This window comes from Topomyia yanbarensis, chromosome 3, assembly GCF_030247195.1.
Source record: "Topomyia yanbarensis strain Yona2022 chromosome 3, ASM3024719v1, whole genome shotgun sequence".
Taxonomy (NCBI): domain Eukaryota; kingdom Metazoa; phylum Arthropoda; class Insecta; order Diptera; family Culicidae; genus Topomyia; species Topomyia yanbarensis.
In genome coordinates, this window is record NC_080672.1 from 147,214,501 (window position 1) to 148,367,933 (window position 1,153,433).

At 37.6% G+C, this 1,153,433-nt stretch overlaps 11 protein-coding genes and 1 long non-coding RNA gene across 20 annotated transcripts in view; 6 read left to right on the forward strand and 6 right to left on the reverse strand.

The window, feature by feature from the left end:
* Positions 1 to 2,843: 2,843 nt before the first annotated feature.
* On the forward strand, positions 2,844 to 6,426 carry LOC131692309 (CCAAT/enhancer-binding protein-like). The gene has a single exon (XM_058979294.1). The coding sequence runs from the start codon at positions 3,759 to 3,761 to the stop codon at positions 4,944 to 4,946; it is 1,188 nt and encodes a 395-aa protein (XP_058835277.1). The 5' UTR covers positions 2,844 to 3,758; the 3' UTR covers positions 4,947 to 6,426.
* A 102,080-nt stretch (positions 6,427 to 108,506) lies between these two features.
* LOC131687306 (uncharacterized) lies at positions 108,507 to 110,000 on the reverse strand. Its single transcript, XM_058971384.1, has 2 exons — positions 109,968 to 110,000; positions 108,507 to 109,892 (listed from the first exon to the last, which is right to left on the reverse strand). Exons 1-2 carry the CDS (start codon positions 109,998 to 110,000, stop codon positions 108,507 to 108,509), a joined length of 1,419 nt encoding a protein of 472 aa, XP_058827367.1.
* An 82,807-nt stretch (positions 110,001 to 192,807) lies between these two features.
* LOC131692311 (uncharacterized) lies at positions 192,808 to 214,928 on the forward strand. The gene is made up of 4 exons (XR_009305956.1): positions 192,808 to 192,853; positions 192,918 to 192,950; positions 212,560 to 212,773; positions 212,833 to 214,928. It is a non-coding gene; the product is annotated as an uncharacterized LOC131692311 (long non-coding RNA).
* Positions 214,929 to 455,848: 240,920 nt separating this feature from the next.
* Positions 455,849 to 918,857, forward strand: LOC131688935 (uncharacterized). The gene is made up of 10 exons (XM_058973570.1): positions 455,849 to 456,010; positions 554,152 to 555,918; positions 576,730 to 576,956; positions 604,916 to 605,069; positions 605,172 to 605,441; positions 605,506 to 605,676; positions 607,109 to 607,309; positions 621,168 to 621,346; positions 638,373 to 638,820; positions 918,745 to 918,857. Exons 1-10 carry the CDS (start codon positions 455,950 to 455,952, stop codon positions 918,828 to 918,830), a joined length of 3,564 nt encoding a protein of 1,187 aa, XP_058829553.1. The 5' UTR covers positions 455,849 to 455,949; the 3' UTR covers positions 918,831 to 918,857.
* Positions 806,668 to 815,211, reverse strand: LOC131688936 (V-type proton ATPase 116 kDa subunit a 1-like). Its single transcript, XM_058973571.1, has 7 exons — positions 814,942 to 815,211; positions 814,592 to 814,885; positions 814,324 to 814,530; positions 808,670 to 808,752; positions 807,147 to 808,594; positions 806,908 to 807,079; positions 806,668 to 806,849 (listed from the first exon to the last, which is right to left on the reverse strand). Exons 1-7 carry the CDS (start codon positions 815,056 to 815,058, stop codon positions 806,753 to 806,755), a joined length of 2,418 nt encoding a protein of 805 aa, XP_058829554.1. The 5' UTR covers positions 815,059 to 815,211; the 3' UTR covers positions 806,668 to 806,752.
* Positions 918,858 to 929,731: 10,874 nt separating the features above from the next.
* Positions 929,732 to 930,655, forward strand: LOC131687307 (general odorant-binding protein 45-like). Its single transcript, XM_058971386.1, has one exon. The coding sequence runs from the start codon at positions 929,732 to 929,734 to the stop codon at positions 930,653 to 930,655; it is 924 nt and encodes a 307-aa protein (XP_058827369.1).
* Positions 930,656 to 953,510: 22,855 nt separating this feature from the next.
* Positions 953,511 to 954,925, forward strand: LOC131692597 (large ribosomal subunit protein mL39). Its single transcript, XM_058979747.1, has 5 exons — positions 953,511 to 953,724; positions 953,777 to 953,959; positions 954,016 to 954,258; positions 954,313 to 954,758; positions 954,811 to 954,925. Exons 1-5 carry the CDS (start codon positions 953,670 to 953,672, stop codon positions 954,868 to 954,870), a joined length of 987 nt encoding a protein of 328 aa, XP_058835730.1. The 5' UTR covers positions 953,511 to 953,669; the 3' UTR covers positions 954,871 to 954,925.
* Positions 954,926 to 976,847: 21,922 nt separating this feature from the next.
* LOC131690948 (digestive cysteine proteinase 1) lies at positions 976,848 to 984,907 on the forward strand. The gene is made up of 4 exons (XM_058977042.1): positions 976,848 to 977,024; positions 983,097 to 983,417; positions 983,473 to 983,730; positions 983,786 to 984,907. The coding sequence occupies exons 1-4, from the start codon at positions 976,982 to 976,984 to the stop codon at positions 984,805 to 984,807; spliced, it is 1,644 nt and encodes a 547-aa protein (XP_058833025.1). The 5' UTR covers positions 976,848 to 976,981; the 3' UTR covers positions 984,808 to 984,907.
* LOC131690946 (reversion-inducing cysteine-rich protein with Kazal motifs) lies at positions 984,889 to 1,035,350 on the reverse strand. 4 transcript variants are annotated; one of them, XM_058977040.1, is made up of 8 exons: positions 1,035,070 to 1,035,350; positions 1,023,560 to 1,023,885; positions 995,285 to 995,340; positions 987,575 to 988,055; positions 987,127 to 987,519; positions 986,379 to 987,074; positions 985,989 to 986,318; positions 984,889 to 985,807 (listed from the first exon to the last, which is right to left on the reverse strand). In XM_058977040.1, exons 2-8 carry the CDS (start codon positions 1,023,675 to 1,023,677, stop codon positions 985,017 to 985,019), a joined length of 2,865 nt encoding a protein of 954 aa, XP_058833023.1. In that variant the 5' UTR covers positions 1,023,678 to 1,023,885; positions 1,035,070 to 1,035,350; the 3' UTR covers positions 984,889 to 985,016. The 4 variants fall into 4 exon arrangements, with proteins under 4 accessions (XP_058833023.1, XP_058833021.1, XP_058833022.1 ...); XM_058977038.1 differs by having other exon boundaries at positions 985,989 to 987,074; XM_058977039.1 differs by having other exon boundaries at positions 985,989 to 987,074; positions 1,035,061 to 1,035,350.
* A 31,950-nt stretch (positions 1,035,351 to 1,067,300) lies between these two features.
* On the reverse strand, positions 1,067,301 to 1,068,296 carry LOC131687308 (general odorant-binding protein 45-like). The gene has a single exon (XM_058971387.1). It carries the CDS (start codon positions 1,068,294 to 1,068,296, stop codon positions 1,067,301 to 1,067,303), a length of 996 nt encoding a protein of 331 aa, XP_058827370.1.
* A 5,643-nt stretch (positions 1,068,297 to 1,073,939) lies between these two features.
* LOC131690949 (synaptotagmin-5) lies at positions 1,073,940 to 1,093,026 on the reverse strand. 2 transcript variants are annotated; one of them, XM_058977045.1, is made up of 8 exons: positions 1,092,996 to 1,093,026; positions 1,084,376 to 1,084,562; positions 1,084,103 to 1,084,321; positions 1,083,960 to 1,084,043; positions 1,083,555 to 1,083,897; positions 1,083,308 to 1,083,498; positions 1,075,641 to 1,075,874; positions 1,073,940 to 1,075,580 (listed from the first exon to the last, which is right to left on the reverse strand). In XM_058977045.1, the coding sequence occupies exons 2-8, from the start codon at positions 1,084,547 to 1,084,549 to the stop codon at positions 1,075,296 to 1,075,298; spliced, it is 1,530 nt and encodes a 509-aa protein (XP_058833028.1). In that variant the 5' UTR covers positions 1,084,550 to 1,084,562; positions 1,092,996 to 1,093,026; the 3' UTR covers positions 1,073,940 to 1,075,295. The 2 variants fall into 2 exon arrangements, with proteins under 2 accessions (XP_058833028.1, XP_058833027.1); XM_058977044.1 differs by lacking the exon at positions 1,092,996 to 1,093,026 and adding an exon at positions 1,092,859 to 1,092,906.
* A 9,877-nt stretch (positions 1,093,027 to 1,102,903) lies between these two features.
* The window catches only part of LOC131690945 (pericentrin), a 141,117-nt gene continuing 90,587 nt past the window's right edge, over positions 1,102,904 to 1,153,433 (reverse strand). For 3 of the 5 annotated variants that reach the window (XM_058977033.1, XM_058977037.1, XM_058977036.1), the window contains 5 exons: positions 1,146,301 to 1,146,360; positions 1,137,233 to 1,137,427; positions 1,136,688 to 1,137,176; positions 1,124,247 to 1,124,888; positions 1,102,904 to 1,107,215 (listed from right to left, as the gene is read on the reverse strand). In XM_058977033.1, the coding sequence (XP_058833016.1) occupies positions 1,103,985 to 1,107,215; positions 1,124,247 to 1,124,888; positions 1,136,688 to 1,137,176; positions 1,137,233 to 1,137,427; positions 1,146,301 to 1,146,360 (4,617 nt within the window). In that variant the 3' untranslated portion in view covers positions 1,102,904 to 1,103,984. The remainder of the gene's footprint in view (positions 1,107,216 to 1,124,246; positions 1,124,889 to 1,136,687; positions 1,137,177 to 1,137,232; positions 1,137,428 to 1,146,300; positions 1,146,361 to 1,153,433) is intronic. The other 2 variants (XM_058977035.1, XM_058977034.1) reach the window with 1 other exon arrangement.

The window sequence follows — 1,153,433 nt, forward strand, 5'->3', positions numbered from 1 at the left end:
TGATATAGCTTAAGGGTCTGCGATATTAACGAAATAATATAAGACCATCTTTAAATGAACTATATACGCTAAAAAAAGGTTTTTTTAATTTAAAATATGAAATAAGTAATCTAAGTAACTTAAAACACACCTGCGAAAAAAATCGTTAACCATCTTGTGGATTAGTGAATGTAATTAAACATTCGACTAAGATGCTCAAAATATTTGTTTTGAAAATGAAAGAATATCTAGTTTTCATATATGAAATATATCATATCAAGTAACCCACTAATGAATTAAACGTTCCAAAATGATTCGAACACATCCTATTTGATCCGTAAAATCAAAATAGTCATTTCTGAAGCCTCATAATGAGATGTCAATCAATTCGTTTCAATATGGAAAATAAATTACAAAATTACTATCGAAAAAAATATTATAAAAGAGAAAATACTTTTGAGCCACTCTAATAAGTAGTAAAGTTAATTTCTATTTTTATAACTAAAATAAAATTCTTTAAAATAATTTTTGAACAACAAAATAATTATTTTTGAGCCACCCATGTATTATGAAAATTAATATTAAAAACGATTTAGCACACGAAAATTAGTATACACAAATTTTATTGTACTGGTTTATATGAGAAATTCCTATGTGACTGTAATAACCATTTTCAACTCCTTAATATAAAATCAGAACTGAATGAAATTATGTAAAATTAGTAGTATTGTATCGCTTTATTGAAATTAATTTTGTAAAAAAAGGGTCAAGAAATCGTTGAGAAATATTCACATTAACTTAGGAACTTGTCGAGTTTCCCGGGGCACCAAAACCGCCATAGATTATCAATGTAGTCATGGCTACTTTGATGGGTCATTTGAGAACCAAGTAATGTTGTACCTATTTTAATATGTATTGCATCATTTGAAAATCATGGTGGCGCCAGTTTGTAGGTGGGGTTGCTGTATGACCGCAATCTTCAACTCGTAACTCCAAAACTGAAAATCGGGTAAAAAAAACTTCAATATCAAGTTATAGGAGTGTTATACCGTTCATTTGAAACTAAGTTTGTGCAAATCGGTTCATCTCTCAGAGCTCTGAGATATTTTAGTGACATTATTTGACTCAACCATCGTCGCTGTTGTGCTGTCTTATGACAAGCGCCATTTAGCAGTTTTCGAGAAAAACGATTTTTAAAGTTTGAGATTGAATATCTTGGATTCTATAAATGTTAGAAGCTTTTCGAGAAAGACAATAGATGCTTTTATGTTTACTGTAGTAACCTCTATATTTATGCGACGATCGGTTTACTAGATTGACAGTTTTAAATGTATACCAAAGTCGCTCGCATATGTTAAATGTGTAAGGATAATAATATATGTATGACATGTCACAAATTGGCACAGAAATTTTCATATAAAAGAGTCATTCACAAGATAGCACAACTCGTTCAATCGAGAAATTGGCGCTTGTCACAATCGTGTTTCACTATATCTCATTAACCCAGCAGAATATCAGAATTCTGAAAACGCAACTTTCTAGAGATTTTAAAATTTAGTAACATAGCATATCCAACTTAGTTCATCCCAAAATGGCGTTTGTCATAAGATAGCACAACAGTGACGACACCCTCACTTACACAGATGCACACACAGAAAGTCTATTTTTTGAGTGATTGCGAGGAATAACTTCCTCAGTCTATTTATTTGAAACCAATTAAATTGCTGAGTTACAAGTTATATATAATTGTAAGAAAAATGCAATCCGCCAATCAAAAATATATTTCCAATGCTTTTCCCAAAAATCTTGGGGTTAAATCTGCATTGAATTAATTTAAAATTATGTAAAAGGATGCAATAAAGTATGAATTGTCATTATAATAACAAAACTAGGATAATTTAAAACACAAACATTCACTAAAGAGCTGCAATATCAGCTTATCATATTTGGCCATTTAGCCTATATTGGCACAACTCACAATCCACGGATGTTCAGAATGGAAATTTAGAGTGCAAAACAGCATCCATATTTATTTTGGCATAAAATGCCTAAGATCACTTTCTGGGCTAAGTGCACAATTCACAAAATTTGAATATACCTTTAATTTTCACCTTTTATTTCCGGTTTAATTGTATATATTAAAAACACTTGCTTACATATCGCGTTTTCCTACGAATGCCAAACGAGCTTATTTTGGGTAAAATTTTACATTGTCAGCCGTCGTTGTCAGAAACAAAACATTTTCAGCTCCTATAACAGGAAACATTAAGATGCCTAATGAAATAATTTTATTAGTATTTTGAAGCATAAATCTCACATTTTTCTATGCAAAAATACACTTAACCTACATAGCTGGCGGCACTGTACTACGAATAGTTTTGATCAACAAGTAGTTGTATTCCATATTAGCAGCAGCTGTCTGGTAAACTAGACGTCATCGTATTATACCATAACAGCAGAGCGCGTAAAGTCACGCGCGACTGGCAACGAGAGTGAGAGTCGATTTAGATGCTCCCCAGTTGGAGTAACGGAGATCAAACTTTGCGCATCAAAGCTTATGTTGGATGTCTGCGTTGCTTATGCTACGCTCTGGTATGAGGAAACTCTCACTCTCAAAGTCGAACTGTCACCATATCGTACCATCATCGTGGGGCAGTTGATGGGGCCGCGCGAGCTCTCGATCCACTAACCCAGCCCCGCGCAGTAATATACGTGGGTTGGTGGTGCTGCTGCTGTTCTATGCCGAAAGTAACAGACAGCGGAGAGAATATTCGCTCGTGAGAAAAAAAAACACGACGGCGCCTTTTATTTCGATTGATACCGGGTTGCTTAATACTGCTTTGCCTCACTTAAGTCTAGGCCATTCGACTGTCAACAGTGAAAACGCGCTCGCGTGCTCTCTTTCTTCGAGTTGAGTTTTATCGGGAAAAACAAAACCGAAAGTGGTTCTATTCCCAGCAGTGGGTTGGATAATCGACTGTCGTGAAGCGGGGGTAGAAGTTTGGAGTAGCGTTTGATTCGGACGGTTAGAAATGATCGTGACGTGACGTCGGCCGAGTGAGTGAAACAGAACCACTCTTGGTTTTAAACCGTGTTGAGTCCGTTGGAGTTAGGAACGGTGTCCTACGACACATACTGAAAAGTGGTTTGTGAGAAAGTGCAAACTTCTCTGAGACGCTGCCCCCCCTTATTCATCGAAAGGGATAGATAGAAAATCCGGGGGAGAGAGCAAGACAATCTACTGTTGGATTCGAAAGAAGAAGTTTTTAATATATAACAAGTTGCATCATAGTCTTAAGACTTCAGTCTTAAGAAAGTGAACCGCCAATAAACATCTTTCGCAAAAAAAAGAAACAAAGCAAAACAGTACTGTGCGATGCGATGCGGGTTAGTGATACATTCCGCGCGCTTTCTCGAGTTATTGCTGAATTTTTGAAATCCTGTTAGGGATTTTCCGGGATCGAGCAGCAGCAAGGAAGTTGAGTCATTTTACCTGAATTGGATATTTTGGATTACGATGGATTATTTTTATTTATGGATATATAACCGGAAGAAATGTGAATGTATTATGCAAAATCTGTGATATGTGGTGATGTTTCAAATGGACTGTTGACCGTGATGAGGACTTCTAAGGACTAAGAGTGAAATTGTGCAATAAATGAAGAAATAAAAGGTGCAAATTTAGGAATTGTGAGGTTTTTGTGCAATAAACCAACAATACGAATTTTGAGATAATCACTTGGAAGAAGCGTTTCTGGAGTGATATTTGTTATCAAAATATGGAATCGCCTCAAATGTACGATACAAATCAAATTCAAGTGCGCAGTGATATTAAAAAACTAACGATGGCAGCCAACAACAATAATGCATCAACACCTAACAACAATAACTCACCAACGGCGGTCAACCAGAATACGTTGGCTCTTAAGCAACAGCAACATCAGCAGCAACAACAAGCCCAGTTAAATCCAATTGTGCACCCTAACGGCAACGTGTTGACCAACGGGAACCTTCTATCGAAGCAGATGCTCCAGCAAATCCAGTACTCCCAGAGTGAATTGGATGAGCTTACATCTCAGGAAATTTCACTGGACCTCCAGCATCTGATCGATGATCAGTTTCGTGACCCGGAGGCTCTCGGTATATTCACCGAAATGGTTACCGTTGGCAGTACAAACGGTAATGTTACGAATCCCTTGGTACAGACAGCGGCTGCTAAAGCTCTCCAACTACAGCAGGCTCGATTGTCTCAGCATACCAATGGAAATACCAACTATCAACGATCTCTGGCCTACATGCCACAGCCAGTTCACACTGGCGCTACCTATACAAACAACTCCAGCGATGAGAACAGCAGCGTCGGTTCTTCGGATTCAGCTAACATCAAAGAGGAACCGGTCGATCCGAATGAGTATCGTCGCCAACTTCAGCAAGCCACGGGGGCCCAGTTCATGGGGAACACAACATACCAGCTTGCTGGCGGCGGTGCTGGTGGTGGAGGTGGTAGTGTTGGAACGGGAAACTACGTGACCAACGGAAATGGTAATACCTTCTCGAACCTTACTCCAGCTACAGTGTTACATCACCAAGCCTTGCCACACCTCGCCGGAGCTGCCCATCTGGCGAATCTTACCAAGCACAATAAGTTACTTCCGCACGTGTCCCGTAAGTCCCAGCAAAAACACGTCGATAAGGGTACCGACGAGTACCGGAGGCGACGTGAGCGAAACAACATAGCCGTCCGAAAGTCCCGCGAAAAAGCCAAAGTGCGATCCCGTGAGGTGGAGGAAAAGGTTAAAGCACTTCTCAAGGAGAAGGACGTCCTACTACGAAAAATCGAGGAAAAGAACAACGAGATCCAGCTATACAAGCAGCTCTACATGCATCTGATGAACCACAGCAATCCGGAGATCAATCAGATCTGTCGCAGCGCGCTGAATCTTTCAAACATGGGTGATCATATGTAGGGTTAGTAATTTTGTGCAATCGACTCTCCTCCCGCTTTTTTCTAGTTCTTCCTCTACATTCAAACTCACACTACTGTACAAGAAGTAGTCTGTCTAGCTTGTAGTAAATTAAATCGCATGAAACGCATTATTTAGTGAAATTTAGTGAAGCGAAAAGTTTGTAAATATCAATCAAAAATTGGAGAATAAGTGTGAGCTCATACAAATCGACCTTACTTTTTTGATGAACGTTTTAGTACCAAAGACAGTATGTATAAAAATGTGTAACCGGTCGGACCACCACCTTAGGGTGGTCACAAAAGTAGTAAAGATTATATAAAAATGTGCGAGGCAGTGTAAAGCTTGACTTGGAAAATATTTGTACATAGACTTAAATTTTTATTTACCATGCATACAGCTGCTGAAGTGCGAGAAAGTTATATTTTCTACCTAACAGGACAGCTTCGACAAGACTTGTTTTTACTCCTATTACCACCTTGTTTACCATATATTTTATTCGTTTGTGAATGTTGAATAAATGTATAAAAATGGCTTGAAAACCAAGTGTTATGTTTGATCGACAGAAAGAAAAAGTCTATTTGTGTTGAACCCTCTTGATCGTACATAATTGTGTAAAGTAATATTTTTCGCAGCATTAACCCAAGGTCAGTTTTGAAATGCCTCATATTGGCTTCCGTTTCCCATCGACCAACTATAAACTTATGTATTTTAATGTATTTTATCCTTTATCCTTCTAGAAACTGAAAATAGAAATGAAACGTGATTGCTTGAAACAAAGTTACCAATCTCAGTCCATTAAACTACTTTTATTTATGTAATAAATCGTGTAAAAATCTCATCTTGTATCAAATTGAACTAGTATCAAATTGAAATCGAAAAGACATTTGTTATACTGTATAAATTAAAGCAAAATCGAACAACACGCGGAAATCGTCGCAATAATAAGTAATTTCAGTATCTGGAGCGGCTATCGAAGCAAGCTAGGTTAATTTTGCATAGAGAAAGTGATCTAGAATTACAATAATAGTTACAGTAGCAAGAGGAGCGAAACCGAAAGTGAACTGAAAATTACACACACATACAAAACCTTTGACTTACAACTCAAGACTCGATGGCCTAAGGTGAAATATATATTTTTCGATTAATTTTATTGAGCGCAAAATGTAAATGATAGTTCTATATCTTGATTATGTCATTGACTAATCGGGAAACTGGAAACCGGTTTGTTACCGTTTAGGCAACTGTCACACAAGTGTAGTGCATTAGATAAGTTAGTGGAAATCTGGATGTTTATTACTTTTCTTTAACGTCGTTCGGTAGTTATTCGATTTACAAACAAAAACTGGGATGCGAGTTAAACTAGTTCTTGAAGCAAGACTCTCATATTTCTATAATTATAAAAACAAACTTACACATGAAAAGAACCAACACAAACACAAGTATCGTATTTTTCTCAGCTTGAAAAGTCTGTTTTGAAAATAAGAAAAAAATAAAGAATGTATTAAAAAAATGATAAAAGCAACAGCATGTTTTCTTTGTCGGTTTTTGCTTCCCGTTGCCAAGATACACTGAGCGGTAGTGGTCGATTGAGATACCCACTTTATTCTTCCCTAATTATGTGCAACGTCATTGTCGCTGGCTGCCAGATGATGATTAATATTTGATTTCTTGGCAGGCGCTTCGGGTATATCGTGGCTGCTAAATTTTCGGTATCCGTAATTTTAGCTCAAGTTCAGGAATGCTTTCACTTTGAGGGACGTGGATCACATCTCCCGTGCATTCGCCGTTGATGGCAATTGGTGTGATTTTATAGCTGATTTCGCAACTGAGAGTAACTTAATGAGTAAATCACCTAGTTGGAAGCAAAAATCTACCATATTGTTGTTAATGTGTGTCTTGTCAAAGGAGATATAGGTTTGGTACGATGATGAACATAGGCGTGCGCAGCCTTTTCCATTAGGGGGGGGGGGGGGCTAACGGCTTAAAAACATTCAGTTATATGTTAAACATTCATTATCATGTTTCATTTATTTTTCAAATGTAGAAACTGGTTTCTCAAAAAAGGTAATCAAAGTATTTCTGTATCTAATTATCATCCCATTTTAAGTAGGCTTAAAAATTAACATTAAACATTTTAAACTTCCTCGAAAAAAATTTCTCGTGGTCTTTGACGCAAAACAATTCTCACGTTTTTTTGCAATATGATTTTTTTGAAGTTAGTGAAAATGACTATTTTTCAGTTCCATATACCTCGTAAACTATTGATGCATGGATTTTTTAAAGAATATTTAAAGAATATTGTGGTTTCGTATGAGTTGAATGGATTCTTTTTACATTTGATTTATGTATCCTGCAATAAGCAAAGCCAATTTGATGCTTTCAATTGGAAGTATGCTTTAGCATAAAACGTTATTAGAAGAAAATGATGCGTATTTATTGTAGTTTAAAGATACATTGTACAGTGGTCCCCCCATAGTCCAATAATATAAAAAATATATCGGCAAGAACGTGTTTTTATCTTGTGATTATATGGTTATGGATATATATTTTATTGTTTCAAACTTGATTTTGACAATAATGAACTGATTTTTTAGTATATAGATGAATTCTTACGGTGGTTCGTTAAATAATATTGATAATTGATTGCTCATCAGAATTTGTTGTCGAACTGTAGTTATCAATATTAGTGTTTGTATCAGACAACGTTACAAATAACTGTGTATTGAACGATAAATATCGGGTTTAGGTGGATATGGAGTGCAGAAAGAAGAGTATGTTTGTATATGTATTCGAAGAATTTTACTAAAAATTTTGAATTTGGCTTTAACTAACTTTTTCCTTCGATATCCCTAGAAAAATTTTCTTTAAAATGATCTTCAGACTATTCAGTTCCTTTTAAACTAGGCTTAAGCTGCGCATGTCTGCGCCCAGAAGGCCTGGAGAATCTAAGATGTTGTATATGTTTGACGAGTTAGTACAAGACGAAAAAATTCATTTCGCATTTTAAAACTATATTATTTATCAATACTTCAGATCATGAAATTATATAGCTTAATTATTATTTTCACAAAATTTCTTTTCGATCGGATCATTACAACTTGAGTTATATTAATTTATTGGATGCTACTTTTTGAAACACATGTCAGAATGGAATATTCGATGTACTCTAATTCGTACCACAACGATGTTCTCGAATGCGGATTTTTTGAGAAAGTCAGTTGCGATTCATACCATATCCGTAATTCCAATTCACAAATAAATTTGAAATGATCAACTGTTGTTCTGTTTTAAAATTATTGGTACCGTAATGAGGTTTTTTTTTATTTATGCGAAAAGCTTTATTTTTACGGTGGCTAAAACACGTTGTATTCTTAAAAATTATTAGGGAAACATTCACAATAAATTTGAAATTTTGTTGTGAGCTTGCTATTAACATTCTAAAATTGTAGATTGGTCTGTGATTTGGTTCACGACTACGAGATATCATGTTCACTGGAAAAGATATCAAAATATTGGCGTTCAAGCATAAAAGCTGCAGTTTCAATAATTTTCAATAAAAAATCATGTTTGTTTGCAAGCACATCAAAAAATGCACTATTTGATACTCTAAAATAATGTTAATTAAATTTGAATGATTAGTGCAATAAGAAAGACTACTGTTAGGTGGATTCAATTAATTCTTTAATGTGAAATTCGGATTCAGCGACTCAAAATTTACTAAAGAAATATAGTTTAGTAGCGATATTTGCATTGCACATATTCATGACCCTCTCTCTTATGGAATGGAAACACTGTGCGTTGTGGGTTTTTTCGTTTTACATTTCTTATAAAAGAAATGTATAGAATTTGCTCAAACTTTCAAGATTTTTTCCGAGGCCCGGAGGGCCGAGTCTTATATACCAATCGACTCAGCTCGACGATTTTGGGCAATGTCTGTGTGTGTGTATGTAACGGACAAACTCTCATTCGTGATTCTCAGCAATGGCTGAACCGATCTTATCCAAACGTATCAAACAGTAAGAACGCTATTAATTTGTTTTTGATTCTGATGTTTAGTTTCCAAGATATGAATATTTGAATGTGTAAAAATGGCGTTTTTTACAGCTTTTTTTTAAAATTACCTACCGAAAATTGTTAACATAGATTAACACTTTATATATTTTTAGGCAGCTTATACGAATACCTTTCGAACAAGCTATAGATTGTTAAAATCGGACTATTATCAAAAGAGATATTTAACGTTAAATGCGGACGAAAGATTTTTATCATTTCCCTTTGCCAGAAATATGACTAGAACATGTGCCAAAACGGCTAATTTTAGGTCAATAGTATCTTCAGAGAATTTAATGGAGGTAATATGCCCTTTCTTTTGGTATTATGCTTTTGCTGATTAATCCCCCTACGAGTGAGATATTTTCATAAATTTTCTTGGAAGTGATTGTATTGAAATGATGTCTTCGGCAAATTTGTAGCTCTTACTTTTGCGAATAACTTTACTGAAGACATGAAATGTCCATTTTGAATATTTTAAAAGTTATGGCTTGTTGTTTGTGAATTACCCCTTGTCGCCTATTTATTGTTCAATATAGTAATAATCTATTTAAATAAGCCAAACATTATTTCGATAAAACAAATTTTGTATTTCATTCTTCTATCTACAACTGCTAGAAATAATCACCGAGCAATTCCAAGTTGTCTGGAAGGAACTTGATAACTTCTCAGTGCAAAAATGTTCATTTGCGCGAACCCTTTGACTGAAATTTTTCCAGCTTATAACCATCGGATCGATCTGAAACATATCGGAAAATGAAAAGCGATATAAATATCTGCAATCAACGTCGTAGCCAAGAGAAGGCTTTGTGGTTTAACACCATACACCCCACTCATTCTGATGCTTAGTTCCTAAGATATGGATGTTTGAATGTCCAAAAATGGCACATTTTGCAGTTTTTTTTTAATTGCTTTCAAAATTAACAACATAGATAAACACTTTATACATCTTCGGACAGCTTATACGAATACCTTTCGAACGAACTGTAGTTTGTTGAAATTGGACTATTAGCGAAGAAGATATTTAACATTAAATATAGATGACGGATTCTTACCGTTTCTCAATATCTAGAAATAAGACCAAAAACCTATTTTAATCCACCTAGCGGTGCAATTGTGCCTTTCTCAATCATGAATCACGAGAATGTGTGCGTTGTTTATATTCATTAAAAGCTTTTAAATGCATATATTACATTTTATTATTATACATCACATGACAACTATATACAGGAAAATAAATCATTATTCGAGTTCTAAAATTTTGAAAAAGAAAAAATAGCCACGGTAATATTGAACTAAAAAAAGGTGCAAAATCGGCAAAGTCCCAAAAAGTCGATTTTTATAAAAAAATTTTTCGAGATAACATAAAATCTCGACGTTTCATGCATTTTAAAGATGTTTGGCATCAAAAATACGAATTCGATTTCTGAAATTTCATGAGGTCCCCCCTTTGAAAAAAAAAATTTGAGTTCCGGCTTATATGGGAATTTCATATGTGACCGGACGGTTTAGTCTATATTTCCGGAACCATATAAGCGATCCGTACGAAATTTTATAGACATCTAGGGGGATATTATAGCTATCATTTGGGACTAAGTTTGTGAAAATCGGCCCAACCATTTCCGGGAAACTGATGTGAGTTCGTAAATTTTGAAAGATGGCCGCTTTTCCCGGGCACTTCCGGAATCGTTTATGGTGGTCAATGTAGTCAACGAAAGTTTGGTTGGCCGTCGGTGACCTAGAACAGCAAATTTAAGTTGTTTGAGAGACATTTTAGCGAAATTTTTACCTTTTTTGCTTTCATCGGAGTATCGGTTTGAATCACAATTTGCTATGTGATCGCACGCCACAACCTGTAACTCCGGAACCGGAAGTCGTATTGGGATGAAATTAAATAGCCATTTACGGGGACGCAATACCTTTCATTTGAGGCCAAGTTTAGTCGAATCGGTCTAGCCATCTCCGAGAAACCGATGTGACTGTTATTCTGAATTTAGATACTTCCGCCGGGGCTTCCGGAACCGAGGATGGTGGCCAATGTGGCCAAATAGACTTTGAATGGATGTTAGTGACCTAATACTACAAATCGAAGCAATTGTGGTCGTATTTTGGAAAAATTTTCACCTTTATACATTCATTGCAGAATTTATTAAAATCGACATTTTCTGCGTGTTCGTACTTATCACCCTGTAAATCCGGAACCGGAAGTCGGATCCATTAGAAATTCAATAGCAGCCTACGGGAACGTTGCACCTTTCATTTGAGACTAAGTTTGTCAAAATCGGTTCAGCCATCTCTGAGAAAAATGAGTGACATTTTTGGTCACATACACACACACATACACACACATACATACATACACACATACATACACACACACACAGACATTTGCCGAACTCGACGAACTGAATCGAATGGTATATGTCACTCGGCCCTCCGGGCCTCCGTTAAAAAGTCGGTTTTCAGAGCAATTGATTGCAATTTCTATTGAGAAAGGCAAAACATGAAATTGACTATTACCGCCAAAACGGTTAAGTTGAGGTCAACAGCGGCTTCGGAAAAGTGTATTATATGATGTCTTCAGCAAATTTATAGCTCTATCTTTTGCGAACAACTTTGCTGAAGACACCAAATGTCTATCTTGTATGCTTTAAAAGTTATAGCATGTTATTTATTGTTCAATATAGTAATGATCCGTTTTAATATAGGGGAACATGGGGAGACTTGGCCAGGTTTTCAGCTAAACCTGCATAAAAAGCCTCTCTAAAAAGCCTTCAATCCCTCAAAAGTCAATGAGATATAATGTGCAAAGTTATTGTGCATGTTCATGATTTTTTGCAGAATTTTTAATTTAATTTTTGAAAAGTTACAAAAGTTTTTCTGTGATCGTTTGTTTTGGTCAAGTCTTTGACTGTGGGGAGACTTGACCAAGACAATTTTGCAAAATCATAACAAAAAAAATGACATAAAACATACTGTAATTATTTTTTTCCATAATCTCGAGTTCCTTAGGTAGCAGTAAAAAATATAAAAGGGTTGCATTTAATAAATTTCGATTTTTTTACTGCATTTCTTTTTAAGGATTAACTGTACTGCTTACATTGCATGTTCACACGTCACAAAATCAGTCCTACCACTGGTAACTCTATTTACTAATACTAAAATATATAGACTTATGTTTGAGGTGGGAAGGATTTTTCATTCCAAACTTTTAAAATTACCTTAAGGGTTCGAAACAAGTATAAAAATATTTTTGAAAAAAATTTAAGAACCAAATAGAAGACGCCATAGCCAAAAAATTAAAGGGTTGTGTACAGGACACGACCACGGTGACATTAAAAATGTAGCTTTTTTCAAGAGCGTGCAAATGAATTTTATCTATCACACATATCGACTCACGTTCTTGTTCACTCGTCTGTTTTCATATGTTACAATTTGCTATATACCCTCCCCATCAAAACATAATTTATTGACGGTCTTTTAACGGTAATCTATTAATTAATCAAGTATCTCACTAGGTGATTGGCATTATTTGGCTGATCCATCTAGTAAAAATAGGCTGGTCTATCCAGAAAATATATTCAAAAGAAAAGTTCCATATTGAGAGCTGTGATGAGGAAGCCCACGCCCGCCAACGGAAATATACAGATTCTCCATGAAATATGAAATTTCATTTTCCATTTAAATTTTCAATAATGTACTAATAAACTTAATTAAACAATCTTAAGTTTAAGTATTTCTTGATCGATTAGTGGTGGAAAAAATGAAATTATTTGATAAATTATATTGTTATGCAACGTTCGCACTACCAGTTAAAACGGGTTTTTATGCTATCTTGGTGACATTTTCCTTGTTGCTAATTATTAAAACGTGTTATAACTCTGTAGTGTAAACATTGTATTATTAAACCAATTCTGCAGCGTTTTATGTTATATAGGTGTTTTATGTGGTAATAGGACTGCCATAATTATATCTTCAGTACAGCGGTTTGTTTCATAATTTAAAACAGATTTATTTTAAAATTTAAATTAGTATACCCAACCGTTCTATTTGTTGTATACTTTAAAACGCAATTAAAACTGTGTTTTAAATACATAGAGTAGGACAGATATTCTGACTGGATAAACTGGGAAAACAATTTTAAGTCCAGTAACGCTTAAGACATGGCTTGAATTTGAATCGTAAAAGAACACCCGCTTAAACTGCTGCTGGGACGGTAAGGTCTGTTTTAAAATTTTTCGTTGTGTGCAGTGCGAAACAAAAGTGTTTGAAATTAGAAAACAAAAAGTTCTGCTGGGAATGTGATTGTTTCCGATGCAATTACAGTCAGATTTTTCACGCAGGGGATACAGGCCGTGTAAATGAAAACCGCGTAAATTTAAAAAAAAAAACGCGTTAATGAAAACCGCGTAAATTTCAAAATCCGCGTAAAAAAACCTGAGTGTACTCTCCTATATAAAATACTATGCTGCTGAACAGTGCAATAACTACAGAAGCACGTTGTCAGATGCCTTACTGATAAAAAACATATAACCGAAATATGAAACAGGCTCTTTACCCTACGCAGTTACAAAGCTCCGTAAACATGGATTAACAAGTTACAACGCACACGCATGCATAAAAATAAAGATATTTTTTTCAAACACAACACTCTTAAGCAGCACACACCGTATTGAATTAAATCCAAACCACCCCGCCCACCCACTTTGCAAATCATTCTGTGACACCGTGCTGGTACCCGAAAAATCCGCACACGGCCACCGCTGCCGAAAATGCATAGCGTCTACCGCTTATTGTAGTGCCCAGACGCTGCAGCCATGATCTTACCAGTTCGACATAAGAACAAAAACTGATTTAAACGGGTACGCGTCACCTCTATTTATAAACTAACCGTATATGGTTTAGTCACTTAGGTGCGAGTGTGTGCAAATGCCAACGTTACCGAAAATCGATAGCGCTTATTGCATCGCCCGGAGACGATGTTGCTCGTATGGGATAAGAGCAACAACTGATTTAAACGGACATGCGTTGCTTCTATTTATGACTTTTCGTGTTTCATTGAGCAACTAAGCTGCCCTCTTTTGACGGCTGTGTCTGAGAAATCTGCCTCACGAATGGTATTTTTCCCGTTTTTCGTGAACTTTTTAATTTTACCAATTTCCAAAAGTGTACTTTTATTGGGGAGATATTAAATTATTACCAATATTTAAGTTAGGTGTTTCTGAATCGGTTGGTGTATGAATGATTAAAATCCATCTAGTAATATCGGAGTTATAAGCGTGCAAACCTTACATAGTTTCGTTACATGGGAGATAGTTTAGATTTTAGAATGACACCTAGCCCCAGATAGTGGAGTAAGACATTTTTAATGTCAAAATAGAATTTAGCGCTTGGTCAAGTCTCCCCATGTTCCCCTACCAGCCGACTTTTTTTTCGATAAAACGAAAAAGGATGATATCAGGACATATTTGTACTTCATTTTCTACCTACCACTGCTAGGATTAAGCACCAAACAATTTCAAATTGTCTGATTGTGTCTTGATCACTTGTCAATGTGCAATCTTTTATTTGCAAGTATCTTCTGGCAGCTAATTTTCTAATCTCTGACCCTCAGATCAATCTGGATCATATTTCGGAAAACAAGAGACAAAATAAATGACTCCAAGTATGTGGAAACAAAGTCATTATAAACTCGTCCACAAGAAACTTCTTCGAATACTGACTACTTGAGGATTATTTTTGAGGATATCTTTTGTCTATTGTATCGATCCACACCATTTTTGTTAGTTAAAAGAATAATTTCACGGTTTCTTCCAAAATTTGGCGAAGCTTCATCCAAAAAAGTGCCCTAAATTAATAAACAGAATTGCTTTGGGAGACAAAAAAGAGGCTTGCTCTCGAGATGTTTTGAAAGGGGAAGAAACACATACACAAACATATAAAATAAAAATTTTACTTGAAAAGCTTCACAAAATGGTGGTGTAAAGGAATATTTCGTTACTGGAAAAGTGCAGCTGGTAGTTACGGTTGATATCAGTGAAACAACAAAATTTCCAATTTACATAAGTAAGTATACCTTTTGTTTACCGTACCGTACTCGTTTTTCCGCAGTCTTCTACAAATTACATTTTTGACATGAATTTTTGATATTAACGTGACACAGAAATGGTTAAAATGTTTGTTAGAATCTTAAGAAATCTACATATATTGTTGTGATTTATCTATCGCCATAAGTAAAAAAACACGATTCTTTCGATCTTGTATAGCAGGACACCTCATCAAAGGTTTATATATGTAGCGAATCGACAAAGATTAGAAAATTGCATTATTTTCTGTAACACTTAAAAAGGCAAGCTAAAATTGTGACCTGAAGAAACTTCGCTCCTAAGACTCATTGAAATCAAAAGCCTCTTTTTTGGCGTTTTACCAGCGAGAAAATCGAAAACCCGAAAACGCTCGATCATTTGTATTTCAATTTACAAGCCCATCGAAACTAGAAAACTGTAAATAGCTGGGCCTGTGAGATCCTTGCCTTTTTGAGGGCTAAACAAGATTTTGTTAAGGGGTTACACCACTGTAGAGCACGAGAACATATGCATATTTCGGAAATTTTACTTAATGGAATGTAAAGATAACTCGAGATCCCGTAAAATGCGATTTATAATACTAGTTTTGATGTACAAAAACTAAAAGTGACAAGTCTTTTTAACACAATATTGTGGCTGGACAACATTTTCACACAGACTAGTTCTTTTGGAAAAGGTCCACGAATCTATCTTCCGTAATTTTTGACCTAGAAGTCAAAAACAAAAGTTTTTTCGATTCCCTAGAACAATAGAAAGACGATATTTTGATTTTTCGCGAAATGGCATTTTAATAGAAAACGCTGAATATTTCATAAAAATTGATACAAAATTGCTTATTTTTAAAAAATGCAACAAAAAATGAAATCCCACGTATGTCAATGGAGAATGCAATTTCGAATACATTGTAAAAATTTCAGAAAGATAAAAAAATATTTATTTGAGTTATATTTTCGGCCACTGCAAAAAATGTGGTCTAGAGAAAAACACATTTAAAGTTTTTAGTGTACTCAGTTAGGTCTGAATGTTACTAAGTACTTGTGTGAATATTATCAAAGGCTTATCACAGGGAACAGACATCCATGATGGAACAAATATATTAATAAAATATGTGTAAACATTTGAATTTATATACGATAAAACACTAGCACCCCCACACCAACCTATCCCAACTATCCGTCAAATCCATTCCTGAACCGGTTCAGAATCCTGAATGGATTCTGGCTTCAAAGAAACAACCGATTCCGACTCAATCGGTTGATGCATTTGAGCTGGATTCCATAATGAATCCACTCAGAAGTCCGAACCGGTTGCGGAATGGTTTGACTGGGTAGAGGTATAACCGCTGTCAATTCAGCCGAACTCAGCCACTAAAAAACATGATGACAGTAGCGCACCTGGTTTAGATTTCCCAACTACCTTCGAAACCGTTAGAGATTTTTACACAAGTTGAATTCGAAAGATGGACATCTGTTCTCTGTGGCTTAACCATTATGATTAGTGAGGATGGTTCAAATCAAAATCCTTTTTTCAACCACTGCCTATTGTGAGTCGAAATATGTTGATCACTATGAGGTCACTTTCAGAAAAATTCGATATCGAAAAAATCTCGTTGAGGTAGCGTGTTTTCAAGATCTGCAATTTCAGTTCAAGTTCTCAAATCGCCATGAAAATTTTAATAAACGCTATTAATGATATGTACTTCAAGTATACGCAATATTTTTTTCGTGTTTTGGGCCAGCACACATACCTACACTCAAAAAAAGTAAACGTTATGCCTATTGATTTCAAACACAGATTTTTGCAATTAACGGAAGCATATAGACACTATTTGCTGGCACATAAAACTAATGTGTGTAATTACAAGAAATATTAATCTTACATTCACATTTCATAACTATTAGGCACATAAAACCCCATTCTATAACAATATACACACACTTAGAAAAAATAGTGTAAATTTACGTCTCCTGACCATGACATATACGAGCATCAAAAATGACTTAGTTTTACGTTTGATTTTAATTTTACATGACGTTTAATTTCGTAAATCATGTAAAATTACTCCACATATAGCGTTTGTTCTGAATTGTAGGAAGTGTAATTTTATGTCATTGGGCATGTAAAGTATGTGTAGCATGTAAAATTAAACGGAACAAGGTAATGTTTCGTCATTTCGTGAATTACTACCCACTGAGACGCCCAAAAAATTGTTTCAAAATCGTTCAACACGGGTCCAACGATGGACGTTTGTTGAACGGTTATTTGGACGTTGTCCAGATTGGTCCAACGAACGTCCGTCATTGGACAATTTTGAAACCAACCGTTCTTAGAGGGTAGTTGTTGAATTGAGTCATGTTTGCAATTACGTCAACGATAAAATTCAGATTTTTTTGGTGTGCACATATAACTTATGTGTGTGCATACATAGTTTATACAGTTGACACATAGAAGGTATGTGTGCGCGTGATAACAATAGCATTTCTTCTTCCTATGAATTTTAAGCGGTTTGAAGCAAATAGAATTAACGTTTGGATTTTTTTCAGTGTAGTTCCTAAAAGGAACTTCAGTTTTTCCTAAATTATTTTATTCACAAAGCATTAGTATTAAGTGGACAGTTGGCCTATTTTAAAGGTTTTTTCGTTTTACCTTTATTTTGATTTGACTTTCGACATTACTCGCAAAGATGGTGTCCCATGCTAATTTGATCGACATAATATCCGAAGATGTTCATTTGAACGTTTCTCTGAGGCCTACCACTGTCCTATGTTATCAAAAACATCGCAAAATATCATGTTGTAAATGTTCTAAATCGTTATAAAATCCGAAGAGAGGGATAAGTGTTATAAGAAATGTTTCATCACACTGTTAGGTGGATTAAACTCGTTTTTTGTTCGTCTCGAATGAAAATTTGAGCTTTGGGCTTGATACCTGCATTTAATTTCTGCACAAGCTACTGGTTAACACCTCTGGCTGCTTTTTCCAGTATCTGGTCATTGAATTAGCATCCTTAGCCATGTTTCAATTTTGTATATTTATAGAGTGTATAGATTTGGATTGGGTGGTATTCCGGGACGTATGGGGAGTTCATCCTATTCTCAAAGACGTTGACGTCATTATCCCGGTACTGCTATTGCGCATTCTAACTGTAGTAGCTACACGCCCAATCTGGCAAAAACTTGGGACGGACCTAAATAATCACTAGATGTTTTTAAGACTATCGTAGATGTATAACTCGGTTCATATTGTAGGTTGTGATGAAAACCGGAGTCATACGGCCATAACTGCAAATTTACTGCCAGATCATACACTTTTTCCGGCAAACTTGTCTGAAACTACAATTTTATATTTCTTGGGAATTTGTGATCTTTGGCAACATAAAAATTCTGTCCCGGAAGCTGTTTAAAGTCAAATTTTCAATACCCTTTCAGATGCATTTATTGAATTTGTTCAGATCCTGACCATACATCCTTCAGACCCGCGATTTTGACCACAATGTTTTGCTTTACGGTCCAGCTCGATTGCTTAATAGCCCTATACGAAAACGATGACATCGCTTCGACAACACAATGGCACCTTCAGGACAGCAGACAATAACATTACATGAAATCTGTTTGTACTGCACATATAAAGGCTTGGCCATTGTGATCATCATACTCGGGTTTTCATTTCTTTTGTGCAGAAATAATTCTCTATTTTTCCATTGCGCGACAATTTATGAAAACATTAGCTTTTTTCAAAAATTTTGAATTTTTATTGCAAGCAAATTGCAGTCAAAAATTTACAGAACCGGTCACAAAGAGCACTATACCGGAAAAGAAGACTCATAACGATTCTACATTCGCAGAGTTTCAAATGTTTCTAATTTGAATTTTTTTTCTAAATTTTTAGAATTATGTTGGGAAAATTTTGTTAAAAAAGCTATTTCAATTTTAATAGGCCACCTTGTTTTAATACAAATTAAATTTTTCCTGAACATCAAAAACTCAAGAATGTTTTAATGAAAAGTTTTACAACTGAACAAAAAGCAAAACATAAATTAAATCAATAAAAAGTACTATGAACCGATCTCGAAAGGTGGAAAAATCCATAAAAATTCATTATGAGATATAAAAAACAAAAATATAAAAAAAAAAACAAAAAAATATATAAAAAAAGATGGGTGGGTGATGTCTAGGACATAACCGGAGTGTCGTGACTACTCGTTTGACTTGTAATTTAAATCGAATGATACTCAATGAAATATGTGGGAATGTTTCAAGTTATTCTTTATAATAATTATGGTGGTTCTGAAAAGAACCTGTTGTTGGCGTCTGTGTTGATAGGGGATGCGCTGGATTCTAAGCTCATTGAGACATTTATTCATGAAATGAAAAAAAATCATTTTTTCTTGCTTTGAAATATCAATGTTAAAATCTCTCAGAACAACCATCGGAATCTTTTTCCTAGCGTACAGAAATGAATCGCGCTTAGCGAAAAACTAGGGGCGGGTAATGTCCGGGACATAACCGCGATGATCATATTCCTAAAACTCTGCTTGTATCTATTTAAAATGGCATTGAGTTCGATTCACCGGGCTCAGCGAAAGCAGCAGAGGGTTAAGTTGTTTGGAAGAGATGACAGTTATTATATGATAACTAAAAATATAAAATTGTTCTATAAATTGCAAAGTTATTGCCGTGTTAACCTGAAAATTTGTCATTTCATTCATGTAGGAACAATCATTTAAATTATGTCAAATTATGCTTTGTAAGATTTGAAATAACTTCGAAGTGTGGTCACGACAGCCCTGTTATGTCATATACATTACCAACCCATCTTTTTGCATTATGCATTCGTCCTAATAAGGACAATTTGTAGATAACTATGGTGATACAAGACGAGAATCTTTTGCAACGATTCAAACCTTGCCGACGATTTGTTTCTACTGCGTACGCACATACAAACATTCCCCTTTCGCAGCTCATACCGAATGTGCACGCTTTGCATCAAGGCGATCCCTTTTATTAACTTTTTGGTACAGATGGAAGGCCATCCTTTTATGCGATAAATTAAAATATTTTCATCATTTATTTTGGTGTAGCTTTCGCTTAGTGGCAGAGTTGCCACATTCACTGATTTTCTTGAAGGATTTGCAAAAACCATCGGGTTTGTAGATTAATTTGAAAAATATTTTCTAATATGATAATTATTTTTATTTATACAAATTAATAAAAGGAACTTCCTAATAAAATTCTTTTTCCATTATATATTCATCCTAAGGACGGTTTGAACATAACTATGACACAAATCCATCCATAATTAACAGCGCTAACGGAAAATAAGCACCACTAATTTGCTTACAAGTATTTTGTTAGTCCTGAAAAGGACTGTTGGCTACATTAGAGACGCGTGAATTTACTTGTCTTCTTCGGGCAGCTTTCTTTGCAGGTTTGGCGGCCTTCGTTGGCTTTGGGGTCTTCGGCTTGTTCGCTGCAGCTTTAGTAACAGTTGCTACCGCCTTTTCAGTGACTGCGTTTCTTAGCAGCAGCTTTTGGCTTTTTGGCCTTCTCACCACCACCACCTCCACCAACGTTTTTTGTCTTCTCGCCGGTGGTAACAGATTTGATTGGTCGTCCGATGCAGCTTCTCAATGGATGACCTAACACCTAGCACGCACGTCCGTTATGCACTGCGTCTTACACACGTCTGGCTTTGAGAAAAGCTGCGAGACCCCTATTTAAAGGTTATATCATTAATTCGTGATTCTCATTTTATGTAGTCTTGGAACTATTTTAACAAGTTTTATATAGCAAACAACATATCGGTAGCAAGCGTTGAACGTTTTCCTTCCGATTTATGAAGATTAGCAATCCGTTTAGTAGAAGGAAAGTTATTAAGCTTCAGAGTGTACGTAACGCTTTCGCTAATATGCACTACTATCGCTTTCTCGCTCGTTCTCGTGCCGTGCATGAGCCTTTCCTTTCCACCCGGCTTCAAATGGTATAACCAAAACAAATATGCCGTCTTTCCCGCACCAACTGCTCTCGTCAAGCAACCCAAAAGGAATAATCATAGGAACAAACTTGTAGTAGGACTATATTTAAAACTTTTCGTCATTTCATTGTTCGGTTGGTGCACCATATTGTCGGCTTTGTGTGGGATGAGCTAAAAATTTTCACTTTTCCGAGTCGTTTTCGAAAGATTTTTCAAAACACTATTTTTCCGTTGATAATGAATGTCCTACATATTCCAAAATTTAATATAACATTGCTACAAATATTTTCGACAAAATTCCGAAGAAATTGATTAAATCCATTCAGTACAACAAAAGATACAAGCGTCCAAAACCTTACATCATTTTTTCCGAAATTTTGAAAAGGGGCCCCTTATATTGAAAGGTAAGTCGTTAGTCACGACAAAAAATCTCTGTTTAAGGTATTGGGTGAATTTTCAATGGAAGATTTATAAGATAAACGGTGACAAACAAAAACTTCTGAACAACTTCTGAAATAAAAGAAAATAGATAATTTTCTTTCTGCAGGAAAACATTTAATAACACTTTTCAAGGTTTTTTGAGTGGTTCAAAATGCATTTAGAAAACATAGTTAGGAAAGAAATCTTTTTTAAACCTATGCTATTTATAGCGACTGGGTATTTGATGCGAACCATGCTTGAATGCATTAGACATTTCCAAGGAGCCACTTTCCAGTCACGCTCCACACACATATTTTCCTCGATTGCATACCTCCAGTGACAGCAACGCTTTCCCCAAAAGTCAACAACGCCTTATAGGTTGTCTACTGATCACCTTAACGAGTGTCCTACGCTCTACATGCCCAAAATTGAATATCATTTCAAACTGTCTTCAACATGCTAGTCCATAATTATCAAGCCTTATGCGCCCCTGTTGTGATCGTCCTTTTCAGCGACTCACTACACTGTTCTAACATATAACCAGTGCGCTCCTAGTCTGATTTTTCTCATCTGTTACTCGTTGGCACTCCACATCGAATCAGTTTCCTCGTGTGTTATTCGATAGTCATTATGAACTTGCTGCTACGTTGTGATCAGGCAATCTCTTGTTGATCGTTCCCCAAAACCTTTTGTCCTAAAGGGGGAATTATATATCTCATGCTTTCCATGAAATAAGACATTAAAACATATATTTTTTGGTATTCACTATTAAACTAAGATTGCACTTGTAGCGTGCTATAAAACTTCAATTGTTGCTTGGGTAGAAACCGGCTTAGAAGCTTCCGGACTATTTTTTTTATCTTTTGTTGGTGGGAGTCGTGCTTAGGCAGAGTTACTACGAATTGCTTAAATCTACCATGTTTAACGGCAACAGCAGAGTCGTCGTTACCATGAGAACCGACAGCTATTCCGAATACTTTCATAACTAATTTTTTTAAACTTTTCCTACTTAGTAATTTCTAACTAATTTAATGTCGTTAAAATGAAAAGAAGATAGAAGTAGAATAAGTTGTTATCCAAATAAATAACATCTATTTAGTTCTTCTAAGATTATATTACAGTTAAGTTTTAAAAGAAAGTTGAAATATGCCTTTACCGACTGCATTAATTATTTGCAATAAAAAGTTTCTAATTTTTAGTCAAAGCAAAAAATGAAATTGATCACCAACACTCTTGTAACCGAATCTTTGCTGCAGTTACCGCTTCCTCTCAGCAACCTTATCTTGTTATCGATAGAGATTCCTGATTTCAACGAACTTGCGCTAACTAAGATAACATGGCTTGCTTAAACAAAATGAGATATGCAGTAAGTTTGGCATGTCTTTTCAACATTATAATAATACTATTTTTTTTTAAATTTCAAAGCATTAGGGGGGGCTATAGCCAAAACCCCCCTAGCCCCCCCCCCCCCTTGCGCACGCCAATGATGATGAACCAGACCGATCTATACACTAGGCAGATAAATTGCTGGTACAGGGAATGGCTTAAGATATTGTCAGGGGGGGGGGGTAAGATGTTTTCGGTGAAAATAAATATGGTTCACAAAAAAATCTTTTCTGACTATAAAGAAAGTGTAAATGTATTCAGTCAATGCCCATACAATAATATAACATTTCAACAATATTCTCCCAAATTTTTATTGCATAATACTGGAAATTGGGTGAGTGACAGTGAATCTTCAGGAGGCACCTCGAAAAGATGTGGTGAACACCACAACTCAAAATCTCCTGGACCATTCGCTTTGAAATTTCGCACAGCTTTCATTGCCCAGGCAACTATAGGAGCGTTTTACAAAATTATTATTATGATTATTTTGACAATGCAATGTTTCCCGTTTTTTAGCGAAAATCGGATTATTGGCTTGAAAGTGCTACGCAAAATGCAAAAATCGAGATAAAAAATAATGATTTCTTCATTACTTAGGGAATTATGTGAAGAAGAACTGTGCAAAATTTGATAACAATTGGTCCAGTATATTTGATGTACGCCGTAAAACAAATTTTCGATGAATTCACTGTCACTCGCTCAATTTTTAGGATTGTGCTGTGAAAATTTGAGGTAATATCGTTCAATTGTTGCATTATTGTGTAAAAAATTTGAATGAATATACTAATACTCTCCATATCGCCATAATACTTTTTAAATGTGCATTATTTCCGAATTAACTTCACCCTACCCTTAAGGGGTTACACCACTGTAGAACATGAAAAATTACGGCTAGTTGTGAAAAATAAAGAAATATTTTTGCCTTTCTCATATAGAAAGATTATGCAATCACTCTAAAAATCGTCAACGTCAAGGTCACAGTCATATACCATTCGACTCAACTCGTCGAGATCGGAAAATGTCTGTATGTGTATGTATGTATGTGTGTATGTGAATATGTGGAAAAAAATTTCACCTCTGTTTCTCAGAGATAGCCACCGATTTGCACAAACTTAGTCTCAAATGAAACGTTCCCATCGGCTGCTATTGAATTTTTATTGACTGGACTTCTGGTTCCGGAGTTACGGGTTGAAGAGTGCGGCCACACAACCAATTCCCACATAAACTGAACTGAGAAATGCTCAAGGGGGGAGTAAAGGGAAATTTCTAAATCGAATTTGTATTTTTGATGCCAAATGTCTTTAAAATTCATGAAACGTCGAGATTTGATGTAAACTTGAAAAAATTTTTTGGCAAAGATTGACTTTTTTTGGACTTTGGCACCTTTTTGCCTTTCTCATACAGAAAGGTTATGCAATCACTCTAAAAATCGTCAACCTAACCCCTGCGATTTTTTTTGACTTTTTAGGGGTAGGTAGGAGTATCCAGTGAAGGGTTGCTACTTCAAAATTGAAACTAGTTTAAATCCTCTTCCTTGATCCTTGATCCGCCGCTCGTTTTAAGCAATGTTTCAGTGTCGACACATAGCATCTCAATTGTATGTATGTGCAAATCGTACTGAATATGTAATTTACATTTCCACCGTTGCACACCTTCCATACAAAAGTCGGACAAAACCTCAAAAGTGGCCCGAATTTGATGAAAACTTCACATTAGGGTAATTTAGTGACGCTGAATCCATATTTGATGTTTATTTTTTTTTGTTTTTAAAATCCTCAAAATTTTGGCACTTAGGGTGGTTCGAAATATCAAACTTTTACGAATATAAAGTGCACTATTTCCGAAAATTCATATTCAAAAATTTGGATGCGGTGAATTTTTTAGCAGAATACACATTTTTTGAATTGTTGATAATGACATGACACTTCTATAAATTATATTGCGAACCCTGGGTAGTCAAAGGCTACCATGCGTCTCTTTCAGACGTATCATGAAAAATCACCTTTTATCATACCTCGGGGCAGAAAGGGGCAAAACAAGATATTCATTTTCGGAAAGCACACTAATTTTCAAGTATACTGAACAACAAGCGATCTTTCCGAACCGTTTCAAAAAAAAGTACAGCCACTTTGAATATTATAACTTTAAACTATTGCTCGATTTATTATTTGTTGTTCATGTCTGAGCAAGAAGAAAGGCTTGTATCGACTAAATCGAATGGCAGCTATAAGTCCTAAGTCCAGCGAATAACCTTTCAAATGAAATCAGTTTGTCCCCAATCGGAATCTTAACTAAAAAGATATATTCATTTGAACAATTTAGGTTTGAAAAGAGTTTTCCTCAGAATTCATCCTCTATTTCACCTTTGAAGTTCTGTAAAAAAATGAACTCTCGTCTTCGGGACTTAATATTTTGAGAAGACTCTATTCAACCTGTTAAGAAATAGAGAAAAATGTTAAATCACGAAAAATCTGAAATAAAATTTCGAGGTTTTGTCCGGCTAGGCTACACTGTGTGTTGTATTGAACATAACCAGCCATGGAATCGTAGTTTGGACAAATGAGAAAGGCAAAATTGCACCACTAGGTGGATTAAAACAGGTTTTTTAAGTAATTTTGTCACAAGGCGGTGCAGCCTTGTCCCGTAAAACCTCTTTTTGGAAAATGTCCACGGCCGGAACCTTTCTCCCGTTATTTTTACCTTAGAGCTTAAAATTAAAGTTTTTTCGATTTCCTGTAGCAAGCGACGTACGAAGATTTTTTTCGAAAATTGGATTTTTCGCGAAATGGCAATCATTTTAGTAAATAAACATTGTAATTGGTATAAAAATCGACACGAAATTGTTGATTGAAAAAATTAACCAATAAAAAAACAAAATCCTATGTGCGTCGCTAGAGAAATTAATTTTGGATATACTGTAAAAATTTCAAAACTATCAAAAAACATTTGTTCGAGTTACGTTTTCGGCCATATCAAAAAATGTGGTGTTGAGAAAAACGCGGTTAAAGTTTTCAGTACGCTTTGGATATACATTAGGGGCGTTGCCGCAAAATTGAAAATTGGAACATCTAGCAATCAGTGTCGCCTGTGATTTTTTGGTATATCTTTTCAAGACCTTAACTTACATTTTAGACCATTAAAAAAATTCGATTTGGCTTTCTCATATAAAGAATGGCTATGCAATCACTGTAAAAATCGACTTTTCAATCGAGGCCCGGAGGGCCGATTGTCATATACCATTCGACTCAGTTCGTCTAAATCGGAAAATGTCTGTGTGTATGTATGGGTGTGTATGTGCGTGTGTGTATGTGTGTATGTGTGTGTCATTTAAACTCACACAATTTTCTCAGAGATGGCTGAACCGGTTTACACAAACTTTGTTTCAAATGAAAGGTATAACGTTCCCATAAGCTGCTATTGAATTTTTAGTTGATCCAACATCCGGTTCCGGAGTTACGGGTTGAAGAGTGTGATCAGACACCGACTTTCCATATAAACTGGTAACACCACGATGTCTAAATGATGTAATACTTATTAAAATAAGTGAAACATTACTTGGATTTGTAAATCTAAATCACTTATGACCAATCAAAGTAGCTTTGTCCTCATTGGCCACCTATGACGGTTCTTGATGCCCCCGGGGAACTTACCAAGTTCCTAAGCTAATATCACGCCTATTTCCCAGCGAATTCTCTACCGATTTTTACAAACTTGATTTCACAAGAAAGATACAGTGGTACCATTGACTGCTGCTTTTATTTGGTTCTGACTCTTGGTTCCGGAGTTACAGGTTGGTTAGTAAGGTCACAGTGGAATTTCCCATATAAACCGTTACAATCGCAATACCTCATAGGATAAAAATCTATTGAAATGGTCACCAAATTACTTCGACTCGCAGGTCTAGATCACTGTTAGCCAGCCAAATATACTTTAAATATATGTTCCACTATCGACAATGCTGGAAGTTCCGGGCGTATTCCACAATTAAAGTCACATCGATTCTTAGATGATGACTGAGCCGATTTTCTCAAACCAAGTCTTAAATAGAAGATATAAAAAGCAGTTGGATGTAGCATCGTCCCCTTCTTGAGTCTGCGGCATGCCCAGACAAGCGTAAAGTCACTTAATGACTTATGCTGCCAGAACCGGGAAACTCTAAGCTTGCTCATATGGTCGGTGTTAAGTCAGACCGGACCAAGTCGCAAAACATCAAAAAATGAGTTAATGATAGCACTGGATAAAGAGTTTCTTCATCTACATTCCACTTTTACCAAATTTGAAATATGAAACAATAAACAAGAATTATGGTAAAAAATATTTTCCAATTATAATGTAAAGGATGCTGCGATTCAAACTTTAAACGCGTTTTTCTCGAAATCAATGCACTGTCACTTAGTCCGGTCTGACCTAACACCGACCATATGACCCTAATCCACGCTTTTTTAAAGTTTCTTCCATCAAATCCTCGCTCTTTCTTGAGTACTATGGCTCTTAATATTGAAAAATATTTCACATATATTTTTATTTTTATTTTTAAAACAGTTTTTTTTAAATTCTACAGGTGCTAGCAAAACGTATGAATTTTACGAATATGAAACCAAAGTTCACCTTTATTTTTATATTTATCTTTTGACAAATCAAATGCTGCATAATTAATAAATTTCAACTGTAACTCAACTTTGTTAAAAAGTCATAAAAGAGACGCCTAAAAATTATCCGTACAGCTCCGTTCAAATCCAAAACACTAAGATCAGGATCGTGTATGACCTCCCTCTGCAGCAAGGACATATTACAGTCTGTTCTTTATTACTTCATTAGGACCAACTTCCGAATTGTCTCTGGTGGAATTTTCCCCACTTCCTCGACGGTGACTATTTAGTTGTTCCTTGCAATTAATTGTATGCCACTGATTTTTTCGCTCGAAATACTTGTTAAAATGTTCCGCATATTCCCACAAATACCTAATTGGGTTGAAATCCGGAGACTGGAAAAATATTAGTGTAGATTTAACCCATTCATACCCAACTTTTTTTCTAGTGCATGTAGGGTTTCGAAACTATTTTTCCTTGAAAACGGTGAGATCAAGATACACGAAAGGTATTTTTTCATAAAGATAGGGGCTTCCCTTGCAGTGCTAGAAGTTACTCAATTTTTACTTTCCTATGCTCAATACAATTCTCCAAGAATATTTACAATAGTTCAATTGCATGGAAAACGTAGCCAAAGACAGTCTAAATTGATGTTATATCAGTTTTCAAAATTATTGAACCATAACGAAGATATACGAAAAATTCATTTTCTGTTGTCAACGTAAACTGTTCCTGGCAGCGCTGCTCGATCGGAATCCAATCAGACTAATTGCAATAACTTCAGTTCTAAGGCTGATCCTTGTAACTGTTAATGCTCAAATGGAAGGGATTTATTAGCCTTACTTGTTTTTATGAAAAAATCTTGCTTCAATCAAAAATTATAGCTGTTATATGTTGTACGATAACCATTTACCACCATCGAATTTTGCTTCGGATCGTTATCATGGCCAAAACAAAACTTCTTTTAATAGCCCATTTAACTAACGATTTTTTTTAATAATTATGTACGTCTAGTTGTATTACGAAGTGCCAAAAAATTTTCAGTACTACATTAAAATTTCGTTTTTTTAAATCGTTCGATTTTTTTTTTGGTAAATCATGTATCGGTTGAATAGATGGAACCTTTTAGAGGGCATTCTGCTCATGAGCACGGTCATCCATAATTTCAGAGGAAAATGTCGTCGTGCGGCATCTCTCCCCTACAATTGGGACAGATGCAGCATAAAAATGCGGGTGAGATGCCGCACTCGATGGCACAGAATACGTAGCTAAAATATAATTTTTCACCTCAGAATGCCATTAAATGATCATTTGCGTCAGGTATCACGGTGTTCCTAAAACCGTTATTAACAAAAAATGACCATAAATTTGGCATACGGCATTCGAAAGATACAGTATCCAAGCATCTTCTCAGTGAATTTCAAAATGATCCATCGAGAGATTCGAGAGATATGGTGATTTGAAGTTTTATGATACGTTTCATAAGGCTACCAGCAAACACCCACGGGTTTGGTTCTATATTTATAAACAAAAAATAGTTGTCTACTTATTTGGTACTTGGCATTCGAAAGATATTGTAATCAAGTATATCCCCTGCAAGTTTGAAAATATTTCATTGACGGAATCGAAAGTTACAACGGTTTCGATGTGGTATGCGGTCATAGATGGGTTTTCTACCAGACTTCAAGCGTGAATCCATGTTTGTCCATTGACTATTTAGATCGTTTATACGTGTCGCGGTGTTTAAAGGAAAACATTACCATTTAGTTGGTTCATTGTCAAACTAAAAACATCTGAATGTCAAATTCTCATGTTGAATTCAATTCGACAATAAAACTGACAATAGTTAGACTTAGAGATATGAGTAGATGAACTTGTACTAATAACATCCCCTTTGACCAGTTTTAATATCAGTCAACCCAACCAGCGAATCATGATTGTACAAAATTTCCAACAAAAACCGTATAATAACTTAAATTGATCTGAGTCAGCAAATACCTTCATATTTTTGAATTTATGTATTGAATTTATGGTTTTATTTTTCCATGATTTGTAGTTTGCGTTTGTTGCATTCAACAAATGTGTAGAATTTGTAGGTCGTCGTTTTGAATACAAAAATATTCACTAAATAATGATAATACATATAGTTGAGATCAATTATATTGTTTATTTATTGATGTAGACAACTCTATTTTATATTCTTCTGTACCTGTTCAATAATGAAAAAAATGTTATAATCGGTCAACAAACCATTTTCAATGCCCGTTGTACCCCACATCTCCTGAAAGTAGGATTCTAATATTTGACCAAAGTCCATCCCAAATATGCACAAACAAACGCTGAAATTTTCATCAAAATTAGAAAACATCAATACGACCTACAACCTCTCGAACAAATGGGTGCCACCTTTCGAAAAACTGGATTTTAAATTAGATAATAGCAGAAGTGTTGTTATATAATACGCCTACGTCAATCCAACGGATATGTTCTCTACACTTTTATTTATTTTAATATGCATAAGTTTTTGTTTCGGTTCATCTTATTTACAGTTACATTGTCACATTACCGGATGATTACTAGCGAATCATTCGCTCTATGTGCATGGAGACACATACTATGCATAAATCATCGCATAGACTGTGTTTATGCTAATGATAACTTTCGCCGTGGCCAACCAAGTGATTTTGATGTTTGAATTATATTCGGGTAAAGCTTTTTTCAACGGCCATGAATTCCTAAATTTGACTGAGACCACAGAACTACATCATATGTCAGTAGCTTACCAGTGACAGTTTTGGTTGGATCAATTTACATATTACGATAGATAGAATATGCTTGTCGTAGAAAACAACCACATCATATAGTTTTTCAGGGTCCCAATCACACACGCACTGTCAACGGGTTGTCGGCACTTTTATACTCTCGTAGTGAGTTCGACCGTGCAATGCTCGGAAGTACAACAATGCGTTAGTTTCGGCCCTAGCGCGTACAATTTGAATAGAGGCGTGAATTGTGCGTCGCTTCAGTCGCAAAGCGTTGAAAGAAAGGAAAAGTGCAACTTTCACCCACAAGCTGGCAGTTAAAATTTTGACAATGAGTGACATTCATCTCTACCATAAAATGGAAACAGGAAATAAATAACGACACCCGTATTTCGTACAACAACTGGACGCTCACAGAATACCGCTAAAAGGTAAAGCGTTTATCTATTTGCATTCGTGTAAATAGTGACCTTCCTCAGCCCTTCAGCAGATGAAATTTCCTATTTCACTCAACGTAGCATCACGAACCGGGCCGGAGAGGCTTGTTCACAGGAAACGGTAAAAAGCTGTCTTCGGACACTCACGCATTTTCCGCACCTTTTCATGAGCTGCCAAAAATGAATGCTTCATGCTACCACTGACCTACTGGCGATCCGGACGGCCGGATGCATTTGAAAAAGGGACCTAAATTCTAAATATAAATACTATTTATTTTTTGCTTTCTCCGACTGCAGTTTTTATTTTCCCAGATTATTCTAACGGTAACATCATCAGCATCGTCCCAAGCGCACACAGCACTATTGACTGTCTGGGCAGGTTATTCTGTTTTGATGCTTCTACATTCTACACTGAACGTCATGCGTTCTGTAATTCGTAGTACATACTCGCTGATCGTGGATGCCTGAAGGAATACCTCGAATAATCTGTTTTTGCTCATGGTTACGGTAAAAACTCTCTCTTCGAACATTCCATTGACTATCAATTCAATCGCATGCAATACTTTTGTTTAGTGAAGTAGTTGAAAATATTGGGTGAGAGATTTTGTTCAGATTATCATTAGCGCTATCGCACATGGTACTGTATTTGAAAAAACAACTTAATCCACCTAGCAGTGAGATGAGACATTTTTTACACATATCACTGTTGGATCATTTATTAGTTTGCAGAAATCATGTGACATAGGCACTAGAGTGGGACATGGTTATATGAAAAAAAGATGGGTGGGTAATGTCTGCGACATAACCGGAGAGATGTAGAATACATAAGGAACACGTTCTTCAAATATGTTGATACTCATTGGAATTTTCGGACAAAAGGTGATTTGGGCGAGGAATATTTCAAATTATTCTTTACAAAAATGATGGTGGTCCTGAAAAGGTACCAGTTTTGTTGGCGTTGTTGGCCTTGGTGAGGGAGATGGCTAACGATGAAATTAATTGTTAGCATGAGGAAGTCGCGTAGTACTGGCCAATGGAACAACAGATAATAATTGATTCCTGAAAATCAATTTTTCTTTATTCATGTAAATTATACATACTTACAAATCTAACAGAAGATTCCTGATCATATTTCTGAATCATTAGTGCGAACATTGTGTAATTTGGTTAAGTACAATGAAAGTTACAAACTTTCCAAACTCGACCTTCTGTTCCTTCAGAAATATTGAAATGGGGTGTCTATATTAAACCGTTAGTCGTGGTCACAATAAAAAATGAAATGGGTAATGTCTGTCACATAACCAGAGCGTCGTGATTTCAATTCGAGACGTTAATTTAAATCTAATAATATTCAACAGAATCACGTTTGAATGGGAAATTTTCAAATAATTCTCTATGGTAATAATGGTGGTTCTGAAAAGAACCTTTGGTATCGGCGTTGGTGTTGATGGTGATGCGCTGGATCGTTGGATATTTTTGGCATGATAGTTACGTGCCTAGCGAACTGTTTTGTAGCCTCGAACAAAACGACAAGACTGGCTTCTTCGGGTACCATTACGGCTGAACTTTATAAACTTAGCTCGACTTTGAAATCCTGCACAATCTCACGAATCAGACACTAGTAGAGCCATTTTGTTTGCTACTAGCACGGAGCTGCACAAAAAAATCATATGCAGTTAGTTCACGGGGGCTGCCAAAAAGCTTGAATAGAAGCATGCGACTTCAACGTTTCTCTTAAACACATGCAACAACACATTCGTTTTGGTAATACTGATAATAACAGTAGAAAGGAATGGAAAAGCAGTGCACGAAACGAGCGAGAGGATAATTTAATTTTTTTTTCCATGTGCAAGCTACTTCTTTCCACACAACGTATTATGTTGCTTGTTGAAAATTTGCTACACACCTTAAAATGAAAGTTTCAGTTTAACTCTCGCTAGAACACAATTGATTGGTCCTGAAAAGAACCGTTGCTTTTATTGTAATTTACGCCCACTCCCACAAACCGACCAAGTAGGCATCACTGGCTTCATTACGGCTGAGTTTTGTAAGCGTAGCTCGACTTTGAAGTAATACACAACCTTACGAACCAGACGCTGGAATGTTAGCCAGCGGATTAGTTGCTCCGTTGCCCTTTAGTTGGGGCGAAATACTAGCATGGCGATAGTTCCTGATCGGTAGTTGGTTGCGATGGGCCACCAGTAGCTGGGGCACTTTTGCGGACCGTAATCATCGCCAACTGCTTTCCTCCGGTGGACTGGCTGCTTGCTAGTGCTTGAACGAATACGAATGATGAGAAAAACCAACCGACCAATATTCATATATGAAAACACGAGAAAGCACTACTATCGCTCTCCCGCTCGTTTTCGTGCCATTCCTGTGCCTTTCCTTTCCGTTCGGCTACCAATACTAGCATAACCAAAACGAATATTCTGTCTTTCCATCGCCTTCAATCTAGTGGCCAGTGCTAGCAAACTTGCATGTTCAGTTTTTCAATAACAACATTCCAACAATATTTTCAAAGAATGTTGCAGATTTGAAAAGAAGGAAGGAGAAGATTTTCGCAAATTTAAATTCTTTTGTCTTATTTGTTAGCGCTGATAAAGGCTATTTAGTTTTCTACTAGCATGGAGCTGCACAAACAAATCGATTTATGCAGTTAATCAATGGAGGCTGCCAAAAAGTTCGAATAAAAGCATGCGACTAGTGTACTTTGCATGTTCTATATTTTATCAATACTAGAGAGGATCAATAAAATAATTCAAATTGTAATAGCGACATGCAATTGTGGCAACACTGGCCAAGAGATTGTGGGGGAACACGCACATTCGTTTTAGTTATGATGGTAGTAGCAGCAGAAAGGAATGGAAAAGCAGTGCACGAAAACGAGCGAGAGAGGATAATTTAAATTCTCTTTCTTTCTTTCCACACATCATATTTCTTATATAGCTTTCTGAAAATTATTTGTTATGCACCATAAAATGTAAATTTCAGTTTAACTCTTATTACAACACAATTAATTGGTCCTGTAAAGAACCGTTTATTGTTTTATTGCGGGAGCATAATTCAGACGCACTCCCCGCGGACACGATGAGCCCGTTTAACTCTTATTAGAACACAGATTAGTTTCTCTGTTGCCCTTTAGTTGGGGCGAAATTCTTGCAGGGCGACAGTTCCTGATCGGGTTGCGATGAGTCACCAGTAGCTGGGGCACTTTTTCCGACCGTCGTCATCGCCAACTTCTTTCCTTCGGTGGACTGGCTGCTTGCTAGTGCTTGAACGAATACGAATGATGAGAAAAACCGACCGACCAATATTCATATATGAACACACGAGAAAGCACTACTATCGCTCTCTCGCTCGTTTTCGTGCCATTCCTGTGTCTTTCCTTTCCGTTCGGCTACCAATACTAGCATAACCAAAACGAATATTCTGTCTTTCCATCGCCTTCAATCAGTGGCCAGTGCTAGCAAACTTGCATGTTCAGTTTTTCAATAACAACATTCCAACAATATTTTCAAAGAATGTTGCAGATTTGAAAAGAAGGAAGGAGAAGATTTTCACAAATTTAAATTCTTTTGTCTTATTTGTTAGCGCTGATAAAGGCTATTTAGTTTGCTACTAGCAAGGAGCTGCACAAACAAATCGATTTATGCAGTTAATCAATGGAGGCTGCCAAAAAGTTCGAATAAAAGCATGCGACTAGTGTACTTTGCACGTTCTATATTTTATCAATACTAGAGAGGATCAATAAAATAATTCAAATTGTAATAGCGACATGCAATTGTGGCAACACTGGCCAAGAGATTGTGGGGGAACACGCACATTCGTTTTAGTTATGATGGTAGTAGCAGCAGAAAGGAATGGAAAAGCAGTGCACGAAAACGAGCGAGAGAGGATAATTTAAATTCTCTTTCTTTCTTTCCACACATCATATTTCTTATATAGCTTTCTGAAAATTATTTGTTATGCACCATAAAATGTAAATTTCAGTTTAACTCTTATTACAACACAATTAATTGGTCCTGTAAAGAACCGTTTATTGTTTTATTGCGGGAGCATAATTCAGACGCACTCCCCGCGGACACGATGAGCCCGTTTAACTCTTATTAGAACACAGATTAGTTTCTCTGTTGCCCTTTAGTTGGGGCGAAATTCTTGCAGGGCGACAGTTCCTGATCGGGTTGCGATGAGTCACCAGTAGCTGGGGCACTTTTTCCGCCGTCGTCATCGCCAACTGCTTTCCTTCGGTGGACTGGCTGCTTGCTAGTGCTTGAACGAATACGAATGATGAGAAAAACCGACCGACAGATATTTATATAATCGCGCTAATATGCACTACTATCGCTTTCTCGCTCGTTCTCGTGCCGTGCATGAGCCTTTCCTTTCCGTCCGGCTTCTAATGGCCTAACCAAAGGAATATGCCGTCTTTCCCCCACCAACTGCTCTCGTCAAGCAACCCAATGCGAATAATCATAAAACAAACATGTAGTGGACCTATATATAAACTTTTCATTATTTTATTGCTCGGTTGGTCCACGATTTTGACGGCTCTGTGCGGAATGGGCTGAAAAATTTCACTTTTCCGAGTCGTTTTCGAAAGATTTTTCAAAACACATTTTTTTGTTATTAGTGCATGTTATACATACTTCAAATTTTAATACAGCATAGAGGAACATATTTGCAACAAATTGGCCTAAAAATCAAATCATTCTGTTTAGTATGATAAAAGTTATTAACGTTCAAAATCTGACGCGGCGCCGCAGCCGATATTTTGAAACGGGACCCCTATATTGAAACCTTAAATGTATTCTACATTAAAATAAAATTTGCCTCCGAGTAACTTTTTGGGTCCCATTTAGCTCCCAGAACAACTCTGCAAATTTTTAGCTCGATCGGTGAAACTATATTTTTGCGCCCACGGTTTAATGTTTATCCCATCGCATGGGAAAATTGTCTTTTGCAAATTAATTCTCCCAAGAGTCGCCCGTTATCTACTAAAAATAAACAGATGTCTGATTTTTATAGGAAATTTGCCAAGAAAACAAAGTCTAGAAGACTGCAAAACGATCTGATGCTTGTGGAAAAAGTTATTAAGCAAAAACCGATTGATGCCCTGAAGATTGGTGAAAATTTCATTTGTCATAGCATCACTGCTTTTGACGGTTTTATTATATACAAAATTTTTAACTTTCTCTTATTATGTACAAAAGAAGCCTCAATTTATCCCTCAAAACCTCGCGAAGTGACCAAATAGTATAGATAAACGATTTAGATACGTTAAGAGAGGATTAAAACAAAATTGCGTATAATTGGACAACCAACAGCAGTGGTGCTAGAAAAAATGAATATTTTATCAATCGTCGGAGCATCAATCGGTTTCTGCTTGATAACTTTTTTCTCAAGCATCAGATCGTTTCGTGGTTTTCGAGACTTTTTTTCTTTGTTAAATTTCCTATACAAGCCACATAACGATTTATTTTTAGGAAGTAATGGGTGACTCCTGGAGGAATTATTATGTAAAAATTAACTTTCCCATACAAAATCCCATGTAAACTTTAAACAGTGGGCGCAAAAATACAGTTTCACCGATCGAGCTAAGACTTTGCACAGTTGTTCTAGGACCCAAATGGTACCTAAAAAGTTGCTCGGAGCTGGAATCTATTTTTTGTCCCACCCTAATAGGCACCCGACAGTTTCTAGCCCTGCACGAATAAAACTTCGAAAAAAAACTCGAACTTTTTTGAATCAATTATAGAAAATTAATAAAACGAACGAAATAAAAAATAAAGTAGATGATGAAAAACAGGCTTTCAAATTTACAAAATGATTAGAATGATTAATATAAATCAAATTAATAAAATACATAAATCAAATTAGATTAGCTCATTAAATAAAAAATTAGGGAATATTTAAAAATAGTTATACAATTAATAGAACACTTGAAATACCTATATATGTGAAATGGACTGATCATGAAATGAATCAAATGAATCGAATGAATGTTCCTAAGTTAATATCGTACATATTCTCTAGCAAACTCTTTACCGATTTTTACAAACTTGAGTTCACATGAAAGGTATAATACTCCCATTCACTGCTATAGAATTTCATTTGGTTCCGACTTACAGGTTGGTTATCGCGGTCACATAGGAATTTCTCATAAAAACCGGTACAATCGTAATAGCTCCTAGGTGAAAAATCTATTGAAATGCACATCTAATTACTTCAATTCGCAGGCCTACATCACTGATGGCGATTTTTGAAACACATTGTCCACTATGGATAATTTCGGAAGTCCCGGCTTCCGGACATATTCCAGAACTAAAGCCGCTTCGATGATAACTGAACCAATTTTGACTATCCTAGTCTCAAATGGAAGGTATAATATGCAGTTGGGTGTTCGACCCCCCCCCCCCCCCCTACCCCACCTCCTTCTTGCTCACAACTTCACCCCCTCTTTCACCCCCCTCTCAGACCAACCTCCACCGTATACCAAAATAAGTTTTAAGTGGTTCCCAGCGCATCGTCTTCCTCCAATTAATCATGCCCCTTGCCTTCCCCATTTCAAAATATATTAACATGAACGCAACATTGAACTCACGCTGAATAAGCTAATAAAATATAGGTTTGCTTGTTTCAAGTGTGTCAGCGTCAACGTGTTCGTCAAATTCGTGATAGTCGTGCATTTATATATGCTTATCAAGTGTAATAAGAATATAATAAACATTTCCACAATGTTATATTGAACGTAACCAGGCATTAAATCATAATTGAATAAATGAGAAAGGCACCATTGCACCACTAGGTGGATTAAAACAGGTTTTTATGTGGGATCTACTGGACCATGATGATGGTGTTCTCATAGGTTGAACCCATTTCAAACACCCATGTCCAACCCCATGAGTATGGAAGTATAATGGGTATTGCGTTTACTGGGTATGCCCGTCTCCTCTTTTTGGATATTTTTGGACTTTCAACCGTTTTTTTCATAATGGTTCATACCAATACAATAAATATGTATTTTCAATAATATCATCACAAAAAGATATTTTTCCTTTTCCCATGACATTTCACATTTTCAATAAATATGTATTTTCAATAATATCATCACAAAAAGATATTTTTCCTTTTCACATGACATATATAATCATGTTTCATTCCAAATTCAATAGAGATACCAAGCGTTTAAACCACGCACGTTAAATGTCTCTTTCTAAAATTTTCATCTTCAAACCTCTATATTACCCAGTTTGGTGAAATATTTTTTCTGAGATAGCCAATAATTTCCTTAATTATAGTGTATATAAAATCTCTAGAACAGAATTGAATTGGAGTTGAAGTAGTTTTCGATTCTTGATCACCCATAGTGCAACGTGTCGAACGGATACTCCTTTCATCTTGAGGGTGTGAACATCTGAAAATAGTTAAAGTTTTCTCATAATACAAACATTTTGCAAATTTTCTCAGGACTACAAATATTTTATTTGCCAAGCAGGATGCAATATTTAACTTGTTTTCACGAGGTGCTCTCTTCTACATTAAAATGCAAAAAGACTATTTATAGGGTGACAGTAGACAAAAATAGTTTTGTCTTCTCAAACTTCCACAATTACATCGCACGCATAAAATTAGCTTGGGCATTAATATATATTTCAGATTAGTAGAAGATCTTATTACACAACTTAGAAATGGATAGAGAAGCAGCAGGATAGATGTGAGTCGTGACAGTTGCCACAAAAAAGAAAAAAAAAGAGAGAGAGAGAGAAAATAAGAGTGAGAGCATGAGAGAGAGGGGGGCGTGTAAGAAATGGCAAATGATGGTTAGTGCCGTGACCTTGTTTTTATAGGTATATTATGCGTTTTTTTTAATTTTTTCCCCCTATATTATAAATAACGCAACTAGTAATTTTTGCACCATGACCAGTATAACCTAAATCTTGCAAAAGAAGCCAAATTTTCGCTAGAATTTTGGGATTCAAAAATACAGTTGCTCTCGGTGATGCTACTAGTATAATTAAAGGAGAAATTTGCTGATCTGTGTATTAATATAGAGGAACCCGGGGCTATTCGGACCTACCTAAGCAAATCGCCCTTTCAGGTGGATAGGTGCGAAAGAATTGATCGTATTTTTTTACAATGGAATTATGTTTACCTATGAAATATTTATTGGAGAAACTCCTTAAGAAGCAGAAAAAATGCGTTATAAAAACTTAATCTGGGTAGTCACAGCTGTCGATGGAAGCATCGTGCGTTTTCTTTGCTGTGGCATGTGAAATCGTGTGCGTAACCGCAAGTCGCTGAACGGTAGATGATGGAATAGGGGGTCCGAATAACCCTGTACGATCATTCCGCACAAAGGTGGTGCGCGTCTTGAAAAAATCGCCTAAACTAAAATCATTTCATAAAGTAGACGCCTCATGCTTTCCAAAACACTAACCTGTTATTTTAATTATTCTTTTTGTTTTGAGGGTGGCAAAAAAATTAAACACGTTGTACTCCTTTCTAAAAATCCAAAGAATTAGATTCAACTGTCAAAATTAATGTTTAATAATAGCGGATTCGTGGAACCACTATCGTGTACGACAGTCAGAAAGTCTTTCGATTTTCTGAGAAATCGAGGGGGTCTGAATTACCGCCACTGTCTTAATAACCCCTGGTCCTCCTATTCTCCATCATCTATCTCACGGTTGAGCGCAACACCTGATCGAAGAAATATATAAACTCTAGAAAAAAAAATTCACTATGAAATCAACTCACACATTATTTTGTCCTTGAAGTGATCTTACATATTGATTTTTGAGAAATAGCTTATTTAGTATAAAGGTAATTTACAAAATGTTTTCAGAATCGAGTTCCTTGAATCACGTAGATGTGTTTCTATACTCCGATATTCAATACCGGTTTAGTTAAGCCCCTAAAACTCCAGTAAATACTCTGTATGTAACGGTCTCATTTTTAGTTAGTGGAAATTGGTAAGTTAGGAATAAAAATACAAAATGTCAGCAACCGCAAAAAGTCGCTGCGAGCAGAAATCACTGTCGGGGAGCATGTCATAGTCTCTAAATGGACACTGAAACAGCTGGGCGTAATGATCGATGATCGACTGAACTTCAACATGTCTGCCGATTTTTGTAGAAATATTGGAAGAATGTTATCAGGACCGGGCGATTTGTAGGGTTCGAAGGTGTTGATAGCCCATTTAATTAGAGATGGTGTGAAAATCTGACTGGCCATATTTTGTGATGCCTCACAAGTCCTGTTAGGACGGAGTTCATCACAATCCTGACCTGTCGAATTCTCGTCTTTCGCAACTGACCCAGGAAAGTGGGTGTTCATTAGAACATCTAATGTTTCACTATTGCCAATTGTGAGAGAACCATCGCCGTTTTTCACTTGCCCTAGGTCATTCGTGTGATCCTTTGATAAGGCTTTTGAAGGCGAACTGCCTCTGGAAAGTTTTCGATGTTTTTACAAAACTCGCGCATTGATAATTTTTTAGCCTTTCTCAACTCAGTGTTGTATTTGGTAAGAGCGGTCCTGTAGTTTGACCAGTTGCCAGTAATATTCGCTTTATTGAACAGGCGCCTAGCTTCCTTCTTAAGTGTTGCTAAATTTTCGTTCCACCAAGGAACATCATGACATAAAGACCTCGTTACAAGAGGGCAACTGTCATAGGCGGTTATGATCCTCTTTTGTAGTTCATTTGCCGCATTATCCAGATCTGCCGGAGATTGGATCTTACTCCCCGTTCTTTTCGACTGTTCCAGGTGTGAGCGGAATACACACCAATTTGTTTTCCTTATTTCCCTGTGTTTTTGCACTGTGAGTTTATTGGCTTCTATGGCGAACATTATGTGTCTGAGATCCGACAGACTAGGCTCGTCGGAAACGTGCCAACTCTTTATCTTTTCCGTTATTTGAGCGCTGCATAACGTGAGGTCTAGTACTTCGCTCCTAACTGCGGTCATAAATGTAGGTACAACTCTCTTGTTACATATATTGACATCGTTTGACAACAGGTATTATAGTAGGTACTCACCTCTAGTATTTATATCCGTTCTACCCCATATTGTGTGATGTGCATTGGCATCACATCCAATGATAAAGGGCTTGTTTATGCTTCTGCAGTACTTTATGAGTTTTTTCGGTGTTTCTTTGCCGTCGATTTTTGGGGCCAATGCTCGGCACAATAAATGGGACGTATTGTGCCGACGGCTAGTCACAGGCTGTGTGCTGTTCAACGTTCCAGTGGCCTTTTTTGGCCCAGTATTTGCTTCGGCTCTTGCCGTTTGCGCACCTTCGTCTGCAGGGGGTTTTCGATCTTCTTCTTGCGTATCAGTTCGTGAGCCGCATACAGTAGGGTGCTTTTGTGTTTTGCTCGTAAAACGGGCTGCCACCGATGCACTCGTTACCGTCGCTGCAGGCTTGCTATGGTCAGAAGTCGGTTGTGAGGTGCTCCGTATTGGGTCACCCACAGGAGTTTTTACAGACCATGCTTGCCTTGAACTTCCACGTTCGGCGAAGGCCGGCCCCCCTTCAGCTGGCGCATTCTAGCCTTTCCGAATGCGTAGTTCAGCTGGTTGTGTTGGGAGGTTATCAGTTTCACTGAAGTCTCATCTACCGCCAATAGGAGCTCTACCATTTTGAGGACCGTAGTTCTCTTCACGACCTCCAGCGTTCTGTGCAGAAATTGTTGTTCTGATTCTGCACCAGGCGGAGGATGTTCCCATCGGACCTGGCGATGCTGTCGTGGAAATACCCGATGTAAAGCGCTTGTTTTGGAATCTGCGACGCTTCAACAGCTTCCAATGAAGCACCTTCTCAGGGCTTGATTGCAGCTGTGGCATCCTTCAGCCACTTAGCTGTATCTTTGTCTACACAGGCGATTTCGAGATACCTTTGTTTGTAGGTGCACTTCCTAAACTTGGGTCTCGTATTGCTTGAGCTCTGCTCCATGACGCTATCGATCAGCGCGCATCGCGTAGCCTTCAGTTGTTCATGGCTGAGGGTATTTGCAGGGTACTCAACCGGAATGATGGCCATCGAGTACGACTTGGCCATTTCGTTGAAAGTTGGGCGCTGCTCAGTTTACAGTGTCTGTCTAGGATCCAGCCTTCTGATCTTTTTCGGTTGCGGTTCCTTCCTGCATCGACTGTTGGCCGGCGACTCCGTGTCCGTCGAACGCTGTCGCTTCGATGGTGCCTTTCTATAGGGATTTTTGCCAACTCTAGCGCTTCAGTGTGTTTGTGGCCGTTTCTCAGCAGCCACCCATAGCGTTTCTTCGCCGCTCCGCTTAAGTGATGCGTTCTTCCTGTTCCTCCTGTTTTATTCTCGGAGCCCTTCAACCCTCCGGTTGCTCCGCCGGATTTGTCTGTGTCCACCTTGGCCACTGTCCGATCCACGTCTCTATCTGGAGTGTTGAGAATAGACGAAGCGCAGAACACAACATCCTCCAGCGAACCACTATTCAGCAGCTCTACAAGTTTGCTTTCCGCGCAATCCTTCTCCTCTTCCATCTCCATCGCCGCAATCTCCTCCGAACTCATGTTTACAGTGTTCTTAGCGTTTTCCGTTTTGTTCCCACGAAAAGCTAGGGAAAGAAAGTCAACCCTGTCAGAGCCCCGCTTGACAGGGTAAGTGCAAAAATACTGTGGGGTGCGCCCTGGTGCCCCACAGGCTCCGTGTGCAGCTTGGTATTTATCATCACTTCAGATCCCAGTCCTAGTTTTAAGTAGGGCTGGTGTTCGAAGTATTGATGCCCCCCCCCGGCCATTCATCCCTCGGCACGGGTCGCGTTACACCTTGGATTGGGGCATAAATTCTACGGTACGGGTTTTGAGGCCCGCCCGTTGGCACCCTCTCATTTCGATGCTACAGCAGAAGACTGATAGCACCCAGCCGACGCCGGTCTAACGATCACATGTCATCGATAGACTCACGTGGAGGCATGAGATAGGAAACTTGTGAGTACTATGTTATCTCACCATTTGACGGCACAGCTGTTATTAGTCGCCTCTTACGACATGGGGAACAGAAACACAGTGGGTCAATTCTTCGCTGAAATACTGCGAGAGATTTCAGCCACCACCGGATACCGGCTCATCATCTTCTTCGATACTTGGGAGGCCCTGCCTAGGTTGCCGCGCTGGGGACACACTGGAATCCAGTAAAACTGAGTAGTATATTCAGGTTCATGGCTATGCGGGTCACAAGCGCGTACTATCTCATCAGAGGCAGTCAGTGTTATCGCTAGAATTATTCCTATCGGCATCATCCTAGGAGAAGATAACGAATGCCATTAGCGGATTAGGAGACCAGAAGAATACGGAAAACACTAAGAGCTGACTCGATGGCCAAATGACAGGAAGATTGGGACTCGTCGTAAAAAGGAAGGTGGGCTAACAGACGCATACAGGCTCTCTCGACCTTAGTAAATAAGAGATATGTTGAAGTAACCTTCTATTTGACGCAGTTCCATAATTTTTTTCGAACAGTGCCTAAATCCGTTTGAACACGCGGTGTCATCCTTTTATCCGAAGTGCATAAACGTAGAGGAAACACCGGAGCATGTGGTCGACGAATGCTGGCGATAGGTACTCAACGTGGAAAATAAATTTAAATAATAATACTTGTTATTATGTCCACCATTCAAAATAACGAATGTCTCCAACTACATACGGGATCCGTCCGAGAAAGTATCGAGTCTTTTTGAGATCTTAAGAAGTCCAGAAGTCACTTTTTAAGGCTTCTATGTAAATTTGTCCGTTCTCGGTCCTAGACGTGGTGAAGAACTGAATATATGCCACATCCACGAATCGCTTGCCAACTAAGGATTTTGTAGCGAATTTTAACATCATCTTTTAGTTTCTGTATAGCTTCTAGTGCAAGTTTTGCCACCGTGTTCTGTTTGCTGCCCCTGATCGGTGCCTTTCGTACTTTGTATACGTGTTGTTGAAAACATTTCTTTGCTTTGCTCAAAATAAATTGAATTTTGAATCGAAATATTTAATTATCGTTCAAACTAATCTTTAATCACAAGTTGCAATATGCGATTCCGCGAATCCTACTGATCCATTATTACCCACACACTAGAGAGTTATAAACAGTTGAGTGCGACTATTTTTGGAATTTAGCTTTTAGAATGATTTTAATGCAACCTAATTTGGGGGTCCCCAAAATCGCACGCCCCCTGGCTCAGTGTACCCATGCGTGAAGGCGGTACTGCACCACGTAAATTAAACTGGAACCGAGGAACAGACGACCCCCAACGTACTTATTTTATTTTTTTCTACGAATAATCAAATAACTTACCTCGAAAAATCAAAGCCGAGACATGCAAAAGACATACCCTATTAAAAAGGTTGGCCTAGAATTTTTGCAGAAATATCGACATGGAACCGATTTAACAAACTCGTTACTAATATAAATAGAAGAATAAAACCAACTGAAAATAAAAATCACACTTTGTAATTCTGAAGCTTAAGTTCATAAAATATCACCCCTTGATCCCTGGATAATCAAGTCTGACCTGTATTGGTTAAAGCGGAATTGCCGCAATACCGCGCAGATCCCATCCCAAATCGGCACTGCTAATCACCTACCAAAATCGTTTTATCTCAAATGTTGGATAGTATTCAGAAATGAAAATTTAAGCGAAACATGAAAGTACACTGAAGTCTTTTTTATGCGGTTTTTATGCGGTTTTTTATGTGACTTTTTTATGCGAATTTTCAAAGTTATGCGGTTTTTTTATGCGGATTTTCAAAGTAATGCGGTTTTTTTATGCGGATTTTCAAAAGTTATGCGGTTTTTTAAGCGGATTTTTTTATGCGGTACGTATCCCCCGCATAAAAAAAACTTCAGTGTAGTACGTACAACATCAATACAATATAAATTTTTAGTTGTTATCAAATAATCATTTGTATGCTGTATCCAATTCAAAGCCATATTTTTGCTGTTATTTTTGTCGTTTAAAATATAACTACACCCAAAACAAAAAACTCTTGCAATAATTGCAAGCGACAATCACTTGCAAATAATGTTAGCATCGCTTGCAATTTTTCAGTTAAAGCCGCTTGCAATTGTTGCAAGCATATAAAATATAAATCAGCTATTCAAGGTAACAGGATAGCGGAGGGCCGTGTGTCATATCCCATTCGACTCAGATCGTCGAGATCGGAAAAAGTCTGTATGTGTGTGTATGTGTGTGTGTATGTATGTGCGTATTTGTCAAATAATGTCACTCATTTTTCTCAGAGATGGCTGGACCACTTCCCATCGGCTGCTATTGAATTTTGGATCGATCGGAATTCTGGTTCCGGAATTACGGGTTTCAGAGTGCGGCCACACAGAAATTTCTCATATAAACTATAGGAAAAATTAAAAATAGAATTTTTATTTTTGATGCTAAATGTATTCAAGGTGCATGAAACGTCGAGATTTGATGTAAACTCGAAATATTTTTTGACGACGATTCACTTTTTTGGATTTTGGCACATTTTTGCCTTTCTCATATAGAAAGGTTATGCAATCACTCTGAAAAACGTCAACCTAATCCCGGCGAATTTTTTTTTGACTCACATAAGGTTTCTGGATTTTAACAGGGGCGTAGTTGATGGTTTACGGAGAGGGGTTACACCCCCTCCCCTCTACTGTTCAATCCCCTCCCTTAAAAATCTCCTTAAATCACCCCTCAGACCACCACCCCATCCAGCCATCATATCTCTCCTTTTCAACCCCATCATCTTTAAACCACCACTATATCACAAAGCATACCAATTTAAGCTGGGGAGTCGTTCGTTCATGGGACTTTCGCCCTCCTCAAATACCCACCCCTCATGACAAAATGAGTTAGCAAGCAGATAACATTGATCTAATGCTGATTAGGCTAATAAAGTATGATATTTTTTTGTTTCAAGTGTTTCACCGTCGACACGTAGCTCATAAAGTTCGTGGCTGGCATGCTATTGTGTATAAGTGCAAAGTGTACTAAGAATGTAATGGACATTTCCACAATTATGTTGAACATAAAAAGCCTCCGTGCCATAGTTTAGAGAAATGAGAAAGGCACAATTGCACCGCTAGGTGGATTAAAACAGGTTTTTTTCTTAGTAGTTGATTCAATATTCAATAGTTCAAAACGAAGATCAAATTGAAATATCTTTTATTATTATGTTTAACGACTATGGTCGGTTTTTATATCTCGCTAGTTAAACTGATTTAGCGAAATATCAGATCGCCTAGCTGGGAGTGATTGAAAATAGAGTATGCGTTTTCAATTTGTGATTGATACATTGAAAAACATTCATATTTTGCCTTGAAAAATGTTGATATAGCTTAAAAGTGCGATCCAGTTTAGAATCTTCCTCCCGTTTAATTAACTTTTCTTATATTGGAGCACTTCAGAAGATAGTGCACTCGTATTGAGTTCACAAATACTAAGGCAGTAAAACGCAGTCACAAAACAAAATTGAGATTAACAACCAGATTCTCGGCAGCTTCTAACCCAGTGCTCTAATTCTTAGGACGGAAAAATGCGATCACATGGTTGGGACTGCTTATGTTTTGCTGTGGCCCTTGGCTCTTTTAAATGAGCATAGCGCTATTATCGTTCGCCCGGCGAATACGCTATCTCCGTTTCAATGCTGTTTCTTAGACGATTGCTAGAAGGAGAACCAACATGATGCGTGAAGGCGTTATGTGAGCACCGAAAAAAACAAACACGCATCCGAAAAAAATTAGGTCAAACCTATTTAAAAACTGAAGAAGACTGCGCTGCATTTTCTGGCAAACCAAAACGAAAACTACAACTCACTAGCTGTGACCAGAGCAGGGCTCCCACTATCAAGGAAAAAGAGGAAGAAGAAAGGCCCTTCAAACCACACATCACTGTGCATTAGATTGGAGCAACCAGCAGTGGGGTAGTGGGGGATCAGAGGGAGCATATTCAAGTTGATAAAACTAAAAGTCGTATAAATTTTATTCTGTTTATCGCGTTTTTTCGGACCGATCGCGCTGCTCCGGATGGCGAAGAAAGCGAAAGTGAATGTTTTAAGCCCTTTACGGACAGTGCGAGGATCTGAACATAGTTTTGTCGTTACATGTGTTGATGTTGCGCGCTTTTGGGGCTGAATTTTCGGCAATTTATTCTGATGCGTATGATACTATAAGAGAGATATATGCTTGTTTTGATGATGTGATTCGAATCGGATGCAGACGAAACGTGCACAGATGTAGTAGTATTCCCCATTTGACTTATGTTCATTGACCATAAGTAAGCTGACCAACTTTGACGAGAAAATCCGTACACTATGCGAACCGTGTTCCTAAGCTTGGTGAAAGATTACGCTTCGTTGCTGAATGGTATACGGATTTTTTCGTCAAAGTTGGTCAGCTTAAAATTTGTCAGTTGATGTTACGAGTGTGATCAGGTGGATCTTTTCTTGTAATTAATGGCGAAATTCCGGGTGAAAAGAAACTCCAGAGGAATTGTTATTTTTAGGTAAATTATTTTGTGAAGTCATTGATTAGGTTTCCACATCGACGCATCAGTATCTGGTACCGACTTAATAACAGGTAGGCACATAATCCAAAAGCATAAAACCTGCAACGAAGCAAAATGGAATCTTCTGCTCACCGAGAGAAAAGTCGTGACATTTTCCACAAAAACAAAAAAATTGTTCAATAAATTTAACGCAAAAAAATATCTGTTGTCAACAAAAGTCTAAAAAGAAAGGAAACATTTTACACGTCATTACATTAAGTTAAGTAAAAGAGTTCTTATAACGATAACTTTTTATATGTTTTTAAATTTCATATAATATGGCAGACAAAACTGAAATTTTACGTACTACGAAATCCCTGCCGGCTCGAGGAAGACCGCCCGGCCTCCCAATACATGATGCTTCCTGATGAAGACCGGCCGTGTCTGTAATCCTTATCGATAACTTCTCGAAGCCTGAAAATGAAAGTTAATATCTTTCTTCGCCCTGACAGCTTTGTCCACCCAGTCTCTCCCGTCTCTGATACCGAGATGTAGGAATTCACCCCCTCCCCCGCTTCCTGAATATCTTCCCAAAACCTATTTGCCCCCCTCTCGCTATCTTTTCCAATTTTTGTTGTTCAATCTATAATCTCGTTAAGAAATTTCTTACAGTACTACTACTACTCATAAAATAGCTCTAATTAACCGCTCCTAATCTTAATATAATTGAATCACTCCATCTAATTATTCCTAGTTTTAATATGGTTGTAAAATGTTCCGCTTAGTGAATTATTCATTGCTTCAATAATCTCTAAAGTGAATTACTATACATTGTTCATTACTATACAAACACACAGTCAATGATCCCCCCTAATCTTACGAATATTATATTATCCTCTCTTGTATATGTATAAGTTGTCTGTAGAATTTTATTATACTAAAATATTTTAATGTGTAATCCCCTAGTTTTAAGACATTCATAATGTAAAACGAAGAAAAAAATTGACATCTTTAAATTAACGCGAACGTTCCTTATCAAGTGAGTGGTAGTGATCTTTTAGTTATAATAAGGTTTATCGTACAATCTTTTTGAAAAAAATGCTAAGCTAAACTGCTTTCTTGGAGATTCTTTCAAATAAAGAGACAACCTCTCGCTGGCAACAAAACCGCACCACCTACGAATGCCAAAAACAGAAACTAAGTCGCACCGTGCCTACCGTGCTTCACTGACCCACTTAGCCAGACGCAAATAAATAATATTAAACGGAGACGATTTAAATTTTAATTCCTGTCCTGGTGTTATTGTTGTTGATGTTGTTGTACTAGATGCACATCAACACGTCTTAAGCCAAATTTACACCGATACGATACGTTTGAGTGACGGTTCAGTACCGTGCACGTACACCATTCTATCATTCACTTCTCGACAAACTTATGATTACGGCGTATAAGCCAACTGTCGAAATTATATTTGTGCCGGACATGTGTGAATGCTCGCATATAAAATGGATAAAATGTAAGCAAGAATATAGTACACGGTACTGAACCGTCACTGAATCCGATCGGAAAAGTGTGAAATTGGCTTTATACTGGCATCGACTGCCCGTACTGAAATCATTCAGCCAACTTTTACCAGGTAGTAAGTTATCTGGAGAGTAGCAGCTTCATAGTGTGTCCACGAGTTTGTCATATTGTGTCTGGGAAGTCATCAAACATGCACGATTTTTGGATTGTGCGTAACCCCTGCATGTAGTAGGTTGGTATATTCGGATTTTCTGCATGAGATCAGTGCGATCGAACTGGAAAGGCTCGGCCAAAACCATATACATATTTACATCTTGGGAGGGTGATCTTTTAAGCAGATATTGCTTCCAATACCGATATCGGTTACTAGAGCTGTTAGTGGTGTTCAGTGCTTGACTCAGTCAAATTCTAAATATAAAAATATTTTAAACCATTTTTTTATTTAATTTTATTTATTTATTTCTTATCTTCGGTATACACCATACAGTCTCATTTTAAAACTATATATTTCTTATTAATAACTCATTTCTATGCTTGGAAACGTTAAAATCATACACTGAAGAAGCTTCGTTAAATCTGCGGCAACATCTTTCCAGTGGATTATTTTGTCCATATGAAGTACGGTGTCTAGGGATCTACAACAGAGTTGGGTTATGAAGAACTCGAGGAGGCGCATACAAATTAACGCCCGAGAGAAGATCGGGACTGTCGATATTACCTGACAGCAAGTCGAAAACAAAAACTCTGAAGATACGGCGAGTCGCCAGAGTCTGCAGACCGAGTAGCATACATCTATCGGCATAAGGAGGCAACACAACTGGATCATTCCATGGAAGTTTCCTGAGGGCGAATGGCACAAAACATCTTTGTATACGTTCTAGTCGGTCAGTTTGAACGGTATGGTATGATGCCTACACTTGCACAGCATACTCCAGAACACTTCTGATCAGGGCACAGTAAAGTGCTTTTAGTGCGTAGAAATCATCGAAGTCCGCCGTGTTCCGCTTTAAGAAGCCCAGCATTCCGGATTTTTTCTCTACTATGTGATTCAAGAAGGTAAAAATCAAACAATTCTATGGGACCAATAAAGTTTTAGCAAATGGTATTTGAAGTGTTTATCAACTATAGAGTTCTTTTTAACACTATCATTTTTTTCTTAAGAGTTTAACTAAAAAAGTTGCAGCATTATTTAGTGGAGGGGGACTTTTGTATTTAGTGACAATATGAGATGACAGTGATTTGGGGATCATATCATGCTACGTAGCTTTTTTGTGATATTCAATAAAACCTAGACGCATTTGCGCTCATTTATTCAATAAACAACAGAGAAGAGCAAAATAGTAAAGAAAATCATCTGTTATGAATACCGACTTATAGCGGGAACGGTAGGGGGAGAGGTTCTAGTAAAAGTTTATGTTTGTCTACGAACGTGGGGGGGGGGGGGTGTTATCACAAACGTCTACGTAGACATTTTTTGGATTGATTACTCTTTTTATACTACCCGGAAGCCATTGAAATGGGTGTAATTCGGATACCCTCGATTTCTCAGAAAATCGTAAGACTTTCTGACTGTCGTACATATTCGTGCAACCGCTATTCCAAAACATTAATGTTGACAGCTTAATCTAATTCTTTGGTGTTTTTAGAAAGGAGATACAACGTGTTTCATGTTTTTGCCATCCTCAAAACAAAAATCACTATAATGGTAAAACCGTGATTAATGCAACAAATCAAAGTGAAAAAAAAACAAGTAAGTATTTTCGAAAGTTCCTATTCTATGAAATGATTTTTATTTGGGTGAAATCAAGGATATTTTCAAGAGGCTCACCACTTTTGTGCGAAATAAGCGTACGGAGCTCTTCGAATCCCCTATTCCATCACACACCATTCAGCGGCTTGCGGCTACGTAGACACGCACCACAGCATGAAAATACATGATGCTCCAATCGACAGCTGTGACTAACGAGATTAAATTTTCATAACTCAATTTATTTTTTTGCTTCTAAAGGAGATTCTCTAATAGATATTTCATAGGTATACCTAATTCTACTGTAAAAAAATTGACGGTCTGAATAGCCCGCTAGGGAGGCCCGAATTGCCCATACATTGTAAAAGGATGGAAAAACGTAGTGTTTTGTAAATCTTTGCCTAGCGCTGTCGTGGAGTGATGCAAATGAATTTTTATGACGCCAAAATGTAGCTGAGGTTTCAAACTAACAATTAGGACAAATTGACTGATAATTTTTTCGCATCTTTACTCCTAAAAGAGCGATCAACAGAGCCGGATCGGCGCTCGTCAGGAGCCTTCAACTAAGCCTACTTCCACTGGTTAAGGTGCCGGGTTTCGAACGTACTTGAAGATCTACCAAAGTTTTATTGGGACGGAGGGCAACCAATACCATTAGCCCACTCGCCGTTTCGGGGAAGTTATCACTCATCCTTACTAGGGTAGTGGAATGGCGTGGCTGTCGGTCCGTGGATAAATTTCGATGAAATCCTTATTCACAACCGTGTTCTGCCGCCAGTATGCCGTAATTAGGATCTTACTGGTATCGATCCTAATGTACCGGTTGGCACTCTAGTTGGGTGAGGGTGCTTTATGCTAAGATCTTGGATAAAACCTTAGCGGAAGCGGCACCGACTCGCTTTAACGGAGCTGCTTTCGGATTTATATGGCTTTTTCTAGGTGTTTAGCAGAGCCCAACATTGCCTTGCCCCACCATATCCTGGCAAGACCACAACTCGCTATAGGTCCGGCAGTGGGGGGGGGGGGTTGGTGGGATCGCTAAGCCCCTGAACTTCTGTACTCCAGTCCCTGCTGCCCCTTGTGTGTGTATGTAAGGGACAAACTCTCATTTGTGTTTCTCAGCAAAGGCTGAACTGATCTTATCCAAATCTAATTTCAAATGAAAGGCCTATCACTCAGACAGAACTCTATTAATTTGTTTTTGATTCTGATGTTTTGTTTCTAAGATATGGATGTTTGAATGTGTAAAAAACGGGTTTTTGTATTTTTTTGGGAATTACTGTCCAATTTGACAACATAGATAAACTCGTTAGAGATGTTTAGATACCTTCTACGAATACCTTTTGAACGAGATATAGTTTGTTGAAATCGGACTATTGTCAAAAGAGATATTTAACATTAAATACGGATGACGGATTATTACCGTTTTCCAGTATCTAGAAATAATACCAAAAACAAGCAGATATTGAGATGATGTCTTAAGCAAATTTGCTCTTTCTTTTTTATAAAACTGCTGAAGACACCAAGTATATATTGTAGGCCTAAAAAGTTATAGCATGTTATTTATTGTTCAATATAGTAATGATCCGTTCTAATATACCAGCCGAATTTTATTTCGATTAAACGGAAAAGGATATCAGTTAATTTTTTGTTATTCATTCTTCTATCTACTACCGTTAGAAATGACCGGGATGTACCTTGATCACTTATTAGTGTGCAAACTTTCATTTACAAGAACCTCCTGACGGCTCATTTTTCACCTTATGAGTCTTAGATCGATCAGGATCATATCTCGGATAACGAGAAGCACAATAAATCACTGCAAGTAAGTGAAAACAAAGTCACTACAAACTCGTCCACAAGAAACAACTTCAAAAATATTATATTTTTTTCTATTGCATCGAACTACACCAAGTTTTTGGTAGCTTGTGAAAAGATTAATTTAACGGTTTCTTTAAAAATTTGGCGAACCTTCTCTCATTCGTTCGTTTGTTTGGGTAGTTTATGTTACAAATGTTTCCTAAGTTAATAGGTACAATTAAGGGGGTGGACTGATTTATTGCCCATGATCGCAAATCAATCTCATAAAGATAGGAAATGCCATAGAAAACGGGACTATTATGCGATCATGGGCAGTTTATGAGACTTGTTTTCGTGATTTTTGGAAAGGGAAGGAAAAATTCTAGATATTTGAAAATATAATAATATTTAGAAACACATTCGAAAAGCCAAAATAAAAATTTTCCTTGAAAAACAGCACAAAATGGCGGAGTCAAGGACTATTTACCTAATAGGCAGAAAAAGTGCAGTAATTCTGGTTGAAATTAATGAAACAATACGTTTAATTTTCAGTGGTTTTCTAAAAAATTACGCATTTTTGGTATGAATTTTTGTTTTTAACGTGCTGCAAAAATAGGTTAAACCGGTTTTCTGGTAAATTTGTTTGTTAGAATCTTAAAAAGGCTATATGAAAGATTATTGTGATATATTCTTCGATTTATCTAGTGATATAAGCAAAAAAAAATCGATTTTTTTCGATCGTGTTGGCAGGGGCGGATCCAGAAAAAAATTCGGGAAGAGTTCGAAGTTTTGGTTCGAAATCATTGTATAATACGTAAAAACCTCATTTAATGAAATACCAATTGCTGGTCAAATTTGGTTTCAAAAGATTTTGAGTTTGAAACTAATATAAAATTCAAGCTAAGTTTTTTTTTTTTTTTTTTTTTTTTTGTTTCGATTATAGAGGTTTTAACCTTAAGGTCATTCGCCTCTTCGGGTTAGAAAAATCTCTTATGAAAAATTTCTAACCCTATGTGCGGGGTCGGGACTCGAACCCAGGTGCGCTGCGTACAAGGCAATCGATTTACCAACTACGCTACGCCCACCCCTACAAGCTAAGTTCTTTTGGAAGGGTCCATCCCGTAATCTTTGACCTAGACTGCCCTTGTATGCAAAAGTGACGCAAGCGCCACTTTGGTCAAATTTCATTTTTTCGTATTTCTGAGTTCTCCACAAAAATCCACGTCTTTCAGTGTAATTGTCTTTAAAAAAAATGCAAAATGGCCTTTTTTACCAAAGTGACGTACCGGTGCAATATAGTACTGAAGGTATATTTAACAAGGTAGAATAATTTATTCTTAAGGTTGGACAGAGAATGCGCAAAATTCGCAAACGAAAGAAGCAGTTTTTTCCACACCGTATGTCAGATCTTCATAAAAATCAATCAGCGTATGTAGAATGTTGTTACAGTACTGCTGATTGATTTTTATGAAGATCTGACATACGGTGTAGAAAAAAACTGCTTTTTTGTTTGCGAATTTTATCCTTTCTCTGTCCAACCTTAAGCTGTTATATCATAAGTAATGTTGGGAGCTAGATAAGCACCATTTTGTGATGTAAATAGCTAGGGTGGTGTTATAATTAGGCTAGGATGGTATTCAAATTAGTTTTTTAGCACGATAATTTTTTTAACCATTTATATTTTATAAAAAAGTCTTCTGTGCAAGTTAGGATGCTTCTTTAAAGCAGCAAGCTCAGTCTTTTTCAATATGGATTTTTCATACCACAAAAAGGTACGAATGTATCTTGGTGAAAACTTTTGTTCAAAACCGCTGTTGTTCTACATTTCATCATTTTAGTGCGCAATTGGTACCCAACCAATTAATTTCAAAACAAATTCCAACCAAAACATCTGCAAATGAAATGGAATTTATTCAAGTCTCATAAACCGTGATTGAACTATTCACATATCCGGCTCCAAATTTATACGAAAATTTCATGGGGTCAGTCCGAGGCAATGTTAAGCCAGTTTCATTAATTTTTAAAAGTATATCATGAAAACTGGTATTAATATAATTTAAACATTAATAAATTGTGTATATAAAGGCTCTAAATTAATTTTGAAATCATCTGAGAGACTTTGTGGATTCAAAATGAGTAACCCTGTGAAATGTTTGTACCTGAATACACCTGTTATTCGACACGCTTGATCTACTAAAAATGCAATCACATTAAGACCAACTCCAGAATAACCGTATCTAGGAAGACTTCAAATGTGCTTGAATAGTTTATAGACAACCTATATGATGCATTTTGATGTGCCGTGCAACAGAAATATTCACTAAAAAATTACCAAAGAAGCGGGAAACCGGAATTACCGGGACTAGTCGTTACATGGAACACTGTATCCAAATGTCTTCAAATATGATAGTATTTTTCACAGATCACAGAATTTGATGTGCCGCATGACAAAAATGTTTAACAAAAACGTTTCATCCCGGATGCCTTTAAATGTGATAGCATTGTTCGTAGAAAACCGAGCTGGTGCACCTTGATGTGCCGCGTGACAGGAATATTCACTTAACAATTCGTCCGTTGAAAAGGAATCCGGAATCACCGAATGGGTTGTAAAGTTTCTCCGTGTTTCCGGATTACTTTACATGTCTGCAGATCATCGTTAATGTGCCGCATGGCAGGTATCTTCAAGTATAAATGTTTCACAAACATGGGTAGCGTATTCCGCATTCACGACTTCCAGCCCAGAACCGCTTCCACGTTGTCTGAAAAAGCCTACATAATACCAAAATGAAGTCATAGTGTTCAAATGTAGGATAAAATATACAATACATTTTATAGTAATGCCTGACTTGCAGTTAAACTTTGGAAAATTAATGAAAATGTACTGAATGGCCCTAGGACATAACCCACGGAACATCCGTATATATATAGCCATCATATAGCCTCGGAAACTTGAATGAATTCAATTTGCAGATAATTCAGTTGATTCGGTTGATAATATACCGCACGTTTTATCCGGTACTATTGGTCTGTATGCGTACGTCAGAATTGCATAAAAACAGTGAAATGAAATCGCTATTTTTTGCAAAAGTTACGTTAGCTAAAATTTACAAAGTTTTTGCAAAAAAAATGAAAATTTAAGCAATTGGCTATTATCTACGATGGATTGTACACATTTTGTACAGAACAGATAGTTGAAACATTATTCGTGTTTTTGAAAACATCACGAAACGTAAAAATTGGTTTCCTGAAAAATATTCCTTTTGGCGCTAACGTTACAAATGCATAAAAGGGCAGTAGAGCCCATAATTAAAAGTTTTTTCGATTCCTTAGAATGATAGAAAGCTACGTACGTAGGAATATTTAGATAATTTGATTTTCCGCGAAATGGCACACTTCTTAATAGAAAAACGCTTTTAATCCACCTAACAGTGTGATGAGCCATTTCTTATAACTCTTATCACTCTCTTCGGATATTATATCGTTTGAGAACATTTAGAACTTGATGCTTCGCGATGTTTTTGATAACACATACTACATGGGATAGTGGCAGGACTCAGAGAATCGCTCAAATCAGCATAGGACAACATCAGTGCTAGAAATCTCAAACCAAATCAATGGGAAAGCTAAAAAATGGCCCATAAAATAGACATACCAACGAATTATTGCTAATGCTATGTTAATAAAATATCTAAATTACTCAATAAATGCATTGTGGTGAGAAAACTGAATTTTCCTATAGGGGTTATGTATATTGTACTGAGCCAAAAAATCGAATTTTTTTTTTGAATCGATTTGAAGTTTATACTTTACTCAAATTTCCAACGCGACTGAGAACTAAGAAATCAACGCTTTTTCTTGAAAAAAATACTAGCGATACTAGCAGTGACACCATTCAAAGAAAATCAACAGTGAATATTTCCAGACTTGGTTTTATTTCCTATTTAAGAACTATTGTGTTTTTTACATCCTAGATTGCATGATTCAGTGATCGAAACCCAAAACTTCATGAAGTATTTGAAATTATTAAATTTGTATTTGCTATTGAAATTGACAAAATGATAGGTTCGCCCCTTTGGCGATTGTTTACTTTTTCGGTTCCACCTATCAGCATTGAAGTATCGCCCATACGTTTTTTTACAATACCAATTTTACAATTGTTGGGGGTTTGGTGAAAATCGATCTTACTGTCCAAACGGCATAATTTCGAAACCGTAATTTTTGAAGTTTTAAAATTATGCAGAATTAATTTTTCAGAAAATAGAAACAGAGTTCGTGTCTTTAGTGAATTTGTTGAGACTTTATTGTAGTCATGAATATTAACCTAAGAAAATTCACCATAAATACTTCTTGGACGATATACCGTCAAAATTATTTTATCAAATGATGCGCTGTTTAATGTTTGTAAAATTCATCGAAGATACTAAACCTTCGAAATTGGCGGTTTCAAAATGATGTTATCTTGACCTTAAATTACTGTTTTTGAACATTTGACCTATACATATAATTGGTCATACAACAAAAATCAAATTCTCATCAAAATCGATCAGGACCTGCTAGATTCGAATGGAAATCGTCATTTTTCATAAATTTCTCTCTACATTCGGAAAGAGCCTCGTTATTAATCATATTACATTTTCGTCTCAACTCGACGCATTCCCAAAATAAAAACCTGTTTTAATCCACCCAGTGGTGCAATTGTGTTTTTCTCATTTGTCCAGACTACGATTCCATGGCTGGTTATGTTCAATACAATGGTGGAAATGAATATTACATGTTCAGTACGATTTGCACATACGTACAATGGATCGACAGCCACGATTTTGAGATACTATGTGATACTGAAAAATCGATGGAAACCAGCGGCGGATCATGGAGAAAGATCCGGGAGGTCCGGGTCCTGCCGAAAATTTTCAACTTGTTAAGAAATTTTAAACTAGTTATAATTTAGCAACCCCTCACTGCATACTCGCTCCGGGCCGGTATGATTGACGATTTTTAGAGTGATTGCATAACCTTTCTATATGAGAAAGGCAAAAATGTACCAAAGTCCAAAAAAATCAATTTTTGTCAAACATTATTTTTTTCGAGTTTACATCAAATCTCAATGTTTCATGCATTTTAAAGTCGTTTAGCATCAAAAATACAAATTTGATTTTGAAAATTTTTCACTTCAGTTTATATGAGAATTTGCTGTGTGATTGCACTCTTTAACTCATAACTCCGGAACCGGAAGTCCAATCAATAAAAAATTCAATTGCAGCCAATGGGAAATTTGTACCTTTCATTTGAGACTAACTTTGTGCAAATCGATCCAGCCATCTCTGATTAACAGAGGTCACATTTTTTTTCCACATACACACATACATACACACAGACATTTTCCGATCTCGACGAACTGAGTCGATTGGCATATGACACTCGGCCCTCCGGGTCGGGATTTGATTGACGAATTTTAGAGTGAATGAGAAAGGCAAAAACATTTTTAGCAAATGTTGAAAGTTATGCATTTTTTGGTGAGCAGTTCTATGTTTCATAGACATTAAATCAATTTTAACTTCGCTTCCTATTAAATAAAGACCCTTATTACAGTACATCTCTACAAAAACGAGACCAATTTGAAAATAAATCTAAGGATTATGATTGATTACAGAACTCTGGAATTTTCTATTGGAATGCTTTCAGGCAGGAATTCGATATTGATGCTATTGGACAACTGTGAAATCAAGACCAATAGATCAGTTACATATCAGGACCCCATTCCGACAATTTATCAAAAGTCCTCATGATGTTTACAACAACAGGTTATCAATCTACGGATCAGATAATTGTTATTGTAATATTGAATTAAATCAGTCTGCATCAATAAATTTTCAACTTCAATCCAATTTTTTTTTGTGTGGTGGGGGGGGGGGGTGTTGTATTGTGTTAAACCCCAAAATATTCTCTTGGCTATGCGGTTGCTTGGAGTTATTTATTTCGCTTTTCATTTTCCGATATGTTTCAGATCGATCCGATGGTTATAAGTTAGAAAAATTGCAGTCAGAAGGTTCGCACAAATGAACATTTTTGTACTGATAAGTTATCAAGTTCCTTCCAGAGAACTTGGAAGTGTTTCGGTGATTTTTTCTAGCGGTTGTAGATAGTAAAATGAAATACAAAATTCGTTTTATCGAAATAATGTTTGGCTTATTTCAATGGATTATTACTATATTGAAGAATAAATAGGCGACAAAGAGTAATCAACAAACAACAAGCCATAACTTTTAAAGTATTCAAAATAGATATTTAAAATCTTTAGTAAAGTTATTCGCAAAAGTAAGAGCTACAAATTTGCTGAAGACATCATTTCGATATAATATGTTTTTGGTCATATTTCTGGCAATGGGAAATGATAAAAATCTGTCGCCGCATTTAATGTTGAATATCTCTTTTGATAATAGTTCGATTTCAACAATCTATAGCTTGTTCGAAAGGTATTCGTTGAAGCTGTCTAAATACATATAATTTGTTAATCTATATTGTCAATTTCGGCAGATAATTTAAAAAAACTGCAAAAAACGCCATTTTTACGCATTCAAACATTCATATCTTGGAAATTAAACATTAGAATCAAAAACAAATTAATAGCGTTCATACTGTTTTTTAGTTCTTTCATTTAAAATTGGTTTGGATAAGATCGGTTCAGCCATTGCTGAGAAACACGAATGAGAATTTGTCCGTTACATACACACACACACAGACACACACACAGACATTGTCCCAAATCGTCGAGCTGAGTCGATTGGTATATACGACTCGGCCCTCCGGGCCTCGGAATAAATCTTGAAAGTTTGAGCGAATTCTATACATTTCTTTTATAAGAAATGTAAAACGCTGAAATGTTATAAAAATCGGCACAAAATTGCTCATTTAAGAAAAATCGCTAGAGAAAGCAATTTTGAATACGTTGTGAAAATTTTAGAGTGGTATAAAATTATTCGAGTTATATTTCCAGTTATCGCAAACAATATGGTTTCGAGTTGATTTAAGTGAAAAAATTGAGATTTTGGTTAAAAAATCAGACATTGAGAGCTTTCTAATTTGTTTTTGGTATTAGAATTAGTAATAATGATGCAAATCAATATTTTTTGTTCAATCACTAGTTATTGTGAGTTCAAGGGTATCCGAAATATGTTGTCACTTTTAGAAAAAGTCGATATCGAGACTATTCTTTTCGCTTTACCTTTGATTTGATTTGACTTTCGAAATTTGTTGCAATGATGTCGTCCCATGCCAATTTGATCGCTATAATATCTGTAGAGGGGGTTCTAAGAGTTGTACGAAATGTCCAAACCCACTGTTAGGTGGATTAAAAACGTTTTGCCTTTCTCATATAAAGAAAGGCTATGCAATCACTGTAAAAATCGACTTTTTAACCGAGGCCCGGAGGGCCGAGTGTCATACACCATTCGATTCAGTTCGTCGAGATCGGCAAATGTCTGTGTGTGTATGTATGTGTGTATGTGTCTGTCATTTAAACTCACACAATTTTCTCAGAGATGGCTGAACCGATTTTCGCAGTTTCATCTGAAAGGTATAACGCTCCCATAAGCTGCTATTGAATTTTTAGTTGATCCGACTTCCGGTTCCGGAGTTACGGGTTGAAGAGTGCGGTCACACAGAAAATTCCCATATAAACTGGTACCACCATGATGTTCAAATGATGTAAAACATATTAAAATTGATGTAACATTACTCTAGTTTGCGGGTCTGGATCACCAATGATCAATCAAAGCAGCTTTGACCACATTGGCCACCTATGACGGTTCATGACGCCCCCGGGGAACCCGCCAAGTTCCTAAGCTAATATCACACCCATTCCCCAACGAATTCTCTACCAATTTTTCAAACTTGACTTCAAATGAAAGATACAGTAATACCATTGACTGCTGCTGAATTTCATTCGGTTCTGACTTTTGCTTCCGGAGTTACAGGGGTGTTAGTAAGGATACACTGGAATTTCTCATATAAATCAGTACAATCGTAATACCTCAGAGGCTAAAAACTATTGAAATGGTCACCAAATTACTTCTAATCGCAGATCTAGATAACTGGTTGTCAATCAAACATTCTTTGAATATATTGTCCACTATCGACGATTCCGGAAGTCCGGAACTCCGGGCTTATTCCATAATTAAAGTCAAATCGGTTCTTCGGTGATGACTGAACCGATTTTCTCAAACCAAGTCTCAAATGGAAGGCAAAATATGCAGTTGAGTATTGCGTCGCCGCCCCTCGCCCCCCTTGCCTTGCCCTTACACCTCCCTCCTTCATCATTCCCCTCCCCTTGGACCACCCTCACGCCCGCATTTCCTTCATCCAACATGTATACCGAAATAAGATGAAGGATTTCTGACGCATCCTCCACTCCCACTCTACTAACCCCCCATTCCCTCCACTTTCAAACCCATTCCACCAACATTTCAAAATATAATCACATGAAGATAACATTGAACTCATGCTGATTAAGCTAATTAAATATTATTCTTTTGCCTTTCTCATATAGAAAGTTTATGCAATTGCTCCAAAAACCGACTTTCTAACCGAGACCCGGAGGGCCGAGTCTCATATAACATTCGACTCAGTTCGCCGAAATCGCAAAATATCTGTGTGTATGTATGTGTGTATGTATGTGTGTATGTATGTGTGTATGTATGCATATATGTATGTATGAGTGTATGTGCAGATTTGTTAACAAAATGTCCACATCGGTTTCTCGGAGATGGCTGAACGGATTTTTACAAACTAAGATTCAGATGAAAGGTATAATATTCCCATAGGTTGCTATTGAATTTCATTTTCAACCGACATCTTGTTCCGGATTACGAGTTGAAGAGTATGGTTACAAAACAAAATTTGTTGATTTGTCCACATCGGTTTCTCGGAATTTTCTGAACCGATTTGGCAAACTTGATTTTAAATGAAAGGTCCATCAGCTGCTGTTGAATTTTGTGTGGATCCGAGTTCTGGTTCCTGAATTACAGGGTGATACGTACGATCACGCAGCAAATCCCGATTCTAACGAATTCTGCGATGAATGTAAAAAGGTGAATTTTTTTCCAAAATGTAAACACAACTGTTGAATTTGTAGATCTAGGTCACCAACAGTCATTCAAAGTCTCTTTGGCCACACTGGCCACCATCGACGGATACGGAAGCATCCAAATTCAGAATAACGGTTATATTAGTTTCTCGAAAATGGCTAGACCGATTTGATCAACTCAGTCTCAAATGAAAGGTGTTGCGTCCCCGGAAACTGATATTAAATTCCATCTCCATCCGACTTCCGGCTCAGGAGTTACGGGTTGTGGAGTGCGATCACATAGAAAACTCCTATTCAAACCGATACCGCGATGAATGCAAAAAGGTGCTCTTATATATACTTACCAAGTGTAATAAGAATGAAAGACATTTCCATAATGTTATATTGTACGAACCAGCTATTAAATCATAGTTCGGAGAAATGAGAAAGGCACAATTGCACCTCTAGGTGGATTAAAACAGGTTTTTAATTTAGTTTCGATTCCTTGAAGTATAGAATAACTAAACCCATTTTAATGATAAATGCAGCTCTCGATGTATCTCGATCTTCGCCAGATGAAACGTAACAGTCTTTTAGTGTAACGTAGCAGTCCAAACATTTTTAATTTTATACAATTCAAAACAAAATATGTCACCATAATGAAAATAGAGTTTTCAACTCTTATACCGAAAACTAAGAAAATATACACTATTAGTTGAAAATAACTCACTAGAAGAGCAGACTTTTTTGACAGCTTTGAAAGTTGCTTCAAAATTATATAACGCGTCAGTCCATGTGTAGACGTTCTTAACGCGCAAATAACAAAACACACCAAAAATGTGTTTGACAAAATCATACTAAATGAGCATACTTTCAAGTGGTTGTATAATAAATATCAAAAGTGTGCATCTTCACCAAGCTTTACGTTGAATTGTTTGTTTGATTCTATGGTTGTTACGGGTTGGTCAGGGATTGGGTCCATATACGCTCAATTTTGAAATGACATGTTTACATGTACATGTTTATTTCATATCCGGGTATTATTACTTCTTTATTAGAAATATTCGGATTAATTGGGAAGGTCCTACCTCACTGCGAAAGGTATCTTCCAAATTACCGTGAAAAAAATTCACACCAGATCCACACACACACACTCATCAATATAGTCCCACACTTGAACCGTGCACTATAAAGTGACCGGAATCGAAGAAGAGTAAGTGACGTCTTGCATCTAAATCAGAGTTCGAGTATGTGGCTACAAACAGTCGACGGCAGCAGCAGAAGACCCCACCACGTAACCATCTTCGGTCGCGCTACCACGTGCTAACCAACACGAACAACTTCGTTGTTTACTATGGCACCATATCTGTAGAAACCAGTTGGAGTAGGAATGAAACTAAAAGTGGTCTGTAGTGTACGAGCTGCACGAAAAATAGGGAAAAACACATGCCGCCACTGTGAGTGGATGGGGAGAAAACGAGATGCAGATAGGTCGAGCCAAAAAGTGGGTCAATTCGTGTTTATTATACCAATACCATTATTGTAGAACCGGCTGACTGACTTACTGACTTACTGAATGACTTGGGTCGTAGCTAAGTGGGGTCTCTCTTGGTTGCAGCAGTAGGGTGGCCTAACTATGAGCTTTTCGCTTGATTCAGGTAAACATTGGATTTTTACAAACATCAAAACGGGATCTTCAATAATGAGCTTCCGAAACATGCTCAACATTTTTGTCACAGAAAGCCTCATTCTCTTGAGGCACGCTACTGGAACAGTATTACATCTTATACTGCATAATCCCCTCCCTTGCGTCATCTATCGAATGAGCTGTGTGGATATTGTGGAACGGTAAAAGCGACGCTGAGGTGAACTGCAAGAAGTGTTGAGGTAAAACTTGTTTTCGTTTTCTTTTCAGCTGTTTCTCGAAGTCTTTTTAGTAAATGCATAGAAAGTGAAAACGAGCTTTTTTGACTAATAATGCTAATAACGATTTTAAATTGGTTAAACCAATATCTGACACCGAACGTAGGATGGAATTATTGTTTAGCTGTGTGTATCGTTTGATCGCTAAATTCTACGAATGCTATGGAATTTACGAAGAAACCGATCAAACGTCGTAATTTGCTGGTTGGGCCACAGTCTGTGGCTTATACTTTAAACCCTAAAAGCGATTATCTCGAAATCATGTTTTCCCAAAAACGTCTTTGCGGTGACTACGAAAAGTGTTCAAACCATCTCAAAACTTTTTTTAGCTTGTTCGTAATTCAACTGCCGTGTCCTTGAACGATTCCATTTTTTCGTAAAAAAATTTATATCAATGTTGATTTTTTTTAATAATTTTTGTCGGGTGAAAATAGTGGATTTTTTTTTGCAAAAATCATCCTCGTCCTAATTTTTTTTCAATGAATCGTATACAAATGATATTTTTTAGTTTTATGCTTTCAGTTAAGCTGTTGGACTGGAATCGTAGTCACGGCAAGCCTCTTTGAAAAAAACGCGTTTTGCGGAAATTGCTATAACTTCGGCAATTATTAATATTTTTTGTGCACTCAGGTGGATTTTTCAAATTGAACATTGTACTATACTAGACGTATAACAAGTATTTTATAAAAATATGGCTAAATACCTTTACAACAATATAGTTTTATAGCTTTTTAGCACTGAAAATGCTTTACTCGATTATATAGGAATCGGGCTATGCGTGAAATCAAAATTTTAAACGATTATGGCGTTTTTTTCTTTAGGTTTATTTGACACTGTTCCCTTCGTTAGTACAACTGAGCCGTGGATCTTGTAAGTTTTTACAATAAGTAAAAATATAAAAACACTACGAATAGCTGTCTGCTAGATCTTGTTGACGCAGTTTGCTGCTGCGTGTTGAGAATCTTTTACTTGGCGGTTCCGACTTATCCGTCGCAGCTTGGGGGTCATTTAGTCAGCCTTCTCACGCGTTATCATTCACGCCCATTGCATCATCGGTACTGATTTCTTGTTGCTCACGGTCAGAGGTTCTTATTTGTTTCTTGTTATTATGGGTCGTTGTGATAAATCCGTCTTCATCGGTATTTGCTTCTTTATTGGTGATGCTAGTTGTTGAGTTGGGATCGGTTTTCGTGGTCGTTGTGCCTTCATTATTGATGGATTAGGTCGTTGTTTTTGGTTTATCTGTATTAGCAGCCGGTACACCGGTAACGTTCCGGATCTTGAAAGCCCCATATCTTCGGTCACAAGGGCGTACGGTGAACTAATTTGATTGCATCTTGGTCCTTAGAGTTTTCCGTAACTTTGAGGGTATAATTCTTTGTACTTTTTCAGCGGATTCTGAATTAGGACTCTGATTTGATGAAAACCGGTAATGTACCGGATCTTCAAAGCCCCATATATCCGGTCACAAAAGCATGCGGTAGACAAATTGAATGCATCTTGATCGCTGGAGCTTTACGCAACTTTAAGGGTATAATTCTTTCTACTTTTTCAGCAGTTTGTGGATTAGGCCTCAGATTTGATGAAAACCGGTAATGTTCCGGATCATCAAAGTCCCATATCTCCGGCTACAGTTGCATCCGGTGAACAAATTTGATTGCATTATATTTCCCAAAAAAAAAATTCCGCTACTTTTAGTGTATATATTGTCATACTTTTTCAGCGGCTTTCAATTACTTGCCTTTTTGGTCGAATTTCTTCCACTGTGCGGTGGTTAGAGCTGGCTGTAATAGACGAGTGTCGATGAGTTTCTTCGGCACATGGGGGACATGGGTTTGGGTCTACCCGCGCTATGTGATCAGCGTGTTTTGCTTGTAGATTACGCCATCTTTCGGTGATATGCATTCGATAGTCATGTACTATTGGTTTAGTCACTCACATCCTCACAATATGAACACCGTTGGAAACATCGGTTAAAAAGATGGGTGGGTAATGTCAGAGACATAACCGGAGTGAAGTAGAATACACTTTAGACCGGTAAATTCTGCTCTGGAATAAGCAATTTCTATGCGATTTTGTCGACTTTAGCACATTCATAGTTTATTTGGAGTATTTTTGGAATTATCAATTATCGTAAGTCCACCGGAGGAAAGGCTCCCCGCAAGCAGTTGGCAACAACCCCCTGGCAACCCTATACCATCATATGGAGTTTGACAGCGACCGACATATATGGGGCGTTATAGCTATAAAGCCCCAAACAAAGAATTATGTTCGGCGCTATGCTCGATATTCAAGCATTCCACACGACGTTTTGCATCTTGTGGGATGATTTAATAATTTAATCGACATTTTGTAACTAAATACAGCTTCTAATCATTCGGTTCAAAATCAATGTTTTGCCTTTCATGGCAGTGATGCTGGCTGTACAGAGACGTCGTCCTTGACAGGGGACTGGTTGGCAACGAAGGCCGTGTAAAAGTGCCCCAGTCACCGTTGGCGTTAAGAGCCTCATCGCTACCGAACAGAAACAGTCGCCCTGCGAAAAATTCACAGCTATCAGAAATCGAGCGGGCCTAAATTGTGACCCAAAATAAACCACAAACCAACAAGTTGTTTTCAGAACCAGCCAATTATAAAGTATTATTATTATAAATGAAATTTTCCATTGCCTTACAACCTCCCTCTCCCTTTCCTCCCGGCTTGAATAACTATCAATCTTGATGATGCTGTGCGGCGGGGGCACTAGTTTTTATTATGGTGGAAAATTTAGGTTTGCTCGTTTTTCCCAAAAGTTTTTTAGCTGTGCTGTTTTCAAAGAAGTTGTAGTTGAATTCAAAATAAAATGGTTTATTTCTATTGTCAGAGATGGACCTTCCAACGAAAACGTCTGGCTCGCTTGGAATCGAATTGTATGGACCAACCACTGCTTTCACAAAATCTGTTATTTTCAGTAATTGAACATTCTACATTTTTGTAAATTGAATCATTACACTAACCTGTCTACAAATCACACAAATAACTTTTTTATTTTGTGCCATTCTACTTGAAAGCGACGATATTGTTCACAAGTGGCTCACTTACCATCCAACGCTCTTGGCAAGCAACTTTCTGATGCTTGTAATAAAATTTCAATTCGATTCTTTGTCGATAAATTGATGGCCCTGAAAAGGGCCTTTTCTTTGGGCAGTGTTTGAAATTTACTTGGTGCTGGTGTATATGGTAACAGTTTTGGTGCCATCGAAGACGGCGTGCTTGGCCAACTCTTCTGACAGCAGCAAACGGACTGCGGTTTGAATTTTGCAGGAGATGCTGCAAACGAACTGATCGTGAACAACAGCATGCTGAGTTTTTATACCTGACTACAGCACAATGTAAGCTCGTCCTTTTTTGTGTTGTCCTCAATATGTGTTATTCGTAGCTCCACCTCTTTGTTGGTCGACCACATATTTTTGATAAAGAACAAAATTGAAATTGTGTTTCCAATACGGAGGTTATCGAACACTCAGGGTAAAAAGAGTAATGTAATACGGCACTTTGGTAAAATGTTTGAGAATTGAAACCGTTTTTGAATGCGCCTAGTAAACACGAAACTGTAGACAAACAAACAAATGATAACTTTTTATTTTGTGTCATTCTACGTGAAATCTACGATATTGTTCACAAGTAGCTCACTTGCCATCGAACGCTCTTGGCAAGCTACTTTCGGATGCTTGTAATAACAAAATTTCAATTCGATTCTTTGTTGATAAATGGCCCGTACCAAACATACCGCTCGTAAGTCCACCGGAGGAAAGCCTCCCCGCAAGCAGTAAGCAACGAAGGCCGCGTAAAAGTGCCCCAGTCACGGTTGGCGTTAGGAAGCCTCATCACTACTGAACAGAAACTGTCACCCTGCGAGAAATTCACAGCTATCAGCAATCGAGCAGGCCTAAATTGTGACCCAATATAAACCAACAAGTTCTTTTCAGGACCAGCCAATTATATTCCAGTAAGATATAAATGAAATTTTCGTTTTCCATTGCCTTACAACCTCTTTCCTCCCGGCTTGAATTACTATCAATCTTGATGATGCAGTGCGGCTGGGCACAGGCAGTTTCCATTATAGTAGAAAATTTAGGTTTGCGCGTTTTTCCCAAAAGTTTTTTAGCTGTGCTGTTTTCAAGGAAGTTGTACTTGAATTCAATATAAAATAGTTTACTTCTATTGTCAGAGGTGGACCTTCCAACGAAAACTAGTCTGGCTCGCTTGGAATCGAATCGTACGGACCAACCACTGCTTTCACAAAATCCGTTATTTCAGTAAATGTACATTCTACAGAATTAGTCACAACTATTTCCAATCAGCGCAAAAATCGAAGGTTTTCATTCAATACAACAGCAGATTTTCACGTTTGAAAAAACAGGCAGCATTCTGGCCGAAAATTTTGAAACGGAGCACCTATATCGAAACGTTAGAAAACGTTCGATTTTTGTAAATTGAATCATTACACTAAAATGTCTATAAATCACAAATAACTTTTGATTTTGTGCCATTCTCGTGAAAGCGACGGTATTGTTCACAAGTGGCTCACTTACCATCCAACGCTCTTGACAAGCTGATGCTTGTAATAACAAAACTTCAATTTCATTCTTTGTCGATAAATTGATGGCCCTGAAAAGGGCCTTTTCTTTGGGCAGTGTTCGAAATTTACTTGGAGCTGGTGTATATGGTAACAGTTTTGGTGCCATCGAAGACAGCGTGTTTGGCCAACGCTTCTGACAGCAGCACGCGGACTGCGGTTTAAATTTTGCGGGAGATGCTGCAAACGAACTGCTGTATGCTGATGCTGGAAACGAACTGATCGTGAGCAACAGCATGCTGAGTTTTTATACCTGACTACAGCACAATGTAAGCTCGTCCTTTTTTGTGTTGTCCTCAATATGTGTTCGTCGTAGCTCCACCCCTTTGTTGGTCGACGACATATTTTTGATAAAGAACAAAATTGAAATTGTGTTTCCACTACGGAGATTATCGAACACTCAGGGTAAAGAGAGTAATGTAATACGGCACCTTGGTAAAATGTTTGAGAATTGGAACCTTTTTTGAATGCGCCTAGTAAAAATGTTTTCCACTTCACTCCAGTTTGTTTCTGACCATATTTGCAATTTACGTACTGAAATAAATCACAATTTAGGGTTTAACCCAAATTGCTCTCCAGGGAGAAACAGTCCATGAAACAGAAAATGCAAACTTATTCTTTGAAATGGTTTTGGTGGCCATGAAAAGGGCCTTTTTTATAATGATACAAGTGAGTTCTACCTTTTCAACTTCCAAATCCATACAAAGTGCGTCCCTGCCGCTTCAGAGTATAGACGACGTTCATTGCGGTTTTGCGCTTGGCGTGTTCAGTGTAGGTCAAGGCATCTCGGATGACATTTTTCTGCACACCATCAGCATTCGTAGATTAAATTGGAGATGCATTTTACACCACCACGACGAGCCAGACGCCGAATTTGGTGATTCCCTGGATTTTATCACGAAGAACCTTGCGATGACGCTTGGTACGGGAACGCAAATATGATACCGCTCATTGTACCGTCCGGACGAGCATGTTGCTCGTGTGGTAAGCGAGCACCCACTGATACAAAACAAGCTCGCGTGTCCTGTATATATAACATTCCCGTATGTAATGAAACGCTTACATGCTCCTTTTTGACGGCTCTGCGTGGGATATGCTGGCAAATTGCGCATTTTCCTCGCTGTTTCCGAAGGATTTTCTGAAAATCCTTGTTTTGGTTTATTTATAGTAGTCGCAGTAATTCCGAAATTTAATACGAAATACGTGCACAAATTTCCGACCAGATAGTGCAAAAATATTGCGATTTTGTCCAGTAGAACGGAAGATATTCGCATTTCAAACCTGGGAAAATTTCTCAACTGAAATTTTTGAAACGGGACCCCATATTGAAACGTTAGAAGTATTCTACTTCAAAATTTTCTGCAAGTGGCATTCGTTCCACTTCTCCGTATTGCGACATAATTCGTTTGATGGAATTTTCTTTAGTGCGCGGTTCCAAATCATGAATACGAACGTTCACCATATCGTTTTCCATATACACGGGGATCTTCATTATGGTGTTATTAAATTTGACATCGTGTTGCATGTTATTCTTTGCAATGAAGTTTTCTGCCTGTGCTAATCAAAACACAGTTTTTTACGTGGTGTAGCGGAACGTACGTAACTTCAGCGAGATTAAGCTTCATTTTCATTTTAACTAGTTGTTCCATCCCCTGAACTGTGGTTCTAACACGAGTTTTATTAAATGTGGTCGAAATTGTGTTATCTCGTAGCACGGGTAATTTTGTTTCTTTTGGCAGACTAATTTCATATTGAAACGATCAAACGATTCAGAAAATTACTCAAAAATTGTTGCCAAATTTATATGTGTGTTTCACAAATGTTACACTGATTCGTACAATGTTCTCAATTTCGCACTGTTTCTCATATGATGCAACTGAAAAAAGTTAATTGCCAGCTTTAAAAAAGTCACATTTTTTTCAATCATAATTCAGCTACATTTACAGATGACAATATTGAATATTGCAGCCATTGAAATCTATCGATGTTATGTCGAATCTAAGTATGCGATTCGAGGTTCATTCATTCTATATATTCGCATTTTTCGCTGCAAGAATAGAACGCTTCTTTGATATAGTGTCTCTTTATGCACAAATTGATGGTGAGGTAGATTTTCATTATATATTCTGACAGAAGTTTTGTGCTTCCTGTTATAGTAAAAAGTTCGGAGGAGCGAAGATAGCAAACAAGAGCATTATAAGTAACATTTATATTTTTACATTTCTTATAAAAGAAATGTATAGAATTCGCTCAAACTTTCAAGATTTTTTCCGAGGCCCGGAGGGCCGAGTCTTATATACCAATCGACTTAGCTCGACGATTTGGGACAATGTCTGTGTGTGTGTGTGTGTGTGTGTGTGTGTATGTAACGGACAAATTCTCATTCGTGTTTCTCAGCAATGGCTGAACCGATCTTATCCAAACCAATTTTAAATGAAAGAACTAAAAAACAGTATGAACGCTATTAATTTGTTTTTGATTCTGATGTTTAGTTTCCAAGATTTGAATGCTTGAATGCGTAAAAATGGCGTTTTTTGCAGTTTTTTGAAATTATCTGCCGAAATTGACAATATAGATTAACAATTTATATGTTTTTAGACAGCTTTAACGAATACCTTTCGAACAAGCTATAGATTGTAGAAATCGGACTATTATCAAAAGAGATATTCAACATTAAATGCGGACGAAAGATTTTTATCATTTCCCATTGCCAGAAATATGACCAAAAACATATAATCTATTATTAACGCCAAAACGGCTTATTTTAGGTATATAGTATCTTCGGAGAATTTAATGGAGGTAATATGGCCCTTCTTCTGGAATTGTGCTTTTGCTGATTAATCCCCCTATGAGTGAGATATTTTCACAAATTTTCTTGGAAGTGATTATATCGAAATGATGTCTTCAGCAAATTTGTAGCTCTTACTTTTGCGAATAACTTTACTAAAGACTTTAAATATCTATTTTGAATACTTTAAAAGTTATGGCTTGTTGTTTGTTGATTACTCTTTGTCGCCCATTTATTGTTCAATATAGTAATAATCCAATAAAATAAGCTAAACATTATTTCGATAAAACGACTTTTGTATTTCATTTTACTATCTACAACCGCTAGAAATAATCACCGAACACTTCCAAGTTGTCTGGAAGGAACTTGATACCTTATCAGTACAAAAATGTTCATTTGTACGAACCTTCTCACTGCAATTTTTCTAACTTATAACCATCTGATCGATCTGAAACATCGGAAAATGAAAAGCGAAAAAAATAACTCCAAGCAACGGCGTAGCCAAGAGAAGGTTTTGGGGTTTAACACCGTACAGCACCCCCCCCCCCAACACCCAAAAAAAATATTGGATTGAAGTTGAAAATTTATTGATGCAGACTGATTTAATTCAATATTATAATAACAATTATCTGATCCGTGGATTGATAACCTGTTGTTGTTAACATCATTAGGACTTTTGATAAATTGTTGGAATGGGGTCCTGATATGTAACTGATCTATTGGTCTTGATTTCACAGTTGTCTAATAGCATCAACATCAAATTCCTGCCTGAAAACATTCCAATAGAAAATTCCAGAGTTCTGTAATCAATCATAATCCTCAGATTTATTTTCAAATTGATCTCGTTTTTGTAAAAATGTATTGTAATAAGGGTCTTTATTTAATAGGAAGCGAAGTTAAAATTGATTTAATGTCTATGAAACATAGAACTGCTCACCAAAAAAATGCATAACTTTCAACATTTGCTAAAAATGTTTTTGCCTTTCTCATTCACTCTAAAATTCGTCAATCTAATCCCGACCCGGAGGACCGAGTGTCATATGCCAATCGACTGAGTTCGTCGAGATCGGAAAATGTCTGTGTGTGTATGTATGTGTGTATGTGGAAAAAAATGTGACCTCAGTTTCTCAGAGATGGCTGGACCGATTTACACAAAGTTAGTCTCAAATGAAAGGTACAACCTTCCCATCGGCTGCTATTGATTTTTTTATTGATTGGACTTCCGGTTCCGGAGTTACGAGTTAAAGAGTGCAATCACACAGCAAATTCTCATATAAACTGAAATGAAAAATTTTCAAAATCAAATTTGTATTTTTGATGCCAAATGACTTTAAAATGCATGAAACATTAAGATGCTTGACAAAAATTGACTTTTTTGGACTTTGGTACATTTTTGCCTTTCTCGTATAGCAAGGTTATGCAATCACTCTAAAAATCGTCAATCATACCGGCCCGGAGGGAGTATGCAGTGAGGTGTTGCTACTTTAAAATTAAAACTAATTTAAAATTTCTTAACAAGTTGAAAATTTTCGGCAGGACCTGGACCTCTCGGATCTTTCTCCATGATCCGCCGCTGGTTTCAAGCGATGTTTCAGTATCACATAGTATCTCAAGATCGTGGCTGTCGATCCATTGTATGTATGTGCAAATCGTACTGAACATGTAATATTCATTTCCACCATTGTATTGAACATAACCAGCCCTGCAATCGTAGTCTGGACAAATGAGAAAAGCACAATTGCACCATTAGGTGGATTAAAACAGGTTTTTATTTTGGGAATGCGTCGAGTTGAGACGAAAACGTAAAATGATTAATAACGAGGATAACACTTTCCGAATGTAGAGCGAAATTTATGAAAAATGACGATTTCCATTTGATTCTAGCAGGTTCTGATCGATTTTGATGAGAATTTGATTTTTGTTGTATGACCAATTGTATGTATAGGTCAAATGTTTAAAAACAGTAATTTAAGGTCAAGATAACATCATTTTGAAACCGCCAATTTCGGAGGTTTAGTATCTTCGATGAGTTTTACAAACGTTAAACAGCGCATCATTTGATAAAACAATTTTGACGGTATATCGTCCAAGAAGTATTTATGGTGAATTTTCTCAGGTTAATATTCATGACTACAATAAAGTCTCAACAAATTCGCTAAAGACACGAACCTTGTTACTATTTTCTGGAAAATAATTCTGCATAATTTTAAAACTTCAAAAATTATGGTTTCGGAATTATGCCGTTTAGACAGTAAGATCGATTTTCACCAAACCCCCGCCGAACCGAATTTCTGGCTACGCCGCTGACTTCAAGTAAGTAGAAACAAAGTCGTTCTACACTCGTTCACAAGAAACTTCTTCGAATGCTGAATATCTATTATAATACATTGACACCCCAATTGTATCAGCCAAATATGAATTGCCAAATATGATTTTTTATTGCATCGAACTACAACAATTTTTAGGTAGCTTTCAAGAGGTTATTTTATAGACTTCTTCCAAAATTTGGCGAACCTATTCCAATTCGTATACCAATTAATTGGTATACTTAAGGGTTTATATGTTGCAGATAGAGAAAATACTGAAATTTTCAGCTTTTTTCCTACACAATATTACGAAAGCTTATTAAACAATTTTTCCTAATAAGTTTGTGAAAATTATAAACTATTTGAAATTTTTTAATAGTTTAATTTTTTATTTAACCGTGATTTTTTAATAAATAGTGACCATCGCTTCACAACGTAGTCTATTTTTCATGGCTTGCGGTGATCTCTCGAATTGCTGAACTGAAAATTATGGAATGGAAAATAATTTTTAGTGTTCTTTACAGATTTAACTCGCCGCGCCGCGCAGATATCTCTGAATTAGACCCGCTGGTGCCCTAAGACGATTTCGCTAGATTTTCGGAGCACTGTGCACCCAGTGCATTAACGCATGTGACGGAAGGCTATCGAAAAGTTTCGTGAAAATGAAAATTCCAGTAATGATGATGATTTCCCCAAACGGTTCGTTTTCGAGAGGTTTTTATTTGTTCTTTGGCATTAGGATTAGCGGTAACAATTCAAATCAAGGATACTACTGGGAAGTCACCTTTAGAAAAAGTCGATGTCGAAGTAAAATTTGGAACTATGCACGCATGCACTTCAGAGATAACGTGATATCAGGAGCTGCAATTTCATTTCAACGCTTTTTTTGTGAAAAGGGCGATACTCACAAATGTAAACATAAGGCTTTTTTCATACATGCTAATGATAAATAAATAACCCCTTTAGGAAAATTCAGTTTTCCCACCACAATTTGGATATTTTATTAACAGAGCATTAACAATAATTTGTTGGAATGTCTATTTTATGGGCCATTTTTTCGCTTTCCCATTGATTTGGTTTGAGATTTCTAGCACTGATGTTGTCCTATGCTGATTTGAGCGATTCTCTGAGTCCTGCCACTATCCCATGTAGTATGTGTTATCAAAAACATCGCGAAGCATCAAGTTCTAAATGTTCTCAAACGATATAATATCCGAAGAGAGTGATAAGAGTTATAAGAAATGTCTCATCACACTGTTAGGTGGATTAAAAGCGTTTTATAATCAAAGAATTAGTATCTTAAACACGGCGCCAGAAGGGGCAAGTCTAGGGTTTTGATGGTGGAGTCGCCTCTCTGGTGTCGGTGATAGGTACTCAGTGCAGAAAGAGACCGAAGGAAACAAAATAAAATAATAACAATAATTAGTTTTTTTACCTTTCGAAATTACAAATGTTCAAACCATCATTGTTACATAAACAAATAAACATAGTGAAATATCGAAATTACTTCAACCTATTAATATGAGCAAAACAATTTATTTCTACAATTCACTACCACAACTATTAGAAGATCATTCAGAATCTGCCACAAACAGAAATTTAACCATCTACCAACGACGGTATGTACAATATGTATTATACAAAATGTAACCCCAAACCAAAATGAATGAAAATGTAAGTTATAAATATATTCTGATTCCCGATTCTGACGGCTTAAAACAGTTTTGATAAGGCGGATTGTCGCACAAAATAACATAATTGGTTCTGTACCAGACCATGACAACGTAATGGAAAATGTCTAATCTGGGCGCAAAAGTATCATGAGACCTCAAGAAGTCCAGGAGTTATTTTTGGATGTTTTCATGTAGATTTGCCCATTCACAATCCCTGATGTGATAAAAAAAACTACTAGGGCTGCCCTATGGGATTGCACGAGCTGTAGACGTAGGACTGTACTACTTAATGTAAAATATTTATTTTCTTAGTACATTTATAGTAATAATAAATCAAATATATTTCTTACGCATAGTTTAATCACAACCAAACGACATCGAATATTACATATAGAACCAAACCTTCTTAGTTATCAGGTCATTTCATTTGTAGTAGGTGATCGAATCCGATTAAACTTATTTGAGAAGATCTGATGAAAGAAGACAGAAAACTGTGACCGAACTAATATCTGTAACTAAATCTTTATAGCATAAGATTAGCTTGTGAACACTTTTCGATTGTGTGTGGTAAAAACCCGGAGCAGCGAAGAAAAATCAAATTTTAGGCAATATAATCACATTTCATGTATAGATCAAGCTTTCTAGTTATATTTTGCCATTATCGTAACTTTCCTAAAGTACGCATACAAATGTAGCGAATGCAGTGGTCTTAATCATATATCTAGCTATATTTTCTATGTATATGATTAAGAACACTGCATCCGCTACATTTATAGATATATTTGGGAGTAAGTGGGCCAATTCTGACCGATGGACAATTCGGACCTCTAGCTGTTTCGCAGCTATGGCAATATTATAAAAAGCGTATATATTACTGCAATGGTTGTCATGTAGCTCAGTTCTATCGCACAAAACTTATGGGGAAACCTACCTTTTTGCATTTTCAATTCTACAGACTATAATTCTACCTGCAGTAGGACAACAATTAGATAGAAGTGTAGTCCAGGATATGCTGAACAACTTTGCTGAAGGATGTATTGTGTTAGAATGTCTCAAAAACAAGTTATAGCTGAGGAATTCCATGAGAAACCGACCGACCACAAAATATGACCATAGTCGATTCGAACGGAACTTTGAAGTTGCGTTCGGTTTATGAAACTCCTTGATTATCTCTGACAATTGCAATATTTTGATACAAGAGCAATTTTTTAAAAGGGCGTAGATATTTCTACGTGCATTAATTTCAAAAAAAAATTGTTCAATTACTGTATCTTATACAGCAAAACTTTCTGAGAACGAGTTACAGGGAATAAATATTTCTGCTCGATACACTGAAAAAAATGTGTCATTTTCATAAAAACAAAAATTTGTGTTGAAAATTAAAATTGCAACAAAAAACATTTTTTTCTAATTTTTTATATTTTGTCAACAAAAACCTAAAGAAAAAAGAGACATTCTGAATGTGATTGTATGATGGGGAATTTATCGGCAAAAAAGTTTTTCTAGCAATAACTTTATACGTGTTTTTAAATTCCATATAAACAAAATGCATCTAAAAAAATCTTCCAAACTGAGATAGTTTTCGAGATATTTGGAATTTTGTTCCAACATAAAAAGTTAATTCGTGTGACGGCGCCGGTGGTTGAGTAGTAAGCGTGACCGCCACTCATTCCAGTTGGCCTGGGTTCAATTCCAACCGAGCTCGTTGAGATTTTTCTGAGGTGAAAAAATATGTGGTCACGTCTTCCTTCGGAAGGGAAGTAAAGCCGTTGGTCCCCGGTCCATGAGTTGATGGATCGATATCTCGTCCAGATAGTAGAGTCACCCCTCTGGCGTCGGTAAAGAAGAAGTAGAATCTAACTTCTATACTTACTAACAAATATCCTCCTCCCCTGACACTTGTGGAGTGCGCAGTAATATATACGGCCTCTAGCAAAAGCAAGTATCGAACTAACAATTCCTTCCCTTTACTTCCGCGATCTTCGTCCGGGCCTGGCCGGCGCCGGTATTGATCAATAAACACTTTAGGATTACCAGGAGTTGCACATTGAAAGATGTTTCGCTACTCCCAAGCATAATTATCTACTGATTCCCTGTGCAGCTAGTCCAGATCGATAACGGAGTAGTAGCCAGGGGTGGGTCGCACAAGCTCAAGCTCAGTTAATTCGTGTGATTATGCTCTTTTTAAAAGTTATTCGTATTACTACATCATAAAATATCAAAAATCTAATGTTTATCGTTTTAAAGACGCAAAAGAAACTTTTCCAGTGTATTTGGATCATAGAGAAGCTTTCAATAAAAAAGTTTTCCTAACAACAACTTCTGACATATTTTTATAATTCATACTATTTGCAGTTAAAAGTAGAATTTTATTTTTGAATATGTTTCTAAACGTCATTTTAAATGAAAATGCTTATAACAAAAATTTTCTGAAATTTAGTAGTTCTCGAGATATTTTAAATTTCGTTTTAACAACACAATTATTTTGTTTTATTACGACCATTTCAAAAGTTATTCGCATTTCTCCATCAACAACAATTAGTTTTTCGTAAGGCCCATAACATTTCCTGTAACTTTCTCTTTGACATCAAGGCGATATTGTAAACCATTTGAAAGCATGTCTTCAGCAAACTTTTCCAAAATTTATCGTTCTACAACTTCGCTGAAGGTCGTTGGGCTCTAACTAGAATGATTAAAAAGTGATTTTTTTAATCTCGATAAAATTAGAACCACCTTAACTGTTGTTTTAACAAAAATAAAGGGCTCACAAACTACGAAATCTTCTCCAAAGACTTAATAAGGTTAAGTTGTTTAGTTTTAGTAAAATCTCAAAAACTCGCTAAAATTTCATTCTGGACCACTGTGCAATGATATTTCATATAGCATTTATTACATTGGTATGTTTGGATGATTTATTCAAAAGCCTTAGCTCAATTTAATGGGCGTAGGTAGTTGATGAATAGAGCGTAGTGAGGGGGGGTTGGTCTCCAACACATTGAAATTCGAACTAAAATATTGTCGAGTTGGAATGTTCAGATGAATTATGTTAACGCATTTGAAAAATGTCCTATGCATGATAGTAAGGATGAAACGAAACATACTGTATCCCTCTGCATTGACTTATATCAATATATATCAATAGAAGCATAGTTACAGACTGAATCAACTGATATCGAGTTGATATGTCAGACGATTGCATTGATAATATTTCAGTTTAATATACACTATGATTTGATAGGATGCTCTTTTCGATACTATTCGATCACCTGAAGCAAAAATTGCTATTGAACTGGGGCTCTGATGGATTGTGCGTATGTTTTAAAATAATTCATCAGAACATTCCTATTCGACAATATTTCAATTATTTCAGTGCTAATTTCTATATGTTGAAGCCCCCCCCCCCTCTTTACACCCTATTGTTCGACTATCTACGCCCAAGAAATTGAGCTAAGGCTTTTAAATAATCCAAACATACCAATGTAGGTAGTTGTAAAGTAAGGTATATCTAAAATATATGATGTTATTTTTGTATGTTATACGAAACATCATTGGTACACCTGCAGTGCTGGCAAAAAAAATGATTTTTGGCATTTAGTTCGATCTATCGAACTTTGAACATCTATAACTTGTTTTAGAGACATTCTAACACCATATATCTTTCGGCGAAGTTATTCAACATATTCTGAACTACAGTTCTATCTAATTGTTATAATACTGCAGGAAGAATTGTAGTCTGTAGGATGGAAACAGCAAATAGTAATACTTACCCATACTAATTTCCATACAAATTTCAAACGCAATGCGCAACGCCGGGTCAAAACCAATCGACTCCAAAATTTACAGTGAAAAAACGATCAAATTGCCCCACCCTAGTGCATACTTTAATAAATCGGTACATGAGGAATAATTCTTAAACAGCTATGGAATCCTTGAAATCATTTTTTTATCATGAAATTCACGTTGTGTTAATATCTACATCTATCTATCTACTTTATAAACTACATCATTTTCTATTCAGCAAATTTCAATAAATCAAAAGCACCCTGGTTTAATAGTAACTAAGGAATACCCTAAGTAATCAAATTATTTCTGTTCATAAACAAAGTATGTGCGTTGAAAAGTTTGTTAAATTCACTTTATCGAAATAAAGAAATAAATTTTTAGAACAACCCTAGGTCGTCCAAATTTAAAATTTGGTTCATAATTCAATCAAAATCGAATTCAGCGTAATAAAGTTACCCTTATATGATATTTTCAGTCATCTTAAACCACTTTTGAGGTTTTGTCCAGCCAGGAGCGGATCCTGAAAAATAAAAATTCGGGAGGGGTCCTAAATTTTGATTTTGGAATGAATATTGTACAATACGTTATGCGTCAAAACCTCATTTAATGAAAGTCAGATTTTGTGGTCAAATTTGCTTTGAAATGATTTTTAGTTTGAAACCAATATAAAATTGAAACTTATTCAAAATTTTTCAACATGTTGAAAATTTTCGGAGGGGGTCCGGACCCCCAAGATCCTCCCCAGGATTCACCACTGTGTCCAGCTTTTGTATGGAGTGGATCCACTGTGCTTTGCTGCGGTACGTGTAATAAATCCACTCGTTGGATGGTCAATTTTCTCGCGAGCGCCTACACCGAATGACATAACGGCGAATATGTATCGAGGAAAGCTCAGTTCTTGTTACAGACAAACTTGATGTAACGAGATCTGAGGATAAGGGATTCTGCTGATGTATATTATAGATGTATATGCGATATTATGAAGACTCCAGTTTACTCATAAAAGTTTAACGTACCAACCCAAAAAATAGAAAACCCTTCGATTAGAGCGAAATACAAACACTTCTACTAAAACATCTATCGTTTGAATAAGGACTCGTTCCCCCGTGCCCCTGTTTGGGGCCGCCAGTATGTACGACTTGGGTCCTCCATATTTGGTTTAAATTGTCTGGTCCGACGAAAAAAGCTTCCATTTGGGGGGTCCAGATGAACTACGATATTATTGGCGCGATCTCCGACAGAACTACGTTTTTCAACACACAAAACTTGGGTAGTGGATCCGTGAAGGTAGTGGCAACGGCAATTTTTTTTTATTTATAACACTTTACACCGAAGAGCGGTGCATTCGTGTCGAGTCAATCAAAGTGGGTGGGGGTCTAAAATTGCCCAAATGAAGTGAAATTAGGTACTTTGACTTTTGTCACTACCTAAAGAGTGTTAAGTGTTATTGGAATGCCCCAATACCTATCTGCACTCCAGTTACCCTTATTCCGAACCAGTGAAGGTACCGATTGTTCTTTCCAATACCGATGCAATATTCTTTGAAAAACACCTTGCCACACAGGTTCCCAGACCTAAATTTGCGATCTAATTGATGCGGTAGTCATCACCAGAGTTAAGGAGGGAATAGAAATTGCTGCAGCAGCAGCATAATAAAAATAGGAATACATTGAAATCGAGTTTTTTTCGCGAACAGTCGCACGTTTCATACCACGTTATACTCTGGTGTATCGTGTTCCACGTTACGTGGGTTCGTATTTCATTTCAACTTAGTTCTTCCATCAGAGGCCATTGTCTTTTGTGAGCTCGCGAGAATGATTTCAATGACCGCGGAAAACGACTGACAACTTTAGCGCCTCATCGTACCGACAGAGAGATCGTTGACTCCCGGCGATGGGAACGAAAAACAACTCTTGCACTTTAACATTATGGCAAATAAGCAGGTTCTTGGACTGACGAAAGGCGAATTTCAAGAATTTTCTGTTTCCGGAAACGAGAAAATGATTACTTTCATTTTAGTGTACCAGCAGTTTAAGTCTCTTGATGAGCTATTTGAAAATGATCTACAGGAACGCATAACTGCAAATAAATTTCCTTGATCTGATTTAAAGTTGTACTAGCAGGTTATCGTGATCATGAAAATTACAAATTACGAAATACATAAAAATGGAGTTGTATGGTATGTTGGTCTTAAAAGAGATTCAGCCTTTTTGTCTCTTAACGATAGGACCACTAATACAATCTACGAATGTCGGCATGATGATATGATACTCGAGCTTGAATTTATCCTCGATAATCGTAAACGTAACGAAACATGCTGTTCGCAAATTGAGGCCATTGAAGAAGGAAAGAATGCAGACCCATTCAATAATAGTGCAGGTATATATGTTGCGTCTGACACTTTCCAGATCTCGCTACACCTGGTCACTAGAGTGGGATATGGTTATACAAAAAAAGATGGGTGGGTAATGTCAGAGACATAACCGGAGTGAAGTAGAATACACTTTAGACCGGTAAATTCTGCTCTGGAATAAGCAATTTCTATGCGATTTTGTCGACTTTAGCACATTCATAGTTTATTTGGAGTATTTTTGGAATTATCAATTATCGTAAGTCCACCGGAGGAAAGGCTCCCCGCAAGCAGTTGGCAACAACCCCCTGGCAACCCTATACCATCATATGGAGTTTGACAGCGACCGACATATATGGGGCGTTATAGCTATAAAGCCCCAAACAAAGAATTATGTTCGGCGCTATGCTCGATATTCAAGCATTCCACACGACGTTTTGCATCTTGTGGGATGATTTAATAATTTAATCGACATTTTGTAACTAAATACAGCTTCTAATCATTCGGTTCAAAATCAATGTTTTGCCTTTCATGGCAGTGATGCTGGCTGTACAGAGACGTCGTCCTTGACAGGGGACTGGTTGGCAACGAAGGCCGTGTAAAAGTGCCCCAGTCACCGTTGGCGTTAAGAGCCTCATCGCTACCGAACAGAAACAGTCGCCCTGCGAAAAATTCACAGCTATCAGAAATCGAGCGGGCCTAAATTGTGACCCAAAATAAACCACAAACCAACAAGTTGTTTTCAGAACCAGCCAATTATAAAGTATTATTATTATAAATGAAATTTTCCATTGCCTTACAACCTCCCTCTCCCTTTCCTCCCGGCTTGAATAACTATCAATCTTGATGATGCTGTGCGGCGGGGGCACTAGTTTTTATTATGGTGGAAAATTTAGGTTTGCTCGTTTTTCCCAAAAGTTTTTTAGCTGTGCTGTTTTCAAAGAAGTTGTAGTTGAATTCAAAATAAAATGGTTTATTTCTATTGTCAGAGATGGACCTTCCAACGAAAACGTCTGGCTCGCTTGGAATCGAATTGTATGGACCAACCACTGCTTTCACAAAATCTGTTATTTTCAGTAATTGAACATTCTACATTTTTGTAAATTGAATCATTACACTAACCTGTCTACAAATCACACAAATAACTTTTTTATTTTGTGCCATTCTACTTGAAAGCGACGATATTGTTCACAAGTGGCTCACTTACCATCCAACGCTCTTGGCAAGCAACTTTCTGATGCTTGTAATAAAATTTCAATTCGATTCTTTGTCGATAAATTGATGGCCCTGAAAAGGGCCTTTTCTTTGGGCAGTGTTTGAAATTTACTTGGTGCTGGTGTATATGGTAACAGTTTTGGTGCCATCGAAGACGGCGTGCTTGGCCAACTCTTCTGACAGCAGCAAACGGACTGCGGTTTGAATTTTGCAGGAGATGCTGCAAACGAACTGATCGTGAACAACAGCATGCTGAGTTTTTATACCTGACTACAGCACAATGTAAGCTCGTCCTTTTTTGTGTTGTCCTCAATATGTGTTATTCGTAGCTCCACCTCTTTGTTGGTCGACCACATATTTTTGATAAAGAACAAAATTGAAATTGTGTTTCCAATACGGAGGTTATCGAACACTCAGGGTAAAAAGAGTAATGTAATACGGCACTTTGGTAAAATGTTTGAGAATTGAAACCGTTTTTGAATGCGCCTAGTAAACACGAAACTGTAGACAAACAAACAAATGATAACTTTTTATTTTGTGTCATTCTACGTGAAATCTACGATATTGTTCACAAGTAGCTCACTTGCCATCGAACGCTCTTGGCAAGCTACTTTCGGATGCTTGTAATAACAAAATTTCAATTCGATTCTTTGTTGATAAATGGCCCGTACCAAACATACCGCTCGTAAGTCCACCGGAGGAAAGCCTCCCCGCAAGCAGTAAGCAACGAAGGCCGCGTAAAAGTGCCCCAGTCACGGTTGGCGTTAGGAAGCCTCATCACTACTGAACAGAAACTGTCACCCTGCGAGAAATTCACAGCTATCAGCAATCGAGCAGGCCTAAATTGTGACCCAATATAAACCAACAAGTTCTTTTCAGGACCAGCCAATTATATTCCAGTAAGATATAAATGAAATTTTCGTTTTCCATTGCCTTACAACCTCTTTCCTCCCGGCTTGAATTACTATCAATCTTGATGATGCAGTGCGGCTGGGCACAGGCAGTTTCCATTATAGTAGAAAATTTAGGTTTGCGCGTTTTTCCCAAAAGTTTTTTAGCTGTGCTGTTTTCAAGGAAGTTGTACTTGAATTCAATATAAAATAGTTTACTTCTATTGTCAGAGGTGGACCTTCCAACGAAAACTAGTCTGGCTCGCTTGGAATCGAATCGTACGGACCAACCACTGCTTTCACAAAATCCGTTATTTCAGTAAATGTACATTCTACAGAATTAGTCACAACTATTTCCAATCAGCGCAAAAATCGAAGGTTTTCATTCAATACAACAGCAGATTTTCACGTTTGAAAAAACAGGCAGCATTCTGGCCGAAAATTTTGAAACGGAGCACCTATATCGAAACGTTAGAAAACGTTCGATTTTTGTAAATTGAATCATTACACTAAAATGTCTATAAATCACAAATAACTTTTGATTTTGTGCCATTCTCGTGAAAGCGACGGTATTGTTCACAAGTGGCTCACTTACCATCCAACGCTCTTGACAAGCTGATGCTTGTAATAACAAAACTTCAATTTCATTCTTTGTCGATAAATTGATGGCCCTGAAAAGGGCCTTTTCTTTGGGCAGTGTTCGAAATTTACTTGGAGCTGGTGTATATGGTAACAGTTTTGGTGCCATCGAAGACAGCGTGTTTGGCCAACGCTTCTGACAGCAGCACGCGGACTGCGGTTTAAATTTTGCGGGAGATGCTGCAAACGAACTGCTGTATGCTGATGCTGGAAACGAACTGATCGTGAGCAACAGCATGCTGAGTTTTTATACCTGACTACAGCACAATGTAAGCTCGTCCTTTTTTGTGTTGTCCTCAATATGTGTTCGTCGTAGCTCCACCCCTTTGTTGGTCGACGACATATTTTTGATAAAGAACAAAATTGAAATTGTGTTTCCACTACGGAGATTATCGAACACTCAGGGTAAAGAGAGTAATGTAATACGGCACCTTGGTAAAATGTTTGAGAATTGGAACCTTTTTTGAATGCGCCTAGTAAAAATGTTTTCCACTTCACTCCAGTTTGTTTCTGACCATATTTGCAATTTACGTACTGAAATAAATCACAATTTAGGGTTTAACCCAAATTGCTCTCCAGGGAGAAACAGTCCATGAAACAGAAAATGCAAACTTATTCTTTGAAATGGTTTTGGTGGCCATGAAAAGGGCCTTTTTTATAATGATACAAGTGAGTTCTACCTTTTCAACTTCCAAATCCATACAAAGTGCGTCCCTGCCGCTTCAGAGTATAGACGACGTTCATTGCGGTTTTGCGCTTGGCGTGTTCAGTGTAGGTCAAGGCATCTCGGATGACATTTTTCTGCACACCATCAGCATTCGTAGATTAAATTGGAGATGCATTTTACACCACCACGACGAGCCAGACGCCGAATTTGGTGATTCCCTGGATTTTATCACGAAGAACCTTGCGATGACGCTTGGTACGGGAACGCAAATATGATACCGCTCATTGTACCGTCCGGACGAGCATGTTGCTCGTGTGGTAAGCGAGCACCCACTGATACAAAACAAGCTCGCGTGTCCTGTATATATAACATTCCCGTATGTAATGAAACGCTTACATGCTCCTTTTTGACGGCTCTGCGTGGGATATGCTGGCAAATTGCGCATTTTCCTCGCTGTTTCCGAAGGATTTTCTGAAAATCCTTGTTTTGGTTTATTTATAGTAGTCGCAGTAATTCCGAAATTTAATACGAAATACGTGCACAAATTTCCGACCAGATAGTGCAAAAATATTGCGATTTTGTCCAGTAGAACGGAAGATATTCGCATTTCAAACCTGGGAAAATTTCTCAACTGAAATTTTTGAAACGGGACCCCATATTGAAACGTTAGAAGTATTCTACTTCAAAAAAAAAAAATAAAATTTCGCTCCGAGTAACTTTTTGGGTCTCATTTACCTCCCAGAACAACTCTGCAAATTTTTAGTTCTATCGGTGAAACTATATTTTTGCGCCCACGGTTTAAAGTTTACATAGGATTTCGTATGGTGAAATAGTCTTTTACAAAATAATTCTTCCAATAGTCGCCCTTTACCTCCTGAAAATAACTAGATGTTTGATTTTTATAGGAAATTTGGCAAGGAAATAAAATCTCTAGGACTACGAAACGATCTGATGCTTGTGGAAAAAGTTATTAAGCAAAAACCGTTTGATGCCTTGAAGATTGATGAAAATTTCACTTTTCATAGCATCACTGCTGCTGACGGTCGAATTATATACAAAATCTTTAACTTTCTCCTATAAGGTACAAAAGAAGTCTCAATTTATCCCTCAAAACTCTTGCGAAGAGAAGATCAAAACAAAATTGCATATAATTGGATAACCAACAGCAGTGGTGCTAGAAAAAATGAATATTTTATCAATCGTCAGAGCATCAATTGGTTTCAGCTTAATAACATTTTTCTCAAGCGTCAGATCGTTTCGTAGTTTTCGCGACTTTGTTTCTTTGTTAAATTTTCTACTAACGCCAGATAACCGTTTATTTTTAGGGAGCAATGGGCGACTCCTGGAGGAATTATTTTGTGAAAGTTAGTTTTCTTATATAAAATCCCATGTAAACTTTAAACAGTGGGCGCTAAAATATAGTTTCAGGGATCAAGCCAAGAATTTGCACAGATTTCTAGGGCCCAAATGGTGCCCACATAAAGTTTGTCTGGGGTACAAATGTACCCCAAAAACCGTTTATGTTAATGTTTTGTCTTGTGTACAGAATTCGGAAAATTTATCATATCTTTTTTAAAACAATATATCAATACATAGTTAGCAAGAAACTTAGGTAAAATTGTGTAAGCTTCAACATTGCTGAACAATTGGATATGTTATTTGGAATAATAAAGGTACTATAGCAAAGTAATTCGAAAAGGTGTTTGGATCGCTATCGTAATTTTTGCTTTTGCGGATGAAAAAGGCAAAATACATTCGTGAATGTTATTTGTATCGAAGTGTTTGTGTATTTCCTAGCTTATGTTTGAATAAGCTAGGAAATAAATAAATATGAAACATGAAACTGTATATGTTATCGCTTTAAATTCAAACGTATTGGCTTATTTATTGAAATTGTCGAGCTTCCACGTAATTCTTCGATTTTTATAAAGTGACAAAACTTTCTTTCATAATTTGTAGCCTACATTAATTGGTCGGTGTTAAGTCAGATCGGACTAAGTCGCAAAACATCAAGAAATGAAATAATGATAGCACTGGATGAAGAATTTCTGCAGTTTCGATTTTAAACTCGTTTTTCTCGAAATCAATATATTGTCACTTAGTCCGGTCTGGCTTAACACCGACCAATTGCAATCGATTCATGGATAAGAATAATCACTGATTACACACTGTATTACACATATATATGGGTCAACCAAAATTTCAATTCCTTTCAAATTTTTTCCTTGCATTCTTTAGTTTACCAAAAATGCTGATTTTATTCCAAAACAATCCTATTGTACAAAATACTCATAAAAGTTTTGATACGCGAAGCAGCATCGAACTTCGTGGGGAATGCTCATTTTGAGCAAATTTATTCGAGTTGTCATGATCTAATATGAACTAGTTTATGAATCCTTACGAAAAGTTCCATGCAGATTTAATTTCAGGAAGATCCGTATAATTTTAATTATTCATATATTTTATCTAAAAAGATGGGTGGGTAATGTCTAGGACATAACCGGAGTGTCGTGACTACACGTTTGACGTGTAATTCAAATCGAATGTTATTCAATGAAATAAATGTGTGAGAATGTTTCAAATTATTCTTTATAATAATTATTATTGTTCTGAAAAGAACCTATATGTTGGCGTTGCTAGGTGAAGCACTGGATTCGAAGCTTGTTGGATGCTGTTGACTTCTGTCCTTTATGTTCAAGCTGCTCTGTTGTTTCGCTATAGCGATTCGGATATGGTTGGTATAACTGTAGATCGTCATCCGGCTATAATTTTATGATGTGTTGTGTATTGTAGATTTCAAATTAAACCACTGGATCAATCAAACAAAGTGTTGATCTGTGATATGAAAATTATGAAATACATCTTCGGGTTTCTACATTAACGTTTCTGGTTCAGTTTTTAGTTACAAGCGTTTTGTTAAACAAAAAACCTTCAAAACAATTTTGATCAGGTTTAGTGTATTGAATGCTCCGTTTTGGGCCGTTAGTAGCCTTTGCAGTTAATGCAAGATGCTTGGCTCTTATTTTAGCAAAAAAAAACCTTTTTGCTTTCATCGAGGTATCAGTTTGAATAGGAGTTTTCTCTATGACTCCACAACCCTTAACTCCGCAACCGGAACTCAGATCGAAATAAAATTTAATAACAGTTTTTGGGAACGCAACACTGTTCATTTTGGTCAAATCGGTCCAGTTATCACAGAGAAATCGAAGTAACTGTTATTGTGAATTTAGATAGGGGCTTTCGGAACCGTCGATGGTGATCAATGTGGCCAAAGAGACTTTGAATGGCTGTTAGTGACCTAGAAATACAAATTAAAGCAGTTGTGGTCACATTTAGAAAAAAAATCACCTTTTGCCTTTCTCATATAGAAAGATTATGCCATCACTCTACAAATCGCCAACCTAATCCCGATCTCGAGGGACTCAGTTCGTCGAGATCGAAAAGTGTCTGTGTGTATGTATGTGTGTATGTGTGCATGTGGATAAAAATGTAACCTGTCTCTCTCAGAGATCAGGGTGGACCGATTTGCACAAACTTAGTCTAAAATGAAAGGTACAACCTTCTTATCGGCTGCTATTGATTTTTTTTTATTGATTGGTCTTCCGGTTCCAGAGTTACGGGTTGAAGAGTGCGGCCACGCAGCAAACTTTTATATAAACTGGTACCACCATGATATTAAAATGATGCAATACTCATTAAAATAGGCACAAAGTTACTTTGATTTGGCAGTCCAGATCAATAATGACTAACCAAAGTCGAGATGAAACGTCGAGATTTGATGTAATCTCGAAAACATTATTTTGACGAAAATGGACTTTTTGGACTTTGGCACATGTTTGCCTTTCTCGTATAAAAAGGTTGGGAATCTATCGGCAGCGGTGGGTAGCCGCTGTAGACACAGCCATTACCTTACACAATGTAGCAAACCCGCCACGACTGTAAAACAGGGACAATAGTCTAATAAAAATCTATCCCGGCATTCAAAAGGCAAACAGAGATGAACAGCAGCAATCATCATTAAGATTGATGCTAATCGTCGACAGATTTTCAGTGGTGATCTTGCGTGGCTTAATTTTTGCCGGTTGTCACGGTAAAGATAGATACGTCTACCTTTATCAGGACACATGTTAGTGAACTCGGGTGATTCGTAGTTATTCTGCCTAAGCTCGACCCTCATTAACAGAAGGCAAAGATTAAGCCCGTACGATATTTAGCCTGTTCTAATGACCCTGCCACTTCTAGTTTTCCGATCTGTTTACTTCACATCCTTGCTCTCACTTGAGTACTATGGCTCTAAGTTTCATAACTTTTCCTACCCAGTAATCTCTAGCTAATTTAATGTCGTTAAAACGTGAAAAATAAAAAGTTTATACACTCTAAAAAACGCCAACCTGATTTTTTGTGGCCTTCTGTGGTTTGGTGGTTTTCTGTATTTTAACAGGGGCGTAACTAGAAGCATGCGATGAGAGGTTGCCCCCCATCTCTCGCACATTACACACCATCCTTCCCTAACCCCCTCCCTTTCAAGTCCCCCATCAAGCCACCTCCCTTCAAAGCCCCTCAACTGATCCCCCTCAAACGACCACCTCGTGCAGCCTCGTCAGACTTACCCCTTTTTCATCCCAATCACCTCCATCCAGTAGGCATATCAAGATAGGCTGGGAGATGGTTCGATTGTGGGTTATTCATCTCCTTCACACACACCCCCACATGATAAAATAAGTTAGCAGAAAGACAACACTGAGCTTATGTGAATTAAGCTAATTAAATATTATATATTTTTGTTTCATTCAGGGGCGGATCCTTAATATTTAAACAAATTGAACATTTGAACATTAATTGCATTTTTTTACAAGTGAAAACATTTTCGACGGGGTCCGTACCCCACGAACCCTCACCCTCGATCCGCCGCCAGATTCAAGTGTTTCATTGTCGACACATAGCATCTCAAGGTTGTGGCTGTCGATCAATTGTATGTATTTGCAAATCGTACTACTTATGTAATAGACATTTCCACCATTATATTGAATATAACCAGCCATAGAATGGTAGTTTAGACAAATGAGAAAGGCACAATTACATCACTAGGTGGATTAAAACAAATTTTTACATTCATCACCGTATACGTTGAAATCGGGATTTGCTGAGTGTTCGTACTCATCACACTGTAATTCCGGAACTGGAAGGAGTATCCATTAGAAAATCTATAGCAGGGAGCGCTGTGCCTTTCATTCGAGACCAAGTTTGTAAAAATTGGTAAAGAATTCGTTGAAAAACGGGTATGCCATTAACATAAGGGACTTGGCAAGTTCTCCGGGAGTATCAAGAACGGTCATAGGTGGAAAATGTGATCATAGCGAGTTCGATGGGTCATTAATGATCTAGACATGCAAATCCAAGTAATGTTGCACACATTTTTATATGTAGCTCCAAACCGGAAGTCGGGACAGTAAAAATCAATAACGACCGATGGTCCTTTCATTTGAGACTAAACTTGTGCAAATCGGTCCACTTTGAGGAAAATCGGTGAGATTGTTTGACTCATACATATACACACACATACACACTTTTTGCAATTTCGTCGAACTTAGTCGAATGGTGTAAGAGATTAATTCTGATTTTTTCTGACCAAACCCTTAGTCCTGCGTGATGTTTCGTGAGAAGAAGCGTTCTGAATGGGCTGATAAGAATTAATGAAATCGAACTTGATTTGGCTTAGCAAGCCAATACAATATGCACCATGCTATATTTTTAGAGAAAATTTTCAATAGGACGTAAGTAACATTGAGAGCCTCTCTTTGTTTACTTTCTCTTTCGTTTATTACGACGTCATTACAACACTTTGTACTAATTTTCCAGTACATATCGAAAGCCGACGGTTTTTACTACAATATTATGCAAAGAGTAGAGTAGTAAATGTTCAAATGGCCGAGTAATGAACAGAAGAGAAAGACCTCAAAGAAAATCTCTCATTGTTACTTACGTCCTATTGAAAATTTTCTCTAGATTTCTCCATTTCTGCATGTTTTTTGGAGCTAGTGTCAATCGGGCGTTAGCTTAGTCCTGTCACTAAGTTATTGACGTATTTTGATGAGACGGAGTCGAAATGCAAATTCCGCAACTAATTTGGTCACTTGTTTTGTGCTCTTCGCGCGCAAAAATGTTTTTAACTATAGTGGAGAAAAAAATAGCTTTCACTAAAATTTTTCTTCACCAAGGAGAAATATATTAGCTAGTCAAGAAAGTTTTAAGAGCTTTCTCATACTAAATTACCACAGGCGTTTCAATTTCTCAATAATTTCATTCGACATGGTGATCACCGTTTCATTCGGCTACTTTTTCCTTCTTTTAGATCAAAAATATGTCCTAACCATAAAACTCAACGTTTTTCTGAGCAATATACGATTTAATTGTTCATTTTGCTACCGTCTATGGGCATTCGTTTTTTTCAATCACTACCCAAAACCAATTGAAGGTTAGGAAAAGCTGTTGTTTGCAGAATGTAGCGCAGATAGGGGAGAGTGGGTACGCTTGATCCCACTTTTGTTTTTTACTTATAACTTTTCAATGAAGTAAAAATTTCAATTGCAAAATTCGCCATCTTGTAGTTAATTCGTATTGTAAGAGCAGTGAATAATGAGTAAATAGGAAAACTATGTCCTGTCAGTAATATGAACAGTTTTGAAAATCATGCCAAAATGAGGTTTTTGTAAAATCGTGAGGTAACTTGATCCCCCGCCTACTAGGGCTAAAGAAACAAAGCCCACTATGACCAACAGATACGAAAGTTCAGCTGCGAGCAATCTGTCCTGAGAAATTAAATAATAAGATTACCTTTTTAGATGCACGACAAACTTTAACCACAGTAGAAAGTCGAGACAAGTATTTGCGGTAAATTAATGGTATTTACCTGGCTTTTTCAATAACTTCAATAACTTATACTATCATTTGTTCACGGAAAAACATTTTAGATCATTTAATAGTGTTTTGCTATTTCTATACATTTCGGAAGTGTTTGAGAGAACTAATGATAGGGATCAAGAATACCCAGTGTTACAGGGATCAAAGATACCTGTTGTATAAGGCAAACAAAATTTAATTGTTTTGTATGTGTAGTGAAACTTTTTATCCGAAAAACGTGTTTTTCTATGGCAAAAGCCCTTAGAAAGTAATCGTACTTGAAAATATTAATAAATAATTAGTTCTACGATCTCATACAACCGTTCAAAAAAATTGTGAAAAGATCTTCGAGATGGACTTAAACATATATTTTCTAAAATATTATACAACTTTTCCAAACCAAATGTAATACACCAGATTTGTTTTAAACATCATAAACGACCAAATACTTCATTTTCTTTTTATATTGTGATACATTTATGCGTATAGATTAGGAGATATGGCCAGAAAATCAAATATCCCCAAGGATCAAATGTCCTCACTCTCCTATATAGTGCCATCAGTATATCGTTCGATTCGTTCACTACAATACTGTCGGCGGAAAGAAATCTCTGCTTAACCGATTTCAAAACTCACTTAAATCAATACTTTGATCAAAAAATTTATGATTTATGTAGTGGTTAATTTATTTTTTACCAAAGGAATAAGGAAAGGTAGTCAATTAGAACGGCGAATTCATGGTTGAAAACAATTTTACAGGGCATGGTAAAATCTGTGTTCATGTATAAACGTTTTGAACTATCTAGTAGAATAGTTCTTCTACTGGTTACCCGTCTAATTTCATCTTCGAATTACGGTACAAATCAGTATTTCTAAACTTTTTTCATATGAAATTTACCGAAAACTTTTATTAATTGCAGTTTAGATTATTTTTCGTGGAAAATTTGATAACAAAATTACATACAACAGTTAACAACATCAAGTCGCTTGTTCGGGATGACGTTCCAACAACAACCAAACTGTTAAATTGTTACGGTATTCTTACGAAATTACTTATGCAAACCCAGCTCAACCACACATCACCGAATCGGACCTAGAAAACGTTGAAAACAATAACAATTTTAAACACTTCGGTCTTTTAGTGAATAAATAATCATGAAACAGGATAGTGGCTGGACATTCAGATTCACTAACTGTTGAATCGCAGAGTACTTCTGATCTTGCATTTTTCTTTTAACACCCGGCACCGTTGATGGTGAATGTGTCATCTAGTCGGCGATTCGCTTGATTTGCATTTCATGCATTTTCGATTACGAAATAAATTGTTTCTTTTTCATTTACCACAACGAACTGACTAACGTGGCGCGGTACTGCTAGTTAGTAGGTAATGACAGTGAACGGATTTTTCTACTTAATTTGCTTCTTCATTGCTGTACTGTATTTCTTGTAGACCATTATGATTATAAGACAGGTTTGGCTTTTCATCAGTGCTAGTAGTAGGGTACAGTGGCTGAGCTTCGTGTCTTGGTAGCCTACTGCGCTGTTGGTTGTCCAGTTAACCCTACAATCGGCAATCCACAAACCCCACGGAATAGCATAGTCTACCAGAATTGTGAGAGTGAAAGAAAGAACTAGCCGAGAAAAGCAAATTATTAACCTAAATTATATCGCTGCACTTTCAAATTTCCTAGAATTTTACGGTAGGTATTAACTGGACAGTAAATTGACGAATAGCTTAGAAATTGGTGCGGTGGATGTTGTTGACAGGGCAATGTTTGTGTATTAAGTTTGTATTAATTTTATCCATGTATCGTGCCTGTCACTATACAAAACTGGCGCGCGAACAGTCTTTTGCACGACTTTTTTTCTGTTTCGCACCTGATGATGACGTTGTGTGAAGTAGGAGTAATTCTTTAACTGGAATAAACAAGAAACCTGGAAGAGTTTGGTGGACATTTAAAGGTCTCCTCGACAGCCTTAGTTAGCTTTGAAGTATAACAAATTCAAATCGTTTGGGCATTGATTTGATATTTTGTGGTTGTTTCGTTTGAAGTACCTATCATAAATATTAGACCCGATCCGGCAGACGTTGTCCTGCCTAGAATTGGTTACTGGAAAATAAAACGAAAACAAAAATGTCAATGTTTGTGGACCAAATTTCTATTTATTTCAAGTCCAGTGAGGTTGTGATGTGATAATGATTCCAACTGTAAAACATGTTGCAAAAAGTTCTGTAATATTTTTGATAAACAACGTTTTTCTTTGTGCCTATCTCTACACTAAGGCAAAATGCATAGCGAATTTCATAAGATTCATCTTATGATGACTAGAAAAGTACACTCAGGCAAAAAATATAGCGAATTTCATAGGAATATCGTATAATTTTTAGCCACAAGTAGCACGTATTTAAATCATAAGATTATCTTATGAAACGGCATTTATTTGGTCAAATCGGTTTGCTATGATTTCATGTTCCATAAGGCATCTTTGAATTATCATAAGACAATATGATACGAGAAATGTATAATTTCTCTTATGTTTATGAGAATCATAAGATGCTCGCATGAAATTCGAACGACTGGCATATGCAATAACTTATTAAATGTTAAGGTAATCATACAAGTCGTATGTTTTTCATATTAATCTTATGAAAACATAGTTTTGTTACTTTTCTATTCATCATAAGATAAATCTTATGAATATCGCTATGAGTTTTGCCTTAGTATACTTTTCTAGTCATCATAAGATGAATCTTATGAAATTCGCTATGCATTTTGCCTTAGTGTAACAAAACTATGTTTTCATAAGATTAATATAATAAACATACGACTTGTATAATTACCTTAACATTTTATAAGTTATTGCATATGCCAGTCGTTCGAGTTTCATACAAGCATCTTATGATTCTCATAAACATAAGAGAAATGTATAATATTGTCTTATGATAATTCAAAGATGCCTTATGGAACATGAAATCATAGCAAACCGATTCGACCAAATAAATGCTGTTTCATAAGATGATATTATGATTTACATACGTGCTACTTGTGGCTAAAATTATACAATATTCCTATGAAATTCGCTGTATTTTTGCCTGAGTGTATGTACAGTAACAATACTGTTGCTTTACCAATATATTTACCGCGTGATAATCAACGGCATTCCAAATTTATTTCGAAGCTTTTCATTATCAAAGGCAAGTCGAATCAGAAATTGAATCCGTTGAAATGATGGGAATTCGTTTACTCACCACAGGCTATGTAGATTAATATTGACACATTCCGTGGGCTTGTACACCAGAATAACGTTTTTGTTTTGTCTTATTTTGGTATCACAATATTTTTTCCTAGATTCGGTAGTGTTTAAACCATTGAAAAGTTATATAATCCAACCATTGACATTTCGACAAATATTTGAAAAATATATAGAAAAGTAAGTTGAATTTCGCGGAAAATGGCTCCTGACATATTGACTTCTAAGAAAAGTTCTATTTCATGAAACTATTATTGAAATTTTTATCTGTTTAAAGGAATTTGTTCGTTATTGAGTGTAGAATAGTAAAACTAGAAAGATTTTTTTCTTGATTTGACCACTAATACTTTTTGAACTAATAGAAGTTTTGATTGTTTCTGCGTTGTAACGACACAAAAAATGCCCATTTTTTAATTTTATTAAAAAACTAAAATTTTGTTCAAATTTATATTCCAGATTCCCTTTGTATTCAAAAATACTTTTCTAAAAAGCCTACAATTTCTTTTATTGGATATGCGGAACTAAAGTTAGAACAGGCTACACTTTGCGTTGTACCGTCACGCAATTTAACTTTTATCAGACGCTTGAATGATTTATCAGATATAGTGTCAAATTTTCCTTCGTATGGTTTATTTAAACGCTTTCAAGTTGTTTCGTAAACAGGAAATTATACTAGCGTGATATTCATAAATTCAGAAAGTATATCCTTAAGTGCTTAAGGGGTTATATACTATCGACACATTCTTTCGTGACGTTACAACGATTTGACCAACCTTCATTCTATAAATCTGTTATAACTTTTTCAAATGAATCAGGAATCAGGAATCAGTAGCGTCTGGCTCAAATGGCACGTTCCCCATATTGATCGGAGATTTGTGCCTTGCCAAGAATCGTCTTTTCATCATTTTCCTGATGGGAAGGATTGGGGAAGTGGTAAGGTTAGGGGTAAGGAAAACAACGACACAGAACAATTAAAACAGAGCATTCTGCACCCCCGGAGTGATGCTGAACGATCTGCAGGTGTTACAACAGCAGGAATAAAACTTCCAACCCCCGGAGGGATTTAGAACCTCTACCCAAACAGTGAGCGGATATATCAACACCCCCGAGGGGATATTGAGATAACAGAACGACAACACCCCCGAAGAGATATTGTCATTCAAATACGGCTAAAAAAACTATAGCCCTTTACCACACTGGGTTAGGAACAAAAGCATATCCTTAAATTTCAGCTCTCTGTACATAGGTTCATCTATGTATGGAGAACCAAAAAACCGGATGCGCAATTGCATTAATACAGGGCAATTGCATATCAAATGATATGATGTTCCGTAATCGGATTCACAAAAATCACATGAATAATACTCAGCGCGCTGAATAGTAGCCATGTGATAATTGAGTTTGCAATGTCCAGTCAGTGCCCTGACCAGAATACTGCAGTTGTGCTTGGAAAAATGCAACAAATTTCTTGACATTTTCGGACTCACATCCGGCAGAAAAGCCTTTGTTTGAACGCAAGTTTGCAAGCTACGCCAATGTTTGGCATGTTCGAATGCAGCCCAAGAGCGAATCTTGTGCTTTATCTAACTTATTGACGATGGTAGAACTGGTTCTGGACCAACGAAATCAGTCGCAGCGCTAGCTCTAGCCAATTAGTCCGCCCATTCATTTGCAGTAAAAACCGGAATGACCGGGTACCCATAGAAGGTAGATAGCATTTGAAATGCTAAGTTCTTCGATTTGAGTTCGACATGCGATTACTAATTTCGATCTCGAATCTGCCGAACTAAGTGCTTTCAGGGCAGCCTGACTGTCAGAGCAAAAATAGATTCTTTTACCGCAAATTCCCTGTTGAAGTGCGGATTGTACGCCACACAGAATCGCAAAGATTTCTGCTTGGAATACGGTACAGTATCTACCAAGCGAATAAGATTGGTTTAATCTCATCCCATGACAATAGACACCAGCACCGGCTCGGCTCCCCAACAAAGAACCGTCCGTATAACAAACTACGTATTATTCAAGTTGTCGCTCCATCCAGCCAGACCGCCATTCCTCACGAAGAGGAATTCTCACATTGAAAGTTTTAAAAGGAAAACTACATGTGAGTGTAAGGTCACTGGGAGCAAGTGTATATTCATCCCAAGTAACCATTTGGGGCCACAGTCTTGTGTGGCTAGTTACACCACCTTGAGGACATCCGCAGACACTCAGTTTCCTCATCTCTACTTGTCTTAACGATGAGCACAGATGTCGGTTGCTAAGCGTTGCGTGTATCCAGTTCGTGATATATGAAGGTACTCCATGATCTCGTGCTGTTTCCAAAATGGATTCGAAAGACACGTTGTCAAAAGCACCTTCAATATCGAGAAAAACTCCCAAACTTGATTGCTTTTGTGAAAAAGCTTTATCAACGTTGTAGACAACATTGGGTAACAGGGTGGTAATAGACTTCCCCCGCTGATATGCATGTTGCATTGCATGCAGCGGGTGCTCGCCCAAGCTACCATCCCGAATGTAGTGGTCGATTAAACGTTCCACTGATTTGAGAAGGAAGGAGGTCAGACTGATCGGTCTTAAGCTCTTTGCCTCCTCATAAGTGACGCGGCCACCTTTGCGAATGAATTTGACTGTTATTTCCATAACTGACATACTTCAAACCCACCGGATGCCACGCGGCCTCTAGGCTGGTTTTGTCCGGAGAAAGATAATAGAGTTATCAACCTCCTGGTGGACCACAGCCAGTTACTGGGGACTTCGCCAGGCTCTTCCCAGGCTCCGTTCGCCATTGAGAATATTTTAAACCCCCTCAACAATTTTACCCATAGCACGGGTCGCATGACACTATGGAATTGGGGTTCCCTGTTTGGTGTTACCACCGGAACAGGTAGTCCGTAGTGTAATTCTTAGCCGGTTGAAACAACCACTACCGACACTACACGGCTTATCTAGGCTGTTCGGAGAAAGAAGCTGACATTTATGGACAGCTCCCATAGATGGCCGAACAGCCGCAATTTAACTTTTATCAGACGCTTGAATGATTTATCAGATATAGTGTCAAACTTTCCTACGTATGGTTTATTTAAACGCTTTCAAGTTGTTTCGTAAACAGGAAATTATACTAGCGTGATATTCATAAATTCAGAAAGTATATCCTTAAGTGCTTAAGGGGTTATATACTATCGACACATTCTTTCGTGACGTTACAACGATTTGACCAACCTTCATTCTATAAATCTGTTATAACTTTTTCAAATGAACTCCTTCATCAAACCTAATTATAGATTTAGAAAATGAACAAAATTTTATATAAGATTTGATGAACACTTGAATGCACTGGAGGAGTTATTTTTAATAAACGATTGAACAACGTCACATAATATTTCTTTAAAAGTCCACCTACGCTGTACTCTCCTAGACGCTGGTTACGTGATACGTTCCAATGCAATCACGCTAACAGCAACGTAGTCCAGGACATGTGATGGAAGGTTGTGAGAAAATTTCCGAACTTTGTTCTCGGATTAGTATTTATCCATGAATAATAATGCGTTCCCTGAATATTTCTTTTCCCCCAGTAATCAACCATTCCACACTTCGCCATCATCGACGAGACGCCTGTTTTAAGATTCTCCACAACCTCCGGTACAGCCGCACGTGCCGTCAGTTAGTAACTAACCAATTCTTCCGTTACAAGCCCAAATACATCATCGAATCAGCTACGTTGTCGAAATGCCTGAGGTATTGAATCTAATATTGACGGGTATCTATTCGAATTTACGGGATGTTTTTTTTAATTTTGATTATAGAGGTTTTAACCTTAGGGTCATTCGTCTCTTTACGGGTTAGATAAATTTCTTCTGGAAAAATCTCTAACTCTATGTTCGGGGTTGGGACTCGAACCCAGATGAGCTGCGTACAAGGCAATCGATTTACCAACTACGCTATGCCCGTCCCCTACGGGATGTTGTAAAAACATAATTGGGTCTACAGAGACCTATCTGAGTGACCGCACTAAATCGTCTCAATTGCTTGGAGTCGGATAAAAAGGCTTTAGCTCTCAAATGAACCCAAAAAAGATAGATGAGGGAGTGTTTATTGGTGTTTGCAGACTTTTAAAACCCGTCGAATTGACGATTGGATGTAACACATTCTTTCGCAACATCACGGCGATGTGACGTGTTCTTTTTCTCTGAATCTTTGCAGCTATAATTTATACAATATTTCAGTATACTTGGCACTGTCGATTGCCTGGTGCTTAAATTGTGCTTTGTCATATAAATCCACTTGCTTAAGCCCAACAATACAAATATCATACTATAAACTCGGATCGGGAACTTGATTCCTTACCAAATTAAACAAAGCAACACTGCCAGTTTATTTTTGTTTGTGAAATTTGTGAGAAAAGCTGCTATTCTAGCTCCGTTAAACTACCATATTGAGCCGTGTCAAATAAATAAATATGTTAAATGACTCAAATTTATCCACGACAGATATGAAAAAAAAAATTCTTGGTTTGATCAATTATTTCTGCTACAAATAAAAAAGTAAACTGTAGCGTGATTTTTCGACAACCCCATATTGTTATTCGAGTACATTTTTATTAAAATGGCTAAATGTGATAAATATATAAAATTTTACTCAAAACAATAGCACCAGATTTGTTCTTGTTAAAAACCTTATAGAGCAGATATTTTGACTTTTATAGAAATACGTTGAAAGTTCTAATTTGTGACGCGTTATAACGTCACGTTACATTATCAGCTATAAAACAATCCTCTTCCAGTATATTCAGTTTATGTTTATTGAATCTGTAGTGAAATTTTGTCTACTTTCCGAATCTGTAATAAGTTTCGATGTAGGCGTTCATTTGATAAAGTTATAACATATTTATGGAATGAAGAATCGTCAAATCGTTGTACCGTCACGAAAGAATGTGTAACATGGCTTCTAGGCAGGTCTGAAAATAATAAAGATTTTTAAATATTTTAAGTTAGTGGTTATTAGTGATGTATATTTGAGTTGTGAATAGAATGGTGTAATAACATTTCGTATAAAGGACTCGTTCTGGAGTTATAAGCTATCATAGTGAAGAAAACAAAATGATTGCTCGAAAACATTTTTTTCGGTCGTGATCACATTTTTTCGAAACAGTTTACTTTGGATTTTTAGTATTTTTGAAGAATATTACAACGTTAAGCAGCACCTCTTCTAATAAAATAATTATGATGGTTAATCCTCTTATAAGTACTATATAAAATATTCATTCTTCAAACAAATTTAGTTCGAGATTTAATGGGTTCAGCAATGTTTTCGGATATACAATTTCGACAAACTTTGTTGAATGGGGCGGGAAAAGCGTAGTGGTAAGTCAACCAGGTGTATAGAGCTGACCAAGGCTCGTTTCTCAACCTCCGCAATAGAATTCTATTTTTTTTAACCTGAAAAAAGAACCGAAATACCGTAACTAAAAACTAATTTTAAGTTAGGCATTGTGCCCTCCTGCGCAAAAAAAACTATTTTTGCATAGCTTTAAAACAAGCTTTTCTGATATTGCAGTAAGTGATAAATGTTTGTTTATTTATTGTTTATTTAATTAAAGGCTTTAACCTCATGGGTCATTCGCCTGGAGTGATAAATGTTTTCTGCGTTGTATAAACAATAAAATTCACTTTCTATTCAAGGTAGTCTCCGAAGCTTACAATAAAAAGTTTCATTGAAAAGAACTGGTTTGAGGAATTTCTTAAATATCGTTTTATATTTCGATATATAAGGTTTGTGTAGCGTTCACCATTATCAACAACTTTGCCGAAGACACCAATTCCCTTACTATTTTTGAAGAAATATTTCTCTATAATTAATCTATATTACTACTATATATCAATCACCGACATTATTGTATCAAAGAAGCGCTGTTTGTTATATGATCTTGACCGTTAGAAATGTTTTTGAACAATTATTGCACTTTAAAAGTGCACTTTGTATTTGCATTCTTTGACTTCATTGACATATTATAAAAGATTATAATTATAAAAGGTATCTGTTAGACTTATTTTGTTTCTGAACTTTCACTGTTTTATCAAACTTACACATTATATTTATGCATTTTCGAAAAATCAACGATTTTCATCAAACCCCCCAACCAAATTTCTTGCTACGCCAGTGGTACTGTGAATTGGTTTTTTTATGTAAAAAATCATAAAATTTCCAAGAACATTTAAAAAAAGGCCATTACGGGAGAGCTGCCGCATGTGCGGGTGAGGCGCCGCACCGTGGTCACAAACTGAAAAATGATGAACAAAAGTATTTTATAGCTCTCGTTAATGTTTTTGTGATTAGGGGTTTTCAACTGAGTTTAATTAAGTTTGATGACACCTATCACTTTTACTTTTCTTAAGGGGGGTACCACCATTTCTAGAAACATTTTTTATTCAACATTTCAAAAATATTTTTCTTTCACAACCCTGTGTAATGGTTAAGTTGGAGTAACTTAATAAGGGTACTATTTATCTATATGTTTGTACGAGCGATATATATCTAGTTGCTAGTAGGGGTTCCTTAAAAACAGTTTTTGGCTATTTCTCCAAACAATGAATTTATATAACTTGGGTTTGTTCTTGAAAGATTCAGTTTGAAAAAGCATCAGTTCGTTGAAATTTTCGTTTTTATCCCAATATTGACATATTTACAAATCAATGCGTTGACGAAAATTAGTGCCTGAAGCTTTAAAGAATAAACCGAAGTAACTAATACTTAGATACATAATGCCCGTTTAAACATATAGACAAATAGACTCATAATTCTATATGTCACTGTGTTAGGTCCGCTAATTTGTGGATTTACCTTATTAAGAATCTATACCTGACACAAATGATCATTTAATGACATTCTGAGGAGAAAAAAGATGGGTGGGTAATGTCAGAGACATAACCGGAGTGAAGTAGAATACACTTTAGACCGGTAAATTCTGCTCTGGAATAAGCAATTTCTATGCGATTTTGTCGACTTTAGCACATTCATAGTTTATTTGGAGTATTTTTGGAATTATCAATTATCGTAAGTCCACCGGAGGAAAGGCTCCCCGCAAGCAGTTGGCAACAACCCCCTGGCAACCCTATACCATCATATGGAGTTTGACAGCGACCGACATATATGGGGCGTTATAGCTATAAAGCCCCAAACAAAGAATTATGTTCGGCGCTATGCTCGATATTCAAGCATTCCACACGACGTTTTGCATCTTGTGGGATGATTTAATAATTTAATCGACATTTTGTAACTAAATACAGCTTCTAATCATTCGGTTCAAAATCAATGTTTTGCCTTTCATGGCAGTGATGCTGGCTGTACAGAGACGTCGTCCTTGACAGGGGACTGGTTGGCAACGAAGGCCGTGTAAAAGTGCCCCAGTCACCGTTGGCGTTAAGAGCCTCATCGCTACCGAACAGAAACAGTCGCCCTGCGAAAAATTCACAGCTATCAGAAATCGAGCGGGCCTAAATTGTGACCCAAAATAAACCACAAACCAACAAGTTGTTTTCAGAACCAGCCAATTATAAAGTATTATTATTATAAATGAAATTTTCCATTGCCTTACAACCTCCCTCTCCCTTTCCTCCCGGCTTGAATAACTATCAATCTTGATGATGCTGTGCGGCGGGGGCACTAGTTTTTATTATGGTGGAAAATTTAGGTTTGCTCGTTTTTCCCAAAAGTTTTTTAGCTGTGCTGTTTTCAAAGAAGTTGTAGTTGAATTCAAAATAAAATGGTTTATTTCTATTGTCAGAGATGGACCTTCCAACGAAAACGTCTGGCTCGCTTGGAATCGAATTGTATGGACCAACCACTGCTTTCACAAAATCTGTTATTTTCAGTAATTGAACATTCTACATTTTTGTAAATTGAATCATTACACTAACCTGTCTACAAATCACACAAATAACTTTTTTATTTTGTGCCATTCTACTTGAAAGCGACGATATTGTTCACAAGTGGCTCACTTACCATCCAACGCTCTTGGCAAGCAACTTTCTGATGCTTGTAATAAAATTTCAATTCGATTCTTTGTCGATAAATTGATGGCCCTGAAAAGGGCCTTTTCTTTGGGCAGTGTTTGAAATTTACTTGGTGCTGGTGTATATGGTAACAGTTTTGGTGCCATCGAAGACGGCGTGCTTGGCCAACTCTTCTGACAGCAGCAAACGGACTGCGGTTTGAATTTTGCAGGAGATGCTGCAAACGAACTGATCGTGAACAACAGCATGCTGAGTTTTTATACCTGACTACAGCACAATGTAAGCTCGTCCTTTTTTGTGTTGTCCTCAATATGTGTTATTCGTAGCTCCACCTCTTTGTTGGTCGACCACATATTTTTGATAAAGAACAAAATTGAAATTGTGTTTCCAATACGGAGGTTATCGAACACTCAGGGTAAAAAGAGTAATGTAATACGGCACTTTGGTAAAATGTTTGAGAATTGAAACCGTTTTTGAATGCGCCTAGTAAACACGAAACTGTAGACAAACAAACAAATGATAACTTTTTATTTTGTGTCATTCTACGTGAAATCTACGATATTGTTCACAAGTAGCTCACTTGCCATCGAACGCTCTTGGCAAGCTACTTTCGGATGCTTGTAATAACAAAATTTCAATTCGATTCTTTGTTGATAAATGGCCCGTACCAAACATACCGCTCGTAAGTCCACCGGAGGAAAGCCTCCCCGCAAGCAGTAAGCAACGAAGGCCGCGTAAAAGTGCCCCAGTCACGGTTGGCGTTAGGAAGCCTCATCACTACTGAACAGAAACTGTCACCCTGCGAGAAATTCACAGCTATCAGCAATCGAGCAGGCCTAAATTGTGACCCAATATAAACCAACAAGTTCTTTTCAGGACCAGCCAATTATATTCCAGTAAGATATAAATGAAATTTTCGTTTTCCATTGCCTTACAACCTCTTTCCTCCCGGCTTGAATTACTATCAATCTTGATGATGCAGTGCGGCTGGGCACAGGCAGTTTCCATTATAGTAGAAAATTTAGGTTTGCGCGTTTTTCCCAAAAGTTTTTTAGCTGTGCTGTTTTCAAGGAAGTTGTACTTGAATTCAATATAAAATAGTTTACTTCTATTGTCAGAGGTGGACCTTCCAACGAAAACTAGTCTGGCTCGCTTGGAATCGAATCGTACGGACCAACCACTGCTTTCACAAAATCCGTTATTTCAGTAAATGTACATTCTACAGAATTAGTCACAACTATTTCCAATCAGCGCAAAAATCGAAGGTTTTCATTCAATACAACAGCAGATTTTCACGTTTGAAAAAACAGGCAGCATTCTGGCCGAAAATTTTGAAACGGAGCACCTATATCGAAACGTTAGAAAACGTTCGATTTTTGTAAATTGAATCATTACACTAAAATGTCTATAAATCACAAATAACTTTTGATTTTGTGCCATTCTCGTGAAAGCGACGGTATTGTTCACAAGTGGCTCACTTACCATCCAACGCTCTTGACAAGCTGATGCTTGTAATAACAAAACTTCAATTTCATTCTTTGTCGATAAATTGATGGCCCTGAAAAGGGCCTTTTCTTTGGGCAGTGTTCGAAATTTACTTGGAGCTGGTGTATATGGTAACAGTTTTGGTGCCATCGAAGACAGCGTGTTTGGCCAACGCTTCTGACAGCAGCACGCGGACTGCGGTTTAAATTTTGCGGGAGATGCTGCAAACGAACTGCTGTATGCTGATGCTGGAAACGAACTGATCGTGAGCAACAGCATGCTGAGTTTTTATACCTGACTACAGCACAATGTAAGCTCGTCCTTTTTTGTGTTGTCCTCAATATGTGTTCGTCGTAGCTCCACCCCTTTGTTGGTCGACGACATATTTTTGATAAAGAACAAAATTGAAATTGTGTTTCCACTACGGAGATTATCGAACACTCAGGGTAAAGAGAGTAATGTAATACGGCACCTTGGTAAAATGTTTGAGAATTGGAACCTTTTTTGAATGCGCCTAGTAAAAATGTTTTCCACTTCACTCCAGTTTGTTTCTGACCATATTTGCAATTTACGTACTGAAATAAATCACAATTTAGGGTTTAACCCAAATTGCTCTCCAGGGAGAAACAGTCCATGAAACAGAAAATGCAAACTTATTCTTTGAAATGGTTTTGGTGGCCATGAAAAGGGCCTTTTTTATAATGATACAAGTGAGTTCTACCTTTTCAACTTCCAAATCCATACAAAGTGCGTCCCTGCCGCTTCAGAGTATAGACGACGTTCATTGCGGTTTTGCGCTTGGCGTGTTCAGTGTAGGTCAAGGCATCTCGGATGACATTTTTCTGCACACCATCAGCATTCGTAGATTAAATTGGAGATGCATTTTACACCACCACGACGAGCCAGACGCCGAATTTGGTGATTCCCTGGATTTTATCACGAAGAACCTTGCGATGACGCTTGGTACGGGAACGCAAATATGATACCGCTCATTGTACCGTCCGGACGAGCATGTTGCTCGTGTGGTAAGCGAGCACCCACTGATACAAAACAAGCTCGCGTGTCCTGTATATATAACATTCCCGTATGTAATGAAACGCTTACATGCTCCTTTTTGACGGCTCTGCGTGGGATATGCTGGCAAATTGCGCATTTTCCTCGCTGTTTCCGAAGGATTTTCTGAAAATCCTTGTTTTGGTTTATTTATAGTAGTCGCAGTAATTCCGAAATTTAATACGAAATACGTGCACAAATTTCCGACCAGATAGTGCAAAAATATTGCGATTTTGTCCAGTAGAACGGAAGATATTCGCATTTCAAACCTGGGAAAATTTCTCAACTGAAATTTTTGAAACGGGACCCCATATTGAAACGTTAGAAGTATTCTACTTCAAAACAGGCAGCATTCTGGCCGAAAATTTTGAAACGGAGCACCTATATCGAAACGTTAGAAAACGTTCGATTTTTGTAAATTGAATCATTACACTAAAATGTCTATAAATCACAAATAACTTTTGATTTTGTGCCATTCTCGTGAAAGCGACGGTATTGTTCACAAGTGGCTCACTTACCATCCAACGCTCTTGACAAGCTGATGCTTGTAATAACAAAACTTCAATTTCATTCTTTGTCGATAAATTGATGGCCCTGAAAAGGGCCTTTTCTTTGGGCAGTGTTCGAAATTTACTTGGAGCTGGTGTATATGGTAACAGTTTTGGTGCCATCGAAGACAGCGTGTTTGGCCAACGCTTCTGACAGCAGCACGCGGACTGCGGTTTAAATTTTGCGGGAGATGCTGCAAACGAACTGCTGTATGCTGATGCTGGAAACGAACTGATCGTGAGCAGTTAACAGTTTTTTTTTTAACAGTTAAATTGACTTTATTTCTTTAAATTTGTTTTCTTGTAGTACATGTAATTTATCTCTTAAGTGATACAGAATTTTCTCTTCAACTTTGTGCATATCTTCTTGTTTTTTTTTTTGTGTTTCTCATTCGTAGTATAAATTTGGTACTTTTATTTACCGGATGTAACGGAATTTGTTTCTTTGTTTTAATTTTATAACCTAACCTTAACCTACTATGTACACTATTTACAACTTAACCTAGAAGAGAGTGCTTATAAGCATATATTCGGAGTTCCGGCATTTTGCCTGAAATTTGCTAGTGTTTGTGGTTATTCTTTGTGCTACGGTATTTACATTTGCCAAGCTATGGACAAGGGTGGTCCGGGAATCGAACGGAAGGTTCAGTATCATTTTCAGAGTCTTGTTTTGGAGCACTTGTAGTTTTTTCTTGTGGGTAGGAGCACATGTTTGCCATACTGGGCTAGCGTAGTCCATGACGGGAGCGATGATCTGCTTGAATACTGCCAACTTGTTTCGTTCGGAGAGCTTGGAGCGTCGATTGATGAGTGGATAAAGGCATTTAACTAGTAGGGAACACTTAGCTTGAACTTTTTCTACGTGCTGACGAAAGAGGATTTTAGAGTCTATTAGGAGACCTAGATAGATTACTTCTGAGGACCAGTCGATTGGCGTGCCTCCAAGCGTCACTTTGCAGTTACTAGGGGGATCCAGTTTGGTAGTTTGCCGGTGCTTGAAGATGATCGTTTGAGTCTTGGGCAGGTTTAGTTGTATTTTCCAGTTGCTCGTGTATTCGACAAAGATATCCAAACACCGCTGTAGCTTGCTCCTGAGCTCGTTCACTTTTCTGCCCTTCACCAGTATGGCGGTATCGTCCGCAAACAATGACAGCCAGCAGCCATCGGGGAGGGGAGGGATATCCGACGTGTATATGCTGTACAGGATAGGCCCGAGGAGACTGCCTTGGGGCACTCCAGCTGGGATTTGGAACGTTTCCGATACTGCTCCCTGGAGTGAAACCTTGAACGATCTATCTCGTAGGTAGTTGCGGATGGTTTGCGTTAAGTATACTGGGACGTTGAACTCGCTGAGCTTGTAGATTAACCCGTCGTGCCACACGTTATCGAACGCCTTCTCGACGTCGAGCAGTGCCATTGCAGTGGATTTGGAGACGACTTTGTTCTTCTTAATTATGTTGACAACTCTCATCAGTTGGTGAGTCGTCGAGTGGCCCCTCCTGAAGCCAAATTGTTCGGGTAGAAGTATGTTGTTACTGCTCACGTATTCCAGGATGCGATCAAGAAGAAGCTTTTCATAAATCTTGCTCAGAGACGACAGCAGGCTGATAGGTCGGTAGCTCGAAGATATTGTGGGATCTTTCCCAGGTTTGAGGATCGGTGTGATTTTAGCCAGCTTCCAAATGGAAGGAAAGTAGCGAAGCTCCAGACACTTGTTGAATATGCTGGTCAAGAGAGTGAGCGTTCTGATACTCAGATTTTTTAGGGTCAGATTGAATATTCCATCGAACCCGGGAGCTTTCATATTTTTGGTGTTCTTGATTGCCGAGCGAACTTGTTCAACTGTCACTATTTGATTCTGGGGAACACCACCTACTGACTGATCTAGGGCGCGAACTTTATTCAATACCCGCGTTTCGAATGGACTTTGGATGCTATTGCCGAGTTCATGTGAGCGCACGAAATGATTACCGATGGCATTGGCTTTTTCGAGAGGAGAGACAAGCTGTTTGCCATCCGCCTTCAGCGGTGGTATTGGTTTGGGGCGGGACTTTAGTACCTTGGAGACTTTCCAGAATGGTTTTGAGTGGTCTGGTAGCTTCTGAACTACCTTGCCAAAGTTTTTGTTTTTTAGGTGATCCATTCTGGCCTTAATGATGGTGTTGAGATCTGTTATAAGTAGCCTTTTGTGCAGATCACCTGTTCTTTGGAACTGTCGTCTAAGTACATTCCTTAGTCGAATGTAGTATTTGGTGTTACGATCGATTGGAACAGTCTTGTCTTTAACTGGTACTTTCCGAATACATGCTTCGTCCGCCGCTTCCACCGCTTGGTGAAATTGGTCCAGCCACCTATCGATGCCTTCTGGGCTGATAAGGACGGGATTATCATCCAGTCGCGAGTCGATGATTCTTTGGTAGACCACCCAGTTCACTCTACGATAGTCCTTCCTCTGTTGAATAGGGGACGCTGGGACTTCACCACCAAACTCACACACAACCGGGAAGTGATCAGAGCTGAGTTCAGAGAAGGTTTTGGGCTTGGAGATATCGGTGTTGGACAGGAAGATGTCCAGGGTGGAGGATGCACCAGCAGGCGAGAGATAGGTTGGTTCATCGGGAAAGTGAATACAGTAATAGCCAAGTTGGGAATCGTCGAACAATAAGGAGCCATTTTGATTTTTGCGGTTATTCCTCCAGAAATCGTGTCGAGCGTTCAGATCGCCACCAATGATAAATTTAGCATTTGATCGCGTAAGTTTTGACAGGTCATTTTTGAACTGGCTTGCTGACCCATTGCTCGCAAAACATTGACGAGGGCAATATACAGCGAAGACTTTGATTTTGCCTGTGGATGTTTCAATCTCTACGCCGACCGTTTCTATTATGGTGGTGTTAGTTTGAGGAAGTACGAGGAATTTAATGCCTTTTTTGACGATAATGGCAACGCCTCCACCGCGAGAATGAATACGATCCAACCGCACCGTGGAGTAGTTAGGTATGGAGAAGGAGATATCGGGAGTAAGATTGGTTTCAGTCACGATACTTACATCGATGTCGTTTGTGTCGATGAAATCCACCAGTTCTATCTTTTTCACTCGGATTGAGTGAGCATTCCAGTTCATCAAGCGTAATGGCTTAGCAGCCATAACTAATGACCAATAATCCCAGAACGTAGATCTGGTCTTGGCGAGTGCGGCACTGTTGTAGCTTGCCACACATTTCGGTGAAGATGCCCATCAGTTGCTCAGCCGTAAATAATGGCGAGGAGTGCTGATCAGGAGAACTTGTTGGATGGCCACCATCCTGGCTAAAATGAGGAGGAAGAGCCCACGGGCTGCTGGTTGGAGCCATCGGACGAGAAGCAGATGGGCCCGGATGCGTGGTATTAGGCCCGAGACAAGCGGAAGTAGGCTCGCGGCGATTTGTAGGAGGCCCGATTGGAGGGGTCTCGGATCCTGGTCTTCTTGGGACCAGTTCGGGAAAGTTGCTGGCTGAGAACACTGGCACTTCCTGACGCGTCTTTCCTGCTTGTCCTTGGGTGGAGGCTTTCTTACGAATGTTTTTATATTCCTCCCGCTTCGGGCAGGATCGGTCCGAACCTCGATGCTTTCCATCGCAATTTGCACAGCGGTATTCGATGGCACCTTCCACCAAACAGTCGATAGAGGCATGCCGCTGACCACAATAACCACAGCGAGGTTTCACGTTGCAATTCCGGGTACCATGTCCGAAATTCAAACATCTCTGACACTGGGTAACATCGCGGTTGAGAGCGCGATATGGCTCCCAGCGGACGACGATCGATCCGATTGATCTCACTGCCTGGAGTGCGTTTAGCGTAACTGAACCTTTAGCGAAATGCACTAGATACAGGCAGTCGCGAAAAGTTTTAGTCTTGTCACGTCGGGACATCCGGAATACACCTACCGTTGCTAGTTTGTAGTGTACACGCAGTTCCTCTTCTATTTCCTCGATTGTCATTTCAGGCAGCCCGCGAATCACAGCCTTGAACGGTTTTTCACTGGCGAAGTCGTGAGTGAAAAACTCTGTTTTGCTACTTTTCAGATATGTAGTAGCTTTTCCAAAATCATCTTTGGACTTCACCATGATCTTTGTGCCAATCCGGCAGATTTTATATTCGGCCGAAACACCAAGCGCCTTCATGGTTTTCATTAACTTCTCGAGAGGGACCGATTTCACCATGATGGGTGGAAGCTTAACTTTCACTTGCAACTGCATATCTTCAGCACGCAACTCCTGCGTAGATCCGCCAAAGTCACCGACGTCGCTATTGTTTGTTGCAGTTTTCACTGCGCTCGCAATACTCGCGGGGTGAGCGGAAAAAACAGACATTCGGTCTATTTCCGACCGCAATCGTTTGCTGTCCGGTTCCTTCGGACTTTTCAGCGCCTTTGCGCTCTTATTTTGTTTGGGGCTGGCCTTCGAGCCACCACCCGACCGCCGTTTCCGTTTCGACATACGACCGGATTGTCGAACGGACACCTCTACCGAACCAACTAACTACCGAACGAAAAACTAAACACGCGGCGAAAAAAAAAAAAAAAACACGTCTGAACACGTCAAGACACGACGAACCTTGTGATGATTCCTGATCGTGAGCAACAGCATGCTGAGTTTTTATACCTGACTACAGCACAATGTAAGCTCGTCCTTTTTTGTGTTGTCCTCAATATGTGTTCGTCGTAGCTCCACCCCTTTGTTGGTCGACGACATATTTTTGATAAAGAACAAAATTGAAATTGTGTTTCCACTACGGAGATTATCGAACACTCAGGGTAAAGAGAGTAATGTAATACGGCACCTTGGTAAAATGTTTGAGAATTGGAACCTTTTTTGAATGCGCCTAGTAAAAATGTTTTCCACTTCACTCCAGTTTGTTTCTGACCATATTTGCAATTTACGTACTGAAATAAATCACAATTTAGGGTTTAACCCAAATTGCTCTCCAGGGAGAAACAGTCCATGAAACAGAAAATGCAAACTTATTCTTTGAAATGGTTTTGGTGGCCATGAAAAGGGCCTTTTTTATAATGATACAAGTGAGTTCTACCTTTTCAACTTCCAAATCCATACAAAGTGCGTCCCTGCCGCTTCAGAGTATAGACGACGTTCATTGCGGTTTTGCGCTTGGCGTGTTCAGTGTAGGTCAAGGCATCTCGGATGACATTTTTCTGCACACCATCAGCATTCGTAGATTAAATTGGAGATGCATTTTACACCACCACGACGAGCCAGACGCCGAATTTGGTGATTCCCTGGATTTTATCACGAAGAACCTTGCGATGACGCTTGGTACGGGAACGCAAATATGATACCGCTCATTGTACCGTCCGGACGAGCATGTTGCTCGTGTGGTAAGCGAGCACCCACTGATACAAAACAAGCTCGCGTGTCCTGTATATATAACATTCCCGTATGTAATGAAACGCTTACATGCTCCTTTTTGACGGCTCTGCGTGGGATATGCTGGCAAATTGCGCATTTTCCTCGCTGTTTCCGAAGGATTTTCTGAAAATCCTTGTTTTGGTTTATTTATAGTAGTCGCAGTAATTCCGAAATTTAATACGAAATACGTGCACAAATTTCCGACCAGATAGTGCAAAAATATTGCGATTTTGTCCAGTAGAACGGAAGATATTCGCATTTCAAACCTGGGAAAATTTCTCAACTGAAATTTTTGAAACGGGACCCCATATTGAAACGTTAGAAGTATTCTACTTCAAAAAACACATTTTAATTACGTATCCATCGAGTGCGGAATCTCACCCGCAATATCGATGCGGCATCTATCTCAATTGTAGGGGAGAGATGCAGCACGACGACATTTTCCTCTGAAATTATGGATGACCATGCTCATGATCAGAATGCCTTCTAAACGGTCCCATGCATTCAACCGATACATGGTTTACCAAAAAAATGAGCGATTTAAAAAAATATATGGTACTGAAAAATTTTCGGCACTATGTGATGCAACTGGATGCACATAATACAATTTTCGTGAGTTAATAATAAGGATTATTTTACATCTCCAGTGTTGTAATTCTTCGAAAGACAAAGTAACAATACAGTGAAGACCCGATTTTATCAGCATCCGGTTATATCATTGATCGAACATTGATAGTTGGTAGTTTGATGGGCTCTAGCAGACAAACCAAGTTGATTTCAAGTAAATCCTTCCTTAAGCATATTTTTCTTATCTTAGAGATCCGAAATATGCAAAAATAAAAATTTTGATTTTTTTTAATTTTGCAGTCAGAAATTTAAACTAAATAAACAGAAAAGGTTATGAGGCTATATCTAGGGACTAAAAAGAACATTTTTTTTATTTCTATTATAGAGGTTTTAACCTTAAGGTCATTCGCCTCTTCGGGTTAGAAAAATCTCTTAGGAAATTTTTTTAACCCTATGTGCGGTGTCGGGACTCGAACCCAGGTGCGCTGCGTACAAGGCAATCGATTTACCAATACGCTACGCCCACTCCCCTAAAGAGAGAGCTTCGGTTTATTAGAAAGAAAGAAAAACATATGTCCCGATTTTGTCAATGTCCCCGTTTTATCAGTCTAAAATTTACGAAGAGGCTGATAAAAACGGGTCTTTACTGTATCATTTTACCGTATAAAATGACCCTATATACGAGATACATAGTGCGGAATCTCAACTGACGCGGTATCTCTCCCGAAATTACTCTAAGTGAATTAATTTAGAATTTTAAAATTTCTAAAAAAATTCTAAAGAATCCTTATTTTTCGCAGGCAAATCCTCTAGTCGTGAAGTGGTAATAATTACCAGCGACAAGCGTCATCCGTATCCAATTTTGATTCTCTGGTCGGGCGATTCGAAGCGTGCAGTTTTACTAGTTCGGCTCAAATCAACTAGCTCCGTAAATTCCACCGGCTGAAGTACAGTCGGGTCTCCTACTACGCGGATTCCTACAACGCGGCTTCCTACTGCGCGGATTCCTACTGCGCGGTACCCGCGTTGTAGGATACCGATAGCTTATGGGATTTCGACTAATTGGGTCTGTGGCCGATTATTTCGTCTGTGTCAACATGTAGCGCCATACTTTCTTTGGCAAAGTTGTTGTACTCACTTGGGCCTATAACTTAGAGTAATTGGGTATCCAATTAGTTGAGAACTATGCCGCCAGGGGTGCTATGAAGAAAGAGTAAATAAATCGAAATTCTCGTCGTAAATTCGACTATCATCAAATGGATTCAATGTCAAATATATTAAGACCCTGATTATTTTGCAAGGTGGCGTCTTCGGGGAATTTATAAAAGAAGTCCAGAGCTTCTGGATGGTACAAAGTATAAATCGCAATTACCTCACCATGCGGCGCTAGTGCTAATGCAAATATTCAACACATGTTAAAATAATTCTATATCTCAACATCTTGATTAGATAGAGTAGTACTGACTTCAGCAAAGTTACTCGAGAGGTCGAGGACTACCCAACGGTAAGATTAGTTTGGAATACTCTCACTATGCGGCGCTAGTGAGCGTAGAAGCTTTCAACATATGGTGTAGTTCGTTAACCTGTATGGAATTTATTCCAAATTATTGTGCCAAAAGTTTAAAATCACCCACGTTTTGGATCAGGACAAATAATATTTCTCAGAATCAGATTGATTGCGTATTAACTGTAGTCAAATAAATGGAAAACCGCCGATTAACAGTAAACAGCCCGCTTTATCTTGCACAGTCCTTATCGTATTGTGTGATTGTAATCGCTCCAAACATGAACATTTCGAAGTGTCCGACTACGGTCGAAAGGAGGAATGATATCGTTAAGGTAATAGTCCGTGAAGTGAACCGCGGAAAAGTAAAACAAATACTACTCTAAAACATTCAGGTAGAGGACATTCCAGTGCTTGACGTGGACAAAGGAACACACTGCATTGTAATGATGGAGAAATTCACCATGGCTTGGACATCCGATTTCATGTGTTGAGAGTTGTCGCCGGAGAAATTCCGTTGTTGCTGTAAAACCATTGCGATATGGGTCATCAACAAGGATTCATGGAGAAGCCAGCCAAAAGCGGACTGTGGATGTTGTATTTAGACCAAATTACATGAATAATTAGTTTCGATTGTTAAATAAGGTTCCGATTTGGATCTAGTGCGCTTGATACTTTCATTCTGAATAATAAACATGGTGCTTGTTTTTGTGGGCTTTGAAATATGCGAATTTTGGAAAGATTTAGTAGGTACATTTGTCATGTCTTGATTTTTTAACAGTGTTGTTATTATTTTAAAGAATACGAATGATTCGAAATACTCCACATTTCTATGACATCTTAATTTTCTTAAAAATGCAAACGATTCGAGTTCATCTCGCTCATCGAAGCCTTTTGAAGCGTTTCCTCGAATAAATCTTGATAGCGGTCATCCAACCATTGTTCCGGATAAGAATAGCCACCGAGTTGCTGCTTTGTGAATTCCCAAGACAGCTAGAATAGCACCGATATCGACTGAAAGCAGTATTTAAAATAGTTTTCGTAACTTCTAGTAGTATTATTTTAGGGATTGCTGCACAGTAGTTCGGATTCTTAAGAAACGCGGTCTTAATTATGGGCCTTATTCTCAGAGTCACGTCACCTAGTTCGCATTTGACAGTACGAGCTACAAAATTTTGCGTTAACTCTCTAATAATTGACAAAACTGCTGTTTAGAGTTCCTACAGTAAAAGTCTAGTAAAAAAAATTGACAGGAAATGTGGCTCAAAAAAGTTGGACTAAACTTGAAATTATTGAAGCGCGCAATAATCTTAGAAATGTATGTTCGGGTTATGTTGAACAGTTGACAATTATCGAATATTTTGTAAAATTAGAACGATATTTGACAAAAATATCGGGGAATATGCTAAATTCAGAATAAATTACATACATTGCCGAGGGGCAAGCACTAAATCTTCAATACGACGCAGTGCCAAAAGTCGTACTTAATTAGTTACTTTAAGTACCATTAAGTACCATGAAGTACATTAATTACCGCTAATATTTTAAAAGTATGTGTTAAAATCATTGTGATTTAGAGATTTTAAGTATATCTCATCTCATTCGTACGTTCCAAAAAAAGCTTCATCACCGGGTCGCTTGTGGATATTTTTGCATGAAAAAGTTACAGAATGTTATTGAAATGATACATATACATTATATTAATGTTATTGAAATGATACATTATACATTATAACACACAAAAGCTTTGGTCAATTCGCTTTACCCAAAGTTCTAAAAAAATTACAAAAAAGTTTTTTTTTCTTGCTGAAATCTTTATCCCTCCACCCTCCCCCCTCCTAAAGCAAATTAGGCACTTTTTGCTAGCAATTGTTGAATCACTGGTCTTGGACCATTTTCATTAAGTATCTGGGGATATCATGTTGTATATTTATAGACAGGAAATCTTAAATGCTACAGAATGGCGTTGAGTTCTTCTATTTTTTGTTCTTTTCATTAAAAGTTAGGTCTAAGTTTGTGAATTCATTTAAGAAAATTATGTCCATTTTGCTTTCAATTTTGGAATCAGGGTGGCTAAGACAAATACTTCATTGTGTATCTAGGGACAGCATCATGTTATATATTTTTGGAAAGGGATTCCGGTTCTATTTACTTTAGAATCAAACCGCTAGATGATTTTTTGAAGAAAATTGTTCCACGAGTCTGGTAAAAATTATTATTTTTTGACGGCAGTACTGCCAACTATGCGATTTTTCCAGTTAAATATTAAAAGTTAATTTTTTTCTCAAAATATTTTAATTTCAAAAATTCTAATGCCATCGTGTTCCGCAGACATTTTTACATAAAAAACTCTAATAATCTCAATATAATTTGAGCACACCCTGAGATACACCGTTTTGAAGGGAAAAACTTGCATTTTCTCATTTTCTCTTGCACTTATTGTAAACCCTAATGTTTCATATTCACGGCAAATTTACAAACGTTTTTCCCAATGTACTGTTCAAACTTTTCTTTCATTTGACTATGAATATATTGCGACTACTGTGAGATTTTTTCTGCATTCCGCATTTATTCAGCTTAACCATAAATTGAAACTCAAACCACCTAGCAAACCGAAAACGAAAGCACCGTACTCAGTAAACTAACAAAATTGTTTAGCCGGTTAAATACGGAATACAGGAAAAATCTCAAAAAAAGTCTCAATTTATTCTTAGTCACCTCTAGGTGGAATAAAAAGTTCCAACAGTACATTGGCAAAAACGTTTGTTAGTTTGTCGTGAATATGAAACATTCAGGCTCACATTAAGTGCACCAAAGCATATATGTTGTATATATTTATATATTGTACACTTTACAACTATAAAACCTCATTTATGATAATAATTTTAATTAACGCATGTTAAATTAAATTTTAACAATAGAACTGACGACGTTTTAAACAATAGAAGTTACGATTTGCTATACAACAGAATTTACCGCGTGCTATATGATAGATTCCGCAATATGCTGAACGCAAGTTTAAACATTCCCGTTGGTCAAGTTCGCGTGGGCTGTGGATAGTGTGTTATCGTGGGCATCATCGAAATGCGAATGTTGAAAAACTTCATATCTCATATGCGGCGCGTGATATAAAACTTCATATCTCTGGACAAGAACAAAAGGACAAAAATATCTTTACAGATTATTGAAGGTGAATGTTTTCCGCGTCATTTGACACTTTTGTTGATTTTTTGTAGCGCCGAGAACATATAAATATTTTAAATTTATTAAAAATAAATTGTTTATTAAAATGTATGTAAAATACTACTATTAAAACAAATATTCTATAAAAATATATTTGTGTGATAGTTTAAGTATCATTCTATAAGCGTACAAAATTTCATGCAATCTTGAGTAGTTGAGTTGAGAAATAAGAAATTGAAAAAAGTTCAATTTTATTGTTTTCAAAAGTTTAAAAGCCTATAATTCAAACAACAAAAGCAATTTTAACCAAATATTTATACCGAAAGTTATACACAAAAATACTTTTCATGAAAATAGGTGATTTTGTGAAAAATTCGAAGCCCACTTGCTGTGGTTGGACGCAAATATTACTAAGAAACTATATGTACCGTATTATTTTGAAAAGAATTCGAATTAACACAATAACGAAGACTGCATATTAGGGCATTGCAAAAAAAAATTTTTTTTGAATTCTCAAAGGCCCCCCCTCTCATGTTGTGACAAATGTCAAAGTAAGCTCAGATGCCAAATTTCACATCATTTGGACAATTTTAGACCCCCGCCCACATCGCTTGAAATTTTTTGAAATTGGTACTATGGGAAAATGTGGAGGAAAAATACATTAAATGCTATAACTTTTGAAGTAGCAATCAGAAAATTACAATTTATACCTCTTTTGAAAGGAAATAATCTAAGTATTTGAATGGAGATATTTTTGTTTCTTGAAAAATACGGGAAAGTGGGGTACCGGGTCATTTTGGACCCAAAATCCCCTATTTTTAATGATTTTTCTGCACCGTGAGGCAAATCATACATATTTTGTAGTTTTTCTAATGTGAAAAAATCTCAGAAATCGAACGGAACCCTTTTGACCTTAGTTCGAATACGAGAAATTGGGGTTATAGGGCTTTTTGTCAGTCATATTAAATTTTATCATTTTCTCATGCATATATCTCTATTATTCTTCAATCAATTTTCATAAAATGTAACTTACTGAACGTATAAAATTCTGAGGAATAAAACAAAAATAAAAACGTTAAAGGTAAAATTCAGAAACATCAAACTTTTTGATATTTACTCTACAAATCTCATTTTTTTCATTATTTGTCCTAATACCTCAACTTCCCCTATTTTTCCAGGAATGAAACTTTTCTCATGTGATCCCTAAGCATATTTTACACTAAAAGTAGTAAATTAAATAAGAATTTTGTTGTTAAATAGAGTTAATATGTGCGATTTTATGATAAAAATGTGAAATCGACACTATATGTCAGATAATTTGATGTTCCTGAATTTTACCGGTAACGAATCTATTTTTGTTATAATCCTAAGGATTTTCCACGTTCAACAAGGTATAGTTTATGAAAATTGAGTGAAGAATAATGGAGATATATTCACGAGAAAATGATGAAGTTTAATATGAATGTCAAAAGGCCATTTAACCCCAACTTCTTGTATTCGGACAAAGGTCAAAAGGGTTCCGTTCGATTTCTGAGATTTTTTTACATTAGAAAAACTACAAAATATGTATGATTTGCATCACGGAGCAGAAAAATCATTAAAAATAGGGGATTTTGGGGCCAAAATGGCCCAGTACCCCACTTTCCCGTATTTTTCTAGAAACAAATAAATCTCCATTCAAATACTTAGATTATTTCCTTCCAAAAGAAGTATAAATTTCAATTTTCTGATTGCTACTTCAAAAGTTATAGCATTTAATGTATTTTCCTCCATATTTTCCCATAGTACCAATTTCAAAAAAATTCAAGCGAAGTGGGCGGGGGTCTAAAATTGTCCAAATGATGTGAAATTTGGCATCTGAGCTTACTTTGACATTTGTCACAATATGAGAGGGGGGGCCTTTGAGAATTCAAAAAAAAATTTTTTTTGCAATGCCCTACTGCATATCAACAAGACTGGTAACTCTGTCCGGAATCTGGAGACAATAACAGCAACGCCACTTGCGGGTATAGGTGGTACTTTCCATAGTGATGCACACATATAAATATTTTTACATTAAGCTTCCTATCTTCCCCCAATAGAGGCGCTGTAACCTCTGTCGCTTCTCGTTTGAATGGGGGAAGGAAAGAGATATTAGTCTTTTTAATATGTAGTCCATTCTTAATATTAAATCCAGCAATAATTCTTAGTGGAATTTCGCCTGCGTAGTCTATTCACGCATGTTCACGGTGAATCACTAAATATATGAGTTTACGGTTATAATATAAATAATTAAGTCTATTTATTATTGAATTCCATTATTTGTTATGCTATGTTTCTTGACGGTGCCAAGAGAATCACAATTTTAAATCATTTACATTTAAATTTACATTTTACAGCTATTTTTGAACTAAGAATACACTGTGATATGAAATATGGAGTAATTTAGCCGGACCATATACGACCGCAAGTAATCCCCAATATATTCTATAACAAATTCTGAGAAGTCAACTGTGGCAAAATGTTCTACACTGACGGATCAAATCTCGGTGGGTACACTGGCTTCGGTATCTTCAATAGTACTATCACCGCTTCATTCAAGCTCAATGATCCCGCTTCAGTTTACGTCGCAATGTTAGCTGCTATTCAGTAAACGGTGGGATCATCGACACTCTGCCCACAGATCACTACTTCATCATTTCAGACAGCCTCAGGTCTATCGAAGCTCTTCGTGCGATGAAGCCCAAAAAGCAATTCTCATATTTCCTGGGGAAGACACGGGAGTCCTTGTGTACGTTATCTGAAAAATCTTACCAGATTAAATTTGTTTGGGTCCCCTCTCATTGTCTATCCCGGGCAATGGAAAGGCCGATTCTTTAGCAAAGGTGGGCGCATTAGAAGGTGACATATAAGAAAGACCAATCTGCTTCAACGATTTTTTTAGTATTTGTCGTCAGAGGACACTCAACGACGATGGCTACATTCCATTATCCCAAAGGTATCAAAAAAGCCTTGGTTCAGGGGGATGGATGTGAGTCGGGATTTAAATAGTGTAATGTCCCGTCTTATGTCCAACCACTACACCTTTGCGGCGTATTGGGCTTGCAAAGAGTAGTCTATGCACTTGTGAGTAGGGCTATCACAACATCGAGCACGTTGTTTGGGTAGGGGAGAGAGGGTAACAATGAAACACATTTTTTCTACAATTTAATTTTGATGATAATACTTGTTATTTGTGTAACCAAAAGTGATACATAGTGCTACTCTGTTGTTAACTAATACATATATTTTTCCAGCTGGTAAAATTCACGGGAAATAACATTTTTTTGGATAATAAACAGTCGGTGGTAAAATGTATCAGTGTGCCCCATGGGTAGGAATTATGAAACACGATGTCGTCTATAGTGAAATATTCTACTTATAAATTTTATTCTTTTGTTTTGACGAAGAATGATCCTAACGCTTTAAATTAAAGTTATATTGAGGCGAAAATCGTTTGTTTATGAAAGAATCCACTATATCATCTCGTAACATCGAACCACCATATATGCATATTAGCTGCAATCCTGAAATAAGAGACAATTTCTACAAAACTTGTCCAAATTTACTTATTTTGCACTATATGAGTAGTATTTACTGTGGAAAATCGGAACCCATTCACATTTTGAGACAGACCACAAAAACAAAACAAAATCACTGTTCCCCATTGCATTTTCATTGCAAATTTACTCTGGCTATCACAAAACAAACAAATATCCATTAAAAGAGATAGAGTTATCAGATCTCTTCCAAAATATAGCAACACGTGTAAATAATTAGAAATCGTGAAATATGAGGGAATGAGATGATTTTGATCATGCATTATGATTTTATTGCGAATGTTTCATAGTTCCTGCTGATCCACTGTTACCCTCTCTCCCCTATGCGCCGGGTATTGTGATGCTAGGTCTCAGTTAAAAGATTCCCTTCGGGTCCGAGGTAGACCACCCAATGTCCCAATTGGGGATATGCGGGCAAATCGCGATATATGTCCCTTATCTATATTTTCATAAAAACGATAAATATCCCAATTTAGTCCCTCTCTTTTATTTCTCGTTTTTAGAAGTTCCCTGTCCTGCCTTGTGGAGCCATCTTGACATCTGAGACATCTGGGTAGTCTGACGCTCTAAGTCATGTAGCTGATCTCCCGTTTGCCTGAAAGTGGCAAGTTTGGTCTTCTTACCTGTCGCCATATCCGTCCACTCTCTTCTGTTCCTGATATAACAGCTACAACACCGACGTTGGAAATAAACCACGATTGCATTCTGTATTCCTAGTTTTAAGATAGTTGTACTTTGTCATAAAAAACATTCTTTCGACCTTGTATATCGAACTGCATTCCTAATTTTAAGATAACTGTTAAATTTCTCATAAAACTTTTCCCTTTTCAAACTGTATTCTTAGTTGTAAGATAGCTGTCATTTTTTTCATAAAAAAAATATATGTTCCCCCTTTTGTATATCAAACTCGATTCCTAGTTTTGAGATAGCCGCAAAAAAAATTTCTCAGAAACTATTTTATCTCACTGTTGTATATGGCATTGCATTTTTAGTTTTAAGATAGCTGAAAAAATACCGCTTGTTGTAAAAAATATTTCAAAATTGTAACCTCCTAGTTTTAAGATATCCAAAATGTAAAAAAAAATGAATTTGGCGCTGCCAAATTACCGCATTTGTGACTTTTAAATAAACGAACTGAATAAAAAATGGAGTAATTTAATTAAAATAAGAAAAGCCGGGGGAGATCAACATTTTCACTATTACTTTTCTTAAAACTAGGAAAACAGTTCTATATAAAAAGGGGAAAAATGTGATTAATTCGCGGGGAGTCAATTAGAGATTTCTGTTAAGACTAGTAATACAGTCTGGCATTTTTTACAGGAAATATAATTGAATTGAGCAATTAAATCTTGACAAAAACATTTTATTTTGCGTTTTGCAAGGGAGTATATGCTTGGGAAAGACATTCAGAAGAAGGCTAATTCCAAAGACAAACATTATGCGCAATAAGATAGTGGCTATTTTATTCCTTTATCTTTAATATTTTTCTGGCAATAATGTAATCGTCACCGTCTTTTAAATTTTTATCAATATTTAACTCTTTGAATATATATAGGGACGAAATGAATTACTACTTTTGTGTTATTCAATTGATTGACCGGATCTACCTACCGGCATACAATTACCAAAATGTGTTTCTCAACTTTCCATTATTGATAATAATTTAAGAATCGATGGCAATGATCTTTTAAAATGTAAAATAGCCTTCTGGTGTTTACTTTCATTAACACTAGTAGTAAACATCTTAACACAATCCGTTATACACTTTTAATACCTCGCCAACAAAAAACCATTTCACAAAAACTAAACTAGCTCAAGTGTTATATCATAATCGGCCAAAAAGTGGCAAAAACTCATGTAACTATGGTTTGGATTACGCGTTTACGAGCGATACAGAAAAAAACAGCTCAGCAGCAATTTTTCTGGCTACGCTCTGAATACGCTCCGTGGGCAGTTAGAAGCCCGGCGAGAGGTTCGATTGTACGGCTGCTATTAGGGGGCAGCGGCGCCCTGCCGAGTGACCGCACTTGGAACCAACAAATGCACCGGCCGGTTCACTGGGCGTACGAGTTGGACGATTTAATTTTCCTCAAACTGATAATTTTCTCCGAACAAAACGGTACCAGACTTTGGGTTTTTTCGGGGTTTGCGAATTTTTAACTATTATATAACTTACTCCCATATTTCGTCAAGATACAATATGACGGATTTTATGAATAAAATTTATAGTAATGCATAGAATTTTTATATAATAACAGTCTGAACAAATAAAACAACACGCTCGGTTAATGTTAATTTTATGTTAATCGTATAATGACCGGTCACATAAGGACCTGTATGTACTTAGACATTGTGACACCCCTTTAGAAATGTTGGTATAACAACAAGGTGACAATTAAACTTCAGAAAAACAAAAACCACATGCCCTTGCATTTGCATTGAGGTAGTCAAATCAGCCAACAAACAAACATCTTCGCTGAAACCAGAATACTCGCCTATCCAAAACGATCGTTGCCGCTCTTGCACTACCACTCAAGATACATTGCATTTCCTATACGTACCACTCAATTATGAACCAATCGTTCCAACACAGTCGAATTATTTGAAAACTTATTAAAACTAAAAGAGAATGGGTGGCCAATCCGTATGTATGTTAACCGACGATGAATGTGGAGGAGTTTTGGTGGGAAGCAGTTATTCATCTTGGTAGAATAGCTTTTTAGGGTTTAGTGGGTGTGGGATAGCATTTGAAGAGGAGTTTCTACTGCCGGATTGTCTGATATCCGGTTGCCATCTTTACAGAGACGTGTTATAGAAGAGAATAATACCATAACCGTTCTTTGATCTAGCATTGTTTCAAGCATATTCAACCCATGTCTCACTCATTTTAGATTAGTTAAAGAGACACACCAGCTTTATCCTCCTAGCAGTGAGATGAGACATTTCCTACAGATATAATTGTTGTATCATCAATTAACGTCAAACGGGGTAACTTGCAACAGTGCGATAACTAGCCACACTTCAACATTTATCTGTTCAGATGAATTCAACAACGCTAATAATAATGTTTGCAGTTTAGTACTATAGCTGTCAAATGTTTAAGGATGATAGATTTAAAGATAACCATGTACTGCCAGTCATTATTTTCTGGTTCTTTAGCGCGACAGGGTAATCTTCTGTATTTCGAAAGTTTTCAAGAGAAAAGAAGCTGGAATGTCGTGATTTGCTCCATTTCAATGGTAAGAGCGTATCTCCTGTATCTCTTACGTACAGATCGGGTATACAATAGCAAACGTTACTGTTTGATACGTGTTTGCTTACCCTCTCAAATATACGCAAGATAACTATTTAACAATGTTAACTATCCATGTGGGGAAACATGCAGCAGTATTATGTCGTATTACTATTATGCCTTGAGTCAGTTGGCTGATTGAGCGTTTCAAATAACAGTCGGTATAGCATTTTAAATCATATTTTAAAGGTTTACCGTACAACTTGAACATGAAAATGCTCTTTATTTACAGAAATGTACCAGGAAGCCGTCTTTAAGCGAACTTGCTTCTCTAGCAGAACTAGAAAATGCTCAATTTATATCTACCTATACTCAACTGGATTTCTCTAGCATTTATAATAGTCCGATTGCATGGAAAATATAGTCGACGACAGCGTAAATTAATAGGTTTCATCTGTTTTCAATAATAATTTTAGACAACAAAGATATAGTATAATTTATTTTTCGCTGTTCACTGAAGCTATTCCTGGCAGAACTGTTCCAGTGGATCTAATCACGTTAATTGCGAAAACCTCTATGGATAATACTTGCAAATATTAGTTCTAAAATGAAGGGTTAAAGCCCCAATAGTTAGCTTTTCCTGCGAATTGCTGGAATAAATCGAATGTTACAGCTTTTGGAAAACGTTGTTGTTTGTAAACAATATGGGCATGAATTTTAAATAAAATAAAATAAACAAAATTCAATTAAATTAAATTAAATTAAACGTCCAAATTATAGTACATTTGGTCAATGTACTAGAGGCAAAGAAAAATATACTGCATTAGGCTTCAATGAAGTTTATGTGTTGCCATTACCTCATATGCGGGGTTACTTGCAACAGGCATAAATTTTGGCCATCCTGAAATTTGATTCGATAAGTACCATTTAGTATTCTTCATACTCCCGTTAGCGCTTGTACATGCTGAAATTATTTCAGTATTTTTAGTTATACCGCTTTGAAGTTGAAAAGTCTTGCAAGTAACCTCGTTTGACGGTAGTTTGTAGGGCTCAGGCGAAATAGGCACCCAACTAGAGGTGTGATGAATAGAATTTCGAGTCATCCATGAATAAAGCCTCGGATAAATTGAATGAATTATAGAAAATCAATAAAACAAATGAAAATAAAAATAATATTGCAAACAAATGACAGAAAGTCGTCAAAAGAGTAGAATGATTAATGTAAATAAAATAAAATAAATCAATCAGATTAGTTCAGCTCTTTAAATAAAAAATAAGGCAAAATTCAATGAAACGCTCTTAGTCCACCTAACAGTGTTTTGAGGCATTTCCAGAATTCTTAGAACTCCCCCTTCGGATATTATATCGATCAAATTAGCATGGGACAACATCATTGCGAGAAATTTCGAAAGTCAAATCAAATCAAAGGTAAAGCAAAAAACGACCTTCAGTGCATTATTTATGGAAAAACTGATTTTTTTCTGGGCCAAAAAATCAATAATATATATTGCGTATATTTGATGTACATACCCTTATAGTGTTTAATAGTGTGGTACTTTAAAGTGATTATTTCGACATCGACTTTTTCTAAAAGGGCCCTGCCAACTTATTTCGAATACCGATAGACTCACAATAGCTAGTGATTGAACAAAGCATTTTGATTTACTCCATTATTACTAGTGCCAATCAAAAAAATCTCGATGCCTGATTTTTGAGGGAAAATCGTCGCCGTTATTGAACAACTTTTTGTGAAACTTTTCGTTAAATCACCATTGGAAATCTAAAATAAACTTTTGTTTTAGCTCCATATTTTTCAGTTAAGAGATTCGCGTTCACCGCCAGCGACGAAAAAGAAACAGCGTTGTGGAGCCAAGGTGATTCCCTCCGGAAGTCGCGCAAATGGCCCACTGAACGAGCAGCCGCTGGTACGCTAAGACGATTTCGCTAGATTTACAGAGCAGCGTGCACTCAGTGCACTAGCGCGACTTCCGGAAGGTTAAGATTGTTATAGGTAGGCGAAAGTAGTCGGTTATCGGCACCCCTACGTAGACCTGGTCATTCAGATAATTATTATTTGTGTGTAATATTATCACGTTCTTTTTGTACCGATTGCTGAAGCCAACAGACTCGTATGTTCTATTCTACAACCAACATATTTATGGAACGAAAATCTTCTCAAAAGGTTTTTTTTATCATCTGGTTGGTTTTATAGAAAGAAGAAAATCGATCGAAAAAGTATGAAAATAAATAAATACGACTTGAACTAATTCTTTTTCGTGATTAAAAAATTGAATGCCATCTAAATGTTGGCCACATTTTTTTGTTCAGTTTTCAAAAAGAATACTAAAATCGGTTGTCGGCACCCCATTTTTTGTTACAAATGCTGAATTCTCTATAACCTACTCAATATGGGTATTCTCGCAACGGAACATTTTTGACACCATTGTGAAAACCAAGATGGCGACTTCCGGTGTAGCGTTTTTGACAAGCATATCTGGTAGGCAACTTTGTCGAATACTGCAAAGTGATCCGACTTAAATAGGAAAAGACATTGAATTTTTAACGAAGTGGTGTCTAAGTTTGTTTCGCACGACACCTAGCCTCGCATGGTGGAGTTTGTTCAGAAGTCGATAACCACGAATTTATGGTTAGGTTTAGCTAAATAGTGTGCATGTTTCAAAAAATGTTAATGCATAAAAATATTAGCTCCCAATTTCATCAGAAAGAGGACGCCATCACTAACTTTTCAATGAAGTTAGTTGAGCTATTTCACTATCTCAATTTATTTACAGCAACAACATGTGTCATTTCATTCAACATGATAATGTTGTCCCAGTTTTTATGGAGGACAATGCAGTCAACAAACTACACGATTTGCCTCCTGGTACACCTGATAGTGTAATTCGCAGATTCATGTCGCAATATGGAGAAGTGGTTTCCATTAAATATGATGTTTGGAGAAATTTCTTCCCCGGCATTTCCAACGGTATTCGGGTGGTAAGAATGCGACTAAAACGCCCTATATCATCTTTTGTGACCCTGGAACCTGACACCCTCTATGCACAGACCACACTGTGCGCATAGGACCAACAAACTGCCACATGTCAGTTCTGTGAACTATCTGCACGTTATGGTAAACCGTAGCGAAGTTAAAATTGATTTAATGTCTATGAAACATAGAACTGCTCACCAAAAAAATGCATAACTTTCAACACTTGCTAAAAATGTTTTTGCCTTTCTCATTCACTCTAAAATTCGTCAATCTAATCCCGACCCGGAGGGCCGAGTGTCATATGCCAATCGACTGAGTTCGTCGAGATCGGAAAATGTCTGTGTGTGTAAGTATGTGTGTGTATGTGTAAAAAAATGTGACCTCTGTTTCTCAAAGATGGCTGGACCGATTTGCACAAAGTTAAATGAAAGGTACAACCTTCCCATCGGCTGCTATTGAATTTTTTATTGATTGGACTTCCGGTTCCGGAGTTACGAGTTGAAGAGTGCAATTACACAGCAAATTCCCACATAAACTGAAATGAAAAATTTTCAAAATCAAATTTGTATTTTTGATGCCAAATGACTTTAAAATGCATGAAACATTGAGATGTTTGACAAAAATTGACTTTTTGGATTTTGGTACATTTTTGCCTTTCTCATATAGAAAGGTTATGCAATCACTCTAAAAATCGTCAATCATACCGGCCCGGAGGGAGTATGCAGTGAGGGGTTGCTACTTTAAAATTAAAACTAGTTTAAAATTTCTTATCAAGTTGAAAATTTTCGGCAGGACCCGGATCTCCCGGATTTTTCTCCTTGATCCGCCGCTGGTTTCAAGCGATGTTTCAGTATCACATAGTATCTCAAATTCGTGGCTGTTGATCCGTTGTATGTATGTGCAAATCGTACTGAACATGTAATATTCATTTCCACCATTGTATTGAACATAACCAGCCATGGAATCGTAGTCTGGACAAATGAGACAAGCACAATTGCACCACTAGGTGGATTAAAACAGGTTTTTATTTTGGGAATGCGTCCAGTTGAGACGAAAACGTAATATGATTAATAACGAGGATAACACTTTCCGAATGTAGAGAGAAATTTATGAAAAATGACGATTTACATTCGACTCTAGCAGGTTCTGATCGATTTTGATGAGCATTTGATTTTTGTTATATGACCAATTATATGTATAGGTCAAATGTTTAAAAACAGTAATTTAAGGTCAAGATAGCATCATTTTGAAACCGCCAATTTCGGAGGTTTAGTATCTTCGATGAGTTTTACAAACGTTAAACAGCGCATCATTTGATAAAATAATTTTGACGGTATATCGTCCAAGAAGTATTTATGGTGAATTTTCTCAGGTTAATATTCATGACTACAATAAAGCCTCAACAAATTCGCTAAATACACGAACTCTGTTACTATTTTCTGAAAAATACATTCTGCATAATTTTAAAACTTCAAATATTACGGTTTCGGAATTATGCCGTTTGGACAGTACGATCGATTTTCACCAAACCCCCACCAAACCGAATTTCTGGCTACGCCGCTGATTTAAAGTAGGTAGAAACAAAGTCGTTCTACACTCGTTCACAAGAAATGCTGAATATTTATTATAATACATTATCAGCCAAATATGGACATATCTTTGATGGGGTCTAGCAGACGAACAAGACTGAATTCGAGCAAATCCTTTCTTGAGCATGTTTTTCTTATCATGAAGATATGCGAAATATGCAAAAATAAAAAGTTCATCATAATCAGAAATAGTTATCATACTACATCAAGGGACGGGAAGAATATTTTAACAGTTTCAGTTTATTATAAAGAAAAAAAAATGCCCGATTTAGTCAATGTCCCCATTTTGTCAGCCTAAAATACGCCATGAGACTGATAAAAATTGGTATGTATTATTCACTGTGTTTCACATTAATAGGTACATATTTTCATTTACTGCATCGAACTACAACAATTTTTAGATAGTTTTCAAGGAGTTATTTTATAGACTTCTTCCAAAATTTGGCGAACCTATTCCAATTCGTATACCAATTAATTGGTATACTTAAGGGTTTATATGTTGCAGATGGAGAAAATATTGAAATTTTTAGCTTTTTTCCTACACAATATTACGATAGCTTATTAAACAATTTTTCCTATTAAGTTTGTGAAAATTATAAACTATTTGAAATTTTTTAATAGTTTAATTTTTTATTTAACCGTGATTTTTTAATAAATAGTGACCATCGCTTCACAACGTAGTCTATTTTTCATGGCTTGCGGTGAGCACGATTTCTCGAATTGCTGAACTGAAAATTATGGAATAGAAATTAATTTTTAGTATTCTTTACAGATTTAACTCGCCGCGCAGATAGCTCTGAATTAGACCCACTGGTGCCCTAAGACGATTTCGCTAGATTTTCAGAGCACTGTGCACCCAGTGCATTAACGCAAGTGACGGAAGGTTATCGAAAAGTTTCGTGAAAATGAAAATTTCAGTAATGATCATGATTTTCCCAAACGGTTCGTTTTCGTGAGGTTTTTATTTGTTCTTTGGCATTAGGATTAGTGATAATAATTCAAATCAAGGATACTACTGGGAATTCACCTTTAGAAAAAGTCGATGTCGAAGTAAAATTTGAATCTATGCACGCATGCACTTCAGAGATAGCGTGATATCAGAAGCTGCGATTTCATTTCAACGCTTTTTTGTGAAAAGGGCGATACTTACAAATGTAAACATAGGGCTTTTTTCATACATGCGAATGAGGGCTTTGAAACGCAACAAATTAACCTAAAAATTTGGATTCTACGATATTGCTTTCTTAAACTACAGCAAAAAATACAACGGGCGAAACTGTATTTTTGTTTGTTTATTTAAAGTTTCGCCCTCCACGCTCCATGCAAATAAACAGGGCGATACTTTTTTTGCTAGCAGTTTAGAGGCGAAACTGTTATTTTCGTATTTTTTTAGGATTATCAAGCTGATATCAGCTGTAAATAGTAACAATGATCTCTATTGAAAAAACACGGACGAAATCGGTGGTGTAGAACGGTAGTTATTGTAAAAAAACGTAAGGGCGATACTTGAATGCTGACAGGTGGGACCGAAAAAGTAAACAATCGCCAAAGGGGCGATACTATCATTTTGTCAATTTCAATAGCAAATTTTAATTTAATAATTTCAAATACTTTATGAAGTTTTGGGTTTCGATCACTGAATCATGCAATCAAGGATGTAAAAAACACAATAGTTCTTAAATAGCAAATAAAACCAAGTCTGGAAATATTCACTGTTGATTTTCTCTGAATGGTAACACTGCTAGTATCGCCCTTTTCAAGAAAAAGCGTTGATTTATTAGTTCTCAGTCGCGTGGGAAATTTGAGTAAAGTATAAACTTCAAATCGATTCAAAAAAAATTTCGATTTTTTTGGCTCAGTACAATATATAACCCCTTTAGGAAAATTCAGTTTTCTCACCACAATTTAGATATTTTATTAACACAGCATTAACAATAATTCATTGGTATGTCTATTTTATGGGCCATTTTTTCGCTTTCCCATTGATTTGGTTTGAGATTTCTAGCACTGATGTTGTCCTATGCTGATTTGAGCGATTCTCTGAGTCCTGCCACTATCCCATGTAGTATGTGTTATCAAAAACATCGCGAAGCATCAAGTTCTAAATGTTCTCAAACGATATAATAATTGAAGAGAGTGATAAGAGTTATAAGAAATGTCTCATCACACTGTTAGGTGGATTAAAAACGTTTTTTGAAAGTTTAAGTAAATTCTTTCGGGGATCCCGGGGCTATCAAAACCATGGGGGTTATTCAGACCCCCTCGATTTCTCAGGAAATCGTAAGACTTTCTGACTGTCGTACATATTCGTGGATGCGCCATTCTGAAACATTAATTTTGACAGATGAATCTCATTTTGCAGTTTTTTTAGAATGGAGATACAATGTGTTTATTTTGTTTTCTCGCCATCCTCAAAACAAAAATAATTATAATGATAAAATCGTGAACAAAAAAATAACAGGTTAAAAAGCTTGAGGCACCCATTTTGTGAAATGATTTTTGTTTGGGCGAAAACACAGATATTTTCAAGACGCTCACCACTTTTGTGCGAAATGAGCGTACGGGGCTATCCGGACCCCCTATTCTATAAATCACCATTCAGCGGCTTGTGGCTGCCCACATGATTGCACACTTCACAGCAAAGAAACAACAACGCCAATCGCAGCGGTGACTACCCATATTAATTTATTAAATTCAATTTTTTTGCTTCTTAAGAAGTTTCTCCAATAAAGATTTCATAGGTAAACATAATTCCAACGTAAAACAGCAAAGAAAACTGACGGCCTGAATTACCCTATAGGGAGGTTCGAATTACCTAAAACCTTGCAAAAAAGGATGAAAAAACGTAGAGTTTTGCAAATCGTCGCCTAGCGCTGCCATGGAGTGGTGGAAATGATTTTTTATGACTCCGAAATGTAGCTGAGGTTTCAAACTAACAATTAGGATCTTTGATCGATAAATTCTTCTATATCTATTCAGCTAAAGGTTGGTTTGTTTAAGTAGGTCCGAATGGCCCCAGGTTCCCCTACATTTATTTTATAAGAAATGTAACAGATCAAAAAATAACGCAATTTAATAAGTTAGTAATATTAATTAAATTATTTAACAATTAAATTAATGAAATGAAAAAAAAAATTGCAGAATTAACAAAACTAATGAAATTAATAAAATAATTATAATGAATCTACTGAATATAAAGAATAAAATGAACAAATTTGATAGAAATGATAGAATCGGTAAAAAGTAGAAAAGTGAAATGAAATGAATGAAAGACTGGTAAAGGTAGTTTTACTAAGAAGTGTGTGTCACTTATAAGTGAATGAATCCAATTAGCAGAATGTAGAACACTTGCAAATCTTCTCTTACGAAATAAAATGACACTGAAAGGTTGCAATAATGTGCATTAGGATTGTTTGAAAATACCCTTATCAAGAAATAATCCTATAGCATAAAATACACATGTTTATAGCACTACACTTTCGAACTCTCTTCTCCTCACTACATAATGAAGCTACGAAACGCACATATTTGTATCTCACACACTCACACTTCATTACTCAGACATACATCACATTTTTAAAAAATGCAAACATTTTAATAAAGTGGAAAGAAAATAAATTAAAGGGGTGTCGATCTTATTTCTATGGGGTGTCGGTTTTACCTGCAGTGCCTACAAAAAGTCACTTTGTTGTCCAAGTTTTGACACCAATAATTTTTAATGAAATTAATTTTTTGAAGCGCTGACAAAATCAAGCCTTGTTAAGAATTTTCTGAAGAAGAATTCTGTGTAGAAATTATAATTTTATGGATTTTTTGGAAACCCAGAAAAAGTGTTAAGCTTAAGGTGTCGGTTTTAACCACAATTCCCCTAATGTCAAAAAGCACCTGAGTATCACATCTTCAATAGCATTTTTGTGTTCTGGACATTAGATCCAAAAAGCGAAAAATTATTGTAAACTAGAAAAAATCTTTTTTGCTCCGAAAGTTTCAGAGCAAGTGCATCCAATAGATTCATTCATCAAAACTTTTTATAGAGTTAAGGGCCCGTTTGTAAGGTTTGGCCCGTTTAGGAAGGATGCCGAACTATTTCGTTGATTACTCAGTGAGTAATACTCACCTTACTATTTGAGCCAATGCGTCGAACAAAGATGGCACACGCTGCTATAACCAAAATGGGAAGGATGATGATATGAATAGGATGAAAACAGGCTACCACAGCAAAGAGTCTCTTGATCTAAGCAGTCAATCTGAACAAGATGCACATTTCAGTAGCGATGATGAGGTAACAGCTAGAAACTGAATAGTTTTACGATCTCATTGGACAGCATCGCTATGGCTGTGAATTTATAGGCTTCTGTGCTTTTGCTATCTCATCTAACCCTTGCACCAGTTCTACGCCGTGCTACGACGTTGATCTGATTTCCATGTTTTTCTTCTGGCAGTTTAATTTCCATGCATTTTGAGCCGCTCGCTCGCTCGCTTTTCCAATCACTTGGGTTTGTTGGCTTACCGCTTACTGATGGTGAAGAGGTGCTTTTATTTGTTCGTGACATAAGTTGAAAGCTCTCGGTTTGTCTGATCCGGGCACCAAGAAGTGCATGCCAGAGCGACGCTCTTTGCTAATGTAACCCTTCCAACGAATTGCTCTTAGTTATGCAACACCTGAATAGAATACTGTTGTGCATTGCTAGGCGTGCGACGCTTGGGTACTCGGAGAAGATCGTTTGAAGTTTCGCAATTCTTTCAGGCTTTTCTAAAAGGGAAGCACAGCTTTTGCTTTTGCTGTTCTTCATGGCTATCTGTGTTGCTATAATTTATATTAATTTGCATTCTGATTTGGTGAAAACAAATCTACAAATCTAAATTTTTCTTGAAAACTCCAATCTCTAGCGTAGTACTAGTTACAACGTTAAATTCTTGTGGTGAGAAAAAAAATCTCGTTTTCATTAGTTGCAGCACTAGCGCCCGACCTTTCCCATGATCTCGACGGGTAGCTCTAAGAACAGTTATTCTTCCTTTTCGTGTAAACGACCTGCCGGTGATCTCTCGTAAATACGAATATACGAAAATGTAACCACAGCAGATCTCACGATGGAAACATAACGATAACAGTACATAATGTTATTTACGACCGCGTTTGCGCTACAGAGTCAGCTTGTTAATAATTTTATTTTCCATTTTTCGGAACTTCAGTTCAAGTAAGCTCAGAACGAAACTGTGAACAACCTACGGAAAGGGCATGCGTAATTGGAATTTTTCGGGCACCGCAAAGATGATAAAGGTTAATAAAAGGGTCCAGAGAACATGAACATTGAAACGAAACTACATGTCCGAACAAGTTGCTGTTATGTTATGTTTTATCAGAGCCGTTTTATTCTGTTTATTTCTGTTTCTGCGCGTTTTAATTGTATTCTCCTTCATTTTACTGTGATCTTCTATGCGTCTCTAAGGCATCGAGACTTCATCCACACCTCTTTATCTTATTTAGATTGCAAGCGGTGGATAGTGATTTCAATTGATAATTTACTTGCATTCAGTGGAGTAGCTAAAACTTAGCTAAGGAGAGGGTGTTATTCAAATTGTTATTAAATATAAACTATATGTAGTGAGATATTGAATGTATATCCCAACAAACATCACCCAGATTCCGTAAACACTACACAATAAAAGTATGGGATTTTGTGTTAATTATCAATAAATCGACCGGAAATACATCCAGTGTGAAGTAGAATACATTTAAGGTGGTTAATTCTGCATTTTTATAAACATCGGACTTTAATATAGTTTTCGACAATCGAAATGTCTAAGGTCGAAATCTCAAATCTCTCCCATCCTCATATTTAGACAAATGTCGAAATAGACACAGATGATAAATTTCACATCATTTCGACAATTTTAGTCCCGTCCACATATCTATATATATATATATATATATATATATATATATATATATATATATATATATATATATATATATATATATATATATATATATATATATATATATATATATATATATATATATATATATATATATATATATATATATATATATATATATATATATATATATATATATATATATATATATATATATATATATATATATATATATATATATATATATATATATATATATATATATATATATATATATATATATATATATATATATATATATATATATATATATATATATATATATATATATATATATATATATATATATATATATATATATATATATATATATATATATATATATATATATATATATATATATATATATAAAAGTCAAAGTTTGTATGTATATGATTTATAGACTTCCAAACGGCTTAACCGATTGCCTTAAAAAATTGTACATAGTAGGTGTTTGTTATGGAGCGTGTTTGTGTGCTATTGGTTGGGGATTATCTGCCCGCCAGATGGCGCTTCGGAACACATTTTGTTTTCCTCCTATTTAGATGAAAGTCGCAGCAACGCACGATGGGTGCTAGCTAGTCTCTAATATTATTCAATCAAATATTATTAAATGTACCTTGTTGAATATGGAAAATCTTAAGGAACAGATTAGAATTATATTAGCCATCGGCAAAATTTATTGGCATTAGATTTTTTAACATTTAGTTTAAATTATTAAATGGCACATATCGACTCCATTTAACAATAAATGGTTATTTAATTTACTATTTCTAGTGAGCAAAATGTTCAGGAATGGTAGATGCTTCATTTCAGGAAAAATGTGCAAAGGTGGTATATTAAGTCATTTGATGAAAAAAAAATGTGGGTTCTAGACTAAATGTCAAAAAATCGAATGTTTCTGAATCTTACCCATAACACATCTATTTCTGTTTTATTTATTTATATTTGGAGAATTGTCGACGTTTGACAATGTACATTTAATGAAAATTGATTGAAGCATAATAAAGACATATCCACGAGAAAAGGATGAAATTTGATGTTAGTGACAAAATGCTCCAGTACACCAACTTCTCGTATTCTGACAATGATTGCGGTTCCGTTCGATTCCTGAGATTTTGTTACTTTATAAAGTCCGCAAAATATGTCTGGTTTGCAGCATTGGGCAGAATGGTTGTAAGGATAGCGATTTTAGGAAAAGTCCCAAAGTCTAAATTCCACTATCATGAAATGAAAGTATTTCTATAGACATGCTACACATGCTTTCTATAAACAAAAAAGAATAAACTACTTTTTCGAGGGCTAGGGTTACTGTGTCCTAATTCATCTTAGCTCCTGTATTCATCCCACCCATTTGAATACATTAGTAACAGCAGTGCGTGTTCTCTCTATTCAAAGCATTACTTCAAATGTATTCAAATATTTTTAACGCAGTTTTTAACGCGGATTTTAAAATTTACGCGGATTTTGAAATTCGCGCGGTTTTCATTTACGCGGTTTTTGAAATTTACGCGGTTTTCATTTACACTGATTTTTAAGGGGTTTTATATGTTGAGGTCGGTCAAAAAATCGATATTTTTTATTCTTCTATCGTAAAGCTCAGGTTCTTAAGAAAGTTACCTCAAATTTTTATAGAGATCGGAGCAGTGGACGTAAAGTTATAGCGTTTTTCATCTTGCTCCCTTATGGAGGTGTTGCTTATACTTGAAACTTTAAACGCGATTATCTCGAAATCACGTTTCCCAAAAGCGTCTTTTCGGTGACTACGATTGCCGGAAAAGTTTTCAACCGATCTCAAAACTTTTTTTTTTACTTGTTCGTAATTTAACTGCCGTGTCCACGAAAGATTCCATTTTATCGTCAAAATTGCCATATTATTGAATGATTTTTTAATATTTTTTTCATGTGAAAATAGTGATTTTTTTTGGAAAAAGCGTCCCCGTTTCCAAAAAGAAGATTTTTTTTTAAATCGATCGTTCAAGGACGGTTTCTGTTGAGCTGTTGGACTGGAATCCTAGTCACGGCAAACATCTTTGAAAAAAACGCGTTTTGCGGAAATTGCTATAGCATCGACGATTATTAATATTTTTTTTTTCTCAAGTGGATTTTGCAAATTGGACATTGTACTACGCTAAACGTATAACAAGTATTTCATAAAAATATGGCATACCTTTATAAAAATTCAAACTTTTCCCTTTTTCCCGCATCGCAACATATATAACCACTTAATCTACGCGGTATCCATTAACGAGGTTCCCATTAACATGGATTCTTAAATTTACACGGTCTTAATTTACGCGGATTTTGAAATTTACGCGGTTTTCATTTACGCGGATTTTGAAATTTACGCGGTTTTTTTGAAATATACTCGGTTTTCATCTACGCGGTTTTTGAAATTTACGCGGTTTGCATTTACGCGGATTTTTTAATTTACGCGGTATCCATTAACGAGGTTCCCATTAACGCGGATTCTTAAATTTACACGGTCTTCATTTACGCGGATTTTGAAATTCACGCGGTTTTCATCTATGCGGATTCTTAAATTTACACTGTCTTCATTTACGCGGATTTTGAAATTTACGCGGTTTTCATTGACGCGGTTTTTGAAATTTACGCGGTTTTCATTTACGCGGATTTTGAAATTTACGCGGTTTTCATTCACGCGGTTTTTGAAATTCACGCGGTTTTTATTCACGCGGATTTTTTTTTAATTTACGCGGTATCCATTAACGAGGTTCCCATTAACGCGGATTCTGAAATTTACACGGTCTTCATTTACACGGATTTTGAAATTTTCGCGGTTTTCATTTACGCAGCCTGTATCTCCCGCGTAAAAAACGTAAAAAGTGTACTCGACTTTTAACTTCGCTCAAACGCGAGTGTTTTGCATTTTCCAAGCGAGTTTTTTTATGTCACTGCTCAGTGGCGTAGCCAGAAATTTAGTTTGGAGTGGGGGAGGGTTGATGAAAATCGTTGTAGTTTTTGCCAAAACAAAGTGCAATTTTAAATGTTCAAAAACTTTTCTTAAGGTCAAGATCATATAATTTCGAAATTATCAGCTTTGAAGGTTTAATAACTTCGAAGAAGCTTTTCAACATAAAATCTCATATTTTGATATAATAATATTGGTGAGTTTTAATCAAGCTTTTTAGAAGGAATTATAGATAAATAACTCTCCAAAAATAGTAAGAGATTTGTTGTCTTCAGCAAAGTTGTTGATAACAGATTTAAAAAAAATCCTTTTTTATTTAGACTATGTTAGTCACATTTTCTTTTTTACGTTTTAACGACATTCAATTAGCTAGGGATTACTGGGCAGGGAAAGTTATGAAACTTAGAGCCATAGTACTCAAGTGAGAGCAAGGATGTGAAGTAAACAGATCGGAAAACTAGAAGTGGCAGGGTCATTAGAACAGGTTTAATATCGTACGGGCTTAATCTTAAGCCCGTACGATATTAAGCCTGCATTATGAAAAAAAGTTTTCTGCATATGGTCTAATGACCCCATGCAAACAACTTAATCTCGGGATAGTAGGTGCTACCTCTACCGATTTTCCAATGGCCCATTTCAGATTGACAACCATGGAATCGTTTTTTTTTTTAACAAATGAGAAAGGCAGAACTACACTACTAGGTGGATCAAAACAGATGTTTCCCTATATTTTCCCATAGTGCTATTGTCAAGAACTTCAAGCGAAGTGGGCGGGAGTCTAAAATTGTTCAAATGATGTGAAATTTGGCATCTGAGCTTACTTTGAAAATGGACACAATATAAAGAGGGGATAGAAGGTGTACTTTGAGATTTCATTTTTGTCACAATGCCCTTGTGGACCCACTGCAGGAAAAAAAAGTAAAACAAAATCACCGATTCGAACAAAACTTTGTAAAAGTCGGTAAAGACGGACACTGTTGTAAAGATTGATTTTGCATTTCCCATAAACTGCAAAATTCAGTAAAAATGTAATGATACAGTAACATTTCTGAAAGATTTCAAATGCTCCTGAAAAATTCTGCAATAATCAAATATGCGAAATAACAGATATTTGAGCAAAACAATTTGTTTTGTCGAGAGCATAGTATAATATATGGATATAATTTTTGATAAAAGAAAATAGCGATTAAAACCTGAAAATCGTTGATGTCGAAAAATATTTCTAAATGGAGATGAGGTGTTGAGTATTTAACACTTGATTGGCGAAACAACGGAAGCTTTGCGTCGTGAAGGTAGACACATTTTTGCCTCTCTCATATAAAGAAAGACTACGCAATCACTGTAAAAATCGATTTGTTTACGGAGGCCCGTAGGGTAGAGTGTCATATATCATTCGATTCAGTTCGTCGAGATCGGAAAATGTCTGTGTGTATTTATGTATGTGTGTCTACGTGTGTATGTGTATGTGCGAGTCATTTAAACTCACACAATTTTCTCAGAGATGGCTGAACCGATTTACACAAACTTAGTTTCGTCTGAAAGGTATAACAGTCCCACAAGCTGAAATTGAATTTTTAGTTGATCCGACTTCCGGTACAGGAGTTACGGGTACCACCATGATGTCCAAATGATGTGGAACATATTAAAATGGGTGCAACATTACTTGATTTTGCGGGTCTATATCACTAATGATCGATCAGAGTCGCTTTGGCCACATTGGCCACCTATTACGGTTCATAAGGCCGCGAGGAACTCGCCAAGTTTCTAAGCTAATATCACACCTATTCCCCAGCGAATTCTTGACCATTTTTTTTACAAACTAGATTTCAAATGAAAGATACAGTAATACCATTGACTGATGATGAATTTCATTTGGTTCTGACTATTGGTTCCGGACTTACAGGTTGGTTACAAGGTTACACTGGAATTTTCCATAAAAACCGTTACAATTGTAATACCTCAGAGACTAAAAACTATTGAAATGATCACCAAACTACATATAATCGCAGATTAGGATCACTTATTTCCAATCAAATATTCTTTGAATATATTGTCCACTATCGACGATTCCGGAAGTCTAGGATTCCGGGCATATTCCACAATTAAAGTCACATCGGTTCTTCGGTGATGACTGAACCGATTTTCTCAAACCAAGTTTCAAATGGAAGGCAAAATATGCAGTTTTGCATTGCACATTCCAAAAAATATATTGCGTTATTTTGCTCAATGAAGTAAAACGTCAAAATACAAAATAGAAGGTATATTTCGTACTTTTCATACCTTCGACCAGTGATTCTCAGGTCCGCGGACCCCTAGGGGGCCGTGAAGCAGTTACCAGGGGTCCGCGAAGAAGATTATTTATCTTGGAAGGAGCTTTTTTAACCATTTGAAAATAATATGTTTGAATAATACAATGAATGTTAAGCCGTGGGAGTCCGCAACAACCCTGGGTGATTACGAAGGGATCCGCTAGACGAAAAATTTGAAATCTGCAATACACAACACATGATAAACATATAATGATCTACACCTACACAAATCATGCCATCCTGATACAAGTTGGCAGCATCAATGGATCTTTGAATTCAGCACAAACATCAAAAGTTCTTTTCCGAACCACCATAACTATCATAAAGAATAATTTGGAAATTGCCCATTCCAACCAGTTATGTCAATTATAATGATTCCGTTGAGGGACCCGGGCTATTATTCGGACCACTTGATTTCTCAGAAAATCGTAAGATTTTCGTACTGTCGTACATATTCATGGAACCACTATTCTAAAACATTAATTTTGACATCTGAATCTAATTCTTTGATATTTTTTTCGAAAGGAGCCATGCCATGTTTCATTTTTAGCCATCCACAAAAATCATTATAATATTAAAACCGCGATTAAAGCAACAAATAAAAGTGAAAAAATAACAGGTAAGCATTTTGGAGAGCTTAAGGCTTCTAACTATTGTTACGGAATTTATTTAGCAAGGGACTGTACTCTAGGGAGAGCAAGGAGTTGAAGGAAGAAAGTTTAGAAAAGCATGGAAATGGTCATATGAGAGTAAAGCCATGTCAAGTGATCCTCGATTTTTTCGCAAAATCACCGATCTTCTTAAGGTATATTTTATTGTATAGGGATTATGGTGAATAGCTTTTGGTATTAATATTTCGTTACAATTCCTTTTTTTCTTTAAGATATTAACCCTTAAACTTTATTGCATGATAAAATTGAAAATTTTATATCTCAAAAACTACTGAAGATAATTCAATGAATTTTTGCACACTTATGGCATGATATTTGCACTATCTTATAAAAATATTTTTACTTTATAATTGCGTGAATAACGGTACTTTGCATCTATTTAAAATTTTCAATTGTATTTTTTCTTGTGTTCTTCACGCTAAAAATTTTCAAAACGTATGTTAAGTTATGCGGCAATCTTTCACCTTCAATAATCTGTATTTATAATTTTTCATTTTTGTTCCTATCGAGAGTTATGGAGGATTTTGTAACAGTGCGCTGTTTCAACGCACGGCCCACTTTGATGCAGCCCGCGAGAACGTTCATATTGGCAACGTCGCACGTCACTACGTCAGAAAGCGCATCGTGTAGGAAGTGCGCATCGCATGACTAAAAGAAACCATATCTCTCGATTAGCGCAAAAGGGCAAACTTTTCAATACGAATTATCGAAGGTAATTTTTTTCCGGATATTTTGAGATGCGTTAAATTTTTTTGACTGAAGTGCACAACGAAAATTATAGTTGTTAAATATATTTTTTATTATTATAATTTAACGCTACTAACGATTAACATCTTTAAAAACACTTTTGTTAGTCAAAATACATCTACGTTATATCCAAATTCTTTTTTAGTCTACAATATTACTATATGAAAGTGGAAAATCTTATGCCAACAGCATTTTATTTCACGTTTTTATTTTCACCCAGTGAACAACGATGTGTCTTTTGAAAAAAGTTTACGTAAAATCTGTTGTTCAATCGCAATGTTGGGGTTTTTTATCACTATTGCTTCTGTTAATTCTGTTGATTGGTGGTTCTCCAAGTTCTGGTACGATATTATTTATTTTTGTCGAATTTCAATTATTCATCAACGATCTTTATTTCAAAATCCTCGTTACAGTTTTCCGCATGTACCTGTTGAGTCATCGAATATTCCAGTTCCATTACTTTGGCAAACACTATAAGAAGAAAAATTAAACGCGTAAATTTTCCTATATTTTAAACGCGTTATAGAGGAACCCATTACTATAAACATTGGATGTAAAATCGAAAATTTAAGGAAAATTGTGTTTTGTTCATGTCCATATTTATTTTCGTTGTATTTTTTGCGCCCATTACGACATATGCTACACATGTGTTGACCAATATAATTTTTAAATTTATCACTCCACATGGATGCCATAAAAACAAGATACGACGAACATATTTATGAATTTTTTTTAACGGAATACATCATTCGTGTGATCGACCCATATTTATAACATAAATCAATTGAATGTTTTTTTGAGCAAATATTGTATATCTTGAGATAATATAGCATTTCGTCCAGTTCTCTCTATATGGGAAACACCCAAGTGCGATCGAAACAAAAACAAACGTCAAAACGTTTTCTCACTCGCACTGATGCAAATTAAATGAGCGCGTAATTTAACGCACGACCCGATGACGCATGGCTGAAAAGGCGCTATGTGGATTTAAGAAAAGATTCACAATCTACCTCTTAGACAGAACCAAGTGAAAATAAAACGTGGTGAAGTATGTCAATTTGTGAAAAATATGCTAACGCAGATTAAAACATGCCCACTGCTCAACTTTGCTCATCGGCATGCAATAACCGAGCGCACTTGTCCGAGGTACTGAGTGACAGAAAATTAAATAACTCTTGAACAATATAACAACGCTAAAGAGCATGCAAATTACTCAGAAAAAATTCACTTTCAATTATCCATAAAGAAAAGCTTGTCTTTTTGCTTTAATCTCAGAGATGCCATTTTTGAACATGAGATACGCTCCTTCAAAGCGATGCGCATTAGGACGTTGCGACGTGCGGCATTGCCAATAGGTACGTTCTCGCGGGTTGCATCAAAATGAGCCATGCGTTGAAACAGCGCACAGTTACAAAATCCTCTATAACTCTCGATAGGAACAAAAATGAAAAATTATAAATACAGATTATTGAAGGTAAAAGATTTTCGCATAATTTGACATAAGTTTTGAAATTTTTTAGCGTGAAGAACACAAGAAGAAATGCAACTGAAAACTTTAAATAGATGCAAAGTACCGTTATTTTCACAATTATAAACCAAAAACATTTTTATTAGATAGTGCAAATATCATTCCATAAGTGTGCAAAAATTCATTGAATTATCTTCAGTAGTTTTTGAGATACAAAATTTTCAATTTTATCATGCAATAAAGTTTAAGGGTTAATATCTTAAAGAAAAAAAGGAATTGTAACGAAATATTTATACCAAAAGCTAATCACCATAATCCCTATACAATAAATTATACCTCATGAAGATCGGTGATTTTGCGAAAAATTCGAGGATCACTTGACATGGCTTCACTCATGAGCAAGCTTAGAGTTTCCCGGCGACTTAACCCTTTGTCCGCTAACGCAGGTGTCAGGATCATTTGGCATTAGAAATGCGAATCACTTGAGTCTGCGGCATGTCCGGACGAGAGTAAAGTAGCTTTGTACTTCCTGCTGTTGGAATCGGCATCCTTGCTCTCCCTTGAGTACTATGGCTCTTAATAATGAAAAAATATACTTCACCTTCCAGTCCCTTGCTAATTAAATGCCGTAACAATAGTTGACAAATTGACTCAATAGGTCGTTAACAAAAAAAAAATGGGGAAAAAGAATTAAGGCTTCTATTTTATGGAATGATTTTTGTTAGGAAGAAAACACAGATATTCTCAAGACGCTCACCACTTTTGTGCAAAATGAGCGTACGGGGCTATTCGGACCCCCTATTCCATCAACCACCTTTCAGCGGTTCGCGGCTACGCACAGATGCATAACTATCGATTGCACACACCACACCAAATAGAATACATGGTGCGCCAATCGACAGCTGTGACTAACGAGATTAAGTTTTTGTTACGGAATATATTTTTTTTTTACTTCTTTAGGAGTTTCTCCAATAAATATAAATAAATAGGTAAACATAGTTCCAATAAAAAAAAGAAAAAATGTACGGTTTGAAGTGCCCCTTAGGGAGGTCCAAATAACTTCTATATTGTAAAAGGATGGAAAAAAGCGTAGAGTTTTGCAAATCGTCGCCTAGCGCTACCATGGAGTGGTGCAAATGAACTTTTATGGCACCAAAATTTAGTTGAGATCTCAAACTACCAGTTAGGACCTTTGACCGACAAATTCTTTCACATCTATCAACACAAAAGGGCGATTTGTTTAGGTAAGTCCGAATAGCCCCGGGCCTATTTTTGCTAGATGGATTAGTCGAATAATGCCATTTTTTCAATTGAATTGCCAAAAAATAACTGATTAATTGAAATAATCGATAATTTTAAAAGTATACCAGTGATCATGGTATTGTATTCAACTTTAGAATTTTGTTACATTTAAAGGACCATCAATGAAAATATGAAAATACATTTAAAGGACCATCAAGAAATTAAGAGTGAATGTATAGAAAATTGTAACATAATGTGAGCAGTGTTGATAGATTAAAATTCATTCGCGAATTGTATTCGACGCTATTCAAAACATACATTTTTAATATCACCGTGATTGTGTCCTGTACACAAACCTTTATTTTTTCTCAAATCCCTGCCTTTCCCCTTCCTGTTACCCACGGTGATCTCGAATGTTTCCTTCCGGCGGATCAGACTTTCATTGAAAAGTGGAACTTTATTGCCAACATATACTGCGCATCTAATAGTGAAACGATTGTTATATAAGAGAAGGACTTAAAACTTCAGGCGCAAAATTTGAGTGACTTATTTCCTAGATTATCCATAGACAGCAGTAACATTTCACCAACCTGGATCTCCATAGACAGCAGTAACAGTACCAGCAGGCAGCATTTTAAGCGAACGTGTGAATGACGTCGCATCGAAGAAATCGAAAGTTTTCGGCGTAAGCCATTCATAGCTATGCATGTTGTGTAGACAGTCAGCACGACCCACACGTCGTCGATAGATCAACGGTTTTTGTTTGTAGATGCTGTTGTTTTTGGCTGTCGTTGTGTGTCTCCAAGTCGTGTTCAATACGATAGTAGGCTCAAAATCAAACTATCCACGAATCACACCACACTGTGCAGAGCAGCACGGCGCGCAGCAATAACTGGCTCCACGTGGGGATCACCCGGAGTTGATTTTGAAGTTGTATTCGTGACAAGCGGTTTAACGAAAGTGAGAGTGAGACATAGCTCAGTCACTGGAAACTAGGTCAAACTTTTTGCTTCTATGTTTTTGTTTGGTTTTCTTGTATACTTGCTTCCTTCTCCTCTTCTAAGGTGTTGTTTTTTGTTCGATGCCGTTAGCTATTGGCTATGGTTTAGGGTGGGTATGGTGTTCATAATCTATTACAATCCGGTCGTAGTTTTGATGTTTTGATCTAGTCAGGTATTTTCTGTAATCAAACTATATTCTTAGAGGAGGAGGGGGAGAGGGTTATTTGTCCATTTTGCCACTACTATCAGGATGACATATATCGTTTCGTTTCTGAAAAGAAACGATATTATAGATATCGTTGGTTTCGTGCCCCTAATGCACAACTCAAATTTTGTGAATATTCATAATAAGTGTTTGAAAATGTTTCCCCCAAAACAATAAAATGTTTTCATTGCCAAAATCATTTAGATGGTTGCAAGTAACTTCTGAAGTGAAGAAAAGTTTCAGTTAAATTTTATTCTATGAGTCAAAGCGATAAGAGGGTTTCTTAATGAATAATAAAACAGATAATTAATTTCCATCGCATTAGTTTAATTATCAGCAATCATAAAAGAACGTAAAACATTTTAAATTTTGGACTTATTGCTTTATTATCAATAATCTTTTGTCTCTTTCCAACAACTAAATTCGGCCCTCCCATAATTTTTCAATTAATTTTATTGACTAGTCAAATAGGTACCGTTGACTGCGGTTTTGTTTGCCAAACCTAGAATCCGGTGACTCAATTGAAAATACCCAACGACTCGGTATGCTACCATGGGCACATAGAGATTTCGGTATTATTTGGAGTCTAAGCGCGCAAATCGTCACGTGATTTGTTTATTTTGTTCGTATTGCTTTCTGCCGGAATAGAAATAACGGTTCGTTGCAATATGTAATATCTCTTTTTGCACGAGTTGTTGGTGACGTAGATTTTTGATATATCTTACGACAGACGTTTTGTGATTCGATTATTATGGCCGGTTTGGGAAGGCATAGAAAGCGAATAATAACACTATCCCTTTTCAATAAATTGTTTTTTTTTCGAAGACAACCATTAACATGATCACTATTCGATATAAGAAATGTTCAATACATTAGTTACCGCGTAAAGTTTATTTAAAATTGCTTTCAAAACGACACAAAAAATTACTCGAATCTATCAAAATGATCGGTACTATTTTTTTCAATAGCAGGAATGTAAAACAGTTGCCGAGTGCACGTTGCATTTACCATTTTTCCAAAAATTGAGTTTTTTTGAACTGCCTGTGTGAAGCCCCATACGAACATTTATAAAAATATTTATACTACAAAATGCTCGAGGTCCTTCAAATATCCTCAAACGCATGTAAATTGGCCGTAACTTATTTAATCAAATCAAGAGTAAAGCAAGGGTCGATATGTGTAATTACTTTCAAAAGGGTATTTTCAAACTTTTTTTGAGCTCTTCATGATGGATTGTATTTTTGGATAGGGCGGATGCACTACGAAAAACCATTTTTGGGTTTGTGCAGGATATGACTGACCAGACCGAAAGAAACATGCCAAATCCGGCCAAAAATTGTCGAGTCTTCATAAGACCTCAAGAAGTCACTTTTGGGCGCGTTCATAAGGATTTGTCCATTTACAGACTCAGATATGACTAATATAAAGAAAAAAATATTTTCCACATCCGCAGATCGCTCGCCATACAAGGTTTTATTGTTGGTTGGCTAAAGTTCGATGCCTTCCAAACATTGTATACGTAATGAATAAAAATGTTGGATTGACGATTAAAGTGGTCCATTAGTCATGCAGTGCCTCCTCTTCTGCCGATCTGATGCCCTTTAAACATCTTGATCACATGGGATACGATGCAATGTGCGATTCCGAGCTTCTACAGATCTATTGTTATACCCATGCACAAATGTTACGAACAAATATTTTTTGAAGTTTAGTTTATTTAATGATTTTGTATTCATCCTAAGTGCGGGGCCCCAAAATCCCGGGTGCCCCTGGCCCAGTGTGCCCATGCGTAAAGACGGTACTGCCATGTGTATATATTTAGAAAACCTTTAAAAACACTTAGATTGTCATTATCTGTTCAATACGGCGTAGATTTTGATCAATTAGTATGTTTATACCTCACCCACCAGTGACACATAATGAGAAAACCCTCGATTTCAAGGAAATAGCAATTTGCGCTTTTCTTGACGTCGAGGGTGCTTTTTATAATACGTCCTACATATCAATTCACAAGGCTCTTGAAAACAGAGGAGTGGAAAAATCCATAGGAGACTGGATTCTTGCAATGCTCATGAGTCGAGAGATGACAGCAACGTTGGGAGACACGAAAGCAACTATCACAGCCAATAGAGGCTATCACCCCTGCTCTGGTCGCTAGTGGAGGACAATCTTCTCAATGATCTGATTGAAATGTGTCTCAAGATAGTTGGATATGCAGATGACATCGTCCTTATTGTGAGGAGAAAACATGAATCTGTACTAAGCGATCGGGTTCAATTAGTCCTGAACTTCATAATGACATGGTGTTTCAAAGAGGGACTCAACGTGAACCCTGCAAAAATGGTCATTGTACTGTTTTCCTATAGGAAAAAACTGAAGTTGGTTCCCACAACTCTCAGTTAAACTACAATCAACTACGTAGAGGAAGCGAAACACCTAGGTGTTATCCTAGACAAAAAGCTGGATTGGAACTCGCACCTGACATACGCCGTTAATAAAGTAACAACAGCACTGTGGGCGTGCAGAAAACTCTTCGGAAAAACTTGAGGTCTCAAACCGAGTTTGGCTTATTGGTCCATCGCCAGACCACGACTAACTTATCCCTCCATTGTGTGGTGGCACAAAGTTAGGCAAAAGACCACCCAAACTAAACTATCTAAAGTTCAGAGTCTAGCCTGCATCTCTATCACAGTCGCTATGAAATCAACACCCACTACAGCTATGGAAGCCATGCTTCATCTACCTTCAGTGCACAAACATGTTATGAGGGAGACGAGACGTGGCTCTCTGATAGTGCTAAAGGGTAAACCACTATTTGATTTTGTCATGCAACTTTGGGCCACTCTACTGTGCAATCGCGCGGTATTTACTGCAACCGCACCGCAAAATCAATGGTGCGGTGGAACATTTTTCCCGGCGATGTGGAGCGGGAAATGAACATTTACCGCGCGGTTTTACCACGACCGCACTAAAAAAATTGATAAAACCTGCATTCAAAAGTGGATTAAAACTAGGACTTTTACCATTTGAGAAGGACGCAAATAGATTTATTTCCATAGGGAATACTTAGCAATGGTATTGCACAGTGGTCCAGGAAGCGAAATTTGCAGTAACAGTAACAAAGTAACAATTGATTAAGCTTTCATCTTTGGATTAAGAGATTTTATTGTGCGTGACAAACTGCATCTTTTGGCTAAAATTGTTCTAGGGTGGTTTTTAAAATGTCAAAATTGCAGACATTATTTCAAATTCTAGTTAAGATAAGATGATACTTTCTTTTGCAATATTCTAGAGCTATCAATTCTGAGAAACTTTGTTGTAGATGATAACTTTGTATCTCTAACCGTTTTCATTTCATAGTGAGTCCCATATCATAACTTAGGGTGTCTCTAAAAGAAGCAGTTTTCTCCGCACAGTTTTTAGTGTGATTTTTCTCGTAAAAGTGCCCGGGCCCCGTGGTGGTGGAGGAACGCTACGTGGGAAGCTGAGCTGCAAGCAACCGGGCGGGTCATAGGTGGTGGATAATGCTTAATCGCGATAGCAACTAGTTGTGATTCGCGACCCGAACCAGCATCGGGGGCTGACTGCGGGTGTGGTAGGACGAGGTAGTGGGCCCTATACGTTCTAGGCCTAAATACCACATGCCCTAAAGCTGCCCTGACAAGGCGAGCCAGCGCCGCCTTTAAATAAGCGCTTAGCCCAAATCCCTCTCCTCCCGTTATCCTTCCTTCCTTCTGCGGCTGTTCGCCCATCTAAATACCCGTGCTATGGGTAAAATTGTTGAGGGGGTTTAAAACATTCTCAATGGCGAACGGAGCCTGGGAAGAGTTGGGCGAACTCCCCAGTATGCTGCATTACGCAGCGGAACGTTCACTCTACACACCGATTTTTTTTCACCGATGATCCACTTAATTTTGCCGAATTTTTGTTGGCTGGGGGTTTGCTGAGACTCTCGGCTGATGGTAGTTCGGTGAAGTTTTGTTGAGTTTCGATTATCAAATTTCGATGTGCACAGATGAACCTGCCAAGAGGCCGTGTGGTATCCGGCCTAGAATTGAGCCACCGGAGTCCTGCTCCCATGTCGTAGGAGGTGACTGAAAGTAGGAGACCCTAAGTCAAGGTGTAGTTCCGTGCCGAGGACTTAATGACTGGAGGGTCTAAAATATGCCAGTCGCGCACGGAGCATTTTGGGTTTTGCCCTTACTGTGTTATGCGAATCTCTGACACAGTGGACCATTATTTTCTTCGCAAATTGTGGGAATCAAATGATCATGTCCCATTTAAACCTGATATAGCTCGCTATATGCGTTAACATCCCAACTCGCTTGGTGTCCTCTAGTTGTTGTGCAATTTGTGTTGGAGATGAAATGTACAGTTCTCTAATCAACAATGGTTAGAATAGCACAAATCAATCTCCAACATAAACGTACAGCAACTATGAATTTATCTCGACTCATGCAGGAAGGTAAAGCTTCCATAGCATTGGTTCCATAAAGGAAACTTCTATTTTGGATTTCCATAAAGGAAACTTCTATTTTGGAAAGTTACTTAACACTGCCTTCATTGCTTACAACAAGACAGGCATGACTAACCCACGTGAAATGCCTCGTGCTTGCATTCTTGCCAATAAGGCTGTTGACGCGTGTCTCATATCGGAGCTCACAACTCGCGATATCTGTGTTGTCACAGTTACACTGACTGTCGGAAACGTAGACAAAAAATATATATATTGTTCAGCATACCTACCGCATAACGAATCATCTCCTTCTGATGATTTCAAAAGCGTTGTATCATATTGTAGCAGAAATGGGCTTCCGCTCATTATCGGCAGTGATGCGAATGCTCATCACATCTTTTGGGGCAGCTCAGACATCAATCTGAGAGGCTCTGAACTGATGGAGTACATAAGTAGTACAAATCTCCATATTCTGAATGTGGGAAACCGACCAACTTTTGCGAGGTCTGGGAGGGAGGAAGTGTTAGACATAACACTTTGCTTTGATAGAATTTTGCATGAACTGGGAAATTGGCAGGTTCCAAATGAAACTGAACCGTCTCTATCCGATCATAAATATATATTTTTCGATCATTTTGATGTCACCTTCAATGTGGTGACATATCGTAATCCTAAATCTACAAACTGGGACCTCTTTTTGGAAAACTTGGCGACTAAATTTCATGGATATTTTCCAACAATTAGTCAACTAGACGACTTAGATGACGTCGTGGATACGACAAACTCATTCATATTAGCATCCTACGAAGAAGCTTGTCCACTTCGTACTGTTAAATCGACTAGGGGAACCGCTTGGTGGAGGTCTGAGCTTGAAAGAATGAATAAAGTTATGAGAAGAGCTTGGAACCGGCGTCAGCGTGATGACTCCAGGGCTTTCAGGTCAGCTCGTAGTGCATATAAGAAATGTCTTAGATCTGCAGAACGGGCTGGCTGGCAAAGCCTATGAACTAATGTCTCTAGTCTGAACGAGGCTAGCAGATTAAATAAAATTCTCTCCAAATCGAATGATTTTCAGATGAACTCCTTAAAAACCAGAGATGGTGTTTATGTGACGGACGAAAAAGATGTTCTTAATTGTCTCTTCGACACACACTTTCCAGGTTGTATCGATCCGGAGTTGAACAATGTTCACAGATCTCATTCTGGTGATTCGGACTCGTGGGCGTTAGCACGCACATTGGTCTCCACTGAAACGGTCAAGTGGGCAGTTGACAGCTTTGCTCCATACAAATCACCCGGAAAAGATGGAATACTTCCCGTGCTACTGCAGAAGGGATTTGATATTCTTAAACATGTCTTGAAAAAGATTTTGCTTTCCACTCTTGCTACCGGGTATATCCCGAAAGCATGGCGAGAAATAACTGTTAGATTTATTCCCAAAGGGGGGCTCTCAAGCTATGAAGAAGCCAAGAGTTTTAGGCCTATCAGCTTAAGTTCTTTTCTTCTGAAAGCTTTGGAACGGATAATCGATCATCACATCAGGAACGTTAGTTTAGTTGAATATCCACTGCACAAAATGCAACATGCATATCAGTGTGGGAAATCCACGATCACTCTGCTTCACGATGTTGTTTACAACATTGAGAAAGCCTTCTCGCTCAAGCAATTTAGCTTGGGTGTATTCCTAGATATTGAGGGTGCTTTTGACAATGTGTCCTTCCAGTCTATTCTGGAAGCGACGCGTGGTCATGGGATACCTGCATGTATCTCAGGTTGGATAAACGCAATGCTTAGTAACCGCATGCTTTGCTCGTCACTGCGACAGGCTGAGATACGGAAGTTGAGTATTTGCGGTTGTCCTCAGGGCGGCGTTCTGTCACCTTTGTTATGGAACTTAGTAGCTGACGGCTTGTTGAAGAAACTCAATGAGCTTGGATTTCCAACCTACGGGTTTGCTCACGATTACCAAATACTAATTACTGGATTTTGCATCGGAACAATCTTTGTCTTAATGCAACAGGCATTAAGAGCTGTCGAACAGTGGTGTCGACAAGTTAAACTATCAGTTAACCCAAGCAAAACTTCAATGGTTCTTTTCACGAAGAAGCGAATAACAACCGGGGTTCGTCCCTTGCAGTTCTTTGATTCTGAGCTACTGTGTGCAGATCAAGTCAAATACGTTGGAGTCATATTGGATTCCAAACTGAATTGGTCTGCTCACATTGAGTTCAGAGTCAAGAAAGCGTGCATGGCCTTCAGGCAGTGCAGACGAACTTTTGGAAAGACCTGGGGTCTCAAACCTAAATACATCTATTGGATTTACACGACAATTGTACGTCCAATACTGTCATACGGATGCCTTGTGTGGTGGCAGAGGGGAGAGGTGGTGACAGTCCAGTCAAAGCTAAACCATCTGCAAAGAATGGCGCTCATGACGCTGACTGGTGCTTTCACCACGACTCCGACTGCTTCTCTTGAGGCACTTCTAAATATCAAACCATTACACATACACTTAAAACAAGAAGCACTATCATGTGCATACAGACTGCAGGTTACTGGGCTTTGGAACAGTAATCATGTTGATCTTGCTACCAGTCATATACGATTGTGGTCACAAATGGTTACATGGGGTGAAGATATTCTTGCTCCCAGCGATATTACACTAACTTGTAGTTTTCCTTACAGGACATTCCATGTGAAGATTCCATCTCGAGAGGAGTGGTTGTCTGGCTTTATGGAAAGACAACAACAAACGGAAGTAGTCTGTTACACTGACGGTTCTCTGATGGAGGGACGTGCTGGTGCTGGTATCTACTGTCGTGAAATGAGATTGGAACAATCTCACTCACTAGGTAGATACTGTACTGTATTCCAAGCAGAAATCTTTGCGATTATATGCGGGGTGCAATCGGCCCTTCAACTGAGTTTGTCCGACAGAGTTATAAACTTCTGCTCCGATAGTCAGGCTGCAATCAAGGCCCTTAGCTCAGACAAATCCCGGTCCAAGCTAGTGATCGCGTGCCGAACCGAAATCGAACAACTAAGCATTGTCAACACTATCTACCTTGTCTGGGTGCCCGGACATTGCGGTATTACTGGAAATGAATGGGCTGACGAATTGGCCAGGGCAGGTTCAGCGATTGACTTCGTTGGTCCTGAGCTGCCAATTTCGACAAGTTGGATACGGGAAAAAATACGGTCCTGGGCTTCGTCCGAGCACCGCAATTATTGGAGAAATCTACAAACGTGTCGCCAAACAAAGGCGTTTCTAGAACAACCATGCCCAGTGGTTTCGAAAAATCTCTTACATTTTTCGAAGCTCCACTGCGGCATGCTGACCAGGGCTTTAACCGGCCACTGCAAACTCAATTATCACATGGCAACTATTCAGCGCGCTGAGTCTTTTTCATGTGATCTTTGTGAATCCGACTACGGGACCTCATATCATCTGATATGCAACTGTCCAGCGGTAGCGCAATTGCGATTTCGAGTCTTCAGCCGTCCTTATATAGACGAAACCATGTTTGGTCGACTGAAACTCAGAGACATACTAAAGTTTCTTATCCAATGTGGTAAAGAGCTTTAGGCTCATTCGCAGGCAAGTTGAACTACTTGTGAGTTTAACTTACCTGTTGTTTATTTTTGTTTTGTGCTGTTAATTTTCCCACCCTTCCAATTCTACTTCCCCACACCTCCTTGTCCTTTCCTTCCGCTCAGGAAATGATGAAAACACACGGCAAGGCACAAATCCCCGACTATGTACGGGGAACGTGCCATTTGAGCCAATATATTCTGATTCCTGATTCCCATATCATAACTTAGGGTGTCTCTAAAAGAAGCAGTTTTCTCCGCACAGTTTTTAGTGTGATTTTTCTCATAAAAGTGCTTTTGTGTGTACTTTTGGAGCATAATCAGTGGCGACTTTTGCTGATGGAAGAAAAATTTTATTTTATCTGGTTCAAAAGTTATACATAATTTTCGCTGATAAATACGCCTTTTTCAAATGTCGATATCTCAAAAGGGGCACACGAAAATAAATATTTTGATTGCATTTGAAAGGTTGTATTTTTGTACTTTTGAAAGGTTGTACTTTTGTTACAATTTTGATATTTTAAGGAACACCTCAAAACAGTTTCAGCCAAAAGATACAGTTTGTCACGCACAATAAATGTCAATGATATCAAATTTCTAAATCCAAAGATGAAGGGAAATCCCGTTCAAGTTTTACTTTTCACCCTGCAATAGACAATCTTAAATGATATTGTATTGTCAAAATTTCCATTGACTTTCTAATGATTTGAGAAGAAATTCGAATATAATCTTCATTGGACCTATCGCTATTTGATTTTTTAAGTTTTGTTGCTCTAACGAAATATACAGACTGCTATTAAGAAAAAAAAATCAGCTGTGTCCAAAATAATTTGGCGCTATTATTTGTACAACATATTTTGGACACTATTTTGTGCTTCTAAGTAAATCTTTACAAACGAACCGTTTCGAATACATAAAATGATTTACGAGGAATTTTGAATCATATGAAAATTCCGTGTAACTGCATCAAATCAATGTTTTATTATGATAATCCAAACGATTTCAAGTAATTATTATGTGAAGAAATCGTATGAATATTAGTAAATCGAAAAAACTTCTTCTACACAGAATATTTAACTTATCGACTGTAAACACAAGCCAGAAACCCAAGGCAAAAGAAATTTCAACCCAAGAAACACGCCACTTTGCCGGCTATAGCGTGACCTGAAAACGGTCCGTTAGAAAAGAAACTTACCACCGAGCCAACTCGAGTTACATAATCTCTTCGGCCTAGCAGTTAACGTTCTGCTTTTTTCTGCCATTTCTGCAATAGCCGACTGCAGCGGTTTTGGTTCGGTGAGTTGATCGGATCGGAGCATACAACAACAATAATAAGAACAGCAGCAACGACACAACAATAACACCAGTGCGGTGAACCATGAGAGATGCCGTCGCACAATTTCAATCTGTCAGTTGTCTTCTGTGCTGCGGTCATGTTGCTCCAGGTGTCAATAAGAATGTTTGCTGGTACCGCGATATTTTTACTATTGGTAGGGTGATGTGCCTATTATGGCAGTAGAGCCTATTGTGACCCTATTTCGTATCCCTTGGTTTTGAACCAAGCATATGAGATAATGACAATATCGATTTGGCTAAAACAGGTGTGCAAAAAAAGCTCAAGTTATATTCTTTATTTGTTGTGCACATACGTATTCAGAACTATCCACTAAATCCAACTTTTAATTAAAACAAAATCACCTTATTGAAATATCTGCTGATCCGCCTCACTCGCGTAGTGAACCGAAACAGGACGCAACGGCGCTTAGCAAAATAAACACTTTCGAGCCAGCATTTACCGCCTCATATCTCGTTATTCCGGCACAAATATATTAAATATTGCACTGATACATACCTTTATTTTAGCTGGAGAACCTTTTTACGATTATTTCACTTTAAAAGCACTCGTCAAACACTAGAATAGGCCTAGTGTTATAATAGGATAAAACTAAATACGGGGGTTCCTATTATTGGCATGTTTTGCTGATACACTACCACAATCAAAACCAACTTTTTGCATCCATCATACAGAAAAGAATCACCAGTGCGGCCAAACCAAAACATGAACTTGAAAACATAATGTTATGCAATTTCAGGTATAAGTAATCAATTATTTCAAGTTATTCAACTAATTGTTGATTGCAGATATTTTATTTTCATCTGCACATACAATTTGGATCGGGAGGAAGTAATGTGTGATGTGAACTTTATATTCCAGTTGTTAACTTTCGCATGGTTATTTCCTGCATGCGCAGTTCTGGGCGCTCTTCTATTAACAGCTGATGAGTTTCTTTCGTGTGCGTAATGTTTACGTTTGTTTTGATCGGCTGAAAAAAGCAGAATAATTCGTTTTACAAATCACGCGTTGGCGTCCATGATCTGGATACCTAGTTAGAATCGACGCAAATGAAATATGAGGCATTGCGTTTCAACTAGATTGTTTTTCGATGAGGTGGAAATCGGCACACACATGATGCGATAATTGGAACGTTCAGGTGGGAATAGATGCACAGAATAGAACATTTATTTTCATTTATGCTGAAAATTGAGACAATTCTGCCAAATAAGCATTATACAGATGTTTAAGAAACAGTGCACTGATACTTTATTCTGAAAAAGGTTATAGGTAATATGGCTTCTTTTTAAGTTGTTCAAAAAATAGTGCGACCCTCTCCATAATGGTGCCAAAATAGGCTCATCACCCTACATATTGATTCATGTTGATGGGCTGAACTTTCTCCCTAAAAAACGTGAACGCTCTTGGTAGAGTAGCGTTAGAAAACAAGCATGCCTTGCTAGTAAGTTCATTCTGATGATCCCACACTCATGAATCAGCGAATGTGCTACATAACGCACATACTCGTCGAGGTGAGTCGAGTACCCAATGTGATTGAACCATTGCCCAAACAACTTCAATTTGTTGCCAAGAACACCAATAATAAATCCAAACTTCAATTTAGAATTCATGATATTCAAATAGGTCACGATTCTCGAATTCCTTCGCTTCGATCCAGATTCAACACTAACCTATACGAGAAACGAGCGCTTATCCCACTCACACTCACTTTCTATTGTTATGTCGATTAAACCGACAGTTTCCCTCTCTATGAATATAAGAGGGAAAATCTCCGCAGCATTCTGCATTCGGCGATTGCATCAAAGCAGAAATCTGGGGACCAGCAAAGATCTGTCATGAAGTGGGTGGAATGGAGTTGACACGACTGCCATTTGTTTGAGCTTAGTGAACCATTCCCCGGTCAGAATGGGCTAGTGCTGCTTCGGCTTTGTGAAGAATTTGGTTAACCCCACTGGATAGTGTAGAAAAAAAAATGCAGCGCACCATACCCTGCGGGCAGCTTCAAGCGTGGGACGAATTCAGTTATTTATGGTTTTATTGAGCCAAAATAGAAAGAAGCGAAATAAAATGAAAATGCCGAGTCGGTTAAAGATAGAGCTCAATAGATAACCGGGACCGGTTCTTCAGTAGGTACAAGTTGACCCTCTGGGGTTTCCTGAAAATATTTCTTTCAGCATAGGGTAGATCTCTTGGCTCACTATTTCATTTTATTTGCTTTGTTGATAAGGAGCAATATAGTAAGAAAATTGAAGTGAAAATTGTAAGATACTCGTGTTTAAGCAAAGCAAAAATTCGAGTTCAAAGTTCCATTCTACAGCTTACCATTTGAGTAATGTGTTCACTAGAGATTGCCGACGCTACTCATCATAATCAGTTCAAATGGAAACGATGAATAGAGGGGCTAAGATGAATTAGGGATAGTTTACCTTAGCAGGAGTAGAATTAAACTGACAAGAAAAAATTTCCGAATGGTATTTGCTTGGCTTTGTCGGTTAGATTAACAGGGAAATTGCACAACTCGAGCGGTGGTCCGCTCTGATCGGTCGACGAGCCTCAATTAGGATCAATTTCACAACAGTCTATTTGCCGAAGGGACGTTGCTGGTCTATTTGTAAAGTAGTTGATATTTGCAAAACAATTGTTTTGAAATCCTCAATTTGATCAGAGGCGATGATGGTCGTATCGGTATCGATTTGTCAATAAATGAAGTAGTTGAAAAGCGAATTTAGATTATTTCTACCGTTTTTACTAAGTAATACCATGCCAGTGCATTGCATTGATTTGCACTGTGGAAGTCGATGTGGGAATGCAACATCAGCCTGCCAGTATCCTGTTCTTCTACTCAGAGCCGTAGCAACCAAGGGGGCAAGGGATTTTCTGCCGCACACACATTTTTCTCATGCACTCTGGTTTTTTACGCGAAGGATAAGTGCGCGTCAGTGGCGGATCCAGGGGAAGGGTCCTGGGGGTCCGGACCCCCCCGAAATTTTTTAACCTTTTGAGAATTTTTAAATTAGTTTTAATTTTATACTAGTTTCAAACATAAAATCATTTGAAACCAAATTTTCATTAAATTAGCTTTGGACGTATATTGAACAATGTTCGTTCCAAAATCAAAATTTCGGACCCCCATTTCTGGATCCGCTCCTGGTGCGCGTACAACTGCGCAAAAAAAAATTAAAAGGGCAGCCCTATGGGGTTGCACGAGCTGTAGACGTAGGACTATACTACTTAATGAAGAATATTTATTTTCTTAGTACATTTATAGTAATAATAAATCAAATATATTTCTCACGCATAGTTCAATCACAACCAATCAACACCGAATATTTATCTTCTATATATCTTCTATATATATATATATATATATATATATATATATATATATATATATATATATATATATATATATATATATATATATATATATATATATATATATATATATATATATATATATATATATATATATATATATATATATATATATATATATATATATATATATATATATATATATATATATATATATATATATATATATATATATATATATATATATATATATCTTATATTATATTATTTATTATATATATATATAAAAGTCAAAGTTTGTATGTATATGATTTATAGACTCCCAAACGGCTTAACCGATTGCCGTAAAAATTTGTACATAGTAGGCATTTGTTATGGAGCATGTTTGTGTGCTATTGGTTGGGGATTATCTGCCCGCCAGATGGAGCTTCGGAACAAATTGTGTTTTCTTCCTATTTCGTTGAAAGTCGCAGCAACACGCGATGGGTATTAGCTAGTTACATATAGAACCAAACCTTTCTGGTTATCAGGTCATTTCATTTGCAGTTGGTGATCGAGTCCGATTAAACTTATTTGAGAAGATCTGAAGAAAGAAGACAGAAAATCGTGACCGAACTAGTATCTGGAACTAAATCTTTATAGCATAAGATTAGCTTGTAAAAACTTTTCGATTGTGTGTGGTGAAAAACACAAAAATCAAATTTTAGACAATATAATCACATTTCATATAATAGACCAAGCATTCTAGTTATATTTTGCCATTATTGTAACTTTCCTAAAGTATGCATACAAATGTAGCGAATGCTGTGGTCTTAATCATATATCGAAACTATAAATATACAAGAATCGAAAACAATTTTATATATTTAGACGCGTTTTTGCAACGATTTTTCAAGTGGCAGTGTATTAATTCATAAATGGGCTTTATAGTATGTACCTATTAGTAGTATCAAAATAGGATAGGCTGAGTGGAATTCACGTGAAGTGCAGATGATTCAATGAATTGGTCGCACGTAAATAATAAACTTTCTTTGCGCAACGAAAGCACAGATTTCTATCATTGAGATATCTGTCGTTTAAAATACGCACACTGAAATCTCGCATTTTTATGCTACCGCCCTCCCCTCAGGCCCAGAAGCGGTTTGTTTGCCTCCCAATTCACCGTGTAAAAGTTTTGAGTTCCTCCCAATTTTAACGTCAAAGCAGCACAATACCAACCCAGCTGGATAAGTCTATGCAACCGTTAACAATTTAGTAACAAATTAGATATATTGTCCGTGCTTTTCAAAAGGAGACGCGACGATTATTTTTCGTCGCGGCACGATTCGTAGAGCTATTCGGCGAACGAACCGCCGCAATGTATTTCTTATGGGAGGAATGACACTAATAAAAGGTGGTGCAATTTTGAGTAGAAACCTTATTGTAAATAAAACATACGAAAACCTGAAACTTTAGAAGCACAGTTTGCAGTTAGTTTTATTGACAAATTCGGCTAAAGTAAATAATTAGCACACATTAAACTTGGGTAATACATATTTTTCGACGTTTATCAGCATTTATTATCAAATGCGCCAAATGCGTTTCCAATGAAACGCACAATACCTACCTACACATTCGTCTCAAACATTGAACCCAAGCGCAGAAAGCAAAATGAATCAACGTTGATGATGATGGGTAGAGCGAAAGAGAGAACTAATACAACGACACAATGTTAAACGTGTTTGCAAATGAAGCTTGCACGTACAAACGATTTTGTGTACGTATAATGGTACATAAAAGTGTGCTGGAAACGAGCACAGCACAAATAAAGCATAGTATTTGAACGGACAAGCTCAGTCGCGTGTTGGGCAGCACTGGGTAGCGTAACGAACTTCTAACTCAGCTACAGCTCCGCCTGTCGTTGAACAGGCAACTGAGCTTGTCCGACCAAATCCGTTCTTTAAATAGTCGATGATAACGTCATTGATAGAAGCGTATCGCACTAAGTACACAAATCTGTCGTACCGGACTTGGGAAGCGCAATCTTCTATGTGTAAATTTTGACTAGATTGTACATTATTTGAGTTTTTAATGCCATGACATCAAAAATCTTTGGATTTATCTATTGGAATCTTTTCTTAGAAGTTTTTTGGGGCGATATGCGCAAAAAATTTGAAAATTCATCGTGAAATGGCTGAATTATATGCGTTTAAAATTGGACCACTTTTCGTTACATACCATTTTTGTAGAATTAGAAACGTGCACCCCCATATCGAAAACAAAGACGTAGTCCTACACCAAAAAACGCGATGATTAAAAAACCGCGTAAAACCGCGTTAACGTTAATCCACATTTCATTGAATTTATAAAATTTCAAAATAATGGTTCTCAGCCGCGATTTAATCAAATTTTATGCGGTATTTTGGAAATTATCACAAAATTTGTCCAGTTTTAGGAAAGAGGTCATTTTTCTGGCACTGACTGTAGTTCCGGATATATTGATGGGAGTACTGGGGTTACCTCCTTTTCCGAAAGGCGAAAAACTTTCATAGCGATTTTCAAACCCGTCTTGCGACGCATAAAGGTTTATGATTTTGTGAAACAAATTGTATTGGTCAACATTCTGAGGATTTTTTGTTGAATTAGACACGCCCCGGGATATTCCGAAAACCTGGTTCCTTCGGACACTTTGCGACCGGTTACAACCCTGGGTATTCCGGGAATCTGGTTCCTTCGCCAAAGAGGACACTTTTCAATTGTTTATAAAACCTATCTCTGCGGCAGTTCAAACTTCATGACTTTGCGAAATAAGCACACTAATGGAATTTTGAAGGTTTTTGGTCTAATTGGCCACACTCCGGGGTATTGCAGAAACCTGGTCCCTCCATCGAAGAGGACAATTTTCGACCTGTTGGCTTGCGGCATGTCAACCTTCATGAATTTGCAGAACAAGTGTGCTGGTGTATGTTTGAGCGTCTTGGTCAAATCGGACACACCCCGAGATATTCTGGGAACCTTGTTCCACCGGAAAAGAGGACACTTTTCAACTAGTTGCAAAACCAGTCTTTCGGCAGGTCAAACGTCATGATTATGCTAAACAAGAACACTAAAGGATATTCTGAGTGCTTCTTGTCTAATGTTTTTACGTTCTTTTAGATTTTCTTTCGACAATTAAGTTATATTTCAAACTCTTTTTTGATTTCCAAGCTTCAACTTGAAACTGTGTTTACGCAAATTTAGGGGCTAACAGAACAGACTTTTTCAATTTACTCGAGCAACCTTCAAGCTAGCTGCGAAAATTGTGACAGATGTATCAAAATGACAATAAAGCGAAAACCGTTTATGATAGAAAATATCTGTCTGTAGAAAAAATGTGCGGCTTAGTTACTTTAATAATGTGCAATTGTAATAGAATCTGATTTTATCGTTTTTGCAGACTTATCTTATGAAATATGCGTAAACTTGTAACGTGACAGACAGAAGCCTTAACCATATGAAGTCGCATAAATAAAAATAAACAAAACATAAAAAACCTGTTTTAATCCACCTAGAGGTGCAATTGTGCCTTTCTCATTTCTCCAAACTATGATTTAATAGCTGGTTCGTACACCTTTTTTCATCGCGGTATCGGTTTGAATCGGAGTTTTCTATGTGATCGCACTCCACAACCCGTAACTCCGGAGCCGGAAGTAGGATTTAATATCAGTTTCAGGGGACGCACAGAGGAGTAACTAGAACAAATTCTTGGCCAATAACCAAAAAAAAATTTTTTTTTGATTTTTTATTTAATTATATTTTTACTTAATTTTTTACTTAATAGCATACTTATATTTTTTACTTAAAAGCATACTGCATTTTGCATATGCAAAATGGTGATATTTTAAGGGTTTTTAATCATTTTTTATTATATATCCAGCAAAATCGCTTTCAAATGATGATGGCTGTATTAAATAAGACAATATTATAACAAACGTAATGGAACACAACTATTTGTATAACGTCCGCTTGAAAATAACCGAAAATAGTAGTGTTGCTGTTTATTGGACCAGCTTTAAAAACACCTTTTTTAAACAAGTTATTCCAAATTTGAATGATAAAAAAGTTACATTATACGGCAAGATCCGGCAAAGTTGCTGAAACAACATTACAAAACAAGATTCCGGCTATTCAAAAAACATTCAATCTTTTCCGATCCACAAATTCCAAGCGATTTGAAAATATTGATATTTTTACTAATTTGAGGCACGCCAAAATGCTGTAGGGTCAAAAACTATGTTTGGCAAAATGAATCTTTATGAATATATGCACAGGTATCCCATTTCTTCTTCCTTTTCCACTGACCAACTGTTCATGCAGCGGAAAAAACAAATGTATTCACAAAGATCACCTCGAAAATACTAGTATTCGGGAGGATCTAGAAAATTGATCCCTGCACTGGTAAATGGATAGATGCCAAATAGTCCCAAAAACCAGTTATTTTCTATTTGTAGTTCATATTAAGGCATAATAACAGTAATAACCGCAATAAATAGTTTTGGTACATACATACATACATACATACATACATACATACATACATACATACATACATACATACACACATACATACATACATACATACATACATACATACATACATACATACATACATACATACATACATACACACATACATATACACATACATACACACATACATACACACATACATACACACATACATACACACAGACATTTTGCGATCTCGGCGAACTGAGTCGAATGTTATGAGACTCGGCTCTCCGGGCATCGGTTAGAAAGTCAGTTTTTGGAGCAATTGCATAACCTTTCTATATGAGAAAGGCAAAAGAATAATATTTAATTAGCTTAATCAGCATGAGTTCAATGTTATCTTCATGTGATTATATTTTGAAATGTTGGTGGAATGGGTTTGAAAGTGGAGGGAATGGGGGGTTAGTAGAGTGGGAGTGGAGGATGCGTCAGAAATCCTTCATCTTATTGCGGTATACGGGGTGGATGAAGGAAATGCGGGCGTGAGGGTGGTCCAAGAGGAGGGGAGTGATGAAGAAAGGAGGTGTAAGGACAAGGCGGGGGGGGGGGGGGGGGTGGGCGGCGACGCAATACTCAACTGCATATTTTGCCTTCCATTTGAGACTTGGTTTGAGAAAATCGGTTCAGTCATCACCGAAGAACCGATGTGACTTTAATTGTGGAATATGCCCGGAATACCGGACTTCCGGAATCGTTGATAGTGGACAATATATTCAAAGAATGTTTGATTGGCAATCAGTGATCTAGATCTGCGATTAGAAGTAATTTGGTGACCATTTCAATAGTTTTTAGCCTCTGAGGTATTACGATTGTACCGATTTATATGGGAAATTCCAGTGTATCCTTATTAACACCCCTGTAACTCCGGAAGCAAGAGTCAGAACCGAATGAAATTCAGCAGCAGTCAATAGTATTACTGTATCTTTCTATTTGAAATCAAGTTTGTAAAAATCGGTGGAGAACTCGTTGGGGAATGGGTGTGATATTAGCTTAGGAACTTGGCGGGTTCCCCGGGGGCGTCATGAACCGTCATAGGTGGCCAATGTGGGCAAAGCTTCTTTGATTGATCATAAGTGATCCAGAACCGCAAACTAGAGTAATGTTATATCAATTTTAATATGTTTTACATCATTTGAACATTATGGTGGTACCAGTTTATATGGGAATTTGCTGTGTGACCGCACTCTTCAACCCGTAACTCCGGAACCGGAAGTCGGATCAACTAAAAATTCAATAGCAGCTTATGGGAGCGTTATACCTTTCAGATGAAACTAAGTTTGCGAAAATCGGTTCAGCCATCTCTGAGAAAATTGTGTGAGTTTAAATGACACACACACATACACACACATACACACACACATACATACATACACACACAGACATTTGCCGATCTCGACGAACTGAATCGAATGGTGTATCACACTCGGCCCTTCGGGCCTCGGTTAAAAAGTCAATTTTTACAGTGATTGCATAGCCTTTCTTTACATGAGAAAGGCAAAAACGAAGAAAATTATGTATTATACATTTATTTATTTATTTATCTGCGAAAATTGCGATCAAACGCGTGGGGTACATTTGGTGCAACGTTCTAGGGTGTAAAACACAAGTGCAACGATCTAGACTTAAGAAAATTCTATAAATTGGGAATTTGTGAATATACTGCTGGCTTCAGGGGAGCTGCAAATTTTAGGAAAATCTAGCGAACCTTAAATCAAATAGGGCATATTTTATCTGAAGTTTCAAGAGCTTAGCTCAAGATAGTTAAAGCACCGACAAACCGACATGACAGAGGCATTCGAAAAGTGTCCCATGCAAAATAACGATTGTTTTGAAATGAAGCGATCACTACTGTCAAACTACGACAGATCGCTCCACCATGTTTGAATTTGGGCAGGCTTCTCGTTGAGTATATTGATATTACAGAAGGTGTGCAATTCCCTAAACTGCGTATGTGGTGGTAATATGCATCAAAATAGTATTCAAAACACATAAAAAATGCATGTATTCCACAGTGTCTCTAGTAGAACATATTTATACAAAAAATCAGTATCGCCAAAATACTCACTAATCGAAAGCTTAGATGCTCCTCTTTCATCTGAGCATAACTTTGAAATGTTCTATCGGGGGGTCTAGTACATTTTTTTCAACATTTTGATGAATTTTTAGGTAATTATTCAATGAGTAGCTCAAAACAGACAACCCTCAAACCCTTTTAGGAGGTTAAATCAATGAGCACACACTGTCAGACGAACGGCTTGTAATGTTAAGTAAATGCTTCGAAAACACCATTTAGCCAGCCTCGCATTGGTATTAAGGGGTCTTGAAATTTGCAAAACAAATCGTTTCTTTTATTTTATTTTTCTTCGGAATATATTTTTGCTCGGAGTTTTTTGTAACTAATGTTACAATTGGGTCATTAATCTATGTATAGTTCTCCGTTCCATTCGATAAATTTTAGGTTCAATATACATAATATAACATTATTTAAAAAAAATTCGTTGTAATACGTAAAAACGATTTTTTTGTTTTTTAAAATAAATCTTATGTAAACTTGGCAACCATACATAGGAAAACTGCGGTTGTTTACATTTGGCCTATCAAGACAACACCCAAAATGAAAAAAAAAACTATTCATTGGATGGTGTTTATTAGAAAAACTCTAGAAAGAGAACTGCGGAGACTCCATTTTGGATCGATTGGATTCGCGTTTAGCTGTCAAAAAACGAATCCAATCGAACATTGCCTATCCTTATAACATTGGACGTGTTGCCCTGCAATGCCGGGGCATACGTTGCCAAAAATGCTGTTTTTCTCTCCGCAGTTCTCTTACTAGCGTTTTTCTAGTGTTTATATCAAATAAAAATAACCCTGCGGGAAAACCGGGAAAGGATGTATTAATTATTTCCTGACAGGGCATCATTTGTCGTGAAATTCGATATGTCAGATGCTTCTGATAGTGTCAAATCCAGACGGCCAACATATTTCTTTATTTTAAATTTTAATATTATTTTCACGTTCCATGAGATGGAAAAAAACATTGTTGCAATCACGAAAATCAGCTTTATCGATGTATGTAATAAAAAAACCTGTTTTAATCCACCTAGAGGTGCAATTGTGCCTTTCTCATTTCTCCAAACTATGATTTAATAGCTGGTTCGTACAATATAACTTTATGGAAATGTCATTCATTCTTATTACACTTGGTAAGTATATATAAGAGCACCTTTTTGCATTCATCGCGGTATCGGTTTGAATCGGAGTTTTCTATGTGATCGACCTCCACAACCCGTAACTCCGGTGCTGGAAGTCGGATGGAGATGGAATTTAATATTAGTTTCTGGGGACGCAACACCTTTCATTTGGAACTAAGTTGAGCAAATCTAGCCATTTTCGAGAAACCAATATAACCGTTATTCTGACTTTGGATGCTTCCGGATCTGTCGATGGTGGCCAGTGTGGCCAAAGAGACTTTGAATGACTGTTGGGGACCTAGATCTACAAATTCAACAGTTGTGTTTACATTTTGGAAAAAAAATCACCTTTTTACATTCATCGCAGAATTCGTTAGAATCGGGATTTGCTGCGTGATCGTACGTATCACCCTGTAATTCAGGAACCAGAACTCGGATCCACACAAAATTCAACAGCAGCTGATGGACCTTTCATTTAAAATTAAGTTTGTCAAAATCGGTTCAGAAAATTCCGAGAAACCGATTTGGAAAAATCAACAAATTTTGTTTTGTAACCATACTCTTCAACTCGTAATTCGGAACAAGATGTCGGTTGAAAATGAAATACCTTTCATTTGAATCTTAGTTTGTAAAAATCGGTTCAGCCATCTCCGAGTAACCGATGTGGACATTTTGTTAACAAATCCGCACATACACACATACATACACACATACACATACACACATACATACACACAGATATTTTGCGATCTCGGCGAACTAAGTCGAATGTTATATGAGACTCGGCCCTCCGGGCCTCGGTTAGAAAGTCGGTTTTTAGAGCAATTGCATGACCTTTCTATATAAGAAAGGCAAAAGAATAATATTTAATTAGCTTAATAAGCATGAGTTCAATGTTATCTTCATGTGATTATAATTTGCAAAGGTTGGTGGAATGCGTTTGAACGTGTAGGGAATGGGGGTTTAGTAGAGTAGGTGTGGAGGATGCGTCAGAAATCATTCATCTTATTTCGGTATACGGGGTGGATGAAGGAAATCTGGGCGTGAGGGTGATCCAAGAAGAGGGGAATGATGAAGGAGGGAGGTGTAAGGGCAAGGTGGGGAGGGGGGGGGGGGTAAGGGGCGGCTACGCAATACTAAACTGCATATTTTGCCTTCCATTTGAGACTTGGTTTGAGAAAATCGGTTCAGTCATCACCGATGAACCGATGTGACTTTAATTGTGGAATATGCCCGGAATTCCGGACTTCCGGAATCGTCGATAGTGGACAATATATTCAAAGAATGTTTGATTGGCAATCAGTGATGTAGATCTACGATTAGAAGTAATTTGGTGACCATTTCAATAGTTTTTAGCCTCTGAGGTATTACGATTGTACCGATTTATATGGGAAATTCCAGTGTATCCTTACTAACACCCCTGTAACTCCGGAAGCAAGAGTCAGAACCGAATGAAATTCAGCAGCAGTCAATGGCATTACTGTATCTTTCATTTGAAATTAAGTTCGTAAAAATCGGTAGAGAATTCGTTGTGGAATGGGTGTGATATTAGCTTAGGAACTTGGCGGGTTCCCCGAGGGCGTCATGAACCGTCATAGGTGGCCAATGTGGTCAAAGCTGCTTTGATTGATCATTAGTGATCCAGACCCGCAAACTAGAGTAATGTTACATCAATTTTAATATGTTTTACATCATTTGAACATTATGGTGGTACCAGTTTATATGGGAATTTGCTGTGTGACCGCACTCTTCAACCCGTAACTCCGGAACCGGAAGTCGGATCAACTAAAAATTCAATAGCAGCTTATGGGAGCGTTATACCTTTCAGATGAAACTAAGTTTGCGAAAATCGGTTCTGCCATCTCTGAGAAAATTGTGTGAGTTTAAATGACACACACACATACACACACACACATACACACACACATACATACACACACAGACATTTGCCGATCTCGACGAACTGAATCGAATGGTGTATGATACTCGGCCCTCCGGGCCTCGGTTAAAAAGTCGATTTTTACAGTGATTGCATAGCCTTTCTTTATATGAGAAAGGCAAAAAGGTGCGAAATCGGCAGTCCCAAAAAGTCGATTTTTACAAAAAAAATTTTTTTTCGAGATAACACAAAATCTCGACGTTTCATGCATTTTAAAGATGTTTGGCATCAAAAATACGAATTCGATTTCTGAAATTTCATGGGGTCCCCCCTTTGAAAAAAAAAATTGAGTTCTGGCTTATATGGGAATTTCATATGTGACCGGACGATTTAGTCTATATCTCCGGACCCATATAAGCGATCCGTACGAAATTTTATAGACATCTGTGGGGATATTATAGCTATCATTTGGAACTAAGTTTGTGAAAATCGGCCGAACCATTTCAGGGAAACTGATGTGAGTTCGTAAATTTTGAAAGATGGCCGCTTTTCCCGGGCACTTCCGGAACCGTCTATGGTGGTCAATGTAGTCAACGAAAGTTTGGTTGGCCGTCGGTGACCTAGAACAGCAAATTTAAGTTGTTTGAGAGACATTTTAGCGAAATTTTTACCTTTTTTGCTTTCATCGGAGTATCGGTTTGAATCACAATTTGCTATGTGATCGCACGCCACAACCTGTAACTCCGGAACCGGAAGTCGGATCGGGATGAAATTAAATAGCCATTTACGGGGACGCAACATCTTTCATTTGAGGCCAAGTTTAGTCGAATCGGTCTAGCCATCTCCGAGAAACCGATGTGACTGTTATTCTGAATTTAGATACTTCCGCCGGGGCTTCCGGAACCGAGGATGGTGGCCGATGTGGCCAAATAGACTTTGAATGGATGTTAGTGACCTAATACTACAAATCGAAGCAGTTGTGGTCATATTTTGGAAAATTTTTCACCTTTATACATTCATTGCAGAATTTATTAAAATCGACATTTTCTGCGTGTTCGTACTTATCACCCTGTAATTCCGAAACCGGAAGTCGGATCCATTAGAAATTCAATAGCAGCCTATGGGAACGTTGCACCTTTCATTTGAGACTAAGTTTGTCAAAATCGGTTCAGCCATCTCTGAGAAAAATGAGTGACATTTTTGGTCACATACACACACACATACACACACACATACATACATACACACATATATACACACACACACAGACATTTGCCGAACTCGACGAACTGAATCGAATGGTATATGTCACTCGGCCCTCCGGGCCTCCGTTAAAAAGTCGGTTTTCAGAGCAATTGCAATACCTTTCTATTGAGAAAGGCAAAACATTTTACATCGTCTCGAATTACATTTTAATCACTTTTATTTCAGATGCACAGCGGCGTAGCCAGAAATTTGGTTTAAGGGGGGGGGGGAGGGTTTGAAGAAAATCGTAAATTTTTCGAAAAATGCTAAAATTTAGCATGATTTTGATAAATTATTTAAAACTCAGAAGTATCTAACAGATGTCGTTGCAGTCTACAAACAAGAAGAATCAGCATGAAACAGTTTTCAAACCTCTATAGATTATTTTCTTGTATAATATGTCAATGAAGTCAAATCAAGATCACCTACTTTAATAATACTTGTCTTTGAAGGTTTGACAACTTCAAGAAATTTTCCAATATAGAACAGTGCATACTCTGATATAATAATTTTAGTGAATAATTCTCATAGAGGTAATTATGGAAAGTGAACTCTTCAAAAATAGTAAGAGACTTGGGGCGTTCAGTAAAGTTGTTGATAATGTCATTAATGAATGCAGTATATCGAGATATAAATGAGTATTTCTCCTTAGTGGAGAAAAATTTTGATAAAAACTATTTTTTCTGCACTACGGAGAAAATTGTTTAAAATTGCGAGTTGAGAACACAAAACCTATAACTAAATTAGTTATGGAATTTGCGTTTCGACTTCATCTCATCAGAATCTGACACTAACCTAGTGACAGGACCAAGCTAGCGCTGAATTGATGCCAGCTCCAAAAAACGGATACACTCTTTGTGTCTGGGAAAATTCCTAGTTCGTTAAATAATTGGGAATTTTTTTAAAACTAGTTTTTTTTTTAAATGCATCTTTTTTGTAAACTTCGGATACTCATACCTTGAATGCAATGTGAATTTAATGTTTATTGACCGCAGAAGAGGTTTATCATATACAGTAATATTAGAATAACTTGCTGTAAAGGTTGTCTACTACTACATTTCGATACTCTGAATAGTCGACAAAGTTGTTTGAAATAGCATTTTCGAAAACTTAGCTTGAGACATTAAGTCTCGACTCAAATTTGCTTGAAGAGTAAATTCTCTATAATTACTTCTAGGAAGATTAACCGCCAAAATAATTTTATGAGAAGATGAAGAATTTTATGTTTTGAAATTCTCAATGTTACTTAACATTGAAATTTGGCATTTTCGAATGAATGTGATCGTGACCGTTAAAAATTTATCGAGCATTGATTTTACTTTTCTTTATTATTCAAGCTCACAACTTGACAACGAGTCCTAGTATCTAGTACACGAAATTTTAGTACGCCATTCAATTCAGCACTTAAATATACACAATTAATAGCCACTAACTTGACATATCGGTCATTCAACGAAAGTGATCGAGGCACGTGTAGTCGACCTTCACGGATTTGAGCCAAATTTGGAGGAATTGTTTATCTAGGGTCAATATATAAACTCTTTTTTTTGTGTCAATTGAACCACCTCTCGGGTCATGGGAGCACCCCCCCCCCCCATTTTGACAAATTTCCAAAACTCTTGATTTTCTTTTGATCATATCTCCGGTTCTATTAACTCTAAAATCAAACCGTAAGATGGATTTTGAAGAAAATTATTCAAGGAGTCTAGAAAAAATATTATTTTTTTGGCAGCAGTACTGCCAACTACATATGCTATTTTTTCAGTTAAATATTAAAAGTTAATTTTCCTCTCAATATATATATATATATATATATATATATATATATATATATATATATATATATATATATATATATATATATATATATATATATATATATATATATATATATATATATATATATATATATATATATATATATATATATATATATATATATATATATATATATATATATATATATATATATATATATATATATATATATATATATATATATATATATATATATATATATATATATATATATATATATATATATATATATATATATATATATATATATATATATATATATATATATATATATATATATATATATATATATATATATATATATATATGTACATTTGAAAATTCTAATGCCATCGTGTTCATGATACATTTTTACATAAAAAACGCTTTTAATCCACCTAACAGTGTGATAATACATTTCTTATAACTCTTATCGCTTTCTTCGGGTGATGTTTTTTGATAAAACATACTACATGGGATAGTGGCAGGACTCAGAGAATCGCTCAAATTAGCATAGGACAACATCAGTGCAAGAAATCTGAAAATTTAATGGAAAAGCGGAAAAATGGCCCATGAAATAGAAATACAAACGAATTATTGCTAATGCTCCGTTAATAACATATATAAATTCTTCAATCAATGCATTGTGTAGGGTAAACTGAATTTTCCCAAAGGGGTTATATATGTTGTGCTGAGTCAAAAAATTCGAAAAAGAAATTTTCGAATGGATTTGAAGTTCATACTCAATAGTGTTTACTCGAATTCCCAACGCGGCTGAGAACTAAGCACTGAAATTTCAGCTCTTGATATCTCGCTACCTCTGAAGTGCATACGTACATAGTTCAAACTTTACTTCGATATTGACTTTTTCTAAAAAATGACTTCCCAGTAGTATCTTTGACCTGAATTATTATCCCTAATCCTAATGCCAAAGAACAAATATAAAACTTTCGAAACCCGTTTGGGAAAATCATTATCATTACTGGAATTTTCTTTTTCACGCAATTTTTCGATAACCTTTTATCAGTTCTATTAAAAATTTTCAAATACTTTATAATTCACATAATCTTATTAGGAACAGTTGTTTAAGAAGCTTTTGTAATATTGTGTAGGAAAATCTGAAAATTTATGAATTTTCTCTATCTGCAACATATAAACCCTTGGGTATACCAATTAATTTATCCTTTTAACATAAACTATCGCACGACTGGAGATAGGTTCGCCGAATTTTGAAAGAAGTCGATAAAATAACCCTTTGAAAACTACCTAAAAATTGGTGTAGTTTGATGCAATTGAAAGAAAATATCCTCAGAAAATGGGATGTACCTATTACTGTGAATCATAAATACAGTAAAGACCCGTTTTTATCATTTCCATGGTGTATGGTAGGCTGACAAAATGGGGACATTGACTAAATCGCGACATTTTTTTTCTTCATAATAAACTGAAGCTGTTAAAATATTCTTCCCTTTTCTTGATATAGTCTAATAACTTTTTCTGATTCTTTAATATAGTCTTCTAACGCAAAAATTAAAAAAAATGATATTTTTTATTATTTTTGCATATTTGCATCTCTACCCATTCATGCCCATGTTGTTTGTGGACAACAACGTTTTTAAACAGCTATAACTTTTTATTAAGGCAAGATTTGGTCACAAAAACAAGTAAGGCTAATAAATGTGACTATTGGCTTTCATTTGAGTATTAACGTTTACAAGGATCAGCTCTAGAACTGAAGTTATTGCAGTTAGTCTGATTGAACTTCGATGGAGCAGTGCTGCCAGGGACCGTTTACGTTGACGACGGAAAATGAATTTTTCATATAACTTCGTTTTGTTGCAATATTTGTGAAAACTGATAAAACTTATCAATTTAGACTATTTTTGGCTACGTTTTCAACGCAGTTGAACTATTGTAAATATTCTAGGAGAATTATAGTGAGCATTGGAAGGTAAAAATTGAGCAGCTTCTAGCACTGCAAGGAAAGCACCTACCTTTATGAAAAAAGGTTTTTCGAGTTTCTTGACCCCACCGTTTTAAAGGAAAAATAGTTTTGAAACCCTACATGCACTAGAAAAAAGTTGGACATGAAAGGGTTCAGATAAGGAAAACATGGTCAAGAAAGGATTAACTCAAATTCAGCCTTGTTTGTCTGCTAGAACCCATCAAACATATTTTCATATGAGGCTGATAAAATTGGGGGCTGATGAAATCGGGTCTTCAATGTATTATAATAGATAGGCAGAATTCAAAGAAGTTTCTTGTAGACGAGTGTAGAACGACTTTATTTCTACTTACTTAGAGTCAGCGGCGTAGTCAGAAATTCGGTTTGGTGGGGATTTGGTGAGAATCTAACGTACTGTCCAAATGGCAGAATTACGAAACCGCCATCTTTGAAGTTTTAAAATTATGGAGCATCTGTTTTTCAAAAAATTGTAATAGAGTTCCTGTATTTAGCGAATTTGTTGAGACTTTCATTTAAAACAACTTTATTGTTGTGTCCCGACCCTGCACATAGGGTTGGAAATTTTTCATGAGAGATTTTTCTCACCCGAAGAGGCGAATGACCTTAAGGTTAAAACCTCTATAATAGAAATAAAAAAATAACTTTATTGTTGGCATGAATACTACGTATATGGAGTATATCGAGTTATAAAATGAGATTTACGAAGTGTTCTTTAACCTAGTTTTGCCTTTCTCACATAAAGAAAGGCTATGCAATCACTGTATTTTTTAATCGAGGCCCGGAGGGCCGAGTGTCATACACCATTCGATTCAGTTCGTCGAGATCGGCAAATGTCTGTGTGTGTATGTATGTGTGTGTATGTGTGTGTATGTGTATGTGTGTCATTTAAACTCACACAATTTTGTCAGAGATGGCTGAACCGATTTTCGCAAACTTAGTTTCATCTGAAAGGTATAACGCTCCCATAAGCTGCTATTAAATTTTCAGTTGATCCGACTTCCGGTTCCGGAGTTAGGGGTTGAAGAGTACGGTCACACAGCAAATTCCCATATAAACTGGTACCACCATGATGTTCAAATGATGTAAAACATATTAAAATAGATGTAACATTACTCTAGTTTGCGGGTCTGGATCACTAATGATCAATCAAAGCAGCTTTGACCATATTGGCCACCTATGACGGTTCATGACGCCCCCGGGGAACCCACCAAGTTCCTAAGCTAATATCACACCCATTCCTCAACGAATTCTCTATCGATTTTTACAAACTTGATTTCAAATGAAAGATACAGTAATACCATTGACTGTTGCTGAATTTCATTCGGTTCTGACGCTTGCTTCCGAAGTTACAGGGGTGTTAGTAAGGATACACTGGAATTTCCCATATAAATCGGTACAATCGTAATACCTCAGAGGCTAAAAACTATTGAAATTACTTCTAATCGCAGATCTAGATCACTGGTTGCCAATAAAACATTCTTTGAATGTATTGTCCACTATCGACTATTCCGGAATTCCGGGCATATTCCACAATTAAAGTTACATCGGTTCTTCGGTGATGACTGAACCGATTTTCTCAAACCAAGTCTCAAATGGAAGGCAAAATATGCAGTTGAGTATTGCGTCGCCGACCCTCCCCCGCCTTGCCCTTATACCTCCCTCCTTCATCACTCCCCTCCCCTTGGACCACCCTCACGCCCGCATTTCCTTCATCCACCCCGTATACCGAAATAAGATGAAGGATTTCTGACGCATCCTCCACTCCCACTCTACTAACCCCCCATTCCCTCCACTTTCAAACCCATTCCACCAACATTTCAAAATATAATCACATGAAGATAACATTGAACTCATGCTGATTAAGCTAATTAAATATTATTCTTATGTGTATGTGCGGATTTGTTAACAAAATGTCCCCATCGGTTTCTCGGAGATGGCTGAACCGATTTTCACAAACTAAGATTCAAATGAAAGGTATAATATTCCCATAGGTTGCTTTTGAATTTCATTTTCAGCCGACATCTTGTTCCGGATTACGAGTTGAAGAGTATGGTTACAAAACAAAATTTATTGATTTGTCCGCATCGGTTTCTCGGAATTTTCTGAACCGATTTTGACAAACTTGATTTTAAATGAAAGGTCCATCAGCTGCTGTTGAATTTTGTGTGGATCCGAGTTCTGGTTCCTGAATTACAGGGTCATACATACGATCACGCAGCAAATCCCGATTCTAACGAATTCTGTGATGAATGTAAAAAGGTGAAATTTTTTTCCAAAATGTAAACACAACTGTTGAATTTGTAGATCTAGGTCACCAACAGTCATTCAAAGTCTCTTTGGCACACTGGCCACCATCGACAGATCCGGAAGCATCCAAATTCAGAATAACGGTTATATTGGTTTCTCGAAAATGGTTAGATCGATTTGATCAACTTAGTCTCAAATGAAAGGTGTTGCGTCCCCGGAAACTGATATTAAATTCCATCTCCATCCGACTTCCGGCTCCGGAGTTACGGGTTGTAAAGTGCGATCACATAGAAAACTCCGATTCAAACCGATACCGCGATGAATGCAAAAAGGTGATCTTATATATACTTACCATGCGTAATAAGAATGAAAGACATTTCCATAATGTTATATTGTACGAACCAGCTATTAAATCATAGTTTGGAGAAATGAGAAAGGCACAATTGCACCTCTAGGTGGATTAAAACAGTTTTTTTTTTCTAAAATAACTTTCTATTGTGAGCCTCACAAACTCAAGCTTTGGATAAAATGTAAATTTTATCGTTTGTAAACAATAGAAGAGATTTATCATAAACAGCAAAATCATAATAATTTAATATAAAATTAAATAGAAATAGCCTGAAATATGTTAATACCTAGAACACATGGAGCCTTCATGTCTTCAACAAAATGGTTTGTAATAGCACTCCAAAAATTTTTGCTGAAGACATTAAGTCTGGAACTATACTTCTTGAAGGATATAACGCCAAAATTATTTTATCAAATAATATGATGTTTAACTTTTGTAAAATTCATCGATGAGACGAAACCAGCGAAATTGGCGGAACGGAAAATGCCATTTTTCATAAATTCCCCTACTTTTAGAAGGTGGGTTTCTCGTTATTATTCTATATTCTATAACGTTTTCGTCTCAACTCGACTCATTCACAAAAGAAAAACATTTTCAGCAGTTGGAAGTTATGCAATTTTTCGGTGAGGAGTTCTAAGTTTTGTAGACATTAAAGCAATTCCAGTTTCGTTCCTTATTAAAATAAGGCCCTAATCCATATTACAGTACACCCCTTCAAAATTGAACTCAATATGATAGGAAATTATTATGATTGATTTCAGAACTCCGGAATCAGTTCCTATTGGAATGTTTTTAGGCAGGTATTTGATATTGATGTTATTAGACAACTGTGAAATCAAGACCAATAGATCAGTTACAGATCAGGATCGCATTCTCACAATTTTTCAAAGGTCCTCATGATGTTTCAAACAATAGGTTATCAATGTACTGATCAGATAATTATGATTGTAATATTGAATTAAATCAGTCAGCATCAATAAATTTTTAATATCGATCCAATTTTTTTTTGGGTGAGGGGGGAGGTGTGATTAATCCCCACCACTTCTTGGAGTTATTGATTTCTCTTTTCATTTTCCGAGATATGTTTCAGATCGATTCGATGGTTATAAGTCAGAAGGTTCGCGCAAATGACAATTTTTGCACCGATAAGGGATCAAGCTCTATCTAGACAGCTTGAAATTGTTCGGTGGTTATTCTAGCGGTTGTAGATAGAAAAATGAAATACGAAATTCGTTTTATCGAAATAATATTTGGCTTATTTAAATGGATTATTACTATGTTGAACAATAAATAGGCGACAAAGGGTAATCCACAAACAACAAGCTATACGTTTAAATATATTCGAAATATGTATTTGATGTCTTTAGTAAAGTTATTCGCAAAAGTAAGAGCTACAAATTTGCTGAAGGCATTATTTCAATACAATCACTTACAAAATTTACGAAAATATCTCACTCTTAGGGGGATTAATCAGTAAACTCACAATACCAAAAGAAAGGGCATATTGCATGCTTTAAATTCTCTGAAGATATCATTGACCTAAAATTATCCGTTTTGGCGCTAATAATGCATTGAATGTTTTTGGTCTTATTTCTGGCTATGGAAAATTATAAAAAATCTTTCGACCGCATTAATGTAAAATATCTCTTTTGATAATTGTCCGATTTCAACAATCTATAGTCAATTCGAATAAGCTTTCTAAAAATATATAAATTGCTTAGTTACGTTGTCAGTTCCGGCAGCAAATTTAAAAAAAAACTGCGAAGAACGCGATTTTTGCACCTTTAAACATTCATATCTTGGAAACTAAACAAAAGAATCAAAAACCATTTAATAGAGTTCTGTCTGGCTGATAGGCCTTTCATTTAAAATTAGTTTGGAAAAGATCAGTTCAGCCATTGCTGAGAAACACGAATGAGAGTTTGTCCGTTACATATACACACATACATTGTCCCAAATCGTCGAGCTGTGTCGATTGGTATATAAGACTCGGCCCTCCGGGCCTCGGAAAAAATCTTGAATGTTTGAGCGGATTCTATACATTTCTTTTATAAGAAATGTAAAAACACTTATAATCTCAATATAATTTTAGCGGATCCTGAGATACACCGGTTTGAAGAGAAAAAATCGCAATATCCCATGTAAAATCACAAGCGCACAACACTAAAAAACCAACTTGAGTATTCTGAGTTCAAACATAATTTTTCGTGAAGTAGACGAGAAATGATGAAAAACTAAGTTTTTGGTTTGCTTCTAGCCGATCAGGGTCGATTTTTATGACCGTTTCAAGATTTTCTCAATTTTGACCAATAAAAATGGATATTTATATGAGAAAATGCGAGTTTTTCCCTTCAAAACGGTGCGCTCAAATTATATTGAGATTATAAGTGTTTTTATATGAAAATGTCTGAGGAATACGATGGCATTAGAATTTTCAAAATTAAAATATATGTATTGAGAGAAAAAATCGCATAGTTGGCACTGCTGCCAAAAAATAATATTATGTCTAGACTTCTTGAATAATTTTCTTCAAAAGCCATCTTGAGGTTTGCTCCTACAGTTAATAGAGCCGGAGATATGATCAAAAGTAGATCAACGGTTTTGACAATTTGTCAAAACGGGGGGTGCTCCCATGAACCGAGGGATGGTTCAATTGACCCAAAAATTTGGGTTTTTACACATTCGGCCTAGATGAACTATTCCTCCAAATTTGGTTCAAATACGTGAAGATCGATTTCAAGTTTGCACCTTATTTGATCACTTCGTGTGGAATAACCCATATATTGAAATATTTATTAATTCCAATCCTGCTTAGAGGCTATTCATATAGTTTATAATACATCAAAAATCAAATGCTCATAAAAACCGATGCTGACCTGCTAGAGACAAACTGTAAACGTCTTTTATCATCAACTTCCAAATAGTTTCCAAAATGTCATTTTTGTTATTAACCATATTGAATTTTTGTCTAAACTTTACGCAATCTAAAAAAATACATTTTCAGCAAATGTTGAAATGTATGCAAGTTTTCGATGAGTAAGTTTTTTATAGACAATCAACCTATTCAAACTTAGCTTCCCATTCGAAAAATTATCTCTAATCCATATTTTGGAGCATCTTTTCAAAAATGAGCTCATAATAATTCAGACAGTTATTATATTTTAAATTGAAGTAATTTGACAACTATGGGATTTCGGCTAAGAGATAAGTTACAAGATCCCCTCCTACAATTTTCCAAAAGTCCTGATGACGCTTTAAATACTATTCTCAATGTAGTGATCGGAGAATATTTTTTCAAAAATATTTTGCGGAATATTTAATTAAATTCGTCAGTATCAATTAATGTTTTCAATTCAATTTATTTTTGTGGGGGGAGGGGGGTGGTTAACCCCCAACGCCCCCCTCTTGGCTACGCCACTGTATATGTATGTAATGTTTAAGACTAATGAAAAAGTCTGGGAGTAAATTGAAGGAGAGTGGTCAATAGTTAACGAAATTTGTAATTTGAAAAGGAGTGGTTGTCAAGCACTGGCGGCCACAGAGGGTGGCACAGGGGGCACGTGCCCCCCCCCCTCCCTCCTATTCAATCGGAAAGTGTTTCAGTAGAAAAACATGTATATACAACCCTTCCGTGAATACTAGTTTGTGTTCATCATTATGAAATGCATAGGTTTTTATTTGGTACTAGCTAATACCCATCGCGCGTTACTGCGACATTCTACAAAATAGGAAGCAAACACAATTTGTTCTGAAGCGCCATCTGGCGGGCAGATAATCTAATAGCACACTAACAAATGCCTACTATGCATAAATTAAAGTTCTACAGCCGTCAAATAGCTTAAGGAGTATAGTTTGTGCAGAGAAGTTTCTGCCTTTCTGATTTCGCATGTACAGGAATATGGTGTTCAGTGAACAATTCACCGATAAGTGTATACGGAATTTATTTCCTAAGCTAATTAAGATAGAAACTTTGTATCTTCGGCAAAGTTGTAGAAAATATTACTTTAAAAGAAATTGTTTTTTCATGACAACCTTTTTAGTCATTCTCCTATGTTCTTGGAATCTTCCACAAAGTTAGTCGTGGTGTCGAATTGCAATCTGTGGTATTTTATTTCACATTTAGCGTTATTTTTAGGGTAGCTTCCACTTTAAGATGCTGAAAGTACTAGCTTTTTAGTTTCATATTGTGGCTGACTTGTTTGTCGACTCGATTCTCCCCATGTTCAAAACAAAATATCGTTTCAATATCCTTCGAATTCTTGAAAGGTCAGGTTACTGTGATGTTTGTTCTGATTTTAATAAATATTAACCCGGTTTGGCTTACTGTTCATTTTATCCATTTTATCATTTTGGGGATGCTCGAGCAAAATTTTGATTTGTTACGCCCGTTGTTTGTAAGCCTTTTTTAATAACTGAATAGTAAATGCCAAAATCAGAATAGGGATATCATTGTACACACGTACAACCTCCTTATTACTCATGTAGCAAGTATTCTTCGATTCTTTGCATTTAATTTTCCAATATTGAGCAATACCTATATCTACCATGATTCTTCTAAGACCGAGTACTCTCAAACTTGAAGTATTTGTCGCATTATCACACTCTCTGTTTCTGTGTCAATTTATTTCTCATTCGACCATCTCGATTCAGTTCAAATTCAGTTCATTACCAAACAATACGTAACACTTCAAACTCAAGCCGAAAGCGATTAAAAATGAATTGGTAGAAAAATTAGTTACATTATGAGAAAAAATTGAATAATAACCGCTCAAAGATGAACAGGGCGCGACGGTTCGGTACGTTATCTACTGTACCGCAAAGCTCGACAAGAGCAAAAAAGTCGAAGAAGCGGAGCAAAAAAAAACAAAATTAGGTCAAAAAGCTGATTAGTTTCATTTTTTTATCTTTCTCGGTCGCACAAATACATTCAGTCTAGTGCAGCTACAATTAATATTTTTTGTTTTGGTCGTAATTTTCTCTACAAACGCCTGCTACCTCTGGCTGGTTGGTGGTACCGGTGGGTGACTAACTGAGGCGTGGTGCAGTTGATCTCCCAAGCCAACAGGGGTCTCTTATATACGATTGTATGCACTGACTGGCCAGACTGAGTGCCGCGCGGCTGCTCTGTTTTTCCATGGTGCGAACAAAGTACGCTTTTGTTTCGTTTTTCGAACAATTTTCCACCGTTTCACGTAGGTACCGGCGAGTTCAGCGTGCTGGTGCCTAATATGAGCGTTATATAACAACCCACCGCATCACATCATGCTCTACAAATTGTACAACAATCATAATCACCATAATAGAGCTCAATCCTGGCGGCTTCTCTTCGTTGCATCCATCGTGTTCGCAGTAGCAAGAAGCCGATCTTGTAAACTTAATTAACTGCGCCCTGCTGCCGCTTGCCGGTTAATAATATGGGCCGTTAATCTAGAAATTGTGCATAATTTGAGAATGTTTTGATGGTTAGGTTCAGTGAAGTCAATGGCCATTTTTGGACCTAATTTAATAATACATGGTTGGATTAAAATTGGTTAGCCCGAAGTTGAAGGAACTAAATTCAAAGGTGTATTCGATTGGTCAAACATAGATTACTGGTGTAGATGATAACTTCTCTTCATCTTCTTCAGACATGTGCGACGTTCTAAACATACATGGACAGCAGTAATATTTGTTTACCTAAATTTTTAATTGGTGTAGTTTTATATGCTGTGCAGTGCAAATAACTTTCCCTATCTGGATATTTTTCTCTATTTCGATGATTCTGCAGGTAACTTCAGTATGGCCGTGAAAAATCCACAGTCTCTCAATATTTTCTCTGTCCTAATATCACCAACCTGGGTGGGAAGAAGCGAATATAATTTCGTACGTTGATAATTGATGTTTTATGACATGTGTGAGCTCGACTTTTGTTTGCATTTTTAGTAAAAACTCGCAATATAGTCAACCGATCTTCGAAATATTTGAGAGAATATTACAGGATAGATATAAGCATCCATTGTCTTCTCTGAATTGTTTCTACCGTTTATTAGTGTCAAGATATTCAATCTTAAATTTTTTTAAATCTTTTCTCGAAATGTTCTAAATGGCGCCGCTTGTGCACAACAGCGACAATATATAAAACAATATTGTCGACTGGCGACAAGTCGAAAAAAATATTCTACTTGCATAATCCAACGTTACATTTCGGCATTCTTGCCAAAACTAGTGGAAATCTCAAAAGGAAATTTGTTCAATAATCTTAAGAACACAACCTACCACGCCAACCATGCACAGAAAAAAAATATGATAGGAAAAGTTTTCCTTCCAAGACAAGAACCTAGCTGATGTTTATGGTAGATCTACATAGGAATTACGTATGTCATCAGCGTTATCTGTTGGCTTTTTGGCTTCAATGAGCACTTGATGTTAGGATTGTTGCCTGGTTTTTTGCTGTCACAAGATACCACAATTGGCGGTTGTCATAATCGTGTTTCGCTATGGTGTTTGTCATAATCTTAATTCGGAGTGATGCTGAATCAACTGTGCCGAAAACGGATTCGAAATATTACGTTTTTTCATTTGATCGTACACTATAATGGAGCAGCTGAAGAATCATTTCATCCAAGGTAGCCAAAGATTCTTTGCATTAAAATGATCCCATCCCGTCAAAGTGTTCTGCAACGAATAACTTCAGTAGCTGCGTTCAGAATATCGTCACAATTGCAACCGTGATTACCAGAATTTAGCTTATCCAAGGTTGATCTAAGAAAAATCATTCAAAAGTAATTGATATTGTATAAGCTGAGTGACGAGTTATTAAATGATCTTCTGACAACTGTTTTAGGACAGATATACATGCAATCAATCAGGTTTGAATACTTTTAAATTTATTCTTTTATTTTCAAGGAAACTAGTTGACTTTTTAACCGAGGCCCGGAGGGCTGAGTTTCTTATACCATGCAAGTCAGTTCGTCGAGTTCGGCAAATGGCTGTGTGTGCGTATGTGTGTACGTATGTATGTATGTGACCAAAAAAGATGGGTGGGTAATGTCTAGGACATAACCGGAGTGTCGTGACTACTCGTTTGACTTGTAATTCAAATCGAATGATACTCAATGAAATATGTGGGAATGTTTCAAGTTATTCTTTATAATAATTATGGTGGTTCTGAAAAGAACCTTTGTTGTTGGCGTCTGCGTTGATCGGGGATGCGCTGGATTCTAAGCTCGTTGAGACATTCATTCATGAAATGAACAAATTTCATATTTTCTTGCTTTGAACTATCAATGTTAAAATCTCTCGAAACAACCATCGGAATCTTTTCCGTACAGAAATGAACACGCTTAGCGAAAAACTAGGGGCGGGTAATGTCCGGGACATAACCGCGATGCTCATATTCTTAAAATTCTGCTTGTATCTCCTTCAAATGGCTAAATTTAGCGCATTAAGTTCGATTCACCGGGCTCAGCGAAATTTTCCTGGGGATCCCGTTCGTTAGTATATTCAGCAAAACAATTTTATTACCGAGTTCTCCGCGTTGAATACAGGTCAATAATTTCATATAATGATTTCAACATGCAGACAATGTACATGTATGACAGGTGGGAGTGTTCTGAAGTGGTTTTAGTGGAGGTAACAACATAAAATCATGTATTGGACATTTTACAATGATTCTCCTTAACCCTGCAAAACCACGTGGTTGGCAGCAGAGGGTTAAGTTGTTTGGAAGAGATGACAGTTAATATATGATAACTAAAAATATAAAATTGTTCTATAAATTGCAAAGTTATTGCCGCGTTGACCTGAAAATTTGTTATTTCATTCATAAAGGAACAATCATTGAAATTATGTCAATTTATGCTTTGCAAGATTTGAAATAACTTCGAAGTGTGGTCACGACACCCCTGTTATGTCATATACATTACCAACCCATCTCTTTCCATTTTGCCTTTGTCCTAATAAGGACGGTTTGTGGATAACTATGTTGATACAAGACGGGAATCTTTTAAAACAATTCAAACCTTGCAGACGATTGTTTTTACTGCGTACATCCATACGATCTTTCCCCTTTCGCAGCTCACGCCGAATGAGCACACTTTTCATCAAGCTGTTCCTATTTATTTACTTTACAATGCAGATGGAAGGACGTCCTTTTGTTCGATAAATGAAAATATTTTCATCATTCGTTTTGGTGTAGCTTTCGCTTAGTGGCAGAGTTGCCACATTCACTGATTTTCTTGGAAGGATTTGCAAAAACCTTCGGGTTTGTAGATTGGAAAAACATTTTCTTATGATTCACTGGTAAAAGTACAGAATTACCAAGTGCAAACTTAATACTAGTTAATAAAAGAAACTTTCTAATTAAATTCTTTTTCCATTTTGCCTTCGTCCTAATAAGGACGGTTTGTGGATAACTATGTTGATACAAGACGGGAATCTTTTAAAACAATTCAAACCTTGCCGACGATTGTTTTTACTGCGTACTTCCGTACGATCTTTCCCCTTTCGCAGCTCACACCGAATGAGCACGGTTTTCATCATGGTGTTCCTATTTATTGACTTTACAATGCAGATGGAAGGACGTCCTTTTGTTCGATAAATGAAAATATTTTCATCATTCGTTTTGGTGTAGCTTTCGCTTAGTGGTAGAGTTGCCACATTCACTGATTTTTTTGGAAGGATTTGCAAAAACCTTCGGGTTTGTAGATAAGAAAAACATTTTCTGATTCACTGGTAAAAGTACAGAATTACCAAGCGCAAACTTAATACTAGTTAATAAAAGAAACTTTCTAATTAAATTCTTTTTCCATTTTGCCTTCGTCCTAATAAGGACGGTTTGTTGATAACTATGTTGATACAAGACGGGAATCTTTTAAAACAATTCAAACCTTGCCGACGATTGTTTTTACTGCGTACATCCGTACGATCTTTCCCCTTTCGCAGCTCACACCGAATGAGCACGGTTTTCATCATGGTGTTCCTATTTATTGGCTTTACAATGCAGATGGAAGGACGTCCTTTTGTTCGATAAATGAAAATATTTTCATCATTCGTTTTGGTGTAGCTTTCGCTTAGTGGCAGAGTTGCCACATTCACTGATTTTTTCAGAAGGATTTGCAAAAACCTTCGGGTTTGTAGATAAGAAAAACATTTTCTGATTCACTGGTAAAAGTGCAGAATTACCAAGTGCAAACTTAATACTAGTTAATAAAAGAAACTTTCTAATTAAATTCTTTTTCCATTTTGCCTTCGTCCTAATAAGGACGGTTTGTGGATAACTATGTTGATACAAGACGGGAATCTTTTAAAACAATTCAAACCTTGCCGACGATTGTTTTTACTGCGTACATCCGTACGATCTTTCCCCTTTCGCAGCTCACACCGAATGAGCACGGTTTTCATCATGGTGTTCCTATTTATTGACTTTACAATGCAGATGGAAGGACGTCCTTTTGTTCGATAAATGAAAATATTTTCATCATTCGTTTTGGTGTAGCTTTCGCTTAGTGGTAGAGTTGCCACATTCACTGATTTTTTTGGAAGGATTTGCAAAAACCTTCGGGTTTGTAGATAAGAAAAACATTTTCTGATTCACTGGTAAAAGTACAGAATTACCAAGCGCAAACTTAATACTAGTTAATAAAAGAAACTTTCTAATTAAATTCTTTTTCCATTTTGCCTTCGTCCTAATAAGGACGGTTTGTTGATAACTATGTTGATACAAGACGGGAATCTTTTAAAACAATTCAAACCTTGCCGACGATTGTTTTTACTGCGTACATCCGTACGATCTTTCCCCTTTCGCAGCTCACACCGAATGAGCACGGTTTTCATCATGGTGTTCCTATTTATTGGCTTTACAATGCAGATGGAAGGACGTCCTTTTGTTCGATAAATGAAAATATTTTCATCATTCGTTTTGGTGTAGCTTTCGCTTAGTGGCAGAGTTGGCACATTCACTGATTTTCTTGGAAGGATTTGCAAAAACCTTCGGGTTTGTAAATTAGAAAAACATTTTCTTATGATTCACTGGTAAAAGTACAGAATTACCAAGCGCAAACTTAATACCAGTTAATAAAAGAAACTTTCTAATTAAATTCTTTTTCCATTTTGTATTCGTCCTAATAAGGACGGTTTGTAGATAACTATGTTGATACAAGACGGGAATCTTTTAAAACAATTCAAACCTTGCCGACGATTGTTTTTACTGCGTACATCCGTACGATCTTTCCCCTTTCGCAGCTCACACCGAATGAGTACGCTTTGCAGCCTTCGATGTTTTGGTGGCATTTTTAGTGGCAGTTACTACCGCCTTTTCAGTGACTGCGTTTCTTAGCCTTTGGCTTTTTGGACTTCTCACCGCCACCACCTCCACCAACGTTTTTCTTCTTCTCTCCGATGGTAGCTGATTTGATTGGTCGTCCGATGCAGCTTCTCACGACCACGCACGTCTGTTATGCACTGCGTCTTACACACGTCTGGCTTAGAGAAAAGCTGCGACACCCCTATTTATAGGTTTTATCATTAATGTTGATTTCATTTAAAGTAGTTTTCGAACTATTTAAACAAATTTTATATAGCAAAGAACGCATCGGTAGCAAGCATTGAACGTTTTCCTTCCGATTTATGAAACAAGATTGGCAATCCGTTTTGTAGAAGAAAAGTTATTAAGGTTCAAAATGTACGTAACGCTTTCGCTAATATGCACTACTATCGCTTTCTCGCTCGTTCTCGTGGCGTGCATGAGCCTTTCCTTTCCGTCCGACTTCTAATGGCTTAACCAAAATTAATATCCCGGCTTTCCCCCACCAACTGCTCTCGTCAAGCAACCCAATACGAATAATCATAGGAACAAACATGTAGTGGACCTTTATATAAACTTTTCATTATTTTATTGTTCATTTGCTGCACCATTTTGACGGCTCTGTGCGGGATGGGCTGAAAATTTTCACTTTTCCGAGTCGTTTTCGAAAGATTTTTCAAAACACTATTTTTCCGTTGATAATGAATATCCTACATATTCCAAAATTTAATACAACATTGGTACAAATATTTTCGACAAAATGCCGAATAAATTGATTAAATCCATTCAGTACAACAAAAGATATAAGCGTTCAAAATCTTACATCATTTTTCTTCCGAAATTTTGAAAAGGGGCCCCTATATTGAAAGGTAAGTCGTTAGTCACGACAAAAATGCACATCGGTTACTCGGAGTTGGCTGAACCGATTTTATCAAACTTAGTCTCAAATGAAAGGTACAACGTACCCATTGGCTGCTATTGAATTTCATCCAATTCCGATTTCCAGAGTTAGGGGCTAAAGAGTTTGGTCACGCATGAAATTCCCATATAAATCGGAATCATCATGTTATCTAAAAGATGCAAAACTTCATAAAATGTGTTCTAAATTGCTTGGAGACTTCAGCTCACTGAAGCCCAAAAAAACCCACATTGACCATTTTGGACACCTTCGGCGAAACCGGAAGCTTCGGGAAGGTAGCTAAGTTCCTGAATGGAACTCATATCTGCTTCTCAGAAATATCTGACTCGATGTTCTCAAATGAAAGCTACAGCATCCAAATTGACTACTACTAAATTCCATTGGAATCGGAATTCTGGTTTCTGTGTAACGGGTAAAGTGTTTAAAATTTAAAAATTTACTTGGTCTGCTCAAAAACACAATATCGCCCAAAATTTTTACGAAACAAAATGTGTTTTTAACAAAAATACTTTGGATAATGGGTTTTACATAATTTGAGGTACACAATGAGAGGCAGCGCTATATGTCTAATAGAAACGAAGACAAAGGGATTCCGTCAACTTACCCCAACCCACAGTGGATCCACTCCATACAAAAGCTGGACAAAACCTCAAAAGTTGTTTGAAATGACTGAAAATATCATCTAAGGGTAATTTTGGTACCTTAAACTCGATTTTGATTAGATTAGAGTGCTTAAATGAAAATTAGACAGCCTAGAGTGGTTCTAAAAGTTTTTTTTTAAATTTCGCGAAAGCGAATTTTATTAACTTTTCAAAACAGATGCTTCGTAAGCGAACAGAAACATTTTGATTTCCTAGGGTAGTCATTAGTAACGGTTTAACTAGAGTGGCTCCACTTTATCGAAATCTGGTGAATATAAAAAGATTCTATTTAATACGTTTTTTGTAGATATTCAGTCCAATCTCTTTAAGAAATAATATTCATATACTAATTTCTAAGCGCATGCGCTTAGAATAGTGATAAAAGATAACATACCTTAAGGTGTTTGATGGAATGCCTTCAATTCTTGTTTTATTGGTTTATTTATTTATAGTTATCGCCAAATCTATTAAAAGATGACAGGTTTATTTGATTTTGATTAAGATCTCAAATCATGCCCTACTATACTCTAGTCACAGTTTCTCACACGATGCATACAGCAGCTAAGCCGCTCAATACTTTTCCATTCATTTTCAAATCCAATGATGATATGAATATCTCTCCTTATGGGTACTGACTTGGTTTTTCGTACAAAAATATCCTGAGCATACTTTGCACTGTTTGTGTATGCTTTGAAATAGATGCGTGGGCGTTTTTGCATAAAACTCTCATCAATTTGGAAGTGAATTTTTGAGGGAGGTTTTGAATTTAATTGTTCATTTTGATAGATTCAATAGAGAGTTTACACTTGACAATAAATGTTGCATCACTGGCCATTAACTATTAAAATTTAAAATCGGGTAGAAAAGAATACTTCACACACTCACGCGTTTACCTTAGATCGGTCACCAGTAAAGCTAACGACCAATACCAACTAAAGAGATAGGATTCATGGAAAGATATAATAATAGTTGCAGTTAGTTTGCATCGTTGGCTTCTATTTATTTGAATTTTTCTATACTGCAGATAACTGTGAAAATGTGGAAACACGAGCAATAGTTGCAAGACGAACAAGACATACTTATATTTGTATCAAGAAAATCGCCCCAAACCTTGAACTTACAAGCAGCGTTCAGAAAAAGAAATCCAACGGTGAATAATAATGCAAAACTTCATGAAATCAAAAAATATCATGCGTCTTCATTAAAAAACTAGTTTCACAAATGATCAAGTATCAACCTTCGGCGCAACATGATACTATGATTTTTGAAAACTCGATGAAATTCTACGTCAGTTGTACTAGATGAGATCCTTCAACACGCTTTTACCGATAAAGAGATGACACTCTGAATGTAAATAAGTCCGTATTAAACAACATAGTTATATCGATTTCATCGGTAACTTATTAAATATTTATTTCTCAAATTTAATTCATTTCTCAAATCGAAATACACCATTGCATGAAAGTAAAAAGCTACTACTTTCAGTATGTTATGATGTTGTTTGCTCCTTTTTGCTCCTTAACGAATTATTTAAGGTGGAAGTTACCCCCAAAATATCGTAAAATTTGGAATATCTTTTTTAAATTCAACAGATAAGAAGTAACTATGTTAAGCAAAAATATGTGTTTAGATACCGCAAACAACTTTGTGGAAGATTCCAAAAAGATACAAGAATGTCTAAAAAAGTTATCATGAAAAAACTAATTTTAAGGGGTCTTCCATATAATATGTTCCGTAACTCGTAAACTATTGAAGCTAGATATATAGTGTCTTCAGCAATTTCTTTTGTAGTAACATTTTCTACAACTTTGTCCAAGACACAAAGTCTCTATCTCAATTATTTCGGAAAATAAATTTCGTATATCACTTATAGGTGAATTAATCACAGAACGGTAACCTTCAGTGGATGCGCAATCATAAGAACAACAACTTCTCCGAACAAACTATACCTCTAAAGTCAACGGTTTAGACGCTATTAATTTTGAGCACGAAAACGACGTTTTAAAACACTGTGCATTGAATTCCTGAGAAGATTTTCTATTAGAAACGTATATATGTGTTGTTTAAATATCATTGCAGTAGTTATTAAAGCGAGATGAATTAGGATGAACAAAAACTTTTTGTCACTCAAACTGTTGCAGATTTCCAAGACCTTGTGCGGCTCAAAAAAAATGTAGCACTTATATTTTTCAATCGATTTACTCAAAAATTTGGCGAGTACAGCTTTATGTATGGTACAGTAAGGAAAAAATATAAAAGGTATGAAAATCGACAATAAATTTTGGGGGCTTTGTCCGGCCCGGCCCCACTGTGTAACCACCAACTAGCCCCGGGCTCCCCTAATATTCAATTAACTTAATCAACATGAGTTCAATGTTATCTTTATGTGATTATATTTTGAAATGTTTGTGGAATGGGTTTGGAAGTGGAGGGGGTGGGCGTTTTGTAGAGTGGGCGTGGAGGATGTGTCAGAAATCCTACATCTTATTTCGCTATACAGGGTGGATGGAGGAAATGCGGTTGTGAGGGTGGTCTAAAGGGAGATGAGCGATGAAGGAGCGTGGTGTGAGGGCAAGGGAGGAAGGGGTGCTGAGTGGCAACAAAATACTCAATGGCGACACAATACTCAATGGGTGTGACCGCGCTCTTCAACCCGTAACTCCGGAACCGGAAGTCGGAGCAACTAAAACTTCAATGGCAGCTTATGGGACCGTTATACCTTTTAGATGAAACTAATTTTGTGAAAATCGGTTCAGCCATCTTTGAGAAAATTGTGTGAGCTTAAATTACACACACAGACATTTTCCGATCTCGACAAACTGAATCGAATGGTAAATGACACTCAGCCCTCCAGGCCTCCGCTGAAAAGTCGATTTTGTCAGTGATTGCATAGTCTTTCTATATAAGAAAGGCAAAAACGCATGGGCTCAAAAGTATGAAGATGGCAAAAACCGACAACAAACACACTCGGAGGAAGATAGTCGTAATCCAAGCTGTGATCCGACATTTCCTTCCTATATTATTCGACTTCTAGATCGTGAGTATTATGAAGATTTTGTCAATGTCAAAACATCAATTTTTATACTATTATTTTTTTCAGGTCAATATCCTCCATCAATCGAAAAAGGGTTTCCTTCCGCAACGGCGACAACTGGAGTTGACCGAGATAATCGTAAGCTGGCATTTGGCACACGACACGAAACTCCATGAGTGAAATTTGTGATTATCGTCTGTACAGATATAAAATATAAATATAAATGAACATTTTAAGCTACTCTGTTAAACCAAAATGAAATCCCAAGATAAGCCCTTTACACTGAATGCGATAATTCGGAAATATACGTATGGAAATCATTCAGAGTTCAATGAACTATACATGAGTTGTGATGTGCAAGCCAACAACAATTGAAGTGATTTTCTGGTGATTCCTTCGTGCTTCATTTAAATTGAATGTTATAATTCATTAACATACTTATGAAAAACAAACAAGAGTTCAATACACTGCACATCAACAGTGATGTGCAAATCTATCGCAATTGAAGTGATTTTCTTTTGATTCGATAATTGTTTCATATGGATTCCAATAGATTTGCACTTTACACATTCTTCACTGCAGGAAGAATTGTAGTCTGTAGCATTGAAAAATAAATTAAAAGTAGACTTTCCCATACTAATTTCAAACGCAACGCGCTATGCCGGGTCATAATCAATCGATCCAAAATTTTGTACAGTTATTTGGGACCCCAAATGGAACCAAAAAAGTGCTATGCTGAAAAAACGATCATTTTGCACCACCCAAATACAGCATATATGCTTTAGTGCACTTATTGTAAGCTTGAATGTTTCATATTCGCAACAAACTGACAAAAGTCTTTACCAATGTTTTGTTCGAACTTTTCATTCCACCTAGAAGAGACTAAAAATAAATTGCGACAATCGTGAGATTTTTTTTGCTGCATGCCGCACTTTTTTATTTTGTTTATTTGACACGGCTCATAGCGGTAGCTTAACGGAGCCGTGGATTTTTCATGTGTTCACAATATGTAAAAATAAAAATAAAGACAAATATTATTCACTATTCTTTGGATCTCGTGCGCGCAACTTTTTATTGCGAGCGGAGACCTTCTTTCGCGGCTCACTTGCTGCGTCATGGGTATCATTTAATTCTCTCCTGTCCTTCGCATCAAGGTCATCATCGTTAAAAGTGTCTTGGTGCTCGCGATCAGGTGTTCTTTCCTGCTTCTTACATTTACGGGTGACCAATGTTAATCAGTCGTCATTGTTATTATCTTCTTCACCGATGTTGCTTACAGTGGTTTTTGGGGTGCTGGATGCTGCATTTGCAGTTGTCAATATGGACTGAACAGCTGCCACAAATTTGGCAACCGTTTGTGGTTCAGGTGTTGGTATTGAAAACTCTTTTTTGGTTGGTTTGCCGTGGATGCGTTGGCAATCGGTAGAGATGCATTTTCCTCTGTATCTTCCGCGCAAGGTTGTCCGTGCTGTGCTGTCTGATTACAATACTTGCATATAAGAGTTTGCCCCTCATGGGTGCATAACGTAGTTTGGTTAATAGTAGCTTTATGGGTTTTTAATTTTAAAGTCAAATGGGAGGGGGTAGGTCTTTCGATCCGCATCGTCACCACAAGAACACCGTTAGGTGTACCTGGGAAGAAATTTCTACACGTATCACGTGTAACGGATTCTACTTCTCCGTATTGCGACATGTATTTTGCAATTAGATCAGGAGGGGTACGTGGTGATAGGTCATGTAGCTTTACATTAACGTAGTCTTTTTCTATATACACGGGAATCATAATTCAAACTGTATCACTTTCAGCCACGTGCTTCAAGTTGTTCTGCAAAACGAAACGTTCGGCTTGGGCTAACGTATTGAATGATATGAGTACTACATTGCGAAGATGATGATACTGAAGATACATAACCTCCTTAAACCTAAGCTGCATCTTCACTTTCAGCAGGTATTCCACTTCAACTCAATCGTATTGAACAGAATTTAAAGTCAACGACCGCTGTGTTGGGTCGGAGCAGAGGTTTTTCGTCAATTTTACTCATGATGGAAAGAATAAATTAAATTTTTCCTTTGTTCTCGAGACAATGCACACTAGATCGAGAGATTGCTAGTTGTTGTTCACTTGGTTCAATTGTACGTCTGACTTGGGCAGAAGTAGAAAGTAGACTGCATTCCGCACTTATTTAGCTTAACCATAAATTGAAACTCAAACCATCTCGCCAACCGAAAACGAGAACACCGTACCCAAGGTAGATTAACAAAATTGTTTAGCCGATTAGATGCGGAATCAAGAAAAAATCTCACAAAAGTAGCAATTTATTGTTAATCATATCTGGAATGAAAAGTTCGAACAGTACTTTGCTCAATAGGGCGTATTGAGAGGAGAGGGGAGGGGGGTCCTTAATATATAGACCTGAAATAACTGAAATATTGTCGAGTTGGAATGTTCAGATGAATTATTTCAAAACATTTGCACAAACAACTGATGTCGAGTTGATATGTCAGAAGATTGTATTGATTATATTTCGGTTTAACACGCATTATGATTTGATAGCATGCTCTTTTCGATATATAATTTCACAAAAATGGCAAAAATCGATTAAGGGGTTACACCACTGTAGAGCACGAAAAAATAGGTATATTTCGAGAATTATTTTTGACCTAATAAAGAAATGAATCGACATCTTGTTAAATAGGATTTTTAACATAAGTATAGAATCAAACAAAATATTTTTTCAAGCGATTTCATCACAAGATGGCGGCTGTGCAGAATTTTCCCCATGCGCGATTTTTTGAAGGGGGTCCACAGCCGGCAATCTATCTCTCGTAGTTTTGGCCCAAGAGCCAAAAACAATAGTTTTTTTTGCTGATTCCTTATATCAATAGGCAAGCGACGTACGTAGGATTTATTTGCTATTTTGATTTTACGAAAAATGGCGCACTATTGAGTGAAAAAGTGCCAAAAATGTCATGAAAATCGACCCAAAAATGTTAATAAAAAAATAACTAACCAATAAAAAAATAAAATCCTGCGTACGTAGCTGGGGAAATCAATTTTGAATATGCTGTAAACATTTCAAAGCGATCAAAAATCATTTGTTCGAGTTACATTTCCGGCCAACTCAAGAAAAGTAGTTTCGGAAAAAATGCGGTTAAAGTTTTCAGTACACATTTTAGACTAATAATTAGAAAATCGATTTTTTTTAAATTCTACGGTGGTGTAACCCCTTAATGCACGTTATGTGAAGATTGAAATAAAAATTTTGATGAGTTTGTGAACGCTTTCAAGCGACAGATTTTGCCAGACATTTTTTGTTGAACTGCCAGATTTTTTTTGAAAAATTGTGGCAACCCAGGGCCTATCTTAATTGTATATGTACACCACTTTCACCCCAACGAGTTGTGGTCACTCTGTTTGAATCGTGAAGCAAAGAGTTATGGTTCGTGTCTCTGCAATCACAAACCACGGAAACTGGCAAATGTCGAAACGGGTATAACGTTTACTGGTGTGATTACTTGCATACGATTTTGCATTGAAGATGTGTTAGCGTGATGTGCCTATTTAAAACTTATTCAAAAATCATTTTAACATACTGATAATGCTACCACAATATACAAAAAGATTTTAGAACAATAAAAAATTCAATTAAATGAAAAATCAAAATAAAAAATATTATGGGTTTTGGCCATGAATTCGTTTTTTACTCCTCTGTGTTTCGGTCCAGCCGTTATTTCGATTACCTCGCCCCAAAAATAGAAAATAGGGTAGGTCGTTTTATATATCTCGTGTACTAGTCATTGGCAATAATTAAAAAAGCATATAGACGTTGTACTGTGATAATCCAATTAAGTTAAGTGATGTTAGTTACCACATGCTTGCTGAATAGCGTTTCCCTGGTTTTCTTTTTTTCTTTCACATTTGCCTGTTCGTTTCTAATCTTGCGTGCAACCGCTGTTCAAAGCTTTCGGGTAAGATGTTTTGAAAATTGGTCGCTGGCGTTACTTTTTCATAAAGCTACCTTCAGTACGATTGGAGCGCTTTTTTGTGATTGTGTGAGTGCCAATATATGCCGCTGCGCTGCTCAAACGTCAAAAAGTGGAGGGTAACTGGTCACTGTGTTTATAGCTGCAGTAGCTGAAAGTAGGTTTTTTATTATATATTTCTTACTTAATCTTTAATCTATTAATTTTTTTAACGATTGTAGGTTTTTAAAGTGCGCAAATTCTGCGGAAGATGGGTAATAATAGATCCATTTTTAATGGGTTGTCACTTCTAGTGCGGTTTTCACCCGAAGATTTTTACTGACCTAGGATATGTTGCAAAAACATGAGTATAGGCTGAACCCAGACAGAATTATGAATCAAAGTTATGTTTGACACTACCTACTGAGATGAAAAGAAACAAGTATATACTTCTTCATTTCGTCAGTAACTCGCTGGGATATGAGATTAGAAAAATTCATATAAACTCACACGTTAGTCAACAGTTTTGTTGGTTCAGATGGGTGTAGAATTTCTTTTCCCCGGATAACAGCAAAGAAACCTCCGCCACAGTGGAAGAGAAGAGTGAAGCACACTGCAGCGTCTTCCGGAATTCAGAGAATTCCGGGTTCTTCGTCGCAAGGGAGGTCCCAACAAAGAATTAAATCATTTCTTAATGATCAAAAGTTAAGACCGCTGCAGGAGCAGGCAGAGTAACACCAGAAGAATTCGTTTAAAACAAATAAATCCAGTACCGTAAAAGTTTAAAAATCCGTTGTCTCACCTGACCCGCAGGAATTGAGGCAAAACCCGGAGATCGCCTCCAATAACCTGAGTTTCCGGGTCAAACCCGGAGGGGTGGCAACCCCATTCCGCCAAATTAATGTTTTTTCGCGGAATCTGAGAACGGAAATTTATTTCCTTTTGCCAAAATTGGCGAAACTGAATAAAGTATGCTAAATATGCAAAGCAAGTGATGTTATGTAGCAAAGCTAATGTGATCCGGCTTGGCCGATGCCAAGGAGACGAAGCAGTGCAAAGTCGCTACGGATAAGTTTTAGTCGCATCCGCGTCGGAAGCGCAAGCAAACCTGTAACTCTTTCGTTTGCCCGGTTTACTCAAACATAGGGACTATGTGCAGTACCCAGTACAAAATGTTACTATGTTTTTAATTGCCACAAAGTTCTACTGTATCGATTTTGTGGGCTATTTTTCGGAAAATTTATGACTGAGAGAAACGAAAGCAATGAAATTGAAAGACGGATAGGTATTCTAAAGCGAATCAGTTATAAACTTTGAACGGAATACTAGGACAAAGCAGGCTCATATGGACATGATCGAAAGGAAATGTGAAGAGTCCTTTGACTTCTGCTAAGTAGGAGTTGGACGTTGCACCCAAGTCTACCGCACGGTCTTTGATAGAACATAACTCATCATCATGTCTTTTTTAGCCGGCGTCGGCAGTAAAACATGATTCGCTTTAGAATACCTATCCGTCTTTCAATTTCATTGCTTTCCACGGTGTTACTAAAACCGTTATTAACAAAAAAATGACCCTAAATTTGTCATACGGCATTCGAAAGATACAGTATCCAAGCATCTTCTCAGTGAATCTCAAAATGATCCATCGCGAGATTCGAGAGAAATTGCGATTTGAAGTTTTATGACACGTTTCATAGGGCTACCAGCAAACACCCACGGGTTTGGTGCTATCTCTATAAACAGAAAAATATTTGTCTACTTATTTAGTACATGGTATTCGAAAGATATAGTAATCAAGTATATCCCCTGCAAGTTTGAAAATATTTCATTGACGGAATCGAAATTTATAACGGTTTGGATGTGGTATGCGGTCATAGATGGGTTTTCTACCAGACTTCAAGCGTGAATCCATGTTTGTCCATTGACTATTTCAGTGGCGTAGCCAAGGGGGGGTTTTGGGGGTTAAAACCCCCTCCAAACCAAAATATTTGTATTGAAGAAAAAAAAGTTTGAGGTTGACTAGTTTATTAAATATTCAAATAATAATTTTGGAAGTTTATTATCTGTTCAGTACATTGAGAACCTAATGTTTTAAACGTTATGGGGACTTTTTGTAAATTGTGAGAATGGGATCTTGTAAATAATATTTTAGTGAGATCCTATAGTTGATAAATCATGTAAATATCAAGAAAAATAGCTCAATGAAAACGCCTACATACGAAAAGCAAAGTGGCAGAAGCATGCTCTTACCCGCACCATGCAAGATTTGAAAATTGATTTCCTGAAAAATATACTCGATGGCATTTACATCACCATCGGTAATTAGTTGCAAAAATCCCGCTTAACACCATTTTTATAGATAATACATACTTCTCCCTACATCCTATACTTCGGTAAAATCTCCTCCTTCCAGATATTCAAAAGCACCCAGTGGAGTGCTCTAGCCAATTTCTCTACTCTGTGTTTGAGTAGCTCACATGACAGTTGATCATTGCCAGCGCTTCAACCGTCCTATTTTTTATGAATCCGGTCGACGACAGATTCCGGTAGATCCGGAATCTGTCGTCGACTGCGCGCGTCTCCAAGCTGATTCTTGCAATACTCTTGTCGTCTACTGCTTCGCTATTTAGGTGTTCGTTATAATATACTTCTCAATCGTGAGAATTTCTGCGCATTATTTATAAGGTGTACAGACTATCCTGTGCGATAACCGGTTTATACAATGCTCTGGCCTATCAGGATGTTTATGTCACCGATGACGAGTTTAACATTCCGCCATATCATAGACATGCTCCAGCCGCGCATAAAATGAATATTTCATGGCTTCGTGAGGTCAGTGCAGATTGATAATGCTCTAGTCGAAGAAATGGCCTTTGATCCACACTACACACATCCTTTCGCTGATAGCCTGCCACTTGATCACGCGTTGGCGCGTCTATCAAAGCTCTTCAAATGTTACGGTTTCGAAGTTTCGAGTTTTCAGCTCACCCTTTTCTGCTTGATTGTTAGTAAAGTCTTGTTTTTGGGCCACTCGTTAAACTTGACCTAACCTGTCTCGTAGTACACCACCCAACATAACTGACACCTGCGACAGGTATCTAGTTCTGCCTACGGTAAGGGTTATAGCGCCCATGCCCGCTCACACCATCCCATTTCTCTATTACTGCAGAACATGGTAGTATCTGGTAGTATGGTATTAAATGTCATCAATAGACCCGCCAACATTTTTGAAAAATCTAAAATTTTCGTCAAAGCCCACTCCAAACCAAATTTCTGGCTACGCCACTGGACTATTTAGATTGTTTATACGTGTCGCGGTTTTTAAAAGAAAACCTTACAATTTTATTACATAAATATAATGTACAAAAGGTGTTATTTATATGGTGCACTGAAAAAATATGAAAATAGGGTTGTGTACCAAACGTTAAATATAATGTGTAAATAAAAAAAAATGGATAAAAATTGGAATGTATACTTCAAAAGGCCATATCTCAATGGATTGTTTACCGATTCTAATTATTTTTTCATTATTGAACAGGTAGACGTTTCATCGTTAATTTTCATTAAGAATAATATAAAATAGAGTCATCTACATAATTGATCTCAACTATATGTATAATCATTATTTAGTGAATATTTTTGTATTAAAAATAGCGGCCTATCCATTTTTATATACTAGTTGATTGCAATTTCTGTATAAACATCTGAATGTCAAATTCTCATGATAAGTTCAATTCGACAATAAAACTGACAATAGTTAGAGATATGAGCAGATGAACTTGTACTAATAACATCCCCTTTGACCAGTTTTAATATCTGTCAACCCAACCAGCGAATCACGATTGTACAAAATTTCCAACAAAAACCGTATCATAACATAAATTGATCTGAATCAGCAAATACCTTCATATTTTTTAAATTTATGGTTTTATTTTTCCATGATTTGTAGTTCACGTTCGTTGCATTCAACTAATGTAAAGAAATTGATAGGTCGTCGTTTTGAATATAAAGATATTCACTAAATAGTGGTAATACATATAGTTGAGGATAATTATGTTGTCTATTGTTTGAAGTAGGCAACTCTATTTTATATTCTTCTTAATGAAAATTAACGATAAAACGTCTACTTGTTCAATAATGAAAAAATAATTAGAATCGGTCAACAAACCATTGAGATATGGCCTTTTGAAGTAAACATTCCAACTTTTATCCATTTTTGGCCTTTCTCATATAAAGAAAGGCTATGCAATCACTGTAAAAATCGACTTTTGAACAGAGGCCCGGAGGGCCGAGTGTCATACACCATTCGATTCAGTTCGTCGAGATCGGCAAATGTCTGTGTGTATGTATGTATGTGTGTGTGTGTGTATGTGTGTGTGTCATTTAAACTCACACAATTTTCTCAGAGATGGCTGAACCGATTTTCGCAAACTTAGTTTCATCTGAAAGGTATAACGCTCCCATAAGCTGCTATTGAATTTTTAGTTGATCCGACTTCCGGTTCCGGAGTTACGGGTTGAAGAGTGCGGTCACACAGCAAATACCCATATAAACTGGTACCACCATGATGCTCAAATGATGTAAAACATATTAAAATTGATGTAACATTACTCTAGTTTGCGGGTCTGGATCACTAATGATCAATCAAAGCAGCTTTGACCACATTGGCCACCTATGACGGTTCATGACGCCCCCGGGGAACCCGTCAAGTTCCTAAGCTAATATCACACCCATTCCCCAACGAATTCTCTACCGATTTTTACAAATTTGATTTCAAATGAAAGATACAGTAATACCGTTGACTGCTGCTGAATTTCATTCGGTTCTGACTCGGAGTTACAGGGGTGTTAGTAAGGATACACTGGAATTTCCCATATAAATCGGTACAATCGTAATACCTCAGAGGCTAAAAACTATTGAAATGGTCACCAAATTACTTCTAATCGCAGATCTAGATCACTGATTGCCAATCAAACATTCTTTGAATATATTGTCCACTATCGACGATTCCGGAAGTCCGGAATTCCGGGCATATTCTACAATTAAAGTCACATCGGTTCTTCGGTGATGACTGAACCGATTTTCTCAAACCAGGTCTCAAATGGAAGGCAAAATATGCAGTTGAGTATTGCGTCGCCGCCCTCCCCCCCCCCCCCCCCCGCCTTGCCCTTACACCTCCCTCCTTCATCACTCCCCTCCTCTTGGACCACCATCACGACCGCATTTCCTTCATCCACCCTGTATACCGAAATAAGATGAAGGATTTCTGACGCATTCTCCACTCCCACTCTACCCATTCCCTCCACTTTCAAACCCATTCCACCAACATTTCAAAATATAATCACATGAAGATAACATTTAACTCATGCTGATTAAGCTAATTAAATATTATTCTTTTGCCTTTCTCATATAGAAAGGTTATGCAATTGCTCCAAAAACCGACTTTCTAACCGAGACCCGGAGGGCCGAGTCTCATATAACATTCGACTCAGTTCGCCGAGATCGCAAAATATCTGTGTGTATGTATGTATGTATGTATGTGTGTATGTGCAGATTTGTTAACAAAATGTCCACATCGGTTTCTCGGAAATGGCTGAACGGATTTTTACAAACTAAGATTCAGATGAAAGGTATAATATTCCCATAGGTTGCTATTGAATTTCATTTTCAACCGACATCTTGTTCCGGATTACGAGTTGAAGAGTATGGTTACAAAACAAAATTTGTTGATTCATACGTCTCCCAACCTTTGAACGGAACGGATCGTTATATTTCACAGTGGTGTTCGGTGTGTAAATTTCAGTGATTCAAGGTCATCCTTTTTTCGTTCGTTAGCTGCCATTCTGCTGGTGCCGGCAGTAAATCCAGTACATTGTTTTCGCTGGTGCGGAACAATCGACGTTGTTTGCAGATAAGTTTTGCTTTATTTTTTTTCCTCGTTTGCTTTCTTTCCTTTTCCCTACTTTTACTCTACCTTGTAATCAAATAATAAGACACATTCCCGTTTATATAACGCTCTGCCCTCGTGCTTAAATGGCCGAGGGCGAAATACCATCTGATGTAATCATGGAAGTCCCTGATCCCCCTAATACTCGCATTGCTCCCCGTATAAAGCAGTACCCAGAAGGTTCCTCTGGGCCATGGGTGGTATATTTTCGGACCGGAGAGAAACCGGTTAATATATTAAAACTTTCTCGAGATTTGACTGCTAATTACCCGGCCGTAACTCAGATAACACGTGTTCGGGCAAACAAGATACGTGTTCTAGTGAGTGATCTCGGCCAGGCAAACGCGATTGCTTACTGTGAGCGCTTTACGCGGGAATTTAAAGCGTACGTGCCTTGTGTGGCCTGTGAAATCGATGGGGTAGTGTCCGAACCGGGCCTGAAATGCGAAGAACTGTTGGAGCACGGGGTTGGCTGCTTTAAGGACCCCTCACTTGAACAGATTAAGATCTTGGAATGCAAACAATTGTATACCGCAAACACCGAGGGAGGTAAGACTACCTACTCTCTATCAGGCTCGATTCGGGTGACATTCGCCGGGTCCTCTCTTCCCAACTACATCCTCCTTGACAAGGTTCGCCTACCAGTTCGCCTGTTCGTACCGCGGGTCATGAACTGCAGCAATTGCAAGCAGTTGGGCCACACAGCCACATATTGTGGAAATAAGAAACGATGCGGCAAATGCGAAGGAGAGCATGAGGATGACTCTTGCGACAAAGAAACTGAAAAGTGTATTTGCTGCGGGGGCCCTTCACATGCTCTTAAATCATGTCCTGCGTACAAGCAGCGCGGGGATAAAATTAAGCGCTCCCTTAAGGAACGCTCAAGGCGTTCTTATGCAGAAATGCTAAAGAATGCTTCGCCATCTGTCCTGTCCGAAAATCCCTATGCTGGTTTGGCTAACGTTGAGCAAGAATCTGACGACCCACGAGAGGGAACATCTTTGGTTAACCCAGGGGAATCCAGGAAGAGGAGAAATCCAGCCTCCCTTACATTGCCTCGTAAGGGTGCCAAGGTGTCGTCCACTCAGAGTGCGCCATCTACAACCAATAAATCCAACGGAAGTAATGCACAAAAGCCGAAGCAATTTGCTCCAGGACTTGGAAATATTAATTCTAACAAGGAGTACCCACCACTTCCAGGGACATCCAAAACCCCAAGTGTCCCCTTTTTTCAAACAGATACTCAGTCCAGTAGCGGACTAATGAAATTTTCTGACATAGTGGACTTAATTTTCACAGCTTTCAATGTTACTGATCCTCTTAAAAGCCTTCTGATACGTTTTCTCCCTATAGTGCAAACATTTTTGAAGCAGTTGACTACTAAATGGCCCCTCCTTGCAGCGATCGTATCTTTCGATGGCTAAGTCATCGAACGAGGTCACCGATTCGATCACTGTTCTACCGTGAAACAGCAGAAGTATCCTCCCGAAAATCGATTCCTTTAAATCTTTACTAAATAGTTTAAAATGTGATGCTTTCGCATTATGTGAAACTTGGTTAACTTCCGATATAAATCTCAACTTCCACGACTTTAATATAATTCGTCTGGATCGAGAAAACCCCTATGGAGGAGTACTTTTGGGGATCAAAAAGTGCTATTCTTTCAACCGAATTAACCTTTTTATTCTTTCAACCGAATCAACCTTCGACACCAGGCATTGAAATTGTCGCTTGTCAAGTTTTAATCAAAGGTAAAGACCTTTGCATTGCTTCCATCTACATTCCTCCTAGAGCCTCGGTAGGGCACCGAACGCTTTGTAATATCACGGAATCCTTACCGGCACCGCGGCTAGTTCTGGGAGACTTTAACTCGCACGGTACGGTATGGGGCTGTCTTCATGATGATAATAGATCAACATCAATCCAAGATCTTTGCGATAATTTCAACATGACCATCTTAAACACAGGAGAAATGACGCGGATTCCTACACCACCAGCACGCGCAAGCGCGTTGGATTTGTCGCTTTGCTCGACATCGCTACAGTTAGATTGCATGTGGAAGGTGATCCCTTATCCCCACGGTAGCGATCATTTGCCTATCGTGATTTCAATTGCTAACGGTTCAAGACCATCGGAAACAATCAATGTCTCATATGACCTCACACGGAACATTGATTGGAAGAGTTACGCGACCGCGATATCCGTTAAAATCGAATCCACTCAAGAACTTCCTCCGGAGGAAGAGTACAGGTTTTTGGCTGGCTTGATTCTCGACAGTGCGAATCAAGCTCAGACTAAACCAGTACCCAGCGCGAATACCCATGGACGGTCTCCCACCCTGTGGTGGGATAAAGAGTGCTCAGAGCTGTACGCGGAAAAGTCCACTGCATATAAGGCCTTCCGGGAAGACGGGTTACCCGCTAGCTATCAACAGTACGCGTCGTTAGAAAGGCGAATGAAGATTCTAATGAAAGCCAAAAAACGCAGTTATTGGCGCTGGTTCGTCGACGGGTTAACGAGAGAAACAGCGATGAGCACTCTTTGGGGTACGGCTCGACGTATGCGTAACCGTAATAGTACCAACGAGAACGTGGAATATTCAAACCGTTGGATATTCGCTTTCACCTAGAAGATCTGTCCGGACTCTGTCCCGGTACAGAAAACGTGCCGCGCCGCGTCTCCTCACGATACCGCGAACGAAACACCGTTTTCGATGGTGGAGTTCTCACTTGCTCTCTTATCGTGCAACAATAACGCCCCAGGGTTAGACAGAATCAAATTCAACTTGCTGAAGAATCTGCCTGACACTGCAAAAAGGCGCTTGTTGAATTTATTTAACAAGTTTCTTCAGGGTAACATTGTCCCTTATGAATGGAGGCAAGTGAAGGTCATCGCCATCCAAAAACCAGGAAAACCAGCCTCCGACCACAACTCGTATCGGCCGATTGCAATGCTGTCCTGTATTCGGAAGTTATTCGAGAAAATGATCTTGTTTCGCCTCGACAATTGGGTTGAAGCAAATGGCTTACTGTCAGATACACAATTTGGCTTCCGCAAAGGCAAAGGGACGAACGATTGCCTTGCGTTGCTTTCTACAGAAATCCAAATGGCCTATGCTAACAAAGAGCAGATGGCATCAGTCTTCTTGGATATTAAGGGGGCTTTTGACTCAGTTTCTATCAACATTCTGTCAGAGAAGCTGCACCAGCATGGTCTTTCGCCAATTTTAAATAACTTTTTGCTAAACCTGTTGTCTGAAAAGCACATGCACTTTTCGCATGGCGATTTAACAACATCGCGATTTAGCTACATGGGTCTTCCCCAGGGCTCATGTCTAAGTCCCCTGCTCTACAATTTCTACGTGAATGACATTGACGATTGTCTTGCCAATTCATGCACGCTAAGGCAACTTGCAGACGACGGGGTGGTCTCTGTTACAGGGCCCAAAGCTGCCGACTTGCAAGGACCATTACAAAATACCTTGGACAATTTGTCTGCTTGGGCTCTTCAGCTGGGTATTGAGTTCTCCACGGAGAAAACTGAGTTGGTTGTTTTTTCTAGGAAGCGTGAGCCGGCGCAACTCCAGCTTTTATTAATGGGTGCAACGATCAACCAGGTTTTCACATTTAAATATCTCGGGGTCTGGTTCGACTCTAAAGGTACCTGGGGATGTCACATTAGGTATCTGAAACAGAAATGCCAACAAAGGATCAATTTTCTCCGAACAATAACTGGAACATGGTGGGGTGCTCACCCAGGAGACCTGATCAGGTTGTACCAAACAACGATATTGTCGGTGATGGAGTACGGGTGTTTCTGTTTCCGCTCCGCTGCGAACATACACTTCATCAAACTGGAGAGAATCCAGTATCGTTGCTTGCGCATTGCCTTGGGTTGCATGCACTCGACCCACACGATGAGTCTCGAAGTGCTGGCGGGCGTTCTTCCGCTAAAAAATCGATTTTGGTAACTCTCATATCGATTGCTCATCCGATGCAACATTCTGAACCCGTTGGTGATTGAAAACTTCGAGAGGCTCGTCGAGCTTAATTCTCAAACCCGATTTATGGCCTTGTACTTCGACTACATGGCACAGAGCATTAATCCTTCTTCGTACAATCCCAACCGTGTCCGTTTCCTAGATACTTCTGATTCTACTGTATTCTTTGACACATCCATGAAGGAAGAGATTCGTGGAATCCCGGACCATATACGCCCGCAGGTGATCCCCAATATATTTTATAATAAATTCCGAGAAGTCGACTGCGACAAAATGTTTTACACTGACGGATCAAATCTCGATGGGTCCACTGGCTTCGGTATCTTCAACAATACTATCACCGCTTCATTCAAGCTCAATGATCCCGCTTCAGTTTACGTCGCAGAGTTAGCTGCAATTCAGTACACCCTTGGGATCATCGACACTCTGCCCACAGATCACTACTTCATCGTTTCGGACAGCCTGAGCTCTATCGAGGCTTTTCGTGCGGTGAAGCCTAAAAAGCAATTCCCGTATTTTCTGGGGAAGATACAGGAGTCCTTGTGTACGTTATCTGAAAAATCTTACCAGATTACCTTTGTTTGGGTCCCCTCTCATTGTTCTATCCCGGGCAATGAAAAGGCCGACTCATTAGCAAAGGCGGGCGCATTAAATGGTGACATATACGAAAGACCAATCTGCTTCAACGAATTTTTTAGTATTTGTCGTCAGAGGACGCTCAACAGTTGGCAAACCTCGTGGAGCAACGGGGAACTTGGACGATGGCTACATTCGATTATCCCAAAGGTATCAACGAAGCCTTGGTTCGGGGGGATGGATGTGGGTCGGGATTGTCGCGTAATGTCCCGACTTATGTCCAATCACTACACCATGGATGCGCATTTGCGGCGTATTGGGCTTGCGGAGAGTAGTCTGTGCGCTTGTGACGAGGGCTATCACGACATCGAACACGTTGTCTGGGTATGCGCCGGGTATTGTGACGCCAGGTCTCAGTTAAAGGAATCCCTTCGGGCCCGAGGTAGACCACCCAATGTACCAGTCCGAGATATGCTGGCAACTCGTGATTTCCCCTATATGTCCCTTATTTATACCTTCATAAAAACGATAAATATCCCAATTTAGCCCCTCTCTTTTATTTCTCGTTTTTAGAGTTTCCTCCTGCCTTGTGGAACCGATCAGCTCCAGTGTGCCACTATGTAACCGCCGTCGCCCTTACCACTACGCCTGCATAGAAGGAAACTGAAGCGAGAGCGACTCGAGGTCCGATGACTTTTGAAGGATTCCCCGCGGGTCCGAAGAATACCATCTGCCAATCCGGTACTCGACGACTTACTAGACTGAGGCGCAAATTTATTTCGCTGATCCCCCTCCCCCCCCCCCCCCCCCTTCGAGCGAAAGTTGCAAGTTTTGCTCTTCTTTCCCTGTCTCTCCCCTGTCCTTGATACAACTGCTGCTACACTGATGCGGAAATAAGCCACCCTCTGAATATCTTGACCAAGCATAAGTTTTAGTTAAAAAATTCAAATTAGTATTCTGTATTCCTAGTTTTAAGATAGCTATAATTTTTACTCTTTATTGAAACTCTTGTCCTCCATTTTGTAAATAGAATTGAATCCCTAGTTTTAAAATTTCTGTGAAACTTCTCATAAATATTTGTTCCTCCTTTTGTGTACTAAACTATATTGTTAGTTTTAAGATAACCGTAAAATATTTCGTAAAATACTATTACTCCCTCTCTTGTATATCAAAGTGAATCCCTTGTTTTAAATTTTTTCATAAAAAAATCTTTTGGCCCTCTCTTGTATATTGAATCTTATTTCTAGTCTTAAGATAGCTGTAAACTTTTTTTTTCCTTTGTAAAAAAAATATTTCAACATTGTAACCTCCTAGTTTTAAGATATCCAAAATGTAAAAACATAAGCATTTGGCACCGCCAAGCTAACGCATTTGTGCCTATCAAATAAACGAAATGAATAAAAAAAAATTGTTGATTTGTCCACATCGGTTTCTCGGAATTTTATGAACCGATGTGGCAAACTTGATTTTAAATGAAAGGTCCATCAGCTGCTGTTGAATTTTGTGTGGATCCGAGTTCTGGTTCATGAATTACAGGGTGATACGTACGATCACGCAGCAAATCCCGATTCTAACGAATTCTGCGATGAATGTAAAAAGGTGAATTTTTTTTCCAAAATGTGAACACAACTGTTGAATTTGTAGATCTAGGTCACCAACAGTCATTCAAAGTGTTTTTGGCCACCATCGACGGATCCGGAAGCATCCAAATTCAGAATAACGGTTATATTGGTTTCTCGAAAATGGCAGAACCGATTTGATCAACTTAGTCTCAAATGAAAGGTGTTGCGTCCCCGGAAACTGATATTAAATTCCATCTTCGTCCGACTTCCGGCTCCGGAGTTACGGGTTGTGGAGTGCGATCACATAGAAAACTCCGATTCAAACCGATACCGCGATGAATGCAAAAAGGTGCTCTTATATATACTTACCAAGTGTAATAAGAATGAAAGACATTTCCATAATGTTATATTGTACGAACCAGCTATTAAATCATAGTTTGGAGAAATGAGAAAGGCACAATTGCACCTTTAGTTGGATTAAAACAGGTTTTTTTTTTTTTAATTTTCACATTATATTTAACGTTTGGTAGACAACACTATTTTCATATTTTTTCAGTGAACTATATAAATAACACCTTTTGTACATTATATTTATGTAATTAAATGGTAAGGTTTTCCTTTTAAAACCGCGACACGTACAAACGATCTAAATAGTCAATGGACAAACATGGATTCACGCTTGAAGTCTGGTAGAAAACCCATCTATGACCGCATACCACATCCAAACCGTTATAAATTTCGATTCCGTCAATGAAATATTTTCAAACTTGCAGGGGATATACTTGATTACTATATCTTTCGAATACCATGTACTAAATAAGTAGACAAATATTTTTTTGTTTATAGAGATAGGACCAAACCCGTGGGTGTTTGCTGGTAGCCTCATGAAACGTGTCATAAAACTTCAAATCGCAATTTCTCTCGAAGCCCTCGATGGATCATTTTGAAATTCACTGAGAAGGTGCTTGGATACTGTATCTTTCGAATGCCGTATGACAAATTTATGGTCATTTTTTGTTAATAACGGTTTTAGTAACACCGTGTTTCGTTTCTTTCAGTCGTAAATTTTCCGAAAATAGCCAACAAAATCGATACAACAGAACGAAATAGCGAATTGGCATATACACATCTGGCTGTAAGACTGTACAAGTCAGTTGAATAAGTAAATACAAATGCAAATATTTTACATAATAAATAATTGAACTGCAGTAACTTAGCATTCACAATACGCACTGTGATTGTGATTAATCATAATCTCACATTTAAAGTTAATAACAAAATGCTATAACCGATCAGTAGACTTAAAACTAGCCATAGCCCCTATGTTGGAGTAAATCTGGCAAACGAGTGGATCACAGCTTTGTTTATATCTCAGATGGCAGGTTTGACTGCAACTCGGCCGGCGGATCTTTAGCAGCTTTGCTCTGTTTCGGCTATGCGGCAAAGCCGCATTATATCAGCTTTACTGCATAACATTTCTTGGCAGAGCTCTATGTCGCTGTTACTTTTTAAGTTCAACTTCTTTTGGTCAGACCAACTTCGGTAAAAAAAGGTGGGGGGGGGGGGGGGGGGTAACGTCAGAGGTATCCGGAGTGAGATAGATTTTTCGGAAAAATAATCAACATTCAATTAAATTATTGCTGATCCTGAAAAGGGACGTTTATATTCGCTTTGGCGAATGATGCGTTGGATTCGATGGTTGTTGGATGCTGCTGACTTGTCCTCCCTACTTCCAGATTGTCCTGTTGCGTATGGGTGCGATACTAACATGATTGGTGTAACTGTAGCATCATAATCCGTTTATGATTTCATTATGCATTGCATATTGAAAATGTTAAACTTCTAGATAAATTAATGAAATTAATGGCCTATGATGTTGAAGCCCCCCTTCCCCTCACTATGCCCTATTGCTCATCTATCTAGGCTCATGAAATTGAGCTAAGGCTTTTGAATAATTCATAAAAAAAAACCAATGTGTTGAATCTAAAATATATGATGTTATTTTGGTATGCTGTATGATGAATTTCGCGCCAAATCGTATTCAGAGTTGGCAGCACCCTCTCAGATTCTAATGAATCTTTCTATACATGAAGACTTTGTCACAAAAATCCACTTTGCATATTTTGTTTTTCCAAAAATGATCTAGACTGTCTTTAGAAAAGGGCCAAACTTTTTTTACCATTTTTTTTTTCAAATGGCCATAGTCTAAAAATGACAAATCCTACAAAAAAAATGTTGTAAGAGTGGTTTTCACTAAATTAGTCAAATTTTCGAATAAAAATATTGAAAAAATTCTCCATTAACTCTTACACTGAAAAAATCGATTTGGATGAAATTTTGTTTCAAGATAGATAATTATCTTCCCTACCAACCGTCAAAAATTCAAGTTAAGCACTTTTAAGGAAACATTTTTTTTTGAAAAAAACTTCCTTGTCCAAACTGAATTTATTTCTTCAGTGTATTTTTATCGAAACCAATGAAAGTCATAATCATCTTAGAATCCAATGAAACTCAGTTTGTGAGAAGAATTGTCTAATTTAGCAACTATGCTTATTTTTATTAATTATTATTTATTATTTTATTATTATTATTACTTTTTAATTTTTCATGAAATCTAAATTTTTTAATACTTTATCTGAAAGTACAACTCCTTGACAATGTTTTCCCAAATTTTTATAAAGATCCGAGAAATAGATAAAAAGTTACAGCGCTTCGTCTACCAAGAGCAGTGGCAATTTAAAATTTTAAACTCGATTATCTCGAAATATCGTCTTACTAAAAATGGTTTTTTCCGTGGTCACGATTGCCGAAAAACTACTCAATCAATATTATTAATTTTTTTTCAATTGATCGTAATTAATTTTTCTCGTACTTTAACGATTCATTTTTTATTCATAAATTTTTGTTTCATGGATAAGATTTTCTAATACAATTTTTAGAGCTTAAAAAGCAGCGATTTTTTACTAAAAACATTCTCGAACGCAGCAAAAAAAAATTATTTATTCAACTAATCGTTAATACTCACGTTGTCGAGCAATACTCATATACTAATGGAATTTTTCGAGTTTTGGGAGTGTTTCGGGGAAAAAGCCATAACTCCGCCAATTGTCAATTTATTTTTATGAACTTATGTTTGTTTCTTTTACTGAAAAATGTACTACCAAAATATTATAAGCTTGATGTAATAAAATCATTGCTTTATTCCTTTACGTAAATTCAAACTTTCTTGACATTTTTATAACTAAAGGGTATATAACCCCTTAATCAAAAATCCCATTGAAAAAAGTTTATGTCGTTATACAAATATTCCATTATTACCTACTTTTTTATTTTCATTTTTAGTGTTGAGGAAGAATCAGAGAAAGAAATAACCACCACAACATTATGAATTGAATTTTACATAATTGTTATTTATTTTTATATATTGAATTTGTCTTAAAACTATCTTCATGCATGCTATTTTGCATTATTTCCATACAAGGAAAATATTTTTGATTCATCTTCTGAATTAGAATACCATTTCGTCTCTACTTTGCCCCCGGGAATAGACACAAAACTGTGGATTTTTTGAGTTCCAGATATTGTTTTGACGTTATTATACAGTTCTTAGAGTTCTTCTGACATTTTCTTGTACTGTTCAGTGAATATGTAGCAGAAATTAATTTTATGATATTTTTATCAGTTTGTTCAACTGCCCAGTTATAAAGCTCTCGGGGACTTGTTATGGTGTTTCCATAGTCGCGAGCAAGACTAGCTTTTTTGCCATTCGCTTGAGAGCATCACAGGGTCCTTTTCCATGGGACGCTGCAACAAAATGCTATTCTGCGCTTAACTCATAATTTGACTGGAATCTACACAAGCTTGCAAAGTTTTTCTTATTTTTGCATTGTGCTGCTGCTCCATCAGACATAAAATAAATTTTAGAAAAGTTTGTCAATTGATTCATAAAATTTATCAGTTTTGAGAGGAACAAATGAGCTGCAGTCTTCCAGTCTTATAGTCTTCCAATCTTCCAATCTTCCAGTCTTCCAGTCTTTCAGTCTTCATTCAAGTTTGTTATGAATATATACCAGATTCGTCACTGATACTTTTTGCATGTATCAGGCAACTAACAGCAGGGAAAATGGATTCTGAGATGTTTATGGCTTTCATTGGTTTAGTTTTCGATAAAAATATACTGAAAAAAATTCACTTTGAACAAGGAAAAGTTTTTTTCAAATATTTTTTTTTTTTTCTTGAAAGTGCCCAGCTTGAATTTTTTGACGGGAGGTGGGAACATAATTACCTATCGTGCAACAAAATTTTATTCAAATCAAAAATGTTTTTTTTGGAAATCGACTTTAAATTTTTAAAATCGATTTTTTTCAGTGTAGGAGTCAATGAAGAATTTTTTCAATATTTTTATTCAAAAATTTGACTACTTTTGTGAAAATCACTCCTGTAACATTTTTTGTAGGATTTTTCATTTTTAGACTATGGCCATTTGAAAAAAATTGGTAAACAAAAGTTTGACCCTTTTCAAAAGGCAGTCTAGATCATTTTTGGAAAAACAAAGTATGCAACGTGGCTTTTTGTGACAAAATTCTCATATACAGAAAGTTTCGTTAAAATCTGACAGGGTGCTGCCAGCATTTGTTCGAGTTGGCGCGAAATTCGTCGCATGAAATATCATTGGTACACCCGCAGTGTTGGCAAAAAAATGATTTTTGGCATTTAATTCGATCTATCGACCTTTGAATAGCTATAACTTGTTTTAAAGACATTCTAAAGCCATACATCCTTCGGCAAAGTTGTTCAGCATATCCTGGACTACACTTCTATTTAATTGTTGGTATGCTGCAGGAAGAATTGTAATCTGTACAATCGAAAATACAAAAAATAGATTTTCCCATGCTAATTTCCATACAAACTTCATACGCAGTGCGCTACGCCGGGTGAAAACCAATCGACCCCGAATTTTGCACAGGTATTTGGGACCCCAAACAGCACCTAAAAAGTACTGTGCTCGGTTGATGTGGTTATGATTTGTGGGAATGTGTTCGGTTGTCGGCACACTTTTGTTTTTGGCTCACAAAATTACTCCAATTGCACAATATATGGGAATACGCATACCAATGGAAAGCCAGAGGCCTTAGCTAATAACTGATGAAAGAATTTAATTTATTCTGTCGAACTGAAAACATTTATTAACAATTTAGTATAATGGTAATTTTATATCATTTTGAAAAATGTGGTCGGTTGTCGGCACCCTAAGAACTTTTACTAAAAATTGCAAAATATGTATGAGTATCATCAAGATTCAAAGAGAAAAGGATATTTATTCATTTCAACAACCATCAAAAGCAATTTGGACATCATTCTTCTTCAGAAACACAATATGTGTGTGCGAAAAATTGGTGCGAATATTACGCACTGCTAACGAAGTGACGAATCGCCTTTACTGCAATTGATTGACTTTCAGGCAGTCCATTTTTTCCCAAAGCTTCAGAAAAATCAGATAGAAGTTCACGCAGGCACCTGGCCAAAGAGGGAGAGGGGTTACAGGGTAACCGCCCTCCCCCACCAAAATTTTCTGGTCATGACAATCTCATATATACAGTGCTACCTAGCGGTGAACAGACGATGAGGTGGGCATTCTTCATGTAAATGTAAAACGCCAAATCGGAAGTCGCCGTCCTGGTTTTCAGAATGGTGCCTATGATCGATCTGTGGTTTCTATTCGTAAAGCTTGTTTCAAAAATGCCCATATTCATAAGGTTATTGAGAACCCAGTATTTTACACAAAAACGGAGTGCCGGTAACCGACCATGCTTGGGTGCCGACAACCGAATTTAGTAACCTTTTCGAAAACTGGGCATAAAAAATTTTCACGAGCATTTCGGTGCCATTCAATGTTGAATCACAAAATAGAATAAATTCACATCGTAAATATTCAATGCGCGTACTTTTTCGATCGATTTACTTCTTTCTATAACATTAAGCAAATAATCAAAAAAACTTTGAAGTAGAGTTTCACTTGTTCAAAAAATATATTGGTTGTAGAACAAAAGCGGTGCCGGCAACCGACCACTTTCCCCTACGTTTCTCCATATAACAATGCCTCACCCTATTATGTACGTCCAGTTACAGCACGGAGTGCGTCCAGTACCACATTAGATTTTCGTTTTTTTAAATTGTTCGATTTTTTGGTAAATCATATATCGGTTGAATAGCTGAGACCTTTTAGAAGGCATTTCAGATAAAAATGTCGTCGTGCGGCTCTCTCCCCCACAATTGGAGTAAATAAATGCCGCATCAAAATTGCAGGTGATATACCGCACTCGATGGCAGATGATGCTTAGCTAAAATATATTTTTTCACCTCGGAATATCATTAAATGATCATTTGCGACAGGTATAGGTTCTTAATAAGATATATCCTCAAACCAACGGGCTCAACATAGTGACATATAGGATTTTGAGTGCATTTATGTATACATTTAAACATTATTAGTATTAGTTACTGCGGTTTATTCTTTGAAGTTACTAATCTCTCCCGCAATGACCTTTTTATTAAATGGTCGTGAAAATTTGACGATTTTTTCATGGTAAAAACCATTCTACAGTATTTTAGAAACTTGTCGCAATAATAAAATGATTTCATCAAATATTGAATGGTTCACTTTGAGGCAGGATCGATGTTTAGAAATGTGCGGCATATCTCCCCAAACTATAATTCCGAGTCCAACGATATTTTGATCATAAAAATTGGTCGAAAAATAAAAATTTCGGTTTTTGCTATCTAGCTGATTTTCCTAGTTTTTTAGCTTTAAAAGAGAAATCTCTACAATAGAAATTTTGAAAAAAGGTTCCCTTAAAGAAACTAGAGCAAAATAATTATTCTTATTTTCGCATATTTAAAATGAGAAAAATACGCTCAAGAAAGGATTTACTCAAATTTTCTACTAGAACCCACCAACACCAAAACAAAACCGAGGAAAGAAAAAATCGGGGTCTTATAAAATCGGATCTACTCTGTATTTTATCAGAAACCAGAAAGTGTCTAATTTAAATACTGCAGCCAATATGCTCTTATTCCTGATTTCACAGACTGTTCGAGCGCAATCTGCTAGAACTTGGCCTAAAGCACACTTTAGATTAAGAAAAAGAATTTTTTTAAAATCCACAGTGATGTAACTCCTTAAGGTTCAAGTTACCTTTTTTAAGCATGTGTTAGAATTGAACGCTTGGTAGTGTGCGTAGGAAAATTTGTGTTCAGCTTTCCCACCGGATTATCCATTTAAACCTTTTTAAAACTCTAAAAGAAGAATATCAGTCGATTTATTAGATCATCACGATTCAATTCATGCAAAATACCAGCTGGAAAAACCATCGGCTTAGCTAAATGGTGCTTTTGAAAAAGTGGCTGTGGTTTTTTCATTGCGCAGTTGTGTTGCGTACCCCAGCTCGGTGTGGTAGTGTGATAAAAAATCACAGCCACTTTTTCAAAAGCACCATCCAGCTAAGCCGATGGTTTTTCCAGCAGGTATTTTGCATGAATTGAATCGTGATGACCTAATAAATCGACTGATATTCTTCTTTTAGAGTTTTGAAAAGGTTTAAATGGATAATCTGGTGGCAAAGCTGAACACAATTTTTCTTACGCATACTACCAAGCCTTGAGGTAACTTGAGCCTTAAAACGAAAAGTTTAAGCAGCTCTCTTACGAACTTTTTGCTTCTTGTGAATGCACTTATTAGCACTAGAATTTTATTTTATTCACATAGTTTCTTTCTGCTTCATTTTGGGACTCTTCAACAGAAAACCGATGGATAATCCTCAGAGACTGATACAAAAACTTCCTTGTCACCATCAAAAACTCTGGTGGCCTCGAAATCCGTTGAACCGACTCGTCTCGGGGTGTTCACACTGGAGCAGCGGAAGTTTGCAGTAACAGACGAGTATCAATAAAGTGACGCAACCAAGTAGTTTGGATGAGTTGTCGGAAACTCTTAAGAAATCGCCGATGAATCTGGTATTTAAAACCTTGGCTCATTGAGATAATTTTTCTCATTTATATTAATCTATTTTTAGATCCACATGAAATGTGAAATTACTACAAGCCCGTTACTTTCTGCTACAACAATGAAGACCCGTTTTTATCAGCCCCTTGGTGAATTTTAGTTTGATAAAACAGGTACATTGACACAATCCGGACATACATTTTTCTTTCTTTTTAATGAAACAAAAGCCTATTTCGGATCTCTAAGATAAGAAAAATGAGTTTAAGAAAGGATTTACTCGAAATCAACTTGGTTCGTCTGCTAGAGCCCATATAACTACCAACTGTCACTTTTCATATCAGGCTGACAAAAACGGGTCAAAAAGCTGTTAAAATCGGGGATAGACAAATTCGGGTCTTCACTGTATTCGAAAAGATTGTCGTAAAACTTATACCGCTTTTGACGCCGAAGAGCTTGGGGTACCTTAACAAAGACGCCGAATTCAATACGAGCGCACGAGAACAAACAATGTGCAACAGTCGGTGACTAATCCTCAAAGACCGATTTAACTTCCACATCACCATCGAAAACCCCAGTGACCCAGATATTCGTGCAACCGACTCGCATGAACAAAAACTACAAGGGACAGCCCTATGGGGTTGCACGAACTGTAGACGTAGGATAGGGCATTGCAAAAAAATTTTTTTTTGAATTCTCAAAGACCCCTCTTATATTGTGACAAATATCAAAGTAAGCTCAAATGCCAAATTTCACATCATTTGGACAATTTTAGACCCCCGCCCACTTCGCTTGAAGTTTTTTGAAATTGGTAGTATGAGAAAATATGGAGGAAAAATACATTAAATGATATAACTTTTGAAGTAGCAATCAGAAAATTACAATTTACAATACCTCTTTTGAAAGGAAATAAACTTAGTATTTTAAGTTTCTAGGAAAATACTGGGTCATTTTGGCCCCAAAATCCCATAATCTTAATGATTTTTCTGCTCCGTGATGCAAATCATACATATTTTGTAGTTTTTCTAATGTGAAAAAATCTCAAAAATCGATCGGAGCCTTTTTGACCTTTGTCCAAATACGATAAGTTGGGGTTAAATGGCCTTTTGTCATTCATATTAAACTTCATAATTTTCTCGTGCATATATCTCTATTATTCTTCACTCAATTTTCATAAACTATACCTTGTTGAACGTAGAAAATCCTTAAGATTATAACAAAAATAGATTCGTTACCGGTAAAATTCAGGAACATCAAATTATCTGACATATAGTGTCGATTTCACATTCTCATAAATATTAACTCAATTTAACAACAAAATTCTTATTTGATTTACTACTTTTAGTGTAAAATATGCTTAGGGATCACATGAGAAAACTTTCATTCCTGGAAAAATAGGGGAAGTTGAGGTATTAGGACAAATAATGAAAAAATAAGATTTGTAGAGTAAATATAAAAAAGTTTGATGTTTCTGAATTTTAGCTCTAACGTTTTTATTTTTGTTTTATTCCTCAGAATTTTACACGTTCAACAAGTTACATTTTATGAAAATTGATTGAAGAATAATAGAGATATATGTATGAGAAAATGATAAAATTTAATATGAATGACGAAAAGCCATTTAACCGCAACTTCTCGTTTTCGGACTAAGGTCAAAAGGGTTCCGTTTGATTTCTGAGATTTTTTCACATTAGAAAAATTACAAAACATGTATGATTTGCGTCACGGAGCAGAAAAATCATTAAAAATATGGGATTTTGGGGCCAAAATGACCCAGTTCCCCATTTTCCCATATTTTCCTAGAAAGAAGAATATCTCCATTCAAATACTAAGATTATTTCCTTTCAAACGAGGTACAAATTGTAATTTTCTGATTGCTAGTTCAAAAGTTATAGCATTTAATGTATTTTACCTCTATATTTTCCCATACTACCAATTTCACAAAATTTCAAGCGAAGTGGGCGGGGGTCTAAAATTGTCCAAATGATGCGAAATTTGGCATCTGAGCTTACTTTGACATTTGTCACAATATAAGAGGGGGGCCTTTGAGAATTCAAAAAAAAATTTTTTTTGCAATGCCCTAACGTAGGACTAAAATATGTAATGTGAAATATTTCCTTATTTAATACATTTTGATTAATAATGAATAAAATATATTTCATTCATACAGTTCATGTATAATTAATCAATATCGAATGTTACTTATTGAACCAAACCGTTTCAGGTAATTTTATTTGTAGTAGGTGTTCGAATCCGATTAAACTTATTTGCGATGATCTGAAGGAAGAAGTCAGAAATTTGCAATCGAAAACCGAACTAATAACTGAAACTATTGTAAATCTTTATGGGACAATCTCGACTTTTCTAAAAATATTCGATTGTGTGCGGTAAAAACCCGGACCATTCAAGTTTAAGACAATATACATTTTATGTATAGAACAGGCTGTGCAGTTCTATTTTACCAAAATTACACATATAAGTGTAGCGATTGCTGTGTTTTAATCATATATCGAAGCAATAAATAGGTATACAAGAATTGAAAATGATTTTATATTTAGACTTAGATGCGTTTTTTTGAGCACCAGTGTATTGATTCATAAATAGGCTTTGTAGTATGTATTAGCAGAATAGGATAAGCTGAATGGAAATGAATCACGCGGAATCAATGAATTGATCGAACGTAAATAATTAACCTTTGTTGCGCTTTCCATTGATTCGCATAAGTATGTTGCTATGAAAGTTTTAGTCTGCGCAACAAATGTTCACATTTCTATCAAGCACGCATGCAACCGCAAACAAATTGGATATATAGGATACCTAGACATTCGCCTCAAATATTGCACCCAAGCGAACGATGTACAACTGTACAATGCTCAAATCAAATAGCTGTGTGAGTACATTGTAACCGTACACTAATGAAAGATACGTACCAAGCAAAATGAGCCGGCGCTATTGATGATGGGTGGAGCGAAAGAGACAACTAGTATCACGACCGCTATGTTTACCGTTTCGCACATGTAGCTCGACTGTACAATCGATTTTGTGCATGTGTTTAACACGAATTATTGCTTTCGAGATTGTATATAAAATGTGTGCTTGAAATGAGCACACCACAGGATAAAGATCTGATAAAATCATTCAGCTACCGCCCGATAAGTTTATTGTCACCGCTTAGCAAGATACTGGAAAAGTGCATCCATACGCGCATCCTAGCCTATGTCGAGGAGGGCAACATACAACAGCTCATCAGCCTCATCGTGTCACAAACAACATCAATGTGAACAAATCAGTCTCCAAATCAACGATAATGGCTTTCTTAGACATTAAACAAACCTTTGACGACGTGTGGCATAACGGCCTTCTGCACAAACTGATCACCTTCAATTTTCCAACCTACCTGGTCGAAACCATCAGCAGGTATTTGATCCGACGTAACTCAATAGTGTTCCCCCATGGTACCGTTTCCGATGCGTATGATGTTCCAGTTGGAGTTCCCCAGGGCAGTATCTTGGGTCCTATTTTGTACAATATATTCATCGCCGATATACCAGCTCTTCCGGCCAGCGGAAAGCTATCGTTCTTCGCAGATGACTCATCGATATCATACATCGTTACACTAATCAGCCATCTTATTGGTAACCTCCAGAAATGTCTCGAATGCTACCTCAGTTACCTCACGGACTGGAAAATCTGCGTGAACACAACGAAAACACAATTAATCGTCTTCCCCGATTGTAATACCCAACGGATGCGCAACCCGACCAAACACGTGCATATACAAAAAGTGAACATACCATGGTCTTCCGTTGTCCTCTACCAGGGACTAAAAATGGATTCTTTATCGACAGCACATTGACGGATTAGTGAATAGCAGTTTGCGCATGCTGAATAAGTTGTACCTACTGATTAACTCCAAATCAAAATTATCCACCAGACCGCCTTGCCGTCTACCAACAAATAGTTCAACCTGTTGTTGCTGTTGTACGCCTCTCCAATTCGGATAAACAGTACTGTAACACATAAGCGCAAGCTCCAGGTGCTCCACAGTAGATGATTCTCAAGCTACAAATCTCGACGAGATCCACGGAGGTTCACAATCTGGCGAACATTGGTGAAATCAGCAACAAGATTGTTGAAATCGAACATCGATACCGCCAAGCAGCTCATGCATCAGAATACCATCTCATACGTGAGCTCTATCGTTAGGTTTATTTTTTTAAATTGTTAGGTTATCAAATTAAAAATACAAAACTTCATAGTTTTCCCTGTTATTTATACTATATGTGACATCCAACTGCAACTGATGCCCAAGCTACCAAAGAACACCAGAGCTGAAAAAGTTTTTGTTGAATCTCTCAATATGTAGGGTAGACGTGCCCTTATTCATCTCATTAGTCAGTATGTCACATTATTTAGTTGATAACTCGACTTAAAGCCAATTTCTTCACCCTCGCTTAGCGCTTAAGCCATTTTTAAACGCACTGGTAAACCTGGTTTAAAAGTTAAGTGAGGGTGAAGAAATTGGCCCTTAGACTGACTGAATTGCGCTTAAATAGGCTTAAAGATGATGACTACGTTCCTAAGAAGTAGTACAGTTGAAATTTTTGCCTGGAAAATGTGAAATGCTTCCGTTTGAGCGAAGCGAAAAGTCGAGTACAACGTATCCTTATTCATCCTACCATTTGAGCTAATGCGTTGATAAGAGATTGCAGATACTACTCTAACTAACGTGTTCAAATGGGTGAGATGAATAGAGAAGCTAAGATGAATTAGGGAACAGTAACCCTAAATATAAGCGATGTACAGAAAAGCAAAATGGAATAAAGTTTCATTTAAAAAATAAGGACAGCACATAGAAAAGTATGGTGTTTGATCGGACAAGCTCAGTCCTCTGTTGAACGGAACTGCGTACCGTTCCTCCATCCATAGCCAGTGTAACGGTCTATTTGTCTGCTGCACTGGATGTGGAGACACGCAGCGCAGTGACCTGCTCTGCCTGCCGCTCAGCAGACAACTGAGTTTGCCCGATTTTTTAACATGATTGCTTTATTGACTTAGTATTACATAGAATTTGTTTACATTTCTAGGGTTTCAACTTATGTTTTTCAGCTATGGTTTTTGCTATTTTCATTGACATGAGTTATTTTCTTAATATTTGCATACATTTAAAATTCAAACGTGTCGTTTTGTTTGTAATTTGTTAATTAGATCATGCTACATCTAATCTAGTGGAAAAGCTTTCTAATGAGCCTGGCATATGATTGCAATGCGCTGTTATCAAATTTATCGGAATATTGGAGGAATCTGTGGACTTCGGTAGTGCTGGTCCTGGTAGGGAGGTTGAGAATCATTTTCAGAAACTTGTTTTGGACTCTCTGTAGTTTCAAGTGATGTACTCTGACGCAGGACTTCCAGACAAGATAAGCATAAAGTAGGGTTGGCAGTATCCCTTGTTTGTATATGGTCAGTTTATTGGTGGTAGACCGTTTGGAATGACTATTTATCAATGGATGTAGTCTGTAGAGTAGGATGGCGCTCTTGGTCTCTGATCCACGCGAGAGCGAAAGATCATTTTTTTGTCGAATGTTAGTTCGAGGCATCGAATTACCGGAGTCCACTCAATGTCCACTCCGTTTAGTTGTATTTTGGTTGTTGGCTCAAGTCTTTGTGTGTTCCTATGTGGGAATACAATGATCTGCGTTTTTTGCAGCATTCATGCAAATCTTCCATGTAGTTAGGTAGTCGTTGAAGGTGTCGAGTGTGGTTTGGAGCTTTTTCGTCATGATCTTCCTTTTCACCAGGTAAGTCGGAAAATTGAACTGGATCAACTTGTGGATGAGGCCGTCATGCCAGACATTATCGAAAGTTTTCGAGGCATGCCATGACTGTCGATTTAGAAACCTCCTTGTTTCTGGTGATGAAGTTTGTCACTCTTTGCAACTGGTGGGTAGTTGAATGGCCTCTACGAAAGTCGAACAGGATTTTAAGTAGAGTGTTGTTCGTTGATGCATGTTCTAGCATACACACCAAAAAAATCTGAATTTTATCGTTGACGTAATTGCAAACATGACACAATTCAACAAACCGTAATTTACGAAATGACGGAACATTGCCGTGATCCGTTTAATTTTACATGAAACATATACTTTACATGCGCAATAACATAAAATTACACTTCCTACCATTCAGAACAAACGCTGTATGTGGAGTAAAATTACATGATTTACGACATTAAACGTCATGTAAAATTAAAATCAAACGTAAAACTAAGTCATTTTTGATGCTCGTATATGTCAGGGTCAGGAGACGTAAATTTACACTATTTTTTCTAGGTGTGTAGGCTCTTTGAAAAGCCTTACTCATTGCAGAAAGCAAGCTGACCGAACGATAGCTACTGGAAGAGGTTGGATCTTTCCCCGTTGGGTTTTGGTTTTGTTTTCAGAATTTTTGTTACTCACCAGAAGGGCCGGGAGTAGTTAGGTATAATGCGCATCTCGGAGGCAAACTGCTCGTTCCTAGCTATTTCTAGTCGTGACTTAATGATAATAGTCATTTGTTTCGCATGGTGTTTTAGGCTGGGAATGAACGTGCGTGATGTTGTCGGCGCATAGCGTTACGTATGGAAATGTTTGGTTTGAAAATCAATTTAGGTGTACTTACTTCTGACAGGCGCTGTTGGGACGCCCCCTCGATCGCACTCACCATGAGCTGAAGCGCTTGGTCAATATCGTCGGTGGTATCCAGGTTGACATTTTCTACGAGTTGTTTTTCCACATGTTGCTGGAGTTGAGTCCAGTCCGCCGATTTTGTACGGTCAATTGCACAGTAGCTCGGCTGAGTTCTACGATGACAGGTAGATGGTCCGACGACAGTTCCGTGATGGTTTTCGGTATCAAGCATAGACCCAACTTCGTTGCGAGAGAGGAACGTTGGTCAATCCGGATTGATCAGCACGTAATACCCATTGATAGAATCGTCCGCCAAAATGTTTCCGTTGGAATTATTTCTGCAATCTCCACGGGCAGAGTTCCGAGCGTTGAAAACACCGGCAACGATTAATTTTCCACCGCGTCTGGTTAATCGGTGCTGGCGGGGGATTTTTTTTCTGTCGGAGTGGAAGGAAGGCAAGTTCATCCAACATCGGTAATTTTGGTCCATGCCCGTAGCTGAGACAGTTGGTGTACTGCGTTACTGCTCGGTGAAAAGGTTTGTAGCGTTCCCATTCTACAATTATATGGAAGAGCGCTTTGGTTCTCTTCAGTTCGTTCATTGGAGCCTCTCTCCAGGTACAGCTGGTCTCGAAATTTGATGTTTTCCTTGTTTTCTTTTTGGTGCCTGATTTTATATACTGCCTGTGGTTTTAGTGTACATTCCTCAAGCGCCTGCTTGAGTTCGTCAGTTAGCATATCCGGTAACCCTCGCAGTACCACAGTCAGCAGTTTACTCGATGCTATGTTATGAGTAAAGTACTCAAACTTAAGTTAGTTTAAGTAATTCTCAATGGCGTTGTAATGCGATCGGGTTGGGACGACAATATTGTATCCATTGGAACACAGCCGAATGGTGGCCTTGACTCCGAAGTTGATGAGGTTGTTTATATCTGTCCGTAGAGTTGGTGGAAATCCCTGCACGTAGAAGGGTGGCAATTTCTCTTTTTTTATTTCCTGGCTAACAAGAGCAGCGAATTTGTTGTTGGCCAGCTGCCATTTCGTAACAGCCGTCTCGTCTCCGTCGGCATCTGGTTCTAGCTGCCTTTTAGATGCAGCGGATTGCCCTTCAGGAGGGTGTGGTTTTCCCATCTATTGGGAGGACACTAAAGTCGCAAACAGCTCGGTGATTCGAAACACATAGGTATCCTTGTATACCAAATAATATGAGTAATTTTTTGGATCTTTGTTGTACATTGTTCTGTTCGGGAACTGGAGTCGCAATATGCCTTACATGTTAAGATGTGTTGATACCCTGCGTACAACAGTGGAAGTCCCGGAGCGAGCTGAACACAAGCTGAGCTTGTCCGACCAATTCCGTTCTTTAACTAGTCGATGATAACGTTATTCACAGAAGTGGTGCGCGCTAGGAACATAAATCTGTCGTGCCAGGCATGGGAAGCACTACTTTCTTTGTGCAAGTGCGCGGAATTTTGACTATGCTATACATTATTTAAATTTTTAATGACATGATATCAAAAATCTATGGGTTTATCTATTGGAATCTTTTTTAGAAGTATTTCTGAGCGATGCTTGTAAAAATTTTGAAAAAATATCGTGAGATGGCTAAATTATAAGCGTTTTAAACCTATCCACTTTTCGTTGCATTCCAATTATGTTGAATTTGCAAAGTGCACCCCAATATCGAAAACAAAGACGTAGTCCTACGTCAACATTTAATAAAATGAATGAAATAAATAAAATGAAACATATGAATAAAACAAAAAATAAACGAAATTAATAAAATTAATAAAGCAAATAAACTGAATATGGGTAAAATGAACACTTCTAATTTCTAGCGCTCCTAGTTGCTTCTTTAGCAGATGCTTAGAATAGAACATTTGGACAAATTCTGATCTTCACAGTTAACTTTGGTCACTAACCTCCAATCGTTATGCAACTATAAACAAAGTTGTTCGTTAATAAAAAGTTTGTATCACCTGAAGTTTTGAGGTATACAGAGTAACTGCGGGAGTTTTTATTGAATTTTGATTTTTTATTTCCAATTTTAATATATTTCAGCATAGAAACTTCTAAACTCTTATGAGTGAACTAGAGCTATAGGAAAAAGTTCATATTTTGCATATGGTTTGCAGGCGGAGGCGGCAATAATGCATAAATGTTCAAATTCTCAATTTTACCATAATTCTCGAAGCACATGCTTTGGGGTGGCCGGAAATATGACTCGAACAAATGATTATAAAAGAATTGTATTGAATTTGCTCAAACTTTAAAGATTTTTCCCGAGGCCCGGAAGGCTGAGCCTTATATACCATTCGACTCAGCTCGACGGTTTGGGACAATGTATGTATGTGTGTGTCTGTGTGTATGTAACAGACAACTCATTCGTGCTTCTCAGCACTGGCTGAACCGATGATATTTTCAAATGAAAGGCCCAAGACTCATACAGAACGCTATTAATTTGTTTTTGATTCTGATATTTAGTTTCCAAGATATGGATGTTCGAATACACTCAGGTTTTTTCAAAAACCGCGTAAATTCAAAAATTCGCGGAAAACAATACCGTGTAGAAAAACCGCGCTAAAAATCGGAGTGTATGTAACAAATGTTTTTCTCAGTTTTTTTATTTTTTTAAGTGTCTAAATTGACAATATCCATGAATACTTTATACATCTCCAGACAGCTAAAGCTTGTTGAAATCGAACTGCTAGTAAAAGAGATATTTAACATTAAATACGGACGACGGAATATTACCGTTTTCCAATATCTAGAAAAAAAAACAAAAACAAGCAATTAACTATTATCGCCAAAAGAGCTAAGTTGGGGTCAACAGACTCTTAGGAGAATTTATTGGATGAAATATGTTCTTTCTTTTGATATTGTGTTTTCACAGATTAATCCCCCTATAAGTAAGATATTGTTATTATTTTTTTGATTATTTAGATGATGTCTTTAGCAAATTTGTAGTCCTTTCTTTTGCGAACAACTTTGCTGAAGACACTAAGTTTCTATCTTGTATACTTTGAATGTTATAGCATGTTATTTATTGTTTAATATTGTATTGATCCATTTAAATATACCAGCCAAAGTTTATTTCTATAATATGGAAAAGGATGATATCCGCAAATATTTTGTATTTCGTTCTTATATCTACCACCGCTAGAAATAACTACCGAACAATTTAAAGTTGTCTGGATATGCCTTGATCACTTATCAGTGTGCAAACATTTATTTTCAAGGACCATTAACTCGTTACCAGTACTTATAATAAATGAAAACAAACTGAAAACACAAATCATACCTTTAACTTCTGAAAGATCGACTTGGGCCAAAATATTTTCCATAATAAGAAAATTTTCCCTGATCATTTTACTTCCAATTTCTTCGCGAATGAAGCTTAAATTCAGAAAATAACACAAGAAAAAGTTTGACTCGATTATCGGGGCTGATATTTTTTTGAAATCCCCGGATGATCGAATCCGACTTGTCAACTGGAGTAAATAGGACATTATCTTAAGAACTTGGCAAGCTCCTCAGGGCTTTCAAGAACGGGTATAGATGACCAAGCTACTTTTATTGGTCTGTAGTGATTTAGGCCCGCATCCGTTTTAATATGTAATATAAATGTATTTTAATATGTATTGCGCATCCGTTTTAATATGTATTGCATAATTTGGATAACTTGCTGGTGCAAGTTTATATGTGAATTTTCTGTGTTACCGCACTCTTCAATCCGTCACGTCGGAATCGGAAGTAGGATCAACTAAAATTTCAATACCAGCTTAGAAGCATTAGAACCCTTTATTTGGAATTAAATTAGAGCAAATCGGTTCAGCTATCACTGAGAAAATTGAGTGGTATTCTTTGCCACACATTCATACATAGAGACATCTTGCGATATCGACGAATTGAATCGATTGGTATATGACACATGGCCCTCCGGGTCTCGGTTGGAAAGGCAATTTTTGGATTGATTGCATAATATTTATATGAGAAAGGCAAAGATCATTTTTATTTCCAAGCCAAACTAATTTCATGTCGGCATTGCAGCGTAAATTTGATTCGTGATGACGTATTTGATAGGTCGATTGAATTGAGAATGAAGAGCATATCAGCTAATGAAAGTAGGGTAAACAGGTCTAATACGGGGGGCCAAAATATATATTGTTCACCATTCGACACAATGATCTCCGCACCAACTATTCTAATTTATTGTTATATTAGTTAGAAATTAGCACCCGTTTCATTTTTTATTAAAAACATCCAGATACAAGTATTATTAAACATTTTTCCAAGATGACTAAATTCTAGTTTTTTCTTTCACCTAGGGCAAAATGCCCCCGGTTACAGTGTAATATGCCCCACAGCAATGTGTGTGTGCCTCACAACAATGGGTGGGGCGTTTTAGCCGGTGATGAGCTGTTGTGAATGCATGAATAATTCTACATCCACACATAGTTTTAAGCCAAGCTAGAAACTAAGATAGTCGCTATAACATTCTAGTAAGCTACTTGAAATAGTTCTATCAAATCCGACTTTTTCTAATTGGTTTTAATGCTATTGGAAAAAGTGGGAGCTTACATCAAAGTAGCTCTTTTGAAACTTTTGTGTATATTGTTGTTTTGCAACATATTAAAACTACCAAACTAACTGAGTACTTTGATTTCATGAAACGATACTGTTATAAGTCATTTTTACATTTTAGATAATTCAGGAATTCTGAGAATTGAAGAGGGGCATTTTGCCCCGGTGGGGTGTATTATACCCTTTTACCCTAGTACTGTTCGAGAAATATATTTTCTTCGTCAAACGGTTACTTGCTCATCTTTTTTTCTAAATCTGGGCGGATATGATTTTGTTAGATCAGGACGAATCTGAAGCTGACAGGTCAATAAAAGTAACAAATAATGTGCATTAGAAAGATATTTGAGATTGAAAATCACTTATTTGTTACATTTATAAACTTGCTGTCCAAAGGCGGAAGAAAGCAAACAGAACAAAATGGAATATGATTTTGAATTATTCGAGTTGTTTAAAACACATAAATCACCTCAATTTGAAGAAACAAGGTATACAAATGGTGAAAGGTCTGTGCGTAAGAGAAGGGCTTTGGGGGTTCAAACCCCTCCCATGAGAGTTTTGGAATCACTTTTAAAAATTTGTTAACTTCCAGATCAGGATTATACTGCGAACCGTCTCGCCACACTATATCGTTTGAGTTCGGTCATCTAGAAACAAGTCTTTGCAGAAACTCTGCGAGGATGATTGTAAAAGGGTGTAAGTCAAGTTGGTTGGCATCGCTGGATCGGTTCACGTCTCGACAAGTTTTGATATTAACAACAGTTTTGAGTTCAAAAGTTACATAGCAAAGGTCGGTGACGGATTAAGGGAATGCAAGTCAGAGGGGCGCACAGTGGTATGACGAGTGACAAAACCCCTAAATCGATGTCTTGTAATTCTTTTGAAAAGATTTATTCTATTTCACTATAATCGGATGAAAAATGAATTTTTGACGTAGGACTACGTCTTTGTTTTCGATACAGGGGTGCATGTTGCAAATTCTACAAAAATGGCATGTAACGAAAAGAGGTCTAATTTTAAACGCATATAATTCAGCCATCTCACGATAAATTTTCACATGTTTTGCGCATATCGCCCCGAAATACTTCTAAGAATAGATTCCAATAGATAAACCCAAAGATTTTTTATATCATTGCATTAAAAATTTAAATAATGAGCAACCTAGTCAAAATATCGCGCATTTACACACAGAAGATAGCGGTTCCCTAGTCCAGCACGACAGATTTGTGTACCTAGCGCGCTGCGCTTCTATGAATGACGTCATCATCGATTATTTAAACGGACGGATTTCGCCAAAGCAGCTCAGATGCCTGTTGAGCGGCAGACGAAGCAGGTCACTGCGTTGTGTGTTTTCACAGCCAGTGCAGCTGAGTTAGAAGTCCGTTACACTGCCTATGGAGGTACGCTACCCAGTGAATGCGACTGTGCTTGCCGTTCAAACACTATGCTATCTTTTGTGTTGTGCTCGCTTCCAGCACACTTTTATGTATACTTATTATTACACAAAATAGTTTGTGCATGCGAGTAGAGGTGTGCGCCGCGCCGCCGATTTCAGGTAAAAATCGTTGGCGCGCCGGCGTCACGCCGATGTGCCTACTATTTTTACATGCAATCGTCGGCGTGGCGCACACCTCTACATGCGAGCTCCATTTGCAAACACGGTTAACATAGTATCGTGGTATTACTTGTCTCTTTCATCAGCGTTGATTCATTTTGCTTTGTGCGCTTGGGTTTAAGGTTGAACAGAGAGAGCGCAAAAATCGAAAACGAAAAAAGCAGTTTTTTCCCACACCGTGTGTTAGATCTTCATAAAAATAAATCAGCAGTACTGTAACAACATTCTACACAAGCTGATTGATTTTTATGAAGATCTAACACACGGTGTGGAAAAAAAACTGTTTTTTTCGTTTTCGATTTTTGCGCTTTCTCTGTCCAACCTTAATGTTTGAGGCGAATGTGTAGGTAGGTCGATCTAATTTGTTACTAAATTGCACAATGAAAGTTTATTATTTACGTTTGATCATTTCATTGACTCATTTCCTCTTCACCTGATTCATTTCCACTCATACTACAAAGCCTATTTATGAATGAATACACTGTCACTTGAAAAACCGTTGCAAAAACGCATCTTGTTCATATGATTAAGACCACTGCATTTAGGAAAGTTACAATAATGGCAAAATATAACTAGAATGTCTAAAATTTGATTTTTCTTCACTGGTCCGAGTTTTTTATCACACACAATTGAAAAGTTTTTACAAGCTAATCTTATGCTATAAAGATTTGGTTTCAGATATTAGTTCGGTCACAGTTTTCTGTCTTCAGTCAAATCTTCTTAAATAAGTTCAATCGGATTCGATCACCTACTACAAATGAAATGACCTGATAACCAAGAAGGTTTGGTTCAATGTGTAATACTCGATGTTGATTGGTTGTGATTAAACCATACGTAAGAAATATATTTGATTTATTATTACTATAAATTTACTAAGAAAATAAATATTTTACATTAAGTAATATAGTCCTACGTCTATAGCTCGTGCAACCCCATAGGGCTGCCCCTTGTAGTTTTTAAGGTTGCACAGAGAATGCGCAAAATTCGCAAACGAAAAAAGCAGTTTTTTTCCACACCGTATGTCAGATCTTCATAAAAATCAATCAGCGTATGTAGAATGTTGTTACAGTACTGCTGATTAATTTTTATGAAGATCTGACGTACGGTGTGGAAAAAAACTGCTTTTTTCGTTTGCGAATTTTGCGCATTATCTGTGCAACCTTAACATGTCATTGAAGCAAGTGATGTCGAGAATTTCTGTTCAATTCAAGTCATGAGAATTGATCGTACCTTGGAACTTCAAATGGCTTAAGAACTACATGACCGATTGGAGTAGTGTTTAGTTCTTTGGAAAGAAGAGTGAATATGCTAAGCAATAGATGTGAGCTCTTGTGCAGATTTATTTTACGTTTGTTCTGTATCAAGAAGAAAGCAGTTGAGCATGTGTCATATCAGTAATTTACCTTTATACGTTTTGCATTTTGAAATGGTTTCTCATGAGTCATTTATCATAAATCTGACTCAAAATTAGTAAAGTTTTGAGAAACATAGGCTGCATCTTGCGCATTTTTAGCTTAAGTTTTTATATCTATGTTTTTGAAAATACACATGTGGAGACACCCTGTAGCTCATAAATTTACTTACAAATTTGTTGCCTAAATAACATCATATTACTGAAAAATTTGTGATTTTTACTAGTTTCGTCAACCATTTCTGCTATCCGATGTGATTGTATACTTTTATTAACGTGTATGTTAACCCTTTAACGACCAACTCCTTCAAATGGGTTAACATAAAAGTAGTCGAAAAAACTTAACCCAATTTTTAGCCACATAAACCAATTTTTATAATTTTGTCTCAACTTTGTAGGGAGTGGTGCCACTGTGTGTCCGGCGAATCTTGGAGTCAGCTATGCGGCCAAGCCGCATCACACTGCCTTCACCGTAAACGTCAATTTCTCATGTGCAATACTACTGTTAGTAAGGTTAATATAAACAACTTATTTTTTCAGTTTAAGCTATTTTAAAGTTTCCCCCGCCATTGTTCTAAAATAAGCCATTTAGAACCATTTCCAAAACAATCAACCCATTTTTCGAAAAAGCCGCGATTCGGAACATTTACCAATGATTCTTCCCTTAACATTAAAACCATGTACTGTAAATTCAGGCTGAAATTTATGTGTGGCGGAAATCGGAACCAATAATAACATCGCCTCGCATTTTGATTCTGAATCGTACCACCACACCACGGTGTGTTTCCCTTTGCTCTGTGCTACAGCCCCTCTACAATGTATTTTTTCAACTAGCTGCCAATGCAATGTTTCTACACGTTTACCTCCAATTTTTATTTTTCTTTTTTTGCATATTAATTGGTAACGTGACGCAATTTTAATTGGAATTTCACGCAGCGTGTAGTTCTGCGGTACAGTTATGTCATAAGTCACACAATTGATACAATTTCCGTTGTTCGTTTCTAGCGTTTAATTTATTTATGGTGTGCAAACACTATGTGCTGCTGGTCAGCATTCAAATATTGACAACAGATTTATTAAATAATCAAGCATAGAGTGTTGTGCCTAATACATACCAGGTGATTGGTGATACTTTTTTGGTTAATTACTAGGTCAATACAATACAATTGAGCATTATTCCGTACCAACAGCCTTGATTCATCCTCACAAAACAGTAGCAAATAATAAAAATTTCATCTATGAAATATAATCGTAAAATCAATAATTTGTCGTGTCATTATTATCTTTTCTTTATTTTGCTGTTACCGAAGAAACAAAACATTTTGGATGATTATTATTTATCCAACGAAGGCGTTATGATTTGAAGAAAAGTAGCTCAAAGTTACAGTTGAATGTAATAATCAAAAATGCAACTATTTCTACCACCATATTTTTTTAATTAATGGGAGAAATTGAAAGTCAAATGATCTTATTTAAGAGGAGCGTCTGGTGTAAAGTGCTCAAAACGAAAGTTATTTTGTTTTACGATTTTGAAGGCAAAGCAACAATGGATCTTTTGTGTGATGTTAAGATCTATTTATACTTTCATAGTGCACAAAAAAATATTTTCAGTCACGCAGAGCCACACATACGAGCGTTCCAAGAGTAGACGTCCAACAATTTCCACGTTGAGGAGCGCCGCAGCGAACACGATAACTCTTGATAAAATTGTTTGACACAGGAAATTCAATAAGATTTGTAAAGCTTAGACTCGTAGTTACTCGATGCACCAAAAAAACAGGAAATATTCTCATATTCTACTGTAAAATTCGCTTGAAGAAAATCAAAATAATAGGGATCAAACATCAAACATCAAGGGTGTCCCACATGAAATTGCATCATGGAAAAACCGCTATAGAAAATTACCAATTAGGTATTTTCTTTTGAAAATTTGGGTAGAAGTAGTTTAGATTGTTCACACTGGTTTTTTATCGCTCAGTTTTTAGAAAATTGTTGACGATAGATTGAAATCTGCGTATGTTATACACTGAAACCTCCATTTACGAACAAAACCAGGGGTTCGTAAATTGAATTACTTCGTAAAAAAGATTCGTTAATTGGGATTTAGTTCGTAAAAAAAAATTTCTTCGCATCCTTATTAATATTCGTTGGTTGAGCAATATTCTCGATAACCCTGACAATATGGGTATTTTTGGAACGGGATTGACAAGTAGATGCTGAAAATGGATAATTGGAAACGTTTCCAAGTTCAATATGACGATTGCCGGTTGAGCATTATTCTTGATAACGAACCATATGGGTTCTATTTCCGTCTTGCACTCGTCAACCCTATCCCGAGAATACCCATATTGTTGAGGTTATAGAGAATTGGATTCCAAAATAGTTCAATGCATCGATTTCCGTCAAGTTCAAGGCATACTCGTCAACCCCATTCCGAAAATACCCATATTGTTGAGGTTGTAGAAAATTTATCTTAACTAAGAACACATAAGTATATAACTTCATGCTGTAACTTTTCAAACTTTTCAAAAAGAGTTCGTTATTTCGAATTTAGTTCGTAAAAAAAGTTACATAAATCGAATATTACGTAAAAAAGAGTTCCTAAATGGAGGTTTCAGTGTAGTAGGGGAAGATGGGGTAAAACGCACCCCCTAAGGAAATATAATCATAACTAAGCTACAGAACATCAATTGGGAGAATTTAACTAATGATATCGTTTAGCCAACATTTTTCTCTGTAATCAAAATCATAACGCTTTGCAAAATATTCAAAAACATGAAAATAATTCAATTCTTCAAAATAATTAAAAATCACCTTTTGAAAAATAAGCGGGGCAAAACGCACCTGTGCGGGGGCAAAATGCACCACAACAACGGGGCATAATGCACTACAACAACGGGGTAGAATGCACCGCAACAACGGGGCATAATGCTCGGCGAACAAGCAAGTAGTTTTGTTTTCTGACGAGATTTCACAAAAGTGTGCCATTAAATAGCCTCAGGTTATGCAATTGGTAGGTTTTCAAAACGATTTTTCTGTTTTCGATTAAAAACCAGGAAAATTGGAGAAGAGGGCATTCTGCCCCCGATGGAGCAGAGATATAAATTTAGCAAAAAGTGAATTATTTAGTAGATTTTTCATATGTAGTGCGACAGAATAATGAACAACGGTATAAATAGAACTGGAATGCTCTAATATAATAGTAAAACAGTATTTATAAGAGCGGAAAATCCTAGTTGCACGAGCCACAATAATTACATGAGAATAGCACGTTATTGTTTTTTGTTTATTTTTCGAGCTGCTATTGATGTACGGCTATCAAACTTTGACAGTGTATGTTTACTATGGCGGACTTCCGACTGGTGTCACCGTTTTCCAGAAATTTTCAGCTGTTTTCTATATAAGCAAGGGGTGCATTTTGCCCCGGGGGTGCGTTTTACCCCATCTTCCCCTTAAAACGCGCGAGGAATGCATGGCAAACCTCGGCGTGGCCACCGAAATTGCGCCCCTTTAAAGTGATGATTGATAATAAAATTAAAACTGCAGCTCAATTTAACTCAGCTTATCTCATATCAACTCAACTCTAATAGAAAGATTTTCATATGAATCGATAGCGGATGTTTATTTTTCTGATTTGTAAACTGGAAAAAGATGGGTGGGTAATATCTGTGACATAGCCATAGGCGCGCACCACTTTTTCCCATAAGGGTGGGGAGGGTTTTGGTAGGAAGCTCAAATACTTTCAGTTATGTCAAGTCCTAATTATCAGTTTGATTTTTGGGCAAAGTTTTCAAACTAGAACAGGTGTTTTACTTCATTATTCAAATTCACGTTGTTTTTTATTTCCTAAACCCAGAAACTGGTTCTTCTAAATAATATATCTTATTTTTGAAAGATCAAAAAAAAAATTTCTCATGCTTTTTACACTAAATAACCAACATGTTTTTTGCAACATGATCTTTTTAGGTGATGTTTCATGAATTTTGAAGTTTTCCGGATTTGGAGGGAAAACATTGACCATTTATGCGTTTTCCATTATCACAAAAATCTTGTTTTAAGATTTTTTGCGAAAACAAGGAACGTTATCTTTTCAGAAGCTATTAGTTCTCATCAATGCCTTTCTAGAAAGGTAAAGTTTGTATATAACACACTTTGAAATTGCCCTTTCACGGTGTGCACTGATTTGTTGCCCCCTAACGCTTTTCACTATAGTGAGATAAATCGTTCTACAAAGTTACTTTGAGAGCCTACATAACAAGATATAGACATAAAAGGATATTATGTTATTGTTTTATAAATTAGGTCTCATTAGTAGTTCAAATAAACGGAAAATAACAAGTAACAATGCGAGATATAGTTTTGAAATATTTCTGTTATACGTTTCTGATCGGTTAACCAATCTATTTTAGCAATATCGCAGCCATGAAGTGATATAAGAGTGACGGGAAAGTTATTGAGACATTCATCGAAATGTACGCGCCGCACCAAATGCTTCCTAAATGCCGCTGTAAGGTTGCCAGTAAGTTTTTGGTGTAACTAGTACTTGTATTTGCGATTAGCGCTTGAAATTAAGTAATATAGCGGTAGTAATAAGCCTCCTATTTTTGTATAAACGCAAGAACCATTTTTGAAACAGAATTTGATTGATTGATTCACACATGTTCTGAATGGCAGTAAGTGCAATTTTATATCATTGCGCACGTAAAGTATATGTTTCATGTAAAATTCAACGGAGCACGGTTATATTTCGTCCATTCGTGAATTACGGTTTATTAAATTATGTCATGCTTGCAAATACGTCAACGATAAAATTCATATTTTTTGGTGCACATAGGATATTTTATCAGAAGATTTTTACAGTACCGAAAATACCGGTACTTATATTTCTTCAATACCGGTATTTCGGTACCAAGAATGGATCGGTATTCCCGGAATTTTCGTTACCAGTAATACCAGTACCACAACCCTAATTGTTTAGTTTGTGTGTTGATTTCGTTGAACATCATTAGATTTGAATTAGCATCCCAAAATGCGGTCACGGCACTCCGGTTATGTCACAGACATTACTCACCCATCTTTTTGCCTTTCTCATATAAAGAAAGGCTATGCAATCACTGTAAAAATCGACTTTTTAACCGAGGCCCGGAGGGCCGAGTATCATACACCATTCGATTCAGTTCGTCGAGATCGGCAAATGTCTGTGTGTGTATGTATGTGTGTGTATGTATGTGTGTGTGTGTGTATGTGTGTGTATGTGTGTGTGTCATTTAAACTCACACAATTTTCTCAGAGATGGCTGAACCGATTTTCGCAAACTTAGTTTCATCTGAAAGGTATAACGCTCCCATAAGCTGCTATTGAATTTTTAGTTGATCCGACTTCCGGTTCCGGAATTACGGGTTGAAGAGTGCGGTCACACAGCAAATTCCCATATAAACTGGTACCACCATGATGTTCAAATGATGTAAAACATATTAAAATTGATGTAACATTACTCTAGTTTGCGGGTCTGGATCACTAATGATCAATCAAAGCAGCTTTGACCACATTGGCCACCTATGACGGTTCATGACGCCCTCGGGGAACCCGCCAAGTTCCTAAGCTAATATCACACCCATTCCACAACGAATTCTCTACCGATTTTTACGAACTTAATTTCAAATGAAAGATACAGTAATGCCATTGACTGCTGCTGAATTTCATTCGGTTCTGACTCTTGCTTCCGGAGTTACAGGGGTGTTAGTAAGGATACACTGGAATTTCCCATATAAGTCGGTACAATCGTAATACCTCAGAGGCTAAAAACTATTGAAATGGTCACCAAATTACTTCTAATCGTAGATCTAGATCACTGATTGCCAATCAAACATTCTTTGAATAAATTGTCCACTATCGACGATTCCGGAAGTCCGGAATTCCGGGCATATTCCACAATTAAAGTCACATCGGTTCATCGGTGATGACTGAACCGATTTTCTCAAACCAAGTCTCAAATGGAAGGCAAAATATGCAGTTGAGTATTGCGTAGCCGCCCCTTCCCCCCCCCCCTCCCCACCTTGCCCTTACTCATCCCTCCTTCATCACTCCCCTCTTCTTGGATCACCCTCACGCCCAGATTTCCTTCATCCACCCCGTATACCGAAATAAGATGAAGGATTTCTGACGCATCCTCCACACCCACTCTACTAAACCCCCATTCCCTACACGTTCAAACGCATTCCACCAACCTTTGCAAATTATAATCACATGAAGATAACATTGAACTCATGCTTATTAAGCTAATTAAATATTTTTCTTTTGCCTTTCTTATATAGAAAGGTTATGCAATTGCTCCAAAAACCGACTTTCTAACCGAGGCCCGGAGGGCCGAGTCTCATATAACATTCGACTCAGTTCGCCGAGATCGCAAAATATCTGTATGTATGTATGTGTGTATGTATGTATGTATGTATGTGTATGTGTGTATGTATGTGTGTATGTGCGGATTTGTTAACAAAATGTCCACATCGGTTACTCGGAGATGGCTGAACCGATTTTTACAAACTAAGATTCAAATGAAAGGTATAATATTCCCATAGGTTGCTATTGAATTTCATTTTCAACCGACATCTTGTTCCGGATTACGAGTTGAAGAGTATGGTTACAAAACAAAATTTGTTGATTTTTCCAAATCGGTTTCTCGGAATTTTCTGAACCGATTTTGACAAACTTAATTTTAAATGAAAGGTCCATCAGCTGCTGTTGAATTTTGTGTGGATCCGAGTTCTGGTTCCTGAATTACAGGGTGATACGTACGATCACGCAGCAAATGCCGATTCTAACGAATTCTGCGATGAATGTAAAAAGGTGATTTTTTTTCTAAAATGTAAACACAACTGTTGAATTTGTAGATCTAGGTCCCCAACAGTCATTCAAAGTCTCTTTGGACACACTGGCCACCATCGACGGATCCGGAAGCATCCGAAGTCAGAATAACGGTTACATTGGTTTCTCGAAAATGGCTAGATTTGCTCAACTTAGTCTCAAATGAAAGGTGTTGCGTCCCCAGAAACTGATATTAAATTCCATCTCCATCCGACTTCCAGCACCGGAGTTACGGGTTGTGGAGGTCGATCACATAGAAAACTCCGATTCAAACCGATACCGCGATGAATGCAAAAAGGTGATCTTATATATACTTACCAAGTGTAATAAGAATGAAAGACATTTCCATAAAGTTATATTGTACGAACCAGCTATTAAATCATAGTTTGGAGAAATGAGAAAGGCACAATTGCACCTCTAGGTGGATTAAAACAGGTTTTTCTTATTTTAAATTCAACTACAACTTCCATGAAAACAAAACACACATACACACCTGAGAAACTTTCGGGGAAAACGCGCACACCAACATTGAGAATAATTCAATCCGGAAGAAGAGATGATTGAAAATAATTCAAATCGGAAGAAGGGGGTAGGGGGATAGTAATGCAATCAAAAATGAAAATTTCAATTAATTCTTACTACAACGTAATTAGTTTGGTCCTGGTACTGGTTTATTGTGGAAGTCATAATTTGGGCCCGTTCGCCGCGGATCCGGCAGCGTATCTTTCAGCATGTCACTCGCTTGGTTTGGTAGCACACAGATTTGATCGATCAAACCAACCAGGTAGGCTCCGTTGACTTCTTTTAGGGCCATTATGGCTGAGCTTTGGAAACGTGAAGCAGTTTTGAAGTCCTGCGCAATCCCACGGACTACACGCTGGAAGGGCAGCTTGCGAATTAGTAGATCTAAGGAGCTCTAATATAGAATTTCTGAGCGCCAGATATTGTTTTGGCGTTATTATACAGTTTTTTGAGCTCTTCTGACATTTTGTTGTACTGTTCAGTGGATATGTAGCAGAAATTCAATTTTGTGATATTTTTATCAGTTTGTTCAACTGCCCAGTCATATAATTCTCAGGGAGTTGTTATGGTATTTCCATAGTCGCGAGCAAGACTGGCTCTTTTTGCCATTCGCTTGAGAGTGCCACCAATAGCATCACAGGATCCTTTCCATGGGATGTTGCAAAAATGCCATTCTGCGCTTAATTCACACTTTGACTGAATCTACACAAGCTTACGAAGTTTTTCTTATTTTTGTATTGTGCTGCTGTTCCATTTGACATAAAATAACTTTTAGAAAAGTTTGTCAATTGTTTCATAAAATTTATCATTTTTGAGATGAACAGCTCAACTGCAGTCTTCCAGTCTTCCCGTATTCCAGTCTTCCCGTATTCCAGTCTTCCAGCCTCCCAGCCTTCAAGTCTTTCAGTCTTTCAGTCTTCCAGTCTTCCCGTATTCCAGTCTTCCCGTATTCCAGTCTTCCCGTATTCCAGTCTTCCCGTATTCCAGTCTTCCCGTATTTCAGTCTTCCCGTATTCCAGTCTTCCCGTATTCCAGTCTTCCCGTATTCCAGTCTTCCCGTATTCCAGTCTTCCCGTATTCCAGTCTTCCCGTATTCCAGTCTTCCCGTATTCCAGTCTTCCCGTATTCCAGTCTTCCCGTATTCCAGTCTTCCCGTATTCCAGTCTTCCCGTATTCCAGTCTTCCCGTATTCCAGTCTTCCCATATTCCAGTCTTCCCATATTCCAGTCTTCCCATATTCCAGTCTTCCCATATTCCAGTCTTCCCATATTCCAGTCTTCCCATATTCCAGTCTTCCCGTATTGCAGTCTTACAGTTTTCCATGTCCAAAACTGAATATCATTTTAAACTGTCTCTAAAATGCTAGTTCATAATTATCAAGCCTTAGGCGCCCCTGTCGTGATCGTCCTTTTCAGCGACTTTCAGCTCACTTCACTGTTCTAACATATAACCAGTGCGAGCAATAAGCTCCTAGTCTGATTTTTCTCATCTGTTGCTCGTTGGCACTTTACATCGAACCAGTTTACTCGTGTGTTATCCGATAGCCATGTGACTACTGAACTGATCACCTTATGAACTTGCTGCTACGTTGTGATCAGGCAATCTCTTGTTGATCGTTCCCCAAAACCTTTTGTCCTAAAGGCGGAATTATATATATCATGCTTTCCATGAAATAAGATATTTTAATACATATTTTTTGGTATTCACTATTAAATTAAGATTGATTGTGCACTTGTAACATGCTATAAAACTTCAATTCTTACTTGGGTAGGAAAATGCTTAGAAGCTAAATAACATCTATATAGTTCTTCTAAGATTAATTACTGTTAAGTTTTAGGTGAAAATTTGAAAGTTTCTCTTGTTCTAGCTTTCCATGCAATACCTCCTGGTATCGCCATATCTGCCTTTACCGACTGCATTAATCATTTGCAATAAAAAGTTTATAATTTTCAGTCAAAGCAAAAAATGAAATTGATCACCAACACTCTTGTATTTTTAAGCCGGTAACCGAAACTTGATGCGGAGATCATAGTGTCGAATGGTGAAATATACCTATTTTTGCTTAAGGGGGGTGTATTAGACCTGTTTACCCTATGCGAAATGCAATCTGGGCTTCCCTAGAACACTGCTCGTCATCGAACAAAAATCCAAAATACTCAAAGTGTTCACTCGGTGAGGACAGCTGGTGCAAGTGGCGTCAGTCCGAAGCAAAATGAACTTTCCTGGTTTTCCGGTGAACATTATCACTCGCTTTGAACGTAAAGTGGGTGTCGCGGCAAAACAGGCCTAAATTCAATAGAGGGAGTAAAATGTGGACAACCAAGAACATTTTTGTGATGAGGAAGGTGAACTCTACGGCCCAGGTATAGCAGATTAACTAGTAATGTACTACAATCTAGTTATAAACCGTACTTTATTTTTAAATGCGTTTTCCCGAAAGTAGTGTTTTCTAAGCGGTAAAGTAAGACTTTTCATAGAAGTACTGGTCCGATTTCAATATTTTTTTCTCCAATTAATCAGAAAACATAACGCTATGTTTTCCCGAGAGGGATTTGCAAAATGTCAATTTGTTCCATTTTTATGGCCCCTAATAGGCCAAATAAAATAACGAAAATGTTGAAATTTTTACAAATTGTTACATAACCTTTACACATTATAAAATATAAAAAAAATCTCTGTCGTGAAAACGTAGCCGTGACTATGATTATAACAAATATGAGTTTTCTGATTATATCCCAATTTGCCAAAACTTTACTTAAGCGGGACCCATGCAGTGTCAACATCAATGTCATCAATGAAGTTTCAAAGTCGCGAGAGATTTTTCTTTTCGTTTTCAAAAGTTAAATTAAAAAGTCAAAACATGTATCTTCAAAATAAAAAAAAAGTTTCAGAACCTGATGATTTACAATTTATTCCCAAAAAAGTGCTCAATTTTAGCACTCGCGAGTAGAAGACCCCTTTAAGGTATCGGATTTCACCCCAGTTCCCCTATAGAAAACATGCCATAAAGCTGATTGAAAATAGAAAAGTTATTTCGCGCAGTCCAAAAAAATCAGGGATATCTAATTAGACGCTATTTTCGTAAGAATTATTTTTGTTTTCGGATGATTTTTAATTTCTGAGATATGGGTGATCATGTTAAAATACGACATTGTTAAAACTGGTCTTTTAGGTGCTCTACTTTGACGGACCGCCCGGAACAGGATTTAGTGTTGAAATACAAAACTAATAGTATAAATCCATATTCCAAAAAAAAATCATACTTTGGTGAAAATTAACAAAATGGTCAAAATATTTACTACATTACATGCAAATCGAAAAATCCGCCTGAATGGCGTTAGTGATAATTATTTCCAAGACTAGATGGATAAAAGTAATAAAAATAATCATTTTTATTACTCATCTTTCAAAACGTCAAATACAAACAATCGAACATCAAGAGAAAGTTCCGTTTATCCGCTCTGCATATTTTTAAAAATCAATTTACGTGTCTGAATTGGACATTATTATCAAACTGTTCTGTTGATGGCATAGCTGAAGCTGGACTAATTCAGTCACTTTCTGTTGGGCAAAAAGGATAATTTTTCTCCTCGCAACCAGTCGGAAAACGCCCAAATTGAATTTCAATAGCCAACTGGGTGGCAAAAGAGAGTGGGAATCTTCTCGAAATTGCCAAGATAACTTATATTAAACTTTCTCCGAAGCGCTTTCTCTCTATCTTGCACTTCGTTTCCGTTTCATCGTCATTCTCGCGTATATCCTTTAAGTTTGGTCTGTTCGCAGATCTTCCTGGGCCGTATAGACTCGCCAAGTATACAATTTGATAGGGCCATCAGTAAAATGAAGGCCACCAGATTCGAATTCCATTTCCCAAATTGAACCAGATAAAAAGGGTGTTGGCTTGGAATGGGATTTCGGATTGCTGCTGCGAAAGTATCCTACCCGAAAAAGCTTGGCAACACTCCAAAAAGATAATATGAAGAAACGTGTCAGCAGCGGGTGGCGTGCTTGGGAGCGCTAGTCTTGCCCATTCTTTTCGTTACTCGGTCTATCCTTTTACTGTGCGGTTGCCGGCCGTAGAAGACCATCAGACCGGATGGCCCGTCAGAAACGGAACGGAAAGCCAAAACCAGAAAGAAAAACCAGCGCCCGAGCAAGCGAGAAATGAGTAGCCATAAAGGCAAATATGGGATATTTTATTATCAACTAAACCAATCAGAAACATGTTCGAAATGATAAAAATTTAATATCAGCCGAATGAAATAACCCGTTCTCCCGCAAATTGATTGTCTGCAGCGGAAGATGGGAGTTTTCCTAGTGATAGGAGGAGGATTTTCGTAGCATCGCGGTGCATTTTGCGGCTAGAAATAAAGGTCATTGATATAGCTTGTCGCTGTATTCAGAAGACAGCATTATAGTTAACTCAGCAGCACTTTATGCTAAAATAAAATTCCTCGACATTTGAACATTTTTTAGAAAATCAGGCCGAAATAATTTATACAAATGCCTCTAACTTTTTACATTATATAGGACTCGTCCAAACTTTGAAAAGCTTTTTTCGAGGCCCGGAGGGACGATTCTCATATATTAATCGACTCTGCTCGATACATTACCTCAGCAATGGCTGAACCGATCTGTACAACTAGTTTCAAACGATAGACCTATTATCTATTAGTTTTGTTTTTGCCTTTCTCATATAGAAAGGTTATGCAATCACACTTAAAATCGTCAACCTATTTTTTTTTTTTTGACTGACGTAGGAGTTCTGGATTTTAACAGATGCATAGCTAGAGGTGTACGTGCCCCCTCCTCCTCACTGGTCACCCCTCTTCCCTTTAAAATCCCCTTAGATCACCCCTCATTACAGCTCCCTCAGACCAGCATCCCATCGATCCCCCATACCCCCTCCTTCACTCGACGCCATCGCCACGCCACTTTTTTTCGAGTGTTTCACCGTCGACACGTAGCTTATCAGGTTTTTGTCTGGCGAGCCATTGTGTGTAGATGCAAAGTGTAGTAAGAATGTAGTAGACTAGACATTTTCACAATTAAAACGAACATAACCCGCCATGTAATCATAGTTTGGAGAAATGAGAAAGACTCAATTGCACGACTAGGTGGATTAAAACAAGTTTTGATATGTTTATTACTTTCTGAGATATGGGTGATTTTGTTAAAACACGACATGTTTTAAGCATGTAACTTTCAAACAAAGCAGTACGCTACGTGCATATTTTTAGGTAGCTTAACCTTCTAACATGCTATAGATTTTCAAAAACTGTTCCAGCACTGTGTAGATGTTAAATATTTTATATTTTTATTCCTCACTTACCAATCAATAACTAAGAACAATACCGCATACTTTAAGAGCAATACTAAACAGATTTTGAAAATTTGCTCACTACAATGATAGAATAATGTATAAGTTTACTTCAATGTGAATTTTTTTTCCAGAGTTGATGTATTAGATTAAGGAGAGGGTAAGGGTTTCAGCGCGAAAAAAACAACTTTTTTGCGAATTTTTTTAGAACTTTTCGTGAAGGGAAATGAACAAAACTTTTATACATTATAGTGTATTATTTCGATAATGTGCTGTAATTTTTCTATGCAAAAATATCGACTCGGTGACGAAGCTTTTTGTAGAACGTCTTTGGAAAAAACATAATTTACGTTGTTACCTGCCATTCAAAAACTACTCAATCGATTTCTTTCAAACTTTGCATGCACATTCTATGTAAAAACCACCTTATATTACTGTTCGTGGTATCGTCGCTTTACGAGTTCTTAAATACATAGACCGTATTTATCATTTTCCAAAAACAAAAAATGTTCAAATATAATTATGGCGCTATATTTTGTCTTTTATGCCTTGCTACCCACAAACAAATCAGATTTTTTTTGAGTTAGTGAAGTTAGATCAAACAATATAAATAAAGGAAAAAATAAACAAAGACTACAGAAAAACTATCAATAATTTGACCATGAAATTCAAGAAAATAGAATATCAATAGAAATGTTTAAAATGAAGATTATTCTTAGTGTTAGTATTGAGGAATTCCACGAAGATCCGTCCGAAAATCTTTAAAATCGTGACCGACCATCTTAGATTCCAATGAAACTTTACACGTTTCACCGTCATGCAAGACTAAATATTTTTCACAGGTAATAAGATTATTTTGACTCAAGAGCAACTTTTCAAAAGGGCGTAAACGTTTCTACGTGTATGAATTTCAATTTTTTTTTTGTTCGATTACTGGATTTTATACAGCAAAACTATCTGAGAACGAGTTACAGGGAATGAAAACTTCTGTCTGAAAAAAATATACACTGAAAAAAATGTTGTGTCATTTTTCAAAAAAAAAAACAAAAATTTATGATAAAAATTTAAATTGCGAAAAAACCCATTTTTTTAAAGTTTTTATATTTTGTTACCAAAATCCTAAAGAGAAAAGAAACATTCTGAATGTGATTGCATGATGGAGAAAAAATCGGTAAAAAAGTTTTCCTAACAATAACTTCGTACATGTTTTTAAATTTCATACTAATAGACATACAAAATTGTAATTCTATTACAGAATATAATTCTAAGCACCATTTAAAATCAAAATGCTATTAACAAAAATATTCCAAAATGCGATAGTTTTCGAGATATTTGAAATTTTGCTCCTTAAAAAACAATAAATTCGTGTAATTATGCTCTTTTTAAAAGTTATTCGCGTTACCCCATCAAAAAATGACAAAAATTTAATGTTTATCGTTTCAAAGACGTAAAAGCAACTTTTTTAGTGTATTTGTATCCTGGAGAAGCTTTCAATAAAAAAGTTTTCCTAACAACAACTTTTGACATTTTTTTATAATTCTTACTATTTGCAGTCAAAAATACAATTTTGTTTTTGAATATGATTCTAAACACCATTTTAAATCGAAATGCTCTTAACAAAAATTTTCTAAAATGTAGTAGTTCTCGAGATATTTTAACTTTTGTTTTAACAACACAATTATTTTGTTTTATTACGACCTTTTCATAAGTTAGTCGCGTTTCTCCATCAACAATAATAGGTTTTTCAAAAGGCCCGTAAACTTTCCTGCAACTTTCTCTTTGACCTCAAGGCGATGTTGTGAAACATTTTAAAGTTACACGAACAAATTTGCGCTGTACTGCCTCAATTCGATGGACACCGTTGAGATAATGAATCCACACAACTGAACAATATTCCAGAGTTGATCGAACGAGTGAGCAGTAGAGAGATTTCAAGCAGTAAATATCTGAAAAGTGCTTAGATATTCTCATTATGAACCCCAAACAGCGTGATGCCTTTGCGACAATATAGCTGATATGCTGTTTAAACGTCAGTTGTTCATCGAGAAAAACTCCGAGATCTTTGACGCAATTCGCTCCGTCAATTGTGAATTCAGCTAGACAGTAATCGAATCGAATTGGCGTTTTTTTCCTCGAGAACGTAATGACCGTACATTTCTTGGGGTTTAGGGTCATTCGGTTGATCTCGCACCATTCCGCAAAGGTTTCCAGTTGGCGTTGAAGGAAAGCTGCATCATCAGTATTCCGGATTCTATGGTATAACTTGAGGTCGTCGGCGAAAGACAACCGTGGTCCTTCTAAACAAAAGTTAACGTCGTTGAAATACAGAAGAAAAAACAATGGACCGAGATGGCTGCCTTGCGGAATACCAGATGAAGCAAAGAACTCTTCGGATACACAATCACCTATCTTGACTGCTAGGCGACGATCACTGAGATACGATTGCATCCAACGGAGAATATTAGTACCAAAGCCGAGTCTATCCAGTTTTGCCACTGCAATAGCGTGATTTATCTTATCAAAAGCAGCTGAAAGGTCCGTGTAGATAACGTCAGTTTGAAGGCCGTCCGACATAGCATCTGTAACATATGTTGTGAACGACAGAAGATTCGTAGATGTTGAACGTTTCGGCATAAATCCATGCTGAGTCTCGGAGATATACTGTTTGCAGTGGCTGGAGATGGGTTCCAACACAGCCATTTCAAACAGCTAAGGAACTGCGCTTAGCGTTGTAATACCACGGTAGTTGTCAACTACCTTTTTATCACCTTTTTTGTGAACTGGAAACATGAAGGAGGATTTCCAGAGTTCGGGAAATACTCCAGTTGTTAGCGACAATTGAAACAGATGACAAAGAGGTTCAATTAGACCGGCAGAGCATTTTTTTAGAATAATAGTTGGTATACCATCTGGGCCTGCCGAGGTTGAAGCCTTCATTTTCCTAATCGCCAGTTGTACCATATTATTGTCGATATTGATAGAGTTCAAAGACTGGTATGATTGAGGTACATTGAGAGCCGCGCGTGAAGCCTGGGTCGGTGTCAGCTTCTCGTTGGAGAAAACACTCGCGAACTTTTCAGAGAATAGTTGGCAGATCTCCTGTAAACTAGAGCTCATACGTCCTCCATAGCTCATCGTTGAAGGCAATCCGGATTCCTTTCTTTGCTCGTTTACATGCTTCCAGAATGTTTTAGGTTCGGACTTCAACTTACGTTGCACGTTTCGCAAGTAATCGGCATGGCAACGCTTCGATGTCTTATTATTAGATGTATGTCTATTAGTATGAAATTTAAAAACATGTACGAAGTTATTGTTAGAAAAACTTTTTTACCGATTTTTTCTCCATCATGCAATCACAATCAAAATGTTTCTTTTCTCTTTAGGTTTTTGGTAACAAAATATAAAGAATTTAAAAAAATGGGTTTTTTCGCAATTTAAATTTTTATCATAATTTTTTGTTTTTTTTTGAAAAATGACACAGCATTTTTTTCAGTGTATATTTTTTCCAGATAGAAGTATTCATTCCCTGTAACTCGTTCTCAGATAGTTTTGCTGTATAAAATACAGTAATCGAACAAAACATTTTTGAAATTCTTACACGTAGAAACGTTTACGCCCTTTTGAAAAATTACTGTTGTGTCAAAATATTCCAATTGCCAGAGAATATCATGGAGATTCATACAGCGAACATACCTGCAAAGTTTTGTTCGAATCGACGATGGTCTTATTTTGCGGTCGGCCGGTTTCTCATGGAATCCCTCTAATTACGAAGTGAATTTTAATTATAACGTGCTAGTCTTAAGAACTTTTGTAACATATTATGTAAAAAAGAAACGCCGGCGTAAAAAAGCTTTGGAAATGTCGCGTCAAATAACGTCAAAGTTTAGTGTCATACTTGAGTTTGACACATTGAGTTGCCTAGTGAGTACTTTATTGGCAAATCCCTAATGAACAAAAAAATCGCTAGCAGCAAGGCCCTAATCAATTTATTAATCAGTTTGCAGCTTCTGAATGTGAACATGACACAAAATCCTTCTTGAACTCAGGTGCAGTTTATCGACTTTAAAAGCAACATACAGTTGTCCGGATTTATCAAACAAATAAAATTTATTCCAGCATATTATATTGCACACCTGACTGCACATGATGATTCGAGCACGCAACATTAATGTTAACTCATTAACGTCCGCATAAACCAACTGGATCAGGAAGTCCGTACAAAGCACTGAAATTTATCAAACTCTTGCTATATCCACGTGATTCTGATTGCTGCTGCTGCTGAGCACAATCCTGTTCAAATTGGCAAAATTGACCCAATCGAACAGGGCCTCTCAGCAGCGTTCGTCGAATTTGTGGTTTTTGAGGCTTATTCAATCCCGCCAGAGTCGCCGTACCCGCACTAAATATTGACAATTGGTGGCCTGCTTTCGACAAAAAGGGAAATAAATTTGCATTTAATTTATCAATTCTTTTTAAATTTAATTTCACGCACATCCGTCGATCCGATCCAGCCGAAAACCGAAAGGGCTGGTTTGTTAGTAGGTAGGTGTTAGTGATGCACCAGCCTCATCTGCTTCCGTTTGTGTTCAGGGTGGATGGGTTTGAGGAGGAAAACAAAAGAACCATTCCTGTATGCAAATATAAAAATTTATAGCGGTTAATAAATTTTCGAAAATTGCGTTCTGGGGACAGAACAAAAAGCCGGAGATATCCCCACGAACAATAGAGAGTGCTGTTCCGGTATATGTCTGTTGCTGTTGTTGTGTGTATGTTGAAAGAACGAGTTTTCATGATCGACTCCACATACGCAAATTTACGTTCAGGAATTAATGGTTACTGAATGATATTCTTCTCGTCTGCAGTATCCAATGCGACGTTCCAGTTTGCACAGAACTTTTTACGGAACGTAATCGTCGTATATACAAATGATTCAATGAGAGCATAATAAATGCATTTTTGAACAAGAAAATAATTGAATCCGTTGTTCGGCACAAAAACAAAATAATTTGGACGGTTACAATTTAACAAATTAATGATTACATATTGAACCAGTAATTCGCACTGCAGTGACGCCGATGGGTTAAGGTCCATCTCACAATTGTTCAGAGAAAAAATTTGATTGTCAATTGAATAGCTGGCGCCCAAAGGGAGAAGATCCACATTTCTCATTACTTACAGGAAACGGGGAGAACTTTCGTATGAATTTCCACAATACCAATTTTTTTACATTTCTTACAACGCAGTTACAGTATACACGCAGAAAATTAAGCTTATTTAAACCAAAAATATGTGTTATTGAATCCTATCACTTATTGTTTGTTACTTCAAACAACTAACTTATTGGTCTGAAAATATTTCTTTATCGCAATTACAATAAATTTGTGCTTTCAATAAAAACATTTTTAATTTCAGTAATTTTGTTTCGATTTCAATAAAATATTTATTAAAAATGGAACAATAACTTTTTTTTATTGAATTCAATAAATAAATTTATTGTCTCCCGTCCCGACCAATAATTTTATTTATTGAATTTAATCCGTATTTTTATTGAACCTACGTATCTTTTTTCTGCGTGTAGGATTCGCTCAAACTTTGAAAACTTTTTCCGATGCTTGAAAGACCAGGTCCTATATTCTAATCGACTTAGCTCGACAAATTGAGACAACGTCTGTATGTGTGTATGTCTATATGTATACACATTAATGTGACGTAATTAGCTCAGCAATGCCTGAACCGATCATTTGAAATAAAAAATGCTATTTTTCACGAAAAAATTCCGCATTTTTATGAGTAAAACTGTAAAGTAAATTGAAAAGTTTTCTCGAAAACTCAACGTAGAAGTTAGGTATTTTTTGCACAGAATGTGTATGTAAAGTTTGAAAGAAATTTTCTAAGTAGTTTTTAAATGACAGTTACTATAATGTACAAAGTTTTGATCGGTTCGCTTGACGCAAAGTTCTAAAAAAATGGCAAAAAAGTTTTTTTTCTCATGCTGATACCCTTACCACACCTATCCTTAACGAAACTAGTTTCAAACAAAAGGTCTAATGTGATCATTTGTCGCTATTGTTTTTGTTTTTGAATGTGTTATTTACTTTCAGAGATATGGATGATTTTATCAAAATACGGCATGTTTTAAGCACATTACTTTGGCACAAAACAATTAAGTGACCTTTCTAACCTTTCTAACAAGCTATAAAGATTATAAAAATTCGTTTACGAACTACAGATTTCCAGATTTCAATAAATAAAAACGATACCGCTACATAAGGAGTATTGCTGTTTTAGGGACGAGACTAAACCGGTTTTGAAAATTGGGGTTTGAAAACACATCTACGTGATTCAAGAAATTCGATTCCGAAAACATTTTGTGCAATTACTTATTAAGAGATGGAGATGGCTTTTGACCACGGTTTTACCAAATATTGTATTATTTTGTCTATTGCCTACGTTTCAAAGGTATACGCCTTCATCTTCAGAGCAAAAAACGATAGGCAATAGACAAAATAAAATAATATTTGCTAAAACCGTGACCAAAAGCTATCTCCATCTGTTGAAAACAAAGTGGTCGTTCTTCCAATTAGCGAATTACTTATAAAGGAATGAACTATTTCTCAAAATTATTATTTAAGTACATATTAAAGACAATGTAGGGTGATGAGCCTATTTGCGCCATGTTTCTATTATCACCCTACCCATTTGAAGCCGTTCGTTAGAGCAGTGTCTGCCATCTTTGTTCAGCGCATTGAGTCAAATGGTAGCGCAACAATAGGGGCACTCGATTCGAGTTTTCATTGTGCTCAAACACGAGAATTGTACTGTTTTCAACGCATTTGTGTTGTTATATTGTTTCTTAACAACGAAGCAAAGCGGTTGATGTCAATTTTTACGCATTCCATTGATTGTAAGGCAAGAAATTGCCGAATTATTGAGGCACCTTGCTTAGTATGGTGAAAATAGGCTCATCACCCTATTTACTTTTTGGAATATTCATTGCGTTCAGCCGTGTGATAGAAATTGGATGGCACATGAATACACATATCACCGCCAAGTAGTGGAAAGGTGAGTGAAAACAGAGGAGAATTGAAACAGTGCCCATTACCGGCGGAACAATACAGTTAGGGATTCAATAATAATGCATTTGTTTTATTTATACCGTGCCAACAAATCCTCCAATATGTACACTCCAATGATGTTGAATGAGCGGTTGAGTTTTCATGGTAACCACACAAGAGCTAAAGTAATGCTCGAAAACTTGTTTACATTTCTTATAAAAGAAATGTATAGAATTCGCTCAAACTTTCAAGAATTTTTCCGAGGCCCGGAGGGCCGAGTCTTATATACCAATCGACTCAGCTCGACGATTTGGGACAATGTCTGTGTGTGTGTACGTGTGTGTGTATGTAACGGACAAACTCTCATTCGTGTTTCTCAGTAATGGCTGAACCGATCTTATCCAAACCAATTTCAAATGAAAGAACGCTATTGATTTGTTTTTGATTCTGATGTTTAGTTTCCAAGATATGAATGTTTGAATGTGTAAAAGTGGCGTTTTTCGCAGTTTTTTAAAACTATCTGCTGAAATTGACAATATATAGATTAACAATTTATATGTTTTTAGACAGCTTTAACGAATACCTTTCGAACAAGCTATAGATTGTTGAAATCGGACTACTATCAAAAGAGATATTTAACATTAAATGAGAACGAAAGATTTTTATCATTTCCCATTGCCAGAAATATGACCAAAAATATGTAATCTATTATTAACGCCAAAGCGGCTTATTTTAGGTCAATAGTATCTTCGGAGAATTTAATGGAGGCAACATGCCCTTTCTTTTGTTATTGTGCTTTTGCTGATTAATCCGCCTATGAGTGAGATATTTTCACAAATGTTCTTGGCAGTGATTATATCGAAATGATGCCTTCAGCAAATTTGTAGCTCTTACTTTTGCAAATAACTTTACTTAAGACTTCAAATATCTATTTTGAATACTTTAAAAGTTATGGCTTGTTGTTTGTTGATTACTCTTTGTTGCCTATTTATTGTTCAATATAGTAATAATCCATTGAAATAAGCCAAACATTATTTCGATAAAACGAATTTTGTATTTCATTTTTCTATCTACAACCGCTAGAAATAATCACCGAACACTTCCAAGTTGTCTGGAAGGAACTTGATCATTTATCAGTGCAAAAATGTTCATTTGTGCGAACTTTCAGACTGCAATTTTTCTAACTTATAACCATTGGATCGATCTGAAACATATCGGAAAATGAAAAGCGAAATAAACAACTCCAAGCAACGGCGTAGCCAAGCGAAGGTTTTGGGGTTTAACACCATACAACCCCCCCCCCCCCCCTTCAACCCCAAAAAAAATATTGGATTGAAGTTGAAAATTTATTGATGCTGACTGATTTAATTCAATATTACAATAACAATTATCTGATCCGTACATTGATAATCTGTTGTTGTAAACATCATGAGGACTTTTGATAAATTGTCGGAATGGGGTCCTGATATGTAACTGATCTATTGGTCTTGATTTCACAGTTGTCTAATAGCATCAATATCAAATTCCTGCCTGAAAACATTCCCATAGAAAATTTCAGAGTTCTGCAATCAATCATAATCCTCAGATTTCATTTCAAATTGAGCTCATTTTTGTAGAGATGTACTGTAATAAGGGTCTTTATTTAGTAGGAAGCGAAGTTAAAATTGATTTAATGTCTATGAAACATATAACTGCTCACCAAAAAAAATGCATAATTTTCAACATTTGCTAAAAACAATGTCAATCTAATACCTACCCGGAGGGCCGAGTGCCATATGTCAATCGACTCAGTTCGTCGAGATCGGAAAATGTCTGTGTGTGTATGTATGCGTGTATGTGGAAAAAAATGTGACCTCTGTTGCTCAGAGATGGCTGGACCGATTTGCACAAACTTAGTCTCAAATAAAAGGTAAAACCTTCCCATCGGCTGCTATTGATTTTTTTTATTGATTGGACTTCCGGTTCCGGAGTTACGAGTTGAAGAGTGCAATCACACAGCAAATTCCCATATAAACTGAAATGAAAAATTTTCAAAATCAAATTTGTATTTTTGATGCCAAATGACATTAAAATGCATGACACATTGAGATTTGATGTGACTTGACTTTTTTGGACTTTGGTACATTTTTGTCTTTCTAATATAGAAAGGTTATGCAATCACAGTATGGGAGTATGCAATGAGGAGTTGCTACTTTAAAATTAAAACTAGTTCAAAATTTCTTAACAAGTTGAAAATTTTCAGCAGGACCCGGACCTCCCAGATCTTTCTCCATGATCCGCCGCTGGTTTCAAGCGATGTTTCAGTATCACATAGTATCTCAAGATCGTGGCTGTCGATCCATTGTATGTATGTGCAAATCGTACTGAACATGTAATATTCATTTCCACCATTGTATGAACATAACCAGCCATGGAATCGTAGTCTGGACAAATGAGACAAGCACAATTGCACCACTAGGTGGATTAAAACAGGTTTTTATTTTGGGAATGCGTCGAGTTGAGACGAAAACGTAATATGATTAATAACGAGGATAACACTTTCCGAATGTAGTGAGAAATTTATGAAAAATGACGATTTCTATTCGACTCTAGCAGTTCCTGATCGATTTTGATGATCATTTAATTTTTGTTATATGACAAATTATATGTATAGGTCAAATGTTTAAAAAACAGTAATTTAAGATCAAGATAGCATCATTTTGAAACCGCCAATTTCGGAGGCTTAGTATCTTCGATGAGTTTTACAAACGTTAAACAGCGCATCATTTGATAAAATAATTTTGATGGTATTTCGTCCAAGAAGTATTTATTGTGAATTTTCTCAGGTTAATATTCATGACTACAATAAAGTCTCAACAAATTCGCTAAAGACACGAACTTTGTTACTATTTTCTGAAAAGTTAATTCTGCATAATTTTAAAACTTCAAAAATTATGGTTTCGGAATTATGCCGTTTGGACAGTAAGATCGATTTTCACCAAACCCCCACCAAACCGAATTTCTGGCTACGCCGCTGACTTCAAGTAAGTAGAAACAAAGTCGTTCTACACTCGTTCACAAGAAACTTCTTCGAATGCTGAATATCTATTATAATACATTGAAACCCCGATTTTATCAGCCAAATATGAACATATGTTTGATGGGCTCTAGCAGACGAACAAGACAGAATTTGAGTAAATCCTTTCTTGAGCATGTTTTCCTTATCATGAAGATATGCGAAATATGCGAAAATATAAAGCTCATCATAATCTGAAATAGTTATCAGACTACATCAAGGGACGGGAAGAATATTTTAGCAGCTTCAGTTTATTTTAAAGAAAAAAAATGCCCGATTTAGTCAATGTCCCCATTTTGTCAGCCTAAAATACACCATGAGACTAATAATAAAAATGGGTCTTTATTGTATGTATTATTCACTGTGTTTCACATTAATAGGTATATTTCATTTTCGGGGATTTTTTTTATTGCATCGAACTACAACAATTTTTAGATAGTTTTCAAGGGGTTATTTTATAGACTTCTTCCAAAATTCGTATACCAATTAATTGGTATACTTAAGGGTTTATATGTTGCAGATAGAGAAAATACTGAAATTTTCAGCTTTTTTGCTACACAATATTACGAAAGCTTATTAAACAATTTTTCCTAATAAGTTTGTGAAAATTATAAACTATTTGAATTTTTTTAATAGTTCTATTTTTTTATTTAACTATGATTTTTTAATAAATAGTGACCATCACTTCACAACGTAGTCTATTTTTCATGGCTTGCGGTGAGCACGATCTCTCGAATTGCTGAACTAAAAATTATGGAATATAAATTAATTTTTAGTGTTCTTTACAGATTTAACTCGCCGCGCAGATAGCTCTGAATTAGACCCGCTGGTGCCCTAAGACGATTTCGCTAGATTTTCAGAGCACTGTGCACACAGTGCATTAACGCAAGTGACGGAAGGTTATCGAAAAGTTTCGTGAAAATAAAAATTCCAGTAATGATGGTGATTTTCACAAACGGTTCGTTTTCGAGAGGTTTTTATTTGTTCTTTGGCATTAGGATTAGTGATAATAATTCAAATCAAGGATACTACTGGGAAGTCACCTTTAGAGAAAAGTCGATGTCGAAGTAAAATTTGGAACTATGCACGCATGCACTTCAGAGATAGCGTGATATCAGAAGCTGCGATTTCATTTCAACGCTTTTTTGTGAAAAGGGCGATACTTTCAAATGTAAACATAATGCTTTTTTTCATACATGCGAATGAGGGCTTTGAAACGCAACAAATTAACCTAAAAATTTGGATTCTACGATACCGCTTTCTTAAACTACAACAAGAAATACAACGGGCGAAACTGTATTTTTGTTTGTTTATTTAAAGTTTCGCCCTCCACACTCCATGCAAACAAACAGGGCGATTTGCTTTGCTAGCAGTTTAGAGGCGAAACTGTTTTTTTCGTATTTTTTTAGGATTATCAAGCTGATACCAGCTGTAAATAGTAACAAAGATCGCTATTGAAAAAACCCGGGCGAAATCGGTGGTGTAAAACGGTAGTTATTGTAAAAAAACGTAAGGGCGATACTTCAATGCTGATAGGTGGGACCGAAAAAGTAAACAATCGCCAAAGGGGTGATACTCTCATTTTGTCAATTTCAATAGCAAAAACAAATTTTAATTTAATAATTTCAAATACTTTATGAAGTTTTGGGTTTCGATCACTGAATCGTGCAATCTAGGATGTAAAAAAAACACAATAGTTCTTAAATATGGAAATATACACTGTTGATTCTCTTTGAATGGTGTCACTGCCAGTATCGCCCTTTTCAAGAAAAAGTGTTGATTTCTTAGTTCTCAGTCGCGTTGGAAATTTGAGTAAAGTATAAACTTCAAATCGATTCAAAAAAAATTTTGATTATTTTGGCTCAATACAATATACAACCCCTTTAGGAAAATTCAGTTTTCCCATTACAATGCATTGATTGAGGAATTTAGATATTTTATTAACAGAGCATTAGCAATAATTCGTTTGTATGTCTATTTTATGGGCTATTTTTTCGCTTTCCCATTGATTTGGTTTGATATTTCTAGCACTGATGTTGTCCTATGCTGATTTGAGCGATTCTCTGAGTTCTGCCACTATCCCATGTAGTTTGTGTTATCAAAAACATCGCGAAGCTTGATGTTCTAAATGTTCTCAAACGATATAATATCCGAAGAGAGTGATAAGAGTTATAATAAATGTCTCATCACACTGTTAGGTGGATTAAAAGCGTTTTTACTCTCACGATCACACTATTTCGAAACTGTTAACTTTGGATGTCTACTATCATCAAAGAATATTACTACGTAAAGCAACACCTTTTCCAATAAAATAATTTTGGCGGTTAATTCTCCTAGAAGTATTTATAAATTATTCTTCAAACAAATTTAGTTCGAGTTTTAATATCTTTGAAGTTTTCGAAAATGCTATTTCAAACAACTTTGTTGAATGGGGTAGGTAAAGTGTAGTTGGTACGTCGATTGCCTTGTATTCAACTCTCCTGGGTTCGATTCCCAAACCCCGCACATAATGTTAAAAAAATTCTAACCTGAAAAAAGAACCGAGAGACCCTAAGGTAAAAGTCTTCAAAATCATAATGCAAAAAAAAACTTTGTTCAAGACATTCCATAACTAATTTTGTTGAAGACATGAGTACTCCATGTATTCAGAATATCGAAATATGTTAGAATATATGTGAAAGGAAGCCTTTAAAACAATGTATTCTAATATTACTTTAATTAATAAATCTCTTCTGCTGTGTATAAAGAAGAAAATTCACATTCTCTTCAAGGTAGTCTCTGAAGCTTACAATAAAAAGTTTAATTGAAAAGAACTGGTTTTAATAAAATTTCTTAAATATCATTTCATATCTCGATATATTGCATTTATGTTGCCTTCAGATTATCAACAAAGTTGTTGAAAATTACATTATCATAACTTTGCTGAAGACAACAAGTCTCTCGTTATTTTTTAAAAGTTACTTCTTTATAATTACTTCTAGAAGATTTAATCGCCAAAATTATGGTATCAAGAGATGCGCTTTTTTGTGTTGGAAACCTTCTTCGAGGTTATTAAACCTTCAAAGTCAATGGATTCGAAATTATGTGATCTTGACCATCAGAAAAGTTTTTGAACATTGATTTAAACGTGTACGTTGTATTTTCACTTTATGATTTCATTGACATATTATTAAAGAAATTATAAAAGGTTAGACTAATAGTGTTTCTGAACTTTCTCGAATTTATCAAACTTATTTTAAATTTAAGCATTTTAGAAAAATCAACGATTTTCGTCAAACCCCCCCCCCCCTCCTCCAACCAATATTCTGACTACGCCGCTATTTTGAAAGTTTTTTATCAATATCATTAAACATTTTCAACACTCCGAAGGTAAATTTTTGTCGTGACTAACGACTTACCTTTTAATATAGGGGCCTCTTTTCAAAATTTGGGGAGAAAAATGATGTAAGGTTTTGAACGCTTGTGTCTTTTGTTGTACTGAATAGATTTAATCAATTTCTTCGGAATTTTGTCGAAAATATTTGTAGCAATGTTGTATTAAATTTTGGAATATGTAGGACATTCATCATCAACGGAAAAATAGTGTTTTGAAAAATCTTTCGAAAACGACTCGGAAAAGTGAAAATTTTCAGCCCATCCCGCACAGAGCCGTCAAAATGGTGCAGCAAATGAACAATAAAATAATGAAAAGTTTATATATAGGTCCACTACATGTTTGTTCCTATGATTATTCGTATTGGGTTGCTTGACGAGAGCAGTTGGTGGGGGAAAGCCGGCATATTAGTTTTGGTTAAGCCATTAGAAGCCGGACAGAAAGGAAAGGCTCATGCACGCCACGAGAACGAGTGAGAAAGCGATAGTAGTGCATATTAGCGAAAGCGTTACGTACATTTTTAACCTTAATAACTTTTCTTCTACTAAACGGATTGCCAATCTTGTTTCATAAATCGGAAGGAAAACGTTCAATGCTTGCTACCGATACGTCGTTTGCTATATAAAATTTGTTTAAATAGTTCAAAAACTACTTTAAATGAGAATCAACATTAATGATAAAACCTTTAAATAGGGGTCACGCAGCTTTTCTCAAAGCCAGACGCGTGTAAGACGCAGTGCATAACGGACGTGCGTGCTAGGTGTTAGGTCATCCATTGAGAAGCTGCATCGGACGACCAATCAAATCTGCTACCACCGAAGAGAAGACGAAAAACGTTGGTGGAGGTTTTGTTGGCGAGAAGACCAAAAAGCCAAAGGCTGCTGCTAAGAAACGCAGACACTGAAAAAGCGGTAGCAACTGCCACTAAAGCTGCTGCGAACAAGCCGAAGACCCCAAAGCCAACGAAGGCCGCCAAACCTGCCAAGAATACTGCCCGAAGAAGACAAGTAAATTCACGCGTCTCTAATGTAGCCAACAGTCCTTTTCAGGACTAACAAAATACTTGTAAAAAAATCAGTGGTGCTTATTTTCCGTTAGCGCTGTTAATTTTGGATGGATTTGTGTCATAGTTATGTGCAAACCGTCCTTGGGATGAATATATAATGGAAAAAGAATTTTATTAGGAAGTTCGTTTTATTAATTTGTATAATTAAAAATAATTATCATATTAGAAAATATTTTTCAAATTAATCTACAAACCCGATGGTTTTTGCAAATCCTTCAAGAAAATCAGTAAATGTGGCAACTCTGCCACTAAGCGAAAGCTACACCAAAACGAATGATGAAAATATTTTCATTTATCGCATAAAAGGCGGGTTTTCCATCTGTACCAAAAAGTTAATAAAAGGGATCGCCTTGATACAAAGCGTGCTCATTCGGTATGAGCTGCGTATGTGTGTACGCAGTAGAAACAAATCGTCGGCAAGTATTGACAGATTCTTATTGACCTGTATTCAATGCAGAGAACTCGGTAATAAAATTGTTTTACTGAATAGATTAACGAACGGGATCCCCAGGAAAATTTCGCTTAGCCCGGTCAATCGAACTTAATGCTTTATGCATTTAGCCATTTTTAAGAGATACAAGCAGAATTTCAAGAATATGATCATCGCGGTTATGTTTCGGACATTACCCGCCCCTAGTTTTTCGCTAAGCGTGCAGGCCCGTAGCTAGGATTTTGTTTCGGGAGGGGCTTAAAATTATTGCATAAATGTATTAATTCTGATGACTTGAGATATTAAATGGAAACTGAACGTAATTATGAAAAGTTCTTAGCGAAAAAAATTCCACGTTAGAAATTTCTCTAGTTACAAAAATGAATATTCAAAAGTTCAAAGTATTTAGGGCTGCTTGAAAATACTACGCATTCTAGACTACACGTTTACAAGATGTAGAAGACGCTAAATTGGAATGAGTAGAAAAATATCCAAAAGCCCGTCTCACGAAACTTTACACGCATTTGCTAATCAGGAGAGCGAAACCAACCTCAAGGTTCTCTCCATGGATAGGAATATATCAGTGTGAAATCCAAGTTTACCGTTGCAAACAATGTCCGAACAAAGTGAATGTCGAAATTTGCTTCAAATCTTCTGATAAGGCAAGGGATTTGTAGATGCGGAAAATAGGTTCAACTCCTATTTTCATGATCAGGCATCTTGCTACTATTACTAGTTCTGTGACTTCATCCGAAGTTTGCGTTAGCTCAACTTTATGAAATTTTCAATTTAAATGATACTGAACATGTCGTAATCATAACAATCCTTAGAAAAAACACATTTTGTTTCATTTGACTCTCGTGGGGAATGGGTTAAAGACTATCTTCGGCAATATTATCAGGCATCTGAGAATAACTATCTATTTATCTATTTAAGTAGATTCTTTTTAGGCACTTTTTATATAATGGGACTTACGAATTAAAAATATTGTAGACTGATTTTCCTAGAACCCTGAAACTATAGTAAAAGTCAAAATGTGAAGTGAGTGCAAAAAACTACTGATTTCACTACAAAGCAAGAATAAGGTCTATTGACTTTCAGCAATCTTGCAAAACCGTTGGAACTTGAGAAGACTACCTAGATTAAGTAAATATTATATTTGAACAATTGGTTTTACTTCGGAATTCATGGGATTTTGGACAATGTAAAATATATATTTCAATGATTTAATCTACTAATGGAAACTACCCAGAATTTAATCTACTGAGCGTAACTGCTCAGAACTTGTTCACTAATCAAAAAAAAATTGCTCAGCACTGATTAGTGAATGCTTCTAATTTACGTAAAATATGGTAAATATAACATTGATGACACGACCAAAATAACTAGAAACTATAAACATAGGTGAGCTTAATAATTTCAGCATCACTTGCTTCCGACACATGGAAGAGAACACATCGCACTTACCGAATTTGCTTTGTTTTAGAGTTATCTGTTTTTAAATTACAGCAAATTATCCGTTTCCTGTGAAAAAATTGCAAAACTTCTTGTCAATTCGTTAAATAAATATGTGGAAACTAATCTGCTCAATAATAAAACTATTTGGGAAAAAGTTTCAATTAAAATTGTTGCACCTAACGCATCAAAGTTGTACGGATAACGAAGACGAAATGAGAAGATCAGAGCGCAATTCCGAAAGCACTCGTGTTGAGTGAATAGAAAAGATCGAAGAGTGATCTTGAATAGATTTCGATTGGTTGATTTTTTTCCTCTCTTTTCTCTCTTATTTAAGATTATCTTTCTCATTTTATTCCATGACGAGCAAAAACAGAACGCAAGACATACTGAAGACATGAAATCGAAACACTTATCTCAATTTATTGGCTTATAGATTCAATCAGTCCCAACATTTTAGTCGCTCTTCGTGATTGCCTATTGTTTTACCACTTTTTGACCCGTTCACTTTTAAAAGAAATTTCTTTTACACGTTTGTTGCAGATATCACGGATTTACGGATAACAGTTTATTAGTACGGAACGAATTCCTCGTAATAGTGAAATGAAGCGTCAATAAAAATAAGCACATATGTAATTTTTTACATTCATGAAAAAAATCAGGGAAAAAGTAATTAGCAAACAAATGCGGAAAGAAAAATCGGCCAATCAAGACCATGGCTGAGGTAGGTTGGCCGAGTTTGGTAAAATAAGTTAAACACGTCAATGTATCAGTGGAAAACTTTTAATTCAAAAAAACATCGTTTTTTTTCGTATAAATAAAATCCACTCTTTACTTTTTAACCTTTTTGAACGTAGTTTTGGCGGCTTTAGTGAACTTTTTACCAGCTATCGCTGATTTTTTCCTCCACCAGCGTGCGGTTACGTTTGATTTCATTTTTCTGCTCCTCCAATACAGCTTTTATTGGGGAATCGGTTAAAATTTGAGTCAATCGACGTTTACGACCTTGCCACTTCTTCGAATCGTGCACTCGCCTTGGGAAGAGGTCTGACGTCTTTAGAGAGGCTTACAGATTCTATGCTAATGGACGAGTTTTGCTCGGGGTTGGGTCGATCTGTGACAAATCATGTCAGAAACTCTTCAGGAGGAAAAATTTCAGGATTGTAGGGCCCCACGCCAGGCTCTGAAAGCAGCTTGGCATTTAATTCATAAAATATCGGAATCAACTTATATAAACTTTATAAACAATTTCCGACTTTTAGTGATTCTAATCTCTTATTTCTATTTGGTAATCATTTTAAATTATTTTTATTACTTATTTCTCGTGGATATTTTTCCTTATAATCATCAATATTAGCATAATATCAAATTTTGCTTTGAAAAAGGTTGGCATTTCACAAATATCAAAGTGCACATTACTATACACTAAATTTACAACTCGGCCAACTAGCCCCGCACAGAACTCGGCCAACTTACCACAATGTATATTTTTGAGAACAATCACGATTTACATGAACAAATATAAGGTTACACTGGTAACCGTTATACCATTTTGTTGGGTTTTGAATACCCTTTCCAGTAGTACAAAGTTATTGAAAATCGGATGTAAATTGATTCGCGTTACACATATTATTTTTCAGAAACAGAAATTTACTCATCAGCGCCGAAAAAAGAATAAACGTGCTCCTGTACAAACGACAGCACCAAAACACTTGAAATTACGTCGGTACATTGGTAACCTAATACCCACACAAAAATCACTATAGATGTCGCTACTGCGCATAGTAGCCTTTTCATAAAAGGCACTCGGTCAACCTGCCCCTTCGGCCAACCAGCTCCGGTCACCCCTATTGCGTTAAAATGACGCGAAACAAAAACTGCCTTCTCGGATGAATAGTTCTCAGACAAATTGAAATATTTTTTGTGTAGCACAGTACAAAGTATAGAGTGCACAGTGTGCACTTACTTAATACAGAAATTCAAAATTTGTGCAATTCAAAAACTTATCATTTAAAAATAACAAGCGGGGTCGTGGGTCTTTTATATATTTCCTTATGTAAACAATAGAAATAATATAACGAGTTTAAATGGTTGTCCGGCAGATCTCACGCAAGCGGTTAGCCATTGCACGTGGAAACCTGTTTACGAGGCGAGGAAATATTTTTTTCCACACCAACTATGTTTTGGGAGGGGGGGATGTTCACTTCTATCTCGCTATTGAACATTTGCGTGTCATCATCGTAGTTGCTGCCTTTATGTTCGCGACTATCTGATTTCTTCTTTGCTTCTCGCCCTCAATAATTGCCCTTCCGAATGGATTCCATTTCTCCCAAAAGTGACATTAATCTGCGAGTAAGTGGTATCCGATCTTGTAGCGGAACATTGATTTTCTCATCGTCCGTATATGGGAGGATCATATTTATAGCATTGTCACACACAACCATGTGTTTTAAGTTGTTCGAAATGAATGGTTTCGTCTGGGCTTATTTGTTGAGCGGTAAATGCCTGACATGGTAGAACTCGATAAAGGCGGCTTCCGGAAGTCTAACCTCCATTTACTCCTTCAGAAAATGTTCCACATTATGAATGTTCTGTCCTATGCGAATCGTCAATAATTTTATAATCATCGTATTTGGCTGGAATACCCCTTGTTGCTGCTGCTACTCACTGATCTCGGCAGATTACTACAGCAACAATTATAGTAACAGTTTCTTTTATTCTTCAGACAAGGTACACCATATAAAAGGTACTATTTTTGTCGTTCGCTTCGCACTGGCTCGAGCAAAAGCATAAAGCACACTGAATTTCATGACCACTGCCTTTGGTTGTTTCGAAATAGCCTTCTTCAACTTTTTCTCAATAATTTGTTCATGCCAAATGAGCAACAAATTTTGTTAAAAGTCACCGGTTTTTAAAATTCATTTTTGAAAAATTTCGGGAGGGGCTTTAGCCCCCTAGCCCCCCCTCTGGCTACGTGCCTGTAAGCGTGTTTCATTTCTGTACGCTAGGAAAATGGATTCCGATGGTTGTTTCGAGAGATTTTAACATTGATATTTCAAAGCAATAAAATATGAAATTTGTTCATTTCATGAATGAATGTCTCAACGAGCTTAGATTCCAGTGCGGACGCCAACAACAAAGGTTATTTTCAGAACCACCATAATTATTATAAAGAATAACTTGAAACATTCTCACATATTTCATTGAGTATCATTCGATTTGAATTACAAGTCAAACGTGTAGTCACGATACGCCAGTTATGTCCTAGACATTACCCACCCATCTTTTTTATCTCAATTCTATATTGACCCTAGAATGTTTCGTTATTTTCAATCCTCTCTTCGGCTTTCTTCTGGATAAATATGGCACTCTTTGCTCACAATAAAGATAAAGCCAGTTTTATCAGGTAGGAAAGACAAACACCATCGAACTATATCTATCCGCATTTTCGGAACATTTAATTCATTAATATAAATCAAAAACGAATTATTTCCTACATATCTATCGTATCTCACATCAAAGAAACTAAATAACGAAAGAACATTATTTTTTCTAGGGGATAGATCCAAATAAATAATAATCGGATATGAATCGTAAAATGCAGTATTTTATGACTCTTCTTATTTACACTCGTGGTTAACAAATTGAATCAGAATGTTAGCATAAAATCGTTCCCATCTGCATTGATGCATTACAGAAATATATTTATATTCTCTGTCTGCAACAGTGCAAACAAAAATATGAAATTGTGAATATAATATTATCATTCTGTCAAAGTTGATATTTACAGTTCATTTTGAATTCAAATTGAAATGTTTCAACCAATTTTGTAATCAAAGTTTAAAATAACTATCATGGCACCAGTTACAACTGATGCACAGAGGAGTAACTAGAACAAATTCTTGGTCAAAAACCAAAATATTTTTTTCGATTTTTTTGTTTCGTTATTTTTTTTACATACCTAAGAACCTACTGTATAAAGTGGCAAAATTAGGAGCATATCAAAAATTGTTAAAGAATTTTTGCATGTATGCCCAATGGTGATATTTTAAGGGATATTTTAATCGTTTTCGTTATATATTCAGTAAAATCGCTTTCTAGTGATGATGACTGTATTAAATAAGACAATATTATTACAAACCTAGTTCAACATAACCGTTTGTTTAACTTCAGCTTAAAACTAACTAAAAAAAGTAGACTTGCTGTGCATTGCACCAACTTTAAAAAATACCTTTTTTAAACATTCTATTCCAAATTTGAATGATAAAAAAGTTACATTATACGGATAGATCCGGCAAAGTTGCTGAAGCAGTATTACAAAACAAGATTTCAGCTATACAAAAAATATTCGAACTCTTCCGATCTTGTCCGATTCACCAATCCCAAGCGATTTGAAAATATTGAATTTTTTACTAATTTGAGGTACACCGAAATGCGGTAGGGCCAAATATTATGTTTGCCAAAATGTATCTCTATGAAAATATGCACAGGCGTCCCTCTCCCTTTCCCACTGATCAAATGTTTATGCAACTGGAAAAACAAATGTATTCACAAAGATCACCTAGAAATTACTAGTATTCGAAAGGGTATAGAAAATAGGCCTCTGCACTGGTTGGTGGGTAGATGCCAAATTGTTCCAAAAGCTAGTAATTGTCTATTTTTAGTTCATAGTTCATTCATAAATAGTTCATAGTTCATTCATAAAAATCAATCAGCGTATGTAGAATGTTGTTACAGTACTGCTGATTGATTTTTATGAAGATCTGACATACGGTGTGGAAAAAAACTGCCTTTTTCGTTTGCGAATTTTACTTTTTCTCTGTCCAACCTTAAGGCATAATAACAACAATTGCAGCAGCAAATAATTTTGGCCAGGATTCGACCCCAATTACTCCTCTGTGCGATGGTTCAACCACCTCAAACTCGACGAGCGCGTATTCAAACTGAATGAAAACATGCATATGTATACCAATTTATTTTCTTTTTTGCATTGAATATTACATCATCGACCAACTATCAACTTTCCAATACATTAAAGTTCTAAGTTCAGAAACATATCGGCTACACGTTGATAAAATTGTTCTCACACGCTATGGAACGAAACATGTGACGAATAAATGCTATTTTACTGCAAGAAAATATCTAAATGAAAAAAAAATTCACCATATTGTCTAATTTACTCATTTTCTTTAACTTGAATTTGTTGTTTTTTAACATTGTCGTGTATCGCAGATCAGAACGCAGCCATATAAATGACAGCATCGTTTCGTTAAAGCTTACCAAATATTTTAGGCCGGTATGAAAGGTATTCCGGTTTAAAAACAGTCAGTACGCCTTCAAGCTTACGGCTATTAGGGTCTGCGCTAAAAAATAAACACACTCTGTTAAAAAGTGGATTTTCAGAGTGATCCACATAATTTCGTTGGGTTCTTTCCGCTTCCATCACATGTTACCATTTCCAGTATGTTGTGTGAAAGTCCAGCCCGTTCTCGAAAACGAGGCTTCATCATATAACTATTGTCTTCTGATAAGTTGGTGTAATCCCATTTAATTCGACGGTGAGAATTGAGTCGATGCTGGTGAAACTTTTACAAGACAACCATTTTTATTCGACCCGTGTTGTAAATCGAAAAATTTGATCGTTTTTTTCTGTCACTACTTTCAGGAGCTGGTAACTTTCGGATGCTAGCTGAATGCAGTGCACCACGTTCATGATGATGGTTTGTAAAGGAGAACAAGTTTTTTGCTGCTACTGCTTTCTAACAAGTTTTCCGGTATAACATGGACAACAGCAATTACGATTCTAACTTCTGATGGCAAATTAAAAGTTTGTAATCCCATTCTCTAAATCCTTTCTTCTTCTTAGACTTTGGTAGCATTTATGTTGGAATAAAATCCTTGTCCAAGTTTGATTGGATTCCTACGGTGCAAAGTTGGACAGTATTATTCTGAGGGTAAAAGGTATTGAAAAAAGCTGTAAAATGAAGAAAAACAAGTGCCATAAAACGATTGTACAAAAATCGAATGTCTCCAGAACTGACAATGCCGGCTCCGTGTGCAATTGTGCATGAAGCAACTGTAGTGCTGTTTCGATTTGTCTGCCATGTTTATGGGATTTGGGAAAATGGAACAAGCTCGTTTTCATCTCGACTACGATGTTCCGTTGCAGCACTGGTCTGTTTGTCTAAGGCTGTGCATGCTTGCAAAACAATGGAAACGGATCTGAAAATTGGATTCTGATGAAATTGAAAATTTTTGTCTTAAAACTCGGGAGGTTGCTAAACGAAACCAGTTTTTGGTAAAGAACTAAATAAACTTTTGAAACTATTTTAATAAGAAAAATGTTGAGAAAATCGTAAACATAATTAAAGAGAAAAGTCAGCTACCACAAAGCACTACTGAGTCTAGCGAGAAAAACAATTCAGAGTCGCGAGCTCTTATTGCCTACAGTAGATTGTGATGCCACTCCGTTTGCCGTTTGCTGCAGTAGCAGAGGACGGTGGAGAGTGGTTAACTTTGTCAATACCCGTTTAGCTACAGATTATAAAAATGTGGAGACTACTGTTAAATGTTTCTACTGTTATGACGTTACCTTCTCATTGGCAAATGTTGCACTAACTTATGTTTTAATCCCTTTGCGCCATAACCGCAAATTCTGCTGGCTTGGCGTGCAGGTGACAACATGGTCACCTGTACATTGCGAATCAGATCACTTTTCCATCTCACCATTAGTTTAAAAATATCTTAAAATTTATCTGTTATAGCCATAATCAAAATATAATGGCCAGAGTAAATTTTCTAATTATGGTAAATGCAAATGTACCCTAGTCGATTTTTCAGAATTTCAAGGTGTGATTTGTATTTTCAGTTGGTTTTCATTTTTTATTCACATTGGCAACGAGTTAACGGTATGTATCAGTTAATGCTAATTTTAAATTGTGGTAAACCCTTGTATGTATGCATAGGTGTATATAACCTAACTTAAATTCAGTCATATTTTTGCCTTTCTCATATAGAAAGGTTATGGAATCACTCTGAAAACCATCAACCTAATCCCGGCCCGGAGGGCCGAGTGTCATATCCCATTCGACTCAGGTCGGCGAGATCGGAAAAGTCTGTATGTGTGTATGTGTGTGTAGGTGCGTATGTGTCAAAAATGTCAATCATTTTTCTCAGAGATAACTGGGCCGATTTGCCCAAACTTACTTTCAAATGAAAGGTGCAACCTTCCCAATTTTCTTTATTGGCATAAGGTTTCTTGATTTTAACAGGGGCGTAGTTGAGGGTATACGGAGAGGGGTTACATCCCTTACTCTCTCTACTGTTTACTCGCCTCCCTTTAAAATCCCCTTAAATCACCCTTCAGACCACCACCCCATCCAGCCCTCATACTGCCTCCCCTCTCAACACCATCATCTTTAAACCACCACTATATCACAAAGCATACACACTTAAAAATATTTACATCTCACAAGATGCACATAAAAGAAGCGTCGCAATTCACTTGAATTTACATTCAAGAACATTTAAAAATGCGCTTTGTTTACAATTCTCCATCTCCATTCAACCGAGTTCTACATCAAAAGAAACACAATATTTTATTTCACATGTCAAAACATGTAAAATTCCATTATTACACGGCAAAATACGTCACATAATGGTTTACGTCAAATGTAATTTTAATTTTTTCTAAGTGTGTACCAAATTAAGCTGGGGAGTCGTTCATTCGTGGGACTTTCGCCCTCCTTACATACCCACCCCCGATGCCAAAATGACTTAGCAAGCAGATAACATTGAGCTAATGCTGATTAGGCTAATTAAGTTTTTTTTGTTTCAAGTGTTTCACCGTCGACACGTAGCTCTTCAAGTTCGTGGCTGGGAAGCCATTGTGTATAAGTGCAAAGTGTACTTAAGAATGTAATGGACAATTCCACAATATTGTTGAACATAACCAGCCACCGAGCCATGGTCTAGAAAAATAAGAAAGGCACAATTGCTCCGCTAGGTGGACTAAAATAGGTTTTTGTGTATCGGATTCTCCTCGTCGCACAGTGGCGGGTATTCTAACAAAAGTTGGACAAAACCAAAAATGTTGCCCAATCTGGCTGAAAATTACATGTTAAAGTAATTTTGGGGTGCTGAGCTCATTTTTAGTGTCAAAAATTATAAAAGATGAGATGAATTTTCCCATACAGCACAGCGTTATCGAACCTTTCTTATTAGCATAATACCTTTTTATGATAAGTCTTTTGTTACTGATTAGATATAACTAAAACTAGATAAGACACATTCTTTCGTGACGTTACAACAATTTGACGAATCTTCATTCGACAAATATGTTATAATTTTATCAAATGAACGCCTGCATCAAAACTTATTACAGTTTCAGAAAGTAGACAAAATTTTACGAAAAATTCAATCAACATAAACTGAATATACTGGAAGAGGATTGTTTTAGGACCGATAATGTAACGTGACGTTATAACGCGTCACAAATTAGAACTTTCAAGGTATTTCAATAAAAGTCAGATCATCAAATTCTAGTATATTCAGTTTATGTTGATTGGATTTTGTGAACTTTTGTCTACTTTCCGAATCTGTAATAAGTTTTGATGCAGGCGTTCATTTGATATAGTTATAACCTATTTGTCGAATAAAGATTCGTCAAATCGTTGTAAACGTCACGAAAGAATGTGTCATATAACAACATAATAATTGTAGAAAACTACTTTCAATCTTTACAAAAAGTGTTTGTTTACGTTATATTCAGTTGTTATTTTGCACTGCACATGTCAGCAAACATTTAAAAATGTCGATTTTAAACCCCTCTGGGCAAAAAGGGGCAAAATGAGACCTTAAAATTCGAAAAGTAGAGATGATTTTCCATAGAATGTATAATAAGTGACCGTTCCGAACTGTTTCAGCTGATTGTACAGAATGCATTTGTGAAAAAAGAATTGGCTATCAACCTACTTAAGATATATTTGTAATAATATTACAAAGTTCGAATCAAATTTGGTGAACTTGTTGAAATGATTAACAAAGCTCTTTAAATGCCCTTTAAAATGAAGCTAATTGTGCTCAAATCGGATTAAAATTGAAAGAGAAACATGTTTTAAAACTAAGATAGATACTGTGATATCGAAAATGAATTTCATTAGAATTGTCTGACACAGCGATGTTTAAATTGATATTAAAAATCTAATTATCATTCGGTTGTCACAAAATTTGGTGAATATGTTATTCAATACATGAGAAACCTAGGAAAAATAAAAATATCAATATTTGACACAAAGGTCCGGTCTCCGGCCACTTTGCGGCAGTAGCTAACAGCTGACAGGGTCGCTAGCTAGATCCAAAAAATGACACATAACTTATGTGTACAGTAAACGACTGATCGAGACTGATGTCCCGGTTTTTACAGAAGTTCTGATTTTTGCTGACAAGCAACAAACTGAATCGGAACTGTTTGTGGTCGTTTACTGTACAGATATGGAATGAGCACTCTTTCAAACAAGTCTATCTATTTTATCAACTTTTCGGTCCAGATGGAAGACCAACCTTTGTCTTTGTATTCGATATGGGGGTGTACTTTACAAATTTAACAATAAAGGTATGTAACGAAAAGTGGTTAGGTGTTAGGCACTTATAATTCAGCCATCCTGCGATAAATTTTGTAAATTTTTACGCATGTCGCTCAGAAATACTTCTAGGAATAGATTCCAATGGATAAACCCATAGATTTTTGATACCATTGCATTTAAAATTTAAAAAAGTTTAATTGGAATAATTTCATGAGAAACCGGCCGACTGCAAAATATGTCCATTGTCAATTTGAACGAAACTTTGTAGTTGTGTTCAGTTTATGAATCGCCATGATTTTCTCCGCTAATTATAATATTTTGAAACAAAAGCAATTTTTTAAAAGCGTGTAGACGTTTCTACGAACATTAATTTCAGATTACTGTATTTTAAACAGCAAAACTATTTGAGAACGTTATAGGGAATGAATATTTGTGCACAGAAAAATATGCACTGAGAAAAGGTTGTGTCATTTTTCATAAAAAGAATAATTTTTGTTAAAAATTTAAAATGCAAAAAATCCATTTCTTAATTTTTTATATTTTGTCAACAAAAACCTAAAGGGAAAAGAAATTGGAAATGAAGAACTTATCGGTAAAAAGTTTTTCTAACAATAACTATACATGTTTTGAAATTTCATACTAATTAGCATACAAAACTATAATTTTAATACATATTATAATTACACTAGTTTACAGTGATTTGTATCCCCACAATATTTTTATCATTTCCGTAGTAAAATGGCCCGCTGAAAACGAAAATGCGATTGAAAAAATTCTGTATGGAACAGATTTTGAGATATTGCGAAAAAATCCGTTTTTGTATTTTAAAAAATTGGCCCTTCACTTCATCACAAATATCTCCAGTTGTACTCTACCGATTTTAATGATTTTAATATCATTTGATCGACAATTGCAAGACCTGTCAATTATTCTTAGAACATTTTTTGATCACTATTACAATTAGATCTCTATTCAGTAATTAATTAAAACAATATTGCTATTTCTTGTAAAATTTTGGAATTTTTTTTATTTGACGGTAAAAATCTCAAAGAAGAACGATTTATTAAATATTTTTTATTGGTGGGTATTGAAATATGATCAATTACGAAAATAATGAGCGGTTTTTCATTGGAATCTAAATAAAAATATAGAAGTTATGAGTATTTTTGTAAAACATATAAAAAGTCAGTTTTTTAGAGTTTTGCGTTTCTCATATAGAAAGGTTATGCAATCGGTCGGAATTTCGACTTTTCAACCGAGGCCCGAAGAGCCGAATATCTTATACCATTCGACTCAGTTCGTCGAGATCGTAAAATGACTATATATGCGTGTATGTGTGTGTGTATGTATGTATGTACATGTGCATGTGTCAAACAATCTCACCGATTTTTTACATAGATGGTTGGACTGATTTGTACAAACTTAGTCTCAAATGAAAGGTACTACCTTTCCATTGGTCGCTATTGATTTTTTTTATTGATCCGATTTCCGGTTCCAGAGTTACAGATTGAAGAGTACGATCACACTGCAAATTCATATATACACTGGTATCACCATGATGTCCAAATGATACAATACATATTAAAATGTGTGCAACATTGCTAGGATTTGCGTGTCTAGATCATTGATGACCCACCGAAGTCGCTTTGACCACATTGGTCACCTATTATGGTTCCTAATGCCCCGGGGAACTTACCAAGTCCCTACGTTAATGTCATACCTATTTCTCAGCGAATTGTTTACCGATTTTTACAAACTTGGTCTCAAATGAAAGGTACAACGTTCCCATTGGCTGTTGTTGAATTTCTAAGTGATCCGACTTCCGGTTCCAGAATTACACGGTGATAAGCACGAACACGCAGCAAATCCCGATTTCAACGTATACGGTGATGAATGTAAAAAGGTGAAATTTTTTTCCAAAATGTGACCACAACTGCTTGGATTTGTAGCTCTAGGTCACTAACAACCATTCAAAGTCGCGTTAGCCACGTTGGCCACCATAGACGGTTCCGGAAGCCCCGGCGGAAGAATCCAAATTCAGAATAACAGGTACATCCATTTCTCAGTGATGACTGGACCGATATGACCAAACTTAGGTGTTACGTCACTTAAAACTGTTATTGAATTTTATTTCTATTCGACTTCCGATTACGACTCCGATGGGTTATCAACGATCTGGACTCGCAAATACAAGTAATGTTGTACACATTTTAATATGTATTGCATCATTTGGACATCATGGTGGTACCAGTGTATATATGAATTTGCAGTGTGATCGTACTCTTCAATCTGTAACTCTGGAACCGGAAATCGGATCAATAAAAAAATCAATAGCGACCAATGAAAAGGTAGTACCTTTCATTTGAGACTAGGTTTGTACAAATCAGTCCAACCATCTCTGTAAAAAATCGGTGAGATTGTTTGACACATGCACATGTACATACAAACATACACACACACATACACGCATATATAGTCATTTTACGATCTCGACGAACTGAGTCGAATGGTATAAGATATTCGGCACTTCGGGCCTCGGTTGAAAAGTCGAAATTCCGACCGATTGCATAACCTTTCTATATGAGAAACGCAAAACTCTAAAAAAACTGACTTTTTCTATGTTTTACAAAAATACTCATAACTTCTATATTTTTATTTAGATTCCAATGAAAAACCGCTCATTATTTTCGTAATTGATCATATTTCAATACCCACCAATAAAAAATATTTAATAAATCGTTCTTCTTTGAGTAATTTACCGTCAAATAAAAATAATTCCAAAATTTTACAAGAAATAGCAATAATTTTTTAATTAATTACTGAATAGAGATTTAATTGTAATAGTGATCAAAAAATGTTCTAAGAATAATTGATAGGTCTTGCAATTGTCGATCAAATGATATTAAAATCATTAAAATCGGTAGAGTACAACTAGAGATATTTGTGATGAAGTGAAGGGCCAATTTTTTAAAATACAAAAACGGTTTTTTTCGCAATATCTCAAAATCTGTTCCATACAAAATTTTTTCAATAGCATTTTCGTTTTCAGCGGGCCATTTTACTACGGAAATGTAAAAAAAAAGTTGAGGATATCACAACTTTTTGAAATTTGTAAACTAGTGTTATATGTATCATTTTAAATCAAAATGCATTAACAAAAATTTTCTAAAATGCGATAGTTATCGAGATATGTGTAATTTTGCTCTAAGAAAAACAATTATTTCGTGTAATTTTACCCTTTTTAAAAGTTATTCGCGCTACCCCATCATAAAATGTAAACATTCTCATGTTTATCGTTTTAAAGCCTTAAAAAAAACTTTCAGTGATTTTGAATCATGGAGAACCTTTAAATAAAAAGTTATTCTAATAACAACTTTTGACATATTCTTATATGCAACTGGTTCAGTATTATGTTTATTTGCAGTCAAAAATACAATTTTCTTTTTTAATGTGATTCTAAACGCCATTTTAAATAAAAAATGCTGAAAACAAACATTTTCTGAAATGTACTTCTCGAAATATTTTAAATTTTGGTTTAACAACACAATTATTTTGTGGTATTTTCACCTTTTCAGAAGTTATTCACGTTTCTCCATCAACAACAATAAATTTTGCAAAAGGCCCATAGCACTCTCTCTCTCTTTGACATCCAGGCGATAATGTAAAGCATTTGAAAGTTTTACGAAAACAATAAAAATATTATTCAACCATAGGGTCTGATGATTAAACTATATAGTTGATTCATATTTTGGTTTCCATTTTATTTTTTTTATTGACTTAATTTAATGTACACAGTTTATTCGAGGTTTTATTCGCGAAGGATTCTGGGTTGTGAAACTGTGTTCATCCCACCTTTAGCTGGGTGCTTACTTTGTATGAGTTCTGTTAGCTAATGAATTATCAGACAGTAATATAGGTAAGAAATGTCTCATCTCACTGCTATGTGGATCAAATCGGTTTTTAAAATCTAAATCTACTTCATTATGGTGTATAAAATAGTTCCACGGTGTACTTTAAATTGTCGATGCATTATGGAGAGTTCCTAAAGCTACCAGTACACTGTTTGTCATAATGTAAAATAATTGATGAAGCAAAATTTGATCATATAAACGTGTTTGACAAACAAATTTGACAAGGCCAGTACACGAGCTTAACTGTGTAACAAACTTTTCTAATCAAATATTTGCATTGATGAGTTTCAGAATAGTGGAAATAATAAATCGGAATTGTCCTACCAGGCGGCGCTAGTACGAATGCAAATGTTCAACTAATGTCAAAATCATTCTTTATCTCAACGAGAATATTTAGAGGGGTACTGTCTTCAGTAAAGATGCTCGAGAAATCAAAGAGAAATCAAAGACTACCAGATTAGTTTGGGATACTCTCACTATGGTGCACTAGTGAGCGTACCACCTAAAAGTACATTATTGAATATGATACATCTCAAAAGTCTAGTAACATAGAAAGATGGTGTTTTCGGCAAAGTTCTAGGGGAGATCAACGGCTACGCGATTACGGGCAAATCAAACTGAAATAGATCCACCAGGCGTCGCTAGTGAGCATGTACTATTTTTCAAATTCTATATCTCGAGATCATGATATATAATTTGATTTTTTTTGCTGTCCGAAGGTGAATAGATAATTTCAGAATTCAGCCACTAGGCGCTAGGGAGAATACAACTTCCAGTGAATGTTAGGCGTGTTTTGTCACGAAAGTTCAATAATTTAGGAAAATGATGTTTTCTGTAAAGTTTCTGAGGATGACAAGGGCTGATTGATAATGTAATAATTATATTAGATATCACCCACTAGGCGGCGCTAGTCAGCACACATCTTTTTATTTCAGTATCTTCAAATGACGGTAATTTAGAAGGGTGATGTCTTCAGCAAAGTTGCTCCACATGTCAAGGACTGCCCGATGGTGACAGATTACTTTGGGATACTCTCACTATGCGGCACTAAACCAATTAATTTTCATCTGCCAACAACTTACCCTTCAATATAAAACTCACTCTCATGAAGTTGAAACCTTCTCTAGAACATTGCCGAAAACACCATATTTCTAAGTTATTAGACTTTTGAGATGTATCATATACTACACGCAAAATAATTGTCAATGTTTGATTCTAAAAATAATTTCTTTATTTTTTGTGGAGAAATTTCCTTATTTTGAACTAAGGAATTTATTGAACTAAACTGAGTTTTTAGGTTAGATCAACAAAAATTTCATTTGAAACAATCTTACAAGTTTTATTTGTAATTTTCTAAAATCGACAAAATTATTGTTTGGATCAAACAAATCAGTAATTGAAATTAAAGCTGGCTGTTTATTGAATCAAACTTCGACAACGTCAAGATCGTCCATCAGGACATTAAAACGTATTCGTGTATCTACTGCGATCTTTCGTCTGGAAAAGCTGAGACTTTGAAACACCACGTTATGGCACATATCTACTGGGAAAGAAAACCAAATGACTATAACCCGTACCGGGCAAACGATCCGTTCAATTAACTGTACTATTCGGCTGGGTAAGTAATAATTCATTGTCTAAGACTTTATTGTTACATAACGTGTGCCAAGTACCTGTAACTTATTCGTATGCCCAGCAATAAATCAAATTTCATTCTCACTAAAATAATACATTTTACGCGTTTTTTTGAATTGGGCAAACATTTACTTTCAGCGGAAGATCCGGACAATCTGTTATTCGCTAAGTATGGATGTTATGTACTAATTAATTGTTTTGTCCGAATTTTTTCCTCATAGTAGTTGACTTTTGAGCTCTATTCAAAAACACACGAGATTAATCTAAACAAAATCGGCTATGCTCCAATATTCACAACGCATTATTTCAAATATTTATTTCAGTTTAAACAATAAAAATACGATTTCAACTCACAGAATTATTTTTTGACTCAACATCCAGCGTCCATTGTTTTAAATTTTGATTTGCGTTTAATACAACAACACGAAATTATTGAAACAACTGTGTTGTTTTTTGTTTAGTTTGTTGTTATGATAAAATGAACACAATATTTTTTTGATTCAACGTTTGATCTAATAAATGCTTTAGAGCTATTTCAACACTTTTTTTTATTTATATCAACAAGTAATACACTTTGTCAAAACAAATAGTTTTGCTTTGATTTCAACACGAACAACATGTCTATGCTATATTTTTTTTAATATAGCATAGTGCTTTCGCTTAGGCCTGCTAAGCCAAGACAAGTTTCGGCTTCATCGGTTTGATCAGTCGTTCGATTGAAACACAAAGTGTGTTTTAGTTTTAAAGGATTTGCGTCAAGCCGGCGCTAATCTATTCCGACAAAAAGTTAGTGTCGGTTTCTGATGAGGCCGAAACACACCCGTGTAACGAAAAATCTGTTGAATCAACTTTCTTACTTAAAGACGTCTCGTCCTGTCAAAAATGTTAACAACATTAATTTGTTTTGTAACTAATAAAAATAATTGTTGTTTCAACAAGAAATCTGCATAAGACCTATAACAAACTAATAAGTTGTTGTTAATAATACACATTTTCTTTAAATTCACAGTACTTTTTTCTGCGTGTATAATGTACTGTAAGGTGGTATTCTCATTAGAGCCTCATAGGGAGAGTATCCCAAACTAATCTATTACCATCTGGTAGTCATTGAGTTCTCGAGCAACTTTACTGAAGACAGTACCTCTCTAAGAGACCATCCATTTTGCGAGGTCTGGGAGGGAGGAGGTGTTAGACATAACACTTTGCTCTGATAGAATTGTGCATGAACTGGGAAATTGGCAGGTTCCAAATGAAACTGAACCGTCTCTATCCGATCATAAATATATATTTTTCGATCATTTTGATGTCACCTTGACATATCATTTTGATGTCACCTTGACATATCGTAATCCTAAATCTACAAACTGGGACCTCTTTTTGGAAAACTTGGCGACTAAATTTCATGGATATTTTCCAACAATTAGTCAACTAGACGACTTAGATGACGTCGTGGATACGGCAAACTCATTCATATTAGCATCCTACGAAGAAGCTTGTCCACTTCGTACTGTTAAATCGACTAGGGGAACCCCTTGGTGGAGGGCTGAGCTTGAAAGAATGAAGAAAGTTATGAGAAGAGCTTGGAACCGGCGTCAGCGTGATGACTCCAGGGTTTTCAGGTCAGCTCGTAGTGCATATAAGAAATGTCTTAGATCTGCAGAACGGGTTGGCTGGCAAAGCCTATGCACTAATGTCTCTAGTCTGAACGAGGCTAGCAGATTAAATAAAATTCTCTCCAAATCGAATGATTTTCAGATGAACTCCTTCAAAACCAGAGATGGTGTTTATGTGACGGACGAAAAAGATGTTCTTAATTGTCTCTTCGACACACACTTTCCAGGTTGTATCGATCCGGAGTTGAACAATGTTCACAGATCTTATTCTGTTGATTCGGACTCGTGGGCGTTAGCACGCACATTGGTTTCCACTGAATCGGTCAAGTGGGCAGTTGACAGCTTTGCTCCATACAAATCACCCGGAAAAGATGGAATACTTCCCGTGCTACTGCAAAAGGGATTTGATATTCTTAAACATGTCTTGAAAAAGATTTTGCTTTCCAGTCTTGCTACCGGGTATATCCCGAAAGCATGGCGAGAAATAACTGTTAGATTTATTCCCAAAGGGGGGCGCTCAAGCTATGAAGAAGCCAAGAGTTTTAGGCCTATCAGCTTAAGTTCTTTTCTTCTGAAAGCTTTGGAACGGATAATCGATCATCACATCAGGAACGTTAGTTTAGTTGAATATCCACTGCACAAAATGCAACATGCATATCAGTGTGGGAAATCTACGATCACTCTGCTTCACGATGTTGTTTACAACATTGAGAAAGCCTTCTCGCTCAAGCAATCTAGCTTGGGTGTATTCCTAGATATTGAGGGTGCTTTTGACAATGTGTCCTTCCAGTCTATTCTGGAAGCGACGCGCGGTCATGGGATACCTGCATGTATCTCAGGTTGGATAAACGCAATGCTTAGTAACCGCATACTTTGCTCGTCACTGCGACAGGCTGAGATACGGAAGTTGAGTATTTGCGGTTGTCCTCAGGGTGGCGTTCTGTCACCTTTGTTATGGAACTTAGTAGCTGACGGCTTGTTGAAGAAACTCAATGAGCTTGGATTTCCAACCTACGGGTTTGCTCACGATTACCAAATACTAATTACTGGATTTTGCATCGGAACAATCTTTGACTTAATGCAACAGGCATTAAGAGCTGTCGAACAGTGGTGTCGACAAGTTAAATTATCAGTTAACCCAAGCAAAACTTCAATGGTTCTTTTCACGAAGAAGCGAATAACAACCGGGGTTCGTCCCTTGCAGTTCTTTGATTCTGAGCTACTGTGTGCAGATCAAGTCAAATACGTTGGAGTCATATTGGATTCCAAACTGAATTGGTCTGCTCACATTGAGTTCAGAGTCAAGAAAGCGTGCATGGCCTTCGGGCAGTGCAGACGAACTTTTGGAAAGACTTGGGGTCTCAAACCTAAATACATCTATTGGATTTACACGACAATTGTACTTCCAATACTGTCATACGGATGCCTTGTGTGGCGGCAGAGGGGAGAGGTGGTGACAGTCCAGTCAAAGCTAAACCATCTGCAAAGAATGGCGCTCATGGCGTTGACTGGTGCTTTCACCGCGACTCCGACTGCTGCTCTTGAGGCACTTCTAAATATCAAACCATTACACATACACTTAAAACAAGAAGCACTATCATGTGCATACAGACTGCAGGTTACTGGGCTTTGGAACAGTAATCATGTTGATCTTGCTACCAGTCATACACGATTGTGGTCACAAATGGTTACATGGGGTGAAGATATTCTTGCTCCCAGCGATATTACACTCAATTGTAGTTTTCCTTACAGGACATTCCATGTGAAGATTCCCTCTCGAGAGGAGTGGTTGTCTGGCTTTATGGAAAGACAACAACAAACGCAAGTGGTTTGTTATACTGACGGTTCTCTGATGGAGGGACGTGCCGGTGCTGGTGTCTACTGTCGTGAAATGAGATTGGAACAATCTCACTCACTAGGTAGATACTGTACTGTATTCCAAGCAGAAATCTTTGCGATTATGTGCGGGGTGCAATCGGCCCTTCAACTGAGTTTGTCCGGCAGAGTTATAAACTTCTGCTCCGATAGTCAGGCTGCAATCAAGGCCCTTAGCTCAGACAAATCCCGGCCCAAGCTAGTGATCGCGTGCCGAACCCAAATCGAAGAACTAAGCATTGTCAATACTATCTACCTTGTCTGGGTGCCCGGACATTACTGGAAATGAATGGGCTGACGAACTGGCCAGGGCAGGTTCAGCGATTGACTTCGTTGGTCCTGAGCCCGCGCTGCCAATTTCGAGAAGTTGGATAAGGGAAAAAAATACGGTCCTGGGCTTCGTCCGAGCACCGAAATTATTGGAGAAATCTACAAACGTGTCGCCAAACAAAGGCGTTTCTAGAACAACCATGCCCAGTGGTTGCGAAAAGTCTCTTACATTTTTCGAAGCTCCACTGCGGCATGCTGACCAGGGCTTTAACCGGCCACTGCAAACTCAATTATCACATGGCAACTATTCAGCGCGCTGAGTCTTTTTCGTGTGATCTTTGTGAATCCGACTAAGGAACCTCATATCATCTGATATGCAACTGTCCAGCGGTAGCGCAATTGCGATTTCGAGTCTTCAGCCGTCCTTATATAGACGAAACCATGTTTGGTCGACTGAAACTCAGAGACATACTAAAGTTTCTTATCCAATGTGGTAAAGAGCTTTAGGCTTATTCGCAGGCAAGTTGAACTACTTGTGAGTTTAACTTACCTGTTGTTTATTTTTGTTTTGTGCTGTTATTTTTCCCTCCCTTCCAATTCTACTTCCCCACACCTCCTTGTCCTTTCCTTCCGCTCAGGAAATGATGAAAACACACGGCAAGGCACAAATCCCCGACTACGTCCGGGGAACGTGCCATTTGAGCCAATATATTCTGATTCCTGATTCCTGATCCCAAACTAATCTATTACCATCTGGTAGTCATTGAGTTCTCGAGCAACTTTACTGAAGACAGTACCTCTCTAAGAGACCATCCATAAATGACGTAGCATTATTTGAGTGATTTTTAACACCCCCCAACCCCATCGTAGCATTTCGTCAGAAACCTCTAAATAACCCCCGCCCCCCCCCCCCTGGAAATTTCGTAGCTTGACGGTAACCCTTCCCCCTCTGTCGCCGTAAAAAATTAAAAACTGTTAGTAAGATGAAACATCAGGTCAACCCCTATTCCCCTTTAAAACGTAGCATGACATGACCTCTTACCTCTCTGTCGTCACACATAATCACAAAATACAAAACTCCCCCTCCTCCATATAATGCTAAGTCATTTATGAATGGTCCCTAAACATTATCGTTATTGAAACACAATATGCAGATTATAATTAAATCAAAACAAACAATGAGCAATGAATGAGCAAATGTTTGTCAAACTTCTCCATCAACAAGTTTGACAAACTGCAGCGTTACGCTGTTTGAAGTTTTGACAAACTGGTCAGTACATTGTTTGACAAATCGACAAATAATCGCTTTGACAAACACGAATAAAAAGTTTGGCAAACTGTGTTTGATCAAATATTTGAAGAGCCAGCAGTTCAAATTTATTTCACGAAAAATGTCAAATATTTGACGTTTTGACAAACAGTGTACTGGTAGCTTAACACAGCCTAATCACCGCTGGGAAATACATTCTTGCGGTATTCCACTTTCGACATAGCTTGTGGTGCACTTCGACGACAACGGGAACGTGCCATGCTTTACCGATCATATAGTTTAGATTGCATTTCCATCCCGACACGTACAATGTGCAGTGACAGCACAGGCCTAAAATTGTATAGCTCGCCCGCACGACACGAACAGAATCACACCAAATCCTTTGGTCACGAGCCGTGAATGATCTACCGGATGCCAAATGGGTCACGAATTGTTTTCCTGTATACATGCGGATTTTCAATAAAACTTGTAATCCTACCGAAGCGTGTGGCGTAAGTGTTTCAGTGCTTGTTGCATCTACGAGTATGTAAAATGAAACCTTTCGATTGTTCAAATTGTTTGAGAACGGTTATCATTGGAGCTGCAACTGGTTCAATATTATGTTGGAAACTCGAGCTAATATGTGGTCGAGTTCCAAGAGGAGGAGTAATGCCTACAAAAGAAACAGTTGAATGTACTGACCATATACAATATAAGGGGTTCGATATGTAGGATGTTTGCATGTTGGATTTCTAAAGAATGGAAAACTGACTATCTCATTGCAAGGATTGAAAGATTTTATTGTAATATTTTTTTGCGGAGCATATCAAATGAAAGATCGACAAGCATGCAGATTAGGGTAGGGCACAGTTGCATGGAAAAACCGAAACTTGACCGTGTCAAGCCAGCACAAATCTTTTGACGTAGGACTACGTCTTTGTTTTCGATATAGGGGTGCACGTTGCAAATTCTACAAAAATGGTATGTAACGAAAAGTGGTCCAATTTTAAACGCATATAATTCAGCCATCTCACGATAAATTTTCAAATTTTTTGCGCATGTCGCCCCGAAATACTTCTAAGAATAGATTCCATTAGATAAACCCAAAGATTTTTGATATCATGGCATTAAAAATTTAAATAATGAACAACCCAGTCAAAATATCGCGCATTTACACACAGAAGATAGCGCTTCCCTAGTCCAGCACGACAGATTTATGTACCTAGCGCGCTACGCTTCTATGAATGACGTCATCATCGACTATTTAAACGGACGGATTTCGCCGAAGCAGCTCAGTCCAGGGTTGCCACATATACAGATTATTCTGTATTTTTCAGATTTTTCAAGATAATTTACAATCAAGATTCTGTATATACAGATTACAGATTTTTCGCTAAAATACAGATTTTACAGACTTTCGGTGTAGGTTAGTAGAACCCAGGCTATCAGAATTTCATATAACGCTTAAAAAGCATCCTATGCAGTTCAGACCTTAAGTAACCGCCAAAGGCTAGTATACAGTTCGAAAAACGTGTAATGGGATTTGGGTTCCTGTGTATTTTAAATGGAGCTCGGGATTTCAAATCCCGTGACTACACAAAAATGACAGTTTTCATGAAGTGTAAACCCAACCGTAGGAAACATCAGGAGATTTTAAAACTCTTCACACATAAATCCAGCCGGGAGCAATTCAACACAAATTGTTTCTGACGGGGAAAATTGTATTTTTATTAGTTTTAAAATTCTGTGCTATTTTGATACTGTTGGGGCTTTTGACGTAGGACTACGTCTTTGTTTTCGATATAGGGGTGCACGTTGCAAATTCTTCAAAAATGGTATGTAACGAAAAGTGGTCCAATTTTAATCGCATATAATTCAGCCATCTCACGATAAATTTTCAATTTTTTTGCGCATATCGCCCCGAAATCCTTCTAAGAATGAATTCCAATTCATAAACCCAAAGATTTTTGATATCATGGCATTAAAAATTTAAATAATGAACAACCTAGTCAAAATATCGCGCATTTACACACAGAAGATAGCGCTTCCCTAGTCCAGCACGACAGATTTGTGTACCTAGCGCGCTACGCTTCTATGAATGACGTCATCATCGACTATTTAAACGGACGGATTTCGCCAGACCAGCTCAGTTACCTGTTGAACAGCAGGCGGACTTCTAACACAGCCAGTGTAGCTGAGTTAGAAGTCCGTTCACTGCCTGTGGAGCTAGAGTTACGCTACCTAGTGAATGCGAATGAGCTTGTCCGTTTAAACACTATGCTTTCTTTTGTGTTGTGCTCGTTTCCAGCACACTTTTATGTATATTTATTCGTACGCAAAATAGTTTGTACATGCGAGCTCCATTTGCAAACACGGTTAACATAGTGTCGTGGCATTAGTTGTCTCTTTCGCTCTACCCATCATCATCAGCGTTGATTCATTTTGCTTTGTGCGCTTGGGTTTAATGTTTGAGGCGAATGATAGATCTAATTTGTTACTAAATTGCACAACGAAAGTTTATTATTTACATTCGATCAATTCATTGATTCCCCATCACGTGATTCATTTCCACTCAGCCTATAGTACTAATAGGTACAAAAGCCTATTTATGAATGAATACACTGCCACTTGAAAAACCGTTACAAAAACGCATATTGTGCATATATAAAATTATTTTCGATTCTTATATATTTATAGTTTCGATATATGATTAAGACCACTGCATTCGCTATATTTGTTTGCGTACTTTAGGAAAGTTATAATAATGGCAAAATATAACTAGAATGCTTGGTCTATACATGAAATGTGATTATATTGTCTAAAATTTGATTTTTCTTCACTGGCCCGGGTTTTTTACCACACACAATCGAAAAGGTTTTACAAGCTAATCTTATTCTATAAAGATTTAGTTCCAGATATTAGTTCGGTCACAGTTTTCTGTCTTCTTTCTTCAGATCTTCTTAAATAAGTTTAATCGGATTCGATCACCTACTACAAATTAAATGACCTGATAACCAAGAAGGTTTGGTTCAATATGTAATATTCGATGTTGATTGGTTGTGATTAAACCATACGTAAGAAATATGTTTGATTTATTATTACTACAAATGTACTAAGAAAATAAATATTTTACATTAAGTAGTATAGTCCTACGTCTACAGCTCGTGCAACCCCATAGGGCTGCCCCTTGTAGTTTTTTTGGTTCCATTTGGTGTCACAAACAACTGTGCAAAGTTTGGGGTCGATTGGTCCTAGCGTAGCACATTGCGTTTCAAATTTGCATGGCAATTAGTAGAGTAAAACCTAAAATTTATATATACTACAATTCTTTTAAATACGAAATCGGAATCGATTATAAAATGGTGTAAGAGTCGGTTAGTCGCGTGTGAGTTGAAATCCCTAAATTGCTGTCATTTCGAGGCGTGTTTTGGGCGTTTATTCGCTGGAAAAGTGTACCAAAGGATCGTCGGATAGTCGGACATTATGGAATACGCCCGAGGAAATACATTCCTGGGGTGTGACGACTCGAAAAATAGCTTGTCGGAGGTCTTTCTTCCTCGCAGAAGCATCGCCAGGAGCGAAAACAAGCGGGGCGAACGAATACACTTTGCGCTCACAGATCAGCACTTCTGTACGAACGCTGTTACTGCGAACGAGAGTGTGAGAAAAACCGAGCTATTACGGACAAACCCACTGAAATGTGCGTATGCACTAGAGTGACAGAAAAAAATGACCCCCATCGGCCCACCACTGAGTCGATTCCTAGTCCCACCAGGAGTGTCTGCTCCAAATTTGAGCCAAATCGAACAAGTCTAGCTACCGGACCAACGTGCTTGAAGTTTGTATGGGATTTTTCGACAATTTACATGGAGAAAACCCTCTTGCTCACATTTTCGCCGCTAGGTGGCACTGTATACATCAGATTATCACCAAAAGTGAAACTTAAGAAGCTAATTTTATTATCTACAACTTTGTTGAAGACTGCAAAGCGATCCGACTCGAATAGGAAAAGTTATTAAACTTTTAACGAAGTGATGTCTGAGTCAGTTTTGCATGGGGCCTAGCAGTGCATGGTAGTGTATCAGTACTAGGTTGTAACAAACTAAACATTTTTGTGGAAAAACGGTTAGATTTAGCTCAATAGTATGTTCGGAAGAATTGCAGTACATAATACGAGTTATGTTTTGGTTAGAAAATTTTAGTTCCACCTGTGACCGCATAGATGGCGCCAACACTAACGAGAGGGGAGAGATAGAAATTAGGTGTCTTCTACAAAGTTGTAGAACAAGAATTTTTCAGTAATTCTACCAAACATTTCGATATTCTATCTCTCTCCGTTGAAAAGTTAGTGATGGCGCCATCTATGCGGTCACAGATTGAACTAAAATTTTCTAACCAAAACATAGCTCGTATTATGTACTGCAATTCTTCCGAACATACTATTCAGCTAAATCTAACCATTAATCCACAAAAATGTTTAGTTTGTTAGAACCTAGTACTGATACACTATCATGCACTGCTAGGCCCCATGCAAAACTGACTCAGACATCACTTCGTTAAAAGTTTAATAACTTTTCCTATTCGAGTCGGATCGCTTTGCAGTCTTCAACAAAGTTGTAGATAATAAAATTAGCTTCTTAAGTTTCACTTTTGGTGATAATCTGATGTATACAGTGCCACCTAGCGGCGAAAATGTGAGCCAGAGGGTTTTCTCCATGTAAATTGTCGAAAAATCCCATACAAACTTCAAGCACGTTGGTCCGGTAGCTAGACTTGTTCGATTTGCTTCAAATTTTAAGCAAGTACTCCTGGTGGGACTAGGAATCGATTCAGGGGTGGGCCGATTGTGTTTTCAAAGCTACAACATCTATCTCCAATAAATACATCCTGTATTCCCTGTAAAATGATCCAAGTTGATACATACCCTAGATAAGTAGTGAGTAAGGTTTAGGTTAAGTCAATTATTTCTCTTCATGAAAAAAACTATAATGTTTATAATGTAAACTAGCCCACAAGCAAAGAAAAGAACAAATTAACAAAAAACCAAAACCAAAGAAGAAAAACTATACAGTTGCATCACTTGATATGTAAGAATAAGCCTGTTAAAAAGACAAAAAGTTGCAAATAAAGATATTATTTAATGTAAAAAAAAATATATGCTGAAGCAGCTCAGTCGCCTGTTGAGCGGCAGGCGAAGTAGATCACTGCACTGTGTGCTTTTACAACCAGTGTAGCTGAGTTAGAAGTCCGTTACACTGCCTGTGGAGGTACGCTACCCAGTGAATGCGAATGAGCTTGTCCGTATGCTATCTTTTGTGTTGTGCATGTTTCCAGCACACTTTCATGTATAATTATTCGTACACAAAATAGTTTGTATATGCAAGCTCCATTTGCAAACACGGTTAACATAGTGTCGTGGCATTAGTTGTCTCTTTCGCTCTACCCATCATCATCAGCGTTGATTCATTTTGCTTTGTGCGCTTGGGTTTAATGTTTGAGGCGAATGATAGATCTAATTTGTTACTAAATTGCACAACGAAAGTTTATTATTTACATTCGATCAATTCATTGATTCCCCATCACGTGATTCATTTCCACTCAGCCTATAGTACTTTGATTCTACTAATAGGTACATACTACAAAGCCTATTTATGAATGAATACACTGCCACTTGAAAAACCGTTACAAAAACGCATATTGTGCATATATAAAATTATTTTCGATTCTTATATATTTATAGTTTCGATATATGATTAAGACAACTGCATTCGCTATATTTGTTTGCGTACTTTAGGAAAGTTAAAATAATGGCAAAATATAACTAGAATGCTTGGTCTATACATGAAATGTGATTCTATTGTCTAAAATTTGATTTTTCTTCACTGGCCCGGGTTTTTTACCACACACAATCGAAGAGGTTTTACAAGCTAATCTTATTCTATAAAGATTTAGTTCCAGATATTAGTTCGGTCACAGTTTTCTGTCTTCTTTCTTCAGATCTTCTTAAATAAGTTTAATCGGATTCGATCACCTACTACAAATTAAGTGACCTGATAACCAAGAAGGTTTGGTTCAATATGTAATATTCGATGTTGATTGGTTGTGATTAAACCATACGTAAGAAATATGTTTGATTTATTATTACTACAAATGTACTAAGAAAATAAATATTTTACATTAAGTAGTATAGTCCTACGTCTACAGTTCGTGCGACCCCATAGGGCTGCCCCTTGTAGTTTTTTCATTTATTTCCCGAATCCCGTGAAGTTGAAAACCGTCGGGAATTGGAAGCTCTAGCCCATACCGAGCCACGGCTGCTTCAGGAAGTTTCTTCATCGGTTCGGGTACCCAACGTCACCACTGTGCCCGGAGTGTGAGAACGTCGAGGGGACACTGGAGCATGTGGTCTTTGAATGTCCGAGGTTTGAAGTGACGTGCAGGGAGCTACTTAAAACGGGCCTGAGTTATGATGTAGATTTCTAATTTGGAAAAAAATTAATAACTCAGCCATTTTTCAATTGATTTTTATTAAAACAACGATATTTTCTAAAAAAATGTTGAGCTATTTTTGTATTTTTAATGAAAAACTAACAAAATAATGGTAACTTCCATATTGTTATTCCAAAACCTCATCGTACTTTTAACAAAATAACATAACATACCATACCGTTGGAAAGGAAAATTCTTCTTCTTCCAAAACACTCAAAAAATTTATAATCGGTTTAAAACTGATCACGCAAAAAAAAATTATTGCCGAAAGTTTCGAAAAATCGTTTTTTTGCTATAAATCAAGATTTTGAGGGTATACACATTTTTCATTGATTGTGTTGTGTTGCATTTGATGAGATCTACAACCTGTCGATGAACCACAAAAAACTGAATAAATTATTTTTTCTCACTATTATTTTGAAGAAAAATGAGCGAATTTTTCAATAAAATATGAGATTTCTCGGTTTTCATGAAGCCATTTTCCGAACTTCGAACTTTTTTCTATTTTTGACGTAGGACTACGTCTTTGTTTTCGATATGGGGGTGCACTCTGCAAATTCTACAAAAATGGTATGTAACGAAAAGTGGTCCAATTTTAAACGCATATAATTCAGCCATCTCAAGATATTTTTTCAAATTTTTTGCACAAATCGCCCCGAAATACTTCTAAGAATAGATTCCAATAGATAAACCCAAAGATTTTTGATATCATAGCATTAAAAAATTAAATAATATACAACCTTGTCAAAATATCGCGCATTAACACACAGAAGATAGCGCTTCCCAAGCCCTGTACGACGGATTGGTGTACCTAGCGCGCAACGCTTCTATGAATGACGTCATCATCGACTATTTAAAGAACGGACTTGGCCAGACACGCTCAGTTCACTGTTGAACGGCTGGCGAAGCAGATCACTGCGCTGTGTTTTTTACAGCCAGCGTAGCTGAGCTAGAAGTCCGTTACACTGGCTGTGGAGGGACGCTACCTTGTGTCGTCCAACAGGCGACCGCTCCAACTGCTTCCTTCCTGCCGCTGTAATGTTGCCAGTAAATTTTTGGTTTAACTAGCACATGTATTTGCTATTTGCGCTTGAAATTAAGTAATGTAGTGGTAGTAATAAGCTTCCCATTTTGGTTTAAACGCAAGGACAGTTTTTAAAACAGGATTTGATTACTTAGTTTAGCTCATCTAAGCAATTTTATCAATTCTGTAATTTAAAAGGAATTTTACGGAACTTGGTGAATTTGGCCCCACTTGCAACTGGTATAATCAACCTGCACAAAGTATTGCATAACGCAGGGCTGTTTTTTGGAACAAAATCATTCAGACCTTCGCTATGCAAAATCACGATATTATGACAGATGGGCCAAGCGCGGCCGTTCCTTTCAATCGGGAGAGGCCGCGTGGAATTTTGGTGAAACGCGCTAATAGTGTCGTGGTGGTACTAGTTGTCTCTTTCGCTCTACCCATCATCATCAGCGTTGGCTCATTTTGCATTGTACGCTTGGGTTCAATGTTTGAGGCGAATGTGTTGGTAGGTAGGGGAACTGGCGGTAAAATGAACACGTTAAGCAAAATCATTATTTTCTAACTAATAAGTGAATGAGATATTACAATCACCTTATGTTTCTTGTTAGACATGTTTTGTACATATCTGGTAAAAATACTTCGTCATAAACACATTTTTTCAAACATGATTCTTGATTTCTAAACATGTCCAAAAATGAGACATGTTTATAGCGAGTGGGTAAAATGAACATGTGGCGGTGGTAGAATGAACAGCTTCTGGTGACCTGCAAAATGTCCTGTATGTATGCAATGCGCAGCGTTGGTAAGAATTTTACGATCAATGCTAATATCCCAACAAATCATGAGCTTTGCATACACACAGGGCATTTTGCAAGCAAAAAAAATTGTCACGGAAGAATTGAATTTTCATGACGTAATATTAACCCATTATATCCCAGGGGTTTCAAAAAGTGAGTCAAATGCAGTGATATCTTCAATTCCATCAAAAAATGTATCAAAGATTATGGGAAAAATAAAATCGCCGCTTGAAATGGTTTTGAGAATGAAAATATCTCGTGCAAAAAATTTCGCACGATTAAATAAAAACAACAAATTTTAAGTTGTTTCACATATTTCTTCGGATTTTCTGATAGACAACACTTCTTTTATACCCGTGGGAACGTTTTGTTACATTATGGAATTATTAGAACGAATTCCAACAATAAAATCTAATTAAATGTATTGCTTACTTTTCAGCCGCCATTTGCCTCTACTATACACGGTTCAAAAATGTAAATAAAATTACAAAAAATGGCAGCAGTCTTTTTTAATAATGAAATATGAGGTGTAAAGATCCCGTTAATGCAATAATAAAGCAGTTTGATGCCAAAATTCTACAGTAAATACTCGTTAAACGATGGATAGTTCTGCGTATGAAATTTCATACGCTAGGATATAATGGGTTAACTATTTTACAATCCTGTGGCATCGAAACACATCTACAAACTTGGGGTTATCCATGGGTGTTTAAACTTTTAGGATCTGTTTGAGAGCAACTAGAAAGCTTGTTCTATACATGAGATGTGATTATATTGTCTAAAATTTGATTTTTCTTCACCGGTCCGGGTGTTTTATCCCACACACTAAGTACTAAGAAAATAAATATTTTACATTAAGTAGTATAGTCCTACGTCTACAGTTCGTGCAACCCCATAGGGCTGCCCCTTGTAGTTTTTCTTTTATCTCAAAGTATAGATTCATAACAATGAATCTCAAATTTTTATAGAGTTCTAAGCGGTAGAAGCAAAGTTATAGCGCTGTTCATCTTGCTCCCTTGCAGGGGTGGGCGCGTAGCGCGAATATTTGTACATGAAACATCTCGAAATTATGTTTTACAAAAAACGTTGTTACAATGACTAGGATTGCCGAAATATCTCGGCCGATTCCAATTTCGGTTTTAAATTAATCGTAATTTATTTGCTGGTAAAAAAAATCGACTTCCTTCAGTGGCGTAATAGCGGGGGGCATAGTAGAAATATTTTGAAGTAATTTGAAAAAAAAAATGAATATGTTCAACAGGAATATGCCCAATATTTTAAGTGGAATTCTCAAAGTTTCATTTGCAAAATTGATCTTGTGAGAATATTTCCTTGTAGTGAAAATTGGCGGCAGACCTCGACACCTACCTGTCGGCTCGTTGTGGAGGCTAGCTCAACCGCTGAGGACTACAACGAGTAGATCGCGGCCAAGCGAGGAGCTAAATGGCTCCTGGTATCGTGACAAAACTGGGAGCTTTTTTACACGAAACGTATATCGATACCGAGAGAAATTTCGCCACATTCTGTGGTCCTTGACTGGTGGCGAACATGGAGAGTGTGTGAGTGTATCCCCATAGCGACCACCAGGCTGATTCGCTACCGCATCGGCTAATGGAACCTTGCTGCAACACGGAGAAGGACGACCGGAAAACTAAAGTGGAAGACGAAAGTCTTTAACAAAAACCTCTTCGTTGAGTCACTTCGGCGAACAGCGGAATCAAGTACGTTGATGCGGCTGATCTAACAAGAAAGATTGTGACGGCTTGTGACGGTACAATGCCACGAAAACTGCAGCGTGCAGTAGACGGCATGTAACTTACTGTTTAAATGAGTAGCTCATTACGCTACACGCTGCTTGTCTTAGAGCCAGAAGGTTGGCTCAGAGCGCAAGATCGGAGAGTGAGAGAGAAGCGCAAGCGACGTTTTGAAATAAACGGGAGATCAGGCTTAGAAAGCCAATTGCCATAAGTAACTGTGCTGAGAAATAGACGCCAATCCCTGGGGAACGCGTACTGAGTCGTCATGACGAAGATGAGGGCCCGTCGACACCAGCTGAAATATGCCCAAGAAAGTTAAAGATAATCGTTGAGGGTCTTTTCCCGAAGCACGATTCAACTACCTGGTCACCGACACCGTACGGCGGAGAAGAAGGAGGTAACACAGTCGAGTGGCAAGCGACTAACGACGAGCTCAAAGAAGCGTCGATGTGACTCGAATCAAAGAAAACCTCCGGTCCGGATGGAATACCAACCGTGGCGGTGAAAGCTGCGATCCTGGCATATCCGGACATGATCAGGATGTTACTGCTGAAGTCTTTAGATGATGGCAATTTCCCCGAAATGAGGAAAGAACAGAAGCTGATGTTGCTGCTAAAGTCAAGGAAGTCACCGGGCCATCCAGGCTCGTATAGACCACTGTCGTATATAAGAACGAGCCAGATCCTGAAGAGCTACTTCCAGAGTAGTGTACTGCTGCACGAGACGAACAAAGGGCGGAAGGCAATGCGAGTAGCAGTGGGCGTTCCTCGGGCCTCCATTCTCTGTTCAACTCTTTGGAACGGAATGTGCGATGGGGTCTTAATATTGCGGCTGCCCGGGAAAGTGAAAATCGTGTGTTTCGTGGACGACGTGTCACTGACGGTGATGAGTGAGACACTTGAAGAAATGGAGGTGTCGCTGACGGAGACAATAGATGCGATCGAGAGTTGGATGAACGGGGTCAAGCTGCAAATAGCTCACCACAAAACGGATGTGTTGTTGGTCAGCAACTGCAAATTGGTTCAGAGGATACAGATCACTGTCGAAGGGCATGTGATTGCATCGAAGCGTGCACTGAAGCTGAACAGGACGTTCTGGCTGATGGTCATACGAGTTGCGATTGCGTACCGGAGGCAGTATGCGTTATCAATGAAACGTCAATCAATGAAACGTCAGAAACGTGAGGAAGATGATGATCATCGATTCGATGGTGACGTGAAAAAAGAAAGGGGACAATACTGAGAAAAGTGGACCTACCGGCTCATCCAAACCTATCGACGTGGGTCAATAGAAAGCACGAAGAGATTATCTTCCACCTGAGACAGCCCCTACTAGATCTTCCATCCCGGGAATTTATTTCCCGGGAATCCCGGGATTTTTGGATTTCCCGGGGTTCTCGAATCCCGGGAAATTGTGTATTCTGATTCCCGGGATTCGGGAATCTCGGGAAAAAAGATTTTTGACGTAGGACTACGTCTTTGTTTTCGATATAGGGGTGCACGTTGCAAATTCTACAAAAATGTTATGTAACGAAAAGTCCAATTTTAATCGCATATAATTCAGCCATCTCACGATAAATTTTCAATTTTTTTGCGCATATCGCCCCGAAATACTTCTAAGAATGAATTCCAATTCATAAACCCAAAGATTTTTGATATCATGGCATTAAAAATTTAAATAATGAACAACCTAGTCAAAATATCGCGCATTTACACACAGAAGATAGCGCTTCCCTAGTCCAGCACGACAGATTTATGTACCTAGCGCGCTACGCTTCTATGAATGACGTCATCATCGACTATTTAAACGGACGGATTTCGCTGAAGCAGCTCATCATCATTCTTTCGTTGTCTCTTGCGCTGACAAGACGAGTTAGTTTTTATTCGTTCAAGTATACATACTTTTATTCGATCGCGTTGCTGGGTGCTAACCAGCTTATCCCGAACATGGGAAAAAATCAGCTATCTGCTAGCGGAAAGCGACGCCAACCAGACGACGGTCCTAACGAGGCCGGCTCCAGCAAAAAATTACTCAGTAACAATCCGTATGCTGCTCTCCCTGTCGAGGGGACACAGAAAAAAGAGAAATTACCTCCCTTCTATGTGAAGTGTGCTCCGGATGAACTAGTTAAACATCTTAATGGTTTAATCACAAATGGACTGCGTGCTGAGATCCGTCTCTGTACCGATGGAGTAAAAATCACCGTTCCCTCATCAGCACATTACAAGACGGTTACGGAGTATCTGAATGTTATAAAAGCTGAATATTTTACACACGATATTGCAGCGGAGAAGCCCTTCAAAGTTGTTTTGCGTGGACTCCCGAACATGGAAATTAGTGACCTGGAAGCAGCCCTGAAAGACAAGAAGCTCCAACCCGTGCAAATTTTCAAAATGCGACGCCACAATCAAGACGTCCAGTATCGCGACCAATTATATCTTATCCACTTAAGCAAAGGTTCGACGAGCCTAAAGGAACTCAAAAACATCAGAGCACTCTTCAATATTATCATTCAATGGGAACGTTATAAACCAGTCCATCGAGACGTAACGCAATGTGGTAATTGCTTGAGTTTCGGGCATGGTACCAAACATTGTCATATGAAGAGCCGCTGCTCCAAATGTGGCGAAAATCACACCTCATCGGACTGCCTTGAGGCCAATACCAAAGTCGCCTGTTTGAACTGCAACAAACAGCATTTGACTACGAGCCGAACATGCCCCAAACGTGAAGAATTTGTTAAGTTTCGCAAGGAAGTGTCACAGCGTAATCGTCCGAAACCCAAGAAAGAGCTCAACATCATCAACGACGAATACTTTCCAGAGCTGAACCAGTCACGGAGACCCGGCCCTATCCAAATTCCGCCTCTAGGAAAACGTGAACCACCTGCAACACTAGTTGGCCCCAACTACTCATCCCCTGGATACCGCACGTATGCCCAGGCATTGACAGCCACCCCAGATGATGCCCTATACTCGATGGATCAATTGGCGTACCTCTTTTCAGAGCTGGACAGGCAAACACGGGCCTGTCGAACCAATAATGAACAAGTTGCAGTAATGATGCGATTTTACTATCAACATCGTAACATTCTCACTGCGACTGCTTAATTTTAATGCCGCATCAGTGGCAGCTAAACAGTTAGAAATTAGTGAATTTCTTCGATCCCACGAAACTGATATCGCATTCATAACAGAAACACACTTGAAACCGCAAGTCAACTTTAGCCTGCCAAACCACGCGTTCATCCGACTAGATCGAATCGGGACTCGAAAAGGTGGTGTTGCAATTGCAGTACGACGAGGAATTGAATTTAAAATGCTTAGTGATTTTCGACTCTCCTTCACTGAAGCGGTTGGTATTGAGCTGACCTCATCCGATGGACCAATAACCGTAATCGCTGCATACTGTCCAGTGCAGTGCAAGGATTCCAATGGCAGTGCTACACAGCTGAAAAATGACATCCAAAAACTTACTCGCCGAAGTGGAAAGTTCATCCTAGCTGGAGACCTAAACGCTCGTCACTCGATATGGGGCAATTCGAGAAATAACAAGAACGGACTTATTCTGGCCAATGATATTCAAGCTGGACACTACACCATAGTCCATCCGGAAACACCAACGTTCTACTCCTCAGCTGGTGTTGGATCCATACTAGACATCATACTCACCAACATCCCGGAGAAACTAACTGCACCTCAATCTCTCACCGAAATGTCTTCTGACCATCTTCCCGTGATTTTTGAGATGAACTGGATGATCAACCACCGCGAAGAACAACAAAGACGAAACTACCATCGTGCAGACTGGCCCCGATTTCAACAGTTCGTAGAAGATAGTGTGAACGAGAATCAACCTATAGTTTCAACCGAAGATATCGGTCGCACCCTCGAAACGCTCGTCGCCACCATCCACGTTGCCGAAGACCGCTTCATTCCCACATCAACAACAACACGTAAGTTTCTTCGACTTGATAGTGAAACAAAACGAATCATCGCGCTTAAGAACAGTGTACGAAGACAGTTCCAAAGAACCCAAAATATCTCCAGGAAAATCCTTTATAAGAAATTAACTAAAATAATTGCAACAAGAATTCAAAAGCTTAAAAATAGGGACTTTAGAAAAGATATTCAAAATCTTCCAAGCTATTCCAAGCCCTTCTGGCGTCTAACAAAAGTGCTTAAAACAAAACCAAAACCTATTCCACCTTTGAGAGACAATGACATTACGCATATAACAACCAGTGAAAAAGCCAATATTATATCTCGGAATTTTTCGGCATCGCATAATTTGGGTCGGGACATGGTCAGCCCGATGGAAGCAACCGTAGCCGAAAGCGTAGCTCAGCTTGCTGGAACACAAAACTTCCAACCTGAAGGTCGAAAAATTACAATAGATGAACTGAAACTTGCAATTAAATCCTCTCGCAACATGAAGGCGCCGGGATTTGATGGAATCTTCAATATAGTGCTTAAAAATCTCGGTCCAAAAGTTCAAACCCTCCTGGTAGACATTTTCAACCGTTGCCTTGAGCTCGGTCATTTTCCCTCTAATTGGAAACTATCCAAAGTTATACCTGTATTGAAACCAGGAAAAGATCCTACAAACCCGTCCAGCTACCGACCTATCAGCTTGCTCTCGTCTTTGAGTAAACTGTTTGAGAAATTTATCTACACCAGGCTCCTTGAGCATACTGTAGCTAACAACATTCTACTTGACGTCCAGTTTGGTTTCCGAAGTGGCTACTCAACGACCCATCAACTACAACGAGTGACTAACACCATAAAGCGGAATAAGCAGATCTCAAAGACAACGGTAATGGCCTTCCTTGATGTGGAGAAGGCCTTCGACAATGTGTGGCACAATGCAGTAACTCACAAGCTCCTCAACTACAACTTCCCAGTTTACTTAGTAAAAATTGTAGCAAATTACCTTTCCGATAGAACGTCCCAGGTCTCCATTGGAAATACACTCTCCCAGCCGTATGATGTGCCGGCTGGTGTCCCCCAAGGCAGCATTTTGGGCCCAATTCTCTACAACCTCTTCACGTCAGACATACCGACGCTGCCAGACGGTGGTACTCCCTCCCTGTTCGCCGACGATTCTGCGATCAGCTACGAGGGACGCATTATCCGAACTTTAGTCTCTAAATTACAGAAAGGTATTAACACGTATATCGATTATCTCTCCACCTGGAAGATACGTGTGAATGGCATGAAAACTCAAGCGATCGTGTTTCCCCACAGTAAGAGCCAGCGTCTTGTTCCAACGACGAAAATCCGGATCCAGAATGTCGAAATAGATTGGTCTTCTGAAGCGCTTTATCTTGGTCTAATATTAGACAGCAAATTATTGTACCGCTCCCACATCGACAACAGAGTGATTAAAAGCTCGATCTTGCTTAAAAGGCTATACCCGATCATAAATCGCAGCTCGAAGGCTTCAGCAGACAACAAATTAGCCGTTTATAAGATGATCGTCTACCCAATGCTACTGTATGCCTCTCCAATCTGGCGAAATTGTGCGAAAACACATATAAACAAGCTGCAAATAGTCCAAAACAAATTCTTGCGAATGATACTAAACAGTCCCCTACGAACTAGAACTACTGACCTCCATCAATTAGCAAATCTTGACTCTATAATAGATGGAATATCCAAGCAAGCGAACAAAGTCCAAACAAAAGCTCTGGGTTCTGTATGTTTCTGTTTCTCGGTACACACTGAGAAACAGAAATATACAGAGTTTGCATGTTTTCTATTTCCGTCTCTTTCATCCTGCTGTGATTTTATCCATTCTCGGGAGTGTACTTCTGGTGAGTATTCGGCAAGTGTATGGACCGAGTATGTCCAATACGTGCGATTTGCAGCGCGGCAATTTTTTTTCTATAAACATATTCTAATTTATATATCAATTATATACAATAAATACGTGTCGATTTCTTACCTCATGTAAGGAATCGAAAGTCTTATTGTAATGTTATAATCCATATGATACAAACATTACATTAAGGGGAGCGCCTGGTGTAGAGTGCTCAAAACGAAAGTTATTTTGTTTTACGATTTTGAAAGCAAGGCAACATTAGATCTGTTGTGTAATGTTAGGATCGTCTTAAACACTCATTGTGCATGAAAAAAAATATTTTCGGTCACACAGAGCCACACATACGAGCGTTCCAAGAGTAGACGTCCAACCATTTCCAAGTCGAGCAGCGCCGCAGCGAATACGATAACTCTCGATAAAGTTGTCTGATATGGGAAATTCAATAAGTTTTGTAAAGCTTAAATTTATAGTTAGACGACGAACCACAAAAAAACTACAAGGGGCAGCCCTATGGGGTTGCACGAACTGTAGACGTAGGACTATACTACTTAACCCATTATATTCCAGGGGTTTCAAAAAGTGAGTCAAATGCAGTGATATCTTCAATTCCATCAAAAAATGTATCAAAGATTATGGGAAAAATAAAATCGCCGCTTGAAATGGTTTTGAGAATGAAAATATCTCGTGCAAAAAATTTCGCACGATTAAATAAAAACAACAAATTTTAAGTTGTTTCACATATTTCTTCGGATTTTCTGATAGACAACACTTCTTTTATACCCGTGGGAACGTTTTGTTACATTATGGAATTATTAGAACGAATTCCAACAATAAAATCTAATTAAATGTATTGCTTACTTTTCAGCCGCCATTTGCCTCTACTATACACGGTTCAAAAATGTAAATAAAATTACAAAAAATGGCAGCAGTCTTTTTTAATAATGAAATATGAGGTGTAAAGATCCCGTTAATGCAATAATAAAGCAGTTTGATGCCAAAATTCTACAGTAAATACTCGTTAAACGATGGATAGTTCTGCGTATGAAATTTCATACGCTAGGATATAATGGGTTAACTATTTTACAATCCTGTGGCATCGAAACACATCTACAAACTTGGGGTTATCCATGGGTGTTTAAACTTTTAGGATCTGTTTGAGAGCAACTAGAAAGCTTGTTCTATACATGAGATGTGATTATATTGTCTAAAATTTGATTTTTCTTCACCGGTCCGGGTGTTTTATCCCACACACTAAGTACTAAGAAAATAAATATTTTACATTAACCCATTATATCCTAGCGTATGAAATTTCATACGCAGAACTATCCATCGTTTAACGAGTATTTACTGTAGAATTTTGGCATCAAACTGCTTTATTATTGCATTAACGGGATCTTTACACCTCATATTTCATTATTAAAAAAGACTGCTGCCATTTTTTGTAATTTTATTTACATTTTTGAACCGTGTATAGTAGAGGCAAATGGCGGCTGAAAAGTAAGCAATACATTTAATTAGATTTTATTGTTGGAATTCGTTCTAATAATTCCATAATGTAACAAAACGTTCCCACGGGTATAAAAGAAGTGTTGTCTATCAGAAAATCCGAAGAAATATGTGAAACAACTTAAAATTTGTTGTTTTTATTTAATCGTGCGAAATTTTTTGCACGAGATATTTTCATTCTCAAAACCATTTCAAGCGGCGATTTTATTTTTCCCATAATCTTTGATACATTTTTTGATGGAATTGAAGATATCACTGCATTTGACTCACTTTTTGAAACCCCTGGGATATAATGGGTTAATATTACGTCATGAAAATTCAATTCTTCCGTGACAATTTTTTTTGCTTGCAAAAAGCCCTGTGTGTATGCAAAGCTCATGATTTGTTGGGATATTAGCATTGATCGTAAAATTCTTACCAACGCTGCGCATTGCATACATACAGGACATTTTGCAGGTCACCAGAAGCTGTTCATTCTACCACCGCCACATGTTCATTTTACCCACTCGCTATAAACATGTCTCATTTTTGGACATGTTTAGAAATCAAGAATCATGTTTGAAAAAATGTGTTTATGACGAAGTATTTTTACAAGATATGTACAAAACATGTCTAACAAGAAACATAAGGTGATTGTAATATCTCATTCACTTATTAGTTAGAAAATAATGATTTTGCTTAACGTGTTCATTTTACCGCCAGTTCCCCTACCTACCAACACATTCGCCTCAAACATTGAACCCAAGCGTACAATGCAAAATGAGCCAACGCTGATGATGATGGGTAGAGCGAAAGAGACAACTAGTACCACCACGACACTATTAGCGCGTTTCACCAAAATTCCACGCGGCCTCTCCCGATTGAAAGGAACGGCCGCGCTTGGCCCATCTGTCATAATATCGTGATTTTGCATAGCGAAGGGCTGAATGATTTTGTTCCAAAAAACAGCCCTGCGTTATGCAATACTTTGTGCAGGTTGATTATACCAGTTGCAAGTGGGGCCAAATTCACCAAGTTCCGTAAAATTCCTTTTAAACTACAGAATTGATAAAATTGCTTAGATGAGCTAAACTAAGTAATCAAATCCTGTTTTAAAAACTGTCCTTGCGTTTAAACCAAAATGGGAAGCTTATTACTACCACTACATTACTTAATTTCAAGCGCAAATAGCAAATACATGTGCTAGTTAAACCAAAAATTTACTGGCAACATTACAGCGGCAGGAAGGAAGCAGTTGGAGCGGTCGCCTGTTGGACGACACAAGGTAGCGTCCCTCCACAGCCAGTGTAACGGACTTCTAGCTCAGCTACGCTGGCTGTAAAAAACACAGCGCAGTGATCTGCTTCGCCAGCCGTTCAACAGTGAACTGAGCGTGTCTGGCCAAGTCCGTTCTTTAAATAGTCGATGATGACGTCATTCATAGAAGCGTTGCGCGCTAGGTACACCAATCCGTCGTACAGGGCTTGGGAAGCGCTATCTTCTGTGTGTTAATGCGCGATATTTTGACAAGGTTGTATATTATTTAATTTTTTAATGCTATGATATCAAAAATCTTTGGGTTTATCTATTGGAATCTATTCTTAGAAGTATTTCGGGGCGATTTGCGCAAAAAATTTGAAAAAATATCTTGAGATGGCTGAATTATATGCGTTTAAAATTGGACCACTTTTCGTTACATACCATTTTTGTAGAATTTGCAGAGTGCACCCCCATATCGAAAACAAAGACGTAGTCCTACGTCAAAATCGAGTCAGAGGCCACTCAACAGTTGGAAAACCTCGTGGAGCAATGGGGAACTTGGACGATGGCTACATTCGATTATCCCAAAGGTATCAACGAAGCCTTGGTTCAGGGGGATGGATGTGGGTCGAGATTTCATACATGTAATGTCCCGGCTTATGTCCAACTACTATACATTGGATGCGCATTTGCAGCGTATTGGGCTTGCAGAGAGTAGTCTGTGCGCTTGTGACGAGGGCTATTACGGCATCGAGCACGTTGTCTGGGTGTGCGCCGGGTATTGTGACGCCAGGTCTAAGTTAAAGGATTCCCTTCGGGCCCGAGGTAGACCGTCCAATGTCCCAGTTATTCTCGTTTTTAGAAGTTCCCTGTCCTGCCTGGTGGAGCCGACCAACACCAGAGTTCCACTATGTTACTGCCGTCGCCCTTGCCACGCCTGCATAAAAAGAATTGAAAGCAAGAGCAGGTCGATGGTCTTGAAGGTTTCCCCGCATGTCCGACGAATTCCACCCGTCAACCCGTTCCCGGACATCTTAGTAACCTGTGGCTCTAACTTATGCCACTGATCTCCCGTTTGCCTGAAAGTTGCGAGTTTTGTTCTTCCCCTGCCATCGTGTCCGCCTACTCACCCCTGTCCCTAATAAAACTGCTGCTGCTGTTACAAAAAAAACAAACTTGTATTATATTCCTAGTTTTAAGATAGCTTTAAACTTTTTCATAAAAAACTATTCATCCCCATCTTGTAAGATAGCTGTGAAATTTCTCATAAAAACTTGTTCCTCTTCTTGTATTTTAATCTGTATTCCTAGTCTTAAGATAGCTGTAATATTTTTCTTAAAAAATAACTATTGTTCAATCTTGTGTATCGAATCGTATTTTAGTATTAAGATAGTAGTAAAAAAATGTTCCTTTTAATGTTAAAAAAAATTTTCATTGTAGCCTCTTAGTTTTAAGATATTCAAAATGTTAAAAAAGGCAATTTGGCACCACCAAACTAACGCATTTGTACATTTATTAAATAAACGAATTGAATAAAAAAATCGATTATTTGAAACCGCGAGAGTAGAAGACCCCCATAATATTTGAAAAAACTACACACCAAAAAAATCTGAATTTTATCGTTGACGTAATTGCAAACATGACACAATTCAGCAAACCGTAATTTACGAAATGACAGAACATTACCGTGTTCCATTTAATTTTACATGAAACATATACTTTACATGCGCTATGACATAAAATTACACTTACTACCATTCAGAACAAACGCTGAATTTGGAGTAAAATTACATGATTTACAAAATTAAACGTCATGTAAAATTAAAATCAAACATAAAACTAAGTCATTTTTGATGCTCGTATATGTCATGGTCAGGAGACATAAATTTACACTATTTTTTCTAGGTGTGTAGACATAAATCTGAATGCCTCACGTTTAACATTTATTTGCACATTAATAAATGATTCTTGCTAATTTTACATTTTCCACAAATGGTCGGTGTTAAGTCAGACCGGACTAAGTGACATTGAATTGATTTCGAGAAAAACGAGTTTAAGGTTTGAATCGCAGCATCCTTTACATTATAATTCGAAAATATCTCTTTGCATAATTCATGCTTATTGTAATATTTTACAATTCTGACAAAAGTGGCATGTAGTTAAAAAAATTAAGTATCCAATGCTATCAGTATCTCGTTATTTTTGATATTTTGCGACTTAGTCCGGTCTGACTTAACATCGACCAAATGAGAAATCGAATCGAAAGATCTACACATTTCATTTTGTTGTAACGAATCCCAGCTTTTTCGAGTTTTTCACAGCCAAGCACTCAGCCTCAGCTAACAAAGCTTTTACCGAGATCTCAGTAGAAGTGACGTTTGTTTTGCTGAAACTCTGAAAATATATCGCTGAATCAGTAAATTAAAGCCATTTTGCTGAACTATCAGTAGAAAAAATTTACTGACTGTTCAGCTGTGCGGAAATTACTGAACTGGATCGACTTTTGTGGTGGGGTTGGGGGGGGGGGGGGGGCGTTTGGTAAAAGTCTACCTAAGTCTACTAAATGGGAGGGAGGGGGGGTTTGTAAAAAATGACAAATGTTGGTTTACGTGGTTTGGGAACGGTCCCTTAAAGGTTTACTATGAAATAAAACAATGCGCACAAGAAATTTTTTTTGTTACTGCAGGATTAGGGGCTTAGGTTCATGGAACGAGCGATAAAAGCAGCATATCGGGGATAAACAGCTTTTCGGAGCTCAAGTCACTTGTTTGTAAAAGTGTACATCTTAAAGGTTAGAAGCAAACCATGTACTATGCGGGCCCAACTTTCCACCGTTGCAATCAATACAGCATAGATTTTACGGCTTTGTACTTCGTGATAAGCTAAGTGAAGAGCATAATAAATAAATTCTATTATAGCAATTATTTCTCCACATTGTTACACTATTTTGATTCTACCTATCATTATCTACTACAGGATTTTTCAAGCAAGAAAATATCATTATAGGAGAAGACGAGGTAAGAAAGTTCTGCATGGAAAGACCAGAGCCTGTTCTATTTGGATTCTTCAAATTTTATACAGAAGGTATACGATTTGTATACCATAATATATTTAGGTAATATATCCATGATTTCGAAGTATACTGTAAGGGAGAGAAGGTAACGGTGGAACAGCAGGAACTATAAAACATTCGCAATACAATCATATTGCATGAACAGAATCGTCTCATTCCCTCATATTTCATGATTTCCAATTCTTCGCACGTGTTACTATACTTTGGAAAACTTCTGATAAATAGACTGATCAGAATGAATCCAAAGAATGAAATGAAAAAAATACATAAAATGAAGTTAAGTGAACAATATGAATATAAAGAATGTTGAACGAAACAAAGGATGATGATGATTTAAATAACTTGAATTAATAGACCGAATTACACGAATTATAGAACCATTGTTTTAAAAATACTGAAATATTTGTGAAAATTAGATTATTTGAAGAATGGTTAATTAATAAACAATGGACTTTCTAGTGTTTCCATTCCTTTCTTATTCTTCTTTTCTTAACGGAGTCGTTTAAAATTATCTGGTGTTTCTACTTTTTATGGACCCTAATTAATTATCAGAAAACTGGAACATTCATGTTGTTCTGGAATTATAAGATGTCTTTTTGTTCGCCAATTTCTGAAGAAAAAAAATCTAATGCACCTAGCAAAGATATGAGGCATTTCTTACACATATCACTGTTAGATTCTTCATTAGCTTGCAGAACTCATGCGAAGTTTTAGTTTTGAGCGAAAAAAATGCCGATTAAACTGAATACATTATAGAAAATCAAAATGAAAAAAAGTTCACAAAATGAATACAATGATAAATTCAAATCATATTAATAGAATAAATAAATCAAATTCGTTCAGCTTATTAATTAAAACAGTAGAAAAGCTAATTGACCATTAGAATAAAATTGAGTTACATTAACAGACTTGATGAAACGAGTAAAATAAATGGCTGAACAGAATCAATAATCTTCGCCTTGGTAAGATTTTTTTGCAATATATTCTTATCGGATTGATTTCTGCTAAGCACTAATTCGGTAGTGAAGAGTGAAGAGTAAAGAGTGAAGAGAGAAAATTGAAGAGTGAAGAACATTTATGAGTACTGAACAAAAGGTGAAGAGTGCATAATGAATGCCAAAGAGTGAGGAGTAGAGAATAAACATTAAAAAGTAACGAGTAAACAACAAAGAGTAATACCAAACACTAAAATTGCAAATAGCTAGTATAAAACCTGGAAAGTCAGTAGTTAAATATTTACAATTTTTTTAATAACCTGGGAAACTAATCTGAGCCAATCCAATTGAAATTTGCTCTGATTCTATATCTTGGCGTAGCTTCTTCTTATGGAAAAATCATCTACGCCGAAAGAGAAAAATACTAGGGTGATGAGCCCATTTTCGACATGTTTCTGTTATCACCCTATTCATTTGAAATCGTTGGTTAGAGCAGCGTCTTCCATCTTTGTTCAGCATATTGAGTCAAATGGTGGGGCAACAATAGGGGCACCCGATTAGAGTTTTCGTTGCGCTCAGGCACGAGAATTTCACTGTTTTCATCGCATTTGTGTTATTATCTTGATTCTTAACAACGAAGCAAAGCTATTAATGTCAATTTTTCGCATTCCATCGATTGTAGGCCGAGAAATTAATTAATTAGTGAGGCACCCTCCTTGAAAATAGGCACTTTACCTTACATAAGGAGGCATTACGCTGCCCCTTTCCCATATACATCAAGACACCACTTTGCGCGTACCAGCAGCTCAATTTAATTTCGACTAATTATGTATAGCGTTTTATACAATCGCTGGTTTCACTCGACTCCGCCGCTGTTGTTTTTCATTTTATTTGCGTTGTTATTCCATTGCTCAGTGCTTCGCATCCTTTTAAACAACAGATTCATAATATTTTTCCCAACCAACGGCTTTAGTAGCATCCTCTTTCCATCGTCTTGTCTGCTCTTTTCCAGACCACCGCTTAACAATGAGAAGAGCCAAAGTAGCCCGGCTGAAGCAGAATGACTTCCGGCGTGTACTTTCTCATACTGATAAGATAGACAAACCGAAAAAACCAAAGCATTGCTGCATGGAAGCTCCACCTAATGCACTGGGTTTCTTTTTCTCTTCTGCACGGATGTGACTCAAGACGGAGAATAGGTGAAACAGCTGTATGAAAAATCTAACGATAGGAAAGAAACAGAAATGACTTTTAAAAACTTAATTAAATTGGAATTTAAGTTTGCCTTTTTCTAAAGCTTTCAACACCCTGATGTTGCAGTTGATAATTTAATGCTGATAATGGTTGTGGAATTGCCAGGAATATCTTGGTAGAATAAAACACGACTTTGCTATGCTAGCCTGTATTGTCGAAATATTGCGTCCCAACTTAAAAAATGTGCGTGGTTATTGAAATCATTTCTCGACAAACATATGATTACGGCGTAAAAGGCAACAGTCAAAATTCACTTTGAGCTGAAATTCTGGGCAAACCGTTACTCGCCAATCACAGTTGTTGTTAGTAAACAAAAGAGAAAAGTTTTCTCAGTGCTGTGCACTGTGTTCGGACTATAATGGTTTGTCCATAATTTGCCTTCAAAGATAATGTTGACAGTTGGCTTTTACGTCGTAATCATATGTTTGTTAAGATTTCTAGTCGCAAAAACACCATGGGTAGGTGAAAGTAGGTAAAGTCGTATACTTAAATTTTAAATGGAAGATTCTACTCTTCCATTACAAGATTGCTCACCGCGCACATCAAATTTGATTGTACATTGAAATATAGGGGAAGATGAGGTAAAGCGCACCCCCTAAGGAAGTATGATTATAACTTAGCTATAATACATTAATTGGGAGAATTTAATTAATAATACCGTGTAGCCAACATTTTCCTCTGTAATCACAATAATAATGATAGGGTGGGCGTAGCGTAGTTGGTAAATCGATTGCCTTGTACGCAGCGCACCTGGGTTCGAGTCCCGACCCCGCACATTGGGTTAGAAATTTTTCGTAACAGATTTTTCTAACCCGAAGAGGCGAATGACCTTAAGGTTAAAACCTCGATAATCGAAATAAAAAAATAATGATGCTTTGCAAAAATTCAAAAACATAAAAACTTCAATTTTTCCAGATCATTAAAAATTACTCTTTGAAAAATAAGCGGGGCAAAACGCACATGTGCGGGGGTTAAATGTACTGTAAATGTATCTTTGATCACTGGAGTAAGTTTGATCAAATGAGACTTTTTCCAGTGATGACGTACAATAAGACGATTCCTTCTAACAAAGTTATCGAAGAAACAAAAACCATATTCTAAACATTTTCAGCATCTATCGGCAACAATTATTTCTTAATTTTATATATCTTTTATGAAAACAAATTCAATTTAAAAATGATACAGCTCTCATGCATCGTTTCAATCTGTTCAAACAATCCCTCGTATATTAATGAAATCAACTACTTCAACTGAACTGATTACTCTTTTAGAAACCGTAAATATTGTGTCCATTTGTTCATGGTTATTTAATTTCGACTATTTTCCATAAAAAAAACTACAAGGGGCAGCCCTATGGGGTTGCACGAGCTGTAGACGTAGGACTATACTACTTGATGTAAAATATTTATTTTATTAGTGCATTTATAGTAATAATAAATCAAACATATTTCTTACGTATGGTTTAATCACAACCAATCAACATCGAATATTACATATTGAAACAAACCTTCTTGGTTTTCAGGTCATTTCATTTGTAGCAGGTGATCGAATCCGATTAAACTTATTTAAGAAGATCTGAAGAAAGAAGACAGAAAACTGTGACCGAACTAATATCTGGAACTAAAGCTTTATAGCATAAGATTAGCTTGTAAAAACTTTTCGATTGTGTGAGGTAAAAACCCGGACCAGTGAAGAAAAATCAAATTTTAGGCAAAATAATCATATTTCATGTATACACCAAGCATTCTAGTTATATTTTGCCATTATTGTAACTTTCCTAAAGTACGCATACAAATATAGCGAATGCATTATCGAAACTATAAATATACAAGAATCGAAAACAATTTTATAAATGGACAAGATGCGTTTTTGCAGCGGTTTTTCAAGAGGCAGTGTATTCATTCATAAATAGGCTTTGTAGTATGTACCTATTAGTAGAATCAAAATACTATAGGCTGAGTGGAAATGAATCACGTGATGGGGAAATGAATCAATGAATTAATCGAACGTAAATAATAAACTTTCGTTTTGCAATTTAGTAACAAATTAGATCTAAATTCCTACCTACACATTCGCCTCAAAACATTAAACCCAAGCGCACAAAGGAAAATGAATCAACGCTGATGATGACGGGTAGAGCGAAAGAGACAACTAATACCACGACACTATGTTAACCGTGTTTGCAAATGGAGCTCGCATGTACAAACTATTTTGTGTGCGAATACTTATATATATAAAAGTGTGCTGGAAACAAGCACAACACAAAAGATAGCATAGTGTTTGAACGGCAAGGTGATTCAGTCGCATTCACTGGGTAGCGTGCCTCCACAGGCAGTATAACGGACTTCTAACTCAGCTACACTGGCTGCACGTGACGAATGAAAAATTTTTAAAGTCGCGTAAATAAAAAAACGAAACGAAACTACACTGGCTGTGAAAACACACAGCGCAGTGATCTGCTTCGCTTGCTGTTCAACAGGCAACTGAGCTGCTCTGGCTACTTTTTTTTTTTTTGACTAAATATTCTTTTATTTTCATATTTGAGGTTTGCTCATTTTTTACAGTTCAAGGGATACAACATATTGTTTTTCATCTTAAGTGCTACATTTTTTCCGGGTTAAAAAGGGGTATTTGATTTTTGTTCTATAATGTAACGTGTTTTACAGTGAAACTACAATAGTTTGATTTTTTTTTTTTAATTTGATAACCTAATAAATTGAAAACCTAAGCAAAAAGCTCACGTATGAGCTGGTATTCGGACGAGTTTGCTGACTGTCGGAAATGGTTAGTGATTTCGAGGATTCTATCTGCAACTTTGGCAATATTTGCCTGTTGGTGAACGTCTGTGGTGTTTGTCCACATGGGAAGTTTAAGGATCATTTTAAGATACTTATTTTGGAGTACTTGAACCTTTCGCAGATGCGTCGCAGCACAATCCTTCCATATTGGGCACGCATAAAGCAGCATGGGTTGCACAATCTGCTTGTAGACGGCTAGACGATTTGTTGTGGATAATTTCGATTTTCGATTTATCAAGGGATACAACTTTTTAAGCATAGTCAGACTCCTTTGTACCGTGTTTTCAATATGCTGTCGGTAGATTGTTTTTCTGTCCAGAATTAGTCCCAGATAGCGAACTTCGGTTGACCACGGTATACTAACACCATGGACATACACTTGTTTTGGAGGATTAAGCAATCGTTGAGAGTTCCGATGAGGGAAGATGATAACTTGGGTTTTTGCAGCGTTCACGGTAATTTTCCAGTCCGTAAGATAGTCGATATAACAATCTAGGCCTTTCTGGAGATTTCTGGTAAGCTGGTCGACGGCTCTACCACTGTAGGAAATCGCTGAATCGTCCGCGAAAAAAGACAATTTACCCCCCCCCGGGAGAAGTGGGACATCTGAGGTAAAGATGTTGTATAGTATGGGGCCCGAAATACTTCCTTGCGGGACCCCAGCTGGGACATCGTAAACGTCGGATAGTTCACCGTTCAGGTATACTCTTGAACTACGTTGGCATAGGTAGCTGCTGATAAGCTTGATCAGGTATGTTGGAAAGTTGAAGGTGACGAGCTTGTGAATAAGGCCATTGTGCCAAACACTGTCAAAAGCCTTTTCAATGTCCAAGAAGGCCATGACAGTTGACTTCGAGATTGATTTGTTTCGTGCGATATTGTTTGTGACACGTTGAAGCTGGTGTACGGTTGAATGACCTCTTCGAAATCCGAACTGCTCTTCGGGAAGGATGTTATGCTCTACCACGTACCCCAGTATGCGGTTTTGGATGGACATTTCGAATAGTTTGCTAAGCGCCGATAGTAAACTTATTGGGCGATAGCTAGATGACACCGTCGGGTCCTTACCCGGCTTGAGGATAGGAATCACTTTCGCAAGTTTCCATCTAGATGGAAAGTAGCTTGATGACAAACAGCAATTAAATATTTTGCAGAGCATAGACAAAGCCTTCGTACCCAGCTTTTTCAGGACTATGTTAAACAGACCGTCAAAACCAGGAGCTTTCATGTTGCGGGTCGATTTTACGTTTTTTCTAATTTCATCGACAGTAATTCGAGCTTCAGGTGGAACATCGTTAGGGGTTTGCTCTAAGTTCACCACAGATTCACGTACAATGTCTTCTTTAGGACTAACAATATTATTGCCAAGGCTATGGGACAATTTGAAATGTTGTGAAATTTCATTCGCTTTCTCTAACGGGGTAATCAGCACGCTAGTACCCATCTTCAGAGGAGGAATAGGTTTTGGTCGCTCTTTCAAGACTTTTGCTAGCCGCCAGAAGGGCCGAGAGTGGTTTGGTAGTAGCTGTAATTCTTTGCTAAAATTGTTGTTTCTGATTTTATCTAACCTGATCTTAATAATTTTTGTTAATTTTTTAGCAAGAAGCTTCCTCGAAACGTTCAATGTACGTTGGTATTGTCTTCTGACCGAGTTCTTTAATGAAATAAGTCTTTTGGTAGTGTTGTCAATCTGAGTGAACTTACGTGTCACCGGAACAACAGGAACGTGTAACTCTTCCGACTGTTTCACTAGTTGAATGAAGCGATCTAATTCTCTGTCGATGTCTTCGCAGGTTTCGATTGGAATTTCACTATCGATGCGGGCCTCGATGTAGTTGGCGAACTGGTCCCAGTTAGCACGATGGAAATTCTTGCGGGTGGTTCGATGATGGGTGACGTCTGCGCCTACTACTACAGTCACAGGAAGATGGTCCGAGGATAACGCTGTTAATGTTTCCGGGATTGACAAGCCTTCTGTCATATTTGTCAAGAAGAGGTCCAATGTGGAGCCGATTCCGGCTGGCGAGTAGAAGGTGGGAGCATCCGGGTGTGAAACGATGTAATGTCCATGTTGCGCATCATCAGCCAGAAGCCTGCCATTATTGTTGGAAGTGGGACAGCCCCATGAAGCGAAGCGAGCATTCAAATCACCAGCCAGAACAAATTTAGAGCTGCGACGAGTAAGTGTCTGAAGGTCGTTCTTGAAACGGCCCGCCGTGGTGTCACTCTTTCTGGATTGTTTCGGGCAATACACACCACCGAAGATGATTGGACCGTTTGCCGTGTCAATTTCAATTCCAAGCGCTTCGATGAACGTTGTGTTAAAATTGGGAAGCATTCTGAAGGGCAACCCTTTGCGAACTGCTATAGCCACACCTCCCCCTCCAGAAGAAGTGCGGTCCAGTCGAACGATGACGTGATCGGGAAGACAAAAACTAATGTTTGGTTTGAGATATGTCTCTGTGATGGTTGCTATATCGATATTTGCGGATTCTAGGAATTCAGCGAATTCCAGTTTCTTGGACGCCACAGAGCGGGCATTCCAATTAAGGACTCTGAGCGATGAGCTGCCCATGACGGTAATAAAAGCGCATCATCACAGAGACTTGCTCCTGTGCTGTAAGACAGGCACGTGTCTGCTTGTCCAATTCGATGAATAGGAAGGCGAGCTGATCCATCGTATACAATTCCCCGGGTGGGGGGCCGTTTGTTACTTGTGCGTACGTGCGAAAACCTGGAGGGGAAGGCATGAAGGACGTCGTCGGTTTCGATGTGCGCGGGCGCTGGGGAGTAATCGTCAACATTGGTTCCAAGGCCGGAAAATCGTTGATGTTCAGATCCACGTCGCTCTTCCGCTTTGGTTGGCTTCGTTTCGACGTTTTCTTCCGCAGCTCAATGAACTCGGCTCGCTTTTTGCACGTTCGACTAGTGGAGAGGTGTTTTTCTTCACAGTTAAAACATTTAACCTCGTACTTTTCCAGTAGGCACTCTTCCTTCGTATGGTTCTCGCCGCATTTCAGGCATCGAGCACGGATGTGGCAGTTTCTTGTACCATGCCCAAAGTTCAGGCAGTTGGAACATTGGGTCACGTCACGATGGACTGGCTTGTAGCGCTCCCACTCGATGATTATGTGAAAGAGCGCTTTGATGCCTTTTAGCTCGCTTAACGTTGTGGAACCTCTCTCCAGGTGCACGAGGTAAAGCTGATCGCGGTATGTGACATCTTCCAATTCTTGTCGTTTCATTTTATACACAGCTAACGGTTTCAGATTGTGTTCTTTTAATGCTTGCTGAAGCTCCTCTGTCAGCATATCCGGCAGTCCGCGTAGCACAACCTTTAGCGGTTTGCTCGATGCGATGTCGTGCGTGAAGTACTCGAACTTCACCTGTTTGAGATAATTCTCAACAGCATTGTAGTGTGGCCTGGTGGGAACAATGATTTTATACCCGTTAGAACACAGGCGAATGGAAGCTTTGAGGCCGTGGCCGATCAAATTGTTGAAATCTGTTCTCAGTGTAGGCGGAAATCCCTTCACGTAGAAAGGGGGCAATTTCTCCTTTTTCTCGACCTCCTGGTTCGATAAAGTAGCGAATTTATTTTTGGCTAGCAGCCGTTTCTTTGCAGCCTCATCTCCGTCGGCGCCTGGATCCAGCGGTCGCTTGGACACAACAGAAGCCCCAACACCAGGGCACGTTTTTCCCATTACTTGGGACGAACCGAAAATTTCGAACAACGCGAAACAACCGAAAACAACTAGCTTTAAAACTTTCAAAAACGTGTCTACTCTCGGAGCGAGTCACACACAAACTGAGCTGCTCTGGCGAAATCCGTCCTTTTAAATAGTCGATGATGACGTCATTCATAGAAGCGTAGCGCGTTAGGTACACAAATCTGTCGTGCTGGACTAGGAAAGCGCTATCTTCTGAGTGTAAATGCGCGATATTTTGACTAGGTTGTTCATTATTTCAATTTTTAATGCCATGATATCAAAAATCTTTGGGTTTATCAATTGGAATCCATTCTTAGAAGTATTTCGGGGCGATATGCGCAAAAAATTTGAAAATTTATCGTCAGATGGCTGAATTATATGCGTTTAAAATTGGACCACTTTTCGTTACATACCATTTTTGTAGAATTTGCAGCGTGCACCCCAATATCGAAAACAAAGACGTAGTCCTACGTCAAAAAAAAATGAGAACACGTACACGTCATAGCCAATAATAGAATTGTGTGCTTATTCAAGTCTCCCCATGGTCCTTTACACGAGAAAAGCATGTTGTTTTCTGTTTATTGCTCATATTGTTGAATCAAAACTGATTGAGTTACCGATTACCAAAACACTATTTGCTTCCTGCCGACACTATATTAGCACCTGTCAGCATGGTTTCTATTCTGGTCATTCGGTGGAAACCAATCTAGTGAGCTTTACGTCATTTTGTATGGATAATATGTGCAAAAAACTTCAAGTGGATGCGATATACACAGATTTGAAATCCGCCTTTGATAAAGTGATATCCTGATTGCCAAACTGAAAAAACTTGGCTGCACGACTAGCTTTTGTGAGCGGCTTCGATCATATCTCGTTCATCGTCAAGTTGCTGTTAGTATTGGCACTGCTCAGTCTGACTGCTTTCCGAACAACTCTGGAGTTCCTCAAGGTAGTGCACTTGGGCCGCTGTTATTTTCGCTGTTTATTAATGACGTTGCTGGTATTTTAAATCCTGGTGGCAAACTATTTTTCGCTGACGATGTTAAACTATATTACGTAATTCGTGATCAATCCAACTGCCTGGTACTGCAAGCCGTTCTGGATACTCTTACCGACTGGTGTGTGCGGAATATGATGGTTTTGTGCATTCCCAAATGCAGTGTCATCAGCTTTCATCGCACTAGGAACACCATGCCTTTTGATATTAATATTTCTGAAAATCAGCTACAACGTGTTGATTACATCAAAGACCTTGGAGTAATACTGGATTATAAGCCAACTTACAATCGTCACTTCTCTGCTACAATCGACAAGGCCACTCGACAAGTAGGTTTCATATCTAAGATATCCAACGAATTTCGTGATCCTTTGTGTTTCAAAGCTGTCTACTGTTCATTGGTACGTTCGATGCTAGAATTTGGTAATGTCGTTTGGAATCCTTACCATGCTGTTTGGATCAACAGGATCTAAGGCGTTCAGAGACGGTTTGTGAGGTACGCTCTGCGTTTCTTGCTATGGAGTGATCCGCAAAACCTGCCGCCGTATGAAGACCACTATCGTTTGTTACGCTTGCACACCCTTGCTGAAACTAGAATGACATCACATGCAGTCTTTGTGGCCAAAATACTGCTGGATGAATACGATGTACCTAACCTACTAGCACAAATGCTCTCGTACTCTTCGTCAAAGAGTTATGCTTGTTCCAGAAATACGATCAACTGACTATGCTGCCAACAGTCCTGTCATCGCGATGGTTCGGAGGTTCAACGAGTTCTCCAAATTATTTGATTTTAATCTCATCGCATCTGGATTTAGAAGACGAATTGAATCACACTAGTTTTAGGAAATTTCAATGAGACATTAAATGTTAGATGAATAAAAAATTTACAAATACAAATATACGGTTATCAAACTTCGACAGTGTATGTTTGCTATGGCGGATTTCCCTTTTCTAGAAATTTTCAACATTTTTCGATATAAGCAAGGAGGTCCTAATGGTTGTCTTATGTTATATTTCATGTAACATTTAATTCACGGGACGGAAAATTAAATGAATCGTGATTAATGCACTAGGAATCATAAACCAATGTTCGAATCCATGAACAATATTCTGAGTTATGTCAAATTGTTCACGTGAAAATATTAGGATCATACTCATAATTGCGCATTTTATGAACTACATCAATAAAATGTACGAATGGTGTACCGTGACAAATGGATTGGCTACCATGATTTGGTTCACCAAGAATACATGGATTAATTAATAATATTCCGAGTTTAGATAAATCACGTGAAAATATCCAGACTGTTTTGGTTCTGTGTACTAATTCACAACGACGAAATAATTGAGATCATGATCAAGATATAATAAATCAGCGAAAAGTCCACGTCGTATAGTCAAACCGTAAATAATGTTCCTAATTTTATGAATACATTCGCGAGCCAACCTTTGGTTTGTGACTAATATTCATAATATTAACTAGTTCAGGTACAGAAAAACAATTTGGTAGAGGAAACCGTAACAAAAAAAAACAAATATCTTTACAAATAAGTGTTATGCAGGCGTTATTGAAGGAAAATTGAACCTAATCATAAATATATGATTTTTGCTCACGTGTTTTCGTTATTTCTAAAATTCATGGCACTTTATTGACGATTTTGAGAGCATTTCTTTTTCGGACATCCTTGGTAAGCTCGTCGACAGCAGCGAAATAACTCTATTTCGATAACCCCATTTAACCGCTTCCAGTTGATGGACGGAACATTTATTATATGGCTGATAAAATGTCAATAGGGCCCGGATTTTGATTTGCTTTTCCATCCGAGTTCGTCGGATGCAAGCAAAATAATCATTTGACCCTTTCGGCAAGACGATTACAAATCTACGTTTTGCCACCCAATCCTAACGAGCCACTGTCTGAAAAAAACATACGGACAAAGTATCAGACAGGAAAAAAGGAAATTCATTTTTCACTTCGCTACTTCTTTCCAATATATTTTTGTAGCAGCTTCTCCCAATGAAGTAGGTATTGTGCTTTCTTTCTTTTCAAGGCGGGAGTTTTTCTCATTCTCCAGTTCCTTCCGTCAAATCGCAAGACGAAAAGCAGCATTCGAAGGAAAATTTATTTATTAGTCTTTAGCAATTGTCTTTATTGGCGACAAAAGGATTCCTTTCAATTGGCTGTTCTGGCTGCGGACTGGACCCTTGCTCTAACGTTATATCATTCGAGAAGGTTGGTACCTACCTACTAAATAATGAAGCAAATTGCTCACCCTAATTGAATTGAATCGTTTATCAAAGAAGTCACCAAAGCCGAACTAGTCAGCAATGGAACCGTAGGCCAGACTTAACTGTCGCTGGCATGGCTTATTGGATTGAAATTGATTATGTAATTTCGTTACGGTTGAAGATCTAGCGGTTATTTACGCTTTGAGATCATTTCATTGGAATTTGCTTCGTTAGCAGATTAATAAAAAATAGTATACACCCTGTAACAAAATTTAAATGTTTTGTTGTAAGTGAAAATTCCAGATGAGAAAACGATTTTTTGTAATCAATTTCTAAGCTACACTAATTTATTTCATCGATTTGTAATACTGGTAATAGTGAGGTATGCTGCCAGATGTACGGTCTATGGAAACATAAACTTAGCCGTATCAAGCAAGAACATATTTGGAGTGCCAAACAACTATGGCCGAATGGTTATAACCTGGCGTAGCAACATATTTCGGATACCGTTGGACTTTCAATAGCCGGTGGTTGAACAAAGGGTTTTGATTTGCACCATCCTAATGCCAAAAACAAATCAAAAAGCTCTCAACATCTGAAAATCGTCACCTATACTGAACCATTTTTTGCGAAAAAAAACTACGGGCTAGTAAGATCGTGGGGGTAATTTAGACCTTCTCGATTTCTCAGAAAATCGTAAGACTTTCTGACTGTCGTACATATTCGTAGAAGCATTAATTTTGACAGATTAATTTAATTTTGCCGTTATTTCAAAAAGGAGACAGAACTTGTTTCAGTTTTCGCCATCATCAAAACAAAAATCATTACAATGCCAAAAATCGTCATTAAAGTAACAAATAAAAGTGAAAAAATAACATGTAAGTATTTTGGAAAGCTTTAGACTCCTATTTTATGGAATGATTTTTGTTTTGGTACCAACACAGATATTTTTAAGACGCTAACCACTTTGTGCGAAATGAGCCAATTCCATCAACCACCGTTCAGCGGCTTGCGTCGGCGCACACGATTGCCACGCAACAGCACCAGTCAACAGCTAGGACTATGCAAATGCCATGTCAAATAAACGTTTTATGAAAAAAAACAGCTAGGACTACTCAGATTAATTTTTTATTTTACACATTTGCTTCTTAAGCAATTTCTCCAATAAAGATTCATAGGTAAATATAATTCCATTGCAAATCAATAAAAAATTACTCTGAATTGCCACTACATTGTAAAAGATGGAAAAGCAAAATTCTAGCAAATCGTCGTCTGTCATGGAGTCGTGTAAATGAATTTTTATCCAAAATGAAACTGAGTTTTCAACACAGATTTTTTTTATTCATGTAAAATTATGCTTACTATACTGCACATAAATGGAACACTACTAATAGTGTAAAATTATGCGTGTCATTAATTTTACATTGGCCCCAAATCGAACTGTAAATAACTTACGTATTTCGGTAACCATATCGACTTAAACAAAATCCCCGTTAAATAATACCAAACTTGAAACGACAACCATTAACACACCAAAGACACCCCCTTACTGGCTGAGCTAAAGCGACACATAACAACGTGACGGCAATGTGGCGCACATAGGGGAAGATGGGGTAAAACGCACCCCCTAAGGAAACATGATCATAACTCAGCTATAGAACATAAATTGGGAAAATTTAACTAATGATATCGTTTAGCCAACATTTTTCTCAGTAATCATAATCATAACGCCTTGCAAAATATTCAAAAACATGAAAAATATTCAATTTTTCAAAATCATTTAAAATCGCCTTTTGAAACATAAGCGGGGCAAAACGCACCTGTGCGACGGCATTTCACAAAAGTGTGCCATTAAATAGCATTAGGTTGTGCAATTACTAGGTTTTCAGAACAATTTTTCTGTTTTCGATTAAAAAATCAGCCAAATCAAAGAAGAGGGCATTTTGCCCCCGATGAAGCAGATATAAATTTAGCAAAAAGTAAACTAATTAGTAGATTTTTCACACATAGTGCGACATAATAATGAACAACGGTTTAAATAGAACTGGAATGCACTGATATAATAGGAAAACAGCATTTATAAGATCTGAAAATCCTTATTATAAGAGCCACAATAATTACATGAGAAGAGCACGTTATTGTTTATTGTTTATTCCTCGAGCTGCTATTGATGTACGATTATCAAACTTTGACCGTGTACATTTACTATGGCGGACTTCCGACTGGCGTTACCCTTTTCTAGAAATTTTCAGCAGTTTTCGAAATAAGCAAGGGGTGCATTTTGTTACGGGGTGCGTTTTACCCCATCCTCCCCTAAATTACAATCGAGCGTGAACGATCCAAGTCCATTGAGATGCGGCTCATGCATGCATATAACACAGTTAGTTATACGCTCTTCTCAATACCGTATCGAATAAAATTGTATAAAAATAAGATATTTTGGCAGAAAGCTGAAAGAATAGCGCGCAAGTCTCGGGCAGAATAATGAAAAAAATCATAGGAACATACAGATTTGCATGATTTCAGGGTTTATTTTATGTGCATGGTATATAGCGTAAATTTATTCGTGAAACATAATTACATGATCAGTTTTTCTGCGATATTATGAAATACGCTTAAGTTAATTTTCATATTTTTTGTTGTGAAACTAACAATAAGGACCTTTGACCGATATATCCTTTCACAACTATCCACCTAACAGGGCAATTTACTTAGATAGGTCCGAATAGCCCCGTGTTCCCCTATTCACACATGTACTTTGTACTATTCACACTCTAATTATTAAAAGTGCCTTTAAGGGATTACACCACTGTAGAACCTTTATAGAATCGATTTTTTTATTTGCCTAAAATAAGCATTAGAGACCTTTAAGAGATTTGTCATATAACTCGAACAAATGGTCTTCTATCGCTCTGAGATTTTCACAGTGTACTCACAATTGCTTTCTCCAGCAACGTACGAAGATTTTTCTTTATTTTGTGTCGATTTTTAACAATTCCGGCGTTTTTCTATTAAAATCGTTTTTCTATCTATTGAAAAAATCTTACTGACATCGCTTTCTATTGTCCTAAGGAATCGAAACGACTTTTGTTATTGGCTCTAGATCAAAGATTACGGGAGATAGATTTCCGACCATGGACCCTTTCCAAAAGAACTCACCTGCGGCAAAAAGCTGTCTAACCGCCGTAATGTGTTGAAAATACTTGACAATTTTATTATTTGTACATCAGAACTGGTATTATAGATCCCATTTTACGGGATCGATGTTATAAAACATTGATCCTTAAAGATCGGGTGAAAAAAATACTAAACTTTTTTCGGTGAACGAATATGTAATCGTGGGACTAACGAAACATTCGTGATATACAAACATTTGGAAAAATAACGAAAATTTCCTTTCGATCACGAAAAATGGTTTAATTTTATACAATGAATTTCGTGCCATGTACACTAAATATTTAAAATGACGAAAATGTTCGTTTCAATTTCGAAAAATAGTTTCGCTTTTTATGATGAATTTCGTGCAATATAACTACATATTTAAAATCACGAAAATTTTCGTTCCATGCTTTAAGTTTACGAAATCTAATCTATTTTTAGAAGATTTACGAATAAACTCGTTCAGCGTTATGATTATTTTGTGCATAATTATTTTGCGGATTTTGCGGAAAAAATCGTTCATATTACGAAAAATGCTCGTAAATGTTGTAAAGACTTTCATGTATTTTATCAAATGGTTCATTTGATTAATGAAACAGATCCGTAATTAGCCTACGAAAATCGTTACATGGTTTTTACGAAAAACTCGTAATGAAAATAAAAACGTGTCCGTAGAACTACGAATGATTCATTATATGTCGATAAATTCATATATTTTACGAAAGTTTTTATACGAATCCTATTCGTATCAGATTTACTTTGTTTCCACATACTTGGAGTCGGTCGTAAAACGATGAGATAACATAGTTCTCACAAGTCCCTATCGCTTGCCTCCACGCGAGTCTATGTATATTGATGACATTTGGTATAGGTAAGACTCGCACGACCGGCTGTGTGGAGTTCAAATTACTCCTGTTTAGAAAACAGGATATTTTCGGTAGCCGGCTACCCAGAATTAAAAACCAAAACGAAAACTAAACAAGATCTTTACTGTTTCGAGTAATCGTGTACTCGAAAACTAACTACAATTAAAATACCGATTCAATCCACCTATCAGTGAGATGAGACATTTCTTACACATATCACTGTTGTATTATTCATTAGTTTGTCGAACACACGCAATGTTGGCAAGCAACTAAATGTAAGATAGGCACACTTTCGAGTCCTGCACGAATAACACAAATAACGAGAATAAATTAAAGAAAAATAATAAAACAAATAAAAATTTAAAATAATTATGAAGCAAAAAAAAAGGAAAAAAAGTTATTTATAAAATGGATAGAAGAATTAATATAAATCAAATTAATAAAATAAATTTAAAAAAAATCAGCGATTTACAAAGTAATAGAATTAATAGAATAAATTAAATTGTGTGACAGAACAAAATTAGTCAGATTAATAAAATAAACAAAATGTGTGAACCCTAAAAATAATATATAATGGGATAACACGAAAAAAGTGAATAAAATAAATTAAATGAATGATACGAATAAGATGCATGAAATAATAAATAATAAATAATAAATAATAATAGATAAAATGAGATCAAATAAACAAAATGAATCAAAGGAATGCTTATTGAAAAAAAATCATTAAGACGAAATGATCATGTATTTAAAATAAGTCAAACATTTAAAATGAAAAAAATGAACAAAACGAATATAATCCATGAAATGAATGATCTGGCAAAAATGAGTTATATACTCATTTAAATGAATGAAATTTAAAAAAGTTAGTTAAATGATGTAAATGAATTTCACGAATTCCAAAACCATTGTTTCAGAATATTCTGAAGTGTTTGTGAAAATCCCATTGCAAAGAGTACGTTCGCGTTCTTCATTTCTTGACGGCATTTTAAGAATGTCTATCTTTTGAGGCACGAACATTCTTGAAATTACAAGTCGTATTTTTTCGCAAATAAATATGCTTTTAGTCACATTGTTTATGAAAAATGTGGGATTTTCAGTACAACTCAGTATCAGTTGTAGTTACACAGTAATATGTAAGACATAAATTTAGTGAGATCAACTATCTGTCCAATGCATAAACTGTGATTGTAGTCCTCGCTAATTTACGTGTAGAATACGGAACACTGAAACGAAACGTCTATTGAATTGTCCAATGGCTGTACTAATTCTGGCATTGAAGCTTCAATTGAAGCGTTCTCAGAATAAGGCAAATTTGGGCAATTGAAACCATCGCTATAGGTTAAAAGCATCTTTTTACTGGGATGCAAATAAAGTTCGATAGTTCAGAGGTCTTTGGGCGCCATTTTTCCCGGATCTGATTTGTGGATATTTTTGGAATTTGATCCGTTATTTTTCATAAAAGTGCATTCCAATACAATGAATCTGCATTTTCAATAATATCAACCCAAAACAGGTATTCTCAATTTTCAAATGACGCATTTGAGCATATGTTTCATTCAAAATTCAGTAGAGAGTTTAAAAAAGTTCGCGTGGGATATCTCTTTTGAACATTTTTGTCTTCAAACAACCGTATTACCCAATTTGAAATACCCAAGGAATTCCGCAATTATAGTATTCACAAACGCTCAGTATAGAATTGAATTAAATTGGAGTTGATGTAGTTTTCGGTTTTTGGTCATATGACTCTCCTTAGAGCAACGTTTCGAAGGAATAGCCCCTTATCTTCAGAGGAAACTAGGGTTCGAACATAAATTAGTTATAGTAATACAAATATTTTGCAAATTTTGCCAGGACCACAAATATTTTCCTTTTCAAGTAGAATGTAATATTTCGTTTGTTTCCGCAAGTCGCTCTGTTCTACACTAAAATGGAAAACTATTTAAAAGGGAAACCGAAGACAAAAATAGATTTATTTTCTTTAATCTGAACAAATACATCGCAAGATTAAATTAGCTTGGATAATAACAAATATTTCAGGTTATTTGAAGATCTTATGACACATCTTAGAAATGGATATCAGGATAGATCTGAGTCATGACAGTTGCCACGAACACGATTGGTGAGAGATCGGGGGTGGGGAGGAACGACAAGTTAGGAATAGTAAATGATGGTTAATGCTGTGACATTATTTTTATTTATAGGGTGAAATTTTGATTCCTTACATCCTTATTATACATAAAGTAGCTGATAATTTTTACGCCATAATTAGTGTAACATAAATCTTGCAAAAGAAGATAAACTTTGATTAGAATTTTGTTATTCAAAAACACAGTTGCTCCGGTGCTACGGATATAATATGAATATGAATTACGTTAGAAATCTATTTTTTCACTACTAGGTGGATTACTTGGTGATCTGTGCATTCATATACCATCCAACGTCTATCTGACGACTGAACGTAATGCTTAATCCAACGGATAAATACATCAACTCTGGGCAAATTTTCACTTTGAAGTGAATTTACACATTGCCTTGGCTTTGAAGTGAACTTGCGTATTAATTTTTAGAAAATAGTTAATTGATTATTAAGTTAATTTACAAAATGTTTTCGGAATCGAGTTCCTTGAGTCACGCTGATGTGTTTTTATACCTCGATATTCAAAATCGGTTTGGTTTTGGCCGTAAAACACCCGCAAAGCAATACTCTATATGCAACGATCTCATTTTTAGTTAGTGAAAATTGGTAAGCGAAGAATAAAAAAAAAACAAAAATATCTCCACCGCTCGTGCACGATTGTCTATAGCTTGTTCGAAAGGTATTTTTACAAGCTTTCTAATTATGTGCACCTAATACCGCTTCATTACTTTGTTTGAAAGTTATTTGTTTAAACCATTTGTGTTTTGACAAATTCATCCATATCTTAGAAAGTTAAGAGTAATTTATTTCGCTTCTCATTCTCCGAGATATGTTCCAGTTCGATCAAAGGGCTATAAATTAGTTGTCAGAAGGTACTGGCAAATGAAACACCTGATAAGTGATCAAGACACAACCAGTTATTGTTTTTTCTACCAGTGGTAGGTAGAACAATGAAATACAAAATATGTCCTGATATCATCCTTTTCCGATTTATCGCAATAAAATTGGGCTAGTACCTATACAAAAACGGATCATTACTATATTGACCTATAAATAACATACTATGACTTTTAAAGCATTCGATATAGCCAGCAGCAGTATCTTCAGCAAAATTGATCGCAAAAGAAAGAGCTATAAACTTGTTGAAGACTTCATCTCATATATCCACTTAAAAATGTCTTTTGGCTTAGCGGATTAATATGTGAAAACAATATCAAAAGAAAGAGCATATTACATCCAAAAAATTCTCCGGAACTAATATTGACCTAAACTTGCCCGCTTCGGTGGTAATAGTTGATTGCTTGTTTTTGATCATATTTCTAGATATTGGAAATAATTCGTTGGCTGTATTTCATGTTAAATATCTGTTTTGATAATATTTCCATTTCAACAAACTATAGCTCGTTCGAAAGGTATTCGTATAAGCCATTTAAAGATATATAAGGTGTTTATCAATGTTGTAAATTTCGACAGTTCATTTCAAAAAACTTAAAAAGAAGTCCAAAAGAAGTCCCATTTAAACAACCATATCATGGAAACTAAACATCAGAATCAAGTGTTAGGCCTTTCATTTGAAATTGGTTTGGATAATATCGGTTCAGCCGTTGCCGAAAAACACGAATGAGAGTTTGTCCGTAAAATACACATAGACATTGTCCCAAATTGTAGAGCTGAGTCGATTGACTCGGACCTCCGGGCCTCGGACAAAATCTTGAAACGGCCTTTAAAATTTTCACCAGTTTATGTTTCAGGTTGTCTCTAAGAGGCAGGCCCGACGAGAGGGGGGGTCAGGCAGGGCAACTACCCTGGGGCCCGGGTCTATCTTGGGGGCCCGCAATTTTTCCTCTAAATAAAACTGGATGAAGAGTGTAGAAAATTTAAAAAGAATCATGTGAGACAAACATTAATTGCAATATTCTTATATTAATTATACCCAAGGTGGTGACAGAAGCGTATTGAAAAAAATCCCGAAATATGAACTATTATAGTGAATATTTTTAAAAAATATCTTTCGACGAATTGAAGGTTTTAATTCCTCTTCCCCAAAAAGAATTTTGCGGTGTGCACAATTAAACCAGATTGAATCTTTACAAACATAGCAACAGAATATATTTTGTTACTATATAGTAGAAAATGTTGAAATATCAGAAATAAATAAATTACGTTTAATCAACAAAACTATTATATTCAAATAACATGCAAAACTAGATTGGTCAACCAAAATATCCATTGAAACAATTTGGCATGTTCTGTATCTGAGCTTTTCGAGAAACGACATAATTATTTTTCATTCCAAACAAATCTGTAAGTATAGCAAAAACTTTCCACTCGCTACTTCAAAAGGACTGACATTGTTAGGTTGAAAGAATAAAAGATAAATCTATGAAATTATTATTATCGTAAACTGCAAAATGAACATAAAAAAGTATTTTTCATAACATTTTTTCGCTATTAACTGTTGCGAGAAAGCCAGATTAAAAGTGCGCCTGTGAACTGAAATCTTTTGACAGCAAATTGTTTAATCTTTACACCCGAAATAAAAGTCTCTTGCAATAATTGCAAGCTACAATCACTTGCAAATAATGTTAGCATCGCTTGAAATTTTGCAGTTAAAGCCAGTTGCAATTTTTGCAAGCATACAAAAACACTTCATCTCTTGCTATTCCTAAATACGTTTTTCAACACAACTCGACACAGATCTTTCATTAGGGCCTAAGTCGCAATGTACTCAAATGGAGAAAAATCAGTTTCAATATTCGGCGAAGGTTTTCTAAATGTAGTTTTTATTGTAGGTATAAATTACATTATGACCGTGTTTTTCCGGAAACATTTTTCGTTAAACCTTATGACAATATAACAAAGAATTTAATTCCTATGTGCTTTTAGTGGGTAGAAACTAAAAAAATGCTTACGCCCAATTTGCATCCCAGTCGTGATTTCGCCCTTCAGCAACCACCATTTGCGGAAGGACTAAACCGTGTACATAATTTTCAGAAGGGCGCGGTAAATGGGCTAAACTGACTCTGTCTTGCTGGGTAGGGCTGGGTAAATGGGCGAGCTTGACAGTATACCTTTTAATAGGGCTCAGCAAATGGGCGCATAGAAACCCAATGTAAAAGAAAGGGCGCGTGAATCTTTTCTTCAAATTTCATGAAAATATCGAAATATTCGAATGTTTATGTGCAACAACTATCGAGTAGACATGATCATAGTCGATATTGCTTATCATTTATATAACAGAATCGTCGTTTATTCTTTTATTTGTGAATAATAACCGTACGCCCGCTTCTGTCTAAAAATGTAAGTTTGGCCTTTATATTCCATATGAGAAGAAGGGCCTAAGTCGAAATCTCGAAGAAAATGCATGTTTCGCCGTTTTGTTTTCTTTAATTATACATCGAACTAAAAACCATTTTAACTAATTTTCACCTCAATCTTGTAGTATTTTTGTTGCATAATGTCGTAATAGCGAAAACGCAGTTTGTTTACATTTGCGATTTAAGCCCTAATGAAAAATCTATGTCGAACTGTCAAAGGATTGCCACCACATTCACAAGCCTATGCTTGTTTTATATCAACGCACGGCGAGTTTTTATTCACTGTCGGCTTTTATTCGCTCCTCACCAACACCATTAAACGCAAGGCCATAAGGCTCATTTATTACACATGAGACAGTTCGAATTGCGGATGTGCTGATAGTATGAGTTTTACCGCTTTGTTCTCATGTGCAAGAACAGAACAGCGCTAATATTCAATGGTGCGAGGTGCAGGAGCATGAGTTCAAATGTTGGTGTGTCCGCTGCTTTTACATTAATCGTGAAATTGTCCAAGTGTTTATATATTTTATCCAGTAATATTATCTGATAGCATGGTTGGATGGATAAAGTATTGGTTATTAATCTGCCTGTGTGGTCAGCTTTTCAATGCCAGCAGTCTTTTTTGCCTAACGCGTGTTGGTCACCAATACACATATATCGCTAATACATAGGCAAAATTCGTTTTTGCTGTTCTTGCAATGTATGCAAGGAAGCTTCTTGTAATTTTTGCACATTACCAGAACGCTTGCAATTTAAGCTAACGATCCTTACAGTAATGCAAGTGATTCTTTCCGGGTTTGTTTTGAATGTACGAATAATAACAGGTGCAATATTCATAAAGATAATATCTCGTCTTGCAGTATACACTAATTGTAAATGGTCCTGCCCCAAGTTCTGAGCCAAAATACTGAATTCACTGAAATCAATAGAACGTAGTAGGAGGACCTAAGCGTAGAATTGCGTCCACGGATGTTCAAGAACCCTGGACTAGATACCGAGAACAAAGGAGTTACATCCAATCCATCGATGATATGGCCAAAATGCACGACACCAACTACAGTGCCAGTAAACATCGAAACCGGCACTTGAAGAAGAATTTAGTGGTCAAAAAGCGTCCAAGGCTTCGTTACGATTGTGTTACGACGAATTCCAATGAGTGTATTTGGACGAAGAAACCTTCACACCTAGAAAAAATAGTGTAAATTTACGTCTCCTGACCATGACATATACGAGCATCAAAAATGACTTAGTTTTACGTTTGAATTTAATTTTACATGACGTTTAATTTCGTAAATCATGTAATTTTACTCCACATACAGCGTTTGTTCTGAATGGTAGGAAGTGTAATTTTAAGTCATTGCGCATGTAAAGTATATGTTTCATGTAAAATTAAATGGAACACGGCAATGTTCTGTCATTTCGTAAATTACGGTTTGTTGAATTGTGTCATATTTGCAATTACGTCAACGATAAAATTCAGATTTTTTTGGTGTGTACTTAAAATTAAACTTTAAGCAACTTAACGGTAAATGTTTATACATTGCGATTGAGCTTGGTGATGTCCCTGGTAGGTATAATCAAGAATGAATCTGCATAAACCATTTAATAGACGAAGATAAAGTTTCAGATTAAACTAAGATATGCAGCTATGTAGCAAATAGGAAACTGGTCAGTTTATGGTTTTATTAGAGAAGTTCAAACTTCAATTTTTGATTCACTAAACAAGACTTGGGCTTCACCAAGATTTAAAGCGAACTGACCCAACAAGGTTCGCTATTCAGTCTATTTCTTTCCAACAAAGACAACGCTTCTCAGTCTATTTTCTGCGTAGACTCGAGCCAGCGTAAAGCGAACGACAAAAACAGTAATTTTTGTCTTGTATGCATTTTTAAAGAACGTTTATTCTTGCATGATGAGTTTAGGTATCTTTGTTTTTTGGCGGTTTCTCCGTATAATAAACTTATACACTTAGATATAGATTTATCCTTGAATGCTTCATTTTGAAGATAGCATTAATTCGTTGAAATTTTTGTTTTTACCCCAAAATTGACATCACGAAAGTTAGTACCTGACACTTTAAAGAATAAACCGAAGTAACCGAAATTCAGATACATATAGCCCGTTTAAATATATAGATAAATAGACTCATAACCCTATGTCACGGAGATAAGTCCGTTAGTTTGTGGATTATATTAAAAAACTATACCTAACACAAATAAGTCCCATTCAAATAAGAAGTCGTCTAGAGTAGGGCCCGTCAGTAATTTAAGCCCCGGGGCCCGGCGCGGCTCTCGACGGAAGAGGTCATCTTCAAAATTTCATAAAAAAGTACCATCTGCTTCGCGCTCACGAGGAATGGATTAAATATGTTTGTCACATTGGTCCTAATTATTATTTTCTATAGATTTACAGAAATGCTTTTAGCCATGTGCGCAACATCTTAGCCTAAAAATGTCTCATTAATTTTGGAAATAGCATTGAATGTACGTTGTTTACTCAGAATGTATTCTATATCAGCTTCTTAGGTTCAAAGATATCTTTCTTGCCTTCTGTGCATTGTGTACGGGAAGAGTTTTATTCACTCTGTCATTCACTGTGCGTGCATTCATAGAAACTGGCAACGAGACTTGATTCCAACTTCCGTTGATTGTTGCGACCATATTCGACTCCGTGTTTGTTTGTTTGTCATTGCTGCATGATGTGAAAGCAGTGGTAGGAACGGAGATCAAACTAGTTGATTTTCTAACAATATGCTTTATGGTTAAAGTACACACGTGTTATGTTTAAAAAAAAATATGAAAATATTGATATACCGACAATAAATCTATTATTGATCAATATATTAAAGATATAACTTGAATATATTATTATTATATAATTTAAATGGGATTGACGTATTGAAGAATTCTTATTAATATTTGTATTAGCACTATTCATGTATCGTGCTGGGTCCGCGAAAGCTTATTGATTGGAACTCGAACGAACGTGTAACAACTTAAAACCTTTTTCATGTAAATTATATCCAAAATATCTAACTCAGATCATTCACGCGAGATTTTGGGGCATTTAGAACAGACTTTCCATGCTAGAGTACCCCATAGAGAGGTTGATGAACCATACATATAACCTCTAAAACTCCCAAATTTAAAATAAATCCCAAGTACACACAACGCGGGTCCAACGACGGTTGTTCAGTTTTGTAAGAGCAAACTACAACCACCGGAGCTTAATTCTGTGATTTTCAAGTGTGCCTGTAGCGAAAGCAGAGCGTATTACACACTGCATAGCAAAGATGCGAGCACCGAATGCCACCCATAGCTTGCAAGGATGCACGGATGTACGACTAGATGGATGGACATACGGATGGGAGGACGGAAGCTTGTGAGCGCGGAGGAACGTGAAGAAAAACATGTTCATGAAAAGTTATTTATTCAACCATAAAATTGGAATAATTTTACGCTCGTTTCATCGCTGAGCTGCCACAAATGTATGCGCATAAATGCAAATCGGTGCAAGCGAGGAGAGTAGTTACTTCTGAAACCATATCGCTATACCAGCACGAGTTAGTCGGCCTGCGGTTCACTTCCTCAGTTTGGTTTCTTTTGCGAAAACCTTGAGGTTTGTCTATGTTAAACTGCATTCCAGGGTTGGTGGTGATATTCTGGTCGTAAACTGCTGAAAGCCATTCATCAAGGAAGGAACTCACAAGAAGATACAAACTGCTGCTTGGGCTCCAATTCTGAGGTCGAGGGGTTGTTTGTTTGTCGGTTGTCGCATATGCTGAGAAGTGAAATTATAGTGAAAGCGGTTGGCTTGGGGTCTTTCAAGCACCACCTGTCGACAAGCACTGTTGCAAGAAGTTGTCGCTATATAGGTCAAAACTAATTAATTTTAACTATTATTATAACGAATCATTAATTAATATAGATAATACATAATAGAATAAAAGAATAATAGAATAATAGAATAATGGAATAATAGAATAATAGAATAATAGAATAATAGAATAATAGAATAATAGAATAATAGAATAATAGAATAATAGAATAATAGAATAATAAAACAATAGATTATAATAATAGAATAAAATATGATCTAACCCTATGTGTGGGGCGGGAAATCGAACCCAGGTGAACTGCGTACAAGGCAATCGATTTATAAACTAAACTATGCACAGCCCACAGTTTCGAAATTAAATTTACACTTGTTTGTTTGAAATTGTTAACTCGATTCTCACTTAATCCTGTTTCGTCAAATTTTGCAATCTAAAGGGTGAGTCGCTAAGTATTGCGACACTTTAGATTGTTTGATAAGCCGGTTATAGTTATCAACTGAAACCAAAGTTTTACACCAACTCAGCATATGTATTTATTCCAGCTTTCATACGTTGATTAAGCTATAGATTGAGCTTGAGTGAAATGCCACTCTGTTTTGTAAATCTCACCGTTCATAATACCTTTGCCGCCAGCAGGGATGTAATGCATCTCAGAGCAAATAAAGAGAAGAATATCAAACGCTCTTTGCACATTTCATGCGAACCACCGCTCTTCTCTTTCACAATAAACCTCTTCACTCCGATGCGTGTTGCTCCCACACGTGTATTCTACTCCTACTTGAACGAAATTGTGCAGCTCTTGTTGCACAGATCTTACTCTTTGTGTTTCTCTTTGTGCGGTCGTTCTGCACATCGTAGTGTTTTTGTGCTGCTCTATTTCTAATCGGTGTATTTCGCTCTTTGTGGCACATTGTGTGAGCAAATAACAAGCCTGGCCGCCAGTGCATATGGTCTGCCAAATCAAGTACTTCGAAGCGAATTTCGACAGCTTCTTCCGTTTGAAACGGTCATCCACAGCAAACTTGTCCTTAACCGTGAAATATATCTGTCATGGCAACTCCCTGAAATTCGCTTTGATGTATATCTGTTGATGTTCGTCCCGATTTTGGAAGTTCTGCATTTTGTACGTTCTCAATCCGTTTATTTCCAGGCTTCCCTGATGGAGATTTGCTTCGGATTCCGCTTGAAATGAGCAATCAGCAATCTGTCGGTTCTTTCACGCTTCGTTTCCAGTTTTTGTTTAGCTCCTAACTTGTCTTCAGTTCCTGGAAACTTTGGAGGATCTTCGGGGCTAGGGTTTTAGAGTGAAAAAAACGCTTTTTCTGATAATTATTTTTGTGTGAAGCGATTGATCAACAGTTTTGTACTTTATAATGTATCATTTCAATAACATTCTGTAATTTTTCTATGCAAAAATATCGACAAGCAACTCAGTGACGCGGCTTTTTGTAGAACGTCTCTGGAAAAAAAACACGATTTGCGAGGTTAACTGTCATTCAAAAACTATTTAAACGATATATTTCAAGCTTTTCATACACTTTCTATGTATAAAATAGGTACCTTACTCCTCCATTGAGCTTTCGAGATGATTTTTTCAATTAATGGGGGTTTTCATTCATTTGAAAAATTGCATTTTTTGGAAAATTTTGTTATTTTTAATAAATGAAGTAGTGACCTTTGCTCCAAAGCGTAGTTTATTTTTCATCACTTGAGGTTAACACGATGTCGCACGAATCGCTGAACTGAAAATTATAGAATAGACGTTAATTTTTAGCATTCTTTACTGATTTAGCCATTCGGAAGTCACGCAAATGGACGACCTGGTGCCTAAAGACAATTTCGCTAGATTTACAGAGCAGTGTGCACCCAGTGCACTAGCGTAAGTGACAGAAAGTTATCGAAAATTTTCGGGTCAATTTTCTCTAACGGTGTTTGTGAATTTTTAAGTTGTTCTTTGGCATTAGTAATAATAGTTCAAATCAAAGATAATACTGGGAAGATACAGAACGTTTGGTTCAACGGTGTTCGGTAAAAGTTACTCACTGTAGGATCGTCACTCTGTTTTATAAATCGTTCATGATACCTTTTTCACAAATGGATCACTACCTTTGCCGCAAGTGAATATGTCCTGCCAAATCAAGTACTTCGAAGCGAAATTCGACAGCTTCTTCCATTTGAAACGGTCATCCACAGCAAACTTGTCCTTAACCGTGACATACACCTGTCATGTCAACTTGCACAGTTAGTTGTCGATGAGAATATGAAATAATATTTCATGGATATGTGGACATATCGTTGAACAGAGCAACCACAATAAAAAGAAAGAATAATCAACTTGACCCTTTTGTTTACTGTAATAACGCATTAATATCCTTTAAACAATATAAACTTCGTGCGCTTGCTTCAAACAGATTACTTAAATGGACGCACAGTTCGACTATATCGTGTCAACATGATTTTGAAAAACAATTCTACGATCAGCTGAATGTAATCTCTCTTGCCAAAATTTTTATCCCAACGGTCGTCGAAAAAATGTTTAAAATTATCAAACAGCGTTGCAAAATTATTTTTGATACTCTTCACAGTACATATTACCAATAAATCATAATAATTCCCAACATTGAAATCCGCCTTGCCTCTTAACAGGAATTTGAATTTGAAATAAGATTTACGAAATTTTGCATACAAAAAGAATATTTTCACTAATGAATTCTGTTGTTGTACATCTTTTACATTTCAGAGAACTCAAAATCTGTTTTTGAACCGATCGAACATATAATCTAATCTCCGCACAGAGGAGTAACTGGGGTCGAATCCTGGCCAAAACTATTTATTGCGGCTATTGCTGTTATTATGCCTCAATATCAATTAAAAATAGAAAATAACTAGTTTTTGGGACAATTTGGCATCTATCCACCTACCAGTGCAGAGGTCATTTTTCTAGATCCTTCCGAATACTAGTATTTTCGAGGTGATCTTTGTGAATACATTTGTTTTTCCCGATACATGAATAGTTGGTCAGTGGAAAAGGGAGAAGAAAACGGATACCTGTGCACATATTCATAGATATACATTTTGCCAAACATAGTATTTGGCCCTCCAGCATGGTACGCCAATATTAAATTAGTGGAAATATCAATATTATCAAATCGCTTGGAATTTGTGGATCAGAAAAGATCGGAAGCAATTGAATGTTTTTCGGATTGCCGGAATCTTGTTTTGTAATGTTGTTTCAGCAACTTTGCTGGATCTTGCCGATTAATGTAACTTTTTTATCATTCAAATTTGGAATAAAATGTTTAAAAAGGGTGTTTCTAAAGCTGGTCCAATACACAGAAACACTACTATTTTCGGTTATTTTCAAGCTGAGATTACACAAATAGTTGTGTTCAATTATGTTTGTTATAATATTGTCTTATTTAATACAGTCATCATCATTAGAAAGCGATTTTGCTGGATATATAATAAAAATGATTAAAAACCCCTTAAAATATCACCATTTTGCATCCATGCAAAAAATCTTTAGCAATTTTTGGCAAACTCTTTATTTTGCCATAATATGCAGTATGCTTTTAGGTATCTAAAAAAATATAACTAAATAAAAAAATCGACAAATTTTTTTTTTGTTATTTGCCAAGATTTTGTTCTAGTTACTCCTCTGTGCGCCGCATTGAGATATGAATCATCCATTGCCACCGAAAACTGTTAGTTGAGAAACATAATTTCCACAGTTTCAAAACGCTCATTTGTGCTATTTTCATTCCATTGTAGATTGCTCTGATTTTGTTCCTGATGTTACATCCAAACATATTTACCATCGCTATGTTTGTTGTGGTACCATCAAATGTGAAACCGATTACTTTCACACCTAGTTCCTGCACCGCTCTAAAAAAGATCTCCGAGACACATTTCTTATCCTTAGCATTTGGTCCGTTAAGCATATAATGCGAGACTCCCACTCCTCTTCCACCGCAGACAACATGAACACCAATGCTTCTTTGGTGACATGCAACTGATCAGATGAATTAGAGAGGCCAACGTGATCAATCGTTCCGTTAAATTTACGTGTAAGGGGGTTCCACTGCATATGCTCTCTGATGGCTATTTCATGCGTACATGAACTCCATACCACTGTACTGCCCATGATCGCAAATCAGTCCCATAAAGATAGGAAATCCCATAGAAAACGAGGCAAATATGCGATCACGATCAGTGTACGTCCTTCCGCTTCAGAATCCTTGCATAGTACAGCGAGACTTTCGCTAGTCAGTCCAGGTTCACCGTCGATACTTCTTGTTTGCGTGGATTCATCCTTAAATTGGCGTTTTGTGACTGCTTCTTGATTTTATGAATCGCTATTTTTGCTTTGCCGTCGTGCGGTATCCCCCTGTTAGGGCAGAGTTCAACGGCCGTTCAATTTGGTCTTACGTTGCCAACACGAATAAAGATCAACCGCCGCTTGCTGATTTGCCTGGGCAAGTATAGCAACTTTTCCATGTTGTCGCTGATTTGAGCAGGAAAATTGCTGGTAAATCTCAACCGGTAAAACTATCTCTGGGCCGCCCGTTTGGCCTAAATTGGGTTTAAAACGCCGTCGGGAAGATCGCAGGCCCAATATCGTGACAACTGCTGCCAGTGGAACAAAGCCTATCTTTGTGTTTTATAGCTCTTTACTGTTGATTGGTACGTTCGATGCTAGAATTTGGAATCCTCACCATGCTATTTGGATTAATATGTTATGGGCCATTTTTTCGCTTTACCTTTGATTTGATTTAGCCTGAGATTTCTGGCAGTGGTGTTGTCACATACGTTATCTACGTTGTTACTTCCTAGTGGCTCGTGCAGTACATTTGCCACATATTTCAACGCTGGACTGGCGCATCCGACCCAGCGCGGAATAGAATAACAATTCCTCATTTTCGTTGGATGTATTTTGCTAACTTTCTTCCTTTTTCCATGCCTAACCGTCAATCGCTATAACCCCAAAATTTTCCATTGCCGCTATAATGGGTCATTTTCGACTCGGCTAAAAAGTCAATGTCTAATAATTCTTGTCTTCTTGGTAAGAGCTCGTCTGTTTTGTAATATATTCTTATTGGATTTGTTTCCGCTAAGCAGTCATTCACTATTTTTGAACTTGGTTTTTATTTATCCGACGTTTCGGCACTGTATAGCACCATCTTCAGGGGAAAATAATATAGTTCGTATACAACCTAGTTCAAAATTGAATGATTATTAGTCGAAACTAATCCAATAAGAATAATTCTAGTTTAAATCGATCAATTTTAATTTTTTTTGTACATTGTAGTTTTGTAGACTTAAATAAATATTATATGTTCGTTCGTTCATTTTTTTTAAAAACCTGTTTTAATCCACCTAGCGCAATTATTCCTTTCTCATTTTCCCAAACTACAATTCCATGGTTGGTTATGTTCAATAGAATAGTATATTACATAATCAGTACGATTTGCACATACATACAATGGACCGACAGCCACGAACTTGAGATGCTATGTGTTGACGCTGAAACACTTGAAACCAGCGGCGGATTCAGGAGGAGGGTCAGAGGTGTCTGCATAATATTTAATTGGCTCAATCAGCATTAGCTCAATGTTGTCTTCCGTCAAACTTATTTTATCATGCGGGGGTGTGCGTGTGAAGGGGATGAATTACCCACAACCGAACCACAACCCCAGCCTATCTTGGTATGACTACTAGGTGAAAGTGATTGGGATGAGAGAGGAGTGGGTCTGGAGACGGTGCATGAGGTGGACGTTTGAGAGGGATCTGTTGGGGCTCTTTGATGGGGGGAGGGGCATGATGGGGAGACTTGAATGATGAGGGGGTTCAGGGAAGGGAGTGCAATGTAGGGGAGGGCAACCCCTCACTGCATACCCTAACTACGCCCCTGTTAAAATACAGAAACATATATAGGCCAAAAAAATTGGCCGGGATTAGGAGAAAGACAAAAATGTGCCAGTCAAAAAAGTCAATCTTCGTCAAAAAAATTTTTTTTTTGAGATTGCATTAAACCTCGACGTTTCATGCATTTTAAAGTCATTTGGCATCAAAATTACAAATTCGATTTTAAAATTTTCGTTCACTCCCCCATTTTTTGGGCATTTTTCAGTTGTTTATATGAGAATTTGCTGTGTGGTTGCACTCTTCAACCCGTAATTCCGGAACCGAAAGTCCAATCAATAAAAAATTTGGATGGGAAGGTTGTATCTTTCAGATGCGACTAAGTTTGTGCACATCGGTCCAGCCATCTCTGAGAAACAGAGGTGACATTTTTTTCACATACACACGCACACACATACATACATATACACACAGACATTTTCCGATCTCGACGAACTTAATCAAATGGTATATGACATACAGCCGTCCGGGTCGGGATTAAGTTGACGATTTTCAGAGTGATTGCATAACCTTTCTATAAAACAAAAACCGAAATCTGCGAAAGAAAAAGCTTTTTTTGTTGAAAAAACTGCACAAATCGTGTGGGTTGAAAACGACCCATTATAGCGTTTGAGGGTTAACCGACCGTTGTAGATATTCGGCATCTAACTAAATGACACAATCTATCGATTCATCCAATTCCGAGAAGATACACGGAGCGGGTTCGATCTTCAATTTGAGTTTTCCACCAACTATCTCAAAGTCATCTTCTCGAAAGTACCACGAACAGATTCGTACGGCTCCGTTTTTCATTTGTCGCTGCATGTTTTCGGTCGCATCCTGATGTGAAGCTTCTACAAACATGGATAATGCAAACCCCCAACGGTCGCTCCGAGTATTATTTTTCGGAAAGCTGTCGGAAAAAATCTGAATGTATCGCAGTACAATAATTGTAACACTTCAACTAGTCCACCTGTGGGTTGATACTCCATTGTCGATTAGTGATATATAAAGATCGCTTTTAAAATTTTCCACCAAGCACCTCATTTCTAGGAACGGTTTAATAAAATTAAAATATTTTTGCTTGACCGGACTATTTGTATAATACGCCATATTGGTAGGATGCTGGTTAAGATGTAATTAGTAAACAACACCCCCTGGTAGCCAACACGAATAAAGATCAACCGCCGCTTGCTGATATGCCTGGGCAAGTACAGAAACTTTTCGATGTTGTCGCTGAATTTAGCAGGAAAATTGCTGGTAAATTTCAACCGGTAAAACTATCTCTGGGCCGCCAGTTTGGCCCAAATTGGGTTTAAAGCGCCGTCGGGAAGATCGCAGGCCCGATATCGTGACAACTGCTGCCAGTGGAACAAAGCCTATCTTTGTGTTTTAAAGCTCTTTACTGTTGATTGGTGCGTTCGATGCTAGAATTTGGAATCCTCACCATGCTGTTTGGATCAATAGGTTATGGCCATTTTTTCGCTTTACCTTTGATTTGATTTAGCCTTTGAGATTTCTGGCAGTGGTGTTCTCACATACTGATTTGAGTGTTTCTCTGAGTCCGCCACTGTTCCATGCCGTATGTGTTAACAAAAACTTTGGGAAATATGATGTTCTATGTTCTTAACCGATATAATATCCGAATAGAGTGATAAGAGTTATAAGAAATGTCTCATCATACTTTCAGGTAGATTAAAAGCGTTTAGACATTTGTTTTAGTAGATAATTTTAGTTTTTAATATATACACTGATGCCAAAATTTTTTATAATCAACATGATTTTCATCCACGTGGCTACAACTCAATGAACAATTTTGCTGAATACAAGGCCTTTGTGGATCGTAATTTAAAAATGCACGGCTCAATATCTATTCTAGTTCCACGTAACGCCAGAGTTTCGAACTAAACAGACCACTATCATCACAATATTCGCCTACCAAACAACTTCGCTAAAGGTGCGAACATTGAAGATGGTCAAGGCAAGAGTTCTATATTAAAACGATTTTCATGCTCATGAAATGACCGAACGAATTTTCTAAAGACACAGCCATTTTGGGACGTTAGAAAAACGAACTATCATGCTGTTGAGGTTTTAATATAGGTCGGATTGGCATGAATTCCTACTTACCACTTCCTAAGCAACTCTTATTAGATAACCAGCAGCCAAACATGATGAAGTCAGTGTGCAATCCACCAAAATCATCGTCATAACGCGACGCAACGTTAGAAAAACGAGATGAAACAAGTTGAAATGCATAATTTCACATGCACACTAGCGCCATGTAGTTACAGAATTCCAAACTAAAATATGCTCTTGCCAAACCCCTTTGGCATAAAGAACAACTTTACTGAAGAGAGCAAATATGTAGCTAATCGGGATTTTGATATACTGCATCATTGATTGCATCCTTTGCTAGGTGATACTAAACTTTTCGGGGGATGTTGAAGTATTTAATATGGGTGTTGCAATGCATATTAAAGCGTTTACAAACTTTTGACGGATAGTGTATATAAAACAACATCAAATTTTCGTTCACCGGCCAGAAAACCAGACGTAATTCTTATATGCCAAAAAGGTCCATTTGGAACAGTCCGATGATCGATAAAGTGCTCAATCAAGCAACGATAATGTGGCACCAATCGCAACATACAAGTTGCACGTTCTTTTTGGAAGCTTTACCCACGTTCTTCGTTTAGGAATGTTTCTCTGTTTTGTTCCTCCCAAAAAGTGGAGTATGCAATTTGGAAATGAAATGCTTTAAAGAATAAAGAATGTTATCGAACTGAAAGAAACTTTTCCTAATTAGAGAAATATATTTTCAGCTGGAAGAAACAGGAAACACGGAAAATTCAATTTCGAAGAGACTCTTTGATATTGAAGAATTCTAAATTGAAAACGGTCATTTCTCGCAGAAACAGCACTTGAGAACGACAGCGAACTATTTTATCGAAAAGAAAATATCAATAAAAATAACTCTTTCCCGGGTCAGGATACTTTACCGTCGTCTCGCAGTCTTGATTGACCTTCCAAACCAGGCTTTACATTGCTCCACTCAAACAAATAGTGGCATTCCTTCTGCGTATTTTACGGAACTGCTACTGATCACACGATTGACATTCCACTGTGGCATCCAATGAATCTGGCAAAATGTGTCCTTACTTGCTCTATCTTCAGCACTTTGAATGGTATCGATTCCTACAGCTCACCCAAGGCAGCGTTGATAGCGAAAAAAAGAAATGAAACTTTTCAGCAAACAGTAAGAAAACGGAAGACATCGTCTGCATACTTGCTGTGGAGCCAATCAGCTATATGGAATCGAGGAAGCAAATCCCAGCATTTTTCTTGTCTATATCCCTATCTCTTCGCAATTTTTCTTTCGCGCCAGCACAAACTAGGAAATTTACCCTCAACTGAACAGTAAAAACGGCAGGGGTGGAAAAAGTTATCGACGTCATCAGGGTAGGAAAGTTTTTCTCTTTGCTTATTCTGAAATTATTTGCTTATGTCAGTCACACATTTGGTGAAAAAATCAGGGATAACTTTTCTACGTTTCCTTCATCTTAGATTCTGCACTGCATTCGCACGAAGCCAGCATCTTTGGTTTTCAGTTGTTTGTTTTGTTCTATTTGAGGTACGTGGCTGCTTTATGTTGGACGCTCACTGGGCATTAAATTGAAGGTAATACTTGTAATACCGCCGGAAATAAATAAATAAACAAATAGATATTTGTAATACTGTTCTGCAGCAAAATGGTTTGAATAAAACTAAACTCCAGTGCATAGTGGGCCAGAAAAAATATTAGCAAGACAAAACCTCCAGCGCTTCGGGTAGATAATTTTTTGAAATATTGTCTTCAACGAAGTATCTTGGTTTTGCCTACGCCTTCTTTTGGTCACATAAATTAGTTTGAATTTTTACTACATAGGTGGCGCTGCGATGCTAACTTTTTGCCTTTCTCACATAAAGAAAGGCTATGCAATAGAGTGGCTCGAAAATGACATTTTTCAGCACTGCACTTTTTGAGTTCCTTTTGTGGTCCCAAATGCCTGTGAAAAGTTTGGGAGCGGTCGGTTGCTTCCCGGGTTTGCGCATTGCGTTTAAAGTTTGTATGGGATTTTATATGGGGTAATCAATTATTTTGCATTTACGTTAATAAAGATCGCTATTTCACTCAATATGAAAAACCAGGTTTTTAAAACGATAATTCAAACCTTGGTTAACAACTTTGTCGAAACCGGTAACTAGCTACGAGTTTTCAAAAAATAGTTATAACGATTTTAAAACTTATGGTTCAATCCAAATGCAGAAATTAATTATTCCTTCCAACACTGTCAGTACACCACGACACCGATACTTTAAACTTGAACAAATGAGAATATATTCATCGCAGAGACTTGGTACCTTTGAATGAAATGTTCAGAATGAATTGCTGGATAACACAGACGTAGTCAGAAAATGAAAAGAAGAGGGAGGGGGAGGCTTGTGTACTCCCCAGTTCCCTTTTTAGATAGTTTAGTATAACATAAGGAGCACATCTTCAACGCAGGTTTGTACCGTCGAATTAAAAATTAATCTTACGTGTTTGAGTGCTACTATTTAAGGGCTCTACTGTTATCTCATTTAAAATGGTACAACGGTTTATAAGTTTTACATATTTTAAAACCCTATTTCTTAGCCGTTCAGAGTCAGAATTTTTAAAAAAAATGCATATCCTTAGATTCCTTGAAGTCTCGGAATTGTTTTTATTGAAGTTTTCGTTTGAGAATCTAGGAACGAAACCAGGATAGTTACTTCAAACAAGCGTTTTTTGATGAAATTGAGTTAGGTTCACGCAAAACATAGGTGATCTTGGTGGACCAGCAATATACTTCAGGTTAGAACCCAACGCGATTTCCAGACCTGAGTTAGTTTTTGCATCAAGCAAAAATAACATAAATTTGTAGTTGTAAATTCTAAATATTGTAAATGTTTTTACTCACAACAAAGATTGTAGTATGATTCATATTTGGGTCTATCAAAATATTAAGAAAGTTCAGTCGTTGACTTCTACAAGGACGTAATGATTCTTTGTCTTATACAAAACAATCTAAAAAGGGGAGTACACAAGCCCCCCCCCCCCGCTTCTTTTCATTTTCTGACTACGTCTATTTTATTCAGCAATTCATTCTGAATATTTCATTCAAAGATACCAAGTCTCTGCGATGAATATATTCTCATTTATCTAAGTTTTTAATGTCGATGTCGGTGGTGCACCGGCAGTGTTGGAAAAACTAATCAATTTCTGCATTTGGATTTTACCATAAGTTTTAAAATCGTTATAACTATTTTTTGAAAACTCGTAGCTAGTTACGGTCTTCGGAAAAGTTGTTCAACAAGGTTTGGACTATAGTTTTATGTAGCTGGTTTTTCATTATCAATGAAATAGGGATCTTTATTAATTAAAATGCAAAATAATTGATTTCCCCATATAAAATCCCATGCAAACTTTGAACGCAATGCGCAAACCCGGGAAGCAACCAACCGCTACCAAATTTTGCACAGGCATTTGGGACTACAAAAGGAACTCAAAAAGTGCTGTGCCCGCTAGTTTAAATCATTTTGAAGTTTTCCCATACAACAGCGAGCCACTCTACTATGCAATCACTGTAAAAATCGACTTTTTAACCGAGGCCCGGAGGGCCGAGTGTCATACACCATTTGATTCAGTTCGTCGAGATCGGCAAATGACTGTGTGTGTATGTATGTGTGTGTGTATGTGTGTGTGTCATTTAAACTCCACTCTACTATGCAATCACTGTAAAAATCGACTTTTTAACCGAGGCCCGGAGGGCCGAGTGTCATACACCATTCGATTCAGTTCGTCGAGATCGGCAAATGACTGTGTGTGTATGTATGTGTGTGTATGTGTGTGTGTCATTTAAACTCACACAATTTTCTCAGAGATGGCTGAACCGATTTTCGCAAACTTAGTTTCATATGAAAGGTACAAAATAACTTTCGAACAAAGCAATGTCGTCCCACAACCCGCGCATAATTAGAGAGATATTAAGATTTAATATTAAACATTTTGTATTTTTATTCCTCGCTTACCAATTTTCCCTAATTAAAAAAGGGGCCCGTTTCATACAGAGTATTGCTTTACTGGTGTTTCATGGGCAAAACTAAACCGATTTTGAATATCAGGGTATGAAAACACATCAACGTGATTCAAGGAATTCGATTTTGAAAACAACTCTATAAACGATTGTGAATTACCTGTATAATAACTGAACTATTTCTCAAAAATCAATATAATGTGTTCATAGGAAATTTTTTCTAGAGTTCATGTATTTATCCCTTGGATTAGGCGTTGCGTTCAATCGTGAAGTAAATGTTGGATGGTATATTAATAAACAGATTATCAAGTAATTCACCTAGTAGAGATATAAAAGATTTCTCATATTCTCAAGATTCTCATCCTCCTTATAAATAAAGTAAGTAGTAATTTTTGCGCCATAACCACTATAACCTAAATCTTGCAAAGAGTTAAATTTTCGCTAGAGTTTTGGGATTCAAAAATACAGTTTCATTCGGTGATGCACGAGTATAATCAAGAGCAACAACTGATTTAAACGATCATGCGTCGCCTCTATTTATGATTTTTCGTGTTTGCTTAAGCCACTAAAGTGCTTCTTATTGACGGCTCTGCTTGAGAAATCTGCCTCACGAATGGCAATTTCCCTTTTTTCGTAAACTTTTTAATTTTACCGATTTTCAAAAGACTACTTTTATTGCAGAGATATTAAATGATACCAATATGTAAGTTGGGTTTATCAATGATTCCATCTAGTGATAGCGGAGTTATAAGTGTGCAAACCTTACACAGTTTTGTTACGTAGGAGATAGTTTAGATTTTAGAATGACACCTAGCCCCAAATACTGGAGTAAGACATTTTCAATGTCAAATTTTTTTGGAAACAAGCACCCTCGAGCTCGAAATATGTGCAAAAACCAGCGTCGAATCCATTCTCCTATATCATGTCAACCGTCAAGTTTTCGAAACCAGCACTGCATGCCACAAGCATCTAATTTACGATAACCTAATTTTATCGATTACAGTTACCGCCAGTAGAAACATGATTACATTGGATTCCGTACTCCACAGCAGCGGCAGCAATTTCGTCTGACCACGAGTTGCACCACTAGCATAAACTACCAGCAGTAAGTGTTGGAAATAACACCCGCAAGAAACAGGGTTGAACTCTATACTCTATTCGCAATTGCATGCTGCTTCGACACAACTAGTTTCTAGAGCAACAGTAAAGCCTGACCAGCACCAACTACATCTTTCCTGTTGTTCTCGCACATAAAATATATACATGCAAAGAGCCAAAACCCCCAGTATCATTATTATTTTGGCGCCGAAACGAGCAATCGACTCCCGGCACCAGATAGCAGCTGTGTTGAACTACTCAACGGTTTTCCCGTATAGACCACCAAATGGCCGGTAACGGTTGGTCTTAATTGCCGAAACAATATTTTAGATCAGACCAAAGCTCACTTGTTTGCTCGGCTTGGGAATGTGAGACACCGAACAGCCGAGCTTTAGGGCTCATGGAACACCAATCTTCAAACGCTGGATGAATAGAAAAGTTCCCTTAAGTGCAAACATGCGATGCAAAAGTTTTTCTAATTTTAAAGTGCTGAAGAAATGGTATACATCCATACAAACAGCAGCATTCCAGCAGAATGCTTGTCATGTCGGTCATGTCAGTAGCATGGCATGAGAAAATGAAGAACCAGATTTTAATCTCAGAACCTGAATCAGAGTAAGCTTACACAAATAACAAATATTTAGCATGTGTACCTGTCGACATACTTATAACTTTTACAAAATTTACAAAAAAAATAAACTCGCTTCTATATTTGAACATCGCTTCAAATGTAAAATCGTGCGCTGAATCCAAAAATGAAGCATAAAAAATTGAAATAGTAGGTATAGTTTTCGAGTGAGAGTTTAAAAATGAATGTTTTTCTCTTAAAAAATCACTTTTCCTAAAATCCAAATATATAGCGCTTCAATGCATTATATTGTAGATACATAAATGTGCTTTCAATCATTTGAATTTTATACGAATTTTAAAGATTATGTTTTCCTTGAAACTCAGAGCCTGCTGAGAACCAGTGAAAACACGTAGTACTTAGCTAAAAACTAACTGAATCCACCTAGTAGTAAGATGAGAAATTTCTTTCAAGTATCGCTGTTGGATTATTTATTAGTTTGCAGTGATGAACACAGTTTTTAGTTCTACTCGAATAAAATCTCGAATAACCTGAATAAATTATTAAAAGTCAATAAAACAAAAGAAATTTAAAAAATAGTGAGGCAGACAAATGAAAAAAAAATTAACACGTTCATAAAATGAGTCGAATGAATAATTAAAATCTAATTAATAAAATAAATAAATCAAGATAGTTCAGCTCATTAAATGAAAAATTAGAAAAGTTCGAGAAAGTTTATAGAATAATTTAAATTGAGTTAAATTACAAGTTGAATGGAATGAATAAAAAAATGGCAGAAAAGAAGTAAAAATACTACTAAAATAAAGAAACATAATAAAATATATGAACTGGTTAGGTTATTTAATTAATTATGTGAATTTAAAATACTAAATTAATTTCATTGAGTAAAAGAAATGATTGAATTAAATTAAAATAACAAATAAAATCAATAAAATGAACAACATGATTAAAATTAACGAACAACATTAATGAATGAGACGAATTAAATGGAGAAATTAAATATAAAAAATAAAAGAAAAAATAAACGAATAAAATGACTAATATGAATAAATGGATTAAAATGAATAAAATGGCTAAACTTAATAAAATAAATAAAATGAATAAAGGAATAAAATGAATAAAATGCATACAATGAATAAAATGAATGAAATGAATGATATGCAAAAAATTATAACGAAGAGAGTAAATAAATTTAAAAAATAAAAATAATGAAAAAAATCAATAAAATAAATGGAACTAATAAAATACAGAAATGAATGGATTGGATTAATTTAATACAAAATAGAAAAAAATAAACAGAACGATTGAACTATGTTATTTAAATGAAAAATTCAACAATAACAATAAAGCTGTAAGATTAATGGAATAAATGAATTTATATCAAATCAAAAAATTTGAAAAAATGATTGAAATGAATGAATGCAAAAATAGTACAAATATTAGAAACCATAGATAAAATGTGGAATATGAAAACAGTGATAAAATAGGTTAAGTGCAATAAAAAGTATACTGATAAGAAAACATTCGAAGAATTAATCAAATAAAATAAATGAAATGAATAAAATTAACTCAAATGAAAAAAGAATACTGTATGAAATAAAAGATTAAAATGAAAAGATCATATATTTAAAATCAGCCCAATATTCAAAACGCATATAATAAACAAAACGAACAAACCCGTGAAATTCACAAACTAAAAAAATGAGTTTATGGAATGAAAGTGAGGACAAAAATGATTTAAATAGGAATAGGAACCATTGCTTCAGAAAGCTTGGAAACGGTTGTGAAAATCCCATTATTTGAAGAATATTTAATTAACTTTTTCTTATTTCTCTTCTTTTCTGTTTTCACCTGTTCGCTTCCATTCTTCTTCTCGTGACGGCGGCGTTGAAGATTATCTGGTGTCTCTACTTTATTGAAGGACCTTACTTAGTTATAAGGATACAGGTACGTTTAACTTGTTTTGGAATTCAAGGATGTCTTGTTGGTCACAGATTTTTGAAAAAATATATAATTTGCGTCAAATGGCCAACGCAATGTGTGAGTTTAATACAAACAGGTGACTAATAAATTATACCATTCGACTCAGTTCGTCGAGTTAGGCAAATGTCTGTGTATGTGCGTATGTGTTTGAGTGCGTGTATATGTATGTATGTGATCAAAAATATGCACATTGGTTACTCGGAGATGGCCGAACCGATTTTTTCAAATTTAGTCTCAAATGAAAGGTACAACGTTCCCTTAGGCTGCTATTGAATTTCATTTCAGTTCCGGAGTTACAGGTTGAAGCGTGGGGTCACGCATGAAATTCTCATATAACTCGGACGCAGCATGGTATCTAAAAGATGCAAAACTTTATAAAATGTGTTCGAAAATATTTGGATTTATAGTATCAGCACAGCAAAAAAAATATTGTAACTTTACATCTTGCCAGATGCACATAATAAGAGCGTCCAAATTCACATAAATTTACATTTAAATGCATGTAAAAACGTGAGTTGTTCGGCTTTTCCTGGGTCATTCAGTCTGAATTTTACATCAAAAGAGTCACAAAATGTAATTTTACATATTAGAACATGTAAAATCCTAGTATCAGACAGAACAATACGTCGCTACATTATTTAAGTCAAATGTAATTTTTCATTTTTTCTAAGAGTAAGCTCACTGATGCCCAATCAAATCCACGTTGGCCACATGGGACACGCTCGGCGGAACCGGAAGCTTTGGGAAAGTGGTTAGGTTCCTGAATTGAATTCACATCTCCTTCTCAAAAATGTCTGACTCGATTTTCACATATTTGGTCTCAAATGAAACCCACAACATCCCTATTAAATGCTATCCTTTGAATCGGAGTTCTGGTTCCTGTGTTACGGGTTGAAGTATGCGGCCACAAGCAACATTCCCATATAAACCGGTATAATCTATATATGTATAAATGATGCAAAAATAATTAAAATGGGTTTCAAATTGCTTGAAACTTTTGGCCGACACTCTTATACCATTCGACTCACTTCGTCAAGTTTGGGAAACGTGTGTATTCGTATGTATGTGTGTGACCAACAATTGTGCATCGGTTATTCGGAGATGACCGAACCGATTTACTCAAAACAAGTAGGTGTAATATGCAGATGGGTGTAGCATCGTCCCCTCCCCACTTACCCTTACACCTCCACTTTTCATCAACAGCTCCCCCCCCCCCCCACTTGGCCACCCTCACACCTGCATTAGGGCATTGCAAAAAACACTTATTTTTGAAATTTCAAAGGCATACTTTTGTGACAAATGACAATGTAAGCTCAGATGCTAAATTTCATATCATTTGGACAATTTTGACATTGGTACTATGAGAAAGTACAGTGTGTCCCATATTTATACGTTCAGCCTAATTCCTCACATAGAAAGGTTATGCAATTGCTTCGAAAACCGACTTTTTAACCGAGGTCCGGAGGGCCAAGTCTCATATGCCATTCGATTCAATTCGTCGAGATCGAAAAATGTTTGTGTGTTTGTATGTGTGTATGTGCGCATCAGTTTCTCAGAGATGGCTGAACCGATCTGTTCAAAGATTCAAATGAAAGGTATGTTATTCCCATCGGCTGCCATTGAATTTCATTTTGATCTGGCATAGAAAATCTTGTTCTAATTTGTCCACATCGGTTTCTCGAAATTTTTTGAACCGATTTTCACAAACTTAGTCTCAAATGAAAGGTACAGCGCTTTTATCGACTGCTACGGAATTTTGTGTGGATCCTACTTCTAGTTCCTGAATTACAGAATGATGAAAACGATAATGCAGAAAACCAGATTTCAACGGATACTGCGATGAATGTATAAAGGTGAAAAATTTTCAAAAATGATGGATTTTTTGTTTGAGTTTGTAAATTTTCTACAAAATGAGACAAAGTGAATGGAGATGGAAGTTGAAAAGAAGTTTTGGGCTGGTCAGAATAGTTCTGCAAAGTCCATCAAAGTATTTCAAATTACTTAAGTCATAAGTTCGTTGTCAAAAGCATTCAATTATGAAAAAACCGCGCAAATTTTTGGAACACCCTACAACTTTCAGAAAGGTCTGTTAAATTTCGGGCGATTGCTAACTTACAAGGAGATTCTAGAACTTAGAATTGCCAAACTTCAGAGTGTCTCAATAAACTTTAAGGATGACCTTCAAAGTACGTATGGGATTTAGGAAAATGCTTCGAACTTCTCTGCAAACAATTTCTACAAACAGCAGAGTGTTCTCGTTTTACACACATAGTTTTTCCAAACTCCGAGTAATTCTACAAAGTTTTGAAAAATTAGAAATATTATTACAGTTTCAGTTGTATATGTTGGTAACGAATATTCGATATATTAACTATCTAGAGCGATGATAAAACAATTTTGGACAATCGATCTTCAAACATTATGAACAGAAAATTTGAATGATGAGTCTCATACATATTAGGAAATAACAATGGGTAAGATTCATACGATTAGCGGTTTTGATGGATGCTCGTACTGCTAACAGAGTTGCAGGGCCGGTGGAATACGTGAGTAGTTGGGTAGTGCTACCCACTCGAAAATTACCGAGGGGGAAATTACCCACTCGAGAGTTTAGAACATACCAAAACCTGCGATTAACCACGTATGTTCTCTACAATTTCATATTTTTACTTAGATACAAATTTTTTGAAGTAGAATACTTCTAACGTTTCAATATGGGGTCCCGTTTCAAAAATTTCAGTTGAGAAATTTTCCCAGGTTTGAAATGCGAATATCTTCCGTTCTACTGGACAAAATCGCAATATTTTTGCACTATCTGGTCGGAAATTTGTGCACGTATTTCGTATTAAATTTCGGAATTACTGCGACTACTATAAATAAACCAAAACAAGGATTTTCAGAAAATCCTTCGGAAACAGCGAGGAAAATGCGCAATTTGCCAGCATATCCCACGCAGAGCCGTCAAAAAGGAGCATGTAAGCGTTTCATTACATACGGGAATGTTATATATACAGGACACGCGAGCTTGTTTTGTATCAGTGGGTGCTCGCTTACCACACGAGCAACATGCTCGTCCGGACGGTACAATGAGCGGTATCATATTTGCGTTCCCGTACCAAGCGTCATCGCAAGGTTCTTCGTGATAAAATCCAGGGAATCACCAAATTCGGCGTCTGGCTCGTCGTGGTGGTGTAAAATGCATCTCCAATTTAATCTACGAATGCTGATGGTGTGCAGAAAAATGTCATCCGAGATGCCTTGACCTACACTGAACACGCCAAGCGCAAAACCGCAATGAACGTCGTCTATACTCTGAAGCGGCAGGGACGCACTTTGTATGGATTTGGAAGTTGAAAAGGTAGAACTCACTTGTATCATTATAAAAAAGGCCCTTTTCATGGCCACCAAAACCATTTCAAAGAATAAGTTTGCATTTTCTGTTTCATGGACTGTTTCTCCCTGGAGAGCAATTTGGGTTAAACCCTAAATTGTGATTTATTTCAGTACGTAAATTGCAAATATGGTCAGAAACAAACTGGAGTGAAGTGGAAAACATTTTTACTAGGCGCATTCAAAAAAGGTTCCAATTCTCAAACATTTTACCAAGGTGCCGTATTACATTACTCTCTTTACCCTGAGTGTTCGATAATCTCCGTAGTGGAAACACAATTTCAATTTTGTTCTTTATCAAAAATATGTCGTCGACCAACAAAGGGGTGGAGCTACGACGAACACATATTGAGGACAACACAAAAAAGGACGAGCTTACATTGTGCTGTAGTCAGGTATAAAAACTCAGCATGCTGTTGCTCACGATCAGTTCGTTTCCAGCATCAGCATACAGCAGTTCGTTTGCAGCATCTCCCGCAAAATTTAAACCGCAGTCCGCGTGCTGCTGTCAGAAGCGTTGGCCAAACACGCTGTCTTCGATGGCACCAAAACTGTTACCATATACACCAGCTCCAAGTAAATTTCGAACACTGCCCAAAGAAAAGGCCCTTTTCAGGGCCATCAATTTATCGACAAAGAATGAAATTGAAGTTTTGTTATTACAAGCATCAGCTTGTCAAGAGCGTTGGATGGTAAGTGAGCCACTTGTGAACAATACCGTCGCTTTCACGAGAATGGCACAAAATCAAAAGTTATTTGTGATTTATAGACATTTTAGTGTAATGATTCAATTTACAAAAATCGAACGTTTTCTAACGTTTCGATATAGGTGCTCCGTTTCAAAATTTTCGGCCAGAATGCTGCCTGTTTTTTCAAACGTGAAAATCTGCTGTTGTATTGAATGAAAACCTTCGATTTTTGCGCTGATTGGAAATAGTTGTGACTAATTCTGTAGAATGTACATTTACTGAAATAACGGATTTTGTGAAAGCAGTGGTTGGTCCGTACGATTCGATTCCAAGCGAGCCAGACTAGTTTTCGTTGGAAGGTCCACCTCTGACAATAGAAGTAAACTATTTTATATTGAATTCAAGTACAACTTCCTTGAAAACAGCACAGCTAAAAAACTTTTGGGAAAAACGCGCAAACCTAAATTTTCTACTATAATGGAAACTGCCTGTGCCCAGCCGCACTGCATCATCAAGATTGATAGTAATTCAAGCCGGGAGGAAAGAGGTTGTAAGGCAATGGAAAACGAAAATTTCATTTATATCTTACTGGAATATAATTGGCTGGTCCTGAAAAGAACTTGTTGGTTTATATTGGGTCACAATTTAGGCCTGCTCGATTGCTGATAGCTGTGAATTTCTCGCAGGGTGACAGTTTCTGTTCAGTAGTGATGAGGCTTCCTAACGCCAACCGTGACTGGGGCACTTTTACGCGGCCTTCGTTGCTTACTGCTTGCGGGGAGGCTTTCCTCCGGTGGACTTACGAGCGGTATGTTTGGTACGGGCCATTTATCAACAAAGAATCGAATTGAAATTTTGTTATTACAAGCATCCGAAAGTAGCTTGCCAAGAGCGTTCGATGGCAAGTGAGCTACTTGTGAACAATATCGTAGATTTCACGTAGAATGACACAAAATAAAAAGTTATCATTTGTTTGTTTGTCTACAGTTTCGTGTTTACTAGGCGCATTCAAAAACGGTTTCAATTCTCAAACATTTTACCAAAGTGCCGTATTACATTACTCTTTTTACCCTGAGTGTTCGATAACCTCCGTATTGGAAACACAATTTCAATTTTGTTCTTTATCAAAAATATGTGGTCGACCAACAAAGAGGTGGAGCTACGAATAACACATATTGAGGACAACACAAAAAAGGACGAGCTTACATTGTGCTGTAGTCAGGTATAAAAACTCAGCATGCTGTTGTTCACGATCAGTTCGTTTGCAGCATCTCCTGCAAAATTCAAACCGCAGTCCGTTTGCTGCTGTCAGAAGAGTTGGCCAAGCACGCCGTCTTCGATGGCACCAAAACTGTTACCATATACACCAGCACCAAGTAAATTTCAAACACTGCCCAAAGAAAAGGCCCTTTTCAGGGCCATCAATTTATCGACAAAGAATCGAATTGAAATTTTATTACAAGCATCAGAAAGTTGCTTGCCAAGAGCGTTGGATGGTAAGTGAGCCACTTGTGAACAATATCGTCGCTTTCAAGTAGAATGGCACAAAATAAAAAAGTTATTTGTGTGATTTGTAGACAGGTTAGTGTAATGATTCAATTTACAAAAATGTAGAATGTTCAATTACTGAAAATAACAGATTTTGTGAAAGCAGTGGTTGGTCCATACAATTCGATTCCAAGCGAGCCAGACGTTTTCGTTGGAAGGTCCATCTCTGACAATAGAAATAAACCATTTTATTTTGAATTCAACTACAACTTCTTTGAAAACAGCACAGCTAAAAAACTTTTGGGAAAAACGAGCAAACCTAAATTTTCCACCATAATAAAAACTAGTGCCCCCGCCGCACAGCATCATCAAGATTGATAGTTATTCAAGCCGGGAGGAAAGGGAGAGGGAGGTTGTAAGGCAATGGAAAATTTCATTTATAATAATAATACTTTATAATTGGCTGGTTCTGAAAACAACTTGTTGGTTTGTGGTTTATTTTGGGTCACAATTTAGGCCCGCTCGATTTCTGATAGCTGTGAATTTTTCGCAGGGCGACTGTTTCTGTTCGGTAGCGATGAGGCTCTTAACGCCAACGGTGACTGGGGCACTTTTACACGGCCTTCGTTGCCAACCAGTCCCCTGTCAAGGACGACGTCTCTGTACAGCCAGCATCACTGCCATGAAAGGCAAAACATTGATTTTGAACCGAATGATTAGAAGCTGTATTTAGTTACAAAATGTCGATTAAATTATTAAATCATCCCACAAGATGCAAAACGTCGTGTGGAATGCTTGAATATCGAGCATAGCGCCGAACATAATTCTTTGTTTGGGGCTTTATAGCTATAACGCCCCATATATGTCGGTCGCTGTCAAACTCCATATGATGGTATAGGGTTGCCAGGGGGTTGTTGCCAACTGCTTGCGGGGAGCCTTTCCTCCGGTGGACTTACGATAATTGATAATTCCAAAAATACTCCAAATAAACTATGAATGTGCTAAAGTCGACAAAATCGCATAGAAATTGCTTATTCCAGAGCAGAATTTACCGGTCTAAAGTGTATTCTACTTCACTCCGGTTATGTCTCTGACATTACCCACCCATCTTTTTTTGCTTTGCAATTTAAATTTATTGAAAATATGAGATAACAGTCAGGATTTGTTCGTAATTTGGGATTATTTTTCATATTTGTACTTGGGAAATACATTCTGACACAGCTACATCTTAAAGCAAGGAGTTCAGATCGATATACAAAAATATTTGCAATTTTATTCAGGTTAAATGATGCAGTTTGAAATATTTTTAAAGACTAGATATACAATTTGTATGCTTGAACAAAATCAAATATTGGATTCACAATTGAAACAAGACGAAACGCTAGTAGGCATTTTACAGGGAAGACAAAAGGCAGACAGGAGGGATTGATTCGAACCTCAGTAGCAAAGACCGTATCAGGGAAAGTGAGGAGAGGGCAAACAACAATGCAATGATGAGAAAAAGAAATTAAACTTGCAGCTTTTCGGCAAGTGGAAGATCATTGTCAGGACAACATGATCCGGATCGGCGACCGGCCTCCTTGGATCCACTTAGGATCAGATTTCCAATTAGCTGATAGGATGTCAATCAAAGGAGAAGAGGCAACTACATTTGGATATCTATCGTGTTTAAAAATATGTGTGTGGGTCACTCCACGCGAAGTGATCAAAAAAAGATGCAAACTTTAAATCGACCTTCACGGATTTGAACCAAATTTGGTGGAATTGTTCATCTAGGGTCAATATATAAAAACCCAAATTTTTGTGTTAATTGAACCACCCCTCGCGTCATGGGAGCACCACCCGTTTTGACAAATTGCCAAAACCATTGATTTTCTTTTGATCATATCTCCGGTTCTTTTGACTCTAGAATCAAACCGCTAGAAAGCTTTTTAAAAATATTATTCAAGGAGTCTAGAAAAAAATATTAATTTTTGGTGGCAGTGCTGCCAACTATGCGATTTTTTCAGCTAAATATTAAAAATTAATTTTTCTCTCGATACATATATTTTAATTCTGAAAATTCTGATGCCATCGTATTCCTCATACATTTTTACATAAGAAACACTTATAATCTCATTATAATTTGAGCGCATCCTGAGATACACCGTTTTGAAGGGAAAAACTCGCATTTTCTCATATAAAAATCCATTTTTATTGGCCGAAATTGAGAAAACCTTCAAACGGTCATATAAATCGACCCTGATCTGCTAGATGCAAACCAAAACATAGTTTTTCGTCATTTTGCGTCTACTTCACGAAAAATCATGTTTGAACTCAGAATACTCAAATTGGTTTTTTAGTGTTGTGCGCTTGCAATTTTATATGGGAAATTACGATTTTTCCCTTCAAAACGGTATATCTCAGGATTCGCTCAAATTATATTGAGATTATAAGTGTTTCTTATGTAAAAATGTCTGAGGAACACGATGGCATTAGAATTTTTAAAATTAAAATATATGTATTGGGAGAAAAATGCTTTTCAATATTTAACTGAAAAAATCGCACAGTTGGCAGCACTGCCGCCAAAAATTATGTCTTTCTCTAGATTCCCTGAATAATTTTCTTCAAAAGGCAATAGAAACGAAGATATGATCAAAAGAAAATCAAGAGTTTTGGCAATTTGTCAAAACGGGGGGTGCTCCCATGATCCGAAGGTTCAAGTGACACAAAAATTTGGGTTTTTATATATGCGCCGTAGATGAACAATTCCTCCAAATTTGGTTCAAATCCGTGAAGGTCGATTACACGTGCCTTTATCACTTCGCGTGGAATGACCCATATGAGAGACATATAGGAGAGATCGAGGATAGCCAGCACATCTCGAACTGGACCGAGGCCGAAGGGATTCATTTAATGAAGATCTTGAGCTAGAACACTAGGCGCACGACCAGACAACATGTTTCATGTCGCGACAACCGTCACCAAAAGCGCAGAAATCTCCATCCATAACCTCAATACGCTGGAGATGCGTATTCAACGTACAATGATTGGATATGACCAGATAAATCACCCGAAGGAAGTCACGTCTTTCATTCATCCCCTTTAACCAAAGTTTGTTTATATTTTTGAGATTCCTAAACTTCCATTGTCCCGCAAAATTTGCCAATTTTCGAGCGCCGTATAGCAAGCAATACTCAAAAACTCGTTGAAGATACGCGATATTTAACAAATATCATATGAAAATTCTTTGCTTACTGCGGAGTGGGATTGTTCCGGATATAGTGGACGCGAGTTAAGAATAAGAGTTTGTGATACTCTTTTTAAAAAATACAACTACACTACTCTACCGTTCCACATCGAATGAATCTATTTCAATTAATTAGCCCTAACTACAGTTCAATACTGCTAACTCTGCAATCCTCGCGGTGGTGCCATCCATCCGGTCACACGTTGCCATCGATTGGGTCGCACGTTGTCGTTGTCTAACAAAAATGCCTAGCTTGACGATTGCGATGTTTGCCGGTTGTCTCGAGGAACTTCGACGTCAGCACCTGAGTCGCGTGGCTTCATCGTTAACTCGCGTAACTCATACAATCAATGTAATGTCGAGTACAATAATAAATCTAAGGCGCTTGGCCGTGCTGCTGGAGTAGGTCTTCCTGTCATTTCTACTGTATTCATGATGGTTATATTGAAATTGTTGCGAATATTACGCAGTAAGATAGATCGGTTATCCTCGTGAAGACAACCCCATGGCATACTGTGGAAGTTGAAGTCTTCTAGAACCAGCTGAGGAGGGGCGATGTGTATGGAAACAATGTCAATAAGTTGTTGCCTTTGATTTGGATTTGACAAGCGACAATATCTGATACCGAGCAAAGGCTAATTCGATTGAAATAATTTGATCCACAAAAATGCTCCTCCATAGTGTTTTCTGAGCCCTGGCGTTAAAATTGTGGAAGATCTACGTCGGAAGTTAACCAGATTTTACACAAGGCATGTCCCATGTGGAATTTTGGACACCAGGTGCCACTTACCTTGGTTTTGTAACGGCACCCATCGAGGGACACTCTCTGGCCTTCACGAGGAAGGTTAAGGGAGGAAGCTCTTTTGAAAATGTACAGGAACACTAAAAGATGTTTCCTCAATGAGGTTGTCAGAATCTTACTCTTTAGTGAATCGCTCCCTTATCCAATATTCAGGTAGACGAGCCCCGTTAAAAACAAGAAAAACAGATCCGTCGAAAAGCTCGATGAGGCTCATGGAAAATTAGTTGTTTTCTTAAACTCCTCGATTTGTGCTGAATGCAATTGCTTGCATACCAGAATTTTCAATGATTGAAGCAAAGGGTTCTGGAAGGAGCCAATCCCATATTTCGCAAAAAGGCCCCTCTTGATGACTACACCATCAATCTCTACTTCCCGGGCGGGTACGCAGACTAAATACTTTTTCGTACGAAAACGTTTTACTGCAGGGAACTGAAAATTAATGCAACGAAACTTAAAAGAATGGAGTAATTGGTAATTAACTGTGGAATATTTGTAGTATCAGTAATCAACAAACACATTTTCGCTGAGCCGTCGATCAAACAGCCCGTTAAGGGTGTTTCCAAATGGTCACGAGTTATTATCAGAGAATTTTCATGTTGACTTACAACCGCCATGTTTGAACTTTCGCCAGTACGGGTAGAGATTACTCCGAATCTTAATACCCACTCGGGGAAAAATGTTCCGCCGCCCTGCAGAGTTGGACTAACGCAGCTAAAATTTGTGTTTATTCCTCAACACCTCGCTAATGGATCTTGCGAGCGTGATTGAAAGAAAGTATCCAACATATTGGCGTAGCTCAAGAAATACTTCCGAGCTTAGCAAGACCAATTTATATTACTATGTATTAATATAACTTATATCTGACATTATAATTTTATTTTAAATCTTATCGCTATTGAAGACACATTTAAAGATACGTTTACGGGGATCTTGATGTTCATTAAAGACGAAAAAGTATAAGGAATGAAAAAAATAATTGTAATCGTGAATATGAGAAGAATTGTTATCGTGCCCACTAAACGGACACTTGTGCTAGAAAGTGCTTCGCGACATCGCGGATAATGCAGCCAATTCTCATTTTTTCAAGCCACCAAATTTCAATGTGGTTTACATGTTTGTTTAAATAGTTCGATAAATTGTATTGTAATTATTATACGGACAAAATATACGAAAAACAATTACTTCTGCTTTGTAGACAGTCGACGTCGCGAAAATTCAAAATTCACGAAAATCTAGAGAAAATTACTATGAATTTCAAGCAAACCCTTCGATTTTCAGAAACTTAGGCTAGTTGTAGAACATCAAATAAATCCTAAGAAATTTAAGAAAATCTCAAAAAAAATCCTAATATTTTTGTGAATACTGCAATATTCACAGAAGTTTTATTGCTTTCGGTTTTTTTCAATGTAAATTTTACGTGATGATTGGATATTTATTTTTGTGTTTCGATAGCACGTAAGTCTCAATAGTACGTATGTTGAATGAAGTGAAGCTGTACGCCATATCAAGGTATACTTGTAGTACCGACCAATAATGGCGGAGATAATTCCAATTTTCACAAAAACAATTATTTTCGTTATTTGTTGCAGTCGTACGTTTTGCGAAATTGAATACAAAACAGTTGCACACATTTTCGATCAGTTAGTGCAAAAATATAATGGTTCAGTACAACGAAAGTTATTCGCATTTAAAATCTGGGAAACAGCAAAAAATTGAAATGGAGCCCCTGTATTGAAACGTGAGAAGAATTCTAATTCAAAATTCAATATAATTTGGTTTATATAGTATAATATGATTATTTTGGACTTCAATGACGCACCCGATTTTTACTGTGACAATCTGTAAATCCGTCTTGACTAACCGGTTCACCAATAATTTCTATATTGTTCTAAAAGTCACAATAACGGAACGAGTGTTTTCATGTAGTTTTCCCAAAAATTTCGGATACATACAACAGACGCTAGTATCCACCATCGGTCGTCATAAAAGTTTAGTTTCCAAGTTTTTCCCTCTTGAGCTGTGCTATGGTTGTGGTTTCAATTCCACAATTGTTCTGCAGGACGTTTCCACCCGGCAGCAATTGGAATGTCTTCGAGCAACTTTTCGAACGAACAGAAGTCGTTCAAGTTTATTGTGGATTTTTTTTGTTTGTGAGTTGGAATTTCTTTGCTGCTGTTATGGTTGTTTGTGGGATGAGGCGAAAGCTTAAGTATTGTTTCTAGTTTATCGATTTTCTGCAGAATCAGCCAGGGTAGTTTTTGAATTTGGGGTTAATTTATGCAAATTGCTTCAACATTCGTATGAACTTTCGACTAAGGTTCAATGAACAATATTTAAGATTCCATGCATATTGACGTATAAGATTAGGGTTCATCGCGAAACGGATGCAGGCGGTAAATGGATGGACCGAGCCGCCACGGCAAAAAATATAAAAACCGTACCTCGTACCCAAGCACATTATCATGGGTTCAGACACGATACAACCTCTTGAAAAGACCATAAATCTAGAGCGTTTTTTCATTACATCATATCTAACAGAAACGTCAAACGGAGAAAATCGCGTGCAAAAATTTCCTTGCAACTTTCAAATTTATTTAACAATTAAAGCACACAGAAGGCTATTAATTGTACCATCACCTCCGCATTTACTCATTGCAGGATCGTATAAGCATATTACATGTTTTTCGCGAAGATAATAGGGAGATAATTGATAACTTATTACATTTTGCCGATCACTTTTGCTATTATGCTCTTTTACATAAAGGGCGAACACGAAATTATTGCGACACATTCAACAGGGCATAACTTTTTTACCATTGGGTAAAAATCAACCAAATTTTGCACACTTTCTCATTGATGTGTATTGTTCACATGCTGTCAAACTCGAAGTCGTGTTTTTCGATTTAACGAAAATGGAGGTGAACCAACGCGAGTCGAGAGAACAAATTCTTTCCAAACACCTGGAATTTCCTGACCTGTCGCACCGGCAGTTGGGAAAAATGTTGAACATTCACCATGCAACCGTCTCCAGAGTGTTGAAGCGGTTCCAGGAGCGGTTGACGTTGGACCACGGCAAAAGAGCTGGAAGAAAACCGGGACCGGAGAACAAAAAGACGAAGAGAAAGGTGAAGCGGACGATTAAAGCAAATCCCAACGTTTCAAGCCGTGATTTGGCTAAAAAGATCGGCATGTCGCAGAGCTACGTCCAGAATGCAAAGAAGAGAGCTGGACTACATACATATACAAGGTACAGAACTTCCCAAACCGCGATGAGCGGCAACAATCGACGGCTAAAACTCGGGCACGGAAGCGCTACGAGAAGATGCTGACAAATATGGCTGCTGTGTGATGGACGACGAAACGTATATAAAAGCCGATTTTAAGCAAATTCCGGGGTTGGAGTTTTTCACCGGCAAGAGCAAGTTCTATGTGGACGACAAATTTAAGAAGAAGAAAATGTCGAAGTTCGCCTCCAAATATCTCATTTGGCAGGCCATCTGCTCTTGCGGACTGAGGAGTGAGCCTTTCGTGACAAAGGGCACAGTAAATGGCGAGATCTACAAATCCGAGTGCCTCGAGAAGCGCCTTTTGCCGTTCTTGCAGCAACACGACGAAGCTCCGCTATTTTGGCCAGATTTGGCATCATGCCACTATTCTAAAAGTGTCCTGGAGTGGTATGAGGCCAATTCTGTCCATTTTGTTCCAAAGGACATAAATCCGTCAAACTGTCCGGAGCTGGTCCCGGTGGAGCAGTACTGGGCAGTGATGAAGCGGGAACTTCGGAAGAGCAAGAAGACAGTCAAAGACGAGAAGGACATGTTAAGAAAATGGACAAAAACTGAGAAACTGGTACCGGATGACACTGTAAAGACTTTGATGGAGGGCATCAAGCGAAAATGCGTTCAATCTTACACTCAAGGCTCCATCCATTAACTTTTCTTTTGATTTTTGAAGTAAATATATGTATAAAACTACCCTAAAATTTTGGTTTGATTTTAAATTTGGTTTGATTTTAAACATTATAAGAAAATTGGCTTGACATTTTCGGTGTCGCAATAATTTCATGTTCGCCCTTTATGTGGTCTTGGCAACACCGTTTGTAGATGGTATATTTTACTGTGACGTTTAGAGAGACGGGCTTGTAGTTGTGATATATTTAATGTGCTGTATTGCAACCGAGAGTGTAGATATGAGGTTTGGCATTGGCAAAACATACTAACTACAGTCGACTTGGAGAAGCATCACAACGCAAAACATCACATCTACAAAATATTAACAAAACTTTGGTATACTATATGTGACATTTAGACTTAAGATTAAATTAACATATAAAGAGTTATCATTTTTCTCTATTATTTGTGGACGATAAAGAGTCAATGCTTAGCTTTTATTTGGCTTAATAAACTCAGTTTATTTACATTTGTTAGATATTACGTTTTGAATAAGTGCCAAGTTTCAGGACCATAAAAACACCACCAAATGTTCTTAATAACCCATCAATACACCCAAATATGGTTTTTAAATGGGAACTACCGGACCATGGTGATGGTGTTTTCATGGTTCGACCCCATGAAAAACACTTTCAAAACACCATGCCGTGGGGGTGACATTGGACTATGGGGTAAAGTTATGCGGCAATATATTCAAAAAAAAAATTCCTAAAATGTATCAATAAATTCTTGTGTGTATATTTCAACATAGTCCATAATGCATCTTTTTACTTGACGCCATTGTTTGAATTTTAATGATTCAATCTGGCTGTTACTAAGAATACTCATTAGTACTGTCGCTAAAACTTGCGTTCCAGGGCAGTTTCCGTAACACAGCAGCCAACATTGTTCGCACGAATTTTCCCACTTATTTTTGGAAACAAATCATGACACCATCTGAAAGTGATTTACTTCTTTGTAATGTTTTGAAAATAAGTTTAATGTTTTGATGACATGTATATACGCATACGGTATGCGTGCAGCTTGTCCCTGCCAAAATGTAGTGTTTTGGACGGTTACTAGCGAACATGGAGAATCCTATTTTAATAGAAAAAGTATTTTTAAAGATAGAATACGCCTCCTGCAAGTTACACAAACCTAATCTTCTCTGTACGTAAATTTTGCCTTCTTCATTGTTAGATATTAAATAATTCCTTTTCCCTGCACATACGCGGCTTACATCGTCACTATTATAAAAATTCGTAACACATATTATCGTCTCTGTTTCTATTACAGCAGAGCTTAGACTCTTTTCCGGTAGCACCATTATTCCTTTCTCTTGCTGCAATAAACCATTGTTGCTTTGTTGGCCTTTTTTATTGGTGTTTTTTCTGACATGCATACTCGACTTTCAAATAGCACATACTGAACACTTACGTTTCATTTTATAAGATTCTTCAATTCAATTGTTGTTTTAGGAAGCTCTGTTTTCTAACTGATAATTTCTTTCTTTTTTCTTTCATTCCTTGTTTTATGTAATATAATACGAGCGAGTGATGTAGTACCAGCAAAGGTAAAATTAACCGATTTCTTCAACGGTCTTGCGGCAAAAGTTGTTGAAGCAAACCCGAAATACAGGAAAAAATACCTCTTTTGCATATCTGAGCGAAGCTCCCATTACTATACGTAGTATAAGATAAGATAAAATTTCTACAACACTCAATGGTTCAATTGATGACGCATGATTTTTCGGAAGCTAGCTGGGGGCTATAGTCTAGCCAAAGTGCCGGGATCTGTAATGTTTGAAAATTTTTCTACGTGGTCAATGGACAGCCCCCAGGCTGAAACGAATATTGTATCGAGGGGAGACCGAGGAGGGTTGAAACATTTTTTTTTGTTTTTGTTAGACAAATCGACAAAAACTGTCATTCGATGATTGCTTACTTTAAAATTTCTTACTTCTGTTTATGCTTTATTAAATTACATCAGAATAACTGGTACAAAGCCATAACAAAGCATCAATATATTGAATTTTGTAATTTTTTTATGACTACAGGTAATTTGGTATCCATATCGGCTGTATTTGATTCATTTTGAATTATGGTTACTTCACTCCAAGCTTCAAAAGCTGATAGAAGTAAACAATTAGAACAAATGCATATTCCGTGGTTTTAAATGACCTAGATCTGATAAATTGAGAACGTTGATCACTGTTTCAATTCAGGAAGGAAGAATCTTGATTATTATTATTTGTTCGGGAACGTTAATGTAATTATAACATTACCATAATACTAGAAGTTCATCATCGAGGAGAGTTGAAACAAGGTGTTTCAACTCTCCTAGGTCTAGAAGTAAAGCTAGATTGACAATTTACAATTTATGCATCGCAAAGATAGAAAAAAAAACGCATACAATTAATAAATGTTAACGCTTAGACTACATAATAATGATATTTTCATGATCGAACATCACGTAATATGCTATTTATACCAATTTGAAGGAAATAATAAAAACTTACTTTTGCTCATTTTTTGTAGTGTATTTACCGTAAATTCTCAACAACTTATGTAACGTAGTTGGCGTGTATTGGAGGATTTGTGGGCACGATATAAATAAAACAAATGCATTATTGTTCTATCCCTAACGGTACTGTTTCGCTAGTTATGGGCACTGTTTCAACTCTCCTCTGTTTCAAATCTCCTCGGTTTCCCCTAGCTCATGGATTTCGTTAGTCATAGCTGCTGTAACTCGATGAAGATGTATGATGAACTACCATGCGGCTTCATCGTTTCCATGCATGTGGTGTGCGTACATAGAGACGCATTTTTGTCAAAAAATTGTATCTCCACAACCTCTGGAGCTAGCAGCCTATTTTTGGATATGTTATGTAGAATTGAATGATCTTTTAAATAAAATATAAAAATATGGAGTAGTTGAGACCCCTCGTAGTAAAATTCAAGAAAAACCAATCAATAGGCATTTTTTCACACAAAATCCAATAATTTTTAAACTACACCATTTTTTTCTTGAAATCACACTTAATCACCTTTCAACCAGTACAGCAGTTCAGAAGTTTTAAAAAAATCAACTTTTAAAAAATCACGATTTTTTGGATCAGTCTGCGACACTCTAATCACGAAATAAAATATGTGGCCAATATTTTTCGGTAAGGAACGATTCTACCACATATTATAGAATTCCGAGAGATCGCAATTTTTTTTTTCATGGAATTACTGATATAGGGGAACATGGAGAGACTTGACCAGGTTTTTAGTTAAACCTACGTAAATCTCCAAAAAAGTTTTCAATCTTGCAAACCTCGTTGAAATATGATGTGCAAATGTATTGTTTTTTTTGCAGAATTGCCAATTTACTTTTTCAAAAATTTGAGAAGTTTTTCCGTGCTCATTTTTTCTGGTCAAGTCACCCCACCGCCAGGGTACTTGACCAAGGCGTGGGGAGACTTGACCAAGAGAGTTTTGAAATATCGGAGCAAAAAATAATGGCGTAAAACATACCGATATCATTTTTTTACATATTGCCGAGGTTCTTAGTACCTGGTAAAAAATATGAAAAGATTGCATTTCATGAATTTTTATTTTTTTAATTCATTTCCTTTTTGTGATTAACTGTACTGATTACATTGCATGTTCACACGTCACGAAATCAGTCATATCACTGCTAAATTTGTTGACAAGTACTGTAAATATATAGACTGCTACTAAAGGTGGTTTTTTTGTGATGTGATTAACATATATAGTAGGTAACACAGAATAATAAATAGTAGCTTATTACTACTTGGTCAAGTTTCCCCATAAAATCTTGGTCAAGTCTCCCCAACATAACTATAACTATTCCAATATTCCGATTAAAATAGAATTATTTCACTACATCATAAGGATTAACGTCGTATAGGAGTTCTATAAAAAAATAAATTAGATATATCCATACAAAGTTTGATAAAAAAATTACATCAATTAATCCAAATCCAAATTTTCGAAATATGTTCTAAATGAAAAAGACTTTTCACTCTAAAGTCTTAAAATTACATGATGGGTTCGAAACAAGTCCAACAATATTAAAAAAAGGATCATATAGAACACGTTATTGATAATTGTTAAATTCTGCGCTTGGTCAAGTCTTCCCATGTTCCGCTATATGTTTAAGACCGGCAACTTTTTTAACTTTTTTCGAAAAACTGCTAAATCAAGTGATAAAGAGCTCTATAAACCGTATGCCAATTGTAAACTTTTTCGTTTAGCTCTAGTTCACTCCCAAGAGTTTAACAGTTTCAATTTCCTAATTACTACATGTCGCATTGTGGCTCAGTCAATATCGAACCGAATTCGAAATAATGGCTAGACTAGTAAATATTAATGCTAGAGTCTTCAGACAGAATCATTAATTCATTATTATCTCGATAATCGTCGAAAGTATAAATAGAAAATGATTAATTCGTCATATTGTTTTGTCCGACACTGAATGTAATAAAAGATTTTTTTATTCATTTTAATTTCAAATTGTTGCGAGGAGTATAGATACGCAGAAAAGAATTTTAAATTACCTTTATGTCGAAAATTAAGGGATTTTTACTAAGTATCAATTATATAGATGTTTACTGATACCTTTGTCTATGAAAGCTTCACTTAAAGTTGTTCAAACAATAATAGGCTCATTAACCTACGCTTTAAAGCCTGATATGACTGAGCACTATAAGTGGTTAAAGTCTAATTAGAATGCTTTGCCAGCTTCACTGAAACTTCACCAGAATGGTGATAAGCACTAAAATATAATCACATAGGCAAAATGAAGTACAAACGGACATTGGCGAACCACGTCAGCATCTGGTAGCACTGTATGTTTCTGTGATTCACATTAGGAGCGACTCAGATGGAAAAGCTCATTACGGAAGTAAAAAGGAATAAAGTTATCCTGCCTTGGTGCCACATAATCGCACAGTTGGAGGCTTTGGTTGCAAACATTTGCCAGGAACATCGCCGTTGCACTGCACATCTTTCGGCCATACAAACATACAGACACAATCACCCACAGAGAAAAGGAGACTGATAATTCTGTCTGGAGCACTGTCATTACTTCGGGTAAACCACTTATCTTGTGACTTGACCTGCCCTCCATCTACCTTCTGCATCTTTTGCATTGGATGAAATGGGACTGTCGGCTACTTCCGTCGTTGAGCATTATTATACTGTATCCACTGTGATATTTATTTTTTCTGCCTATAGAAGATCTAGGTTAGTCGCAGAAATTCGATTCATCAGAAGATTTCTAAACGGCACACAGAGGAGTAACTGGGGTCAAAATTATTTATTGCTGCTATTGCTGTTATTATGACTATGAACTAAATATGAACTAAAAGTAGACAATAAGGTTTTTGGAACTACAGTAATGTTTCGATTATATCACGCCTATTTATATATATATATATATATATATATATATATATATATATATATATATATATATATATATATATATATATATATATATATATATATATATATATATATATATATATATATATATATATATATATATATATATATATATATATATATATATATATATATATATATATATATATATATATATATATATATATATATATATATTAGACCTCTCCACATTTTGAAAAAGTTTTGAAATATACATGGGTCAGCTCAAATTTTTGTTCTAGGTGTGAATTTAAGAACTTTCGCCAAAAATGGCCTCCTTTGGACATGATTTAGAGGTGTCTCCAATCAAAAATCGTGTTTTTGCTATGTTTCCATAGTAACATCACTTACACTCTGATTTAACAGACCCTACATGCCCACATATCTTCAAAGGTTGTTCCTTACACATATCTTAACATGTTTTAACAGGTGAACGTAGCTCTAATCGCAATAGAAAATTTGTTAATTGGATTTTTATATAGAGAAGAATTCCAAAACCAAGAAAAAATACTACTAATTTTCCTTGGTTTTGATATACTTTTCTATATGAAAATCCAGTTAACAAATTTTCTACTAGTGTTGGCGCCCTCTATGTGGCCACAGGTGGAACTAAAATTTTCTAACCAAAGCATAGCTCGTATTATGTGCTACAATTCTTCTGAACATACTATTGAGCTAAATCTAACCATTATTTCACAAAAATGTGTAGTTTGTGGGAATCGAGTATCGATACACAACCATGTACTGCTAGGCCCCATACAAAACTGACTCAGACATCACTTCGTTGAAAGTTTAATAACATCTTTTAACAAAGCCGGATTCACTAGCAATCTTCGACAAAGTTGTAGTCAATTAAATTATCATTCTTATTTTCACTTACAGTGATAGTACAATGTATATAGTGCCACCTAGCGGCGAAAATGCGAGTTAGTGGGTTTTCTCCATATAAATTGTCGAAAAATCCCATGCAAACTTCAGGCACGTTGGTCCGGTAGCTAGACTTGTCCGATTAGCTTCAAATTTGGAGCAAGTACTCCTAGTGGGACTAGGAATCGACTCAGGGGTGGGCCGATAGAGTTTTCAAAAATTCATCATTTTTCTGGGCACTCTAGTGCATGGTCTTCGGGTAGTGCAGACGAACTTTTGCAAAGACCTAGGGTCTCAACCTAAACTGCCCATAAAAGCATAAGACTCCCATATTGAAATACAGCAAGCCGAGAAAAACGCTGTTGAAGATTTACATTCTCATTGATCCTCATGGATAGGACAACCATGTTTTGGTATTTTTTTCGATGTTTTCTAAACAAACATGGTAATCTTATTTGTGCATTGTGATTCAGTGGTGATTCAGAATGGAATCTAACAGACAACTCATTTTCGACAAAAATCCATATGGGACTCTTATGCTGTTATGGGCAGTAAACACATCTATTAGATTTACACGACAATTGTACGTCCAATAATTTCATACGGCTTATGTGGTGGCAGAGGGGAGAGGTGATGACGATCCAGTCAAAGCTAAATCATCTGTAATGAATGGCGCTCATGGCGTTGACTGATGCTTTCGCCACAACTTCGACTGCTGCCCTTGAGGCCCTTCTAAATTTCAAATTATTACACATACACCGCAAACAAGAAGCACTATCATGTGCATACAGACTGCAGGGTAGTGGGATTTGGAAGAGTAACCATATTGATGTTGCTACCAATCATACACAATTGTGGTCAAATAGTAACATGGGGTGAAGATATTCTTGCTCCCAGCGATATTACACTCACACGTAGTTTTCCTTACAGGACATTCCATGTGAAGATTCTCTCGAAAGAGGAGTTATTGTCTGGCTATATGGAGAGACAACAACAAACGCAAGTGGTCTGGTACACTGACGGTTCTCTGATGGAAGGACGTGCTGGTACTGTCGTGAAATGAGAATGGAACAATCTCACTCACTAGGTAGATGCTTTACTGTATTCCGAGCAGAAAAACGTGCGATTATGTGCGGGGTACAATCGTCCCTTCAACAGAACTTCTCCGGCGAAATTATATGCTTCTGCTCCGATAGTTAAGCTGCAATCAAGGCCTTAGCTTAGACAAATCACGGTCCAAGCAAGTGATCGCGTGCCGAACCATAATCGAAGAACTAAGTATTGGCAACACCTACCTACCTTGTCTGGGTGCCCGGACATTCCGATATTACTGGAAATGAATCGCCCGACGTATTCGCCAAGGCAGATGCGGTGATTGAGTTCGTTGGGCCTGAGCCATCCTTGCCAATTTCGACAAGTTGGATAAGCGAAAAATACGGCCCTGAGCTTCTTTCGCGCCTCGCAATTATGGGAGAAATCTACAAACGTGTCACCAAACAAAGGCGTTTCTAGAACAACCGCGCCCAGTGAGTTCGAAAAACCTCAAACCGCCGGCGTCGGTGGTAAAACTTGATGATGAGTTATGTTCTATTAATGACCATGCTGTAGTCTTGGGTGCAACGCACAGCTCCTACTTAGCAGAAGGCAAAGGATTATTTCCATATGAGCCTGCCTAGTCCTAGTTTTCTGTTCTAAGTTTATAACTAATTCGCTCTAGAGTACCTATCCGTCTTTCATTTTTCATTGCTTTGGTTTCTCTTAGTTTTAAATTTGCCGAAAATAGCCAAGAAAATGGATACAGTAGAGTCTTGCGGCAATAAAAACATAGTAACATACTAAAGTTACTTATCCAATGTGGTAAAGACCTTTAGGCTTATATACTTCCAATTCCCACTCCTCCCTCCTCCTTCTATTTTCCTTCCGTTCAGGAAATGATGAGAAGACACGGCAAGGCATGAATCCCCGACTACATACGGGAAACGTGCCATTTGAGTCAATAATCTAGAGTTTAATATTGTAGGGGTACAGAAAGCTGGCAGAGATGCACATTTATTTAACGCCGTCTCTAGCAAGTCACGACTGCTTTAGCAAATATCTGCATGGGTGCGGTCACGCGCCTTCACTCTACTGCCCGGAGTAAGAGAGTGCGGAGGAATCACCGGAGCCCGTGTACCAGCATCGAGGAAGCGCGAGACGAGTTTCTGGCTCTTTGCACAGAGAATGACTTACAAGATATACGCAAAGAAGCAAAGATGTGGAATACAATCAGTAGAATAGTCCCTCATATACTAGCAAACTAGTGACCAGAGCTGATAGTTAGAATAAGTGCACCCTATCGGCCACCAAGGTATTTGCTAGATCCACCCCCGGGGACTAGCCTGAGTACATCGTCATAAAGCTGGGAGCTCTCGAAACAGACATAGATATCGTGAGAAACTCCGCCACCGGGGAACCCTCAATCAGAGTAGGGTGGATTCACCAACGGGGAATATTCGAGTAGATTGCGACAGAGCTTGGAGCTGAATGGCTCTCTAAAACGGCTGGTTGAAATTTACCGCTGGGAAATATCCGATTAGAGTTCGAAGCAGAATGGCTCAATTTAGCAGAGAATCTAAACGGCCTGATGGCAAGTACGACAATACATTCTCCAGAAATTACTTCCAATCCACGGGCTACGCTTCTGCTGTCAACACTAACAGTAACGGCCATAGAATTTTGTGCGTTCATTAGCTTTAAGATGAACTGCAGTAATTGCAGCAAGACAAAGATGTTAAACGTCGAAGTAAATTGTTCCAACCTAATTCTTGGACGGAAGGGGACTTCTTAGGTTGGCGGGAAGATTGAGGAATCTGATCTACACTACGACACAAAGCATCCTCTATCACTACAGCGTCACTCAATTCTAACCTTTTACGTACTGCTTCGTGATCATATCATGTATCATTATTGCAAACTGCTAGCAGTATTTCGAAGCGGGGTTGGATTGTAGGAGTTCGCATCCAGTCACATCCGTCGTTTCTAGTTACCGATGATTATGCTGGTCCGGTGAGCAGAGGGCACAGAGCACGAGGTGTGGTGGTGTGCAATCGGTACACGACCCTATTCGTCCGTTTATCAAAAAATCAGTTTATCTGGAAGAAAGATCTCAGCCACAATATTGGCATCTTCCACTAGGTTCTCCAGTTGCAACGAACTTCCAGCCAAGATATTCTCAGATATCGCATCGGTGTTAGATTTGCCTCCACGAACTCTACCGCCTCAGAAAACTCCGCATACCACATCAAACAGAACGTCAACTTCATGACAGATAAGAGTATAAAGTGAAACTTGATACCAATTCAGTAACCATAACACGATTGCCTCTGGGGTTCCGCAATCAAAAGAGTGTATCAACATCTAGGGAAAAACGCAGGCGATCAAAACTTCACATTCGAAGAATTGTCCTTTCTCAACCAGGTTTCAGCTAAGATGAAGTTTTGGCTAACGACACTAACCTGCATTGATGCTCATAAACCGCAGCCATTGACACCTGTCCATTTTCTCACCAGAATAACGCTCAAGACAGTTTTGAAAATGAGTATACTGGAGCGTCAAATTAGATAAATATCTCGTTATAGTTATATACAACGCTTATCACAAGAGTTTCAAACCGGTTGGCAGTTGGAATACGTTCGCTCTCTCCAACGTTTCTCGAAATGACAGAAATCATCGCCTGAGATTGCAGACTTCTAATTTTGTTATAGAACTATAAAAGACCAAGACAGTTGCCACTAAAAAAAATTCTGCAGATGTTCCTAGAATTAGTTTAGTTGGTCAAAACCAGTAATTTCCGTCCAGGGGAAGCGAAAGACGGCAGGTACTCGTTTCATTAGACGAGTATATTTCGGGAAAATAGGAAAAAACACGATTATATACCACTTTGATTAATCTTCATCCGCTAGATTGCCACCACTATTTTCGCATCTATCGGAAAAAAAATATATATCAAATTGCACTATTGAGTCGTCATCATGCTTTTTTATTCCAACCCGTTCGATTGCCGTGTTTCAGCTATTTTGGCGCTTTCGCAAATTTTTCGGACTCTGTCCGCAAGAACAATGATTCTGGTGTAAGAATATGCGTAAATTGCAAAAAAAATTGAAAACAACAAATATATAAAATTTTGTGGGAATAATGCAATCGTTGAATTAAAAACTATCAACAATGTTCTTGAAACTGTTTGCTCATATAAATATGAATATGGTATCGTATCGTATACATTGCGGAATATTCCAGTAAATTTCCATTTTGAATTGAAAATAACGAAATGTTCTGTGTTATATGAAATTGACAAATTGAGATTGATAATTGAAAATTATCTGAACCTTATCATGTGTTTCATCAATCGCAAACAAGAAACACGCCCAACTCGATTCGATTAACACATTCTAGTTATGTTAGTGGACGTTCAAAATTCAAACATAGCCTGTGCTCATATGTTACATCGAAACAATTGACGAATAACATGATATACATGATGTAAAACTGTGTGAAACATGCAGTTTGTTGAATCTTAGTGTTGGACGTAAAACGCGAATGAATAACATTCCAATGGCGCTCCGTATTCAGACAATAGGTAAATTAGTCGCACAATGTATAGCATGCAATGCGACACAAGTGTTGCAACAATAAAATGTTGCCAGATATTTTTCGCTTTATTTTCAATTTTCCTGATGAGGTGGTGCCTTAAGATGAAGTTCAAATGAATTTCAAAACACCCAACGAAAGGGGTTCGATCATTTTGTCCTCTCTATACCGTTTAGATCATTTTGTCCTCTCTATACCGAACATTTTACTCACTACCCCAACAACAATCCCTACTACAAAACACATAGCAACATCCGTTTCAGACTCAAAACTGGTTAGCCAGCGCTCACCAACCCATGATTTTTTGTCAAACCACGTAATCATTGTACGTACCTGTATTTACCCGTGATTTTTCTTTTTGCATCAGCCAGAGAACCGCTCCAACAACGGAGAAAAAAGTTTTTAAAAAGCAACAAGTCTTCAAAATTTCTCCAAAACTCGTCGACTTTACGTCCAAGTTCAAGTTATGAGCTACTCAAACTTAAGAGTTGCTCTCGGTCGGCCATTTCGTTTTTTTCTTGTCAGACTTCATTCCCCAACCCAGTAGACATTTGAGATAACTGAGATCATTAGCTATTCATATAACTTGAATATGCTATTCTAATCTTATTCAAATTGACCGCGCAAGATTCAAACCTATTGGATATAACTGAGATTTAACATGAACTTTTAGTAACATTCATATGGTTTCATATAAATTTTACACAACTAAGCGAAGTGCGATCCATATGAGAAATCTAATGAATACAAAAGATATTTTCATTTCAGTGTAAAACTAAAACACACTTTGTGTTTCCATCATAGATGCCAGATACTTTTTTCAAATGTCTGCAAAAATAATTTTAAAAGTCTGGGAAGTACCAAAAATGTCAGGAAAACAATTCTTGACCAAAACTGACTTATTAATGATGCGTTATATTAAATGAAAATTGTGCATTTATAATCTAAGGTAAGTAGAGAGAAATAGCTTATGGAGAAAAAAACCTAAAGTAGATAAAGCTGTAATTTGAAACTAGTGTAACCAAAAGCCTTTATTTTCAAAAATATGTAAGTATTTGCAACCAAACTAAAAAATCTGCAAATATCTGCGCCATTGAAAAAATCTGCAGCTAAAATTAAAAGTCTGCGAATTTGCAGACATTTTTGCAAATTTGGCATCTCTGATTTCAATCGAAACGACTGGTCAAACGTGATGTCCCGTTCGAGCAGAAGTTCTGTTTATGCTGATAAGACAGTTGAAGCCGAGACTTGTCTTGGCCTAGCAGGCCTATGCGAAAGCACTATGCTATATTTCACCCTAAGTAGAAAAAGTGTTCACCAAATTTTTCTACTTAGAGTGAAATATAGCATAGAGTTAGATATGCCACATTACTTGTCTAAAAAATCTCTACGAAGTGGCGTTTCCAGAATTTTGATATTCTGCTTTGTTACTGAGATACAGTGAGTAACGTGCTGAGAAATTCTGTGATTTTTGCTTAAATGGCTGTGTCTGTGAATTGGCACAAATTGTTTTGATGAATTAGATGTTTTTCTATGTAAAATTGTCTGAGAAACACAATGACATAATCATTTTTAGAAAAAAAATACACGAATTGTGAGAAAAATGAAGTTTGTTTTAAAATAAAAATATAGCATATTTGGCAACACCGTAACAAAAAATTACTATTTTTTCTATTCCCTAACTCATTTCCTTCAATATGCATTTAACCGATTGTTTATAGACCAAATTAAGCCAAAGATATGAATAAAAGTTTATAGTTGATGCTTTATTTGTATGGAAAATTTTCCATGAACGAATATGACACGCCATTCAAATTTTGTCATCCATACACACCTATGACACGTGTGAGTGCGACTTGTGTTTACTTTTTTATTAAAAACTCGCGATCTTCGTAATATTTGAAAGATTAGTACAGAATAGATAGAACCATCTATTGTCTTCTCTGAATTGTGTCTACCATTTACAAGTTTAAGGATATTCAATCTAAAAGTTTACAAATCGTTTTTCTCGAAATGCGCTAAATGTCATAAGATAACACAACAGCGACGAGCTGCCAAAACTAAAAACAGGCGAAAACCATAAATTAAAATACGCGAATGGCGTCATAGCTGCGAATTGTTGGTTATGTATTGCGAATCTTTTCTAAAATCCACATCGTGACGTTTCAGCCATGCGCCACCAAGCCGTGCGCCGAATTACGCGCATGTTCACTTTGCATTAGTGCAAGCGAAAAAACGGTTTGATGTTTATTTTTGTTTCGTTCGCACTCATTTGTGTCACATATAGTAACAAATCGACGAAATGCTAGTTTATCTCGGGATAGACAATAAAAGCTTTAAAAACCAAAACGGCAGCACGATAACTGAGAAGTATCGGAGCTTTATTTGGGACCACCGGTCAGTTTCGGATTAGTTTACCCTTCAATCTCAACGTTTAAAAAAAATTCTTGGAACGTGCTATATACGACAAACGATGTCACAATACCGACGAATTAAAACATAAAAATATGGCAAAAAAAGTCCCTGAAACATGGAATGAAGAGAAACAAATTCCCAAAACAACCTATAACGAACCACAGCTACGTTCCGTCGCCGTTCATTAACCAGAAAATAACTATGGGGAGGAAAGATACCGAATGTTTCCGACACTAGACTGTCGCAGCTAGCCAGCGGCCGTATAGCTATATGGGTCTACTGCCGTTGATTTCCGCCAAGTAAATCGGCATTCAAGCGTCACAAATAAATCCTAAATTTATTCCGTCTGATAAAGCGAATAATTTTTGATCATAATCAGGTTTCTCCTTCCTTGGCGGTTTCACTGTGGGTGAAGCTACAGAATAAAATCCCCCTCCAATGAAAGCGTATGCTCTTCATTTGATTTGTATGACACACACACACAATATGGCAAGGGTGGTGTCTATTTGCTGCTGTTCGCCTATAATACTTTTATATTGTTCGGGTACCACACCAGTCGAGATTTGCACCCTCCGGGTTAGCGACAGTTGATTGGCGACGGAAGCCAACTCATAATAATCAGTGGATCCAAAGGAAGAAAAATTTGTCAGAGTTTTACTTGACCCACACGACACTGATTTGTATTACATTGAACTGGAGTGCATTTGATCTAGGTTATTACCGAAATAAAATCTTGTCAGAAATTCACAATAATATTGTCCTCCAATTAAAGCCACCCCAAGTGACGGTACGGTTTCTACTGCTATACCAATAAGATGAAAAGGTGCCAGCGACGAAGACCCATGCCTCATTCTATGGAGATTGCGGTGGAGATGACCTGTCCGGAAAGCACCAAGACCAAGGCCCTACAGCATAGTAAACGAAAGGATGGTTTGCCTCTTCTTTTATTATACGGAATAGCTGCTGAGCTGAATGTAGATGAGTTTCACCCTGGGAAGAAAGATGAATAGCATCCAAATATCGGTCCTGCTTCTGAAGGGCAGAAAACCATCCACGAAGTAAATGCGACAAAATGCAAAAAAATACCAGCAACCGTAATGATGATGGAATTCTGACCTATTTCGTTTCAAAAAATCATAATTCTGCTATTGTAGAGCACATTTATGTTAAGTGATGGCAGTTGGTTTGCCGTATAGCGCTACTTGCCATTCTAATTGAGCAGACCAGCACTTGCTCAAGATAACATAAAACTGGTACAATAACTGCTAGAAAATTATAATGATTGACTTAATTTAATAAATTCTCAAAAAATTTGCGGTTTTGGAAGTCTAATTATCTACAAAGATCATCAGGGCTGTAGATTTTGAATATCGTTCAAAATTGTTAAGGGGAGCGTCTGGTGTAAAGTGTGGGTGGGCGTAGCGTATTGGTAAATCGATTGCCTTGTACGCAGCGTACCTGGGTTCGAGTCCCGACCCCGCACATAGGGTTTGAAATTTTTCATAAGAGATTTTTCTAACCCGAAGAGGCGAATGACCTTAAGGTTAAAACCTCTTTAATCGAAATAAAACTACAAGGGGCAGCCCTATGGGGTTGCACGAACTGTAGACGTAGGACTATACTACTTAATGTAAAATATTTATTTTCTTAGTACATTTATAGTAATAATAAATCAAATATATTTCTTACGTATGGTTTAATCACAACTAATCAACATCGAATATTACATATTGAACCAAACCTTCTTGGTTATCAGGTCATTTCATTTGTAGTAGGTTATCGAATCCGATTAAACTTATTTAAGAAGATCTGAAGAAAGAAGATAGAAAACTGTGACCGAACTAATATCTGGAACTAAATCTTTATAGCATAAGATTAGCTTGTAAAAACTTTTCGACTGTGTGTGGTAAAAAACCCGGACCAGTGAAGAAAAATCTAATTTTAGACAATATAATCACATTTCATGTATAGACCAAGCATTCTAGTTATATTTTGCCATTATTGTAACTTTCCCAAAGTACGCATACAAATATAGCCAATGCAGTGGTCTTAATCATATATCGAAACTATAAATCTACAAGAATCAAAAACAATTTTATATATGGACAAGATGCGTTTTTGCAACGGTTTTTGAAGTGGCAGTGTATTCATTCATAAATAGGCTTTGTAGTATGTACCTATTAGTAGAATCAAAATACTATAGGCTGAGTGGAAATGAATCACGTGAAGGGGAAATGAATCAATGAATTGATCGAACGTAAATAATAAACTTTCGTTGTGCAATTTAGAAACAAATTAGATCTACCTACCTACACATTCACCTCAAACATTAAACCCAAGCGCACAAAGCAAAATGAATCAACGCTGATGATGATGGGTAGAGCGAAAGATACAACTAATACCACGACACTATGTTAACCGTGTTTACAAATGGAGCTCACATGTACAAACTAATTTGTGTACGAATAATTATACATGAAAGTGTGCTGGAAACGAGCACAACACAAAAGATAGCACAGTCGCATTCACTGGGTAGCGTACCTCCACAGGCAGTGTAACGGACTTCTAACTCAGCTGCACTGGATGTGAAAACACACAACGCAGTGACCTGCTTCGTCTGTCGCTCAACAGCAACTGAGCTGCTCTGGCGAAATTCGTCCGTTTAAATAGTCGATGATGACGTAATTCATAGAAGCGTAGCGCGCTAGGTACACAAATCTGTCGTGCTGGACTAGGGAAGCGCTATCTTCTATGTGTAAATGCGCGATATTTTGATTAGGTTGCCCATTATTTAAATTTTTAATGCCATGATATCAAAAATCTTTGGGTTTATCTATTGTAATCTATTCTTAGAAGTATTTCGGGGCGATATGCGCAAAAAATTTGAAAATTTATCGTGAGATGGCTGAATTATATGCGTTTAAAATTGGACCACTTTTCGTTACATACCATTTTTTGTAGAATTTGCAACGTGCACCCCTATATCGAAAACAAAGACGTAGTCCTACGTCAAAAAAGCTGACCAGAATCGGCATCAAGGTGATGCTGCAAACAAAGGACGAATTTACCAAAACTAAAGCACATCTAAAACAACAAAACGCACAGTTTTTCACCCATGACATGCCGTCGGAGAAGCCATTCAAGGCTGTCGTAAGAGGCCTACCGGTAATGCGACCAGAAGACATCAAAGCCGAGCTAATGGAACGGTATAAGCTACAACCGTTGGCAGTGTACGTCATTGCTAGGAAGCAGCCTGGTAATCACGTGTACAGAGACTGCCTGTACCTCGTACACTTTCGAAAGGGAACAGTGACACTAGAAGCCTTGAAAGCAATGAAAATCATCGGCAACGTCGTTATTTCGTGGGAACCTTATCGTGGTATCCACAAAGGTGTCACGCAGTGTATGAAGTGTCTTCACTTCGGACATGGCACACGCAACTGCCACCTGGCCGCTAGATGCAACTATTGTGCAGGTGAACACGAATCATCGAAGTGTCCCATCGAAGGGGCTGTAAAATATACACGGAAAACCGATTCATCACAATTTCAACTAAAAAATTAGTTGAGTTTTTGGTTTCGTCTAGTTAATATTTGGGCGAACTAAATTTTTGTTGAAAACAATAATCCAACTTTGTTGGTTTGATGCTGTCAGTTTCAGTCTGGACACGAACGTTTCATCCTAGCACAAAACTTAAAAGGCTAAAGCACAAAACTTGAAAAGCTACATGAGCTAAAGCTTGAAACGCTTGTCTCAGCTTCTAACGCTTGTTTTAGTCCAGACACAATTGCATATGCCGTTACACTACCTTTTCAGCCAAGACACAAACGACTAGAATTCAACTAATCTCATTGTTGAATTAAACTGCTTCATCGTAAAATACAACATAGGATATTTCAAACGTTTTGTTTCACCGACCGACGGATGAAAGGTATGGAATTAAATTGTTGAAAAATTCCGTATGTCAGTAATTCACACGTAAATATAATACAGAGTTATGTTTCTCATAATGTTATCTTTTTATAAACTGCAATTTTAAATGAGACGAAATCGTCGCTGTTGTGCTATCTTATGACAAGCGCCATTTAGCACATTTCGAGAAAAACGATTTTTAAAGTTTGAGATTGAATATCTTGAAACTTATAAATGGTATTAACAATCCAAAGAAGACAATTGATGCCTCTATCTGTTCTGCATTAATCTCTCAAATATTACGAAGATCGGTTGACTATGTTGCGAGTTTTTACTATGAATGTAAACAAAAGTCGCACTCACACGTGTCATAGGCGTGTATTGATGACAAAATTTTTATGACGTGTCATAATCGTGCATGGAAAATTTTCCATAGAAAAAAATCATCACTTTTTAACTTTTATTCATATCTTTGGGTTTATATGGTCTATAAACATTCGGTGAAATGCATTTTAAAGGAAATGAGTCAGGGAATCTAGAAAAAATGGTTATTCTTGATTACAGTGTTGCCAAATATATTTTATTTCCAGTTCAAAACTAAAACTGTGTTTTTCTCACAACTCGTATAATTTTCTTTCGAAAATGTTTATGCCATTGTGTTCCTCAGACATTTTCACACATAAAACCGTCTAAAACTTCAATATAACTTGAGCCAATCCTTAGATATAGTGATTTGAAGCAAAAAACTCACAATTTCTTATCATGTTTCTAGCTATATCTAAGTAACCAAGTAGAATTTCACAATTCTGAAAACGCCACTTTGTAGAGATTTTTCAAACAAGTAATGTGGCATATCTAACTCAGTTTAGCCCAAAATGGCGTTTGTCATAAGATAGCACAACAGCGACGAAATAGCCAAAGGTATTTAAGGATTGTTGGAAATTGATTGATTTGAATTTTAGAATAAAGGTATATTTTTTTTCTATTTAGTCACAAACACTATCCAGCACTACAAAAAAAACTTCATACTTATTCCACATCTAGTTTGGAATCTCAAACGATGAAAAATAATTATCATATTACATATTACATTGATTAATAATTGAAATGTTACTATATAATCGACTAAATCCGAAATAGAATGATTTTGACAATTTTCGACAATACTTTCAATTTTCAGTGCATGTATTGAAAAAAATGTCAATAAAAATCATCCCTTTATTGAAATGTTTTTAAAGAAAAACTAGGTAAAACCAAAATGAGGTCAGTTGAATTTCTGTTTTTTTTGTGTACTGGTTCAGGTAGTTGCGTCCAGGATAAAACAAGCTTTCCAAGCTGAGACAACTACCTACGTGCTTAACCGTTATGCCCAGCGTGTATGAACATAGTTGCTGTCGCTACCTTGATGTATTTCAGTAAGGTGTGCATCTTTGCTACTTGCTGTCATTTCGTATGATGTGCGTCTTGAATCAAAATCAATAATAATTTTCAATAACTATTATTTGAGAATCTCTCAAAATTAAGAGAAAATTTAGTTACGTTATTCATTTTTCTGTTGAAATCAACTAATTAGGAAAACAAAAATTTGTTTTGTTATTTTCTTCATCGAATGGCTTTCAGTGTAAGTGCGCAAACTGTAGAAAACAGCATCGCGCAACAGATCGAGCATGCAAATCACGAGAGGATTATAAACGTATTCGGAAGGAAGCGCCGACGAAAAACCAAGCCAACCATCGCCAAAACAAGGTACCACCGAATACAGCAGCTAATTTTCCTACTCTCCCATCGACCGGTATGGGTGAACGGATTGCACGCGAAGCAATTCAGTACAGCGGACCTCCACCAGGGTTTCAAAGAACCAGAACAAATTATTCTGTGGAACGCCCATGCTGTCAATTCCAAGCACATGGAATTCATCGAACTGGCGACAAGGGAAGACGTCGATATTTTAGTGGTTACTGAAACATTCCTGAAACCTGAGATCAGCTTTGGCATTTCAGGATACAGCATAGCACGACTCGATCGCACACACTCCAGAGAGGGAGGAGTAGCCATTGCGATCAAAAAACCCATACAGTATACCATTCAACCTCACTACCAAACATCGGTTATAGAAGCGATAGGTGTGGAGATAGGAACGCGCAGTGGCCCACTTCTGGCCATCGCCGCCTACTGTCCCCGACAATGTTATGACGGTAATGACCAGGCCAGAAAATTCCAAAACGACCTGGTCAGATTAACAAGGCACCAGAAAAAAATTATCGTTGCTTGCGATCTCAATGCCCGGCATGAAATGTGGGGCAACCATCGGAGAAATAAGAATGGATGCATGCTGTTCGACGAAGCGCAGTTTGGATATTTCGTCGTTTACGCTCCCGATCAACCAACATACCTGTCTCCAGCTGGTGTGCCTGCTACAATCGACATCTTCCTGACGAACTTGAACATACCTAAGCCGAACACCTTCAACGAGCTGTGTTCTGACCACTATCCAGTGGTACAGTGCATCGACGAAACCGCCACTCGCGGGCAGAGGTGGGAAAATACCGGTTGAGTACCGGTACGGTAAACCAAATTTTCACAAGTGTTTATGTTTCCTTTACATTGTGTGCGGTCTTATCGCTGGTTGTGTTTATACGAGACACGAAAACCAAACCGAGTTTCGTTTACACAGCACCGCGGTTTGGTTTTGATTTTCGTTTACCGGTGCACGAGTATGGGAAGGAAACACGAGAATAACGAAACCAAACTTCGGTTGTGTTGCGGTTGTGTATTCGGGTTGATGTTTATCGGCTGTGCTAGTGCTGCTAGTATTTTTATTAAGAATTCTAAACAAATTTCTTTATAATATAAGGTATCTTTTCGGTAATTGAAAAAATGTCTTCAGACATATTTCTGTTCAAATAAATTATGTTCGTAGTCATGAATGGTGTTCCTTAAGGGATCATCAATAAATGACGTAGCATTATATGGGGGAGTTTTGTATTTTGTGATGATGTGTGACGACAGGGGGGCAGGGGATCATGTCATGCTACGTAGCTTTTTTAAAGGAGAATAACTAACATCGTTTTTTATTTTTTTTAAATTTTTCGGTGACAAGGGGGGGGGGGGAGAATTACCGTCAAGCTACGTAATTACCAGGGGGGGGGGTATTTAGAGGTTTGTGACGAAATGCTACGATGGGGGTCGTTAAAAATCACTCAAAAAATGCTACGTCATTTATGGATCGTCCCTAACTCAATATTGCGACATTTTCATAATGATTTATCATCAGGAAGTTTTCAATATGGGTATGTTTGGTATGGGAAACTGCCCAAAAATCGAAAGTAAAAGGAAATTTAATAGCCTCCGCTATTTTTATACCTATGATAGCAGATCGAAATTTAAGATGACGGTATATTTAAGATATTCTGTCACCTAGAATCACGCGACATGGACATTTAAAATCTGAAATGGCGAGCTTTATTCAATACTACTGGTATTCAATAACGTTTTAATGGTAAAAAATATCATGAAACAAGGGTATTTTTGATATCGAAAAGTTGTGTAAAGATTAAAAATTGTTATTCGTCGTCCGTCGTCATTTTGCATCCCAATATGGTGCTATTTTCACGAAGATTTAGCATTTAAAAGCATGCATATTTAAATAGGCATATATTTCCAAGGGAACGAAACTTGAATTGCGTAGTAAATTAGAAATTCAAAATGGCGGCCTATTCATGATGATTTAACAACTAGCATGGTTATATTGTGGACCAATATCCACATTAATGATTGAAGGTCGTTTTACATGTTTTGTTGTAATGAGACAGACAACTTCGGGATTGAACACAATGTGAAAAAAAATTTTATTCAAATTATTGCGCAACATTTTTTAAAAATTTAATTGTTCTGCAGTAGATTTACATACACACATCGATTGGTATCGCCGGAAATATTTATTCCTTAAAGAAACTTAGTTTTTAATGGCGGTCTATAAAATGAAAGTGTTTTTGCTATTCGTTAGTTGGTTGCTGTTCTCAATGAATTAAGTTTTTTTGTAATTGAATAATTTAGTGGTAGTTTTCTCTAAACTCGAATGTACGCGACCAAACCTTCTAGATGTTTCAAAACGATGTACAGTAACAGCAAAAATAACAGAAGTACGTATTACCAGCACTCAGTAAATAAGAACCTAATCGTGAGTTTCCCCCCACTTGCGTCTGAGTTGCTTACCATATGTAAATAACACACACATACACGCAAATGCCTCTGTGCAAGGATAGATGTATCAATACGATCCGCCGTAGCAGTAATAATAAGGATATATGTATACAAAATGCGAGTGTGTGCTCGATATTATTCGAGAATCGCCTAACCAGTGCAACCAGACGTCATTGATACGACTATTGGCGATATAAATACAGGCCACTTTGAATGCATTGAGTGTTAATGTTAGGGTTCGTCGCGGTGCGGATGTGGGCGGTAAATGGATTGTCCGCACCGCAACCGCAAAAAAATAATAAAACCGCACCGCTTACCGCAACCGCACTTTATTTACCGCACCGCACCGCGCGGTAATGCGGTAAAATTTTTATATTTTTGAAAATAGTGTTGAAAAATTTTACACTTGTGTAACCATATATAATAAAATGTTATTCTTACTCACACGAAATTTAACTTTAAGAGACTTCTCAGAATGTAATGTTTATGAAAAAATCAACTTTTGCATTTTCTATTAATAAAATTCCATACATTATACATTATACCAAGGCAAACATTATACATTCAAAAACGTTCTACTGCAGTAATAGGAAAACTTTTATTTTAGCAACCCTTCAGTTAATTGAAAAATGTGGAATAAAAATGTAATAAGAAATGAAGTTGCATATTTTTTTCTTTAAATTTTCTTATTTTCAATGTTTTTGACATATGAAAATGAAATGGATGATTTTCGCATTTACGTAGTAAACCACCTTTCATTCTTAACGGAATTTCACCGAAAAAAATTTAAAGTCGAAATACCAGTACCAGTAGCGCATATATTCCAATACAGTGAAATAAAAACATATTGTATTTTATCAATAAGAACGACGCCATATTTGACAAAAAATTGCTCTATACATTACATCTAATCTAGTGTCCGGTCTCAACCGGTACAGAATTATTGAACATTAGAAAAACTGCAAAAATGTATGATTTGTAGCATACAGCAGAAATGATTTTTAAAAATAGGGGGTTTTACGGACAAAATATCCCAAAACTCTAACTTCCGCATTCTTCAAGAAACAGTTGTATTATCATTTAAAAACTAAGATTGCTCCCTTTAAAAATGAATGAAGTGTAATTTTCTAAATGCTAGTTCGAAAGTTCTAGCATTTAATATATTTTCCTCCAATATTTTGCCAAAGAGCCAATGGCAAAAACTTCAATTGAAGTGAACGGGAGTCAAACTATGTGGTATTTGGCAACAAAAGCTTCAAAAAAGCTACAAAATAGTCTTGACTGAAAAATATTAGGACTTAATTTGGTAGAAAATTATAGTAAATTTGAATGGAAGTACGCGAATAAAAAGTTATGTAGCATTATGCTATATTTCACCCTAAGGAGGAAAATTTGGTAAACACCAAAATTTCTCACTAGGGTGAAAATTTGTTAGTAAAACCAGTCTTTGCACTTGAGAGCACAAATCCTTATTTCTTACACAGTTGCGTTTTGGCTTCGCCTCATCCGAAACCGACACTAACTTTTTGTCGGAATAGATTAACGCCGGCTTGACGCAAATCCCTTAAAACTAAAACACACTTTGTGTTTCAATCGAACGACTGATCAAACGTGATGTCCCGTCCGAGCAGAAGTTCTGTTTATGCCGATGAGACACAGTGAAGCCGAGACTTGTCTTGGCTTAGCAGGCCTATGCGAAAGCACTATGCTATATTTCACCCTAAGGAGGAAAATTTGGTAAACACCAACATTTCTCACTAGGGTGATCACGTTTGATCACGTGTTTACCAAATTGATATCGAAAACGATTCATAATTCCACGATCTCCAACAGAAATCGAGAGAAGTGATTCACTTTTAAATTGGATTTAAGAGTAAACATGTATTGTTTTTAAATGATCTAATAATTTTGTCTCTATTTGGATCTTGCATTTTATGTATTTGAAATGGTTAGTTTATGAAGTTTTACTCAGAAGTATAAAATAACTAGTCCAAAATATGTCGTAAAAATAATAGCGTCAAAATATTTCGGACACAACTAGATTTTCTTTCATTATCAATTAGAATAATCAAAATTATCACTTTATCATTTTTTTTGCGGTGTGATTGCGGTACAACCGCGCGGTAAAAGCTCTTACCCGCACCGCATCTGCGGGAAAAAGTGTCTCACCGCACCGCAGATTTTGCGGTGCGGGTGCGGTAAATACCGCGCGGTTGCGGTAATTACCGCAACCGCGACGAACCCTAGTTAATGTGAAGTTTCAAGTGATTCAAGTCATTTTTAATTGATTTAATTATTGATTAATTATTAATTTTATTGATTTCATTAATTTAATTGATTTTATTGTTTTTGTTATTTTATTGACATCGCTGATTTCATTGTCTTCTTTAATTTCAATTTAAACAATTGTTGAACCAGCCATTTCGATATTACCCCATTGACTCTCAACAACTAATTGAACTCAATTCAGTTGTCTATTCGGCAGCACTGCAGACGAGTTTACTGCTTCTTCTTTCAACCGAAGCACCGTGTACAGAAAAAAACCAGGCCCGGTTTTCTAAAGCCAAACCGAAACCGCTGCTGAGAATACATCAACACAAGTTGAAATTCGTACACACATGTAAACGCTGCTGAGTGACTCGGTTTGGTTTTGTAAACTGAGAGTTGGTGGAGGTTTTTCTTTCGTTTACCGTGTGCACGAAATCCAAACCGAATACGATGTGCATCACTCGTTTACACGTGTTGAGATTTTGAGAACAATACCAGTGTATGTATGTACCGGTTGGTTTTCTTACCCACCTCTGCTCGTGGGCCCAGGCAATATCGGAAAGACTATCACCATGTCAACTGGATTGAGTTCCGTCGCAGAGTGGACCGTCGAATCACCTTCGAGGATCCTATTGAATCAACTGAAGACATTGATCGTTCTGAGGAGCAGCTTCAATATGCTATCCTCGCAGCTGAAGACGAGTACGTCCGCAAGGTACCGGTAGTAGGTAAGCTCATTAAACTTGACCTAACCACACAAAGCATTATCCGATCAAGGAACGTCTTTAGGAGACTATTTCAACTAACCGGCGATCTTCAAAAGAAAAATGCTGTACAGTACCTTAACCATCTCGTTGAACATCATGTTTCGCAACTTAAAAACGATGTATTCCGTAGTGAAATTGAAAACTTAGACCCATATTCTAAACCCTTCTGGAAAGTCACTAAAATATTAAAGTCAAAACCACAGCAGATTCCCCCTTCAAAAGCAGGCAACATAACTTTAGTTACTCCTGACGAAAAAGTTGCCGCTATAGACAACCATTTTTTAAACTCCCACAATCTCGGTACCTCTATCATCAGCCCGATGGACGGCGTAGTCAACGGCAGTGTCGAAATCCACAGCGATGGCCCTATTGGACATCGAGATGGCCTTCGATAGTGTGTGACACAAAGGTTTGATTTATAAGCTATACCGGTATAATTTTCCTGTGTACCTAGTCAAAATGATTCAGAGCTACCTGTCACACCGCTCCTTCAGGATCTCGTTAAACGGTGTTCTTTCCGAAGCGTTTCATATTCCAGCTGGTGTTCCTCAGGGAAGCTTGCTGGGTCCCGTGCTATATAGCATCTACACGGCGGATATCCCCCAGCTGCCAAATGACTGCTTCCTTTCAGTCTTCGCAGACGACACAGCCATTCTGTGTAAGGGCAGGGTCACGCGTCATATCACCAAAAAACTTGAAGGCTGCCTTGACAGCTTCTGCCAATACTTGAACACAAGGAAGATCAAGATAAACTACAGCAAAACCGAACAACTGCAAAATAGTGCTTAATGGAGCGAGTCTCGAATGGTCTGCCGAAGCGATGTACCTAGGGCTGATAGCTGACTCCAAACTACTGTTCAGAAGCCACATCCAAAAAATACACAACAAATGCTCTCTATTGGTCAACCGTTAATACCCACTAATCAACAGGATGTCCAAATTAAACAAGCAGAACAAGCTAGTAATTTATAAACAAATAATTACACCCGTGATAGGCTACGCAATGCCAGTTTGGGTAACCTGTGCCAAGAGTCACAAATTTCAAATCCTACAACATACCGTAAACCGGGGTGACATTGATCACTTTTCGAAGTAGGGGAACATGGGGAGACTTGACCAGGTTTTCAGCTAAAACTGCATAAATCTCTAAAAAAGCCTTCAATCCCCCGAAAATCATTCAGATATAATGCATAAAGTTATTGCGTGTCTTCATGATTTTTTGCAGAATTTTTAATTTAATTTTTGAAAAGTTACAAAAGTTTTTCTGTGATCGTTTTTTCTGGTCAAGTTTCCCCATTGCGGGGAGACTTGACCAAGGCGTGGGGAGACTTGACTAAGAGAATTTTGAAAAATCATAACAAAAAATAACGACATAAAACATACTGTAATTATTTTTTTCCCTATTGTCGAGATCCTTAGGTAGCAATAAAAAATATAAAAGGGTTGCATTTGATAAATTTTGATTTTTTTTAAATGCATTTCTTTTTAAGGATTAACTGTACTGCTTGCATTGCATGTTCACACGTCACGAAATTAGTCTTACTATTGCTAACTTTGCTTACAAATTTTAAAATATAAAGACTTATGTTTGGGGTGGGATTTTTTTATGGCGTGATTAACATTAACAGTAGATACCAAAGCATAATAAATATTAGAAATTTTGTATCTTTCTTCAGCTGATCGCTACTTGGTCAAGTCTCCCATAAAATCTTGGTCAAGTCTCCCCAACATTAGTTATTGCGTTCAATTTCATGCGAATTCCAGTAATAACTATTCCAATATTCCAGTTTATGTAAAATCATTTCACTGCTTCACAAGGATTAAGATGGTATATTAGTCTTTTAATAGTAATTAGTACTCGAGTAGATATGTCCATACAAAGTTTGATAAAAAATTTCATCATTTAATGCAAATTTATTAATCACGTAATATTTTCTGCAAGGAAAGGATTTTTTACTCCAAACTTTCAAAATTACCTTAAGGAATCGAAACAAGTATAAAAATATTTTTGAAAAAAAATTAAGAATCGAATAACCGAATAGCCGAAAATAGAATTTTGCGCTTGGTCAAGTCTCCCCATGTTCCCCTAATCATTACATATTTTTAGACGCAACACATTTTTTTCAAGTTTAATATTTTTAAATCATGTACTGATGTATGGAGAACAAGAATGGATGGTTTTACCTTAAATTGTCCGCTTACAGCTATTTTTCCAAAAATGATTTCAAGTTGAAGTTCGTTTTCGTATTCCGAGGTGACTTTGATAACCTGCATGTTCACCCACACTAGGGTTCGTCGCGGTTGCGGTAATTACCGCAACTGCGCGGTATTTACCGCACCCGCACCGCAAAATCTGCGGTGCGGTAAGACACTTTTTCCCGCAGATGCGGTGCGGGAAAGAGCTTTTTCCGCGCGATTTTACCGCAACCGCACCGCAAAAAAAAAAATTGATAAAGTGATAATTTTGGTTATTCTAAAATGATAAACGGACTGCTATTACGAAAAAAAATCTAGCTGTGTCCGAAATATTTTGACGCTATTATTTTTACAACATATTTTGGACACTAGTTGTTTTATACTTCTAAGTAAGACTTCACAAACTAACCATTTCAAATACATAAAATGCAAGACCCAAATAGAGACAAAATTATTAGATCATTTAAAAACAATAAATTTTTACTCTTAAATCCAATTTAAAAGTGCATCACTTCTCCCGATTTCTGTTGGAAATCGTTGAATTATGAATCGTTTCTGATATCAATTTTTCAACTGTGAATTTTGATTAATTTAAAGAAATTAGAGAATTATGCTGGGACTTAAACACAACCCAAAGAATATAATTATCATCATCAAACCAAACGAATTTGAAGTAATTGGCAGTAAAGGATACAAATGTATTAAATCGTCCAAAATAAGGAGGGGTCCAAATTAGGATGATTATTCTATCATTCGTTCATCAACATCGTATTTCTATCTTCTTTGATTGCTGTGTAAATTCAATGTGAGTCAATGCAGTCAATTTTATGGACTCTTTCTCAAAAAGTATGCTACATAACTTTTTTTCGCGTACTTCCATTCAAATTTACGATAGTTTTCTACCAAATTGAGTCCTAAAATGTTTCAGTTAACCCTCCAGCACTCGCGCGAATGGTTCCCCGAATGAGCAGCCGCTGTTGCTGAAAGAAGATTTCGCTAGAGTTTCGGAAGGTGTTTCACAAAATACAACGGCGCGTGTGCTGGAGGGTTAAGACTATTTTGTAGCTTTTTGCCTTTCTCAATAGAAAGGTATTGCAATTGCTCTGAAAACCGACTTTTTAACGGAGGCCCGGATGGCCGAGTGACATATACCATTCGATTCAGTTCGTCGAGTTCGGCAAATATCTGTGTGTGTGTGTATGTGTGTATGTATGTATGTGTGTGTATGTGACCAAAAATGTCACTCATTTTTCTCAGAGATGGCTGAACCGATTTTGACAAGCTTAGTCTCAAATGAAAGATGCAACGTTCCCATAGGCTGCTATTGAATTTCTAATGGATCCGACTTCCGGTTCCGGAATTACAGGGTGATAAGTACGAACACGCAGAAAATGTCGATTTTAATAAATTCTGCAATGAATGTATAAAGGTGAAAAATTTTCCAAAATATGACCACAACTGCTTCGATTTGTAGTATTAGGTCACTAACATCCATTCAAAGTCTATTTGGCCACATTGGCCACCATCCTCGGTTCAGGAAGCCCCGGCGGAAGTATCTAAATTCAGAATAACAGTCACATCGGTTTCTCGGAGATGGCTAGACCGATTCGACTAAACTTGGCCTCAAATGAAAGGTATTGCGTCCCCGTAAATGGCTATTTAATTTCATCCCGATCCGACTTCCGGTTCCGGAGTTACAGGTTGTGGCGTGCGATCACATAGCAAATTGTGATTCAAACCGATACTCCGATGAAAGCAAAAAAGGTAAAAATTTCGCTAAAATGTCTCTCAAACAACTTAAATTTGCTGTTCTAGGTCACCGATGGCCAACCAAACTTTCGTTGACTACATTGACCAGCATAGACGGTTCCGGAAGTGCCCGGGAAAAGCGGCCATCTTTCAAAATTTACGAACTCGCATCAGTTTCCCGGAAATGGTTAAGCCGATTTTCACAAACTTAGTCCCAAATGATAGCTATAATATCCCCACAGATGTCTATAAAATTTCGTACGGATCGCTTATATGGGTCCGGAAATATAGACTAAATCGTCCGGTCACATATGAAATTCCCATATAAGCCGGAACTCAATTTTTTTTTTCAAAGGGGGACCCCATGAAATTTCAGAAATCGAATTCGTATTTTTGATGCCAAACATCTTTAAAATGCATGAAACGTCGAGATTTTATGTTATCTCGAAAATTTTTTTTTTATAAAATCGACTTTTTGGGACTTTGCCGATTTTGCACCTTTTTTCAGTTCAATATTACCGTGGCTGTTTTTTCTTTTTCAAAATTTTAGAACTCGAATAATGATTTATTTTCCTGTATATAGTTGTCATGTGATGTATAATAATAAAATGTAATATATGCATTTAAAAGCTTTCAATGAATATAAACAACGCACACATTCTCGTGATTCATGATTGAGAAAGGCACAATTGCACCGCTAGGTGGATTAAAATAGGTTTTTTAATATTGATAATTCTGTTCAATCCTTTATTTTCTTCATTCCATCCAATTGTTAAATTAGCCTCAATTTAATCGATTCTAACAATTTTGTAACTTTTTTGGACTTTTCTAATTTTTCATTTGATGAACTGAACTAATTTGTTTTAAACATTTTATTAATTTGCTTAAATTAATAATTTGACTAATTCTATGAATTTGATAATTTTTTTGCATTTTTATTTTCAATATTTTAATTAGTTTATTCGAGGTTTTATTCGTGCAGGACTAAAAGCTGTGTTTATCACACCTCTAGTTGGGTGATCACTTCGCATGAGTTCTGCAAACTAATGAAAAATCCAACAGTGATATGTGTAAGAAATATGTCGTTTTACTGCTAGATGGATTAGGCAGGATTATTCTTTACTTACGCAATCAACCCAACTTTTGCAAACTCGTGTGATTGTGCTTCATCAGGGCAGTAAAATTCACAAGTGCTTTTTTCTAATTAATACAATTCGATGCATTCAAAATAGTCAGAGAAAATCATAAACTGATCGAAATTATTTAACCCTAGAACGTTGCACAATTTTCGCTGGTGAAAATACAAACAAAAGAAATGTGTAATACATCATTTTCTTCGTTTTCTAATTGCGAAAAAAATGTAAGTGAAGGTACGGAATTTATTGAATGAATAATATATAAATTGGTTTTGTAAAAAAAAACCGATTTAATCCACCTAGCAGTGGGATGAGACATTTCTTGCACATATCACTGTTGGACCAATCATTATTTGGCAGAACTCAGGCCAAGTCGGCACCCAACTAGAGGTGGGATGAAAACAGTTTGTAGTCCGGCACCAATAAAACCGCGAATAAACTGAATAGAATATTAAAAATCAATAAAACAAACAAAATAAAAAAAAAGCAAAAATGAAGTAAAAGGTATCCAAATTTATAAAATGTATTATAAATGAAAATTATAAAATACGTAAATCAAATTAGATTAGATCATTTAATGAAAAATTGGACAATATTTAGAAATAGTTATAAGATTAATAAAATAAATTAAATGGACTCATACTAATTGAATTCAATAATTAAAAGGAATGACTGAACATGAAACGATTGAATTTAAAGAAATGAACAAAATTCATTAAATGAATCAAATGAATTTAGTGAATACATTGAATCAAATGAATGAAATGGATCAAAAGAATAAAATGAATGGAATGAATGAAATGAATAAATAAAAAATAAATAAAATGAATGAATAAATAAAACAAACGAAACAAATAAATAAGACGAAATGAATTGATAAAATGAATAAAAAGAATAAAATGAACAGAATAAAATGAATTGATTAGAATGAAAAATTAAGCGATGTTAAAAAGTTATAAATTAATTTAAAAAAGCAATCAAATAAATAATTTGGATGAAATGAAACTGAAAAAAGTCAAATTAATAAAATGAAGAAACTGAATAACATGTATGAACGAGACAAAAAGAATCGAATGCATAAAATGAAAATAGTAAATAAAACAAGTTAAATGAATGATATGAATGAAATGCATAAAAAAAGTGATCAGAATGAAACGAATAAAATAGATAAAATTAACAAAATGAATAAAAAGAATGCTGAATGAAATAAATAATTAAAGCTTTTCTATCGACTTTCATCAATTTGTAGCCCCCAAGTGGGCACAATTGTGCTACCATGCTTCGAATGACATGTTTTGTTTCGCTACCAATTTTATAGCAACTTTCACTGACACTTCACGTTGTCAAACGTTTTGGCATCGAGCAAGCTTGCTCGCATTTTCTTCACTCTAAATGGTTTAAACTCATTCTCTCGTTCATCACAACCGCTCCCTTTATCAAGTTGCCCACTCTTGGGCTGTCAATTCTCTGTTTTCCCAATCTCCTAGAAAATGGAGAGAATTTTTCGTTACCCGATGCAAGGATTTGTTGAAAAACAACAGAGCTACGAACGGAACCCTACCTTCGGGAGATACGGCTCGCGGTGATTGTAGGATGGTCCTGTCGACGGATATTCTCTGTCAGTCGTAGAGTATCCTTCGTTAGGGATGATTCACGCGCGCGCGTTCTTTCCTTCTCTCTATATATTATAAATTGTGCACAAAAAACATCACATCATATCCCATCAGGTCTCGCCTAGTGTGTTTGGAATATTGGTGTGCTGCGAGCTCGGAGACCCTCCATACAGCACATTTACCACGAAAAGGCGGACTGGCGTCAGCTATATAGACGAACCCTACGCTGCTGCCGCCGTTGCTGGGAGGAAGCCGAAAATTTTCTCCCTGTGCTATTCTTTGGAATTTTTCTGCCCGTCTTCTACGGGGTCGATGAAAATTTTTGTCGATCCTGTAAGTGTGGAATCTATCGCTTTACTTTTAAATTACACTCGGTCTAATTTTTCGAATCCTTGAAGTGCTTGTGACCCGTAACTTGGCGAATTTTGATATCAAGTGAATAAATACAACCCAATCCCGTCCTTTTATACCACCAAGTTTTCCAGTTGGGAAGCCTATCGGAATTCCGTGTGTTACGTTTAGTTGATCGGTTGCTAATTGCTCAAATGTGGGCGAGAAAATGTGCGGAGGTGCGTGTTGAAGGTTAAACGACAAAACAAGCATCTATGGTTATTGTAGTGGGCTTTATTCATATAACCTTTCGTGCTGCTGCAGAAATACATCAAAGAACTGTGCACTGAAAACAAATACGTGCTACCAGAAAATAAGAGAAGAAAACAAAGTTCTTCAAACAGTTTCAAAATCCGAAGGAAATTTTGTCAACCAATTTTTTTTTTGCTTTAGTGTGCAATTGGAAAAAGTTCGGAAGAAGAGTGAAAAAAATATAATAGCTGAAAATCAAATACTTGGAAATAAAGCAAGCAAAATTAGATTAAACGAGCCGCTGAGGAATCTGTGATGCGTTCAACGAGTAGAGCAGAGAAAATCGAAGTGGAAAATCGCCCGCAGGCGGAAAAGTTGTGTTTCTAATTTTCACTTCTATCGGTGGTAGCGTCAGTTAGTGTCTATCTGTGTGTGGGTTCTGCGATTTTTCCATCACATCAGTGTTGTTCGCTGCTAGCAAATGTCCCGCTTGTCGTTTAGGCTGAAGCACTAAGGATAAGAAAGTGTGATAAATATTTCTATGGAAAATGGAGTAAAGGTTTCCTTGTGCTATTCGTAGTGATTGCTCCCATGACTGATGTATACTTCGTTTAGATATTGAATAGATGAATTTCATCTTTATGCTTTATCCCACCTTAGAAAGAGATTACAAGCAGTGGGACCGGTGGCATTAAAAGACCGGAAAGAGAAGTGCAAGTAAGTGGAATATTCCGTGTTCGTTTATTTTCTTATGTCAAAAGTGATACTTAAGGGGGTTTAAATTCGTTTGGAATCGTTGTTTGAGGATAATGATCGAGGATTATCGAGTTGTTTTTGCTGGTATGTACTAATGCAAAGAAACTGGTCTCAGATTGTTTACTGTCTTATCGATTATGTATTCTATTTAAAATGGTGATAGGTCCATTGGCCGATTGTCGTTTGACCGAAAGGTTATTTGGCAGCATATCCATTGAGCCGAAAGGATGTTCGTCCAAAACCACCTTGGTCCGAAAAATTGTGTGGACGATTACATCCAATAATTCGCCTCGTCGAGAAAGTGATCGTTACCACGTACCCATTTCCAAATCCTGTGCATTGATCCTATGCTATCCGAATAAAAATCTCGATAAACATATGACTAGGGCGTATAAACCAACTGTCAAAATTCTCTTTGAATGAAACACTAGACAAACCTTTACTCGCCAATAAAAATTGTGGGTAAAAAACAAAAGAGAAAAGTTTTCTCTTTCATGAACTGTTGAGAGCTGTGTTCATTAGGGTTCTCACGGATCGAGGGATCGAGATTGCAGCGTACCCACAATTGCTTCAACGTCAACAAATACCCCAAGGCACTTGATACTGTTAATGTTTGTGCTGTACTTCAATGGTGTACTAGTGTTGGAGATTTCACGACAGTCCTGCGCGACTAATTTTTAGATGTTTAATTTGATTCGCTCTATTGGAGAATTAAGATTTCTCCAGTTTCTTGTTGATTGGTATAGAAAGAACTGCATGTGTGAAAATGATGATGATGATGATGATGGTCCCACCTCATACCCTCGCAAAGGTGTGAACTAAACGATTTATCTAGAAGATCATTAATATTTTAATTCATAACAAAACCAGTAAACAAAAAAACGGACTGGTACAATTTGCAGACATAGCCTTTCTTTCAAAAGAACGTAACCAGATCCATTTCGATTATTCCGCCAACAACCAGGGTTCATCAATTCCGGGAAGATACTTGATAGAATCGGGAATTGAACCCAGTAGGTTCCATTTCCGATAATTCTCTGTAAGACTCCTCGCGCCTGACCAAGACATCAGTACCACCACCTGCTAGGGTGAGAAGTGGCAGTGCAAAGTCCAGTCGAGTTATATCATCCACTTCAGCCCCCTTTATTGAAAGTTGCTTACCACCAACCCAAGGCAATCTAGGGATCCGGGAATATCTTAGATTGATCAGGAATTGAACCCTATATCTTTTTATAAGGAAGAAGTTATCAAGCCCCATACTAAACGAACAAAATCCGTTATTACAACTATCGCAGCAGAACTAAAAGCTCTGATTCAACCCGATAAGCTCTTAGTACTGGTCACCATGTTCGATTTCAAGTTAGTCTCTATCTGCTTAGCGCGTGCGTGGCTAAGACTTCTGTAGATATCTCATTATTTTTTTTAATAACTTTAATAAACAAGATACAAAAATCCATCATCATCATAGCGAATATAATAGCTTAGTGTGCCTGAATGCATATAATAGAAGAGAAAAAATACAATCTTCGTGGTATCAAATAACTCCAAAAGATAATAAACCAAGAAAATCTACAAAGCAGATTTTACGTGTGAAATACATAGTGTTGTGAGCTCCGCCAATGTTGCTGCACATTTAATATGTCCAGACATCGAATTGAAAAAGCTTAGTAATAAATTATTTGCCTCACAGAGAGCCATTGTAATGCGTCTAGAGGAAGTGTATCAGTTACATTTTAAAATTAAAATCTGAAGAAGTTCACCGAACAACTCATTCTCACGAACGAGCGACCCGAATGATTTTATCTGTCTGCAGCAAGTGAACGCGAATTTTTTTCACTACCGAAAGCCTGGAAAAAAATCATCATATATGTGCGAGCGAAGACTACTGTCAAATTCCCCTTACAACGTCTTGGGTTTTTACTTGTTTGACATGGTCACCCTATATTCAGCCAGTAACGGTTTGTCCGGAATTTCCTTTCAAAAAGAATTTTGACAGTTTTTACGCCGTAATTATATGTTTGTCGAGAAATGTACAATGACAATACCATATTTTTGGTATCAGTACAGTACTCTTTCAACAATTTACAGTAAAATCTAATATGCTACAATAAAAAAACTGATAACTTTAACGGTTTTCATTACATTTGTGCCTTTCTCATATAGAAAGGTTATGCAATTTCGACTTTTACCCCGAGGCCCGCAGCGCCAAGTCTCTTCCACCATTCGACTCAATTCGTCGTGATCGGAAATTGTCTGTATGTGTGTGCGTGTGTTTTTTACTTGGTGGTAAAGCTATTACGACAACCCAGATTACGTTCAGCAATTAAACCATACTACCGACTTCGTCCATCGTGTGCCAGAGTGAGAGACTCTGAAAAGAGAAGATAATTCTGAACCCTACTCCTCTAAATTCCACCAAAGTGTCCGACATTTGCCTGATCCTTCGGATTCCATTAGATATGACTACTTCGGGGGGAGGCCTGCTCATGCACTTTGCTTGATTCCAGATCTAGCTGGTCGTGCTAGATAGCTGGCCTCATAACCGCCATATCAGTCCTGTACGGTATGATATTTTACATGCACTCCTCTCTACGTTGACCAGGTGGATTGCGTGGTCGATCCAACGATTCCGGGTGGAGGGTGGCTTCCGATTCACTGGTGCCCCGACGACCCTACACTGGTGGTTTGTCGCGTTTGGTGCTACTCGGCGTAGTCCCCGACGGTGGAACTAGCCTACCTCGGCGTATAGTTCCCCGAAGAAATAATTTCTCCCGCAACCGTTGACGGCTGCGTTATTCTTGTTTCGATGCAGTCCAGCAGAATGCCGAGGTCTGCCCAGCATTTCCGGGTTGACATAGTATTCCAAAGAGTTTGGCCGAGTATGGAACCCTGAGGAACGCCCGCTGTTACGGTTACACGTCTTTTTCCGGCGTCAGGTTGCCGGTTTTGGAAGTTGCTCCTCAGAATCCTTCTGAGATGCTCGGGAACTCTCAGTCTGTGCAGCGAATCGGCGATTGCGGCCCAACTAGAGCTGTTGAAGGGGTTTTTACGTCCAGCGTAACCGCTTCGCAGTAACGGGTTCATTTATGATACCACAATAGATCTAAATACTGGTCGCAGTGGTTCGTCTAAAAAAAAAACGATTTCCTCTTCTCTTTTGCTTCTGCGCAACCTCTATTGTTTCCACGACCGTTCGTGTGGCTTCCACAGTGGATCTACTTTTCCGGAAACCGAACTGCATATGGTATAGTCCAATTTCTCTCTCCTTGTATGTTGTAAGCCTGTTAAGGATTACTCTGTCAAGTACCTTGCCGACTGTATGCAATAGGCATATCGGCCTGTATAGTGAAGGATCTCCCGGTGGCTACCCTGGCTTCGACAACTGCACCAGCTTTTACCGCTACCAGATGAAGTTAACATCGGCGATGCACTTTAGCAACGTAATCCTAAACATATCGGGATTTATTAGGATTGTTGTTTTCAGGGCCACGTTGGGGATACCGTCTGGTCCCGGGGCTTTCTCTTTTTCTCAAGACTTTTGCCACCACTTTTAGCTCCTCGTTGGTTATCCGAGCTTCTTTTTCGTGGTCATACTGAGTCCCGTATGGTGGCCGTCGGTTAATGCTGTGGAAATAGCGTTTCTACGATGACTCTCGTATAAGCTCTTCTATCAACTTATCGAGCATTTCTGTGAATCGATCGGTCGTCCACCGAGGAGGTACGTAGCAGCTGCAGAAGAAGAATCCATTGATTTTAACGATTACGAAGCCTTCATCTGCACGATACATCACTTCCTGAAATGGATATCTCCCCGCCATCCAAATCGCTGCTGATTTTGCGTTATCTGCTACCCAGTAAGTAAGACTAGGGCTCCGAAATGCTCCGAAGTTGTTTTGCGTTACCTCAACTGCGACTACGTTGCAGTCGCCTGTTTGAATGCCGGACATCGCGGACCTCCTGTAAAGTTGTTGTTATCTTCATCGGTTGCGCAGATAAGACATCTTGGAGCCTGCCGGCAGTCTTTTGCCATGTGGCCTTCTTCTCCTCCCCTTCTGCATAATTTGTTCCTGTGAGGTCCACTGTAGTTTTTCGTCAGGTGACCGAATTCTTGACACATGAAGCACACTTCCGGTCGCTAAGAGACAGTCAGTGTCAGAGGTTAAAATATTCGCTCATTCTCACGACAAGCAGTTTATCGCACAGCTTTTTCATCCTTAGTAGGCACGGACCCCACTTTTCACCTTTCAAGAAATTGCGAGAATTTGCTGACAATGCATTATGGAAGCGTGATAATTTCGCAGCATCGAACCTCGTGATAAATTAAGTTCAGTGTACATACCGACTAGCTAACTTTGATCTTCCCAATTTTAAGTGCCTTGTTGGCTGATTCGACTGGAAGCCTAAATGAAGCGCTCGCGTACCAAAAGGTCCCTTACTCATTCTGGTCGACAACTTCATTTCTCCAAGCTCGCACTGTTTTTTCAGAGCTTTTCTTAGCTCTTCTTCCGAGGATATTTTATACAGGTCCTTTCATTGTATGGATTCCTCCGGACTCAAGGCTCTCACTTCCAATGCTTCGTTCATAGCTTTCTCGGTGAGCTCTTTATAAGTAGAGCTGTTTGACTTCGGATCCTTTTTTCAGTTCCAGGATCATCTCTCCGGTGCGGGTGCGCTTGATTTTCTTAATGTCTGAGCCCAGCTCCTTGAGTACTGGGTTTGTCCGTGTCTGCGAATGTTTTTTTTATAGTAAGATTTAAAAAGCTTCAAAAACCTGGCCTGTGGTGTATTGGTACTGTGTGGGACTCATGACTCACGTTCGTGCCTAACCACTAAAAACAAGCCTTACTTTTCACGCCTTTCCTTCCCACAGAATTACGACAAGGTATTACTTCGTGGAAAGGGTCGTTGTGCTATCGTCGCACCTCTTTCTTCTGCTCTATCTCGGAGGCTCACTTGGACTCCTCTCGCTTCTTGTCTCCATTTATTACGTCACCGTTTAGCTCTCGTCCCCGTGAGCCGTTTAGGTGCTGATTCCCTGAGCCATTTAGCTCATGTTTCTGTGAATCATGCAGCTCCCAGCCTTATCACGATCTACTTGGATAGTCCCCTACGTGTGTGCGTATGTGTGTATGTATGTATACGTTTTTTTATAGAGAGAATTGAAAAACTTTCAAAAAAGGCCTGAGACGGGAAAAAATGCACAAAAACCCTAATGTCTCAGGGAACGGCTTTGGGCTGCCATCGACCGACCCGATAAAAACCACTGCTCTTGCCCAGAACGTGATTCCTCCCCGGCACTACCTCCCCGAAGAGGTTACAGCACCGCACCTCAACACACCACCAGTTCTCCACCATCCACACAGATTGGCAATTTCTGCATGGCAGTCGGAAAGCTAGCTGTGAGTCAAGACTTAGTACTCCTCCCCTACGAAGACAAATTTGAGCGGCAAACTTCAGATTGTCTAATTCACCGAGCCCTTCGATTCCCTTGTGCCATTCAGCACCACGACACGGCTTCCTTGTGCCAGTTAGCACCGGTGGTGTCTAGTCGCGGTCTACTCAGTCTAGTCTCCAGCGGTGAATCTAGCTTACGCCGATGGAGAGTTCCCCGGCGAAGGAAGTTCTTCCGATACCGACGATGGATCTAGCCTACTCCAACGGAGAATTCTCCGTCGAGAAAGGCTCTCCCGAAGCCGAGGGTAGATTTCTCCCGATACCGACGTTCATTTCCGTGAGCCGTTTAGCTCCCCGCTTCGTCCCGATCTACTCGGTCTGGTACCCGGCGGTCAATCTAGCCTACTAAACTGGCCAGCCAGTAGGTGCTGAGGTCCATCCAGCGATTCCGGGTGGAGCGTAGGGTATGTATGTATGTATGTATGTATGTGTCAAACAATCTCGCCGATTTTTCTCAGAAATGGCTGGACGGATTTGCACACTTAGTCTCAAATTAAAGGTACAACCTTCCCATCGGTCGCTATTGATTTTTTTATTGGTCCGACTTCCAGTTCCGGAATCACAGAGTGATGAGTGCGAACACGCAGCGATTTCAACGTATACGGCGATGAATGTTAAAAGATGAAATTTCCTCCAAAATGTGACTGCTTGGATTTGTATTTCTAGGTCACTAACAATCATTCAAAGTCGTTTTGGCTACATTGGTCAACATCGACTTGACCAACCTTATCTCAAATGAACAATGTTACGTCCCCAAAAATTATCATTAAATTTAATGCCGATCGGACTTCCGGTTGCGGAGCTACGGGTTGTGGAGTATGGTCACAGAAGAAAACTCTCATTAAAACCGATACCGCGAGTAATGCAAAAAGGTTTTTTTTTGCTAAAATAGAACCCAAACATCCTGCATTTTCAGTTCTAGGTTTATGACGGCACATGGTCGCTGTTTTGCTATCTTATGATAAACGCCATCTTGGGGTTAACTGAGTTAGATATGCCACTTTACTTGTATAAAAAATCCCGACAAAGTGTCAATCTCAAACTTTGAAAATCGTTTTTCTCGAAATGTACTAAATGGTGCATGTCATAAGATAGCACAACAGCAACGATGTAACAATCAACTCAGCTCGGCATACGGGACAACGTATGTATGTGTATGTACAAGTTAATGTCTAGTAATTTTTTTAGCAATAGCTGAGCCTATCTTATCGAAAGGCCTAGCGTGGCAATTTAACGCTATTAATTTGCTTTAGGTTATGTTGTTTATTTATTGAGATATGGGTGTTGTAGTCAAAACAAGATATGTTTTAAGTATATAACTTTCAAACAAAACAAACGCCATACGCATATAGTTAAAAGTATAGATAATACCTTTCTACCACGCCATAGATCGTCTAAATCCGTTTACGAATGGCGAAGGTATTTATATATTTATTTCTCGCGTTGCAATTTCCAAAAATTGAAACTGATATCATTGCATAAAAATATGATTTTAATTGAGGGGGTAAAACTTAACAGACTTTTTACATAGTGGCATGAAAACACATCTATGTAATTTGAGGAATTTGATTACATACCTAAACATTTGGTAAATTTACTCAATAATGGTTGAGCTATTTATGAAAAACGTGTGTAAGTTAACTACAGGGACAAAATGATATGTGCGTTTCCTTGAAAGCAGTGGCGGATCCAGGGGGAGGGTCTTGGGGGTCCGGACCCCCCCGAAATTTTTATACTTGTAGAGAAATTTAAAATTAGTTTCAATTTTATATTAGTTTCAAATTCAAAATCATTCCAAACAAAATTTGACCAACAAAACTACTTTTACGTTTTGAAAATTAAAATTTCAGACCCCTCCCGATTTTTTTTTCTGGATCCGTCTCTGCTTGAAAGTGAACATTTTTCCACGGTTGATGTAGTTACCCCTTGCATAAGCACTACGTTTGGCCGTGAGGTAGATGTTGTATGGCAGTGATTCTCAACCTGGTGTCCGCTGACCCCTAGGAGCAGTGAAGGCTATACTGGGGGTCCGCGAAGAAAAATATATTTGACGAATTTCGCGCCAACTCGAACAAATGTTGGCAGCACCCTCTCAGATTTTAATGAAACTTTCTGAACATGAAGACTTTGTCACAAAAAACCACTTTGCATACTCTGTTTATCCAAAAATGATCTCGACTGACTTTTGAAAAGGGCCAAACTTTTTTACCATTTTTTTCAAATGGCTGTAGTCTAAAATGACAAGTCCTACAAAAAATGTTGTAGGAGTGATTTTCACAAAATTAGTCAAATTTTTGCATAAAAATATTAAAAAAATTCTTCATTGACTCCTACACTGAAAAAAATCGATTTTAAAAATTTTAAGTCGTTTTACAAAAAAAAACCATTTTTGATTTGGATGAAATTTTGTTCCAAGATTGATAATTATGTTCCCTATTTACCGTCAATTGAAATTGAGCACTTTCAAGGAAAAAAAGTTATTTGGAAAAAACTTTTCCTTGTCCAAACTGATTTTTTTAGTGTATTTTTATCGAAAACTAAACCAATGAAAGCCACAATCATCTCAGACTCCATTAAAACTTGGTTTGTGAGAAGATGTTGTCTAATTTAGCAACAAAGCATATTTTTAACTAACTTTTTCATTTTTCTTGTTTCCTAACAAACTGAAAATATCATATTGAAAGCATGCAAAATCTATGTTTATCCGTAAAGGTCCGCAGCAACCTAGAGTGATTTTTAAGGGGTCCGTGGTACGAAAAAAGGTTGAGAATCGATTCTGTATAGTATATGAATAGAACGCCAAGTAATCCACCTATTAGTGAGATAATAAATTTCTCATATAGGGTTACTTAGCTCCTGTATTCATTCCACCCATTTGAATACATTAATTAGAGTAGTGTCTGCTATCTCTATTCAACGCATTAAGTCAAATGGTAGGATGAATAAGGGTACGTTGTACTCGACTTTTTAGTCCGCTCAATCATGAATATTGTACATTTTTCAAAACAGATTTTTTATGTTACTGCTTCTTATACTACGTTCACACTACAGAGTTAAAACACGTTTTAATAATTAGCAACAAGAAAAATGTCATCAAGATAGCGTTAAAACACGTTTTAACTCGTAGTGTGAACGTAGCATTAGAAAGAAACCAAGGCTGCTGATACCTATTTTAGCGCAATCCAATCACTGTAAGCCGAGTTACAATCAAAATAGTGTAAGATCATGACTAATGAGATGAATAAGGACTCGTCTACCCTAATTCATATTCTTATTATACTCGAGGCATCACCAAGAGCAACTGTATTTTCGAATCAAAAAATTCTAGTGAAAGTTTGACTTCTTTGGCAAGCTTGAGGTTATACTGGAAATACAAATGTAATGGAATCTTTCCTCTTTCTCTCTTTGTGTTTGTGGCAACTGCTCTTCCTCTATCTATTTCCAATCTATGTGCGCGGCGTAATTTTGTAGGTTTGGGAAGACACAACCAATTTTTGTTCTCTGTTTTTCTATAAAAAGTTTTTGCATATTAGTGTAGAGTAGAGCCACTCACAGAAACAAATTGAATATTAAACCTTCTTGGCAAAAAAATATTTCTAGAAAGTTTTCAAAATTGAGAAAACTTTAACTAATTTATGTTCAAACCGTGATTTTTCATGGAGGGATATCCCTTCGAAACGTTGCACTATGGGAAGGCTTGTGACGAAAAATCGAAAACTCCATCAACCACGATTTAATTCAATTCAATACTGAGCATTTATACAGAGTTCGGCACTCGAAGTGTAATCAACTTCAGACCGTTCGCGCTGCTGTCGCACTGGCATCAGATGTCTATCAATTGGATGAATGACAGCTCGGAGTATTGTTTATAAGTGTACAAAAGAATTTTGCCAAAAGTGAATGCAAAGAAAGTGATCTGTCATGGAATTTAAAAAAAAAATAGTGTAATTTCTTTATATTTAGCTGGAAAATCACAACCAGCGATTGTTCGTGAGCTCAAACACCTTAATACTAGTAAAGTTTTTGTTTAATGTTTTTTTTAATATTGAGTAATTTGTAATCTCTTAAAACAATAGGGTTTGCTTGCTATAAGAATTTGAGTAATCGGTTGGCCACCAGAAGATATCTCCCGCCACAAATAATGGTTTGGATTGTTGCAACTGCAAATGGGTGCTCTCCAATCGTTTTCATCGAGCCTGGTGTCACAGTAAATGCGACATATTATCGGAAAAGTGTTCTGGAGGCTGATTTGAAGCCGTCGGTCGCAAACCATGAACGTATCAACAAGACTTGTCACAGCTTCACAAAGGCCGAGTGAATCAGGAATGACTAAAAACCAACGTTTCGAACTTCATCAGAAGCGCATCCAATGGATTATTCTCTCTGGGCCATTTTGGAGAGCAAAGTTTGATGTAAAAAGTAGGGGAGAGAGGGTAACAGTGGATCAGCAGGAACTATGAAACATTCGCAATAAAATCATAATGCATGATCAGAATCGTCTCATTCTCTCATATTTCACGATTTCTAATTCCTTACACGTGTTGCTATATTTTGGAAGAGATCTGATAACTGTATCTCTTTTAATGGATATTTGTTTGTTTTGTGATAGCCAGAGTAAATTTGCAATGAAAAACATTATTCCATCTTTATGAGTTACCATTCATTGAATAAATGTTTAGTCTATTGCTATTTATAGCAAATTTTATGCTCAACATATGCCGCGAACAAAGTTTTTTTGGTAACTTCTCATGGTTCTGCGTAATTTCACAATTTTCATGAATAGACCCATTGGGTAACTGTGGAACGAAGGCGTATGGGGAACAGTGATTATTTTTTATTTTTGTGGTCTGTCTCAAAATGTGAATGGGTTCCGATTTTCAACAGTAAATACTACTCATATAGTGCAAAATTAGTAAATTTGGGCAAGTTTTGTAGAAATTGTCTCTTATTTTAGGATTGCAGCTGATATGCATATATGGTGGTTCAATGTTACGCGATGTTATAGTGGATTCTTTCGTAAACAAACGATTTTCGCCTCAATATAACTTTAATTCAAAGCGTTAGGATCATTCTTCGTCAAAACAAAAGAATAAAATTTATAAGTAGAATATTTCACTATAGACGACATCGTGTTTCATAGTTCCTACCCATGGGGCACACTAATACATTTTACCACCGATTGTTTATTATCCAAAAAATGTTATTTCCCGTGAATTTTACCAGCTGGAAAAAATATATGTATCAGTTAACATCAGAGTGGCACTATGTATCACTTTTGGTTACACAAATAACAAGTATTATCATCAAAATTAAATTGTAGAAAAAATGTGTTTCATTGTTACCCTCTCTCCCCTACATCAGCCTCGAGACGCCGAAGAAAGTTATTTTTCGTGAGCGGGCCAAAATACTGACATGTCGCATTCGGGCAGCTTGCGATTCATTTTTTGACCGTGGGTGGTCATATCGAGCACAAGTAAATTGTTTATGATTTTTTTTAGCAAAAATGTGAAGAAAGTTTAAGTTTACCTAAATGCATAAAGCAATGATTGTATTACATCAAATTGATAGTATTTTGGTAGTACATTTTTCATTGAAATCAATAAGCATAAGTTTATAAAAATGTATTCATAATTGGCTTTGGCTTTTTCCCCGAAACTCTTTTGCGGTGATTACGACTGAGGACCAATAGCACGATGCTACAGTGATTTTGTACTTTTCAAGAGACTTAGTATAGGTTGTAGATCTCATCAAATGCAACACAAAACAACGTATGAAAAATGTTGTATACCCTCAAAATCTTGATTTATAGCAAAAAAACGATTTTTCGAAACTTTCGGCAAAAATTTTTTTTGCGTGAACATTTTTCAACCGATTTTAATTTTTTTAGTGTTTTGGAAAGAAGAACGATATGCTATGATATGCATTCGCTACTTAATTCTTAACATTCTGGTTATTCTAACCTGAAAAATAGGCTGTTAATTTGAAATAAAGTCAAGGTGTGTCCAAAATAATTTGTCTCTATTAATTTTACGACTTATTTTGAACACTATTTTTTATACTTCTTTGTGAAACCATTACAATACATTAAATGCATAATCCAAATAGAGACAACACTATTAGATCATTTAAGAACAATTAAATTGTACTCTTAAATCCAATTTAAAAATGAATTCCTCATGTCAGCCGTGGAATTATGAATTGTTTTCGATGTCATATTTTCAGCTGTGAATTTAGAATAATTTGAAGCAATAATAGATGAACTAATGATACTGAGACGTAAAAAGAACCCACCGAATGTAATTATCTTCATCAAACCAAACGAAATTGGAAAAATTGATAGTAAAGGAGATAAATGTATGAAAAGTGGCGAAAATGTGAAGGAGTCCAAATTAGGCTGATCACCCCTATTGTTCTTCAACATCGAATTTATAGCTCTTTTGATTTCTGTGTAAATTCATTGTGAATTTTTTTCCCTCCCCAAGGTTAAGGGGTTTGGCGGTATTGCAAACAGCATCAGGCATATTGCGTGCTTTAAGATGGTTATTGCATTACGTCTTGATAGTGGTGCATCGAGGATACCGAGAGGGCTTATGTGCCTTTTTTATGTTCTATGTTTCTTCATACTCTGCACCAGCGCACAGAGTCGAAAAATGTTTTTTTTTCGTTTACCAAAATCCGACGAAAATGACGAGCGAGCGATGCTACTTTCTAAATCACTAGAACATTACGAAACCGAAAATGAGACAACGGCCTACGACAAAGCATGCGGGTAAATTCAATTTCATTATTTCCTCCACACATTCGTTTTCGCTTCGAAATTGAGAACGACATTATATATCGAAAAGACATATTGCACATAGCGCTGGCCAAACGAAAACTAGTTAGTAACGATATTTACTTGTCGTTGTTCGATTTGGGAGAATAACAAGCTAGCGATGATATTGGACGACTGAAGGGGCAGTGGTGTGCGTATTTCCTGTGTTTGCGGCGTTCTAGTTGCATTTTATGATGCACATTGCTATAATTTCATTTAATGAAAATTAAAATAAAAATCAAAATTATTGATTTGAAATTAAAACGAGATTGAATTTTCGTACTGTCATAGGAAAACGAAAGTCACTACTTCTGCTACTCGCATCCATAGAATCGAAAGAAGAAGGGGCGTTGCCTTTATTGTTTCGCTTTGTGTGAATTTAGTAACGAAGGAGGCAGCGAAAAGACGAAGGTGAATTCAGTGAATTTCATCGTTCATTGAATGGGTATGAGAATTTTCGGCCCTGCCAGCGCATACAAACGCTCAATCACTGGTCTGTGCGCGGTGATGTGGTCGACTGGCGGGTCGACGTGCATTGAATTTTGCTGTGTGCCGTGTTTGCAAATATTGTTCAACAATTTGATTGCGGTACTCGTGGACGGGACTTACAGTGGGAGTCATTGTGTGTCCATTTATCGATCGAATTCGTCATCGTGCATATACTAATTAAATTAATTTAATAATTGAATTAATTTAATAAATACATAAGTAGAAACCTATTAGTTGTCGCTTTGTAATAATCGCAGTTTTCGTACTGGTGTACGGTTGTTGTGTGCTAGTCGTGTGTCTGTCTACGTGTTCGTCTGAGTGTTTGTGGCAGTTGGGCCGGGAAGTGGATGCAGAGCTGGCGTATATGATGGAATAGTAGCTAATACTACTGGTGATCAATTTGTGCATTTGGTTCTATTCATTCGGGAAGGTCGAATTGGATGAATTGGGGTACAGTGGGTTTGCCGCCGCCAGTGAGTCGTCCATTCACGGCCAGCATGGCATGATGAAAGTCTTACAGCATGCAATTGTTGTTAATGATAAATACACAACATTTGCAGCATTTTGACGAGTTTTATTGCATGATACATGTGTTTTTCTATTCTACTTCGCTAGTCTGCTTCTTTTGTTGATCTATTAGTTTGCTTTTCTATTATTGATGTATACCAAAATAGTATCATAAATTTAAACACTTCTAATCAAGCTCTTTACATTACTTTACAACGTAGCATCTTTAAACTTCCAAACGCTGTCTCAAACATTAACCCACCACTCGCGCGATCATGGAACGGTCACGTCCGGAAGTCTTACCTCGGTCCTAGCTGTCTGGAGTAATGTCTTCAGTTGAACCAATCAAAAAAGTGATGCTCATATTCACTAAACAACACGTTCCATAGCGATATCATCGGGAACTCTAGTGATATGGAAGATCTCACTCTCTTTTAGCATCTTAACCGTACACCAAAAATAAAGTATTAGATTCACGGTCCGCGTGCGATTATCCAAGAACATACGCGAATATGCGAAAGGCACATGGTTCTAAGATAGAATTTATATACGTGAGGTTACATATACGTTAGCATACGCGACATAAAAACGCACACGCGATCGAACACGTTAACGTACAAATGCTCGAGCTCTTCGCGATGATACACACAATGAATATCATATTCAGAATCACGGCCCGCTACAATTGGCCTAAAGCAGTGTTTTAGTGTTTTTTTACCAAATCAAGTCGCAATATTTTTCAGTTAAAAGCATTTTGTGACTTTTTAGAAGGAAAGTTATTCAAGGTTACTGCTTCTATAGTGTAGGGTATGGCGACTTTTTTTTATAATTGTCAAAGCCTCCTTTAAATATTGTGACAAGTGTCAAGGTTAGCTCAGATGCCAAATTTTGCATAGTTTGGACAATTCCCCCCCCCCCCCCCGCCGACTTCAAGTGAAGTTTTTGTCTATGAAAAAATATTAGGGAAAAATGTATTAAATGCTGAAACTTTCTAACTAACCTTTAGAAATTCACAGTTCGCGCATTTTTTCTAGGGTAAGTATTTGAATGAGAATGCATCCGTTGCTTGAAAAATACGGTAGTTTGGATTTTGGGATATTTTGTTCAACAACTCTGTACCGGTTGAGATCGAAAGAATTCCTGATTAGATGTTACATGTAGAACGATTTTTTCGTCAAATATGGCGTCGTTCTTATTGATGAAATTAAATATGTTTAACATCGCTGTATTGGGATATATGCGCTACTAGGGTTCGTCGCGGTGCGGATGTGGGCGGTAAATGGATAGTCCGCACCGCAACCGCAAAAAAATAATAAAACCGCACCGCTTACCGCAACCGCACTGCATTTACCGCACCGCACCGCGCGGTAATGCGGTAAATGCGGTAAAATTCTGTATTTTTGAAAAATGTGTTGAAAAATTATTATTTTTTTTTGAATAACCAAATATAATAAAATATTTCTCTTATTTACACGTACATTAACTTTGACGGACTCCTCAGAATGTAACATTTATTAAAAAATTAAAAAAGTTGACACTTTGCAAGTTTTATTAATAAAATTCCGTACATTTTGAGATAAATACTTTCGAAACAAGGTAAATCTTAGCATAGCACTGAAGTCATATGAAATGTAGCTGTACTTAAGGTTGTGGTACCGGTAATACCAGTACCGAAAATCCCGGGAATACCGATCCATTTTTGGTACCTTAATACCGGTACTGAAGAAAAGCCAGTACCGATATTTTCGGTACCATACAATTTTTTTATGAAAAATATGTGGATTCTCTAGGGGGACATGTTTCAAAATATCGGTCTGCAAGATGACTTTTAATTATATTAATTACCTTCTATAAGTTAAACATTACTAGCTCCCGCTGTACTGAACGGAATGTTTAAATTCTTTATATTGTTATTATTAAATTTTAACGATCTTGTACTAAATTTCATAATATTCACATCTAGCGTAAGAGACGTAAAAATTTGCTATGATTTTTTTTATTAGCGACATTCTGATTGGTTTCCATTTTTTACTGGGTGGCACGTAATAAGACTATGGTCTAAATCATGTCTTTGGTTTGCTCTTAAACCTTTATTTATAAAATAAAGAACAGCGATTTAGCAGCTAACAATTTTAAACTTGGTGAGCTACTCCAAATGGGGCGATTTGTGATTATTAGTGATAGTAAAATTCAGCAAAACTCCATAGTTTACAGGAAAGCAAAGAGCCTTGGTATGCAGGTCGAAACCAATTTACAGCAAATCAAGAGAGGAAAAGCGAGCAACCTGCTCGGAGTAACTGCCATTCTCGCTTTGATTTACTGTTATTAATAGTGTTTCTTACTTTTACCATCTATTAAAGTCGATAAAAGTCGCACCGCTTAGCAGTTATTGATTTCATAGTGGCCTAGATTTCGAAATAAAAGAAGGTGCCGCATACGAAAAATATTTTCTGCTGAAATGAGTCATGCCATTCCGAATCAATTAAAAACAATAAATATGTTTTTTGATCAGCACAAATCAATCATCTGAGAATAAGGTCATCAGTTTCAGCATTCAATTTCATTTTGAAGCTCTTTTCGAATTTAAAAAAGGGCTTCAGTACCGTAGTACCGGTTCTCGACAAAAAGGGTCGGTACTGCGAACCCTACATGTATTTCATCATTATACATACAAAAACGTTCTTCCGCAGCAATCAATAGGAAAACTTTTAACTTCTCCAAATTAATCAAAAGTTCTCCAATTTAATCAAAATTCACAGTTGAGAAAATGTCATCGTAAACGATTCATAATTCGACGATTGTCAAGAGGAATCGGGAGAAATGATGCATTTTTAAATTGGATTTGATAGTGCAATTCAATTGTTTTTCAATGATTGTATTGTGCATTTTATATATTTGAAAAGGTTCGCTTGTAAATTTTTAAAAGTCCTTTTTTTATTAACGACTTATAGTGAGTCAATCTTTTTCCTTTTTTATATTGTAACGACATATAATTAGCAAGGGACTGGAAGGTGAAGTATTTTTCAAATATTAAGAGCCATAGTACTCAAGGAAGAGCAAGGATTTGAAGTAAGAAAGTGTAGAAAAGTGTGGAGTAGGGTCAATGAACAAGCTTAGAGTTTCCCGGTTACTTAGCTTTTTGTCTTCTGCAGCGCAGGAGTCAGGATCTTTTGGCATTAAATGCGAATCACCTGAGTCTGCGGCATGTCCGGACAAGCGTAAAGTCAATTTAATGACCTATGGAGTCGGCTCCGACAGCATTCATTCTTAAATGGTAAAAGTCAAAGTTTTAATTCACTTTTTAATGCAGACTGCAGACTTATCAATTATTTTTTTAAGTGCGGTTGCGGTAATACCGCGCGGTAAATGCTCATTTCCCGCACCGCATCCGCAAGAAAAAGTGTCTTACCGCACCGCAGATTTTGCGGTGCGGGTGCGGTAAATACCGCGCGGTTGCGGTAAATACCGCAACCGCGACGAACCCTATGCGCTACTACTACGAAGTATCGGTTAAAGTAAACGAAGTTAAAGTGAACTTTAATCTTTTTTGGTAAAATTCCTTTAAGAATGAAATATGATATTTTCCACGCAAATGCGGAAAACATCCATTTCATTTTCGTGAGTCAAAATCATTGAAAATAAGAAAAAATGAAAGTTCTTTATTTAATATATTTTTATTTATTCCATTTTTCCAATTAACTGGATAACAGATAAAATAAAAGTTTTAAGATAAGTTGCTGCGAAAGAACGTTTTTGTATGTATTATGATAAAGTACAATTACATTTCGTAGGACTTTAGGGCTATGCTAATATTTTGAAGAATTACAATAATTTACCCTGTTTTGAATGTGTTTTTCTTAAAATGTGCGGCATTTTATCACTAAAATTAGCAAAAGTTGATTTTTTCATAAACGTTACATTCTGAGAAAACCATCAAAATTGAATTTCTTGTAAATGTGAAAAACATTTTATTGTATATGATTATACAAAATAAATGAACAATTTTTCAACACTATTGTTAGAAGTACATTAATTTTACCGCATTTACCGAGCGGTGCGGTGTGGTAATTGCAGTGCGGTTGCGGTGCGGCTTTATTATTTTTTTTTTTTGGGTTGCGGTGCGGACTATCCATTTACCGCCCACATCCGCACCGCGACGAACCCTAGTTTTTTGTATATAGTTATTCAAAATATATGAATAATTTTTCCACTCAATTTATAAATATATCAATTTTACCGCATTACCGCGCGGTGCGGTGCGGTAAATGCAGTGCGGTTGCGGTACGCGGTTCGGTTTTACTATTTTTTGCGGTGCGGAAAATTCATTTACCGCTCACATCAGCACCGCGACAAACCCTAAGAGTAAGACATTTTCAATGTCAAAATGTGACAAAGAAGCGGTTTCCCATGTTATATAGACAATGGTGTAAGATCATGCAATCGCCCCCGTATACGGATCTATTTCATACGTGTCTGATTTTTATCTTTCGTCATTTTTTTTATTACACCCCAATCATTCGAGTACGGCGATGAAAGCTGAGTCATGCTTTGATTGACGCTGACTGGAAATAAACGTACCTCACTGTATCGTTGCCTACATCGGCATTGTCTTCATCATCATCATCATCATCGTCAAATCCTTCAATCGAGACCTGTCCAACCAAAACCAAATGATGGTGCTTGTGGTGGAAAGCTACTACAAAACTCAAACGAGGCTGTGAACAGCGTAGAGAAGAAACCAGAAGCGAAGCACCTGCTTCTCCAGCAAAGCACGTCATTTGAAATTGATGTTACCGTCGTGGCGCAGAAGTGTGCCGTCACAAACAGTTCCAGTAGCTGCTGCGGTCGAGTTATGATGTTCGGAGCACACACTAGGAACAGAAAGTGTCCGTACAGTGAATGGCTTCCCGACCAGGAGAAAATCACTATCGAACCACGAAAATTTCTTCCATAGCCCATTTTTCCGCGCGCGCTATAATTTGATTTCAAAATGTTAAAACGATGGATCGTAGGATCAATAAAGACAGGTTACCAATTCTAAAAAGTCCAAATGTACGCCAAACAATTGCACCCAACATGATTGACAGTCGATCTTAAATTTTGCGTTTCTATATCAGCAATGGACTTTCTCCTTGTAGTGATTATACAATGAGATGCTTCTTCGGGTCAACTTTCTCATAGCACGATTTCGTATGAGAATAATTGCGTGTGATTTGTGAGAAACCCGTTACATTTTCAAATTTGGACAAATTTCCAATCAGTGTACAAGAAATAGGTTTGCATTTTTCTTTATTTTGCGTTCAACTTTCCATTAAATGTATTAACTAGGTTTCGATTGATTGGGGTTCAGGTTACAATAATATTTACAATTTTGAACTAGTTCTCCATGATTTTGTTTAAATCAAAGTTTTTTAAGGTTTACTGTCTATAAAGGCAATGTAAAAGCAATGTTAAATAAAATGTGAACGTTAAAATGAAGTAAAAGTAACAACATAGTTAATCCTATTCAGTTTATTTAAGTATATTTCGAATAACATGACGGTATATGGCCAATTATTAGGTGTTAATTTAGAAGTTTGTATAACATTTGATCGAAAATCTATTTAAGCTTGTAAATATGTATGTTAGCCCAAAAATTGTTCAATATCTCCAATAGAAAGTAGTAACACAAAATATGGATAAAAAATTATAATCAAATCGAGTGAATAAAACGATCGTTTCTCGGTGTGTTGTTATAAAAGCTTCATGCACAGAGTATTTCTGTACCAAGTGTATAATGCATACAGCGAGTTAGGTCACAGTGGGGTACAAATCAAAAATGATGCGCACATACACGGTAGTAACGTAACCGATAAACAACATCGGACACCAGGTAGGTGGGGGAACTAGTCGTCAAACGTTGAAATAGCATGGATCGCAAAAGTCTCCTATCTCATTCCTCCACGCGAGTCTAAGTCTATTCATGACATTTGATACCAAGATCGGTAACGACTGGGTGTGGGTGCTATCAGCCTTCTGCGGATAGTAGCAAAATGAGAGGGTGCAAATGAATCTAGACAACACTACCATAAAAATAAATCGAAGATCAGTTCCAATACGACTTTAATCTGCCTAGTATCGATGATCAGGAGTCAATACAGGTAATCTTCGATACAACGGAGCCTCGATTTAACGTACCCTCGATATAGCGTCACTCGATATAACGTACGTATTTTTAAATTTATTTTTCATGTCCAAATTTTTTTTTTATTTCGATTATAAAGATTTTAACCTTAACCCTCTAGTGCCCAAATTTTTATTTGGCTTGAAAAAACTTTTGTAGGTGGGTTTCGTGATGAGAAAAACGAAAATAATGTTGATATTTCATGTAAGCAATGGATTTTTCATTAAAGCCTTAAAATAAGTAGGCCGCCTAGAGGCGGTGTTTGGCACCTGGGCGAATAAATTTTTTTTTTCTTCTAGTTTCTTCTTCAAGCGAATTCAGATGGTTTATATTTTGGACTCCATCAGAACGCAAATTACACAAGCTAAGGAGTATTTCTCTAGTGCTTTGGTTGTTTAATTATTGACTTCTTATTTATAGTTGGGGAGACCAGTGTCTGCTTCTGCTGGCGATGGTTTGATCATGTTTTATTTTTTAATTTAAGAAGATCGTGTAAAAGAAAATTTTCGAGATTCTTCAGGTGAAATTCCGAAGTAAACAAACAAAAAAGAACAAATTTTGTTTGTGGTAACGTATATTGTACATACGGCCTCGGAAAGTTCTTTTCGCGCGCTATCGAAAAATCTAGCCATTCGTGGAATAGCTTTGAACTAGCTATAAATAACAAAAATGCTGAAATTTAAAAACTTCACCTAGGGTAATGAGCCTATTTTCGCTCTAACCATGTGAAGCCGGTGGTTAGAGCAGCGTTAGCCATCTTTGTTCAACGCATTAGAAAGCAAAGATACTGGTGCCAATGCATACGTATTGCATCAATTGTATTCCGAGTAATTAATGAAATGGTGAGGCACCCTCCCTAATACGACTAAAATGGGCTCTTCACTCTAATATGCTCAAAAACTAAACGCTTAACGTGAACGAAACAGAATGTAACGCAACATAAGTACATGGGAGAATGTATTACACAGTACTTGTAGTGCAGGACTATAAACAGCGCCATATGTCTAATACAAAAGGAAAAAAAAATATTTCGCCAACTTACCCCAGACTCCCCTAAATATAATTAAATGATAAAGACATCCATATTCTAACAGCAGCATTCACAGATTTTAAAATATGCTTCTTCTCAGCTCAAATTGCACATAAAGCTATTTTCGGTACGATAAGTAATCACAAAAGACTGATTTTTTTTTGCCCAGGTGCCCAACACCGCCTTTAGGCGGGCAAAGTGTTTTACCAAAAAAGCTAAACTTCCGAATTATTCCACTAAACCAATTCACATCTAAAGTAAAGTTCTACTAACATGCTACTCAAAAAAATTTTGAGCTACTAAAATTTCCAAAAATAGTTAAAATTTGTTTAATAAAGATTACCACTAAACACAAAATAATTTTTTTCCACGTTTTCATCGAATTTTCAACTTTGAGCTTCAATTTTCTTCAACAGAAAGCTACGATTATTCAAACAATGTGTGTGTATGAAAGGCGTGAAGAAATACTAGTGCGGATGACAACATACAATCATGTTTTAGTAGTTTTATTTAGATTTTTAAAGAGACCGCCTAGAGGCGGTGTTGGGAACTAGAGGGTTAAGGTCATTCACCTCTTCGGTTTAAAAAAATCTCTTAAGAAAAATTTACAACCCTATGTGCGAGGTTGGGATTCGAACCCAGGTGAGCTGTGTACAAGACAATCGATTTATCAACTACGCCATGCCTGTCCCCTCCAAAATTCTCTTCAATTACGCATGTATTCCTTATTTTAAGAATTCAATATGTTACACTCAATCTTGAAACGTACAATTAGTACGGGCTTCTAATGAGCATGTTTGCAATTGTCTACTTCATTGAAGTCTACGATTTTTGCAATTTCATTTGCGTATAAATATAAATATAAATATAAATATAAATATAAATATAAATATAAATATAAATATAAATATAAATATAAATATAAATATAAATATAAATATAAATATAAATATAAATATAAATATAAATATAAATATAAATATAAATATAAATATAAATATAAATATAAATATAAATATAAATATAAATATAAATATAAATATAAATATAAATATAAATATAAATATAAATATAAATATAAATATAAATATAAATATAAATATAAATATAAATAAATATACAAAATCGGTAAGTTCTAACTGAAAACTAAAATAAATAATATTGGTGTGACCATTGTTGGTTGGTTTCGGGACTGCGGAATCTGATTGTCGGCCCGAATGACAATGTTGAAGTTCCATGGTATGCTGTGCCACAAAAAATAGCATGTCAAATGCATATTTGATGACAATCAGATACAATCGCTTCCTGAAACTCCCGTATTCGGTTCTTTGGACTACAGATTCTTTTTATCATTCTCGACATTTGGATAATCAAATTACATCAATCGTATGATCTACGAATCATAATGAAAGTAATGCGGACGCATTTAACTCTGATTTCGGATATTCCTGAATTCTATTCCCAGGACTCATGATTGTTTTGTCTGTTTTGCATTGATGTTGCCATCATATGATGCATGAAAGGAAGTCCCCTTTACGATCTACGAGGAATCCAGTGATATTTACCAAAATTTTACTGCTGGTTTCTGAAACTTTTGAATCCGGTTATTAGAATCGAAGATTGTTTTCGAGTCCTGTTATGTGTCACATCAAATAAATAAGAGTGAGTGATAATGTTTGTAGTTACGTTTATAGCCTATTCTAACAATTAAAGTTCGTAAATTGCTTTTATTTGATGATGCGCAGACGGTGGGAATATTAAAAAACACTTTGCAAGCTTAGACAGAATAATTATGACGAATGACTTAATAATTGGGAAAGGAGTCAAAATAAGATTTTTTTCAATAAATTTAAATTAATTGTGGCATCTTTTTTATGGGACCACTATAATTTTCTTATGAGAGAAGTTTTTTCACACTACTAGGTAGGCTAGATTTTCATAATTAGTTACGCGTTACCAGAATTCTACAAAATAAAGTACTATAAACAACAATTCTGTGAGAATTTTGCATGATTCGATATAACGTACAATTCGATATAGCGTACAATTTTTGATTTTGCTCAACGCGCCATAGCATCAACATTTTCCATCCGATGTTAGTGATATAAGTAGAGCCTAAAATTCTCATACCTATTCAATGAACGACGAAATTCAGAGATTCATCTTCGTCCTTTCCTTGCCTCTTTCGTCGCTAAATGCATGGAAAATAAAACAATAAAGGCGATGTCCCCTCCTCTCTCGATTCTACGAAAACGAGTAGCAGCAGCAGCGATTTTCGTTTTCCTATGACAATCCGAATGTCAATTTCGTTTTTATGCATGGTCAGTAATTTGCGATTATCATTCATTAAATGAAATTAATGCAATGTGCATCTAATAATGCAACTAGAACATAGTTAAAATGAGAAATATGCATACCGATTAGGCTTCCGTCTTACAATACAATCATTAGCTCGCAATTCTATAGAATCGAGCATCGACAAATAAATATCATTGCTAGTGTATTTTCGTTTCCCCAGCAGTAAGGTCAATATCGAAGTTACCAATATCATTATGAATCTCAAAGCGAAAACGAGCATGCGGAGAGAATAATGAAAACGCTCTGCTACATGCTTGATTTGTCCTAGCCCGTTGTCTCATTTTCGATTTCGCAAAGTGCTAGTGGTCTTTCGTCAGTTTCACCTGATTTCGGCAAATGAAAAAAAACATTTTCCGACTCTGGATATAAGGCTTAAAATTAACGTAAAAATATTACCTGTTGTCTTAAATTCTAAAAGGTCCAAAAAAAATTTGCTTCGCTGTAAAAAAATGATATAAAAATGAGTAATTTTCAAAAATGGTCAAAACTTCCCTGTTTTTAACTTGGGTTGCTTGCAAAACTAAAAATTTTACATATGATCGACACACATTATATGTTTTTGGAAAAAGCATCTCGGCACTTTTCAATCTGCATAATGATTATATTATTTGGAAGATTTTCACGCGAAATATTGTCTAAAAACTAAAAAAGTACTCAAAAACAAGTATTTCGAGAATATCTCAAAATCGCTTCTGTGAATAAAAAAATGAATATTGTTTTCGTGTTCAGGGACCCAAAATTAAGCTAGAAAATACTTTTTCTAGAAGCTTCATTTTTCTTGTAAACTAGTGTAATGTCCGAATGATGTAATACATATTCAAATACGTTTGACATTACTTGGATTTGCGGGTCTAGATCACTGATGGTCAATCAAAGTAGTTTTGACCACATTGGTCACCTATGACGGATCTTGATGCTCCCTGGGAACTCGCCAAGTTCCCGAGCAAATGTCACACCTATTTTCCAGCAAACTCTTAACCGATTTTTACAAGCTTGATTTCAAATGAAAGATATAATACTCCCAATGACTGCTATTGAATTTCATTCAGTTCTGACTTTTGGCTCCGGAGTTATTGCGGTCACTTATGAACCGGCACAATCGTAATACCTCATAGGTTTAAAATCTATTGAAATGAACATCAAATTACTTCGATGCGCAGGCCTAGATCACTGATGGCGAATCAAAGATTATTTAAATATATTGTCCATTATCGATAATTCCGGAAGTCCCGGGTTCCGGGCATATTTCAGATCGATAGCCACTTCAGTGATGACTGAACCAATTTTCACTAACCTAGTCCCAAATGGATGGTATAATATGACGTTGAACCCTCCATCTACTCCTCCACTTCCTACCTCTCAACCACGATTGAAATGAAAAATTTATTGAAGCTGTTTGTTTTATTTTAATATTATAATAATAAATATCTGATCAGTACATTGGTAACCTATTATTTTAAACATCATTAGCACTTTTGAAAAATTGTGGGAGTGGGATCCTGATCTGTAACAGAACTGAACTGGTCGGGATATCATAGTTGTCTAAATACATTAATATCAAATACCTGTATGAAAACATTCCGATAGAAACACATTCCGGAGTTCTGAAATTAATTCTCAGATTTCTGGATGTACCAGATGTACCGAAATATGGATTGAGGTCAGTTTTTTGAATAGGAAGCGAAGTTGGAATTGGTTGAATGTCAATGAACATAAAACTGTTCAGTGGAAAATTGCATAATTTTCAACATTTGCTGAACATGTTTTTATTTTGGGAATGCATAGAGTTGAGACGAAAACACAATATGATTAATAACAGAATAACACTTTCCAAAATCGGATTTCCTTCCTTTTTGAAAATTTGCGTTCTTCGGTTGACTTAATGGCAGGTTCTGATCGATTTTTATAATCATTTGATTTTTGTTGTATTATCATTTATATTATTAGTTAAAATAAATATTTTAAAATAGTAATTTAAGGTCAAGAGCACTTTATTTCGAAACCGTCAACTTCGGTGGTTTAGTATCGTCGATGAATTTTACAAATTTTAAACAGAACATCATTTGATAAAATAATTCTGGCGTTATACCCTTCAAAAAAGATTTATGGAGAATTTACTCTTCGAACAAATTTAGCTCAAGACTTATTTTCTTCAGCAAAATTTTCGAGAGTGCTATTACGAACCATTTTGTTGAAGACATGAAATCTCAATGTGTTAAGGGTATCAAAATATTTTAGGCTATTTAAATTTACCTTTAAAAGAAATTATTATGATTGTACTGTTTTTTTTTTTTTTTTTTTTTTTATTCATTTCGTTTATTTGATAGGCACAAATGCGTTAGCTTGGCGGTGCCAAATACTTATGTTTTTACATTTTGGATATCTTAAAACTAGGAGGTTACAATGTTGAAATATTTTTTTTACAAAGGAAAAAAAAAATTTACAGCTATCTTAAGACTAGAAATAAGATTCAATATACAAGAGAGGGCCAAAAGATTTTTTTATGAAAAAATTTAAAACAAGGGATTCACTTTGATATACAAGAGGGGGAGTAATAGTATTTTACGAAATATTTTACGGTTATCTTAAAACTAACAATATAGTTTAGTACACAAAAGGGGGAACAAATATTTATGAGAAACTTCACAGAAATCTTAAAACTAGGGATTCAATTCTATTTACAAGATGGAGGACAAGAGTTTCAATAAAGAGTAAAAATTATAGCTATCTTAAAACTAGGAATACAGAATACTAATTTGAATTTTTTAACTAAAACTTATGCTTGGTCAAGATATTCAGAGGGTGGCTTATTTCCGCATCAGTGTAGCAGCAGTTGTATCAAGGACAGGGGAGAGACAGGGAAAGAAGAGCAAAACTAGCAACTTTCGCTCGAAGGGGGGGGGGGGGGGGGGGGAAGGGGGATCAGCGAAACAAATTTGCGCCTCAGTCTAGTAAGTCGTCGAGTACCGGATTGGCGGATGGTATTCTTCGGACACGCGGGGAATCCTTCAAAACTCATCGGAACTCGAGTCGCTCTCGCTTCAGTTTCCTTCTATGCAGGAGTAGTGGTAAGGGCGACGGCGGTTACATAGTGGCACTCTGGAGCTGATCGGTTCCACAAGGCAGGAGGAAACTCTAAAAACGAGAAATAAAAGAGAGGGGCTAAATTGGGATATTTATCGTTTTTATGAAGGTATAAATAAGGGACATATAGGGGAAATCACGAGTTGCCAGCATATCTCGGACTGGGACATTGGGTGGTCTACCTCGGGCCCGAAGGGATTCCTTTAACTGAGACCTGGCGTCACAATACCCGGCGCATACCCAGACAACGTGTTCGATGTCGTGATAGCCCTCGTCACAAGCGCACAGACTACTCTCCGCAAGCCCAATACGCCGCAAATGCGCATCCATGGTGTAGTGATTGGACATAAGTCGGGACATTACGCGAATAAAATCCCGACCCACATCCATCCCCCCGAACCAAGGCTTCGTTGATACCTTTGGGATAATCGAATGTAGCCATCGTCCAAGTTCCCCGTTGCTCCACGAGGTTTGCCAACTGTTGAGCGTCCTCTGATGACAAATACTAAAAAATTCGTTGAAGCAGATTGGTCTTTCGTATATGTCACCATTTAATGCGCCCACCTTTGCTAATGAGTCGGCCTTTTCATTGCCCGGGATAGAACAATGAGAGGGAACCCAAACAAAGGTAATCTGATAAGATTTTTCAGATAACGTACACAAGGACTCCTGTATCATCCCCAGAAAATACGGGAGTTGCTTTTTTGGCTTCACCGCACGAAGAGCCTCGATAGAGCTGAGGCTGTCCGAAACGATAAAGTAGTGATCTGTGGGCAGAGTGTCGATGATCCCAAGGGTGTACTGAATTGCAGCTAACTCTGCGACGTAAACTGAAGCGGGATCATTGAGCTTGAATGAAGCGGTGATAGTATTGTTGAAGATACCGAAGCCAGTGGACCCATCGAGATTTGATCCGTCAGTGTAAAACATTTTGTCGCAGTCGACTTCTCGGAATTTATTATAAAATATATTGGGGATCACCTGCGGGCGTATATGGTCCGGGATTCCACGAATCTCTTCCTTCATGGATGTGTCGAAGAATACAGTAGAATCAGAAGTATCTAGGAAACGGACACGGTTGGGATTGTACGAAGAAGGATTGATGCTCTGTGCCATGTAGTCGAAGTACAAGGACATAAAACGGGTTTGAGAATTAAGCTCGACGAGCCTCTCGAAGTTTTGAATTACCAACGGGTTCAGAATGTCGCATCGGATGAGCAATCGATATGAGAGTTCCCAAAATCGATTTTTTAGCGGAAGAACGCCCGCCAGCACTTCGAGACTCATCGTATGGGTCGAGTGCATGCAACCCAAGGCAATGCGCAAGCAACGATACTGGATTCTCTCCAGTTTGATGAAGTGTATGTTCGCAGCGGAGCGGAAACAGAAACACCCGTACTCCATCACCGACAATATCGTTGTTTGGTATAACCTGATCAGGTCTCCTGGGTGAGCACCCCACCATGTTCCAGTTATTGTTCGGAGAAAATTGATCCTTTGTTGGCATTTCTGTTTCAGATACCTAATGTGACATCCCCAGGTACCTTTAGAGTCGAACCAGACCCCGAGATATTTAAATGTGAAAACCTGGTTGATCGTTGCACCCATTAATAGAAGCTGGAGTTGCGCCGGCTCACGCTTTCTAGAAAAAACAACCAACTCAGTTTTCTCCGTGGAGAACTCAATACCCAGCTGAAGAGCCCAAGCAGACAAATTGTCCAAGGTATTTTGTAATGGTCCTTGCAAGTCGGCAGCTTTGGGCCCTGTAACAGAGACCACGCCGTCGTCTGCAAGTTGCCTTAGCGTGCATGAATTGGCAAGACAATCGTCAATGTCATTCACGTAAAAATTGTAGAGCAGGGGACTTAGACATGAGCCCTGGGGAAGACCCATGTAGCTAAATCGCGATGTTGTTAAATCGCCATGCGAAAAGTGCATGTGCTTTTCAGACAACAGGTTTAGCAAAAAGTTATTTAAAATTGGCGAAAGACCATGCTGGTGCAGCTTCTCTGACAGAATGTTGATAGAAACTGAGTCAAAAGCCCCCTTAATATCCAAGAAGACTGATGCCATCTGCTCTTTGTTAGCATAGGCCATTTGGATTTCTGTAGAAAGCAACGCAAGGCAATCGTTCGTCCCTTTGCCTTTGCGGAAGCCAAATTGTGTATCTGACAGTAAGCCATTTGCTTCAACCCAATTGTCGAGGCGAAACAAGATCATTTTCTCGAATAACTTCCGAATACAGGACAGCATTGCAATCGGCCGATACGAGTTGTGGTCGGAGGCTGGTTTTCCTGGTTTTTGGATGGCGATGACCTTCACTTGCCTCCATTCATAAGGGACAATGTTACCCTCAAGAAACTTGTTAAATAAATTCAACAAGCGCCTTTTTGCAGTGTCAGGCAGATTCTTCAGCAAGTTGAATTTAATTCTGTCTAACCCTGGGGCGTTATTGTTGCACGATAAGAGAGCAAGTGAGAACTCCACCATCGAAAACGATGTTTCGTTCGCGGTATCGTGAGGAGACGCGGCGCGGCACGTTTTCTGTACCGGGACAGAGTCCGGACAGATCTTCTTGGCGAAAGCGAATATCCAACGGTTTGAATATTCTACGTTCTCGTTGGTACTATTACGGTTACGCATACGTCGAGCCGTACCCCAAAGAGTGCTCATCGCTGTTTCTCTCGTTAACCCGTCGACGAACCGGCGCCAATAACTGCGTTTTTTGGCTTTCATTAGACTCTTCATTCGCCTTTCTAACGACGCGTACTGTTGATAGCTAGCGGGTAACCCGTCTTCCCGGAAGGCCTTATATGCAGTGGACTTCTCCGCGTACAGCTCTGAGCACTCTTTATCCCACCACAGTGTGGGAGACCGTCCATGGGTATTCGCGCTGGGTACTGGTTTAGTCTGAGCTTGATTCGCACTGTCGAGAATCAAGCCAGCCAAAAACCTGTACTCTTCCTCCGGAGGAAGTTCTTGAGTGGATTCGATTTTAACGGATATCGCGGTCGCGTAACTCTTCCAATCAATGTTCCGTGTGAGGTCATACGAGGCATTGATTGTTTTCGATGGTCTTGAACCGTTAGCAATTGAAATCACGATAGGCAAATGATCGCTACCGTGGGGATCAGGGATCACCTTCCACATGCAATCTAACTGTAGCGATGTCGAGCAAAGCGATAAATCCAACGCGCTTGCGCGTGCTGGTGGTGTAGGAATCCGCGTCATTTCTCCCGTGTTTAAGGTGGTCATGTTGAAATTGTCGCAAAGATCTTGGATTAATATTGATCTATTATCATCATGAAGACAACCCCATACCGTACCGTGCGAGTTAAAGTCTCCCAGAACTAGCCGCGGTGCCGGTAAGGATTCCGTGATATTACAAAGCGTTCGGTGCCCTACCGAGGCTCTAGGAGGAATGTAGATGGAAGCAATGCAAAGGTCTTTACCTTTGATTAAAACTTGACAAGCGACAATTTCAATGCCTGGTGTCGAAGGGAGGTTAATTCGGTTGAAAGAATAGCACTTTTTGATCCCCAAAAGTACTCCTCCATAGGGGTTTTCTCGATCCAGCCGAATTATATTAAAGTCGTGGAAGTTGAGATTTATATCGGAAGTTAACCAAGTTTCACATAATGCGAAAGCATCACATTTTAAACTATTTAGTAAAAATTTAAAGGAATCGATTTTCGGGAGGATACTTCTGCTGTTCCACTGTAGAACAGTGATCGAATCGGTGACCTCGTTCGATGACTTAGCCATCGAAGGATACGATCGCTGCAAGGAGGGGCCATTTAGTAGTCAACTGCTTCAAAAATGTTTGCACTATAGGGAGAAAACGTATCAGAAGGCTTTTAAGAGGATCAGTAACATTGAAAGCTGTGAAAATTAAGTCCACTATGTCAGAAAATTTCATTAGTCCGCTACTGGACTGAGTATCTGTTTGAAAAAAGGGGACACTTGGGGTTTTGGATGTCCCTGGAAGTGGTGGGTACTCCTTGTTAGAATTAATATTTCCAAGTCCTGGAGCAAATTGCTTCGGCTTTTGTGCATCACTTCCGTTGGATTTATTGGTTGTAGATGGCGCACTCTGAGTGGACGACACCTTGGCACCCTTACGAGGCAATGTAGGGGAGGCTGGATTTCTCCTCTTCCTGGATTCCCCTGGGTTAACCAAAGATGTTCCCTCTCGTGGGTCGTCAGATTCTTGCTCAACGTTAGCCAAACCAGCATAGGGATTTTCGGACAGGACAGATGGCGAAGCATTCTTTAGCATTTCTGCATAAGAACGCCTTGAGCGTTCCTTAAGGGAGCGCTTAATTTTATCCCCGCGCTGCTTGTACGCAGGACATGATTTAAGAGCATGTGAAGGGCCCCCGCAGCAAATACACTTTTCAGTTTCTTTGTCGCAAGAGTCATCCTCATGCTCTCCTTCGCATTTGCCGCATCGTTTCTTATTTCCACAATATGTGGCTGTGTGGCCCAACTGCTTGCAATTGCTGCAGTTCATGACCCGCGGTACGAACAGGCGAACTGGTAGGCGAACCTTGTCAAGGAGGATGTAGTTGGGAAGAGAGGACCCGGCGAATGTCACCCGAATCGAGCCTGATAGAGAGTAGGTAGTCTTACCTCCCTCGGTGTTTGCGGTATACAATTGTTTGCATTCTAAGATCTTAATCTGTTCAAGAGAGGGGTCCTTAAAGCAGCCAACCCCGTGCTCCAACAGTTCTTCGCATTTCAGGCCCGGTTCGGACACTACCCCATCGATTTCACAGGCCACACAAGGCACGTATGCTTTAAATTCCCGCGTAAAGCGCTCACAGCAAGCAATCGCGTTTGCCTGGCCGAGATCACTCACTAGAACACGTATCTTGTTTGCCCGAACACGTGTTATCTGAGTTACGGCCGGGTAATTAGCAGTCAGATCTCGAGAAAGTTTTAATATATTAACCGGTTTCTCTCCGGTCCGAAAATATACCACCCATGGCCCAGAGGAACCTTCTGGGTACTGCTTTATACGGGGAGCAATGCGAGTATTAGGGGGATCAGGGACTTCCATGATTACATCAGATGGTATTTCGCCCTCGGCCATTTAAGCACGAGGGCAGAGCGTTATATAAACGGGAATGTGTCTTATTATTTGATTACAAGGTAGAGTAAAAGTAGGGAAAGGAAAGAAAGGAAACGAGGAAAAAAAATAAAGCAAAACTTATCTGTAAACAACGTCGATTGTTCCGCACCAGCGAAAACAATGTACTGGATTTACTGCCGGCACCAGCAGAATGGTAGCTAACGAACGAACAAAGGATGACCTTGAATCACTGAATTTACACACCGAACACCACTGTGAAATATAACGATCCGTTCCGTTCAAAGGTTGGGAGACGTATGCCAATTGTACTGTTTATGATGAATCGCTTCTATTCTTTACAACAACAAACATTTTATCCAAAGTTCGAGTTTGTGAAGCTCACTATAGAAAGTTCTTTAGGAAAAAAATAGATTTTCGTAAATATTATTTTGTAGCTCGATATACGATATATTCATCCCTTCAATAAAGTTGTTTTAGATGATAGTCTCAACACGTTCGCTAAAAACACGAATTCTGTTACTATTTTTTGAAAAATTAGTTCTCCATAATTTTAAAACTTCAAAGATGACGGGTGACTTGATTAGTGTAAACGGATGCGAGTTTAGTGTAAATCGATCTTACTGTCAAAATGGTATCATTTTGACAGTAAGATCGATTTACACCAAACCGAATTTCCGGTTACGCCGCTGACTCCAAGTAATTAGATACAAAGTCGTTCTATGCTTGCCCACAAAAAGTTTATGTTAAAAGGGTATCCTAAATTTATTGGTATACTTAAGGGCTTATATGCTGCGGATTGAGGAAATACAGGAATTTTCAGCATTTTCCCTGCACAATACTACAAAAGCTTATTAAACAAAATTTCTCTAATAAGGTTCTGAAAATTATAAGGTATTTGAAAATGGTTAATGGTTTTATTTTTTAATAGCCGAGTAGTGACCGTCGCTTCACAACGCAATTTATTTTTCATGGCATGTGGTGAGCACGATCTCTCGAATTGCTGAACTGAAAATTATGGAATAGAAGTTAGCTTTTAGTATTATTTAATGATTTAACCCGCCGAAAATCGCCCAAATGGCTCTGCATAAGACCCACCAGTGCCCTAAGAAGATTTCGCTAGATTTTCAGAGCAGCGTACACTAACGTAAGTGACGGAAGTTTATCGAAAAATTCCGTGAAAATGAAAATTCCATTAATGAAGATGTGATTTCCCTAACGGATTTCGAGAGTTTGTTATTTGTTCTTTGGCTTTAGGATTAGCAATAATAATTCAAATCAAAAATACTACAGGGAAGTCACTTTTAGAAAAAGTCGATACCGCAGTAAAGTTTGAACTATGCTCCTATACAGTCCAGAGGTAGCGTGATACGAAGAGCTGCAATTTCAGTTCATAGTTCACCTTTATTGGAAACACTGAGAAAAGATATGTCCTCAAGAAGGATTCGAACCTGCGATCTCCCAGTCTCTAGTCTCACATATTCTCAACAGTGTCGTGATCAACGCCGCAGCCTCCAATACCTCCTAATTGACCCATCGACCCTCAATGGCTCCTATACGTAGATCGTCACCTCTCCCTCTCACCGATCGGGCCAAAACTCTCGTTATCTATTTTTAGGTCCAGTGGACTGCGATCAGGCTTGAGATATTTATTATCACTGTTTGCCCCCTTAGCTTACTCAGTCGCCGCCAGACTTTGGCAGTGAATAGAGCTATGGAGGGGCATGTTGATGTCTGCCCTCAAAGCCTATCGGCAGATGATAACGACAAATCCAGCCGTTGATGGAATTTATATATTTTCTGTTTGGACGACAGTCTTGGTTTTTTTCCTTTTTCCTCTGTTTTCCAGTGGGCACGTTCAGAAAAAAGGATAAAACAAAGACTCACGTCCAAACAAGGAATATAGTTCATAGATGTCAGTCGCGTTGGAAATTTGAGTAAACTCTATTGAAAGTATAAACTTCAAATTGTTTTAAAATTTTCTTATTTGATGTTTTTGGCCCAGCACAACATATATAAGAAGGAGAATTCAGTTTTCCCTACACAATGTATTGATTGAAAATTTTAGATGTTATTAACGGAACATTAGTAATAATTCGTTTGTATGTCTATTATTTATGTTATGGGCCATTTTTCCGCTTTTCCATTGATTTGGTTTAGCCTTTGAAATTTGTAGCACTGTTGTTATCTTATGCTGATCTGAGCGATACTCTGAGTCTTGCCACTATTCCATGTGCTATCAAAAACATCACGAAGCATCAAGTTCTAAATGTTCTCAATCGATATAATGTACGAAGAGAGTGGAAGGAGTTATAATAAATGTCTCATCACACTGTTAGGTGGATTGAAAGCGTTTTTAATGATAAATCAATGAATGTTATATGTTATTATGTTTTAATTGCCGCAAGGTTCTACTGTATCGATTTTGTTGCCTATTTTCGGCAAATTTGAGACTAAGAGAAACGAAAGCAATGAAATTGAAAGACGGATAGGTATTCTAGAGCGAATCAGTTATAAACTTAGAACGGAAAACTAGAACTAGGCAGGCTCATATGGGCATGATGGAAAGGAAAATGTGAAGAATTCTTTGCCTTCTGCAAAGTAGGAGTCGGGCGTTGCACCCAAGTCTACTGCATGGTCTATGGTAGAACATAACTCATCATCATGTTTTACCGCCGACATGCGCCTGCCTAGTTCTAGTTTTCCCATATGAGCCTGCCTAGTTCTACTTTTCCGTTCTAAGTTTATAACTGATTCGCTCTAGAATACCTATCCGTCTTTCAATTTCATTGCTTTCGTTTCTCTTAGTCTCAAATTTGCCGAAAATAGCCAACACAATCGATACAGCAATGAATGTTATGTTAATGAATGGTAATAAAAGATAATGAAATACAAAAAATAAGGTGGCAAAATATTTATTTTTTAAAATTTCCCAAGCATTTGGTTTTAAATTATGAAGTCCCGTTCAAATTTTTCTCAAATTTTTTTTCAAAATGATTAAGTTGGAACCCTACATCGCTGACATTTCGCAAAACTTCAGTTTCAAACTGTTAAGTCCCGTTCCAATTTCTTTCAAAAAATTTTCACATTGATTTAGTTAGAATCCTAAACCCCTGCCATCATTTGGATTTTGTCTGCTTCCAAGCTCAGTGCGTTAGAAAAATTCGATGGTCAAAAGTCTGATGTTGTTTGTATTCTTCCTTCTTCGTCTGCGATTTGCCTTCGCCTTGCGAGAATTTTTATTTTTACGGGTTTACGGTACTATTACGGTTTTACAAGTTTTACGGCTAAACTATTTCTTAGTCATGGAAACCATTTTTGAGGAACAAAATGACAATTATAATCACGAACAACATTCCAAAATTGTAAATTGGTTTGTTAGTTGATTCACGAGGTAGCATGCTCACCCAAAACGATATGAAAATATTTACATTCAAGTTCAAAAGCTACAGTTTTGAAAATTTTAAATGAAAAAGCCGGAAATTTTTTACAAGCACATCAAAATAATGAAAATATGTAGGGTGAAGTGCCTATTTTAACCATATTAGAGAGGCTACTTCACTAATTCATCAATTACTTTTTCAGCGCAACGAAAACTCGAATTGAGTGCTCCTATTGTTGCGCTACCATTTGACCCAATGCGTTGAACAGACGAAAGACGCTGCTCCAACCAACGGCTTCAAATGGGTAGGATAATAATTGAAACATGGCAAAAATAGCTCCATCATCCTACTATTTGATACTCTACAAAATGCTAGAACAAAGAAATTAATATGAATGATTAATGTAATAAGAAAGACTATATCACACTGTTAGGTGGATATAATATATTTTTCAATACGAAATTCGGATTCAGTAACCCAACATTTACTAAAGAAATGTACTTTTGTATCGAAATTTGTATTGAATAGGTATATTTATGACCACCCTTAAAGATTTGAACCACTGGACCCCGGTGGATTGTTTCCTATCATTAAACCAAATCCAGCTCAGTTCCAAAAAGACTAACAACCCGTGGAGACCTATGAAAGTCGGCTGCAAAACATTCAACTGAACAACAACGTATCGGTCGAGGAGTTAGTGTGGAAAAAATTCGCCAGAAGTCTGTCAGTTAAAAGTTTCCAAACACAGCGAAACAATTTTGTGGTATTCCCAGCTCAATTTGGTTTTGGGTTGGGTTCTGCGGTTTTCAGTCAGCACCATACGTCGGCAGCGGACGGCCGAAACGACAAAAGTTATACTTGTTTGTGATCCGGTCACTGCTGTTGCTGCTACTGCTTTCAGTGACTTGAATCCTTTTGCGACCCGAAGGACCTCTTTTACACCAATGCCGACAAGAGAAACTTTCCTACCAACAGTTTTATCAGCCCATCGTGGATTGGTATGGCGCGCTTTTAATCGAATCAAGGTTTCGAACAATATTCTAACGAAATTGTCTATTGGAATGACAATCAATAAATACCATTGAAAACACACTGTGTTCGGAAACGTAGATGCCTTCGAAACGGAAAATTCCCTTTAATTGGTTTGAAAAAAAAATGTGTCAATATTTTTAGAAATGTCTTCTGCGGACATTGTGGCCAAAAATAGCCACCCAAGGCATAGATATGCAATTTTAAATATCTTTTAACTCATTTTATTAATAATGTGTATCGTATACAGTATGTAAAATAATTGAAGACACCCCTTTATTGTTCCGATCTTTTTGTTGAGAGAAAAGATATGTTGTATTTCATGATGGGGATATTTTCAAAGGTTGATTTACCGTTTCAGAGCCAATAAATAAAAAATACTTAATGATTTTGTTGCGATATTAAAAAGTGGTAGTCTAGTAGAGGTAACAAATCAAAAAAGGGTGGGGTGTCTTCAATTATTTTACATACTGTATGTATAGAAAATTCCAATATCGAAAATCTGGAAAGAATTCCTGAAATTTGTGCAAATCGGTTAAGCCGATTTTGAGAATTAATTATAGAACTATCTTCTGTGTGTAAATGCGCGATATTTTGACTGGGTTGTACATTGCAAAGTGCACCTCCATATCCAAAACAAAGGCGTAGTCCTACGTCAAAACAATTGTTTTGGATCAACAAATTGCTGTAATTGGTATCAAAGACATATTTTTTATTTGGAGTATAAAGGTTTTAGCTTTATGGTCTTTCGCCTCTCTTTAGAAAAAATTTCTAACTCTACATGCGGGGAAATCGATTTATCAACTACGCTATGCCCGTCCCCAATCAACGACCAATATGTTAGGTTTAATATGTCCTTTTCCCTGCGTGAATTCATTACTCATTACACTTTTAATCCAATTTTCATTTAAGTGAAGGGTGGATAAAGTAACAGTTTTCCTTTTAATTGCTGCGAAAGAACGTTTTTTATTTGAAATGATGAAATACAGTTACATTTCGTACGAGCTACACTCCTACGCTCCTACAACTATGCTAATATTTAGAGAAATGAGATTTTACCTGATTTCGAAAATTTTTGTCTTAAAATGTATGGCATTTTATTAATATGAATTGCAAATATTGATTTTTTCATAAACGTTACATTCTGAGGAGGCCGTCAAAGTTAAAATTCGTTTAAATAAGACTAACTTTTTATTTTATTTGGTTATAAAAAATAAATTAATAATTTTCCAAAACTATTTTTAAAAATCTATCAATTTTATCGCATTACCGCACGGTGCGGTGCGAGCGGTAAATGCAGTGCGGTTGCGGTAAGCGGTGCGGTTTTGTTATTTTTTTTGCGATTGCGGTGCAGACAACTCATTCATCAATCGCATCCGCACAGCGATGAACCCTATCTACAACCGATAGAATGTGTATAGAAATGGATCAACATCTTTGCTTCGTTGATAAGAATCATTATAACAATACAAATGCCGTGAACACGGTGAAATGCTTGAGTTTGAACGCAACGAAAACTTGAATCGAGTGCCCTAATTGTCGCTCTACCAAGTGACCCAATGCACCGAGTAAAGATGGCAGACGCTGCTCATTGCCCTACCTATTCAAGGAAAAATAAATGATAACACTCTACCGTGGGTATTCTGATAGTGCCCTTTCCATTGTTCATAGAACTGGTTTCTTCTAAACGGCTGGAATGTCGGTCATGATCATTTTCCTTGCATAAGCCAGTCAGGCTTCAGAACATTAACCAGAATCGATCCATACAGTGCTCTCGGACGCATCTTTCACCCCATACTGGATCAACCGCTGCAACTCAGCCTGTTCCCATAAAACAACGTCCTCAACAAACCATCCATAATTTATCACAACAATTTTGCCTTGGAAATTTTAATTATGACTCAAAATAATTACGTGAAGCCGTGCCCAATCCCGGCCACAGCGGAAATCCGAAGCCACACTCCACTGACTGGAGCCGCGGCGACAACGACTAGCTTCAGGACAACGTGTAGAGCAGAGCAGAATGCAGGCCGCTGGCATGGTGCGACTATAGGTATACCGGGTAGACTTGTCCGGGGGTTTCGTTTGGCTTGCGTTGCGGCAGCTCAGTATGCAAATTATATTTCATTCCCGATTGCTGGCGGTTGTGGTTGGTAGCACAGCTCAGTGGCTGCTCTGAATGTGGACAAAGACGGTCCTATTTAGTAAATATATGAAAGTATAAAGCAGGCTTTCGCGTGGTAGCTTTTGGCGAAGCTTAATCGCACTAACTGTGCTATGCTGTGAATACTAAATAAAATTATGCTGTCTACGTTTAGCTGCTTGGTTGTGGGTGAGAGTTTTATAAAAATGATTCTTGCGTCAGTCAAACGAATTTCATGAAATCAACCAATATTCTTTGGTCGCATAGTTGAAATCACATGTTGACATAAATTAATATAAGTCTACAAAGTTCAGTTTAAGAAAAAAGTGTACATTTGACCTTTATCGACGAATGGATGAGGAATTAATGATTAACAGATTTAAAGTCATTCGAAAACAGTTTCGTTATATGAACGACATTTTATGTATGTGTGGTGTACTCGATTAACAAATAAAAACTATTTAATTGCTCTTCATTTCTATCGAAAGATATGCCCGATTGATAAGCATTTATGATTTTCATTAGTGGGTTTTTTATGATTGAACAATACTGCGTGGCTACTAGCTTGAGTTGATGCCGTAATCTATGAATAAATTGGTTGTAACTCAGTAGTTTGATTTTGCTAAATTACTCAACAAATTAACGACGTGTATGACTAGTTAAAAGATAAAGAAACACTTCTTTCAAGACTCCACAAACAGTGTGTACAAGAAAACATTATGACAATCTATTAGAAGATGTTCCTTCCTTTCTATGTTTAATCCCCAAGCACTCCTATCACTTGTTTGTAATGATACTCCTTGATCTGGGCTGGGTCCTGTTTGTCATAAACGCCTTCATTCTCCCGAAAACTTCTAAAATCCCAATCGCTTTTAATTTGGTTTTATTCTCGAAATTAACCTTCGGAGAATGCTCCTTCCTATAATTCCGCATACTGAAAGTGTGTTATATCCCCCTCGAGGAATGAGATTTTCGAAGTACATATTTATTCTGCTCTCGGGTCAACTCGTAGAACTGACAGATAGACGAACGGATTCAAATGAAAGAGCGAGGAGTAATCCGGCCCACTATGTTCTTCGTGGGCGAAGGAATGGTTGGAAAATCCAGTTAAGTGTCTGTGCGTTGTATTACGTTCTTTCCCAAAAGTATGCTTGGAAACGATCTATTCTGGCAACTAAGGGGATCAAAGTGAATTAACTTTTTTCACAGAGTGCAATGGCAGCAGTAGAGAAGGGAGGGCTTCAGGAAATAGCTGGAAGCTGTAATTGCAACGGTGCTTAATTGAACGTAAAGAACTATATTGTCTGTTCTTTCGACATTGGAATGAAAGTTGGCATTTCGAATACAAGCCACCAGATTTCAAGCTTGATTAGGAAAATGAGCCCATTTTCACTCTATTCCTATTATCGCCCGACCTTTTCGAAGTGAAGGCGGATTTTAAAACCTTTGCCAAAAGTCGATAACAGTTTTTATGGACTTACACTGCTGGCCAATAAAAGAGGTGTGTCATAGATTATTTCGTTTTTCTCTCAATTACACATACCAAGTTACAGCAGTCTCAATCACACCTACCGCAAACACAAGCCTTGGTATCTGTCAAGTTACTAATGTATTGTTGGCGCTGATTATATTTGCAATCTTTGTCAAGATGCAAAACAAGACTGTCACATGCTTTTTTGTGTGGTCAATATAATAGGTGTGTGAAATATATTACCTGGTTATTATTTTACTCAATACCATTATATGTTTAATTGGGTAAAGTTTGTATTCTGCGCGCTAATAAATGTATTTAAATGTTGAATAAGTCAAAGATTTGTTATAGAATGGGTTGAGCATCTCACTGTACTCAAGTGGAACGAGTTTTGCTAAGAAATTTTGTTAAAGAAGATAAGACGTACAAATAAATCGCGAATACACTTTGGCATTCCGAAAACTTCTTTACAAATGCCTTAAAACCTTTGAAAAAAGAAACACGCAAAAAACATCTACAGTAGCTGACCATTGTTTTGCATTATTAGCGAAATCAGATCCATTCGCGTCATCCAGCACTATTAAGTAAGTACGAAAACAGTTCGCCGTAGGCTGTAAAACTCCAATCTCCCAGAAAGAATTGGTAAAAAGGTTCCACTACTGCGAAGCAAAAGACTTCGCAGAAATATGCAATTTACTTTTCAACACCGTTAATGGGCCTGGTTCAGAAGGAATCAAAAAATGGCGACATATCCTTCGGAGGGACGAATCAGAGATAAACCTGTTTTCCTCTAATGCACAACGAAACGTTAGACGTCCAAAGTGCAAAAAGTTTGATCTGCGACACACGCAAAATATGGTAAAGCACGGGGGCGAGAACAATGAGGTTTGGGGCTACTTTTCGTGGAATGGCGCAATCCTATTTTGCGCAACACCACTATAATGGCAAGATTCGAATGCAAGGCTAAAGGATGGACATCCTAAAGGATGTCATGCAGTCCTATGCCAAAGATAACGTGCCTTTATATGGCAGTTTCAGCAAGATATTGATCGAAAACACACATCGAAGTATGTAAAGGAATGATTTCGGGATAATAAAGTGACTATAATTTCGGACCCTACCAATCTACTGTCATCAATCCCGTATAAAATCTACGGAATGTACTTAAAAAGGAGTTATCCGGTCAAAATTTCAGAAATAAGGGTCGTTTGTGGGAAGCAGCTTTAAAGGAATGGTACACTCTGCCAACGGAAACTTATCAGCATTTGAATGACTCAATGCCTAGGCGAATGGATAAAATTTGGTTGAATAAGAGAGGTTACACAGGCTACTAGTTGTTAAAAAATTAAAGTCTTTAAATCGTTGAATTTTAACAATTTTAACGGATGGATTACAATACACCTATTTCATTGACCAGGTGCTTTTTGGATTTCATGGAGAAGAGAGTGTTCCGGTAAAGCATAACAATCAATTTACAAATAAAAGTGTTCTTTTTCATATTTACGACTGAGCCTGACTATAAAATATTGGAATAAAAAAATATTTTTAGAGAAAGCTTAAAATTTCATGTATTTTTATTTCATACCTATTTTATTGGCCAGCAGTGTACATACAAAAGCATACAGGGTTTGGTTCATGCTTAAAGGGATACATACCTTTTTATTTTTCAAAAAATCGATTTTTTTTACTACTTTATCTGAAAGTACAACTCCTTGAGAAATTTTTATAGATCCGGGAAATAGATTGAAAGTTATTATTACAAAATGAAATATTTTTAGGGTTTTAAAATTTGATCATAAAACTACTTTATGACTTTCAATTTATATTCAGAGCATCGAAGTCTATAAAAAAACATTTATTTTTAATAGATTTTCGAGTTTTTTTCGTGTCTGTAGTAATACCAAAAAGCGTTAATTTTGAAGATTTTCTTCAGTTAGGTAAATTGATCAGAACTCTGACAATTTTCGTCTGTTTAGCTTGAACTTTTTTTTTGTCTGAAAGAAGACGCTATAGCTACAGCTACAAATATAGCTACTGTTGATCGAAATCCATAGAGAACATTTTGAATTTTACAAAATGTCAAATTTTTCGAATTTGACAGTATTCAATATGCCTTTCCAGATTTCCAAATATTTGTCAGGTGTTTGTAGCATCTTTTAATAATAGGTTTGATACAGCTTGTAAATTCGAAAAATTTAGAAAAAAATTTAGCACTGTCTAGTGAAAAAAAAAGAAATTAATGGAGAAATCTCAAAAACAGGGTAAAAACTATCATTATTGATATCAGCGCACCCGATTTACCCTAAAAACTACTATCACAACCCTGCACCATTTTTTTTTTGATTTTGTAGACTAGTGTAATCAGTGTCACACAGTACTCTCCAGAGGAGACTTGTGGAGCATAAACTTGATTGTAAAAGCCCCAGGGATGTTCTACTAGACCAGTAGATATCTGAAAGCTCGACTGTAGTTCGCTAAAAAATAACTAAAAACATGGAGGAGTGAATATTATAAGGGTTTGCATCTAAAAGTTCAAGACTTTATGATGCACATTTGTTTTTGGATCTTTTGCCGCACCCCTTGTGCATCACATTGTCGTTCTACGCAAAGATCATGGGACAATTATAGGTATAGCGGCGTTACCGTTCGTACTCGATTTTGACATTCTAATATATCAGTGTTTTACGAGTAACGTTATGTTCTTCCGATTTTTATTTTCGGTTGCTCATTTGTGAATCCGATTAGGGAGCTTTATATCAGTATTTAGTATTGATTTGTAGCTGTACTGCAGTAATGTTAGTGAAGGACTTTTTTATTTTTTTGTGATGTGATTGTATCATGTTGTCATTTTCCATTATCCCACCATTCTATTTTTCCACCAGACAAAATACCAAGGCAACAATCTCCGAATAACGTGTGGAACATGCCAGTTGTGTCTTAATCTAATTCTGGATTCAAGAAAATTAAAATAATCCAAGATAATATGTTTGAAAGCATAAAAAGCACATCTGCTATGATCATTCGAGAAACTGCATTCAATTGTATACAATTTCGTAGACGTTCTTATGTATTTGAGATAGCCTGAGATTCAGTGAGGTACACATACTACGAATATGTTCAATTTACTAGCTGTCAACGATAAAATCTCGGCATGCAATCTGCGAATACAATTTCCCTGCTTTAACTGTTGCAAATAACGTGTTATATAAATGCGATTGTGCCCTCATTTGGTGGCGACCCAGAAATCAGCTGGAACTGAAAACAGCGACGCGGCACTGTGATGCAAAGCTGGTCAACACCAAAAAAATTCAATTCAATTTAATCATCAAAAATATTTAAGCCAATATATTCTGATATCTGATACTTTCTAGTATGTTGAAAATCGCATAATGAATATGATTAGAAATGATTTATAATTAACAAAGTGGTAATGTACGAGTATGCTTGGTATAAAACGCTGACGACCGCCCACAAGTTACCATTACATGGTCATGACATAAAAATGGCTGTTCTTCCAATTGGTCGTTTGTTTGAAGAAGCTCTAGAGGCTTCGAATAAAGATGTTCGAAGGTATAGAAAGGATCACTCGAGGAAATCATCACGCGCATTGACGAACAAAGATATTTTCACTGGATTGATGGTAGCTCTCGACCCTGTAAATTTCCAATTTGAGACGTGAACAAGTGAGCGATAAATTAGAATATCCAAAATAAGAATAAGACTTACTAACATCCATTACTGTCTTGTTGCATGATTTGCGGTGTTACCTGCCATTCAAAAACTACTCAACCGATTTCATTCAAACTTTGCACACACATTTTATGTTAAAAATACCTATACCCTACGTTAAGTTTTTGCGATAATTTTTTATTTAAGGAGATGTTTAGTCATAAAAAGATAGAATTTTTCGTGAAAAATTGTAATTTTTATTTAAAATGAGTAAAAAAACTTCTTAATTGAAATTTTATCTCAAAAGCTCAACGTAGGGGTTAAGTATTTTTTACATAGAATGAGTGTGCAAAGTTTGAAAGAAACCGGTTAAGTAGTTTTTGAATGGCAGGTAACATCATGTTTTTCCAGAGACTCATAGGAAATTTCTTATTTGTATGTTGGGACCACCCTAATCAATCCAAAATATTTTTTTTATGAAATTATATGTGACGTAACCTAGTTTCGTAAAGTTTTGGAGACTGTGGTCAACTTTTGTTCTGAGGAGCATCACTGTGCGCGGGTTCGACATAGTATAGGTATATAACCCACTTTCACGTATCGGCTGAAATTTTCACTCTCCAATTGTTCATTTGAGTAACCAACCAATCAACGGTACCACGCTTGTGTTTTCCTAAGCATTCGTAGCCCATACAGATAAAAAATCGGTTGATTGATGATGGCTTCCGTGGAGGTCGGTTGAGCCAAGAGACAGTTTATCTGTCGAAATGACATCGTCGGTAATCTATGTTAGTATCATCGAAAAATGCAGAAGGATGATGAAAATATGTCAAAACGTGCCCCGCAGCTGACAAGAGTTCGTTTAATGAAAGTGTTCTTCCTTTGGAGTGGCGCTTCTTTATGACGTTTTCGTGAGAAATTACTGAGTTAAACAAGACACCTGACAAATTGGAAGCACGCTATCGCAGCCAGCTTCACTCGCGTGTCGTGCCTTCAAAATGCGAAGATCCTTCGTAAAAAAGAAATGATACTGAAAAATAGCAAGAAAGATGTACCTTGCCTTAGACAGGTATATAATAAATTGATTGCCTTCAAAATTGTCCCTTTCGCCCTCTAAGTACCATTTTTGGGACTCAATTAAACTGCTAAACACCGGAAACTTTCCATTAATTGAGTCCACTTTGGCGAAAAATTGAGTGCTCTTCAAATTTACAGGCGTAACTTTCTTTCTTTTAGGTGCGGCTAAATTGGGTTACCTTACCTGGTTAATGCGAAAAACATCAGAAAAATCATTTAATTAAAGTGCACTTATTATTCTTCTGATCCCGACGAAAACTTGAAAGAAAAAAACGGTTTTAATCTACCTAAGAGAGCGATGATACAATGATACAATACGATGATATTATATCGAAATGAGAATAATATATCATATTATATTATATTATATTATATTATATTATATTATATTATATTATATTATATTATATTATATTATATTATATTATATTATATTATATTATATTATATTATATTATATTATATTATATTATATTATATTATATTATATTATATTATATTATATTATATTATATTATATTATATTATATTATATTATATTATATTATATTATATTATATTATATTATATTATATTATATTATATTATATTATATTATATTATATTATATTATATTATATTATATTATATTATATTATATTATATTATATTATATTATATTATATTATATTATATTATATTATATTATATTATATTATATTATATTATATTATATTATATTATATTATATTATATTATATTATATTATATTATATTATATTATATTATATTATATTATATTATATTATATTATATTATATTATATTATATTATATTATATTATATTATAATATATTATATTATATTATATTATTTTATATTATAATATAATATTATATTATAGTATATTTTACTAGCTAATACCCATCGCGCCTTGCTGCGACTTTCAACGAAATAGGAGGAAAACACATTTTGTTCCGAAGCGCCATCTGACGGGCAGATAATCCCCAACCAATAACACACAAACACGCTCCATAACAAATACACTATGTATAAATTTTGACGGCAATCGATTAAGTCGTTTGGGAGTCAATAAATCACATACATACAAACATTTATTTATATAGATAGATAGATAGATAGATAGATAGATAGATAGATAGATAGATAGATAGATAGATAGATAGATAGATAGATAGATAGATAGATAGATAGATAGATAGATAGATAGATAGATAGATAGATAGATAGATAGATAGATAGATAGATAGATAGATAGATAGATAGATAGATAGATAGATAGATAGATAGATAGATAGATAGATAGATAGATAGATAGATAGATAGATAGATAGATAGATAGATAGATAGATAGATAGATAGATAGATGGGGGCAGCAGGGACAGGAAGGACAGGAGTCTAGGGGCCTAACGAACCCCCCCCCCCACGGTCCTACTGCGAGTTGGGGAGCTGTGCTAGGATATGGTGGGGCTAAGATTGGGCTCTTCTAAACCTCTAAAAAAAGCCATAACTCCGAAAGTAGCTCCGACGAAGCGAGTCTGTGCCGCTTCTGCTAAGATCCTAAGATTCCAATAATCTAAGATCTAGGCAATAAAAGCACTCTAGCCTAACCGGAGTGCCAACCGGCACATCAGGATCGACGCCAGTAACATCCTGATTATGGTATACTGGCCATGGCGAACGTCAACGGACAGGACACGGATGACGAATAGGATGGCGACTTTGGGCTGACAGACGTGCTGTTCTACTCCCTGAGTAAGGAAGGATGACACCGACTTGAAATGGCGAGTGGGCTAACAGCATGGCTGCCTCCGTCCCAACAAAACCCTGGCAGGTCTCCGGGTACGTTCGAAACTCGCCATCATTTGGTTGGTGGTACTAGGCTCGGTTGAATCATTCCCGATTTACGCCGATCCGGCTCTGAACACTACTCCCCATGAAGGATAGTGTCAACCTCACTGCTGCTTTTGGCAGCATAGATAATCATGGGATCGCGAGAGGCGACTGTGTGCAGCGAGTGGAGATAGCGGCCCGGAGTTGGGACCCAATAAAATGGAGAAAAAACAAGCAACCGATATAAATGGAGCAGGCACGGTGAATCCGTTTGCCAGAGGTGGGTTGGTGAGGTCACCACCACCAATAATAGCTGAAGTCATCCAGCAAGAGCAGGAGGATGGGAAGCCGAAACAACAGCAACAGCAGCAACAAAAACAGCCGGAGCAGAGCGGAATGAGCTACACCCCACAAACGCCAAAGGTAGTGGTAGCGAGGCACTTGGTGGAGGAGCTCCACAAGTTCGTGAACACGAGAAACAATGTCCACAAAGACATTAAGGAGATGGTCATCAAAATCCGGAAGGCGCTATTGTCTGCCGTGAAAGAGTACGATACGGCAACGCAGAGGGCAGATTCAGCTGAGCGAGCATCGGCGTCGGCTAAGGCCACTATCCTCCTAGCCCTTCCGAAACAGGGTAAGGAGAGGCAGATTGGAGTGAAGAACAAGCCAGTTCCCATAACTCCAAAGAGGACAAGATCCTCGCCAGGAGACGAAAGACCAGGCGGGAAAAAGAGGCAGACGCTCGAGGACGCTGTTGCTGCCGAAGGAAAAAACGCCACCTTGCAGGGTGAAAGCTGGAGTACCGTTGTAGGTCGGAAGGAGAAACGCGGGAAACAGCAAAAAAAGAAGGAGGAGCGAAAAAGGGAGCAGAAGAGGAAATCAGAACCCTCGGCTCTTCAGAAGGCGCCTAAGGGAGAAGCCGTGCTCGTCAAAGCAAATGACGAGACTACGTAACCCTGAGAAATGCTTCAAATGTTTAGGCTTTGGACATTTAGCAGGACCCGGACAGATCCGGGATGTGCTGGAAATGCGGAGAGACGGGCCATCTTGCGAGAGACTGCACGCACAGGCCGAAGTGCTTGATTTGCACCCCAGCGGAAGGGAACGACCATCAGACGGGTGGCTTTAAATGCCTAGCCTTCAAGAATGCGACTGCAGGCCAACGGTGATGGAGGTGACCCAGATAAACCTGAATCACTGTGATACCGCACAGCAACTGTTGTGGCAGTCTACGACAGGAACTATGTGCGATGTCGCTTTGATCACAGAGCCTTATCAAGTCCCCCCGGTAACTGGGTGGCGAATAGATCAGGAACCGCTGTGATACAAGTAATTGGAAGATTCCCCATCCAAGAAGTGGTAGAACGTTACGAGGGTTTTGTGATAGCCAAAATCAACGGCATCTTCGTATGTAGCTGCTAGGCTCCCCCAAGGTGGACAGTAGAGCAGTTCAGCCTAATGCTGGAGCAGTTAACCGAGCAGTTGATCGATCGGAAGCCGGTAGTCATTGGTGGTGATTTCAACGCCTGGGTTGTGGAATGGGGCAGTAGAGTAACCAACACAAGAGGGTGTATCCTGCAGGAAGCTCTAGCGAAGCTAGACGTACGATTGTGCAATGAAGGCTCTGTTAGCACATTTCGGAGAGACGGGAGGGAGTCTATCATCGACGTCACATTCTGTAGTCCCTCATTGCCGGTGAACATGAATTGGAGAGTATGCGAAACGTATACGCATAGTGACCACCAGGAAATTCGCTACCGTATCGGTCAACGGAACCCCGCGGCAGTACAGAGAAGGGTGACCGGCGAACGAAAGTGGAAGACGAAAGCCTTCAACAAAGACCTCTTTGTTGAGGCATTTCGGCCGAACGGCGGGACCGAGAACATGGATGCGGCTGATCTAACAAGAAGGATTGTGGCGGCTTGTGACGCCACAATGCCGCGAAAACTGGAACCAGATACCAGATAGAGAAGAGCGTAAGGCAGCGTTTCGGGAAGCTAGGGCCGCTTTAAAACGAGAGATCAGACTTAGCAAGTCAGAGTGCCACAAGGAGCTATGCCGAGAAGTAGACGCCAATCCCTGGGGTGACGCATACCGAGTCGTGATGGCGAAAATGAAGGGTCCGACGACGCCAGTCGAAATGTGTCCGAGCAAGCTGAAGATAATCGTCGAGGGTCTTTTCCCGAAGCACGATCCAACTATATGGCCACCGACACCGTACGGCGAAGAAGAAGGAACAAGCACGGATCCGCAAGTGACTAACGACGAGCTAGCAGAAGCATCGAAGCGCCTAAAATCAAAGAAAGCCCCTGGTCCGGATGAAATACCAAGCGTGGTACTGTAAGCTGCGATCCTGGCATATCCGGACATGTTCAGGATAGTGATGCAGAAGTGCCTAAATGAAGGCAACTTCCCCGAAATGTGGAAGGTCCAGAAGCTGGTGTTGCTGCCGAAGCCACCTGGCGACCCGACCTCGTACAGGCCCATATGTCTGCTGGATACACTCGGAAAACTCCCGGAAAGGATCATTCTTAACAGGTTGACGAAATTCGCGGAAGGTGAGCGCGGACTGTCCAAGATGCAGTTCGGTTTCCGCAAAGGAGCATCGACAGTGGATGCAATTCGGATAGTGCTCGAGAGTGCTGAGAAGTCATCTAAACAGAAGCGAAGAGGAGATCGATACTGCGCTGTGGTCACGATAGTTGTGAAGAACGCGTTCAACAGTGCCAACTGGGAAGTTATCGCTGCAGCGGTTCCCGACTAGACTAGCAGAGTGCTGCTGTACGAGACGAGCGAAGGACAGAAGTCACTGCGTGTCACAGCGGGCGTTCCTCAGGGCTCCATTCTCGGTCCAACCCTTTGGAACGGGATGTACGATGGGGACTTAACGCTGCAGCTGCCTAGGAAAGTGAAAATCGTAGGTTTCGCGGACGACGTGTCACTAACGGTGATGGGTGAGACACTCGAAGAAGTGGAGGTGTCGGTGATGGAGACAATAGACGCGATCGAGAGAAGGATGAACGGGGTAAAGCTGCAAATAGCTCACCACAAGACGGAGGTGTTGTTGGTCAGCAACTGCAGATCGGTTCAACGGATGCAGATCGACGTCGGAGGGCACGTGATTGCATCGAAACGTGCATTGAAGCAATTGGGAGTTATAATCGACGACCGGTTGAGCTTCAACAACCACATTGATTACGCCTGTGAAAAGTCGGCGAAGGCAACGAACGCAATAGCGAGAATCATGCCAAACGTCGGCGGTCCGAGAAGCAGCACGAGACGTCTGCTATCTACTGTTTCGTCATCGATACTCCGATGTGGGGTTCCTGCCTGGAGTGCTGCGCTGAAAACCAAGCGGAACAGTGAAAAGCTAAACAGGACATTCCGACTGATGGCGGTACGAGTCGCGAGTGCCTACAGAACAATATCGTCGGAGGTAGTATGCGTTATACCTGGTATGACAGTGGACAATATCGTCGAAGAGATGTGCCGTGACGAACATACCTGGGACGCTGTCAACAGAGTGGTCTCGAGCATACTCTCCGAGCTGCAGAGGAAGTGGCGAAGAGACCAGCAAGAAGCCGCAAATCGGGTTTCGAGAGAAATTCCGCCGCCGGGGAACTTTCCAACTGTGTAGACTAGGTCCACCGCCGGGGACCAGTTGAGTAGTACGTGAAGTAGCACCGGGTTGGGTCGCCGGGGCGCCTGAGAACCGGACGTCAAGCTTCACCGGAATCGCTGAACCGACCTCTACATCCTACCGGGTAGCTCGTGAGTAGGCTAGATCAACCGCCGGGGATTAGACCGAGTAGACCGCGTCGCAGAGCTAGCAGTGGGTCGTTGGGGCGCTAGTGAACCGGAAGCTATGCCCCAACCGGAATCGCCGGATAGACCTCAGCACCTACTGTATGGCCCGTTGAGTAGGCTAGATCCACCGCCGGGGACTAGATCGAGTAGATCGGGACGACGCGGAGAACTAAATGGCTCACAAAAACGAACATCGGAATCAGGAGAAATCTACCGCTCGCTCGGTTGCAGGAGAATAGGCTAGATCCATTGTTGAGGACTAGACCGAGTAGTTCGCGAACAAGTGAGGGCGGGAGCTGAATGGCCCATCGGGAAAGTAGAGCGAAACCGAACGGGAGGAATCCAAAGGACTCAAGAAATTGTGGTGCTATAAAGAAAGAAGAATCGGTATCGGGAGAGCCTCCTTCGCCGGGGAACTCTCCGTCGGCGTAAGCTAGATCCACCTACGGGGACTAGACTGAGTAGACCGCGACGAAATACCACCAGTCGCAGGTCGTCGGGGCATCAGTGAACCGGACGCCCTGCTCCACCGGAATCGCCGAACTGACCTCGACATCTGGTTGGTTGGCTCGGTTTCGGGAGAACTTCTCTCGCCGGGGAATTCTCCGTCGGAGTAGGCTAGGTCCATCGCCGGGGACTAGAGCGAGTAGTTCGCGATCAAGTCTTGTGCTCAATGAGTAAACGGCGCTGAATGGTGCGAGAAGGGAGTTGCGGTGCTAACTGGCACAAGGGAGCCAAAGGGCTCGGTGAATTAGATAGTCTGAAGTTTGCCGCCCAGACTGTATTCGTAGGGGAGTACTCCTCGACTCACAGCCAGCTTTCCGACTGCCATGCAGAACTTGCCAGTCTGTGTGGATGGTAGAGAATTGGTGGTGTGTAGAGGAGTGGGGCTATAATCCTGCGGAAGAAACGAACTAGTAAGTAGTTGAATTGGAGTGTGTGCTATGCACATAAAAACCCCTCCCCGAAGTAATGCCGTAAGGTAGTGCCGGGGAGGAATCAGGTACTGGGCAAGAGCAGTGGTTTTTTAGCGGGTCGGGTGATGGCAGCCCAAACCCGTTCTCTGAGACATTGGGGTTTTTGAACATTTTCCCTCAGGTATCAGGGTTTCCCTGAAATTTTTTTTTTACCACTCTCTAAAAAAAAGATAGATAGATAGATAGATAGATAGATAGATAGATAGATTATATTACACCATATTCGTACTATATGAACAGGAAACTTCAAATGGTTTGATATGAGTTTGACGCACCCTTCTCAAAGCAAACCATAAGGTAGGTCCAAGCACGTAACGCGAAATATTTTAGCTCTTGAGTGGATGTTATTGTTGGAAGGGAATCTTTTATCCCGCGGATTGTGCGTGAGTGATTCTGCTCACAGATCCGTCCAACCCATTTTGACCTTCCTTCGTTAACAGAAATAACAAGAAGGGCACGCTCTAAATTTTGTTAGGGCTACAGTAAGTCTACCCGCTTTCCCTGGAAAAACCTTGAGCTGATGGTGGCTTCATGTACCATCACATCACATTACATCACACATACTACCTGTGGCAGTGACAGGGCGCAGAGAAACGCTCAAATCAGCATTAGGATAGAGCATAATTTTTTTTTAATTCTCAATGAAAAAACGCTTTGAATCCACCTAACAGTGTGATGAGACACTTCTTATAACTCTCATCACTCTCTTCGGATTTTATATCGATTGAGAACAGGACTCAGAGAAATGGTCAAATCAGCATAGGACAACATCAGTGCTAGAAATCTCAAGGACTAAACCAAATCAATGGAAAAGCGGGAAAATGGCCTATAAAATAGACATAGAAACGAGTAATTGCTAATGCAGATGCTAATCGTAGATCCTGCCTTCCCCTCGTGTTCAAAATATTTTTACCGAGCGTCAACTTTGGTTAGAGGTTCCACTTCAATAAAAAATCCAAAAGGTTTTAAATAGGTCATATTTCGGCGTTTTTTTTTGTTTCAAAAATACAAAAGATGCGTGAGGAGAAATTTAATTTTTCACAAGGCATTTCTTTTTTTAGCTACAATTCAACACATTTTTCTTCCATCGAAAATAAATATTGTTTGACAATAATGTAGTTTTAATTTCGAGGCTTAAAACTATGGAATTACTAGATTCCCGAAATTTAGTAGTGCAAAATAGCGAAAGCGTTACGTACATTTTGAACCTTAATAACTTTCCTTCTACTAAATGGATTGCTAATCTTGTTTCATAAATCGGAATGAAAACGTTCAACGCTTGCTACCGATACGTTGTTTGCTATATAAAATTTGTTTAAATAGTTCAAAAACTACTTTAAATGAGAATCAACATTAATGATAAAAACTATAAATAGGGGTGTCGCAGCTTTTCTCAAAGCCAGACGTGTGTAAGACGCAGTGCATAACAGACGTGCGTGGTCGTGATAAGCTGCATCGGACGACCAATCAAATCGGCTACCATCGGAGAGACGAAGAAAAACGTTGGTGGAGGTGGTGGCGGTGAGAAGGCCAAAAAGCCAAAGGCTAAGAAACGCAGTCACTGAAAAGGCGGTAGCAACTGCCACTAAAAATGCCACCAAAACATCGAAGGCTGCAGCGAACAAGCCGAAGACCCCAAAGCCAAAGATGGCCGCCAAACCTGCCAAGAAAGCTGCCCGAAGAAGATAAGTAAATTCACGCGTCTCCAATGTTGCCAACAGTCCTTTTCAGGACTAACAAAATACTTGTAAAGAATTAGTGGTGCTTATTTTACGATAGCGCTGTTAATTGTAGATGGATTTGTGTCATAGTTATATGCAAACCGTCCTTAGGATGAATATATAATGGAAAAAGAATTTTATTAGGAAGTTCCTTTTATTAATTTGTATAATTAAAAATAATTATATAAGAAAATATTTTTCAAATTAATCTACAAACCCGAAGATTTTTGCAATTTCTTCCAAGAAAATCAGTGAATGTGACAACTCTACCACTAAGCGAAAGCTATACCAAAACGAATGATGAAAATATTTTCATTTATCGCACAAAAGGAGGGCCTTCCATCTGCAACGAAAAGTTAATAAATAGGAACGCCTTGATGCAAAGCGTACTCATTCGGTGTGAGCTGCGAAAGGGGAAAGATCGTATGGATGTACGCAGTAAAAACAATCGTCGGCAAGGTTTGAATTGTTTCAAAAGATTCTCGTCTTGTATCAACATAGTTATCTACAAACCGTCCTTATTAGGACGAATGAAAAATGGAAAAAGAATTTAATTAGAAAGTTTCTTTTATTAACTAGTATTAAGTTTGCGCTTGTTAATTCTGTACTTTTACCAGTGAATCATAAGAAAATGTTTTGAAATAGAATACTTCTAACGTTTCAATATAGGGGTCCCGTTTCAAAATTTACTGCCGGAAATATACCCGATTTTTTAAACGTGAATATCTGGCGTTGTACTGAATGGAAAAAGATGGATTGGCAATGTATATGCCATAACAGGGGTGTCGTGACCACACTTCGAAGTTATTTCAAATCTTGCAAAGCATAAATTGACATAATTTCAATGTTGTTCCTATATGAATGAAATGACAAATTTTCAGGTAAGCACGGCAATAACTTTGCAATTTTATATTTTTAGTTATCATTTAATAACTGTCATCTCTTCCAAACAACTTAACCCTCTGCTGCCATCCCCGTGGTTTTGCAGGGTTAAGGAGAATCATTGTAAAATGTCCAATACACGATTTTATGTTGTTACTTACACTAAAACCACTTCAAAACACTCCCACCTGTCATACATGTACATTGTCTGCTTGTTGAAATCATTATATGAAATTAATGACCTGTATTCAATGTGGAGAACTCGGTAATAAAATTGTTTTACTGAATAGATTAACGAACGGGATCCCCGGGAAAATTTCGCTGAGCCCGGTGAATCGAACTTAATGTGTAAAATTTAGCCATTTGAAAGAGATACAAGCAGAATTTTAAGAATATGATCATCGCGGTTATGTCCCGGAAATAACCCGCCCCTAGTTTTTTGCTAAGCGTGATTCATTTCTGTACGCTAGGAAATTGGTTCATTTCATGAATGAATGTCTCAACGAGCTTAGAATCCAGCGCATCCCCTATCAACGCAGACGCCAACAATAAAGGTTCTTTTCAGAACCACCATAATTATTATAAATAATAACTTGAAACATTCCCACATATTTCATTGAGTATCGTTAGATTTGAATTACAAGTCAAACGAGTAGTCACGACACTCCGGTTATGTCCTAGACATTACCCACTTATCTTTTTTTTCGAGTCTCAAATCTCGACGTTTCATGCACCTCAAAGACATTTAGCATCAAAAATAAAAATTCTATTTTTAATTTTTCCTATAGTTTATATCGGAAATTTCTGGTGGCCGCACTCTTAAATCCGTAATTCCGGAACCAAAATTTCGATTGCTCCAAAATTCAATAGCAGCCGATGGGAAGGTTGCACCTTGCATTTGAGACTAAGTTTGGGCAAATCGGTCCAGCTATCTCTGAGAAAAATTAGTGACATTTTTTGACACATACGGACATACATACACATACATACGAACTCGACGAACAGAGTCGAATGGGATATGGGACACTTGGCCCTACGGGCCGGGATTAGGTTGAAGTTTTTCAGAGTGATTGCATAACCTTTCTATATGAGAAAGGCAAAACTATTTTAAAAAAATCACTTTAACTCATGGATAGATTTAATATCTATACGGACACTGAAAGCTCTTTTTGCGCACTCTTGACAAAGATAATCAATTGGGAAATAGATTTAAAATGACCCTAAATAACACAAAGCGTTTAAAATTTAAAAATATTACTTGCTATGCTCGAAAACACAATATAGGCCACAACTTCTACAAAACAAAATGTTTTTTAACAAAAACACATTGTATAATGGATTTCACTTAACTTGAAAATTAACACTTAACAATGATAGGCAGCGCCATATGTCTAATAGAAACGAAGACAAAGGGATTCCGCCAACTAGCCCCGGGCTCCCCTAATATTTAATTAACTTAATCAGCATGATTTCGATGTTATCTTCATTATATTTTGAAATGTTGATGGAATGGGTTTGGTAGTGGAGGATGCGTCAGAAATCCTTCATCTTTTTTCGGTATACGGGGTGGATGAAGGAAATGCGGATGTGAGGGTGGTCAAGAGGGAGAGGAGTGATGAAGGAGCGAGGTGTGCTGGCAAGGGAGTGGGGGAGGGTGCTGAGTGGCGACGCAATGCTCAACCGTAAATGTTGCCTTTCTTTTGAGACTTGGTTTGAGAACATCGGATCAGTCATCACCGAAGAACCGATGTGACTTTAATTGTGGAATATGCCCGAAATCCGGGACTTCCGGAATCGTCGATAGTGGACAATATATCCAAAGAATGTTTGATTGGCAATCAATGATCTAGACGTGCGAATCGAAGTAATTTGGTGACCATTTCAATAGTTTTTAGCCTCTGCGGTGTTACGAGTGCACCGATTTATATGGGAAATTCCAGTGTAAACTTACTAACCAACCTGTAACTCCGGAACCAAGAGTCAGAACCGAATGAAATTTAGCAGCAGTCAATGGCATTACTGTATCTTTCATTTGAAATTAAGTTTGTAAAAATCGGTAGAGAATTTGCTGGGTAATAGGTGTGATATTAACTTAGGAACTTGGCGAGTTCCCCGGAGGCATCATGAACCGTCATAGGTGGCCAATGTGGTCAAAGCTGCTTTGATTTATCACTAGTGATCCAGACCCGCAACCAGAGTAATGTTGAACCCATTTTAATGTTTTACGACATTTGGACATCATGGTTGTACCAGTTTATATGGGAATTTGCTGTGTGACCGCACTGGAACCGGAAGTCGGATCAACTAAAAATTCAATGGCTGCTAATGGGAGCGTTATACCTTTCAGACTAAGTTTGTGCAAATCGGTTCAGCCATTACTGAAAAAATTGTGTGAGTTTAAATGACATACACATACACACACATACACACATACATACACACATAGACATTTACCGATCACGACGAACTGAGTCGAATAGTGTATGACACTATTGGATGCGGTTGAAAAGTCGATTTTTTCAGTGATTGCATAGCCTTTCTTTAAATGGGAAAGGCAAAAATGTTGAATCATGAAAAATCCAAACGTAAGTTTTGAGATTTTGCGGCTAGGCGACACTGTGGGACGTATACTGTCTTAAATCGCTTTATTGCGCGTTGGTCCGCTCAATTTTAGAATATTGTTCTGCTGTTTGGAATCCGTTCTACCAGAACGGGATTGACAGAATTGTAGCTGTACAACGCCGGTTCATACGCTTTGCCCTTCGACATCTCCCAAGGCGAAACAGATTACAACTGCCGAGCTATGAAAATTGTTGTCAGGTAATACACCTCGACTTCCACTGGACTAGAAACACGATTAAAAATAAGTTTTAGTCTATCCTTAAGTGTAACTAGGCTAAGAACCACCATCTGTTGGTGCTGGTAAAACAAAAAAAAAATCAAACGGTTGCGTGTAGTATAACCTACCGAATAATTTATTTGTGCTCCAGGTGGCCAAACCAAGGACATTGCTTCTTCTTTGTAATAAAAATATTTGTGAGTTTTTATATATTTAAACTATATCATTTAGTTATTTCGATGAGTGTAGCGAAGCGACTATAGGATAGTAATAGTTAAATGCTCAAATTTTCAATTTTGCCGCAATGCCTCTTATGTGTAGCCTGAACATATTGAAAACTTTAACCGCGTTTTTCTCAAAACCACTTTATTTGAGCTGACCGGAAATGTAACTCGAACAAAGGATTTTTGATGGTTTTGAAATTTTCACAGTATATTCAAAATGATTTCTCCAGCGACATACGTAGGATTTGATTCTTATAGCTTTTTTTACAATCAATGTTGTGTCGAATTTTATGTCATGTTGGGCGTTTTTTACTCAAACGTGTACCATTTCGAGCAAAATCAAAATAGCGAAAAACTCTTACATACGTCGCTTGTTATTATCATAAGGAATCGAAAAATCGATTTCCCTCCCAAAACAACGCGCATGCGGGAAAATGCTTTACAGCCGTCATTATTTTTTGTACTCCACAACTTATATTATAAATCCCATTTTACAAGATTTCGAATCATCGCTCATTACGTCAAGATAAATTCCCGAGCTACGCCTATTTTTACATGCTCGACTGTTGGTGTAACCTAAGCCGACCAATTCTGGCGAAAAAATCCGGGCACCTTTCAGCAACGAGGCGTAATTGTTCACCACACTCAGGTAGATGGTTCGCATGGTGTACGGACTTTTTCGACAGAGTTGGTCAGCTTAGTGTAACCCCTTAAATTGGTACTTACGCTGGATTATTTTTGGATATGCTAAGCAGTCGTTGAGTTATTAGGGGAGACCGGGGCTAGTTGGCGGTGTTTTCAGTTTTCATTTTTTACCGCTTTGATTTTGGTAGATCTTGCAAAATAGAACACGTTGCATGAAAGGGTAGACTGTTGGCAACATCTCTGAATTTTATTAAATTGTTCGATACGTTGTCTTCTTTTCTAGAGACAAACGTACGTGTGACGCGGAAAAGCTGCCAATTTACCCCAGCCTCGAGGTAAGCTGGCGGTATGTATGGGGTAAGTTGGCGGAGTGCCAGAAAATAAGCAATCCAATGGAAATACAATTACATAAGTGGTCCATATGAAATGTGCCGATTGTCTTTTCAATTCCAAACTGTATAGTATTCGACACTTTTCATTATATTTCAGTCTCAATACCCCGCCATTTGGACTTCGACGCGTACTCCATATTCAAAAGCAAATTTTCGAAATTCTCCAGGCGATTGGCTGAAATAATTGTCCCTTGCGTTGACGAGAGACACAAGAAAAAGTTTCTCTTACTTTGGAGTGAATTCCAGAAATAATAATATATGACGATTATTTTTGCACTATAAATAGTACCGCCAACTTGCCCCGTGTGCGTTACCGCCAACATATCCCAACCGCATATTTTATAAAAAAGGATTTAAAAAAATACTTTTGGGTATGAATAGGTGTAACATCTATACGGATGCTGAAAGCTATTTTCACGCACTATCGGAAAGTACAATCGTTCGGGGAATAGATTGAAAACCACCTTAAATAACACAAAATGTTTAAAATTAAGAAAATTTACAGAGTTTGCTCAAAAACACAATATCGCCCACAGCTTCTACAAAACATAATGTTTCACAACAAAAACACATTGGATAATGCGTTTTACATTACTTGAGGTACACAACGAGAGACAGCGCTTCTAATATTGGAATGTTTGAATTGTGAAAGAAAGTTCCTTTGTGCAAACTTTCTTCGAAATTGCAGCTGGTTTTTAAATTTTGTCTCTTCCGCTTTTTTTATCTTTTGGCACCGCCAAAACAAGTTAGGGCTCATAGTACACAATTTATTGCAAGTAAGGCATTCCTTTTCGCGCAAAATTACCCCGTGATTTAAAAAAAAGTTAGTGTTAGTACGATTACTTGTAACGACTTATTATCCTAGTTTTCACTACTTCAGAACTTCCCCCCGATTTTCTTTTCATTTGTGATTTAAAATAAGTCAAAAAAATTGGGTCGGTTTTCGAAAAATCCGCGATTCGGAAAAATTACCAGCCATTGGGAATGAAACTTTTTTAAAACCAAATATTAAATTGAAGAGTTACTTTAATTTTGTTATTCATAGATTGGATCAAATTGTTGGATTCAGCGGAGTAATCGTAATAGCGATTAATCGCAGAATCAAACATCGCGTCTTGCCGTCTCTTGACATCAAGCTAATCGAAAGTTAGGGTATCGAAATTGAAATTGAACTTGGTATCATTTTTATTGATGCAGCGTAATTGCTTTTTCAATGGACTCGCGAGCAAACTAATATCTTAACCCTATAACGCTGCACTTGCGTTTTCCACCCTAGAACGTTGCACTGGGGTACAAAAGTACCCCCACACGTTTGATCGCAATTTTCGCAGGTAAAATGCAAACAAAACGTTTTTAATTGCGAAAACAACTGTATAAGTGAAAGTACTGAATTTATTGAATCAATGATACATAAATTGATTTAAACAAAAAAAAGAGGGAAAATCGCTGTTTTGACTTTTTTACAAAAATTACTATAATTTTGCGAATTTTTAACAGATTTGAAAAAATTAAATGATTCTAAAAGTTGAATGAATGGTCTGAAAACGGCATAAAATGGAATTTCGATATTTTTGAAAAAAAAATGGAATTATTTGGAAGAGTGAGAGTTTAAAATTCCGGCTTTAGAAGATACCACGAAATGGGATGGAAATTAAAATAAAACAAATACTGCTCCGTTATTGCTAACAAGCCCTTATATTTCCCTTCAGTGTTCGTTATTATCGCTCGTATACTTGTATTCCACAAACCATCCGATATGGAAAATAATAAATACTTTCCTTGATTTATCGCATCTCGCGCTATCATAACTCTTTGCCTGTGTTATCACTCGGTAGCTTTCACCCCAATAAATATATCGTAGAGAAAAAGTAACGAATTCTGTCTAAATACTGTTGCAATAAATAGTGATCCGGCCCATTACGTAGATAAGATGTGTGGAGTTTAAATTTTGTTTAGGGAACATAGGATACTCTCGGTGGCCGGCTGCCCAGAGTTTAAAAAGAACCAAAAACTAAACAAGATCTTTTTCGAGTGATTGTGTACTCGAAGACTAACTAAACAACTACCTAATATAATATGCTTTACAGGTCGCATCGCTTGCTTGGAGCGAATCCTAGACCTTATACCCTTCCAAACCACCAACTCCGCGACACCTATGGAAGAGTCTGATGTATCGTCGTCCTTCCCTTAAGTAGGTGGAGCATCAACACTTCCCGTCTACCTTATCCTTTATCCTTCCCCGTGAACGATGGAGATGGGGGCTGCCGGCAATGATGGCTATCATGTTGTTGAGGTTTTAATATGGGTCGGATTGGTATGAATTCCTACTTACCATTTCCTAAGCAACTCTTATTAGATAGTCAGCAGTCAAACATGATGAAGTCAGTGTGCAATCCGCCAACATCATCGTCACAGCGCAACGCAACGCAATGCAACGCAGTATTTAAACTGGTATTGTCACGAGTCACATCTCCACTGACAGCACGAAACCTGACGAAACGCTAACGGCAACCGTACACTGGGGTACAAATGTACCCCACGCCAACTTTGACACCTGCTTCCACGAAGGCTATAAGCAAACTGGCTATACCACCTTTTCCTACTCTTACTAGGAACTCTAAATTGAATTATGGTTAGGGCCCCAGGTCGACAAATGCCGAATTCTCGTCTTCACATGGCTCCAATGAAGGCATTTGTACCCCAGTGCAAAGTTCTAGGGTTAATAATTTCAAATTCACAAATTCATTCATTTCGTTATTTTTTTATTTTCATTCATTTATTTGATTGATTTCGTTCATTTCCTTGATTTTATTTATTATTTTATTCATTTTGTTCAGTTTATCAATTTCATTCATTTCATTCATTTATTTCAATACTTGCATTGTATTCAGTTTCTTAATTTTATTCGTTTTAATAACTCTGTTTAGCTATTCATTTCATTCAATCTGTTAGTTTAAATTAATTTAATTGGTTTTATTAATTTTTAAATTTTTTAAAATGTCATTTAATTTTTCATTTATTGAACTGAACGAATTTGATTTATTTATAGTATTAAACATTCTACTCATTTTATTAATTTACCACATAAAACAACATTTTTTATTTTTTTGTTCTTCTATTTTTTAACTTGATTGATTTCTATAATTTATTCTGTATATTCTAGGTATTATTCATGCTGGACTCGAAACTGCGTTCATCCCGCCACTAGTTGTGTGCCTAATTCGCACGAGTTCTGCAAACTAATGAATGATCCAACCGTAGTATATGTAGGTAGATTAGGTTGGTTTTTCAAAGTGACCTTTAAGTTTCCTGTAAGTTACCTTATGACACACTAAGGCTGCTATAGTCCAAATGCTCGTTTACGGATACTAGGTGAATACTGAAATTTCAACGGGAGACTGAACAAGCGAAAAAAACAGAGTAACGCCAACAATATTGGTGTAACAATATACTCTTCAGCAACTGTTATAATGAAACCGAGATTTTCTGATTGAGCTTATTATGTCTAGCATATGCGACTAGCACCTTTCTTACTGCCGAACCGGAGTAGTTGCATTAGTTATGCTGTTCATAGAAAAGAGACAGAATGAAAAATATCTACATTGTGTATATATGTTGTACTAATTTTGTTTTTATTTGTTCTCTGATTAGTTTAAATTATTTAGGCGCTGCAGCGTAGGATGTAATAACAGAACAAAATTAGTTTAAGTTACTTTCGAACAAGCAAAACTAAACCGCGTTATTTTTACCTTCCAATTTATCACTTGTGTTAGTGAACTGCACTGGAGACGTCCAGTCTCCCCGACTAAGACATATAACCCGCACCAAGGTGCCCGGCGCTATTCTAACAAATGAATGGTTCCGTATAGAAAACTCCTAGAACCAGAGGCAACTCGAAACGTCCGGATCTGTAGAAATGTAGAGCGTGACGAAGAAAACAATAATGAAAAGCGGATAAAGATTTTCCGGCAATAAATAACAGCGGAAGGGAACGGAGCGCGTTATCTTTCCCCATCTTATGTTTTGGTTTATCGCTATGCGCTGTGTATGTAGTTGGTCTATTTCCTATCCTTCGCTTTTGGGAGCTCGAGACTCGACCAGGAGTTCCAGGGAATCGCTCATTCATACTCTCATACACAGATATTTTAACGTGTATACACCCAGGGGGAAATCGATTTCGACCGGAGGCACTAGCCGTCTGCCGGCTGACCAACGAACCAACAGGACAGTTCCCATGCTTGACAAAGCATAGCATACCACTGGTTCTGATGGAACAAGGGAATGGTTCTATTTCGCCCGTCATTATCTTTCCGTTTCAGTGGATTAAGGCCAGTCGTTGGATTTACGAGAAACCGGAATGAAGGTTTAAGCTCCACAGGATACAGATTGAACAAGCAATTGTCAGGGGAGATCAAGAAATAATTCTTTGCAATTTTGTGTTTTCTACATCGCATTTCTAGACTAGAGATTTAATCAAAGGCAGTAAATCTACCAACATAATAGTTTCCTTTGTCTTTCAGCTATAATGTTACAGTGAAGTACAAATATCAACAGAAAGTATTATAGCTCAGTCATTGCATCAATTTATATAAAAATATTGCTAGTTTATTAATAAAAAAAAACTATGTTGAAGGTTTGAGATTATTATAAATTTGAAGGATTGCTAAAAATTCAACCTAGTTTTAGAAAGAAAAACAACCATAGTTTTAACAATCGCATTGCTATCAATTCCTTCCACATTATAAGAAACTAATTGATGTCAGGAGCTCGTTTTTCACTTCGTATTAATGTTTGCTTTATCTTAAATGAATTACAGATAATTGAATAAGTAATTCATGCCAGTTGAAGTAAATAATACTCTTACGGCTTTCAACACGAAGTGCCACATAAAAGCAGCAAGGAACACGTTACCTAATGCCGATAATTTGCGTAGAAAATAAATAAAGGGTTGCGTACAGGACTCGACCACGCTGACAGAAAAATATAGCTTCATTCAAGAGCATGCAATATAATTCGCGAATGAATTTTAATCCACCAAACCTACTCATTTCAGACTATGTAATCTTCTCTAGAAACATGCTGAGGCACGTTATAGCTTCCTCTCATGCTTCCATATGTTACAATTTGCTATATAACAAAATTCTAAATCCAAGTATAATACCATGCTTTCTGCTATAATTTTAAACTAATCGATTGCAATTATTTCAATTAATCAAGTATCTCTTCCTGTTGGCATTTATCGTTTACAAGTGGCAACTTTGTGAAAAATGTGCACAGATACTCTGACTGGATAAACTGAGGAAAAATAATTTTGAGCTCTGTAACGCTTAAGACTTGACGTGGCCTAAATTTTAAACTTCAAAGAACACCCGCTCAAGCCGCAGATGAGGAGAATATGTTTTAGTTTTAAACGTTTTTCAGTCTTATGTATTAGAACTGTCAAAATATGAATCTAAAAATGAACCACTCCAGAACGTATCGAAATTATTTCCCTCAATCTATCGAACCTGACCATATGTGCTGTATATTTTTTATATATTAAAAATACAGTTCTAAATGTGTTTCGAATGAAGCAACAAAGAGAACCGCAGCGTACACCAGTTTTAAAGTTCGAAACAGAACCGTTCGTAATAATAAATCAAAACCTTCTGTTGGGGATGTGATTGTTTCCGTTTTAAATCTCAAGCTACTGAATATACCCTAAGGAATTTCATTTATATAAAGCACTAATACTCGCAAACCTGTGATAACAATAAAAATAAATCAGTGGTTTATCTTGGTCCGGTAACAATACTTTTGAGTTGACTACCACGAACTGCTATAGATTAGCATCGCAACTGTTGGAAACAACCTGAAACTGCTCTAACATAACTCAATCTACTTACTAACCAAAATCACCCACTAACATCTATCTTTCAGTAGACCCGTGCTTTCGAAATATGAAAATTATTTGGTGACAATAGGCTCATCACCCTGAGTACCTAGAAACTGAAAACATTTTGCCATCATAATTTCACCCGTATTAACCCAACTCATACACAAGCAGAAAAAATAAATTAATGTATCCCAACGCAAGTCACACACTGCAGTGTTGAACTCAATCCAAATTCGCCCTACCCACTCACATCGTGTGTACACTAGGCTGTCCCAAAAAAAATTCGATGTTCGAAAAGTCATGGTGCTCGACCCTGTAATTTAAGTTTTAAGCACTTTTGTAGAACAAATCAAGTTTCTAAAAAATCGTCTAGAGGTTCCGCAAATGCGATTTATGAAAAATTGCCATTTTTGAACAAAATTGCCGTATATAAGCAGTGTTCGTAAATTTTTCAAAGCCCAATTTTTTTTTAAATATTTTTCTATTTTTTAGTAGACCCTATTTAAAAGTTTTTTGCAAAAAGTGCTTGTATCAATGATTGAACCTCTTAGTCATGTCGAAATAAATATTTATTTAGTTAATTTTGAAGAAAAAACAAAACGAATATAATTTTTTTTCATTGAATTGGAAAGTACTTTTCATTACAAAAAATTTCGTTAACAAATATTGTAAAAATTTTGTCGAGGTATATATGAGATATATCATTTTTGGTAAATGTTTTCAAACCATGAAATTCGCTACATTTTTTAATTTATCAATATCCCAACCGTAATTTGACCAGGGTAGGCATATTGGGTGTCAAATCAAAAAAAAATCTCTCCATCTTAAAAAACTTTTCCATATGTGAAATTTACTATCTTCTTCTAAGGTAGTTATTGAGAGGTTTATGGAATTGTGCATGATCAATAACTTTTTTTTTATTAAGTAGTGATAACACCAATGATTCTATAACCGGTATAACATTCACGATTGATAAGATTAATTTATTTATGTAAATGTATGCTAAGTCTTGTAATAAAACACTCAAATTGAAACCATTTCATATGTTATCGAAAAAATATGTCATGATTGAAGCTGTAGAAGATTTATTTTGGCCCTTCCTATTTTGGCGATATTCAGTAATAAATCGTTTTTTATCAATGCCATTCTTTGGACCATCTTTATTGAATTCTTTACATGAAGCTACTAATCGTACAGTTCGATCATTACTGAATTATTTTCCGAGCATGCTTCAGATTATCGAGCAACCTTTGACATGCCTTAAACGAATCTTGGTAGCCCGTACTGATTGATCTGAGTTAAAGACAAGGTGTATCGAAATATTGTAGTAAAGTTTGGGTATCATAATCTGGTAGCATGGGTTAGAAGAATTTAGCTCTAATCAGGTATCCATGATTAAATCAATTGTGCAGTGGTTAAGCACTTTAAAAAAAGTACTGGGAAATGTTTGGTCAGAGTAAAACAGTTCCAATCTCTGTACGCTACCAGATTAAGTTGTCCAAAATACATTCCAATATTTCGATATAACTGGATTTGTCTTTAACATAGATCAATCAGCATGGGCTATAATGAATCGTTTCAGACATGTCAAAATTTGCTCGGTAATCTTAATCTTAAACTGAAAATGGTACAAAAATTTATAACGAGATAAGCAGTTTTCTCCACTGCGTTTGCTAAATCTTCACTAAATTCAATCAGTAGTACTAGTACTTTATAAGCTGGTTTTCTTGGGTTAAATAACAGCAATGATCGTGCGGAAAGAAAAAAAGTTTTATGTGGAGAAATGGCTCTAAAAATAACACTAATAGAAACGAATTATTACTGACTATCACCCACAATAAGAAGAGTCAAAATAGCTATTCTAAAACTTCAATCGTGCCATATTTATTCAATAGCAAAGCAAGTTTTCAAAAAATAGTTATAACGATTTTAAAACTTATGGTTCAAGCCAAATGCAGAAATTTTTATTTTTTCCAACACTGCCAGTGCACCACCGACATGGATTTAAAACTTAAATATTTTCATCGCAGATACTTGATATCTTTGAATCAAATGTTCAGAATGAATTGCTGACATAGATGTAGTTAGAAAATGAAAAGAAGAGAGGGGGCTTGTGTACTCCCCAGTCCCCTTTTTAGATAGTTTGGTATAACATAATAAGTACATCGTCAACGAAGGTTTATACCGCTGAATTAAAAATTAATCTTACCTGTTTGAGTGCTACTATTTAAGGGCTCTGCTGTTATCTCATTTAAAATGGTACAACGGTTCAACAGTTTTACATATTTTAAAACCATAATTCATAGCCATTCAGATCCAGAATTAAAAAAAAGTCATATTCAATTAATTTTTTGGATATTATCCATAGATTCCTTGAAGTCTTGGTATTGTTTCAGTTGATGTTTTCGTTTGAAAATCTTGGAACGAAACCAGGATAGTTACTTCAAGCAAACGTTTTTGATGAAATTGAGTTAGGTTCACGCAAAACAATGGTGATGTTAGAAAAACTTAAATATACTTCAGGCTACAACCCAAGACGATTTCCAGAACTGAGATTTAGCCTCAAGTAAAAGCAACACATAAGTTTTAGGTGTAAGTCCTAAATGTTGCAAATGATACTTCCCACGGCAACGATTGTATTATGATTCCTATTTGGATCTATCAAAATATTAAGAAAGTTCAGTCGTTCACATTTACAAGGACGTAATGATTCTTTGTCTTAACCCATTCATGCCCATGTTATTTGTGGATAACAACGTTTTTAAATAGCCATAACTTTTGAGCAAGATTTGCTCGCAAAAACTATTAAAGCTAATAAATGTGACTATTGCCTTTCATTTCAGCATTAACAGTAACAAGGATCAGCTCAAGATCTGAAGTTATTGCAATTAGTCTGATAGGATTCGGATGGATTAGTGCTGCCAGGGAAAGTTTACGTTGACGACGAAAAATGAATTTTTCATATATCTTCGTTATGGTGCAATATTTATGAAAACTGATAAAACTGATCAATTTAGACTGCCTTTGGCTACGTTTTCCATGCAATTAGACTATTGTAAATGTTTTTGGAGAATTGTAATGAGCATTGGAAGACAAAAATTTCGATTCTAGCTCTGTAAGTGAAGCACCTATCTTTATGAAAAAAGATTTTTCGTGTTTTTTTTATCTCACCGTTTTCAAGGAAAAGAAGTTTTGAAACCTTACATAGCATAGCATAGCATAGCATAGCAAAAACGACCGCACTCATCATGGGTGGCTGATACTGTGATGTTCACTGCACACCTGGCCATGTCCTTACGATCGCTAAAGGGGAGGGAATGTTAGTTGTATACCTACTTTAGAAGATACGGGGAACCCACGCAATCTTCATAGGTATTACGAATGGAAGATTTTGTTAGTAAGGAAGAGAAACGGGAAGTGGATAAGTGGATATAACTGTTATGGTGCGGTAAGAATTATATAATGAACTATAAAATAACAATAAATTGGATTGATCTCACCAAATTCTTTTGAATGCCTTGCAACGGGAACAGGCTTCAGGTACCGTCGTTCTACCACATTCTTCGTGTAGTCTGCTTGTAGTGTTTTAACTATTATATTCAATGGCACGTGTTCTAGTCTTGCTCTATCTGAGTATGCCGTACTACTCGAGTACTGGGGAAGGTATCGTAAGAGCGACGTGTTGCAACAGACTTGAAGAGTCCATCCGTAACGGACATCGAGAATTTGCACATTCACTAAAATAAAGTTGGGGATGAAAGGGTTAAACAAAACAATCTAAAAAAGGAGACTGGGGAGTACACAAGCCCCCTCCCCATTCTGTTCGTTTTCTGGTCTATGTTATTCAGCAATTCATTATGAACATTTCATTCAAAGTTACCAAGTTTCTGCGAGGAATATATTCTCGTTTATTTAAGTTTTAAATGTCGATGTCGGTGGTGCACTGGCCGTGTTGGAAAAAAATAATAAATTTCTGCATTTGGATTGAACCATAAGTTTTAAAATCGTTATAACTATTTTCTTAAAACTCGTAGCTAGTTACCGTCTTCGACAAAGTTGTTAACCAAGATTGAAGTATAGTTTTATAAAGCTGGTTTTTCATATTGAGTGGAATAGCGATCTTTATTAAAGTAAATGCAAAATAATTGATTTCCCCATATAAAATCCCATACAAACTTTGAACGCAATTCGCAAACCCGGGAGGCAACCAACCGCTACCAAATTTTGCACAGTCATTTGGGACCACAAAACGAACTCAAAAAGTACTGTGCTCACTAGTTTAAATCATTTTGAAGTTTTCCCATACAACCGTGAGCACCTATTGTACCCCCATACCTATTTAACCCCACTCTACTCATTTCATAACTTCACGTCATTATAATGAATTCTTTCATATTTATAAGTGCGATCATTTGACGTAATTATACACAAAAAATATGAATTTTATCGTTGACGTAATTGCAAACATGACACAATTTAACAAATCGTAATTCACGAAATGATGAAACATAATCGTATTCCGTCTAATTTTACATGAAACATATTCTTTACATGCGCAATGACACCTAAGTCATTTTTCATGCTCGTTCATGTCAGGGTCAGGAGACGTAAATTAATAGGATTGTTTTTTTCATGTGTATATCAAATCCATCTAGTGTATTCGGTTTCTAACGCTTATATGCTCTTAAAAATCCGATGCCCTACGCGCACTGTTACCCCACCTTACTCTCTTGAAAGTTTCAGATCGATTGGTTCGACGGTATCCGTAATATTATATTGCTCACTGTGAGAATAAAGTTTGAAGTATGTATACAATACATGCACAAAGGTAGCGTGTTATTAAGAGCTACAATTTCTGTTCTTAGGTTGAGTAAAGACTATTGAGAGTACTTCAAATATATGTAATACAATACAATATTTTTCGATTGTTTGGTCATTCAAATATACAAAAATATCATAAAAATACGAAAAAATTAAGAATTTTTGCTCATTCAGCCAATATATTTTAATTTAACGCAATGACATATTTCCAATGAATTTCCAAAAACTTTCTTCCATAAATTGTAGCCTGCATTATTTGCTTTCGATTGATGCATGTTTATATCATTGCATTGAATTCAAAGTTATGCGCTGAATATATGATTACCACGCTTGCTTTTCGCACTTCCAATTATTACCATTTGATAATGTGACAAAACCTCCAACAGACTTGTTGGTCCACGCAAAGTCGCCGCAAAGCAAGCTGTTTGCGCGTTCAATCCGTTGTTCGAAATCCGCACGCAGCGACATTCGGCGTGCAATAACTTAGTTGCAAATGGCTGGCCATTTTTTTCTCGACGGCATGTTGTTGGTACTAGAAGTAGTACATGTGGTATTTTTTCAAATAAAGTGACATAGAACGCTTTTTTATTTAATTTTTTATAAATATTTGCATAAAAAATTTACGAAATAGTAACTTTTTTGATCGGAAAAATATCACGAAAATCTTTGCCCAACGACAAATTATTTGCTGGCTATTTCGTTAAAATCGGTCAATTATGTCGCCGTAGTATTTTTTTTTAATAAACGGGCCAAACACTTCAAACGTCAATATTATGGACAAAATTATTTTTTTCGCTCTACGCTCAGCCAAACGTATAGGGAAAGTCATAAAAAATATATTATGATTCATAGAAAAGAAACAAAACTATGTTTTCGTAAGATTAATATGAAAATATACAACTTTATCTTCAAATATTATAAGGTACTGCACATGCCAGTCGTTTGAATTTCATACGAGCATCTTGTGATTCTCATAAACATAAGGGAAATGTATAATATTATCAAATGAAAAATTAAGGATGCCTTATGAAAAATTAAATAATAACAAACCGATTTAACAAAATAAATGCCGTTTCATAAGATAAGCATTCTTATGAAATTCGTTATATTCTTTGCCTGAGTGGTCCCATCTGTAGTTGGTTTTGCAATGCCAAATACTAGAAAAAATTGGATCTTCCTATATCACCTAATTAGGGTAGCCCACATGAGAAATTTTGAGTCAGTTATAAGAAATGTCTCACCACATAAGGATTAAAATCGTTTTTCATTACAAAATCAAACGGAATATTTTTAAATGTATTTGCATCGTGGAGAAAATGTCAATAAAAAAGTTTTCCTAACAACTTTAAGCTTATTTTTAAAATGTGCACCGTTTGTCCACAAAAATTCAATTTTCTGCAACATTTAATTGTAAATGCCATTTCAAGGAATTATCTAACTTTTCTTGTTTTGTTCACTGGAAATCTCAAAATATTGTATTAACAAACTTCACTTCATAACAATGAACATTTGCGCGAAATTAAGAAATTAAAATGAATACAAAACGCACAGTGTTCCATTCGTCATCCACGCGCGAAATTGGGACGGTCTCCCATATCGTTCTGCCACCAGGTCATAAAAACAGAACAGCTTTTGATGGCACCATACTATAATACTATTGCGCAGAATGCTCCTGCTCCTTCCATCGCTTCCTGGAATATTTCCCCCTAATGCTTTTATCTGTGATATTTTTCTCTCTTCTCGTACTGAAGCCCCAAACTTTTTGCCAGAAGAGCTGCTTAATGTATGTAATTTGTTCGACATAAAATAAACTTTTTTATCTTCGGCCTTCATCTCTAACTCGTTCTTTTCTCTCCTCTGGTTTCATTTTCATTTCAGACCGTTTGTTCAGGATCCCTTACCTCCCGTCGGTGGTTCTCTCACAACCGGTTAATGGTTCCGGTAGTATCTTCCGGTTTGTCAGCAGTGTGCCTCAGAGGTCGTCGAGTGATAAAAAGCGGAACAGTCAACAACACCAACAGCAATTACTCAGCCGTAGATGCCGAGTGGGAACAGCGCTCATCAGCGCCACAGCAGCAGAAGAAGAAGGGAAGATAAATTAAACGCAATACTCGTCAGGAGCCAGCCGGACATGGGACACATCAAGCAAATAAATAATCATCATTATTATCATAAAATATAAAACGCAGAATTTGCCGACCCCCGCAACGATGTTTCGACTGCTGGGTTAAATGGTGGCTTGCAAAAACAGCACAAAACAGTATCCCTCATTAAGTCATCAAAAAGTAGTGAATTATTGAGTGTGTTGAGCTATACAAATTAAGAGCATTTAATGTAAACATGAACACCAAAAGATCCACATCCATACTAGAGATTCGGTTGGAGGATGCTTTATACTTAATAAACTAACGGCGTGAGTGGCTCCATCCTTGGTCCCTTGGTAGACTGCTTTGGGACCGTTTTTCCTGCTTGTAGGAAAAACAAGCCGTGTGTATGTGTGCCAAAGATTCGACACAGCAGAAACATCCTGCATACACCATAATCTATATCGTTTTGTTTCCTCGCAGGTCCTTCCAGTTTCATGAGATTAAATTGTTTATTATGAAACGTTGACTGTAGATTGTATCGCCATCTTTTCCACTACTTCTGGTTTTCTCTCATACTTAACTTTTCCTATCTGCGCTGGAAGAAGTGATTTTAGCACTCAACTTACACCCGTGACTGTCTATCTCGATTAACTATTTATTCCTACGAAGCTTACCAGTGTGAAACGTAACGGAATGTTTTGAAATGCATGTACCCAAGTGAAACAGTAGCGAGAGTACTCGGAATTAAGGAATAAAACATTCAAGTGCTGTGTAAAGAATCCTGTAGTCGGGGGTGGGCGTAGCGTATTGGTAAATCGATTGCCTTGTACGCAGCGCACCTGGGTTCGAGTCCCGACCCCGTACATAGGGTTAGAAATTTTTCCTAAGAGATTTTTCTAACCCGAAGAGGCGAATGACCTTAAGGTTAAAACCTCTATAATTGAAATAAAAAAAAAAAAAAAAAAAAAAAAATCCTGTAGTCAACGAGCGAAATTTTGAGTACTAACCGATTGTTGCGATTGTGCCAGAATTGATGGATTATACTCGTCACTAGGGATCCAGGTGATGACGTCATGATACCAACGGCCCATCAGCGAGTTTGGATTATATTTTGTTGGTACCTTGTCTTACAATGTAAGTATCTATTGTTATTCGTTGTAATTGATTAAGAACAAACTGATAGTAAAACAAGTCATAACATGTTCAGTACCATGAAAAATAGGAATCAATACGCTAAACGCTAAAAGAATCTAATAATCCAAAAAATCTATTCAAGAATTCAATAATACAAAAGTCAGAGAATGTAACAATTGAATGATCCAAGTACACAGTAACTTGAAAATCCAGCAATTCAAAAACACGGATATCCAACTATCCTAAAAGCAGAATCCAAAAATCACACAACCATGAAACAAAAGGATTGTGTAGTTGTTATCTGTTGACACTCTCAAATGTTACCGGAACCCTCCGAGAGCTGAAACAATTCAATGTTAACCAAAACCAATCTGTGTTCTTGGAAATGCCAGATATTATTGGTAACCGATAAAAATGGCGGCATTGGCCACTTTCCCTAGTATTCATTAACCGTTATGTATCCGACGCGGTACCCAGGTACCTTTTTAGGTTTCAATCAATGAAATTCCTATGTTTTATCCATAGCTGGAAATTGAAACTTTGTGACATCTTAGAACTAAGTTGAGCTTTTGGGTTAATAATATTTTTGATATAGTAAGGGGGGAGTTAGGAGGGGCTTCTGAACTTTTTTACTACGTAACAAGCCGACATGGGTACCCGGGTACCCACAAAACTGAAATGCCAATAACTAAGGTAATTTGCAACCGATTTTGATGCTTTTGGGTGTTTTGGATTCAGGAACTCATCCACTTTTGGACTTGGTAAAAATGAATCGGGTTACTTCATTCGGTTTCCAAGAATCCGAATTTCCGGAAGTAGGTTCCAGTACTGGGATACTATTTGTGAATTTCAATGGAATACCGGCAACATGAAGCCGTGTGGTGTCCGGCGGGCTGAAATCTTTTTGCACTATTTCAACCAAGAATAGAACCTCTGGGAACTGCTCCCATGTCGTAAGAGGCGACTAACAACATGCTAGGAGTTCCTAGGCCGAGGTTTTGTTCCGTACCGAAGACTTAATCTGGGCGGACCTTAAGGTTTTCCATATTACCCTCTTTCCAGTCTGTATTTAGTGAATCACTGACATATACCTTTTCTGATTCGCCTTTCTTGATTGTGTACCAACGTTTTAAGTTTCTTCTGGCGGTTGTATATTAGCCGTAAATGACGAAATCTAATTCTACACTAAGTAACAGAATATATTAATATACCGGCACTTCCACGCCAAGGTTTAACTTCCAAAGCTTTGGCTTAAAAACCGTTTTTAAAAAATGGAAACTTTCATGCAGGAAATTTATTGAATTGGCCTAAGATGGAGCTGTCGAATTTCACAAAAAGCTTTTTATGTTGCAAGTGATCTGTAGTTGTGTTAAATTAGGTATTTTCCTATTATATTTGGAACCGTCTACCGACAAATCTACATTTACGAATACCTCCAAAAGTGACTTCTTGAGGTCTCATGAAGGCCTGACACTAGCTTTATGATACTTTTGCTTTTCTAAACAGTAATAAAAATCTCAACATTCAAGAACTTCACTTTGTCAGAAAATGTAGGGCCATCGGAAGCTAAAACTTCGTAAAATCGCACTCCTGGTCCTTTTTTCAGTGCAGTACTCTACGTCACTCGTTCAAATTTGCACCGCTCTTATGGTAGTCGGTATTTGCTAGTATTACTGTTCTCCCATCCATTCTGGTAGTCAAACGGTGGGATAGCAAAATTCTTACAAGTTTCCTATCTCATGCCTCCACGCGATTCTAAGTCTATTGATGACATTTGGTCCTTAGACCGCAGAATGAGAGGGTGCGAACAGAATGAGAGGGTGCGAACAGATCTAGTCGAGAAAACATTGCCGTAAAAATGAATAGTTGATCGGAAATTAGCCCCAATACGACTAATCTGACTAGTATCTATGAACACGGCTCAATACGTATTGAAAATTCGCCGCGTCTGTTTTTATGAACCTAATTTAAAGCTCCGTTATTGCTAACAAGCCCGTGCATCAGATTAACAATCCTTTATATTTCCCTTCAGTGTTCGGTATTATCGCTCGTATACTTGTATTCCACAAACAATCCGATATGGAAAATAAGAAATACTTTCCTTGATTTATAACATCTCGCGCTATTTTTGCCAGTATAATATGCTGTCACTTGGTAGTTTTCAAGCCAATAAATATATCGTAGAGAAGAAGTAGCGAGTTCTGTCCAAATACTGTTGCAATAAATAGTGATCCGGCCCATTACGCAGATAAGATTAGCTTTTCCAGGCAATACTCCCACGATCGGCTGTGTGGAGTTCAAATTGTTTTTGTTTAGGGAACATAGTATACTCTCGGTAGCCGGCTGCCCAGAGTTTAAAAATAACCAAAAACTAAACAAGATCATCTCTTTTTCGAGTGATCGTGCACTCGAAGACTAACTAAACAACTACCTAATAAAATATGCTTTACAGGTCGCCTCGTTTGCTTGGAGCGAATCCTAGACCTGATACCCTTCCAAACCACCAACTCCGCGACACCTATGGAAGAGTCTGATGAATCGTCGTCCTTCCGTTAAGTAGGTGGAGCATCAACACTTCCTGTCTACCTTATCCTTTATCCTTCCCCGTGAACGATGGAGATGGGGGCGGCCGGCAATGATGGCTATCATGCTGTTGAGGTTTTAATATGGGTCGGATTGGTATGAATTCCTACTTACCACTTCCTAAGCAACTCTTATTAGATAATCAGCAGTCAAACATGATGAAGTCAGTGTGCAATCCGCCAAAATCATCGTCACAACGCAACGCAACGCAACGCAACGCATTTCAATGGAATACCGGCAACATGGGTATCAAAATTCTTGGAATTACATCAGTAGGCTGTATCTCGTGGTTTTGGAACCATTTGGTGATTTGACCCCGGAACGGACATTCCGGAGCAGATTCCCGTGGGGCCTTGAGTGGCCATTCCATTCCAATTCCATTTTTTAAATTGCCATAGGGTCTAGTAACAATAAATAACAGACTTCCGAGACAATTTGAAAAGTTTTGATACTCATATTGCTAGGACATTGTTAAAATTTACTACTGGAACATTACCCCGTAAAATCCGGATAACCAAGCATCAGATCCATTCATCCTGTTCAATTTTACAAATCAAAAAGTGAACATGTTCCTGAATCCAAAAAATGTAAAAGTGTCCAAATCGGATAAAGGAAGCCATAGCTATGAGCATTTCAATTTGTGGGTATCCTGGTACCCTCTTCGGCCTGTTAAAGGTGTTTTTCTGTTGGACACATAACAGTTAAGAACAAAACTCTATTATTTTAAATATACAAGTACATGAACTCTGAAGTCTAGGACATAATATATAACTGAATAGTGGCAAAGCCCAGTGAAGATGATTCAGACTCCTGCTACAGATTCTCATTTGTTGGAATTCTGTGAACCAATGCGGTATGAGTAGTGTTAGAAACCAATGTAAAAACAACTAGAACTGAGATAATCTAGATTCAGTTTTGTATCTAAATTTTAAACGCCAATAGCACACTCCGTTTGGCTACTTTTGGATTGAATTGTATTGAACATTGAAAGGTAAAAATTGTGCAGCTTCTACCACTGTGCGGGAAGCTTCTATCTTAATCAAAACTAATTTTGTTTTCTGACTCCAAACGGTTAAGAAAAAATAGTTTTGGAGTGTATACGGGATAGAACAAAATTAGGGATGAAAGGGTTAATATCCAAGAATATTGATTCATCTGCTTATTGCTAGTATTTTTGAATTTCGATTGAAGTTAACGCATGACAATCGTTCGTCTTTTTGCTTTTACGGATGCTAAATTGTGTATCTGACAGAAAGCAATTTGCCTCGACCTGATTGCCGAGGCGGAAAAGGCAAAGATAAATTCAAGATTACTAGGTATTGTACAAAAGTTTGAAAAACTATGATTCAGCAACAGTGAACGGATGAACTCAGTAGCAATATGCTTTTGTTGCCCCTCGTTGATAGACGTCGATCGCGTCGCCGAATATTCAAATGCATCAATAAAATGCCATGGATACATAATAAACAATAAACAAAACAAATCTACTTGGAATATTTGGGTGTGAAATAAAAAGTTTTTTTTATAAATTTGATGGCTAGGAGAAAAGATTTATTTAAAAACCGATTCAATCCACCTAGCAGTGAGATGAGACATTTCTTACACATATCACTGTTGGATCATTCATTAGTTTGCAGAACTCCTGCGAAGTAGGCACTCAACTAGAGGTGGGATGAAAACAGTTTCTAGTCCTGAACGAATAAAATCTCTAATAAACTGAATAAATTATAGAAAATCAATAGAACGAACGAAATAAAAAATAAAGCAAAACATGAAATAAAATGTGTTCAAATTCACAAAATGAGTAGAATGATTAATGTAAATCAAAATTATAAAATACACGTATCAAATTAGATTAGCTTATTAAATGAAAATTTAAACTACATTTAGAAATAGTTATAAGAGGGTGTACCCCATAGGCATAAGTACGTTTGGCATACGTACGTTAGGCATAATGGACGTTAGGCCTAAGACGTTAGGCATAATGGACGTTAGACATAATGGACGATTGGCATAATGGTCGTTAGACATAAATTACCATATTAAAGTATCACTCAACAGAATTTAACAGAAGCTGATCAAACTCGATCATAATTTTATTCTACTGTATATACTTGAAGAAATCTTTGCTCAAATTAAGGAAGCAAGCCGAATGCTTGGCATACGGATATACAGCCTGTGTGTATTACTCGACGCACAACCGATGAATTGCACCTGACTAAAATAGATTCAATCTGTTTGTAAAAATTAGGAAGTTTTATGCTTGTTGGAGAGAGATTTTGAATGAAACCTAGCTCCAGGAGGCTTTTACCTGCTTCAAATAAATGTATAAAGCAAAATAATAAAATCAATCTCATTTGTGTTAAGGTATGATTAATGCACATTAACTTTGATTAGTTCTTACATACATGCATGGTGCAATTGTCCAAGAAGAAAATATATATCTTGAAGAACAGTTCATGAAAGAAATAATGATGAATTTGTTGCTTCTATATTGATTATTTCCCATATTATTCAGTCCAATGATTATATTCGTGAGACCATCAAAGATAAAAGTACGGAAATTGTCAGATACGAAGCAGAGCTTTTCCGTGCACTGTGCAGAAACAATAAAGGTTTCGGTATAAACGTAACATCCGTACGCTAATGCTGATGGTGTCCATAACACTACAGGTTTACATAATGTCATGGCTGTTCATTTTTACTCTCTATTGTTTAATATTTGGATATAATAGTATTGATAATACAGCAAACAAACTTGAAATGGGCTTGAATCAAAGCTGTTCACTCAAATGAAGAAAGCTTTCAGCTCATCTATGGAAAAAATATAAAACAAATTCGACACTTGTAAGATATAAATATCTCGCTTGGTGTTTTTCATTTTTCTGTCTCTCGAAGATATGCAATTTTATACATCAAAGCTTCTAACCCACAAAATGAGCATAAGGTTTAAATCTCTGCAATAAAGTAAACCTTGCGATTATTTTTATATGTTTTGTGAATTATGCCTATCGTCCATTATGCCTAACGTATATTATGCCAATCGTCCATTATGGCTATCGTATTTATGCCTAGCGTACTTATACCTAACGTCGCGCACCCGTTATAAGACTAATAGAATAAATTGACTCAAACTAACAAGTTGAATGAAATAAATAAAAGAACATGAAACGAATAAAATTAAAAATAAAAACAAAATGAATTAAATGAATCAAACGATTCAAATAAATCAAATCAATCAATTTGATTAAGTCCTATACAAACCAATGAATAATTTAATGAATCCAGTGAATATAATGAAATGGATCAAATGAACAAAATAAAAAATAAATGAAATGAATAAATAAAACAAACTAATCAAATAAACAAACTGAACTGAATTGATAAAATGAATAAAAGAAAGAAAATGAGCAGAATAAAATGCATTGATCAAAATGAAAAATTAAAGATGTTAAAAGGTTATAAACTAATAGAAAAAAAATGTGTCGAATAAATTATTTGGATGAAATGAATAAAACTGAAAAAATACTCAGATTATTAAAATGAAGAAACTGAACAAAATGTATGAACTGTAAAAAATGTATAGAATGCAAAGAAAGAAAACAGTGAATAAAATAAGTTAAATGAATTATATGAGTAAAATGCACAAAAAATAAGCTGATCAGAGTGAATCCAAAGAATGTAACGAATAAAATAGATAAAATGAACGCAGATGAACAAAATTAATAAAAAGATGCTGAATGAAATGCAATGATCATATATTTGAAGTTAAAAAACTTTTTCGTATAATGAAAATGAATAAACCGGATTGTACGATTTTTAGAACCATTGCATCAGAAAGTTATGAAATGTTTTTGAAAATCCCAGCTTCTGAGAAAAAGCCAATTAATATACAATGGACTTTCTAAGGCTTTCAAGCCCCTTGAACAGAAAGCGACAGAGGGAGAATGCGATGGAAAAGACAGGTAGCTATTTCAAAGTATTCATTTCCATTAAAATAAATAGTGTGAAGTGTCTAGCCTATGTCGATAGCATAAAGGCGTGCATTCAGTTGATTATTTTGCACTCTCTTTCCAGTTATTTTTATAAATTGCATATTGTTTCGTTCGTAATTTTCGTTCAGGAGATAGGTATAAATAAGTCCTATACAAACACATACTGTAAAAAGAAATGGTCCAAACTATCAGGATGACAAAAAGAGCTGAATTTTCGCTACAGTTTTGGGATTAAAAAATACGGTTGCTTTCGGTGATGCCACGAGTATAATTACATGAGCAATCTTTTATCTCACTACTAGGTGAATTACTTCATGATCTGTGTAGTAATATACCATCCAACATTTATCTCACGATTGAACGCAACGCCTAATCCAAGGAATAAATACAAGAACTCTAGACAAAATTTCAATATGAACACATTATTTTGTCTTTGAAGTGAGCATATTGGTTTTTGAGAAATTGTTCATTCATTATGGAGGTAATTATCAAAATATTTCAAAATCGAGTTCCTCGCAGCACGTAGATGTGTTTTCATACCCTGACATTCAAAATCGGTTTAGTTTTGCCCCTAAAATACTAGTAAAGCAATACTCTGTATGAAAAGGGCTCCTTTTTAATTAGTCAAAATTGCTAAGCGGGAAAAAATTACAAAATGTTTAATATCTCCGCTGCTCACGAACGGATTTTGACAAATGATGTAGCTTGTTAGAAAGGTATTTTTACAAGCTTTTATGTATATGTTGCAGGACAACATTGCTTTGTTCGAAAATTATTTGCTAAAAGTTGACTGTTTTTTGACAAAATCACCCATATCTCAGAAAGTAAACAACATATCGAAAATCAAAAATAATAGTGTCAAATGGCAACGTTAGGCCTTTCATTTAAAACTAGTTTCATTAAGATCGGCTCGGGCATTGCTGAGATAATTACATGACTTTTTGTACATACAAACATACACACATACAGACATTGTCTCAATTTGTCGAGCTGAGTCGATTGGTATATGAGACTCGGCCCTCCGGGCCTCGGAATTTTTTTTTTAAAGTTTGAGCGAATTCTATACATTTCTTTTGTAAGAAATGTAAAAATGTAAGTTTTAGCTTCAAAAAGTATACAATTATGCTAACAATATAGTGCACATGTTATTGTTTACGTATTTGTGTTTTTGAAGCTAGAATTCAAGAATTGATAAAATGATGGTGGAATATTGTTACATTTTGGTATGTCTGCGTTGATTTTTATTACATTCTTCAAAACAAAAAAAACGCATCTAAGAAATATAGCTATTTTACTTTTTTTAATGAATTGCGTTCAAATCAAATAGTTTAATACATCCTTGTTTGGTCCAATAACGCAGTTTAAGTCAAAAACTTCATGGAATGAATAAAATGCTATTGAATTTATACACCCAAAATCCGAAGGATATGTTTCTATTATTTCTGTTTGTCTTTTCGGTAACAGACCGCGCAATTGCGCATTGCGATATTAAACGCATATTACCGCAAAGGTAGTAAACGGTGGAATGACGAATTTCGGTGGCTGTTCATGTATGTGTATCACATAACCAAACACCAAACACACACTTCTATGATAGTGTTGGTATCGAGTCAAACCAACCAGAACTTTGGCGGATTTCTGCTAGAATTCAGGCTAAAATCTGCCCTAATATTTTGCCGGATTTTTTCTACTGGGTAGCTTGGATATTTAAACAAATTTTAGACTGTTTCCAGATCCGACATAGTTCCCGAGTCCGGCACAGTTCTCGATCCGGGCCAGTTCCCGGATCAGGACCAGTTCCCAAATCCGGACCTCCCTAGATCTAGCCCATCCCCTTACCAGATCCGGACCTGAACCAGGCTGACTTAGTGGTTAGATCCAGACAAGAGTCTGCATCCGGACCCTCGGTCTTACTTCCCGTACATGAACGGAAGTACTGTTCATGTTTTGTGCAGTCACTACCTTGCTGTTGACGTCGGTGATAGAAAATAAATTTCAATTTAACACAGACCAAAATACCCCACCACTATTCCGAGTCGATTTTTCCTGACTTTGCTTTAAAGTTTACCGAGGGTGAGCCGATCTATAAATACGGAATGTGTATTGTAGAGAAAATCAAAGCTCGTCTTTATCCACGTTGTGTTCGTTTCACTTGATGCGCAATACAATGACAAGCGAAGTGCTATATACTTCCAGACAATCCGACGCGTTAATATTTATTGTTTAAGAATCGATGATGTTTAAGAATTGAAATTGCTGGTATTGTCGTTTGGGGAATTTCCGGCGAGTTCTGGGTGTATGTTTATGTACTTCAAATATTGCAGTTTCTATTTTTTTAATTGATGGGTGATTCAGACTTATGTAAGGATGATTTGGGAAATACAAATAGTTATTTATTCAACAAGTTGCAAAACAATAATGTTGTCAGCAAGAATAGTTCAATCATTCAACTTTTTTCAGAATTGGAGAAGTAAATCTTTTTTGAATAGGTCGCCCTAAAAGGTTGGATTGTGTTGTGTTACTATCATAATAAAGTATTTCAGTTATTTAAAGAAAAAAGTAAAAAATGACCCTTCAACCAATTTTGCTGTAGTTCAAAACTAACTATAAGAACGTCTATTTTGTACCTTTTAATCGATCACAAATATTTTCAATACCAAGTTAATTTTTCAATCTGCTTTTACTAGTTATTGAATTAAGAAGAGTTCTATAAACATCAGTTTAAATACTGACAGTCCAACGTTGTTCATGTTATGCCTCGAATGGTAACCCGGCTTTCAGCCGGCATTGCTCATCAGAACCGATATAAATTGCAATCGATGTGTGAATGAAATTGACTGCATTGATTTAAAAGTTTTTTTATTAGATAAATTAAATTTCTCTATTTCAAAGAATTTTTTTACTTTTTTACGAACCGGTGTCAATTGCAATCGATTTTTGTATAAAAATATGTAGGTGATCGCAACAAGCTCAAAGTTTTTTGCTAGCAAAGCGAATTTTCTGCATTTTTACGTAATTCTGTGATTTATTTTAGAGAATAAAGAGTTGTTTTCTAAAAATTGTAACTTGTATCAATTGTATACTATTTGTGTATCAAAATATGCATTACATCGCATTGAATTCGAAATTATTTGCTTATAAGTGAAATTTTTGAGCTTCCACGACGCTTTTATTTTTTGTTAGCAAATATCAATTCTTCCAGAAATTACAGCTTAAATCAAATAAACATTAAGGGTGCGTGATGTAGACCCTCAACTGCAAAAAATCTTCAAATGATTTGATGTCATTTTGTCAACTGTTTTTTCGGCATTTAATTAGCAAGGGACTGGAAGGTGAAGTATATTTTTCAATATTCAGAGCCATAGTACTCAAGGGAGAGCAAGGTGTTGAAGGGAGAAAGTTTAGAAAAGCGTGGAAGGATCATATATGCAAGCTTAGAGCTCACCGGCGACTTAACCTTTTGTCTGCTACCGTAGGAGTCAGGGTCTTTTGGCATTAGAAATGCGAATCACCTGAGTCTACGGCATGTCCGGACAAGCGTAAAGTAACTTGTTACTTCATGCTGTCGGAACCGATGTCGCCTTATAATCGGACTACGGATAATCGAGTCATTTTTTACGGATAATCGAGTCTCCGGAATCTAGCCTGTAGTAATTATTTAATAGTAACTATGCAATAGTAATGTTTTAGATTTAGGTAAGTACTATTACTATTATTTAAATATACACCATTTAATGATTTGATGTTCAACTGTGCTATGCTTTGTTAAATTGAATAAGTAAAACCGTTGAAAAAAACATTATTAACCATCCAAGAAGCGTACACCAATAAATGAACTACCGAGCCGGCCCGCGAGATCCACATACAGCACGACGAATGAGAGACCATATCGCTTACATAAAAAGTCGCGACAAAAGTTTGGCATGATTGCAAGGCACTAGAGACAAAAACAAAGCAGAATTTTGCTGCTCTTCTACAGGGTTCGTAGTGGTATTTACTGCATCAGCACCGCAGATTTTGCGTAAGACACTTTTTCCCGCAGATGTGGTGCGGGATATGAGCTTTTATCGCACGGTATTACCGCAACCGCACTTCGATAAAGTCACACGTCTGCAGTAAAACTTGGAATAAAACTAGGACTTTTACCATTTGAGAAGGACGCAACTAGATTTATTTCCTTGCTTAGCAATGGAATTGTTAGGAAAATCCCTCTGTCAGAGTTTTACTTTTCACTCTACATACACACAGGCCCGGTGAGAGGGGGAGGCAGCCAGGGCCTGGGGCCCGGGTCGTATTTGGGGGCCCGCGTTTTTACCCGGAAGATGGCCGAACACGTCCGGTATTCATAGAAGAGCAATACAAATATCAAAATTAATTTCTTTGCAATCATTCGCCTTATTAAATTGTTATATGATGAAAGCGTTAAAAAAATGTAAACTTTATTTGATAGTTGACATTTGTTAAAGCAAACGTTCTTAAGGGTAAGTTTAAAAAACGAGGTTTATTGCTTGAATCGACGGAATACACTACAAAATATTGAGAAGCCAATTTAAAATATTTTCGATGAAAGCAAAGCGCATCCATCCTCTTTTACGTTCGCTTCTTTGCTGGTAGTGCCGGTTGTTGGCTTGAAGACACTGGGCGTGGTTGTTGTTGAGTGAATATTTGTTCCTTTCCTGTCAGATCCGTAGATATTGGTTTTGTAGCCGTTTGGTTTGGCATAAGATAACGGCATGCTGCTTACGGTTATAGTAGGTATGCTTTTCTCAGCTGCTTTTGCACAAAGTTTTCCATGGTAGGGGAGACTGAGGAGACTTGATCCCCTTTTTTATTTTTCAGTCCAACTCCGTGGAATAATAAAAAACTATGTATTTTTTTGTAGTTTTATATTGTTTTTAGGGATGACTAATAATCATAAAAAAATTACATGGAAATATTATACTGGACATGAGCTATGAGCATTTCTGGAAAACAACAAAAAAATGGAAAATTCTTTGATTAGTGGAGACTCGATCCCTAATTTGAGGACACTTGATTCCTTTATGAAAACGTGTTTAAAACAGCATGTAGGGTAATAAGCCTATTTTTGCCCTGTTTCTACTATCATCCTACCCATATGAAGCCTTTGGTTAGAGCAGCGTCTGCCATCTTTGCTCAACGCATTGACTCAAATGGTATTGCGATAATGGGGGTACTCGATTAGAGATTTTGCTGCGCTCAAACAGAAGATTTTCACCATTCTCAAGACAATTTTGGTATTATATTGGCTCTTAATAAGAGGCGAATGACCTTAACGTTAAAACCTCTATAATCGAAATAAAAAAATGGACCTTAATAACAAATCAAAGAAGCTGAAATAATAAAATTATTGTAGTAATAATGTGGTACCCTTCTTAATAGGGCAAAAACGGGTACATTACCCCATTAAATTTTATAAATGGATTGTAGTATTGATTAAATTGTTATGATTAGATATTGTTATTTTTGTTACTACATATTACGCATCTCTCACCTGATTTTTTTTACGAATTCCCCAAATCTCCGTGCAATTATTTGAAAGCTGTCTTTATTATGGTTGAGGAACGTCAAATGCGGGATGAATGGTTGCTACGTATACTGTAGTAAACAATTACAGTTATGTTTCTTTACGATGAAGCGTTCATTTTTGACATTTTTTTATGACAGCAATGACTTCAATTGTTCTGGTGTGAATTTGGTTATTTTCAGTGGTGTGTATGAAGTATGGCGAAGGGGATCAAATCTCCACGAATTTGAAGGGATCAAGTGAACCCATAGCATATATTTCAGCAAACTTTAGTAAAAATATAGTTGAACAAAAGAATCAGCTCAATCATAACGTATTCATATAATTGACATTCTCCTGTAATTCTGTATGCAAAAGTAGAGTATGTAGTGGCTGTTTTTATCAATTTTATAAAAGTTTGAAAATTTGAAAAATAAATCTTCTTCAGTTCTTCTGAGACTTTTTTTTTAAATCGGTAAAAAATCGATTACACAAAAGTCCAATTTCTTTTTTCTGTGTTAATGAAATTTATGTTTAGATAAAACTACGCAACTTTATAGTATATTCGATTAATGTATTCTGATCCGCCTTTGAGTTACAATGATGGGATCAAGTCTCCCCGGGGATCAAGTCTCCTCAGTCTCCCCTACAGTGTCTTTTTGTAGAATTCGCGCATAGGAATCTATCATGGTTGCATAACCAGTATTGTCTGATGCAACGTCCCATTTTCGGTTGATGCACATAAAATGGTTACGTATGAAAAAGTTGATTTGTACGGAAGCATTTCCACCACAAGAACAACATTAGGGACACCCGGGAAAATGCGAAGTTACAGCTCTTATGGAAGCCACTTCTCCGTATCTTGACATAAATTTGTTAATCACAATATCAGGGGCGCGTGGAGATAATTTGTATAAGCCCATCTCTCTAGAACCCTTGCTTATATATACGGGGATGATGTTGTTAACGTGGCAGCTTTCGTTAGTGTGCTGCATGTTGTTCCGCGAAACAAACGACTGTGCTTCTTAATGTTTGATATGGTGCATCTGCAGGGCGTTAACTTCTCCCGGATTGTGCACAATCTGCACATTTAGTAATTGTTTTACTTCCCGAGTAGCTGGTCTTACAGGACATTTACAAAAATCAATGGCAACACAATTCGTCTGCAGTCGTTTTTGCCGTGTATCTATAGCGGAGCGATTTTTAGTTCCTACTCTGGGCGAGATGAGAAGGTACACTGACCTTAATTAACCGGTGAGTAAAATGGATAATTTTTGAAGTAGAATACTTCTAACAATTCAATATGGGGGTCCCTTTTCAAAAATTTCTGCTAAGATATTTTACCAGTCTTTAAACGCGAATAACTTCCGTTGTACTGATTGAAATCGCTGTATTTTTGTACTATCTCATCGGAAATATAGGCACGTATATTGTATTTGATTCCGTAAGATGTACATACGTCTACTATAGATAACGTAAATAATGTATTTTGTGAAAGTGGTAATTATCTGTGTTGATTGGTCCGTGCAATTCAACCAAACAGCGAGCATTGCTAGGACTGCCCATTTGTTATCCAATAAACTTTGCCACGTATAAAAACGGTACATAAGAAAAAAAATCGTCTGTTTGTTTTTTGACCTCGTAGTAGATGCTATGTTTTGAGTCAGCTCAAACTCTTCGGTTGGAATATATTCAATGACTGCCGCCAGGCATCATTCCCTCCAATGATGCACAGGAGTGCCAGTTCCATGCATACAATGATCAGCACACAGCACAGAAAAGCAGAACGCTCTTTTTTCGGAGTTCAATAAACGGATTTCAAGTGTGCTAGGAGTGGTTGAGTGCGAGAGACCCCGCTCTCTTGCTCTTTAAATGATATGTGGCGTGCTCAGATAAATTCATCACGGCGTGCGCTCCAGAGTGTACTGCGGTGGGTGGAGTGTGCTCTTTGGTAAATATTCTTCTGGCTAGCGGTAGTGTGATTGACGATTTGATTAGCATTGGTTGTTGTGTTGTGTGAAGATGATGTTGGCTTATTGGATACTTGTATAATATGTTTCTGCTGAGCATTCTTTACATTATAATTGGAAATTAATTTTCGCTATAATTCTTGCTTATTGTTACATATATCAAAACTGGCAAAAGTCAAATGTAGCTGAAGAAATTTTTTATCCAGCTGTATCATTATTTCATTTTTTGATGTTTTGCGACTTAGTCCGGTCTGACTTAACACCGACCATTTCATACTCGGGGCAAACTGGGACGACTTTTTATATATCATCGTATATGCTGCTATAAACACAGTTTTATAACGATCCGTAGAACCAGATTAATTGTATAACTGCTGCAGGTATGACGGGATTTGTACAGCCACATTGTTTTCGGTTTATTTTAAGTTCCGCTAATGTTCATTTTACTTATTTCGCAGATCAACTAGGAAATTGCTCCATTAAAAGTAATGTCCTGGCACTACATTCGTTGTCGGCTATTATTATACGTGGCAATTGCAGGCTTACTGCGAGAACTCAGAACTAAGACTTGATGAAGGTTAACTAAGAAACCTGCTTGGTGAAGGCTTCAACATATTATTTATAGGGCATTCGCCTTAACTCTCTAATGCTGACATTTCACGCACAAAAGCCCTTCTGCTGGCTCTTAACTGTAGAGTGAGTTACAGTAAGTCCAAAAACTTTTTATTGTCCGATTTGGCCCTTAATTTACTTTATTTATACATGCTATACTTTTAAGTGGCCTATTTCTAAAAATATTCAGCAAGACGAATGCATTTTGATCCCACTATAATGTGGGTAGTAAAGTTAGTACTATCCACTTGAAAACAATTGAGTTGAAACATTGGACCAAGCCTAACATTTGAATTTTGTCACGCTTGTGTCTCGGGTGCACGTTTGAAATTTTCGAGGTATGATAGAGACCAAAGTATGACTATTTGCACAAACGCATCGCAAGTGATTTCTGTGAATGTAATGCAAGCGTATGTAGGGGTGGATGGGGTAAAATACATCCCTAAGAAAATTTAATCATAATAAGAGACCATCAATTGAGAGAATGTATTCAATGATATCATTTAGACAACATTTTATTCTGAAATCAGAATCGCTTAGCAAAATTTTCAGAAGCATGAAAAATATTCAATTTTTCAAAATCATTATAAATTACTCTTTGAAAAATAGGCGGGGTAAAACGGACCTGTGCAGGGATAAATTGCACCACAACAACGGGGCATAATGCGCCACAACAAATATCGTAATAGCCGATTTTAATTCAACAATGCAGAAGGTAGTAGTAAAATTGCAGCATTCGGATTAACAGCCAAAGTGTATTCTACTTCAGTTCGGTTATGTCTCTGACATTACCTACCCATCCTTTTTTTGTTGTATATTTGTATTTTTATAGCACGCTCATTTTTTCTTTTAAAAGTGCATTGTGTTGAGATAGAACGGTGATTTTGGGCCTCGTCAAAGATGCATGTGATGTCTATAATTATAATGTGCGAATTGAAATTATCAAATCAGTTCAGTTCATCCAACAGCAGGAGTACTTGGTTGTCCACTGTACTCGCATTTGTTTAATTTGCGTCTTATTATTGCGTTCTGTGTCTATATTGTTGTCGAGTCCTACATATTCTCATCAGCATATATATCGGCTCCTACGTTAGACATATCACATTGTTTATTAATTAAACCTCCATAAAATCTACGATTAGAAATGGTTTTCTTGGATTCAATATGTGATAAACTTAGGTAAATTGAAAAACTTTTTGATTTAATCATTTTAAACGAGAATTTCGAACTGATTTTTTTACCTTCTCATTTTGCTTACAACAAAAGCTAAAAACAGCTCCATTGCTACCAGCAAATAAATCAATCCGTGTGTCGCTTTGCCTGCAGAGTAGAAGCAAAATATCGCGTTCCAACCAACTATATCGAAAAAAATGAGTGACAATTACAAACAGAAAGGGGTTTATTGTGGTGAAACTGTATTCCTGTTTACTTTTCGAGACATTTCATAAGATCTATTATTAAAAGTACAAATTGAGCTAAAGATGGCCAATGTTTACACCCTACAATTTCACCATGTTAGACGTAGCGTGCTGATTATGTTCCAGACCATCCGCTCACTGTTAAAATAAAAATTCAGAATCCCTGCGGGGGTTGAAAGTGTTACTCCTGCTATTGTAGTACATGCAGATCGTTCAGTGGGTACATTATCGAAAGTTATTTTTTTCTTTTGCTGTGTCAATAAAGAAGTGAAGAGTTATTTTTAAAAACACACGGCTCTATGTTAACATTGCTGACAGACATTAAGATGCTTCTGAACTAGCTCTACTCTGGCATACTATTTCGCCTTTTCCGACACTAAGTGTGCCTTAATGATCTCTGTAGAACTGTGAAGCCGTAAAAATATGTTCTGTATGCGAATATAGAACATATCTAAAACCATTAAATAATGCTTCGTGGTCTCTTGGGTATATTCCTTATCCCTAACTTTACCACTTCCCCAATCCTTCACATCAGGCAAACCATGAAAAGACGATTCATGGCAAGGCACAAATCTCCGATCAACATGGGGAACGTACAATTTGAGCTAGACGCTGCTGATTCCTGAGTACGCGCAAATTGAAAAACTTGTAGCTATGACAATTTCACCTGATTTGGATAACACGGAATAAGAAGCTGTCGAAATTCACCTATGTGGCACGCTATCTGCGGATGTGGCAATATGAGTCAACCGGAGACTAATAAAAACCACGGACTCTCTAGTTCCTCATGGCTGAAGAGGACTGAACTAGAAGGCTTAGATTTAAAAGGGCCCGGCAGTAATACAAGCCTTGGGGCCCAACGCGGCTCTCGACGGCCCTGCATACACATAAAAAAGATTGACCAGTCATAATTTCCGTTGACTTGCTAATGATTTGAGCGGAAATCCGAGTATAATATGCATTCGATCTATCGCTACTTGATTTTTTACTATTTTGGTTATTCTAACTTGATAAACAGACTGCTATTAAGAAATAACACCTAGCTGTATCCAAAATAAATAGACATCTAAGTAAAATTTTACATACGAAACATTTTAAACATATAAAATTCATAATCTAAATGGAGACAAAACTATTAGTTCATTGAAAAATAATAAAATTGTTCAAATATTTCTCTTTCGCAACCTTGTGTTACGGTTAAGTTGGAGTAATTTAATTAAGGGTGCCATTTATGTATATGTTTGTGCGAGCGATATATATCCATGTGTTGGTAGAGGTTCCTTAAAAGCAGTTTTTGGCTATTTTTCCCAACAATGAATTTATATAACTTAGGTTTCTTCTTGAAAGATTCATTTTGAAAAAGCCGCAATTCGTTGAAATGTTCGTTTTTATCCCAATATTGACAATTGGGATTCACCATCCCGCCCGGTCAATTGCTTTTCCACAAACTATTTTGCATAATTCGAATCCTGATAATCTAATAAATCGACTGATTTTCTTCTTTTAGAGTTGAATGGATGCTTTATAAGGATAAATCGGTGGCAAAGCTGTACACAATTTTTCCTACGTATACTACCCAATTTTAGAGGAGAGATGCCGCACGACGATATTTCCCTATAACATTATGGATGACCGTGCTCATGATCAGAATACCTCCTAAAAGCTCCCAGCTATTGAACTGATACATGATCGAACAATTTAAAATAATGAAATTTTCATCTGGTGCTGAAAAATTTTCGACGCTCCGTCATACAACTGAACGCACATATTCGGTAATAAAATTTTTGTGAGGTAATAACAAGGATTATTTTACATCTCCAGTGTTGTAATTCTTCGAAATACAAACTCACAATATCATATTACCGTATAAAAGCGACCCTATATACGAGATATATAATTACCCTTTAGTTGGCACAAATAGTGTTTTCGTTTTTGGTGCTACCGTCAATCAGACACTAGCTTGGTCTAAGTTAGTGTCGGATTTTGATGAGAGAAACTCGAAACGTATCTCCAGAACCAATTTAATTTTAGATAAAAAATTTTGAGTGGTGCTATTTTTCCAGGTACATCCAGTGTATTGTGTACTCTTCACATACTGGTTTTCAATATTTTGTCATCCAATATTAAAATTCATCTATATCAATTTAATAAAAAAAACAACCCATTAAACAAAATTCAATTCCACAAATAACATTCAAAAATTAATCTTGCTACACTAAATATCTTCCACCACAACATGTAGCTGCTCATCAGTAGCATATATGATTTCAAAATCCCATTTAACTCCACCACCATATCGTGTATTTCGATGCATCGAAGTGGAAAATTGAATTAATCCTGATCAAAAAACTTTTCTCATCATTAAATTTTTAATTAAAAGCAAATCATCCCATCTCCACCGACCGTTCCCATTCGGTCTGTGTGGCAATCGTCAAAGCGATTCCCACGTTTCGGTTGCTCCTGCAAAAGCTTGTTGCACGTACCCATCATCAGCACCGCCAACACATCCTCAACCATCATCGTTAAAAATAAAACCCCTCTACAAAGCGTCATTATCGCGCGTTATTCACTTGGCAGAACGTAAATGATTAAAAGACTGCCTGGTTCAAACTCGGGCTAACGATGTGCAAATGCTTTTTCAGGTGAAAATCCTTCCGCTATTCGCGACACAGTTCGCGCGCGTTTCTTTATCCTTGGCGCTGCTCACTCCTTTCGTTGCCATATTCTCCATTCCACCTCATATCTATTTATAGCGCGAGTGGTGCTTTTTTCATCTCAACAGCCGAGTCACAGCAGCCAGTTGCGGAATTATCTCACTTGGTTCGAAAGTGCGGGGTAAAAAAAAAGAAAATCGCAATCTTCTTGGTACTTGTTCCATTCTACGTGCTTTTAATTATTCCTGCCTTCACTATAGAACCTCCCCAGAAATACCGAGCAAAATACGCTTACTGCACATTTTCATCTGGGGAGAAACACTTCTCTCGATATGATCTTAGGAACTTTAGACAGTCGTGTACGACAACAAACCGCTTTAGAATTATGGTAGGTCGAGTTTCACTAAAATAATAATTCTTCAAAAAAGAGCTTTGCGAAATGAACCGAGCACGAAACTATGTTAACACAAGGAAAACAATCAACTAGTTTATTTTTTTCCCTTTTCAGCTAATACTGAATACTTAAGAGCTAGAACACTCGAGTGAAAGAATGGATTTCAAATATACAGATCGAAAAACTAGAAGCATTCACCAAGAACATGCTTAATATTTACCGAAAAGTAATCTTTTATCATCTGCTGGTAGGGGTTGGACAAAGACAAAGCTACTGCGAACATGTCTCATATCAAAGGAAGGCTTACCTAAGGCTCTCTACCACGAGAACCTAGTTCTTTATTCCCCACTTAGAATTCTCTAGCCAATTGAATGCCGTTAGAAGTAGGTTACATGGTTACTTCTGGCATCTACACGGGAGGTGGCGTAAGGGGTGGGGGGTGAGATTGGCTTTAGCCAGCTCCAGATGTTCTGAATCTTGTTTTTAATTTTAATAATTATGATTATAATGTTGAATACATACGAAAAACATGGAAGCGGTAAACTGAAATATAACACAGACAATCGTTTACAACAATTGTTTTACGATTATTTTGGTAGCGTATGGTTTACAATTTATTTTTTTAAAATAATTTTAGTCAAAAATATCAACGCGATTACGTTTTGCCAATCTGACTTCATCAGTCTAATTTTGACTTTTTTTAGAGAACGGCTGGAGAAATTTTATGAATACGGCACTCAATGTTGACCTCTAGCTCATCAGTTCACGGTGTGTTTTGTAGAACAATTTTATTCGGAAAAAATCGGCATTTCCAACACTTCAATATGTGATAGAATTGACTTTGCCCTTTTATTTGCAACCAAAAGTAAAACATTCTGTTCAGAACAATTTTTTATTTTAAAGTTTTTTGTTTGAAAACTTAGGTGTTACGGGTTTACGTTTTTGTCCCTATGTTGTACTATAGCCATTCAAATATTGCTGAATCTGATGTGCAATATTTTTGTTTACAACTTTGTAGAAAACTACAAATCGATAAAATCGCCCGAAAAAGCTATCAAAATGTTATCAATATTTCTAGATTCGTTCGGGGCTTACTGGTTAAGAAGCTGATTGCCAAAAATTTTTTTCTGTGACGAATATGTATGTTTATTCATTTTGATTTCTTCACTAATTCTGAAATATAATTTATGTGATCTTGAATAACAATCATTTTCATTTGGATTAAATCTAAATCTTTGTATTTGGTCAAACTTGATTAGATATTTAGTCATTTAACTTGATTTCGATTTAGATTTCTTATTGACCATTTTAAAATTAATATACATATGTTGGATAGAAAAATCGTTCTATAAGGTTTAGGTTCAAGTATGTTAACTTTTGGGATTAATTCTAACTCTTATGTTCATCTAACGATGTAGCTGTAAGGGTTTTCTTGTACTCTTCTGACACGTTGTTCTCAAAAAGAACAAATTTACCATATCTTAGGAAATTGACATCAAAGTCTACCGTCATAATTTTCTTTGATAAGAAATTCCGAAGTCGCTAGGCGCGGAATAGAATTCGCAATAGTAAATGAGAAATAATGGATTGGTCTATTGCACGAAGATAGGGTATAAAATATAAATATCAATAGAAAAGTAGATATAGAAAGTACCACCTTTACCCGAAAGAGGTGTTGCTGTTGCTGTCTCCGGATTCTGGACTGGCAACTCTCTCTTGTTGATGTGTTATCCAGGGTTGCAATATTGAAATCTGTATTTCAATCAAAACAATCTTTTCACCATCTGTGATGACTAAAACAGAAAAAAAATCTGAGTCAAATTTCTAAAAAATCTATGAAAAATCACAATATTTCCAAAAACTTATGGAAATCTATAAAATTTTCATCAAAGCGCCAAAAATGTTTCATATGTGAAAAAGAATCTGTGATCAAATATTGTAAAAATTAGTGACATTACAGATAAATTTGTGAATATGGTAGCACTGATGTGGTCTTCCCTCTTATCCCATACTATGAGAGAAAGCTTCAATGGAAAGACTTAAATTACTCGTTTACTGTTGTGATCTGTGTTCAGCAAGTAACGATTCCGAAATTTCTTATTAAAGGGAATTATTAAAATTGGTTTTGATCTTTTTTCTTAAGACTATGTGAAATGTGTTTCTTGAGAGCAATCAAACTCTGCATCTATACATTTTGATGAATTTAAACTACCCCAAAAGAAAACAAACATAGACCTAAAACTCAACGAGTTTTTTTCTCTTTCAATCATCTTTTTTTTAATGTTGTTAAGGACAAACAGGATTCTCAATCAAAAGATGCAATGAACGAACCTTAGTTCATTCAAATAGAAATTTTGTATTTTACCAGGGTAATTGTTGATTACATTAGACTTCTCCTAGAGTGAGAAAAGAAATTTAAAAGGAGACCCGAATATATGATTGAAATAGTATTTCTGTTGACTATATCAATCAAAATCTTCGAAAGAGAAGAATATCGAAAAAGTTTGGTCAACAACTCTCTATACCTCCTTGTTCATCAAATATCATTGGCGCCCAATAACCGGTGAAATATGAAAATATATTTTTTCAGCTTAAATAATGAGACAATTTTAATAGTTGAATCCAACGGAATACACTTTTCATCTAAACCAACCATTTTTTGTAAGTTCTTGTTAATCGACTTCTTAACCAGTAGGCTCCGTGCACTTCAAAAAACTGATTAAATTTTAATATCTTTCTTCGACGATATTATATTGATTCATAGCTTTCTACAAAGTTGTAGACAATAAAACTTTTCATCACATTCTGAATTTTAGTAGTATTTGAATGTTTGTAGTTCCAACAAATGGTAAAAAATGGTAAAAATGTGAATTAGTTCCATTGTAAATCTAAAATTTTCCTTCAAAAAACTTCAAAATAAAAAGTTGTTCTAGATCCCCCGACTGATTATTTTGCTTTTGGTTTCAAATGAAAGGGAAAAGTCCATACATTCATATCCTGAAGTTTTACAGATGCCAATTTTTTTAAATAAAGTTGTTCTACACCGACACCGTGAAGTTAGTTGCTGGTTAACATAACACCATAAAACATTTCCAAAGACGGCAAATCGCAAGAACGAGGCAGCCAACCAACATTACCATTTTTTGAATAGAATTCATTTATCGAACATCGTATTCAAAAAATCGATTGTTGCAACGCCCGTATTGCTTATTACCAGGCTTTGCACTTATCACTCATATGAGTAATTGAGACCGGATAATTTGCTACCTCAACAATAACAACTCACATTTCACATGTAAAGTTTTTGGCACTCACACAACTTCTCCGGATAAATACACCGCATTATTTCTTCGGATAAATAAATCCGACGGAGAATGAGCGAATGAGTTTATGACGGTATCTTTTTTGCGACCGCTACCTTGCTGGCGCTATTTGAAAACCCGACATAACAAGTTTATCGTCCTTCTTTGTCGGTTTTCTTGGAAATAAAGTGAATATTTTGACACTTGATTGATTTCCACGAAAATAAAATATTATCACCTTCTTCGGAGAGAAGGAAAAAATCAGAAAAAAAATTATTGGAAGAATTATTCTCACGATATTTGTGAAGAAGGAGAATTTTGCAACTCATCTTATCCCGGAAAAATTGGACATCGGATAAGCTCCTTCTCGCGTGAGTGAGTGATAATTACAATACCTGCTTATTACCCATCTTGTTTAAACCAAAGATCTTCCAAATCTTGTGGAACAACATTTAGAAGCAACCATACCAATCGAGTACGAGACCTTTAAAAAGCATTCAATCCGAAGAAAATCGCATCGAATCCTTTTCGAAAGAGGGTCATAGGCAAGTCTCGTGCTCGATTGGAATGACACTGACAGATAAATACTATCCTTGTCGAGAATTTGATACCCGCAGTCAACAATAGAAACGCAGTCTTTTATTCTTTTTATTTATCCAATTTCTTTGAAAATGTTTTGACTAACCATAATATCTTAGCAAAACTTGTGGAATGGCGTAATTCGTTTGGAAAACAACTGATTCTACTTAATGGTGTGACGTGGAGCTGTACTATTCTCAAAAAAAAATGTAAATCAACTCAATTCATGAAATTTGCTGAGAATGCATTATACGAATGAGAAATCTAAAAATAGGTTTTGAAATGTATCTTTATTCAGCTCGTTTATTAACTTTCAATATACCATACAGTAGGTCTATTGGAGTGTCTATAAATTAATTAAACATATGCCCAGGGATGGAAATTATCATTCATTCGCATGATTCTTGGCGAATCCGTTCATTGCTTTGACAGTAGCCAGTCGTTCATTCACGATCCGACGAAAACTCTCCAAATGAACACAACTGAACGTAGGTAGAGATGAACTTCCGAAGAAGTGAGCCAGGTAAAAGAATGACACGTACTATGTTGAATGAAGAAGATTGGGGTTCTTTATTCGCGCATTGAATCGGAAGATTGTATTGTAAACATTCACAAGTGAATCAAATTTTAGTTCACAAATGAATGAGAGATTGTATTTTCCAGTTGGGTTAGGTCAACTTTATACTGCAAATGTACACTATAATCCACTTGAAATTGATGTTATTATATGGGAATCGTTTTATGAAGTTATCTCTAGGCAAATGCATGCTTGTACATGACATACATGAAAATTGTATAATTGAAAATTGTATAATTAACAATTTTTTCAAGCAATCCATGTTACGGTTCTGCGGTTCGGTTTTCTTCTTTGGCGGTGCTGGTAAATTCATTACTGCGTAGACAGCAGGGTACATTTTAAAAATGTTCCTCTTGAAATTTTCGAGTATCAGCGGTGCTTGCTTACATTCGCAATTCTCATCTGCTTAGCTGTGGAATTTTCTGCCCTCCTCCTGGATAACTTGCAACAGAATCTTTTTTTGGGTACAGCGTCGTTTCATTCTAAAAATTGTTTTTTTCACCAGCGCATGCTACTTACTTGACAATTAGAGATCACCAAGTGAAAATTTCACAGGTCTATAAACAAGAACGACCAGTTTTTGCCTTTCTCATATAAAGAAAGGCTATGCAATCCCTGTAAAAATCGACTTTTTAACCGAGGGCCCGAGGGCCAAGTGTCATACACCATTCGATTCAGTTCGTCGAGATCGGCAAATGTCTGTGTGTGTATGTATGTGTGTGTCATTTAAACTCACACAATTTTCTCAGAGATGGTTGTACCGATTTTCGCAAACTTAGTTTCATCTGAAAGGTATAACACTCCCATAAGCTGCTATTGAATTTTTAGTTGATCTGGCTTCCAGTTCCGGAGTTATGGGTTGAAGAGTGCGGTCACACAGCAAATTCCCCTATAAACTGGTACCACCATGATGTTAAAATGATGTAAAACATATTAAAATTGATGTAACATTACTCTAATTTTCGGGTCTGGATCACTAATGATCAATCAAAGCAGCTTTGACCACATTGGCAACCTATGACGGTTCATGACGCCCCCGGGGAACCCGCCAAGTTCCTAAGCTAATATCACACCAATTCCCCAACAAATTCTCTACCGATTTTTACAAACTTGATTTCAAATGAAAGATACAGCAATACCATTGACTGCTGCTGAATTTCATTCGGTTCTGACTCTTGCTTCCGGAGTTACAGGCGTGTAAGTAAGGATACACTGGAATTTCCCATATAAATCGGTACAATCGTAATACCTCAGAGGCTAAAAACTATTGAAATGGTCACCAAATTACTTCTACTCGCAGATCTAGATCACTGATTGCCAATCAAACATTCATGAATATATTGTCCACTATTGACGATTCCGGAAGTCCGGAATTCCGGGCATATTCCACAATGAAAGTCACATCGGTTCTTCGGTGATGACTGAACCCAGTGGCGTAGCCAGAAATTTGGTTTGGAGGGGGTTTTGATGAAAATCGCAAATTTTTTGAAAAAATGCTAAAATTTAATATGAGTTTGATAAATTATTGAAAACTCAAAAACATAAGTAGTCTAACCGATGTCATTCCAGTCTACAAACAAGAAGGATCAACATGGAACAGTTTTCAAACCTCTATAGATTATTTTCTTGTATAATATGTCAATGAAGTCAAAAATTGCGATCTTTTAAAGTGGGATAAATGATCTAAAAAATTTTCAACGTTCAAGATCACCTAATATAATAATCCTTGACTTTGAAGGTTTGACAACTTCGGGAAGTTATCAACATAAAACAGCGCCTGCTTTGATATAGAAATTTTAGTGATTAACTCTCATAGAGGTAATTATGGTGAATTAATTTTTCAAAAATATTAAGAGACATGGTGCCTTCAGCAAAGTTTTTGATAATGTCATTTCAAACAATTTTGTTGAAAATATGAAGGCTACATGAATTCAACATATAGGGATTTAAATGGACTGGACCTGCTATATTTCTTCTTAGAAAAATTTAGGTGAAAACTATTTTTTTCTGCGCTACGGATAAAATTGTTTGAAACAATCATTGCGAGTTGAGAACACAAAACCTATAACTAAATTATGGATGGATGGAACTGAAACTTGTGTTTCGACTTCATCTCATCAGAATCCGACACTAACTTGGTGGGCGGACTAAGCTTGCGCTGAATTGATGCTAGCTCCTGAAAATAGAATCACTCTTTGTGTTTTTGAGTCCTTTTAATATCTGGGAATTATTTGTTTTATATCCAGTTCTCTTATTTTTTGTAAGCTTCAAAGGCACCTTGAACGCAATGTGAATTTATTATTTAATTACCGCAGAAGAGATTTATCAAATACAGTAATTTCAGAATAGCTTGTTCTAAAGATTTTCTACTACTATATTTCGATACTCTGAATATGTGGGATATTTATGTCTTTGACAAAGTTGTTTGAAATAACACTTTCGAAAACTTTGCTGGAGACATTAAGTCTCGACCCAAATTTGGTTGAAGAGTAATTCTTGTCTATAATTACTTCTAGGAGGATTAACCGTCAAAATTATTCTATCAGCAGATGAATAGTTTTACGTTTTGAAATTCTTCAATGTTACTTAACATCGAAATTTGGCAGTTTCGAATGAATGTGATCGTGACCGTTAAAAATTTATCGAGCATTAATTTTACTTTTCTTTATTAGTCAACCTCACAACTTGCAGTACTAGAACGTAGCACACAACATTTTAGTACGCCATTCATTGCATTGATAACACAACAAAAATCCAATGCTCATAAAACCGATCCTGACCTGCTAGAGACAAAATTACATCAGCTTTCAACTAGTTTCTGAAATGTTATTCTTGTTGTTAACCATATTGAATTGTTGTCTAAACTCTACACAATCTAAAAAAATACATTTTCAGCAAATGTTGAAATGTATGTAAGTTTTCGGTAAACAAGTTTATGTTTTATATGCAATCAACAACCATTCGAAAAATTATCTCTAATCCATATTTTGAAGCATCTTTTCAAAAATAAGCTCATAATAATTCAGACAGTTATTTTATTTTACATTGAAGTAATTTGACAACTATGGGATTTTGGCTAAGAGATAAGTTACAAGGTCCCCTTCCCATAAATTTCCAAAAGTTCTCATGACGCTTTAAACACAGTTCTCAATGTAGTGATCAGAGAATATTTTTCCAAAAATATTTTGTGGAATATTAAATTAAATTCGTCAGCATCAATTTTTTTTTCAATCCAATTAATTTTGGTTTGGGGGGGGTTTTAACCCCCAAACCCCCCCCCCCCCCCCTGGCTACGCCACTGACTGAACCAATTTTCTCAAACCAAGTCTCAAATGGAAGGCAAAATATGCAGTTGAGTATTGCGTCGCCGAAACCCCCCCCCCCGCCTTGCCCTTACACCTCACTCCTTCATCAATCCCCTTGGACCACCCTCACGCCCGCATTTACTTCATCCACCCCGTATGCCGAAATAAGATGAAGGATTTCTGACGCATCCTCCACTCCCACTCTACAAACCCCCCATTCCCTCTACTTTCAAACCCATTCCACCAACATTTCAAAATATAATCACTTGAAGATAACATTGAACTCATGCTGATTAAGCTAATTAAATATTATTCTTTTGCCTTTCTCATACAGAAAGGTTATGCAATTGTTCCAAAAACCGACTTTCTAACCGAGGCCCGGAGGACCGAGTCTCATATAACATTCAACTCAGTTCGCCGAGATCGCAAAATATCTATGTGTATGTATCTGTGTATGTATGTGTGTATGTATGTATGTATGTATGTATGTATGTATGTATGTATGTATGTATGTATGTATGTATGTATGTATGTATGTATGTATGTATGTATGTATGTATGTATGTATGTATGTATGTATGTATGTATGTATGTATGTATGTATGTATGTATGTATGTATGTATGTGTGTGTATGTGCGGATTTGTTAACAAAATGTCCACATCGGTTTCTCGGAGATGGCTGAACCGATTTACACAAAATAAGATTCAAATGAAAGGTATAATACTTCCATAGGTTGCTATTGAATTTCATTTTCAACCGACATCTTGTTCCGGATTACGAGTTGAAGAGTCTGGTTACAAAACAAAATTTGTTGATTTGTCCACATCGGTTTCTCGGAATTTTCTGAACCGATTTTGACAAACTTAATTTTAAATGAAAGGTCCATCAGCTGCTGTTGAATTTTGTGTGGATCCGAGTTTTGGTTCCTGAATTACAGGGTGATACGTACGATCGCGCAGCAAATCCCGATTCTAACGAATTCTGCGATGAATGTAAAAAGGTGAATGTAAACACAACTGTTGAATTTGTAAATCTAGGTCACCAACAGTCATTCAAAGTCTCTTTGGCCACACTGGCCACCATCGACGGATCCTAAAGCATCCAAATTCAGAATAACGGTTATATTGGTTTCTCGAAAATGGCTGGACCGATTTGATCAACTTAGTCTCAAATGAAAGGTGTTGCGTCCCCGGAAACTGATATTAAATTCCATCTCCATCCGACTTCCGGCTCCGGAGTTACGGGTTGTGGAGTGCGATCACATAGAAAACTCCGATTCAAACCGATACCGCGATGAATGCAAAAAGGTGCTCTTATATATACTTACCTAGTGTAATAAGAATGAAAGACATTTCCATAATGTTATATTGTACGAACCAGCTATTAAATCATAGTTTGGAGAAATGAGAAAGGCACAATTGCACCTCTAGGTGGATTAAAACAGGTTTTTTATTAGAACGATCTAGTGAATGTTTTGAAATGAATCTTTGTGAATGAAAGAATACATTCACGTGCGATCCTTTCTGCTTTCATTCAAAACAATATATATGCGATGGAGAATGAATCATTGGTTGAACAATAACATTGTCGTGCGCTGTCGTTTCGTTTTGTTTCTCGCTTTCGCAATACAGAACTGAGCGGTCATAGCTCACTACAACTGAAATCATGTCAGCTATCCGATCACTTTAACAAAGACAGCAAAACCCTCTTCACATTTACGGTTTCGGGAGCATCGTGTGAACATAATCAACTATCCAAACCTTTAAAGTTTCATTTGAATTGGGGGATGTCGGTGTTACACTCGCTATTAGACACTTTATAACCCGATTAAATTGCTCATATTGAATTCAAAGTTGAACATTGTTATGGGAATACGATATGACGCTACTGCCAAAGGAAGAAACGTGCCATCAAATGATACCTACACCCAAAACACGACCACCATGATTTACCTACAAATAAGCATAATTCTAAAGCGAACTTTGCATTGTAACTGGTAAAATGCATATAAATCGTTATTGGTCCGAGACAAAAATACATTAAACGGCGGTACAAACTTGGACAATCCCATAGTTGGGAATGTATTGATGAATTCAACGTTATCAATAATACACTAATACGCATTTAGATTTACAACCAAAATATTAATTCCTTCCACCTTTTTGCATTCTTTAGCTAAACATAATTGACACGTTTTTTACTGAATATGATGTTTTTCAAGTTATTAGTTGTTGACTTTTAAAGTTTAAAAAATATAACTTTTTTCAATCACTGATAATTCGAAAACGATTCGATATATGGAAAAAAGAGTAAATTTAAAAGTTGCGTTTTCCAATGAGCTTACCTGAAAAAAATTACAAACTTTTCTTTGCTATATTGCTTATAAAGTCTGCAAATTTTAAAAATACATTGATTTTTTTTTTGAGTTGAACCACATTTTGTACTTAATTTTTTTAACTATTAAGATTCATGTCAAAGAGATTGTGCAAAAATTTGGGAGTGGATATCAAAATTCTTTGCAAGATATTGCAATTGGAAACTTAAAACAAGGCAGTTTTACCCTAAATACCCAGTGATAGGCCTGATATAATTGAAATATCTCATAAAATACTTCGAGCTCCATTCTGAAATTTTACACAATCTTTTTAATATAATATCATTTTTTCATAAATCGCCCGAAAACAAATTATTTTGATAACAATTATGATTAAATGTTATCAAAATAATTTGTTTTCGGGCGATCTATGAAAAAGGATTTGCTTCTAACATTTTCAGAATACGTTTCATTCCACGTAATATTTACAACTAAAATTTTAGATCACTCCAAATTTTGTGCAATAAAATTCGTTTTGCAATAAATTTGTGTTTCATAGTGCAATAAATTGTGTTGGTACAATGCAGTAACTAAATTAGTTCTATAATACAGAAAAAAGCATGATTCTAATTTCAAATATGAATGAAAGGGTATAATGCATTGTTTGCATTGGGGAAATGTTTTGGGTGTAGCAAAGATCGGATGGCCAAACAGTTGGCTGCATGGTTTTTACTCTTGGATAGCATCATCGTTATAGCCACAATCAGCGCCAACAACGAGGTAGAGAGGGTCAACAATAACAGTGCCCAGCTCACCCCGTTGATCGCGTCGCTTTTGTCGGAAAAAGGCAGCAAAGCACAAGCCATCGCACTGTTGTCCGGAATAAAAAAACGGAAGCTTCCACAACGTCGACGATGGCGGTATCGCATGCCGTGGCATACAATTACTTTTCCTTCTTTGTATAACTGTAGTCAGTGAACTGAGAGGGAGGCCATAGAAATAGGATAGCTGTGGAAATCGTGAAGTGGTTAATATGCACGAGAAGGACGCAAAACAACATACAAAAATTTAAAGTGTTTGTTTTTTTGGACAGCAAAACGGTAGTCTAAAAAGGTTGCAAGTAAATCAGATTGAATAATATCAGTTCAATATCAGCAGATACGACGTTCTCAATTGTATCGAACTGGAACTGGTATTGAACATCATTGAACTGGGGTGACATTATGGAACCATTTCGAATCGACTTTTTCATACAAGCTTGCATACAATAAATCTTTCGTTTCGAGATGCGTAATGCCATCCCTGGTTCTTGTATTTAATGAACAAAGCAATGATTTAGTTGTTTTTTTTTTCTATATAAAACATTACAATTTGTTCAATTGTTAGTAAACATTAAAATGCCGAGAAAAAGCACCATTTTCGTTTGTCTCTCGGGGTGAATGTGTTTAGTTCTAAGCTTCGATAGATTTTTAGAGCAGAAAGTATCGATAAAAATGTTTTTGTGCTTCAAGATATTGAGTGTACACCAAAATTTTGGAACATTGAACAATGGACAAAAAGCGATCCCAAACAGGGCCGGCGAAACACCTTTTTCCCGAGTGGGTAGTAAGATTCGAAGTGATTTCTCCTCGTACTGACGAAAGTTCAGATATGGCGTGTGTAAGTGAGAATGAAAATTCCCTGATAATATCTGGTGGCTATTTGGAAACACTTTTTGTTAACAGGGCTGTTTGTCTGACGGCTCAGCGAAAATGTGTTTATTGAATACTACACCCAAAATCCAACGTGCTTGTTTCTGTTAGTTTTGGGTAAGGCTCTATTGACTTTTTGGTAACAGACCACGCAATTGCCCATTGCGGTATTAAACTCATATAACTGCAAAGGTAGAAAACGGTGGAATGACGATGTAGGATAATTCGGTCGATTTCTATAATAGTATTAGTATCGAGTCAAACCAGCCGGAGTTCTGGCGGATTTCTACCCAAATTCAGGCCGGAATCTGCACCAATTTTGGCAGAAATAGGCGGAATTATAGGGTAACTTGGATAGTGAAAGAAAAATTTTAGGCAGTTTTCGGATCCGGCCTAGTTTCCGGATCGGACACAGCTCCCGACCTGGACCAGTGCCCAAATTTAGACCTCCTGGATCTGGATCAGTTTCCGGATCTGGACTAGTTCCCGATCCGGACATGCTTCCGGTAATGGACCTGGCCCATCCCATTTTCCCCTTGCAGGTATTGAACCACTTGAACCACTCCCAGATTTGGTGCTTAGATCCAGACAAGAGTCTGGATCCGGACTCTCGGATCGGATACGTGGATCCAAACTATGTGTCTTGCTTTCCGTACATGACGGGAAGGACTGTTAATGTTTTGTGCAGTCGCTACCTTGCTGTTGACGTTCGCGATAGAAAAAAATCAATTTAACTACGACCGAAATACCCCACCACTATTCCAAGTCGGCTTTTTTCTGCCTGTGCTTTGAAGCTGTGTGAAGAAGTGTGAGCCGATGGGTATCTCCGGCGACCGACATTCATTCAGGCTTAGTGGAGGTCGACTTGAATATTTCTCCGATGGCAAAAATAATACCAATAAGTCTCATTTTTCCGGATTAAAGACAAGCCATTTAACGTCATCGATAAATCGCGTGATCTAACTAAACAACACTCGACCGTGTACGAAAAAGTATTTTGTCTACGTACCCACCCGGGAAGTAGAAATTGATGGTGTAGTTTCCGAGAAGAGCCTTGATTGCGAAATAGGGAGTGGCTCCTTCCAGATCCCTGTGCTTCAGCCAGTGTAAATTCTGGTAACTTATTTTCCATCAGCCTCATTTCGAGCCTTTCGCCGGATTTGTTCTTCGAAAATTTGTTCTTTTGAACGGGGCTCGTCTACTTGTTCGCTTTTTTGTAACCCGGGGCATGAACTGAAGAACCCATTGTAGAAATAAGGCAGGGTGTGGAAATGCGGAGAGGATCAAGACATTGGCTCCTGGTCTCGGAAAGTCCACATGGGACATCCAAAACTTCAAGTGTCTCTATATTTCAGTCATATTATTTTTCTAGGTTTACTTCCGACGTAGATCTTCAATTTTGGCATTATTCGCCACGGCCGAAAACAATATTGAGGAGCGTTTTGGGGATCAAAACGTGCTATTTCAATCGGATTAGCCTTTGCTCGGTACCAGGTATTGAAGTTGTCGCTTGTTAAATCCGAATCATAGGAAAAGATTTATTGATATTCTTTCCATATACATCGTACTGGTTCGAGAAGATTTCAACTCCCACGGCATGTCATGGGGTTGTCTTCATGCTGATAACCGATCTATCTTACTGCATGATATTCGCGACAATTTCAGTATGACCATCTTGAATACAGTGGAAATGACACAAATGCCTACCAGCGCAGCCAAGTGCGTTAGATTTATCGTTGTACTCTACCTCATTATTATGCCCATTGATTGAAAGTGCAACGCGTTCACTATATCCGTAACAATCGAATCAAAATGAGAATTTCCTCCGGTGGTAGTGTGCAACGTTTTGACTGGCTTGTTTTTCTACACTGAGATTAAAGGTCAGACGAAACGAATACCTGGCGCGAACAATCGTGGACGGTTTCCCACTTCGTTGTGGGCAGAGAGTGCTCAGAATTGTATGCGAAAAGGTCCTATGACAACTTTTTGAACGTCAGATCGCCCAATTTTTTCCGAATATACGCGGCGTTAGAAACGCAAATAAAAAACTTGATGCAAACTGAAAAACGCGGTTATTGGCACCGGTTCTTCAACGGATTAACCAGAGAACCAATATTTCGTCTAACAGCTGGGCCCTACGTCGTGTACTTGATTCGTTCTTTGATCGGAATACACGGAACTAAGAATTCTTTATCGGCGACAACAGCATTCCACGTAAATTCACATTCAAATGATAGACGTTTCGCGATGAAATTATAATAATGTATATAAACGTAAAAATTGTTCTTCAAACACACAAATTTTACTGATAGAAAAGATGCTCGCGCTAAGCATTTTCCCCACAAAACTTATGGTTTTATATTTACCTACGACCATGTCTACATCGTTACAGTTCCAAGTAGGCACTTCGATCGATGGAGCATGGAAAGCACTCCTAATTTTCCCAGAGAGGATATGGGCGATCCTAGATTCTTATATTGAAATCATTCCGGATTGCCTGATACAAATTTTAGTTTGAGTTCATTCGCATTGATCTGTTCCGCCTAATAAGAAAAGTGACACTTAGATTAGAATGGTAATGAGAAGGCGGACACTTAGGCATTAGAAGGTAATATTTGTGAAAAATCGCGCAGCTTTAACGAATTTTTCAGTTAGATTAAGAGTGAGAGAACGTTCTAAAATTGCCAAATTTTGTGGGATAATGGAAGTTTGGGAATCCCAAAGACATCAACCAATCTTAGTTAAAAAGGATGGATGAATGTCGTGACTTCCTTCGGGTGGCATCTCGGGTCATGTCCAATCATTATACGTTGAATGCGCATCTCCAGCGTATTGGGGCCGTAAAGAGCGTTCTCTGCGCTTGCGGCGACGGCTATCGCGACATTAAACATGATGTCTGGTCGTGCGCCTACACAGCGATCTTCCGTTTGCCACAAAGCTACAAGTTTAATTTCTTTTTTTCCTTGTCATTTTTTCTCTGATTGTTCTCTGATAAGGTCTCTGCTACTGATGTTGATATCAACAATCTTTTGTCTTCCTTATACAAAGTCTACCGATTTTTATAGTGATTGATTCTCCTTGCTTCAATTTTTAATCAAATCATTATTCATGCTAAAAAATTACAAATTGTTTATATTACAAATTGTTTATATTGATGTAGATGTGTCAAAATGTATTACAATGAGTAAAAATATAATAAATAATTCCAAATTTCAAACAAATCCTAATTATGCTCACGAAATTTAAATTGTAAAGCAAAGAGATTTGTATCTGAATAAAAATATGCAAATGTTTTACATCGAGGATTTCCAACGCATTTTGTGCGAAAAAAAAACACATTCGTGTTTAATCTCAGTTTTTGACTTGTTCCAAACTTTCGAGTGGGTAATTCCCCTCTCGGTTATTTTCGAGTGGGTAGTACTACCCATACTACCCACGCATTCCGCCGGTCCTGGTACAGTATCTACCTAGTGAGTGAGATTGTTCCAATCTCATTTCACGACAGTAGACACCAGCACCAGCAAGTCTCTCCATCAGAGAACCGTCAGTGTAACAGACCACTTGCGTTTGTTGTTGTCTCTCCATATAGCCAGACAACCACTCTTCTCGAGAGGGAATCTTCACATGGAATGTCCTGTAAGGAAAACTACATGTGAGTGTAATATCGCTGGGAGCAAGAATATCTTCACCCCATGTAACCATTTGTGACCACAATCGTGTATGACTGGTAGCAAGATCAACATGGTTACTGTTCCAAAGCCCAGTAACCTGCAGTCTGTATGCACATGATAGTGCTTCTTGTTTGAGGTGTATGTGTAATGTATTGATATTTAGAAGTGCCTCAAGAGCAGCAGTCGGAGTCGTGGTGAAAGCACCAGTCAACGCCATGAGCGCCATTCTTTGCAGATGGTTTAGCTTTGACTTGACTGTTATCACATCTCCCCTCTTGCACCACACAAGGCATCCGTATGACAGTATTGGACGTACAATTGTCGTGTAAATCCAATAGAGGTATTTAGATTTGAGACACCAGGTCTTTCCAAAAGTTCGTCTGCACTGCCCGAAGGCCATACACGCTTTCTTGACTCTGAACTCAATGTGAGCAGACCAATTCAGTTTGGAATCCAATATAACTCGAACGTATTTGACTTGATCTGCACACAGTAGCTCAGAATCTAAGAAATGCAAGGGACGAACCCCGGTTGTTATTCGCTTCTTTGCAAAAAGAACCATTGAAGTTTTGCTTGGTTTAACTGATAATTTAACTTGTCGACACCACTGTTCGACAGCTCTTAATACCTATTGCATTAAGTCAAAGATTGTTCCGTTGCAAAATCCAGTAATTAGTATTTGGTAATCGTCAGCAAACCCGTAGGTTGGAAATCCAAGCTCATTGAGTTTCTTCAATAAGCCGTCGGCTACCAAGTTACATAACAAATATGACGAGAATAACGCCACCCTGAGGACAACCGCAAATACTCAACTTCTGTATCTCAGCCTGTCGCAGTGACGAGCAAAGTATTCGGTTACAAAGCATTGCGTTTATCCAACCCGAGATACATGCAGGTATCCCATGACCGCGCGTCGCTTCCAGAATAGACTGGAAGGACACATTGTCAAAAGCATCCTCAATATCTAGGAATACACCCAAGCTAGATTGCTTGACCGAGAAGGCTTTCTCAATGCTTTAAAAAACATCGTGAAGCAGAGTGATCGTGGATTTCCCACGCTGATATGCATGTTGCATTTTGTGCAGTGGATATTCAACTAAACTAACGTTCCTGATGTGATGATCGATTATCCGTTCCAAAGTTTTCAGAAGAAAATAACTTAAGCTGATAAGCCTAAAACTCTTGGCTTCTTCATAGCTTGAGCGCTCCCCTTTGGGAATAAATCAAACAGTTATTTCTCGGCATGCTTTCGGGATATACCCGGTAGCAAGACTGGAAAACATAATCTTTTTCAAGACATGTTTAAGAATATCAAATCCCTTTTGCAGTAGCACGGGAAGTATCCCATCTTTTCAGGGTGATTTGTATGGAACAAAGCTGTCAACTGCCCACTTGACCGATTCAGTGGAAACCAATGTGCGTGGCACTGTCGAAAATCCGGAGCTGAAGTTGCTTTTTTACAAACCGAGCATTTCCAAATTAATTCAATTATCGATAAATTTATCAAAAATTCTCGGCAGTTGGCTGCCCAGAGCAATGAACACATGATAATACTTCTGAGAGTTGCATAGATCGTATCACTTATCAAGGTGAATCCAGATTTATGTAACTCTTTACCCCATCCTACTAACAAAAACTCCTTCCCGTGATAAAGGTGGAGAGGCAGAGGTATACGCGGTCTCCATAACAACCTTTGTTACAATAACATTCCTTTCCTTCCCCGATGACTGTAAGGACGTGACCTGCGCCGTTATTGGAATTTCAAAGTATAGAACTCTCGAAACTTGCACATTGAGAATGGGAAGCTACTCCCAGGTCGTTCGTTGATTCTCTATTCGTTGATTCTCTGTGCAATTTCGCTTGCTCTGGTCAATCACGGAGCAGCACCTACGAATTATACGGTCATCATGCTCACTGGGCCGGCGGAAAGCGTGAGTAGTATGGGTAGTACTACCCACTCGAAAATAACCGAGTGGGTAATTACCCACTCGAAATTTTGAACCATTTCAACAAATTTAGATGTGCAACGCATGTATCTCGCAGTACACACATTTGAAAACATCGATGTACCACAATTCCATTTGCATAAACGAACGTGACTTAATGTGAATGTAATGTAAGCGTGTGCATTTCGAAAAGGGAAAAAATCATTACTAGTGGACTCCTCACCCTATGCTTTCTATCAACTCGCGCGTATAGTGTTTCGCCGCCCCTGTACTGTACTGTATTCCAAGCAGAAATCTTTGCGATTATGTGCGGGGTACAATCGGCCCTTCAACTGAGTTTGTCCGGCAGAGTTATAAACTTCTGCTCCGATAGCCAGCCCGCAATCAAGGCCCTTAGCTCAGACAAATCTCGGTCCAAGCTAGTGATCGCATGCCAAACCCAAATCGAAGAACTAAGCACTGTCAACACTATCTACCTTGTCTGGGTGCCCGGACATTGCGGTATTACTGGAAATAAATGGGCTGACGAATTGGCCAGGGCAGATTCAGCGATTGACTTCGTCCGAGCACCGCAATTATTGGAGAAATCTACAAACGTGTCGCCAAACAAAGGCGTTTCTAGAACAACCGTGCCCAGTGATTTCGAAAAATCTCCTACATTTTTCGAAGCTCCACTGCGGCATGCTGACCAGGGCTTTAACCGGCCACTTCAAACTCAATTATCACATGGCAACTATTGAGCGCGCTGAGTCTTTTTCATGTGATCTTTGTGAATCCGACTACGGAACCTCATATAACCTGATATGCAACTGTCCAGCGGTAGCGCAATTGCGATTTCGAGTCTTCGACCGCCCTTATATAGACGAAACTATGTTTGGACGACTGAAACTCAGAGACATGCTAAAGTTTCTTATCCGATGTGGTAAAGCGCTTAAGGCTTATTCGCAAGCAAGTTGAACTACTTGTGAGTTTAACTTACCTGTTGTTTATTTTTGTTTTTGTGCTGTTATTTTTCCCACCCTTCCAATTCTACTTCCCCACACCTCCTTGTCCTTTCCTTCCGCTCAAAAAATGATGAAAATACACGGCAAGGCACAAATCCCCGACTACATACGGGGAACGTGCCATTTAAGCCAATATATTCTGATGTGTTAATTGCTCTGGTCAGCCGGCTGCCGAGAATTTTTGATAGATGTATCGATTGTTGAATTAATTTGGAAATGCTCGGTTTGTAAAAAAGCAACTTCAGCTCCGGATTTCCGACAGTGCCGACAATACAATATCATGAAAAGCGATTACCTTTAGCGTCTCGAGACATTTGTCGAAATAGATATCGTAATACAAGTAATATTTATCGTGTATAAACGTTGGTATTTTAGAGCAAATAAAATGACAATTATATATTGGTTTCTTTCTCCGCGAACAGTTGAATAAGGGGCCGATTTCTTGGTTATTATCGCGCGTTTCTAAGCTAACTAAAGCGAATATTTAACGGTATAAAATAAGCACTACCGTAATTCCTGGAACGACCAGAGTTGTATGTCGAATATACAACCGATGACGCCAATTTTTACACTAATTACTAGAGCTAGTAACTAGCGCATACAGAATTCAACAGTCATCACTTCACTCAAACAAGACCATGCGTATTCTCCACGCGCATAAAATACCCAGTGAATTAGTTTCCTAGTTGGTAAAATAAACACTAAACAAACAAAGAAATAAATTTGATCAGTCCAATGAAATGTCAGCTCGATTGGCATCAACCGACGGATACGTGTTCCCTTACAATGCCATCAAATCAAAGAATATATAAAATTACATACGACAAAATATGTGCAGTTCTGAATATAACAAAATGAAAACTACTTAATTATTTGCAATAAAATAGGATCGGGAAAAATTAGTTGCTTAACCAAGGAACATTCTCAAAGATAGCACTGTTGATGAATCACCTTATAAAATAGATGATAAGGGACGCGGACGAAAATGGCTGACCACCGCTAAATCCCTAAAACTAAAACCGAAGTCGAAATTTAAGGCTAGAGCGAAAAATTGGCTATGTAAGAAGTTTTGTTGTAGCTATGATAACGCATAATTCATTGGTGGTAAAGGAATGGTTGCTGTACAACGTTTAATCGACGTTTTCTCATACTTCACAGTCTCCCAAATTAAACCTAATTGGAGTCCGTTTTGTGTCTTTTTTGACAAACCTTACTTCCAGTCAATTGAAATTTATGAAATATGCCGTATACGGAAGTCAAAAGAACGAATGAAGATTAATTTTGAATTCATATTCGAAAAAAATATACGTTTTGATAGCATCTATTTCTTAAACCATTCGATGTACGGGGAAATTTATGTGCCTAGTGTATTTATATTGAAATTTTCAAACATTTTCCTGTTGACTAAACTAACTCGTAGAAAATAATCTTCCAGTGTGGCTTGGTAACAGCTTCCGATCATCGATGGATAGTAGAACGGGAACCGTACCATGAAGCAAGGCGCCACATCGAAAGATGGCTGTAGAATAGCCCCAGCCGCATATGAACTGGCAGTAAGTGCACCGAGCAATAGAGCTACTTTCACGGCGGTAGTGAGTAGCTTTTCCCGCATTCCGGTGTTCGTTCGTGCGGCAGTTGTTTGCAGTATTATGTAAAAACAGACAAGTTAAAAGGGACTAGTTGCAATTTTACAGCGTAATGACGAGCAATGCACAGTGTTCGCTGCGAAGTTACGTTGCACGGTGCCACGCTGGTTGGAAGGAAAGGATGATGATGTGTACCCTCGAACTCTCACTCCTTTTCTCCGAACAAACCGGTAGTGGGCGGTTTAGGTCGTGTGTATCGATAGCGATTATGTACTTGTTTATTGCTCCGACTGTGCAATAAATCTGTAACATGAGCACTGATTTGCAGATAAGTATACACAAGAGCACTCGGGGATCCCGGAAAATGCTACGAAGCGGGGTAAAAGCGGCGGATGTTAGACCATGGTCGGTTGGTCGCTGGTGTTGTTAAACCGGACGAAACACTATAATGTGGAACTGATACCGGATGGAACTAGCGTTTGATTAAACGTCGTGTAGTTTCACACAATAGGGACCATGTTCAATAGGATGTTGAGTGCATGTAGTAATGGTATGGTTTACGGTTATACAATTTTGGCCCTGGACGGTGGTCAATTTCGAAGAGACTTTTTGTGTACTATAGGGTTGATGTTTGAGGTCTGGACGGCTCCCATTGCAAGGAGGTGTAATTAAGACCGTTGCAATCTGTAACTCTGTACAATAGCTTTTCAATCGGTTTATTTGTTACGGCACATAATGTTTTCTATGCCTTACACTTAACATTATTTTTATGTTTTAGGTATACATGTCACTTTTAAAAATGTTTATTCACTGTGATGACTAAATTGAATAGAAAGTCATGACATTAACGTTGTCCGTGTCGGTAAACTCAAAACAATTTCACATCAGCAAATAGTGAAACAAATTCAAAGTACGAATCTGTTCATCCACTCACCGCTCAATCTCAACAATGATTGTTGCTTCCTAAATCCACTTGAACTAGCAAAACAAAAAACTTCCCATCCTAAAACGAAACCCAGTTTCAGTTTCCTGTCCTTAGCACTGCTCTGATACATAATGTAGCATTTTAACGATTTTCCTGCTGCTTCGACCTGCACGAGCTAGTTGTAGTTCATTTCTCCGCGGGTGACAGGGGTTCAGTTTTAGCAAAACGTATGCTCTATTTGCTCTGAATCTTTGAGTGACACATGACACCGCTGTGGAACCCAGTGAGATAGGATACGCGCAATTGAATTGAATGAAATATGCAAGTATTATGATGTGGAGAATACACTACCTGCTGTGTGGCAGTGGTATTCAATGTACAGTTGGTACCGAAAGAGTGTCATATCTGCACCCTACCCAGCCCAGATACAAAAAATTGCGCAATGTTCAACAACATTGAAAGTGAAATGCTTTATGCTGACACTTGCAACTGTCGGAATCGGCATTCTGTTCGCTCGTGTGAATGAAGGGTGTGCACTGTGCAGTCATTGTATTATAACGCCTTATATGTTGTCCTTGATGTGCGGTACGGGAGTTGGGAAATGTGTTTTATTATATGAGCAATAATCACAAGAGTTAGAATTTATAACATAAGCGTCAGGTTTGTATAAGTATTCGGTAGGGATTTCATTCCTATAATTTCTAAATGTTAACTACGAAGGCTAAACCCGGGGTGTCATACAGCAAAGTCCTTCTCAACAAATCCAATGTTTTATCATTCTTTATTCGACATTCAAACGTAAAATAAATCGGTAGATATGAATTTAATTTGCCGTGGCACTCGTAAAGCACGTGCTGTCGCTTAATATGTACCCGATGCCACGGGGGATTAAAATAATGCGAATCATGCTGAACACGCTGTAAAATTTTTATTACATGGTATAGGCAACTTCATATATGGTATGTAAACCATAACCATTTTCGAAATGCAACGGAAATATAATTATTTTAAGCGACTTTTGCAAAGTTTATTTTGTTAGATTTCTTTCTTCCTTATTTTCGGTATACACCGTACACCGTGCCTTTAAACACTATACAGGATGATGAGTCTATTTTCACCTGATTAGGCAACGGTTCGCAAAAAGTCTGCGTTGGATCACAATGGTTTACGCTTCGTTGTGCAAAAAGCATGCCGAGCATAAACGCCATCGGATGATTTGTAAAACTATTCTACTTTGGCCTCTCCATCAAAACAAACATAAACGTCCCACACATGAAATGATCACAGCAACTATTAAACGCAGGGCCGCCGAGAAGAGAAGGGGCGGTGTGTTTTCTCTCGGACCCGGAGTTGTGGAGGAGGGCAGTACTTTGAACAGAAGAAATGATTCTGTCCAATATTACTTCAATAGCAATTTATTTGAAAATTCAATTAGAGTTTCAATATTGGTATAAGTAAATTTCCTCCAATTTCTCTCACAAAGTTAATATTACATTACACTATAAAGTTCATACTATATGAAAGACTAATCAAAAGAAAACTTCGAAACATAGTACTCAAAAACCTGTTTTAATCCACCTAGCGGTGCAATTGTGCCTTTCTCAATCATGAACACGAGAAAGTTTGCGTTGTTTATATTCATTAAAAGCTTTCAAATGCATATATTACATTTTATTATTATACATGACATGACAAATATACAAAAAAGAAATCAATATTCGAGTTCTAAAATTTTGTAAAAGAAAAAACAGCCACGGTAATATTGAACTGAAAAACCTGTTTTAGTCCATCTAGAGGTGCAATTGTGCCCTTCTCATTTCTCCAAACTATGATTTAATAGCTGGTTCGTACAATATAACATTATGGAAATGTCTTTCATTCTTATTACACTTGGTAAGTATATATAAGAGCACCTTTTTGCATTCATCGCGGTATCGGTTTGAATCGGAGTTTTCTATGTGATCGCACTCCACAACCCGTAACTCCGGAGCCGGAAGTCGGATGAAGATGGAATTTAATATCAGTTTCCGGGGACGCAACACCTTTCATTTGAGACTAAGTTGATCAAATCGGTTCCGCCATTTTCGAGAAACCAATATAACCGTTATTCTGAATTTGGATGCTTCCGGATCCGTCGATGGTGTGTGGCCAGTAGCCAGTGTGGCCAAAGAGACTTTGAATGACTGTTGGTGACCTAGATCTACAAATTCAACAGTTGTGTTTACATTTTGGAAAAAAAATCACCTTTTTACATTCATCGCAGAATTCGTTAGAATCGGGATTTGCTGCGTGATCGTACGTATCACCCTGTAATTCAGGATCCACACAAAATTCAACAGCAGCTGATGGACCTATCATTTAAAATCAAGTTTGTCAAAATCGGTTCAGAAAAATCCGAGAAACCGATGTGGACAAATCAAAAAAATTTGTTTTGTAACCATACTCTTCAACTCGTAATCCGGAACAAGATGTCGGTTGAAAATGAAATGCAATAGCAACCTATGGGAATATTATACCTTTCATTTGAATCTTAGTTTGTAGAAATCGGTTCAGCCATCTCCGAGAAACCGATGTGTACATTTTGTTAACAAATCCGCACATACACACATACATACATACATACATACATACATACATACATACATACATACATACATACATACATACATACATACATACATACATACATACATACATACATACATACATACATACATACATACATACATACATACATACATACATACATACATACATACATACATACATACATATACGCATACATACATACATACATACATACATACATACATACATACATACATACATACATACATACATACATACATACATACATACATACATACATACATACATACATACATACATACATACATACATACACACATACATACATACATACATACATACATACATACATACATACATACATACATACATACATACATACATACATACATACATACATACATACATACATACACACATACATACATACATACATACATACATACATACATACATACATACATACATACATACATACATACATACATACATACATACATACATACATACATACATACATACATACATACATACATACATACATACATACATACATACATACATACATACATACATACATACATACATACATACATACATACATACATACATACATACATACATACATACATACATACATACATACATACATACATACATACATACATACATACATACATACATACATACATACATACATACATACATACATACATACATACACACATACATACACACGGATATTTTGCGATCTCGGCGAATTGAGTCGAATGTTATATGAGACTCGGCCCTCCGGAACTCGGTTAGAAAGTCGGTTTTTGGAGCAATTGCATAACCTTTCTATATGAGAAAGGCAAAAGAATAATATTTAATTAGCTTAATAAGCATGAGTTCAATGTTATCTTCATGTGATTATAATTTGGAAATGTTGGTGGAATGGGTTTGAACATGTAAATAATGGGGGGTTAGTAGAATGGGAGTGGAGGATGCGTCAGAAATCCTTCATCTTATTTCGGCGTGAGGGTGGTCCAAGAGGAGGGGAGTGATGAAGGAGGGAGGTGTAAGGGCAAGGTGGGGGGGAGAGGGGCGGCGACGCAATACTCAACTGCATATTTTGCCTTCCATTTGAGACTTGGTTTGAGAAAATCGGTTCAGTCATCACCGATGAACCGATGTGACTTTAATTGTGGAATATGCCCGGAATTCCGGACTTCCGGAATCGTCGATAGTGGACAATATATTCGAAGAATGTTTGATTGGCAATCAGTGATCTAGATCTGCGATTAGAAGTAATTTGGTGACCATTTCAATAGTTTTTAGCCTCTGAGGTATTACGATTGTACCGATTTATATGGGAAATTCCAGTGTATCCTTACTAACCCCTGTATCTCTGGAAGCAAGAGTCAGAACCGAATGGAATTCAGCAGCAGTCAATGGCATTACTGTATCTTTCATTTGAAATCAAGTTTGTAAAAATCGGTAGAGAATTCGTTGTGGAATGGGTGTGATATTAGCTTAGGAACTTGGCGGGTTCCCCGGGGGCGTCATGAACCGTCATAGGTGGCCAATGTGACCAAAGCTACTTTGATTGATCATTAGTGATCCAGACCCGCAAACTAGAGTAATGTTACATCAATTTTAATATGTTTTACATCATTTGAACATAATGGTGTTACCAGTTTATATGGGAATTTGCTGTGTGACCGCACTCTTCAACCCGTAACTCCGGAACCGGAAGTCGGATCGCATAGCCTTTCTTTATATGAGAAAGGCAAAACGATTTTAACGCACAGTGGACAAAAATACATACGATAGAAATGGTTTTTTAATCATTAGCCAAATAACGATTTTTTTTTATTTTTTCAGGACGATATGATCTCTATTTCAACTTATTTAAAACCGTCGTGGCTGTTAAATGAATTACAATAGAATTTATTAGCAAGCAGAAAAAACTCAAAAACCTTCTTCTAGAATGCTTAACTGGTCTAATAGGATTTGGGCAACGATTTCTGAATAACTGCACAAATCAAGAAAGAACATGAAAATACACGATGAAAACGATTCATAGTAATTTTTCGCACTCGCTTGAAAAATTTTATTTAAATGCTACAACCCGAATGTTTTTGTCATATTTAACTAACTTTCTCAATTTAATTGATTATTTCCATTTATTTCTCTTGTTTTATATTTGCTTTTTTGTTTATTTTTCCATTTCATCTAGGTTTTCTATTCTTTCTATTTTCTTCAAACCATCTTATTTGACTTTTTTGTATATTTTGCCCCATATTTTCCTTCTTTCTATTTTTACCATTTTTTAAAAAATTTGTCCCATTTTTTGTATTTGTCTCATTTTTTTCAATTTGTTTCATCTTTACACGTTTTCTACTTTTTTCATTTGATCCATCTTTCATACGTTTCTTTTGCATTTGCTTGTTTACTGATTGCATTAAATTTGTTTAATTTATTTAACTAAACTTTTACTTCCTACTATTTCTTTGCATTTTTTCATGCCTTCCTAAAAACTTATTGTAGTATTTCTCCATCCGCCTTTTTCCATAATTTTCATTTTGATTTCTCTCATTTGTCTTAAACATTTTTTTTCTATTTCTTTCGTTTTAATTTTGTTCTTGTTGTGAAATTTTCTGTTTTCCATTTATCAGTTTTGAAATTTATGCTTTTCTTTTGAATGGATTTTTTCAATATTCTCCCATTTTTGTTTATTGGTATTCAGCTTTTTGCTGGTGGCTGCGTTTTCAAATGCGCACTCTATTTTGACAAGTCGTCTGTACAGTGTGAACTTTGACAACTCGTCAGCAGTATCAATTTTGACAATCGATCTTATCAGCCCTGAGTTTCATAGCTATCATGTATCCTGCTTATTTATTTTCTTAATAAACGTTGAACATCAAATTTGAAATTTGTTAGTTTATTTTCAAATGCCTCTTTCGATGATTTTAATTTCTTCACGGATTTATGAATAAGCATATTCTCAGCTGTTGGAAAGTGTCGAGAGAATTATGCGATTAGAACCTCTGCTGTTACCTAAATTCATCACACATGAAAAAGCTAATAATAGCACATGCAACTTGCTTTTAAACCACCCGGAAAAGCATCTTCTAACGATACTGTACCTAAACCTAGACCTAAATAATATTTGTTCACATCTGATTTTTTATACAAATTTTTAGCAAAATTTAGCACCAAGAATTGACAATTGTCAGCCACAGCTGCAGCTGCGTTTACCGAAGAAATCGGTTGCAATTCACCTGACTTATGAGTTTCGACTAGATTGAATATCGCTGATTGGTTTTATTCAGTATAATAATCGCCCAATTACATTATAAGACTGATTAATTGCCGTATTGGTCGACCGATTTTTGTATGCCGATTGTGATTAGCTAACAATTTTGAATAGCAGATGTTCTGTATCCACATTTCGAGTTGAGTGCCGCTGTTGAGTGGGACTACAGTTGACTGTGCGGATCCGTATCGAAATCAGTTTAGCTTTTCAACTGAAAATCAATATTTATATTTGACGTTCAATTTTAGTTGAGAGCAGAAGTGAACGCCTACCACGATAAAATAAATTGAATCTAAAGGACGGTTTGTTAAATTTGACAAGACTGATGATTTGTCAAAATTGACATTGGACGGACGACTTGTCAAAGTGGGGTGTGCATTTGGGGACGCAGCCACCAACAAAAAGCTGAATATTCCACTACCTGTATCATTTTTTTCATTTCTACCCCTTTAAACAATTTAAATTCTATGTTCATTTGATTATTTGTTTTATTATTTTATTTTGATCTTTCTACGTTTATGTTATTTTTTCCAATTTAACTTTACATAGCTTTATTTATTTTTAAACATATTTATTTTTTAAATCTTGTTCTGTTTTTCTTTATAATATTATTTCTGTTTTCCTAATTCTTCATTTTTACCCATTTAATCCATTTTGATTTAGCATGTTTTATATGATTTTGCTAATATTTCTATTCAATTCTTTCTTGAAGCTATTTCGTCCAATTATTCCCATTTATTTTATTTCTATTAGCTCTTTAGAAGAATAGCTTGTCCATTTTTGATTTTGCATAGTTATTTTATCTTTATCTCTTTGTTCCATTTTTGTACTTTACCATTTCTTCTATTTTGAAACCTTTTTAACATTTTATTATTTTTTTGTTTTCATGATTTCCGTTTTTAATTTGGTGCTAAATTTTGTATTCCAAACATTTTGTATAATTGTTAATTTCACGTCGAAAATAGTGGATCAGTTTCGTTCATTTCTATATTTGTTTATTCTAGTCTTGTTTTTATATTTTTTGTTTCATTCATTTTTCTTTCTTTTGCCTTTTCTACTGTTTCCCTGTTCATGATGTTTTATTTTTCATTTTGTTATTTACTCGTTTTTCACTGTTTTACCCATTTTGCAAAAAATGTACCGAAAACACTAATTTTTAAATTTTTCGGTTTGCCTTACTGTAGCCGTGTCCATTTTACATGTATTACTCTCTTCTACTTTCATGACTCATCAGTAATCAGTGGTTTAAATTTCAAAGTTCAGCCAGTTACTTAAAGTAGGGTGAGCTCTTGATTGTCAGCATTGGCTTTTTGCTACTGATGGCGTTGATTACACTTTACGCTATACAATATAATCAGCTTCCTTTGCAAAGTACAATGCAATCGTTCTACAAAAAATAAAACAGAACGACTCATCTCATGCCAGCAACCAGTCTCTCCCTATCAAATGAAATTCCCTCAATTTTCCACAGATAGCTTCTCTGTTTTGCCCCAAGCACACAATTAGAGTAGAGAGCGCAAATGAAATGTGCCGTTGAAAACATCATCGCGTAGCAGAAAAAAAGCAACCGCGAGTTGGATAAAGAACGAAAACAAAGAACTCACAAAACAAGTGGAAAGATAATGAAGGGGAAAGCTGTTGTTATCTTGACAGTGGGTAGTTGTTTCCCGAACAGGATGCGAATGTCGTCGGATGCGATGCTCGACTCAAGTATCAAGCGTGGCACATATAATTGGTAAAAGGAACGCTTTAGGCTCAAAAGCAGGCGCTTGCTGTGAGATTGCATCTCATCAACTTGAAGTGCTTGCGATACAAAACTGCCACTGTAAACTATGGAATAAAGCCGGATTGGCGATTCAAGTAAACTTCTAACGAACGTATGACTCCATTTACAAAACTTTTCCATAATATTTTATTAACTCCTATTACGAAGAAAGTTCGAAGTAACTAACATACTTCGTAAAAGTTATATACAGTGTATAATATGTTTAGCTAATATTACTACCATCGTAATGGGTGGCAATGCAAAGTAGTCCCCCAATGAGCTAACAATACAAAAAAATATTTCGGCTAAAGTGTTTTTTAACTCGCTATTATATAGTTATGGATGTACACTTTATAGTTTCATATTTTATTTTGGCTGTAATGAACTAATCTTTTAACGTAGAACTACGTTTTGCTTTGATATGCGTGTGAACATTGCAAAATCCTCAAAAATTATATATAACGAAGAGTGGTAGGTAGGTTTCAAACGCTTATAATACAGCCATTCAGGACATAATTTCGAAATGTGTCCACATTTTACTCAGCAGATAAAATATTCAGTATCGCTAAAGTACTCACTAATCTTTCATCTGAGACTGGATTAGGAATGTTCTATCGGGGGTCCAAAACATTTTTTTAACATTTGGATGATTATTTTTTAAGATAGCTTTTCAATGAATAATTCTCATAAAATATCTCACTTTTAGGGGCATGAGTTTGTAGACATACAGTATCAGAAGGAACCCAACCAGAAGGAAATAACACAATCATAACTCATGCTGATATTTTGTTACGAAAAATTTCCTATCAAATTTTGTTATAAAGTAGAAACCGTTAGGTGTTAAAATAACAAAAATTCTAACAAAAAATTGTCTACGAATATCACATTTATAATAAATGTTGATAGCAATATAACACGATCATAACAACTTGAGATAGCATAACTGACCCCAACATAGCTTGTATTACTTATTGTATAATATCAATGATTTTAGCGTGCACGTCTAAAAATAGAATACGAGAAAAATAAAGCATACATTAGGGCGCTTTTTGCTTTGGAGCAAAAAGCTTCCTGCAGCAAAAGCTTTTATAGCATTGCCAAATAATTGCATACCTGCTGGCTGATTGATATTGTGAGTATATGACAAAGCTCATTATTATTTGTCGATATTGCCGCTTTGAACCTGGGTATTCTGAGTTTGATGGGGAATTTTCCTGCATGAACCAACAACGTTGTTTTCGACTGAGGTTTAATGTTAGCATAATATTCCACGCATCCGTCAAGGGCAAAACGATTATAGATGCAGAAGACGGTTCCAGAACGCATACATTGAACCTTGCCCAAGCCTAAGTGCTGTTTGTTTTCCTGGTGTAATACGCTTTGTTTTTATTCTGTTTCAGTCACTAATACAGCTGTCTGTATGACGATAGACTGAATAGCTTTATAATATCTTTTCAGATTAGGAAAGAGGGGCTATTTTTAGATTCTAAATAGTGCGCTTTGGCGCTTCTCTTGTACGTTAACGTGTTTTACGTGGTTTTTAGAAATAATGTCGATGCGACATGGTAACATTGAGCGGATATTTAACGTAAATTGTTTCACGAAGAATACAACAAATCTTATTTAGAATTCCGCATAGATTCGAAGCAACGAATGAGTTTTGAGGCTTCAAAATAAATCTCTTTTAGGGATTTGTTATTGGCATTTTTGATATGAGGAAGACTAAATAAACCAATACAATTTGATTTCAATTCGTGTTTCTTTCATTTGGACTGCTTGATACTTCCTGCATATTCTTCGAAATAAATTTTATAGGAAAATTATAATCCTTATAAAAACGCTCTTTGATAACTTCACGATTTCAAAGCTAATAATAATGGCTTTAACATTTAAATCATACGCCTCCTACTCGAAGTTATGTGTCAGAAGAGTGTCTCAGAGAATAAGAAATGTCATCTCTTAATCCAACTGAAACCAAGTAAGTCAATCAAACACCTCACTGACAAGTTCTCCGATCACTTGCATCTAAAACTTGTCTATACTCAAAATGCGGAATTTTGAAAATCCAAATAAAAAAATCGAAAGCTTCGAAAATTCGCTTTAAAAAGACTGTACTTACTGTAACATCATCGTTGTATGCGTACATTAATATCATATTATTAATCCAATGATAGCACCAGAAGATATAATCTTGATATAAGTTTTCTTGCATTCCTGATCGGTATATCATAAAGATAACACAGAGAGTAATAAATATCAACATGAGATATAAATTTGATAGTTTTCTGTTATGATGTTCTGATCGGGAAGGGCTTGGTACGTTAATATTTCCCTCTGACTGATATTTAACCAATTTTAAATTTGAAAAATATTTTTACGCTTGTTTTTTTTTGTCTCTGCAGGGGGCGAATCCAGAAAAAAAATCGGGAGGGGTCTGAAATTTCGATTTTAAAATGAACATTGTGCATTTCGTAATACGTAATAACCTTATTTAATGAATATTAAGTTTGTTGGTCAAATTTAATTTGGAATGATTTTGGATTTCAAACTTATTTAAAATTGAAACTAATTTAAAATTACTCAACTAATGGAAACATTTCGGAGGGGTCCCTTAATGCTTTAATTTATAGGCATTTTTTCACAAAGGAGCATCTCTTTGATCGTGAAGTCATTTTTATGTGCACCGATTTCAATGATTACTTTGTTTGTCGTCAAAACATCGAAGAACGGTAAGATATTTCCCTTCAAAAAGGCCAAAACCAGTGGTCGAAACGTCGGGCAGTATACAACAGCCGTTCTTATTTTCTGGACCGTGAAAGCCGAAAATCCACTAAAAATCCATCCAATCGTTTTCTACTTTTAGAATTTTTATATTTGAAGTAAAATTTGACAAATGTTTCCACATTCTCCTATTGGAAAAATAGCATAAAAAGGGGATATAACTTCACTTCATGTCCCAGAGAGGACACTTTTAAACTTATGATTTTACTTCTTTTCACAAAAATTTAAGACTAAGCGCTATCGCGGCTGTGGATTTTGCCAAGGAAGTCCTATAAAGGTCGAACCAAAAGAATGATTCGTTTTCTCATGCAAATGTAACAGTGAAAATCAAAATAGTTGGAGTTCTTCATTGCATTGCCGTGCGTTGCGAAGAACGGTGTTATTCGCAGATTGCATACTAACGATTATCATGTTGCCTATAGGTAGTTTAACTCACTTTACTTGCAAGATAAATGATCGGGAATGACCTTTATCTCTTTTGAGTTCTTAACCTATCTTAAAGACGTATTCGATATGGTCGTTGCGTAATAAAATCATTGTCAACATCTTAATTCTCCGAATATCCAAAAAGAAACCAAGTCAAAAGTCAAAATCAGAATTAAGAGCTAATGCAATTTAAAAGAATCTCTAAACAAAGCCAATTCTCATTATCCGATTTCTGATCTCCCTGCCAAATGCGACAACGGCAATCATTAATCTTGAGTGTCTCTCAGGGATAAAGGAGGCAAACAATCAAACATTACGGGACCTCTTAATCGGATACAGTAAAATTAATAGCTTTTCATTTATCACCCGATTCGTCACAGACTGCCGGTTCGAAATTCCCCCGAGGCACTTTTCTTCCGAATTGCGACGCTTGTGTTGAAATCGGGGAGATGCGCGTGGCAGATTATCTGAAGAAATGAGTAAATAAAAGCAAACAATCGGAAATCAAAGTTCTGCTGTGTACATACCCATCTGGGAAGAGGGATTATCGGTAACGATGCGGTAGCAAGTTGGTCGCCTGTGTTTAAGGCATTCGTTTGCCGATGGCTGAGATGAGGTGCAGTAAAACAAGTCACGTGTCATGCTGTGTTTTGACGGCAAATGAGCATAAATCATTGGCTTTCAAGTATAATCGGCAGTTGGTGCTGCACGCGCTTTAAATGATAATGGGATTACTTTTAATGTTCGGTGTCTGCTTTCGCCGGAAAACCCGGTTGTGGGTTGGTGGTTGTCTAACGGAAACAATGTTTTATTACCATTGCGAAAAACGATATGGTGTGGCACAACTTGGGCTTATGCCATCTTGCTTGAAGCGAAACTGAGTCGGGTTCGAATCTCAACTTCTGTCGATATGTATGGACTGAAAGTTGTTGAGGTCAAGCAAAAACGGCATTAGTTTGATTGAAACGAGTACAACCATTAGCATTATAGCTTCAGGTCTATACTGCATGAATGACCTGACAACAGTTGTGTAGACTACAATGTTGTAAGCAATGAAACCGTTTAAACAACGGTAATGAGAAAATGACTAAAAAGAAGAAAAAAAATAAACCGAAAAAATGAATTCAATGATTAGCTTTGCTCAGCTTAGTTCACCACCCGTGAGTTTCCCGTGATTGATGAAAGCCTGTTGAAATTTCATATTGAACCAATTGTATGACACTCAGGAGTAGTATATCATACTCAACGTGCAACCTAAAGAGACTAAGATTATAGTATGATCAATAACGTAGATGGTCACGCCCATGCAGGTCAATTTTGGGATGGGAAGGAATGTTAGTTCAATACTTGTGTTTATTATGACCGAGGAATTCTTTACATCATCCACAAGTGTCGCAGGATAGGATCGGTGTTAGTAGGTAGGGAAATGAAGCAGGATATATCTTGGTAGATATTGTGATTGAGGCGTATTAAAAATTATTCTTCCGCGAGGCGTTACAAAAAAAAAGCCGCGTGGAATATAATAGAGGTATATATTTATCTATAGACAATATGATCTTAGCAATATGTACGAAAGTCGCTAGCGATCAATTTCCGATCATTCGAAACGAGCAATTTGAATTCCGAACATCCGTCCATCGAGAGTATTGCTTCTTATTAACACTTCAATGATCAAAGTTAGCAGTACAAAGCAAGCGTACAAAAAGTACAAAAGATATCCTAAATGAATGTGAAGAAATTCACTGCGAAATGTTAATGATAAGTTGGCATCTCCACTTTCCCTATCAGACAAGTTTCCATAATTCGGTTAAATGCCAAATTGCAAACATGTTTATTATGCGTAATAAATATAATAAACACAACGACAAGGGCTTTTGATCCATCGGCGGCCCAGAAGAAGAATGGATGGGAGAAGAGCAATACTGGCAAAGACCGACTACCATATGAGCGGTTCAAACTCGAAAGGGTGGCGCAGAGTGCTGCACTGGATGATTTTGAGGAAAGGACCAGGAGTACGATTTAACGAAGTTTTAGCTTCCGATGACCCTACATTTTTTGCCAGAGTAAGGTTCTGGAGTGTTGAAATGTTTACCACTGTTTAGAAAAGCAAAAGTAGTACAAAGCTAGTGTCAGACCTTCATGAGACCTCAAGAAACCACATTTGAAGGTATTCGTAAATGTAGATTTGTTGGTAGACGGTTCCACATTTAATAAAAAAAATTGGTTTATTTTGACACATCTTCAGATCGCTTGCCACACAAAAAACTTTTTGAGCAATTCGACAGCTTCATCTTAGGCCAATTCAAAAAAATTCCTACTTGAAAGTTTGCTGTTTTTAAATACGGTTCTTAAACCAAAGCTTTGAAAGTTATACCTTGGCGTGGAAGAGCCGGTATATTAATATATGCTGTTACTTAGTGTAGAATTCGACTTCATCCTTTATGGCTATTGTACAAACGCCAGCAGAAACCTAAAACGTTGGTACACAATCGGGAATAGCGAATTGGAAAAGGTGATCCACGCAATATAGAATGGATAAAGGCTTAAGGTCCGTCCAGGCTGTCTTCGGTCAATACCTTGACCTAGAAACTCCTAGCATGTTGTTAGTCGCCTCTTACGCCATGGAAATAGGTCCCCACACGGCTTGAAAATATGAATTGAATGGTTAAAATAAAAAATTAAGCAATGTTGAAAAATTGCGACACCGAAAATGTCATGCCAATTTTCTTATAATGTTTAAAATCAAACCAAAATTTTAGGGTAGTTTTATACATATATTTACTTCAAAAATCAAAAGAAAAGTTAATCGATGGAGCCTTGAGTGTAAAATGGAACGCATTTTCGCTTAATGCCCTCCATCAAAGTCGTCACAGTGTCATCCGGTACCAGTTTCTCAGTTTTTTTTCCATTTGCTTAACTTGTCCTTCTCGTCTTTGACTGTCTTCTTACTCTTCCGAAGTTCCCGCTTCATCATTGCCCAGTACTGCTCCACCGGGCCCAGCTCCGGACAGTTTGGCGGATTCATGTCCTTTGGAACAAAATGGACATAATTAGCCTCATACCACTCCGGGACACTTTTAGAATAGTGGCATGATGCCAAATCTGGCCAAAATAGCGGAGCTTCGTCGTGCTGCTGCAAGAACGGCAAAGGCGCTTCTCGAGGCACTCAGATTTGTAGATATCGCCATTTACTGTGCCCTTTGTCACGAAAGGCTCACTCCTCAGTCCGCAAGAGTAGATGGCCTGCCAAATGAGATATTTGGAGGCAAACTTCGACATTTTCTTCTTCTTAAATTTGTCGTCCACATAGATCTTGCTCTTGCCGGTGAAAAACTCCAACCCCGGAATTTGCTTAAAATCGGCTTTTATATACGTTTCGTCGTCCATCACACAGCAGCCATACTTTGTCAGCATCTTCTCGTAGAGCTTCCGTGCCCGAGTTTTAGCCGTCGATTTTTGCCGCTCATCGTGGTTTGGGAAGTTCTGTACCTTGTATGTATGTAGTCCAGCTCTCTTCTTTGCATTCTGGACGTAGCTCTGCGATATGCCAATCTTTTTAGCCAAATCACGGCTTGAGACCCTGGGATTTGCTTTAATCATCCGCTTCACCTTTCCCTCCTTCTTTTTGTTCTCCGGTCCCGGTTTTCTTCCAGCTCCTTTGCCGTGGTCCAACGTCAACCGCTCCTGGAACCGCTTCAACACTCTGGAGACGGTTGAATGGTGAATGTTCAACATTTTTTCCAACTGCCGGTGCGACAGGTCAGGAAATTCCAGGTGTTTGGAAAGAATTTGTTCTCTCGACTCGCGTTGGTTCACCTCCATTTTCGTTGAATCGAAAAACACGACTTCGAGTTTGACAGCATGTGAACAATACACATCAATGAGAAAGTGTGCAAAATTTGGTTGATTTTTACCCAATGGTAAAAAAGTTATGCCCTGTCGAATGTGTCGCAATAATTTCGTGTTCGCCCTTTACACACACATACAGACATTATATATTCGTTTTGTAGAATTTTCTCGATGGATTTAATTTAATTTATTTTTACCGAGAAAATCAAACAAACTGAATACATAACAATTTCACGGTGACCAATAATCCTAATTAAAAACGCTTTTAATCCACCTAACAGTGTGATGAGACATTTCTTATAACTCTTATCACTCTCTTCGGATATTATATCGTTTAAGAACATTTAGAACTTGATGCTTCGCGATGTTTTTGATAACACATACTACATGGGATAGTGGCAGGACTCAGAGAATCGCTCAAATCAGCATAGGACAACATCAGTGCTAGAAATCTCAAACCAAATAAATGGGAAAGCGAAAAATGGCCCATTAAATAGACATACCAACGAATTATTGTTAATGCTCTGTTAATAAAATATCTAAATTGTGGTGGGAAAACTGAATTTTCCTAAAGGGGTTATATATTGTACTGAGCCAAAAAATCGAATTTTTTTTTTGAATCGATTTGAAGTTTATACTTTACTCAAATTTCCAACGCGACTGAGAACTAAGAAATCAACGCTTTTTCTTGAAAACTACTAGCAGTGACACCATTCAAAGAAAATCAACAGTGAATATTTCCAGACTAGGTTTTATTTCCTATTTAAGAACTATTGTGTTTTATATTCTAGATTGCATGATTCAGTGATCGAAACCTAAAACTTCATAAAGTATTTGAAATTATTAAATTAAAATTTGTTTCTGCTATTGAAATTGACAAAATTATAGTATCGCCCCTTTGGCGATTGTTTACTTTTTCGGTCCCACCTATCAGCATTGAAGTATCGCCCTTACGTTTTTTACAATAACTACAGTTTTACACCACCTATTTCGTCCGGGTTTTTTCAATGGCAATCATTGTTACTATTTACAGCTGGTATCAGCTTGATAATCCTAGAAAATACGAAAAAACAGTTTCGCCTCTAAACTGCTAGCAAAAAAAGTATCGCCCTGATTGTTTGCATGGAGCGTGGAGGGCGAAACTTTAAATAAACAAACAAAAATACAGTTTCGCCCGTTGTATTTTTTGCTGTAGTTTAAGAAAGCAAAATCGTAGAATCCAAATTTTTAGGTTAATTTGTTGCGTTTCAAAGCCCTCATTCGCATGTATGAAAAAAAAGCCTTATGTTTATATTTGTAAGTATCGCCCTTTTCACAAAAAACGTTGAAATGGAATCGCAGATCCTGATATCACGCTATCTCTGAAGTGCATGCGTGCATAGTTCCAAATTTTACTTCGACTTCGACTTTTTCTAAAGGTGACTTCCCAGTAGTATCCTTGATTTGAATAATTATCGCTAATCCTAATGCCAAAGAACAAATAAAAACCTCTCGAAAACGAACCGTTTGGGAAAATCATCATCATTACTGGAATTTTCATTTTCACGAAACTTTTCGATAACCTTCCGTCACTTGCGTTAATGCACTGGGTGCACAGTGCTCTGAAAACCTAGCGAAATCGTCTTAGGGCACCAGCGGGTCTAAATCAGAGCTATCTGTGCGGCGAGTTAAATCTGTAAAGAATACTAAAAATTAATTTCTCTTCCATAATTTTCAGTTCAGCAATTCGAGAGATCGTGCTCACCGCAAGCCATGAAAAATAGACTACGTTGTGAAGCGATGGTCATTATTTATTAAAAAATCACGGTTAAATAAAAAATTAAACTATTAAAAAATTTCAAATAGTTTTTAATTTTCACAAACTTATTAGGAAAAATTGTTTAATAAGCTTACGTAATATTGTGTAGGAAAAAAGCTGAAAGTTTCAGTATTTTCTCTATCTGCAACATATAAACCCTTAAGTATACCAATTAATTGGTATACGAATTGGAATAAGTTCGCCAAATTTTGGAAGAAGTCTATAAAATAACCCCTTGAAAGCTACCTAAAAATTGTTGTAGTTCGATGCAAAAAAAAATCCCCAAAAATGAAATGTACCTATTAATGTGAAATAATACATACAATAAAGAATAATACATACAATAAAGACCCATTTTTATTACCGTCACGAATGACCCGTATTACGGTGTTAAGTGACGTAAATAAAACAACAACAACAACAACCCATTTTTATCTATCTCATGGTGTATTTTAGGCGGACAAAATGGGGACATTGACTAAATCGGGCAATTTTTTTTCTTTTTAATAAACTGAAGCTGTTAAAATATTCTTCCCGTCCCTTGATGTAGTCTGATAACTATTTCTGATTATGATGAACTTTTTATTTTTACATATTTCCATCTTCATGATAAGGAAAATATGCGCAAGAAAGGATTTACTCGAATTCAGTCTTGTTCGTCTGCTAGAGCCCATCAAACATATGTTCATATTTGGCTGATAAAATCGGGGTTTCAATGTATTATAATAGATATTCAGCATTCGAAGAAGTTTCTTGTGAAAGAGTGTAGAACGACTTTGTTTCTACTTGCTTGCCAGAAATTCGGTTTGGTGAAAATCGATCATACTGTCCAAACGGCATAATTCCGAAACCGTAATTTTTGAAGTTTTAAAATTATGCAGAAATAATTTTTCAGAAAATAGTAACAGAGTTCGTGTTGTCTTTAGCGAATTTGTTGAGACTTTATTATAATCATGAATAATAACTTGAGAAAATTCACCATAAATACTTCTTGGACGATATACCGTCAAAATTATTTTATCAAATGATGCGCTGTTTAACGTTTGTAAAACTCATTGAAGATACTAAACCTCCGAAATTGGCGGTTTCAAAATGATGCTATCTTGACCTTAAATTACTGTTTTTAAACATTTGACCTATACATATAATTGGTCATACAACAAAAATCAAATGCTCATCAAAATCGATCAGAACCTGCTAGAGTCGAATGGAAATCGTCGTTTTTCATAAATTTCTCTCTACATTCGGAAAGTGTTATCCTCGTTATTAATCATATTACGTTTTCGTCTCAACTCGACGCATTCCCAAAATAAAAACCTGTTTTAATCCACCTAGTGGTGCAATTGTGCTTGTCTCATTTGTTCAGACTACGATTCCATGGCTGGTTATGTTCAATACAATGGTGGAAATGAATATTACATGTTTAGTACGATTTGCACATACATACAACGGATCGACAGCCACGATCTTGAGATACTATGTGATACTGAAACATCGCTTGAAACCAGCGGCGGATCATGGAGAAAGTTCCGGGAGGTCCAGGCCCTGCCGAACATTTTCAACTTGTTAAGAAATTTTAAACTAGTTTTAATTTTAAAGTAGCAACCCCTCACTGCATACTCCCTCCGGGCCGGTATGATTGACGATTTTTAGAGTGATTGCATAACCTTTCTATATTAGAAAGGCAAAAATGTACCAAAGTCCAAAAAAGTCAATTTTTGTCAAACATCTCAATGTTTCATGCATTTTAAAGTCATTTGGCATCAAAAATACAAATTTGATTTTGAAATTTTTCATTTCATTTGTGCAAATCGATCCAGCCATCTCTGATTAACAAAGGTTACATTTTTTTCCACATATACACACACATACATACACACACAGGCATTTTCCGATCTCGACGAACTCAGTCGATTAGCGTATGACACTCGGCCCTCCGGGTCGGGATTAGACTGACGAATTTTAAAGTGAATGAGAAAGGCAAAAACATTTTTAGCAAATGTTTCATAGACATTAAATCAATTTTAACTTCGCTTTCTATTAAATAAAGACCCTCATTACAGTACATTTCTACAAAAACGAGCTCAATTTGAAAATAAATCTGAGGATTATGATTGATTACAGAACTCTGGAATTTTCTATTGGAATGTTTCCAGGCAGGAATTTGATATTGATGCAATTAGACAACTGTGAAGTCAAGACCAATAGATCAGTTACATATCAGGACCCCATTCCGACAATTTATCAAAAGTCCTCATGATGTTTACAACAACAGGTTATCAATGTACGGATCAAATAATTGTTATTGTAATATTGAATTAAATCAGTCTGCATCAATAAATTTTCAACTTCAATCCAATTTTTTTTTTGGTCTGGTGCGGGGGGGTGGTGGTTGTATGGTGTTAAACCCCAAAACCTTCTCTTGGCTACGCCGTTGCTTGGAGTTATTTATTTCGCTTTTCATTTTCCGATATGTTTCAGATCGATCCGATGGTTATAAGTTAGAAAAAATGCAGTCAGAAGGTTCACACAAATGAACATTTTTGTACTGATAAGTTATCAAGTTCCTTCCAGACAACTTGACAGTGTTCGGTGATTATTTCTAGCGGTTGTAGATAGAAAAACGAAATACAAAATTTGATTTATCGAAATAATGTTTGGCTTATTTCAATGGATTATTACTATATTGAACAATAAATAGGCGACAAAGAGTAATCCACAAACAACAAGCCATAACTTTTAAAGTATTCAAAACAGATATTTAAAGTCTTCAGTAAAGTTATTCGCAAAAGTAAGAGCTATAAATTTGCCGAAGGCATCATTTCGATATAATCACTTCCAAGAAAATTTGTGAAAATATCTCACTCATAGGGGGATTAATCAGCAAAAGCACAATACCAAAAGAAAGGTCATATTGCCTCCATTAAATTCTCCGAAGATACTATTGACCTAAAATAAGCCGTTTTGGCGTTAATAATAGATTACATGTTTTTGGTCATATTTCTGGCAATGGGAAATGATAAAAATCTTTCGTCCGCATTTAATGTTAAATATTTGATAATAGTCCGATTTCAACAATCTATAGCTTGTTCGAAAGGTATTCGTTAAAGCTGTCTAAAAACATATGAATTGTTAATCTATACTGTCAAATTTGGGAGATAATTCAAAAAAACTGCAAAAAACGCCATTTTTACGCATTCAAACATTCATATCTTGGAAACTAAACATCAGAATCAAAAACAAATTAATAGCGTTCATACTGTTTTTTAGTTCTTTAATTTAAAATTGGTTTGGTTAAGATCGGTTCAGCCATTGCTGAGAAACACGAATGAGAATTTGTCCGTTACATACACACACACACACACAGACACACACACGCACACACAGACATTGTCCCAAATCGTCGAGCTGAGTCGATTGGTATATAAGACTCGGCCCTCCGGGCCTCGGAAAAAATCTTGAAAGTTTGAGCGAATTCTATACATTTCTTTTATAAGAAATGTAAATAACATATAGACATTGTTTAGATCCGCTGCTGGAGACTAGATCGGGTTGACCGCGACGAACAGCCAGCATCGGGTTGTTGGGGCGCCAGTGAACCGGAAGCTACGTTCCATTCGGAATAGATGGACAGACCTCGACACCGACTGACTGGCCTGTTGAGTAGGCTAGGTCCACCGCGGGGAACTAGATCGAGTAGATCGGATCGAATCTGGGAGCTAAAAGGCTCACGGAAACGAACATCAGTACAGGGATAAATCTACCGCCGGAGAATTCGCAGTAAGGTATATTCACCGCCGTGGACTATCTGGCTATATCGAGACAAAAGTTAGAAGAGCTAAGTTGCTCATGGAATCAGCAGCTAAACAGCTTGAGACGAGAGATAAATGCGACGTGATGGAGACGAAAAGCAAGAGAAGAGTACCAATTCACTAATGGCCAGGCTTTTGAAGCCTTTTAAACCTTACAAAGCTGAGTCGATTGCTATATGAGGCTGAGCCCTCCGAGCTTGGAAATTGTTTTAAGAATCCTATACATTTCTTATATGAGAAATATAAGACGGCAAATTTGTCTACATAATAGTCGACATATCGAAAAAATATAAAGTTTGCTTTTTTATATTTTAACGACATTTAATTAGCAAGAGACGTCAGGACATGCCACAGACTCAGGTGATTCGCATTTCCAATGCCAAAAGGTTCTGACTCCTGCGGTAGCAGACAAAGGGTAAAGTCGCCGTAAGCAAATATACTATGACATTATGACGGCCAAATCAAGTATCAATCCGTAGCAACCTGTTCTAAACTTCTCATCAGACCGACCCATATTTTATTTACTTTTAATCTAAAGATTAAATATTTTTAAAAGTATTTTCAGTAACATAAGATTTCTAGGTTGTTTTTGTTTTTTTTATGATTTTTCTAACTTTGAAAAATGCAAGTATATTCACTATATTTTTCACCAAATCAAGAATATTTAATCGTAAAATTTCTGTTTCGGCAAAACGGTTTTGCTAATTTGCGATTGAATTAATGCCAATGCTGTGGATGAATTTTTAAGAAATGCGATCGAATATTCATTCACGCTTAAGGGTAAGGGGGTAAGGGTTTCAGCGTAAAAAATCAGTTTTGTGTAGAAAGATGGGCGAAGCGAATTGATCGAAACTTTTGTACATTATACTACATTATTTCAGTAACATTCTGTATTTTTTCATGCAAAAATATCAACTAGCGACTCGGTGACGAAGCTTTTTGCGGAACGTCTTTGGAAAAATACGATTTGCGGTGTTAACTGCCGTTCAAAAACTACTTGACCGATTTATTTCAAATTTTGCATACACATTCTACGTAAAAATACCTAACTCTTACGTTGAGTTTTTGGGATAATTTTTCAATTAAGGGGGCTTTTTACTCATAAAATGGCTAAATAAACATTATAAAGATGTTTAAGAAACATTATTCTAATACTGTATTGTGAAAAAGGCTATTGATATTATAGCTTCATTTAAAAGTTTTTCTAAAAATAATGTTCTTATGTTATGCTTGAAATCGGGGAAGCTGAAATTTATTAGTTCAGAAACTCAAACCTATTATCGACAACTGACTAATCAAGGTCAGCCTATTTTACCGTTAGTATGCCGGTAGATTAAAACCCGAATAAAACAAATAAAAAATACTATTAGTTTGCCCATGTTACAACCACTTTCAGCTACAGAGCAGTTTACAAACTGAAGCTACGGAGTAATATTTTTGCTACGATAGTTATGACATAATTTGGCATTACTCTGTGTGGCGCAGTGCAATGGATGAAGGCGTAGTTATCCTAATGATGCTATAAATCAGCGCGATATTTTCGGGTGTAATTTAGATAATGTAACGGCGGCACTGATACTGTCTTCGTAGGGTGGTTGGAGCTATACCAATAGACGGAAAAGTAATAACAGGGATGTGCAAACTTTCAGTTCGACAATTTCCATTCCAAGCATCCATACATGCGACAATAAATCCCAGTTAATGATGATTTGCCTTTGTAAGCTAGAATAAAGAGTCTTGCATTCGTGTGGATTCGAAATAATCGAATTAGGATGAATATAAATCTCACATAAATTAAATTGTTGCTCTATAATTTGCCATACGGCAATAATTGATACGCGTATAACCTGTAGGCTACACCAGCACGCTTTGATTACCGGATTCCCTGAAAGCATTCTAGTTTGAATTATATTTGAACATACCAGCAACGCCCAGTTGAAAATATTGCCCATGGAGATCGTCTGCGGTATTGGATTTCTCTCAGAAACATTTACCCTCCGAAAGCTGTGTTCCAATAAATGTTCCCCAAACACGTCTGTTTCAATATTTTTCTGCCATATCAAATCCGAAACATAACATGCTCGGATTGAAATTGCCAATCTGCTGTAAAACACGACCGGAAACGCGCAGTTTAGCCGTCGTAATTACAAAAGCGGTCGCTTCACGTGTACAATTCAGTCACATGTGAAACTACGACTGGCAGGACAAAACCGCTCGCTCAATTTTACACTTCCTGCCTGGTACATTGGCACTGATGCGTACATACATATAGTCAAGTTTGACATGTAGTGGGTACATTTTGCTAAAGTTCTGTAGAATAGAGAAGCGCGGACGCTTGACAGACCGCAAGTAGAAAGTCGAACCTAGCAGGTGCAGTGCGAATCTAATGTGAAAGTGGTTCCGATTACTGCTTGTACCTCTCACCCTCTCTCTCTCTATCCATCTCTATCTATCTTTTCAACGGTGCTCTAATTTGTTGAACCCTTGCAACCGGATGACAGCTCCAGTGCACTCTACATCTCGATGGCGAGAGGGTAATTGCAATTTGAAGCACTACCACGGTGATCTCGATCTGGGCGCAGGATCTGCGAAAATATCACGATTAGTATTGTCACGGATTTTAGCATGATTAATTACGTTGACTGCAGTAAGTTTGCGCACTAGCATCCTGAATAAGTTCAAATGCTGAAATTAGGCCTGTATATTGAAAACGATTGGTTTTGTGGTCTCGAGTCAAACCAAAGTTCGTATGGATATTTTTCTTCACAACGATTTGGTAGAAACCCTAAGCCCCCTGATAATTTTCGGTTTTGTACTGTTCTGCAGTTCAGTTTGTTTGGATAATTCGTCGGTCGAACAGAATCGTTTTTTTTTATTTTTGTTTTCAAGAATTTTGCTCGAGAAAATTTTTGATTTTCATATTTTTCATTAATCACCATTATTAGAACTTTCAACGTATTTCTATAAAATTCCAAATATCTGCTCTATAAGATTTTCACCATAAACCAATATTCTATGATTTATTCTTAACTAACATACGCATAACTTCGTGTGATTAAATCTTTATTTTCTTGATTCATTTATTTTTAACAACATTTTAATATTGGTGACGTTACAAGGCTCCTTTCACAGAAAAGCGATATCTCATTTCGTTGTAACGTCACGAAAATCTTCAACATTAATTCGCTCACATTGGTGCTATTATTTTAAGTGAAATTTTAAATATTTATCACATTTGGCAATTTTAATGCTAATTTACTTGAATAAACATATGGGCTCATCGACAAATCACGACACAGTTCTTTTTTTAACTTTTTTTTATCAAACTAGGAAATTTTTTATTCCAAATGTATTGTGGATAGATTTGAGCCATTCGACACATATTTGACACGGCTAAATATGGTAGTTTAATTGAGCTGATATATCAGCCTTTATCAAATAATTTTAACAAACAAAAATTAAAGAGGTAGTTTTGCTTTGTTGATTTTCTCAGGAATCTAGTTTCGATGCGATTTTGTAGCATAATACGTTTATTGTTGGATTTTGGCAAGTGGATTTATATGACGAAACGAGCCTCAACCCGCACCAGATAATCGGAAGGGCTTGGTACGCTGCTATATTGTAATACAGTGAAGACCCGTTTTTATCAGCCCATTGGCGAATTTTAAGCTGATAAAACAGGGACAATGATAGCCTCGAAACTTTTTCTGATTATTTACTTTAAGTTCGCCTTAATGGGGTCTGACAGTGCAAAATTTAAAAAAAAATATTTTTGCGTTTTTCGGATCTCTAAGATAAGAAATATATGTCCAAGAAAGGATTTATTCGAATTCAACTTGGTTTGTCTGCTAGAGCCCTTCAAACTACCAATTTTCATCAATTTTCATATGAAGCTGACAAGATCGGGCCAAAAAGCTGTTTCGTTTCATTCACGAAAAATAATGTCGTTTTCAACGATTACATTCGTGCAATTTAAACTAAATAAGTAAACTTTCGTTCATCAAGCGGCCATTTCTTCGTACCACAATCGATTTGGCTACATCGATTTTTTTAAATTAAACAAAATCAGTGTTTCAAATAAACCACACATTTCACACCAAGGAGCCTGTTCCCAAAGGAGCGGTGGAAACCAATCATTGTTATGCACGTTTCTCGGAGTGAGTAAAAAATCAAAGCAATCCAAGTAAGTTTTGACTCTTAGGTTTTCACTCCTGGTTTTGGCTCCTCCTGTCCACTCCGGTTTATGATTCTTGTTCTGTCGCCGCATATAGACCGAATTTAACTTCAAACTTTGCTAACAGGTCTTCAAGATTTGTATGTTTAATTTCTCAATTATCCCAGCAGTAGGTACAAGGTGCGCCAGCTGGATGTATCCTTTTACAACATTGAACAACTTCGATATTTTTAAGCCGTTTTCACAAGTAAACAAGTTTTATGCCATTTAAACCAAGTTTATCATACAACGTAGATTAGCTTTGAGTTCGTCAAGGTACTCAGGTTTGCTAGAATACACTTTACTTTTCAAGTAACCCCACAGAAAAATATCTGGCGCCGTTAAATCCGAAGAATGAGGAGGCTATTCCAAATCATCATTTTTTGAGACAACGCGTCCTGGGAATTTGCTCTACAAGAACTTGATTGCGGTGTGGCAAGGTGCCCCGTCTTGTTGAAAATAGAAGTTTTTCAGACCTTTTTTCTGCATTTGTGGACAGACAAAGTGCGCCAAAATCCAACGGTAGCGTCCGTTGTCGATGGTCTCTCCCTCTTTGAAAAAATTAGGACCGATGCCTGTTTTGCAGCACACTCCGGCCAAAACAGTTACTTTGTGGTTGTGCAGTGGTGTTTGAATGTTTGAACTGTACGAAGGATCTGTTTTGCTTTTGTGCTTGATAAAATGAAAATTGAAAATCTAAATTGAGCTCGGACTTTTAAACAGTATGCTGCAATTATAATCTAGTAACCTGTTTTCCCTCCTTGGCGGTTTTCACTCCTCAGGAGCCAAAAAACCATGAGTGATGAAATCATGGATTTCAATGATTTCTCAAACTATGGTTTTTTTCAACGCATGCTGATTGGAGTGATTTTTGAAACACTGAACAATTTCGATGTTGTCAAAAGATCCCAAAAGATCGACTGAAAACAATAAGAGGATAACAAATACGAAAACTTTTCTAAGATAAACGAAATGAATTCGTGCGACCAACGAAATCGTTCGTAATATACAGACACGTTTATTAAAATTAACAAAACATTTCGTTACATTCAAGAAAAATAATGTCGTTATCAACGATAACATTCGTGCAGTGTACATTAAATGTGTAAAATTTACGAAAGCTTTCGTTAACCAAGCGACTATTCTTATTTATGAAATGAAGGAAACCTACTATTTAGAATGCACGAAAATACTTCGTTGCAGAAAAGGACGAATGAATTCGTGCATTGCATGATCGATTTTATTATATTTACGAATATATATTATCAGTGCAGCAATTTTGTATGAGAAGATACATATATACAAAAATATTGAGAAAAGAAAACTGTACTTTACCAAATGCAACATTGTAGACATTTAGACTATTGAGGAAATGTAACGTCACGCTGCACAATCGTTTATTATCTTCCAGTGCTTTCAAGATTTGTAGTTCGTAGAATTTTATTTGAAATTTTGTTTATAAGTTTTTATAAGATTTGATGGAGGAGTTCGCTTGAAAATTTTATTGCAGATTTATAGCATGAAGGTGCGTCAAGTTGTGGAAACGTCACGAAAGAAGGTGTCGATGGTATATAACCCCTTAAGCACTTGAGGGTATAAATTTCGAATTGATAAATATCAAGCTAGTATAATTCAATTATGAAAACACATTTCGGAATTCGATTCCAAAAATATTTTGGGAAATTACTTAATAATGATTTAACTATATCTCAAAAATTAATATGGGAGTTCTCTTCAAAGATAATAAGCATTAAACTTTTCCTATTTTAGACATTTGACTTTTACGCCAGGCGTTTCGTTGAACCGTTAGTTAGATGTTTGGTCGTCTATGAAAACATAGATCACCATGTAATTCTCCTAGTAGTGAGGGAATAGTTTCCTCACATAGTCTATATTCGTATTCTACATATAGCATCATCGAAAGCAACCATTTTGACGTAGGACTACGTCTTTGTTTTCGATATGGGGGTGCACGTTGCAAATTCAACAAAAATGGTATGTAACGAAAAGTGGTCCAATTTTAAACGCTTATAATTCAGCCATCTTACGGTAAATTTTCATTTTTTTTGCGCATATCGCTCAGAAATACTTCTAAGAATAGATTCCAATAGATAAACCCAAAGATTTTTGATATAATGGCATTAAAATTTTAAATAATGTTCAACATAGTTAAAATACCACGCATTTGCACACAGAAGGCTGCGCTTCCCTAGTCTGGCACGACAGATTTATGTACCTAACGCGCAACGCTTCTATGAATGACGTCACCATCGACTATTTAAAGAGCAGATTTGGTCGGGCAAGCTCAGTTAACTCTTGGATAGCAGGCAGAGCAGAGCACTGCGCGTCATGCTCCTACAGCCAGTGTAGCAGAGGCTAGAATCGTGGTACTAGTTGTCTCTTTCGCACCACCCATCATCACCAGCGTTGACTCATTTTGCTTGGTGCGTATCTTCCATTCGTGTACGGACACGATGTACTGGCACAGCTTTTTGATTCAAGCACGGTGCACCGTTCGCTTGGGTTTATTGTATATTTTTTTACAACGGAGAAGACTGTTTGCGTACTAACCTGGACTGGAGGCAAGTCGGGCTCGAATGGTGACGCTGCCATTAATACCGACTAAACTCCATTGGGCTCCGCCATCGTTCCCCCCAGGAACTACCTCTCGGTATTACTTCTGGGGGAGGCGAATGTGAAGGTATATCTAAGTATTACGTGTATGATAGAAATCTGAGCTTTCGTTGCGCGAAGCGAAAGCTTTCGGTTTTTCTTTGCGTTATCGTCTCCATGACAGGCTAAGGAGACGAAAACTTCGAAAACAAATTCACGCGAATGGATAGAAGAAAGTGCAACGAAGGTTTATTATTTACGTTTCATCAATTTATTGATTCCACGAGAATCATTTCCACTCAACCTATCCCACTTTGATTCTACCAATACATAGGTACTACACAGGCTATTTATGAATGGATGCACTGCTACTCAAAAAATCGCTGCAAAAAATGCATCTAAGTCCATCCATAAAACTATTTTCGATTCTTGTATATGTTTTGCTTCGATATATGATTAAGACCACTGCATTCGCTACATTTATGTGTACTTTAGGAAAATTACAATAGCGGCAAAATAAAACTACAAAGCTTGTCCTATACAAAAACTGTGACTGTATTGTCTAAAACATGATTTTTAAGCATCGGTCTGGTTGTTTACCGCACAAAATAGAATTTTTTTTTAAATTTTTAAGCAGTTCCAGATATTAGTTCGGTTTCCCATTACAGTTTTCTGTCTGCTTACTTTAATCGGATTCGATCGCTCATTGTAAATAAAATGACCTGATGAGCAAGACGGTTTGATTCATGAAGTGAACTGTAGAAAGAAATGTTTGATTAATTATTAAACCAACGGCCCTATTCTGCGCGGCGTGTGACGTGAGACGACTCTAAGTGACTTTTCTCACCCAATTCTGAAGAGTCACTTCGGGTGACGTGAGACGCCCATTTAACCGCAATGGAGAATCTCACCTCACCCGAGTCGACTCTCAGAATCGGGTGAGAAAAGTCACGTAAAGTGAGGTGAGATTAGTCGTCTCACGTCACACGCCGCGCAGAATAGGGCCTCAAATGTAATAAGAAATTAAATATTTCACGTATTGCAGTCCTACGTCTGCAATTCGTACAACCCCATAGGGCTGTCCCTTGTAGTTTTTTAATCCAAAACATGTACGCAACGCAAAATCGGTAAGTCTGGAAAAACACAACTAAATTTTTATTTAGGTTCTTTTCATATGAATAGTTTGTGCGTTTTGGAATAGAGCAGAGGCATTTGTGGAGAAAAATTCAACACAAAGAAAATATTTGAAGTCGTGAGAATATTTCCAACATGTTTGTATTAAGAGGAAACTACAACTAATTTATGTTCAACCGTTGGTTTGCTCTGAAGTTGAAATTTTTTTTAAAAAAGTGTTTTTGTCAGAAATCTGTGAGCAAAAAAGCATCCTCTAATTCTAAAACAGTTTCCTGATAATTAATTCAGCTGATAAAGTTGATACAGTAATTAAACTTTAACCGTTATGTGTCCAACAAAAAAACATCCACTTTTTGATTCTGTGAAATTGAACCGGATGAATGTATCTGGTTCTTGGTAATCCGGATTTTACGGAGTAATGTTCCAGTACAAGGGTATGATTAGCAAATTTTAATAATGTACTATCAATATGGTTATCAAAACTCTTCAAATTGTCTCGGAAGTCTGCTATTCATTGTTACTGGACCATATGGCAATTTTACCTCAAAATGACCATACGCGGCCCCACGGGAACCTTCTCCTGAATTACCGTTCCGGGGTCAAATCACCACATGGTTCCAAACATATTGCCAGTATTCCATTGAAATTCACAAATAGTATCCCAGCACTAGACATGCTTCCTGAAATCCGGAAACCGGATGAATTACCCCGATTCATTTTCAAAGTCCCAAGTCTAAAAGTGGATGAGTTCCTGAATCCAAAACTCCCAAAAGTGTCGAAATCGGTTGAAAATTGCCTTTGTTATTCGCATTTCAGTTTTGTGGGTTCCCGAGTACTATTGTCGGCCTGTTACGTAGTAAAAAAATCAGGAGCCCCTCCTCACTCCTCTTATTGCTATATCAACAATATTATTATCCAAAAGCTTGACTTAGGGAAGTTCTAAGATGTCACAAGTCAAGTTTGAATTTCCAGCTTTGGACAAAACATTGGAATTTCCTTAATTGAAACCTAAAAAGGTACCCGGGTACCCCGTCGGAAACATTACAGTCGACGCACAGTGTCGCCTAGTCGGACAAAACCTCAAAATTTTATTTTAGATTTTTCATGATTTAACATTTTTCTATGTTTCGTAACAAGTTAAATAGAGTCGTCTCAAATTATTAAGTCCCGAGGACGAGAGTTCTATTTTTTACAGAAATTCAAAGGTTAAAGAGATGCTGAATTCTGAGGAAAATTATTTTCAAACCTAAGTTATTCAAATGAATATATATTTTTAATTAAGATTCCGATTGGGGCCAAACTGATTTCATTTGAAAGGTTATTCGCTGGACTTATAGCTGCCATTCGATTTAGTCGATACAAACCTTTCTTCTCGCTCAGATATGAAAAACAAATAATAAATCGTGCAATAATTTAAAGTTATAATGTTCAAAGTGGATATACTTTTTTTTTGAAACGGTTCGGAAAGATCGCTTGTTGCTCATGATACTTGAAAATTAGTGTACTGTCCAAAAATGAAAGCTTGTTTTGCCCCTTTCTGCCCCGAGGTATGAAAAAAGGTCATTTTTCATGATACGTCTGAAGGAGACGCATGGTAGCCTTTGACTACCCAGGGTTCGTAATATAATTTATTGATGTGTCTTACCATTATCAACAATTGAAAAAATGTGTATTCTGCTCAAAAATTCACCGCTCTTAATTTTTTTAAAATGAAATTTCGGAAATAGTGCACTTTATATTCGTAAATGTTGAATTTTCGAACCACCCTAAGTGCCAAAATTTTGAGGCAATAAAAAAAACAGAAAATAAACATCAAATAAGAATTCAGCGTCACAAAATTACCCTAATGTGAAGTTTTCAACAAATTCGGGCCACTTTTGAGGTTTTGTCCGACTTTTGTATGGTAGGTGATCACTGTGCGACGTCACCAAAAAAAAAAAAACAAAGCGAACGAAAAATTTAAAAAAAGGATACAACGGAAAGACGGCAAGGATCATTGTAACTTTACTTAAACACCCATCCTATTTCTAGATCGATGCGTATTTCGCATGAATTCCGCAAGCTAATGAGTGAACATGCAGTGATATGTGTATGAAATGTCTTATCTCACTGCTAGGTGGATTAAATCGGGTTTTATTATAACTTTTGTTTCTTACGAATGACTTTCACATTTTCTAAGGAAAACATTCTCATACTTCTAGCGTTCAAGGATTGAAATATGCACTCAGAGCTCTGAACGTTGTTGTCAACAACAGTATCTGCAAAATTATTTCAAAACATTGTAGCAATGCCAACCTTGTATGTGACTCATTCATAAAAAAGCAGGGACATCACGACAGTTGGTTTACAATTCCCTAGTAGCAACTTCTCAGTTTCAAAAGTCATCAAAATTAATACCACTCGCAGTTCTTGGCGTTCTTCATGCTATTTCAACGCTACGACTGTGATGAAAGAAAAGCTACGATCTAGCTGTGTTAAGGATGATTCAGACGATATATCAGCTTCCGTCAACGTCAACGGAACGTCACCGTTCCGTCAGTATAAGTTACATGCAGTTAAATGGAGGCATTCACACACAACATCAACGGCACGAAACGTTTTGACGTACGGCACGTGTGAACGGGCACAAGAGAAAAGTATTAAACTTATCCTGACGGAACGGCGACGTTCCGTTGACGTTGACGGAAGCTGATGTATCGTCTGAATACATAAACATAAAATTTATACATAAACCTGCAACCATATCATCCTCACTGCACTGCTTGGCACATGAAAGTCTGGGCACAAGACGAGCAGACATCAAACTCATAAAAACGTTTATCGCGGTTGCCGTCAAACATTAGATAAGCCCATTACGATACAGCGAACGGATGAGCTGAGGCCAAATTTTAACAGTAAAATTCTTGGCCAATAAGACAAAGTACCTATATCGACCCTATTAGAAAGGGTGCCTCACTATTTCATTAATTACACAGCATGCATTCGATTGAATTGCTTCGTTCTTAAGAACCAATATAATAACACAAATGGTCCGAAAACAGTGAAGTGGTCGTGTTTCAGCGCAACGAAAACTCGAAACGAGTGCCCTAATTACGCACTACCATTTGAGCAAATGCGTTGAAAAAAGATGTCAGACGATGCATCAAATGAGTAGGGTGATGGTAGAAATATGGCGAAAATAAACTCATCACCCTATGTAAATATTAAAAGTGCATCAACGAAAATCAAAAATTTTATTACTAATGGCACCAATGTTTTGGTGGTAGTCGAATGTAGGGGAGAGATGGGCCAGTTGGCGGTGTTTTCAGTTTTTTTACCGCTTGGATGTAGGTAGATCTTGCAAAATAGAACATGTGGCATAAAAGAGCAGACAATTGACAACTTCCTTGAATTTTATCAAAGTGTTTGTTGCATTGTCTTTATTTTGATAGACAAAAATTGTGTGACGTAGAAAATCCACCAACTTACCCCGGCCTCGGTCCCGGGGTAAGTTGGCGGTATGTATGGATACGCCAGAAAATAAGCAATCAAATGGAGATTCAAGTATATCAAGGGTCCTTATAGAACATGGTGAATATCTTCTAAAAAAAAAATAAAATAAAAAAACAAACAATCCCCAATATATTTCAGTTTCAGTTCCCGGCATTTCAAGTGACGCGTATTTCATATTTAAAAGCATATTATCGAAATTCTTCAGGCGATTGGCTGAAGTAAATATCACCTGCATTGACAAGATACACAAGACAAATATTTACTTACTTTGGAGTAAATTCCAAAAATACAAATATTTGATGACTATTTTTGCACTGTAAATAGTACCGCCAACTTCCTCTGCGTGCATCACCGCCAACTTACCCTAACCGCATTTTAAAAAAAAAAACTATTTAGAAAATAAATTTTGATGGAAAATTACTCTAAATAACACAAAATCTTTAAAATTTAGAAAATTTACTTGGTATGCTCGTAAACACAATATCGCCCACAACTTCCATAAAACAAAATGTTTTTCAATTAAAACACATTGAATAGCAGGTTTCACATAACTTAAGGTACACAACGAGATGCAGCGCTATATGTCTAATAGAAAAGGAGAAAAAGGGATTCCGCCAAATTACCCCAACCGCCAACTAGCCCCGGGCTCCCCTACTATAAACGTTCAGATGAATGATAGAATTTTAACGATAGGCTCCGTCAATTCGGTTGTCCTCTAAACGCCGGTTACGATTTAACTTTATAACATCATTAAACATCACCAAAACCTGATTAAAAAGTGGACTAAAAACAAATGTCTCTGCGGACTGTTTCCCGAGCAAAAGAGCAATAAACTGCAATCAGCTCGCTTCGCTGAATTCGATATGCGACACAAACACAAACAGACCGTGGTGGCTAGAATTGAGGACCATTTCCATGTGTCATTGGAACGACGAATACCCTTGCTGAACTAATGTGAAATATGGAATTGAAGCATGAAAGAACGCGGTATGGGAATGGCAGCAAATGCATTTCGCAATATATCTGACCTTCGGGCTATAATATGCAATTTTATCCAACTTCCTGCTACCACATTTTCCAACCCGTCGACGAAGGACGATGGTATCATCATGTGATATCGAGTGATTTTCTTTCCAGCTACCGAATAATCTGTAGCTATTAAACGTACGAGGATAAATACTATTTATACGGTACTGCTCCCAGACAGACGTTGGGATAGTGAAATTGAGATCGATTCATAAATATGAACATATAGGAATCAACTAAAAGTGCACCTGCGGGGTGTATCTGGTTGCACTTTCCATTCGATAAGATTTCGATTCAGAATATTGGTTTACGACGAGATTTATTGCAAAACCATAAAGCTGAACTGGTTAATTGGTCAATTATTTAATTTTGATGGTCGTAAAGAAAAAAAAAAAGATTTAAAGGGGGCGTCTGGTGTAGTGGGCAAAAATCGACTTCTTTTTTATCCGCTTAATTGATAGAATTGAATCTCTAGAATAGTCTCCCGACATCTCGTTGGTCACGCTGAACTTCTTTCGTTTTAAACAGCCATGCACTCCTCGCGCGTTTATTTTTATAATACAAGTAGATTTCAATCTATCAGCAACAATTTTCGGAAAACAGTCGGCGCTAAAAGTACAGTGTAAACAATACACTCTAAACTATTTCTACTTAAATTTTCAATAGAAAATACGCAATGGTTCATTTTCTATAGCATTGTTCCGTGATGCAATTTGATGTGGGACACCCTTTAATAGCGTTTTTTTCAAAACCGCGTTTTTCAAATAAGCGAACACGATAACTCAAAAACTAATCAACGAATTGACTTGATTTTTCAACAGAATACACAATAGGGACCATTCATAAATTACGTAACGCAAAAATTGCTCAACAAACTTCCCCCTCCCCCATGTAACAAATTGTCACAAATTTCTTCATCCCCCCTACACTATTACGTAACAAATTCTTTGAAATTTTTTTCTTCGGTGAAAACATGTTACGTAACGATCTAGCTTACTCCATCTTCCCCCTATGTCACAATATGTAACAACTTGTAGAACCCCCCCCCCCCCCTCCCTAAAAGCGTTACGTAATTTATGAATGGTCCGATATGTGTAGCCTGTTGATGAACTACAGAAAACCGAATAAAAAAATTTCTGCTTGTTATTTTGAAGAAAAAGTATCGAATTTTTCTGTAAAATAAAAGAGTTTTCGGTTTTCATGAAACCTTTTTTCAAAACTCGATTTTTTCCAATTTTTTTTTTTTTTGATTTATTGAGTAACTACAAGTCTAAGCTTTTCAAATCTTATTGAATTTCATGTACCGTCATCGGGGGTTACTTTACGCCAAAATTAAAGAATATTACTTGAGCTTCTAGTTCAAATTAATAGTTATATTTTGACAAAAGCAAAACATAGTATTATTCGCTGGTTCAACACAAACATAAAAAATTGATATACGTTTAAGAAAATTTTTGCAAGTAATCGTAGTAGGCGATGAAACTGAAATATAAAATATACAAAAAGGCATTGTAACTTAAATTCTCTTTGGGAAGTGCGATATACTAGTCAAATTATTAGATAAGAGGATATAGATTACGTGAAGTAAACCTGACAATGTTATGCAATTATTTGTGTTTGTACTTTTTATCCGTATTTTTGTTTGTTTGGTAATTGGTGATCATATGCCCATTTTATCTAAAATTGGGGTTGCTTTACGCCAAGCTTTACTTAAGTCTATATTGCACAATCTATATATTTCATCTGAAATTTACTCTTATGTTGGGATTTGACTCTTATACAAAGCAGATTTTTATTAGTGTACCACTTTGACTGTTTTGAAAAATAACTGTATTTGCAAGTTGAGTAGTGTAATTGCAATGGCGCAAACATATATAAACACTATCGTTTCTAGACGTATTTTTACTATGTGTATTGAAGCATTTGTTATGGAATGACAAAAAAAGTAGCGGGAAATAGTTCTGCAGTGAGGCGAATGACTTAATGGTTAAAACCTTGCTAAACAAAAAGGTCCACAGCATATTGCAAACGGATAACTCATTACAGATGGATGAACTGACCTGACCATTAAATATAACAGTACCATTCGCGTTTCTGATGGAAAAGCCTTTGCACTCCGAAACACAATTAAAACTACTTTTAGAAAAATACTAATACAAGGTTGTCTAATTCATAAGGCTCAATAAAACTATATTATGAAGAGTGTTTTTTCTCCGCTTCTTGTTTTTCATTGTAGGACTTATTGACTCTCCAAAAACAAGGTTATTGGATGCATGGTACGCAGTTCTTGAACATATTTACCCTTTTATTTTTACGAGCACGAAATTCATTTGCATTCACATATAAATAACGATCATAATCCATAACAATAAATCAAGAAATTAACATGATTTAAAAAAACTTTATATAATGTAGCACTCCTGTGGGGGCGACTTTACGCCTCTTTTTAGTTCTATATATCGCATATTCAATCTTGATTTTCCAAAAATCCTTTTCACTGACTTTTGCGATACTTCTGCCATATGTAAAACATCAAAAAGTTTCTAATTTGAAGTTGCGTTATCGTAGTTTTTGAGTGTAATGTACAAAACACTATTTTTTTTGGCGTAAAGGAACCCCCGATGACGGTATCAAAAAATATTATCATGAGTTATCGTGTTCGCCGCGGCGCTCCTCGAAGTGGAAATGGTTGGTCGTCTACTCTTAGAACGCTCGTATGTGTGGCTCTGCGTGACTGAAATTTTTTTTTTCGTGCACAATGTATGTATAGATGTTAAGATCTATGATATTACACAAAAGATCCATTGTTTCCTTGCCTTCAAAATCGTAAAACAAAATTACTTTCGGTTTGAGCACTTTACCCCAGACGCTCCCCTTAATCCACAGTGCAGTGAGATGAGACATTTCCACTACTTCAATTGATTATTTTGTTATATCATTATTTTTCAAAATGTGTGCGAGGCACGCGAAGCTAGAAAGCGAAACCCACAATACAACTAATAAAATAAATAATATAATAAAATAAATATAGAACTAAAACCAATAAAATAAACAAAATTAATAAAATGAATATAATAAACAAAACAAATAATATTAATAAAATGAATAAAATAAACAGATCAAATAAAATAAATACAATGAATAGAATGAATAAAATGAATAGCATGAATAAAAGGAATAAAATGAATCTCTATGATATAAAAATGAAAGTATTTTTGCGGAGACGCCTTAACCGCTGCACGGATTGACTCTAAACTTTGCATATGTGCTCCGGAGATTTCTGGGAAAGTTATAGGAATGATACTTTCAACATAGCTATAGGGACCATTCATTAATTACGTAACGCGAAAATTGTCCAAAATTGAATTCCCCCCCCCCCCATGTAACAAATTGTCACAAATTTCTCTATCCCCTCTCCCCTATTACGTAACAAATTCTTCAACAAAAAGTTTTGTAGTCAGTAAAAACATGTTATGTGGCGATTTAGCTTAGTCCCCCTCCCCCATATGCAACAATATGTCACAACTTCTCGCACCCCCTCTCCCTCCCAAACGCGTTACGTAATTTATGATGGTCCCATGTACAGGGTACAGCACTCGAAGTGTAACTAACTTCAAACCGTTCGCACAGTTGCCGCACTGACATCGGCTGCCTATGAATTGGTTGAATGATAGTTGGGAGTAGGGGGAAACCGAGGAGATTTGAAACAGAGGAGAATTCAAACAGTGCCCATTACTAGCGAAATAGTACCGTTATGGATAAAACAATAATGCATTTGTTTTATTTAGATTGTGCCCACAAACGCTGAAGAAAGCCATTGGCCGTAAGTGGGGCAAAATACCGGCAAGTCACATTAGGGCAACTTGCGATTCGTTTTGACCGTTTTGAGACCATAAGCAAGGTAAAAGTTGTGACCAAGCAAAAGTGAATTGATTCTTAATTTTTGATTATTTTCACACATTCTGTACTTCCAAACCGAATTTATGGCCATTTTAATTGGTTACACTTCGTGTGCCGAACCCTAAAAGAACATTTGATATCTCGCTACATTATTACATACAATATTATAAAAAACAGCTTTAATCCCCCTAGTTCACATAACTTGAGGTACACTACGAGAGGCAAAGCTATATGTCTGATAAAAAACCGCCAACTAGGCCTCCCCCCATGTAGCAAATTATTGAAAACTAATGTTAATAAATGAAAAATGCAACATGTGTATAGCGCTGTCTCGCGTTGTGTACCTCAAGTTATGTGAAACCAATTATCCAATGCATTTTTGTTGCAAAACATTTTGTTTTGTAAAAGTTGTGGGCGATATTGTGTTTTCGAGCATACCAAGTAAATTACAAAAATAATCTTTGTCGAATTATTATATCTTCAAAGGTCAGTGCAGCTGAATAACACTCTCTAATACAAGAAGTTTAATAATCAATTCAGTGCATCCATTGCAAATATTATGGAATACGGGAACAGTTAGAACCGGTGTCTGTAGCTTGACTTAGAGCAAAAGATGAGGTGTCAATTATATATGGATCCTACAATAGGAATCGATTATTGTTGCATTGATAACCCGAAAGCCGAGGTGACTTTTAGTGAATGTTGACCATTTCTCTCACGTTTCCTAAACCGGAGGATATTGACAATATGTTCAAAGATATTTTTATGTGTACCCTTGATCTAGAGCTACGAATCTAAACATTTTTCCATTTGATGGTGCAGGTTTATTTTTGGAAACCCGGAGCCCGTTCCGATCCGAATAAAATTCAATGCCAGATTATGGAGACTCACATAATATTTGCAACTATTAAGTCTCTGTGATGTTTTCGCCTTTCTGCTATAGAAAGGCTCTGTAATCTCTCTGAATATAGGCTTTTTAACCCAGGCCTGGGGAGCTTAGTCTCTTATACCATTCAACTGACCTCGTCGAGGTCGGCAAATATCTGTGTGTGTGTGTTCAGAATTCATTTCACACCTATTTCTCTGAAAATTCAGAGTTCATTTCTCACCCTATTCCTCTCGGAAAATTTTGCTGAAGACTAAGTCTCGAACCAAATGTTCTGCAAGAGTAAATTGTCCATAATTACTTCTATGAGGATTTATCGCCAACATTTTACTATCAGATGATGTACATTTATACGTTGTGAAATTCTTCGAAGATAATAAGCTTCCGAAATTGGCGGATTCGAAATAATGTAACCGTAATAACGGTTATCGGTTTTCGAACATTTGTTTTAGCCATTTATATAGTTGATAATGCAACAAAAGTAAAATGCTCATAAAAATCGATCAGCGTCTGCTAGATTTAAATGGAAGCGACATTTTTAAAAAAAACTTTCTTTCTATTTTTCTGAGAGATGCCGCACATCACTAAAAATCGGTCCTTCATCAAAGTAAACCATTCAATATTTGATGAAATAATTTTTATCAATTGCGACAAGTTTCTAAAATACTGTAAAATGGTCTTTGTCGCGAAAAAAAATCATCAAATTTCCACGAACATTTTAAAAAAGGTCACTGTGGCAGAGATGCCGCATCTACGGGTGAGACGCCGCACAGTGGCGGGTCTTCAAACAAAAGTCGGACAAAACCTCAAATGTTACCTAATTTGGCTGAAAATCACAATTTAAGCTAATTTTGAGGTGCTGAGTTCATTTTTGATGTCAAAAGTCGTAAAATATTAAATGAATTTTTCCATACAGTGTCATTGAACCATTCTTATAACTATGATCCCATTTTCATTATAGATTTTCCGTTACTGTTCACCAATGTCAGCAATATCATAAAAATGAAGAACAATACTTTAAATCTATTGTACAACGTGTTGGTTTACTGTAGATTGTCTAACTATTTTACACAAAACACCCTATGCCTCCATATCAGCAACAAAGTTTCAAAATCTCCTTAAACCTTTTTGCGCACCTAGGCGCAGAACGAGACCATGATATTCGAAAAGTAGAGGTTATTTACCATAGAATATATACTATGTGACCGTTCCGAAATGATTCCGAAATTTGTTCAGAATACATTAGTGAAAAAAGTATTTTTGATCTGACCACCTCAAACATATTTGAACTAAAAAGTCATAGTTTCAAGCAAATTTACTTAATTTATTTTATTCACTAACAAAGTTCTTTCGTTCCTCTACACAATGAAACTAGTTGTGCTAAAATCGGACCAAAATCAAAAGAGCAGCATGCATTTGAAGTGAACAGAGCAATGGTGGTTTCGGAAATGAAAATCATTAAAAAGTCCGGACTTTGATACGTTTGAACTCATGTTAAAAATTGTGTTCTTATCCAATGATCATAATACTTTGAATATACATCATTCAATACATGATAAATTTAGGAAAAATAGAAAATATCAATATTTTAAAAATAAATTTTTGAGGCTTTGGCCAGCCTCCAGCCACTGTGCGCCGCACCGTGGTCACAAACTCGAAAATTGTGAGCAAAAGCATTTTTAGCTCTCGTTGATATTTTTGTGATTGGGTGTATTCGGCTGAGTTTCATGAAGTTTGATTACACCTATAAATCTGCTAGCACTTTCACTTATCTTAAGGGGGTACTACCATTTCTAGAAACATTTTTGCCTTTCTCATATAGAAAGGTTATGCAATCACTCTGAAAAACGTCAACTTAATCCCGGCCCGGAGGGCCGAGTGTCATATCCCATTCGACTCAGTTCGTCGAGATCGGAAAAAGTCTGTATGTGTGTGTGTATGTATGTATGTGTGTGTGTATGTGTGTGTGTGTATGTGTGTGTGTGTATGTGTGTGTGTATGTATGTGCGTATGTGTCAAATAATGTCACTCATTTTTCTCAGAGATGGCTGGACCGATTTGCCCAAACTTAGTCTCAAATGAAAGGTGCAACCTTCCCATCGGCTGCTATTGAATTTTGGATCGATCGGAATTCTGGTTCCGGAATTACGGGTTTCAGAGTGCGGCCACACAGAAATTTCTCATATAAACTATAGGAAAAATTAAAAATAGAATTTTTATTTTTGATGCTAAATGTGTTCAAGGTGCATGAAACGTCGAGATTTGATGCAAACTCGAAAAAAAAATTTGACTACGATTCACTTTTTTGGATTTTGGCACATTTTTGCCTTTCTCATATAGAAAGGTTATGCAATCACTCTGAAAAACGTCAACCTAATCCCGGCCAGGGCCAAATTTTTTTTTCGACTCGTTAAGGGTTTCTGGATTTTAACAGGGGCGTAGTTGAAGGTTTACGGAGAGGGGTTACACCCCCCCTCTACTGTTCGCGCCCCTCCTTTAAAAATCTCCCTAAATCACCCCTCAGACCACCACCCCATCCAGCCCTCATACCCCTCCCTTTCAACCCCATCATCTTTAAACCACCACTGTATCACAAAGCATACCAATTTAAGCTGGGGAGTCGTTCGTTCATGGGACTTTCGCCCTCTTCACATACCCAGCCCCGCATGACAAAATGAGTTAGCAAGCAGATAACATTGATCTAATGCTGATTAGGCTAATGGAGTATGATATTTTTTTGTTTCAAGTGTTTCACCGTCGTAATGTAGCTCATCAAGTTCGTGGCTGGCATGCCATTGTGTATAAGTGCAAAGTGTACTAAGAATGTAATGGACATTTCCACAATTATGTTGAACATAAAAAGCCTCCGTGCCATAGTTTAGAGAAATGAGAAAGGCACAATTGCACCGCTAGGTGGATTAAAACAGGTTTTTTATTCAACATTTTAAAATATTTTTCTTTCGAAACCTGGTGTAACGATTAAGTTGGAGCAACTTAATTAAGGATACTATTTATTTGTATGTTTGTATAAGCGATATATATCTATGTGTTGGTAGGGGTTCCTTAAAAGAAGTTATTGGCTGTTTCTTCCAACAATGAGTTTATATAACTTAGATTTGTTGTTCAAAGATTCATTTTGAAAAAGCATCAAATCGTTGAAATTTTCGTTTTTATCCCAATATTGACAATTTGACATCACCACAAATCAATGCGTTCATGAAAATCAGCGCCTGAAATTTTAAACAATAAACCGAAGAAAATAATACTTATCGCCGGTTTAAATGTATAGATAAATAGACTCTTAATGCTATATGTCCCTGTGTTAGTTCCGTTAATTTGTGGATATACTTTAATAAGAACCTATACCTGGTGCAAATGTTCATTTAAGGGGGGGGGGGGGGGGTGGTGTAAGGGTTTCAGCGTAAAAAAACACTTTTTTGCGATTTTTATTAGAACTTTGCGTGAAGCGAATTAATCCAAACTTTTGTACATTATAGTATAGCATTTCAATAACATACTGTAATTTTTCTATGCAAAAATATCGACAAACAACTCGGTGACGAAGCTTTTTATAGAACGTCTCTGGAAAAAACATGATTTGCGGTGTTACCTGTCATTCCAAAACTACTGAACCGATTTCTTTCAAACTTTGCATACACATTCTATGAACAAAACACCTAACCCTACGTTGAGTTTTTGAGAAAAATTTTCAATTAAAGGGATTTTTTACTCATTTTAAATAAAAATTACTATTTTTCACGAAAAATTTCGCCTTTTTATGAGTAAACACCCCCTTAAAGGAAAACTTATTCCAAAAACTCAACGTAGTGGTTAGGTATTTTGAACATAGAATGTGTATGGAAGGTTTGAAAAAAGCGGGCTTCTTGAACCACTTTGGCGAGTCTTTGTGCTATCACTCACTACTGGAACATTCCCTTCCTGCTGGAAATCAGCGCACATGTTTCCAGTTCACAAAAAGGAAACAAATCGAACATTTACAATTATCGGGGAATCTCGTGTTTAAGTACAGTATCAAAACTATTCGAGCTGGTTGTTTTAGACCCTCTTTTCTTTCACTGCAAACAGTACATTGCAGATGACCAACACGGTTTTATGCCTAAACGATCGACAACGACCAACCTGCTCTCGTTCACAACATATGTACTCGATGGATTCACTGACGGATTGCAAACCGATGCTATTTACATGGATTTATCTGCGGCCTTTGACAAAATCAATCATGATATCGCAATAGCGAAGCTGGACAAACTCGGTATTCATGGATAATTACTGCGCTGGTTTCGTTCCTACCTCGATGGAAGGCAACTCCAAATCAGTATTAAGGACTGTCTAACTACACACTCTTAGAAAAAATGAAAATTACATTTGACGTAAACAGCGTAGCAACGTATTTTTTTTGTCCGCTGGCAGGATTTTATATGTTTTGAAATGTAAAATTAAATATCGTGACTCTGTTGATGTAAAACTCAGACTGATTGTCCTAGGGAAAGGTGAACAACTCACATTTTTACATGTAATTAAATGTAAATTTATGTGAATTCGAACGCTCCTTTTATGTGCATCTTCCATGATGTTAAGCAGTGGCGGAGCCAGGGGGAGGGTCCTGGGGGCCGGACCCCCTCCGAAATTTTTTAACCTTTTGAGAAATTTTAAATTAGTTTTAATTTTATACTAATTTCAAACATAAAATCATTTGAAACCAAATTTTACCACCAAAACTGATTTTCATTAAATTAGCTTTTGACGTATAATTTATTGTACAATGTTCATTCCAAAATCAAAATTTCAGACCCCTCCCGAAATTTTTTTCTGGATCCGCTCCTGATGCTAAGTTACAAGACTTTTGTTTGCTGTGCACCATTCTTCGCTACATCCGGCATCCCACAAAGAAGCCATCTCGGTCCAGTGATATTCCTCCTCTACTTTAATGACGTCAACATCAAATTATAAGGACTTGCCTTTCTTTTGCCGACGACATGAATTTTTTTCGACAAATACGGGATAAAATCGATGCCGAGTTTCTTCAGAGTAAATTGGAGAGCTTTAGTACGTGGTGTGATCTAAACAGAAGGGTTGTAAACCCGAGTAAATGCGTTCACGCGGAAACGCCATCCGATTCATTTTAACCAGAGCTTAAAAAAATTGACATCGCTGCATGAACTTGAAACAAAACGAAATTCAATTCATGCCCGCTGCGATGAATGAAATTTTAAAATCTTTCTATTGCGCGCTGGTTCGCTCAACACTGGAATATTGTTCTGCTGTTTGGAACCCTTACTACCAGAACGGCGTCAACAGAATCGAGGCCGTCCTTCAAGATCGCGTTCGAGCTCTGCGCAATAACTCTCTTCTGCGAGTCCCGTTCAGGAGAACCAACTATGGGCGCCAGAGCGCTGTTTCCGGACTCCAGCATGTGTTTAACAGTGTGGCGACGGTTTTTGACTTCAACCTGACAAGGAATTAGATAAAAACTAAAATAATGTGTATTCTGAAATGTAACTAGTTTAAGTAACCACCATTGGGGCCAAGGGGTCTGTTGGTGATGGTACAACAAATAAAGAAATCGTTTGAGTAGTTTTTGAATGTAAGGTAACACCGCAAATCAGGTTTTTTCCAGAGACGTTCTACATAAATCTTCGTCACCGAGTCGTTTGTCGATATTTTTGCATAGAAAAATTACAGCATGTTATTGAAATGATGCACTATAATGTACAAAAGTTTTGATAAATTTGCTTCACGCAAAGTTAAAAAAAAACGCAAAAAAGTGTTTTTTTTACGCTGAAACCTTTACTCGCCCCCCCCCCCCCCCCCCACTTAATGACATTCCGAGGTGAAAAAAAATGCATTTTAGCTACGTATTCTCCACCATCGAGTGCGGCATCTCAATTTTGGGGGAGAGATTCAACCGATACAAAAAATCGAAGGATTTAAAAAAAGAACTAAATTTTAATGTTGTGGCGCTGAAAAATTTTCGACGCAGCATCTCTCCCGAAATTACCCTATTGTTTACTTATAAATTAATTGAGCAGTAATATGAAAGTCGATTGCATTATACACAGCACATCATCTGGGCTCGATTCCCAACCCCACATATAGGGTTAAAAACGCTTTTAATCCACCTAACAGTGTGATGAGACATTTCTTATAACTCTTATCACTCTCTTCGGATATTATATCGTTTGAGAACATTTAGAACTTGATGCTTCGCGATGTTTTTGATAACACATACTACATGGGATAGTGGCAGGACTCAGAGAATCGCTCACATCAGGATAGGATAACATCAGTGCTAGAAATCTCAAACTAAATCAATGGGAAAGCGAAAAAATGGCCCATAAAACAGACATACCAACGAATTATTGTTAATGTTCTGTTAATAAAATATCTAAATTGTGGTGGGAAAACTGAATTTTCCTAAAGGGGTTATATATTGTACTGAGCCAAAACAATCGATTTTTTTTTTGAATCGATTTGAAGTTTATACTTTACGCAAATTTCCAACGCGACTGAGAACTAAGAAATCAACGCTTTTTCTTGAAAAGGGCGATACTAGCAGTGATATGATTCAAAGAAAATCAACAGTGAATATTTCCAGACTTGGTTTTATTTCCTATTTAAGAACTATTGTGTTTTTTACATCCTAGATTGCATGATTCAGTGATCGAAACCCAAAACGTCATAAAGTATTTGAAATTATTAAATTAAAATTTGTTTTTGCTATTGAAATTGACAAAATGATAGTATCGCCCCTTTGGCGATTGTGTACTTTTTCGGTCCCACCTATCAGCATTGAAGTATCGCCCTTACGTTTTTGCCTTTCTCATATAGAAAGGTTATGCAATCACTCTGAAAAACGTCAACCTAATCCCGGCCCGGAGGGCCGAGTGTCATATCCCATTTGACTCAGTTCGTCGAGATCGGAAAAAGTCTGTATGTGTGTGTGTGTGTATGTATGTATGTGTGTGTATGTGTGTGTATGTGTGTGTGTGTGTGCATGTATGTGCGTATGTGTCAAATAATGTCACTCATTTTTCTCAGAGATGGCTGGACCGATTTGCCCAAACTTAGCCTCAAATGAAAGGTGCAACCTTCCCATCGGCTGCTATTGAATTTTGGATCGATCGGAATTCTGGTTCCGGAATTACGGGTTTCAGAGTGCGGCCACACAGAAATTTCTCATATAAACTATAGGAAAAATTAAAAATAGAATTTTTATTTTTGATGCTAAATGTGTTCAAGGTGCATGAAACGTCGAGATTTGATGCAAACTCGAAAAAAAAATTTGACTACGATTCACTTTTTTGGATTTTGGCACATTTTTGCCTTTCTCATATAGAAAGGTTATGCAATCACTCTGAAAAACGTCAACCTAATCCCGGCCTAATTTTCGACTCGTTTAGGGTTTCTGGATTTTAACAGGGGCGTAGTTGATGGTTTACGGAGAGGGGTTACACCCCCCTCTACTGTTCGCGCCCCTATTTTAAAAATCTCCCTAAATCACCCCTCAGACCACCACCCCATCCAGCCCTCATACCCCTCCCTTTCAACCCCATCATCTTTAAACCACCACTATATCACAAAGCATACCAATTTAAGCTGGGGAGTTGTTCGTTCATGGGACTTTCGCCCTCTTCACATACCCACCCCGCATGACAAAATGAGTTAGCAAGCAGATAACATTGATCTAATGCTGATTAGGCTAATGGAGTATGATATTTTTTTGTTTCAAGTGTTTCACCGTCGACACGTAGCTCATCAAGTTCGTGGCTGGCATGCCATTGTGTATAAGTGCAAAGAGTACTAAGAATGTAATGGACATTTCCACGATTATGTTGAACATAAAAAGCCTCCGTGCCATAGTTTAGAGAAATGAGAAAGGCACAATTGCACCGCTAGGTGGATTAAAACAGGTTTTTTACAATAACTAACGTTTTACACAACCGATTTCGTCCGGGTTTTTTCAATAGCGATCATTGTTACTATTTACAGCTGGTATCGGCTTAATAATCCTAAAAAAATACGAAAATAACAGTTTCGCTTCTAAACTGATAGCAAAACAAGTATCGCCCTGTTTGTTTGCATGGAGCGTGGAGGGCAAAACTTTAAATAAACAAACAAAAATACAGTTTCGCCCGTTGTATTTTTTGCTGTAGTTTAAGAAAGCAATATCGTAGAATCAAAATTTTTAGGTTAATTTGTTGCGTTTCAAAGCCCTCATTCGCATGTATGAAAAAAGCCTTATGTTTACATTTGTAAGTATCGCCCTTTTCACAAAAAAGCGTTGAAATGATATCACGCTATCTCTGAAGTGCATAGACTTTTTCTAAAGGTGACTTCCCAGTAGTATCCTTGATTTGAATTATTATCGCTAATCCTAATGCCAAAGAACAAATAAAAACCTCTCGAAAACGAACCGTTTGTGAAAATCACCATCATTACTGGAATTTTTATTTTCACGAAACTTTTCGATAACCTTCCGTCACTTGCGTTAATGCACTGGGTGCACAGTGCTCTGAAAATCTAGCGAAATCGTCTTAGGGCACCAGTGGGTCTAATTCAGAGCTATCTGCGCGGCGAGTTAAATCTATAAAGAATACTAAAAATTAATTTCTATTCCATAATTTTCAGTTCAGCAATTCGAGAGATCGTGCTCACCGCAAGCCATGAAAAATAGACTACGTTATGAAGTGATGGTCACTATTTATTAAAAAATCACGGTTAAATAAAAAATAAAACTATTAAAAAAATTCAAATAGTTTATAATTTTCACAAACTTATTAGGAAAAATTGTTTAATAAGCTTTCGTAATATTGTGTGGGAAAAAAGCTGAAAATTTCAGTATTTTCTCTATCTGCAACATATAAACCCTTAAGTATACCAATTAATTGGTATACGAATTGAAATAGGTTCGCCAAATTTTGGAAGAAATGTATAAAATAACCCCTTGAAAACTACCTAAAAATTGTTGTAGTTCGATGCAATAAAAAATCCCCAAAAATGAAATGTACCTATTAATGTGAAACACAGTGAATAATACATACAATAAAGACCCATTTCTATCAGTCTCATGGTGTATTTCAGACTGACAAAACGGGGACATTGACTAAATCGGGCATTTTTTTTCTTTATAATAAACTGAAGCTGTTAAAATATTCTTCCCGTCCCTTGAGTCTGATAACTATTTCTGATTATGATGAACTTTTTATTTTTGCATATTTCCATCTTCATGATAAGGAAAACATGCTCAAGAAAGGATTTACTCGAATTCAGTCTTGTTCGTCTGCTAGAGCCCATCAAACATATGTTCATATTTGGCTGATAAAATCGGAGTTTCAATGTATTATAATAGATATTCAGCATTCGAAGAAGTTTCTTGTGAACGAGTGTAGAACGACTTTGTTTCTACTTACTTGAAGTCAGCGGCGTAGCCAGAAATTTTTGTGGGGTTTGGTGAAAATCGATCATACTGTCCAAACGGCATAATTCCGAAACCGTAATTTTTGAAGTTTTAAAATTATGCAGAATTAATTTTTCAGAAAATAGAAACAGAGTTCGTGTCTTTAGCGAATTTGTTGAAACTTTATTGTAGTCATGAATATTAACCTGAGAAAATTCACCATAAATACTTCATGGCCGATATACCGTCAAAATTATTTTATCAAATGATGCGCTGTTTAACGTTTGTAAAACTCATCGAAGATAGTAAACCTCCGAAATTGGCGGTTTCAAAATGATGCTATCTTGACCTTAAATTACTGTTGTTGAACATTTGACATATACATATAATTTGTCATACAACAAAAATCAAATGCTCATCAAAATCGATCAGATCAGATCAGTTATTAATCATATTACGTTTTCGTCTCAACTCGACGCATTCCCAAAATAAAAACCTGTTTTAATCCACCTAGTGGTGCAATTGTGCTTTTCTCATTTGTCCAGACTACGATTCCATGGCTGGTTATGTTCAATACAATGGTGGAAATGAATATTACATGTTCAGTACGATTTGCACATACATACAATGGATCGACAGCCACGATCTTGAGATATTATGTGATACTGAAACATCGCTTGAAACCAGCGGCGGATCATGAAGAAAGATCCGGGAGGTCCAGATCCTGCCGAAAATTTTCAACTTGTTAAGAAATTGTAAACTAGTTTTAATTTTAAAGTAGCAACCCCTCACTGCATACTCCCTCCGGGCCGGTATGATTGGCGATTTTTAGAATGATTGCATAACCTTTCTAAATGAGACAGGCAAAATTTTTGTCAAACATCTCAATGTTTCATGCATTTTAAAGTCATTTGGCATCAAAAATACAAATTTGATTTTGAGAATTTTTCATTTCAGTTTATATGGGAATTTGCTGTGTGATTGCACTCTTGAACTCGTAACTCCGGAACCGGAAGTCCAATCAATAAAAAAAATCAATAGCAGCCGATGGAATGGTTGTACCTTTATTTATTTATTTATTTATTTATTTATTTAAAGGCTTTAACCTCATAGGTCATTCGCCTTGCGAGAAAGAAAAAATATGTTAATTAACATCGCATTATATACATTTACAAGTTTGTTATATAGGTTTTGTTGCTTGGTGTGGTTGATTCCTCAGAGAAGGTCGAAAAGTCCCGCATTTTTGAGAAAAGATAGTAGCACTTCCTCTCGGGCGTGGTCGTTGGCAAGAATCTCTCTAATGGAGTTCGGTAGATTATGGTGCTGTCGGAGGTCACTGTACTCCGGACAGTTCACTAAGATATGTTCCACCGTGGTTCGGACTCCGCATGTGACACATGTTGGTGGAGGGACACGCGATACGGTGTGGGCATGGGAGACTTTTGTATGCCCAACTCTGAGTCGCGACAGTACTCGTTGTTCTCTTCTGTCGATCCGATCCGTCCAGCGGTCGAGCGAGCCTTTGATGCGCTGGAGGTGTCCGCTATTGCTGCGCCAATGACGCACGAAACTTTCGGCTATCTTTAGCTTCAACTTGCCTAATATATCTGCGGCTGGGACGAGTCTGGTGAGGTGTCGGCGGGCGTGTCTCCCTCTGGCCGCCAATCGGTCAGCCCTTTCGTTACCGTCGATGCTGCAGTGACCGGGGACCCAGCAGATTGTTGTGAGTGGGTCGTACTCGGCCTCGATAGCCTGGATGAAGGGGTGGCGGGATTTTCCCGACTCGAGGGCGGAGATGACTGATAGAGAATCCGACAACAAGACGACGGGTGTATCTTCCGGTTTCTGGACCATAGCGAGGGCGATAGCTGACGCCTCCGCTGAGAAAACCGAGCATTGTGCTGGTAGGCGAAAGGAGAGTCCTTCCCCTATTCCGCTTACTCCTATACCGACCTCATCGCCAATCTTGGAGCCGTCGGTGAAAATCCGCACGTGATTGCTATACCTGGTAGCCATTAGACGATTGTATTTGGCTCTGGCTTCACTGCCAGCTGCGCCGGCCCTCAGTTCTGCAGACAGACTTGTGTCTAGGTTGGGTCCGCGGACGTGCCAGGTCCGGTCACGAACTCGGTGTAAGCGGGCGATCGGTGGCAGATCCACGTCTGTGTATTCCTGGTGGATCTCGTTAGCTGTCTGTAGCAGGAAGCAGTCCTCTCCGGAGGTTCGTTCTAAAAATGCCAATGCTCTTCTAGCTATGGTGAGTGCAGCCGCCCAACGAAGGGGGAGAATCCCGGCTTCCATGCAGGCCGCCTCAGCAGGCGTGCTGGGTAGCAGACCAGAGGCGGCACGAATTGTTCCGTGGTATAGCGGGCCTAAAATGTTGGTAAGTCCTTCCATATTGCAACATGTCAGCTCAACCCCGTAGAATATCTTGCTGTGAACTAGGGCCTGGCTAATATTCAATGCGGTGTATCGATTGCAGCGCTTGTGCCGGGAGCAGATTGTTTTAATTAGTCGCAACCGGCTCCGGCAGTCGGCTTTGATACGTTGGAAGTGTGGCGCGAAAGTGAGCCGACGGTCCACGGTTATCCCCAAGATCTTCGGTTCCTTACGGTAAGGAACGACCGCCCCGTCCAGAAGGATCGGTCTCCCTGTTGCAATGTGGTTTTTGTTGCAGCAGTGTGTAATTACGCTTTTTGCGGGTGCCATGTTAAAACCGACTGATACTGCCCATCGGCTCACCGCGCTTATGGCAGCTTGAAGTTTTCGACGGGTTCGCCCGATTGTCCTTCCTATGGAGACCAACACGATGTCATCGGCGTAGACAAAAACGTATATTCCAGCCGGCAGGTTGGCGAACAAAGTATTCATGGCCACCAGGAACAATGTTACAGCGAGAACGGATCCCTGGGGGACGCCGTTGGCTTCCGGAAAGGCGTTGGATTGGGCACCCCCTATTCCTACGCGGAAGGTACGGTCGGATAGGTAGTCGCTTAGGAAGCGGCCCATTTGTCCGGTGATCCCCCAGTTGGCCAGCTGTTGCAGTACTCCATGACGCCACACGGTATTATATGCCTTCGCAACGTCGAGTATCGCGATGTCGGCGTGCAGGCCGTCGTTTACGGATTGGCGTACCACCTCTCCGAAGCTGGCGAGGTGGAGACCGGTTCCTGCTCCACGTCGGAACGCGAACTGGCGATGATCCAGAAGTTTTCGCTCCTCCAGTAGGTCCACCAGCCGTCTGTTGACCATTCGCTCCATTGTCTTGGCAAAGCAGGGGAGTAAACTGATTGGGCGGAAATCATCTGGCGTTCTGCTCCCCTGACATCGCTTTGGGATGGGGATTACTAGGGCTTGTTTCCATGAAGCGGGCATCGGTTCCCCGCTCCAGATGCGGTTAATACTGTCCAAAATCGCCCGCTTGGCTACTGGTGGGGAATGTCGAAGTAGAGGGTAACCAACGTCATCCAATCCGGCAGACTTGCCGTGTACCGATTCTAGTGCCGTACATAGTTCGCTTCCGGTGAAAGGTAGGTTGTATACTTGACCTGAATCAGGTTCGAAACGAACGGGCCTGCTCTCAGCCCTTCGCTTGATTCGCAGGAACGCGGCTGGTAGGGCGGTGTCTGCGGATAGGGAGGCGAAGTGTTTACCTAGTTCGTTACCGATGGTCGTGGGATCGATCGTCGTGCACCCGTTAACGGCGATGGCGTAGCCACTATGCCGCCGCTTTCCGCTTAGAGCGTTAACTCTCCGCCAGAGTTCTGTAGTCGATGAGTCAGGAGATATGCCTTCCAAAAATCTAGTCCAGCTGGTGTTTTTTGCCTCCTCTATCGCTTTCCTGGCCTCGTTTCTGGCCTTTCTGAAGTCATCAGCTCGCTGGCTTCGGTGTGGATCGTCCATAGAAGTCTTCTTTAGTGTCCGCAGCGCAGTTCGGCGTGCTTTGATGGCTCTCTTGACTTCTGGGCACCACCAGTGCACTGCCTGTCGGGGAGGGTTACCACTTGACCTGGGAATACAGGAAACAGCGGCCTTACTGAATATTTTGGTGAGTTCATCCGGAGTGTATGACTCGTCCCGATTCATAAGGTCGTCGACGATCTCTTCATAGCGCGACCAGTCCGCCTGATCGTAAAACCACCGCCTTCGACGGGTTGTAGCAGGTGGCGTCTGGGCGTACGTAACTTGGATAGGGAAGTGGTCACTGTTGCATGGGTCGGCAAGAACAGTCCACCCGCAACATCCTGCCAGCACTCCCGAGCAGATAGTGACGTCGATGGCGGATTCCGTCTGTCCGCGGATAAATGTTGAACTGCCGTCGTTGAGAACGACCGCGTCGTTGTTTTCGACTACTCCGGCGATGTCGTTTCCTGTCCTATTACACAGACGTGAGCCCCACATCGTATGATGCCCGTTTACATCTCCCATGATGATGAATGGTGTCTCTACTTGGTCGATGAGACGCTGGAGTTTGCAACCCACGTTCCGAGTTCCGCCAGGAATATATAGGGATATAACGGTGCACTGAACTGGATATTCGATCCTTCGGGCAGCGGCTATTAGTTCGGTATCCAAAGTTATCGGACGGGACGGTATATCGACCCGAATGGCGAGCCCCACCGTCCGGTAGATGTTGTCCCTGCTGGCGGCGTCCCACGAATACCGGTGTCCGAACCACGATGCTGGGTTCGTCTGATCCCGGATGTGTGTCTCCTGCAATGCCAGGCAGATGGGCTGAGTCTTGGCAATAATCATTTGCAGGTCGCCAAGGCATCCTCGCAGTCCATTTGTGTTCCACTGGATGGCCAGTGTCGTTGAATTGATGTTAGAGGCGGTAGACTGGGGGCTAGACGAGGGCTGGTCCAAATCCGCTTCACCATCTTCTCTTCTTATTTCGATTCCGCCGAATGCTTCTTGGTGGATCGGCGAGGTGTTTCCGTAACCTTCGGTGGCATTGTTGGAGGTACCTGCGAGGGATATACAAACAGCAGACAGTTCCGGACTGAGTGTATCGTACGAGCTTACCCGGGGAGAGGCCGGGTCTCCCGCACCAGCAGCCGCCGGGGGCGCGTCGCGGATAGGCGGAACTTCCCCGGACAGGGCCGGCACGGGGAAGCGGGCGCTCGTGTTTAGGCCATTTACGTTTTTAGTCGAGCTAGTAGTGTCTTCGGCCAGGGTACCGTTGCTCCCGTATTGGCAAGGATTAGTTTGCCACTGCTGTTGGGTGGTAGACTGTTCGCTGAGTGCTTCTGGGCTGTAACCTTTTCTGGCAGTGGTACCTGGGGGCGAAAATTTGCCGGCGGATGGATTTCGATCGGGCTTGGGTTTACAGGTACTTACCCGGGATGAGCCCGGGCCTCCCGCACCAGCAGCCGCCGGGGGAGCATCGCTGCAAGGCGGAACGTCCCCGGTCAGGGCCGGCACGGGGAAGTGGGCGTCACGATTGGTGACTACTGGATTCCTGGATGGTCTAAAACGTACCGGATGCCAAGAGCAACCGGGAACCGGGCTGAGGTCTCGTCGTACTCGTTGCTGTTGGTGAGTAGGAGTTTCCCGGCTGAGTGTTCTTCCCGGTGGTCCGCCAGGTGCGGGGATATCGGGAGACCTGAACCGGTTCTCGTTGCAGAGGAGTTGTTCGCTTAATTTTCCTGATACTGGTGTCATTTTTGAGATCAGGCGGGAAGATCGCCTACTCTGGGGCCCGGCAAGATGCGGGGCGCTGGAGGCGGTCGTGGTTCCCGTCGTTTGGGATTGCTGTGTTGGTGGATTTTCTAGATTTCTGTCTGGTTGGCCTGAGATGGATGGTGAATGCGTAAGTTGAATGCTAATGGGGATGTTAAAGGTACTTCCCTGTTGGTGCTCCAATGGTCCTGTGTCAACAGCCGCCGGGGGTGCGTCGGACGTATCCGGAACTTCCCCGGTCGGGGTCGACACAGGTAGGCTTTGTTTTATATTACGGTTGAATGTTGTGTTATTTGTTGTCATCCCAATTAACATCCTGTTGTTAGTTCAGTTATATGGAAATATCGAGGGACACTTGGGGCACGGGGTTTGGTGGTGCTTCGGTGTCCGAGATGTTCCAAGTTCCGACTGATGAAGGGCTGTTGTTGCGGGAGCTCGATCGGGTTATCCTTTGTGTTTTGGGTGGAGTTGGGTCTGTGGTGCTTTTTATCGGGCTTCTAGATTTTTCCCCATCACCTGCTCGATTGCGATTTTTTTGCTGCTTGCGTTCGTCACGTAGTCTGGGGTCTCGCTGGGTCGCGCTGCTCGTACTGGCTTTGTTGGCGTTTTCCTGATCTCCCTTTGCTCCAGTGTGTTGGTTAGGTCTGCTCGTTCCGTTCGTTACCTCACGTAGTCTGGAGTCTCGCTGAATCACGGTGCTCGTACTGGCTCTGTTGGCGTTTTCCTGCTCTCCCTTTGCTCCAGTGTGTTGGTTGGTTTTGCTCGTTACCTCAAGTAGCTGTTGTTTGGCAATTTTGAGTTGGCGGAAAGCGTCCGTCAGGTGGTTTTTCAGACGTAGAATCTCGACGTCCCGGTCGTTTTCTGCCTTCAGTTTTGTTATTTCCTGCTTTAGTTTGGCGATGGTGCGGTCCTTCTCGTCTCCTTTCGGGTCCGTGCTGCTTCGAGCCTGTTCGGCGTAGCTGGGTCCTCTGCGAGTTTGGGCGATTAGCGCTTTTGCTTCAGGGAACGAAATATTCTTGGAGACTTTTAATTTAACGATGGCCTCTTCCTCCATATATTTGGGGCACGTTTTTGATTTAGTTGTGTGCTCGCCGTCACAATTTATGCACTTCGAGACGTTCTTACATGGGTTGTTTCGGTCGGATGAGTGTTTCTGACTGCAGTTTAAACAAGTTTCCTCGTTGGGGCACACCCTAGTACCGTGCCCGTATTTACCACAACGGTAGCATAACATGGGGGAAGGGTAGTAGGGCCGGACACTAGTGCGTACTAGGCCGAGATATATGTACTCGGGAAGAAAAGAACCGTTGAATGATATCACCGCTAGGGGGGTACTGCTTAAAACCCCGTCGTATAACTTGGTGATCCTACGAACCGATACAACTCCTTGACCTTTTAGCTCCGTTAGAAGGTCGTCATTGGCCATGTCTTTGGTGTCGATGTCGTAGATCACACCATGAGTGATGTTGAGCGTGGGGTGAGAGACCACCTCAACCTCTTGACCGTCGATTAACTTTTTCATGCTCAGCAGGGCGTAATATGCCTTTTTCGAGGTCGTTCTTAGGACATACCGAGCTCCTCTGCCCTCCTTCGTGGCCGAAACTACTTTTGTCGGATCGCATCCTAGTACGCCCTGTACCGATTTCAAAATCGTGAACGGGTTTGTAGTCAGTCGGGCGTCGGACTCACCGTCCGATGATATAGCTCTCAAAAGCAGAGTCTGTTTATTGATTATGTCACCTGAATTTAGGTACTCAGGCAACGTGCGGCTTAAAGGAGGGGCGTTGTTCCCCTGTTCAGGGGGAAGGGGGGGATCCCCCATTGGGTTGGAGGGTGTCTGTGCCTCGTAGGGTGGACACTTTGGGAAAACAACGCAAAATACTACACTACCCCGTCACCGATGCGCGTAGTGGAGACGGACGGTTGTTTTTACTCTCCGATGCGCGTAGAGGAGACGGACGGTTGTTCAGAGTTTGAAAATTGTTGTTTTGGTGGAGGCGCGTTGGCGCCCAACTCCTTCGGCGTCTGAGCTCGACGACACACTGGATCTAACACTCGCGGAAACGGGCCGAACGAAAGAAGGGTACTATATTACCCTGGTGGCTGAAGCCGAACTTCTGGATGTACACCGGTGGCTGAGACCGAGCAAAAGTTTTGGTTTCTAAACGCGGAGCTTGTGTTGATGACAACCAGCGGCTCCGAGTGATTGAACCTAACTGTGGTTGTACCTTTCATTTGAGACTAAATTTGTGCAAATCGGTCCAGCCATCTCTGAGAAACAGAGGTCAAATTTTTTTCCACATACACACATACATACACACACAGACATTTTCCGATCTCGACGAACTCAGTCGATTGGCATATGACACTCGGCCCTCCGGGTCGGGATTAGATTGTCGAATTTTAGAGCGAATGAGAAAGGCAAAAACATTTTTAGCAAATGTTGAAAGTTATGCATTTTTTGGTGAGCAGTTCTATGTTTCATAGACATTAAATCAATTTTAACTTCGCTTCCTATTAAATAAAGACCCTTATTACAGTACATCTCTACAAAAACGAGCTCAATTTAAAAAGAAATCTGAGGATTATGATTGAGTACAGAACTCTGGAATTTTCTATTGGAATGTTTTCAGGCAGGAATTTGACATTGATGCAATTAGACAACTGTGAAATCAAGACCAATAGATCAGTTACATATCAGGACCCCATTCAGACAATCTATCAAAAGTCTTCATGATGTTTACAACAACAGGTTATCAATCTACGGATCAGATAATTGTTATTGTAATATTGAATTAAATCAGTCTGCATCAATAAATTTTCATCTTCAATCCAATATTTTTTTTTTGTGTGGTGGGGGGGAGTGTTGTATGGTGTACCCCAAAACCTTCTCTTGGCTACGCCGTTGCTTGGAGTTATTTATTTCGCTTTTCATTTTCCGATATGTTTCAGATCGATCCGATGGTTAAAAGTTAGAAAAATTGCAGTCAGAAGGTTCACACAAACGAACATTTTTGCACTGATAAGTTATCAAGTTCCTTCCAGACAACTTGGAAGTGTTCGGTGATTATTTCTAGCGGTTGTAGAAAAATGAAATACAAAATTCGTTTTATCGTAATAATGTTTAGCTTATTTCAATGAATTATTACTATATTGAACAATAAATAGGCGACAAAGAGTAATCAACAAACAACAAGCCATAACCTTTAAAGTATTCAAAATAGATATTTGAAGTCTTTAATAAAGTTATTCGCAAAAGTAAGAGCTACAAATTTGCTTAAGTCATCATTTCGATATGATCACTTCCAAGAAAATTTGTGAAAATATCTCACTCATAGGGGGATTAATCAGCAAAAGCACAATACCAAAAGAAAGGGCATATTGTCTCCATTAAATTCTCCGAAGATACTATTGACCTATTTTAGGTTTAGCCGTTTGGCGTTAATAATAGATTACATGTTTTTGGTCATATTTCTGGCAAGGGGAAATGATAAAAATCTTTCGTCCGCATTTAATGTTAAATATCTCTTTTGATAATAGTCAAGATAGATAGATTTCAACAATCTATAGCTTGTTTGAAAGATATTCGTATAAGCTGCCTAAAAATATATAAATTGGTTATCTATGTTGTCAATTTCGGCAGATAATTTAAAAAAACTGCAAGGAACGCCATTTTTACGCATTCAAGCATTCATATCTTGAAAACTAAACATCAGAATCAAAAACAAATTAATAGCGTTCTTACTGTTTGATAGTTCTTTCATTTAAAATTGGTTTGGATAAGATCGGTTCAGCCATTGCTGAGAAACACGAGTGAGAATTTGTCCGTTACATGCACACACACAGACACACACAGACATTGTCCCAAATCGTCGAGCTGAGTCGATTGGTAAATAAGACTCGGCCCTCCGGGCCTCGGAAAAAATCTTGAAAGTTTGAGCGAATTCTATACATTTCTTTTATAAGAAAAGTAAAACTATTAACTTAAATTAAAGGCAACCTCCACAAACGAAACAAAAAAAAAAATCTTCATGGTAGGGGAACTGGGGGTAAGCCCGACACCCTGGGTAAGCCCGACACCCCACGACTTTTCCCAGATATCAAATTTTAAATCATACAATAATGACAGGATATTATTGGTACGATTGTTTTAGGCATTTCGATACACATGGATGCCATATGGATTCATTTAACATCAACGAAATAAAAAAAAAACAAGCGAAAGCAAAGTTGATGCGCTTTTGGATGTTATTTTTAGTTGATACATTTCAAAATTTTAATAACACAAAAGTTTTGCAAATAACCAGTTTATGTGTCACACATTCTATTCTACTCTCCATATCGTTATTTGTGTGTATTGAAGATAAGTTTGAGTATTTCAATACTGTTAATTGAGCATTTAACAAAAGTGTGCGCTGTTGGGGTAAGACCGACAGTTTTTGGGTGGGGTAAGACCGACACGGTGTTTAAATGATTGGGTTCGTTTTTGATTCGATACAAACGACTGGGTATATTTGTTGTGTTCAATTATATTATAATTACGTTATGTTAATAATTGAAATACACGGAAACTATGTTTTTTTAGTTTTATCAGTATTATCTCAAACCGACTAAAAAAATTAAAAATAAAATTGAGCGTTATTCATAGTTATATTACAAAAAGAAATGAAAAGTATAATCTAATATGAGATTTTGAAATGATATTGATGAAAAATTTACATTGACCGTCGGATTATTTATCAACAGTGTTCCGAAAAATCACAACACGAACCGGATAGCTTACTACGAAGCGTGCGTCACTTTTAAGTGAATGAGTCCTAGTAACAGCGTATATAATCTGCTTACAGAACAGCTTTTCTTCGTTATAATGGCTATACAAGTGGCAATAAAGCTCGAAAGAATTACTTGAGAAAACCTGTACCATAATATAAACCATGCGTTAAACATTATTTATTCATAACACCACGCATTCGAATGTTCTTCCTCTTGCTACGCGATGAAACTACAGAAAGTATGCGTTGGCATCACACATACTCATATACACATAATTGCACTTTATCACACATACACAATACATTTTCATTGGAAAAAATTGGACAAAAAGAAAGTTCAAAAGGGGGTCGGTGTTGGCCCCTTTGGGGTGTCGGTCTTACCCACAGTGTTTTTAAAATGTCATTTTTCTCCATTTTTTGGCAACCAATAATTTTTAATGAATTCAATTTTTTGAAACGCTGAAAAAATTATATTTTGTTAAGAACCACCTAAACAAGGATTATGCACAGAATATACAATTCTAGGAGCTTTGTGGAATTTTTTATGTTCAGAATATAATTATTCCAGTAGTAATAAGAACTGTATGACTAGTCATCAAAGTTAATATAATCCATTTCCTTCTCTGTTGCAGGTTTCTTCGCAAGCCACCGCCTCTTTCCAACGGCCACCGCCAACGGTGGTTCCGCAGACCAGAGCCTCCCTTTGCTAGATGACAGTGAGCTTCTGTTGCTCGGCATTCATCGTCAGCAGCAATCAAACTATGCCAGCAGCAGTAGCTCATCCCGATTCTCGATGAAGGCCCACGAAACACCCTACTCAGATGGTAGGACCAACACTAGGATAAACAATAATCGTAAGATTAATTTAGTGTCTTACACATCGAGTATAGATAATTTTTTGAACAGTCTCGAAGACGAGGATGACAATTTCGTTCGGCCGTTCGACGACACTCATATAGTCGCCTTTGCCAAACTTTACGAGCAAAACCACCAGGCCAACGAAGGGATCGACGAAGTAGCTCAGCCCGCACGGCACCAACTATTAGTTAATAAAATTGTCCAACAATACTACCCTAACCAGCATCGCCACCGGAGGTCACTGTTTCAACGTCGATCGACTCGAAGTACTTCGGCTGGGTCCGACTCCGGTGTGGCGAGACCACACTCACCTACATCCTCCTACAGCACACTATCTCCCAGTTCTATTTCTACGAGCTCACCACCGCTCGTGTCCCATCATGGGGCACGCATCGAACCTGTTGTACAAGAACCTTCCAACCAGATGAGTAGTAGTAATTATAACAAAAACAGTGAATACGATAAATCAGAAAAGAATGGGAAGATGGCTGTGACTGATATTATTAGGAGTAATAATAGTGATCATAATTTCGTTAGAAACTTGACGCTTGCTATTGCCGAGCATTCATCATCCGATAAGAACCGGGAGCGGGGTGAGAAGAGCAGTGCACCAGCTGTGACATTGCCAGAGCAGCCCAAAAAGCAAGACGCTGTGACGGAAGTAGAGCAGGGAAAGGGAACCAAGTCAGCAGTGGGTGTTGACAGAGCCACCCATCAGCACCACCCGGACTCGAAAACTAATACATCAACGCAGAAAGCAGTTACATCAACACAAACAACCCAACTAACAACAGTAGAAGACAGTAGCATAGCTGTGGAAATGGCACCACCAGAGGTGGATTCCGTTGTTGAAAGAACAATAACACCACGGGAACATTTGCCACAAAATATCTACAGTGGCATTAATGTCGACAGTTTAAATTTGCTCGACGACAGCGTTCATGTCAGCAAAAGCAGCAAATCCTTGACGGCGACCAACAGTGGAGATTCCTCCACGCGTTTCACTTCCAAGCAGGAGGTACAGAGCATGAGTAGTAATAACTTATTTGCTAGTGAAAACTTTGACGAGCAAATTATTTTCCTCAATGGTGGCGATTTGCTGGAAGGCAGTCCGGAGCAGTACGATATGCGCCAGTTTGGCAAGGTAGAGCGTGACGTGAAAATGAGCGAATTGAGAAATAGCAACCCGTTTCTCAATGACGAACCGGTGGCACTACCACTGCGGCCCATTATCCGGGGCCCGACGGACGACCACACCGAGGAAAACGTGGTCGTCATCTACGCTGAGCAGCACGAAACGGCGATGTTGGCTTGCGAAGTCGATGCCGATATAACTTCTAGCGTGTGGCTTAAGGATGGTCAGATGGTGCACATAATGGACAAAAAGTCACGAACCGATGACATTCGGTTTGTACGGGAGTCGCACGGTGGCCTCACCATCCGGAATGTAATGCTGGAGGACGACGGGGTGTGGCAGTGCGAGGCAGAAAATGCTCGGGGATTTTTCTTCAATGGACGTCCAATCAAGCTAGTAGTGCTGGGTAAGTACATCAAAGTAGTGTGCGTCTAATGGAGCTGGTTTTCATTTCCGTTTCATAGGTGTACTGCCGCTTTGGTTTGGTTTCATCGTTGATAGGAATTAGTATTAGTTTGATATCGGGTCGTAAATTACAATGAATTCAAACGTGTAAATATGCCCTTCTCCTGATTCTTCATTTAAATAATAAAATGTTGCTGCACTGATTTTTTTACTTTTCAAGTGATCTAGTATAGGTTGTAGTTCTCACCAATTGCAACACAAAATAATGGCACCGATTCCCACTGACCAACCAAGTCAAAAACGGTAATATTCACCAGAAATTGAAAATTTAAACTCTAACAAACAATTTACTAGTAATAGTTCATATATATTTGGTTGAAAATGTGTCTTAAAACTGAGTTCGAAATCGGGGTCAATATGACCCACTATCACCTTATTCGTTACAAAAAGTTAATACCTAAAGAAGGTTAAACAATGATTTTTTCATAGACAAGCGCCATCGTGGTGCGCCGCGCTTAGTTTCTCAGAAACGGCAGGAGATGGGTGCCTTCCGGTTCCCAGAAACATGTCAAGGAACATGATTTTCACCAAATCTTTTCTGTGGCGTATTCTCAGATACATATAGATTGAAATTAAATAAAAAATAGAAAAAAATCGGTTTTATGAAACCGCGAGAGTAGAAGACCCCCTTAAAAACTCATTTGCACCACTCCATGGCGGCGATAGGTGACGATTTGCAAAACTTTCCATTTTTCCATTTCCTTTTTCAATGTAGGGGTAATTCGGACCGCCAATTTTTTTAAATTTTTTTTTTTTGCAATAGAATTATGTTTACCTATGACATATTTATTGGAGAATCTCCTTAAGAAGCAAAAAAAATGCGTTGCGAAAACTTAAGCTGGTTAGTCACAGCTGTCGATTGGCGCATCATGTATTTTCTTTGCAGTGACGTGTGCAATCGTGTGCGTAGTCGCAAGCCGCGGAACGGTGGTTGATGGAATAGGAGGTCCGAATAGACCCATTTCTCACAAAAGTGATGAGCATAATGAAATATGTGTTTTCATTCAAACAAAAATAATCCCATAAAATAGGAGCCTCAAACATTCCAAACGCCTACCTGACATTTTTTACTTGTATTTTTCACTTTGATCACTGTTTCACTATTATAATGATTTTTGTTCCCAGAAAGTCTTGCCGATAAATAGATAGGACATTAACTTACTAATTTAACCAGTTAACTGTGGGTATCGAGAACCGTCATAGGTGGCCAATGTGGCCAAAGCTACTTTGATTAATCATTAGTGATCTAGACCTGCGAATTCAACTATTTCACACTCATTCTAAAATATACTAAATCATTTGGGTATCATAGTGGTAACAGTTTATATGGGAATTTGCTGTGTGGTCGCACTCTTCAACTCGTAATTCTAGAACCGGAAGTTCGATCAACTAAAAGTTTAATAGCAGCTTATGGGAACATTCATTTAAAGCTACTCTTGTGCAAATCGGGTCAGCCATCGCTGAGAAAAATGAGTGAAATTAGAACATACGTATGACAGACACAGTCACACACTCATACAGACATTTTGGGATCTCGACGAAGCGAGTTGAATGGTCGTAGTCCTCGGCTAAAAAGTCGGGTTTCAAAGTGATTGCATATTCTTTCTACATATATGAGAATTTTTAACTTTGAAAGATGATCAGAAATATTCAACGAGGATCTGAGACACGTTATTCTCTAAACTTTTAGTGCGGCTCTATCGTTATTTGGGACTCATTTTGTTTTGAAGTAGAATACTTCTAACGTTTCAATATGGGGTCCCGTTTCAAAAATTTCAGTTGAGAAATTTTCCCAGGTTTGAAATGCGAATATCTTCCGTTCTACTGGACAAAATCGCAATATTTTTGCACTATCTGGTCGGAAATTTGTGCACGTATTTCGTATTAAATTTCGGAATTACTGCGACTACTATAAATAAACCAAAACAAGGATTTTCAGAAAATCCTTCGGAAACAGCGAGGAAAATGCGCAATTTGCCAGCATATCCCACGCAGAGCCGTCAAAAAGGAGCATGTAAGCGTTTCATTACATACGGGAATGTTATATATACAGGACACGCGAGCTTGTTTTGTATCAGTGGGTGCTCGCTTACCACACGAGCAACATGCTCGTCCGGACGGTACAATGAGCGGTATCATATTTGCGTTCCCGTACCAAGCGTCATCGCAAGGTTCTTCGTGATAAAATCCAGGGAATCACCAAATTCGGCGTCTGGCTCGTCGTGGTGGTGTAAAATGCATCTCCAATTTAATCTACGAATGCTGATGGTGTGCAGAAAAATGTCATCCGAGATGCCTTGACCTACACTGAACACGCCAAGCGCAAAACCGCAATGAACGTCGTCTATACTCTGAAGCGGCAGGGACGCACTTTGTATGGATTTGGAAGTTGAAAAGGTAGAACTCACTTGTATCATTATAAAAAAGGCCCTTTTCATGGCCACCAAAACCATTTCAAAGAATAAGTTTGCATTTTCTGTTTCATGGACTGTTTCTCCCTGGAGAGCAATTTGGGTTAAACCCTAAATTGTGATTTATTTCAGTACGTAAATTGCAAATATGGTCAGAAACAAACTGGAGTGAAGTGGAAAACATTTTTACTAGGCGCATTCAAAAAAGGTTCCAATTCTCAAACATTTTACCAAGGTGCCGTATTACATTACTCTCTTTACCCTGAGTGTTCGATAATCTCCGTAGTGGAAACACAATTTCAATTTTGTTCTTTATCAAAAATATGTCGTCGACCAACAAAGGGGTGGAGCTACGACGAACACATATTGAGGACAACACAAAAAAGGACGAGCTTACATTGTGCTGTAGTCAGGTATAAAAACTCAGCATGCTGTTGCTCACGATCAGTTCGTTTCCAGCATCAGCATACAGCAGTTCGTTTGCAGCATCTCCCGCAAAATTTAAACCGCAGTCCGCGTGCTGCTATCAGAAGCGTTGGCCAAACACGCTGTCTTCGATGGCACCAAAACTGTTACCATATACACCAGCTCCAAGTAAATTTCGAACACTGCCCAAAGAAAAGGCCCTTTTCAGGGCCATCAATTTATCGACAAAGAATGAAATTGAAGTTTTGTTATTACAAGCATCAGCTTGTCAAGAGCGTTGGATGGTAAGTGAGCCACTTGTGAACAATACCGTCGCTTTCACGAGAATGGCACAAAATCAAAAGTTATTTGTGATTTATAGACATTTTAGTGTAATGATTCAATTTACAAAAATCGAACGTTTTCTAACGTTTCGATATAGGTGCTCCGTTTCAAAATTTTCGGCCAGAATGCTGCCTGTTTTTTCAAACGTGAAAATCTGCTGTTGTATTGAATGAAAACCTTCGATTTTTGCGCTGATTGGAAATAGTTGTGACTAATTCTGTAGAATGTACATTTACTGAAATAACGGATTTTGTGAAAGCAGTGGTTGGTCCGTACGATTCGATTCCAAGCGAGCCAGACTAGTTTTCGTTGGAAGGTCCACCTCTGACAATAGAAGTAAACTATTTTATATTGAATTCAACTACAACTTCCTTGAAAACAGCACAGCTAAAAAACTTTTGGGAAAAACGCGCAAACCTAAATTTTCTACTATAATGGAAACTGCCTGTGCCCAGCCGCACTGCATCATCAAGATTGATAGTAATTCAAGCCGGGAGGAAAGAGGTTGTAAGGCAATGGAAAACGAAAATTTCATTTATATCTTACTGGAATATAATTGGCTGGTCCTGAAAAGAACTTGTTGGTTTATATTGGGTCACAATTTAGGCCTGCTCGATTGCTGATAGCTGTGAATTTCTCGCAGGGTGACAGTTTCTGTTCAGTAGTGATGAGGCTTCCTAACGCCAACCGTGACTGGGGCACTTTTACGCGGCCTTCGTTGCTTACTGCTTGCGGGGAGGCTTTCCTCCGGTGGACTTACGAGCGGTATGTTTGGTACGGGCCATTTATCAACAAAGAATCGAATTGAAATTTTGTTATTACAAGCATCCGAAAGTAGCTTGCCAAGAGCGTTCGATGGCAAGTGAGCTACTTGTGAACAATATCGTAGATTTCACGTAGAATGACACAAAATAAAAAGTTATCATTTGTTTGTTTGTCTACAGTTTCGTGTTTACTAGGCGCATTCAAAAACGGTTTCAATTCTCAAACATTTTACCAAAGTGCCGTATTACATTACTCTTTTTACCCTGAGTGTTCGATAACCTCCGTATTGGAAACACAATTTCAATTTTGTTCTTTATCAAAAATATGTGGTCGACCAACAAAGAGGTGGAGCTACGAATAACACATATTGAGGACAACACAAAAAAGGACGAGCTTACATTGTGCTGTAGTCAGGTATAAAAACTCAGCATGCTGTTGTTCACGATCAGTTCGTTTGCAGCATCTCCTGCAAAATTCAAACCGCAGTCCGTTTGCTGCTGTCAGAAGAGTTGGCCAAGCACGCCGTCTTCGATGGCACCAAAACTGTTACCATATACACCAGCACCAAGTAAATTTCAAACACTGCCCAAAGAAAAGGCCCTTTTCAGGGCCATCAATTTATCGACAAAGAATCGAATTGAAATTTTATTACAAGCATCAGAAAGTTGCTTGCCAAGAGCGTTGGATGGTAAGTGAGCCACTTGTGAACAATATCGTCGCTTTCAAGTAGAATGGCACAAAATAAAAAAGTTATTTGTGTGATTTGTAGACAGGTTAGTGTAATGATTCAATTTACAAAAATGTAGAATGTTCAATTACTGAAAATAACAGATTTTGTGAAAGCAGTGGTTGGTCCATACAATTCGATTCCAAGCGAGCCAGACGTTTTCGTTGGAAGGTCCATCTCTGACAATAGAAATAAACCATTTTATTTTGAATTCAACTACAACTTCTTTGAAAACAGCACAGCTAAAAAACTTTTGGGAAAAACGAGCAAACCTAAATTTTCCACCATAATAAAAACTAGTGCCCCCGCCGCACAGCATCATCAAGATTGATAGTTATTCAAGCCGGGAGGAAAGGGAGAGGGAGGTTGTAAGGCAATGGAAAATTTCATTTATAATAATAATACTTTATAATTGGCTGGTTCTGAAAACAACTTGTTGGTTTGTGGTTTATTTTGGGTCACAATTTAGGCCCGCTCGATTTCTGATAGCTGTGAATTTTTCGCAGGGCGACTGTTTCTGTTCGGTAGCGATGAGGCTCTTAACGCCAACGGTGACTGGGGCACTTTTACACGGCCTTCGTTGCCAACCAGCCCCCTGTCAAGGACGACGTCTCTGTACAGCCAGCATCACTGCCATGAAAGGCAAAACATTGATTTTGAACCGAATGATTAGAAGCTGTATTTAGTTACAAAATGTCGATTAAATTATTAAATCATCCCACAAGATGCAAAACGTCGTGTGGAATGCTTGAATATCGAGCATAGCGCCGAACATAATTCTTTGTTTGGGGCTTTATAGCTATAACGCCCCATATATGTCGGTCGCTGTCAAACTCCATATGATGGTATAGGGTTGCCAGGGGGTTGTTGCCAACTGCTTGCGGGGAGCCTTTCCTCCGGTGGACTTACGATAATTGATAATTCCAAAAATACTCCAAATAAACTATGAATGTGCTAAAGTCGACAAAATCGCATAGAAATTGCTTATTCCAGAGCAGAATTTACCGGTCTAAAGTGTATTCTACTTCACTCCGGTTATGTCTCTGACATTACCCACCCATCTTTTTACATTTTAAATAACTTAAAACTAGGACTTTACAATGTTGAGATATTGTTGTGTATATTGAGAGGAAGCATTTTACAGACTAGAAATACAATTCGATATACAAGAGAAGAAATACCAGATTTTTTACAGATTTGCTTTGAAATTTTTTACAGCTATCTTAAAACTAGGAATACAGAATGCAAATTTGACTTATGCTAGGTCAACAAATTTAGAGAGGGGCTTATTTCCAACATTGTTGTAGAAGCAGTTGTATCAGGGCCATGGGAGAGAAGGAGTACATGATGATAGGGAAAGAAGAGTAAAACTTGCAACTTTCGGGCAAACGGGAGTTAAGAGACACAAATTAGCGCCTCAGTCTAGTAGCTCGTCAAGTCCGACTTGATAGATGGTATTCTTCGGACCCACTGGGAATTTTTCGAAAGTAATAAGACTCGCTCTCGCTTCAATTTATTTCTGTGCAGGCGTAGATGTAAAGGCGATGGCGGTCGCATAGTTTCACTCTGGTACTCGTCGGTTCTACACGGTAAGACAGTGAACTTCTAGAAACGAGAAATAAAAGAGAGGTGCTAGATTGGGATGCTTATCGTTTTTATAAAAATGTAAATAAGGGATATATAGAGAAGATCGTGATTTGCCACCTCGGGCCTGAAGGGAATTCTTTCGTCACAATATCAGGCACACTCCCAGACAACGCGCTCGATGTCGTGATAGCCTTTGTCACAAGCGCATAGACTACGCTACACAAACCCAATACGTCGCAAATGTGCATTCAAGTGTTAGACATGGGCTGGAACATTACACGAATGAAATCCCGACCCACATCCACCTGAACCAAGGGTTTGTTGATACCTTCAAGATAAAAGAATGTAGCCATCGATCAAGTTCCCCATTGGTCCACGTGGTTTGTCAACTGATGAGTGTCCTCTGACGACACATATTGGAAAATTCGTTGAAGCATTTTGGTCTTTGGTAGATGTCACCTTCTAATGCATCCACCTTTTCATTGTCCGGGATAGAGCAACGAGCGGGACTAAATAAAGCTGATTACCTTTGCGGTTTTTAAATAACGTACAAAAGGACTCCCGTATCTTCCCCAAAATATGCGGGAATTGCTTCGAGATCCTGGATAGAACTGAGGCTGAAATGAAATTAAATAATGTTTCCAACGGATTTACTGAATAGCAGCTAATTCTGCGAAGTAAACTGAAGCAGGATCATTGAGCTTGTGTGAAGCGGTGATATTATGATTGAAGATACCGAAGTCAGTGGACCCATCGAGATTTGATCCGTCAGTGTAGAACATTTTGTCACAGTCGACTTCTCGGAATTTGTTATAAAATATACTGGGGGTCAGTTGCGGGCGCATATGGTCCGGGATATGACGAATCTCTTCCTTCATGGATATGTCGAAAAATACAGTTGAATCAAGCAACGGACACGATCGGGATTATACGAAGAAGGATTGATGACCTGTACCATGTAGTCGATGTACAAGGACATAAATCGGATTTGAGAATTAAGCTCGGCGAGCCTCTCGTAGTTTCCATGACCAACGGGTTCAAAATGTCACATCGGATGAGCAATCGAGTTCTCAAAATCGATTTTTCAGCAGGAGAACGCCCGCCAGCACTTTAAGGATCATTGTATGAGTCGAGTGCATGCAACACAAGGCAATGCGCAAGCTACGATACTGGATTCTCTCCAGTTTGATAAAGTGTATGTACCAGGGTTGTTAACGTTGAATTCAACTTTACCGTCGATAACGATGAATTTAGCGCCATTATCGTTGATTTTCACGTTAATTTCATCGTCATCGTCAACGCACCGTAGAATTCAACGGTAGCATTATCGGAAATTTGCGCGATAAGTTCTACTTAAAGTATTTGTAAATTGTATAATTTATTCACATGAAGTTTAAAGTTTTAAGTGCGGTCTGTGCTACTATGCGCAAGGGCCAGAGTTCAAATCTGGGTGCGTCCTATACTTTTTTCATTAATCGTGAAATCTTCCAAGTGTTTATATATAGCTTTAATCCACTCGTAACTATCTAATAGCATGGTTGGATGGATAAAGTATTGATTAGGAATCCGCCCGCGCGAGGCTCATTTTTGCATACCAGCAGTCTTTTTTATCTTACGCATATTGATGACCACCAATACACATCCATCGCTAATACCTAGGAAAATTCGTTTTGTTCTGTTTCGCGCATTACACGCAAGGAAGCAGCTTGCAATATTTGCACATTACCAAAACGTTCGCAATTTTCACTCTTATCTATTGCATTTATGTAAGCGATTCTTACCGGGTATGTTTTGGGTGCACTTTCCGAAATGTAGCCCCTGTTATCAACCACATCGAGTTCCTGTCTCAACTCCACGCAATCCCAAAAAATACACCTTCCACAAATGATGAATTGTATGCAAGTCTTCGGTGAGCAAGTCCATGTCTTATAGACAATCAACCCTTTCAAACTTAGCCTCCCATTCGAAAAACCATCCCTAAACCATACTTCCAAACATCTCTCCAGAAAAGAGCTCGTAACAATTCAGATAGTTATTCTATTTTACATTGATGTAATTTGACAACTGTGGGATCTCGACCAAGAGACAAGCCACAAGACTCCCCTCCCACAACTTTCCGAAAGTCCCCAGAACAACAGGTCCTCAATACAGTGATCAGACAATACTCCTCCAAAAATATTCCGTACAACATTTATTCAAACCAGTCAGCCACAATCAACTTTTGTTCCAATCCAATTTTTTTGGATAAGGGGGGGTCCCAAACCATACCCCCACCCCCTTGGCTACGTCACTGTGTTGGGCTGGCGAAAAATATAACTTTTGGTGAAACCATGTTGCTGTTCCAGGCAACTCGGGCAACTCACTATCGATCTGTCGTACTCTGTAGCCTCACATAGACATTTAAAAACATTTGTGCTGACACTTACACTCCTCTGACGAACTTTTGGCAATTGGCAAATAAATCGTTTACACGGGATGATATTTTGGGAATTTGGATGCAAACAAACGCCACGAGGGAGGCGGTAGCTAAAAAAGCGAGATCTGTGTGCGTGAAATAAATCATAAAATGTATGTATGCTGGCATTCAGAGGACCGAGGGCGATCAAATTTAATTTACAGATTGTAATATGTGCATTTTTCAGAGCACTTAGGAAAGTTTCTTGAAAATTATTTTAAAATAGAGCAATATTTGATGAAAGCAGGTACTTATCTTTTGGTAGCTTCTGTTTGCACTTTAAATCAATTATTGCCAAAGTTGCAACATCCATTAGGATGCTCCTTACTGAATCTAGCGCTCTATTCGCTCTTCACTATTTATAATTTTTTCGTTATATGTTTTTGACAATGCGAAAATATTATGCTCTTTCTTCACTTTCAATGACAAGAAAGGTCACCAATTTGTAATTCTAGCATTTTTTGCGCCTCCAAGAACCACTCGAACACCATGAAAAGTGGTTCGAAGCCCGGAAATTAAACACAAAAAGTTTTTCAATTTACCATGCTGCCAGTCCTCTCGCTCATTGAGCACCAAGTGCTCAAAACAGAAATCAACGCAAAATTTTCGTTAACGTTAACGTTGCATTCATCGAAATACGTTGACGATGAACGATGAAATTAACGTCAACATTAACGCCGTTGAATTCAACGGAAAAATTATCGATTCAATGATATCGCGTTAAAACGATAACGTTGAATTCATCGCATTAAACTGAAAATAAATTATGTGGGTAAAGATTGAAAAAATGACGATCCTCATACAAAAAAAACAATACTTAATTGTAATACATAACTTTATATTTATATGCCTCATGGAAAAACGAACCTAATTGTAAAAAATCTTTTAACTTGAGCTAATTTTGTGAGTGTTTATTTAGTTAAAAAGATGTTTTGTGGTGAGCACAACATTACTGGATTGACTGCTCAAAAATATATGGTTACAAAATATATTTAGTTTCTATATAGTGCATCAAGAGAAATAGGGCCAAATAATAATTTCAGTCTTTGATTCAAATTAAAGGGTTTGGTTTAATCAATAAATAAATTACTTTTATTCAAATAACATGTACTTGTTCCACACAAAAATATCTATAAATTAATTTATTTCCAATCAAAATAATGATATAATTAAATTGGATTTTTTTGGGATTCATCAACCAAAATATCCATTTAATAAAAATAGCAACGTTTGTTATCTGCGTCTTTTGAATATCAACATGATTATTGTTTATTTTAAACAAATCTGTGAGTGAAGTCAAAACATGCTATTATTGCTTAAAATTACTGAAATTATTAACCTTTCCATGTCCATGTTGTTTATAAACTACAACGTTTTAAAACAGCCACAACTTTTGGGGGAAGATTTGCAAACAGCAACACGGAAAGCTAATAACTATGGCCGTGCCTTGGCTATTGCCATTAATTTGAGCATTACCCGAGCAACACCAGTTGTTGACTAGCAGTTTCAGCAACATAATTTGTTACATAAAGGTATATGGCAACCATTATTGCACTGGTTTAGCAACCCAAAAAGCGCACGTGTAAAAGCCTTTGCTTATGCAACTAATCGTTGTCGTTGCTTGTTACAAGTGCTGCTTGGGTAATAGTCATAATTATTAACTGTAGAACTAAAAGTATTCTAATTAGTCTGATTCGATTCCACTAAAGCAATGCTGCCAGGGACAGTTTCAATTAGCGATGAAAGTTGAAATTTTTATATATCTGCGTTAGAATACTGAAAACTGTTGAAACCTATCAATTTTGGCTGTTCTAACTAGGGTTCGCAGTACCGACCCTTTTTGGCGAGAAGTGGTACTACGGTACTGAAGCCCTCAGTACCGGTAGTACCGGTAAAGTACCGGTACTCGAGTATTTTTTTTAAAAAATTCGAAAAAAACTTCAAACTGAAATTGAATGCTCAAACTGATGATCTTATTCTCAGATGATTGATTTTTGCTGATCAAAAAACATGTTTATTGTTTTTATTGCATCGGAATGACAAGACTCATTTCACAGAAGATATTTTTGCTATGGGGCACCTTCTTTTATTTCGAAATCTAGGCCACTTTAAAATCAATAACTGCTAAGTGGTGCGACTTTCGTCGACTTGAACAGATGGTAAATGTATGAAACCCTATTAACAACAGTAAATCAAAGCGAGAATGGCAGTAAATCCGAGCAGGTTAATCGCATTTACTCTCTTGCTGTTCTGAAAATTGGTGTCGACCTTTATGTCGTTTGCCTACTATTCTCCAACGCATATCCAGGCTCTTTGCTTTCCGGTAAACTATGGAGTTTTGCTGAATTTTCCGATCACCAATAATTACAAATCGCCCCATTTGAAGCAGTTCACCAAGTCTAAAACTGTTAGCTACTAAATCGCTGTTCGTTCTATTATAGATAAAGGTTTAAGAGCAAACCAAATACAGACATGACTTAAACCATAGTCTTATTACGCGCCACCCAGTGAATAATGGAACCCATCAGAATGTCGCTAATAAAACTTTAACTTCTAGAATTATTATGATGATGGCCCCACCTCATTCCCACACAAAGGTGTTATCTCAACGATTTATCTAGAAGGAAAATTAATATAATTAAACGTTATCTTGCAGACCGGTATTTTGAACCAGATCCCCCTGCAGAGTTAACCTATTTGTCATAAAAAATGTATAGTACCGAAAATACCGATACTGGCTTTTGTTCAGTACCGGTATTACGGTACCAAAAATGGGTCGGTATTCCCGGGATTTTCGGTACCGGTATTACCGGTACCACAACCCTAGTTCTAATGTCTTTTTCATGAACTTGGACAATTGTAAGTGTTTCTGGAAGATAGTATTGAGCATTGGAAGTCAAAACTTCAACAACCTCTATCACTCCGAGAAAGGTTGCAACCCTGATCATAACAGGTTTTTTATGTTACCTCAACATAAATTTTTGCGGTATATTTGCCCCTTCTGTCTTAAAATCATAACAACATTCATATGAAAAATCTATGGCAGTTACTGTTTTCGGCAAAGTTAATCTGAACTACTTTTTCTGTTTCGACCGAGCCAGCGTAAAGCGAACGACAAAAACTTTGATCTGTTGTGCATTGTCTGAAGAACGAAAGAATCGTTTATTCTCGTCATGTGGATCGATCGAGATAAATGATCAGCTGCAGCAAAACATGGGCTCCGTATAAATACGGTAGTCATTGACTTTAGGTTTGATCGTATTAGCTCGAGTATTCATGGTGTGGAGCAATTTTTGATAATTAAAATGTAGCTTAGATTGACGGTAGTCGCCTATATTCAATTTCACTATATCGACAATACAGTACTGAACATTCCAACAAATCAATCCAGGCAAAAAGAATCATTTTTAGTATCAACCTAAAACATTTCTAGAAAGCAATAGCGCTCGAATCGAAATCCCCCTGAATATGAACCATGGACAAATCTCTAGCACCGCATAGGTGGAATGTCGCCATTAAGGAGTTAATGTCGAAATTCTGAGTTACAGTGGATACATAGAGAAGCTACCTTCCTACGTGACCCTGGAAAAATGAAACACAATGCGGCACAACTGAACAGACAATTCTTTGTACATATAAAGGACTATTTATTATGTATCATTTCTGTGATCAGACTGCACATTACGGAAAGCATGTTCAGAAACCACTAAAGAAAATCCCTTTAGGTCATAATGACATCTGCAATAGCTGTATCCAGTACCTCAAAAACAACAGAAAGCAACAAGAAAGGAATCAAGGCAGTATTAACTATGGCAACATACATGAAAAAGGGCTCCAATTGGGTCATTAAATTAGGAATAGAAGTCTTCTTTTATTGCATAAACCAATAGAGCTCATATTTCTGAATGGAACAATAATTCAATCATTAAAACCTCAGAATAATTTTTAATTAATTTTCTACGAACATGCAAACACGTGTCCGTTTGACACTATCACTCTTCCTTGGCAGTGAATTTAGCCACAAGGGTTACCATTTTTGACAGTTATCCCAGCAAAGGGGTAGGGAGCAAGGTAATTCGATGGAAGGTGTGGTCGTGATAATTCAATTTTATAAAATATTTTTGCTTATTCTTTTTTGAACAAAAAAGCAAAAAAAGCTCGAACATATCTTCAACTTCAGCTGTATTGGAAAACAATAAAAGCAACAATATGGCTTAATAACCCAATTGTAATTGCAAGTCACGCGAAAGTGATTCTGATGGACAACCACTAATATTCGTTTATCTATTTGTTTTTTTTTATCTTTTAAATGAATAAAAGACACACGACTCTGTTAAGCTGACGCATTAAGGCATGTCAAATAAATTAATTATATAAAAAATGGTTTGATTTAAAAGGTACAATTTGCCTAATGGATATTCAAATGAGAAGTCAAATCTAGAAGGGCCCGTCAGTAATTTTAGTCCCGGGGACCCGGCGCGGCTCTCGACGGCCCTGGTTGTTTGGTATAACCTGATCAGGTCTCCTGGGTGGGCACCCCATCATGTTCCAGTTATTATTCGGAGAAAATTGATCCTTTGATGGCATTTTTGTTTCAGATACCTTATGTGGCATCCCCAGGTACTTTTAGAGTCGAACCAGACCCCGAGATATTTAAATGTAAAATCCTGATTAAACGGTACACCCACAACAAAACAAACAAAAATGAAGTTGGAGTTGCGACTGCTCACGCTTCCAAGAAAAGACGACCGGTTTATTTTTCGCGCTGTTGAGAATCAAGCCAGCCAAAAACTCGTCCTCCGGAGCGAATTCTTGGATTCGGTTTCATCGGATATCGCGGCCACGTAACTCTTTAAATCAATGTTCCGTGTGAAGTCATACGAGACATTAATTGTTTCTGATGGTCTTGAACCGTTAGCAATCGAAATCACGATAGGCAAGTTGTCACTACAGTGGGGATTAGGGATCACCTTCCATACGCCATCTAACTGTATCGATGTCGAGCATAGCGATAAATCCCTACTGCCCTACCGAGGCTATGGGAGGAATGTAGATGGCAGCAATGCAATGGTATTTGCCCTTGATTCAAACTTGACAAGCGATAATTTCAATGCCTGGTGTTAGAGGGAGGTTAATTCTGTTGAGAAAACAGAACTTTTTAATCTCCAAAAGTTTTCTCGATCCAGACGAATTATATTAAATTCGTGGAAGTTGATATTTATATCGGAAGTTAACCAATTTTCGCATAATGCGAAAGCATTAAATTTTAAATTGTAAACAGGCTTTAATCCAATTTTCTCCTTAAGGAGTAATATAGCATAAATTTTTGTTTTTGTGGCACTACATTTTTTTCAGCGTTTTTTTTGTGTAGAAGTATTTATTCTCTGTAACTCGTTCTCAAAAACTGCTGCTGTTTAAAACATAGTAATCGAACAAAACGTCGACTCACTTTTGAAAAATTACTTTTGTATCAAAATATTGCAATTGCCAGAGAAAATCATGGACACAACTGCCAAGATTCATTCGAATCGGCAATAGTCATATTTTGTGGTCGGTTTCTCATGGAATCCCTCTTTAGCGTTATATGGATTTTCCTGTGAGCGAATTATTTATACTGGAGGTTCATCCTTGCCGTCTTTTTCGGATAAGAATTTTCGAGCAAATATTTATGCTGAAAGATTTTTGTCCGATTTTTACGCTTTATATGTTATTATATTTATATCCGCTTTTTACAGTCTAACAAATATAAAGTGCATTTTACAAAGCATGGCCTATCCTTTAGGCGTTTATTTCTGGCCGTTTAAATGTACTCAGTCAAGAAAAAGGCGAACGAATATTGTCTGACGAGTTGAACATATTGGCCTTTGACTCTGTGTGTGTGTGACTCGTCTGTGTTTATTTCCCCCAGGAATAAATGCGATTTGCGAATGAAATTTCAAAACAAATTTTCTGGCGGATAAAATTGACTCGTTTTGCGCGGCTCATGTTTGGTTTAAGCTAACATTATTTTTTAAATAAACCACGTTTCTCGCTTGTAGTTTGTTTGTTTAGTATACGTTATCGGGGCATAGGAAATCGGGGCATAGGGAATTGTGCAAAGATAGTAGAACGGGATCACTGATTTAAGGCCTTAACGAATACCCAAGCAAACGATAATCCCATAATACCCCCATTAGGGTGGGACAAAAAATGGAATCCAGCTCCGAGCAACTTTTCAGGTACCATTTGGGTCCTACAACAACTGTGCAAATTCTTAGCTCGATCGTTGAAACTATATTTTTGCGCCCACTGTTTAAAGTTTACATGGGATTTTGTATGGAAAAACTAACTTTCACAAAATAATTCCTCCGGAAGTCGCCCATTGCTTCCTAAAAATAAATCGTTATGTGGCTTTTATGGGAAATTTAACAAAGAAACAAACTCTCGAAAACCACGAAACGATCTGACGCTTGAGAAAAAAGTTATTAAGCAGAAACCGATTGATGCTCTGACGATTGGTAAAATATTCATTTTTTCTAGCACCACTGCTGTTGGCTGTCCAATTATATGCAATTTTGTTTTGATCTTCTCTTAATGTGTTTAAATCATTTATCTATGCTGTTTGGCCACTTCGCAAGGGTTTTGGGGGATAAATTACGGTTTCTTTTGTACATAATAAGAGAAAGTTAAAAATTTTGTATATTATTCGACCGTCAGCAGCAGTGATGCTATGAAAAGTGAAATTTTCATCAATCTTCAGGGCATCAATCGGTTTTTGCTTAATAACTTTTTCCACAAGCATCAGATCGTTTCGTGGTCTTCTAGACTTTGTTTTCTTGACAAATTTCCTATAAAAATCAGTCATCTATTTATTTTTAGGAGATAACGGGCGACTCTTGAAAAAATTATTTTGCAAAAGTAGATTTCCCCATACGAAATCCCATGTAAACTTTAAACCATGGGTGCAAAAATATAGTTTCACCGACCGAACCAAAAATTTGCAGAGTTGTTCTGGGAGCTAAATGGAACCCAAAAAGTAATTCGGAGCGAAATTTTATTTTTTTCATATAACCTTGTCCCACTCTAACTCCCATGCTCATGCTCACCCCCTTCTATGGTTTTTTAATAGTGTTTGTAATCTGATCAACCCATGCAATCACCATCGCCATGTTCCGGTAGATCCCATGTGAAAACCATATTTTGGTGTATCTATAGGCTATTGAGACCATTTGTGACGGTTGTACAATTTGTAACGGACCATATTCATGGTCTTTGTAAAGAGTTGTACGGTGTTTGAACCCATGAAAATTTGCTCGGGTAATCAGTTTTATTGGGCAATAAAAATTTCACCACATATGTATCCTCGAGTGATTACCGTCTAGTTTAGGGTACATAGTAAATCCAAAAAAAAAATTTTTTTTTTGCTATTTGCATATAGGCGGGGGGCAATAAAACGGCGCGTTTTGCGCAGTTTAAGGGCTCGTAGGGTGGTTAAAAAATGACGGCGGCCATCGCTAAAATGTTGCATATGATATAACTTCCAATTTACCTGATATTTGCCAGCAATTTGAAGGGCAATTAGCGCTTTCGAGACTTCCCCTTCTAGACTGGGTAAACGCAAGATTCTTAAAAAACGTTAAATAAACGTCATCAATTCGATAAAACGAAAAAACGATCTAGATCTGCAAATCGACGTAATTTGTTGTCCTTTTCTATAGATTTTTAACCTCAGAGGTTTTACGATTGTACCGATTAGTGTGAGAAATACCTGTGTGACCTTACTAACCAACCTATAGCTCTGGATCTAAACGTCAGATCTAAATAAAATCCAATAGTAATCAATGAGACTGCCATATCTTTCATTTGAAATCAAGTTTGCAAAAATCGGTCGAGAATTCACTGAAAAATAAGTGTGAAGTTAACTTGGAGCTTAACAAGTTCGCCGAAACATCAAGAACCGTCATAGGCGACCAAAGTAGTCAAAGCTACTTCGGGCGATCATTAGTGATCTAAACCAGCAATAAGTGAAGTAAAGCTGTACATATTCTTACATGTATTACAGCATTTGAACATCATGGTGGCACCAATTTATATGGGAATGCCGGAAACGGAAAACCGATCAATACAAAGTTTTATAGCATGGGGAGGTTGTAGAGCGTAAAACCGACACCCCACAACTTTTCCTAGAAATCAAATTTTTCTTCATTTCATCTTGACATTTTATTATTAGTACGATTATGTAGAGCATTTAAAGACAAACTTGAATTACGTTAGTACGTCGAATGTCATAAAAATAAACAAAACATACGACAGCATCGTTCATAGTCGTCCGGATGTTAGATATTGTTAGCAGATTCTAAGGTTTTAACCGAATAAAAGCTTTTCAAATCACCACTTTTCAGTATCTATTATTATCGGCCTGTCCTACGATCAACTGGGTGCATTGAAGACGAGTTTGAGATATTCAATTTATTTTATTGTTTTTTTTATTAAATATTCACTGTTGGGGTAAAACCGACACGCTTTGGTTGGGGTAAAACCGACATGCTGTTAAGATGGTTGTGTTTATTTGCGATTCCACGGTATGTTTGGTAGAACAATTTTATTCGAAAAAAATCGGCATCGCTAATACTTCAGCCTGTGATAAAATGAGCTTTTCCCTTTCATATGAAAGTAAAATTAAAATATTCTGTCGGGGGCACCAGGACAACTTTTTATTTTAAAGTTTTTTTGTTTGAAACTTAGGTTTTTCAATGAAACTGGTTCACATTTTTGCTCCTAAGTAGTACTTTAGACATTCAAATATTATCAAAAGTGAGAATCTGATGGACAATTTCATTGTGTACAACTTTGTAGAAAACTACATCGCGATCTAAAATCGACAGAGAAAGCTATTAAATTTTTATCAAAGTTTCTAGATTCGCACGGGGCCTATTGGTTAAGAAGCTTTATTCCAAAAACAATTTTTTTTGTAAAAAAATGGATTGCCTTATTTTAACAGTGTGCTCAGAAGAACCTGAGTGCTAGTAAAGTCCCACCTTTAAGCGTAAAAACTTAACTCCAGATTCCACCATTTTATGCTCACTAATGATATTTTAGGAGCATGGAGATATAGAGAAGAGTAGATAAAATTTAAATGAAATTAAGACTCTTTTGAAAGATGCTGGGCAATGCAGCAAAATGAACCAGTTTTTTTCTGTCACAGATATATTTGTTTTTTCTTTTTTTCTTCACTCTTTCTAGAGTATGCTTGATGTAATCTTGAATCAACCTTTTTACTCGTTAGCATCTTGTGGGATATATTTGGTCTAATTTTTAACTTTATATTTCATCAAACTCGATTAGATATTCAGTCATTTGATTTGAATTCGATTGAGAATCCTGATTGCCAGTTTCAGGAAGAATTGAAAAATAGTTCGATGAGATTTATGTTCAAGTTTGTTAACTTTTGAGAATCGCTGTTCATTTAACAGAAATTGCAATAGTAAATGAGAAATAAAGGTTTTGTCTATTGTACAAAGATAGCGATCTCAATATAAAAGTAGATATAGAAAATATCACCTTTACCCGAAAGACATGTTGCTGTTAATGTCTTCAGAGTCTGAACTGGCAACTCTGTTTTCTTGATATGTTGTCTTTGCTCTTATCCCATATTATGAGGGAAATCTTCAATAAACAGACTTGTATTACTTTGAGAATTTACTGAATGTATGGCCCAGCCTGATATTTTCTTGTTCGTTTTTTGTTGTGATCTGTGTTCAACGAGTAACTACTCCAGAATTTCTTCTTAAAGGAAATTATGAAACATGGTTTTCTTTTTTCTAAGATTATGTGAAGTGTGTTCGATTTGGAAATAAAATTTCAGGACAAGCAAAAATCTGCATCTATAAATCCTGATGAAATGAATCTACCCCAAAAGATAACAAACATGGATCCAAAACTCGAAGAGCTTTTTTATTTTTCAATCATCTTTCTTTTAATGGTGATAAAGACAAACAGAACTCTCAACCCAAAGTTGCAATAAAATTCGTCGTTTATTACAATTACTCGAACTGTCTACTTTAGTTCATTCAAATATAAAGATTTTAATTTAAGCCAATTGTATTTTACCAGGCAGGATAGGATTAGGAAGAAGGGTCATTCTAGTTTACATTTGCTACTCCCTAGAGCGAGAAAAGAAATGAAAAAGGCATGTTAAAAACCGTCACTACATTAATAAACATCTTGAAAAGGTATAAGATTAACGAAGAAATTTGGTCAACACCTTTCCGAACCTCCTTGTTCATAAAATGTCATTTTCGGCCAAGACCCGGAGAAATCTGAAAATATATTTTTTTTCTGCTGAGAATGGGACTTTGTATACATTAAAATTTATCTGAATTTATTGTTCATTTAAACCCAACATTTTTTGTAAGTCCTTGTTAATCGACTTCTCAATCCATAGGCACATCTAAAAAGTGATAAAATTTTAATAACTTTCTCGGGTGATTTTATATCGATTCATAGCGTTCTACGAAGTTGTAGACAATAGGATTGTTCATCAGATTCACACTTTTAGTATTTTTTGAATTAGTACCAAAAATGCGAATTAATTTCATTAAAAAGCTTAAGTTTAAAATCAAAAAACTTTAAAAGAAAAAGTTGTTCTAGACCCCCCGACAGAATATTTTAATTTCACTTTCAAATGAAAGGGAAAAGTCCATTCTTTCAAATCCCGAAGTTTTACAGATGCCGAATTTTTTGAATAAAGCTGTTGAACAAAGACACCGTGGATTCATCACAAAAGACTGGTGATCTTTGTGACACTTCAATTACACTATTAGCACACTATAGTAATAGCAGAAGTACACAGAAATACTCTTATTGTGTTTTTTCTTATTCTCTTAGTTTTTCAAAGATGAACTTTATCACATGAGAGACTGAACTTAATATCTTTTTAACACAAAATGTGTATGCAAAGTTTGAAAGATATCGGTTAAGTAGTTTTTGATTGGCAGGTAGCACCGCTAATCATGTTTTTTTTCCAGAGACGTACTACAAAAAGCTTCGTCACCGAGGCTCTTGTCGTTATTTATGTATAAAAAAATTACAGCATTTTATTGAAATTATGCACTATAATGTACATAAGTTTTGAAAAATTCACTTCACGCAGTATTCTAAAAAAATCGCAAAAAAATGTTTTTTTTTCACGCTGAAACTCCTACCTCCCTTTAAATCACATTTATGGCGATGCCACTCATTCAATCGAAAAACGTCGTACAGTTGCACCGCGTTGAATAAACGTTGCTCTCACATGTTCCGCAAGTTCCGAAGATGTCTTGATCAAAACCTCCGCAATCCCACCATCGAACTAAAAGCAGAAAACTAATCTTCTCCTTCCTCCGTTGACGTCGGAAGGACATGTGTACCGCAAGCAGAATCCCATACAATATACCAGGCTTCAACAGAATCCAATCATTTGCTCAAATTTCCTTCTTGTGTCACCCTAGACAGAAAAGAGCTGATTCACAATTATTGGAAGAAGTTCAAGAATGTTCTTCCCTATTTTGTTGAATTTTCGCTTCGTTTCTTCTTTGGAACTCTGCTGTTCTTTCGCTTTTCCAGTTCAGCTCAACTAGGAGATTGGTTCCGTGCCACAGTCTGTATATTGCAAGAAGTGCAGATTTGTGTACCCTCTCATCTACCAGATATTTCCTTGTGTGCAAATATGTCAAACCCATCCTGGCAAGTAGTTTTCTCATTGCCATTCTTGGAGAATTGTTTGGCGACCCCACGCCTACTCACATACACCGCTATGGAGACATCAGAAACTACTTTACGACAAGACCTTAAGACCGTCGACTTGGTATCGGAAATGTCTGCAGGCTGGGCTAAATTGCATTTGGTACGTATCATTTTTAGTCAATGTCAGATTTTATTCAAATGTAGGGATTATGGCAAACAGCATCATAAAGTATTTCTGCATGCAAACTTTTCTGGCAGTCCACTTCAAAAGCTTTCATAACAAAAGAACCCAACCAGCTAACATTCATTACGAATAACACCTGTGCTTTGTCTCCTCATTCTATGTCCGTTTAGATCCGCCGAAGGAGCCATACCTGCTGATAGACCAGCGGCGCCTCGACGCAGGAAACATGTTCATCCCGGTAAAGGAAAATTCGGAGCTAACATTGGCCTGTGTTAGCGAGGGGGGAAATCCAAAACCCTCGCTCAGCTGGGAAGTCCTGCTTAGTCCCGGAATCGACCGTCACGCACAAAAAATCTCCAACGATGTGCTAGAGCTGCAGGAGATTAAACGAGACAAGGTTTGTACCACAGTGCGACCGACCAGCCGGAGCGCAGCAATGATTTTCACTTCTCTCTTATGTGTGTGTGCAGATGTGTTTGAATGTGTTTGTGCTTAAATTTTATGCCCTGATTCCTGACGACGCGCGGATGGTGCCTTTTGGTACCGTATTTTTTTGGAAATTCGAGCTAGTTTTTTATCCATTCTGCGTCAGTTCTGTTCTGTTCCTAGCTGGTCCCTGTACGTTGGTTGTATTGTGTCGAAAACCCGAAGAACGGCAGCTGGAGAGGAAATGAAAGAAAAACAGACGGGATGTACGCTACATGTTTTCCCTGTACCAGCCAACGAGACTGGTGCTTTTCATTCCTGTTCGCACATTTTTCGTTTTGTGCGGATTAGTGGTGCACATAATTTGATGAATTTTACTATTCTGTAGTTATTTTTTCCATGAACTTGCTACCAATAATAGATGATCGCTGTGTCATGCGTCGTAGAAAATCACGTTCCTGAGGTATATTTGAAACTGATAATGCAATCTCCAATAATTATACATGTATACCTCGATAGTCACGGTGTCTCTGGTAGAACAATATTTGGACAAAGAAAAATCGGTATCGCTGAAGTACTCACTAATCGAATGTTAAGAAAATCCTGTTTCATGCAAATTTGAAATGTTCTATGTTGATTTTTTAGACATTTATAAGTTCCTCCTAAGACACCAATGGCCGACATTTAGCAAATTTTGCTTTAATTCAAATTTTAATTTTGAAGCATATTTTTACTAGGGATTCTTTTATATCCGGTAGAACAAAATTAGCACAAACAAATCAACATCATTGATGTACTCACTACCTGGAAGCTTGCTCCTCTTTAAAATTAGACAAGTTTTAATTGTTCTTCGTCAGGTTCTAGAACTTTTTTTTTATTTTAGAAAAAGAAATAAATATCTAAGTTTATACACATATGGATACATCATTACTTGTTTGTACGTCGATCTATGAAACTAACATCTATTTGGATAATGGTGAATAATAGATATTTGTGTTCTACTAATTCAATTTGTTATGTGTATGTATTGTTTAATACTTAAATTTGGCGTTTTTTACAAAGGAGCATCCTTTCGATCGTGAAATAATTTTTGTGTTCCGATTACAATGATTACAGTGTTTGTTGTTGGAACATTGGCCTAATCTCTGCTTTCTACTTTCTAATATCTGCCTCCAACTGCAATGGTATGTGAGATAAAATTGTCTTTGTTGCAAATTAACCTTCCGAAATTGATTGCAACTTTGAATACTTTCTCTTTGCGGTTTTGCAATCAATGCACTAAAATATTTTACTTTAAAATACTGCTATACAGAAAACGTTACAATCTTTCGCATCTATCAGATTGAGAAACAGATAAGTTTTAGGGCTAACCAAAGTCTATAAACCTGTTATAATAACTTTTTCGAATTTTTCAAAACCTCAAAACAATACGTTTTTGTTTATGTTTTATGTTGCTTTTTTGCTCGAGATTCTTTTCCGATCCTCATTCAAAATTGTATCAATTTCGGATTTTTCTGGTTATTTTACTTTGGTTAGGTTTACATATTCAGGTGCTTTGTTTCGTCGAGTAATCAAATCGAAATACTTCTTTTCGATTAAACGTGCTTTAAAATTTCAACTTTTCCATATTTGCTATAATAGAATTGCTACTTTGAATAAATGAAAATAACCCTAAAACCAGATTACACCTTACTGCTTCCAAACATTTTTTCGCATACGACAAAACTGATAGCATTAAATGATTTTGCTAAAAAAAAGATGGGTGGGTAATGTCAGAGACATAACCGGAGTGAAGTAGAATACACTTTAGACCGGTAAATTCTGCTCTGGAATAAGCAATTTCTATGCGATTTTGTCGACTTTAGCACATTCATAGTTTATTTGGAGTATTTTTGGAATTATCAATTATCGTAAGTCCACCGGAGGAAAGGCTCCCCGCAAGCAGTTGGCAACAACCCCCTGGCAACCCTATACCATCATATGGAGTTTGACAGCGACCGACATATATGGGGCGTTATAGCTATAAAGCCCCAAACAAAGAATTATGTTCGGCGCTATGCTCGATATTCAAGCATTCCACACGACGTTTTGCATCTTGTGGGATGATTTAATAATTTAATCGACATTTTGTAACTAAATACAGCTTCTAATCATTCGGTTCAAAATCAATGTTTTGCCTTTCATGGCAGTGATGCTGGCTGTACAGAGACGTCGTCCTTGACAGGGGGCTGGTTGGCAACGAAGGCCGTGTAAAAGTGCCCCAGTCACCGTTGGCGTTAAGAGCCTCATCGCTACCGAACAGAAACAGTCGCCCTGCGAAAAATTCACAGCTATCAGAAATCGAGCGGGCCTAAATTGTGACCCAAAATAAACCACAAACCAACAAGTTGTTTTCAGAACCAGCCAATTATAAAGTATTATTATTATAAATGAAATTTTCCATTGCCTTACAACCTCCCTCTCCCTTTCCTCCCGGCTTGAATAACTATCAATCTTGATGATGCTGTGCGGCGGGGGCACTAGTTTTTATTATGGTGGAAAATTTAGGTTTGCTCGTTTTTCCCAAAAGTTTTTTAGCTGTGCTGTTTTCAAAGAAGTTGTAGTTGAATTCAAAATAAAATGGTTTATTTCTATTGTCAGAGATGGACCTTCCAACGAAAACGTCTGGCTCGCTTGGAATCGAATTGTATGGACCAACCACTGCTTTCACAAAATCTGTTATTTTCAGTAATTGAACATTCTACATTTTTGTAAATTGAATCATTACACTAACCTGTCTACAAATCACACAAATAACTTTTTTATTTTGTGCCATTCTACTTGAAAGCGACGATATTGTTCACAAGTGGCTCACTTACCATCCAACGCTCTTGGCAAGCAACTTTCTGATGCTTGTAATAAAATTTCAATTCGATTCTTTGTCGATAAATTGATGGCCCTGAAAAGGGCCTTTTCTTTGGGCAGTGTTTGAAATTTACTTGGTGCTGGTGTATATGGTAACAGTTTTGGTGCCATCGAAGACGGCGTGCTTGGCCAACTCTTCTGACAGCAGCAAACGGACTGCGGTTTGAATTTTGCAGGAGATGCTGCAAACGAACTGATCGTGAACAACAGCATGCTGAGTTTTTATACCTGACTACAGCACAATGTAAGCTCGTCCTTTTTTGTGTTGTCCTCAATATGTGTTATTCGTAGCTCCACCTCTTTGTTGGTCGACCACATATTTTTGATAAAGAACAAAATTGAAATTGTGTTTCCAATACGGAGGTTATCGAACACTCAGGGTAAAAAGAGTAATGTAATACGGCACTTTGGTAAAATGTTTGAGAATTGAAACCGTTTTTGAATGCGCCTAGTAAACACGAAACTGTAGACAAACAAACAAATGATAACTTTTTATTTTGTGTCATTCTACGTGAAATCTACGATATTGTTCACAAGTAGCTCACTTGCCATCGAACGCTCTTGGCAAGCTACTTTCGGATGCTTGTAATAACAAAATTTCAATTCGATTCTTTGTTGATAAATGGCCCGTACCAAACATACCGCTCGTAAGTCCACCGGAGGAAAGCCTCCCCGCAAGCAGTAAGCAACGAAGGCCGCGTAAAAGTGCCCCAGTCACGGTTGGCGTTAGGAAGCCTCATCACTACTGAACAGAAACTGTCACCCTGCGAGAAATTCACAGCTATCAGCAATCGAGCAGGCCTAAATTGTGACCCAATATAAACCAACAAGTTCTTTTCAGGACCAGCCAATTATATTCCAGTAAGATATAAATGAAATTTTCGTTTTCCATTGCCTTACAACCTCTTTCCTCCCGGCTTGAATTACTATCAATCTTGATGATGCAGTGCGGCTGGGCACAGGCAGTTTCCATTATAGTAGAAAATTTAGGTTTGCGCGTTTTTCCCAAAAGTTTTTTAGCTGTGCTGTTTTCAAGGAAGTTGTAGTTGAATTCAATATAAAATAGTTTACTTCTATTGTCAGAGGTGGACCTTCCAACGAAAACTAGTCTGGCTCGCTTGGAATCGAATCGTACGGACCAACCACTGCTTTCACAAAATCCGTTATTTCAGTAAATGTACATTCTACAGAATTAGTCACAACTATTTCCAATCAGCGCAAAAATCGAAGGTTTTCATTCAATACAACAGCAGATTTTCACGTTTGAAAAAACAGGCAGCATTCTGGCCGAAAATTTTGAAACGGAGCACCTATATCGAAACGTTAGAAAACGTTCGATTTTTGTAAATTGAATCATTACACTAAAATGTCTATAAATCACAAATAACTTTTGATTTTGTGCCATTCTCGTGAAAGCGACGGTATTGTTCACAAGTGGCTCACTTACCATCCAACGCTCTTGACAAGCTGATGCTTGTAATAACAAAACTTCAATTTCATTCTTTGTCGATAAATTGATGGCCCTGAAAAGGGCCTTTTCTTTGGGCAGTGTTCGAAATTTACTTGGAGCTGGTGTATATGGTAACAGTTTTGGTGCCATCGAAGACAGCGTGTTTGGCCAACGCTTCTGACAGCAGCACGCGGACTGCGGTTTAAATTTTGCGGGAGATGCTGCAAACGAACTGCTGTATGCTGATGCTGGAAACGAACTGATCGTGAGCAACAGCATGCTGAGTTTTTATACCTGACTACAGCACAATGTAAGCTCGTCCTTTTTTGTGTTGTCCTCAATATGTGTTCGTCGTAGCTCCACCCCTTTGTTGGTCGACGACATATTTTTGATAAAGAACAAAATTGAAATTGTGTTTCCACTACGGAGATTATCGAACACTCAGGGTAAAGAGAGTAATGTAATACGGCACCTTGGTAAAATGTTTGAGAATTGGAACCTTTTTTGAATGCGCCTAGTAAAAATGTTTTCCACTTCACTCCAGTTTGTTTCTGACCATATTTGCAATTTACGTACTGAAATAAATCACAATTTAGGGTTTAACCCAAATTGCTCTCCAGGGAGAAACAGTCCATGAAACAGAAAATGCAAACTTATTCTTTGAAATGGTTTTGGTGGCCATGAAAAGGGCCTTTTTTATAATGATACAAGTGAGTTCTACCTTTTCAACTTCCAAATCCATACAAAGTGCGTCCCTGCCGCTTCAGAGTATAGACGACGTTCATTGCGGTTTTGCGCTTGGCGTGTTCAGTGTAGGTCAAGGCATCTCGGATGACATTTTTCTGCACACCATCAGCATTCGTAGATTAAATTGGAGATGCATTTTACACCACCACGACGAGCCAGACGCCGAATTTGGTGATTCCCTGGATTTTATCACGAAGAACCTTGCGATGACGCTTGGTACGGGAACGCAAATATGATACCGCTCATTGTACCGTCCGGACGAGCATGTTGCTCGTGTGGTAAGCGAGCACCCACTGATACAAAACAAGCTCGCGTGTCCTGTATATATAACATTCCCGTATGTAATGAAACGCTTACATGCTCCTTTTTGACGGCTCTGCGTGGGATATGCTGGCAAATTGCGCATTTTCCTCGCTGTTTCCGAAGGATTTTCTGAAAATCCTTGTTTTGGTTTATTTATAGTAGTCGCAGTAATTCCGAAATTTAATACGAAATACGTGCACAAATTTCCGACCAGATAGTGCAAAAATATTGCGATTTTGTCCAGTAGAACGGAAGATATTCGCATTTCAAACCTGGGAAAATTTCTCAACTGAAATTTTTGAAACGGGACCCCATATTGAAACGTTAGAAGTATTCTACTTCAAAATTTTTTATGCTAAAATGCGACACTGATCTTATGTCTTCTCAAAGAGAAAGTCTTTCGATCGTGTTTAAACTCGAAATTTTTAAGGAAACTAAAGATTAAAACAAAACAAATTGAGGTTAAATTGTACAAAGATGCTAAAGAACAATGCTAGAATTTTGAATGTAATATTGGTAACAGAAAAACCCCGAGCAAAAATATATATCGAAAAAAATAAATTGATGGAAACGTTTTGTTTTGCGAATTGTAATACACTCAATTACCAACGCGAAATTGGCTAAAGGTGCAAATGATGACTTCAAATGATTTTATCCACGTTACAAATGCGTTCCTCTGACACTTTGTGTTCACTAATTTAATCTCCTAAAAGTGAAATTTCTGTTTAGAACTACTAATAGAAAAACTACCATTGACCTTCAGAATGTTAAACAATAAATTTTGTGGACCCCTCGATGGAGCAGTTGAAAGTTATGCTTATATGAAAGAGGAGCAACTAAGCATTCGATTAGTGAGTACTTTAGCGATACTAATTTTTTGTCTAATTATTTTCCACCAGACTCACCGTGTAGTATAGCTTCGCATCGTTTAGCGTACACCCAAAATCCGACGGGTATGTTTCTATTACTTTTAGCTGAGATTCTATTGTCTTTACGTCAACAAACCACGCAATTGCGCATTGCGGTATTAAACTCATGTTACCGCAAAGGTAGTAAACGGTGGAATGACGAATTTCGGTAGATGTACATTAGACTGGCCCAAAATGGCATAAATCGCGAAATCAAAACCTTACCCTCCAAAATGAAAGTTTGGGTCCCCAACAAGCTTTCCTGAAAATTTCAGCTCATTTGGTTCACTGCAAGGGGTTCCGCAAACTGCTCAAAGTTTGTATGGAAAAAATAGACCAAATGTATGGAGAAATGCATCAGTTTCACATTTTCAGCTTTAGGTGGCGCCGTAATCGATGAAAGTCTTTCGTGTGAAAAAATAAGAATCTTCATGTAACAATGAATGGACTCGTGAAAACCGGAGGTCAATCTGATGACAGCAGACAAAGTTATAAGCGCGCAAAGTTGAGGGTGTCATGTGCTGCAGTTGGGGTGGCTCTGTCGAAAGTGCAAAAAAACCCTTGCTTATGAACGCACGAATTACATGAGGTAGAAACACTCGATTACATGTATTACAACTTCTAATAACTCAAAATGCGGGCTATTTGGAAGAGTGGTATCTTCGGAAAACTGGACAAGTATGTCAAGGGCTTTCCGGTAAAAACATGAATAATTCAGAATTCTCTCACTAGGTGGCGCTAGGGCGACTGAAAATGCCCTATACTTTTTGCCTTTCTCATATAGAAAGGTTATGCAATCACTCTGAAAAACGTCAACCTAATCCCGGCCCGGAGGGCCGAGTGTCATATCCCATTCGACTCAGTTCGTCGAGATCGGAAAAAGTCTGTATGTGTGTGTGTATGTATGTATGTGTGTGTGTATGTGTGTGTATGTGTGTGTGTATGTGTGTGTGTATGTGTGTGTGTATGTGTGTGTGTGTGTATGTATGTGCGTATGTGTCAAATAATGTCACTCATTTTTCTCAGAGATGGCTGGACCGATTTGCCCAAACTTAGTCTCAAATGAAAGGTGCAACCTTCCCATCGGCTGCTATTGAATTTTGGATCGATCGGAATTCTGGTTCCGGAATTACGGGTTTCAGAGTGCGGCCACACAGAAATTTCTCATATAAACTATAGGAAAAATTAAAAATAGAATTTTTATTTTTGATGCTAAATGTGTTCAAGGTGCATGAAACGTCGAGATTTGATGCAAACTCGAAAAAAAAATTTGACTACGATTCACTTTTTTGGATTTTGGCACATTTTTGCCTTTCTCATATAGAAAGGTTATGCAATCACTCTGAAAAACGTCAACCTAATCCCGGCCAGGGCCAAATTTTTTTTTCGACTCGTTAAGGGTTTCTGGATTTTAACAGGGGCGTAGTTGAAGGTTTACGGAGAGGGGTTACACCCCCCCTCTACTGTTCGCGCCCCTCCTTTAAAAATCTCCCTAAATCACCCCTCAGACCACCACCCCATCCAGCCCTCATACCCCTCCCTTTCAACCCCATCATCTTTAAACCACCACTGTATCACAAAGCATACCAATTTAAGCTGGGGAGTCGTTCGTTCATGGGACTTTCGCCCTCTTCACATACCCAGCCCCGCATGACAAAATGAGTTAGCAAGCAGATAACATTGATCTAATGCTGATTAGGCTAATGGAGTATGATATTTTTAATGTAGAATACATTTAAGGTTTCAATATAGGGGTCCCGTTTCAAAATATCGGCTGCGGCGCCGCGTCAGATTTTGAACGTTAATAACTTTTATCATACTTAACAGAATGATTTGATTTTTAGACCAATTTGTTGCAAATATGTTCCTCTATGCTGTATTAAAATTTGAAGTATGTATAACATGTACTAATAACAAAAAAAATGTGTTTTGAAAAATCTTTCGAAAACGACTCGGAAAAGTGAAAATTTTCAGCCCATCCCGCACAGAGCCGTCGTTATGGTAGACCAACCGAACAATAAAATAATGAAAAGTTTATATATAGGTCCATTACATGTTTGTTCGTATGGTTATTCGCATTGGGTTGCTTGACGAGAGCACTTGGTGGGGGAAAGACGGCATATTCCTTTGGTTAGGCCATTAGAAGCCGGACGGAAAGGAAAGGCTCATGCACGGCACGAGAACGAGCGAGAAAGCGATAGTAGTGCATATTAGCGCGATTATATAAATATCTGTCGGTCGGTTTTTCTCATCATTCGTATTCGTTCAAGCACTAGCAAGCAGCCAGTCCACCGAAGAAAAGCAGTCGGCGATGACGACGGCGGAAAAAGTGCCCCAGCTACTGGTGACTCATCGCAACCCGATCAGGAACTGTCGCCCTGCAAGAATTTCGCCCCAACTAAAGGGCAACAGAGTAGGCTATCGTTCCAGCGTCTGGGTCGTGAGATTGTGCAGGACTGCAAAGTCGAGCTACGCTTACAAAGCTCAGTCGTAATGATGCCCCGAGAAGCCAACGATGCCTACTTGGTCGGTTTGTTCGAGAATGCAAAATAGTGCTTTCTAGCTCACCGTGTCCGCGGGGAGTGCGTCTGAATTATGCTCCCGCAATAAAACAATAAACGGTTCTTTACAGGACCAATTAATTGTGTTCTAATAAGAGTTAAACTGAAATTTACATTTTATGGTGTATAACAAATAATTTTCAGAAAGCAATATAAGAAATACGATGTGTGGAAAGAAAGAAAGAGAATTTAAATTATCTTCTCTCGCTCGTTTTCGTGCACTGCTTTTCCATTCCTTTCTGCTGCTACTACCATCATAACTGAAACGAATGTGCGTGTTCCCCCACCATCTCATGGCCAGTGTTGCCACAATTGCATGTCGCTATAACAATTTGAATTATTTTATTGATCCTCTCTAGTATTGATAAAATATAGAACATGCAAAGTACACTAGTCGCATGCTTTTATTCGAACTTTTTGGCAGCCTCCATTGATTAACTGCATAAATCGATTTGTTTGTGCAGCTCCTTGCTAGTAGCAAACTAAATAGCCTTTATCAGCGCTAACAAATAAAACAAAAGAATTTAAGTTTGTGAAAATCTTTTCCTTCCTTCTTTTCAAATCTGCAATATTCTTTGAAAATATTGTTGGAATGTTGTTATTGAAAAACTGAACATGCAAGTTTGCTAGCACTGGCCACTAGATTGAAGGCGATGGAAAGACAGAATATTCGTTTTGGTTATGCTAGTATTGGTAGCCGAACGGAAAGGAAAGGCACAGGAATGGCACGAAAACGAGCGGGAGAGCGATAGTAGTGCTTTCTTGTGTTTTCATATATGAATATTGGTCGGTCGGTTTTTCTCATCATTCGTATTCGTTCAAGCACTAGCAAGCAGCCAGTCCACCGGAGGAAAGGAGTTGGCGATGATGACGGTCCGCAAAAGTGCCCCAGCTACTGGTGGCCCATCGCAACCAACTACCGATCAGGAACTGTCGCCATGCTAGTATTTCGCCCCAACTAAAGGGCAACGGAGCAACTAATCCGCTGGCTAACATTCCAGCGTCTGGTTCGTAAGGTTGTGTATTACTTCAAAGTCGAGCTACGCTTACAAAACTCAGCCGTAATGAAGCCACTGATGCCTACTTGGTCGGTTTGTGGGAGTGGGCGTAAATTACAATAAAAGCAACGGTTCTTTTCAGGACCAATCAATTGTGTTCTAGTAAGAGTTAAACTGAAACTTTTATTTTAAGGTGTGTAGCAAATTTTCAACAAGCAACATAATACGTTGGGTAGAAAGAAGTAGCTTGCACACGGAACAAAAATTTAAATTATCCTCTCGCTCGTTTCGTGCACTGCTTTTCCATTACTTTCTACTGTTATTATCAGTATTACCAAAACGAATGTGTTGTTGCATGTGTTTAAGAGAAACGTTGAAGTCGCATGCTTCTATTCAAGCTTTTTGGCAGCCCCCGTGAACTAACTGCATTAAATGATTTTTTGTGCAGCTCCGTGCTAGTAGCAAACAAAATGGCCCTACCAGTGTCTGATTCGTGAGATTGTGCAGGATTTCAAAGTCGAGCTAAGCTTATAAAGTTCAGCCGTAATGGTACCCGAAGAAGCCAGTCTTGTCGTTTTGTTCGAGGCTACAAAACAGTTCGCCAGGCACGTAACTATCATGCCAAAAATATCCAACGATCCAGCGCATCACCATCAACACCAACGCCGATACCAAAGGTTCTTTTCAGAACCACCATTATTACCATAGAGAATTATTTGAAAATTTCCCATTCAAACGTGATTCTGTTGAATATTATTAGATTTAAATTAACGTCTCGAATTGAAATAACGACGCTCCGGTTATGTGACAGACATTACCCACCCATCTTTTTTTATTGTGACCACGACACCCCATTTCAATATTTCTGAATGAACAGAAGGTCGAGTTTGGAAAGTTTGTAACTTTCATTGTACTTAACCAAATTACACAATGTTCGCACTAATGATTCAGAAATATGATCAGGAATCTTCTGTTAGATTTGTAAGCATGTATAATTTACATGAATAAAGAAAAATTGATTTTCAGGAATCAATTATTATCTGTTCTTCCATTGGCCAGTACTACGCGACTTCCTCATGCTAACAATTAATTTCATCGTTAGCCATCTCCCTCACCAAGGCCAACAACGCCAACAAAACCGGTCCTTTTCAGGACCACCATCATTTTTGTAAAGAATAATTTGAAATATTCCTCGCCCAAATCACCTTTTGTCCGAAAATTCCAATGAGTATCAACATATTTGAAGAGCGTGTTCCTTATGTATTCTACATCTCTCCGGTTATGTCGCAGACATTACCCACCCATCTTTTTTGTTTCAAGTGTTTCACCGTCGTAATGTAGCTCATCAAGTTCGTGGCTGGCATGCCATTGTGTATAAGTGCAAAGTGTACTAAGAATGTAATGGACATTTCCACAATTATGTTGAACATAAAAAGCCTCCGTGCCATAGTTTAGAGAAATGAGAAAGGCACAATTGCACCGCTAGGTGGATTAAAACAGGTTTTTTATTCAACATTTTAAAATATTTTTCTTTCGAAACCTGGTGTAACGATTAAGTTGGAGCAACTTAATTAAGGATACTATTTATTTGTATGTTTGTATAAGCGATATATATATCTATGTGTTGGTAGGGGTTCCTTAAAAGAAGTTATTGGCTGTTTCTTCCAACAATGAGTTTATATAACTTAGATTTGTTGTTCAAAGATTCATTTTGAAAAAGCATCAAATCGTTGAAATTTTCGTTTTTATCCCAATATTGACAATTTGACATCACCACAAATCAATGCGTTCATGAAAATCAGCGCCTGAAATTTTAAACAATAAACCGAAGAAAATAATACTTATCGCCGGTTTAAATGTATAGATAAATAGACTCTTAATGCTATATGTCCCTGTGTTAGTTCCGTTAATTTGTGGATATACTTTAATAAGAACCTATACCTGGTGCAAATGTTCATTTAAGGGGGGGGGGGGGTGGTGTAAGGGTTTCAGCGTAAAAAAACACTTTTTTGCGATTTTTATTAGAACTTTGCGTGAAGCGAATTAATCCAAACTTTTGTACATTATAGTATAGCATTTCAATAACATACTGTAATTTTTCTATGCAAAAATATCGACAAACAACTCGGTGACGAAGCTTTTTATAGAACGTCTCTGGAAAAAACATGATTTGCGGTGTTACCTGTCATTCCAAAACTACTGAACCGATTTCTTTCAAACTTTGCATACACATTCTATGAACAAAACACCTAACCCTACGTTGAGTTTTTGAGAAAAATTTTCAATTAAAGGGATTTTTTACTCATTTTAAATAAAAATTACTATTTTTCACGAAAAATTTCGCCTTTTTATGAGTAAACACCCCCTTAAAGGAAAACTTATTCCAAAAACTCAACGTAGTGGTTAGGTATTTTGAACATAGAATGTGTATGGAAGGTTTGAAAAAAGCGGGCTTCTTGAACCACTTTGGCGAGTCTTTGTGCTATCACTCACTACTGGAACATTCCCTTCCTGCTGGAAATCAGCGCACATGTTTCCAGTTCACAAAAAGGAAACAAATCGAACATTTACAATTATCGGGGAATCTCGTGTTTAAGTACAGTATCAAAACTATTCGAGCTGGTTGTTTTAGACCCTCTTTTCTTTCACTGCAAACAGTACATTGCAGATGACCAACACGGTTTTATGCCTAAACGATCGACAACGACCAACCTGCTCTCGTTCACAACATATGTACTCGATGGATTCACTGACGGATTGCAAACCGATGCTATTTACATGGATTTATCTGCGGCCTTTGACAAAATCAATCATGATATCGCAATAGCGAAGCTGGACAAACTCGGTATTCATGGATAATTACTGCGCTGGTTTCGTTCCTACCTCGATGGAAGGCAACTCCAAATCAGTATTAAGGACTGTCTAACTACACACTCTTAGAAAAAATGAAAATTACATTTGACGTAAACAGCGTAGCAACGTATTTTTTTTGTCCGCTGGCAGGATTTTATATGTTTTGAAATGTAAAATTAAATATCGTGACTCTGTTGATGTAAAACTCAGACTGATTGTCCTAGGGAAAGGTGAACAACTCACATTTTTACATGTAATTAAATGTAAATTTATGTGAATTCGAACGCTCCTTTTATGTGCATCTTCCATGATGTTAAGCAGTGGCGGAGCCAGGGGGAGGGTCCTGGGGGCCGGACCCCCTCCGAAATTTTTTAACCTTTTGAGAAATTTTAAATTAGTTTTAATTTTATACTAATTTCAAACATAAAATCATTTGAAACCAAATTTTACCACCAAAACTGATTTTCATTAAATTAGCTTTTGACGTATAATTTATTGTACAATGTTCATTCCAAAATCAAAATTTCAGACCCCTCCCGAAATTTTTTTCTGGATCCGCTCCTGATGCTAAGTTACAAGACTTTTGTTTGCTGTGCACCATTCTTCGCTACATCCGGCATCCCACAAAGAAGCCATCTCGGTCCAGTGATATTCCTCCTCTACTTTAATGACGTCAACATCAAATTATAAGGACTTGCCTTTCTTTTGCCGACGACATGAATTTTTTTCGACAAATACGGGATAAAATCGATGCCGAGTTTCTTCAGAGTAAATTGGAGAGCTTTAGTACGTGGTGTGATCTAAACAGAAGGGTTGTAAACCCGAGTAAATGCGTTCACGCGGAAACGCCATCCGATTCATTTTAACCAGAGCTTAAAAAAATTGACATCGCTGCATGAACTTGAAACAAAACGAAATTCAATTCATGCCCGCTGCGATGAATGAAATTTTAAAATCTTTCTATTGCGCGCTGGTTCGCTCACCACTGGAATATTGTTCTGCTGTTTGGAACCCTTACTACCAGAACGGCGTCAACAGAATCGAGGCCGTCCTTCAAGGTCGCGTTCGAGCTCTGCGCAATAACTCTCTTCTGCGAGTCCCGTTCAGGAGAACCAACTATGGGCGCCAGAGCGCTGTTTCCGGACTCCAGCATGTGTTTAACAGTGTGGCGACGGTTTTTGACTTCAACCTGACAAGGAATTAGATAAAAACTAAAATAATGTGTATTCTGAAATGTAACTAGTTTAAGTAACCACCATTGGGGCCAAGGGGTCTGTTGGTGATGGTACAACAAATAAAGAAATCGTTTGAGTAGTTTTTGAATGTAAGGTAACACCGCAAATCAGGTTTTTTCCAGAGACGTTCTACATAAATCTTCGTCACCGAGTCGTTTGTCGATATTTTTGCATAGAAAAATTACAGCATGTTATTGAAATGATGCACTATAATGTACAAAAGTTTTGATAAATTTGCTTCACGCAAAGTTAAAAAAAAACGCAAAAAAGTGTTTTTTTTACGCTGAAACCTTTACTCGCCCCCCCCCCACTTAATGACATTCCGAGGTGAAAAAAGATGGGTGGGTAATGTCTGCGACATAACCGGAGAGATGTAGAATACATAAGGAACACGCTCTTCAAATATGTTGATACTCATTGGAATTTTCGGACAAAAGGTGATTTGGGCGAGGAATATTTCAAATTATTCTTTACAAAAATGATGGTGGTCCTGAAAAGGACCGGTTTTGTTGGCGTTGTTGGCCTTGGTGAGGGAGATGGCTAACGATGAAATTAATTGTTAGCATGAGGAAGTCGCGTAGTACTGGCCAATGGAAGAACAGATAATAATTGATTCCTGAAAATCAATTTTTCTTTATTCATGTAAATTATACATGCTTACAAATCTAACAGAAGATTCCTGATCATATTTCTGAATCATTAGTGCGAACATTGTGTAATTTGGTTAAGTACAATGAAAGTTACAAACTTTCCAAACTCGACCTTCTGTTCATTCAGAAATATTGAAATGGGGTGTCGTGGTCACAATAAAAAAAGATGGGTGGGTAATGTCTGTCACATAACCGGAGCGTCGTTATTTCAATTCGAGACGTTAATTTAAATCTAATAATATTCAACAGAATCACGTTTGAATGGGAAATTTTCAAATAATTCTCTATGGTAATAATGGTGGTTCTGAAAAGAACCTTTGGTATCGGCGTTGGTGTTGATGGTGATGCGCTGGATCGTTGGATATTTTTGGCATGATAGTTACGTGCCTGGCGAACTGTTTTGTAGCCTCGAACAAAACGACAAGACTGGCTTCTTCGGGTACCATTACGGCTGAACTTTATAAGCTTAGCTCGACTTTGAAATCCTGCACAATCTCACGAATCAGACACTGGTAGGGCCATTTTGTTTGCTACTAGCACGGAGCTGCACAAAAAATCATTTAATGCAGTTAGTTCACGGGGGCTGCCAAAAAGCTTGAATAGAAGCATGCGACTTCAACGTTTCTCTTAAACACATGCAACAACACATTCGTTTTGGTAATACTGATAATAACAGTAGAAAGTAATGGAAAAGCAGTGCACGAAACGAGCGAGAGGATAATTTAAATTTTTGTTCCGTGTGCAAGCTACTTCTTTCTACCCAACGTATTATGTTGCTTGTTGAAAATTTGCTACACACCTTAAAATAAAAGTTTCAGTTTAACTCTTACTAGAACACAATTGATTGGTCCTGAAAAGAACCGTTGCTTTTATTGTAATTTACGCCCACTCCCACAAACCGACCAAGTAGGCATCAGTGGCTTCATTACGGCTGAGTTTTGTAAGCGTAGCTCGACTTTGAAGTAATACACAACCTTACGAACCAGACGCTGGAATGTTAGCCAGCGGATTAGTTGCTCCGTTGCCCTTTAGTTGGGGCGAAATACTAGCATGGCGACAGTTCCTGATCGGTAGTTGGTTGCGATGGGCCACCAGTAGCTGGGGCACTTTTGCGGACCGTCATCATCGCCAACTCCTTTCCTCCGGTGGACTGGCTGCTTGCTAGTGCTTGAACGAATACGAATGATGAGAAAAACCGACCGACCAATATTCATATATGAAAACACAAGAAAGCACTACTATCGCTCTCCCGCTCGTTTTCGTGCCATTCCTGTGCCTTTCCTTTCCGTTCGGCTACCAATACTAGCATAACCAAAACGAATATTCTGTCTTTCCATCGCCTTCAATCTAGTGGCCAGTGCTAGCAAACTTGCATGTTCAGTTTTTCAATAACAACATTCCAACAATATTTTCAAAGAATGTTGCAGATTTGAAAAGAAGGAAGGAAAAGATTTTCACAAACTTAAATTCTTTTGTTTTATTTGTTAGCGCTGATAAAGGCTATTTAGTTTGCTACTAGCAAGGAGCTGCACAAACAAATCGATTTATGCAGTTAATCAATGGAGGCTGCCAAAAAGTTCGAATAAAAGCATGCGACTAGTGTACTTTGCATGTTCTATATTTTATCAATACTAGAGAGGATCAATAAAATAATTCAAATTGTTATAGCGACATGCAATTGTGGCAACACTGGCCATGAGATGGTGGGGGAACACGCACATTCGTTTCAGTTATGATGGTAGTAGCAGCAGAAAGGAATGGAAAAGCAGTGCACGAAAACGAGCGAGAGAAGATAATTTAAATTCTCTTTCTTTCTTTCCACACATCGTATTTCTTATATTGCTTTCTGAAAATTATTTGTTATACACCATAAAATGTAAATTTCAGTTTAACTCTTATTAGAACACAATTAATTGGTCCTGTAAAGAACCGTTTATTGTTTTATTGCGGGAGCATAATTCAGACGCACTCCCCGCGGACACGGTGAGCTAGAAAGCACTATTTTGCATTCTCGAACAAACCGACCAAGTAGGCATCGTTGGCTTCTCGGGGCATCATTACGACTGAGCTTTGTAAGCGTAGCTCGACTTTGCAGTCCTGCACAATCTCACGACCCAGACGCTGGAACGATAGCCTACTCTGTTGCCCTTTAGTTGGGGCGAAATTCTTGCAGGGCGACAGTTCCTGATCGGGTTGCGATGAGTCACCAGTAGCTGGGGCACTTTTTCCGCCGTCGTCATCGCCGACTGCTTTTCTTCGGTGGACTGGCTGCTTGCTAGTGCTTGAACGAATACGAATGATGAGAAAAACCGACCGACAGATATTTATATAATCGCGCTAATATGCACTACTATCGCTTTCTCGCTCGTTCTCGTGCCGTGCATGAGCCTTTCCTTTCCGTCCGGCTTCTAATGGCCTAACCAAAGGAATATGCCGTCTTTCCCCCACCAAGTGCTCTCGTCAAGCAACCCAATGCGAATAACCATACGAACAAACATGTAATGGACCTATATATAAACTTTTCATTATTTTATTGTTCGGTTGGTCTACCATAACGACGGCTCTGTGCGGGATGGGCTGAAAATTTTCACTTTTCCGAGTCGTTTTCGAAAGATTTTTCAAAACACATTTTTTTTGTTATTAGTACATGTTATACATACTTCAAATTTTAATACAGCATAGAGGAACATATTTGCAACAAATTGGTCTAAAAATCAAATCATTCTGTTAAGTATGATAAAAGTTATTAACGTTCAAAATCTGACGCGGCGCCGCAGCCGATATTTTGAAACGGGACCCCTATATTGAAACCTTAAATGTATTCTACATTAAAAGATGGGTGGGTAATGTCTGCGACATAACCGGAGAGATGTAGAATACATAAGGAACACGCTCTTCAAATATGTTGATACTCATTGGAATTTTCGGACAAAAGGTGATTTGGGCGAGGAATATTTCAAATTATTCTTTACAAAAATGATGGTGGTCCTGAAAAGGACCGGTTTTGTTGGCGTTGTTGGCCTTGGTGAGGGAGATGGCTAACGATGAAATTAATTGTTAGCATGAGGAAGTCGCGTAGTACTGGCCAATGGAAGAACAGATAATAATTGATTCCTGAAAATCAATTTTTCTTTATTCATGTAAATTATACATGCTTACAAATCTAACAGAAGATTCCTGATCATATTTCTGAATCATTAGTGCGAACATTGTGTAATTTGGTTAAGTACAATGAAAGTTACAAACTTTCCAAACTCGACCTTCTGTTCATTCAGAAATATTGAAATGGGGTGTCGTGGTCACAATAAAAAAAGATGGGTGGGTAATGTCTGTCACATAACCGGAGCGTCGTTATTTCAATTCGAGACGTTAATTTAAATCTAATAATATTCAACAGAATCACGTTTGAATGGGAAATTTTCAAATAATTCTCTATGGTAATAATGGTGGTTCTGAAAAGAACCTTTGGTATCGGCGTTGGTGTTGATGGTGATGCGCTGGATCGTTGGATATTTTTGGCATGATAGTTACGTGCCTGGCGAACTGTTTTGTAGCCTCGAACAAAACGACAAGACTGGCTTCTTCGGGTACCATTACGGCTGAACTTTATAAGCTTAGCTCGACTTTGAAATCCTGCACAATCTCACGAATCAGACACTGGTAGGGCCATTTTGTTTGCTACTAGCACGGAGCTGCACAAAAAATCATTTAATGCAGTTAGTTCACGGGGGCTGCCAAAAAGCTTGAATAGAAGCATGCGACTTCAACGTTTCTCTTAAACACATGCAACAACACATTCGTTTTGGTAATACTGATAATAACAGTAGAAAGTAATGGAAAAGCAGTGCACGAAACGAGCGAGAGGATAATTTAAATTTTTGTTCCGTGTGCAAGCTACTTCTTTCTACCCAACGTATTATGTTGCTTGTTGAAAATTTGCTACACACCTTAAAATAAAAGTTTCAGTTTAACTCTTACTAGAACACAATTGATTGGTCCTGAAAAGAACCGTTGCTTTTATTGTAATTTACGCCCACTCCCACAAACCGACCAAGTAGGCATCAGTGGCTTCATTACGGCTGAGTTTTGTAAGCGTAGCTCGACTTTGAAGTAATACACAACCTTACGAACCAGACGCTGGAATGTTAGCCAGCGGATTAGTTGCTCCGTTGCCCTTTAGTTGGGGCGAAATACTAGCATGGCGACAGTTCCTGATCGGTAGTTGGTTGCGATGGGCCACCAGTAGCTGGGGCACTTTTGCGGACCGTCATCATCGCCAACTCCTTTCCTCCGGTGGACTGGCTGCTTGCTAGTGCTTGAACGAATACGAATGATGAGAAAAACCGACCGACCAATATTCATATATGAAAACACAAGAAAGCACTACTATCGCTCTCCCGCTCGTTTTCGTGCCATTCCTGTGCCTTTCCTTTCCGTTCGGCTACCAATACTAGCATAACCAAAACGAATATTCTGTCTTTCCATCGCCTTCAATCTAGTGGCCAGTGCTAGCAAACTTGCATGTTCAGTTTTTCAATAACAACATTCCAACAATATTTTCAAAGAATGTTGCAGATTTGAAAAGAAGGAAGGAAAAGATTTTCACAAACTTAAATTCTTTTGTTTTATTTGTTAGCGCTGATAAAGGCTATTTAGTTTGCTACTAGCAAGGAGCTGCACAAACAAATCGATTTATGCAGTTAATCAATGGAGGCTGCCAAAAAGTTCGAATAAAAGCATGCGACTAGTGTACTTTGCATGTTCTATATTTTATCAATACTAGAGAGGATCAATAAAATAATTCAAATTGTTATAGCGACATGCAATTGTGGCAACACTGGCCATGAGATGGTGGGGGAACACGCACATTCGTTTCAGTTATGATGGTAGTAGCAGCAGAAAGGAATGGAAAAGCAGTGCACGAAAACGAGCGAGAGAAGATAATTTAAATTCTCTTTCTTTCTTTCCACACATCGTATTTCTTATATTGCTTTCTGAAAATTATTTGTTATACACCATAAAATGTAAATTTCAGTTTAACTCTTATTAGAACACAATTAATTGGTCCTGTAAAGAACCGTTTATTGTTTTATTGCGGGAGCATAATTCAGACGCACTCCCCGCGGACACGGTGAGCTAGAAAGCACTATTTTGCATTCTCGAACAAACCGACCAAGTAGGCATCGTTGGCTTCTCGGGGCATCATTACGACTGAGCTTTGTAAGCGTAGCTCGACTTTGCAGTCCTGCACAATCTCACGACCCAGACGCTGGAACGATAGCCTACTCTGTTGCCCTTTAGTTGGGGCGAAATTCTTGCAGGGCGACAGTTCCTGATCGGGTTGCGATGAGTCACCAGTAGCTGGGGCACTTTTTCCGCCGTCGTCATCGCCGACTGCTTTTCTTCGGTGGACTGGCTGCTTGCTAGTGCTTGAACGAATACGAATGATGAGAAAAACCGACCGACAGATATTTATATAATCGCGCTAATATGCACTACTATCGCTTTCTCGCTCGTTCTCGTGCCGTGCATGAGCCTTTCCTTTCCGTCCGGCTTCTAATGGCCTAACCAAAGGAATATGCCGTCTTTCCCCCACCAAGTGCTCTCGTCAAGCAACCCAATGCGAATAACCATACGAACAAACATGTAATGGACCTATATATAAACTTTTCATTATTTTATTGTTCGGTTGGTCTACCATAACGACGGCTCTGTGCGGGATGGGCTGAAAATTTTCACTTTTCCGAGTCGTTTTCGAAAGATTTTTCAAAACACATTTTTTTTGTTATTAGTACATGTTATACATACTTCAAATTTTAATACAGCATAGAGGAACATATTTGCAACAAATTGGTCTAAAAATCAAATCATTCTGTTAAGTATGATAAAAGTTATTAACGTTCAAAATCTGACGCGGCGCCGCAGCCGATATTTTGAAACGGGACCCCTATATTGAAACCTTAAATGTATTCTACATTAAAAAAATGCATTTTAGCTACGTATTCTCCACCATCGAGTGCGGCATCTCAATTTTGGGGGAGAGATTCAACCGATACAAAAAATCGAAGGATTTAAAAAAAGAACTAAATTTTAATGTTGTGGCGCTGAAAAATTTTCGACGCAGCATCTCTCCCGAAATTACCCTATTGTTTACTTATAAATTAATTGAGCAGTAATATGAAAGTCGATTGCATTATACACAGCACATCATCTGGGCTCGATTCCCAACCCCACATATAGGGTTAAAAACGCTTTTAATCCACCTAACAGTGTGATGAGACATTTCTTATAACTCTTATCACTCTCTTCGGATATTATATCGTTTGAGAACATTTAGAACTTGATGCTTCGCGATGTTTTTGATAACACATACTACATGGGATAGTGGCAGGACTCAGAGAATCGCTCACATCAGGATAGGATAACATCAGTGCTAGAAATCTCAAACCAAATCAATGGGAAAGCGAAAAAATGGCCCATAAAACAGACATACCAACGAATTATTGTTAATGTTCTGTTAATAAAATATCTAAATTGTGGTGGGAAAACTGAATTTTCCTAAAGGGGTTATATATTGTACTGAGCCAAAACAATCGATTTTTTTTTTGAATCGATTTGAAGTTTATACTTTACGCAAATTTCCAACGCGACTGAGAACTAAGAAATCAACGCTTTTTCTTGAAAAGGGCGATACTAGCAGTGATATGATTCAAAGAAAATCAACAGTGAATATTTCCAGACTTGGTTTTATTTCCTATTTAAGAACTATTGTGTTTTTTACATCCTAGATTGCATGATTCAGTGATCGAAACCCAAAACGTCATAAAGTATTTGAAATTATTAAATTAAAATTTGTTTTTGCTATTGAAATTGACAAAATGATAGTATCGCCCCTTTGGCGATTGTGTACTTTTTCGGTCCCACCTATCAGCATTGAAGTATCGCCCTTACGTTTTTGCCTTTCTCATATAGAAAGGTTATGCAATCACTCTGAAAAACGTCAACCTAATCCCGGCCCGGAGGGCCGAGTGTCATATCCCATTTGACTCAGTTCGTCGAGATCGGAAAAAGTCTGTATGTGTGTGTGTGTATGTATGTATGTGTGTGTATGTGTGTGTATGTGTGTGTGTGTGCATGTATGTGCGTATGTGTCAAATAATGTCACTCATTTTTCTCAGAGATGGCTGGACCGATTTGCCCAAACTTAGCCTCAAATGAAAGGTGCAACCTTCCCATCGGCTGCTATTGAATTTTGGATCGATCGGAATTCTGGTTCCGGAATTACGGGTTTCAGAGTGCGGCCACACAGAAATTTCTCATATAAACTATAGGAAAAATTAAAAATAGAATTTTTATTTTTGATGCTAAATGTGTTCAAGGTGCATGAAACGTCGAGATTTGATGCAAACTCGAAAAAAAAATTTGACTACGATTCACTTTTTTGGATTTTGGCACATTTTTGCCTTTCTCATATAGAAAGGTTATGCAATCACTCTGAAAAACGTCAACCTAATCCCGGCCTAATTTTCGACTCGTTTAGGGTTTCTGGATTTTAACAGGGGCGTAGTTGATGGTTTACGGAGAGGGGTTACACCCCCCTCTACTGTTCGCGCCCCTATTTTAAAAATCTCCCTAAATCACCCCTCAGACCACCACCCCATCCAGCCCTCATACCCCTCCCTTTCAACCCCATCATCTTTAAACCACCACTATATCACAAAGCATACCAATTTAAGCTGGGGAGTCGTTCGTTCATGGGACTTTCGCCCTCTTCACATACCCACCCCGCATGACAAAATGAGTTAGCAAGCAGATAACATTGATCTAATGCTGATTAGGCTAATGGAGTATGATATTTTTTTGTTTCAAGTGTTTCACCGTCGACACGTAGCTCATCAAGTTCGTGGCTGGCATGCCATTGTGTATAAGTGCAAAGAGTACTAAGAATGTAATGAACATTTCCACGATTATGTTGAACATAAAAAGCCTCCGTGCCATAGTTTAGAGAAATGAGAAAGGCACAATTGCACCGCTAGGTGGATTAAAACAGGTTTTTTAAATAATGCTATAGCTCGTGATCGGGAGCACTTGGCTAACCGTAGTCTTCTGCAAAGTAGATCATAAGGTCAAGGGCTTTTCGACAGAAAACAGTTTAATTCAAAATTCTTCCTCTGGGCGGAGTTAGAGTGCCTGGAAAATTCTAACACTCTTTCATTTTATATTAGGCCATATCTCTTGATGGGAATCATTTAATGGGGCGGAGTGTTCGGCGCAGTAGTACAATTTCTAATGGTGAACATAATTCTTGTACTAATCGACATTTTTTTTTCTTTTTGGCTTATTATCTCTCAAGTGAAAAGATCAGGTGGAGATGTAGAGTGGTTTTTTCTAAACATTTCAAAATTGTCACCAGAATTTAAAAAAACACATCTATTTTACATTTATTAATTTTATTGTGCTACAAAACCTTCCTTGATTTTAGTTCGTGTGGTCTCCGGAAAAGTCTGTCTATGCTGCTGCACTACTTGTAGAAGAAATTGCAGTTGATCTTCATTTTTCGTCAATTTTCCACAATACTCCTGGATCACGTTAATACCTCGTTTCGCGCAATCGTTCACTACTAGTAATGTTTTAATTTTTTCCTGCCTTCTAAAAAATCTGCTAATTGATCCCATTTTTTCGGATCTTCTTGAAGGAAATTCGCGGATATTCGGGTAATTTCGAAAAAAATCATTGAGTTTTTAGAAACGCAGCTTGACAACTCGTATGACTTCAACTCGTCTATAGAAGAAATATCCAATTTTATCTTACGTGTGTCCTCAATTTTACGTAATTTTAAATTAGATACCATTTTATGCTTCTCTTCGATAGATACTTCTGGATCGTAAAGTGCCATTGTTACTAGTTCTTCACTTAAATAAAACAAATGTTTCGCTAACCGTTAGGCAGCCATTTGGTATATATTGTTTGTATGATCCGAATAAACATCTTCTAAACTAAGTAACTTCTTGCCCAAGTTAATATCATTTCGAGCTGCTGATAGGGAGTAAGGGGCGTTAAACCACGAAAAAATATAAATACGCAAAATAAACAAACATATAAGTGGGATACAATCTCTCTCATGATGGTTTATTTTAAATTGATCTTTAAAGAGTCACATTTTTAGGCAATAAATTGCTTTTGCCATCCATCTGGCACGGCTGTGCGCTTCAGGTAGAGAAAATTTATTTTTTTTTGTCGCTAAGGAATGCTAAAGCGATATCAAGCAATTCTTTGTAGTCATTTCGCTGCTGCTTGATCGCTGACTGCTCTTTTAAAAATCTTATTATTTCGTTTTTTTCATCGCCAAGCTCTGCTACAATGCTGGCGTCTACCATATTTTCGTGAAACGACTGGTCCAGCGCTGACCACGCGGATTTGAATTTAATAAAAATATTCCACTCTACATCTCCACAAATAAATAAATAAACCACTCTACATCTCCACCTGTTCTTTTCACTTGAGAGAGAATAAGCCAAAAAGAAAAAAAAAATGTCGATTAGTACAAGAATTATGTTCACCATTAGAAATTGTACTACTGCGCCGAACACTCCGCCCCATTAAATGATTCCCATCAAGAGATATGGCCTAATATAAAATGAAAGAGTGTTAAAATTTTCCAGGCACTCTAACTCCGCTCAGAGGAAGAATTTTGAATTAAACTGTTTTCTGTCGAAAAGCCTTATGATCTACTTGCAGAAGACTACGGTCAGCCAAGTGTTCCCGATCACGAGCTATAGCATTATTTAAAAAAAAAGTATAGGGCATTTTCAGTCGCCCTAGCGCCACCTAGTGAGAGAATTCTGAATTATTCATGTTTTTACCGGAAAGCCCTTGACATACTTGTCCAGTTTTCCGAAGATACCACTCTTCCAAATAGCCCGCATTTTGAGTTATTAGAAGTTGTAATACATGTAATCGAGTGTTTCTACCTCATGTAATTCGTGCGTTCATAAGCAAGGGTTTTTTTGCACTTTCGACAGAGCCACCCCAACTGCAGCACATGACACCCTCAACTTTGCGCGCTTATAACTTTGTCTGCTGTCATCAGATTGACCTCCGGTTTTCACGAGTCCATTCATTGTTACATGAAGATTCTTATTTTTTCACACGAAAGACTTTCATCGATTACGGCGCCACCTAAAGCCATTTCTCCATACATTTGGTCTCTTTTTTCCATACAAACTTTGAGCAGTTTGCGGAACCCCTTGCAGTGAACCAAATGAGCTGAAATTTTCAGGAAAGCTTGTTGGGGACCCAAACTTTCATTTTGGAGGGTAAGCTTTGAAATTCCAAACTTTGCACTTTTTTCATACAACCTTGGGCCACTCTAATGTACATGTATCTGCATCACACAACCAAACACTTTTTCAGTATGTCGTCGCTGTTGTGCTATCTTATGACAAACGCCATTTTAGGGTAAACTGAGTTAGATATGCCATATTACTTGTCTAAAAATCTCTACAAGGTGGCGTTTTCAGAATTTCGACATTCTGCCTGATTACTGAGATATAGCGAAAAACGCGCTGAGATTTTTTTTTTATTTTTTGCTTCAAATGACTGTGTCTGGGGACTAGCTCAAGTTATCTTGATATATAAGATGTTTTTATGTGTTAAACTATATGAGGAACACAATGGCATAATTATTTTCAAATCAAACATGCACGAATTGTGAAAAAATCCAGTTTAAGTTTTGAACTGGAAATATAGCATATTTGGCAACACTGTAATTAACAATAACCATTTTTCTAGATTCCCTGACTCATTTCCTTCAAAATGCATCTCACCGATTGTTTATAGACCAAATGAAGCCAAAGATATGAATTCAAGTTAATAATTAATTTTTTTCTATGGAAAATTTTCCATGCACGATTATGACACGCCGCATAAATTTTGTCATCAATACACACCTATGACATGTGTGAGTGCGACTTTTATTTATATTTATACTAAAAACTCGCAACATAGTCAACCGATCTTCGTAATATTTGAGAGATTAATACAGAATAGAGAGAAGCATCCATTGTCTTCTTTGAATTGTTTTTACCATTTATAAGTTTCAAGATATTCAATCTCAAACTTTAAAAATAGTTTTTTCTCGAATGCAAAATGGCGCTTGTCATAAGATAGCACAACTGCAACGATGTATCAACCTCGACTCTGTGCATATGTAGGGGAACTGTGGGTAAGACGGACAGGTTGGGTAAGACGGACACATTTTAGGCATATAACATATAAAGTTCAATTGCATTATATGAGTACTCTCTCTTTATGGATATCCTTGAATTATAAAGAACTCAGTAGGCCTTGAATATTGTTAAAAGCGAAAAATTTAAGGAAACATTGATAATCAGTAGTGCATCTTCGTGCGGATGTAATTTTTACGTCTCTGATTTTAAGGTTTATCGAGGAAAAAATCAATTTTTTCGCGGATTTTTTCTTTTATTTCGATAATGTAACTCTTAAATGACATCTTCGTGGAAAATAACAGGTAAGTTCATATACGAGTAAATAAGTGCAAGCGTTTAAAGAATATGTGTACTGGTGGGGCAAGACGGCCAGTTTTGATTAATTCTATTGATCCATCCTTATATGAATGTATCTCGTGTAGAAACGAAATTCTTGTAGTCAAACGTGGAGAACCATCCAGTTTGCTGAAGTCTCACATGTAGTAGACCGCGAGATGTACGTTAATGTGACCGAGGCTGACTACGGAATTCCTAGGACTTGCAAAAGGTAGAAGACTTTGTGCAGGTCCCATATTTTTGCTGTGTGTAATCGAGGAACTGATGTTACCAATTGCGTATTTAATATGCAACTTTCCAGTTTTGTATAAATGATTTGACTGATCATTGGCACTGATTGTATAGCTCTCTTTATGACAACGGAAAAAACGATATTAGAAAATACATAATTTGCTTCAACTTTAAATCGAACCCCAAAACGTTACTTTTCACCCCGAATTGAACATATATATTAAGAAGAACCACAAACTATCCAAAACATCCGTTAGAAACAGTAAATTTTAATATTTTGTATTGTGATCATCCTTTCGGCGACATGTCCGTCTTACCCCCACCATATGTCCGTTTCACCCGCAGTCTGGAAAAAGTGCAGATATTTCTTTGTTTTCTATTTCTTTCAAAAAAGATACTTGTTGATTTTTGTAACATAATCCCTCTGGGCACTCGAAAGCCAACATATGGAGCTACAACATAGAGTATTTCATGTTGACAAAAACATACTTTTACAATGTTTTATTTGAGTATATCCTTAACATGTCCGTCTTACCCCCAGTTCCCCTAGGATAATTCGGTTGATCGTTTTGTGCATTCGCTACCTTGCTGTTAACGTCTGTTATAGAAAAGAAATATCAATTTAACACCAAGAGAAATACCCCACCACTATTCTGTGTCGATTTTTTCTGACTGTACTTTGAAGCTGGTCGAGTATGGGCCGATCTTCAACTCCGTAATGTATCGTGTAGAGAAAATCGAAGCCCATCTAGACGATCCGACGCGTTAATATGTATTGTATAAGAGGATTTGAATGTGTTGATATTGCCGTTTAGGGAACTTTTTGTTGGGACCGTTTTAGTATTAACTGTCTTAATATTAGAGCATTTTTTTTCTTATTACCGTAAAGGTATTACGACGTAGTTTTGGCTGTAATCGATGTTTTTAGTTGTTAACCACGAAAGTGAGTCGTGAGTTACACACAGTGCCACCACAATACTGGCCGTGCTTTTGTAGCTTTTTAAATCTAACTACAAAAAACTACACACATATATAGACATTGATCCAATTAGTCGAGCTGAGTCAATTAGTATATGAGACTCGGTCCTCCAGGCCTCGCAAAGTTTTCAAAACAATCTTATACACTTTAGTAAGAAATGTAAACAAGCTTCAATTTCTTGTTTAATATTTTAAAAATCCGGTTGGTACGATGAACTATTTTGACCACTCTAGTGAGACAAGCACAATTGCACCACAAATAGATTGAAACAGGTTTTCTACAATACCCTCCCTTATAAAATTCGGAGCTATTACAATGCCAATGGTTAAACAACAGTCATGTTCATATATATTGTCTAAAAACAACTACTTATGTTACGGTAAAACTTAACTAAAGTCTATTAGGTTGGATATTCGAGTAAACATTAATATTAGATTTAAATTTTAAACATTCATTTTCCACGCGCTCTAAATGAGCATGCATTCAAGTTATATTTCATTTTTTTTCTTTTACATATTTTTCAACACATCGCTGACACCAATGACAGGATAAGGAATCCTACAAAATTAATACTGGTGCTGTTTCGGAAGCGAAACTTTCGGCAGTGTTTCGTGTACATCACAACGCTCGCATCCTCTGTGTTATGGAACATCCGACGCTGAAAATGCGTCAAAACGCATCTATTCTACTAGACGTGCAGTGTAAGTATTTACTGCGAGTAAAAGTAAATATAACTCAGGGACCGCGCAAATCGTGGCAGCAGTTCGTTTTCTAAAGATCCTATTCAATATCACTCCTTGTAGACACTCCTTCGTTCGCCATCACGCGTACACCTGGTTTTGGATATCCGCTGCGGGAGGGCATCGAGGTGTCACTCAAATGTGACGTGGACTCAAATCCACCGTCGACACCAGTTTGGCAGAAAGACGAAGGCGAAACTCCAGTGCCACAAACCGGAGACGGATTTCTCAACTTTAGCTCGATTAGACGGGAGCATTCCGGCTGGTACAAGTGCACCTCACGACATCTCAACTTCCAGTATTCGAGCATTGGCTATTACCTTAGCGTGCGATGTAAGTTACTTGATTGCCACGAAAATAAACATGAATGAGTGTATGGATTTCATTTTCATCGCAGATGACTCAGTTGATGTTACATCGGAACCGGTAGAACAAGATCTGCCGTTGTCCTCGTCGTCTTCGTCGGCTACTTCCGCAGCAGCTGGTCTACAGAACGGTGCTAATAACTTCAAAGGAGGCCAAATGGAGGTAGAGCTTGGTGGCTCTGTCACGCTTCAATGTCCACAGGGTAAGTGAAAGAAGACTTAATCTCTTGAATATTTCTGCTTATTTCCCTACGTCTCTTATTCGACTTTTACCGTCCGTTATTCGTTCATCGCAAAATGCACAATCAAAACTACATGCCTGAGGCACCGGAACAGACACAATCGCCATGCTAAGCTTTAGCTAAGTGTGTTAGATCGTTCAGATATTTCCTTCTTTATGACTTTCGGTACGGTTTCATGCGAGTATTTTCTTCGTTCAGTGTCGTAGCGTAGAAAGAGCAGTTGGTGGGGTCAGATTGATGTTTTACACGGACGATCGATGCAAATTAGACCTTACTTCCGCAACAGTGCTTTGAACTGGTGATTGCAATATATACATCCAAAAATACAGGGTTGTTACAACATTACCACCACCTTTACAGGATTTACCCCTCAATACGTTTTTGATTTCCTAGACAGTAGTGGTATAACTCTGGATGGGTTTTATGTACGTGAAACAAGTTTGTTTTCTCTTTCTTACCCCTTAAATCGCAACTTAATTCCCAACTTTTCCATCACCAGACGCCGGCGGCGAAAAATGGCAAGCTAACGAGAAAAAGTACTATCTAGTTGGATTAATCTACATGCAGTTATGCCTGCAGATAATAAAATACGCTTCCGAGTTGGTGCGCCGCACAACTTAAGAAGTGTAACTTTTCACTAATGCAGTTAATTTCATATCCTTACACCGTTTACTTGCCGACATGAGCGCACCCGATCCATTTCTTCTTCTGTTGTTTACGTTTAACGCTGCTGGAATTTCAAATACCAACAAACAACAAATGTGCATTGCCTGAAGGAGCGTGCAAGCTAGAGTTTATCGATTATTTGTTTTTCCACAATTTAACTCATTTAATCATTTCGATTTCTAAGAAGGGATACATCTGTTATAATATTATTTAAAACCTTACATTATATATGAAAATTAGAGTTCGTGAAAGGTGAACGATAAAAAATCTTTTCAAATGGCGTCAATAATCTGGCTCGGCCACATGTGTTCCCTCAAGCACATTGTATCCCAAAAACCTACTCATTCGCAATCATAACCTGTCGTGTAATTGTCCGCGTGTACGAATGAAATGACCTGAAACACTTCAAAGTCCACTGCCAGAACAACCGACATCCTATTAGTCATAGAAATGACCCACAACCAACCGAGCCCAATGAATGTAGGTAGCCCACAGCTGCCGAACCGAATCGGGTTTGCCATTAAGCTTTCCCGCGTTGTCTGCCGGTCGGTTTCGTCGGCAAAACTACCGCTGGCACGGCAATTAAACTGCTTCTGAAATGCAATAACACTCCCATAATTGCTCCATACATCATAACTACATGCTTTTTTCGGTCCGGAAATTTCTGTACTATTTTTTCTGGCTTCCTACGATTATATCTGTGTGTTTGTGTTGCCTTCGTCTACAGGTTCTCTCGGCTGCTGGTCCCATTTGGATCCGATAACGGCCCGGCTCAAGGGACTCGGTGTAGGCATCTCTACCCCGACAGGCCAATTTTCGCTGAAGGACGTCGTCTACCAGGACGCTGGCACGTACAAGTGTGTTGGCCAAAGCTCAACCAATCGCAAAAAGCTCGAAGTGCTGCAAACAGTTTCGATTGCTGTTAAGGGTAAGTGTTTAGCTTACATCGTTGCTTTTTACCCCATCTTCCAGTGAAGGTATACACCTGCACAAACGCACGAAATGCTCCTCGCGAGGTTTTGTAAAAGTGCGATGGGCGGAAGCGATGGGTTTTTATGGTTTCCCTATTGGCGTAATAACTAGTTCGAACGACGTGAAATCGCGTGGGTGGTTGATGGTGCTGCACTTGAGAGGGAAAGGGTGCCCGCTCGCATAAGAACTACTTTTTCGAGATAACTAACGCTCGTTGAACTCTGAATGTGGTAGAGTGGTTGCATTGCTTTTTATTCGCTTTTACCGCTTCACTAACGACCAACCGTAGGGCAATTTTGATATCCCTCTCGCTTTGAAATGGTTCTGTTGGTCATGGCTGGAAAAAAGTACTTTCCAACTAGCAGCGGTAAGCTGAACAATACAATAGTTGCGGATATTTTGCAATAATCATATAACTTGTTCCTAAGCAAAATGATATTTCATAAAACACTCTTAAATTCTGTTTTGTTGGTGAAGCAGGAAAAACAGTAATAAAACGAACGATTTTGAATTTAGATATGTTTATTTCAAATATGGATCTAAATAAACTACTGGATGAAAACGTTTAATCGTAGATACATACATATTAAGACACGAGTTGAACTACGCTATTAGATTCATGTAGAATAGAATTCGATTCCAAAAATAACTTTTTTGTTTCAATTATTCAATAACATTGTTGTTCAAGTTAATTCGAAAGAATCATCAAAGTGGAATAAGGAATTAACGCGAAAAAACCGGCCACCAAATTTGCCCGTGCGCTCGCATACCAGTTTAATGCTGCTATACGTTCGAAAATATTTCAAATCGATTTTGAAATTGTAGTGGTACACTCTTAGACAAAATGTAAATTACATTTAAGGCTCAAGTTACCTTTTTTGAGCATATGTTAGAATTGAACGCTTGGTAGTATGCGTAGGAAAAAATGTGTTCAGCTTTGCCACCGGATTATCCTTATAAAACTTTTTCAAAACTCTAAAAGAAGAAGATCAGTCGATTTATTATATCATCACGATTCTAATCATGCTGAATAACTGCTGGAAAAACTATCGGCTTTGCTGAATAGTGCTCAAATTGCATTACTTGCCACTCTACCTCGTTGTGGTAGTGTGGTAAATAATCACAGTCACTTTTCCAAAAGCACCATTCAACTAAACCGATAGTTTTTACAGAAGATATTTTGCATTATTTGAATCGTGATGATCTAATAAATCGACTGATTTTCTTCTTTTAGAGTTTTGAAAAGGTTTTATATGGATAATCCGGTGGCAAAGCTGAACACATTTTTTCCAATACATACTAACAAGCGTTCAATTCTCATAGACAGTGTCTATTAGACACTCACCGAAAGTTCTTTGAACCTTAATGTAAACAACATAGCGACGTACTTTCTCTGTCTGATAATAGGATTTTACATGATATTATATGTAAAATTAAATATCGTGAATATTTGATATAAAACTCATACTGAATGACCTAGGAAAAACCGAACAGCACACATTTTTACATGTAATTAAATGTAAATTTATGTGAATTGAGACGCTCCATTTATATGCATCTGGCAAGACGTAAAGATGCAAGATTTGTTTGCTGTGTATATTCTTTTGAATTAGGAATTAAATAGATTTTTTCGATTTCGTAAAGCAAGTCACCTCCTTAAAAAATAAAAAATCATATTAAATTGATGTCATTGTAGCTAAATAACCCACCATAGTAAAGTGTGCATAGTACAGTCAAAATACAACTTGGTCAACTAATATCAACTCCCTGACCATAGTCAGTATGCCGCTATGTGAAGGGCCTTAAAGTAATTAGATGGTAGGAAAACAACTTTGCAAATCACATTTGTCAATGAGTCACAAGAAAAGCAAACCATTGTAGTGAAAAATAACCCAAATAAGTACACCCAAAACAATTTCCCAATGCAAAAATGGCATTACATCCTTTCGTGCATATTCCGAATTAGAATCATGCCTTCTTCGCATTGTAGACCAAGCATAGTTACTGCATTATACCAACACGGCTTGATTCATGATGAAATAAATCGATTGAGGATACACGCTACCATATTATCTGCCCGCATGTAAAAGTATTAGTTGGTTTTGCTTGCTGAGTCTCTAAAAAGGTGGTGTATTCTATATATGAATACCTCCGTGGTGTTTGTAAGAAGTTCTGTCTTCATACACCGTTACGCTTTTTTTGGCTCAATTCCAATCACACTAAACGCGTGAACAGTTTGCGTTTATGAGAGTGTGTGATATACGCGTTATTTTCCCATAGCGAATGGCTTTTGCCACAATCATCGCTCTCTTATTCTACGCTTCAGAGAAGAGTGGAAGAAAATGATTTGTGCTCAGATTGATTTGCGATGATCGTTGACCAGGGCGATGATGTGCGCTCGCTGGATGGCATGGCGTCATATTGGCGTAGTCAACATAAAAAACTTTGTTTGTAACAAAATTAACGAAATTTGTCTAAATACAAACGAGAAGCACGAGTTTCGATCAAATTAGAGAAAGTGTGCATTGTTTTCTATTGTGTACTGCTACTGCTATTTGTTGATGACATTTCAAGCGATTTTGCCGTTGTCATACTGACCCCCATTGATCGGTTGAAAAACGATGTTACCTATTGAGTTCTACAATGAACTTATGATGAATGAAGTTCATGTTTGACAACTCTCAGTGGTTTGTTTACTTTGTCAATTTCGTGAGTGCGAATGCAACGGGTGCTCATCTGTTACATTCGAACTCATGTAACTCCCATGTAAACAAACCACCGAGAATTGTCAAACAAAGTTCACCCAGCTCATTTTGTGGGGTTATGTCGGTTGATGTAAAACCTAATTGTCAAACTCTGTATGTAGAGATAGGGATGCCAGTTACCTGTGTGCGCTGGATTCGCATGTTCGGGAAATAATACAAACTGAAATGAGTAACTGCCACTGCTGCTCAAAAGTGCAAAACCATGCCATCACTGCCCTTATAGTTTATGATACTTTAAACTTAAATACTTTTACTGCGAAATACTGATATGATATCACCTGAAAGTACTATTGATATGAGGAATGCCAGAAATGATTGGCGGACGGCTTCTATCAGACAAATGTTGAAATTTGTTAGCCCAATGTTCCCATATAGGTAACTTTCTCCTGTGTATAGTGCGCTTAAATAATCATTAATAATTATTAACATTTATGAACCTATCTAGTGGCTAGAACTCACATATCGCTGATAAATTTAGGATTGAGAGAACGCCGAAAGCTCAATATAAAATCAACACATAATAATCACCCACACCCCTTCAATTTGATGATACTATAAACTGTTCTCTCCAATATGCAGCATGTGATCAGTAGAAAGGCGAAATGGAAACAGGTCCTTGAGCGTGTATTAGTATTTTCAGAGCGCACATGTATCCGAGTGGAGATGTCCTTTACATGTGTATTAGTGAGGAGTCATTTCAATACTAATACTCCTATATCGTTAAATTCACTAATACATTCCCAACTGTGGGTTTGTGTAAGTTTCTGTGGTGTAATCGCCATTTAATGCAGTTTTGTCCCGGACCAATATCGCTTTCTATGCATTATACCAGTTACAATGCAAAATTCTCATTAGAATCATGCTTATTCGCATGTAATTCATACGGCTCGCGTTTTGGGTGTAGGGAGAAGAGCACGTCCACGAAATTCTAGCTAAACGAAGTGGCCATTCAACTATTCCTGATCCAATCGTTTCCATTAGATGCACTTGAAGCCCCCCTCCCCCAAATCTCTCGATGAAATCGATGATTTTAAGGGGCAGTGTCGCATAACACAGGAATTGACCCAAGGAGCATACCCCACAATTTGACCTTCTCCAACTTCACGGGTTATTATAACAAATTCCTGGCCACTAACGAAATATTCGTTTCAAATTTTATTTAGTTATATTTTTTAACATAACTAAAAGCACGCTATGTAATGTGGTAAAATTAGGAGTATATAAAAAAGTTACGAAAGAATTTTTACATGTATGCAAAATGGTGATATTTTAAAGTGGTTTTAATTCATTTTTTATTATGGCTCTTCGGACCTACCTAAGCAAATCGCCCTTTTAGGTGGATAGATGTAAAAAAATATCGTTCAACGGTTCTAATTGTTAGTTTGGTGCCATTAAAGCTTATTTGCACCACAACATGGCAGCGCTAGGCGACGATTTGCAAAACTCTACGTTTTTCATTACTTCTACAATGTAGGGGTAATTCGGACCTCCCTATGGGGCAATACAGATCGTCATTTTTTGTTACAATGGAATTTTTCCGATGAAATGTCGATGAAACATTTATTAGAGAAACTCCTTAAGAAGCATAAAAAAATAAATTGTGTTACAAGAACTTAATCTAGTTAGTCACAGCTGTCGATTGGCGCATCATGTATTTTCTTTGCTGTGGCGTATGCAATGGTCTGCGTAGCTGCAAGCCGCTGAATGGTGTTAGGGGGTCTGAATAGCTCCCAAAAATATCTGTATTTTCACCCAAAGAAAAATCATTTCATAAAATAGGAGCCTCGAGCTTTCTTCCCGTTATTGTTTTCACTTTTATTTGTTGCTTATATCACGGTTTTACCAATATAATGATTTTTGTTTTAAATATGGCGAAAAAATGTAACACTTTGTACCTCCTTTAAAATACCCAAGAATCAGATTCAGCTCCAAAATTAATATTTTAGAATAGTGGTTCCACGAGTATGTACGACAGTTAAAAAGTCTTACGATTTTCTGAGAAATCGAAGGGGTCCGATTTACGCCCATGGTCTTAATAGCCTCGGGTCCCTCTATATACCCAACAATGTCGCTTTCTAGTGATGGTGACTGTATTAAATAAGACAAACGTAGTTGAACCCAACCATTTTAATAACCTCAGCTTAAAATTAACTGAAAATAGTTGTGTTTCTGTGTATTGCACCGACTTTAAAAATTTCTTTTTATTAACATTTGACTCCAAATTTGAATGATAAAAAAGTTACGTTTTACGGCGAGATCGAGATGAGCAAAAGTTGGTGAAACAGTATTGCAAAACAAAGTTCCAGCTATCCAGAACATTCAAACTCTTCCGATATTGTTCGATCCACAAGTTAAAAAGTTAAAAGTGGATTGAAAATATTGAAATTTTTACTAATTAGAGGAACACCAAAATGCTGTTGGGCTAAATGCTATGTTTGGTATAAGGTATATCTATGAATATGTGCACAGGCGTCCAACCATACGAAAAAAGTTCGTTCATTCTGTCTTTTGCGCAAAAAAACTAATTTTATTTGTATGCTTGTAGCATAAATTCCATATAATAAATTATTTGTTTTTGTTTTTAATATTTTTGTGTTCTTTCTCCCATCGTGTTTTTCGTTGATCAATTTCATTTATGGTGAGTCGGTAGTGATGCTACTTCTTCCTCGTCCTTTCCTAATTCCTAAACTTACGTGGTTGAGCCTTTAGGAATCTGCGCAAGTTTCTGCTAATTAACCTAGTAGAAACCTATACTTTCTGCCTGGTGATGGGACATTATAGGTATATTCAGTGAGATCTCAGACTGATTTGATTCGTGGCCTCTAAAAGGAGTTTCTACTGCTCAATCCGAATCTTATTTCTAAACAAGGCAAAAAATAAGCAGTAGATTCTCTTGATGTCCAAAATCAGCTACCAATTACGTTTATCGTCATTTTTAGAGTTTCTAACGTAACGACTTAAAGAAGGCTACGAGATATTGTGTATTTTACCTGCTCAACGTACTCCATGTGCCTTCTCAGTATTGTAAATTAATGCACTTCATAGTTACACTCATAGTCAAGCCTGTTTGCGTTTATACAAACCCTTACCAAAAAATCACAAAAATCGGAACTTAAAAGTGGTTCATGTATCCCCGCAAAAAGTGGTTCATGTATCCCCACTCCACATGCCATAAGCAAATTTTAATTAATATTTAGCTGGTTGGAAATATATACCTTTGCAAATTTCTTTATATAAATAACATATTTTGCACCTAGTTACAATAACGAAAAGCTTTATGATGTTTAGTCTCACAGAAGGGCACCACAATTTTTGCCAAAAAAACATGAGGTCACAATTTAGGCGACTTTTAATTAATAACTTTCATTATTTATAAAAGTGACAACAAACACTTGACGCTATCGCGTGTCAGGTAGCTTTCCGACAGAGCAACCAAAACGCATGAGGTTTGCACTAAAATTAGTAGAATGTGACGAAATTTCCTTGGTGGTTCACCTATCCCCGAGGTTCAAGTATCGCCACTCACCCTTACATAAGAGGCGTTGCGGCATAATTGAAATTTTGAAAATTTACGTATTGTTTTCGTATTCCATGTTTTGGGATATCATTTTTAGCATCCTAAAGAACATTTTAGACTAATAAATAAAAAATCGATTTTTTTTAATTCTACAGTGGTGTAACCCCTTAAATCAGTATATTGACAGATAGGAAGCTATATAGAAGACATATAGAGGAGATCGTGGCTTGCTACAACATCTCGAACCGTAAGATTGGGTGAAATCTTGCTTTCGAGTGATGATAAAGGTTGTATCAAGATTAGGTGATCTTCCTCGGGCCCGAAGTACTCGGCGCATGCCAAAACAATATGTTCGATATAGTGATAACCGTTGTCACAAGCGCAGAAATCGCTGTTTGCAAGCCCAATACATCGGAGATGAGCGTTACACGAATGAAATCCCAACTTACATCTATTCCTTTGAACCAAGGATTCATTGATACCTTCGGGATGATGGAATGTAGCCACCGTCCTAAATCTCCATTGCTCCAAGATGTTTGCCTACTTTATAGCGTCCATTGAAGAGAGATATTGAATAATTCATTGAAGCAGATTTTTATTTCGTAGAATTGCAGCATATTTTTTTGCGCTGAAAATCCTGAAAAACAGTTTTTTTTAGCTGAAATCAAGATTTTGAGGGTATATCAAATCGATCAAACATGGTTTTGTGTTGTACTTGACCAGATCAACAGACCACTTTAACCGTTATGTGTCCGACGCGGTACCCGGGTACCTTTTTAGGTTTCAATTAATGAAATTCCTATGTTTTATCCATAGCTGGAAATTGAAACTTTGTGACATCTTAGAACTTCACTAAGTCAAGCTTTTGGGTTAATAATATTGTTGATATAGTAAGGGGAGGAGTTAGGAGGGGCTCCTGAATTTTTTTACTACGTAACAGGCCGACGTGGGTACGCGGGTACCCACAAAACTGAAATGCCAATAACTAAGGTGGTTTTGGAACCATTTGGTGATTTGACATCGGAACGGACATTCCGGAGCAAGTTCCCGTGGGGCCGTGGGTGGCCATTCCATTCCAATTCCATTTTTTAAATTGCCATAGGGTCCCGTAACAATAAATAACATACTTCCGAGACAATTTGAAGAGTTTTGATACTCATATTGCTAGGACATTATTAAAATTTACAAATCATACCCTAGTACTGGAACATTACTCCGGAAAATCCGGATTACCAAGCACCAGATCCATTCATCCGGTTCAACTTTACAAATCAAAAGATGGGTGGGTAATGTCTAGGACATAACCGGAGTGTCGTGACTACTCGTTTGACTTGTAATTCAAATCGAATGATACTCAATGAAATATGTGGGAATGTTTCAAGTCATTCTTTATAATAATTATGGTGGTTCTGAAAAGAACCTTTATTGTTGGCGTTTGCGTTGATAGGGGATGCGCTGGATTCTAAGCTCGTTGAGACATTCATTCATGAAATGAACAAATTTCATATTTTCTTGCTTTGAAATATCAATGTTAAAATCACTCGAAACAACCATCGGAATCTTTTTCCTAGCGTACAGAAATGAATCACGCTTAGCGAAAAACTAGGGGCGGGTAATGTCCGGGACATAACCGCGATGATCATATTTTTAAAATTCTGCTGCATCTCTTTCAAATGGCTAAATTTTACACATTAAGTCCGATTCACCGGGCTCAGCAAAATTTTCCTGGGGATCCCGTTCGTTAATCTATTCAGTAAAACAATTTTATTAACGAGTTCTCCGCATTGAATACAGGTCAATAATTTCATATAATGATTTCAACAAGCAGACAATGTACCTGTATGACAGGTGGGAGTGTTTTGAAGTGGTTTTAGTGGAGGTAACAACATAAAATCGAGTATTGGATATTTTACAATGATTCTCCTTAACCCTGCAAAACCACGGGGTTTACAGCAGAGGGTTAAGTTGTTTGGAAGGGATGACAGTTAATATATGATAACTAAAAATATAAAATTGTTCTATAAATTGCAAAGTTATTGCCGCGTTGACCTGAAAATTTGTCATTTCATTCATTTAGGAACAATCATTGAAATTATGTCAATTTATGCTTTACAAGATTTGAAATAACTTCGAAGTGTGGTCACGACACCCCTGTTATGTCATATACATTACCAACCCATATTTTTCCATTTTGCATTCGTCCTAATAAGGACGGTTTGTAGATAACTATGTTGATACAAGACGAGAATCTTTTGAAACAATTCAAACCTTGCCGACGATTGTTTTTACTGCGTACATACAAACGATCATTCCCCTTTCGCAGCTTACACCGAATGAGCACGTTTCGCATATAGGCGTTCCTATTTATTGACTTTTCAATGCGATAAATAAAAATATTTTCATCATTCGTTTTGGTGTAGCTTTCGCTTAGTGGTAGAGTTGTCACATTCACTGATTTTCTTGGAAGGATTTGCAAAAACCTGTTAAGGTTAAAAATGTACGTAACGCTTTCGCTAATATGCACTACTGTCGCTATCTCGCTCGTTCTCGTGCCGTGTATGAGCCTTTCCTTTCCGTCCGGTTTCTAATGGCATAACCAAAACGAATATACCGGCTTTCCCCCACCAACTACTCTCGTCAAACAACCCAATACCAATAATCATAGGAACAAACATGTAGTGGACCTATATTTAAAACTTTTCATCAATTCATTGTTCGGTTGGTGCACCATATTGACGGCTCTGTGCGGGATGAAAATTTTCACTTTTCCGAGTCGTTTTCGAAAGATTTTTCAAAACACTATTTTTCCGTTGATAATGAATGTCCTACATATTCCAAAATTAAATACAACATTGGTACAAATATTGATATTATTGATTAAATCCATATTGATAATATTGACTAAATCCATTCAGTACAACAATAGATATAAGCGTTCAAAATCTTACATCATTTTTCTTCCGAAATTTTGAAAAGGGGCCCCTATATTGAAAGGTAAGTCGTTAGTCACGACAAAAAATAATAAGCGCAATGTCGACGTAGGACTATTCGTTGGCGTATCATGTTAAAATTCTGCGTGTATCTCTTTCGAATGGCTAATTTTACAGATTAAGTACGATTCACCGGGTTCAGTAAAAGTTTCCTGGAGATTTTAATAGTATCCTGTTTGTAATTAATTCAGTAAAACAATTTTAATACCGCGTTCTCCGTATAAAATATTAAGTAAATAAAATTAAATTTAGCGATATACTAGTGAAAGTAGCAAGTTTTAGTCAGGATTTTTAAGCTAATACAGAAAACTTTCACACAAAATAATTGTCCTAGATAAACTCCCAGGTTACGTTCAGGACATTAACTACAACTAGTTATAAGCAGAATTTTAATAATATGATACGCCAACGAATAGTTCTACATCGACACCGCGGTTATGTCCCGGACATTACCCACCACTAGATTTTCCGTTATGTATTCGTCCTAATAAGGAAGGTTTGTAGATAACTATGTTGATACAAGACGAGAATCTTTTGTAACAATTCAAACCTTGCCGACGATTGTTTTTACTGCGTACATACATATGATCATTCCCCTTTCGCAGCGCACACCGAATGAGCACGCTTTGCATCAAGGCGTTTCTATTTATTGACTTTTCGATGCAGATGGAAGGCCATCCTTTTGAGCGATAAATGAAAATATTTTCATCATTCGTTTTGGTGTAGCTTTCGCTTAGTGGCAGAGTTACCACATTCACTGATTTTCTTGGAAGAAATTGCAAAAATCTTCGGGTTTGTAGATTAATTTGAAAAATATTTTCTTATATAATTATTTTTAGTTATACAAATTAATAAAAGGAACATCCTAATAAAATTCTTTTTCCATTATATATTCATCCTAAGGACGGTTTGCATATAACTATGACACAAATCCATCTACAATTACCAGGGCTAACGGAAAATAAGCACCACTAATTCTTTACAAGTATTTTGTTAGTCCTGAAAAGAACTGTTGGCAACATTGAAGACGCGTGAATTTACTTATCTTCTTCAGGCAGCTTTCTTGGCAGGTTTGGCGGCCTTCTTTGGCTTGTTCGCTGCAGGCTTCGATGTTTTGGCGGAATTTTTAGTGGCAGTTGCTACCGCCTTTTCAGTGACTGCGTTTCTTAGCCTTTGGCTTTTTGGCCTTCTCAGCGCCACCAACTCCACCAACGTTTTGCTTCTTCTCCGATGCAGCTTCTCACGACCACGCACGTCTGTTATGCACTGCGTCTTACACACATCTGGCTCCGAGAAAAGCTGCGACAAACCTATTTATAGGTTTTATCATTAATATTGATTCTCATTTAGAGTAGTTTTTGAACTATTTAAACAAGTTTTATATAGCAAACAACGTAACGGTAGTAAGCGTTGAACGTTTTCCTTCAGATTTATGAAACAAGATGGGCAATCCGTTTAGTAGAAGAAAAGTTATTAAGGTTCAAAATGTACGTAACGCTTTCGCTAATATGCACTACTATCGCTTTCTCGCTCGTTCTCGTGGCGTGCATGAACCTTTCCTTTCCGTCCGGCTTCTAGTGGTATAACCATAACGAATATGCCGGTTTCCCCCACCAACTGCTCTCTTCAAGCAACCCAATACGAATAATCATAGGAACAAACATGTAGTCGACCTATATATAAACTTTTCATTATTTTATTGTTTGGTTGCTGCACCATATTGACGGCTCTTTGCGGGATGGGCTGAAAATTTTCACTTTTCCGAGTCGTTTTCGAAAGATTTTTCAAAACACTATTTTTCCGTTGATAATGAATACAACATTGGTACAAATAATTTCGACAAAATGCCGAAGAAATTAATTAAATCCATTCAGTACAACAAAAGATATAAGCGTTCAAAATCATACATCATTTTTCTTCCGAAATTTTGAAAAGGGGCCCCTATATTGAAAGGTAAGTCGTTAGTCACGACAAAATATCCCGAGGTTTGCTAAAATTAATTATTTTACACCCCACAAAGCCGCTCAAAATGGTTTAAAAAAGTTAAATTCATTTAATTTCACCAAATCACCTCACAGTGGCTGATGCTCATATGAAGCTGCTGCTTGGTAGGATGACGGTTGGTCTAATTCAACCGGCTGTGTCAACATCTAACGATTTCCTCTCGTGTTAACGTTTGCTGCTCTTTTAGCGGTCCTTATGTATTGGCTACTGAGGTGAGCTTTGCTGTTTTGCAGGGATCTCCCTAGCGAATGTGGCGAAAAACTGGATTCTTCGCTCCCTACAAAGAATCCTGGAAGACACCGCAGTGTGATTCCCAAGCAGTGCTGATATCATGCTTCTCTGCTCTTCCTGTTAGCTGTTTTGGAAGGCAATACTCGTTCGGCTTATACGCCACAGCGAGAGTCGCTGGTGCTTTTGCGTTCTTTGCGATTGGCCGGGAAACAATTCTGAAAAATTTACAGCGCATGTGAACGGCTCTGAATAGCGGTGCGTATTATACTTTGCAAATAAAGGTTAATTTTGGTAATATTCCAATCAACCAGCTCTCAATTAATACCCCGACTAGTTTCAGAAGGAATGAATGAGGGAATATTTATCACTTTGAACTCATTGGGTAATAAAAGTCGAGCACTCGCTTTGATTAATTTTTCTGTTCGATTCCAGTGAATACTCATATGTTCCTTGAAGTCTACTACCAGGTCATTAAAATCTCCGTCTCAAAGCCTTGCCAGAAGTGGTAATCCTACCTACGAGCAAGGGAATGCAGTCTTCATTCAAATGTACCACGGCTTCATCTATAGCTGCAATGAACAGAAAAGTGTCGTCAGCAAACAAATTTAAAGGGTTACACCACTGTAGAACATGGAAAATAGGCATATTTCGAGGAATTTTCCTAGACGCAATAAAGAAGTGTATCGAAATCTTGTAGAATGGGATTTATATTACTAGTTGATTTTTAAGTAATTATGTCACAAGATGGCGGCTGTGCAGCATTTTTCCATGGACACCTCTAATAAAACTATTGATTTTCAACTCCTTGCAACTCGCAATAACAAACGATATTTATCTGTGAAAAGTTGAAAATTTTACGATTTTGACGCATTTACTTCCCAATGTACGTTTAAAATGCCTAAAACTATTGAATGTCAACTCCTCGTAACTCGCAATAACAAACCATTATTTTGTTCGTTTCTGTTTTTGTGCATTTAAAAAGTGGCATCGTTATAGGGTATGTATGTGGAAACCATGTGATGTATTTGGTTATGCGTCATAATCACTCTCTATAACACGGGGCAATTTTTATAATTTCAGGTTGACCAATTTGTCTTTCTCATATAGCAAGGTTAGGCAATCGCTCCAAAAATGACTTTTTAACCGACTTTTACCTCTGTTTCTGAGAAATGGCTGGACCGATTTGCACAAACTTTCTCTTGAATGAAAGGTCCAACCTTCCCATCGGCTGCTATCGATTTCGGTTCCGGAGCTTCGGGTTGAAAAGTGCGGCCACACAGCATTTTTTCATTTAAACTGGTGCCACTATCATACCATTATCATCACTACCAAAGTGATGCAAAACAAGCCAAGTGTTTCACTGTCGACATGTAACTCATCAAGTTCGTGGCTGGCGAGCCATTGTGTTTAAGTGCAATGTGTACTAAGAATGTAATAAACATTTCCACAATTATATTGCACATAACCAGCCATAGTTTGGAGAAATTAGAAAGGCACAATTGCACCACTAGGTGGATTAAAACAGGTTTTTAGGACTCTATAAACACTTCAGCCAAAAGAAGCAGTTTATCATGCACAATCCAAATTTCTATGATATAAATTCTCTAAATCAAAAGATGGAAGCCTGAATAATTATTTCCTGTTCATTTTTCTTCCTGGACCACTGTGCAATGTTTTGGTCAAAAACGCTCAAGTATGAACACAATTTCCAGACTGTGCTGTACGAAATATCATAACTAAATAAAACAAAGTATTTTTAATGAACTTCTCAATTAACCTTCCCGGCGATGGTGCAAACACTAGAGAACCATTTCTTGGGGAGAAAGGTGATATAATGAGAAATTTTATCTAATTTTCCTATCGTGACAAGTGCTGAATGGGTGCTAATGGAAGCGTTACATTCTCTGCACTTCTGAGTCGACGATGTCAGTTGAGGAAAACTTGTCGGGGTCAATGACAAACATAATAATGCGGCAAATGACATCAAGAAAGAAATTTCAATGTCCCATGACTCTCGAAAGGTGCCAGCGAACGGACGCTTCTAGAATTTTCTTGCTATCTCTGATATCGTCCAATCAGATTGAAAGGTAAATGCTTCTTCTGGAGGGTGAATGAGGACGCGTTATTCTGATTTAAACAGAAAAGCAAATCAATCGCAAATGTTCACAAATATAGCCTAATTCCACACAGGATTCTACCCAGCTTCAGCTATTACGTTAAACTGGAAAATAAATGACAAGCGTGTTAAACTTATTAATCCCATCTCCTTTCTTGTTCTTAACCTGATCAACTTGTTTTGTTTTTTAGGAGCCCCGACAGTGATTGCTCGGAATACAACTCCAGTAGCTTTTCCCGGCTCGCCGTTACACCTGTCGGTAGAATTTTGTGCCAATCCAGCGGCATATGCTGCTCGATGGTTACACGGAGATCTGGTGTATACTCCCGGAAAAAAGTATGGAGACGACGTGCTGGCCTATGGATTTATCGTAAGTATTTACTATACCTAAAATACCTAAAACAGCCTACACCAACCAAAAAGTGTTTTACCACAAATGAAACGAGGTATAGATATGCTACCTGAGAGGTAGTGAACTGGATTTGCATTTTCGAGCAGATATGCTCACTTTCTTCACGGTGTCTTTTCAACAACTTTATCCAAAAATTCAGCATCTCTGAAACTTTAGGATATGAAAGAAAGGACATTCCCCTGACATTTGCAACCAACATCAAAATAATCTGGGAGTATCCAGAACAATTTGTTTAATGCTTTTTTCGTGAAAACATTGGTTCTATGTTGGCACATTTCTGCCTGCTGTCCCTCCGGATACCTAGAGTGTCGAGCTGTATTAACTGGCAACGGTTTTCGAAGCTCGGCAGCTGAAATGGATTCACCAAGGAAGATGTCGGAGTGCAAATCGTATGAACCGGCGTTGGATAGCCTCGATTATATCAACCCCGTTCTGATAGTACGGATATTAATTCTCAATTTTGCACGATGAAATTCAAGCTTTTCAGCAGAAAACCTCTCCTGAAAATGCAATATTAATTGATAAAGGTAAATTAAATGGTAAATTTTTGGACGACACAAGATCTATTATGAATGTTATTTTCGAAAATATATAATGGATAAACTGTTATATCATAAGCACTGGGTATTATTGATAATATTATCGTAATGAAACTCATTCTCTAATGTTGCATTTTCATGTAGTCAGAGTCGTGGCGAGCTCCAACCGACTCGCTCGCGCGATGTTGGTGCAAGTGTGCCGTGGCGACCAGCGACTGTTTCGCCCGCGCGTTGTTTTTTGGCATGCCGGGTAACACAAAAAATCAGCTTGTTCAATTTTTTTTTCTTGGAATTGAAAGCTGATAATAAAAGATGGGTGGGTAATGTCTAGGACATAACCGGAGTGTCGTGACTACTCGTTTGACTTGTAATTCAAATCGAATGATACTCAATGAAATATGTGGGAATGTTTCAAGTTATTCTTTATAATAATTATGGTGGTTTTGAAAAGAACCTTTATTGTTGGCGTCTGCGTTGATAGGGGATGCGCTGGATTCTAAGCTGGTTGAGACATTCATTCATGAAATGAACAATTTTCTTGCTTTGAAATATCAATGTTAAAATCTCTCGAAACAACCATCGGAATCTTTTTCGTACAGAAATGAACACACTTAGCAAAAAACTAGGAGCGGGTAATGTCCGGGACATAACCGCGATGATCATATTCTTAAAATTCTTCTTGTATCTCTTTCAAATGGCTAAATTTTACGCATTAAGTTCGATTCACCGGGCTCAGCGAAATTTTCCTGGGGATCCCGTTCGTTAGTATATTCAGCAAAACAATTTTATTACCGAGTTCTCCGCATTGAATACAGGTCAATAATTTCATATAATGATTTCAACAAGCAGACAATGTGCATGTATGACAGGTGGGAGTGTTCTGAAGTGGTTTTAGTGGAGGTAACAACATAAAATCATGTATTGGACATTTTACAATGATTCTCCTTAACCCTGCAAAACCACGGGGTTGGCAGCAGAGGGTTAAGTTGTTTGGAAGAGATGACAGTTAATATATGATAACTAAAAATATAAAATTGTTCTATAAATTGCAAAGTTATTGCCGCGTTGACCTGAAAATTTGTCATTTCATTCATAAAGGAACAAGCATTGAAATTATGTCAATTTATGCTTTGCAAGATTTGAAATAACTTCGAAGTGTGGTCACGACACCCCTGTTATGTCATATACATCACCAACCCATCTTTTCATCATTCGTTTTGGTGTAGCTTTCGCTTAGTGGCAGAGTTGCGACATTCACTGATTTTCTTGGAAGGATTTGCAAAAACCTTCGGGTTTGTAGATTAGAAAAACATTTTCTTATGATTCACTGGTAAAAGTACAGAATTACCAAGCGCAAACTTAATACTAGTTAATAAAAGAAACTTTCTAATTAAATTCTTTTTCCATTTTGCATTCGTCCTGATAAGGACGGTTTGTCTATGCTAATACAAGACGGGAATCTTTTAAAACAAACATACGATCTTTCCCCTTTCGCAGCTCACACCGAATGAGCACAGTTTTCATCATGGTGTTCCTATTTATAGACTTTGCAATGCAGATGGAAGGCCGTCCTTTTGTTCGATAAATGAAAATATTTTCATCATTCGTTTTGGTGTAGCTTTCGCTCAGTAGCAGAGTTGCCACATTCACTGATTTTCTTGGAAGGATTTGCAAAAACCTTCGAGTTTGTAGATTAGAAAAACATTTTCTCATGATTCACTGGTAAAAGTACAGAATTACCAAGCGCAAACTTAATACTAGTTAATAAAAGAAACTTTCTAATTAAATTCTTTTTCCATTTTGCCTTCGTCCTGATAAGGACGGTTTGTCTATGTTGATACAAGACGGGAATCTTTTAAAACAATTCAAACCTTGCCGACGATTGTTTTTACTGCGTACATACATCTTTCCCCTTTCGCAGCTCACACCGAATGAGCACAGTTTTCATCATGGTGTTCCTATTTATAGACTTTACAATGCAGATGGAAGGCCGTCCTTTTGTTCGATAAATGAAAATATTTTCATCATTCGTTTTGGTGTAGCTTTCGCTTAGTGGCAGAGTTGCCACATTCACTAATTTTCTTGGAAGGATTTGCAAAAACCTTCGGGTTTGTAGATTAGAAAAACATTTTCTTACGATTCACAGGTAAAAGTACAGAATTACCAAGCGCAAACTTAATACTAGTTAATAAAAGAAACTTTCTAATTAAATTCTTTTTCCATTTTGCCTTCGTCCTGATAAGGACGGTTTGTCTATGTTGATACAAGACGGGAATCTTTTAAAACAATTCAAACCTTGCCGACGATTGTTTTTACTGCGTACATACATCTTTCCCCTTTCGCAGCTCACACCGAATGAGCACAGTTTTCATCATGGTGTTCCTATTTATAGACTTTACAATGCAGATGGAAGGCCGTCCTTTTGTTCGATAAATGAAAATATTTTCATCATTCGTTTTGGTGTAGCTTTCGCTTAGTGGCAGAGTTGCCACATTCACTAATTTTCTTGGAAGGATTTGCAAAAACCTTCGGGTTTGTAGATTAGAAAAACATTTTCTTACGATTCACAGGTAAAAGTACAGAATTACCAAGCGCAAACTTAATACTAGTTAATAAAAGAAACTTTCTAATTAAATTCTTTTTCCATTTTGCCTTCGTCCTGATAAGGACGGTTTGTCTATGTTGATACAAGACGGGAATCTTTTAAAACAATTCAAACCTTGCCGACGATTGTTTTTACTGCGTACATACATCTTTCCCCTTTCGCAGCTCACACCGAATGAGCACAGTTTTCATCATGGTGTTCCTATTTATAGACTTTACAATGCAGATGGAAGGCCGTCCTTTTGTTCGATAAATGAAAATATTTTCATCATTCGTTTTGGTGTAGCTTTCGCTTAGTGGCAGAGTTGCCACATTCACTAATTTTCTTGGAAGGATTTGCAAAAACCTTCGGGTTTGTAGATTAGAAAAACATTTTCTTACGATTCACAGGTAAAAGTACAGAATTACCAAGCGCAAACTTAATACTAGTTAATAAAAGAAACTTTCTAATTAAATTCTTTTTCCATTTTGCCTTCGTCCTGATAAGGACGGTTTGTCTATGTTGATACAAGACGGGAATCTTTTAAAACAATTCAAACCTTGCCGACGATTGTTTTTACTGCGTACATACATCTTTCCCCTTTCGCAGCTCACACCGAATGAGCACAGTTTTCATCATGGTGTTCCTATTTATAGACTTTACAATGCAGATGGAAGGCCGTCCTTTTGTTCGATAAATGAAAATATTTTCATCATTCGTTTTGGTGTAGCTTTCGCTTAGTGGCAGAGTTGCCACATTCACTAATTTTCTTGGAAGGATTTGCAAAAACCTTCGGGTTTGTAGATTAGAAAAACATTTTCTTACGATTCACAGGTAAAAGTACAGAATTACCAAGCGCAAACTTAATACTAGTTAATAAAAGAAACTTTCTAATTAAATTCTTTTTCCATTTTGCCTTCGTCCTGATAAGGACGGTTTGTCTATGTTGATACAAGACGGGAATCTTTTAAAACAATTCAAACCTTGCCGACGATTGTTTTTACTGCGTACATACATCTTTCCCCTTTCGCAGCTCACACCGAATGAGCACAGCTTTCATCATGGTGTTCCTATTTATAGACTTTACAATGCAGATGGAAGGCCGTCCTTTTGTTCGATAAATGAAAATATTTTCATCATTCGTTTTGGTGTAGCTTTCGCTTAGTGGCAGAGTTGCCACATTCACTGATTTTCTTGGAAGGATTTGCAAAAACCTTCGGATTTGTAGATTAGAAAAACATTTTCTCATGATTCACTGGTAAAAGTACAGAATTACCAAGCGCAAACTTAATACTGGTTAATAAAAGAAACTTTCTAATCAAATTCTTTTTCCATTTTGCATTCGTCCTAATAAGGACGGTTTGTAGATAACTATGTTGATACAAGACGGGAATCTTTTGAAACAATTCAAACCTTGCCGACGATTGTTTTTACTGCGTACATCCATACGATCTTTCCCCTTTCGTAGCTCACACCGAATGAGTACGCTTTGCAGCCTTCGATGTTTTGGTAGCATTTTTAGTGGCAGTTACTACCGCCTTTTCAGTGACTGCGTTTCTTAGCCTTTGGCTTTTTGGACTTCTCACCGCCACCACCTCCACCAACGTTTTTCTTCTTCTCTCCGATGGTAGCTGATTTGATTGGTCGTCCGATGCAGCTTCTCGCGACCACGCACGTCTGTTATGCACTGCGTCTTACACACGTCTGGCTTTGAGAAAAGCTGCGACACCCCTATTTATAGGTTTTATCATTAATGTTGATTCTCATTTAAAGTAGTTTTTGAACTATTTATATTTTATATAGCAAACAACGTATCGGTAGCAAGCGTTGAACGTTTTCCTTCCGATTTATGAAACAAGATTGGCAATCCGTTTAGTAGAAGAAAAGTTTTTAAGGTTCAAATTGTACGTAACGCTTTCGCTAATATTCACTACTATCGCTTTCTCGCTCGTTCTCGTGGCGTGCATGGGCCTTTCCTTTCCGTCCGGCTTCTAATGGCATAACCAAAACTAATATGCCGGCTTTCCCCCACCAACTGCTCTCGTCAAGCAACCCAATACGAATAATCATAGGAACAAACATGTAGTGGACCTATATATAAACTTTTCATTATTTTATTGTTCGGTTGCTGCACAATATTGACGGCTGTGTGCGGGATGGGCTGAAAATTTTCACTTTTCCGAGTCGTTTTCGAAAGATTATTCAAAACACTATGTTTCCGTTGATAATGAATGTCCTACATATTCCAAAATTTAATACAACATTGGTACAAATATTTTCGACAAAATGCCGAAGAAATTGATTAAATCCATTCAGTACAACAAAAGATATAAGCGTTCAAAATCTTACATCATTTTTCTTCCGAAATTTTGAAAAGGGGCCCCTATATTGAAAGGTAAGTCGTTAGTCACGACAATATGCAACATTTTACAACTTAAACCGTATAAATATCGCGCGAAGAAATCGATTAAAACTGTATTGTTTGGAAAATTGTTTAAAAAATAGCAGAAATTTAACTTTGTAGAAATTTATTTTTAGAATTATGTTAATGATAAAATTTTGGTATTTTTAGTGCAAAGATAAAATAAATAAAATTCTGTCCAAAATAATTTAAAATGTAGCTATAACCATAACAATCGATTATGAGTTGTCATTTTTCAATATTTGGGCTTCAAAATAAAGTTACGTTATATCGAGGTAAAAATTACGTTATATCGAGCTTGCTTTATAGTGAGGTATGACTGTACTAAAAGATATAGATTGATGTTTCATGTGGGATTTTTTTGTGACGTGATTAACATTGACAGTACGTCCTACAGTATAGTAAACATCAAAAAATTTCTTCAGCTTATTGCCACTTGATCAAGTCTCCCCATTAAATCTTTGTCAAGTCTCCACAACATTAAATATTGCATTAACTGTCGTGCAAATTTTAGTAATAACTATTTCAATATTCCGATTCGTGAAAAACTATTTCACTAGTTCACAAAAAAGGTATGAGTACTTTAAAAGTAATTATTAGGCGAGAAAATATATTCCTACAAAGTTTGATAAAAAATTACATAATTTAATGCAAATTTATTAATTACGGAATATCTTCTATAATGAAAGGGTTTTTCATTTCAAACTTTTAAAATTACCTTAAGAGACCGAAATAAGGACAAAAATATTTTTGGAAAGATTGAAACAACTCTTTAATTTTTTTTCGTATCAACAGTCAAACGCTTGTTGTACTAATTTCCAGGCATTTTCCAGCTTCTTGCTTATGGCACAGTTAGAGAAATCCCAATTTTCTAGAAAAACGCACAAAATTTGCTCACGCCGTTCATATTTTTACGATTACTTTTTTAGCAAAGAAATTGCTGGTGAAACAATGTAAACAATGCACTAATGTCACCCAAAATGTTCATAGAAAATACCTAATGGAAAAAATGTTACAGCTATTTAAAAGGAGAACCTTTCAATTCACAGAATATACACCCTTTGTTTCTTCAGTAAAACAGTATACACACACACACACACACACATATATATATATATATATATATATATATATATATATATATATATATATATATATATATATATATATATATATATATATATATATATATATATATATATATATATATATATATATATATATATATATATATATATATATATATATATATATATATATATATATATATATATATATATATATATATATATATATATATATATATATATATTGTAGAATTTGCAACGCGCACCCCTATATCGAAAACAAAGACGTAGTCCTACGTCAAAAATCGGTGCTGTCAAACATTGATCCTAAAAGATCGAATACGACCAACGAAATCGTTTATAATATACATAAACGTTTATTAAAATAAACGAAACATTTCTTTTCATTCACGAAAATTAATGCCGCTATCAACGATTACATTCGTGCAATTTAAACTAAATAAGTAAAATTTACGAAAACTTTCTTTCATTAGGCGGCCTTTTCTTCGTACCACAATAAAATCGATTTGGTCACATCGATTTTTTGAAATTAAAAAAACTTTTCTAAGATAAACGAAATGAATTCGTGCGACCAACGAAATCGTTCGTAATATACAGACACGTTTATTAAAATAAACAAAAAATATCGTTTCATTCACGAAAAATAATATCGTTATCAACGATAACATTCGTGCAGTGTACATTAAATGTATAAAATTTACGAAAGCTTTCGTTCACCAAGCGACCATTCTTGTTCATGAAATGAACGAAACCTACTATTTAGAATACACAAAAATATTTCGTTGCAGAAAACGACGAATGAATTCGTGCATTGCACGATCGATTTTATTATATTTACGAATATATATTATCAGTGGAGCAAATGCTCGACAGACATCGAAGAATTAATTCATTAATTGACATTAATTAGATTATTATATGTATATATGGATATATATTTAGATTTTGATCAGTACAAGGAAGATGTTACAATATATGAGTTTAGGATATCATAAATACAGTGTAAACCCCGTTTTTATCAGCCCCTTGGTGAATTTTAGGTTGATAAAACGGGGATATTGACAAAATCGGGACATATATTTCTAGAGAAAATTTTCAATAGGACGTAAGTAACAATGAGAGATTCTTTTTGAGGTCTTTCTCTTCTGTTCATTACTTGGCTATTTCAACATTTACTACTCTACTCTTTGCATAATATTGTAGTAAAAACCGTCGGCTTTCGATATGTACTGGAAAATTAGTACAAAGTATTGTAATGACGTCGTAATAAACGAAAGAGAAAGTAAACAAAGAGAGGCTCTCAATGTTACTTACGTCCTATTGAAAATTTTCTCTAGATTTTCCTTTCTATTTAATAGAGCGAAGCTCTTAAAATATTCTTCTTCAGTCCCTAGATATAGCCTCATAACCTTTTCTAATTATTTAGTTTAAATTTCCCTTAAGGGGGTCTGACAGTGCAAAATTTCAAAAAAATAAATATGATTTAAATTTTTGCGCATTTCGGATATCTACGAAAAGAAAAATATGCGCAAGAATGGATTTACTCAAATTCATCTTGCTTTGTCTGCTGGAGCTCATCAAACTACCAACTATCAATTTTCATATGAGGCTGACAAAATAGGGCTAAAAAGCTAATAAAATCGGGGGTTGATAAAACGTTCACATAGACAATGCCGTATATCAGAGAGGTATAATAATAAGCGTTTTCCCAAGAGTCAATGAGTTTGGCCTGAACTAATCACACCTATCAAATTGTGTATGAAAAATGAAATATATTGCAGGCACGTAAGCTGATGCTTCATAGTTCGAGATCGAGTTAACCTATTTGTAGGAAAAAATGCTAGAAACGTTTTAGGATGCAAAAGTTTTAAAGTAAATGTCGTTCTTCAAAAAAGCAGGCGGTCAAAGATGTCTGCGGTCCAAGTTTTTGGTACAGGCAAAATTAAATTCAATTTTACAACAATAATACATCATCAGTTAAACTGCAGCAATTATGCCCATTCGAATTAATGCACTTGATATAATAAAATTTATCAATCGCCCCCCACTCAGGGAAACAGAAGCAATGTATTCACGGTCGTCGCCTTTCCCCTGATGAACAATTCTGATGACATTTTTATAATTCCTATTCACCCCTTTCATAGATGTCAGCGAATGTAAAACGTTTGACAGTTAATATGCAATTAAAATTCTCACTCGCTGAGTCACCCTTTCCTACATTTTGTTCAGTAGCGAGGTCTTCTATTTCCTTCGCACCCCACGCCCGTTCGCAAATCTGGTGTACCATTTTATCCATTTTGATTGGCTGTCGGTTTTCTCACAAGCGTATCGCTATACCGAAAAATATGCTAATATCTGCTAGAGTGCCCGTGTCATCTTGAGGATACGCAGTCAACTCCAGCCATAAAATGCCATCGAAATTTAATCCGTTTGATTAAGAGTGCTGTAACCGAATGCTATCTCCCAGATGGAAAGTTAGTTGATATGCCAGAGAGGATAATTTCTTGCGGGTTTGTAAACGGGTGTACATACTGCACTGAAAAAAGGTTCATCCCATTATTGTCGAGGCTCGAAGCGTAAAAAGTAGACATCGAGCAGCGGACCGGTAAAGTGATGTCCTACACTAATTTTCCCTGCCATCATCAAGTCAGGACACGCTCGCAAATGTTACGATTCTTGGCATAATACCACCCATCTCATCCGAGGTATGTCCTCTACAATGCCTTTTTTGTACATACAGACTGGCTGACTCTATCTTTGAATGTGTCGAGCCCATATTCACCCTGCATTTATCACCTTACACATTTGAAGCTAGAACAACGTCTGCCATTTTCGTTCAACGCATTGGCCGAAGTGGTAGAGTGAAAATTGAGGTACTTGATTCGCGTTTTCGCTCCGCTGAAACACGAAAATTTCATAATTTCCAGGTTTATTGTTTATTAACAAAGCAAAAAGATTGATATTTTTATAAGCATTTCTTCGATCACAAACCAAACAATTAAAAAAAGTGAGTTATCCTCCCTAATAGGGTGCAAACGGGATCATTACCCTACTTTTTATATGGTGTGGTTCTCGTTGCGTTTATCTAAAATAGCAAATGCCGTACGTTGAGCTCGAGCAGGCGAAAGGACTACGTGGGGAGAACGATGTTGTTAAACGCTTCTCAGGTGTCATAAAACTATAAATTTGAATGGTTCACTTTGTTTCACGAGACCGGTTGGTGGTTATACGCAAGATTGGTTCATTGGTCTCGAGAGGAAACACACTTTACTCTGTGCTCAATAGACGATGATTGCAATAGCTGAAATAACGTTTGTGCGTGAGCTGCAAGAAGATTGTCGATGGAGGTGTCAAAATTCAGCACAGCTTTAATGGATAGGCTTAGGTTGGAATACATTGCGTTTGTTATGCGGACTGTTTTAAGAACAAGATGAATTTTTGTAGGGTAGATTTATCGTAATTTATCGTCACCCCACAAATTATTTTATTTTCCGATGACTTTTAACAAGAAATGCAACAACACCATTTCACAGAATCAATGATTTTTGTGATAAAATAAATCGCTTAGAATTTTACTAATGTTTTTGAATTCAACACACTTCTCAAATGTGCGATACAAACTTTTAGTTAGATGGATTGATTGTAAAATTAACACAATAAGTGAAGTAATTAATAATATTTCTTACCAATTTTAGATTTAGACACTACAATCAACCTATGTGCGTCTTGTTAGACATGTTTTGACCATAATGGGAAAAAATACTTCGACATAAATACATTTTCTCAAACATGATTCTTGATTTCAAAAAACATGTTCAATAAATGAAGCATGTTAATGTGGATAAAATGAACATACGGTAGTAGCTAAATGAACACCATCTGCTGATTCACATACAAGTAAACACTGTTTTGAATTCACTTAATAGTGGCATATATTACGTTTAAATTTTGTTGATAATATTTGTTTGTCTGAACTGAGCGCTTTTCGAAAAATGTAGAATTTACGTTTCGAGAAAGTTTTTAGATTCGCACGAGGCCTACTGGTAAGAAAGTTGCGTTGCGATGCACGGTGCTATTCGTCCAGTTCATACTAAGACTATACTGTTGCCTATAGGTAGTCTGATTCATCTTGATTGTAAGATAAATGATCGGTAAAAAATATTATCAATCTTTAGTCCAATAAACCAATAGCATGAGAATCGCCGCTGCCGGCCACAACCATTTTCAGCGGTAGTTCGGATAGAATAGGAAATATTGATGTAATACCTACTTAAAGGAAGGCCACCGACTCAGCAACGCTTCTATAAGTATCACGGAGTTGGATTGAAGGACAAGTATTGGTCTAGAATGCACCACAAGTAGGCATTATGACAACGAAATGAATATGTTTTTATACGGTGGGTTCGTTAGTCTCCGAGTGCACGAATATTCGGAGCAAAAAAATATTTAGTTATGTTTTTGTGTTTTCGAGCCGAACTCAGTCTCCAAATATGTCAGTCGTGGTTGGATCTCTGATAACTTGCGTCGATAAATGAATCCGTTGTTAGTCGTCACACATCTAAATAAAATATTTACAAATGTAAATATATGCAACATAAAAGACATTTACTTACGATCATAACATTTCAACTATAAAATCCTTTACGATTGTAAAAAAACCAACTTTATCCACCTAGCAGTGAGATGTGACATTTCGTACACATATCACTCTTCAAGAAACAGATGTATTCTCATTCAAAAACTAAGATTGATCCCTTTAAAAATGTATGAAGTGTAATTTTCTAAAGGCTAGTTCGAAAGTTCTAGCATTTAATGTATTTTCCTGTAATATTTTCCCAAAGAACCAATGGCAAAAACTTCAATTGAAGTGAACGGAAGTCAAACTATGTGGTAGCAAGCTTCAAAAAAGCTACAAAATAGTCTTAACTGAAAAATATTAGGACTTAGTTTGGTAGAAAATTATATTAAATTTGAATGGAAGTACGCGAAAAAAGTTATGTAGCATACTTTTTGAGAAAGAGACCATTAAAATTGACTGCAGAAAAATTCACTTTTAATTTACACAGCAATCAAAGAAGATAGAAATACGATGTGTATGAACGAATGATATAATAATCATCCTAATTTGGACTACTCCTTATTTTGGACGCTTTCATACATTTGTATCCTTTACTGCCAATTACTCCAAATTCGTTTGGTTTGATGAAGATAATTATATTCTTTGGGTTGTGTTTAAGTCCCAGCATAATTAGTTCATCTCTAATTCCTTTAAATTAGTCTAAATTCACAGTTGAAAAATTGATATCGAAAACGATTCATGATTCCACGATTTCCAACATAAATCGGGAGAAGTGATGCACTTTTAAATTGGATTTAAGACTACAAATTTATTGTTTTGAAACGATCTAATAATTTTGTCTCTATTTGGATCTTGCATTTTATGTATTTGAAATGGTTAGTTTGTGAAGTTTTACTTAGAAGTATAAAATAAGTAGTCCAAAATGTATCGTAAAATTTTTTTACTAAAAATAATAACGTCAAAATATTTCGGACACAGCTAGATTTTCTTTCCTAATAGCAGTTTGTTTATCAATTTAGAATAATAAAAATTATCACTACATCAATTTTTTTTGCGGTACGGCTGCGGTAAAACCGCGCGGTAAAAGCTCTTTCCCGCACCGCATCTGCGGAAAAAAGTGTCTCACCGCATTGCAGATTTTGCGGTGCGGGTGCGGTAAATACCGACGAACCCTACTTGGATCAATTATTAGTTTACAGGACTCATGTCAAGTAGGCACCCAACAGTTTCAAGTCCTGCATAAATCTCGAATAAACTGAATTAATTATAGAAAATCAATTAAACGAACAAAATAAAAAAATAAGGCAAAAAATGAAAAACATCTTTAATCCACCTAACAGTGTGATGAGACATTTCTTATAACTCTTATCGCTCTCTGCGTATATTATTTCGATTGAGAATATTTACAATATGATAACTTGCGATGTTTTTGATAACACATGCTATGTGAACATCAACATAAGTGCGAGAAATCTCAAAGGCTAAACTAAATAAAAGGTAAAGCGAAAAAAATAGACGGATAAACGAATTACTACTAATACTTTGTTAATAAAATACCTAAGTTCTTCAATCATTATGTAGGGATAAAGCGAATCTTCCTAAAGGGGCTAAATGTGTAATGCTAGCCCAAAAAATAGATAAAAAATTATTGTCTATATTTGAAGTGTTCACTGTCAATAGCATTTACTCAAATTTTCAACGCGACTGAGAACTAAGAACTGAAATTACAGCTCTTTATATCAAGTTACCTCTGAAATGCATACGTACATACTTCAAACTTTATCTCGATATCGACTTTTTCGTAAATTGACCTCACAATGAGTAACATATTCCGAACACCGTCGAACTAATCGATCTGAAATTTTCCAGTAGTATCTTTGATTTGAATTATTATTACTAATCCTAATGCCAAAGAACAAATTAAAAAAAAACTCAAAACCCGTCAGAGAAAATCATCATCATTACTGGAAATTTTTTTTCGCAAAACTTTCGATAACCTACCGTCACCCGCGCTAGTGCGCTGGGTACTCGCTGATGTTTAAATCTACCGAAATCGTTTTAGGGCACCAGCAGGTCTCCTTTAGAGCGATTTGCGCGACTTTCGGTGGGTTAAATCAGTAAATAATGCTAAAAACTAACATCTACTCTACACTTTTTAGTTCAGCGATTCGAGAGACATCATATTCATCACAAGCGATAAAAAAATAAACTGCCTTGAAGGTTATAAAATTCAATTAAAAATTTGTTTTATTATATTTACAGTCATATCGTGAAATATTTGTTTAATGAACAGTGAATAATAAATATTATAATAGATGGGCTGTATTCGAAGAAGTTTCTGGTGGACGAGTGTAGAACCACTTTGTTTCTGCTTACTTGGAATCAGTAGCCAGAAATCAGTTTGATAGCGATTTGTTGACATAATTCCGAAACCGTTACCTGTGAAGTTTTAAAACTTCGAAGAAGTTTTCCATCTTCTCAAAATAACTTTTTAATGTGAGCTTAACAAACTCAAACCTTGGATATAATGTAAATTTTATAGTTTATAAAGAGCAGAAGCTATTTATCATAAACAGTAATAACATAACTTATTTTACTATAGAGTAAAAATTTATGAAGTGCCCCCCCCATTTTTCACAAGGTGGTGAATTTTTCAAAACATGTTTTTATTTTATCGTTTAGGTACCCCTAAACATATTTGTGAAATATATTGTCGATATTCGAAATATTGATAGTAGTTTCAGTTAATTGAAAATTTATACACCTTTTGATTATAATATTTTTTACATCGAAAGCTTAATTTCGAATTGCACCAAACTTCACTGGTGGTTTAACAAATGTTTAGTCTAGAAAATGTCGAAAAAAGGTTTAACAAATGTTCTACTATTTTTTAAACAATTTTTCAACAAAATGCAGTTTTAAATGGTTTCTTCACGCGATATTCATACCGTTTAAGTTGTAAAATGTTGCATATATCATAAGCTTTGGATTCCAAGAAACACAAATTTTAGCAAACATAAGGTTTTTAAAATATTTGATTTTTTGTGTTACCCGGCATGCAACAAACAACACGCGAGCGAATCAGTTGCTGGTCGTCACGGCACGCTTGGACCAACATCGCATGAGCGAGTTGATGGGAGCTCGCCACGACTCTGACTGCATCAAATGCAAAGTTAGAGAATGAGTTTCGTTGCGATAGTCTTATCAATAATACCCAGTGCTTTTAATATAACAGTTTATTCATTACATATTTTTGAAAACAACATATTATATCATTCCTGTGTCATCCGAAAAAATGTTAAGCCCTAATTGCAGCTGCAAGATACCTTTTCAACTCGCGGTTAACATAATTATCGCACGTCACTAGAGTTAAAAGGTACACAAATTCTTCCACTACTTCAAATTTATCACCACCTAACACTACTTCACTACCAACAGCACTATTGGACCTACGCATTCTTCCAGCTATCATGTACTTCGTCTTGCTGGTGTTGATTCTGAGACCAATTCTTGCTGTCTCCCTTTTAAAAGGCACGAATGCCTCTTCCACGGCTCGGCGGTCGATTCGAATGATATCAATATCGTCCACAAATCCTAGGAGCATATGCGACCGAGTGACGATGGTACCGTTCCATTGCACGCCTGCTCTCCTGATGGCACCTTCAAGAGCAATGTTGAACAGCAAGTTTGACAGCACATCACCCTGGTTCAATCCGTCTAAGGTTACGAAGGACGTCGAAATCTCATCCGCAACCCGAACACTTGATTTCGATCCATCCAGCGTTGTACGAATCACCCTAATCAGTTTCGTCGGAAAACCATGTTCTACCATTATCTGCTATAATTCGTTTCTTTTCACTGAATCGTACGCCGCTTTGAAATCAATAAACAGATGGTGTGTCTGCAAGTTGTATTCCCGGAATTTATCTAGGATCTGTCGCAGGGTAAACATTTGATCCGTTGTTGATCGGCCTTCACGAAAACCACCTTGGTATTCGCCGACGAAAGACTCCTCCAACGGTCTCAATCTGTTGAACAGGATACGTGACATAATTTTGTACGCCTAATTGAGGAGCGATATTCCTCGATAGTTGGCGCACTCCAGTCTGTGTCCCTTTTCGTATAAGGGGCAAATGAGGCCCTCTAGGCAGTCAGCAGGTAGCTCTTCTTCTTCCCGTACCTTCAAAAGAGTACGGTGAAGTATTTCGTGCAGCTGCTCACTACCGTGTTTGAAAAGTTCGGCCGGGAGCTCGTCCTTTCCAGCAGCCTTACAGTTTTTCAGTTCTTTGATTGCCTTTTCACCTCTTCTAACGTCGGAGGCTCCACAGCTTGTCATCGTCACTTATCCTTATTCTGTTCGTTGACGCGCTAACATTCACTCCATTCAACAATGTCTCGAAGTGCTTTGTTTCGTACTGCATAAAACTGATAATTTTAAAACAAGAACTTACTGTCCCAGCAGCACCTTAAGCGTTCTTTTTAGATTAAAATTCATGCCATGCCTTAAGGGCTTTGACACCGGTTTATCCATATAAAACCTTCTCAAAACTCTAAAAGAAGAATATCAGTCGATTTATTAGATCATCACGATTCAAATTATGCCAAATACTTGGTGGAAAATAATTGACCGACGGGAATGGTGCTTTTGAAAAAGTAGCTGTGATTTTTGTCACACTACCATACTGTGCTGGGGCACGCCACACAACTGAGCAATGAAAAAAACCAGTTACTTTTTCCGATCGTATGTAAAGTTTGAAATAAATCCGTTAAGTAGTTTTGGAATGGCAGGTAACACCACAAATCATGTTTTTCCAGAGACGTTCTACAAAAGCTTCGTCACCGAGTCGTTTGTCGATATTTTTGGATAGAAAAATTACAGCATGTTATTGAAATGATAAACTATAATGTACAAAAGTTTTGATCAATTCGCTTCACGCAAAGTTATAAAAAAATCGCAAAAAAATGTTTTTTTTTCACGCTGGAACCGTTAAAAAATCCACCCCCCCCCCCTTACAGAAAATTTTACACACCAGCCTTATCGGGACTTTGAGCCCCGCTTGCCCTTTTGAGGGTTAAATATAGTTTCTGTTTTTTACCCGTTAAGTATAAGATAAAGATATACCGAGTGGAACTATTTTCACGTTTCAGTCGTTATTTTATCGTGTTCGTAACTATGGTTTTAATATGGGATCTACCGGACCGTGGCGATGGAGATTTTATGGATTGATCAGATTTCAAACATTATCAAAACACCATGCGATGGAGGTTAATGTGGACCATAAGCATGGAGGTATTTTGGGTTTTTCCTTTGCTCGGGCATTATTGTTTTATTAATTTTGCAGTTTCTGAGCTAAGCAGTGTTCACATATTACCCATAGAGCGTTTTTTTGTATGGGTTTAACTAAAAACGGTTCAATTCGTATAGTTAGATTTTCCTTTTTATTTACTCCTCCGAATCATGATGAACTCTATTGGTATGTTTCGCTTATCGCGACCATCATAGTGAGCAAAATTTTTACGGAGAACAAATAATATACCAGCAATTGTACATATGTATACATATGAACAAATAAAGAAACTACCAGACACTCCGAATAGTGCACATACCTGCACGTGACCGTACTATAGTAGAACACCCTCACGTCTTGACAGTCGGAACCCAGGTTGATATGCAGAGCCGAGTGCGCTACAAAAGCACACACATCACAAATATTATCCATGGTTTAATATTTGCTTTTTCCCTCTTTCATTCTTTTTTCTCATTAAACACAGGATCTCCCGACACCGTTCTGCAAGGAAGCACGTCTAACCTACGTGCACATGCACGAGAAAGTTCCTCGTACGTTCTATTTCATCGTATCATCGCCAGGTGGCGTTGCGGAAGCGATCTTTAACGTGAACTTTACGCTGAAGCACAAAACCACTGGGTCCTCGCTTGCCTCCTTTTCAGCCAACTCCGGCGGCGCGGGACCATTAGGTTCTGCCTCGTCATCCCTTTCGTCGGTGTCGGCATCCGCTTCCGGAGGTGCAGCCGGCGTGGGTGGTGTTGGTGCTGGAGGTAGTGGCCTCAGCAGTGGTGGATCCGGCTACAAAATCAACACCAATACCATCAACAACCTTCCCAATAACGGCCTGGACGAGGACGAAGAGCTGATGGAGCCGGAAGAGATTCATTTTCCTATCTTTGGCTCGGGCGCCAACGGTTCACCACTGCTCATCTGTAAGCATCACTCTACTCTTTATCGTTGTTACTCCGTACTCCTAGCATTGTTGACGTGTTTTAGATATGTTTTATTAAAGTATTAATTAAAGCGTAATTAGATGAGTTCCCGGAAGCGGGAACAATGGAGGATGAGAAAATGTGGTCGAGCGCGGATATTTCCCCGCTTGGGTATATTTAGACTATTCGAGCGACTGTGGGTGCGTATGTATATTTGCATATATGTAAGCACAAGTGTGAGCGCGTACTACTTTTTGTGTTTTTGATGCCATGACATCTACTAGAAAAATCCTAAACTTATCCTCTCGCGTTTCTTTTCTCGTATGTGCGGCTTTGATTCAACGTTTAAAAGACATTTCGTATTTATGTATATCTTCTAAGAATTGTACAGACGTTAAGCGAAGATCCGAACATCCAGTAATCGTTTAATTGCAGTGTTCTAGCCGCAAGACCACAAAATCTCAACCACTTAGCTGTCAGTTAAAACCATCCAAATGAAGAATTAATATCTGCGCAGAGCGCTAAACCGTGAAGGCGTAATTATACCGCCGCACAGTGGCGGGTCTTCAAACAAAGGTCGGACAAAAGCTCAAATGTTACCTAATTTGGCTGAAAATCACAATTTAAGCTAATTTTGAGGTGCTGAGCTCATTTTTGATGTCAAAAGTCATAAAATATTAATTGCATTTTTCCATACAGTGTCATTGAACATTTCTTATAACTATGATCCCGTTTTCATGATAGATTTTCCGTTACTGTTCACCAATGTCAGCAATATCATAAAAAATGAAGAATACTACTTTAAATCCATTGTATAATGCGTTGGTTTACTGTAGATTGTCTAACTATTTTACACAAAACACCATGCGCCTCCATATCAGCAACAAAGCTTCAAAATCTCCTTAGAAAATTTTGCGCACCTAGGCGCAGAACGAGACCATGATATTCGAAAAGTAGAGGTTATTTCCCATAGAATGAATACTATGTGACCGTTCCGAAATGATTCCGAAATTTGTTCAGAATACATTAGTGAAAAAAGTATTTTTGATCTGACCACCTCAAACATATTTAAACTAAAAAGTCATAGTTTCAAGCAAATTTACCGAATGTATTTTATTCACCAAGCAAGTTCTTTCATTCTTCTACACAATGAAACTAGTTGTGCTAAAATCGGACCAAAATCAAAAGAGCAACATGCATTTGAAGTGAACAGAGCAATGGTAGTTTCGGAAATGAAAATCATTAAAAAGTCCGGACTTTGCTACGTTTAAACTCATGTTCAAAATCGTGTTCTTATCCAATGATCATAAAATTTTGAATATACATCATTCAATACATGAGAAATTTAGGAAAAATATAAAATATCAATATTTCAAAAATAAATTTTTGAGGTTTTGGCCAGCCTCCAGCCACTGTGCGCCGCACAATAAATCCAACCTACCATACAACCCCCCATCCATCTTTTAATGATCTACCGCTCCACCACTTCAGCAACGAATCTTATGCACGCGGTAAATCCCATATAAATTAGTCGTCAGTCAGCCAGTCAGTGCGTAAGGCAGGGTTATTTGTGTTTGTATGCATACATTCAATTACTTACATGTCTTGGCAGTTGCACTTGTTCCACCCGCCAGAATGAAGAGCACTTGGGAGACTGGCGTTAGTTGGAACACGATTCGTGCATTTGCTAATAATCACGCTAGCATCGTGACATATACTCTTGCGCATCTGAAATGGATTGGTGCCTTTTAGATGTAAATTCAATTATGTTTGCTAGTCACAGACGTTGTAAACATAAACTACTTGGAAGTATTATAGAAGCACGGTGTGCTCGGATTATACTTTCTGGAATAATATTTAGTTCGAAGAATTATTGGTTACCATTTTATATCACGTACAAATATACGTTACGTTGTGCGATGCTGATTACAGAACATAGTACTTAAAGCGAAGAAACCAAGTAAATAACAGATCAACAACATTAACCATTTAGTAGCTACATCACGTCAAATTTTGAATTTTCATTGCGTACCATACCTCAGACCAACAAAACGAATTAGGTTTTTAGAAGCACTTTTAGAAATTCAAATACTTGTTGGTTCACATATCCTCAAAAGGACAGTGCACTATGGTCCCAAAGCTGTATTTAGGAAGACAAAACTGTTTGCGCCAAAACCGTTGGTTTTAGATATATAGTATCTTCGGCAAACTTTGTTAGTACTTTCTTGCCGATTTTTTATATTAGGTGAATTAGAGTGGTCCTTGTGGTTAGGGTGTTCAAAGTATCAACTTCTTAGATATGTAAAATTCAGCTACATAGTGTTCTACAAAGTTAAAAATCAATCAAATTGAAGAAACATTTCTTAAAATACTATGTGGCTATCTCTAATGGTTCATGTGCTATGATTTTTGCAATATTTAAGGTAGGGTGGCTCTTTAAAAATTGGTTTTCTATTAATATCTTTTTATGTGTTAATTTCTCGCTAATACTTTGTTCTAGAGGTTTTTAGAACTTTTGTAAATACACATTTATGCCGAAACAATCTATCTCTTTTGTTTGCATAGTTACAGGCGATTTTCAAAACAAAAATGGTTTTTTTTTTCAAAGCTATATATCTTCCAACATTGCAAATGGATTTTTAATCTTTTAATTTTATTTGAAAGATCGAAACTTTTGTAGTTTTTGGTGAAAAAACTGCGGGAGCATTATTTCTGTAAAAAAATAATTAATTTTTGAAAATGGTGTATTTTTCAACAAAAATCGTTCATAACTATTCAAATAGACGAGATAATAACTTTGTTACTTCAGCAAAAATCTTCGCCATGCAAAGTTCTAAAAGTGCTGCAAACAAACTATTTACGATAAATCAATGTATGAAGTGACAAATGAAAAATAGTTATTTTAAGAGGTCACGTTTTCATCGCTCAATCTCTTATGGTAAAATCAACAGAGAAATAGTCAATGTGTGTGATAATACCGAATGTCATGGCAACTCTATTGGATTTGTAATGCAGCATTTACAGAGCTGTTTCGGAAATTTTGAGCGACAGTGTGCTACAAATTTCGGATCTAAATATCCTTTCTGTTTGCGCTTGGTAGACTGAAATCGTACGCACATTAATCTATTGTTGTTGGTGTGCCACCTACAAGACGTAGCATACTCTTGTGGTTCCACTGCGTTGTAATTCAGTTTTGAATAAGTGGTAGTGCAAAACTGAATTTTGTTGTGCGGAACTTACCAGAGTGCAAATTCTCACTCTTTTGGATCACACCGTTGCTACGTGCAGGTCACCTCCACTTTTCGGATTTTCGGTAAATTTCCAGTACTATGGAATCGAAACTTGAGTCTCTTCCTACAACATCAGGTGTTAACACTGATTCTTTCTAAACCCATAAACATGGGTAAAAACCCATAAAAATCAATGAAAAACTCGCAGTGGTGCTCCTCCAAACAATGCTTCGGCTCATGGTATAGAGCCTTTGTGTATCAAAAACTATCGAGTGCAAGCAAGGTTGGAGAAGGGTTGCACTGAAGGACGATCTGTTAAAAGATCTTCACGGGTGTCTCTTTTCAACCCCACCTAATTCTTCACTGGATTTGGCTTAAGATATGGAATTGTTTGGTTCTCTCCGGATAACGAACAAATCTGTATCTGGCTGAAACAGAAATTGCAGGTGATCAGTGGGAAGGCAGGAGACTTCCGTTTTATTGTCGAACCGTATAGCCTTCATCAGAATAAGGTATTCCTTTACATTCCTTGGAATTGCAAGGAATGTTTAAAGAGTTCTGACGTTTTGATGAGGCTAGATTTTCATAATACTGGTTCGTGAGCAGTTTTCTGGGAAATTCTGAGAACCAAGTCGATTACAGAGAAAATACAGCAGTATTTTTGCAGTATCGACGACCAATCTTTGGACTTTCTAGCAAAGCATGGTTATAAACTGAACTATGGCTTCCAAAAAGTCACGGCGAAGGTTTATAAACCTAAATCGGTTTAAGCCGAATTTGAATAACAGTATCTCTTCGGGGGTGCTGTCGTTTCGTTCTCTCAATACCCCCTCGGGGGTGTTGATATATCTGCTCATAGCGAAGTGTCATTAGTCATTTGGAAGTGAAGAATACTTCCGTATTGTCTATGTTCTATGTGTCGTTTATTTCCTTATCCCTAACCTTACCACTTCCCCAATCCTACCCATCAGGAAATGATGAAAAGACAAATCATGGCAAGGCACAAATCTCCGATCAACATAAGGAACGTGCCCTTTGAGCCAGTCGCTACTGATTCCTGATTCAGCTGGTTACGTGTGTAGGGCTAAATACTATGTTTGGAAAAAAAGTATCTCTATGATTATGTGCACTGCACACTCGTACCTTCGCTTCTCGTTTTTCCACTGATCATCTGTGTATGCAACTGGAAAATCAAATGTATTCACAAAGAACACTTCGATATTACTAGTATTCTAGCAAGGATATAGAAAATTTAGATTGAAACAAAGAGAAGATGATTTTTAGAAGCTGACTGTTGGAGAGACCCTCTTAAGTAGCACTTCAATATTAATTCATGGATGCAGAGTTTTTAATGCAAATAGTTTATTTTTATGAGAGCAATAGGTTCTTAAAAATCTCCTGAGTAGTCACCTATCTTCATATTCTGCAAATCCAAGTCCATGCTGTTGAAACAAATCTTTGAAGCTGAACTATTTTTTTTAATTTTTCCTCGAGAGTTGGAGCATTAGAAAACACAAAAATTGGCACAAAACTCAGTCTATCAGTCTATTATGCCTTCTTGAAATTGTTAGGTTCTCAAAAAAACACCCACCACTTAACTCGCTGGATTATGCAATTCTACTTCGTTGCAAATAAAAGGGACGCAATTATTTAATCATAATCACTCAATCAGATTATTTTCCATTCAAAATGAGCGAATCTCCGCTGTGTTCTAAGGAACTTTATATCTTAATGCTAAGAAAGTCGCGTCGCAGCTTTTATCTTCTTTCCGGACATCACGTAGAGTCTAGCGAAATCGATCCCGGTCAAACCATTCGGAATTTGATTCGGAATCCTAAATGGAGTCAGTATGGATTCCTGCTCAAATGTAACAACCGATTCCGAAACCAATTGAGTTGGAATCGGTTGTTGCATTTCAGTTGGAAACCATACTGACTTCATTCAGAAATCCGAACCGGTTCCGGAATCACGGTGTTCCTAAAACCGTTATTAACCAAAAAATGTCCATAAATTTGTCATACGGCATTCGAAAGCTATAGTATCCAAGCATCTTCTCAGTGAATTTCAAAATGATCCATCGAGAGATTCGAAAGAAATTGTGATCTGAAGTTTTATGACGTTTCATAAGGCTACCAGCAAACACCCACGGGTTTGGTCCTATCTCTATAAACAAAAAAATATTTATCTACTTATTTAGTACATGGTATTCGAAACATATAGTAATCAAGTATATCCCCTGCAAGTTTGAAAGTATTTCATTGACGGAATCGAAATTTATAACGGTTTGGATGTGGTATGCGGTCATAGATGGGTTTTCTACCAGACTTCAAGCGTGAATCCATGTTTGTCCATTGACTATTTGGATCGTTTATGCGTGTCGCGGTTTTTAAAGGAAAACCTTACCATTTAATTACATAAATATAATGTACAAAAGGTGTGATTTATATGGTGCGCTGAAAAAATATGAAAATAGGGTTGTCTACCAAACTTTAAATATAATGTGTAAAATAAAAAAAAAATGGATAAAAGTTGGAATGTTTACTTAAAAAGGCCATATCTCAATGGTTTGTTGACCGATTCTAATTATTTTTTCATTATTGAACAAGTAGACGTTTCATCGTTAAGTTTCATCAAGAAGAATTTTTTTGTTAATAACGGTTTTAGGAACACCGTGGAATGGGTTTAACTGGGATGCTGTCATACGGATATTATAAACTCTTTCAAGATAAATCCATTCTACCTATTTATTCTGAAGGATCGAGTGTACTCGAAAGTATGTTGTATGCACATTAGGGTGGGGCATTGTTATATGGAAAAACGTAATCAAAGCCACATCAACCGAGCACAGCACTTTTTTAATTCCTTTTGGGGTCCCAAACAACTGTGCAAAATTTGGGGTCGATTGGTGTTGACTCGGCGTAGCGCATTGCGTTTGAAATTTGTATGGAGATTAGTATGGGAAAACCTACATTTTTGCATTTTTAATTCTACAGGCTACAATTATTCCTGTAATGTGCCAACAAATAGATAGAAGTATAGTCCAGGATATGCTGAACAACTTTGCCGAAGGATGTATGGTGTTAGAATGTCTCTAAGCCAAGTTATAGCTGTTCAAAGTTCGATACATCGAATTAAATGCCAAAAATCATTTTTATTGCCAACACTGCGGGTGTACCAATGGTATTTCATATAGCATTCCAAAATAACATTATATATTTTAGTTTTACCACATTGGTATGTTTGGATGAATTATTCAAAAGCCTTAGCTCAATTTCATGAGCGTAGGTAGTTGAGCAATAGGGCGTAGTGAGGGGTGAGGGGGGATGGGTACGGGAATTTAATATGTAGAAATTATGAACTGAAATGTTGTCGAGTTGGAATGTTCAGATGAATTATTTCAAAACAATTACCCAATGTCCTACGCATAATAGTAACGATGAAATAAAACATACTGTCTCTCTTTGCCTTGACTTTTATCAATAGAAGTTACGTTACAGACTGAATCAACTGATGTCGAGTTGATATGTCAGAGAATTGCATTGATTATATTTCAGTTTAATAGGCACTATGATTTAATGGGATGCTCATTTCGATGCTGTTCGATCACCTGAAGCAAAAATTGTTATAGGGATCTGGTGGATTTCATGTTCAAATCCAGAAATTAACTTCACGCCTCGTGATCGAACAGCATAGAAATGAGCATGCTATCAAATCATAATGCGTATTAAACCGAAATATAATCCTCTGACATATCAACTCGACATCAGTTGATTCAGTCTGTAACGTAACTTCTATTGATAAAAGTCAAGGCAAAGGGAGACAGTATGTTTTATTTCATCGTTACTATTATGCGTAGGACATTGGGTAATTGTTTTGAAATAATTCATCTGAACATTCCAACTCGACAACATTTCAGTTCATAATTTCTACATATTAAATTCCCGTACCCATCCCCCCTCACCCCTCACTACGCCCTATTGCTCAACTACCTACGCTCATGAAATTGAGCTAAGGCTTTTGAATAATTCATCCAAACATACCAATGTGGTAAAACTAAAATATATAATGTTATTTTGGAATGCTATATGAAATACCATTAGTACACCCGCAGTGTTGGCAATAAAAATGATTTTTGGCATTTAATTCGATGTATCGAACTTTGAACAGCTATAACTTGGCTTAGAGACATTCTAACACCATACATCCTTCGGCAAAGTTGTTCAGCATATCCTGGACTATACTTCTATCTATTTGTTGGCACATTACAGGAATAATTGTAGTCTGTAGAATTAAAAATGCAAAAATGTAGGTTTTCCCATACTAATCTCCATACAAATTTCAAACGCAATGCGCTACGTCGGGTCAACACCAATCGACCCCAAATTTTGCACAGTTGTTTGGGACCCCGAAAGGAACCAAAAAAGTGCTGTGCTGAAAAAACGATCATTTTGCCCCACCCTAATGCACATATAAAAAAATCTAAATTGCTTCATGTCCGTCATGTTTTGAATCATGCAAAATAGTTAGGAAAACTATCTGAATGCTGCTTTTGAATAATATTTATGATTTTTCGCAAAATGTAGCATGAAGGCACAGAATTCCACGGAGTTGGAAAATTTTGACATTTACACTGTTTTATTGAATTAACCTTTACAGTACCAAGCTAAAATTTTTCTGAAAATTTTGTATAAATTTTGATCTCATTTCGTCAATTTTTGACCGAATTGGATGGAACCGACTTTAAAAGATCTGCAATTTAGTCCATGTCTATATACCGAGTAGTGTTCAAATCCGTGGACCGGTTCCGGAATTAATCCGAATTCCCTTGGGGTATATCCGGCATCCCAGTGGGGTGACGGACGAGTTTTGAAGAAACATCCCATAAATTTAAGTAATTGTATTTTGAAATGTGCTACATATGACTATTTCCCATTGATCCTTCACAACAGACATGAATTGGACCAATCTTGGCCACCGGAGAACTGTTCCGGGAGAACCTAAGAAAATGTATATATTTTTCTATCATTCCAGCGATTTGGGTTCATAGCTTTATACGAAATGCGAAGTACTTCCAATCATACGGTTCTACAGCTCCCTCAAGGCCATTCCGGCACCGGTTCCGTACGGATGGACATTTGACGCCATTTTGAAAACCAAGATGGCGGCTTCCGGTTACCACTAAATAGTGAAAACCACCATCAATATGGGTGTTATTTGAAAGAGAACGGCCAGCAAAAGCCGGAAATTGATAATTGACGCCATTTTAAAAAGCAAAATGGCGATTTCCGGTTACCACAAAACAGTGAAAAGCATCATCAATATGGGTGTCATTCGAAAGGGAGTGGTCAATAGAAGACAGAAATTGATTTTTGACGCCATTTTCAAAACCAAGATGGCGGTTTCGGGTTATCACAGTGCAGTGCAAACCGCCACCAATAATGGCGTCATTGTAAAGCGCTAGCGATCAGCCAAAGCCGGAAAATGATTTTTGACGCCAATTCGAAAACCAAAATGGCGGGTTCCTGTTCCAAAGAAACAGTGAAAACCGTTATCAATATGGGTGTCATTAGAAAAGAGATGGTCACTTGAAAACCAAGATGGCGGTTTCTGGTCACCACAACAGTCAAAAGTATTGTCAATATGAGTGTCATTCAAAAGGGGGGGGGGGGTTAATAGAAGACAGAAATTGATTTTTTCGCCATTTTCTAAGCAAAGATAGCGGCTTCCGGTTTCCACAAGGCAGTGAAAACCACCGTCAATAATGGTGTCATTGTAAAGCGGGTGGTCAGCAAAAGACGAAAATTGGTTGTTTACGCCATTTTGAAAACCTGTTCCAAGGAAACAATGAAAACCATTGTCAGTATGGGTGGCATTTGAAACGGGGTGATCAGTAGAAGACGGGAATTGATGATTGACGCCATTTTGAAAACCAAGATGGCGGCTTCCGGTTTCCACAAAACAGTGAAGACTGTCATCAAGATGGAAGTCATTTGCGAGTAGATGGTCGGCAGATACGGATATTGATTGACGCCATTTTGGAAAGCAAGATGGTGGTACCACAAAATAGTCAAAATCATCATCGGTATTGGTTTTATTTAGAAATGAACGGTCACCCAAGTAGCAATTTTTCACACCAACAATAAGTATGTGCTGTTGTGACAGACAACTAAGTTTCTTCGTGACTCAAAAGGTACAGATTTAGACTAATTTTCAATATAGTTCAGCGAAACTTTTAAAACTTGCTCCGGTTTCGTAGTCATTACTATGCGAGAATAACCGAATTAAATCATATTGTTGTCAATATGTTGAACGCAGATCTCAACAAGATTAGTTCATTCTTGCCGATGTTTACATGGGCAATATTATTATAATAATAATTTTCGATTTGGACATGTGTATTTTTCCTCGTTCAATACTGCGGATCGTGATCGTGCGTTGCATTGGAGATGTATTTGTTGATTCACGCGTTCGTGGTTGGTGTCGGTGTCGGCTTCATAGTGTGGTATACGTGCAGGTGCGTGGGGCTTTTTCGATGACTTCATCGTTTATGGAGTGATTGCTGGCCTCAATTAAAGCAGTGGATGATATCAAGAAGTTTTGACTCGTGAACCGCTGCCGAATAATGTGCTGGGGGAACGACGGCGACTGGGATGCCGCGGTTGCCTACTTTTTTCTTTACTTTGTAAGTAAAGGTTTTCCACTACTCGGGTTCTTGTTTGCCCGGCGTACCCTTCTTTTCAGGGCGGCCTAGGTGTTTCTACAGAATTACGGATTTTCGTTTCACAACAAAAAAAAGGTAAATAAACTAATAGATTTACCGACTTTTATTCCACCAAATCTCCTCTTTGCTGCACTCTGTCGATGAAGTTGATCAGCTGCTTCTGACGATGGCGGGAAGGCGGGCGGTTTCTTCCGACCGGCCGGGAATACAACGGCCGCGTTCTCCTGCTGGTGTCGTTGGCTGCGCCTGCAGCGGTCCTTGACTTTTAGCTAGGGAGGTGAGCTTGGCTCCTTTGTTGGAACCTCCCTGGCGACGATGGCGAATTATCGCCGGATCTACTCGCTCCCCGCGAGAGATCCCAGAAGTCACCGCAGTGTACTTCCCAGGGAGCACCTTTGGCCACCCTGCTTCGCTCTCCTTGAAGCTTAGCTGTGAAGGAGAGCTAGGCTCGTTCGGCTGATCCTTCACAGCGAGAGCGGAAAGGCGTCTTCTGGGTCCTTTATACTTAGCCGGAGAAGCAAGTTGTTCCTTGGCGCTTAGCTTCCTTTTCCGGCGACCCGACACCAAAACATTTGAGTACCCGAACCACGGGTCGGCACTTTTCGAACTGGATTGTCACGCGCACTTCACCGCACTGGTTACTGTGGCTGGAAACTGTTCCGGAAAAACAAAAAAACTCGGGGCGTCTGTTCGATGCCGTGGTCCGTCACTATCTAAAAACCTCGATGGCCGCCTTCTCCACGACACGAAGAAACAAACACCAACACCAAAAAACCGTGCCGCCGCATAGCTATGTGTAGCATATCCAGCACACTTATTGCAGCAAGAGGAGAGCGGTTCCCTATCCAACCCCTTTGTTTCTTGTATACAAACTTAAAACAAAAATTAGTACACCTATCTGATTACACAAAACCGTTCGACGATTGTAAGGACGTGACCCCTATCGGCCTACCCCTGAGTCGATTCCTAGTCCCACCAGGAGTACTTGCTCTAAATTTGAAGCAAATCGGACAAGTCTAGCTACCGGATCAACGTGCCTGAAGTTTGTATGGGATTTTTCGACAATTTATATGGAGATAACCCACTAGCTCGCATTTTCACCGCTAGGTGGCACAGTATGCATCGAATTATCACTGTAAATGAAAATAAGAAATATAATTTAATTGTGTACAACTTTGTCGAAGACTGCTAGTCAATTCGGCTTTGTTAAAAGAAGTTATTAAACTTTTAGCGAAGTGGTGTCTGAGTCAGTTTTGCATGGGGCCTAGCAGTGCGTGGTAGTGTATCGGTACTAGGTTCTAACAAACTAAACATTTTTGTAGAATAATGGTTAGATTTAGCTGAATAGTATGTTCGGAAGAATTGCACTACATAATACGAGTTATGTCTTGATTAGAAAATTTTAGTGCCACCTGTGACCGCATAGATGGCGCCAACACTAACTTTTCAACGGAGAGAGATAGAAATTAGGTGTCTTCTACAAATATCACCGGTTCTATTTACTATAGAATCCATTCGAAAAATGGTTTTTGAAGAAAATTGCTCAAGGAGCTTAACTTTTCGCGGCAGTGATGCCAACTATGCGATTTGTTTCAGTTAAATATTAAGTTATTTTTCCTATTACAAATATTTTAATTTTGAAGATTCTAATGCCATCGTGTTCTGTAGATATTTTTACATAAAAAACACTTATAATCTCAATATAATTTGAGCGCATCCTGAGATGCACTGTTTTGAAGGGAAGAATTCGAATTTTCTCATATAAAAATCCATTTTTATTGGCCAAAATTGAGAAAATCTTCAAACAGTCATAAAAATTGACCCTGATCTGCTAAAAAGCAACCAAAAACGTAATTTTTCATAATTTCTCGTCTACTTCACGATAAATTATGTGTGAACTTAGAATACTCAAGTTAGTTTTTTTTTATTGTTGTGCGCCTGAGATTTTATATGGGAAATAGCGTTTTTTTGCTTCAAAATATCGCTGATTTGCTATTTGGCTGAAAAAATTGGATAGTTGGCAGCACTGCCGCCAATAACTAATATATTTTCTAAACTCCTTGAACAATTTTCTTCAAAACCCATCTTACGGTTTGGTTCTAGAGTAAATAGAACCGGAAATATGTTCAAAAGGAAATCAAGGGTTTTGACAATTTACCAAAACGGGTGGGGGGGTGCTCCCATTGCCCGAGGAGTGATTGACACAAAAATTTGGGTTTTTATATATTGGCCCTAGATGAGCAATTCCTCCAAATTTGATTCAAATCCGTGAAGGTCGATTACACGTGCCTTGATCACTGCGCGTGGAATGACCCTTACATAGAATACATGGGAATTGAGAGGGACCATCAAGCCACCTGATTGAAACGATTTGGGCAGGAAGAGTGGAGTAGCCAGATTCTTGTTGTTAACATTTCGTGAACATTGCGAAGAATTTTTTCCCCACCTATTGAGGCTACTTTTTATAACAATGGCTTGCATTGTAATTGGCTTATATGGTCTTGTTATTGGAAGCAAAAGCTTCCGTAGTACATGTAAACGAAGTCACTTTCCGACCACGCAATTCCTTTTTGGCCCTTCGTACAGTAGCATGCTGAGTATGGTCAGAGAGTAATGCTTGAACACGTCATGCTTGTCGTGTAAAGATTGCTCAGTGCTATGGAGAGTGTTCCTGTTACAAAGGTGGTAGTACCACCGCCACCACTACATCTACTGACCACCCCTTTCAAATGACACCCATACTTATGGTTTTCACTGTTGTTTGTAGTAACCGGAAGCCACCATATTGGTTTTCAAAATGGCGTCAAAAATAACTTTATGACTACCCCTTTCTGATACCTATACTGATGATAGTTTTCGCTGTTTTGCAGTAACAGGAAACCGCAAACTTGGTTTTCAAAACTGCATAAACAATCAATTTCGTACTTCTTCTCACCAATCCCTTTCAAATAACACCTATATCACAGAGAACAGACATCCATGATCGAACAAAAATATTTAAAAAACGTGTGTAAACATTTGAATTAATATACTAAAAACACTAGCGCCGCCACACCAACCTATCCCAACTATCTGTCAAATCGATTCCGGAACCGGTTCGAAATCCTGGATGGATTCAGCATGGAATCTAGCTCAAAGAAAACAACCGATTCCGACTCTATCGGTTGACGCATTTGAGCTGGAATTCATGCTGGAAGTCCGAATCGGTTCCGGATTAGTTTGACTGGGTAGAGGAATAACCGCTGTCAATTCTGTCGCACTCAGCCACAAAAAAACATGACGACAGTAGCGCACCTGGTTTAGATATCCAAACTACCTTCGAAACCGTTAGAGATTTTACACAAGTTGAATGCTGAAGATGGACGTCTGTTCTCTGTGCCTATATTGATGGTAGTTTTCACTGCTTTTTGGAAACCGGCAGCCGCCATCTTGGTTTTCAAAATGGCGTCAATCATCAATTTCCGTCTCCTGCTGACACACTCCTTTCAAATGACACCCATATTGATGACGGTTTTCACTGTTTCTTTGGAACATGAACCCGCCATTTTGGTTTTCGAATTGGCGTCAAAAACCAATTTCCGGCTTTTGTTGATCGCTAGCGCTTTACAATGACGCCATTATTGGTGGTGGTTTGCACTGCACTGTGATAACCGGAAACCGCCATCTTGGTTTTGAAAATGGCGTCAAAAATCAATTTCTGTCTTCTATTGACCACTCCCTTTCGAATGACACCCATATTGATGATGCTTTTCACTGTTTTGTGGTAACCGGAAATCCCCATTTCTTTTCAAAATGGCGTCAATTATCAATTTTCGGCTTTTGTTGACCGTTCTCTTTCAAATAACACCCATATTTATGGTGGTTTTCACTGTTTTGTGGTAACCGGAAGCCGCCATCTTGGTTTTCAAAATGGCGTCAAATGGAGCTGTAGAACCGTATGATTGGAAGAACTTCGCATTTCGTATAAAACTATGAACCCAAATCGCTGGAATGATAGAAAAATATATACATTTTCTTAGGTTCTCCCGGAACAGTTCTCCGGTGGCCAAGATTGGTCCAATTCATGTCTATTGTGAAGGATCAATGGGAAATAGTCATATGTAGCACATTTCAAAATACAATTACTTAAATTTATGGGATGTTTCTTCAAAACTCGTCCGTCACCCCACTGGGATGCCGGATATACCCCAAGGGAATTCGGATTAATTCCGGAACCGGTCCACGGATTTGAACACTACTCGGTATATAGAAACTGGACTAAATTCCAGATCTTTTAAAGCCGGTTCCATCCAATTCGGTCAAAAATTGACGAAATGAGAGCAAAATTTAAACAAAATTTTCAGAAAAATTTTAGCTTGGTACTGTAAAGGTTAAAAAAGTTTTATTTTGATGAAATGTATCGGAAAAACTACAAGAGGCAGCCCTATGGGGTTGCACGAACTGTAGACGTAGGACTATACTACTTAATGTAAAATATTTATTTTCTTAGTACTTAGTGTGTGATAAAAAAAACACCCGGACCGGTGAAGAAAAATCGAATTTTAGACAATATAATCACATCTCATGTATAGAACAAGCTTTCTAGATGCTCTCAAACAGATCCTGAAAGTTCAAACACCCATGGATAACCCCAAGTTTGTAGATGTGTTTCGATGCCACAGGATTGTAAAATGGTTAATATTAAGTCATGAAATTTCAATTCTTCCGTGACAATTTTTTTGCCTGCAAAATGCCCTGTGTGTATGCAAAGCTCATGATTTGTTGGGATTGATTGGAAAATGCTTCCCAACGCTGCGCATTGCATACATACAGGACATTTTGCAGGTCACCAGAAGCTGTTCATTTTACCACCGCCACATGTTCATTTTACCCACTCGCTATAAACATGTCTCATTTTTGGACATGTTTAGAAATCAAGAATCATGTTTGAAAAAATGTGTTTATGACGAAATATTTTTACCAGATATGTACAAAACATGTTTAACAAGAAACATAAGGTGATTGTAATATCTCATTCACTTATAAGTTAGAAAATAATGACTTTGCTTAACGTGTTCATTTTGCCGCCAGTTCCCCTACCTACCAACACATTCGCCCCAAACATTGAACCCAAGCGCACAATGCAAAATGAGTCAACGCTGATGATGATGGGTAGAGCGAAAGAGACAACTAGTACCACCACGACACTATTAGCGCATTTCACCAAAATTCCACACGGCCTTTCCCGATTGAAAGGAACGGCCGCGCTTAGCCGATCTGTCATAATATCGTGATTTTGCATAGCGAAGGGCTGAATGATAACACATTTTGTTCCAAAAAACAGCCCTGCGTTATGCAACACTTTGTGCAGGTTGATTATACCAGTTGCAAGTGGGGCCAAATTCACCAAGTTCCGTAAAATTCCTTTTAAATTACAGAATTGATAAAATTGCTTAGATGAGCTAAACTAATTAATCAAATCCTGTTTTAAAAACTGTCCTTGCGTTTAAACCAATATGGGAAGCTTATTACTACCACTACATTACTTAATTTCAAGCGCGAATAGCAAATACATGTGCTAGTTAAACCAAAAATTTACTGGCAACATTACAGCGGCATTTAGGAAGCAGTTGGAGCGGTCGCCTGTTGGACGACACAGTGTAGCGTCCCTCCACAGCCAATGTAACGGACTTCTAGCTCAGCAACACTGGCTGTAAAAACACAGCGCAGTGATCTGCTTCACCAGCCGTTCAACAGGGAACTGAGCGTGTCTGGCCAAGTCCGTTCTTTAAATAGTCGATGATGACGTCATTCATAGAATCGTTGCGCGCTAGGTACACCAATTCGTCGTACAGGGCTTGGGAAGCGCTATCTTCTGTGTGTTAATGCGCGATATTTTGACAAGGTTGTATATTATTTAATTTTTTAATGCTATGATATCAAAAATCTTTGGGTTTATCTATTGGAATCTATTCTTAGAAGTATTTCGGGGCGATTTGTGCAAAAAATTTGAAAATTTATCGTGAGATGGCTGAATTATATGCGTTTAAAATTGGACCACTTTTCGTTACATACCATTTTTGTAGAATTTCAGAGTGCACCCCCATATCGAAAACAAAGACGTAGTCCTACGTCAAAAGACGTATTTGTTGTTTATTGCATTGAATTTGTTTCAAAAGTTTGTTTGTGCTATCTTAGTTTGTAACAGCCAGCAGAATGGTCAAAAATTGCCTAACATGGTTTAAAGCAAAATGGTTTTCATCTTAGAGAAAAGAATTTGTAATAAAAACTCAAAAATAACACAAAAATGGCCATTATATTGATTATTACAAACTAAGATGGCATAAATTAAGCAGAAATAGATGAAACTCGACACAATAAACAACGAATGGAACTTTTTTTTTGATAGATTTTATTGAAAGTAAACTTTGTTAATTCAATAAAACAGTGAACATGTCAATATTTCCAAGTGACTTGGACCAGTGGTTCTGGTTGGAATTTTAATGAAAGAAACAGCTTAAATTTCTTGTTCTTGCCTATATTCTCAAAATCCGGTTGGGGAATTATCGTATGAAAACAATTTTTGGACCACTCTAGCGTACAAACATCATATTCTGGTTGACCAACATTGTAAATCAATCTTTACCGAAGTGGAACATCAAAGTACCCAGAACGCACCTGGCTGACCTGACTACAAATGATAATTTCACAACTCCATCCTTCAAGCGTTCAACCCAACATTCCTCAATCCGCAACACTGCTCTCTTCCGAAACGGCTCCGTTACCATCGAAAATCGAACTTCAAACGAAAAACTATACCCGCGTAAAATTTGATTTCACCCAACCAAATAGTCGATACAACGTGAAACATACAAACAAGGGATAGCAAAAAAGTGGCACGTTATCAATAAGCATATACGCAGCAAGCTAATACAGGAATGAACCAGTAACCAAAACCAATAACATCAGACAGAATTACATATTGCAATTCGAGTAATTTTAAGAAACACGTACGAAGAGAGCTACACAAACGATAAATTTAGTTACACCATATTGAAAGCTGTAAAGTATATACAACAATTTTGTCAAAAGAAAAACAATTGAGAAAACAAAATGCTGTTTAATACCTAGATTATAAGCGATGATGGCAACAAAATTAAAAAAGGGGAAAAAGTGTTAAAAGTATATTTTCTCCTGTGTTAACAGTTAAAGGTAAGCTAATTATAAAAGAAAAAGTGACAAAGTAACGCTAACTGGAAATTGTTTTTAAAACTGTTGTGTTCCTGGAACGGTGAGCAAGATGTTGGACGACCTGAAAGATCTGACCGTTAAAAAATTTAGGGAATTAGGTTAAAGTGTAAGTAATTGGACGATCTTTATGACTACTTTCCTATAATAGAGGTGCTACTTTCATATATCGCTCGAGGCAACGAAAAAAACAACACCGAAAAACTCTGTCTTAGCCTCCCCTACTCCACATCACTTTCCTTACGGTGTTGCTATTGATTTGCATCAACAACAGAAAAGAGAACAACAATCTTGTATCTTGTGCCAAAAGTTCCATCAAGGAGAAAAAAAGAAGCAGATATACACAACCTAACACAAAGAACTCATACACTCGGGTTCGTGTTTCAGTTATGGCAAAGGAAATTATTTTGCATAATCTTCTCATCTTCTCCAACCTAGAAGGGCTTGCGGGGTGAACACACTTTGTCTGACAGTAAACTTTGGATCTTTTCTTCCGGAGCAAACCACGTTCAGCGTAAGTAAAAGAAGGGCCAACCCGGCCTTGCGCTGTGAAGTTTCTCTCGTCCGATTATAGATATGATAAATTATTTCATTTTCCCCAACCGTTTTAGTGCTCGATTCTAGTCTAGCCCTAGCAGGCTGTTCGGAATCGACGACGATGGCAGTGATGATCTTACAAATTGTGCCGATTCAATGAACCCCGGAGCTCGAGTAAGCTTTCCCGTGGATAAGATCATTTGTTAATTATGGAACATATTCAGAAATTCGAACTGAGTCAAAATGTTACGCAATTCAAATTCCTTCCAAAAAATTTTTTTGAAGGGTTTCAGTTCTGAATAAGGCATGCTTTTCGCATATTCTAATGTGTCATAATCACTGTGTCAACAGCCGATTTCTCTATACCTCAAACACATAGCTATTTTCAAACTATCACTGCACTATTATTTCTTTCGAATCAGGCCTCTTGCATCATCGGAAAATCCAGTGTCCTCGTAGTTACCTTCATTTCCCTAATCCCTTCCCGGAAAGGTTTAGTTCACACCGTCTGAATGTCATAGAGTTAAGGACACCCCACCCGAAGCGACGCGTCGCCAGCTGCGATGGGAGAAATAAACCAAACCCTGCTGTGTGGTTACATAGAAAAAGAGCATAGTTGTGTCATCTAGTCTCTTCTCACTCACCACATGATGATTCGGAAGGCTTATGCAGCGTTGCCATAGTTGCGGATTTTTCCGCAATCTTGCGGATTTTCCGCAATTTGAAATAGAGTGGCGGATTTTTCTGCGGATTTTCTGCATTTGCGGATTTTTTGCGGATTTTTCATGAATGAATCAAATGGTTGGCCTTAATTTTTCAATTTTAAATTGTATGTTTAATCACAATACGAACATTATATTATTTTAATAAATTAAATTATGCAATCATTGGCGTACAGGGATGTAGCCGACTTTGACATATAGGGGAACATGGGGAGACTTGACCAGGTTTTCAGCTAAAGCTGCATAACTCTCTAAAAAGTTTTCAATCCTTCAAAACTCATTGAGATATGATGTAGAAAGGTAATGTGCATGCTTATGATTTTTTTGCAGAATTTTTAAATTATTTTTGCAAAAGATATAAAAGTTTTTCGGTGAACGTTTTCTCCGGTTAACTGCGGGGAGACTTGACCAAGGCCTGGAGAAACTTGACCAAGCAAAAATTGAAAAACCAGGACAAAAAATATAGACATAAAACATACTGTAATCCTTTTTTCCATATTGTCCAGATCCTCAGGTAACAGTAAAAAATATAAAAGGGTTGCGTTTCATAAATTTCGATTTTTAAATGTATTTCATTTTAAGGATTATCGGTACTGCTTACATTGCATGTTCACACGTTACCAAATTATCCATATTACTGCTAACCTTGACTACTAATACTAAATTATATAGCCTGGTATTTTAGGTGGGATTTTTGTGTGACGTGATTAACATTAACAGTAGTAGTAGATACCACAGCGTAGTAAATATCAGAAATTTGGTATCCTTCTTCAGATTATTGTCACTTGGTCAAGTCTCCCCAACATTGGTTCTTACGTTCGATGTCGTGAAAATTTTAGTAATAATAATTCCAATGTTCTGATTAATGTAAAATCGTTTCACTATAAGGAATAAGATGTGATATAAGTACTTTGAATGTAATTATTAGTCGAGTAGATATGTCTATACAAAATTTGAAAAAAAATTACATAATTTAACTTAAATGTATTAATTACGGAATATTTTCTATAAGGAAAGGATTTTTTATTCCAAACTTTTAAAATTACCTTTTAAAATTACAAAGCATAGAATTTTTTTTGAAAATTTTTTGGAACCTAATGGACTTCGTCATAGCCAATAATAGAATTCTGCGCTTGGTCAAGTCTCCCATGTTTCCCTACTCACTTAACTCAGCTATAAAATTTCCGGACCGAGTAAACAATTGATTTCGAAACGGCAAAGTAAATTTTGGTTGCTGAACCTCAGCGAAATAGTTTCAGCAACCATTGAGAACTCAATAAAAATACATTAAGTGTTGATTATTTTCGACCGTGTTCCTTATCAGCTTGCTGTGGAAAAGCTAAGGCGGACTAGACTGCCGGACTGGCTGACTAATTGGATCTTCTCGTACCTTACGAACCGTAGCGCCTCGGTGCAACTTGGATCTATACTCTCGGATCCTTTCCACATTTCATCTGGCGTTCCTCAAGGGAGGAACTCTTCTATTTGTGCTCATTGTGAACAACCTCTGCAGTGAATTATCGTCTTTTAAAGTCATGTATGCTATTGATCTGAACATTTACCGTGTCATAACAACTATGATAGACTGTTGTGCATTGCAAATGGACGTCGATAGGATCATTGACTGGAGTGACAGAAACGAAATGAGTGTGAATATTCAAAAATGCAGCACAATCACTTTTTCACGAGTTGGACTCATCAAACGCAACACTATGCATTACACTGGTACGCAGTATTCCAGAATATGGCGTTACTGTTTGGGCTCCTTATCACACCATACATATTAATCGTATCGAACGGGTACAGAAGAACTTTATCAGGTTTGCACTTCGTCGGTTACCCTGGCAAAATCGTTTCCAGCTTCCTCCATATGAAGATCGCTGTACCCTCATCAATCTCCCTACGTTACGAGACAGAAGGATCTTTCAAAAACGACTTTTCATTTTCGACCTTCTGACAGACAACGTAGACTCTCCTGCGCTTCTAGTAAAACTTGACCTCAACGTTCCTGGAAGATCTTTCCGAAGAATTGATTTTTTCCTACGCTCCACACATTGCACGCAGTACAATCCTTTGGATGTTTGCTGTCAACTCGTCAACAGTGTCTATCATTTGTTTGATTTTAATATTAGTAAAGAATCGTTCAAATTAAAAATAGGTTTAAGTTAGTGTGCGATGTAACTTTTTTTTAATCGACGGCAATACAAGTGTTGAAGTTCGACAAAAAATACTATAAACTGAGATTGTTTCTTCGATTCCGCTTTTCTCGTTGTTTCAACTATTCGCTAAGTATTACTTTAAATTTTTAAGCATTAAAATTCAAAAACGCTAAAGTTTTAAAACTTTACAGATTTCAAAGTCTATAATTTTGAAAGCATAATGCTTTAAAATCAAATTTATGAATATTTAATTTTTTTGTTTTGAATTTATGAATATTTTTCTTATTGATTTTCAATTTATTAAATTTCAAAATTCTTGGATTCTCAAATTTTTATATTTCCGATTTTTAAATTTTGAGAAGAAATGGAACTTTAAAATCTTTGAATTTTAAAGTTTTTAATGTTTAATCCTTTAAACCTTATGTTTTTTAACTTTTTAATTCCCAAATTTTGATTTAATTTATATATCACAAAATTTTCGATTAACATATCTTCAAATTTTAAAATCTATAAATATTTAAATGTTTAACTTCTTGAATTCTTAAATATATTTACTATTGAATTTAATTTTTTTAACGATTATATTTTTAAATTTTTATGCATTTCAACTTTTAAAATTCAAAATTTCAAATTAAATGTTTAGGCCTGTAAATTTTTAAATTTCCATTTTTGAACCTACAAAAAAAATATTTTAATTGCTTATTAGATTTTTAAATCTTCAATTTTTTAAATTTCTGGATTCCAAATTTTCAACTTTTTAAATTTTTGAATCCTCAGATTTTAATATTTTTTTTAAATTTTTATATCTTTCAATTTTCAATTTTTAATTCCTTTAAACATTTAAATTTTTGAATATTGAAAAGATTTTTTTTGAAGTTTTAAACAACGTTTTTTTTTAATTTCATAGTTTTTAGATTTAAAAAAAATTTAATTTCTAAAATTTTAAATCAATTAACTTGAAATTTTGAGGCATTTTGATTTTTAAATTAGTGAGTTCCTGAGATAGATTGTTTTTATTTCGATTATAGACGTTTTAGCCTTAGGGTCATTTGCCTCCTTTTTCAGGATAGAAAAATCTCTTTAGAAAACTCTCTAACTCTATGTGCGAGATTGATAATTGAATCCAAGTGAGCTGCGAACGATTTATTATCTACGCTATGCCCGCCCCTTTGAATTTGATTGACGCATCCTCAAATTTTTGTGCTTTTTGGTCATTTTTCAGTTCAGGCTTTTTTAATTTTTCGATGCTTTTATTTTTTAATCTTCATTATTTTTTATTTTTGGAATTTATTAGGTTTTAATTGTGATTTTTCGATCATTTAATTTTCAATTTTTATATTTTCAATTCATGATTTTTTTAAATGTTCCTTTTTGAAAATTTCTGGTGCGCAGAACTAAATATGCGTCTGGTCGAATTTCCGTAGCTCCTTTAGTTCATTGAGAAAGTGGATTTTCTCCCAAATTCAGCGGCGAGTGTGGAAAAAGTTTTCAGTCAAACATTTGAAAATTGAAAAATAAAAGTTATTCATACATATCGATAATAGATTGTAAAAAAGCTTGAAAAGCCCTTAACGGTGAAAAAAAAATTATTGCTTGCGGATTTTTGCGGATTTTTACGTCAGCCAGTGATATCAAATTTGCGGATTTTCCAAAATAAATAATGGCAACGCTGGGCTTATGTCACCGCTGATACTGCTGCTGTAATGCGTATTACCACCGTAAAAAGCACTGCTGAAAGGTTTTACATAATTAAATGGCTAAAGTCCAAAAAGGGGGTAATCCGAATTTTTTATTGTTTACATGAAACGGAAAAAACTGCCGCATTTCTTAATTAGCAAACTTTTTTATTGTTCAACTACATTAAGTTATTAGGAGTTCATTGATTCTCGATACTTGGAAATACTGCTACGTTTTATGTGAATCATTTTTCCACATTTATTCATTCATCCTATTTTTCATTATTACTGTCTATATTAGACAAAGTTTATTGCTAAATCGTTTACTTTCTTTTCGTTGCTTGTATTACGTTTACTAGTGAACTTGATTATACGGATTTTGTCCCCAAGTGTACATAAATTCAATCGAATTCTACCCGAAGAAAAACAATTTTAACATCAACAATGGAACATCATTGCAATTCATATGCCACCATTATCGCTTCTAATGCGGAGATAGTGGCTTGTAAAGGATTCTGCAAGGCCACTTTCCATGTTAGATGCTCGCAACTTAGTGCCGAGATGTACGCGCTGGTGAGATCCGATTCGTCAATATTCTGGATATGCCCGGGCTGCCGTAAATTGATGAGCAGTGTTCGTTTCCGGGACGCTCTTGGTTCCACAGGTGAATTTGACAAAACTCTTGTTGGGAAACAAACGCATATAATGGAGGATTTGAAAGGTGAATTAAAAAAGAATGCTGAAATGATCGGCTCCTGTGAACCCCACAGAACCGCTCACCCTGGCCAACGATCAGCGACAGGCCCAAGACCGCGGGTTCTTATCGTTTCCCCTCAAAGCGACAGAAGTGCCACGGAAGTGTTTTGCGGAGACAGAAACGCGAGCACCGATTTGTCCGTCCCGATTGTCACTGTTGCGCCCCGTAAGTCAAAGTTTTTGTTGTTCCTGTCTAGATTTTCACCATCTGCTACTGTAGAAGAGATTTCCAAACTTGTACCACTTAATTTGGAAATGCACAATCCAATGGACGTAGTGAAATTGGTGAAAAAAGATGCGGACCTAAATCAGATGACTTTTGTGTCATTCAAGGTGGGACTTCCTTTGGAAATGGAAACAAGGGCAATGCAACCCACGAGTTGGCAAAAGGGAATATATTTCTGGAAGTTCAAGGATCGTGGATTTCGTGGAACAGGCCGTTCCGACTGTACCTCCTCGCCAAATGACAATCCAGCGCAATAGATTACCTACTACAAATCATTCTGTTAGGCATGAACCTCGCTTAAATAACCATTCACCGAATTCTAATGTGGAGACGTAACTAGCAAACATAAACCCTGGATTAGGACAATCACATATGCGCGATTTGGAATAAAATATGAACATTGTGAAAAGCGGCGAACGACAGAAAGATGTGTACCAAGATGAGAGAATGGTGGGAACATTTGCTACTTTTGAGTGTATTAGTTTTATACTTGCAAAATTAAGCATGGCGGCCGGGGCCCTTGAAGTTAATATAAAGATCCGGACGAGCATCCGGATTCTTCAACGCACGATGAAAAGTGAAAAGATGCCGAGCTTCACCTCGGATTTACCAATTAGAACACTTAGGGGCACTTTTTACCTCGAAAAAAAAATAAATTAACTAATAATGACAACCTCACTCTCAAACGGAAAAAAAATGTGTACACCTGTATCCGTCTTGGATGTGTACCTGTCTTCAATTGAACAAGACTACGATATCCACACATTTACCGATACTTACCTTGATTCCAGCATTGTAGACAAAATGTTATTCTCTCCCGACTTCTCTGTACATAGATGTGACAGAAGGAGTAGTAATAGCGATAAGGGTTACTTATTTATTTATTAAAATAATCCATCTGACAAAAAGTAGTCTTAATGAATAGCAGGAGTCAAGTCATAAAAATTGTAGAACGCGAACTTGTGCGATGGTTCACCAAACTCCAACAGATCCTCGACCGAAGAGAAAGTTCTAATACTTGCGGTTATCGGTTCGTTAAATCCAAACGTCATACGGTGGAATCTAGGTTGTATGTAGTAAGCCAGATGAGCGTAGAGAATGTTGCGAGGCACGAAAATCAAGAATGGACGGGATCTTCGGGGAGTCAATTTCAGCGTTAAGAAGCTTTGCTATGAATACTACATGCTGAAGCTGTCTGCGTTGTTCCAGTGTGTCGAGACCGATCAAGCGACATCGAGCAGGATACGGTGGAAGGTTTAGAGGATTCCGCCATGGAACGTCTCGTAGTGCGAGTCGGACAAATCTCTTCTGCACCCGTTCAATCCGTAAGTTTCATGTAAACTGATGGGTGCTCCAAATCAAAGAAGCATTTTCCAGAAGTGGGCGAACCAGCGAACAATATAACGCCTTCATACAATGCGGGTCCTTGAAATCCCGGCAGATTTTAGAAATAAAGCCGAGTTGTCGGGTTGCTTTAGAGATTAAAGCTGAGCGATGCTGATTGGATGTTAGCTTTGTATTTAACAAAACGCCGAGGTCGCTGACGCAATCAACTCTAGTGGGCCTTTGCCAATCGATTTGGTAGTCGTAACGTATCGGACTGAACATGCGGTGAAAAGTTATGACTTGGTATTTTGCAACGCTAATAATTAGCCAGTTTCTACGACACCAGTTAGCGAATGTATCCAGAAGTTCTTGAAGACGGATGCAGTCGTCGATAGATCGAACTACGAAGTACAATTTCAAATCATCGGCGTAAATGGAGGAAGTGCACTCATCCCTGTTCATTCCAGGATAACGGGCACTGGCTGCTAACAACGAAGCAGTGTGCGTGAAGCTCAGTAAAGAAACAGGCAGTATCTTTCTCTGTTGCGGTTATATTCCATCGGCATCCAGTATCATACGATATATTTCGTTCTTCTCGCTTATTGAATCGATTACCGAGGCCCTTTGTCCCGATGATGATCTTATTGTAGTTGGCAACTTTAACCTAGCTTGAAGTGGAACCAACTGCAACATGACACAAATAATACTTTCTACCTACCGTACAAAATAATCTCTACATGTGAGTTTACTTTTGTGGATGGGTTCTCTGCTGCTCGGTTGATGCAAATTTGTGACATTCCGAATCAAAATAACAACTACTTAGGCCTTGTTTTTACGGCGGATACTGACAAATGTAATCTTTTAAGTACTGATCCAGTGATAAAACACGAATGTCATCACTATGCGCCGATTAAACGTTAAAACCAGGGATGTTATGCACCTCAGAGCTAATAAAGAGACGAATAACAAACGCTCTTTGCACTTTTCATGCGAACCAACGCTCTTCTCTTTCACAATAAACCTCTTCACTCCAATGTGTGTTGCTTCCACACGTGTATTCTACTCTATAACTGCACACCACAAAGAGTAGAAATAAAGATGCTCTTTGTGTGTATCTTGATCCCACGCGCACGTAAGTAGAAAAGGCAACCAAAAAACATTTTTTCAACGTTCTTCCGATCAAACTTTATCTGAATTGTAGTTTGATTCGCCTTCCTACCTGCTTTCAAGTGCTGGGAGGCACAAAAAAGTGGCTCTTCAAGGTGACCCTTTGAACGAAATTGTGCAGCTCTTGGTGCACAGATCTTACTCTTTTTCGTTTTCAAGTTTATCTTTGTGCGGTCGTTCTGCACATCGCAGTGTTTTTGTGCTGCTCTATTTTTAGTCGGTGTATTTCGCTCTTTGTGTGAGCAAATAACAAGCCTGACTAAAACGCAGCAGATACCCTGAATGGTTTACTTCGTCATTGATTAAATTAGATAAAAAAAGTCCATAATAGGGTTGTCACCTCTGGTAAGACTTTTACCCGGAGATTTTCACTAAATTGGAATAAGCTTCATAAGAAACATGAGTATCACGCTTAAGTCAGGCAGAAATTTGTATTAAAGTGATCGATATTTTTGAGTTCTTTAATCTTTAATTCTATTACCTATTGCGTTCCAAAGAAACAAGTATAAACTCTTTTCATTTCATTTGTTGTGGCAAAGCATAATGCGCGCTGCTGTTCCATGCCGTTCACATAAAGCACTAATCAGGAAGAATCTCCACTCACTCTCGATGTGGAGGGTAAGCTGAACGAATATAGCTGTTCGCCACAGCTAGCACAAAGAGGAGAGTGAAGCATCAAGAAATGAAAAGCATCGTATGAAAAGGATATTGTGGTCTCTTCGGGAATTTTTAGAGGGGCGCGAAAAAATCCGTATATTCCTTACCATAGTTACCAGGAAGCTTCGAACAAAGCTCTCCTCACAGGCCAACAGTTGAGGACCACTGCAGCAGCAGCCAGTGTTAACACGAAAACAAATGAATTCAACACTATAAAAGATAAAATTATCCTTCTTCTCACCAGACTCGGAGAAATTTATATAAAACCAGCAGGTCCGAAAAAACCAAAGCCTTCGGCTCAAACCCGGAGGGATGGCAACACTAGTCCATAAATTGCAATTCAACTTAAAATAGGTTATATATCGAGTGTCCTCACATGTGAGGTACAACCTAACGCACCTAAATGGCGATCGAATTGACTATCTTTTCTTGAAACCTCGGAAAACGAACGAGAAACCCAGAGTGAACGATAAGTGGGGTTACACTTTTTCTGATTCTATCTAGTATTGGGTTTACCTTCAAGGTCAACTTTGATCGATAATGGCAAAAAAGCTAAAGCTTATTTTGAATTTTCCCAAATGACACTACACGTGGATCAGTTGAAACGATTTCAAAACTGCAAAAAAGTCGATAACGGAAGAATGTGGGTGCCCTTTTTGGACTTTAGCCATTCAAATGAAGTTGGTATGATAACGATATGTACGGTTCACGAGGTGATAGGAGACGACAAAAATCACTTCGGCATTAAAATTCAAAAACTGTTTTTTTCTTCGTCGGTCGAGTCAAATGACGAGCAGGATGTTCTCGCACATTTCACCATTCCCATCAGGCTGCAAGCATTCAGCAGGCACCCGTGTCGAGCCGTGCGCGCGCTTTTGGTGGGGGGATATCTTCTACCCTGCGGAGTCAGTGTCTGTACACTCATCACTACTTTGAAAGCGGAAGATGGTTGATTAAAAATGCATACGTTGAGGTTGCGGAAAACGGTAAAAGGGTTGAGGAATTTGAATAAGAGAGACTCGTTCGTCGCCAGATTTGTGGTGGTAGTGTCAGATATAAGAGGCACGTAAAACCAGGCAAATGACAAATATACTGTGATTTTCCGGGCGGGGAAACATCCTGAATTTAACATCTACAGTTTTTGCTATGAGAGAAAATTAGTGCAAATGGAGCAGCTGTGCAATTCTGCTGAGTCTGTGTCGAACTTTCTGGTCCGCAAGAATTAATTCTCGCTTGAAGTTTCTCTTGGGTTTGAAGCTACCGGAGCAAACCTGAAAGGCAATATGCCGTGAATATAAGAAAGCAATTTCTCGCAAACTTACCATCTGACCTATACACTGAAAAATTGGAACATTTCGCAAATTTTGAAATTGTTGAGTAAGCATATCTTATTAGTATCACTCATTACTAATACTCCAGACACATTGTTGTATCGCCCGTTAAGGTTAACTCGTCGAACTATAGTGGTTTGACTAGGGGATATGTATAACGAAATTGAATCTATTAAAAAAGCATATTTTCATTTCCTTTTTATATCACCTTTGCTACAGGTAACACAAAATGTCTGTAGGAAGAGATTTAAATACAGCCCAATCCAACCATAATCGACTTCCCAACTACGCTATATCTCTTCTGTTCTTGATCAGTTTATGTATGTGACAAAGTGTTGTCATATCGATGAATCACTTTGTAAGAGAATACGCCATATTCTGGTCGATTCAGCTGCAATACTCGGCTTAAGGAATTAGATGCAATCCGGGACACCCACTGAAAAACATGTCGATTTCCCGCGATAATATCTGGCAAATGAAAGAATATATTTCAAAGAAAAAAAATAACATATTTATAATAAAGTCTTCATAATAGAAAAAGTTTGAGCCGTTAACGGGAATGAATACTTCTGTACGAAAAAATATACACTTGAACATATGAGTTATTTTTCACAAAAACAAAAATTTTACATTTAAACTGCAAAAAAAACATTTTAATACATTTTTTATATTTTGTCAATAAAAACCTAAAGAAAAAAGATATATTTTAAATGTGGTTACAAGATGGAGAACTTATCGATAAAAAAGTTTTTCTAACAATAACTTTATACATGTTTTTAAATGTCATACTGATTGGCATGCAGTACTGTAATTTTATCAACAATCTAATGTTTATCGTTTTAAGGACGTAAAAAAAACTTTTTCAGTGTATTTGGATCATGGAGAAGCTTTCAATAAAAAAGTTTTTCTAACAACAACTTTTGACAGATTTTTACAAGTCATAATCGGGACCATCCATAAATGACGTAGCATTTTTAAGTGATTTTTAAAACCCCCCTCCCCCATCGTAGCATTTCGTCACAACCCTCTAAATATCCCCCCGGGTAATTACGTAGCTTGACGGTAACTCTCACCCCCTCCACCTTGACCCCGTGAAAAATTAAAAAAAAAACTGAGTCGAATGGTATAAGAGACTCAGCCCTCCGGGGTCGGTTACAATGTCGGGATTCACAGTGATTGCATAACCTTTCTATAGGAGAAAGGCAAAATAGTAAAAACGATGTTAGATGAAACGAGTAAAATTGTTATGACATCAGGTCAACCCCTGTTCCCCTTTAAAAGGCTACGTAGCATGGCATGACCCCCTACCTCCCTGCTGTCACACATCATCACAAAATACAAAACTCCCCTTCCTCCATATAATGCTACGTCATTTATACATGGTCCCATATTTGCACCCAAAAATACAATTTTCTTTTTGAATATTTCTAAACGTCATTTTAAATCAAAACGCTCATAACAAAAATTTCCTTAAATGTATTAGTTTTTGAGATATTTTAAATTTTGTTTTAACTACACAATTATTTTATTTTTCCATGCAGAACAATAGGTTTTTCAAAAGGCCCATAACATTTTCTGTAATTAATCTGGATACCATGATTGTACAACAAAGATCCTTTGATCATTGCCGGAAAGCTTGTAACGATATCAATGCATTATTGATTTTATCGAAGATCTATCAACTTACATCAGTCAAAGTGTTATAATGCCTCGAATGCCCACCCCTCCAATGATATTGTCTCGCGAGAAGTCAAAAACCGAATTTCTACATTCCTTTCCACTGTTAAAGTCCAAGACAAAGTTAACATTGTTCAAGATCCAGCGTTACTTTTTCGATATTTGTATATAGAAAAAGCATTTCCATACTATCGTTTAGTTTTACCCAAGCGCCAAGTCTACTTTAAGAAATATTTAAAACGCACTTTATGAACTAAAACAAAATATTTAAAAAAAAACAACACAAAACCACTTGAAAAAAAACAACAACATACATAAAAGTGAAACTTAACATAACTCCCAAATTAACATAGATAGCGAAAGTACCTCCGACGAGTGCAGCCACTCGAATTTGGAGCGCAAACAACATGGCAGTCGCTTCTCAACACAAAGTGATGAATACCATTAAAACCTTCGTAAAGAGAAACAAACAATACCACTACAAAGTAATCAAAAATAAAACTTTCTCTTTCTTATTGCCCGGTGCTTGGTTTCCTTCTTCCTTGTTCTTCCCACCCTCGCCACTCGGCTTCTCACACAAAACTGGGCTTTGAATGCTTGCTTCGGCTATATTATAGATTCAATCAGAAGCGGAAGAGAAGATTTCCCCGCCCAAACCCCAAACGCAATATCTCTCGAACCCATCAGAGCACGATACCGCCCGTGAAGATAATAATCAAAACTAATAACGGTAACAGCAAAAAATAGCAAACCAGCGCAGAACTGAATTGAAAATTAAAACTGATTCTGAAAACAATACAATTGTTTTCCCCGGCAATTACGAGCGATGAATAACTAAGGGGAAGACCAATTGACAAAGCAAAGAAAATAAAGAATGGGAAAATTTATTAGTAATTTTAAACTTTTTCGTTTCAAACCATTTGCAAAGAAGATTGAAAACAAGTGCCGACTATTTAGCGAAAAAAAAAACAAAAATACACCACGAGACTACGAAAAAGATTTATAATTCATGATTATACCACACATATAAAAGTGCAGACGAGAAGGAAGAATAAACCAAAATCTGCACACAAAACGGCGAAACAAGACTGTTTAAATGCAAATATGAATTACGAAGCAAACTTGAAAAAAGGTAGGCAACGATTGCGTGTTTCGCAACGAGTTATGCAAGTGAAACAAGTAGGCGAAAAATACCAAATCTGTCACCAAATCTGTAGCCAAAAAAGTTGCCACAAGAAAATTTAAACACGATTGGAATGTGCATGAGTTCAAGCAAAGAAGTTTGACAAACGGATAAAAAACAAACTAGGGGGTAGAGAAAATTGATATTTAAACAAAAATGTAATTTTATAAAAAAGAAAACAAATAAACACGAATTATACAAAATAATGATTTCATTGTAAATTATATTTGAAAAAGAAATTTTATTTTCATTTAACCGAAAACGGTAAGTACTGATACATCACTGCAATCAAATCTGTAACGGGTGCGTAACGAATTTTTTTTAGGAAATGACATATTCTTAAAAAATTACACCAGTTAATCATATTCGCTATCAATGATTTATAGTTTATTTTAGGTCGTAACATATGGAAATTGTAAATTATTTCGTTAAAAATCGCTTTCCCTTTAGATAACTGTTAAACGCTTCTGCAACCTTCTGGTACATGCAAGTTTCACCTTTTTCATTCAATTCGTTTATCTGATAAGGCACGTTTGCGTTAGCTTAAAGGCGCCAATTTTGTTTTATTTTAAATTTTAAATTACTTAAAACAAGAGGATTACATATTGATTTTTTTTAAATGAAACTAAGGAGATTTTATAGCTATCTTATACATATTCACAAGGGGGTAATATAATTTCCGTGAGATTAGAGGGGTCATTTAGTTTTTATGGCAATATGGTTTGAAATTTTAAGCAGTGAGATTATTGGAGCAAATAATGTTTAGCTAAGAGGGACAATGTTACAACTATCTTAAAAGTAGGAATAGCTATAGGGCGTGATTCAATTTTGTAAAGATTCGGGGAGATTAATTAGAGTTAGTTTTATGTGGTAGTAGAGTTGGGCACTTTCAACGAAATTACTGCCGTGATACGCATAACAGTCCCACCTGCATAGGAAACCCATAGCAAATGGGACTGTTATGCGGATCACGGCAGATTATGTAATATAATAGTTAAAACTAGAAGAGACAGGAAGAGCTAAATGTTTCGGGAAGATATTTGGGGCGTGGAAGGGGGGATAGGGGTTATACTTCTGGGTATAAGAGTCAGGGGAGGAAGGGTGGACAAAGATGACACGGGGGAGAAAATTATAAACTTTCAGTTTCAGGCATTGGGAGATCAACGGTATAGATTACAGACTCGGGTGGATTTCATCAGGAAGAATTATGTACTGGGACGCTGGGTGGTCCTCCTCAAGACGGCAGAGGTTTCGATTTCGTAGTACGGCTCAGATGTGAATCGGCAACACTTCGAGTTGTGCGTGTGATGTTCGTGCTGTAGGTCCGGTGTTTGTTGGCTCATTCGATAGAGATGTTTTGTGTCGACTTGGAGTAAAATTGTATATTGATGGTTTTTACGAAGGTGTGCACGATGGACATAAATAGAAAAGATCGCGGCTTGCCAGCACATCTCGAACCGGGACGTTGGTACTGTAAACTGGTACTGTTGGAAACTGTACTCGGTGCACGCCCAGACAATGTACTCGATGTCATGATTGCCATCGCCACAAGCGCGGATACCACTATCCACGAACCCAATACGCCGGAGATGTTCATCCACCGTGTAATGGTTTGCCATGAGTCGGAACATCACACGAATGAAGTCACGACCCACATCCATCCCTTTGAACCAATGTTTCGTCGATACTTTGGGGACTATCGAATGTAGCCACCTTCCTAGCTCCCCATTGCTTCATGAGTTTTGCCAACTTTCGAGGGTTCTCTGATAAGTAATACTGAAAAATTCGCTGAAGTAAATTGGTCTTTCATAAACGTCACCTTCTAGGGCACCCACCCTAGCTAAGGAGTCCGCCTTCTCATTGCCCGGAATGGAGCAATGAGAAGGGACCCACACCAAGGTAATCTGGAAAGATTTGTCGGATAAAGCACTCAGTAGCTCCCGTTTTTTCCCCAAAAAATGGAAGGAGTGCTTTCTAACGATACTGAATTCTTTCGAATTTGATGAAATGTATGTTCGCGGCGGAGCAAAAACAGAAGCTTTCGTATTCCATTATCGACAGTATCGATGTTTGATACAACCTAATTAGGCCTCCTGGGTGAGCACCCCACCATGTTCCGGTTATTGTACAAAGGAAGTTGATCCTTTGTTGGAATATCTGTTTCAGATACCTAATGTGGCATCCCCAAGTATCTTTCGAGTCGAACCAGAACCCTAGATATTTTACTGTGAAGACCTGAGCTATAGTTTGACTTATTAATAAAAGCTGTAATTGTGCTGGTTCACGCTTCCTAGAAAATACAACTAGCTCAGTTTTCTCCGTGGAGAATTCGATACCCAGCTTAATAACCCAAGCAGACAAATTGTCCAAGGTATTCTGTAATAATCCTTGTAGATCGACAGCTTTGGGTCCCGTTACGCAAACCACGCCATCGTCTGAAAGTTGCCTTAACGTGCAGGAATTGTCAAGACATTCATCAATGCCGTTGACATAGAAATTGGATAACAGAGGGCTTAAACATGAGCCCTGGGGAAGGCCCATATAGCTAAATCGTGATGTCGATAAGTCACCATGCGAAAAATACATGTGCTTTTCCGATAACAAGTTTAGTAAAAAGTTGTTTAAAGTCGCTGAAAGACCATGCTGGTGCAGCTTCTCTGAAAGAATGTTGATGGAGGCATCGATATTGTGGACGCATTGCGCAATCTGATTTTCAGGTTTACTTGGGATGTTCGAGCCAATCAAATGCGATGAAGCAACGTGATCACCTATCGCATTTAATTTCTCCAGTTGGGTAATAAGAAGCGAACCATCAGCCCTAAGAGGAGGAGAACGGGCTTGGGGTGGGTTTACAGGACTTTAGCAACCTTTCATAATGGTCTTGATCGATTATCCTTATTTTGAACAAGACGTCCGAAACTTCCGTTTCTATTCTGGAAGCAATTTGCCTGTTCAGTTCAGCCATTTTGTGCTTCTTGTTCAGATCACCAGACCTCTGAAACTGGCGTCGACAAACACTTCTTGATCGGATAAGAAATTTGGTGTGGAATGGCAATAAATTTACCTCTCGCAGGAATTTGTCGAACGTGCATCTGGCCGGAAACGGATTTAACTTGTTGACATGGTGGTAACCCTTCCTTATGCAACTCGGGGCAGGAACCACGTTGATGCCGACCTCCGTCACTACCGGTTGGTGGACTGAAATCGTTGAGAGCTTTGAAACGCTGATGTTCGGCAAGAAGAAGTTTAGTGTTGAGGGATTACCCGTTGGAGAGCTATAAGTAGGTGATAATTCCCATGCCGATGTTATGCCTGCGAACGAAGTGGGCATGCTCGATTGTTTTTGCCCTTACCGAGCAAGCGTTCCATGTAACGATGCTTAGCGGTTTACACTCCATGCTGGATGAAAAATTTTCCTAGCACTTGAATCTGCTCGGGCTTATTCCGGCACTTGCGAAGCGCACCGGTCATGTTGACGAAGATTTGTATCAGTTCGTCCGCAAAGAACAGATCGGAGTTTTTGTTTTGTGGTTTTGCTCTCCGGAATCCAGGAAGGTGGGGATGGAGATCCTTGCATGGCGGAAGCACCAAGATTTTCTGAACGCGACGCACAAGGTAGCGGCGGAAAATCAGCCACACTGAAGACTGGAGCTTTTTTCTTCTTGCTACCCGGATGGTTGATGTTTGCAGCCTGCTTGCGGATGCGTTTGAACTCTTCTCGTTTGGAACACTGCACTGTTTGGCAGAACTTTGGTGAGCACAAACGCAGTTGGCGCAGCTTTACACATTAGACAATCGGATGTGGAATGGTTTTTAGCACAATTTTGTTGCGGCGTGTGTTGATGTTACCGTAACCGATGTTGAGACAACGCTGGCACTGAGTCACATGAGCGGATGATGATCGAAAATGGGGTACGGATTGCTTACAGAGCGTTAAGCGTAACCGTCCGCTTCCGAAAGTGAACCAAGAAAAGAATAACCGTCCGCTTCCGAAAGTGAACCAAATTTTCTTCATCCGGAAAACAATGATTGGTTCCAGTTTATACTGGTTCACGATTTTTTCGATCGTCTTGATGTCGAAGGTCGGTAAGCCCCTGATGACAACCTTGCTTTTGTGAAAGTGAATATGGTAACTTGTGTGTACATAGTGCAGGAAGCAATCGCTTAAATTTGTGAGAAATACTTTGCTTTTCGTTGAAAACTTTGTGGGCGCTAATCGCTAATCGGAATATCATTCAGATAAGTATAGTGTGTAGTCATACAGACTATTATTGTTCTGTGATTTTCGGATTTCATTTCGCTGCATCGGCTGGCTTTGTACGTTTCCCAGCAGCGAGGTGACGCAGTGTTATATTTTTTTTTGTTTTGTCCCGCTTCTCCAGCTGTTGTTTAATTTGCCTATAATGAGTGGCCTGTGTGCAAAGTGTACGGGCACGGTGAGTCTCGCCGAAGGTCTTGTACTATGCCTTTTTTGCGGCGATAAATACCATCAAAAATGTTCCGGGTTAACAAAGGCCATGGTAAATTGGGTGGCTGATAATGCAAGTCTTTGCTACAAATGTGCAAAATGTTTATCAACCCAGTCTTCTGGTGTGCAGGATGTCAGTTCGATAATCATTGAGTTGGATAAGAAAATGGAACAATTCGCTTCCATTTCTGAATCTCTCACTGATGCCCGAAAAAACATCGATGCACAGATAAACATCGCAGTAGAAAACGGAATAGAAAAACTGATCAGGTCTTTCAACAACTCTCTCGAGAGTAAATTGGCTGGCTTGGAAAACAGTGTTGCCAAAAAGTTGGAAGATTTTAAAAGTTGTTTTAATGAAAATGTTAAGCGTGAAATTGAATTAGTTGGAATGAACAGAAAGAGGAATTTTAGTAATACGGAGGTTCATTCTGAATCGGACGGGAATCCCAGTAGAAAACGAAAAATTTTGACGAATAAAGAAGATGAACCGATGTTAATTGAAATAGACGATGATGGAAATAATGACGAGGTTTTTGATAAAAATAGTAGAATTACTTACGCGAATGTTTTGTCGGGAGCTACAGGGACGAATAAAATTAGAACTAGAAGTCAAACGAAACGTAAGGCTCGCCCGGTCATTGTGATTAAACCAGTCGAGCCGTTGCAATCGAGTGACGACACGAGGAATGAATTAAAAAATAAATTAGATCCAAAGGTGCACAAAATTAGCAACTTTAAAAACGGTAAAGATGGCTCGATTATTGTGGAGTGTGCAACTCGGGATAATATTGAGTCGGTGAAAGAAAACATTGTAAGCAATTTGGGTGAAAAGTATAATGCTGTTATACCGATACCCGGTAAACCGAAGATAAAAATAATGGGGATGAGTGATCGGTACTCTGAAGAAGTCTTCATTGACTTATTGAAGAGTCAGAATGAGGGTATTCCGTTTGAATATGTTAAAGTTGTTGCCAATTTCCAAAATCCACGCTTCAAATATAACAAATACAATGTTATAATTGAAGTTGATAAGGACACTTATAGCAGCCTGATGTCAGCCCGTGCGGTAAACATTGGTTGGGATAGGTGTTCTGTTTTTGAGGCCTTTAACGTGCTGCGCTGCTTCAACTGTGGAGAATATGGTCATAAGAGCACGGGATGCGTGAATAAAGAAACATGCTCCAGATGTAATGGAGCACATAGAACATCTGAATGCTCATCAACGGATTTTAAATGCGTTAATTGTATTAAAAAGAATAATGAACGTAAAATGAATTTGGACGTAAATCATGCGGCATTTAGTAAGCAGTGTTCAGTATATCGGAGACTGCTAGAATTGAAAAAAAGCAACGTTTGGTCAAGTGAATAGCAACTAACAAACGAGAGGTTGTCTGAAACATTGTATTTAAATATAGCTGGGTTATCTACAAACTTTGTCGCAATGCGACATCTTGTAGAAAACAAACGTCCATTGTTGGTTTTAATATCAGAAACACATATTGTTGATGCTGATGCATTTGATCAGTATAGCATTCCGGGTTATAAAGTTGCTTTTTGCCTATCTCATTCCAGACATACCGGTGGAGTTGCTATTTACGCCAAAGAATCGATTAAATTCAACGTTCGGTTAAACGAAGCAGTTGATAATAATTGGTTCTTGGGTATATCAGTTGAAAGAGGCATGCAGATGGGAAATTTTGCAGTAGTATACCATTCTCCTAGTTCAAGCGATCGACGGTTTTTAGAAATTTTAGAAAACTGGTGGGAGAATTTCGTTGACTTAAGTAAACTTAATGTAATTTCGGGCGATTTCAATATTGATTGGCTCAATGATCAAAATTCGAATCAGTTGAAGCAGTTGGCAGAGTTTTTCAATTTCAAGCAAACGGTTAGTGAGTTTACAAGAATTTCCAGACACAGTAGAACATTGATAGATCACGTATATTCCAATTTTGATGGGGTTCATTCGTATGTAGAGGCCGATTGTAAAATTTCAGACCATGAGACAATTTCAATTTTACTGGAGAATGAACCTAACCGTGAAGAGGATAAAGTTAAAATCAAGTGCTGGAAAAGATATTCGAAACAAGCTATGTCTCAACTGGTTTCGAGAAGTATGGATTTTACGGAATTGAATGGAAATTTGGATAACAAGGCAGCTATTCTAACTAACGTGTTAAAAGAGTGTACAAATTGTTTAGTTTCTCAAAAGTTTGTTAATTCAAATAACTCGAACAGCTGGTACTCTTTAGATCTTTTGCGCCTTAAACGTAAAAGGGATAAAAAGTACAAGAAATTTTGCAGAACTAATAGTGAACGTCTTTGGAATGGGTACACACACGCGCGAAATATTTATTCACGGGCCTTGAAGAAGACCAAATGTGAATATATTCAAAGGAAGATCGATCAACATCAAAACAACAGCAAAGAGTTATGGAAAATCCTAAAGAATTTAATTAAACCTAAACGTAGTTCCTCGCAGTCCATAACTTTTAACGAGATAGAAGAACAATCTGAACAAATAATAGCTGAAAAGTTGAACAGTTATTTCGTTAACAGTGTCCAACTGATCAATCAAAGTATTGAGCTGGTCAGTGAACCTGTGGAAATAACACAGCCGATTAATACTAACTGTAGATTTGACGGATTTCACCCAATCACTTTTGAACAATTGAAAGATATTTGTTTTTCTTTGGGAAAATCGGCTGGTATCGATAATGTCAATGCAAAAGTGATACAGGATTGCTTTCATGTCATCGGACACGATCTGCTGGATCTTGTAAATGAATCGCTACAAACTGGGCACGTGCCGACAGTTTGGAAGGAGTCACTTGTGATTCCTATTCCCAAAGTTACTGGGACGGATAAAGCCGAAGAGTACCGCCCCATTAACATGTTGCACACATTAGAGAAAATTTTAGAACTTGTTGTTAAGGGCCAGCTGATGAGTTATTTGAATAATAATAATTTGCTAATTCCGGAGCAATCGGGATACCGAGAGGGACACTCTTGCGAAACCGCTTTGAATCTAGTGTTAGCAAAATGGAAAGAGAAAATCGAGGTTAAAGAGACTATATTTGCTGTATTTTTGGATCTGAAACGCGCTTTTGAGACAATTTCGAGACCTTTACTTTTGAAAACTTTAGAGCGATTTGGTATCGGAGGGATAGCACATAAGTGGTTTGAAAACTATCTATGTGATAGAACTCAGAAAACTAGTTTTAACGATTTTGTATCTAGTCCTCTCGACAATCCTCTTGGAGTGCCGCAAGGTAGTGTCTTGGGTCCTATTTTATTTATTATGTATATAAATGACATTAGGCGAGTTTTACGATTTTGTGACTTAAATTTGTTTGCTGACGACACTGTTCTGTTCATTGCTGCTAAGGATATAGATGAAGCCGTGGCGCATTTGAACGAAGATTTGTATTCCCTTGCTCGTTGGTTAAAATTTAAACAATTAAAGTTAAATGTTGCTAAAACTAAATATATGATTATCTCTTCGGCTAATACTAGGCCTGACGTTAACGTTGAAATAAATGGTGAGACTATTGATCGCGTTAGTGAATTAAAATATCTTGGAATAATCATTGATGATAAGTTAACCTTTAAGTCTCACATCGACAATGTCATCAAAAAGATTGCTAAAAAGTATGGTATATTGTGTCGTCTGAAAAATGATTTAACAATTAGTAGTAAAATTTTATTATATAAATCTATTGTTTCACCACATATTGACTTCTGCCCGTCCATTTTGTTTCTTGCCAATCAAACACAAATATTGAGGTTACAGCGATTGCAAAATAGAATCATGCGATTAATTTTAAAATGTAACAGATACACTTCCTCTAGTTTCATGCTAAGCGCATTACAATGGCTCTCTGTGAAGCAAAGAATTTATTACTTAACAATGGTGTTCATTTTTAAAATTATTAATGGAATGCTACCTCGATATTTGTGTGATCGAATTGAAAGAGGAAGTGATGTGCATAGGTACAACACTAGAAACGCGTCTGATGCAAGAACACCTAACTTTTTATTTAGTAGATCACAGAACTCCTTGTTGTACAAAGGAATAAGTTTTTTCAATTCGATGCCTAGACATATTAAACGTGCGGCAACATTAGCGGAGTTCAAAACACTATGTATTTCACACGTAAAATCTGCTTTGTAGACAGATTTTTTGAATTTTTATATTTGGAGTTATTTGAATAACTATGTAATACCACGAAGATTGTATTTTTTTTCTCTTCTATTATTTGCATTTAGTCACACTAAGTTATTATATTCGATATGATGATGATGGATTTTTGTTAATTGTTTATTATAGTTTTTAAAAATAATGAGATGTCTACAGAAGTCTGAGCCACGCGCGCGATAAGCAGATAGAGACTAACTTGAAATCGAACATGGTGACCAGTACTAAGAGCTCATCGGGTTGAATTGAAGCTTTTAGACTTTTGTTGTGATCAGGGTCTGATTTGATGATGGAGTTGCTTTGCTGGCTTTGCTCGACAATAGAGTTAATCTCGGTTATTGCTGCCATAGCGGCAATAACGGAGTTGGTTCGTTGAGTGGGGGGCTTGGTGATTTCTTCTGATAAAACAAGATATCGGGTTCAATTCCTGATCAATCCAGGGTATTCCCGGAAAGGAATATCCCTGGATTGCCTTGGGTTAGTGGTACGCAACTTTCAATAAAGGGGCCTGATGTGGATGATATAACTCGATTAGACTCTGCACTGCTACTAGGCTCGTCACTTCTCACCTTAGCAGGTGGTAGTACCGATGTCTTGGTCAGGCGGGAGGAGTCTTACAGAGAATTATTAGAAATGGAAGCTATTGGGTTCAATTCCCGATTCTATCAAGTATCTTCCCGGAATGGAAATTTTCTTGATGGACCCTGGTTGTTGATGGAATATTCGAAATATATCTGGTTACGTTCTTTTGAAGGAAAGGCTATGTCTGTAAATTGAACCAGTCCGTTTTTTTTTGTTAACTGGTCTTGTCATGATTTAAAATATTAATTATCTTCTAGATAACTCGTTCAGCTCACACCTTTGTGGGGGTATGAGGTGGGACCATCATCATCATCATGAAGGGCTTATCACCGGGGATGTCATGTGTCTTGGATTTCTGCAAGAATTTCACGACCAGGTCCGATGCGCGCTAATTTAAATTATGATTTTACGCCCATAGCAGCGAAGTTACTTACAAGCGTCTCAAACGGAACTTTTTAAAACAACCAATTTTGCTGCATTCGGATCGGCAGCATGGTTTGGAGTACTTTTCTGCGTGATTGAAAGGGGGCCGCCGGAGCAGTAGTACTGCAAATACTGACAATGTCAACCGAACCTAACGATGAACGCTCGGTTCTAGAGCGAACAGTATTTGTTTTTCGTTTCCTCTGCGGACTGGCATCCCGCTGCGATGAATCACTACCCGACGATAGATTTCTAGCACCAGGCTTCTTCTTCCTCTTCGGCCTGTTATGGCCCTTCCCGTCACTCACTCCACGGGTAAAAAGAACGAAATAGGATTTAATTGAAAGTACGTCTTCACCGCGCGAGCGTTGAACTAGTTCTGTGTAAGGATTTGATTTGAACGACCACGTGGTACTTCAATTTAAAGCATTTCGTGTTTGACTGAGCCGCTAAGGTGCTTCCTATTGACGGCTCTGCCTGAGAAATCTACCTCGTTGATGGAAAATGCAGCATTATTAACCCTTAAAGGCGCTAATAATTTTTTCCATTATATATTCGTCCTAATAAGGACGGTCTGCTAACAGCAATGTTTTGGGATACGGGACGAGAATCCTTTGAAATAGTTCGAACCTTGTCGCGCCGGTGATTCTTTTCTGCTGTATATTTATTTATTTATTTATTTCTTATCTTCGGTGCACACTGTACAGACACATTTTAAAACTATATATTTCTTATTAATAACTAAATAAGAAGCTTCGTTAAATCTGCAGCAACATCTTTCCAGTGGATTATTTTGTCCATATGAAGTACGGTGTCTAGGGATCCACAACAGAGTGGGGTTACAAAGAACACGAGGAGGAGCATACAAATTAACGCCCGAGAGAAGATCGGGACTGTCGATATTACCTGACAGCAAGTCGAAAACGAAAACTCTTTGCAGGAAGATACGGCGAGTCGCCAGATTCTGCAGACCGAGTAGCATACATCTATCGGCATAAGGAGGCAACACAACTGGATCATTCCATGGAAGTTTCCTGAGGGCGAATCGAACAAAACATCTTTGTATACATTCTAGTCGATCAATTTGAACGGCATGCTATGATGCCTACACTTGCACAGCATACTCCAGAACACTTCTGATCAGGGCACAGTAAAGTGCTTTTAGTGCGTAGAAATCATCGAAGTCCGCCGTGTTCCGCTTTAAGAAGCCCAGCATTCCGAAAGCCTTAGCAGTTGTCGCGGTGATATGGTCGGAAAAGCTCAACTTCCTATCGAAGAGCACTCCCAAGTCACGGATCGAGTCGACGCTTTCAATTGTTCTTCCTTTTAGGCTGTATTCATAACGTCCTGGAGTAAGCAAGCGTCCGAAACTGATTACTTTGCATTTATTAACGTTGACTTCCGTTAAGCGTGCACCATTCTTGAATAGTACAGATATCTTCTTGAAGCACCACGGCGTCAAGTGCTAAAGCGATAGTTCGGAAGATTTTCAGATCGTTCGCGTACAGCAATTTCCCAGACTTGATCCGACTACAGATATCGTTAATAAACAGAATAAAAATAAGGGTGCCCAGATGACTGCCTTGCGGGACACCTGTGGGTGTTCTGAATGTGCTTGAGCGCGTGTTTTTTATACTCACGAATGCCGAGCGATCGGAAAGATACGACTGCAATCAGTTAGTCAGCCAGGTGAGAAATCCCAAACGCTTTAATTTCAAGATTGTGATGTTGTGCGGTACTTCGTCGAAAGCTTTTGAGAAATCGACGTAAATTGGGTCCACCTGATGACGCTTTTCGACGGCTAGAAACAACTTAGAAGTGCAAGCTATCAGGTTAGAAGTTGTTGATCGTGTTGTGACAAACCCGCGTTGATACTCCGAGATAATGTGGGATGCAGCTGCATACGTGACGTTGTAGACCAGCTTTTCGAGAACTTTGGAGAGACAGTTTAATAATCAGATACCTCTGTAATTTTCAACGTTGTGAATAATTCCAGCCTTACACACTCAATTCAGCTCGGTAATTTCCGCACAGCTGACCAGTCAGTAAAATTTTTCAACTGATAGCTCAGCAAAGTGGCGTTAATTTACTGATATTTTAATGATTTCAGCGATATATTTACCGAGTTTATTCAAAGCAAACGTCTGAGATCTCGGTAAAAGCTTTGTTAGCTGAGCGCTCGGCTGTGCAAAACTCGGTAAAAGTAGCGAAAAAAGCTGGGATTCGGTAGAACAAGATTAAGTGTGTATGGATGGGAACGATAGCAGATTCTTCCCAGGCGATAGGAAAAATGCCTTCAGCGAGAGAGCGATTGAAAATGATGCACACTGGAAGAGACAGCACGTGGGCGCAGCTTTTTATAAATTGGGGCGAGAGATGATCGGGGCCAGGCCCTTTCGACGAATCAACAGCAGTCAGAGCCTTCAAGACGTCAGCTCGACTTACAGTGGGACGGGGGAGATTTATATTGTACGATGGTAATGTTTCCAAATACTCTTCCGAAGGGACGGTATAGTCGCTCCTAAACACTCCGCGAAAGAAATCAGCAAACAAATTTACGGTATCAGCTGGAGATTGCGTGCTTGCGTTTCCAAGGAAAACGTCAGTGGGAGTACTACCAGATCGTTTTCTGCTGCTAACGAATTTCCAAAATGTTGCAGGGTGATCGCGAAGGCTATTTTGCGCATGATTCAAATACTCACGAAAAGCGGAATTCCGGACCGTTTCGTATTGCAGTTCAATCCGTCGAAGAGTAACTTTGTTTTCGTCTGACTTATGGCGGAAATAACGCTTGCGTTGTTTTCGCAGGGCATTACGCAAACTGCGAATCACAGCATTCCACCATGGAAATTTGAAATCCACCCTCCTGTTGACTCGTTTCAGTGGAACCCCTAGGCGGAGTATGTCATATACTTTGTCATAAAACAGCGCGACTGCTTCGTCAAGCTCATTACAACACATTAAGTCAGTCCAGTCGACAGTAGCAATCAGTGCGGAGATTTCGTCAAAATTGCAACGGTTAAAGTCAAAATCAAGCTCGTCAATCGAATGAAATGAATCATCTCCAGTGTTGGTACGTGCATCTAGCCGCAGCACAAACGGTTTGTGGTGAGGATCGACTTTGAGAATAGCAGTCGGAGGTTCAAGCAGCTCTACGATATCCGTGTTGTTTACGAATGGAAGATCGAGGATCCTTCCGTTCACATTCGTCAATGAGCAGATCTGGTACAGACCGCCTGCAACTATAGACTCCGTTACAGCTATTTCTTGTTCCGAAGAGGCATTAACCCATTATATCGAATTTACTGCAGAATTTTGGCATCTAACTGCTTTATTATTGCAATAATGGGATCATTGCACCTCATATTTCATTGTGAAACAAGACAACTGCCATTTTTTATAATTTTGTTTACATTTTTTAACCGTTTATAGTTGAGGCCAATGGCGGCTGAAAAGTAAGCAATACATTTAATTGAATTTTATTGTTGGAATTCGTGCTAATAATTCCATTATGTGACAAAACGTTCCTACAGATGTAAAATAAGTGTTGTCTATTAGAAAATCGGAAGAAATATGTCAAACAACTCAAAATTTGTTTTTATTTAAGCGTACGAAATTTTTTGCACGAGATATTTTCAGTCTCAAAACCATTTTAAGCGGTGATTTTATTTTTCCCATAATCTTTGATACATTTTTTGGTGGAATTGAAGATATCACTGCATTTGGCTCACTTTTTGAAACCCCTGGGTTATAATGGGTTAATAGGTAGGTAACATTTTATATCATTATCGAGCGACCACTGAAGGCGTGGAAGATTGTAGTCTCCAAAGACGAAAACAGTGTATACATAAATTTTAGAAACGAAAACAACTGCTAGGTGCTATAAAGTGAATATTTGATGTACAATATCGGAGAAAGCAATGTGCACATAAGCAAAAAAATCTTAATGATTCGGGCAATTATATTCGGCACTTTCGAAAAACTTTAAGAATCTAAGTAGGTTACAGTTAACTCTCCCTATGTCGATATTGAAGGGACCATCGACATAGGGAGAGATCGACATATAGAACACAATGATTTTCTTTGAGACAACTTTTCCTTCAGGACATCATAATGCATACCGGGAAATGAAGATAGATGCTTGTATTGGAGGGAGTAGGGTAGTAGACGACGAAGTAAAGTGCACTCGCACTACAAAACATCAAGTTTGCTGTTTGAGAAGGAATCCCTTATTTGCAGTTTATAATTCTGCCCCACATGTAGGGGAACATGCGGAGACTTGACCAGGTTTTCAGCTTAACCTGCATAAATCTCTAAAAAAGTTTTTAATCCTTCCCAAGTCATTGAGTTATAATGTAAAAAGGTATTATACGTATTCATAATTTTTCGCGGAATTTTTAATTTACTTTTTCAAAAGTTATAAAAGTTTGTCTGAAATCGTTTAAGGAGACTTGACCAAGAGAATTTTGAAAAATCAGAACAAAAAATAATGACAAATAATACTGTAATCCTTTTTTCCCATATTGTCGAGGTCATTAGGTAGCAGTAAAAATATAAAAGGGTTGCATGTCATAAATTTCGACTGTGTTTAATGCATTTTCTTTTTAGAATTAACTGCACTGCTTACATTGCATATTAACACGTGACGAAAGCAGCCATATTACTACTAACTTTGTTTACTAGTACAAAAAGATATGAACTGATGTTTGATGTGGGATTTTTTGTGACGTGATTAGCACTAACAGTAGGAACGACAGCTTAGTAAATATCAGAAAAACTTCTTCGGCTTATTGCCACTTGGTCATGTCTACCCATAAAATCTTTGTCAAGTCTCCCCAATATTAGTTATTGCGTTCAATCTCGTGCAAATTTTAGTAATAACTATTTCAATGTTCCGATTTATGTAAAATCATTTCACTAGTTCATAAAGTATAAAATAATGTATGAGTACTTTAGAAGTAATTATTAGGCGAGTAGATATGTCCATACAAAGTTTGATACAAAATTACATCATTTAACGCAAATTTATTAAATACGGAATCTTTTCTACAAGGAAAGAATTTTTCATTCCAAACTTTAAAAATTACCTTGATGGACCAAAACTACTATAAAAATATTTTTGAAATTTTTTTGAGAGCCTAATAGAACACGTCATAGCCAATAATAAAATTCTGCGCTTGGTCAAGTTTCTCCATGTTCCCCTAATTGAGAATGTTTTGACCACGAAGAATGATTTCCGTGCTACAGATGGCTGCATTTTACATATTTTGACAGCACGTTAGAGTTAAAATTTTGAACCTAAAAATGCATAATTTCTAGAAAACCTCGATATATGCAGATTAAGGTTGCACAGAGAATGCGCAAAATTCGCAAACGAAAAAAGCGGTTTTTTTTTGCACACCGTATGTCAGATCTTCATAAAAATCAATCAGCGTATGTAGAATGTTGTTACAGTACTGCTGATTGATTTTTGTGAAGATCTGACATACGGTGTGGAAAAAACTGCTTTTTTCGTTTGCGAATTTTGCGCATTCTCTGTGCAACCTTAAGATAATTTCGTTTTACAAAGTCTTGTAGGAAAATATTGAATATCCACTTTTCCCCAAATCATGTCTTTACTGCCCGTACATGCAGAATATTGATATAGGACTTAGCGCCCTGATCGCCAATTTTCATTACATTATGTATAAGCTTTGTGATGTCCTGAGAGAAAACAAAACACATGGACATAGAGAGAGAATAATGCAGGCAAATATAAAGCTAGGTACATCGAGATAGGGAGATATCGAGATAGAGAAAATATCGACATAGAGTTTTTATACGTGCGATCTGAAGGGACCTACGAAATAATCGAGATAGAGAAAAATATCGACATAGAGAATATCGACATAGAGAGAGTTAACTGTATTTAAATTTGAGTGCGAACAGCAACTTGCACATCGAAAAGTTTCTAAAGTGGCTATAGAGCTCGATAGTCAATGTGTAGTAAGTGCGATTATATTACTAGTAACAGTGGACAGAGCGCCACTTTCTTTTGTTGAATGCGAAGGAATGCAAGAAATATTGAATCCAATATGTGACTCACTTAAAATTAAAATGAATCGAAAAAAAGTGCAAGAACATATGCAAAAGCGTGCCTTTGAAATACAAAAATGTATCAGTGAAGAAGTCAAGGAAAAACTTGTCTCAGTTAAGGTAGACTCTGCTTCTCGATATGGACGACACGTGCTTGGAACCAATCTTTAATTCACAGGAAAAGATAACATCACCAAAAAAATGTGAATAATAACATTTATTTTAGTGATTACTATTTGCTTCGTGTATTTTGCACGAGAATAGCAAGTGAGATTATCTTACACAAGTTGTCCAACAATTGTTTCCATAACATTCAATTCTTCAGTAACTTTTGATAATGGTGTAAAAGCCAAATTTTAAAAGTTATTTTTCAAACAGTTATATTTAACAAAAAAAAATTGCGCTTTATTCTTCTTCACGAACACGGAGACACAAACTGAGTGACAGGACTACGCTAGAGCCCGATTGACGCTACTTCCAAAAAATAAAAACGCAATTGGTGTTTCTGGACAAACCCCTAGTCCTGCGTGATGTCCCGCAAGAAGTGGAGTTCTGATTTAAGCCGATGAGAATTAATGAAACATGGTTTGGCTTAGCAAGCCAATGCAATTTGCACTACGATATATTTCTCCTTAGTGGAGAAAACTTTAATGAAAAACGAATGAATTTTTTTTAAGCCATTAAAGCATTTTTTTTTATTTTTATGCTATCCCGATTAGTAATGCAAACAAAATTTTACCAAGAATATATCTTCTGGTGATATCATTGGATTATAATGTACTACTCGGTTGGGACGACACATGTGCACAAACAAACAACTCGCTGCAAACTACATCAGATTCTGGCAATTTGTAACCCAAATGGCGATCGCAGCGATAAAGTATCTTCTAATAAAAACCTCTTTTAATCCACCTTGTGGCGTAAATGTGTCTTTCTCATTTATCCAATAGCTGGTTACATTCAATATAGTTGTGGAAATTTCTATTACATTCCTATTATATTTGGATTACATTCCTAATATACTTGGCACATATTTACAAGAGCATGACTACCACGAACCTGATGAGCAACATGTCGATGATGGCGCACTTGGAACAAAAAATAAAATATTCAAGTAGATAAAACAGCATGAGTTAAGGGGTTTCAGCACTGTAGGTTTTTAAAAAATCGATTTTCTATTTATTAGTATAAAATGTGCTTTAGGATGTTAAAAATGATATCCCAAAACATGGAAGACGAAAGCAATACATAAACGTTCAAATTTTAAATTCTGTCGTAACCCCTCTTATGTATATCCCGTGTGTACTGAAAACTTTTACCGCGTTTTACTCGAAACAACTTTCTTTTGAGCTGGCCGGAAATGTAACTCAAACAAATGACTTTTTATCGCTTTGAAATTTTTACAGTATGTTCAAAATTGAACTCTCCAGCAACGTACGAAGTATTTTTGAAGTAGAATACTTCTAACGTTTCAATATGGGGTCCCGTTTCAAAAATTTCAGTTGAGAAATTTTCCCAGGTTTGAAATGCGAATATCTTCCGTTCTACTGGACAAAATCGCAATATTTTTGCACTATCTGGTCGGAAATTTGTGCACGTATTTCGTATTAAATTTCGGAATTACTGCGACTACTATAAATAAACCAAAACAAGGATTTTCAGAAAATCCTTCGGAAACAGCGAGGAAAATGCGCAATTTGCCAGCATATCCCACGCAGAGCCGTCAAAAAGGAGCATGTAAGCGTTTCATTACATACGGGAATGTTATATATACAGGACACGCGAGCTTGTTTTGTATCAGTGGGTGCTCGCTTACCACACGAGCAACATGCTCGTCCGGACGGTACAATGAGCGGTATCATATTTGCGTTCCCGTACCAAGCGTCATCGCAAGGTTCTTCGTGATAAAATCCAGGGAATCACCAAATTCGGCGTCTGGCTCGTCGTGGTGGTGTAAAATGCATCTCCAATTTAATCTACGAATGCTGATGGTGTGCAGAAAAATGTCATCCGAGATGCCTTGACCTACACTGAACACGCCAAGCGCAAAACCGCAATGAACGTCGTCTATACTCTGAAGCGGCAGGGACGCACTTTGTATGGATTTGGAAGTTGAAAAGGTAGAACTCACTTGTATCATTATAAAAAAGGCCCTTTTCATGGCCACCAAAACCATTTCAAAGAATAAGTTTGCATTTTCTGTTTCATGGACTGTTTCTCCCTGGAGAGCAATTTGGGTTAAACCCTAAATTGTGATTTATTTCAGTACGTAAATTGCAAATATGGTCAGAAACAAACTGGAGTGAAGTGGAAAACATTTTTACTAGGCGCATTCAAAAAAGGTTCCAATTCTCAAACATTTTACCAAGGTGCCGTATTACATTACTCTCTTTACCCTGAGTGTTCGATAATCTCCGTAGTGGAAACACAATTTCAATTTTGTTCTTTATCAAAAATATGTCGTCGACCAACAAAGGGGTGGAGCTACGACGAACACATATTGAGGACAACACAAAAAAGGACGAGCTTACATTGTGCTGTAGTCAGGTATAAAAACTCAGCATGCTGTTGCTCACGATCAGTTCGTTTCCAGCATCAGCATACAGCAGTTCGTTTGCAGCATCTCCCGCAAAATTTAAACCGCAGTCCGCGTGCTGCTGTCAGAAGCGTTGGCCAAACACGCTGTCTTCGATGGCACCAAAACTGTTACCATATACACCAGCTCCAAGTAAATTTCGAACACTGCCCAAAGAAAAGGCCCTTTTCAGGGCCATCAATTTATCGACAAAGAATGAAATTGAAGTTTTGTTATTACAAGCATCAGCTTGTCAAGAGCGTTGGATGGTAAGTGAGCCACTTGTGAACAATACCGTCGCTTTCACGAGAATGGCACAAAATCAAAAGTTATTTGTGATTTATAGACATTTTAGTGTAATGATTCAATTTACAAAAATCGAACGTTTTCTAACGTTTCGATATAGGTGCTCCGTTTCAAAATTTTCGGCCAGAATGCTGCCTGTTTTTTCAAACGTGAAAATCTGCTGTTGTATTGAATGAAAACCTTCGATTTTTGCGCTGATTGGAAATAGTTGTGACTAATTCTGTAGAATGTACATTTACTGAAATAACGGATTTTGTGAAAGCAGTGGTTGGTCCGTACGATTCGATTCCAAGCGAGCCAGACTAGTTTTCGTTGGAAGGTCCACCTCTGACAATAGAAGTAAACTATTTTATATTGAATTCAACTACAACTTCCTTGAAAACAGCACAGCTAAAAAACTTTTGGGAAAAACGCGCAAACCTAAATTTTCTACTATAATGGAAACTGCCTGTGCCCAGCCGCACTGCATCATCAAGATTGATAGTAATTCAAGCCGGGAGGAAAGAGGTTGTAAGGCAATGGAAAACGAAAATTTCATTTATATCTTACTGGAATATAATTGGCTGGTCCTGAAAAGAACTTGTTGGTTTATATTGGGTCACAATTTAGGCCTGCTCGATTGCTGATAGCTGTGAATTTCTCGCAGGGTGACAGTTTCTGTTCAGTAGTGATGAGGCTTCCTAACGCCAACCGTGACTGGGGCACTTTTACGCGGCCTTCGTTGCTTACTGCTTGCGGGGAGGCTTTCCTCCGGTGGACTTACGAGCGGTATGTTTGGTACGGGCCATTTATCAACAAAGAATCGAATTGAAATTTTGTTATTACAAGCATCCGAAAGTAGCTTGCCAAGAGCGTTCGATGGCAAGTGAGCTACTTGTGAACAATATCGTAGATTTCACGTAGAATGACACAAAATAAAAAGTTATCATTTGTTTGTTTGTCTACAGTTTCGTGTTTACTAGGCGCATTCAAAAACGGTTTCAATTCTCAAACATTTTACCAAAGTGCCGTATTACATTACTCTTTTTACCCTGAGTGTTCGATAACCTCCGTATTGGAAACACAATTTCAATTTTGTTCTTTATCAAAAATATGTGGTCGACCAACAAAGAGGTGGAGCTACGAATAACACATATTGAGGACAACACAAAAAAGGACGAGCTTACATTGTGCTGTAGTCAGGTATAAAAACTCAGCATGCTGTTGTTCACGATCAGTTCGTTTGCAGCATCTCCTGCAAAATTCAAACCGCAGTCCGTTTGCTGCTGTCAGAAGAGTTGGCCAAGCACGCCGTCTTCGATGGCACCAAAACTGTTACCATATACACCAGCACCAAGTAAATTTCAAACACTGCCCAAAGAAAAGGCCCTTTTCAGGGCCATCAATTTATCGACAAAGAATCGAATTGAAATTTTATTACAAGCATCAGAAAGTTGCTTGCCAAGAGCGTTGGATGGTAAGTGAGCCACTTGTGAACAATATCGTCGCTTTCAAGTAGAATGGCACAAAATAAAAAAGTTATTTGTGTGATTTGTAGACAGGTTAGTGTAATGATTCAATTTACAAAAATGTAGAATGTTCAATTACTGAAAATAACAGATTTTGTGAAAGCAGTGGTTGGTCCATACAATTCGATTCCAAGCGAGCCAGACGTTTTCGTTGGAAGGTCCATCTCTGACAATAGAAATAAACCATTTTATTTTGAATTCAACTACAACTTCTTTGAAAACAGCACAGCTAAAAAACTTTTGGGAAAAACGAGCAAACCTAAATTTTCCACCATAATAAAAACTAGTGCCCCCGCCGCACAGCATCATCAAGATTGATAGTTATTCAAGCCGGGAGGAAAGGGAGAGGGAGGTTGTAAGGCAATGGAAAATTTCATTTATAATAATAATACTTTATAATTGGCTGGTTCTGAAAACAACTTGTTGGTTTGTGGTTTATTTTGGGTCACAATTTAGGCCCGCTCGATTTCTGATAGCTGTGAATTTTTCGCAGGGCGACTGTTTCTGTTCGGTAGCGATGAGGCTCTTAACGCCAACGGTGACTGGGGCACTTTTACACGGCCTTCGTTGCCAACCAGCCCCCTGTCAAGGACGACGTCTCTGTACAGCCAGCATCACTGCCATGAAAGGCAAAACATTGATTTTGAACCGAATGATTAGAAGCTGTATTTAGTTACAAAATGTCGATTAAATTATTAAATCATCCCACAAGATGCAAAACGTCGTGTGGAATGCTTGAATATCGAGCATAGCGCCGAACATAATTCTTTGTTTGGGGCTTTATAGCTATAACGCCCCATATATGTCGGTCGCTGTCAAACTCCATATGATGGTATAGGGTTGCCAGGGGGTTGTTGCCAACTGCTTGCGGGGAGCCTTTCCTCCGGTGGACTTACGATAATTGATAATTCCAAAAATACTCCAAATAAACTATGAATGTGCTAAAGTCGACAAAATCGCATAGAAATTGCTTATTCCAGAGCAGAATTTACCGGTCTAAAGTGTATTCTACTTCACTCCGGTTATGTCTCTGACATTACCCACCCATCTTTTTTTTATTGGCTAACTTTTAACTTTTTAATTAACAATTTCGTGGTAACTTTTATGACATTTTTGGCGTTTTTTCACTCAAAAGCGCCATTTCGCGTAAAATTAAAATATCGAAAAAATCGAAGTACGTCGCTTGCTATTGATATAACGAATCAGAAAAATTTTAGTTTGTGGGAGAATGAATACAAAGCAATTGAGCATGACCCCTGATATTCGCTTCTTACCATTCTCATCCATTCATCTGCAAAGAATTCCATTGTTCGAAAGATTTAATTTCGAAATTACTAAGGAATTTATTAGAAATCCATTGGGACAAAGCTTATCAACCCATCCATCCAGCCAACCACCCGATACGCTACTGCCGAGTCCGGACAAAACCTTAAAAATGTTATTTCAAAAATTTTCTTTTTTATTTTTCCTAGTATTCTTATGTATTGAATAATATAGAGGAATTCCATGAGAAACCGGCCGACCACAAAATATGATCATCGTCGATTCGAACGAAACTTTGAAGTTGTGTTAGGTTTATGAATCTCCATGATTTTCTTTGACAATTGCAATAATTTGATACAAGAGCAATTTTTCAAATGGGCCTAAACATTTCTACTTGCATTAATTTCAATTTTTTTTTGTTCGATTACTGTATTTTATGCGTCAAAGCATTCTAAGAACGAGTTTCAGGGAATGAATATTTATATTCGAAAAAAATATGCACTGAAAAAAATATTGTGTCATTTTTCACAAAAACAAAAATTTGTAGGGTAAGGTGGGGCAAATCCGACCTAGTAAATGGTTTTGGCTGTAAAAAGCTCATTTTACATCGGATCAAGTCGTTTTATATACCAAATTGAAGGTTAGACTCCTGGAAAACTTTCTGTATATAACATTTTTTTGGATCTTCGGAATATCTTGATATACAAGTTTTTTACAAAAATGTTCATTTTTGCTGTTTTCAAGAGTGGTGGGGTAAACCCGACCTCCTACGTTTTTGGTTGATTTAGTGCAGATATTACTCAAATTTTATGATTTTTCAATGATACACCAATGAATGTTGTGTTATTGAATTATAACATGAAGAAAATGGAGCTCAATATCAATCTTGGAATGCTAAAATCACGAGCAGTAGCACGTAATGATATTCCCATTTGCATCGGAGTAATTGCTCGACGAATACTATAATCATCTCGTTTTTGTGTCTTTCGTTTGTAATTATGAACCATTTTGCATAAAAATAATAAATAATAACAATAAAAATATATTTCAATTTGATAAATAAACATTTTCTTAGCAAAAAAGCTGTCGGATTTGCCCCACCACGTTATTTTTCATTACGATGCAATTAAACAAAATATGAAAAAGGTTGGACTAAATTCATCTATGCACTTTGTAGGACTTAAATCAAAGAATTTAAATCCATTTACATTTATTATGCAATCACTTTAACAATCAGAAATATACTGTATTCAACGATGCACAAAAGTCAAATCAAAAGTTGTAAAAACACACATTTTGTCGTAATAGCATCTCAATGTAGACTAATAAAATGCTGTCATACCACCATTATGATTATTTTCGATGCTCTACACGACAACATTGATATTAGTTCGCGTAGTGCTTCTGATTTTTGGTAACAGAGGGGGGTCGGCTTTACCCAACGGTCGGATTTGCCCCACCTTACCCTATTAAAAATTTTAATTGCAAAAACCCATTTTTTCGGTAATTGGCATTTTGATTTAAAATAGCTTTAAGAATCATATTCAAAAAGAAAATTGCGTTTTTGACTGCAAATAGTATGAATTTTAAAAATGTGTCAAAAGTTTTTGTTAAGAAAACTTTTTTATTGAAAGCTTCTCCATGATCTAAATACACTGAAAAAGTTTCTTTTAAGTCTTTAAAACGATAAAAAGTAGATTTTTGACATTTTATGATGGGGTAACGCGAATGACTTTAAAAAAAGGCATAATCACACGAATTAACTGTTTCGCTGGAACAAGATTCCAAATATCTCGAAAACTATCACATTTTGGAAGATTTTTGTTAAATTCATTTTGATTTAAAATTATACTTAAAATTATATTCAGTAATAAAATTGCGGTTTTGTATGTCCATTAGTATGAAATTTTAAAACATGTATAAAGTTATTGTTAGAAGAACTATTTTACCGATAAGTTCTCCATCATACAATCACATTCAAAATGTTTGTTGCCCTTCTCATATAGAAAGGTTATGCAATCACTCTGAAAATCGTCAACCTAATCCCGGCCCGGAGGGCCGAACGTCATATCCCATTCGACTCAGTTCGTCGAGATCGGAAAAAGTCTGTATGTGTGTGTATGTGTGTGTATGTATGTGCGTATGTGTCAAATAAAGTCACTCATTTTTCTCAGAGATGGCTGGACCGATTTGCCTAAACTTAGTCTCAAATGAAAGGTGCAACCTTCCCATCGGCTGCTTTTGAATTTTGGATCGATCGGAATTCTGGTTCCGGAATTGCGGGTTTAGGAGTGCGGCCTCATATAAACTATAGGAAAAATTAAAAATAGAATTTTTATTTTTGATGCTAAATGTCTTCAAGGTGCATGAAACGTCGAGATTTGATGCAAACTCGAAAAAAAATTTGACGACAATTCACTTTTTTGGATTTTGGCACATTTTTGCCTTTCTCATATAGAAAGGTTATGCAATCGCTCAAAAAAACGTCAACCTAATCCCGGCCAAATTTTTTTTGACTCGCATAAGGTTTCTGGATTTTAACAGGGGGGGAGTGGATGGTTTAAGGAGAGGGGTTACACCCCCCTCTACTGTTCACTCCCCTCCCTTAAAAATCTCCTTAAATCACCCCTCATACCCCCCCCCCCCCCCCTTTCAACCCCATCTTTAAACCACCACTATATCACAAAGCATACCAATTTAAACTGGGTAGTCGTTCGTTCATGGAACTTTCGTCCTCCTCTCATACCCACCTCCGCATGACAAAATGAGTTAGCAAGCAGATCGTCGCGGTTGTGCTATCTTATGACAAGCGCCATTTAGCACTTTTCGAGAAAAATGATTTTTAAAGTTTGAGATTGAATATCGTAAAATTTATAAATGTTAGAAGCTTTTCGGAGAAGGCATTCGATGCTTCTATCTTTTCTGAAGTAAACTCTCGATTTGTGCGAAGATCGGTTGACTATATTTACCATTTTTGCTTAAAATGTAAACCAAAGTCGCTCACATACGTGTCATAAGTGTGTATTGATGATAAAATATGTATGACGGGTCACAAATGTGTACAGAAGATTTCATATAAAAATGAATTATAACTGATTCGTAAAATTATGCGTTATAGATCACTATGTCCAATATTATACTTTTTCATGCGATAGCAGCAGTATCAGGTTACAAAATGATGGTATTAGAACACAAAGTTTTTCCAATTTTCCTCCTTTATTCAGGAAAAACAATGAACAAAAATTGGTTTCATTGACAATTTAGAGACAATGTATATCAAACAATGTTATTGTTGACAGGTGACTAGACGAAACAAATGTTCTTCTTGCATAATCCATCACTACATTTCGGTATACTTTCTAAAACAAGTGGAAATCTCAAAAGGAAATTTGTTCAATAATCATGAATATATAAGCCAACCATTCCCAGAAAAAAACTATAGTAGGAAAAGTTTTTCTCCCGAGACATGAACCTAGCTAATGTTTATGGTTGATCTGCATAGGAATTACCTATGTCATCAGAGACATCAGTTGGCTTGCTATAAGCTTATCAGCAAGTTAACAAACTAAGAATGTTGTCTCTTTTTTCTTTGTCATAAGATAGCACAACTCGATCACTCGAGAAATTGGCGCTTGTCATAATCGTGTTTCGCTATATCTCAGTAACCCAGCAGAATTTCAAAATTCTGAAAACGCGACTTTATGGAGATTTTAAAACTTAGTAACATGGCATATCTAACTCCGTTTACCCCAAAATGGCGTTTGTCATAAGATAGCACAACAGCGACGAGATAACATTGATCTAATGCTGATTAGGCTAATGAAGTACGATATTTTTTTATTTCAAGTGTTTCACCGTCGACACGTAGCTCATCAAGTTCGTGACTGGCAAGCCATTGTGTATAAGTGCAAAGTGTACTAAGAATGTAATGGACATTTCCACAATTATGTTGAACATAAAAAGCCTCCGTGCCATAGTTTAGAGAAATGAGAAAGGCGCAATAGCACCGCTAGGTGGATTAAAGCAGGTTTTTTCTCTTTAGGGTTTTGTTGACAATGTTTAAAATACAATAATCGAACAAAAAAAAAATTGAAAATGATGCGCGTATAAATGTTTACGCCCTTTTAAAAAATTGCTCTTGAGTCAAAATAATCTTACTGATTGTGGAAAATGTTTAGTCTTCCATACCGATGAAACGTGTTAAGTTTCATAGGAATCTAAGATGGTTGGTTACTATTTTAAATATTTTCGGACGGATCTTCGTGGAATTCCTCTATATTCTCCAAATTGCAAGATCACTGAATGAGTGTCAGATTTTTAATCGAAACATCGCTGTGTCAGGCAATTCTAATACGCGTTGTCCGTTCAAAGGTGTTATAACAACATTTTTAAATTTTTGCTGGTGGGAAAATAAAAGAATAAATTTCCTTGAAAATAAAAGAATAAACTTTAAAGACTTCAAACCCAATTGATTGCATGTATATCTGCCCTAAAACAGTTGTCAGAAGATGTCGATTTGACGGACTACACAGCATTGAAGTATTTGTTAACTCGTCACTCAGTTTATACAGTATCAACTTCTTTTGAATGATTTTTCTTGGAACAACGTTGGACCATCTAAATTCTGGTAATCACGATTACGATTTAGACGATATCCTGAACGCAGCTACTGGAGGTACTGTTCAAAATTAGAACATTTCGATGGAATGGGTTCAATTGCATGCTAAGCATCTTTGGTTACCCTGGATGAAATGATTCAGCTGCTCCAGGGTAGTGTGCGATCAAGGGGAAAACGTGACATATCGAATCCGTTCCCGGCACAGTTGGATCAGCATCACTCCGAATTAAGATTTAATTAAAATAAAGCGGATAATGGACGAACTAGGCAGCGATGGGTGAAGTCCACCATCGATTTCCTGTTACGAGCAAGTATCCGAATTTCTTGGTCTCAAGGCAATTCAAAATTACTGCATCCTTGAAGCGACATTGAAAGAGTTTGGATGTGCAGGATATTGGACAGATACGGCATTCTGTACTTCTTTTCATTCATATTTAAATATCCCGGAATGCAAACTACGAATTACAGTATAACACATTGGACGAAATATGCATTCGATGAACGGACCAAATAGTGTGTGTTAAGCACGATATCTTTACAAACCATCCCAATTTATGAAGCTAAAACTAATCGATTTTTTTACAGATATCATCCCATTTCCGTAACTAATCTCTATTTGCAAACACTTTCATCGAATATCTAGTTATTAAAATAAGAGAACTATTTAAAAATCCATAAATTTGTTCGTCAGTTGCGAAGATATCATGCGCACCACCAACGCTACTGTAAAGAAATACTTCGCGGTAATAGTCGGGGAATTTGTCGATTTTGAGATGAGCACATGAACATTCTTTAGCAAAGACTTGCATACGGTTTGGACACTACACTTTAAAAAATCACAAAAAATGTGCTCATATTACCGAATTCAAAGATATATCGCCCATTGATCTGCGAACCAGTTCAAAAAGTATCATTTACAATTATTACCCACTCCAAGTGTTTGCCGGTCGAGATATTGCCCGATTTTTTTTTGTAGAAGGTAAGTTTTATGGAATAAATTAAAAAATCTTGAATGATTAAATTAAAATATCTTGAATAAGAAAACACAATCCCGAGAAAGCTAAAAATCTGAATTAAACCTAAACGAACACTATGTGGAGATTTGAAGTAGTTTGATCCAATTACTATGTTATTATTGAGATAAGTAGTCAGTAATAAAATATCTACTATATAAAAGGAATTATACTAAGAAAACAGGTTCGATAAGACTGTATGAAAAAGTTTCTCAATTTTTTTAATTTTCAGGTTGAAAGTGAATCCCAAAATTAGCTTAACATGTAGTTTTCAGCCAGATTAAGCAACATTTTTGATTTTGTCCGACTTTTTTTCTCAAAAATCCGCCACTTTGCGACAGTCTACCTTGCATCCACATACAAGATACAACAGAAGGAAGCAGCCTAAATATGTTTCTTTCGCTCATATTTTTGAAATCCACTTGGAGCTTTATTGTACGAATACGACAAAGCTGTATATTTTGTGACCACTCTAATATAAACACACGCCCTTTTCAAAAGTTTTTCTGGGGCAAGATGGTTTGTAAACCAGTGAAAAATACATCATCTTTCACATCTAATACATGTGTCAAATTTCATCCAAATCAAAGGACAGATATTTCTGTCAGATTTCCCTACGAATTGCTTTATGTATGCCTGTGGTCTTAGATAATTTTTGATATTGACACAAGCCTTAAAAAAATAATAATAAAAATATGTTTGAAGAACCGGTCATCCTTAGTATTTTAAACGAATATTATAGAATTCGGAAGTACAGCCACAAAATTAACGAACAAGATACATGGTAGCATTGGGAGTCTTATAAAAAATGTAAGGCTTTACTAGGGTATCTCATAGCACATGGGACAGCTATGAGTACAGCGGCAGTATAGTGGGCTGAACATATTATTTAAAAGGGAACAGATAATGATATAGATGATATCTAACAGAGATACAGAAGATGGTAAACTCTGCAGTCACTGGCTATATATAATCAAGGAATATGTTTGAATAGTGGGCGAGAGAAAAGACTGAAGAGTTACTAACCAAGATTTTAACTTATTTTTTTTCCGCCATTCATCGCATGAAATGACATGTGTACACAATGTGTTAATCATGCAGTGTGATCAACTTCAAATGTAGTAATGACACAGATTGACCCTTATTACTCTATATGGAACAAACCCTGTTGTAAGCTCTGTTCAATCAACTATCGACAACTTCTTCGCTGCTTTTACCATTCCTCACAATATAAGAAGAAGTTTACAAAGCAGATGATACTTTGCTTCGAACAATCGCACTAATAGAACCAACAATGCATACCGTGTATGAAGCGGGTAACAATCAAAAGGAAGATAAATGAATAACTTTTCGTAGAACTGGAATTAGCTCTGGTTTAATTAAATTAGGCTTCATAATATATTTTTGGACAAATTTTCGAAAGTATTCAACATCCACTACAAGCTGTTTATCTATATTACAAAAGAGGGTACCTAAACCCTCAGCTCTATTATTATAACCATCAGTCGATATTAGCTATACAGCAATACCCTGGAATCAGTTGATCTAACGGGTGATATACAGAGGAAAAAAGTTAGCTAAGTTCGTGATTTTTAAAAAGAAATAAAAAAAAAGATGGTGCTACTATCGAAGAAAATAAAAACAAATTGTGTAAAAAAATATTGAAAGTTGTCGGAGTTTTGGAACCTCCCCTGAAGTGCAATTTTTTCGCCTAGGCTTGCGGTAAACACTCTCCCAGTTGAAACTGAACTGAACTCAACAGAAATTAAAAAAAGTGAAAAAAAATACTGCAGAAAAATGTATTGTGGTGTAAAAAAATCCGATAAAAAAACTATGCTAACAAAAACGATGTGTGAGATGTTCAAAATTTTAAACAAAAATTCTTTGCAAATAATGGAACATTTTTGGATGGAAAATGAAGCCTTCAAGTAAACGAGAATGTAAATACGAACAATTAAAAAAAAAAATTGTAAAAATCGGTTGAGTAGTTTTTGAGATATGACGTTAACAGCAACGTTCCTTTTCAAGAAACTCTATTACGAGATAATCGTGTTCAAAGTTTTGTGTAAAATGCATTCGTGGATGGAACTAGCGCACTGCAAACGGATGTAGTTTGAATTCTGGAACTCGGATCTGAATAGAATTTCGCACAGATATTTTGAAAAGTATGTATGTATACTGCTCAAAATTTTTTTAGCCTCTACTTTGTATATATCGTTTTAGCTTTCCATAGCTCGCCCGAGGTATTTAGCATAACTAGAAGCAGGCCCGTGCGCAAGGGGAGGGTTTTAGGGGTTCAAACCCCTCCCATGGGGGTTTTGAATTAATTTTAAAATATTATAAACTTCCTGTTCAGAGATGAAATTATACAGCGCGCCGTGTCATTCGAGTTCGGTCACTCTAGAAACAAGTCGTTGAAAAAACCAAGGAAGAAACCTCGCAAAGGTGGCTGGTAAGGGATGTAAGTTATGTTGGTCGGCATCTCTGGATCGGTTCATGTTTCGGCATGTTTCGATATTAGCACTAGTTGTGAGTGATCAGCAAAGGTCGGTCAGCGGACTAGCAAAAAGCATGATGTCAGAAAAAATCAAGATATCGTTATTATTATTTATTGCCGATGATCTGTCCATCGGAGTGACTGACAGCTAAATGGCCCACAAAAATGGTCATCGGTATCGGGAGGAATACCGCCGCCGAAAAATTCTCAGCAGCAGCAGAAGGATAAGAAACTCTGCGAAGGTGGTTGTAAAGAGATGTAAATCATTATGGTCGACATCTCTGGATCGGTTCATGTCTTAACAGATGACGACTTTTGCAGCAGATCTGAGCAGGGCAGATACACCGAGAAAGTTGGACAGCAAACAAGAAAAAGCATCAATGGAAACGGGTGATGAACGATTAACACAAAATAAAAAGAGCATGAGTACAATCCCCACTGAAGTAATGCCTACACGGAAAAAATCCGATCATAAATCCATGAAAAAATGATCACTGTTTCGTGAACTGAACGATTTACGAAAACCGTGACCAAGTTCCTGAAATTATGAGTAATAAAACTCGCATCCATGAAACAATTTGTGTTTCCACAAAACTAGATCGTCCCGACTGTATACATGGCGTTACATTCAAATTTTGGTTGGGTTACTGTTGTTCGCTGGACATGTTCAGATTTTGTTATGAGTCTTGTTCATAATTTGGGAATACACATCCGACAGTCAAGCGATTTTGGTGATTTCCGGAGCTAATCCCCGATTTTTGTGATTTCGTATGACGTTACCGTGCTATTTTATTCATGAGTTTACTATCCAATTTTTTTGCCAGGGTAATGAGATCTATGTTCATGATTTCATGATCTTTGGTGCGATTTTCGTAATTTCCATTCACGTTATCGTGAGATTTCAGTCATGAGTAAAGTGATTCATGCTCATAATTTCAGGATCCTAGTCACGATTTTGGATATTTCATTAACGAGTAATGTGATTTATGTCCATGACTGCAGGAACTTTGTCATGGGTTTCATAATTTCATTCATTTTTATTTATGTTCATGATTTCAGGATCTTAGTGACAATTTTTGATATTTTTGTTACGAGTTGTGTGGTTTATGATTATAATTTCAGGACCTTAGTCACGATTTTTGTAATTTCTGTCTATCTTATCGTGATATTTTATTCTGGAGCTTACTTTCAAATTTGACACGTGGAGTAATGTGACATGATATCAGCAGTTTCATCGTGGTATTTGTAATTTCTTTTCGCCTTGTCGCGATCTGTCACTTTTTGGTTACTATCGGTTTTTTACTCGTTGTAACGAGATAAGGTGAACTGGATCATAAAAGTGTGACTGGTTTACGGTATATTGTTCTGCAAACTATATCACGAACACGATTTGTGCGCTCAGCGCAGTTTTCGCTTTCTATCCAGACATCACACTGAACCGCATCAAATGAATAACGATGTTCGAGGTCCTAATATATTTTTTTGTATCTACAGCTTGTATCTATTGTTGGTCGCTAGCAGCTAGATATTTCATGAATAGTACACGGAACAAGAATGATTCCACGACTAATACTCCAAATTTTGTGAAATCAGTTCACCTAAAAATTTCATTATACTAGAAATCATGAACCTGTTCACGAATACATGAGTAATATGTAATGAACTTGGGAACCATTTCACGAACACGGATATTGGATCGCAAGCAATATATTAGGAATCGTGAACCTGTTTACGATTACATGAATAATATTTGATGGCTTTGTGAACTATTTCACAAGCACGAATGGTAACTTTCAGCTTTAGATAAAATGAACTAGTTCACAAAATGAATAACATTTTATAATTTTGTGATTTATTTAACGGATACGCATGGTCAGTCGTAACTATTATACCAGGAATCATGAACGAGTTCTCGAATACATGAATAATATTTCATGATATTGAGAACTGTTTCAGGAGCACGAATGGCAAGTCTTGACTAATATATTAGGCATCACGAATTAGTTGACGAGGATTGAATGGATTCTTGAATAAAATTCCAAGTTTCGTGAAATAGATCGCGCGAAAATATCCACAATGTTTTGATTTTGCGAACTAATGTGCCTAAATCTATGAATAACATCATGAGTCAACTGAGTTTAATGATCATAATGTTGTGAACTAGTTCACGTACAGAAAATCGATTTGGTAATGACAAAGGAAACCGTGAATGAATTTCACAAAACAAAAACAAATATTTCCACTATTTCCGCGTTATGAGGGCGTCACTAAAGCGAAATTGAACATAATTATAAAACACATGATTTTTGTTCATAGTAAAAACGTGAATATTACAGAATTCATGGTACTTTATTCACGATTTTAGGAACAATGTTTATACGGTTTAACGGTGGCCCCGGATGGATGAGGATGGTAGAGGGTTAAAATACCGTGTAAAATTAGAAATCCCCATTGTGATAAGAATGTTTAGATAAATGTATCACGTATATGTTTGAAAAGCAATAAATTTCACAGAAATCAATGCACGATTTGTTCATCTACAAATGCTTCAATCGCGAAAAATTTCCTAGCCCAAAAGGACAACGAATGCTTCAGTGCACAAATATTGAAATTGAAACCGCAAATAGTGTGACAAGTATACTACCGAATTCCAAATTAAACCTCTGTAAGCGGAAACAGAATATGCAGTTGGAATTCAGAACTACACACGCGCACAAACTGGCACTGGCTCTATGAAACTCACAATCAGGCACAGATTGAGATGGAAATTGAATCCTGGAAGGAAGGTCCCAGTTCTACTATCAGAGGACCGCTGATTTTCTGGTCGGGGACCCACCAGATGATGTGTGAATAGCGGTTGAAAATGAGTCTGTCATAGTTGATGATGTTGATGGCGATGATGGAATTCGCGAGCTACTCACAGCCATGCGCTTCCGTATGTCCCGACATATTCCAGAGCATTGCATTGCCGAAGCCTTTTTCCCGTGAGCAGCACCAGAAGCAAAACCAACAAATCAACACTCGTGTCGGATCTCCCATGTGGAATCAAAACGAGTGATTAAATGTGATGTTGATGGGTGTTGGTGGGTTTGGCTGGCCTCCCACCCTGGCTGTGAATATAACGAAAAAGTTTTAATTAATGTTGCTCGCTGAATAGGCGCTCCTCGTCAGCCGTCCAGCGTCAAGCGGCAAATGATGCTGATTGGAGTGGAAATTTGCGATGGAACTTTTGATATGGCGGATTGCACATGTGATTACGTTTCAGTTGATGGACCCCAGTCAAGCTAGCTGTAATTTCGGATGGATCTGAATGATGAACAGTATGATTTAAAAGAAGAACTGATCGAGTATTGATTTTTATATTCATTATTAGTTTATTTTCCATTCGTTCCAATTTCTATTTTCATGATTAACTAAGTATTCATTTATTCATTACACATGGCCGCACCAAACGCATGGAAAAGTACATGTATCAATTGAATACAGATTGGAATCAATTTGTCACTAAACTGTTTTTGTTGTTGCTTTCGTTTCTCTTAGTATTAAATTTGTCAAAAGTACTAGTTAACAAATTTTAGAGTGATCGCATTAACCCATCATAAACCAGGATTTTCTAAAGTTTATCAAATTGAGTAATATCTTCAATTTCACCGAATAATGTATCAAAGATTATGGGAAACACAAAATCACCACTTAAAATGACTTTCAAAACGAAAATATCCCCTGTAAAAATTTAAGTACGTTCAAGTAACGTATGCGGAATAAAATTTGGACGAACTTCAAATGGCAATTTTTTGTAGAAAACCCTTTATCAAATGCTCTCTCTATCTGAAAACATTTATCAGCTTATTAACTTAATGTAGAAAAAAATTGAGCCTATTCGAGAAGCTTTACGATAGTTTGCAGGAACTTTTGGTAAAGGAGTCGAAAAAATTGTTGTTGGCAATGTTCTTAATTTCTTTCTTAATTTTGATTATCATGTCTGTTAGTTTTAGGTCGAAAATTATTGGCATATACTCACTGCTTCAAATTATCCCAGAAATCCTCATTTGGACGCAGTTGTGGTACATTTGGGGTTATCAGCCTTTTGTACCAAAGGTATGCCATAATCCTCCAATAGGGCAAAACTTTTTTTTGGTATAATAGCTATGTGCCAGATTGGGCGTTCGCTGCCATTTTGTTCACATAATATCTCCTAGCGGGTCGTAATTAACCTTGGATGTTTAAAATAAGTGTGCCTAGAGTATGACATTTAGTATGGTGCCTTTCGCAGGGTTGCATTTTTATTTTAATGCTGGAAGCGTTGTCCAAATTTCATTCCGCATACGTTAGTTTCGGAATCATGTTTTTCCAGAGACGTTCTACAAAAAGCTTTGTCACCGAGTCATTTGTCGATATTAACACTCGGAATGCCAAGGGAGTAAAAAGTTACGCGAACTACCAAGGTGGTCCAAAAAAATGGGAACGCTTACTTTGACCGGTCACATCTCAGATGTTACCTAATCGATTTTAAACCTGTCTTCACCACAGGAAAGGTATATCTTTTGTTAACATATTGCACTGAAAAAATAGAATAATAGGGTTGTCTACCGTAAGTTTTAGTGAAATGAGTAAAACGAAATCAGAGAAGAAAAAATGGGAACGCTACTTTGACTGGCCATATCTTAGCTGTTTGTTCACCGATTTCAAATTCTTCTTCACCATTGGACAGGTATATCTTTTACAAAAACGGCGATCAAAATGTAATGGAAAACTAATTTGTATATCCGAAGTAATTGTAAAACAGTAATTGAAAGCCAGTACAGACAAAATGAGCTTTTCAGTTCAAATAATCATATCTCAGCCGTTTAAATAAAATAAAATTCTTAGAACTTCTAGTTTTGTAATGTATGCAATAGATAGTAGATTGTCAAAAAATATTGAGCTTTTTCGAGGTTTTAGGCGGTATGGTTTTCACAATGCACGCGGCACAAGGTTGGATAAAATTTTATCCGCTTTGTTTAGTTTTACGGTTTGAAATGTAACATGTTTACTCAATATTTCTTCATATCACATATGGATACTATTATATCAAAATGTTCGCACAAGCGTGGAGGAACTCAATATAGTATAAAAAATATTCGTCATATAACTTTAAATTAAAATCGATGGCTATAGTTTTTTGTACACCAATCGATTGTAATTGATGGCAGCTACAATTTTTAAAACAACAAATTCTTATATTTTCTCAAAAAAAAAAATAGACAAAAGTACGTAGAATTACAGAAATTTCATTTCATTGGCAAATAACTTGAAATTCAAATCGATGACTTATACTTCTTTATATGCCAATCGAATTTCGACTACAATTTCTGAAAGATAAATTTTTATGTTTTCTCAAAAAATAGACAAAAATACGTAGAACTACAGAAATTTAATTCAGTTGGTAAATGTCGTCGAATTCCAAGCGATGACCTATACCTTTACATGTACCAATCGATTGCAATTGATTCCGACTACAATAACTAAACTTACAATTTTTATATTTTCTCACTAAAATAGACAAACATACGCAGAACTACAGAAATTTTATATAGTCTGTTTTCTGTGAAAATATTAGAATTTGTTTGCTGAAATTAGAAATTGTTTGCTGAAATCAATTACAATCGATTGGTACATAAAATAGTATAGGTCAACGCTTTGAATTCGAAGTTATTTAAAAACTAAGTTGAATTTCTGTACTTCTACGTATTTTTGTTTGTTTTTTGAGAAAATATAATAATTGGTCGTTCAGAAATTGTAACCGAAATCCAATTACAATCGATTGGTGTATAAAAAACTATAGGTCATCGCTTTTAATTTAAAGTTATATGATGAATATTTAAAAAATTCTGAGCTTCTTCGTATTTACTGAATTTTTCCTTACACGCTATTATTTTGTAACTTACATACAACATTGCGTTACTCCACATTTGTACGAACATTTTGATATAATAATATCCATATGTAATACGCAGAATTATTCAGTAAACGTGTTACATTTCAACCCATAAAACTAAACAAGACGCAAAAAAATTTAACCAAACGTGTGCCACGTGCATTGTGAAAATCAACTATCTATTGCATACATTACAAATCTAGAAGCTCTAGGAATATCATAGGTGTTAGGAAAACTGAAATTGGTTAACAAACGGCTGAGATACGATTGTTTGAACTGAAAAGCTCATTTTGTCTGTACTGACTTTTAATTACTATTTTTACAATTACTTCGGATATACAAATTTGTTTTCCATTACATTTTGATTACCGTTTTTGTGAAAGATATTCCTATCCAATGCTGAAGAAAAAATTGAAATCGGTGAACAAAAAGCTAAGATACGGCCAGTCAAAGTAGCGTTCTCATTTTTTGAAGTAGAATACTTCTAACGTTTCAATATGGGGTCCCGTTTCAAAAATTTCAGTTGAGAAATTTTCCCAGGTTTGAAATGCGAATATCTTCCGTTCTACTGGACAAAATCGCAATATTTTTGCACTATCTGGTCGGAAATTTGTGCACGTATTTCGTATTAAATTTCGGAATTACTGCGACTACTATAAATAAACCAAAACAAGGATTTTCAGAAAATCCTTCGGAAACAGCGAGGAAAATGCGCAATTTGCCAGCATATCCCACGCAGAGCCGTCAAAAAGGAGCATGTAAGCGTTTCATTACATACGGGAATGTTATATATACAGGACACGCGAGCTTGTTTTGTATGCAAAGATTCGGTTTACGTTCGTCGTGTGGCGCAGACGTCAAGCGCAGTAGTTTAGTTTTCGTTTTAGTTTGCAGTTTCGCGTATTTTTTCTCTCGCGTTATCTTTCCCTCTCCGCAAATGGGAAAGCGGAAAAAACCGGGCCGTAGCCCGAAAATTTACCGTAGGCGATCGGCCAACGCTACCGTCAGCACTGTTAAGTCTGCTAATGTATCTGCTAGCACGCCGGGGCAACCGTCGAAAAAAGCTCGCGAGGATGACGAATCATCATTATTATCGGCCAACCAGTACAGTGTATTAAGTGAACATACAGCTGTCAACGTTAGTGATCTACAAGGATTCGGTCAGGAACAGGATAATTGCCAGGATGGTCCACCAACCAATGTCACGGTCAAATTGCCCCCGCTGATCGTGAAGTCTATTCCGCTGGAGCAGCTGCAGAAGGTCCTGCATGCGAAGGGCATCAGTGCTCAATTTAAGCTTACCAGAATGGGCATCAAGGTGATGCTACAGACAATGGACGAGTTCATTAAAGCCAAAACATATCTGAACCAGCATAAAGCGCAGTTTTTCACCCACGACATGCCTTCAGAAAAACCTTTCAAGGCTGTCGTTAGAGGTCTACCAGTGATGCAACCTGAAGACATCAAATCCGAGCTGGAGGAGCGGTACAAACTACAACCCTTAGCAGTGTATGTAATCGCTAGGAAGAAGAAAGAAAATTACGAGTACAGGGATTGTCTCTACCTCGTACATTTTCGAAAAGGCACAGTGACTCTTGGTGCCCTGAAAGCAGCGAAATTTATCGGCAATGTCGTTGTCTCGTGGGAACCGTACCGTGGCATTTACAAAGATGTCACGCAGTGTATGCGGTGTCTCCACTTCGGACATGGAACACGAAATTGTCACCTGGCAGCTAGGTGCAACTATTGTGCCGGGAAGCACGAATCATCCAGCTGTCCTATTGAAGGAGCGGTGCGGTACAAATGTGCTAACTGTGGAAAGCATCATCGTGCAACGGATCGAATTTGTAAATCACGTGAAGACTATAAGAAAATCCGGAAGGAAGCGTCAACGAAAAATCAACCCGGTCGTCACCCGAATAAGGTTCCAGCGTATACGGCAGCGAACTTTCCAAATCTTCCAACGATCGGAAAAGATCGTGAAGAAATTCCACGAGTGGGAACACCCCCAGGATTCCAAAGAAATACCAACATTGCAGCCCCAGCTTGGAATCAATCTTCCCATCAACCGAATCCGAACCCGGATTGTTCGCAGTCAGCCCCCAAATACTCTTCAGCAGAACTTTTGCCGATTTTCACCACCATGTGGACCCAGCTTCAGCAGTGCAACACACGTGCTGACCAAATACGCGTACTAGGTGAGTTTATTATTCAGTATGGGTAACCACGAGCTAAAAGTCATGCTCTGGAATGCCCATGCTGTTAAGCCAAAACACATGGAATTCATCGATCTGGCATCAAGGGAGGAAGCCGATATACTAGTGGTCACGGAAACATTTCTAAAGCCCAAAACCAACTACAGTATACCAGGATACAGCCTAGTACGACTCGATCGCACGCACTCCAGTGGGGGAGGAGTGGCCATCGCGATCAGAAACCCCATCAAGTTCACCATACAACCTCATTACCAAACCACTGTCATCGAAGCGATAGGAGTTGAAATAACAACTAGCAGCGGATCACTTCTGATCATAGCAGCCTACTGTCCCCAACAATGCTACGACGGGAACGGGATGGCCAGAAAATTTAAAAATGACTTGGTCAAATTAACACGACATCGCAAAAAATTCATCATTGCCTGCGATCTCAACGCTCGGCACGAGTTGTGGGGAAATCATCGGCGCAACAAAAATGGAAATATGCTGTTCGATGAAGCACAATTAGGATACTTTGTTGTTAATGCTCCCGACCAGCCAACATATCTATCAGCAGCTGGTGTACCTTCAACAATCGACATCTTCCTGACGAATCTGGATTTAGCTAAACCGAATACCATCAACGAACTGAGTTCTGACCACTATCCGGTAGTGCAGTGCATCGAAGAAACGGCCGCGCGTGGGCCCAGGCATTTCCGGAAAGACTACCACCACGTCAATTGGATCGAGTTTCGTCGCAGAGTGGATCGGCGAATTACCTTCGAAGCGCCCATTCAAACACCTGAAGACATCGATCGGTCCATAGAGCAGCTCCAACGTGCCATTCTCGCAGCTGAAGACGAGTGCATTCGCAAAGTAGCGATAGTAGGTAAGCTTACAAACCTTGATTCCGTAACACAAAGCATTATCCGTGCAAGGAATGCCTTCAGGAGACAGTTTCAGCGAACCGGTGATCTTACCAAAAAAAATGCAGCACAGTATCTAACCAAACTGATAGCCCACCATGTTGCACAGCTTAAAAATGATAGGTTCAGCTGTGATATCGCAAAGTTAGACCCATACTCTAGACCCTTCTGGAAGGTGGCCAAAATTTTAAAATCAAAGCCTCAACGTATACCCCCTTTAAAATCCGGTAACACTACCCTACTTACTTCAGAAGAAAAAGCGAACGCCATAGGCACACACATTTTGAACTCCCACAACCTGAGTACCACCACCACTAGCCCAATGGAGGGAGTAGTTCAGGAAACAATAACCACTCTAGTCAATACCGCTTGCTATGTTCCACCCAACAAGAAAATAACCACCGACCAAATAGCATCTGCCTGTAAACGCTGCAAAAATATGAAGGCCCCTGGTTTCGACTCTATCTTCAACCTCGTGCTAAAAAAGTTGAGCACCGAAGCATATTCCTACATCGCCAAAGTGTTCAACATGTGCCTCGATCTTTTGTATTTCCCGTCGTGCTGGAAACTGGCCAAAGTTATCCCGCTGTTGAAACCAGGAAAAGATCCCACCAATCCCACAAGCTATCGCCCAATAAGCCTTCTGTCCGCGATAAGCAAACTCTTCGAAAGGATGCTGTTGGACAGAATTCTTGAACACGTGAATAACAACAATATTCTTCCTCCCGTTCAGTTCGGATTTCGGGCTGGCCACTCGACAACTCAACAACTATACAGAGTTATGAACATAATTCGCAAGAATAAGGCAGTGTCGAAATCCACAGCGATGGCTTTATTAGACATTGAAAAGGCCTTCGATAGTGTCTGGCACGATGGCCTTATCTACAAGCTCTACCGGTACAACTTCCCCAACTATTTAATCAAGATGATTCAAAGCTACCTTTCCAACCGCTCCTTCAAGATTTCACTCAATGGAATACTCTCTGAAGGTTTTCACATTCCTGCAGGGGTTCCTCAGGGAAGCTTGCTGGGCCCCGTGCTATATAATGTGTACACGGCGGACATCCCCCAGCTACCAAACGACTGCTTCCTTTCAGTCTTTGCAGATGACACAGCGATTTTGTGTAAGGGAAGGAACACTCGACACATCACCAAAAAACTACAAAGTTGCCTCGACAATTTCTGCAATTACCTGAACATGTGGAAGATTAAGGTGAACTCTAGCAAAACACAGGTAATATTGTTCCCCTATAACAAATCACCAAAACTAGTTCCACCAAATGGCTGCAATATTGTGTTAAATGGAACTACTATCGAATGGTCTACCGAAGCAATATACTTGGGGCTGACAGTTGACTCGAAGTTACTATACAGAAGCCATGTTCAAAAAATCCATAATAAGTGTTCCCTACTAATAAAAAGCTTATACCCTCTAATCAACAGACGTTCAAAATTGATTAGAAAGAACAAATTAGCAATATATAAACAGATAATCGCCCCGGTAATCAGATACGCAATGCCCGTTTGGTCCACCTGTGCGGATAGCCACAAAAAGAGGCTTCAGACTCTGCAAAATAAATGCTTACGAATGATACTCAACTCACCCTGGCGAACACGAACAGCACACCTACACGAACAAGCTAATATAGAGACAGTCGAGGAATCAATACAAAAAGCTTGCGAAAATTTCATTGTGAAATGTGAAAACTCTGAGTATCAGCTGATACAAAATTTAGTGTTGTAATTTAGGTTAGTTAGAATTTAAGGCTTTCTATCATTCAATAGCAATTGAAAGTTATCGATTAGGCAACGCATATGCATAACCAAAACGAAAGTACAGAAACAAAGATGAAAAAAGTAAAAATAACTTTGAATCACTTAAGATGTAAACTATGCATAACTGTAAAAAAAAACTATAGAACAATAAATGATTTAACGTTAAAAAAAAAACTTGTTTTGTATCAGTGGGTGCTCGCTTACCACACGAGCAACATGCTCGTCCGGACGGTACAATGAGCGGTATCATATTTGCGTTCCCGTACCAAGCGTCATCGCAAGGTTCTTCGTGATAAAATCCAGGGAATCACCAAATTCGGCGTCTGGCTCGTCGTGGTGGTGTAAAATGCATCTCCAATTTAATCTACGAATGCTGATGGTGTGCAGAAAAATGTCATCCGAGATGCCTTGACCTACACTGAACACGCCAAGCGCAAAACCGCAATGAACGTCGTCTATACTCTGAAGCGGCAGGGACGCACTTTGTATGGATTTGGAAGTTGAAAAGGTAGAACTCACTTGTATCATTATAAAAAAGGCCCTTTTCATGGCCACCAAAACCATTTCAAAGAATAAGTTTGCATTTTCTGTTTCATGGACTGTTTCTCCCTGGAGAGCAATTTGGGTTAAACCCTAAATTGTGATTTATTTCAGTACGTAAATTGCAAATATGGTCAGAAACAAACTGGAGTGAAGTGGAAAACATTTTTACTAGGCGCATTCAAAAAAGGTTCCAATTCTCAAACATTTTACCAAGGTGCCGTATTACATTACTCTCTTTACCCTGAGTGTTCGATAATCTCCGTAGTGGAAACACAATTTCAATTTTGTTCTTTATCAAAAATATGTCGTCGACCAACAAAGGGGTGGAGCTACGACGAACACATATTGAGGACAACACAAAAAAGGACGAGCTTACATTGTGCTGTAGTCAGGTATAAAAACTCAGCATGCTGTTGCTCACGATCAGTTCGTTTCCAGCATCAGCATACAGCAGTTCGTTTGCAGCATCTCCCGCAAAATTTAAACCGCAGTCCGCGTGCTGCTGTCAGAAGCGTTGGCCAAACACGCTGTCTTCGATGGCACCAAAACTGATACCATATACACCAGCTCCAAGTAAATTTCGAACACTGCCCAAAGAAAAGGCCCTTTTCAGGGCCATCAATTTATCGACAAAGAATGAAATTGAAGTTTTGTTATTACAAGCATCAGCTTGTCAAGAGCGTTGGATGGTAAGTGAGCCACTTGTGAACAATACCGTCGCTTTCACGAGAATGGCACAAAATCAAAAGTTATTTGTGATTTATAGACATTTTAGTGTAATGATTCAATTTACAAAAATCGAACGTTTTCTAACGTTTCGATATAGGTGCTCCGTTTCAAAATTTTCGGCCAGAATGCTGCCTGTTTTTTCAAACGTGAAAATCTGCTGTTGTATTGAATGAAAACCTTCGATTTTTGCGCTGATTGGAAATAGTTGTGACTAATTCTGTAGAATGTACATTTACTGAAATAACGGATTTTGTGAAAGCAGTGGTTGGTCCGTACGATTCGATTCCAAGCGAGCCAGACTAGTTTTCGTTGGAAGGTCCACCTCTGACAATAGAAGTAAACTATTTTATATTGAATTCAAGTACAACTTCCTTGAAAACAGTCGCTTTCAAGTAAAATGGCACAAATAATATATTAACGCCAACGGTGACTGGGGCACTTTTACACGGCCTTCGTTGCCAACCAGCCCCCTGTCAAGGACGACGTCTCTGTACAGCCAGCATCACTGCCATGAAAGGCAAAACATTGATTTTGAACCGAATGATTAGAAGCTGTATTTAGTTACAAAATGTCGATTAAATTATTAAATCATCCCACAAGATGCAAAACGTCGTGTGGAATGCTTGAATATCGAGCATAGCGCCGAACATAATTCTTTGTTTGGGGCTTTATAGCTATAACGCCCCATATATGTCGGTCGCTGTCAAACTCCATATGATGGTATAGGGTTGCCAGGGGGTTGTTGCCAACTGCTTGCGGGGAGCCTTTCCTCCGGTGGACTTACGATAATTGATAATTCCAAAAATACTCCAAATAAACTATGAATGTGCTAAAGTCGACAAAATCGCATAGAAATTGCTTATTCCAGAGCAGAATTTACCGGTCTAAAGTGTATTCTACTTCACTCCGGTTATGTCTCTGACATTACCCACCCATCTTTTTTTCTTCTCTGACTTTGTTTTACTCATTTCACTAAAGCTTACGGTAGACAACCCTATTATTCTATTTTTTAGTGCAATATGTTAACAAAAGATGTACCTTTCCAGTTGTGAAGACAGATTTAAAATCGATTAGGTAGTAGCTGAGATAGTACCGGTCAAAGTAAGCGTTCCCATTTTTTGACCCCCTTGGTATTCCGAGTGTTAGTGCATAGAAAAATTCAGCATGTTGTTGAAATAATATACTATAATGTACAAAAGTTTTGATAAATTTGCTTCGCACAAAGTTCTAAAAAAACCGCAAAAAAGTTTTTTTTTCACGCTGAAGCCCTTCCCCCCCTCCCCTTAATAATAACTTACTCTAGTTTACAAGAAAAACCTAGTTGCGAGATAAAGCGTTTTCTAGATTAACTTTGAGTCGCTGAATGCTAGAATCATACTCAATTTCGCTTCCAAAGAAGCGGGATTTTTTCAAGAACGTGTTTTTGCAAACGTTTTATTACTTTTTGCTCTGATTTTTTATTACAAGAAAACATTTTTTTTTTTTTCATATTTTCAGAATCTAATGTAGCAGATAAATTATTCACACGAATTTTATATCAATTGTTGCAAGCAACGGTCAATTACGCAGAAAAGATTAGCTTTTCTAGGCAATACTCCCACGGCCGGCTGTGTGGAGTTCAAATTGCCTTTGTTTAGAAAAGATAGAATTTTCTTAGTAACCGGCTACCCAGAATTTAAAAACAAACAAAAACTAAACAAGATATTTTCTTTTTCAAGTGATCGGGTACTGGAAGACTAACTAAACAACTACATATTAACTATACTTTACAGGTCGTATCGTTTGCTTAGAGCAAATCCTAGACCTTATATCTTTCCACCAACCCCGCGAAACCTAGAGAAGAGTCTGATGAATCATCGTCCTTCCGTTAAGTAGGTGAAGCATCAATACTTCCCGTCTATCTCATCCTTTCCCGTGAACGATGGAGATGGGGGTGTCCGGCAATGCACAGTGGTCGGAAACGTCAAAAACGTGAACTTAATTCACTAGAGGCCAAGTCATCGAATATATTCCCAGGGTGTATTTGGAGGAATCGTTCGTATGAATATTCCCCACAATCTGATAAAAATTAAAATTAGACATGACTTACTATGATCGAACTGAAAAAATTAACTTTTCATGCTGACGAGCTAGATAGTTAGTGTCTCCGACAAAGTTTTAGAAATGCTCGTAGTAAAGAATTTTATTGAAGAACATGAACTTGTAGGATTAAAGCATATCTATCGATTTATAAAGCATTTCCTATGGCAACCCGCTTAAAATTAGTTTTTTTAATACAGCTTTTTCCACTGTGACTTCGTGCAAAATATGTTCCGAACAAATGTTGCGGTATTAAAACCACATAATATTGTTGGAGACTGTATGTAAAAATACTAATTTGTTTCAAGAGTATTATAAATTTTTTGATGATTTTTGTATGTAAAAAGTAAAAAAAAATAAAAAAAGTAAGCTTACTCTATTTATAGGGTACTATAGTGCCACGGATCGAACCTTCTTAGCCTTATTGTCCATAGTCTAGACATTGAAAAAGTGCCTGTTTGTGCAATTTGATTTGCGCAGTTGAAGTTGGCGTAAAACAATGTTAAAATCTTCAATAACTTTGAAAAGAACTAGTATTTTTACATAAAGTCTTCAACAATATTATGTGGTTTTGATGCACTCACATTTGTCTAGAACATCGTTTGCACAAGAAGTCACAATGCAAAAATTTATTTAAAACCTTTAATCCTACAAGTTCATGTTATTCAACAAAATTCTTCATTACAAGCATTTCTTAAGCTTTGTCGAAGACACTAACTATCTAGCTCGTCAGAATAAAAAGTTATTTTTTTAGTTCGATCATAGTAAGCCATGCCTAATTTCAAATTTTATCCGATTGTGAAGAATATTCAATCCTCCAAAGACATCATGTGAATATATTCGATAGTTTGATCTCTAGTCAATAAAATTCTCGTTTTTGACGTTTCCGACCACTGTGCAATGGTGGCTATCATGCTGTTGAGGTTTTAATATGGGTCGGATTGGTGTACATTTTCCAAGCAACTTTTGTTAGATAATCAGCAGTCAAACATGATGAAGCCAGTGTGCAATCCGCCAAAATCATCGTCACAGCGCAACGCAAGTTCACTACTTTTTTGAGTCATTCAACTGGAGCTGTAGAGTTTGGTTCTCGGAAGGGCTCCCTGTCAGAATCACTTACTTCAATTGCAGACGAGACGGGAAATGTCACCCACTAAAACACTGCTAAGGAACCATCCATAAATGACGTAGCATTATATGGGGGAGAGGGGAGTTTTGTATTTTGTGATGATGTGTGACGACAGGGCGGTAAGGGGGTCATGTCATGCTACGTAGCTTTTTTAAAGGGGAATAGGGGTTGACCTGATGTCACGACAATCTTACCCGTTTCATCTAACATCGTTCTTGATTTTTTTTAATTTTTTACGGGAACAACGAGGGGGTGAGGGTTACCGTCAAGCTACGTAATTATCAGGGGGGGGGGGGGTATATAGAATTTTGTGACGAAATGTTATGATGGGGGCGGGGGTGTTAAAAATCATTCAAAAATCCTGAGTCATTTATGGATCATCCCTTATACTACCATTTCAGAACAACTGAAATTAAACTGATCTTATTGTTGATTTAAACTAGTTCAGCGTTAAATACAACATATTTCAAAAGATTACTAACTTTGATTGACGTTTTGTCGGTCGATGACCAACGGTTGAAAGTGTGGAGTTTAAGGGAAGATGGGGTAAAACGCACCCCTGGGCCAATTGCACCTCTTGCTTATTTCGAAAACAGCTGAAAATTTCTAGAAAAGGGCAACACCAGTCGGAAGTCCGCAATAGTAAACATACACCGTCAAAGTTTGATCAATAGCAGCTTGAGAAATAAACAAAAAAAACAATAACGTTCTCTTCTCATGTAATTATTATAGCAACGTGCAACAAGGATTTTCAGCTCTTATAAATGATGTTTTACTATTGTATTCGAACATTCCATTATTCTATCGCACTACATATGAAAAATGTGCTAAATAATTCACTTTTTGCTAAATTTATATCGCTGCTCCATCGGAGGCAAAATGCCCTATTCTTTGACCTACTAATTGCATAACCTAAGGCTATCTAATGGCACACTTTTGTGAAATACTTGCATGTTCGCCGAGCATTACGCCCCGTTGTTGCGGTGCATTCTGCCTCGTTGTTGCAGTGCATTATGGTGCATTTTACCCACGCACAGGTGCAGTTTTGCCCCGCTTATTTTTCAAAAGGTAATTTTAAATGATTTTGAAGAATTGAATTATTTTCGCGATTTTGAATATTTTGCAAAGCGTTATTATTGCGATTACAGAGGAAAACGTTGGCTTAACGATATCATTAATTAAATTCTCCCAATTGATGTTATATAGCTGAGCTATGATCATATTTCCTTAGGGGGTGCGTTTTACCCCATCTTCCACTAATTGTTGAAATACTCCGGAGGTCAGTTATTGCATACTTAAATTGAATATTTAGTTATATTTCTCATAAAGTTATCTTTTGTGGACTGTAATCTTAAAAAATGTTAGTGAATTTTCGTAATGAATCTTAAAAGAGCCGAAATGGCAAAATATATGTTTGTAATATTCTATTCTATTTAATCAGCCAGCGCAACAGAAAAAAATTGTTCCATATCTAGTTTGGCATATCAAGAGATGAAAAATTACATATTACAAAATTCGTTTATAATTTAAAGTTTACAGTATTATCAACTCAATCCCAAATAGAAGGATTTTGATAGTGTTTGATAATGCTTACAACCTTCAGTGGTATATATGTATGGAATCAAAATGTCAATGAAAATCGTTCCTTCTTTTGAAACATTTTTGATGATAAACTAGTTAAAACTGACAGAGATTAGTTAAATTTTTGTTTTCTGTGAACTGGTTCAGGTGGTTGGGTCCAGGCTAAAACAAGCTTTTAAAGCTGAGACAACTACTTACCTGCATAACCGTTATGCTCAGCTTGTATGAACACAGTTGCTGTCTCTTACTCGATGTATTTCAGTAGGGTGTGCATTTTGGCTAGTTTGCTGTCAAAATCAATAATAATTTTCAATAACTATTACTTGAGAAACTCGCAAAAATAAAAGAAAATTTAATAACATATTTTATTTTGTTGTTGAAATCAACTAATTAGGAAAACAAGAATAGGTTTTGTTATTTTTTTTCTCTGAATAGCTTTCAGTATACGGTTCATATGGGGATGGGCATCTGTATGTGTTAGCGTGTACGTAGCTACGAGTATATAAATTTGATTGCATAACAATATGGCCATTCGCATGGGTTCTTGAATGATTGCGCTGACCGTGATCTATGCTTAATTTTGAGTGTACGGGTCATATGTCAGTAGTGAGTTAACTCATATCACTATATATTAGTTGGCATGAAACTTAATGTCTAGTATATATGAGTAGTGGCAGTGCACGAGTGTCTGGGTAGTGGGCGTTTTCTCGCGAATACCCACCGAAAAATGTTGATTTTTAAGGCATAAACATCGTGGGTGAAAATTCGGTGAAGTGTTTTTCGCTATTTGTAGGGATGTAATTTCCTTCTAGTCACAGAGAACAGACATATAACCTAGAACAAACTTTCCCGAAAAACCTGTGTAAACATTTAGATGAAAATACGTTGAAAATCACCATCGCATACAGGTTTGCATGCGTGAGTCACCATTGTATCCAAGTTTGCTTACATGTCCCGTATAATGATTGCTGGCCGATCGAAGCGCCGACCAGTGGTAAGTTGCTACTTGCTGTTGTCATTTCAAAGCGACAGTTATTTTTCTTACACAAGTTGAAAAGTTTACTTGTATGTCAGTTCTCAGTGTTCTAGTTGTGCTAATGATGCCTTAAATGAGCTAAAAGCATACATTTGGTGGTTTCCTACCAGTATACGGCTTCGTAATGACTGGTGTGCAATTTTTGGGTTATATCGAGTGTGCGATAAAAATATACATTTTGGTGTGTTCGATTCGCAATGTTTTGCGTTGGTGTTTGAGGTCGCTAGACGCAGTAATAAAACTAGATTTGCCACAATTTGGCTAAAATGTTTGTCTTATCGGCATCCATTCGGACACTGTTTGTAAATAGGTTTGAGAGTAGCTCATTTTCTGCGGAAGTTTCCGTTCTATGCATGATTCTGGGAGAGACATTTTCATCTTATTCGTAAGTTGCGAATACTGCTCCGAAAACATGTCAAATCCGCCAAGTGATGCAATTGTGCCTTTCTCATTCATTCTAACTATGGTACTAAGATTGTGTAAATATCTATTACATTCTTATTGCACATTATAAGTATATATAAGTGCACGACTTCCATGAACCTGATGAGCAGCACGTCGACGCTGACACACTGGAAACAAATATAAATATAACATTTAATTAGCTTGAGTTCAATCTTGTCTTCATGTTAACATATTTTGAAATGCGTTGGATGGATGAGGAAGGGGGAGATCATTAGTGGGAGGAGGGAAGATGCGTAGGGTTGCTTCCCTAACTTATTTTGATATACGGGGTGGATGAAGGGAATGCGGGTGTGATGTAGATAGGTAGAAAGTTGGATCAACTAAAAATTCAATAGCAGTTTATGGGAGCGTTATACCGTCCATTTGGAACTAAATTTGTGCAAAACGGTTTTGAGAAAAATGAGTGATATAATTTGACTCATACATACATACATAAAGGCATTTTTCGATTAAGACGAACTGAATCGAATGGTATATGACACTCTGCTAAACCTCTAAAAAGCCATAACTCCGAAAGCAGCTCCGACGAAGCGAGTCTGTGCCGCTTCTGCTAAGATCATAAGATTCTAATAATCTAAGATCTTTACAATAAAGGCACTCTAGCCCAACCGGAGTGCCAACATCAGGATCGACACCAGTAACATCCTGATTATGACATACTAGCCACGGCAAACGACAACGGACAGAACGGCACGGCAAACGACGAATCACGAATTGGACGGCTGACAGGCGTGCTATTCTATTCTATTTGGTCCTGAAGATACAAGGAAAACTCGGATTGGCCGTAAGGAATGGAGAACCTTGAAGCAGAAAGCGGTGGCAACCGGGAAGGAGCTTTTGATGACCAAGAAGTCCTTGGAAATAAGGTGAACAGTGGCACAACTAAAATTGAGGGAGACTTACGAGGCGAAAGACAAACTCCAGGGGACTTCCCTCTCTACACCGAAGAGGCCAAGAGCTTCTCCAGGTGATGCGAGACCAGGAGGTTTCAAGAAACACAAGGAGGCTCCCGGCGTAGCGGCACGCGTAGCGAACGTAGCAGCCATCAATGTGTTTAAGAATATCCACTGGGAAGTCATCGGTAGCACAAAAGGGAAGGTGGTCCAAAAAGCGACAGCTTTTCATGGGACGAAACAAAAGTGAAGCACTCATAGTCAAAGCTAACGATGACTCATACGAGAAGGTACTGCGCACAATGAAGACAAACCCGGTATTCAAGGAGCTGGGCTCAAACGTCAAGAAAATCAGGCGCACCCGCACCGGAGAGATGATTCTGGAACTGAAAAAGAATCCGAAGTCGAACATCTCTACTTATAAAGAGCTCGCCGAGAAAGCTATGGGCGAAGCAGTGAAAGTGAGAGCCTTGTTCCCGGAGGAAACTATCCAATATAAGGACCTGGATGAGATATCATCGGAAGAAGAGCTAAGAGGAGCTCTGGAAAAACAGTGCGAGCTTGGAGAAATGCAGATAACGATCCAAATGATGAAGGGACCTTTCGGCACGCAAGCGGCTTCAATTAGGCTTCCAGTCGAAACAGCAAACAAGGGACTTAAAATTGGGAAGATCAAAGTTGGCTGGTCGGTACGTTCATTGAGTGTCTTTCATCGACCGGAAGTGTGCTTCAAGTGTCAAGAGTTCGGCCACCTGGCGAGATACTTCAGTTGACCTGTCAGGAGAAAATTATTCAGAAGATGCGGGGAAGAAGGCTACATGGCAAAAGACTGCCGGCAGGCTCCGAAATGTCTGATCTGCGCAACCGAAAAGGGTAACAACCACGTTACAGGAGGCCCACGTTGTCCGGCCTTCAAACAGACGACTGCAACGAAGTCACAGTGGATGTAACGCAAATCAACCTCAACCACTGCGACACAGCACAACACTTTCTGCGACAATCTGTAGCGGAGTCTAACTACGATATAGCTATCATTTCGGAGTCTTACCGTATCTCGGCCAGCGATGGAAATTGGATAGCAGATAACGCAAAATCAGCGGCGATTTGGACGATGGGGAGATATACATTGCAGGAAGTGGTTTATCGTGCGGATAAAGGCTTCGTAATCGCCAAAACCAATGGAGTCTTCTTCTGCAGCTACTGCAGCGGTGGACGACACATCGATTCACAGAAATGCTCGATAAGCTGACTGAAGAGCTTACCGATCGGAGACCTGTCGTTTTAACCGGCGACTATAACGCTTAGGCAGTAGAATGGGGCAGCCGCTTAACCAACTCAAGGGGAAGCATCTAATCGAGGCCCTCACAGAGCTGAACGTAGATATTGCAAACGATGGTACAACCATTAACTACCACCGCGAAGGTCGATATTCAGTTATTGATGTTACCTTCTGCAGCCCCGGGCTAGTTGGAAGTTTATATTGGAGAGTGTGCGAGGAGTGCACTCACAGCGACCACCAAGCGATCCGGTACACTATCGGAAGCAGTAGACAGTTGGAATCAAACGAGCAGAGGTGGAAAACAACGAAGTTCGATAAGGGAGTACTCGTCGAAGCGTTGAGGCGTGAGTGCAATCACATTAACTTCAGTGCAGATGAAGTGACAACGGCATTATCAAGATCATGCGATGCAGCCATGCCAAGAGAAGGTAAAGTCGCCGCCCAGCTTTCTGGTGAACTTCGGCGATTGCCAACCTACATGCATACTGCCACCGAGCCCCGAAACGTCGCGGAAAGAGATGCTCTAAGACTAGCGTATAAGGCGGCAAGAGCCGTACTTAACAAGGAAACAACTCAATAAGAAAGCCTGCCTAGAAGAGCTTAATCGCAACTCCAATTCAAATCCGTGGGGCAACGCCTATCGAGTTGCCATGGCGAAGACCAGAGGACCGGCAGTACCACCGGATAATTCCCGGGAGAGGATGAGAATCATCGTAGAAACGCTATTTCCACAACATGAACAGCATGCAAATATGCATCGACGATGGTGACTTCCCCAACATCTGGAAGCGACAAACGCTGGTGCTGTTGCCGAAGCCAGGCAAGCCCCTTGGAGATCCTTCAGCATGCATGCCGAAATGCCTGTTGGATACAGTCGGCAAGGTGCTTGAAAGAGTAATCCTTAACAGGCTTACAACATACACAGAGGAAGAGAATGAACTATCCAATATGCAGTTCGGTTACCGGAAAAGTAGATCCACCGTGGATGCCATACGAACGGTCGTGGAAACTATGAAGGCTGCGCAGAGGCAAAAGAGAAAAGGAAATCGTTACCGCGCAGTGGACGTAAAAAACGCTTTCAACAGCGCTAGGTGTGCCGCAATCGCCGATTCGCTGCACAGACTGAGAGTTCCCGATTACCTCGGTAGGATCCTGAAGAGCTACATCCAGAACCGGCAACTCATCTACGAAACTTACACCGGAAAAGAAGTGTAACTGTAACAGTGGGCGTTCCACAGGATTCCACACTCGGCCCACTCTTTGGAATGTTATATACGACTGAGTGCTGAAGCAGAGCCTCCCCAGGGGCGTGATGATTGTCGATTTTGCGGACGACGTGGTGCTCCTAGTGATCAGTGAATCACTAGAGAACGTAGAAGTACTCGCAACGGAGGCGATAACTGTTGTGGAAGACTTGATGCGCGAGTTGAAGCTGGCCGTAGCTCACCACAAAACCGAGATGGTTTTGATAGGCAACCGAAAGGCAGTACAGCAGGCAAGAATTTCGGAGTGCATCATCAACTCAAAGCGGGAAGTTAGACAACTGGGAGTGATGATAGACAACCGGCTAAACTTTAATAGCCACATAGACCACACATGCGGGAGGCACATAAAATCTCGGCACTATCTCGGATCATGCCCAACAATTCGGCGATTAGCAGCAGTAAAAAGGGACTACTGACAGGCTGATGGCCATGCGGGTGTCTAGCGCGTATCGAACTAACTCGTCAGAGGCAGCCTTCGTGATAGCTGGAACGGTTTCCATAACCCTTCTACTCAAAAAAGATAGCGATTGTCATAGGGATCAAGGCACGAGAGGAGTTCGAAAACGAGCCCGTGCTGACACCTTAATCAAGTGGCAGCATCAGCGCGATAACGCTGTAAATGGTAGGAGGACCAATCGACTAATTCCATGCTTGCCTGTGTGGGTAATGGTTGTTTCAAAAGGCATCTGAACAGTTTCGACCACGCGAGTTCGCCGTTCTACATCGCGTGCGGAGATGCAGAGGAAACGCCTGAGTACGTGGTCCTCGAATGCACGCGATTCGAGCATGAAATGAGAACCATTGTCGGTGAGGACGTTAACATGACCTAAACTATCCAAAGAATATGCGCGGATAAAGAAAAACGGGATGCAGTGAACAGAACAGTCGTTCAGATCATGCAAAGCAAAGCTGGCGATAGGGGCAACGATCAGCAACGTAGCAGTACACGGCCTCGGGTCGTCTAGGCACCGATGAACCGGAAGTTATACTCCAACTAGAATCGCCGGACCGACCATGGCAGTTCACAAGTCAGTCTGAGGAAGAGAGATAAAGTAGACCACCGGGCGCAACCGGAGTAGGCTAGATCCACCGCCGGGGACTAGATTGAGCGCACGCATCGTCGGCGTGAGGTCGTCGGAGCACCTGAGAACCGGAAGTCATCTTTGCCCCGGAATCGCAGGACTGACCTCAGCACCTAACCGATAAGCCGGAAGTCGCCATCTTAGTTTTCACGGTATCAAAAATCGATTTCTGGCATCTACTCGTAAAGCTGGTTCTGAAAAGACCCATATTGATTAAGTTTTAGAGAATTCAGCATTTGCCACAAAAAATTGAGTGCCGAAAACTGATTCTAGTAACATTTTTGAAAACTGAACAATAAAATTGTGGCGAATAATTCTGTAATTTTGAATCACAAAATAGCATTAATTCACCTCATAAATATTCTATGCACATACTTTTCCGATCGATTTGCTTCATTCTATAACACTAATCAAATGATTAAAAAAAGATGGGTGGGTAATGTCAGAGACATAACCGGAGTGAAGTAGAATACACTTTAGACCGGTAAATTCTGCTCTGGAATAAGCAATTTCTATGCGATTTTGTCGACTTTAGCACATTCATAGTTTATTTGGAGTATTTTTGGAATTATCAATTATCGTAAGTCCACCGGAGGAAAGGCTCCCCGCAAGCAGTTGGCAACAACCCCCTGGCAACCCTATACCATCATATGGAGTTTGACAGCGACCGACATATATGGGGCGTTATAGCTATAAAGCCCCAAACAAAGAATTATGTTCGGCGCTATGCTCGATATTCAAGCATTCCACACGACGTTTTGCATCTTGTGGGATGATTTAATAATTTAATCGACATTTTGTAACTAAATACAGCTTCTAATCATTCGGTTCAAAATCAATGTTTTGCCTTTCATGGCAGTGATGCTGGCTGTACAGAGACGTCGTCCTTGACAGGGGGCTGGTTGGCAACGAAGGCCGTGTAAAAGTGCCCCAGTCACCGTTGGCGTTAAGAGCCTCATCGCTACCGAACAGAAACAGTCGCCCTGCGAAAAATTCACAGCTATCAGAAATCGAGCGGGCCTAAATTGTGACCCAAAATAAACCACAAACCAACAAGTTGTTTTCAGAACCAGCCAATTATAAAGTATTATTATTATAAATGAAATTTTCCATTGCCTTACAACCTCCCTCTCCCTTTCCTCCCGGCTTGAATAACTATCAATCTTGATGATGCTGTGCGGCGGGGGCACTAGTTTTTATTATGGTGGAAAATTTAGGTTTGCTCGTTTTTCCCAAAAGTTTTTTAGCTGTGCTGTTTTCAAAGAAGTTGTAGTTGAATTCAAAATAAAATGGTTTATTTCTATTGTCAGAGATGGACCTTCCAACGAAAACGTCTGGCTCGCTTGGAATCGAATTGTATGGACCAACCACTGCTTTCACAAAATCTGTTATTTTCAGTAATTGAACATTCTACATTTTTGTAAATTGAATCATTACACTAACCTGTCTACAAATCACACAAATAACTTTTTTATTTTGTGCCATTCTACTTGGAAGCGACGATATTGTTCACAAGTGGCTCACTTACCATCCAACGCTCTTGGCAAGCAACTTTCTGATGCTTGTAATAAAATTTCAATTCGATTCTTTGTCGATAAATTGATGGCCCTGAAAAGGGGGGGGGGGGCAGTGTTTGAAATTTACTTGGTGCTGGTGTATATGGTAACAGTTTTGGTGCCATCGAAGACGGCGTGCTTGGCCAACTCTTCTGACAGCAGCAAACGGACTGCGGTTTGAATTTTGCAGGAGATGCTGCAAACGAACTGATCGTGAACAACAGCATGCTGAGTTTTTATACCTGACTACAGCACAATGTAAGCTCGTCCTTTTTTGTGTTGTCCTCAATATGTGTTATTCGTAGCTCCACCTCTTTGTTGGTCGACCACATATTTTTGATAAAGAACAAAATTGAAATTGTGTTTCCAATACGGAGGTTATCGAACACTCAGGGTAAAAAGAGTAATGTAATACGGCACTTTGGTAAAATGTTTGAGAATTGAAACCGTTTTTGAATGCGCCTAGTAAACACGAAACTGTAGACAAACAAACAAATGATAACTTTTTATTTTGTGTCATTCTACGTGAAATCTACGATATTGTTCACAAGTAGCTCACTTGCCATCGAACGCTCTTGGCAAGCTACTTTCGGATGCTTGTAATAACAAAATTTCAATTCGATTCTTTGTTGATAAATGGCCCGTACCAAACATAACGCTCGTAAGTCCACCGGAGGAAAGCCTCCCCGCAAGCAGTAAGCAACGAAGGCCGCGTAAAAGTGCCCCAGTCACGGTTGGCGTTAGGAAGCCTCATCACTACTGAACAGAAACTGTCACCCTGCGAGAAATTCACAGCTATCAGCAATCGAGCAGGCCTAAATTGTGACCCAATATAAACCAACAAGTTCTTTTCAGGACCAGCCAATTATATTCCAGTAAGATATAAATGAAATTTTCGTTTTCCATTGCCTTACAACCTCTTTCCTCCCGGCTTGAATTACTATCAATCTTGATGATGCAGTGCGGCTGGGCACAGGCAGTTTCCATTATAGTAGAAAATTTAGGTTTGCGCGTTTTTCCCAAAAGTTTTTTAGCTGTGCTGTTTTCAAGGAAGTTGTACTTGAATTCAATATAAAATAGTTTACTTCTATTGTCAGAGGTGGACCTTCCAACGAAAACTAGTCTGGCTCGCTTGGAATCGAATCGTACGGACCAACCACTGCTTTCACAAAATCCGTTATTTCAGTAAATGTACATTCTACAGAATTAGTCACAACTATTTCCAATCAGCGCAAAAATCGAAGGTTTTCATTCAATACAACAGCAGATTTTCACGTTTGAAAAAACAGGCAGCATTCTGGCCGAAAATTTTGAAACGGAGCACCTATATCGAAACGTTAGAAAACGTTCGATTTTTGTAAATTGAATCATTACACTAAAATGTCTATAAATCACAAATAACTTTTGATTTTGTGCCATTCTCGTGAAAGCGACGGTATTGTTCACAAGTGGCTCACTTACCATCCAACGCTCTTGACAAGCTGATGCTTGTAATAACAAAACTTCAATTTCATTCTTTGTCGATAAATTGATGGCCCTGAAAAGGGCCTTTTCTTTGGGCAGTGTTCGAAATTTACTTGGAGCTGGTGTATATGGTAACAGTTTTGGTGCCATCGAAGACAGCGTGTTTGGCCAACGCTTCTGACAGCAGCACGCGGACTGCGGTTTAAATTTTGCGGGAGATGCTGCAAACGAACTGCTGTATGCTGATGCTGGAAACGAACTGATCGTGAGCAACAGCATGCTGAGTTTTTATACCTGACTACAGCACAATGTAAGCTCGTCCTTTTTTGTGTTGTCCTCAATATGTGTTCGTCGTAGCTCCACCCCTTTGTTGGTCGACGACATATTTTTGATAAAGAACAAAATTGAAATTGTGTTTCCACTACGGATATTATCGAACACTCAGGGTAAAGAGAGTAATGTAATACGGCACCTTGGTAAAATGTTTGAGAATTGGAACCTTTTTTGAATGCGCCTAGTAAAAATGTTTTCCACTTCACTCCAGTTTGTTTCTGACCATATTTGCAATTTACGTACTGAAATAAATCACAATTTAGGGTTTAACCCAAATTGCTCTCCAGGGAGAAACAGTCCATGAAACAGAAAATGCAAACTTATTCTTTGAAATGGTTTTGGTGGCCATGAAAAGGGCCTTTTTTATAATGATACAAGTGAGTTCTACCTTTTCAACTTCCAAATCCATACAAAGTGCGTCCCTGCCGCTTCAGAGTATAGACGACGTTCATTGCGGTTTTGCGCTTGGCGTGTTCAGTGTAGGTCAAGGCATCTCGGATGACATTTTTCTGCACACCATCAGCATTCGTAGATTAAATTGGAGATGCATTTTACACCACCACGACGAGCCAGACGCCGAATTTGGTGATTCCCTGGATTTTATCACGAAGAACCTTGCGATGACGCTTGGTACGGGAACGCAAATATGATACCGCTCATTGTACCGTCCGGACGAGCATGTTGCTCGTGTGGTAAGCGAGCACCCACTGATACAAAACAAGTTTTTTTTTTAACGTTAAATCATTTATTGTTCTATAGTTTTTTTTTACAGTTATGCATAGTTTACATCTTAAGTGATTCAAAGTTATTTTTACTTTTTTCATCTTTGTTTCTGTACTTTCGTTTTGGTTATGCATATGCGTTGCCTAATCGATAACTTTCAATTGCTATTGAATGATAGAAAGCCTTAAATTCTAACTAACCTAAATTACAACACTAAATTTTGTATCAGCTGATACTCAGAGTTTTCACATTTCACAATGAAATTTTCGCAAGCTTTTTGTATTGATTCCTCGACTGTCTCTATATTAGCTTGTTCGTGTAGGTGTGCTGTTCGTGTTCGCCAGGGTGAGTTGAGTATCATTCGTAAGCATTTATTTTGCAGAGTCTGAAGCCTCTTTTTGTGGCTATCCGCACAGGTGGACCAAACGGGCATTGCGTATCTGATTACCGGGGCGATTATCTGTTTATATATTGCTAATTTGTTCTTTCTAATCAATTTTGAACGTCTGTTGATTAGAGGGTATAAGCTTTTTATTAGTAGGGAACACTTATTATGGATTTTTTGAACATGGCTTCTGTATAGTAACTTCGAGTCAACTGTCAGCCCCAAGTATATTGCTTCGGTAGACCATTCGATAGTAGTTCCATTTAACACAATATTGCAGCCATTTGGTGGAACTAGTTTTGGTGATTTGTTATAGGGGAACAATATTACCTGTGTTTTGCTAGAGTTCACCTTAATCTTCCACATGTTCAGGTAATTGCAGAAATTGTCGAGGCAACTTTGTAGTTTTTTGGTGATGTGTCGAGTGTTCCTTCCCTTACACAAAATCGCTGTGTCATCTGCAAAGACTGAAAGGAAGCAGTCGTTTGGTAGCTGGGGGATGTCCGCCGTGTACACATTATATAGCACGGGGCCCAGCAAGCTTCCCTGAGGAACCCCTGCAGGAATGTGAAAACCTTCAGAGAGTATTCCATTGAGTGAAATCTTGAAGGAGCGGTTGGAAAGGTAGCTTTGAATCATCTTGATTAAATAGTTGGGGAAGTTGTACCGGTAGAGCTTGTAGATAAGGCCATCGTGCCAGACACTATCGAAGGCCTTTTCAATGTCTAATAAAGCCATCGCTGTGGATTTCGACACTGCCTTATTCTTGCGAATTATGTTCATAACTCTGTATAGTTGTTGAGTTGTCGAGTGGCCAGCCCGAAATCCGAACTGAACGGGAGGAAGAATATTGTTGTTATTCACGTGTTCAAGAATTCTGTCCAACAGCATCCTTTCGAAGAGTTTGCTTATCGCGGACAGAAGGCTTATTGGGCGATAGCTTGTGGGATTGGTGGGATCTTTTCCTGGTTTCAACAGCGGGATAACTTTGGCCAGTTTCCAGCACGACGGGAAATACAAAAGATCGAGGCACATGTTGAACACTTTGGCGATGTAGGAATATGCTTCGGTGCTCAACTTTTTTAGCACGAGGTTGAAGATAGAGTCGAAACCAGGGGCCTTCATATTTTTGCAGCGTTTACAGGCAGATGCTATTTGGTCGGTGGTTATTTTCTTGTTGGGTGGAACATAGCAAGCGGTATTGACTAGAGTGGTTATTGTTTCCTGAACTACTCCCTCCATTGGGCTAGTGGTGGTGGTACTCAGGTTGTGGGAGTTCAAAATGTGTGTGCCTATGGCGTTCGCTTTTTCTTCTGAAGTAAGTAGGGTAGTGTTACCGGATTTTAAAGGGGGTATACGTTGAGGCTTTGATTTTAAAATTTTGGCCACCTTCCAGAAGGGTCTAGAGTATGGGTCTAACTTTGCGATATCACAGCTGAACCTATCATTTTTAAGCTGTGCAACATGGTGGGCTATCAGTTTGGTTAGATACTGTGCTGCATTTTTTTTGGTAAGATCACCGGTTCGCTGAAACTGTCTCCTGAAGGCATTCCTTGCACGGATAATGCTTTGTGTTACGGAATCAAGGTTTGTAAGCTTACCTACTATCGCTACTTTGCGAATGCACTCGTCTTCAGCTGCGAGAATGGCACGTTGGAGCTGCTCTATGGACCGATCGATGTCTTCAGGTGTTTGAATGGGCGCTTCGAAGGTAATTCGCCGATCCACTCTGCGACGAAACTCGATCCAATTGACGTGGTGGTAGTCTTTCCGGAAATGCCTGGGCCCACGCGCGGCCGTTTCTTCGATGCACTGCACTACCGGATAGTGGTCAGAACTCAGTTCGTTGATGGTATTCGGTTTAGCTAAATCCAGATTCGTCAGGAAGATGTCGATTGTTGAAGGTACACCAGCTGCTGATAGATATGTTGGCTGGTCGGGAGCATTAACAACAAAGTATCCTAATTGTGCTTCATCGAACAGCATATTTCCATTTTTGTTGCGCCGATGATTTCCCCACAACTCGTGCCGAGCGTTGAGATCGCAGGCAATGATGAATTTTTTGCGATGTCGTGTTAATTTGACCAAGTCATTTTTAAATTTTCTGGCCATCCCGTTCCCGTCGTAGCATTGTTGGGGACAGTAGGCTGCTATGATCAGAAGTGATCCGCTGCTAGTTGTTATTTCAACTCCTATCGCTTCGATGACAGTGGTTTGGTAATGAGGTTGTATGGTGAACTTGATGGGGTTTCTGATCGCGATGGCCACTCCTCCCCCACTGGAGTGCGTGCGATCGAGTCGTACTAGGCTGTATCCTGGTATACTGTAGTTGGTTTTGGGCTTTAGAAATGTTTCCGTGACCACTAGTATATCGGCTTCCTCCCTTGATGCCAGATCGATGAATTCCATGTGTTTTGGCTTAACAGCATGGGCATTCCAGAGCATGACTTTTAGCTCGTGGTTACCCATACTGAATAATAAACTCACCTAGTACGCGTATTTGGTCAGCACGTGTGTTGCACTGCTGAAGCTGGGTCCACATGGTGGTGAAAATCGGCAAAAGTTCTGCTGAAGAGTATTTGGGGGCTGACTGCGAACAATCCGGGTTCGGATTCGGTTGATGGGAAGATTGATTCCAAGCTGGGGCTGCAATGTTGGTATTTCTTTGGAATCCTGGGGGTGTTCCCACTCGTGGAATTTCTTCACGATCTTTTCCGATCGTTGGAAGATTTGGAAAGTTCGCTGCCGTATACGCTGGAACCTTATTCGGGTGACGACCGGGTTGATTTTTCGTTGACGCTTCCTTCCGGATTTTCTTATAGTCTTCACGTGATTTACAAATTCGATCCGTTGCACGATGATGCTTTCCACAGTTAGCACATTTGTACCGCACCGCTCCTTCAATAGGACAGCTGGATGATTCGTGCTTCCCGGCACAATAGTTGCACCTAGCTGCCAGGTGACAATTTCGTGTTCCATGTCCGAAGTGGAGACACCGCATACACTGCGTGACATCTTTGTAAATGCCACGGTACGGTTCCCACGAGACAACGACATTGCCGATAAATTTCGCTGCTTTCAGGGCACCAAGAGTCACTGTGCCTTTTCGAAAATGTACGAGGTAGAGACAATCCCTGTACTCGTAATTTTCTTTCTTCTTCCTAGCGATTACATACACTGCTAAGGGTTGTAGTTTGTACCGCTCCTCCAGCTCGGATTTGATGTCTTCAGGTTGCATCACTGGTAGACCTCTAACGACAGCCTTGAAAGGTTTTTCTGAAGGCATGTCGTGGGTGAAAAACTGCGCTTTATGCTGGTTCAGATATGTTTTGGCTTTAATGAACTCGTCCATTGTCTGTAGCATCACCTTGATGCCCATTCTGGTAAGCTTAAATTGAGCACTGATGCCCTTCGCATGCAGGACCTTCTGCAGCTGCTCCAGCGGAATAGACTTCACGATCAGCGGGGGCAATTTGACCGTGACATTGGTTGGTGGACCATCCTGGCAATTATCCTGTTCCTGACCGAATCCTTGTAGATCACTAACGTTGACAGCTGTATGTTCACTTAATACACTGTACTGGTTGGCCGATAATAATGATGATTCGTCATCCTCGCGAGCTTTTTTCGACGGTTGCCCCGGCGTGCTAGCAGATACATTAGCAGACTTAACAGTGCTGACGGCCCGGTTTTTTCCGCTTTCCCATTTGCGGAGAGGGAAAGATAACGCGAGAGAAAAAATACGCGGAACTGCAAACTAAAACGAAAACTAAACTACTGCGCTTGACGTCTGCGCCACACGACGAACGTAAACCGAATCTTTGCATACAAAACAAGCTCGCGTGTCCTGTATATATAACATTCCCGTATGTAATGAAACGCTTACATGCTCCTTTTTGACGGCTCTGCGTGGGATATGCTGGCAAATTGCGCATTTTCCTCGCTGTTTCCGAAGGATTTTCTGAAAATCCTTGTTTTGGTTTATTTATAGTAGTCGCAGTAATTCCGAACTTTAATACGAAATACGTGCACAAATTTCCGACCAGATAGTGCAAAAATATTGCGATTTTGTCCAGTAGAACGGAAGATATTCGCATTTCAAACCTGGGAAAATTTCTCAACTGAAATTTTTGAAACGGGACCCCATATTGAAACGTTAGAAGTATTCTACTTCAAAAAACTTTAGAGTAAATTTTTTGGTAAGAAAGAAAAAATATGGGATAAATAACAATTAAAGTGCCTATTGTTTATGGGTATTTTTGTTTAAATTTAATTTATTGAAACCAGGAATGCGAACATCGGGCAACAAGCAACGATATCCGATCTCGATCAGTATAAATCAATCTGAAAGATAATAAAGAACACCCGTTCGAAATTTAGTGCTCGCAGCAAGATTCACGTCCTTCGCTATAATCCACCAATTGTCTGAACCACTACTGCCTCCCGGGAAAACTGAAGTGCGTTAGTTGTGCGAAAGTAATTTTTCATCCACGTCCGGTGTATTTTTATGTGCTGTTTCCGGCACGCCCTTCGTTTCGGTCACGCATAATCCACCCCAACAGTGACTACTATTTTCTTCCCCTTCCAGAATCATAAAAAAGTTTATTTTTCTTTCGTCTCGGTAGCACCAGAACTACCTACACCTGCTAGAGGGGAGAATCTGCCAAAGCAGGCTGTCATAAAATTCAGAACTGTTTAATTTCTTTCTTGTCTGCACTGTTTATGATTTATGAGCGACTACCGATTTACGAGCGGGGATGCATTTTTTCTTTTCGTTTTACTACCACAAGTTGAAGTAAGTATGGAGCTTTTGTCACTTCAATAAATCAAAAATCAATGCTATTGGGTCAACAACTTCTCAACCGTTTGGTATATGAAGATATGCGTGTGCTATTTGGTATCGAAGATTAATGGCCATCACTGTTAAACGATTTGTCATTTTTTGGAAGATCCGAATGTGTTGTGCTGTTCAGAGAAATTTTCTAATAATATTTAAGGTTCAACTGAGAGAGCTTGGAAAAGCGGCCATCTAAAGGCGGCCACAAAAATAACAATTTTTTCTCACAGCGTTGGAAAAATCTTCATGAAAATCAATGAATAGCACTCTACTAATGCCCCGAATCGATTGATTCATTTTCATGAAGATTTGTCCAACGTGCGAAAAAACTCCTTTTTATGTATTCCAATATGGCCGCTTTGCCAAGCTTTCTCAGTTGAACCTTAACGGATATTGCTTGCAATTGAAACCCCTACGTCATCTTTTATTACTCGGATGGTAACCAATACAGCTGATGTCATTGTCTAAGAATCAATCAGAAAATCTATTTCGATAATGCACTGAAAACTTGCATGGACTAAACATACGATTTGAATGAGCAATCAGTTGAGTGCACCGTACTAGCATGACAAACTGTACATAAGCTTCTTACAGATAAGATACAATCTTTGCGGGGGTACTTCTAACAAGCAAAATGAAGATTTTTTTCACTCAACATCCGTAATGCTAAAAAAATGCAAACTCTGGTGGTAACGATCAGGCACACCATAGGCAAAAACACTGAGAAAGGATTTAAGTTTATTGTATGAACCGTCTCCATCATCTTAGTTGCCCCGTTCCAACTAACAACATGATGTCCACGAGTGGCACAAAGCGTAACCCGTAGCCAGAAATAAGCATTATCATCTTACTAGGCACCGACCAAGTGTAATTGGATGGAGAACGATGGTAGAATACAATGCACCCTTAGGGGCACGAATTGCAGTTTTGTTTGAAAGTCAGAGGCAGCCCTAGATAGAAAACAAGCTTATAGTAGCTTAATCCAACATAATAGGGAGGGGGATGGAGATCATGAAGTGTTTCATTTTTGGAGTTCTTTTCTGTTTCTTTTCGTTTGCAGGATTATTCGGTTAGCTAAAACCTCTGGAACCGCCCTATCCTACCTATAGTCACTTTTGCCTGTTTGTTACTCCCAGACAGGCGATAATCTTGTTATGTCATAAAGTTTATCGTTGCCCCGTTTTCCATACGTATGTGTGATGTCTGACGTTGGCTTCCTCAGAGTTTACACTGATGTAGGAGGAGTTGACCTAGTATCCTACTGATAAGAAAGTTGTAATGTTATTTGAATAAATAAAGCGTTACATGTTTTTGTGACTTTTTGTGCACGATCCATATTAGCTGAAACACATACATACCGAAAGTAACCGAAAGTTGATATTTAATCTAAAGACATGATTTCTGCATTTTTTGTTAGGAAAATATGCATTCCAAATTTCAAAAAGATCCAGAAGGCAAATTCTGCTATTTTCTTATGTATGTATTATTTATGTAATTTTCCTTCCAGCATCATAAAAAAGGAACTGATCAAAACAAAAATGTTTTGAACGGAATCGTTCAATTCATTAAACAGATCTTTTTTAAAACGCTTTAAATCTACCTAGCAGTGTGATAAAACCTTTCGTATAACACTGAATGAAATCGTAATCCGAAATTGTGCTCCGTTTATAAGTGGCAAATCAGATTTTTGTTATCTTCGTATGATATAACAAACATTTGTATTATAATAAAGTTTGAATGAAATTACTATGTCTTATCAAAAATAATGTCATTTGAGCAATTCAAGGGATAATCTGACAGACAAAAAGATGGGTAGGTAATATCAGAGACATAACCGAAGTGAAGTAGAATAAGCTTTGGCTGGTAATTCGAATGCTGCAATTTTTGCTATGTTCTACATGGAGGCATTGAAATCAGCTATTTTGATAATTCTGATGGAAATGCCAATACATGTACATTGGAATGGAAAATATTCAAACATCTATTCCTTTCTTCTAGAATTAATTTAGCACGTTTTGCTTACGATTATTGGCAGGACCAGCGTCGCACTTGTAGCCCGAGTGGATAGTAATGTAAGCATATCGTGAGGGGTTTATTACTGGTAATATGTCGCATTTCCCAATAGGGGAAAATGGAGTAAAATGCACCTCTTGCTTTTATCAAAAGTTGCTGAAAATTTCTGGAAAACAGTAACACCAGCCGGGCGTCCGCCGTAGTAAACATACATTGCCAAAGTTTCACAACCGTATATCAATTGCACCCCGAAATATAAGAAATATCGGGTGGTGGCCTGATGGATGAGTTAATGGAGTTTAAAGGGGGTGTGAACCGTTGGGGGGAGGGAGGCTACCCCTCTCCACACATCCCTAACTGCGCCCCTGCTAAAATCCAGAAACCTTATGCCAGTCAAAAAAAAATAGGCCGGGATTAGGTTGACGTTTTTCAAAGTGACTGCATAAACTTTCTGTATGAGGAAGGCAAAAATGTACCAAAATCCAAAACAGTGAATTTTCTTCAAATTTTTTTTCGAGTTTGCATCAAATCTCGACGTTTCATGCACCTGAAAGATATTTGGCATCAAGAATAAAAATTCTATTTTTGAATTTTCCTATAGCTTATATGGAAAATTTCTGTGGCCGCACTCTTAAACCTATAACTCCGTAACCGGAATTCCGATCGACACAAAATTCAATAGCAGCCGATGGGAATGTTGTACCTTACAATGCATTCAGTTCATGGAGGCGACCGCAATAAATTATTAAATTATAAAATCGTCTTCATTCCCGGTGTTGATATTCAGTGTCCCGAAAAAAAACAATCCGATAAGTTTGAACATGCAATTAAATTCACAGTTCACTCTGTTCAAGATTTGCGGCTCGATGCATGAAATTAACAAGTTACTCGATGAACCAAAAAAATGAAAAAAAGTTTGAGTTCCGGAAAATGGCTTCAACCAGAAAATCTCATATTTTACTGTAACATTCGCTTTTTTCAAACTAATGGGGAGAAAAATATTGTTATTCGGTTTTCTGTGGTTCATCGACAGGCTACATATATTGTGCATTCTCAGTCTATCTCCTGACCTCGCACAAAGCAGAAGCAAAAAATCGCTACGCTATAGCAGGCTATAGGCACCAGTGAATCAAGTCAGCTTTCGTTCTATATCAGTGCATAAACAAATTGTATCGTTGCCCTCGGCTGCGGAGTGAAATGAGTTTTCCAAATGAAACAAAAGTGGCCTTGCTACGGGATAACGCGATTTCGATCGACTTTTGATCACGTTTAGAAGCTTAGCACAGGCAGAAAACTTCATTGCAAAAAACAACATGCAACACGAGGTCGAATTTAATAACACCAGATTCAAGATCCCCGTGATATGGAAAACGACATGGTGGACGTGCGTATCCAAGATTTGGCCCCACGCACTAGGGATGATGATATCAAACGAATCATGTCGCAATATGGAGAAGTAGAATCTGTTATGAATGACACCTGGAGAAATTTTTTCACCGGCATTCCCAACGGCGTTCGTATTGTGAGGATGCGAGTGACTGAACCGATACCTTCTTACCTGATTATCGAATGCAAATCACGGAAGGAAGACGTGACCTATAAGCAAACAACGCTAATCACATATCCCCGGAAGACCCCAACATGCCAATTCTGTAACCATACGGCCCACTACGGAAAAACATGCGCCGAAGCATCTAGTCAAAACTCCTCTACTACAGCCAACTAACAAGCAGCTACCGACACCTTCGGATAAACCAAAAACCACGATCCAATTAACAAATAATGCAGGTACAACGATCACGACAACCGCTCCCAGACCAACAACTAGCATCGCCAATAAAGAGGCAAATACCGAGGAAGACGGATTTACGACAGCGACCCGTAAGAACAAGATACAAATAAGAACCTCTGATCGTGAACAGCAAGAAAGCAGTACCGATGATGATATGGACGGGAACGATAACACGAGAGAAGGCAGACTGAATGACCCCCAAGCGGCTTCACCGCCAAGGAAAAGGATCTCAACACCCCGCAGCAAACTGCGACAACAAGATCTGGCAGACCGACATTCTTAGATTATTTTTTTAATTTTTACTTATTGTAAAAAAATAAAAGACCCACGGCTCAGTTGAGCTAACGCATTGAGCCGTTTCAAATAAATCATTAGATTAAAAAAAATTGTGCATTCTCATAAAAAATCAGGTCAATTCGTCGATTAGTTTTTGAGTTATCGTGTTCGCCAAATTGAAAAACGCGGTTTCGAGAATAACGCTATTAAAGGGTGTCCCACATCAAATTGCATCACGGAAAAAACACTGCAGAAAATTACCTATTGGGTAATTTCTGTTGAAAATTGGGGGAGAAATAGTTTAGAGTATATTGTTTACATTGTATTTACATCGCTGTCATTTTTTCGAAAATTTTTGCTGATAGATTTAAATCTGCGTGTGTTATAGCAAATATGCTCCCGGAATGCATGGCTGTTTAAAATAAAAGAAGTTCAGCGTGGCCACAGAGATTGCGGGAGACTAAGGTCCAATACTAACAATTAAGCGGATAAAAAAGAAGTCGGTTTTTTGCCCACTACACCAGATGCCAGAAGAGGAAGTAAGGGTTTCGGCGCGAAAGAAAAACAATTCTTTCGCGATTTTTTTGGAAATTCGGGAGAAGCGAGTTGATCAAAGTTTTAGTACATTATAATGTATCATCTTTATAACATTCAGTATTTTTTAATACGAAAACTTCGACAAGCGACTCGTTGGCGCAGATTTTTGTGGATCGTCTCTCGAAAAAAACACGATTTGCGGTGTTAACTATTGTTCAGGTCCGCGGCTTGAAAATAGTATTTAAAAGTGTAATTGAAGAAATACGAAAAGAAGGCTTTAAGAGCGAGGCATAGCGGGGCCTCGCTCTTAAAGCCTTCTTTAGAAGGTCATTCCTAAAAAGTTCAGATTTCAATATTTGTATAAAGAAAAACTCGATTTTTTTGGAAAAGATAACTTCTATGCCCCCCCCCCCCCCCTAATGAAGGTTTTTAAGAAATATTCTTAAACGTATGCACTAGTAGAATATTTAATTAAAATTCAATTTTTATTACCTAACAATAGTTTATTTAGAGAAAACCAAATCAAAACGAAACACTCACGGGAATTTAATCACTCTAACTTGTCCTAGCGTATATAGTAGGTAGGACAATAGTGACTCTTTTGTAATTTCTGTTTTGTGTTATTATTTAAATACAACAAAATTTTCTAATCAGCCACTATAAACAATAGGTTGGACAGAAACAGATTAAATATGAGACAGATAAAAGTAACGATATTTGAAGAACAGGTACATCATGAAATAGCTACTATACACTTTAAAGTGACAGAGCACTAAATGACATTTTTCCCAATGACCTTCAACAATCAAATGTATGACTTTTTGTGGTTGGAAATTGTTGCTAGTTGTTATGTTGTTTCCCACGGGTCCGTATAATCTCTCTACGGACCTGGGACTTTTGGCCAGGTTGCGGTTGCTATAATTTACGCAACTGCGAACATTGTGTTACTTAGTATTTGAATAAACATAAATAAATGACAGGCGTCCAAAAGGGGGTTGCCCACATTTTTTCGAAAAATGTTTTTTTTTGCATTTTATAATAATTCTAAATAATCCACGTGTGCTGTCATTTGAGAAATCTGAAAAGAACTTTTAGATTTTTTGCTATTAGCAGCCAAAGTTGATCCCACGTTGTGTCTCATGGAAATTCGAATTTTTCGTATCATGTCTCTACATTGAAAGATGACTGAGAAATTTGGGATCAAGATTACAATATTGTGGTCAGAAAATGAAAAACGCGTGGTATCAATTATTACCTTTTGTTATAGACGAATTTCGCGCCAAATCGTATTAAGAGTCGGCAGCACCCTCTCAGATTTTAATGAAACTTTCTGTACACGAAGACTTTGTCACAAAAAGCCACTTTGCATACTTTGTTTTTCCAAAAATGATCTAGACTGTTTTATGAAAAGGGCCAAACTTTTTTTAGCAATTTTTTTCAAATAGCTATAGTCTAAAAATGACAAATCCTACAAAAAATGTTGTAGGAGTGGTTTTCACAAAAATAGTCAAATTTTCGAATAAAAATATTGAAAAAATTCTCCATTGACTCCTACACTGGAAAAAACCGATTTTAAAAATTTAAGGCAGATTTACAAAAAAAAAACCACTTTTGATTTGGATGAAATTTTGTTCCAAGATAGATAATTATGTTCCCTACCTACCGTCAAAAATTCTAGTTTCACCCTAGTGAGAAATTTTGGTGTTTACCAAATTTTCCTCCTTAGGGTGAAATATAGCATAGTAAAAAAAGTTATTTGAAAAAAAACTTTTCCTTGTCCAAACTGATTTTTTCTTCTTCAGTGTATTTTTATAGAAACTCAACCAATAAAAGTCATAATCATCTCAGAATCCAAAAAAAAATCAGTTTGTGAGAATATATTGTCTAATTTAGCAACCAAGCATATTTTTATTATGGGGTTAGTACTTTTTCATTTTTTATATAATCGAAATTTTTTTATTACTTTATCTGAAAGTACAACTCCTTGAGAATGTTTTCCCAATGTTTTATAAAGATCCGAGAAACAGATCGAAAGTTACAGCGCTTCCAAGCGTGCTTCGTCTACCAAGAGCAATAGTAATTTGAAATTTTAAACTCGATTATCTCGAAATGTCGTTTTACTAAAAATGGTTTTTCCGTGATCACGATTGCCGAAAAACTACTCGATCAATTTTCTTAATTATTTTTTCAATTGATCTTAATTAATTTTTCTCGTAGTGTAACGATTCCTTTTTTAATCATAAATTTTTGCTTCATGGATAAGAATTTTTTAATACAAATTTTATAGCTTAAAACAGCGATTTTTTACTGCAAACGTTCTCGAATGCAGGAAAAAAATATTATTTATTCCACTAATCGTTAAGGTTGCACAGAGAATGCGCAAAATTTGCAAACGAAAAAAGCAGTTTTTTCCACACCGTATGTCAGATCTTCATAAAAATCAATCAGCGTATGTAGAATGTTGTTACAGTACTGCTGATTGATTTTTATGAAGATCTGACATACGGTGTGGAAAAAACTGCTTTTTTCGTTTGCAAATTTTGCGCATTCTCTGTGCAACCTTAAGGTACGAGGAATACTCATATACTAATTTTTTGAATTTTGGGGATTTTAGATTATCATTGCTCTTCAACCGTGATCACCGCAAACCTCTTAAATAAAAAAGGGTTTCGGGGAAAAAGCCATAACTCCGCCAATTATCTTTTTTTAAAAACTTATGCTTGTTTATTTCACTGAAAAATGTACTACCAAAATATTTGATGTAATGAAATCATTGCTTTATTCCTTTACTTATAAATTCAAACTTTCTTGATATTTCTTTCATTTGAATGTTACATAATTATTTATTTATTTTTATATACAACATTTGTCTTAAAACTATCTTCATGCATGCTGTTTTGTATTATTTCTATACAAGGAAAATATTTTTGGTTCATTTTCTTAATTAGAATGCCTTTTCGTCTCTACTTTGTCACCAGGAATAGGCACAAAACTGTGGAATTTTTGTGTTTCTGATATTGTTTTGGCGTTGTTATACAGCTCTTCGAGTTCTTCTGACATTTTGTTGTACTGTTCAGTGAATATAACTCTCGGGGAGTTGTTATGGTATTTCCATAGTCGCGAGCAGGACTGGCTCTTTTTGCCATTCGCTTGAGAGTGCCACTAATAGCATCACAGGGTCCTTTTCCTTGGGATGCTGCAACAAAATGCCATCCTGCGCATAACTCATACTTTGACTGGAATCTACACAAGCTTGCGAAGTTTTGCTTATTTTTGTATTGTGCTGCTGCTCCAACAGACATAAAATAAATTTTGGAAAAGTTTGTCAATTATTTCATAAAATTTATCAGTTTTGAGAGGAACAAATGAACTGCAGTCTTCTAGTCTTCTAGTCTTGCAGCCTTCATTCAGGTTTCTTATGAATATATATCAAATTTGTTACTGATACTTTTTGCATGTATCAGACAACTAGCAGCTGGGAAAATGGATCCTGACATGATTATGACTTTCATTGGCTTAGTTTTCGATAAAAATACACTGAAAAAAATTCAGTTTAGACAAGCAAAAGTTTTTTCAAATAACTTTTTTTCCTTGAAAGTGCCAAACTTGAATTTTTGACGGTAGGTAGGGAACATAATTATCTATCTTGGAACAAAATTTCATCCAAATCAAAAATGGGTTTTTTTGTAAATCGACTTTAAGTTTTTAAAATCGATTTTTTTCAGTGTAGGAGTCAATGAAGAATTTTTTCAATATTTTTATTCGAAAATTTGACTAATTTTGTGAAAACCACTCCTACAACATTTTTTGTAGCACTTGTCATTTTTAGACTAGAGCCATTTGAAAAAAAAAATGGTAAAAAAAGTTTGGCCCTGTTCAAAAGACAGTCTAGATCATTTTTGGAAAAACAAAGTATGCAAAGTGGCTTTTTGTGACAAAGTCTCCATGTACAGAAAGTTTCATTAAAATCTGAGAGGGTGCTGCCAACATTTGTTCGAGTTGGCGCGAAATTCGTCAATAGAATTATAGTGTCTCCGGAAAAATTGCTGTATGGCATCTAGCGCTCAACTTTTTTTGAATAAAGCTAGATAGAAAAATTGTGTCTTTGAGAAAGCTGTAAGTGTTATCATTACAAATATATTTTCTGAAGATGTAAACTTTGTAGGTCCTGTAGGTTTAGAGATAGAGCATGTTTTGGGTAATTTTATTTATATGTTTGCTTCGGTAAAGAGCTTTTATACGTTTGCTCCATTGCAACTACACTGCTCAACTTGCAAATTATCGATCACTGTTATTTTTCAAAACAGTCTAACCAGTATGCCAATAAAAATCTGCTTTGAATTAGATTAAAATCTCAAAATAAGAGTAAATTTTAGATCAAATATACAGATTGTGTAATATAGACTTTAGTAAAGCTTGGCGTAAAGTAGCCCCGTATTTATATAAAATGGAAACAAAGGTCACCAATTACCAAACAATCAAAAATACGGGCAAAACGTACGAATACGAATAAATCCATTACATTGCCAGGTTAATTTCACGTAATCTATATAGTCTTATCTAATAATTTGATTAGTATATCAACCTTTTCCAAAGAATTTAAGTTACAATGTTTTTGCGTATATTTTATGTTTCAGTTTCAACGCCTACTATGATTACTTGCAAGCATTTTCTTAAACCTATATCGAATTTTTATATTTGTGTTGAACAAGCGAATAATATTTTGTTTTGCTTTTGTCAAAATATAACGTTAATTTTGAGCTAGGAGCTCACGTATCATTCTTTAATTTTGGAGTAAAGTAGCCCCCGTGGCGTAAAGTATGTAGCCCCCGTGACGACGACGGTATGTTTTCAAAAATACACTATATCGTAAAACTTTTTGGACCTACAAAGTTAGTATCTTCAGAAGATATATTTATAATTATCTGATATACAACTAGGGTTATCATCCCTCCGGGTTTCACCCGGAGATTCAGGTTTCGTACAGACAACTTTCATAAAATATGCGAATTTTTCGTACATATGATGAATCATTCGTAGTTCTATTGAAACATTTTTATTTATTATTACGAGTTTTTCGTGAAAACCACGAAATGACATTCGTTGGCTTATTACGAAATAGCTTCATCCGACAAACGAATTGTTCGCTGCTATATACGAATATCTTTATATTATTTACGAGCACCATTCGTCAAACCGTCAACGTCAAAAGAGCTTCAATAGAGGTAGAATCTGGAGACATTGTTGCTGTAGTCAGATAATTGTTGATCATCACGACGGTCTCGGTCTGACTATTTAGTAGCCGTATCCGTGTCTACCGGTTTCAGGAAGATTTCTTGAACCTCTTTCGCTTCCAGTTGTTCCAGAATCCGGAGCAGTACGGACTCAGTTGAGCCATCGCGAACTGATCGTTGGTTTTGTATGAATAAGTTTGAGTTTTTCTCTGCCGGAGTAATGTCAAAATAATATGCTATTAAATACAAAAACTTCTCTTAGATGAACAACATAAATTCGTGCGACAAACGAGATTGTTCGTAATATACACAAACGTTTAATAAAATAAAAAAAACATTACATTTCATTCACGAAAAATAATGTCGTTTTCAACGACAACATTCGTGAAATTTACACTAAATAACTAAAATTTACGAAAACTTTCGTCATCAAACGGCCATTTATTCGAACCACAATAAAATCGATTTGGCCACATCGATTTTAACGTAACGATTGTCAGACATCGATCCCAACATACCGACTGAAAATAATAAGAGGCTAATGAATACGAAAACTTTTCTAAAATAAGCGAAATGAATTCGTGCGACTAACGAAATCGTTTATCATATACATAAGCATTTATGGAAAAAAACGAATCATTTGGTTTCATTCACGAAAAATAATGCTGTCATCAACGAAACGATGTGAAATTTACGAAAACTTTCGTTCATCAAGCGGCCATTACTTCACACCACAAACTTTCTAGTCCACAATAGAGGTAAGCAGGTTGAAGAAAAATCGATTTTGTCAGATCGATTCTTTTAGTTAGTAACAGAAAAATCGTTGTTGTCAAACATCGATCCCAAAATATCGATTGAAAAAATAATATGTTAATAAATACGAAATCTTTCCTAAGATAAACGAAATAAATTCGTGTGAACAATGAAATCGTTCGTTATATACATAAACGTTTATTAAAATAAACGAAACATTTCGTTTCATTCATAAAAAATAATGTCGTTATCAACGATAACATTCGTGCAATGTGAACTAAATATGTGAAATTTACGAAAACTTTCGTTCATCAAGCGGCCATTTCTTCATACCACAATAAAAAGATCGACTGAAAACAATAAGTACCTAATGAATACGAAAACTTTTCTAAGACAAACGAAATGAATTCGTGCGACCAACGAAATCGTTCGTAATATACACAAACGTTTATTAAAATTAACAAAACATTTCGTTTCATTCACGAAAAATAATGTCGTCATCAACGATAACATTCATGCAGTATACATTTAATGTGTAAAATTTACGAAATCTTTCTTTCACCAAGCTGCCATCCTTGTTCATGGAATGAACCAAACCTACTATTTACAATACACGAAAACACTTCGTTGCCGAAAACGACGAATGAATTCGTGCGTTGCACACTGAGTCTTTTTTTAACAACTTTATGCAAAAAAATTCAGCATCTCTGAAACTTCAGGATATAAAAAAATGGGTTTTCCCCTTTCATTTGAAACCAACATCAAAATAATCCGTCGGGGGGTCTAGAGCTACTTTTTTTTGTACTTTTTTTTCGTGAAAACATAGATTTTACAATAGAACTAGTTCATATTTCTATCCCTAGATGGTGCTTTAGACATTCGAACAACACTAAAAGTGAGAATCTGATAGATTTTTTTTTTTTTTTTTATTTCAATTATAGAGGTTTTAACCTTAAGGTCATTCGCCTCTTCGGGTTAGAAAAATCTCTTAGGAAAAATTTCTAACCCTATGTACGGGGTCGGGACTCGAACCCAGGTGCGCTGCGTACAAGGCAATCGATTTACCAATACGCTACGCCCACCCCCCAATCTGATAGATATTTTAATTGTCTACAACTTTGTTAACAACTAAAAACCGATTTGAAATGATCCGGAAAAGTTGTTTAATATTTTAACGAAGTCTAAGTCTAAGATAGGTTCACACGCACTTTCATTTGCCAAATACCTGTGTTTAGTTGAACGGTGAATTCAGCGGAATTTAAGAGCTTGGAAAGTCTCATCTTCTAGCTGAAAATTATAATTCCAGATTCCACCTGATATAGGGCACCATTAATATGTTTGGGATGAAAATTCTTAGATAAGTGTTGACCAAACTAGTATGATATTAATATTCTTTTCCAACATGGTGAGTGATTCCTCCTGCAGAAGCTGCGTTTTTCAATGATGTATGCCTTCTTTTTCATTTTTTCGATTATTCTCGGGGATGACTGATAACTATTCTTGCATGAACCTCCTACTTTGTTAGCATCTTCGTACAAAATTCACTTGTCCTGATCTTCAACCTTTATATTTGAACAAACTCAATGAAACTGTTAACACCATTGCAATATTTCGCGAATTTCATTGCAATGCTTGGTTAAAGGCGCTGATTATCTTTTTCAAAATTAACTCAATGTGACAAACAGTGGACAAAAAACTTTGAGTTTTTGGATTAAGATAAATATTTTTGGGATAAATTCGTTGATTTGTATGTATATAAGGTTTTTCTTGTACTCAAATCATATTTTGTTTTCAAAAGTAATACATTTCGCATAAGTTAGGATTAATTGACTAACGATTTCTCGCATAATTGATAGGAAATGGCCGTAAAATCCAACTGCCACAATACACTTTGCGGAAAAAATTTGAATGAATCGTATCACGCTAACCACTAATTTGGACAGTTACTTATGTGGTTTGCGTTCAATTATAAACTGTGTGTCCCAACATTTTCTCTTGAACAGAATTATAATAGCAGACTTAAACGATCATAACCTAAATTATGCGACGTATGGTCCTTTCTAAAACATAAATATAACCAAACCCTTGTAACCAACCAATACCTTCCGATGAATGGTAGTTCCTTCGAACCTATCGGGAAAGATTGCAAACTTGAACCAAAAGCACAAATAGTTTTTTGTCTTTGTGAAACATCCTAATTTTCAGAAGGTCAATAGGAATTGTCAACGAAGAAGTTGTAATGAATCCCGTCAAATTTTTTCATGTCACTAAACCCAATTATTTTTTTTGGTAGTGAAATAAGTGCGAGAAAATATATTTCCAAACCACTAGGCCTCGTGTGATACTATCTTAGATATAACTTCGTTAAAATCTTTAAAACACTTTTCCGGGTGATTTCAAATCAATTTTTAGTTATCAACCAATTTGTAGACAATTTAATTTTCTCTATAATTCTCACATTTAGTGTTTTTCGAATGTCTAAAGCACCATCTAGGGACAGAAATATGAACTAGCTCGTGTAGTAAAACCAATATTGTTACGAAAAAAAACTTTAAAAAAAGTTGCTCTGGACCCCCCGACGAATCATTTTGATCTTAGTTTCAAATGAAAGTCCATTCTTTCATATTCCGAAGTTTCAGAGATGCTGATTTTTTGCATAAAGTTGTTCTAATAAATACACCGTGTGCATGATCGATTTCATTATATTTACGAATTTATATTATCTGTACAAAGAGCAGAACTGTGCTCCTTTGTTGGAACTTACCTATCGACTGTGGTGACGAATATCCAGATTCTTTACGCTCCGCTAAGTATTGCGAAAAACACTGCCGTGCGCTCCTTATGCTGTATTGGAGGAGAATAATGCTCGTTTGACTTATCCTCCACAGCGAAAGTGGCTGGTGTTTTTGGATTCTTTACGGTAAGCAGTGGCAGCTTAATGTTACTCCTATCTAAACCGACAAAATTGTTCGAAGCGCGAACAACCTAATGTGAATGATACAGACCAGTAATGCACATTATACTTTACCAAAACAAAGCACTCAACGGTCAAGATGAATCAATTTGGTAATTTTACAACCAGTACTAAATTAATAACCTGACGAGTTACAAAGGGATTCAAAAAAAAAAAATTTTTGTTCAACTCAGTAGGTAATGAAAATCGTTTAAGATACTCTAAAATATCTAGCGATCGCGTTGATTCAAATTTATGTTTAGATTCAGCGTTTACTCATTCTTCTCATGAAATCTCCGGGTGAAAGACTCACCAGAGGGGGTAACCCTATATACAACTTTGTCGTAGGCACTAGCTTTCTATCTCGTTCCATTAAAAAGTTGAGAACGGTGCAACCCTTGCGGCTGAATTTCGAACTAACATAAAATAATCAAATAAAGCGCTAAATGCTATGCAACAACTTTGCCAAAAACACCATAACTCTATAACAAAAGATAAGTAAAGGACGTGTGAATTGAAGGTTAGATAACCGGTATCCCCGGGGTTACCGCCCCACCTCAAATTGCGAAAATGCTCGTGAGTCTTAAAGTAGTACATGTAATGTTATTATTTTTTCTAGACAACGTGAGTCGAAAATAAAATAATGTTAGTTAGGAAAGTTGCGAAATGAGAATTGCCCCCGTTTGGGCTCCAGCCATTCAAATATAGAATAACCTTTATCGCAATGCGTTACCTCTAGCGAAACACATAGAAATAAACAATTGTCACCACTTTAAACTATCGAAAGATTCAAATTCCAGCGTGTCATCCAGACCAGAAAGCAAAGCTGTCCGATTTCCTTTCATTCAATTGTCGACTGCATCTGGCCAACCTTCGTGGGGCTGTTGTCGAAGATAAAACTTGAATCAGCCTGCACATGCTGCAAATCATTACCAAACCCACAACCAGCGCAAAAGTACTAAAAAGTGCAATATATCTTATCCCCAAATCGTCCACAAGTGAAGGATCAAGAATAGACTGTCGGTTCCTTCTGCTCACGGTACCATGAATGGCAAAAGCCGCAAAGGTGGATGGGGGAGGCTGGTTCGTAAAAAAGCACGCTGTTAGGTCGACTTTTCGGCGATCGGGAAGAGGAATAAATTTAAGTAGGGCTTTGCTTCTGCTACTTCTGCTGGGATGTGAACTGATTTGTGTAATTTATTACCAGGATTATTTGCAGTTGAAGGATGGAATATTTACATAAATTGGAAACAGACTCGGTGAATCTCTTTTTAAAGTTCCCCATGAGAGGTTGCTGAATCATCCTTTAATTTGTCGGCTACAACTTGTGGACTGATACAATAAAAATAAACGAAAGATACTGGTAAATATAACCATAGTTAAATTACGCGAAGGAAAACAAGTCTTTCATCTTTGCTTTCGTGCAAAAAAGAAGCGTCGCAATCCACCAATAAAGTAAGCATAAACACGAATCGAAGGCGTTTTCGCGTAATATTTCGTCGTGATATTTTGCAATCGTAAAAAACGTATATTATTTTTTTCTTGCTCTTTCGTCTGTGCGAATATTCTATTAGTGTCAGTCCAGAACAAATTTGATAGACTTCCCAAACAAGTTTCTTCAGGTCATGCAATTAGACGGAAGTAGTGATTTTACCACTCGACCATAATTAAGAAAAAAACTTCACGCAACTTGATAAAGCAATTTAATTAAACTAAATTTAATTTAAACCGAGTCTTGCGTCTTCTCATGCCTTTTTGTCCTGTCGTTGCGAGAGACAAACTGCAAAAGAAAAAAGAGAGCCTGCTTGACCCGACTGTTGTCGACTTTAATGCCATTTTGTTATGCAATCATACCGAATCGGTGTCATTAGGGACGAAGACTATTGCTGTGCCATCCTTCAGCGGCTCGTCACCACCGAAGAAAACGATGCCAATTCGTTAATGGGGAAGAGCAAAAAACAGTTTTCATGTGCTTAATCTATTACATCCTTTATAGTGAATTAAGTGTTTTCCGATTGCAGAGCTCGTCACGAATGAGCACTAGAGCTGTCTTTTTCTCAGTGCAGGCAAAAAAACTCTAAGGTATAAGCACCTATTAAAGGGGCTATTAAAAACGTGGGAACAATTCGAACCGCCTCGATTTCTTAGAAAATCGAAAGACTTTCTGACTGTCGTACATATTCGTGTAAACGCTATTCTAAAACATTATTTTTGACAGCTGAATCTAATTCTTTGGTTATTTTGGAAAGGAAATACAACATGTTTCATTTTTTTGCCATCTTCAAAACAAAAATCATTATAACGGAAAAACCGTGATTAAAGCAACAAATCAAAGTAAAAAAGTAATAGTTAAGTGTTTTGGAAAGCTTGAGGCTCCTATTTTATGGAATGATTTTTGTTTGGGTGAAAAAACAGATATTTTCAAGCCGCTCACCACTTTTGTGCGAAATGTGCGTGCTGACCCCCTATTCCATCAACCACCGTTCAGCGCTTTCGCACACCGAGTCGGTTCCGACAGCATGAAGTAACAAGTTACTTTACGCTTGTCCGGACAAGCCGTAGACTCAAGTGATTCGCATTTCTAATGCCAAAAGATCTTGACTCCTACGGTAGCAGACAAAAAGTTAAGTCGCCGGTGAGCTCTAAGCTTGCATATATGATCCTTCCATGCTTTTTCTAAACTTTCTCCCTTCAACTCCTTGCTCTCCCTTGAGTACTATGGCTCTTGATATTGAAAAATATACTTCTTCACCTTCCAGTCCCTTGTTAATTAAATGCCGTAACAAATGCTGACAAATTGACTCAATAGGTCGTTAACAAAAATGGTTAACAAAAATGGTAAAAAAAAGAAAGTTCGCTCCCCTAAAACATTTGTTTGCAGAAAAACTTAAATTTTTAACAATGTTGAAGTACTATAACTAATTTCATTTTATCAATAATCCTGATTAAAAGTTATTTAAATATTAAATTAACGTACGAAATAACAATATTCTGAACCAAGATGTGTTTCAATTTTCGTCCCGCTAAATTTAATTTTCGCCCCCCTCTTGCTCTATTGTTTCGCCACCGTGCGCATACGCACAATTTCACGACTTCTATAATGCTACAATATCACAGAATAGGCAATAGAGAAATTATTAGACAAATCCTGGGTATATTTTCAATAAACAAGTACTAAAAACATTATACGTCATCTAACCAGCGCTTGTATTTATAGATCTATTCACGGATTCGATTAAAAATAGCTCATTTTCCAAGGTCAACAACTCTAAAACGTGCAAAAACGAACAACCAATTCGTTAACTAAATAACATTACTAGAAAAATGCTCTAAATGCCCGAAAAATCAGGAATGTTTCCCACTACCAAAATTGTTACAGTGAAAATTATCTGATTCTACCATGAAATGCATTTGGAAACTCTTTTGTCGTATTTAGACAGGAATAAAAACTTATTTACTTTCGGTGTTGCAGCAGGTGCAACGGATACATCAATTAATATGTAAAGCATATGTTTTAAAAGTCATTTTCGAAATAGCATCTGGATTTTTGTCGAAAATGAGTTATCTGTTGTATAGTATTTTGAATCATCATTGAATCACAACGCACAAATACGATTACCGAGTTTTTTTAGAAAATATCGAAAAAAATACCAAAACATGGTTGTCCCATACATAAGACTCAAATAAAATATAAATCTGGGTGAATGACCGTCAGGTTAAAACCCCAATAAACAATTACAATTATAATTACAAATATAAATCTTGAACAGCGTTTTTCTCGACTTGCTGTTTTTCAATATGGGACTCTTATACTTTCATGGGCAGTATGTAAACACTGCAGAGACTATAAGGATCGACAGATTGTTCCGATAGTCATCGTACGAATGGGTACTAAGTCATGATTAGGCACTAAAAAAAAATATTTTAACATCTCTGGTTTGATAACGTTATGCGTCCGACAGGGTACTCTTTTCAGATTTCAATCTAAGAAGTTCTAGTGTTTTTCCACAAGCTGGTATTTAGTAACAGCTTAGGACATCGCCAAGTTTATCTTTTGGGGGAATAGGATTGGTGATGCGGGAACGGGGACCTGAGGAAGACCTTCGAATTTTTTTACCACGTAACAAGCCGACAAGGATACCCGGGTACCCGCGAAACTGAAATGCTCTTAATCATGACAATTTTTAACCGAATTGGTCACTTCCGGATGTTTTGATTTCAGAACTCAAATACGATTAGACTCTGTGAAAACGAAGCAGATAAATTTATCTGGTTGCCGGGATTCAGATTTCCAGATGAATGTTCCAGTATTAGTGCACTATTTGTGAATACTGGCAATATGCACACTTAGAAAAAATAAAAATTACATTTGACGTAGAGGAGACTGAGGAGACTTGATCCCCTTTTTTATTTTTCAGTCCAACTCCGTGGCATGATAAAAAACTATGTATTTTTTGTAGTTTTATATTGTTTCTAGGGATGACTAATAATCATAAAAAATTTACATGGAAATATTATACTGGACATGAGCTATGAGCATTTCTGGAAAACAACAAAAATATGGAAAATTCTTAGATTAGTGGAGACTCGATCCCTAATTTGGGGACACTTGATTCCTTTATGAAAACGTGTTTAAAAGAGCATGTAGGGTAATAAGCCTATTTTTGCCCTGTTTCTACTATCATCCTACCCATCTGAAGCCTTTGGTTAGAGCAGTGTCTGCCATCTTTGCTCAACGCATTGACTCAAATGGTATTGCGATAATGGGGGTACTCGATTAGAGATTTTGCTGCGCTCAAACAGAAGATTTTCACCATTCTCAAGATAATTTTGGTATTATATTGGCTCTTAATAAGAGGCGAATGACCTTAACGTTACAACCTCTATAATAGAAATAAAAAATGGACCTTAATAACAAATCAAAGAAGCTGAAATAATAAAATTATTGTAGTAATAATGTGGTACTCTTCTTAATAGGGCAAAAACGGGTACATTACCCCATTCAATTTTATAAATGGATTGTAGTATTGATTAAATTGTTATGATTAGATATTGTTATTTTTGTTACTACATATTACGCATCTCTCACCTGATTTTTTTACGAATTCCCCAAATCTCCGTGCAATTATTTGAAAGCTGTCTTTATTATGGTTGAGTAACATCAAATGTGGGATGAATGGTTGCTACGTATACTGTAGTTAACAATTACAGTTATGTTTCTTTACGATGAAGCGTTCATTTTTGACATTTTTTATGACAACAATGACTTCAATTGTTCTGGCGAGAATTTGGTTATTTTCAGTGATGTGTATGAAGTATGGCGAAGGGGATCAAATCTCCACGAATTTGAAGGGATCAAGTGAACCCATAGCATCTATTTCAGCAAACTTTAGTAAAAATATAGTTGAACAAAAGAATCAGCTCAATCAGGCCCGTAGCCAGGATTTTGTTTCGGGAGGGGCTTAAAAAAATTGCATAAAGCTTTTAATTCTGACAATTTAATATAGTCACTAGAAACTAAATTAAATTTTGAAAAGCTCATAATGAAATGAATTTCAAATCTAAGACAATCCTAAAAATATGTTCATTGTCACAAGAAAGGTTATAGTACTTACTCTCGTTACAACAAAGTATATTCTAGAGTTCACAGTGTTTATGCGCTAACCGAATATGACAATGCTTGACGGTGCTGGAAAACACTAGGTGTTCCAAGCTACACCTTTAAAAGGCGTAGAAGATGCTAAACCGAAATGAGTAGAAAAATATCCATAAAATGTTCGAACGAAGAGAATGTCGAAATTCGCACAAAATCTTCTGATTTAGCGAGCGATTTGTAGATGCTCAGAGACGGTTCAACTTCTATTTTCTTTGTCTTGCGTTCTGCGAGTATTACCAGTTCTATTTAAATGAAACTATTTTCAAGACTAGCCTTGGTCTGGTAGATTAGAGCCCCAGTTAAGAAGGATTTTTGTTGATCAATAGGATCAAAATATAAATTTAAATGATTAAATAAACTGAAGGAAACTGCCCACAATTTAATTTATTAAAGAAAATTGTCTACAAATCGAACGAAAACACTGATTACTAATATCTTCTAATTTTCCTTCAAGTCGCCAGTCGCCGTGCATGTTTCGTTCACCGTGCTGTTTCAAAATCACGAAATTTAAAGAACTAGCTCCCTGAATCAATCGGAGAGATCCAGATCCCAAATCCTCTCGTTTCATCGTTTTATTGAAACATTCCAACTAAAGTTGAATCAAAATTTTAAATACATGGTAAGTTGATCATATAACGTGCACTGGTTATTCTCGTTTTGTTGCTAATAGTTTTATATTATTTCTAAATTGTGACGTATTTAGATAGGTATTTTTACGGTGACTATGAGAGCAGTTTTCATTTTGATAAAAAACAGAGTTGGAAGTCACGTCAAATCCACCTAAACGCACGGTAACTGGTGACTTGAGGGTACGTGAAATTTGTTAAATGTATTACCAAAAGAACTAGAATGTCTATCTTCTGACGTCGCAAAAAGCAGAAGCAAAAAAAATCGCTACGCTTTAGCAGGCTATAGGCACCAGTGAATCAAGCTAGCTATTGTTCTATATCAGTGCACATACAAATTGTATCGTTGCTCCTGGCTGCGGAGTGAAATGAGTTTGCCAAATGAAGCAAAAGTGTCTGTGCTACGGGATAACACGAACAGTTCAGGAAGTGGAACAATTAGTTAAAGTGAAAATGGAGCTTAATCTCGCTGAAGTTACCTACATTCAGCTACATCACGTAAAAAACTGTGTTTTGATCACGTTTAGAAGCTTAGCACAGGCCGAAAACTTCATTGCAAAGAGCAACATGCAACACGAGGTCGAATTTAATAACACCAGAATCAAGATCCCCGTGCATATGGAAAACGACATGGTGGACGTGCGTATCCATGATTTGGCCCCGCGCACGAAGGAAGATTTCATCAAACGAATCATGTCGCAAATGGAGAAGTAGAATTTATTACGAATGATACCTAGAAATTTTTTTTCACCAGCATTCCCAACGGCGTTCGTATTGTGAGAATGCGAGTGACTAAACCAATACCTTCTTACATGACCATCGAATGCAAATCACCGAAGGATGGCGTGACCTATAAGCAAACAACGCTAATGACATATCCCGGGCAGACCCCAACATGCCAATTCTGTAACTATACAGCCTACTACGGAAAAACATGCGCCGAAGCAACTAGTCAAAACTCATCTACTACAGCCAACTCTAATTACCCAATAATGCAGGTACAACGCCCACGACAACCGCTCCCAAACCAACAACTAGCATCGCCAATAAAGAAGCAAATACCGATGAAGACGGATATAGAACAGCGACCCATAAGAACAAGAAACAAATAAGAACCTCTGATCGTGAACAGCAAGAAAGCAGTACCGATGACGACATGGACGGGAACGATAACGCGAGAGAAGGCAGACTGAATGACCCCCAAGCGGCCTCACCACCAAGGAAAAGGATCTCAACACGCAGCAGCAAACTGCGTCAACAAGATCTGGCAGACCGACATTCTTAGATTTTTTTTTAATTTTTACTTATTGACCCACGGCTCAGTTGTGCTAACGCATTGAGCCGTTTCAAATAAAACTTTAGATTGGAAAAAAGAACTAGATATTATAAATATGAACAAGCTCAATAATTTCAGCATCTTTTTATTCCGACACATGGACGGGTATACATCGCACTTACTTCACCTCTGCCGAAGAGTAACGTAAGGCCAACTTTCTTTGATGATTTCTGTTGTTCTGTAGTTGAGTGCCCAGAAAATATAGAACGGCTGCTCTTGGGTCGATTTCAATTTATTTATTATTTTCTCTCTCTTTTTCTTCGTGATCTCTGCTCATCTCTCTCATTTTATTTCATAACGAACACAAATAAAACGAAAACATGAAATCGAAACATTAATCCCAACTTATTGACTGTAGACTCAACTAGTTACAACATTTTAGTCGCTCTCCGTGAAAGGCTACTGATGTTTGTTCACTTTATCGTCACGTCGTTTTTAGACTTACATGGACATTAATTGGAAGCCATCGAAAGAAACAGAAATGCTACTGCTTACAACATTAAGTTTATTATGATTGATTGACTAATATGTGGTTTAGCATCAATTGACATCCGTTGGAAAGTAAGGATAAAATTACAACAGATAGTCCTACCGCTACTATGTACGTTTCTGTATATCAACAACATTAGTAATATACGACGGTATACAATTCGTGGGTTGATGAACACCTCAGAAAAACCACTGTTTTACCACTTTTTGGCTTGTTTATTTTTTGGCGTTTTTCTTACTTATTGTTCGATTGTTTAAAATATCACTACTTTGCGGACTAATAATGTTTAAATACGGAACGCATTCTCCGCATAAAATGAAATTGAGTGTCAACCGAAATACTTTACTATTGCATTAAAATGACGCGAAAACAAAAACTGTCTTCTCGACTATATTGTCATCAACTAACGGAAATGTTTTTGTCTAGCACGCTTGAGTGAGATGCCTGATGTTTCTACTAAGTGTACAGTGCACTAACCTATTACAGAAATTCAATTTGCTTATGCTTTAACTAACTTTAAACTGGCTAATATATAACATGATATCTGAGTTTTGTTAGACACAACCACTAGCGATTAAGTTCTCATTTTGGGACAGTTTTTGAGCTCACTTTTCTATAAAACTTCTGCATTTTATTATATATTTCGTTTATTTTATTCGGTTCAATGCATTAGCTAAATGAAGCCTTGTGTCTTCAATATATTTCCATGATGTGAACAATGAAAGTGATAAAACGTAAATGGTTGTCCTACAGATCTCGTGCGAACAACTAACGATTGCGTGTGGAGAACTATTTACTAGGCTGGGAAATATTTTTCCTAACCAACAGTGTCGCGGTGGTTGTTCATTTCTATCTCGTACACTTCCTTATCATCATAGTGGTTACTGCCATGTCCATGTTCGCGAATTTCTGACGGGTCACGAGTGTCGACTTCCTCAATGATGGTGCCGACCATTGATTTTGAGATACTAGACGCAGTTTTTGCCGTCAATATTATCCGAACAGCAGCCAAAATTTGGCAAATGTTTGTTTTTCAGGAAATGGTTTTGGAGACTATGTATATGCAAAGATATAATGTGTAAAATAATACTATCGCATTCAGTTTTACGTGCAGGGTCAGGTTGGAGGAAATATGTCTGTTCACCTAGATTATCACCACAAAAACACCATTTAATATATAGGGAATTACTTCCTAGATGTGTCCTTTATAATAAATACCATTTTTTTTTTCAAATGTGACAGGAATCTTTTAATAGCCACGGTGCAAGTAAGTGGTATCAGATCTTGTAGCCGAGCAATGATTTTCTCATCGTCCATATATATGAGGATCAACCACATGTTTCAAGTTGTTATGCAAAATGACTGGTTTCGCTAGGCTAATTTGTTAAATGGCATCAGTACTGAACGCCTGACATGGTTAAACTCGTTAAAGGCGATGTTCGTAAGCATAACCTCCATATTCACCTTCAGCAAATATTTCACATCATGAATGTTGCTCCAGCCAAATACGGAGGCTATTGACTTCAGGTCTTTTCGCATAAGATCGATCTTATGCGAAAAGACCGGAAGTCAATAGCCTCCGTATTTGGCTGGAGCACTACTTCTTGCTTCTGCGACTCAATCATTCGACAGATCCCCACAGCAAGAATTAAAGTAACAGTTTCTTGTGTTCTTCCGACGAGTCACACAACATGAAGGGAACTGTTTTATCACACTCAGCATACTGAGTAGATATCCGGACCGCTGTCTTCGGTGGTTCGAAATAGCAATCTTCCTCACAATTCTCGCATTAATTTGTTGAAACTAAACAATATACATTTTGTTTAAGAATCACCGAAAAACAGGTTGTTTCTTAAATTTATTTTTGAAAATTTTCGGGGGGGGCTTTAGCCCCCTAGCCCCCCCTCTGGCTACGTGCCTGAGCTCAATCATAACGTATTCATATAATTGACATTCTCCTGTAATTCTGTATGCAAAAGTAGAGTATGTAGTGGGTGATTTTATCAATTTTATAAAAGTTTGAAAATTTGAAAAATAAATCTTCTTCAGTTCTTCTGAGACTTTTTTTTAAATCGGTAAAAATTCGGTTACACAAAAGTCCAATTTCCTTTTTCTGTGTTAATAAAATTTATGTTTAGATAAAACTACGCAACTTAATAGTATATTCGATTAATGTATTCTGATCCGCCTTTGAGTTACAATGATGGGATCAAGTCTCCCCGGGGATCAAGTCTTCTCAGTCTCCCCTAAACAACATTGCGACGTATTTTGCTGTTTAATAATGGAATTTTACATGTTTTGACATGTGAAATAAAATATTGTCAGCCTTATTCTGCATTACGACGGATAATATTTTCGAACGAATGTGGTTCGATCGAAGAAAGCACCCGTTTGATTTTGCTGTCGTTATTAAGAATGCAAATCACTTTCATTCGTAAAAGCGATCCGTCGTAATGCAGAATAAGGCTGTGTGTCTCTTTCGAAGTAGAACTTGGTTGAATGGAGATGGAGGATTGTGAACCAAGCTCATTTTTACATGTTCTTGAATGAAATTTCAAGTGAATTGTGACGCTCCTTTTATGTGCATCTTGCGAGATGTAAATATTTTTAAGTGTATGGGTATCAAAATTCTTTGAATTGGCTCAGAAGACTCTATCTCCTGGTTTTGGAACCATTTGGTGATTTGACTCCGGTACGAATATTCCGAAGCAGTTTCCCGTGGGCCGTGAGTGGCCGTTCCGAGGTGATACTACCTAATGGTCTCGTAACGATAAATAATCTGACTTATGAGACAATTTCAAGAATTTTAATATTTATATTTCCAGCATTCCATGGAAATTCACAAATAGTGCCCCAATACTGGAACATTCCTCCGGAAATCGAAATTACCTGGAACCGGATGCATACTCTTAGTTCATTTTTTTAGATTTTAAAAGTGGATGAGTTTCTCAATCCATAGACCTAAAATTGTCCAAATCTGAAAAATACCACAATTAAAAGCTTGGTACCCTGCCAAAGGTGGTTTTGTTGGACATATAACAGGTAAAAAAGAAAGAACCATGTCGATTTTGTGAGTGTCCCATTTTGTGAACGATCTTTTTTCTGATTTGTGCTCGGGGTACTTCTTAAATCAAAATTCTCGACATTTTATTACATAGTACAACTAACCAACATTCCGTTCACAGCTTTAATACGGCTGACTATGAGTTACACAAATAGACAAATCCAGAGTCTAAAAAGTCGAGACAAAACTACTTTCCACAAGTCCGCTTGCCGTCTGGAAACTTTTCCACTTCACTTCACAGAGACAGACCTATAGGCTGAGAAAAAAAATGTAATAACGAATCCAAACTCCTTGCTTTTGGCTACTGAAACAAATGGCAAGTATTAAAATAAAATCTCTTGTGGGTGCTTCTTGATAGGTGGGTGAGGAACCTGGAGCCTGAAATAAGCGGTAGGAATTCGCCAGAACGTGTAACTTAGCAATATGCTGAATGTTGAATTTGATTTTTTGTTTACATCAGTATTCTGTTTAACTGTGGAATCAGCAGCGTAGACTAAACCCGACAAGTGTGTGCACTCCACTACATGGCGTTCGGATAACATGTCAGAATCAGATTAACCAACAAGTGCGAGATCTCCTGGTTTTCTAATTCTTCTAATTTGATAACACTGTTCGACCATAACACAACTTGAGTTTGTTGTTACTGCATATTGGAAAGTAGAAGGAAATGGTGTTTTCTGTTTGACTCTAGTACGTCAGGATCAGATTTTTTGAACATTTAAAATTTTTCTTTGTTATCAATTATAAAAATAGCCCAAATCCAAAAGTGCTTGTAGTAAAATAAAAATGTGACGTTAGTGACATTTTTATGTACATTTCAGTGCCGAGTTGGATGGCGTAATTAGATTTTGTATGCGAAGTTTCGTTCTCAAGTAATGCAATTTTAAAGTCAAGAATCAAGGACATTTGAATGACTGGCATCCAAAATGGGCTAACCCTTATATTGCATTTATTAAAGGAAATGAAATAAACTTCCGCATTTCCAAATTAACAATTAATTTTTATTGTAAAAATACATTATTTTAGTAGTAGTTCATTTACCCATGTTATCTAGAAAAACCTGTTTTAATCCACCTAGCGGTGCAATTGTGTCTTTCTCATTTCTCTAAACTATGGCACGGAGGCTTTTTATGTTCAACATAATTGTGGAAATGTCCATTACATTCTTAGTACACTTTGCACTTATACACAATGACATGCCAGCCACGAACTTGATGAGCTACGTGTCGACGGTGAAACACTTGAAACAAAAAAATATCATACTCCATTAGCCTAATCAGCATTAGATCAATGTTATCTGCTTGCTAACTCATTTTGTCATGCGGGGATGGGTATGTGAGGAGGGCGAAAGTCCCATGAACGAACGACTCCCCAGCTTAAATTGGTATGCTTTGTAATATAGTGGTGGTTCAAAGATGATGGGGTTGAAAGGGAGGGGTATGAGGTGGTGGTCTGAGGGGTGATTTAAGGAGATTTTTAAAGGAGGGGAGTGAACAGTAGAGGGGGGGGTGTAACCCCTCTCCGTAAACCATCAACTACGCCCCTGTTAAAATCCAGAAACCTTATGCGAGTCGAGAAATGCCGGGATTAGGTTGACGTTTTTCAGAGTGATTGCATAACCTTTCTATATGAGAAAGGCAAAAATGTGCAAAATCCAAAAAAGTGAATCTTCGTCAAATTTTTTTCGTGTTTGCATCAAATCTCGACGTTTTATGCACCTTGAATACATTTAGCATCAAAAATAAAAATTCTATTTTTAATTTTTCCTATAGTTTTTATGAGAAATTTCTGTGTGGCCGCACTCTGAAACCCGTAATTCCGGAACCAGAATTCCGATCGATCCAAAATTCAATAGCAGCCGATGGGAAGGTTGCACCTTTCATTTGAGACTAAGTTTGGGCAAATCTGTCCAGCCATCTCTGAGAAAAATGAGTGACATTATTTGACACATACGCACATACATACACACACACATACACACACACATACACACACATACATACACACATACACACATACACACACACATACAGACTTTTTCCTATCTCGACGAACTGAGTCGAATGGGATATGACACTCGGCCCTCCGGGCCGGGATTAGGTTGACGTTTTTCAGAGTGATTGCATAACCTTTCTATATGAGAAAGGCAAAAATAAGATCATTACATGTACTACTTTTCAATTCACGAGCATTTTCGTAATTCGGGGGCTAACTCTGGGGGTACCTAGAGTCCAAAAGAGGCTAACCCACAATACAACTCACACATCACTTCCTTATCTTTCGTTTAAGAATTATGGTGTCGTTGGCAAAGTTGTTGTGTGGCATCTAGCGCTTCATTTGATCATTTCATATTAATTCGGAATTCAATCGCTAGGGCGCCGCTGTTATCAACTTTTTAATGGAACGAGATAGAAAAATGATGTCTACTGCAAAGTATCATGTGTATATCAGAAAATTATAAGTATATCTTCTGAAGACACAAACTTTGTAGGTCCTACAGGTTTCAAAATATTGCGATTTTTTGAAAACATAACCTGTCACGGTGTCTCTGGTAGAAAATATTTAAACAAAAAAATCAGTAACGCTAAACTTCTCACTAATCGAAAGCTTAGATGCTCCTCTTGCATCCGAGCATAACTTTGAACTGTTCTATCGGGGGATCTAGAACATTTATTTTTTTAAACATTTGGACGAAGATTTTTTTAGAGTAAGTTTTCAATTTTGTAGCTCAAACACATAGCTCCCTTTTAGGAGGTTTAATCAGTGAGAACACACTATCAGAGGAACGGATTTGTAAAGTTAATGAAAACCTTCGGAGACACCATTCAGCCAGTTTCGCGTTGATAATTAGATTTCTTAAAATTCGCAAAACAAACCTTCAATTTATTTTTCTTCGAAATATATCTTTGCTCGGGGTTCCTATGTAACTGATGTTACATTCAAAATTCTATCTTTGTTCTATGGATTCTTCGAACAATTTTATCTGAATTGGACTTGTTTTCGTTTTTAGTTGCGTTGAAAATTACGAGTTTAATCACGATCGAAAGACTCTCCCTTTATAAACACATCAAATCAATGGTCCACATATTAGTAAAAATAATATTTTCCGCAAAATCATTTCATGTTCTTTTTTGTAGTCAACGAGAAAATGTTTGGAAGCAGCAGGGTGTTATCTGTTTTTAGGAATTGTAAACAAAGGATCTAAATACATCAAAGAATGGTCAAATGGACTGAGAAATCCGAAAATGATATAATTTTGAATAAGAAAATGGTCGGAAAAGAATCTCCAGCAAAAAAAGTCTAATATGTAATATAAAATATAAACAAAATAGTATTGTTTCGCGGATTTGAAGACTTTCTAAAAAGTTATGATAACAGGTTTATGACCCTGAGTTAGCCCAAAAACTTATCTGTCTTTTCACAAATCGATAGATGCGAAAAATTGTAACGTTTTTCATATATGTAGTAGTATTTTCAAGGTAAAATATAGTAATATTGTGTATTGATCGCAAATCCAAAAAGAAAGTATTCAAAATTTCAACAAATTTCGGAATGTTAATTCACAAAGATAGGTTTATCTCACTTACCATTGAAGTAGGGGGCAGATACTAGTCCAATGTTCTTAAAACATATGTACTAACAAAAACTGTAATCATTCAAGTCGACGTACACAAAAATTACTTCTCGATCAAAGGGATGCTCATTTATGAAAAAAAGTTCTCTAAATTTAAATATAAAACAAAAGGTACTTAATTGAATTCAACGAACACAATACAAATACATCATAAACAATTATTCAAAAAGGTAAAAAAAAATGTTAGTTTTTTAGATCAACGTACAAATGAGTAAAAGTATCCATATTATATAAACTAGGTATTTATTTTGCTAAAATAAAAAAGTTCTGGACCTTTAGGAAAAACAATTAAAAACTTTTCTCTTTTTAAAGAAAAGCAAGTTTCCGGATAGTGAGTACATCAGTTATATTGATTTGTTTGTGGTAATATTGTTCTACTAGAGACAAAAAGTATAGCGAGTGAAAATATTATTCAAATTCAAAATGTGAATAACCGCGAAATTGGCTAAATGTCGGTCAGTGGTGTCTTCAGAGGTATTTATTAACGTAACAAGTCCCTTTTTCTAATACTGAATGTCTAAATATTGATCCCTCTAAAAGTGAGATATCTTCTGAGAGCTATTCATTGAAACGCAGTCTTCAAAAATAATCATCAAAGCGTTAAAAAAAATTATTGTTCTAGACCCCCCGATAGAACATTTCAAATTTAGTCTCAGATGAAAGAGGAGTATCTAAGCTTTCGATTAGAGAGTACTTCACTGATACTGATTTTTTTGCCTTTCTCATATAAAGAAAGGCTATGCAATCACTGTAAAAATCGACTTTATAACGGAGGCCCGGAGGGCCGAGTGTCATACACCATTCGATTCAGTTCGTCGAGATCGGCAAATGTCTCTGTGTGTGTATGTATGTGTGTGTGTGTATGTGTGTGTGTGTGTGTCATTTAAACTCACACAATTTTCTCAGAGATGGCTGAACCGATTTTCGTAAACTTAGTTTCATATGAAAGGTATAACACTCCCATAAGCTGCTATTGAATTTTTAGCTGATCCGACTTCCGGTTCCGGAGTTACGGGTTGAAGAGTGCGGTCACACAGCAAATTCCCATATAAACTGGTACCACCATGATGTTCAAATGCTGTAAAACATATTAAAATTGATGTAACATTACTCTAGTTTGCGGGTCTGGATCACTAATGATCAATCAAAGCAGCTTTGACCACATTGGCCACCTATGACAGTTCATGACGCCCCCGGGGAACCCGCCAAGTTCCTAAGCTAATATCACACCCATTCCCCAACGAATTCTCTACCGATTTTTACAAACTTGATTTCAAATGAAAGATACAGTAATACCATTGACTGCTGCTGAATTTCATTCGGTTCTGACTCTTGCTTCCGGAGTTACAGGGGTGTTAGTAAGGATACACTGGAATTTCCCATATAAATCGGTACAATCGTAATACCTCAGAGGCTAAAAACTATTGAAATGGTCACCAAATTACTTCTAATCGCAGATCTAGATCACTGATTGCCAATCAAACATTCTTTGAATATATTGCCTTCTATCGACGATTCCGGAAGTCCGGAATTCCGGGCATATTCCACAATTAAAGTCAAATCGGTTCTTCGGTGATGACTGAACCGATTTTCTCAAAGTCAAGTCTCAAATGGAAGACAAAATATGCAGTTGAGTATTGCGTCGCCGCCCCCCTCCCTCCCTCCGTCTTGCCCTTACACCTCCATCCTTCATCACTCCCCTCCCCTTGGACCACCCTCACGCCCGCATTTCCTGCATCCATCCCGTATACCGAAATAAGATGAAGGATTTCTGACGCATCCTCCACTCCCACTCTACTAACCCCCCATTCCCTCCACTTTCAAACCCATTCCACCATCATTTCAAAATATAATCACATGAAAATACTATTGAACTCATGCTGATTAAGCTAAATATTATTCTTTTGCCTTTCTCATATAGAAAGGTTATGCAATTGCTCCAAAAACCGACTTTCTAACCGACTCATAACATTCGACTCAGTTCGCCGAGATCGCAAAATATCTGTGTGTATGTATGTGTGTATGTATGTGTGTATGTATGTATGTATGTATGTATGTATGTATGTATGTATGTATGTATGTATGTATGTATGTATGTATGTATGTATGTATGTAGGTATGTGTGTATGTGCGGATTTGTTAACAAAATGTCCACATCGGTTTCTCGGAGATGACTGAACCGATTTTTACAAACTAAGATTCAAATGAAAGGTATAATATTCCCATAGGTTGCTATTGAATTTCATTTTCAACCGAGATCTTGTTCCGGATTACGAGTTGAAGAGTATGGTTACAAAACAAAATTTGTTGATTTTTCCAAATCGGTTTCTCGGAATGTTCTGAACCGATTTTGACAAACTTGATTTTAAATGAAAGGTCCATCAGCTGCTGTTGAATTTTGTGTGGATACGAGTTCTGGTTCCTGAATTACAGGGTGATACGTACGATCACGCAGCAAATCCCGATTCTAACGAATTCTGCGATGAATGTAAAAAGGTGAATTTTTTCCAAAATGTAAACACATTTGTTGAATTTGTAGATCTAGGTCACCAATAGTCATTCAAAGTCTCTTTGGCCACACTGGCCACCATCGACGGATCCGGAAGCATCCAAATTCAGAATAACGGTTAAATTGGTTTCTCGAAAATGGCTAGACCGATTTGATCAACTTAGTCTCAAATGAAAGGTGTTGCGTCCCCGGAAACCGATATTAAATTCCATCTCCATCCGACTTCCGGTTCCGGAGTTACGGGTTGTGGAGTGCGATCACATAGAAAACTCCGATTCAAACCGATACCGCGATGAATGCAAAAAGGTGCTCTTATATATACTTACCAAGTGTAATAAGAATGAAAAACATTTCCATAATGTTATATTGTACGAACCAGCTACTAAATCATAGTTTGGAGAAATGAGAAAGGCACAATTGCACCTCTAGGTGGATTAAAACAGGTTTTTTGTATAAATATTGTTTTCCCAGAGACTGAAATTAAACATACATCTAAATGCAATAAATAGTAAAGTTAATCGCTAGTGTGTCTTACACAACGCGCTGGTGTGTAAAACTTCATACAGCCAAGTCTGAGTATAAGCGAAGCGCGTGGCGGTACGTTTTTCGCTCGCAAAGCTCGATTGAAAAAATCATATCTCCGTAAGTATTTAACTGCCCACTCCGAATTTTTTATGGCATCAAGAAAAATGATGTTACTACTTTATACAATAAAAAAAAGAAAAAAATCATGTCCAAGTTTGAAAAAAACCGATTTGTTTTAAACTTTTCAATATTTTCCATGAAACCAATACATTGAGTAAGTCTTAATATACATCATACATACATCGAAAGCGGCGAAAAAGGCGCACATTTCGTGTCTTGGGCACTTTTTGGTATCTTCTTTACTTTTGACAACACGAGCGATTGAAAAAGTAGGTTTTTTTCAAATGATGAAATTCAACACAAAAAATCTCGAAAATCTCGCCTACAATGTTGAAATAAAAAAATACGTAGCGAATATTTTTGACTACTAAACCGAGAAAAAAAATGATCCGGGCAAAAAAAAAATTGTTGCAATAGAGAAAATAGTCATACATAGCAAGTGTATAAGTGGCCCTTACCTTCAGGAACGCCTATGTGGGCCGAAACGTCAACGTACAACGTAATCCAACTAAAAACAGTATTATATCAAGTTCACCGATATGTGTGATACAACACAAAATTTACTGATTGCGAATCGATTGACTGGTTTTTTATAAAACCTCGGAAAACGAACAAAAAAATTGAATTTCCATAAGACTTAATGCGGGGTTAGCCCCTTTTGGACGCCAGCTAGGACTGGGGTTACCTCCATAGTCAACTATGACTGCTAATAGCAAAAAATCTAAAAATAATTTTCAAAATTCTTATTTGTCAGTACAAGTGGATTACTTAGAACTATCAAAAAATTCAAAAATGCCAATTTCGGAAAAAAATGGGGGTGAGCCCCTTTTGGACACCAGCCATTTAATTATTTCAGAATGTTTAAGAGCACTTATTCTAAATGTTGTCACTGGTCGTATTGATTTTTTCTTTTGATAAAAATTTCGGCGTTTGTTAGTGCGTATATGGAATGGAATTCGTTCAAATATTACAATTAGGTCGTAAATTCTTTCTAACTCTTGTTTAACTTGATAAAATCAAATTTTGTTTCGTTTTTCTTAAGGGGGGTTAAGAGTTTCAGCGCGAAAAAACACTCTTTTTGTGAATTTGTTTTAGAACTTTGGGTGAAGCGAATTGATCAAAACTTTTCTGTATTATAATGTATTATTTGAATAACATTCTGTAATTTTTTCATGCAAAAATATCGACAAGCGACTCAAGTGACGAAGCTTTTTGTAAAATGTCACTGGACAAACACGATTTGCAGTGTTAACTCATCGCTGTTGTGCTATCTTATGACAAGCGCCATTTGGCACATTTCGAGAAAAATGATTTTTAAAGTTTGTGATTGAATATCTTGAAACTTTTAAATTGTATAAACAATCCATAGAAGACAATTGATGCTTCTATCTATTATGTATTAATCTCTCGAGTATTACGAAAATCGGTTGACTATGTTGCGAGCTTTTACTATGAAATGTAAACAAAAGTCGCACTCACACGTGTCATAGGCGTGTATTGATGACAAAATTTGTATGACGTGTCATAATCGTGCATGGAAAATTTTTCATAGAAAAAAATTTCTAACTTTTATTCATATCTTTTGGTTCATTTGGTCTATAAACAATCGGTGAAATGTATTTTGAAGGAAATGAGTCATTGATTTCTTATGGGACATGCAATACATTAGATCAACTGCAGGTGTAAGGGAGCTCAAAATTCAATTGCTTTCAATTGCTATTTGAGCAAATTTCAAGGTTTATAGTCACATAATTGTAGTGTGAATAAGGGCGGAAGGGTTTCAACGCTAAAAAATATTTTTTTTAGAAAATTAGGTGAAGCGATCAAATCTTTTGTACATTATAATGTATCATTTCAATAAAATTCTGTAATTTTTCCATGCAAAAATATCGACAAGCGTCTCGGTGACGAACCTTTTTAAGAATGTCTTTGGAAAAACTCGCTAAGCGGTGTTATCTGCAACTCAAAAGTTACTTAACTGATTTATTTGAAACTTTGCATACACAATCTATGTAAAAAATACATTACCTCTACGTTGAGTTTTTAAGATAATTTTTTAAATAAACGTTTTCTTGTTTCACAAAAAATTTCGCCATTTTATGAATAAAAACCCCCTTCATTGAAAGATACTCTCGAAAAACTCAATGTAGGGGTAAGTTATTTTTTACGAAGAATGTGTATGCAAAGTTTGAAATAAATCGGTTAAGTAGTTTTTGCATTTCAGATAACATCGCAAATCGTTTTTTATTTGTGAGACGTTCCACAAAAAACTTCGCAACCGTGTCGCTTGTCGATATCTTCGCATGGAAACATTACAGAATGTTATTGAAATGATACATTATAATGAACAAAAGTTTTGATCAATTCGCTTCACCCAAATTTCTAAAAAAATTCGAAATTTTTTTTCGTGTGGAAACCCTTACCCCCTCTCTAAAAAAATGTATGATGACGGTTGGTATTTTAATTAGGCGTATAATCCCCTACTGTAACTATTGGTACACCTCACCCACCCTACTAGAGTCAAACAAAGAGCGCAATTTTTCATCATTTTCCTTCACTTCCCGAAAAACAATATGTGGTTAAGTTGGTTTCTTTTGTCGAATTGTGTAACACTTCCTTTAGTTCGTACACTAAGAGAGACTTAGTATTTGCTAAAGTTGGGGTGAAAAAGCGATCGATCTGATTATTTCTCCCATCAACGGCTATTTTAAATATCAGCGTTACATCAAAGTCAGCAAAAGGAACATATATGAAGTTTTCAATCCAGAATGAATATTCAGATAACCAGTATCTACTACAAACAGTCTCACCAACATGAAACGCCCCATTGTGCAGTTTGCTTCGACCTTCTATACCTTCTGATTGGCCAATTCATACCGGAGGTTATCCTGTTTTTCATGTATGTATTACGTATGAGCCTGGGTTTTGCGACTTTTTGGTATTTCAAATACTATGCTTTTTTACTCCAACCAACAAAGGTGTTCCGGTTTTCCCTACCATTTGAGTTGGCTACGATGCACTTTGTCTTTGGAAAAACTCGCTAAGCGGTGTTATCTGCAACTCAAAAGTTACTTAACTGATTTATTTGAAACTTTGCATACACAATCTATGTAAAAAATACATTACCTCTACGTTGAGTTTTTAAGATAATTTTTTAAATAAACGTTTTCTTGTTTCACAAAAAATTTCGCCATTTTATGAATAAAAACCCCCTTCATTGAAAGATACTCTCGAAAAACTCAATGTAGGGGTAAGTTATTTTTTACGAAGAATGTGTATGCAAAGTTTGAAATAAATCGGTTAAGTAGTTTTTGCATTTCAGATAACATCGCAAATCGTTTTTTATTTGTGAGACGTTCCACAAAAAACTTCGCAACCGTGTCGCTTGTCGATATCTTCGCATGGAAACATTACAGAATGTTATTGAAATGATACATTATAATGAACAAAAGTTTTGATCAATTCGCTTCACCCAAATTTCTAAAAAAATTCGAAATTTTTTTTCGTGTGGAAACCCTTACCCCCTCTCTAAAAAAATGTATGATGACGGTTGGTATTTTAATTAGGCGTATAATCCCCTACTGTAACTATTGGTACACCTCACCCACCCTACTAGAGTCAAACAAAGAGCGCAATTTTTCATCATTTTCCTTCACTTCCCGAAAAACAATATGTGGTTAAGTTGGTTTCTTTTGTCGAATTGTGTAACACTTCCTTTAGTTCGTACACTAAGAGAGACTTAGTATTTGCTAAAGTTGGGGTGAAAAAGCGATCGATCTGATTATTTCTCCCATCAACGGCTATTTTAAATATCAGCGTTACATCAAAGTCAGCAAAAGGAACATATATGAAGTTTTCAATCCAGAATGAATATTCAGATAACCAGTATCTACTACAAACAGTCTCACCAACATGAAACGCCCCATTGTGCAGTTTGCTTCGACCTTCTATACCTTCTGATTGGCCAATTCATACCGGAGGTTATCCTGTTTTTCATGTATGTATTACGTATGAGCCTGGGTTTTGCGACTTTTTGGTATTTCAAATACTATGCTTTTTTACTCCAACCAACAAAGGTGTTCCGGTTTTCCCTACCATTTGAGTTGGCTACGATGCACAGCACCGCTGCAGTTATCTCCACTAGCTGACGATACCAGAAATATAAATTAAAAGGTTGTTTTTCGCTCCAATGCAGATTCATCCAACTAGTTAAAGCAATGCGATTGTTTTATTTTTTCCTTCATTTTCTGCTGCTCGATATTTTCTCCTGACAACAAAGCTATTTTTTCCTCGTCTCCATACACTCAAAATGGGCACACAAATTCCCGCTGCGAAATAGAAATTAATTTTTGCATGGCTTTTGTGTCAGTCTGTGTATGGTTACGAACGACGACCACAAAATGCTTTGTTTCAGCTACAGGAATGGCAATCTGGCTGAAAGAGCAACACTTGCCACTTAGGGATGTTCGATTTTATCTTGGAAAATGAATCAATCAACGGTTTCGTCTATAAGTTGTTCTGAGCGGAAATAAACTCTCGTGTGAAACTATGTAAACCTAGTTTCAAACGAAAGACCCAGAGTGAAAGTTTGACGCTATTGTTTGTTTTTGAGTATGTTCCCTTTTGATATATGAGTGATTTTGTCAAAATGCGACTTTTTTAAGCATATAACTTTCAAACAAAGCAATCGCAGGTAATTAAAAATAGCTTTCTAACAAATTATAGATTTTCAAATTCCGTTCACGAACGGCGGAGGTATTAAACATTTTATACATTCATTCATCAATGCTCTTTATTGCTTTACTGCTGTTTTAGGGACAAACCAATACCGATTTTACATATCGGAATATTTAAAACACTTCTACGAGACTCAAGGCATTCGGTTCTGTGAATTTACTCAATAATGAATGAACTATTTCTCAAAAATTAATATGTAAGTTCACTGATAATTGTTCCAAAGAAGATGTATTTACCCCTTCAGTTAATCGTTGCATTCAGCCGTGAGGTAGACGATAGATGGCATATGAATGCATAAGCAAGTAATCCAGCTAGTAGTGAGGTAACAGATTTCTCATATAACTCAAATGCATATTGTTGAATTCTTAAAACTCTAGTGAAAATTTAACTTCTTTTGCAAGATATAGGTTACACTGCTTATGGCGCAAAAATTATCAATGCTCAATGCTTATCCATGGCTGGAGCAAGTTCCCTCAGGTAGCCCATGCTGCTCCTATTGACTATTTAGAATGAAATTAAAAACCATTTCTGAATAAAGTAAATGAATAAACCGGATTGTACGAGTTTGAGAACTATTGTATCGGAAAGTTATAAATTGTTTTTGATAATCCCATCATCTGACTATTAATATGCAATCTACTTTCTAAAGTTTTCATTCTTTTTTGTTTTAACCTATTCCTTGTTCTTTTCTTGGCGGCGTCGTTTACGATTATCTGGTATTTCTACTTTATTGATGGACCTTAATTAGTTATCAGGAACCTGGAACGTTCAATTTGTTTTGGAATTCAAAGTTGTCATTTTGGTTAAATATTCCCAAAAAAAAAAATTTCTGCGGAATACGTCAATATGCGCAATTGGAAATAGTAAAGTAAGAAAAGGTCACATATGCTTTCAAACCCCTTAAACAGAGAGCGACAGAAAAAGAATGCGATTCGTGAATGAGCCAGGTAGAATTTTCAAAATTTCCATTTGCATTGATATAAATAGTGTGAAGTTTATTAGCTATGTCGATAGCACAAAAGCCGTGCATTCAGTGGATAATAATGTGCTCTCTTTCCATTTATCCTTATAGCGTGAATATTGTTTCGTACGGAATTCTCGTTCAGGAAATATGGATAAATGAGTCCTATACAAACCAATACTACGAAAAAGAAATGGTTCAAATTTTCAGGATAAGTATTTAATTTGTTGGAAACGCAAGCGCCATTGAAAGTGTCACTTGATATAAAACTGCTCTAGATGGATAGGCATGCTTGACATTACAAGTCTTAATTTTCCGCGAATAAATACGTTTCTTCGTGTTCATTTGTTACACAGTAATGTGAATGACAAAAATGTAGATCAAACGTTTCAGTACACAGTACATCCAACGCCTCTCTACTAATTGTGACTGCCATTGAAACATCAACTGAATTTTACTTAGTATAGAGCAAAAATGGACAACGATAAGTTAGAAGAAACATTGTACTTGTATCCCCCATCGAGAATGGGGTCTTTAGGAGAACTATTTTCCCGGATCTAATTCGTGAATATTTTTGGGCTTTGATCTGTTATTCTTCATAATAGTTCATACCAATGCACAGTGGTCCGAATCCAGAATTTAGGATGACAAAAACATTTGTGACTAAACTACTGGCTCTAGAGATGTCTTCGGAACAAATAATCTGTGTCAATTGGGGCATCTTTTGAGATGGGTGCTATTAGGGTGGTCCTTATTGTTTGTACGATCTGAAAATTATTTTCGAAATAAGAAGAGATAGAACAATGAAGTGTTCCGCAAAATTGTAGTACAACCTTTTTCAAGCAACTTTTCTGAGAACGTCATATTTGTAACTTTAATGGTTTTAATTTTACAGCTATAAAAAGGTTGTGTGATAGGGTATCCCTAACAAAATCAGTTTTTTCGTTATAACTTTTTAAATCATTTTTTTCCGTCAATGGCGACTTCACAAAACTTTTAGAGCTTATTGAGACGATTATTATTTACCTTGACATATTTGAGATAACTCATTTAGTTCAAAAGTTATGAGCATTTTTAGCAAAAAAACACAACCTTTTCAAATGTTGATATCTTAAAATTGAGCAAGTGAAATTGATTTCTTCTTTTTGCATTCGAAAGACCACAATTGATAGTATGTTTTATGAAAAAATCTCAGAGGTCATTTTTGTTTAACTCATTTTATTTTAGTTTGAATATTGAGAATATTACTTCTATTTGTAGCATTAAAAGTAAAACGGTCAGTGTAACCTAGCAACTATTTTTAAAATAAGATCATATAGATAAACAACATCTCAAATAAAACCTCTCGAGTGTGGCGAAGGGTCCGCTGAGTTGTTTCCGATTTATTTCGTTCCGCCTGAGCCGCGGAAAACCTTTCCAGCACTACGTCATAATGTGGCGAAGAGTCCGCTGAATTATTATTTTAGTCACAGCCTTAGTAGAATCCATTTGGGAATCAGAAAACCTTCCCAGCACCCTGCTTAAGTGCGGCGAAAGGCCCATGCATGCTGTTAATTTGTCACGAGTGATCAAGATCCGGGTAGCATCCGGAAGATCTAGAAATCTGGAACATTATTTGACCTATTTTTCAACAAGATCATAGGGTCCGAAGTAAGCAGCAATTTTTTTAATACATCTACATATTGGCAACGCTGCTAAATTTTCTTGAATGGTTTTCTCGAAACTTGCCGATAGACTTATTCCTCGTTTCTAATGCCTCAGTGAAAAGACCTTAGAAACGAGGAATAAGTCTATCCGCAAGTTTCGAGAAAACCATAGAAATACATAGAGTAGAATGGGGTCAAACAGGTACGGGTGTACAATAAGTATAGGGCAGTATCTTTGCAATGTTATTGCAGAGGTAGCTCGTGTTGCGTGAATTAGATACACGGTAGAGAGCATCGTTGACGACTATCATTTCGGCTGTTGCCGTGAAGCAGCTATATTAGTTACGACGTCGTTTATGTTTTCGCGTATTGTTCTGCGGAAATGAATTGTCTTTCGTCCTCAGTACATTACATTTAATCAACGTAAAAAACATCAAGTGAGTTGTTTCTTACGTAAAAATTAATGTTGAACAAGAGTATTGTGTTGGTTTTCTGATATTTTTGTTTTTGAAAAAGATTCGGACATCAACATTGAACATACGCTACCAACAGGAAGAAAAGCATGCTTGACGATAGACGAACCAAGTACCAAAAGTTTATGAAGATGGAGATAGAGGATCCAACCGTAGTCGTGCTCGTAAATCATTCTCGTTGCTTCCAAATAGCCTGCAAAAACTTGGGCGTTTATTTTTGCTTTGCTATTGATAACGGCGAGAATGATACGTAATCGTTCCAATAAATCTGCATTCAAACCCGTGATCTCACAAACTCCATTCAGCAAAAACTTTTCTTGTCGCGTTGCCATAATTGGAATTGCCTCAACTGGGTAATGGCTCATTAATTCGAAGGCTCGATCTTTTCTTTAACGATTTGTCGTCTTTCCAACACGCCACTTTGGTATTTCCTTCTCAAAACGTCGTTATCGACCACCGATTCTTAACATTTCCTATCGATCATGCCCATATGATCCTGCCTAGCTCTAGCTTTCCGTTCTAAGTTTACGAATGAATAACTTTAGAATACCTATCTGTTTTTCGATTTTAACATCTTTCGTTTCTCTTATTCATAAATTTTCCGAAAATAGCTAACAAAGTTGATACTGTAAATTGAAATATGTGTGACTACACTGAAAAAAATCCAAACGTTAATTCTATTTGCTTCAAACCGCTTAAAATTCATATGAAGAAGAAATGCTATTGCTATCACGCGCACACATACCTTCTATGTGTCAACTGTATAAACTATGTATGCACACACATAAGTTATATATGCATACTGTTATAGAATGGGGTTTTATGTGCCTAATAGTTATGAAATGTAAATGTAAGATTAATATTTCTTGTAAATACACACATTAGGTTTATGTTCCAGCAAATAGTGTCTATATGCCTCCGTTAATTGCAAAAATCTATGTGTAAAATCAATAGGCATAACGTTTATTTTTTTTTTTTTGAGTGTAGGATGGCTAGCCAAACATCACACTACGTTCTCCGCTGTTCAGATGGATTGATACACGACTACATTAGAAACAACAACTCAGTGGACCCTTTGCCACACTCGGGCAGTTTTATTTGAGATTTTGTTTATCTATCTGATCTTATTTTAAAAATAGTTGCTAGGTTACACTGACCGTTTTACTTTTAATGCTACAAATTATATTACTACTATCCTCAATATTCAAACTAAAATAAAATGAGTTAAACAAAAATGACCTCTGAGATTTTTTCATAAAACATACTATCAATTGTGGTCTTTCGAATGCAAAAAGAAGAAATCAATTTCACTTGCTCCATTTTAAGATATCAACATTTGAAAAGGTTGTGTTTTTTTGCTAAAAATGCTCATAACATTTGAACTAAATGAGCTATCTCAAATATGTCAAGGTAAATAATATTCGTCTCAATAAGCTCTAAAAGTTTTGTGAAGACGCTATTGACGGAAAAAAATGATTTAAAAAGTTATAACGAAAAAAACTGATTTTGTTAGGGATACCCTATTACACAACATTTTTATAGCTGTAAAATTAAAACCATTACAGTTACAAATATGACGTCCTCAGTAAAGTTGCTTGAAAAAGGTTGTACTACAATTTTGCGGAACACTTCATTGTTCTATCTCTTCTTATTTCGAAAATAATTTTCAGATCGTACAAACAATAAGGACCACCCTAATAACACCCATCTCAAAAGATGCCCCAATTGACACAGATTATTTGTTCCGAAGACATGAAATCTCTAGAGCCAGTAGTTTAGTCACAAATGTTTTTGTCATCCTAAATTCTGGATTCGGACCACTGTGCAATGCAATGAATATATATTTTCAATAATATCATCACAAAAAAGATATTCTTACTTTTCACATGACATATTTGAGCATATGATTCATTTAAAATTCAATTAAGATACGAAAAGTTTAAATAACGCATGTGGAATGTCTCTTATTAAAATTTTCATCTTCAAATATCCATATTAGCCAGTTAAATTAAATATTTTTGCTAGAAAGCCATGAATTTCCTTATTTATAGTGTATATAAAATGCTCTGAATAAAACTGAATTAAATTGGAGTTTATGTAGTTTTCGAATTTTGATCGTCTACCGACCCATAGTTCAACGTTTCGGAGGGCTACACCTTTCATCTTGAGGGTGTGAACATTTGAAAATAGTTATAGTTTTCTTATAATACAAACATTTTGCAAATTTTCTCAGGACTATAAAATAATTTACTTACCAAGTAGGATGTAATAATAAGCTTTTTTTCATACACTAAAATGCAAAAATCTATTTACAGAGTAACGGCAGAAAAAAATGATATTGTCTTCTCAAACCTCCACAATTACATCGCACACATGGTTGGACATTAATAAATGTTTCAGGTTATTAGAAGATCTTATCATACAACTTAGAAATGGATTGAGAAACAGAAAGAAATATGTGAGTCGTGACAGTTACCAGGAACACGAAGGAAGGGAGAGAGAGTGAGTGAGAGTGTGAAAGGGAGAGGGGGCGTGTGTGAAAAGGAAAATGATGTTTAGTGCCGTGACCTAATATTTAAAGGTATATTATGCGATATATTGATTCCTTACATCCTTATTATAAATAATGTAAGTAGTATTTTTTACGCCATGACCAGTATAAATAACCTAAATATTGCAAAAGAGCTAAATTTTCGCTAGAGTTTTGGCATTAAAAAATACAGTTGCTTTCGGTGATGCCGAAATCTTTTATCTCACTACTAGATAAATTACTTGATTATCTATGTATTAATATACCATCAACATCAACCTCACGATTGAATGCAACGCCTAATCCAAGGGATAAATACACGAACTCTCGAAAAAAATTCACTATGAGCACATTATTTTTTCTTTGAAATAAACTTACATATTAATTTTTGAGAGATAGTTAATTTATTATAGAGATAATTCTCAATTTTTTTTCGATATCGAATTCCTTGAATTACGTAAATGTGTTTTCATGCCCCGATATTCAAAATCGGTTTAGTTTTGCCCCTTAAACACCAGTAAAGCAATACTCTGCATGAAAAGGTCTCCTTTTTAATTAGTGAAAATTAGCAAGTTAGGAATAAAAATACAAAATGTTTAATATCTCCGCCACTCGTGAACAGATTTTGACAATCTATAGCTTGTTAGAAAGGATTTTTCATAAGCTTTTTACTTCTATTTAGCTTTCGCGATGCGATTGCTTTGTTTGAAAGTTATTTGCTTAAAACCCGTCTTGTTTTGACAAGATCACCCTTATCTCAGAAAGTAAACAACATATCGAAAAACAAAAATAATAGTGTCAAATGGTAACCTTAGGCCTTTCATTTGAAACTAGTTTCGTTAAGATCGGTTCAGCCATTGCTGAGATAATTACATGACATTTTGTACATACATACATACACACATACAGACATTGTTTCAATTTGTCGAGTTGAATCGATTGGTATATGAGACTCTGCCCTCCGGGCCTCGGAAAAAGTTTTCAAAGTTTGAGCGAGTCCTATACATTTCTTTTGTAAGAAATGTAATAATTAAGTTCTTTTACCAATATTCTACGTAGTCATTTGGTAATTTTTTTAGAATTTCTATACGAATGAAAACACTTCAACTATTTACCTTGTGCACGCAACTAAGCATATTTTCGGTTGTTTGATGCACTAGTTCCTAGCACACAAATCGACCCCGTGACTAAATCCGAAAATGGACCATCGAAAACACGGTAACCTGAATTTGATGAACCAACTCTAATCCCGGCTACATGGTGCCAAAAGCTTGTCTACAGATGGCGCAAAAGCGCTAACAAATTGTTTCTAGCTTCCACTAGTGGTCATCTGAATGCGTGGTGCAGTGCAAACAGATCCAAAGCATGATTCAATTTTTCTTCATTAGCACTGTTGGCATCCAATCGTGTTGGGACTGGCTTCAGCAGGGTTCTGCTGGGAATATGTGCCACCAACCTTTAGCAGCCCTTATGTTGTGTATGACAAACCAAAGATAGAACTGCGACGGAAAAGGCTCCATCTCGTTGCTGACCATAAACTCAACCGATGGGCCTCTCTCACAGACACCAGCCGCCGTTCTGAATCCGCGCGTCGGGACAATACTTTACGAGCAAACATTCAAACATTTTATAACATTTAAATTTCAATTAGTCTAATTTATGAATGCACGCTGCCAGTTTCAGGATTCAACTTTTCCGACACCAGGGGCCCGACGATGATGGGATGTGTAATCCGTTCATTCTCTGTCTCCCGAACTACCCGTCAGACTCATTTTTATGTCCGGTTGGTGTGGCAGCCCGAAAAAGTTGACTTAGTCGGACAAGTGCTGGTACAACTGTGCTAATGAATTTTTTAACCGAATGGATCTGAGCTGCACTAGGGGCAAGTTAACCTGAGGACGCGGGGTGCTTGGTTGTTGAATTGGGTATGGTAACTTTTTAAATGCAATTAGCGACCGACGAGAACAACCCAGACGAGAGGCGTTTTCGTTTTGGAAATAATAAATTGTATTTCACAGCTAGACAGACACGAGAGCTTGCAAATTTCTGATGCATTTAACTGCTTTTGGTGGGCAGGTTGTAATTTGCTTGAAACTCCGATGGAATTTTTAATGGCGGCTTAAGTGGTGGGAGAGCATACTTTATCTAATTTAGGGTTTCGAAATTGCAGATCACTAGGTGAAGAGTTTCCATTATTTAATTGCAAGATTCAGATGCTTAAGACTAAATAACTGGAGCTTTGGCTTGCCACTTTCAATGTGTTTCAAATATGCATAGTTGAAGAACAATGGATGTCTAGAAGGATGTACATTGTACAGTAGGGTGGCACAAGGATGTGTGAAAAAATTAAATACTGCAGAACCATATTAGAAATATTTTCAATTCGTTATCGAATTTCTACGCAAAATTTGACTCAAATCTGTTGGAGACTGTTTTAGCACAAACTTTTTTAAATTTATATGGAGTTTACTATTAGAAAACAATAAGTTTCCATTAAATTCGTAAATGTGTTCCTTTCGCCTCGGAAAAAATATATGGTATGCTACATGCTATAGATTCACTCAAGAAGAAAAACTTTTTCTAAAGACAGTTGATAACTATGACAGCTGGTTTGCAAGATTAAATCATCGCTGCCCTGAAAGTTATGAAAATAATGTTGTCTCTGGCTAACCGGTGAGAAGAAACTTCAATTAAGTGAACCTGGACATATTTGTTATGGTCACCAGTTATACCGTTGGTGTAAAGCGGAAATATAGTTCAGTTGGTATCATTATAAACATGTAATCTCAAGAACGCGAGTTCGAATTGAATATTAACGTTCTTCCTACCAAACGAGTTGCAAATCTTGTTTCACAAATTGAAAGGAAAACGTTCAACGCTTGCTACCGACACCATGTTTGCTATGTAAAACTTCTTTAAATAGCTCAAAAATTATTTTCAATGCGAATCGACATAATTGCTAGAGCCAATAAATATATATATGTCACAGGTTTTCTAAAAACCAGATGTGTATGAGACACAGACCAGAACACACATGCGAGGTAGGTGTGCCACCCATTGAGAAGTTGCTTCGGAATAATTTGTTCCGTCTCCGTGCGCGTTAGTACTGAATGCTGTTGCCGCCGAATCATTTGCTTGTGCCGTGTTGGTTTAAAATTTTGCCTATTCTGAAAGTTCGACAGTGGCGGATCGACTTGTTATTTCGTTTATATCAGCCGTTTTCAGGGTTGTACCATGAAGAAAATAATATTTGAATTTCGATAGAAAAATTTATACTCTTTTATGAAGAGTAGATCACCAACAAAATCACAGCTAATGGCGGCTTTATCGAAAACTTTTCTATCGTAATTTATGGTAATCGAATCCTCTACGGAATGTGTTACATATGTTCTACCAAATCGCGCAAAAATCTATTTATTCCATGCAGCACAACGGTAATAATTGACGTTGAAAAACAACTCGGTAACGTCAGTCGTTAAACATTTAGAAACGATAGAAGCAGTTTGCCGCAAAGGTCACTTTTTGATCAAAATAATTATAGGTATTCTGATTGCAGTTGAAAAACGAATTATTGAACTTGCGCCTTTCGTTTTTCCCTATTTGCAGAGTGGCCAACTAATGCGCATCTTGTGTACATGTTAGAGAATCAACTTGCCCATCCACACCAGTTGCGCACGCTAAATATAAAAGAAAAATCGAAAGGCGCAAGTTCGCTATTTCGACTTTTAATTGTACCCTTAATATTTTCTTACTTCTATTTAACTGGACAGTCGTAGTTCACCTGCACATCCACTCCAAAACGTATATTTGTTTTATCTTACTTTTTTGAAAATTATTATGGAAAATAATAAAGCCAATAAGAGGTAAATACGAAATGAAAATTTCAATTCAAATTCTTATGAGAATGGATTTGTGGTCCTAATAAGGACCGTTTGTTGCGGATATCTTTACAGACCCCCGTTTCCTTGCCACTAACAGTGCCGCTTCTTAACACATCTCGTATAGAGGTGTGTTCCGATGAAAAATGTCGTTATCGGCAGTGTTAGTGTGATTTGGGCCGGCGGCGGCGTATCAGCGTGACGCCGTTCGCTAAAATCGTTGACGGCGACGGCGCACTGTGGGAAGGGTCATACAAACAGATGGCCAAAATATTCTTTCTCTTATTCTTTCGTAAAAAGCTTGTTTGAGTTGCTAATAATGTACGACACTCATAAAGAGCTTAACCGGTATGTATCCGACGCGGTACCCGAGTACCTTTTTAGGATTCAATTAATGAAATTCCAATGTTTTATCCATAGCTGAAAATTAAAACTTTGTGACATCTTAGAACTTCACTAGGTCAAGTTTTTGGGTTAATAATATTGCTGATATAGTAAGGGAGAGTGAGGAGGGGCTCCTGAATTTTTTTAACTACGTAACAAGCCGACGGGGGTACCCGGGTACCCACAAACTGAAATTTATGCTACCCAGTGTCGTCCAACATGCGACTGAGCTTGTCCGTTCAAGCACTATGCTTTCTTTTGTGTTGTGCTCGTTTCCAGCAGACTTTTATGTACAATCTCGAACACAAATATTCGTACAGAAAATCGCTTGTGCAGGCGAGCTCCATTTGCAAACACGGTTAACATAGTGTCGTGGTACTAGTTGAGGGATTCCATGCGAAACCGGCCGACCACAAAATATGACCATCGTCAATTCGAACGAAACTTTGAAGTTGTGTTCGGTTTATGAATCTCCATTATTTTCCCTGACAATTGAAATATTTTGATACAAGAGCAATTTTTGAAAAGGGCGTGAACATTTCTACGTGCATTAATTTAAAAACTACAAGGGGCAGCCCTATAGGGTTGCACGAACTGTAGACGTAGGACTATACTACTTAATGTAAAATATTTATTTCCTTAGTACTTAGTGTGTGGGAAAAAACACCCGGACCGGTGAAGAAAAATCAAATTTTGTGCAATATAATCACATCTCATGTATAGAACAAGCTTTCCAGTTGCTCTCAAACAGATCCTAAAATTTCAAACACCCATGGATAACCCCAAGTTGGTAGATGTGTTTCGATGCCACAGGATTGTAAAATGGTTAATATTACGTCATGAAAATTCAATTCTTCCGTGACAATTTTTTTTGCCTGCAAAATGCCCTGTGTGTATGCAAAGCTCATGATTTGTTGGGATATTAGCATGGATCGGAAGATGCTTTTCAACGCTGCGCATTGCGTACATACAGGACATTTTGCAGGTCACCAGAATCTGTTCATTTTACCCACTCGCTATAAACATGTCTCATTTTTGGACATGTTTAGAAATCAAGAATCGTGTTTGAAAAAATGTGTTTATGACGAAGTATTTTTACCAGATATGTACAAAACATGTCTAACAAGAAACATAAGGTGATTGTAATATCTCAGTCACTTATTAGTTAGAAAATAATGACTTTGCTGTTCTTTTTACCGCCAGTTTCCCTACCTACCAACACATTCGCCACAAACATTGAACCCAAGCGTACAATGCAAAATGAGACAACGCTGATGATGATGGGTAGAGCGAAAGAGACAACTAGTACCACCACGACACTATTAGCGCGTTTCACCAAAATTCCACGCGGCCTTTCCCGATTGAAAGGAACGGCCGCGCTTAGCCCACTGTCATAATATCGTGATTTTGCATAGCGAAGGGCTGAAGGATTTTGTTCCAAAAACAGCCCTGCGTTATGCAACACTTTGTGCAGGTTGATTATACCAGTTGCAAGTGGGGCCAAATTCACCAAGTTCCGTAAAATTCCGTTTAAATTACAGAATTGATAAAATTGCTTAGATGAGCTAAACTAATTAATCAAATCCTGTTTTAAAAACTGTCCTTGCGTTTTAACCAAAATGGGAAGCTTATTACTACCACTACATTACTTAATTTCAAGCGAAAATAGCAAATACATGTGCTAGTTAAACCAAAAATTTACTGGCAACATTACAGCGGCATTTAGGAAGCAGTTGGAGCGGTCGCCTGTTGGACGACACAGGGTAGCGTCCCTCCACAGCCAGTGTAACGGACTTCTAGCTCAGCTACACTGGCTGTAAAAACACAGCGCAGTGATCTGCTTCGCCAGCCGTTCAACAGAGAACTGAGCGTGTCTGGCCAAGTCCGTTCTTTAAATAGTCGATGATGACGTCATTCATAGAAGCGTTGCGCGCTAGGTACACCAATCCGTCGTACAGGACTTGGGAAGCGCTATCTTTTGTGTGTTAATGCGCGATATTTTGACAAGGTTGTATATTATTTAATTTTTTAATGCTATGATATCAAAAATCCTTGGGTTTATCTATTGGAATCTATTCTTAGAAGTATTTCGGGGCGATTTGTGCAAAAAATTTGAAAATTTATCGTGAGATGGCTGAATTATATGCGTTTAAAATTGGACCACTTTTCGTTACATACCATTTTTGTACAATTTGCAGAGTGCACCCCCATATCGAAAACAAAGACGTAGTCCTACGTCAAAAAAAATGTTCGATTACTGTATTTTATACAACAAAGCTTTCTGACCGAGATTCAGGGAATAAATATTTATGTACGAAAAATATATACACTGAAAAAAAGTTGTCATTTTTCACAAAAACAAAAAAAAAATCATACTGTGTTGCGTTTCGGCTTCGCCTCATCAGAAACCAACACTAACTTTTTGTCGGAATAGATTAGCGCCGGCTTGACGCAAATCCCTTAAAACTAAAACACACTTTGTGTTTCAATCGAACGACTGATCAAACATGATGTCCCGTTCGAGCAGAAGTTCTGTTTATGCCGATAAGGCACAGTGAAACCGAAACTTTTCTTGGCTTAGCAGGCCTATGCGAAAGCACTATGCTATATTTCACCCTAAGGAGGCAATATAGCATCACCCTAAGGAGGCAATATAGCATAAAAAATTTTTGTTAAAAATTTAAATTGCAAAAAACCCATTTTTTCTAATTTTTTATATTTGAGAAACTAAAACCTAAAGGGAAAAGAAATATTTTGAATGCAATTGTTTGCTGGAGAACTTATCAGTAAAAAAGTTTTTCTAACAATAACTTTATACATGTTTTTAAATTTCATGCTAATTGACATACAAAACTGTAATTTTATTACAGAATATAATTCTATGTCTCAATTTAAATCAAAATGTATTCAACAAAATATGGGTGGTTAATGTCTAGGACATAACCGGAGTGTCGTGACTACTCATTTGACTAGTAATTCAAATCAAATGATACTCAATGAAATATGTGGGAATGTTTCAAGTTATTCTTTATAATAATTATGGTGGTTCTGAAAAGTACCTTTGTTGTTGGCGTCTGCGTTGATAGAGGATGCGCTGTTCGTTGAGACATTCATTCATGAAATGAACAAATTTCATATTTTCTTGCTTTGAAATATCAATGTAAAAATCTCTCGAAACGACCATCGGAATCTTTTTCCTAGCGTACAGAAATGAATCACGCTTAGCGAAAAACTAGGGGTGGGTAATGTCCGAGACATAACAACGATGATCATATTCTTAAAATTCTACTTGTATCTCTTTCAAATGGGTAAATTTTACGCATTAAGTTCGATTCACCGGGCTCAGCGAAATTTTCCTGGGGATCCCGTTCGTTAGTATATTCAGCAAAACAATTTTATTACCGAGTTCTCCGCATTGAATACAGGTCAATAATTTCATATAATGATTTCAAAAAGCAGACACTGTACATGTATGACAGGTGGGAGTGTTCTGAAGTGTTTTAATGGAGGTAACAACATAAAATCGTGTATTGGACATTTTACAATGATTCTCCTTAACCCTGCAAAACCACGGGGTTGGCAGCAGAGGGTTAAGTTGTTTGGAAGAGATGACAGTTAAAATATGATAACTAAAAATATAAAATTGTTCTATAAATTGCAAAGTTATTGCCGTGTTAACCTTAAAATTTGTCATTTCATTCATGCTTTGCCAGATTTGAAATAACTTCGAAGAGTGGTCACGACACCCCTGTTATGTCATATACATTACCAACTCATCTTTTTCCATTTTTCATTCGTCCTAATAAGGACGGTTTGTAGATAACTATGTTGATACAAGACGAGAATCTTTTGAAACAATTCAAACCTTGCCGACGATTGTTTTTACTGCGTACACACATATGATCATTCCCCTTTCGCAGCTCACACCGAATGAGCACGCTTTGTATCAAGGCGTTCCTATTTATAAACTTTTCGATGCAGATGAAAGGCCCTCCTTTTGCGCGATAAATGAAAATATGTTCATCATTCGTTTTGGTGTAGCTTTCGCTTAGTGGTAGAGTTGTCACATTCACTGATTTTCTTGGTAGGATTTGCAAAAACCTGTTATTAAGGTTCAAAATATACGTAACGCTTTCGCTAATATGCACTACTATCGCTTTCTCGCTAGTTCTCGTGGCGTGCATGAGCCTTTCCTTTCCGTCTGGCTTCTAATGGCTTAACCAAAACTAATATGCCGGCTTTCCCCCAACAACTGCTCTCGTCAAGCAACCCAATACGAATAATCATAGGAACAAACATGTAGGGGACCTATATATAAACTTTTCATTATTTTATTGTTCGGTTGCTGCACCATATTGACGGCTCTGTGCGGGATGGGCAGAAAATTTTCAATTTTCCGGGTCGTTTTCGAAAGATTTTTCAAAACACTATTATTCCGTTGATAACGAATGTCCTACATATTCCAAAATTTAATACAGCATTGGTATAAATATTTTCGACAAAATGCCGAAGAAATTGATTAAATCCATTCAGTACAACAAAAGATATAAGCGTTCAAAATCTTACATCATTTTTCTTTCGAAATTTTGAAAAAAGGACCCTATATTGAAAGATAAGACGTTAGTCACGTCAAAAATCTTCTAAAATTCGATAGTTTTCGAGATATTCCAACTTTGTTCCAACAAAAACAATTAATTCGTGTGATTATGCCCTTTTTTAAAGTTGTTTGTGTTACTCAATCATAAAATGTCAAAAATCTAATGTTTATCGTTTTAAAGACGTAAAACAAACATTTTCAGTGTATTTGGATCATGGAGAAGCTTTCAATAAAAAAGTTTTCCTAACAACAACTTTTGATATGTTTTTATAATTCATACTATTTGCAGTCAAAAATACAACTTTCTTTTTGAATATGATTTTAAACGCTATTTTAAATCAAAATGCTAATAACAAAATTTTTCCGAAATGTAGTAGTTCTCGAGATATTTCAAATTTTGTTTTAACAACACAATTGTTTTGTTTTCTTACGACCTTTTCAGAAGTTATTCGCGTTTTTCGATCAACAATAATATTTTTTTCAAAAGGCCCATAACATTTCCTGTAACTTTCTCTTTGACACCAAGGTGATATTGTAAACCATTTGAAAGCTATACGAAAACAAATATTGGATTTACACGACAATTGTACGTCCAATACTGTCATACGGATGCCTTGTGTGGCAGCAGAGGGAAGAGGTGGTGACAGTCCAGTCAAAGCTAAACCATCAGCAAAGAATGGCGCTCATGGCGTTGACTGGTGCTTTCACCACGACTCCGACTGCTGCTCTTGAGGCACTTCTAAATATCAATACATTACACATACACCTCAAACAAGAAGCACTATCATGTGCATACAGACTGCAGGTTACTAATCTTTGGAACAGCAACCATGTTGATCTTGCTACCAGTCATACACGATTGTGGTCACAAATGGTTACATGGGGTGAAGATATTCTTGCTCCTAGCGATATTACACTCACATGTAGTTTTCCTTACAGGACATACCATGTGAAGATTCCCTCTCGAGAGGAGTGGTTATCTGGCTATATGGAAATTCAACAACAAACGCAAGTGGTCTGTTACACTGACGGTTGTCTGATGTAGGGACGTGCTGGTGTCTACTGTCGTGAAATGAGATTGGAACAATCTCACTCACTAGGTAGATACTGTACTGTATTCCAAGCAGAAATCTTTGCGATTATGTGCGGAGTACAATCGGCCCTTCAACTGAGTTTGTCCAGCAGAGTTATAAACTTCTGTTCCGATAGTCAGGCTGCAATCAAGGCCCTTACTACCCATTATCGCATAGTTGTCCCGTTTTCTATGGGATTTCCTATCTTTATGGGACTGATATGCGATCATGGACAGCTTAGCTCAGACAAATCCCGCTCCAAGGTAGTGATCGCATGCCGAACCCAAATCGAAGAACTAAGCATTGTCCACACTATCTACTTTGTCTGGGTACCCGGACATTGCGGTATTACTAGAAATGAATGGGCTGACGAATTGGCCAGGGCAGGTTCAGCGATTGACTTCCTGAGCCCGCGCTGTCAATTTCGACAAGTTGGAAAAGGGAAAAACACGGTCCTGGGTTTTGTCCGAGCACCGCAATTATTGGAGAAATCTACAAACGTGTCGCCAAACAAAGGCGTTTCTAGAACAACCGTGCCCAGTAATTTCTAAAAATCTCCTACATTTTTTGAAGCTCCACTGCGGCATGCTGACCAGGGCATTAACCAGCCACTGCAAACTCAACTATCACATGGCAACTATTCAGCGCGCTGAGTCTTTTTCATGTGATCTTTGTGAATCCGACTACGGAACCTCATATCATCTGATATGCAACTGTCCAGCGGTAGCGCAATTGCGATTTCGAGTCTTCGGCCGTCCTTATATAGACGAAACCATGTTTGGACGACTGAAACTCAGAGACATACTAAAGTTTCTTATCCAATGTGGTAAAGAGCTTTAGGCTTATTCGCAGGTAAGTTGAACTACTTGTGAGTTTAACTTACCTGTTGTTTATTTTTGTTTTTGTGCTGTTATTTTTCCCACCCTTCCAATTCTACTTCCCCACACCTCCTTGTCCTTTCCTTCCGATCAGGAAATGAAGAAAACACACGGCAAGGCACAAATCCCCGACTACATACAGGGAACGTGCCATTTAAGCCAATATATTCTGATTCCTGATTCCAACAAAAACAGTTAATTCATGTGATTATGCCCTTTTTAAAAGTTGTTCGCGTTACCCAATCATAAAATGTCAAAAATCTAATGTTTATCGTTTTAAAGACATAAAAGAAACATTTTCAGTGTACAGGTATACATCGATTTAACATACTCACGATTTAACATACCCTCGATTTAACGTACTTCCATTTAACATAATTTTTACCTCGATTTAACATACATGTTAATTTTTTTTAATTTTTTCTTTATCAATGTTACTAAAGCGAAATGTTAACAATTAATACTAATATATAGTATGATCCGCTTCAGTGAGAGAATATGTGTATCGTTCCTAATGCTTAATGCAACATCATTTATCTTCGTTTTTTAGCTAGATTATGTTCAAGATCCAAAGACTTTCTTATGTTTATTTTTGGTACGCACAACAAGGTGAATAAACGAATAATTTTCGTGGTACAAGTTAATTTCTGATAATAATTTTATAAGTATTTTCGTGTATGATAAAAAAGATAACTGGAAAGATATGACTAATCGAAGAAATAGGGCGGTGAGGAGAAATTGACGCTCGGTGAGTCCCACTAATAAGTATTGGGGCTATAGCGGTGACTACGAAACTATTGGGAATTTGTAATAAGATCATGAAAGTTTCTCGATGGTTGAATGGTGAACGCACCCAACTCGAGCTTTGCAGAAAAAAAACTCATTGTGGATCGACACCTCCTGGAATTGCACAGAAATCAACAGAAGATAACGACGAAAGTCATACTTCAATGTACGACTCCTGGTAAGCTCACGGTGTTTATTTATCAGTATTGTTAAACAAACATTGCGAGCTTACCAGGAGCCGGTCATGATTTAATGTAGATAGAGGAAGGACACAGAAGCGTTGTTAGTCCGACACAAGTTGTGATTAGATTTTGTATATCTTACTGCGTACTCAACAAAAGGAGAAGAGATAGGGGTTCAAAAAAATTGAACTGTCATTTGCGTGCGATTCAAGATGTTCAAAGACTCTGGGTACTAGTCCCCCAGGAGTTATATTATTTACCATCAATCTTCGTGTTTAAATAGGAATCTAGATAATAAATCCAAAAAATGAAAAGAAGACTACCGTTTTTGCCGCCGGAGAGCAATGGATCAATTTGTGGCTTCAGCAAAAAATATGTTGGCTGAGATCTCAGCTGCTGAAAATTTATTAATTTAGTTATGAATATATGGGTTCTATGTCACTGTTAGGTGGATTCAATCAGTAATAAATAAAATAATAATTCTGTTCGAAAACATACATTTCTTTTATGTTACTATTTAACATAAAATTCGATTTAACTTACATGTTTTGAGCGGAAAATGTATGTTAAATCGAGGTATACCTGTATTTGGATCATGGAGAAGCTTTCAATAAAAAAGTTCTCCTGACAAAAACTTTTGATATATTTTTATAATTCACACTATTTGCAGTCAAAAATACAATTTTCTTTTTGAATATGATTTTAAATGCTATTTTAAATCAAAATGCTAAAAACAAAATTTTTCCGAAATATAGTAGTTCTCGAGATATTTCAAATTTAGTTTTAACAACACAATTCTTTTGTTTTCCTACAACCTTTTCAGCAGTTATTCGCGTTTCTCCATCAACAATAATAACTTTTTCAAAAGGCCCATAACATTTCCTGTTTCTCTTTGACATCAAAGTGATATTGTAAACTATTTGAAAGCTTGAACATATATTGTAGTGCAATTGCAGGTATATATTATCAAATATTTTGAAGTTATTTAACTGATATCGGGGTTTTTATTTTCATTTGGACATAAAATTCGGCTCAAGATAATGCAATGTTTGATGTGAAACTAGTTATTATCACTTGTTAGCCTTCGCATGATTTTTTTTTCTGCAAGCGCAATACTGAGCGCTCTTCTTCTAACAGCTGATATATACGTGTGTATATATGGTAGGGGTTCCTTAAAAGCAGCTTTTGATGGTTTCTCCGCACAATGAATTTGTATCACTTCATTTTTAAAAAGCATTGATTCGTTGAAATTTGAGTTTTTATCGCTAAATTGACATCAATACAAATTAATGCGTCCACGAAAGTTATTGCCTAAAATTTTAAAGAGTAAACCGAGGGAACTAATACCTAGATAGGGGAGAGTGGGGATAGATTTACTACGGGGATAGGTGAACCACTAAGGATTCTACGTCATATCCTGATTATTTTTACGACAACATTATTTTCCTTGTTAGAACTTTAGGTAACTTAACCTCACATGCATTTGAAATAGCGTCGAACGTTTGTTGACGCTTTCAAAAATAATCAAAGTTTTTTGTCGTTGAAGTGGGGATAGGTGAACTAGGGGGGTTGGTGAACCACCATGAATACTTTTCATTTTGGATGTTTTACCAGAGCATACAAATTAAAAGATGTTCCGATTATTCAAAACAAAAGACAAATTGTAATTTTTCACATCGGTCAACGTAATTTTATATTTGCCGGAAGAATGGTACAACTTTTCTTCTGGGGTGGTTCAAGTATCCACACCCCAGAAGAAAAGTTGATACATGAACCTTTGACAAACATTTGTAAAATACTAATAATAATGATCACACGTTACTTCTCATCGTCATAGGTATTACATATGCTGAAGCATTGTTTGTTCTTTCAAATTCATACACAAGAATACTTCATCTCAAAAGACCTAGGAAATATTGCAAGTAACGAAAAAGCGGTCCTTGTATCCCCAATTTTCTCTATATTTCGCCCGTTTAAATATATAGAAAAATAGACTTATAAACCTATATGTCACTGCGTTAAGTCCGTTAGTTTGTTATATCTTAGTAAGAACCTATACCTGACGCAAATGTTTATTTAATGACATTCTGATGTGAAAAAATACATTTTAGCTACGCATTCTCCTGCATCGAGTGCGACATCTTACCCGCAATTTTGATGCGGCATCTTCACGCAGAATTTTAGTTATGCATTGATAGCATAATTTTCTATCTGCCTCTCGTTTCTTCTGCTGTAAATTTTATGCATTGTATATATTCGGTCTATCCACTCATTTAATACCTACTAGAAGTATAGAGGAAGCCGGGGCAATTAAGACAGTGGGGGTAATTCGGACCCTCTCGATTTCTCAGAAAATAGCAGGCCTTTCTGACTATCGTACATATTCGTGGAACCGCTATTCTGAAACATTATTTTGGGAGCTCTATTCCGTCAACCACCGTTCAGCGGCTTGCAGCTGCGCACACCATTGCACACGCCACAGCAAAGAAAATACATGGGCCGCCAATCGACAACTGTGACATACCAGATTAAGTTTTTGTAAGGCAATTTTTTTTGCTTCTTAAGGAGTATCTCTTATAAATATTTCATAGGTAAACATAATTCCATTGTAAAAAAATTAAAGGAAAATGACGGTCTGAATTGCCCTGTAGGGTGGTCCGAATTACCCCTACATTGTAAAAGGATGAAAAAACGTAGATGTTTGCAAATCATCGCCTAGCGCTGCCATTAAGTGGTGTAAATGAACATTTTATGGCACCAAAATATAGCTGAGAGTTCAAACTAACAATTCGGACTTTTAGCCGGTAACTTTTTTTACATCTATCTACCTAAAAAGGGCGATTTGATTAAGTAGGCCCGAATAGTCCCGGATTCCCCTGTACATGAAAATGCATAAAAATCACAGCAGAAGAAAAGAAATGGGAATAGAAAGTATGCTAACTTTGCATATTTTTGTTTCTCAGTATGCCTCTATAACTCAGCTTCTTATTTTTCTTCGACTTTCTTCTTTTCACATATTTTTACCCTGCCGAAATCATCCGAATAGTGTTGCTATTTTTATTAATAAAAATGGATTCATGTTAATTTATTTTATGCCTGCAATATTTTGTATATTGAACCTACTACATCACTGTTTTCCATGTCATGGATATTTAGTAAGTTTCTGAAAAAAAATTAGATTACGGTTTGGTTTCTGTCTTATTTGTGTTAAAATTAATCCACCACCTATAGGGCAAATGTCTGGAAAATACTTGTACTACGTAGTACGCACAATTTCTGTGCAATTTAATCATTTTTACTCTTTTAACGAAAATAATTTTATTTGCCAAAAGTAATGCAAATATTTTTCTAAAAATATATCAACGCTGGCAAACATCACTTCGCGCTTTCCCTGCAGTAACATTGCGTACGGTTCAAAAAGTCAGAATCAACCAGTCAGAAGCTGGAACACTCTGACGTAAAATTGAAACAAAAACGACCCCTACTAGTGTCATGCCTTGTCTTAGGGGAAGAGATGCCACACGACGACATTTTCCTTTGAAATTTTAGAGACTGTGTTCATGACCAGGGTTAGGGCACTGCAAAAAAATTTTTTTTTGAATTCTCAAAGGCCTCCCCTCTCATATTGTGACAAATGTCAAAGTAAGCTCAGATGCCAAATTTCACATCATTTGGACAATTTTAGACCCCCGCCCACTTCGCTTAAATTTTTTTGAAATTGGTACTATGGGAAAATATGGAGGAAAAATACAAATAAAATATAGCATTTAACTTTTGAAGTAGCAATCACAAAATTGCAATTTATATCTCTTTTGAAAGGAAATAATCTAAGTATTTGAATGAAGATATATTTGTTTCTTGAAAAATACGGGAAAGTGGGGTACTGGGTCATTTTGGCCCCAAAATCCCTTATTTTTAATGTTTTTTCTGCTCCGTGAGGCAAATCATACACATTTTGTAGTTTTTATAATGTGAAAAAATCTCAGAAATCGATCGGAACCCTTTTGACCTTAGTTCGAATACGAGAAGTTGGGGTTATAGGGCTTTTTGTCAGTCATCTTAAATTTTATCATTTTCTCATGCATATATCTCTATTATTCTACAATCAATTTTCATAAAATGTAACTTATTGAACGTGTAAAATTCTGAGGAATGAAACAAAAATAAAAACGTTAAATGTAAAATTCAGAAACATCAAACTTTTTGATATTTACTCTACAAATCTCATTTTTTTCATTATTTGTCCTAATACCTCAACTTCCCCTATTTTTCCAGGAATGAAACTTTTCTCATGTGATCCCTAAGCATAATTCACACTAAAAGTAGTAAATTAAATAAGAATTTTGTTGTTAAATGGAGTTAATATGTGCGATTTTATGATAAAAATGTGAAATCGACACTATATGTCAGATAATTTGATATTCCTGAATTTTACTGGTAACGAATTTATTTTTGTTATAATCCAAAGGATGTTCCACGTTCAACAAGGTATAGTTTATGAAAATTGAGTGAAGAATAATAGAGATACATTCACGAGAAAATGATGAAGTCTAATATGAATGTCAAAAGGCCATTTAACCCCAATTTCTGGTATACGGACTAAGGTCAAAAGGGTTTCGTTCGATTTCTGAGATTTTTTTATATTTGAAAAACTACAAAATATGTATGATTTGCATCACGTAGCAGAAAAATCATTAAAAATAGGAGATTTTGGGGCCAAAATGACCCAGTACCCCGCTTTCCCGTATTTTTCTAGAAACAAATATATCTCTATTCAAATACTTAGATTATTTCCTTCCAAAAGAGGTATAAATTTTAATTTTCTGATTGCTACTTCAAAAGTTATAGCATTTAATGTATTTTTCCTCCATATTTTCCCATAGTACCGATTTCAAAATATTTCAAGCGGAGTGGGCGGGGGTCTAAAATTGTCCAAATGATGTGAAATTTGGCATCTGAGCTTACTTTGACATTTGTCACAATATGAGAGGGGGGGCCTTTGAGAATTCAAAAAAAAATTTTTTTTGCGATGCCCTAACCAGGATACCTTCTAAAAGCTCCCAACTATTCAACTAATACATGATTTACCGAAATAGCACAACATAAAAAAAAACAAATTTTAATGTTGTATTAAAATTTCGGTACTCAGAGAAGGAACTGGACGTATATAATCTATAATAATATTTTTGTGGATTAATAGTAAGAATCAGTTTACCTCTCCAGTGTTGTAATTCAACACTCGCAATATCATACATTGAAAACCCGTTTTATCAGCCCCTATTTTTATCAGTTTTTGACCCGATTTTATCCAGTGTTATAAGATTATGTCTAGGGATCAAAGAAGAATATTTGTAGAGCTTCGGTTTATGAAAAAGAAATAAACAAATATGTTTTGCCATTGTCCCCATTTAGTCAACCTAACATAAACAAAGGGGGCTGATAAAAACGGGTCTTCACTGTATTACCGTACCAAAGTGACTCTATATACGATATATACAGAGTGCGGCATCTCACAAACGCGGTATCTCACCAACGCGGCATCTCTCCCGAAATTACCCTAGAGCAAAGGCAATAAACACAAAACACCCCATTCTATGCAATACCTACATGTACGAGATTCAAACGCCTTCAATGAACTACATGCACTCAATGATATCAAGCGAAGTGTGAGCGTTTGGAAGTTGTTTAGCAGCATTTAATTATTAATGCCTCGATTCCCATTTTGCACTTCAGCAGTTTCTTTGGTTTAACGCTTGATTATATGCTTGCGGCGAGGATAGGTTGAGGATCGTACGAAGAATAGAAAGACTATTTGCGGTACCCTAGTGGATAGAAACAGAAAACACTTTTCTTTGGCTAATATCGCCTGCACTTTGTATGTCTATATTTTGTTGTGGGCTTTTGCTACTGTGCTCATTTTGTATTCATGGGAAAATCTGACAACAATCTACCTACCAGTATCTCCGTGACAAGGGATATGTCCACGTATATGACATCCCTATACCATATGTATTGAACTGGCATAAGTCAACATCTCAGCGGGCACACAAATTATGGGTCCCATTGACAGTTCAAATTGTTCTGCTCGTTTTGCTCGAAGCTCGATTTTCACTACAGTGAAGACCCGTTTTTACCAGCCTCCTTTGTTTATGTTAGGTTGACAAAATTGGGACAACGGCAAAACATATTTGTTTATTTCTTTTTCATAAACCAAAGCTCTACAAATATTCTTCTTTAATCCCTAGATCTTATAATACTGGTTGGTCGATAAAATCGGGTCAAAAAACTGATAAAAACAGGGGCTGATAAAAACGGGTTTTCAATGAAGTCAGATACCGCACGGAATGACTCAATTTTCAGACATTTGTTAAAGAGTGAAAATATTGGACAGCTAATTCAAGAAATGAGTTGTTTTCAACATGTCGGTGAATAACAAAAACTTTACACCATGGTGCACCAACAAATTAAACAAACTCGACTATTGTGTCGAATTAAATCGATTCTGTTTATTATGGATCGACCCTAACGCGACGTTTTAGATGTTTGCTTTGAAATCATGGCGGCGTAGCAGATACCTGGGTATGTCACTCGCTATGAAGTCGTATCATTAATGTCGCTTTCTTGATGCGTGCAGAATCGGACTCGGCAACATTTTTTTCCAGTGAATTTTTTCATATTAAATGTTGTATTTGATTTTATTGTTTAGTTTGCATTACATTTCCAATTCAATATATTATCTAATGTATTTCTAATTCAATATACTTGCCAGGTGAATACGGAGCTAAACAAATCTTATAAAATGACTTATAAACTACACCCACAATCCAACCTGTATGTTTCTATTACTTTTAAGTAAGATTCTATTGTCTTTTTGGAAACAGACCACACAAATGCGCATTGCGGTGCATCACACAACCAAACACTTTTTCAGTATGTGTAAACCTCGGCTCATTTCGTACGTTGGATAATTCAATCGATTTCGATGATAGTATTAATATCGAGTCGAACCACCCGGAATTCTACAGATTTCTGCCGGAATTCAATCTAGAACCCCTCCAATATTGGCCAAAACCAGCCGGAATAACCAATTTTTCACTGGGTAGGTTGGATAGAGAAATAAAGATTTTAGGCAGTTTCCGGTTTCGAACCAATTCCCGGATCCGCAACTTTCGGAAAAAAATCGGCCCAGTTTTCGGATCCTGACCAGTTCCCAAATCCGGTTCCGGATCCGGACCAGTTCCCAAATCAAGTTCCGGATCCGGAGCAGTTCCCGCATCTGGACCAGTTCCCGGATCCGGATCTAGTCCATCTGCCTTTCCCCTTACCAGGTCCGGACCTGAACCAGGCCCAGACTTGATGCTTAGATCCAGACGAATATCTGGATCCAGATCCTCGGTCTAGATCTGGATCCAAACCATAGGTAGCTTCCCGTGCATGACGGGAAGGACTGTTCATGTTTTGTGCAGTCGCTACCTTGTTGTTGACGTTCGGGATACACAAGAAATTTCAATTTAACACCGACCAAAATACCCCACCGCTATTCCGCGTCGGTTTTTCTGGCTGTGCTTTGAAGCTAGCTGAGTGTGAGCTGATTTTCAAATACGAAATGTGTCGTATAGAGAAAATTGAAACTTTTCTTTATGCAGATTGTGTTCGCTTTGCTTGATGCGCAATGCAATGACAAGCGAAATGCTACACACTTTCAGACAATCCGACGCGTTAATATTTATTGTATAAGAATTGGTGAAATATGAATGCGACGCAGAGAGAGTTTGAATGTGTTGATATAGCCGTTTAGGGAATTTTTTGTTGGGACCGTTTTAGTATTAGCCGTTTTGCTAATAGAGCATTTTTTTCTTATTACCGAAAAGGTATTACGGCCAAGCTTTGGGTGTATAAAAAGAACTAATCGTTGCAATTGATGAGAGGAATGGCGAAATCTGGTAGATGTACATGTATGTGCAATTCGTTTGTGCTAAACCAGGGAGGACGCTTAAAAATCATTTTCAGTAAATTTATTCTGAATCATTTGAAGTGCTTGATTCCTGATATCACAACAACTTGTTCAAATTGGCACTGCATTTATCATTTTCGGCCTAACTATTTGTTTATAAATCAATAGTTTGTTCTTTAGGCAAAGATAGAGAAAGAGAGAGAAAGAGTATAAACATTTTATATATTTGATGTGTTTAGCTTGGATTCCTGCAAATTGATCCTTTAAAGTAAGCTATTTATCGTAAAACTTTTTTATTTCGACTAATATTTAGTCAGATTTCCTTTATTACATTTTAACGACATTCAATTAGCTAGAGATTACTGGATAGGGAAAGTTATAAAACATTTAGAGCCATAGTACTCAAGTAAGAGCAAGGAAGTGAAGTATACCGATCGGAAAACTAGAAGTGAAAGGGTCTTTAGAAACAAGCTTGATATCCTACAGGTTTAACTTTTGTCTTCTGTTGGTGGAGGTCGAGCTAGGTAGCATAAATAACGCTCTTTCTCGAACATGCTTAGTAGGGCATTGCAATTTTTTTATTCTCTTCCTCCTCTCATATTGTGACAAATATCAATGTAAGCTCAGATGCCAAATTTCACATCAATTGGACAATTCTAGACCCTCGCCCATTTCGCTTGAAATTTTTGAAATTGGTTCTATGGGAAAATATGGAGGAAAAATATATTAAATGCTATAACTTTGAAGTAGCACTACGAAAATTACAATTCATGTGTCTTTTTAAAGGAAATAACCCTAGTATTTGAATGAAGGTATTTATGTTTCTCGTAAAATAGGGGAAAATGAAGCCTGGTCATTTTGTCCCCAAAATCCTTTATTTTTTAATTTTTTCTGCTCTGTGATGTAAATGATACATATTTTGCAGTTTTTCTAAAGTGAAAAACCTAGCGGTGCAATTGTGCCTTTCTCAATCATGAACACGAGAATGTATGCGTGGTTTATATTCATTAAAAGCTTTCAAATGCAAATATTACATTTTATTATTATACATGACATGACAAATATACAAGAAAAGAAATCATTATTCGAGCTCTAAAATTTTGTAAAACAAAAAACAGTCGCGGTAATATTGAACTGAAAAAAGGTGCGAAATCGGCAAAGTCCAAAAAAATTGATTTCTACAAAAAAAAAAATTTTTCGTGATAACATAAATTCTCGACGTTTCATACATTTTAAATATGTTTGGCATCAAAAATACGAATTCGATTTCTGAAATTTCATGGGGTCCCCCCTTTGAAAAAAAAATTTGATTTCCGGCTTATATGGGAATTTCATATGTGACCGGACGGTTCAGTCTATATTTCCGGAACCATATAAGCGATCCGTGCGAAATTTTCCAGACATCTGTGGGGATAATATAGCTATATGCATTAACCATAAAAAGTTAAAAAATGAAGCATTGTAACAACAAAACACATTTGGGACTTAGTTTGTGAAAATCGGCCAAACCATTTCCGGGAAACTGATGTGAGTTCGTCAATTTAGAAAGATAGGCGCTTTTCCCGGGCACTTCCGGAACCGTCTATGGTGGTCAATGTAGTCAACGAAAGTTTGGTTGGCGTAGGTGACCTAGAACAGCAAATTTAAGTTGTTTGAGAGACATTTTAGCGAAATTTTTACCTTTTTTGCTTTCATCGGAGTATCGGTTTAAATCGCAATTTGCTATGTGATCGGGATGAAATTAAATAGCCATTTACGGGGGCGCAACACCTTTAATTTGAGACTAAGTTTGGCTGAATCGGTCTAGCCATCTCTGAGAAACCGATGTGAATATTATTCTGAATTTGGATACTTTCGCCGGGGCTTCCAGAACCGATGATGGTGGCCAATGTGGCCAAAAAAGACTTTGAATGGATGTTAGTGACCTAATACTACAAATCGAAGCAGTTGTGATCACATTTTGGAGAAAATTTTACCTTTATACATTCATTGCAGAATTTATTAAAATCGACATTTTCTGCGCGATCGTGCTCACCACCCTGTAATTCCGGAACCGGATCCATCAGAAATTCAATAGCAGCCTATGGGAGCGTTGTATCTTTCATTTGAGACTAAGTTTGTCAAAATCGGTTCAGCCATCTCTGAGAAAAATGAGTGACATTTTTGGTCACATACACACACAGACGCACATACACACACATACATACATACATACACACGCACAGAAATTTGCCGAACTCGACAAACTGAATCGAATGGTATATGTCACTCGGCCCTCCGGGCTGGTTTTCAAAGCAATTGCAATACCTTTCTATTGAGAAAGGCAAAAATCTCAGAAATCAAACATAACCTTTTTGGCCTTTGTCCGAATACGCAAAAGTTGGGGTTATAGTGCCTTTCGTCATTCATATTGAATTTTATAATTTTCTCTATTATTCTTCAAACAATTTTCATAAAATGTAATTTGTTGAACGTGAAAAATTCTTAGGAATAACACCAAAATAGATTCGTTACCGGTAAAATTCAGAAACATTAAAATATTTTGACGTGGTGATATATTCAAAACAAAAAAAAATAAAATGTTGCTTACAACACACGACTACAGTAATACTGAAAATACTGAATGATTAACGAGCACTATGCGCGAATTTATTTCATCGTATCAATACCATCGAAGGAGTTCTCTTTTATCAATTTTTCAATGCAGATGGAAGACCAACTTTTTGTGCGATAAATGAAAATATTTTCATCGTTTGTTCTTTATCAATTATATAAATTGTAGCCACTTTTTTTGTTTTTTTTTATCAATTATATAAATAGCCACTAAGCAAGATTGAAATTAATAAAAGTTTCAAAATATCTCGAGTTAGTGGCTATTAATGGTGTATATTTGAGTGTTGGTGTAATAAAATTTGGTATACGACGACTCGCTTTAGAGTTGTGATTCTTAATAGTGAAGAAAAGTTAAATTAATGCTCAAAAACAGTCACGTTTACATTATTTCGAAACTGTCAACTTTGCATGTTTAGTATCTTTGAAGTAAATTAGGACATAAAGCAGCACCTCTTCTAATAAAATAACTTTGGCGGTTAATCCTTCTAGAAATAATTGTAAAGTACCTATTCTTCAAACAAATTTAGTTCGAGATTTAATGTATTTAGCAAAGTTTTCGAAAATGCTATTTTCAACAACTTTGTTGAATGGGGCTAAGTTTAAGAGTTGTTGGTAAGTTGATTGCCTTGTACGCACCTCACCTGCATTCAATTCCTAAACCCCGCATATAAAGTTAGAAATTTTTCTAACATGAAAAAGGAGCCGAAAGACTCATAATCAAAATGAAAACTTTGTTTAAGACATTCCTTGACTGATTTTGTTGAAGACATGGACACTCCGTGTATTCAGCATATCGAAATATATTAGACAATATGTGAAAAAACCTTTAAAACAAGTTAATCTGATATTATAAAATAACAATATAGTCCACTTCTGCATTTCTTAAAAGACACCATACTAGCGCCACCATGGCACAAAAGGTTACAAGTACACAGTAAATTTCGCCATACTTAATGACAGTCCTCAGTAAATAACAATACATTATAGTCAGAGCGATAGCGCGGTCTTCTGGCGCCCTTGGCGGAGTCTCAGTTTTGCGCCTCTTTGGTATTTACAATGGCTTTCAGTTCGTCAGTTCGACCTTCAAACAATAATTTGTGTGTATGGAAATGGTACACCTACTGCCTACTTAATTCATGTTTGACTGTCGTTCTACCGTATATCAAGTGGTCGATGTTAAGTCAGACCGGACTAAGTAACAAAATTTTGATTTCGAGAAAAACGGGTTTAAAGTTTGAATCGCTGCATCCTCTACGTTATAATTGGAAATTATTTTTTGTCATAATTCTTGTTTATGGTTACATATTTCAAATCTGGCAAAAGTCGAATGTAGCTGAAGAAATTCTTTATCCAGAATTATCATTATCTCCATCTGAGTTGGAAACACCGTTCCGTACGGTACATACAACGAGTATACGCAAATTTCACACAGTGTTTTTTCGGTGTTTTTCGCGATATTCGCGGTTTATTTTTCAACGAAAACACGAGTGAAGTGGTTTTTCAGTGACTAACAGTGAAAGTTTCACGAAAATCGGTGAAGAAACGGCTGAAATAAGTGGATTTTAGTTTACCCACGCGGCAATAAAACCAAAACAACCAGCCATCGCTGTGGCTGCCAGTGCGGTCGCCCGGCTAGTTTCATTCACTGGCTGTGCCGGCTGCGTGTGTGACGGTGACGGTGGGTTGGATGCAAGTTTTTTTTTTTTTCGAATTTGGAAAACTGACGAAAAGTTTTTTAAAAAAGGAAAAATATTTTTTTTTCTTGCTTGATCTACCAAAAAGAGTGGTACAGTGCGGTAGAGTGCGAATTGGACGACACAGTGCGTGCCAAAAGTATCAAAACAGCGAAAAAAGGAAAAAATTGAAAAGTGATTTTTTTTGCACGTTTAATTAATTGAAGGCAACGTAGAAGCGAAAAAAAGGTAGCTGCGATTCTGCCTGCCTACAGTGTGGCCCAAAAGTGTGGGAACACTTCGAAAAAGTCGACGTTGAAGGGGCAAATAAGGTAAGATCTTTCCTTTTCTTTACCTTTTTGTCCATTTGGGGTTGGTATCGGGTGACCGTGCCACATAGCAGTTTCCAACGTCTGGTGGTGTAATCCAAGATGGCGGCCGCTAGTAGCGGTGATCCGGGAGGGTCAAGCCAAAGGAGATTACCGGAATTTATGGATCCGACGAACAAATTTGGTGAACTGACATTCCTGCAGCTGACAGGTAAAGACGGCGTACCATTGCCAAGAAACCCGTTCGTCATTGGTAAATCGGTGGAGGTTGTCGCTGGAGGCCCAATTGAAGGTGCGAGTACCGAAGCTCAAGGGACACGGTATACCCTTCGAGTTCGGAACCCAGTCCAAGTTACCAAACTAATGAAGATGACCAAGCTCATTGACGGTACTGATGTTGTGGTTGAATCCCATCCGAATCTAAACGTAAGCAGATGCGTAATTTCCTGCTACGATCTGATTCACTTGGAAGAGAAGGAGGTTTTACAAGAAATTATAAGCCAGGGTGTGATTCGTGTACAGCGAATTACACGAAAGGAAGAGGAGAAAAGAGTGAATACGCCAGCGCTTATCTTGACCGTCTGCAAGACCGCATACCCGGAATACATGAAGATCGGTTTGCTTCGCGTCCCTACCCGCCCGTACTTCCCAAACCCGATGCTCTGTTATGGTTGCTTTAAATACGGCCATACGCGTGTTCGCTGTCCTGGCCCACAACGTTGTCCTAATTGCTCTGGAGAACATCAAGGCGAAGAAAAATGTCGAGCAGCCCAGTTCTGCCTAAACTGTAAAGGTGATCACCAACCAACAAGTCGCCAATGTCCAAATTACAAAAAGGAAGTAGAGGTCATAAAAATAAAAATCCGCGACAATTTGACATTCCCGGAAGCGCGCAAACGAGCTGAACAGCAAAATCTAGGAAGTTACGCCCAGGCTGCAGCGCAATCAAGCGAGATCCTGAATAAATTGAAAGAACTGGAGCAGACCATGAAGAAGAAGGACGCGCAGATCGTTAAACTTCTGGCAGAGAACAAACGCAAGGACGAGAAAATAGAGCAAATGATGGCATACATCAAACAGCAGTCCGCCAGCCAAGAAAAACCACAGCACAGTAAAGAACAAAAACCAACGAATCAGACTGCCGGGCCAATAACAAGATCCAGGAACAACTCACCAGCAATAAATACGGATTCAAAACGAGGAAGACCACAGAAACAACACACCCCGTTCAGCAAACCAACGACAACCTCACCGGACAATTTAAGCCCACCGCCAAAAAGAACCGCTGCCACTACCACCAACGAAACGATGGAATATTCAGACGATGAAATTGAGATTACCGAGACGCCTCCTAGCCAGCCTCTTCGATAATTCTCATTTTCATCAACGTTTGGATACCAACGACAACCCACGCACGAATACTGACCATCGGTTTGGAAGAGAGGAAAGTGTAGTACTCCTTCCAACGCAAGCACAGCAGGATGAAGGAACTATCCGGGCCGTCATACCCCAACCCGTTGATAGTGAATTCACCTCTGTGGCCGATAGGAACACTGATTTTACCACTTCAACTAACAAATCTACAAACCAGAGCAACCCGATCGTCATCTACGAGAGAACGAGCATAACTACACAAAGTCTATCCCCAGTGCCGACCGCAGTCGGTGTTCGTGAGCATAATAGTGTTGTTTGTACGACAGCGGTTGGCACTGTGGGGCTGGACCTTCCCCAGGTCAGTTCCGAAGTTGTCAATCCCCTCGCAGGTACTGCTTGTTTTGATGTTCTTTCAGGTTTGAAGGACAACATCGACGATACGCTCCTTCGACATCACCACTTGCTATCGCCCGGAGAAGGCCCATCGAGATCATCACTTCGAGATAGAACAGCTGTAACAACGAAAACTACACAAAGTCTTTCCCCAGTGCCGGTCGCTGTCGGTAGTTCTGGAAGTAATCGTGTAGTAGTTTCGACAGCGGCTGGCACTGTGGGGCTAGACGTCCCACAGGTCAGTCCATCTTCACTCTGTCTCCTAACGAATTCTGTTGCGGCTTCTACCGTTACAGATGCGACCAGCAGTAACCGGTTTGGGGAAGAAGAGAAGAAAGTAGCTTCCCCACTTCATCATGAAGGGATCGACCGGGGGGAAGAGGACTGTCCCTACTTCCCAGATATACAGTCCTCGCAATTCTCCTCCTGGCTTTCCGCCGGCGAAGATACACCGCAACAACAGCTGAAGCATCATAGCACCGATATCCCGGTTGAAATCAGCGCAACCACGTCCCGGTACCAACGAAAAACACCGGCGAGAACCCGCAGACAATCACCTTCGCTATCAACATCGTCTTCGTCAGCGACTTTCACCAATCGAGACAGCAGATGCTTCGCCCTTCAATGGAACATTCGGGGCCTGCGAACCAACATCAGCGAGCTTAAACAGCTGATCTGCGAGTACGGACCGAGCCTGATAGCGCTTCAGGAAACAAAAGTTGACAACCGAGTAGTCGCAGCAGATTTCATCGGCAACAACTACACTCTTTTGCTGAAAACTGGGAGTTGTCGATACTGGCAACAAGGAGTAGGTCTTGTCATTCGGGATGGTGTTCCATTCAAACGAATTGATATCGACGACAGTATACAAGCTATCGCAGTTCGGATCCAACTGCCACAGCAAATGACGGTGGTGTCGATCTACGTCCCTCCCAATACTCAACAGTGTCAAGAACAGCTGGGTGACTTCCTCGAAACGCTTCCACGTCCAGTGCTGGTACTAGGCGACTTTAACGCGCACCATATTTGCTGGGGTTCTACGAAATCTACCGCACTAGGCCACTTCATCGCCGAAAAAACGCTATCGGAACGATTACTCATCCTCAACGACGGATCGCACACTCGGATTGATCCAGCTACCGGTATTACTTCGGCTATTGACCTCTCGATCTGCTCCGAATCGGTGGCTTCGAAATTTGTTTGGCGAACACTTCCGGACACCCACAGCAGTGATCACTTTCCCATTCTCGTATCCATTCCCGGACTGTCGACTATCCCAACGAAAAGACAGAAATGGATTTACGACCAGGCAGATTGGGCAACCTACGAGCGATTGACCGCCAACGCTATTCGACCGGGCGTCGAAATATCAATCGACTGTTTCGTTGACCGGTTGATTAGAGCAGCAAACACCGCGATACCTCGCACTACCGGCAGAGTCGGTCCCAAAGCGGTTCCGTGGTGGTGTCCGGAGGTGAAAGTAGCTATCAAAAATCGGAGAAAAGCACTTAGAGCACTGAAGCGTATGCCAGCAGAGGACCCACGAAAAGCGGATGCACTGAAAAGCTTCCAGGAATCACGGGCAGCAGCAAGAAAGTCTATCCATGACGCCAAGAAAAAATCATGGGAAGACTTCGTTGCGAAGATATCTCCAAGTTCAACTACGTCGGAGATGTGGCAGACAGTGAACACGTTGAGAGGGAAACGCCAACACCGCCCAACTGTCATCAAGCGGTCCGATGGTTACACGGATAAGCCAGAAGAAATAGCTGAAGAACTGGCGCAACACTACAGCGAAAGATCCGCAACCTCCAGCTATTCGTCGTTGTTCCAGAGGGAGAAAGAAAAGGCCGAACGAAACCGCATAAACTTCTCGCCAGATAGCGATGATATTTACAATTCGGACTTCACCCTGAATGAATTGCTGTGGGCACTCGACAGAGGAAGAAGTGGCTCTTCAGGACCGGACTGCATCGGCTATCCAATGCTTCAGCGAGTGCCATTGTCTGTGAAAACTGCCATGTTGGAACTTTTCAACAGAATATGGCGCAGTGGCGTATTCCCACCCTATTGGCGAACCGGAATCATCGTACCAATTCCAAAGCCAAGCTCTGATGACGCGGGTCCAGCTGCATTCCGTCCAATCACGTTAACTAGTTGTATGGCGAAGGTGTTCGAACGAATTGTCAACCGACGGTTAACCACCGAACTAGAGTCGAACGGGCGTCTCGACAAACGACAACATGCCTTCAGATCTGGTCGGGGTACTGACACATACTTTGCGGAGTTGGAGAGGTCATTACCCGACCGTGACGAACACTGTCTGATAGCGTCGCTAGACTTGGCCAAGGCGTATGACACCACCTGGAGATATGGCATCCTACGAACACTGCAGAAATGGCAAATACGTGGAAGGATGATAAACATTGTCAACAGTTTTCTGGCAGAGAGAACGTTCCAGGTCAACGTAGAGGGGCATTTGTCGCCAGCACATACGCTGGAAAACGGTGTGCCGCAGGGCTCAGTGCTCTCTGTGACACTATTTCTCGTGGCTATCCAACCCATCTTCCGCGTGGTTCCGAACTCCGTACAAGTGTTGCTGTACGCCGATGATATTCTGCTTCTTGTGTGGGGGAAGAAAGACCAGTCGCTGCTCCGAAAACTTCAGGCCGCAGTAAAAGCCGTCGATAAATGGTCGAGAAGTGTTGGATTTACGATATCTGCGACGAAATCCAGCATCTTCTATTGCAGCCCTAACGTACGCCGTGAACCCATGCAGGCGATAAAGATAGATGGTGTAGCCGTTCCGACACAAACGCTGCTGAGAACTCTCGGTGTCAATCTCGACCGATCGCTCAATTTTAAAGCACATTGTAAATTGACGAAGAAGACGTGTGAATCCAGGCTGCGTATCTTAAAGATGATCGGTGCCAAGTTGCCCCGTGGTCAACGCACTTCTTTACTGCAAATCGGGTCCGCAATTGTTACCTCGCGACTCCTCTACGGTATGGGACTTGTAAGCAGAGGAGGAGATGCCGTAATCCAAACGCTCGCTCCTACATACAACAGGATGGTAAGGTTTGCATCCGGTGCATACGTCACGAGCCCAATCGTAGCCATTATGGCAGAAGCTGGAACCCTACCATTCGACCTACTTGTTCTTCAAAATATAGCCCGCTTGGCCATCCATACGTTGGGAAAAAGCAAGGACAATGCCGATCTCCCATTGGTACATCGAGCATCCGAACGTCTGACAGAGGTGATCGGAATCCCTCTTCCAGATATTTGCACTCGTACACGTTTAGCTGCACGAAGATGGTACGAACCCAAGCCCCAGATCGTGTGGGACATAAAGAGACGTGTGAAAGCTGGTGACCCCTCGGAAATTGTTCGGCCTGCTTTTCAGGAGCTCCTAGCAGGTCGTTTCAACCGTTCAACTATCGTCTACACGGATGGCTCGAAAGACGACAATGCGGTAGGTGTGGGAGTGTATGGAGAATACTTCCAACAATCGGTTGGTCTTCCATCGTCATGCAGCGTTTTCTCGGCAGAAGCGTTTGCAATCAAAACAGCGCTAGCAACACATAACACGGTCAGTGATTTGGTGGTTATGTCTGACTCGGCCAGTTGCTTATCGGCATTAGAAGCCGGCACATCGCAACACCCGTGGATCCAGCAGATTGAAAACATGCTACGAGGCCGTCCAATCAAGCTGTGCTGGATTCCGGGTCATGCTGGTATCCATGGCAACGAAGAGGCAGACCGCCTCGCTGGAGAAGCCAGGGGTAATGCCCCTTTGCAAATAGCCGTTCCGGGAGCAGACGCGAACAACCGAATGAAAACAGCTATCCGAAATCAATGGTTCCGTCGATGGTCTGCGTCCACTGAAGTAAAACTTCGCGAAGTTAAGTTCGACACAGGGAAGTGGACTGACCGCGAGAATTCGGCCGAACAGCGAGTGCTTACCCGGCTTCGAATAGGGCATACCCGGCTAACACACGACTTTCTTCTAAAGAAAACCTCACCACCAGTGTGCGACTGCTGTGGGATCGTTGTAGATGTCCGCCATGTGATCCTCCACTGCAGAAAGTACGACGACGTCGACATCGAGTCGACTAGTCTGCGAGCGGCTCTGCGCAACGACAGGAAAAATGAGGAGAGTATGGTAAAATTCCTCAAGGAAACTAACTTGTTTAATATGTTGTAACTTGTAATTTGAATTGTAACTGATAACTGACAACCGCATTGAAACATTTTTCAGGTAAAATATTTTTTCTTTCGACACGAATGCACCACTTCTTGGTGTAAAGTGTCGTTAATAAACAACAACAACAACAACAATCATTATCTCATTTTCTGATGTTTTGCGACTTAGTCCGGTCTGACTTAACACCGATCAAGTATACTGAGGAGACAATTTTAGGAACTGATTGGTGGATTGTTGATTACGGTGCATATCATTAGATTTTAATTACCAGTCCAAGGGCCGTCACAGCATTTTGGTTGTATTCCAGACAGCACCCACCCATCTTTTTGTAAAAACAAATGAAACAAAGATGCTTTTATGATCTATTGCTGATTAAGTTGTATCCAGCCATGTATCGTGAGAAGATAGATTATAACGTTATTCCTTTACAACCAAATTCAGATTGTTCTTCAAATTATATCTCCCATGATTTCTGTCTCTTCTTTCCAATTCTTTAGTTTTCACTTTGCGTCTGGCTCTTAGTCCGTGCATAAATAAACTCTCCTGAATTGACTCAAATGATCCTAAAGTCAAGATTCGTCGCCAAAGAATCCGAGATTCCACTTAAAATCAAACATATTGAACTGGGTTCGACCATATGCGATCTTCTTTCAGATCAAAGATAGTCCGCGAAGTATTCTAATATTCCGCAAGACGCAGAAATATTCAGCTGTGCCAGATATATCGAAAGTTCGCCTAGATAAGCTCAAAATTGTGATATTTTGTCTAAAGCTAATAAATGACGTTACTGGCGTTCATGAAGCACTAACACTTTGACATGCCCGCTCACAAAGTTGAGTTATCGATTTGAACTTGGCAAGCGTGAATCTACTGAAGAACGGGATTGGCTGTTTCAATAACCCCAGTGAGCGAAGATTTTTAATGTCAATCGCACCGGGCGAGACTGCTTTGCGTCTTCTTCGACAAGGATCGTTTTCATGATCGGTTGTTTAGCCGCGCGTCATGCATGCATTATTGCACTAATTACAAGCAAATGGGTCTTTGTAACAATATTTTTTACTCTCTTGAAAGGCCGCCTAATATACCAGCAAGAGAAAGCTTTGCCACAAATCCGAAGCAAATAGCACCTGGTCTTAGACAATTGAGAAGAAAAGTTTCCAACGCTTCCAGAAACATCAAAAATCTCATGTGACATGCCAACCAGATATTCAACAACCCACTCCTCCCGGCATCGAGGAGACTTCACTTTTCATGGTACGGCATGCGGTTATCTTCTCGATGATAATTGATCTTTATTTTTAGAGATTTAGGTAGGCTCAACTGAAAAACTGGTCAAGTCTCTCCATGTTTCCCTACTTTACGATCTTGTATGTCCCTTTTTTGCTTATATAGAGCCAACAAGCTTGGATTGTTGTCTTTTTTTTTTTGGTCACAAGATAGAACATGTCATAATCGTGCTATATATCAGCAACCCATCAAAATTTAAAATTCTGAAAACGCCACATTGTAGAGATTTTAAAATTCAGTAACATGCTTGGTAACATGGTATATCTAACTCAGTTTACCCCAAAATGGCGTTTGTCATAAGATAACACAACAGCAACGACACAGCATCTTCACGGCGGACTTTCCAATGTTATCGGAGACTGCTCGCTCTCCTTCTTCGTGGACAACACATCAATGCTGGCGAAAGGTAGAAACACAAGTATTGTAACCAACAAGCTCGAAAATCACCTTGTCATTATAACGAAGTAGTTCAGCGATTGGACGATTAAGATAAATCCCATCAAAACTCAAGTAATCCTATTCACACTGAACGGAGTGTAAACTGATCCAACGAGTCCGTCTACTTGGGACTTATACTTGACTCAAAGCTACTATTTAGATCACATGTAGAAAAGATCCAGCAAAAGCCCGGGGACGGGCATAGCGTAGTTGGTAAATCGATAGCCTTGTACGCATCTCACCTTAGTTCGATTCCCAACCCCGCGCATAGGGTTAGATATTTTTCCAAAAAAGATTTTCCTAGCCCGAAAAGAGACGAATGACCCTAAGGAGAAAACCTCTATAATCAAAATAAAAAATAAATAAAAATTACTTCCAGTACTGTACTACGCATAACCAGCCTGGGAAAATTGCGCCCGCATCTACAAAAATACGGGAAATACGAAGCAAAACACTCAGGTCTTCACCCTCGCCCACCACAGAGAACTACTGAAGTCCATAGAGTGGCAGGGATTCAGCTACTAGAGGACATATTCACCAAGATAAGGTTAAGGTAAATCAAAATAACACTAATGCAGTGAAAAAAAACAAGACTTACTTCAAACAGAAAATCACAAACTAGTAGAAAATCAAAAATTAAATATTTAAAATAATATCGCTTGACATGTATAATGCATAGCAAAGGAAAGAACAACTTAAAAAAACTTTTCAACATCAGTAAAGACGCTGAAGCAACACAGCACAGAAGGCAACTTTACAATAGAAGCATGCCAGAAATCCACCTACTTGCTGTGTGAAAAGATCATCACATACTCTGCGCCATGGTGTGTGAGTTTAAACTTTGGTTACGCAGTGTAGGATTTAAATAAAGTATTCGATTTATACACACGATATATTGCAATGCACTAATTAAAGATAAGTTTCAGCAAGAACTGATATGTTACAAACGTGTATTTGTTTATGGTTGTGTTGTCGAGATTAGTAGGTGGCGGGGGAATTCACAATTCAACGCACATTTTCGGCGGTTTGTGGGTTTGAAGCGTGTAAACGTTTTCCCCTAACGCTGGAATGTTCCTAATCTGTTCGTGCGACAGACAAATAGCACGGAACACTTATGGCACAGATAATTACTGCTTTCACCAAATCTATTATCTATTGGATTTCCGATAAGATAGTGCAAAATATGAAATTATTCATTCATTACAACCAAAGTTATTCGCATTAAAAACCGGGAAACGATCCCAACAGATATTTTTGAAACGGAACCTCTGTTTCAACATTAGAAGTCTTCTACTTCAAAGTTTAATGTGATCATGTTTGCAGCAATTCAACTACACCGAATGTATTCATGTTTCTTAAAATAATAGAAATAAACAATAATCTCATACATGCATTACAATTATAACTTTTTTGCATCAAGTCGTTGTATGTTGGATTTGTTTAAACTAGGGGAAGTTTAGGGGGTTTCCTTATATAAAAATGTCTGAGGAACACAACGAAATTTTCAAATTAAACAATATATAATAAGAGACAAATTGATTGTAAAGTCCTACCGCACCACGACCAAGCAGCAAGATATACATTTAGACGCTTTCGATGGGTTAGGTACGTGAAAATAATTCTTGCATATCAAGCTATTCACTACTACGCACGTTTATTGCATATGTTAACATTTCAAAGCTTTATATTTATTATTTATAAATATTATTTCTCTTCCTGTTCAGCCTCTAACATAGCTTTGAAAGAAAACGGCTGGAATTGATGACCCAAACCTTCGTAGAACTTCGACATGAATTCCACCCTGCAATGAATCAAAACATACGATCATTTAAAATACTTTTTCAATGCAGAATCATTACCAATGGAGACGCAATGTGTGCAAAAAAGCAGACAAGCCTTCCATTCCAACGAGAATACCAATGGTTAACACCGCCCATGGCCAGAAGACTACGTAAATCATGATAGATCCGACGAATCCTTCCGACTTCAGCCCAATATGGAAAACCATAGTATACAGAACCTCAGACAGCTCTGAAAAGAGGAAATAATAAATACACTTAGTGTGACCACCGCTCTTTTATCTGTTTCCATAACTTACGAGCATGTGCCAGCGACAGAGCCCACAGTCGCAAATAAGAAGCCGTGTGTGAGATGGTACTTAGAATGTATTCAATCGTGTGGATCGACTGGTGGATGAAAATTTCACTAATTGGTTCTTCGTCGTGGTCTCCATGGCCTCCGGAAGCTATATGGTTAGCACCGACGGGTTTATTCTTACGAGTTGACATAATATAAAAAGGTTTTGCCAATAACAACCATGGAATACAGAGCAGTGCAATAAAAATAAACACCATTTGTAGATCTTTCTGTCCCTCGAACATGAACTCTTTGCAACCGTCGAGCGGTTTCTGTTCCTTAAATAGCATCATATTAATGAACATAATCAACACGGATGGGGCACATCCTGGTTTCAACGCATCATCTTCTGTAACGGCGGTATACTGAACCCACTTGAAGAACATCATGAAGCACATGTACAGGAACAACAGCAAAAGGAATAGTAGCTGCGGTATGAACTCCAGCAGAATATTAATCGGCTTTCTGAAGTGAACATGATTCACGACACTCATGCAAACACCGAAGATCATATGTACCACACCGAAAATAATCGATAGCTTCATCTTAAGGGAATTCAAGAAAATGATTTTGTTCGAAGCAAGCATCCAAAGAGGATCAAGGCCGTACCAGTAAACCGTCTCTGAGTAATCTTCACTAGGGTTCATTTGTAGTTCTACGTTCGTCATAACAGTGGATGTATTATAATTCACTGTCCACGATGATCCGAAGATGTTCATGGTCTTTGAGAAGACATCATTGTAAACGAAACCGGTGTACATTGAAAAGCAACCCATTAGCAAAATGATATATCGACCACCGAAGAATAGCTGCCAAATTTCATCCTTATTTTTATTAAGGCTTTCTTCCCACAACACCATCCAGAGACCAAGCAGAAATAGAATCAATCCGTGACCCAAGTCACCGAACATAATAGCGAACAAGAATGGGAACGTTATAATGGTGTACAAACCCGGATTGCATTCGCGGTACGAAGCAATGCCATACGACTCGATTAAATTCTGGAATCCCTGTGTGAATTTGTTGGTACGATTAAAGGTAGGTGGATCTTCATGGGTTGAAATGACATTCAGAAATGATGGCACCGTACTTCCCACCGCCGATGACCCGCTAATCAAAGCATTCTTTACATTCTGTAGATTGGCGGTTGGAACCCAAGCTTCACCAAACAGGCACTTCTTAGAGACATCCACGTTAAACATATTCAAAGTATGATAGATCGCTTTAACCTTTTTCGCGATGATCTCCCACTTAGGAACCTCTTTGGCAACGCTTAGAAGCACTCGCTGACGCTGATCCTTGGTCTGGTTGATAACCATATTGAGGTCCTCAATGCGGATGCGAACACCTTGTAGCATTTCTGCACGTTCGGTGTACTCATTTGGGCACGGGTAAAGTGAAGCATGATAGCTGTAGAGAAAAATATGAAATGATGTGACGAAACGTTCGAAAGATAGACTCAATAAATGCTGCATCTATACATACCCACTGCAAACCTTCTTGACGCGAGACTTTAGCTGTTCACCTTGGAAGAAGGCAACAAAAACAATCTTGTGTACTTCATCGCCCTGAAATAGAAAAAAATGTTCTCGTAGAAATCTTCATACCACAGTAAGACAAAGATGAATGGTGTGCGAATGAAGTCTTGTAGCCACTAATTTAGATTTGGCTTCATTTGAATGACAAATGTTGATGAAAGGTCTCAAACCAAAAAATAAAATTCACGGAACTTAAAGTAGAATTATATTCTAATTATGCTTGATTTTTTTAGAATCTGGATGCACAGTCAATTGTGAATTAATATTTTTTGAAATGAAAAATGCTTCACTCGACTATATGAGGCTGGGGCTAGGCGTAATACAAAAAATTGAAGTTCGACTTGCATCACAAAAATGTGACTTAGTTTTAAGCGACCAGTTTACAAATATTAGGGTCACTGCTCAACTATTTAAAGCATATTTTATACTTTTAAAATTTTGTAGTTTTGAAAAAAGAAACTGATGAAAAATATCAAAAATTGTACTTTTACTAAGTTTTAATGGCTCTGCCGCTCTTATAATTCTTTTCCATTTGGATCTCCAGAAAAAACAAGAAAATGCTGAAAATTGTGTAAGACAGTTCATGAGCACTTCAACAGGCATGAATTTGATATTTTACCCAAAATCGGCCCATTTTTCAAAAAATCAAAAGTCGTCACCAGTAGGGAGAGTTTTAGTAAATTCAAAATTAAATTCCGAAGAAGAAAGTGGTCTTAATACCATAACCTTTCATTTACGAAGTGAGCCCGATGACTTTTTCAACATAATGGCATTTTGAGACACCCTCTACTCTACAGTTTTCACGACCCTTCGTATGGCGTCCACAGAGGATCTACCTACCCATAAGCCAAACTTCATACTGGCTAAACCATTCTATCCCTCCGTGTACGTTGTAAGCCTGTTAAGGATTACTCTTTCAAGTACCTTGCAGACTATATTCATATCAACATAACATGTATGCTGAAGGATCTGCAGTGTGCTTGCCTGGTTTCGGCAAAAACACCAGCTTTTGTCGCTTCCAGATGTCGGGGAAGTTACCATCATCGATACACGTTTACAACGTGGTGATAAACAATCCGGGTTCATTAGGATTGCTGTTTACAGAGCCACGTTGGGGATACCGTCTGGTCCCGGGGCCTTCATAGTTCTCAAGGCTTTTGCCACCGCTATCAGCTCTTCGTTGGTTACTCGAATATCTTATTCGTGCTCATACTGAACCCCGTACAGCGTGAGCGACCAGACCACCGGTTCTTGCTATGGAAATAGCGCTTCCATATCTCTCCAAGCACCTATCCGGTAGTATTGCCAGTTGCCATGGCAACTTGAATAAGTGTTGCGATAAAGCTCCTCTAGGCAGGTTTTTCTTACTGAGCTTCTTTCCTTGTTAAGTGCGGCTCTTGCCGCCTGATATGCTGGTTTTAGAGCTGCTCTTTCAGCGACTACGTGCTCCTTCGTGCTTGCACGTAAATCAGCAATAGTTGAATTCCACCAGAAGGCTGGGCGGCGACTGTAGCTTGGTTTACTCTCTCTTTGAAATATTGTATTGCACGCTCTTACTAATGCCGTTATCATCTGATCGGAAGCACAGGTAATTGCACACAAGCCTCAATGCTTCAACGAAAACTCTCTTGTCGAACTTCGTTGTTTTCCACCTCCGCTCATTTGATTGAGTCACACGCATTTCCGACAGTCCATTGCTTCCAATAGTGTACGGGAACCTTTGGTGGTCACTGTGGGAGTACTCCTCGCACACTTCCCTTCAAACTTTCCTCCTATCCGGGGCTGCAGAAGGCAACGTCAATAACTAATTATCGACCTTCCTGTAGTTACTTCGGCTGTAGTTACTAGTTGTACCATCGTTGGCAGCACATACAAAGGCAAAGGCCTCGAGCAGACTACTCTCTTTTGGGTTGGTGAAGCGGCAGCCACATTCTACTACCCAAGCGTTGAAATCGCCGGCTAGGACGACTGGTCTTCGATCGATAATCTCTTCTGTCAGCTTATCGAGTATTTCTATGATTCGATCAACAGTCCACCGCTGAGGTACGTAGCAACTGCAGAAAAAGATTCCATAGATTTTAACAATAACAAAGCTTTCATCTGCACGATAAACAATTTCCTGAAATGGATATCTTCCCGTCGTCTAAATTGCACATTGTGTATAATTTGCTCCTGTCAGGTCCACTGCAGTTTTTAGCCAGGTGGCCGAACTCTTGATACTTGAAGAACTCTTTCGGTCGCTGAGAGACACTCAGTAAACTTACCTACTAGCTAACTTTGATCTAATGAATAGATTGCGAACTAATGATAGATAGCAATTCAATTAGTTTGTGTCTTTTCGCACTACTAGCAGAGGACATTTTTTTATTTCCGATGTTTGGAAAGGGACATACAAAAGACCGATTCTTAAACATCCGAACGAAGCTCGTTCAGGATTGCTTTCTGATATTTCCATGTAAGGAACCAAAACCTTGTCGGAATTGTGATTTCAGCTCAATTTTGCTGTTTGATGTGTCCTTTAGTAAGCCAAATGGCCCTTATTAGCGCTATCAATTAATAAGTTTTGCATCATTTGGATATGATGGTGGTTGTTGGTTTTTGTCATAAAAAAATCATTAAATTTTCACGAATATTTGTAAAAAACAAAGGGCATTGCGGGGGAGATACCGCATGTGCGGGTGAGACGCCGTACCGTGCTCACAAACTGAAAATTGGTGTACAAAAGTATTTTTTAGCTCTCGTTGATGTTTTTACATTTCTTATAAAAGAAATGTATAGAATTCGCTCAAACTTTCAAGAATTTTTCCGGGGCCCGGAGGGCCGAGTCTTATATACCAATCGACTCAGCTCGACGATTTGGGACAATGTCTGTGTGTGTCTGTGTGTGTGTATGTAACGGACAAATTCTCATTCGTGTTTCTCAGCAATGGCTGAACCGATCTTATCCAAACCAATTTTAAATGAAAGAACTAAAAAACAGTATAAACGCTATTAATTTGTTTTTTTTTTGCGATTGGGTGTGCAGGTGAGTTTCTTGAAGTTTGATTATACCTATAAATCGGCTAGCACCAACACTTTTCTTAAGGGGGTACTACCATTTCTGAAAACATTTTTTATTCGACATTTTGAAAATATTTTTTTTCTTTCATTATCTTGTGCAACGGTTAAGTTTGAGTAACTTAATTAGGGGTACTATTTATCTATATGTTTGTTCGAGCTATAAACACATATTCGTAGGGGTTCCTTAGAAGCAGTTTTTGGCTGTTTCTCCCAACAATGAATTTATATAAGTTAGGTTTTTTCTTGAAGGATTCATTTTGAAAAAGCATCAATTCGTTGAAATTTTTGTTTTTATCCCAATATTGACATCACTACAAATCAATGCGTTCACGAAAATTGGTGCCTGAAACTTTAAATAATAAACTGAAGTAACTAATACTTAGATATATATCGCCCGTTTAACTATATAGATAAATAGACTCTTAATCCTATATATCACTGTATTAAGTCCGTTAGTTTGTGGATGATATATCCACAATCCATTATTAAGAACCTATACCTAACGCAAATTTTCATTTAATGACATTCAGATGTGATAAGTATACTTTTTTGCTATGGATCCTCCCCCATCATGAGCGGTATCTCACCAGCAATTTTGATGCGGCATCTATCCCAATTGTAGGGGAGAGATAATACAATGCCTTCTAAAGGTCCCATTTATTCAACCGATATATGATTTACCAAAAAAGGAACAATTTAAAAAAAACGAAACTTTAACGCACACAAAATCATTAAAAAGAAATTCGTGAGTAAATAATAAGGATTATTTTACATCTCCAGTGTTATAATTTATCGAAAGACAACCTCACGATACCATATTACCGTATAAAAGTGACCCCATATACGAGATATAGAGAGTGTGGCATCTTTACTGACGCGGAATTTCTCCCGAAATTACCCTATCACGAAAATTGCATTTTCTAACATCGATTTTTTAAGCTGACTGATGAAGAGACCTTAACCCCCTCATCAGTCAGCTTCCAAAAATCTTTTTCGTTCAATTGTTAAAATTATTATCAGAGAATATCTTAAAAAGTTTTAGAGTAGAGCTGAATAATGTCTCATGCCTGTAAGTTTCCTTTAATTTGATTATTTTGCTTCTATAAACATATAAGCTCATTTTATGAAAACCTTGTTTTTCAAAATTTCGTGCAGGATAACAAAAAAAATTATAAATGCTCTGTACACAAGTAAAACACTGATTTTTACATAATTTAATTGTGCACAGACTAAACTAAAACAAATACATTCAAACATGTCATTTTACAATGTTATTAACGCACTTACTGCTATAAAGGGTGGTTCGGTTGTGGGTTATTCATACACGCACCTCCGCATGATAAAATAAGTTAACCGAACGACAACATTGAGCCTATGCTAATTAGGCTGATTAAATATTACACTCCTTCTGGATCTGCCGCTAGTTTCAAGTGTTTCAGCGTCGACACATAGCATCTCAGATTCGTAGCTGTCGATCCATTGTATGTATGTGCAAATCGTACTGAAGATGTAATATACATTTCCACCATTATATTGAACATAACCAGCCATGAAATCATAGTTTGGACAGAGAAAGGCACAATTGCACCACTAGGTGGATTGAAACATGTTTTTCAGGTAAAAAATACTGGCTGAATCTTGCACGGAATTTGAATTGTCCACGGCGAGATGCTGCTCGAGATATTTTATAAATCCGCAATTTTTATCTATTTTGACATTCAAACAACTTTTTTGTTGAATGGATGTTCAAAAATACGCAAAAGATAATATGTTTCTCTTGTTGTTTTCATGTTTAAGAAACATCCTTAAAAACACCACTGATAAGGAGGAGGTTCCCATGATTGCATTTATAGGCACATTAAGTTATTATGTTCTATTGTTGCCCGTTTGTTAAAGTTATAAAACGATGATTCCCGGTCAATCTAGGATGCTCTCGAATAGGAATATCTCTGGATTTTTATAGTTAGCTATCGATAAAAGGGTCAGATATTGATGGTATCACTTGGCTTCACATGCACTTCCACTACGAAAATGGAGGACATTGGATTCCATTCCCGATTTCGTCAAGTTCGTTCTCAGTATGAAAATTTTCTTAATTTGTTGTTTGCGGAACACTAAAAATTTGAAGCAAAAGCTTTGTCTGCAAATGTAACCAGTCTGTATTTTCGAACAAGGTTTGGCCATCTTTCAATATACGCGTATCTTAAATCGTAAATCGTTGAGCTCGCACCGTTGTGGGGTTTAATCTGGGACGATCATCTTCATCAGCTTTCGAATCCCCGACGTGAGAGTAATAGAGAAATAGAATGATTATATTAGTTTAAACGATTCTCAACTATTACAGGCACATCACCATTTTGCGTTGCGTTGCGCAGCACTTGATACATAGGCACATAATTATTCATCATAAAGACAATACGTCGTTAATACTTTTTATCAATGTCATCATCATCACCATCATCATCATCATCATCATCATCATCAACATCATCATTATCACCATCTTCATCATCACCATCATCTTCATCGTCACACACTTACCGAGCGCGGGTCCGTCAGCGGCTTATCAATCGGTGCCTGACGTAGAAAAACGTTACCACGTGATACGCGCCAAAGCATCCGTTCAAAGCCAATGATGCGCTCACGTGGGATCACTCCGGCCACGAAACCCAGCGGTTTATTCTCATTATTCGGATCGCCGCCGGTGCCCTCCAGATTCTGCACTGCTGATTTATCAGAGAAAAATCCCTGCAAAGAAATTATATGAATTTTGCTTATTTAGTAACAAAGAAAAAAGAACGTGTTGTACTTGAGTTTTTTCTAGCACACTTTTCAACTCGATAAGTTCCATATAGTTTTGCAGCAGTGCATTGCTATTCTCCGATAATTCCATGATCTCGTTTTCGGTCTTCTCCAGAGCGGCTTCGAGATCGATAATTTCACGCGAATTCGGAGTTCTTGGGATATTTTCCGAGAGATCCGGAGTGGTGACCTCGTCCTTAGTTAATTCCCGACGGATATAATTGATTTTTCGTTCCATCTCCTCGCATCTTCTAATTTCGCTGGTGTACTTCCGTTGGAACACATTAATATCCGCATTAAGCTGAAAACATCATATTTTAAGAATCGTTCTGATACGCGTCTTAGCTATTCGCCTACATCCCGAAACTGGACAATGCCTAGTTCTCCCAGCTCAGCTAGCGACGGATAAGCTGCTTCAGGTTGGATAAGCAGCTGGACAAGGTCCATCTGCTCACTCCTAAACATGGCTCCCATGATTGGATCCGCCTCAGAACACCACTAGCCGACTGTGAAGCTAATCGCACTACCTAAGTTCAGCGTTCAAGTAGTCTCCTACCGCAGCAAGTTATCGAGACAAACTGAACGGTGCCTCGCAAAGTAATTATAATCGTCAGCTCCTCCGACTGATGTTTTATCATTTCATCTTTTCAGTTTCAAATGGCACTTGGCAATGATAAATGGGGCTTATCATGTGGACATACACTGACGGTAAACGGTAGGTAGAGTGGGCTCGTATATGCAGTTCGCCTATGGGCGTAGCAGAGTGTGAAAGATAACGTCTACCGATCACGGGACCTCCAGGGGCAGGTTCCCGAGCAGAAAAGACTATCTCCAGAATACTAAATTCAGGTATTCCATACCAACAACTAAATACCATAATATGACGTTAAAAACCTCTACATGATAGATAAAATACCAAAAATAATAACTCATACATGTTTTGTGAATAACTTGATAACGAATTATGCTATTATGATACCTGAATAATACTAAAACATTTTTCAACTTTCCAGTAACAAAATTTACTGCCACAGAACATATCACAGTAAAGTATTGATTAAGTATTTCAAATAAATCACTAGAATACATAGATAGTACTAAAATAAAGTATTATACTCCATTGAGGTGTTGAACATGTATTTGAGAAACATATAACATCAACTATTAATAACAAGTTTTGAAATGATACTAGAAAATAGTATGCCCGGATTATTGGCCAACTACTTCCACTTGGTCGGGTTACGCAGCGCAGAACTCCGTTGTTTTGACCGATGAGTGCACCGATCATTATTTTTCGTGCCGAACACTTTTGCATTGTCTGTGGATAGCGCAACCGGTCACTCTCGTTATGCTACCGAAACGCCGCATTTTTTGTATTGTTGGAATATGTCAACAACGATTGTGAAGTCCAATATCGACAAAGCGTTTAATCTACTATTGCATTAAAATTGACTGATTGCTCTTATCTGAGAATCTGATAGATACATAAGTTAAGCAAAGCTTTAATACAGGTGTAGATTTGAATGCGTTACCGTTTATCAGTAGGCATATTGTTTTGGATTACGTCAATCATTTTATTGTGTTGGCTCACATGGTTACGGCGCGGCGTTCGCTTATTATTCTAGAAACTAGTCACTTTAATCTTCGCTTAATTATATTTCGATGATCGCAACGGTTATACTGTGTTCTAAGGCTCGATGTCAGATGACTATGTAAACAAATTAAGAAAACCTTGTTGTGTAACTGTGCCTTTCTCAATCATAAGCACTAGCGTGCGCACGGGTGGCAAGAGGGGTCAATAGCCCACCGCAATGTTCTGTTTTTTTTTGAATTAATAAAAATGATTATAATGTTGAAGACATACGAGAAACATGTGTAATTCACTTACTGCATATCTCATTTTGTTCAAGCAAGCCACGTGAACGAATCGATAAAATCAACAATCGGTACAAGCCCTTTGAAATCTGGAATCTCCTTTGATAACAGGATGAGGTTGCTGAGCGGAAGCGTTAACTGCGGTATCAGGAATCAGGAAATAGAATATATTGGCTCAAATGGCATGTTCCCCGTATGTAGTCGGGGATTTGTACCTTGCCGTGTCATCTACACATTTCCTGCACGGAAGGAAAGAAGGAGAAGGGAGGAAGTAGAATTGGAAGAGTGGGAAAAATAACAGGACACAAACAAACACCAAGTAAGTTAAACTAGTCCAAACCGCCAGTGAGTAAGCCTATAGCTATTTAATGCATCGGATAAGAAGCTTTAGTAAGTCTCTGAGTTTCAGTCGTCTAAACGCTATGTAAGGACGGCCGAAAACTACACATCTCAAATGCGCTACTGCTGGGCAATTGCATATCATATGATATGAAGTTCCGTAGTCGGATTCACAAGGATCACATTAAAATGATTTAGCGCGCTAAATAGTTGCTATGTGATAATTGAGTTTGGAGATATTTTCATTATTTTCTTTTAAGTAGTTATATTGAGATGATGTCTTATGCAAATTTATAGTTCTTTCTCTTGCGAACAACTTTGTGAAGGCACCAAGTGTCTATCTTGTATGACTTAAAAGTTATAGCGTGTTATTTATTGTTTAATATAGTTATAATCTGTTTTAACATACCAACCGAATTTTATTTCGATAAAACGGAAAAGGATGCTATAAGGACAAATTTTGTACTTTATCTTCTGTCTACCATCGGTAGAAATAAACACCAAATAGTTTCAAGTTGTCTGATTGTGTCTTGATCACTTATCAATGTGCCTTCTTTCATTTGCCAGTACCTGCTGACAGCTAATTTTATAACTTATGACCCTTTGATTGATCTAGAACATATCTCGGAAAACGAGAAGCGAAATAAATTACTTCAAGTTAGTCGAAACAAACTCATTAAAATCTCGTTCACAAGAAACTTCTTCGAATACAGCCTACTTGAGGAATATTTTCTATTGCATCAAACTACACCAACTGCATCATTTTTGGTAGTTTGTTAAACTAATAATTTAACGGTTTCTTTCAAAATGTGGCGAATCTTCTCCCATTCGTTCATTTGTAGTTTATGTTAAAAAGTGTCCTCAATTGATAGGTACGCTTGATGATGATGATGGTCCCACCTCATACCCCTACAAAGGTTGAGCTGAACGATTTATCTAATAGATAGTTGATATTTTTACACATGATTAAACCAGTGAATAAAACAAATACGGACTGGTTAACTGTTCAGACATATATTTTCCTTCAAAAGACCGCTACCAAATAGGCTTCAAATATTTCGCAAACAACCAGAGACCATCAAGCAAATTTCCATCCCGAGAAGATGCTTGATGGAATCGGGAATTGAACTCAATTGTAGTATGTGTTATCAAAAACATCGCGAAACATCATGTTGTAAATATTCTCAATATAACATCCGATGATAAGTGTTATAAGGAATGTCTCATCACACTGTTATGTGGATTAACCTCGTTTTTATGTGTAAAAATCTCTGAGGGGAAAGGTAGGGCAAATCAGACCTAGTAAATGGTTTTGGCTGTAAAATGCTCGGATCAAGTCATTATATATGGGTCCATGCGAAGTGATCAAGGCACGTGTAATCGAGGTCTCCACGGATTTGAACAAAATTTAGAGAAATTGTTCATCTAGGGCCAATATATAAAAACCCAAATTTTTGTGACAATTGAACCACCCCTCGGGTCATGGGAGCACCCCCCGTTTTGGCAAATTGCCAAAACCCTTGATTTTCTTTTGATCATATCTCCGGTTCTATTTACTCTAGAATCAAATCATAAGATGGCTTTTGAAGAAAATTGTTCAAGTAGTCTATAAAAAATATTATTTTTTACCGACAGTGTTGCCAACTATACAATTTTTTCAGTTAAATATTAAAAGTTAATTTTTCTCTCAATACGTATATTTTAATTTTGAAAATTTTAATGCCATCGCGTTCCTCAGACATTTTTACATAAAAAACACTTATCATCCCAATATAATATGAGCGCATCCTGAGATACACCGTTTTGAAGAGAAAAAATCGGAATTTCCCATATAAAACCGCAAGCGCGCAACACTAAAAAACCAACTTGAGTATTCTGTGCTCGAATATAATTTTTCGTGAAGTAGACGAGAAATGATGAAAAACTACGTATTTGGTTTGCTTCTAGCAGATCAGGGTCGATTTTTGTGACAGTTTGAAGATTTTCTCAATTTTGGCCAATTAAAATGGATTTTTATATGAGAAAATCGGAGTTTTTCCCTTCAAAACGGTATATCTCAGGATGCGCTCATATTATATTGGGACGATAAGTGTTTTTTATGTAAAAATGTCTGAGAAACGCGATGGCATTAAAATTTTCAAAATTAAAATATACGTATTGAGAGAAAAATTAACTTTTAATATTTAACTGAAAAAATTGCATAGTTGGCAACACTGTCGGCAAAAAATAATATTTTTTATGACTCCTTGAACAATTTTCTTCAAAAGCCATTTTGTGGTTTGATTCTAGAGTAAATAGAACCGGAGATCTGAAGCATGGGAAAAATCGCATCGTGAACCGATCGTTCGCGCTTCGCAAGCAAGCTTTCTTCAGTTGTGATGCATTCTGTTAGCTTCGAAAATGATACCTAGCAACCTGTCGTTACGGACACATGCGATTCAAAGCTATAACAACCAACGAAGAAGCACATCAGTTGTGTTTTAATTCTTTCCTTCCCCAACGCGGATGGCTTCGTTCGCGAAGCTCTTCTCGAGCGGTTCGCGGTTTGCATAGGATTTTCATTATACAGTTTTATTTCATTTTCATATTTGCACAATATAATTAATACTTGGAAAACCATATACCGTTTTAAAACTAGCTGATAATCAATGGTTTTAAAAATTTGCAACAATGCACTGCTAACAAATAGGCCGCAAGGAACTTCAGTTGATCAAATTGCTAGTAGTGTATCACAAAACTACCCATAACGCGATCTGTCAGCAAATATCCAGTGCAAAAATAGGTACTATGTTTTAATCATGCATGAAGAAACCTTTGTGAGCTTCGCGAAGCTACGTGACAAACATTCACGAGCGAAGAATTGACGCCGCTCTTAATTTTTTTAAGCTTCACTTTTGATTCGCAGTTTGCCCATCTAGTGACCTGCTCTGAAGTTATTAGACTTCTCCCTTCGTGCGTTGATTATGGTTAATTGGTGAGCACAAAATTTTGACTACTTTGTGATCCACAGTAAGCAACAGTCGCGCGAGTGAACGAATTTTCCCATGCCTCTGTGTTACTATTTACAGTACAAATGTAGTCATCATATATTTTTATTTTTGGAATTCACTCCAAAGTAAAACTTTGTGTATCTCGTCAATGCAGGGGATATTTACTTCGGCCAATCGGCTGACGAATTTATAAAAATATGCTTATGAATATGGAATACGCGTCAAAGTAAAATGCCGGGGTATTGAGACTGAAATATATTGGCAATTGTCGGTTAATATACAATCTATTGAAAAGACATTCAGTACGAACCTTTGATATAATTGAATCTCCATTTTCTGGAATGTAACCGCCAATTTACCCCGGGGCCGGGGTAAATTGGCGGGAATTCCGCGTCACACATTTTTGTCTATAAAAACAAAGAAAATGCAACAAATTTTTGATAAAATTCAGGGATGTTGGCTACAGCCGCATGTTCTATTTTGCAAGATCTATGTACATCAAAGCGGTATAAATGAAAACTGAAAACACCGCAAACTAGCAACGGTCTCCCCTATACTTTTTTGTGTAAAGTGAGTCTGCGTCTACTTTCGTGGTAGTCGCACGTATCCCACGTGCTAAGTGAAATAAGAATTTCCACAATTCTATTGAACAAAACCAGCTAATGAATCATAGTTTGGGTAAATGAGAAAGGCACAATTGCACCACTAGGTGGATTAAAGCCAAAAAAGTTCATTTTTGCCTTTTTCAAAAATAGTGGGGTGGGTACTTTGACACTTGTCACTAAGGGGGGGGGGGCTTTGAAAATTACAAAATGAATTCGAAAAACTACACTATAAAACTAAGTTCTAATAAATCTACTTCAAAATACTCTTAATTAAATCATATTTGGACTTAATTTGGTATAAAATTTTCCCAGTTTTCCAACGGAAGTATTCAAAAAAAAGTTAGTTGAATTTACACAGATATCAAAAGAGATAGAAATAGATGTTGAAGAACGAATGATAGGCAAATCAGCCTGGTTTGGACCACTCCTTATTAGGAAGCTTTTCATACATTTGTCTGCTTTGCTACCATTTCCTCCAAATTTGTTAGATTTCATGAAAATAATTACATTCTTTGGGTTGTCTTCAAGTCTCAGCATCAGTAGTTCATCTCTAATTGTTTCAAATTAATCAAAATGCACAGTTGAAAAAATGACATCGAAAACGATTCATAGTTCCACGATTGACTACAGGAAGTGGTGCGAAGCATTTTTAAATTGAATTTAATTTATAATTTAATTATTTTTCAATGATATAATAATTTTGTCTCTATTTAGATTCCGCTTTTTATGTATTTGAAATGATTTCTTTGTTAAGATTCACATAGAAGTATAAAATAACCAGCGTCCACAAAACGTCGTAAAAATAATAATACCAAATTATTTTAGACACAGGGAAAATTTCTTTCTTAATAGCAGTCCGTTTATCAACTTAGAATGATCAAAATGTAAAAAATCAAGTAGCGATGGAACGAATGCAAATTATATTCGGGTTTCTTCTAAAATCATTAACAAGTCCATTAAAATTATAGCATTTGAATGTTTTTTATATTTCTCTAAGCATTCGCTAAGGAAATAAATCTAGTTTCGTTCTTCTCAAATGGCAGAAACCCTAGTTTTAATCCAGTTTTTTTATTGTAGACGTGAGACTTCATCGATTTTTTTAAATGCGATTCCGTATCTGCCGGAAAAGTATCTCACCATACCACAGATTTTGCGATACGGGTGCGATAGATACTGCGCGGTTTCGGCAATTACCCCAACAGCGACGAACCCAATTGTTTGGTTTACTTTGATGCAGGATTGATTTTTGGAAATGTGCGGCATCTCTCCCGAAATTACTTTACAGCAAAAACGAGTACCCTCTTCAAGTGCACGAAAATTATTTCTAATACATCATAAACATATATGGTTTTCTGATTGAATTCATGCTTTAGGCAATTGAAAAACAAAATTTTCCGAAAGATTTTTAAACCCTCCAAGAAATCTCTTTTGCGCTTTTATTTCAAACTTTCGAAACAAGTGGCAACCCGAATTATAAATGTGTTCATATTAATTTTACTGTATCCGATTAAGAGTTCCGCAGTTTGATTGCTTGCCTTTGGCTTTAATACCCCGCCGCTTTTTCCGTCATCATACCGAGGATTGATTGTATATTCCTTGTGTACACATCTATAGCAATCAGGCTGCCACACATTTGCCAACGACACACATCAAATCGTATCCTTCCCCATTCCACCCAACATGGCAGCAACGATTGATACAAACAATTCTTCTTTGTTATCTTCGCCCGGCTACGCAGCGGCACAAGCGAGACTCCACACACACTATATGCACACATATAAGCATACATACAGACCCATTCGTTGCGTAATGATGTGTCCCATGAGATGTGATATTTCATTACGATTATCGTGATATTTTTTTTTGTTTCGTTGTTACCTTTCGGAAACTCTTCATGAATAATGAAACGAAATATCGCTACACAGTGAAATCCATTGGCGCCGATTGGGTGGTGGAATGGTTTGTTAATCCATGCTTCGACAGATTTTCCGTCGATTTCCATGAAGAGTAAACATTACCTGCAGAAGTGTTGCTCGTTTTGCACAAGTGGCTTGTAATGGTTCGCGGGTTTGTGTGTTTTTACAATTGGAAGTTGATGCGAACGATTACAACTTTGCTGGTATACTTTTTAAAGTCGTTAAAAATAAGTTCATGCTGATTTGTGTTATCTTTATCTGTAAACCGGAGGAAGGAAATGACTACGAAACGAAATCAAAAAAAAAGCAGGGCATCGATATTTGTGATAAAACCGTTAGTTATGGCACTTAGATGCCGGAAAGGTTTCTTTATTTTTTGACACCTTTTATATAATGATAATAAATTTTCATTTAAGAGAGTTCATTCTAAGATGAAAAAAAAACTTTTTCATTTATTGTTGAAATGTTAAAGTGTCTATGGAAAGTTTGTAGAGGATTTTATTTTGAGAAACTTTGTTAAAGATCCATAATTGTCGACATACTCCCTTAAAAACTGTTTTTGGCTATAATATTTTGTTTGATTTTTTGGGATTTTTCTAATATTTAGAAAAGTTGTACATTTTTTGGCAGAACATTCTAATTCGCTATCTCTTCGTTTAAAAGATTTATGACCGTTTTTTTATTGGATTTTTTACTCTAACTTTAAGGAGCTGAGGAATTCCACGAAGATCCGTCCGAAAACCTCTAAAATCGTGACCGACACTCTTCGATTTCAATGAAACTTTACAGGTTTCACCGGCATGCGAGCCTAACCATTTCCCTCGGTCAATAAGATTATTTTGACTCAATAGCAATTTTTTAAAACGGCGTAGGTCGTGCATCTACGCGCATTAATTTCATTTTTTTGTTCGATTACTCTATTTTATATAGCAAAACTATCTAAGACGAGTTACAGAATACTTCTTCACGAAAAAATATACACTGAAAAAAATGTTGTGTCGTTTTTTACAAAAAAACAAAATTTATGTTAAAAACTTGAATTGCAAAAACCCATTTTTTTGATTTTTTTTATTTTGTCAAAGAAAACCTAAAGAAAAAATAATTATTTTGAATGTGGTTGCATGATGGAGAACTAATCGGTAAATTTTTTTTCTAACGGTAACTTTATATATGTTTTCAAATTTCATACTAATTGACACACAAAATTTTAATTTTATTACAGAATATAATTCTAAGTATCATTTTAAATCAATGCATTTTGAATGTGAAAAATCTTCAAAATGCGAGATATTTGAAATTTTGCTCCAACAAAAACAATTAATTCGTAAAATTATGCCTTCATAAAATGTCAACAATCTAATGTTTATCATTTTAAAGATGTAAATGAAACTTTTTAGTGTATTTGAATCATGGAGAAGCTTTCAATAAAAAAGTTTTCCTACAACCACTTTTGACGTATTTTTGTAAATAATACTATTTGCAGTCAAAAATACATTTTTATTTTTGAATATGATTCTATACGCCAGTTTAAATCAAAATGCTTATAACAAAAGTTTTCTGAAATTTGGTAGTTCTTGGGATACTTTAATTTTTGTTTTAACAACACAATTATTCCATTGACATCAAGGCGATATTGTAAACCATTTGAAAGCTATATAAAAATAACCAGAATATGATTCAACTATATAGATTAATCAATGGACCCAATGGTCAAATAATATTTTGATTGTTTTTGTATAGCTTTCAAATGTTTCTTTTCTCTTCTCGGTAGTTCGCAAAACTTTCCAAACGGGAAAATTTTCTTGGGCAAGAACAAAATAATTGATTGCGCCTAAGGATACAATGCTTAAAAGTTTGTTTTTTTTTAGAATTTCGGATTCACCTTGTCAGTATCAAACTCCAACTAAATGCCAGTTAGTTGAATCCAAACTAGCACCAAATTGGAGCCAGTTAGACACTAGAATCCAAGAAACTTGTGACTTTTGGGATTTTAGTGTCCAACTGGTGCCAATTTGGTGCTGGTTTAGACTTAATACTTATCTAACATTGAGTCGGTGTTAGTTACTGACGAGGAGAAACACTAAAAAACCAAATTCGTTGCCAATTCGCAGTAATACAGAATAAGGGTGCATATCTACTCTCTCTCTCTCGGAATGTATTGTATGTTACATTTGAAACGAGCCATTCAATCATTTTGAGGCGACGAATTGAATTGACGCATTTGATAACAAATGCTGAAACACGTCGAAAAATATGTATTACCCAAGTTTAATGTGTGTCAATTATTTAGTTTAACTCAATTTATCAATAAAACTGACCTAAAACTGTGCTTTTAAAGTTTCAGGGTTTCGTATGTTTTATTTACAATATGGTTTTTACACAAAATTGCATCATCTTTTTTTGAAAGTGTCATTCATCCCATAAGAAATACATTGCGACGAATCGTGCCCCGAATAGCGCTACGAATCTTACTGCGACGAAAAATAATCGTCGCGCCTCCTTTGGAAAAGCACGGACAATATATTGTTTTTCAAATTGACCGTCTGCAAAAATAAAAGAAATCAAGCGGTTCAGAATTTTATTTCGACTGGTGTTTACCATTAAAGGAGAAAACTTCATCTTTGCATCACATTTCATGCGAGGGGAAAGTCGAAAATTTACCTTGTCTTCTCATCACCCCCAATGGAATTTCCAAGACTTTCGTCCCGGTCTGGCATAGGCAATGGTAGACCGTGTGCCGGAACCACTTCATAAAACACGCGGACGTGGATAAAAAATTGCTTTTGGGTGCTACCGTTTCCTTAGGCTTCTTCGAACTGAGTAAATCGACAATACCATCCTCGCTTCTTCTTTTCGTTCGTGAACAAGCAAAGTGATGGCCCCAAAAAGCAGTTCTATACTGATGCCTTTGGGCAATTCGAGTGAGAGTCGCTTTCTGTGCTAGACACGACAAAAGTAGCAGCAGTAGCCATCCCGTTTTGTTCCGACTGTTGATAAGAAGCTCAATTATCTTTCAGTTCGCTTGAGTGATTTATTTCGGCCTCGAAAACTTTCCTTCTCTTTTGAACCTCTTAGTAGCAGATACCTGGAGACGATTCCACCTCAGCATTAACCATTTCCTTCGTCCTGTTTTACCACGTGGAATATGGCTTTTGTACTTTTATTTGTACTTTTAGTTGGAATTGTTTTCGCGTGGTTTAATTTAGTTACTGATGCTTTATTTGCCTTTAATTTTTACTGATTTATCTAACGAAGATACAGGTACTCAAATTCGGATTCATACACCACGATGCGGAATGCTAATATGCCACGGTGTCTCTGGTCAGTGGCGTATTAGTGAATGATCTTTCAAAATATGGAGTAGTTAAGGACCTTCGTAGTGAAAATCAAAAAAAAAATTAATACGTATTTTGTTCATAAAAAAACCACTATTTTTTTAAGTTTATCATTTTTTCTTGAAACTACACTTAAACACCTTTCATTTTACCTATAATGGATAAAAATCGGTGCAGCAGTTCAAAAGTTATGATTTTAAAAAAAAATCAACCTTTAAAAAATCATGATTTTTTCAACCAGTCTAACGTGAAAACGAGACACCCTAACGAAGAAATAAAAAAATACGTGCCAAATATTTTTCGATAAAGAACGGTTCTACCAAATATTGCAGAATTTTGAGATATTGTATAACTTTTTTTCGTGGAATTGCTGCATAAGCGCCTTACACATTTCATCGCGTGATATAAAAGGAACTTTCAACCGTTTTGAAAAAAATGAGTTTAAAAGTTGGAAAAATTGTCTAGAAACGGTATAAAAAGGAATTTCGATTTTTTTTTAAAGTGTAATTATTTGGAAGAGTGAAAGTTGAAAAATCAGGTTTTGGATAATTCAACGAAATAGGGCGGAAATTAAAATGAAAAAAATTATTCTGACCAGTAATACATTGGTAACATGCAACGTTACTGTTACAGCAGTTGCTGTGCGCAAATTATACTTGCGAGCCATTATTTTTAAAAACTATAAAAAATCGAAAATAAACAATAAAAATCAGCGTAAATTAGAACAAATTTTGAAATAAATTAAAATAATTTAAATTAAATTAAATTAATTGAATAAATTATTAAAACCGATTACATAATACTAATTATTACTTAGGTAGTTAAACAACCAATATTTTTCAGTCTCTACGCAGAGCTCGATCGAGATAGAAGTGTTTTGTTTTCGGTCTGTTGGAAAAAGAACAGTGCAGTAATCCGCGTTCAAGGTTAGTTTGCCATTCTCTGCCTCTTCGAGGTTTGGACTTTTATTTTCTTTTGTGCGTGTGTTAACCGTTAGGCCACATTCCTCAACCTTTTGTTCGTAAAGCGAGGATAGAACAATAACCAGCTATTTAAGCTGGACTGGTGCGTCGTGGGAAACGAGTATACAGATAAGTGAAATCTACCTTTTTGATACATTTACGCCTTTTTCCCGTCTGCGCGGGTGCTGACCCCGTGCGTTGACGGTGTCGATGGCTTCCTCCCCGGATGGCCAAATGGAGATCGAGTCGACTTCTAAGGCTCTCCCCCGACCCAAACAATACCCAGAGCTCTCGACCGGTCCCTTTGTGGTCTTCTTTCGGCCCAAAACAAAATCGCTGAATCTATTACAGATTTCAAAAGACCTAACGGAACGGTTCTCGGCTGTGACCGAAATAAAAAAGGTCCGCTCAGACAGGCTGAGGGTCGTGCTGACTAACTCAAAGCAGGCAAACGATATTGCTTGCTGCGAGCACTTTACGAAGGACTATCACGTGTATATTCCAGCTGTAAAAGTACAGTCTGAAGGCGTTGTCACCGATGACAGTTTGACATGCGAGGATCTGCTGCAGTACGGGGTTGATCTTCGCTGGTACCGCTTTGCCAAATTACGTCCTCTTGCACAAGGTTCGTCTGCCTGTGCGTCTGTTTGTGCCGCGGGTCATGAATTGCACAAAGTGTAAACAATTGGGTCACACAGCCACCCATTGTAGCAATAAGGCCCGCTGTGGAAAATGCGGGGAGAATCATCTAGATGATTCGTGTAGTAAGAATGCTGAGAAGTGTCCTTACTGTGCAGAGAATCTGCATGATATCTCGGCATGTCCCGCGTACAAACTACGCGGGGATAAACTAAAACGTTCCCTTGCGGGACGATCCGAACGTTCTTTCGCAGAAATGCTAAAGAAAGCTACACCACCAACCTCAACAAACATCTATGCTCACTTGCCTCCTAACGAGGGCGAGGCTGATGACCCACAAGAGGGAACATCTACTAGGGCGCCTAGAAGTTATAGGAAGAGGAGGAACATTTCCTCTCCTAAAGTTCGTTGTAAAGGCCAGAAGGTATCCCTTGACGGGACTCCGAAAGTCACATCTATTGGAAGTGTTGCAATCAAACCGAAGCAATTAGCTCCTGGTCTCGGAGGATTAAACTCAGAGAAGGAGTTCCCAGCACTTCCCGGAACATCAAAAATCCCAAGTGTTCCTCTGTTTCAGTTCAAGAATAATCGCGGCACTGGAATTATCAAACTCTCGGACATTGTGGACTGGATAATAAAAACTTTCAATATAACTGATCCTATTAAAAGTCATATGTTAGCTTTTCTCCCTACAGTGAGAACATTTTTGAAGCAGTTGACTGCTAAATGGCCCCTCCTCTCAGCGATTGTATCCTTCGATGGTTAACTCATCGAACGAGGTCACGGATTTGATCACTGTTCTACAGTGGAATTGCAGAAGTATCATCCCGAAAATCGATTCCTTCAAAATTTTAATAAATAATTTGAGTTGCGATGCATTTGCATTATGTGAAACTTGGTTAACTTCCGACATAGATCTCAACTTCCACGACTTTAATATTATTCGCCTGGATCGAGACACCCCCTATGGAGGAGTGCTTTTAGGGATCAAAAAGCGCTATTCCTTCTACAGAATTAACCTTCCCTCGATAACAGGTATTGAAGTTGTCACTTGTCAAGTAACAACCAAAGGCAAAGATCTTTGCATAGCTTCCATATATATTCCCCCCAACACCGCGGTGGGGCATCCCCGGCTACATGACATCATAGAATCCCTGCCTGCACCGCGACTAGTTTTAGGCGACTTTAACTCTCACGGTACGGTACGCAGAGAAGGCCGCCGCGTTTAAGACCTTCCGGAACGACGGGTTACCCGCTAGTTTTCGACAGTACGCGACGTTAGACAAGCGAATGAAGAGTTTGATAAAAGCCAAAAAACGCGGCTATTGGCGCCGGTTCGTCGACGGATTAACGAGAGAAACATCGATGAGCACTCTTTGGGGAACAGCCCGACGTATGCGAAATCGAAACAGTACTAATGAGAGCGTGGAATATTCAAACCGTTGGATATTCGATTTCGCCAAGAAGGTTTGTCCGGATTCCGCCCTGGCACAGAAGATCTACCGCGCCGCGTCTCGTCACGATAACGCGAACGAAACACCTTTTTCGATGGTGGAGTTCTCACTTGCTCTCTTGTCGTGTAACAATAAAGCTCCAGGGCCAGACAGAATCAAATTCAACTTGTTGAAGAATCTGCCAGACTCTGCCAAGAGACGCTTGTTGAACTTATTTAATAAGTTTCTTGAGGGTAACATTGTCCCACACGATTGGAGGCAAGTGAAGGTCATCGCCATCCAAAAACCAGGAAAACCAGCCTCCGACCACAATTCGTATCGACCGATCGCAATGCTATCTTGTATCCGGAAGTTGTTCGTGAAAATGATCCTATCCCGCCTCGACAATTGGGTCGAAGCAAATGGCTTACTGTCAGATACACAATTTGGCTTTCGCAAAGGCAAAGAGACGAACGATTGTCTTGCGTTGCTCTCAACCGAAATTCAAATGGCCTATGCTAGTAAACAGCAGATGGCATCAGTGTTCCTAGATATAAAGGGGGCTTTTGATTCAGTTTCTATCAACATTCTTTCAGAGAAGCTGCACCAGCATGGTCTTTCAGCGACTTTAAACAACTTTTTACTAAACTTGTCGGAAAAGCACATTCATTTTTCGCATGGTGACTTATCGACATCACGATTTAGCTACATGGGCCTTCCCCAGGGCTCATGTCTAAGCCCCCTGTTATACAATTTCTACGTCAACGACATTGATGCATGTCTTGACAATTCCTGCACGTTAAGACAACTTGCAGACGATGGCGTGGTGTCTGTTACGGGACCCAAAGCTGTCGATCTACAAGGACCATTACAGAATACCTTGGACAATTTGTCTGCATGGGCTATTAAGCTGGGTATCGAATTCTCCACGGAGAAAACCGAGCTAGTTGTATTTTCTAGGAAGCGTGAACCAGCACAACTACAGCTTCTATTAATGGGTCAAACTATAGCTCAGGTCTTCACAGTAAAATATCTAGGGGTCTGGTTCGACTCGAAAGGTACTTGGGGATGCCATATTCGGTATCTGAAACAGAAATGACAACAAAGGATCAACTTTCTTCGTACAATAACCGGAACGTGGTGGGGTGCCCACCCAGGAGACCTAATTAGGTTGTATCAAACAACGATACTGTCGGTAGTGGAATACGGATGCTTCTGCTTTCGATCCGCCGCGAACATACATTTCATCAAACTCGAAAGAATTCAGTATCGTTGTTTGCGTATCGCCTTAGGGTGCATGCAGTCGACCCATACGATGAGTCTCGAAGTCCTGTCGGGCGTGTGCATTTCATAAATACTCCTGAATCTACTGTTTTCTTCGACACATCCATGAAAGATGAGATTATTGGAATTCCGGACCACATACGCACACAAGTGGTTCCAAATATTTTTTATAATAAATTCCGAGAAGTCGACTGTGCTAAGATGTTTTATACTGACGGATCAAACCTCGAAGGGTCCACTGGCTTCGGTATTTTCAATCAAAAGTTCACAGCCTCCTACAAACTCAGTGACCCTGCTTCAGTTTACGCCGCAGAACTAGCTGCTATTCAGTATACCCTTGGAGTCATTGACACATTACCCGCAGACCATTACTTCATCGTCTCGGATAGTCTGAGTTCTATTGACGCTATTCGCTCGATGAAACATGGAAAGCATTCCTCGTATTTTTTGGGGAAAATACGGGAGCTACTGAGTGCTTTATCTGACAAATCTTTCCAGATTACCTTGGTGTGGGTCCCTTCTCATTGCAATGAGAAGGCGGACTCCTTAGCTAAGGTGGGTGCCATTGAAGGTGACGTCTTTGAAAGACCAATTTGCTTCCACGAATTTTTCAGTATTACTCATCAGAGAACCCTCGAAAGTTGGCAAACCTCGTGGAGCAATGGGGAGCTAGGAAGGTGGTTACATTCGATAGTCCCTAAGGTATCGACGAAACCTTGGTTCAAGGGGATGAATGTGGGTCGTGACTTCATTCGTGTGATGTCCCGCGTGTAATGGCGAACCATTACACGCTGGATGCACATCTCCGACGTATTGGGCTCGTGGAGAGTGGTATCTGCGCTTGTGGCGACGGTTATCACGATATAGAGCACATAGTGTGGGCGTGCACCGAGTACAGTTCCGCCAGGTCTCGGCTTATGGACACCCTCCGGGCCAGAGGAAGACCACCCAACGTCCCGGTTCGAGATGTGTTGGCAAGCCGCGATGTCCTCTATATGTCCCTTATATACACCTTCATAAAAACCATCAATACCCAACTTTAACTGCCCCTTTTTCCTTATCATTCTCAGAAACGCTCTCTGCCACCTGCACCATACACCCACGATAGTTTGATGCGACTCCAAGGCGACACAAAACATCCCTGTCGAATGAGCCAACAAACACGGGACCTAAAGCACGAACTTCACACGCACTACTCGAAATGTAGCCGATCAACATCTGAGCCGCACTACGAAATCGTCTGGAGAAACCCCTGCCATCCCCGACCACCCGGCGTCCCAGTACATGATTCTTCCTGATGAAGGCCACCCTGATTCTGTAATCCATCCGTTGATCTCCCGAAGTCTGAAACTGAAATAATGTCCTCTCTCTGCCATGTTTGTCCACCCTACTTCCCCTGACTCTTATACACAGAAGTAACACCCTTCACCCCCCCCCCCCCCCCAAATATCTTCATGAAGCATTTAGCTCTTCTTGCCTTTTCTAGTTTTAACTATTATATTATATGATCTTGTTGAAAATGCCCAACACTACTACCACATAAAATAACTCTAAATAATGTCTCCGAATCTTTACAAAATTTAATCACGCCCTCTAATTATTTCTACTTTTAAGATAGTCGTAAAAATTTTCCCCCTTAGTTAAACATTATTTGCTCCAATAATCTCATTGCTAAAAATGTCAAACCATATTGCCATAAAAACTAAATGACCCCCTAATCTTACCCTTGTGTATATGTATAGCTATAAATGCGCCTTAGTTTAATTTCAACAATCAATATGTAATCCCCTAGTTTAAAGTAATTTAAATTGTAAAACAAAACAAAAATTGGCACCTTTAAGCTAACGCAAACCTGCCTTATCAAATAAACGAATTGAAAAAAAAAAACAATATTTTAACTGGTATTGTCACGAGTCACATTTCCACTGACAGAACGAAAGACTAACAGCAACCGTACACTGGGGTACAAATGTACCCCACGCCAACTTTGACTCCTGCTTCCACGAAGGCCAAAAGCAAATTGGCTTTACCACCTTTTCCTACTCTTACTAGAAATTTTAAATTGAATTACGGCTAGGGTCTCAGGTCGGAAAATGCCGAATTCTCGTCTTCGCACGGCTCTAAAGAAGTGCAACGTTCGGCTTCCAGAATGTCACGACAAAAGTTTATAAACCTAAATCGGTTTAAGCCGAAACTAATTTGCGCCTCAGTCTAGTAAGTCGTCGAGTACCGGATTGGCGGATGGTATTCTTCGGACCCGCGGGGAATCCTTCAAAACTCATCGGACCTCGAGTCGCTCTCGCTTCAGTTTCCTTCTATGCAGGCGTAGTGGTAAGGGCGACGGCGGTTACATAGTGGCACTCTGGAGCTGATCGGTTCCACAAGGCAGGAGGAAACTCTAAAAACGAGAAATAAAAGAGAGGGGCTAAATTGGGATATTTATCGTTTTTATGAAGGTATAAATAAGGGACATATAGGGGAAATCACGAGTTGCCAGCATATCTCGGACTGGTACATTGGGTGGTCTACCTCGGGCCCGAAGGGATTCCTTTAACTGAGACCTGGCGTCACAATACCCGGCGCATACCCAGACAACGTGTTCGATGTCGTGATAGCCCTCGTCACAAGCGCACAGACTACTCTCCGCAAGCCCAATACGCCGCAAATGCGCATCCATGGTGTAGTGATTGGACATAAGTCGGGACATTACGCGAATAAAATCCCGACCCACATCCATCCCCCCGAACCAAGGCTTCGTTGATACCTTTGGGATAATCGAATGTAGCCATCGTCCAAGTTCCCCATTGCTCCACGAGGTTTGCCAACTGTTGAGCGTCCTCTGACGACAAATACTAAAAAATTCGTTGAAGCAGATTGGTCTTTCGTATATGTCACCATTTAATGCGCCCACCTTTGCTAATGAGTCGGCCTTTTCATTGCCCGGGATAGAACAATGAGAGGGGACCCAAACAAAGGTAATCTGATAAGATTTTTCAGATAACGTACACAAGGACTCCTGTATCATCCCCAGAAAATACGGGAGTTGCTTTTTAGGCTTCACCGCACGAAGAGCCTCGATAGAGCTGAGGCTGTCCGAAACGATGAAGTAGTGATCTGTGGGCAGAGTGTCGATGATCCCAAGGGTGTACTGAATTGCAGCTAACTCTGCGACGTAAACTGAAGCGGTGATAGTATTGTTGAAAATACCGAAGCCAGTGGACCCATCGAGATTTGATCCGTCAGTGTAAAACATTTTGTCGCAGTCGACTTCTCGGAATTTATTATAAAATATATTGGGGATCACCTGCGGGCGTATATGGTCCGGGATTCCACGAATCTCTTCCTTCATGGATGTGTCGAAGAATACAGTAGAATCAGAAGTAGTTAGGAAACGGACACGGTTGGGATTGTACGAAGAAGGATTGATGCTCTGTGCCATGTAGTCGAAGTACAAGGACATAAAACGGGTTTGAGAATTAAGCTCGACGAGCCTCTCGAAATTTTGAATCACCAACGGGTTCAGAATGTCGCATCGGATGAGCAATCGATATGAGAGTTCCCAAAATCGATTTTTTAGCGGAAGAACGCCCGCCAGCACTTCGAGACTCATCGTATGGGTCGAGTGCATGCAACCCAAGGCAATGCGCAAGCAACGGTACTGGATTCTCTCCAGTTTGATGAAGTGTATGTTCGCAGCGGAGCGGAAACAGAAACACCCGTACTCCATCACCGACAATATCGTTGTTTGGTACAACCTGATCAGGTCTCCTGGGTGAGCACCCCACCATGTTCCAGTTATTGTTCGTAGAAAATTGATCCTTTGTTGGCATTTCTGTTTCAGATACCTAATGTGACATCCCCAGGTACCTTTAGAGTCGAACCAGACCCCGAGATATTTAAATGTGAAAACCTGGTTGATCGTTGCACCCATTAGTAAAAGCTGGAGTTGCGCCGGCTCACGCTTCCTAGAAAAAACAACCAACTCAGTTTTCTCCGTGGAGAACTCAATACCCAGCTGAAGAGCCCAAGCAGACAAATTGTCCAAGGTATTTTGTAATGGTCCTTGCAAGTCGGCAGCTTTGGGCCCTGTAACAGAGACCACCCCGTCGTCTGCAAGTTGCCTTAGCGTGCATGAATTGGCAAGACAATCGTCAATGTCATTCACGTAGAAATTGTAGAGCAGGGGACTTAGACATGAGCCCTGGGGAAGACCCATGTAGCTAAATCGCGATGTTGTTAAATCGCCATGCGAAAAGTGCATGTGCTTTTCAGACAACAGGTTTAGCAAAAAGTTATTTAAAATTGGTGAAAGACCATGCTGGTGCAGCTTCTCTGACAGAATGTTGATAGAAACTGAGTCAAAAGCCCCCTTAATATCCAAGAAGACTGATGCCATCTGCTCTTTGTTAGCATAGGCCATTTGGATTTCTGTAGAAAGCAACACAATGCAATCGTTCGTCCCTTTGCCTTTGCGGAAGCCAAATTGTGTATCTGACAGTAAGCCATTTGCTTCAACCCAATTGTCGAGGCGAAACAAGATCATTTTCTCGAATAACTTCCGAATACAGGACAGCATTGCAATCGGCCGATACGAGTTGTGGTCGGAGGCTGGTTTTCCTGGTTTTTGGATGGCGATGACCTTCACTTGCCTCCATTCATAAGGGACAATGTTACCCTCAAGAAACTTGTTAAATAAATTCAACAAGCGCCTTTTTGCAGTGTCAGGCAGATTCTTCAGCAAGTTGAATTTAATTCTGTCTAACCCTGGGGCGTTATTGTTGCACGATAAGAGAGCAAGTGAGAACTCCACCATCGAAAACGGTGTTTCGTTCGCGGTATCGTGAGGAGACGCGGCGCGGCACGTTTTCTGTACCGGGACAGAGTCCGGACAGATCTTCTTGGCGAAAGCGAATATCCAACGGTTTGAATATTCCACGTTCTCGTTGGTACTATTACGGTTACGCATACGTCGAGCCGTACCCCAAAGAGTGCTCATCGCTGTTTCTCTCGTTAACCCGTCGACGAACCGGCGCCAATAACTGCGTTTTTTGGCTTTCATTAGACTCTTCATTCGCCTTTCTAACGACGCGTACTGTTGATAGCTAGCGGGTAACCCGTCTTCCCGGAAGGCCTTATATGCAGTGGACTTTTCCGCGTACAGCTCTGAGCACTCTTTATCCCACCACAGGGTGGGAGACCGTCCATGGGTATTCGCGCTGGGTACTGGTTTAGTCTGAGCTTGATTCGCACTGTCGAGAATCAAGCCAGCCAAAAACCTGTACTCTTCCTCCGGAGGAAGTTCTTGAGTGGATTCGATTTTAACGGATATCGCGGTCGCGTAACTCTTCCAATCAATGTTCCGTGTGAGGTCATATGAGACATTGATTGTTTCCGATGGTCTTGAACCGTTAGCAATTGAAATCACGATAGGCAAATGATCGCTACCGTGGGGATCAGGGATCACCTTCCACATGCAATCTAACTGTAGCGATGTCGAGCAAAGCGACAAATCCAACGCGCTTGCGCGTGCTGGTGGTGTAGGAATCCGCGTCATTTCTCCCGTGTTTAAGATGGTCATGTTGAAATTATCGCAAAGATCTTGGATTAATGTTGATCTATTATCATCATGAAGACAGCCCCATACCGTACCGTGCGAGTTAAAGTCTCCCAGAACTAGCCGCGGTGCCGGTAAGGATTCCGTGATATTACAAAGCGTTCGGTGCCCTACCGAGGCTCTAGGAGGAATGTAGATGGAAGCAATGCAAAGGTCTTTACCTTTGATTAAAACTTGACAAGCGACAATTTCAATGCCTGGTGTCGAAGGGAGGTTAATTCGGTTGAAAGAATAGCACTTTTTGATCCCCAAAAGTACTCCTCCATAGGGGTTTTCTCGATCCAGACGAATTATATTAAAGTCGTGGAAGTTGAGATTTATATCGGAAGTTAACCAAGTTTCACATAATGCGAAAGCATCACATTTTAAACTATTTAGTAAAAAATTAAAGGAATCGATTTTCGGGAGGATACTTCTGCTGTTCCACTGTAGAACAGTGATCGAATCGGTGACCTCGTTCGATGACTTAGCCATCGAAGGATACGATCGCTGCAAGGAGGGGCCATTTAGTAGTCAACTGCTTCAAAAATGTTTGCACTATAGGGAGAAAACGTATCAGAAGGCTTTTAAGAGGATCAGTAACATTGAAAGCTGTGAAAATTAAGTCCACTATGTCAGAAAATTTCATTAGTCCGCTATTGGACTGAGTATCTGTTTGAAAAAAGGGGACACTTGGGGTTTTGGATGTCCCTGGAAGTGGTGGGTACTCCTTGTTAGAATTAATATTTCCAAGTCCTGGAGCAAATTGCTTCGGGTTTTGAGTATCACTTCCGTTGGATTTATTGGTTGTAGATGGCGCACTCTGAGTGGACGACACCTTGGCACCCTTACGAGGCAATGTAGGGGAGGCTGGATTTCTCCTCTTCCTGGATTCCCCTGGGTTAACCAAAGATGTTCCCTCTCGTGGGTCGTCAGATTCTTGCTCAACGTTAGCCAAACCAGCATAGGGATTTTCGGACAGGACAGATGGCGAAGCATTCTTTAGCATTTCTGCATAAGAACGCCTTGAGCGTTCCTTAAGGGAGCGCTTAATTTTATCCCCGCGCTGCTTGTACGCAGGACATGATTTAAGAGCATGTGAAGGGCCCCCGCAGCAAATACACTTTTCAGTTTCTTTGTCGCAAGAGTCATCCTCATGCTCTCCTTCGCATTTGCCGCATCGTTTCTTATTTCCACAATATGTGGCTGTGTGGCCCAACTGCTTGCAATTGCTGCAGTTCATGACCCGTGGTACGAACAGGCGAACTGGTAGGCGAACCTTGTCAAGGAGGATGTAGTTGGGAGGAGAGGACCCGGCGAATGTCACCCGAATCGAGCCTGATAGAGAGTAGGTAGTCTTACCTCCCTCGGTGTTTGCGGTATACAATTGTTTGCATTCTAAGATCTTAATCTGTTCAAGAGAGGGGTCCTTAAAGCAGCCAACCCCGTGCTCCAACAGTTCTTCGCATTTCAGGCCCGGTTCGGACACTACCCCATCGATTTCACAGGCCACACAAGGCACGTACGCTTTAAATTCCCGCGTAAAGCGCTCACAGCAAGCAATCGCGTTTGCCTGGCCGAGATCACTCACTAGAACACGTATCTTGTTTGCCCGAACACGTGTTATCTGAGTTACGGCCGGGTAATTAGCAGTCAGATCTCGAGAAAGTTTTAATATATTAACCGGTTTCTCTCCGGTCCGAAAATATACCACCCATGGCCCAGAGGAACCTTCTGGGTACTGCTTTATACGGGGAGCAATGCGAGTATTAGGGGGATCAGGGACTTCCATGATTACATCAGATGGTATTTCGCCCTCGGCCATTTAAGCACGAGGGCAGAGCGTTATATAAACGGGAATGTGTCTTATTATTTGATTAAAAGGTAGAGTAAAAGTAGGGAAAAGGAAAGAAAGCAAACGAGGAAAAAAAATAAAGCAAAACTTATCTGCAAACAACGTCGATTGTTCCGCACCAGCGAAAACAATGTACTGGATTTACTGCCGGCACCAGCAGAATGGCAGCTAACGAACGAACAAAGGATGACCTTGAATCACTGAATTTACACACCGAACACCACTGTGAAATATAACGATCCGTTCCGTTCAAAGGTTGGGAGACGTATGACCATCGAAGGTGTTGTTATATTCGCTCTTCGAGAAGTATATTTATTCCCACTGCGTAGGTATATTTTAACACTATACTGGAAAGCAAGCGCCGACACCGGAGTGGCATTCCGCATAGTAAAACAGTAAACCAGTAAACCAGTAAAACAATAAAACAGTAAAACAGTAAAACAGTAAAACAGTAAAACAGTAAAACAGTAAAACAGTAAAACAGTAAAACAGTAAAACAGTAAAACAGTAAAACAGTAAAACAGTAAAACAGTAAAACAGTAAAACAGTAAAACAGTAAAACAGTAAAACAGTAAAACAGTAAAACAGTAAAACAGTAAAACAGTAAAACAGTAAAACAGTAAAACAGTAAAACAGTAAAACAGTAAAACAGTAAAACAGTAAAACAGTAAAACAGTAAAACAGTAAAACAGTAAAACAGTAAAACAGTAAAACAGTAAAACAGTAAAACAGTAAAACAGTAAAACAGTAAAACAGTAAAAAAAAATTACTATTCACTTGATCGAAGAAAAAGAGTATGAAAATCTCTTTAAAAGTAAGCATGACTTGCCGCGAATCGCTGCCAAGCATAGAAGGCACGAACGAGAACATGAAGTACGCAATTTACGGTGACAGCAATGATGCGCAGGATATTTGTACAGCGTATTCCGTACACATAAACAGCAGTCAACTTCCATAGTTGTATGAGAAAATAAGTGAGAGTGTATTGTTTTCCACTTTTTCTGCCAAAATGTGCATCAAAGCGAATGGCAATTTTTACGGTAGAAATGTTTTACACTTTATGTCATTGTAGCGACGGAGACAAAGCGGAAACTCGTTGATTGTAGTAATTTTTAAGAGCCGTAAATTCCATATACTTAACGATACTTCAAGGAGAAGGAGAGTGCCATGAAACTGAATAACACCGGCATCAGTTATCGCGAATCCTGCTTCGAGTACGAGCACAATACCGAACGTTCAGTACTGAAGAGGGAGGGTGGCAGCTTGAGCCGAAATTGACTCATGGCAGCAGCAACGAAAGCCCAATTTTAGATACGAGCAAACAATCCGCTTCCAAATATTTGTCGATATCTTATTGCATTAGCGCCAACTGCTTTACCACAAGGGTAGAAGGATTCGCTACGCGGAAAATTGGATGACTGCCGCGTGGCTGTTTGGCATCGACCCAAAATGCCAATATAGATCGAGCTTCTCTGCGATGGGAGTAAGTACCTCTGAAATAACACACTCGTTCTCATAACTAATGCATCATGCGAGAATCGACGTGTCTGGGAGATTTACATAATTAAATAAAATGCTAAAACATCGGCCAAAATGTGCACTCAACACAATGCATTTGAATTTCGATACATTTAGTCTAGAGACGAAATCGTTTTAACATATTTGCTTTTTTTCGTTACTATGAGCAGTGGTTCCGAATAGGCAAAAAACGAGATCGAACTTGTGTTGACCTCGAAAAGTCTATTTTTGAACTATAGTTCAGAAAATTTTATGTATGAAATGTTTTCCATTTTATAGTGGTAATAGTTTGGTGATTAATCCCCTAACGCAGAAAAGTTTTAGGGAAAACAATAAGAAGCAACTTTACTGAAGAGACCATATACCAATCTGCTGACTTTGTGGAGTATGCTATGATACACCCTTCAAAATCACTTTTTTATAATTTCGTGATCAATATATTGAACGATATCCTAAGACAAATTTTTATTTTACCTTGAGAATCCATCTCAGAGTTAAAAATATTCAAATTCATTGAATGAAAATTAATCATATTCAGCCGCATTCATTTTAAATATTCAGTGACACAACTGAAAGCGTCAAACGAACAAACCGCCCATTCATCCATGCAGATTTTCTTTCGTCTCCGGTTATTACACGAATCAACCGTACAGCAACGAATCAAACACATTAAAGTAGGCCCTGGCACAATGTAAACGATGATGATTATTGTTTCATATGCTTTACCAGCATTTGAACACATTTTCCTAGATAATTAGTGAAATGAATATATTGTACGATATTCAACTGAATGAATAACGTGGCTATTTGAATGAATATTTTTTCTATTCACCGCGAGTCACATCAGGTTCATTTTCAGCCATCAAAAAAGAGCTTCGATTATTTTGAACTCTGATCCATCTACGATTAATACTCAATTAAGGAGGGGGGTAAAGGTTTCAGCTTGAAAAAACACTTTTTTGCGATTTTTTTTAGAACTTGGCGTGAAGCAAATTTATCAAAACTTTTGTTCATTATAGTGTATCATTTCAATAACATTTTGTAATTTTTCTATGCAAAAATATCGACAAACGACTCGGTACAACGTCTGTACAGCATAAAAAAACTACTTAACCGATTTCTTTCAAACTTTGCATACACATTCTATGTTAAAAATACCTAACCCGCACGTTGAATTTTTGAAATAATTTTTCATTTAAGGGGGTGTTTACTCATAAAAAAGACGGAATTTCTCGTGAAAAATAGTAATTTTTATTTAAAATGAGGAAAAGTAAAGGCACACCATGGACTCTAGCCTTAGCTAATAACTGATGAAAGAATTTAATTTAAAACCAGCATGAAAATGTTTACTAACAAGTTAGTAAAATGATAATTTTTTTGTCATTTGCAAAAATGTGATCGGTTGTCGGCACCCTAAAAAAATTTGCTAAAAATGGAAATATATGAAAGATTCAAAGAGAAAAGGAAATTTCTTCACTTCAACTACCATCAAAAGCCTTTTGAACATCATTCTTCATTAGAAGCACAATATGTGTATGTGAAAAACTGGTGCGAATATTACGCACTGCTATTGCACTGACGGATCGTATTCATTGCGATTGAGTGAGTTTCAGGCAGCCTATTTTTTGACTAAAGCTTAAGATTAATTAGACAAAAGTCCTCGCTGGCACGTAACCAGAAGGGGGAGGAGTCTAAGGGGTTACCCCGATTGTTTTGAGTGAATTCTAAGTCCTAAATACTTTCTATGCGCAAACTGTTTTGTCTTCCAAAATACGTGGGGCTTTAGTGTCATTGACCACCTACGCTGGTTTTTGAATCCATTAAAACAGGAACTGCAAATTTGAAAATTTCAGATCAAGTCTGTAATTTGAGCCCAAATGTCTTTAAAATGCACGAAAGGTCGAGGTTTGGTGTAATCCAAAAAAAGATTTTTCCCTAACTTTTGACTTTTTGGGCTTGATTGATTTGTCACATTTTTGTTACTCATATAGAAAGGTTTTGCCATTACTCTGAAAATTGTTAACCTAATCCAAGCCATTTTTTGTGTTCTGGATTTTAACAGGGGTGTGTGACGGAGGGTTACTCCCCCCACATATCACACTGCCATTCCCTCACCCTCCCCCATCCAACAACCTCTCCTCAGACTAACACCTCATAACTCTCTCATTCCTATCGCTTTCACCCAACAAACATACCAAAAGAAGCTGGAAGTGGTAGCTGTGGGTTTTTCATCCCCCGCATGCCAAAATAAGATACACACCAAAAAATAATGAAAATTAGTCGACATGTAAATCAATACGAATGTAAACATACAAAGCTTGAATCAAAAATTTGATTGAAAATTAAGTTGAATTCGATGCACTCAATGAGAGCATTAGAAAGTATGTGATTTTACACTTTCGTTCGTGTAACATTACATGTCATTTATATTACAGCAATATGGGATTAAAAATACATTCAAGAGCATTGGTTTGCCGTTTAATTAAACTGTAATTTCCAATCAACATGTAAAATTACAATAAATATCGCTGAAAAAAGCACGACAAGTTGTGTATTTGTGCTGGAAATTAATATTACATTTATATTCATGCTCCAAATATGTGCATGAAAATAAATTGAAAATCACAAAATATTTTTTTCTGTGTAGCACGAAGATTGAACTAATGCTGATTAAGCGTATTAAGTATGGTATATTTTTTGTTTCAAGTGTTTCAGCTTCGACACGTAGCTTGTACATATGTATTTTAAGAATGTAATAGACATTTCTACAATTATCTTGAACATAATTAGTCATGGAATCATAGTTTGGAAAAATGTGAAAGGCACAATTACACCGCTAAGTGCATTAAAACAGGGTATATTTATAGTGTATTATTTACTCATTTACTCGTCCTTTAAATTACATCATACAGACTACTCCTAGATTAACTTAAATTCCTAATTCTGTTCTTAAAAATAGATTTTGTAACGTCGAAGTCAAAGGCAAAATAAACATTATTGAATGCTCTGACACATGAGCTGAGCCATTGGTTGTACCCGTAGGCTGACCGGTGGAAACGTACGAAAAGAAAGGCGTGGTTGCGCAGCGGACGACTAGGAACACTGATGTTTAGAGCTTGCAACAACGTCGAGCAATTTATGTTGCCTACCAATAAATCGAATACCAGTAGTCGTTGGAAGCTGATTCGTCGAGAAAAAATGTTTGAAGGTCAATGAGTCGGCATCAGCTCTCGTAATCAGGTAAATGGTGCGAATCTGTCCATAGAAGCTGCCTCACGGCGTAGCGAAGAAAGCTTTTCTGGACCCTTTCAATTCGTGACAGTGTGCATTGGAATGGAGTTCAGACAGGAGCTGCGTATTCTAATATGCTTCGTACCAAAGAACAGAAAAGTGCCTTTAATGTGTATATATCATTGAACTGAGACTTGTTACGACGCTATATGATCATTGAAGCGCATCGTGTTGGTGAAGTTTACTCCTAGGTCGCAGACGGTTTTTACACGCTCCAGAATTTGGTTGTTCAGAGTGCATTCATGCTTGATCGATGAGCGACGCAGAGTGAGATTGCTTTGAATTTCTTGATGTTTACCTCCATTCCATTCTCTTTACACCATCGCGATAACAAATCAATGTCCAATTGTAGATCTGTACAATCTTCAGCAGAGCAGATAGTTTTATACATGTGTAGATCGTCAGCATACAATACTTTGTCGCAGTTTAAATGAAGGCATAGATCATACACAAACAGTATAAAGATGAGCGGTCCCAGTATACTGCCTTGGGGAACTCCAGAAGTTAATTGAAATGAATCATAGTTTGAAGTATTCAGTCTAACATGCACGAAACGATCCGACATGTATGAATGCAGCCATCCTGTTGCACAAGAAGGAAGTCCGAGCCGTCTCCGCTTCTCAATTGCTAGATCATGTCGAACTTTGTCGAATGCCCTTGAGAAATCTATGTGAATCGCGTCAACTTGTCGCCGTTTCTCGATCTCATGCATAACTTTGTTCTCAAAACACATGGGATTATTTGTTGTCGACCGTTGTTTCACAAAACCGTGCTGAGACTCAGAGATGATTGGTTGTGACGCGCGATACAAGGCCTTGTCAACTATGGCCTCAAATACTTTTGCGATGCAGTTTAGGATGGAAATTCCACGATAATTTTCTACGTTGTGAATAACACCTGTTTTGTGGATTGGAATGACGAAAGCCGTTTTCCAGACTTCCGGAAAGGTTGCCTCCGAAAGTGATAGATCGAAGATGTGCGCTATGGGAAGTGACAAAGCATTAGCACATTCCTTTATGAAAAGTGGCGGCAGACCATCAACTCCAGTGCCTTTAGAAGTATCAACTTTCGTGAGTGCGGCGTAAACTTCTTCTTGGCCGACCGTTAATGATGGAAGATTCAGGTCATAATTAACAATGCGGTTCCAGGTGCTAGATGAAGATGTGGGCGCTTCTGTATTGAAAACACTTTGAAAGAATTCAGCAAATAGATTCAGCAAATAGCAAATAGTGGGGTTAACTGTAGCGGACGTTAGTATGGTCCCTATATGGTCCCACATGCTGTATCGGACCATAGGCATTTGTGCGGGACATACACCCTGATGTTCCTTATTACGTTTTAGCGTACATATTCAATCTGTTGTCATTTTATGCATTGTAAACATTGTACATAACAGTTTTACCATCATTGGGTCTTTAAATACAAATAGTTACTCAGATTCCTGCAAACAAATGCGTGTAATGTTAAAACGGAAAAAAAATGGCAACGAAATAATTAAGATGCTTCTATTTCCCTCATGAAATAGAATGTTTTATTGCAAAAGTTAGATACAAATTTAAAGACTGTGACTTACACTAAAGATAAATTATGATCGGACAAATTGGTTGTCAGTTGCTCATGAAATTTAATCTCGTGCCCACGTTGTTCTTCTGGTAATATTTTAAATTCTTGAGTACAAATCTGTCCTTTGAACCCTATTTATGTATGCAGTTTCGAACTGTTTGCAATGTCAATCACATTTCAAGTTCATCATATAACCAACGATTTTACTTTATTGTTTGCAAACTAGGTTACCTAATTTTTGAATATTTAATATTTGTCCGACATTAATATTCCGTTGGTATAAGTTAACAACACTTTGAACTTGTTCAATTCTTACGAAAACTATAAACAGCTCGCTACTTTCGTTGCCATGTTCTTCAGTTTTAACGATGCTCTATCATATATTTTGGAATACTCAAAAATATTGAACATTATTTGGAATTTTGTGGGAAAATCAGAATAATCTTTTTTACTTATACAGTGATACAGTGATGATACAACTGTTATGTACAATGTTTACAGTAAACGAAATAGGAGCAAATTGGTTTTGTACATTAAAACGAAACTATGTACATTACGGTGGATATAATTTTTTGCGCCGTTTCATTATGCACTACTATTTCCAATTGCACAACATGTTACAAAAAGGAAAATACAAGTATTTCTGTAATGATTTTGAAGAACTAGAGTATAACAAATGAAACATGCCAATAATAAAGGATCTTTGAACAATGTTGCAAAAATATTGAACAAACTCTGATTACAAGACAAGGGCGGATAAACTTTTTTTACATGCTGTAAAAATCGAAATTGAAGAATACAACAATGCGTGTGCATAAATTTTCACATAATCCGCCCTCGATCAGGGCCACCACTGCTGCGTGGCGATTAACACGAACGATTCTCGAGAGAAATAATTTATGTGGGTACCCTTACTTTGTATCTTTCGTGAAAAAAAAACCTTTTTACTAAAGCATATTTTTACGCTGACATATCCTGACACCGAGTTTTGTCATCATCCATGGAATGGAACGGTATTCACTTACTAAAAGTTTTATTCCTCACTCGGTCACATATTAGAATCTACAACCCCACAATAACTTTTCATTCGCTGTCAGAAAGGATCCAATTCTCGTCGATCATTTATTTTCGCTAGACGCGCTGTTTCTTCTGTCTCAGCATCTGTGTGCTTCGCAAAAGATGCATAAACTCGACAAATTCTCATATCATAAAAATATGTTGTTCATAATTTATTGCAACGATAAACCTTTTTCTTGCTTTGTTCGATTTTTTTCTCTCGCTGTACAGCTTGTCCACGATGGCATGCTCGAATGAAACAGAACATACATACAAAGAGAAGCATCAAGCTAAACTAATGCGGCTAGGCATCCCGAAGGAAGGGAGAAGAACCGAACCGAAATAAAAAGGAGTCTATTTTCCGGCATACATTCAAACACACACACATTTCCCGCGACGTGTTTTCTTCGTTTCGTTTCCTTTTCAACTACCGGTGACCGGTAGCAGCTCGGAGCGTCATAAGTTCTGTTCGCGTCATCAAGCCATACTGGCTTTGTCGACTGATGGAAAAAAGAAAGTTAACAAGCATCAGTTTTTCGACCTAAATATCCATTTGAAGCTCTAGTTTCACCATTTTCAGCACATTTTTGTTTTTATCACAGTTCTTAACAACGAAGCAAAGTTGTTGATGCCAATTTGTACGCATTCCATTGATTGTAGGCCGAGTAATTAATGAATTAGTTAGGCACCCTCCTGAGTATGGTGAAAATAGGCACTTTACCCTAATTAAATATCATACACCTTTGTGCTCATTGGATGTGGAATATGGTGTGGATCGGGATAGTTAAATACAAACCCCATAGAAAATTTTACAGCGTCGAAATTTCCCAGTCGACCGACAAAATCTGGTCCTTCGAGGCGGGCCGATTAATTATCCGTAGGGTTCGTCGCGGTTGCGGTAACAGCACTTTTCATTTTTTCTTTTTTTACGTCTGCTGCCCATATTTTTATTTCGCTTTAAAAATCTATTGTTGATTGTTTTGCGATGAGAAAATTGTAAAACATATTCCCAGTTTACGAAAGTTTCTGATTTTTCATTTATGTAACTATGTTTTAATTGCCGCATGATTGTACTATATGGATTTTTTTGGCTATTTTCGCTAAATTCAAGACTAAGAGAAACGACGTCGGTGGTAAACATGATGATGAGTTATGTTCTATGGCCATGCGGTAGACTTGGGTGCAACGCCCAACTCCTATTTAGCTCATGTCCATATGAGCCTGCCTAGTTCTTTTTCCGTTCTAAGTTTATAACTGATTCGATCTAAAATATCTATCCGTCTCTCAATTTCATTGCTTTCGTTTCTCTTAGATTTTCCATGATTATTTCCGAGGTCCGAAGGGCTGAGTCTTATATACTAATCGATTCAGCTCGAAGATTTGGGACAGTGTCTGTATGCATGTATGTGGCAGACTCTCATTCGTAAATTAGTTATGGAAATTGCGTTTCGATTTCGTCTTACCAGAATCTGACACTAGCTTAGTGACGAAAACCAAGCCAGCGCCGGATAGACACTAACTCCAATAAAGGTGACACTAATTGAGCAAACCCATAGACAAGCATGGTGTCCCTCAAGAAAAGGATTTCATTTTTAGGATGATGAAAACTAATGAAATTGAAACATTTGGTTTGGCTTAGCAAGCCAATGCAAGATACAGGGAGATAGAAATTAGGAGTCTTCTACAAAAATGTAGAACATGCATTTTACAGTAATTCTTCCGAACATTTCGATATTCTATCTCTCTTCTATGAAAAGTTAGTGTTGGCACTCTCTATGCGGTCACAGGTGGAACTAAAATTTTCTAACCCAAACATAACTTGTATTGTGTACTACACTTCTTGCATAGTATTCAGCTAAATCTAACCATTGATTCACAAAAATGTATAGTTCGTGAGAATCGAACTATACACTACACACTTCGAAAAACTCTTGTAATTTTACGTCATCTTACGCCGACATATGCCAGCGAACAAAATGACCGATTATTACGTTCATTCTTATTTTTACAAGACGCTAAATTAAAGAAAAAACGTAATTTTACATTATGCCAACGGTAAAATTATGTGTGACATGTAAATTTACAAGAACGCTGAGAAATTCCATTGTCTAGTAAAATTGAAGTAAGACGCATGTTCAATCCGAAAATAAAAATATCCTTACTGCAGTTTGTCGCGCAGCTTCTTACCAACAAATAATCGACCCATTATCTACTTTCGTGAAAATGGAAGATACAAATAAAATTGAATCAATCAAATTTTCACCGAAATTCAGAATAGTTCCACCATTTACTGGGTCGAAACTTTGTGAAATTATGAGTCAAGCAGATTTGCCTTTCTTTCAAAAATTATATGCGTATACATGTATTCTAATTTCAAGATAATTTATTTTTCATTATTTCTGCCAATATGACGTTGACGAATATGCTGCACAACCGAGTTGAATGATTTAAAAATGACCTGACAGTGGTCGAAAGAGCACACGAACTTCTCTCTAACTAGCAATCTAATTGCATTTTGATCTTCACACGAAAAATCACCTTGCGCTGCCGATGGACCTTGAAGAACTTTTGAGAGAAATACGCGCTTTACTTCATTTGATGCGTTTATGATGCGGGACGTGCAATTTTATGGCATCTTACACTGAAAACATAGGCATTGGGTCCAATTTTTTTTTTTTTTTTTTTTTTTAATAGCCCGCCTCTTACCCCCACACAAAAAAGCTCACAAACGGAGCCCCCTGGTAGTGGACACATCAGTTCTCAGCGTACAAAAAAAAGGTCAGCACAACAAAACAAAGTTACGAATCGCGGAAACGCTGAGAACAAAAATAACAATACGAGACCGACAAAACACAAAATTTGACAAGAAGCTACGGCGAGTACCCAGCGGAAAAGAATCCTTTTAAGGGTCCCATCGTAGCTTTGCAGGAAGCTCATTATAATTTAAATTTATTTATTACTAATTGCTATAAAAAATTCATTTATCAATTGTTTTTATTAAAAAAAATGTTAACCAATTATAGCTAAAGGAATAAGCTCGATTGGTGGTGAACGAAGTTTAAATTAAAAATTCTCCTATTTTATTTTTGAAAATTAGTTTCAATTTTGCTTGGAAACGAGTGCGACATGTTATTTGCTTTAAATCAGTAGGAAGCTGGTTGAATAACTTAGGTCCGATGAAAGTAATGCGTCTTTGACCAAGGTTCGTGGATACTCTGGAGTATAATAAATGATTGGCTTGTCTGGTGCTGTGAGCTCGAATTCCTGTCGTAAATTCTAGATTATTATGAGCAATAGTATTATGCAAAGCATTGTGGATGTATATTATTGTTTGGTAGTTAGTCAACCCAAGCAAAGGTAAAATGTTACGGTCATTATTATTGTATAACAAAATAGTAGGGTACATAAATGGTTTTTTATAAATAATTTTAAGACATCTGTTTTGAAGCGTTTGTAGCTTTTTCAGATTCGAGATACTGGCACGGCCCCACACAGATACAAGGTAGTTCAGCAATGAGTGGATGTGCGCATAATAAAATTTTAGAAGTACATGCTGGGGAACAAAAGAGCATACTTTACGCATAGCCCCACATAACGATGCAACTTTTCTCTCTATAGATGTGATATGCTCAATCCAGGAGAGTGTGGGGTCTAAGTGAAGTCCTAAATATTTGAAGCAGTTAGTTTCCTGAATTACAGACTGTCCCATTCTTGGGTCTGGATGCACGCCTATAGCTCTTCTAGATGAACGAAACAGCATATATTTAGTTTTTGATAGGTTCAAGGAAAGAAGGTTTTCGTTGAAATACGTCGTTAGTGTTTTTAAATCCGATTCAATGTCGCGTACAATATCCAGGCAGTTGTTGTTCGTGTAGAACAACGCTGTGTCATCCGCGAAAAGACGAGGAGTCCCTTTTAACCCGAGTCTACCTAGGTCATTGATATACAATAAAAATAACAGTGGCCCAATATTACTGCCTTGGGGCACTCCTATTTCTATTGGTCTATAAGAGCTACACGAGTCTCCAATAGATACGAATTGGTTCCTATACGACAGATAGCTACGAATAATATGATTTGCTACTCCCCTGATACCATAGCATTCTAACTTCTTAAGCAGGATTGAGTGATCCAGAGTATCGAATGCTTTTTTAGGTCCAGAAAAAGGGCACCAACAATTCTTTTGCTATCAATTTGACTAATGATGGAGTCAATTAGTTCGGTCATTGCAATTAAAGTGCTGCAGCCCTGCCTGAACCCATACTGGTAGTTGTAAATTATGTTGTGTTTGTTAAAAAACTCGAGTAGTCGAGTGATGAGCAATTTCTCAAGAATTTTATTGAAAACGCACAATGTTGAAATTGGTCTATAGTTGCAAGGTTGGTTTGGATCACCAGCTTTGAAAATTGGAATTACTCGGGCTATTTTTAAACAGTCTGGGTACCTGCCGGTTTGAATTATTAAATTAAAAGCTTTGGTTAGGATGTTTGCAAAAGCGGTACAGTTACTCTTAAGAACACTAGCGGGGATCTTATCAGGACCACAACTGTTATTTTTTTCGAGGTCTTTAATCAAAAGTATCACTTCGTTTATGGTTGCAGGACGCAAGAAGATTGTTTCTTGGACGTGTTGTATATTTGTAATAGGATTTGAGTTGGGACTCGTGGGAATATTGTCAGCCAAATTTTTGCCAATGCTAGAGAAATACTCGTTGAAAACATTACATACTTCTTTAGTCTCAGTGACTCTGATATCGTTGCAAATTAGGCTGATGGGAACATCCGACTTTGAACGACCAAAAATGGTATTAATATTCTTCCAAAGTTTTGAATGAGTTGTGTTGGATAGAAGGTTTTCAAAGTAGGCCTTTTTGCACCGCTTTTTCATTACATTAACTTTTTTAGTTATGTGTTGCAGAAGAGCTTTGAGGTTTTCATCATTGGGGTTATTTTTTACTCGTTTCAGATAATTACTTTTGATTTTAATCAGTGTCCACCAATCGAAATTGATCCAGGGGCAAAAAACGCCTTTACATTTAAAAGTTTTGGAGACCGTTCTAGTGTTTTCCGCAAGTAAAGAATTGTAGGTTGTGATGATATTTGTAAGACATACATCTACATCATCAATCAACTCGATGTTTTCTATGAAATTTTGGAAGTCGTTATTGAGTTTTTCATGATTGATTATTGATTTAGTCAAATTAACGGGTTCTCTTTTTACTGCAAGTTTATATGAAGATATAATTTGAACGTGATCACTAACTATGGTGTAAATCGTATCGTTTCGTAAAATTTCGTATTTCTTGCGCTTAAAAATAGTGTGTGCGACAATCGTTTTTGTTAATAATGATGGAATATTGAGTCTATTAAAGAGAGTATTATGAGTGCGTCGATTATGACATAAAAATAGATCACGTTTAAAGTTGCGTCATGTGCAATTGCGTCAGATTTCTCAATTGAGTCATCTTTAATATTCAGATTTTTTTAGTGTGTAGGGCATTGCAAAAAAAATTATTTTTTTGAATTCTCGAAGGCCCCCCCCCTCTCATATTGTGACAAATGTCAAAGTAAGCTCAGACGCCAAATTTCACATCATTTGGACAATTTTAGACCCCCGCCCACTTCGCTTGAAATTTTTTGAAATTGGTACAATGGGAAAATATTGAGGAAAAATACATTAAATGCTATAACTTTTGAAGTAGCAATCAGAAAATTACAATTTATACCTCTATTGGAAGAAAATAATATTAGTATTTTATATATTTTTGTTTTGATGAAAATACGGGAAAGTGGGGTACTGGGTCATTGTGGCCCCAAAATCCCCTATTTTTATGATTTTTCTGCTCCGTGATGCAAATCATACATATTTTGTAGTTTTTCTAATGTAAAAAAATCTCAAAAATCGATCGGAGCCTTTTTGACCTATACCCGAATACAAGAAGTTGGGGTTATATGGCCTTTTGTCATTCATATTAAACTTCATCATTTTCTCGTGAATATATCTCTATTATTCTTCACTCAATTTTCATAAACTATACCTTTTTGAATGTGGAAAATCCTTAGAATTATAACAAAAATAGATTCGTTACCGGTAAAATTCAGAAACATCAAATTATCTGACATATAGTGTCGATTTCACATTTTTATCATAAAATCGCACATATTAACTTCATTTAACAACAAAATTCTTATTTAATTTACTACTTTTAGTGTAAAATATGCTTAGGGATCACATGAGAAAAGTTTCATTCCTGGTAAAATAGGGGAAGTTGAGGTATTAGGACAAATAATGAAAAAATTGAGATTTGTAGAGTAAATATCAAAAAGTTTGATGTTCCTGAATTTTACCTTTAACGTTTTTATTTTTGTTTTATTCATCAGAATTTTTCACGTTCAACAAGTAACATTTTACGGAAATTGATTGAAGAATACTAGAGATATATGCATGAGAAAATGATAAAATTTAATATGAATGACAAAAAGCCCTATAACCCCAACTTCTCGTATTCGGACTAAGGTCAAAAGGGTTCCGATCGATTTCTGAGTTTTTTTCACATTATAAAAACTACAAAATATGTATGATTTGCATCACGGAGCAGAAAAATCATTAAAAATAGGGGATTTTGGGGCCAAAATGACCCAGTACCCCACTTTTCCGTATTTTCCTAGAAACAGATATATCTCCATTCAAATACTTAGATTATTTCCTTCCAAAAGAGGTATTAATTGTAATTTTCTGATTGCTACTTCAAAAGTTATAGCATTTAATGCATTTTTCCTCAATATTTTCCCATAGTACTAATTTCAAAAAAATTCAAGCGAAGTGGCCGGGGTCTAAAATTGTCCAAATGATGTGAAATTTGGCATCTGAGCTTACTTTGACATTTGTCACAATATGAGAGGGGGGGGGGGCCTTTACGAATTTAAAAAAAAAATTGCAATGCCCTACTATACACAACCATGCAAAACTGACTAAGATATTACTTCGTTAAAAATTTGATAACTTCATTAAAAAAAAGCCGGATTGACTTGTAGTCTTCGAACAAGTTGTAGACAATTAAATTATCTTTCTTATTTTCACTTAGGGAAGAGTGAAGACACTTGATCCTTGGGGATATTTGATTCCCTGGCCATATCTCATAATCTTTACGCATGAAGCTATCACAATATAAAAAGAAGATGAAATATTTGCTCGTTTATGATGTTTAAAGAACAAATCTGATGTATTACATTTCACTTGGAAAAGTTGTGTAATATTTTAGAAAATATGTGTTTAAATCTATCTCGAAGATCTTTTTTGCAATTTTTTTGAATGGTTGTATGAGATCGTCGAACTAATCATTTATGAATATTATCAAGTACGATTACTTTTTAAGGGCTTTTGTCTAGAAAAACACGTTTTTCGAATAAAAAGTTTCACAACGCATACAAAAAAAATTAATTTTGGTCCCCCTCATACAACAGGTATCTTTGATCCCTGTAACACTGGGTAGTCTTCATTAGTTCTCTCAAATACTTTCGAAATGTATAGAAAAAGAAAAACATCATTTTCGTAAAGTGTCTGGCACTATTAATTGATCTAAAATGTTTTATTGAAGGTTGGAAAAGCCAGCACTGATTTACCGCAAATACTTGTCTTGACTTTCTACTGTGGTTAAAGTTTGTCGTGCATCTAAAAAGATAGTCTTATTAATTAATTTCTCAGGATAGGTGGTTAGCTGAACTTTCGTGTCATAGTGTCATAGTGGTGCTTTGTTTCTTTAGCCCTAGTAAGCGGGGGATCAAACTACCACACGTTTTTGCAAAAATCTCGTTTTGGCATGATTTTCAAACTATTCATATTACGCACAAGACATAGTATTCGGATTTACACATTATTCCTAGCTCTTACAATTTGATTTGACTAAACGATGGCGAAGTTTGCAATTAAAAATTTGATTTCATTGAAAGGTTATGAGAAAAAAACAAAAGTGGGATCAAGCGTACCCACAGTGATAATACGATTCATACAGTGCCACCTAGCGGCGAAAATGCGATCAAGTGGGGTTTCTTCATGTAAATTAATTTGGTACAAGTACTCCTGGTGGGAGTAATAATCGACTCAGGGGTGGGCCGATTAAGTTTTCAAAAATTCATTATTTTTCTGTGCAGTCTACTGTACATGCGCGTTTAAAGTTGAACAACTGATTTTGGTCTCTATAGCCGACGAACGAAGCCAAATTCGAATAAAAACTTCCTTGGGCATAATTTTGTCATCATATAGATGCAAAAAAGCAAAAAAATCGTTTTTGGTGAATAATAAATTAAACAGCTCGGTTTAATAAAAAGAACTGACAAAATTATAAAATCGGTGCAATTTTTTCGATTTTTTTTTCATTTTATCACGTCGTTTTTACGTCGAGGGGCTGATAAAGATGGGCCATCTTTGTATTTGCTACTGATGCTAGTTATGCTGGTCTTTCTTTTCCATTTTATTGGACACATGGGAACATAAATGAATAATATCGCAGATGCCAGATTTGTTTTCAAAATTGCGCTTCCTGGGCGCGTTTCATTCTAACCCGACACCAGACAATATTCACATCAGTTGCATGAAAGGATTGGACTTTTTCCTGGCTTTATTGTAACAGAAGTCTGGTTCGGGCAACCAATATTCATACCGTAAAATGGACAGGACGAGGAACGAGGAGATCAGCTTTTCCAACAAAAGCAGACAGAAGGAAGTTGTAAAAAGTGTAATATATCTTGCCAGAACTAACCGCAAGTGAAGAAGCGAAAATTTACACTTCAAGCAATACTGTTCCGGAGGTTCCGGATTGAACGAAGTGCAGCTGGGGTGAACGGAAACCGAGAGATAGGAAGGAACAAATTTAGCTGGGGTTACTGCACGGAACAGGTCTGATTTGTATAATTTATTACTCAGATTATTTGTGCTTGAAGAATGGAATTCATAAATTGGATACACGCTCGCTGAAAGGAGCTTCTGTTTGAGGAAAAGCTTGTAAAGCGTGGCAGGTTCCACAGGGCACACAAAAAACCATTACCACATAAGAACAACCCTTGTATAGGTACTTGCGGCAGACGCTTTCCAACCGAGTCTGCAACATAATCGTTGCAACATATAGGTAATGAGCCTATTTTCGCCATATTTCTTTTATCACCTTATCCATTTGAAGCCGTTAGTTAGAGCAGTGTCGGCCATCTTTGTTCAACGCATTGGGTCAAATGGTATGGCGACAATAGGGGCACTCGATTTGAGTTTTCGATGTGCTCAAACACGAGCATTTCACTGCTTCAGGGCGTTTGTGTTATTCTATTGGTTCCTAATAACGAAGGAATGCTATTGATCCTAAGTTATATGCATTAAATCGAGTGATTGATGAAATAGTCAGACACCCTCCCTAATATTGTGAAAATAGCAACATTACCCTATTCAAAGGACACAATTCATCAAGAAAATCTATAAAATTTACGACGAAAGGGCGTGCCTCGGCTCTAAATGTATTCTGTGATACGCCAAACCAGCTAAAAAGCGAAGAGTGGGTACTTATCTGTAACACATTTTCCCCGCCAATTGGCCACCCTTGAACGGAGTGTGGCCACGTATCGGCCCATGTGTATTAGTGCCGACATCATCGTCCTCCAGACGTCTATTATTCCTATTTTCAAAAGAAACTATAGGTATAGCAGCCCCTTCATATAGTCCTTTTAGGGGAGACCGTGTCGGCAGCAGACGCAAGTTTCCAGGATGACCATCGTAGTTAGGAAGCCAAATGAAGAAACAAACCAGCTATCTTACGTTTGACATATTTCTTGTGGGGATAAATTTTATTTTAGTATACAACACGTCATTTAATTGTTTTTATAGCTCTTGTATAAATTGGTTTTCTATTTTTTTCAGCATAGGTTGGTATACACTGAAACCTCCTCGAACTCTTTTTGCCTTTCTCATATAGACTTACTCTGAAAATCGTCAACCTAATCCCGGCCCGGAAGGTCGAATGTCATATATTATCCCGTTCGACTCAGTTTGAAGAGATCGGAAAAAGTCTGTATGTTTGTGTCAGGGTTGTTAACGTTAAATTAAACTTTACCACCGATAACGATAAATGAATCGCCATTACGAGCGTTCAATTTCACGTTAATTTCATCATCATCGTCAACGCACTTCTTTGAATACAACGTTAGCGATATCGGAAATTTTCGCGTTGAATTCTGTTTGAAGGGCCTTTTTTCGTCAAAAAAATGTATCGCTCAGTTTAATTTTATATTTAATGTAATATTTCTGTTAGACGGTATATATTTGAAATTTTATTTAAAGTACAGATTCTGAGATTTGTTGTTGGAGCATTCTTAATGTAAACATAGACCCAATGAAAAAATACAAATCGCACGGTCTCGGTGTACAATAGATGGCTCCTTCCTTCAAATCCACATGCAATGAAAATTGATCATGCAACCTTCGTGACCCATGTTTTTGTTAATCAATTTTGTGGCGAATTTTACGACATTTTCAGCGGTTTTTCACCAAAAAAGCGCATTTGGATTGCTATTCTTATAACTGACCAATTAAATTTTTGTTTTAAGCTGTAGGTCAGAAATTACGAGAGATAGATTTTCGTCCGTTAACCGTTTCCAAAAAAGCGCCAACGGAACCTGCCAGGAATTGACCAGCCCCCTTTTTACAACTAAATTACTTTAAACAAAAAAATTGTTCATGATTAGTACTAATAACAATTTTCAAGATCTCGATGCACCTCTTTACTGTGTCAAAAAATGAGTTTAGATCTAGCTGATAAAACTATTTCGATGTGCAAGCCACACCCATATTCGATTCTTTGTTGACAAGGCGTCGTTAATTCGATTTCTTTATAACTGCTTAGTTGTACTAAATACAAGATTTAATACACATAATTTCAGGAACTTGGTCACGATTTTCGTAAATCGTTCAATTCACGAAATCGTAATTTTTTGTTCATGAATTTATGAACGGATTTGTATGTGCGATATTTAATATTGAAAATTGAGTGTGAGTTTGTGCAAAATCCCATATTGAGATGCATATTTCCGCATGAATATACCGCAATCAGTATTCAATTTCAATGAATCCCTCATTCATTCACTTGCAAGCTAACTAGAAAATAATATTTTAATGGATGTGCAAGAAAATTTCTATGCGTATACTACGATTGGAATGGACTTGATGATCTAATGCCGCTGGTCGATGTTTTCTGCCATGTTGAATTCTTACTTAAGCGGGGTTCTTTAAAACCTAATCAATATGGGTATTATTATCAATCAATATTATCGATTGTAAAGCAGAATTTTATCGGATCTTTACTAAAAAATCTGCATACTTTAAATTAAAGTCGCAGGAATTTATAAAATTATTTTACCTGTGTACCAGGAATTCAACATGGTTGTCATTGTAGTTACCAGCCTGTAAGTGTTCAAAACAGAAATAAACGCAAAATTTTCGATTACGTTAACGTTACATTCATCGAAGTGCGTTGTCGATGAAGATGGAATTAACCCCAAAATCAACGCCATTGAATTCAACGGAAAAATTATCGATTCAACGATATCGCGTTGAAACGATAACGTTAAATCCATCGCATTAACAACGCTGGCGTATGTGTGGTTTTTTGAGAGCACAGAAAACTTTCAAAGAAGCATAACTGAGCAGGAAAAAATGTACAAAAAGCAACGGCTCAGGTAACGGGTACTCAATGACTGACCGACTTGTTTGCGAACTACTCAATCTAGTCCTCGACGATAAACCTAGTGTACTCTGACGGAGTATCCCCGGCGAGAAAAATTCTCCCGAAACCGAGCCTACCAACAAGGTGTCGAGGTCAGTTTAGTCCCCCCCTCAGTCTAGTCCCCCCATCAGCGAAGGAAGTTTTCCCAATTCCGATTTTTCTTTGGTTTTAACACCACAACTTCATGAGCCTCTCGGCCATGTCTGGTGTCATTTAGCACCGTAACTCCTTCTTGAAAGATCTTTGATACCCTTTCTTTCCATTTCGCCCCACTTCCCCGATGAGGCATTCAGCTCCGGACTTTACTAAAATCTTCTTCGCAAACTACTGGGTCTAGTCCCCGACAATGAAACTTACCTAGTCCGACGGAGAATTCCCCGGCGAGAGAAGTTCTCCCAAAACCGGGCCAACCAACAAGGTGTCGAGGTCAATTCAGTGATTCCAGTGGAGCATGGCATCCGATGCACTAGTGCTCCGATGACCCGCGACTGGTGATGTTCCGTCACGGTCTACTCAATCTAGTCCCGGTTGTGAATTTTTCTTTGCTCGCGAGAGTAAAGACCCCGGTGGATGAATCCCTAGTTCATTATGATTCATTATGAAATTTTTGATTCTGGCCAAAAACTATGGGCGCTGCACTGGCTTATGCCGACGGAGAGTTTTCCGACAAAAGAAGTTCTCCCAATCCGCTTCTTCTTTGATTTTAGCTATATTTCTCTCGGATAAACCGGCAAGGATGCCGTGACCGGTGATTCTGGGTGGAGCGTGGAGTCCGGTTCGCTGGCACCCCGGTTACCCATACCCGGTGCTTTATCGCGGTCTACTCGAATAGTTTTTCGTTAGATTGCTCTCCCGAAACCGTTACTTGCAGTTCATGACACCATTTCCACTGTAAAGCAGTCACGATCTGGGCCACCACTCTGTTGACCGCGTTCCCACGTGTTTACGTCTTTTTGTGGACGACATTATCCGGTTTGAAATCTGGCCCTCCTGTTTCGAGCATTTATCTGCGTGTCGCTTCGAACTTCGGACGTTCAAAGACCACATGTTCCGGTGACTCCTCAACGTTCTCACACTACGGACAAAACGGTGACGTTGTATGGCCGAACCAATGAAGATACTTCCTGAAGCAGCCGTGGCCCGAAAGGAGCTATGTCAGATGGAAGTTCACTTCTCCGTACTTCCTAGGTTTAGCACGAGCAGGTTGGTCCACCTTTCTTTTTTGTACTATCCTATTCCTGTTGCCACCTCGCCATTGAGTAGATTCTCACCGTCTTCCTCACGCTTCTGGTGTTTCTGCGATTGTAGCACTCGATATCCCCCGCGTAACGTACGGCAATCAGCCGGAACGTTCTGTTCAGCTTTTCACGGTTCCGCATGGTTTTTAAACAGGAACCCAATATCGCAGTATGGCGAAACAATAAATATGAGACTCGTGCTGCTTCTCCGACCGCCGCAGCTTGACCCAATTCATCCAGCTCTCGATCGCTTTTTTCGTCTGCGCCACACACCTTCACTTCTAATCCATCACCGTTAGTGATACGTCGTCCGCGAAATCCATTTTCGCTTTCCTGGACAGTCGCAGTATTAAGACCGCATCGTACGTCCCGTTCCAAAGAGTAGGACCGAACATTGAGCCCTGAGGAATGTCCGCTGACGCGCATTGACTTCTGCCTTTCGGTCGTCTCGTACAGCAGCATTCTGTTCTGAAAGTTTCTTCGAGATCTGCATAAACAGTCGGAAACATTCATTATGTGCAGCGCTGCAGCCATGGCTTCCTAGCTGGCATTGCACTGATAATATAAATTCGTAAATATAATGAAATCGATCACACAATACACGAATTCATTCGTCGTTTTCTGCAACGTAGTTTTTTCGTGCATTCTAAATAGTAGGTTTCATTCATTTCATGAACAAGAATGGCCGCTTGGTGAACGAAATCTTTCGTAAATTTTACACGTTTAATGTATACTGCACGAGTGTTATCGTTAATAACGACATTATTTTTCGTGAATGAAATGAAATGTTTTTATTTTAATAAACGTGTGTGTATATTACGAACGATTTCGTTGGTCGCACGAATTAATTTCGTTTATCTTAGAAAAGTGTTCGTATTTATTATCCTCTTATTTTTTTCAGTCGATCTTTTGGGATCGATGTTTGACAACATAGATTTTTTTTATTTAAAAAAATCGATGTGGCCAAACCGATTTTATTGTGGTATGGCCGCTTGATGAACGAAAGTTTTCGTAAATTTTACTTATTTAGTTTACATTACACGAATGTAATCGTTGATAACGATATTATTTTTCGTGAACGAAACGAAATGTTTCGTGTATTTTAATAAATGTTTATGTATATGATGAACGATTTCGTTGGTCGCACGATTTCGTTTCGTTCATCTTAGGAAAGTTTTCATTAGCATATTATTTTTGCAATCGATATTTTAGGATCGATGTTTGACAACAACGATTTTTTCAACTAACTAAAAGGATCGATCTGGAAAAATCGATTTTAATTCAACCTGCTCCCTTCTATTGAGAACCAAAAAGGATTTGTGGTGTGGGGTGGGCGTAGCGTAGTTGGTAAATCGATTGCCTTGTACGCAGCGCACCTGGGTTCGATTCCCGACCCCGCACATAGGGTTAGAAATTTTTCATAAGAGATTTTTCTAACCCGAAGAGGCGAATGACCTTAAGGTTAAAACCTCTATAATCGAAATAAAAAAAAAGATTGTGGTGTGAAGTAATGGCCGCTTGATGAACGAAAGTTTTCGTAAATTTTACATATTTAGTGTGCATGAATGAAATGAAATGTTTCGTTTATTTTAATAAACAGGTGTGTAAATTACAAACGATTTCGTTGGTCGCACGAATTGATTTTGTACTTCTTAGAAAAGTTTTCGTATTATTAGCCTCTTATTGGTTTTCAGTCAATCATTTGGGATCGATGTTTGACAACATCGATTTTTTTTTATTTAAAAAAATCGATGTGGCCAAATCGATTTTACTGTGGTACGAAGAAATGGCCGCTTGACGAACGAAAATTTTCGTGAATTTTACTTATTTAGGTTACATTGCACGAATGTAATCGTTGATAACGACATTATTTTTCGTGAACGAAACGAAATGTTTCGTGTATTTTAATAAACGTTTATGTATATTACAAACGATTTCGTTTGTCACATTCGATGTTTTAGGATCAATGTTTGACAGCACCGATTTTTTATCAATTAAAAAGATCGATCTGGCAAATTCGATTCTATTTCAACCAGCTCATCATTATTGAGTAGGGGACCGCGGGGCAAGTCCAACACTTTAAGCGCAATAATTTTTCTAAAATTCCACAAAGCTCCTAAAATTGTATATTCTGTGCATAATCCTTGTTTAGGTAGTTCTTAACAAAATATAATTTTTTCAGCGTTTCAAAAAATTTAATTCATTAAAAATTATTGGTTGCCAAAAAATGGAGAAAAATGACATTTTAAAAACGCTGCGGGTAAGACCGACACCCCAAAGGGACAAGAGCGACCCCCTTTTGAACTTTCTTTTTGTCCAATTTTTTTCCATTAAAAATGTATTGTGTATGTGTGATAAAGTGCAATTATGTGTATATGAGTATGTGTGATGCAAACGCATGCTTTTTTGTAGTTTCATCGCGTAGCAAGAGGAAGAACATTCGAATGCGTGGTGTTATGAATAAATAATGTTTAACGCATGGTTTATATTATGGTACGGATTTTCTCAAGTAATTTTTTCGAGCTTTATTGCCACTTGTATAGCAATTATAACGAAGAAGAGCTGTTCTGCAAGCAGATTATATACGCTGTTACTAGGACTCATTCACTTAAAAGTGACGCACGCTTCGTAGTGAGCTATCCGGTTCGTGTTGTGATTTTTCGGAACACTGTTGATCAATAATCCGGCGGTCAATGAAAATTTTTCATCAATATCATTTCAAAATCTCATATTAGATTATACTTTTCATTTCTTTTTGTAATATAACTATGAATCACGTTCAATTTAATTCTTATTTTTTGGTCGGCTTGAGATAATACTGAAAAATAAATGAAAAAAAATAGTTTCCGTGTATTTCAATTGTTAACATGACGTAATTATAGTATAATTGAACACAACAAATATACCGAGTCGTTTGTATCGAATCAAAAACGAACCCAATCATCTAAACACCGTGTCGGTCTTACCCCACCCAAAAACTGTCGGTCTTACCCCAACAGCGCACATTTTTGTTAAATGCTCAATTAACAGTATTGTAATACTCAAACATATCTTCAATACACACAAATAACGATATGAAGAGTAGAATAGAATGTGTGACACAAAAACTGGTTATTTTCAAAGCTTTTGTGTTATTAAAACCTTAAAATGTATCAACTAAAAATAACATCCAAAAGCGCATCAACTTTGTTTTCGCTTGTTTTGTTTATTTCGTTGACGTTTAATGAACCCATATGACATCGATGTGTATCGAAATGCCTAAAATAATCGTACTAATAATATCCTGTCATTATTGTATGATTTAAAATTTGATATCTGGGAAAAGTCGTGGGGTGTCGGACTTATCCAGGGTGTCGGGCTTACCCCCAGTTCCCCTACTAGAAAGATTGTGGTGTGAAGAAATGGACGCTGGACGAACAAAAGTTTTTGTAACTTTTACTTATCTAGTGTACATGACACGAATGTTATCGTTGATAACGACATTATTTTTCGTGAATGAAATGAAATCATTCGTTTATTTCAATAAATGTTTGTGTATATTACGAACGTCTTCGCATATTTATTTTTTCGCATTTAATAGCATATTCTTTTGACATTGCTCCGGCAGACAAAAACTAAAAATTATTCATGCAAAACCATCGAGCAGTTTGCTTTGGCTCAACTGAATCCATACTGCTCCAGATTATGGATCAACTAGAAGCGGAAGAGGTTTAGAAAATCTTCCTGAAACCGGCGGACACGGATACGGCTACTAAATAGTCAGACCGAGACCGTCGTGATCATCAACAATTATATGACGTATAGCAACAATGACTCCATATTGAAGCTCTGTTGACGTTGACGGTTCGATGAATGGTGCTCGTAAATATTATAAAGATATTCGTATATAGCAGCGAACAATTCGTTTGCCGAATGAAGCTGTTTCGTAATAAGCCAACGAAAGTCGTTTCGTGGTTTTCACGAAAAACTCGTAATAAAAAATAAATGTGTTTCAATAGAACTACGAACGATATATTTTATGAAAATTATCTGTACGAAACTAATGCATAGCGATTTACGAATATATTCTATCAGTGTGTTAAATGCATCCTTGATATCTGTCGTGACCAAAGCTCAGTATCGATCTCCTCTTCGCTTCTGTTTAGATACCTTCTGAGCACTCTCGAGCACTGTCCGACTTGTCGGTACTCCTTTGCGAAATGCATTTCATCAACCTGTTAAGGATGATTCTTCCCAGGAGTTTTTCGAGCGTATCGCACTTCCCTGGTTTCGTCAGCGACACCGGCTCCTGCACTTTCCACATTTCGGGTAAGTTGCCTTCATTTCACGTTCGGTTTCGGAGACTTCGATGCTTCTGCGAGCTCATCGTTGATCACTTGTCGACCATCCGTGATTGCTCCTTCTTCTTCGCCATGCGGTGTTGGTGGCCCGGTAGTTGGATTGTGACTTGCTAAGCTAGACCTCTTGTTTTAAAGCGACCCTAGCTGCTCGAAACGCTGCCTTGCGCTCTTTTCTATCTAGATTCGATATTGCTCTCTGAGCCCGCCTTCTGGCTCTAAGACAAGCAACGTGTAGTGTACTAAGCGTCTCGTTCCACCTCACGCTGGACGCCGTTTATTGCATGGTTCCAGTTTTCGCGGCATTGTTGCGTCACAAGCCATCACAATGGTCAGTCGCAACCACGTTCTCGGTCCTGCTGTGCGGCCAAAGTGCTTCAACGAAGAGGTCTTTGTTGACGGCTTTCATCTTCAGCTTTCGCTCGCCAGGCATCCTTCTTCGTGCTGCAGCAGGGTTCCGTTGACCAATACGATAGCGAATCGCCTGGTGGTCGCAATGCGTAGAGGAACCCGAGGCTATTTGGACCTACCTGAACAAATAGCCCTTTTAGGTGGGTAGATGTCAAAAAATTTACCGGTCAAAGGTCCTAATTGTTAGTTTGAAACCTCAGCTACATTTTGAAGCCGCAAAAGTTGATTTGCACCATTCCATGGCAGCGCTATGCGACAATTTTCAAAACTCTACGTTTTTCCATCCTTTTACAATGTAGGGGTAATTCGCACTTCCCTACGAGGTAATTCAGACCGTCAATTTTTTTACAATGGCATTATGTTATCCCTTGAAATATTTATTATAGAATCTCTTTAAGAAGCAAAAAAAGGAAATTGTGTTACAAAAACTTAATCTGGTTAGTCACAGCTGTCTATTGGTGCATCATGTACTTTCTTTGCTGTTGCATGTGCAATCGTGTACGTATCCGCAAGGCGCTGAACGGTGGTTGATGGAATAAAGAGTCCGATTAGGCCCGTACGCTTATTTCGCACAAAAGTGGTAAGCGTCTTGAAAATATGGGTTTTCACCCAAACAAAAATCATTCCATAAAATAGGAGCCTCAAGCTTTCCAAAACACCTACCTGTTATTTTTTCAATTTTATTTGTTGCTTTACTCACGGTTTCACCATTATAATGATTTTTGTGTTGAGGATGGCAAAAAAATAAAACACGCTCTATCTCCTTTCTAAAAAGACCAAAGAATTAGATTCAAATGTCAAAAATAATGTTTTGGAATTACGATTTGTTTAGAAATCGAGGGGGCCCGAATTACCCCCACTGTCTTAATAGCTCTATACGTTTCACACACTCTCCAATCCATGTTCAATGAAGCACTACAAAATGTCCGAAATGTGCTATCAGAACCTTCCCGTCTCTCCGAAATGTGCTAACAGAACCTTCATTGCACAATCGTGCGTCTAACTTCGCTAGAGCTTCCTGCAGAATACACCTTCTTGAGTTGGTTACTCTACTGCCCCACTCCACAGCCCAGGCGTTGAAGGCACCACACCAATACTATTGGCTTTCGACCGATCAACAAGGGATACACTTTGATATACAAGAGGGGGAGTAATAGTATTTTACGAAATATTTTACGGTTATCTTAAAACTAACAATATAGTTTAGTACACAAAAGGAGGAACAAATATTTATGAGAAATTTCACAGAAATCTTAAAACTAGGGATTCAATTCTATTTACAAGATGGAGGACAAGAGTTTCAATAAAGAGTAAAAATTATAGCTATCTTAAAACTAGGAATACAGAATACTAATTTGAATTTTTTAACTAAAACTTATGCTTGGTCAAGATATTCAGAGGGTGGCTTATTTCCGCATCAGTGTAGCAGCAGTTGTATCAAGGACAGGGGAGAGACAGGGAAAGAAGAGGAAAACTTGCAACTTTCGCTCGAACGGGGGGGGGGGGGGAAGGGGGATCAGCGAAACTAATTTGCGCCTCAGTCTAGTAAGTCGTCGAGTACCGGATTGGCGGATGGTATTCTTCGGACCCGCGGGGAATCCTTCAAAACTCATCGGACCTCGAGTCGCTCTCGCTTCAGTTTCCTTCTATGCAGGCGTAGTGGTAAGGGCGACGGCGGTTACATAGTGGCACTCTGGAGCTGATCGGTTCCACAAGGCAGGAGGAAACTCTAAAAACGAGAAATAAAAGAGAGGGGCTAAATTGGGATATTTATCGTTTTTATGAAGGTATAAATAAGGGACATATAGGGGAAATCACGAGTTGCCAGCATATCTCGGACTGGTACATTGGGTGGTCTACCTCGGGCCCGAAGGGATTCCTTTAACTGAGACCTGGCGTCACAATACCCGGCGCATACCCAGACAACGTGTTCGATGTCGTGATAGCCCTCGTCACAAGCGCACAGACTACTCTCCGCAAGCCCAATACGCCGCAAATGCGCATCCATGGTGTAGTGATTGGACATAAGTCGGGACATTACGCGAATAAGATCCCGACCCACATCCATCCCCCCGAACCAAGGCTTCGTTGATACCTTTGGGATAATCGAATGTAGCCATCGTCCAAGTTCCCCATTGCTCCACGAGGTTTGCCAACTGTTGAGCGTCCTCTGACGACAAATACTAAAAAATTCGTTGAAGCAGATTGGTCTTTCGTATATGTCACCATTTAATGCGCCCGCCTTTGCTAATGAGTCGGCCTTTTCATTGCCCGGGATAGAACAATGAGAGGGGACCCAAACAAAGGTAATCTGATAAGATTTTTCAGATAACGTACACAAGGACTCCTGTATCATCCCCAGAAAATACGGGAGTTGCTTTTTAGGCTTCACCGCACGAAGAGCCTCGATAGAGCTGAGGCTGTCCGAAACGATGAAGTAGTGATCTGTGGGCAGAGTGTCGATGATCCCAAGGGTGTACTGAATTGCAGCTAACTCTGCGACGTAAACTGAAGCGGGATCATTGAGCTTGAATGAAGCGGTGATAGTATTGTTGAAGATACCGAAGCCAGTGGACCCATCGAGATTTGATTCGTCAGTGTAAAACATTTTGTCGCAGTCGACTTCTCGGAATTTATTATAAAATATATTGGGGATCACCTGCGGGCGTATATGGTCCGGGATTCCACGAATCTCTTCCTTCATGGATGTGTCGAAGAATACAGTAGAATCAGAAGTATCTAGGAAACGGACACGGTTGGGATTGTACGAAGAAGGATTGATGCTCTGTGCCATGTAGTCGAAGTACAAGGACATAAAACGGGTTTGAGAATTAAGCTCGACGAGCCTCTCGAAGTTTTGAATTACCAACGGGTTCAGAATGTCGCATCGGATGAGCAATCGATATGAGAGTTCCCAAAATCGATTTTTTAGCGGAAGAACGCCCGCCAGCACTTCGAGACTCATCGTATGGGTCGAGTGCATGCAACCCAAGGCAATGCGCAAGCAACGGTACTGGATTCTCTCCAGTTTGATGAAGTGTATGTTCGCAGCGGAGCGGAAACAGAAACACCCGTACTCCATCACCGACAATATCGTTGTTTGGTACAACCTGATCAGGTCTCCTGGGTGAGCACCCCACCATGTTCCAGTTATTGTTCGTAGAAAATTGATCCTTTGTTGGCATTTCTGTTTCAGATACCTAATGTGACATCCCCAGGTACCTTTAGAGTCGAACCAGACCCCGAGATATTTAAATGTGAAAACCTGGTTGATCGTTGCACCCATTAGTAAAAGCTGGAGTTGCGCCGGCTCACGCTTCCTAGAAAAAACAACCAACTCAGTTTTCTCCGTGGAGAACTCAATACCCAGCTGAAGAGCCCAAGCAGACAAATTGTCCAAGGTATTTTGTAATGGTCCTTGCAAGTCGGCAGCTTTGGGCCCTGTAACAGAGACCACCCCGTCGTCTGCAAGTTGCCTTAGCGTGCATGAATTGGCAAGACAATCGTCAATGTCATTCACGTAGAAATTGTAGAGCAGGGGACTTAGACATGAGCCCTGGGGAAGACCCATGTAGCTAAATCGCGATGTTGTTAAATCGCCATGCGAAAAGTGCATGTGCTTTTCAGACAACAGGTTTAGCAAAAAGTTATTTAAAATTGGTGAAAGACCATGCTGGTGCAGCTTCTCTGACAGAATGTTGATAGAAACTGAGTCAAAAGCCCCCTTAATATCCAAGAAGACTGATGCCATCTGCTCTTTGTTAGCATAGGCCATTTGGATTTCTGTAGAAAGCAACACAATGCAATCGTTCGTCCCTTTGCCTTTGCGGAAGCCAAATTATGTATCTGACAGTAAGCCATTTGCTTCAACCCAATTGTCGAGGCGAAACAAGATCATTTTCTCGAATAACTTCCGAATACAGGACAGCATTGCAATCGGCCGATACGAGTTGTGGTCGGAGGCTGGTTTTCCTGGTTTTTGGATGGCGATGACCTTCACTTGCCTCCATTCATAAGGGACAATGTTACCCTCAAGAAACTTGTTAAATAAATTCAACAAGCGCCTTTTTGCAGTGTCAGGCAGATTCTTCAGCAAGTTGAATTTAATTCTGTCTAACCCTGGGGCGTTATTGTTGCACGATAAGAGAGCAAGTGAGAACTCCACCATCGAAAACGGTGTTTCGTTCGCGGTATCGTGAGGAGACGCGGCGCGGCACGTTTTCTGTACCGGGACAGAGTCCGGACAGATCTTCTTGGCGAAAGCGAATATCCAACGGTTTGAATATTCCACGTTCTCGTTGGTACTATTACGGTTACGCATACGTCGAGCCGTACCCCAAAGAGTGCTCATCGCTGTTTCTCTCGTTAACCCGTCGACAAACCGGCGCCAATAACTGCGTTTTTTGGCTTTCATTAGACTCTTCATTCGCCTTTCTAACGACGCGTACTGTTGATAGCTAGCGGGTAACCCGTCTTCCCGGAAGGCCTTATATGCAGTGGACTTTTCCGCGTACAGCTCTGAGCACTCTTTATCCCACCACAGGGTGGGAGACCGTCCATGGGTATTCGCGCTGGGTACTGGTTTAGTCTGAGCTTGATTCGCACTGTCGAGAATCAAGCCAGCCAAAAACCTGTACTCTTCCTCCGGAGGAAGTTCTTGAGTGGATTCGATTTTAACGGATATCGCGGTCGCGTAACTCTTCCAATCAATGTTCCGTGTGAGGTCATATGAGACATTGATTGTTTCCGATGGTCTTGAACCGTTAGCAATTGAAATCACGATAGGCAAATGATCGCTACCGTGGGGATCAGGGATCACCTTCCACATGCAATCTAACTGTAGCGATGTCGAGCAAAGCGACAAATCCAACGCGCTTGCGCGTGCTGGTGGTGTAGGAATCCGCGTCATTTCTCCCGTGTTTAAGATGGTCATGTTGAAATTATCGCAAAGATCTTGGATTAATGTTGATCTATTATCATCATGAAGACAGCCCCATACCGTACCGTGCGAGTTAAAGTCTCCCAGAACTAGCCGCGGTGCCGGTAAGGATTCCGTGATATTACAAAGCGTTCGGTGCCCTACCGAGGCTCTAGGAGGAATGTAGATGGAAGCAATGCAAAGGTCTTTACCTTTGATTAAAACTTGACAAGCGACAATTTCAATGCCTGGTGTCGAAGGGAGGTTAATTCGGTTGAAAGAATAGCACTTTTTGATCCCCAAAAGTACTCCTCCATAGGGGTTTTCTCGATCCAGACGAATTATATTAAAGTCGTGGAAGTTGAGATTTATATCGGAAGTTAACCAAGTTTCACATAATGCGAAAGCATCACATTTTAAACTATTTAGTAAAAAATTAAAGGAATCGATTTTCGGGAGGATACTTCTGCTGTTCCACTGTAGAACAGTGATCGAATCGGTGACCTCGTTCGATGACTTAGCCATCGAAGGATACGATCGCTGCAAGGAGGGGCCATTTAGTAGTCAACTGCTTCAAAAATGTTTGCACTATAGGGAGAAAACGTATCAGAAGGCTTTTAAGAGGATCAGTAACATTGAAAGCTGTGAAAATTAAGTCCACTATGTCAGAAAATTTCATTAGTCCGCTACTGGACTGAGTATCTGTTTGAAAAAAGGGGACACTTGGGGTTTTTGGTGTCCCTGGAAGTGGTGGGTACTCCTTGTTAGAATTAATATTTCCAAGTCCTGGAGCAAATTGCTTCGGCTTTTGAGCATCACTTCCGTTGGATTTATTGGTTGTAGATGGCGCACTCTGAGTGGACGACACCTTGGCACCCTTACGAGGCAATGTAGGGGAGGCTGGATTTCTCCTCTTCCTGGATTCCCCTGGGTTAACCAAAGATGTTCCCTCTCGTGGGTCGTCAGATTCTTGCTCAACGTTAGCCAAACCAGCATAGGGATTTTCGGACAGGACAGATGGCGAAGCATTCTTTAGCATTTCTGCATAAGAACGCCTTGAGCGTTCCTTAAGGGAGCGCTTAATTTTATCCCCGCGCTGCTTGTACGCAGGACATGATTTAAGAGCATGTGAAGGGCCCCCGCAGCAAATACACTTTTCAGTTTCTTTGTCGCAAGAGTCATCCTCATGCTCTCCTTCGCATTTGCCGCATCGTTTCTTATTTCCACAATATGTGGCTGTGTGGCCCAACTGCTTGCAATTGCTGCAGTTCATGACCCGTGGTACGAACAGGCGAACTGGTAGGCGAACCTTGTCAAGGAGGATGTAGTTGGGAGGAGAGGACCCGGCGAATGTCACCCGAATCGAGCCTGATAGAGAGTAGGTAGTCTTACCTCCCTCGGTGTTTGCGGTATACAATTGTTTGCATTCTAAGATCTTAATCTGTTCAAGAGAGGGGTCCTTAAAGCAGCCAACCCCGTGCTCCAACAGTTCTTCGCATTTCAGGCCCGGTTCGGACACTACCCCATCGATTTCACAGGCCACACAAGGCACGTACGCTTTAAATTCCCGCGTAAAGCGCTCACAGCAAGCAATCGCGTTTGCCTGGCCGAGATCACTCACTAGAACACGTATCTTGTTTGCCCGAACACGTGTTATCTGAGTTACGGCCGGGTAATTAGCAGTCAGATCTCGAGAAAGTTTTAATATATTAACCGGTTTCTCTCCGGTCCGAAAATATACCACCCATGGCCCAGAGGAACCTTCTGGGTACTGCTTTATACGGGGAGCAATGCGAGTATTAGGGGGATCAGGGACTTCCATGATTACATCAGATGGTATTTCGCCCTCGGCCATTTAAGCACGAGGGCAGAGCGTTATATAAACGGAAATGTGTCTTATTATTTGATTACAAGGTAGAGTAAAAGTAGGGAAAAGGAAAGAAAGCAAACGAGGAAAAAAAAATAAAGCAAAACTTATCTGCAAACAACGTCGATTGTTCCGCACCAGCGAAAACAATGTACTGGATTTACTGCCGGCACCAGCAGAATGGCAGCTATCGAACGAACAAAGGATGACCTTGAATCACTGAATTTACACACCGAACACCACTGTGAAATATAACGATCCGTTCCGTTCAAAGGTTGGGAGACGTATGAATTGCTCGGTTATTTGCCCCAGCATTAGGCTGAACTGCTCAACTGCCCACCTTGGAGGAGCGAAACAGCTGTACACGAAGACGCCGTTGATTTTGGCGATCACGAAGCCTTCGTGTGAGCGTTCTACCACTTCTTGAATGGGGGCTCTGCCCATAACTTGTTTCACAGCCATTCTCGATCTATCCGTCACCCAGCTATCGTTATCAGGACCTAATACGGCTCAGCAATCAAAACGACGTCACACATAATTTCTATAATAGACTGCCACAAGAGTTGCAGTGCGGTGTCACAGTGATTCATATTTATCTGGTTTATCTCCATATCCGAAGTTTATATTTGATTTTGCCATTTGAATATATTTACATACCTTCTTATTTTTCGAAGAATCAAAATTTTTGTTTTATTACTTTATCTGAAAGTATTTTGTTACTTTATCTGAAAGTACAACTTTTTAAAAAAAATTATAGAGATCTGAGAAATAGATCGAAAGTTACAGAGCTTCCAAGCGCGCTTCATCTACCAAGAGCAGTGTTAACTTGAAATTTTTATCTCGATTATCTCGAAATGTCATTATTCCAAAAATGGTTTTTCCCTGTTCACGATTGCGGAAAAACCACTCAACTGATTTTCTTCAATATTTTGATCATAATTCATTTTTCTAATTGATCGTAATGATTTTTCTAATTAATTTTTCTCGTACCTTAATGATTTTATGCATAAATTTTTATTTTATGAATGAGAATGTTTGAATACAATTTTAAGAGCTTAAAGTAGCGTTTTTTTTAGAAAAACAATTACCGAACGCAGGAATAAAATATTATTTATTCAACTAATCGTTAAGGCACAAGGAATACTCATATACTAATGGAATTTTTTAAGTTTAGGGATTTTAGTTGATCTATTGATCTTCAATAGTGATCACCGCAAACCTCATAAACAAAAAATGGTTTCGGGGAAAAAGGCATAACTCCGCCCAATAGCAATATATTTGTTATATGATTGTTTAATTCTCTGAAAAATATCTTACAAAAATACTTTATGTTTGATGTAATGAAACCATTGCTTTATGCCTTTGAATACATTCAAACTTTCTTCTTATTTTCCACACTAAAAGGTATGTTACCCCTTAAAGCGGGTTTTATTATGCATGTTTTGTTCTAACGATTTTTAGTTTTGGTCGCTCTTATGTGCGATAAAAATTTAGGTGTCTTCTTCTGATCACAGCCTGTGACCGCGGAATAACATGATCTCACTGGTTCGACTAGCAAAAGTTGAATAGAACACAAAAACATGCGCAACTATATAAGGGCGACGAAAATTTAGTTTGCCTTCTTCTTAGCACTAGCGAACGATGAATGAAGCAAAACAAATCATCTGGGACTTACATAACTTCCCAATATTAGATTAGGTTTCCCAGATGTTGACGACTTCGCCTGAAGTAGGATGGCAAATTGCGGTATTCCGCGTCGATTCCGAAAGATTTGCTAGAAATCGGTTATTGCATTGTTTAAACAAGTCATAGGGTTACTGCTCCCTAATTCATCTTAGCTCCTCTATTCATCCTACCTATTTGAACACATTAGTTAGAGCAGTATCTGCTATCTTTATTCAACGCATTAGCTCAAATGATAGGATGAATAAGGTTACGTTGTACTCGACTTTTTGCTTCGCTTAAATGCGATCATTGTACATTTTCAAACTTTTAACTGTACTGCTTCTTATGAATGAAGCAAAGACGATGATGCCTATTTAAGCGCAATCCAGTCACCCTAATTCGAGTTATCAACGAAATAGTGTGACATTCTGACTAATGAGATGAATAAAGGCTCGTCTACCCTACATACTTCGAAATTTAATACAAAATTTATGCACATTATTCCGACTAATTAGTGCAAACATTGTATAATCCCGTTCAGTACAATAAACGATACTAACTTTTCTGTTCCTTCTGAAGTTTCAAAAAGTGGGCCCAATATTGAAAGGTAAGTTTTAGTCACGTCAAAAAGAAAATGAGTAGCACTAGCTGGCTAAAAGCATCCTAGGGCAAAAACACATCGTAACATTATTACCGATGTATTCGACGAGGAAACAAATCTTATTAGGCCACCCTGTCGATAGAAGCTTCTCCCCACTGGTCTTATACCGAAGATATTGGGATTGTTCGGAGTAGCGAAGTCACTCGTCTGACTCACTGCACAATGAGGAAATATAATTGCGAGAACATAACCTTATCCTATCACTAGAAGGAAGCCCATTTCGATGGGGGAACTTGTTTCGTGTCCTTCTGTTGGCAATACACGTACAGAGGAGACAGACACACTGAATTGAATTCGATTCCTCGTCTGATCGGAAATTTCACCAAATCAGCTTACAAATAATATTAATTCGATTTGCAGTCGCACCGCCCTTTCGGGTTTTAATCCTGTGTACTGAACGACACTAGCTCGATAAAAAGTGGGATGCTGAGGTACATTTTCAATTACGTCGTATTCAATCAGTACAGCAAATGGAGTACGTTACAAAATATCGTGCGCTCGCTTTGAAGTAGAAGCCGTGAAAATTAATGCGACGTCGTAGTCATTTTGCATACAGCCGGGAGCTTTTCAGCTTTTCATATTATCGTCAATTTCAAGACTTCCAACCCAAAAATGTTATGTTATGTTAGATATTGTGCACAGCAAACGTTCTTGCCAAGCACGTAGCCAAAAAAAATCTTTTATTTCAAAAATCTTGGGTCGGCCCCAAGAATTTTGAAATAAAAGATCGGGTTTCAAAACATCTGCCAGATATGTTTGTTTGTTGAAATCTTTTTTATGGTTTTTATGCTGCTTTTACAAAGTTTTGCGGTTTTTCATGGGGATTTTGCTAACTTTGTGATCAACCACAAAGTTGTCCAAAGTGTGATCAATCATAATTAAGAATAACATACCAGGCGAAGAGGATTGAAAGTGGGTCACTAGATGCGCGAGCTGCTAACGAACAATGATCGTTTTGAGGTAGCGCATACTAAGAATTTGATCTACACAGTAAAGAAATATGAAAATTAACTTAATTCATAATATGTCAGAAAAACTATTCCTGTAATTATGTTTTACGAATAAATTCACGCTATGTACCACACAGATAAAAAAAATCATGTTAAATTATGCCAAGGCTTGAACCGACAATTTATACTCACCAAACACACCCCCTTACTGACTGACCTAAAGCGACACATAACAACGTGACTGCAAAGTGGCATACATACACTTGAGCGCGAACAATCCAAGCGCACTGAGGTGCGGCTCATGCATAGATGTATATAACGCAGTTAATTTTATATCTATAATTCTGGAAAAACCTGTATTCAAACCTATGTTTTCAAATGAATATATCTTTTAGTTAAGATTCCGATTAGGGTTGAACTGGTTCCGTTTGAAAGGTTAATTGCTGGACTTATACTTTCGATTTGTTATCCATTTTGAGTATATTGTTCGGTTCTTGTGTACAAAAACTACAAAAAACCGAAATTTGACTTTACCTGATTTTCACGAAGCTTCGTAAAGTGTCTATTTTTATAAAACAAATAAATCTCAGATTTGAGCAAGAGTAATAAATTACAAGCGAGTTTTTATTTTCGTTTAGATTGGGATATGTTATATTTAGTTTTAAGAGTTTGTTTATTTTTAAAACATTTTTTGTGAAACTAGTTGTCAATTATTTCAAATTATTTTAAGTTAAAATTCGCAACATTTTTTTTATTGTTCAATATTCCAACGTGTTAAAATGGATGACACTTTTTGTACATTGATAAAACACTGAAACAAAACCAATTTTAGTAGTTTTAAAGATTTTCAGAATTTTTTATTCAAATTGAAAAAAATTACACGAATTTTGGTTTCTCGACTTTTACAGCACATTGAAATACTTTGTATAATACTAATTAACATCTATTTAACAATGAGTATCCTTCCAGAATTAGTTTAAACAATCACTGGAATGAAAAACATTGACATCAATAACTTAATGTGGGTGAACATGCAGGTTATCAAAGTCACTCCGGAACACGAAAACGGACTTCAACTTGAAATCATTTTTGAAAAAATAGCTGTAAACGGACAATTTTAGGTAAAACCATCCATTCTTGTTCTCCATACATCAGTACATGGTTTAAAAATATTAAACTTGAAAAAAATGTGTTGCGTCTAAAAATATGTAATGATTACTTCGAAAAGTGATCAATGTCACCCCGGTTTACGGTACCTGAAATTTTCATAGAGGTCTAAGTAGTAGAAGCAAAGTTATAGCGCTGTTCATCTTATTCCTTTAAGTGAATGGAGGGCGTGGCGCGAAACTTTAAACGTTGTTGCAATTACTAGGATTGCCGAAATATCTTTCGGCCGATTTAAATTTTAGTTTTAAATTCTTCGTAACTTATTTGCCGTGTCCTTAAGGGACCGTCTGGTGTAGCAGATAAACAAATCGACTTCTTTTTTTAAATTGTTAGTTATCCGCAGAAAAATCTAACAAAATAATGAGAAAAACAAAATACGCAAGATATGGTTGGTATGCCGAGATATGCATTTTCTCTTGAATCGATGTGAATACTTTTCTTTTGAAAGGACAGCATCTACAATTGGAGATGGGACTATTTCTATGGATGTTGAAACAACGAGCACTGAATCATAGTCTCTTCATATACACTGATTTTAATAGTCAAGATATTTGTCCAAAATCTTAAGTTGCCAGATTCCTTCAAGTTTAGTTTTGGATGGTTCAACAATTTTAATGGGGTTATCGATTGATGTTCACCGGTGTAGTGGAGTGCATTGGTTTTTCACTTTTGAGCAGAAGTGACAATTGAACATACCCAGTTTTCTGCACTTCTGCTTGAAAGTGCAAAATGGTGCAGTTTCAGTGCACTCCACTACACCGGTGTCAATCAATCGAAAATCCCATAAGTAACTGTACGGGATACGTAAAGTGAAGCTGTGCGGGGAAAAATTATCCACTGATGCCATACCGTTTTACCTAATGAGGAATTCCACGAAGATCCGTCCGAAAATCTTTAAAATCGTGACCGACCATCTTAGATTCCAATGAAACTTTACACGTTTCACCGTCATGTAAGACTAAATATTTTCCACAGGTAATAAGATTATTTTGACTCAAGAGCAACTTTTCAAAAGGGCGTAAACGTTTCTACGCGCATGAATTTCAAAATGTTTTTGTTCGATTACTGAATTTTATACAGCAAAACTATCTGAGAACGAGTTACAGGGAATGAATACTTCTGTCCGAAAAAAATATACACTGAAAAAAATGTTGTGTCATTTTTCAAAAAAACTAAAATTTATGATAAAAATTTAAATTGCGAAAAAACACATTTCTTTAAATTTTTTATATTTTGTTACCAAAAACCTAAGGAGAAAGGAAACATTTTAAATGTGATTGCATGATGGAGAAAAAATCGGTAAAAAAGTTTTCCTAACAATAACTTCGTACATGTTTTTAAATTTCATACTAATAGACATACAAAATTGTAATTCTTTTACAGAATATAATTCTAAGCACCATTTAAAATCAAAATGCATTTAACAAAAATCTTCCAAAATGCGATAGTTTTCGAGATATTTGAAATTTTGATCCTTTAAAAACAATTAATTCGTGTAATTATACTCTTTTTAAAAGTTATTCGCGCTACCCCATCAAAAAATGTCAAAAATTTAATGTTTATCGTTTTAAAGACGTAAAAGCAACTTTTTTAGTGTATTTGGATCCTGGAGAAGCTTTCAATAAAAAAGTTTTCCTAACAACAGCTTTTGACATTTTTTTTATAATTCTTACTATTTGCAGTCAAAAATACAATTTTCTTATCGAATATGATTCTAAACGCCATTTTAAATCGAAATGCTCTTAACAAAAGTTTTCTATAATGTAGTAGTTCTCGAGATATTTTAACTTTTGTTTTAACAACACAATTATTTTGTTTTATTACGACCTTTTCATAAGTTAGTCGCGTTTCCCCATCAACAATGATAGGTTTTTCAAAAGGCCCATAAACTTTCCTGCAACTTTCTCTTTGACGTCAAGGCGATATTGTGAAACATTTTTAAGTTACATGAAAACAACCAACATATGATTCAGCTATATAGTTTAATCAACAAACCCTATGGTTGAAATATATTTTTGTTGCTTTCATGTAACTTTCAAATGGTTTACAATATCGCCTTGATGTGAAAGAGAAAGTTGCATGAAAGTTTACGGGCCTTTTGAAAAACCTATTATTGTTGATGGAGAAATACGACTAACTTATGAAAAGGTCGTAATAAAACAAAATAATTTTGTTGTTAAAACAGAAGTTAAAATATCTCGAGAACTACTACATTTTAGAAAATTTTTGTTTTTGTTCCAAAAAGAAAATTGTATTTTTGACTGCAAATAGTAAGAATTATAAAAAATGTCAAAAGTTGTTGTTAGGAAAACTTTTTTTTTAGAAAGCTTCTCCATGATCCAAATACACTAAAAAGGTTGCTTTTACGTCTTTAAAACGATAAACATTAAATTTTTGACATTTTTGATGGGGTAACGCGAATAACTTTTAAAAAGAGCATAATTACACGAATTAATTGTTTTTGAAGTAGCAAAATTTCAAATATCTCGAAAACTATCGCATTTTGGAAGATTTTTGTTGAATGAATTTTGATTTTAAATGGTGTTTAGAATTATATTCTGTAATAGAATTACAATTTTGTATGTCTATTAGTATGAAATTTAAAAACATGTACGAAGTTATTGTAAGGAAAACTTTTTTACCGATGTTTTCTCCATCATGCAATCACATTCAAAATGTTTCTTTTCTCTTTAGGTTTTTGGTATCAAAATATAAAAAAATTAAAAAAATGCGTTTTTTCGCAATTTAAATTTTTATCATAAATTTTAGTTTTTTTGAAAAATGACACAACATTTTTTTCAGTGTATATTTTTTTCGGACAGAAGTATTCATTCCCTGTAACTTGTTCTCAGATAGTTTTGCTGTATAAAATACAGTAACCGAACAAAAAAAATTTGAAATTCATACACGTAGAAACGTTTACGCCCTTTTGAAAAATTACTATTGCATCAAAATATTCCAATTGCCAGAGAATATCATGGAGATTCATACAGCGAACACATCTGCAAAGTTTCGTTCGAATCGACGATGGTCATATTTTGCGGTCGGCCGGTTTCTCATGGAATCCCTCTAATGCGTTAAACAAATATGGTGATTATACAAGCACGGCAAAAATAGGCTCACTACCCTACTATGATTTATCATTTTGACTAACTTCAACTTTTTATTACTTTTGTTTATAGAAATACATGGGTTAATGCTTGAATGTAATTTTTTGTTTTGTTTTGAATATATCACGCTTCAAATATATCACGCTAAAATACAGACCGACCGTGATATAATCAAAACATTACTGTATATATATATATATATATATATATATATATATATATATATATATATATATATATATATATATATATATATATATATATATATATATATATATATATATATATATATATATATATATATATATATATATATATATATATATATATATATATATATATATATATATATATATATATATATATATATATATATATATATATATATATATATATATATATATATATATATATATATATATATATATATATATATATATATATATATATATATATATATATATATATATATATATATATATATATATATATATATATATATATATATATATATATATATATATATATATATATATATATATATATATATATATATATATATATATATATATATATATATATATATATATATATATATATATATATATATATATATATATATATATATACCCTATCCCTATCTGTTAATGCTACCTCTATTAACTACTATCAATACACAAAAAGCAAATAGTTATTGGACTAAATGCCCCAATCGTCAATCTTCATTCCATTATGTATCTGCTTTGTGATGCGCCGACAGAAAAAAATCACATCGACATAGAGAAAGAAAATAGCAGGCAAATTGCAAGCTAGGTACCTACATCGAGATAAGGAGATATCGAGATAGAGAAAATATCGAGATGCGGAGGATTTTTCACGACCAATCTGAAGAGACTTACGAAATGATCGAAATAGGGAAGGTTAACTGCATGTTTTAATTGCCGCAAGGTTCTACTGTATCAATTTGTCTTGGCCCCCGATCAGAAACACATAACAGAAATATTTCAAATCCATATCTCGCATTGTTACTTGTTATAACTTTCTGTTATTTTAACTACTAACGAGACCTAATTTATAACACAATATGCTACAAAAAATGCGTTCTGCTACAATCTTTTTATGTCATTCTGATCCGGCTACCTTGTCAGAGATACTTTCAGCCTGTGGTTTTAAGGCCAGAGACGTGTCATCCCCCACTGTTGGTTCGGGTTGCGAATCACACTCAGATTGCTATCGAGACTAAGCATTATCCACCACATATGATCCTCCCCCCGTTAAGCCAAGCCTCGTAGAGCTTTTCACTTCGCCATTCGAGAACCGGGCGTATGTGTGCCTGTATGTATGTGCTCTAATATCATGTAATTATCTCAGTAATGGCTGAAACGAAACTAGTTTCAAATGAAAGGCCTACCCGATAAGAACGTCATAACAAAATTATATCCTATGTTGATATATATTACTCATTGTATTATCTTTATGAATCCCGATCAGCAATGCAAGTAAAATTATATCAAGATTATATCTTCTGGTGATACCATTGCACAGTGGGGCAGGAACGAAAATTAGCAAGGCAAAACCTCCAGCGCTTTGGGAGTGCATTTTTGTTAGTTGCTATGTACAGAAAAGTATCTTTGTTTTATCTGCGCCTTATTTTGAAGATGTTAATTAGTTTGGATTTTCACCACATAGGTGGCGCTGCGATGATAACTTTTTTATTTCGCATCGTTGAGGTATGAAGTCTTCTGCAAAGTTTTAGAACGATCAAAACTACGATAAGCTGTCGAAGGTAGTTCAAGTAACAAAGTTATAGCGATTATTATAAAATTCCACTGAATTTCACGTTTTTATGTAATATTTGCTCTATTTTCGTTAAATTTATCACTCACAACATTACGATTCTATCAGAACTGAAGCTTTGCTTCTATTATAGAAGACTTAACGAATTTTCAACACATTTTAAGTAAACTATGAGCAAAAATATTGAAAAAAATTATAATTTCAAAAATCAGTTTCGGCAAACAATCATCAGCGTTTCTTAGTCTACCATATATATTCTACCAAATGTGGAAATACACCGGATACATATTTTGATATATTTGAGATATCCTGTTTTGAAATTTTGATGATGAACCACCCGGAAGTATTAATGCCTCCCTAAACGAGCAGCCGCCTATGCTCAAAGACGGTTTCGCTGGAGTATCTGAACGTAGTACACAGTGAATTAGCGTGACTGTCGGAAGGTTAAACATCTATCTCAATGGAATATATATACCCTCTACATCAGTGTTATCCTACTGGATTGAAACTAATAAGACTTAGACTAATACTTCACGGTGACATTAGGGTTCGCAGTACCGACCCATTTTGGCGAGAACCGGTAGTGCGGTGCTGAAGCCCCCAGTACCGGTGATACCGGTAAAGTACCGGTACTCAAATATTTTTTTCAAAAGATTCGAGAAACGCTTCAAAGTGAAATTGAATGCTCAAACTGAGACATCATTCATGAAGTTTAGTAAAAGATAGTTGAAATTTTAGGTCGAATTTAAACAAATCGTTCAGTACAATGGAAGTTAGTAATATTTAACTTCTAGAATTATGATGATGATGGCCCCACCTCATTTCACCACAATGGCGTAAGCTGAACGATTTATCTGGAAGATAATTAAATATAACTAAAAACCACCGTGCAGCCCGATATTTGGAAACGGGTCCTGCTATAGAGTCTACATATTTTTCATAAAAAAATTGCATGGTACCGAAAATACCGGTACTGGATTTGTTCAGTACCGGTATTACGTTACCAATAATAGGTCGGTATTCCCGGGATTTTCGGCACCGGTATTACCGGTACCACAACCCTAGGTGACATTTTCCTTTTTTGCATTACAAGTCCCACAGGTTCCGCATGGTGCCAGAATTTCAAAATTATTAATTCAACAACCCTAGCAAAGACACTGCACTTCTAAATAGTCGCAATCTTGAGATTCAGAAATTATGAATGTGCATGTTTGCTAGCGCTATCTAGTGGGAGAATCCCAAACTATTCGGTGTATCACTTCGTAGGTTTTTATCTCTAATGCAGTTATATCGAACACACCGTCCTGCTAACCAGGCCCGTGCGCAAGGGGAGGGTTCTGAGGGTTCAAATCTCTCCCATGAGAATTTAAAATTATTTTTGAAAATTTCTTAACTTTCTGATCAGGAATAAAAATTTAAGCAGCGAGCCTTTTTGACACACAATGTCATTTGAGTTTGGTCAAGCTTGAAGAACACGAACACGGAGAACAGCGGGATATCATTGTCTAGAGCAATTTCACCGTAAGCGCCAGAGTGGCTGAGCTAAATAGCTCACGAAAAAGGGGATCGCTAATGGGAGAAATGCCGCCGCCGGGAAACTCTCAGCACCAGCTAATAGATAATTAGGAACGAGTATCGCTAGAAAGAATACGAAACCCTGAGAAGATAGTTGTGAAGAGATTAAGTAGTTATGTTCGGCATCTCTGGAGCGTCTTGGCATGTGACGATATTTGCAGCTGACCTGAGCAGGTCAGTTATATCACGAAGGTTGGACAGCAAGCAAGATACATCATTAATGAAAAAACACGAACAATTAACACAAAGTAAATAGAGCCAGAGCACAATCTCTCCCGGAATAATACCTCACGGTGGCCCTGGTAGAATAAGGATTGGAAGGAACAAGAGGTTTAGGTTCAGTTTGTAGGCTTACTACAAAAATCTCCTCAGTAAGAATCCGACACTACCATGAACCAGCAGACGGTGGTGTCTGATCAAGTTTGGTTCTCAATAACAGACATTGTCCGGGTTTGCTGAGCCAAATCGACACAAGATTCAGCTCTCCTGGATTCGGAAAAAATCTTCAACGTTTGAGGGATTTTATACCTTCCTTATAATATTATATTATAAGGAACTAAAAAATCAAAACCCCTCCCTTGAGTTTCTGTGCATGGGTCTGCTGTTAACAAATCAGGAATTCAAGAAACAGTAGGTCAAAAATAGCATGCGCATTAGCAACACTTAGTGGCAGAATATCGAACTATTTCGCATAGGAGAACTGGTGGTAAGCCCGACACCTCTTGACTTTTCCAAGATATCAAACTTTAAATCATACAATGGCGACAGGGTACTATTAGTACGATTATTTTAAGCATTTCGAGGCACCTCGCTACTATGCAAATTCATCAAACGCCAACAAAAGCTTTGAAAATCACTAGTTTTTGGCCATCTCCTCTATTCTCCTATTTCAATATATTTATATAACAGTAATTCAATACTGTTAATTGAGCATCTAACAAAAATGTGCACTGTCGGCGTATGACCGACAGTTTTTGGTGGGGTAAGACCGATACGGTTTTTAGATGGTTGTGTTCATTTTAGAATCGAAACAAACGACTAGGAATGTTTGTTGCGTTCAATAATACCATAATTACGTCATGTTAATAATTGAAATATTCAGAAACACTGTTTGTTGCATTTATTTCTTGTCAGTATTGTCTCAAGCCAACAAAAAGAATTAAAAATTAAATAGTACGTGCTTCATAGTTATATTATGGAACGAACGAAAAAATAAAATCTGGTATGAGATTCTGAAATGGTATTGAAACACAATTTTCATCGACAGTGAGATTGTTGATAAACAAAGTTCCGAAAAATCATAACACGAATCGGATAGCTTACTACAAAGTGTACATTACTTCTAAGTGAATGAATCTTAGTAACAGAGGATACATTATGCTTGCAGAACTGATCTTACAACTTAGAAAAGCTTCACAAGTCGTAATAAAGCTCGAAAAAATTACTTGAGAAAATCCATACCATTATGTAAACCAAGCGTTGAACATTATTTATTCATAACACCACACATTAGAATACTCTTCCTCTTGCTAGGCGATGAAACTCCAGAAAGCAAGCATTTGAATCACGCATACTTACACTATGTCAAATATACACGTATCTGCTGAAAAATCAGACTCTTCAGATACAGTAAATGGAAAAAAGCGCCGCCTGGCGGTAGAATGCCGACATATTCATTCGCCCATCCGAAAAGGTATAATCTACTACCCAAATTTACAGTAAAGGCTAGGGTCAGTAGGGCTCCAAATGATACGGATCACGATGTACTCTAATGACTATCTGTGGTGTACAAAGTACAATGCGCGAGTGCTCGTGTTAAAAAATTTGGCGCGAGTGCCGGAGGGTTAAATGGCAAAGAAAACGTATGTAAAATCGAAGGCTACCCGAAAGGCTATTAGAACAGCTAAAAGTTTTGAGCCTTACAGGGCACTTAGAGATCCAAATTCTGTTTTATGTATTAATTGATGTTTAATATAATTGAAACCAAAAAATAACACCCTCAATTGCGTTTACACCCAAACAATAAATCATTCAACCACAGAACAGACAACAACAATGCGATTAGATAATCAGATTGCTTCGTGATGTATTTAATGAGCGTAAATAGATTGCTGGGCTCATTCACGGTTTTTAACTAACGGCATAGGCATGTAATCGAAATTATGCACTGAGGCGAAAACAAATCGACCTGATTTATTTGTACTTCTTCTACCACATCCCTCAACCACCTCACACAACAGCAATATAGAAACTCCGTTTGAATTATAATTAAAAGTTCTATTTCACGTGAATAGAGAAAATGGATTCGGCAATCAAATATTGCAATTGTAGAAATCAAATTGGCTAGTCAATTCGTAATGAGTTTTAAAACAAATTAACGCTTGATTCTCCTCTGGTCGCTGGTTCGATAGAGCCAATTTATGATTCTGCAGCCAACAAGGAGTAAGAAATTCCGAAAATTGGCACAATTTTCTGGATAATATTAGTAATATACACTAATACCACTTTGGTCTCGTTTTGCCGCATTAATTGTCACATAAATTTGCCCTGAAGCATAATTAATAATGACATCGGACAGATAAAATTGGTTGAAGTTAATTTTAGTTCTTTCAGCATACGAAACATTCAGTTCCACGCTGCTATTAGTCCTGTGTGAAATATTGTAAAATTATATAGTAAAACCTTTTGGCGTTATCTATCCTTAGTGCTGGTACTACGATCCTATTTATTATAGAAATTCTAGCTTGTGAGCCATATCCGTAACATTAACGCCCAGGATATATAATTAATTGTTTTCAATAGGAAGTGAAACTACAGAAACGACAGATTTTTTAAAAGTTTCATTGTGCTTTTTTTCAATATTTGTTGAATTTCTCATAATTCCAGAATGACTTATCCCCCTTTACGACATATCTAGTGTTTACCAAGGACTATAATTATTTACAGAGATAAACATTCAGAACTTTAAAATCAGTTCGAATAAAATGTCGTATCATTCGTTTTTCCCTCTCAGATGCACGAGTTGGGCGTAAAACATACACACTCATAGGCCAATTTAATCACGAATTGTGGATAACCATGAACATGCTAGTAAATTGGAAGTTAAATGACAATGAAAACATGTTCTTAAATATGTGCGCCGCCGTCACCAGCACTTTCTATCATACGCCGACACTGTAGCATTCTCCGGGTCACAGTGTCGCCTAGCTGGACAAAACTTCAAAATTTTACTTTGGATTTTTCATAAATTAACATTTCTTTCTGCCTGTTTACAGGTTGAATAGAATCTTCTCAAAATATTAAGTCTTATTCAAACGAATGTCTTTTTAGTTAAGTTTCCGATTATGGTCAAATTGATCTCATTTTAAAGGTTATTCGCTGAGTTCGCGCTTCGATTTAAACGATTCCTTCCATTGTTCTCGCTCAGACATGAAGAACAAATAATAAATCGCACATTAACTTAAAGTTATAATGTTCAAAGTGTCTGTATTTTTTAAACAGTAAGGAAAGATGGCTTCTAGTTTTTTTTTGTTTTTCTAGTTTATTTGACATGGCTCAAAGCGATAGCATAACTGAGTCGTGGGTCTTTTAAGATTTTTACAATATGTGAAAATTAGCTTTCAATGTTACTGATCCTCTTAAAAGCCTTCTGATACGTTTTCTCCCTATAGTGCAAACATTTTTGAAGCAGTTGACTACTAAATGGCCCCTCCTTGCAGCGATCGTATCCTTCGATGGCTAAGTCATCAAACGAGGTCACCGATTCGATCGCTGTTCTACAGTGGAACAGCAGAAGTATCCTCCCGAAAATCGATTCCTTTAAATTTTTACTAAATAGTTTAAAATGTGATGCTTTCGCATTATGTGAAACTTGGTTAACTTCCGATATAAATCTCAACTTCCACGACTTTAATATAATTCGTCTGGATCGAGAAAACCCCTATGGAGGAGTACTTTTGGGGATCAAAAAGAGCTATTCTTTCGACCGAATTAACCTCCCTTCGACACCAGGCATTGAAATTGTCGCTTGTCAAGTTTTAATCAAAGGTAAAGACCTTTGCATTGCTTCCATCTACATTCCTCCTAGAGCCTCGGTAGAGCACCGAACGCTTTGTAATATCACGGAATCCTTACCGGCTCCGCGGCTAGTTCTGGGAGACTTTAACTCGCACGGTACGGTATGGGGCTGTCTTCATGATGATAATAGATCAACATTAATCCAAGATCTTTGCGATAATTTCAACAAGACCATCTTAAACACGGGAGAAATGACGCGGATTCCTACACCACCAGCACGCGCAAGCGCGTTGGATTTGTCGCTTTTCTCGACATCGCTACAGTTAGATTGCATGTGGAAGGTGATCCCTGATCCCCACGGTAGCGATCATTTACCTATCGTGATTTCAATTGCTAACGGTTCAAGACCATCGGAAACAATCAATGTCTCGTATGACCTCACACGGAACATTGATTGGAAGAGTTACGCGACCGCGATATCCGTTAAAATCGAATCCACTCAAGAACTTCCTCCGGAGGAAGAGTACAGGTTTTTGGCTGGCTTGATTCTCGACAGTGCGAATCAAGCTCAGACTAAACCAGTACCCAGCGCGAATACCCATGGACGGTCTCCCACCCTGTGGTGGGATAAAGAGTGCTCAGAGCTGTACGCGGAAAAGTCCACTGCATATAAGGCCTTCCGGGAAGACGGGTTACCCGCTAGCTATCAACAGTACGCGTCGTTAGAAAGGCGAATGAAGAGTCTAATGAAAGCCAAAAAACGCAGTTATTGGCGCCGGTTCGTCGACGGGTTAACGAGAGAAACAGCGATGAGCACTCTTTGGGGTACGGCTCGACGTATGCGTAACCGTAATAGTACCAACGAGAACGTGGAATATTCAAACCGTTGGATATTCGCTTTCGCCAAGAAGATCTGTCCGGACTCTGTCCCGGTACAGAAAACGTGCCGCGCCGCGTCTCCTCACGATACCGCGAACGAAACACCGTTTTCGATGGTGGAGTTCTCACTTGCTCTCTTATCGTGCAACAATAACGCCCCAGGGTTAGACAGAATCAAATTCAACTTGCTGAAGAATCTGCCTGACACTGCAAAAAGGCGCTTGCTGAATTTATTTAACAAGTTTCTTGAGGGTAACATTGTCCCTTATGAATGGAGGCAAGTGAAGGTCATCGCCATCCAAAAACCAGGAAAACCAGCCTCCGACCACAACTTGTATCGGCCGATTGCAATGCTGTCCTGTATTCGGAAGTTGTTCGAGAAAATGATCTTGTTTCGCCTCGACAATTGGGTTGAAGCAAATGGCTTACTGTCAGATACACAATTTGGCTTCCACAAAGGCAAAGGGACGAACGATTGCCTTGCGTTGCTTTCTACAGAAATCCAAATGGCCTATGCTAACAAAGAGCAGATGGCATCAGTCTTCTTGGATATTAAGGGGGCTTTTGACTCAGTTTCTATCAACATTCTGTCAGAGAAGCTGCACCAGCATGGTCTTTCGCCAATTTTAAATAACTTTTTGCTAAATCTGTTGTCTGAAAAGCACATGCATTTTTCGCATGGCGATTTAACAACATCGCGATTTAGCTACATGGGTCTTCCCCAGGGCTCATGCCTAAGTCCCCTGCTCTACAATTTTTACGTGAATGACATTGACAATTGTCTTGCCAATTCATGCACGCTAAGGCAACTTGCAGACGACGGGGTGGTCTCTGTTACAGAGCCCAAAGCTGCCGACTTGCAAGGACCATTACAAAATACCTTGGACAATTTGTCCGCTTGGGCTCTTCAGCTGGGTATTGAGTTCTCCACGGAGAAAACTGAGTTGGTTGTTTTTTCTAGGAAGCGTGAGCCGGCGCAACTCCAGCTTTTATTAATGGGTGCAACGATCAACCAGGTTTTCACATTTAAATATCTCGGGGTCTGGTTCGACTCTAAAGGTACCTGGGGATGTCACATTAGGTATCTGAAACAGAAATTCCAACAAAGGATCAATTCTCTCCGAACAATAACTGGAACATGGTGGGGTGCTCACCCAGGAGACCTGATCAGGTTGTACCAAACAACGATATTGTCGGTGATGGAGTACGGGTGTTTCTGTTTCCGCTCCGCTGCGAACATACACTTCATCAAACTGGAGAGAATCCAGTATCGTTGCTTGCGCATTGCCTTGGGTTGCATGCACTCGACCCATACGATGAGTCTCGAAGTGCTGGCGGGCGTTCTTCCGCTAAAAAATCGATTTTGGGAACTCTCATATCGATTGCTCATCCCATGCGACATTCTGAACCCGTTGGTGATTCAAAATTTCGAGAGGCTCGTCGAGCTTAATTCTCAAACCCGTTTTATGTCCTTGTACTTCGAATACATGGCACAGAGGATCAATCCTTCTTCGTACAATCCCAACCGTGTCCGTTTCCTAGATACTTCTGATTCTACTGTATTCTTCGACACATCCATGAAGGAAAAGATTCGTGGAATCCCGGACCATATACGCCCGCAGGATATCCCCAATATATTTTATAATAAATTCCGAGAAGTCGACTGCGACAAAATGTTTTACACTGACGGATCAAATCTCGATGGGTCCACTGGCTTCGGTATCTTCAACAATACTATCACCGCTTCATTCAAGCTCAATGATCCCGCTTCAGTTTACGTCGCAGAGTTAGCTGCAATTCAGTACACCCTTGGGATCATCGACACTCTGCCCACAGATCACTACTTCATCGTTTCGGACAGCCTCAGCTCTATCGAGGCTCTTCGTGCGGTGAAGCCAAAAAAGCAACTCCCGTATTTTCTGGGGATGATACAGGAGTCCTTGTGTACGTTATCTGAAAAATCGTATCAGATTACCTTTGTTTGGGTCCCCTCTCATTGTTCTATCCCGGGCAATGAAAAGACCGACTCATTAGCAAAGGTGGGCGCATTAAATGGTGACATATACGAAAGACCAATCTGCTTCAACGAATTTTTTAGTATTTGTCGTCAGAGGACGCTCAACAGTTGGCAAACCTCGTGGAGCAATGGGGAACTTGGACGATGGCTACATTCGATTATCCCAAAGGTATCAACGAAGCCTTGGTTCGGGGGGATGGATGTGGGTCGGGATTTTATTCGCGTAATGTCCCGACTTATGTCCAATCACTACACCATGGATGCGCATTTGCGGCGTATTGGGCTTGCGGAGAGTAGTCTGTTCGCTTGTGACGAGGGCTATCACGACATCGAACACGTTGTCTGGGTATGCGCCGGGTATTGTGACGCCAGGTCTCAGTTAAAGGAATCCCTTCGGGCCCGAGGTAGACCACCCAATGTACCAGTCCGAGATATGCTGGCAAATCGTGATTTCCCCTATATGTCCCTTATTTATACTTTCATAAAAACGATAAATATCCCAATTTAGCCCCTCTCTTTTATTTCTCGTTTTTAGAATTTCCTCCTGCCTTGTGGAACCGATCAGCTCCAGAGTGCCACTATGTAACCGCCGTCGCCCTTACCACTACGCCTGCATAGAAGGAAACTGAAGCGAGAGCAACTCGAGGTCCGATGACTTTTGAAGGATTCCCCGCGGGTCCGAAGAATACCATCCGCCAATCCGGTACTCGACGACTTACTAGACTGAGGCGCAAATTTGTTTCGCTGATCCCCCTTCCCCCCCCCCCCCCCCTTCGAGCGAAAGTTGCAAGTTTTGCTCTTCCTTCCCTGTCTCTCCCCTGTCCTTGATACAACTGCTGCTACACTGATGTGGAAATAAGCCACCCTCTGAATATCTTGACCAAGCATAAGTTTTAGTTAAAAAAATCAAATTAGTATTCTGTATTTCTAGTTTTAAGATAGCTATAATTTTTACTCTTTATTGAAACTCTTGTCCTCCATCTTGTAAATAGAATTGAATCCCTAGTTTTAAGATTTCTGTGAAGTTTCTCATAAATATTTGTTCCCCCTTTTGTGTACTAAACTATATTGTTAGTTTTAAGATAACCGTAAAATATTTCGTAAAATACTATTACTCCCCCTCTTGTATATCAAAGTGAATCCCTTGTTTTAAATTTTTTCATAAAAAAATCGTTTGGCCCTCTCTTGTATATTGAGTCTTATTTCTAGTCTTAAGATAGCTGTAAACTTTTTTTTCCTTTGTAAAAAAAAAAATATTTCAACATTGTAACCTCCTAGTTTTAAGATATCCAAAATGTAAAAACATAAGCATTTGGCACCGCCAAGCTAACGCATTTGTGCCTATCAAATAAACGAAATGAATAAAAAAAAATATGTGAAAATTAAATTTAAGTTTCAACTGTCCATCGCAATAACTCTCTTCTTGAAGCTCATTCAGGAGAACCAATTGTGAGTGCCGGAGCACTCAGGCCCGTAGCTAGGATTTTGTTTCGGGAGGGGCTTAAAATTATTGCATAAATGTATTAATTCTGATGACTTGAGGTATACTGGAAACTGAACGTAATTATGAAAAGTTCTTAGCGAAAACAATTCCAAGTTAGAATTTCTCTAGTTACAAAAATGAATATTCAAGAGTTCAAAGTATTTAGGGCTGCTTGAAAATACTACGCATTCTAGACTACACGTTTACAAGATGTAGAAGACGCTAAATTGGAATGAGTAGAAAAATATCCAAAAGCCCGTCTCACGAAACTTTACACGCATTTGCTAATCAGGAGAACGAAACCAACCTCAAGGTTCTCTCCATGGATAGGAATATATCAGTGTGAAATCCAAGTTTACCGTTGCAAAGAATGTCCGAACAAAGTGAATGTCGAAATTTGCTTCAAATCTTCTGATAAGGCAAGGGATTTGTAGATGCGGAAAATAGGTTCAACTCCTATTTTCATGATCAGGCATCTTGCTACTATTACTAGTTCTGTGACTTCATCCGAAGTTTGCGTTAGCTCAATTTTATGAAATTTTCAATTTAAATGATACTGAACATGTCGTAATCATAACAATCCTTAGAAAAACACATGTTGTTTCATTTGACTCTCGTGGGGAATGGGTTAAAGACTATCTTCGGCAATATTATCAGGCAACTGAGAATAACTATCTATTTATCTATTTAAGTAGATTCTTTTTAGGCACTTTTTATATAATTGAACATACGAATTAAAAATATTGTAGACTGATTTTCCTAGATCCCTGAAACTATAGTAAAAGTCAAAATGGGAAGTGAGTGCAAAAAACTACTGATTTCACTACAAAGCAAGAATAAAAACCTTAGCTCTATTGACTTTCAGCAATCTTGCAAAACCGTTGGAACTTGAGAAGACTACCTAGATTAAGTAGATATTATATTTGAACAATTGAAGGTTTTATTTCGGAATTCATGGGATTTTGGACAATGTAAAATATATATTTCAATGATTTAATCTACTAATGGAAACTACCCAGAATTTAATCTACTGAGCGAAACTGCTCAGAACTTGTTCACTAATCGAAAGAAAATTGCTCAGCACTGATTAGTGAATGCTTCTAATTTACGTAAAATATGGTAAATATAACATTGATGACACGATCAAAATAACTAGAAACTATAAACATAGGTGAGCTTAATAATTTCAGCATCACTTGCTTCCGACACATGGAAGAGAACACATTATCGCACTTACCGAATTTGCTTTGTTTTAGAGTTATCTGTTTTTAAATTACAGCAAATTATCCGTTTCCTGTGAAAAAATTGCAAAACTTCTTGTCAATTCGTTAAATAAATATGTGGACACCAATCTGCTCAATAATAAAACTATTTGGGAAAAAGTTTCAACTAAAATTGTTGCACCTAACGCATCAAAGTTGTACGGATAACGAAGATGAAATGAGAAGATCAGAGCGCAATTCCGAAAGCACTCGTGTTGAATGAATAGAAAAGATCGAAGAGTGATCTTGAATCGATTTCGATTGGTTGATTTTTTTCCTCTATTTTCTCTCTTATTTAAGATTATCTTTCTCATTTTATTCCATGACGAGCAAAAACAGAATGCAAGACATACTGAAGACATGAAATCGAAACACTTATCCCAATTTATTGGCTTATAGATTCAATCAGTCCCAACATTTTAGTCGCTCTTCGTGATTGCCTATTGTTTTACCACTTTTTGACCCGTTCACTTTTAAAAGAAATTTTAAAATTGTTGCAGATATCACGGATTTACGCATAACAGTTTATTAGTACGGAACGAATTCCTCGTAATAGTGAAATGAAGCGTTAATAAAAATAAGCACATATGTAATTCTTTACATTCATGAAAAAAATCAGGGAAAAAGTTATTAGCAAACAAATGCGGAAAGAAAAATCGGCCAATCAAGCCCATGGCTGGGGTAGGTTGGCCGAGTTTGGTAAAATAAGTTAAACACGTCAAATGTATCAGTGGAAAACTTTTAATTCAAAAAAACATCGTTTTTGTCGTATAAATAAAATCCACTCTTTACTTTTTAACCTGTTTGAACGTAGTTTTGGCAGCTTTAGTGAACTTTTTACCAGCTATCGCTGATTTTTTCCTCCACCAGCGTGCGGTTACGTTTGATTTCATTTTTCTGCTCCTCCAATACAGCTTTTATTGGGGAATCGGTTAAAATTTGAGTCAATCGGCGTTTACGACCTTGCCACTTCTTCGAATCAGATCGTGCACTCGCCTTAGGAAGAGGTCTGACGTCTTTAGAGAGGCTTACATCTGCAGCAGATTCTATGATAATGGACGAGTTTTACTCAGGGTTGGGTCGATCTGTGACAAATCATGTCAGAAACACCTCAGGAGGAAAAATTTCAGGATTGTAGGGCCCCACGCCAGACTCTGAAAGCAGCTTGCCATTTAATTCATAAAATATCGGAATCAACTTATATAAACTTTATAAACAATTTACGACTTTTAGTGATTCTAATCTCTTATTTCTATTTGGTAATTATTTTAAATTATTTTTATTACTTATTTCTCGTGTATATTTTTCCTTATAATCATCAATATTAGCATAATATCAAATTTTGCTTTGAAAAAGGTTGGCATTTCACAAATATCAAAGTGCACATTACTATACACTAAATTTACAACTCGGCCAACCAGCCCCGCACAGAACTCGGCCAACCTACCACAATGTATATTTTTTGAGAACAATCACGATTTACACAAACAAATATAAGGTTACACTGGTAACCTTATACCATTTTGTTGGGTTTTGAATACCCTTTCCAGCAGTACAAAGTTATTGGAAATCGGATGTAAATTGATTCGCGTTACACATATTATTTTTCAGAAACAGAAATTTACTCACCAGCGCCGAAAAAAGAATAAACGTGCTCCTGTACAAACGACAGCACCAAAACACTTGAAATTACGTCGGTACATTGGTGACCTAATACCCCACAAAAATCACTATAGATGTCGCTACTGCGCATAGTAGCCTTTTCATAAAAGGCACTCGGTCAACCTGCCCTTTCGGCCAACCAGCTCCCCTATTGCGTTAAAATGACGCGAAACAAAAACTGCCTTCTCGGATAAATAGTTCTCAGACAAATTGAAATATTTTTTGTGTAGCACAGTACAAAGTATAGAGTGCACAGTGTGCACTTACCTAATACAGAAATTCAAAATTTGTGCAATTCAAAAACTTATCATTTAAAAATAACAAGCGGGGTCGTGGGTCTTTTATATGTTTCCTTATGTAAACAATAGAAATAATATAACGAGTTTAAATGGTTGTCCGGCAGATCTCGCGCAAGCGTTTAGCCATTGAATGTGGAAACCTGTTTACGAGGCGAGGAAATATTTTTTTCCTCTCCAACTATGTTTTGGGAGGGGGGATGTTCACTTCTATCTTGCTATTGAACATTTACGTGTCATCATCGTAGTTGCTGCCTTTATGTTCGCGAATATCTGATTTCTTCTTTGCTTCTCGCCCTCAATAATTGCCCTTCCGAATGGATTCCATTTCTCCCAAAAGTGACATTAATCTGCGAGTAAGCGGTATCCGATCTTGTAGCGGAACATTGATTTTCTCATCGTCCGTATATGGGAGGATCATATCATATTGTCACACACAACCATGTGTTTTAAGTTGTTCGAAATGAATGGTTTTGTCTGGGCTTATTTGTTGAGCGGTAAATGCCTGACATGGTAGAACTCGATAAAGGCGGCTTCCGGAAGTCTAACCTCCATTTACACCTTCAGGAAATGTTCCACATTATGAATGTTCTGTCCTATGCAAATCGTCAAAAAATTTATAATCATCGTATTTGGCTGGAACACCACTTGTTGCTGCTGCTACTCACTGATCTCGGCAGATTACTACAGCAACAATTATAGTAACAGTTTCTTTTATTCTTCATACAAGGTACACCATATAAAAGGTACTATTTTTGTCGTTCGCTTCGCACTGGCTCAAGCAAAAGCATAAAGCACACTGAATTTCATGACCATTGCCTTTGGTTGTTTCGAAATAGCCTTCTTCAACTTTTTCTCAATAATTTGTTCATGCCAAATGAGCAACAAATTTTGTTAAAAGTCGCCGGTTTTTAAAATTCATTTTTGAAAAATTTCGGGAGGGGCTTTAGCCCCCTAGCCCCCCCTCTGGCTACGTGCCTGGGAGCACTGTTACCGTATTTCAGCGTGTTTTTAACAGTGTGGCGACGGCTTTTGACTTCAACCTTACGAGGAATTCGATGAAAGCTAAAATAATGTCAATTTTGAAATGTAATAAACAGGTGTCTTTTTTCCTGTTTTATTTAGACTATGTAGTCACATTTTCTTTTTTACATTTTAACGATTAGCTTTTTACATTCAATTAGCTCGAAAATGTATCCCGACATTCGAAAGGCAAACAGAGATGAACAGCAGCAATCATCATTGAGTGATGCTAATCATCGACAAGTTTTCAGTGGTGATCTTGCGTGGCTTTTCTTTTGTCGGTTCTCACGGTAAAGAGGGATAAGTCTGTATTTGCCAAGAGACATGCTGATGAGCTTAAGTGATTCGTAGTTATGCTGCCTAAGCTCGACCCTCATCAGCACAAGACAAAAGTTAAGCCCGTAAGATATTAAGCCTGTTCTAATGACCCTGCCACTTCTAGTTTGAAAAGTTTTGGAACCTTCTCTGGAGTTTGAAGTGAAGAAGCTGCACCAACACTGGCGTTTGTCGGAGGGAAAAAGATGAGCCACCACTGAGCAATGCTGAATAAGGATAACTTACGAGATTAAAAATTTATTTATGGTTCCTCAGCCAATGTGGTCGGCAACTATTCCCCGAAAATGGAACACTTTCTGAAGTATTCAGAATTGATTATTCGTTTGTCAGACTCTAAAACGAGATTGGCCTACGTACGATCTCTGTCTGGAAGAGTAGAGTCAAGCATAGAAAGTGGAAATAATGCGAAATAAATCTACTGCACGAATTAAGGACGTACAGATGCTGCCTGAAACGGTCTTCGCGGGCAGATCAATAAAGGGCTCAAATTTTAGTTAGAGAAACAAAAAAAAGATGATGTGGTCATTGACTGTTATGTCATTTTTGCTTGAAACCGAAACTGACACATGCTGGTTACGCTTCTGGATACGAGTCTCTCGAAACAGTCATTTTATATAAATGTTGTAAACATTAGAGAGGGCCCAGCGCGATCAGGATTTGCCTCGGGGTTTTCAAGCAAAAACCACACTAGTTGAACCAAAAAAATCTAAGAAAAATTGGAAATCTCTCACTTATCTGCAATTTTGACTGGGTTGTGCGCTCTTGCTGATGAAAATGTTCCCCATTTGATCCGCAGATGAGCCGCAAAACATCTGTCAGATGGTTACTTGATTTCCTTCGGATTGTGGATCTTGAGTTGGTTGCAATTTTCTTCCAGTGTAAACCTTCTATAATTCGCAGAACACTGCTAGCTCGACATTTTATCCTTCAACCGTATACACGATGTGGGAAAAAGCCAGGTATCTGCTACGCCGCCATGATTTCAAAGCCAACATCTAAAACGTCACATTAAGGTCGATCCACAATGAACAGAATCGATTTCATTCGACACAACTTTGTGAAAGTCGAGTTCGTTTGATTTATTGATGCATCATGATATAAAGTTTTTGTTATTCACCGATATGTCCAAAACAACACTTTTCATCAATTAGCGGTCCTATATTTTCGTTTTTAACAAAAAACTAAAGATTGAGTCATGCCGTACCATGGCTGACAAGTGAAGATCGAGCTTCGAGCAAAACGAGCAGAACAATTTGAACTGTCAGTGGGGCCCATAATTTTTGTGCCCGCTGAGATGTTGACTTATGTCAGTTCAATACAAATGGGATAGGGGTGCCATATACGTGGAAAAAGCACTTTTAGGCCCACCCACAAGACAATCACATCAAATTTTTACTTTTGAAGAAATTTTCAGTAGCAAGAAAAAATGCTTTCGTTTTATTCAAGGCCTACTCTCTTTTTTCGATCTACATGGAATGCTGTTGTTGCCGAAAAAGGATTTTTGGTTCTGTGCACAACGTAGAACCTAGCCAATAGATGAAACATTATTTCTCTCTTCAATCCGTTGACGAACCGGTGCCAAGAACCGCGTTTTCAGCATTCATTGAGTCTTTCATTTGAGTTTCTAACGTTGCGTATATTCGAAAAAAGATCGGGCAATCCAACATTCAAACAGTCCTTATAGGACCTTTTCGTGTACAATTCTGAGTGCTTTCTACTCACCACAAAGTGGGAGACCGTCCACTGCTGTTCATGCCGGATCTTGTTTCATCAGACCTTTAATTGCAGTGTCGTGATCAAGCCAGTCAAAACTTTGTATGCTTCCTCCGGATGAATTTCTTGTTTTGATTCGATTGTTTAGGATATACTGCCCATAAAAACATGTATCACCACTGAATCACAATGCACAAATAATATTACCAGATTTTTTTAGAAAACATCAGGAAAATACCAAAACATGGTTGTCCCACCCATAAGTCTCAATAAAACTGTCCCCTCTGTCCAATATGGCGATGTACAGCATAACTTGTTTTTCAAATTCATGCTTAAACTTATATTTTACTTCGGAGAGTGTGTCGACTAGTTGCTGGAATAGTAGCTGTCATTTCCTGAAATGTGGGTCTTCGAGAGCGGAAAGTAAATTTCGTCGTCTAGCACAAACGACGTCCCGCGGTAGCTCTTCGTCATCCACCGGCAATGCGATTTCACGATCGCTATCTGCTCGTCCGTCTACTCGGGGACCGAGTCTTCTTCCGACAGGTGATATCCTCCATCTTGAGGGTTCGGTGAATCAAGGTATGTGAGCAGTGGTAATTTCGGCCGGCGTCACGCAAACTCTTTCCATCCTTTTTGTCGAACAGCTTTTTCAACACTTCCTTCTTCTTCTCCGTCATTATCTTCGCCGGACGGCCGCTACCAACGTTCTGCTCCACGCTCAGGTAAAATCCGGTAAACTATACTCACGGGCAGGTTTTCGTCTCGAAAATGGTCTACCGTAAACTTTTTTCCACGATGACCATGCGTTACGTAAAACCGTACAACACGCTCATGTAGTGCTTGCTGTTTCGATGCCATCTTCGATTGAACTGACAGCACTCAAGCGAAAAGAAACATGCCACCCATTTCTAGGGAGCCCAGAGTCTTGGAGAGAAAAAAAAATTACACTCTTTACTTTAATTACAGAAAGGCATTGAAATCAATGCCAAAGTCAATGTCTGTATGTATATGGTTTATGGACTCCCAAATGGCTTAACCGATTGCCGTCAAAATTTATACATAGTAGTATGGAGCGTGTTTGTGTGCTATTGGTTGGGGATTATCTGCCTGCCAGATGGCGCATATTGTGTTTTCCTCCTATTTCGTTGAAAGTTTCAGCAACGCGCGATGGGTATTAGCTAGTAATTTATAAATGTCTCTCAGCATTTTCAACCATTGAAAAAACCTTTTTGCCTTTCTCCTATAAAAAGGTTATGGAAATGCTGCAAAAACCGACTTTCTAACTGAGGCCTGTAGGGCTTAATCTCATATACCATTCGACTCAGCTCATCGAGCTGGGAAAATATCTGTGTGTATGCATGTGTGCATGTATATATATATATATATATATATATATATATATATATATATATATATATATATATATATATATATATATATATATATATATATATATATATATATATATATATATATATATACACATATATATATATATATATATATATATATATATATATATATATATATATATATATATATATATATATATATATATATATATATATATATATATATATATATATATATATATATATATATATATATATATATATATATATATATATATATATATATATATATATATATATATATATATGTGTGTGTGTGTGTGTGCATGTGCGGATATATTAACCAAATGTCCACATCGGTTTCTCGGAGATGGCTGAACTGATTTTTACAAACTAAGATTCCAATGAAAGGTATAATATTCCCGTCGGCTGCTATTGAATTTTATTTTGATCCGACAACTGATTCCGGAGGTAAGAGTTGAAGAGTACGGTAACAAAGCAAATCTTGTTATAATTTGTCCACATCGGTTTCTCGGAATTTTCTCAACCGATTTTTGCAAGCTTAGTCTAAAATGAAAGGTACAACGTTTGGTCTTTTTTTCTTTTATAAAATTTTAGAAATCGATTATCATTTTTTCTTTTATATAGTTGTCATGTCATGTATAATAAAATGTAATCTACACATTAGACAATTTATAATGTACATAACCAACCATGAAATCCTAGTGTTCATGATTGAGAAAGGCCCGATCGCACCGCTAGGTGGATTAAAACAGGTTTTTTCGTTGATACCATCTCTCACTTTTTTCGTCACTTTTCTGTCACCTGAAACGACTAACAGAATACGGTTACATAGCAGAATAGCGTGACAGAGAGTCATATGAATGACTCGTCTCATCTCCAACATACAAGTAATTTATTCACATTAGATATCTGGGAAAATTATATGCAATTCGTATAGAAAGTCTTGTTTCATATTATTTTTAAAAGTCTGACTTCGCTTGTATAACTTTGTTACTAATAGAAAGGTACAACTATGAAGTAATCAGAACGAGCGCACCCGAAAATCCATGAATATTAAACAAAGTAAGATTACTTTTTGTACTTCTCTTGATTTTCTATCTTTTCTTAGTATTTACAAGAAACTACTCGAATCCACAGCTTTCACTAGTAAGATTCATATTCTACAATTCGAACACCACCAACACAATCGTAATTAAAAATTCCCAACGTTCGGATGGCGTAAAATTCCCAACGTCCGGATTGAAAGTTATATGCATAAAACATATTGTGTTTAGATAAAAATCACCCATATTTCAAATAGTAAACAACATATCTGCAAACAAAAATAATATCGTCTAATGTTCACGCTAGGTCTTTCATTTGAAATTAGGTTCGCTCAGATTCAGCCATTGCTGAGAAAATTACATGGCAGTGTGTACATACACACATACAGACATTGTCCCACTTTGTCGAGATGAGTCAATTGGCCCTCCGGGCCCACGAAAAAATTTCCAAAGTTTGAGCGAGTCCTCTACATTTCTTTTGTCAGAAATGTAAAACAGTGCAAAAGACGCCACCAAAGCAAATCAATTGAAATCATTTTAAACTAATTGGTATTAAACATTTTGAAATTAATATCAATTTGTTCCGCTTTGTGAGCCTTGCTTTCTGATTTGACTTAAATTATTGATGACCAGGAATTTTCTCTCTTAAAGAATACTAGTGTCAACCCGTCGCGCTTTGCTGCGACTTTCAACGAAACAGTAGTAAAACACAATTTGTTCCGAAGCGCCATCTGGCGGGCAGATAATCCCCAAGCAATAGCACAAACACACTCCATAAGAAATGTCTACTACGTATAAATTTTTACAGCAATCGGTTAAACCGTTTTGGTGTTTAGTCTCAAACCAAACGGCAGCAACGCGCGACGGGTTGGAAATCGTATAGTTTTCCGAAACTCCAATATTAATTCCAGTTCTTATCTGCACCTATGTATAAATACAATGCAAATGACATTTCCAAACTTATGCTGAACAATACCAATTATGAAATCCTTATGTTCATGTATGAGAAACGTGAAATTGCGCCATGAGGTTTATTAGGTTTTATTAGTGCAGGATTTGAAGCTATGTTCATTCCATTTCCAGTAGGGTGCGTACTACACACATTCTGCAAACTAATGAATTAGTAAACAGTTGTATGTAAAATGAATTTCTCAACTCACTGCTAGGTGGATTAAATCGGGTGTTTGTAATGAAACCAACAACATCTACTTTCCAATGTAAGCTCACGTTTTTCATCGATATTATCCATTTCCTATTTCAACGGCCTGTATTCCTGAGAGAGCTCTTATTCCCATCCACTGTGGTTGCAAAATAAGTTCCTTTCTCAATCAATGCAATGTGACTAGCTAGCAGTCGTGCCAACAGACCACTAGAGCCATCTCTATAAAATACGAAACCATGCAATATGAACGAGTGACTGGAAACAAGCTGCCGATAACTATACCCAATACTGCAGTGTTTATGGCTGCTCAACCGATCATCCGTTCACCACGCCGTGGGTCCTCCCGGGGTTACAATTATTCTAACTCTGTGGCGGCGACGGCTTCATAACACATACCACAAGCATTCTCAGCTCGCACCTTTTCCTGAACTTTTCGCCTCGCCGACAGGTTTGTTATGAACTCACGTACTTTCTTTGTAACAAAGTACGTTTCCTCAGAGGATTGGAGTGTTGAAAGAAAAACAAACTTGAGATGTTCGCTGACTGCTCTGGCGAACAGGAAGGGAAAACCTAAAGAAAATTATCACTTCTTTCGGCAGAGCCGCCAGACCTCGAAGGAAGGGGAACCTGTTCGATACTCCAGGGTTGTGCAAAATTATTTGCAAAGGCACGGACTTTTAACAGTATCCAACTGTATGTGCTATTTTGACATTGCTAGGATTTCGAGACATGAACGACGATTTACACGCTTTGTTTGTCCTTGCAGGAATCGTATAGCATTAGACTGGGAAAACTAGAGGTAGCTTATGTCCGGAACATAAACGGGTCGTTGGCGTAGGATAATTATTGTGTGTGAAAGTTATCTGTATAACCTTAACAAATCCTGACTAAAACATGCTACTTTTATTGGTATTTGGCCAAATTTTAATTACAAATAACTGAGCTAGTCAGCATTCCTCATCTTTTATTTGCACAAATTTACCGAAAACTGTCAACTCTTAATGACAGATGTTGTTATACCTGTATCTTATGTGGAGAGCTAGGTAATAAAATTGTTTTACTTGATTAGTTACCGAACGGGATACTATTCATATCCCCAGGAATATTTCACTGAGTCTGGTGAATCAAACTTAATTTGGCCATTTAAAAGTGATACAAGCAGAATTTTCATAATATGATAGCCAATATAGTCCTACAAGCAAGAGTGAGGTAGTGTGCCGGACCCCTAGTTTTGAAAAATAACTTTCCTCTCATCGGATTCGTTATTTTCTATAACAATTTCCGAAAAAGTGCGATAAAAAATTTACGTTTTCGAATGGATGTGAATGGGTAAGGGTGAAGTATGTCTGTCCAATTAATCAAAAGTAAGAAAATACCTATAACAATTTGGATCAGCAGAGTGACCCTTGCGGAAATGTACCTCTACCGTTCCTAAATATTTGACAGCTGATGCTGCCGAGTTGTTTTTCAATTATTGCCGCTGTACCGAATGGAATATATTTTGTTGAAAATTAGCAAATTCCGCAAAGGATACTAGAAAATTGTAATGAAAATGATTTTGTAAAAGCAATCGTTAGCTGTGATTTGATTGGTGTACTGTTCAGCTAGTGAGCATAAATTTGCAATCGAATGCAATTCAAATTATGACTGCTGCTATTGGTAACGCAAAATTTTCAAAAATATGCTTTACTTCCTGGTAGAACCCAGAAAAAGGTTGGTATAATGAGAATAACAAGTCAATCCTCCACCACAAAACTTTCAAAATAGGTAAATTCGTTAACTTGCACGGCACAAGCAAATCATTCGTCAAAAGCACTTCCTACTAATTCGCACGGAACTAATTATTCCGAGGAAACTCCTCAATGGGTGGCCAGCTACCTCGTAGAAAGCAATGAATGTTTTCCTTTCGATTTGTGAAACAAGATTAACAATTCGTTTAGTAGTAAGAAAGTTATTAAGGTTAAAAGTGAACATAACGCTAATAAGAATAAAGACTTAAGTCCTACGTCAAAAGAAGCCCCTTGCTACGCTGCTGCTCAGCTCTACTCGACTCGGATAATAACGTAATGCAATTCCAAAGGTGGATTATCGGGCACGGGTGCGGTGATGGTTAAGAAATATGACAGAATGAGAATGAACAGAATTGATTGCTTTCAATTTTCTTGGATTGTGGTTCATGATCGATATTCTAGGAATGAGCGTAGGAGCGTACCTGAAAAAAGGAAAAATGTGCTAGAAAGATTTTCGTTTCCTTTGATTGGGTTGTATTCAAAGTGATTTTGCGCCAGGATGATTTGCGGCTGATGAGAAGACTTGCTACTCGGGAGCTGCTTGTTGATCGGTTATAGATCTAGAATGAACTAGATGAAGAAATAGAAATTAATATAAATGCAAATCAGCTTTCGATTTAACAGGGAGAGCTGATTCATGTGTCGTGGATTTTTTTATCCAAGGCTTGCTTCTGTCAACGGATAGAGAGTTGAGCAATCAGTCTATAGGAAGGATAAAATAATGCAATTCAATATCGTCAACACAACACAACCCATAATCAAATATTCGGATGTATACAAGTACCTGCATCAAGCGCCCCGATTCTAAACTACTGTTATTAAAAGTATTAATGTATCAATACTTTTTAAAACTTATCCCAAATACGGTCCACATCACATAGACAATAAATTCAAGATTTTCTCTCTCGACTGTTCTCCTGTTTTGGTCTACCTAGTGAAGTAATTGTGCTTTTCTCAATCATGAACACTACGATTTCATGGTTGGTTATGTTCTTGATTTTTTTAAAAGGTATAATAAATTGTTATTATTCATGACAACTATATGGCCTGTGTTGAGCCAACGAGGATAAAGCGCGATTTTGAGATACATCCTCTTAAAACACTATAGCGTCCAACATGTCATTAGCAAAACCCACATCTATACACACTCAATTCGGCTCGACAATTTTCCAATAGCCGTGTAGTCAGCAAATTTACTGATACCTCAGTTAAGTGAGATTTATTTACTGATTTTCGGTGAAATATTTTCCGCGTCTCAGCTATCAAACGTCACTTTTACTGAGATCTCAGAAAAAAAATTATTGGTTAGGATCTAAGCTGTTGAGATTTCGGCAAAAGATGTGAAGAAAACAGAGATTCGGCAGGGAAATTTATGTGTGTATTTATTTTTGGGAACACAAAATAAGAGTTCCGTAACTTGCTATGTTAATGGGTAGTGATCTAAAAATAGGGTGACCGTATCAGACGACCAAAAACCCAGGACAGTCGCAAGGGGTAAACCATAACAACCCCCCCCCCCTCCCGACGCCCGTGCCATGCAAACTCAACTTCATGTTACCTCCAACTAGAATGTACCTGGTTGAATTTTTTCCTGGTTTTCGGAAATGAATAAATTTTGCATTCAATTTCTGCATTCAGTTAACCCTAGAACGTTGCACTGGGGTACAAATGTACCCCACGCCTTCTTTGGAGCCGTATGAAGACGAGAATTCGGCATTTATCGACCTGGGACCCTAGCCCTAATTCAATTTAGAGTGCCTAGTAAAGCTAGGAAAAGGTGGTATAGCCAGTTTGCTTATAAACTTCGTGCAAGCAGGTGTCAAAATTAGCGTGGGGTACATTTGTACCCCAGTGTACGGTTGCCGTTAGTGTTTCGTCAGGTTTCGTGCTGTCAGTGCAAATGTGACTCGTGACAATACCAGTTTAAATACTGGTTGTTTTACTACATAAGTAACATTTAGTATTATATAAACGTTTTTAATCATTTATTCAAATAATTTAATTTAATTTAATTTAATTAAGCAGAAAAAATCGTTCTCATTTCTACTGATTTTTATTGTTTTATTGTTAATTTTTCAAAGTTTTTCATAAGTTTGAAGCAGAAAAAAAAATCGTTCTCATTTCTACTGATTTTTATTGTTTTTTTGTTAATTTTTCAAAGTTTATCAAAACAATGGTTCGCAAGTATAATTTGCGCACAGTAACTGCTGTAATAGTAACGTTGCGTGCTAATAATGTATTACTGTTCAGAATTTTTTTTTTCATTTCGATTTCCACCCCCTTTCGTGGTATTTACTAAAGCCCGATTTTTAAACTGTCACTCTTCCAAATAAATACACTTTTTCAAAAATAACGAATTTCCATTTTATACCGTTTCTAGATACCCTTCTTTCAACTTTTAGAATCATTTGATTTTTTTTCAAATCGGTTGAAAATTTGCAAAGTTATAGTATTTTTTGTGAAAAAAGTCAAAAGTCGTTTTTTTCACTTTTTTTGTTCAAACCAATTTATGTATCATTGATTCAATACATTCCGTACTTTCACTCACACAGCTTTTTTCGCAATTAAAAAAAAACGAAGAAAATGATGCATTATGCATTGCTTTTATTTGCATTTTTACCTGCGAAAATTACAATCAAACGCGTGGAGTACATTTGTACCCAAGTTCAACGTTCTAGGGTGGAAAACGCTAGTGCAACGTTCTAGGGTTAAAATCAACTTACTATTTTCGTGGGAATTAGACATCGAGCAATTCTGCAGATTTACACACAAGCGGTTCTTGCTGCACCGATCAACATAAACTGGAAAAATATTTTATTTCCAATTGAACGAATCACTCAAAATGTTATGACATCATTCGCGAAGGACAGGCATAGGGTCCTCAGTACTATTTGTACATGGATGAAGTAAACCAGAAACATCAACGGTCCCAAGTGCTTTCGTTGAAGTAAATGTGGGTACCTGACAATCTCTATCTCTCGATTTATGAGGTAGGCTCTCGATTTGTGGGGTAGGAACGTAATAAATACAAAAATATCATTGGCTACATATTTCTGCAAGAGGAGTCGCCAAAACCTCGATTTGACTTTTTAGAAGTAGTGAAATAATTCCGTCGGGTTCGGGATTGAAAGACGACTTGAGAGGTTACATACCTTTTTGAGCAAAAAATGTAAATGAACTTTAAATTTACGTAAAGGCATAAAGCAATGATTTCATTACATCAAGTATTTTGGTAGTACATTTTTCAGTGATAAGGCATAAGTTTATAAAAGCGCTGTAACTTTCGATCTATTTCGAATCTCTATAAAAATTTGGGAAAATATTCGCCAGGAGTTGTACTTTCAGATATAGTAATATTTTTTTTTTTTTTTTTATTTTTCGCAAAATAAAATATAAATACAAGTATGTTGTAACCGTTCGCGCTACGAGTCCAATACGATCTTTGTAAACTCGGTGGCTTAAGCGCCACAGCCACGCAAGATCACCACTAAAAACCTGTCGACGATTAGCATCAATCAATGATGATTGCTGTTCATCTCTGTTTGCCTTTGGAATGCCGGGATAAATTTTTATTAGACTATTGCCATTGCCCTTGCAGTCGTAGCGGGTTTGCTACATTGTGCAAGGTAGTGCAAGGTAGTGTATCTACAGCGGCTACCCACCGGTGCCAATGAATTCCCATCAATTCCTATTTCTTTTTTTTTTATTTCGACTATGTCAGTCACATTTTCTTTTTAATGTTTTAACTAAGCTTGACCCTCATCAGCAGAAGACAAAAGTAAGCCCGTAAGATATTAAGCCTGTGCTAATGACCCTGCCCTATAGGACCCAGTAATCTCTAGCTAATTGAATGTCGTTAAAATGTAAAAAAGAAAATGTGACTAACATAGTCGAAATAAAAAAAAAAAGAAAAACACGGTCGAACAGTTTCAAAACAATTCGTTTGCTCAACCAAAATCGACTGAGAAAGCTGTAAATATTCACAGAAATTCCATTTCCAGTCGGAGCAATACTCAAAAGTTATCTTTTTAATTTTCACAAAACTTAAATTTTAAACTGTGAAGTTCCATCATTTTTTTTTTTCAAAAATCTCTTCACAATGATTTAGTCGGAACCCTGAATCCATGCCATCATTTGAATTGGTTCTGGCTTCAAGCCAAGTTGGTTGGAAAAATTCGATGGTCAAAATTACTCATTTTCACCTGAAAGATGTAATTTTTGTACATTTCGCGAAACTTTGGTTTTAAACTATGAAGTCCTGTACATTTTTTTTTCAAAAATCTCTTCGCGTTTGTTTAATAGGAACACTAAACCCCCTCCCATCCCTGCTCCCAAGCCCAGTGCACTAGGAAAATTCGATGGTCATTTTTTTCCAACTCCTAAAAAAACTTTTTTTACAACTAGTATGTCCCCAAAAAAATCTTTTTCCGCGCTTTTTCATAACTTCATTTCTTTCAGATCGTTTTTGCTTCAAATCGCGACAGTTCATGCATTTTAAAACCATATGACATCACAAAATTTTTTTGAAAGATTTGATTGTCTAGAACTTTGTCGGAGACTGCCGCTCAATCCGGCTGTGTTAAAAGAAGTTATTAAACTTTTAACGAAGTGATGTCTGAGTCAGTTTTGCATGGGGCCTAGTAGTAGTGCATGGTTGTGTATCAGTACTCGATCCCCACGAACTAAAAAATTGCGAAATAATGGTTGGATTTAGCTGAATAGTATGCTCAGAAGAATTGTAGTACTTGATACGAACTATGTTTTTATTAGAAAATTTTAGTTCCACATATGACCGCATAGAGGGCGCCAACACTAGCTTTTCATTGAAAAGAGATATAAAATCGAGAAGTTCCAAATAATTACTGCAAAATGTCTGTTCTACAACATTGTAGAAGACACCTAATTTCTATGTCTCCATTGAGAAGTTAGTGTTAGCGCCTTTTAAGCTGTAATAGATGGAACTAAAATGTTCTAACAAAAACATGACTCGTATTACTTACTACAATTCTGAGCATGCAATTGAGCTACACTTAACCATTATTTCACAAAAAATTTTAGTTCGTGGGAATTGAGTACTGATACACAACCATCCACTAATAGGCCCGATGCAAAACTGACCAAGACATCACTTCGTTAAAAGTTTAATAATTTCTTTTAACAAAGCTGGATTGACTAGCAGTATTCGACAAAGTTGTAGACAATTAAATTATCTTTCTTATATTTTCACTTACAGTGACAATACGATGCATATCTAGCGGCGAAAATTCGAGTTTAGTGAGTTTTCTTCGTGTAAATTGTCGAAAAATCCCGTACAAACTTCAGGTACGTTGGTACGGTAGCTAGACATGTCCGATTTGACTCAAATTTGGTGCAAGTACTCCTGGTGGGACTAGGAATCGACTAAGGGGTGGGCCGATAGTGGTCATTATTTTCTTGTTACTCTAGAGCGAACCTTTGCTGCACTTACTTTGTTGCCAACTCCTTTCGAGAGCGTTCTGTCTCTTTTCAAGACATTGGTTGGCTGTTAAGACGATGACACATAAACTGGCGATTTTTTCTTATGCTCCATATTTTATACGTAAGCAACAGTTAATTAGGTGACAAAAGGGCAATCTTAGAAACTTTCGCTCGCTTGGACGAACTATACGGATTGCTTTCGTTATTTTTAGTAATTGCAAATTCTACGGAATTAAATTCAGAATTGTTGTACATACACCGAAGACCCGTTTTTATCAGCCCCTTTTGTGTATTTTTGGTTGACAAAATGGGGGCAACGACACACATATTAATTTATTTCCATTAATAAACCGAAGCTGCTAAAATGTTCAACATTATTCCGTAGGCACAGCCTCATAACTCTGGCTGGCTAACGAAATCGGGTCGAAAAGCTGACAAAATTGGGGGCTGATAAAACCTAGTTTTCACTGTATTTCTAACCAGGTAGCGCAACAATCCCTCATTCAGCACAACAGCAAATACTTTGTAATGTAAATGTAAGAAAAAAATGCAATACCTCAGCCCCCAACCGAATTTTTACCATATGTTTTCACTAAAATTGTAGTAATGCGCAGTGCTTGCCGATACACTTCTTATACATCAGCAAAAAACTAAAATAGGTGTATATTTTTACATATTTTTTAAATATTTTTTTTAGCTATACTCAGAGGTTCCAATAATTATTTAAATAAATGTTTAAACAAATTTGCCTTTTGAGGTCCATAGAAAAAATGTTTATAAAAAAAACTGGGCCTAGAAAAGTCGCGAAAACCGCTTATATACTAAGAACTGCCTTTTGTTTTATAAAATAAATTGGCTGAACCTCTAGATGATTTTTTAGAAAATTGTTTGGCTCTATTCTGGGCTTGAGTACCATGACTTTTCAAGCACCGATTTTTTTTTTTTGCAAAAGCCTAGTGTACAGTTGGTTTCGACACCGATTCGCTATATTTAAGCTCTGCCAACCAGCAAAAATGACTGTACTTTTCTTTATCCTGGTTAACCGGCGGTATGGTCAGTTGGTCGACTACGGTCTGCTTCGAAAGAGAAGCTAACCAAGATTGGAAGCCTCGGCCATCCGTGAAAAGCTTGTTCCGTAAATGAAATGCATGTCATTGTTCTTCGGTCCAGTTGGGTTCACAAAATGGACAAACAAAGCGGGATTCTTTTTTCTACGCTGATGTTGCTCCTCGTCGGTTACACGTATTTGATTCACCCCGCAAAAGGGTACCAGGGCCGGAGCGTGAATTTTACAGATATGTTTCCTTTGTTTACGAATATATACGGCTAATGTCAGCGACCAGTAGAACAGTTTACAAAATCAATGGCAAAAATTAATTACCAACATGCACGTAGTATGAATGAATCTTTCTTCTTGTTTATATTTATAGCTCGATATGTAGTGAAGGAGTGCAATAGCCATGATTGCATATTTGTCCCATTTACTATAAGATTTCCTATCTTTATTGGACTGATTTGCGATCACGGGCAGTATAGTATAGTTTCACCGGCATGGAAGACTAAACATGTTTTACAATCAGTAGGGGAGAGTGAAGACACTTGATCTTTGGGGATATTTGATTCTCTGGCCATAACTCCTAATCTATACGCATAAAGTTTTTTTTTTATTCATTTCGTTTATTTGATAGGCACAAATGCGTTAGCTTGACGGTGCCAAATTCTTTTGTTTTTACATTTTGGATATTTTAAAACTAGGAGGTTACAATGTTGAAATATTTTTTTTTTTTTTAAAGAGAAAATTTTTACAGCTATCTTAAGACTAGAAATAAGATTCTATATACAAGAGAGTTACGCATAAAGTTGTCACAATATAAAAAGAAAATGAATTATTTGGTCGTTTATGATGTTTAAAACACAAATCTGATGCATTACATTTGGTTTGAAAAAGTTATATAATATTTTAGAAAATATGTGTTTAAATCCATCTCGAAGATCTTCCCACAAATTTTTTTTGAACGGTTGTATGAGATCGTCAAACAAATTATTTATGAATAGTTTCAAGTACGCTTACTTTCTAAGTACTTTTGCCTGGAAAAACAAGCTTTTAGAAAAAAAAAAAATCACAATACATACAAAAAAATTAAATTATGTTCATCTTATGCAACAGGTATCTTTGATCCCTGTAATACTGGGTATTCTTGATCCATATCATTAGTTCTCTTAAACACTTTCGAAATGCATAGAAATAGAAAAAACATCGTTCTATTAACGTAACTGGCACTAATAAATGATCTAAAATGTTTTTTTTTCGTGAACAAATGATGGCATAAGTTATTGAAGGTTGAAAAAGCCAGTTAAACAGCACTGATTTACCGCAAATACTTGTCTTGACTTTCTACTGTGGTTAAGGTTTGTCGTGCATCTAAAAAGCTAGTCTTATTAATGAATTTATCAGGATAGATGATTAGCTGAACTTTCGTGTCTATATGTCTATGTGCTTTCTTTCTCTAGTCCTAGTAGGCGGGGGATCAAGTTATCACATGTTTTTACAAAAACCTCGTTTTGGCAAGGTTTTTAAAATTGTTCATATTACTGACAGGACATAGTACAGTAATGTTTCGATTATATCACGCCCATATATCCATATATGTATGCATGTGTCTGTGTGTGTACATATGTATATGAACGTATCTTAGTATGTATATGTAACTTAGTATGTATATATGTAAGTGAATATATATACTTATACTTATATATTGTTTTATATATATACATCCCTCGCTATATATATAACTAGGCGTGATATAATCGAAACATTACTGTATTCGGATTTACATACTATCCATAGCTCTTACAATTCGAATGGACTACAAGATGGCGTATTTTGCAACTGTCTTGAAAAATTTCAAAATCTTTTGGTTCGATTACTGTATTTTATACAGCGAGTGAATTTTTTGTACAAAAAAATAAACACTGAAACAAATGTGTCATTTTGCACAAAAACAAAAATTTAAATTGCAAAAAACCATTTTTTCTTATTTTTTTATATTTTGTCAACAAAAATCCAAAGAGAAAATACACATTTTGAATGTGAGTGTATGATGGAGAACTTATCGGAAATTTTTTTTTCTAGCAATTACTTTATACATGTTTTTAAATTTCATACTAATTGACATATAAAACTGTAATATTATTACAGAATATAATTCTAATTTTCATGTTATATCAAAATGCTCTTAACAAAAATCTTCCAAAATGCGATAGTTTTCAAGATATTTGGAATATTGTTCCAACAAAAACAGTTAATTCGTGTGATTACGCCCTTTTAAAAATTAGTCGCTTTACTTCATTATAAAGAATAGCTTTCAATAAAAAAAGTTTTACTAACAGCAACTATTCACGAGAAAATGATAAAATTTAATATGAATGATAAAAGGCCTCGTATTCAGACAAAAGTCAAAAAGGTTCCGTTCGATTTCTGAGATTTTTTCACATTAGAAAAACTGCAAAATAAATTTGATTTGCATCAATGAGCATAATTTTTTTTAAAACAGGGGATTTTGGAGACAAAATGACCCAGTATCCCACTTTCCCGTATTTTTCAAGAATATAAATATCTCCCACCAAATACTAAGGTCATTTCTTTTAAAAAGAGATATGAATTGTAATTTTTTGAGTGCTATTTTATTTAATATATTTTTCCTCCATATTTTACTATAGTACCAATTTCAAAAATTTCAAGCGAAGTGGGCGGGGATCTAAAATTGTCCAAGTGATGTGAAATTTGGCATCTGACCTAACTTTTACATTTGTCACAATATGGAAGGGGGGCCTTTGAGAATTCAAAAAAAAATTGCTGTGCCCTACTGCTAGTGTCATGCTGAGTGAATCTTCTGGTACAGTTAATGGTTATTTTGGGCAGCTCAAAATTATTTTTTGGTTTTCTTTTGTTGGTTCGGTTTGTATATAACATTCGATTAATATTTTTTCTAAATTAATAGTTGTTCGGAAATCAGCCGCAATAAACAGTCACCGCGTCTGATTTTATGAATCTAATTTCAAGTTCCGTTATCGCTAACAAGCCCGTGCATCAGATTAACGATCCTTAGTTCTTTATTATCGTTCATATACGTGTATTTCACAAAAAATCCGATATGGAAAATAGTAAAAACTTTCCTTGATATATAAAATCCCGAGCTATCATAACTCTTTGTCTGTACAACGTGTTATCACTCGGTAGTTTTCAACCCAATAAATATATCGTAGAGAAGGAATAGCAAAATTTGTCTGAATACTATCGCAATAAATAGTGATCCGGCCCATTATGCAGATAAGATTAGCTTTTCTTGGCAATACTCTCACGGTTGGCCATGTGGAGTTCAAATTGCTTTTGTTAGAAAACATAGGATACTCTCGATAGCTGGCTTACCAGAGTTTAAAAAGAACCAAAAACTAAACAAGATCATTCCTTTTTCGAGTGATAATAAACCATGCTTTACAGGTCGCATCGCTTGCTTGGAGCGAATCCTAGACTTTATACCCTTCTAAACCACCAACTCCGCGACACCTATGCATAAGTTTGATGAGTCGTCTACTTTCCGTTAAGTAGAAGGAGCATCAACACTTCCCGTCTACCTTACCCTTTATCATCCTTCCCCGTGGGTATGAATTCATACTTACCACTTCCTAAGCAACTATTATTAAATAATCAGCAGTCAAACATGATGAAATCAGTGTGCAATCCGCCAAAATTATCGTCACAACGCAACATCATCACCGTCCTGTGTCGAGTCTCCGTCACCGACAACACAACTTCAGTATCTCATCCAGTTAGTGGCACGTTGTCCGCGAAACCCACGATTTTCACTTTCGTAGGTACCCGCAGTGTCAAGACTCCTTCATACACCCCGTTCCAAAGAGTTGGACGGAGAAGGGAGCCCAAAGAAATTCCCGCTGCGACTTGCATTGACTTCTGCCTTTCGTTCGTCTCCTACAGCAACACTCAGTTCTGGAAGGAGTTCTGCAGGATCTGGCATAGTTAGTATTAGATCATTATTCTGTGCAGAGCTGCGGGGATGGTTCCCCATCCTGCCGCCACTCGCATTGCTCGCTATCGCGTATCGGCTCGCGCTCGAAACCGGAAGATTGACCAGTTGTTATACTTTCTGACTCTCTGGCGGCTACATCCAAATACAACCCACATTTTTTTTTGGGTTCTCGGTCACTGAAGCATCGGCGGCAATAAAAAGGCTGCTCGCTTGGCAGCCAGGGGAAGACACGTCACGACACGTTACGTGAACACTGCGATTATGTCCCGAACATTACCCACCCCTAGTTTTACTATCCCAAAGTGAATCCCCTATGAGGTTATAGGCTTTAAATAAATAAATAAAAAAAATAAACAAAAAACATAAACCATTTTTCGCATTACACTGTGAAAACAAAAAGGCTGCAATAATCATTCGCCTGTTCGACGGACCTGAAAAGTCGTTAATGGATTTCTAGTTATACTGTGCTGCATCCGAGATATGTTAATAATAAATCTCTGTGTCGGTTGCTAACAGCAGTTCCTAACCATCCTGTTGACCCAGATGTGGGCGAAGCGTTTTCCCGAAACGTAAGTGTCATTCAATTTCCATAAATCAAGTATAATAGTGGAAGCGCCATCCAACGAGCTTTTCTCATCGTTAGACGGTATGTTTTATCAGCCATCATTTTGCAAGAAAAGGGAATCGTTTCCATGAGCTGCGATGCATTGTGGAATCCAGCCGGAAGCGTTGCACAGTGTCGGCTAGCTGGACAAAACTTTATTTTGGGTTTCACAAAATTTAACATTTTTCTATATCTGTACACAGGTTGAATAGAGTTTGCTTGAAATATTAATTCTTGAGGACAAAGGCTCGATTTTTTGCAGAACTTTCATGAGTGAAATAGACGACAAATTCAAAAAAACTGCAATCAATCTACACCCAAGTTTTTTTACGCGGGGGATACGTACCGTGTAAAAAACCGTGTAATTCGGAAAAAACGCGTTTATTGGAAAATTCGTTTGCTACCCGCGTTGATTGGAAAATCCGCGTAAAAACACAGCGAAAAATTTAGAAAATTTTTGAAAGTTTTTTGCGCGGATGAACAGTTTTTGCAAAAATATTGTAAATGCTTTTGAATGTAAAAGACACATTCTTTCGTGACGTTACAACGATTTGACGAATCTTCATTCTACAAATATGTTATAACCAGTGGCGGATCCAGGGGGAGGGTCCTGGTCCCCCCACCCCGAAATTTTTTAACTTCTTGAGAAATTTTAAAATAGTTTCTATTTTAAATTTGTTCTAAATTCAAAATCATTACAGACCACATTTGACCACCAAAACTAATTTTAATCAAATGAGGTTATTACATATTACGTATTGTAGGGGAGACCGGGGCTAGTTGACGGTGTTTTTAGTTTTCAATGTTTATCGCTTCGATGTAGGTATATCTTGCAAAATAGATCACGCGGCATGAAAGAGCAGACTGTTGGCAACATCTCAATTTTTCTTTAAAGTATTTAATGCATTGTCTCCATTTTTAGCGACAAAAATATGTGACGCGAAAAACCCGCCAACTTACTCCCGGCCCGAGGTAAGTTGACGGTATGTGAGTATACGCCAAAAACTAAGCAATCAAATGGAGATTCAATTACTTCAAGGGTCCTTTTGGAACCTGCTGAATGTCTTTTCGAGAAAACTGTATATTAACCGACATTTGCTAATATATTTCAGTTTCAATACCCCGGCATTTTGACTTTGACGCGTACTCCCTATTCAAAAACAAATTTTCGAAATTCTTCATGCAATTGGCCGGAATAAATGTCTCCTACATTGGCGAGATACACAAGAAAAAGATTTTCTTACTTTGGAGTCAATTCCAGAAATAAAATTTTTTGATGACTTTTTTGCACTGTAAATAGTACCGCCAACTTGCCCCGCGTGCAGCACCGCCAACTTACCCCAACAGTATATTTTTTTAAAAACTATTTAAAAAATAACTTTTGTAATATCTATAGGGATACTGAAAGCTGTTTTCACGCGCTATCGAAAAATATAATCATACGGGAAATAGATTGAAAATCGCCCTAAATAACGCAAAGTATTTAAAATTTTGAAAATTTACTTGGTATGCTTGAAAACACAATATCACCCACAACTTCCACCAAACAAATCATTTTGCAACAAAACCACATTGGATAACGGGTTTCACATAACATAACTGAGGTACACAATAAGAGACTGCGCTATATGTCTAATAGAAACAGAGAAAAAAGGATTCCGCCAACTTACCTCAACCGCCAACTAACCCCGGGCTCCCATACAATAGACATTTCAAAATCCAAATTTTGGACCCCTCCGATTTTTTTTCTGGATCCGCTTATGGTCGTGACTTCATTCGTGTGATGTCCCTCATGGTAAACCATTACACGCTGGATGCGCTGGCGTATTGGGCTCGTGGATAGTGGTATCTGCGCTTGACGTCGCCCTATTACGACATCGAGCACCTTGTCTGGGCGTGCACCGAATACAGAGGAAGACTAACCAACGTCACGGTTCGAGATGTGCTGGCAAGCCGCGTTCTCCTCTATATGTCCCTTCGTAAAAACCATCAATATACAAATTTAACTGCCTCTTCTTATTTTTATTTTTCTTATTTTTATCTTCTCAGAAGTGCCTTTTCGCACCTGCACCATACACCCTCGATGGTTTGATGCGACTCCAAGGCGACACAAAACATCTCTGTCGAATGAGCCAACAAACACGGGACCTACAGCACGAACATCACACGCACAACTCGAAATATTGCCCATCCACATCTGAGCCGTATTACGAAATCGCCTGGAGAAACCCCTGCCATCTTGAGGAGGACCACCCGGCGTCCCAGTACATGGTTCTTCCTGATGAAGGCCACCCGAGTATGTAATCCATCCGTTGATCTCCCGATGCGTGAAACTGAAAGTTAATAATTTTCTCTCCCTGCCATCTTTGTCCATCCTTCCTCCCCTGACTCTTATAACCGGAAGTAACACCCCTACCCTACCCCCCCCCCCCCAATTATCTTCCCGAAGCCTTTATATCTCCCTGTCTCTTCTAGTTTTAACTATTATATTATATACTTTCGTTGAAAATGCCCAACTCTACTGCCACATAAAAATAACTAATTCATCCCCCCGATTTTTTATAAAATTCAATCACGCCTTCTATTTATTCCTACTTTAAGGATAGTCGTAAAAATTGTCCCCCTTAGGGACCATTCATAAACCACGTAGATCGAAATTTTAGATTTTTTAACCTCTCCCACCTCACCCCTAGTAGACCAAAGTAGACTTTTAGCAAACCCCCCCCCCCCACAGTCTACGTAGACTTTTAGATTTTTTTTTGTTTTTATGGAAAATGTAAATTAGAAAAATCACATTAAAATGTTCAAACAAAAATTAAACGTGAGGCGTTCAGATGTATTTCAAACTTTTCAAATATTAAGGACAAAACAATACATCGATCAATAATGCTTTTCACATTGGTTTTTTGTCTACGACTGCTCAAATCAATTAGTACCAACTCAAGGGAATTTAAAATCAATTTTTTTTCTACGAAATACAAAACTAGTATTTCATATTTCATGATCCAAAATTGATTAACTATGAGTAAGAATTTGAAATTATGCTGTCGATGTGTACTATTATCTAGACTGGAATATTAAACCAAACATGCACACCAATTCCACTCTTAGTGAAAAAATCAATATTCCTAAGATCACTAGATAATCCAAATTACCTTATTCGATTTGGGCGACGAAACTATCCAAATCTTTCCAAAAATATCTATTTTTCTTATGTAGTCAATATCGCAAAATATCAAAACTTAACTCCGAATAGGAAGGTGATAAGCCTATTTTCGCGGTGCTTCTATTATTACCCTACCCATTTAAAGCCGTTGGTTAGAACAGCATTCCATTGATTGTAGACCGACTAATTAATGAATTAGTGAGGCACCCTCCCTTATTTGGTGAAAATGGGCACGTTATCATAGAACCGGTTTGCTTGAATTTGCGCCAGGTCAACGCGTAAAATTTAACGGTCGTTTCAAGACATGGAAATCAGTGTAAATGATTGCAAGAGAAATTTCCAACTGTTTAACTCGAGTAAACACTTTTTTATAGAAGTTGAACTAAACAACAGCTTGAATAACCGAAATTAATAAAAATTTAAAAAATCAATCGACTTACTGTTAAAAATCGGACTTCTTCTTGTTAACATGGTGGTTTTAATGTTGAACTTTTACCGTTTTTGCACTTTTAGGGGAAGATGGGGTAAAACGCACCCCCTAAGGAAATATGATCATAACTAAGCTATAGAACATCAATTGGGAGAATTTAATTAATGATATCGCGTAGCCAACATTTTCCTCTGTAATCAAAATCATAACGCTTTGCAAAATATTCAAAAACATGAAAATAATTCAATTTTTCAAACTCATTAAAAATCACCTTTTGAAAAATAAGCGGGGCAAAACGCACCTGTGCGGGGGCAAAATGCACCACAACAACGGGGTACAATGCACCGCAACAACGGGGCATAATGCTCGGCGAACAAGCAAGTAGCTTTGTTTTCTAACGAGATTTCACAAAAGTGTGCCATTAAATAGCCTTAGGTTATGCAATTGGTAGGTTTTCAGAACGATTTTTCTGTTTTCGATTAAAAACCAGCAAAATCAGAAAAGAGGGCATTTTGCCCCCGATGGAGCAGAGATATAAATTTAGCAAAAAGTGAATTATTTAGTAGATTTTTCATATGTAGTGCGACCGAATAATGAACAAAGTTATAAATAGAACTGGAATGCTCTAATATAATATTAAAACAGTGTTTATAAGAGCTGTAAATCCTGGTTGCACGAGCCACAATAATTACATGAGAAGAGCACGTTATTGTTTTTTGTTTATTTCTCGAGCAGCTATTGATGTACAATTGCCAAACTTTGACAGTGTATGTTTACTATGGCGGACTTCCGACTGGTGTTACCGTTTTTTAGAAACTTTCAGCTGTTTTCGATATAATCAAAAGGTGCATTTTGCCCCGGGGGTGCGTTTTACCCCATCTTCCCCTAATTGGTCATGCATTTAACGGGCCATGCATATCCGCTAACTAGTCGTGTCTCAGGTGATAATTCACGACTGCACGATTTTCAGTCTAAATCTTCCGCGGAGAGGAATTTTGGAAGATTGTCTTTAGAACTGTCATTTTGGGTTTTTTCTTAATTTTTTGTGAGATCAAAAATATATCTGAATATACGCAAGAAACAACAACGTCTTGCATTGTTGTATAGTCCAAAAAACGTAGGTTTTGGGTTGAATGGTCGCTTAAAGAGTAATTATCTCAATAGTGTACTACACACCAATTTCTTGTGTTTTGTTTCAGCAAAAGATTTTGCTGAAACTTTTCAGCAAAACTGGATTTGCTAAGAGTTCAGCTTTGCAATTTTTGTTTCGCTGATTTTTAGTAAAGTCCATTATTTTGACGAACATCAGCAAATCTATAGAATTTGATTGCTGAAACAATCAGTGAAAAAATGGCAATTTTGTTGAGTTCCAGCAAATCAAACTGACACTTCAGCAAATTTTGACAGTTTTGAATTGCTGTAATTACAGCGAAATAGTTTTTTCTGGAAGTATTGCTGATATTTCAGCAAGGCAAAATTCAGCAAAAATTGCTGATATTCAGCAATCAAAATTTAGTGTGTAGATTTGAAGTGTCTGCATAAATACATCTAGTTGAATCTACTAGTAGGCTGAACAAAACTCTCTTTAAATTTTGTGTGCAATTAGTAAAACGAGGACCAAAAAAATTCAATGTATACGTAGACTTTTGCAAGCTCCCTCCCTCCCCCTCGTAGACAAACGTAGACTTTTGCTACACCCCCTCCCCCGTCTCTCCTATGAGTCCACGTGGTTTGTGAACGGCCCCTTAGTTAAACATTATTTGCTCCAATAATCGCACTGCTAAAAAAGTCAAACCATATTGCCATAAAAACTAAATGACCCCCCTAATCTTACGAAAATTATATTACCCCCTTGTGTAGATGTATAAGATAGCTATAAAATCTCCTTAGTTTCATTTAAAAAAAAATCAACATGTAATCCCCTAGTTTTAAGTAATTTAAAATGTAAAACAAAACAAAATTGGCACCATTAAGCTAACGCAAACGTCCTTATCAAATAAACGAATTTAATAAAAAAAAAAACTAGAGCGAATCCAATATTGTTGTCTGCGTGTAGCTTTGGGTTACATGCACTCGACACATACGATGAGTCTAAAAGTGCTGGCGGGCGTCCTTCCGCTTAAAAATTTATTTTGGGACCTCTCGTATCGATTGCTCATCTGATGCAATATCTTGAACCGGTTAGTAATTGAAAATTTCGAGAGGCTTGTCCAGCTCAATTCCCAAACCCGATTTATATCCTTGTACTTCGATTACATGTCACAAAATATCAATTCTTTCTTCATATGGCCGGTGTTAAGTCAGACCGGACTAAGTGACAAAATATTGATTTCGAGAAAAACGAGTTTAAAGTTTGAATCGTAGCATCCTTTACATTATGATTGGAAATTAATTTTTGCCACATTTCTTATTTATTGTTGCATATTTCAAATCTGGCATACGTCGAATATAGCTGACGATATTTTTTATCTAGTGCTATCATCATCTCATTTTATATGTTTTGCGACTTAGTCCGGTCTGACTTAACTCCGACCATATTATCCCAACCGTTTTCAATCTTCCTCATGCTTCTGATTCAACTGTATTCTTCGACACATCCATGAAGGACGAGACTCGTGGAATCCCGGATCACATACGTCCGCAGGTGATCCAAATCATCTTTCATAGTAAATTTTGAGAAGTCGACTGCAACAAGATATTTTACACCGACGGGTCAAGCCTCGACGGCACTTCAGTATATTCAATAAAAACTTCACCGCCTCATTCAAACTCAATGATCCTGCTTCAGTTTATGCCGCAGAACTTGCTGATATTCAGTATAACCTTGGGATCATTGATACTTTGGCCACCGATCATTACTTCATTGTCTCGGATAGCCTCAGCTCAATCGAGGCTCTCCATTCAATGAAACCTGGAAAGCACATTCCATTCCAGGTAATGAAGAAGCGGACGCTTTAGCTGAGGCTTTAGAAGGTGACAGGTTCAATTACTACACGCTGGACGCTCATCTCCGACGTTTTGGGCTTGCAAATAGCGATATCTGCGCCTGTGGCAACGGTTATCATGATATTGGACATATTGTCTGGGCATGCGCCGAGTACTGTCCTGTCAGATCTCAACTATTGGATTCCCTTCGAGCCCGAGGAAGATCACCCAATGTCACGGTTCGAGATGTACTAGCAAGCCACGATCTCCTCTATATGTCCCTCGTATACACCTTCCTAAACACCATCAATATTCAGATTCAACTGCCCCTATTATTTTCTTATCATTCTCAGAAGCATCCTCTTCCACCTACCGTATCCCAACGATGGTTTGAGGCGACACAAAACATCTCTGTCGAATGACCCAACAGCACGAGACCTTCAGCACAACATCACACGCGCAACGCGGTGTGTTGCCGATCCGCATCTGAGCCGTACTACGAAATTGTCTGGAGGAACCCCTGCAGGCTAGCGGAAGACCTCCCGGCGTCCCAATACATGATGCATCCGTCCGAATCTGTAATCCTTACCGTTGATTCCCGCTGACGGAAACTGAAAGTTAAAAACTTTCCCCCATGTCAGCTTTGTCCACCCTCTCTCCCCTGTCTCTAATACACAGATGTAGAATTTCACCCCCCCCCCCCCTTCTGCACCTTGTATATTTTCCCAAAATTAACATTTATTTTTTGCTGTTTCAGGTCTGTCAGGTTTGCTGAGGAGAAAGCGAAAACGAACTCTTGTCTTTTGGCTAGGGAGCCAAACGCCTGGCATTATGCAATCTTAAATTCCTATAAGGGAAAATTGGACGGAAATGCCCAACAGTACCACTACTTAAAAATAGCCCTGATTAATCCCCCTAATCTTAATAAATATTGAACCACCCCCTCTAGTTATTTATAGTTTTAGCATGTCTGTAAAACGTTCCGCTTAGTTAATAATTGATTGTTCCAAAAATATCCCTTCTAAAAATCGTAAAATGCATTACTATACAAAAACAGACATAAAATGACCCCTCCCCCTAATCCTACGAATACTATATTATGTCCTCTTGTGTATGTATAAGTTAGCTGTTAAATTGCTTTAGTTTCATTATATAAAAACAAAATAATATTTAAATGTGTAACCCCCTAGTTTTGAAAAATTCAAATTGCACAACAAAGAAAAAAATGGCACATGTAGGGTGGATGTACCAATAGTCGCATACTTAAGGAAAACTTTTGATAAAAAATCGATGAATAGATCTACAGGCAATGCTAATACATTAAACGAAAGCTTTCAGTCCCTACTTCATAGGAAAAATATAATGGTTTAATGGTTTAATAACCAATGTATGCATTCAAAACTGCTTGTACCACTATAGGAACACATGTACCAATAGTGGTGCAATCGCTAATTTCAGTTCCTATTGTTGCAAATCCCATTGCTTTCTTATGGGACTTGCAACTATAGGTACACTATATCAACTATAGGTGCAAGGGAGCTCAAAATTCTAAGAAAATCATTTTTTTAATAGTCATTTGGGCAAATTTCAAGGATAACAGTTTTATTGTCGCATAATTTGATGGTTGGTACCTTAGTTAGGCGTATAACCCACTACTGCAACTATTGGTACACCTCAACTATAGGAGCACCCACCCTAATATACGTAATCACAAACTAAATTTGTTTTTTTGTTTGTTTACCTGTTTATCTGAAGCGATCCATATTTCGTCATCGAAAGCGGCCAGGTGGCATCATTATGCATAGAGTCGTAGGTATGCGAAATTTCTGCGTCACATATTTAAAATTTTGAGGCGCAGCCAACTCTTTTATGCAACTTATTCTCTTTTACACGATTCGCTAAAATTAAAAGGATGAAAAATGACACCTGAAACCATACGCAGCAGGCCCTGGATTCTCCTACTATGAATTAGAAGTATAGAATTAAACAACCAAAGTACTAGAGAAATACTCCTTACAGTTTAGAAAATTTGCATTCTTATGGAGTTTAAAAGATAAGCAATCATTTATATTCGCTAATGTTGGATTAATTAGAAGAAAAAAAAGTTGTTGATTTTTATTCGCACAGCTGCCCAACCCCGCCTCTGGGCGGTTTACTGCCCATGATCGCAAATCAGTCCCATAACGATAGGAAATCCCATAGAAAACGGGACAAATATGCGATCATGGGCAGTTTACGTATTTTAAGGTTTTAATAAAAAATCTATTACTTAAAGGAATTATCAACATTATTTTCTTCTTTCACATCGCGAAGACCATTTACAAAAGTTTTTTCAACTAAAAATAATTGGGCACTAAAGGGTGCACCAAACATAAGCCACTTCTGAAAAACATATTTCTTGAGCGTTTTTTCAAAACGTCATATCTGCAATGAGTTACTCTCTTTGTTTACTTTCTCTTTCGATTTTTACGGCGTCACTATAACACTTTTCACTTATTTTACAGTACAGATCGAAAGACGGTGGTTTTAACTAGCATAATATGCAAAGAGTTGAGGCATAAATATTAAAGTGACCGAATTATTAACAGAAGAGAAAGTAAACAAAGAGAGTCACTCATTGCAGATATGACGTTTTGAAAAAACGCTCAAGATTTGTTTGGCAGCACCCTGCGAAAAGTTCGCTCGACCGAACGGTTATTTTTTATTGAAAATTCCAAAAGTTGTTCATGCGTATATTTTTGCAAGATGAATTTCCAAAGAAAACTGTAGTACAGTAGGATTCCGTTTTTGGCAACATTTTTTTTTTTCAGTTGCCAAAACCGGAACCGTGCCAAGAATGGAACCATATTTTTAAAGTTTGGATTTTAAATCTACGACTTCAAAAATGTTTCAAGGATTTTTAATCATGTGCGAAATGGAATGAGATGAAAGAAAAAAAATAAGAAAATTCAATTTTATTCATGTTTTTATCAAAATTCAGCCTTCGCACAGTGATCACTTTCCATACAAAAGTCGAACAAAACCTCAAAAAAGGACCGATTTTGATGAAAATTGGGGTAATTTTACGTCGCTGAATTCATATTTGGTGTTAATTTTTGATTATTTTTTACCTCAAAATTTTGGCACCTAGGCTGGTTAGAAAATTCAACATTAATGAATGTCAATGAAATCAGTTCGAACCTAATCGAAATATTAACTATCGTTTATATGTTAATTTGAATATCATAAGTTTGAACACAGTTTTTTTTCGAGAATTGATCATCAATTTCACCTTTGACATTCTGTAAGAAAACTATCTTTTGTCCTCAAGACTTTAAATTTTTTTTGAAGACTCTATTCAACTTGTTTACAAACAGAGAAAAAATGTAAAACATGGAAAACCCTAAAGAAATTTTTGTGGTTTTGTACGACTAGGCGACACTGTGCGCCGTCCAGTAGAGTTTTCACAATCTTCGCGCATTTCTCGAGTGCAATGCCCCGACGGAGGTGTAACATATCCGTTAATATTCGAATCGCTTTTTTTCGGCCCGTTGGACGTCAAAACTCAAACAATTCACTGCATGGTAGTGTTGATTTCGCTCCTGGGGCTGTTATCTCTTTTTTCTGAAAATTAATTAACAATTTGGTTAAAAAAAAACTCTGCTCTTTTAAAAAATAAATAAATTTATCAACTCTCCATAGCTAACCAATCGTTTGTCTTTCATATTGAATTGATAGATTGAAAATCAAATTGCAATGCTTGAAGATATTTAGGTTTGAAGAAAACCATTTTTGTTTTAAAAATTACTTGCAACTGTCCAAACAAAAGGGATTGAAACATCAGTGCTACGGTAAAAATGTGTTTCAATGAATGTTCCTACAATCTCTAGAACAATGCATTTGCGAAAAATTAACACATCAAAAGATAATATAAGCAACCCGATTTTCAAGAGCCACCCTACCTCAAATCTTAAAAATAAATCATAACTAATCAACCATTATAGATAGCCTTGTACATTCAGTAATCTTTCTTCAATTTTTTGTGTTATTATATTGTAGGGCATTGCGCAGGTAAACTTCACACATCTGAATAATCGATACTTTGAACACCCTAACCACAAGGACCACCCTAATTCCATTCATTTGATAAAATCGGAAAAAACTAACAAATTCACCAAAGACATCATAAAGCTGAAACAAATTATTTGGGAGCCAGCAGTTTTGTATTCTTAAATACGGCTTTGGGACGCACTATGGTCAGTTTTCGATATGTACTGAAAATTTAATGCCTAGTTTTGTAGTGACATCGAATTAATCGAAAGAGAAAGAGGCTCGCAATGTTACTAAGGTTCAATTGAAAATTTTCTCCAGAACTAATCTTATTATGCAGTGTAGCGCATTCCTCTTTACTTGGCTCTTGAAATCTCAGGCTCTGGGTCTTAGCATAAAATTTGATTCCGTCAGACGCCCCGAATAGAATTTTACAATAGCATTTTCCCTACAAACAATCATAAAACAATAAATATTATAGTTATTACTGTTTCAACTATGTTCGACGCAGAGCTCTCGCAGTAGATTTACAATAAAATTTCAAGTAACAATTAATTTTACTGTTCAGCAAAAAGCTGATGCAGTAAATTCACATTAAATTTTACTGTTCGAGAGAGAAACGTGTGGAGGAAAATCGATTTTTTTAATGTTAAGATACATAACCACCCCCTTTTTTACTGTAAAAGTAACTTTTACAATGAAATTTATTGTATAAACGTTAAAGTTTATTGTTTTTGTATTGTAGTATAACACTAGAATTTACTGTAAATTATTGTAAAATTACTGTCACAGTGAAAATCATGGTTTTGTTATTGTACATTTCTATTCGGGACTAGATGCACTGTAACTAAATATACACAAATAATACATTTCAATACTCATTGTAATCATTACATACGGCATGTATAGTGTAAAATATAGTTAACCCTTAAATGCATAAAGCTGTTTTAAAATAACATTGCGAAAATCATCTTAAAAATATCACAGCAATGTATTGAAACTATGAGACAATTTTAACAAAATTAAAAAAAAAAGATTGGCGGCTTTGAGGGTTAATATGACTCATATGTTTGGAAACAAAGTCAAATGTAATGTCAATTGATTTAAAAAATATTGCACATTTTTAAAAGATTACGTACAACAAGACTGTTGCAAAAACGGAACCCATTTGTTGCCAAAATCGGAGTGCGCCAAATTGGGAGCATGCCAAAATCGGAACGTGCCAAAAGCGGAATCTTACTGTAGTTAAAAAAAAGAATTACATACGTCAACTCAGTTGTCAGAAAATTCAACTTGAAAAAAATACTTTAAAAAATACCCTTAATTAACGATGATGGAATTGACGTCAATTGAAAGGGGCAAGTAAATGACCTCCATTATTGCAGTAGGCGACCAGACAAGTGTTTCTCCGCCACGAAAGAAGCGTAAGTTGCGTGTACGATATCCATCGGACACCCAACAATATTTGGTGTTACTTTTAGTTACATTTTGTAAATATGTAAAACTGTATCGATTTTGCTGGCTGAACATGATACTGAGTTCCATGTTTTATCAATGACCATGCGGTAAACTTGGGTGCAACGCCACTCCTACTTAGCAGAAGTCAAATGATTCTTCTTATTTCCTTTCGACATTTTCCATATAAGCCTGCCCAGTCCTAGTTTTCAGTTCGATGCAACTAAATTTATTCATTTTCTAAATCGTCTATAAAAATATTTTGTCAGAAAGGCGTGCACCCTCTCCCACCCTTGCCAACCGGCTGGAGACGATAAAGCAAACCAAGCTATATTCCTTCAATCTTGTTTTTTCGCTATTTTCGGCGGCAATTTACTTAACGATTCGAGAGCGGTAGTTGACTTGCGAATAGACGTGTAGCTTTGTAGCAAACAGCCAGAGTCCTTGCGAACTGCGATGTATATTCCTGACCGAGAGCGTATCGTTATCTTTTAATGAGATAAGTTTTCAACGTCAAATTTATCCCGTCATCAATTATGGATGATTTTCAGTTTTGTTCCGCCTATCGGCCGCGTTTATCAGGGAGAGCTATTGTGATTCTATGCTGTATGCTGGCAACATTCGAACGACAGCCACTGGTTCATCGTGGGCGTATAAATCAAAAGTCGACTGGTATCAGTTTTCCGGCAGTAATCGACGTTGGGAAATTTTACACATGATTTCAATAAATCTTGGCCGAACAAGTTGAGCTTACGGTAAATTAATACCAATGAGCCACTAGAATATCCATAATAAAGAATGGTGTAGGCTAGTGTCCCCAACCGTGAACCAACCACCATGTTTGTTGCACGTTTGGCTAGCGGTAAGAAACTTTGCACAGCGTCCCATCTTAACATATGCTACAGTTATCTATATATTTAGTACTGTATTCAATGGGAGCACTTCTTGGGGAAATCAGACTAAAATATTCCAAATTAGACAGGATCCTTTTCAATTCGGGTAAAATTTGGTATGTGTCATTGACGTAAAAGATGGCGTATGTATTTTGACGTAGGACTTTCTTTGCTATATTGGGTATAATTTCTATATTCTGAAAACGGAAGCGTTACATACACTTCAAAACTTATTAACGTTTTCCCTATTCAACTAATTGATAATCTTTTATCAAAAATTGTAAGAAAAATATTCAACGCTTGCTACTGATAGTTTGTTGATGCGTAACACTTGCCTAAATAGATAAAAAACAACTTTCAATGCAAACCAACTAATATGGTACAACCTGCAAATATGTGTGGTAACATTTATCAAAGCAAAACGTACATGAGGCACTACACTGATAGGTGATGATCGCGCCACACATAGGCAGGAGCGGATCCAGAAAAAAATTTTCGGAGAGGGTCCAAAATTTCGACTTTGAAATGTTCATTATACAATACGCAATATGTAATACCCTCATTTAATTAAAATCAATTTTCAATTAATTGGGTTTGCGTCTACTGAAATGCGGGAGTGTGTTGAAGATGTTGGTGGGTGTGCGGGGGTTTATGTTCGAGCGGGGTTTATGATTTTCGTTTTAAAGAGGTTAAACTAAAGCGATCTTTGGTAGTCAACCTAAAAGTAAAGCCGTCTGATGAAGAGAAAACATCGATTAATTTTTATCCCAGGTGTGCAAGCATTATTATTGTATGTTGTTCAATTTCCACAGGGCATATTAAGTAGCGTAGTATTTTATATAGGAGGTTCAAAGCAAAACTGGAACGGAAACAAACACCTTGCGGATTGTTTTATTATTTCAAAAATTAAAACTGGTATACCCCGGTCAGCGTGGCAAGCAGAAAGTTAGCAAAAGTTGAGCAAAGCGAAATTGATGCTGGCAGAGTTTCTGCGAGTATTTTGCGCGATTTGTGCGAGAATTCTGGCAACGAATTCGCTCAAATGCAACAACCGTTTCTTACAGAAGCGGTTAAACCAACCGATGCTGCTCACTTTTATCCATAATCGAACCAGAAATGTACGGTCAAGATCTCTGCACGCTTCCTGCCATATCTTTGTCAGATATTTTGCACGATTCGTGTTAAATTCTACCAGGTAGGAATTGCCAGGATCTTTGCACAGTTTATGTCCGAGTTATACCAGGGTTTTGCTTGGTTCCTGTCAAAATTTGCCAGAAAACGCGAGCGAAACCGAGTTCACCCTAGCTCAACTAACCCGACAGAATACGCGCAGAAATCTGACAGGGCTGCCAAACCAAGACTTACAGAAATCTAGAAGAGCGGTCTCTGCCAGAAAATTTGCTCACTGGGACGCTGCCATTCTTTTTATTGCTTCATTTGAAACACGTTTAGAACTTCTATAGCATAGATTCATAATTATGACAGTTATATAATATAAAACTGAAAATTTCAAAACTAGAACTTTAGTATTAGGAAGTGAATTTTACTATAACGTGGTAGTTTTGAAACATATTATGTAAAAAAGAATCCCCGGGATAAAAAAGCTTTTGCAAATGCTGTGTCATATAAATATTTTATGAGAAAAATATGAATTATGAAAAAAATTAATTGGAAAATAATATTTCAAATTTCGTTGCAAAACCAAGTATCTAATTTAGAAAGCGTAGGTTTACCCTCAGTAAAGCGCTGAGTGTATCGATTATGTTTCACAAAGTTGCTAATTGTAATCGATTAATGCTAAGAGAACTACTAGAATTTGCTATTGTCGGAGGACAAATAATAAATTATGTTTACGGGAAGGGTGTATAACAAATTGTAACATATAGAATCCGGGAGTAAACTAGCTTGTGCCATAACCTGTGTTTACTGAAGACACACACGTTCTTGAAAAAAATGCATTTTCACGGTCATTGTGGTTGAGTCCTGTACACAACCCATTAATTTTTCATGGAGTTGATCTGAAAATCTTTCGATTTCGAGAGAATTTTATTTAACCTGCTAGCCTCATTCAGACAAGAGACATTAGTGAATAGGTTTTGCCAGCCAGCCCGCTCTGCATTTGACTTTTTTATGCACTATGAGCTGATATGAAAGCCCTGGAGTCATCGCGCTAACGCCGGTTCCAAGCTCTACTTCTATCCTTCTTCATTCTTTCAAGCGCAGCCCTCCACCAAGGGGTTCCCATAGTCGATTCAACAGTACGAAGCTGCGTCGTAGGATGCTGCTATGAATGTCGTATCTACGACGATTACGATATGTTACCGAATTAAAGGTGACATCAACTCGATCGAAAAATATATATGCTGATGATCGGATAGAGACGGTTAAGCTTTATTTGTAAATTACCAATTTTCCATGCGAAATTCTTTCAAAGCAAAGCGTTATGTCTAACACCTCCTTCTCTCAGACTTCGCAAAAGTTGGTCGGTTTCCAACATTCAGAATATGGAAATTTACACTACTTATGTACTCCATCAGTTCAGAGCCCCTCAGATTGATGTCTGAGCTGCCCTAAATGATGTGATGAGCATTTGCTTCACTGCCGATAATTAGCGCAAGCCCATTTCTGCTACAATATGATACGAAGCTTTTGAAATCTTCAGAAGGAGATGATTCGTTATGCGGTAGATATGTTGAACAATACATATACTTTTTGTCTACGTTACCGACAGTCAGTGTAACTGTGACACAGAGATATCGCGAGTAGTGAGCTCCGACATGAGACACGCGTCAATAGTCAATATTTTCAAGAATGCAAGTACAAGGCATTTCACGTGGGTTAGTCACGCCTATCTTGTTGTAAGCAATGAAGGCAGTGTTAAGAGGGGGTAAGGGTTCCAGCGTAAAAAAATCAGTTTTTTGTTAATTTTTTGCAGAAAGATGGGTGAAGCGAATTGATCGAAACTTTTGTAAATTATACTACATCATTTCAGTAACATTCTGTTATTTTTTCATGCAAAAATATCAACTAGCGACTCGGTGACGAAGCTTTTTGTAGAACGTCTTTGGAAAACCACGATTTGCGGTGTTAACTGCCATTCAAAAACTACTTGGTCGATTTATTTCAAATTTTGCAAACACATTCTACGTAAAAAATACCTAAGCTCTACGTTTAGTTTTTTGGGATAATTTTTCAATTAAGGGTGCTTTTTACTCATCAAATGGTGAAATTTTTCTTGAAAACCAGCGATTCCGCCATTTAAAAGTAATAAACCATCTTAAATGAAAAATTATCTCCAAAACTCAACGTTGGACACCAAGCAAATTGGGATGTCAACGCATATAGCGAGCCATATCAGGTTTAAATGGGACACGATCACTTGATTCTCACGTTTTTCGAAGAAAATAATGGTCCACTCTGTCAGAGATTTGCATAACACAGTAAGAGCAAAACCCAAAATGCTCCGTGCGCGACTGGCATATATTAGACCCTCCAGTTATCAAGTCCTCGGCACGGAACTACACCTGGACTTAGGGACTCCTACTGTCAGTCGCCTCCTACCCAGGGGCTCAGTTCTTGGCTGGATACCACAGGGCCTCTGGGCAGGTTCGTCTTTACACATCGAAATTTGATAATCGAAACCCAGCAAAACTTCACCGAACTACCACCAGCCGAGAGTCTCAGCAAACCCCCAGCCAACAAAAATTCAGCAAAATTATCATCAGCGAAAAAGCTCACGCAATTAACGAAACATTGTTTCTTTTTCAACGATGAATTTCGTGCAAAGTGCACTAAATATTTAAAAACACGAAAATTTTCGTTCAGCAAGTCGCCATGTTTTAGTTCACGAAATGAAAGCATCTAATCTATTTTTAGCAAATTTACGAATAAATTCGCTCAGTGATATGAATTTTATATGTTGAGAATTCTTAGAAAAAAAATCCTTGAAATTGCGAAAGATGCTCGTAAATATTATAAAGATTTTCGTGTATTTTATCAATAATTCGTTTGATTAATAAAACAAATTTGTAATAAGCCTACGAAAATCGTTTAGTGGTTTATACGAAAAACTCGTAACGAAAATGTATTATATATAGACGAAAAAATTGGTATATTTCACGAAAGTTTTCTGTAAGAAACCTATTCGTAGCAGATTTTCACAAATAACCAAGTAATTTTTTAAAATTCATTGGATATTTCGTCCAAATTTTGACCTTGTGCCAATCATATCAAGACAACATTCAATGGTTTCTGTTTTAAAATTAAATGAAAAAAAATTATATAACCTCTGCTAGAGATACAGGAGAAGTCATTGGTGGTCAATTAATCCATCCGCTGTAACTCGACATTCTTCTCTACGATCAATCTGAAAAGAAGCATTAACATCAGGAAAGAACGTTGAAAGCTCAGTTCGAAAGGCTCTGAAGTCGGAGATCATCACCGTTACCGGCGGAAGAGATTGGTGTTTCTTCTCATTGGCATTACGCACCATGGGAGAAAATTTGCAAATTTCTTCTGATTTTGGATTAAAAATCGAATGACTTGCTACAAACAGTTTGATTTTCGGGTGTAGAAGTTTCCTTTTTACGTTTCTTATTTGGTATACGGTCTTTCTGGGAGGACCCAAACATGTTGGAAGAATTTATTATTTCATTAGACTGAATTATCCTTACAAAACTTTTTAGTCTTGAAAATACTGTTTGAGTAGAAAATGGAGGTAGTTTTGAGGAAGACGAGATTTGTGACCGGATCTAACAGAGGTTCAAGCCAAAGTGGACGCACGCACTAATTTTTGATTTGCAGGTGAATAATAACAATTATTTAACATATCAAGTGTTGTAATACTTCGAATGACAAACTCGTAATATCACATTGTCGCAGTAAAGCGACTCTTTATACAAGAAGTAGAGAGCTCGGCATCTCACCCGACGTGACATCTCTCCCGATATTACCCTGCTTTTACTTTGGAACAAAACAAGAAATTGATACTAATTAACAAGCATTTCATCGATTGTAGGTGCGAGATCCTTCCTAATAACCTAAATATAGGATTATCATACGATACTTCTAATCAATAGGTACAGCAATACAAAATGAACATTACCAGTACACTTGACATGTTACAGCACGTGGATTGACGAAAATGTGTACATATAGGCTATCATAAATCTACGCGCCTCGGCTGGGGCTGGTACTGTTTTGAGAAAAAGGTGACGTGCTTTTAGCAATAGCATTTTTACGCGATGCGTGCTCTGAATTTCGCTATTTAAGGGGTCAACTTAATACCCGTAGCTTCAGTAGCGTTCGTATTAGTTTAATTTCAGTTTTTGCCACCTGTGCAAAATAGTGATTGAATAAATCAGCGCAATGAAGTTGTTCATATTTTTCATGATCTCCACCGTGGCTACCGTTCACTCTGGTTTTCGGTCGGCGCCATTTGATGTAGAAGAATCTCACTTTGCCTACCAATTGAAAACTTTTCGCGAATCTTTAGACGAGTGTGCTGAGTATTTAGAAGTGTCTAAGGATGTTGTGAATCGTCTTGTCGCCCACAATTATGTAACACCGGAGAAAGAACTAAAGTGTCTCATTAGATGTGCTGGTGTTAATTCTGGATGGTGGAATGACACCATAGGAATTCAAGGTCCGGTTATTGAAAGCTACTTTCAGCCAGCTGCCGACGATACTTGTTATGTCAGGCGTACCAAAGAATGCATCAATTCAAAACTCGCCGTGTGTCAAGATGATTGCTCAAAGGCATATGAAGCCTTTTTGTGCTACTATCACCAGTGGGGAAATTTGAAATGCAGCGAGCAGTACATTCCACTAACGAACCTGGAACAAATACAATCTGCTGTTGACTGCATCAACATATTACGCACTCCTGCAAATCTATTAGAGCAGTTCATTCAAGGAGTGGTGCCAGACGTGCCAGAAACCAGATGCTTGTACCGTTGCCAATATATGGCAGAAGGAATTTATGACCAAGCAACAGGATTCAATCTACCACGTCTTTATGCCCGTGAGTCCAAAGTCCCTAGTCCGGAAATCCTTGCTGACAGCACAAAGACTTGTATCGAAAATGCACTGCGAGGTAGTTGCGACGAATGCACTAGATTCTGGCGAGCCAAGAAATGCGTTTGCGGACTTGAAGTGCCCAATCAGACCGCGGATGTTCTGAAGAATGCGGCGGCGATTATCCTAGGGCAGAAACCAGGATGCATTGCGGAGGAACCTAACCCACGATACAATTCCATTCCACCTAATCCACACTATACCTACAATAACTAGAGCTCGGTGAATTAATAAATGAACCTGGAATATGCGAATAATGGTTTATATCACTTTTGGCATCTAGTTAATTATATCAAAATTCTAAAAATATAACATCAATATTTCACAGTATGCATCAAATTCATGGGTCTTTTATCTAAGTTCAACGATGGTTAAATTTTAAGTAACATCTAAGGTTAGTAAGACTGTGAATTACGAAAAAGTATTACATATATGCTATGACCAGAGGTTAAAATATTCGCTCATTCTCACGACAAACAGTTTACCTTTCAAGAAATTGCGTGAATTTGCCGACAATGCAGGATGGAAGCGTGGTAATTTCGCAGCTTCGAACCTCGTGATAAATTAAGTTCAAGAAAAACCATTAATACATTACGTTATAGAATTTATTTCCCCACATTATTGTAGTATTTTCATTCTAAGGATCTGTATCTACTCATTTTTGTGAATTTTTGCGAAACCATTAGTTATTCGGCAATTTTATATTAGGCGCGAAAATATCATCTCATATTATACCGCGAAAAGATGAGATCCAATGTTGTCTTATCGAGAAAAGTTGGAGAGCAAACAATGTTACGTAGCATGTTTGCTGGTTACTGGTTGAAATAGGTGAAATATCGCCTTATTATGTTCACGAATGCAAAAATTGTAAACTCTGGCTGTGACCATCTAGGTTATCCCTCTGTACACTACCACGCAACGTCAGTGTCTACACGTGGAGTTCACCATAGTAGCCTTTGACTTTGCCCATTTGATGTTACGACCAGCTTACAGGTAAGACGCTCGAAAACATATACTGGATGATTCCTTCCTCCTGCAGAACACGAAATGGCGATTCTGCCAGGAGTTGCAAATCGTTCAAACCCACGAATTATAATAAAATCCTAAAAGGACACAACAAGGGAACCAGAAAACATGTTCTTTTGAAAGCGCTGCGTATGAAAAACCATGTGTTGCAAATATGAGGTTATGTTGAAACAAGCTTGGTTAATTTTTATGCGCAGCGGGATGATCACATTACCAAAAACTGCATTAACGGGAAGCGAGCGGATCGGAACGATTGCGTATAACAAACCTATATTAATCCTCCTAGCGCACAGTGGCTCAAAACAGCGTTTTGAGGTACTTAATTCACTGGAGTCAAAACTGTCCATATTAGCGATTTCACATATTCTACAATGTTTGTGTGTGTAAAAAGCGCCATCTTTTGGTAACATTATTTTTTTTAAAAATGATCATAGTAGGCTACAGAAAATTTAACTTTTGAACCGAAAGAGATAGCGCTTGGCTGTTTTCAACAAAGTTGTAGAGGAGAGTATTTTTATAAATTTTGCAGAAGACATGTTGTCTCTGTCACTAATAGTAATCGAGTTATGAGAAGTTCTCTATGGTGAACTCCTTCATTTCCTATTTTTACTCATTACTTTTTTATTTCTGATTGTTCGCATTAATAATGTTCTAAGGTATTTGTTATCATCATAAAACACACAACTTTTCCGAAGAGACCAGATAGCTGTGAATGCTGTGTAAAGACTTATAGCTGATTTTGATATAATTTTGGCCTGTTTTTGAACCCGTGTGACCTCACTATCAGCAAAAATTGTAATTATACTATCAATTATTCTAATAGGGCTAGGTTTCACCTACAAAACGAAGGTAAAATTGTTTGTCCATAAGCACCCGTTCAAAAGTTATACACTTTTGAAAACTTTATGTCTGGCCCTCCTGAAGTCGCGTGAATGGCTCACTGAACGAGTAGGCGCTGGTGTTCAAAGACGCTTTCGCTTGATTTCCTGAGTGACGCGCACTCTATGTACTAGTGCGTCTACCGGAAGATTAACACTGATATCAGAGAAGAGAAGTACCACTTCAAACAAAAAAAAATTACGAAAGTTCTCACAAAAGCGAATCGGATTTGTTGCTGGTTTTCCTTGCTTTGATTTGAGAGTGCACCCGTATGACGTTTCAACTAGTATAACTTTTGAGACTGGCTCGTATAAATCGTTGCAGGCGGTAAGGTCGAGCTTCGCTAAAGCGTACAGTAAATAACAGAAAATGTATTATTGCGTTTCGTATCATAGATTTTACTTTTCTGATTGATATTATGCTTATTGCTGTATGTAATCATTGAACGATCGTTTTCTAAAACGACATTATCTGTTATTTTGCGGGGCGTCCGGAGAATCATCCAGTTTCAACGGAATGTTCTCTGATTACCTGGTCCGTTTTTATTAATTTTGCATATTGAAGAGTAACTCGTAAGGAACCTTTGCTAAGCAGCACATGATTGCAAAGCCCTCTTTCTAACTAGTGTAACGTGATCTTCCGCATGGGTGGTAGATTTTTCCATTTGTCATAAATATTACTTGTGATAATTAAGCTGAAGAAGTAAACTTTTTTTCTGAATTTCAATCCAATGCAGTGACAGCTAATGTGAGTACTTAAGGTCACAAGAGCACTTGGCACATATTAGGGAATTCAATGGAAGATTTTGTCGTGATAATTCAATTTTGTAAAAAAAATATTTGTAATTTTTCGAACAAAACATAAAAAAAGGATCGATAAAACGTCAGTTGCATCGGAAAAAATCGAAAACAGCATATGGCTTGATGACCCAATGAACGTATACAATCTCGCCATCGTCGGTCTTTACAGCAGTTGTTTTCGCTAACAGTTTAACTATTTTTAAATTTATTTTAGAAAAAATCTTTAACTTGGCTGCTGAATAACTGATTAATAATAGCTTCTCGGTACGCAGATCTGAAAAGTGTGTAGCAGCAATGCCCCAAGTACATATTTATCTAGAAAGGTACAGATTTTTCGAGTATTTTTGGTACAAATTCTGTACGATACGGATACATATTTCTGTAAAAACAGTACAGTAACAGTGTACAGTTTGGTACAGAGGAGGGTACCTTTGGGTTGTTTGGGGTATACTCAAAATTAGGTAAATTCAACTTAAATTTGAGTATAAAAAACCCTATCAATGAGTTTTATTTTTTGCCGTGGTTAAATGGAAACTACCTTCAACACGGTTTACCTAATTTTACCTTCCTCCACGATACCCCGAGATTGAGTCAAAAGAACTCAATTTTAGGTAGTTTTTCGTTTGCGTGTGCGATGCATACCAGTAAACAGGTTATAAACAGGTTTGTTCCAGTACCAGGAGAAACTGGAAGTACTCCGGAGCAAACAGGGAGAAAATCGTTCCTGTACTATCTTCTTCTCTTTTTTCTTCTTCTGGTGGCAAACCGGAGTGAAAAGAAGCAAGAATTTTTTTCTCCGGAGCAACAGGGAGTAACTTCCATGTACTGGAACAAACCTAATGTTGAGTTAGACCGCTGATAGAGTGATGGTGAGAAACTGAGCTGGAGCTAGCACTGACATTAGGATGCGGGATTTGAGAAACTTGCTTGCAGCAAATCAAAGGATTGATGTCAAAATAGGTTTGTTACAGTACCAGGAGAAACTGGAAGTACTTCTTCTCCTTTTCTACTTCTAGTAGCAAACCGAATTAAAAATTAGTAAGTTTTTTTTTTTGTTCCTGTTTGCTACGGAGCAACTAGGAGCAAGAACCGTGTATTGAAACAAACCTAATGAAAGCCGAGCGGATCTGCGCGGATTGCTTGCGTTTACTGTGATAGGCCGCTTTCAGAGTGGCGACGAGAAACTATGTATGTGCTCAGGGCCGTCGAGAGCCGCGTCGGGCCCCAAGGCTTGTATTACTACCGGGCCCTTTTAAAAGTCCTCTAGTGCAGTATGAGTTAGTATCTCTTCAGCCATGGGAAACTCGTGAGTCCGTGGTCTCTATTAGACTCCGGTTGACTCATATTGCCACGTCTACAGAGAGCATGCCAGACAGGCGAATTTCGACAGCTTCTTATTCCACGGTATATCGTGGCGCTGCAGGAACTTTGCTGGACGGGACAGAAGGTGTGGAAAAGCGGGCATCGAGCGGCTACCTTCTACCAGAGCTGTGGTACAACCAACGAGCTGGGAACCGGCTTCATAGTGCTGGGTAAGATGCGCCAACGTGTGATCGGGTGGCAGCCGATCAACGCAAGGATGTGCAAGTTGAGGATCAAAGGCCGTTTCTTCAACTACAGCATCATCAACGTGCACTGCCTACACGAAGGGAGACCCGATGATGAGAAAGAAGCGTTCTACATGCAGCTGGAGCAGACATACGACGGTTGCCCTCTGCGAGACGTGAAAATTGTCATCGGCGACATGAACGCACAGGTAGGAAGGGAGGCAATGTACAGACCGGTGATCGGGCCTAACAGCCTGCATTCCGTATCAAATGACAACGGCCAACGATGTGTGAACTTCGTAGCCTCCCGTGGAATGGTAGTCCGAAGCACCTTCTTCCCTCGCAAAGATATCCACAAAGTCACCTGGAGATCACCGGACCAAGTAACAAAAAATCAAATCGACCACGTTCTAATCGACGGTAGATTCTTCTCGGACATCACAAACGTCCGCACTTATCGCAGTGCGAATATAGATTCGGACCACCACCTGGTTGCAGTATGCTTGCGCTCAAAACTTTCGACAGTGCATAGCTCTCGTCGAAGCCGAACGCCGCGGCTAAACATCGAGCGGCAACAAGATGGCAGAGTGGCTCAAGAATACGCGCAGCAGTTGGAAGTGGCACTACCAACGGAAGAGCAGCTAGGCGCAGTTGCCCTTGAAGATGGCTGGAGAGATATCCGATTCGCCATAGATAGCACCGCAGCCACTGCACTTGGTACGGTGGGCCCGGACCGAAGAAGCGACTGGTACGACGGCGAATGCGAGCAGTTAGTCGAAGAGAAGAATGCAGCATGGGCGAGAATGCTTCAGCACCGCACGAGGGCGAACGAGGCGCGATATAAACAGGCACGGAACAGGCAGAACTCGGTTTTCCGGACCAAAAAGCGCCAGCAGGAAGACCGAGATCGCGAAGCGATGGAGCAGCTGTACCGCGCTAAAGACACACGGAAATTCTACGAAAAGTTGAACCGCTCGCGCAGGGGCCACGTACCACAGGCCGACATGTGCAGAGATACAAACGGGAATCTTCTCACGGACCAGTGTGAGGTGATCCAGAGGTGACGGCAGCACTACGAAGAACACCTGAACGGCGATGCAGCAGACGACGAGGATGGCACGGTAACGCACCTGGGAGCACGCGCGGAAGACATTACACTACCGGCTCCGGATCTCCAAGAAATCCAGGAGGAGATTAGCCGGCTCAAAAATAATAAAGCCGCTGGGGTTGACCAAATACCAAGCAAGCTACTAAAATACGGTGGCGAGCCACTGGCTAAAGCGCTGCACTGGGTGATTACCAAGATTTGGAAGGAGGAGATTTTACCGGAGGAGTGGATGGAAGGTGTCGTGTGTCCTATCTACAAAGACAAGCTGGATTGCTGTAATTACCGAGCAATCACCCTGCTGAACGTCGCCTACAAGGTACTCTCCCAAATACTATGCCGTCGACTATCACCAATTGCAAGAGAGTTCGTGGGGCAGTACCAGGCGGGTTTCATGAGCGAACGATCTACCACGGACCAGACGTTCGCTCTTCGTCAAGTACTGCAGAAATGCCGAGAGTACAATGTGCCCACACATCATTTGTTCATCGACTTCAAAGCCGCATACGACACTATCGATCGAGATCAGCTATGGCAGATTATGCACGAGTACGGATTCCCGGACAAACTGACGCGATTAGTGAAGGCGACGATGGATCGGGTGATGTGCGTAGTACGTGTCTCAGGGACGCTCTCGAGTCCCTTCGAATGACGCAGAGGGTTACGGCAAGGTGATGGTCTCTCGTGTCTGTTATTCAACATCGCGCTGGAAGGTGTAATAAGAAGAGCAGGGATCGACACGAGTGGTATGATTTTCACAAAGTCCGTTCAGCTACTTGGCTTCGCCGATGACGTTGATATTATTGCACGAAACTTTGAGAAGATGGAGGAAGCCTACATCAGACTGAAAAGAGAAGCCAAGCGCGTCGGACTTGCCATCAACACGTCGAAGACAAAGTACATGATAGGAAGAGGTTCACGAGAAGAGAATGAGAACCGCCCGCTTCGAGTTTGCATCGGTGGCGACGAAATCGAGATGGTTGAAGAGTTCGTGTACTTGGGCTCACTGGTGACCGCCGACAATGATACCAGCAGAGAGATTCGTAGACGTAACGTGGCAGGAAATCGTGCTTACTTTGGCCTCCGCAAGACACTTCGGTCGAACAGAGCTCGCCGTCGTACGAAGTTGACCATCTACAAGACGCTGATTAGACCGGTAGTTCTCTACGGGCACGAGACCTGGACCATGCTCGTGGAGGACCAACGCGCACTTGGTGTCTTCGAACGGAAAGTGCTGCATACCATCTACGGTGGAGTGCAGATGGAAGACGGCACATGGAGACGGCGAATGAACCATGAGTTGCATCAGCTGTTGGGGGAGCCGCCCATCTGTCATACCGCTAAAATCGGACGACTACGGTGGGCCGGGCACTTAGCCAGAATGTCGGACAATAGCCCGGTGAAAACGGTTCTCAATTGCAATCCGACCGGTACAAGAAGACGTGGCGCGCAGCGAGCACGATGGATCGACTAGGTGGAAGACGATCTGCGGACCCTTCGCAGACTGCGTGGCTGGCGACGCGCGGCCATGGACCGAGTGGAATGGAGGAATCTTTTGTATACGGCACAGGCCACTTCGGCCTTAACCTGTTAATAAATAAATAAATTATTCCACGGTATCCAAATAGGGTAAAATTGCCATAGTTACAAGTTTTTAAATTTGTAGGTATTCAGGAATCAGTAGCGTCTGGCTCAAATGGCACATTCCCCATGTAGATCGGAGATCTGTGCCTTGCCATGAATCGTTTTTTCATCATTTCCCAGATGGGAAGGATTTGGGAAGTGGTAAGGTTAGGGGTAAGGAAAATAGGATCTGCAGGTGCTACAATAACAGGAATAATACTTCTAACCTACGGAGGGATTTAGAATTTGTATTTTAACAGTGAGCGGATATATTTCGTTTTGCGAAACAAACGCTTCTGTTCCATTGATGGTCTGGAACATAATCAGCATGCTATGTCTAACATGGTGAAAATGTATGATGTAAACAATGGCCATCTTTAGCTCCATTTGTACTTTTAACAATAGATCTTAAGGAAAGTCTCGAAAAGTAAATAGGAATAAATTTTGACCGCAATAGGCCACTTGCTGCTTGTAATCGTCACTCATTTTTTTCGACACAGTAGCTTGGAACATAATATTTTGCTTCTACTGTACAGAAAAAGCGACACATGGATTGATTTATTTGCTAGTAGCGGTGGAGCAGTTTTTGGCTTTTGTTGTAAGCAAAATGAGAAGGTATCGGATGCAGCTCAAATTTCTCGTTTAAAATTATCAAATCAAAAAGATTTTCTAGTTACATAAGTAAGCTGTGGGAATATGAGGGACGCGATAACAACATAGACACAGAACACAGTAATCATACGCAAATAAAACAACTGTGAGTACAGTAGGCAATTGAGCACTACTGCTATTGCATGAGCTGAACTGATTTGATTTCTTTATTTCGCACATTATAATTGGGTTCACACGCATCTTTGGTGAAACCCAAAATCACCGTTCTATCTCAACACAATGCATTTTTAGAGGGAAAATACTAGTACGTGCATAACAAAACAAAAATATAAAAATTAACCATTTTATTCAACGGTTAGTTAAGCTCAGTCTATCTTCTCATCTCGCCCAGAGTAGAAACTAAAAATCGTTCCGCTATAGATACACGATGAAAACGACTGCAGACGAATTGTGTTATTATTGATTTTTGGAAATGTTCTGTAAGATCAGCTACTCGAGAAGTGAAACAAGTACGTGCAGAGATACGCTTACATGAATTATCGCCAAACACCCCTGACTGACTGATTAGCAAATTTATGTCAAGATACGGAGAAGTGCTTTTCATAATAGCTGAAACTTGGCATTTTCCAGGATGTCCCTAATGTTGTTCTTATGGTGAAAATGCTTCTGTATATACGTAACCATTTTATGCGGATCAACCGAAAATGGGACGTTTCATCAGACAACACTTATTAATGATTATGCACCCATGGAAGATTCCTATGCACGAATTTTTCAAAAAGACACTACACCACGGAAAACTTTGTGCAAAAGAACAAAAAATTAAAGGGTTGTGTACAAGTCACGACCACGGTGACATTTAAAATGTAGCTTTTTTCAAGAGCGTGCAAATGAATTTTATCTATCACACATATCGACTCACGTTCTTGTTCACTCACCTGTTTTCATATGTTACAATTTGCTATATACCCTCCCCATCAAAACATAATTTATTGAAGGTCTTTTAACGGTAATCTATTAATTAATCAAGTATCTCACTAGGTGATTGGCATTATTTGGCAGATCCATCTAGTAAAAATAGGCTGGTCTGTCCAGAAAATATATTCAAAAGAAAAGTTCCATATTGAGAGCTTCGACGAGGAAGCCCACGCCCGCCAACGGAAATATACAGATTCTCCATGAAATATGAAATTTCATTTTCCATTTAAATTTTCAATAATGTGCTAATGAACTTAAGTAAGCAATCTTAAGTTTAAGTATTTCTTGATCGATTAGTGGTGGAAAAAATGAAATTATTTGATAAATTACATTGTTATGCAACGTTCGCACTACCATTTAAAACGGGTTTTTATGCTATCTTGGTGACATTTTTCTTGTTGCTAATTATTAAAACGTGTTATAACTCTGTAGTGTAAACATTATATTATTAAACCAATTCTGCAGCGGTTTATGTTATATAGGTGTTTTATGTGGTAATAGGACTGACATAATTATATCCTCAGTACAGCGGTTTGTTTCATAATTTAAAAGATTTATTTTAAAATTTAAATTAGTATACCCAACCGTTCTATTTGTTGTATACTTTAAAACGCAATTAGAACTGTGTTTTAAATACATAGGGTAGGACAGATATTCTGACTGGATAAACTGGGAAACAATTTTAAGTCCAGTAACGCTTAAGACATGGCTTGAATTTGAATCGAAAAAGAACACCCGCTTCAACTGCTGCTGGGACGGTAAGTTCTGTTTTAAAATTTTCCGTTGTGTGCAGTACGAAACAAAAGTGTTTGAAATTAGAAAACAAAAAGTTCTGCTGGGAATGTGATTGTTTCCGATGCAATTACACTCAGATTTTTCACGCAGGGGAAATAGGCCGTGTAAATGAAAACCGCGTAAATTTAAAAAAAAACGCGTTAATAAAAAACCGCGTAAATTTCAAAATCCGCGTAGAAAACCTGAGAGTACTCTCCTATATAAAATACTACGCTGCTGAACAGTGCAATAACTACAGAAGCACGTTGTCAGATGCCTTACTGATAAAAAACATATAACCGAAATATGAAACATGAAAACCAATAGGCTCTTTACCTTACGCAGCTACAAAGCGCCATAAACATGGATTAACAAGTTACAACGCACACGCATGCATAAAAATAAATATATTTTTTTCAAACGCAACACTCTTAAGCAGCACACACCGTATTGAATTAAATCCAAACCACCCCACCCACCCACTTTGCAAATCATTCTGTGACACCGTGCTGGTACCCGAAAAATCCGCACACGGCCACCGCTGCCGAAAATGCATAGCGTCTACCGCTTATTGTAGTGCCCAGACGCTGCAGCCATGATCTTACCCGTTCGACATAAGAACAAAAACTGATTCAAACGGGTACGCGTCACCTCTATTTATAAACTAACCGTATATGGTTTAGTCACTTAGGTGCGAGTGTGTGCTAATGCCAACGTTACCGAAAATCGATAGCGCTTATTGCATCGCCCGGAGACGATGTTGCTCGTATGGGATAAGAGCAACAACTGATTTAAACGGACATGCGTTGCTTCTATTTATGACTTTTCGTGTTTCATTGAGCAACTAAGCTGCCCTCTCTTGACGGCTGTGTCTGAGAAATCTGCCTCACGAATGGTAATTTTCCCGTTTTTCGTGAACTTTTTAATTCTACCAATTTCCAAAAGTCTACTTTTATTGGGGAGATATTAAATTATTACCAATATTTAAGTTAGGTGTTTCTGAATCGGTTGGTGTATGAATGATTAAAATCCATCTAGTAATATCGGAGTTATAAGCGTGCAAACCTTACATAATTTCGTTACATGGGAGATAGTTTAGATTTTAGAATGACACCTAGCTCCAGATAGTGGAGTAAGACATTTTTAATGTCAAAAACCCACCTGCTATAACCGTAAACAGCACACCGTTGTCTTATGTCAAACCACAGACGACTACACAGCAATATCTACGACTCTGACAGGAACAAATATTCGCTCAATAACAATCACGCCCAGTATCTCCACGCCAACAATCAGCAAAGAAGAGAACGTAGAAGAGGACGGATGCGTTTGTCCGTGCGCTCGTATTCCTGTTTGACGCTCTATTGCTTTCTTCGAACATACTTTGAATTGGATTCTCAATATTTCGTAGTGTATTCCTCGATTCAAGTAATAAAACTCGCTTTTTTAAATTGTACACAAAGTAGACAATTCCCTTAAGAACGTTTGTTTTAACAAATGCCAACTATCAAATAAAGTTTTCATTTTTACGCTTCCATCATACAATAATTTAATAAGACGAATGATTACAAAGAAATTACTATTGATATTTTTATTGCTCTTTTATGAATACCGGACGTGTTCGCCCATTTACCGGGTAAAAACGCGGGCCCCCAAAGACGACCCGGGCCCCAGGGCAATTGCCCTGGCTGACCCCCCCTCTCATCGGGCCTGTATGTGCTGCCCAAGTAACCATAAGCCTTAAGCACTATATTGGCTATACATTTGCACTAATGTTGCATTGAAACTCCATTACAGCATTAACAATGCAATAAAACTCTCTCTTTTAAAAATTTTCCCTTTTGCTCATCATACCGAAAGGAAACATAAAAAATGATTTTAAAACCATGGCGGACAATGACAGCCAACTGAAGCTAATGCTAATAGCATTAGTACTGCAGAAACGAGCTGTCAATCTATGCACAGTAATAGCACTATAGCACTTTTCTGGCATAATACCAGCATAATATCAGGCTTCACGGCTCTTCAAGACAGCATTATATGTGGATCTAAAGCAGATATTAGGCTACGTTATAATATAACAGCATATCAAATGGAACCTGTCAGTGTAAAAGCAGGTAGCCGGTGCAGATCCGCTCGGCTTTCACTCTGACAGCATCCCTTTGGTTTGCAGCAAGCAGGTTTTTCGCATTCTAATGTCAGCCCTAGCCCCAGCTTAGCTTCTCGCCGCCACTCTGTAAGCACCCATAGGCTTCATTTGATTTGCTGAATACAAGTTTGTCACATCTCGCATCCAAATGTCAATACAAGCCCCAGCCAGGGTTGCACATTCACAAATTTTTCTTTAATGTCAGATTTATTTAACGATTAGGTAATCCATGAGACGTGTTGGATCAGCTGATTATTTCTTGATTGTTTCTTCTGACGTTACTCCGCTTTGCTGGGCACAACGTCCGACAAAACCGTTGACTCGATCCAACATCAAACGAACCGGAACTAATGAAAGATGTTTGCAGGAGTAAAGCAAAACAAACTTGTTACAAAACCCTCCACTGAGTTGTCAAACAAACGTCTCATAGATTGCCTGATTTTTGGTCACAGCTTATTTTTTTCAGAAGACAGATTTTTAACATTTTCATGAAAATTTCTTCGATTTCCACAGATTTTTGGAAATATTTCAATTTTTTATAGATTTTTCGGAAATTTTAGTAGAACACTTCGTAGTTTTGACTGGTTTCTGGCGAAATTTTATCGCAAATGAAACAACTGATTCCGAATCGGATTTTTTTTAGTTTTTCGCAGCTAAATATCAGCATCAGCACCAACTCAGTATATCACTATCTCGAATGAAAAATAATTATATTAAATGATTCTGTTTGTCATTGTGTTGGTACAGAATACGAAGAATTTTCAACTCCCAGTACAGGTTTAATTGTGGCAGCACTGGTGAGTAGTCGGAACGATTGTCATGGTTTACAGACCTTGGTGGCATCTCGTAAAAATCGAAATGCAACGTTAAATCCTTGAAAAGGTACTCATGAGAATTTATACAAAGCAGCCTCCAATATTAAAGATGGAAAATAATTATAAACTAATTTCCTCCACTTTTCTAAGGACCAAAAAACTTATATCGAATCCTGGAAAAGGAAAGTGGCTGGCTAACAAAATGCTGTTTGCGTTTAAATTTAATGTCCTTGCTTGGTGGTTCTCAAAAGAAAGGACACACAATAACCATTGGGAAGATATCCATTGAAAATCTTTCTTGGGCAGTGCGCTAAGAATTAACTGTGCAGTCAAAAGTTTCGATATTTAAACGTAAATGTATGCTTACATACTTCAACATTAAAACTTTCGTTTTTCGATGGAAAAAGTTAGGTTAATTTTTAAAGTAAAATAACCGTTTGCAACCCAAAAACGCAGTCAATGTTTGAAAGATGGGTTAATTATTGCATAACAATTTTTATTTGGTAGAACATATTCTGACCACTTGTCGGATTATCGGGGATGAATTTGCTAGATATTTTATACCAGTAACGTCGTATAATTTTGAACTAATGTGTTGATTAACAGTGTATTTTGCAGGGCTTCGACACCACGTGCCGCTAGTGATTTTAAAAAGAATTGTGAGAAGTTTTGATTTTGACTGGCCCTTCTCTTCTCTGCTGATATTGAATGATTTTCCAACGGGTATGTCAATTTCATCTCGGTCCAGATTATCGCATGAATGTTAGCTTCAGGGCAAAAAAGATGATGCATAACAGTCTGAAATATTTGAAAATATCCAGCCGGGTCATGCAGCAATTATATGGAAAATGTGTATCTTATACTTCTTTATCCATATTCTGAAGTTTTTCGCTATTCGGAAGATAAACCCAAGCTGTCGTGACAAAAGAGATTATATCTACTAGAGGGACCAAAGCGCTACTGTCTCCATGTATTCACGGACTGAAACATGCGGTCTCGCTCTAGCATATTGTATCCCATTACTTGTGTCAATATGCAATATGTGTCAAACTAATGGGCCTAGCATATGTAAGAGCGAGATGATAAATTTACAGTGTTAACAGCGACATGCAACCTCTAGTAGTTATAATCTCTTTTGTCGTGACGCCTTATCCACGATGTATGAAGTATGTGGTTTGAACGTTAGTGCCGAATCCATGATGCCTCCGAGATCCTTGGTGTGAGAGTGTCTTGGAATGCTCGAGCCGAAGAAATGGTAGTTAAACAGAGTCGGATGGCGTTTTCGAGTGAACGTAACGATTGAGTATTTGCTCGGGTTTAAAACCATTCTGTTTAGATCACACCACGTACTAAAGCTGTCCAGTTCCCTCTGAAGAAGCTCAGCATCGATTTTATCCCGTATTTGTCAAAAAAAATCATTTCGGCGAAAGAAAGGCAGGGTCCTTGTCTAGGGGCAAATCACTCTAAGAATGTATAACAAATTTGCATTAAATTGAAAAAAAAATGCATTTAATTTCCATTTTTGCATCAGCTTTGCACTGCCTCGCAGAAAAATTTGTTTAACAAACGTCCTACGCTGATCCACTTTGTTCGGCGTTTTGTAAAATATAGGGCTAGTTTTTCTGTAGGGTTTTGACGTCTTACACGCAACGCAAACAACATTGCACGCAACGCAAAAACATTGCACGCAACGCAAAATACATTCTGAATTTCTATTTTGATGGAAATAAATGCATTTAATTTCGCTGATTTTTTAAAATGCATCACAAGTGGTCTACCCCTGGGTCCTTGCAATGTGATATTGAAGTCCTTAAAGTAGAGGAGGAATATTACTGGACCGAGATGGCTTCCTTGTGGTATGCCAGATGTTGCGAAGAATGGTGCAGACAGTCCTTAATGCTGATTTGGAGTTGCCTTACATCGAGGTAGGAACGAAAACAGCGCAGAAGTTGTCCACGAATGCCGGGTTTGTCCAGCTTCACTATTGCGATATCATGGTTAATTTTGTCGAAGGCCGCAGATAGCATCGGTTTGCAATCCGTCAGCGAATCCATACATTACATACGTTGTGAACGAGAGCAGGTTTGTCGTTGTCGATCGTTTAGGCATAAAACCGTGTTGGTCATCTGCAATGTAGTGTTTGCAGTGAAAGAAAATAGGGTCTAAAACAACCAGCGACGAATACGGCACTTAAACACGAGATTCCCCGATAATTGTTTCAATTGCCTATTTTTCATACATTTTCACATTCAAACTTGAAAACTCTTGTGAGTGAATTAGAGTTTTCGAAAAAAGCTCATATTTGACAAGTGGTATGTAAAGCCAATTACCGTTTGATTGAAGTGTTCCGAAAAAAAGTCAAAATTCTCGACAAACATGTCAAATGGTCCTAATTGCAAATGAGAGCCTCTCTTTGTTTACTTTCTCTTTCGATTATTACGGCGGCATCAAAAAACTTTTCAATATTGTTTCAGGATATATCGAAAAATTTTGATTTCGACTAACATATTATGCTAAGAGTTAAGGAACAAACGTATAAACGGCCGAGTTATTAGCGAAAGAGAAAGTAAACAAAGAGAAACTGTCATTTGCACTTAGGACCATGTGACATGTTTGTCTAGAATTGTTGTCGGTCTAATGCATACCCGCATAAATGTGTACCATATGCCAACCATTGCATCAATCGTTTGAAACAACAAAATCATGATAAGTCTAACCGAACAAACAAGCTTGAAGAAACAAAAACAAATCGTTTGTATTAACCAAAGGAGAGAACAACTCGAATTTAGTTGAAATTAAACAAAGATTCTGTTGGTTTTTAACAAAGGGATCAGTTAGATCTAACAAATTTTATTTTGATTCAACAATGTTTCTAATTAAAATGTAAACAGAAGTATTTGTTGAACTAAACCAAATACATGCTTTCGAACAACGCCCATTTCAGTTTGAAACAGTCATTCGCCACGTTTTTGATTCAACAAAACGTTTTGTTGATTCAACAAGGCCCGATTCTTCTGCGTGTAGTATAATATCGAACATAACCCAGTTAAACTCATTCCGGAACCGGTTCGGATTTCTGAATGGAGTCATTATGGATTCCAAATCAAATGCAACAACCGATTCCGACTCAGAATCGGTTGTTGCATTTGACTTGGAATCCATAATGACTCCATTCAGGATTCCGAATCAAATTCAAATGGTTTGAACGGGAACCAGTGTCGTTTTTTCCATACTCGACCATACAAACAATGGGTTGTGAAGAACAGTCACCATACCAAAATGTGCTGTTATCCATATACATTTTGACAACATATCATTCAAGAACCATACAGATTATGGTGGCATGCATATTTGAAGTCAAGCGATGGATAAAATATTAACTGGAGAAAAAAATCTCTTCCCCTTCACATTTCAATTCTATCGATTGATGAAATATTATTTTGCTCTCGCCATCTTCTGAAGAATGCTTCGTTGACACTAAGTGGACTGACACTTTATCCAATTGAGCTATCTCCGTAATATTGTTAGACGAGGATTTTTGACCATCTTAAACTACAGATTTTTGGAGCAGGCTAAACAGATATACGAATAACAAAAGCCCACCAGAGCAATATTAACCTCTGGCGCCAAAGGACAATGTAGTATACAAATCTCCAATATAGGATACACGGAAGGTATTGGAATTATAATGGTGAAATATATCAGCAGTAGTATTCCCAATATGGTGAGCATTATGCGAATAGTTTGGAAATGGTTCCGAAGATTTCTGGAATGGTATTTATTTATACGTTTATCTGTTTTGTGTTTGTCAAATATGCGACTCTTCGTATTCGTATATGCTGATACGCTCTTCTTCCCTTTAAAGCGGACCCTACACAAGCAGAAATATTGGCAATAAATCATTTATTGATCAATATATTGATGATGTAAGGTTATCTTGAAAATATTGATTCTGTAGAATTAAAATGCGATTGATGGATTGAAGCAGTCTTGTCAATATATTTATTGACAATATTTCTGTCTCGTGTAGGGGCCGCTTGAGGCAGACCCTCGATTTTGTCAGACTGGATCAAGATGACAGAAAGGTGGGAACATTTGACACCTTTGAGTGTATTAGTTTTATATTTGCAAAATTAAGCATGGCGGCCGGGGCCCTTGAAGTAAACATAAACATCCGAACGAGCATCCTGATTCTTTGGTGCACGATGAAAAGTGAGAAAAGGCCGAGCTTCACCTCGGATCTACCGATTAGAACACTTAGGCTGTTCGCAACGCTGATGTATTCTATATGGGCTGTTCTATTTTACACAACCCAGGGACAACTTGACAGATAGTGCTTGTTTCATATATGTATAATGTGGATAAAGAAAACAATTATTAGAGTATAAAAGCTGGAAACTGTCACCAAAATTGCATAAATCTTATTATAAATTTAGATGGAAGTCGTTGTTTGTTGCTAATGGCTCTGTTTGTAATCGATAAATCGGCTAATGTTTGTAATCGGTAAATCATTGATGCTTTTTCTCGAGAAATATAAATGAAAAACATTTTGGCCAATGAAAGTAAATCACCAAGCTTAACAATTCGCGAACCCACGACATCTTGTTTCAATTTCGTTAAGAACGTCAAGAATTCTAGTATTTTGAATGGAAAAATAAACAGGATTTTCTACACATTTAGCAAAAAGCCAGTGTTCGATTTCAGCAAGAATGCTGCTAAGAGTATACAATTTTGTTCGATTCATACCAGAGTTTTGTTTGCAATACTTTTGCAATAATTCTTTCCGGAAGATATTGCGATGGTTTTGGTACGGATCCCTTCTAAACTATTCTGACATTTTACGTGTTTCCAGTGTGATAGAAACCTAACGGAACGGCATCTACCGGAGGATTTTATGCATGGGGAGATGTTGATTCGATCCGGAAGACTTTCGGAAATTCCAAGATAAGTGAAATCTTCTTGTATTTCCGAAAATCGATTTGTTTTATTTTGGATTTTTTAAATTCAAAATGAAATCTATGTTTCTGTTTAGGTATGGTGGAATGAGGACAGTTTCTAATCTGAACAGCGAAATAAATTTGATGATAGAAATGCTTAAATTATTTATTTATAAACAAAGTTCATTCCGACGCAATTTCCGCATGCGTACACGCAAAAGAATTGTGCATGTTTGATTCTATAAATTATTTCTTCATTTTTAATCGATAAAAATTCTTTATTGTGAACCAAGGAATTTATTAAACCAAACTAATTTTTTTGGTTGGATCAACCAAAATATCTTTTGAATCAATCTTACAAGTTTTGTTATCTGTGCTTTTCGAAAATCGACAAAATTATTGTTTGTTCCAAACAAATCAGTGATTCTAACAAAAGCATGCAGCTAATTGATTCAAAAGGACTGAATGCATTACATCAACAGTCCTTGTTGAATTGAAACAAATAAAAAATAAAAGTTGCTACGAAGAAGAAAACTTTCCACGTGCGTCAATGCTGGAAAAATTCGCTATTTTTAAATCAGGGAATTCAGATTTCGGTGAATTCGTATAGTGCTCAGATTTTCCGAATTCGAAGGGCGCAAGTGCAGCTTGAAAATAATCATGATGTCGCACAAAGGTTAGTGAATAAATTAAGTCGAATGCACACTGTGCGTTTTATGGTGCCTTCCTCTATTCCAGGACTCAACCAAAACACCCTTTGTGGCTTAAAAACGACAATCGCAGAATTGAAAACACGTCGCCGCACCAGAGATAAATAATACTTGTTCGAGAGGGCAGTTTCCTGTACTTCACCATCTCTGGTCCAACAGGAAGACACAGCGTATTCGTGCGCCTTCTGCAATCTTTTTGGAAAAGCCGAGACTCTGAAGCACTACATTATAGCGCATGTCTGGAATAAACCACGCGCACGGCCAAAGGTACTACATAAAGGGACGGTGATTGGAATCGTATGCGCTGCATGTAATAAAATTTCATTTCATTCCAAGCAAACCTACTCCGGAACAGGTTTGGAATCCCTTATGGATTCTCGATCAAATGCAACAAACGATTGAGTCGGAATCGGTTGTTGCCTTTGAGCTGGAACTCATAATGAATCCATTCAGAATTGCTAACCAATCCCGGAATGGGTTTGACTGGGCCATACTGCATCCATTCAGGATTCCGAAGCGGTTCCAGAATGATTTGACCGCGTAAAATTAATGCGTTTGTAGCCTGTTTTTAGAGAAAGGCCAATAAGTCAATGGCAAGTATTTACTTTGTGAGGTTCATTTGTACTGATGTTATCTGTTGTCAGCGAGTAATGGTTTGCTCTAAATTTGTCACCATGACAGTTGGCCTTTAGTTCCTATTAAAGAATAGGCATATTTTATATACAATAAAATTGGTTGTGCTTCAATATTTGCTATGCATTGATTCAAATATTTGTTATGTTTAAAACAATAAAAGATATTATTTGATTTAACAAAAATGTTTTTTGTATTGAACATTTGACATGCATTGATCCAAACATTTTATTAGTTTTATTCAACAAAATGAGCTCATTGATTCAACAAAGTTGTTTGTTGTTTCGATTGTTGTTATGATAAAATCAATAAAAAATTTTGTTGGTCCAACTATTTTCCATGTTTGATCCAATAAATTCTTCAGAATTATTTCAACAATTGTTTTATTTGTATAAACATGTATTTTTATTGAACACAGAACAACTTGGCAAATTTATTATTTCAACCCTCATATTATTTGACATTAAAAATTATTTTTCTGCGTGTAGCGTCAATCTGGGGCTGGCGCTCGAATCAAAACTTGTCGAAAGTAAACAAAGTTCATTCCGTAGCGTCAAACTTGCGCCCAGGTGGCTAAATTATTAGAGCACGGGGCGCTGGAGCGTTGCCAGAATTTTTTCCCTGGTTAAATTTTAGGTTACTTCCCAGTTAAGCTCTGCCGGAATGCTGGTTGGTTCTAATTCGTATTCCGGCTCCAGTGACACAACCGATTCTAGTTGTAATCGGTTGTCACTGGAGCCAGAATACGAATTAGAACCAGCCAGAATTTTGGCTCGCTTCCGGTTGAACTTTACTGGGTTCCATTATCCATTCAATACCCTTCAGGAACCTCTGTTTAAGGTTTGCCATTACCATGCGGCTTAGCATTATAACCGAGACCTGAGAACCGAAGTGGCTCAAAGCCCCCCGCCGCCGGAAGCAAGCGAATTAGTGATCCACTCGTTTGCCCGGCTTACTCAAACATGGGGCTATTCCTAGTTGTTACACGGGTGCGTTTCGGCTTCGCCTCATCAGAAACCGACACTAACTTGTCGGAATAGATTAGCGCCGGCTTGACGCAAATCCCTTAGAACTAAAACACACTTTGTGTTTCAATCGAACGACTGATCAAACGTGATGTCCCGTTCGAGCAGAAGTTCTGTTTATGCCGATGAGACACAGTGAAGCCGAAACTTGTCTTGGTTTAGCAGGCCTATGCGAAAGCATTATGCTATATTTCACCCTAAGAAGGAAAATTGGGTAAACACCAAAATTTCTCACTAGGGCGAAATTTGTTTTGGTAAAAATAGTCTTTGCACTTGAAGCGCACAAATCTTTATTTGTTACACGGGTGCGTTTCGGCTTCGCCTCATGAGAAACCGACACTAACTTTTTGTCGGAATAGATTAGCGCCGGCTTGACGCAAATCCCTTAGAACTAAAACACACTTTGTGTTTCAATCGAACGACTGATCAAACGTGATGTCCCGTTCGAGCAGAAGTTCTGTTTATGCCGATGAGACACAGTGAAGCCGAAACTTATCTTGGATTAGCAGGCCTATGCGAAAGCACTATGCTATATTTCACCCTAAGGAGGAAAATTGGGTAAACACCAAAATTTCTCACTAGGGAGAAATTTGTTTTGGTAAAACTAGTCTTTGCACTTGAAGGGCACAAATCCTTATTTGTTACACGGGTGCTTTTCGGCTTCGCCTCATGAGAAATCGACACAAACTTTTTGTCGGAATAGATTAGCGCCGGCTTCAAAAAATATAGCATAGTATTCCTAGTTGACAGCACGTGCAAAAGCGATGTGGCCTAGCCACATTGGGTGGTGGAATCAAAATAAAATTGGCAACGCTAGCAAAATGTAAACACTAATGAACACTCTGCATGGATGAGCATATCGTCAATTGACATTTCGATGACTTTTGATTCGAGTCAAACTGGCGCCCAGGTGGCAAAATCGTTAGATTTCAATGAGATGCTGGAGCGTTGTCAGAAAATTTCCTGGATTAAATTTTAGGAAACATCCCAGTTGAGCTTAACCGGAATGTTGACTGGTTCAAATTCGTATCCCGGCTAGTTAGAATCGGTTGTGTCACTAGAGCCGGAATACGAATTAGATCCAGCCAGAATTCCGGCTCATTTCCGGTTGAACTTTACTGGGTTCTATCTATCCGTTACCCCTCAGGAACTTCTGTTTAAGGTGTACCAGTGCGATGCGGCTTAACTTCATAACCGAGGCCTAGGAACCGAAGCGGCAGATCCGCTGGGCGAGGTGGCCGCCGACCCGCCGTTGGAAGCAAGCGAACCTGTGATCCACCCGTTTGCACAGCTTACTCAAACATAAAGACTATCACTAGTTTAAGTCCTACAGAGCGGTATCGAATTTGGACAGCACGCGCAAAAGCGATGTGGCAAATTGGGACCTGCCCATGTATACTAGCGCCACCTCAAAAAGTTTAGAGAAAAAGCAGAAAAGTGTAAACAAACAGCATGCATCAGTGAATTTGAAATAGTTTTTCTCGGTACGTTTTTGGCCTAATGCTTACTTTTTCTTTATCAGGTTGCTAGTTTGTCACTGTTTAAGCTTTTTTTATAGTGTTACCAATTTAAATTAAGAACTGAGCACTGAAAAAACTGGATACGTTAACATCATGTGCAAAATACTTGAATTTATTCAATTGCAAAACACATGAAAAGGATACGTTCGCCATTTGAATATCTAATAGAGTGTAAACAATGAGATTTTCAAGTGAAATTCTTGCGAACATTATGTGAACTTCACATAAACATCATAAGAAATACCATCGACTAAGATTTCCAATTGAAATACAGTCGTGATTCGCTGGTTGGGCCACAGCCTCTGTCCAACCAACGAATTTGATTCGCTAGTTGGACCGACTGACTAATGCCAAAAACTCTCCAAAGAAGACATTATTAGTGTAAAAGATTGTTAGATAGATTGTCAAAGTAAATTTGACATGAGATTTTGATGTTAGGATGCTTTTTAGTTGGACAATGGTCCAACTAGCGGACGTTCAACTAAAAATCGGTCCAGTTAAAAAGTGTCCAACCAGCGAATCATGACTGTACACGTAAATATCGATTAGTTTCACCTATAGATTTAATGGAAGAATCGGCGAAATCAATTGTTTTACATTTGGATTTGCACTATATGTTTTTCACATGAATGTTATGTGGAAAGTTCATACATTCGGTGGATGAGATTCATATATGGTTTCACGTGAAAGTAACGTGATTTATTTTTTGAGTGTCGGAGCCCTGAGGAGGGCTCATATTATTGGCTCGAATCAAATCTCTTCGAAATGTCAATTGACGATAGGTTCATCCGGAGTGTTCATTTGTGTTTACATTTTGCTAGCGTTGCCAATTTTATTTTGTATTGACCACCCAATGTGGCTACGCCACATCGCTTTTGCGCGTGCTGTCCGACTTCGCTACCGCTCAGTCGGACTTAAGCTAGGGATAGCCCCTATATTTGAGTAAGCCGGGCAAACGAGTGGATCACACAGGTTCGCTTGCTTCCGACGGCGGGTCGGTGGCCACCTCGCCCGGCGGATCCTCAGCGGCTTTGCGCCGCTTCGGTTCCTAGGCCTCGGTTATGCTGCTAAGCCGCATCGAAATAGTATCCCTTAAACATTCTAACTTGAATCGGTTGTGTCACCGAAGCCGGAATACGAATTAGAACCAGCCAGCATTCCGGCTGAGTTAAACTTGGAAGTTTAGTAAAATTTAATCTGGAAATAAAAATCTTCTGGCAACGCTCCAGCACCCCGTTGAATTCTAACGATTTCACCACCTGGGCGCCAGGTTGACGATATGAAATGGGGCCCATATTATTGGCTCGAATCAAAACTCGTCGAAATGTCAATTGACGATAGGTTCATCCGGAGTGTTCATTTGTGTTTACCTTTTGCTAGCGATGCCAATTTTATTTTGTGTCCAGCACCCAATGTGGCTACGCCACATCGCTTTTGCGCAACCGCTCAGTCGGACTTAAACTAGGGATAGCCCCTATGTTTGAGTAAGCCGGGCAAACGAGTGGATCACAGGTTCGCTTGCTTCCGACGGCGGGTCGGTGGCCACCTCGCCCGGGCCTCGGTTATGCGGCTAAGCCGCATCAAAATGGTACCCCTTAAACATTCTAACTTGAATCGGTTGTGTCACCGGAGCCGGAATACGAATTAGATCCAGCCAGCATTCCGGCTGAGTTAAACTGGGAAGTTTAGTAAAATTTACTCTGGAAATAAAATTTGTTTGGCAACGCTCCAGCACCCCGTTGATTTCACCACCTGGGCGCCAGGTTGACGATATGAAATGAACTTTGTTTACTTTCGACAAGTTTTGATTCGAGCCAAGAACATCCAGCCTATGAAATGAACTTTGTTTACTTTCGACAAGTTTTGATTCGAGCCAACAACATCCAGCCGGTCCCCCTCGTCAATTGACATTTCGACGAGTTTTGATTCGAGCCAATAATAGAAACCCATTCGAAACGTGACAGAAGTAGTGTGTGTTTACTTGCGTTTTACGCATATGCATATTAAATATATATAATTTTCTGCAATAACCAAAATTTTGCACAACTTTACACAAATTTTAATCTACATTGTTATTGCTGTATTAAATTTAGCAGAATGTTAATGTACAACTTTTCCCAGATGATCGCCAGACCCCAATACATCACTAGCAGTACGTATCTAATACGTTTGAATTAAGATAATTTCAAATGTTGCCATTGCAGGATTTTTCTCATCAAAGTACAAAATGCGTCGCTCAGCCAGCGATTTATTTACTGAAGAATATCAGCGAAAAAAAGATAAAATCGGGCGTATTGAAAAGATCGAAATCCGGTACCTTGGTACTCCAACAGATACTACTTTGGTTATGAATCGAGGCCTTTCAACGCCGTACGATTGTGCTCGACGTGAGTGGTTTGGAGTGAAATAATTGTAAATCTAATAAATTTGTGATTAATTGTAGACATAGGAGAAAAGTACTGTCGATATTCCGCCTTGGCATTGCTAGACAATCAAACACCGTGGGATATGCGACGTCCGCTTGAAGAGTCCTGCACACTTCAATTATTGAACTTTACAGCCTCCGAGCCGCACTTAGTTAATAAAGCATTTTGGCGATCTTGTTCATTTCTTCTAGGAGCGGTACTGCAGAATAGTTTCAAGCAGGATGCCGGATTATTACTGCATAGTTTTCCGAAACCGATGAGTAAGTGTGTGTAATTATAGCTCTGGTAATGACAATTGACTTCTTTATTTACAGTAAAGACAGGTAGTTTTGTTCATGACATAGCTCTGTCCAAAGTGGGATGGAAACCAACGCTGCAGGAACTTCGAGCACTTTCGATTGCGATGATTAAACTTTCACAAAAGGACCTCCCAATCGAGCGCCTAGATGTAAGCAGCGAAGTCGCACTGAAAATGTTCGAAGACAATTTGTTCAAACGCGAGCAAATTCCAAGCATTGCTAGTCAAAATAACGGCTTGATTACCGTATACAGGGTTGGTGAGCATCTGGACATCAGTAAAGGTCCAATGATCAGTTCCACCGGACAACTGGGAAAATGCACGATAACAACTATACATGAAGTTCCGCGTACAGGTTCAGATAAGCTTGCACTTTATCGAGTGCAAGGAGTAGCACTTCCGGTTGGCTTGAATATTAATCACTTTGCCTATGGAATTTTAGAGGACCGGGCTAAAAAATTGGTGAGTTTCCATATTTAATATTTCGAACAGTAATACTTGAACACTTTTCCAGAATCCTGCAAGACTTCCAAATGAACCTTACGAGGAAAGCTTAGTAGAACATGTAGGGTAAGCGTGTTACATTATAATTATAAATCATTCAATAAAGTATCCTAGATTAATGAAAATGATTGTCAATGAAACCAAATTTAATTTATACCAGCCTGGTCCTATCTGAAGATATGTAATAAGTATAAGTTTTTCGCGCATCCAAAATATAAGGTAATGAGCCTATTCTGGCCATATTATAGAGACCGTCGTACTATTTCGGCAACTACTCGGCCTTCAAATACTTGTACTACGCATGATCCCATATTTCGGGTTTTTACCGTTTTTTCTCCAATCATTTTTACCCAATCGTATAACAGCTCGATGCTGGCACTAGCTAATATAATTTAACGCACTTTTACAAATTAAAAACCGCTCTGTTCGGCGCATTCTTTTCATACATTCGTCCAGTACATTTCTCTCGTAGTGCTCCCTCAGGTACTTCGCCGTAGTTGAACCCTACATTCCACCTTATTTTAAGGCCCGTAGTTTTGGAATGTCTTCGAAAGCTCTTCGTTTATCTGGCCCTAAGGCATCTGCTGGTGCATCGATTTTTCTTCTCATCCTGTTGAAGACCATTTAACCCAAGAACGTTGCATTTGCGTTTTCCACCCTAGAACGTTGCAAAGGGGTACAAATGTACCCCACGCACTTGATCGCAATTTTAGCAGGTAAAAATGCAAACAAAAGAAATGTACAATACATCATTTTTCTTCGTTTTTAATTGCAAAAACAGTTGTGTAAGTGAAAGTACGGAATTTATTGAATCAATGATGCATAAATTGGTTTGAACAAAAAAAAAGTGAAAAAATCGCTATTTTGACTTTTTTTTACAAAAATTACTGTAAGTTTTCGAATTTTCAACCGATTTGAAAAAAAAACAAATTATTCTAAATGTTGAAAGACTGGTGTAGAAACGGTATTAAATGGAATTTCGATATTTTTGAAAGAGTGCAATTATTTGGAAGAGCGAAAGAATCCAATAAATCGGGACGACTAGTTGGGTGATAAATCGGGATTATTATTGCATGTCTGCAGACGCATAAAGACCAATAATGCGTTTGACAGAAATGATCATAGTTGAATTCACTGTTTCAGAATGACAAGCCAAGCGATTTATCGAATAAATAATCACAAGTTTGTTGGCTTGAGATCGAGACGATATTGAATTTACTAAGTGAATAAGATTCGATCGGCTTTAAAAGGCATTCCGGCGAACTAACTCTAGTAAAAGTGTTTATTTATTAAGGGTAGTAGAATTTGGCGAATTTTGAAAATGCTTTTCCTAAACTAAACAATATTAAAGTTAGGTTTAATGAGTTACACATTTCGAATGATACCAGTAAATTTACATTTACTTGAGTGCAACAAATGTGCTACATAATCTGCAACTTAACTATACATAAAATTTGAAATTTACACGATTTGCATTTAAATAAAACGGAATGTACATGCACTATTACATGACATTTAATTGGAAGAAATCGTTGTGTAGTGGAAATGTCTGTGTCGCTTGGATAAGATTTAATCTTCTGCAGTAATATTTACTGAGATATGGTGTAGCTTTGTGTTATGAGTGATGTGGTGTTTATTTATGTTAAATTGAATGGAAAATTGTAGTAGATTAGGTTTCACGTAAATATTTATTGAATTAATTTTCAAATTCAAAAGAATATTCATGAATTTTTACTTGTAGGTTTAAATAATTTGGTCTACGATTGTGCTATTCCTTGGACTAATGCTTTAGAAGATGATAGGTAAAATGTCATTTTATTGGCAAGATTAACATCTGGTCTTAAAACATTAGATGTGAAAATTAATATGTATTTGAGGTCGATTTAAGGGATTATTGTAGATCATGAGATATTTTGGCCAAGTATCATAATGTTGTTGATTCAACAACATAGCCGTATGTCTGGCTGGTTATACGCGGTAGGGTATCTGCCAATGAGGATCATTTTGAACGGTCATAACTAGTCAAAGGGCCCAGACACAGAGAGCTAGCGAAGTCTGCTCGACTGTTTAATTACGATACAAACATAATAATTCAAGCATCAATACGAGAACAGATGAACATTACAGAGCACAGTGCGGTTCGGGGTATTGTCAGTACATCATGAAATAAGTAAGATACGGTATAACTTTCTTACCGTATCTTAGAAGCGTTGAACTCCGTGAGAAACCTGCGGCAATACGGGAAAAGATATCTCGGAAACACTGGTAGCGGGATCGGTGAGCTTTCGTTGCTGAGGTAATTTGAGCGCGCTTAAGAGACGTTATTCACCGGTTATGCGAGTAAAATGTTTCAAAACTTTATTTCGTTTCTAAAAAGTCGAAGCAACCTAAAAAAACAAAATAAGCGAGACTGTTACTATACTACTCATATTTAACGGCTACACAGAATTGTTCTGGTTTTTATCTTCATATCCCTAATTTTTTCATAAAGTTTTCTGATTTACCATAACTGCAACGTAAACTCCTATGTAAACTATCTCCCAAGCAGAGTACGAGAAACCAAACCTAAACTACTCAAATCTCCCAATTGTTCCTACATCGGATGGTCTCTGGCAGCCGGTAGATATCCATAAAGCTTTCGGCAGCTGTCAAATTTATCATAATGGCGCTGCCAGAATTATATTATAATTCTGCCTCACTTTTATTACCGTGTACGCACCATATACTCTGCGCAGTTAAGAAATTTCTAAGTTTGTTTCAATACAAAAATAGAGAAAAAGTTACCCTTACTTAAAATTTATTTTCATGGAAAAGTTTTGATTAATTTATTCATAGAAATTACTAGTAAGAAAAAGAATGGTCTATAGAAAAAAAATAATTTAAAGGCTGATTTGTTATCTTGCACCTAACTTTGCGCACAAAATCAACATTGTTCCTAACTTTGCGCGGGTGGTGCCTAACTTTGCGCATATTTTAAAAAAAGATGGGTGGTTATGTCAGAGACATAACCGAAGTGAAGTAGAATACACTTTTGGCTTATAATAAGAATGCCACAATTTTGACTATCTTCTGATAGGTTGTATTAAAACCAGCTATTTGGTTATTTTTAATGGAAATACCAAAATATCGTACATCGACACCTAAAATATTCGAACATATTTATCCTCATATGGTTACCCTAAAAAGAACATTTTATGAGAGTGAAACAATTCATTTGACAACAGCAGAAAATCGAATATACTTGTACCACTATTTCGTTATTTCCAATAGAAACTCCGAAATTATTTATTTTAATAAAACCTTCCAGAAATTAGTAAAAATTGCAGCATTCGTTTCAACAGTTTAAATTGACATTACCTACCCATCTTTCTAATCTAAAAAAGAAAATTATTTTGAAAACCCAATAATTGCATAACCTAAGGCGATTTAAAGCTACACTTTTGTGAAATCCCGACAAAAAAACAAAATTACGTCTTTGTCCAACGAGCTTTTTGTCCCGTTGTTGTATTGAATTATGCCCCCTTGATGTGGTGAAGTTTACCCCCGCAAAAGTATGTTTTGCCTTACCCATTTTTCAAAGTGTAATTTATATTGATTTTGAAACATTGCAAATTTTACATGTTCTTGAACATTTTGCAAAGCGTTACGATTGCGATTACAAGGGGAAATGTTGGTTGAATGATATTTATTAGATTAATGTTCTATAGCTAAACTGTGACCATATTTCCTTAGAGGAAGCGTTTTATCCCATGTTTTCATAAATATTAATATACTCAAACCTTAACCACGCAGGTATCTGTGGTATCTAGAGATTAACGGGTCCGTGTGTCTGTGAGCAAAACGACAGACAGTGTGTTATGTCCGTTATGTCAGTGAGTGAATAAAGGGTTGGAGGTTACTCCACATTGAAATAGGATATTATAAGGTATTTTACATTGCAATTTCTAAGATATCACATTGGCGATCCTGCCACGATAGTTGCATTTCATTGAATATATAAAGTTCAACGTAATGAGCCATCAAAATGATACAAAAGCGCTGAAAAGTACATATGACGGAAAGAAATGGGAATGCAAGAGGGAGAGAGAAACACAAAAGAGAAGTACAAAATCCAACTTGCGCTAAGTTAAGCTTAAAGCCAAGAGAAATTCAATGCGAAACTTGCGCAGAGTTTCAGCTCAATGCCAAGAGATAACTTTTAACTGAGTCGGGTTTTGCCCAAGACCGGTGATAAATTTCGTCGAGTAAAGCTCAAGACAAATTAAATAATACACCCAAGCTAAAAGAAACAGCATAGATTCTAAAAGCTGAAAACAACAATCAAAACCAATGGCGTGCATTTTACAGAAGTAAGCCAACGCTATTGCTCTCTCTCTCTTACTATAAATTTGTGACGTGACCAATTATGATTTCCATACACCTTTAATTTTCATTCCGTTACTAATACCTTCAAAATGACATTTAATCACATCTGTTTACTCTATCTGACTACCCGCACGCAAAACATCCTAAACAAATTTTTCCATGAAGCGGCAGGTTACAGCGAGTAGCCCAGAACCAAGTTCCAGTTGCCTACCGCTTGCCAGCATCTAGTTGAAACCACCTAGTCGCCAGTCCTTTTGCTGGGATAGGTTGAGGCTCACCATTTCCAGACAGGCCCGTAGCCAGGATTTTGTTTCGGGAGGGGCTTAAAAAATTTGCATAAAGCTTTTAATTCTGACAATTTGATATAGTCACTAGAAACTAAATTAAATTTTGAAAAGTTCATAATGAAATCAATTCCAAATCAAAGACAATCCTAAAAATATGTTCATTGTCACTAGAAAGGTTATAGTACTTACTCTCGTTACAACAAAGTATATTCTAGAGTTCACAGTATTTATGCGCTAACCGAATATGACAATGCTTGACGGTGCTGGAAAACACTAGGTGTTCCAAGCTACACCTTTAAAAGGCGTAGAAGATGCTAAACCGAAATGAGTAGAAAAATATCCATAAAATGTTCGAACGAAGAGAATGTCGAAATTCGTACAAAATCTTCTGATTTAGCAAGCGATTTGTAGATGCGCAGAGACGGTTCAACTTCTATTTTCTTTGTCTGGTGTTCTGCGAGTATTACCAGTTCCAAGGCATCATGCTAACACAATTTTTTGATATATTCTATTTAAATGAAACTATTTTCAAGACTAGCCTTGGTCGGGTAGATTAGAACCACAGTTAGGAAGGATTTTTGGTAATCAATAGGATCAAAATATAAATTTAAATGATTAAATCAACTGAAGGAAACTGCCCACAATTTAATTGATTAAAGAAAATTGTCTACAAATCGAATGAAAACACTGATTACTAATATCTTCTAATTTTCCTTCAAATCGCCAGTCGCCGTGCATGTGTCGTTCACCGTGCAGTTTCAAAATCACGAAATTTAAAGAACTAGCTCCCTAAATCCATCGGAGAGATCCAGATCCCAAATCCTTTCGTTTCATCGTTTTATTGAAACATTCCAACTAAAGTTGAATCAAAATTTTAAATACACCGTAAGTTGATCATATAACGTGCACTGGTGCCAAACAAATGTCCTCAACTACTTATTCTCGTTTTGTTGGTAATAGTTTTATATTATTTCTAAATTGTGACGTATTTAGATAGGTATTTTTACGGTGACTATGAGGGCGGTTTTCATTTTGATAAAAAAAAACAGGATTTGAAGTCACGTCAAATCCACCTAAACGCACGGTAACTGGGGACTTGACGGTACGTGAAATTTGTTAAATGTATTACCAAAAGAACTAGAAGGTCTACCTTCTGATGTCGCAAAAAGCAGAAGCAAAAAAAATTGCTACGCTATAGCAGGCTACAGGCACCAGTGAATCAAGCTAGCTATTGTTCTATATCAGTGCACATACAAATTGTATCGTTGCTCCCGGCTGCGGAGTAAAATGAGTTTGCCAAACGAAGCAAAAGTGCCTGTGCTACGGGATAACACGAACAGTTAAGGAAGTGGAACAATTAGTTAAAGTGAAAATGGAGCTTAATCTCGCTGAAGTTACCTACATTCAGCTACATCACGTAAAAACTGTGTTTTGATCACGTTTAGAAGCTTAGCACAGGCCGAAAACTTTATTGCAAAGAACAACATGCAACACGAGGTCGAATTTAATAACACCAGAATCAAGATCCCCGTGCATATGGAAAACGACATGGTGGACGTGCGTATCCATGATTTGGCCCCGCGCACGAAGGAGGATTTCATCAAACAAATCATGTCGCAATATGGAGAAGTAGAATCTATTACGAATGACACCTGGAGAAATTTTTTCTCCGGCATTCCCAATGGCGTTCGTATTGTGAGAATGCGAGTGACTAAACCAATACCTTCTTACATGACTATCGAATGCAAATCACCGAAGGATGGCGTGACCTATAAGCAAACAACGCTAATTACATATCCCGGGCAGACCCCAACATGCCAATTCTGTAACTATACAGCCTACTACGGAAAAACATGCGCCGAAGCAACTAGTCAAAACTCATCTACTACAGCCAACTCTAACAAGCAGCCACCGATACCTTCAGATAAACCTAAAACAACGATCCAATTACCCAATAATGCAGGTACAACGACCACGACAACCGCTCCCAAACCAACAACTAGCATCGCCAATAAAGAAGCAAATACCGATGAAGACGGATATACAACAGCGACCCATAAGAACAAGAAACAAATAAGAACCTCTGATCGTGAACAGGAAGAAAGCAGTACCGATGACGACATGGACGGGAACGATTACGCGAGAGAAGGCAGACTGAATGACCACCAAGCGGCCTCACCGCCAAGGAAAAAGATCTCAACACGCAGCAGCAAACTGCGTCAACAAGATCTGGCAGACCGACATTCTTAGAATTTTTTTTATTTTTACTTATTGTAAAAAAATTAAAAGACACACGGATCAGTTGTGCTAATGCATTGAGCCGTTTCAAATAAAATTTTAGATTGAAAAAAAAAGAAATATTATAAATATGAACGAGCTCAATAATTTCAGCATCTCTTTATTCCGACATATGGACGGGTATACATCGCACTTACTTCACCTCTGTCGAAGAGTAACGTAGGTGTAAGGCCAACTTTCTTTGATGATTTCTGTTGTTCTGTAGTTGAGTGCCCAGAAAATATAGAATAGCTGCTCTTGGGTCGATTTCAATTTATTTATTATTTTTTTTCTCTTTTTCTTCGTGATCTCTGCTCATCTCTCTCATTTTATTCCATAACGAACACAAATAAAACGAAAACATGAAATCGAAACATTAATCCCAATTTATTGACTGTAGACTCAACTAGTTACAACATTTTAGTCGCTCTCCGTGATAGGCTACTGATGTTTGTTCACTGTATCGTCACGTCGTTTTTAGACTTACATGGACATTAATTGGAAACCATCGAAAGAGACAGAAATGCTGCTGCTTACAACATTAAGTTTATTATGATTGATTGACTAATATGTGGTTTAACATCTGTTGACATCCGTTGAAAAGTAAGGATAAAATCACAACAGATAGTCCTACCGCTACTATGTACGTTTCTGTATGTGAACAACATTAGTAATATACGACGGTATACAATTCTTGGGTTGATGAACACCTCAGAAAAACCGCTGTTTTACCACTTTTTGGCTTGTTTATTTTTTGGCATTTTTCTTGCTTATTGTTCGATTGTTTAAAATATCACTACTTTGCGGACTAATAATGTTTAAATACGGACCGCATTCTCCGCATAAAATGAAATTGAGTGTCAACAGAAATACTATTGCATTAAAATGACGCGAAAACAAAAACTGTCTTCTCGACTATATTGTCATCAACTAACGGAAATGTTTTTGTCTAGCACGCTTGAGTGAGATGCCTGTTGTTTCTACTAAGCGTACAGTGCACTAACCTATTACAGAAATTCAATCTGCTTATGCTTTAACTAACTTTATTCTGGCTAATATATAACATAATATCTGAGTTTTGTTAGACACAACCACTAGCGGTAAAGTTCTCATTTTGGGACAGTTTTTGAGCTCACTTTTCTATAAAACTTCTGCAATTTTATTATATATTTCGTTTATTTTATTCGGTTCAATGCATTAGCTAAATGAAGCCTTGTGTCTTCAATATATTTCCATGATGTGAACAATGAAAGTGATAAAACGTAAATGGTTGTCCTACAGATCTCGTGCGAACAACTAGCGATTGCATGTGGAGAACTATTTACTAGGCTGAGAAATATTTTTCCTAACCAACAGTGTCGCGGTGGTGTTCATTTCTATCTCGTACACTTCCTTATCATCATAGTGGTTACTGCCATGTCCATGTTCGCGAATTTCTGACGGGTCACGAGTGTCGACTTCCTCAATGATGGTGCCGACTGTTGATTTTGAGATACTAGACGCAGTTTTTGCCGTCAATATTATCCGAACAGCAGCCAAAATTTGGCAAATGTTTGTTTTTCAGGAAATGGTTTTGGAGACTATGTATATGCAAAGATATAATGTGTAAAATAATACTATCGCATTCAGTTTTTACGTGCGGGGCAGGTTGGAGGAAATATGTCTGTTCACCTAGATTTTCACCACAAAAACACCATTTAATATACTTCCTAGATGTGTCCTTTATAATGAATACCATTTTTTCCAAATGTGACAGGAATCTTTTAATAGCCACGGTGCAAGTAAGTGGTATCAGATCTTGTAGCCGAGCATTGATTTTCTCATCGTCCATATATATGAGGATCAACCACATGTTACAAGTTGTTATGCAAAATGACTGGTTTCGCCTGGGCTAATTTGTTAAATGGCATCAGCACTGAACGCCTGACATGGTTAAACTCGTTAAAGGCGATGTTCGTAAGCATAACCTCCATAATCACCTTCAGCAAATATTTCACATCATTAATGTTGCTCCAGCCAAATACGGAGGCTATTGACTTCAGGTCTTTTCGCATAAGATCGATCTTATGCGAAAAGACCTGAAGTCAATAGCCTCCGTATTTGGCTGGAGCACTACTTCTTGCTTCTGCGACTCAATCATTCGACAGATCCCCACAGCAAGAATTAAAGTAACAGTTTCGTTTGTCTTCCGACGAGTCACACAATATGAAGGGAACTGTTTTATCACACTCAGCATACTGAGTAGATATCCTGACCGCTGTCTTCGGTGGTTCGAAATAGCAATCTTCCTCACAATTCTCGCATTAATTTGTTGAAACCAAACAAGATACAATTTTTTTAAGAGTCACCGAAAAACATGTTGTTTCTTAAATTTATTTTTGAAAATTTTCGGGGGGGGCTTTAGCCCCCTAGCCCCCCCTCTGGCTACGTGCCTGTTTCCAGAGAAATTATTCTGGCGTTTACATTACTTGTCTTTTTCTATTCCAATAGGTATGTGTATAGTGCATGTGTTCTCATAAAGCTGGAGCATACCAAAGAACAAGACGAATAGATACTCAATCGAAACGTACGTCGGGTGCACAGATGTAAACTGCTGCACTGATCTATTTAGAAGCTATTTCAAAACAAGGAAGAGTGAGAAGACAACAATAACTGGCGTGGACGTATGTCGAGAGCATTAGGTTTTACACCAACCGATATAACCCCACAAAACGAGCCGGATGAACTTCTTTTGACAATTCTCGGTGGTTTGTTTACATGGAAGTTACGTGAGTTCGAATGTAACAGATGAACACCCGTTGCGCTCGCACTCACGCATCTGACAAAGTAAATAAACCACCGAGAATTGTCAAACATGAACTTCATTCATTATGAGTTCATTCGTGTCGTCATCTTGTAGAGCTCAATTAAAATGTGGAACGGGTAAAAAAAACGGATTTATTGTACAAGCAACCTATGCACCATCAGTCGCATTTTTCGGAGGAAGAAAAAAAATGAGTGGGTTTTGGCATGTATGCGACGTTTCGCGCACGGAAAAGTCAGAAAACGAGATTGACCAGCTAGGCGGAATCTAAGAGCGACAGCAGATGATCCCGGAAAATACATCCGATTGCAACATGAATCAACAGCCTAGTTAGAATGATGCAGGAAAGGAACGAAAAGCGGAATGGCTTTCAGGTTTGATGACGTAATTTAAAGTAAAATCTACGTCTCACATTAAACATTCTTTCAGGGTCATGGCCACTGCAACCATTCGACGATTCATTAACGAATAATAAGCGTAAAGCGGAATGGATCCGATTTCGTGATCAATACGAACGCATCGTTTCTTGCAAGGCGCCTGTGGATTCCATCACGAAGTTAACCGGGTTAAAAAATTTTGCAGGAAACTACTTATTGACTATAATTGAAATGCAAGAGAAACTTGTTCCGGGTGGTTCGGAAGACATCTACAAAGCAACTCTCACAGCTCTTAATAACTATTTTAATCAAACTTGCGACACGACGAAAGAGCGAATGAAATTCCGGGAACTGCAAATGAAAATGACAGAGCCGTTTGCTGATTGGGTGTTACGCTTGGAAACTCAAGCAAAATTCTGCGATTTCGGTGAGCAGCAACGGGAAGAAGAGTTCATTCAAGCGTTGTTGAGAAGATCGATTCCAATGATCTCAGAAAAGTTATATGAGATATCCAGTATCTTCAACGATAACTTGGAGAAAATCATTAACCATGGAAATCATCTTGATTTTATCAGATCGGAAGCTCAGGAAGCAACGTCAACAAAAAGTGACAGGTATGCTAGTGAAACAGCAGTCGAGGTGAAACCGTTGAATGCTTTGCATTTACATAAGCCAAGATCCGCTTAAAATCGTTACGAACCCTATCGTAATTTTCGTTCTGAGCGCGAACGATCTGGTTTACGACATCGCACATGGAATCCACAAACGCAAATCTAGCGCGGCAAGGATGCTGTATTTAATTGTTCGAAATGTGGTCGAACTCATGAACCAAAACATTGCAGAGCTTTTCGTGTAAAATGTTTCGGATGTGGGAAATTAGGTCATTTCGCCGATTTTTGCCGATCATCAAATAACAATGGTACACACCACAGAATCCAGACTTATGCCGATCACCGTGAAAAAGTAAAAAATGAAGCTGGCAGAATCAACCAGGTAGATAGTGAGCAATCACAAGATAGTTAGATAGGTTCAAGTAGAGAAAATTAATCCTGCTAAAGAAATAAATCATTTTAATATAAGTTAGAAACGTTTGGCATTTATTCATTTATTTATTACAGTTGATTACTGGAAGTAAAAACCTCGCACGAATGACCGATGACCCTAGGTATATTGATTGCACAATCGGAACTGAAAGCCTACAATTCATGATTGATTCTGGGGCTACTGTGAATACAATCACACCTCATGTATGGGAAAGGTTTAAACGAAACTGTCGTACTGTAGTTCAAGATCTGGTTATCCATCCTGAAGAAGTTATAAAAAGTTGCGCAAATCAGCAACCACTGGATATCGAGTGCTCCTTTAAAGCTTATATTAGCGTTACGAACGGCCATCACCCGTTACAACTTGCCAAGTTTTTCGTAGTTAATGGAGCCCTGATATCATTACTTAGCTATGAGACAGCAAGCAGTTTGGGTTTAATACGTATTGGATCTCAAGTCTTCGTTAATGAATACGATGACTCAACAATCTGTAGGGTCACAGAAGGCGACATTTCTAAACCATGTATGTCAAATCCGACGGCCAAACAACAAGATTTCCCTAAAATTCCGATCGACGGCGTTAAATTTAAAGTGGACGAATCAGTGTCACCGAAACAAATTATCCGGTACAATATACCAAAGGCATTCGAAAAAGATACAAATGAAAGGTTAAGGGTTATGGAAGCTAAAGGAATTATTGAAAGAGCAGATAATGAGAATGATTTAATTACCTATGTTTCACCTTTGGTGCTAGTTCCGAAAGGTACTAACGATTTTCGGATTGTCGTAGATTATCGAGCAGTCAACAAGGCAGTTATTCGCGAACCGTATCCCATGCCATCTCTGGAAAAATCTGGACAGATATTCCTAACGGTGATGGGGTTTTATTCTTTACAAAACTGGATCTAAAAGATGCATACTTTCACATAGAACTGCATGAAGAAGTCCGTCATCTTACCACTTTCATGACCGCTAATGGCTTGATGCGTTTTAAACGACTACCATTCGGATTGTCATGTGCCCCGGAACTGTTCCAGAAGGTGATGGAGAGACTCATGATTAAATGCAAAAACGTCATCGTGTATCTAGATGATATTTTAATTTACGGTCAAACATTAGAGGAACTAAGGAAGCATGTGGAAGATGTTAAGAGAAGGCTGACTGAGAACAACCTTACAATTAACGAGGAGAAGTCAACGTATGACCAGACAACGGTAGACATTCTCGGCTTCACCATTGATGGTACTGGAATCCTCCCAACGGGAAAGAAACTCTCAGATATACAGTTGTTCGAGAGGCCCAAAAATGTTCATGAACTTCGTAGTTTCATTGGGATGTTAACCTTCATTAGCCCGTTCATTAAACATTTCTCGCACAGAACCAAGCCGTTACGAGATCTGTTAACGGTAGATCGAAGGTTCACATGGGATAAACCTCACCAAGAGGCGTTTGACGAGCTAAAGCAAGCTGTAGAATATGATTTGATAAAAAGAGGATACTTTGACGAAAATGACAAAACTATCCTTTATACAGACGCCTCCCCGTGGGGCCTTGGAGCAGTTTTAGCGCAACAAAAGACGTGCTCGGGAGAATATCGTATTATCGCTTGTGCATCTAAAAGTTTAACGTCAGTAGAATGTCGATATCCACAACTACATCGCGAAGCCTTGTCCATCGTTTGGGCTATGGAAAGATTTTCCTATTATCTTCTCGGACGGAGTTTTATTTTAAGATCTGATAGCGAAGCTTTAATGTTCATGACTAAGAATAAATACCACAAAGATGTGGGTAAACGAGTAATATCGAGAGCTGAAGGCTGGCTGCTTAGAATGGATCATTTTTGTTATACGTTTGAACACGTTGCAGGAAAGGATAACATTGCTGATGCTGCTTCTAGAATGTGTGTCAAGCGAAACGATAAAGAGTTTGGGCGAAAAAGGAACCATATGAGCTATGCAATGTAACAGCCAACCCTGCTACCCTGAATAAGGAACTTTTAGCGATGACTAACAAAGAAGTTAGAGAGGAATTGCTCAAAGACGAAGAACTTCAGGAAGTCATTAAATGGCTCAACAAAAGTGTTAAATGGCCAGCTCACATTTCGCAGTATCAAGCATTTCAAGGAGATTTATATATGCAGAGTGATTTACTCATGAAGCAGGAGAAAATGGTGATACCAAAAACACTACGAAGTAGAGCTGTAATGTTAGCGCACCGAAGTCACCCTGGTATGTCCACAATGAAAAATTTCCTAAGACAAGGATTATGGTGGCCAAAGATGGACCGAGAAGTTGAAGAGTTTGTCAAAAGCTGCCTAGAATGCCAACTAGTTACTACACACAGTCATCCTCCACCCATCACGATGACTGAACTTCCTAAAAATCCGTGGGATTATGTATCAATGGATTTTTCAACCGCTTCCGATCTGCATAGTTGGATAGCCTTAGTCCTGACTGATAACTACTCTCGTTTTCTTGTTGCGATTCCTATGGACAAAACCGATACCGAAGCCGTAAAAAAAGTACTTCACAGGGTTTTCAACACTTACTACATTCCAAAAACGTTGAAAGCAGACAACGGGCCGCCTTTTAATAGTGCAGGACTCCAAACATGGCTAAAAGACAAATGGGGCGTAAAACTTATTCACAGTACTCAAATGAATCCCACGGAAAATGGTCTCGTTGAAAGAAGTATGCAAGGTATAAATAAAATCTCGGCTATTGCAAAACTTGGAAAGCAAAATTGGAAAGATGTTTTGGCTGACTATGTAGCTGCGTATAACTCGTGGCCACACCATATGACAAAAGTACCGCCAGCGGAACTCATGTTTAGACGAGCTGTCAGGAGCCTGCTACCGGATGTGCGTACAGATCGACGAAATATCATAGATGATGAGTTACGTGATCGTGACAAAGAAGCGAAGTTCACTCGTAATTCCAGGGAAGATACACGACGCTGTGCTCGCGAGCCACAAATCAGAGTAGGCGATACCGTGTTAGTTGCTCAACAGAAACGAGACAAGACTGACTCATCGTACAAAAATGCGTTCCACAAAGTGATACAAATAACTGGAGCTGGTAGAGCGACCATCGTGGATATGACGACAAACAAAACATATGACAGAAATGTTAAAGATTTGAAGAAATATATTAAAAAGGACGAGTCGAATTCCAATGGTGAAAACAAAAAGCTGAATTACACCTATACAATCTCTAATTTTTTTTCTCATTTATTTATAGTAAAACCGCGGGACGACATACCGGAATCATCGACACAACCTCAACGTAGTTCTAATCAAAGATCGTCTATGAAACGTTTATCTGAAGACCAGTGCATTGAAGGTCAAGAATTGAACGATGATGAGCCGGTTCCAAGGCGATGCAATGGCAGAACAATAAAACGACCACAAAGGTACATCGACAGCTTGGAGCTTGAAGGCGCATTGGGACACTAGCTCATAGCAACATGATGTTTTGTCTCTCATTGTTTGCCAGGGGAGGATGTGGTATCTAGAGATTAACGGGTCCGTGTGTCTGTGAGCAAAACGACAGACAGTGTGTTATGTCAGTGAGTGAATAAACGGTTGGAGGTTACTCCACATTGAAATAGGATATTATAAGGTATTTTACATTGCAATTTGTAAGATATCACAGTATCTTAGAGTGAAATTTTCACAATAACCCTGCAATTGTCACGTATGATTATCGACAACGAATTCAGTACCAGGACATGACTTTTAATGGAGATTTTCACTTGTGTAGTCGCGATATTCGCATACAAAATAAGTTAAATGCACATTGAGTCATTTAGCCATACAAAAAAGCGGGGCTTAATGTGGATACAATTAATCTGGATTTATGGATCGTTATTTAACTGTGATGTTACGTAAAACTTTTTTTCAGTTTGCTCCGAGAAACGAGTATATTAAGTTTCCCTTGGTAGTGTAAAAATGCTCTATAAACTTGTAAATAAACTCTCCAAAGTAACTTGTATCAAATCATCAACAAAAATCATAATTTCAGCATCCAATAAGCCAATACCATTTCCTTTACACAACGAAACAACCAGTGCTTATCTAATCGTTAATCGCAATCGCACTACCGCTTGCCAGAGGAAAACATACCAAAGAGCACACGCTAGTCACAACTTCATTGTATACACCACAGCGCCCTCTGAAACGCGCGCCGTGGTGAATTTATCTGTACACGCACCTAACGCCACATATAATTTCCATAGCAAGAGACCGCGGTTCTCTCACCAAACCACTCCATCGCCAATCCATTTATTCAGCTTCAAAAGAAAGAGTTTTCTGCTTTTTCTGTGGTGTATCATCATTGTATCTTCCGTGTATGCATGAAACTGGTACGCCCGTGCATCATTAGAATGGAATGCAGCGCCCGGCGGCAGTCATGAAATGTGTCACCTAACACCGAAGAATGAGAGCTGACAAGAAACGCAGCAGCTGCTACGCTTACAACGTCAGAACACAAACCAACGAATTTTTCTTGTGTTCCCTTTTTATACGTGACGCAGCTCATTCGATGAAAAAGAGGCAGTCCTAGCAACATTGTAACTATCTTCAATCGATTCCCCTGATTTATTTACATAAGAATTACTACTTTTAATCAGCCAGATTGAGCTTCTTTCCGAGAAGCACAACCAGTTTTATCTTCACACTTGAGATATGGGAAGAGTTGGGGTAAAACGGATACACACGTTTTGTGCGGTCATTCTAACTATCTTCAATCAATTCCTCAGGCTTTTTTACATTTTTAATTTTCATCAGCAGAATTCAGCCTCTTTCTGAAATGTAGAAGCAGGTCTAATTTTATACTTGAATAATGGGAGGAATTGGGGTAAAACGAGTACACACGTTTTGGGCAGTCAGTCGAACTATATTCAAACGATACCTGGATTTGTATACATAAGAATTATCGCTTTTGATCAGCCGCATATAGCCTTTAACGGAAATATAAAGTCAGAATTAACTTCGAACTTTAGTTGTGCGACGAATTGAGGTAAAATGGGTGTATACGTTTCGAGAGATTAGTCTAATTATCTTCAATCAATTATCTGGGCTTTTTACGAAATAAATACTAATTTTAGTCAGCAGCATTCAATTTTCTTCTTCTTATTCAGTCTTGAACATAAACTCAAACGAAAGGGGGAATTGGGGAAATGGGGGCATGATAGCGTACCGTGCGGTCGTTATAAGTGCTAGCAATCATTTTTCAGACCTTTTTATATCGAAAACATCTGTGCGCTTTAAACTGTGCGCTGGATGCCTCACGGCATCTATGCTGATTTAGTCCAGAGAGATAATAGACTGATATCAACCTCCTAATGATCCACTGCAGATAATGTTAAGGGGTTATAAAGGGAACTCCAAAAACCGAAAAAAAATTTATTGAATATTCTGAAAGTACATACTTTTGAAAATATCTGTGCGAAATTTCATCCAGATCGGAGCACCAGATTTCAAAATACAGCCGTTCGCAGCCCGCAGGTTCTTCCACGAGTGAAGTTAACACAAAACTTTAAACGCAATTATTTCGGAACTATGGTTTTTGAAAAGTACCGTTGCGGTGAACCTGACATCTCAAAAACTATTCATCCGATCTTCATAATTTTTTTTTTAATTGTTTGTATTAATATTCTCGTGTACTTGAACGGTTCTTTTTTCATCCAATAATTTTCGATTGTTCGCAATGAATTTTTGTTTAAAATTTTAAACACCAAAAAACTCAACTTTTTGGTCAACATGTTTTTTATCGGAATTTTTTTTGGGAAACCGATCCGTTCAAATACACCACAATCCATTTTTCTTCAATAATCTTTTTTCTTTTTTTATTTTTGTTGAGCGGTTCACCGCAAACCTCTGCCAAAAAAACACGTTTCGGGGATAGGCCATAACTTCACCAACCTTGAATATTTTTTTAATTCAATCTGTTTTTTTCGAAATTCGATAGTACTACTAACGAACTGTCTTTCGCTTTTTCAAATAAAATTTGCATAAAACACTTTTACAAAATCACGAACTTAGCTCACCTTTTCACTCCAACTTTGTGTATAACCCCTTAATGCGAATTGGTCCAGCTAGCGCTAATCGCATTCTTTGATATTGAATTCGATTCGAATGGTATATGACATTCGGCCCATCGGACATTGGTTGGGATGTACATCTTCGAAATGAACTTTTCTATATTTCTTTAGACAAAAAATTAATAGTGAACGAAATACTAGAAATGTAGGTTTTGCAACATGTCATTTCAACTTGTCATTGGAAAGTTAAATTTAATGTGTGTATAACTTTTTGTGTTATTTAAAAACCTCAAACAACATGTATTAAGTACTTTTGAATACTCAACACAGAAAAAAATGTTCCCAATATCGTGAATAAAGTGCCATGAATTCTGGAACAATCCCGTTTTTATATTAAGAAAAAAGGACTATGTACAAAAATCATATGTTTTATAATTATGTTCAATTTCTCTTCAGTAACGATCGCAAAACGCTTTTATTAATGGAAATATTTGTTTTTGTTTTGTGAACTTCAGTAACGATTTCCGCCATTTCATTATAAAATCGATTTTCCGAAATAGTTCATAACTGCATGGACATTATTCATAAAACCAAAGGTTGACTCATGATGTTACTCATAGATTTAGGAATAAAAAAATTCTGGATATTTTCTCGTGAACTATTTCACGATTTTTATTCATGAATCCATTCAATCCTCGTAAATTAACTCATGACTCCTAATATATGAGTCACGATCAGGGTTGTTAATATGATACATTTTTCACGATAATTTATCGGCGTTACTCGTTAACGATAATGTATCGTCATCGAAAACTCCGTTAACGATAATGTATCGTCGCCTTCATCGTCATCGTCGATAATTGTATCGTCGTATTCATCGTCATCGTCGGTTCATCGATTATTGCGATACATTTTGCGTTACTTTACCGTTTGATTTGAAGTTGATGCGGTTAACTTTCAATTGTTTAGAAATAAATACCTATTGAAGGACATGTTGTTGGCAGTTGAAAATCAATAATTTTGGACATTTTCAATACGAAGAAGGGTCCGACGATGTGCCAAAATGGAATTTTTTAAACTTTTCGAGTAAGTTGGTGCACAGAAGAGTCCCAGGTGCACAGTGTTTCCAAGTGGCAAAAAGGTGATAAAATTTGTTTTGACCATGAAGAAAACAAATTTTGAGCTATTGTGTAGTTAGTAATTTTTAGCACGCAAAAACATATATTGAAAAAACTACTAAACCACTATTATTAGGCCATTCACAAATTACACTACACATTTAAGTAGTGTGGTGATTAACAGATTTTATTATAATTTTAATTTAAACTAGAAGATTTTGAATGTTAAAAAGGAGAATATACATATTTCCAATGTATGATTTTTTTTTAGTTGGGAAGCTTTTAGACCCCTCCTCCGTTTCTTCTCTCCATGCTTCCTTCTTTTACCCTCAAATATGTAGTGTAATTTATGAACGGCCTCATAATAGAGTTTTAGACGATTTTGGAATACAATGAAGATCCGTTTTTATCAGCCCCTTGGTGAATTTTAGACTGATAAAATGATGACATTGACAAAATCGGCACATATTTTTTTCTGGATCTGAAGAGACGAAGTCGAAAAGCAAACACCTGGACTAATATATTTTTTTCTTTCTTTTTAATAAACCGCAGCGGTTAAAATATTCTTCTTTAGTCTCTCGACAAAGCCTCATAACCCGTTCTGATTATTTAGTAAAAAATTCCCTTAAGAGGTCTTACAGTACAGTATTATTATTTTTGTATATTTTGCATCTCTAAGATAAGAAAAATATGCTAAAGAAGGAATTTACTCGAATTTGACTTGAACGTAGGCTGGAGCCCACCAAACGGTTTTGGTAGTGCTTGTTTTACAGGTTCGTCTTGCAGCTTCCATACCAAAACATTGCTTTTTGGACACTAAAACACTCGATAACTTCTAAGTGGTAAGAGATACAAATAAACTTACATTACAAAAATTCTGTATTTTCTGAATGCTAAACGAAATCTTGGAACATTTTGAAATTCTACAAAGTTACCAGGAAAAGTATTTTGAAAAAAGCAATGTTCTGGGATATATCAAAGAAATCTTCACAAACGTATAATTAAATCGACAGATAGACACATAGTTTCTTCAGCGAAGTTAATACTTAAGATATTCTCAACAGCTTCGCAAATTTTTTTTTTATTTTCATAAATGACCAAACAAAAATTTGCTACTCAGCTTTAGAGGGATTAATCACCCAACTAATGCTTTTTAAATGCAAAAAAAATATAAATAAACTTTGCTGAAGACATTATAGCTAAAAAATGTTTTTCGTGGTGCAAAGAATTTCTTTCACCTTTTTGCCACTTTGGAAACATTGTGCACTGGTGGATTCTCCTGTGAATTGAAAATGTCCAAAACTATCGATTTTCAACTGCCAACAACATGTCCTTCAATAGTTATTTATTTCTATACAATTGAAAGTTAACCGCATCAACTGCAACTCCAATAAACGGGAAAGTAACGCAAAATGTATCGCGATAACCACCGATGAATTATCGACGATGACGATGAATCCGACGATACATTATCGTTAACGGAGTTTGCGATGACGTTGACGGGTGGTTAACGTTATCGACGATGACGATTAATTATCGATTAACAACCCTGGTCACGATCCAATACCCGTGCTCGTGAAATAGTTCACAAAATCATGAAATATGTTCGTGAACTGTTTCACGATTCCTAGTATAATAATCACGACTGACCACCATGCCTGCCCGTGAAATAAAAAATTATAAAATATTATTCATGTATAGTATACGTGAACTGGTTCATGAATCCTAGTATAATTGTCACGACTTACTATTCATACTCGTGAAATAGTTCACAAAACCATCAAATACTGCTCATGTATTCGTGAACTGGTTCATAATTTCTAATACATTCTTCTCGATCTAATCGATTGATGCATTTAAGCTGGAATCCACTACTCCTTCAACTGTCTTGGGATATCACTAGCCTGATATGGTCACCCTAGAAACACGCTGTAATGAAGTTTTTTTAAACCCAATTTTACTTTGTACCATTACTTTCCCTGGATTTTGACGAATTCATTGGTATACTACACTTGGGTAGTTTTATGAGAAAATTACGAGGAGCTGGTTGAAAAAATCATTCAATTTATTCACTTGAACGCATACATTGATATGAGTATCGTATATTATAGTAGTAGTCCGGAGCCAACAGTGAGAAAATCGCTCCTGTATTATCTTCTTCTGGTAGCAAACCGGAGTAATTTTTGCTCCAAAGGAATTTCCGTGTATTGAAAGCAAACCTATTGGTACACTGAAACGAGTACCATGGTAAAACTACCATAGTAGAGGTTTAAATGAAAAAGGCTATACCAGTGAATTTTGGTAGACAATATATAATACTTGACTTGAATATCATTCCTGTTATATGTACTATATCCTTTTCGACATAGAGACATGGTATTTCCTACTATTTCGTGGTAGATTAATGGTAACCTTTACTATACATCCAACTACAATCCAATTGTCGTAATTATCATATACACGGTTGCTTTATGAATTTCTAACTAGTTTAAATTACCATTGTTGTTTACCATGTCATAGTAATAGTAATATAGTAAAGGCATACTACCAATAAGGCTTTTTTTATTAAATTAACAAGGGGTTTTCCAAATTAATTTTCTTAATATATTCGTCATCATCATCCTGAAAATTTTTCTAGCCCGCCTATAAACTTCTAATTTTCTGCGGAATATTTCAATCTCCATTGATGATCATCACATATTTTTCGTTGGAATCTAGAAGATAGAAAATGCAATAATACAAAATTATAAATACTTTTTATTGCCATCATTAATTGTTATTTTTCTTACCAATGTGGATCAAAAACAAAGTCTCGACAAACATATAATTACGGCTTAAAAGCCAACTGTCAAAATTCTCTTATTAAAGGAAATTCCGGACAAACCGTTACTGGCTGAACACAGTTCATAACAGTTAATGAAAGAGATAACTTTTCTCTTTCGTTTACTACCAACATATGCGATTGGCGGGTAACGGTTTGTCCGTAATTTCCTTTCAAAGAGAATTTTGACAGTTGGCTTTTAAGCCGTAATCATATGTTTATCATATGTAAACAATTCCACTTGATTTGCCTTCATTTCACTATAACTTAGTAAACAAAATGAGCAAGCTAAAAAACTTGTACTTATTATTTTGTATGCACGCGGGAATGGTTTTTTAGCATGGCGTACAGTTATTGTACAAATACTATCAAACCTCAGAAAATAACCATTTTTGTGGTATTTTCAAAAGTACACCATGTTCAGTTTAAAAACTCTGGTAAAGCCTTTCATTGTTACCATGTTTGTGGTAAGTTGAAAGAGCTACAGCAAATCAAGCCCAAAAGCATAGTATAATCAACGATAATTATCGTTATAATAAATAATAATAATAATATTATAATCGTTGGCATAATTAAAAATTTTATTTCATTGATTTTTTATTTGAGTTTGGTCTGGAATCTCTGGTGCTAGGGCCATCAGCTTGGCCCATCATATGTTGACTACTGTTAACATCTGTACCTCGCCATAGGGATGCCACATCCCTGACTACAATATAATAATAAAAAGAGGTATATAACCTTTTCTTTCCTTTTTTGTGAAATCAATTCTATATAAATATACCAAAATCATTACAGCAATCTATATGGACACTCACGTTCTCATTGTACGAGTGTCTCACCTACCGCACAGCCATCATGTATAAATGAATTCGGTTCATGTTCCTTTTCCCACATTCTAGCTTGTATTGTCCTTTGAACTGAAATATTAAATTCAGTACAGCAAGAAACTTTCCAGTGATAGGACGCTAGTAGATTCTCGTAAAGTGATTTAATGGGTAGAGCTTATTTCAACCTTTGAGTGGTTAGCTATTTAATATATTCAAGTAAAATGTTGCGATTGTTCGCACTACTGAGCTGTCTTGCTACGGCAGGTAAGAAATTTTAACTCATCGGTCTTTACATTTAGGAGATGTAACCGTTGTTAGGTATAAGGCACGTAAGGGCAGCGAATACCAGCAAAACAGACGACATCGACATTGCATGAACAAAATTCAAGACGAATCGCACGTTCTTTATAATCTATTTAGCGCTCGACCCTTTTGACCGCGTGCGTAGTAGCCTCATCAAGGCATATCAGAACAATAGCACAGTGCACGCTTTTACTGATGAAAGCGTAATTGTATCAACAACAACAACTGTTACAAGCTAGTTTTAATGCAATTCCCCTGGAATTGGTGGATGTTTTGTGATTTTACAGAAATTGAACTCAACGCGAAGGTGTAGGGAAGACCGGGGCAGTGTTTTCAATTTTTACCACTTTGATTATGGTAGATCTTGCAAAATAGAACACGACGAATGAAAGGGCAGACTGTTGGCAACATCTCTGAATTTTATTAAAATGTAGGATAGATAATCTCCATTTCTATAGACACAAATATGTGATGCGGAAACGCTGCAAACTTACCCCAACACCAGGGTGAGTTGAATGGGGTTAGTTGGCGGGATGCCAAAAAAATAGGCTATCAAATGTAAATTCATTTACATCAGTGGTCCTTATGAATCGTGCCGATTGTCTTTTCAATAGAACTGTGTATTATTCGACACTTTTCATTACATTTCAGTCTCAATACCTCGGCATTTTGACTTCGACACGTACTCCATATTCAAAAGTAAACTATCGAAAATTCTTCAAGCCGAAGTAAATGTGCCCATTGACGAGAGATACAAGAAAAAGATTCTCTTATTTTGGAGTGAATTCCAGAAATGAGAATATTTGATGCCTATTTTTGCACTGTAAATAGTAGTACCAACTTGCCCCGTGTACGTTACCGCCAGCTTACCCTAACCTCATGCTTTATAAAAATGGATTTAAAAAATTACTTTTGTTTGTTGATAGTTGTAATATCTGTACGAATACTGAAAGCTCTTTTTACGCACTATTGAAAACTATAATCCTTCGGGGAATAGATTGAAAAACACCCCCAAAATTTACATCAAGTTGTGAATTTTACAATACACATTCTAATTTTATTGTTTATATACCCATAAACATGAATATTTGGATGTTATTCAAATTATTTATAGTATTTTAAGGTTACGGCGTGAAAAAACATTTTTTCTGCGATTGTTGTAGAAATTTGGGGGAAACAAATTGATTAAAACTTGTATACATAATCATGTATCATTTCAATAACATTCTCTAATTTTTCTATGCAAAAATATCGACAAGTAAGTCGGTGACGAAGCTTTCTTGTAGAAAGTCTCTGGTAAACACGATTTGCGGTGTTAGCTGCCATTAAAAACCACTTAACAGATAAATTTCAAACTTTTCATATACAGTAGGATTCCGTTTTTTCAACAATCTAATTTTTTTCAGTTGCCAAAACCGGAACCGTGCCAAAAATGGAACCTTTTTTTAAACTTTAGATTTTTAATTGACGATTTTAAAAATGTTTCAAAGATTTTTAATCATATGTTAAATGGAATGAGATGAAAGAAAAAATAAGCAAATTCAATTTTATTCGTGTTTTTATGAAATTCAGACGTCGTACGGTGGGGCAGAATGCTACTTAAAGTATCTTAGATGGAAATGATAATTATTTTGACAACTTTGGTTTTAATCTAGGTAAGTAGAAACTGTTCTAGATCAGTTCTATCTTTTGACAGAGGTGTTCTATCAAAAAAACTTTCTTCGGCAAAGTTGTTTGTTTGATATTTTTAACACATATACTGAAGACATTTATACTTTATAACTTATGTAGATGGCGCTACATGACATTTAAAAAAAATACTTGAGAAAATGAATTTTAACATTTTTTGTGAAAGATATATCTAGAAATAAATGTTTTATTCCTAAATCTTCGCAAAAAATACAATAATAGAAAAGCTTCAAAGTGTGATAAATGTTATCATGACATTCGCTCCTGGGATTGTTATCTTTTCTTTCGTGAATATTAATGAACAGTTTTGTTAAAAAACATAGCTCTTTTAAAAAATACATAAATTTTGTTCTCTATAACTAATCAATCGTCGATCTTCCAATTGGAATTGATAGATTGAAAATCAAATTGCAATGTTTGAAGATAGTTAGGTTTAAAGAAAACCTGTATAAATCACTTGCCACTATCCAAACAAAAGGGATTGAAACATCAGTGCTGTTGTGAAAATGTGCTCCAAAAAAATTCCAAAAATCTCTAGAACAATGCATTAGCGAGAAATTAACACATCAAAAGAGTTTATAAGCAACCCTATTTTTCAAGAGCCACCCTACCTTAAATCTTTAAAAAAAATCATAACAGATTAACCATTATAGATAGCCTTGTTTATTTAGCAAACTTGCTTCAATTCATTTGTGTTATTATATTGTAGGGCATTTCGCAGGTAAAATTCACACATCTAAACAGTCGATATTTTGAACGCCTCAACCACAAGAACCACCCTAATTACATTCATTTGAAAAAAATCGCCAAAAAACTAACAAATGTTCCAAAGCTAAACCAAACTATTTGGGGGCCATCAGTTTTGTATTCCCAAATACGTCTTGGGACACACCATGGTCAGCTTTCGATATATACTGAAAATTTAGTGCCAAGTTTTGTATTGATGTCGTAATAATCCAAAGAGAAAGAGGCTCGCAATGTCACTATGGTTCTATTGAAAATTTTCTCCAGAACTAGTCTTATTATGCAGTGTAGCGCATTCCTCTGTACTTGACTCTTAAAGTGTTCTGAGTCTTACTATAAAAATTGATTCCGTCAGACACTAGTTACACTGTTACCAGTTATATTATACATAAATAATACATTTCTATACTTATTGTGATCATTAAACACAACACACATAGTGTACAATGTAGTTAACCCTTAAATGCATAACACTGTTTCAAAACAACATTGCGAAAAACATCTCAAAATTATCACAGTAATGAATTGAAACTATGAGACAATTTTAACAAAATTTAAAAAAATGATTTGCCCCTTTGAGAGTTAATATGACTTCCATGTTTGGAAATAAAGTCAAATGTGATTTTTTTTTATATATTTCGCTTATTTGACACGGCTGATAGCGGTAGCTTAACGGAGCCGTGGATCTTTTATGTATATACAATATGTAAAAAATAAAAATAAAACAAATATTATTGATTGTCCGTTGGATCTCGTGCGTGCAACTTTTTATTGCGAGCGGAGACCTTCTTTCACGGCTCGCCTACTGCGTCATGGGGACCATTTAATTCTCTCCTGTCCTCCACATCAAGGTCATCATCGTTAAAAGTGCCTTGGTGCTCGCGACCAGATGTTCTTTCCTGCTTCTTGCACTTACGGGTGACCAATGTAAATCCGTCGTCATTGCTATTATCTTCATCACCGATGTTGCTTACAGTGGTTTCTGGGGTGCTGGATGCTGCTTTGGCAGTTGTCAATATGGACTGAACAGCTGCCACAAATTTGGCAACCGTTTGTGGTTCAGGTATTGGTATTGAAAACTCTTTTTTGGGTTGGTTTACCGTGGATTCGTTGGCAATCGGTAGAGATGCATTCTCCTCTGTATCTTCTGCGCAAGGTTGTCCGTGGTGTGCTGGTTGATTACAATACTTGCACGTGGGAGTTTGCCCCTCATGGGTGCATAACGTAGTTTGATTAATAGTAGCTTCGTGGGTTTTGAGTTTTATAGTCAAGCGGGAGGGGATAGGTTTTTCGATCCGCATCCTCACCACAAGAACACCGTTAGGTGTACCCGGGAAGAAATACCTCCACGTATCACGTGTAACTGATTCTACTTCGCCGTATTGCGACATGTATTTTGCGATTAGATCAGGAGGGGTGTACGTGGTGATAGGTCATGTAACTTTACATCTACATAGTCTTTTTCTATATACACGGGAATCTTAATTCTAATTTTATCACTTTGAGCCACGTGCTTTAAGTTGTTCTGCAAAACTAAACGTTCTGCTTGTGCTAACGTGTTGAATGATATGAGTACGGCATTACGAAAATGATGATACTGTAGATACATAACCTCCTTGAGCTTAAGCTGCATCTTCACCTTCAGCAGGTATTCCACTTCACGAAAACTCAATCTTATTGAACAGAATTTAAAGTCAACGACCGCTGCGTTGGGTCGGAGCAGAGATTTTTCGTCAACTTTACTCATGATGGCAAGAATAAATTAAAAGTTTCCTTTGTTCTCGAGACAATGCACACTAGATCGAGAGGTTGCTAGTTTTTGTTCACTTGGTTCGATTGTGCGTCTGACTTGGGTAGAAGTAGAAAGTAGACTAAGTCAAATGTGATAATAATTGATATAAAAATATTTATTACACAGTTTTAAGACATATTATGTACAACAAGAATGTTGCCAAAAACGGAACCCATTTGTTGCCAAAATCGGAGTGTGCCAAAATGGGAGCATGCCAAAAACGGAATCTTACTGTACATTCTGTGTAAAAAAATACCAAACTCCTACGTTTAGTTTTCGCCGTTCTTTACACAGTAACGTATTTTTGTGAGTTATATAAAAGTGACTTAATTACTTATTTTGAATGTTTTCCTTTGTGTTTGATGTTTAATTTAGCATAAAGACTCTATATTAAAGTGACAAGAAAAATAATGACCCCTATCAACCCACCCTTGATTCGATTCCTAGTCCCACCAGGAATACTTTTACCAAATTGGAAGCAAATCGGACAAGTCTAGCTACCGTACTAACGTGCCTGAAGTTTGTATGAAATTTTTCGACGATTTATTTGGAGGAAACCCGCATGCTCGCATTTTCGCCGCTAGGTGGCACTGTATCCATCGTATTATCACTGTAAGTGAAAATAGGAAAGATAATTTAATTGTCTACAGCTTTGTCGAAAACTGCTAATCAATCCGGTTTTGTTAACTAAAGTTATTAAACTTTTAACGAAGTGATGTCTCAGTCAGTTTTGCATGGGGCCTAGCAGTGCATAGTTGTGTATCACTACTCGATTCCCACGAACTATACATTTTTGTAAAATAATGGTTAGGTTTAGCTCAATAGTGTATTTAGAAAAATTATATTACGAGTTCAGTTTTAGGTGGAACATTTTAGTTCCACGTGTTACCGCATAGAGGGCGCCAATACTATCTTTTCAACGAAGAGAGATTAAATGCGTTTTTTCAGTATACACATATACAAATACAGTATACAAATACCAAATAGATGTATAGTAAGTAATGTACAGTAAGATTCCGTTTTTGGCATGCTCCCATTTTGGCACACTCCGATTTTGGCAACAAATGGGTTCCGTTTTTGGCAACATTCTTGTTGTACATAATATGTCTTAAAACTGTGTAATAAATATTTTTATATCAATTATTATCACATTTGACTTAGTCTACTTTCTACTTCTACCCAAGTCAGACGTACAATATGTCGCGTGTAAATATTACCTGAAAATCCATGCTCGTGTCGCTACTCACTCCATATAGCTGCTTGTTTAGAATGAATTAAATCTAAGTATAGCTCTACAGTCGACTTTTAGAAGTTGAATTTGTGTAACTTTTTACCCCACTCCATTCATAAAAAACTCCTTCCCTTGGCAATCGTGGAGATGTAGAGGTATACACGGTCTCCATAACAACATTTATTAAACTAACATTGCTTTCATTCCTCGATGACAGTAAGGACGTGGCCGGCTCCGTTATTGGTATTTCAAAGTAAGGAACTCTCGATAGGTGCAGGCTCCATTCGTTGATTTTTCTCGCTTGTTCAGACCAATCACGGAGTGGCAACTACGAATTGTACGGTCATCATGTTCATACTCAAACTCTCTACATGTTCGTACTTAACCTATTATTATGAAAGTCGTGGGGTGTTGGTTTTACCCACACGGTTTACTCGTGATCCCCCTACTGTTTTTTTCTTTTTCGATTTTATTAGAATTTGAGTTACTCTTTTATTCGCCACCATATATTTCTCGACATCTAGTCTGAAATTTCTGTGTCTATACACCATTGCTAACATAATTTCTTCTTTTTCAGTCCTCGCCACCAACCCGCCCAAATGGCCCGACGTGTACTCTGTCAGTGGTGTGCTAAACATTCCGTATGCCGAAATCAACGAACCATTTTTCGCTTGGTATGACAACCAAAACGGCCGCTCGCGTATCGATTATTACGGTGGCATGGTTAAGACCTATCAACTGACAAAGCAGGGTGATTACGGTACCAGCTTGAAGGTCGCCCCGGTTAGCACACGGCAAGCGCAGAATAAAGAAACGTGCTTGCAGGTCAACGGCACTACTGATATGGCTATCTCGGTACAAAGCATACTGCCTTTTGTGAAAAACTTCAAACTGGCAGGTTGGAATCCAGATTAATTCTATATTCGTTTCAATAACAATGGCATTTTTTATAGGAACTGAATCCAAAAACGGATTTAAGTGTGATCTATTCACGTTAGTCGAGGAGGTTGGTCAGAAACGGAACGTCTACAACTTGTGGGTACGATACGTTAAGTCGCCAAAGTTTCCATCGTCCCGTATGCCGATTCCCGTCCGCTATGAGATGAAGGGTTACAATACGTTGCTTGGTTCGCATTATGATCACTACTATTTGGATTATGATTCCTATGATCATCAAGATATTCCTTCTGATGTGTTCGAAGTTCAAACTGGTGAGATTTTTTTTGATTGAACACCATATGCAGAGCTAATAGGTTTTTTTTGTAGCTGAACCCTGCGTAGGCTTTCCCGGACCAGGCACTGGACACTATGCCACTTTCAACCCGATGCAAGAGTTTATACATCCCCGCTCCGAAGTCCACTTAGATGATGAATTCAAGCGCTTCAAGGGCAAGCATGGCAAAGCCTATCGCAGTGAAGAAGAACACGATAGGCGTCGGGATATCTTCCGACAGAACCTCCGTTTCATTCACTCGCTCAATCGTGCCAACAGAGGATTTTCCGTGGCTGTCAATCACTTAGCAGATCGCACCGAAGAGGAACTGAAGGCTCTGCGCGGATTCAGATCATCGAATGGATACAATGGAGGGCAACCTTTTCCTTACGATAAGAATGATTTCCTTGATGACCTGCCGGAAAGTCTTGACTGGCGCATCTCTGGAGCCGTAACTCCAGTGAAAGATCAATCCGTTTGCGGGTCCTGCTGGTCTTTTGGCACTGCCGGCCACATTGAATCCGCTTATTTTCTGAAAACTAACCGGTTGATGCGGTTCTCCCAGCAGGCGTTGATCGATTGTTCCTGGGGCTATGGTAACAATGGTTGCGATGGCGGAGAAGATTTCCGTGCCTACCAGTGGATGATGGAGGTCGGTGGCATACCTTCTGAAGAAGAATACGGAGGATATTTGGGACAAGATGGATACTGCCACGTGGATAATACATCTTTGTACGCTCCTATTACTGGATGGATAAACGTAACCTCTGGCGATGTTAACGCCATGAAAGTAGCCCTTTTCAAACATGGTCCGCTTTCTATCGCTATAGACGCCGGTCACAAATCCTTCAGTTACTATGCGAACGGTGTGTACTACGAACCTGAGTGCAAGAATAAGCTAGATGAACTGGATCATGCTGTGCTGGCAGTAGGCTATGGGAAACTAAACGGAGAGGATTACTGGTTAATCAAGAACTCCTGGTCGAACTTTTGGGGAAATGATGGATATGCATTGATGGCTGCAAAGGACAATAACTGTGGCATCACAACCGACGCCACGTACGTGCTAATGTAGAAAAAACTATAGATCGTTTTTTTAGTGTACCACTTGAGCCTTTTTCGATACATTTTTCATCTAGCGAATAAAACAAAGAGATTTGCATAAAAAAATTCAAGACTAGAGATTTATTTATTTATCTAATATGGATCAGGCTTTGGTGCATTAAATTAAAGAAATATCACAGACTGCATCATGACACATTATACATATTATCTCAACGTCGGTCACCGGTTAGTAAAGTATAGATAGAAAACTAATGTTACTAATGACAGGCCCAACCACAAATCAAGTTTTGTTCTTGTAGCACTATTACCATTCAACTGAACTAAGCTGGCCACGGTTAGCGCACTTAAGTTCAACTCACTAGTAATTCTGTGGCTTTGCGTACGAATCAAAGTGACTAGTTTTTCGGCTTCGCGACTGCATATTTCCACTTGCAAGTAGTTCGGATGGTTACTAAGATTCTCTACAATCACAAAAATATCATTTTCGAATGTAAGCTGTCCACTCAAGCGACATTCGACGGTTTGCAGTAATCGTTCGAGCGATCTAAGAATCGCATTTAGCGTTAGGTTTTCTGTATTCTTCCCTTTCAGTGCATACAGAGCTCGATCAACCTGCTTTCTGGAATACACGATTCTGAAGGCAGTGCCGCAAATGGGACAGCAAGCCCCCGGTGGGGTTACCCAGTTGCACTCATATGATTTTCGTTTCGGGCATTTGATCGAAGAACATTTCGCATCTAGCTGAAATCCTATCACGCCAACCTCCTGGCAGGGTCCATTATAATCGACCGTGGAGAAGTCGCTCCAGGATTCGCATTCGCTTCGATAAGTGATTCCGTTCACACCGCAGACTTGCGTCCTTTTTCGGGAAATTTCACAATGCTTGAAGTACTTTTCTTGATATGCATAGATAGCATTGGATTTAGCAAGATCACAAATTGTTGGATAAAAATTTAATTTTGTATCGCGGATTGACGTGATCACGGAACAGTTAGCAGATGCAAGACTGACTGAAAGATAAGATAAAAATTAACATAGATAAGCGTTTTATATACACATTTTTGACAAGGAGTGAGCATAGTATTAGACATTCAGTTTTTGTTTAAAGAGCATGTCTGGTAATATTGGACTAAAAGGCAACTGAAGCGCTTGAGATAAAACTTGTCCCACTCCTAAAATTATCATTCTTACCACATCGATACTGAGGACACGGTTTATGCATACTTGATAGACAAATATTCCTGTCCGAAATGCACACGCTTAGCGGCCCGCAACTCACGCCCTCGCATGGATCTCTCGCACGGCACGGTCCAAATACGATATCACCATCCTGAATTCCCGAGCACTTGGCAATGCATGCTGAAGGGTAGGTGTTTCCGTTCCGACCACACACCGGAACGTAATGGGGAGGGCAGTTGCACGGTAGACTAGTGAACGATTTGTTGGAAGTAATGCCCTGCACACGACACTGTTTTTTCGTACAGGTAATTTCCCCCGCAAAGCAGCTGCATATATTACATTCTACGTAAAAAAATGACAAATGTAGGAACTTTTTTCCAGCCAACACACAAGAATCGTAACTTATGCAAGGTAATGGTTGACATTTTTCAATTCTTCCGGATAATCCACATCGGCATACTTTCAGGCATCCTTTCGTGGTATCAGATACTGGGATCCGTATAAAAGTTCCTTCTGGGACTAAATAGGAAGATGCTTCTCCTAATGTACAACCATTTATGCATGTATAACCATAGGTTCCATCCCGATTAATGATACATACTTGGGTTGCATTACAGGGGTTGCCTTTACAAGGCGAAACCAGCGCCACATCTGTATTCCTATGAGGAATGTCACTGGGTTCCTGGTAACGTTTAAACGAAACACACTCTTGGTCACTGTTAGCCTCTGGCGAAAACATCTCGCATAATGAAACAACTGAATGCTTTACTGTCATTCGATTCCAGTCAACACATCTACCCAGTACCTCATAGCAATCTTCTCGACAAATTCGATTCGAATGGCAACTATATGTACATGGCTTTATCTGCAGAAGACACGCTATAGATTTCCAAGTCTCGTATGAACACTCGCTAACATTTCGAATCGGTAGGTTGATTCCAAGTAGATTAATGTATTGCTGTTCCCGCCACTGTTCGACATCATTGCGAGCTGCATTGTCCGATTGGGCTCTACAGCTACGAAATAACTCTGTCGGGCGATTGTTGAAGTTACTGCAGTAGGACAACCCGTCACATCCTAGCTCACACGGTTCATCAACTGCGAAAATCTGCATTAATTATTATTGCACAATATTTCTCAAAACAATTACCTTCTTCAACACATTGCTTCATATTGTATTCTTCTGAAGACTGCAAACAGCTATATTCAAATTCCGCCAAATTAGTCGTCCACTCATTGGAGTACGTTGCAATACAAAACCGTCTGCATCTAGGGGTCTTTGCCTTTAAACAGCAGTGCAATTTGGCTGAATCCATTCCCACTTGGTTAATTCTGGATATCTCATTGGAGTTTACGGGAGCAGCCTTCTTCTGCTCGTATGAAAAGAAACACTTCCACAACGGATCATGTGGCAGTGGAACTCCACATCCTGCAGTTTGAAGAACATCCAGAGTTTCTTCTTCGGTGCTGGTGCCATCCATAAGTGTACCTCGACATGCCTTTTTGCACCCATAATCAGATGTATAGTCGCAACATGGAAGATCTAAGGAAAACGTAATTATTAGTCAAAAGCGATGATTACCCAATGGCTCACCTACAACGCCTCAGGTTACTGTTCACAGTCACCTCAATATACGATGTGATGCATTGCAAAATGTTGCTATTGTTGTTAATGCAAGTGTTCTGCACCAACTCTCTCTGTTGTTTGGTAGGCGTGTGCTTACTCCTAAATATATCTTTGCACGCTAGCAAACATTCCGACGTCCGAGCACTCGCACAACATCGATCGCCATCTTCCTGGCGCTGTATGCAACTGAACATTGTTTGCTCATCACTGTGCCGACATCCCACGAGCAGATCATTTTGGTTTGAAGCAATGGCACACGAATTTTGGCATTTCAGCGACATCCCCAAAGAGCAACATATCCGCCCCGACCAAGTTATACCACGTTGTATCAATCCTAGTGTACTATTTAGGCATTTCCAGAAGGATGACTGAGTAGGGTGACAGTACCGGTGAATATCGTGCAACTTCCACTCTTTAGTGTTAAAATCGATGGCGAGTTGGACTAATGATAGCTAAAAAGTGCGAAAGTGGAAACTAATATAAATAAGATCGAAAAATTCAAACACGTGATAAAACAATATATTATTCAGTTACAATTTTGATATAGAAAAACTGATTTTATACACCTAGTGGTAAAATGACACATTTCTTACGCATATCACTGTTGAATCATTCATTAGTTTTCAGAATGTATGCGAAGTAGGCACCCAACTAGAAGTGGGATGCACAGTTACGAGTCCTACACGATTAATATCTCTAATAAACCGAAGAAATCATCTAAAAATCAATCATATAAATTAAATTTTTGAAGCTGAAGCATAAAGTTTAAAAAAGATATCAAATTCATAAAATTATTAGAATGATTAATATTAATCAAATCAATAAAATTAGACAACATAAAAAGAAAGTTATAAAATTAAAAAAAAAAATTGTTCCGTACTAACAAAATGAAATGAAGAAAAAGAATGCCAGAACAAAATAATGAAATAAATTAAATGAAGATGCTGAATAAAATGTATGCACTGGAAAAAATGAATAAAATTAACAAAATGATTGAAACGAAAAATTTACGATAACAGAAAGTAATAAAATTAATAGAATGAACTAAATTATGTTAAAGTAGGGAGCAGAAGAAGCAAAAAAGTAGGTCAATTGCGTTGAAAAAAATTAATCAGGGTAGTAACTGCTACCGATTGGCTCATAATATGTTTTCTTTGCTGTTCGTGGCAATCGTGTACGAACGTTCAAGCCACTGCGTGCAGTGTTGCTGAACTCGTAAAAATAACTCTTGTATTTCTCATTCGCGTGTTCTCATTGCGCCCAACACTCGTATCCGAGTGTTCTCCATGCATGTCTTTCTTTCGTTCACTCCCCAGTCGGGTAGAATTTCTGTGAGTGCCAGTCGGCCAAAAGCGACTCAAATTGCACATATTGAAACCTACTCTTTCGTTCACGCCCACCCACTGGCGCTCACTCCTACTGCTGCTACCACTCGTCCGTGCTCCCACTCGCCCATGCTCCCGATCGCCCATGCTCCCACTCGTCTGTACTCCCACTCGTAGCCACTCGCGCTCTTTAACCCACTCGTATTCTCTCGCACTCTTAAACGCGTTCGCCTTCGCTCGCACTCTTGCAGTCGCTAGCGCTCTCGCTCCCACTCGCATTTCGTTCTTCGTTGGTAGACCAAGAATGTAGGAAAATGAATTTATTCGGATATTTTATGTACAAAGTCTAAGCCGCGGCTGTTTGAAGATCGATTTGCACAATACGTCTGGCTTTCGTCAGCGGTACAGCACGTCATGGGAACGTCAAAATATGCAGTTAAATGGAGGTATTCACACACAACATCAACAGCACGGAATGCTTTGACGTACGGGAAGTGTGAACGAGAGACGCATTCAGCTTATCTTGATGGAACGACGACGTGGCGTTGACGGACATTTACGTTGATGGAGGCTAATGTATCATCTACATTGAGGTTGATATGACGCTGGTATAACGGAAAAGGAAAATAAACGCACCCGAATGAAATGCAGTTGCTTTAAAACGTAAATTTAAAAAAAAACTGCAAAATCGCTTGGATTGACACTTTTAAATATGTGGAACCTTAACATGTCAAATATATATAATTCCCCTCAATGCTGGATATATGCACTTCTTAAAATAATTAGTTTTTGGTCAAATATACTTATATTGAAGTTTGAGATTTTTTGTGGGATAATGAAATGACAGGAACAGTTTTTATTGTCAAATATGTCACTGAAAGAATATATGCATAAATCGCTCAGATAATTTTCGTAAAATATCGAACTAAATAGTTACTACAAGAGTCAGTCCCATAAAGATAGGAAATCCCAAAGAAAACGGGACAAATATGCGATCATGGGTAGTATACATCTATGACCATTCCTGGTACATTTTGCATTAAATGAATCGGATATTCGGATTAAATACATGGTTTCGGGATAAACGTATTTAATGCGGTTCACTACAAAAATTCAAACCCATTAACAAACATTGGCTTCTATAGAATATGTATGTAGGAGATCGACTACCGTCATAAAGTGAATTTCTAAACATAAGGACTTAATTTATTGAATATTTCGTGACCAATTCCAATATACGCTGTCCTTGTCCTCCAAATTACGACGGAATCAGAGCAAATCTATCAGCTGTAAGAAAAGTACTCTATGCGTTATATATTCCAAAACATTCGTTCACAGTCCTAAATTGATACAACCAGCGGACTATATTAGAAGAAATCTCTAGTGAATGATTTTGCGCACTTTCCACTAACCTGAACTCTGCACTTTAAAAGTGTGAGTAATCAAGCTGCTACTGAAAACTGCGAGCTGTCAAAACACATGTATTTGAAGTTATAGAGATGGTACTCTCATAGACAGGCCAGTCGAACTAACCAGTCTATGAGATAATTTTTTTAGTAGAATGTTAAGTGCGTAATACGGTTCGAATCGAGTTTTTGTGCCACAAGCAATACTTGCATTGAAATAGTAATTTTTACTTGCTCGTCAACCCCTCACGCTGACTTTTCCCAGATAACGAATTAACTGGTTTATTTTGCCGATTGGTATTTTCCCGAATGGGTTGTTTTGCCGAAATAAGTATAAAAAGTTATTTTCAATGGCAATTAAATAGTATAAAGTATGATTCAATATTTAAATTTCACAAAAAGCATGGATGTGGGATGATAAATTATAGAAATAATAGTCAAAATGTAAAGAATAGTTAAGGTAATTATTAAAATCAAACTTTAAATGAAAATAGTTTCTCTTTGAGCGTTTTGGTGGAATGCTGAAAATGAAAATTTTGAAAATGCTGCATATAAATGAAAATTAAAATGCCTGAAGAAATGAAATATCTTTGAATTAATTACTACTATCGTGATTCACTTGCTTCTCTTATTCATACACATAATCTTAGGTTTAGATCATTTCAACAAGTATATACCAAAGTTTTATAAATCTGTACTAATTGAGATTTGAACATGACTGAACAACATTGTTTTCGGTAATACTGATTCTTCTTGACGAAAAAAACAGTTTGCACAATACTGTTCAAATAATTACTCATGATAATTTACTATATATCAGTGGGACGGAACTTTATTCCATTTACCATCTTAGTAAAATTGGTAGTAGCAGATTAGTTTTTTTACTTTTTTCAATAAATTATATTAAATTCGTGTTTCCAATTTTCATTGTTAAAAAAAGAAACTATCCTTAAAAAGCTTTAGATTTTATTGCTGGATATCACATACATGCTTCCCTTCTGCCCAAAAGTGCGTAATATACGCCCTTTACTACTGCTCAGAAGTGTATAATCGGTACAAAAATGCAAACTCATTAGCCAGCATGGACTTTTATAGAATATGTGGTATTATTTCCTTAACCCTCCGGAAGTCGCACTGAACGAGCAGCCGCTGTTGCTCTAAGACGATTTCGCTAGATTTTCTGAGCAGTGTGCACTCAGTGCACTAGCGCCTACCCATGGTTGCCTGGTGTAGTGGGTAAAAAACATTAATGTTTTATATTCGTTTAATTGTTAGTATTGAACCTCTAGAAAAGCCCAGTGCAATCTCGGTGGCCACACTGATCTTCTTTTGTTCTAAACAACCATGCGTTTCAACGATTTCAGCCTATCGGCAACTTTAATAGCATCTCTCTCGAAACCGCATTTTTCAAATTGCCGATAACTCAAAAACCATTCAAAAAATTGACTTGATTTTTTATGAGAATGCATAACATGTGTAGTCTACGAACTAAGGAAAAATGGCATACAAAAATCTTCCTCGTTATTTTGAAGAAAAGTGAACGAATTTTATTTTTCGGTTTTTCTTATGCCATTTTCCGAAATTCCAACTGCTCTATTTTTTTTTTGGTTCATCGAGTAACTACAAGTCTATGTTTTAAAAATCTTATTGAATTTCCTATTTCAGACAATTGTATCAAGAGTTATCATGTCCTCCGCGGCATTCCTCGACATGAAAATGGTTGAACGTCTTCTCTTCGAACGCTCGTATGTGTGGCTTTGCCTGACTGAAATTTTTTCATTCATAATGAATATATACATAAACCTTAACGAGAGGTCCATTGTCACCTTGCCATCAAAATTGTATAACAAAATTACTTTCAGTTTGAGCACTTTATAGTAGACGCCCCTTAAAAGACAAGTTTTTTAAGACACCGCACTTATAATTTGTTCACATGTTTAAAAAAATATATGAAAAACAATATATTTAATTTGTTCTTAAAATACGACCGGTATAAACCTGTATAGACAGATAACGTATGTATGCAATGACAATTTAATGCGAACGCGCGCACTGTTTAGTTAGTTTTTGCTTGCATTGTTCTAGGATTTCATCAGAATGCCGTACCTGATCCCTTCGCTCCTTTACGAGCGCTCCCAGTTGCTAAAAGAGTGTATACGAGCTGTTCTAATAAACATCTTCAGAGCTGTAAAGAGTGCTTAGCACACGGGAGTGGGTGGCATGCAGTGAAAACTCGCAGCCGAGGAGTCCCATCATGGGTACCCACTCGCCGTTAGAGCTGAAATCTAGCGAGCCGACAAGAGTGCGAGTGACACACGAGCCTATAGCGAAGGCAGATAACTCACATGAATCAAGCATATTTGCCGCTTGTGATGATCGTCACATATTTGAGAGTTCTTCGAAAACGTGTGTACAGCAGTAGGGAGCATACAGTGTGAGTCTCGCGCTCGCTGGCGAACGAGGAGGGTGTGTTGGCTTCTCGCTCTTTTAGCAACACTGACTGCGTGACGGTTGAGGTTCCGTCGTATCATTTCGTTTTATCGCCGTTTATTCCGTTTTTTAATTTGTTAACCTTTTCTTGATGAATTCTATCGCGCTCAGCGATTTCTGCCATTTGCTCTGCTTTTGACTACGAATCATCGTTTGGCAGCTCACTTTGATGCGTTTCAACTTGTTCGTTTCGTCGTCGATGGGTTAATAAAATCGTTCGAGGAATACCAAAATGGTGCGAAGCTGCTCTCAACGACATTCCCGCTTCCCTTGAAGTAAGTGCTTGGCTATCTCAAATGCAACATTTGGGCGATTTGCCGCCGCCTTTTTTTACTTAACGCACAGGTACATTATGCATACAATTTTTTTTGTGATAAGCTTTTCTACAACTTTGCTGAAGTGAATATATTTTATCTGAATTATTGAAGAAAATAATTTTCGTAATTCACTACTAGGGGAATTAATCACCGATCCAATCAGATGAAAAGACAGGAAGTTTCGTTCTAAGAAACTTCCTGAAAGACATCACATTGCTAATATCAATAGTTTTGGTCCCTTTTTTCACTGGTTGAGTTGAGTGTTGAAATTAAAAATGGCTGTAAATTGATTGGTAGATGGATCACACGTCACATTGTCAATAATAAAAGTGGAGTGAAAAGAAATTAAAACGGATGTCGATCTTACCCATATGGGACATCGATTTTATCCGCAGTGTCTGGAAGATGTCACTTATTTCCAAGTTTTTACAACCTATAATATTTAATGAAATCTATTTTTTCAAGCGCCGACAAAATTATGCCTTTGTAAGAAAATTCTAAATAAAAAATTTGCTCAGAAGATATATTTTAATTGACTATATTGGTATCCCAGTAAAATGGTTAACTTGAAGGTTCCATCCTTTCTTACCTACGATTGCCCTAAACAACATAACAGAACGAGGTAGTTGATCTCTAACTGAAAGCACAGTAAAATGCTCAAAAGTACGAATAAGTCACACCAACCTGACAGAAAAGAAATAAATTATGGCCAGTGCAACACAAAGATATATCCATATTCTTATATCCGCCGTGCAGAGCAGCAGTAGAAAATTGTACAAAAATACAACGTAGAAACAACGGGTGCAAAATAAATCATTAAAACAACTTGATGGAAAAAGTGCGTCATCCTTTGATATTTTTTAAAATTCGTCGCACGTTTCTTTACACATTTTGATGACGGGCCTCAACGCAGCAATAGCATATCATGACAAGTTTGTATGCAGAAGGCAATCGAGCGGAAGCACCCGGCAATTGAAGCGACACACAGTAGTGGGGCGAAATCAAAAAAAGCCGGACATTGATGTTTGGGACGAAGCTATTAGTTATAGTACTTCGATGTCGTCGGAATGGTTTCTTTATTTTTTGAGTACTTTAATATAATGACGGTAAATTTTGATTTAAAGAAGTATATACTCAGATAAAAGATATCTTTTTTTATTATTTATTATAAGGTGTCTGTCAAAAATCAAATAAAAAAGTAAAAAACTTTTTAAGTGGGTATACCGATATGCACATCAACTCCACTCTATAACTTGTTTCTCTTAAGAGATAGACATTTTGCATCTTCGATAAAGTTTATCAAAATAAGTTCCTCTACAAACTCCCCACAGACACGTTCCCATTTTAACAATAAATGAAAAAGTTTTTTTTTATCTGAGTATTGTTCCGCCTATAATCGCATATTTGATCCATTTCCTATGGTATTACCTATCTTTATAAGACTGATTGGCGATCGTAGTAAGTATATACCTCCTTAAATTAAAATTTACCTCCATTATATTAAAGTACTCAAGAAATAAAGTAATCTGTCCGCAGACATCGAAGTGCTATAACTAATAGCTTATTCGCAAATATTTATGTCCGGCTTTAGGGATTCCATCCACTGTGCGTCAGCTCAACCACAGAAAATATAAATCATTAATTTTATTATTGACGTTTGTGTGAAGTCAGCAACCAGCCGATTCCACGAACTGCTTGATATACCCGGCTCAACAAACAATTTTAAACGAAGATTTAATTAGAAATTTTTAACAAAAGTTTACCGAATAGTTTGATTGTCATTGTATTTGTCAAAAGTTTATTAAATTATCAAATTGTAAGATATTTTGATGTACAGAAATATAAATACATATACGTTTTTGATCCTCAGTTTTAAAATAAGGCATAGTAATAAGTAACGCTTAGTAAACATCTCAACGAAATCAATCTAGTTCTGTATTGGTCATTCAAACCACAAATTTATTCAATCATTTAACAACTCTACTTTAAAATCCAATTAAGTATCATGTTCAAAGTAACCAGAACGGTGCAAGCTGCAAATGATCGCATAGTGTGATTTTTCCAACACTTCGTGATCGTAACTTACCGACAACGTGACGATTGATGTGGTGAAAACAAGTAAATACTCTCAGTGGATACTTACGCTTTCGCATGCCGTTTTACATGAACCGTAAACATCTGAACAACATGTGAAGATATCTAGAATGAAATAAAAACCAAAAACATGAGAAAGAGCCGGTTTCAAATTTTACATAAAAAACATGCAGGATCAGAAAAACAAAATGTGGTACAGTCTTTTCGAGTTAATGGGTGTGATCCTTTTTGGTACATCGTATTGATAAGTAATCAGAAACATCAGAAGCTTCGTGTAGAAAAACAATTGAAAAAAAAACAATTGACACATTCTTTCGTGACGTTGCAACGATTTGACGATTCTTCATTCCATAGAAATGTTATAACGTTATCAAATGAACGCCTACATCAAAACTTATTACAGATTCGGAAAGTAGACAAAATTTCACTAAAGATTTAATAAACATAAACTGAATATACTGGAAGAGGATTGTTTTATGATCGATAATGTAACGTGACGTTACAACGCGTCACAAATCAGAACTTTCAACGTATTTATAAAAAAGTCAAAATATCTGCTCTATAAGATTTTTTATCAAGAACAAATCTTCTTTGATGTATTCCTAAATAGCATACGAATAACTTGGTGTCATTAAATATATTTTTTATTGTTTTGTTTCTTATAAAGCGTCTTTTAACTTTCGTGACGTTACAACGCTCCTTTCTCAAAAAAGCGATATCTCATTGCGTTGTAACGTCACGAAAATCTTCAACTTTTCTAAAACTCTGTAAGTTACGCTGGTGCTATTGTTTTGAATAAAATTTTAAATATTTATCACATATAGCCAATATTTAATGATAATTAACTCGAATAACAATATGGGGTTGTTGAAAAATCACGATACAGTTTATTTTTTGATTGTAGCAGAAATAATTGATCAAACCAAGAAATTTTTTATTTCATATCTTGTTGTGGATAGATTTGAGCCATTTGACACATTTATTTATTTGACACGGCTCAATATGGTAGTTTAACGGAGCCAAAATAGCAGCTTTTATCACATATTTCACAAACAAAAATAAATTGGCAGTACTACTTTCTTTAATTTGGTAAGGAATCAGGTTCCCGATCCGAGTTTATAGCATGATATTTGTATTGTTGGGCTTATGCAAGTGGATTTAAATGACAAAGCGAGCACAATTTAAGCGCCAGACAATCGACAATGCTAAGTACTCTGAAATATTGTATATATTATAGTTACAAAGATTCAGAGAAAAAGAACACGTCACATCGCCGTGATGTTTCTAAAGAATGTGTTACATCCAATCGTCAATTCGACGGAATTTTAAATGTCTGCAAACATCAATAAACACTCCCTCATCTATCTTTTTTGTGCTCATTTGAGATGAGCCAAAGCCTTTTTATCCTTACTCTAAGCAATTGAGACGATTTAGTGCGGTCACCCAGATAGGTCTCTGTAGACCCAATTATGTTTTTGCAACCTCCCGTAAATTCGGATAGATACCCGTCTATATTAACGTCAGGCATTTCGATTATGTAGCTGCTTCGACGATGTATTTCGGCTTGTAACGGAAGAATTGGTTAGTTACTAACTGACGGCAAGTGCGACTACAAAAGAGGTTGCGGACAACCTTATAACGGGCGTCTCGTCGATGATGGCGAAGTGTGAAATGGTTGATTACTGTGACGAAAGATATATTCAGGGAACGCATTATTTTTCATGGCTAAATACTAACTCGAGAACAAAGTTAAAAAATTACATAGCATGTCCTGGAATACGTTGCTGTTAGCGTAATTGGATCGGAACGTGCCATATGACCGGGGCCGAGGAGAGTACAGTGTAGGTGAACTTTTAAATGAAATATAATGTGACGTTGCTCAATCGTATATTTAACATACCTTCTCTAGTGCATTCAAGTGTTGTTGATCAAATCTTACATAAAATTTCGTTTATTTTCTGAATCTATAATTAGGTTTGATGAAGGAGTTCATTTGAAAAAGTTATAAGAGATTTATAGAATGAAGGTTGGTCAAATCGTTGTAACGTCAAGAAAGAATGTGTCCATGGTGTATAACCCCTTAAGCACTTAAGGATATACATTCTGAAGTTATGAATATCCCGCTAGTATAATTTTCTGTTTACGAAACAACTTGAAAGTGTTTCAAAAACCATGCGAAGTAAAATTTGACACTATATCTGATAAATCATTCAAGCGGCTGATAAAAGTTGAATTACGTGACGTTACAACGCAAAGTGTATTCTGTCGTAACTTAAGTTCTGCACATCCAATAAAAGAAATTGTAGGCTTTTTAGAAAAGTATTTTTGAATACAAAGAGAATCCGGAATATAAATTTGAACAAAATTTTAGTTTTTTAATAAAATTAAAACATAGGCATTTTTCGTGACGTTACAACGCAGAAACAATAAAAACTTCTATTAGTTCAAAAAGTATTAGTGGTCAAATCAAGAAAAAAATCTTTCTAGTTTTATTGTTCTACACTCAATAACGAACAAATTCCTTTAAACAGATTAAAATTTCAATAATAGTGTCATGAAATAGAGCTTTTCTTAGAAGTCAATAATTCAGGAACCATTTTCCGTGAAATTCAACTTCATTCTCTATATATTTTTCAACTATTTGTCGAAATGCTAATAGTTGGATTACATAACTTTTCAATGGTTTAAACACTATCGAATCGAGGAAAAAATATTGTGATACCATAATAAGACGAAACAAAAACGTCCTTCTGGTGGACAAGCCCGCGGAATGTGTCAATTGAGTGCTATCCAATCATAGGTATTACTTCGTAGAGGATCGTTGTGCTATCGGCGCACCTCTTTCTTCTGCCTTATCTCGGAGCCTTACTTGGTTCATGGAGCTCGACCTATGAGCTTTAATTTAACTCTCGACTCTTCTGTCGCTTCTTGTCTCCATCTATTACGTCGCCGTTTAGCTCTCGTCCCAGTGAGCCGTTTAGGTGCTGATTCCTTGAACCATTTAGCGCATGTTTCCGGGAGTCCTTCAGCTCCCGGTCTTAACACGATCTACTTGGTTAGTCAACGGTGAACTACTCCGACCGATAGTTCCCCGACGGAGGAATTTCCCCTACACCGATACCCGCTTCCTTGAGCCATTTAGCTCCCAGCTTTATCGAGATCAACTCGGATATTATCCTACTCCTATTTAGAGTTCCCCGACAACGGAATTTATCTCTGTACCAGTGTTTCGTCACGATTCTGTCGGGTAGTCCACGGCGGCGAATCTACCCTACCGTGAATTTCCAGGCGGTAGATTGCTCCCGATACCGATGTACCTTTCTGTGAGCCATTGAGCTCCCCGCTCCGTCTACTCAGTCTAGTCCCCGGCGGTGAACCTAGCTTACTCAACGGGCGAGACAGTAGGTGCTGAGGTTTATCCAGCGATTCCGGGCGGAGCGTATTTTCCGGTTCACTGGTGTATTCGACACGGTCTACTCGGTCTAATCCCCGGCGGTGGATCTAACCTATTCACGAGCTACCCGGTAGGGTGTCGAGATCGGTCCGGCGATTCCGGTGAAGCCTGACGTCCGGTTCACTGGTGCCCCGACGACCCAAGCCCGGTGCTATGTCGCGTACTACTAAAACTTAGTCTCAGAGATTTGTGGTTTCACGGCGGCGTTTTAGCCAATGGCGCTACTTTGTTGGTCCCTTCGCCACTCCCTCTGCAGTTCAGAGAGTATACTCGTAACCACTCTGTTGACAGCGTTCCAGATATGCTCGTCGTGGCACATCTCTTCGACGATATGTTTCCTATGTACTCAAGCAGATACATTTGGGATTAGTCGTTGAGTCCACCTTCCTTTCTCAGCGTTGTCCTACTCAGGGCCGTCGAGAGCCGCGCCGGGCCCCGGGGTTCGAAGTACTGGCGGGCCGTACCATATATGACTTCTAATTTCAACATCGATTAGAGGAACTATACAAATGCAACCGTTTCAATTAAACTATTTTTTATGAAAATTGTTTATTTGATACGATTCAATGCGTTAGCTTACCAGAGTCGTCAGTATTTTAAATAAGTAATAGATGAAAAAATAAAAATAATAAAGGAATATTTGTTTGTGGCTGGCCATTAGAATGACTTGCGTCCGATTTGCCATTGCAATTGGAAACCTTTTTTGCGACATTGCCATACAGTCCATATCGCCATCGTTCATGCTCCCTTGACGCACGTTAATGCTACCATCGTTAATGCTGCTCAGAATCCGAGCTTAGAAAAATTGACATCCCTTCGTGAGCTTGAAAGAGAAATAAAATTCTATTTATGCCCGCCGCGATGAATCGAAGGTTTGTTTGTTTTCCTCGTCCGTCCGCTCTGAGATCATCAAGCAAAAGTGCACCAGATATAGATTATGCAGTTCAGTTATGCTCGAAAATGTAAAAGAACTTCTGCCTTCAAACTGTCCACATAATAACAAATGAATACTTTGGTTTGTGAATGAATTTATATTTCCTCTGCACTCAACCATTCGATTCTGCATAAAATTTCAGTCAGTTTGGAAGTGAATGAATGAGGGAAGCATTGAAACTGAATATTGAATTCAGCAAATTAATCAGAAATAGGCAACTGAATGTAAAATTTCGCACCACTGATGCTGCCTTGTTTCTTATTGTTGGTACATGTTGATGATTTTGAGGCACTGGATGCAGCTATTGCAGTTGTCACTATGACCTGAACGAATTTTCTTTATTGGTTTCTGAACATGGTAAAATCGGTTTTGAAATCAGTTGTTACATTTGCGCTAACATTCAGAGAGAAAACATTCCGAATGCGATGAATGGGATCCAACAGCGAAGTCTGCTGTTAAAAAGACTGAGACAGAGAGTTGTGAGAGAAAGAGTTTCAACTTTTGGTGAATACTAATAGGTAGAATAAGTATCTAGTTCAATTCCCACATTTTTCTGCATCAAATGTGTACACTGGAACCTCTATTTACGGACCAAGCCAAGGGTTCGTAAATTGAATTAGTTCGTTTTTTGGGATTTAGATCGTAAAAAATTCGCTTCACATTCTTTTCAAAATTCGTTGGTTGAGCAACATTATCGATAACCCTAACAATATGGGTATTTCCGGAACGGGCTTGACAAGTACATGATGAAAATGGATATTTGGCACCTTTTTGAAATCCAGGATGGAGACTTCCGATTGAACAATAATCTCGATAACCCTAACAATTTGGGAATTTTTGAAACGGGCTTAATGAGTAGATGATAAACATGGTACCTTGGAGCTATTTCAAACAATATCTGTATAAACTATGAGGGTATTTTTAAGCGGGTTTGCCGAGTAGATGAGCGATGCCCTTTTGAAGGCCAATATAGCGTCTTCTGGTTCAGAGAAGTTTTCTATAATCATATCATCCGGATCACAAATCAATATACCTATATCTATTCTATGATTATCTTTTTTCGAAAATGTCAATATGTTAGGTTATAGAGATGTCTTAACTGGAATTCGCCATCTTGGTTTTCAAAGTGGCTTCATTCATTGATTTTCGTCATCTACTCGTCAACCCCATTCCGAAAATATCCAACTTTTATTAGTAACATTAGCTAAGAATATGATAAATTGTAAACAACTTCATACTGTACACTTTGACAAACACTTGCGATAAATGAAACCAGAATGGTTCTATTGCACTGTTAAATGAATCTAATTGGGTTACGTTCACGTACTTCAGAAAACCATTGGAACGATTGGAACGTAGTTATTATTATTGAGAGGGAAAAACCCGCGGGAGTGGATTTTCAAAAGCTCCTTCTCCCGTAGGCACAAAACCTCTATCTTTTAGGTATCAACATTTAACAAACAAACCAAATGATACAACGACTAACACTAAACACTGCTTAAAATAAACACTTCTTAAACTCTATCTTACATAGGTAAAGTATTAACATTAACATAAAAAATTGGCTAACACTATCAGGTTTGGGAAAGGGTGCGCGAAAACAATTTTTTTAAAGAAGTGCGAGACAAATTGAAGTCAAAAACATTGTAACATTGATTGAACACTCTACACATGCTACTGACGGGTTCATTTTTGCCATAATTAGTACGAGATACTGGAAGACGGACAAAAGAGTAGGATCGAAGGTTTCGGAGGCGAATATCAATGTTGAGAAGACGGAGTATATCAGGGTAGTCAATGCGAGACAATAACAGATACGAGACAAAAGACGCTTTGGTCACATGGCGGCGTAAAGACAGTGTTTCAAGACCAATAAGGTTGGAACGATCTTCGTATCTGGGCAGATTGTAGGGATCGCTCCAAGGCAGGTGGAGCAGCGCAAAACGCACAAATTTACGCTCAATACTCTCGATGCGTTGAATGCTGTTCTTGTAGAAAGGAGCCCAAACAACGGCGGCGTATTCCAGTGTGGAACGAACGAGCAAGCAGTACAACGTTTTTAAGCACTGTACGTTAGTGAAATGCTTAGTAACCCTAAAAATAACTCCTAGATTACGCGAAGCCTTAGACGAGATAAAAGCAATGTGATCCTTAAATGTAAGCTTTGAATCCACAAGAACCACTAAATCTTTCACTGTAGTTTCTCTTTTTAATTTGTTTTGCAAGATAGTGTAGTCAAATGTTACGATGGAGCGTTTTCGTACAAACGTAATCACAGAACACTTCGAGGCATTCAAAACCATCCTGTTAGTCATGCACCAATTAGCGAAAATGTCTAACTGAAATTGCAAAAACAAAGCATCAGAGTAACTTTTAACTATATGGAATAACTTATAATCATCGGCATAAGACACCTTGAAGCACTTAATCAATGAATCCAGATCGTTTATGTATAGAAGGAAAATATAAGGACCGATATGGCTGCCTTGAGGTACGCCGGACGTTACGTCGAAGGATGAGGGTAAATGATTCCCGATTTTAACAGACATTTTACGGCCTGACAAGTAAGATCGAAGCCATTGGTTGATTTTATTGAAGGCGGCCGGCAGATCGGTGTATATTGCATCAGCCTGCAATCGATCCTGTAGCCGAGCGAGCGATAAATGAGGTGTAGGCTACTAAATTAGTGCAAGTAGATCGCCTGGGAATGAAACCGTGTTAAGTTTCTGAGATGTATCTAGAACAACAATGTGTCAAAAACTCGAGAACGATGAGCTCCAATAATTTCGATAGTGCACATAAAGATGCGATTCCTCGGTAATTGGGAACTTCGCTTTTGGATCCTTTTTTATAAACCGGAAAAACGTAAGATGATTTCCAGATGGTAGGAAACACTCCGGAACTCAACGATATATTGAAAACGACGGACAGAGGTAGGCAAAGCGACGACGAGCATTTTTTAATGATAGATGATGGGACTTGTTGATTATTAAGAGTATCATTGGTAAAAACACTGCTGAATTGTTGGCGAAATAACTCACAGATGTCCGGAAATGAAGTCGCTTCTAAATCACCCAGCGACATAGAAGTGGGTAAACCTGACTCACGCCTCTGTTCATTAACGTAATTCCAAAACTTTTTTGGATTGTTACGAAGGTGGCTCTGAATACGATGAAGGTAGGAATTGAAGAGAGACTTATTAAGTCTCTTGTAACAATGATTTAAGAAGATTCTGATTCTTTAGCATATCGGTTCGGTATTTCGAAAACTTTTTTAGAGCTGACCTTTTGGCCGATTTAAACTTTTTTAGTGTACGATTCGACCATGGAGGATATTCCCAGCCATGATTGAGTTTTTTAGGAGTAAACTGGTCGATAGCATAAATCAGTACGTTCGAAACAATTTCAGCCGCTGCGTTTGCATCAGATTGTGGCAAGATTTCATTCCAATTGATACGAGACAAGAAAAGGTGCATTCCTCGAAAATCTGTCTTGCGATAGGCATATGTCAGTTTCTCAGTGGTATCTTCGAATGTACAAGGTACACATTTTCGGAGAAAACAATGAAGAGCAGGGTGGTGTTGGCATAGTTTAACGAGAGGAGCTGGAGCACGACAAACGGCAAAGTGATCGGAGAGCTCCTGACTTCCAAAGCAAAGATCCAAAATACAGTTGTTGTCATTAGTGACGTCACATAGTTGAACTAGCCCCGCGGTGCTGTAACCGTCGAGTAGCTGACTGATACACGTGTTAGTTGATGAGTGTGATGAGTCTGGGTACAGAAATGATGTATTATTGCGAACCCAATTAATGCCGCTAAAGTTAAAGTAGTTGATTGTAATATATTTGCAGTGTCGACAGAAACAATAAACTTCATCAATTAAATTAAAATAAATTTAATTCAGTTAAAAATGCGGGCCCCCAAAACAGACCCGGGCCCCAGGGTAGTTGCCCCCCCTGACCCCCCCTCTCGTCGGGCCTGGTCCTACTCTTGTTGCCACTTAGCCAACGAGTCCGCTCGGACCAGTCTCCTTGCATTACTTGCATTTCTCTGTTGGTAGCATTTGATGTCCCGACTCATAGGAAACCATTACACGCTGGATGCACATCTCCGGCGCATTGGGCTCGTGGATAGTGGTATCTGCGCTTGTGTCGACGGCTATCACGACATCGAGTACATTATCTGGACGTGCACCGAGTACAGTTCCACCAGGTCTCGGGTAATGGATACCCTGCGGCTCCTAGGAAGACCAACCAACGTCCCGGTTCGAGATGTGCTGGCGTAAAAACTATCAATATACAAATTTAACTGTCCCTTCTTATTTCTTATCATTTTCAGAAGCACTCTCTTCCACCTGTACCATACACCCACGAAGGTTTCATGCGACTCCAAGGCGACACAAAACATCTCTGTCGAATGAGCCAACAAACACGGGACCTACAGCACGAACATCACACGCGGAACTCGAAGTGTTGCCGATCCACATTTGGCCTGTGTTAAGCCAAAGAGGACCAACCACCATTTTGAGGTACTTTATCTAAAATCGCTCGAGCATCCAATGTAGCACCAGGAACTCTAATATCTTTTATGTTTTGGGAACCCAAATAGCAAACGAATGCAAGCCAGTGTTCTTTAACTTTCTATGTAAATGATAAGTTATCGAAAAAATAATTTTGGTACGAAAAATACACGAAAAAAGTTATGGCGCTTAGCTCGGTTTGGCTTAACAACGCAGGCCATTTGAGCTGTACTACGAAATCGAAACCTCTGCTGTCTTGAGGAGGACCACCCAGCGTCCCAGTACATGAATCTTCCTGGTGGAGACCACCCGAGTCTGTAATCTATGCCGTTGATCTCCCGATGCCTGAAACTGAAAGTTTACAATTTTCTCCCCGCTGTCCACCCTCCCACCCCAGACTCTTATTCCCAGAAGTATAGCGGATAAAGCTGTGCTGAGTAGTACAAATGCGCGCTCTAGCATTCGAGCGGCAAAGAAAGCTTTCGAAGTTTTGGAATATTTGTGTGTATTACGTGCACGGATCAATGAAAAAAGTGGCAGCACTGCCGAACCGCTCGGACGTGTCTTTCTGTTCGTGAAATATTTTCCAAAGTTTTCTAATAGTGTATAATGTGTTTGACGGAAAATCAAAGTCAATCATTCAGATAGTCATTTCTTCTATAGAGTTACGTGTTAATAGGTGTGAATAGCGTGAAAATAGAGAGATGATTTTATCGTCACATTCTGATAACTTTGCAATGAATGCGCGTGAATCTATCCGCCAAAAAATACACCCACTCATTCAGCGTAGCGCCATCTATAAACGATTTCGAACGATGCTAAACTTTCCAATAACAGAAAAGAAGCCGTCGATCGGCTATTCGACGTTTTGAACCTTACCTTCTTTTCACACACAAGTTTGCAAGAAGTACAAATAATTCAAATTTCGTCTTTTGACCGCACAATTCTTCTATGACCGCACTAGCTATGACTAACGGAAAGCAAGTTGTTTTTTTAATTTAATCCTACGAAAACTTTTCATATTTCAACATAATACCCTTTGAAACACACCACGATACTAAAAAAGGACTTCACACTGCTGTCTCTTCCACGATAAGGATCGAAATGGACGAGTTGCAGTTCTGTAAATCCTGTATTCGTAGTCGGAAGTACGTATTTTTTACAAATACTACTCTTTCAAGAACCATTTCTCTCGCTTGAATTTAAAGATATCTTTTTTTTCTTAACCCATTTGTAGACATTTCATTCCCATGCGCCATTTGGGTTTTGGTGAGATACTTCCGGGTCGCTGTTGTCATTGTTCTGTTGTTGTTTCGGGAAGCACATCGACGCTCTGATTTTTTGCCTTTTCTGAGGTGATAAACTACTTTGTTGTTTTCGAACTCGCGAAATATTTCGTTGCTGACATCCAGATCATACGAGGCACTAGTTAGTTTGGAATGATCCTAGCGAAAACGTCCGCAATTATAATTCAAAAACTGAACTGAAAATAGACTGCTTCTATCACTCATTACTGTCCGGCTTTGTGTTGTTATACCAACGAATACGTATTGCGATGAGCTGCCACAAGTGTTCTTTACCTATTGTTGGTGGTGAGCTGCACGCGATGTGCGAGAACCGATGTAGGGGAACATGGGGAGACTTGACCAAGCGCAAAATTCTATATTCAGCTATGGCGTATTCTATTCGATTCTTAATTTTTTTTCAAAAATATTTTTACACTTGCTTCGATCCCTTAAGGTAATTTTGAAAGTTTGGAGTAAAAAATCCTTTCCTTGCAGAAAATGTTACGTGATTAATAAATTTTCGATAAATGATGTAATTTTTTATCAAACTTTGTATGGACATATCTACTCGACTACTAATTACTATTAAAGGACTAATATACCATCTTAATCCTTGTGAAGCAGTGAAAAGATTTTACATAAACTGGAACATTGGAATAGTTATTACTAGAATTCGCATGAAATTGAACGCAATAACTAATGTTGGGGAGACTTGACCAAGATTTTATGGGGAGACTTGACGCCACTTGGATCAGCTGAAGAAAGATGCAAAATTCCTAATATTTATTATGCTTTGGTATCTACTGTTAATGTTAATCACGCCATAAAAAAATCCCACCCCAAACATAAGTCTTTATATTTTAAAATTTGTAAGCAAAGTTAGCAATAGTAGGACTGATTTCGTGACGTGTGAACATGCAATGTAAGCAGTACAGTTAATCCTTAAAAAGAAATGCATTTAAAAAAATCAAAATTTATCAAATGCAACTCTTTTATATTTTTTACTGCTACCTAAGGATCTCGACAATAGGGAAAAAATAATTACAGTATGTTTTATGTCATTATTTTTTGTAATGATTTTTCAAAATTCTCTTGGTCAAGTCTCCCCACGCCTTGGTCAAGTCTCCCCGCAATGGGGAGACTTGACCAGAAAAAACGATCACAGAAAATTTTTTGTAACTTTTCAAAAATTATATTAAAAATTCTGTAAAAAATCATGAAGACGCGCAATAACTTTGCGCATTATATCTGAATGATTTTTGGGGGATTGAAGGCTTTTTTAGAGATTTATGCAGTTTTAGCTGAAAACCTGGTCAAGTCTCCCCATGTTCCCCTAAGCAATTAATTCGTGTAATTATGTCCTTTTTAACAGTTATTCGCGTTTTCCTCTCATAAAATATCAACAATCTAATGTTTATCGTTTCAAAGACGTAAGAGAACTTTTTGAGTGTATTTGGATCATTAAAGCTTTTAAACAAGAAAATATTTCTAACAACAACTTTTGACATATTGTAATAATTCATAATATTTGTAGTCAAAAATACAACTCTCTTTTTGAATATGATATATTATTCAACCATAGGGTCTGATGATTGAACTATATAGTTAAATCATATATTAGTTGTTTTCATGTAGCTTTCAAATGGTTTACAATATCGCGTTGATGTCAAAGGAAAGGTTTCAGAAAATTCTATGGGCCTTTGAAGAACTTCTTGCTGTTCACGAAGAAGCTCATAATAAAATACAATTATTTCATTGTTAAAACAAAGTTTCAAATATCTCGAGAACGACTACATTTCAGAATTTTTTTTGTTATGTGCATTTTGATTTGAAATGGCGTTTAAAATCATATTCAAAAAGAAAATTGTATTTTCGACTGCAAATAGTATGAATTATTAAAATATGCCAAAAGTTGTCGTTAGGAAAACTTTTAGGAAATTCGAGTGGAGCGAATTGATCAAAACTTTTGTAGATTAAAATGTAAATGTATTATTTCAATAACATTCTGTATTTTTTCGATGTAAAATTATCGACAAGTGACGAAGTAGAACGATTCTGTTAAAAACACGATTTGCTGTGATAACTGCCATTGAAAACCTACTTAACTGATTTATTTAAAACTTTGCATACACATTCTATTTAAAATATGCCTAACCCGTACGTTGAGTTTTCTAGATGATTTTTCAATTAAGGGGGTTTTTACTCGCAAAATGGCAGAATTTTTCGTGAAAATATCAATTTTTATTAAAAATTTATCTCGAAAACTCAACGAAGGGATTAGGTATTTTTTAATAGAATGTGCATGCAAAGTGTGGAATAAATCGGATAAGTAGTTTTTGAATGGCAGTTAACACTGCAAATCATGTTTTTTTTCAGAGACGTTCTACAAAAAGCTTCGTCACCGAGTCACTTGTCGATATTTATGCATAGAAAAATTGCAGAATATTACTGAAATGATACATTATAATGTACAAAAGCTTTGATCAATTCGCTTCACCCAAATTTCTAAAAAAATCACAAAAAAAAAAACTTTCCCCACTTTTAATTGGATCATTACTATAGAGTCAAGTTCTCCCAAGTGTAAAAACGATTTTTGTCGGTCGAGACTATTATGATTGCAGTTGAAAACTGGAAAATCCTACCTGCGTCAATCATATTTTCTCTGGTTCTAAACAATAGAATCACGTCGGAAGTAGTGCTTGTATTCGTACAATAATGTGCTATACAGTGCACTAATTCCGACATCATGGATTAGCACTAAACAAACTATAACGATAATATAGGAACAGATTTATAACATAGCACACGGGAAGCTTCTTTTCACTAGTCTGAAATTAAGTTCAACAGTTCTTGGAAAATAGTTGCCGCACAGCTTCAACCCATACCCAAAAAAACTCTATTTTAGAATCAATTTGTTTAAAAATGCAATAAATAGATCATTAATATTAGCTTAAACATAGACCATAGTCCTATATTTTCATTAGATGGTTGCAATTGTATCTGCATTTGTTCTCCGATTCCGGTTGCGTAACATAATGTGATTGAGGTTGATTGTACGACGGCGCACCACAATACGAAGGACTGTATCGTGGAATAGTTTCTACATCATCCTCATTCTGACCTAGAAGATACAAAGCAGCTTGCTTGAATACACCACTGGTTTGATTTTTAACTCCTAATGATGCTACGCAATTCCTTGCTCGATACACGCGGCTGCATTCATCACAGTTATCGCGTAAGGCATGCTCAACACAAGATTTGGTGTTTTCACTCAAAATATCTTTATCTGGAACGGCGTGGTTTCGAATATAAATGCGTGTCAGGTTCAATCCTAGTCTGGGATCATATAATCCCTCTGCTAAATATTGGCAGCGGTACAAGCACTTGGTTTGGTGTACCTCCGGAAATATACTGTTGCTGTATTCTACGAGTAGGTGCTTTGGAATGCGCAAAGTGTTCATACAATCAATAGCAGCTTGAACAGCCTCGAGCGGTGAAAGGGGAACGTACTCCTCGGAGCACTTGAGATCTCCATACTGATGGTAGTAACACAAGAATGACTCGTACGCTTTTGAACAATCATCCTGACAAATCGCTAACTTGGAATTAATACATTCTTTAGTACGTCTGGCATAGCAAGTATCGTCAGAACCTGGCCGGAAGTAGCTTTCTATAACCGGCCCCTGAACTTCGATAGCAGCACTTTCATTCCACCATCCAGAATTGATACCAGCGCAACGTACCAAACATTTTAGATCCTTATCGGTGGTGAGGTAATTGGATGATATCAGGCGTTCCACAGCATCCGATGTAGTTTCCAAATATTGCACACACTCATCCAATGATTGACGGAAGCTTTTCAATTGATATGCAAAGTGAGACTCATCCACATTCGATGGCACATTTGGTCGATAGTATTGACCGTAAGCCACTGCCGTGCTGGCTATAGCGATCAAACTAGAAAGAAATTTCATCTTTATCTATTTAAGCAAAATATAGACCTTAACTAAAGTGAAAGCTGAATTGTAACTGATATGTTAGACACAAATTCAGCGGTTTATATAGGTACATAAAGATATTTGGTTAACTTAACACGCAGGAGTACATTTTGTTTGTACCTCCTAGATGGGCTCGCTACAATGAAATTCGAAAACAGTTCGGGGAAACGGTGCCTCTATGGGACATGTCCCATCGTGTAAACACATTTTCACACAGGGCATTTCGTTGAATGGTTTATGCTGAATCATTACTAGGCTTAGCGTGCTATTAATATAGAAACCATATCAAACGTTTTAAAAACATAATGGGTTCACTTTCCCCAAATATGTTTTATAAAGTTGGTATAGTGTTTCATTACTTTAGGTTTATTAGACATTGCTTTAGGTTTATTTACAGTCCTGAGGAAAAAATGACCTCCGAATATGACGAATATGAATAATACTTGTTCTGCGAACATGGTGGTTTGGGAGCATGTATCACATTATTAGTACAATGAAAAATCAAAACTCAATTAGAGTAAAATTGGGATCAAAAGTGCATCTAACAGCGTAACAGTAATGCACCTATTTTCGGCCTGTAATTATTATCATACCCGTATGAAGCCGACGGTTAGAGCATACCCCTGCCATATTTGTTCAAAGCATTGGGTCAAATGATAGAGAGATAATTGGGACATGCGATTCGAGTTTTCGATGCGTTCGAACAGAAGTATTCCACCATTTTCAGGCATTTTTGTTATTATACTGCCAAATAAAGCATGAGAGTCCCATATTGAAACACAGCAAGCCGAGAGCTGTTCATGATTTACATTTTCATTGAGCCTTATGGATAGGACAACCATGTTTTGGTATTTTTTCGATATTTTCTAAACAAACCTGATAATCCTATTTCTGTATTGTGATTCAATGTGGTGATACAGAATACAATGCAACAGATAACTCATTTTCGACAAAAATCCATATGGAATCTTATGCCTTAATGGTTCTTGGGAACGAAGCAAAGATGCCGATGACAACTTATACGCATCCCAGGCCGATTGTAGGCCGCATAATTATTGATATAATACACACCCTTTTTAACCGTTATGTGTCCGACGCGGTACCCGGGTACCTTTTAAGGTTTCAATTAATGAAATGCCTATGTTTTATCCATAGCTGGAAATTGACACTTTGTGACATCTTAGAACTTCACTAAGTCAAGCTTTTGGGTCAATAATATTGTTGATATAGTAAGGGGAGGAGTTAAGAGGGGCTCCTGAATTTTTTTATTACGTAACAGACCGACGTGGATACCCGGGTACCCACAAAACTGAAATGCCAATAACTAAGGTAATTTCCAACCGATTTTGATGCTTTTGGGTGTTTTGGATTCAGGAACTCATCCGCTTTTGAACTTGGTAAAAATAAATCGGTTTACTTCATTCGGTTCCCGGGAATCCGGATTTCTGGAAGCAGGTTCCAGTACTGGGATACTATTTGTGAACTTCAATGGAATACTAGCAATATGGATATCAAAATTCTTGGAATTGCATCAGTAGACTGTATCTCGTGGTTTCGGAACCATTTGGTGATTTGACACCGGAACGGACATTCCGGAGCAGGTTCCCGTGGGGCCGTGGGTGGCCATTCCATTCCAATTCCATTTTTTAAATTTGCCATAAGGTCCCGTAACAACAAATAACATACTTCCGAGACAATTTGAAGAGTTTTGATACTCATATTGCTAGGACATTATTAAAATTTACAAATCATACCCTAGTACTGGAACATTACTCCGGAAAATCCGGTTTACCAAGCACCAGATCCATTCATCCGGTTCAATTTTACAAATCCAAAAGTGGACGAGTTCCTGAATCCAAAAAATCTAAAAGTGTCCAAATCGGATGAAGGAAGCCACAGTTATGAGCATTTCAATTTGTGGGTACCCGGGTACCCACGTTGGCCTGTTAAATGCGTTTTTTTGTTGTACAAATAACAGTTAACATGGCCAAAATCTTTATCTAGACTAATTACACCCAGTTTGAATGAGTGTAGGACAAAATTTACTGGTATTGTTAGTGTATTCTAGTGTTTTACATTGTAATATAAAAAACGAAAACATCAATTAAACAGGGTCAGTTGCTGAAAAGCTAAAGGTCATTACCGAAGGAATTTGCTACGTAGAATTGGAATCCAGGTAAGAATTGCCCCATCACGTCAGGATTTTGAGGTATTTGAGGTTATGTGTCCGAAAAAGGCCTTTTAGCATTGACTCTTGACTGTATGGGGTTGGAACTAGGTGTAAAACTAAAATTTGAAATTCGATCCACGTCATGGAAATGTGGTATGGTTTTAAACGAGTGTAGTTCATTAATGGTTGATGGATTTGCGTCATTTAATCACCAATCAATGCAGAAAAGTCCAACTTGAAAATTATTTGCAGATTTTTTCTGGTACTTGAACTGTACACTATTCACAACCCGGTATTATTATGGAAATATTGTGAAAATGTGCGAAAACAGCCAGTTTTCGGTAACGTTTTGATTATTGTTGCTGGATTTTTGTAATCCTAATAAAAACTGCCAAATTTATTTGTGTTTTTAATAGTAAACTATTAAAAATACCAAAAATCTGTGAAATATAGGCAAAACATATACAATTTGGATCGAGATGCCTCATCATGAGTACAATGAGTGACACTTGATACGTTGTTTCACAGCGATCATTGACTTCAAATCGTGTGGAATTCGCGATCCCATGTCGTCCCTGTTGTGCTATCTTATGACAGGCGCCATTATGCACATTTCGAGAAAAACGATTTTTAAAGTTTGAGATTGAATATCTTGAAACTTTTAAATGGTATAAACAATTCAAAGAAGACAATTGATGCTTCTATCGATTCTGTACTATTTAATCTCGCAAATATTACGAAGATCCGTTGACTATGTTGCGAGTTATTACTATAAATCTGAGTGCATATAAGGAGAGTGACGACACTGTCAAAATTGGAACAATTATTATTTGTCAGTGTCATTCCAAACGAGTCAAATTCATGTATTTTGACAGGTCGTTTGTTCGTTTGGAATATCACTGACGGATAATCATGACAGTTGTCTTCACTCTCCTTACATACACTCTGCTATAAATGTAAACAAAAGTCGCACTCACACTTGTCATAGGTGTGTCTTGATGACAAAAATTGTATGTCGTGTCATAATCGTGCATGGAAAATTTTCCAAAGAAATCATCAATTATTAACTTTTATTCATATCTTTGGCTTCATTTGGTCTATAAACAATCGGTGAAATGCATTTTGAAGGAAATAAGTCAGGGAATCTACAAAAAATAGTTATTTTTGGTTACAGTGTGCTATAATATGCTATATTTCCAGTTTAAAACTTAAATTGCATTTTTCTCACAAATCGTGTATTTTTGTTTTAAAAATGATTATGTTATTATGTTCCTCAGATAGTTTTACATATAAAAAACATCTTATACATCAAGATAACTTGAGCCAATCCCCAGACACGGTCATTCGAAGAAAAAATTATAAAATTTCGCAGCACGTTTTTCGCTATATCTCAGTAATCAAGCAGAATGTCAAAATTCTGAAAACGCCACTTTGTAGAGATTTTTTAGACAAGTGACGTAGCATATCTAACTCAGTTTACCCCAAAATGGCGTTTGTCATAAGATAGCACAACAGCGACGATGTGGGATGTGGAACGCTTGTTAAAGGATAAAATGACGAATTTCGTGCCAGCTCGAACAAATGTTGGCGGCACCCTCTCAGATTTCAATGAAACTTTCTGTATATGAAGACTTTGTCACAAAAAGCCACTTTGCATACTTTGTTTTTCCAAAAATGATCTAGCTTGTCTTTTGAAAAGAGCCAAACTTTTTTTACTATTTTTGCCTTTCTCAATAGAAAGGTATTGCAATTGCTCTGAAAAGCATCTTTTCAACGGAGGCCCGGAGGGCCGAGTGACATATACCATTCGATTCAGTTCGTCAAATTCGGCAAATGTCTGTGTGTATGTATGTGTGTATGTATGTGTGTATGTATGTATGTGTGTGTATGTGCATATGTGTGTGTGACCAAAAATGTCACTAATTTTGCTCAGAGATGGCTGAACCGATTTTGACAAACTTAGTCTCAAATGAAAGGTGCAACGTTCCCATAGGATGCTATTGAATTTCTAATGGATCGGTTCCGGAATTACAGGGTGATGAGTACGAACACGCAGAAAATGTCGATTTTAATAAATTCTGCAATGAATGTATAAAGGTGAAAATTTTTCCAAAATATGACCACAACTGCTTCGATTTGTAGTATTAGGTCACTAACATCCATTCAAAGTCTATTTGGCCACATTGGCCACCATCATCGGTTCCGGAAGCCCCAGCGGAAGTATCTAAATTCAGAGTAACAGTCACATCGGTTTCTCGGAGATGGCTAGACCGATTCAACTAAACTTGGTCTCAAATGAAATTGCGTCCCCGTAAATGGCTATTTAATTTCATCCCGATCCGACTTCCGGTTCCGGAGTTACAGGTTGTGGCGTGCGATCACATAGCAAATTGTGATTCAAACCGATACTCCGATGAAAGCAAAAAAGGTAAAAATTTCACTAAAATGTCTCTTAAACAACTTAAATTTGCTGTTCTAGATCACCGACGGCCAACCAAACTTTCGTTGACTACATTGACCACCATAGACGGTTCCGGAAGTGCCCGGGAAAAGCGGCCATCTTTCAAAATTGACGAACTCACATCAGTTTCCCGGAAATGATTGAGCCGATTTTCACAAGCTTAGTCCCAAATGATAGCTATAATATCCCCACAGATGTCTATAAAATTTCGTACGGATCGCTTATATGGATCCGGAAATGTAGACATATACCATTCGATTCAGTTCGTCGAGTTCGGCAAATGTCTGTGTGTATGTGCGTCTGTGTCAGTGGCGTAGCCAGAAATTTGGTTTGGAGGGGGTTTTGACGAAATTCTTAGATTTTTCAAAAATGTTGGCGGGTCTATTGATAACATTTAATCTGTAGGCCGCGATCGACTGGGTACTACCGTGTTCTGCAGTAATAGCGAAAAGGAATGGTGTGAGCGGGCATGGGCGCTATAACTCTAACGTAGGCAGAACTAAATACCTGTCGTAGGTGTCAGTTATGGTGTGTGGCGGACTACGAGACAGGTTAGGTCAAGTTCAACGAGTGGCCCAAAAACACCACTTTACTAACAATCAAGCAGAAAAGGATGAGCTGAAAACTTGCCACTTCGAAACCATAGAATTGGAGGAGCTTTGATAGACGGGCAGAAGGTGTGGAAATGCGGGGATCGAGCGACGGCACAAGAGCTAGGCAAAATGCGCCAACGCATGATCAGGTGACAGGCGATCAGCGAAAGGATGTGTGTAGTGTGGATCAAAGGCCATTTCTTCGACTAGAGCATTATCAAGGTGCACTGACCTCACGAAGTCGAGAAAGATGCATTTTATGCGCAGCTGGAGCATGTCTGTGATAGCTGCCTATGGCGGAATGTAGGGCTCGTAATCGGTGACAAAACATTCTGGTAGGCCGGGGGCATTGTATAAACCGGTTATCGCACAGGATACTCTGTGAACCTTATAAATAATGTGCAGAAATTCTCACGATTGATAAGTATATTATGACGAACCTAAATAGCGAAGCAGTAGACGACAAGAGTATTGCAAGAATCAGCTTGGAGACGCGCGCAGTCGTTGACAGATGCCGGATCTACCTAAGATTCATGAAAAATAGGACGGTTGAACCGCTGGCAATGATCAACTGTCATGTGAGCTACTTAAACACAGAGTAGAGGAATTGGCTAGAGCACTCCACTGGGTGCTGAAGAAGATCTGGAAGGAGGAAATTTTACCGAAGTATAGGATTTAGGGAGTAGCATGTCCTATCTATAAAAATTGTGTTAAGCTGGATTTTTGCAACTAATTACCGGTTAATCACATTACTGAACTGCCTTGTATGCAAAGGTGACGTAAATGCCATCGAGTATATTTTTCAGGAAATCAATTTTCAAATCTTGCATGGTGCGGGTAAAAGCATGCTTTCGCCACTTTGCTTTTCGCATTTCAACAGGTTATTTTTTTATTTGAAGTCGTTTGCACTGAAAGATGCGAATTTTCGTAGTGAACATGAAAATACGAAAAAGTTAAATTTGACCAAAGTGGCATTGAAGTAACTTTTGCATACTAGGATAGTAAACGTCATCTACAAGGTGTTCTCTCGAATTCTTTGTTGCCGCCTATAACCGTTAGTAAGGGAATCGTAGTGCAATATGGCCTATAATGCACAAATACGGGTTGCATTCATATCTTCAACCAAGCTACATATTTGCAATAACATTTATGAAAAATTTGCTGAAGACACTCAGTCTCGAACTAAATTTGATTAGAATTAGTAATGCATCCAACTGGAAAAATTTATCAACAAGATTATGTTGCAAAATAATAAACCTCCAAAAGCTGATGGTTTCCAAATGATGGAATCTTGGCGCCATTCAATTAGATACTCAAATGTACATCATAAATAGCGAAAAAGGCGAAAAAAATTTTTTTACTACCAATCTTAGCTAGTGGCACTTTATATAAGTGATAACTCAAATAAAATCAAATGCACATAGAACCGATTTTGACCTGTTAGAAACAAGCGTAAAACGCCATTTTTCATCAGTTTCTATCAAGGCGTTTTCATTGAGCTATTTTGCTTGATATTTACATGATTTATCAACTATAGGATCCTCACTAAAATATTGGTTACAAGATCCCATTCTCACAATTTACAAAAAGTCCCCATAACGTTTAAAACAGGTTCTCAATGTAATGAACAGATAATATACTTCCAGAATTCTTATTTGAATGTTTAATAAACTAGTCAGCATCAAACTTTTTTTTCTTCAATTCAAATATTTTGGTTTGGAGGGGGTTTTAACCCCCAAAACCCCCCCTTGGCTACGCCACTGGTCTGTGTGTGTATGTGACCAAAAATGTCACTCATTTTCTCAGAGATGACTGAACCGATTTTGACAAATCAAATGAAAGGTGCAACGTTCCCATAGGCTGCTATTGAATTTCTAACGGATCCGACTTCCGGTTCCGGAATTACAAGGTGATGAGTACTAACTCGCAGAAAATGTCGATTTTAATAAATTCTGCAATGAATGTATAAAGGTGAAATTTTTTCCAAAATATGACCACAACTGCTTCGATTTGTAGTATTAGGTCACACAACATCCATTCATAGTCTATTTGGCCACATTGGCCACCATCATCGGTTCCGGAAGCCCCGACGGAAGTATCTAAATTCAGAATAACAGTCACATCGGTTTCTCGGAGATGGCTAGACCGATTCGACTAAACTTGGTCTCAAATGAAATTGCGTCCCCGTAAATGGCTATTTAATTTCATCCCGATCCGACTTCCGGTTCCGGAGTTACAGGTTGTGGCGTGCGATCACATAGCAAATTGTGATTCAAACCGATACTCCGATGAAAGCAAAAAAGGTAAAAATTTCGCTAAAATGTCTCTCAAACAACTTCAATTTGCTGTTCTAGGTCACCGACGGCCAACCAAACTTTCGTTGACTACATTGACCACCATAGCCGGTTCCGGAAGTGCCGGGAAAAGCGGGCATGTTTCAAAATTGACGTACTCACATCAGTTTCCCGGAAATGGTTGGGCCGATTTTCACAAACTTAGTCCCAAATGATAGCTATAATATCCCCACAAATGTTTATGAAATTTCGTATGGATCGCTTATATGGGTCCGAAAATATAGACTAAATCGTCCGGTCACATATGAAATTCCCATATAAGCCGGAACTCAATTTTTTTTTTCAAAGGACCCCATGAAATTTCAGAAATCGAATTCGTATTTTTGATGCCAAACATCTTTAAAATGCATGAAACGTCGAGATTTTATGTTATCACGAAATTTTTTTTTTATAAAAATCGACTTTTTGGGACTTTGCCGATTTCGCACCTTTTTTTTCAATTTAATATTAATGTGGCTGTTTTTTCTTTTACAAAGTTTTAGAACTCGTATAATGATTTCTATTCTTGTATATAGTTGTCATGTCGTGTATAATAAAAATGTAATATATACATTTGGAAGCTTATAATGAATATAAACAACGCAAAAATTCGCGTGTTCATGTTTGAGAAAGGCACAATTGCACCGCTAGGTGGATTAAAACAGGTTTTTTTCAAATGGCTCTAGTCTAAAAATGACAAATCCTACAAAAAAGTGTTGTAGGAGTGGTTTTCACAAAATTAGTCAAATTTTTGAATAAAAATATTTAAAAAATTCTTCATTGACTCCTACACCGAAAAAAATCGATTTTAAAAATTTAAAGTCTATTTACAAAAAAACATTTTTGATGTGGATGAAATTGTGTTCCAAGATAGGTAATTATTTTCCCTCCACTTAACAGTACGCTCAAATTTCGTTACCATTCTGCGTTCAGCATACCGCTGTATAAAGGGCCAAAAGGGGGGTGGAAGACCCGTAGGCAAATGCACCTACTCAGTATCCGCGGGCATCAAAGAATCTCCTTCCAACAATAAGATCCAGCAGATTGAATAACAAATTTTGCAATACTTGTCAAGCTTTCCACGAAATGGTTTGTTGTAGAAGAGCTCGTCAAATTGTTTACAACTGTTGGAGAGAAATTTATTTGTCGCGACCGCCCCACACTTTTCCTCCTTGACTCCGATTGGCCTTCCACTTCATTGTCCAGTTGTAACTTCAATGATGCCCTGATGCACCCTTCTCACCCTGTATAATGTATAATGTTATATAATATAATATGACATAATAGGTATATAATAAAAATCAATGTTTACTATTAAACCTCTGTTGCTTAACCACGCCTTTTGGCGGGTTACGGGAAATCCGTTGCGAAATATTCTAAGCACGATTGTATGTTGTTAATACTAATGTTAATACTACGAAAATCTCTTCGCGACATCCTCACCAAATACACCGTTTGCTTGCTAAAATCACTACGTTGAATAATGTGGACGTTGAAAGTTGAAAAATTTGAGGACAGCGAGAAAAAAATAGTTGTGTATGGCATTGTAATTTGGTTAGGGATTATCAAGCTTTTTGATTATTTTGTGGACATAAACTTTTATGTAATTAGGTTGCTAACTAGTAGTAGCTATTCAAAATTTTGGCAACAGAGGGTTAAATATAACAAATATGATATACTATATTTAATAATAGTATATAAGATAGTTTTTTTTTAATTTCGTTTATTTGACACGGCTCATAGCGGTAGCTTAACGGAGCCGTGGATCTTTCATGTGTTAACAATATGTGAAAATCAACCATTGTAAATCCGTCGTCATTGTTTTTATCTTCTTCACCGATATTGCTTACAGTGGTTTTTGGGGTGCTGGATGCTGCTTTTGCAGTTGTCAATATGGGCTGAATAGCTGTCACAAATTTGGCAACCGTTTTTGGGTTGGTTTGCCGTGGATTCGTTGGGAATCTGTAGTGATGCATTCTCCTCTGTATCTTCCTCGCAAGGTTGTCCGTGGTGTGCTGTCTGATTACAATACTTGCACGTAGGAGTTTGCCCCTCGTGGGTGCATAACGTAGTTTGATTAATAGTAGCTTCGTGGGTTTTAAGTTTTATAGTCAAGTGGGAGGGGATAGGTCTTTCGATCCGCATCCTCACCACAAGAACACCGTTAGGTGTACCCGGGAAGAAATTTCTCCACGTATCAGGTGTAACGGATTCTACTTCTCCGTATCGCGACATGTATTCTGCAACTAGATCAGGAGGGGTACGTGGTGATAGGTCATGTAACTTTACATCTACATAGTCTTTTTCTATATACACGGGAATCTTAATTCCAACTTTATCACTTTCAGCCACGTGCTTCAAGTTGTTCTGCAGAACGAAACGTTCAGCTTTGGCTAACGTGTTGAATGATATGAGTACTACATTGCGAAGATGATGATACTGAAGGTACATAACCTCCTCGAGCCTAAGCTGCATCTTCATCTTCAGCAGGTATTCCACTTCACTAAAACTCAATCGTATTGAGCAGAATTTAAAGTCAACGACCGCTGTGTTGGGTCGGAGCAGACTTTTTTCGTCAACTTTACTCATGACGGCACGAATAAATTAAATGTTTCCTTTGTTCTCGAGACAATGCACACTAGATCGAGAGGTTGCTAGTTGTTGTTCACTTGGTTCGATTGTACGCCTGACTTGGGCAGAAGTAGAAAGTAGACTGATATAAGATAGTTATTGTAAGGGGGTGGGCGTAGCGTAATTGGTAAATGGCTTGCCTTGTACGCAGTGCACCTGGGTTCGAATCCCGACCCTGCACATAGGGTTAGAAATTTTTCATAAGAGATTTATCTAACCCGAAGAGACGAATGACCTACAGGTTAAAACCTCTATAATCGAAGTAAAAAAAGTTATTGTAACATGTATTCTCCACTACTCCACTCTTCCTGTCTAAATCGCTTCAATCAGGTGCCCTGATGGCGCCTCCCTATTTCCATGTCTATATATATAAAAGTCAATGTTTGTATGTATATGATTTATAGACTCCCAAACGGCTTAACCGATTGCCGTAAAAATTTGTACATAGTAGGCATTTGTTATGGAGCGTGTTTGTGTGCTATTGGTTGGAGATTATCTCCCCGCCAGATGGCGCATCGGAACAAATTGTGTTTTCCTCCTATTCCATTGAAAGTCGCAGAAAAGCGCGATGGGTATTAGCTAGTATTTTATAAATTTAGTTGTAAGAAAAAATATGTTTACGTATGTGAATACGTATACGTATGATTAATATAACACAGGTAGAGGTGTGCGCCGCACCGCCGATTGCAGGTAAAAATCGGCGGCGCGCCGGCGTCACACCGATGTGCTTACCATTTTTACATGCAATCGCCGGCGCGGTTCCATAAGCATCGAAACTTTTTGAAGATTGTGCCATCCACAAATTCGAAAAATTAAGAATTTAAGATGTTGAAGCATTAGAATTTTAAAATATTTGGATATTAAAATTGTAAACTTTTAAGATTTTTGGATTTAAAAATTTGAATGCTCAAAAAAATTAAAATATTTAGCGAATAGTTAAAACAACCAGAAAATCCGGATCGAAGAAACTATTTCAGTTATAGTGTTTTTGCCGAATCTCAGCACTTTTTGCATTTGTGCCGAATTTCCAATCGTTACTGAAACTTGGAATCTATTTCGTTGAAATTCAGCAACCAAAATTTACTTTGCCGTTATATCAGTTTCGAAAATTGTTTTTTGAATAAACATGTAATGTAAAATTTAAAAAACTACAAGGGGCAGCCCTATGGGGTTGCACGAGCTGTAGACGTAGGACTATACTACCAAATGTAAAATATTTATTTTCTTAGTACATTTATAGTAATAATAAATCAAACATATTTCTTACGTATGGTATCACAACCAATCAACATCGAATATTACATATTGAACCAAACCTTCTTAGTTATCAGGTCATTTCATTTGTAGTAGGTGATCGAATCCAATTAAACTTACTTAAGAAGATCTGAAGAAAGAAGACAGAAAACTGTGACCGAACTAAATCTTTATAGAATAAGATTAGCTTGTAAAACCTTTTCGATTGTGTGTGGAGTGTGAAGGACCAGTGAAGAAAAATCAAATTTTAGACAATATACAATCTTTACATTTCATGTATAGACCAAGTATTCTAGTTATATTTTGCCATTATTATAACTTTCCTAAAGTACGCATACAAATATATAGCGAATGCAGTGGTCTTAATCATATATCGAAACTATAAATATATAAGAATCGAAAACAATTTTATATATGCACAAGATGCGTTTTTGCAACGGGTTTTCAAGTGGCAGTGTATTCATTCATAAATAGGCTTTGTAGTATGTACTTATTAGTAGAATCAAAGTACTGTAGGCTGAGTCGAAATGAATCAGGTGATGGGGAAATGAATTGATCGAACGTAAATAATAAACTTTCGTTGTGCAATTTAGTAACAAATTAGATCTATCTACCTACACATTCGCCTCAAACATTAAACCCAAGCGCACAAAGCAAAATGAATCAACGCTGATGATGATGGGTAGAGCGAAAGAGACAACTAATACCACGACACTATGTTAACCGTGTTTGCAAATGGAGCTCGCATGTAACTATTTTGTGTGCGAATAATTATACATAAAAGTGTGCTGGAAACGAGCACAACACAAAAAATAGCATACGGACAAACTCATTCGCATTCACTGGGTAGCGTACCTCCACAGGCAGTGTAACGGACTTCTAACTCAGCTACACTGGCTGTAAAAGCACACAGCGCAGTGATCTGCTTCGCCTGCCGCTCAACAGGCGACTGAGCTGCTTCGGAGAAATCCGTCCGTTTAAATAGTCGATGATGACGTCATTCATAGAAGCGTAGCGCGCTAGGTACACAAATCTGTCATGCTGGACTAGGGAAGCGCTATCTTCTGTGTGTAAATACGCGATATTTTGACTAGGTTGTTGATTATTTAAATTTTTAATACCATAATATCAAAAGACTTTGGGTTTATCTATTGGAATCTATTCTTAGAAGTATTTCGGGGCGACACGCGCAAAAAATTTGAAAATTTATCGTCAGATGGCTGAATTATATGCGTTTAAAATTGAACCACTTTTCGCTACATACCATTTTTTGTAGAATTTGCAACGTGCACCCCTATATCGAAAACAAAGACGTAGTCCTACGTCAAAATGATCAGTCATTTCAATCATCCATGAAAAACCGCAAAAATCCGCAGAAAACTCCGACACTCAATTTCAAATTGCGGAAGATTCACGGGTTTGCGAAAAAATCTATGGTAACACTGTAAACCTCCATCTGTTTTGCGTTACCGTTTTCAGGACATCTTTTGTGATAAATGAGTAGAATAATATATTAAAATATGCCTATGCCAACTTAACCCTAGAACGTTGCACTGGGGTACAAATGTACCCCACGCCTTGTTTGGAGCCGCGTGAAAACGAGAATTCGGCATTTACCGACCTGGGACCCTAACCATAATTCAATTTAGAGTTCCTAGTAAGAGTAGGAAAAGGTGGTACAGCCAGTTTGCTTATAGCCTTTTGGGAAGCAGGTGTCAAAGTTGGCGTGAGGTACATTTGTACCCCAGTGTACGGTTGCCGTTAGTGTTTCGTCAGGTTTCGTGCTGTCAGTGGAAATGTGATTCGTCACAATACCAGTTTAAATACTGGTTGTTTTACTACGTTAGTAACAATTAGTAATATATAATCGTTTTTAATCATTTATTTAAAAAACAAAAAATAGTTCTCATTTTTACTGATTTTTATTGTTTTATTGATTCTTTTTTATAGTTTTTCAAAGCAATGGCTCGCAGGTATAATTTGCGCACAATCACTGCTGAAACAGTAACGTTGCGTGTTACCAATGTATTACTGGTCAGAAATATTTTTTCATTTCAATTTCCACCCCATTTCGTGGTATTTTCCAAAACACGATTTTTAAATTTCACTCTTCAAAATAATTGCACTTTTTCAAAAATATCGAAATTCCATTTTATACCGTTTCAGGACCATTCTTTCAACTTCTAGAATCATTTGATTTTTTTCAAATCGGTTGAAAATTCGCAGTTATAGTAATTTTTGTGAAAAAAGTCAAAACCGCGATTTTTTCCCTTTTTATTTTGTTCAAACCAGTTTATGTATCATTGATTCAATAAATTCCTTACTTTCACTTACACAGCTGTTTTTGCAATTAAAAAACGAAGAAAATGACGTATTATACATTGCTTTTGTTTACATTTTTACCTGCGAAAATTGCGATCAAACGCGTGGGGTACATTTATACCGCAGTGCAACGTTCTAGGGTGGAAAACGCAAGTGCAACGTTCTAGGGTTAATCCATCACATCGATCGAAAATTTGCAAAGATGTAAATTTTAATGAAGAACAAAATATTTTTCGGGAACGCAGTACTCAAAAATGCTACAATCAAAAAACAAATTCCGCATTACACCAGTATGCATATATAAATTATATTAGGATACGAAAATACTTTCAGTTTATCGTATATAATAAAACAAAAACATTTACTAACCTGAAACATTGATGGCAGTTGATTGAGTTGAGCTGGTTTGTCCTAGCTCAAGTGTTCCAGCACTCCATACGAAAACTACTACCGCTAAACCACTCAGCACTAAAAGCCGGTAACGCATGCTTATTCTGCACAACAATAATCCATCTAACACCGAAAACGTTTACTAATGTGCCGTCCGTTCGATGGTGGTCTGTTTGTTTTGTTTGTTAGCCGAATTCTGTCTTACTCCACTCATTCGGTAAACTTGGACGTGTGAATATCAGCTCATTATGCAATTATTTTCAACTGCCCAATTAAGATTCATTCCGGCGCTTCGGTTGTTATTACTGTAAGGGAGGAAATGTGCGCTTTTAATATTTTTCGATGTTTTGTTGTTTGTATTCTTCGATGATTTATGTATATTGTGGTATACTTGTTGAACAGCTGCACAGAACTGACACCATTGCGGAAAAAAGGTCTTCAAACAGAAGCCTGCGGTCTGGTGAAAAATTCTTGAACTAACTGTCAATATTAAAACATGCTCATATAAGCGAAAACCTTTTTATATAAAAATACAATTGACCGTCAGTACCTAAATTGGGAACCCTATGAATGAATAGCACATTTCTTTCTTCAATTGATTAATTAATCAAGCATCGCATGCCCAGCTTGTATGCCAACGACGCTGTATTGCGGCATCAAGTGGATTGATAACACAAAATAGCGCACCACAACTACGCCACATCGTTTCACCAAGATGATAGCCGCCACCAATGCCATTTGATGTTAGTACGAATAAATAATGAAAGACGACAAAATGCGATTTAAATCAATAGAAGATGGTATTAACGAAAAATATTATTTAAAATCAAAACATTCGAAAATCACGCCTACTAACGATAAGCTACACGGGAGATCACTCAACAATCTAGATCTTGATAATCTAGTTTCGCAAGCTCGTTTGATCGGTGTTAAATCAGACCGGACTAAGTGACAAAATATTGATTTCGAGAAAAACGAATTTAAAGTTTGAATCGCAGCATTACATTAGGATTGGAAATTAATTTTTGCCATAATTCTTGTTTATTGCTACATATTTCAAATCTGGCAAGAGTCGAATGTAGCTGACGAAATTCTTTATCCAATGCTATAGTTATCTTATTTTTTGATGTTTTGCGACTTAGTCCGGTCTGACTTAACACCGAACATTTCGTCATAAACAAACTAAATCGGAGAAATTTAAACTAATATTTGTCTACTGTGATCAATCTCAAATTCGATAGACCGTTTGGGTTTATCAGATGAGTAATATATCCAAACCAAGCAGAGTTTTTTAATCAGTTCGTTTTTTTCTTTATTTGATAGGCACGTTTGGATTTCTAGCCTTTGAAGTATTATGATTTGTACACCGAGAAAATATATGTGTAAATCGTTGAGAATTAGTTTCGGACAATTTTCGCAAAATATACAACTTTTTCGCGCATATGATGAATTATTCGAATTATGAAAATAGTTTTATTTTTTCACGAATTTTTCGTAAATTCCACGAAACGATTTTCATTGGTTTATTACGAATCGGTTTCATTAGACAAACGAATTGTCCGATGAAATACATGAAAGTCTTTTTAATATTTATGAGCACCTTTCGTAATATGAACAATGAAACTAAAAATAATTTCAGAAAATGCTTCAATAGAGGTAGAATATGGCGTCCTTGTTGTTATGCGTCAGTTAATTGTTGATCATTACGACGGTCAAATTGATCGAAAACCGACAAAAGGGCCCAAATAGCAATTGTAAACAAACCGATAGGGTGATTAGCCAATTTTCGCCATGTTTCTATTATGACCCTACCCATTTGAAGCCGTTGGTTAGAGCAGTGTCTGTCATCTTTGTTCAACGCATTGAGTCAAACGGTAGCGCAACAATAAAGGCACTCGATTCAAGTTTTCGTTGCGCTCAAGCACGAAAATTTTACTGTTTTCAGGGCATTTGTGTTATTATATTGGTTCCTAACAACCAAGCAAAGCTGTTGATGTCAATTTTTACGCATTCCATTGATTGTGGGCCAAAAAATATATGAATTAGTGAGACACCCTGCTTAGTATAGTGAAAATAGGTACTTTACCCTAGTTGATTATTATCTTGAAGAGGAGGAAAAATATATTCAATATAAAAACTCATTTGAAAACTACTGTCCATACTACGATTCTGGTTGGCAAAGCTGTATTATTGTGCAACATGAAGCCAAACTATGTCGCCATTCACCACAGAACTCCTATCCCTTACCTCCCCGCGGAGCCAACCGGGATACGAGCCACTTTATGCGTTTTTGCTTTGAACCGGATATGTATCCAGTTCTGGCCCCAACCGATGTCAGTTCGAACATTTTGACAGCGGTTAGGGTTGGCGCCTGACTCAGTTTCGCTCCGGACAGGAGCTGCATTAGTACAGATCCGTGGGTCATATGCTGACAGGGAAGGGGCACAAATGACGCACGCGTGGCATTGTTAATGTATCCGCCATACAAAGTAATGCGGATTATAGATTGGTATAGTTATTTCTAATTTTAGACCGCTGAAGTCACTCAAATCACAAATAAAGTCGAGTTCTACCTTCGGTTTGTCTACTACCCTCAATAAATGTTTTCGAGATTATTACTTTTTTTCCTTTGTTAGTTTTCCTTCTGTTATAAAATTTGAAAAATCCTTTCGAATTCTCGGAAATTGATCGATTGCTAGGATCATATTGTCTATCAAGACATACCTCTTGATCTTTTCTCTTTCCTACTAACCCAATTCCTTCCCGTGACGCTCGTGAAGATGTAAAGGTAGTCTCAGTCTCAATCAACACCAAGTGTCGAACTAACCTTCCTTTCTTTCCCCGGTAGAACAGTATTGGACGTGGCCGGCGTTGTTATTGACCATTTTATGAAATATGCTTTATGAAGTCAGTGAAACATGCACAGTGAGAATGATTTGCTCCTCCCAAGCATCATTTTTTGGTTCATTGTGCATTTTCGCTGACTCGGTCATTCGCAAAGTGCAACAACGGGTAGTCTACCTAAGCTAAGCTAGTGGTGCAATTGGGCTTTTCTCATTTGTCCAAACTACGATTATGTTCAATATAATGGTGGAAGTCTCTATTACATATTCCAGTGATTCTCAACATGGTGTCCGCGGACTCCAGGGGACCGCAAAGTCGTTGCTAGGGTCCGCGAAAGAAAATATATTTTCCAAGTGGATATTAAAATTTTAAGTCTTGTTTCCTAACAGACTGAAAATAATAAGATATACAAGATGGGGAAGAATAGTTTTTTTTATGAAAAAAGTTTAAAGCTATCCTAAAACTAGGAATATAATACAAGTTTGAATTTTGTAACAGTAGCAGCAGTTTTTTTTCAGGGAAAGGGGAGAGCCGACGGACATGATGACGGAAAGAAAAACAAAACTTGCAACTTTCAGGCAAACGGGAGATCAGCGGCATGATTTAGAGCTTCAGGCTACCGAGATGTCAAGGAACGAGTTGGCGGGTGGAATTCTTCGGACCTACAGGGAATCCCTCAAGAGTGAGCAGATCATCGACCCGTTCTCGCTTTAAATTCCTTTTGTGCAGGCGTGTTAAGGGCGACGGCAGTCACATAGCGGCACTCTGGTGCCGGTCGGCTCCGTAAGCCAGGACAGAGAACTTCTAAAAACGAGAAATAAAGGAGATTGGCTAAATTGGGATATTTATTGTTTTCATAAAAATATAAATGAGGGACATATATGGGAGATTGCGATTTGTCAGAATATCACGAACTGGAACATTGGGTGGTCTACCTCGGGCCCAAATGCAAATTCGCATCCAATGTGTAGTGGTTGAACGTAAGTCGGGACATCACATGTATGAAATCCCGACCTACATCCATCCCCTTGAAACAAGGTTTCATCAATACCTTAGGAATGATCGAATATAGCCACCTTCCTAGTTCCCCATTGCTCCATGAAGTTTGCCAACTTTCGAGGGTTCTCTGATGAGTAATTCGTTGAATCAAATTGGTCTTTCATAAATATCACCTACTAATGCGCCCGCCTTTTCTAAGGAGTCATTACCCGGGATAAAGCAGTGAGAGGGGGCTCAAACAAAGGTAATCTGGTAAGATTTTTCAGAAAACTTGCGCAGAGACTCGCGTGTCATCCCCAGAAAATACGGGAATTGCTTTTTGGGCTTCACCGCACGAAGAGCCTCGATAGAGCTGATCTGTGGGTAGAGTCTCGATGATGCCAAGGGTGAACTGAATAGCGGCTAATTTTGTGACGTAAACTGAAGCGGAATCATTGAGCTTGAAGGAAGCGGTGATAGTATTATTGAGGATACCAAAGCCCATAGAGATTTGATACGTCAGTGTAAAACATTTTGTAGCTCGACTTCTCGAAATTTGTTATAAATTATTGGATATTGGGGATCACTTGCGGGCGTATATGATCCGGGATTCCATAAATCTCTTTCTTCATAAACGCGTCGAAGAACACAGTAGAATCAGAAGTATCTATGACACGGACACTGTTGGGATTATACGAAGAAGGATTGAGCTTTGTGTCATGTAGTCGAGATACAAGGATTTAAATTGGGTTTGAAAATTAAACTCGACGAGCCTCTCGAAGTTTTCAATCACCAACGGGTTCAATATGTCGCATCGGATGAGTATGATATGAGAATTCCCAAAATCGACTTTTTAGCGGGAGAACGCCCGCCAGCACTTCGAGACTCATCAAATGGGTCGAATGCATGCATCCCAAGGCAATGCGCAAGCAACGATACTGGATTCTCTCCAGTTTTACGAAGTGTATGTTCGCAGTGGAGCGGAAAGCTGCCCCCACCATGTTCCAGTTATTGTTCGGAGAAAATTGATGCTTTTTTGGCACTTGAATTGTCAGGACAATCGTCAATGTCATTTACGTAAAAATTGTAGAAACGACATGTAAATAGCAAGGAACTGGAAGGTGAAGTATTTTTCAAATATTAAAAGACATAGTACTCAAGAAAGAGCAAGGATTTGAAGTAAGAAAGTTTAGAAAAGCGTGGAGTAGGGTCAATGAACAAGCTTAGAGTTTCCCGGCTACTTAACTCTTTGTCTTCTGCAACGCAGGAGTTAGGATCTTTGGGCATTAAATACGAATCACCTGAGTCTGCGGCATGTCCGGACAAGCGTAAAATCAATTTAATGACTTATGCTGTCGGAACCGACAAAAAGTTAAGTCACGGAAAACTTCCACCCTAAGCATTTTGCGATTTCTGTAGAGAGCAACGCAAGGCAATCGTTCGTTCCTTTGGCTTTGCGGAAGCCAAATTGTGTATCTGACAGTAAACCATTTGCTTCAACCCAGTTGTCGAGACGGGATAGGATCATTTCCTCGAACAACTTCCGGATACATGAAAGCATTACAATTTGCCGGTACGAGTTGAGGTCGGAGCCTGGTTTTCCTGGTTTTTGGATGGCGATGCCCTTCACTTGCCTCCAGTCATGAGGGACAATGTTACCCTCGAGAGACTTGTTAAATACGTTCAACAAACGCCTTTTCACAGGGTCAAGCAGATTTTTCAGCAAGTTGAATTTGATTCTGTCAAACCCCGAGGCGTTATTGTTGCATGATAAGAGAGCAAGTGAGAACTCCAACATCGAAAACGATCTTTCGTTCGCGGTATCGTGAGGAGACGCGGTACGTTTTCTGTGCTGGAAAGAGTCCGGGCAAATCTTCTTGGCAAAAGCGAAGTGGTTTGAATATTCCACGTTCTCGTTGGTACTCTACATGCAATCTAATAGTAGCGATGTCTTGCATATCGCTAAGTCCAACGTGCTTGCGCGTGCTGGTGGTGTAAGAAACCGCGTCATTTCTCCCGTGTCATGGTCATGTTGAAATTTTTGCAAAGATCTTGGATTAATGTTAATCTATTATCATCGTGAAGACAACCCCATACCGTAACGTGCGAGTTAAAGTCTCCAAGAACTAGCCGCGGATGCAAAGCTTTTTGCCTTCAATTCAATGATAATTTCAATGCCTGGTGTCGAAGGGAGGGCAACCCATTCATACGCATGTTGTTTGTGGACAACAATGTTTTTAAACAGCTATAAATTTTGATTAAGAGGGTCATCCTCAACAGGCTGACGACCTACGCTGAAAGCGAGAACGGGCTATCGCAGAAGCAGTTCGGGTTCCGGAAAGGGATATCGACGGTGGCCGCCATCTGCACCTTCACCGTGAACGCGTAGAAAGCATTGAAGCAAAAGAGAAGGGGTAATCGCTACTGCGCCGTGATAACGATACGCGTGAAGAACGCGTTCAACAGTGCTACCTAGGGGGCTATCGCCGTAGCGCTGCACAGAATGCAGGTTTCGGATTATCTGTGCAAGGTTTTGAAAATTACTTCCAGAACCAAGTACTGACCTACGGAACGAACATGGGGCAGAGTCGATTAACGTCACGGTGAGAGTACCTCAGGGCTCCATACTCGGTCCAACGCTCTGGAACATAATTTACAATGGAGTGTTAACACTGGAACTGACCAGGGGTGTGAAGATCGTCGGCTTTGCAGACCTATTTGTCCTATCGATAACGGGCGAGTCCCTTGAGGAGGTGGAGATGTTGACGGCAGAGACAATAGGCATTGTGGAAACCTGGATGGCTAACGTCAAGTTGCAGCTGGCTCACCAAAAGACAGAGGTAGTGCTGGTGAGCAACCATAAAAAATTCAGTGTGTCGAGATCAGCGTCGGGCGACAATTCATCCCAACGATGCGTGCGCTGAAACACCTGGCTGTGATGGTCGACGATTGATTAAATTATTATAGCCATGCCGACTATGTATGTGAGAAGGCTGCGAAGCCAACTAACGCATTGACAAGGATCGTGCCGAATCACGGAGGAGCAAGAGGCAGTACGAGACGTCTCCTGGCGGGTGTCTCATCCTCAATACTGAGGTATGGCGTATCGGCCTGGGCTGCTGCACTGAACTCAAAGCGAAACCGGACGAAGTTGACAAGTACTTTTTTCCTTTTTTATTTCGACTATGTTAGTCACATTTTCTTTTTTACGTTTTAACGACATTCAATTAGCTAGAGATTACTGGGTAGGGAAAGTTATGAAACTTAGAGCCATAGTACTCAAGTGAGAGCAAGGATGTGAAGTAAACAGATCGGAAAACTAGAAGTGGCAGGGTCATTAGAACAGGCTTAATATCGTGCGGGCTTAATTTTTGCCTTCGGATAATGAGGGTCGAGCTTAGGCAGAATAACTACGAATCACCCGAGTTCACTATCATGTGTCCTGATAAAGGTAGACGTATCTATCTTTACCGTGACAACCGGTGTCACGGTAAAGATAGATACGTCTACCATTATCAGAAGGCAAAAATTAAGCCCGCAGGATATTAAGCCTGTTCTAATGACCCTGCCACTTCTAGTTTTCCGATCTGTTTACTTCACATCCTTGCTCTCACTTGAGTACTATGGCTCTAAGTTTCATAACTTTCCCTACCCAGTAATCTCTAGCTAATTGAATGTCGCTAAAACGTAAAAAAGTTGACAAGTACGTTTCGCCTAATGGCTGTTCGTGTCGCGAGTGCGTAAGAACGATAGGAAAGCATGGAGAGGTGAACTTCTATTTGACGCAGTTTTTGTCCGGGCATGGATGCTTCCGGAAATACCTACATCGGCTTGGACACGCTTCGACACCCCTTTGCCCAGAGTGTGTAAACGTGCAAGAGACACCGAAACATGTGGTCTTCGAATGCCCCAGGTTCGAAAAAGTCCGAAGGGGTATGCCTGATATAACAGTAGACAATATCGTCGAAAAGACGTACCGCGACGAGCATATCTGGAACGCATACCTGGTCACCCCTTTGCCTGGAGTGTGTGGACGTGCAAGAGACACCGGAACACGTGGTATTTGAATGTCCTAGGTTCGAAGAAGCCCGTAGTGGTATGCCTGGTCCGACAGTGGACAACATCATTGAAAAGATGTGCCACGACGAGCATACCAGAGACGCTGTCAACAGAGTGGTTACGAGTATACTCTCCACTGGGAACTCTCCGACGGTGTTGACTAGGCTTACCACCGGGGACCAGTTGTATAGTACGCGACTTAGCACCAAGCTCGGGTCGTCGGAACGCCAGTGAACCGAATGTCAGGCTTAACCGGAATTGCCGGACCGACCTCGTCACCCTACCGGGTAGCTAATGAGCAGGCTAGATCCACCGCCGGAGATTAGACCGAGTAGACCGCGTCGAATAGGTAGCAGCGGGTCGCTGGGGCGCCAGGGAACCGGAAGCTACGCTCCAACCGGAATCGCTGGATGGACCTCAGCACCTACTGGCTGGCTCGTTAAGTAGGCTAGGTCCACCGCGGGGGACTAGGTCGAGTAGATAGGGATGAAACGAGGAACTAAATAGCTCACGAAAATAAACATCGGTATCGGGAGAAATACACCGGTCGGCTTTGGGAGAACCTCTCTCGCCAGAGAATTCTTTATCGGAGTAGGCTAGATCCATCGTCGGGGACTAGACCGAGTAGTTCTCGAACAAGTAAGGGCAGGAACTGAATGGCTCGTCGGAGAAGTTGAGCGAAAGGGAACGAGAGGAGCCATTGCTAAAACCAAAGAAGAATCGGTATCGGGAGCACTTTCTTCGCCGGGGAACTCTCCGCCGGCGTAAGCTACATTCACCGCCGGGGACTAGACTGAGTAGACCGCGACTAGCCGCCACCAGTTACGGGTCGTCGGAGCACCAGCGAACCGGATGCCATACTCCACCAGAATCGCCGACCTGACCTCGACACCTGGCTAGTTGGCTCGGTTTAGGGAGAACTTCTCTCACCGGGGAATCCTCCGTCCGAGTAGGCTAGGTTCTTCGTTGGGGATTAGACCGAGTAGTTCGCGAACAAGTCAGGAACTCAACGAGTAAATGGCGCTGAATGGTGCGGTGCTAACTGGCCCAATGGAGCCGAGTCGGGGAGCTGAATGGTATATGGGAGCCCAAAGACTTGGTGAATTAGACAATCTGAAGTTGTCCGCCCAGATTGTCTTCGTAGGGGAGGAGCACTAAGTTTCGACTCACAACCAGCTTTCCGACTGCCATGCAGAAATTGCCAGTCTGAGTGGATGGTGGAGAACTGGTGGTGTGTCGAGGAGTGGGGCTGTAACTCTACTGAACGAACTAACTACCAAGTAAGTGAATTGGAGTGGGTGCTATGCACATAAAAACCCCTCCCCGAAGTAATGTCGAAAGGTAGTGCCGGGGACGAATCAGGTTATGGGTAAGAGCAGTGATTCCTAGCGGGTCGAGTAATGGCAGTCCAAACCCGTTCCCTGAGACATTAGGGTTTTTGTATATTTTTTACCGTCTCAGGGCTTTTTAATGCTCTCTAAAAAAACACACACACCGACATTGGCCCAAATCGTCGAGCTGAGTTGATTGGTATATAAAACTCAGCCCTGAGGGCCTCGGAAAAAAGCTTGAAAGTTTGAGCAAATTCAATACATTTCTTTCATAAGAAATGTAAAACATGTTAAAAACATTCTTACGATCAAACTTTATCGAAATTGTAGATTGATTCGCCTTACTCCCTGTTTGCCAGTGAGATGAGGCTATTCAAGGTTAGTCTATGTGCGAAATTTTACATCTCTTAGTGCACAGATATTTCTCTTTTCCGTTTTCAAGTTTCTCTTTGTGCGGGTGATCTGCACATCGCAATGTTTTTGTGCTGCTCTATTTGTCATCGGTGTATTTCGCTCTTTGCATTGTGTGAACAAATAACAAGCCCATATAGATAGCGTCGGTGGTTATTTAGTAAGGCTGACTTCTGTTCACCCCGTGTGTCTAGGTTTAATCCCAGTCAAGGTCATTTGGATTTTCTAAGATAAAACAATTCAAGCCTTCCTTCGCAAAGGAAGTTACTCGTTTAATCATGAATTGAGGTTAATTTGACTGATATCTCTCTGGCAGTCGCTCTATTTTAATATACCGGCTCTGAGACGATTTCGCTTGAATTTCAGAACTCTGTACTTTATGCGATATCCGGAGAAATAGAAACTACATTCTAGCATTGAAATCTTTTTATTTCAGAATCACAAGATCTCTCCATCATCAAAGAAAGCTCATAAAATATTATTATTGACAACTCCATCAGTCGCTCCTTTTTGCAGTTTTGTGGTGTTCAAGTATATTTTAAACTCTTTTGAGATTTTACTAAAGTTTGCCTTCAAGATGGCTCAAACTTTATCGATAGTGCGAAATTCGCCAATGTGTGAAAGTTGACCTCTTTTTGTTCAAAAGCAACATTATTGGTTTAGTACCAGTGGAAGATGCTCAATCAGATTCAGGTATTCGTAAGACCTTAAAAAGCAAAATTTGGTGAAGTTTGATTGCGTAGATTAACCGTTGACGTACTGTGACATTCCCTAATGTGATGAAGACCTGAATCATTGTGCCACATCCGCAACATGCTTGCTAAACGCGGATTTGTTGGCCGTCGTGTTCTGTTTGTAGCAACAGTTCAGAGCCTTCCAAACTTTGGAACCGCGTTACCTACCACTAGTATATTTCCGCTGATCTGGTGCTTTTAGAAAGACTTGATCACATGGGATATGACTCAATGTTCGATTTAGAACTGCCCATCATCGATAAGATATATGAAGATATTATTGAAACAATGCTAATATAAACTTTCAGCTATAGACAACTTTCAATTCAAATCTCTTCCACTTTTAGTAACACACTAAAGAGTTACAAATAAACGAGTGCACCTTTCTCGAATACATTCCCTAGTATGGATTTATACGACTTGTGCATTTGTACATTAATCACTTAGAAATATTATCCAGAAAACAGTTTTATTTTTTCAAATTAGCAAATTCGCTTTAGTGACAAAAATAACAGCGCAAAATGGCGTTTGATGCGATAGTGCATATAAAAATGAATATTGGCCGAAATAAGAAAATGTGCATATTGAAATTTTTTAATGTATTTATGTTGTACGTACTACTTCTATGTTCCGCTTTAATAATAATTTCTAAATCTTATTCAGTATTCGAATTAAAACGATTTTTATGACAAAATGATCGCTGAATGAATGGGGAGCTGATCGCTGGAAGGGCTCTGCCCGGTAACGACTGGTAAAGCTGGCTTTTTGGTCAATAAATATTATCGAAAACTATTTTTTTTACAATGTCCAGACGTTTCGACCGGCTGTAACCAACGATCGAAACATCTGGACATTATAAAAAGTAGAGTTCGATATTATTTGTTGCCTGAAAAGCCGAATATACCCCTCTGTTATAAGTAATGAAATTTGTGTCATCAAACTAGCAACACACTCGATACTAATTATAATGTGATAAGAGCTGCTTGTGTTCATGTACTGTCCTGATCTAAGCCGGCGCCAACGACGATACGCATCCAGCATTGTACGTGTCACAATCATCAAAACAAAAATACCAACAATTTGCTGATGCACACAATGTTTAATAAAAATAAACACTACGAACCACACTTACGCGATTATTCCGCGAACCGAGCGTCGGTACTTTGTGACAGCAGTGTCGGAGAAAATAGCTCGAATACGCGAATCACCGCCCAAAACATAATGAGAAGGACACCACTAATCATGCGCGATTGAGTCACACTTTTTTTCGCACAAGAATTCACGGGATACCTCCAACACAATAAAATCACTATCATCAAAATAATTGGCTACTATTTACGCTGCTAACCACGGACGTCCTAACGCAAACACGAATGGCTGCACACTAAAACCGCGAGCACTTCGTACAATGAGTAGCCGTAGTCTTCGAAAACCGAAGCGGGACTAGCTAGGAATCCTTCAATCAGCAAAACTCGGTTTGAAAGCGGAACAAACAAGCAGAGGGAATATGTCACAGCATGGCATCGCAGCCAGCATTATCGTCATCATGATCATGATGATCATCAGTTACTTTTTATGCATGGTCTGTCCTGCCGGCCGCGTGAATGCGCTTTCACACTCATTTTACACCATGCGCATGCATGGAGTTTTAAATTGATTACGACTGTTTTCAGTTGTACAGGGTGGCAACGCGAAAGTGATATACTCATTTGAAAGCCTCTCGTTACATTTTATCACATGGAATCTTTGTGAATGTTTGTAGTTATAGTAAATGGTTTATTGACAGGGCCTTGTTTATGCAAAGTAATACACAGAATATCCACGGATTATCGCGCGATAATATTACTAACATGTTTGCTGATCTGGGCTACTGCTCAAGACCCACGGCACTGTACACATATATCGATCATGAATCGACCAAAGGGCCGAAGTCGCAATGATATCGAATCGAGAAAAATAGCTTTGAATATTCGGTTCAGAAAATTAAATCGTATTTTGACAGTGTTTGCATACTGCGCTTTCAAATGTATTGGAACACTTTGAAACAATACTAGTTTTCGGAAGCATAACTAAAATGTTTTATATACTAACGTTTTCGTTGATAAAATTGAAAACAGATTATTTCGCCGAGTGTTGTTATGAAATGTTGATTAGGCCATTTTTGAGTCGCCCTCTTGTTTTGACGACTCTCAATTTCGCCCTGCAGTGTCGCCAAAAAACAAAAATCAAATGTGGCTTTCGCCGTGCTCGCTGGAGGGGAAAATTTGTTATTCCCCCTGGGCGTAACAAGCACTTGGTTTTTGTTCAGGGCGATTCTGTTTACGGACCTTGTAAACAATGATGCTGTCAATTTCGCCCGTAAACACTACCTTAGAAATGCAGAGGCGTAACCCGCCTGGCATTTTGTTTACAGTTGAAAGTCGGATGCGCCGCTTTGTTTTTTATTGATTTTCATGAAGTGTGAAATATTTATAAATAAGTTTTTATATTTTTTATAAAGTATTTTTATTCCTCTTTCAGATATTAATCAAATCTCTGTTTGTGTACATTTGTTAGTTTCGCCCATTTGTCGGTTCACGATCGATATGTTCACATTTGTATTTGTATAAAAAAGTCCAACTGACAATTTGTCTAAATGAACTAAACTAAACTAAGTTAAACTAAACACAATTAAACTAGTGACAATACACGACGACGAAACTGCGAAGAATTCACGACGAAGTCGAAAATTTCAGCAAACTCGTTGAAGCGACGACTCATTGCTAAAATCGGACTATTGGCAGCGTAGTTAGTGCTGCGCATTTCAGAATGCAGCAGGGCTCGTGGGCGAAGAGAACGGGTAGGCGCGTAGAGGCTGATTTGCGCTAGTAGCTCCGGATCATCATATTCAGCCAGCAGAATCTTTGACACGAAAGTAGCCTGCGCTGCATGTCTCCGATGCGTTAAAGTATTAAGTCCTAGAAGACGACAACGGTCCTCGTACGGTGGCAGGTTTAACGGATCGTTCCACGGCAATCCTCGTAACGCATATCGTATGAATTTACGCTGGACTGCTTCGATCCTAAGGCTCCACGTTGCTTGATAGGGGCACCAAACGACGTTTGCAAATTCCAACTGCAGGCGCACCAATGAGCAATAAAGAGCCTTGAAACACAGAGGATCCCGAAATTCACTGGAAATTTTGAAAATAAATCCCAGTAATCGATTGGCTTTGTCGATGGACGCAGAGACGTGATGAGTATACGTTAGCTTTTCATCAAGAATGACTCCTAGATCCTTCACGTGGTCAACGCGTTGCAGCTGAGTTCCTGCGATGTTATAGTTGAAGGTAAGCATATTTCTCGTTCGAAAATAGCTGATGACAAAACATTTTGCAACACTAAGGACCATCATGTTTCTTACACACCAGCTATAAAAGGTGTCGATAAGATGCTGTAGCTCACGGCAATCGGCTTCATTTCGTATAACAAGAAAAAATTTTAAGTCGTCGGCAAAAAACAGCTTTCCTCCACGCCTTAGAACGAAAACTGCATCATTCACGAACAGTGAAAAAAGCAGTGGACCCAGCGTACTACCTTGAGGAACTCCGGAAGTGTTGATAAAGGATTCTGAAACAATATCGCCAATTTCAACAACGACTTCACGGTGTACAAGGTAGGATCGAAGCCAATGGCAGAATCTAGTAGAACACCCTAGCTTATCAAGCTTTGTTATCAGTATCTCATGATTAACTCTATCAAAAGCTGCTTTTAGATCAGTGTAGATAGTATCCACCTGCAATTTCTTAGACAATTGTTCCGTGCAAAATGACGTGAAGCAGACGAGATTCGTCTCGACCGAACGTCCGGGGAAAAATCCGTGCTGGGATGTACTGATGTAGTGTCGACAAGCAGAAAATAACGCTTCGTTGATGATTGATTCAAATACTTTAGATTCGACTCCAAGCGAAGTGACTCCGCGATAGCTCTCCATGTTGCATCTGTCACCCTTCTTGAATACTGGGAACATTACTGAGCGTTTCCAATCCTCAGGAAACGTTTGCTGCTGAAGCGATAGGTTAAAAATATATGCAAGTGGTGTTACAAGTAAGTCCGAACATTTTTTCAATACAGTTGAAGGTATAGCACTGAGGCCGGGTGCATAAGATGACTTGGTTTTCTGAATTGCAGATATAACCATTTGTTCGGAGACAGTAAACACATCCATATCAACAGCACAAGCAGGAACGTCACGAGTAGCATTTTCGAGTTCGATTGCGGTTGGCGAGTTAGCTGAAAAAACACTTGAGAAGAATCTGGCAAACAGAGTACATTTCGCCACAGTTGTCGTAGCTTCTTCGCCGTCGTAAAGCATCCTTGATGGAAGTCCAGTTTCTTTTCGCTTCGTGTTGACAAATGACCAAAAGCCCTTCGGGTTTTGGCGTAGATTATTCTGCATGCGGTTTACATAGCGTTTATATAGAAGCTTGTTGTAACAACGATACTCATTACTGGCAAAAGTGAACATGCGCTTAGAAAGAGGACACCGTCGATTTGTGTACGCACGTAGAGTTTTTGCTCGAGTGCGTTTTAGCTTTCGAAGAGTGCTGTTTGACCAGGGCGGCTTGCTAGGAGACTGACATTTAGGCACTGAGGTCTCAACACAGTTCAGTAGTACTCGCTTGTAGATGGCAACTGCAGCATTAACACTCACTTGGGCATGCAGTACACTCCAATCAATTTGCGACAGAGAACTGCGCAGCTTTACCAAATCAGTTTTGCGAAAGTTGAGACGGTCGACAGAAAGAGTTTCTACATACTGAACTGATCGAATAGTGCCAATTGAGATTTCAAGCGCGGGATGAAAGTTGTCAAGTGGAACAATCACGCTGGATACTTCATTGACGGAACATACAGGTATAATAGTCTCACTAACAAAGACGAGATCCAGAAAGCGTGACTGGTGATTGGGAATCATGCTTACTTGACTTAATCCGTTGAAAGCAAATCCGTCCAGTAGCATACGACTGGCGATGTTGGTTGTCGAAGCAATCGGGTCAGGGTAAGCGTATCCGTGTCGTGACGGCACCCAAATGAACCCTGGCTGATTGAAATCACCAAGGACAATCATCACGCCATCCGCGCCAGCTTGTGAAGAAGCGCTATTCACAGCATCAATGTGAAGTTGCATGACATTGCAGTCGAGTCGCTTTTCAGGAGGAATATAGACAGCACCAATATAAAAGTTCCTCGATGGAGTTGTAATTCTAACCCAAACAGCCTCAACACTGGTTAAACTACCTACATCAATCTCACATGAGGCAAATGCGGTGGAAACAGCAATCAAAACTCCTCCTCCACGACCGCGAATACTGTTGCCACTATTTCGGTCCGCACGGTACACGGTGTAAGCATCGCCGAAAAGCTGCACCGATGTTATCCTCGCATCAAGCCATGTTTCGGTGAAGACGCAAACATCGTAGTCACCGTCCACAGCAGCTAAATACACGTCATCAATTTTCGTCTTAAGCCCTCTCGCGTTCTGATAGTAGATCCGCAAACCATCAGCGTCATGTGAGAGGTGTTGTGCTGCATACCAATTTTCAGGACTGCGAGTTCGATGATCAGCATAACCGCGAGTGACGCGGGGAGAGCAGGATGTACTGTTGTCCAGAAGGGGAGCAAGCAGCGGTGTGGAGGGAATGACCGAGTTATGACTGTTGTGTCCAGCAGCTGACTGCAATAGGAGGCGTACTTGAGGGTGCGCAGTATCACGTGTAGCTTCGGAAGGACATATATTCTTCAAATGTTTACCTGAGCGGACAGATGCGATGCGATCGAAATTTTCATTTTGACATTGTAGATTCGCTGCAGCGGTAGAGTTCATTAAGTTGTGTTCATCATCAGACTGTAAGTGAAATTTACATTGAGGGTGTGCAGTATCTGGAAGTGCTTCGGAAGGACATATACCCTTCTTGGCTTTACCTGACACAGAAGAAGTCGCCGATTCGTCAGGTAGACCGAGATCGCTCGCCGGGGTACAAGAAGTTGGACAGACGAGTTTATCCAGAATAACTTGGCGCTACTGTCCACCACCAGATGGATTCTTCTCCGCAGCAATCCTGATGATAGGTCGTTGAATTTTTGAATTGGTCACAAATTCACGGAAGTAGATGTTCTCCGGCCAAGAGTCTTTGGACAGAGCCTTATCCCTGTATGATTTGCTAACGCCAACTTTAAAGGTTATGAAGCTCAGAGACGAGAGATCCTTGTCCTTAGGAACTAGACGCACTATTCTCGGTTGCAGATCCACCCCCAGACAGTCTTTTACAAGCTTAGAAATTTCATCATCCGTCGTGCTGGGATCGAATGCTGACAAGTAAACCCATAACAACTCCTCAGGTGGTGAAATTGTTTTTATCGTTTCAAACGCAGCTTTGGATCCACGAATATTAGGGATTTTTGTTTTGAGCGGATCATCTTCACGTTTGCGCTTGGGCGTGTTTGAAACTGGGTTATATGCAGCAATCCCTTTCCAAGGCGTGCTTACGGTTGGGGATAGCGGTCTCGAGTCAACTTTAACCGAGAGAGCTTTGACGACATCTTTCAAATCAGCTATGTCATTCTTTATAGATTTCAAGGAACTGTCGTCGGGTACTATGTCGCAACAACGCGAAGCCATTCTACGGAAATTATCATTCGAAAATAAGTCAGCACAGCCGTTGCACATCCAGAATAGGTTCCGTGGGTGGGTTCCCAGGACGTCACGAACATCATAATCCATCTTGACGCAAATCATGTGGAACGAATTTCCGCAGTAGCCACGACATGTGATTCGATCAGAATCATTAACCACTTTCGAGCAGTTGGTACAAGCCATGCTTTTGGTGTAGAAATAACGCCTAGCGGGTATGCAATATGCGCAAAATAACTAACTGGTATGATAACGTGCGTCAATCCAAGCGAACTTGCACGCAATGTGTAATCTCAGCTATCTACCAGAAGATGTCGCTTTTGGCGGAAAAATTGAGCGTGACGTAGTGCGCAGTGATAACGTCAACAAAAATCACAAACAAAACTTGCACTTTCACGAATGAACACAACTAGATAATATCGTGCTTGAAGCCACTAAATTTCAATGCACTCGTACAACCGATAAACAAGATATACACATAAAACAAAAATAAAACAGATCGCGATTGTAAAAATACTAAAAACTTGAAAAAAACTTTCAGCTTAATAAACAACCGGTATTCCACAAACAGTGATGCCAGTAGGACTTGTTGACATGAAAATTTGTTTGCATTGAACAAGAAATTTGATTGTGTTTACGAACTTAGCTTTCGTGAAATGCGAATCGTGAAAGTGGTTGATGGATACGAGGGGCGATTCACTTGTGTATTTTCGATTCAGACTGACATATTGAATGACATACAGTAGGATTCCGTTTTTGGCAACAATTTTATTTTTTTCAGTTGCCAAAACCGGAACCGTGCCAAAAATGGAACCTTATTTTTAAAGTTTGGATTTTTAATTTACGACTTCAAAAATGTTTCAAGGATTTTTAATCATATGTGAAATGTAATGAGATGAAAGAAAAAATAAGCAAATTCAATTTTATTCATGATTTTATCAAATTCAGACGTCGTACAGTGGGGTGAGCTTTCGACGTTAAAAACCTCTACCGCCCTGGGTATATATCCTGGAGGATTAGTGTCTTTAGCAAAGTGTCTTAGATGGAAATGATCATTATTTTGACAACTTTGGTTTTGATCTAGATAAGTAGAAACTGATCTAGATCAGTTCTATCTTTTGATAGAGGTGTTCTATCAAAAAACTTTCATCGGCAAAGTTGTTTGTTTTGATATTTCTAACACATGTACTGAAGACATTTATACTTTATAACCTATGTAGTTGGCGCTACATGACATTTAAAAAAAATCTAGAAAATGAATTTAAACATTTTTTTATGAAAAATATATCTAGAAATAAATGTTTTATTCCTAAATCTTCGAAAATTCAATAATAAAAATGCTTCAAAGAGTGATAAATGTTATCATGACATTTTAAGGTTGTTTTCATCAAAAATATTAAAAAAATATGTTCCACAAAATTTGTAATAACCCACTAAGCGGCAGATGGCGGCAGCTGGAATTTTGTTTGTGACTAGTAGAAACCTTTAACTTTATAACCTCGAAGAAAAAAAGTGGGGCAAGGTGGGCCTTTTGCAGACAAATGAAATGAGGAAAAAAATATAATTCAAGTGAAATAGTTCCTACTTCGCTAGAGAATTTTTGAGTAAACTAAAATATATGCAAATATTTTCTTGTTTTTGACTTCAAATATTTCGAACTGAGAATAAATTTATTAAGTAATTTATAAAGTAATCTTATTCAAATGACTGCTGTGTCTATTCCTTTCTGCAGTTTTCTAAATTGTAGTTCAGTCAAAAGGCTGTGCTTATTCTTTGCAAGAAATGTTTATCAGCTAGTTGTCATAATAATGCTCATTTTCATCCAAGATACTTTTCCGAAGACACAAATCCTTCAGGATACATACCCAGGTAGCTAGAGGATTTGAGCGTCGAAAGCAGCATTCTGCCCACTGTGCCGTCCTGTAGAATTCTCACAATCTTTGCGCACTTCTCGTGTGCAATTTCCCTCATTACAAAGATGTAAAATAGCATTTAATTCGAATCGCTGAACGTCAAAACTTGAACAATTCACTGAATGGTAGTGTTTATTTCGCTCCTGGGGCTGTTATGTCTTCTTTCTGAAAATTATTGAACAATTTTGTTTAAAAAACACAGCTCTATTAAAAAATAAATAAATTTATTGCTTCTCCATAACTAACCAATCGTTGATCTTTCAAATGGAATTGATAGATCGAAAATCGAACTGCAATGCTTGAAGATATTTAGATTTGAAAAAACCATTTTTGTTGTAAAAATCACTTGCAACTTGTCCATATTATAGGGGAACCCGGGGCTATTAAGACAGTGGGGGTAATTCGGACCCCCTCGATTTCTCAGACAATAAAAAGACTTTCTGACTATCGTACATATTCGTGGAACCGCTATTCTGAAACATCAATTTTGAGAGCTGAAGTTGATTCTTTGTTCTTTGTAGAAAGATACAACGTGTTTCGTTGTTTTGCAATTGTCAAAACAAAATTGATTATAATGGAAAAACCGTGATTCAAGCAACAAATAAAAGTGAAAAAATAAAAGGTAAGTGTTTTGGAAAGCTTGAGGCTCCTATTTTATGGAATGATTTTTGTTTTGGGTGAAAACAGAGATATTTTCGAGACGCTCACCACTTTTGTGCGATATGAGCTTACGGGGCTATTCAGACCCCCTATTCAGTCAATCACCGCTCAGCGGCTTGCGGCTGCGCACACCATTGCACACACCACATCAAAGAAAATACATGGGCCGTCAATCGACAGCTGTGACATACCAGATTAAGTTTTAGTAAAGCAATTTATTTTTTTTGCTTCTTAAGGAGTGTCTCTTGTAACTAATTCATAGGTAAACATAATTCCATTGTAAACAAATTAAACAAGAATGACGGCCTGAATAGCCCGTCAATAAGGTCCGAATTACCCCTACATTGTAGAAGGATGGAAAAAGGTAGAGGTTTGCTAATCGTCGCCTAGCGCTGCCATTGTGTGGTGCAAATGAACTTTTTATGGCACCAAAATGTATCTGAGGTTTCAAACTAACAATTAGGACTTTTCACAGGCAACTTTTTTCACATCTATCCACCTAAAGGGGCGATTTGTTTAAGTAGGTCCGAATAGCCCCGGGTATAGGATTAAGAGAATGCTTGGAAGTAATCTTAGTAGGCGATGAAACTGAAACAAATATAAAAAATATAAAAACGTTTCTAGAAGTATGTTAGTTTAATTTTTATAAAATTAAATTCTATTTGTCAGCTTCATTTTAATATTGTAACGGCTTTTAATAATCAATGCATGAATTTTTTTTAGGAAATAGTGATAGAATGAAGGAGAAGAACGACACAAAAATCCAATTTTTAAAATAGTAGTTTGAGACACATCGTTCCGAAATGTGTTCCTTTTCACTCGAGCACTGGAACCAATCTATCGTCTGACTTTATCTTCAAATCAATGTAAAGCACCCGGAAAAAAAACTTTCACTGATGTTATACTCTCCCAAGTTCTATTTCCATCACACGATTGATGTCATGTGCCGGTAACACGCTTACATCAATGACTCACAAAAAGAAATTTGCTCATTTAAACGTCGCCCACCTTGCTCGATTTTGGCTGTCGAAGGTTTTCTAGCTTCGTGACAAGTGCTTTTATTTACACTTCGTGCGTAGTGTCTGTTTCTCCCTCTCAGGTACGCAGCAGCCCGACATAATGAGTTAGATGGTCTCGTGCGGCAACTAACACATCCGGAATATATCCTTGACATCTTGGTGGCAAACATACCTCCTGCAATTCCACGTCGACATTATCCTGTCCTGGATGGCTATCATATCAGACTCGATCACTAAAGTGAATTTACCTTGTTTTAACCAGAGGTTCGATGGAGTCTTTTATACAAATCGGACAAGTCTAGCTACTAAGCACATTTTCACCGCTTGGTGGCACTATATAAATCACTTTATCATTGCAAGTCAGATATTTTTTTACCTACAACTTTGTCGAACACTGCAAATCAATTTAAATGCTTTAGAAGAAATTATTAAACTTTTAATGAAATGCTGTCCGAGTCAGTTTTGCATGGAGCCTAACAGCACAAGGTGGTGAATCATTAGTTGATTCCTACGAACATATTTTTTGCGAAATAATAGTTGGGTTTAACTGAATTGTATGTTTGGAACTATTTTAGTACATGATATGAGTTTATCTTTGGACCACAAAATTTCAGTTGCATATTTCACCGCATAGAGAGCGCCAACACTAAATTTTAAAAGAAGAGAGATATAATATGGACATGTTACCAAGAATTACTGGAAAAGATTAGTTGTACAATTTTGTAGGAAAAACCTAATTTCTGTCTCTTTCCACTAAGTAATTAGCGTTGGCACCCTCTTGGTGGTGAAATGTAGAACTAAAATTTACTAATTAAAGGATGACGCATAGTATGTCTCACATTCTTTCAAATATACTATTTAGCTAAACCCAACCAGTATTTTACCAAAAAAGTTCGTGGAAATCGACTACCGATACCCTTTACTGTTAGGTCTCATGCAAAACTGACTCAGACATAACTTTATTACAAACACTCTCAGTAGGACTAAGAATCGACAGGGGTTGCCCGAAGGGGGTTATGATTCCTGTACGTTTCATAAATCCGTACGGCTATACAATGAAGTTCTCTGTTATGGCTACCTACTGCGCAACAAGATGGGGAAAATGCAAGGATTTTGAAGATGTGCACGGAACAGAGCCGAATGACTATCGTGTACCAAACAAACAAGTCTACAAGTCTTCAAACACAAGCGAAAAACCAAACCTTCCGTTTCCACTAGAGCTCGAAAACTTATAGTATGCACAGAGTGCACGTTCGTCAGGCTACTGTATATGAAATACGCAATAGAAAAAAAAAGTTAGAGAAAACCACATCAGAAATCCATTGACCGCACTTTACACTGTGAAGCACCTTTGGATTCATTCCAGAATGTTTTCCAAAAGTCGATAGGTAAAATGTTAGGGGAACTGGAGGTAAGACAGATATATTAAAGATATACTGAAGTATAACATAATAAGAGCATGTTGTAGCTCCATATGTTGGCTTTCGAGTACCTAAAGAGATTTTGTTACAAAAATCAATAAGTATAATTTTTAAAAAAACGAAGAAATATCTGCACTTTTTCCAGGCTGCGGGTGAAACGGATATATGGTGGGGGCACGAACATGTTGCAGAAATGATGATAACAACACAAAATACTAAAATTTACTGTTTTTAACGGATGTTTTGAATGGATTGTGGTTCTTCTTAATATATATGTTTAATTAGAGGTGAAAAAACGTTTTAGGGTTCGATTTAGAGTTGAAGCAAACGATGTATTTTCTAATATCGTTTTTGTCGTTGTCATAAAGAGAGCTATACAATCAGCTCCAATGATCAGTCACAATCACTTATACAAAACTAGAAAGTAATATATTAAATGCGTAATTGGTAACATCAGTTTCTCGATTACACACAGGGACCTGCACAAAGTCGTCTACTTTTTCCAGATTCTAGGAATTCCGTATTCAGCCTTGTTCACACTGACGTACACCCTGCAGTCTACTGCATGTGAGACTTCAGCTAACTGGATGGTTCTCCATGTTTAACTGATCGAATTTCGTTTCTATATGCGAGACATTCATAGATTCAATAGAATAATCAAAACTGTCCGTCTTGCCTCCCAGTACACATACTATTTAAACGCTTGTACGTATTCACGCAAAAATAAACTTATCTGTTATTTTTCACGAAGTCACTTAAGAGTTACTTTATAGAAATAAAGGTAAGAATCCGCGAAAAAATTTTTTTATCCTAGATAAACCTTAAAATCGGAAACTTGAAAATTACATCAGCACGAAGCTGGACTACCGATTATCAATATTTGCTTAAATTGTACACGTTAACCCTTTCATGTCCAACTTTTTTCTCATGCATGTATGGTTTCAAAACTATTTTTTTATTGATAGCGGTGGGGTCAAGAAACACGAAAAGCCTTTATTCTTAAAGATAGGTGCTTCCCTCGCAGTGCTAGAAAATGCTCAATTTTTACCTCCCAATGCTCAATACAATTCTCCTAGAATATTTACAATAGTCCAATTGCGTGGAAAATGTAGCCAAAGACAGTCTAAATTGATAAGTTTTATCAATTTTCAATAATATTGCAACATAACGAAGATATATGAAAAAATCATTTTCCGTTGTCAACGTAAACTGTTCCTGGCAACACTGCTCCATCGGAATCCAATCAGACTAATTGCAATAGCTTCAGTTCTAGAGCTGGTCATTAAAACTATTAATACTCAAATGAAAGTCAATAGTCACAATAACAACATGGGCATGAATGGGTTAAGCAGTATTCAAGGCCTACTAAGTATTTCATAATCCAAGGTTATCCATAATGATAGAGTACACATACAATACAATTGAAGTCCCTAAAATAACCATGTGTCCGTCTTGCCCCACCTGTCCGTCTTACCCACAGTTCCCCTACAATCCAGTTTCTATGCATTGTTATCACGCAGGGTCATCGTTGACCGATTTTCATGCTTTTGTGTAAAGTCGGTCCATGTGCCACCACGACGGAACGAAAACTATCCAGGCAACCAAAAGTTCGGATAATACCTAAAAGTACACTTTAATGTTTACATTAAGTTCTTAGCGAACATTAAAGCTTTTAGAAATTTAGAAGCAGATTAAACCGCTATTAGAAATTGTACTGTTAGGAAAATAATTTAAAACGAGAAACTTAACCATCCCTTTCTTAGATGAACTTTTGATGGATTTAAAAATGTTTGCTTGAATTGCTTAAATAAAACAAAAAGCTCAACCCCGCTATCCGAAATCACCCTGCGTAAACGTCCACGACAATAATCGAAGAATAAATGTAAAATGAAGAAAAAAATTTTAGTTTAATAAAAATAAATATTTATATTTTGTTTGCCCCCCCCCCCCTTCAGAAAAAAAATTGTGCTTGGAGATAATTTTTAAAAAGGATTTATAATGGCCTAATTGGCATGTATTTTTTGTTTTGTTTGAATATGATATTTGATCTAATTATGGTGATCGCATATTTGTCCCGTTCTTTATGGGATTTCCTATCTTTATGGGACTGATTTGGTTTTTTAACTTTTGAAGTTCATAAAATCGATCATTTTTCAATCACTTGTAACACAAAAACTATTTGATTTATATGAAAAAATACATAAAAAAGTTAAGCTTTGGCAATTTTCGTTTTTTTTTGTTGTATAACTTATATATTATGTCATTAATATGATATGTAACATAGATTATAACACTAAACAACCAGTGATAGGCCTGTTGTAATTGAAATATTTCCTTAAGTACTTCAAAATACATTCTGAAATTCTTACACAATATTCTCAATTGTATAACGTTCACCAAAAAATGATTTAACTCCAGTTTAAAAAACTAATTTACGTCTAACATTTGCAGAATACGTCATTCCACGTCAGATTTACAACCAAATTTCAATTCCTTCTAAAAAATTCTCGCATTCTTCAGCTAAAAAAGCAGTGCAGCGTGATGTTGATTGAACAATCTCGGCGATAATATGCTTTGTTCAAACGAAGGCAGATTATTCCAACGGCATAGAAACTAGAAACCAAAAGGACTTCAGGAAGCGGATCCTTATTTAAAGAAAAATATCCGCCTGAGAAAGGAGCTCGGAGGACCCCCGTAAGTGTAGGTAACTTGCAGCCTGTTAAGGTTGAATAGAGAAACGGACAAAAATCGAAAACGAAAAGAGCAGTTTTTATCCGCACCGTTTCGCAGTGGCGGATTTCCCCAAAAATCTGGCCAAAAGTCGAAAATTGCATGGTAGTACTTTGGGTTCTAGTACACACATTGTCCTTCAGATGATGCTGACGCACTGTATTTTCAATGATACGCTCCAAAATTAGTTTTCGTTAAATTATTGAAATACTTTTTTTGTCCACGTATGTCCACTATGTTTCAAGCCAATTTGTATTCCTCATTGGATTCTCCATTTCGAACATTTTAGAAATCCTGCCCGAATTTGCACGTTTTTTTAGTAATCTTTGGTTAAGTGGACACAGAGACGGATTATAAAGTCCAAAATCCAAAATCGATTCCGAATACTATGCTTAAACGTTACCGGGAAACCCAGACGTTTGATATTGTAAAGCAAAACAAGCCTAGAAGTGGAGCATGTGACCTGACACTACGAGCGAAAATCAGTAAAGTGCAGTGCAAAAGAAAACAGGAATCTTGGGCCGTTATTTGGCTGAAAAGGCTCCAGCTTGACTAATTTGTTTGTGAAAAGCTTTTCAGTCGTAGCACGTCAGCAAGCATGACAACATAACAATAATTGAATAGTAATCGTACAGAGTTGGCTAAATGTGTTGTAACAATTTTATACAATATTTCAAACTATATTTATATATATAAATATATATATATATATATATATATATATATATATATATATATATATATATATATATATATATATATATATATATATATATATATATATATATATATATATATATATATATATATATATATATATATATATATATATATATATATATATATATATATATATATATATATATATATATATATATATATATATATATATATATATATATATATATATATATATATATATATATATATATATATATATATATATATATATATATATATATATATATATATATATATATATATATATATATATATATATATATATATATATATATATATATATATATATATATTGAAATGACTGTTATTGTCATAAAAGCTACATCATCTACAACCAAACATCTCAATGCGTGAAAATCAACATTTTAACATTGAATTTTAACTACACACCACTTGAAATTCGACACATTATAAACGTTATTGGCATCCATTGGAACTATTAAATCTTTGCATGCGGAAATTTACTCATATTTAGATTAAAATGTCGGTCATATTGCATCCGCCATTTTGAATTTAGAAAATCTGATATCAAAATCGAAACACTCCTATTTTTCTTCTTCTCATTTTTATCGCACTTTTTAAAATGTACTTTAATCACACGCCACTGCAAAAAACACCCGCGAAACTTTAATCGTTTACTAACAAAACTTTAAAATTTCTGCCGCTGTACAGATGACCGAAGTAAAATGTCCGAAAACTCTCATTTGTGCGTTTGAAGTTTCATTTTTTTCTCAATGTAAACACCGACTGGCTGGTGCCTAGCAACAAGCGTGCGTTACTGGCTTCCACATATCTTCACCTTAAAACCAGTAGACGAAAAAAAAAATTTATTACAGATTTTGTACTTTTGAATAGACATTTAGTAAAAACCACTTCAAACATCGATTTCACTTTGCCGTAGAAAAGATTTATTAACTAAGTGTCAAATATTCAAATAAATAACTTGATTGCTACAAGCCACAAACATTTCCCTTAATATATATTTAGCTTTAACTACTCGTTGTTTACTTTTTATTTTGCACACATGCATTGCAGCTTTTCTTATGTATAAGCTGGCTCAAATAGCGTGGGATGTATTGCTTCAATGGAACGTACGGCTGTAACGGAGCGTATGGAGGGAAAAGATAGAACGGATTAAGCCGTTGGCAAGTCTTTTGTTCAAGAATAACCCATGATGCTTGGACCAAAATGGCAGCAGTGTGATCGGATACTCCACACCGTTCGAAGCATTGGTGAGCCCGATAAAATCTTGTGCACTCGTCGCAACTTTCGCTCAAAGCCAACTCTGTACAAATCTTTGTGCCCTCGCTTAATAATTCCAGATCAGGATTTTCATGTTCGCGAGCATACAACCGACGCAAGTCAAATCCATGCCTGGTATCGTACAAACCCTCTGCCAAGTACTGACAGCGATACAAGCATTTCGTTTCCTGGCTCTCTGGGAATATCCCCCTGCTGTATTGCTCCACTAGTTCAGGGGGAATCTGTAGAATGTTGATGCAATCGACTGCTGCTTGGACAGCCTCAAGTGGTGGCAGCGGAACGTATTCTCTAGAGCACTTCATTTTTCCAAACTGATGGAAAAAGCACAGAAAGGTCTCATAAGCCTTGGAACAATAATCTTGACATACTGCTATCTTGACATCAAGACATTCTCTGGTACGATCGGCATAACAGTTATCACCAGGAGCTGGCTGGAAAAAGCTTTCCATCACTGTACTCTGAACTCCGGCAGTATCGTTCCACCACCCAAGATTGAATCCGGCGCATCTAACTAAACATCTCAATTCGGGTTCGTTCGTGACAAAGCTTTGCGATGCAAGACGATCGACCGCTTCCAAGGAAATTGCTAAATAATCAGCACATTCGTCCAGTGCTTGTCGGAAGCTTTTCAATTGATACGCAAAATAAGACTGCTCGACTTTCAACGGTACTGCAATTCGAAAATGTTGCCCCTTTACGATAGTCAATATGGCTGTAATTAGCAAACCAGCCAGCACCTTCATCTCAGCGGCTGGATGATTTCCGCTATATTTATGGAGTTTATTAAATGAAAGAAGGTCACTGTTGTTAATTGGTCAGAATTGAGGATATTTATAGTAAACTGGGCGCGCCCCAAAAAGTGCTTTTATTTACAGCACGTCAATGATAGGTCTATATTTCGATGCAAAAACTGCCGGTAACCACGTTTCATAGTATCAAAAAAATGACGACAAAACATTGAGGCTTGATAGTAATTGGGTGTAGCAAAAATTTTTCAGTCGATAAAACTAGACTGGGAAGTCGTGCCCTTTAACTTCGTGCAAAAAATACGCGGGGGTTACAAAAAAAATACTATATGCCATTTCCGTTTAGTAACGTGGGAACTTGTGGTTTGTTTCTTATTTACTTTATTTTGTTAGGAGATAGTACCTTGGATCATGACACAGTAAACTATCTCATCATAGCAGTTATTAACAGTTCCTTACTCTAATAAACTAACACAATTTGGACAATTTTACGATATTCAAATTACTATCAAAGGTGTTTGACGTAAGACTACATCTTGGTTTTCGTTTACAAATTCAAATTTGTTTTGTTATACAAATTCATCAAAAATTACGTATCAAGTAACGAAAAGTGAATAAGATTTAAGGGGGACATCTGGTTTAGTATGCAAAAAAAATCGATTTCTTTTTTATCCGCATAATTTTTAGTATTGCACCTCCATAAAAGTCTACCGCAATCTTGGTGGCCACGCTGAACTACTTTTGTTTTAAACAGCCATGCATTGCTCTCGCATATTTGCTATAACACACGCAGATTTCAATCTGCAGTAAGATTCCGTTTTTGGCACGTTCCGTTTTTGACATGCCCTCTTTTTGGCACACTCCGCTTTTGGTAAGAAATGGGTTCCGTTTTTCGCAACATTCTTGTTGTACATAAGTTTTTTAAAAACGTGCAATAGATATTTTTGTATCAATTGATATCACATTTGACTGTATTTCCAAACATGCGAGTCACATTAACCCTTGAAGGCGTAAATTATTGCGTAAATTATTTTTATTTTCAAATTTTATGAAAATTGCCTAATATAGTCGTGATTCGCTGGTTGGACCTTCGCTAGTTGAACCATTGTCAGACTAAAAAGCATCTGAACGTCAAAATCTCATGTCAAAGTGACTTTGACAATCTATCTAACAATCTTTTACACTACTAATGTCTTCTTTGGAGAGTTTTTGATATTTGTCAGTCGGCCCAACTAGCGAATTGAATTCGTTAGTTGGACATAGGATGTGGCCCAACCAACGAATCACGACTGTAGTTTCAGTACATTAGGTACTGGATAATTTTGAGATGGTTTTCGCATTGTTGTATTAAAACAGCGCTAAGTATTTAAGGGTTAACTATATTTTACACTGTATGTGTTGTATTTAATAATTACAATTAGAAATGTATTATTTATGTATAATATAGCTGGTAACAGTGTAACTAGTGTCTGACGGAAACGAGTTTTGTAGTATGACCCAGAGTCTGTGTACTTTAATAGCGGTAAGCTTGAAATTAGTTGGTACCGCCACGCGGTACTATCTTTGATTTTAGGTCTGAGTTTAGTCCGGCCTAAGACGATAGTACCTGTCATTGCAGAAATGGCTGCATCCTGAAACCAAACGAAAACAGTGTAAAAGGCCGCCATGTTCCTCTTGCATACATCTCAATAATTTGAATCAACTTTTTGACCTTCATTTGTATTATTATGGCTAGTAGAAGTCGAATCATTTTGAAACAAACCGTCGAACGACATTTTATAATTGGATTCAGAGATGAAAATTGTTTTCAATTGTTAGTTTACCTATGGCTATCAAAATGAGTGAAGTTTAATTTGCCCACAATTTTTTAGTTATATTAACAAGAGTAAAAGAAAAGAATATATAATCACAACTTGTACCCTTTTCTAGTTATATCTTCTCACAAGAAACACAATAAGCAAGTCGAAGTTTATTTATATTTTTACTGCTTTCGAAGGAGCTCAAAACTAAGATTGAATAAAAAATTGTAAATGAAACCATGCCATATAGCCTAAGTAACACTTTTAAATATAACGGCAAACAAGCTGCTACAAATATTCTCATTTTGATCGTTATTTAAATGTTATCGGAGCTTGCTTATATTGTTTCGTAATTTATACTTTTCTAGCATATCTTGAACGATTTGCATTTCCGCTGAAGTACAAATTTTGGTTTAATTCTTAATGATAGAACAGCAAAAAGTTGAATACGGAAAAATTGCCTAAATCGTGTCGAAACTTAAGGGAGGTTGTGTAAAATATTATCGGCAGGTATTTTCGATACAAAGATTGTTTGTCTTTTCAGTCAGGCGCCACATCGAAAACTTGTTTTGCGGTATACACTATAACTCAAAATCTACTGGACCAAACCTACACGGAAACGAAAAACTACCTAAAATTGAGTTCCTTTGACTCAATCTCGTTGTATCGTGGGGGAACTTAAAATTAGGTAAACCGTGTTGAAGGTAGTTTCCATTTAACCACGGCAAAAATTACAACTCATTGATAGGTTTTTTATACTCAAATTTAAGTTGAATTTACCTAATTTTGAGTTCACCCCAAACAACTCAAAAGTACCTTCCTCCACGGAAGACCTCGACTGAGTCGAATCTCTCTTTTTGTTTTTGACAACACTAATAAGTGCGAAAGCGACCCACAACTCAAAAGTAAGTTAAAAGAACTTTTCTGCAGGTTGTTTTATTTAACCGTGTAAGACAAGACATGACAATCGGCTTCTTGTTTTTCATTCGACATTCTTCTTTTCGCAGATTTCCACCCTGCCGAAATCTTCCGAACAGTGTTGCTATTTTTTAAAATGAAAATGGATTCTTGTTAATTTATTTTATGCCTGCAATATTTTGTATCTTGAATCCATTATATTAATAAAGGGCACCGTTTTTCAATGTCATGGGTGTTTAGTAAGGTTTGATGAAACCATTTTCTGACAAATTTGAGATTCATTTATTCATTTTTACTCTTTTAACGATAATAATATTATTTGTCAAAAGTAATTACATGATTTTTCTATAATTATAGCAACACTGCCAAACATCATTTAGCTATCCCTGCAGTAACATTGCGTACGGTACGGTCAGAATCAACCAATCAGGAGCTGGAACATTCTGACGTAAAATTGGAACAAAAACGACCCCCTCTATTGTCATGTCTTGTCTTAGGACCAAACGTTGAGACATTTGCACAGTTGTTTTTCACAGCATTTCACAAGTAATTAAGGGAGCTTTTATTTTTTTGGTCTATTTTCGATTTTCCGTAGCACTTTAAAATCAAAGTCCGATTATTGCTAAAACAACAATTAACATGTTATTGTAAAGTAATAATATTAAGCAGTTTGCAAAAAGCTCTTGTAGCCTGGGCAATGATGTGAAGAATAAAAACTGTGCAAAATTCAAAACGATTGGTCCAAGAAATTTTGATTTACACCGGATTTCGTCGAGATCGTGAAGATTCACTGTCTGCATCCAGTATCAGATTCAATTTGTAAATTTATAATGGTCAATTCATTATCAGACAGATCGCAGACTATAGGAAGTAACTAATTGTAATTTTTATTATTTAAAATTACTGGACTTTTGGTATTTCAGGCTTGATTGGGTAATCGTGCTGATAATTTGGATTACTTCATTTTCAGCAAAGTAGGTCTTCCATATGCATGGTTAGTAGAGAAGGTGGGTAGAATGGTATAATAAACCACACCAGGCTAAAACGTCAGATTTCTATTCCATGGACGACTGATACAAATATTTCAAACGATTTATGACATTTTCGATGTTTTTTCACTCAAAATACATAATACAAATTGACATAAGAAATCAGAAAAACATTAGTTTTTGGCACTAGGTTAAAAATCACGGCCGTGGACCCCATTTAAAAAAACGCGCATAAGGTAAAAAAGCTGCAGAGCCGCCATCTTGTGATGAAATTGCTCGAAAAAATTATTTTGTTTGATTCAATACTTATGTTACACGGTTAAAATAAAGTACCCATTTATGAGTACCATAATGCTCATCTCCGACAAAACTGGGAAAACTCATTTATTGAGTAATCATCAAATTCTCAAAAATGGGTAATTCGAGTATATGTCAAAAATTGGGTAGCTTTTTACCCAGTTATATATACTGAAATGAACAGTAAATGGGTAGAAAAATACCCATTTTCGAATCTTCTCATAAGATGTTGGATAATTATAGGAATAATTAGTTCGAATTGTGAAAATTATATAAACATGCCCCTTTAATTTTTTATTAACTGAATTACAAATATTTTGACATATTCTGAATGTTTGTGCAGTGATGGCTCTAATTTTGGTCCGAAACTACATCATCAATAGTACCATTTGTGACGATTGACTTTTTCACCAGCAGAGTATTCAACTCCTGATCAATCCTCCTGTTACACCAATATTGTCGTAAATACTCCTAAGCTTTTCTTCGTTAGCTACGGTGATCAAATGTATGGCCAAACCAACTGTAAGCTGTGATCGACAACATTCTGACGATGTTGGCGCTGAAAACAAAATAATTCTTATTATATTGTATCAAAATTTGTTGTAGTTTCGAGTCAAAGAATCACTTAATCGAAACTCACCAATTCATGGCCACCAATAAGGTTTTCTGTCACTAGGATCACAAACCGGCAACTCTAATCGGATTAATCGATACGGAAACGCTCTCAAAGAAAAATGGTTGTCGATTCGCTCTTACTATTCAAAATTCCAAGTGTTTTTCAACCATTTATGAGTTATTTTTTATCCATTTTACTTGTTGAGCAACAATACAGAAATGGGTAATATTTTACCCAGTAACTTATTGAATAAGTACACAATTTGTGACAGCTGGGATTTGAAGTTGAAAATGGGTGTTTTCAATACTCATTAATGGGTACTTTATTTTTATTGAGCAATAAAAATTCTAGAAAAAAAAACTATTTTTTCGTGCTCTCGTTTTAAAAACATAAACGCATAGACTAATAATTGGCATAAACAGTGAATTTTAAATTAACTTCACTGTACAGTTTTTTAACATTGCCGTGTATTGCTGACCAGAACGCAGCAATGCAAATGGCAGCATCATGTTACCAGAAGAAGACAAAAATATGCAAAAAATTGCCATGCTTCTCTTGCATACATTTCGTTATTTTCAATCCTCTCTTCGGCTTTTTTCTGGATAAATATGGCTCTCTTTGCTCGCAATAAAGATGGCAATAAATAAGCCAGTTTATCAGCTAGGAAAGACAAGCACTGACGAACTACACTGATAAAATAAAGTACTAATTAATACATTTTCAATAAAGTTGAATAACCCATTAACTGGGTAAAGAGTCCATACCCACAAAATGAATACAGGTCTTGTACGTCAACCTGGGTATGTTTTACCCATTATTTTTCGAAGAATTGTTACAACAAAATGCGTAAAAAAATTCATTCATGAAAATCGTGCCAGAATGAAAAATACTGCCAATAGAATTATTTCTAAATTTAATAAAAAAAAACAAAAATTAACATTCATTTAACATTATTATCTCCTTAACTACTTAAAAAAATAAAATCGCCAACTGGATATATTTTTGATGGCTGAATATTTTGGCTGCTCTAAAAATGCCAAACTGGCGCATATTTGCAACAGTAGTCTAAACAGCCGTTGTTTTATGAGCGTTGCCGAAATGTTGAGATATTCCCCAAAGCCGACTAAACTTCATCCCATTAATTTTGAGTAAAAAAATCATTCCCTCTCCCTTGTTTTCCGGCCGTGAAATAAGGACAGCAAATTAAAATTACCTACTGGTAGGTAATAGATTTTAAGTGTGTAACTGCTATGAACTGTGTTTATCCAGTAACGGTTTGTCCGGAATTTTCTTTCAAAGAGAATTTTGACAGTTGGCTTTTAACCCGTAATCATATGTTTGTCGAGAAATAACTATCATGGCACCAATTACAACCACCACCTCTAACTCGACGAGCGCCTATTCAAACTGAATAAAAACGTGCATATGTATACCAATTTATTTTCTGTTGTGCATATAATATTATGTCACTACAAAGTGCTGTACATCATCGGCCAACTTTCAAATATCCAACAAATTAAAGTTCTAAGTTCAGAAACATATCGGATACAAGTTAACAAAAATTGTACTCAAACGCTATAGAACGAGACATTTGACGAAGAAAAGCTGTATTACTGCACGAAAATATCGGAAAGAAAAACAATTCACCATGTTGTCTAACTTACACATTATCTTTAACTTGAATTTGTTGTTTTTTAACATTGACGTGTAACGCAGATCAGAACGCAGCCATATAAATGACAACATCGTTTGATTAAAGCTTACCAAATATTTTAGTCCGGTTTAAAAGTGAGTCCGGTTTAAAAACTGTTGATACGGCTTTGTGCTTACGGCTATAAGAGTCACGTACAGAGGAATGCACATGCATGCATGAATAAGACTAGTTCTGGAGAAAATTTTCAATAGAACCTTAGTAAGCCTCTTTCTCTTTCGATTATTACGACGTCATTACAAAACTTGGCACTAAATCTTCAGTACATATCGAAAACTGACCATATTGCGTCCCAAAGTCGCATTTATCAATACAAAACTGATGGCCCCATATAGTTTGTTTAAGCTTCATGATGTCTTTGGTAAATTTGTTAGCTTTTTGACAATTTTTTCAATTAGGGTGGCGCAAGGTGGAAATACCTCTGTCCCATCTCAAAGGACCAAAGGAGTGACATCAACCTTCTTAGCCAAGTCACTCCCAACGATTTATTATATCCACTTTAAACTGAAACGGTCGGTAATGGTTAATTTGTTATATTCTTTTAAAGATTTGAGGTAGGGTGGCTCTTAAAAAATTGGGTTGCTTATATTATCTTTTGATGTGTTAATTTCGCGCAATTGCATTGTTCTAGAGATTTTTGGAACTTTCATTGGAGCACACTTTTACCGTAGCACTGATGTTTCAATCCCTTTTGTTTAGACAGTTGCAAGTGATTTTTACAACAAAAATAGAGTTCTTCAAAACCTAAATATCTTCAAGCATTGCAATTCGACTTTTGATCTATCAAATCCATTTGAAGGATCAACGATTGGTTAGTAATGGAGAATTAGTAAATTTATTTATTTTTTAGAAGAGCTGTGTTTTTAAACAAAACTATTAATTAATTTTCAGAAAGAAGAGATAACAGCCCACGAGCGAAATCAACATTACCATGCAGTGAATTGTTTGAGTTTTGACGTCCAGTATGCCGAAGAAAAGCGATTCGAATTAAATGATATGTTAAAGGGCGAACACGAAATTATTGCGACACCGAAAATGTCATGCCAATTTTCTTATAATGTTTAAAATCAAACCAAAATTTTAGAGTAGTTTTATACATATATTTACTTCAAAAATCAAAAGAAAAGCTAATCGAAGTCAATGGAGCCTTGAGTGTAAAATTGAACGCATTTTCGCTTGATGCCCTCCATCAAAGACTTTACAGTGTCATCCGGTACCAGTTTCTCAGTTTTTTTCATTTTCTTAACATGTCCTTCTCGTCTTTGACTGTCTTCTTGCTCTTCCGAAGTTCCCGCTTCATCATTGCCCAGTACTGCTCCATCGGACGCAGCTCCGAACAGTTTGGCGGATTCATGTCCTTTGGAACAAAATGGACCGAATTGACCTACCACTCCAGAACATTTTTAGAATAGTGGCATGATGCCAAATCTGGCCAAAATAGCGGAGCTTCGTCGTGCTGCTGCAAGAACGGCAAAAGGCGCTTCTCGAGGCACTCAGATTTGTAGATCTCACCATTTACTGTGCCCTTTGTCACGAAAGGCTCACTCCTCAGTCCGCAAGAGCAGATGGCCTGCCAAATGAGATATTTGGAGGCGAACTTCGACATTTTCTTCTTCCATATAGAACTTGCTCTTGCCGGTGAAAAACTCCAACCCCGGAATTTGCTTAAAATCGGCTTTTATATACGTTTCGTCGTCCATCACACAGCAGCCATATTTTGTCAGCATCTTCTCGTAGAGCTTCCGTGCCCGATTTTTTGCCGTCGATTGTTGCCGCTTATCGCGGTTTGGGAAGTTCTGTACCTTGTATGTATGTAGTCCAGCTCTCTTCTTTGCATTCTGGACGTAGCTCTGCGACATGCCGATCTTTTTAGCCAAATCACGGCTTGAGACATTGGGATTTGCTTTAATCATCCGCTTCACCTTTCCCTCCGTCTTTTAGTTCTCCGGTCCCGGTTTTCTTCCAGCTCCTTTACCGTGGTCCAACGTCAACCGTTCCTGGAACCGCTTCAACATTCTGGAGACGGTTGAATGGTGAATGTTCAACATTTTTCCCAATTGCCGGTGCGACAGGTCAGGAAATTCCAGGTGTTTGGAAAGAATTTCTTCTCTCGACTCGCGTTGGTTCACCTTCATTTTCGTTGAATCGAAAAACACGACTTCGAGTTTGACAGCATGTAAACAATACACATCAAAGAGAAAGTGTGCAAAATTTGGTTGATTTTTACCCAATGGTAAAACAGTTATGCCCTGTTGAATGTTTCGCAATAATTTCGTGTTCGCCCTTTACACCTCCATAACGAGGGGCATTGTACTCGAGGAGTGAGCGAAGATTGTGAGAATTTCATTTTTTTTAATTTGATCATAGAGGTTTTAACCTTAGGGTTATTCGCCTCTTTTCGGGTTGGAGAAATCTCTTTTGGGAAAATCTCTAACCCTATGTGCGGGGTTGGGAATCGAACCCAGGTGAGCTGCGTACAAGGCAATCGATATACCGACCACGCTATACCCGTGCCCTCGAGAATTCTACTGGACGACGACTGACTTTGATAAAAACATGAATAAAATTGAATTAGCTTATTTTGTCGTTCGTCTCATTCCATTTCACATATGATTAAAAATTCTTGAAACCTTTTTGAAGTCGTAAATTGAAAATTCCAAACTTTAAAATTTTTTGACACGGTTCCGGTTTTGGCAACTGAAAAAAATGAAATTGTTGCCAAAAACGAAATCCTACTGTATTTTGAAAAACTGACAGCGATAAAATACAGCGTCTTTTCCGTGATGCAATTTGATGTGGGACACCCTTTACTAGCGTTTTTCTCGAAACCGCGTTTTTCAATTTGGCACGATAACTCAAAAACTAATCAACGAATTGACTTGATTTTTATAAGAATGCACAATTTGTGTAGCCTGTCGATGAAGCACATAAAACTGAATAAATAAATTTCTTCCTATTATTTTGAAGAAAAGTGAGCGAATTTTACAGTAAAATATGAGATTTTCCGGTTTTCATGAACCCATTTTCCGAAACTCGAACTTTTTTTCTATTTTTATTGGTTTATGAAGTAACATGTCTAAGCTCTACAAATCTTATTGAATTTCCTGTGTCAGACAATTTTATCAAGAGTTATCGTATTCGCCGCGGAGTTTCTCGACATGGAAATGGTTAGACGTCTACTCTTGGAACGCTCGTATGTGTGGCTCTGTGTGACCGAACATGTTTTTTTCGTACATAATGAATGTATAACAAAAAAATTTAACATTACACAAAAGATCCATTGTTGCCTTGCCTTCAAAATCGTAAAACAAAATAACTTTCGATTTGAGTACATTACACCAGACGCCCCCCTTAACTGTATGCGAGTTAATGCCACCACTGCCGAGAATCCATAGTAGACGCTGTGGATTTTCGGCAGTTGTAGCATCGCGTACAATTAAGATGTTGCACCACGCTAGTTTTTCTCGAAACCGCTTTGTTGAGCTGGCGGGAAATGTAACTCAAACAAACGATTTTTGATAATTGTGAAATGTTCGCAGTATATTCAAAAATACTTTCATTAACGACGTACTTAGGGTTTAATTCTTTCATTGCGTAATTTTTTGAATCAAGCAATGCGTCAAGTGTGTCAAAAGTTCAAATTACAGGAAATAGGTTTCCGGCCGTGGACGCTTTCCAAAAAAAACTCGCCGGTAGGAAAATGCGGCACAGTCGCCATCTTGTGGTAAAATTACTTGACAGTATTACTTTTTGTACATCACAGTTAATATTATACAGTGACCCGCAACAACAAAAAATCAACTGGTCTTTTAACGAATTTGTTGTATGAACTTGTAGAAACATTAAACAAGGGAAGGGAATACACCATTATAGGAAAAAATCGAAAAATATTGTATTGGCCTGAATGTAACTACTTTAGAGACTTGAAAATGACATGCCATAAAGTCAAAGGCACATTAATTGTTAAATGTTTAAATTCAACAATTTTCTTCAAAATAGAAAAAAAAATTTCGGTTTTCTGTGGTTCATCAACAAGCTACCGACTAGATATTGTGCATTCTCCTAAAAAATCAAGTCAATCCGTTGATTAGTTTTTGAGTTATCGTGTTCGCAAATTTGAAAAACGCGGCCGCGAGAAAAAAAAACGCTAATAAAGGGTGTCCCGCATCCAATTGCATCAAAAAACGCTGTAGAAAATAACCCATTGGGTATTTTTTCTGTATTTTTATCGCTGTGGGTTTCTCGAAAATTGTTGACAATAGATTTAAATCTGCGTGTGTTACAACAAATACGCACGATGAATGCATGGCTGTTTAAAACAAAAGAAGTTCAGCGTGGCCACCGAGATTGTAGAAGTGCAATACTAACAATTAAACGGATAAAAAAGAAGTCGATTTTTTTATCCACTACACCAGACGCCCCCCTTAAACCGTGTAAAAATGCACCCCTTTCTTTGCTGTGTGCAAAGTTTTTTTTAGTAATACTGCTTTCTGAGATATCCCATGCTTACAGTACTGACGTGCGATGATCTGCACCTGACGTACTCATACGTTGAGATGTTTATTTCAGTAGTAATAATAGTAATAATCATATTTTTGTGGGGTCAGGAAGTAAGTTGCTGGACGAGCTTGTCGCTTTCTCGTCACACAAACATTGATGAGAACATCTGAGTAGACGTTCTTTCACAGGGTTCTTGATCGCCAAGAACAGGCGAATGGGTACGACAATACTTAACATCAACCACCACGGTGTAGCTTGATATAGAAGAAATATGACACATAATTCTTCGCCTTCCAACAAGGTACAAGCAATCAAAACGGGTAGAACTGTTTTCAATTCTGTTAGTTTACGCACATTCAGTCTGTGACGATACAAACTTTTATTTTATTTTTTTCGTCAATCGATGTAAACTATTTTACAGTTTTTCTTAATTACTATATACACATTTATGTAAATTATGTAAATTTAATATAAATGAAGCAATTTCTGCTTTTACAAAATCATCCTCTTAAGCGTTAGCATTTCTTTTGTGTATAAAATACTGTTTTAGTTTCAGTTTACACATTGTAAAATCAATTGATTCGCAATAGTGGTTATAAATAGTCATCATTCGATTTATTGGGCCATATTTTGCGTAGTTTGTACGATATGAAATTATTGAAAATATACATCGATTTCGTAGCTGTCGAGGGGCGCTTAAAAGTTCAATTTGGATAAAATTTTGGCTGAATCGATACGATACGAAACGATATTATTAATGAACGAAAGCTTTGCAAATTCGCGACGCTCCTTTAATGTTTGTATATTGATAAGCATGCAGCGTGCTTCATAAGATGGCAGAGGAAATCCTAGTTTACGAAGGGCAAATAATAAAAACTATTCGTTCCAAAAATACCCATATTGGTTGGGTTATGGGAAATTTCGCTAAATCAGAAATCGCCATCTTGGATTTAAAAATGGCGTCAAAAATCAATTTTTGGAACCTACTCGTTAAGATCATTCCAAAAATACTCATATTGACTGGGTTATAGTGAATGTGGCTAACCCGGAAGTCGCCATCTTGGTATTCAAAAGAGCGTCAAACATCGATCTTTGTCTCTTACTCGTCAAGTCCATTCCGAAAATACCCATATTTATTGGGCTATAGCGAATTTCGCTAAACGGGAAGTCGCCATCTTGGATTTCAAAATGACGTCAAAAATTAGTTTCTGACACCTACTCGTCAAGATCATTCCGAAAATATCCATATTGATTGAGTTGTAGCGAATTTCGCTAAACCGGAAATCGCCATCTTTGATTTCAAAATGGTGTCAAAAATCACTTTCTGGCACCTACTCTTCAAGACCATTCCGAAAATACCCATATTGTTTGGGTTATATCGATTTCACTAAACCGGAAGTCACCATTTTGGATTTCAAAATGGCGCAAAAAATCAATTTCTGACACCTACTCTTCAAGATCATTCCGGAAATACCCATATTGTTGGGGTGTGGGCCATAAGGAGTCTTGCAGACCCGTCTCTTGCATCTTTCCGAAAATCTTCTAAGTCTTTTGCATTCAAAAGGACTTTTTTTATTTTTTGCAAAAACCGTGTTAATTGCGAAATCCGTGCAAAAAACGTCCAAAAATATTCCAAGTCTTTTGCTGAGAGTTTTTTACGCGGATTTTCGAATTAACGCGGTTTTTAGCGCGGATTTTCCAATTAACGTGGATTTTCTAATCAACGCGGTTTTTACACGGTTTTTTACGCGGTACGTATCCCCCGCGTAAAAAAACCTGGGTGTATAGGGATCATCAAAATGATAGCTAAAGCGATTTATGAAACTAAGCATGTTGTTAGCTTTATGAATAATTGTGTTATAATGATCAATGAAATTTAATTTGGAATCTAGTATAACCTCTAAATCTCTAATTCTTTCACGTTTAACTACAATATGATTTCCTAAAGTAATTACAATGTTTGGTGTTTGTCGTTTTCGACTAAAGGTTAATGAATAACATTTCCTACGTTCAGTTGTAAGAGGCTTTTTCGACACCACGTATGGAAAAGTATTCCTATATGAGTTATAGCAGACTGGACTAAAGATTTCGAAGATTGTATTATTTATTTAGTTATAAGATTATTGTATGTATTTATTTAGTTATAAGATTCACTGTAAACATTGAAGCGAAAAACTATTTTATATTTCACTCATTTAGTGTCAAGTGTCTTACCAAGATGCTACACACTGAAGGTTAGATCAATTAGGTATGGGAAACTGTGCATTGTTTGTTAATTTATGATGATGATGGTCCCAGCTCATACCCCTACAGAGGAGTGAGCGGAACGATTTATCTCCTACATAATTAATATATCTACACATGACTAAACCACTGAACAAAATAAATATACACTGGTTCAATGCCTAGACACATATTTTCCTTCAAAAGACCGTAACCAAATAGGTTTTTGAATATTGATGTTTGGTGGCAGTGCAAAACCGATGAGCCGATTTATATCATCAGCATAAGACCCTAGGCTAATCTAGCAATAACCAGAGGAAATGAAGAGAAACTCCCATCTGTAAATGTCCTAGATTAATCGGGAATTGAACCCGAAGTCTTGTCATACACTAGTTTACAAATTTTGGGTTAATTGCATGAAGTTAAGAAAAAAATGTGTTTTCTAAGTCAATTTTGGGTCGCTGAGCACGAAAATCATATCCATTTTCTTTTTCAAAGAATCGTTTTTGTGAGTTTTTAAAAAAGGTGTTTTTGAGCACTTTTTGCAATTTTTGGCCAATATCTCAGGAACAAATCTTCCGATTAACACAAACACCATGCGAAAGGTATTGATGTGCCCATTCCAAAAATGTATAACATGTTAGGATAAAATATCAACAATTTAGGGTTAAGTGCAACCAAAGTCAAAAAAAGTTGTGTTTGGTAAAATTACTAATTTTTGGTTGATTTTTCTTAAAAAAATAAATCAGTAAAAAAAATCTTTTAAAATCTTATGTGACAAGGAAACTTCTCACGTGAATTTTAAGCCTAAGATAGCGAAAATCCGACAAAAACTGGTAATTTTTTTAGGCACCGAGTGAAAATTGCTCTGTTTTTCACATATCTCTTTTGGTCTTAAATAAGATTACGCTAGTTTACAAGAAAAATGAAGTTACGAGAAAAAGTGTTTTCTAGATTAATTTTGGGTCGCTGAATATGAAAATAATAGTCTATTTCTCTTTCAAAGAAGTTCGAGTTTAAAAAAAAGTTTTTCTTTTGCTTTCGCTTTTTTGTTTTTGCTCTATTTTTTATTACAGAAAAATAATGTTTCATATTTTCAGAATCTAATGTGACAGATTTTAACAATTTTAAGGTAATCGCGATAAGCTAAGAAAAAAGGTGCTTCTTCAGTTAATTTTGGATCGCTGAATACGAAAACCAAGTCCATTTTTTCAAAGAAGCATTTTCAAGATTTCTTTGAAAAAGGTGTTGATGTGCCCTTTCCGAAAATGTATAATATGCGTAGATCTCGACAAACATATGATTACGGCTTAAAAGCCAGCTGACAAAATACTCTTTGAAATGAAATTTCAGACAAACTGTTACCCGCCAATCACAGATGTTTATAGTAAACAAAAGAAAAAAGTTTTCTCTTGCATTAACTACTATGAACTGCGTTTAGCCAGTAACGGTTTGTCCGGAATTTCCTTTCAAAGAGAATTTTGACAGTTGGCTTTTAAGCCGTAATCGTATGTTTGTCGAGAAATGTACATTATTATGATTACAATCGACCAAAGTAAAAAAAGTTTAATGCTCGACCTTTTTTAAAAAATGCATATTTCTAGTAATTTTTTTATAATAAATCAAGGACAGAAGAAAATTCTTTTAGAATCTAATGAGATAAACAATCTTTTTGCATAAATTTTAATCCAATAGTCACAAAAGTCGGATGAAAAATGTAGATGGTATGAAGCACTGAGTGAAAATTGTAACTTTTTATTTTTCGCACAATTATACTTTCACCTGAAATAATCTTCTATACTTGATAGTTATTGTTTGTGTTGAGTACTGTCTTCTCGAGCTTGCATCCATCCATCCTGCGGCATTTGAATGGTTTTGGATATTCATTGTTCAACTAAGTGCTCTTTTTAAAATGTGTTAATATCGTTGGAAAAGTTTTGTTTTGTCTGTGGTGAGTACATATTTTACGAATTAAAGGAATTTTAGCCCTCTGCTTCAACAGGCATCACAGCAGATTCTCAGTTCACAGAATATTACGTGGCTAGTGCTACGATCCCACAGAGACTCCTTCCCGATAGGGACTCGAATATTTGACGACTGGCTTATGAGACCAGTGCTACACCCTCTAAACCGCCGCACCAGGGCAGGGTCAAATCATAAAATTTCCATTTCGCTCAATGTGCCATCAACATTTTCCATCCGATGTTAGTGATATTAGGCTTAAAATTAACGTAAACATTTAATTTTTTTTATCTTAGATTCTAAAAGGTCCGAAAAAAATTTGTTTCTCGGTAAAAAAAATCATTTAAAAATGAGTAACTTTTAAATATGGTCAAAAATGCACTTTTTTTAAACTTTGATCGCTTGCAGCACTAAAAATTCTACATACGATCGACACATATTATATGGTTTTGGAAAGGGCATCTCGGCATCTTTCAACCTGCATATTGACTAAATTAATTGAATGATTTTGACAAAAACTACAAAAAGTGCTCAAAAACGAGTTTTTTGAGAAAATCACAAAATCGCTTCTTTGAACAAAAAAAATGAATATTGTTTTCGTGTTCAGCGACCCAAAATTAGTCTAAAAAATACATAGACATACTTTTTCTTGAAGCTTCATTTTTCTTGTAAACTAGTGATATCAGCGAGAGTCATCAATGTATCTCCACTCCCCCCTACGCAACCACGGTGACTTTTATTTTTTTGCATGAACAAATCTGTTATAAATCGATTATTGTTAAAAAGAATATCCATGTGTTCGAAAGTGCAACCGAATTAGGTAAATTCTCCAAATTGAATCCGGTATGCACCACTCTCAAAATATCATTTGAATCGTAATACCTTGGATGATCATGTCTTGTTGTAATGTTACAATTGGAAATATTTTTCAAGTCATACCAAATTTACATTAATCCCTTAAAATACAAGATATCTAAGGATAATATGGGAAACCGAACACCTAATATTTTAAAGTCGTAACGTAAATTTATTCAGCATACATAGCCATGCGAAAAGAGCATCAACATGAATTAAACACGACCAGTTTTAAACAACAGCTTAAGGATTAACACGTTTATTTCGTATAGTGTATAGTGACTATGAGTGTTTATCATATAATTAAAATTAGCTACATCACAAAGTTTCAGTTATTACAGAACTTACAACTTCTCGCTGGAGGTAGAACGTACCGAGGAGCATAGGACTGCAAGGGAGCGTATGACTGCAACGGCGCGTATGGTGGGAATAAATAAAATGGGTTTTGTCGTCGACAAGTGTGCTGACCGAGTACAATCCATGATGCTTGCACCAAAACAGCAGTTGTGTGATCTATAACGCCACACCTTGAAAAGCATTTATGGGCCCGGAAAAATCGTGTGCACTCATCACAATTTTCACGCAGAGCCAGTTCCGTACAGGCCTTTGTATTCTCGCTCAATAGTTCCAGATCAGGGATCTCATGCTCGCGAATGTAGATACGGGGTAAATTAAATCCAAGTCTACTGTCATATAGTCCCTCAGCTATGTACTGACAACGATACAAGCATTTGGTTTCTTGACATTCTGGAAAGACACCTCTGCTATACTGTTCGAGCAGCTCGCCTGGAATTTGAAGTACATTAATGCAATCCACGGCTGCCTGCACAGCTTCAAGTGAAGGCAATGGAATGTATTCGTTATTGCACTTCAGGTTTCCGTATTGATGGAAATAACATAAAAATGACTCGTAAGCTTTCGAACAATCATCGTGGCATATTGCTATTTTGGAATCGAGACACTCCCTGGTACGCCTCACGTAGCAGGTGTCACCTGGAGCCGGTAGGAAATAACTTTCCAAAACTGGATGTTGGGCTCCAGTTGTATCGTTCCACCATCCCAAGTTGATGCCTGTACATCGGATCAAGCATCTCAATTCGGGCTCATTTGTGACGTAATTGAACGAAATTAGACGTTCGACGGCTTCCGGTGGTACTACTAGATATTCAGCACATTCATCCAATGCTTGTCGAAAGCTCTTCAGTTGATATGGAAAATACGATTCACCTAGGCGCGGTGCGGGCGGTAACAGAAGAGGCCGATAGTGTTGAGCCGTAGTTGTGGCCGCAAGGGCTGCAAACAGCAAACAAACAACCAAATGCATCGAATTCCTTATTCAATAACTGCTGAGAATGGAAATTTTACCCCGGCACTTACAACAATATAACTGATGTAACCTATGTTGAAACATACAGCTTTTATAGCATTAGAATTAAACGCATTGTTTGCTATTGTTTGCTGCACGTTACTGGATATTTTGTTACCAACAAGTTTTACGCGCGTACACGACCATGGGTGTAAACAAATAGAAGTGCATGATGAAAGAAAGTACTTTCCAAGAACTCCAAGAAGTTCAACTGATAACAAATCGCAGCGATAAGAACATCGGTTATCGTGAGTAGAAAGTAGAAACTCAAAATCGACATTCGATGAAACAGTAATTCTTTTTTATTATTTCGAAATTTGCGGTATGATTGTGTTGGACTGTATTGGTAAGATTCATCTAAACTATAAGAGGCTGGAGTTCTTTAGGAGATTAGAGGCCGTTCATGAACCACGTAGACTGTACTGGGACACGTTGTTGTTTTTGCGTATAGTCAGATATATGTTTGAACTCAAGAAAAATTCTAGTAAATCACAAAATGACAGTTGTAAAGACGATCTCCCAAAATTTCTCTCCACGGACGATTTTGACTGTGAAAATCCTGCAGTTGCGAATTATCATCTGAGACACCACTAGTTAGTAGACATGCATGAATTATTAAATGCATGATCCGTTAATAGTTCGAAAATTGTCAAAGTTCAGCATTAAAACCACCATGTTAAAAAGAAACAGTATGATTTAAACAATTAGGGGATTGAGCAAATGTCGTTAAGGAATAATATGAATATCAAGGAGCCATCTTGGTCCCTTAATATTTATATCTTTCGTTAAAGACATTTGAAACATGATTGGCTCTAACAAATTACTATATCCGCACGATTTTAAATAGTTCCGTCCATTAACCCTTTCATGCCAAACTTTTTTCTAGTGCATGTAGAGTTTCAAAACTATTTTTCCTTGAAAACGGTAGGGTCAAGAAATACGAAAAGCCTATTTTCATAAAAATAGGTGCTTCCATTGCAGTGCTAGAAGCTGGTCAATTTTTACCTTCTAATGCTCAATACAATTCTCCTAGAATAATTACAATAGTCTTATTACGTGAAAAACGTAGCCATCGACAGTCTAAATTGATAAGTTTTATCAGTTTTCAATAATATTGCCACATAACGAAGATATATGAAAAAATCATTTTTCGTCGTCAACGTAAACTGTCCCTGGCAGCACTGCTCCATAGGAATCCAATCAGACTAATTGCAATAATTTCAGTTCTAGAGCTGGTTCTTGTAACTGTTAATACTCAAATTAAAGGCAATAATCACATTAATGAGGCTTATTTGTTTTTATGAGTAAATCTCATCTCAATCAAAAGTTATAGCTGTTTCAAAACGTTGTTGTCCACAAACAACATGGGCATGAATGGGTTAAGAATCTGCTAGATTACTGTGCTCTACAACAAGATGTAGATGCAGTATTACAATGGTGTTATATAAACGGAATGCAAGTCAACGTGGAAACGTGCAAAGTGATAACATATAGTCGTCACGATCGCCATTCGTTCATAACTATCTATTGAGTGCGACTGAGTTAGAACGTATCAAAACTATTCGAGACCTTGGAGTTTTTATTGACTCGAGAATCAATTTCAATAAGCATATCTCCATTATAACAGCTAAAGCGTATACAATACTTGGGTTTTTTCGTAGGAATGCTAGTGATTTCGAAGATATATACGCATTAAAAACCTGTGCTGCTCTTTAGTGCGAAGTGTATTGGAATACACAGTCCAGATCTGGGCACCATACTACCGAAAACATATTGAAAAGATTGAGAGTGCACAGAAGGCTTTTATGAAATATGCTCTACGTCGACTACATCGAAGAGAAGCTCCCTTGATGCCATCGTACCGCGATCGTTGCAATCGTTGATATCCTCGCTGAGCACCGAGATTTGATGCTGTGCATGTATTTGATCTGCTATACGGAAAATTGACTGTGCCGATTTACTCCTACAACTCTACTTTAACGCACCACACCGTGGTTTACGTAATAGCATACTTTTCTGGATACCTATCACCGGACGAACTAAAATAGAGAATAGTGCATATTGCATTGGCCTGCTAAGCCATACCAAGTTTCGGTTCATTAATTTTCATCAGCTTAAATAAGAACTTCTTTTCTTACGGGACGTCACGTTCGTTCAGAAACACAAATTGCGTTTTAGTTTTTTTAGAGCTAACGTCAATCCGGCGCTAGCTTACTCCGTTAACTAAGTTAGTGTCGGATTCTGATGAGAGGAACTCGAAACGCCTCCAATAACTAATATCGTAATCGGGTCTTATGTTGTGTTGGTTCCTCTTGCAAACGCATTAATCCGGTACGTTATCACATGCTCGATTTTTTTGTCACAATGAGAATGATGACGTAATGTGATTCATTGCCCAAATATTATGAAAAGTATTCATCAACTTTAACTTAGTGAACCGGCCGCAAACCGTCAGGGTTTCGGACGGCTCGCTATCAGCAATAGAGGTAACTGGAAGAGTTTCCACAAAAATAATTTTACACACTTCCAGCAATGCGACCGTGCCCATAACTCTCTCATTCTATATTAATGAATAGATTTCAAGATTGGCCGCCAGAAATATCGCTCTTCCGATAACTTGCTGCAGTGAAACAATTTTTAAAACCGTTTTCACAAATAGGATAATTTAAAACGTTGAATATCGTAATGATCGAAACAGCTAATAATTATAATTATTACTACCGAAAACGTTTTTTTCCGCAAATCGAATAAATAATCTATAACCACCTGTAAGAAAAAAAAATTGGCTTATTTACAACAAAAAAAAGCAAAACATATTTGATTACCAACGCGTTTTCCGTTTGACATTTCGGGAGACCCTCTAGTACTACATGATTTAGTACCTCGTGAGCCACGACAAACCCGCGAGTCCGTCGTCTTAATTAGTCTATGGTAATATTGTCCCTCATAACTGTAGGCAAGTGAAGGTCATCGCCATTCAAAAACTAGGAAAACCAGCTTCCGACCACAACTCGTATCGACCGATTGCAATGCTGTCCTGTACCCGAAAGTTGTTCGAGAAAATGATCTAGTCTCGCCTCAACAATTAGGTTGATGGGTTACTATCAGATACACAATTTGGTTTCCGCAAAGGCAAAAGGATGAAAAAAGGCAAAGGGACGAACGATTGTCTTGCGCTGCTCTTAACAGACATTCAAATGGTTTATGCTAGCAAAGAGCAGATGGCATCAATTTTCCTAGATATAAAAGGGGCTTTTGATTTTGTTTCCATCAAAACGTTGTATGAGAAGCTGCACCAGCATGGTCTTTCACCGACTCTAAACAACTTTTTGCTAAACTTGCTATTTAAAAAATACATGCATTTGTCAATTTTTCGACATCACGAATCATGGGTCTAATCCCACTTCTCTTCAACCTTTACGTGAAAGACATTGAAGAATGTCTTGTCAATTCCTGCACGCTAAGGCAGCTTGCAGATGACGGTGTGATCTCTGTTACAAGTCCCAAAGCTGTCCATTTGCAAAGACCATTGCAAGATACCTTGTTTGCTTGGGCCCTCCAGCTGGGTATCGAGTTCTCCACGCAGAAAACTGAGCTAGTCGTATTTTCAAAGAAACGTGAACCAGCGCAACTACAGCTTCAATTAATGGGTCAATCTATTGCTCAGGTTTCAACTTTCAAATATCTCTGGGCCCGGATCGACTCTAAAGATACCTTGGGATATCACATTAGGTATCTGAAACAGAAGTGCCAACAAAAGATCAACTTTCTCCGTAGCTTCGTTAAACGGGATACCAATGCACTTTAATGAAATTTTAATTCAATATTGCTGTAAAGTATGTGACATGTAATATCACACAAATGAAAGTGTAAAATCACAAGCTTTTTGGTGCTCCCATGGAGTGCATATAATTCAACATTTTCAATCAAATTTTTTATTCAAGCTTTGTACTTTTACATTCGTATTGATTTACATATCGCTTAAATTTCATTATTTTTTATGTGTGCTTTGGGTTGCATGCACTCGACTCATACGATGAGTTTAAAAGTGCTTTCGGGCGTGCTTCCGCTGAAAAATCGATTTTGGAACCTCTCATATCGATTGCTTCTCTGGCTTTGGTTTTTTCAATCAAAACCTCACCGCTTCATTCAAACTCAAGGATCCTTCTTCAATTCCAATCATTACTTTATTGTTTCGGATAGCCACAGCTCAATACGACTCTCCGCTCAATGAAACCTAGGAAGCACTTTCCCGCATTTTCTGGAGAGGATACGGTAGCGCCTACGTGCTTTGTCTGTAAGATCGTACATTACCTTAGTTTGGGTTCCCTCGCATTGCTCCATTCCATGTAATAAAGAAGCGGACTCTTTAGCTAAGGCGGGTGCTTTAGACGGTGACATATATGAAAGACCAATTTGCTTCAGCGAATTTTTCAGTATTACTCATCAGAGAACCCTCGAAAGTTGGTAAACTTTATTGAGCAATGAGGAACTAGGAAGGTGGCTACATTCGATAATCCCTAAGGTATCGACGAAACCTTTGTTCAAGGGGTGGATGTGGGTTGGGATTTAATTCGTGTGAGTTCTTGACTCATGTCCAATCACTACACGTTGGACGCTCATCTCCGAAGTATTGGGCTCGTAAATATGCGGTATCTGCACATGTGGCAACCGTTATCACGATATCGAACAATGTTTTGGCCTGCGACGAGTACTGTTCTGCCAGATTTCAACTATTAGATTCTCTTCTAGCCCGAGAAAGACCACTTAATTTCCCGGTTCGAGATGTACTGGCAAGCCGCGATCTCCTTTCTAAAAACTATCAAGTAGACTGAGTAGACCGCGACTAGACACCACCAGTCGCGGACCGTCGGGGCACCAGCGAACAGGACGCCCTGCTCCACCGGAATCGAACTGACCTCAACACCTGGCTGGCTGGCTCGGTTTCGGGAGATTTTTTTGCGCCGGGGAATTCTCCGTCGGAGTAGGCTAGGTCCACCGTCGGGGACTAGACTGAGTAGTTTGCGAACAAGTCGGGAGCTGAATGGTGTGAGAAAGGAGTTGCGGTGCTAACTGGCATAAGGGAGCCGAGTCGTGGTGCTCAATGGCACAAGGGAGCACAAGGGCTTGGTGAATTAGACAATCTGAAGTTTGGCGCCCAGATTGTCTTCGTAGGGGAGGAGCACTAAATCTCAACTCGCATCCAGCTTTCCGACTACCATGCAGAAATTGCCAGTCTGTGTGGATGGTGGAGAACTGGCGGTGTGTCGAGGAGTCGTGCTGTAACCCTACTGAAGGAACTAACTACTAACCCTAGTAACAATTGGGGTTTTATGGCTCTCTTGAAGCCCCTCCTAAACCTTAGAATGCACTTGTAGTGTGCTATAAAACCAGAATTGTTAGTTGGTAAGTAGAGTGGGTGCTATGCACATAAAAACCCCTCCCGAAGTAATGCCGTAAGGAAGTGCCGGGGAGGACTCAGATTCTGGTCAAAAGAAGTGGTTTTTAGCGTTTCGGCTGATGGCAGCCCAAACCCGTTTCCTCAGGCATTAGGCTTTTTGTACATTTTTTCCCATCTCAAGGCTTTCTTGAAAGTTTTTTAATGCTCTCTAATGCTTTTTGATGCTTTCATTGTGTACATTGATTTTCCTTTGATTTGAAAGTAAATTCATCCAATATTTGTTTACAATTATGTCGATTTGTCGACAAGTCGCTTAAATTTCATTGAATCTTCATCGAAGGTTCATTGAAAATTGCAGTTTCATTATCGGAATAAACCAGCGCATTTTTATCTATTTTTATTCCAATATCGTTGTAAAATATTTGACATGTAATAGCTTACGAAAGGTAGTGTAGAATCATAGGCTTTTTGATGCTTCAAATAATTGCATTGATTTTTATTTAATTTTCAATCAAATTTTTGATTCAAGTTATGTATGTTTACATTAGTATTGATTTACATGTCGTTTATTTGTTTATTTTTGGTGTGCAGCTTACTTTTCTCTACTACAGATCAATTCGGCTATTTCTGACCCTTTTCCGCGAGAAACATTTCATTGTGTTGTTTACAGCAAACGCTCGGATAGTACTAATGAAGAGTATAAATTTAAAACTTTTTGGGTTCATGGTAACAGATATCTTTTTAAACCATTTACAGCGAAGACCCGTTTCTATCAGCCCCTATGGTTAATGTTAGGATGACAAAACAGTGACAAAACATATTTATTAATTTTGTTTTAAATAAACAGAAGCTGACAAAACATTCTTATTTAATTCTTAGATATAGCCTCACAACCCTGGCTGGTCGACAAAATCAGGTAAAAAACTGATAACATCGGGGGCTGATAAAAACGGGTCTTCAATGGATACAGCCTACAGTCGACAACGTAATATTTTATTCAAGGATGCATGTAATACTATATTAACCAAAACATTACTACACATCAACCGCAATAAAAGACGGTAGCCACTCAAAATAAAATAGTCATGCAGATGTCAGCAAAAGTTATGTGCAACATTCAATACAAAATATCACATGGCTACTATTCAACGTGTTGACCATTATTCATTTAATGTTTGAGAATCCGATTACCGAATTTCATATAACCTGATCTGTGTGAAATTTATTTCGAAAATGCCAAGTTTGACTTGAACAGACGTTGCTGGATGCTTTCCACAGCTATTTTAAGAAGGAAACTCGATAGAAACCATTATCAAATAATTCAGTTCTCTTCGGAATTTACTTTCACCAAATACAAATAATTTGCATTTACTTTTACTTTAAAGATTTTCCTGTAACTCAAAACAATTGTGTAGAAACGCTGATTGAAACCTTGGCTGGGAGGTATCAATCACATCATCCGATGTATTACTATTAATCTTGCACTCTATCTCGGTTGTGTCAGACTATAAACAAGAGGTAATATATGCTGTATACATTCTCAAAAAGTGGATCATTTATCGTAACACGTGCCACATGGCAATCGGTTTACGATTGTTATGCATCAAATCTTTCCAGTGCTGTGAACCCGTTCCTGTCTCATGTAGTCTAATAGCACAACCAGGTTCATGCTGCCTTTTTTCCTTGGAAGTTACGAACAGTTCAACTCCAGTGTCCTGAATTAGAGAAAAAGGGAGTTCGAATATGAACGCCTCGTTCCAGATTGGATTCACAGGATCCGCGGCCCGAATGGCACTGGTTTTGCACTTCTTTATGCGCTTATCATTTATTGTCAAGTAGAGCTACAAATTAAAGAAAAATCAAAACAGTAAAAATTTTGTTTTTTTAAACACAAACATTACCTTAACGAACGGCTCGTGCACGTTTAAATTTTTTGCCTTCATTACGACAATCGTCAGTCGTTCAGCTTGTGGTAAGTAACTCAAAGAAATCAGCAACTCTGGAGCATCCACGGTGCATCGTTTAGCAGCAATCATATCACCCCATATTTCACATCCAGACAAATCCAATTTGTTGAGTAGAAATCGAATTTCTCCGATCACTTCGTCACGCGAAAAACGGTCGTAGTCCAAAAGCTGCAGCAAAAACACAAACATTACTTAGGGGCCGTTCATATACTACGTGGACAGAAATACCTTGGTTTTTGACCCCCTCCTCTCCCCTCTGTACCCTTACCCCCTACACTTGATGTCCATGTAGACTTTTCCTATTCTTTTTTACGGTAGTTTCTTAAAAATAAATTGAATTCTTGAAAAGTGTGGATTTTTCCTATGCATCGGACTACTTTGATGTTGAATGTTTTTCTAAAAATATATATTTCTTTTCTTTGTCCACAAAATTTTAGCGTTTTTTTTTTAATTTTGTAAAAATATCTCATTTCCTTTCTCTTCTCCTTTCTCTTTTCCCTGAGCCGATGGCGATCACTGTCAAGGATCAATCGAAGATTAGAAATGGAATCAGCGTATTGTATTTAGCGTCATGAGCCGAGTAGTTATCCTGCAATTGACAGACTTTGCAATAACTGTTTCCTTCAGTAGTCAGAAATATGCGAAATAGGGCTTCCGCTAGAGTCGAGTTGCGTTCGTCTTAAAATGTAGTTAGACTATAAATTGTTAGCTCGCACGTTAGTACAACGTGAATGCGGTTTAGTTAGTACGTTATTACGTTTATATTATTTCGTCTATACACGTTACAATACAGTCTAAGTTCGCTCGCTAACCGTCCTCCGTGTATACTTTTACTGTTTATTGGAGTCTGCTAGAATCCGCTCCAATAAACAGTAAAAGTATAAACCAGAAAGTCCCAGATTTTCAATAAACAGATATAGAATCCTCACCGACAAACCATACAGATGCTTTGATGTGCGAAAACATTTTGGTCCTTCGAGCCGGATCGTCGGTGTGGGATTTGGAAATATATCAGTTCGGTGCGGTCGCGACACGAAACGAATCTAAATCGGTCGGTACAAAAGTGATAAATCGGCCTTCATTGCCATTCGCATTAGGTTGGCTAAAAGAAGCCAGTGTTGGTGACGACGTGCGACACTCTAAACTCCTCTGTGTGTGAAAATCTGTCGCGGTGTGTTAGTGATCAGAAAAGCGGCGAAAAAACCGTACCGTACACAGAAAATACAGATTAGTGAAAAGTGACTCGAAATTGCAACCGTGAAAACTGCTTTAAAAACAGTATGGCGCAGCCGCCATTACATTCCAATCCTCGGTCAAAGTTAAATGGTGTTCGGCTAATGCAATTAGCCGGAACTGAATCGAACTGACAAATATTGCAAAAAAATTCAGCAGCTTGTGAACCGCCACAGAAAATTGTGCCCACCTTTCTATCTAAATCAATCGTCTTGGTCACATACACAGAATCCATCTCCTACGTACATTAAAACCACAGTCTATTGGCGATTTGCGGCAAAACCAAAATTAGTCATGCGACACCTATGATTCAGCTCATGAACTGGCAAAGTGATACAATTTGCTTTTTTTCACCCGTAAGTGAGTCGTAGCTTACAACAAAATCTTCATTATCTTCTCGGAAAAAGCTAACCACTGCCAAAATATGAATGAAACGAGTAAGAAATTTAGTTTTATTTGCAATTATTCTGAAAGTACAGCCATTTGCAACTATTTGACTCATACATTTCTTCGAAATGTAATCGGGGTATTATTGTGGGTATAAAAAATCGTTCCATAAATAAAGTTCCAACTCGAAACCGAGACCCAATCAGCACCAATGTCAAACTCCTTTATATTTTGAACTACGTAGGAGATTCAGTGAAGACTATCGGAGAGAAGGATCGGCTGTGCATGATACAAAGCTGACACTTTCCTATTAGCCGGATATATTCTTTCCTCGCGTGATCTGGAGAGTTTCATGAATTTACACCATCTCATGAAGGTTTAGCTTAACTTAGGACGAACGGGAAATGCTGTTGCGGCGGCTACGGTGCTCAACAAATTACATTTCGAAACAGCGCGCATATAGCTCTGCGAATAATATTAGAAACCACTATGTTTTACACTCTTTTCGCAAGATGTTTACTCATCATCTGATAAAATGATGATTTTCCTCCATTTTCATAAACAATTATCAACAAATTGATCGGTAATTTGGTGTTTAAAAGTCATTTTTTACCAATGTTTACAGAAAATATATGCACTATGACAGAACAAAATAAAATCAGCAACACTTTCCTTCCAGCGCTATCTGCGAGCGGTTTCAACGTAGAATCGCCAATAGAGAACAGTTGCGCAAAGAGTGAAGTCAAAAAAAGCCTACCTATCGAGCACAATTGGAATCCATCTCTGATACCTCTACAGCAAAGTTGGATTCTAACTTTGCTCGATAGGTAGACTATTTTCGGCTTCACTTTCTGCACGCTCTTTGCGTACCTTTATACTAGGGACTTTAATTAAAACGTAAGTTCGGCGAGCGAACGTCGGTACTGTCAAACGTTTTCTTTTCTGCACCAGACAACCAAAATTCTGCCATCTTGATAAGACAGCGTGTGTGTTCGGACGTACGTTTTTACAAAATCGTGATGTCGTCGTCGGGCTACAGCATTCTTGTTCGCAATATTCTCAACGACGAGTCACTGATACTCGGTGGATTGCTTCGAGCTGCTCAAAATTGCGTCATTCTGGGGCAAGTTTCGGTGGCAGAGTTATGTTGGCTACAAGGCTCGCAGCGGTTGCTACAGGAGATGAGAGGTCGGCTGCTGGAATCGTGTGCTGATCAACTATGTGACGTTACGGCACGGCCGATGCGATTTGGGCAGTTGCGGAGGCAGTTGTTTTCTTTTCCTTAAAAATCGCCCGCATCGAAGCAGCTGCGGCACCGTCAAATCAGCTTTCGCGGACCATTGGAAGGGGAAGTACAACTTCCAACTCTGGAAGTGTATCGCCCGTACAGTCTTCTACCGAAGCCATTTTACAATTTGGCATCAAGCAGTTTTCAGCCCAAACTTGCGGCACCGTCAAATCAGCCAAGTGTAGAAATTGTACCAGCAGCTCCAGAAGGTAAACAGAATCAGTCAGTTTCTGCAAGCTCAGTAGTATCTGACACAACGCAGAAAAAACAATTGTCGGTGAATCCAGTGAAGCCGCCAATATGTCACCTGTGTGGGGACATGCACTGTCTCCACCGTTGTGAGATCTCTCAGCAACAGTCCCCGAAACAGCGACTGGAGTTTGTGAAGCAGAAGATGCTCTATTTCAACTGCTTAAGTGGACGATACTCTACGGTAAACTGCGAACGTCCTCCACGATGTCTCTACTGTGTTAAGGCTCCCCAAAGCAAGCCATCAAGCCGCAGCAGTAACTAGCAGCAGAAGTTGCTGAATTTTTGTTGTAATTGGAGGTAAACCTAGATAGTGCATCTTATGGATTATTGAGCACAAAGATTGCACTTGAAATGTAAAATGCGCATCGTGTTTGTTCATCATTCTTAAACCTGTACTGCAAATTGCTTTGAATCTTTCCTTGTTGTCATTACCGATGCACTGATGTCTGATAGTGCAACATAAGTGAAGTCTTCACTTTCTGCTCTTGTTGAGTTTTGGTCCTGGATCACCATCAGTGGTGTTTGAACATTTCTGCTACGCAAATTTCTACTATCGAGTGCAGTCTGACAGTCAGAATCTGTTAGCTATAATCATACACAACACTGCGCCAGTGTTCGGAAATCCTGCTGATTGCTTCGTAAGCATAGTGTTAGCAAGATGCGCATCTCAATAATGGTGCATCTCAGTACCGGTTCATCTCAGTAACAGTAACAGATACTGTTGGAAAAACTTGTGTAGGGTAGCGACCCTTTATTAACGGCAACGAATTTCGGTCGCCGGTTCGTTGCTGCTTCATGACATCAAGCCTGCTCACAATAAGTCAGGCGCTCCTACGGCATTAGGGGTTACATCAAAGCCCATTCAGACGAATGGCAATGACATTACTGCGGTGCGCGCCAGTAAGACATTCAGGCTTATTCACATAACAAGTGCAATCTTTCCCGGACGTTCGCGGGAAAGATTGCTCGGCTGTCTGTCCATCTCAGGGAGACAATATTTAGCAGCTTTGTTGAAGATTGCTTGGAGATTACCAGACAGTTTTTTTTAACTTTGAATAACATGTGCGATAAATAGGAGCAACACATAAGTTTATATTAGATTTCCTTTTTATTACAAAATTTTACCAATTTGCTGTCTTCTTCAGTCCGTACACCCTAAACTATATGTCTGAGGATGGTGGAAGTATAAGATGACAATGGAACTTTTTTATTGATTATGTTGTTTCCATTGCCATTGTTTCTTACAATCTCACACACTAACTTAAAAATACTTGTGAGTCAAGCAAATGCAACCGAATAAGTTCATATTTTGCATAAGGCTTATGGAGTCAATCACTTTTTGGTTTAGCGGTGTTCCGAAAAAGTCATTTTTTGAGCCGGTCTTGCAGGTATTGTCTCGGCATTAGGACATAGCAAAAACAAATGTTGGTTGATAAAACGGGGAAGTTGATAAAATCGGGATATTTTTTTAACTTCCTTTGTCCATCCTTACATAATTACATGTAAGTAAGCTGAGAATAATCTTAGATTATTAGCTTGCAGAAAAATTAAACCAAATGCCCTATCAGTGCAAAAAATCGTGTTTAACCGAACCGTCCGATAGTTGTCTAATCCAACTTCCAATCATAGGATCAATCTGATATTTTCCAGATAGACTCATTATGAATGACAATGTATTCAGTCAACGCAATTTAACGGTTAATCTCGTTAAAAGCGCGACGACGAAATTATTATTTGATTAATTAGTCACAAAGCGTTGGTAGTTCATTGCCATTCTACGCCTATGTTCCAAAAATGACAACTAAAAAAAACGCAATCGAAGATGAAGATTAAATTAGCGATCTAGAGAGAAACGGTGGATCAAATAAAGCTGCGCAGTCTAAAATTACGTTCATATTCAACGTTTCTAGTGAAATTAGTCCACTTTTTCATTAGAAAAAATCAATTTACGGAAGATTTTACGAAAAATGTTCAGTGGAAAAATCTGATAGAAATCGAAAAATTCAGAGCATATTGGTCCTGCCACCATCCATACCAATGATATTATCTATTAATTTTGTTTACAAAAGTGTGCGCTTTCTTGTTAAGCGGGCGACTTCAAGTTTTACTAAAATCGGAAATGGATGAGGGCGCCATGTTTAAGTTTTTGGAATCGACGACAGTGATGAATAGTTTTACAGGATAGATCTCACTATTGTAGTTAATAATATCGTACCCATGCTTTAATTAATGAAACTTTCCCTTTCAACAAACTTAATATTTACTTTATTGGTTATTTTAACAGTGCTGTATGCGTAGAATTTCAACAACGGGACAAACAGGTTTGATATTTTTTAGGATTTTCCGTCATCCAACAATATTCCGTATCGGATATCAAAGAGTTTGGAACCGCCACACGTATTTTTATGAAGATGGGCGGTTTGAGCCTGGGTCTTTGGCTTTCGACTGACATGACCCATTCTCGACTCGATTGACATGACCATCGCTTCAGACGTTTGTTACTGATAAAAGACCATCAATAAATCATGTATTAAGGGGGAGGGTGTATAGCAAATTGTAACATATGGGATCAGGAGAATAAGCTAGAAGGTGACACAGCATATTTTTACTGAAGACTATATAGTCTACAGCCCTGCAATGAGTCGATAGTGTTGATGAATTAAAATTCATTCGCGAATTATATTACACGCTCAAGATTTTTGCCTTTCTCATATAGAAAGGTTATGCAATCACTCTGAAAAACGTCAACCTAATCCCGGCCCGGAGGGCCGAATGTCATATCCCATTCGACTCAGTTCGTCGAGATCGGAAAAAGTCTGTATGTGTGTGTGTGTATGTATGTATGTGTGTGTATGTGTGTGTATGTGTGTGTATGTGTGTGTGTGTGTATGTATGTGCGTATGTGTCAAATAATGTCACTCATTTTTCTCAGAGATGGCTGGACCGATTTGCCCAAACTTAGTCTCAAATGAAAGGTGCAACCTTCCCATCGGCTGCTATTGAATTTTGGATCGATCGGAATTCTGGTTCCGGAATTACGGGTTTCAGAGTGCGGCCACACAGAAATTTCTCATATAAACTATAGGAAAAATTAAAAATAGAATTTTTATTTTTGATGCTAAATGTGTTCAAGGTGCATGAAACGTCGAGATTTGATGCAAACTGGAAAAAAAATTTGACGACGATTCACTTTTTTGGATTTTGGCACATTTTTGCCTTTCTCATATAGAAAGGTTATGCAATCACTCTGAAAAACGTCAACCTAATCCCGGCCAATTTTTTTTTTCGACTCGCATAAGGTTTCTGGATTTTAACAGGGGCGTAGTTGATGGTTTACGGAGAGGGGTTACACCCCCACCCCCTTCTACTGTTCACTCCCCTCCTTTAAAAATCTCCTTAAATCACCCCTCAGACCACCACCCCATCCAGCCCTCATACCCCTCCCTTTCAACCCCATCATCTTTAAACCACCACTATATCACAAAGCATACCAATTTAAACTGGGGAGTCGTTCGTTCATGGGACTTTCGTCCTCCTCACATACCCACCCCCGCATGACAAAATGAGTTAGCAAGCAGATAACATTGATCTAATGCTGATTAGGCTAATGGAGTATGATATTTTTTTGTTTCAAGTGTTTCACCGTCGACACGTAGCTCATCAAGTTCGTGGCTGGCATGCCATTGTGTATAAGTGCAAAGTGTACTAAGAATGTAATGGACATTTCCACAAGTATGTTGAACATAAAAAGCCTCCGTGCCATAGTTTAGAGAAATGAGAAAGGCACAATTGCACCGCTAGGTGGATTAAAACAGGTTTTTTAAAGGTCACCTTGGTCGTGTCCTATACAAATCCCTTTAATTATACTGATATTTAGAATCTGTAAATTCTGGGTTGCGTTGGTGTTCAAATCGATTATGTGGAATAAAACATTTAGCCACACAGTATTGGAATCAATAGTGAAATCGACACCCTGAAGATTAAAAGAATCAAGAGATTCTGTAACTTGTAATGATCCGGATAAGTAGTGAAGAGAGCAGATTGAAAGAGTTAGTGGCACTAGGGGCAGATCACTCTAGAAATGTATAACAAATTTGCATCAAGTTAGAAAAAAATGCATCTAATTTCCATTTTCGCATCAACTTTGCACTCCCTCGCAGAAACAAACGTCCTACGCTAATTCGCTTTGTTCGACGTTTTGTTAAATGTAGGGCTGATTTTTTGACAACGCAAAATACATTGTACGCAACGCAAAATACATTACAAATTTCTATTTTGATGGAAAGAAATGCATTTAATTAAGCTGATTTTTAAAAATGCATCGCAAGTGATCTGCCCCTAGTAGTGGCATCATTTTTGTTTGGATCATATCATAAAGGGCATTAAAATGGTCGTTCTATCATCACATCACCCATGTGTGCGGTTGCGTCAATAAACTTACCTGTATGACAAAATTGCTCTTCACCAAATTTTTCGACCTCAACGGAAGAGAGACACTTTGATCAAAGTACGGATGAGTTTCAGTTCGATGAATGGCAATTTGTAGTGCCCGATTTGTGTCGTCAGTGTTAATAAACATTCTCACATACGGATCTCGAAAATCATTTTCCGATAGCGGCATCAATTCTTGGGCTATAAACAATAACCTTAATCGAAGGTATTTAATGAAATTGTTATAACACTCCTACCTTCAACCAGGTGCACCAACAATTCTTCCCTGTCTACAGCATACTTCAGCTTGAAATGGAATCTTCCCAGCACAGTGTTTATGTCATGTGCAGCCATAATCACTGGAACTTGTCTCCGCTGTGATCGATTGCTGTCCGATTTTATCGAACTAATTGGACTATCTGAGGCGATCAAGTATCCCGGTCGGGGCATGCTCGCATTGTAGGCAGTACTTTGTCTTTTCTTTAGAGATCCCGTTAGCCTCGGTTTACCTCCAGAGGCTAAATTTTTTCCTCCTTCATAATACGAAGGGGGATGACCTTCCAAACTGTACGTGCTCATGCGGTTGGGCGATCGAGATTTCTGTCGATTATTGTTACTAACACTATCATGGCAAACATAAATATGCCCTTATTGGAACATACCTGTATTACAAAGTTATCAGAAACCGTCGAGCGAGTTTCTGCATTGGAATTTGATGACAATTCATAAGACAATTTTCGGCGAGTCTGAAAAACGACATGAGTAAACAAAAGGGTAAAAATTGGAACCAAATGCTTCTACGTACCGACGCTTGAGAATGCACACTTTCCAAACTATTGTCCCTTGAAGCAGATGTTGCTTTCTTCTGGTGGCCAGAGCATGACTGTATCTGATCGAGTATCGTTTGTAAAGAACTTGAGCGCACATCTATCAGTGAGCTTTTTCTTTCGATGATTACCCCAACTGGTGGAATATTGGAAACTGGTTGCACAGGATGGGAACCTCTGATAGCGCTGCACTCTTGCTGCAAATACACCGTGTTTATTGTCGAACAAACAATCAAACTAACTATATGTACTCGTAATTTAATTCTTCTCGCTGCCTTCCGTTCTTCCAACCGATCTAGCTCAGCCCATTCTTTTCCCTTGCGTCTAACAACATAATAACGATACACTACTATCGTAACGGCAACTAACAGAGCCAGTCCAGCTCCGGCGGCCGCGCCCAGAACAGCAGAACTTACAAATGCCATTTGTTTTATTCAGCTGAAAACCAAAATCCTGTTTTAATTACCCTAGCAATACAATTGTCTCTCATTTATGGATACTTTCATTCCACAGCTGGCTTTGAGCAATATACAATATGTGAAAAAAGTTTATCCATCCGCGTCACAAAATCAGTATTTGTTTAATATTCATGACAAAATCGTTATAAGGCTCGTTTTTATGCGCATTAGGGTGGGGCATTGTTATATGCAAAAACGTAATTGGTTCCATTTGGGGCCCAAATAACTGTGCAAAATTTGGGGTCGATTGGTTTTGACCCGACGTAGCGCATTGCGTTTTTTTAATCTAAAGATTTATTTGAAACGGCTCAATGCGTTAGCACAACTGAGCCGTGCGTCTTTCAATTTTTTACAATAAGTAAAAATAAAAAAATAAAATGCTAAGAAAGTCGGTCTTCCAGATCTTGTTGACGCAGCTTGCTGCTGCGTGTTGAGATCCTTTTCCTTGGCGGTGAAGCCGCTTGGGGGTCATTCAGTCTGCCTTCTCTCGCGTTCTCGTTCCCGTCCATGTCATCATCGGTACTGCTTTCTTGCTGTTCATGATCAGAGGTTCTTATTTGTTTCTTGTTCTTACGGATCGCTGTTGTAAATCCGTCTTCATCGGTATTTTCTTCTTTATTGGCGATGCTAGTCGTTGGTTTGGGAGCGGTTGTCGTGGTCGTTGTACCTGCATTATTGGTTAATTGGATCGTTGTTTTTGGTTTATCTGAAGGTGTCGGTGGCTGCTTGTTCAGGAATCAGGAATCAGTAGCGTCTGGCTCAAATGGCACGTTTCCCATGTTGATCGGAGATTTGTGCCTTGCCAAGAATCGTCTTTTCATCATTTTCCTGATGGGAAGGATTGGGGAAGTGGTAAGGTTAGGGGTAAGGAAAACAACGACACAGAACAATTAAAACAGAGCATTCTGCACACCCGGAGTGATGCTGAACGATCTGCAGGTGCTATAACAGCAGGAATAAAACTTCCAACCCCCGGAGGGATTTAGAACCTCTACTCAAACAGTGAGCGGATATATCAACACCCCCGAGGGGATATTGAGATAACAGAACGACAACACCCCCAAAGAGACATTGTCATTCAAATACGGCTGAAAAACTATAGCTCTTTACCACACTGGGTTAGGAACAAAGGCATATCCTTAAATTTCAGCTCTCTGTACATAGGTTCATCTATGTATGGAGAATCAAAAAACCGGATGCGCAATTGCATTAATACAGGGCAATTGCATATCAAATGATATGATGTTCCGTAATCGGATTCACAAAGATCACATGAATAATACTCAGCGCGCTGAATAGTAGCCATGTGATAATTGAGTTTGCAATGTCCAGTCAGTGCCCTGACCAGAATACTGCAGTTTTGCTTGGAAAAATGCAACAAATTTCTTGACATTTTCGGACTCACATCCGGCAGAAAAGCCTTTGTTTGAACGCAAGTTTGCAAGCTACGCCAATGGTTGGCATGTTCGAATGCAGCCCAAGAGCGAATCTTGTGCTTTATCCAACTTATTGAACTGGTTCTGGACCAACGAAATCAGTCGCAGTGCCAGCTCTAGCCAATTCGCCCGCCCATTCATTTCCAGTAATACCGGAATGGCCGGGTACCCATAGAAGGTAGATAGCATTTGAAATGCTAAGTTCTTCGATTTGAGTTCGACATGCGATTACTAATTTCGATCTCGAATCTGCCGAACTAAGTGCTTTCAGGGCAGCCTGACTGTCAGAGCAAAAATAGATTCTTTTACCGCAAATTCCCTGTTGAAGTGCGGATTGTACGCCACACAGTATCGCAAAGATTTCTGCTTGGAGTACGGTACAGTATCTACCAAGCGAATGAGATTGGTTTAATCTCTTCTCATGACAATAGACACCAGCACCGGCTCGGCCCTCCAACAAAGAACCGTTCGTGTAAAAAACTACGTATTCTTCAAGTTGTCGCTCCATCCAGCCAGACAGCCATTCCTCACGAAGAGGAATTCTCACATTGAAAGTTTTAGAAGGAAAACTACATGTGAGTGTAAGGTCACTGGGAGCAAATGTATATTCATCCCAAGTAACCATTTGGGGCCACAGTCTTGTGTGGCTAGTTACACGATCTATTGGGTTACTGTTCCAGAGCGCAGTAACCTTAAGACGGTATGCACAAGAAAGTGCTTCTTGTTTCAGAACCACATGTAGTGGTTTTATGTTCAAGAGTGCCTGGAGAGCAGCAGTAGGTGTTGTCGAGAACGCACCAGTCATCGCCATCAAGACCATCCTCTGAAGATGGTTTAACTTTGATTGGATTGTCATGACTTCTCCCTTCTGCCACCAAACAAGGCACCCGTATGCCAGTATTGGTCTAACAATTGTTGTGTAGATCCACTGAATGTACTTGGGTTTGAATCCCCAAGATTTGCCGAAAGCCCGTCTACATTGGCCAAAGGCCATGTAAGCTTTCTTGATCCTGAAATCGATGTGAGCTGTCCAATTAAGTTTTGAGTCGAGAATTACCCCAACGTACTTAACTTGATCTTCGACAATAATTTCAGAGTCAGAAACTGCAATGGACGAGCTCCGGTTGTAATCCTTCGTTGCGTGAAAAGCACCATTGAGGTTTTATTTGGATTAACTGATAGTCCAACATGAAGACACCACCGCTCAACAACACATAAGGCTTGTTGCATCAAATCAAAAAGTGTGTTAATGCAAATACCGGTGATCATTATATGATAATCATCGGCGAAACCATACGTCGGAAACCCAAGCTCATTTAGTTTTCTCAACAAGCTATCGGCGACAAGGTTCCATAGAAGTGGTGACAGCAAACCACCTTGAGGACATCCGCAGACACTCAGTTTCCTCATCTCTACTTGTCTTAACGATGAGCACAGATGTCGGTTGCTAAGCATTGCGTGTATCCAGTTCGTGATATATGAAGGTACTCCATGATCTCGTGCTGCTTCCAAAATGAATTCGAAAGACACGTTGTCAAAAGCACCTTCAATATCGAGAAAAACTCCTAAACTTGATTGTTTTTGTGAAAAAGCTTTTTCAATGTTGTAGACAACATTGTGTAACAGGGTGGTAGTAGACTTCCCCCGCTGATATGCATGTTGCATTGCATGCAGCGGGTGCTCGCCCAAGCTACCATCCCGAATGAAGTGGTTGATTAAACGTTCCACTGATTTGAGAAGGAAGGAGGTCAGACTGATCGGTCTAAAGCTCTTTGCCTCCTCATAAGTGACTCATTTGCGAATGAATTTGACAGTTATTTCCATAACTGACATACTTCAAACCCGCCGGATGCCACGCGGCCTCTAGGCTGGTTTTGTCCGGAGAAAGATAATAGAGTTATCAACCTCCTAGTGGACCACAGCCAGTTACTGGGGAGTTCGCCCGGCTCCTCCCAGGCTCCGTTCGCCATTGAGAATATTTTAAACCCCCTCAACAATTTTACCCATAGCACGGGTCGCATGACACTATGGAATTGGGGTTCCCTGTTTGGTGTTACCAACGGAACAGGTAGTTCGTAGTGTAATTCTTAGCCGGTTGAAACAACCACTACCGACACTACACGGCTTATCTAGGCTGTCCGCAGAAAGAAGCTGACATTTATGGACAGCTCCCATAGATGGCCGAACAGCCATTAATCTTGTTGGCTGTAGTAGACGACTTTTGACTACACCCAAAACAGACCCTGTAAGAATCGCTTACATTAATGCAATAAACACGAGCGAAAATTGCTAGCGTTCTAATAATGTGCAAAAATTGCAAGAAGTTTCCTTGCATGCAATACAAGAAACAGAATAAACGAATTTTGTGTATGTATTAACGATATATGTGTATTGGTGACCAATATGCGTTAGACAAAAAAGACAGCTTGCGTTAAAAGTCGAGCCCGCACGGGTAGATCACGAACCGCCGCTTTATCTAGCCGACCATCCTATCAGATAGTTATGAGTGGATAAAAGTCATATATAAACACTTGATGATTTTATGATTAATGAAAAAATAGTGGACGCGTACGCCCTAAACTCACGCTCTTCCGCATCTTTGCACTGACTATTAGTACTGGTCTATTCTTACACAAAAGAGGAGAGCGCTAAAACTCGAACAATCAGCACATTCGTAATTTGATGCTATCTCGTGTGTCCGCAAAACTGCGTTTGATGATGTTGGTAAGAAATGAATAAAAAGTAGACGAAAAATAAAGGCTCGCCATGCGTTGCTATAACACCCAGCATAGGCACGTGAATGTGGTGATAATCCTTTGACAGTGTGTGAAAAAATTGCAAGCGGTTTTAACTGCAAAATTGCAAGCGATGTTAACATTATTAGCAAGAAATTATTGCTTGCAATTATTGCAAGAGATTTTTGTTTTGGGTGTAATTGCTTCGGCGCATGTTTTTCCGTAGTGGGCTGTATGGTTACAGAATTGGCATGTTGGGGTCTGCCCGGGATATGTGATTAGCGTTGTTTGCTTATAGGTCACGTCTTCCTTCGGTGATTTGAATTCGATAGTCATGTAAGAAGGTATTGGATCAGTCATTCGCATCCTCACAATACGAACGTCGTTGGGAATGCCGGTGAAAAAATTTCTCCAGGTGTCATTCGTAATAGATTCTACTTCTCCATATTGCGACATAATTTGTTTGGTGTAATCTTTCTTAGTGCGCGAGGTCAAATCATGGATACACACGTCCACCATGTCGTTTTCCAGAAGCACCGGGATCTTGATTCTGGTGCTATTAAACTCGACTTCGTGTTGCATGCTGTTCTTTTCAATGAAGTTTTCTGCCTGTGCTAAACTTCTAAACGTGATCAAAACACAGTTTTTAATGTGATGTAACTTTAACTAATTGCTCCATTTCCTGAACTGTGGGTCTAACACGAGTTTTATTAAAGTTGATCGAAATCGTGTTATCTCGTAGCACGGGCAATTTTGTTTCATTTGGCAAACTCATTTCACTCCGCAGCCGGGGAAACTATAAAAAACTATATTGTTTGTGCACTGATATGATATGGACTGCTTGTGCGATAGGCATCGATCGGCTTGTAGGTAGAATTGACTGTTTCACGACGATTTTTAGCTTCTGCTCAGGGCGAGATGTGAATACAAACTGAGCGCATTGCGTTTGAAATTTGTATGAGATTTGTATGAGAATTAGTATGGGAAAACTTACTTTTTTTGCATTTTCAATTCTACAGACTATATTTCTTCTTGCAATATGCCAAAAATCAGACAGACGTGTAGCCCAGGATATCAGGAATCAGAATATATTGGCTCAAATGGCACGTTCCCCGTACATAGTCGGGGATTTGTGCCCAGGATATGCTGAATAACTTTGCCGAAGGATGTATGGTGTTAGAATGCCTCTAAAACAAGTTAGAGCTTATTAGTCATGGGTGCGTTTTGACTTCGTCTCATCAGAAACCGACACCTTTTCGTCGGAATAGAATAGCGCCGGCTTGACGCTAAATCCCCAAAACTAAAACACACTTTGTGTTTCAATCGAACGACTGGTCAAACGTGTATGGGTTTTTATATAGAAAAGTGTATCAAAACCAAGGAAAATTAGTAGTATTTTTTCTTGGTTTTGATATTCTTTTCTATATAAAAATCCAGCTAACAAATATTCTATTGCGATTAGATCTATGTTCACTTGTTAAAACATGTTAAGATATGTCTAAGGAACAAGCTTTAATGATATGTGAACATGTAGGTCCTATTAAATCAGAGTGGAAGTGATCTTCCTATAGAAATATAGCAAAAACACGAGTCTATCACGGGAACGAAGAACAGCTTGCAAACAGCCAACTAATTGCGGTCGGAGAGTTTGAAGCGCCTGTTGGTGAGAGGGTAGAGGCACTTCACCATAAGAGAACACTTGGTAACTGTTTTCTCGATGTGCTGGCGAAATAGCAGCTTGGAGTCCATCAGCATACCACGGCATATTGCTTCGGTAGTCCAGTCAATTTGCGACTCAAATGGACAAGCGGCCTTATATCTATAATCTCGTGGTATTTGACTGTAACAACAAATGCTCCCTAGTTCTGCCCGGAGTCAGGGAGGTCCGCAAGTTTGAGGATATCTGTTCAATTTTGCGGGGTTTTTCAATAGTGTTCTTCTAAAATACATAAACCACTTAGAAATAGAACATAATTTCAGTTAATTCCGAATTGTTTTGTAGTAAAAAGATGAAAATCCATCCATATATAACAGAGATATTTACGTTCAAAATAGTGACGCAAAAACATGATATAATTATATTTTAGAATGACACCCAGCCCCAGAGAGTGCAGTGAGACATTTTCAACGTCAAAATTTTGACCCGTCAAGTGGATATAATCCCTTAACGAAATTATTATTCTATTAAAAAATTCTGCGCCGAAAATATTATTATTTGTGGTATTATAGATTAAAGGTTAAGCTTAAGATGTCAGTCTTACCCGTAATTCCCCTATGTACCTACAAACGAAAGCACCTTCAGAGTTATTCTCCATCATGTTATTATCTATTACCAAAGTAGTGTGCCATAAAATGGGGTATCTTTGATCACCGGGGTAAGTTTGATCAAATGAGACTTTTTTCAGTAACGTACGATAAGTTGATTCCCTGTAACAAAACCATCGAAATAAAATACAAACCATATTCTAAACATGTTCAGCATCTACCGGAAACGATTATTTCGTCATTTGATGTACCTTTTATGAACACAAATTCAAATTGAAAATGATACAACTTTCACGCATCGTTTCAATATGTTCAAACAATTCCTTGTACATTGAAAAAATCAACCAACTTCAACTGAACTGATCATTTTTTCAGGACCGTTAATATTTTTGTCCAATAATTTATTTAAAAAATCAGATATTTTTATTGTTAAATTTTTAATTCGATTATTTTCCTGAAAAAAGTTCGATAAAAGTCGGCCGTATCCTTTCAGGAAATTTTGCTTTCTTACGAGACGACACAATATCAGGCCATAAAATCGCCTGCAGATATGCAATTTACACAAAATTTAGAGTGTTATTTCTTATTTCGACACACAAGTTACCCCGAAAACATTGAATGAAAATTTACAACAAATTTATTTTATTTTTATAGTGAAACGAAATTAGTTACCAAACAATTTGGACGTTTTCAATCTATGGGTACCAGTACTTGTTTTAAAAATGCAAACAGTTACGTCTACCTGATTTGAAGAAAGTTATTCGAAAAACTGTACAAAAATTGATCACTGTTTCCCCGTTTTACGGTGCTCGTTTTTTTGGAGTGATTGCAGACCACCCATGGTGATATTCAAGTTATTATTCAAGCGCTATTGGTCTACAATATGGAGCAGCAAAGTACTTAAATTTACGCAAATTGTTGTTTTTTTTCTTTTGTGAAAGCATCCCGAGCAGAAGAAAATAACTGCGGAATACTAAATTCAAATATTCCATACTAACGACGGAATACCACATTATGTTGTTAATAAGCTCTACATAAGAGGTAAAATACCAAAAATAACAACACAGACATGTACTACGTATAACTAGTTGATAACAAAATGAGTTATCATAATACCTGAATAATAATAAAATATTTTCAACCTTCCAATAACAAAATTCACTGTATTGAAGATATTCAATAAAGTATTGATTTGGTATTAGAAAAAATGACTGGAATAAATAAATAATACTAAAATAGTAGTGAAGTATTAGGCAAGTATTGAAAAATGTTTCTTTAATACCTGCTTAATACCTCTTCGAGATATAATAATCAATCAATACCAAGTTTTGGTATGATACCAGAAAACAGTATGCTCGGTTTATTGTCCAGTTATTTTCTCCTGGTCGGGGCACATCGCTTTAAATGTATAATGTCCATCATCATCATCAACTGATGGGGCACAAAAACAAAAGATTGGTTCGATAAGCTATTATTTCACTCAGAAGCACGCTGAAAGTTTATAAACAATCCTACTCCAATTCGTGAATTCGATGCTGACTGATTTGTACTTTTTCTCTGCCCTTCTAGCCTATCCTAGGCTAGCTGTGAGCTAGGTCACTAGGATGGTAGAAAAACCGCGTTATTAACACTGTCGCTTCCAGGTCTTCCTCTGCAGTATTTGCGTTTTCATCAGAGTATGAACCCCTATGTTTAACAAATAATGACGAGTAATAAGTAAACAGCTGTTTAAAGAGTAGTAATTGCTTAATCCAGCAACCGTGTTCAACGTAGCCTCATATAACCACTTATACTATACAGATACAATGACCGGTCAAATTAACGCATAAAGTCTGATTACTTCGCATTAAACTTCAAAAAATGTCACAAAATAATTTTCAACCACGAAGTTACACTAGATTACCAGAACGATGTCAAATGTGAAAATGCGCGGATGGCAAAAGATATTTGTTGCATCTCTATCTTCTAGAAACATACCGCTGGAAAACTCCTTGTCACCGCAACGTACTATTCTTACTGAAACACACTGCCAGACCTAAACATGGGAGAACCTTTAGGGTGTTCCGAGACTGTGTCGTCTTGTCACTCAGACAGAGCATAAGCATGAAGCCGAGGATACCACGAACAATGCCGAAACATACCGAAAACACAGATGACTGTAAATTTTACCGCCGCGACCCCGAGTACGCGAATAGATCATCCGAACAGGGGTTGGGTTTGAGGTGAAAATAATGAATGAAATTATCCTGAACTCGGGAAGTTGTCATTTTTTCTAACGAACAGGAAGATTCGCGGGAAAAGTATAGGTGGGTAACGTCTGTGTCCATAGTGTGGTGATATTTTTCCAGGTTTGAAGTAAAATACTTTTTTTTATTCAATTAGTTTATTTGATAAGGCACGTTTGCGTTAGCTTAAAGGTGCCAATTTTGTTTTGTTTTGCACTTAAAATTTCTTAAAACTGAAGGGATTAGAGTAAGGTGGGGCAAAAGTGCGCACCTAACAGTTTTCGTAAAATAGCTATTGGTAGAAAAGCACTAGAAAATCGGCATGATTACAAATTAATACTCTCATCACACATCTTCAAAACGTAATACTAGATATCTCTTGGTTTTGCTTGTAATCCGAGAAATAATTATTTTCTTATGAATACTCAAATGCGCACTTTTGCCCCATGGTCGGGGCGAGAGTGCGCATAGCATGGGGCAAAAGTGCGTACTGATTAAATAGCCGATTTATTACCGTTCATAAATTAAACTAATCAATTTTAGGATATCCATCCCCTCTTACTCTTCCTTCATAACTAAAAAGTACTTCTCCCTCTACCTCGGTTGATGCTGTTCAGTTTTCCATTATGTTGAAAAAACTTGGATGTTTTATCTTTTAGACAATGTCGTTCATGATCAAACTGTCACCCCTCGTAACATCATTATTTGTCATAGTTGGGTGGATCACTACAAGAATTCTTGCGAATATGCTATTTATATTGGAAATACATCTTATTTACATATCCACAGTTTTTTGTTTCTTTTTTAATTACTCTGAGCTTTCGGCACTCTGTATTTTCCCTTGGAACCAGTTATAATGATGCTTTTGTTCCTAAACCACTCATAAAAGTCGTAATTTGACCGGTGAGCTTGCAGTTATTGAAGATGCTGGTCCCGTCTCTTAATGATATACTAAATCCATACAGAGTTGCCAGGTTCTAGCGCTTGTGTGCTTCTAAACGTTCTATGCGCACTTTTGCCCCACCTTACTCTACATATATTGATATTTTTTTGTAATGACGCTAAAATTTTATAGCTATTGGCCTGACCGCAATTTGTTAGAAAAAAAAATCAAGATAGCCATATCAACGAGCGCCGGACTGAAAAAGTTTCCTTTCAACCTAACAAAAACACATGTAAAATTTGAAACCGATCCAAGAAAAATCAATGGACCCGACAATGAATTGAAGTGAACCAAAAGCGATTTCATTGAAATTTTGCATTTTTTCGCTTTTTGCCTTTCTCATTTAGAAAGGTTATGCAATCACTCTGAAAAACGTCAACCTAATCCCGGTCCGGAGGGCCGAGTGTCATATCCCATTCGATTCAGTTCGTCGAGATCGGAAAAAGTCTGTATGTGTGTGTGTGTATGTATGTGCGTATGTGTCAAATAATGTCACTCATTTTTCTCAGAGAGGGCTGGTCCGATTTGCCCAAACTTAGTCTCAAATGAAAGGTGCAACCTTCCCATCGGCTGCTATTGAATTTTGGATCGATCGGAATTCTGGTTCCGGAATTACGGGTTTCAGAGTGCGGCCACACAGAAATTTCTCATATAAACTATAGGAAAAATTAAAAATAGAATTTTTATTTTTGATGCTAAATGTGTTCAAGGTGCATGAAACGTCGAGATTTGATGCAAACTCGAAAAAAATTTGACGACGATTCACTTTTTTGGATTTTGGCACATTTTTGCCTTTCTCATATAGAAAGGTTATGCAATCACTCTGAAAAACGTCAACCTAAACCCGGCCAAATTTTTTTTCGACTCGCATAAGGTTTCTGGATTTTAACAGGGGCGTAGTTGATGGTTTACGGAGAGGGGTTACGCCCCCCCCCCCCCTCTACTGTTCACTCCCCTCCTTTAAAAATCTCCTTAAATCACCCCTCAGACCACCACCCCATCCAGCCCTCATACCCCTACCTTTCAACCCCATCATCTTTAAACCACCACTATATCACAAAGCATACCAATTTAAGCTGGGGAGTCGTTCGTTCATGGGACTTTCGTCCTCCTCACATACCCACCCCCGCATGACAAAATGAGTTAGCAAGCAGATAACATTGATCTAATGCTGATTAGGCTAATGGAATATGATATTTTTTTGTTTCAAGTGTTTCACCGTCGACACGTAGCTCATCAAGTTCATGGCTGACATGCCATTGTGTATAAGTGCAAAGTGCACTAAGAATGTAATGGACATTTCCACAATTATGTTGAACATAAAAAGCCTCCGTGCCATAGTTTAGAGAAATGAGAAAGGCACAATTGCACCGCTAGGTGGATTAAAACAGGTTTTTTCTTATATAAATTATTTTAAAGCCATCAAAATTAATATGAAATTGCATGTATACAAAATTTAAATTTCGCGCGGAGTCGATCATTCCTATCCAAGGGGGTGACATCCCTATGTTGATGTACAAACGTTGACAGTAGTCAACATATGGTGGGCCAAGCCGATTCTAGGCCCATTTCTCCAAGGAAAGGGAGATGTTGACATGAAAAACGGCCACCTAACACGAAATACGTAAAGCCGATGACGAACAAAGACAAATTAGTTTGATTTGTTATGTATCACATTAAATTGTGGGAGCCAAATTACCATCAAACAAGTTTTAGAAGTATTTTTCTATAATATGCGTTTTGTGAAACTATCCGCAAAAGAAAGCGCAGAAATTCTGCAGACTCCTTCTCTAGGACGAACCATGAGCCGAATTTGCGACGATAATGCTACTATTCTTGCAGAAAATTTCAAGCTGAAAGCATCTAATTCCCCAGGCGCTGAAGGCGTTCCCTCGATTTTGGTTAAAAAGAGCATCAGAGGGCTTTTTCAATCATTATGGGCTGTCCATCTGCACCATTCTTCGCATCCGTCGGCCCAAAAGGAAGCCTTCTCGGTTCAGTAATATTCCTCCTCAAGTTAAAAAACGTCAATATCAAATTAAGAGAACCCTGCCATTTACCATTTATTCGACTCGAGCATTCCAAAAGACTCTCACGTCAATGATCTTGGAGTCATCATGGATTCAGCACTTACTTTCAAATCACATACTTCATACATCGTGGATCAAGACAGGTTGGGTCATTTTCCGAATAACGAAAAACTTTAGTAACATACACTGTTTAAAATCACTCTATTTTACGCTGATTTGCTCAACTGCGAGTATTGTTCTGCTGTTTGGAATCCGTACTACCAGAACGCCGTTGACAGAATCGAGGCCGCCTAATGCCGGCTCATATGCTTTGCACTCCGACATATTCCTTGGCAAAACAGATTTGGGCTGCCGAGCTACGAAAACCGTTGTCAGATAATGCAGCTCAAAACTCTGGGCATCGGACGGACTGCTATCGAATCCCGCTCATCTCGGACTTAAAATTTTCCAGGGTGGGTTACCCTACAATCCTCGGATGTCGGGATCTTCATGCCCGCATTCGAGCTTTACGTAATAATTCTCTTCAGCGAGTTCCGTTCAGGAGAACTAACTATGGTCACCAGAACGCTATTACCTGACTCCAGCGTATTTTTAACAGTGTGGCGACGGCCTTTGACTTCAACCGGACGAAGAATTCGAAGCTAAAATATTATCTATTCTGAAATGTTATTAGTTATTAGTTTAAGCAAGCTGGAGCTACTGACATTATGATGCAAGATATGAGGAATATGTTTGCAGCAAATCAAATGGTGCTTGCCAGAGTATAAGCAGACAATTCGCACAGATCTGCTCGACCTTCATTCAGATATCATCTCTTTGATTTGCTACAAACAGTTTTCTCGCATATCGCACCTAAATATCAGTTTCAGCTCATCGGCCCGAATTGAAAATATGTACATCAAATGATTTTTTTTTCATATGTTTTTGTTTTGGTACAGAATCGAGTACACATTTTTCTATATAAAAGCACAGATAGAAAAAAATTTTCAACTCCCGGTACAGATTTAACTGTGGCAACACTGCTTAAACCGACTATTTGGTTGGTGGCTTCTCACTTCGCTACAGAAGATGACGATAGTTCAAAGATTAACCATTGTATGTCCAACAAAAAGAAACCATAGGGTACCATTTCTCATTTCAGAACGACATTATGATCTTTTGTATTTACATTTTAAAGATTCATCATAATAGCACAAAGTTGAAGTTTCCTATGGATTCTTCAAGTGGCTCGTAATCTCAACCACAAGCTTTCAAATCCAAAATTAGTGAGATTTGGGTAAGCTACAAAAGATCGAATCAAGTGATTCAGGCAGAAATTTTTCACACATTTTGCTTCGTGCGATTTTCTCTGATTTTTTTTAATATAGTCGATGCCTTCAATTTTCACAGATTGAAGCACACTCACAAACTATGCTATTATAAGCACATTGAGTAATCCAAAATCTTGAAAAAATTAGAAGATAAGCTCACACCAATAACAATACAAATTTGTTTCATTTTTTTATAAAGGTCAACAATATAATGAAAAATGACCCCTACCCTCCCCTACATTGTCCACGTGGTATATGGAAATAATATCCCAGTATTAAAAAACATACCTCCGAAAAACTGAATTACCAGGAACCAGATGCATTTTTACAGACTCTAACACAAACACTAACACGAACTGTCCAGATCGGGTTAAAATGCCATAGTTATGAGTATTTCGGTATTGGGGATACCCGGGACCCCTGTCGGCCTGTCACGGGACAAAATAAATCCAAAAGCCATTCCCCAAGCCCCCGATTACTGTATCATTAGTTTTATTGCACCAAAATCTATGCTTGGTGATATTCTAAGCTGTCACTAAGTAGCAATTTCCATCTTGGGAAAGAGTACTGGAATTTCATAGATTAAAATCTGCAAAGGAGTACCCTGTTGGACACGTAACGGTTAAGTGCGAACGTGTCAACAGAGTCGTAGACTCACTTTACGCACCGTGGTTAATACGCAAGCCCGTAGCGTGCGGTTGGCCATGTTGTCCCTCACCAAAGGCGCCAACCTCAAAAGGCGTTGAAACCATATCCTGCTTTATAAAATAAGTGAGGATAAATTATGAAATAAGTCAAGCTAATGTGCCATTTCCCAGTGAACTGAACACTGAAAAAGAGAAGAATGTAAAAACCGACGGGTTGCAACATTAATGCCATTTTTGCTTGATGAGAAATTGAGTCAGTTTCTAAACTAATTTTCATCGAAAAAATTTCGATTCTTTACAATGAGTTTTTGTTTAAAATTTTGAACACAGCAAAACTCAATTTTTTGGTTTTTTTCATTTCTTAGAAAAGAAATGTATAGAATTCGCTCAAACTTTCAAGATATTTTCCGAGGGCCGAGTCTTATATACCAATCGACTCAGCTCGATGATTTGGGACAATGTCTGTGTGTGTATGTGTGTGTGCGTGTGTGTATGTAACGGGCCTCTCATTCGTGTTTCTCAGCAATGGATGAACCGATCTTATCCAAACCATTTTTAAAATGAAAGGCCTATCACCCAGACAGAACGCTATTAAATGGTTTTTCATTCTTATGTTTAGTTTCCAAGATATGAATGTTTGAAGGCGCAAAAATAGCGTTTTCTGCAGTTTTTTGAAATTTTCTGCCGAAATTAAAAACGTAAATAAACATTTTATATATTTTTAGAAAGGTTATACGAATACCTTTCGAATGAACTATAGATTGTTGAAAACGGACTATTATCAAAAGAGATATTTAACATTAAATGCGGACGAAAGGTTTTTATCATTTCCCATAGCCAGAAATATGACCAAAAACATTCAATGTATTATTAGCGCCAAAACGGATAATTTTAGGTCAATAGTATCTTCGGAGAATTTAAAGCATACAATATACCCTTTCTTTTGGTACTGTAATTTTACTGATTAATCCCCCTAAGATTGAGATATTTTCATGAATTTTCTTGGAAGTGATTTTATTGAAATAATGACTTCAGAAAATTTGAAGCTCTTACTTTTGCGAATAACTTTACTGAAGACATCAAATACATATTTTGAATACTTTAAAGGTTATGGCTTGTTGTTTGTAGATTTCCCTTTGTCGTCTATTTATTGTTCAACATTGTAATAATCCATTTAAATAAGCCAAATATTATTTCGATAAAACGAATTTCGTATTTCATTTTTCTATCTACAAGCGCTAGAATAACCACTGAACAATTCCAAGTTATCTAGATGGAACTTGATCACTTATGGGTACAAACATTTTTATTTGCACGAACCTTCTGACTTATAACCATCGGATCGATCTGAAACATATCTCGGAAAATAAAAAGCGAAATGAATAACTCCAAGCAGTGGGTTAGCCAAGAGGATGCTTTGAGGTTTATACAACACCCCCCCCCCCCTCACAAAAAATAATTGGATTGAAGTTAAAAATTTATTGATGCAGACTAATTTAATTCAATATTACAATGATAATTATCTGATCAGTACATTGATAACCTATTGTTTGAAACATCATGAGAACCTTTGAAAAAATGTGGGAATGCGATTCTGATCTGTAACTGATCTTTTGGTCTTGATCTCACAGTTGTCTAATAACATCAATATCAAATACTTGCCTAAAACATTCCAATAGAAACTCATTCCAGAGTTCTGAAATCAATCATAATCATAATTTCCTATCATATTGAGTTCAGTTTTGAAGGAGTGTACTGTAATATGGATTAGGGTCTTTTTTTAATAGGAAGCGAAACTGGAATTGCTTTAATGTCTATGAAACTTAGATCTGCTCACCGAAAAATTGCATAACTTCCAACATTTGCTGAAAATGTTTTTATTTTGGGAATGCGTCGAGTTGAGACGAAAACATTATAGAATTAATAACGAGAAAACCACCTTCCAAAAGTAGGGGAATTTATGAAAAATGGCGTTTTCCGCTTCCCCGGTTTCGCAAGTTTAGTATCTTCGATGAATTTTACAAACGTTAAACAGCACATCGTTTGATAAAATAATTTTGGCGTTATATCCCCAAGAAGTATTTATGGCGAATTTACACTTCAAACAAATTTAGTTCCAGACTTAATGTCTTCAGTAAAATTTTGGGGAGTGCTATTACAAACCACTTTGTTGACATGAAGGCTACATGTGCTCATGTGCTCAAGATATTAACATATTTTAGGCTATTTCTATTTAATTTTAAATTAAATTATTATGAGAAATCTCTTCTATTGTTTATAAACGATAAAATTTACATTTTATCCAATGCGAGAGTTTGTGAAGCTCATAATAGAAATTTATTTTAGAGAAAAAAAACTAGATTAAGGAACATCTCGTAAATATCATTTTATAACTCGATATACTCCATATACGTAGTATTCATTATGCTATATTTTCTGATGAGGCGAAGCCGAAACGCAACATAGTATGAAATAAGGATTTGTGCCCTCCTGTACAAAGACTGGTTTTTACCAACAAATTTTCACCCTAGTGAGAAATTTTGGTTTTACCAAATTTTCCTCCTTAGGGTGAAATATAGCATAGTGCTTTCGCATAGGCCTGCTAAGCCAAGACAAGTTTCGGCTTCACTTGTGTCTCATCGGCATAAACAGAACTTCTGCTCGAACGAGACATCACGTTTGATCAGTCGTTTGATTGAAACACAGTGTGTTTTAGTTTTAAGGGAATAAAGTTGTTTTAAATGAAAGTCTCAACAAATTCGCTAAAGACAGAAACTCTTACAATTTTTTGAAAAACTGATTCTCCATAATTTTAAAACTTCAAAGATAACGGTTTCGTGAATAAGTAGAAACAAAGTCGTTCTACACTCGGCCACAAGAAACTTCTTCGAATACTGCCTATGTATTATAATACATTGAAGACCGGATTTGATCAGCCCTCAATTTTATCAGCCTCATATGAAAATATGTTTGATGGGCTCTTGCAGACAAACAAGGCTGAATTTGAGTAAAACCATTCTTGACCATGTCTTCCTTATCTAAAAGATTCAAATATACAAAAATTAAAAAAATCAATTTTTTAAATTTTTGCGTTAGAAGACTATATTAAATAATCAGAAATAGGTATTACACTACATCAACGGAAGGAAAGAATATTTTAACAAATGACGGAAATACCTACCAACCAATTTCCCGTGATCCAACATCTCACTGTGAGAAACAAAACAATAACCTAGTACAGCCACCGACGTGCCACATGGAACAAAAAATGCGTCAGATATTGTCCTAATTGTTTAAATTAAAATACGTTGTTACACTAGCGGCATCTGTATAATGGTTCGCGTGGTAGTCTTCGTCGATACCACAACAGTACGCAAAAACCAAGGTGTATCGACGTTGTTCCAGTTATGTTAGCACAAACAAACTTTTTTTAGCATGTTGAAAATCGTTTTTCCAGTTTTTTATTATCCTATGTAAGTACTATTTAACAAAACTATCCGTTACAAGCAAAAAACTAACAGAACACATGCATTTTTAATGAGTTCTAAATACTATTTTGCTGCATATTACCAATACATGCGCAGCTAAGGGAATTGCACACAGACCTACCGATTTATCGGTAGTCCTACCGACAGACGACCAAGGCAAAACTACCGATATTTTGTTATTCCTACAGAAAAATACCGATTTTTATTGATTTTGGACACATCCTACTCAACATTCATTTTTTGGGTTGGATTTGGTCTGAGATCTGTGTCATTATTTTACAATTCTATGTCAATTCTGCGTTTTTGGGACAACAACCCGGCCTACCGATAACTACCGATAAACTTTTAGTGACCCTACCGATATTAAGGAATTCTATCTGGCCATCCTGATTCCAGGGTTTTTTCGGATTGAATAAATTTATGTTCAGGTTTTAGCAATCTTTGTATTTTTGTGTATTCATCCTTAGATATTTTATGCAACCAAAACTACTACTTTGCTGATAAACGCATATTTGCCCTACATTCTACGTTAGGATTAAACACAGAAATGATAGGTTGAAAATTTTATCAGAATGCAAAAGTCGGGTAAAAACATTAACCCTTTCCCGCCCATGGTGTCTGTAGAGCACCATAACTTTAAACCTTTATATCTTCGAAAATAATAAATATTTTTAACTTGTGTGTTTTTTACGCCATAAATTAACTTGGTTTAAGGAAGGTCCATTGTTCATTTGCATCTTCGAATGTTGAAATGTGCTTAATGTATCGCGCAATCATACATTTGGATCTAAGTTTGTTTGGTACATATATGTTTACACACACACACACACACACACACATATATATATATATATATATATATATATATATATATATATATATATATATATATATATATATATATATATATATATATATATATATATATATATATATATATATATATATATATATATATATATATATATATATATATATATATATATATATATATATATATATATATATATATATATATATATATATATATATATATATATATATATATATATATATATATATATATATATATATATATATATATATATATATATATATATATATATATATATATATATATATATATATATATATATATATATATATATATATATATATATATATATATATATATATATATATATATATATATATATATATATATATATATATATATATATATATATATATATAATTGAACATTAGAATATAAAAATTGAGCAGCTTGTAGCAATACGAAAGAAGCACATATCTTGATCAAAACAGGTTTTTCGTATTTCATAACCCCAACTGAGTTCTAAGGAAAAACAGTTTCGAAACCCTATTTAGGATGGAAAAAAGTTGGCCAAGAAAGGGTTAAAATATTATTTTCGATTTCTAAACAAGAAAAAATGTCGTGGACGGATAGGGTCAAGTGTAAAACTTGGACTGAGTTCCTTCGGCAGCAAAAGACGTTTAAAATTACATTTAACACTAAAAATCTACTCAGACAAAGCCGGGTTCTGTAAGTTCTTTATACCGACTCTTTTACAACCCCAGCCCGAATCATACGCTTTATTACCGACTTTGACACCCTAATAAACTAACTGAAGCATTTGCAAATTTTGATTTGAAAGTTGAACGTCAACTTGATATGAATACACATCAAAATTGTAAAATTAATTTTTCTAGATAGATTTGTTATAAGATAGCTCTAAAACAAATTTGAATTTACAAATGAACTGAAATGATGAGTGTATGCGTGTTTGTACCTTACACCTGTCACACAATATGGCAAGATGCGGTGAAAAATGTCAAAATTGATCTTAGTTTGAAGTTCGGAACACTATTCCTAGGGCTGTATAGGTTATTTTAAATCCTAAATATAACATAATTAATAAGTAATAGTTAACTCCGTTCGGCAAGGCACTTTCGAAGCATTTTGTTTTGCTATTCAATAAGTCACCCATTGAAATCAGCTGTGTACAACATCTTTTTTTTTTGTAATGATTTGTCATTTTGAGTTAGTTTCCCAAACGGAAACAAAATATGAATGAAATTCTTCTACAGTAGAATTCAGAGGGCTGTCTAATTATGACTAGATGTTGTTAAAAGAAGTACACAATAAAATAAGAAAGTTATGCGAATATTATAGCTTAACTAAACGAATAATAACCAGGGGCCACATCATGCAGCTAAGTCGAAATGACTTTTTCATACAAGCTTGTATGCAAAAAACTTTTCGTTTTAAGATGCGGAATGTCACCCCAGTTCTCATAAAAGACTCAATAACAAAAATGGTACTCTATCGATTACTGTTCGATTGATTGTACTGTTCCTCAAGCTTTTCTCGCATGTCAGCGTTCATGAGAAGCTGCGATTCTGGTAGCTGCAGATAATGCCCGGAATAAACTGATTCGTGATGCACCGATGACTGAAGCATTGATGAACGATCGCGAGCCGGTGGAGATACATTATATTCCACAAAATGTGAGTTAGGCGAGCGAACCCACACATTAGTGTTGGTTGATTGAGACCTTCGAGGAGTGAATGGTAAAGAAAAGATAGCTTTCGAACATACACGTCGTCCACCTTGCCACTTCCGTACAATGAATTTCATACGCTCAACGGCAATTACAGCAATAACTACTGCGCGGAATGACTGGCGCTTGTACTGACGGTCTTGTTCTTGTTTATTCAACTTGATAAGACCTTGGACATGCAGTGGGATGTTCTGAGAACTAAGTAATTGGAGCGCTTTGATTTCATTTTCTTCATACGTGGCCAGTACAATTTGTAGGTAACGTTTTTGGTGAACCAACGCCTTTCGGTGACTTTCCGAACGGAGATATTTACCAAACAGATGGTTCGCACGTTCTTCCAAATCATCCCGGTTATCTTTACTGCCATTTGTATGGATTCTGCTGAACCGCTCCAGCTCTTGATTTCGCAACTGCAATACTTTCCTTTCATCCATCAACAACCGCAGCGTCTCTGCTTGTTGATGATTTTCCCGAGCATTTACTTCCAACAGTCTATTCATGTCTCTGAGTTTACAGAGAAATTCTTCTGGAACAGAAACTTGTCCTCCTTTGTGTAGAGCCTGTTCTCTATTCAAGGCTTCCGTAAGTTTCCCTTCACGCTGTTTTCTGCGCTCGACTTCAGATCTAAGATTTTGAATAGTATCACGAAGCTGATTTCGCTCTTGCTCAAAATTTTCCAATTGTTGCCGTAGCTCCAGCGAACTGTGTCCAGCAGGTCGTTCCCTACAGAAAGATCGCACTGCATCCGCCTCTTGGAAAGCTTCTATTCGTTTTTCTAAGCTTTCGATTTCTTTGTGAGCCAACATGAGTTTCTCCTGCTCATGATCAAGCTCAACTTCTAAGCGATCCTTTTCTTTCGCAACCCTTGATAACTCTTGCTTTACCTGTTCACCATACTCATTTCTATCATCGATTTCCTTCTCAAACCGAATTTTTTCCCTTTCCAGGACTCTTTGCAAATCCACTGCTCTTTCCCGCTCCCGTTCTTTTTGAGCTGTCAAGAATTTGATTTCATTTTCAAACCGAGCCGTCATTTCCGATTCAAACTCATTACTTCGATTGAGCCTCCTAGATGGTGATTCATGCGGCGATTTAACCCTCATGAGCAAATAGTTATCGAACGACCTAGTTCGTTGAACGCCAGCGATCAGTGTTGACAGTCGATCAGTTTTATTCTTTTCTTCAGCCAGTAGTTTTTGTAGCATGCCTTCATTATCAATAGCGGCTTCCAGTCTTTGACGCATAGCTTCAATAATCTCTGCATCTTGCATCTGAATGGAATTTGAGTTGCTTTTCTCTGCTTCAAGCAATTCGTTCAATTTGGCACATTTATCCGCCTCATGAAGCAGTTGTAGTTTCAAATCTTCGAGTTCACGACTACCTTTATTTTCCTTCCTGGCTTTTTTGCTGTTTGTTTCATCTTCTGAATTCAAATCATCACTCTCCATTGCTTTCAAAATGCTCGAATCGAGTTGTGCAGAGTAATTCAACTCTTTTTCCAGTTGTTCAGCTATCTCTTCCACCGAAAATGGTTTTGGACTTGAAGAGTTGTCGTTCCTCTGAATTTGCATTTTTAACATATCCAGTTCAGTTTGCAGGGCAACCGTTTTGCTTTGTTCCTCTCTAAGCTGCCTATTTAGATTGCTATTGTTCTCCTGCATTTTATTTTGGATATTGGTTAAAGCTTCATGCAAGCTATTACCGTCATCGCCAATTTGCTGAATGATCATTTCTTTATCCCTTAGGTGAGCTTTTAGATCTTCAGCTTCATTCTGACAACCTTTCAAATCAATTCTTACGCGCTCAAGAGCCAGCATTTTTTCGGTGAGCATTGCTTTGGTTTCACAAAGTTCTTCCTCAAACCTCTCACAATTTTGTTTCAAAAATTGAACATAGGAAGGATTTGACGTCGAGTTGCTAGTTAATTTGGAAATCTCATTTTTAAGTCGATTAATATCCTCATTTAGGAAACGATTGTCCTCGTTCAAAATTTCAATCTCGTTCAACCTATCCTTATAATTAGTTTGTAGAACCTTCAACTCAGTTTCTTTGGCGTCAAGTGATTTTATCTGTTCTAGATACTTTTCTTCATTTTTACTGTAGTTATGAATGTCTTTTTCCATTTTGGACATCAACTCGTTCTTGTGGCCAATTGTTTTGTTCAATGACTCAACTTGTTGCTTCAACGTGTCCAACAGAAGGTGTTTTTCCTGATGATCCGAAGCCAATAGTGCAGATTCTTTATTTTTTCGCTCCATTTCTTCGAGAAGTTTCGTATAAAGATGATTAACTTTCGCCAATTCTTGTTCTTTGCAAACGATTGTTTCAAGTGCCTCTTTTAATAGGTTCTCTTTATGTGCTAGTTGCATACCCATTGTTTCTAACATATTCAGAGTTGCTTTAACTTTCTCCATTTCCTCCTTGAGGTCTTTCCTTTCCTGAAGTAAATCTTCATAAAGTTTATTCCTAGCAGCTAACTCCACTTGTAAATTACATATTTCTTCCACTTTCTCTTGTATCTTCGCTTGCATATTTTCTATAGCATCATTTTTTTCATTCGTAACTCTATCTATGATTATTTTCAACGACTCCAGTTCATTTTTAACGTTTCCTTTATCGTTGCCAACTATTTTCACTGAAGCTTCCTCTTCTATTTCATCATCTTCTTGTATTTCCTCAATAAATGCAGGCTCTCGGAACCGCTCTCGGGCAGAACCGACCGTTGTTTTGGATTCATCCATCAGCGAAAAGTTTATATGCCTGGGTAAAAATTCTGGTGTACCTGCACTGCTGATTCCAGTAGATGGGGTTGGCCGTGGAAATGCAGCCGAAAGATCTTGAAAAAACGTTGGTGCCTCAAAACTCGCTGGAAAAAGCGCAGGTTTGGGTAATGTGGGTAACGAGTTGTGACCATATTTTTCGTACGAATTGCGGTTGTTTGTAGCTGTCGACTGGAGTTTTTCTTTGTAGTTGAAGACAGAATTGGGCGTTTCCTGCAAAGATATCGGATAGATTTAGTTAGACGGAAGTACTTGTTTATGAGATGAAAAATTAAAGGTTGTGTACAAGACGCACCTACGGTGACATTAAAAATGCACCAATTTCGCAACCGAAATATTATTAACCAATCAAAACTATTCAGTCCTAAAATTACATTAAAATAGCAAAAAGGCACGAATATTTTATCATTTCCAATAAAAAAAACTTCAGTAAATGTACTTAAATCTCCATAGAACATTTTCAACTAAGATATACTACTGACGCTATTTTTTAAATAGTAATGTTAATGAAAAGCTTCAAAATCATTACAACGGAATCAGTGTTCAAGTCTTTTAGATAAATCACCTCACATGGTTATTCAACTTCTAGTGCAACAATTACCACACCTTCTAATAACTGCCCGGTCTCATGAATAAATTCAAATTAATAGCCCTAGTAATCGCTTACATTGGAAATAAATGGTTTATTTGAATAAATAACAATAGTTTACAAAAAAAAGTTGCGAGAAAAACTCTTTTCTAGTATCATTAAATTTTAGATCGCTGAGCATGAAAACACAATATTGATCCTTTTTTTCAATTAAGCGTTTTAAAGAGAAGTGTGATCAGTGGGGGAGGGGGTTAACCGCACACAGCAACACGAGATTAACAATTGAAACTTGTCCGCAGAAGATGAGTGAAAGCCAGGAGTCCGAACAATCTGGTAAAACGTTTGTGTCTTTTAATCTCGCCGAAAACGTCGATAATCATCACCAAATATGAAAGTGCTTTCGAAGATATAGCGCGAAACGATAGAGAGTGCTTCACTGGTATGCGAGTGCACGGACGAACGTGGTCGTCGGGAATGCCACCCAAGCAGCACTTGCAACATGTTCTAGAAAAACAATAAAAGTTATATGTTTCATTACAATGACAACAGAATTGCAAAAAACATGACTGTTGCATGTGTGAAACACAGCTGCTGCACGTTACATCTTAGTTATTTATTTGTGGTGCTTATGTTTTCTGAAACTACCATTTTTGACACATATTATTGATGTTTTTTGCAACGTGTTTGTGACTCTACTGCACAGCTAATACAATTTTGTTGAAAGCATCATCGCGTAAACTGGAGATGACATTATTATTCAACTTGTCAGTAAATTTGATTCTGGATACACTTATAAAACTTTTACTCAACTTCAGTTTGTAGCATAGCAGAAATAAAAACAACTGCCATATTTATTGATAGAATGAATTCTTTCTCGATAAAAGTTGCTTACGAACAGTTAATATGCATAGATTTTTTGATCGGAACCCAAAATTTTCATCATTAATATGCTTCAAATTTTTGATTACTCTCGAAAAAAGCATATTTGAGCACAGTTCTTTGCGTACGATAAATAATTCACAAAATAAGTACAAAATTTATTGAGTTTATATCAACGTTGTTTTAAGGCCCTTTAAAAATATCAAAGTATTTTCAAAAATAACTCGATTCAATTTTGTTGGTTAAACATTTTCACCCACATTAATGATATTGTCATATTTGAATGTGAACATAATATTTATACTTTGTTTGCATAACAATTTCATGAAACACATTAAGTTTCATTTCATTTCGACAAAGTTGTTTTCAAAGCAATCGCTAGCGTTATTGCAACAATCTTTGTTGTTATTATGATTCTTGGTACATCATTCGGAACAAATGAACATGTTGCCTATAAGCTCCGCCTCTTGCGCTTTTTTAATTGCATAACAGTTGAATAACGCTTGCTGCAGTAATATTTTCACAAATTAATTTGTGACATTGGTGTTGTAAAAACAGCTTATCAACATACCGTGTTGCTTGGGCACGTACTCGATTACACGCTTTTGGCGTTTTCATCACATTTCCCTTTTAAGATTGTATCGAATCAGCGTGACAGCTATCAAAGAAAGAGTTGTTTTTTTTCCATACGTTTATTTGACACGGCTTTTGCAAAAGCTTTTTACGCCAGTTTCTTTTTTTACATAGCACGTTACAAAAATCCTTATTTTAACTATAACTAATTTTAACTATACTAGTAATTTGTCTAAAACTAACACTGAAATCACTTTATTGTTTGCTTTTTTCCTTACATTGTTATATTTCATAATGATCTAGTATTTTCGGGAGTATTTATTTACTTTTTTCTGTTATTGTCTAAATTTAAAAACTGAATATTCTAGGACACTTTAATTGGTAAATGATTAGCCTTGGATAAGAGTATGAGGGGATGAATTTTATTAAATTTTAACAGACGCTGTTTTTAGAAAATGATAGATAAGTTCCATGTATAGAGGATCGCGATACGCCAGGATGTCTCTAACAGGAACATGGATTGGTCTTCCTCGGACTTGTAAAGAATCTACTAATTGTGATCTGGCTTCACGATATTCAGTGCAGGACCAAACAACATGTTCAATGTCATGGTAACCCTCTCCACAAGCACAATGATTACCCTCAGCGAGCCCAATACGACGGAGATGCGCATCTAAAGTATAATGATTGGACATGAGCCTAGACATCACACGGATGAAGTCCCGACTTACATCCAATCCTTTGAACCATGCCTTCGTTGATACTTTAGGGATAATTGAGTGTAGCCATCGTCCCATATCTCCATTGTCCCAAGATGTTTGCCAACTAGCAAGTGTCCTCTGTCGAGAAGCGCTATAAAATTCATTGTAAGCGATGGGTCTTTCATATATTTCACCATCTAGTGCACCAATCTTGGCTAAATTAGCAGCTTTCTCATTTCCCGCAATAGAGCAATGGGCGGGGAGCCACACTAGGGTAAATTTATAACATTTTCTTGTTAGGTTACTCAGAGATTCTCGTATCTTCCCCAAAAAGAATGGATCTTGATTATCAATCCTCTTTGAGCGTAGAGCTGCAATTGTGCTGAGACTATCAGTGAGGATTAAGTAATGGTTCGAGGGTAAAGTATTAATTATTTGCAAACTATAGTGAACTGCTGCTAGTTCCGCTATATAAACAGAGGCGGGTTCTGCAAGTTTGAGAGAAATTGAAAAATTATTGTTGAAAAGCAGTTCGCTCACGAGGCGACAGGACACACGCCACAAAAAATATTCACTATGGATTTTGTTCTACCTATTCCAAAGCTGTTGCTGTTGCCGCGTTGGAATAGGTAGAACAAAATCCATAGTGAATATTTTTTGTGGCGTGTGTCCTGTCGCCTCGTGAGCGAACTGCTAAAATACCGAAACCAGTGGCCTCACTGATTCGTGACCCATCAGTGTAAAACATTTTAAGGCAGTCTATGTGTTGATATTTACTTGTGAATATTTTAGGGATCTCTCGCGAGCGTAGATGATCCGGAATTCCACGAATCTCTGCTTGCATGGACGTGTCGTAGAATAAAGTGGATTCAGGAGTATCTAGTATATTGACGTATGTGGGAACAGACCTAGCAGGCGTTATTTCTTGTGACATGTGATTGAAATACACTGTCATGAATCTGGTTTGGGGTTGAAGCTCAACAAGTCTTTCAAAATTTTCAATTACCAGTGGATTCATAACCTCACATCGAATAAGTAAACGAGAGGAGAGATCCCAGAATCGGTCTTTTAAAGGAAGAACTCCCGCTAGTACTTCAAGACTCATCGTATGGGTCGACTGCATGCAACCTAGGGCAATTCGTAAACAACGATATTGTATCCGTTCCAGTTTAATAATGTGAGTGTTCGCAGCTGAACGGAAACAGAAGCACCCATATTCCATTACTGAAAGTATTGTTGTTTGATACAATCTTATCATGTCACTTGGATGAGAACCCCACCATGATCCAGTTATTGTTCGCAGAAAATTTATCCTTTGTTGGCATTTCGTTATTAGATACCTAATGTGGCCTCCCCATGTGCCTTTAGAATCGAACCAAATTCCAAGGTATTTAAAAGTCAGGACTTGGGCTATCGTTCTACCAACCAACTGAAGCTGAAGCTGAGCCGGATCACGCTTCCTTGAGAAAACGACCAACTCTGTTTTCTCCGTAGAGAAATCGATGCCCAGTTTTAAAGCCCAAATTGATAAATTATCCAAGCTATCTTGCAATGGTTGTTGTAAATTTATAGCTTTTGGTCCTGTGGCAGAAACCACCCCATCATCTGCAAGTTGTCTTAGAGTGCATGGGCTGACAATACAATTATCAATGTCATTCACGTAAAAATTATAGAGAAGGGGGCTTAGACAAGAGCCTTGTGGGAGGCCCATGTAACTTATTCTGAGTGTCGCCAAATCGCCATATGAAAAATGCATGTGCTTTTCTGACAATAAATTGTATAAATAATTATTTAATATCGGTGAAAGACCGCATTGATGTAGCTTCTCCGAGAGAACATCAATGGAGACTGAGTCGAATGCTCCTTTTATGTCTAAGAACACAGACGCCATTTGTTCTTTTTTTGCGTAAGCGAGTTGGATTTCTGACGAAAGTAGCGCCAGGCAATCATTCGTTCCCTTTCCTCTCCGAAAACCAAACTGGGTATCTGAGAGCAAACCGTTCGCCTCAACCCAATTGTCGAGACGTCGTAGGATAATTTTTTCCAACAATTTCCTGATGCAGGATAGCATTGCAATCGGTCGATACGAGTTATGATCGGAGGCTGGTTTTCCCGGTTTTGGAATGGCGATAACTCTCACTTGTCTCCAGTCACGCGGGACAATATTCTGCTCAAGAAACTTGTTGAATAAATTCAACAAGCGTCTTTTTGCTAGGTCAGGCAGATGCTTCACCAAGTTGAATTTAATTCTGTCTAGTCCCGGAGCATTATTGTTGCATGAGAGGAGTGCGAATGATTTTCTGCGCAGGAGCAGAATCTGGACAAATTTTCTTGGCAAAATTAAATATCCAACGATTCGAAAAATCTTCGCTTTCATTAGTCACGTTTCGATTCCTCATTATTCTGGCTGTGTTCCAAAGAGTACTCATTGATGTTTCTCTTGACAAGCCATCAACGAAGCGTCTCCAATAACTAGACTTTTTGGCACGACGTATACTGTCAAATTTGTTTTGCAAAATGAAATAATTTTCAAAGTTCCAAAAAAAAGAAAGAGTTGTTCTCTTCAAAATTGCATTCTTTTCTATATGATCCTATAACACTACTAAAAACCGATTTTAAATATTTTGTGGCACGTTTAACCTACCGGAGGTCGCGCAAATAGTTTACTGAACGAGGAGCTGATGGTAACCTAAGACGATTTAGCTAGATTTTGAGAGCGGCGTGCACTGCACTAGCGCGAGTGACGGAAAGTTAAGTCCAAATTGTGCCCCAAAAATAGGCAATTTCTAGAGAGGCTCGATAAAAGTTATATTGTTACAAATTTCTCCAGGGTTATGTAGAAGAAGTAAGTACAGAAGAGTGTACTTTTGTAGGATGGATCAGCAGAAGCATAGACTTCTGTGTTGCTTCGGCAACTATGCGTATGTCGTAATTATGGTTACCAGATACTGCTTTACTTCTGCACAGTCTTGTCGACACTCTCGCAAGATCTCGGAAAAGGTTCTTCTCAAATAGCAGACATCAAAAGGGGCAATGACCAAAATTTGCTGCTATTAGTTAATCGCGCTGTCCTTGAAATCGCTTAGGATTTCAGTCATTTTCCAAAGCGAAATAGGATAATATGCCGCTGTATTTTCGCTTAATTTCTATTATTACCAGAGTTTACAATTTTCGCATTCCTGAACAGAATAAAGCGATATTTCACCTACTTCAACCAGCAATAAAAAAGCAAACATACGATGTAACATTGTTTGCTCTCCAACTTTTCTCGACAAGACAGCATTGGATCTCATCTTTTCGCGGTATAATATGAGATGATATTTTCGTGCTTAATGTAAAACTGCCGAACAAACTAATAGTTTCGCAAAAATTCACAAAAATGAGTATGATATAGATCCTTAGAATGAAAATACTGCAACAATGTGGGGAAATAAATTCTATAATGTAATATATTAATGGTTTTTCTTGAACTTAATTTATCACGGGTTCGAAGCTGCGAAATTATCACGCTTCCATACTGCTATGTCAGCAAATTCTCGCAATTTCTTGAAAGGTTAAAAATGGGCTCCACGCCTACTAAGTATGAAAAAGCTGTGCGATAAACTGCTTGTCGTGAGAATGAGCGCATATTTTAACCTCTGATTATTACCCTATAAATTTGAAGCCTTTGTTTAGAGCAGCGTCTGTCAGCAATAGAGCGATACACCAGATTCTGTTTTTTTGCAAGACTTTTTGTGCTGTTTTGCGAAATAACACGATTTTTATGTATAAAATACTTATTTCGATATACCAGTTACATAAGATACGATTATCCCGTGAAAAAACTGCGTAAAAAATCTTTACTATTTCAAGAAACCGTGTAAAAAAATCCATGTTGTTTCGAGAAACCGTGCAAAAAATTTGTGTTATGTCGAGAGACCGTGTAAAAAATACGTGTTATTTTGAGAAACTGTGCAAAAAAACAAGTGTTATTTCGAGAAACCGTGCAAAAAACCGTGTGTTTTGAGAAACCATAAAACATATTTTCTTCGATAGACATTTAGTAAAGGCAGCTGAAAATAAATGGCGTAGGATATTTTCAAAGGAAATGGGGGTTTGCCAATGAATCAAAATCATGCATTTTTTCTTTTGTAGGAAGAGTTTTTAATCGTAATTCAAGTTATGGTAGTTGAACATCAATGTTTGACAGTTTTAATGCACTAGGGTGGCCCAATGTGCTAAAATGACAGTAGTTATGTACATTTTGAATACAAAATGTATGAAAATGGTACTTTTTTATTATCTTGGGAAAAAGTTTTTAATTACAATTCAAATCATGGATAATGGATGCTTTGGCTGGATTCGAAATGTGTTTAAACATCGTAATTGGAATTTCGAATAACGCGGGTGGCTGAAATGCGCTTGATGGCGGAGTGAACGACGCATTGCAGTTGGAGTGCAACTCTCACTTCCAACGTTTATTAATTTGCGTTCACAAAGGTTTTTCAAAAAATTCTGTTCCAGGGTTCGCCAAAGTGTTGGGGAGTCACTAATGTACTCTTCCGGCCATCACATCATGTAATAAGTATGTACTTCATACGTATGACTATGAATGAGATGTGACACTTGATTACCTGACAGTTTTGGTTTTCATAGGTTTCATCAAATAATATTTCGGCTCGGATATCACATTGCAACGGCAATAGAGCAGTGAGTATACGACGAGTATCATTCCGTTTTGGAACTTGACCTTCTGTTTCAACAATCTAAGCACCCGATTCTTAGTGTACAGGACAAATGCAGGGCTAGTGCTATGATCCTTCTGATCACTACAAATCCTTCTTGGATAATGGTTGAATGGTTTATGAGACCAACACCTTACCCTCTGAACCGGCAAACCAAGGATCGTTTCTAGGTTGCCCAAAACTAGCTAATATGTCTCTAAATTAATTCAGAAGCTTGAAATTCATGATTATTTATATTCAGGTTATGCTAAGACCAACTTGACAGTTAATGCTTGTAGCATATATGTACCACTGAGTTGATAGTGGCGCTAGTATACCTTCTCCATATGAGTATCATGAACAACAAAACGAAACATAGCAGCTAGAACAACATTTAGAAAAAGCGTATTCCAAAATGTGATTGAAGAAAACTACACACCTAGAAAAAATAATGTAAATTTACGTCTCCTGACCCTGACATATACGAGCATCAAAAATAACTTAGTTTTACGTTTGATTTTAATTTTACATGACGTTTAATTTCGTAAATCATGTAATTTTACTCCACATACAGCGTTTGTTCTGAATGGTAGGAAGTGTAATTTTATGTCATTGCGCATGTAAAGTATATATTTCATGTAAAATTAAATGGAACACGGTAATGTTCCGTCATTTCGTAAATTACGGTTTGTTGATTTGTGTCATGTTTACAATTACGTCAACGATAAAATTCAGATTTTTTTGGTGTGTATTATTCGAGAATACATTTATCACTAACTGGTGGAAATCGTTGCTCTTAAAAGCCGACTCTTCCTTCCTAAAATGTTTTGGTTTTCTTCTTGTGTGGAGTAATAGGTAAATCATTGGTGCTTTTTTCGAGAAATATAAATGAAAAACATTTTGACCAATGAAAGCAAATCAACAAGCTTGAACCAATGACGACTTGTTTTAAGGCTCAAGTTACCTCGAAGCTTGGTAGAGCGCGTAAGAAAAATTGTGCTCAGCTTTGCCACCAGATTATCCATTTAAACCTTTTCAAAACTCTAAAAGAAGAATATCAGTCGATTTATTAGATCATCACGATTCAATTCATGCAAAATACCTGCTGCAAAAACCATCGGCTTAGCTGAATGGTGCTTTTGAAAAAGTGGCTGTGGTTTTTTCATTGCGCTTTTGTGTTGCGTACCCCAGCACGGTGAGGTAGTGTGACAAAAAAGATGGGTGGGTAATGTCTAGGACATAACCAGAGTGTCGTGACCACTCATTTGACTTGTAATTCAAATCGAATGATACTCAATGAAATATGTGGGAATGTTTCAAGTTATTCTTTATAATAATTATGGTGGTTCTGAAAAGAACCTTTGTTGTTGGCGTCTGCGTTGATAGAGGATGCGCTGGATTCTAAGCTCGTTGAGACATTCATTCATGAAATGAACCAATTTCATATTTTCTTGCTTTGAAATATTAATGTAAAAATCTCTCGAAACGACCATCGGAATTTTTTTTCCTAGCGTACAGAAATGAACACGCTTAGCGAAAAACTAGGGGCGGGTAATGTCCGGGACATAACCACGATGATCATATTCTTAAAATTCTGCTTGCATCTCTTTCAAATGGCTAAATTTTACGCATTAAGTTCGATTCACCGGGCTCAGCGAAATTTTCCTGAGGATACCGTTCGTTATTCTATTCAATTTTAATAACGAGTTCTCCGCATTGAATACAGGTCAATATTTTCATATAATGATTTCAACAAGCAGACAATGTACTTGTATGACAGGTGGGAGTGTGGTGTTAGTAGAGGTAACAACATAAAATCGTGTATTGGACATTTTACAATGATTCTCCTTAACCCTGCAAAACCACGGGGTTGGCAGCAGAGGGTTAAGTTGTTTGGAAGAGATGACAGTTGATATATGATAACAAAAAATATAAAATTGTTCTATAAATTGCAGTCATTGCCACGTTGACCTAAAAATTTGTCATTTCATTCATATAGGAACAATCATTGAAATTATGTCAATTTATGCTTTACAAGATTTGAAATAACTTCGATGTGTGGTCACGACACCCCTGTTATGTCATATACATTACCAACCCATCTTCTTCCATTTTTCATTCGTCCTAACAAGAACGGATTGTAGATAACTTTGTTGATACAAGACGAGAATCTTTTGAAACAATTCAAACCTTGCCGACGATTGTTTTTACTGCGTACACACATATGATCATTCCCCTTTCGCAGCTCACACCGAATGAGCACGCTTTGCATCAAGGCGTTCCTATTTATAAACTTTTCGATGCAGATGAAAGGCCCTCCTGTTGTGCGATAAATGAAAATATTTTCATCATTCGTTTTGGTGTAGCTTTCGCTTAGTGGTAGAGTTGCCACATTCACTGATTTTCTTGGAAGGATTTGCAAAAACCTGTTATTAAGGTTCAAAATGTACGTAACGCTTTCGTTAATATGCACTACTATCGCTTTCTCGCTCATTCTCGTGCCGTGCATGAGCCTTTCCTTTCCGTCCGGTTTCTAATGGCATAACCAAAACGAATACGCCGGCTTTCCCGCACCAACTACTCTCGTCAAGCAAGCCAATACGAATAATCATAGGAACAAACATGTAGTGGACCTATATTTAAAACTTTTCTTCATTTTATTGTTCGATTGGTGCACCATATTGACGGCTCTGTGCGGGATGGGCTGAAAATTTTCACTTTTCCGAGTCGTTTTCGAAAGATTTTTCAAAACACTATTTTTCCGTTGATAATGAATGTCCTACATATTCCAAAATTTATTACAACATTGGTACAAATATTTTCGACAAAATGCCGAAGAAATTGATTAAATCCATTCAGTACAACAAAAGATATAAGCGTTCAAAATCTTACATCATTTTTCTTTCGAAATTTTGAAAAGGGGCCCCTATATTGAAAGGTAAGTCGTTAGTCACGACAAAAATCAAATTTTCAAAGCTCCATTTAGCGAAACCGATAGTTTTTCCAGCAGCTATTTTGTATGATTTGAATCGTTGTGATCTGATAAATCGGCTGATATTCTTCTTTTAGAGTTTTGAAAAGGTTTAAATGGATAATCCGGTGCCAAAGCTGAACACAATTTTTCCTACCCTTACTATCCAGCGTTCAAAACTAACACATGCTCAAAAAAGGTAACTTGAACCTTAAATTAATTAAGAACGTCAAGAATTCTAGTATTTTGGTCGGGAAAATAAACAAAATATGTAGGATTCGCTACACATTTAGCAAAATTAGTTTTGAACAGAATTTGTGCACATATTATCAGAATTCTGGCAGCAGACCGGTAGTGCCCAGTTTTAGCAAGAATGCTGCTGGGAATGTACAATTTTGCTCGGCTTCTGCCAGAGCTATGTTCGACTCTTGTAATAATTCTGTCCGGAAGGTATTGCGATGGTTTTAGTCGGCTCCCATTAAAATTTCAGTTGCGTTGCGTCTGACAAAAACCTAACGGAAGGGCTTCTAGGTTTCTACCGGAGGATTTTTGGGGAGATGTTGGTTCGATTGACCAGAACAAGCGAAATTGTACAGAGAATCAACGAATGGGGCCTGGGAGTAGCTATCCATCATCCATGTGCACGTTTCGAGAGTTCTATGAATAGAAATGCCAATAACAGCGCCGGCTACGTCTTAACAGTCATCGGGGAAGGGAAGGAAGGTTAGTGAAACAAACGTTGTTATGGAGGCCGTGTATACATCTGCATCTTCACGTTTGCCATGGGAAGGAGTTTTAGTTAGTAGGCTGGGGAAAAGAGTTCCACAAATCTGGATTCACCTTGATGAGTGATGCGATTTATGCATTTCTCAGTATGTGTTATCATCGGCTGTCGGCTGCCGAGAATTTATGATAGATTTATCGTTCATTGAATTAATTTTAAAACGCTCGGTTTTTTAAAAAAAGCAACTCCCCCGGTGAAATACCAAATTCCAAAAACAATACAATACAATAAAAAGCGATTAGGGACCGTCCATAAATGACGTAGCATTTTTAGCGGTTTTTAACACCCCCCCCCCCCCTCCCCCATCGTAGCATTTCGTCACAAACCTCTAAGTACCCCCCTGGTAATTATGTAGCTTGAAGGTAACTCTCCCCCCCCCTTTGTCCCCGTAAAATTTAAAAAAAAATGAAAAACTATGTTAGTTTTTCCCCTTTAAAAAAGCTACGTAGTATGCACATGACCTCCTACCCCCCTGTCATCACACAACATCACAAAATACAAAACTCCCCCTCCACCATATAATGCTACGTCATTTATGGATGATCCCTTACTTTTAGTGTCTCGAAACATTTGTCGATATATCTATGTAAGTAACGGTTTCGTAATGGTATTTGCAATTACTATATTTCTAAAACGAATTTTACACTACAACACTAAATGAGGTGTATGGGAGACCAGGGCTAGTTGGCGGTGTTTTTAGTTTACAATTTTTATCGCTTTGATGTAGGTAGATCTTGCAAAATAGAACACGCGGCATGAAAGAGCAGTCTGTTGGCAACATCTCTGATTTTTTTTAAAGTGTTTGATGCATTGACTCCATTTTTAGAGACAAAAATATATGACGCGGAAATCCCGCCAACTTACCCCGGTCTCGCCAAAAACTAAGCAATCAAATGGAGATTCAATTACTTCAACGGTCCTTTTGGAACGTGTTGAATATCTTTTCGAAAAAACTGTGTATTAACCGACATTTGCTATTATATATCAGTTTCAATACCCCGGCATTTTGAATTTGACGCAAATTTTCGAAATTCTTCATGCAATTGGCCGGAATAAATGTCTCCTACATTGGCGAAATATACAGAAAAAGATTGTCTTACTTTCGTTGATTGATTGATTGTTTTATTTACGTGACTTTAAATAAAATTATTCATTCGTCACGTTCTTACTATGGAGTGAATTCCAGAAATGATTTTTTTTGATGAGATTTTTTTGCACTGTGAATAGTACCGTCAACTTGCCCCGCGGGCAGCACCGCCCACTTACCCCAACCGCATATTTTATTAAAAACTATATAAAAAATAACTTTTGTTAGTGGATAGATGTAAAATCTATACGAATACTGAAAGCTCTTTTCACGCGCTATCGAAAAATATAATCATTCGGGAAATAGATTGAAAATCACCCTAAATAACGCAAAGCTTTTAAAATTTAGAAAATTTATTTGGTATGCTCGAAAACACAATATCACCCACAACTTCCACGAAACAAATCGTTTTGCAACAAAACCAAATGATTTTGAAAGGTGGCCGGACGTCCAATTCCTTTCAAAATCATGAATCGCGCATGAGTTCAAGCTCAATTTTTAATAAAACTCCTATAGTATCCCTACAAACAGTTTTGCTCTACCCGTAACACTTGTAGAGTGTGCAGTAGATTGACAAGGAAAATATGACCCCAACGGCACATGGTTTGTATGGGATTTTTCGACGATTTACATAGAGAAATTCGACAAGATCGCTTTTTCACGGCTAGGTGGCACTGTATGCATCAGTTTATCACTACAATTGAAAATAAGAAAGATTTTATTGCCTACAACTTTGATAAAATTTGAGAATAAATGAGAATGGGAAGCTATTAAAATTTTAATGAAGTGATGTCTGAGTCAGTTTTACAAGGAGAAAAATCGCATAGGTGGTGAAGCATTAGTCGATTTCCATGAACTTTGTTATTTTGCGAAATAACGGTTAAATTTAGCTGAATAGTATATTTGGACGAATTTTAATACATAATATAAGTCACCTCTTGGCTAGTAAATTTTAGTTCCACATTAAATGTGTAGAGGGCGCCAACACCATCTTTGAAACGGTGTGAGATAGAGATTAGAAGTCTTCTATAAACTTCTACAACATACATTTCTCAGTTATTTATCTAAACATCATCTCTCTTCTTTAAAAAGTTAGTGAAGGGCGCATGTTCGTTCAAATATGAAACGAATATTTTCTAGGCAAAAGATGAGTCATATTATGTACTAAAATTTATCTATTGTTTAACTGAACTCAATCGTTAGTTCACAAGCAAAAAAATCGTGGAATTCTACAACTGATTCGGCACTACACGCTGTTTGGCCCCATGTAAAATTGATTAGGACATCACTTTGTTAAAATTTTAAAAACTTCTAATGAAGCCAGGATTTATTCATAGTCTTCGACAAAGGTGCGGGGAATAAAATTATCTTTCTTATTTTTACTTATTATGATAAACAAATGCAAACTACACCACCTAGCGGTGAAAATGTGAGCTAGTGACTTTTATCCATAAAAATTGTTGAAAAATCCCATTCAACCTTCAAGTTCGTTGCAGGCACGTAGCCAGAGGGGGGGCTAGGGGGCTAAAGCCCCCCCCGAAATTTTTCAAAAATAAATTTAAAAAACCGGTGACTTTTAACAAAACTTGTTGCTTATTTGGTTTGAACAAATTATTGAGAAAAAGTTAAAGAAGGCTATTTCTAACCACCGAAGGCAATGGTCACGAAATTCAGTGTGCTTTATGCTTTTGCTCGAGCCAGTGCGAAGCGAACAACAAAAAAGTAACTTTTATATTGTGTGCCTTGTCTGAAGAATACAAGAGACTGTTACTTTAATTATAGCTGTAATAATCTGTCGAGATTAGTGATTAGCAGAAGCAAGAATTGGTGCTCCAGCCAAATGCGGTGATTATAAAATTATTGATCATTCGCATCCTGAAGGTGTAAATAGAGATTAGACTTTCGGAAACCGGCTCTATTCAGTTCTATCATGGCAGGCATTTAGCGCTCAACAAATTAGTGCAGACGAAACCATTCATTTCGCACAACTTAAAGCACAAGGTTGTGTGTGACAATGCTATAATTAAGATCCTTCTGTATATGGACTATGAGAAAATGAATGTTCCGCTACAAGATCGGATACCGCTTACTCGCAGATTAATGTCACATTTGGGAGAAATGGAATCTATTTGGAAGGGCAATTATTGAGGGCGAAAAGCAAGGAAGATATTCGCGAACATAAAGGCAGCAACTACGATGATGACACGGAAATGTACAATAGCGAGATAGAAATGAACTACTCCCCCCCAAGACATAGTTGGTGAGGAAAAAAATATTTCCTCGCCTCGTAAACAGGTTTCCACGTGCAATGGCTAAGCGCTTGCGCGAGATCTGTAGGACAACCACATAAACTCGTTATATTATTTTTATTGTTTACATAAGGAAATATATAAAAGACCCACGACCCAGTTTGTTATTTTTAAATGATAAGTTTTTGAATTGCGCACAATTTTGAATTTCTGTATTAGGTCAGTGCACACTGTACACTCTGTTCTCTGTACACTACTCTGCGCTACACAAAAAGTATTTCAATTTATCTGAGAACGATTGAGCCGAGAATAGAATTTTCATTTCGCGTCATTTTAACGCAATACCATTTTTATTAACGCTTCATTTCATTGTTACGAGTAATTCGTTCCGTACTAATACACTGTTAATCCGTAAATCCGTGATATCTTCGACAAACGTGCAAAAAAAATTCTTTTAAAAGTGGACCGGGCAAAAAGTGGTAAAATAATAGGCAATCACGAAGAGGGACTAAAATGTTGGGACTGATTGAATCTATAAGTCAATAAGTTGGGATAACAGTTTCGATTTCATGTCTTAAGTATGTGACAGTCTTTCGTTCCGTTTTTGCTCTTCTTGGAATAAAATGAGAGAGATAATCTTAAATAAGAGAGCAAAGAGAGGAAAAAATCAACCAATCTAAATCGACTCAAGATCACTCTTCTATCTTTACTATACACTCAACACGAGTTCTTTCCGAATTGCGCTCTGATCTTCTCATTTCGTCTTCGTTGCGTTAGGTGCAACAACTTTAATTGAAACTTTTTCCCAAATAGTGATAAAACAAACATGTAATCAGACAAACATTACAACTTTCTTCAAGAAATCATACATCTCTTCCAATCTTGATGATGATTGAAAAAAATCAAGAGCTAATTATTTTTATTCACAAACAAACCTATTACTAAACAGATTAGTGTTCATATTTGTTTAATGAATTGGCAAAGAGTTTTGCAAAAGTTTTACAGGAAACGGATAATTTGCTGTAATTTAAAACAGACAACTCTAAAAGAAAGCCTCGGCAAATTAGGTGCAAGTGCGATGTGTTCTCTTCCATGTGTCGGGAGCAAGTGATGCTGAAATTATTATCTATGTTTATAGTCTCTAGTTATATTGGTGTCATCAATGTTATATTTACCAAATTTTATGTAAATTAGAAGCATTGAGTGATCAGTGCTAAGTAATTTTCTTTCGATTTGTGAATAGATTCTGAGCAGTTTCGCTCAGTAGATTAAATTCTGGGTAGTTTCCATTAGTAGATTAAATCAATGAAATATATATTTGACATTGTCCAAAACCCCATGAATTCCGAAATAAAACCTTCAAATAAATAAATAAAACCAAAATGTTCAAATATAATATTTACTTAATCTAGGTAATCTTCTCAAGTTACAACGGTTTTGCAAGATTGTCAAAAGTCAATAGAGCTAAGGCATTCTTGCTTTGTAGTGAATTCAGTAGTTTTTGCACTCACTTTACATTTTGACTTTTACTATAGTTTTAGGGATCTAGGAAAATCAGTCTACGATATTTTTAATTCATAAGTACAATGATATAAAAAGTACCTAAAAAGAATCAACTTAAATAGATAAAAAGATAGTTATTCTGAGTTGCCTGATAATGTTGTCGAAGATAGTCTTTAACCCATTACCTATGAGAGTCAAATGAAAAAAAACATGTGTTTTTTTCAGGATTGTTTTGATTACGACATGATCAGTATCATTTAAATTGAAAATTTCATAAAGTCGAGTTAACGCAAACTTCGGATGAAGTCAAAGAGCTAGTAATAGTAGAAAGAAACCTGATCATGAAAATAGGAGTTGAACCTATTTTCTGCATCTACAAATCGCCTGCCTTATCAGAAGATTTGAAGCAAATTTCGACATTCACTTTGTTCGGACATTCTTTGCAACGGTAAACTTTGATTTCACACTGATATATTCTTATTCATGGGGACAACCTTGACGTTGGTTTCGTTCTTCTAATTAGCAAATGCGTGTAAAGTTTCATGAGACGGGTTTTTGGATATTTTTCTACTCATTCCAATTTAGCGTCTTCTACAAATTGTAAAGGTGTATCGAATGTGTAGCATTTTCAAGCAGCGTAGCATGCAGCGTAGCATTTTCAAGCAGCCCTTAATACTTTGAGCTCTTGACTATTCATTTTTGTAACTAGAGAAATTTCTAACTTGTAAATCAAAAATAATCAAATTTAATTCGTCGATGCACTATAGCCTTTCTTGTAACAGGCAACATATTATTAGAGTTTTTAGTGTCTATTGTCTTATTTTTGGAATTGTTTTCACTAAGAACTTTTCATAATTACGTTCAGTTTCCAGTGATTGTTTCAAGTCATCAGAATTAATACATTTATGCAATAATTTTTAAGCCCCTCCCGAAACAAAATCCTGGCTACGGGCCTGGTTCGTTGGTCCGGTAGCTTGACTTGTCGGATTTGGCTCAAATTTGGAATAGATGCTCCTGATGGAACTTGGAATAGACGGGTGGGCCGATTGGGTTTTCAGTAATTCGTTTTTTTCTCTGAGCAGTCTACTGTGCAGTGCTATATACGGCATCAAACATTAACAAGTGTCGGACTAACACTGTATTAAAACGTTAGAAAAAATAAACAGGAAGTCAAATATAAAACAAATCGTTTGAATATTACTCACCATCGGGATGCTGTTTGCCGCGAAGAAACCTTCGGGCTCCTCAGGTATGCGCCGCAAAACCATGTCTGTTTCATCACAGTCGGTAATCGAGACGATGTCACTCAATGTGCGAGCATTATCATCGTCCTTGCCATGACTGGTCGGTGGAACTTCAGATGTTTGCAATTGGTTAAGCTTATCCTTTAACTGATCTATCTCGTCATTTTTGTCGGCTAGCATAGTCTCCATTAGATCCGGTAGAGCCACTTTGTTTATCATTTCATTCTGGATTTTGTTCTTGAGAACTTGTATTTCGTCGCATTTGGCCTTCAACTCTGTCTCGAGTTTTAACTCGTATTGGCTTCGATCGTTCTCGGCCTGATTTATTGCCAATTCTTTCTCCTGGCGCTCAATCACTTGTTGACTATTCTCGAGAAAGTTTTTCAGACTCGCGATCTGCTTATCGCGAGTTTGCAGCGTTTCCTTTACGTTCACTAACTCATTCTGCAGATCGTGCACTTTAACTGTCAGATGTGATGTGCCCTGGCGGTGAAGTTCTTCGGCCCGTAATCGCTGTTCATCCAGCTTCGATTGAAGGGTAGTAATCTTAAGCGATTGCTCCGACATCCTTTCCTGCAGCATATCTCGCTCATGTTGTATTTCCTGTGCAATCCAAACAAAACAAAGGGAAAATAAGTTTAACGATTGAGAAAGAAAAATAATGAATCAGTAAATTTGAGAGATTTCTAAAAATCTATTTATCTATTTATCTCTAAATTTGTACGAGCGATATCTATCTAGGGTAGATGAGCCCTTATTCTTCTCACTAGTCAGGATGCGCTTAAAAGTATCATCATCTTTGCTTCGTTCCTAAAAACCAGTACAATTAAAAATCTTGTAAAATACTCGCGTTTGAGCGAAGAGAAAAGTCGAGTAAAACACTCTCTCATTCATCCTACCATTTAAGCTAATGCGTTGAATAGAGATAACAGACACTGTAACTTATGTGTCAAATTGGGTAGGATGAATATACCGTGAAGGCACATAATTCCGCGCAGTTTAGAATTCCGTGCACTCTGAACTATTGGTCAAATTTGAATTTGCAAAGCAAGCTTGTTAAAATAATTGAAAATGTACTACACGTATGCTGCTTATGTTTATCCACATCAACTGAGAAAAAAATATATTTTACCTGCAGAATCACAAAATAGAGCGCTCGTCCTTATGGCCACCATGTTTGCACATTTCCTTAGTGATCGCGTTAAGACCGTAATGTAGACAGTATAACTAATTTGAAGTGATACGGTTGATTTTCATTTTAAAAATTGTAAACACCAATATAAAAAGAGTGTGTTAAATAACAATTCATAGAACCAAAATGGTTTTTCAGACCCACTAGGAAAATTTATTCTGGAGGCACTAGAAAATTTCATTCCGGTAGGGAGGTATATAATGACCGAAGGGCGGTTTAGGAAAAGGTGGTAAATGATGTGAGGTAGTGGCGGTACCCCCCACCGTATTCCCCTAATTACGCTCCTGTTAAAATACAGAACATACCTATACTGCCGCTAGAAGCATAACTGTCCCATGTGCTATGGGAATCCCTATACACATGGAACAATGCTTCTAGCGGCATTATAGACTTATCCAGCTGCGTTGGTATTGTGCCGTTTTGACGTTTAAATTGGGAGGAAAACAAATCACTTGCACTGCGAATTGGGAGGAAAACAAACCGCTTGTGGGCTTAAGGGGAGGGCGGTAGTATAAAAATGCAAGATCTCAGTGTGCGTATTTTAAACGTCAGATATCTCAATACAAGTCAAAAAAATTGACGATTAAGTTGATGATGTTCAGAGTGATTTCATTTGAGACTAAGTTTGAAAAAATTGGTTAAGCTATTCCAGAAAGAAAGTGAACTGCAATGTAATCTTTAATGTAATAAATTGATCCACAATGCGTACACATTGCAAAAAAACAACCCAAATAATAGGTTCTTTACCGTGGTTCAATGGAAATGATCTTCAACGTGGTTACCTAAGTTTACCTTATTCAAACGTGACCCTAAAATTGAGTAAAAATTCTATTCAGATAGTTTTTCGTATTCTTGAACGATACGTTCATAAAATAATCCACCAGATGTAGATGAGTTTCCAGATTTGTTGGATTCCTGCTAAATAATGCGCTGCGCGGAATTTGAAACACCAGTGCGCGGAATTTCAACCAGCGCAACATATGATGCGTGGAAATTGGTTTGCAAGTTGATTGTAATTCTGTTTAAATTCCCCTGTTATTATAATTTTCCATAGAAACATGATAACATTGCTAGCCAGTGGGACCAATTACATAACTCTACCAATTTGATTGATTTTTCATAACGAATGCCTTAGGTGTACGGAATTATATGCCTGCACGGTACTAAGATGAATTAGGGAACGGTAACCTTATGTGTTAGTAAGGGTTCCTTAAATGCAGTTTTTAACGGTTTCTCCGCACAATAAATTCATATTGGCGATTTGAGGCAAAACCAAACTTAGTCAAGCGACACCTATGATTCAGCTCATGAACTAGCAAAATGATATACTTTGTTTTTCTTCACTCAAGTGAGTCGTAGCTTCTAACAACAATTTTATTTTATTCTCGGAAGAACCTTACCGGTGCCAAAATATGAATGAAATTTAGTTTTCTTTACAATAATTCTGAAATTACAATCATTTGAGACTATTTGGCTTATACATGGTCATAAAAATACTTTCCATAAATATAGGGTGACCATATCAGATGAGTAAAAAACCAGGACAATCGAAAGGGTACTGATTCCCCCCGATACCTCTCAATCGACATTGCCTTTTCCACACGTTTTCGGCAGTTGAAAAGTTCTGGGGTCTGGCAGGCAGAGCTTGAATAGTAAAAAAGTTATGGGAGTCTGGGAGGAAGAGCTCTGCCAGAAAATCTTTCATCGGAATTCCACAGTGGCAGTTCTTGCTAGACCACCATAAGCAAACGTTTAATGCTGAGATAGTCTGTGCAGTACCGGCGAGGAGTTTTCAGTACTAATAACACGACATGGACGTAAATCAGAAACATCAGTGATCCCAAGTAGTTTCCCTGCGCTATGCCTGGTAATCTCCATTGACAACCATTATCTCTGGCGGATGGCTTGGTGTAAATAATACCAGTTTGAGCACGAGCTTGAAAAAATTGATATCCCTGCGTGAACTTGAAAAAATTCAATTCATGCCCGTCGCGATGATTTTTTTTGACTGGGGTAGGATGCTAGACTCGGCGGTTAGTCGCTGTTCAGCGTCCTGACGTGAAGGCATGTTAATCGTCCATTAGATATTTCACACGTATTTTATTCGGCATTCCTCAATGTATTACTTCAGCCGTGGAACTTTTAATATTATCAATGTGTAAATATATATAAATCGAATTTTATTGTATATCCATCGGATCTTGTATACGCAATTTGTTACTTTGCGTAAAGATCTTATTTCTTGTTGAAAATCTATTTATTTTATTGCCTCGTGTTGCTTGTTGATCACTTAGTCCGCTTTCTCTAGGTTTATCGTTTTCATGCTATTCTCGCTGTTAATGTTGTATGGGCTTTCACGATTATCCGGTTTCAGTTGCTTGTGGGGTCTACGGGTCACGATCGCGTATTCGTGTTCTTTGTTATTTACTTTATTATCGGTGGTGCTGGCAGTTGTTTGGGAAGTAGTAGGCAATGATTGTTCACGCTGTGCGTACGTTCTGTTGTTTCAGTATTCGTTGGTGCCTGAGCTGCAACTCTGGTGGTTTGTGATTTACTTGACGTTGATGAAGGGCTGTGTGATTGGTATGCTTGCAGTTGATATTGCTTCGTTGGAGGTTTGTGTACATGGTTTCTCGTAGTGTGTCTTCTAGTGTAACAACGTAGGGCACACAGGGGTCTGCCCTTCATACGTGCACAGCGTGATTTGAGATTTGGTCACGTGTTTTGCTTTGAATTGAAAGTTCAGATATGAGAGAATAGGTCACTCGCATTCTCACGAAACAAAACCCGTTGGAAATACCTGAATTTTTTCCAGGTTTCTAACATAAAGGACTCCACCGTTACGTGTTCCGACATGATGGTTGCAATAAATTTATTAATAGTACCCAGGTGTAGATCGTGCAGACGCATATCGATCTTATCATTGTCAATATAAACGGGTATCTTGGTCCTAACATTTTCATGCTCAATGACGTATTGCATATTGTCTTCCATAGCGTAGCTTTCCGTTATAGCCAAAGTTTTAAACGTTATCAGTAACGAGTGTGGTTAGCTTGGATAACGACGACTTCCGTTAGTCTAAACTGGATTTGAAAATTTGCTGTTGAATTTTGCTGTTGAGTTTCAAACAACTTGAAATGAATGATCGATTTCGCATCGATGAAAGTAACGGTGCTTTATTGTTCACACTGGCTTGGGACGAAATTTATTATTCGATTGCTTTGCTTGTTTATAGTACTGGCACGTTACATATAGACAGCAGACTTTAGGTAGAAACTTTCGTTTGATTCACTGCACTGTTGACAAGCAGAGCAACTGATTAGGTGCTATTTTTCTTTTTATGGAATGGATTTCCAGTAAGGTGAAAAAAAGCCACTAGCAAGAGAACTCAAGTAGAAGCAGAAGCACGAAAATGCCGATGTGCCTTTTTAGAGGTACAAAAGGGAATTCTTCGGGTCCCGGATTGAATGACGATTTAAGCCGAGAAGAAGCGCTTAAATCGTCATTCAATCCAATTGTTTCATCGATATTGACGAGGCACTCTTGAGAGATTAAAAAAAACATCGGAAGGTACAATTGGGAGATTCGACTATATTAAGTTTTGTTTGTCGCATTCCGATTGGGGATGAGTATACGCTGCAGCTATGGTAGCAGTCGGTCGTTACTGCGGTCTGGAGCATAGTGAAAATCGAAGACTGAATAAATAGAAATATATTAGGCTTACAGGAGAAAAACCAGGACAAATCAAGCATTTTCCTCGACTTCCCAGGACACCAGGACAGTCAATGCAAAACCAGGACATGTCCTGAGAAACCAGGACGTATGGTCACCCTATTATCATAAATACAATTTCAACTGGAAACCGAGACCCAGTCAGCACTAATGTTAAACTCTATGACATTATGGACAACGTAGGAGATTTTGTTGGATCTATCAGAAAGAAGGATTGGCTGTGTATTAGTGGCTCGACATATGACATACTTCAGCACAGCACTTTTTGATATCTTTTTGTGGTCCCAAATGCAGGTGCAAAATTTGGGAGCGGTCGATTGCTTCCCGGGTTTGCGCGTTGTGTTCAAAGTTTGTATGGAATTTTATATGGGGAAATCATTTAGTTTGCATTAACGTTAATAAAGATCGCTATTTAACTCAATATTAAAAACCAGCTTTTCAAAACTATAGTTCAAACCTTGTTTAAAAACTTTTTCGAAGACGGTAACTAGGTACGAGTTTTCAAAAAATAGTTATAACGATTTTAAAACTTATGGTTCAATCCAACTGCAGAAATTCATTATTTCTTCTAACACCACCGACACCGATACTTTAAACTTGAATAAATGAGAATATAGTCATCGCAGAGAATTGGTACCTTTGAATGAAATGTTCTGAATATTGCTGAACATAGACGTAATCAGAAAATGAAAAGAAGAAGGGGGCTTGTGTACTCCCCAGTCTTCTTTTGAGATAGCTTAGGACATCCCGGCATTGTTCGAATGAAGTCATTAGCCCGAAGTTTTGTCTTCTGGGTTGGCATATACGGGCTGATTGAATCTTTTGTAAAGCAGTGTAAGGATTGTGCGTCTGTAGCAAAATCTCCAGCTCATGCCACTTCAGAAGTGTGGCCAATTCCGTCCGGACCAAGGCAGTGACTGCATATAGATTATGCGGGGCCAATCGATGGCCTCTGGTTCTTAATCATTGTGGATGCATTCTCACGGTGGCCGGAAACATACCCAATGAGAACAACTACGACCAAAGCTACCATACAGTCGCTTAGAAGTACTTTTGTACGGTTGGGGCTACCATTGACTATTGTTTCTGATAGCGCTTCCCAGTTTACTTGAAACGAATTTGATACGTACTGCAAGGTAAATGGCATTGTACATTTGCTCACCGCGCCCTATCATTCGCAATCCAATGGCCAGGTGGCGCTCTTAGTTGATTCAATGAAACGTGCATTGAAAAAGATTAACAAGGGGGAACCCCTCCAGGAAACTTTAGATGTGTTTTAGCTACGTATCAACGCCATGCGGAGCCATCGGACAAAAGTCACCCAGCAAAGCAATGTTCGGGAGGCAGATGAGAACAACACTCGACATGCTGCGACCATCGAGGTCGTCAACAAACACTTTGGAATCAGAGAAGCAGCACTCAAGACAATTTAACATTGGTGATTTAGTGTACGCCAAGGTCTACAAACGGAATGATTGGTACTGGGAAACCGGAAAAATTATTGAAAAGATTGGAACGGTGATTTACAACGTCTGGCCGAATGAGCAACGTCACGGACTAATCAGATCTCATATCAATCAACTTCGTTCACGACAAGCTACAGTGCAGCCCAACGAGAGCGAAGAGTCCTCGGCGAAGCAAAATGATACCTTACCGTTGGCAGTACTGTTGGATGAATTCAACATTCGTCCGCGACCAACGGCAGACTTTTCTGACGCTCACTCAAATCAGCCGAATGAGTACCAAGGACATCAACCGCTAATTCCGATACAGAATACGAAGCTGTTACATCAAGCTGTCGCAGGAAGCTTCCAGTTCCAGTTTCCACTACTTCTCGAGGATGACCATTCGACATCCTCCCAGATTTGAACACTACGTTATGGCATAAAGAAGGATATGCTACAGCAACACCTTACAGTTAGATACATTGGTGCTAAGCAAAAAGTGACAGCAGACGAGTCACTGCTGCCAACGAAAACTTCCTTTTCCTGTTGATAAAGAATGATCAGTAGATCGATTGCTCTAGTACGAAAGAGTTGCCTCGTGTATAAATTTGAAATAGAAATAAATAAGTTGTTCCTATATTCCACGTTCTTATTTATGGGACACAACAGCATCTAACACCACCGTATCATACTATTGACATACATTTGCTCTAGATTTCAAATGATATTCCCTCCGAAACCGTTACAAATAAAATTGTCGTTCAGCTTTGCTCTTATTCTTAAAAATTTGGATCTAGTAATATGGATCAAACGGTGGGAAAATTCATCTTTTGATCTATTTTTTCAAATCTATATTTTTAGCTCTAGTATAAAATGAAACAGCAATAAAAATCTAGCAGTGGTGATTTGTAAAAATAATGCGAATTTTAAAAAAATTATGATCATTGCTCAATATTTTTATAAAGAAATGTCTTTGTTTTAATGAAAATTTAGAGAATCCTGTTTATCATCAAAAACGGTTGAAATATGTCAGAGTTATTCATTTTTCCCAAAATAAAAAACTCGCATGTCTAGTCTAGACTATGCATACACAGCCAATACATATAGGAATTCTGCAAAATTGCAGATATTCCCTTACATTTTTTCTTGTCAATATTAATGTTTGTGGCACATATGGTATGCAACACAATCATTAAAGCGACCAGACCAACTGTGAGGCGTACAAAATGAAGATGATTCAAAATTATGCAGCAATCCAATTATTCATTTAATTATTTTAAACCTTGAATAAGGAAGAAACGTGAACAATCGTACCGACCGTTTCAATTTAATGGGGGTTCCATAAATCGTTGGGAGTGACTTGGCTAAGAGGGTTAATGTCACTCCTTTGGTCCTCAGTTACTGGGATGGGACAGAGGTATTTAGCCCTGCCCTGGCTAATGGGCCTAAGTTATAGCGTCTTTACTCGCTCTCAAAATTAAAAACTTGCTTGTTTGAACAAGAAATGTCTTAGTTTTAATGAAAATTTAGAGAGAACATTTTATTCCGCATCCTGTTTATTATCAAAAACGGTTGAAAGATGTCATAGTTACTTTCCTATATAAAATTATCAAAGCATCAAAGCATTTTTTGTTCAATTGGAAGTATTTGTGTAAAATTTGAATTTAAAATTGGGAAAAATTAAAAGAAATAATTAAATAATCCAACAGTGCGCGGCAATGCCTCACATAAGAGTTCATGCGTGCATGTTTTTAGTTTAGAAAAAAAATAGTAATGTTTTTCAATCGATTTTTGATGATAAACAGGTCGTTAGATGCGAAACTAAATGTTCTCTCCAATTTTTTATTAGAACAAAGACACTTCCTTATATAAATTTCTATTTTTGAAAGAAAAATGTCCTAAAATCGCATAGTATTTGTAACAAAAGAACATAACTTAGCATACCGTTGGAAGACATTTCTGGATAAACATGTGCAAAGGGCATAATGCAAATGAGAGGCTCTCTGTGTTTGCTTCCGCTTTCGATTATTATGGCGTCATTATAAAACTTTCCAATAAATATCGAAAGACTCTGATGTCGTCTAGCATATTATGCTAAGACGTCGCTGTTGTGCCATCTGGTGACAAACGCCATTTTGGGGTAAACTGAGTTAGATATGCCACATTACTTGTCTAAAAAATCTGTACTAAGTGGCGTTTACAGAATTTTGACATTCTGTTACTGAGATATAGCGAGAAACGTGCTGGGAAATTTTTAATTGTTAACCTTTTTTTCTAGATTCCCTGACTCATTTCCGTCAAAATGCATCTCACCGATTGTTTATTGGCAATTCTACGTTGAAAACGTTCACAGATAGCGCTAGAAGTAAAGTGTTGCTGAATTCATTTTGTTCTGTCATAGTGCATATATTTTCTGTAAACTTTGGTAAAAAATAACTTTTAAACAACATGTCACCTTTAAATTTGTTGAGAATTGCTTACGAAAACGAATGAAAACTATCATTTTATAAGATGATGAGTAAACATCTTGCGAAAAGGGTGCAAAACGTAGTGGTTTCTAATATCATTCGCAGAGCTACATGTGTGTGTAATTTGTTGGACACCGTGGTCCCCTCAACATAATTTCTTGTTTCTCCTAAGTCAAACTTAACCTTTATGAGATGGTGTAAATTAATGAAACTCTCCGGATCACGTGAGGAAAGAATATATTCGGCTAATTGAAAAGTGTCAGCTTTGCATCATACACATCCTTCTCTCTGATAGGCTTAACAGAATCTCCTAAGTAGTCCGAAATATGAAGGAGTTTAACATTGGTACTAATTGGGTCTCGGTTTCCAGTTGAAACTTTATTTTTTGGAAAGTATTTTGATAACCACCACAATACCCCGATTACATTTCGAAGAAATGTATGACCCAAATAGTTTCAAATGGCTGTAATTTCAGAATAATTGCAAATAAAATAAAAGTTCTTACCCGTTTCATTCATATTTTGGCACTGGTAAGCTTTTTCCGAGAAGAAAATTAAGTTTTTGTTGGAAGCTACGACTTCACTACGAGTGAAAAAATGCAAATATATTGAAGTTTTGTGGACCAGTACAGTAAAATCGGTACGTCGTAAGAGCCCACGTGAATCGAATGTAATTTCCAATTACAAACTTCTAGACGTTTTAATAACGTAAAATAAATTGTTAGTGGAACAAAACGTGACGAAATAGGTGGAATAGTCATCATCAGGGATGTTATGCACCTCAGAGCAAATAAAGAGAAGAATAACAAACGCTCTTTGCAGTTTTCACGCGAACCACCGCTCTTCTCTTTCACAATAAACCTCTTCACTCCGATGCGTGTTGCTCCCACACGTGTATTCTACTCCATGGCTGCACGCCACAAAGAGTAGAAATAAAGAGGCTCTTTAGTGTGTATCTTGGTCCCACGCGCACGTAAGTAGAGAAGGCAACCAAAAAACATTTTTAAAACGTTCTTCCGATCAAACTTTATCTGAATTGTAGTTTGATTCGCCTTCCTACCTGCTTTCCAGTGAGGGGAGGCACAAAAAAGTGGCTCTTCAAGGTGACTCTTTGAACGAAATTGTGCAGCTCTTGGTGCACAGATCCTACTCTTTTTCGTTTTCAAGTTTCTCTTTGTGCGGTCGTTCTGCACATCGCAGTGTTTTTGTGCTGCTCTATTTTTAATCGGTGTATTTCGCTCTTTGTGGCTCATTGTGTGAGCAAATAACAAGCCTGGTCATCATTCGATTTCGATCGACTTCAATAAAACTCGTGTTAGACCCACAGTTCAAGAAGTGTAAACATTAGTTAAAGATACAACATGCAACACGAGGTCGAATTTAATAACACCAGAAACAAGATCCCCGTGCATATGGAAAACGACATGGTGGATGTGCGTATCCATGATTTGGCCCCGCGCACTGGAGATGATTACATCAAACGAATCATGTCACAATATGGAAAAGTAGAATCTATTACGAATGACACCTGGAGAAATATTTTCACCTGCATTCCCAACGGCGTTCGTATTGTAAGGATGCGAGTGACTAAACCAATACCTTCTTACATGACTATCGAATGCAAATCACCGAAGGAAGGCGTGACCTATAAGCAAACAACGCTAATCACATATCCCGGGCAGACCCCAACATGGCAATTATGTAACCACTACGGAAAAACATGCGCCGAAGCAACTAGTCAAAACTCATCTACTACAGCTAACTCTAACAAGCTGCCACCGACGCTTACAGATAAACCAAAAACAACGATCCAATCAACCAATAATGCAGGTATAACGACCACGACAACCGCTTCTAAACGAACAAATAGTATCGCCAAAAAAGAAGCAAATTCCGATGAAGACGGATATACAACAGCGACCCGTAAGAACAAAAAACAAATAAGAACATCTGATCATGAACAGCAAGAAAGCAGTACCGATGATGACATGGACGGAAACGATAACGGGTATGAGTGATGGATGGGGTGGTGGTCTAAGGGGGGTGCAAGAGGAATTTAATTTGGTGGGGACCAACGAAAGGGAGGGAGGTGTAACCCTCCCCTGTTAAAACCCAGAAACCTTATGTCAATCGAAAAAAAATTTGGCCGGGATTAGGTCGACGATTTTTAGAGTGATTGCATATCCTTTCTATATGAGAAAGGCAAACATTTCTGTGTGGTCTATTCAATATTTTTAATCACAAACGACGACAATGAATGCAGTTCAATGACCGGCTTCAACGCTTTCGTGTGCAGGCCTCTCCTTTTGACTATGCAGAAAAAAGTGTACAAAGCGAGAGAACAAACTTTACTACGTCACACTCTCACCGAGCAGTCGGAGGACAGCAACAAAAACGAAAATGTATTTTACTGCTGTACGGAAAAGTGTACTCGGTTTGGCTACCGTTCTGGCAAGAGCAGTACTGATGCGTCGCTGTAGCGGGCTGTACGGCTTATGCAAATGTAAATCTACCGGAAAAAATGTAGTTTACCGGTACCGTTCGCATCCCTGTGAATAATACTACGGATTAAATTCCTACCAAATTCTTTAATATACTTGTTTAACAGAATTCTGACAGAGAATTCCTCATATATAATGAAACAAGCCCTATCAAAAATTGGAATCGAGACGGTTTATTAAGTTGACCCAGAGAAACTCAAAAATTTCCATTCTACAATAAATTGAATAACTTTCACAATTTCCATCTGATTTAAACTATTAGGTGCTTATTTTTGTTGTAGATTAGTAGGCTTTAATTCCCCATAAAATATAATTTTTAGGATTGCATTATCTTGCCTAAAAGCTTGACCCAACGCTCAGCTTTCTTAAAAAAAAAGAAAAAAAAATAAGAAAAAGCTCAATATACTCGTCAATTACGTTAGAACCAGTAGTCGCACTACAACATGATGTTCAAATGACCAAAAGTGCATTCAATTGCCTTTAATTAAACATGATAATGTTTTATACCGATGCACTACTACCGAAGATATTTGGATTTCACTGAACGTAGTTTTTACTTTAAAGGTGAAACTCATTTTTTTACTGTTCTACTGTAAATTTTTTGGACTTTATTTTCGGATTCAGCACATGATTTCAATTTGAAAATGATCACCAGCTTATTGAGTTCAGATATGCTGTAAACTAATGTTATTATCGTTATTTATAGTACATTTTACGGAATTGAATACAAAACAGCTGCAAATATTTGGAGCATATAGTACAAGAATATAATGATTTCCTTTAGTACAACAAAAGTTGATCGCATTCAAAAACTGTGAAACAAACGCAGCAATTTTTCTTTTGAAAGAAGACCCCGGTATTAAAATATTCGACTTCAAAAGTTTATTGACGACACTAGACACTTACCACGATTGCGAAAGCCACAGAGATGTCATAATCTAGTACGAGTGGCCGACAATATTTTTGCCCCTCATTTCATTATTATTCTTGCAAAACATATATAATAATATTCAATCAAATAAAATACTTACGCATATATCAAAACAATGACAAGGTAAAACTTACCATAAAGCTACTTCTCACGCTAGCGATTTGCATCTCCAAATCGTTGATGCGCTTGATGGCGACTTCCTCAAACCGCGTATGCCGATGCAGTTTATCGAATATCCGTTGCACTTCGTCCACTGGCAGATGCGGTGGTTGATCAGCTGCATCACCTTCATTGCACTTTTTCCTATGTAGAGGACTGTCTTGGTTCAGCGAAATATCCTCAGAGGGGCTGCTACATACTAGCGATGCAGCCGAGTTGGAATGCAAGGTTTCAAGGTTCTTGATTTTTCTTTCCAAGGTGTCTTCAATAGCTCGAAGTTGCACCGTTAGTGATTCAAGAACTAAACTCTGTTCCACGCTGGGTCGAGTGTAGCGCAATTCGTCCTCAAGCTTTGCTATTTTTTCGCTGTAACCTCGAGTAGTAGCATCCATTTTTATGCTTTCTACCTCTTGGTGAAGGGATTCATTTTGACGATTTTGAGCATCAATGTAAAGTTCGAGTTCCTAAAAAAGAGAGACAATCAGAAATTTTTTGAAAATATTTTAAAATCAAATCTCACCTTAATTTTAGCATGCAATATAAGCTCGTTGATTGATTTACTTTCGATTTGAGTCTCCAGCTCAGAAATGATTTCACGAAGCGTAAATCCCTTGTCGATCGAATCTTTGAGATCATTCTCCAGCTTTCGAATTATGTCATCTTTTCCACTAATCTGAGCACATAATTCCTTCCCGTTCTGATCTACAGCTTCCAGCTATACACAATGGACGTGTACAAGTTTTCATTACTCTTGTCTACTACGTAATTATTGCTACAAGCACTATCATTTTATAAATATTACTTGATCATGCAAACAATGAACTAAACAACACTGGGTAAAAATCATTCTCACTCGAAACAGTAGCATGTTTACAAATGCATTCAAATGCAAGCGAAAAATCCATTTATGGATGGATGGTAAAACACGACCATGCTTCAACAGAGGAGACCTCAGGCTTGTGTTTGATCTATAACAAAAGGAATGAGATCGAAAGAATAGAGAAAGAATAAGAATTGATGAAAGTGAAGAAAAACGAAGTGGGGTAAACAGGTCTAAAAGGTCCCCCTTAAGCAAAAATTGCTAGAGTAAACAGGTCTAATACGCTCCCTTAATCAAAAATTGCTATATTTCAACTTTGGACGCTATGATCTCCGCATCAACTACACTAATCTATTGGTATATTAGTTACAAATTAATTCATGTTTCATTTTTATTAAAAACATCCTAATACAAGTAATATTACATATTTTTCAAAGATGCTGAAATTTTAGTTTCATCTTTCACCCAGGACGAAATTCCACAAGTACAGTTTAATATGCCCCACAACAAAAGGATGGTATGCCCCTCAACAATAAGGTTATATGCCCCAATCGAATTATTGAAATTTTTATGATGTTAAAAAAAGGTTACACAATTTACATGAAAAAATCAGTATTACCGTTATTTAAAATACAAAATTTCCTGAATAGTTACTTTACAGTTGTGCTAATAGGGGGCATATAATCCACCTGCCCAAAAGAAAATAACTGGACAATAAACCGAGCTTACTATTTTCTGGAATCATACCAAAACTTGGTATTAATTTATTATTGGTATTAAAAAGGTATTGAAGAAACATTTTTCAATACCTGCATAATACCCCAATGAGGTATAATTCTTTATTTTAGCATTATTTATGTATTCCAGTGATTTTTACTAATACCAAATCAATACCTTTTTGAATACCTCCATACAGTGAATTTTGTTATTGGAAGGTTGAAAACATTTTTTTATTATTCAGGTATTATAATAACTCGTTTCATTATAAACTAGTTATTCGTAATACATATCTGCGTTATCAATTTTGGTATTTTGCCTCTTATGTAGATCTTGTCAACACCATAATGAGGTATGCAGTCGTTGGTACGGAATAGTTGATTTTAGTATTCCGCAGTTATTTTCTTCTGCTCGGGCAGTACTTATACGTACTGATAGTGGAGCGTTATGTTTGGTGATGAACAGTTGTAAAGACATGCATAATTCTACACGCACACATATACCCAGGTTATTTTTACGCAGGGGATACGTTACCGCGTAAAAACTCGCGTTAATTGGAAAATCTGCGTAAAAAAGGCGTAATTGGATAATCCGTGTAAAAAAACAAACAGTTAAAGATTTATACTATTTTCGGAAAGATGGAAGAGACGGATTTGGAAGACTCCTTATAGCCCACACCTCAACAATATGGGTATTTTCGGAATGGACTTCACGAGTAGGTGCCAGAAATTGATTTTTGACGCCTTTTTGAAATCTATGATGGCGACTTCCGGTTTCGTAATATTCTTTATCATCCAATATATATGGATAATTTTGGAATGGTCTTGACGAGTGGGTACCAGAAGTTGATTTTTGACCCCATTTCGATGCCCAAGATGGCAACTTTCGGTTTAGTGAAACTCCCTATAACCCAATCAATATGGGTATTTTCGGAATGGTCCTGGGCTTTCCAACCACACGTGGTGACTTTTAATCCTTATTGCTTCATGAATCGATGAATTACTATTAAGATATAATATGCATTGGCAATTAAGTGATTTTTGCAGTAGATATTACTACTTGTCATATGAATAAAGGAGCCAAACAAAGCATAACTTTGCTTAGCTTAGTTGACCGCCCGTGAGTTTCCCGTGATTGATCAAATTCTGTAAAATTGCATATTGAACCAATTGTATGATATTTGGCAATAGTACATAGTATGATCAATAACGTAGACGGCCATGCCCATGTAGGTCAATTTTGGGATGCATCATCCACAAGTGTCGGATATATCTTGGTGGATTTTATTATTGAGCTAAGTACTCACGCGCTTTTTCTTTTCATTTTAGATCAAAGTTTTCAGGAGTGCGAGCTCCAGTAGAAATATGAATACCGTTCGAATAGGCATTTTAATAATTATTCTTCCGCGGGGCGTTACATAAAAGGATAAAGCCGCGTGGGATATAATAGAGGTATCTATTTATCTATAGCAGCGGTTCTCAACCTTTTCCGTATCACGGACCGTGTAGAAATCACCCTGGATTGCTGCGGACCCCCACGGATAAACATCGATTTTGTATGCTATCAATATGTCATCTTCAGTTAGGAAACAAGACATGAAATTTCAATATGCACTAGGAAAGTATATTTTTCTTTGTGGACCCCCAGCAACGACTTCACGGTCCCCAAGAGGTCAGCGGACCCCAGGTCGAGAATCACTGATCTATAGAAATGCCCTGCTATCGCAACAGAGCGATTTATTGCTTCTCAACTGAGCAAGATGAGAAACCGGACTGGCTCATCAACTTGTTACAGTGACTATCATGATAAAGGCAAATATCTCAGACAGACCATTCTACTGGAGTTCCGCTTCTAGACATTAAAAATGATTTCGACAGTGTTTGATACAAAGGATTGTGCCGTATCCCGATCAGAAGGGCATAATTGATTTATAATAACTGGAGTTATTTATTTCAAAAATATTTTGAAACAGAACCTGATATAAATCCGACTAGTTAGTTGTTAAAATTACTAAAAATAAAACAAAAAACTGGCAAATGATAGCAAAATTGTAACAAAATTTAATATGATTTCATCAGAGTTATAACTAAATGAGGTATAATTTTATTTCCAAAAGATTAGATAGAAACTATATTAGATATAATCATCTATGACAGTGATCTGGTAAAAAAACGATCAAAATCATAAATTGATCGTTTAATAACAGATTATGTTATAATATTGATAGTATAGAAAACTGTCCGCAATTCACTTTCCATTGCGTTATCTGAATATAACCCCAGCTGTTATAAATATCAACCTTAGTTATAATAGTGTTATTGTTTTGTTATGCTCTTCTGATCGGGTACTTATCCTTGTTGTAGTTGAATTAGTGAGTGCTGCTATATACTGGTTGTACCTGTCATCCTGAGGAAACACGTGCTTTGTGGTTGAAAAAGTGTGGACACAGAATTAGCACACTTGAAGTTTTTTGTGTTTATTTCCCGAGCGAAAAATGCAAACAAATGTAAAGTAAGCTTTTAAAAAACTATATATCTGAACATTATCTGAATACTTTCTTTTATTGGGGGTTTAAAGCGCGTCATGCACCGACGAGCCCAGAAAATTAATTTTAATAGCGAAAAATGAACCTCGGAATATGCCAGAACTTCCAGGAAGCGGTTAAATAATGCAATAAAACATTTTGAGCTACAGATTACAGCCAATTCTCTAAAATATAATCCCTCTCCACGGTGAACGACATTAACTGAAGATCATCTTATCATCATGGAACCAAAAAATCCACCTTTTTCGAGGACTGAAATTAAAAACATCGTTGAACGAGATCATAGCATGTGAGTGAGCAGCAAAACCATACGAATGTGATGTCTGAAGAGCGTTTGATCTCCCATATTGCACAACTTCAACCACTTATTCCTAAAAACAATTCGATAGCTAGAATAAACTTTAAGGTGGACGGAAGAAAGTCTGCAATTTTATGGAAATCCGTTTTTTTTTGAGGCGATGAGTCAAAATTTGATCGTTTTGAGTCGGACAGCAAATGTTACGTTTAATTTCCAGCAAAGAGGCAATATAATCCTCAGTATAGGTACCATAAGATCAGTACAACACAGCGGCGATTGTATTATACATGCTTTTTCATAGCAAGGTATGGGGCCAATCGTGAACATTGATGGCAGAATGGATCAGCATCAGTACAAGCAAATATTGTAGGATCGTATGGAGACATCTACCGGTCAATGTGGTGAACGTTTATGCAAGATAATGACCCCAAGCATACATCTCGATTCTTTAAGCAGTGGCTTTTTTATCAAATGGTTAATGATCTTTCATGACCTGCACACCGCCCAGACCTAAATCTAGTAGAAAATTTTTGAAACGACGCGGAAAACACTTCAAAGGTAAGATATCCAAGAATCTGACTGATCTCTGGATATCAATGAATCTGAATGATCATGGTTTGAAGTTGGAGAGCTGTGAATTCTAATGGAGCGATACTGTAAGCCGGTTGAAATCGTCCCCCGTTGTCTAGAGACTGTTTTCAAGCAAAAATGTTTCCCGACTAAACATTAAACAGTTAGTCTTGATCTAGATAAAAATAACAGAAATTTTAAAATATTTGCTAATTCCATGTCCAGGCCCCAATTAACTTCCTTGTGAAATTCATTCATATAATTACAGATGACGTCTAATACCATGGCATACGATTTATTTTCATGTACCCACTAACAGTACACTACATGTCTTTTATTTATCTATCATCCGACCTTGTCGGTCTTAATGAAATATTAAGTATTAAGTATTAAGATGGGGACAAGTCATTTTGAGTCAGTCAGTAAGTTTTGGGGATATGAATGTACTAATCCTGTTTCCACCACTGTACATTGTTTTATTTAACCTCGAATATAGTGACCTATCGTACACCCAGATTTTAAAAACATCGAAAAAAGTACCTTCGCTTTATTGAATTTAGCTTAAAAAATATTTAGCCAGGAATAAAATCATTATTGCCAAAACATTGGCAGATGTATAACCTTTCCAATAAATACTTGTTTGTCAAAATCGGTGCAAAAATATCATCGCACGAGCTCTCCAGAAGAACTGGCGTACTTGACCCCACTCTACTACAACTTAAAATTATGGTCAAAACTACCATTTTACAGATAGCTTCTTGATTTTGCTTCTCCATAATGCAATTACAGTTTCCTTTATTTATAAACTAAAGTAAACACAAAAAACTTATGAAATATTTTTTATAGTAATAGAATTTTTTTAACATATTTTTCTTTTTTGTTGAAAAATTTCACAAAAAATCGCTATTCGCACAGAAGAATTAGTTCCCTACAACTCATTATAATATAGTTTTGCTGCCCAAATGGCAATTTTCGAACAATAACTGTTGAAAGTAATGCAGTAAAGATCTTATACGCCTTTTTTAAAATATTACTTTTGAATAAAAATGGTTTGTTTGCCTGTGGAAAATACTAAATATCCCATACAGATGAAACGTTACTTGAGTTTTTTCGAAAATTAATGAATGTATAAGATTTATACAATATTGTTTTAAAAAGGTAGACTTCAAGTAGTACGAAAGATGTAGTTTAGCTTTAGACAATATATGCAAGCTGTTGGTGTGGTCACACGATCTGTCACGTTAGGCACCATTCCTAAATTGCGTAACGCGAAAATTACCCAAAATTGACTTCCCCCTCCCCCCATGTAACAAATTGTCACAAATTTATTTATCCCCCTCCCCTATTACGTAACAAATTCTACGAAATATTTTTTGCTCAGTAAAAACATGATACGTAACGATCTAGCTTACTCCCCCTCCCCATATGTCACAACTTGTCGTACCACCTCCTCTCCCCCCTTAATGCGTTACGTAATTTATGAATAGTCTTTTACAAGTTATTTATTTTTCATTTCTTCAAACGGAGAGGCGTAACTACCAAAATACCTAGCCAAAAGAGCAACAAAAAATTGTGTATTTGCTTATTTTATTCGACAAAATTGTTTTTCGAATCATACTCTAATGAATAATTTCAGGAAAATAGGTTTTTCAATTGATAAGTTTTATACGTAATTACATATTTGAAAATGATGAATTTGAGATAGATTTCCAATCTTTGAATTACATTTTTCCACAATTTCCAATATTACCCTAAAACGTAGTCAATATTTGGTACAAAAACGTGATTCTCAAATAAACAAATTTTCAACAACTATGACTAGAGGAGACCTATTTTTGTTGTTTTCTTGAGATGGGTTCAAAAACTGTCAATTTTTTAAAAATTGTTGTAAATTCGATAATGCAAAAGAATCTTATCGGACACTGTCGGGCAGTTCCGTTTAAAGGACAATGTTTTTTTGCCCTTCGTCTTCCCGTTCCACAACAAAATATTCACATGACAGTTTTCACAGCAGTTTGTAAACAGAATGTTTTAACTGAAATATAGGCAAAATCAAAAATAAAACCTTGTTTGAGACTATATAAGACATCTCAAGCAAAAACGATACATATCCCAATTTAGTCCCTCTCTTTTATTTCTCATTTTTAAAAGTTCCCTGTCCTGCCTTCTGGAGCCGATCAGCACCAGAGTGCCATTATGTGACCGCCGTCGCCCTTATCACTCAATTTGAAGCGAGAGCGTCCCGATTCTCCGCAGGTCCGATGAATCGCACCCATCAACCTAAGTCTTGACATTTGGGTAGCCTGACGTCGCTGATCTCCCGCGTCGCTGCCTGAACACTGTAAGTTTGGTCTTCTTACCTGTCCCCATATCCACCTACTCTCATCTGTCCCTGATATAATAGCTGCAACACCGATGTAGGAAATAAACCATAATTGCATTCTGTATTCCTAGTTTTAAGAGAGTTGTACTTTCATCATAAAAAACATTCTTTCCATCTTGTATACTGCGGCTATACGCATAACTGTCCCATGTGTATAGGAAATCCCATAGCACATGGGACAGTTATGCTTATAGCGGCAGTATATCCCAGTTCCTAGTTTTAAGATAGCTGTTAAATTTCTCATAAAAACTTTTTCTCCTTTCAAACTGTATTCTTAGTTTTGTGATAGCTGTAAAATTTTTCGTAAAAAAACTTATGTTCCCTCTTTTGTATATCAAACTCTATTCCTAGTTTTAAGATAGCTGCAAAAATATTTCTGAAAATCTATTTTATCCCACATAGCATTACATTTCTAGTTTTAAGATAGCTGTAAAAATCCCCCTTGTTGTAAAAAATATTTCAAAATTGTAACCTTCTGGTTTATTATATCTAACGCTTTTGTGCCTATCAAGTAAACGAACTGAATAAAAAAGCATCACAAGTGACATTAAGAATCCCATTAGGGACCATTCATAAATTATTAATCGTAAAAATTGACCAACATTTACCACAACCCCCCCCCCCCCTTCCCCGTGCAACAAATGATCAAAAATTTCTCTATCCCTCCTCCTAGCAACAAATTCCTTTAACAAAATATTTTCTTCTGTAAAAACATGTTACTTAACGTTCAAGTTTACTTCCCCTGTCTCATGGGTTACAATATGCAACAATAATTCGTACCACCTCCCACCAATTGTTACGTAATTTATGGATGGCCCTTAGGTCATATATCAATATAGACAATTACTTATTTATTGTATCCGTAAATATTTTGCCGTTCTATTGCGATGTGGATACTTTTTAATGAAGGTAATTAAAATTAATTAAATTTCATAAACATGAATCCACGATACTTTAAAGTCTACGCGCAGCGAAATTTCTGATGATTAAACCAACAAAACGCATTTTTGATTTCAATGGACATCCTATTTTTGATTCGAAGCTTATTGATTGTTAATTATACATTATTTTATCATTGAACCAACAATAATATTTTTATTCCAACCAAATTTTATTTTATTTTAGTCTTGAGTAGTAGTTAGTAAGTGTGTTTTTTTCATCTGTCATTACGACCTACCATATTGCAAAGAGCCATTTTTATATATAATTTTTATGTCTTATTTCAAAAAACTTCGCAACCCAGTTATGCCATATAGAAGACATTTGCAAGGCAAAAGCTACGATTATACTGACAATTGGCATTGGCTATAGGTAACTGTCAATGTTAAAATAATTAACAATATTAAACTAATATCTTTGTAACTTGCAGAACAAAGGCAACATGCTAAAACAGGCTAAAACAACATCGATGGACATTCAGAATTAAGCATTCCGAAAGTACATTGATGCCAATTCAATCTAAAAAATGAGAACGAAAAATATTTTATTTGATTTTTAATAAAAAATATGCAACAATACCAACAGTAACTGTATTATTTAGTGTTGTTTTAACAAAAGTATATTGTTGAACTAATCGAGTTCACATCATTAGATCAATAAGGCTGTCAATCGTTTCAACAATAATATTGTCGATTGAAATCTAGAAATGTCAAAACCAGAATATATTGTAGAAACAAAAATATTGCAGATTGTGTCGAATATGGAAAATTATTAGACTTGAGATAATAATAATTATTGTTGAGTTCGAACCAGAATATTGCTGTATGTACAATATATTATTCTGCGTGTATAATTCTAGCATCTAGCAATATTGATGAAAAATGAAATGTTAGTTATTAATAACAATTAGTAAAATCACACGAGAATAAATCACATTGGTCACTGAATGAGATGATTTTTACCCAACGTTCATAATACTACAATTGTTTTAATAGTTTTATTCTATATGCTATCTGTCTGAACTAGAAGAAAATTACAAATACCTACCCAACCAACCAGAAGTTCTGATAATACTTAAAAAGCACACTTTATAGTTCACATAAAGTTCATTGCGAACTTTCAAGCTACTTAAGCCGCCATTAGAACATAAAACGTATTGCAAAATTACTTAAAACGAGAAACTTATCCAGCTTCCTTATGCGAACTTTTGGTTGCTTGGGTACATTATCCAAGCAAACCACATTTAGCCAGTTGACTGCTTACCATATCAAATCTTAAACAAACAATTAAGCAATATAATAAAAATCTACACTTACTTTTTCAATAATCTCCCGATTATCGATACCATAACTACAACTGTCACACAAAAATCCGCCCTAATAATATAAGAAACGTGTGTATTTATAACAGAGTACAAATCAATCATTACGCTTGAAGCACATTTTTAATGATTGGCAATGATTTTTGTGGAAGCGGTCCATTTGGCAGAAGGGCATTTTGCATAATAAATGTTTAGTATTACGGAAATTTGGCATAATTTTTAGAAATGATCACACTGAAGGTCTTTTGGCATATATGATATTTGGCCTGATTGTTCGTATGTCAAGGCTCGTGTTGACGTTTAGAAAACCTTTCTCGTTTACAAGAATTTGTGAGAAACAAATTCTGGACCCTCGACCGTTTATTTTGCTTTGGTTGCAAAGTCTCTTCTATATCCTAAATTTTTGTGTGAAAACTAAAGTTTTACAATGAAACTATTTCACTTGTTTGCCTCTATGTGGTACATAAGATATTCAAATATCACTAAATAAGGGAAAATTGTGTTGAAACAGCATCTTTCGCAGTGATATACATACGAAATATTCTTTGTGTGTAAACAATTTGCTATTCGTACAGAACGGCACTTTACAGTAAGAAATGTTATACGAAACGTGCTATAACAAGCTCTGAGACGTCATCTGACAAAACGTCATGTGACAAAAGCTTCAAGTGGGTAACCTGAGCTTTTGCATATGAGGACGCTGCGCATTGATGTATTGTTTACTATAGGCAGAGGGTATGACACGGTACGGCAGTCAATAAGGAACTGTGATAAAAAGTGCATGAAATATCTATCGATATCGAACTATGTTAGCATTATATAACTTGACGAACAAGGACCAAATAAAGTTATCTCTAAACTACCTACATAATTACTTCGTGTTTTCTTGCGGTATTATCAACAGGTTATGGGCCCAGGGGTTACTTGTACGACAGCTATTCGTTCCCCAATTCTCAACAGGTAATGGGCCCAGTAGTTAACTGGAACTAGCCACCTGGACAATTGAAAAATAGTTGCTTCTGAGGACAAACGGCCGGCGAGAATTATCGTTCCGGTAGCAGCGGCATCCAGCGACGACCAGCGTTGCGGGCAGAAACGGCATCCGGCGACAACCAGCGTTTTGGACAGAAACGGCCAGTGAGGACTATCGTTTCGGACAGAAGCGACATCCGGTGAGGACCAGCGTTTCGGAAAGAAATGGCATCCACCGAGCACCAGCGTTTCAGGAGCAAACTGAGGATGGTAATCCAGCAGCAAGCTGGAGGATCTGTCAAAAGGGTTACTCTCGACGACAGAAGAGGTGGTAGCTACGAGAGGGGAACTCTCGAGCGCATCGTGCCGACGACGGCATACACCGTGCCGACGACGGCATACTTCAACGGTTCGGAGTTGCGGTTCCCAGCCTGGAAATGGCAAATAGACATCATCTTATAAAGATGAAACTCCAGTAAAAGTTGCCAAGAACGCCCAAAGAAGACTTCTACGAACCAGTAGTAGGTGCCTCGGAAGAGCTAGAAGCAGCCAGGAAGGAACTAAGCTCAGAAAACGGCTTGATGACGACGTCGAAGCATTGGATGAGATTGTCATGCTGGTCAACAATGATGTTTTGAATAAACTCATTGGCCTCAGCTATACGAAAGAAGCTATGGATATTCTGGTGAGAACGTACCAAAACAGCGGTACTGCCGCTATGGTCAATATGCGGTTGTATACCATCAAGCAAAGGCATCATGACAAATTGTCTATGATTTTGATGAGTACGATCTGATTATTCGCGAGCTAGATCGTATGGGTTCAAAAATGACAGCATCGGAAAAGGTACATGCTCTACTGATTTCCATGCCAGAAAAGTATCGACACGTCAAAGGTGCTCTAATGGTACTGACGAATGAAGAACTGTGTGCTAAGCCGATCATGGAGACTAAGCGGATGTTCATCGACGTTGAAGCTGGAGAAGAGGAGCAGGCAGGAACGAAAAACGTTGCGCTGTCAATAACAATAGAATAAAATAATTGAAAGTGTAAAATGTTCTTTTTACTCCGGGTCCTGAAGAGAATCTCCTTTCGGTTAGAAGAATTAGCAAAAATGGTAAAGAGGTTACTTTTAAAGATGAAGAGGTTATCGTTGAATTTGAAGATGAACTAATTGCTTCAGGCGCCGGTGGTTGAGTGGTAAGCGTGACCGCCACTCATTCCAGTTGGCCTGGGCTCAATTCCAGCCGAGGCCGTTGAGATTTTTCTGAGGTGAAAAAATCTGTGGTCACGTCTTCCTTCGGAAGGGAAGTAAAGCCGTTGGTACCCGGTTCATGAGTTGATGGATCGATATTCTAGTCCAGATAGTAGAGTCACCTCTCTGGTGTCGGTAAAGAAAAAGCAGAATCCAACTTCCATACTTACTAACAAATTCCTCCTCCCGTGATACTTGTGGATTGCGCAGTACTATATACGGCCTCTAGCAAAAACATGTATCGGACTAACCATTCCTTCCCTTTCCTTCCGCGATCTCTACGTTTGGGCCTGGCCGTCGCCGATATTGATCAATAAACACTTTAGGATTACAAGGAGTTGCACATTGAAAGATGTTTCGCTACTCCCAAGCATAATTATCTACTGATTCCCTGTGCAACTTCAGCTAGTTCAGATCGATAACGGAGTAGCAGCCAGAGGTGGTCGCACAAGCTCAAACTCAAACTAATTGCTTCAGGAATCTTTGTTGATGGGTTTATTCCTCCTTGATCTATTTCGGGAAGAAAAGTCGGCGTAAGATGGAACAAGGTTTCAGCGCGAAAAAACACTTTTTTGCGATTTGTTTTAGAACTTTGCGTGAAGCAAATTGATCAAAACTTTTGTACATTATAGTATATCATTTCAATAACATGTTGTAATTTTTCTATGCAAAAATATTGACAAACGACTCGGTGAAGCTTTTTGTTGAACGTCTCTGGAAAAAACATGATTTGCGGCGTTACCTGCCATTCCAAAACTACTTAACCGATTTCTTTCAAACCTTGCATACACATTCTATGTTAAAGTTACCTAACCCCTACGCTGAGTTTTTGAGACCCCCAATTTAATTTAAGAGTTTTCGGATGCAAAGGCTTTTTTTTTATTCAAATGTAAAGCATTTAAACAAATACCGTCGTCGGGGGTACTTTACGCCTAAATTTAAGATTCATACATGAGCTTCTATTTCAAATTTAACGTTATATTTTAACAAAAGCAAAACATTATTATTCGCTGGATCAACACAAATATAAAAATTGTATAGGGGCCCGGGACTATTAAAACGGTGGGGGTAATTCGGACCCCCTCGATTTCTCAGAAAATAGCAAGACTTTCTGACTATCGTACATATTCGTGGAACCGCTATTCTGAAACATTAATTTTGAGAGCTGAATTTGATTCTTTGTTCTTTGTAGAAAGGAGATACAACGTGTTTCATTTTTTTGCCATCTTAAAAACAAAAATCATGGTAATGGTAAAACCGCGATTAAAGCAGTAAATAAAAGTGATAAAAATAAAAAGTAAGTATTTTGTAAAGCTTCAGGCTTCTAATTAATGGAATCATTTTTGTTTGCGTGAAAACACAGATATTTTCGAGACGCTCACCACTTCTGTGCGAAATGAGCGTACGGGGCTATTCGGGTCCCCTATCCCGTTAACCACCGTTCAGCGGCTTGCGGCTGCGCACACCATTGCACACGCCACAGCAAAGAAAGTACATGGGCCGCCAATCGACAGCTGTGACTTAACAGATTAAGTTTTGACAAAGATTTTTTTTTTGCTTCTTAAGGAGTGTCTCTTATAAATATTTCATAGGTAAATATAATCCCATTGTAAAAAATTAAAGTAAAATAACGGTCTGAATTGCCCCGTAGGGAGATCCGAATTACCCCTACATTGTTAAGGGATGGAAAAACGTAGAGGTTTGCAAATCGTCGCCTAGCGCTGCCATTGAGTGGTGCAATGAACCTTTTATGGCACCAAAATGTAGCTGAGGTTTCAAACTAATAATTATAAACCTATGACCGGTAAATTTTTTCACTTCTATCCACCTAAAAGAGCGATTTGCTTAAGTAGGTCCGAATAGACCCGGGTATAGGCTTAAGAGAATGCTTGCAAGTAATCTTAGTAGGCGATGAAACTGAAACAAATATAAAAAATATAAAAACGTTAGAAGTATTTAAGCTATGTGTATTGATGCGATTGCGGGGAATAGTTCTGCAGTGCAGGCGAATGACCTTATGGTTAAAACCTTACTAAGCAAAAAAAAACTCCTCCGTAGGTATCAGTTTTATTACTCCCGTTCAACTAGTACGTCTAAAATTCATATTCAGTTTTTAATTCGTTAAATCATGTTGCATTACGCTCCACCCTAACTGTTAATATTCGACATCGTTTATGAACGGCCCCCTTGGTGATATCTTTAGAGCAGACAATCCAATGCAAAATAGGATTGACAGGATCTCATTGCCTTGTGTCCTGTCGTTATGTTTGTTATACATACTAAGAATATCAAATCATATGATGGCCGGAAGATTAGAGAAGCACCCCCCCCCCCCTCCGCTTCCCCCTTCAAAATAAAAATATATGTATTGAGAGAAAAAATAATTTTTAATATTGAACTGAAAAAAAACATGGTTGGCAGCCCAGCCGCCAAAAATTTATATTTTTTCTAGCCATCTTGCGGTTTGATTCTAGAGTAAATAGAACCGGAGATATGGGATATGCCATTGCACCACATGGAAAGTCCTTGATTTTATAGTTTATTTTACCGAAGACTTTATTCTGTCAAGTGTTTCCACTCACGTTATGACCCAGTATGAAATGTATAGGAAATTTTCAGGCACTCTAGCGCCACCCAGTGGAGGAATTCTAAATTAAGGTGTGCTCTACTGGAAAGCCCTTGATTTTATGATTTACTTTGTCAAAGAGCCCACCCCGCCAAGTAGTTCCGATCATGAGATATGACCTACTATATATGATCACTATAGCTCATTTACATATTCCCTAGTGCCACCTGGTGGGATAATTCTGCATTAGCATGTTCTTCATCGGAAAGTCCTTGACATTCTGGTCCAGTTTGCCGAAGATTCTATCCTTCCAGATGGTCAGCATTTTTTGTTATTAAAACTTGAAATTCATGTAGTCGAATTTATCTAGGGGAACCGGAGGCAAGTCCGACACCTTAAGCGCAATCATTTTTCTAAAATACCGCAAAGCTCCAAAAATTGCATATTCTGTGCATAATCCTTGTTTAGATGGTTCTTAACAAGATATAATTTTTTCCGCCTTTAAAAAAATTGGATTCGTTAAAAATTATTGGTTGCCAAAAAATGGAGAAAAATAACATTTGAAATACGCTGCGGGTAAGACCGAAACCCCGAAGTGGCAAGAGCGACACCCTTGTTAGCTTTCTTTTTGTCCAATTTTTTCACCAAGAATGTGTTGTGTATGTGTGATAAAGTGTAAGTGATGCAAATGCATGCTTTCTGGAATTTGATCGCGTAGCAACAGGAAGAGCATACGAATGTACGGTGTGAATAAATAATGTTCAACACTAGCTTTGTATTATGGTAAAGATTTTTCCCCTTAATCATTTCAAGCTTTATTATCATTTGTGAAGCCATTCTAAGGGATAAGATCCGTTCTGCAAGAAGAATATATCCCCTGTTACTAAGATTCATTCACTTAGAAGTAACATACGCTTTTGTAGTAAGCTATCCGGTTCGTGTTATGATTTTTCGGAACTTTGTTGATCAAAAATCCAGCAGTCAATGGAAATTGTTCTTCAATATCATTTTAGAATCTCATATTAGGTAATCCTTTTTCCTTTCGTTTTATAATAAACTATGAATCGCGCTCAATTTGATTATTAATATTTTGGTCGGTTTGAGACAATACTAACAAGGAATAAATGCAAATACCAGAGTTTCCGTGTATTTCAAATATTAACATGATGTCATAATAGTGTAATTGAATATCATAAACAATTCCCAGTCGTTCGCATTAAATCCAAAATGAACTCAACCATCTAAACAGTGTGTCGGTCTTACCCCAACAGTGCACATTTTTGTTATAGGCCCAATAAACAGTGTTGGAATACTCAAACTTAACCTCAACGCAGATAAATAATGATATGGAGAGTAGATTGTAATGTGCGGCAAAAATACTGGTGATTTACAAAACTTTTGTTCTATTAAAACCTTAAAATGTTTCAACTAAAAATAACATCCAAGTGCGCATCAACTTTGCTTTCGCGTGCTTTGTATATTTTGTGACGTTGGATGAATCTATATGGCATCTTTGTGTCTCGAAATACTCAAAATAATCGTACTAATGATATCCTGTTATAATTGTATGATTTAAACTTTGATATCTGGGAAAAGTCGTGGGGTGTCGGGCTTACCCACGGTGTTGGACTTGCCCCCAGTTCCCCTACCTCATGCAAAGCTTTCGTTCATCATAGCCGTTTTTTTCACTTTCGACAGAGCCACCCCAACTACAACCCATGACACCCTCAACTTTGCGCGCTTATAACTTTGTCAGTTTTTATTGGATTGACTTGCAGTTTTCACGAGGCGATTTGTTGATGCATTTCTCTATTCATTTGATCAATTTTTCCCATACAAACTTTAAACCGTTTCCGGAACCACTTCGAGTGTACCAAATGAGCTGAAATTTCCAGGGAAACTTATTAGCCACCTAAACTATCTTTTTCAGGTACAAGATTTGAAATTCCGCACATTGCACTTTTTTCATACAACCTTGGGCCACTCTACTGCATATGCAACAACATCAACCAATCGTTGAATTATTACCAATACAAAATGACTAAAAATGCAGACAGTTAAGTATATAACCAAAGCAACACCCTGGCTTCCGTAATAGCTTGTTATCAACAAACATATCTATGCCAAACGACCATTATGCCAAATGACTTGTAATAATGTAATTAATTCTGAAAATTACGATTAATGATCATTATGCTAAATAACCATTATGCCAAATGTCCGTAGTGCAAAACACCCCTATGCCAAATGACCCAACTCAAATACCCGTTCGTTGTGGCGTTAATACGGTTTCAAATGGATGGTGCATGAGTGCGGAAAATGAAAACCAGCAGCCG

What these genes read in the sequence shown, in the direction of transcription:
- LOC131692309 (XM_058979294.1), top strand. Translation starts at nt 3,759, where the DNA reads ATGGAATCGCCTCAAATGTACGATACAAATCAAATTCAAGTGCGCAGT.
- LOC131687306 (XM_058971384.1), bottom strand. Translation starts at nt 110,000, where the DNA reads ATGCTGTTGCTCACGATCAGGAATCATCACAAG. An exon ending in CGATCAGGAATCATCACAAG is followed by an intron (nt 109,893 to 109,967) that starts GTTCGTCGTGTC and finishes TTCGTTCGGTAG; the next exon opens with TTAGTTGGTTCGGTAGAGGT.
- LOC131688935 (XM_058973570.1), top strand. Translation starts at nt 455,950, where the DNA reads ATGATACCAACGGCCCATCAGCGAGTTTGGATTATATTTTGTTGGTAC. An exon ending in AATCAAGCTAGTAGTGCTGG is followed by an intron (nt 555,919 to 576,729) that starts GTAAGTACATCA and finishes ATGTCCGTTTAG; the next exon opens with ATCCGCCGAAGGAGCCATAC. An exon ending in CTATTACCTTAGCGTGCGAT is followed by an intron (nt 605,442 to 605,505) that starts GTAAGTTACTTG and finishes TTTTCATCGCAG; the next exon opens with ATGACTCAGTTGATGTTACA.
- LOC131688936 (XM_058973571.1), bottom strand. Translation starts at nt 815,058, where the DNA reads ATGGGAGCCATGTTTAGGAGTGAGCAGATGGACCTTGTCCAGCTGCTT. An exon ending in GTCAAGAAGGTTTGCAGTGG is followed by an intron (nt 808,595 to 808,669) that starts GTATGTATAGAT and finishes TTTTCTCTACAG; the next exon opens with CTATCATGCTTCACTTTACC. An exon ending in CACACATTGCGTCTCCATTG is followed by an intron (nt 806,850 to 806,907) that starts GTAATGATTCTG and finishes GATTCATTGCAG; the next exon opens with GGTGGAATTCATGTCGAAGT.
- LOC131687307 (XM_058971386.1), top strand. Translation starts at nt 929,732, where the DNA reads ATGAAGTTGTTCATATTTTTCATGATCTCCACCGTGGCTACCGTTCAC.
- LOC131692597 (XM_058979747.1), top strand. Translation starts at nt 953,670, where the DNA reads ATGTTAATGTACAACTTTTCCCAGATGATCGCCAGACCCCAATACATC. An exon ending in GCCGTACGATTGTGCTCGAC is followed by an intron (nt 953,960 to 954,015) that starts GTGAGTGGTTTG and finishes GATTAATTGTAG; the next exon opens with ACATAGGAGAAAAGTACTGT. An exon ending in TAGTTTTCCGAAACCGATGA is followed by an intron (nt 954,259 to 954,312) that starts GTAAGTGTGTGT and finishes CTTTATTTACAG; the next exon opens with TAAAGACAGGTAGTTTTGTT.
- LOC131690948 (XM_058977042.1), top strand. Translation starts at nt 976,982, where the DNA reads ATGTTGCGATTGTTCGCACTACTGAGCTGTCTTGCTACGGCAG. An exon ending in GAAAAACTTCAAACTGGCAG is followed by an intron (nt 983,418 to 983,472) that starts GTTGGAATCCAG and finishes CATTTTTTATAG; the next exon opens with GAACTGAATCCAAAAACGGA. An exon ending in TGTGTTCGAAGTTCAAACTG is followed by an intron (nt 983,731 to 983,785) that starts GTGAGATTTTTT and finishes TTTTTTTTGTAG; the next exon opens with CTGAACCCTGCGTAGGCTTT.
- LOC131690946 (XM_058977038.1), bottom strand. Translation starts at nt 1,023,677, where the DNA reads ATGCGTTACCGGCTTTTAGTGCTGAGTGGTTTAGCGGTAGTAGTTTTC. An exon ending in GAAGCAATGTGTTGAAGAAG is followed by an intron (nt 987,075 to 987,126) that starts GTAATTGTTTTG and finishes AGATTTTCGCAG; the next exon opens with TTGATGAACCGTGTGAGCTA. An exon ending in GTGTCCTCAGTATCGATGTG is followed by an intron (nt 985,808 to 985,988) that starts GTAAGAATGATA and finishes CTTATCTTTCAG; the next exon opens with TCAGTCTTGCATCTGCTAAC.
- LOC131687308 (XM_058971387.1), bottom strand. Translation starts at nt 1,068,296, where the DNA reads ATGCATTTGGTTGTTTGTTTGCTGTTTGCAGCCCTTGCGGCCACAACT.
- LOC131690949 (XM_058977045.1), bottom strand. Translation starts at nt 1,084,549, where the DNA reads ATGGCATTTGTAAGTTCTGCTGTTCTGGGCGCGGCCGCCGGAGCTGGA. An exon ending in CTGATAACTTTGTAATACAG is followed by an intron (nt 1,083,898 to 1,083,959) that starts GTATGTTCCAAT and finishes AATAATCGACAG; the next exon opens with AAATCTCGATCGCCCAACCG. An exon ending in GTTGGTGCACCTGGTTGAAG is followed by an intron (nt 1,083,499 to 1,083,554) that starts GTAGGAGTGTTA and finishes TATTGTTTATAG; the next exon opens with CCCAAGAATTGATGCCGCTA.